Genomic DNA, 934597 nt, shown 5'->3' with positions numbered 1-934597 from the left:
GCAACTTATTTATTTATTTTGCACACCTAGTGGTGAATGTATGGAACAGGCTGCCAGGGTTGGTAGAAGAGGCAAATGCATTAGAGACATTTTCGGGACTCTTGGATAGGTAGGCACACCAGTGCAAAAATGGAGGGCTATGAGGGAGGGAGTGTTAAATTGATCTTGGAGAAGGTTAAAAGTTGGGTTCTTCAACCCACAATGCCGTGCCAGTACTGTGCGGTTCTATAATACCCCAAATCGTTAGACCAACTGAAATTTTATAAACACATAATTTAGCTCCCTTATCTGCTGGAAATGCATGATGGTCTTGGACCTAATATTTTTAATTTTAAATCTTTGTAAACTCTATGTTCCATGTGAAGAGCCAAATAAGATCACTCACTTTTATCTAAAACTTTCTCTCCACACTCTATAACTTTCTATAAAATCATGTCTGATGCAATAGCAAAATGTTTTGCAGAAATTGACAATGTTTCCCATCAGTTTCTTGTGGAAATCTAGACCATGAAATTTGCTAAGGTAAGGTTTGAATAGGGACACCATTCAGTATTATTACTATATTCAATTACAGTCATAGAGATGGGTGGAAAGGTCACGCCCAGCCCAATCCTTCCATCCTGGGGCCATATTATTTGCTACACTTACCCATTGATATATTCGGGCGTAGGGCAGAAATAGATGGTGCTTTTAGTAGTACTAGCTTTGGCTAGATAATGTCAGGAATTAGTAGAAAAATAAATCTCGTGTGTAAGAGTAAAACTACAGAATTTCTTTTGCCAGTGACATCAAATGGGAAAAACTAAATCCATAATCAGACCAATTTGCTAGGCAGTGTGACTTGGGATTAGATTTGAATTTAATACAATGTTTGTAGACAAAAATATATGGAATACAAATTAGTATTTTAAAAGCCTTAATATGAAATCAAAGATGACTCATGAACTGTAATTACTATTTTTAAACAAATTTTAATATTTGCTCTAATTCCTATCAGAATTACTTGCTTTTCAGAAAATCTTTATTTCTAACTTTATTTTTCTCACAATTCTATTGATGGTGTCTCACATCAAGTTTAGTTGTGCCTACGTTTTTAGTCTTTTTCATGCCTCCATTCAATTTATTGGAATTCAAGATTATAATCAGTTCTGACTTTGTACATAAAATAATTTCAGCTTTCAGCAATTGTTATTTTTCTCTGAGCCTTTTGTAATTTTAGAGTTGAAATGATTGAAATTGTAGTGACTTGGCTTCTCCCTGAACTGACAGTGTCAAATTTAAAAATAAACAAATTCTATAGATGGTGGAAGTCCAAATCAACCCCCACAAAATGCTGGAGGAACTCACTGGATTAGGCAGCATCCATGCAAATGAATACTCGTAAATGGTCTCAACGTTTTGAGCTGAGACCCTTCCTCAGGACTGGAGAGGAAGGAAGAAGATGCCAGAATAAAAAGGTAGGGGGAGGAGAAGGAAGATAGCTAGAAGGTGATAGAAGCCAGGTGGGTGGGAAAGATGAAGGACAGGAGAAGGAGGAATCTGACAGGAGAGGAGCGTGGACCATAGGGAAGCAAGGGCACCAGGGTGAGGTGATGGGCAGGTAAGAAGAGCTTAAGGAGCCAGAGCAGGGAATAGAAGTAGTGCCCAAAGGGGGGTGGGGGGGGAAGGATTTTTTTTTATCCGGTGGAGATATTGGAACTATCCAGATGGAATATAAGGGGATGCCCCTCCACCCCAAAGGTGGCCTCATTGTGGCACAAGAGGCGGCTACGGACTGACATGTCAGAACGGGAATGGGAATCAAAACTAAAACGTGCCACCATGCAGTTCTGCTTTTGGCGGATGGAGTGGTTGTGCTTAACAAAGCAATCACCCAGTTTACAACAGGTCTCACCAATGTAGAGGAGGCAGCACCAGGAGCGCCAGATACACGAGAAGACCCCAACATGTGCCTCACCTGGAAGGACTGTTTGGGGCCCTGAATGGAGGTGTGTAGTTGCTTTATATGGAACTATTCCCTTTACTTTTTTTTTGTTCTCTTTATTTGACTGCTCATTAGTTTGCCAAATTACAACAATAAAACTAAATAAATATTAAAAGCTCTTTATTATAATCTCAGGATACTATAATGGATGTTCTAGATAAATTACAATTATGAAATGAGAGATTTCAGTGTTTCTTTGAAATTATTTAGAAGTTTGAATGCTTATTTTTTATATTACTTATTTTGAGATTTATAGACATTCCTCACACGTACCTTCTCTGTCTCGTGAATTCCAACACATTGAAGGAAGTCATGAAAAAGACACCAAAAACGTTGCACTTTGACCACTAGCAGAGATAAGTACCAGGGGAGAGATTACTGGGGAGGGATCTCTGCAGAAAGTGCGAGGTGAAGATGTGTTTCGTGGTCAGATCCCTTTGGAGATAGTTGCGGAGAAGGATGTTAAAATTTACCAATTGCTAACTGCTTGTGGGGTTCTCTCCTGAATCATCTTACTGCCATAAAGGGCTGCAAATTAATTTTTGGAAGAACACATTCTGGCTTAGGTTATGTAAATAGGGTGACTGCTTCCTGATTCTGATAATCAATTTTTGAATAAAGTGTCTTCTGGTTTCTGTGCTAACCTGTCTACTTGTTTCTTGTTCATTTAGTATTCACAGAACTATGGTGGACGGCAACTGCACTGCTCCAAGCACCACACATTGGGAAATTCCTCAAACCTCCACAGTTTATCTTCTGTAATTCTCAAACTAATATCAAAAGTAAGCATTCAAACTTCTAAATAATTTCAGAGAACCTCTATAATCTCTCATTTCATATTTGTAATTTATCTATAAACTTCATCATAATCTCAAGATGCAATAAAGAGCTTTTAATATTTAATTAGCTTTATTGTTTGATTTGGCAACCTAATGAACAGTCAAATAAAGAGATCAAAAAATTAAAGGAATGATTCCATATAGCACAATTACTTACATGTATGAATTTGAATCCAGTTGGATTTAGCCTGCTTTTAGTCTTTAATGTAACCTCAAGCACAGAAACCATGAAATAACATTAGAGAAAATTTAATGGATGCTTGCTTTGGGAAAAGTTCACCAGTCTCTTCCTAGATGTGTGTAATCCTTCAGCTTAGCTAATGGTCAAAAACAAATTAAACGTATTGGACGAGTCAATACTGGTCCCAGCTCACTGTCTGCAGTGCCTTTCTGAGTACAAAGAGCCATGGAAGGTCAGTCTCAGCACCCAAGAGAGAAGTGGGTTGCACAATCTGAGATACTAATCCAGGAATACCTTCAAGAAAGGCTTTGGAATGTTTTTTTTCCCAGATGTTACTATTAGAGATATTGTTTAAATTTTATTTAGCAGGATGTTCTTCAAACACTTAGCAGTAAAGTATTCCTAAAATTTAAATTAAGATTTAATATAGGAAAGTATAAAGGTCAAGCAAAAAAAAGTTGATCACAATTTCACAGGACCACCGCTGTTAATTTTAAGCATGTCAGAAGAAGGTATACAATTTCAAAACAGAAAATGTCAAACTGTAGCTTGCTTGAATTTCAAATACTAATGCTTCTTTCCTGGGCAAAGCTTGAAATATTTGACCTGGTTTATGTTTTTCAGTTAAAAGTAGAATAAGATTAAGTAATAAAACAAAGATAATAAAATGAACACTTTACACCAACAGCTTGTAAATATAGAAGATCCACACTTGTGACAGAAGCAAAAAATAAAGTCTAAACATGGAATTAAGTTACAAAACCAAGGCAAGATTTGTGACAAGGTTCTTTATTACAGCACTTTTGCACTTGCATTGAACCTGAACACTAAAAGCAACTCAAACACAAGATTCTGAAGATGCTGGAAATCCAGAGCGACGCATTACATACTGGAGAAACTCGCAGGTCAGCCAGCATCTATGGCAATAAAATTGTATAACAAGCTTCAACTATCAACAAAAATTCCAAATCAATTCACACAGCTTCATTTAATTTAGCTATCATTTGTTGCAAAAATAAACACTAATATTAATTGGTCTTTGGTAGACAGCTCCCTGGACATAACTGGTTCCAGATGTCAATGGCAATATGTACCCTTAACTCTATCAACTTTGAAAAAAGTTTCAATAAGCTTGCTACTTAAAAAATCTTTTGAAATTTCCCATCAATATATACGGAAAGGGAAGCCTGAAAATGAAAAGTCCTATTTTATTTCTAGATATAAAAGTAACTTGTTTCCAAATAGCTATGGACATTTTTGGCTTCTTAACAGCACATCAAGCAATGAAAAGCTCTTAAACTCCAGAAACATGCCTATACGGAACATTCCTATTCATCAACACTGCTATTACATCATTGTAACTTTAAAAAAATATTTTAAAGGGTTAATTGATCATGTTAAGTTGGTAGAGTATAGTTGCCTGGAAAATCATCCTTGATTGCCAATTGCACTTACAGCACCACATGACTTTTTTAGATTGCAAATCCAAAGTCAATCCTAATGAAATCAAGGGAATGAATTTCCATGCATAATACAACATTCTCCAGAATGAAAACAGGCTGCACAAGTGCTGGTCACAGGAACCTATGTGGAGCTTGCTCGGTTAACAAAATCACTGCTCTCAGCAGGTGCCAGACAAACTAACAGAAATGAAAGCTAAAAATACGTGACAAAATACACCTCATTTATTGTTACAGTGATTAACCCAATGGAATGGTGAAGAGAAACATATGCAGTAAGTGTAAGTAATGAAGAGATACTATATGAAGTTAAGGCATCTCCTTCCATTCCAAAAATAGCTTTAGCCAATATAAGCGTTTTCTGTAATCTCCCTTCTGCGAGTAATGGGAGATGCAAGTGCAATTAATATACATACAAAACCAGTGATTGCAAATTGGTAACTTATGATAAACTGTTTGGCTTACTCCTTAGCACAACACTTTAAATTGTTTTTTTCTAATTACTATCTTCAACAAACATCCAAACTAATTTCCAGGTGCAACAATCAAAGTTCTACAGTTCATGAGTAAATACTGACATTGATTTTGTTTTACAAGTAGCAATATAACTCAAACAATCATACTGCATGGTAAGAACATTCTTAAGGAACAAATAATAAACAATGTAATTGTGTGCAAAAGAGTGATAAAGATGAAATGCCTGAAAATTTGTTATACTGAATGGATGTCCAAGATAGCTACCACTAAGCTCATTTCCCTTTGGAAATAAAAGGTAAATTAAAATTTATAGATTACATGCACAACAGAAAGATAAGCAAGACAATTGGCCCTTTGAGAAATACACATGTAACAGTTTCGCGTGATTAATTGCCTCTGAAGAATTGCATATATTTTTTTTATTGCATCAGAGAGCCAAAATTCCTTTGTGACTTCAGTTCTTTGTGACTTCTTCCAAGCTTCCTAATAAGGATTGTGCTTGTCTGAGCCAGGTTTCTATTGCGCTCTCTGGTCACCATCATCAGTGTTGAACTACTAGACAGCTGAAAAGGCATGACTCTTGCACAAGGGTTTCTCCTTCTTAGAATAAAATGTCTTGCCTTCCAAGTTTGTGTGGCATACCTGGAAAGTTAAATTAAGTCAAGTTAGTTTCAATCCTTCTGAATTCAATGGAAATTATATTAATGTTTTCATATACAGTGGATTCTGGTTCACTGCGACACAGCAGGATTAGTACATTTTGACCCAATTAAGTGGCTACCCCAATTAGCTGAAGTTTCATGGAAATAGTTAAAGGGTATAAAAAAAGACAAACTGCAATTTAACTGAGTAACAAATTATGTATTTAAGATTCAAGATTGTTTGATGTCATTTCCTGTACACAAGTGTAAGGGAAATGTAATAATTGTTACTCTAAACCCAATACAGCATGAAAGCTGAAGAACAAAATATAAAAGGACAGTAAATATAAATACTGTACATAAATAGCTTATACCCAGTTCATAGATTGTTTGTATCTCCATAAAAGTGACTGACAGGAAATAAAGTAGTGGTGGTTAGGGGTGTAAGGGGGCGAGTTAGTGGGTGGAGGTGTTGTTCAGCTTTACCGCTAGGAAAAAGTAACTGCTTTCATCAAGATCCATCAAGTTCGCTGATGATACTTGATGTGGTTGACCTCATCAGCAACAATTATGAGTAGGCATATTGAGAGAAGGTAGAGAGGCTGGTCAAATGGTGTGAGAACAACAACCTGAGTCTCAAATATGGACAAGACAAAAGAAATGATTGTGGACTTCAGAAAGGCACAGGTCAACCACTCTCCATTGCAAATCAATTGCTCTATTATGGAGAGAGTGAAGAGTACAAAGTTCCTTGGTGTGCACTTAATGGACAATCGAACCTGGAACCATAGCACTTCCTCACAGGTCAAGAAGACACAGCAGCTTCTACACTTCGAGGAGATTGAGTTGCGCAAGGCTCCCCACCCTATTCTAACAATTTTCTACAGGAGTACCTTCAAAACCGTCCAGTCTGGTTATATCATTGTGTGGTAGGGAAGCTGCAAGGAATCAGACAGCAAAACCTTATAGAGGACAGTAAAAACTGCTGAGAGGATCTTTGGGGTCTCCATCTCCCCTATTTGTGACATTTACCATGGGCATTACAGACGAGCCCAAAGCATTGCTGAGAATACCCACCACCCACCCCATAACTTCTGACCCACAACCATCTACTTTTATAATTTGCAGCAACTTCTATCCCCCCGCTCCCCAGTTTTCTTTATCCCACCAGCCCTATGACCCACACATTTCTCCCTCCAATCTCCATCCTCACCTACTTCCCTTTATTCCATGATCTACCTTGCTCTCCAATCACATTCCATCTTTAGCCATCTGCCACTTCCACCTATCACCTCCCAGCTTCATACATCATTCCCTCGTTCTCCCTCCCTCACCTACCCATCATCCCTTTCTCATCTGGATCAACCACAACCTCTTGCTCCACCCCTTCCCCCCACCTTATTACACTGAAGTGAGCAGGCCTTAAAGTGCTCTAAAACTTTCACTTCCCTGAAATAAATTTGATAAGTGGAGAATGGAATTAGGAACATACTCACCGCACACACAAAACAGGTGTCATGCCAGCTATACCCTAGAGCCTCAAGAAATCTGTCACCAGCATCGATCTTGAAGTCACAACCATGGCATTTTGTACCAAACATTTTTTCATAATCTGTTAAGAGTGCATAAATAAGACATATAGATTCATCTTTCTACTGCAATAGTTTCTAGATCAGTTTATTAATTTCATCCATCACATAAAGACATTCAGTTGAATTATGGTGTTCAGTCTGACACCATACACTAATCAAAGTACTAAGGCCTTGAATAGGATGCTGTGGAGATGTATAGAAGTTATGCAGAAGCTGGGAATAACCTCTTTACAATGACAGGTTTGGTAAAAAATCAATATTAAAAAGCAAAAATGAACAGAAATTGATTCATACAGCACTGTTTTGGATGAATATGTAGAAAAATGAAGATATCTAGTTAATGACAATGTGTTTCAGCTGGCATGTGCACATCCGCAGCATTTGATACAGAGTATGCAGGTGTCAATGGTGGAGAAGCTTCATTGTTAAAGAGGCCTTGCCTTTGATGGTCCCTACCAGTACTCATACATCTCCTGGAGGTAATTTACTTATCTGGGTCAACTTTGGGATTCCATCTGGTAAGAGCACCCAAATTCTTCCATAAACTTATGATTCTCACCCAATACAACCACACCCAATTTATTAATCAGTCAACTGATCCAATCTCCCAACAAAGCTCCCTCCTGAATACTGCCCTTCCACTCCTCCTCAAACTCATATGATCTGAGTCTGCTGCATTTTATCCCAGCCCTGCTTATGATCTTTTCAATTCCTTATCTTTTCCACAGCCCTATCTCTCTCACTTCTGTAACTCTAGTGCTCAACCAATTGCAAAAGAAAGGCCTTTCACCATAGAAGGTATTCTTAGGAGTGATCTTGAACCTTGAGCACCTAGAAGTTACCCACTGACAGGCCAACAAACAAAATGCTGATCAACTTCAAGGTGCTTTAAGAAAATTGAAGCTATTTTACATGCAAGAGAAATATCAATAATTAAAGGTTATAGACTTAACATTATAGTACAAAAAATTCTCTTCATAACCAGTAGATTGGTATGAATGAAAAATTTAAAATGCTGATGGATGTAGATTTAACATTAGGTGACCAACTCTCTCATTACCACCCTAGATAAGTTTTCACCCTCACCAATCCCACCGTATACCTGCATGAACATAATGTCTTACTTGCTTTCTAAATTATTAAAATCATAGAAAAAAGCAACATAATATATCTTGTTAGGAGGTGCAAGGAAAGGCAACATAATATAAAGGTTTACATTCTAAAGGGAGCAGAAACAGAAACCTTCAAATCTTTGAAGGTGAAAAGGTTGACAAGCAGAGGATACAGATTTAATATAAACAGCAAATGTACAAAAGCTGACTTTCAAAAAAAAAGTACTAAAATGTGACGATTGAAACATGCATTTCAAAAGGGAATGGGATTAAGATGAAAATAAAATAAATTGCAGAGCCATAGAGTAAGGTTAAGGGATAGAAACATAGAAACATAGAAAATAGGTGCAGGAGTAGGCCATTCGGCCTTTCAAGCCTGCACCGCCATTTATTATGATCATGGCTGATCATCCAACTCAGAACCCTGCCCCAGCCTTCCCTCCATACCCCCTGACCCCTGTAGCCACAAGGGCCATATCTAACTCCCTCTTAAACATAGCCAATGAACTGGCCTCAACAGTTTCCTGTGGCAGAGAATTCCACAGATTCACCACTCTCTGTGTGAAGAAGTTTTTCCTAATCTCAGTCCTAAAAGGCTTTCCCTCTATCCTCAAACTGTGACCCCTCGTTCTGGACTTCCCCAACATCGGGAACAATCTTCCTGCATCTAGCCTGTCCAATCCCTTTAGGATCTTATACGTTTCAATTAGATCCCCCCTCAATCTTCTAAATTCCAACGAGTACAAGCCCAGTTCATCCAGTCTTTCTTCATATGAAAGTCCTGCCATCCCAGGAATCAATCTGGTGAACCTTCTTTGTACTCCCTCTATGGCAAAGATGTCTTTCCTCAGATTAGGGGACCAAAACTGCACACAATACTCCAGGTGTGGTCTCACCAAGGCCTTGTACAACTGCAGTAGTACCTCCCTGCTCCTGTACTCGAATCCTCTCGCTATAAATGCCAGCATACCATTCGCCTTTTTCACCCCCTGCTGTACCTGCATGCCCACTTTCAATGACTGGTGTATAATGACACCCAGGTCTCGTTGCACCTCCCCTTTTCCTAATCAGCCACCATTCAGATAATAATCTGTTTTCCTATTTTTGCCACCAAAGTGGATAACTTCACATTTATCCACATTAAATTGCATCTGCCATGAGTTTGCCCACTCACCCAACCTATCCAAGTCACCCTGCATCCTCTTAGCATCCTCCTCACTGCTAACACTGCCACCCAGCTTCGTGTCATCCGCAAACTTGGAGATGCTGCATTTAGTTCCCTCATCCAAGTCATTGGAATGATAGGTTGCAATGCTCTTGCAGAGAGCTGGAGGTGAACGATCTCCCTCTATGCAATTGTTGTTCAATGATTTTTAACAGGTCAAACTAAAATAAAACACTGTATTTGTAATCACTATCAAACTTTCCACAGCTTCTTTAAAATTTACTTTTGACCTTTAAATTGGGTCTTTTTGTAAGCATTGTATAGATATAAAAGTCAGTTAGTATATTTATAAAGTCCAGAGTGCAAGTCCAAAAGTACCATTTGAAAAGCAAATGCAACTTAATCACACACTACTAATCTGAATGAAAAATGAAATGCTGAAGATTTTCATAGGATTGACAGGATCAATAGAGAAAAGGAGTAAATGTTTCAGGTCACGCAGATGCAGCCTGATCTGTTAAGCATCTCCCACACTTTTGTTAATGTCCTTCGTGTACAATTTAGTCCAAGGTTATAAATCCTTTTATTTGCCACTTGAACTAATATTAAAGATACGTCAATGTAAACAATCTCCTAAACCAAATTATGACATTAAGTAATATTAGCTTCATGAACTCATTACAAGAGTTCGACCTTATTCCAGTTCACTTAGATGAGGTGGACACATTGTACTCTCTTTTACATGAAAGCAATCATACCCACTATTTAATGTAGAAAAAAATATTACTGCTTTCAGATTACATGTTCAAGTGCTCATAGTCTAAATTACATTTAGAATAAAACTGTGATGAAAATTAAGGATGTTATATTGGCTGAATGTTACAATATGCAAAGACATTTAGATAATTACTGATTTCATACAAAGGAATATATGTTTTAAAATTAATATCTTGAGTTACACGTCAAATTTTATGCAACACGTTGCTCTGGTTTGAAATGAGTGAAAATAACTGTTCCCGTACAGTTAATTGAAAAGATTCAAACTGTGTTTACCTCTCTCACAGTAAGGCTGACCTTCTTCCATGTAAAACGCTTTATTGCGGATTGGAGTTTTGCATGCAGCACAGGTAAAGCACTTAACATGCCATGTCTGCTTCAAAGCATGCATAATTTCCTAGAAATGGTAAATAAAGGTTAACAGGAAAGAAGAAATTCATATCCAGATAGAGTTTGCCTTTTTTCTATCATTTGGTTTTCAAGTAATCCTTCATCTAGCTTTAATTAGACAAGACTAGGCTAACCAATCTAGACTTAAATTTCTATTTGGACTGCACTTTGAACACTAGGAGCACTCTGCAAAGAGTCAAGTTCAACTGCTGCTTCTTTTGCAATTATACTTAAATATGCCATGTCAGAGAATTAAAAAAAAAACAGCTACACATTTCCACTTCAGCTTTTTACGGTCCAAGGATGAAGGAGATTGATATATGATTAAATTACATTCCTGCTTTAAGTAAGCAGCACTCCCATTTCATGCATAACATGACCCTAACCCCTCCTCCAGGTTCAAAGTGGATTTATTTTAACTCAGTTCTTGCAGTTTATTTTTCCCCAATTATGTCAGTGTGGTACTTTGCCTTTCTGTGCCTAACAGAAGTACGGCTGCAATTCCTCAAACACTTCACTGCAATCTCCTCTGAAAACAAGTCAAAGTACAAAGGATCCTCTAATCAATATGGTCTGAATGAAGGGAACTCATTCAGCTATAAAGACTACCTTCATCTGGAATATTTACAATGCAATTTCATTGATATTTTATTGATTGCTTCACCTTATATAAAAAAAACGCTCCTTTTCCATACACATACATCCCTCACAAAAGCAAATGTGAACTTTGATCCATGGATGATTACCAAGAATTTAGTTATTCTGATGAATATTTCAAGTTCATGCTTATGGTTTAATTAACGAGTTTGCTTGCATCATACCAGTCTTTTATCTTTTAAAAAAAACAATGATATTACTCACGCCTATGATCTTCTGTTTACATTTGGCACAGTTAGGAGCGTGCTTATTTTCATAGCATTTTCCACAAAACACAGAGCCCTTTTCCTCAAAGAATCCTCCCTCAGTCAAGGCCGTTTTACACTGATTGCAGGTAAACTCTTCAGGATGCCAAGAACGGCCCAAAGCTACAAGGTAGCGACCTCTAAACAAATGGAACATACATCAATCAAAGTATGCAAATCTTTTTCTAACCCAGTTTGATGAAAAAGAGCACTCACTGTTTAGCTGAGTACACATTTATGAAACTAAATTTTCCACTGCCGACAATGGGCCGACATGTTAATAACCCAGTATTATTAGACTAATTGTAAACACCTACATAGTTATAAAAGTGAAACAGAACATGTCAGTGCCACAGATTCATCTACTTCATAGTTTTTTTCAATCATGAGCAAAACTAACATTTCATACTGTGGCTATTATCAGATCTTAAGATTTCAGTATTTAGGTTAACTTTATAAAGTCAAAAGGCCTACATTGAAAGATCATGCCTTGTTCAAATAATGATCTTGGAAGTGATACCTAATACCCCAATCATGTCAGACTTCACTGAAGCTAATCAGTTATTTCACAATATTCTTTAGTGGTTTATTTGGATGAGTTTCAACCTGTGAAAGTATAATGTATTGACAATTAAACAATTTCCTTTGGTTAAAATGAAATATCCATAGCATCAGCTATTCACATAAAAAGATATAAAAGTTATGAACTCAAGCTAAAACAAATCATGGACCAATAAAACAACAAGAAATTGCAGTGGGTGAGAAATGTAAGAGAGAGAAAATCGCAATTGATGGCCCAAGAGTCAAATAATGAGTAGCAAACTGTAACGTACATTTTGTGCCACCAAGCAAAATAATCTATGAAAAGAATTACCATTACTGCAAGTTATTGCTCAAAATACAATTTTGACAATGAAAATGCAGAAAAACAAGTTCATAGCCATATACAATTGAAGAGATATTAAGTTTAGCTTTATTTGTCACATGGACATTGGAACATTGAAAGATACAGTGAAATATCTTGTTTCTGTCATCAAACAAAACAGTCCGAGGATTTGTTGAGGGCAGCCTGCAAGTGTTACCATCTTCTGATCCACAACTGCTTAACCCATGTTTTTGAAATATGGGAGAAAAGCAGAGCACACAAAGGAAACCCATGTGATCATCAGTACAATACACAAACTCCTTACAGACAGCAGTACTCTAAAGCCTGATTTATACTTCTGCGTTACCTGGATGCCGTAACCTACGCAAGTGGCCTACGCACATTGTGAGCATTTATACTTATGCGTTGGTGTGTCTGCGTTGCTCTGCAATTCACGCATGTCACGCATGCGCACTCATCTGCCTTCGCAAGGCTTCACGGTCATGGTAGTCTTTCTCGGGGTAAACAAGAAGCGAGTGTCTTTTTTCGTAAAAGCGAAATGTGTCCTCCATAATTTCAGAGGTCTGTAAAGCTTTATGGAAAGCATTGCAGCCAGAGTTCCTTCCCTGCCCTTCACTCGCCCAATGGGAAGCTATTGCAGCGTAGGAAAACATGCGATGCTACCAAGTGGACCAATCACAGTTCTTACGGTCTGCGTTGCCGCGACGTGCGGTTACATTTTGGGAGAGGGGCGTGTCGCAGCAACGCAGGCTCTCGCGTAGGGTTCCACGTTGGCTTTGCGTAGGGTTTGCAGCATCGCAGAACTTATAGCGACGCGTTGACGCAGAAGTATAAACCAGGCTTAAAGCTTTACGTTAACCACTTCACCCCTGTGCCACCCTTGCATGTATAAACTTGCCTAACACATGCAGAGTTAAACAATGAAAACAACTTACTTGTACAACTGAAGTTAGTTTAAATATGTTTAGCAAGTTAGCTAATCTTCAACACAGGTTGTTTATCAAGGTTGCTTTTTCATATTCAGCAGCAGTTCACAAATTACAATTTGAAAGAACTCATGCAGAAGTAATACCTGATTATTGACTCTGTTTCTGTGCTTTAATGATCCTACTCAGTCATTCTGATGTGGCTATCCTCTGTCCTCCATGGGTTGTGTGCTCATGCTGACAATAGGTTTCACAGCCTGTCAAATTCCCCAATGTAATTTATAGCTGGAAATAGAATGTGTTCCCAGCTAATTCATGCTGTTGTTTCCTAAAACACATTCCAAATGGCATCTCTACATGGTGCAGAATCTGTTGACCCACACTGAAATCCTACTCCCTGCTATCTTGCCTTGCTCTGAGAATTGAGTTAGGGTTAATTTGGAATTTTAATAATGTAGGTTTAATCTCACAGTTGTAAATTTCACAGTGTGAATTTGCTGACTTTGCAGAATTTAAATAGGAAATTTTTGCATTCACCTGATCTTTAAAATTAATTCAGAATATAAATGTAAATACAATTAATTCAAACCTCTATCTACAATGCAAAAGAAAATAAATAAGCTAAATTTTAAGAGACTGCACTCTATTATTATAAGCATACAACTTGGTCAGTACAAATTGGAATTCTGCAAACACAGCTTTGAATGCAAAAGATTCAGTAGGTTTTCTCACCTTACTGAATTAAAGATTAATCTATAAATTAGTGATTCAACTTTTTCTTAAATATTAACGCAAACAATCGGGGAAAATATCTTTAGGGTGTTAAAGAAAACAGTGCTTTTTTTTTCATTTTCTTGAACACTTTAGTCCAGTGGTCCCCAACCTCTGGGCCATGAAGAATGCAGTGGTGCAGTGGTGCAGCGGTAGCCGGAACGCACCCAACACATCTTTAAGGAAAAGCCAAAATAATCAAGCTAATCAATTAGGTGACGCAATCAGCAATTGCCTCTGATCTGGGCCGACATTTACGTGCCAGGCGGCACCTAATTAATTAGCTTGTTTATTTCGGCTCTTTTCTTAAAGATGTGCTGGGTGTGTTCTGGCTACTGCTGCATCACTGCATTCTTCACGGCAATGTATCAGTCTGTGGCCCGGAGGTTGGGGACCACTGTTTTAGTCAATTTCGAAAATAGGATAAAGGAGTTGTGCAACTGGGCAAGGCCACTGAAGCAAGGTGCCCTGTGATGAACCCTGCAAGAATACGGCAAAAACTAATACAATAAATATTTTAAAATGGCTGTCATCTGCATTTTTACAGTCAAATAACAATCATTTAGCTGCATGTTCTTTTTTGTAAATAACTTTTCCTTCAGCATCTGAAACTTTAAATTGCAATCTTGACTTCATCACAACTCTGACCAAAATATTACAATATATTTTGCACTGTAACTACTTTTGAAGATTCAGCATATCACAGCTGCTCCATTTTACAATATTACACATTCCTTCAATAGTTCTCATTTTATTCTCAGCAGTTCATCGAAATCATTTGAACAAAAAAGGTGTCAGTGTTGTCCTCCATTCTTCATCCCTGGGTGTTATTACTATGATTACAAAAACTAAAGACTAAGAGCATAGATGTCAACCATGATCTAAAGATCATGTAAATTTTGGGGGTTAACAAGATGTATAAAGAGCAGCAAATGCATTTATCTAGTTGCTACAAAATGCTTTTTTAAAATTAATTTTATTGAGATACACCACAGAATAGGTGGTGTATCTCAATTATACTTTTCTAGACCAGCTACAAAAAAATCATAGGAGAGAGAAGTTTATAATTCTGGAAACACTAATTGCTGTGATTTGAAAAAAAATCTTATTTAATAAATTACTAAAAAAGTTAAAAGATCAATTAAGTTGGAAACCTCTTAACAATTTTAAGAATCCTTCTGATCTCTGTAACAGTATCACATCATTGCTACAAATAGTGCACCTGCCAGCTGAGTGAGTTTTCCAGAGAAATCTGATAACAGTAATTGTTTCTAATCTTGTTCCATCACTGGCTTGTGAGGTCATGGCAATTCTCAACTGACAGTTAAATTCCAAAGTTGTCTTGATATTTGCCAGCTTTGTGGGCAGTGGAGTACTGTATTCAGGGAAAATCTGGATCCTGGGTTCTGAAATAAAAGTGGCATCATTGCCAGTGGCATTACCAATCAATTCTTCAATATGCTCAAGAGAACAAATGTATGCAGAAGAGGCATAATTGTCTTTCCAACCGGGATCAGAGATCATATTGCTATTTATTATGGGCAATGTATTTAACTTTAAATTTTTATTTTCCTTTGAGTCCTACATTCCTATTCTCTACAAATTTGATTATTTTCTCTATACAGGACATTATAATTTATGAAGAGGTTCCACGCCTGTGTTTTGATAAACCTACTTGCCGAAAATTCACTTTCAATGCATTTGAGAATTTGAGTGTAAATTGCATTTGAATCATTTTGCTGACAACAATTTTGAGTTTGTTCTCAATGCTATTTTCAATTTCTATAATGTGAAAATTTCCAGGAACCAGCACATTCAAGGAACATTGTAGAACATCATATTAATTCTTGCATTCATAGTACTGCTCAATTTGTGGTCACATGGTATAATATTGGGGGGGGGAATTGAAGTTATAATGCTTAGTAACCATGTGACAACAACGTAACTTTTAGTGTTTGAATGTGAATAATGTTTTACTGAACAATTTACTAATTTCCTTGGCATGCAATGATCTGTTTCTTAATAACTATTTAACCACTCATTAATTATGTAATCACTGAACTTTAGCTCCTTTGGAACTAAAAAGAGAAACAATTTTTTTAGCACACGTTGCTTTTATCTGATAATTTCTATGGACACAAAGTACTGTGCTAACTTTACCTACAATGAATGGGAGTTGCACTTATGAATTCATCTACTATCATCTTCAATTTGGACAATTTTAGGTGAATTGTGCTAGAAAAGTAGACCAGAAACCCTAAATAATTTTAATAATGACTAAGTGAAAGTTAAAGGACAAATAGCAAGCCTGCACATCCCTCAAATCTAGATAATTTGTATTGTTTTCTGCTGAGATTTTGGTAACTTTTTTTGGCGTAAAGTTATATTGGTAATGTCAGGGAAATGCAGCAACAGCAGAAGGTTTATACTCAGCTTGTAGGTAGACTGACCTGCATTAGGTTTTGGTAAGCAGATTTAAACCTGATTTCTATAATCATTTTACCATATAAAAGGGTGCAACATTTGTAAACAAAATGGTACTCCAAAATCAATCTTGAACTGTACTTCAAAAATCAACGTCATAGTCAAATTTCTTGTCATATGCACAAGTACATGTAAGCAGGTGAAATGAAAACTTTGCAGTAGCATCAACGGTGCATAGTATCATTCAAGTAGTATTCTTAAGAAAAACGTAAATTAAACACGGTACTGTACAAAAGTCTTAGGCACATGTAAGATAATTCTGTAAAGTGAAGTTCAAAAATAATGAAATGAAAAGTTTCTAAATATCGAAAAAATTACTATAAAGGACAATATTTTAATCCCAGTTTAGAATCCTAGACAGGCTTGATGATGGTGAGACTCTGTAGGGGCCATATCATCTGTTGCAGAACTCCTTGTTCTTCTTCTTGCTGAAGGTAGTTCTTTATGACCTTGACTGTGTGTTTGGGGGTCACTGTCCTGCTGCAGAATGCAGTTGCGACCATTCAGATGCTTCCCTGATGGTATTGAGTGATAGATGAGAATCTGTTGGCATTTCTCAGCACTGAAGATTCCACTAATTCTCACCAGATCACTAACTCCATTTGCAGAAACGCAGCCCCTAACCTGCAGGGAACCATTGCCATGCTTCACCCTTGGCTGTAGACACACATCCATGTAGCATTCTCCAGCTCTTCTACACACAAACAGTCTCCTGTGTAGGCCAAAAATTTAAAATTTTGATTCATCGTTCTAGAGCACTCACTGCCATTGTTCAACATCGCAGTCCTTCCGTTTTTCAGTGTATGTTAGTCTCTTAGCTTTGTTTCCACTTCAGAGGAATGGCTTTATGGCAGCAGCTCTTCCATGAAGACCACTTCTGACAAGATCTCTCCGGATATAGAGGAGAGTACTTGGGTTTCAGTGGTTTTTGTGAGTTCAGAGCTGATAGCAGTGCTGGATTCTTCCAACTTATAAGGGATGTCAGTTTGATGCACCTCACCTACTGCACTCAGTTTCCATGGCTGACCACTGTTGCTGGTCCTCAATTTTGCCTGTTTCTTTCTGCTTCTTCAGAAGAGCTAGGCCAGTGCATCATGAAACTCTGGACTGTTGTGAAATTCCTGCTTGGGAGAGACCTCGCTGATGCAGGTTGACCACTTTGTGTCTTGTTGCTATGCTCACTCTTGCCATGGTGCAACAATTCATGAACTGAAGGGTAAAATGTCACATCTGCCACACCCTCACCTTTTACTTTGGTTGTCCTTCGCCCAGTTTAATTCTTTCTACAACTGTTTCTGTTTCAGTTCATCAGTTAGTTCATTCAATGCATTATATCATTGATCATTAGTACCTGTTTGTTATCTTTGTTTAATCATACACTGGGCTATATATCTACAAAGTAATCAAGTTTTTATTTGATAAGTGGTCTATTACTTAATGTGTAACAAAATTCTTTAACAAAATACAAAAAAAATTTTCAGTAACAATTTTTTGGAAAATAAATGTTTGGAAATCTAAACTTTACTCTTTTCTACTAACACACTAACGCAGAATATGAAACAAAGGTCTAAAATAAAGTTTATATTAAAAAATCTAGTGTGCTTCAGACTTCTGCACAGTACTGTAAATTAAGCACATGTTTTACAAGAAAAAAAAACACAAACAGAACAAAAAAGCCAATTTGAGTGCAAAGTGATTAGAGTGGTCATAGTATTGCTAAAGTATGGCAGTAATTAAGGTTTTGCTGGTTGGTTCATGGATTGAATGAATGAAGGGAAGTAGCTGTTCTGGTGGGATGGGACTTCAACTTCCTGTACCTCCAAGAGCTATCATTAGTATACAATTTCATATTAAACTTTAGAGTAGTGTGTTTAAGTCCGAAACTAGAGATTTTATGTTGATCAGATTAATTATGAAAGAATTAAGTTAGATTGGAAATTTACATGAAAGCTTTGCTGATATAAGAGCAAGAACAGAAGTTACTTGTACTACACACTTAGGAAGCTATGAAGTGATTTAGTGATGCGTGCAGCCCCATTAAGTGTCATATAGTCCAAGTTTCCTGGTCCAGATTTTTCTATACTTAAAATCCTTTTAAGTTTTGGGAAAGATGGGCCAAACATATACTCTGTTCTAAACAACAGGAATTCTGCAGATGCTGGAAATTCAAGCAACACACATAAAAGTTGCTGGTGAACGCAGCAGGCCAGGCAGCATGTCTAGGAAGAGGTGCAGTCGACGTTTCAGGCCGAGACCCGTCGTCAGGACTAACTGAAGGAAGGCTCTTCCTTCAGTTAGTCCTGACGAAGGGTCTCGGCCTGAAACGTCGACTGCACCTCTTCCTAGAGATGCTGCCTGGCCTGCTGCGTTCACCAGCAACTTTTATGTGTGTTGCTCTGTTCTAAACAACAGTTCATGAATTGAGCTGGTCCAAATCCACTATTCTTTATTGTCTTATATTAGTTTTCTCATCCATTTCAAGTAAAATAGAGCCAAAAATGTTTATGGCTGTATATAATTCAAAACACCAGAGTGATATTATTGTATATCTATTTTCCAAAGAATTGTGGTAGTGTTACACAAGAGCATAAGGAAGAACACTAGAAGTAGGCTGTCTGGCCTATCAAGACAGCTTAGCCATTCAATATGATCAATTCTGATCAGGCCATTGACTCAACCCCACCTATCTGCCTTTCCGCCATAGTTTTAATGTCCTCAGCTATGCAAAAAAAAAAATCTAAATGTGTTTTAAATATATCTATTGAGGTATCACTGATTACCTTTCAAAGCTTTGAAGCAAAATAATTCCTTGTAGAATTCAGCAAGAAAGGAAAGAGGAAAAAGTGGATGAGTGATGAAGGGAGATCAAAAGGTGATGTCCCAGCTGAAGCTAAAAAATATTCATGAGCAAAGGAGAGAAAGCTGCAATAGGAGAGAAAGACAAAGAACAGTCAAAATACACCAACAAAAAAACAATGATAGGGATTTACCATATTTTCTGACCTATCATGTGTAAACTGATAAGAAGGCAGCAAGAAATAATTAAAAATCACCAAATGCTTTCACAAATATTCATTGATACTCCAACTATACCTAAGAAGTCACAAAAAATTAATCAAACTGCATAAGACAGCAAATGCTGTAATTCTGAACTAAAAATGAAAAATACCAAAAATACTCATCAGATTAAGCAACATCTGTGGAGAGAGCAAAATGCAGACTGGGTGACTGCTTTCCTGAACACCTCCATTAATTCCATAAGATTGGCCCGGAGCCTCCAGTTTATCATCAAATTTCCACACTGAACTTGGTCTTTGGTCCCTGTTACCACTGCACAGAAAATCATCATCATTTGACTGGGCACACTGCCACTCCACGGATTCAACACAAGTTTCAGACGATGTGCCTTTCCAGATTGTGTCAGCACTGGCCAGTCATCAAATTGTAATGTTATTTCAACCTTTTTTCTCTCCACACTTTCTGTCTGACCCAGCTTTCTTTGTTACTGAAGTTTTCTGGCACCATTTTTCCCCACTCCTTTGTGCTCATTCATCTCCTTCAGTTTTCAACTACTCCTGGTCGATCAGCTGTGAACAATAAATCTTCCCAGATGGCCTCCCCAGCTTTATTGCCATAACAACATTTGAACATATAATTTAGGAGCTGAGCCTACATTATTAAGGCCATCACTAATCAGAAAATAATTTCAACCTATCCCAAGTGACCTTTCACCCTTGCTTATTAAGAATCTGTCTACTTTTGCCTCAAAATTTTTAAAGCTTCTGCCTAAACTATTCTTTGTGGAACATTGCTCCAAACACTCACAACTGTCAAAGAAAAGAATATTTGCCTCATGTCTGTATTAAATGGGCTTCTCCTTTTCATCAGAGTGATCCCCTGTTCTAGCTCCTCCCACATGAGCAAACGTCTGCCCAAAGTTCAAAGTACATTTTTTTATCAGTGTACATACATGTCATCATATGTCATCACCCTGAGCTCAATAAATCAAATACCCATAATAGAATCAATGCAAGTCCGTACCCACAGGGTGGACAAGCAGTGTGCAAAAGACAACAAACTGTACAAGTGAAAAAAGAAAGAAAAATAATGAATAGATAAGTAACAAATATCAAGAACATGAGATGAAGAGTCCTTGAAACTGAGTTCATAGGTTGTGGGAAGAGTTCAGTGATGAGGCAAGTGAAGTTGAACAAAGTTATCACCTCTGATTTAAGAGCCTGATGGCTGAGTAATAATAATCATTCCTGAACCTGGTGGTGAGAGTCCAAAAGCTCCTGTACCTTCCTTCCTGATGGCAGCCACAAAAAGGGATCATGCTCTGGGTGGTGGGAGATCCCTGATAATGGATTCTGCTTTTCTGTGACACCGCTCTATGTAGATGTGTTCAATGGTAGGGATGGCTTTACCCATGAGGTACTGGGCCATATCCACCACTTTTTGTAGGATTTTTCATTTAAGGGTATTGGTATTTTCATACCAGGCCGTGATGCAGCCGTCAATATACGATTCAGCATACATATTAAAAAAGTTTGTCAAAGTTTTAGATGTCATGCCAAATCTTGGCAAACTTCTAATTAGAGGTACTGTCACATTTTCTTCATAACTGTACTTACGCTGGGCACAGGACAGGTCCCTTTGAAATGATAACTCTGATGAATTTGAAGATGCTGACCTTCACCCACACCTATTTTGTACAAAACACTCAGGATTTTCTATGTTTCAATCAATTTACATCTTATTCTTGTGAACTCCATGAGATACAAGCCTCGACTGTCCAAACTGGTCTTATAAGACAATACGTCTTTCTATCAATCCTTCTCCCAAAGCAATAACATTTTGGTCTCCATCCCATCAGCAACAGTTCTCTCCACCTCGTCCCTTCTTTTCAACTTAAAATAAGCTTGTTTTCTAGGTTGCTTGAGATTTGATGGAAGGAATTTACTTGGAATTTTAAGAGTTCCTCTATCTACAGATGCTGCCTGACCTGCTGAGAATATACTTGATGCTGTAACTGATGAACAGCTATACTTGTATTCTTTACTCACTTGATGACCTTGTTACAATGCGCACACACTGGAGTCCTGTTTGTCCCTTCGGGGGCCTGCTGAGCTGCTTGGACAATAGAGTTTCGATTCTGCTGAGGGGTTGGTTGAGCAGGCTGCGTGTATTTAGTCATTATGGTGGTAGTTTTGTTTGGTGCATATTTCTCTGCAAAGGAATCATCCACCACCCAAGGTGGTCTACAACGTGGAGCAGAAGGAACTGGAGCATCCCTTGGGTCAGGTTTCCCTGAAAAAGAAATCAAGACACATAATGAGACATTTTCTCCAATGAGATACCTTACAAACATATGAAATAGTAGCAGAAGGCAGCCATTTGGCACAAGTTCATTAAACACACTGCTTACCTGATTTTAACCACTTTGATTGCAATTTTCTAGTTGTGCTAGTGGATTTGCATTCTAGGAATTCCATAATTTAACTGAAAGCTGATTTTTTTAATACATAGGGTAAACTATGGAAATTTAATTATACAATATTTCAGATTATCACTCACTTATTATTATTGAGATTGATGGATGAAACACAACAAGTCATAATCATCTTCTGGTAATCAATAAGAGCAATAACGTGCCAGCAACGCATGGGATTTCACAATTTCATCATATTTAGTTATTCAGAATCTCTTCAACTCACAGCAACTCAAACTCCAGTTAATCTGTCCCTTAAAATAAGCTAGTCAAGCCCAGATACAGTATGCCATCAAAGATCCTTGGTTGCCAGATCCTCCATGTCAGAGAAACCTTTGTAGGAGTTAATAAGGGAGGATCTAATCCAAGAAAGAAGCAGTGAAAAGAATCAGAATCTGGTTTAATATCACTGGAATATATTGTGAAATTCATTAACTTCATGACAGCAATACAATGAAATACCTGATAAGCAAATATAGAGAAAAATTTGAATTACAGGAAGTATATATACGTCTATTATATAGTTAAGTTAAAATAACTATTGCAAAAAAAACAAGTCCTCTTGTATTAGCCATTCTTGCCATGGAAAAATTCTCTGGCCATCCACTCTGTCTATTCCTCATCATCTTGTACACATCTATGAAGTCATCTCTAATCCTCATTGCTCCAAAGAGAAAACTCTAACTTGCTCACCTATTTTCATTAGACATGCCTTCTAGTCCAGGCGGCATCTTGGTAATCTCCTCTGCAACGTCTTTAAAGGTTGCACATCCTTCCTATAACGAGGTGACCAGAACCTAACACAATATTCCAAGTGTGGTCTAAAGAGTGTTTTTATAGAGCTGCAACATTACCTTGAGGCTCTTTACCTCAATCACCTGACTAATGAAGATTGATACATGTAATACACCTTAACAACAGTATCAAATTGCGTGGTAACTTTGAGAGATCTAGGGACGTGGACCCCAGATCCCTCTGGTCTTCCACATTGCCAAGAATCCTGCCATTAAACCCTGTATTCTTCCTTCCAATCTGACCTTCCAAACCGAATCATTTCACACTTTTCCAGGTTGAACTCCATCTGCCACTTCTCGGCTCAGAACTGCAACTGGTCAATGAGCCTTTACAACCTGCCACAACACTCCACACTCTCCACAACTCCACCAACTTCCATGTCACAAGAAGTCAGGGATCTGTCTCAACTGGATTCTCTTCTATGGAGTTGAAGGACTAGCTAAATGGAATGGAGGATTGAACAGAGGGAATTCATTGGTAGCTAGGACATGTAGAATTGTTTTATCATAAGCAGAGCTTATTAACTATATTATTGATCTGCATTACAAAGATACAAAAATTTATTTTTAAAACCCTTACTATTATTGATCGGCAGTATATTATGGACAGTGAAAATTAGTTGTAAAATACTATATTTAGCAATTGACCAAACAATTGAAAATCAGATTTTTCTAGGGCTAGTATTAGAGGGATGCTTACAATTTCATACAAACTAAATTGCTCTATTAAGGTGGATGCTAATTAATCTAAATAAGTAATCAGCAATAGATTCAAACTAAAATCACTAAGATGAAGGTAATATTTCCAAAGTATCTGCCACCATTTACTTACATAGTGTTGACTACCAGGAAATTCAATACTACCGCAGGGACAGTTCTAGCAGTCAATGATGGGTTACACAGTCTAGTTCCTAGTTTCTTGATTGAAGGAAGATAACCACACCCTCACTAGACAGCTCCTTGGCTGACGGAGCATCCAGGAATTAGAAGCAAATTTACAGTGTTGGACCTCAATAACGTTCACCTCAGCATAAATTCCCTAGCCACACACTGATTGGCATCTTGAAACAAAGAGGGGCAGCATGGTAGCGCAGTGGGTAGTGCGACACCATCACCGCTCAGGGTGTCAGAGTTCAGAGTTCAACTCTGACATTGTCTGTAAAGAGTCTGCACATCTTCCCTGTGGGATGCGTGGATTTTCTTCGGGTGCCGTGGTTTCCTTCCACAGTCCGTAGATATACTGGTTAGTAGGTTAATTGGCCATTGTAAGTTGTCCCGCGATTAGGCTTTGGTAAAATCGGGGGTTGTAGGGCGGTGTGGCTCAAAGGACCTGTTTTGCACTGTATCTCTAAATAAAAATTTAAAAAATATTCTGTAACCATAGTATTAAAATAACTAGATTGTTATATAACCTACTTGGCTCACTAATGTACTCCTGGCACTAAAATGTGCCATTCTTACCCCCTTTGGCCTACAGGTAGACAGTATGGCCTATATGACTGGCATCTCCTTAGCGCAAGGGGTTTAGATGGGGTGGAGTTTGTTAGGTGTGTTCAGGAAGTTTTCCTGATGCAATATGTAGATAGGACAACTAGAGGAAAGGCTGTACTTGATCTGGTATTGGGAAATGAACCTGATCAGGTGTGATAGCTCTCGGTAGGACAGCATTCTGGAGGTAGTGACCACAACTCTATCTCCTCACCATAGTGCTGGAGAAGAATAGGAGCAGACAATTTGTGTAAACATTTACGGGGTAGGGGGAAATATGATGCTATTAAGCAGGAAATTGGGAGCATAAATAGGGAGCAGATGTTCTCAGGGAAATGCACAGCAGAAATATGGCAAATGTTCAGGGAACATATGCGTGGAGTTCTGCATTGGTATGTTCCATTGAGGCAGGGAAAGGATGGTAGAGTTAAAGAACCATGCTGTACCAAGTATGTAGAAAATCTAGTTAAGAAGAAAAGCTTACAAAAGGTTCAAGAAACTAGGTACTGTTAGAGCTCTAAAAAAATGACAAGGTTGATAGGAAGGAGCTTAAGAATGGAATTAGGACAGCCAGAAGGGGCCATGAGAAGGCCTTGGTGATCAGGATTAAGGAAAACCCCGAGGTATTCTACAAGTATGTGAAGAGCAAGGGGATGAGCCGTGTGGGAATAGGACCAATCAGATGCGACAGTGGAAACGTGTGCATAGAATTGAAGGAGGTAGCAGAGGTACTTAATGAATACTTTGCTTCAGTATTCACCAGGGAAAAAGACCTTGGCAATTGTGGAGATGACTTACAGTGGACTGAAATGCTTGAGCATATAGACATCAAAAAAGAGGAGGTTTTGAAAAGCGTTAAGTAAGTCACTGCTACTGGATGAGATATACCCCAGGCTACTGTGGGAAGTGAGACAGGAGATTGCTGAGCCTTTTGTGATGATCTTTGTGTCAGCAATAGGGACGGGAGAAGTACTGGAAGATTGGAGGGTTGCAAATGTCATTCTCTTGTTCAAGAAAGGGAGTAGAGATAACCCAGGAAATTATAGATTAGTGAGTCTGACTTCAGTGGTGGGCAAGTTGTTGGAGAAGATCATAAGAGGAAGGATTTATGAGCATTTGGAGAGACAATATGATTGGGGATAGTCAGTATGGCTTTGTCAAGGGCAGATCATGCCTTACGAGCCTGACTGAATTCTTTGAGAGGGTAACAAAACACATGGATTTCATTAAGGCATTTAATAAGGTTCCCCATGCAAGTCTCTTTCAGAAAGTAAGGAGGCATGGGATCCAAGCAGACCTTGCTTTGTGGATCCAGAACTGGCTTGCCCACAGAAGGCAAAGGGTGGTTGTAGGTGGTTCACATTCTGAATGGAGGTCGGTGACCAGTGGTATTCCACAGTGATCTGTTCTGGAACCCATCCTCTTTGTGATTTTTATAAGTTACCTGGATGAAGAAGTAGAAGGGTAGGTTAGCAAGTTTGCTGATGACACAAAGGTTGGGGTGTTGTGGATAGTCTGGAGGTTTGTCAAGGGTTACAGTGGGACTTCGATAGGATGCAGACTGGGCTGAGAAGTGACAGATGGACTTCAACCCAGATAAGTGTGAAGTGGTTCATTTTGGTAGGTTCAATTTGAAGACAGAATATAATATAAATGGAAGACTCTTGGCAGTGTGATGGATCTGAGAGATCTTGGGGTCCGTGTCGATGGGACACCCAAAGCTACTGCGCAGGTTGACAGCGTTGTTAAGAAGGCGTATGGTATGTTGGCATTCATCAACCGTGGGACTGAGTTCAAGAGCCGTGAGGTAATGTTACAGCTATACAAGACATTAGTTAGACCCCACTTGGAGTACTCTGTTCAGTTTTGGTCACCTCACTACAGGAAGGATGTGAAAACTACAGACAGAGCGCAGAGGAGATTTTTTACAAGGATGTTGCCTGGATTGGAGGGTATATCTTATGAGAATAGGTTGAGTATATTGGCCTTTTCTCCTTGGAGCGATGAAGGATGAGAGGTGACCTGATAGAGGTGTATAAGATAATGAGAGGCATTGATCATGCGGATAGCTAGAGGCTTTTTCCCAGGACTGAAATGGCTAACACAAGGGGGCATAGTTTTAAGGTGCTTGGAAACAGGTACCGAGGGGATGTCAGGGGTTAAGTTTTTCCACACAGAGAATGGTGAGTGCGTGGAATGCACTACCGGCAGCAGTGGTGGAAGCGGATACAATAGGGTCTTTTACCAGCTTCTTAGATACGTACATGGAGCTTAGAAAAATAGAGGGCTGTGCGCTAAGTAAATTCGAGGCAGTCTCTGGAGTAGGTTACATGGTCGTCACAACACTGTGGGCCGAAGGACCTGTAATGTGCTGTAAGTTTCTATGTTCTATGTAGCTTCAGATGTTTCAATGTGATTGTCTTTTTAAGTACTTCCTCATTTGAGGGGCAATTAAGAATGGACAATATATGCTGGCATTGCCAGCAGCGTTTACAGTACTTCTGCATGAATAATTAAAAGCATAGTTAATTTTTAGCTATGCAAACCCTCTGTTTAATCTCTACCTGTACAGCTGCGTGTTCTGAATATGATAACTTAGAAATGTTATACAAGCTTGAAGCAAAGCCAGCAGAACAGATTAAATTGAGAAGAACTGGATAAACACTGCTCATAAGGAGTACACTGATTAGCAACTCTGCAAAGATTGACAATCTTAAAACTAGAAAATATACCATTTAAGAAAAAAAACACTAAATGAATACTTCACTCAATATATGATGCTTACATGAACCACTTGCAAAAAATAAGCAGAGTGCTACCTCAGTTACTACTTTTGTATCAAGGTCAATGGATGTTTTAAAGAACCCAGGAACTGAAACCAAAGCAGGTGGATAGATTTACACAACATTTTTTTTTGCCGTGTAAGAACTGAATGTTAGAACAGGCCAGAGGGACTGGGTGATCTAATCCCCTTCTCACCTTGCTTTTTGCAATTCATCTTTGTGACATGGGCATCACTGACAAGCTAAGGATTTTCTTACCCAACCCAGAATGCCCATGAATTGATGAGTCACTTGTAGACACTCGTAGAATGCTTTTGGTTAAAGGATTCCAGGATTTACACTCAGTGACAGTGAACAACTAGTGGTTGCTAAGTGCTGTGGAAGAAACCAGAAGTGAGTGGTGTTCCTCTGCACTTGCTGCCCTTCCTTTGGAGGAGATGCCAACAATGTGGTACCTGGGCAAGTAACTGCAATGAATTTGGAGGTACTAACAATGTGGTTCCTAGACATGTAAATGCAGTGGATTTTATAGATGGTACACACATTATAAATAGCACATTGGTGGTAGAAGGAATAGGGTTGTGGATGAGGTGACAATTGAGCTTACATCTACTTAGGAGCTGTTGCTGCTGCACCTGTACAAACAAGTAGAGAGCACTGCATCATACTTCTGACTTGTGTTGATGGGGCAAAGGCCTTAGGGTGTCAGGAATCACTTGTCACAGGACACCCAGCTGCTGATCTGTTCCTGAGACCACTATATTTATGTTGCTGATCCAACTGAGATTCTGGCAATCTCCAAAACATTGAAGGTCAGAGATTAAGAAATGTCAAGGCTAGCCATTTCAACTCTCTCAGAGACTATCACTTCAGTGACGGTAATGTTACTTGCCACTTAATAGCTCATGGGTGAATGCGTCTCAGTCTTGCTCTTTGTAGGGATGGGCTATTTTATTTGCTGAGCAGCAATAAATGGAATTGAATATCGTGCACTCAGCAGAAAACATTCAGTAAGTTTTTTTTTGTAGTGCAATGACAAAGTTTTAATACAAGACTTCACAAGTAGAGATTCTGACCACATTACCTAACTCAGATGTAACCAGTTGTGCCTTAAAGTACAATCAATCACAAAGAGGTCCAGACACAAAAAAAGATAGATCTTCTGGTTAGCACTTGCAGTGAACCTCAAATTCACTCTGGGTGTAAATTCCACATGTTCTTCCTGCTGATGTATATGGTTTAGCAAAGACAGAGATCAACTCACATTACCTCAATAGTGTTATCCATTGATAAAGCAATTGATGTTGATCAGGTTTGGATTGATTGGCTTCTGATAACCATGGAAGCGTGGTGTGACTCCCACCACTGGAGTGTTTTCTATTATCAGCACTTCCACTAAGAAGTTAATAAAGACAAAATTTACATGATGGCAAGAAGTTGTTTTAAAATGTCAACAGCCTGGGGGGGATCATTGAATTCAATTACAGTGATGACAGAACCGTCAAAAGGGAGATATTTTAATTTAGACTGACCTCCTTCCACAGAAGGTGTGAGCTCTCCTGTTGCCTCTAATTCGAAAGGCCTAAATGAAACTAGAATACAGCCCGGGGCAATTCCAGTTTATGTTCTAATCCCATTCTAAACCATGGACTGAGTACATACATCAGACATGAATAACTACCTAGTGGAGACCAGAAGAGTTTCATAGTTGTTCTATCAGTTTGGGAAAGAAAACTCTTCTGGAAATAGCAAATTTGGAGAATGAATTTCTGTTATTTGACAGGTTTCATTGTTTCTGTTTATTGCCCTGTACACAATTTTATTTAGCCTGTACTTATTCATTTGTGTGTTTTCTTGTGTAGGAGTTCAGATCTCTGTGTTGTTCACATCCTAAAACTATTAACAAAATTAGCAACTCTCAAATAAATGCCGCAGGAACTCAGCAGCTCAGGCAACATCTATGGAAATGAATAAACAGTCGATGTTTTGGGGTGGAGACCCTTTATCAGAACTGGAAAGAAAGGGGGAAGACACCAGAATAAGTGGGGGTAGGCAAAAGAATACAAACAAGAAGGTGATAAGTGAAGCCAGGTGGTTGTGGAAGGGGAGGGAGTAAGAAGCTTGGAGCTGATAGGTGGAATTGGTAAAGTGCTGGAAAAGAAGGAATCTGATAGGAATAGACCATGGGAGAAAGGGAAAGGGAAGGGGCTCTAGGGGCAGATGATAGACAGGTGAGCAGAAGAGAAAAGGCAAAAGGAAACCTGACATAGATTGAGGGACCACTTTGATGAGCACCTTTGTTCCATTCACAAAATACTGTATCCCGCACTCTGGATGTGACCACCTCTACACTGGTGAGACATAATGTAGACTGGGGGACTGCTTTGTCAAGCATCTTCACTCCTCTGCAAAAAGCAGGATTTTCCAGTGGCCAACCATCTTCACTATAATCCTCAGTCCCATTCCAACATGTCAGTCCATGGCCTCCTCTACTGCAATGATGAAGCCACTCTCAATTTGAAGGAGCAACACCTCATATTCTGTCTGGGTAGCCTCCAACCTGATTGCATAGGTTTCTTCAATCTCTCCCCCTTCCCCGATTCCCACTCTTACGTCTTCTTCTCTCCTCACTTGCTTATCACCTCCCTCTGGTGCCCATCCTCTTGCTCCCATGGTCCACTCTCCTCTCCTATCAGATTCCTTCTTCTCCAGCCTTTTACCTTTTCCACCTATCATCTCCTAGCTTCTTACTTCATACCCCCTCCCACCCACCTGGCTTCACCTACCACCTCAAGCTTAAAATCCTCTCCCTCCCCCACCTTCTTATTCTGGCTTCTTCCCCGCTTCCTTTTCTATTCTGATGAATGGTCTCTGCCCGAATATATATATTTGTATATTATGTGCGTGTGTGTTTTTAAAATTGTCTTTATATCTTCAGATACAGTGTCGAACAGGACCTTTGGCCCTTTGAGCTGCGTCGACCAGCAACCCCGATTTAATACTAGCCTAATAGTAGGACAATTTACAATGACCAATAGACATAACAACTGGTACAGCTTTGGACTGTAGGCAAAAACCAGAGGTCGCGGAGGAAACTCACGTGGTTATGGGGATAATGTACAAACTCCTTACAAACAGCAGTGGGAATTGAACCTGGGTCGCTGGTACTGTACACTGTAGTGCTAAACACTACACTATTCCCAGCATCTGCAGAATCTCTTATGTTAAAATTAACAACGGTTAGTTTTAGGCTTTCTCTCTGGGGTTTATATTGTAGCATTCACTTTCTCATTGAAAATCACTGCATGTTGTGAAATATTTTTAGTTAAAGCTAAATTGTAGGTTGCTTGATTTTAATCATGGCCGATGTTTATACCCAGCTTCAGTTTCAAATTCCAACTAATCTCAACATAGTATTGCTGGTTCACTTGCAAGAGGACCCAAGGCAAATAATTAAATGTAAATATGTATGTTCTATTCAAATATGTCTGACTGCTGCATGTTTTTGAAATAAACAAGTACTCAAGTTCAGATTTGGAGATTGGGATATTTTATAGCCACTGCTATTTAAATCCACAGGTTTCATTAAGACTCTTCAAAGAAACAGTGCCTGAGTGGAAATGTAAAGAAGCCAGACACATTCTATAACTGCTGATTGAATATTTACTAATGCAACTTCATAAAGTACTTTGGCTGATTTGAGTGCTACATTATTCAAAGTTTTATAATACAAGGAGAAAATAAATTGGGAATCAGTGAATAATGTGCTGTTACTATAAAAGCACATTCATACCCATTTTTAAATGAAATAGAACAGCCTGGAGCACGGTTTAGTACTCGAGATAACCTGCTGAGATTAAAACCACAAGAAAATTCTCATGGAAAGACAAGCTACAGCTGTGGCTAAAATAATATAAGAAAGCATATCCTTAGTACTATTTGGCTTAAAGGGATTATCTACGAGTTTTCTGAAGTGCAGAATGTTGTAGAATGAAGCAAAAAGAAAATAAAAACAAATAAAACTATTATTTGGGACAGGCATCAGCAAGAAGATGGATAGAGATGTCACAGGGATAACGTATGAAGAGAAAAGGTCAAAATTTTAACTTGTATTCAAGGGAAAAGTAGAGATATTTCAATATGAAATAGTCATTTTGTATACTTTTGCTACATCTTCCTCATTATACCATTAGAATGATCTGCAACACTTCACACAGTGAACTGCCATTTTAAATACTGAATTATATACATCACATACCAAGCCATCAGATGTTAATATTCATATGGACATGATTAAATACAGAAAATGAATTCAATTTAGTAATCAAAATCTGAAAACAAACATAATGAAGAAGGATAATTTATTCTGGCACAAGAAGCACAAAATGCTGGAAGAGCTCAGCATGTCAGGCAGCATCTATGGAGGGAAATAAGCAGTCAATGTTTTGGGCCAAAACCTTCATTAGGACTCGAAAAGAAGGGGACAGAAGCCAGAATAAGGTGGGGGGTGGGGAGAATGTACAAGCAAGCAGGCAAGAGGTAAGACCAGGTGGATGGGTGGGGAGGGGGACATGAAGTAAGAAGCTGGGAGCATACAGTGTATGTAGAAGAGGTGAAGGACTGAGGAAGAAGGAATCAAATTGGAGAGGACAGTGGACCATGTAAGAAAGGGAAGGAGGGGAAACTAGAGGGAGGTGATGAGCACATGAGGAAGAAAAAAGGGGTGAGCACATAACCAGCATGGGGAATGGAAAGAGAGAAGGAGGAAAGGAGGAGAAATTACCGTAAGTTGGTAAAATTGATTTCATGGCATGAGGTAGGAGGCTACCCAGACAGAATACAAGATGTTGCTCCTTATTCTGGTTACTCTCTTTCCCCTTCTCTTTTCCTCAACTGTTATCACCTCCCTCTGGTTCCATTCCCCCTTCCCTTTCCTCCATGGTCCACTACCCTTTCCGATTAGATTTCTCTTTCTTCAGCCCTTTATCTCTTCCTAACTCCTCCCAGCTTGTTAGTTCATTCTCCCTCTCCACACCCCCTCCGTACCCATCAACTGGCCTCACTTATCACCTGCCAGCTTGTACTCCATTCATTTTCCCCAACACCTTACTCTGGCTTCTTCCCCCTTCCTTTCCCGTCCTGATGAAGGATCGCTGCCTGAAATGTTGACTGTTTATCCTGCTCCATAGATTCTGCCTGACTTGCTGAGCTCTTCCAGCATTGTGAGCAATGCTCAAGATTTCCAGCATCTGCAGAATCTCAAGTTTATCATTTAATCAGGATCTCTGAAGAAAGTTTTCATATTTTCCATTTGGGGCCAAAACCAAACGTTACACCATTCAGTGATACTATCCTCTGATGTTTTCATAAAAAGGTTCAGAACTGATTCCAGAAGCATCTGATTTTTCATCAGCAAGATAACCTAAAACATGACGTTAAAACTTACCCTCATCAGTCTAGGGAGCCTACACTATATTTGTGAAACTCAGAATCAAGAGGAGAATGGCTTAACCTGTATGGACTTTACATTGAACTTTAACTACTTCACGTTATACTCCCTGAAGTATAGGGTGACACTGATTCTGCTATTACATTTTCATATTGCTCTTGACTAATCTATTCAGTTTTTTCCACTTACCACACTTACATAATTTTGGCACAATTGCCTGAACCATCTCATTTAAAAAGAATTTTGACAGGCAGGTAAGCAGGCAGGGATGGAGGAGTAGAGAGAAGTTTCAATTGGCATCATGGTCAGTACAGACTCCCTGGGTCAAAGTGCCTGTGCTAAACACTTGGACGTTCGTCTGCTCTCCATCCTGTAACAAGGTTCTCTTTTGTTCTTCCTTTCCCTTCCTCATTTCCTGCCACTGTACCCATTTAAAACATGATATCCTGGTCATCAGCAGATGGTAAGGCAGTTTGGCATTCATGGCACTTGTCAAAGATTTAAAGATAAATCTCAGCTGAAACACAACTGCAACACCTCACAATGGAAGACACATCTTTTAGTTGAGACGTTAAAACAAGAAGTCATCTACTTTTACAACATTATGGTCAACTATTATCCTTTTAATATTAGCATTTTATCAAAGAAGAATCTAGTCACCATCACACTGATATTTTCAGGATCTCAGTGTTTGTAATTTGTTAGAATCAGAACACATTTTCAGATCTTCTTTATTGGTCTTGAGGTGTTATGGAACTTCCCAGAGAAGATGTAACAGGCAATATACAAAATCAAATATCTTTTTACATTTCTGTCTCATGCTGACAAAAAGCTTAAAATATAATTTTGGTCTTTCAGTCCATTGATGACGTCCAAACTGAGTATTTTGTCTATTTCCATTTTCCCTATAAATTTAGACATCTACATTTGCTTGTATATTTGCTAAATTTTGATGACAGAATACAAACTAAAGCTGAAAATATTTGGAATCATCTCAACCTCACAATGAATAAACAACCTATGAACACAAAAATATTACCTGGATCTTCAAAGATGTTGGAGGGGGGCTCAAGAGCAGAAGCTAGATCAAATGTATTCTCTGCAGCACCTGTCCCAGGGCTAAAATAACAAGAATAAACCTCAATGCTAATCTCGTCAGAAGACAATCGATACGTATTTTGGTTAAAGACTCTAAACATATACATTGAAATTTTAAATCAAATGATTACCTGAACAATGACAGTAAATTTAATCTGAGATGAAGACATTATATAGTTAGTTAAAACACTCAAAAATAACATCAATTATTTTGTCATAATGCACCAATAAAGCAATGGATTACTGTGGTGGAACTGAATTGCATCATGATTTAGGGCCTAAAAATGAAACACGAAAATATTTTATGAAACATTATATGGATTAGTACTTAAAGTGAATCTTGAAAAATCCAAGGTATCTTATAATAAATAGAACCATTATAATTGTACTGGGAAATTCTTACAATTTTAATGACAGAGTTCCATTATGACAAAGCAAACAGAAAAAAAGTCATGAGAACCACAATTTAGTAAACTATATGCTGTGACAGATAACAGAAGAAAAATGCAATAATGCTGACCATTTATATTACTGACAATATACAAATCTAGTATGACTCTTTTGGCCAATTTTGTTTCCTTCTCTCCTGAGGGCAACATCACAAAACAAGGTTAAAGATGAAAAATGACAGCAAGGAAGTAATAGTAAACAGCTATCTTTATTAATTCTTCCTCTCCACTAACTCAGAGCATGAAAATAAATAACATTACTTCTCCTGTCCATCTGGCTGATATGAGCTAACTCAGTATAAAGAGATCTGTAAATACTTTTCTGTGTGAATTAATCAAGCATTCAGGCACAAGGAGATCGAAAACAAAAAATAAAAACTACGTATAAATCATCAACAATCTGTGGTTTTGTTTCATTTTGAAAATTAATAAGCCTTAGAATAATGCAGGAACAATGATGATAAGAACTTCATAAAATGTATGCACTAATATCTTCTGTTATTCGTCTATCTTCCTATTCTATCCTGACTCCAAACACAGCCACCTCTCACCCCATTTCCTGCAAACAAAGGATCGTGTAGAATTTGTGATTATAAAGAAGATGGTTTTATTTTTTAAAAAAACAGCTGCTATATTGCAAGCACCTTTAGGCCTTAGTGGAGGATCTCAATCGAAATCTGCCAAGCACATTGAGAGAATGTTTCCATTGGTAGGAGAGTGTAGAATCTGAGAGCACAGACTCAGAATAAAGGAACATCCCTTTAAAACTGAGATGATGAGGAATTTCTTCATCCAAAGGGTGATGAATCAGTGGAATCCATTGCCAGAGAGGGTGATGAGGGCAAGACACTGGGTATATTTAAGGAAGAGATTGATCGGTTTTTGATTACTAAGGGAGTTAAAGAAAATGAAAAGGCAAGAAAATGGGATTGAATAATATCAGCCACTATCACCGGCGGAGCAGCCTCGATGGGTAAAATGGCCTAATTCTTCTCTCAAGTACTAAGGTCTTAAAACAATTACATGCAGAGCGTAGTACAGGGGTCCATAGGTACCAAAATCCAACCAACTAGACAATAGCACATTCCTAATGTAACTGCAAATGAAATAGGTGCCTATATAATTTGTTACAATATGCAGTTCACTTGAAACTTAAACCTGCACTTTTGCTTACGATCTTTCATCTCTATTGTATGCACAATATAGTGTTTACTTACAACTCAATTTCCAAAATCTAATTCCACAGACTTACGTGGGATTTCTGCCCCATCACATCTTTCATATGCTACAATTATAAGTCAGTTCCATTTCCTGACATGAATACAGCAGAATTTCCTGTTACAGTGCCTTGGAAAGTAATAACAAAATTCATAGCTCTTTATACTCAAGACTTTGACATCTCTTTGTGCTTCAGTAGTCTAGGCTTCAGGCTAAATACACAGCATGACCAAGTAATGTACTCTACAATATATTTCTTAGAAAATATTAAGAATTATTAGAATGGTAAATATAACTAAGGGTGGTACAATTAACTTTGAATGGTATAAAATTTCAGTGTTTATAGATTCTATCTGATTTCAGTTTGATGAATATTTAATAAGCTAGTTAAATATAAAAGTGCCTCCAGTGTTAACTTCTGTTGTACCTCATTTTTAAATAGCTATGTTTTTGAAGAGATTTATGTAAATTAGTTAAGTCAATATACTGCTGTATTCAAATTTGAGTTGTTGATTTGAAGTTGGTGGTTATTAGTCTTCTCAGAGGCTAATGTCCAAACAAGAAACATAAAACTGATTTCACATAACAGACCATAAATAATTAGTTGTAATATTTTCAATATAATAGATTCCAATACCAACTTTCTGTGCATTTAATTTCAAATTTACCTATAGCGCACACAATCATCAACCTTAATATATGTTAAAAAGTGTTTGCTTAAAAATGAAAGCAAGTCTGCTTAAATAAAACAATTAATAATGTTCAGAATTATTTGTTTTAAAGCTATGCATGCATTTTGTGTTTCCTCAGTTCTATACTCATTATTTTCATTTTACTTCGGCGATTATCTACATCTGATGCTTTGGTTTTTCTTAAGACTGCTCCATTGAACCCCAGAGGAAAAGTTTTGGATTTTGTCATCTGGGATCAATTTTAATTCTTTGCATTCCTGCTGGAGCTGTTAATCTGATAAACTACTTGACAACTCCTACTGTTCCCTCCTCCCAACCTACCAACTGCCTCAAAAATAAATTACAGAATTAATGCAAAAAGTAGGTAGCATAATTGTCCCTTTGCTTCCAAGAGCACTTTAGAAACAACCACATGCTGGATTAGAATAATGTAACATTTAGGAACCAAGTGACTATGTAATAATTAAAAACAATAATGAAACCTAAGAAGGACATGTTTATTTTTTGACACTGAATCGCTTAAATTTAATGTAAAACTTGCAATCCTCTATAGTAGAGGTCTCCACCTGATTCCACTGACCCTCGGTTAATGGCACAGGTCTATGACATTAAAAAAGGTTGGGAACACTTGCTCTGCAATCTCATTTTTCTCTGCAATTCACATCAAAGGACTAAGTAGATGCCTTGGAGGTGTTTCAATTCCAATAAGAGAGTTCCTGATGATGAACTGTTTTCACATGGAAGAGGAAATGTGCATCTCAGTCATTAATTCAGTACACCTATAATTAACTAAAGAGATTAAATCAAATATCATTTGATATTAAACTTCTAGTCTTAAACCCATTAAAAGCTTATGATATGTATCTAACTATGAATACTACTTGATTCAATTCAGATGTAATAAGATCCTTTAATGTGATAACAAGTTGAAAAATAAGTCTAATCTCATTCTAAATTAATATTTTATATATATATTAGAATCTTATCATTAATTATCACTTTGAAATAAAGATTTCAATCAAGATTGCTTCCTTGAGCTTGTATAGGGATCATACAATATTCTTTGATTCCATAAATGGGCATAGCTAAAACAAAGGTTATCCTCAGAGACCGAGGCCTGAAAATGGATTGATTACATTTTGATGAGAGAAACTGGGACACAAATTTCCCACTAGTCTTAGGGTCATTCTTGCATTTAATTCTGCTTCTGAAATTTGGTTCCACTGATACAAAATCCTCTAAAGTATTTAACACGTTGTGGAAAGCAGTATGTGAAATTGTGCAAACAATTTTAATAATAACTTTAGAATGTGCTTATATGTGGAAAGTGAGTATTGAGTATGGCAGAAGATAACAAGTGAGTGAGATTAACTGGATAGCAGTTTTGAAGAAACTGGCACTATAGTCTAAATCATGTAGCATTCATATTTAAAATGATCCTTGAATATGATAACAAGTTCAGAAAATAAGATTCTAATCTCACTCCAAATTAATATTTGTTGAAGGGTGGGATGGTTCAGCTCACTGCTCTGCAATGTTTACTTGACTCTGCACTGAACTAAAGGTCTGTGCACAGACTCTCCTTGTGGACTCCAGTCCAGGATGCTGTTTACTTATTTTTATTGTTTGCATGATTCTTCTTCTCTCTGCACATTGAGCATCTAACAGTCTTTTTTTTTTAATTTGTTCCTTTGGGTTTCTTTGTTTTGTGACTGCCTATAAGGAGACAAAGCTCACGGTTGTATGATGTACATACATCCATTGATAATAAATGAATTCTGAACTTTGAACTTTTAAAGTCTGTATCTAACCCAACAACAATGTCAAAAGATCTGAGAAAATGAAATCGTATGAGCAATACAAATGAAGTTTGTTCACCCAAGATGTTAGTTTTTTTTTTCATTTTCATTTTTATAAATGGAGTACAGAAAAGGAAACAACAATTCTACAAGAAAGCTGATGAAAATAACATAACTTCAAAAGATTCAGAAAATTCAGGAGAGCTAGGGAAATGGGTGCAAATAAATTGAGCATCCTTGAACTATATTCAAATTTCTTAGGTATTTTGCGCAGGAATTTGGACAATGTGGCGCTGTCATATTTTCAAACAACACATGAAAAATATATTAAAGGAGAAATTACATGAAAGACTCAAGCTTTTGCATGATTATCCAACCCCTTTGGCATCCATGATCCATTATTTGATTACTAAAAGCATTAAAACCTCACATCTGGCCAGTGAAAATGCATATACTGTATCAGGCTGCTCTTCATTGACTACAGCTCTGCATTCAATACTATCTTCCCTTAAAACCAGTCGATCAGCTTCAAGAGCTTGGCTTCATTATCCCTTCGTGCAATTGGATCCTTGATTTCATCACTTGCAGACGATAGTCATTCTGGATTGGCAACACCTCCACAATCATAATCAGCACCGGTGCACCACAGAGCTCTGTGGTAAGCCCCTGTTCTACCAACCTTATACTTGTGACTGTGAGGCTAAGCACAGCTTTAATGCCATATTTAAGTTTGCTGTTGATACCATTGTTAATGACTATACATCAAAGGTGGCGGTGAATCAGCATACAGGAGAGAAATTGAAAATCTGGCTGAATCGCACCACAATAAAAACCTCTCATTAAAGTCAGCAAAGCCAAAGAGCTGATTATCAACGGCAGGAGGAGGAAAATGGAGGTCCATGGGGAGGGGGAAGGGAAGGGAGGGAACATCAACTCACACCATGAGAGGCCTGCGTTGGGCATTTTCATGCCTTACAAGGTGCAGATTGGAAGTCTGTGTGGGACACCACTCCTCGCACAGACACTAGAGCAATGTGTGATTAAGTGCCTCGCTCAAGGACTCAAACACGCTGCCACAGCTGAGGCTCGAACTAGCGGCCTTGAGATCACTAGACGAACACCTTAAACACTTGGCCACGTGCCCACACTAGGTCCATGAGCCAGTCTTTATCAGGGGATCAGAGATGGAGAATGCCAGCAACTTTAAATTCCTCAGCGTTATCATTTCAGGGGATCTGTCCTGAGTCCAGCATGCAGGTGCCACTACAAAGAAGCCATGGCAGTGCCTCTACTTTTTTTTTTTTTAAAAGAGGTTTGTGAAGATTCAGCATGTTATCCAAAACTCTGGCAGGCTTTTATAGCTGCACGATGAAGAGTATACTGACTGGTTGCATTACAGCCTGGCATGGAAATACAAATACCGTTGAACAGAAAGTGCTATAAAAAGTAGTGGATACAGCCAGGTCCATCACGGATAAAGTCCTCCCCAAAATTGAGCCAAAACATCTACAAGGAACGCTGTCGCAGGAAAGCAGCAACCATTATCAAGGACCACCACAATCCAGGTCATTTGCTCATCTCACTGCTGCCATCAGGAAGGAAGTACATGAGCTTCAGGATCCACACTTCAGTTATTACCCCTAGCCCTCAACCACCAGGCTCTTGAAACAGAAGGGATAACTTCATTCAGTGCAACACTGAACTGTTCCCAGAAATTAGTCCCTCACTTTCAAGGATTCATCATCTCATATTCTCCATAATGAAAACATAGATGGCGACATATAGATACTTTGATAATAAATTCTTTGAACATTAAACCCTGGGGATTGGCAATGGTCTGCAGATCACAAGAATATAGTCCTGAGGGCAACAACATTCTCTTTGCATACCTGGAAAAAAAAGTGTTCTCCTACTTAAACCATGTTCCTATAAGTCAGCTCACCCAGATTATTGCTGCTCATAAAGGGTGCAACCTAAAATCAGCCGTCCAAGGCTCAGCGAAGTCACAGAAATATCCATCCAGACCCTCTGAACTCTACTGCTACAAATAGCATCCCACAGTCATTAGGCAGAAATGTACAGGACCACCTTCAGGCAAGGACACACAAAAGGTAGGCATTTGCAAGGAAAGCAGAAGGATGAATAATTAATGTTGTTAAATACAAGATATCAGTCTAAAGAAGGTATATAAATTGCAGATACTACAACTTTGTGTAATGTAATTTTGGTTTTGGTTATAATAATGAGATGCAGACAGGAAATAACTTACGGTGCATAAAGCTTCAGGAAGAATGTAATGCAAACACAGCCAATTTAAACAGCACAACCCTCACAAAATGCTGGAGGAACTCAACAGGCTAGGCAGCTGAGATCCTCCAGCATTTTGTGTGTGTTGTTTGGATTTCCAGCATCTGCAAATTTTCTCTTGTTTATGATTGAATTTAAACTATCCCACTGCCAGCAAGAAAGAAACAACTAACTGTGGCCTTTCTCCTGTTATTCACCTCCTCCTCTGTTTGCACTGTTGTGGGCAGTCACCAAGTTAACAAGAATGCTACATTATAGAGGACAATGTCATAACTCTGCTTAAATCTAAGCTCTATCCCTTCAAAGACTGCAGTTGTTACTATACTCAGCCTCCAACCATATCCAATGCAGATTTGAAATCAAGACTCAATAAATATTTTAGTAACATCCAAACAGGAATCCTTAAAGAGTTCAATATTTTCAACATTATACCCCACAACCAACTAAAAAGAACAGTTTAGATCAAGGCAGAGCCATGTGTATGGTGGACAGGCTGCCAGCCTATCAGAGTGTCCTAATTATCTGCAATACATCATCCTTAAAATAAAAACAATGCAGAAAAGTACACAAGCAGTTAGATTTTTTGATCCAATCAGCTGCTAGTTTCCAACCTTTTCTAGTTTTTGGCATCTTCACCCTTTTAAGCACACCAGAATTTATAGACTACCCTGTGCAAGTAGCTTTGATATATGCAATTAAATTTGAGAAAAAGGAAGGCATTCAAATAGTTTTATCAGGAGTTGATAACCTTGTCCTTTGCCACCCCTTGCATTATCAGGAAGTGCTCAATGCTTCATGAATAACTTTACTATTTATCCAGAGTGCTACATTTGTTCTAATTGTTTCGCTAGCAACAACTGATCAAGAATTTGAAATTTGCCCAATTTTAAAAGACTTATCACATTTTATTTAAGTGATGGTTGAAAATACAGTTAATCACAGAGGAAAAAAAAGTTTACCACTTTTCATAAAGAAATCTTTTTGCTGCTTTGGAGTAGCTAACTACTGTAGTTACAATAGTAATTACTGTTCTCATTTGTAAACAGGTGACATTTGGACAACAGTAACTTCTCTTACTTGAAACAAATTGAGGACTTAATATATTTATTCACAGCTTCATACTAGGATTACACCAAATATGGGTATGTAGATTCTGCCATTGAAAGTTTTACACTTATTAGATTTGGATAGCTACAAACAGCCACAAATACACAAATCAAATGGAGAAACAGTTAATTCAGGAATCTTTATTAAAATATTTCCTCAAAACAAACCAGTATATATAAATTTGTACACAGTGCATTAATGGTATGTTATAAATGTATGCAACAGTTTGCAAGTACCTGGCTTTACAATCATTAAACCTGACTCAAGTGTGAAGATTTACCCAATAACATTTTGTGCTCCTACAATTCAGGACTAACCATTTCACATTCTCTTGGCAGGTGAAAAGCTTCAGACTAAATTTTACTTAGCTGATTTATATACTACTGCATCCAGACCTTACATCTGCAATCTAAAGAAAATTGGTTCAACTTTAGCTTTGTATATTCTAGAAGAATTCTGTTTAACTTAAATCATGCATAACTGTTCATTTCGCAAATCATGTTGTATAATAATTCAATTGTAAACAAAAACATGCTGATTAACACATTGAAATCTCCACAATAGTCATAACTTTTTCTGTTTCATATATGACTAATGCTCAGACATAAGAGAAATGAGATGTTCAGGTCAGAAATAAAGGACTTAAGAGATAGCAAGCTTTCGGCAATTACACTTTAGTTAAGTTTTTATATTAAGAGTGTGAGCAGATCTTTCATGGTGCCAATCACGCAATCTTGTGTAACGTGGGCTCTGCAGTTCGGTGATAAACTTTTCTCTGCAGAGGATAAAAGAGAAAGATGAGAAGAAAAAGGAAGGAAAATGTAAAGCGACTCATGCAGAAGGTTAACAAAATGCCTCGATATTTTTCAAAACTGCATTTTCAATTTAAATCCCACATTAGGATCAGAGACACCTAACTTTCAAGGATAAAGCTCGGGATAGTTCTGATGCATGTGGTCCTTTGTACTGCTTAAATAGATTATTTTAAAGAAAGTAAAGCAAATTCTTCCAAGAATATTACATCTTTCATAGCTGGTCAGAAAAATCTGTAACGTACATCTAATAATGAAACTTTAAATTTGCTTCTGAAACATTTAACAAAAGTAGTAAGTCCCTTTGCACCTCTGTTTCTTGAATTTTCTCCCTGTTTAGAGAATAGTCTATGCCTTTATTCCTTCTACCAACATGTACGATCATACACTTTCGTACACTGCATTCCACCTACTACTTCCTGGCCCATTTTCCCATTTTGCAGACTCCCTGCTTCTTCAAAACTACCTGCACCTCCACCTATCTTCATATCATCTGCAACCTGGCCACAAACTAATTCCATCATCCAAAACATTAAACATATAAAGTGAAGAGAGGCAGTACCAACACCGACCCCTGCAGAACACCAGTAGTGATCAGCAGTCTACCAGAAAAGGCTCCCTTTATTCCCACTCTCTGCTTCCTGCCAGTCAGCCAATTTGCTATACATGCTAGTATTTTTCCTGTAATATCATGGGGTCTTATGTTGTTAAGTAGCCTCATATGTGGCACCTTGTCAAAGGCCTTTTGAAAATGCAGGTATACAACATCCACTGACTCTCCTTTGTCTATCCAGAATTCTAACAGATTTCTCAGGCAAGATTTCCTCTTAAGGAAACCACGCTGACTTTGGCCTAATTTTGGCATTTACCTCCAAGTACCCCAACACCTCACCCTTAATAATGTTCCCAACCACTGAACCCAGGCTAACTGGCCTATAATTTCCTTTCTTCTGACCCCTTTCCTCTAAAAGAGTGGATGAAATTTACCATTTTCTAATGCTCTGGAACCATTCCATAATCTCATATTTCTTGAAAGATCATTATTAATACCTACACAATTTCTTTAGCTACCTCTTTCAAAGCCCTGGGGTACAGTCCATTTGGTCCAGGTGACTTATCTACCTTCAGACCTTTCATCTTCCCAAGTACCTTCACTCTCAGCAATAGCAGCTACACTCACTCCTACCCACTGACACTTTCGAATTTCTAGCATGCTGCTAATGTTTTCCACAGTGAAGACTTATGCAAAATACTTAAGTTCATTTGCCTTTTCTTTGTTCCCCATTACTACCCCCCCCCCCAGCATCATTTTCCAACAATCCAATATCTACTCTCACCTCTCTTTTACTCTTTGTATATCTGGGAAAACTTCGGAATCCTCCATTATATTATTGGCTAGCTTACCTTCATATTTCATTTTTTCCTTTTCTTATGGCTTTTTAGTTGTTTTCTGTTGCTTTTTAAAAGCTTCCCAATTTTTTAACTTCCAACTAATATTTGCTATAATATATGCCCTCACTTTCCTTTTAGGCTGTCTTTGACTTCCTCGTTACCTCATCATCTCTTTAGAATATATCTTCATATGTGGAATGTATCTATCCTGTGCTTTCTGAATTGCCCCCAGAAACTCTAGTCATTGCTATTCTGCCATCATCCCTGCTAGTGTCCCCTTCCAATCAACTTTGGCCAACTCCTCTCTCAAGCCTCTGTAATCCCCTTTACTCCACTGTAATATTGATACATTTGATATTGTTTTCTCCCTCTCAAACTGCAGGATGAATTCTATCATATTATGATTACTGCCTCCTAAGGCTTCCTTTACCTTAAGCTCCTTCATCAAATTTGGTTAATTACACAACATGCAATTCAGAATTACCTTTCCCCTAGTGGGCTCAATGACAAGCTGTTCTAAAAGGCAATCTCTTAGGCATTTTACAAATTTTCTCTCCTGGGATCCAACACCAACATGACTTTCCCAATCTACCTGCATACTGAAACCCCCATGATTACCGTAACATTGTCCTTTTGACATGCCTTTTCTATCTCAGATTGTAATTTGTATCCCACATCTTGGCTTCTGTTCAGAGGTCTCTACATATACAACTCCCATCATGGTCTTTTTACCTTGCAGGTTCTTAACTGTATCCACAAGGATACTACATCTTCTGATCCTATGCCACCTCTTTAGAAGGATTTTTTCCTAAACCAAGCCACCCCATCCCAACAACCAACCTGCATGTCATTTTGATGTATATCCCTGGGTTTTAAGCTCCCAACAATGATTTCCTTTCAGCCACACACAGTGACGTCCATAACATCATACCTGCTAATCTCCAACTGCTAAAAGATCATCTACCTTATTCCATGTACTGCATGCATTCAAATATAACACCTTTAGAACTGTATTCTTCATCCTTTTTGATTTTGCCCGCATGCTACATTTCAACCCATTTGAATGACTGCAATTTTGCCCCATCATCTGCCTGCCCTTCCTCACAGTCTCACTACACACTCCATCTACTTGCATACCAACTGCCTCATTTTCATCTCAAACACACTGATTACCATTCCTTGCCAAATTAGTTTTATACCCTCCCCAACAGCTCTAGCAAACCTACCTGCAAAATATTGGTCCCTCTCAGGTTCAGGTTTTTGTATAAGTCATACCTCACCCAGAAGGGATCCCAAAGATCCAGATAGATGAAACCCTAGCACAAGTACCAATTCCTACCCTGGAAGTCTTGGGCTTTTCAACATTCTACCTAACTGCCTATAATTCTCTCTTCAGACCCTTCTCCTTTTTTCCTACCCATGTCATTGACACCAATATGCACCATGACTTCTGGATGCTCACACTACCTATTTAGAATGTTGTTGACCTGATCTGAGACATTCCTGATCCTGGCACCTGGGAGGCAACATACCATGCGGGTGTCTTTTTCACATCCATAGAATCTCCTGTCGGCTCCTCTATCTATGGAATCGTCAATCTCTACTGCGCTCCTCTTCCCCCCTCTTCCATTCTGAGCTACTGAGCCAGACTCAGTGGCAGAGACCTAGTCACTGTGGCTTCCCCCGGCAGGTTATTTCCCCCCCTCCCCCCAACAATATCCAAAGCTACCTTCCTGTAGCTCCTCTCTATCACGTTCTCACTCTTCAGTATGAGCCGAAGGTCATCAAACTGCAGCTCCAGGTCTTTAACACAGTCTCTGAAGAACTGCAGCTCAATGCACTTCATGCATATGTAGTTATTCGGGAGACTGGGGGTCTCCCACTCTTCCCACATCTCACACTAAGAACATATTGTACCACTAACCCTGGATCCATTCTCAGCACATTATGTATGTACTAATAGAGAAAGAAAGAGAAAAAATGTTCAGAAACCATGCATTATTAATGCACTGAAATAGCAAAATATGTTTGTTGTAAGCTTATTATGATAAAATTCAAGTTACAAAGGGAGGCAAAGTAAGTTTAAAACTTTACCATTTCAGAATACCTCTGAATTTATACCTTGAGTTTCTGTATGTCACACAAATCATCATCTTAATGATTTACATTCAATATTTCAGCAGAAAATTGATTGTTGCCTCAACCTGGGTAACCACAGGATTTTTATGGAACATAAAAGGACCACTCTTAATCTTTGGATTCCACAGAAAAGAGCAATGAAAGATTTTTTTAAATCGTTTAAATCAATGCTTTAAATAGACACTTCAAGGACCACTGCTAAATCCTTGAATACTTGATATAACTGGACAAAACTTTTAAAATGCTGTTTCAAATCATCACTACACAATTACTAAAACAAAAGAATTTTTACAACCTGTATTTTATAGTAACTTAATGTTGGTTACACTGGGACTGCCTGCACATTTTGACTTCCACCCGAGTGATTCAACCACCTGAGGTGTACCCTAACCCTCAGTCCAATTCTATTTTCATTCTCAGGAAAGGCACAAGAGATTCAGTTGATGCTGGAAGTCTTGAACAACACCCTTCATCAGGGCTGGGAAGGAAGGGGCAGTGACAGCTTTTGTCCCATTCCTTTGCAATCATGATGAGCAGTCTGCCCAAAACATCGTTTGTTTATTTCCTTCCATAGTTGCTGCCTGACCTGGAGAGTTCCTCCAGCATTTTGAGTGTGTGGTGTTCATTCTCATTAATGCCTGCTTCTATAATAAATACAATGTAGATAAATGCACATCAAAATTTTCACCCCACAATTATCATTACTATATTCCAAAATTTTAATTTATTGTTTGGGGTATTACAGACCAAATTCATTTGTGTAAATTTCATTGGGTGTCTTTTTTTTAATCTGCATGCTGTTTCAGTTTAAAACACAAGAGATTTTGCAGATGCTGGAAATCTAGAGCAACACACTCAAAATTCTGGAGGAACTCAGTAGGTCAGGTAGTACCTAATGCAGTTAGCGTTTTAGGCTGAGACCCTTCCTTACTCTTGAAGAAAGGTCTCAGCCCAAAACATCAACTGTTCATTCATTTCCATAGATGCTGCCTGACCTGCTGAGTTCCTCCAGCATTTTGTATGCATTGGACTTCCAGCAACTGTAGACTTACTCGTATGTAGTTGATTAACAGTAACTACCAAATTAGTTGTCTGCTAAACAACCTGTTTGATTTGCTTTTCCAGTGAACTCGGAGGAAAATAAAGACAGCTCATGAAGTGCATTGAGTTGGTGTTAATATATTGACAAGGATAAGTGAGTGGCTAACTAACAGAAAGAAATTGAGTGGGATAAAAGGGCAATTGAAAATTGACAATCAATATTAGTTACCAGAATAAGCACTGGGACATGAACAGTTTTCAATCTTAAATGAAGGGACCAAGTTCATTGTAGCCAAATTTGCCAATGCAGTGGAGATGGTGAAGTCTGCATGATTAAATGAGTGAAGAAAAAACTGAGAGATGACAGGTTGGTGGATAGCGGAAGTTTCTTATAAGTTGCGGCAGGACATTGACAGGATGCAGAGCTGAGCTGAGAAGTGGCAGATGGAGTTCAACCCAGAAAGTATTAAGTGTTTCATTAAAGAAAATTGAATTTGATGGCAGAATACAGCATTAATGGCAGGTTTTTCGGTGGTGTGGAAGAACAGGGGGATGTTGGGGTACATGTCCATAGATCCCTTCAAGTTGTCACGCGAGATGATAGGGTTGTTAAGAAGGTGTATGGTGTGTTGGTGTTCATTAGGCAGGAGATTGAGCTCCAGAGCTATGAGGTAATGTTGCAGCTGTATAAATCCCTGGTTGGAATATTGTGTTCAGTTCTGGCTGCTTCACTACAGGAAGGATGTGGAAGCTTTAGAGAGGGTGCAAATGCTGCCTAGACTATACATGGCTTATGAAGATAGGTTGAGCGAACTTGGGCTTTTCCCTTCAGAGTGAATGAGGATGAGAGGTGATTTGATAAAGGTGTATAAGATTTAAGAGGCATAGATCAAATGGGCAGCCAGAGACTTTTTCCCAGGGCAAAAATGACAAATGCAAGGGGACATAATTTCAAGGTGCTGGAGGAACTCAACAAATCAGGCAACATCTATGGAAATGAACAAACAGGCAACATTTTAAGGTGACTTGGAGCAAAGTAGAGTGGGGATGTCAGAGATAAGTTCTTTACATAGAGAGTGGTGGGTGCGTCAAATACCCTCCCAAATCCGGCAGTAAAGGGGCATTTAGGGGCATTAGAGGCATTTCCCACAAGCTCTTATATAGGCATGTGGATGATAGAAAAATGGAGGGTAATGCAGGACAGAAAGTTTAAATCGATCTCAGATTAGATCAAAAGTTCAGTATAACACCTTTTGCTGAAGGGCTGGAACTGTGCTGTAATGCTCTATGTCGAGGAGTATGATGTGGAAAAATATATTGGCTATCCAAATTGAAAAGATGGAAAGAAAAAAGAAACGAATGATTACTTAACTTAGAGAGTGTAAAATTACTATGGTTGAAGGGGATTTGAGGGTCCTAGTACATGAAAAGCAAGGAGCTGACATAGTGGAACAGCAAGTAATTAGGAAGTTTAATGAAATATTGGCACAGATTGCAAAGGACAATGTATATTAAAGTAGGGAAGTTTCAATGTCCTTTCAGAGTGCTGAAACAACCGTATCTCTGGGCTAATGCATACAGTTTTGATCTCTATACTTAAGAAAATACCACGATTAGGGTATTTTTCTGGAATAAAGAGGCTAATATATGGAGAGAGGCTGAACAAGTTAGCTCTACTCACATTATAGTTCAGAAATGTTTCTTATTGAAGCATAAAATTCTGAGGAGGCTTGCAAAAATGGATCTTGAGTGGGACATGTACTTAGAACAAGAGGGATTCCTTTTCTCAGAACGGCCAATGCTCTTCAGTATTCTCATTCCCAGAAAGCAGAGAGGAATTATAGCATGCTCCTGGGGCAGAAACCGACAATCATTTGAATTAAGCGCGTCAAGGAATGTGGAGGGAGGCAAAGCCAAAACTGAGTCAGCTCTGATCTTATTGAAAGGAGTCACCTATGATCTTAAACACAAAGGATTCTGCAGATGCTGGAAACTTAGAGTAAAGAAACAAAATGCTGGAGGAACTCAGCTGGTCAGGCAGCATCTTTAGAAAGGAATAAAGTCAATGTTTCAGGCTGGGATTGTTCATCAGGACTATGACCTATGATTATACTGTTTTGTTATGAATATGCATTGGTGCATGCAGTTGTATCACTAGTGTTAGAGCATTTAACCACCTTCTGCTATAAATCAAAAACAATTTTTCTCCCTATTCCTGTCTCTGTATCTTATATTCTTAAGCTTTACTACATTGGGAAGGATCACTTTCATTTTTGCTCATCTGTTGCTGGAGTTATCAATCGATTAGTAATTTCAAGATTTGAAAAAATAAAGCCATTAATAGTTCATTTATCCTCATACAAGAATAAAGCGTATATAGGAAGTAAATCTGCTTCTATGAAAAGAAAGTCCTTTTTGGCAATGACTACAAATTTTCAAAACTATAGATTTTGGAAATTTGAAAATAAAACTAAAAGTGCTGGAGTTGTTCAGCAGACCTGATAGCATCCATGAAGTAAGGGAAAAAAAAGTAAACAGTTTATCCAAAATGTTTATTTTATTTCTACCTATACAAAATTACCCTATGTACTGCACATCTCCTGTAATTGTGATTTTATGCTATAAAAGCACAACAGGTTTACAATATTAATACTACGAGTGTGGATAGAAAACTTGTGCTCATTTCCAGCCGACTATCTCAAGCAGCTGCATAGATCTGTCTACTTCCACAATTTTGACTTTTATTGCTTCACATAGAAATTCATAATGTTATAGCTCAGTTAAGAATAATGGAAGTACTGTACAAATCAAATGAATTAATTTATTATCAAAATTCTTAGCTGTTAGATGCTGCCTTTATCCAGTTACTAAATAATGTCTTGCAGATTATGGATGGGCTTCGATATGTCACAGTACAGACCAGGCATAACAGAATATCTATCCTTTAGGATATGCTTTTAGTTGCAAAGTTTTTTGATTAAAAGTGCATAAGCAATGGTGACCTCAAGTTATTGAAAGGTGAAAGTTTATCAATGTCCTTGTCTTTGATCTATAGGGAATGTGGTTCAATGTTCTACTGCTATTGACACTGTCTATCAAATGCATGTGCCAATGTATATTAAGAGCAAAACAGTATTTGGGCACAAACTCAACCAAGGTTATAAGACAGGCGAGCATTGTTAACCTGGAATCTATTTTAAAGTCAAACACTTTAAAATTTTCTTTATAATGGCAACTACTGATATGAATGTGACAACATAATTGCACTATTCCCCTGGTCTTGCCCAATGTAGTTCTGCCAATACAGAAGAAGACCTGATCTTTCATCGACCATTTTCTTTACGGATGCAGAGCTTATAATGGAAAACATTAGCATAAAGCGTGAAAACTGCCTGGAATATGCCACCTAAAAAAGGCCATAAATCAATTGGTTCTTCCACGCCTTACCTGGCTTTTTTAACAACTTCATCATCTGGATCTCTCACTGAAATTAATTGAAAATAAATGAGGGATTCTTGGTTAATAGCATGTGCTAATTTAAAATACTAAATAAAACAATTTTCAAATTACAAAGATTTAAACATGAATACTTTTCACATGCTCTCAGATTAACTACTTTAAATTCGTACAAGAAAATATTCTTCACATCCTTAAATGGTGCCTTGTTATGTTAATACCAGTAAGTAAGCAATATAAAGTTCATCCAATGTAAATTAAAATTCATCTCATTCATTCAAAAGGGAAAAGACAAAACACAACTCAGGTTTACAGGTTCATGAAGCTAAGCATTTGGTGTACTACACACATCATGCAACATTCCAGTTAATTAAAGGAAACCATGAATATATCCTTGCCCTCTCGGTGCTAAATTTAACTAAATTTCTTCAAAATAAATTGCTTCCAGACAAAGTTCTAGTCATTGTTCCACAAAAATCTTTCAACTTAGCAAGAAACCCTTTCAACATTATTCAGATTTTTATCCCAGTAAAATCAAATTCCTCAAATATTTGCATTTACTGGTTACTCAAAAGCACAATTTAGTTTATAATGACACTCATAACTGATGCACTAAATTGTATATTTTTCTTCAGTGAGAATCTACAAATACTGGCCTATCACTTATTAATACTAAGACAATTGAATGGACTAACATTCAAAGCTGTCCCTGAACAACAGGAGTTATACTCTTGAATATTTTAAGCTTTTGTTACTTTTAATTTCAGTACTGGTGTTTCCACCATCTCATACAATCCAAACTACCCAAAATTCTTATAACCACATACACATTTCATCAAGACCTGCTCATCCACATTCCCACCCCTCTATAAACCTATTCTAAATACTATTCTCTCCACAAATCCTACTCCACCTCTCACCACCATGCATTCAAGCACTGTACATTTTAATTTTGCCTCACTACTAACAGAAGCTATCTTAATCCTTCTTTCAAATATCCTCTCTAAATTCACCCATTTAACTTGCACCATCCTATCTATAAAATTCTCCAACTCATCATTTATCTAGCCATGCATGGATGAAGGAGTGCATCACTCCCTAAGTGTGCATTTCTGCTATGTGGTGTCTGCTTTCCTTGAAGTGTACAATGCAAGTTGTTCTTTTAACTTTGCCATGACTGAAAATGTTCTACATTCAACAATCCATATTTTACATTTCTCCCTAAGAAATCCCAAATCATACATCCTCTCCTCACAAAACTGCAACTGAAAGGGATTTCAGCAAATGTCTAAATGGCATTAACCATTATGTTTGTTAGAGCAATAGACGTTAAAGTTTTAAGAAATCACCGACTGCTGACATGCTGTACACTACTGCACATCAATAACCTAACTACACTTACTGAAATCTGTGCCTGTTAGTTGAGCAAGAATACGAAAAGAGCGGGATTGAGTTGTTCCAGTTTTTGGTTGCCAATCCTCTGTGTCTTCTATAAGTCTTTTCTTGCTGGCATCATTTGGTATGATAACACGATGATCAACTTTGCCAAAACGTCTATATAATGTTTTCAGAAGTTAAAGAAGATGGGGTGGGGAAAGAAATACATACCAAGACAGAGAGTGAGAAAGCATTTGAAAAGCAGCATGTGACCTCAAATACAGCTAATAACTTAAGCTGATACAGTGCCTTTAGAATAGCAAAACAACTCCAGCCCCTATGGTAGCATTACAAACTAAATTTTACAAATAGTTAAGAGAGAGAAGATACTGGAGTAGGTGAAACACCAAAAAAAATCTGCAGATGCTGAAAATCAAAAATAAAAACAGAAAAAGATAGAATGACTCAATTAGGTGACATCAGCGAGTTCTGATAAAAAAAAGTCTTTGACATGTTTCTCTGTTTTAGTTTCCATGTACACCACCCTAGCTGCTGAGATAGTGGAGAAGACCCTGTGTAAGTTCAAAAGGTTGCAAAGAGCATGAAATGGTGTTTGAGTTGTTGATAATGCTTAGCAAGGGAAGACGTTCCAGAATTTGAGGTGGGACAGGAGTTAGCAGTATCAGTTAGCATGAGGACCAGGAAGTGAAGTTAAAAAGTCAGTGCTTTAAAGGGCAGTATTACAATCCAGGGAAATATATTAGCTGTTTTACATACAGATTAGCCTTGCAAAAGGCAATGACAAAGTAAACTATATTTAGCATAGCTCATTGAGGGTTAAATATTCAATAGAACATATGAAAAATCATGTTGCTATTCTTTGAACAGTGCATTGAGATTACTTACATCCACCTGAGACAGCAGCTGGGGCTTTATTTAACCTCTCAGCTGAAAGTCAGTACCACATGCAATGTCAGGCTAGACTATGCACTCAAGGCTCCGGAGTGAGACTTGAACCACATTTGCTACAAAAGGCAAGAGTGCCATTACTGAGCCAAGAGTGATGCCTTAAACGTTCAACAAAATTCTCTGCATACATGAGCTATAACTTCTGCCAAAAGGTAGAAAGGCAATATTCAGAAAATTCTAATGAGGATTTGAAATTCTATGGTGCATTTTAATCTGCTGCAGTCCAGTTCTCCGGAATGAGATTATCTGTCAACAGCCATCAGTCATGGAGCAAAAGACACTGCAAAAAGGACTCACAAACAGTTTAAACTTATGTTGTCCTCCAAAAGAACAGAGGTATCATAACATATTCTACCTTGTGTCCAGAGATATTAATTTAAAATTTCTCCACAAAATCTCAATATTATGTAGGAAGCTAAATTAGTTGTTTTTTTAAAAAAATGTTTTAATTACATTAGTTTTAGATTTAAATGTTCTTAAATTCTGTACATTTTAAATCATAGAAATATGAAGAAGTAGTAAGCAAGTGACTTTCATTTTCCTACTGGAAGTGGTTAATTGGTGCTGTTACTAAAACCCTGTTACCTGGGAATATAAATCTGAGGGCTCAGCTAAATCCATGCCATCCTGTGCATGCAGTGTCTACATATATCAGCTTTTCCAGCTCTTTTTATTTAGTACTTATAGAACAGTAGCATAGCATCAGCACACACTTTACAGTACAAGTGACTCAGGTTTGTTTCTAAACAAGAGAAGATCTGCAGATGCTGGGAATCCAAGCCACACACACAAAACGCTGGAGGAACTCAGGAGGCCAGGCTGCATCTATGGAAAAGAGTACAGTCGACATCTCAGGCTGAGACCCTTCAGCAGTCCTGCTGAGTTCCTCCAGCATTTTGTGTGTGTTGCTCGGGTTCAGTTCCTGCCGCTGCCTGTAGGAAATTGTACATCCTCCCTGTGAATGTGTGGGTTTCCTCCAGGTGCTCTGGTTCCACGCTCAGTACAAAGACGCATCAGTTGGTAGTTTAATTGGTCATTGTAAATTGTCCCATGATTGGGCTAGGGTTCAACTGGGGGATTGCTGGATTGAAGGGCTCGAAGGGCCTATTCCATGGTATCTTAATAAATAAATTTGTCAGCCAAAAGAAGTGGGGATGATTATGTCTAAAATCCAGGTAGGTTAGAAGAAGCCTCTTGCAGAAGATACAAGATGCGTGTTTTCTGTGCAGTCGAGAGCAAGGGTTTCAGGGTATATGTGCAAACTGAACTCAGTGCCATGGTACAAGAGGTTAATGAAGGTGAGCAAGAGAAAGGTATGTATTGGTAAAAGAGACAGTAAACTTAGGGGATAAATTGTGTTTTCTGCACCTGCAAATCTGAATCCTAAAAGCTGTATTACTTTTCCAATGTCAGAGTTAGAGACAACTCCTCAGGGCTACAGAGGAAATTGCAGATGAAAGGAAACAATCAAGTTCTCGTGATCCATGTGGGAATCACAACATAGGACAAAGGAGAATATCCTGCTGAGGGAATATATGAAATCTGTTTCCAAATTAAAAAACAATATATCAAAGGTGATATTCCCTGGATTACTGGCCACGCTACATATAAAGTGGCACAGGGCAAACACAGTTATGGAGGACTGAATATGCATCTCAAAGATTAGTCTGTGAAAAATGGGTTTCAATTACTGGAATTATGGCACCAAATCTGCAGAAATTTTTAATTGAATAGAGATGATAACACTTTAAACTAAATATTGGGGGGGAGGAGAAGGAGTGATCTGGTGAAGGTCAATTTCAAAAGCTAACGAGAAAGGGTGAATGTGCTAGTGCTAGTATCAACATAAGCTGTCCCTGCGGGGAAGGGAAAGAGCAACAAACACAAGAGCCTATCTGCAGGAAAGCAGCATCCATCATCAGGAAACCCCACCACCCAGGTCATGCTCTTTTTTCACTGCTGTCATCAGGAAGGTGGTTCAGGAGCCTCAGGACTCACAACACCAGGTTCAGGAACAGTTATTACCCGTCAGCAACAGACTCTTGTACCAAAGGAGATAAAATAACTTCACTTACCTCATCATTGAAATATTCCCACAACCTGTGGACCCACTTTCAGGAAATCTATTTCATGTTCTTGATATTTATTGCTTATTTATTATTATCATTATTTTTTCTTTCCTTTTGTATTTGCAGTTTGTTTTTTTTTTTTTTTTCGCATGCTGGTTGTCCGCCCTATTGATGTGTTCTTTCATTGATTCCGCTATGGTTATTGGATTTATTGAGTATGCCTGCAGTAAAGTTAATCTCAGGGCTGTACATGGTGACATTTATGTACTTTGATAATAAAATTACCTTGAACTTTTTGAATTTTGCAGTGAGGGAAAATGGTATAAAGAAAAATTTGAAGGTCTTTTATCTGTAATAAAGTAGGTGAATTAATAGTACAAATAGGAATCAGTGTGTCCAATCCAATAGTCATTACAGAGACATATTTGGACAATGACCAAGATTGGGAAGTAAATATTTTACATTACTTTTAGAAGAGAAAGGCAAAATCGAAAAGGCGGCATGCAAACTTCATTAAAAAAGAGGGATAAAGTGGAGGAAAGATTTCAAATCTGAAAATGAAACAGAGTCAGTTTGAGTGGAGAAAAATAGAAGGAAATATTACAAGTAATAGTTGAGTAAAACAGAGAGAAACCACGAAATTAGAGGTACTGCAGGAATGATATTTTAATAATCATGGAAGACTTGAAATCAGCATATAGACAAGGAGAATCAATTTAGCAGTAAATGTGTGATGCCAGTTGAATACATGGTGTACAAGAGATCAGTATGTTGAGAAACCAATAAGGGGACAGAGTATTTATGAACATTTGGAGAGGTATAATATGATTAGGAGTAGTCAGTATGGCTTTGTCAAGGGCAGGTTGTGCCTTACAAGCCTGACTGAATTTTTTGAGGATGTGACTAAACACATTGATGAAGGAAGAGCAGTAGATGTAGTGTATATGGATTTCAGCAAGGCATTTGATAAGGTACCCCATGCAAGGCTTATTGAGAAAGTAAAGAGGCATGGGATCCAAGGGGACATTGCTTTATGGATCCAGAACTGGCTTGCCCACAGAAGGCAAAGTGTGATTGTAGACAGGTCATATTCTGCATGGAGGTCAGTGACCAGTGGTGTGCCTCAGGGATCTGTTCTGGGACCCTTACTCTTTGTGATTCTTATAAATGACCTGGATGAGGAAGTGGAGGGATGGGTTAATAAGTTTGCTGATGACACAAAGGCTGGATAGTGTGGAGGGCTGTCAGAGTTTGCAGCAGGACATTGATAGGATGCAAAACTAGGCTGAGAAGTGGCAGATGGAGTTCAACCCAGATAAGTGTAAAGTGGTTCATTTTGGTAGGTCAAATATGATGGCAGAATACAATATTCATGTTAAGACTCTTGGCAGTGTGGAGGATCAGAGGGATCTTGGGGTCTGAGTCCATAGGATGCTCAAAGCAGCTGCGCAGGTTGACTCTGTGGTTAAGAGGGCGTACGGTGTATTGGCCTTCATCAATCGTGGAATTGAATTTAGGAGCCAAGAGGTAATGTTGCAGGTAATGTGGGACTCTGGTCAGACCCCACTTGGAGTACTGTGCTCAGTTCTGGTTGCCTCACTACAGGAAGGATGTGGAAGCCCTAGAAAAGGTGCAGAGGAGATTTACAAGGATGTTGCCTGGATTGGGGAGCATGCCTTATGAGAACAACTTGCGTGAACTTGGCCTTTTCTCCTTGGAGCAATGGAGGATGAGAGGTGACCAGATAGAGGTGTACAAGATGATGAGAGGCATTGATCGTGTGGATAGTCAGAGGCTTTCTCCCAGGGCTGAAATGGTTGCCACAAGAGGACACAGGTTTAAGGTGCTGGGGAGATGTCAGGGGTAAGTTTTTTTTACTCAGAGTGGTGAGTGCGTGGAATGAGCTATCGGCAACGGTGGTGGAGGCAGATACAATAGGGTCTTTCAAGTGACATTTAGATAGGTACATGGAGCTTAGTAAAATAGAGGGCTATAGGTAAGCCTAGTAATTTCTAAGGTAGGAACATGTTCGGCACAACTTTGTGGGCCGAAGGGCCTGTACTGTGCTGTGCTGTAGGTTTTCTATGTTTCTATACTTCTATGTAGTATTTTAGATCTACTTTGAATGAGGGAAGATTAATTAATGACGGGTGATTATGGGGCCTTCAGGGAACAGTGATCATGTTAGTATCTTTTCACATATGAACTGAAAATATTACAGACTAAAACCAAGGTCTTAAAATTGAATAATGCATGAAGAATGTTATGATTTGGCCATGGTAAGTTGAGAAACTAGATTAAAACTAAAATAGAGAATAAGTAATAACTAACTTTTAACAAAAATAAATGTTTACAAATATTATCTATCCCTTTAGAGCAAAAAAAAGGAAAGTGGTCCAATCTTGGCTTTCAAAAGAAGTCAAAGGTAGTACCAGATTAAAAGGAAAAGGCTTAGAACTTTACAAACAGCAGTAAGTCTGAAGATTGGAAGAAAATGAAGAACCGCAAAAATGGACTAAGATATGAAGGCAATCTAGTGAGATATGTACACAAAAACAAATAAGAGCTTCTGTAGCCAGGTAAATCAGAAAAGACAGCAGAAAGTAATGGGGGCTGCTAACATACTTTCAAGAAAATGTACAAAGGAAGGAATTGGCATAAAACTGAACAAATTGTGTGTGTCCATCTTCAAACAAAACCTCATGAAAATCATGACTCAAGTGGAGAGTAAAGGAAGACATGAAAGAAATTAGCATTAGTTTAAAAAACGGTTAATATTGCAGAAGTTAATGGTGTTGAAGAGTGATAATTGCCAGGACCTAATGACTTGCAGCTATGATATATAACAGATTGGCAAGTACGGTGGTTGTCATCTTCCAAAATTCTTGAAAGGCTCCTATGATTGGAAGGGAGCAAAGTCTATTTAAGAAAGGAGAAAGAAAGAAATAAAAGGAACTACAGGACCTGTCAGCCTGACATTAGTTAAGGAAAATGCTGGAATCTATTAGGAAATTGCAACAAGACACTTATAGACTAATAACAAAAATAGCAGGAGCAGGCTATTCAGCCCCTTGTACCCACTCCACTTTTCAATAGTATCAGCTCAGCACTACTTTCCTATACTGACCACATAGCCCTTGATTGCCTTTATATCTAACTCTTTATCAAACTATCTTCTGCCACTGATTGAAGCTTGGTTCATGGACAGAAATCAGAGCAGGGGTGAATGGGTCACTCTCAGCTTGAAAGAATAAGGGGTCCCCTTTGGAGCCTCTGCTGCTTAGAATACAGTGTGGCATTCCAGAGAGCATGGGGGGGGGTGGGGGCCTGGACGACAGTTCGCTCTCAGCATTCTTGGTGGCCAGCTTGTTGTAAAATGTGTTTGTGGGATTATGGTGGGATGTTCAAGTTCACTTACCGTTGCATTTTACTTAATGTTGTGGGTCACCCTGACTGTAACTGGGGCGCGTCATAATCAGCTCCCTTGTCTGTACTGGACTGGGTTAGTTCTCACCGAGCGATGGCGCTCTGCCTGTTACTGTGCTTGCTGCAATAAAGCAGGCTGTTCAGATAGACGAGCCCTTCTCGTCTGTCATCATGGACTGAATGCTCACCACAATATTAATCATTTGGAGGCATGGATCACATCCACATATAGGTGGCAGTATGGGCTGTCAGAAAGATGTAGTCAGGTTTCAGAGAACATAGGTTAAGCAAATGAGCAAAGGCACAGCAAATGGAATACAAGATGCAGAAATGTGAAGTCATCCACTTTTGGGGGAAAAACTAGAAAATACTGTCTATTTCTTAAATGGTGAGATATTGAAATGTGTTAGTACTTAGGAGGGTTAATTTATTTATTTAGCAATATAGTGTGGAGGAGGCTCTTCCGGTCACATTGCCTTAGCAACCCCTGACAAACCCATTTAACCCTAACCTAATCACAGGACAAGTTACAATGACCAATTGACCTCCTGGTACATCTTTAGACTGGGAGGAAACCAGAGCACCTGTGGAAAACCCACACATTCCACAGGGAGGATGTACAGAGACTCCTTACAGAAGTGCCAAAATTGAACTCTGAAATGAGCCAAGCTGTAATAGTGTCATGCTAAACGCTACCATGGTGCCACATGTACCATAAGAAAGATTGCTTGCAACAGAGCTGGATTTGGAGATTCATCATATTGATTCCTAGCATGGCAGATTTGTCTTATAAGGAGAGATTAAACACTGTGGACCTATGTTTAATTTAGAAGAATAAGAGGCGATCTCATTAAAGTACATACAATTCTAATGGGATGTGAAATGGTATATGCAGAGTTGATGATTTTGCTGACTGGAAAATTTTAAACAAAGGGTCACAGTCTAAATTAGGGTGCCTAGTCATTCACTTAATGTATCCAAGGAAGACTGATAAATTATCTTATTAAAAGAGTAAGGGGATAAGTGCTCAGTGCAGCAAAGTGGTGCCAAAGTTAAAGATTAGTCATAATTTAGTTGTATAGTGGAGCAGAGATGATTGACCCACTCCTTCATCTAATGGCATTTCCTTATTTTTTTTCACTACTAATATCAATATCACTCCATTTTAAACATACTTTAATTTCAAGATTTGAAAGATTACCAAAACATTGCACATAATTTGGAGGAAATTGTAAAGAAATGATCCCATATGAACCCTATTCTCCAATGGAAGTAATTAGCAGAAAGTAGAACAATATACAGACGAACAAGCAATAAGACAAGCAATACTTGTACAAAATGCAGTTTGAAGCAATACATCTTTTTTTGATTTAATCAGATCAGACATGCCAAAGAATGCATTTCACCTACAGATCACATTTCAAATAACAATGCCAGCACAATGCATTTCAATTAAACAATTTTGGAATATATTGCGTCTTTCTTTAAGCTCTGTCCACCATCTGATTTCACCCTTCTTTAAAAAAAAGTGTTAAAATACCTGGGACTATGATCAATGTTTCTGAAGGCTCAATGTACTATTCGATCAGGTGGTGTACCACAGAGCTCTGTAGTTCGTTTTAATTAAATGTCTCAAAAGATTAATCCATGCTGCATTCAGGATATGTATTAAACAATATATTTTATACATTTGTGCAGCAAAAACTTATTTAATTTTTTTGTCCATTCATATGGCATGGATGTTGTTAAAAGTTCATTGTCTATACCCAATTGACCTCCAATCATGAGACAGATTCACTGAGAGTGTGGAGTTATTTATAGACCAGACCAGTTTAAGGATGATAAATTTCCTTCTCTTTTTAAGGACACGTGTCATAGAGTCATAGAAAATACAGTTCAGAGACAGACTCTTCGGCCCAACTAGTCTGTGCTAAGACCATTTAAACTCCCTAGTCCCATCGACCTGCAGCCAGATCAGGTGCATTCTCATCCATGAGCCTGTCCAGACTTCCCTAAATGTTGAAATGGAGCTCGCATGCACCACTTGTGCTGGCAGCTCGTTTCACACTCTTACGGCCCTCTGAGTGAAGAAGTTTCCCCTCATGTTCCCCTTAAACATTTCACCTTTCACCTTTAACCCATGGTCTCTAGTTGCAGTGCTAAAAGACTGCTTATATTTACCCTATATTTACCCTATCTATACCCCTCAGAAGCTTGTACACCTCTTTCAAATCTCCCCTCAACCTGCTCCCCTCAACCAAGGAATAGAATGCTAACCTATTCAATCTTTCCCTACTACTCAGGTCTTCAAGTCCTAGCAACATCCTTATAATTTTTCTCTGCACTCTTTCAACTTTATTTACATCTTTCTTGTAAGAACATGACCAAAACTGCACATAACACTCTAAATTAGACCTCACCAATGTCTTATACAACTTCACATAACATCCAATCTCCTATACTCCGTACTTGGATTTACGAAGGCCAATGTGCCATAAGCTTTATCACCCTATTTACCTGTCTGCCACTTTCAATGAATTATGGGCCTATATTCCCAGATCTTTTTGTTCTACTGTACCCCTCTGTGTCCTAACATTCACTGTGTAAGATCTACCCTGATTGGCCCACTGAAGTGAAACACCTTACACTTGTCTGCATTAAATTCCATCTACCACTTTTCAGCTCATTTCACAATCTGGTTTAGAACCCACTGAAAGCTCTGATGATCTTTCGCACTGTCCCACCCCCAATCTTGATGTCATCCACAAATTTGCCTGTCTTGAATCCTGAGTGACTGAACTTTCTTGACCAACCTCCCATACAGGACCTTGTCAAATGCCTTGCTAAAGGCCATGTAGACAACATCCACTGCCTTGACTTCATCAACTTTCCCGGTAACTTCCTCAAAATACTCTATAAAGTTGGTTAAGCACAACCTACCAAGCACAAATCTGACAACCCCCAATCAGTCCCTGTCTATTTGATACTGATATCTGGTTCATGAGAGTACCTTCCAATAACTTTCCCACCACTGCTGTCAGTCTCACCGACCTATAATTTCTTGGTTTATTTTTAGAGTCTCTCTTAAGCACTGGAATAACATTAGCAATCTTCCATTCCTCCAGTACCTCACCTGTTGCTAAAAATGATTTAAATACCCGTTATGGCCCCGGCAATTTCTGCACTTGCTTCCCACATGGTCCGAGGGAACACCCTGTCAGGCTCTGAGGATTCATCCACCCTAATTTGCGTCAAGGCAGCAAACACCACTTCCTCTATAATCTGCACAGAGTCCATGACCTCACTACTGCTTTGCCTCACTTAAATAGACTCTGTGTTTGTCCCCTGAGTAAATACAGCTGCAAAAGATCCATTTAAGATCTCCCCCACCTTTTTTGGCTTCATGCATACTGTAATTACCATTCTGATTTTCCAGAAGACCTTTTTTTCCCTTTGCAATCCTTTTGTTCCAAACATATCTCTAGAATCCTTTAGGATTCTCCTTCACCTTGTCTGCAAGGGTAACCTCATGCTTTCTTTTAGCCTTCTTGATTTCTTTCTTAAGTGTTGTTTTACATTTCTTATATTCCATAAGTGCCTCATTTGTTCCTACCTGCCTATACCTGCTATGCATTTCTTTTTTTTCCCCTCTAAACCTGTTATCTTTACCTTTTTACTCTGACAGGCACATACAAGCATTAAACTCTAAAATTTCATTTTTGAAGACATCCCACTTACCAAATACACTTTTGCTAGAAAATAGCCTGTCCCAGTTCACACTTGCCAGATCCTTTCTAATATCATCAAAATTGGCCTTTCTCCAATTTGGAATCTCAATCTGAGGACCAGACTTATCCTTTTCCATATTTACATTATCATCACTAGATGCAAAGTGTTTCATTATACAAACTTCTGTCACCTGCCCAGTCTCATTCCCTAATAGCAGATCAAATATTGCACACTCTCTCATTGAGACTTCTATGTACTAGTTAAGGAATCTTTCCTGAACACACTTGACAAATTCTATCCTATCTAGACTTTTTATAATAAAGTGTAGTAATACAGTCAATGTGTGGAGAGTTAAAATCACTTAATAAAACAACCTTATGTTTCCTGTAACAGTCCGCAAGTTAATGAGTTAATCAAATGGATTGTTACAACAATTCAGTGGTTCTAAGATCAATGTTACTGATATTAACTTTATTTATTGAATTAACTAAATTTAATTTCACCAGTTGGCATGTTGAAATTGAAACTTGACATTGGATCAGTAACTCAGGACTCAAAATTACTTATCCTGTCACTGAACTACAATTTTATCTTTCGGATTGTTGCAATATGATAAGAGTGATGTCACCAAGCATTAATGAAGCATAATTGTAAAGGCAGAGATCAGGAAACAATGCTGTGGGAAACCATGGAGTACAAAGCACATTAAAGTTCAGTTTAGTTCAGCCTGTACTAGTCCATGTTAACTGATTCAAGTGTATAAACTGTGAGGAAAAAATTTTCATACATCTATAGATAGCAAATAGAATCTGTTCTTTGGTGAAGAGAAATTTTTGTAATGGAAAAAGAAACTTGACTCTAGCCAGCCGCAAGCTCTTAATTAAGATGAAGCTAAAACTTTGTGATTATTTGTCTATAAATTATTTAATCTATTTTGTAGTAAATCCCATCACACTACATTCTACCGACATTAAACGAGAGTTATGATAAAGACTCAAAGGTTTCATGCTGCTCTGCTTACCTATAGTCACCAAGATCATAAAACATTTCTTCATCTCGAAGAACATGAAACTTGGGACGACCCTCAAGCTTATCCTCATTTTCACTGAATACATTACAATACAGAGTCAAGATTAGAATAAGTGGCAAGGCACGAAATTCCACAATGAACAGGAATTGGGAAAAAGTGATTATTAAAAATAGTCTATCAAATAAAGGAATTATAAATATAGGCAGTAAAAAAGTAGGTCCTGTGTTTTGTTACTTAGGTCAACTAAGTACTTTTATGAAGAAATTTTTTTTTTTAAAAATGTGTTGTACTAATATGTATTATCACACATGCAACATGCACATCAAATGCCAACACTTCAAACAAACTTGGGAAATTAACTAATTTAGACAGGTCATTAAGCATTCTCAGTAAAATACATTCCCTTTAAGCATCTATTTAAAAGCATAACAACATAAAAAACAGTTCTTCATGCGAGAATCTAAAATAGGTTTGCAAGCAACTAAACACAACGTAAGCCTTTGTCTGAAGTCTTAAATATTTTGTAGGTCATTCGATTTGTACTCTGGACATTAACAATATGTAAAAGTTGAACAATGTCTTTTTTTAAAAATGTCAATTTCAAATAATTTTTGCTGGGTAATGTAATATAATGTAATAACCAATTCACTATTGTATTATGGAAGTGTTTCTATAGATACTACCAAATAGAATTTTTCAGACCCCTAGAATTTCAAGCTGAATTTAACACGCTAATTTAAGTGACTACAAATTCCTATCAAATACATAACTACACAATAAAGTTCACTAGATTTACATAGTTTTTTTTAAACATGGGAAGTATCCAACTGCTATCAAAGGAATAAGATACGTGCACACAATATTAATAGTGGCTTCATGGAAAATGGCCAAAGTCATGGTCCAAATGGCTTGAAGGAATAGAAAGAAAGTTTAGATGACAGTTACACTGACTTCTTATACCATTTTACCCCCACAATGCATGATGAATCTATTATGAAGGATTTTGTAACATTAAGGAAAACAGTCCAAACTCAACTGGATACATCATTCATTATTCCACAGCTTCCAAAGAAGAATCTATCCACAATATCTTCAACACTGTTATCACTTTCCTAAATGCTGAAGAACAATGCAGTCTCTTTGTGCTATGAATTTACCTTCAACATTGTCCTACACATCGCACACTAATTTTCAGGCTCTATGCCAAGTTCTGCCAAAGCACAGAATTCTTAAGACACTTGCATTAAGAAGAAGCAGGATTTCTGCTCATTTGGAAATGCACTATGCTGTTTGTACTGTTTATCAGTGGGGGGGGGGAAGCTAAATGAAGTATAATGCTTGTTTTTCTTTATAACAAAGGACAGTGGTACATTTACTAGTGGCTGTCACACACTTTATATAGCTTTTCAATACAGTTTTATATTTCCCTTGAGGAAATTTTGTCATAAATTTGTAATTTTGTAAAGGAAACAAAATTAACAGCATTTGCTATGTCGCTAAAAAGCCAACTACTAAGTAGTTAAGAACTGAGGGGAAAAATATAATACTAACACATAGGGAAAAAATGTATTATTGTGTAGTAAGTGTATACTTTAATAAATCAGGCAGGAAGAATGCTGCTTCTGATATTCTACTGACTGCATCTGAATTTCAGAGATATAACTGATGACAATACTGCAAAGTTTAGCACACATCATGAAGTATGAACTTCAGGTTTAACTTCAGTTATCATTCAACCATATATCAACATAGCCAAATAAAAGTGTTCTTCCAGGGGCAAGATGCAAAACACATTATCAACAACACATGGCACAATGCACATAGTACAAATAGTACACATAGCTATAATTTCAGTTAAAAGAACACTGTCACAAACAGAAAAAAAAATACAGTAATTATATAGCTCAAGAGCCTGTGTGGCATGACTAGTTTAATGGTAAGTAGTCCTGGTCCAGTTTGTTCCTCAACCAAGCGAACACCAGAGGGCATAAATCGGCTAGTGACTATCTTGGTCACAACTTAACTCAACCTCTCCTTCCCCATCATCCATCAGTAAGAGAACAGCTCAACAATAATAAATATATTTAACAAGTGCATTTTAAACTCCTATTCCAAAATATCTCAGGCCTTTTTGTGACAAAAATGCTGCAAATCCCAAAGTAGACGGGTCATCAGAAGCAGCCATTAAGCACAAGTTGCTTGTTCTTCTTGTATTATACCCCCACCAAGTGTAAACAGTCTTATCATAGGGTCATGCAGCACAGAAACAAGCTCTTGGGCTCACCAAGTCCATGACAACCACCATGCATTTCTTTACAATAATGCTACTCTAATTCTATCATTATTCTCCTTTAATCCTTTCAATTCGCACATACTGAACTGCTCATCTACGTATGGGGAGCAAAATACAATGTCCAATTAACCCATTCAACCTGCACATCGGGATATCCACACAGCTGCAGGGAGAAGGTGAAAACTTTACACAGACAGCACCCAAAGTCAGAATTGAATCTGGATCTCTGTGGATCTCCAGAGATAGATCGATGTCTACACTCTTTAATATGGATGTCTCTGGCACTGCTTGTAATCATTATTGAGACAAGCACAGAGTGTGTAAGATGGTGTGATGTTCTCAGCAATATCCAGATACTCTTTTAGATTAACTTGGAAGGTGTCTAGCTCCAGTGGTTGATCTGGCATGACCAACTCTCCCTAGTCTCTACCCATGAAAATTGAGAGGAGCACAAATTCGACTGGGAATCAGTGAAAGCCATGGTGCAAGCAAACACACAACATGTATGAGAATTCCTAGAAACCTGGCTTTCCACAAACAATTCTGTAAACAAACATAGACATCAGTCCTATTTATCAGCAGATGCAGGCAAAATTCCTGATGACACTGCATGAAGTTCACCATACAGCCAATCAGCAACAAGATTTCCTCCTCACTTCACAACTGATTTTCTGAAATGGCTTTCAATCAGCCTATTGAAAAGTATATAGAAACATAGAAAATAGGTGCAGGAGTAGGCCATTCGGCCCTTCGAGCCTGCACCACCATTTATTACGATCATGGCTGATCATCCAACTCAGAACCCAGCCTTCCCTCCATACCCCCTGACCCCTGTAGCCACAAGGGCCATATCTAACTCCCTCTTAAACATAGCCAATGAACTGGCCTCAACAGTTTGCTGTGGCAGAGAATTCCACAGATTCACCACTCTCTGTGTGAAGAAGTTTTTCCTAATCTCGGTCCTAAAAGGCTTCCCCTCTATCCTCAAACTGTGACCCCTCGTTCTGGACCTCCCCAACATCGGGAACAATATTCCCGCATCTAGCCTATCCAATCCCTTTAGGATCTTATACGTTTCAATCAGATCCCCCCTCAATCTTCTAAATTCCAACGAGTACAAGCCCAGTTCATCCAGTCTTTCTTCATATGAAAGACCTGCCATCCCAGGAATCAATCTGGTGAACCTTCTTTGTACTCCCTCTATGGCAAAGATGTCTTTCCTCAGATTAGGGGACCAAAACTGCACACAATACTCCAGGTGTGGTCTCACCAAGGCCTTGTACAACTGCAGTAGTACCTCCCTGCTCCTGTACTCGAATCCTCTCGCTATAAATGCCAGCATACCGTTCGCCTTTTTCACCGCCTGCTGTACCTGCATGCCCACTTTCAATGACTGGTGTATAATGACACCCAGGTCTCGTTGCACCTCCCCTTTTCCTAATCGGCCACCATTCAGATAATAATCTGTTTTCCTATTTTTGCCACCAAAGTGGATAACTTCACATTTATCCACATTAAATTGCATCTGCCATGAGTTTGCCCACTCACCCAACCTATCCAAGTCACCCTGCATCCTCTTAGCATCCTCCTCACTGCTAACTCTGCCACCCAGCTTCGTGTCATCTGCAAACTTGGAGATGCTGCATTTAATTCCCTCATCCAAGTCATTAATATATATTGTAAACAACTGGGGTCCCAGCACTGAGCCTTGCGGTACCCCACTAGTCACCGCCTGCCATTCTGAAAAGGTCCCGTTTATTCCCACTCTTTGCTTCCTGTCTGCTAACCAATTCTCCACCCACACCAATACCTTACCCCCAATACCGTGTGCTTTAAGTTTGCACACTAATCTCCTGTGTGGGACCTTGTCAAAAGCCTTTTGAAAATCCAAATATACCACATCCACTGGTTCTCCCCTATCCACTCTACTAGTTACAACCTCAAAAAATTCTATGAGATTCGTCAGACATGATATAAAGGCCAATCATTCAGAGGACACACCACAATCAACAAGGCACTGACCATGACTCCTCGCATAGTGATGAAACGTTTGCATTTCAACTGCCAAGATTGGAGAACAACTCAACCCAACTCTTTTAGACTTCTGAATTAGTTAAGAAAAAGAAATATGAACTCTTGATAATTTTAGCCATTTATAGCTAATCGCACATGCACAGTGAAAACAATAGTCCTTTTTCTATGGTTACATCTAGGGTGTTGGCATTCTCAGAGTTGTATACAGTATTCAAGAAATATAACATCTTTTTGAACACCTATTGCACAAAATATATATTTTGATGTTATTTGATAATGTAATTTCTCATTAACAGCCTCCAGAATTACAGTCCCCAAACCAAACTGAGTTGCATTCTCCTCAATCTAAAGGGAGTCCAGATTAATGGTAATCTAGATAGACATAATGATCCCTGGCCTGTTAATTTCAACGTTCAAAGAAAATGTATTATCAAAGTACATACATGTCACAATATGCAACCCTGAGATTCATTTTCTTGCAGGCATACTCAATAAATCCAAGGAATAATGGGATCAAGGAAAAACTGCAGCAATAGGGCAGACAACCAGTGTGCAAAAGACACCAAACATACAAAAAGGCAAAAAGAAATAATAATAATAATAAATAAGCAATAAATATTGAGAACATGAGATGAAGAGTCCTTGAAAGAGAGTTCACTGGTTGTGGGGACAATTCAGTGATAGCGAGTGAAGTTATCCCCTCTGGTTCAAGAGCCTGATGACTGAGGGGTAATAATTCTTCCTGAACCTGGTGGTATGAGTCCTGAGGCTCATGTACCTTTTTCCAGCAAGAAGGGAGTACAATTTGGGTGGTGGGGGTCCCTTATGATGGATGTTGATTTCCTACAACAACACCGTGTTAATGTGCTCAGTGAGTGGGGGGAGAACTTATCACTGATGCACTAGGCCACATCAACAAACTTTGAGGATTTTTTTTAAACTTTTTTTTAAAAGCACAAACACATCTGCCCTAATTATGACAATAGTAAGTTAACCCTCAATTTGATTACACAAATGGTTCATCACATCTGTGTTCAGTTATCTGAAGCTCATGCTGACATTTCTGTCCCCCAAAGTCAAAACATTTATTTCTGTTTGCTTAATTGTGTGGGGATTCTCATAACTGTCGCAGATACTAATCTGTTTCCACTGTAGTTCTTGTCAAGGTATCATTATGTGATCAAGATTTCCTAGACCCATCGCATACTGAACTATCTGACCGCTAACTATTCCATTGTGGAGAATATTCAGATTCCTCTCTCTCTCTCTCCCTCCCACATCTTTTTTCCACAAGGGAAGCCACATCACGTGTTGCTGCTATCATTATGGTTATGGTATGGAATGTGTACTTCCTTTGCTATACACTTATATTTAAATTGCACAGGCAGCAACAAACCGTCTTGAGGAGATGTTAAATTGTATATAATCCAGCAACAATTGTCATTTAAACTATTCTGGAGGACCAGAAAATATTTTAAGTGTTTATCCCAGTGTTAGCTTAGTATACCAAAAACAGATTTTTTTTGCGCTAATAAATCTTAAAGAAAAAGGACAATGTTCTCCAAGGTGAAATGCAGTAACAAGATCATAAGATATCACAGTAAGATTCTCACATTCATAAGATCATTAAGACAAAAACAAGATTAGGTTACTTGGCGCATAGCCAACTCTGCCATTCAATCATGACTGACTTAATTTCCCTCTCAATCCCATTTTCCAGCCTTCTCCCTGTAACTTCTGACACTTACTAATCAAAAACCTATCAACCTCCACTTGACATGGCTTCCATAGCCATCTGTGTCTATGCATTCCACAGATTCATCAGTCTCTGGCAAAGTAAATTACCCCTCATCTCTGTTCTAGAGGGACATCTTTCTATTCTGAGTCTGTGCCTTTTGGTTCTAGACTCTCCCAGTATCAGAACCATTCCATCCAAGTCTATTCTGTCTAGGCCTTTCAGTATTTGGTAGGTTTCAATGAAATCTCCCCTCATGCTTTTAAACTCCAGCAAGTACAGGCCCAAAGCTCCTCACACATTAACCCTTTCATTCCCAGGGTAATTATTGTAAACCACCTCTACACCCTCTCCATCTTTTCTTAGGATGCTGCTCATGATGCTTTAATTGTGATCTCACCAATGCCTTAACAAGCCTCAGCATTGCAACCTTGCTTTTAAGGACCATAAGGCATAGAAGCAGAATTAGGCTTTTCAGCCCATTGAATCTGCTCCAGCATTCCATCAAGGCTGATTTATTATTCCTCTCAACTCTATTTTCCTGCCTTCTGCCCATAACCATTGAAACCCTGACTCATCAAGAACCTATCAACCTCCACTTTAAATATACCCAATGACTTGCCCTCCACAGCAGTCTGTGATAATCAATTACACAGATTCACCACCTTCTAGCTAAAAAAAATTCCTCCTCATCTCTGTTCTGAAGCTGTGCCCTCTGGTCCTAGACTCTTTCACCCAAGAAGACTTACTCTTCACATCCACTCTATCTTAGCCTTTCAATATTCAGTAGGTCTCACTGATATCCCCCTCATTCTTCTAAACTCCAGTGAGTACGAGACCTGAGATATCATACCTCATACATTACCTCTTTCATACCCAGGATCATTCCTGTGAACCTTTTCTGGACCCTCTCCAATGCCGTAATTTTACTTAGATAAGAGCCCAAAACTGCTTATAACACTCCAAGTGTGTCTGATGAATGCTTATACAGTCTCAGCTGTACATTCTTTCTTTTATATTCTAGTCCTTTCAAATTGAATGGTAACATTGCATTTGTCTTTCTTACCACCAACTCAATCTGCAAGTTAACCTTTAAGGGAATTTTGCACGAGCATTCTCAAGTCCACCTGGACCAGTGATTTTTGAATTTTCTCCCATTTAGAAAATAGTCTACACTATACCTTTATTCCTTCTACCAAAAGTGCACAACCATGTACTTCCCTACATTATGTTCCATCTACCACTTTTTTTCTCCATTCTCATAATCTGGCCAAGTGTTCTTCAGACTCAAAGTTCAAAAGTTCTAAGTAAATTTATTATAAAAAGTACATACAGTGGCATGCAAAAGTTTGGGCACCCCAGTCAAAATTTCTGTTACTGTGAATAGCTAAGCGAATAAAAGATGACCTGATTTCCAAAAAGCATAAAGTTAAAGATGACACATTTCTTTAATATTTTAAACAAGATTACTTTTTTGTTTCCATCTTTTACATTTTCAAAATAACAAAAAAGGAAAAGGGCCCGAAGCAAATGTCTGGGCACCCTGCATGGTCAGTACTTAGTAACGCCCCCTTTAGCAAGAACCACAGCTTGTAAACGCTTTCTGTAGCCAGCTAAGAGTCTTTCAATTCTTGTTTGGGGGATTTTCGCCCATTCTTCCTTGTAAAAGGTTTCTAGTTCTGTGAGATTCTTGGGCCGTCTTGCATGCACTGCTCTTTTGAAGTTTATCCACAGATTTTCAATTATGTTTAGGTCGAGGGACTGTGAGAGCCATGGCAAAACCTTCAGCTTGTGCCTCTTGGTAGTCCATTGTGGATTTTGAGGTGTGTTTAGGATCATTATCCTGTTGTAGAAGCCATCCTCTTTTCATCTTCAGCTTTTTTACAGACGGTGTGAAGTTTGCTTCCAGAATTTGCTGGTATTTAATTGAATTCATTCTTCCCTCTACAGTGAAACGTTCCCCGTGCCACTGGCTGCAACACAAGCCCAAAGCATGATCAATCCACCCCTGTGCTTAACAGTTGGGGAGGTGTTCTTTTCATGAAATTCTGCACTCTTTTTTCTCCAAACATACCTTTGCTCATTGCGGCCAAAAATTTCTATTTTAACCTTATCAGTCCAAAGGACTTGTTTCCAAAATGCATCAGGCTTGTTGAGATGTTCCTTTGCCAACTTCTGATGCAATTTCCTATTCCTGAGGAGACTGAGGTCCTTTAACATCTGTCGGACGATGCTGAGGATGTTCTACGAGTCTGTGGTGACCAGTGCTATCATGTTTGCTGTTGTGTGCTGGGGCAGCAGGCTGAGGGTAGCAGACATCAACAAACTCATTTGTAAGGCCAGTGATGTTGTGGGGATGGAACTGGACTCTCTGACGGTGGTGTCTGAAAAGAGGATGCCGTCCAAGTTGCATGTCATCTTGGACAATGTCTCCCATCCACTACATAATGTACTGGTTGGGCACAGGAGTACATTCAGCCAGAGACTCATTCCACCGAGATGTAACACTAAGCGTTATAGGAAGTCATTCCTGCCTGTGGCCATCAAACTTTACAACTCCACCCTTGGAGGGTCAGACACCCTGAGCCAATAGGCTGGTCCTGGACTTATTTCCTGGCATAATTTACATATTACTATTTAATTATTTATGGTTTTATATTGCTATATTTATACTCTATTCTTGGTTGGTGCAACTGTAACGAAAACCAATTTCCCTCGGGATCAATAAAATATGACTATGAATTTTGTGGTAAGGACACAGGAAAGGTTTTTTTCTTATGACTCTTCCACAAAGGTCATATTTGTGCGGGTGTCGCTGCACAGTAGAACAGTGCACCACCACTCCAGTGTCTGCTAAATCTTCCTGAGGGTCTTTTGCAGTCATACAGGGGTTTTGATTTGCCTTTCTAGCAATCCTACGAGCAGTTCTCGCAGGAAGTTTTCTAGGTCTTCCAGACCTCAACTTGACATTACAAACTGAGGAAACGACTACCTGAAAACACTTTGCTATCTTCTTGTAACCTTCTCCTGCTTTGTGGGCATCATTTATTTTAATTTTCAGAGTGCTAGGCAGCTGCTTAGAGGAGCCCATGGATGTTGATTGTTGGGAAAAGGTTTGAGGAGTCAGGGTATTTATAAAGTTTTGAAATTTACATCACCTGGCCTTTCCTAATGATGATTGTGAACAAGCTATAGCCCTAACAAGCTAATTAAGGTCTGAGACCTTGGTAAAAGTTATCTGAGAGCTCAAATCTCTTGGGGTGCCCAAACTTCTGCATGGGGCTCTTTTCCCTTTCCCCCCCACTCTAAAATTGTACAAATCAAAATTAATACACTAATCTTGCTTAAAATGTTTCATCTTTAACTTTATGACTTTGAGATCAGTTCATCTTCTACTGACTTAACTATTCACAGTAACAGAAATTTTGACCAGGGGTGCCCAAACTTTTGCATGCCACTGTATATGTCACCTTATGCAGCCCTGAGATTCATCTTAATGTGGGTAGTTGTAGTGAATACAAGAAAAACTACAGAATCAATGAAAGACGTACCCAACAGGATGGACAAACAATCAATGCACAAAAGACAACATACTGTGTAAATACAAAAATAAATAATAATAATCGTCCAGATATAACAGGATAAATAAGTAACAACAGCTTAAGAAGTAGATACAGCCATTCCAAACACATATAACATACAGAAATCAGTAAGTGAAAAACACCAGAAACATGCTGAATTAAGAGGGGAAATTGATAGACAACGGAACATGAACAGGGTATACATTGTCCATATGTGCAACTGGTATCATCCCAAAATCACTACACAATAGCTTTGAACAATTAGGCCTGTACAACAATTATTATGTAAATCTCCAGAAGCCAGAATACTATACACCACTAAAATAGTCTGAAAGTTCCTAGCAATGAGTGTGCTTGGATATGACGATATGCCAGGTTTTACCAGCTTGAGCTGAGAAAAAAAAAATCTTACATATTCTTATAATATATAATAAATAATAAATATCAAGAACAGGATATGAAGAATCTTTTAAAGTGAGTCCAAAAGTTATGGGAACAGTTCAGCGATGGGGGTGAATGAAGTTATCTCGTCTGGTTCAAGAGCCTGATGGTTGAGGGATAGTAATTGTCCCTTAACTTGGTTGTATATGTCCTGAACCTTCTGTAGCTCTTTCCTGATAGCAGTAGCCTGATTCCTCAACACTTCATGCCCTTCCACCTGTCTTTGTATTGTCCACAAACTTGGACATAAAGCCAACACTTCTGTCATTCAAATCACTGACATATAACTTGAAAAAAAAAAGCAGTACCAACACCAACCCCTGTGAAACACCACTAGTCTCTAGCAACGAACTCAAAGAGGCCCCTTTATTCCCACTCTTTGCCTCGTGCCAGTCAGCCAATCTTCTATCCATGCTAGTATCTTCCCTGTAATACCTTATCTTATCATGTTGAGCAGCCCAATGTATGGCACCTAGTCAAAGGCCTTCTGAAAATCCTAGTAAACATCTACTGACTATACTTTTGTCTATGTACCCTGTCATTTTCTCAAGGAATTCCAACAGGCAAGATTTCGCCTCAAGAATATCATGCTGATTTTATGTAAAATGAAACTCTTTTAACATGTGCCTCCAAACAGCCCAAAACCTCATCTTTAGTAATGGATTCCAACATCTTCCCAAGCACTGAAGTCAGGCTAACTGGCCTATAATTTCTTTTCTTGTGCCTCCACCTCGTCTTAAAACGTCCAGTGACATTTGCAACTTTCCATTTTTCTGGAATCATTCCATAATCTTGTGATTGTTGAAAGATCATTACTTATGCTCCCACAATCTCTTCAGCTACTTTTTTCAGAACCCTAGGCTGTGATCCATCTGGTCCAGGTGACTTAGCTACCTCCAGAACTTTCAGCATCCCAATCACCTTCTCCATAGTAATAGCAGCTACATTCACTTCTGCCCTCTGACACAATTGAATTTCTGGCATATTGCTCGCAACTTCCACAGTGAAGTCAGGCCCAACTAGCTGAATTTTCAAGAAAATAGTTAAAAAGGTACCAAAAAAAAACAAAGTAATGTTTAACTGAGCAACAAGTAAATGAAATATAGAACAAACTAAAACACCATCTGTACTACAATAGCACTGTAAAACTGAGAATTAGTTCCTAAGATATCGACAGAGGAATTCATCCAGTGTACGCCACCATGTTCTTTGGATCGATTGTGAGTTAACAAAATCAGCACAGACACCTCGTGCAGGTAATGGACTGCCTTCATACAATACTTTTGATGACTGCATCCTCCAAATCTTCATTGTCATTGTGACATTCAAGATGATTGTTGATACTTTCATACTGTTCATAGTTCCTAACTTGTAGTAGTAAAACCATTTTACTCAGGTTCTTTTTACCTTTGCACTTTCTTAACTCTACCCAGAAGGAACCTACAGCTTCTCATCCTATGTCACTTCATTTTTTTTTACCAACAGAGCCATCCCACCCCTCTAGCCTTCCAATACAACGTGCATCCTTGGATGTTAAGCTCGTAGCTGTGATCTTCTTTCAATCACAGCTCTGTGATGCCTACAACATCGTAACTGCCAATTTCTCACCGTGTCTACCTTATTTTGTATAATGAGTGCACTCAAATATAATACCTTCAGTCCTGTATTCACTACCCTTTTCTTCCCCCCCCCCAATTTTGACAGCATGTTGTTGGAAGTTAAATTCTTATCAATTTCTAAACTTTCTATTCTGGAGATTTCACTAACTTCTCCTACACTCTCCTTCCCATTTATTTTATTCATACTTTTCCCAAGCTGTTCAGTCCATATCCTGTTATTTAGTTTAAAGCCCTATTCACAGTCCTAGTTATGTGATTTGCCAGAACCCTGGTTCCAGCATGGTTCATTGGTACAGCTCTCCCCAACTTCCCCAATACTGGTGCCAATGTCTCACAAATTCAAACCCATTTCTCCCACATCAATCCTTGAGCCACATATTTATCTCTCTGATCTTATTTACCCTGTGCCGATTTGCATAAAACCCATGTAACAATCCACAGATTACCACCTATTTGGTTCAGCATTTTATTTTGGTCCCTAGCTCCTCAAATTCACTAAGCACACCCTTTTCCTTTCTTCCCAGATCTCTGCAATCACACTTAGATGAACCTAGGATGCTAAATATATGAAAAGTGTGTACAAGAGCTTGCGGCCGAGTCCTAAAGTAACACCTTTGCAAACTACTATCATGAAATTAAATAGAAGGATTTACAGAAAGGCCCTTGAATGAAACAGAGGCTTATAGTTAGAATCCTCCTGCTGCTCAGTATAAATAGTTTGGAAGCATTAACTGTTATGTATACAAACTACAGAAGTCTAAAAAGATAGCTTAACTGAAAACTTAGTTAAGGAAAGCAAAGGACCTTAAATGAAAAATTCATATCACAACAACAAGGAAATAACCAGAGAGTATAGTGGAATTTATATAAAATTCAAAGGTTAAAAACACTAACAACCACAGAACGAAATGCAAAATTGGATAATACTGTTCAGTTAGAAACTAGATGCACAGTAAATAGATCGAGTGAAGATAAGGTTGGATGGTATTAATGTTCCAATAAAGAAGGTGAAAATATATCCTAAGTGATGAGCAGAAAATAGCATCCAAAGTTCAGCACAAAAATAGTTATCCCAGAATAGCTGTACTCTGCTCTAGGTTAAGAACCAGAAAGCAAGCTGCCAATTATCCAGAGAAAAGAATTCAAGGATTCTGTCTCCCACCATCTGACTGAATATAACCTGAGTTCTTGCTACACACTCAAAGGGATTAAACAAAAGCAAAGTTCACTGCATGCCTGTGAGGTATTATTAAACACATTTCTCTCAAGAAATGATAAACACTTGTGTTTCCTCCCTTTTGTTAAATAAGATGGTAAAATGCCATTCCATGTATCAACAGATTTCTTTACTGTGATCATTTGTATTTTGTTCATGGATTTTGCATTTTAATATAAAATGATTCATAGCTATGCATACTTTAAGCTCATTCTTCTATTTTATGTAAATCTTTTGAAAAAATTCTTACTAAAAAGAATAGTAACATGCCACAAATAGCAATCCATGCAAAGATGGAGATATACTAACTTGATTAGAGTATCCTCCTAAAGGAAAGAAAGATGCAAATAAATTAATTATGAAATCTAGCCAAAAGATAAAGTTTCCCCAACAACAAAATAACTGGGGTAAAAAGGAGATAAAACTCAAATGCACAGATGGAATGATCTGCAGAACAGGATTTAATCACAACAGAATGACTGTAATTCCAAGGCTTACAGACAGATCATTTTGTTGTTTGCTTCTCTTTTTAAAATATCCTTTTCATCTTTGTTTACAGTCTCATATGAAATTAATTCGAAAATCATTGGAACAATAGCATTCAGTACATTTTCATTTAACCATTGATGCAGATAATGTTTCATGTTTACGCATAGGATTAACAAGAAGTACAAAATTCAAAACAGATTGCAAGGACAAATATCCCAAAGCACAGCAAATTTGCAATGCCACATCATTAATTAGACAGGCTTACTGACAAAAATGAAAGGTTGTATCTGCTTACATTTTACAGCCTTCTGCTTTGTATAGGAATACATTATAATTATAGCTGTTTTTGAATATTTTATCTGCATTTCACCAAGTCCAAACCACTTCCTGTTCAAACTCTGTTCTTCTGAATGACACACATTATAATGATTTTGAGGAACAACAAAAGAAAAAGTTAAATGCTGCTTCGTAAATTTTTGAGTACATGGATAGAATATATTGAAGTTTGCCAAATACACCATTGTTCTGTGATCAGGCAGTAATGAAGAAAAAATACACATTATTATTCCAGCAATTGTGATATACCTACCTTTATAATAATCCATTTATTGCAACTTGTTTTACATATTAACAAAAGTAACCATCCCGTAAATGGTAATTATTAAAAGTTATATAAGATTATAAGCATCACAAGAGAGATTTAATTATTTTACTACTGAACATGTTCATAACTCCCAGAATATGTTGTGCAAGTGGAATTGCTTTCAGGTAAGTATGTTTGTAAAAAGCTACAAATCACAAGGTGAAATGGGCCTGTGGCAATAGCACAAAATAAGTAATTATGAATGGCAGCCATTTTACACCCTGCCCAAATTTTCTTTTTCCATCAATCTCTGCATTCTTACCAAAATCTAGTTTCAACTCCTCGCATTTCAAAGTTCTCAAGTTTCTGTTTTACTGTTAGAATCAATACTTTAAAGGATGCTTCATTTCATGCTCATCTGGTTAACAGAAGCTCACGACAGAATCAAATACTAGCATCTCATTAACCAGCCCAATTTGGTTCTGCATGTATGCCTCTGAGATTTTACTACCCACCCATCCTTAGTTTTAAAATCGATCAAAATTATGTCAGTGTTTCAGTGCAATGAAAACAACATTCTACATCAGCAGATTTTCACTATCATACATCTTCCTGACAACCAGGATCATCAAAGCTTGCTAACCAGAGCAGCAGTTAAGTATTCATGATGCCCAATATAGGTACAGTTATATATATGCCTTTCCAAGTATGGGCAGACTTTAATGGGCACCAGTGTAATATGATCGTGACCTGCAAGCTTATTTATAATTTCTTTAAAAGGAAGACGCACACAGCTTGGTATGTTACTGAAGCCAACTTCCAGTTCCTAAACAGTAATCCAATGCTATATTGTTGCACAAACTTAACTGAAAACATCATGGACTAATCAAACACAAATGCAAATTTAAAAGATTAATTAAAATACAACAAATAATAGTCCTAGAAAATAAGCAGAATTAGTATGGGGACTTCTGCTTCAACCTGAAATGCAAATTTTGCAAATATAAAAGTATCACAGTGAGTGAATTATACTTCAGTTTTTTTTCTCTTAAATGGCTATGGAATAAAGCAAAAGCCAATTGTGAAGTTGCATAAGGCAGTGAACAGAGACACATTTTGTTCATATCATTAAAAAGCAGAGCTGCCAGGAAGCTTGAAATTTTTTTTTTTTAAATCAACAAACTAAAGTGTCTGAACTCCCATACATCATGCAGAAGGTATTTTGGTGCAATTTTTGTATTAACATATCAAGTGTTCTTTCATAAAGGCAGTGCCATTCGAGAGAGGGAATCCTACTACTAAATTATTGTTTTTAACTCCATTTCATCTACAACTAAAGTGCATATAGTTTGACCTAAATAACTCTGCCCATCCTATTGAAATATCTGAGCAAATAACGTATCATTCGCTTGTTTTAAATAAATTACTCAGAAACCTTAAACTTAGCAGTAGATTCTCCCTCTTTAGTACAGCAATTTTGAAGGTATCAGCTATAAGGACTACATTTCATTGAGCGATCTGAAAGCGTGTTTTCACATACCCATTGGGATGCCGCAGTGTAGATGCAACTGAGCTGCGTTTTTCTGTGGCTGAGCCATATTTTAGCTGTGTCTGGTTTGCAGGTGCACTACTGGGCAAAGCAGAAGGTGGAGTGTACAATGAAACAGGTTTGTAGCTCACTGACTTTATTGGTGTCCCTGAATTTGAACTTTCCATTGTTACGGCACCAAAAGGTCTGGCTGTCTTATTCAATGGCATGCTGGAGTCAAACGAATACTTCGGAACTGAAGACGCAGCAAATTTAAAACCCTAAGCAAAAAAAACAACACAGAAAAACTCAACACCACAAGCAACATGCAGTTACACAGTAATCCAACAGCAAACTCAAGCAGTGTTAAATAATAAATATAAATCACAAGAATATGATTACATAATACCACACAGAATTTAAAATATCAGCAGCAAAAACATAGAATCAAAAAGCAAATCACTGCTACACAAGTTGAAATAATTTCCTTTGCTGTCCTTGGAGAATAATTTTTCCATAACAAACTTGATTAGCTGAACACAGGAATGTAATAAAAAGGAGTGTTTTGGCTCATTCAACAAGATTATGCATCTTTTTTTTCCCACCACAGCACCATTTTCCTCCCCTATCCCAATCTTCGTAATTCCTCTATTTTTCAAAAAAAGACGATTGATCTTTGTTGATGATGGGGACTCCACACAATCCTAAGTATATGTAACGTCTCTCCACTTCCTGAACAAAGAAATGTGATGTTATTTCTGTCCTAAATGGCTTTTCCCTCATCTTGAGATTATGACAATGGGTTTACACTCATTAGCCAGAAAACATATGGTAAAAACATACAAATGTATTAGTCATTTTAAAACAATTTTGACATATTAATCGTAACTGCTAGGATCACCAGTCCAGTACACTGAAGGGGGTGCAAGGGGCCAAATAGCCTTTTTCTTGTAATCATAATTCTATTATCCTATGGAGAGAGATGTGTGATTGAAGGGACTATAGCAAGATAATTGAATATATAACATTATGAAAAAGGCATGATGTAAAATAGAGGCAAACTAGGTTACAAGTAGGTAGGTACAGTACACCCATACTACTTTAGATTCTGTTGGACAGCTTAAACATGATTTAGGTAATTAAAATTTCTCAAAACAGATGCAGCATTTTTTTTGCTATAAAAGACAGGTTTGTACACAGCTGGATTTAATTATTTCAAGATTGCTTTAAGATAACATTTGAACTGAAATTATCTTGTGGGGGTGGATGTCCCATTCAGCATGACATGAGTTAAGGACAGATTCAGATCTTGTGGTTATAATGATGGCAAAACTTGTCAGTGTTCATCATTTTCCCACTTGAAGCAGACAGTAACATCTGGCTTCCACACGTGCAGAATTAGACAGCTACTTTGCTGATGGAATCAATAATTAATCAGTGAGTTGATCAGGACTTTAACTATTTACAAACTATTTAGCCTGAAAGAGCGCAAGGGCGAAAAGAGAGAGAGAAAAGAGAGTTAAAATGAATATGAATTATTCATTATTGGCTGAAACATTTACAAGCTTTGTAACTGAAATTTTAGAAGTTATTTGCTTATCTGGATGCAAGATAAGATTACATTATTATGGAGTATTATCATTAGTGTATGTCAGAAATCCCCTATAATTGATACCAAAAAATCTACCATCCCCCAAAACTGAAATTACATCACAGAGATACTTGACTGTTATTTTAGCTTTCTTCAAGGTTAACAGGGCACACTGCCACACTATCCCTGTGTATACAAGACTAGGTTTGGTCAAGGTCAAGTTATTTTTTCTTGATCACATACTGCAACAGTACAATCTTGCATGAAGCCTCTAGTTTCCCTCACTCAGTCACTTTTTTTTACAATGTTGGATGGGAGGAAAAAAAGCATCAGCATTCATGTTCTAGTCAAGTCCTGAGTCTGATATTCCAGTCCTTGCCAATTAATCCAATGTTTTATAATCAGAAATGGCTTCTACTTGCAGGCCTACAGTGAAACCATGCTAGTGCACACATGGGCAAACTGTTCAGGAAATCATGACTGCCTGTGAAAATAAAAACCTCCTGTCATCTCACCTGAGATTTGCTTTCATAATTTGAAGCTCTCTAGCTTGCTCTTCTACACCCACACAACTAAACAGAATTGGTTCTCTTCCAATACTTCCAATGTTATATTTGATTATTCTAGCTGAACACCAACACACCATTAGTTAATAGTCTATACTCTGCTTTTCAATAAGAACTTAGCAGTAGCATAGAAACAAATGAAAAAAGTTAAAATCTGAAGTTAGTTCTGAAAATGCAAATATATCTGCAATTTGCATATTGGTTGAAGGGGGATCTTTCAGTGAAAATGTCAACTTTCATTTCCGTGATAGTAAAGCACTTTCTACTTGAAGATGTCATCAACAGTTATTACTGTCACTACAAGGGGCCTCCCATCATGTGTCTGGCAAGGATCCTCAACTAATTTGATTTGTTTCATCGCTAAATGATGCATTTCCAAGACTACTTTAACTCTTTGGTATCAATAAGTCACTGAAAAAATGACAAGCCTGAAGTAGATTCCCATCAAATGAAAACATGCAACATGACTCAGATTTAGAATACCTGAAAGTTTAAAACTTAAGACAGATGCTAACCCAGCCTAAATAAATGTATCTACATAGCATTGTTATTGCAGTACAACATCCAGAGGTGCCTAACAGAAATATTATCAGACAAAATTAAAGCTTCTGTATGGTATCAGAATGGTCAATCGTTATCTTGGTCAAGGGCCAAGTATTTAAAAAGTAAATTATTAGAGGACAGTGGGGAGAGAAATACAGGGACTGGGCTGGCTGGAGGGCTTGACACACTGAAGTTAAGTTTCTGAGTTTTAATGTAATAGAATTAAAGAGATTAGGGAGGGAATTTGAGAACGAAGAAAAAAATCAATAGTAAAGCAATTAAGATTGTAAGAATTCAGAACTAGAGAAGCACAAAGTCTGTGAGCTTGAAGAAATTACACAAATAGGGAGGGGCAAAACCATGGAGGGAATTGAAGGCAAGGCCAAGTAATTTTAATCTTTGAGATTCTGCCAAACCAGGAATACTGTTTGGTTGGTGATTTCATAGGAATGACATTTGATGCAAGTCATGAGACAGGATGAGACAGAATATGCAGTGTGGTAGAAGGAAAGAAGCTACAAGACTATGAGAAGTCCAGAAATAACAAAAGCAGAGAGAAGTGTTCTGCCATAGCACTTAACTTTTTAAACATAGTTTAAAAGATGTTTGTCTTTTCAGTGCTTCTGCATTTAATAAAAGACACTGAAGCAAAAGTAACACATCTCATTTTGATACTTGTACATACATTTTAAAATCAGATTGCTAGTGAGCAAGATGAATTGACAAAATTGACTATTTCATCCTGAAGTGCCCTCTGCATTGTCATTCTGTGGTGACACATTTTCTTCATATATTATAAGACCATAAGACATAAGGGCAGAATTAGGCCATTCAGTCCATCAAATCTGCTCCATCATTCCATCATGGCTGATTTATTTTCCCTCTCAACCACATTCTCCTGCCTTCTCCCCATAACCTTTGATGCCCTGACTAATCAAGAGCATCTAATATGCCCAATGAATTGGCTTCCATAGCTATCTGTGGCAATTAATTCCAAAAATTCACCACTCTATGGCTAAAGGAATTCCTTTTCATCTCTGTTCTAAATGGACGTCTCTCTATGCTGAGGCTGTACGCTCTGCTATTTGACTCTCTCACTATAGGAGACATCTTCACTCACTCTATCAAGCCCTTTCAACATTCGATAGGTTTCAACAAGATTCACCCTCCCTGTTCTTCTAAATTCCAGTGAGTACAGGGTCAGAGCCATCAAGTGCTCTTTCTATTTTAACTGTTTTATTCCCTGAATCATTCTAGAGAACCTCCTCCAGACCCTCTCCAATGGCAGCACATCTTTTCTTATATAAGGGGCCCAAAACCGCTCATAATACTCCAAGTGCAGTCACACTGGTGCCTTATAAAGCGTCAGCAGTATTAAAACATAGAAACAAACACTGCAACCCAATTTGTCCATGCCAAAGAGTTGTCTACTTGAGCTATTCCCATTTTTCTACATTTAGCCCAAATCCCTCTAAATCTTTCATAACTATCAACCTGTCCAAGTATCTTTTAAATGCTTGTATTGCTGCAACTCTACTAGACCCTCTGGCAGCTCATTCCATATATGCACCACTCTCTGTATGACAATGTTTCCCCTTTGTAACCTTTTACATGGTTACCCAGGACTTAGAAATTGAATGATGCACAGCCTCTTAGCTTGGATTGGTTTTGTAACTTATATCAGTTGTGTATTTATTTCTTGTTTCCCAAATGAAGCCGTGATCCATTGTACATACATTTTACTTATCTTAACGACGCAAACCCAAAACAGGTCTGGCCCAGTGCCAGAGTCCAAGGGTAAATTCTGACTTTTGGTACTGTATGTGTGGAGTCGGTATGTTCTCCCTATGAGCACATGCGTTTCCTCCACATTCTCCTTTTTCCCTCCCACATCCCAAAACATGTGTTGGTAGGTTAAATTGGCCAATGGAAACTGCTCTGAGTGTGCAGGTTAGTGGTAAAACCCATGTGCAGTCAGATAATGTGGAGAGAGAAGGAGGGACAAATGTTGGATTTTTATAAAATGGGTGGATGATGGCTGCTGCAGGGTCAATAGGTTGAAGGGCCTGTTTCTGTGCTGCATCTCGCCATAAACAAGGTAGGAGACGTCTGCTTAATGGAAACTTAAAGGCTACCACCAGATCAGAGACCACATTGGAGCCAATCTCATTAAGTCTCATGTAAGAACTGTACACAAGGTTTCTTGTGTTTCTTTGGATTTTCCATCTCCAACGTTCGAGCGTGATCATAATCCTGATGTTCTTTGATCATAACAGCCAGCCAGTTCCTCAACTCATACTTAGGGCTCATACTGTATTCCCATGATCTGGTCTGGTCCAAATATTAAGGTCACAACCCTCCCCAAAATTCTAACTCACCTTCCCCACAAACTAACTGGGCCACTTCTAACCAACAACCATTGCCTGCAGAGTACCTCTGCTTATTCCAGATTGGAACTTGCACCTACTGTGCTTCATCCACCTAAGGGACCTTTCCCGATGTGACAAATAAAGCTAATCTTTGTTTCTAATCCCTCTTGCCCGTCAGTGAAGAAGTGCTGTCCCTGCATTTCCAGTTTTTAAAATAGACCTTGCTTATATATTTGTGCCAATTTTTGCACACACCCTGGCTCCTCTGAACAAGATCTGCAGCATCTTCAGGGTGAAAGGGTTAAGGACAAGTTGAGACTCGTCACAGATGTTGATCGATGATGGGACTGACCTTGGATCCAAGCAGTAGATAGCAACATTGTGTGTGAACAGGGAGGTTTTGATCTGAGTTTGCCTACTGCCTGGCATTATCACCACTCTTTATCTATCTTATTTTATTTAGAAATACTGCATGGTAACAGCCCTGCTGGCCAAAAAAGCCCATGCCACCCATGTAATCAATTAACTTACTAACCCATACATTTTTGGGATCTAGGAGGAAACCCACATAGTCACGGGGAGTAAATACAAATATCTCACAGGGAGCAGTAGAATTGAACCTGGGTTGCTAGTGTTGTGATAGCAATGTGCTAGCTTATGCTACAGTGCTGCTCCTAACCACTATGCTCCCGTACAACATGTTATACAGCAACATGTTCCTCCTGAGTCAGCATGTTCACCATGAAAACAAGACGAGAGAGATTAGGCAAATTTGTCTGACTCCAGAATTGATAGAGAAGCCTGTCTCCTACCCATTGATTAGACCACTACTAGAGAGCAGATAGAACCAGTTCTCTATTCCCTCCCCAAAGCCTACCTTGGAGAGCATGTTTTTCACTTACACGAGTAATATCCTGTCAAATATCTTGCCTCAGCTGTCCAGATAAGTGTGCCTCTTCTTTCCTCACTCCCTAAGCAATGCAGGACAGTCAGAGATTTTCCTGCTAGGTACATCATAGGTCTGGTCTGGTGTACCACAATATATATCCCAGAACAAATGTGATCTGACTGGTGATGACCTTGGAACCTGTATCCCCATTCAGCAGTGAACTGGGTTGCCATTGACCGGATCTCTCCTCTTTCTGATTGCAAACAATGACAATGCCGCCCTTCCTCATGGATTTTGACACACTGCCAATGAGAAAACGTGCTGGTCTGGGCCCATCCAGTCCCAACGAGTCAGTTTTTGGAAGTTTGATTCAGTTTAAGGGAAGAAAACAAGTTTGCCATCTCTTCCAAATTCAGTGTCTGGTCTGGTCCCTCCTGCTTGCTGCTGTCTAAGATCTCTATGATAGAGGATGGGAGACTGTGCTGTCTGAACCCATTCTACTACAGAGACTGACACACAAGGATTTGCAGATCTGGTTGTTACAGCACTGTTCTCTTCACTACACCTGTGACCCTTTGGGATGAAGTGTGAACACATCACATCATGCTCCCCTGGGCAGATTGTGGATGGAACCGCAATCTCAATGGATTCCATTACAAAGAAGAAAGCTTGCCAGTTCCTTGCCACTTATTGGGTGTTTGAGAAGTGACTGGCTGCTGTGTCTCAAGCAGGTTTTTGAAGTGATTAATGATCAAAGCATTGCCAAGACCTACCAAGGTCAGGCCTCCACTTCGCACGCGAAGGGCAGTGACGTTGACAAAATTCCAGAGAGACAGCATGCGGGAACCTCGTGGTGAACAGGCTGCAGGACGGAGCACAAGCCGATGTTTGGCTCCATTTCGCCGACTAAAGCTCCCATTGTTTGCTGATTAAAGCGACAAGGGAGATCGAAGCATCGAAGCAATTGCAGAGGGGTGAGTGTGGCTCTGAACCAGAGAAGGAAAGGTCTTTCAAAGTTGTATTTTTATCCACCTCTACCACTATTTCTGCCAGATCATTCCACTTACCACCACCCTGTGTGAGAACGTAACCCCTCAGGTCCTCTTTAAATCCTTCGCTCACTACCCTTAAATCTAAGCCTTTCATATTTAGAAAGAAATCTGAGAAAAAAAGACCATGCTCATTTATAGTATCAGTGTTATTCAGGGAACTACTGTCTGTACTTGTATTCCATTGTCTCTATTCTACAACATACTCCAGCACCCTGCCAGCTACTCCAAGTTGTCCTAATGACATGAACATCAATTTCTCTAACTTCTGGTAATTTACCCACTCCCCTTCCCTCTTCAATTCCTCACCCTGGCTCCCCTCTTACCTCTTCTCTTTTCATCACCTGCCCATCACCTCTGCCTGGTGCCCCTCCATCCCTTACACCCACTGGTGATTCTCTTGTCTTATCAGATTCCTGCTTCCCCACCTTTCCTATCACCTCCCATCTACTTATTTCATTCCCCCTCCCCCACCCATCTGTCTTCACCTATCACCTTCTAGATTGTACCCCTTCACCTCCCCCACCTTCTTATTCTGGTTCCTTCCCCCTTCCTTTCCAGTCCAGATGAAGAGTCTTGGCCTGAAATGCATAGATGCTGTCTAATCTGCTGAATTCCGCCTGCATTTTGTGTGTGTTGCCATAAAGGATTTAGCCCTTTATGTCTTTGTCACTTGTTAGCAGAAACATAATTAATACTGGGACTTTGATTTGTGCAAAATGAACCACTCCTCCTTTTGGTATGTAAATAATAATGTTAAACAAAATTTCAGAAAAGTAAACAGTATTCAATAATAACTCAAGTTGTTATTTCTCCATCCCTTTCCATACTGCACTCAAATTAAAGTGTCTACAAAATACCATCTCAAGTCCATTGGTTCTATCAAGAGGACACAAAATATTTATCTAACCTTAAAACTTCAGTTTATTTCCATTGAACTAAATGTTCGATATATTAAGGACTTCTGAATTAAAACAATGATTCAAAAATGTGGGTGTGGAGAAGTTTGGTGTATAAATGATGCATGAGATGTGGAGCAGTATACTCCAGAGGATAGAGTAATACCTCACAAAGAAAGAATTTGGTTATGATTGTTTGAGGTCAAGCATTGAATTGCCATGACAACCACCTTCAAATACTTCAATGATCTTTCATCAACAAGTCAAAATTTGCTGATAACTGCACAGTTCAATTCTACTTATAAATCTTCAGCACATGAAGCAGTCCATGCCTGCATGAGACAAGATCAAAGCAGCACTCAAACACAAGACTAAGTGGAAAGTAACATTCACACCACAGAAATTTGAGTCAGTGATGATCTCCAACAAGGGACTGGAACTACCTTCTCTAGATTTTCAATGCATTTTTATGTTGTACGTGACAGGATCATCACTGATTCAACTAACCAGCCACATAACCAGAAAGAAAGAGGAATATGCAGATCAGACTGCAACAATGAGAAAAGAAACAGGATTACATGTTTCAAGTCAAAATTCCTTTGTCAAAACTAGGACAGGAAGAAGCAGTGGAAGAGCGGTGTGGAGGGACAGCTGGTAGGGAGAATGTCTCTGAACAGGTAAACCAGAGTGACCTTGGCAAAAAAAATGTAAATAAGCTTATCTGGTCAGTGAGTAAATGGGAGCAGCTAGAATAAAAAAAAACAAGCAAATGTACATAAATTTTAAAAAATGTAGGAACTGCAAAAGTGAAACGTAAACCCTTTCTCTCCAAAAGATGATAACTTGCTGAGCATTTCTAGCATTTTATGCTTTAAAAAAAATTCACATATATAAGTACATAGCCACATGAATATTTTGAGAACTTGAATATTCTGTGGTGAGCAAAACCTGACCACTATCCTGAAGACAAACCTAGATTATGACTAAACTTTGTCTACTTGCCTGGATAATTGCAGATCAAGCAACTTTTAGGAAGCTTGACACCAAGTCAAAACAGCCTATTTGATTAGAACCCTAACCACTGTCTTAAATGCACCTTTCCTCCATCACCAGTCCATGCTGATTACAGAATGCACTGTAGTTACCTAATTAGACGACTCTAACAGCACTGGCTAGACTATCATCAAAAACAAAACACAGATATATCTGAATACAATCACTTGGGGTGTCCCCTTCCAAGCTGCACACAATCCTGACAATTTTTCCATTGTTACTGAATTGAAATCCCATAACATGTGCCCACACTGTGGGGAGCAACCTGACCAGAATGACCATAGTAGTCTCAGATGACATGTTACCACCAGTTCAAGATCATTAAGCAATAAGTAAATAAATACTGCCTTGCCAGACACACCCAGATCCAAAAATGTAAATAACTCAACTCTGGCTTGCCTAATTGCCCTCAAGAAGATCAAAAACACTAATCTTTTAAATGTTCACTAAACAGGATGAAGAAGATGGCTGTCAATAAGCATAGTACTAACAACTGATGCTCTAATGCAATCAGGTAAAAGAGCACTGTGTGTATTTAGCAAAGCAGTAAGCGGTAATTTTCTCCAAAGTTTTGTGCCTAAAGTATAACTCATTCAGAACAGATATAGACAGAGCAAAACCAATGGGGAGCAATATATTGATTATGAATGCTAGTCAATGTATTGGCAATCACTATGGTTTAGAAAGCAATTTCCATTATTCCAAGTGTTGATCTCCTCATTCAGCTGCAATCCACTTTACAAATATAATTTTAATCAGTATTCATTTGAGTATAACCCAAGGTTATATCATATTTCATATCAACAGTATAGTGTTTTTACTAATACCAAGATATCCAAGCATAAATGCAGAGGAAATCAAAAGTCTGTGGCCTGGGGATACATGCATAGCAAAGACTCCATTTTCAGTGAATATGATGTTTTAAAAATATTATAAATGGGAGCTCTTACTGACAACACAAGCAAATGAAGTTACACTGAACCTATGTAATTACTTAGCAATCGGCCTGCTTTCATTTGTGATGATTATGATAAACGTATAAAATACTAATACTTTATCAAACTTATTTATCCACTATACCTTCTCATCACCGCTGCCAGAGGAACGATGAGCTCTGAGAAGATAAAGAACAAAAAAAGGAGTTAGTGTTGCAATATATCCTAAGTTAAAGTTCAATACAAAATTATATACCGCAGAGGATGTGGTACCAAAACGCATCATCCTGTTAAATTGCATGATGAATCATTCTTTATAGCAATAATTGATGCAATTACGTATTTCATTTAAAGGAATGAGACTGCGAGATAATGCAAGGTCACATTTTTTCAGTCAGACACTGAACCATTAACATTTGAATTCCTGAATCAATACCTTGAAAAGGTGTCAGAGGATAATCCATTGACGTTATACCACTGAATGTCAAATGAGTTATTAGAAGTCTAAAGATGCGAATGTGAATCAATGCCCATATTCTAGACAGGGAGGTCGATTTTGCAAATAAACTCCAAACACCAACACGAAAATTGGCTGATGCTAATAGAACCAATAACCTGCTATAGATCTCCAACACGCACTAAATAAAGGGACATCATGTAAACCAAGCCTTGGGTTCCTTGGTTCAGAACCTAAATTACTGATACCACAAAGGTCAGAGCAGATAAAAAAAAAGCAGAAAAAATGTTAAGACTAGTCACAAAAACCGCCTGATCCAGTCAATTGGTTTCAACTGTGTTTGATAATATTGTAGAGATATTTTATATCATATCATGATGGAACCCTAAACCTTAATTTCTGAAACAACAGGAATTCTGCAGATGCTGGAAATTCAAGCAACATACATCAAAGTTGCTGGTGAACGCAGCAGGCCAAGCAGCATCTATAGGAAGAGGCGCAGTCGACATTTCAGGCCGAGACCCTTCGTCAGGACTAACTGAAGGAAGAGTGAGTAAGGGATTTGAAAGCTGGAGGGGGAGGGGGAGATGCAAAATGATAGGAGAAGACAGGAGGGGGAGGGATAGAGCCGAGAGCTGGACAGGTGATAGGCAAAAGGGGATACGAGAGGATCATGGGACAGGAGGCCTAGGGAGAAAGACGGGGGGGGGGGTGACCCAGAGGATGGGCAAGAGGTATATTCAGAGGGGCAGAGGGAGAAAAAGGAGAGTGAGAGAAAGAATGTGTGCATAAAAAGGAGTAACAGCTGGGGTACGAGGGGGAGGTGGGGCCTAGCGGAAGTTAGAGAAGTCAATGTTCATGCCATCAGGTTGGAGGCTACCCAGACAGAATATAAGGTGTTGTTCCTCCAACCTGAGTGTGGCTTCATCTTTACAGTAGAGGAGGCCGTGGATAGACATGTCAGAATGGGAATGGGATGTGGAATTAAAATGTGTGGCCACTGGGAGATCCTGCTTTCTCTGGCGGACAGAGCGTAGATGTTCAGCAAAGCGGTCTCCCAGTCTGCGTCGAGTCTCACCAATATATAAAAGGCCACATCGGGAGCACCGGACGCAGTATATCACCCCAGTCGACTCACAGGTGAAGTGATGCCTCACCTGGAAGGACTGTTTGGGGCCCTGAATGGTGGTAAGGGAGGAAGTGTAAGGGCATGTGTAGCACTTGTTCCGCTTACATGGATAAGTGCCAGGAGGGAGATCAGTGGGGAGGGATGGGGGGGACGAATGGACAAGGGAGTTGTGTAGGGAGCGATCCCTGCAGAATGCAGAGAGAGGGGGGGAGGGAAAGATGTGCTTAGTGGTGGGATCCCGTTGGAGGTGGCAGAAGTTACGGAGAATAATATGTTGGACCCGGAGGCTGGTGGGGTGGTAGGTGAGGACCAGGGGAACCCTATTCCTAGTGGGGTGGTGGGAGGATGGAGTGAGAGCAGATGTACGTGAAATGGAGGAGATGCGTTTAAGAGCAGAGTTGATAGTGGAGGAAGGGAAGCCCCTTTCTTTAAAAAAATGAAGACATCTCCCTCGTCCTAGAATGAAAAGCCTCATCCTGAGAGCAGATGCGGCGGAGACGGAGGAATTGCGAGAAGGGGATGGCGTTTTTGCAAGAGACAGGGTGAGAAGAGGAATAGTCCAGATAGCTGTGAGAGTCAGTCGGCTTATAGTAGATATCAGTGGATAAGCTGTCTCCAGAGACAGAGACAGAAAGATCTAGAAAGGGGAGGGAGGTGTCGGAAATAGACCAGGTAAACTTGAGGGCAGGGTGAAAGTTGGAGGTAAAGTTAATAAAGTCAACGAGCCAAGTTTGGTTTGTGGCATGATGAAGTTATATGCTCCAAAATGCTTGAACAGATAATTTAGGCTGGAGCTTCAGTAAAGTATTACAGACCATACACTGATATACATTTAAGTTTTTTGAATACAAACCTTTGGTTCCTCTTCCTCAATCCTCAGGATCAAGGAAGGCTTGCCTCCATTCTAATTTTGTGGGTTCTGAGTTGGTTAACGAAGACCATGTAGGAAATGCAGATACCTCCAAAGAGAGAGCAGGGTAAGCTAACTTGGTGCACAAAGGTGGTGCTTTCCTTCTATCACTTATGCAGGATTTCTTTGTCTTCCTGTCATGCAGCCTCAAAGCTCTCAGTCTCACCTTCTTCACTATGAGTGGTCGTGAGCCACCAGTTCCCAAAATTCAACAAGGGTACTTACTTCAAGGAAGCTTTGAGCAAATTCTCAAATGTGCTCTTTTGTGCAGCATTTTGCAGAGACGGGTATTAATTCTGCAGTGCCATGAAATGCCTATTGTCAATAGAGCATGACTCTGAAATGTATGTGAAAGTAGGACTCACTGCAAGACCATCACCACAATTTACTTGTTTATTGAAGGTCAGAGACAACATTCAAACACAGTGGACACCGGTTACTTGAGCCATTGGTTAATCGGGGCAGTCGCTAATTTGGAATGACTGATAAATAACAAAAACTAATCAATAAAATTGCTGGGTTTCCCTTCATTTACTTGTGACATTTGTGCAAGAGACTGCTGCGAACAGGTTCTAACTATCATCAGTCGAGCCCCCTTGTGTGGCCATTAGTTGCTACACAGTGCTTAGAGTGAACAGTTTTTAAAAAGCATAGTTGTGTGTGTTTGTGTTCATCGAGCAGTGATTTTTGTCAGTAAGACAATTCAGAACTATTTTACTCATTGCAGTTTCAGGCATTCAGGCTTGTAGATGCCAGAAACAGCCAAGAGTGAAAATGAAATGATTGCACTACTTCAACAAGTTAAGAACTACAAAGAATTTGAAGGTACCGACAATCATCTTGAATATTACATTGAAATGAAGATTTGGAGGATGTAATTGTCTGAAGCGTTGCATGAAGGCAGTCCATCATCTGCACTAAGTGTCTGCACTGATTTTGTTCATTGCGTACACTGGATGAATCCCTCCATCATATGTATTAGGAACTAATACAGTTTTAAAGTACTGTAGCACTTTTGGTTAGTGTTCTAATTAGTTCTATATTCCATTTAAATACATAATTCGTTATTCAGTTTGTCTTTTTTAAACACGTTTTCAACTATTTCCATGAAACTTCGGCTAACTGGGACAAAATGTACAGATCTCAATGTGTCCCAATTAATCGGAATCCACTGTAATTCCAATTGTTCCTCATCAGCATTAGCCAGTGTAAAGTTGCTGCTACACTACAAGGTCCTAATTTACAGAAGCCATTGCAGAGATTCTATTTGTCTCTGGTGTTCAAAAGAAAGGATCTGATCATTTTTCCAACAGAAGGGTCCATTCAATTGGATCATGAAGGCTCCACCTGCATTTTAAAGATAATAACTGTGAGCAACAAGTCAATCATGCAGTCATCTGCAAGGATTTCCTGAAACCTCTGTGGGAGAAGGACCTGGCGGATACCATGGATGGTTCCCCAGTCAGACTGTCAGTCATGTTGCAGAATACATCACCAGAACTCTTAAAAGGGTACTGAGCCCCTGCCTGACAGGTGACCAGAAGGAGCACCCCCATCAGATCTTTCATGAAAATCGAAGTCTATTATGCTACCATGCATACGCTGCCCTCAAGTTAGCTAAATTGTAGATTAAGTTGCCATCTACTTCTTTATGTTTGCCAGGAAAGTCTAAAAAGGGGTTCAGGTTTATTCCAAGCAGCTGCACAACATAGGACTGTGCTCAGATTGTTTCCAGAGACACATACTGAAATAAAGCTCAACTGCTACTGGAACCTCAACTTGGTAAAAGATACATTTTGGTCTGCAAGGTGACACCTGCAAATTAGTGCAGCCGACTGGCATATTCTAAGGAGAAATGAAGTGAAGCTTTAGATTTCCACAGAAAAGCCTCTATGGAGAACCACAACCTAGGACCATGCAACAACACTGAGGGGCTGCATAGCAACTCTCAAACCAATGGAATGCTTGGGGATGAAACATTCATGACATTCACACATGCGACTGCATTAAATTGGCTGGCTCAGTGAACAAAGGTAATCATGTTTCAATTCCTTCAATGGAGGAAGGATGCAAGGAGGATCGTGAGAGGAAGGCCGTGAAGTACCAGTCCTTAGTCCAGGAGTGCAGGGACAAAGGATGGCAGACGTGGCTATTCCCTGTGGAGATCGGCCATAGAGTGTTCTCGGCAAGGTCAGCAGGGAGGTTGCCGTTTGCGCTGGGTCATGATGAAACGAGCAAAAACCAAGCAGCTCACAGGATGGGGGAGGAAGCAAAAAGAGCCTCTTGCTGGATATGGAGCGGGTGAGAGGAGTTGATCTGTCAGCCAGGAGCAGATGGGCAGTGACTTGGCCACCACTGCTGACCACTACACTCTCCAGTGGGCAGGTAAGTGTAGAAACACTCCATGAAGGTTGGGTACAACCTGACATCTGCCCCTGGCCAGAAGCTACGGTTATCTCATCAGGTAACTGAAGAGAGCACTCTGGTGTATGATGCAAGTATTACTTTCAAGACAAAAACCATTTCTTAAGTAGTTATTGAACTCAGTATTCAGTCAAAACTAAATGAAACAGTCAAGCACTCTGGAACTCAGCTCTGGCTCCAAACCTACCCATGTTTTTTTAAACTCCTGCTGTTCCCAACCCTGCCCCTTGATACTGGCTCCAGTTACAAACCAACTATTAATATTGCACAGCAACACGTAAAATTCTGCAGGAACTCAGGATGTCAGGCAGTATCGATAGAGGGGAATTAACTGGTAATGTTTCAGGTTGGGACCCTTCATCAGGACTGGAAAGGAAAGGGGGAACAGCCAGAATAAGGTGGGTTTGGGAAGGGGAAAGAGTTTAAGCTGGCAGGTGAAAGCTAAGACTAGGAGAGGGGCTACGTGGGTGAGTGGAGGAGGGGATATGTTGAGAAGCTGGGTGGTGGTAGGTGGAAAATGGCTAAAGGAGAGGAAAATGGATCATAGGAGAAAGAGGAGGGGCACTAGTGCGAGGTTATGGACAAGGAAAAGGAAAAGGAAAAGGTACCCAGGCGATGTATGAGGTGTTGATAATCAAATCTGAGAGTGGACTCATCGTGGCAGTAGAGGAGGTCAAGACCGACATGTTGCAATGGGAATGGGAAGTAGAATTAAAATAGGTGGCCATCAGGAAATCCCAACTGTTGTGGCAGACAGAGTGAAGGTACTCGACAAAGTAGTCCCCCAATTTATGTCGGGTCTCACCAACAGAGGTGGCCTCACCAGGAATAACAGAGCAGTATATGATACCAACAGACTCACAAGCCAAGTGTTGCCTCACCTGGAAGGATGATTTGGGGCCCTGAATGCTGGTGAAGAAAGTGGTATAAAACACTGAAGTCTATTGCTGATGAAAACCATTGGGAGGATATGTTGCAATGAGGATATTAAGACTCTGCAGTAAGATGTAGCTAAGTTGTATGATTGGGCAAAAGCTTGGCAAACGAAGTTTAATGTGGAGAAACTGCAAAATCATATACTTTTGTAGGTGGAATCAAAAGGCAAATTATCTAATTGGAGCAAGACTATGAATGATTGGAGTAGAGAGGGAAGGAAAGAAATTCAAGCATGCTGGTGCATTAAATAATAGGGGTGGCAAATGGTGTAATGGCATTTAATGCTTGAGTGGAGTTTAAAAATAGAGTTCTATTACAACTATACAGTGTGTTGGGAAGGTTATAACTGGAGTATGGTACACTAATAGTGAAGACAGTACAGAGAATCACCAGGCTAATATCCAGGAATGAGAGGGTTGTGTCACCTCAACTGACTAAAATAAGTTATATCTGTATTCTTTGCAGTTTGGAAGAATGAGAGAGGACCTTAGTGGAAAAACATCCAAGTGTGCATGGACAGATTCGATGTTGATATGGTTACAATATCTTGAATAAGAGTCATAGTTAATAGATAAAGGAGAGGGTAAGTGCATATGATACCGAATCCCTGGCATTCTCCATACCAGAGAATTCAAGATGGTGATGGTAATACAAGGCGATGTTTTGTGCCAGCTCTTGAAACTTCTAGATATACTTCTGAACTATAATCTGCAGCCTGTAATTTCCCTTTAAATGATATACTTCTGAATTGCCTAAACCAGGTGGTCCCAACCAGGAGTCCATGGATCCTCAGTTAATGGTAAGGGTCCGTGGCATTAAAAAAAAAGGTGGGAACCACTGGCCTACACGAACTAGTGATTTTACAATTTCCTGCAGGAGTCAATGACCTTGACTTTCACTAATACAAGTACAGCATCTTTAAGCAGATGAAAGTCCATCAGCATGGTCGTTAGAGAGGAAGGAAGGGAGGACACCAAGCCATATTAAAATAATAGGGTGTAAAACTTCCCCTATCCAGCTTCTTGTTAGCAATTATACAGTCACTGCAAAGCAAGAAAGGGGACCTAAGGGCAAGATTGCAGGAGAGGAGGGGAATGAAGAATTGCTTATTTCTCTATTTCACAGAGACATGGTCACTCCAGACAAGCCAAATACAACGGTCAGACCGAAGGGCCTCTTGATCCCCGATTCGAAATGGTTGTCTGTGCTTCATGATAAATTCTTCTTGATACTCAGACCTAGCAATCTTGTTGCACTCTTGTTTTCCCCACCAGAAACATCTAATGATTAAGTGCCATCCATTCTACTTACTGAGAGAGTTCTCCTCCATGATCCTGACTGCAGTTTACATACCGCCATAGGCAGATGTTAAGCAAGCACTTGATGTATTGAGTGCTGCAACTAGAAAACAAGAAAGAGCATACACCAATGCCTTTCAAATCATTGCCAGGGACTTTAACCAAGCTTGCTTGAAGAAATCTCTGCATAATTATTATCAACATATCACCTGCAGCATTAGGGTTCCCAACATATTAAGCCACTAGTACACTACCATCAGGAATGTCTACCATTCCATACCTGAACCACATTTCAGGAAATCTGATCATCTGGCTGTCCTCCTCCTACCTGCATGCAGGCAGAGGGTAAACAGCAAGTCACCAGAGGCAAGGGCAAGAAAGAGATGGTTATGGAAGGCCCAGGAGTGGCTACGGTGTTGGTGGACTAGTTCAAGGACTCAGAGGACCTGACTCAATAAAGTCTGTCGTGGATGAATGTATCCCCACAAAATCATTCAGAGTTTTCCCCAACCAGAGGCCCTGGATGAACCAAGAGATCGGCAATCTGCTAAGGGCCAGATCAGTGGCATTCAGGTCTGGCAACCAAGTAAAATACAAGGAATCCAGTTACAAACTCTGAGAAAGTCATCTCATATGCAAAGTGACAATTCCAAACCAAACCTGAATCACAGAAGGACAATCAACCGTTGTGGCAGGGATCAAATACTAAAGTAAAATCAAGCAACATATGAGACAACAAGGTTTTGCTCCCAGATTAGCTCAATACCATTTATGCTTGCTGGGACAAAACATGGAGGTACCTTCACAAACTCCAAAAGCAGCAAACAACCCTGTGATTTCCATCTCTGAGGCCAACATGAGAGCATCCTTTAACAGGGTCAAACCACGAAAAAGTATCTAGCCCAAACAGGGTACCTGGCTGAGTACTGAAAGCCTAAATTGGTCAGTTGACTGGAGTGTTCACTGACATTTTAACTTCTTGCTTCAGCAGGTTGAGTTACTCACCCATTTCAAGTAGGGTTCAGTCACACCAGTGGCTGAGACCAGCATCCAGTAGTACTTACATCCACTGTGATCAAGTGCTTTGAGATGTTGGTGATTAAACATATAAACTCCTGCTGAGGAGCTACTTGGATCCTTGATTTCCTCACTTCCAGACTCCAGTCAGTTAAGATTAGCAACAACATCTCCTCTACGATCTCTGTCAGCACAGGTACATCACAAGGCAGTGAGCTTAACTCGTGCTCTACTCGCTTTATACTTGTGATGTCACATGCCAGTGATAACAAACCTGGATTATGATTCCAACGACATTTTTAAGCTTGCTGACGACACCACTGATGTTAGTCAAATCAAAGGAGGTAATGAATCATCATCAAAATCCGGCTGAGTGCCACAACAATAACCTCTCGCTCAATGTCAGTAAAATGAAAGAGCTGATTATTGACCACAGGAGGATGACACCAGAGGTCCATGAGCCGGTCCTCATCAGGGGATTGGAGGTGGCGAATGTTAGCAACTTGAAATTCCTTGGTACTATCATTTCAGAGGATCTGTCCTGGTTCCAGGGTGCAAGTGCAATTACGAAGAAAGCACAGCAGCACCTCAACTTTCTTAGAAGTTTGCAAAGATTTGGCATGACATCTAAAACTTTGACAAACTTCTTCATCGCTCAGTGGAGAGTATACTGACTGGTTATATCAAAGCCAGGTATGGAAATATCAAAGCCCTTGAATAGAAAAGCCTACCAAAAAAAAAAATGTGGATACGGTCCAGTCCACAAGGGGTAAGACCTCCCCACAATTGAGCACACCTACACAGACCACAGCTACGAGAAAGCAACATCAATCATCAAGGACGACCATCATCCAGGATATGCTCTCTTCTCACTGCTGCCTTCAAAGAAGGTACAGGAGCCCAGGACCCACACCACCAGGTTCAGGAGCAGTTACTACCCCTCAACCATATGGCTCTTGAACCAAACGAGATAACTTGACTCAACTTCACTTGCCCCATCATTAAAGGGTTCCGACAACCTCTGGAGTCACTTTCAATGTCTCTTCATCTCATGTTCTTCATATTTATTGCTCATTTATTATTTTGGGTTTTTCCTCTTTTTTGTATTAGCTGAGTTTGTCATCTTTGCACATTTGTTGCTTCTCCATCTTTGCTATGTATGGATTTTCATTAATCCTATTGTGCATCTTTATATTTACAGTGAATGCCCGCAAGAAAATGACTCATGGTAATATACGATGACAGATGTACTTTGATAATAAATTTACTTAGAACTTTGAACCATAGGGTTGCACTGGCTGGATCTAGATCATTGGATGTACTGTAACTAAATTGAAGTTGGATATATTTTTACAAGATTAAGGAATTGAGGACTAGAACAGATTAGCCTATCACATTGAACAGCGCAAGGATGTAGAAATGAGAGGCTGGGTGATCGGTTCCTATTTTCTTTTGTGCATTTTTATGTAAGGTAATTGCAAAATGAGTGATTAAGACACAATTTGCAACTATTGGTACACGTATTATGCTCCAACACCCTGATAAGTCAGCAGGAAACTGTTAATGTGCGCAATGCTATAAACAGGAAACAGACCACGGGGAAACCTTCCAGTGCTCTAAGATAGCTTCGGTTGCAGTATTTTAATCTTAACAGTCACCAGGATAAATGACTATTTTACCTTTCATGCTGTAGAATCCCATTTTTGCCTTTTGGGGGGTTCTTTTTTTAAAATATATAACCTCACCAGTAATAGAGACAAGATAAGACATTACCCAACAACTTGGGTACAACATAAACAAAAATTTTAGCTAAGAGAAGGTATTTTTAATGAATTACAGTTAGTTAAGTGCCTCAGACAGAGCAATAAAATAATAAGGAAAGGCAACTAATCTTTGAAAGGTGTCCAATATTACTATCAAATGCACTTTAACCTCTGAACATACACTGCTGAATGACGTCGGGCTCTGAAACTTGAGAGACAGATGACACCACAGCAGTTACCACACTTCATTGTTGATCTTGGCTACGGTGGCCCTGTTGGGCTTCCCCTCCTTTATTCTGGGGAAACTATTTCTTCTCTTCTGTATCAGCATGCTACCACAGGATTAGAGACCTCCCCCCCACCACATTCATTTCAGGTAGTATTCTAAATACATGGATAAAGAGTGAAAGGGGAAGGCAAATAATTTCTTAATTATTTAGTTCATATAAAAATTTGGTTTACTGTTGTGATTACCATATTTGTGTTTACTCCACATCATTTCCTTGTGTAACTTTTCTCTTTACGACTATTTAACCTTCAATAGTTTTAAACGTGGAGGGAGCCTCTGCAATTTCACCATCTGAAGCTGGTTCACTGTTAAAACTCAAGATTTGATTTGACAATTTGGTGAGCCAGTGATCATTCTTTATCTGAACAGTGAGTGTGGGTAAATTAGTCTGTGAGCTGCAAGCCAGGTCCAGTAAAATTAATAGTGCTTCACTCTGATAATAGTGCTTCTCACTCCTTGATACTGCCTGATCTACAGAATATTTTCAGTATCTCCAGCTTTTTGTTTCTTTCCATAATCCAAAAGGAGGTAAAGGATTTTTTGCTTTAAATTGCTTGTGCAAAAATTAGCATAATGTTGAGGTTAATCTAATCAAAAACATACAATTCTTTGATTGTCAGAAAGGGTTTTGTTCACCTTGACTATATCTCGCAATTGTAGTGTTTATTTGGGATTCTCGCAATTGTTTTTCAGTGACTTCTCCACTGCACACCCACTTACAGGCTTTACTATCTGTGTGATGCTCAGTAGTGATTGCATTCAAATTAGCACATTATAAACATTCCAGTCACTCATCACAAGCCAATAAATTTCTGCATTTATCTGGATTCCTATTGAAACCCATCACTATATTCCCTATTAGTTGCACTTTGTTTAAGATGATTACTACGTAAGGCAATCTTCTTCAGACAGTAGATTGGCTAACCAGCAAAGGTGCTTCAGGTGTCTTATGCTCACAAGGTTTTATGAAGGCATTTATTTCATAATTTTCACTCTAACTGTTGAGTCTTAAAGCTCAAAAGGTTTCCAGTAAGCTTGGTTAACAAGGGAATAATGTCTATCACAATGCAGCTCTACTTCTTTTTCCCTCTCCTATTATTTATTTATTGTTCCACTGAAAGACCATTGTGCTTTCCCCAATTCTTCACTGCCCTGTTTCCCCAGAGTAGCATCTTCCTCATCAAATTAGTCTTCACTTGATTTTTTTTTAAAAAACACAGGTTCTAATACCAATTCTCTTATCTAGCGTTATAAACATTTTTATCTTTTGGCTTTCAGTTCTACAAACACAACCTGAAGTATTAAACTGTGTTAGACTATACAGAGATTTTAAAATGAAGTGTTGGCAAACAGATGAGGAGGTTAAAATGTAAAATATACCTTCAAGAATAGAACCAATTCTTTTTTTGGTGGGGGGAAGATAGGCAGATTTCAACTCAGTTACTAACTGCACTTGGAGTGTTGGTAAAAGGGTTTGTTCAATAGCATAGGCTAATCTGTGACTTCCCCAATGAACACTACCCTAAATCCTACTACCAGAAGCTCAATGCATCACAGGGTCATCTGGTTCAGACATGTTCCTTACTCTCACCTACCACAAAAATATTTTGGTAATATGCCAAAACATTTTGTACTACTTAACAGCCAGGACAATAACTGCTATGTTTATCATCAGAACGTGATTTAGGAAAAGGTACACTGTTCAGAGGCTTTTGCCAATGGCAACTACTCTAAAATTAAAAATAAAACAAAAATCATAGATGGTTTAGAAAGCGACATTATACACAAATGGAAAACAACTTAATTTCCAAACCAATTATCTTTACATTAACATTTTATGCCACAATATTATCAGAACGCACTTGCATTCCATCATCACAAAACAGAAGACATGTTATCTTCAAATATTCATGCAGAGACCTGCACAATCAGGACAGAAGTGAATTATGTGTATCACTACAGTATGGTTAAATCAGGGAAAGAATTTCCCACTGCCCAAACCTCTCTGCTTGAACAAATTTCCAGCCACAATAATGCATTGGAATCAGGTTTATTATCACTGTCTTACATACCATAAAATTAATTGTTTTGCAGCAACAGTACAGTGCCAAAGAACTGACATCATTAGAAGTTACAAAATAAATAAATAGTGCAAAAAAATAATGAAGCTCATGGACCATTCAGAAATATGATGACAGAGGGAAAGAAGCTGTTCCTTAATAGATGAGTGTGGGTCTTCAGTCTCCTCTAACTCGTTCCTGATGGTAGTAATGAGAAGAGGGTATTACACAGATGGTGAAGGTCCGTAATGATGAACACTGCTTTCTTGAGGCATCACCTCTTGATGCTACTTTGGTGGTGAGGAGGGTAGTGCCTGTGACGGAGCTGGCTGAACCTACAACCCACTACAGCCTCTCCTGATCCTGTGCTTTGGAAACTGCATTCAAGGCTGTAGTTCATCTCATCAGAATGCTCGCCACTATAGATTTATAGATACTTGCAAGAGTCTTTGGTAGTGTACCAAATCTTCTCAATGAAATAAAGCCACGGTTCTGCCCTCTTGCATCAAATGACTTCAAATATTCATGCAGAGACCTGCACAATTAGGACAGAAGTGAATGATGTGTATCACTACAGTATGGTTAAATCAGTGAAAGTATTTCCCACTGCCCAAGCCTCTCTGCTTGAACAAATTTCCAGCCACAATAATGCATCAGAATCAGGTTTATTATCACTGTCTTACATACCATAAAATTCTTTCTGCAGCTGTGATACTATCCTTCATTAGCAAAGCCACTCTCCGCCACCTCTTTTACCTCCCTCCCTGTCTATTTTGAAGTACCTAAGCCCTGGCACATCCAGCAGACACTTTGCTTTTCAATTCACAAATGCAAATATCATTCAATTACATTCATCCAGATTGCAATAAGATTTTCAGTAATAATACAATTTTAGATATTCCTTTAAAGTATCCCGTATAGCATTCTACAGCATTTTTATGCCCTTTCTACAGAGAGGCATAGTAATGCAACCACAACATAACAAGAAAAATAGGCATTTGCCCTCCCAGGTATACACTCCTTCAAGAACCTTCACCATCTAACACATTTACATTCCCATTCAGCAGACCACTTCTCCAGCATGTAAGGAGTAGCAATAAAGAGACAAACCTTGCCCTCGTTTCTGGGAGAGTTTTTAAATAAAGAGTGATCATTTTTTGGTCCAACATTTTCTTCTATTCCTTCACTCTACTGGAATCTAGCTAATCAAATGTCATCATTTGCAGAATTGCCAAAGACTCTGCACCAGATCACAGTAATCAAAGTAACATCTTGTAAGAGAACCTGCTTTTACAATATTCACAGCAATTAATTTGCATTTATTCTTAAAAACACACCTCAACCAGGCTGATCCAAATTGAATCTTAATCACCACACATAAAATGATTCTAGCTTGTTCACTCTCAAAGTCTAGAGCCGGTAAAGATAACTCTGACACATAGGCAAGTGGTTACATGCTCAACTGATGAGAAATGTATTTTAACAATGGAGAAAGATAGCTCATCTGAGAGATCATGGAGGTGATAGGAGCTACAGGAAGGTAATTACACCAAAGTTGCAGGAGGCTAGTAGTTGGCTGACTGTCAGGGGAAGGAAAGGGAATAGACAGATTGTGCAGAACACTTCACTGGCTGGTCCCCTCAATAGCAAGAGTACCACTTCAGATCCTGTTCCGGTTCTGACCCATCAGAGATAGCAGCAGTGACCAGGTCTCTGGCACTGTGGCTCAGAAGGGAAGTGGGAGAAGAGGAGGAATTCAGTGGTGATAAAGGATTCAACAGTTGGGTAAACGGACAGGAGATTTTGTGGCTGTGAAAGAGACTCCCAAATGGAATGCCACTCCAGGTGTCAGGGTCGGAGGCATCGTAGATTGGGTCCACAGCATTACTAAAAGGGAGGGCGAGCAGTCAGAAGTCATGGTGTTTATCGGTACGAACAACAAAGGTAAGAAAAGGGATGAAGCCTTGAAGAGCTAATTTAGGGAGCCAGGTAGAAGCTGAATTTCTGGGCAGGAGTGGCTGCTGGATGTGCCAGGGTTTAGGTGCTTCAAGATGGACAGGGAGGGAGGTAAAAGAGGAGATAGAGAGTGGCATTGCTAATGAAAGATAGTAACACAGCTGCGAAAGAAAGGACATCACTGAGAGCTTTTCTACTGAGTCAGAGTGGGTAGGAATCAGAAACAGGGAGGGAGCAATCATTCTATCAGCAGTATTGTATAGACCCCACTCCCTAAATAGCAAGGCGCAGATCAAGAAACAGATTTTCAAAAAGTACAATAATATGGTTGTTGCCAAAGGAGATGTCAACTTCCCCAACATTATTTGGCACCTCCTTAGCAGAATTTGTGGGGTATCCAAGAAGGAATTAAAATGTGGGCAAGCTGTCTGGAGAAGCCATAATGGATCTGGCATAAGGAAATGAAGCTGATCAAGTAATAGGTTACAGTTGGTGGTGGGGGGTGGGGGGGCGCAACCATTCTAAGGGATTCTTAGAGGATTTATGAGCATTTGGAGAAGTGGTATCATCAACATGGTTTTGTGAAGAGCAGATCAAGCCTCACAAGCCTGAATGAATTCTTTGAGGAGAAGTGAGATATTGATGGAGGCAGAGCAGTGGATGTGGTACATACGGATTTTAGTGAGGCATTTGATAAGATTCCCCATGGCAGGCTCATTTAGAAAGTCAGGAGGCATGGAGTCAGAATTGGCTGGCCCACAGAAGGCAGGAGGTGGTAGCAGGTGGAGTGTATTCTGTCTGAAGGTGCATGACCAGTGGTGTTCCACAGAGATCGGTTCTGGGATCGCTCCTCTTTGTGATTTTTATGAATAAATCAGACAAGGAAGTGGAAAGGTGGGTTTCTATTTTGTAGGTGTCATAAAGATTGGTGGTGTTGTGGGTAGTGTAGCAGGTCGTCATAGGTAACAATGGGACATTGATAAGATGAGAGCTGGGCTGAGAAGTGGCGGGCGGAGTTCAATCTAGAAAAGTGTGAAGTAATACACTAAATGTTCAAACTTGAAGGTAGAGTACAAGGCAGGTTTCTTAGCAGTGTGAAGGAACAGTGGGATCTTGGGGACCAAACCCATAGATCCCACAAACTTATAGGACGGTTAAGGCACCGTATGGTGTGTTAACCTTCATTAGCCGAGAACTGAACTCAAGAGACACAAAGAACTGTTGCATCTCTTTAAAACTCTGGTGAGACTACACATAGAGTATTGTATTCATTACAGGAAGCTTTAGAGAGGGTGCAGAGGAGAATTAGCAGGATGCTGTTTGGATTAGAGAGCATGTCTTATGAGGAAAGGTTAAGCAAGCTGGGACATTTCTCAAGATAAGAGCAACTTGCTAGAGGTGTACAAGATGAAGCATATATAAGACTGGCAGCCACAGACTTTTTTGTCAGGGCAGAAATGACTAGCATGAGGGGGGATTATTTTTAAGGTGACTGGTGAAATATATTGGGGGAGGTGTCAAAGTAAGTTTTTATTTTGACTCACAGAGAGTGGCAAGTTCATGGAGAGTGCTGTCAATTGTGACGACAGAGACATATACACTTAAGAGATTCTTAGATGGATGTAAGAAAAGTGGAGGGCTAATTAGATTGACCTTAGAGTAAGTTAAAATGTTGGGACAGTATTGTGGGCTGAAAGGCCTGTACTGTGTTGTACCCTTCTACGTTCTATTTTATGAATGCCACAAAATATGATATTTCTGGTGCAAAATGTTTTAAGCAATCAATGACATTACTGGTGCAAAATCCTTTGGGCAATCAAATTCCTTAACTAACAAATGCAGCCATCAATCACCATTTTCTGCCTATTAATAGAAACGATAATTGAACTGCACATCTGAATTGGTAGAGTTAGTATTTACTTTAAACAAAATGGCAATTTCTTTTTATATTAAACAACTATTTCTTTAGCATATCTAAGTGTGAAAACTCTACAGCCTGTAATGAAATAGTGAAAAGGCGAATTAAGTAAAAACTTAATTAAAACATTTAAGGCTTCTTGCAGAACAACAACTCTGGCTGAGAGACAACTGATATTGTTCCTTAACAACTTCTTTGCTGAAATACAAACCACATTCCACACTTAAATGGAACTCAGCTAAATAGGGATTCATAAATAGCAAGACACATTTCAGCATTCTAATTAGAAAACCAAATCCACGTTGCCAGCTTTGCTAATAAAAGAAAAAGGATTTTGAGTGGATGTGACACAAATGTTAAGTAATGTTTATAATTATAAAAACTGATTTGAACATTCATTTGTTTTTATTTAGCGACACAAAAGATCATGTTTAAGTTCAAGAAATGTTTCCGTTATTCTTTTGGCAGCCATTCAACATTACATAGTGGTTCCAAGAAAATGGACTAACCCTTCCTGGAAAGTATTGTGTCAGCTATCAAATCACCGGTCTTGCAATATAAATAATGTTATCAAAATGTGAGCCAAGCATGAATCTAATTTCAACTAAATAATAAAAATTAACCCCCAAAATTGACAGAATGTCTTTATTTAAAAAACTCCAGGACTGAAGTTGTTCAGTCCCCTGAATTGTTAATGTTGCTTTATCTGGGGTCTATGGAAGTCATACTTTTCCAGAATTTTGAGTTTGATCATATAAACTTCAAAAGCATCACAATACTGTAACCATGAATGTTTTATTGAAAGTGTGGTTTCCCTATTCTACATTGTATAGATAATCCAGAACAGGTGGACATGGGGGGGCAGTCAGAATATAAAGAAAATGTGCAAGGAGTAAGACTTCTGCATCAAATTTTAAACTCTTCTCTCCTCACCAAAGGATTGCAAAAGAAAAGAACTTGAATTGATCTGCAGCAAAGTAAAATTTAAAAAAAAACATAGATTATATGTCAATTAATTCCTTGCAAGTTCATTTAGCAACTCTAGTGAGTACGGAATACAGGGATGGGAAAAAAATCTATACAGTTGGGATGAGACTCCTGGGAGACCAACTTGTAGTTGTTTATTTTTAATGTTTATACAAAATTCAAAACAAAACTAACAGATGTAAAGGGATTTCTGGAAGGACAAGCCATGAAAGTGAATTTTGATTAAAACTGAAAGGCAAACTCTACCTTTAATTTCCCTACAGTTGACTTAGAAAAAATTAAAATACAATGAAAAACTGCTACAAAGCATAATTTCCCATTAACTAAGATTTATTTGGGAAACTGCCAATATTAAAGATGACATTATTGATAACAGAGTTGTCCTGCAAGTCTCCTTTATCTCTTTCCCTGCTCATCTTAAATCTATTACCTCAAGTTTTAAACTTCCCTACCCTCTATATTTTATTAGATTTTATAAAGCTCTATAGGGTCACCCCTCAGCCTTCTGCAATCCAGGGATAAAGGTCTCCGGCCTATCCAGTCTCTCCTTTAAACTCAAGCCCTCGAGCTCCAGTAACATTATTTCCTCAGATGATTCATAGAAATTTAGAATATTTTAATTAGAAATATGAGTAGTTCTAATTTATCTATATGAAATTTAAAGTTTTCATCCGTACTTCTTGAAATTCACTTCAATATGATGTACTATTGTGCAATAAATAATTAATTACAGCAAGTTGAATTAATGTGCAAGGAACTAAAGAAAACAATATAAATAATTATCTGGATAAATTTAAATTAATTGATTTATTTCAACATTGAAAGCTACTAGTCAGATAACTCAGTAATACTGAGATAGTTTGGCTACCAGGAAGCAGTAAAAGTCTTCAGCCTGCATCAATTGTTCCATTGCTGGAAAAAATATTGGAAGAGTGACAGAACAGAAGAACAAAATAAAAGCCAACATACAAATACAAATAAGGCTTAATTTGAATTGCCTATTAATTTATAATAGGTACCAATGTCAACTTTTCACTGATCAAAACTTCGGATGATCACAACACTATAGTGAGGAATTCTAGCATCAATATTTCAATATCCGAATATTGACCAAAGTTTTAGTAACAACAAATCTGAAGCAACATTATTATGGTTTCTTTCTTATCCTTCAATGGTTTTTCGACATTAAAGCTTCTACCACCTACAGCTGTCAACACAACATAGGACATACGTTAACTGCCTTTCAGTACTTCAAGTCTGGATTTCACTGTCAGTTCAAGTTTTCTAAAAGATGAAATAATACTTTGTGCATAAACTCCTTATGGTTTGGAAAACTAAAATGACCTCACTATAGAAATATGCTACAACATCCCCACATGGGTATGTAGAGCATACCATTTTAACATTATTAAAGCATTACATTTTCAGTTGGAGTTACGCAAAACATGTCTGCTACAGTATTCTGAACATCAGTTACTACTCCCATGACCAAAGAAAAATGCTAGGTTAATATCTTCCAGCTGAAAATAAGTTCTATTATGTTGATGTCAAGTACCTTATAAATGCCTAATTCTCTATCCATGTCCGACAAAACAGATGCTTCCTGTATTCAAACATATCACTTTTGTAGTTAGCCAAACACTGGTGAACTGTGATTTTGTACTCTATTGAAAATTGCTATGAAACTTTACAGGGAATTAAAATGCCTCATAAATGTTAAAGCTTGAAGGGAAAAAAAAATTCAACTTAGATAACCAAAACTGTTGTTAAAGCACCTTGACAAATACTCTACACTGCAATAAAAGAATAAGTTCTCATGATCCCATCCCTGGAGTTTGCCATGCTACAGTTTGCAGTTCTAAATTACTGGCTTCAAACCCTATGCAGTACATCAACATTGTACCTGACACTCACTTTAAAACTAGAGAGTTTTGAGTATCTGTAATCAGATGTTGCATTGATTCTTACATCTGCAAAGAAAACTTCAAGAACGCATTTAAATTTCTGATAGAAGAATAACGGAAAATAGAATGAGAGGTTCAATAGGTGCATTTAATGTCAGAGAAATGCATACAACATACATCCTGAAATTCTTTTTCTTCGCAGAGGCGAAAACAGAGGTGTGCCCCAAAGAATGAATGACAGTGAAGCCCCTCCAACTCCCACTCCCACGCACAAGCAACAGCAAAGCAACAACCCCCCCACCAGCAAGAAAGCATCAGCACCCTCCACTGAGCACTCAAGCATGCAACAAAGCATCAATAAAGACATAGACTTGCAGTACCCCAAAAACTCACCCATACACAATTTCTCAAGTTGAACACATTAAGGACTAATAACTTTCACATCACCAAATAGCAACCATGGCTTCTGGACCTCATTTCGATCCATACAGCTCTACTTCCTGCTCTTCTTAACTTGGGCAGAGAAACTTTACTAGGGATCTGTCCAACTGGTCAAAAATCCTCTTGGCATTAAATTTGGATCCTCACAGCAATAAAGCAATACCGATTCATTTTTGCAAGCAGTAAAGAGCATATTTGAAACAGAAATTTAGCTGATTCTATGGGTCACCAGCTAAACTCTCTTGAGCAAACATTTAAGTCTGAACTTTCTTGCCCACCGCAGACTTTTGTCTTTTGCAGTGCATTTAAATAAGTTCTCTTTACTGTGGGATATCACACAGGAAAGCTCTGAAGCTAAAGATACGCTCTCAACAGACAGTTGGGCCTGCTAGCTATTATGGCAAAATTTGGCCCATTGTCAAACCATCATCATTCATTTTAATTGAGTCTTGAAACTCCTCCTTGATTGAAAAGACTTAATCGGTTGCCACAAATCAGAAGACTAAGCTCAGATCCTTCCACAGAACTAACATACAATCTAAACTTAAACCTCAGTACAATATTCTAGAGTACTGCCTTATCAACCAATCTAATCTTTATGCATGTTGCTAATTGATAGATGCAAAGTGTATTGTAGATAATAAAGTAATATAACTTCTCATAATATTTTAAAATGAAGACCTTTTTTTGGCAATAGGGATAGTGAATAATCTGTGGTAAATTCATGCTATCATGTGAAGTAATAACTGGATGATTAGGCCGGCCAAGTTAGTTGGTAGCCAAGAGCCGTGCACAAAAATTAAACAAAGCTGAACTTCTATTGGGCTTCCATGCCAGGAGTTACCCAACAGTAACATTGATGACATCATACTGCCAGAATTAAATTCTGACAGAAATATAATGTATTCCATACATGAATATTGCCTGCAAAATAAATTCCAATATTATCACTGGTATCCATTTTGATTTTAAGCTGAATTATCAGTCACTGTGGTGAAAAGCTTAGGCCTAGAAAATACGTCTACTCTTTTACAAACTACTCCTGGCACATGACCCATTAGAGGAAAAAAAAAAGTTAAAAAGATATTAACCCACAAAGCATCTCAAAATGGTAACACCCCAGGAAGGTGGTAAGTTCACTGCGCATATGGTAACTCTCTGATAGAGCTATTCAATTAATCTCCATTCCTTTACTCTTTCCCCACAGCTCATCTTTTCCCCTCAAATATTTATCTCATTTCCTTTGAAATTTACCACTAAATTCACCCTCGCCTCTTTCAGATCGCATATTTCACCAACAATATCTCATAAGAAAACATTTTCAGATACTGCTTTTGATTCATTTGCAAAATTAAATCTAATTTGTCTGGCTACCAGTCCTTCTCCACTAAAAAGATCTTTAACATTATTTATCTGGTAAACATGTTTATGATATTGAGAACCTCTGCTGGAACTTTTTTTAATTTCCTTCACCAAGGAGAATAATGCCAGCTTGCTAGTCTCTCCACATAACAGTATGGTAGTAAGTGCATCTATACACTCTCTTTGAAGGCTTACATATTTCAATGTGGTGCTAGAACCTCTCGTGCTCCAGCAGAGGCCTAATTGATACCCTGCTTCTTCAACATTATCTGCCCCTCCACCTATCTTCCTATCGTCCACAAAATCGGCCACAAAGCCATCAATTCCTTCATCCAACACACACTCAGCAGGCCAGACAGCATCTATGGAAAATAGTACAGTCGACATTTCATCAGGGTGAAGGTTCTCGGCCCAAATCATCTTTCCCAAAGATGCTGTCTGGCCTACTGACTTCCTCTAGCATTTTATGTGTGTTGCTAGGATTTCTGGCATCTGTAGATTTTCTCTCATTTGTGAATTCTTTCATCCAAATCACTGATATCCAAGGTGAAAAGAAGCGTTCCTAAAACTGACCATGTGGAACACCACTAGTCAGCAGCAGCCAACCAGAAAAAAGCCCCCTTTATTCCCACTCTTTGCTTCCTCCCAGTCAGCCAATCTTCTATCTATGCTGGTACCTTTCTTGTTATAGCATTGGCTCTTTATCATTAAGCAACTTCATAGAAACATAGAAAATAGGTGCAGGAGTAGGCCATTCGGCCCGTTCAAGCCTGCACCGCCATTTATTATGATCATGGCTGATCATCCAACTCAGACCCCGCCCCAGCCTTCCCTCCATACCCCCTGACCCTCGTAGCCACAAGGGCCATATCTAACTCCCTCTTAAACATAGCCAATAAACTGGCCTCAACAGTTTGCTGTGGCAGAGAATTCCACAGATTCACCACTCTCTGTGTGAAGAAGTTTTTCCTAATCTCGGTCCTAAAAGGCTTCCCCTCTATCCTCAAACTGTGACCCCTCGTTCTGGACTTCCCCAACATCGGGAACAATCTTCCTGCATCTAGCCTGTCCAATCCCTTTAGGATCTTATACGTTTCAATCCGATCCCCCCTCAATCTTCTAAATTCCAACGAGTACAAGCCCAGTTCATCCAGTCTTTCTTCATATGAAAGTCCTGCCATCCCAGGAATCAATCTGGTGAACCTTCTTTGTACTCCCTCTATGGCAAAGATGTCCTTCCTCAGATTAGGGGACCAAAACTGCACACAATACTCCAGGTGTGGTCTCACCAAGGCCTTGTACAACTGCAGTAGTACCTCCCTGCTCCTGTACTCGAATCCTCTCGCTATAAATGCCAGCATACCATTCGCCTTTTTCACCGCCTGCTGTACCTGCATGCCCACTTTCAATGACTGGTGTATAATGACACCCAGGTCTCGTTGCACCTCCCCTTTTCCTAATCGGCCACCATTCAGATAATAATCTGTTTTCCTATTTTTGCCACCAAAGTGGATAACTTCACATTTATCCACATTAAATTGCATCTGCCATGAGTTTGCCCACTCACCCAACCTATCCAAGTCACCCTGCATTCTCTTAGCATCCTCCTCACTGCTAACACTGCCACCCAGCTTCGTGTCATCCGCAAACTTGGAGATGCTGCATTTAATTCCCTCATCCAAGTCATTAATATATATTGTAAACAACTGGGGTCCCAGCACTGAGCCTTGCGGTACCCCACTAGTCACCGCCTGCCATTCTGAAAAGGTCCCGTTTATTCCCACTCTTTGCTTCCTGTCTGCTAACCAATTCTCCACCCACACCAATACCTTACCCCCAATACCGTGTGCTTTAAGTTTGCACACTAATCTCCTGTGTGGGACCTTGTCAAAAGCCTTTTGAAAATCCAAATATACCACATCCACTGGTTCTCCCCTATCCACTCTACTAGTTACATCCTCAAAAAGTTCTATGAGATTCGTCAGACATGATTTTCCTTTCACAAATCCATGTTGACTTTGTCTGATGATTTCACTGCTTTCCAAATGTGCTGTCATCACATCCTTGATAACTGACTCCAGCAGTTTCCCCACCACCGACGTCAGGCTAACCGGTCTATAATTCCCCGGTTTCTCTCTCCCTCCTTTTTTAAAAAGTGGGGTTACATTAGCCACCCTCCAATCCTCAGGAACTAGTCCAGAATCTAACGAGTTTAGAAAAATTATCACTAATGCATCCACTATTTCTTGGGCTACTTCCTTAAGCACTCTGGGATGCAGACCATCTGGCCCTGGGGATTTATCTGCCTTCAATCCCTTCAATTTACCTAACACCACTTCCCTACTAACATGTATTTCACTCAGTTCCTCCATCTCACTGGACCCTCTGTCCCTTACTATTTCTGGAAGATTATTTATGTCCTCCTTAGTGAAGACAGAACCAAAGTAATTATGCAATTGGTCTGCCATGTCCTTGCTCCCCATAATCAATTCACCTGTTTCTGTCTGCAGGGGACCTACATTTGTCTTTACCAGTCTTTTCCTTTTTACATATCTATAAAAGCTGTGTGGCACCTTGTTAAAAGCCTTCTGAAAATCCAAGTAAACAACATCCATTGACTCTCCTTTGTGTATCCGGCCTGTACTTTCCTCAAAAAAAATCGAACCGATAAGCCAGGCAAGAATTCCCCTAAAGAAAATCATGGTGACTTTAGCCTATTTAATTATGTGCCTCCCAGTACCCTGAAACCTCATCCTGAGTAATGGACTCCAACATCTTCCCAACTACTGGTCAGGCTAATTGGCCTATAATTTCCTTTCTTCTACCTCCATCCCTTTTGAAAGAGTGGAATAACATTTGCAATTTTCCAGTCCTCCAGAACCATTTCAGAATCCAGTGATTCTTGAAAGATCAAAACTTAATGCCTCCACAATCTCTTCAGTTACCTCATTCAGAAACCTAGGGCGTAGTCCACCTGGTCTAGGTGACTTACCAATCTTCAGACCTTTCAGCTTCTCAAGCACATTCTCCTTAGTAATAGCAACTATACTCACTTCTGACAGTCACAGATTTCTGGCATACTGCTGGTGTCTTCCATAGTGAAGACCAAAGCAAAATATGATTTAAGTTCATCCTCCATTTCTTTGTCCGCAATTACAACCTCTCCAGTGTAATTTACCAGCAGTCCGATATCTACTTCACCTCTTTTTTTCTGTTTACATATCTGAAAAATCTTTTGGTATCCTCTTTTGTGTTACTGGCTAGCTTACCTTCATATTTCATCTTTTTCCTCCTTATGCCTTTTTTAGTTTGTTTTTTGTTGGTTTTTAAAAGGCTTTCCAATCCTCTAACTTCCCACTAATCCTTGCTGTGTTATATGCCCTCTCTTTTGCTTTTACTTATTATATGAAATTTAAAGTGTTTAGTTCATCTTCGGCTTATTCCTTTTACAAACATGCTACACAGTTATTTAAATTACAAATCAACTCTAAATAGCTGTGTTTATAAAATGTATTTAGATCTTGTGGTCAAGGGGAGGTAACCAACAGCAACTTGTCACCATCTTCACTGTTTTATCATCAGAAGGACAAATCCACAAATGTAAACTAAGTTTTAGAATGTTGCTATAAAACAGTGCAAAATACAAGCTTGAAAACATCTTTACGTAACAGAACACTTTGAAATATTAATCTGTATGCATAGTAAGACAATTATGAAATAAAGTATATCCATTACCATTTTAACACTCCTCCATGACCCTAAAAATTCTGGTTAAATCATGCAAAGTTCTTTCTCAGAATTCCTCCACATTGAGCAGAAGTTTACAAATGATCTTTGTTCTCAACTATTTAAAAAAAGGTCATTTGTCATATTCAACCACAAGGCACATAATGGTGCCAAATTACAATTATCTCCGTTTATAAGCAGCTCACTGGATCATGAGGAACCAAGGTATGCAGCATTCCTACATCAGCATGATAATTTTCATGAAAGTTACATGCCATTCTGCATCAGCATACTTCCAACTTACTTCCCCAGGGAAAGTTTCAAGATCCCTGCACAGGCCTTGATCTTGTTCTGTGCTTCCAGATGAGTCATTCCTTCAGTATTTTCTCCATCAATGGATAAAACAGTATCTCCTACCCCGATATTTGCTTGGTCTGCCTTACCACCTGGTGTGACCTGCAGCAAAACATACAATTTTGATGTTGAGTACAACTTAAAATCAACAGGGTATTATCCAATGCAATTACACTGGCATAACTTAATGCACTCCCCTCAAGCACGCAAGTAAATATACTCCAGATTTTTTTTAACTATCAGAATTTTATTGAAAGCAAACATCTTCTGAATTTTCACTGACATATGACCAATTAACCTTCCTACTGGTATGTTTTTGGATTGTGGGAGGAAACCAGAGCACTCAGAGGAAAACTACGTGGTCACAGGGAGGACATACAGGTTCCTTACAGGCAGTGGTGAGAACATATCAGGATAGAACAATACCCTGCAGTTAATTCATGCCACCATGTGAAGGTGACGACAACGATATTCTGTAGTGTCAAAATGTGAGCCCATAAATTGAGGAGAAAATCAGTTGTGCAGTGTAGTTTCAATTCTCTTTTCGTCACGTAAAACAACAATCAAGGAAAATTAGATGTCAATGATCCATTTTTGATAGTTCACAACAGCATAGTGAAAGACTTTGTCACAGAATAAATTCTGAGGCCCACATCTGGTCCCAAGGATGGCAACCAGTAATCTGTGGCCTGAGTGTGGATATTATATAGCCAACAAAATGAGGATTTAATTAACCACAATATAATGTTTCAAGAAACTTAATTATATAGGTGAATCAAAATGAAATGGAAATGAAGATGAAAACATGGTTCTCATTAATCAAAACGTATTTCATTTACTTTATGGGCTCCATGAAAATCACCTTTCACTGCATTGAACTTACTCTAGTGACTGGTTGAAAGGTTGAGAAGTAGATGACAAATAACAAAATTATTTGAAATTTTGGAAATCAGAGAATACTAAGATTTAAAGGAGCCTGGAGATGCTCCTGAAAATGGACAGCTGTGACTGTCCGGGAACAATTTTTGTGCAACTGAGTCAAGTCTCCACACACCAATTCAAATTCAAGTTTTTGTATGTGTATGGCTGTCGCAATGGAACAAACACTTCAGCCTGGTTCAGGGACTGAGAAGAGGATTTCTAGAGTTTATCTGTGGAGATTAAAAGGTTATGGTGTGATTGAACTTAAGTTATTAAAGCAAACTAATTGAACAAATAGAAATAAGCAAATTGCATTGAACGTGCAAAAGGCACGGCTTGATAAGTTTCCGCCACTCTCTGTCAGGGGTTTGTACTTTCACCCCGTAACCCAGTGGGTTTCTTCTGGGTGCTCTGGTTTCCCCCCACTTCCCAAAGATATAACGGTTGGTAGGTTAATTGGTCATTGTAAATTGTTCCGTGATTAGGCTAGGGTTAACTTGGGGATTGCAGGGCAGCACAGCTCAAAGGGCCAGAAGGGCCTGTTCCATGCTGTATCTCAATAAATATATAAACACTTTACACACAGGAATACAGAATCATGGAATTCTGCAAGGTCAGAATGCTCATTTTAAACAATTTGCAAATAACAAAGACCTGTGGGAGAAATACCACACAGAATCATGCCCTCAACAAGAGATGCTAAATGGCCCCTTCCTTTTACTGGTATGTAAATGGATGGAATTATCTAATTATTCTACAATTCTAACAAAGATCTACTTGAAAAGTACTTCACAGTTGGTATAAAACTTAGGAGTGACATGGCAGAAGTGAAAGGTGTTATTAAATCCAAATTATTCTTTAGATAACCCACATGGAACAGGGAAGGATCTAATTTACTTTCCTAAATTGTGCTTGGATATCACCCAAGATCATTTGAATGAATAACAAGATGCTTTAAGAAACATGCAAAATTCCCTTGGCTAATCATATAAAGGGCATTATTCTTTCTGTATATGAATATAGAAATGAATCAAGAAAACTGAAAGCAAACATGCAAATTCCTCCTTTTTCTGTAGTTATTTAAATTGACTCCACATGGGCTAAAGGGATACCAGGAAGAGCAGATGTTCTTGTACGAGAACACATCAAACCTTATTGAAAGGAATTGAAAACCACAATTAGGCTTGCTTGCATCAGAAAGTAAAACTACCACAGATACCTGCTATCTTCTGTAATAGTCTGTGAATGCACACACAAGACTTTAGTTTATGTGGGTTACCATCAAATTTTATCTGGATTTCATCACCCATTTCCTGCAGATGATAATTTTCAGACATTACCTCACATTGATTCCAAATGCTTTAAAACCTCAACTCATAAAAATTTTGGTAACACTTAAATTTCATTAACTTTCTCCCGAGACATAAGAAAAGCGCATCAATAAAGTGTTGTTTGCATCCTACAGCCATGCAAGGGAACATATTCAAGTAGCTTTCAAATAGCACCTAGCAAGCACTCTCAAATAGCAAATGCGATAATGACCAGATAATCCATTTTTTAAGTGTTGTTTGTATGATGAAGGTTGGCAACGACACTGGAAACTAGTCCCCTACATATTAATACACCACCATAGATCTAATCCCAGCACATTAATAAACTGCTAGCTCTGATAAAATTTTCATTAAACTTTTGTATTAATCATATTTCCCAATTTACAAGTGTTGCATGACCAACTGAGTGCTCCCATCACAGACTCAATGGCAACCTTATTATGTACAGGAGTGGAAGCCGGTGTGATCTCCTGTTGCTGTTGCCCATCCACTTCGAGGTTCAATGTGTTGCACATTCAGAGATGCTCTTCCGCACACCATTGTTGTAACTTGTGGTTATTTGAGTTATTGTCACCTCCCGGTCGGCATGAAAACGTTTAGGCATTTGCTTCTGACATGCCTGATTAACAAGGTGGTTTCGCCCACAGAACTTTGTCTTTCACACCATTCTCTGTACACTCAGACTGTTGTGCATGAAAATCCCAGGAGAGCAGCAGTTTCTGAGTTACTCAAACCACCCTGTCTGGCACCAACAATCATTCCATGATCAAAGTCACTTAGATCATATTTCGTGCCCATTCTAATGTTTGATCTGAACAACAACTGAACCACTGACCATGTTGGCATGCTTTTAAACTGCCATAAGATTGGCTGATTAGGCACTTGCCTGAACGAGTAGATGTACAGATGTAGCTAATAAAGGGGCTACTGAGTGTACATCATACTGGACCTTTTACAATCACCTGAGTGGGCAGTTTGATCCTCAATTTAAAGTTCAAAGTAGAAAGTACATTTATTATCAAAGTATCCATACTTACACAACCCTGAGATTCATCTTCCTGCTGGTAGCCACCAAATCCCACAGAACAAAGACCGTCATACACACAATGTGCGAAAAAGATCAAATCGTGCAAAAATAAAAAATTAAAGAAATAACACACAGAAAATTAACCACAGCGTCCTCAAGTAAGTCCACTGCCATGGAGCCAGTTATAAGCATTGCAGTTGGTCCAGGAACCTGATGGCTGTAGGCCACAGCCACGACGAAAGTTCAGCACTGAGGCAAGTAAACTTCACAGAGTAGTGTTTAACACCAGTTTATCCTTGACGCCTTCATCTTTTTAATCTGGCTCGAGACAAATTGACCAAGCGTCGGTTTGTTTTTGCTCTCAGGCCCAGACCCAACTGCTTCGATCTGACCCCAAGCCTGCTCCAACAAAGACGAAACATCAGCGCATTTTTCAGCCCCAGGCCCAGGCTCAGGCTCTGCCACATCGATGTAGTCCCAAGTCCACTCCAGCAATGGCGGCCGTGGCCATACCTGCATTCTTCTCAAGAGTCCAATTTAATGGATCCTTCAGGATACCAGAAAAAAGTGCCAGGTCATTCAGTTGGTTCAAAAGCACAATTCCTAAAGGGAAATTACAGGCTTCAGAAAGCAGTGACCATCGTCCAGAAAAAGTGTAATTAATAGTTAGTAGATTTGCTTGCTGCCTGTAAAGCATCGTCGTGTCTCACCTCTTTTAATGGTTTAACATCTCATCTGAGGGAACAGCACTCTCAGTACTACTGAGTATCAGCATGCTTATACTGAAGGCTCTGGAGTCCAACCAAACCTCTTAACTCAATGTTATCAACTGAGCCACGACAAACACTGTAATTATTAAAATGTACTCTATGATTAAACTGACCATATAATTCAGTGGTTCCCAACCTCTGGGCCAAGTGGTGCAGCGGTAGCCAGAACGCATCCAGCACACCTTTAAGAAAAAAGCTGAAATAAACAAGCCAATTAATTAGGTGCCACCCAGCATGTAAATATCGGCCCAGATCAGAGGCGATTGCCAATTGCGTCGTCTCTGATCTGGGCCGACATTTACGCGCCGGGCAGCACCTAATTAATTAGCTTGTTTATTTCGGCTGTTTTCTTAAAGATGTGTTGGGTGCGTTCCGACTACCGCTGCACCACTGCATTCTTCGCGGCAATGTATCGGTCTGCGGCCCGGAGGTTGGGGAACACTGATATAATTTTAATCTATACATCTGCATCTAACATTGAGTAAAACAAATACTCATTTAAAATACTAGCCTCGACATTATTAATGTTACAATGTGCAGCAAGATTTCTGTACTATTTTGCAGATAGTTAAGATTCTAAAACAACAGAATAGTACATCCCATCCATTCACTATTAGGTAACTCCTAGCTTAAATAGCACTGCATAACACTGGCCACTAGAACCAGACAAGAACATTTCTTCCTTTCCATACACAAATGAAAACGAATACAGGTGTCCCCCACTTTTCGAATGTCGCTTTACAAAACCTCACTGTTATGAAAGACCTACATTAGTTCCCTGTTTTCACTAACAGAAGGTGTTTTCACTGTTACGAAAAAAAAGCAGCGCGATAAAAAAATTAGCATGCGAGAAAAGCAGCAATCGCCTCTGATCTGGGCCGACAATTACGTGCTGGGCGGCACCTTATTAATTAGCATGTTTATTCGGCTTTTTTCTTAAAGATGTGCTGTGTGCCTCCCGGCTTCCACTGTACCTCTGCACGCTTCGCGGCAATGTATTGGTCGGCGGCCTGGAGGGTGGGGGCCACTGCACTCAGTTTAACACACCATCATCAGTGTGCTCGACAAGCTGTCTTCCCGATTCCCGTAAGTGATACTACACTGTACATACATTATTTCTACTTTATATCGGCTGTGTATTTTTACGTGTTATTTGGTATGATTTGGCAGCTTCATAGCTTACAGGTTACTGGACAGAGTGTTCTGCCAACAGCGCTTGCATGAGATTTTCTGCCGAGAGCGCTTGCGCTGTGTTTTTGCCAACGGCGCTTGCGTGAGATTTTCACTATGGACAACGGTGCAGGCAATGATTGTGGAAAAGTATTTCTACTTTATATAGGCTGTGTATTCATCATATCATTCCTGCTTTTACAATATGTTACTGATATTTTAGGTTTTATGTGTTATTTGGCATGATTTGGTAGATTATTTTTGGGTCTGCGAATGCTCACAAGATTTTCCCATATAAATAAATGGTAATTGCTTCTTCGCATTACGACATTCCGGCTTACGAACCGTTTCACAGAAACGCTCTACCTTCGGATGGCGGGGGAAACCTGTAACAGCAAAATATTTGACATAAAGCAAATGGAAATTTTGGGCTTTTGCAATAGTGCCATGACTCTAAGTTAGAATCAACTACCTACCAAAGTGCACCATTGTCTGAATACAAATATCCAGGCAGATGCAACCAGATGGACGAGGGAGAAGAAACTGGGCAACAGGGAGGTTGGTGTGTCGGGGTGAGGTAAAGGGGGTGGGGTGGGAGGGGAAGATGTGGTGAAAAGAAGGGCAAGAGAACTAAGGTGGATCAGAAGGCAAGAGAATGGGTGGGGGTTACTTTAAATTAGGTGTGGTTCTTCTCGTTTATGTTTAGCCTCATCTTGCAGTATCAAAGACAGTATGGCAATGGGAAGGGGAGTTAAAGTGCCTTGCAATTGTCAAAATCAAGAAGTCAAACTAAATTTATTGTTGAAGTATGTATGTGACACCATATACAACATTAGAAGTCATTTTTTGCAGGCATTGACAAGAAAATAAAGAAATTCAATAGAATATGAAAAGCTATACATCAATATTAACAACCTATGTGCAAAAGACAAGTTGTGAAAATAATAAAACAATAAACAATATTGAGAGCTCAGAATAGGAACTGCAGATGCACTGCCTATGCACAGCAAAGCCGCTGCCAATGTAGAGTAGGCCGTATTGTGAGCATCAAGACAAGGAGGAATAACTTTGAGGTGTTTGAAAGGAATTATGGAGGGGGTGGCGGAATGTCAGAGGCAAGGTTTGTTTTATACACAGAGTGGCAGGTGTGTGGAATGTGCTGCCGGGCTGGTTTTAAAGGCAGATGCCTTAAAGATATTTAAGACACTCTTAGATAGGTACATGAATGAAAGAAAAATAGAGGGCTACTTGGGAGCGAAACGTTAGATTGATCTTTCATATGTTATAGGATTGCACAATATTGTGGGTCAAAGGGTCTGTACTTATGAGTACAATATTGCAAGATGTGCACATGGATTTCCTCCTCACTTTGAATCATTTATTTCCAATGTAATTACCAATTACCAATGATACAAATTGCAATCAATCTATATTTTGATGATCAGATTCAGTCAAATATCAATCCAATCCTGCTACATGCATGGTTCAGGCCATAACAAAATCACATCAACATTTCATGGATGAATGCCAGCACAATGGCTCAATTTAAGATCAGAGAATGTATACAGTATACAACCTGAAATCCTTACTCTCCACAGACATCCACAAAACAGAGGGAAAATACCCCAAAGAATGAATGACAGAAAAACATTAGAATCCCAAAGACCCTCCCCCAACCCCTTGCAAGCAGTAGCAAAACCATTAAGCATCAACGAAGTGCAGTTTTTAAAAACAAGTGAAAGTTTTCAAGAAATGTTGGGAAACAAAATCATAGCCCATCAAATTGGAAGCAGCAAAATAACAGAAAGTGAGACAAATGCCTCAATCACCTGGAACACAAGTCCCACTGCTAACTTACTTTGACAAGGTAGGAAATGCCACAGTTAACTTAAAAACAACTAATTCTAGAAATTAATAATGACCAGTTTAAACTTTTAGTAATGCTCATAAAAGGGACAAATATTGATCAAGGCACTGAGAATGACCTCTGTTTTCCTTCACAATAATGTAGAAGAATCACTTGCATCCATCTAAAGAGCAACCAAATCTTTAGTAAAACGTTAATAAAAGATGGTATTTGAAAACCTGCAGCCCCTCAATATTGCTTTGGAGGATCAGCCTTAAATTTTTGTACACATATCTTAAGTAAAAACTCATTTCATTCAGAAGGCGGCTACACAGATCCACTAAGCATTTTGTAATACTATAGGTATGACAGAATAAGTTTAATTTTCTTCCACCCCCAGCATTAACATTACGCATAAATAGCACAAAAATTATCATAAAATGCTTCAAGGATAGCAAAATAACTAACACAACAAGCAGTCAAATATCCCAGACGAGAACAATGTTAAGTTACAATTCTAAACAAGTAATGCAAGATGGTAACAAAATTTTCCATCATTACATGATGAGCAATTATATTTCAGTGACACTGTTCTGATAAACAAAAGCATCTAATTATTATATTAACAAAAGCACCTAATTATATAGATTCATAGTTATTCATCTTTGGAATCTACCTTTTGTTTTATGTGTACATGCCACTACTCATTCTTAACTGAGTACTGTTGAAGCTAAATGCACATTCCTACAAGGAACTACTTGTACATAATAGTGACATTCTATCCTAGCTCAGCCATCCAGAAAGAAAACAAATTTTCCTTGCATAATTTTAAGATTCTTACTTCCACTAATCTTGTCTATTCCAAGCCCAGCATTCAGCAGAAAGATGTATTTCTCAATGCAGTCCAAATGTTTACCTCTGTCTAGTTTGAATCTATATACATTCCTCAGTTATATTGCGTAGTTTAAAATAAATCAAGAAGATAGAACATTTCCAATACTCTTAGCTGTTCTCTACGCCCCTTGCAAACACAATTATAGCTCCTTTGTAAAAAGCCAAAAAACTTGCTCCAGGATTCTCTAGTTATTCATCATAACTTAAACCTCTGACACCTGCATTATTCTATGTCATTTCTTTCATTGCTTCAATGCTTACATTTCTCTCATTTCTTGAGAACTGGAAACACATGTAGTTTGAGGTGTTACGTACGATATTATTGTCTACTCACATTTTGGGAAACTGAAAGAGTTTGAGTGTTTTATTACAGTAACTGAAGTTACCCAAGTCTGCAGATTATCTGTCATCAGCACAGGCTCTAGAGAAGCCATATAATTCCCACAAAAAACCTCAATACTCCTGAGGATTTGGGTTAATCTTCTTTAGTCTTGACTTTGGGAGGCTCTTCATTTCATTTTTAACCTAAGGGGCAAATGTTCAGACACAGTTGCCAAAGAACTTCATTTAGAATCTGCTGCATCAATGCCTTCAATCACAGCTGCACCTCAGGAAACATTCTTCTGCATCATATAATTACATCATTCATCATTCTCATTTTACTTCAAGTTGAAATTTGACTTGCATAAAACACTGCAGACATATGGTAACTATATAAACAAGGAAAGTTCAAAAGTACATAGCTAAGTTAAAAAAGGATCAAAATTATATGACTTCTAAAACATTATTAAATGAAAACTATTCTGGCTAAACTTATGGAAATGCTGCTTTATGTTGTACTATTTAGCAAAGACTTCAGAAACCAACCTCTTTCACATCAAAGGACCGAAGCTCCCTGCTGGCTCAGCAAGTTCATCTACTGTCTGACTCAAGTGTACTACATTACAACATCTTCATGCATTCAATATCCATCTTTAGTTATAGAAAGAATAAGCATTCATGAAGAGAAAAACAAAATCAAAGCAATATGAAGGGATTTCAAAACATCACCGAAGGCTTAGAATCAATTTATAGTCTGTTTTATTTTAGCAAAGCAGCATTGTAATTGCCTTCAGTACCATTATCATAGGATCTTAGTCCACAGCTGGAGTTGGCAAAGAAATAAATCATGTAACTGTACATTATTTAAAAAGTGAACTATTCATTATGCCTCCAACACACACAGACCTAACTAGTGCGAAATAATGCATGAGTTTAAATATCAATAAATAATAATTCATGAGCAATGACATAATGGGTCTGGCAAATTCTTTTGAAAGGTCAAAAATCTGTGAATTGTCATCAGAAACTATTTTCATGTAAAAATATGAATGGATTCCGGTTAATTGGGACACATTGGACCACTTTATTTTGACCCAATTGAGCAGCTGCCCCAATTAGCCAAAGTTTGATGGAAATAGTTAAAAAGGTATATATAAAGACAATGTAACATTTAACTGAGTAACAATTATGTATTTAAATGAAATGTGGAATAAATTAGAACATTTAACACAACTGCAGTATATTAAAACATAGTTATCAGAGGTATCATTCAGTGAATGCTGTCATTTCCTTTGATTGACGGTAAATTAACTAAACATGCACAGACACCTAGTGCAGATAATGGATAACCCCCATACAATGCTTTCAATGATGGCATCTTCCAAATCTTAATTTTCAATATAATATTCAAGATGATTGTTCATACATTCTAATTCATTGTAGTTTCTAACTTGAAGTAGTGAAATCATTTGATTGAAACTGCAGTGTCTTATTGCTTCTTTCTTGCCAACTATCAGTGACAAAAAAAACTACTTTTTGAACAAAAACAAAACACGCAACAGACACCATTTAAAAACTGTTCAAACAAAGCATCATGTAGTGTCTAATGGCTTCAACTGCACATGATTGACACCAATTAGAAACTGTCTGGAAAGTCTTAAACACAAAATAATCTGCAGATGCTGGGGTCAAAGCAACACTCACAACACTCTAGAGGAACTCAGCAGGTCGGGCAGCATCCGTAAAAAAGATCGGTCGACATTTCGGGCCGGAACCCTTCGTCAGGACTGCAGAGGGAAGGGGCAGAAGCCCTATAAAGAAGGTGGAGGGAGGGTGGGAAGGCAAAGGCTGGTAGGTTCCAGGTGAAAAACCAGTAAGGGGAAAGATAAAGGGGTGGGGGAAGGGAGGCAGGGAGGGGATAGGCAAGAAAGGTGAAGAAAGAATAGGGGAAAACACAATGGGTAGCAGGAGGCGGAACCTTTCTTCACCTATCACCTCCCTGCCTCCCCGCCCCCACCCCTTTATCTTTCCCCTTACTGGTTTTTCACCTGGAACCTACCAGCCTTCTCCTTCCCACCCTCCCCCCACCTTCTTTATAGGGCCTCTGCCCCTTCCCTCTACAGGCCCAAAACGTCGACCGATCTTTTCCACGAATGCTGCCCGACCTGCTGAGTTCCTCCAGCGTGTTGTGAGTATTGTCTGGAAAGTCTCCTGTCCCAATTATGCAGCGTAATGTCAAAATAAGCGAAGGGAATCCCAGCAATATTCTGAATTAGTTTTTGTTTTTTCAAGATTTGTACCAATTAAGCAGCTGCCCCAATTAACCAATGGCACAATTAATCAGAATCCACTGTAATTAGTTTCTTTGAGCTTAAATTTTCAAACATAATAATCTATAGTAACACTTTTACTGCTGACTTACTTCTAACACTGGTTCTGAAAAAAGTAGCACGGTGCATCTATGCAACAATCAAAAACAGTAATACAATAGCTGACAAAGTGTTCAGAAAAATACCCAAGAGAAACTTGAAAGAAATTTGCAGATGAAAATTATTTCTGGATTAGTTGTGTTTTCCTGTGCAAAGATTTCATTCAGGTTTGGGTGAGGGGGAAAAAGTGGTGCAATGTACATCAACTTTATTAATGATCAAGAGGGTATACAAAACCGACAAACTTTTTCTATTTTGCATGCTCCATAACTTTGGATTTCCATATCTCTCAATTACTCCCTATCAAAATGAAACTAGAAACTTTAATGTTACACTATTACTGTAAAAATAATGTGCTAAGGTAATCTGACACACACCAGTTGTACAGAAGTGAATTCATAGAGCAATCAATAAATTTATTCCACCCCTTTAAAACTAAACTTTATAATACAACCATGTTCTTTCTCTTCTCTTCCACACCCCACCCCGAGCAATGGAACAAACTTCAATTACTACTGATTATGATTAAATTATTACACATTGTTATAAACCCAGCTTATCCACATTCATCATTAAATTTGAAGCATTTAAGATGGTAGGAAGTGAAACTCATTTGCTAGAATCACCTGGAAAATCAGTTTCACTGTACAGGCAATATTGTAGTTGCTCTTTAAGTGACTTTTCCTATTTAGTGTACAGTTTTATCAGAGTTAAAATAGCAACGAAACTCATCTTCAGCAAAACAATTTGACACCCTGATTACTTCCTCCAGTAGTTATTATGCCAGCTTCCTCCAGGTGCTGGCATTTGAAAATTTCCCACTATTTATACAGAATAATTATTAATTACCACTACTTATTAATCAAAAACCTCAATGAATCTTAAGCTGTCTCAACAAATACACACTGCATCACAGAAGTGTGGAGGCGAATCTGGAGCTTAAACTATTGTCCATTTAGCTCAGTGAATAGAACCATCAGTCAGAAAGAGATGGATTCCAGCACTATAAAGACACTTGAGCACAAAATTCAGCCATTTCAATGCAGAACTGACAAGGTGCGACTTTGATACAAGTAAGCATCGTTTAGAGGGAGTATGAAACAGAAGCTTAGTCTACTCACTCAGGCTGAGATAAAGATCTCATGGCCCCTTGCACTCTGGCTAACATTTAATCTTCATCCACTATCACAAAGGATTATCCGGACATAATCATGTGCTATTTCGACAGTGTGAAAATTAACTGCTCCAGTTTGACCTAACAGTGGCTGCATTTCAGAAGCACTTGTCTCCAAACAATTAAATACAGAGTATACATGAACCACCATAGAATCTAGACATCATTACATGCAGCAAGCTCTGAAAAGGCACTGCATGGGGGAAATCATGTCAGTTCCCCCCCCCACCCCCAGGGCCTTTGTTGTTTTTTTTTGTCCCAGGACTTGTGCACTTAAAAGATGACAACTACAACAGAGCTTAACCATTATAGCATGTTATCCAAAAGGCATTTCAAGAGTCCTGCACACCAGTTCCAATTGATCATAGGTCTACATTTCAGAGCGTTAAGTGCGTGCATAAAACAGAAATATCACTGGCATTAGTGTGGACATCCCAAATGATTTGCACAAAGATGGGCAATCTGATTGACTAAGTGAACAGCAGGATTTATATCTTGTAACAAAGGCCGAAGCTGGCAGACAGATGCCTATAGTGTTGTCCAGAAGATACGGTCTCCAGTCAGACCAAAGGTGAATAAATGCCCACTTTCTCATCAAAATACTTCAGCCAAGTAGACCAATCACAAACAAGAGAAAATCTGCAGATACTGAAAATCTGAGCAACACACAAAATACTGGAGTAACTCAGCAGGCCAGGCAGCATCAAGGAAAAAGGAACAGTTGCTGTTTCTGGCCAAAACCCTTCGGCAGGACTGGGGAAAAAAAAACTGAGGAGTGGAGTTAAAAGGTAGGGGGAAGGGAGAGAGAAACAGAAGGTGACAGGTGAAGCCTGGAGAGGGAAGGATGAAGTAAAGACCTGGGAAGTTAATTGGTGAAAGAGACAGAAGGCTATGGAAGAAAGAAAAGTGGGACCTCCCAGTGGCTACCCCTTTTAATTCCACTTCCAATTCCGATACGTCCATCCATGACCTCCTCCACTGTCGTGATGAGGCCACACTTAGGTTGGAGGAACAACACTTTATATTCCATTTGTGTAGCCTCCAACTTGATGGCATGAACATCGATTTCTCAAACTACTGGTAATGACCCCCCACACCTCCTCATTTGCCATTCCCCATCCCCTTTTCCCTCCTCATCTCATCTCCTTGCCCGGCCATCACCTCCCTCTGGTGCTCCTCCCCCTTTATTTCTTCCATGGCCTTCTGTCTCTTTCACCAATTAACTTCCCAGCTCTTAACTTCATCCTTCCCTCTCCAGGTTTCACCTATCACCTTGTGTTTCTCTATCCCCACTCCCCACCTTTTAAATCTACTCCTCAGCTCTTTTTTCCTCCAGTCCTGGCCAAAGGGTTTCAGCCCAAAACACTGACTGTACTCTTTTCCTAGATGCTACCTGCCCTGCTGAGTTCCTCCAGCATTTTGTGTGTGCAGCCAGATAGACCAGTTCATTTTGCTCACGGCAAGAGAATGCAATCCGTAGTCCGGCCACCCTGGGCTCAGAGTTACTGATGGTCACCGATATAAATCTCAAATGGTTGAGCATGCAATCTTTTGCCATCTCTACAGCAGACCCTGCCCACAGTTATGAGTATTACAGCAAAAGGCAGCACAGAAGAAAAACACAAAAGGAAATACACAGCTTTATTTGGTATCTTTGGATCTCTTGGGAACCTCTCTCAGTTGCACTGCAATTGGCTTTGCAAAATAAATTTCAGTTCCCCACTGCAGCAATTTACCTAGTTGGGTTTATGATCAAAGTTACTGGTGGAGAATTGAGTAATGGAACTGCCGTGAAATAATGTTAAAACTTCAGGGCCAAAGAGCAGCAATTGACTGCTATTTTCAGGCAGTGGAGCTTGTTAGGCCGGAAAGGGCTATTATGCACAGCAGCTACAAATAAATTAATAAACATGGCAAGCTTGTTTGTTACAAGATGCTGATCAAAAAATGTTTCAGTCACATTTTAATTCCACAGCTTTGAGTTTCTAGTTGGGAAGTTTCAACTTGGCTACTTTATTTATTTTATTTAGCGATACAACGAGCTGTGCCGACCCTGCATCCTTACAACCCCGATTAACCCTAACCAAATCACAGGACAAATTAACCTACTCGGTACGTCTTTCCACTGTGGGGGGAAACCTGAGCACCTGGGGAAAACTACACATTCCTCGGGGAGGACGTACAGAGACTCCTTTTGGAACCCGGAATTGAACTCCGAACTCTGGAAAGCCCTGACCTGTAATAGCAGCGCACTAACCGCTAGGCTACTTATACATTTTCCTATTCCTATAGTGGTCCTGACTTTGCCACCGTCTGTATTGGTCATTCTTGACTTCAAGGGCACCTCAACTTTACAGTCAACTCCAGGACACGTCTCAATCAAACAAAATCGTAGTTGGTACCATCATTAATAAAACCTCAAATAATGTATAGCAATGCAAATACAAATATTGACAAGAAAATGAAGAAATATTTGGCAGATTAATATTACAAATATTGGACACTTTATTAGATACACCTGCAAATATCTAATCAGCCAAACATGTGGCAGTAAATCAATGCATAAAAGCATGCAGATATGGTCAACAGGTTCAGTTGTTGTTCAGACGAAACATCAGAATGGGGTAATCAATTGATCTAATTGACCTTGACTGTGGAATAATTGTTGGTGCCAGACGGGGTGGTTTGAGTATTTCAGAAACTGATGCTCTCTTGAGATTGTCACGCACAACAGTCTCTAGAGTTTACAGGGAATAGTGTGTAAGCAAAATACATTCAACACCTTGTTAATGCAAGAGGAGAGAGGAGCATGGCCAGAGTGGTTCAAGTTGACAGGAAGGTGACAGTAACTCAAATAACCATGCCTTACAACTGTAGTGTGCAGAAGAGCATCTCTGTACACACAGCACATTAAACTTTGAAATGGATGGGCTACAGTGGCGAAAGACCACAAACATTCTCTATGTGGTAACTTTATTAGGTACAGGATGTACCTAATAAATTGGTCACTGAGTGTTTGTTCATTACTTAGCTCCAAGATGCATTGTTTACTCTTTAGTTCTGACATCCACCAAAATTTACCTTCCAGTTATGACTTGAATTACTCACATCAAACCCAGAAGTGGATGGGTAACAGCAGCGGAAGGCCACACCTGGTTCCATTCCTGCATCTAATAAAGTGACCACTGAATGTATGTGTTAGTCCTCTGAACTCTCCATTCAGTAAATAATGTGAAAAACATGACAAAACCATGGTCTGAATTTCATGGGTACTGCCAGAGCAGATATAGACTGCCTTGGATAAATCAACTATGATGCAGAGTCTAGCCAAACTCCATACAAACATTCTTACCTGAATGAGAGGTTGTTTAATTGGCAAGTACAGGATACAATTAATATAACATGTGAATCAAGGCCATTTAATGCAATGATTAGGTTCCCAAATGAAAAATGTCACAAATTTCATTAATTTAAGTTTAAAGTTCACTTATAAAATCAAATGTCCCTGCCTAACAGTATAGTCCACTCGATAGAAAATAACAAAAAGTAAATGAAAGCAAAATGTACTTGGATCAAATATTATGGATCCACTAAACAAAGAAATAAGGTCTCAATCTTACTCTTTCAATTATTCATTGTTTGCCTTCACCAGAAGTTTTTTTCCAAGTAGCTAATTTAATTAAGTAGCCTCACAAACACTATTTTTCACTAATCTTTATAGAGAATAGTGTATGTTTCATTACAGCTTTTCCTCATAAGTTTACCTGTCAAAGTCGCGTAGCAAAAATCATACATCACTTTTTAAAAAGCGTCTGCATTGAATTCAATCAAATCCAGAAGTTATACAAATGTTTTATCTTACATATATATCTTTTAAAAGTTAATTAATTGCTCCTTTGGATTTAGCAGAGGACTTGCAGCTGTTTATGGCCACAGCAGAGAAATGTCATTCAGGAGTCAGTTACAGCACATGTAATTCCATCCTCTTATTTCTGGAAAGAAATCTGCAAGCCTTAACACTGCAGGTCCATAAATATTTCTGAAATAAAATACACTGTGCCATACCCAACTGGTGCAATCAGTTATTAAAAAAATCATGTGTTAAACATCTTAATGCAAATTTGCCATGAAAATAATTCAGATAGCTACATGTGTAACCAAGAATAGTCTGCAATCTATCAAATGGCTGCATGTACATTCCACAATAATCTGATGGCACTTATGCCAGGGAACTTTCTTTTAACATTCACAGACTGAAAACAGCACAATATGGGAAAATTACCTTTGTCCATTGACAATCAGGCTCTTGAATGAGTGGGTTAAATGCATCACAGCCTGGTATGGGGAACACCAATGCCTTTGAACAGAAAATCCTGCAAAAGGTAGTGGATTCGGCCCAGTACATCACGGGTAAAACCCTCCTAACCATTGAGCACACCTACATGAAACTCTGTCATAAGAAAGCAGCATCTATCATCCGAGACCCTCACCACTCAGGCTATGCTCTTTTCTTTCTGCTGCCATCAGATACAAGGTACAAGCGCTTCAGGGCTCACACTACCAGGTTCAAGAACAGGATGAGTATAGAGGCACTTGACAAAATAGGTCAATGTCAGCATGTTTTCTAAAGGGGAAATCTTCCCTAATAAATCTGTTGGAATTTTTTGAGGAAATAACAGGCAGGGTAAAGGAAAGTCAATCGATGTTGTTTCCTTAGGTTTTCAGAAGGCCATGATCAAAGTGCCACGCATGAGGATGCTAAACAAGAGCCCATGATGTTACACGAAAGATAATAGAATCTGCAGAAGACGAAGGGTGAGAATAAAGGAGCCTTTTCTAATTGGCTTGACAGTGAAGTGTTCCATTGAAGACAGTGTTACTTTTCACGTTATGTGTTAATGATCTGACTGATTTATACATTAATGAACTAGATGGCATAACTGTGGCAAAATAATTATACAAAGATCGGTGCAAAGGCAGTTGGTGCTGAGGAAGCAGGAAGTCTGCAGAAGGACTTGGACAGTTTAGGTGTATGGGCAAAGAAGTGGTAGATGGAATACAGCATAGGGCAGTGTATGGTCATGCACTTTGGTAGCAAGAATAAAGGTGCAGACTACTTCCTAAATTGGGAGTGATTTTGGAAATCAGAGGTGCAAAGAAATTTGAGGAATCCTAGTGCAGAGGTCACTAAATGTTCATTTACAGGTCTATCCACCATAAATTGGCAAAAGCAATGTGAGCATATGCTTTGAGAGAAATAGAATATGAAAACAAGGATGCAATGCTGAAGCTTTATAAGGCTTTGGTTAGAATGCATTTCGAGTACTTTGAGCTGTTTTAAGAATATGTAAGAAAGGATGCACTAGCATTAGAGAGGCTCTAGAGCAGATTCTCAAGGATGATTCCCAAAATGAAGGGGTTAATGTATGAGGATATTTAATTCCTCTAGGCCTGTCCTCGCTAGAGTTTGAAAAACTAGTGGGGGGGGGGATTTTTATTGAAACCTACCATACATTGGAAAGCCTAAATAGAGTGAATGTGTTGAGGATGTTCCTTATGGTGGCAGAGTCTAGGTAGGACCAGAGAACATGGCTTTGGAATACAAGGATGTCCCTTTAGAACAGAGGAGAGGAAGAATTTCTTTAAGCAATGTGTAGTCAATCAGTGGAATACTGGCATAAACAGCTGTGGAGTCCAAATCATTGAGTACATTTAAAGCAGAGGCTAATATGTTCTTGATTAGTAAAAGTGTCATTTTTTTTATGGGGACAAGACAAGAGAATGGGGTTGAAGGGAAAAATAACTTAGCCATGATCAAATGGTGAAGCAGACTGCATGGCCTAATTCTGTTCCTGGATCTTACGGTCTTATGGTCAGCCTACCTGCATTGGAGGTTAGAATATTTTTAAGAAACAGCAGCACATTTTCTACCTGAAAGAACACATTGCCCTGAAGTAAATGTGCCAAATGTTTGGAACTCCAAAGCTGCTGATAGAACAATGTGATTAGTAACAAAAGCAAATTAACTAGGAACAGCAAAATCATCAGGAAATATAATAATGCCGTACATGAAATACAAATATGAAGAAGCTATAAGAGTATTAATTTCAGCTTTAAATTAATAATTCATATGGCAATAACTATATTCATTGCTCTGGTGTGCCCTTCTCATTACTGATCGAAATATACACTACTCGCTTCATGTTTGCCTCCAGAGGCTTGTATCTGAAGTGCATCATTTTCCAATTTCTCTGTAGGTGAGACATTACAATGCCATATTTTACATTGAATTATCATGTTTAATTCAAAACACAGTTACACTCTAACAAATTGACACAAAACACAGGGGAGGCAGGTAGCAATGAATCAGTTACAAAGGACTGCAAAAATATTAGAAGTGATAGGCAACAAAAGGGGTGAAGTTGCAAAGAGTGAAATATTCAAGATTGTTTAATGTCATTTCCTGTACACAAGAGTAAAGGAGAATGAAATAATTGACTGGAAAATAATACAGAAGAGGTGGCAATCATGACTATGGCATTGATCTACCTTACTGCTTGGGAAAAGTAATTGTCTTTGAGACTGGTGGACATGGTACACAGCCTCTTCCCTGATGAGATTGGGAAAAGCAGTCCTTGAACGAGATGGGTGGGATCTTTCATGATGTTACTGGCCCTTTTCTAGCACCTTTCTGTATATATGTCCTTGGTCGCAGGTAGGCTGGTGCCAATGGTGTGTTGGGCGGTCTTGACTGACTGTTGTAGAGCTTCCCTATCCACCGCAGTGCAGCTTGCATAGCAAACAGTGATGCACCATGTTTTCTTTTTTGATTAAAATCCTTTCAAACTACACTGTGTTAAAATACTGTCCTTTAGAACTCAAGAGTTATTAACATGATTCAAGGAAGAGGAATTCTCTTGCTTGATACTGTAGCTATTTTTTGTAGGAATTGGGAGGTAAGGCTATGATGGATTAGAAGAAACTGTCCCCAGCGTTGTTGGGGTCAGATGGTACAGGATATGGAATGGTGGCAGAACAACCAAAAGGTGAGGCAAGGACAAACTCTCTACTTATGTTGCCAGGAGTGCTGATTTTGTAATGGGCACTAATTCAAAAAAAATTTGAAGCATAATAAAAACAAATCATGTTGCAATGGCTAATAATTCCTTCAACTCCAGATATATGAAAGAAATTACTATTCAGATCAGGTGACCTCTTCATAAACCACAGGTGTCTTTTCAAAGGCTAAAATATCCTGCTTAATGCTTGCATTCATCAAATGAATTGCATTTAAACACACCACTCCAGAATTCTCTTTTCGATCTGATGAAGCTATAAACTTCATAAATCTTAATTTCAGGTAGTTATTCAGGGAGCCAAAGTATCTACAAATTCTCCATAAATTTAACATTCTTACACAGCGAGATAATGCTGTTGTGGAGGGAGCGAGAGTGAAAAAAAAAATCACACACCAAGTCAGAGGAGGTGACTTAACAGTGGAATTAAAACAGAAGGAGCAACATCAATCTAGTTCACCACTGACAATCTGGTTACTGCAAGATGCAATGATAATAAAGTTGTTGACTAAACAAGGCCATCAATCTCTATCAAACATTTTACATGAAAAAAGAGCTTTGGACAGAGCTTTGAAAAGTACTTAGTTCCTCGGCCACTTTTTCTCTCCCTTGCATGCAATGATTATGAAGACAAATCCATTCTCAGTCACAGACACTGAATACCCAATTTGAAGAATTGAGCACAGCAACCAAAATGTTACATTGGCCTCCAAAAAATAAATTATGACATATAATGTGCATATTCTAGTATATTACACGTTTGATACCAATTACTATTCCATTACATTAATAATATTTACATAATTTTATACTTGAAATTAACATTGCTGAGATCACATAAACCTCTGTTAGCTCAAATGTGATTATAGTATTCCGAAGCCAATGTTCAGCACCAATTTCAAAATGGCTTCAAGCGAAAATATTTATTAAGATTGATATTAAGGGGTAGTAATCTCAAATGTAGAAACAAGTGCAAGAATTTAAATAGCGAATTCATAACAAGGGCAATATTAATTTCTGGCATCCAAATCAGACATTAGTAAAACCCATTTATGAACCTTCAACACAAAACAAAGCTAGAAACCAACAATAAATACAAGAGGTTCTATGGATATCGGAGCTGATGAAGGGTCTCAGCATGAAACGTTGGTTTTTTATTCTTCTCTGTAGCTGCTGCATGACCTGCTGAGTTCCTCCAGCACTTTTTTTGTGTAACAAACTAACAATATTCAGATTGCAATACCGGTCAAAAGGTTAGAGAACATGCTGATGCCAATACCCTGCAGAAAAATAAATGAACTCAATCCAATTTACATTATCCTGGTGTCAATTTTCATTAAATAGCTCCCTCCAGATTCACCAGAACTGATCATAATGTCACAAAGCTAAAGAATGTTGGCTGGTTCAGTTCTTAGGTGAATAAGTCATAAAGTAAGCTCTGTTAAGTAGAGCAACAGAGTTTTAAACACCTTGAACAGGCCAATTTCAGTAGCACTATGGCTTTGGAATTCCTGGCAAACAGCCAGGCACTCAAACTGCTGCCATCATTATAGTCAAAAACTTAGGGTTGTTGGCGTGGACTGAGCAGCATCTGGTGAATGATGAATGACATAAAAAATTAGTTTTGTTCCTTTCTCCACAGGTGCCATGTGACCTGTTCAGCATTGCCAGCATATTGTGCTTTTAATAAATGAGTCTTTTCTCACCTCCCAACCACTAAACTCTGAGGGAGGAATTCCACACAAGGGAGGAAGCTCAAAGCAGCAAAGTCCAAACAATCCTTTCCAGAGACTGGCAGAACATTTCAAAACCTTTGGTCTGCAAGTAAACAAAACCAAAATTATACCAAATGTACTTTGCCTCTTCAGGACCTGACTGTTCTTTAGAAAATGTTTACATAACGTAGAGCTCAAGTTAAAATTAACCTTAAGACAGACATGTAAAAAAGTTACCCAACAATTTTAAAAAAATAGGATCACAGAGGAAAGTATATTTTTAAGTGGACAAAATATAATGACCATGTTAAAAAACTATTTCAAACTTAAGAACAAAATATCAACAACTCTTCACCCCGCATGCTACTTAGCCCATTGAGTTCCTCCAGCTAGGTGAAGACCGTCAGCGCATCCAACAAAGACACTTAGCTAAAAGAAACAGGTTCACCTGTAGCCCCTCTACTACGCATGACAAATTCAGTTTTGTGTAGTTTGCACAGTCTTTTTTCCCCAGTTGAAATGCCATGAAGGTGACCAAAGGTTCAGCTAGGATGGTCAAGTACCTGGGAAGGCTGACATAGAAAGACATAGTAGAAAGAGATCACTGCAAGAAGAATTTAGACAAGAAAGCAAGTTGAATTTTTCAAATGATACATTCAAGAGTATCAAATTCCTTAGTGTTAAGCCAAGAAAGACAGCTTCTCTACCTTGCATTGATGTAGACCTTCATCCACTATGAAAGCCAGGCAAGGAGAAATCTGCACCTTAGTACGATCTGAAAAATTGTATGTAGATAGTGTCCAAACTTGCACTGAACACATACATTTGTCATGCACCACATCCAAGCATCTCCAGAAATAAATGCTTCACCTGCTTGGGAGTCCCTAGAAACAATATATTCTACAGTAAGAACAATGTATTACATATCATTAAATTCCTTTATATGTGGCATAAAATGATCCGTGTTAAAGAATCCCTGGGCCATTGTGCTTACTCAATAGAAAGCAAGAAATAAAAACCACATATTCAAACACTTCAATTGATGAAAACACTGTACAAGTCAGCAGTGACCCCTCAGTTTGAAGATGTTCTCTAATGCTTCATTTCTCGCTATTCCCACTGATTATAGCATCAAGGAAGATTGAAATCATTGAAGATAAGAGCAGAAGGTGGGAGGGTTCTCAGCACCGTCTATCTGCATGTGACTGGTCTCTCACTCTCCCTCTCGCCTGCTGCTCCCAGAGGAAGATGCTCACGTATAAATAGTCTTCCTCTCCCTCTCACTCAATAATGCTAGAGTCCCACGTCTTGGGGGCAAGGTTTAATCAATACGGTTTATGGATTGGACGCTGTAGTTCACGTTATGATGTGCTTCTGGTCGCTCCTTTTTTGTTGCTGTTTTGTGTAATTTTGATCTGGTGCTGTGGCCTGCAGAATTGCGAGCAACACAGCGCTGGATTGAACTGCACTGAGCTGAAATGAACTGAATATACCTGGACTCTAAATAACTTTGTGATTTAGCATTTTGTATTCTGTGTACCTTTGAATGCAGTTATTAATTAGCCTCAAGATGAGTATGCAATCCTACAACAAAAAAAAAATCTGCCTTAAGGAGGTAGTCATTTTGTCATGTCAACTAGGTTTCTTTCCCTTTCCTTCCTTCTACATCTTTCCCCATTTCTAAATGTGAAAGACTTTGCGCAGCAAGCCACTGCTTGATGAAGGATATGGTGCCATCGAAGTAACTGACCACGTGGCCTCACGATGTCTACACCAGCCTCCTGGTGTTATACTTTCAGCGTGTTCTCACGAAGCTTCCTTCAACAACCATGGAATTTCTCACTATGGGCAAGCTGGAAGTCCAGTAATAGCTGGGAAAACAGGCATGCGCAAAACCCAAGGCAGTCTCATAGCATTTTAATCTCTTGATGCCATCAAGAATCCAAGGCTTTAGTATGTTAGTTTAAAGGATCCAGTGTAAGCTGAAGACCATTCTGATGGTACACTGGGTTCCAGTTAATTGGGACACATTGGGACTAGTACATTTTGGCCAATTTAGTGGCTGCCCCAATTAGCTGAAAAATTCACAGAAATCGTTCAAAAGGATTAAAAGAAAAATGACCATATTACTGAGTAACAAATTATGTACTTAAATGAAATACAGAACAAATTAGAACACTATCAATACTACCGCAGTATTATAAAACTGTATGAGTTCCTAATTTCTGCTGACAGAGGAATTCATCCAGTATGTCTGTAAACTGACACATTCTTTTGACAAGACTATAAATGAATAATCTCAGCACAGACACCTAGTGTCTTCATACAATGCTTTAGGCGACTGCACCTTCTAAATTTTCATTTTCATTGTAACATTCAAGATGATTGTCGATACCTTCAAATTCTTTGAAGTAGTGAAATTGTTTCATTTTCATTCCTGGCTGTTTCTGGCATCTCCAAGCCTGAATGCTTAGAACCTCAGTCAGCAGAGTTCGGAATTGATTTACTGCTTATTTCTTGCCAACTGTCAGTGACAAAAAGGTGTTCAGAACAATAACACTATGTTGCTTAGCTTCAATTTCAGTGGAACTGTCCCCAGACAGTAACACAGAACATTGCTAGTAACATAATCATGTGAATGCCTTAGAACCATAGTACATTTTGGAGAACACCAAACCTGGCTAGAATTTTCACAGAACTACATGATTAATGCAGACATCCCACCTCTCCCAGAAGTTCCGGGAGTCTCCCGCATATTGATAGCGGCTCCCTGATGCCTGCAAATTATATACAATATCCCAGAAAATGGGGGAGGGGGAGGGCATCCTGATTGGTCTCTCTGTGCTAAGTAGACCTATCAGTTTTCTCTGTGAGCGGGCTTTAGAGTCGAGCTCTCTCTCTCTTTCACTGTCCATCAGCTCAGTTTAGTGTCCTGCAGTGCCATGGCAGAGTGTTCAAAAAAAAAGAAAATATAAAATGTACTTCACCTCAGACTACACTAAAGTGTACTCCTGCCCAACAGGGGTCAAAAATAATGATAGTGTTGCTCGCTGCACTGTTTGCAACAGTGATTTTTCTATTGCCCATGGTGGGTTAAATGACTGTAAAAGACATGTTAAGGTGAGTTTAACAGGTGCCATTCATTCATTAGCATAGCTAACGTTATTTGAACTAGCTGGCTAGCTGCTAAGGAGCTACTCTATTGACATCCTAAGTGATGAGGCCAAACTCCCTGTAGACTTGCTTAAAGTTGTAATAGAATAAAAAAAAACTCCATAGTAATATAAAAGTACATATTTTAATGTCACATTTTCTGCATAAGACAATATAATAAAGATACACCTTATGCTTTTATTTCTTTTAGGGACCACAACATATCAGGGAGGCTAAGCGCAGGGAAGGCTGCTCAAGTATTTCACAGTTCTTTTCAGCAGAAAACCAAAGACTGACAGAGAAGGTCACTAGAGCCGAGGTGTACTTTACATCTTTCATTGTTGAGCATAACCTGCCATTCCAGGTGTGTAAGCACACGGACAAGCTATTCAGGAAAATGTTTCCTGATTCAGAAATAGCAAAAAACTATGCCTGCTCATGAACCAAGACAGCAGCTATTGTGAACATGGCACACAGCCTGAATGTTCAGAGGATCTGGACAGAAAACGGGCCACACAGTATTTTGGTTGCACGATATCATGTGTGAAAAGGAATGTATCATTTTAGCCAGGTACTATAATGAAACACAGGATAAGGTAACAGTTGGATTTTTAGACATGCCAGTGTGCAATGATGCCAAAGCTGAAAACAAATTCAACAGCATTGCATCATCCATGCATGACAAATGCCTTGAATGGTCTAACTGTGTAGGATTTAGCAGTGTCAACTCATATTTTCAGTGTTGGCTGTCCAAGTCACCTGGTCAACATTTGTGCCAAAACTGCTGCTAAGGAGTTCTCAATGTCACCTGAAGAACAGCTCACTGACCTCTACTACTACTACTTAGAGAAAAGTTCCAAATGAAGAGAAGACCTAAAACAGTTTCAAGAGTTCTGCAGTGTTGCCCAGCAGAGAAAAGAAAAGCATTGTCCTACATGCTGGTTTTCATTAGGAAAAGGTTTGGACTATCTGCTCCACCAATGGCCAGCCTTTATTTCATATTTTGAGTGAAAGAGTGAGAATCAGAAGTCATCTCATATTCAGAAGAGGCTGAAAGACCCCCAAATGAAAATATACATATGCTTTCTCCATAATGTCACACAATGTTTTGACAAATTCAATTTGATTCTTCAAAACAAGGCATCCATCCTCTTCAATTTAGATCAGAGTGTAGAAGAGCTCCTGCATGACATAGCAAGCAGATTTATTGAGCCAAAGGTATTGAGAGAACAGAACATTCAGGAGATAGAAGTGAGCACCCCTGAAAAATTCACCACCCAGATGAACAGCATTTTATTGGATACCTGGCAAGGAGGCAGTTGCTAAGCGAGGAAGCACAAGAGATCCCCCCCCCCCCTTACAAAACAAAGTAGTTCTTCAAAGATGCCAGAGCATTTTATGTCAGGTGCTTTCTCAACAAGGAGAATATATATATGTAAATAGTTTCAATATGTGATCAAATAAATTGTTGTGGTCTTTCATAATCAAATGCCCTGTATACATACACCCTTGGAGGTCGACCGGGGGGGGGGGGAATATGGGGTTTCGGGGGGGCGATGGTAGTGGTGCTACCTCCCTGAAATGTGTTTTTGCAGGGTAGGATGTCTGTTAATGATCAAAGGCCTTTGTGAAATCTGTAAAACCTTTGTGCAAGTCCCAATTTTCCTCAAGAGCTTCTGGCACACAACAGACATCAATTTGGTTACTCCAAAAGATAGGCAAAGTTCGACTACTGGATGAAAATATGAATTTGTGGAGAATTCAGATGCCCCAGGCAAGGTCAAGTACACATAAATAAAGCCCGTTTAAATGTAATGCAATATACTGAAAGCAGCATAGTTCAAGACTTTTTTTAAGATAGTTTATTAAAATAACATAGATAAAGGCATAGATATTAGACCCAAACAATAACAGGAATAGATAAAAGTACTCAGGAAAGTTCTGTAGTCAATATCTTAACTGAAACATTCCTTACTTTGTCACTTTAACATAAATGAGAACTCAACAATTGTCCTACAATTTTAAAATGCTTTCTTTTCTTTTTACATCCTTGTGCAAATGACATAGCTAGAATTCCAAGGAAAGAAAATCATCCTTGAAGGATGATCTTAATCAAACTGCAGTATTGATATATGCAAATTGTCCCTTCAGGGCAGGTTAGGCAGTCAGCAACTCTATATCTTACCACAACGAGGCCAACCAGACATACATCACACACAATGGAACCAATCCTACTTATAATACATAAAATTTATGTTAGGAATAAATAAATATAATTTATGGTCTCAGCAAACCTAACTTGTAATATATAGTTACTGAACTACAAACAAGAGAAATTCTGCAGATGCTGGAATTCCAAAGCAAAGCCCAAAAAAATGCTGGAGGAACTCAGCAGGTCAGGAAGCATCTATGGAAATGAATCAACAGTTGATGTTTCAGGCCAAGACCTTTCATCAGGACTGTCTGAAGGGTTTCAGCCCGAAACATGGGACCGTTTATTTATTTCCATAGCTACTGCCTGACCTGCTGAGTTCCTCAAGCATTTTGTGTGTTTTGCCTTTCATATATAGTTACTATACTACATCAGAAAGCAATACTAACTTTGTCTTTGGCTCCAGAACTACTAATACAGAGTTTGTGGCTGCCCAATATCCACATAAAAATACATACATTTCTGCTAAATGATACATACAGTGGTATGCAAATGTTTGGGCACCCCGGTCAAAATTTCTGTTACTGTGAATAGCTAAGCGAGTAAAAGATGAACTGATTTCCAAAAGGCATAAGGTTAAAGATGACACATTTCTTTAACATTTTAAGAAAGAGAATTTTATTTCCATCTTTTACAGTTTCAAAATAACAAAAAAGGAAAAAGGCCCGAAGCAAAAGTTTGGGCACCCTGCATGGCAGAACTTAGTAACAACCCCTTTGGCAAGTATCACAGCTTGTAAGCGCTTTCTGTGGCCAGCGAAGAGTCTTTCAATTCTTGTTTGGGGATTTTCACCCACTCTTCCTTGCAAAAGGCTTCTAGTTCTGTGAGATTCTTGGGCCGTCTTACATGCACTACTCTTCTGAGGTCTATCCACAGATTCTCGATTGATGTTTAGGTCAGGGGATGGTGAGGGCCATGGCTAAAACCTTCAGCTTGCACCTCTTGAGGTAGTCCATTGGGGATTTTGAGGTGTGTTTAGCATCACCCTTTTTTCTCCAAACATATCTTTGCTCATTGCGGACAAAAAGTTCTATTTGAACTTCATCAGTCCACAGGACTTGCATCAGGCTTGTTTAGATGTTCCTTTGAACCTTTTAAATGGAATCTTTTGGCCGCAATGAGCAAAGGTATGTTTGGAGAAAAAAGGGTGCAGAATTTCATGAAATGAACCTCTCTCCAACTGTTAAGCACGGGGGTGGATCGATCATGCTTTGGGCTTGTGTTGCAGCCAGTGGCATGGGGAACCTTTCATTGGTAGAGGGAAGAATGAATTCAATTAGATACCAGCAAATTCTGGAAGCAAACATCACACCGTCTGTAAAAAAAGCTGAAGATGAAAAGAGTATGGCTTCTACAACAGGATAATGATCCTAAACACACCTCAAAATCCACAATGGACTACCTCAAGAGGCGCAAGTTGAAGGTTTTGTCGTGACCCTCACAGTCCCCTGAACTAAACATCATCGAGAATCTGTGGATAGACCTCAAAAGAGCGGTGCATGCAAGACGACTCAAGAATCTCACAGAACTAGAAGCCTTTTGCAAGGAAGAATGGGCAAAAATCCCCCAAGCAAGAATTGAAAGACTCTTTGCTGGCTACAGAAAGTGTTTAGAAGCTGTGATATTTGCCAAAGGGGGTGTTACTAAGTACTGACCATGCAGGGTGCCCAAACTTTTGCTTCAGGCCCTTTTCCTTTTTTGTTATTTTGAAACTGTAAAAGACAGAAATAAAAAAGTTCTTTAATACGTTAAGCAAGAAAAATGTGTCATCTTTAACATTATGCCTGTTGGAAATCAGTTCATCATCTTCTACTCACTTAGCTATTCAAAGTAACAGAAATTTTGACCGGGGTGCCCAAACTTTTGCATGCTACTGTACATTGGTTACCAGTTAAACCCTACTGTTTAACAGAAACAGCAACAGCAGAAACAGCAGCCTCCTTGAGACAAATATTGATGCAGATTCTACAAACTGAATTATGGCAAAATCACATCATTATACAGAAAAACTAAGTGTAAATTTGTTGTGTTTCATGCACAAATTCCAATCTGTGGGCGACTGCCACATTTTTTGTAGTCTTTACCACTGGGATTAAAATCAGTTAAATCAATGAGAATACAAAGCTTACAAATTCACTTTTCTGTAAAATCCCCTGAAAATATTGGTAATTTCTTTTGAAAGATCTTACTGAATGTTTAATGGAATTGTTAGCAATAACTGATACTCTAACACTTCTGACCTTTAAAGAGTTCAATTAAAATATATGTAATACAATTCTCTGATATTTCAGAACAATAGACTTTCCAAAACAAATACATTTTAAATCTTACTGATCACAAAAACTTCTCAATGTGATTGCAGTTATCGCTTGATGATATCAGAACTATAGGACCCTAGAGATCTCCTCATGTTGTCTACATATTTTGCATGAACACGACCAAGGATATTGAATGACTCATTTAAATTTGATTTCTGAAATGTATTGATCTGTGGGATTTGTTTATCAAATCCAGCTCAGAATCAAAGTGAACAGTTTATCTTCAGCTACTTAAGGACCATATTCTGACAAGTTTCATAACTCACCTCCACTCACAATCACATTCATGAAGTCAGTTCTCCAGACCAGTCTGATAAGTGGCAAAAACATTTATACCATATAAATGGTGGCTCCGGTTCCTCTAAGCTGTGTGGGTGCACAGCCACGCAGTAACTAAAATGCTCCCATGCTCACAGCCTTTGCTGCTGCGCAATGTTATATAATATTAATATAATTTTGAAATCTATGTTAATATAATTGTAAACTACCCTGTAATTTAATGTGTTAATGAATATAATCTACAAATTTTCTAACTAATATACATACCACAACCTTTCGTTTCAAACGTTTTAGAGCTTCAATGCATTTACATTATTGGTGTTCAAGTTACACTGCTTTTACAAACTGTAACAATAAACACAGAATGGAAATTGGTAGCTCATTGGCCAAGGAACACCAATGTTATAATATGCACATTACAAAACAGAACAGTTAAAGTGTGCTGCAGTTTTCAGGCCACATAAGTATTTCCTGCTCAGAGCAATGACTGGTCCACACAGCTGTGTAAAAAAAAATTAGAGGGAACATTGATTGATGGGTAATGGTCATCTTGAACAACTGATGAGTTATCCCCCTTTGATATTTAACACCCATTATCAGCTTTGCTATCACCATTGACTAGCAGCTTTAAGACAATTAACAATGAAAGCAACAAGATGAAGGACAGCCAATGCAATGTAATTTTTGCAACATGCAAAAATATAACATTGTCAAACATCTGTCAGGCATGGGTTATAAGAATGAGCACACTCCCAGAATGGTTGAAAGAGATGCTGGCTATTCATCAGGTATTTGGAAGTGACTCGCCAATATCCACAGAGCTCCACTGAGTTGCAGAGCAGAATAGCCACCATTCATTTTGTTGCATCTACCCATTACCTATCCAGTAGAATTTTTTTTTTTTTTTTTAAAAAGTGTCCATTCACATTTTTGTTACCTCCAGACTAGATTAACCACTAGAAATGACACTGAATACTCTCACAAATTTCTACAGATGCACCGTGGAGAGCATACTGACTGGTTGCATCACCATCTGGCATGCAGGGGCCATTGCACAGGTTCAGATAAAGATGCAGAAAGTAGTGAACTCAGCCAGTTCCATCATAGGCACTAGCCTCCCCAGCATCAAGGACATCTTCAACATGAGGTGCCTCAAAAAGGCACCATGCATCATTAAGGAGCCTCATCTCCCAGAAAGTGTTTTCTTCTCATTGCTACTCAAGGAGGTGGTACAGAAGCAAGAAGGCACCCATTCAATGTTTTAGAAACAGCTTCTGCTCCTCTGCCATCAGATTTTGTGAATGGGCAATGAACCCATGTACACTACCTCAATATTTTTAGTGCTACTTATTTATAATTTTATTTTTTAATATATTTCTTATTGTAATTTATAGGTTTATTATGTATTGCAATTTACTGCTGCTGAAAAACAACAAATTTCACGACATATGCTAGTGATATTAAACCCAATTCTGAAATTTCCTCTTGAACCTTCCAGAGCTGTGCACAAATAAATCTTCACCTGTGCACCCACAATATTTGACCTATCACCTATGTGCCTGGCAATCAAAACCTCAGATTTTAAATTCTCACATCTGAAATACTTCCACAGATTCAAACCCCTCTAACTCGTGATGTCAATGACTCTACAATGTCCAAACAAAATGCTTCCAAATCTGGCCTCTCTTCATTTTCTTCCAATAAGATAGACAATGCAGAGGCCACTGGCTACCATTCCATCAAGTAAAAAATAGCTCTCAACTACTGGAATTCCCTCTTCAAACTTCAATGCCAACTTTCTCCCCTCTTATGATTTTTTTAAATCATGTACCTCAGATCATGACATTCTTTTCAATTTTCTGTTATAACTTAAAAGGATATCCAATTCAAGTGTGAATCACAAGAAAATTGAATGACATTTCAAAATGCAATAATTTAAACTAGCAATTAAAACAATATAAAAAATACTTCCCAGAGTTGAAGATCAGTGAAGATATTCCTCCTTTTCTGGCCCTACTCAACTAAAATTTTGGTCATCTTTCCTAATGATACTTAAGTGACAGTGCCAAAATTTATTTGATAATACCAATTTAATGTTCCCTAGAATGCTGATATTTTAAAAATGCTGTAGAGACGCACACAGTGTTTGTAACGGTCTAAGTTGGCTGACTGACCCATAGAGTCTGCTATAAAATGAACAATGACCCAGATAATGGACAGAACCATCTAAATTCTATGAAGCAAGTACATATCCCCTTGTAAACAGATGGCAACTTTGGGAATTTAGCATGAATGTGAAATCCTTAAATTGCAGTCAACAGTCATTCTTGCAGATTAAGTCCTGAAGTTCTTGACTTCATGGGATTGAGCTGGAGGATGCAAATTTGAGGACGTCCCATGTTTATCAAGGCAAAAATTACCCAATATCAAGTAGAGCCACAAAAGGAGGAAGATCTCCACTTATCTTCACTGGCAAGGCAAGGCTGCGAACAATTTGGGAAGTATTTTTATATTGTTTTAATTGCTTGTTTAAATGATTGCATTTTTAAATATCATTTATTTTTCTTTTGATTCATACTTGAATTCAATATTCTTTTAAGTTATAACAAAAAATGGAAAAGAATGTCATGGTCTTCACCCATTTTATCATTTACAGTGTGCGTACGGCAGTGTGCTTAAGTTAGTATAAGAGACAGTGATGGCAATAGCAGAATGCAACTTTAAAAATTTCCCAAACTTAGATGGCTTATTTGAAAAGTGACTGAGCAGAGGATACCAGGAAACAATTAAAAGAGAAAATAGATTGAAGTAATATCGAGAAACAACTGACCACATTAAGCTGTAACATTGAAGGGTTAATTATTGAAGAAATAAAGTATGGTCTGAGAGACAAGGATGGGAGTGGAAGTCTCTTAACTAGATTAGCAAGTTATTGAATACAGTAAATATGTTATGTATAGACAACCATCATCCCCTTGCCCAATTCCTTTGAGTAACAGATACGTGCTTAACAATAAATCTACAATCTCCAAAACATTAGAATGTACAAAACAAGCACATAGCAATGCAAAGTCCATAATTCATAATCAAAATTAGTCTTTAGATCTGTATTTGTACACAAGATCATTTTACTAATTATTCATTTTTGGGGAAGAAGGTGTTACTGGTGAAGCCAACATTATCGTTTATTCTCAAGTCTTGAAATGAAAGGTTAAGATGAATGCTATCTAGAGAACACATAATCCCTTCTATGGACATGTTTTATTGGTGAGGACACAATTACAATGAGTAATACAGCTTCACTTGCAGAAATGGAATTGAATCAGTATGTTGAACCCAAAAAGGACCTGTATCATTGAATACTATACAATACTTGTCTGGAATTTCTCATTTTAATGTTCAGGGTGATTTAATTTGCTTCGAGGTATTACTGTGTGCATTGGAGCATAGCCAAAATATTTAATAGCTGAAGTCATAATCCTTACTGGCATATTCAACTTAAAATTTCAGAAATGTTTAAAACTACTCCACAAATGAAGAGAGAATACTGAAATAAAAGTCTTTCAGAGGACAGCTTGCCACGTGAATTTCATCGAGATAAAACTATTTCTGGTGTTAATCTGCAATTTGTGTTAAATATCAACACTTACATTATTCTATGGAGCAATTTTGCTTGACTTTAAAATCATGGAATTGATTTTAAAAATGCCACGAGACATTGGCCTACCATATAACAGCAGGCTATGCCATACAAATGCCAACATATTTTGAGAAAACTAGACACTCACTCACTGGAGGTCACTCACTTTTGGGCATTAACAACAAGTTTCACATTTAATCCTGTTCACATTTCCCAACTATCTAAAATAAATGTTTAAGCAAATTGCACGCCATATGAGTAAATCCCTCCTGGGAATGAAGTTTATTCAGCACAAATGAATCTGGACTTTTAGAATTGCAACACAACTTGCATGTTGTAACTAGTAATCTTTGTTTTAAAAAGCATAGTAGTTCACATAGCTAACAAGTACTTGGCTCAACTATTGGTTCAATTTCCCTTCTGTCAAAAAAAAATGGATTGCAATGAAACTCTAACCTTATTTTTAGCATTTAACATTCCCAATGGAGCATTTTTGGCTCTAAAGAATTATAAACCCTACACATACATTAACCCACTATTTGCAGATCAGGCTTAGCAACTAATGCAAGAAAGCTCCAAGAGTATCAAATCCATTAACATATAAACTCTAAGGATTCTCAAAAGCAGCAAATTTGAACCATGTTAAGAATATTTACTTTAATAATATTAAAACACTTATAAATTGAAATTATTTAGTCCCAATACACTTTAAAATAATTCTTCCTGTTATTCCAATATCCATTCAGCTTTGCTTTTACTACTTTCTTGTACTTCAGACTTAAGTCATTTGGTTTAAAAGTTCTCCAAAGTTGAATGCACTACAATTCTTGGATCAAATGTCAACCGTAAAGTGAAGGTTAAAAGTGTTCTTTTTCCAGTGTGGACAAATGCTTACATTTAGTGAGGAGCAATACAATGAGAACAAGCAAGATATATGAAGATATATGAACATGGGGGGGGGGTGGTGAGAGAAGTGGAAATGTGGGGAAAGATAAACCTGGGAAAGGAGAGCATGGGATGAAACAAGAGGATGGCATGGTAGAATGGTAGGTAGGTAAAAAGTCTAATAGTAAAAAACAAAGAAAAGGAGTTAGAGGACACGGAGAGGGTAAGGGAGAACAGATACACCATGCACAGAGAGCAAAGAGGGAGGCTTAATGGGGTGATGGGGAGGAAAAAGTAAAAGGTAAGACATAGATGAGCTAAGATTTCATGTGGGAACAGTGAGGGGAATATGGAGTAAAGCAAGTTAAGAATGGGATTGACACAAAGATTGAGGATTTCTTCTGCATGTGTCTAGAATTTGTTACTATTTTGGGGTTCTCTGCCTTTAATAAGTTAAGGGCAAATTAAGTTTTTCCTGCTAACTTCTGTTTGTACTACTTCAGTACTTTCTAGACTTGAAGATTTATAGATTTAGCTAGTGTGAAATTCCAGAATCTAAAGCAGAACGTGAATATCAATTAGGGCAACAAAGTCAACTTTCGGATGCCAAATACACCTTGAATTAAGCTAAGCTATGCATACAAACACATAAATGGGACCAAGTACAAATATGGCAACACCATAAATATGCAGCCACAAGAACAAACCCTTTCAATAATTTGATTTCTGAGACCTATATGGAGTTGTTTTTCTACTTCTCAATGCTTGAACACTTGCCCATATCTGGTCATGATGAACAAATCTTCTTCAAAACTGAAAGATCATGAGGCTGGATCAACAACCAAATTTTATCAAAAAAAGAACAAAATCCCTGTATTGTACTGTGATATTATTCAAAAATACATTTTAAATAAGCTAAATTGGTCAAATTACAAATCATTTGCGTTATCATTATCAAGAACCTTTTGGAATCAGATTAGTTTGGATTCATCCAAACCAATGTTTTAAACTAAAAAAGTAGTACTTAAAGAAGTTATTACTTCATTGTAACAAATTTTGAGAAATCATTGCAAACAGCATACATAACACACCCTGATGAGAATTATATCCAAGTCAGCACATTTCATGTTTTAAACATCAGTAGAAACCTTACCCTAGATAGCAATACATATTTAGATGGATTCAACTTAAACAGAATTTGGGGTGACAATGACCTCATCTGGTCCATACAAAGGGAAGAGACAGTCTCCTCAAAGAGGCCCTATCAGTTTACACTGCTAGTTCTCAGTACAGTGGAAGCTTCAATCCTTAACTAATCCCTGTGCATTCCTGATATGCAAGATTCACTCTGGAATGTGTTTTCAATACTGAGATTTTAAGATACCATTTTGTGTCGCCCCACCACCTCACGTTAGACTAATAACTTACCCTGGGTCTCTTCAAAATTTGGGAAACACTGCTAATTGTGGGCTCTGAAACACAAAGCGCTCATAGGGCGATTTCATGGTTTTGCAAAAGAAAACGTGAACCCATGTGGCCTGACCTGTCGAGGTTACAGCCTGCAGCTGAACCAGGACCGACTTGCCCCCGCTTTCAAACGTGAAAAGCCTGAAGCACTCACTCCCTGCAACACAGGGCGTGCTTTGAAATCCAACAAGAGTTGGAGGAGTGAGTTGTGATTTCATACATTAAATCGCAAGTGCAGTACAAATGTGCCTGTCTGCCCACTTCTGCCTCAAATCTCTTGTTCTCGCAAGATGACGATTTGCAACACAACGCCGTTTACTCAATTCACCAATACCCTCTGAACAGGTAACATGTAGAGAGAGTTACAAGTTGTCTCAGCCTCCCGGTTGCTCTCGCTCACCCTAGACATGGTTAAAGGCATGTTGAAGTCCTTTCCTCCCTGCAGTCTAAACCCCCACGGAGCCGGTCCTTCCAGGGTAACTTTGTACATGTCCATCGTCGTTGGAGAGAGAGAGAGAAAAAAAACAAAACTAAAAGTTTGTTGTTTACTTAAAGACCGGGTCGGGGAACTTAATTCGGGAAGGGAGGGGGTTAAGGGATGAAGAAACAAATTGAAGATTGAGCGAAGGAGGACGATGCCCGTGCGAAAGAGAAGGGGGAAGGTATAACCGTGCAGCAACCACTCGCTTTATCCCGCGGAGAATGACAGCTCCGTACTTCCAGGCTATATAAGGCGTGTAAAACTACACCAACAATTTCAGCACTTTTTTATGACTCACGCTGGGGAATTCAAACGCCACACAACACGTCACTGCCATTTCCCGTCCAGTTTGAAGAAAATGAAGCAAGAAAAAAGATAAAGCCCAACAGTGCTTGCAACTACAACCACTGAGAGTGAGGAGCTGACCGGGGCACTAACCTCCACCCCTAGCCCTACCCCTCCCCCCTCCCGGTACACTGTGGGGAGTCTAGCTTTCACCCCGTAAAGTAAGCAAACACTAAAGAATGGCGGCCGCGTACGTCTTAACTTCGTTGTGCTGGTGTTTTAACCTCAAAGCAGCTCACTCGCAGTAAATGAAGAGAATATTTTCCACTTAAAGAGTCTACATTTACAACATGGCTTATTATCAGCGCAGAACTGCATTGTAGGATATCTGAGGAAATGGTGGAGAAATTAAAATTTGCATTGGATGGACAACCTGTTTTTTTTGTTTGCTTAAAAACTCTCATATCAAAATATCTAAACGTCCTAAACACCCAACCCCCTCGGCCATGAGCCACATAATAATTACTTCTTCATAATACAAAAGTCACACCCAACAGCCTCAGTCTTAACAAGGAGTACTAAACACTAACGGGCGTGTCTAATAAATCATACCCTTGATAAAACAGCAGAGTTAAGGAGGCAGATGTAGCTTCTAAAGTAATCATGTAACAATGAAGGTATTAGGAGAAAACTTATTCTTTACATTACCCTTCCAATGCAAATTTTATTTTCCCCCATTTCTTCAGACTTTCTACAATGCGGTTCCAATTTGCCAACTAATGAACAAATAAATAAAATTACATTATGTTGAACAATTAATGCAGTACAACCAAGATGAAGGGCCCAGGTGAATTATGCCACTTTTATGTTGAACCTATTATTCATTAACACTGCTCCACCTCCAGAAAAAAAAGCATCTTTCTCAAGTTTCCCAATTTAACTGCTTTCCCCAAGTCTGCACACATAGGTTGAGGAATCTGGGAGCAACTTAGCTGTCCTCAAATATTTGTCTCCACTTTACATCTGCTTCAGGCTGCGACTGTAACCAACAGTTCCACAAATGGATCAGATCTCAGTACAGACTAGTGTCCTTACAGAGTCAGAGGCATTTGTGAGTGCAAAAGAGGCCCAGAATAATAGTTCATGCTGTTCCCGGCATTTTTTTGGAGTTAACAAGTGGTGAAAATCATATTGATGTTGCCTTTAGATATAAAGAATCTGTGTTGTAATTCAGGGAGGCAATAACATTCCTTGTGGGAGGCCCCACCTGAGTTAGCACAATCACTTCTATCTCCTTTCTTGAAGATTGTCACAATCATAGCCCTTCTGAGTTCCTCCCAGATGTGAGAGATAAGTTTGCAAATTTGAGACTAATATCAAAATAAAATTTATTGTATATAGAGAAGTACATGAACGCACAGGTGCAAATGGAAAATTATTTACAGCAGCATCACAGGCATATCACTGGCCCTTGTGGCTACAGGGGTCAGGGGGTATGGAGGGAAGGCTGGGGCGGGGTTCTGAGTTGGATGATCAGCCATGATCATAATAAATGGCGGTGCAGGCTCGAAGGGCCGAATGGCCTACTCCTGCACCTATTTTCTATGTTTCTATATAGCATTAGATAGGCAGCATTCACAAGAAGAACAACTAATTGTACACATTTTTACAAGAAAGAACAGAACTGGAGCAAAAACAAGGAAACCCATTTTAGTGCAAAGTGGTCATGGTTGGTCTCAGTGGTGTTAAACTATAGTGATTAGCATTTTGCAGGTTGCTTCAAGAAATGAATGGTTGAAGGGAAGTAGCTATTTTTGAACCTGGTGGTGTGAGACTTCAGGCTTCTGTACATCCTGCAGCTGCCAGAAGATGGCATGGCCCAGATGGTAGAGATCTTTGATGGTAGATGCTGCTTTCTTGAGGCAACACTTCCCGTAGATACCAACAATGGAGGGGAGGGAAGTGGCCATAATGTATTGAGTAGAGTCCACTGCTCTTTTCAGCTTCTGGTATTCCTGTACCAACAATATTTAGAACTTTTAACTGGGATACTGTTCACCACTGCTGCCATGTTACTTCTCAGCTGGCAACCCCTTGTTATAGTGCACGGGTGCTGCAAAGCCACTTAAGTTTACTGTCACATCAAGGATGCTCATATCACGGAGAGAAGTTCTTCACCATTCCTTTCAGGAGGCAATATCACCCCTCTGTCAAAGGTTTCAAAGCACATTTAATATTAGAGTCCGTATCCAATACACAACCTAAAATTTCTCCTCTTTACAGACATCCACGAAACAAAGAAACCCCATAGAATAATAGAAACATCGAAGCCGCAAAACTCTCCCTCCCCCACCCTTTGCACAAGCAACAACAAAAGCATTGACCCTCACTCGATGCCAGAAGAAGTACCGACCCCCACCCATCCTCCCCCAACCCTGCAGGCTACAGCAGAAGCACCAGAGATCCAAAGTCATTCAAGTTACAGCTCAAAAAACCAGCACTTTGGTACCTCCAACAGGGTCTCTTTTTCCAGCAGAAGAAGAAATGAAAGGGTTGAGTATTTTCTAAATGGAGAGAAAATACAAAAAAACTCTGGTGCAAAGGGACTTGGGAGTCATTGTGCAGAATTCCCTAAAGGTTAATTTGCAGGTTGAGTCTATGGTGAGGAAGGCAAATGCGATATTATCATTCATTTCAAGAGGACTAGAATATAAAAGCAAGAATGTAATGTAGAGACTTTATAAAGCAACAGAGAGGCCTGACTTGAAGTATTGTGAGCGGTTTTGGGTCCCTTATCTTAGAAAGGATGTGCTGAAACTTGACAGGGTTTGAAGGGGGGGGTCATGAAAATGATTCCAGGATTGAATGGCTCATATGAAGATCATTTGATGGCTCTGGCCCTGTATTCACAAGAATTCAGAAGAATGAGGGGTGACCTCATTGAAACCTATCGAATGGTGAAGGGCCTTTATAGAGTGGATGTGGAGAGGACGCTTCCTCTGGTGGGAGAGTCTAAGACCAGAGGACACAATCTCAGAATAGAGGGGTGTCCTTTTAGAACAGAGATGAGAAGGAATTTCTTTAGCCAGGGAGTGGTAAATCTGTGGAATTGTTTGCCACAGGCAGCTGTGGAGGCCAAGTCTTTATGTATATTTAAGGCAGGTGTTGATAGATTCTTGAATGGTTGGGGTATGAAGGGATACAGGGAGAGGCAGAAGATTGGGGCTAAGAGGAAAATTGGATCAGCCATGATAAAATGGCAGAGCAGACTCAATGAGCTGAAGGGTCTAACCTTCACCTACATCTTCTGGTCTTGTGGTCTTATGGATATTAAAGGCAGACACGATACTGTCAATAATCTTCACTACCTGTTGATCACAGTTCTCTGTGTGGGATGTTTGAGGAAGGAGATCTTTGCAGGGCTCTTAAGTCATTCAACACTGATTTTCCAGTGACACTATTTTGTTGCTTACGCCAGGTGGAAATAACAGTAAATTTAGCAGTAGCCAGTGCAACAGTCTTCGGTACCTGGTGTGGCACAGGTGATGGAAATATCCTTGCAGTTCCTTGCTCAGGTAATCCAATAGTTTCAGTGCCTAGATCAAGGTGTTGTCAAGTTGTGCACGTCACTCTGGCAATGCAAGGTGTTCACCAATACAAGAACATGCTCTCTATATTTTCTCAGCAGGGACACTCTGCTGGAGTTATCATTCTTACCACTCCCTCCTTGTCAATCATATTTTTCTGGGGGATCACATCTTGCCAACTCTGGCACTGAAGTTTCTCATGAGGTTCAGTTTGTTTCCCTCAGCAACAGAGGCCATGTTATTTATTTTATTTAATGTTCAAAGTGGAAGTCCTCCTTGGCCTCATTCATAGCTTCCAGATTGGGGGCATAAGTGTCAGTGACCACAGGTGGTTCCATGTTGCAATGAGCTGGGGAGTTAAATGATATTCACTTACACCACAGAGATGGGTGCAAATTAGCTCCACCTTGAAGGAAAAACCTACCCAGTGATGACAATGTTGCACTTGCATTTGCCCTTCCAGAAGAAGGTGTGTACACATCACCTTGTTTTCCCCTGTCTATCCTGTGCAATTCAGACGTTCACGTCAGGGAATCTAAATTTCTGTATTATGATAATGGAATAACTTTCATGTCTGTCATTACTGAGACTGTCCACAAGGACCCCGAGGTCCCAAACTTCATATGGAAGATGGAAGTTACAACTGAGTAATTTCTTCCCATAGGGAATAATTTTTCCGTTATAAGGTGCACATATTCACAAACACACATGGTGAGTTCACTAAAAGTTGCCCTCGTTCTCTGCTTCCCCTTTGCTTCTCCTCTACCACCTTGCCATTGATACCTTTCTTCCTTGCTTCTCCCTGCCCTGGAATGTCTCCTTTAGTTCCTCCCACCAATTCCACCCACAGACCACCTCCCAAAACTCCCCTCTCCCACCTTTGTGTCCTTCTCCACATTTAGCACCCAATCCCCTTTCTGATATTGCAAATCTCGGACCTTTGACGCCTATCCTGAAGAGCAGATGAAATCTAAAAGACAGGACCTCTGGCTGGAAACCTTCAAGAATCTAGATTAATGACATAAATCAGGAGAATAAGTGCAATATATCCAAGTTAAGTTACAGTGCAAAGTTTGATTGCAATGCACTTTGTGAAGAGAATGCAGAGAGGCTTCAGGAAGTGGCCACAAGCATGGCAGATGGAATATACTGTAGAAAACAATGAAGTCACCCACTTAGGTAGAAAAAGTCCTTTTAAAAAACAGAATATTTACATGGTTAGAGATCGAAAATATTAGTGTTCAGAGGTACCTGAATGTCCTTACCCACAAATTATTGAAAGTCAATATGTAAATCCTGAAAACAATTTGGATGCAAATTGTACATTGTCCTTTATTGCAAGGGGATTTGAGTAAAAGAACAAAGATGTATTCCTGCAATTACAATGATGATTATAGTACAGAGTACCCAGTTGAGACCGCACCTCGTATACTATGAACAGATCTAGTTCCCATAATTAAGGAAGGATGTAATTGCAATAGCATGAGTGCTCATCGAGGCTCACTAGATTGATTACTGAGAGAATTGTTCTCAGAGGAGAAGTTCAGTAAGTAGACCCTCTAGAGTTTAGAAGACTGTACACAAATTAGAATATCACTCGCTGTCCAGTAGCATTGAAATGCCTGACATTTTTCAGTAAGGTATCATATTGCTTCTTTGCCTCAATATCTAAACAGTATGAAAAGTAGTTTAGTCCTGCCTTTATTTCTTATGTTCTTCATCGGTGCTGGATTTTGAGTGATAGCCTAGGTTGATTTATGCAAAGTGGGACAACTCTATAACGTTCTGACTCTAAAGCAAGAGTTCTACTTACTGAGCCACAGTGGACAGACCTAGTCGTGACTTAGATTGTTCCAAATCTAGTACCCTGTTCAAGAACTCTGTAAGGATCCAATTCTTTTAGGCCTTTGAGAACTTTTTAGCAGGCTTGATATATCACAATTTATTAGGCACTTGGCAAAGGTTTCTAAAGAGAAGTGAAGTTTAAGAAGAGCGGCCATTGTATTGCGGGAGCAGCCATTATTCAAGTGAGACAGTGTTAGAGTGGAGGGTTTGAGGCTTTGGCAAGGAGAGGTGGAAGCTAAGGTAAGTTTCCGGTCAACAAGCCAATGGGAGGAGCTTAGGAGGATGATGGAGCCTAACAGGGACTCCTTTGCTTGCATCTTTGGAAAGAGCTCTATTTCTATCTTTAATATCTCTTTTTTTTTCCCTTTTCAGGGTTCTTTTGAAGACCCTGACCTGGAGTTACATGCTGACTTCGGTTCGTTGTAGAAATGGGGCTCACTCTTGGGCTCTCACAACTGACCACTTTTCGTTATGCCAAGGACGCGGCCTGGAAAACTAGCATGCCTTCAGTGTGCCAGATTTTCTGTGGCCCTGGAGGCAGGCGGACTTGAGGTCGGTGCCGCCACCTGGTGCGTCCTGGGAGATGGAAGATCAAAAGCAACGATTTGAGCACAGAGCTCGAAAAAAGCAACGCAACAGACTTTTAACACCATTAATCGGCCAGTTGCTTTGTTATGTCTCCCCCCTCGCTGTGAAATGGGGTCACCTCTTTTTCCCTTATTAAGGAGAGAAAGAGCCTGTGGTATGTCGAATTACCAGGTGAACAAGTAGTCTTTGGGATAGTGCAAGTCTGTGTCTTTATCGATGCTTTGCTGCACACTTGAGTGCTTGGTGGGGGGGGGGGTGCTGATTCTTTTTTTCAGGTGGGGGAGGAGGATGTTGCTTGCAGCTGCTTATGCATGGGATGGGGAGCTGGGGGGGCTTTGGCATTCTAACATTTAATTGTCATTCATTCTTTGGGGCACTCCTCTGTTTTCGTGAATGTTTGCGAAGAAGAAGAATTTCAGGATGTATATTGTATACATTTCCCTGACATTAAATGTACCTACTGAAACCTATTGAAATTTCAATCTTTTTTCATCTATTAGTGCCTAGCTAGCATAGTGAAAATGGGTCCAGGGTTAGTGGTGTGTTCGTCATGTAGGATATGGGAATTCTGGTTGTATGTAGTGTTACCTCCCTGGTAATACTATACAGGTATCTGTGTGAGGTGTATCCAACTGCAACTGAAAGCTCTTATAACCCTTATATCCCCTATAACTGCAACTCCTTTCAGGCCATGTTAGGGAACTGGAGCCAGAGCTGGATGACCTACAGTTCATTTATGAGAAGAGTTATAGGGGATATAAGGGTTGTAAGAGCGTTCAGGTTATGTCACCCCTAAGTTGAGGGTGAGTCACCTAAAAAAAGATGTGCTGGCATTGGAGAGAGGTTCACAAAGATGATTCTGGGAAGGAAAGGGTTATCATATGGGGAACGTTTGATAACTCTGGGTCTATACTCACTGGAATTTAGAAAGATGAGGGGGAGATCTAATTGTAACTATTTGAATGTTGAAAGGCGTAAACAGAGTAGATGTGGAAAGGATATTTCCCATGATGGGGGTGTCTAGGACAAGAAGGCACAGACTCAGGATAGAGGGGTATCCATCTAAGCCAGGGATGTGGAGAAATGTTTTTTGTCAGAGGGTGGTAAATTTGTGGAATTTATTACCACAGGCAGCTGAGGAGGCCAGGTCATTGGGTGTATTAAAGGCAGAGCTTGACAACTTCTTGATTGGACACGGCATCAAAATTGACAGGGAGAAGGCCGGGAAGTGAGGTCTAGGAGGGGAAAAGGGGATCAGTCATGATTGAACTGCAGAACAGACTCGTTGGGCCAAATGGCCTAATTCTGCTCTTTTGTCTTACGGTCTTACGGTCTGATAGCGTTCCCCTTGGTAGGCTCATTCAGAAAGTCAGGGGGATGGTATCCAGGGAAACTTGGCTGTGTGGATACAGAATTAGTTTGTACATGGAATACAGAGGGTGGTTGTAGATGCAGCACATTCTGCCTGGATGTTGGTGCTAGTGGCGTTCCAAAAGTTTCTGCTCTGAGACCCTGGTTCTTTATGATTTTTATAAATGACTTGGATGAGGGAGTGGAAGGGTTGGTTAGTGAGTTTTCAGATGAAGCTTTGTAGAGCTGTGGATAGTGTAGAAGGTTGCCATGGTATACAAAGCTGACATTGGCAGGATGCAGATTTGGGCTGAGAAATGGCAAATGGAGATCAACCTGGAAAAGTGTAAAATGATTAACTTTGGAAAGTTGAATTTGAAGGCAGAATACAGGGTTAATGCCGGGATTCTTAGCAGAGGGATGAACAGAGGGGGATTTTGGGGTCCATGTACATAGATTCCTCAAAGTTGCCATGCAAGTTGATAGGGTTTTTAAGAAGGTATATAGTTTGTTGTCCCTCATTAGCTGGGGAATTGAGTTCAAGAGCTGTGAGGTAATGTTGCGGTTCTATAAAACCCTGGTTAGACCACACTTGGAATATTGTGTTCAGTTCTAGTTGCCTCATTATAGGAAGCGTAGGAACCATGTATCTATTTTCTGTGTGTCTGTATTGTACTTTGTGTTGCGCATATATTATAGGTAATTTGTCACAAGGGTTGAGGTGTGGTAGAAGCAAATGAGTATAGTTATGCTCACAACTCGCTGGGGGAACTCAGCAGGTCCGGCAGCATCCGTGGAAAAGACCGGTCGACGTTTCGGGCTGGAACCCTTCATCAGGACTGTAGGGAGAAGGGGCAGAGGCCCTATAAAGAAGGTGGGGGGAGGGTGGGAAGGAGAAGGCTGGTAGGTTCCAGGTGAAAAACCAGTAAGGGGAAAGATAAAGGAATGGGGGAGGGGAGGCAGGAAAGTGGTAGGCAGGAAAGGTGAAGAAAGAATAGGGGAAAACACAATGGGTAGTAGAAGGAGGCGGAACCATGAGGGAGGTGATAGGCAGCTGGGGGAGCGGGCAGAGTGACATAGGGATAGGGGAGGGGAGGGGCAGGGAATTACCGGAAGTTGGAGAAATCTATCTTCATACCAAGGGGCTGGAGACTACCTAGACGGTATATGAGGTGTTGCTCCTCCAACCTGAGTTTAGCCTCATCATGGCAGTAGAGGAGGCCATGTATGGAAATATCTGAATGGGAGTGGGAAGCAGAGTTGAAGTGGGTGGCTACTGGGAGATCCTGTCTGTTTTGGCGGACGGAGCAGAGGTGCTCAACGAAGCAGTCCCCCAATTTGCGTCGGGTTTCACCAATGTAGAGGATGCCACACCGGGAGCACCAGATGCAATAGATGACCCCAACAGACTCACAAGTGAAGTGTTGCCTCACTTGGAAGGACTGTTTGGGGCCCTGAATGGTGGCAAGAGAGGAGGTGTAGGGACCGGTGTAGCACTTGCGTTAACAGGGATAAGTGCCAGGTGGGAGATCCGTTGGGAGGGACGTGTGGACCAGGGAGTCGCGGAGGGACCGATCCCTGTGGAAAGCGAAGAGGGGTGGAGAGGGAAAGATGTGCTTAGTGGTGGGGTCCTGTTGAAGGTGGCGGAAGTTGCGGAGGATAATGTGTTGGATCCGGAGGCTGGTGGGGTGGTAGGTGAGGACAAGGGGAACTCTGTCCCTATTGTGGTGGCGGGAGGATGGGATGAGGGCCGAAGTGCGGGAAATGGAGGAGATGTGGGTGAGGGCCGAAGTGCGGGAAATGGAGGAGATGTGGGTGAGGGCCGAAGTGCGGGAAATGGAGGAGATGTGGGTGAGGGCATCATTGATGACAGCAGAAGGGAAACCACGATCCTTAGAGAAAGAGGACATTTGAGATGTCCTGGAACGGAAAACCTCATCCTCGGAGTAGATGCGGCGGAGACAGAGGAACTGGGAATAGGGAATGGCGTTTTTGCATGTGGCGGGGTGGGAAGAGGTATAGTTGAGGTAGTTATGAGAGTCAGTGGGCTTGTAGAAATGTCAGTGGACAGTCTGTCTCCAGAGATGGGGACCAAGAGATCGAGAAAAGGGGAGAGAAGTGTCTGAGATAGACCAAGTGAATTTGAGGGCTGGGTGGAAGTTAGAAGTAAAATCAATGAAATTGACGAGCTCAGCATGGGTGCAGGAAGCAGCACCAATGTAGTCGTCAATGTACCGAAGGAAAAGTTGGGGAGTGGTACCAGAATAGGTTTGGAGCACAGACTATTTCACATAACCAACGATTTGTCTACGAAGGTGAACTTACATTGGACTCATGCCCTCAGCCGGAGAAAAGGGCTCATGGTGAGAAGATTGCCCTCCTAAAGAAAAATGGTGTCTGCTTTGGCTATTTGTGTACAGGACATATCAACAAGGATTACAGGAAGCGTCTTTCATGCAAGATATGCAGTGGCAAGCATTCCATCATACTTCACGTTCACTCTAATGAAAAGGGTGCAGAATCAAAACCAACGAAAAGGCAGGCATAGCTAGGGCCCATGCGAGTTCCCATAGCTACACCCTTAGCCTGAAGAAAGTGGGAAGAGCCAAACGAGAAGTTATTGAGTGTGAGAACCAGTTCCGCCAACCGGAGGAGTGTAGTGGTGGTGGGGAACTGGTGAGGTCTATTATACAGAAAGTAGCGGAGGGCTTTGAGGCCTTCTTGATGGGGATAGTTACATATTCACACTTTGTCTTAATTTAGTCTAGTTAAGAGGGAGTGAGCCACGGGATAATATTTTTCTGTTGACAAAGTGTAACAGCTACTTGAAAACAATCCAAAACCACTGAAAGACTGAATACAGGAGATGACACCATATGACACACTTCATGAGTAGCTACATCGTTTCAGGATTGGAAGTGGCTGGCTTAGATGGTGCAAAATATTGTGAATTACCTAACACCTATAGGCAGCAAAGTATGCCAGTCCATGGAGAGAACATTCTACATCAGAGGGATCTCCAGGGATGATCTCACCTGAGATGTGTCCATTTGCAGAGATTGATTCAGAAATTAAGTTGCTGATGGGAACAAATGTGCCCATGCAGCCATTGCAAGTGATTTGTATTGTTAATAATGGACCTTATGCAACTAGAATAATGTTGCATTCAACTGTGAATGGACCACTGAAAGGAGACAACGGTGCTGGGAGAGTCTGTGCTCAGCCTGAGCTGACAGTTAATGGGATCTCAATTTTAAACTTGGATGAGCTTTGGCGCCAACAGTTCAAGGATGATTTCCATGAATGCAGTCAAGATGAACAACCTGGTTTGTTAAGAGAAGACCACAAGTTCATGAAGCTGGTTATAAATTATGCAAAACTGATTGATGGCCACTAACAGATTGGTTTACCAAGTGAGAAAAAAAAGGAAGTAAATGTGCCAAATAACAGGAAGATTTCAGAACAGCATGCTTTAAATCTAAGGAAGAGGCTTAAGAAGGATTTGTCATTTCAGTCTTACTACACAGCTTTCATGAAGGATATCATCTCCTAAGGTTATGCCAAAAGAGTGCCAGCAGAGGATCTGGAATGCAATGATGGAAAAATCTGGTATATTCCACATCATGGTGTTTATCACCCCAGAAAAGGGAAACTTCATGTTGTGTTTGACTGTCAAGCGACTTTCAGAGAATATCACTTAGTGCTCAGATTTTACAGGGACCAGATCTTACTAGCTCACTGTTTGGAGTTATAATCAGATTCGGAAAAGAATCCATGGTGATGATGGCTGATATTGAATTGATGTTTCTTCAGGTTAAAGTACCAGAGAAAGATGTCGATCTGTAAAGCTTTTTCTGGTGGCCCTGATGGTGATATCATTCAAGATATGGTGGACTTTAGAATGGTGGTAAATCTCTCTGGAGCATCTTCATCACTGAGCTGTGCCAACTTTGCTCTTAAGGAATATGCAGAAGATAAAAAAGAACAGTTCAGCTGAAAGATTGTGAAGCAAGTTTTGCATTGCTTCTAATGCTGATGACTGCCTTGTGCCAGTGTCCTCTGAGGAAGAAGTGCTGTCTTTCTATCATATCCTTGTATCTATTTGTACTAAGGGCAGCTTTTCACTCTCAAAGTTGATTAGCAACAGGCATAGTGTGCCATCTGTGGTACCAGAGGAGCAAAGAGTGAAACACATGAAAAATTTGCATTTGGGTCAAGATATACCTTCATTGGAGAGAGAGATTGAAAAGGCCAAAGATCAGCCTGGCTGAGGATGTCTCTCAGTGGAAGATCTCAGAGAGGCTGAAATGGAGATCATTGGGTTTTGCCAAAAGAAAGTGATTTTGCAGATGAATCCTTAAGTATTCAAAAAGCAATTAAGTGGATTTTTAACTCCCAGCTGGTTAACATCATAGACGAACATGAGAGAGATTGATTAGGCCTGTGCAGAAGGTCCTCAATTCCACCATGAAGGTACAGAACCTTGATGAAGAGGGTTTCCACACAGTTCTTTGTGAAGTGGAGGTGATTATCAATAGTCCCCCATTTAATAAAGCATCCTCCAATCCCAGTGATTTGGAAGCACTAACATCCAACCATCTGTTGCTTCTGAAGACCTCACAGTCCTTACCACGAGGAGAGATCCAAAAAGGAAGACTTTTATGCTCGCAGTTAATGGAAGCAAGTCCAATACATATCAAGCTTGCTTTGGAAATGGTGAGTCAAGGAATATTTACCATAGCTACAGGAACATCAGAAATGATCAGTTATGAAACACAATTTCCTCCCAGGAGACATTACATTTATAGTTGATGAACAGCGCATCAAAACTCATGGATCATGGGTGTACTAGGTTAAGTGCTGGTTACCTCTGGCCGAGATGACTGTTACATGAATTGAATGGAAGAAGAAAGAAGATAGAATACATTTACATAAATGTTAAGATGTTCATCCTTGAAGATTTCATGTGTCCTATTTTTAGTAGCATGTAGTTGTAATTATTATAGTGGAACAATTACTGGCTGAGATGTAGAAACCATGTATCAATTTTCAGTCCGTATTGTATTTTGTGTTGCGCGTTTATTAAGGGTAATTTGTCACGTGGTAAATGAGTGTAGTTACATATTCTCACTTTGTCATTGTTCAATTTGGTCAAGTTGAGAGGGAGTGAGCCAGAGAGTGATATTTCTTTGTTGACAAAATGTCGTGGTTACTTGAAAACAAACTAACCCTGCTGAGAGATTGAGTAGACGAGTTGACACTGTATGACACACTTCAAAATAACTGATTTCCAAGTTGTAAAACAGTATGTTGGAACCTTTATTATGAAACCAGCAAAGGCAAACGTGACTATTCCTGTAATATCATCTATCTCACTTCCTCAGCCAACCTTTCTGTTGCAAAATGCTCATCTACAATCTTTTCACTGAGAAAATACTGTACATAATCAGATAAATACTTTGTTACAAAATATATACATTCTATTACAAGTTCCTTAAGGTTGTTACAGCTGGGGGTGGTAGTGGAGATAAGCTTTCACTACCTATTAAATTCTTCCAATGGGGGTTCATCTCAAATAGTCTCAGACAACCAAGTCCACCTCCAGGCATTCATTTGTGGCTTAGCTACTAAGCCTGGTGTATCTCTACTGACAGGAGAAGGGGTAAAGGCGAGTTACTGGTGACTTAAAACCAGTCGCTTCGGGCAGATGGGGCTCATCAGCTGTGGTTGGCAGCTCATCTAGGAGAAGGAGAACTCTGATCTCAAATCTCCACAGCCTTGCGGCTATACCTACTCAAGGGGAAGGCTTCAGGAATAAACCTGGAGGAAATATCTAGAGATGCAGTCCCTAAGGTAATCCTACATTGAGTTGCTAGCTGGTTAACTTACGTGATGCCACTGTGCCAAACTGTATCAGTCTCTGCTGTTCCATTGGATTCATCAGCTGCATGGAGAACGGGAGCCTGCTACATTGACAACAGCTTGCTTTCCATATTATACTACCCTACACAGCCATCAGTCATCCAGCAGGGTAGAAAAACCTCTGGGCAGTGAATAGGCCTCAGGCATAATGTCCTGTGGCTGCCCTCTCGGAACATGCTAACAAACTTTGAAAATTTACCATGGAGTCATAGAACATTAGAGCGTCATAACAGTGCCTTCGGCCCATCTAGTCCATGCCAAACTATTAATCTACCTAGTCCCAATGACCTGGATTCGGACTATAGTCCTCCACATCCCTCCATTCAATATATGTATCCAAATTACTCTTAAATATTGAGATCAAACTCAAATCCATCACTTCCACTGGCAGCTCATTCCACCCTGCCAACACCCTCTGAGTGAAGAAGTTTCCCCTCATGTTCCCCTTAAACATAGAACATAGAAATCTACAGCACATTACAGGCCCTTCGGCCCACAGTGTTGTGCCAGCTATGTAACCTACTCTAGAAACTGCCCAGAATTTCCCTAGGGCATAGCCCTCTATTTTTCTATGCTCCATGTACCTATCTAAGAGGCTCTTAGAAGACCCTATTGTATCTGCTTCCACCACTATCGCAGCTGGTAGTGCATTCCATGCACCCACCACTCTGTGTGCAAAACTTACCATTGACATCCCCCCAGTACCTATTTGCAAGCATCTTAAAACTATGCCCCCTCGTGTTAGCCATTTCAGCTCTGGGAAAAAGCCTCTGGCTATCCACACGATCAATGCCCCCCATCATTTTATACACCGTTCGCCTTTCACCCTCAACCAATGACCTTCAGTTCTAGTCTCACTCAATCTCACCGTTCGCCTTTCACCCTCAACCAATGACCTTCAGTTCTAGTCTCACTCAATCTCAGTGGAAAAAACCTCCTTGAATTTATCTTATCTATATCCCTCATAATTTTGTATTCTTTATCAAATCTTCCCTTATTCTTCTGCACTCTATGGAATAAAGTGTAAACCTATTCAATCGTTCCCTATAACTTGGGTCCTCAAGTCCTGACAACATCCTCTTTCAATCTTATTGATATCTTTCCTGTAGGTAAGTGATCAAACCTGCACACAATACTTCACCAATGTCTTAAACAACTTCAAAATAACATCCCAACCCTTACACTCAATACATTAATTTATGAAGGCCAATGTGTCAAAAGCTCTCGTTATGACCCTATCTATTTGTAATATCACTTTCAAGGAATTATGAATCTGTATTTCCAGATCCCTCTGTTCTACCACAGTGCCCTACTTCTCATATAAGTCATACAATGGTTAGTCCTCCCGAAGTACAACATCTCACACTGCAAGCTTTGTTAACCTTCCTCTACGCTGTCCACGACATTCCCTATCTTGTCATCTGCAAATTTGCTGAGCCAGTCAACAACATTATCATCCAGGTCGTTGATATACACGTTTGTAGATGACAAACAACAACACACTCAGAACTGATCCCTGCATTGTGAAACCTAATCGGGAGTATTGTGTACAATTTTGGTCACTTACCTACAGGAAAGATATTAATAAGATTGAAATAGGATGTTGTCAGGACTTGAAGACCTGAGTTATATAGAAAGTTGGAATAGGTTGGCACTTTATTTCCTAGAGCGTAAGAGAATGATGGAAGATTTGACAGAGGTATGCAAAATTCTGAGGGGTATGGATAAGTTAAATGCGAGAAGGTTGGCCAAAAATATTCAGTTGCTTGTCATTCAGGATGAGGTAGTATATTGGTAGTACATTGGCCACAGAAGAAGCCAGAGGGTACTAGTAGTTGGTTGCCTCTCTGACTGGAAGCCTGTAACTATTGGCGAGCTGCAGGGATCCATGTCAAAGGCCTGGCTAACGTCCATCCACTGCCTTTCCGTCATCAACTTTCCTGGTAACTTCCTTGAAAAACTCTATAAGATTGCTCAGACATGACTACTAGGTAAAAGGCTATGTAGACTATTCCTAATCTGTTCCTGTCTATCCAAATACTTATATATCCAGTCCCTTAGAATACCATCAAATAATTTACTCACTACTGATGTCAGACTCACTGGCCTATAATTTTCTGCCTTATTTTTGGAGCCTTTCTTAAACAGTACCACGTAAGCTATCCTTCAATCTTCCCTAACCCCACCTGTGGCTAAGGATGGTTTAAAAATTTCTGCTAGGACCCTTGCAATTTTTGCACTACCCTCCCACAGTGTCCAAGGGAAGACCTTGTCAACCCCTGGGGACTTATTCACCACAATCTCTTAAAGACAGCAAACACCTCTTCCCCTGCAATCTGTACATTGTCCACTGCTGTTTTGCCTCACTTCTCTGTCTGTCCCCTGAGTAAATACAGATACAAAAATCTATTTAAGACCTCTCTCATCTTTTTCAGCTGAATGCATAGATAACCTTTCTGATCTTCAAGAGAACCAATTTTGTCCTTTGCTGTCATTTTGCTCTTAATATATCTATGGAAGCGCTTGGAATTCTCCGTCACCTTGTCTGCTAGAGCCACCTCATACCTATAGCCCTCCTGATTTTCTTATTACGTGTTCTCTTGTATTTCTTGTACTCCTCAAGTACCTTATTTGTTCCTTCCTGCCTACCCTGCTATGCACATCCTTCTTCTTCTTAATCAAGACCTCAATATCTCTTGAAAACCAAAGTTCCCTAAACCTGTTATCTTTGCCATTTAGTCTGACAGCTACATACAAACTCTGTACTCTCAGCATTTCCCTTTTAATGACCTTCCAGTTACCAAGCACACTTCGGCCAGAAAACAGACTGTCCCAATCCACACTTGCCAAAGCCTTTCTGTTACTATCAAAACTGGCCTTTCTGCAATTTAGAATCTCATCCTGAAGCCCAGAACTATCCTCCTCCATAATTGTAATGAAACTATGATCACTAGACGTAAAATGTTCCCCTACACAAACTTCTGTCTCCTGCATTGTCTCATTCCTAGTAGATCCAGTATCACACTCCCTCTATTTAGGACCTCAATGTATTGATAAAGGAAATTTTCCTAAACACATTTGACAAACTCTATCCCATCCAGACCTTTTATAGTATGGGAGTTGCAATCTATATTTGGAAAGTTAAAATCACCTACTATCACAACCTTATGTTTCTTACAACAAACTGCAATCTCACTACACATTTCGTCCTCTAGATCCCACAGACTACAGAGTATTCTACAATATAACCCCATTAATGTGGTCATCCCTTTCTCATTCAGATGTCACTCCTCCCCTGGATGGCTAGAACAGACATTGACCAGATGCTGATGCCTTTCTAATTATTAAAAACTATTTTAAATTAAAATGTAATAAATAATACAAACAATTAAATTGCAGCGAAATACTTGTAATATTCATCTGTACTTACCTTCCATCAAAAGGCAAGGGACTCCATTCAAATGAACAGGATACATACGTATTCTCGCATTTTCTGTTGTAATTCTGGGGAGATGATTACAAAGTACACCTTGATCCTCTGTTCCTCTGTTCAGCTTATCAGTTCTCCACTCCTAAATCATCTGACCTATAACCCTTCTCAATCTTTCATTTTTGACACTCAGAGCTATGTGTGCCTGAAGGCTGATAGAATCTTTTTATTACATTATGAAGCTTACAAATGAACCTGCTTCTACTACATTTTCAGGCATTTCAGATAATGGAACATCCCTGGGATAATAGCAAAGAATCTAGGCCTGAAATAGATGTGTTTTAATGAAGGTAGGCTGTGACTCTCATTGGTAAGGAACCCACAGAGAACTGTGTGTTGCCAATTTGAACTGCTGAAATAAATAGCTATTTAGATTATCTTATGTAGATCCAGAGATGTGAACTTAATGACAGACAGATCTAGATACAAAATGATAAGGCGCTGCATGGTGACTGAGCCTTGTGTAATACAATGTGGTAACATGGGCAGACCAGAACAAGCATTATCTGAAAAAATACCTTCAATGACTGACAAAGTCCCATCACTGACTTTATCAGCAACAAAAGTTTTCAGTTTTTTTTTAAATGGAAGACTAGATAACACTTTGCAAGGGACCTTAAGATGGCAGCACGCTTGGTCATGGTGACATTTCTGGGTCCAACAAGTGGTGCAAATGTGTGTCTTAAAGGTTTTTCTAGTGATCACAAGACACTGTTGGACACTGGTAATATAAAATATTGCAAGTTGGGTGTATTGGTTCATCAGTGAGACTGACAGTGAGGGAGCTGTGTAGTCTCGGCTGTTGCATGGACCAGGCCCTCATGCCGTGGCATTGCCTGGTGTAGCCACCCAGGGGAGGAGGCACTGAAGGCGGTGAGGGGAGAGAACGGAGGTTCAGTGGACGTGCTGCAATCTGTGCGGACTTGGGGTCTGGCCCCTACAGGCCGGCTCTCCCATCAGTGCTGATCTCCAGTGTTTGCCCCAAGCGGGATTGCCTTCGTATGCAGCTGATGCAGTGTGAGACAAGCTGATTTGACTATATCTATGGCTGATACATCACGAGATGAGGAACTGCTGTGTACTTGTGTTTGCAAAAACATGACTCCAGGGCAATATCCTATGTATCATCAATTTTCAGGCCATGCCTCTCAGGGACTTGTACTAACATTATTTTTGTCACTGTATGAGCTACTGTTACTATACTGTATGTGTTGTGTGCTGTGTGTGACTGTATGAGCTATTGTTACTATACTGTATGTGTTGTGTGCTGTGTGTGACTGTATGAGCTATTGTTACTATACTGTATGTGTTGTGTGCTGTGTGTGACTGTATGAGCTATTGTTACTATACTGTATGTGTTGTGTGCTGTGTGTGACTGTATGAGCTATTGTTACTATACTGTATGTGTTGTGTGCTGTGTGTGACTGTATGAGCTATTGTTACTATACTGTATGTGTTGTGTGCTGTGTGTGACTGTATGCATTCTGTTTTGCACCTTAGCCCTGGAGAAATGCTTTTTCACTTAGCTGTATACACGTACTGTAAATGGTTAAATGACATTTGAACTTGAACTAAAGGTTTACGGAGGAACACCTCAGTCAAAAGCTACAAAATCAAGTAACAATGTTACAAAATCCAAAGGATTCACATCAGCTATGGGAGGAAGAACTGAAATCTCATTCTAAGTTTGGACGTTGACTTATTCACTTAGTTAAAGAGAAGAATTACCTATTGGACCAGCCCACAGAATTGTTCAACAAACTTGAAGTAGTATCTTACATCAAAGTTGCTGGTGAACGCAGCAGGCCAAGCAGCATCTATAGGAAGAGGCGCAGTCGACGTTTCAGGCCGAGACCCTTCGTCAGGACTAACTGAAGGAATTTGATCCCTTACTCACTCTTCCTTCAGTTAGTCCTGACGAAGGGTCTCGGCCTGAAACGTCGACTGCGCCTCTTCCTATAGATGCTGCTTGGCCTGCTGCGTTCACCAGCAACTTTGATGTATGTTGCTTGAATTTCCAGCATCTGCAGAATTCCTGTTGTTTGAAGTAGTATCTTCTTGGTTGCCAAAGGACTGGTTGGAAGGAGTTGGCTGTCACTTCTCCCACCTGGATACAGGCAGTGACTAAAGAGCAAAGCTCCAGAGATTAAGAGAACAAAGAAGTGGTTATTGGAGACAGAGGGGCAGCTTCAAGATTGCTTCAAGTTGGTGGACTGGGCCATGTTCAAGGACTCATCTGTGGATCTGGGTAATACACCATGGTTGTCACAGACTTTATTAAAACAGTTGTAGACAAGTGTGTACTCACAAAATCATGCAGAGTTTATCCCAACCAGAAGTTTTGGATGAACTATGAGATCTACAGTTTACTGGGGGCCAAATCAGAGGCATTCAAGTTTAGTGATCAGGAAAATTACACGAGGACCAGGTAAGAATGCTGGAAAGTCATCCCATGGGTGAAGTGGCAATTTTGGACTAAACTTGAATCAGCGAAGGATGCTGAACAGTTGTGGTCAGGCTTGAATGCTATTACCTCTTATAAAGTAAAATCTAGTGATATAGGCAACAACGGGGCTTCGCTTCCAGAAGAGCTCAATGACTTCCATGCTCACTTAGACCATCAAAACATCGAGCAGCCATCATGAATTCCAACAGCCCCTAATGATTCTGTGACTTCAGTCTCAGAGGCCAACATGTGAGCAGCCTTCAGGAGCATGAACCCATGAAAAGCATCCAGCCCAGATGGGGTACCTGGCCAAGTACTAAAGACCTGCGCTGATCAACTGACTGGAGTGTTCGCTGAGATCTTCAACCACTTGGTTTAGCAGTCTGAGGTATCCATCTGCTTCAAGTCGGCTTCACTTATACCCATACCTATGAAGAACGTGATAAGCTGTCTCATTGACTATTGAATAGTTGCACTTCCATCTACAGTGATGAAGTATTTTGAAAGGTTGGTGATGAAACATATTAATTCCTGCCTAAGAAGTGTCTTGGATCCACTCCAATTTGCCTACCAGCACAATAGATCAACAGCAGATACCATCTCATTGGCTCTTTACTCAAGCCTGGAACATCTGGACTGCAAAGATGCATACATCAGGATGCTCTGTATTAACAATAGTTTGACGTTCAATACCATCACTCTCTCAAAACTAATCAATAAGCTTCAAGATGTCAACCTTAATTGGATCTTCAATTTCCTCAATTGCAGACTCCATTCGGTTTCGGATTGGAATCCAACATCTCCTTCACAAACTCCATCAGCAGAGGTGTACTGTACCACAATGCTGTGTGCTTAGCCCTGTGCTCTAATTGCTTTGCACATATGACTCTGTTGCCAGGCACATCTCCAATACCATTTTTAAGTTTGCTGACGGCACAACTGCTGCAGACCAAGTCAAAGGTAGTGACAGATCTTGACAGAGATTGGTGCCACAACAATAACCTTTTATTCAATGTCAGCAAGACTAAGGAGCTGATTATTGACTTCAGGAGGAGGAAACCAGTGGTCCATGGGTCAGTCCTCATTGGAGGATCAGAGGTGAAGATAGTCAGCAACTTTAAAGACCTTAGTGTAATTATTTTGCGTGACCTCTCCTGTGCCCAGCAAGTAAGTGCAATCATAAAAAAAAAGCATGGCAGACCTTCTCTTCCTCAGGAGTTTGGGAACTTTCGGCATAACATCTAAAACTTTGACAAAGTACTATAGATGCGTGTTGGAGAGTATATTGACTGGCTGCATCACAGCCTGGTATGGAAACACCAATGCTCTTGAATGGAAAGTCCAATAAACAGTAGAGGATATGGCCTAGTCCATCATGGGTAAAGTCCTCCCAACTCTTTAGAGTATCTACACGAAGCATTGCCACAGGAAAACAGCATCCATCATCAGGGACCTCCACCACCCAGGACATGCCCTCTTCTCACTGCTACCATCAGAGAGAAAGTACTCACACCACCATGTTCAGGAACAGTTGTTACCCCTCAAGCAGCAGGCTCTTGAATCAAAGGGGATAACTTCACTCAACTTCACTCGCCATCACTGAAATGTTCCCACAAACTATGGACTCACTTTCACGAACTCTTCATCTTATGTTCTCAATATTTATCACTTACTTATTTATTATTATTCATTCTTTCTGTTTGTATTTGCACACTTTGACTGCCCAAGTTGGTGCAGTCTTTAATTGATTTTATTGTGGTTATTATTCTACGAGGGGTAATTGATAAGTTCGTGGCCTAAGGTAGAAGGAGTCAATTTTAGAAAACCTAGTACATTTATTTTTCAACATAGTCCTCTCTTACATTTACACACTTAGTCCAGCGGTTGTGGATCATACGGATCCCTTCATTGTAGAAGTCTGCGTCTTGGACCTCCGGAGTTGGTCCACAGCAGGGGTGATTGTTAAGTTTGTGGCCTAAGATAGAAGGAGATGAGTCATACAGCTCTCATTACATGCACATACAGTTCAACTCTTTGAGTGATTATGCAGAAAGTTTGAAGTTAATAACATTTCAGCAAGACATAGGCCAGCAACGTGGATGGGTCATGATTGATATCCATGGATACTGGGCTGTCCCAGGCCAATGAGTCTCGGGAATGGGTGTCCATGCAAGGAAGAGGCATGATAAGACACGAGGGCCAGTCAGTTAGCAAACCCAGAGTTTGAGTCGAGAAATCAGAGTCTTGTCATCAGATTGTCTGGGGGTCGATACCAAAGATCAAAGCCTGAAGGTTAATTGAAAGTCTGGAATTTGAAGCCTGGAGAATACAGTTTGGAGACCGGACACTTGTCCTGAAGTTCGAGTATTGTCCGTGTGTGAGTGTGTGGGTGGGAAGGAAAAGGGGGCTTGAGTTGCTGTTGTTATTAATGGTTGTGTTATTCTGCTGAACGTTGTGGGCATGCTATGTTGGTGCCATAATGTGAGGCAACTCTTGTGGGCCTCCCCCAGTACATCCTCGGGTTGTGTTGGTTGTTAACACAACTGAAGCATTTCACTGTTTCGATGTACATGTGATAAGTAAATGAATTTCTATCAGAAGCCTTCAAGGTCTATTAAAAATAAATTAAACTATGAATCTTATAAATATTAAAGAGGTAAAATACACAATTTAAACACAGTCGAAAACATTAAAGCAAACACAATTAAGGATCACAAATCGAGCTTAATTTTTCTTGGAGACCTTTCTCTCCATTGAAGGAATGAACCTTGCATATGTCCAATTCAGAGGTAGATCTCCCAGAGTCCATGCTGGGGAAATTAACAAATTTGTGTTCAACCGCTGGACCTTTTGAGGACTCTAGCAGCTGCTCCTAAAAAGATACTGGCACTTAAGAGACTAAATTCTCCTACCGAATTGCCACCATTTTTAACAAACTCCAGTTCACAATGTGTCTTCTTGAGATCTTTCTGTTTGTTTAGACAGCTTGAATCTCAATAGTTTGGTATGGTCAATTCTTACAAGTGTCCAACATTCCCAACTTTGGCCATCGGAAAATACCACAAAGTAAACTGCCAAATGCAAGTAAATTGACTGTATTTGGTGTACTTTATTTCTGACGGATTAACAATGGTACTTGTACAGGAGTAGAAGCTATCAGAATATTTCTATGAAGTTTGTTATCTAAAATCTCTGATGCCTTTTACATTTTTGTGATCTTTTCACAAGCTTTAAAAACATTATCTATTTTCTTGTGTACATTTCTACCTTCAATTTATGCATTAATTTTGTTTGCTTCATATTGGTTTACTCAATTGAAACTGTGATATTTATAATATTTTTATTTATAATGTCAATCTTCTTGGAAATTATGGTCTGTTTTCAGCAAAGGTCACAGAGTGGAAAAAAGTTTGTACTTCTGTTCGACATTTCTTCAAGCAAGGCTGCTTTGACAGCTTGTGGAAAGCTGTTGATTGCAGGAGCAAGAATTATATCCAGTAAACCCTGGAGCTATCTGGAGGCTGACCACATTTGCTTTTGGCAGTTCACTGAGAGCAGGCAGACCATCTGCCACAGATGTAAATTATACCCTGAGCAAAACTATTCATAATTAATTGTGGTTGGACAATAAATGAAGATAATACTTCAAGTTTGCAGTATTCAGTTTGTGCCACTAGGTAGCATTAGAATGCTTCATGAAAGCTCTACATATGATAATAGTTACAACAAAATCAGCGAAGTTTATAATGGGCATGCTTATCATTGTGGTTATCAAAGCAACAACATATGTAAATAACTTACTAAATCAAAGACTTGCTTTTTCATGTGGTTTGTGAATATTTATAATTGAAATAAAGTGATAAAATTATTTATAATGCATGATAGAGCATAAGACCATAAGACCATAAGACAAAGGAGCAGAAGTCGGCCATTTGGCCCATCAAGTCTGCTCCGCCATTTTATCATGAGCTGATCCATTCTCCCATTTAGACCCACTCCCCCGCCTTCTCACCATAACTTTTGATGCCCTGGCTACTCAGACACCTATCAATCTCTGCCTTAGATACACCCAATGACTTGACCTCCACTGCCGGCCGTGGCAACAAATTCCACAGATTCACCACCCTCTGGCGAAAAAAATTTCTTCGCATCTCTGTTCTGAATGGGTGCCCTTCAAACCTTAAGTCATGCCCACTCGTACTAGACTCCCCCACCATTGGAAACAACTTTGCCACATCCACTCTGTCCATGCCTTTCAACATTTGAAATGTTTCTATGAGGTCCCCCCCTCATTCTTCTAAACTCCAAGGAGTACAGTCCAAGAGCGGTCAAATGTTCCTCATATGTTAACCCTCTCATTCCCAGAATCATTCTAGTGAATCATCTCTGAACCCTCTCCAACGTCAGCACATCCTTTCTTAAATAAGGAGCCCAAAACTGCACACAGTACTCCAAGTGAGGTCGTACCAGTGCCTTATAGAGCCTCAACATCACATCCCTGCTCCTATACTCTATTCCTCTAGAAATGAATGCCAACATTGCATTCACCTTCTTCACCACCGACTCATCCTGGAGATTAACCTTGAGGGTATCCTGCACGAGGACTCCCAAGTTCCATTGCATCTCAGAACATTGAATTCTCTCTCCATTTAAATAATAGTCTATCTGTTTACTTCTTCTGCCAAAGTGCATAACCATACACTTTCCAACACTGTATTTCATTTGCTACTTCTTTGCCCATTCTCTCAATCTATCCAAGTCTCTCTGCAGACTCTTTGTTTCCTCAGCACTACTGGCCCCTCCACCTATCTTTGTATCATCAGCAAACTTAGCCACAAAGCCATCTATTCCACAATCCAAATCGTTGATGTACAACGTAAAAAGAAGCGGCCCCAACATGGACCCCTGTGGAGCACCACTGGTAACCGGCAGCCAACCAGAATGGGATCCCTTTATTCCCACTCTCTATTTCCTGCCAATCAGCCAACGCTCTATCCACGTATGTAACTTTCCCGTAATTCCATGGGCTCTTATCTTGTTTAGCAGCCTCATGTGTGGCACCTTGTCAAAGGCCTTCTGAAAATCCAAATACACAACATCTACTGCATCTCTCTTGTCTAGCCTACTTGTAATTTCCTCAGAAATTGCAATAGGTTTGTCAAGCAGGATTTTCCTTTAAGGAAACCATGCTGAGTTCTGCCTGTATTCTCATATGCCTCCAGGTACTCCGTAACCTCATCCTTGACAATCGACTCCAACAACTTCCCAACCACTGATGTCAAGCTAACAGGTCTATAATTTCCTTTTTGCTTCCTTGCCCCCTTCTTAAATAGTGGAGTGGCATTTGCGATCTTCCAGTGCTCCGGAACCATGCCAATAATTCAGTTCCAACTCCATTCTGTCATAAAGTGGTTTCCTTTCCAGTATTAAGATAAAGAAAATATATGAATATCTATATTAATGCACTGTATTAGAATGGTATATCATTCACCAGAAGCTTACATTGAGGAAACAATCATTGCAGCCTATCCATAATTTGTAAGAGCTCTAAAAAATAGATGCAGGAGTAGTATGTACGTCCAGCTAAACATGCTCAAAATAAAAACCTCCTTCCTTAAAGATGGTGGTGCCCAACACAAAAAATCAGAACCTTGCCGTTGGATAACCCTTTTCACATGATGTCATGTGGCTGAGATGACTGGATACTGCAAACACCCAGCCACATTTCAGCTGTAATGCTGGAGACTTCTGCTCCAAGGATAGATAGAACAGTACAGCACAGGAACGGACCCTCCAGCACACAATGATGTGCCAAAGGAATTAAATTAGTAATCAAATGGCTAACTAAACTAATCTCTTCTTCCATATCCTTCCATTTCCCTCACTTCTATGCGTCTATTTAAATATCTCTTAAACGTCTCTAATGTTTCACAAACATGCAAACTCTTTCATCAGCTCAGCAAAGTGGAAAATTTACCATGGTATGACCTTTCCATAACGTAGGACAAATACAGGTCAGCCTATTACTGATAAACATATTCTCCATCATCAGCAGAATGATGAGAGATGTCGTCAACTGTGCTGTCAAGTGACAGTCATTCAAAATAGCCTGTTTATCTTGTAGGTACCTTCACATACTCTATTAGGCTTCCCTCGGAATACAGCTTATTGATCACGATTTTGAAACCCTACTCTCGGTTACCTGTAAAAATTGTATTGGCAGCAGCTTCAATTATTGTGTCACTTTAGCAAAAAGGAATGTCCTGTTTTCTAAATCTGTCTCTTTGATTCAAGGTCACTCTGATCATTTTGGACAAATGAATCTGATCAGTGTGCTCCATATTGAGAGAAACGTGCTGTATTTACCTTGTGAAATATAAACTTTCTGGTATGTTGGCACAATGACTAGAGCCATTGCCTTCCAGCTCCAGTACAGCTCTAGTAACCAAAGTTCACTCCAACCCTTTAATGCTGTCCAGCTGGTGTTTTCACCTTCTTCCTCCATCTGCTTCAGTGTTTTCTCAGTATTCCAATTATTTTCCCACATCCCAAGGTTGTGCAAGTTGGTAAACTACTTGGCCACAGTAATTGCCTGTATTATGCAGGTGAGTGGTAGGATTTCGGGGGTATAGACAACATGTGGGAGAATAAGGTGGGATTAGTGTGAATAGATGTCATAGAGTTGTACACAACACAAATGGGTCTTTCAGTCCATCATATCCTTGCCTACCTTTTTTCTATCTACAAAAATTCCATATGCCCACATTAGATCCATTTTAGAAACAAAGAAAACCTACAGCACAATGCAGACCCTTCAGCCCACAATGTTGTGCCGAACATGTACTCACTTTAGAAATTACCTAGGGTTACCCATAGCCCTCTACTTTTCTAAGCCCCATGTAGTGTGGTTTGTAGATGGGTCATATTCTGCATAGAGGTCAGTGACCAGTGGTGTGCCACAGTGATCTGTTCTGGGACCCCTTCTCTTCAAGATCTTTATAAATAACCTGGATGAGGAAGTGCAGGGATGGGTTAGTAAATTTGCTGATGACATAAAGGTATGGGGTGTTGTGGATAGTGTGGAGGGCTGTCAGAGGTTACAGAGGGACATCAATAGGATGCAAAACTGGGCTGAGAAGTGGCAGATGGAGTTCAACCCAGATAAGTGTGGTTCATTTTGGTAGGTCAAATATGATGACAGAATATAGTATTAATGGTAAGACTCTTGGCAGTGTGGAGGATCAGAGGGATCTTGGGTAAGAGTCCATAGGACACTAAACGCTGCTAGCCTGATTGAATTTTTTTGAGGATGTGACTGAACACATTGATGAATATTCTTCTATGTCTTGCCCGTTTAAAAATAAAACCTGTCTAAATGTCTCTTAAATGTAACAGTTGTATCTGAATCCACCTCCTTGAGTTGAAATGTCTAATACCAGACGGCATGCATGTAAGGTGAAAGAGTGTAAGTTCAAAGCAGATGTGAAGAATAGATTTTTTACACAGAAAGTGGCAGGTGCCCAGAATGCACTGCTTAGGGTAATGGTAGAGGCAGATACAATAGGGACTAGTAAGAGACGTTGGGATAGGTACATGAATGTGAGGAAAATGGAAGGATATGGACATTGTATGGTTGGCCATTTGATTACAAATTTAATTGTTCGCCACAGCATTGTGGGCCAAAGGGCCTATTCCTGAGCAGTGGTGTTCTATGTTCTATGTTCCACTTTCCTCTGGCAGTGAGTTTCATTACCAACACACTCTGTGTAAAAATGTTTTCTCTTCAATTCCCCTTTAAAAAAAATGCCTTTCTCTCATAGAAAGGTTGGACGAAGATGATTAAAAATCTGTGTGGTGTGATGATTTACGCACTTTTGGAACTGAGGAAGTGTTGTTGATAAAAGGTTTTTGAGTTCAAATGAAAGAATAATATTTAATTTTCATTTATCCGAGTTTAAACAGTGTTCCTTCAAGAAATGAAATAAGCGGGTGAAACCCATGTTACAGAATATAACTGAATAGTGTAGGAAAGGCTTTAATGGACCTGCTTCCCTTGATCATTCAGTTTACTTAACAATTTATATCAGATTCACATTCTACCACACTCATTATTGATAAGCATCTGTATGAAATTTTGTTGAAAACTAAATAAAATCACCTGTAAAAATATTATTATAATGTCCAATGCATCAAGAAATTACTGTTCATTGTTTCTTCTTTAAACAAAAAAATTGTTCTCAGCTATGGGTTGGTGAAATAATAAGTTACAGAGATGTCATTTAGGATTTTATGAAGTAATTGATCACTGGGCCTTGATTACTGATCTCTTCTTGCTGCTGCCTCAGGCCTCATTCCACCAGGTTTAGGAACAGTTATTACCGCTCAACCATCAGGCTCTTGAACCAAAAGGGATAACTTCACTCAGCTTCACATGACATATTACTGAAATGTTCCCACAACCCATGGATTCACTTTCAAGGACTCTTCATCTCATGGTCTCAATATTTGCTTCTTATTTATTTATTATGATTATTTATTTCCTTTTGTACTTGCACAGTTTCTTATCTTTTGCACGTCGGTTGTACACCCAGTTGGTGCGGCCTTTAATTGATTCTATCATGGTTATCGGACTTACTGAGTATGCCTGCAAGAAAATGAATCACGGGGTTGTATATGGTGACATATATGTACGTTGATAATAAATTTACTTTGAACTTTGACCTGATCTTTATTTCTCCATAGAAGTGAAATGTGAATAAATCAAGATTTTATATAAAACTATGTGATTAATTAGCAGATAATCTTTTTCTTATTAATCTTCATTGAGGAGATAATGATAATCAGAACAAATTCTCTGCAAATATTTCCAGGGGAACTAGTTCAGTTACTTCCCGTGCCATCTCAGTGGTAACCTAGTTACCCAGCCAGTTTTGGCCATGACAGCAGTTGAGCTGTTATATAATGTTCTCAGTTTCAGTAAGAATGAATAATAGTTCCCGGAGTTGTAGGTTCTTTGACAAAACCACATCAGAAGCACCATTGCAGAGGACAAACTGGAAGGACTGGAAAGAGCTAGATCAGCATTTCTGTGGAAGAGGCAGCTTTAATTAGTTGAAAGTTTTCCAGGGAGGAGGGGTAAAAAATATGACAAGTGCTTCAGACGAGGAAGGAAAGCCAAAAGTTCAACAATTTCTGTGACTGCCAAGCATTCAATAATTAGTGTCTGTTCAACCAACATGAACTTATGCACTCAAAAGATATAAGTTTATTTACAGCATTATGAATCTTCTGAGTGTCTTGATTTAGAAAATTCATGAGGTTGCTCTGAGAAACAATATAGTCACAAAGGAAGGCCGCAGAAGGACTTAGACAGGAGAATGGGCAAGAAAGTGGCAAGTGAAATACAATGTTGGAAAGTGCATGATCATGCACTTTGGTCGTAGAAATAAATGTGCAGACTATTTTCTAAACGGGGAGGGGGCGGGGGAAATCCAAATATCTGAGATGCAAAGGGATTTGGGAGTCCTTGTGCTGAACTCCCTAAAGGTTACCTTGCAGGTTGAGTTGGCAGTGAGGAAGGCAAATGCAATGTTAGCAGATATTTCAAGAGGTCTAGAATACAAGAGCAGGGATATCATGCTGAGGCTTTACAAGGCACTGGTGAGAGCTCACCTTCAGTATTGTGAACAGTTGTAAGCTCCTCATTAAGAAAAGATGTATTGGCATTGGAGAGGGTTTGGAGATGATTCTGGGAAGTAAGGATTATCATATGAGGAATGTTTGATGGCTCTGGGATGGTACCCACTAGCTTTTCGGGGGGGATCTAATTGAAACCCTTTGGTTGTTGAAAGGTCTAAACAGAGTAGATGGGGAAAAGGCCTAATCTCAAATAATAATGAGGCAGCCTACAGAGAAGAAGTCATCACCCTGACACAGTGGTGTCAAGAAAACAACCTCTCCTTCAATGTTGCAAAAACAAAGGAGCTGATTGTGGATTACAGGAGGAATGGAGGCAGGCATCAATGGATTTGATATCAATGAATCTGGTGTTAAGAGGGTGAACAGCTTTAAGTTCCTAGGCATGAACATCACCGAAGAACTTATGTGGTCTGTACATACCTGCTGTGTGGTGAAAAAGGCACAACAGCGCCTCTTTCACCTTAGACAGTTGGAGAGGTTTGGTGTGGGCTTCTAAATCCTAAGAACATTCTACAGGGGCACAATTGAGAGCATCCTGACTGGTTGCACCATTGCCTGGTATGGGATCTATACATCCCCCAATCACAGAACTCTGCAGAGAGTGGTGTGGACGGCCCAGTGCATTGGTAGATGTGAACTTCCCACTATTCAGGACATTTACAAAGACAGGTGTGTAAAAAGGGCCCAAAGGTTATTGGGGACTCGAGTCACCCCAACCACAAACTTGCATCTGCTATCATCCAGGAAATGGTACCACAGCATAAAAGCCAGGACCAACAGGCTTCGGGACAGCTTCCTCCACCAGGCCATCAGACTGCTTAACTCATGCTGACACAACTGTATTTCTAAGTTATATTGATTATCCTGTTGTACATACTATTTATTATAAATTACTATCTCATGTATATGAAGGATGTAAGTAATAAAGTCAACTCAATTCAACTCAGGATGCTTCCCATGGCTGGGGAGTCTAGGACAAGAGTGCACGCCCTTAGCATAGAGGGGCACTCATTTTAAACAGAGATTCAGAGAAATTTCTTCAGCCAGAGTTTGTGGAATTTGTTACCACAGGCAGCCGTGGAGGCCTGGTCATTGGGTATATTTAAGGTGGAGATTGATCGGTTCTTTATTGGCCACAGTATCAAATGTGATGGGTAGTAGGCTGGGGAGTGGGGCTGAGGAGGGGGATAAAGGATCAGCCATGATTGAATGGCAGAACAGACTTGATTGGCCAAATGGCCTAATTCTGCTCCTATGTTTTATGGTCTTACGGAAAGCCTTACTGCTTCTACAGAAAGCCTTTCTTAAGTTATTATCCAACAATAATGAGCCTGTAAATTAGAGACTATATATTAGCAGATAAAAAAAATTCATGATTTACCTAGGTTAGCTGATTGTCTCATGAATCTTGGTATCACTTACCATACCAGACAGGATCCATAAATGCTTTGTTGGAAAACATTAAATTCAAATTTAGGACGCCTTTCAGAAATTAAGTAGGAGTTTTTATCTGAATTTCATACATCTAAATTTATCTTTTTTCTCCCATAATTGTTTTTGTTCTGTTTTCCTAAAAAAGATTCGGAAAAAATCCTTTAGACTTACCTTTGCTATTGTACAAAACACCTTGTACCTACCTAAGTGGCAGCCGAGCTTCTGAGGTGATTTTTGAAGCATACATTGGAGTGTACAAATGGCAACAGCAATTATTAGTGGAGGAACTAATACTGAATCTTCTTTCTGGTATCATGCAATTTGACACATTGAACACTAGAGGGCATAAATGTACTTCATCAAACTTTGTGGAGCTCTCTCAAAAAGTATTGACCCACTAGCTTCTAAAAATGATCCCTGTAGTACACAGCTGATTTTTTTTGAGTTCTTATATTTTTGTTATTTTATTGACCAATTTATTCTATTTCCTTTATTGCAAGTGCTTTCACTTTATACACATAAATCATACCCTTATAGATTAAAAATTCAACACAAAGAATAACTAGTGGATAGAATGATGTATGTACCCAATCTCATTGTAACATAAGACCAAGGCAAATTTAACCAGGGATATTGTATCAACGTTACAGGGGCTGGGAGAAAATGATGAGCTGGATCTTCAAGAAAATGTTAACAATTTCACATTGAACTGTTGTCAGTTCTTCAAGTCAGTGTCAGTAAATTCAAAATTCCCAGGGAAGATTCCCAGATTTGTTCTAATATTGTTTTCCTTTCAGTTAACAGCAAAACACCACAAACATGTAACATTCCCATGCCCTTACCCTGGGGTATCAGGCGCTGAAGCAAATGTGATAAATCTTGTTCAGAAACAGATTCCATTAAAGGGTTGAAAGGGAGCAAAGAATGAGGCAAATTACATTTTTGGAAATTAAGTTTGGTTAAATAATTTAATGATATGAAATTAATATAATTTTTCAAACATATTAGTTTTTTTAACTAAAATTTTAAATGTGTTCATTTGAATTTTACTAGTTTTTGCGCACTTTGCCTCCTGCACAGCACTTTTCGTGTTTCAGATGCGCTGCTTATTTTAAGTAATTGTGTACTTAATACCATCTAAAAAATCAGAACGGCTGATAACATTTGTCTTCAGCCAGCATTTGGAACAGCAGAACAGAGGAGGATTCGATTCCAAGATAAAGTGTATTTTCTGCCCTTTGGATGCTGGATTAAGAGATTTCTGCTCCTTACAAAAAAAAAAGCAACTTTGGCATTTAGCAGCTGCACATGAACATCTCACATTGGAGTAGCAAGCTCTAAAATTTCACCGTGTAATTCACTTTACTCCAGCAATTTTCTGAATGGATGTCTTGAGGTGGAAGTGCTGTGCTTGAGGTTTAAGTGCTGAGGCTTTCACAAATGAGACTTTAGCAAGGAGGCTGAGCAGTAACAGAATCTCTAGAATTGACTCCAGAAGTAGAAATAGCAGTCGGTGGAGTTGTATGTTGAGAAATGTGGGAGATGGGTGAGAAATCGAATGTTCATCACAGTTACAGTTGCAGGAAATGTGCCCAGCTACAGCTCCTCTCAGACACGGATTAGTTGGAGTTGTCGTTGGAGCATACCGTAGGCAAAAAGTGTCATAGACAGGAGTTTCAGGGAGCTGGTCACTTTGCAGTTCAGACAGATGAATGGATTACCTCTAGGAGGGAAAGGCATTTAGTTCAGGTGTCTTCTGTGGCTATCTCCCTCCAACCAAGTATACCATTTTGGATACCAAGGTGTGTGTGGGTTGGGTGGCCGGGGCGGGGTGGGGGGGGGAGAGAAAGTTTTCTTTCAGAGGAAAACAAAAGCATGGCTGGCTCTGCTATACAACAAGGAAGTTCAAAGTCTATATGAGCAGTAGTAATAGGGGACTGTGCATCAGGTGCATAAATGTGTATTTCAATGGCAACAATTGAGACTCGAGGATGGTATGTTGCTCCCATCAATGATGTGTCTGAGCAGGTACAAGGCATTCTGAAAGGGGAGGTTGAGCAGTAAAAGTCATGGTCCACACAGGCAAGAAGAGAGCTGAGATCTTGCAAAGAAGTTAGTCAGGAAGTTAGACAGCAAATCCTCCAGGGTTCTAATTTCAAGATTACTCTATGTGCCATAAGCTAGTGAGGGTAGAGGATAGCACACATGGATATGTGGTTGAAGAGCTGCTGTAGGTGAGTGGAGTTTAGCTACTTGGACTATTGGGATCTCTTCCGAGAAAGAGGTGATCGGTACAAGAGATACATCTTGCACTTGGTGCTACATGCTTCCACTTGGAGGGAGACTAATATCATTTTTGGGAGGTTTGTTAGTGATACTCAGTGTAGTTCAATCTAGTCAGTAAAGGAGGCAGGACACCAAAGTATCTGTTGTGATTTAACTTTGGAAATGCAGCACCCCGTACTTGTCTGAGTTAAATTCCATCTACCATTCCTTAGTCCACTTTCTCAGTTGATCTGGATACTGTTGTAATTTTAGTTAACCTTCTTCACTATACAATATACCACCAATTTTGGAGTCATCTGCAATCTTACTAATTATGACATCTGCATTCTCATCCAAATTATTACTAAGGATGACAAGTGAAGATCCAGCCCTAATCTTTGTGGTGTATCACTGGTTACAGGCCTGCAATCTGTAAACTAATCCTCTATTTCCACCTTCTGACTCCTTCATCAAGTCAATTATATATCCAATTGATTAGCTAATCTTGAATTCCCATGTGATCTAACCTTCCAGACCGAACTACCATGTAAAACCTTGTCAAAGGCCATCTAGACAGTGTTTACCGTCCTGACATGTTCAAAAGGTCATAAGACATAGGAGCAGAATTAAGCCATCTGGCCCATTGAGTCTGCTCCATCATTCAATCATGGTTGATCATTTTTTTTTAATCTCCTCCTCAACCCCAGTTCCTGGCCTTCTCCCGTAACCTTTGATGCCAAGTCCAAACAAGAACCTATCAATCTCTGCCTTAAATACACCCAACGACCTGGCCTCCACAGCTGCATGTGGCAACAAATTCCACAAATTCACCACAGTTTGGCTAAAGAAATTTCTCCGCATCTCTGGTTTGAGAGGACACCCCCCCCCCCCATCCTGAGGCTGTGCCCTCTTGTCCAAGACTCTCCCACCATGGGAAACATCCTTCCCACATTTACTCTGTCTAGGTCTCTCAACATTCGAAAGGTTTCAATGAGATCCCCCCTCATTCCAGCAAGTACAGGCCCAGAGCCATCAAGCGTTCCTCATATGATAACCCTTCCATTCATTTCTGAACCTCCTCTGGACCCTCTCCAATACCAGCACATCTTTTCTAAGGTGAGGGGGCCAAAACAGTTCACTATACACAATATTCCTATGTCTTATGACTCACCAGTGCCTTATAAAGCCTCAGCATCACAACCTTGCTCTTGAATTCTAGATCTCTTAAAATGAATGCTGAAGTGACATTTGCCTTCCCAACACTGACTCAACCTGCAAGTTAACCTTCAACGTGTTCTGCACAAGGACTCCCAAGTCCCTCTGCATCTCAGATTCCTGGATTTTCTCCCCGTTTAGAAAATAGTCCGCACATTTATTTATACTACTGAAGTGCGTGACCATGCATTTCTTGCCCATTCTCCTATTCAATCTTTGCTCACCTCTTCAGAAAAAACTCAACCAAATTTGAGTTACAATTTCTTATACATACAAATACAGAACTTCATTATACATTGAATGAAATCTACAAAATGTATTATCTTTCACTGTTCATTATTAAAATGTTTAACATGATAATGTAACACCATAATGTAAAATGAAATTATTAGCATCTTTAATATTACAACATTGAAATGGCAGATGAATTGAATAAGTACTTTGCAGCAGTCTTCAGTGTGGAAGCGTGCCAGACGTTTGAGAGTGTCAGGAGGCAGAAGTGATTGCTTGGGAAGCTGAAAGGTTTGAAGGTAGATAAATCACCTGAACCAGATGGACTGCATCCCAGGGTTCTAAAAGAGGTAGCTGAAGAGATGGGGAGGCATTAGTAATGATCTTTCAAGAAATATGAGATTCTGCATGGTTCTGGAGGACTGGAAAATTGTAAAAGTTACTGCATTCTTCAAGAAAGGAAAGAGGCTGAAGAAAGGAAGTTATAGGTCATCATTTAGTCTGACCTCAGTGGTTGAGAAGGTATTGGGGTTGATTGCTAAGGATGAGGTTTCAGGGTACTTGGAGGCACATTATAAAATAGGCCAAAGTCAGCATGGTTTTCTTAAGGGAAAATCTTGCGTCACAAATCTGTTGGAATTCTTTGAGGAACTAACAAATAGGATACACAAAGGAGAATTAGTGGATGTTGTGTACTTGGATTTTCAGAAGGCCTTTGATAACGTGCTGTACATGAGGATTCTTAGCAAGATAAAAGCCCATGATATTACAAGAAAGATACTATCATGGATAGAGCATGAGCAGATTGGCAGTAGAGAAACAGTGGCATAAAGGGAGCCTTGGCTGCCAGTGACCAGTGGTGTTCTGCAGAGGTCACTGTTGGGATCATTTCTTTTACATATGTCAACGATTTGGAGGATGGAATTGATGGCTTTGGGGCCAAGTTTGCAGACAATAAGAAGATAGGTGGAGGGGCAGGTAGTGTGAGGAAGCAGGAAGGTTGTAGAATAACTTAGACAGATCAGAAGAATAGGCAAAGAAGTGGCAAATGAAGTATAATTTCAGGACGTATATCATCATGCACTTTGGTAGAAGGAATAAACATGTAGAGTGAAAGTGAGAAAATTAAAAAATCTAAGTTGTAAAGGGACTTTGGAGTCCTTCACCAAGATTCCCTAAAGTTTACCTTGCAGGTTGAGTCGGTTGTAAGGAAGGCAAATGTGATGTGAGCATTCATTTCAAGAGAACTAGACTTTAAAAACAAAGATGTATTTCTAAGGCCCTATAGAGCTCTGGTGAAACTTCAGTTGGAGTATTGTGAGCAGCTTTGGGCTCTTTACCTGAGAAATGATGTGCTGATATTGGAGAGGCTCACAAACAAAATGATTCCAGGAGTCCAAGTCTTATCATATGAGGAGTGTTTTATGGCTCTGGGCTTGTACTCACTGGAATTTAGAAGGATGATGGGGTATCTCACTGAAACCTATCGAATGTTGGAAGGTCTAAATACAGTGGATGTTTCCTCTAGTAGGGGAGTCTAGGACCAGTGGGCACAACCTCAGAATAGAGGGACAACCATTTAGAACAGAAATGAGGAGGAATTTCTTTAGCCAGAGGGCGGTGAATCTGTGGAATTCATTGCCACAGTCACCTGTGGAGGCCAGGTCATTGGGGGTAGTTAAGGTGGAAGTTGATAGATTCTTGATTAGACAGTTGTGAAAGGTTATGGGGAGAAGGCAGGAGAATGGATGGGGTGGAGAGGGAATTGGATCAGCCACGATCAAATGGCGGAGCAGACTCGATCAGCCGTTTGGCCTAATTCTGCTCCTTTGTCTTATGGCAACATTATAGTTAGGATAGTCAATTGATTAGAACAGTATTTTTATTTAATTATGCTTTTAATCTCATGGGTTAGTAATATCATTGATTCTGCTTGGAGCGATGGCTCAAAGATTATTAGAATTGATAACTTTGTTTTAGGGTCTAAACCACTGTGAACTGTTATGTTTTGAGCTCCTATATCAAAAACATCAGGGTAAGATTGATAACAGTGTGGGCATGTTATACTAGTGTGAGTTTCTTATACATATGGCTGCTTTATACTTTATTCTGTCACCAGGTGGCATCATTTCCCCACTTTAATGAGTATCATGGTAAGACTATTGACTTACAGCCTCTTCACTTACATACCGCAAAGGTGTGACACGGCTGCAGGATAATCTCTAACTCTCTGCGTCCTTGTGTTCTTTACTTTCTGTTCAAGTAAGGAGAGAGAAAGTACATCTGTGAGATGGCACTAATTGGATGTATAGATAAGAGGTACAGACAGAAATTTCTGTGAGGCAGGGTAAATATACCCATGATTGATGGGAAGATGAGGAAGTATGGAAGTAGAATAATAGACAAAATACATACAGGGTGAGCAGGCATGAGGACTATTTACTAGACTTGATGAAGAAAGTAAGAAAGGGAAAACTTTGATGAATTAGCTATTGCTCTTACCTATCCAAACTGATAAAGTCACTGGATCGTTCTGCAGGAATATAGCGCCATTCTCTGGCTGCTTACCCGTGCAGTCCAAATAGAATACCCTTTCTGGTTGTCCCTGCAGAAATCTTCCTTTTGTGTCAAAGTAACGGTGTCACCTTTCAGGTACTCAAAGCCTCCAAGAGGACATCTGGGGAGTCAGCAATGAACCAATATATATTCAGTGATGTCTGGTTTGATTCCTATCAGCTCCTTCTGGCTTTCAAGTAATTTCTTCCACATTTTCTACTTAGACGATCCTAGTTAGAATTGCATCAAATAGATTGTCATCATGCCTACTGATGCTAATTAGGAGCTGAGCATGATCAGTATATGTTAGTTCAAATCCCTTGTCATGCATGTAACTTCTGGGTTTCCTAGGCAAGGGTGAGCCCTTTCCCCTTTCTATGCTCCAAACATATTGTGAGAGTGAAGTCCAACCTTCTTTATCATTCCCTTTCAAATAGACTCCTTCTATTCAGCATCACTGCCCAGTATCTACCTAAATCAACTGCCCCATCCTATCTATCTTGCTATTATCCAACCACAGCAGTCATAAAATCCACTGTCTTCATTTTACATAGCTCAGATATTGGTTTGGTAAATACTTCTTTCAACAGGATCAACAAATGTAAACATATAAGCTACTTGCCAGGCTCAAATGGGATAGATAAAGCAGCTGCTCTAAATGATCATAAAAGGATCATAATTACACTATGCATTGTTTCCCTAGAAGTGGCTAGAAAGTGCTGTAACTCTGTCATGTAATGAAGACTTCATATCATTAATTTATATGACTAACCATTTATAGAAGGGTGTGTATATTTATTTCAGATGGTAGGACTCAGTGAGAGATTCCAGGATCATTATATCTTGCCAACAGTACTTGCCAGATGCCTTATGTGGAAGAGATTTTTCATCACTCTTGAGTGACCATCCTTGTTTCAATATTTATTTCAGCTTTAATACCTTGTATTTTGGCATTGACTGCTAAAGTGTCGACAGAGAATATAGATCTCGCTTATTTAAAAAAGTCAGAAATTGTCATGATATAAACAAACAAATTCATTGTATTATATTTGCCATTTTCTTGATGCATTCTTAGTCAGTATAGTTACATTTTTAATAAAGGTGGTTCACAGGTTTGTTCTACTGTCCTTCATATCCTAAGGCTAGGTTGCATTCTAGTTTGGTTTTCCACAGTTTATAAATCTCAGAAATATCTCTATCAGCTTCTCATTGCTTGAAAGATGTACATCATAAGTAAGCTAATTTGTCTCTAATCACTTCATTTGTGATGGTTGTGTTTCTATCGGAGGACAGTTTTCATTTCCACATAAGTGAGGGCTTTTTTCAGATATGACCATGGAATGATAGTATCCACTTCATGTGATAAACAACAATACCCTGTCTCGGAAGAGTCTAAAAACACAGCAATGCCCCTTCTTTCAGCTTCTATTTTCGTTCTTACCAGCATTATTCATCTGTTACCTAACATTGGCCCTGATACTAATGAGATTTTAAAATGTTTCTTCCATTAAAGAACTTCAATTGAAAATGTAATCAAAATATTTAGCTATAACAGTTAATTGTTTTGTAAGGTAACATAATTTGGTGAAATTTTCATAATTCACAACCACTGACATTGAGTTGGGTTTCACTTTAAGAGGCTGGGCTGATGTAATGACATTGTTACGTAAGGATTTTTAGCACCTTTCAGTTCTGTAGGTTTTGGAGCTCAATGAAACGTTAAACAGAAAACACCTCACTTCATTTTATTTGCGTAAGTCTGCATTGGTGACCCCAATGCACCAGGAGTTATTGTACATGTTGTCAATGCAGTTGCTTTGAAACTGTTGGAGTTTTGGGAGCAAAATGCTGTTGCTTGGTTCGTACAAGCTGAGGCTCAATTTGCTCTGTGAGAAATATCCATGGGCGACACCAAATTCTACTACGTGGTAGCATCACTCAGCAATTCCACAGCTGCAAGAGTGGTGAGCCTGCTTGAACACCCACCCGAGCACAATGAATACTGTTTGCTGAAAACTCACCTTTTACAGACTTTTGGACTGGCAGAGTCTGAACACGCCAAACAGCTGCTCTCCTTGTCCAGTCCTGGCGACTGTAAGCCTCCGGATCTATGGATCACATGCTGTCTCTCCTGTGGAAGTCACCATTCCTGTTTTGTTTTTAAAGAACTCTCACGCAGCAAATGCCTGATCCACTTTGCAGACCCCTCACTAATGCACCCGTGAAGGGCTATAGGGAACTTACTAAGATGGCTGATAGTTTACACGCAGCCTGCCAGCATTGTATCATTCCTCCTCCTTTCTCTACCTCAATAAATCTGATCAGCGAGGTCCCCAACATAAGGGCGCCTGCGGCTGTGAAACAGATGATATTGGGCCTGTGCTTTAACCATGCTTGCTTTGGTAGGAACACTAGGTAGGAAGTGCCAACTGCCTTGCATTTTCGACAGTGGCAGCACGTCTGGACATCAGAGGTATGTAGATACCATGAGTTCAAGGTGCCAGGGTCATCTACTGTACATTTCGGACACCCTTTCGTGGTGATATTCCCTGTGTGACATGGGTGTTCAAGTGAGTGTGCTGCCAGCATCGCCTATGGATGAGAAAGCCAAGAGAGTGAAACCTCACTGGGAGCTTCCAATGGCAGCAGGATTCAGACTTAAAAGACATGACAGGTGACACTCTGCTTCAGTGAGCGATGTTACACATGACACTTCATCCTGCCTAAAGTGGCTAGACCAATGCTTGGTGCAGATTTCCTGTGTATCCAAGGACTGGTAGTCGATCTTAAGAACTGCTGGCTTGTGGATGTCAAGGACTTTGGGTCATTACGTTGCTCCCCCAGTAAGTTCCCCACAACCTCTCTGTCAAGTGCGTGCACTACTGCATGTGAATTCACTCAACTGCTGGGTGAATTCCCAGACCTCACCAAGCCCACATTCTCCACCACAGTCACAAAACATGGGGTGAAGCACCATATTCCCACATCTGGCCCACCAGTCCTTGCCCACATGTGTAGACTGGACCCAGAAAATTTGGCAACTGCGAAGGCCAACTTTGTCAGCCTGGAAAGTCTCAGAATTGTACATCGGTCAAATAGCCCCTAGGCTTCAATCCTCCACATGGTCCCTAAGTCTGATAGTGGTTGCTGTCCAAATGACGATTATCGATGTCTTAACATGGGCACCACCCTCGATCGTTCCCCGATCCCACACATCCAGGACTTTTCAGCACGCTTAGCTAGAGTCGATCTACGAGGGATGATTGATAAGTTCGTGGCCTAAGGTAGAAGGACTCAATTTTAGAAAACCTAGCACATTTATTTTTCAACATAGTCCCCTCCTACATGTACACACTTAGTCCAGCGGTCGTGGAGCATACGGATCCCTTCTTTGTAGAAGTGGTCCACAGCAGGGGTGATTGATAAGTTTGTGGCCTAAGGTAGAGGGAGATGAGTTATTAACTTCAAACTTTCTGCATTATCACTCAAAGAGTTGAACTGCATGTGCATGTAATGAGAGCATCTTGGACCTCCAGGTGGTCCACAGCAGGGGTGATTGATATGTTCATGGCCTAAGGTAGAAGGAGATGAGTTATACAGCTCTCGTTACATGCACATGCAGTTCAACTCTTTGAGTGAAAATGCAGAAAGTTTGAAGTTAATAACTCATCTCCTACCTTAAGCCACGAATTTATCAATCACCCTTGCTGCGGACCACTGCTGGAGGTCCAAGACGCTGACTTCTACAAAGAAGGGATCCATATGCTCTTCAGCCGCTGGACTGAGTGTGTAAATGTAGGAAAAATAAATGTAGACACAAGGAAATCTGCAAATGCTGGAAATTCAAGCAACACACAAAAAAAATGATGGTGAACGCAGCAGGCCAGGCAGCATCTATAGGAAGAGGTACAGTCGACGTTTCGGGCCGAGACCCTTTGTCAGGACTAACTGAAAGAAGAGATAGTAAAAGTTTTGAAAGTGGGGGGGGGGGAGATCCAAAATGATAGGAGAAGACAGGAAGGGGAGGGATGGAGCTAAGAGCTGGAAAGTTGATTGACAAAAGAGATATGAAGCTGGAGAAGGGAGAGGATCATGGGACAGGAGGCCTACAGAGAAAGAAAGGGGGAGGGAGGGAAGCCCAGAGGATAGGTAAGGAGTTATAATGAGAGGGACAAAGGGTTGGTGCTCCCAGTGCGGCCTTCTTTATATTGGTGAGACCCGATGCAGGCTGGGAGACCATTTCGCCGAACACCTACGCTCTGTCCTCCAGAGAAAGCAGGATCTCCCAGTGGCCACACATTTTAATTCCACATCCCATTCCCATTCTGATATGTCTATCCACGGCCTCCTCTACTGTAAAGATGAAGCCACACTCAGGTTGGAGGAACAACACCTTATATTCCGTCTGGGTAGCCTCCAACCTGATGGCATGAACATCGACTTCTCTAACTTCCTATTAATGCCCCACCTCCCCTTCGTACCCCATCCCTTATTTATCTATCTATCTATCTATCTATCATTTATTTGTTTATGTATTTATTTATCTATTTATCTATTTATTTATTTATTTTCCCTTTTCTCCTCTCTTTTTTCTCCCTCTGTCCCTCTCACCATGATCCTCTCCCTTCTCCAGCTTCGTATCCCTTTTGCCAATCAACTTTCCAGCGCTTGGCTCCATCCCTTCCCCTCCTGTCTTCTCAAATCATTTTGGATCTCCTCTCCCCCTCCCACTTTCAAATCTCTTACTAGCTCTTCTTTCAGTTAGTCCTGACGAAGGGTCTTGTACCTCTTCCTGTAGATGCTGCCTGGCCAGCTGCATTCACCAGCATTTTTTGTGTGTGTTGCTTGAAAAATATATGTGCTAGGTTTTCAAAGATTGACTCCTTCTACCTTAGGCCACAAACTTATCAATCCTCCCTTGTGGTTAGGGGCTACTATCAGATGCCTGTGTTCTTGGAGGACATTCCCAAAACAGCTGCAATAACCCCGTTTGGTCTCTTTGAGTTTCTGTGCACGCCATTTGGATTTAAAAATGCAGCATCGTCTTTCCAACGGCTGACGGACTCTGTATTAAAAGACTTAGATTTTCTTTTTTTTAAACCTGGATGACATACTTGCCACCAGTGTGTCCAAATCCATACATGTAACCATCCCCTCACACTTTTTGAGCACTTAAGCCAAAATGGATTGATTATTAACCCTGCTAAATGCCAGTTTGTGTTGTCAACCGTTGAGTTTCTTGGGCATCACAACTCTGCAGAAGGTGTGAAAACCCTCCCATCAAAAATAGCTGCTGTTATGGATTTCCTACCACCCCACACTACGAAGAAACTACGGGAGATTTTAGGCATGGTGAATTTCTATCACTGCTTCATTCTGCAAGCTGCTGAATATATGCTTTCCCTGTTCAGTGGGCTTAAAGGCAATACCCTAATCAAGTGCTTGACTCCTCAGTGGACATGACCAGGGCATTTGATGATACCAAACGATCTCTTTCTAATGCGACCCTACTGGCACACTCACGTCCCAATGCACCCATAGCCTTTACAACTGACGCCTCTGACTGTGCCGTGGGTGCTGTGCACTGTTTGGAGACATTTGGCAGCCGGTCACCTTCTTCAGTCATAAGCTCCATCCCCCCGAAAGGAAGTACAACACGTTTGACCTTGAGCCTCTTGTTCTCTATCTGGTTGTCCGTCATTTTGGCTTTCCTTTAGAGGGTTGCAATTTCACAGCATTTGTGGAGCACAAACCACTCATGAACCTGATGAGTGAAATGTCAGACCTTTGGTCTGCACAGTAGCAGTGCCACCTGGCCTACAAATCCGAGTTCACAATGGATATACAGTACAACATAACGAGGGGAAAAATAGTGCCATGGCCAATTGCCTCTCATGGCCAGTCGTTGAAGCCATATACATAGGGCTTGATTATGCTGGCATGACTTCTGACAAGCTACTGACTCAGAGATTCCGGCTTACCAAATAGCAGCCACGGTCCTGAGGTTGGCTGACATTAAGTTTGGGGAAACTAGGGTTTCTCTCCTGTGTGATGTCTCAACCAGACACAATCACCCCATCTTGCCTGCAATCTCGGGACAGACTGTTTTTGACTCCATACTTGGCCCCTCCCATCCGGGCCGGAAGGCACCACAGAAACTGGTTGGACTGAAGTTTGTTTGGCACGGCCTCAGAAAGGAGGTGCATGATTGGACAACATACATAAAAGTTGCTGGTGAACGCAGCAGGCCAGGCAGCATCTCCAGGAAGAGGTAAAGTCGACGTTTTGGACCGAGACCCATCGTCAGGACTAACTGAAAGAAGAGCTAGTAAGAGATTTGAAAGTGGGAGGGGGATGGGGAGATCCAAAATGATAGGAGAAGACAGGAGGGGGAGGGATAGAGCCAAGAGCTGGAAAGTTGATTGGTAAAAGGGATACGAGAGGATCATGGGACAGGAGGCCCAGGGAGAAGGAAAAGGGGGAGGGGGGGAAAACCCAGAGGATAGACAAGGGGTATAGTGAGGGGGACAGAGGAAGAAAAAGGAGAGAGAGAAAAAGAATGTGTGTATATAAATAAATAACGGATGGAGTACAAGTGGGAGGTGGGGCCTTAGCGGAAGTTAGAGAAGTCGATGTTCATGCCATCAGGTTGGAGGCTACCCAGACGGAATATAAGGTGTTGTTCCTCCAACCTAAGTGTGGCTTCATCTTTACAGTAGAGGAGGCCATGGATAGACATGTCAGAATGGTAATGGGATGTGGAATTCAAATGTGTGGCCACTGAGAGATCCTGCTTTCTCTGGTGGACAGAGCGTAGGTGTTCAGCGAGATGGTTTCCCAGTCTACGTCGGGTCTCGCCGGTATATAGAAGGCCACATCGGGAGCACCGGACACAGTATATCACCCCAGCCGACTCACAGGTGAAGTGTTGCCTCACCTGGAAGGGCTGTCTGGGGCCCTGAATGGTAGTGAGGGAGGAAGTGTAAGGGCATGTGTAGCAGTTGTTCTGCTTACAAGGATAGGTGCCAGGAGGGAGATCGGTGGGGAGGGATGGGGGGGACGATTGGACAAGGGAGTTGCTTAGGGAGCGATCCTTGCGAAATGCAGAGAGAGGGCCGGAAGGAAAGATGTGCTTAGTGGTGGGATCCTGTTGGAGGTGGCGGAAGTTACGGAGAATTATATGTGGGACCCGAAGGCTGGTGGGGTGGTAGGTGAGGACAAGGGGAACCCTATTCCTAGTGGGGTGGCGGGAGGATGGAGTGAGAGCAGATGTGCATGAAATGGGGGAGATGCGTTTGAGAGCAGAGTTGAGAGTGGAGGAAGGGAAGCCCCTTTCTTTAAAAAAGGAGGACATCTCCCTCGTCCTGGAATGAAAAGCCTCATCCTGAGAGCAGATGCATCGGAGACGGAGGAATTGCAAGAAGGGGATGGCATTTTTGCAAGAGATAGGGTGAGAAGAGGAATAGTCCAGATAGCTGTGAGAGTCAGTAGGCTTATAGTAGACATCAATAGATAAGCTGCCTCCAGAGATAGAGACAGAAAGATCTAGAAAGGGGAGGGAGGTGTCGGAAATGGACCAGGTAAATTTGAGGGCAGGGTGAAAGTTGGAGGCAAAGTTAATGAAGTCAACGAGCTCAGCATGCGTGCAGGAAGCAGCGCCAATGCAGTCGTCGATGTGGTGAAGGAAAAGTGGGGGACAGATACCAGAACAGGCACAGAACATAGATTGTTCCACAAAGCCAACAAAAAGGCAGGCATAGCTAGAACCCATACGGGTGCCCATGGATACACCTTTAGTTTGGAGGAAGAGGGAGGAGGCAAAGGAGAAATTATTAAGAGTAATTCAGAGTTATTAAGAGTAATTAAGAGTAATATTGGACTGCATCTTGTGTGGAGTGCCTGTGGGCAAAAATTAACAGCTATGTTCAGGCACCATTGTGATGTGGAGAGGAAGTCACATCGCATATCCAACTCTCCCTAGTCTCTACCCATGAAGATAGGGAGGGACTGGGCATCAGTGAAAGCCATGGTGCAAACAAATATGGGGCATGCATACATGAGAATTTCTAGAACCTTGGTTTTTATTTTGAACAATTCTATAAATAATCATGTAGACCTCAATTTTACTTATGAGCTAATGCGGGCAAAATTCCAGACCACGACACACGAAGTTCGCCACTCAACCAATTAGCAACGAGATTTCCTCCCACATCACAACTGAGTTTACGAAATGACAAGCAATCATCTGATTGATAGGTATATAAAGGCCAAGCATTTGGAAGACACACCGGAATCAAGAGCACACCAATGATGTCTCCTCATGTGGTGACAAGATGTTTGCAAGTACATTGCCAAGATTGGAGAATAACTCATCACAACCATAATTTGTAGTTATATGTAGGTTATATGTAGACATATGTAGGTTCTTGTGGTACTTTGTAGACAGCCTATGTAAGACCAATCTCAAGAAACATGACACTACCACAACATGTAGAATCATAACTTAGCAGGTAATCTTCAAATATAGTAGATACTGTGATATTTATTTCGGACCTTCCAACAGTGGCATTTTAAAGCTCACATGAGTTCTGCACTTCATTTTGCACTAGGAACTTGCAAAACTAATTTCTATTCACATTTAGAAAATCATAGGTGTTTGATACAACACCACAGGACAGAAGACGAGTGTACTATGTGGTAATAATTCAGTAAGAAATTATAATGTGAAATGAGGGATTGAACGGAACTCCTTTAATAGTATTCTTTCTTGGTATATTCTTGTTATATACTTAATTATTTCAGTATATAGATATTTCAATCCTTCATAAAAATTAACTAACTTATATATACATTTATGCTAAAGTTATAGTTGACTTGTATTTCAACTTGCACCACTCCAGTTATCAGTCAAAAGCAGGAAAAGAATCATGTCATAAAGCTATAATACAAGGCAGATATTGCCATGGTAAAAGTAGTTAATAGGAAAAACATCGGAGTATTAATTAGTATGCATTAGTGCCATAATGATGATTCATCAGTCTCACTTACATCCTCCTGGTGTTTGTACTTTGCAGTGGCAAAATTAAATCCCTCTGCAGGGAGCTCTCGTAGTTAGAAACAACTGGCTCCTGGTGCCTACAGAGATCTGTCTTTAATAAAAAGAAGTGACATTGTGTGTGCATGAAAAGGTCAAATATCAAAGGTCAAAGGCAAAATACACGTTAGAGTATAATGAAGTGCCATCCTAATATCCCCAAGTGAATACTGAATATACCCATATCATGACAGCTTATTCCCATGGTTACTGTACTTACAGGTTTGGTATTCGGTTTCTCTGCAGGAAGCATAGAAGAAACAAAACACTTTTGTAATAAAGGAGTACAATTAAAAATGAATGTTAAATTCCTTCTACAAATGTAAATCTGTCCCCTTTCTATTAGGTTTGTGAAAATAATATGAATTTGGCTAAGTGTACACTTGACAGCAATTTTCATGTGATCTTTGTCAGCATAACTTGAACGAACTGTACATACTTTCCAGTTTACCTTCAATTACTGTCTGTTCTTTAATGGATATAGTAATTGAACAACTGTATCCCTCTTTAAATAAGTTGATTTAAGTTCAGGACTTGGGTCCTCCGCCATCAAAAGATAGTTTTCAGGGTATACTTTTTAATCAACTAATGGGCACCAAATTCATTTACTGTCATTCGTGAAGATTTTTGTCATGGAAGCTACTTAAAAACTCTGCTCGTCACAAGTGCCAGAAGAGGCTGCCATTCTATTGTTATGACAGCTCTGTCTGCATTTCTTGAGCCAAATGCACAAGCAGAAGCATTACCCCCGATGTATTCAACCATCATAATAACCTGAAGGAACTAATTCAACAGCTTCTTTTTCTTTACAGATGAAACAATCATCTCAACTGAGGCATTAAAACCAGTCCTGATGAAGGGTCTTGGCCCGAAAAGTTGACTGTTCACTCTTTTCCATAGATGCTGCCTGGCCTGCTGAGTTCCTCCAGCATTTTGTGTGTGTTGCTTCTGATTTCTCATATCTGCAGGTTTTCTCTTGTTTGTGATTTAAACTGTTCGATTTGTGGATTGTTCCATTTAGTTTGCTTGTTGTGTGGGCACTGAAAAAAAATTAACGCTCAAGTAATTTGGACAATAATAAAAATGTGAGTGTTTCTCAGTTGATCTGTTTTTGTATTTATTTTGAAGTAGCTCAATATTACGTGTGGAAAGTTCAATTTGAAACAACTCTGCTATCAAAAACCGTACTCCTTTTCCCTTGAAAGAATCATAACCCCAAAACTAAACAGAGTAACTCTCATGAACACCTCACCATAAAATAAAAATCAAAACAATTTCATGAAAAATTTCAAAGTGGGCTTTTACCAACATATGTATTTCAAGATTCTGCTTCAGTACTTTTGCCTAAGATGATCCAGTTCTAAGGATAAATTTCATAAGATATTATCCTAACCCGTGGACAATACCTCAGGTGACAAGAGACACTGCAACTTTAACAAAATGCAAAGGCATTGATATTGTTCTACAGTTGCACAATTCTCAATAGTTTTATTAAGTTTCTAAAACCATTATTTTTGGGACATAAAAAGTCAGCCTACCTTTTGTTTATTCCTGTTGGTTTCAAAATTGTTAAGTTTACTGTGCATATACTTTTGTTCCACTACTCTCAGGATAAGACAATGCTACTCCGCTATTTTCATCCTCTGCTTGAGAAAGAACATTGTTTAAAAAAAAAGACCTTTTTTCCTGGATAAGAATGAGATAAAGAGTAACTCTGGCTACAGTTAATCATTGATAAACTTCCGAGCGCTGCAGGCTGGTGAATTATTATGCTGTCATAAAGCACTGGGCAAGAAAGGCAATTAAAAATGAGTAATTGAAGTCAAACAGAAATAGATGTAAGATTTTTATGGATCATACTGGAGTTGAGAAACTGAAGTAAATTTTGGAAACCAGCAATGTTGTGTCATACATAAATCTCCCTTATATATGTTAGCCCATTCAACAAGCAATTTAGTGGCATGAATACAAGATCTTTTGCAACTATATCATATTCATTCAGTGGTTCAGTCCTAAATTCACTTGTTAAGTTTATAACTGCTTTTATTATACTTACTTTTGTTCTACTTTACTAGCTTCAAATTCAAATTAATAAAATTCCTTGTATATTAATAAAACCCCATAGCCATCAGTTGGATGCCAAAATGGGTTTCACTCTATACATGAATGATTGTGGTTACAGTCGTATCAAATGCCACAGTGGTGAGGCCATTAACGCTTAAACACGAAACATTTGATGGAAGTATGCAGTGTAGCCAAATCACAAGATAAAGCAGATTGCAACACTGATTTAGCTCTTGAGTTGTTGTGTTGGAGTTCAATGCTGTAAGCAGTGCCCCATCATAACCTTGAACAGACAAGCATGCCTTTAACAGGAGGAAGGATTTCTCCTATTCACAAAGCTAGAGCCATGGGTAAAAGCATAATCATTGTTTGCTCGTCACCTTTTTATGTTGTGATTCTATCCATGCTTCGTGTTCTCTGTGATCGTTTCAAGTTTCAGAAGACTGCTGGGAGTGTTGTGGTTGGCATTGAAATAATTTTTGCTGACTTCATATTGCTGCATAAGTGAATTCCTGCCAGAGAAAACATTAGCAACATTTTTCTTGGAATCCAGGGTAACTAGGAGAATGAGCAGAGGGAATGCTGAACAGGACAAACAACTGGAAGAAAGAGGGGGAGGAAGAGTAGGATGCCAAAAATGCCCAAAATATTGGGGGACCAATTATTTTAATGAAACCTTAGCTAACAACAAGGGATTATTAATTGAATTACACTTGTATTTAGTGTTTTTAAACACTGTTTGATTAAGCATTAATGCCAAATTGGGGGATTCCACAAAAATATCATGAAATTGCTTGCACAACAACATGCATAAAATACTGGAGAAAACCAGCAATTCAGGCAGCATCCGTAGAGAGGACTAAACATTCAATGTTTTGGACCAAGACCTTTCATCAAGTCTGGAAAGAAAGGGTGCAGAAGACATCACTGCCCCCTTCCTTCCTGGTCCTCGTGAAGGGTGTTGCTCAAGTTTTCCAGCATCTGCAAAATCTCCTGTGTCTTTCATCAGAATGAAAATGGAAGTGGACTGAGGGCTAGGCTAACCTCAGGTGGTCAAATCACTCGAGACTCAACCAGTGCCATATTCAGGATGAAATTGGTCACAGACATGTTTGAATCAATATTATAATGATTCACACTCAGAAATATGCACTGAAACAGGATCTACAGAGTCCTTGCCCAGTTCAGGCTTAAATAAGCACGTCTGCAGACACAATGATGTCATTAATGTTGCACTCTCCATAGCAGCCTAACAGCAGTAGCACATACTGTAACTGCCATAGGGAAAGGGGAGGATGCAGGAAAGAGAAGAGACACCCTCAGGTTTACAAAGGAGATATTGGAGTCCTAATTACTGACATTGCAGGAGAGAGTTTTGTGCATTGGAAAGAAGGGGGAAAGTGTGGAGAAGAGGGCCACAGTTAGAAGAGCCTACAGGAGGAGGTAGGTCAGAGTTATCTCATTCAGTGTTGAGAATCTCTGTAACAATGCTGAATAAAATGCTGATACAGAACAATGCTGAGAAAAAATTATAGCCTCTGAAGGTGTAGCCATGGTAGCGTAATGGTTAGCAAAGTGCCATTACACCATTAGTGATTAGGGTTCAATTCCCCCCACTGGCTGTAAGGAGTTTGTACGTTCTCCCCATGACCATCTGGGTTTCCTCTGGGTGCTCTGGTTTCCTCCCACATTCCAAACACATACAGGTCAGAAGATTAATTGGTCACATGGGTACAAATGAGTGGTGTGGACTCGTTGGGCTGGAAGGGCCTGTTAATGCATTGTGTTTCTAAATTAAAATTAAAATTAAATTAAATTAAAGGTGGTACAAAAATCACTTTAAAATTCATTTCCGTTTCAGCTCAGGGTATTCACATATGCATTTGCAAACAAAGGGAGGCAGGGCACACGTTTACAAAGCCACAAGGAAAGCACTTTATGAGAACTAGCACAAATGCAATAAAGAATGGAAAAAAAAATGTCTACAGCAGTGCAGAAATCAAAATAAAACTCACCATCCACGAAAGGTGTTTTCCACAGTCTCTACTGTAACTTTTCATAATCAGGCAGACCACAGCTCTCTACATGAATAATGGGTCCATGCCTTGCAATGGCATGGGACCACTCATTGCACTGGCCGCAATGAGTTGGCAGAAGAGAGAATGTCATACATATTGAAGGCATGTTCTTCCTAATGACTCATTCGTTCTCATAGTACTCTCTTACACTGTGACCACCTTGAAAGGTGTGTTTTAAGGCTGTTTGCTAAGTGCAAAGATGTAGCATTTATAAATACTGTAGCCAGCTGCTTTGGGAACCATGCAGATATGTAATATTACAGCTACCAGGCTGTAAACCACACCAAGTGAGGCCTCCATTGGTCAGGATCAACCATGAATATTGTGTCCTAGCTGACTAGATGCACAGGTCTGGGCAATACAATATGGAGACCAAGCTGTGGGCCATGCAACAAGCTCCCCTTCTCCACACTTCTGTTGAACCCAAAGGAATGGCAGAGACAGACACAGTTTGGCACCGGAAGTGTCACAGAAGTTGCCAGTCAGCATTGAACTCAATACAGGACTGCCTTAGGGAATCCAGCTACAGACTTTCCCTCAGGCTTACTCCTGAAGCCCTCCGCATTAGAGGGGATAGCCACAAGATCTGAGTTTTCCTTCTCCTAGGTGAGCTGCCAACCACAGATGACAAACCCCATCTGCCCGAAACGACTGCTTTAAGGTGCCGGTAACCCACCTTCACCCCTTCTCCTGTCAGTAGAAATGTTTTTTCTGGGTTTAGTAGCCAAATCATATGTAAAGGCCAAGAGCTGGACTTGGTTGTCAAAGGCTATTTGAGATGGATGCCATTGGCAGCATTTAATAGGTGGTGCGAGCTTATTACTATTACCACTCCCAGCTGTACCAACCTTAAACCACACTAACCATTTTTAAGGGTTATTTTCTTTACAATTTTTGTGGAATGTGGTATCCCAGTTGGAGGCCAGCATTAATTGCGACATCTACTTAGCACAAGTAAGGATAAAATGAAATTTCTAAGCATAGGCGCCAGTGTTACTCTGACAATAATTATGGAAAATTGATTATTACTTTGCTATTTTTATCTCTTGCTAAATCTTATCTTCTATGCTTATCACGACCTCACCTGAAGGCAGGACTCCAGAAAGAGTCAGCTCATATGATTGAACACTGCACTACATTACCCCTTCTCCAGATCAACTCCACTGCATCCCCACCTCCCTTCAACTCATTCATGAAAGAGAGAGCTGCACCGAGAGACGATGACTTGTGCAGGTAACCAGGACAGCACGTTGTTGAGGTCAGTTCTTGTGAGCTAAGTGAAACATGAAGCTGCTTACCACTGACGTTTTGACGGTTCTGGCAGGCTGTGAGAGGAATAAGGAAGAAGGGAAGGTAGCAGCATTCCTTCTCAAGGAATTTTTCCAAACAGAATTCTGATAACAACACCTCTAATTCCACATATGCCAGTAGTTTCATACTTTTACCTTCCATCCATCACAGATGGACATAGTGACTGCTGGACCACAGAGCAGAAACAAAAGTCCAGACAAAATAAACACTCCAAGGTGAAAGTTATAAATTATGTCATGTTATATACCAGACAGTAACAACTAATTACTCTTGATGTCTGCCTTTTCTGAGATTTTATGTGTCTTGGAGCTCCAGTTCAGTGCTTTCTGTTGGCTGCAGTGCAAATGATGACTGAAGAAACTTGACACATCTATCGACCTTGACAGACATAACACTCATCTTGGTGTGGACGGCAGCAGTCTGGTTTGATTGCCTGACATACAACTGGTGGGGTGGAAGAGAGCCTTTGATTGTTTCCCCAAGAGATGACAGCCTCATTGGCACTTTTCTGAGATAGAAGAAGGATTTGAACTAAGAATGTGAGAAAGAAAATTACAGTTACGTATAAGGATATCGTCTTTGTAATTCCCAGCAATAAACCGGTAACAGCTGATCACAGCCTCTTCCATGGGGTTTAGCAGATATGGATATGCTTGCATCTCCAGTTAAATATGGCTGTTTCTGCTTATGCTTCATCCTGACTGGAAATAGTGAGGGACTTGTTTCAATCAAATAATGTGTTGAAGTGCTAATGTTTTTGCAGTTCAACAACTGGGAATGAGTACATCTTGTATTAATCTTGCAGCAGTACTGAGTTCTGAGTGATAAAAATTGATTGAGTAGTGCCTAAGTGCTGGTGTTAAGAAAAGGCATAAGGTACTTACTTCCCTTGACTACTTGGAGAAGCTTTTGAAGTTTGGACACTTCATCCATGTTTTTTTGGCTAACACTTGTTGTTGACCTCCAGTGCTATAGGTGTTCATTCATTCTACATGCACTGCTGGAAAGTTCTTGTCACACGCATATTAATAACTCCTCTCTTTACTTTCCCTCGATCCTTGAGTGTGAGGCCCAAAAGTAATAGATTTTACCTCTCCTTTGTTATGTCATTAATCGTCAGGTAAGCTACTGCTGCGGAAGGCCTTCCAGTAGCTGCTCCAGCCTCACCTGATCAGCTCCTTAAAAGGTACAAACTTGCTTTAACAACAACGGCTTGTTTTATTAGGACTAGGCACTCACAACAAAGTATTCATGCATCACATAACCTCAAGATGAGTAATACAGTTCTATACATGGTTTGTTAACTTGAGACTTTAGTTCATTTAATAAAAAAATTTGTTCATCTTTAGTTAGTTAGTTAGTCATACTTTATTAATCCCAGGGGAAATTGGTTTTTGTTACAGTTGCACCATAAATAATAAATAGTAATAACACCACAAATAGTTAAATAGTAATATGTAAATTATGCCAGGAAATAAGTCCGGGACCAACCTATTGGCTCAGGGTGTCTGACCCTCCAAGGGTGGAGTTGTAAAGGTTGATGGCCACAGGCAGGAATGACTTCCTTTGACGCTCTGTGCTGCATCTCAGTGGAATGAGTCTCTGGCTGAATGTACTCCTGTGCCCAACCAGTACATTATGTAGTGGATGGGAGACATTGTCCAAGATAGCATGCAACTTGGACAGCATCCTCTTTTCAGACACCACCGTCAGAGAGTCCAGTTCCATCCCCACAACATCACTGGCCTTACGAATGAGTTTGTTGATTCTGTTGGTGTCTGCTACCCTCAGCCTGCTGCCCCAGCACACAACAGCAAACATGATAGCACTGGCCACCACAGATTACTTATGAAAACATAACATAAATGAATATTTCCTATGATATGTAATATTTCATAATGGCATGCAATTCATTGGTCAGATTTCTCTGTTGTCAGAAAACTAGTTAGTCCATTCAAATGTACTCTGTTATGTAATAATTTTATTTCATTTATAACAGAGGCATCATTAATTAAAAAAATAGAAAGCATATAATTATAATAAAAGCTTTTAAAAATCTGTTAAATATTTGAAATTTCCTGTAATATACAGCAGTGGAATTTAAAGAGAATAAAATTAAAGCAATTACATATTTGTGATATTTATGATTCAATTCAATCTCTGGCAATATTCCATTCAACAAGATGTACATTGTAGGTTGCACTGTTGTTAATATCAGATAATTAATATTTAATGCAAATAATTTTATACTTTATTTGCATTGATACAAAACAATACCCTTGAACTATTATTTACTGCATTTGGAAGCCTTATTTATATTATTGTCATATCCATGTGAACTCAAACTGCTTTGCAAAATAGATAAAGTGATAGTATATACATTCCCTTTCATTCCTTAATCACAGATTAACTGATTTATTTTCATCACACTATAGTAAATGGAGCAGTAAATTGAACTGTCAATTCTAATTCTTTTGCTTGCTTTATACATTGAGAATACTTAGCATGGTTCAAAAGTACTCTAGCAAGAATTGGGTTGCTCGCAATTGATAGGATCAAACATGTTGTACAAGGTTTGTTCTGGATAACAATGGACTGTGAGCCCTGTCACATGAACCAAAAACAAACTTGAATGCAAATCATTACCGTTTATCTCTTTCATTTCTATAGAGCCTCTTTATTAATGACACCCATGAAGAAGAACTAATCAACGACAGCAGTTACTGCTGGTAACTATGTGCCCTTCATGGCTATTAGCTTCAGAATTCATGTAGAATAAATGAAACTGAAAATACTTTCACTGAACACAGGTTACCGCAGAATATATTTTAGACAGGAAATAATTCTGGCTGAATTTGTTCATGTTTAAAGTACAAATTCTCTGAAATTTAAATAATATTTTTAAAACATCGCAATTTCTGTAGCTAACTTTCTAAAGGTGCATCATTATCACTCTTATTTTTGAAGGCAGAAACTAACATTAACTTAGACAAATTGTTGAATTTGTCCATGTATGCGGGACTAAATCAACTTGAATCACCATGTTCTATTTTTATGCAATGCCTACTCAATTTTAACTAATTGAAAACATTCCAAAACAATTTCTTTTCAAATAAGTCTGTAAATAACTCAAATTTCAAAACTCTTTAAGATACTTTGGCAAATTAAGCAACTAATATTTTCAAAGATGTTAACTGGAAAAACAAAACATTGTCTATTCCAGTTGGTCCACTGAACTTGAAATGAATGTTACTAAGATAAAGGGTTTCCAAATTGGCAGGGCTGTTCATTGGAATATGCTTATTATTGTCACATTTCGAGATACAGTGAAAAGCTTGTCTTGCATACTGCTCACGCTGTCACTATGTGCGGATATGGACCAAGTGCGGAGCGAGAGAAACCCAAGCATGTTGGTAGCTCACAGACTTCAATACGAACAGGGTTAGAGGAAAAAGAAAACAATAAATGCTAGGCAAAACAGGGCCATTAACTAAAGCTTTCAAATGGAAAACAAAGCCAACACTGCAACTGAAAGGATAACTAACTATAAAATGAATACCACTCATCTTCAGAGTCAGTTGACTTGACAGTCCGATTTCTCAGGCAAGGCCGAATGCAAGCAGGTAGTGAAATGTTGCTGTGCTTTGCTCAAGTCTTGACAAGCACTACAATGAAAAGAATGGAGTTAAATACTGTCACAATGAAATAATAACTAGCTGACATGTGCATATTCACGAGTGCAATTTCCGTACCTGTTGTGCTGCCGAATCAGTGTTTGTGACACTTACATATCAGATTATTACATACTGCATTGAGGTAGAAAAAGATAAAACAATGACAATGCAGACTAAAGTGTAAAGTCTACAGAGAAGTTGTAGTTCAGATGAACAATAAACAGATTCAGAATCAGGTTTAATATCATTGGCATATGTCATGAAATTTGTTAACAGTGCAATGCAGTGCATAGTAATAGGTTAAAATACAGTGAGTTCAATTAAATAAGTAATGCAAAAAATTTTACAAAGTAGTGAGGTGGTGTTCATGAGTTCAATGTCCATTCAGAAATCGGATGGCAGAGGGGAAGAAGCTATTCCTGAATTGTTGAGTGTGTGCCTTCAGACTTCTCTACCTCCTTCCTGATGATAGCAATGATTGATGCCACCTTTCTGAGGCACAGTTCCTTGAAGATGTTCTGTATACTACAGAGGCTAGTGCTCATGATGAAGGCAAATAAGTTTACAACTCTTTGCTTCGATCCTGTGCAATAACTCCCCAACCCCATATCAGACAGCGATGCAGCCAGTTTGAATGCTCTCCATGTAGAAATTTGTGAGTATTTTTGGTGACTTACCAAATTTCCTCAAACTCCTAATGAAATGTAGCCACTGTTGTGCCTTCATTATAGCTGCATCGGTACGTTGGGTCCAGGTTAGGTCCTCAGAGCTAGTAACACCTAGGAACTTGAAATTGCTCACTCTTTTCTTTTCTGATCCCCCTGTGAGGACTGGTGTTCCTTCATCTTAACCTTTCTGAAGTCCACAATCAGCTCTTTGGTCTCGTTAAGTATAAGGTTACTGCTGCAACACCACTCAACTAGCTGGTATATCTCACTCCTGTATGCCCTCTAGTCACCATCTGAGATTCTGCTAACAATAGCTGTATCATCGGAAAAATTTTAGATGACATTTGAGATGTGCCTAGCCACACAACCATGGGTGTAGAGAGCGTAGAGCAGTGGGCTAAGCACACATCCTAAGCTAAGTGCGAGATCATTACGAGGTAGATTGTGGAGACAAAAGTCAATATTATTATATTAGGGAACCATTTAATAGTATTATAAAAGTGAAGTAGAAGCTGTCCTTGAACCTGACGGTACGTGCTTTCAGGCCTTTGTATCTCCTACCAAATGGAAGAGGGGAAAAGAGAGAATGTCCGGGGTGGGTGGGATCTTTGATTATACTAGTTACTCACTGAGACAGTGAAAAGTATAGACAGAACCCACAGAGGGGTGGCTGATTTCTGTGACGTGCTCAGCTCTGTCCACAGCTCCTTGCAGTTTCTTGTGGTCATGTGCAGAGTAGTTGCCATACCAAACTGTTATGCATCCATTCAGAATGCTTTCTCTGGTGCATTGATAAAAATTGGCAAGGATCAACAGGGTTATGCCTCCAAAGGAAATAGCAGTGTTGGTGAGATTTCTGAGATTTTCCATTCTCACTTCCACTTTCACGTAGGCTTCCCCTAAGTCTTGCTCAACACTGACTCTTTGAATTGGGCGTTTCATTAAGATGTGCTGCTTGAAATGCTAAGGTATACAGATATATAGGGGCTTAATAAAATTTATAGCACCAATGGGTGCCACATTTCTTTCATTGTTACCAGGCTTAGCAACTAGCAGTCCTTGAAAGAATTGTTGCTGCCCCTCACCGTCATCCCCTCCCTCCAGTCACACTCTCATAATATCTTTCCTACCCAACACAAGACTGTCAACCAAGTCCAATGACTTTGATACCTCAGATGTTGTGAACGTCATTTTGACTCCCTTGTCATCTGGTGTCAGACATATACTTTGATAAAGTAGCTGTGAATATAGCATTGTAAGCCATTTCAGAAAGATAGAAGAGTGTCTAATCTGCAGGTACGTTAATGGTGAACCTACATTTACGCACAGACCATAGAAATGTTATTCATTACCTTCTCTGAATGAAGGAAAATACCTTCATATGTCTTGCAGTGATAGTTTTGATGAGCAATGGAATATTTTTTAGGCTCTGGATGAGCATCCACAGATTGAATAGTGGACCCTGGGTGCAAGTTAGATATTTTGATTATTCAGGTGAGAAATAGAATCATAGTACAGAAGGTAATCATTACTCCTTTACAACATCTTTGCTAAAGCAATCAAACCTTGCTTAGTTGCTTCATTACCCTTCACTTTGCTCTTTATCATTGATTTTTTTGGTAAAATGCAATATTCTGATCCACCACTCCCTTTTCAAATCATTTCATGCTACCACTGTCAACTGGTGTAGAACTCTCTCCCCACTATCATAGTAAAAATGTGAAACTGATGACCACCCATTGCTGTTTTTCTAGCCAAAGGAAATAATGTTACCTTATTTACTCATAATTTTAAAGCTCTTTGAAATCATGCAGAAAATGTTCTATCTAAATTCTCACATTTTCACATTCCTTTCTCTATCTCATTGAATCACTCCACCACGCTCTCTTTGGCTTCAATACCTTTTTCTGAAGAGAAATGTACAGAATTTATACATCAATCCAAGTTTCCTATTCCATTTCTGAAATGTATGGATCTACTTCTTTTAGGGCAATGACTCCCCTTTACACTTACTTATGGACTGATAACTTACCTATGCGCATTGATCTGTTTATACATACACATTGATCTACTTTCTCTTTCACTGCAATGTAAATACATGAGGTAAAGTCATCTCCCACATGTGTGCTTCTATTTTAATTGATATTTAGTTGTAAAGACACAACATTCTCCATATCCTTTGATGCGCTGTATCTAAATTACTATTAATCTCATTGTTGAATTCATTTAGTGATAGCGCTTGGGTCTTACAATTCTGAAAGTAAATGTTGACAGGCTATTGCAAGTCATATTAGGCTTTTGATTGAACACGAGATTCTACAGATACTGGAAATCTAGAACAACACGCACCAAGTGCTGGAGGAACTCAGCAAGTCTGGTAACATCTGTTCTGGTGAATAAGCAGTTCACATTTTGGGCAGAGACCATCAGGACAAATGATGTCTAACCTGTTGAGTACCTCCAGCATTTTGTGTGTGTTGCACAGGCTTTTGATTATTTGTACATTTAATTATTTATTGAGAGAAAGTGCAGTGCAGGCCCTTCTGGCCTTTCGAGCAATGTTCCCCAGCAACCCTCAGTTTAACCATAAAGTACATAAGTATCAGTCTAATCATGGGACAATTTACAATGACCAATTAACTTACCAATTGGTATGTCTTTGGACTGTGGGAGGAAACCAGAGCACCTGGAGGAAACCTACACAGTCATGGGGAGAAAGCAAAGTTCCTTACAGACAGTAATGGGATAGGGACCCAGGTCATTGATACTGAAAGCATTGTGCTAACCACCACGCTACTGTACTGCCTTCATGTACTTCTAGGAAATTATGTAATTGTGAATACATGTCATTCAGTACCCTTTCATTGTTAGTATATCTGCTCAAAAGGCACATTAAACTGCATCATCCATCTTCTTGGTCAGTCTGCTAAACTAATATTACAAAAGAGCGAGCAGTAGAGAAAAACAGTCCTATGTTGAGTTCAACAATGAGTGGTAATTTCTGCGACGCCACTGGCACCAAACTGTATCGGTCTCTGCTCTTCATAATTTGCCCTTCTCCAATTAAAAATTAAATAGAAGAAACAGAGGACAAGCTTGCTCACAGTTAGTCTTTACAATGCCTCCTGAGACAGTGATGTGCCTCTCATGTGAGATGTGGCAGTCTTCGGGGAACGCCTCTCTCCTGCAGAGTCACATCTGCCGGGAGTGCATACGGCTGGACGATCTGGAAGACCGTGTAAGGGATCTGGAGCAGCACCTGGATGACCTTCGACTCATAAGGGAGAATGAGGCAGTTATAGATGAGAGCCCGAAACATCGACTGTACCTCTTCCTAGAGATGCTGCCTGGCCTGCTGCGTTCACCAGCAACTTTGATGTGTGTTGCTCTAACATATAGAGAGGGTTTGAGGAAAGAGAAGCAGAATAAATGGTGTAAAGACAGTAAGGTAGAACGGCTGAAATGTGTGTACCTCAATGCAAGAAGCATCAGGAACAAAGGTGATGAACTGAGAGCTTGGATACATACATGGAATTATGATGTAGTGGCCATTACAGAGACTTGGCTGGCACCCGGACAGGAATGGATTCTCAATATTCCTGGATTTCAGTGCTTTAAAAGGGATAGAGAGGGTGGAAAAAGGGGAGGAGGGGTGGTATTACTGGTCAGGGATACCATTACAGCTACAGAAAGGGTGGGTAATGTAGCAGGATCCTCTTTTGAGTCAATACGGGTGGAAGTCAGGAACAGGAATGGAGCAGTTACTCTATTGGGGGTATTCTATAGGCCCCCTGGTAGCAGCAGAGATACAGAAGAGCAGATTGAGAGGCAGATTTTGGAAAGGTGCAAAAATAACAGGGTTGTTATCATGGGTGACATTAACTTCCCTAATATTGATTGGCACCTGATTAGTTCCAGGGGTTTAGATGGGGCAGAGTTTGATAAGTGTGTCCAGGACGGATTCCTGTCACAGTACGTGGACAGGCCGACTAGGGTGAATGCCATACTAGATCTAGTACTAGGTAATGAACTGGGTCAGGTCACAGATCTCTCAGTGGGTAAGCATCTGGGGGACAGTGACCACCGCTCCCCGGCCTTTAGCATTATCATGAAAAAGGATAGAATCAGAGAGGACAGGAACATTTTTAATTGGGGAAGGGCAAATTATGAGGCTATAAGACTAGAACTTGCGGGTGTGAATTGGGATGATGATTTTGCAGGGAAATGTACTATGGACATGTGGTCAATGTTTAGAGATCTCTTGCAGGATGTTAGGGATAAATTTGTCCCGGTGAGGAAGATAAAGAATGGTAGGGTGAAGGAACCATGGGTGACAAGTAAGGTGGAAAATCTAGTCAGGTGGAAGAAGGCAGCATACATGAGGTTTAGGAAGCAGGGATCAGATAGGTCTATTGAGGAATATAGGGAAGCAAGAAAGGAGCTTAAGAAGGGGCTGAGAAGAGCAAGAAGGGGGCATGAGAAGGCCTTGGAGAGTAGGGTGAAGGAAAACCCCAAGGCATTCTTCAATTATGTGAAGAACAAAAGGATGACAGGAGTGAAGGTAGGACCGATTAGAGATAAAGGTGGGAAGATGTGCCGGGAGGCTGTGGAAGTGAGCGAGGTCCTCAATGAATACTTCTCTTCGGTATTCACCAGTGAGAGGGAACTTGATGATGGTGAGGACAATATGAGTGAGGTTGATGTTCTGGAGCATGTTGATATTAAGGGAGAGGAGGTGTTGGAGTTGTTAAAATACATTAGGACGGATAAGTCTGTGGGGCCTGATGGAATATTCCCCAGGTTTCTCCATGAGGCGAGGGAAGAGATTGCTGAGCCTCTGGCTAGGATCTTTATGTCCTCATTGTCCACGGGAATGGTACTAGAGGATTGGAGGGAGGCGAATGTTGTCCCCTGTTCAAACAAGGTAGTCGGGATAGTTCGGGTAATTATAGACCCGTGAGCCTTACGTCTGTGGTGGGAAAGCTGTTAGAAAAGATTCTTAGAGATAGGATCCCTGGGCATTTAGAGAATCATGGTCTGATCAGGGACAGGCAGCATGGATTTGTGAAGGGCAGATCGTGTCTAACAAGCCTGATAGAGTTCTTTGAGGAGGTGACCAGGCATATAGATGAGGGTAGTGCAGTGGATGTGATCTATATGGATTTTAGTAAGGCATTTGACAAGGTTCCACACAGTAGGCTTATTCAGAAAGTCAGAAGGCATGGGATCCAGAGAAGTTTGGCCAGGTAGATTCAGAATTGGCTTGTCTGCAGAAGGCAGAGGGTGGTGGTGGAGGGAGTACATTCAGATTTGAGGATTGTGACTAGTGGTGTCCCACAAGGATCTGTTCTGGGACCTCTACTTTTCGTGATTTTTATTAATGACCTGGATGTGGGGGTAGAAGGGTGGGTTGGCAAGTTTGCAGACGACACAAAGGTTGGTAGTATTGTAGAGGATTGTCAAAGATTGCAGAGAGACATTGATAGGATGCAGAAGTGGGCTGAGAAGTGGTAGATGGAGTACAACCCGGAGAAGTGTGAGGTGGTACACTTTGGAAGGACAAACTCCAAGGCAGAGTACAAACTAAATGGCAGGATACTTGGTAGTGTGGAGGAGCAGAGGGATCTGGGGGTACATGTCCACAGATCCCTGAAAGTTGCCTCACAGGTGGATAGGGTAGGTAAGAAAGCTTATGGGATGTTAGCTTTCATAAGTCGAGGGATAGAGTTTAAGAGTCGCGATGTAATGATGCAGCTCTGTAAAACTCTGGTTAGGCCACACTTGGAGTACTGTGTCCATTTCTGGTCGCCTCGCTATAGGAAGGATGTGGAAGCATTGGAAAGGGTACAGAGGAGACTTACCAGGATGCTGCATGGTTTAGAGAATATGCATTATGATCAGAGATTAAGGGAGCTAGGGCTTTACTCTTTGGAGAGAAGGAGGATGAGAGGAGACATGATAGAGGTGTACAAGATAATAAGAGGAATAGATAGAGTGGATAGCCAGCACCTCTTCCCCAGGGCACCACTGCTTAATAAAAGAGGACATGGCTTTAAGGTAAGGGGTGGGAAGTTCAAGGGGGATATTAGAGGAAGGTTTTTTACTCAGAGAGTGGTTGGTGCGTGGAATGCACTGCCTGAGTCAGTGGTGGAGGCAGATACACTAGTGAAGTTTAAGAGACTACTAGACAGGTATATGGAGGAATTTAAGGTGGGAGATTATATGGGAGGCAGGTTTTGAGGGTTGGCACAACATTGTGGGCCGAAGGGCCTGTACTGTGCTGTACTATTCTATGTTCTATGTTCTATGTTCCTTTGGCTTCATCAGCAGTGTGGAGAGGGAGAACCTGCTTTGTGGACAAAAGCTTGCACTCCATATCTTATTCCCCTGGCTCGTCTAACACATAGGCAACTAGGACACAATTCAGGCATTGGTCAACCATGACCGATGGAGGGCCTCAGACTCAGGACCTAAAAATGTGTTTTGTAATATGCTTTGTATCAAAGAAAACTCTGTTAATTATCTGAAAATTGCAGCTTTTAGCAATTACAATTAGTGTGAAAATACTTAATTATTTTCCGTTATTATGTTCTGCTTTTTTTTCACTAGACTCCTTTCTATTTCACTCTTCTCTTAATGAAAATGATAACTGAAGTGTGGACCCACCACTTCACACAGTCAGTTTTCACTTTCTAAATTATCTTTTTACACAAGGGATGTGTCAATGCTAAACCAAATATTTTCCTGGGCCAAGGTCTACACAAGATTTCTTCAGAATGGTTCCAAGTGTAGTGAGAGGAAAGCTGTTGTTTTGGGCTGGTGAAATCAACTGGTCAATCATTAATTCGTCAGTTAGGAATCAAGAATTGAATGTAGTAGTTCTAATTAATATTGATAAATGTTAACTGATGAATGAAGATCTTAAATGATTGACACTAGAATTACTAGAAAAGACAGGAGGTTTTGTGGATGAGAACGAGACTCCTGGATGGTACGGTGCCTTCCAGGTGCCAGGGTCTGGAACATTTAAGATCAAGTCCTCAGCATTTATAACAGTATGAGCAGCAGGAGGTTGTGGTCCACATTGGTACCAATAACAACAGTAGGAACGGTGACAAGGTCCTGCAAAGTGAGTTCAGGGAATTAGGTGCTAAGTTAAAGGACAGGACCTCCAAAGTTGTGATCTCAGGATTGCTAGCCATGCCATGTGCTAATAAGGCCTGAAATAGGACGGTCATACAGATTAACACATAGTTAAGGAGACAGTGCAGGAGGGAGAGTTTCAGATTTTTAGTCTATTGGGTACTCTTTCAAGGAATATGAAACCTACACAGAGGGGACAGTTTGCACCTGAACTGAAGGGAGACTAATATACTTGTGGGAAGGTTTACTATTTCTATACGAGTGGTGGAGGACGGGGTGGTCAGCTTTAATTAGAATGCAGGAGAATGGGAACCAGAGTGCCAGAGCAGATTATGGAGAGGTTGTGGGGAAACATGTTGTTAATCCTACTTATTAAGTCAGGAATCAAAAGGTTCAGCACAGTGGGGCTAATGTTCTAAATTGTGTATATTTCAATGCAAGAATTGTAAATAATGCAGATGAGCTAAGAGCATGGATCAGACCATGACATTGTAGCCATTAGTGAGACTTGGTTACTAGTGAGCAGGACTGGCAGCTCAATATTCCAGGGTTCCATTGTTTTAGACTTGATAGAGTGAAGGGATCAAAGATGGAAGCGTGGCAATACTAGTCAGTGAAAATGCCACAGCCATATTCAGACGGGACAGATTGGAGAGCTTGTCTACTGAGGCTGTATGGGAGGAAATGAGGAATAAGAACGAGAAGACTATGTTAATTGGATAGTATTATAGACTGCCCAACAGTCCGTAGGATTAGAGATGCATATTTGTTGGGAGTTTGCAGACTGTTGCAAGAAACATAAGACTGTGATAGTAGATGATTTTAACTTTCCAAGAATTGACTGAGACTCCCATAATGCAAAATGACTGAATGGGATAGAGTTAGTCGAATGCATTCAGGAAAGTTTCCTCAATAAGTACCAGAAATTCCAACAAGAGAGAGTGCGAAATCAGATTTCCTATTAGGGAATGAGACAGGGCAGGTGGCAGAAGTCTGTGCAGGAGAACACTTTGCATCCGGTGATCATAATGCCATTAGTAATTACGGGAAAAAGATAGGGCTGGTCCTCAGGTTGTGATTCTAAATAGGAGAAAGGCCAATTTTGATGATATCAGAAAAGATTTGGCAAGTGTAGATTGGGAGTTGAGAAATCTTGGAGACAGTGTGAATAGAGAAATCTTGGAGACAGTGTGTGAGGGAGGATAGGCAGGTGAAAAAGGGACACGCTCAGACCAATGGTTTGAGATGTGTCTATTTTATCACCAGGAGTATTTTGAACAAAGCGAACGGGCTTATAGTGTGGATCAGTACTTGGAGCTATGACGTGGTGGCCATTACAGAGACTTGGATGGCTCAGGGACAGGAATGGTTACTTCAAGTGCTGGGTTTTGGACATTTCAAAAAGGACAGGAAGGGAGGAAAAAAAGGTGGGTGCGTGGCACTGTTGATCAGAGATAGTGTCACAGCTGTAGAAAAGGTGGACATCATAGATGGACTGTCTATGGAGTCTCTGTGGGTGGAGGTTAGGAACCGGGGGGTTCAATAACTCTACTGTGTGATTTTATAGGCTGCCCAATAGTAACAGGGATATCGAGGAACAGATAGGGAAACAGATCCTGGAAAGGTGAAATAATAACAGAGTTTTCATGGTGGGAGATTTTAATTTCCCAAATATCAATTGGCAACTCTCCAGAGCAAGAGGTTTAGATGGGGTGGAGTTTGTGTGTTCAGGAAGGTTTCTTGACTCAATATGTAGATAAGCCTACAAGAGGAGAGACTGTACTTGATTTGGTATTAGGAAATGAACCTGGTCAGGTATCAGATCTCTCAGTGGGAGAGCACTTTGGAGATAGTGATCATAATTCTATCTCCTTTACAATAGGATTGGAGAGAGATAGGAACAGACGAGTTAGAAAAGTGTTTAATTAGAATAAGGGGAATTATGAGGCTATCAGGCAGGAACTTGGAAGCTTAAATTGGGAACAGATGTTCTCAGGAAAAGGTACAGAAGAAATGTGGCAAATGTTCAGGGGATATGCGTATGGAGTTCTGCATAGGTACGTTCCAATGAGACAGGGAAGTTATGGTAGGGTACAGGAACCATGGTGTACAAAGGCTGTAGTAAATCTAGTCAAGAAGAAAAACAAAGCTTACAAAAGGTTCAGAGAGCTAGGTAATGTTAGAGATCTAGAAGATTATAAGGCTAACAGGAACGAGCTTAAGAAAGAAAGTGGGAGAGCGAGAAGGGGACATGAGAAGGCCTTGGTGGGTAGGATTAAGGAAAATCCCAAGGTATTCTACAAGTATGTGAAGAGCAAGAGGATAAGACGTGAAAGAATAGGAACTATCAAGTGCAACAGTGGGAAGATGTGTATGGAACCGGACAAAATAGCAGACGTACTTAATGAATACTTTACTTCAGTGTTCACTGTGGAAAAGGATCTTGATGACTTACAGTGGACTGAAAAGCTTGAGCATATTAAGAAAGAGGATGTGCTGGAGTTTTGGAAAGCATCAAGTTGGATAAGTCACTGAAACTGGATGAGATGTACCCCAGGCTACTGTGGGAGGCGAGGGAGGAGATTACTGAGCCTCTGACAATGATCTTTGCATCATCAATGGGGACGGGAGAGGCTCCGGAGGATTAGAGGATTGCGGCTGTTGTTCCCTTATTCAAGAAATGGAGTAGAGGTAGCCCAGGAAGTTATAGACCAGTGAGTCTTACTTCAGTCATTGGTAAGTTGATGGAGAAGATCCTGAGAGGCAGGATTTATGAACATTTGGAGAGGTATAATATGATTAGGAACAGTCAGCATGGGTTTGTCAATGGCAGGTCGTGCCTTACGAGACTGATTGAATTTTTTGATGATGTGACTAAACATATTGATGAAGGAAGAGCGGTAGATGTAGCGTATATGGATTTCAGCAAGGCATTTGATAAGGTACCCCATGCCAGGCTTATTGAGAAAATAAGGAAGCATGGGATCCAAGTGGACATTGCTTTGTGGATCCAGAACTGGCTTGCCCACTGAAGGCAAAGAGGGGTTGTAGACGGGTCATATTCTACATGGAGGCTGGTGACCAGTGGTGTGCCTCAGGGAGCTGTTCTGGGACCCCTACTCTTTGTGATTTTTATAAATGACCTGGATGAGGAAGTGGAGGGATGGGTTAGTAAATTTGCTGATGACACAAAGGTTGGGGGTGTTGTAGATAGTGTAGAGGGCTGTCAGAGATTGCAGCGGGATATTGATAGGATGCAAAACTGGGCTGAGAAGTGGCAGATGGAGTTCAACCCAGATAAGTGTGAAGTGGTTCATTTTGGTAGGTCAGATATGATGGCAGAATATAGCATTAATAGTAAGACTCTTGGCAGTGTGGAGGATCAGAGGGATCTTGGGGTCTGAGTCCATCAGATGCCCAAAGCAGCTGCGCAGGTTGACTCTATGGTTAAGAAAGCATACTGCGCATTAGCTTTCATCAATCGTGAGATTGAATTTAGGAGCCGAAACGTAATGTTGCAGCTTTATAGGACCCTGGTCAGATCCCACTTGGTGTACTGTGCTCAGTTCTGGGTGCCTCACTACAGGAAGGATGTGGAAACTATAGAAAGGGTGCAGAGGGATTTACAAGGATGTTGCCTGGATTGGGGAGCATGCCTTATGAAAACAGGTTGATTGAACTCGACCTTTTCTCCTTGGAGTGACGGAGGATGAGAGGTGACCTGATAGAGGTGTATAAGATGATGAGGGCATTGATCGTGTGGATAGTCAGAGGCTTTTTCCCGGGGCTGAAATGATTGCCACAAGAGGACACAGGTTTAAGGTGTTGGGGAGTAGGTACAGAGGAGATGTCAGGGCTAAGTTTTTTATGCAGAGTGATGAGTGCGTGGAATGGGCTGCCGGCAACGATGGTGAGGGTGGACACGATAGGGTCTTTTAAGAGACTTTTGGATAGATACATGGAGCTTAGAAAAATATAGGGCTATGGGCAACTCTAATAATTTCTAAGGTAGGGACATGTTCGGCACAACTTTGTGGGTTGAAGGGCCTATATTGTGCTGTAGGTTTTCTATGCTTCTATGTTTCTCTGTTTCTATGGGACAGTTGTTTTCTGGAAAAGGTGTACATGATAAGTGGGAGGCTTTCAAAAGTGAGATTTTGAGTATATAGAGTTTGTATGTTCCTGTCAGAATAAAAGGCAAGGAAAGCAGAGTTAGGGAATCCTAGTTTTCAAGACCTTGGTTAAGTATAAAAGAATGAGGTAGATAGCAGATATAGGCAGGAGAGTGCAAATGAGATACAGGTTTCCCCTGCCATCCAAAGGTAGAGCGTTCCTATGAAATGGTTCCTAAGCCGGAATGTCGTAAAGCGAAGAAGCAATTACCATTTATTTTTATGGGAAAAATTTGTGAGCATTCGCAGACCCAAAAAATAACCTACCAAATCATGCCAAATAACACATAAAACCTAAAATAACAGTAACATATGGTAAAAGCAGGAATAATATGATAAATACACAGCCTATATAAAGTAGAAATAATTTTCTACAATCATTGCCGCACTGTTCTCCGTAGCGAAAGTCTCACGCAAGCGCTCTCGGCAGAAACACGGCGCAATTGCTCTCTGCAAAAACACTCTCTCCAGTTACCTTTAAGCTATGAAGCTGCCAAATCATACCAAATAACACATAAAAATACACAACCTATATAAAGTAGAAATAATGTATGTACAGTGTAGTATCACTTACCGGAATTGGATAGACGGCGCTGAGCACACTGATGATGGTGTGGTAGGCTGAGTCGTCGGAGGATGGGGTGCTGCAGTGGATCCCACCCTCCAGACCGCCGACCGATACTGATCCGCGAAGCATTCAGGGGTAAAGCAGTGGCCGGGATGCACCCAGTACATCTTTAAGAAAAAAGCCGAAATAAACAAGCTAATTATTTATGTGCCGGGCGGTATCTAACTAATTAGCTTGTTTATTTCGGCTTTTTTTCTTAAAGATGTGCTGGGTGTGTCCCGGCTACCGCTGCATTCTCCTTGGCAATGTATCGGGATTTGGGGTGGTGGGACACTAGGGTGTCATCTTATCGTCATCTGTTTCCATCAAGGCAGGCAGGTCATCTTCTTCTATGTCTGCCTGCCTCGATGTCAAAAGTCGAGGTTCGTCGTCTGCTGTGGCTGATGTGGAAGGCTTGAAGAACGACAGCATGCTTGACTGCTGAGCCTCGCGCATTTTTCTATCGTACAGTTCTTTGTAAGCACTCAAACCATCCTGCAAATATTCCCTAGACCAACGTACACTTTCAAAATTAAAGTCATACATTTCTGCAATCATTGCAGTGAAAATCTCACGCAATTGCTTCACGTACAGTTCCTGGACGACTTCACTTTCGGTCCGTTCGCTACTGCATTCAGTTTCAATTGTTATCCTTTTCTCTTCCAATTGCATCAGCTCTTCATCTATCAGTTCTTGGTCATGGGAAGCGAAAACCTCTTCAACATCATCTTTGTCAACTTCCACAAGCCAAACTCACTTTGTCCTTACTTCAAAGTTGCTGGTGAGCGCAGCAGGCCAAGCAGCATCTATAGGAAGAGGCGCAGTCGACGTTTCAGGCCGAGACCCTTCGTCAGGACTAACTGAAAAAAAAACAGTTAGTCCTGACGAAGGGTCTCGGCCTGAAACGTCGACTGCGCCTCTTCCTATAGATGCTGCTTGGCCTGCTGCGTTCACCAGCAACTTTGATGTATGTTGCTTGAATTTCCAGCATCTGCAGTATTCCTGTTGCTTTTGTCCTTACTTCGTTCACCACGATCGAAACGCTTAATTATGTCAAGTTTTACGCTAAGTGTAACACCTTAACAAGCTCTTTTAGGCTTTTCCAATACCTTTGAACTCATCTTGCTAATGGCTGCTCACAGGCACGTGTTTAAGCAATGCTGGCTAGAATACAGTTCCGAGGGAGGAGCTTGGCTGCTCAGGGCACGCGCTGCCTTTTTTCACGTGCTGCCTTTTATCGCGCGCTGTTTTTCTCGCGCTCTGCCTTTTTTCGTAACAGTGAAAACACCTTCTGTTAGCAAAAACAGGTAACTAATGTAGGTCTTTCATAACAGTGAGGTTTCGTAAAGCAAACATTCGAATAGCAGGGGACAACTGTACTTGAAGAGTATTAGAAATGCTGGGGAACATTTAAGAAGGAAATCAGGAGGGCTAAAAGAAGGCATAAGGTTGCTCTAGCAGACAAGATGAAGGGGAATCCCAAGGGCTTATACAGATATATTAAGAACAAAAGGATAGTAAAAGACAAAATTGGTCCTTTGCAAGATCAGAGTGGTTATCTGTGTGAAACTCTCCGGTTTCCTTGGCTGCATAAGTCTAGGATAGACACACTCAGGTCATCATCCATACTAAGACTCCAGATCTCTAGTGCACTGAGTGGTGTCATTGGTAAATGTGTCAAATATCAGCTGTAAAACGAACAGTACAGCAAAGTAACTTGAGATCATGTGTCAAGTATGGCTCTAGCATAAATACCCTCTATCTGTAGCAATACACTGGAGCTTGGCCCCACTAGGCCTTCAGGAATAGGGTTTTTTGCTTGATATATCACTGGGAATGTGTTTCCCTGCCCCCACCCCGAAATGCCAGGCCATTCCTTCACTACATCTCTTCCAAGTTTCCTGACGTCTCTCTCTGCTTATGTGCCTGGGGGCTCACTCCCGCCTGAAGTGTCACTTTTCACCACAATTATAACAGACAACACTGGTTGCTCCCCTTCTCATGGGACCCCGGTCACCAGCAGCCCTCTGCATAGTCTGTCCCCTCGGAGGTCCACCTCCTGATCAGCTTTGTTGTACCCACTGTTAACAACCGGGACAACTCAGTTGTCAGCTCTGCCACGAGCTCCTTCACCACTACCTGGGGTGGGCTATCAGTAGTCACTTCAGCACAAGGGGCTACTACCAAGGACTCTACCCTGCTGACAGAGGCCTCTAGCACCTCCGAAGCATTCTCCTCCTCTCTTACTTCTCTGATCAGCTCAATAAATGAGGGAGGGGGTCTCATCTTATGAGACATTCAGAGACCCCAAGCGATCAGGTTCTGTGACTGGATGTCATTCGCTATGTGGTTCATTTTTAACTGATTCACCTCCACCGTTTGAATAGCCCCTGTATGCCGTGAGCAATCCAACTGCCTCCCTAGCCGAAATATGTAGGCGGAAACTTTCTCTCCCTTCTGAAGCATGTCCTGAAACCCCATCAAAAGCTCCATTGGGCTTCCTGTCCTGCCAAACACATTTCCTAGCGTTTGCATGTAGCCCACAGAAGTAGCAAAGGGGTTCTGTGTCTTTACAGATCACACTGCGTCAACAGCCAGCCTCATCAAACTTTCAATCAATCGTTGTCTTCTTACGTCATCAGAGCACTGCCACTCATCCAGCATCTGAGAGGTCTGCTCCGCCCAAGTCTCATACTCCTCTTCCCCTTTATGGGTGTGGGCTTCACTCCTGAGAACATTCCGACCTTCTGATAACTAGGACCCTCCTCCTGTATACTGGGCTATTCATTCACCAGAGGTAAGGGCTGATGCCAACTGAGACTTCTCACTCCTCGCTGGAGGAGTCATTAGACGTTTCAAATCTGACTACTCCTTCCCCTCGCTCTGCGGAAATGAGAGCAACCGGTCTTTGAAGTCTCCGCCCCAGACTCTCTTGAAGCACTAGATGGAATAAGTCGCACTTGACTTTGCTCCGTTCTTTTTTTTCATTTATTTACCACCGTTTATTATTCACATTGAAGTGTTTACATTATTTTTGTATGCTTGAATTTTGACTTTTAATTCTTGGAAACGGCAACCAGAGGGAAAAAGGCACTAACCGAGAGCGAGGAAGCCGACAATGGAAATAGAGGAGATGGAGGCGACCCTAAACAGTCTAAACAGCCTGAACAGGCACAACTGACTTTGGAAGTTATATCCAAGCTTTTAGATGACAAACTTGATAAATTTGATAAAAGATTTTCTAATCTCGAGATAAAGTTAAATAATATTGAAGATCAACTCGGAGCAATTAAACGTGAGAATGAAAAGCAACAACAACTAATTTCAGATCTTGATGAAAATGGCAGACAAAGAGACCATAGATTAAGCTCGTTGGAAAAGAAGGTATTCTTGACCACTCAAATGCTGGAACCATATAAAGCCAAGATCATTGACCTGGAAAATCGTAGTCACAGTTTTTTGCTCAATTTTTAATGGAGGTATTCGGTACTGGTGTTTTCTACCCCCCCCGCCCCACCGCATACTAGACCGCACTCATCGCTCGTTAAGGGTTAAATCTCTGGAAGATTTAAAACCCAGAGCAGTTGTTCTATGATTCCACTATGTGCATACTAGCATACTGAGGAGCAGTTAATTCGAGTTTCACGACGGAAAGGAGTTATTGAGCATGCAGATCTCAAATTTCGTTTGGTGGAAGATTTTAGTCCAGAGTTGTTACAAGAGAGGTCTCTTTTTAAGTTGGTGCGTTATTATATCCTGCGCGTTTAAGGGTTGTTTTGCCAGATAAATCATGTAAATGGTTTAAATCAGTGACGGAGGCATGTCAATTTCTTGAAGAGCTTGAGTAATCTTTAACTGTTTAATAAATTTATTGCTTTCTCATGTTTGAATGTAGTTGTCTATTAGTTTAAAACTTATGTGTAGATTTACCTTTAAAGTTCGGGAATTCTCATTCTTGGTTGGATTATACCTGTATTTTTTTTTGGAGTATAGATGTTTATTATAATTTTATGTTAAGATTTCTTTTCTCTTTTATTATTTTATGTAAGTATTTTTAACTTTTCATTAACATTGTGACTTGGCGACAGATTGATTTTTTTTGAAATATTAATAAGATTGTATTTTGTTTCATTTTTCAAGATTTCACCTTTCAAAATGTCTCACAATGACTGGGTTCTTTTTTCAATATTTGTTTTGTCCTTTTCTTCATATTTCTCTCATAATGTTTTGTCTGTGGGAGGTTTATTACATTCCTTCCATTTGGAGTTATGTCTTCATGAGAGTTTGGGGTAATGTATTTGGAATTAGTTAGCATACTGGCTGGCTGTGGCCAGTTGTTTTTTTTTTCGGGCTTGGCGGGTGGGTATTTCTTTTAGATTAGTATTTTCCAATTGGGATGTTCTGAAACTACAAATATGTTTGAAGTGTCGTAGATTCTTGTTCCTCTTTAAACTATTTCCTCTTCCTGAGTCATGGGTTTCCTGTGCAGTAAGGTTAACCCTTTGCATACCATTTGGCTTATTGTAGTAAAAAGGATAATGTTATTAATTTTGTTTCATAGAATGTAAATGGTTTGAATCATCCGATTAAGTGGAGGAAGATTTTTAATGTCTTTTGTAGACTGAATGCTCAGATTATCTTTGCTTGGGAGACTCATGGGAGGAGGGTTGATAATCAGCGTTTCCTTAGGTTTTGGAAGGAAGAAAAGTTTCATTCCAATTCACAATCTAAGGTAAAAGGAGTCTCTATTTTTATAGACTCCTCGCTTGCATCTGTTCATTATGAAACAATTTCAGACCCGAATGGTAGATTTTTGCTAATTACTGGCTTACTTTATAATCAAAAAGTTGTTTTGGTTAATATTTATGCACCAAATACTGACTATCCTGAAATTTTTAAGCATTTATTTGCATCTTTTCCTAATTTAAATGAATGTAAGTTGATAATGGGTGGAGACTTTAATTGTTGCTTGAACCCTTTGATGGATAGGTCTGCCTCTAATCAAATATCTCCACACAAATCCGCTATTTTTACTAACTCCTTTTTAGTTGATTCCGGAATCTTAGATGTTTGGAGGCTTTTATATCATAATCAGAAAGAGTTCTCTTTTTTCTCCCATGTATCTCATAGCTGTTCGAGAATTGATTTTTTTTTTATTGATTCTCGATTAATTTAGTCTGTTATTGCATGTGAATATGATACAATTACTATTTCTGATCATGCACCTCTGAAACTATCAATTAAATTCACTGATGTAATTTCTAGTGCTAGACAATGGAGATTCAATTCCACCTTACTACAGGATTCAAATTTTGCCAATTTTAATAAAAAATAGATTGATTTTTTTTCTTTTCAACTAATTCTACGGATGAAATTTCCAGTGGAATATTGTGGGATACTTTGAAAGTGTATATTCATGGGCAAATTATTTCACATTCTGCTGGATTGAAAAAATGAATTAATAATGAAATATGTACATTGGTTGATAAGATTAAAGGAATTGATAAAAAGTATTCTGTTGCTCCTAGTTTAGAACTCTATAAAAAGAGGGTTGAACTTCAGATGCAACATAATTTGTTATTAACTTCTCTGATTGAAAATCAATTACTTATAACTAACAGTCAATTTTATATACATGGTGATAAATCGGGTAAATTATTGGCAAACCAACTGAAGCTGCTTCGGCTAAACTTTTGATTAGTAAAGTTTCTAAATGGGATGGTACCTTGATGGTTGATCATGACAAAATTTATAAATCTTTTCAAGACTCTTATATCTTTCTATATCAATCGGAATTTCCTGAAGAGTCTACCATTATGCATGAATTTTTAAGGAAATTGAACATAACGAAATTACCACTTAATGAACGCTTAGAACTAGATGCATCCATTATGAAAGATGATGTAAAGAAAGCAATTTTTGCAATGAATACTTGAAAAGCACCAGGTTTGGATAGATTTACAGTAGAATTTTATAAGTCTTTTTCAAGTTTATTTTCACCATAGCTATGTAAAATTTTTAAGGATGCCTTACTTGTAGGTAAATTACCACAATCCTTTTATGAAGCATCCATTTCTTTAATTCCTAAAAAAGATAAAGACCTTACTGATCGTGCATCGTTGTTGAATGTAGATTCCAAATTTTTTTCTAAAAATTATAGCAAATAGATTGGAAAAGGTACTGCCTCAAATTGTTTCTGATGATCAGACAGGATTTATTAAAAATCACTTTTTGTATTTCAATGTTAAGAGATTAATAAATATTGTACATACTCCTTCATCTAAAGTTCCGGAATATGTTATTTCGCTTGACGCCGAGAAGGCGCTTGACAGAGTTGAATGGAAATATTTATTTAATGTGCTTGAGAGGTTCAACTTTAGCCCAAAATTTATTTCTTGGATTGAATTGATATATCATTCACTTCTGGCTTCCGTAGTTACCAATAATCAGAGATCCCCTGTTTTTAGGCTTTTCAGAGGTACTAGACAGGGTTGTCCATTAAGTCCTTTGTTATTTGATATAGCTTTGGAACCCTTGGCAATTGCCTTTCGGGATTCACCCAATATATTTGGAATTACTCGTGGGAATAAGACGCATAAGGTATCATCGTATGCAGATGACTTGTTACTATATCTCTCTAACCCAGAGAAATCCATCCCAGCAGTTTTATCACTACTAGCTCAGTTTAGTAGTTTTTCTGGTTATAAACTAAATCTTAATAAGAGTGAGCTTTTCCATTAAATATGCAAGTTCCAATTTATAGACAATTACCATTTGAATTAATTACTGATTATTTCACTTATTTGGGTGTCAAAATTACTAAAAAAATATAAAGATCTATTTAAAGTTAACTTTCTACCCTTAATTGACCATGTTAAACAATTGTTTACTAAATGGTCCCCACTGTCCTTATCATTGATTTGTTGAATTAATGCTATTAAAATTTCTGTAATTATTTCAAATGGTACCAATTTTTATCTCTAAATCTTTTCTTGATATTATTGATCCTAAAATTTCTTCATATATATGGCAGAATAAAAAATCCTAGATTGAGTAAGAAATAGCTACAAAAATCAAAAAAGGACGGTGGTTTAGCATTGCCAAATTTTAGGTTTTATTATTGGGCAATTAATATCCGATATTTAATGTTTTGGACACAAGATTGGGATGAAACTCATTGCCCTCGATCGGTGAACCTGGAGGGTGAGTCTGTGCAGGGGTTCTCATTAGCTTCTATTTTAGGAGCTTCACTCCCCTTTGCATTAACCAAAATTAATAAACAAATAATTAATCCAATATTTAAACATACAATACAAATATGGTTTCAATTTTGCAAACTTTTTGGATTGAACAAATTTATTTTGTCTAGTCCTATTACGTCTAATTTTTTCTTTCAACCTTCTAGAATCGATCAAGCTTTTTCCTTATGGAAAATGAGGGGAATAGCATGCTTTCGTGACTTATCCATGGATAATTGTTTCATGTCGTTTCAACAAATATATAATAAATATAAGTTGCCTAATTCACATTTTTTTTAATATATCTGCAGATTAGAAGTTTTTTGATTAGTATTTTACTTAACTTTCCAATATTTCACCCTAAAAAAATTAGGTTTAAATCCCTATCAGAAGCGCTTAATAGCAGTTTTGTATGATTTAATTATGAAAATACATCTAGGTACATCTCATAAAATAAAAAATGAATGGGAAAGAGAACTTCAGTTATCTTTATCTATAGAGAAATGGGAGAAAATTCTTCAACTAGTTAGTACTTCCTCAATGTGTGCTAGACATGCACTGATACAATTTAAAATAGTCCATAGGGCTCATATGTCTAAGGATAAATTAGCTCGTTTTTACCGACATATAAATCCTGTGTGTGACAGATGTAATTCTGAGGTGGCCTCTCTGACACATATGTTTTGGTCTTGCCCTCTTTTAGATAAATATTGGAAAGGTATTTTTGATATTATTTCAACAGTTTTGCAAATTAAGTTAAAACCTCAATTTTTGGATTACCAGTGACATATGTTGGTCATGTATCCTTTTCAGCTTGCTGTTTGGTTGCATTTGTTAAACTAATAGCTAAAAGACCATCTTACTTAAATGGAAAGATTCTGATCCTCCTACTACTTTTCAATGGTTTTCTCAAACTATATTATGTTTAAACCTGGAAAAAAATTAGGTGTGGGGGTATGGTTGATTCTTCAGTTAAATTTGAAGAAACCTGGAGACCGTTTATTCAACACTTTCATATGATGTAAGCTGTCCCTTTCAAAACCCTTTTTCTAAAATAATCTTTAGTTTATCTATAGAGGAGCAGAGTTAATGACAAATAATGTTCTTATCTGAAGGAATAGGCCATCCCAGTTTGGTTTTGTGTTTTCTTTTAGTTTAGGGGGTTCTTTATAAAATCCTTTTTCATATTCAATTACTTAGAGATTGGGAGGCTTGAATTATATATTTTATTCAAATTATGTTTGTATATGTTAACCATTATCAATGTTATATTGATCTCTTTGTATCATTAATATTGTTATGTATATTCATCTGAAACTTAATAAGAAGGTTGAAAAAGAAAGAAAGAAGTCTCCGCCCCGGTACGGGAGACGCAGCTTGTGATTCAGCATGCACGCCTACATTTCCCTCCTTCCGGAAAGTATGGACAGCCCACAGGCCCCCCTCTCCCGGGGCCCTAGTAATACCAGGCAGTTCCAGACGGTATACTGCATATGATTAAAGGAATTATATTTATAAATCTTAACTTAAGTAAAGGGATAGAAAAGAAAAACTAAAAGAAAAAGGCCCATTTTAATTGAACAGTTAAATGTGCACAAGTTGGAGCTCAACGTTTCACCATATTCACCGATCCTCAATTGAACGTTGCTCCTGGCTTCCTTGAATCATGGTCCCGCTCAGGGTTGAATCCTACAACCTGTCCTCTTCAGCATCTTCTCTCTTCATCTCCCACTGAACAAGAGCTCCCAAGCCTAACCTTAGTGTCCCTCACCAGGAAAACCTTCCCTCAGTTCTACCATCCTAATTGGATGGCACACATTCCACTTCATCCCTTATCTTCAACAATAGCCCAAACAGGCTGACAGCCGAACAGACTGTTTACAGAACTGCTAAATGAAATACATACAGCATAACAGTAAAAATATGAACCAGGGCATTACATACGCATGCAGCTGAAAGAGATGTGGGAGTTCTTAAGTGGATTTTTTGCATGGGAGATGGATACAGAGTCTGTGGAAGTAGGGCAAATCAGCAGGAAGATCATTGACCATATATAGATTAAAATGGAGGAGGTTTTTGCTGCCTTGAGGCAAATTAGGGTGAATTCATCACCAAAGCCTGTGGGAGGCTAATGCAGAAATTGCAGGAACCCTAACTGAGATATTTAATCCTTAAATGTGATGGATAATTGGAGGATAGTTATTGTTGTTTCATTGTTTATGAAAGGTTCCAAGAATAAACCAGGAATTTATAGGATGATAAGCCTGACATCAGTAGTGGGAAAGTTAATGGAAGATATTCTAAGGGGCTGGATATATAAATATTTGCATAGACAGGGACCGCTTAGGGATTGTCAACATGACCTTGTTCATAATAGATCAGAATAACAAACCTTAAAGAGTTTTTTGAGGAAGTTACCAAGAAAGGAATGTAAAAATGAATATAAGGTAGTGAATGCTGTCCACATGGACTTTTGCAAAGCATTTGAAAAAGGTCCCACATGGGAGGTAGGTCAGGAAGTTTCAGTTACTTGGCAGTCAAGACGAGGTAGTAGGTTGGATTAGCCATTGACTTTGCAGGAGCAACCAGAGAGTTGTAGTAGATGGTTGCTTCTCCGACTGGAGGCCTGTGACTAGTGGAGTGCCACAAGGATCTGTGCTGGGTCCATTGTTATTTGTTTATTTCAACAAACCGGATGAAAAAAGAAAAGTAATGTGGTAAACTGTATCAGAAGATTTGAAGATGACACTAAGATTGCTGGTGTCGTGTACAGAGAAAAGAAACTATCAAAGCTTGCAGCAGGACCTGGACCAGCTGGAAAAATGGCAGATGGAATTTAATGCAGATTAGTGTGAGATGTTGCACTTTGGTAGAACAAATCAAGGTAGGACTTACAAAGTAAGCAACAGGGCATTTAGAAGTCTGGTAGAACTGAGAGATATAGGAATACTGATCTATAATTCTTTGGTGTCACAGTAGACAGAGTTGAAAAGAAAGCCTTTGGTACATTGACATCCATAGATCAGGAAAGGTATTGATAAGATTGAAAAAGTGCAGAGAAAAGTTATAAGGATGTTGCTAGGACTTGAGAACCTGCATTATATAGAAAAATTTAATATGTTAGGTCATTATTCCTGAGAGCATAGGAGAAAAAGGAAAGATTTGATACAGGTATACAAAATTATGAGGGATATGGATAGGGTAAATGTAAGCAGGTTTTTTCCACTGTGGTAGGGTAAGACTAGGACTAGATGCAATGGGTTAAAGGTGAAAAATGAAATGCTTAAGGGTAATGTGAGGGATTACTTCTGCACTCAGAGGATGGTGAGAACGTGGAACAAGCTGCCAGTGGAAGTGGTGGAGGCAGGAATGCTTTCAATATTTAAGAGATATTTGGATATGTATGTAGATGAGAGTGTAATGAGCTATGGTCCAGGTGCAGGTCGATTGGAGTACGCAAATTAATATTTCAGCATAGACTAGTTGGGCTGAATGACCCTTTTCTGAGCTGTAGTGTTCTATGATTCTACACAATGTAAGATATAGGTCTGGACTGTAAAGACCATGCATACCAAATGCTAAATTTATTAATGTGAATGTGCAGTTTTCAGCTTTCATAGAGTTCAATATGGTGTTATCCAGGTAAGACCACTACCTTAATTGAATGTATCTAGGAAGAAACTCGGGGAGAAATAATGAAAAGCAACCCAAGTTTATGCATAGAGGATTATGTCTATTACTACCCTTTAAAGATTTAAGCCAGTGAATACTATATTAAATTAATGATAACTACTTATGAAATAAGACTCTTAAAAGAAAACAATTTATGGGAGCTGTAAATACTTATAATATCTAGATTGTTGTGAATTGGATGCTTCTTGGATAATATATGTATTTAGTCACTGCAATTTCTCAAATATCATCATTTTTAAACTGTTGTTGATAAAAAAAAGACTCAATAAACTTAAGGGTATGTCACAGAGAATGTCTTAGCTTTATATATTTGAGTGCCTGGAAGGAGTAAGTATCGAAGCAGAACAAGTAACCATTAATATGGATAAATGTTATCTGATGAATGCAGTCCTTAAACCAGGATTTCTTAACTAGGGTTCCGCGAGAGATCACTAGAGGTTCCGTAAGGGAACATGATTAAAAAAAACATATGATGGAGAAGGTGGATGAGCTAGGATCTCAAATGTCAACGGCTATAGTATGACCATTTGGGAAATGAAATGGCGATTTCTTTGGTTCGCCCAACAGTAGGCAATAGCAAACCACCGTTGCAATTTGTAAAGAAAACCATGGGTAAACTCACAAAATATATCACACAACAACAGCGTCAAGAGGATCTTCAAGACAACCCTGAAGATGTCTCGCTCGGTAGGATTGATTCAGGCCAGCAGGGGATCCAGTAGTATGTCATGTAAAAGTAAAACTTAAAAAACTAAAGAAGCAAACACCTGAGCAATCCTTTGACAACTTGCAATTAATTAAAGAAGAAAACTTAAGACAAACATTTACAATTGAAGTAAGGAATAGATTTCAAAGTCTAGAAATAGAATCTGTTAAAGGTGATAGCAATCATGTAGAAATGAAATTTAACTCTCTAAAGGATGCCTTGGTAGAATCAGCAAAGTCAGTGATTCCTAAAAAAGAAAAAAGCACAAAGAATAAATGGATGACAGATGAAATCAAAAATCTAATGGAAGAAAGGAGACAAAAGAAAGCAAATCCTATAGAATATCAGTCCTTAGATAAAAAAGTTAAAATCTTATGTCAAAAAGCCAAAGAAGAATGGTTAAACCAGGAATGTGAGCAAATAGAAAGAATCCCTATTACTGATCAAAAAAGGTTACATCAACAAATCAAGAATATCACTGGTAAAAAGCACTTCTGTTCTTCAGGTGGATGTTTGAAAGCAAAGGACGGTACCATTATCATGAAAAAAGACGAGATTATGAACAGATGGACTGAGTATATTCAGGAATTGTCTGAAGACGATTGCCGTGAAAAACCAGACATTAAGAAAAACATTGAAGGTCCAAGTATTTTAAAATCTGAAGTTCGTAATGCAATAAATAAGATGAAGAAAGGAAAGGCAGCAGATCCTGATGAATTAGCAATAGAACAAATTATTTCCCTCAAAGATTATGGAATTGAAAAACTTACTGACATTTATGAGACTGGAATAATACCAGAAGAGATGAAAAACTCAGTATTTTATCACTCTTCCTGAGAAACCTGGAGCAATAGAATGTGAATTACATAGGACCATAAGTTTAATGAGTCATATCACCAAGATACTTCAAAGAATTTTGATGACAAGAGCTAAAGGTAAGATACAAGCTGAAATGGGCAAAGAACAATGTGGTTTTCTGAAAGACAAAGGTACAAGAAATGCAATATTGATGTTAAGGATACTATCAGAACGAGCTATTCAAGTGCAAAAAGATTTGTTTGTTTTATCGACTACACAAAAGCATTTGATAAAGTGAAGCACAGTGAGTTATTTGAAATATTACAGATAACTCTAAATCTAGATTCTAATGACCTCCGCCTAATCAGAAATCTGTACTGGAAATAAACTGCCGCTGTAAGAATAGATGGAGAAGTGAGTCAGTTTATGAAAATCAAGAAAACAAGGGTGTGTTTTCTCCCTTGATTTATTTAATGTGTACAATGAAACAATATTACAAAAAATAAGAGACATCTTGGGAATCAAATTTGGCAGTGAAAACATCAATAATTTCAGATAGGCAGATGACACCGTGTTAATTGCAAGTGCGGAGGAAGAACTACAAAACTTAATTGATATAATTGTTGAAGAAAGTGCAAAAATGGGTCTATCTATCAATTGCAAAAAGACAGAATGTATGGTGATATCCAAAAGAAAGGAGAATCCTATCTGCAGGCTGAGAATAAATGGGGAAGACATAAAACAAGTAAAGAACTTTTGCTACTTAGGAAGCTGGGTGACATCAGATGGCAGGTGTGACTTGGACATCAAAAGAAGAATAGGGATGGCAAACGACACCTTTACGAGAATGAAGTGTATACTGACCAATACTAAACTAGGCATGACAACCCACCTCAGAGCACTGAAATGTTACGTTTATCCAGTTATGTTATCTGGCTCAGAATGTTGGACAATATCCAGTAACATGAGGAAATGAATAGTAGCAGCAGAAATGTGGTTTTTGAAGAGGATGCCAAGAATATCATGGACAAAACGAATATCTAATGAGGATGTCATGAACAGAGCAAACACAAAAAGAGAAATAATGTATGAGATTATGAAAAGGCAAAGTAACTTCATTGAAAACGTGATTAGGAAAGAGGAGATAGAATGCACGGTAATTATGGGAAAGATTCTAGGGAAGAAAGCAAGAGGAAAACAAAGACAAATGATGATGGAGACAGCAGCCAGAAAATTAAAATGAGTACCAATGAATTGATCCACTTGGCCCGAAACAGAAGTGTGTGGGACATGGCAGTCAAAGCTCAAACTGGGCGTGGCATCTGATGATGATGATGATGATGAACTGGTTACAGGGGAATGTCTGCAGATGTTGTTGAAATGGAATTCCAGAGACACGGAACTGTTCAAAGTTCAAAGTAAATTTATTATCAAAGTACCTATATGTTACCATTCACTACTTTGAGATTCATTTTCTCATAGGTATTCACAGGAAAAAATAAAGACAATGAAATTTTACAAAAACAATACATAAACAAAGACTGACAAACAGCCAACGTGCAAAAGAAGAAAAAAACTGTACAAATAATAGAGTTTATGAATTGTGAAGAGTCATTGAAAGTGAGACTGTAAATTCAGACTAGTGGTGAAGTTATCCACTGTGGTGTGGGAGCCTGATTGTAGTAAGATAATAACTATTCATGAACTGAAGGCAAATGATTGATCTGCTAAGAATTTCGGTGAAGTAGCAAAACCAGAGAACAGGGAATAAGAAAAGGTCTTCATATTGGCAGGATGAGATGTATTTTTGCCATGAGTATTCATTTTATTTCCAAATGACATTAAAGATGAGTTGAAGTCCCTTATGCAATTTGCTAATGGTAGGTGGCATTGTATTAGTGCAAGTATTAAATCTTAGTGAGATGTTAATACATTCAGGAGATGAACAAACCCTCTCAAATTATTTTTCAACACAGAAGTTACCCACTTTTCAAGCAGAACAGATTACTCTCTAAATGGAGAAAGGATAAAAGCAGTGAAGCTCCAATGATACCTGTGGTCGATAAACATACATCAATAAAATCTCATGGGCTGTTATAGAGGTAATGAATAGGCTAATAAACTAAGAGGACTGAATTAAGAGCAGATAGAAAGTCTGCTACATCCATACAAATGTTTGGACAAACCCAGCCTAGTGTTCTTTGAATAGTCCTGCTATTATATCCTAAAAGTATAGACTTGAGGACTAAATTATAGCAGAAACTAGAGTTACATTCCATAGAATTTAATAGTTAAAGGACAATTTGACTGAAAACAAAACTTTTCAATTCTTACTTCCTTTGCATGCACATAAAATACTGTTCTAAATCAAGACACAAAATCATTCCTTCTATGCAGCCAGATACAGATACATTCTAAAATATGCTCCCTATCAGGAAGGAAAATTGGGGAAAATTTAAAACAAAAGAGGATCAACAAATATCTGCACTAAGATGACCAAAAACGAGAACTTATTAGTGTTAATAATTAAATGATTATGACAAAAAATCAAAATAGTACATTAATACATTTTTGTCGAGAAATACAATCTATTTTGACTGCTGTTGAAAAAGAATTGCCTTGTGTTCTCCTGAACAGTGCAATATCATAGTATCCCGGACTGTGCACATTTTCTCTATCTTTGAAATTAAATCAACAGACCCCTAAAAAAGTTACAATGCAAAAAGCAGCCACAAATGTTTCTTCTATTGTAGCTTCCTTCTGGCATTTTCCATGCCGTTCATGGGTTATTCATGCCACAGTTCATATAACAAGAAGTCAATAACTCTGCAGAAAGTTACGAAAGCACCACTGCAGCTGAAGGTGAGAAGGAACTTGTTAGCACCAATCAGGCTGGTGACAGTGCTCTCACACTTACAGTTAGATAATTAAGCATGTCAATGGCTTCTGCCTGACATGATGTTTCCAAGTAGGAGATATGGTGCGAATAGCACACCACGCCAGGAAGAGGTGAAAAGTATTTATTTAAAGCATGCTTTTCTTAGCATGTTGCTGAAATATCTATGTTACACAGGCAGGAAGTAATTTTGTAAGAATAAATACCTCATGGTAGCAATAATTTAAATATATATTTAGAATTTACTAAAGAGTGTGGCTGACCATACATTTAGAAACCCAAAGAAATGCAACAGAGAACATTAAAGTTAAGGAAAAATGATATAAGCAGCTTTTGAGGAAAAGTGTTTTAGGTAAGGTATGGTGACATTCAGGACCTCATTCTTGAAGACTGATGAAAACACACAGTCAGACTTTTCAAAAGGGAAAATAATGCACAGAGTTACAAAGAGGCAGTGGGATTGACTGAATTCCTCTAAGGAGAGCTATGATAGATTCAATGAGTTGAATGGCTTCCATCTGGACTGGTTCCTGGACCGGCTACTGAAATGGCTCCATGGCTGTTCATTTAAATAATTAATTACAGGTTATATGTAAAAATAAATTGAGCATAAGTTATCATACTACCAGATGATTCATGTGCACCTCGCTTAAAGTAAAGATGAAGTTACACTTGTATCTTCGGAATCCCATGTCTTTCTTTGAATTAGTTTAATATTTCGAAGTTATAAAACATAACATTGGCAATGAGGTATTTTTAAAAGGAACCCAAGACGACTACCACGCAGCAAGATGTTTGAACTGAAAACAGCACAGTGAGGAACAGCAAAACAGAGTACCACATGCAGTCGTCAAGTCTTAAAAAAAAAGTCGTACACAGAAGAATTCAGAGGTCATAAAGAGTGAGCAATGGGTGATAATAACCATGAAAAAAAAGCAGAAATGGCTGTCTGCATTGGAAAGATTGTCGAAGAGGGTAATTGGCTCATGTATACTAAACTACCGGAATGATATTTTGAAGCAAATGAAATAGCCAGTTGGAAGTGTTTGCCAATTTAGCTGAGTTCATTAGGTTTAAAAGCATACAGTTTGCTTTAAAGTTTGACTGCTCCAAACAAACCAACAGAAAAGAGCTTTGCTACTATTGTAAAAGTGATGCAAGAACACTTAGAACTGAGACTTTGTTGATTGCAGAATGCCTCGGGTTTCTGCTACAGAGATGCAATTGAGATGCAGCCAGGAATGAAAATGAACATGTGCAAAATTACAGCATCGAAACAGAAACCATTCTGGCCAAGCAAATTGTGTTACCATTGTGGCAGGAGCTATATACATCAAACAAGTGTAGATTTAAAGGGGAGACTTGCAGAAAATGCAACAAAGTAGGATACATACAAAGAGCATGTCAGGCAGACAAAAATAAGTGGTCTGCAAAGGGAAGAGTAGTTTGAGATTTACAGTGTGAACATTAGCAATAGACAAGCATATCAGCTTACCACCAGAAGTGAACAGCAAATTAATTAAAATGAAATTAGACAGTGGTTTAGCTGTTTCAATTATTGCACAAAATGAGTTTGACAGCATTTCAAAGACATTAAACTGGAGCCTGCAGTTGCCCCGCTAAGATCATTTACTCGAGAAAACATAACTACTGTGGGAATGACATTCGCGACAGTGAGATACAACAATCAACAAGCCACATTGAGCTTGTAAGAAGATAAAAACAGAAAGAACAGCCCTGAGGGGCATGATTGGCTGAGACAACTACAACTTGATTGGAGTTCTTTCCACAATTTGCATGCCATACCCTCTGCAATGAAGGCAGCTGAAAGTGAATTAAGAAAGGTACTGAATGATGCCACAACTGTCTCCATGCCAAACACCATGAACCATTCCCAACAGAGGATAAACAGGCATTGGTGCCAACCTCTCTGCCTCTGACTAGAAAACACATTGGACTAAGAAGGAACCATGCTGCTCAGAGGAATCAGGAAAATGATGAAAGTAGTGTTCAGACTGCAACAGTTTTCATAGTCAATGCATCTGAGAAAGCCTCTGATATGTTAATCATGCAGTTACTTGTGAAATGCAGCTTAGTTTTAATAATCTGAAGGAGAGTTCAAGTAACTTCAGGAAAGTTGCAATCATTCAGCTTTTGTGAGGATAAAGAAACAGAATCTATTCTGCGTCCATTAATGTTATTGTTAGAACTTGAAGTGGGAGATAAAAATCTGCTTGTAAAAGTAGATTCATAGTCCAAAGCCCATCCAGGTGAATAGAAGGCCAAAATGAAAGGAGTCAATGGAGATACGAAAGCAGAGAATTAGTCTGGTGATTTTGTGGATATGGAAGCCAAGAGGAGAGATCAGATCATAAAGGGAGCAATAGAAGGATGAATATGAGAATACTCCAGTGAACTACATGGACCTTCCCAAGATCAAGATGCACAAACTTGGAAGCATAAATTGGGAACAGATGTTCTCAGGGAAATGTATGGAAGAAATGTGGCAAATGTTCAGAGGATATTTGCGTGGAGTTCTGCATAGGTACATTCCAATGAGACAGGAAGAGGATGGTAGGGTACAGGAACCGTGGTGTACAGAGGCTGTTGTAAATCTAGTCAAGAAGAAAAGAACAGCTTACAAAAGGTTAAAAAAACTAGGTAATGATAATGATAGCCCTTCCTATTGAGCAATGAGGAAGGGATAGTTAGCAATCTTGTCGTGCGAGGCCCCTTGGGAAAGCATGACCATAATATGTTGGAATTCTATATTAAGATGGAGAGTAATATAGTTAAATCAGAAACAAAGGTTCTGAACTTAAAGAAGGGTAACTTTGAAGGTATGAGACGTGAATTGGCTAAGATAGACTGGCAAATGATACTTAAAGGGTTGATGGTGGATATGCAATGACAAGCATTTAGAGATTGCATGGATGAACTACAACAGTTGTTCATCCCAGTTTGGCAAAAGAATAAACCAGGGAAGGTAATGCACCCGTGGCTGACAAGGTACATTAGGGATAGTACCAATTCCAAAGAAGAAACATACAAATTAGCCAGAAAAAGCGGCACACCTGAGGACTGGGAGAAATTCAGAGTCCAGCAGAGGAGGACAAAAGGCTTAATTAGGAAAGGGAAAAAAGTTTATCAGAGAAAGCTGGCAGGGAACATAAAAAACTGACTGTAAAAGCTTTTATAGATGTGTGAAAAGAAAAAGGTTGGTTAAGACAAATGTAGGTCCCTTACAGTCAGAAACAGATGAATTGATCATGGGGAACAAGGACATGGCAGGCCAATTGAATAATTACTTTGGTTCTGTCTTCACTAAGGAGGACATAAATAATCTTCCGGAAATAGTAGGGGACCGAGGGTTTACTGAGATGGAGGAACTGAGGGAAATACATGTTAGTAGGGAAGTGGTGTTAGGTAAATTGAAGGGATTAAAGGCAGATAAATCCCCAGGGCCAGATGGTCTGCATCCCAGAGTGCTTAAGGAAGTAGCCCAAGAAATAGTGGATGCATTAGTGATAATTTTTCAAAACTCTTTAGATTCTGGATTAGTTCCAGAGGACTGGAGGGTGGCTAATGTAACCCCGCTTTTTAAAAAAGGAGGGAGAGAAACTGGGGAATTATAGACCGGTAAGCCTGACATCGGTGGTGGGGAAAATGCTAGAGTCAGGTATCAAAGATATGATAACAGCACATTTGGAAAGCGGTGAAATCATCAGACAAAGTCAGCATGGATTTGTGAAAGGAAAATCATGTCTGATGAATTCATAGAATTTTTTGAGGATTTAACTAATAGAGTGGATAGGGGAGAACCAGTGGATGTGGTATATTTGGATTTTCAAAAGGCTTTTGACAAGGTCCCACACAGGAGATTAGTGTGCAAACTTAAAGCACATGGTATTGGGGGTATGGTATTGATGTGGATAGCGAATTGGTTGGTAGATAGGAAGCAAAGAGTGGGAATAAATGGGATCTTTTCAGAATGGCAGGCAGTGACTAGTGGGGTACCACAAGGCTCAGTGCTGGGACCCCAGTTGTTTACAATATATATTAATGACTTAGACGAGGGAGTTAAATGCAGCATCTCCAAGTTTGCGGATGACATGAAGCTGGGCGGCAGTGTTAGCTGTGAGAAGGATGCTAAGAGGATGCAGGATGACTTGGATAGGTTAGGTGAGTGGACAAATTCTTGGCAGATACAATTTAATGTGGATAAATGTGAGGTTATCCACTTTGGTGGCAAGAACAGGAAAACAGATTCTTATCTGAATGCTGGCCGATTAGGAAAAGGGGAGGTACAACGAGACCTGAGTGTCATTGTACACCAGTCATTGAAAGTGGGCATGCAGGTACAGCAGGCGGTGAAAAAGGTGAATGGTATGCTGGCATTCATAGCAAGAGGATTCGAGTGCCATAGCAGGGAGGTACTACTGCAGTTGTACAAGGCAATGGTGAGACCACACCTGGAGTACTGAGTGCAGTTTTGGTCCCCTAATCTGAGGAAAGACATTCTTGCCATAGAGGGAGTACAAAGAAAGTTCACCAGATTGATTCCTGGGATGGCAGGACTTTCATATGTTGAAAGACTGGATCGATTAGGCTTATACTCTCTGGAATTTAGAAGATTGAGGGGGGATCTTATTGAAATGTATAAAATTCTAAAGTGATTGGATAGGCTAGATGCAGGAAGATTGTTCCCAATGTTGGGGAAGTCCAGAATGAGGGGTCACAGTTTGAGGATAAAGGGGAAGCCTTTTAGGATGGAGATGAGGAAAAACTTCTTCACACAGAGAGTGGTGAATCTGTGGAATTCTCTGCCACAGGAAACAGTTGAGGCCAGTTCATTGGCTATAGTTAAGAGGGAGTTAGATATGGCCCTTGTGGCTAAAGGGATCAGGGGATATGGAGGGAAGGCTGGTACAGGGCTCTGAGTTGGATGATCAACCATGATCATACTGAATGGCGGTGCAGGCTCAAAGGTCCGAATGGCCTATTCCGGCACCTATTTTCTATGTTTCTATGTTTCTAGATCTAGAAGATTATAAGATTAGCAAGAAGGAGCTTAAGAAAGAAATTAGGAGAGCCAGAAGGGGCCATGAGAAGGCCTTGGCGGACAGGATTAAGGAAAACCTCAAGGGATTCTACAAGTATGTGAACAGCAAAAGGATAAGACGTGAAAGAATAGGACCAATCAAGTGTGACAGTGGAAACGTGTGTATAGAACCGGAGGAGATAGCAGAGGTACTTAATGAATACTTTGGTTCCGTATTCACTACGGAAAAGGATCTTGGCGATTGTAGGGATGACTTGCAGAGGACTGAAAAGCTTGAGCATGTAGATATTAAGGAAGAGGATGTGCTGGAGCTTTTGGAAAGCATCAAGTTGGTTAAGTCACCGGAACCAGATGGGATGTACCCTAGGCTACTGTGGGAAGCGAGGGAGGAGATTACTGAGCCTCTGGCAATGATCTTTGCATCATAAATGAGGACGGGAGAGGTTCCAGAGGATTGGAGGGTTGTGAATATTGTTCCCTTGTTCAAGAAATGGAGTAGAGATAGCCCAGGAAATTATTGGCCAGTGAGTCTTACTTCAGTGGTTGGTAATTTGAATATAGAAGATCCTGAGAGACAGGATTTATGAACATTTGGAGAGGCATAACATGATTAGGAATAGTCAGCATAGCTTTGTCAAAGACAGGTCATGCCTTACGAGCCTGACTGAATTTTTTGATGATGTGACTAAACACATTGATGAAGGTAGTGCAGTAGATGTAGTGTATATGGATTATAGCAAGGCATTTGATAAGGTACCCCATGCGAGGCTTATTGAGAAAGTAAGGAGGCATGGGATCCAAGAGGACATTGCTTTTTGGATCCAGAACTGGTTTGTCCACAGAAGGCAAAGCAAAGAGTGGTTGTAGACAGGTCATATTCTGCATGGAGGCCGTGACCAGTGGTGTGCCTCAGGGATCTCTCCTGGGACCTCTTCTCTTTGTGATTTTTATAAATGACCTGGATCAAGAAGTGGTGGGATGGGTTAGTAAACTTGCTGATGACACAAAGGTTGGGGGTGTTGTGGATAGTGTGGAGGGTTGTCAGATGTTACAACGGGACATTGATAGGATGCAAAACTGGGCTGAGAAGTGGCAGATGGAGTTCAACCCAGATAAGTGTGAGGTGGTTCATTTTGGTAGGCCAAATATGATGGCAGAATATAGTAGTAATTATAATGGAAAGAAGCTGCAGAACATCAACCGATCGTTTCCACAGATGCTGCCCGACCTGCTGAGTTCCTCCAGCGTGTTGTGAGTGTTGCTTTGACCCCAGCATCTGCAGATTATTTTGTGTTTACAAAAGTTGTAAATCTAGCCAGCTCCAACTTGGGCACTAGCCGACAAAGTGCCCAGGACATCTTTAGGGAGCAGTGTCTCGGAAAGGCAGCATTCATCATTAAGGCCGTCCAGCACCTAGGGCATGCCTTTTTCTCACTGTTAACATCAGGTAGGAGATACAGAAGCCTGAAGGCACACATGCAATGATTCAGGAACAGCTTCTTCCCCCCTGCCATCCAATTCCTGAATGGACTTTGAAGCTTTGGACACTACCTCACTTCTTTAATATACAGTATTTCTGTTTTTGTACATTTTTTAATAATCTATTCACTACGTGTAATTTACTTGTTTATTTATTATTATGTTTTATTTTATTTATTATTACTTTTTTTCTGTCGTTGCTTGATTATGTATTACATTGAACTGCTGCTGCTAAGTTAACAAATTTCATGTCACATGCCGGTGATAATAAACCTGATTTTAACTCTTGGCAATGTGGAGGATCAGAGGGATCTTGGTGTCCGAGTTTTGCCATGTCAGCAAATATACTCAAAAACTTCTATAGATGTACCGTGGAGAGCATTCTGACAGGCTGCATCACTGTCTGGTATGGGGGGCTACTGCACAGGACCGAAAGAAGCTGCAGGAGGTTGTAAATCTAGTCAGCTCCATCTTTGGTACTTGCCTATAAAGTACCCAGGACATCTTCAGGGAGTGGTGTCTCAGAAAGGCAGTGTCCATTATTAAGGACTTCCAGCACCCAGGGCATGCCCTTTTCTCACTGTTACCATCAGGTAGGAGGTACGGAAGCCTGAAGGCAGACATTAGTGACTCAGGAACAGCTTCTTCCCCTCTGTCATCCGATTCCTAAATAGGCATTGAATCTTTGGACACTACCTCACTTTTTTTTAAATATACGGTATTTGTGTTTTTCCACATTTTTAAAATCTATTCAATATACGTATATTGTAATTGATTTACTTGTTTATTTATTAATATTACTTTTTTTTCTCTCTGCTAGATTATGTATTGCATTGAACTGCTGCAAATTTAATTTCAACATGCCGGTGTTAATAAATCTGTTTCTAATTCTGAAACTAAGTCCTTAGATCTGAACCATAAGACCATAAGACCATAAGATAAAGGAGAGAAGTCGGCCATTCGGCCCATCGAGTCTGCTCCGCCATTTTATCATGAGCTGATCCATTCTCCCATTTAGTCCCACTCCCCCGCCTTCTCACCATAACCTTTGATGCCCTGGCTACTCAGATACCTATCAATCTCTGCCTTAAATACACCCAATGACTTGGTCTCCACTGCTGCCGGTGGCAACAAATTCCATAGATTCACCACCCTCTGCCTAAAAAAATTTCTTCGCATTTCTGTTCTGAATGGGCACCCTTCAATCCTTAAGTCATGCCCTCTCGTACTAGACTCCCCCGTCATGGGAAACAACTTTGCCACATCCACTCTGTCCATGCCTTTCAACATTCAAAATGTTTCTATGAGGTCTCCCCTCATTCTTCTAAACTCCAAGGAATACAGTCCAAGAGCGGACAAACGTTCCTCATATGTTAACCCTCTCATTCCCAGAATCATTCTAGTGAATCTTCTCTGTACCCTCTCCAACGTCAGCACATCCTTTCTTAAATAAGGAGACCAAAACTGCCCACAGTACTCTAAGTGAGGTCTCACAAGCGCCTTATAGAGCCTCAACATAACATCCCTGCTCCTATACTCTATTCCTCTAGAAATGAATGCCAACCCTGAAGCAACTTGGTGTAGGCCCAAAGCCTTGCTTATCTGTTTTTCATATTAGCAGGCATCAAGCACAGCAGCCAGGGCAGTTTTCATAGCCTCAGTGCCATAGGTATAGGAGTGACTATTGTGTAGAGCAAGTGAGATCGGTTCTTGCCTTGGATCCTGACATTTTGTCTTTTCAGTCTATCCGGACCAGTGTATAAATTGAATGAACAATGGAATAATGAAACACTCTGGAGTCCTGGAGAGAGGAGTGAATACCGTAGAGAGTGAGCGAAATCAGCTCTCGCCTCTAATCTGGGCCGGCATTTATATTGTCTAAACAACAGATTGTACCTTGCATTACGGCCCAGCCACTGCGATCCAACACCACAGCACCCAGTGACTTGCTCATGTCCCCAATTTTGCCACTCAGCCTGAAATCACTCTCAAGCTCTTCAAATCAGCTCAGTGCCAAGAGTGATCCAACCTTGTACCCATCAAATTTCCTCTGCCCCAATCTCTCCTCTCTGAATGACTCACTCCATCTGCAACATTCCATCCCGGCTTATCCCCCGAACTTGCCTCACCATCACTCACCCCTTTACTGTTTGTGGCAATAATTTAACACAATTTACCTCAGAAATGGTGTTTTTAGTGGTGTTATTAGTGGGACTTCTTTACTTTTTAACTAAAAAGTGACCTGTCGCATGCGTTCAGTCGTGCCATCTTGAGCGGAAAAATACGTTACTTGGCTACATCATCACACTACCACATGGTATGTGCACACCTCGCTTAAAGTAAAGATGAAATTATTCCTGGATTTCCAGAATCACTATGTCCTCCTTTGAATTAATTTAACATTTCAACATTACAAAACATAATACTAATGTAAAGTACTCACTAAGGATGTAACAACATGCAAATGGTCCTCCTTTCATCTTGATTAGTCCTATCTTCTCTCTAGTTATCCTCTTGCTCCTGATGAACAGGATATATAGAATACCTTGGGATTCTCTTTAATCCTACTTGCCAAAGACTTTTCACGGCCCCTACTGGGGAGGTGATCGGCAGGTGAGGAGAAGAGATAAGAGTCTAGAGTGGGGAATAAAAGAAGAGGAAAGGGAGAGGGGAAGAGAAAAAAAAGGAAAAAAAGAAATATGGCAAGGTGAAATCAATGTTGGAGGCTACCGAGATAGAATAAAAGGTGTTCCTCCTTCACTTTGAGAGTGGCCTCATCGTGGCAAAAATAGAGGCCATCCAGAATGGGAGTGGGCATAGAAATTAAAATGGTTGGTCATCAGGAAATTTCGCTTTTGGCGGATGTAGTGGAGATGTCATATTTCTATGTATTGATCGATGTTCTAAGTTCATGACTCAAGGTGGTGCTGGCGATATATCAGGATGCTCTTTATCAATTACAGCTCAGCATTTAATACCATCATATCCTCAAAGCTAATCAGTAAACTCCGAAATCTGGGCCCCAATGTCCCCTTGTGCAATGAGATCCTGGTTTTCCTCACTTGCAGATGCCAGTCAACTCAGATTGGCAAAAACATCTCCACAATTTCCATCAGCACAGGTGCACCACAAGCCCCCTGCTCTACTCACTTTATACCTATGACAGTATGGCTAAGTAGAGATCCAACAACATATTCAGATTTGCTGATAATACGACTGTTGTGGGTTATGGTGATGAATCAGCATACAAGAGGAAGGCCGAAAATTTGGCTGAGTGGTGTCATAACAACAACCTCTCACTCAATGTCAGCAAGACCAAGGAACTGATTGTAGATTTCAGTACAGGGAAACCAGTCCTCATCGAAGGTTCAGAGTTGGAGAGGGTTCGCAACTATAAACTTCTGGGTGTTACTATTTCAGAGGACCTCTCTTGTATCCAGTGTATACATGCAATTCCGAAGAAAGCACGACAGTGTTTCTACTTCCTTAGGAGTCTGCGGAGATTCAGCATGACATCAAAAACTTTGACAAACTTCTACAGATGTGCAGTAGAGAGTGTATTGACTGGTTTCATCATGGCCAGATATGGAAACACTGATTCCTTTGAATGGAAAATCCTACAGAAGGTAGTGGACTCAGCCCAGTACATCACAGGTAAAGTCCTCCCAACCATTGAGCACATCTACATGAAACAGTGTCACAGAAAAGCAGCATCGAACATCAACGATCCTCACCATCCAGGCCATGCTCTTTTTTTCACTGCTACCATCACGTAGAAGGTGCAAGAGCCTCAGGACTCACACCACCTGGTTCAAGAACAGTTACTACCCCACAACTGTCAGGCTCTTGAACGAAATAGGATAACTACATTCATTTGCCCATCCGTTAAGGTATTCTCACAACCAATGACCCTACTTTAATTATCTCATGTTCTCATAATTCATTGTGATTTATTTATATTTGCATTTGCACAGTTTGTCGTCTTCTGCATCCAACTTGATCTTTCACTGATCCTGTTATGGTTACTATTCTATAGATTTGCTGAGTATGCCCACAGGAAAATGAACCCCAGGGTTGTATGTGGTGACATATATGTACTCTGATATTAAAATTGACTTTGAACTTTGAAATTTACCTATAAATCTCCTTCCATTAATGTATACACATTTCAAACAATCTGTGCCATCGTATCTATTACTTTGCTCCTACATGGTTACACTGGCCCTGATGTCTATATCTTCTCCATTTCTCCTCTTTCTGATCTGGTGCTCTGGTCGCCATCCAATGCCGAACTATTTTAAACTCTCCTGAGTAGCACTAGCAAACCTCCCAGCTAGAATATTGATTCCCCTTCATTTTAGGGGCAACCTGTTCCTCTGTGCAGTTCACCCCTGCCCCCAAAAAGGTTTCAATTATCTAATAACCTGAAGCCCTGTCCCCTGCACTTGTTTCTCAGCCACTTATTCATCTGTACTATCATACTGTTCCTGGCCTGACTAGCATATGGCACCAGGAGTAAGGCAGAGATTATTTCCTCAAAGGTGCTGCTCTTCAGTTTCTTTTCTAACTCCCTATACTCACTGCACAGGACCGCTTCCCCCTTTCTACCTATGTCATTGGTGCCAATATGCACCACAATCTTCTGGTTGCTCACCCTCCTGCTTGAGAATATTCTGCAGCCACTTGAAGACATCCATGACTCCAGCATTTTGTAGGTAACACTCCAGCCTCGCATCACTTTCACAGCCACAGGTTCTCCTGTCCATCTCCCTAACTATCAAGTGTGCTATCACTACTGCCCTGCCTGACATTACCCTTCCCTGCTGAGTGTCAGAACTGGCCACAGTCACACTGGCCTGGCATCTACTAACTGAAGCCTTAAACTTAACTTCTACAATCACCTGAATGACTCCAGATGACTCAGCACCCTTAGCCTCTGCCTGTTCGCGTTGAAATGTGTTGAGCTGAAGCCTCTTAATCTAATCCTGGCTCACTCCAACAATGGCCACTCCACTTAAACTGCGCTTCTTTTTATTGGTCTTTGCTAAATTACTAATAACCCAGGCAAACTCCCACTCTGCAGACACATCCTGACAGGCCGCAGTTGCTTTTTAAACCTGGCATGTACAGTCCACAAGGAACTACCTCCAACTCACTCCGCAACCTCGCGCTCTATAGATATGATTCGATGATGCTAAAATTTAGCTTAGTTCCAGGTCTGATCTGATGTGTTTTCCAATACAGAACTGATATGAAATTGTTCTGTCTCTAAGCTAATTATACTTGGGATTTCCTGAATAAATATCTGACATTAATGGTTAGTTATCTGGAGTAAAGTAATTTAGAAAATATCTTTCCAATGCTCAGTGTTACAATAATGGAAGTAATACCAATGCAAGTTTCTAGCATATTGTTTACTATATTTTTAATTTAAGAAATTCAATATATTCCATATTCACACTATATATTTCTCTGTGACCCCATGACTCTCCATGACTTCATATATAACAGTGCAGTAATAAACCATGCTTCCCAACCAGTTTGCATTGGATTCTGTGCACTTTGCAGGTACATTATCTAGTTGAAAGTTTTGAAAATAAAGGTTTTCACTCCCTCGTGATGCCTTCATCTTATAGTAATAATTTATTCTTGATGCCTCAAATTAATCAAATAATAGGTGGTTGTTTGGAGTCAAATTTTATTGCCGAGTCATCTGAGAACTGGTTATCTTGGGCTCGTCACAAGATCTGCATAAAAAAGGAGAGTGCTCCTAGAAATGAGAATCTTGCTGAACCTGGCAGATCATGATCAGGTTGATGGTCTCTGCCTGAACCCACCTTAACAAACGCCCAAAAATGTCCCACGTCATTTGTTCTGCATTTTCTGGGAAAGTGGTTGTTGGGTTGAAGAGCTTCATTCAATACAATGATTTTGATTCTGTAGTACAGGCTCAATTTTGGGGTCAATGAGAGAAGGTAGAAGATGACAAAGCAATTGCGGATCAAAGAGGGAGGGTCAAATAGGAGAAAGAGGAAGGAGTAGAGGAGAAAGACAATGTAGTGTTGAGAGACTCTTCCCACTTTGATAGATGTTGATATCAATAAACAACAATCAAATTCATAATTATTCTGCAGTTTCCATCTTACCCTGTTCTAAATTCTGTCAGCACCTCAAATCAAAATAACAGGATACAGCAGGACACTATATCTAGTCTAAACCATACCTATACAGTGGATTCTAATTAATTGAGCCAACGGTTACTTAGTTGGGACAACTCTCAAAGAATAGAGGATGCAGTCGTTGATAACATTTTATGAAGGCAGTCCAGGGTCTGCACTAGGTGCCTCCACTGATTTTGTTCATTGCATACACGTTGATAACTTAGGAACTTATTCACAATTTTTTATTTAATGTGGTACTATTTGTAATGTTCAAATTTGTTCTGTATTTCATTTAAATACATAACTTGTTTCTCAATTTGTCTTTTTATAATTTTTTAAACTATTTCCATGAAGAGCCGGCTAACTGGAGCAGCCACTTTATTGGGCCAAAATGTACTGGGCTTGGTGAGTCCCAATTAATTGGAATTCACTGTATTTCCAAAAGGGAGACAGAACATACTAGAAATCTTCAGCACTTCAGTCAGTACCTGAGGAGAGAAAAAGAATTTAGTATTTCTGATGCCCTTTCATCAAATGTACAATATATGTCCAGATATCAATCATATGTGTAAATGTAAACAATATATAAAATATATCAATATAAAAATATAAAAACTTACATACATAGAAATTGAGCTTGTGTCTCTTATTGGATTTCTGCTTGTATGTTATCCTCAGCACTGTTTCCTCAGTTACTGTAGCATGGCTGATGAATGTTGCTGAAGTACCAGCCTAGGTTCTCCTTGGGCATACACAAATGTATTTCAGAAAATGTAAATTTTTGCTAACTTTCTTCCATGTGTACTGTATTCTATTATGATTACAATGATATGCTCAGTGTAGCAAGTAAAAACATTAAAAAGCAGATTTTGCATTGCTAGCATAGGAAATCTTAGCAAGCTAGACCACCTGTGCATAAATTGCAGCCAAGAAGATTGCTTTGTCAGTTTGTTTTGCTCCTGCTGTGAGCTAGCAGTCTATGAATGGTGTCCTTGGTAAACTAATTCAGTTTCTGTATACAGATTTTGTTTATTTTTCCATACAAATTTCTTAAGATAACATTTTCATTCTATATCTCAAACTTTGAGGTTGTAAATTGCAAATTCCACATGGCCAAATTTCCGTTACCTGAACTGCCATAAAGAGTTCACTAACTACTATAAAGCATATTGTATCCATCTTTCAATTCTTGCAATTGCTAGATAAGTTAGATCAGATTATGCCTGTCCTAACTCAGATGTTCAGCCTACAAAATTTTCCTGTGGCTGCGTTGAGCTTTACTGCAAAATTACAGATCAAGCTTCAGGATCTGTTTCTGTGTCTATCTCTGGTGGAGTGCTCCAGGAGTAGTGAGCAGGTCAGTAGTGGCACATGCTGAGTCCCTTCTCAGATTGCCTTGATGGTCTTTGGAAAGCATTTCCAACTGATGATCAAAGACCTGGGAAAGCAATTGATATAGATCCAAGCAACATTTTTTAAAAATCCCTAAACATTAAAAGAAGTTAACTGAAATAAATGTTTAAAAAATAATAAATTATTAAAGTAAAGAAAATTTACAAAACTGCTCACCTTCACCTACCTTTTCCATCCAGATTGGAGATTTCATTCCAACAGTATCTAAACTTCCATCCATGACTTCACTTCATGAAATTTATTCATATTCCTGAACTCAGTGCCAAGTCTAACAGTAAAACAAGAGTTCAAATGCATGTTTTTAACCTTTAGTGCATTCCATGCTCTCGCACTGCATTGTACAGGTTTAAATATCAGTTACACATGGAAATATGATGCAGCATTTACAACTGTTGTTTCATTACTCCAGAGACTTATTTTGATCGTGACTGCTGTTTAAATTAGCATGGAGTTCATATATAATTTATGTGACCATTGCAATTTCTCCCAACTGCTCTGGTTCTACCCATATTCTATAAATATATTGATCAGTAGTTACATGTGCCATGTTAAATTGTCCCAAGTATATGTGAGTGGCAGGATGACCAGGAGTTGATGAGCATGTGAGTGAGTAGGTTAGAGAGGAGGATCGTGGAATGGGACTGGTGAGATTATTCTGAGAGCCAGCAGAGACTGAATGGACTGAATGCCTGTGTTTTATGTCAATATGATATGTGAAATATGGCAATGAAGATGCACACAGAAGTGAAATAGATCATATTAACAACTTTGCACTCAACGTCAGTAAGACCAATGAACTGATTGTGAGCTCCAGGGAGGAAAAATTGGGAGAATTCTCACCAATCCTCACTGAAAGATCAGCAGTGGAAAGGAGCACCTTTTTTTAAGTTCCTGGGCATCAATAACTAAGATTATCCATCTTGGACATAACACATTGATACAATCACAAGCAAGACATGCCAACAACTAAACTTCATCATGCACTTGAGGAAATTGATATGTCACCAAAGACTCCACTGAGTTTCTACAGATCTGCCATGGAGAGCATTCTAATTGGTTGCATCACCGTCTGGTATGGAGTTGTCAAAGCACAGGATTTTAAGAGGCTTCAGAGGTTTATAGCTTTAGGTGGTTCCATAGGGACAGGCTTCCCACCATTGAGGATATCCTCAAAAGGTACACACACAAATGCTGGAGGAATTCAGCAGGCCAGCGAGCATTTAGCAGTCAATGCTTTGGGCCGAGACCGTTCATCAGGACTGGAAAGGAAGGGGGAAGGAATAAGACTAAGAAAGAGAAGGGAGGAAGAGTTAAAAAGTGGCAGGTGATAGGTGAAATTGGAAGAGGGAAAGTGGGTAAAGTAATGAGCTGGGAAGCTGATTGGTGAAAGAGATAAAGGGCAGGAAAAGGATGAATATGATAGGAGAGGACTGAAGACTACGGAAGAAAGGGAAGGGGAGGAGCACCAGAGGAAGGTGATGGACAGGTAAGAAAGATGAAAAGGCATGAGAGGGAATCCGAAATGGAGAGGAAGTGGGGGGAGGGCAATTACTAGACGTTCAAGAAATCGATGTTCAAGCCATCCGGTTGGAGGCTACCCTGATGGAATATGAAGTGTTGCTCCTTCAGTCTGAGAGTGGCCTCATCACGGTAGTGGAGGCCATGGACTGACATGTCAGAATGAGCATGGGAAGTAGATTTGAACTTGGTGGCCACCAGGAGATCCAGCTTTTTCTGGTGGATGGAGTCCAGGTGCTTGGCGAAGCGGTCTCCCAATCTACGTTGGGTCTCATCTCTATACAGCAGTGGTCCCCAACCTCCAGGCCACAAAGCATCAGGGGTGCGGTGGTAGCTGGGTGGCACCTAATTAATTAGCTTGTCTATATTGACTTTTTTCTTAAAGATGTGCTGGGTGCGTCCCGGCTACCACTGCAGCACTGCATGCTTCGTGGCCCGGTATCAGTTCGCAGCCCAGAGGCCATCTACTGTACCCAGTGCTCTCAAAGTAGCCCAGGAGGCTACTTTGAGAGCACTGGGTACAGTAGATGGCCCCAACAGACTCGCAGGTGAAATGTCGTCTCACTTAGAAGGACGGTTTGAGTCTCTGAATGGTAGTGAGGGAGGAGTTGTAGGGGTAGGTGTGGCACTTGTTCCACATGTAAGGATAAGTACCAGGAGAGAGATCAGTAGGACAAGGGAGTCATATAGGAAACGAGCCTTGCGGAAAGTGGAGGGGAGGAATAGATGAGCTTGGAGGTGGGATCACATTGGAGAAGGTGGAAGTTATGTGCTGAATGTGGAGGCTTGCAGGATGGTAGGTGAGGACAAAGCGGTGTGGCGGTGGGAAAATGGGGTGAGGGCAGATGTGCATGAAATGGAAGAGATGCAGATGAGGTCAGCATTGATGGTGGAGGAAGGGAAGATCCTTTCTTTGATGAAGGAAGACATCTCAGTTGTTCTAGAATGAAAAACCCCATCCTAAGTGCAGAACCAGCATAAAAGGAAGAACAGAGAGAAGGGAATGGCATTTTTACAAGTGACAGGGAAGGAAGAAGTATAGTTCAATAGCTGTGTGTTAGTGAGTTTATAGAAGATATCAGTAGATAGATAGACAAAGAGATTGAGAAAGGGGAGAGAGGTGTCAGAAATGAACCAAGTAAATTTTAGGGCAGTGTGGAACTTGGAGGCAAATTTGATGAAATCGATGTGCTCAGCATGGGTGTAGGAAGCAGCATGAATGTAGTCGTTGATGTGGAAGAGTTGTGGAGTGATGCCGGTGTAGACTTTGAAAATGGGCTGTTCCACGTGGCCGTCAAAAAGGCAGGTATAGCTGGGACCCATGCATGTTCCCATAGCTACACCTTTGGTTTGAATGAAGTGAGAGGAGCTGAAAGAGAAATTGTTGAGGATGAGGACAAGTTCCACTATATGGAGGAGAGTAGAGGTGGATGGGAGAGTAGTGATCGGGTTTGCTGTCCAGAAAAAAAGTGAAGAACTTTAAGACCCTCCTGATGGGGGATAGTAGAGTATACAGACTGAATATCCATAGTGAAAATGAGACAATCGCGTCAAGGAACGAAGTCATTGAAAAGAACAAGAGTGTGTGAAGTGTCATAGATATAGGGACTGAACTAAGGCGGATAAAACAGAGTCGAGATATGCAGACACAAGTTCAGTGGGGCAGGAGCAGGCAGAAAAAATAGCTCTTTCTGGACAGTCAGGTTTGTGGACGTTGGGAGGGAGATAGAAATGGGAGGTGCAGGGTAAGAGAACTATGAAGTTGGTGGCAGTGGATGGGAGATCCCCAAAGTCGGTGAGATTGGTAATGGTGTAGGAGACAATGGCTTGGTGCTCCTTCGTGGGGGCCTGCTTGAGGGGTAAGTAAGGGAAAATGTCTGAAAGTTGTTGTCTGGCCTCAGTAATGTAGAGGTCAATCTGCCAGACTATTACAGCACCCCCATTATCTGCAGCTTTGATGGTAAGGTTGGGATTAATGTGGAGAGAATGGAGAGCAGCGTGTTCAGAAGGAGTGAAGTTTGAATTGGAGAAAGAAGTGTTATAGTTGAGACAGTTGATGTCTCATTGGCATTTAGCAATAAAAAGATCCAGAGCAGAGTGTCCAAGAATGGAGTTCAAAAGTTGGTGCTTCAAGATGTTTCCTTGGCAAACATCATGAAGACCCTCACTATCTGGTATATGTACCCTTCTTATTACTACCATCATGGAGGAAGTGCAGGAGCCTGAAGATCCACACTCAACATTTTAGGAACAGTTTTTTCCCTCTGATATCAGATTTCTGAATGGTCCATGAACTCATGAACACTTCCTCACTATTCCTCTTTTGCATAACACATATTTACTTATTTGTATTATTGGAATTTATAATAATCTGTTATGTCTACAGTGTACTGCTGCCACAAAACAACAAATTTCACCACTTATGTGAGTGATAATAAACCAGATTCTGATTCTGATTCTCAATCTGAAAGTTCTCCCATGAGAGGCACTTCTCTGTTGGCTGTTGTCCAAACTGCTGACAAAAAATTTAGCCCATTGCATTACTAGACAGTTACTAATGCTACATTTTGACCATTTCAATTAACTTTGACCTTCAACTGCACACTTTCTAAATAAAGAAATATAGTGACTGAAAAGAAGCAGAATAAATATAATTTGACAGTTAGAATGGGGAGCACTACCAACATAAAACAGGATGTAGTTATAATATTAATCCAGGATGGGGATATATCCATAGAATGTAAGTGACATCACTCAAGGAAAAAATGGACAAAGTTTTTTTTTAATAAACTAGCAGGTAATCATCAATCTTCTGATACTTTATGAATTATTCATTTTCGTTTGAATTGTCTCCAGTGAAAGTAGTTTGATTGAAATGGTCGGCACTGGCTATATTCAAGGCTACCAAACGTACTTGTGGAATAATGAAGGATTACTACATAACAATAAATCTTTTTGAAACTCCCAGTGGAATGAGGATTTGGAAGGAACAACACTGCTCATTCTTCTGTCAGAAATCATCCCATTTCACCTCTTATCCAATCATGAGACTGATCATGACCTCAATCAATGCACCCGCTCATTCTCTCCTGTTACCTTGCTTCTCAAATGCTCCTTTCTTCTGAGCACCTGAGTCAAAGGACATTACCTTTCCTTGTTCCCATGTCGGGAAATCATCCTTTTCTTCCAGTCCGTTCTCCAAGTCTCCCAACTTTCAGTCACCACTCAACAATCATCCATATTTTAATCATCTGATTATTTTTTTTTCTGGGAAGTCCATTATATATCATGAGCTCATGACAGTGAGGCCATAGGTCCAGAAATTCCATGCAATCTGCACCTAGACATTTCACTGATAGATAAATTTCTATTTCTATCCAAGTTTATGATTTATATATTGTTAAAATATAATTATTTGTCTTGCTTTTTAAGTAAAATTTCACATTCAAGAGAAAACTAGAAAGTTGTTCTTTGTTTTTTATTCAATTTTATAAACTTCAAAATAATAAACAAATTCCAGGCAAAATTAAAGACTTATTTATTATTTTGGTATACAATACTGGTAGTAGGTACTGTTTTAATACTGATCATAAATGAATAAAGTAGTTATACATATTAAAAGTATTTAATACATGAAATTAGATGTTAACAGAAGATTTTTGCAATATTTAAAGGAATTGGTTAATAAGCATGCAGGAACAATTTGCGTAATAACAACTTTGCTATTATTAATTTCTTTATACCTTGTATACAGAACAAAAGAAATTTCTAGTTCATTGACCTTAACTCTGTCAGAATATCTACCTCTTGTCTCTCCCACAGGTCTACCCACATGTTCTGCCAGATGGAGAGTGGAAACTGCCACTCCTTTCTTCACTTGTTCAGTCTGCAGGCTAAAGGCTGTTGCAGCCTTATGTAATATTCATAAGTGAATTAAATAGCTACCAAGTAACTTATCCTTGCTTAACTGTCCATGGCCTTTATTATCAGCTCTTTATTACCGACAAGTTCAAGTTTAAATTTTTATTATTCAAAATATCATATTCAACTACCTCTAGAAAAATGTAGAATATACTATAAATTTGATATAAACTAAAATATCAAACACTCCACCAGGGTTTGAAAATCAGCTCATTCTGAATTTATTAAACAAAAGCAATACTTTAGAAAAAATAAAATTGCCTTTTATCATTTGAAATCTGAAGGAAAACTAATACTAATACTTTTATCTTTTTGAACATTGAATATTTATAAACCTTATTTTTCAATCAAAAATACATTTTCAACTAAGATAAAAATCCAAAAAGTATTTGTTCTTGTAAGATATTTTTCATATTTGTTCTCTCTAACGTAGGATAGATGAAGCCAAACCTCAAATGGACACCAAAGGCAAATGTTGTTTTTTTAATGGCATTCAGCAAACACAAATGCTGTGTAAGCATCTGTACTACTTCAGAAATATGATAATTCTCCTAAAATAAACTAAATGCTTGGGATACTGGAAAATTGAAACTAAAAGAAAAAAATTGTTAGAAATACTCAGGAGGTCAAACAGAGCCAAAGTGAAGCTGACTTGAGGAGTGAATGAATATCAGCAATTCTTGAAAAATGGGGTAGAATAGTAATATAAACTAGAAAGAAATATATCATCAGAGTTCAGGAGGTTTATAAGAACACAAAAAGCAAATGAGTAGCAAAAGTAAAAATTACTTGGAAGCTGAGACAAGAGAGTTAATAATGGGAAATAAGAAAATGACAGAAACAAAATAAATGTTTTATGTCTTAGACCATAAGACAATAAAATTTAGGAGCAGAACTAGTATTCAGCCCATCCAGTCTGCTCCGCCATTCTATATGACTGATCTCAGATCCCACTCAACTCCGTACTCAACCCCTTCTTGCCAATCCTATGTTGCCCTCACCAGCCAGGAAACGATCAACTTCTGTCTTAAGTATACCCACAGACTTGGCCTCCACCACGTTCTGTTGCAAACATTCCACAGATTCACTACTCTCTGGCTAAAAAAAAATCTTTATTACCTCTGTTCTAAAAGTTTGCCCCTCAATTTTGAGGCTGTGCCCTCTAGTTCTGGATATCCCCACCATAGGAAACATCCTCTCCACATCCACTGTATCTAGTCCTTTCAACATTCAGTAGGTTTCAATGAGATCCTCCCACATTCTTCTAAATTCCAGTGTGTACAGGCCCAAAGCAACCAAACACTCCTTATATGTTAACTCCTTCATTGCTGGAATCATCCTTGTGAACCTCCTCCAGACTCTTTCCAATGACAACATAGCCTTTCTGAGAAATGGGACCCAAAACTGTTGACAATACTCCAAGTGCAGCCTGACTAGTGTCTTTTAAAGGCTCAGCTTTATCTCCTTGCTTTTATATTCTATTCCCCTTGAAATAAATGCCAACATTATATTTGCCTTCTTTACCACAGACTCAACCAGTAAATTAAACTTCTGGGAGTCTTGCACAAGGACTCCTAAGTCCCTCTGCACCTCTGATGTGTGAAACTTCTCCCCATTTAGATAATAGTCTGCACTATTGTTTATTTCACCAAAATACATTATCATACATTTCCCAACACTGTATTCCATCTGCCACTTTTTTGCCCATTCTTCCAACATGTCTAAATCCTGCTGCAATCGCAATGCTTCCTCAGCACTACCTACCTTTTCACCTATTTTTGTATCATCCATAAACTTTGCCACAAAGCCATCAATTCCATTATCCAAATCATTAGCAAACTATTTGAAAAGAAGCGGTCCCAATACTAACCCCAGAGGAACACCATTATTCACTGGCAGCCAACCAGTAAAGGCCCCTTTTATTCCCACTCACCGCCTCCTGCCTGTCAGCCATTCCTCTATCCGTGTCAGTATCCTTCCTGTAATGTCATAGGATTTTCTCTTGTTAAGCAGCCTCATGTGTGGCACCTTATCAAATTCCTTCTGAAAATCCAAGTAAATGACTTCCACTGCCTCACCTTTGTCCACTGTAGTTTTCTTGAAGAACTCTAACAGATTTGTCAAGCAAGATTTCCCTTCTGAGAAACCATGCTGACTTTGACTTATTTTATCATGTGTCCATGTACCCTGAAACCTCATCCTTAATAATCCTTATTAAGACTCATATCTTTCCAACCACTGAGGTTAGGCTAACTGGCAGATAATTTCCTTTCTTTTGCCTTCCTCCCTTCTTAAAGAAAGAGTAGAGTGACATTTACAATCTTCTAGTATTCTGGGTCCATGCCAGAATCAAGTGATTCTTGAAAGATCATGACCAATGCATCCATTATTTCTTCAGCAATCCCTCTCAGGATTCTGGGAAGTAGTTCAACTGGTCCAGGTAACTTATCCACCTTAGACCTTTGAGTTGCTTGCACTTTCTCCTTTGTAATGCAATGGCACTCACTCCTGCTCCCTGACACTCACTGACCTCTGGCACACTGCTAGTGTCTTTCACAGTGAAGACAGATGCAGAGTACCCATTAAGTTCATCTGCCATTTCTTTGTCCCCCTCGGATTCAGGTGCAACCCATCCCATTTGTACAGGTCCCACCAGCCCCAGAAGAGGTCCCAATTGTCCTGAAATCTCAAACCTTGCCCCCTACTCCAATTCTTCAGCCACACATTTATCTGCCTCTTCATTCTATTCCTATTCTCACTGTCATGTGGGAATAGAATGAGGTCTTCCCAGTAGAATATCAAATAACAGAGGACATACATTTAAGGTGAAAGGGCTAAAGTTTAAGGGAGATGTGCAGTGCATTGGTAGATGCTTGAAAGAACCTGTCCGTGTTAATAGTGGAAGCAGATAAGACAGTGACATTTAAGAGGTTTTTTAGATAGACACATGAACAACCAGGTATTGGAGGGATATAAATTTATATCTTCCAAATTCTCTAGACTTTAGAAGGGACATGTAAATTGGAAAATAGAAAACATAACATCATTATTCCATAAATAAAAGGGAGAGAAAACATGGAACTGTAAAGCAATTAACCTACTATTATCGGATGGCGAAGCACTAGCAAAAATCTTAGGGGAGTGATTGCAAAGATGCAAAGATCGGGCAAAGAAAATATGCTTTTGCATAGGAGCATTGTTTTAAGGAATGTATTGGAGTTTTTGAAGAATATTACTTGTTTGATGGAGTCAGTGAATGGATTGTATTTGGATTTCCAAACTATATTCCAGAATGTGTAACCTAAAGCTAGAAATTGCAGAGGCCAGTGCAGAGATTTTTGCTTCATCAAATGAGTTTCTGGAGGACTAGACAGTGGCTAACGAGGTACCATTGTTTAAAAAAACAAGACAGGAAGCTACAGACCAGTGAGTTTGACATGATACCAGGTAAATTACTGGAGGGGATTCTGAGGAACAATATCTATGAATATTTGGAGAGACAGGGTCTGATCGGGACTGTCAGCATGACTTTATTCATGGGAATTCATGCTTGACAAATCTTCAAGTTCTTTGAGGAGGTAACCTAGATGGTAGATGAAGGCAGGGCAGTGGATGCTTATCTATATGACTTTAGCAAGGCATTTGACAAAATTACTCATGGTAGGCAATATGGAAGGTTAGATAAAATGGTATCCATAGAGAAAGAATAGATTGGATTTATCATTGCCTGAAAGGTAGGAAGCAGAGGGTGATGGTCAAGGGTTTACCTTCAGACTGGCCTGTGACTAATGGTGTGCCACAGGCTTTTGTACTGGGAACTTCTTTGCTTTAAATTTATATAAATAATTAGAAGTGAGTGCACAAGGTATAGTTAGTAAGTTTGTGAATGATCCTCAATTAGGTGGTATAGTAGACAGTGCAGAAGGTTATGAAGATTTCAGGGGTAACATAATCAGCTGGGTATGTGGTTGGAGGATTGGTAAATAGCCTTTCTTCCAGATAAATATGAGGTATTGCATTTTGGGAGATCAGACCAGGTTAATACTGAAACAATGATTGGTAGGGCCCTGGGAATGAAACAGAGCAACCCAGGAGTGAGTGCAAATGCATAATTAGGTCACCCTTTTATAGGAATGATGCTATTGAACTAGAAAAGTGCAGAAAAGATTTGCCAGGATGTTGCCTGGACCTGGAGACCTGAGTTACATTACAAGAAGAGGCTGTATAGACTAGGATTTTATTCTCTTGAACATTGGAGATTGAGGGGTGACCTGAAAGAGTTATCTAAGATCAAGAGGGACATACACAGGGTGAAAACACAGCCTTTTTACCTAGGGAGGGTTACTAAAAACAAAAAGGTGAAGGTTGAAGATCAGAGGTGAGAGATTTTAAAGTTATAACAGGGTCACCTTCTTTACACAAAGGGTGGTGCATATTTGGAATGAGCTGCCAGAAATAATTGTTGAGGGGAGGTACATTAGCAACATTCTGTAGCCATTTAGGTAAGTGTGCGAATAGGCTAACTTTAGAGGGCTATGGGCTGATCACAGCCAAATGGGACTCACTCATGAGGAAACACAGTAAGAATGGATGTGTTGAGCCAGAAAGCCTACTTCCATTCTATACAATGCTATGTTTACTGCCCTCTCTGAGTGTGTGAGCACAGCTATGCAGCGAACTAAACAATGTTTTCAAAAACCACCTGAGACAGAAGCTTTATTTCAAGTTTTTTTGAGAAAACGTATTGCCATTTCAAGGGCAAGTAAAGAGTGGATGGAGTTAAATGCCTTTTCACCGTGTTTTGAATCAGAATAAAAACTATCCACGCAGGAAGTAGCATAAAAAAATAACTTGCGTACAGGAAGTGATATTCATACAAAATAAACTGCATCTCTACAGGCCAGAACACTATAACTCTAAAAGTTGACTTCACAAGATAAAGGTTCAACAGGTCAAGAGTTACATAACTACACAGACATGCTGTATTATTATCAGACAGAAAATACTCAGTGAGGGACAGACTATTTTCAAGTTTGTAGCCTATAACTCATTCACTGGGTGACTCTGTACAGCACAGTGGCAGGAACAGTTAATGATCTTCTATAATGCATTCAAATTTCCTTATATATTTCCATTTTCGTATGACAGAGAAAGTGCTCATTTGGCCCATTTAGTCTATGCAAGGTCTCTCAATATTCCCATCAGTCCCATTATCTAATTATTGCTCCATATTTTTCCTCCATCACTCTCAAATGCTCATCAAACAGCCCAGTTCTCCATATAGTCATGCCAACTAGAGGTATTTTACAGTGGCCACTTAACGTAACAGTACATCATTGGGATGTGAGAGGTAACCAGATTTCCAGGCAATCACAGAAGTCCTCTGTGTACAAAGCTCACAAAGACGGCACTGGGGGTCCGGCTTGCACTTGGGTTGGTGCAGCCACACAGCAGCGGCAGCGCCTAACTAACTCCGTATGAGGGTCGTGCCTGCCAGCACACCAAAGGTGGAATGATGCAGAAAAAGATGGGAAGTGAATTAAAGAAATCGCACAATGGTTTTCTCCTGTTGAGGTGAACCACTTGTAAGGTAAGAGATCAGCGAGTGAAGCAGTGAGCAGTGAGGGACAGTGAGAAGAGTGTGAGAGGGGTGGGACCAGTAGTGATGGGATTGAGAGGTCAGTGAGAGGGCAGAGAGAAGGCACTGTCACTCAACAGCAGGAAAGCCTAGCAACTTGCTAGGGGACCAGAGTTGGAGAGGGTCAGTAGCTTTAAATTCCTTGGCGTCAACAAGGATCTGTCCTGGGACCAGCACATAAGTGTCATCACAAAAACGACACAACACCGCCTCTGTTTTCTTAGCATTTTGCATAAATTGGCGTATCACAAAAACTTTGACAAATTTCTATAGATGCAGAGTGGAGAGTACTTGACTAGTTACAGCACACACTGGTTTGAAATCACAAATTCTGAGGAATGAAAAGGGTCCAGAAAGTGGTGGATACAGCCAACTTCACCACAGGCGAAGCCCTCTCTACCAATGAGTACACTTCCATGGAGAGCTGCCATAAGAAAGCATCCATCCTCGAAGAACCTCACCATCCAGGCTGCGCCCTCTTCTCACTATTACCACTGGGGAGGAGCTACAGAAGCCTTAGGATCACATCACCAGCTTCAGGAACAGTTATTACTCTACAACAATCAGACTTCTGAACAAATGTGGATAACTTCACTCATCACTACCTCAAACTCACTTTCAAGGACTCTTTACAACTCATTTACTCTTTCACAGTTTGTCTTCCATTACGCATTGATGTTTGTTTATTTATAGGTTTTTGTAAAATTCTATCATACTTTTTTCCTGCAAGAAAATGAATCACAAGGTAGTATATGGTAAAAATATAGAGTAAATATTGATAATAAATTTACTTTGAACTTTGGAGAGAAGTGAGACAGCAGTAAGTGTGCAGCGAAAGGTCAATGAGGAGGCACTGAGATGACAATGAGAGTGCAGAATTGGAGCATTGACAAGCAGTGATGCAGTTTCAGTCACAGGACATTTACGACTACAGGATTTATGTTTGTAACTCAAGCTATCCTAAGACCGTAAGACATAGGAGCAGAATTAGACCATTTGACCACTGAGTTGCTCCACCATGGCTGACATATTATCCCTTTTAAAACCATCCTCTCCATAACCTTTAATGCCTTTACTAATCAAGAACATATCAACCTCCTCTTTAAATATATCCAATGTCTTGGCCGTCACAGCAATGAATTCTACTAACTCAACACCCTCTGGCTAAAGAAATTCTTCCTCATCTCCGTTTTAAAGGGATGTCCTTAAATTCTGAGGCTGTGCCCTTTGGTTCAAGACCACCCCACTTTAGGAAACATCCTCTCCACTTCCACTCTATCTAGGCCTTTCAGTATTCAATAGATTTCAATGAGAACCTCCTTCATTCTTCTAAACTCCAGTGAGTAGAGGCTCAGAGCCAATACTTTTTTTAGTGGTCCTTGAAAATGACAAATTGTATATTTGATCCTCTCTGCCAAAAAAAAAAGACATGTACCACTGCCACTGAAAGCATTGATAAAATTTTAAAACTGAAGTGATCCTGGCCAGGAAATAATTTAGTTACTAAGTGCAGGGCTGAGGGGTGAGGAGTAAAGGGTGAGGGGCACTAGGTGTGAGCTAGTTAACAGGCAGCAGATGTTTGAATAATCTCCAGTTTATGGATTTTTGACTGTGGTGACTACAGCAGTCAGCATGAGAGGTACCAAGCTGTATATGGATTCAGCAGCAGATGAGCAGAATCAGGGTTAAAATTGGGCAATTCTCCAGATGTGGTTCAAAGCTCATCTCAAGGTTGTACATGTCACTGCTTCAAACAGTTTAATTCAATCTGAGGCACCTGTCGAGGACTGAATGAAATCAGCAACTGTGAGAAGAGATTTTGCAGAGTGGAGGAAGCAAAACTCTTGCCAACATTTAATTAAAGGTCATCCAATACTGGATGTCAGACGAGCTGCGTCTCATGTCAAAGTCAAAAAAGGGTTGAGAGAGTTGCTGTGTGTGTCCACTTGGTTCAACATTAAACCTGCAGAAACTGATGCTCTATTTTCGGATCATTTCACCAAGGATCTGCAGATGGTAAAGGAGTAGAATGACATCATGGACTGACCCTTTGAAGATAATAATGGCTTTGCTGCTTGGGTGGGGAAGGTAGGAAAATAAGTATTTTACATGATTCTGGACAGATAAAGAATGGACTAGGTGAACGTATTTTTTTTCTGGCTTGATGATTACAGAAAGACTTGAAGGGGGATGTAGTCAGAAATTGAAAGGTTGCAGATAGGACAAAGAAGAACGGTGAAGTATAAACTGGTGCCATTAACATAACTTTGAAAAAAATGCTACTTTGGTACAATGAAAGACAGAATGGTGGTATAAACCTGGTGCCATGGGGGAGTATTGGCAAATTCAAGAAATCTGGAGAAGTAGAACAAAGGGTTGCAAAGATATTGAAATTTTGTGTTTTGAAAGAGATTGGAACAGTATGTTGGGTGATGGAATCATTGATGGGATCTGCTAACGTGGAGGAAGCTATGATGGGTCAGGGATTTACAGGCAATTCAGCCAAGGGATCAGGAAACTTGTCTCAAGAACAGGTGTGGGCAGAGAGGGTTTGAGGAAGAACTGAAAAAGGATGAGAGCTTAGCAATAGAGAATATTAAATTAATTGTTCAACAGAGTTATTTGATCATCGGAGGCTTTCCTAGCTTTGATGTATTCCATATGATGCTAACATCCACAGTCCATGTTAGCTCCCTAGTTCTCCTATATTTGGAACCACATGTAATTAAAGATATCTTCAAGATGTTCACATTTTTCGACCACACCTCTTACCCTCCTGAAATCCAATCTCAGTACCACATGCAAACTCTTGACCTTTCACTTTAACTGCATTGTTTCACCCTTTCATAGATCTATTCTGGTTCAAATTTCATATAAATTTCCACACTTTATTTCCCACCTCAATTATTATAATAATTGTATTGTTATGTACTGAATAACAATAAACTACTTACAAGTTCAAGGTCTAAGTTCAAGTTGAATTCATTATCAAATGCACAAGTAGATCTATGCACAGGTGTAGTGAAAAAGCTTACAACAGTATCACAGGCATATAGCATCATATCAACAGCATTCACAAGAAAGGCAGATTAAATTCAAGCTATTCCCATTTTTGTAAGAAATACAATTGCAGCAAAAGGTCCAATTGCATACAAAGTGGTCAATTGTTCATAGTGTTGCCAAACTAATGATTGTTTGTCATTTGGTTGTATGAAATTGACTGTTCTTGAACCTGATGGAGTGGAAATTTAGGATTCAGCACCTTCCAACTGATGATGACTTATGAAAAGATTGTTCATGAACTAATAGAAGTTTCACTTGATTTGAAACTGAAGAAATTTCTTATAAACTTCCGAAGTTTAATCTAACAGATGTAATCGATTTTCCAATATTACACTGGCTACATGTCATGGATCCCAATGTAATTAACCATTTGACAGAAATGTCATTATTTTCAAGATTCAGATTAAAATTGATAAACAAGCAAAGCATGAAAAATTGAGTGGTTGCTTGTAGAAATGCAAATGAAACATATTAAACATATGCTGTTAAATTCAAACTGTGGGGTCAAAATGTCACTATCTTCTGATTTATTCATTAGGAAGTGTTAGGGAAAAGCAGTCATAATCAGAAAGAATGAATGGTTAAATGCAGTAACCAATAATACAAGTAAGAGCCAGCCTTAAATTTCGTACAAGGATAGCTGTATGAATAAGTACCATTTTCTGCAAAACAAGCCATAACTTAATAAAATGGTAAATAAAGCTTGTTTTTGATATCTGGATTCCTGAAAGAAGTGATTGAATATTCAAGGGTAGTCTTATCAGCTGAACTGAGCATCACCTGTCTACACCCAAAGTAGTGAACTGAATTATATAATTATGACTTTTGAAATTGTACTTTATCACCATCACCTTTGTACTTAAAATATAATATCTCAATTGCTTTTGAGTTGAAAGAAATTCTTCTGAGAGAGCCCCCAGGAGAATTATACACCAGGTCTCCTCTTAATGTCTGCTTGTCTGAATAACAACCTCTTGTGCCTGCAGCTCTGGTCTCCATTGCCTCATTCAAACCACAATGGGAAAGTAGCTCCTCGTGCATGTCAAAACTTTCTATATAATACAAAATGAAGACAATGAAACTGTATGCTTATGGCATTGATTTTGTTATGTTAATAAGTATGAATTACCATTTTCCTTATAATTTTCTCTTCTTTTATGCAAACAGAATGACAACTGAGAATTGCTCTGAAATGTTGAGAAGGGGAAATATTTGCTAGATATTGCCGAAGATTAATAGTTTATGATTTTTTTGGTGATACATAATCGCAATAAAAGGCTTCCTTAGTTATAGAAAATATTTGCATTTACTTTGAAAATAATTATTTGTATTAAAGTCCTAAATAACATTAGTATATGAAGACATTAGTATATTAGTTACACTTGAATCCTAGGGGGACCAATATCCTGGCAGGGAGATTAGCGGGGGCTACTGAGGTGACTTTAAACTAGAATGGTTGGGGGGTGGGAATCAAATTAAAGAGGCTAGGCGTGAGGAGGTTAGTTCACAACAGAGGGATGGGAACCAGTGCAGAGAGACAGAGGGGTGTAAAGTGAGGGTAGAAGCAAAAAGTACAAAGGAGAAAAGTAAAAGTGGCAGGCCGACAAATCCAGGGCAAGCATTAAAAAGGGCCACTTTTCAACATAATTGTATAAGGGCTAAGAGAGTTGTAAAAGAGCGCCTGAAGGCTTTATGTGTAAGGAGCATTCGTAATAAGGTGGATGAATTGAAAGTGCAGATTGTTATTAATGATTATGATATAGTTGGGATCACAGAGACATGGCTCCAGGGTGACCAGGGATGGGAGCTCAACGTTCAGGGATATTCAATATTCAGGAGGGATAGACATGAAGGAAGGGGAGGTGGGGTGGCATTGCTGGTTAAAGAAGAGATTAACGCAATAGAAAGGGAGGACATGAGCCGGGAAGATGTGGAATCGATATGGGTAGAGCTGCGTAACACCAAAGGGCAGAAGACGCTGGTGGGAGTTGTGTACAGGCCACCTAACAGTAGTAGTGAGGTCGGAGATGGTATTAAACAGGAAATTAGAAATGTGTGCAATAAAGGAACAGCAGTTATAATGGGTGACTTCAATCTACATGTAGACTGGGTGAACCAAATTGGTAAAGGTGCTGAGGAAGAGGATTTCTTGGAATGTATGCGGGATGGTTTTTTGAACCAACATGTCGAGGAACCAACTAGAGAGCAGGCTGTTCTGGACTGGGTTTTGAGCAATGAGGAAGGGTTAATTAGCGATCTTGTCATGAGAGGCCCCTTGGGTAAGAGTGACCATAATATGGTGGAATTCTTCATTAAGATGGAGAGTGACATAATTAATTCAGAAACAAAGGTTCTGAACTTAAAGAGGGGTGACTTTGAAGGTATGAGACGTGAATTAGCTAAGATAGACTGGCAAATGACACTTAAAGGATTGACGGTGGATATGCAATGGCAAGCATTTAAAGGTTGCATGGATGAACTACAACAATTGTTCATCCCAGTTTGGCAAAAGAATAAATCAAGGAAGGTAGTGCACCCGTGGCTGACAAGAGAAATTAGGGATAGTATCAATTCCAAAGAAGAAGCATACAAATTAGCCAGAGAAAGTGGCTCACCTGAGGACTGGGAGAAATTCAGAGTTCAGCAGAGGAGGACAAAGGGCTTAATTAGGAAGGGGAAGAAAGATTATGAGAGAAAACTGGCAGGGAACATAAAAACGGACTGTAAATGCTTTTATAGATATGTAAAAAGGAAAAGACTGGTAAAGACAAATGTAGGTCCCCTGCAGACAGAAACAGGTGAATTGATTATGGGGAGCAAGGACATGGCAGACCAATTGAATAATTACTTTGGTTCTGTCTTCACTAAGGAGGACATAAATAATCTTCCAGAAATAGTAAGGGACAGAGGGTCCAGTGAGATGGAGGAACTGAGCGAAATACATGTCAGTAGGGAAGTGGTGTTAGGTAAATTGAAGGGATTAAAGGCAGATAAATCCCCAGGGCCAGATGGTCTGCATCCTAGAGTGCTTAAAGAAGTAGCCCAAGAAATAGTGGATGCATTAGTGATAATTTTTCAAACCTCGTTAGATTCTGGACTAGTTCCTGAGGATTGGAGGGTGGCTAATGTAACCCCACTTTTTAAAAAAGGAGGGAGAGAGAAACCAGGGAATTATAGACCGGTTAGCCTAACGTCGGTGGTGGGGAATCTGCTGGAGTCAGTTATCAAGAATGTGATAACAGCACATTTGGAAAGCGGTGAAATGATCGGACAAAGTCAGCATGGATTTGTGAAAGGAAAATCATGTCTGACGAATCTCATAGAATTTTTTGAGGATGTAACTAGTAGAGTGGATAGGGGAGAACCAGTGGATGTGGTATATTTGGATTTTCAAAAGGCTTTTGACAAGGTCCCACACAGGAGATTAGTGTGCAAACTTAAAGCACACGGTATTGGGGGTAAGATATTGATGTGGGTGGAGAATTGGTTAGCAGACAGGAAGCAAAGAGTGGGAATAAACGGGACCTTTTCAGAATGGCAGGCAGTGACTAGTGGGGTACCGCAAGGCTCAGTGCTGGGACCCCAGTTGTTTACAATATATATTAATGACTTGGATGAGGGAATTAAATGCAGCATCTCCAAGTTTGCGGATGACACAAAGCTGGGTGGCAGTGTTAGCAGTGAGGAGGATGCTAAGAGGATGCAGGGTGACTTGGATAGGTTGGGTGAGTGGGCAAATTCATGGCAGATGCAATTTAATGTGGATAAGTGTGAAGTTATCCACTTTGGTGGCAAAAATAGGAAAACAGATTATTATCTGAATGGTGGCCGATTAGGAAAAGGGGAGGTGCAACGAGACCTGGGTGTCATTATACACCAGTCATTGAAAGTGGGCATGCAGGTACAGCAGGCGGTGAAAAAGGCGAATGGTATGCTGGCATTTATAGCGAGAGGATTCGAGTACAGGAGCAGGGAGGTACTACTGCAGTTGTACAAGGCCTTGGTGAGACCACACCTGGAGTATTGTGTGCAGTTTTGGTCCCCTAATCTGAGGAAAGACATCTTTGCCATAGAGGGAGTACAAAGAAGGTTTACCAGATTGATTCCTGGGATGGCAGGACTTTCATATGAAGAAAGACTGGATGAATTGGGCTTGTACTCGTTGGAATTTAGAAGATTGAGGGGGGATCTGATTGAAACGTATAAGATCCTGAAGGGATTGGACAGGCTAGATGCAGGAAGATTGTTCCCGATGTTGGGGAAGTCCAGAACGAGGGGTCACAGTTTGAGGATAGAGGGGAAGCCTTTTAGGACCGAGATTAGGAAAAACTTCTTCACACAGAGAGTGCTGAATCTGTGGAATTCTCTGCCACAGCAAACTGTTGAGGCCAGTTCATTGGCTATATTTAAGAGGGAGTTAGATATGGCCCTTGTGGCTACGGGGGTCAGGGGGTATGGAGGGAAGGCTGGGGCGGGTTTCTGAGTTGGATGATCAGCCATGATCATAATAAATGGCAGTGCAGGCTCGAAGGGCCAAATGGCCTACTCCTGCACCTATTTTCTATGTTTCTATGTTTCTAAGACTCTTCTGTGATTACAGTTCCTTTCTTCTTGCAAACACGAGGAAATCTGCAGATGCTGGAATTTCGAGCAACACACATAAAAGTTGCTGGTGAACGCAGCAGGCCAGGTTTCTTCTACTGATTTTGTCAACATTCTTGAGGATCTATAGCCGAAAATGTGCATGAATGAACAATGTTTCATTGTTCAGAAAGAGAGAACGTTGACTGTTAAAAACAGTACAGAACCAATTTTTTAAAAACTATTTATGTCGTGAAACTATTAATCCAAGATAGATTCCAGGGATTCAGGTTACTTTTACCATTCCATTGCACTATATATCTCTACTTTTTTTTAACCTATGTGATGCTCTACTATTTTCAGAAGTCAAGTGGTAATATTATAGTAGTTAACATGCTGGTCGTTTCACCTTGAACCAACTTACCAAAATTTCCAGACACTGCTTCATTAAATATCCAATAAGGTCTATCATTTATTTGTTTTACATTTTAGATTTTACATATTTTTAATGACAAATTACTGTAACAGTTCAAACAGCTTTTTTTATCTGCAGCTATTTTGAGTAATTCAAGTCACAGTTGGAAGGTGGGGTTTGGTGCATGTCAGAACAAAGAGAAAGAATGCATCCCTGATCTAAGCAACCACCTAAGTAACCATCTGTACCTAATAAAGTGGACACTGAGAGAATGTTCATTGTCTTCTGCTGCTGTAGCCCACCCACTTCAAGGTTCAATACATTGTGTTTTCAGAGATGCTTTTCTGCACTTCACTGCAGTAACATATAGCTATTTGAGTTATTGGTGCCTTTCTATCAGCGTGAACCAGTCCGGCTTTCTCCACTGACCTCTGTCATTCACAAGGCATTTTTGCCCACAGAAAACTTGTTCACGGGATATTTTTGCTTCTCGCACCATTCTCTGTAAAATCTGGAGACTGTTGTTTGTTAAAATCCCAGGAGATCTGCAGATGTGAGATACTCAATCATCCCATCTGATTATGGTCAACTTTTCTTCCTCATTCTGATAGATAGCCTGATAAACAACTGAATCTCTTGACCATGACTGCATGTTTTTAAACATGTGCTGATTAGATTTGTTGCATTAAGGTTCATGTGTACAGGTGTACATAATGAAGTGACACTGGATCATAAAAGAAGACTGAATTAGAATGTGTGTTCAAAGGGAAGGTCAGGTATTGGAAGAAAACAAAGGATAAATTGAATTGGATTCACATGTGATAATTAAGAAAAAGAAAGAAGTATAAGTATAAAAAGTAAATTGAGTGTTTTCTATCTGCAACAATTGATGCCCAGAAGTATGAGATGCTATTTTTGCAAGAGCTAATTTTCAGTGCTAGCAAGGTTGATTGACACTAATAAATAATTATGTCATACTTGGCAGGTTGCTTGAAATGGTTGGATTAACTTTGTGCTGAAAAAATATAAAAACTTTGAGCCATCTATGGAACTTCGAAGGTGAGAGAAACAAAATGATATCTATATTGTAAAGACAGTAGTGGAATTACACAAATCAGCTGTACCTCGCCCTGCACTATTGACGCTTGCAGATATAGCAGCACTTATTGATTATTAATATTTGCAGGCATCATTACTCTTACAGTTGTTTTGGTGACAGGAAGTGGCCCATTCAGGTATTTTTATTTGATAAATAACTTCACTTTCTCCAATTATCTGATGCACTTAGTACTCCACTCAAGCATTACATGTCCCTTGGCTATCAAACTGAAAATTCATAACAATTTAAGGTGCCATTTTACTCTAAGCTCCAACAAGATAAAATCTATAGTATACCAAAGAAACACAAGTCATTCTTAATGCTTGAATTGAGAAACAAAACGTCAAGGGAACCGTTGAGAGAAATCGATGGAGTGAGCTACTTTTTATATTTAATTCATTTATGAAAAGATTGTCTTAACTTTTACAAACTTAAAATTTGTGCTGAAATAAATGGGAATTGAGGTTTCAGTGAGGAAACTACTCATCTATTGGATTCGGATCGAATGCCATCTTGAGACAAGCACACATTTTATTTATTCCGGAGGTCCACACAAAGCCAGCTGTTGCCCAATCTATATTTATAACTGAGGATTTGCTGCTTCAGTACTTGATCACAATGGATAACCCCACTGTAAAACCTTCATATGTACTTTCAAAAGGAATATGGGAGAGAGATGCCGTTACAATATTATTTTAAAAATCCTCCACAGCTGTTAGGTATGTTTCTGGTCATCATTTTCAATAAGTAGTGAAGATTTTCTTTTGACTGCTTCTGGGAGTGTTTACAACTCTAACAGACTTGCAAAAAAATTGTCAAACTTTCTCTGGGAAGATTCATGTAGTTTGCTGACTTCCACCACAGTTGGAGGGGCAGTTAATGGTACAGCATTAAACTAGAGTAGAGAGAACTGCATCTGAAAAGAGATGATGCTGAAGGAGAGAAGTTGCAGAAATCTATTTTTTTTAAACTCCAAACACGTTTCAGGACAGGAGCATTGAAGATTCAGCTCAGAGACAATCTGTTTGAAGTAGCAGCTCAGCATCAAAGGTAAGTAATTGCAGAGCTACATTACCCGTTGAATCCTAGCATCATGGACCATACATTGTCTCTAATCCAGCACTACTATGAGATCATTCTACACTGCAGCAGATAACTTATGTGAGATTAGAGAATTGGTGCTGTTGAGTACGCGTGTAAAAAATAATATTGTTAAACCATTTTTATAGCCTATGTTCATCTCCTCTTTTATAGAGTCAGAAACACCATAAGACAGATTTCTGGAGTTCACCAGGATTGTAGGTTGCCTTGGCTCAATTAACAACACACACCAACATTCTATAATTTGACCCAAGCATATTAAGGGACGGGAATGGCTCTCACTCACTAAATGAGGAAATAACATCCAGTGGCCAACAGGACATCATACAGATTTTATGCTGGTTTCCTGGCAGATCTGCTGGTGACTCTATTCTGCACCACCTCTCAAATTTCCCTTTTTTGCTGTAATCAGTTCAGCTGGACAAAGGTAGGGGAAAACAAATGCCCAACTCTGATCAGAACTACAGCTGACTCATCCCTTATCACCAATCATACTACTTGCTGCCATTCTACATAGCATCTTGTTCTAAGATCTAATCCTTTCTGTTCCCAAATCAGTCCCTTCAACCTGAAGATTGATATTGCATTTCCATTGTTTCACCCACATCAATAAGAATCAGGACAAGATATGTTTTTTTTTCATTATTAACAAATACATGGAGCAATGCAAGATAAAGTTTATGCTTGGTTTAGGTGAACATATGCTTAGTCTCATATGTTTTACTACTTGCTGTAGATGCTACGGCATGAGAGATGAAATGCAGCTATATAAACTGTGTGGTACTAGAGTTGACCATAGGAGTGACATTGAAATCTAGGGCCTAGGTGGTGTAAGCAGGCAGTAGTCCTGTCATTTTGGTGGAAGGATCAGAAAATACCTCACATTAGCTCTCCTTTTCTCTTATGGTAAAATTAAAACTCTTAGTAAATGATTGCAGAAGATGTATCTTCATCATTCTATCAGTTAATTGAATTATAATGCATGTGTGTGTGTGTGTGTGTGTGTGTGTGTGTGTGGAAAGGAGAGGAATATCTGGAGGAGTAAGTTGAGTGGGTAAGGAAACAGAAGGAAAATCAATCGTAATTGCAAATCAGGAATTATCAAGAGCTTCGGGGAGTAAGCTAACCAGTTGCAGGTAGTTAGTTTAAAGTAGGTGAATACTTACAGTAGTTTTCTAAACTCTGTAGGATGCAGCACACTGGCTCTCAAAACCCAACGTCAACATAAAGGAAAGACAGCAGAACATAACAAGTGAAGGAAGTTCCCTTAGGTCCTGAAATTCCCAGTATCAAACTTAACCTCTCCCATTTAATAATTGAAATAGACATTAAGATGGGTGTAATTCTCTGAGAAATGTTCTTTTTATTTGAATCCTTTTAGTACAGTACATACTACAATGTTCCTCTGATTACTATTAAATTTCCAAATGTCAACATTGTAACAGAAGTACTAGACTTATTAATATTTATTAAATAGAGTCATATGGTGAATATATTTATTGCACACAAAATAAGTTCATTGTTAATAACACAGAGTCATAATTAACTTTAGATGTGAAGTCTCAGACATCACCAAACATTACATATAATCCCTCATGTTCCTTTATTATTAAAACTGTTAGAGTATGTCTTTAACTCACCCCAGTTTTCATCAATGTATCATAGAGATTTACATACTAGGATGCTAACTTTATTGGGGTAATAAATCCAATCAGTAAAATCAACAATATTCCTGTACTTATCAAGATTAACAATGAGACTGAATATACAACCAAAAGACAAATGATAGTTTTATTCCAAACTAAAGAGGTTCAGTCAAGCATGAAAAAATGCACCAAAGTTAATAGGACCTCAGTTTCCTTGTCTGCCTCAGCTGATGGAGGCAAGATTAATAGAACTTGCCCAACACTAAACAATACTCCTTACTGATTTTCCATGCATGTGTTTCATATATTACATAATATTACATCGGTTTAACCTTTCTTGTGACTTAATAATTTAAGTTCAATGACAATAACGGTTTTTATTTGGCTTTTACTTAAATAATTCTGTATTCTGTATTCAAAAACTACTTCTAATTGCTACATTATTTTCACTTAATTTGATGATTATAATAATGTGTTAAAATGTACATATATTTTGACAATTATGAAAATAAACAGAGAACATTGATGTTAATGCTTTAACATCATATTATTATGAGATGTCATAACATTATTATTGATATTATGATAGATAAGTTGTGTAACTGATTATGTTTTGCATTTAATACACATAAAGGAACTAATAAACATGCCTAGTAAATTTTATTTTACAACAGAGACAACGAAGGGAGAAACTAAATGTTATCCTCTTAATCTCAAATTCACCTAAAGGAATTTTAGCATTACTTCCAACTTCCAGTCCATAAAGTTTTGGCAATGTTCAAACTTCTTGTGAAAAATATACTTTGTGCCAACTTCTTAGAATGACGTTTAATGAACTTTGAGCCAGAAGTAATTACAAATATACTCAAGTGGGCTTCAAATTGAAGGTGTTTTCTTTAAAAAGGGTATAGGAATTTTTAAAAACTACAATGGTAACTCAAATAGATAGAAATGAATTTGAGTTTTATATTTAGATTTGCATTTATTTTGACAATATTCAGAATTAATAAAAGCAAATTACTAAAACTGGAATTAGATAAATGTTACATCTATTTTTGGGGGGTATGAAACAGATGTAAGGCGTTTCTAACTAGCAGTGGGAAAGGTTGTTCCCATATTGCACAGAAATGGGATTTCACAGCTGAACTTGTTGGCATCCCTCTTAGTCAGTGCAGGATATTGCTTAAATTGAGCCAGATTATCCGGAACCTGGCACACTGCCCATCACCTCTAACAGGGATATCCATCTGTCCTCTGGGCTGGTCGTAGACATCTGATCTCACTGACCCACTGTACCCTGAAGTCAGAGGAAGCAGTCTTAGAGGTGACTGCTCCTCAGGCAATGTTGCACTGTGACATTATCACTGGTAATCCCTGACAGATTTTGACAGTTAACTAAACTACGGGCTTTAGCTGCAATTAAAACTGGTAATTAACATTATACGCTTTTAAAAGTCTTGACAAACTATGAAAATGATGCAACTTATTGAATAAAACAAGTTATTAAACATGAAAAATAAAAAAAACGTCAATGTTAAAAACACTTATTTTAATATTTTCATTTCAAAGTAAAATAATTGATAAACAAATTTATTTTACCTGTGCCTCCCAAACCACAGGCTGATAATCCTCATTGAAATGGGTATAGCAATGGGAAGTTATCATTTCAAGTCCCAGTCCCAGGCTGAGAAATACTAAGTTTCGTGTGGATGTGGGTGAGACTAGCATCAGATGCTTATCTGGAATACTCTGAGGCGACCAGAGCCCAACAAAAGCACTGATACATGTAGGATGCAAGTCACTTTGCTTTACGTTCTCAGTCATTCAAATATAGATCTTTACAAGTAATACGAATGGAAGCATGGTGATCTATGTTCATACAAGGGAAACTATAAAGCCTGAAACACTTGTATGGCTTTAACAATGTCAAGATGTTCCTAATCTCCTAACAGACTATTTGAAATTGTGACGGGTTGGGACTGTTATAATGCAGGAAATACCTCAATCAATTTCAGTGTAGCAAGTTCTCACAAACTTGAAGCAAACCTAAGGACGCTGGAAGATCATTGAAGATTCTAATTGACTAATACTGTGCTTCCTGAGACTTTTTAAGTATCATCTTTCATACTCATGATATCCAACCTTCTGCTGAAAAGCAAGTAGCAAAGAAAGCAAATTTATTGTGATCAAGATGATGCCCAAATCATGGAATTAAGCGAAATGCATGCATTCTCCAAGCTGGATCTAAACTTTGGATATGACTGGTAGCAACATGAGGAGGTCACAATTATCCTACAACATAATTTAGTTTGCAGTTTACAGAAGTTTTAAACCATTAGCTCATCTTTATCTATACATGTCACTGAATAGACTAATACACAATTAGATTGTGATGACAATTTGTCACTGAATAGATTAACACACAATTAGATTAGATAACAATTGCACTATGATTCTGAGAAATGACAGCCAAAGAAAAGTATTTCATTAATTTTGTGGTATTCACATCAAGGGATGGTTTAAAGTGCTTTAGATCCAATGATACTCATGTTTAAAGGATAATTACCATTGTAGCTAAAGTTGACATCTTCATGGTACCATGCTATAATATAGATGCACAAATACATGCCTATAAAATGCCTATAAAAGGTATTCACCCCCCCTCCTTTGGAAGTATTCATGATTTATTGGTTTACACATGAATCACAGAGGATTTAATTTGGCTTTTTTGACACTGATCAACAAAAAAAACTCTTTCATGTCAAAGTGAAAACAGAACAAAAGAACACTCCAAGCAATTCTACGTAAAGGTTATTGAAAAGCACAAGTCAGGAGATGGATACAAGAAAATTAGCAAGTCACTGAATATCCCTTGGAATACAATTGTCAATTATCAAGAAATGGAAAAAATATGGCACACCTGCAAATCTGCCTAGAGCAGGCTGTCCTCAAAAACTGAGTGACCATGCAAGAAGGGGACTAGTGAGGGAGGCCACCAAGAGATCCATGACAACTCTGGAAGAGCTACAAGCTTCAGTGGCTGCGATGGGAAGGACTATGCATACAACACCTGTTGCCTGGGTAGTTCATCAATTGCAACCACATGAAGTCTTGGCTGGAGTTTGCCAGGAGGCTCTGAAGTCAGATGGAAGAAGGTTCTATGGTCGATGAAACCAAAATTGAGCTTTTTGGTATTCAGACTAAATGCTATTTTTGGCATAAGGCAAACACCACCCATCATCAAAAACAAACCATCCCCACCGCGAAACATGGTGCAGGCTACATCACAGCTGTGGGGATGTTTCACTACAGCAGGCCCTGGAAGGCTTGTGAAGGTAGAGGGTAAAATTAATGTAGGAAAATACAAGGAAATACTGGATGAAAACTTGATGCAGTCTGCAAGAAAACTGCGACTTGGGAGAGGATTTGTCTTCCAGCAAGAAATGACCCACGTATAAAGCCAAAGCAACACAGGAATGGCTTAAAAACAACAAAGTTAATGTCCTGGAGTGGCCAAGTCAGAGTCCAGACCTGACTTGAGAATTTGTGACCGGACTTGAAAAGGGTCGTTCACTCATGATCCCCATGTAATTTGACAGAGATTTGGCAGTTTGTAAAGAAGAATGGGGAAAAAAATTGCAGTGCCCAGATGTGCAAAGCTGATAGAGACCTATCCACACAGACTCAAGGCTCTAATTGCTGCCAAAGGGGCATCTATTAAATACTGACTTGAAGAGGTGAATACTTATGCAATCAATTATTTTGTGTTTTATATTTGTAATTAATTTAGAATACTCTGTAGAGATCAGTTTCCACTTTGACACGAAAGAGACTTTTTCTGTTGATAGTGTCAACAATGTCAAATTAAATCCATTGTGATTCCATGTTGTAAAACAATAATACATGAAAACTTCCAAGGGTGGTGAATACTTTTTATAGGCACTGTAGATATGGATATAGCTGTCTAGTCAGGCCACATCTTTTTTGATGTTAACAGGCAAATGAAGAACTATTCATTGTCAGTTTTTGGCTTGGAAATCATCCATTGATAAAATAAAAAACTTTGGTGTTATTGCTATCCACACATTGCAGAGAACAATGTTACGGTCAAATTGAATCGGAAAAGTTGATATTTTGTGGAATGAACAACAATTCTACCCATTCACGCATTTTTTATTAGAACATTTAAAGAAATGTCTACAGGTGTACTAATGAAAAGATTCTGACTGGCTGCAATATTGTCTGCTACATCAACCTCAATGTGCAGGAAATAGAAAAAGAGAAAAACATACAGCACAATACTGGCCCTTTGGCCCACAAAGCTGTGCTGAACATGTCCCTACCTTAGAACTACCTAGGCTTTACCCTTAGTCCTCTGTTTTTCTAAGTTTCATGTGGCCATCCAGGAGTCTCTCAAAAGACCCTATTGTTTCCGCCTCTACCACCTCCACCAGGAATGCAAGAAGCTGCAGTGAGTCATGGATTCAGCTCAATACACCACTGGAACACCTGTCCCTAACATCAGCAATATTTACTGAAGATGCTTCTTCAAGGATGCAACATTCATCATCAAAGACCCCCACTATCCAGGCCACATCATTCTCTGCCCCTACCATCAGGCTGGAGGTACAGAGCCCTGAAGTTTCACACCGCCAAGTTCAGGAACAGCTGCTTTCCTTTTGAGCCATCTGGCATAACCTAAACACTACCTCAGTATAACACCAGTATGACCACTTTGATCACTTTGCAGTATTTGGTTTGTTTTGTTTCAATTTTGTCAGTTCTTGTAAAAACTATGTATCATTTACATTTAATTTACAATTCCTTTTCTTTTGAGTGCTCTTTATATGATATTATGTGCAAGTGATGTTGCTGCAGGTAAGCTTTACATTACACCTGTCATGCAGGTACTGGTGCATATGACAATAACCTTGACTTTGGTGTTGACCTTTTTCCAGGATTTGTGGAAATTGAGTTAGACGAAGTTTGTTAATTTCCTTCCACGCTAAATGTGGGAATCTAGCCAATAAATTGATTTCCAAAACTTCACTTCCAAACCTTGTTGTAAGATATTACTCGGAGAAAGCTGATGTTCAGATTTAGCTTTCTATACTCCAAGCAATTGTTATCAAGGATCCTTTCCAAAGGAACACACATTGCGCAAAATCCAAAGTCAAAAATTGGAAACAGCAAGGATTGACTTGCCATGAGTGGCCTAACAAAGAGAATATCAGTCTATAGGAACTTTAGATGAACTTAATATTTAAGTATTATTTCCTTCCCAGAGATGAAGATGCAACAGTCAACTTCAAAGACTAACTCATCCCGAGGTTCAGTTCTCAGATATATACAGCAAGGTAGAAGAAGTTGGTCATAAAAGATGTGTAAGCTGTTAGAGGAGCACTTACACATCTTAAAACTATCAATCTTGAAACTATTTTAATACCTATTACAAACTATTAATATTGAAATCTTGGGCTCATTTATTCAAAATTAGTCCTACCACAAAACAGCCAAGCTTCAAATTAATCATTATGATAAATTTATGTGAATTTACTCTCCCTTAGCTAATTTTTCATTCATTCTGAGCTAATATCCCATCATCCATTTACATACCGTCTAGAAGTATTGACTGAGGCTTTTTTTTGCCACAATTTGATAAAAATTAAAATAACCAGTAGAATAAAAATGGCTAAAGCGTCAATATAAAATGCATTAAGCATCATGTCAGTTTTCACAATCTTTTGTAAGAAGATATGTTTTCTGCAAGAGACTGGGTGTTATTGTTTTAAGGTGCCTCATTCACAAAATTAGCTTCATTCACCTTCCGTCTCCACCCCGTGAATTAATAAGTGAATAAATGACTATGGGAGTTCCAGTTAGCTGCCCTCATTGCTTGTCTTTGAATAGTCTCTAAAAATAAATGATACTGTTCAACACAAAGACAGTTACAGAAATTTTTAAAAGCTTTTGAGTACAATTCTGTATCTCAGGTATGTGAATGGACACTGTGACTAAAATAGGTTTTTTTCTGATAAACCCACCTTCTGCAAAATGTACGTGGTTCCCATGTCAAATACATTGTATTACTGTTTGAAGACCAGATTTTTTTTTAAAGACACACTTCAAAATTCTCTCCAATTATATTGGTTAAGGCTGGGATTTAGTCACAGAGGGCATAATGATCACAAATAACGTAATATGGAAACATATATTTTTAACTTCAGTAATTTTCTATATTCAACTACCTTACTTAATGGGAACTGTTGCAACTCTTGATGCTGACACCAACAAAATGAGTCAACCAGAAGATGTCAGCACAAAAGTATCCTTTTTATAATCTGAGATAAACTTACATGAAAGTAGAGATTTACTTTTTTAGAGATAGAATCACAGTACTGTACAGCACTCTGTGTAAGTGTCTGTCTATATGTCTCTTGAACGTAGCTGTGTTATACTGTATACTAATAGATTAAAAGTACTAAGAATTGGAAAAACAACTTAGAGTAACTGTTTCATAAAGATAATGCATTTTTGAAGAAAATAATGTGTATTATTTTCCAAGACCTTACTCGTCCTTGTCCAGTTCTTCATTTTCAGCCAATATGCCATGACTAATCTGTGATTACAGTTCAAATGTTCTGTAACATAAACCTATCGCTAACCTTAGTTAATGCCAGAATTTACATTTATTTGTATACTAAAAAATGAGCAGAAATAAGTAAAATGACACTTTGCAAAATGTTGCACTGATTTTACAAGTAAGACCTAAGCCAGAATAGAATTGTTTTAAGCACAAAGGAATGAATTCAAAGCTTTTAAAAGCCTGTGATCACACCAATACAATACATAGCTTTACCAATTTGCTTCACTTGATTCAAAATTGTGCAGTTAGACAAATGGGTAACTTGAAATTCCATGCTTTACATATAAGTGACAGAATGATCTTGATGAGACGTTGATTAAAGCAACCCTCATGAAATACTGAAATCCTAAATCACATTGCAATGATTCAGATAATAACGTAAGTTATCCACACATCAGACAACTGTTACTTAACTACTGGAAGAGGTTTAGGAGAGGAGGACAAGGAAAAAGAAAGTGAAGAGGAGGATAGGCAATGGGAAGGAGCCTATGGAAGAATGCAGGACCATAAGAAATCCTAGCAGGAATAAGCTATTTTCCTCTCATCGCTTCTTTTCCATTCAATAGGAACACAGCCCATCTTTTACCCCATTGCCATTTTCCTATAGTAACCTCATACTCTTGATTCTTTTAATAACCAAAAATGTATTGATCTCTGTTTTGAATCCGCAGTGACCCAGCCCTCACAACTCACTTGGTCAGAGAATTCCAAAGACTCAAACTGAGGAAATTCTTTTTAACTCTATACTGAATGGTTAATCCATTACTTTGAAACTGTAACACTTGGTTGAAGACATTCTAGCAAGGTTAAGTATCAAACCTACTTCTACCTTGTCAAGCTGATAAGAATTTTGTATGTTTCAATAAGGCTGCCTCTCAATCTTCAAAACTTTTAGAAAATGATGATCTGGTGTCCCTTTGTTGGAAAGTCAACATAGTTTCCTTAAGGGAAAATCTTGCCTGACAAATCTGTTGGAATTCTTTGAGGAAATAACAGGCAGGTTAGATAAAGGAGAGTCAATGATGTAGGTTCTTGGATTTTCAGAAAGCCTTTGACAAGGTGCCACACATAAAGTTGCTTAACAGATAAGAGCCCATCGTATTACAGGAAAAATAAAAGCATGGATAAAAGATTGGCTGATTGACAGGAGTGAGTTTTGGAATAAAGAAGGCCTATTCTGGCTGGCTGCTGGTCACAAATGGAGCTCCGCAGTGGTCGATTTTGGGACCGCTTCTTTTCATGTCATACGTCTACAATTTGGATGACGGAATTCATGGCTTTGTGGCCAAGTTTACAGATGATACGAAGACACGTAAAGGGGCAGGTAGCATTGAGGAAGCAGGGAGTTTGCAGAAGGACTTGGACAGATTGGGAGAATGGGCAAAGAAGTGACAGATGGAATATACTGTCGGGAAGTGTATGGTCATGCACTTTGATAGGAGGAATCAATGTGTAGACTATTTTCTAAATGGGGAGAGACTTCAAAAATCTGAGGTGCAAAGGAACTTGGGAGTCCTCATGCAGCATTCTATAAAGGTTGACTTGCAGGCTGAGTCAGCAGTGAGAAGGCAAATGCAATGTTAGCATTCAATTCAAGAGGACTAGAGTAGAACAGCAAGGATGTGATGCTGCAGCTTTATAAGGCATTGGTCAGACTGCTTTTGAAGTGCTGTGAGCTGTTTTGGGCCCCTTATCTAAGAAAGAATGTGTTGGCAGTGGAGAGGTTCCAGAGGAGGTTAACAAGAATGATTTTGGCAATGAAAGAGTTAACGTATGAGGCGTGGTTGAAGGCTCTGGGTCTGTGCCACTGGAGTTTATTAAAATGAGTGGGGGTCTCATTGAAACCTATTAAATATTGAATGATCCGGACAAAGTGGATGTGCAGAGTATGTTTCTTCAGAACTGGAGAAGCCAACAGCAGAATAGAGGGACATTCATTTAGCACAGAGATGAGAAGGAATCTGTGGAATCTGTACCACACACAGCTGTGGAGGTCAAGTCATTGAGTATATTTAAAGGAGAGGTTGATAGGTTTTTGGTTAGTCAGGGTGTCAAAGGCAATGGGGATAAGGCAAGAGAATAGGGTTGAAAGGGATAATGAATCAGCCAAGATGAAATGGCGTAGTGGAGGTGATAGGCCGAGTGGCGTCATTCTGCTCCTATGTCTTATGGTCTTACATATTGCAAAAAAGACCAACATATAATTTTCATTGCTAATTAGTTTATAAGAATTTAGGGATGAAATACCAATCTGTCTTTTCTGATGACAATGACTTATGGAAATTAAGATATTCTGCAGTCACTAACTGTACAGAAAATGGTAGCTATATAATCACATCTATTGGTAGTTAAGGTCACCGATGCAATATTTGTTTTGCACCTCTCCAGACAAGAGTGACAATATCAATCTCTATTTATCAAAAGGCAATTTCATATCCAGGCAACTACATATCAATTAAATAAAGACACGCATGTAGAGATGGCTTTATCTGGAATATTCACATTTCAGTGAGAGAGAGAATGCATCAATGTGCATGCATAGACAACAGATCGATGTGCATGCATAATTATCAGTCAATAATCAGGGCTAAGGGGAGTCATTTTGTTAAGGAGAAATAGATCCATACATTACATGTCCTCCCCCTTTAAATTAATGTAACATAAAACTGCATATGTAACAAGACACTTAATTTCCCTTTAACAGCCCATATTCAAATAAATATGCTTTCACAATAACAGTCCATAACTTACTTCTCTATTCTAAATATTCAGTCTTTTGGGTGCTGCTCTGTTTCTTTTAGGATATCGCCTCTGGACCTATGAATTGGCATCAGGTTTGGCAGTTGTCTTGTCAAAGACAAATTTCTCTGATGCAGGTGTCACACTGCTGTCAGTGACATGATCATCACTGAGAGGTAAGTCCGGTGGCTGTAAGGTGTCCATCTTGTTGGGTGCAGTTGACTCAGGTGTATACTTTGACTAAGCATCCAGTATCTGGTTCACATGATGTCTCCATGTATGATCACCAACAACCACGGTGTACATCAGTGGTCCAGTCTTTGGAGCTATTCTACCATGTGTCCAATTGTTCTCTCAGGTCTCACGCACTAGGATTTCCTGTTGCGTCTTCTTGCTGATTTAATTAGCTACTGGCTGAACTGTTTATTCTGTACTTCCCTCCATAGATCTGGTTTCTGGAGGTCTATGTGTAATCTCAGATTCCTGCTCATGAACAGCATTGTAGGTGTTTGATTTGTCATCGCACAGAGTTCCAATACACAAATAGGAATTGTCCACATTGTGCTGTAGAGAAATGTCCTCTTTGTTTTTAATGGACTTCTTGAAGGTTTGGATAAACTTTTCAGCTAATCCATTCATTGTTGGGTGAAGAGGAGATGACTTGAAATGTTTGATGACATTTTTCTTCATGAATAGTCTGAACTCTTCTGACATGTATTGTGGTCCATTATCACTCAAAATTTGTTCTCGAAGATAGTCCTCAGAGCAGAGACAGTCTTTGCTGAGGTGGTCGACTTCACCAGTATGACCTCAGGCCACTTCGAATGAGCGTCCACAGCAATCAGAAGCACAGAGTTCATGAATGACCCAGCAAATCAATATGTACTCTTTGCCATGGTGAAGATGGCTACTCCCACAGGTGTAATGGTGCCTGTGGGGTGCATTTTGAACAGTGTGGCATCCCAAACAGATTTTGGTCAAGCCTTAAATCTGTCTATATAGTCCAGGCCACCAAGCATAGCTCCGGGTGAAACTCTTCATCTTGACTGTACCCAGGAGTCCTTCATGCAGATTCTCGAACACTTTGGTGCACAGTTTAGGGGGAACCACAATGCAAGATCCACACATCGGCATTCTTTGACATTCAAACAGCTGGTTTTGTCTCACTGAGAACTCTGGAAACATAGGGTTACCATAAGCTGGCCATCCTTGCATGGTGATGTCATAGACTTCTGACAATGTCAGGCCTTTCCTTGTTTCTCTTTGTACTTCAGAATTTGTTACCAGCAACTGGCCTGCCAATGCTGTGTGGAACACCTCTGCTGGGTCACAGAATGAAGACTTCTCTTCTTCAGTTGCAAACGGTGCAAGACATGGCAAGCCAACAGTGTTGCTGTGTTTTTGGTACCCTTGAATTCTATATCATAGAAGTGGGTTTGTAGGAAAAGTGCTCAACATTGCTACCAGGTAGCAGACATTACTGGCATTCCCTTCACAAACAGGAGAAAATTTGCAGATGCTGAAAACCCAAGCAACACGCATAAAATACTGCATGAACTCAGCAGGCCAGGCAATATCTATGGAAAAGAGTTCGGTTGACATTTCGGGCTGAGACCCTTCAGCAGGATTGGAGGAAAAAAGATGAGGAGTCAGAGTTAGAAGGTGGGAGGAGGAGAGGGAGAAACACAGGGTGATAGGTAAAACCTGGAGGGGGAGAAGGGTGAAGTAAAGGGGTGGAGAAGGGGGAATCTATTAGGAGAGGACAGAAGGCCATGGAAGAAAGAAAAAGGGGAGGACCACCAGACGGTGGTGATGAGCAGGCAAGAGGATAAGATGAGCGAGGGAAAAGGGGATTGGGAATGGTGAAAGGGGGGGGCATTACTGGAGTTCTGTTTGGGTAGTCCCCAACCTGCTGGCATGAATGTTTGAATTCTCAAACTTCCAATAATGCTCCCCCACTAAGCATTCCCCATCCCCTTTTCCCTCGCTCACCTTATCTCCTTGCCTGCCCATCACCTTCCTCTGGTGCTCTTTCCACTCCTCCCCCTTTTCTTTCTTCCATGACCTTTGTCCTCTTCTTATAGACTGCCCCTTCTCCAGCCCTGTATCACCAATCAACTTCCCAGCTTCACCCCTCCCCCTCCTAGTTTCACCTTTCACCCCGTGTTCCTTCCTCTCCTCCCCCAACATTCTAACATTGAGTCCTCATCTTTTTTTCTCCAGTCCTGCTGAAGGGCCTTGACCCGAAATATTGACTGTAGTCTTTACCATTGATGCTGAGTTCCTCCAACATTTTCTGTGTGTTGCTGGGATTGAAAATGGACACTGGGGGCCGGTGGTCTGTCACTAGAGAAAGGTTTTGTCATTGATGCGGTGTTGGAACTTCCTTACTCCCCATACTAGACTAAGGGCCTCTCGGTTGATCTGCGGATAGTTGTGTTCTGCACTTGGCAGTGAACTTGAAGCAAATGTAATCAGGCGTTCAGATCCATCATCCACCAGTGTGTGACAAAACGGCTGTAAGGGGCATATCACACACCAGTGCAATGGGCAGAGTTGGGTCATAATGGGAGAGCTGTTCATCTGATGTTATTACATAGTCTCTTTGTGTCCTTGAATGCTCTTTCACGTCTTTCTGAACATTCCCACTTCGATCTTCTCTGCAACAGTGTGTTCAAGAGATGCTGCACTGTAGCAACGTTCAGGAGAGACCGGTGATAATAGTTTACCAGGCTCAGGTATAATCTGAGTTGTGACACATTTTCTGGTTCGGGTGCTGGTAGCACTGCTTCAATCTATTCCTGTGACATTTGTAAGCAATGCTTGTCAATGCCATATACAAAACATGAGATTTCATTCTTGAAAAACTCATATCTCTCTCTCTTTGCACACAGACCATACTCACTCCACCTGGTAAGCACTTTACCAATGTTCTAGATGCACTTCAATGCACTTCATCATTCTTGCCGGTCACGATGAGGTCATCAAGGTAACATTGTGTTTCTGGGAAATCTTCAAGTATATAGTCCATTGTTCTTTGCCAAATTACTGGAGCTGATGTGACGCCAAAGATGAGATGACTATACTGGAACAGTTCCTTGTGAGTGTTGATTGTGAGGAACTTCCTGCTTGACTCCTCAATCTCCATTTCAAGATAGGCTTGTGGACAAGTCAATCTTTGAAACCTCCCCCTGCCTGCCAAAGGTGCAAAAATGTCTTCTATTCATGGCAGGGGATACTGCACTGTACGCAACACAGTGTTGGTACTTACTTTGAAATCCCCACGTACGCAAACAGCTCTGGCCTTTCCATTCTTGATCACCGGGACAATGGGTATGGCCCAATCATTCCACACAATCTTGCAAAGAATACTAAATGCCTCCAAGCTCCAAGGATCAGCATTCACTTGAGGACATAATGCGTAAGGCACTGGATGTGCTTTATGGAATCTTGGTGGTCCTACTTCATTCAGTTCAATTCTGCCCTTCATGCCTTTGAGTTTACCAATACCCTTCTCTAACACCTTCTCATTAGCTTTAAGCAGCTGTAACAGTCTCTGGTTAGTGCTACTGTTTGGGCTGCAGTTGCGCATTGGTGACACGTTGAGAGCTTTGATTGTGTGTCAGTCTACTTGGACTTTTCTCAACAATTCACGTCTGAAAAGTGCTCACCTCCACCTTGCAATGCATGAAGCTCTAAATGCTGCATTTGGCCTCCATACATCACATTCACTTTCAGCCTGGCTCTGGGAGACATTTGCTTGCCTGTGTACATCCTTAGCATCACTGAGGTCTTTTCTAATGGTAGCTTAGAAAACAGTCTGTTGTAGTCAGCCTCTGAAATTATAAATAAAGCTCACCCTGTATCCAGCCCAGTTTGCTGTTTTACACCAGACACATCTATTGTGATCCATATGATTTTGTGATTTGCTTCAGTAAGACTAAACAGTTCTAGGCATGACAGCTCACTTTTGTCAGACTCTTTGTTATCTGATTCAGTTTCACAATCAGTCACACTATGCATTTGCTTAGTTTTGTGTTTGAAACGTTTCACTCTGTGTGGTTTTCTCTTTGGTAGTACTTCTTATCTGGCTTGTACACTTACTCTAAGTTGCCGTAGCTGTAACACTTTCTGCAAACTGTTTCTTTGAAGCAACAGTCATCTGCATCATGGGAGGATATGCCACATCAATAACATTTTTGGCTTTATGCACCATTCAGGAATATTGTGTATGTTTCATATTCTAAATGCTTGTTCCGTAGTTCTGCTGCATCCTTTGCTGAGGTCTTTAAAAATATGGCAATAGTCAATGCCCGTTCTAAGCTTAGGTGGCTTTCTGACGGTAATCTCTTTTGAGTGCTTTGACTATGCAAGCCACATATAAGCTGTCTCTCAATGCATCAGAAAGTCCATCTCTAAAGTTGCAGTATTGGGACAGTTTGTGCAGTTCTGCAATGTATACAGAAATGCTTTCACCATTTGACTGGTTCCTTTTGTTAAAGTCTAAATCTCTCAGCTATTACTAGTGGTTTAGGGCTCAAGTGATTTTGTAAAATTGCAACAATTTCATTGAATGTCTTGCTTGCTGGCTTTTCAGGAGTTACTAAGTTGTGTAAGAGCTTGTACATTTAAGCACCCATTAAGCTAAGAAGCGATGATACTTTCTCTTCCTCATCCACTTTGTTCATGTTACAATACAGTTGAACCCTCTCATTAAACGATTCCCAGTCCTCATTAGCACTATCAAATTCATCAACTTTCCCAACTACCGTAAGGCCATTATCACATTATTTTCACTTTAGCTTTGCTAGTTGTGTGTCTTTCACTGTGTACTATGCAGTTACTCACACGTCCTTTTGTTAATGTCCGTGACGGATCCGTACTAATTCACTCTTTTCTCTCGCTGTCTCCCCTCTTCCCTCTGAAGTCTGTCATCCCATATCTGTCAGTGCAGTTGCTGATATTCATGGACGTTCAGGTTTGTACTCATCGCCAATTTGTTGTGTCTGTGCAACTACATATCAATTAAATAAGGGCACACACGTGGAGGTGGCTTTAACTGGAATATTCACATTGCAGAGAGAGAGAGAGAACAAATCAATGCATATGTGTAGCTATTAGTCAATAATCAGTGCTAAGGGGAGTCATTGCGCTAGAACAAAATAGATCCATACATTACAATAGTCCTTGTCTCTTCCTTTCCTTGACTGGATTTCAATCAGTCCCTTTCACACTGTTCACCCTCAGTATTTTCAATCTTTCTATTTGATGAAGCATCGCCATCCCCCACCTACTCTGCCACTTAGAGTAATGTTATTTTTCTCTTTATCAGTTTTGTTGAAGGGTCCACGACCTGAAATATTAACCGTTTTCTCTTTTCATGTTGCATTCTTCCAGCATATTTGTTTTTGCTACTGGCCCAACAATGCACTCCAAAACACTCCAGGATGGGTCCATCACACCATCTTCATTATTGCTTAACTTCACCACCTGGACATTAAGTGGTCCTTGTCCTTCTCAGGGATTTCACAGCAGACTGAGAAGCAAGGGGTGAAGAAGAGGAAGAAATAGTAAAAAAGGAAAGCCAGTCACCTTTTAGCACGATTCAGAACACCACCTCACCTTAATTGAGCAATTGATTTTCATTGTCCGCATCCATCACACCTTCTTCATTTTATTAGCAATAAAGCAACTTGGTGAATTTATTTCAGGTGAATTTATTTCAGGGGTCCATTGCCTCCTCTTGTGTCACTATGATGCCAGCCTCATGGTGGAGGAGCAACAGATTTTGTCTAGGTAGCCTCTACCTGATGGCATAAATATCGATTTTTCCTTTCAGTAATTTTTTCCCTCCCCCCCTCCCCATTTCTTCCATTTCCCACTCTGGCCTCTTACATCTTCTCAACTGCTGATCACCTCTCCTAGGTTCCCTCCTCCTTCCTTCTCACTTATGGTCCATTCTCCTCTCCTGTCAGATTCCGTCCTCTCCAGCTCATTACCTTTCCTACTCAGCTGGCTTCAACTATCACCATAAGACCCTAAGACCATAAGACAAAGGAGCAGAAGTAGGCCATTCGGCCCATCGAGTCTGCTCCGCCATTTTATCATGAGCTGATCCATTTTATCCTACTTAGTCCCACTGCCCCGCCTTCTCACCATAACCTTTGATGCCCTGGCTACTCAGATACCTATCAATCTCTGCCTTAAATACACCCAATGACTTGGCCTCCACTGCTGCCGGTGGCAACAAATTCCATAGATTCACCACCCTCTGACTAAAAAAAATTTTTCGCATATCTGTTCTGAAAGGGCACCCTTCAATCCTGAAGTCATGCCCTCTCATACTAGACTCCCCCATCATGGGAAACAACTTTGCCACATCAACTCTGTCCATGCCTTTTAACATTCGAAATGTTTCTATGAGGTCTCCCCTCATTCTTCTAAACTCCAAGGAATACAGTCCAAGAGCGGACAAACGTTCCTCATATGTTAACCCTCTCATTCTAGTGAATCTTCTCTGTACCCTCTCCAACGTCAGCACATCCTTTCTTAAATAAGGAGACCAAAAATGCCCACAGTACTCCAAGTGAGGTCTCACCAGCACCTTATAGAGCCTCAACATCACATCCCTGCTCCTATACTCTATTCCTCTAGAAATGAATGCCAACATTGCATTCGCCTTCTTCACTACCGACTCAACCTGGAGGTTAACTTTAAGGGAATCCTGTACAAGGACTCCCAAGTCCCGTTGCATCTCAGAACTTTGAATTCTTTCCCCATTTAAATAATAGTCTGCCCGTTTATTTTTTCTGCCAAAGTGCATAACCATACACTTTCCAACATTGTACTTCATTTGCCACTTCTCTGCCCATTCTTCCAATCTATCCAAGTCTCTCTGCAGACTCTCCGTTTCCTCAGCACTACCGGCCCCTCCACCTATCTTCGTATCGTCAGCAAACTTAGCCACAAAGCCACCTATTCCATAATCCAAATCATTTATGTACAATGTAAAAAGAAGCGGCCCCAACACTGATCCCTGTGAAACACCACTGGTAACCGGCAGCCAACGAGAATAGGATCCCTTTATTCCCACTCTCTGTTTCCTGCCAATCAGCCAACGCTCTATCCACGTATGTAACTTTCCTGTAATTCCATGGGCTCTTATCTTGTTAAGCAGCCTCATGTGTGGCACCTTGTCAAAGGCCTTCTGAAAATCCAAATATACAACATCCACTGCATCTCCCTTGTCTAGCCTACTGGTAATTTCCTCAAAAAATTGTAATAGGTTTGTCAGGCAGGATTTTCCTTTAAGGAATCCATGCTGAGTTCTGCCTATCTTGTCATATGCCTCCAGGTACTCTGTAACCTCATCCTTGACAATCGATTCCAACAACTTCCCAACCACTGACGTCAAGCTAACAGGTCTATAATTTCCTTTTTGCTTCCTTGCCCCCTTCTTAAATAGTGGAGTGGCATTTGCAATCTTCCAGTCTTCCGGAACCATGCCAGAATCTATCGACTTTTGAAAGATCATCGCTAATGCCTCCGCAATCTCCACAGCTACTTCCTTCAGAACACGAGGGTGCATTCCATCTGGTCCAGGAGATATATCGACCTTTAGCCTATTCAGCTTCCTGAGTACTTTCTCTGTCGTAATTGTGACTGCGCACACTTCTCTTCCCTGCCACCCTTGAGTGTCCGGTATCCTGCTGTCTTCCTCAGTGAAGACTGATGCAAAATACTTGTTCAGTTCCTCTGCCATCTCCTCATCTCCCATTACAGTTTCTCCAGTATCATTTTCTATCGGTCCTATATCTACTCTCACCTGTCGTTTACTCTCTATATACTTGAAAAAGCTTTTAGTATCCTCTTTGATATTATTTGCTAGTTTCCTTTCATAGTTAATCTTTTCTCTCTTAATGACCTTCTTGGTTTCCTTTTGTAAGGTTTTAAAGACTTCTCAATCCTCTGTCTTCCCACTAATTTTTGCTTCCTTGTATGCCCTCTCCTTAGCTTTAACTTTGGCTTTGACTTCTCTTGTCAACCACGGTTGCATCCTTATTCCACTCGAAAATTTCTTCTTTTTTGGAATATACCTGTCTTGCACATTCCTCATTTCTCGCATAAACTCCAGCCACTGCTGCTCTGCCGTCTTTCCCGCCAGTGTCTCTTTCCAGTCAACTTTGGCCAGTTCCTCTCTCATGCCACTGTAGTTTCCTTTACTCCACTGAAACACTGACACATCAGATTTCTGCTTCTCTTTTTCTAATTTCACAGTGAACTCAATCATGTTATGATCACTGCCTCCTAAGGGTTCCTTCACCTCCATCTCTCTAATAACCTCTGGTTCATTACACAATACCCAATCCAGTACAGCCGATCCCCTACTGGGCTCAACAACAATCTGTTCTAAAAAGCCATCTCGCAGACATTCTACAAATTCACTCTCTTGAGATCCAGTGCCGACCTGATTTTTCCAATCTACTCGCATGTTAAAATCCCCCACAATTATCTGAGGAGATAGCTTTTTTTTAATCTGCCCTTCTGACAAGCCTTTTCTATTTCCAGCTATGCTCCTTTCTCCCTCTACTTTTTTTATTCTGGTGTCTTCCCCCTTCCTTTGCTGTCCTGAACAAGGGTCTCAGCCTGAAATATCGACTGTTAATTCATTTCCGTAGATGCTGCCTGACCTGTTAAGTTCTTCCAGCATTTTGTATGTGTTGCATTAGATTAAAAAAAAGCTATCTCCTCAGTTCCTGTGGATTATCTTTTGCCTTTCCAACACAAGATTCTATTTCATTGTTTCTATTTCATGTTTCTATTCCATTCTTCTTCCATGCCTGCAATCTCATAAATGAATCACAATCAGGTTTAATATCACCGGCATATGTCATGAGATTTGTTAGCTTTGTGGCCGCAGTACACTGCAATACATGGTAGATAAAGGAAAAAAAACTGAATTACTGTAAGTATAGAGGTGCATATTAAATAATTAAATAAGTTGTGCAAAAACAGAAATTAAAGCAGTAGTGAAGTAGTGTTCATGAGTTCACTGTCCATTTGGAAATCAGAAGGCTGTCGGGAGACAGCCGTTTCTGAATTGCTGACTGTGTGTCTTTAGGCTTTTGTACCTCCTTCCTAATAGTAACAAGAGGGCATGTCCTGGGTGGAAGGGGTCATTCGTGATGGACGCCACCTTTCTGAAGCACTGTTCCTTGAAGATGTCTTGGATGCTACATAGGCTACTAACCATTAAGGTGCTGACTGATTTTCCCACTCTAAGCAGTTTACTTCAATCCTGTGCAATAGCCCCCTCCCTACACACACCAGGCAGTGATGCAGCCAGTCAGAATGCTCTCCACAATACATCTGTAGAAGTTTTTGAGTGTTTTAGGTGATAAACCAAAACTCCTCAAGCTCCTAATGACATATAGCCTCTGTCGTGCCTTCTATATACGAGGGGTGATTGATAAGTTCGTGGCCTAAGGTAGACGGAATCAATTTTAGAAAACCTAGCTCATTTATTTTTCAACATAGTCCCCTCGTACATTTACACACTTAGTCCAGTGGTCGTGGAGCGTATGGATCTTGGACCTCCAGAAAGTGTCCACAGCGGGGCTGATTGATAAGTTTGTGGCCTAAGGTAGAAGGAGATGAGTTATACAGCTCTCGTTACATGCACATGCAGTTCAACAGTTTGAGTGATTATGTAGAAAGTTTGAAGTTAATAACTCATCCCCTTCTACCTTAGGCCACAAACTTATCAATCACCCCTGCTAAGAACACATCCCTGAGATGTACCAGTGTTGATTGGCAGTGAGATGATGATGTTTTTACAAATCCACACAGATTGTGATTTTCGAGTTAGGAAGTCAAGGATCCAGTTGCAGAGGGAGGTGCAGAGGCCCAGGTTCTGTAGTTTTTCAATCAGAACTGTAGGGACAATGGTGTTAAACTCTGAGCTGTGTTAATGAAAAGCATCTTGACGTAGGTATTTGTATTGTCCAGGTGATCCAAAGCCACATGGAGAGCCATTGATTACTGATATATTCCAGTACCTGTCTTCTCTATATTTGCAATCTATAAATAACAGACTACTGATTACATTAGTGGTTATGGCATAGCAGGATCACTTTAACAAGACGTATGTGCGCATCATCTTTGTTTTGTAGCATCTCCTCAGGTAATTACAAAAACAGGAATTTTTTAATCACAATTGACAGAAATAATAGCATATTTATGCTTTACATGTTAGCTGTTCAACTTTTTAATCTTAACACTTACTTAATATTGGGAAATCTTACAAAAAGTGATGGATAAGGCCCATTTCCACCATAGAGCACATCTACAAGGAGTGTCATTGCAGGAAAGCAGCATCCAACATCAAGGAATCACACCATCTAGGCTGTGCTCCTTTCTCACTGCTGTCATCAGGAAGGAGGTACAGGGGCCTCAGGTCAACACCATGAGGCTGGTGAACAGTTATTACCTGAACCGGAGAGGATAACTTCACTGAACTTTCACTTGCCCCATCACTGAATTGTTCCACAGCCTATTGACTACTTTCAAGAATTATACAACTCATGTTCTCAATATTTATTATTTATTTAGTTATTATCATTTTTTTTTGTATTTGCACAATTTGTTGTCTTTTGCACATTGGTTGTCTGAATTGAATTGAATTGACTTTATTACTTACATCCTTCATAAACATGAGGAGTAAAAATCTTTACGTTATGTCTCTGTTCAAATGTGCAATGTACAATTATAGTAATTTATAATAAATATTACATACAACAGGATATGTACTATAACATAGAAATACAGTTGTGTCAGCATGAATTAAGCAGACTGATGGCCAGGTGGAAGAAGCTGTCCCAGAGCCTGTTGGTCCTGGCTTTCATGCTGCAGTACCATTTCCCGGATGGTAGCAGCTGGAACAGTTTGTTGTTGGGGTGACTTGGGTCCCCAATGATCCTTCAGGTCCTTTTTACACACCTGTCTTTGTAAATATCCTGAATAGTGGGAAGTTCACATCTGCAGATGTGCTAAGATGTCCACATCACTCTCTGCAGACTCCTGCGATTAAGGGAGGTACAGTTCCCATACCAGGCAGTGATGCAGCCAGTCAGGATGCTCTCAATCATGCCCCTATAGAAAGCTCTTAGAATTTGGGGGCCCATACCAAACTTCTTCAACCGTCTGAGGTGAAAGAGGCGCTGTTGTGCCTTTTTCACCACACAGCCGGTACGTACAGACCACGTGAGATCCTCAGTGATGTTTATGCCGAGGAACTTAAAGCTATTCACCCTCTCAACCCCAAATCCAATGATGTCAATAAGGTTTAGCCTGTCTCCATTCCTCCTGTAGTCCACAACCAGCTTCTTTGTTTTTGCGACATTGAAGGAGAGGTTGCTTTCTTGACACCACTGTGTCAGGGTGATGTCTTTTCTCTGTGTAAACTGCTTCATTATTACTTGAGATTAGGCCAATCAGTGTAGTGTTGCCAGCAAAATTAATTAGCAGATTGGAGCTGTGGGTAGCGACACAGTCATGGGTATACAGAGAGTAAAGGAGAGGGCATAGGACACAACCCTGAGGGGCACCTGTGTTGAGGGTCAGAGGGGCAGAGGTGAGGGAGCCCACTCTTACCGCCTACTGGTGATCTGACAGGATCTAGCTACACAATGCCAGGTGAAGGCTGAGGTCTCTGAACTTCTTGTTAAACCTGAAGGGAATAATGGTGTTGAACGCTGAACTGTAGTCCAAGAACAGCAATCTCACTTAAGCATTCCTTTTCTTCAGATATGTAAGGATGGTGTGTAGAGCTGTGGCTATTGCATCGTCTATAAGTCGGATGTGTCGGTAGGCGAATTGTAGGGGGTCCAGTGTGGATGGCAGCATGCTGAAGATGTAGTCCTTGACCGGCCTCTCAAAGCATTTGCCTATTATTGAGGTGAGTGTGACATTTCACCAGTCATTCAGACATGTTCCCTTGGTCCTTTTAGGTACAGGGACAATGGTGGATATTTTGAAGTAGGCAGGCACTCTACATTGGGAGAGGGAGAGATTAAAAATGTCTGTAAACACACCTGCCAGCTGTGCTGCACACTTCCTGAGTATTTGGCCTGGGATGTCATCCGGTCCTGCAGCCTTGCGATTGTCCGCCCGTTGGAAACACCTGCATACTTCAGCCTCAGAGATGACCAAGCTGCTGGTCACATCATCTGCAGGTCTCCTCAGGGGCTCAGTACTGGCGACGTCGAATCGAGTGTAAAAAAGATTTAGCTCATCTGGGAAAGAGGGATCGATGTTGGAAACTCCACTGCGTTTAGCTTTGAAGTCTGTGATGGTGTGCAGACCTTCCATAAGCTTCATGTGTTGTTGGTGGAAAGATGAGTCTGAATCTTGTCCCTGTATTTTTGTTTTGCTGCCTTGATGACCTTGCGCAAAACATAGCTGTATTTCTTGAAAACGAATCTCAGCATTGTATATGATGACATGTATGTTTTTTGATAATATATTTACTTTGACCTTTGAATTTTGTACTTAGCTAACTTTTAGATTACAAACTTACAGCTACTGATCATTGAATTAGCTAGATAGCCATCCAGCACAGAAAAAGCTCTTTGTCCCAATGTGTATGAAATTACAAAAGACTAAAACATAATGCCGAGAACTTCCGAAATAATGTTCTGAGGATGATATGATTGATTTCTAATAATTCTATCTTCCTTTGTGCTGGGTATAACCCAGACAGTAGAATATTCCCCTTGGTTCCCATTTTTTTCAGTTCTACTAGGGCTCTTTAATGCCATGAAAGATCAATCACTGCCTTAAAATCAAGGGAAAGAGTCACTTGTACTTCAGCTCTTTTGTCCGTGTATTGATCAAGCCTCATTGAACACTGGAACTAAGTGGTCTTGATGATACCTGAGCTTAGCACCAGTGAGTGGGCTATCAGTGAATGAGTGCCATATGTCAATCACACATCCTGTCATTCTGCTGGTAATTGAGAGTTGACTGATAAAAAGGACATTATTCAGATTAGATTTGCCCTGTTACGTGTGAGAGGATGTGTCTGCATAATTTCCCAGACTCTACAGTCCCTGATGGTGCTGTATCTTCAATAGCTTGGCTAGAGGCACATCGAATTCTGGAGAGCAGGAATGTTATAATCAGAATGTTGACTAGACATACAGTATAGCAAGGCAAAAAAAATTCTGGACTGATGAAGGGTGTTGGCCCGGAACGTCGACTGTTTATTTTCTTCCATAGATGCAGCCTGGCTTGCTGAGTGCCTCCAGTATATTGTGTGTGTTCCTTTGGATTTCCAGCGTCCGCAGATTTTCTTGTGTTTGTCATGTAGTATAGCCTTTTTTTGTATTCAGTGCTTTTAATTTCTTGAAGTCTATACCAACAAGAACCAGGACCTACAGAAAGACTGAGAAGATAGTTAACCATAGCTAAAATAGTTCCCTGGATTGGAAGCTCCTGTTTCCTTAAGGGAAAAGAAACAGTTCCCAACGAACCTGGAGGCAGAGACCCATCAGAAAACTCGTGACTTCAAGAACAGCTGTTAGATGGAGGCTCGGTTACATACTGGCAGCCACAACTTGTGTGGGTTCTTGAAAACTGTTAAAAGCATCCATGCTTCATACACGTAAGACCCACCCAGTGAGAACGGAGAACAGTGAACTCCGCAGCAACAGAGAAGCAGGCAACCTCCACCGAAAGAACACTACAAAGACTCCTTAAAGATGATTCTTCCCTTTGTGTTATCATCCGGGACTGTGTTCCACAGCAATCTATTCAGGCCATATTTGATTCTTAGCTAACAAGAAATCAAGAAAGCCACATCCCAATTCTGAAATAAAATGATCTTGAAAGCAAAGGGTTTCCCCAATGAAATCCTGAGAGTTGGCATTGGAGAGGCAATCTCATTGTCAATATCTGGGAAAAGGAGGAAATGCCTAAGAACATGTCAGTATGCTGAAGCAGGGACCCAATCGCAGACCAAGTACTGTGCACACTGTGATATTTACTGAGTAGCAAATCCAGAGGGGCAACAAAGTCAGTGTCAAAGTTCAGGCAGAGATCAAAAATTCCAGAGAAATCAAAAAACCAGAATTGGGAAACAGGCAGAGTGGATATTCGGATGGACAGAGTTCAGTTACGAATGCTGTTAAGGCTCAGGAAAACTCACTGGCACAATCTGGCAACAAACAGGTGAAATCACAGGTCTAAAATACACTCAGCAATAAACAGAGAGGCAGATGGTAGGTGGAGCACGATGACAGAACATCACAGATATCTTAACAGAAGAGACTCTGTAAATGTGCCAATGCTGGAAATCTTGAGCAACACATAGAAAATTCTGGAAAGTCTTCGCAAATTAAGCAGCATCAATGGAGGGGAATAGACAAAAGTTGAACATAAATTTATTATCAAAATGCATATATACCACCACATAATACTCTCAGAGAAAGAGTTGACGTTTCAGGATATTTTGAGCCATGTCTCAGCTCCAAGCATTGACTTCTTATACCCCTGCATAGATGCTGCCTGATCTGTTGAGTTTCTCCAGTGTTTTGTGTCTGTTGCTCAGAGATCCTTAATCAGGACCAATTTTGAATAAAATGACAGGAGACAAGTAGTCCATGGTAACTTACTCAATATTTCACACAGTAACAGCTATTTCCTGGTTCATTTTCAGCGGTTTCCTTCGAGTGTTCAAAAAACACTTTCCTGAATCATAGTGAGGATTCCTTTCAACTATAAGCACAGTGAACACAATTTTACCTTTAATATAAATTTTGTTTCAGTCTATAAGCATAGTGAACACAATTTTACCTTTAATAACACACAGAAAAGTTGCTGGTGAACGCAGTAGGCCAGGCAGCATCTATAGGAAGAGGTACAGTCGATATTTCGGGCCGAGACCCTTTGTCAGCTGGATCACCAGCAACTTTTATGTGTGTTGCTTGAAATTCCAGCATCTGCAGATTTCCTCATGTTTACCTTTAATATATGTTTTGTTTCAGCCTATAAGTGCAGTGAACACAATTTTACTTTTAATATAAGTTTTGTTTCAGCCTTTGTATATTGCAGTGAGAGTCTAGCTATGGAACTAAAATATATACATCTAAAATGTAAAATAAATGCTAAGTGAGCTTAATTCCAATAGTTATACCCTGACTTAAACTATAAATGTTATTAGTTAGGTTGAAGGATAATAAAAGCTGTATTCCAATCGCACGCAAGATTGCAACCAGACGAGTTTCTTACAAATTACAACTGGATTTGATGGAAATAAATTTGAAAATGACCTTTGTGAACTAAGTAGGTAAAGCTGTGAACTAACATAATGCAGGATAAATATTATGGACCAAAGTCTGCAGTATTTGACCTTTGCTGCTGGTGCTGGTGTGTTACATTTGTTAATTTATTTCAACTTGATTAATCTACGTGCACTGACAGGGTAGTTCAAAGTTCATCAAATGTGACAGGTGCAGTTCCTTGCAGGCAACACACCTGCTCTTTTATAGCTTAAACTCATTTACTTAAGTTTTGACTATATTGCCTTCTCCCATTTTAATAAAGCCTAATTGAAGTATATAGTTCAACATATCTGCAAGATAATAAATTATGGATCACTTGTTTGTTAACAAATAGTTTCAATGACGTATCTACATCTATTTTTAACATTAATCTCAGCAATTATGTTGACTATAACAAAAGAATGCTTTGTACCCAAATTATCTTGAGAAAAATATTTTGATAGGATACATTTTGTGTCTGTTGATATTTGTAGCACAGCTGAATTCACAGTTCCGAATCTATCTGAATTTTGGAAGAGTTTCAGCACTTCAGAAGCGTTTTTAGTAAGCCGCACAGTTTATTGTTAATGCAACAAATACATCCACTATTGTAATTGTTATGTTGTATTAGGGAGACCATTCCTAGTAAAATAATCATATGAAATTACACATTTCAATGTGATTCAAAATGTAAATTTATTGAAAACTAAAGAATAATTTCATTTTACAGCATACTTTTTCATGAATAAGTCTATCGAATTAATTTCAACCTTAATATTTTACGATGAAGATGATCCTAGAATTATTGCTGGAACATGTTCCACTGAAGGGCAAAACGTGACGTGATAGTAGCAAAGACCACTATCTACTCGCATTTCAATGACCGCATTAACGTCGACCATGAAAACAGCGCAACAATTAATAATGAAATATTACACACGCTAAAAATTAAGAATGGAGTAATATCTCAACAATGTCATGAATTCTGCTTCATTCTGATTGGATTTTACTATGCATAACTTAATAGATTCAGCTGTAGTATTCTTAAAGTGCAACAGGCGATCGCAAAATTGCGCGAGAAAACCATTTTATCGCTATTTGGAATTAATATAAAAATAAATTTATTCTGTTCCACTCTCTACATTGAGAAGTTATAAGTTTTTTTAATAAGTTCAGTTTCTTTTTAAGTTTTAGCCTAATTGGCTTTCTGCTCCCTGGCGATATGGGAGTGATTCTCCGCCGTGGCACGGCGTACCGCCAAGCTGTTCCTCCTCCCAGTCACTGGAATGCGAGTGAGGAGACGATTCTCCATCACTCACATTCTGCAGAAGTTCAGTTAACTCTGCGATGTAGATCTGTGCCATTTGCAGTGTTTCGTATTTTGACAATTTCCTATCGTTATGAAAAGCTGGAATCACACTTCGCAGTTCATCAAAAGCATGATTTAATCCATGCATTCTTCTCCTTTCGCGTGCGTTTGCAGCAAGTCGCCGATGTTTTGGTGGTTTTGCTACCTGCTTGCTTGGAGATTTTGTCTGACCTTTGAAATTGTGAAGATCACTATCTTTCCCTGCATCCACTGTGGGGACTTCCGCGCTTGGAAGTATGTTGGGTGAATCTCCGTCACAAACTTGCTGATCAGACAAAACTGCGTTTTTTTCTCCGGGCGGACAACAGGTATGAAAGGATGGGTAGGTTGATTGGAATGCGGGCGAAACCCAAGCCCGGGAGTTGGTATTTGTACCATGCTCTGCACTTGCTGGAGAATATGGTTTCGTTTCATTCGAGTCCTCTCCCGACCACGCTGCAAGTTGGAGCTTTATCCTCTGGGACATGTCGATGAGTACAGTTCGATCAACTGCTATCGTGCCGAGAGGCATTACCAGGCGAGCCTGGAAAGCAGATTCCCCTAACTCCTGGTGCCAGCTATAAATGCACCAAGATGTACTCAAGGATGGGGAAGGGGACAAATCAATTCGTGCCCGTGGCGCGTGTGATTGACCAATCGGAGATCTGATCAGACATTCCCGTCGCTGGAAGTCAGCCGTACGCGCGCTAATCGCGTGCGGTGGCCCAATGAGAAGAAGCGGAATAGCCTTTCGATGAATAATTAACAGGGTGTCCGGGCTCGGGTTCCATCCTGTGAGATGGCACGCGCCGGGTATGAATGACACTTCACCCTGTCTTCAGCACCAGGCACAATTGGAAGGAACAATTCAAATTATTTGGCAAACTGCAGAAAGTATTGCTTACTTCTGCACACTCGAGACTGATAATCAATCCTTACACTTTTGCCACATTCGATTTTGGTTTACATAAAAACATATGCAACTGATATTGCAAATTTATTTTCCACAAATCTTCTGAACGCAACCAATTTGTTAAAATAATACGGGTCAATATTTGGAATGATTTGCAGAGAAAAATACATTCGTTAGAATAAACTGCGAAGTTCCTCGGATTTCACAAAAAAAACTCCCAATTTCTCAAATAACAATCACTCGCAAGTTCCTCAATTATAAAACAGAATTTTATTGGGGCTAAATGGCGACAGTCTGAGTTTACATTCATTGCTGTTGTGGATAATGTAATTACCCTAATAACTTTTTTTTGTGTGGTTGAAAAATAATTCAGCTCAACCTCGCCCTTGTTGATTGAATCATCTAACTCCTTTTCCGTAGTTCAAAAAGTTTACATAAACAAGACATAGATATACATTTCAGTAAAATAAGTTTTTAAAAAGTATTTCAAAAATGCTAAGTGAAATTAATTAGTTTAAAGCACATGGAACAATAGTTGTTTATACATCCTCTCACAGATTCTGAAATTGTGAAGAAAATGTGTTAAGACAGATTAATTACCTGAGGTAAGTATGCTCCCAGTAACAGTTCCTTCATTTAAAAAAAAGATTTAATACTTTGTGTCCAATTAAATAAGAAATTATGCATAACCAACTGTCCTCTTAACACAGGACTAGAATATTGCCCTACCCAGCACCAGGAATGATTTTCACATGCTTTATACACATGTACCTCTCTCCGAATTATATTGATGTATATTGCAATTACAAGGATAGAATGTCCACTTTTGACTCAAAATAATTTAATATTTTAAGTGTATTAGTGTAAATATTTTATTGTGAGTATAAACACAAATATGCTTCATGTAAAATAATTTGTAGAATTAAAACTAAATTATGTTTGAAAATAATTGAATAATATCCATGTTGCAAATCAATGTTTAAAATCTATGATTAAGTTCATTTTGCCATTGACTTAAGCATTTTTACCAATATAAAATCAGGTTAGCTTTGGATTTTGTGTGATCACTTTTATTGCATAGATTTAATCAAGCACTGAAGTAATTATTTTCAGGAAAGTTTTTCACTTTAAAGAATAAGTGTTTACATTTGAAAAAAAATTAAATGCACTTGATTTCAGAAGTTGTATTTGGCAAATTGCTCAGAACTTGTATATTACATTTATTCAGTGTATTGCCTCATTTCATTCTGCCCTGTGAAAATGAACTAACACAAGGAATCTCATTTTAATCAGTGCTTAATTAATTTATATAAACACTTCATGATTTGGGGAATAAAGGATTCAGAAGATTTTCTATCTCATTCCAAACATACATTTCATTATTTGCACTTGTTTGTTCCGGATGTCAAACCTCTTCTACTAAGTATATTCCTTCTTTGAAAATCAATACCTTTCTACTTTTATTTAATACTGAAAGTTTCAAAATCCAAGTAATATAAAATTATTAGTATTATTTATAAAAACCAATAAACTATACTGTTGTCAATGCTATAAATGTTGGATTTCTCTAAACTCTTGGTTGTGTAATCATAAAAAAAGTTGGTTAACCATTTACCTAATTAGTCGGGTTGCAAAGTAAGGTTGTACTTGCAGTATAGTTATACACCTGGTATCATAACTATACAACCTATTTACTGTTCTATATTAGATATTAGACACAAAATATTAAAAGGGTTATTGGCCTGACCACAAGATGAATCATATTTCTTTCAAAAGATGCTTTGAACAAAAACATTTTCATTTGTAATACAAAAAGTTGAGTGATAGGTATAAAATGAAATCTGCAACAGAGTCAGAAGAGAACACCTTTTGTCAAAGCAGTATACATTCTCAAGAGATTAATTTGTTTAGATGTGGTAGAAAATAAATTTATGAACCATATCTTTAAGCACTCAATTCCTTCCTGATCTTATTTAAAATATTGTCAATTAATAATTGAAATATATTGCCATTAAATATTTTTTGGTAAAAACACATTAAATTAATAACACTTGTATATAATTGCAATAAACAATATTCCTATCTAATTATATCTACTGTATCTAGTACAAGGCAAAGTTTGAAATAAAACCATTTTTGATCTTTCCTGTTCAATATAATTCATGAAACAAGAGAAGTTAACTACAAAATCCCAATTAATGCATAACATGTGGTAAAGGATTTTTTTTAGTCTGCAGCAGAATAATTATTCAAGGAAAAGAAATTTAAAACTGATTACAAGGCACAGCTATGATTGAGTAATTAAAATTAAATCAAATTTTGATAAAAAGCTAACTATATTTTTGAATCTTAATATCTAAAATAGTCAAATTTAAACACTTTTAGAATACATATTATAGTTTACAAAGTGCACGCTGATATCACCAGAATAACTTGATCATAATTTGGGTTGATTCTTCCTGTTTTTGTCTTAAATAATGATGCTGGTCATTGCACTGACATTTTTTAAAAATACACAAGTTGCTGGAGGAACTCAGTGGGTCAGGCATAATATGTGGAAGAAAATGGACGGTCTACAGTCGCAGTCAAGATCCTTCATCTGGATTAGCTATCTACTTTTTAGTAAACCTTCCATGCTTACCTACATCATTACTTCCTATCAGCCAACGTATTACCCAATCATTCAAAATAATTGCTGTTCGATAACAATCTCCTAAGTACGTGTGTGCTGCTTCTATGAACCTCGCTTTCCCTGCCAATCTCCCAATGGAGTTCAAATGTCGATTTGATTACAGTTCACAGCATGGTGCTGAAGACCATGCACTAGCCTACAAACCTTCTAATAAAGTTAGTTGGAAATCCACACCTTCATAACTAGGCAAGGAAGTAGCAGTAGGAACAGAGAGAAACACACACATAAAGATCTGTAAATAAAAGACATCTCAGAAAATGCATTCTTCCACACTATAATTGTTAACACCCTTTGGATGAGATATGGAGAAGAAATGCAAGACTTAAAATGAGATTTTCTCAAATTTGCTGCAAAGTGCTTATAGTCAGCAATGAGTTGCTTCGACTCATTTTAGAACGAAAGAGCCTTTGCAATCCCTATGGGTTGCAAACACTGAGACCAGATAAGAGGATCCTAAGGTACTCATTTATCTCCTAATGTAAGACAGAATAGAATGCAGATGCCCAAATCTGGAGCAAAGAAACAAGCCACTGGAAAAAACTCAGCTGTCAAACAGGATCTGCAAAGAAAAATAGGTGGTCATTGGCTCAGGCCGCGACTCTGCTTCAGGACTGAAATTGTAGAGGGAAGAGAGGCAACATCCAGAAGTGAGAGGGAGGGGCAAGGCAGAAGCTGAAAGGGATAGGTGGCATCAGATGAAGTGGGAAGGGAGGGCATTGTTGAGGCCGGGTGGAGAAGGAGAATGAAAAGGAATGGAATGGGCATGACTTGTGGGTGTGGTTTAATAAAAATGGAAAGAAAATAATAAAATAAGCAGATGGGTTGGTAGCGGCAAAAGCTGTTGGGTGACTGGTGGAACCAGATAAGGGAGGGATGATGGGGGAGTGATAGGAAAGGTGAATCATTGGAATGGTGGAGCAGACTCGATGGGCTGAATGGACTAATTCTGCTCCTATGTCTTCCAGTCTACGGAAAAATTAAGCCTGATGGATAGACATGAGGGTGATTGGCAGATGAATTAAGGTGGTGAATAGTCCAGGTAAGAAAGGGGAAGAGGGAAGGGAAAAAATGAACCAGAACTAGAGAAAACCATGCGGAGCAGGTGGAAGTGGGAAAGGAACAAAGGGGGTGTAATTATCTGAAACTAGAAAGCTCAGTGTCTTGTGCCTTTGGGTTGCAGATTCCATTTGGGAAGCCCATAACCAATACCCACCCTGCTCCACCGCCTCCCAACCAAACACACACACACACACACCAGCTTCTGATTCAAATCCGCTGCTACCCATCACTTTATCTCAGTAGTTTTGCAGGCACACCCACCGAGCATCAGTAAAAAACAATAATAGGGATTCTTTCACAGGACTATTTCATACATATATCGGTGACACTTGGCATCAGCACACCAAACCAAATGTGCTTGCTCACTTGTGCTCTTATTTAATCCAAGATAGACATTTGTGCATTTTGAATAACATTCAAAGAAATTAAAGTTTGCTTGATTTAAGTGTATTAGCAACTGGTTTGTATAAACAAAATAAAACAGAGTCTACTTATCCTCTTTTACATGGACCAAACAACTTTCAGGATAGGTGCCCGAAATAACTTTTGTCTGTAGAGTGGTAGGAATGAAGGATTTCTCCACAAATGGTAATTGAAGCTAGGTCAGTTGTTAGTTTAAAGTTCAAAGTATAGATATTTGTTAACCAAAGAATTAAAAGGATATTGATTTACGGAATTAAGTGGTAGATTCATATCTCCCTGAATGGTGAAGTGTACCTGACAAATGACAGGTATACACCTGTTCCCATGCTCTTTCACTGGATGTCATATGGATTAGCGTTTATTAAGTAATAACCTTTAACGATGTACATAATAAAACAGCACCCATCATGTTTACATTTGTTCTTTCTGATTAACTTCTAATTATAAATGAAGATAAAAGAAGGAAAAGCCAAAAAAGTTTACTGCAAAACTTTTACTCATCCTAGTGATATTCAAAAGAGGCTACAGGTCAAGAAGAAAGCAGCAATGGCTGTTTATTGAAAATATGCATTACTCTCAACTTAAAGCAAGATTACCAAAACCAGTCATGAAACCCAGTACAGCTGAAATATGGAGAGCAGAACAATACTATTACAGAATAGGACAGGTTAGATTGGCACTTGGGGTAAGGTTAGTAGTTTGGTGATCAGTGTGCACCTTCACCTGAGCTATCCAGGTTTTGATGTGAAATGCAGCTGAGTTCTGGCACTCTGCAACATAAGAGTAGAAATTAGCTTGGCATTTGTGAAAGGTTTATTGGCGAATAGCCAGCAGTTGGTACACATAGATGATACTTTTTCTCAGGTGCGAATGATCAAGAGTAAACTGATCATTTAGAATTATCGCGTCCTGCTTCTGTGGAATATATCACATCAGTCCTATCCATTCCCCACTTCTTTTCCTTAATTCTTCTGCTGGTAGCTGCTTTCTTTATCATAGACCAGCATTGCTGATGATGCTTGGCTGGCAGATCCAGATGATTTTTCAATATCTCAAAGTTGCCAGAAACGTAGCTGCATCAACACAACTTGATTACAAGCACAGCTATTATTTACCTGTGCTGCACTTTCTCTGTAGCTGTTGCACTTTATTGTGCATTGTGTTACCTTGTGCTACCTCAATGCAGAGTGTAATGATTTGATCTGTATGGACAGCATGCAAGACAAGCTTTTTACTATATTTCAGTACATGTGACAACAAGATCTGTAAGGAGTTTCTCCCTTTGACTGCTTGCGTTTCCTCCAGGAGCTCCGGTTTCATGCTACGTTCCAAAGATTTACAGGTTAGGGATAGTAAATTGTGAGCATGCAATGTTGGTGCTGGAAGAATGGCAAAACTTGAAGGCTGCTCCCAGCACATCCCCAGACTGTATTAGTAGTTGACGCAAATAACACATTTCTCTGTGTTTCAATATTTCAATATACATAATTCAATGATCAAAGTAAATTTATTATCAAAGTACATATGTATCCATATATTATCCTTAGATTCATTTTCTTGTGGGCATTCACAATAAATGCAAAAAAAATTCCACAATATTTCAAACAAAGGAACACAAAATAATCTATGAAGAACTGCACACAACAAAGAGACACAAAAAAACATGCAGCAACTCTTAATCCCTTTATCAATGGATGGATAATAATACTGATAAAATATTGTTACCTCAACCTATTCTCTTCAGTTTAAAATATGCCAGTTATTTTTAAAAGTTAGATTAGTTCTCTCAAGTAAGACCGTAAGAGATCAAAGCAGGATTAATCCACTCAGCTCATTAAGTCTGCTCTGCCATTCGATTATGGCTGATTTACTTTTCCACCTCAAACCCATACTTCTACAGTGCCTTCTCCCTGCAACCTTTGACACCCTTACTAATCAGGAACCTATTAACCCCCACATTAAATATACCCAATGACTTGGCCTCCAAAGCTTTCTACAGCAAAGAATTTCTTAGGTGCACCATACTCTGGCTAAAGAAATTCCTCATCTCTATTCTAAAAATATGTCCTTTTATTCTGAGGCTATGCGCTCTAGTCCTTGAATCTCCCACAACCAGAAACATCCTCGCTGTGTCCAATTTATCAACATTCAATAGGTTTCAACAACTCTCATCCTTCTACACTCCAGCAGTACTGGGCAAAAGTTTTGAGGCACATATATATAGCTATGGTGCTTAAGACCTTTGCACAGTACTGTATTTGTCAATGAGGAGTGGAGTTTGTAAATCCTGCAGAAGCAAAGGATGTTAGGAGTGGTGAGAATGGCTTGCCACAGGAGAGGTGTGGGACAGGTGACAAAGAAAGAGTGCTGGGGTGTGGTGTGGCATGGGTACAAATACACCCAGCCCGAAGACACCAGGCAAGGTCATTTGATTCCGAACAATTGATTTATTGATCATTACAGAACGTCTCTCTGGTGCTTCCCACTCCCACACCTCTCTCTTCCCCTTTTCCCAACCATGATTGCCCTCTTCCTGCCCCCTTCCCACTCTCAGTCCACAATAGAGACCCCTTCCCTCTCTCAGAATTAAGTTTATCATCACTCACATATCTCATGAAATGTGTTTTTGTTTCTGGTTGTGGTACAGTGCAATACATAACATTACTACAGTACTCTGCAAAGTCTTAAGCACACTAGACTAAGACTTTCTTGGACCATTTCCGATGGTAACACATCCTCCCTTGGATATCGGACACAAAGCCATCCACAATACTCTAAATGTGTCCTGACCAAAGCCTTATAAAGCCTTAGAATCAGAATCTGGTTTATTATCACTGGCATGTAACGCAAAATTTGTTAACTTAGCAGCAGCAGTTCAATGCATACATAATATAGAAGAAAATGAATGAATGAATGAATGAATAAATAAATAAATAAATCAATTACAGTAGACGTATATTGAATAGATTTAAAAAAACATGCAAAAGACAGAAATACTGTACATTAAAAAAATGAGGTAGTGTCCAAGGGTTGAATGTCCATTTAGGAATCGGATGGCAGAAGGGGAGAAGCTGTTCCTAAATCACTGAGTGTGTGCTTTCAGGCTTCTGTACCTCCTACCTGATGGTAACAGTGAGAAGAGGGCATGCCCTGGGTGCTGGAGGTCCTTAATAATGGATGCTGCTTTTCTGAGACACTGCTCCCTGAAGATGTTCTGGGTACTTTGTAGGCTAGTACCCAAGATGGTGTTTACTAGATTTACAACCCTCTGCAGCTTCTTTCGGTCCTGTGCAGTAGCCCCTCCCCCCATACCAGACATACTTGCTTTTATATTACAGTCCTCTCAAAATGAATACTAATATTGCATTTGCCTTACTCCCGAATCGACCTGTAAGCTAACCATTAAGAGTCTTCATTGGGACTCCAAAGTTTCTTTGCACCTCTGACTTTTTATTCCATCTACCATTTCTTGGTCCATTCTCCCAACCTTTCCCAGTCCTTCTGCTGACTCCCTGCATCCTCAACATGTCCTCCCTTCCACTTATATTTGTACCAGCTGCAAAACTGGCCACAAAGCCTCCAGGTAATTAACTTATAACATGAAAAGAAACAGAGTCAACATCAACCCCTGCAGAACACCTCCAGCCACTGGTAACCCAGCAGAAACAACATCCTTTATTCCCACTCTTTGCCTTCTGCCAGTCTTCTATCTCTGTTGAAAACTTTACTGCAATACCATGTGCTCCTACCATGTTTAACAGCCTTCAAGTCATTCAAAGTAAAATCGAAGTAAACACCATCCACTGACTCTGTTTTCAGTACACAATAGTACAGGCTAGGGTTCATGTGGAACAAAAAGCATTCTAAAATCAAATTTAAGTTCAAGCCTCAATGACAGAATCACAATTTCTGATTTCTAATGGGTATGAGTTCCGTACAAAGTTAGATATTATTCTTGAGTCAATGGGTAGCACCTTCTGCTCTTCAGTCTTAATCTAAGGTTCAAATCCCACTCCATAGACATCAATCAATAGTCCAGTACTTCGTTTTCTATGGCATTTTCCAGAAAGCTTTGAGATTCTTTGTGAAAAAAATATAGAAGTTCATAACTCTTATTGATAATATGTAAACAAGTTACAAATTGACAACCCACCTCTACGGGGAGCTTGTATGCAAGCAACCCAAAAGATATTTGGGTTTAGTCAGAAGTCAGTGGGTTAGAGATGGATTTCTGACCTGCTATCTTACTCGGTGTACCTAGTTCTGAATTCCTTCCCAGACCCACCTGCTCATGGAATTTAAAGTCAAAACCTATTTGTCCCGAAGTGCACTCCTGTTATATTGGTAGAAAAATCAGGAATGTTGGCTCCAATTTGGTAGTACTAAACCGTACAGTTAGGGTAGTACACATTTAATGATACCAATTGAAGATGAATTTCTATGAAGATTTTCATAATGACTGACAGATAGCAATTAAAGTGCACTACCTCACATCAGTCCCAGGTCAGAAGTCTGCCAAAAGTTTGTAGCAGCCATTAGAGAATTTTTGTGCCAAATATATTACAGATCATGTATTATATCCAATAAGTATATACTGTGCAGAAGTCTTAGGCAGCTTAAGACTTTTGCATAGTTCTGTATATATTATTTTATCTGTTCCTTCTATATTAAATAGCTACCAGTAGAGAAGCATGAGTAATCATATTTTGATCATTATAAGTCTCAAATAATAATTTGCATATTCAGCTAAAGGTTCCTTGGTAAATGATACAATGCTGGCAGTTGGCATGGAGAAAGTAAATTAATACCCTGGCTGAAGACAAATCTTTGGTCAAAACAGTTATAATGACTAAATAATTAAAGAATCAATGATTTCATATCTGACAAATGAGCGTGTTGGCGGTACTCTACATTATGTATCAGAATTGCACACTCATCAAACTCTTTAACAAAATTAACAGCTTTTGATGTAGCTACTACACAGTAGATCAATCAGGCACAACAAAGTGGCTTCTGGGTGTATATTGATAAATTGTTGATTTTTTTTTATGGTTGAAGAATAATGTCTTAATAACTGTATTTTGTGAACAATACCCACAAATTAATGCTTGAATCAACTATATAAAGTGCAATTATGTAAAGAAGGAATTTGGTGGAAATGGTGTCATAGATTTTAATGAGAAACAAATTCAATACCTTTTAACAGTTTTAAATGTTAGAAACATTTCCGAAACTGATAGCTTTGAACGGTGGTAAGCAAAACAGGTCACTATGGGAAGGAATGGGAAGAAATGGATAGGGTTATTAAGTTGCTGTTTGCCCAGACGGTATGCGGATCTTACTGTCAGCTGATACAGAAAGACTAAATCCTGTTACTACACTAGATACATTAAGTCTCTGCTAAGCAGCTGCATTTTCATTTTCAATTAATCTTTTTTTAATCAATGGAAGGGTAATAATTATGATGAAGGTAGATTGATAATTCAACCTACGCTCTTTAGCTTGAAATATACCAATTATTTTTAAAATTTAAATCAATTCACTCAAATAGCACAAGCCACAAAACCTAGAGCCCAAATGGTACAAGAAAAACTGAAATAAAATTTGAATTCCAGCCTCAATGGCCTAATGGCAACATTTGATGGGTATGGGTTCCACACAAAATCTTGATTTAGTGTTAATATTTCTGTCTTTTGAGTCTTAGTTGTTGGGTTGAAAAACCCACCCCAGAAGCTTGAACCTAAATTCCTGATTGACACTGTAATTGTAAGGCTATGCCTGAGAAAGAACATGCTGATGGAGTTGGAATTCTTCACCTGAGACTTTAAAGTGAATCCTTACTGGTCTCTTACATAGAAAACAAATATTCAAATAAGTCAAATATTCTGAAATTCCAAACAAAACAAAAGGATGTTTATTTTCTTTCAATACTTAGGTATTTACCATTCTTACTTCATTGCTGTTTTGTGGACCATTTAGTGCGTATCCCTCCCCCTCCTGTCTTCTCCTATCATTTCGGATCTCCCCCTCCCACTTGCAAATCTCTTACTATCTTTTCTTTCAGTTAGTCCTGATGAAGGGTCTCGGGCTGAAACGCCGACCGTGCTTCTTCCTATGGACGCTGTCTGGCCTGCTGCGTTCCACCAGCATTTTGTGTGTGTTGCTTGAATTTCCAGCATCTGCAGATTTCCTCGTGGGTGCATAAATTAGCTCATTTTTCAGTTACAGCAAAGTTGAATAAATAAAAATGTTCAAGGATACCTATGGCTGTGAATAGCTGATGATCAGACATATTATTGCTTTAGGTCAATTCTCAGTGCTGAAAGCATTTCATAATCATAAACTCACAGATAAAATGGAAACACTAATACCGTTTAACAGAAAGTAGTTGATACAGCCCAGTCCATCACGGGTAAAGCCCGCCCCCCACCCCCCTTTGGGAACATCTACACAAAGCATTGTTGTGGGAAAGCACCATCCATTATCAGGGACCTCCACAACCCAGGTCATACTCTCTTCTCACTGCTGCCATCAGGAAGAAGGTACATGAGCCTCAGGGCTCATACCAACAGGTTCAGGAACAATTATTACCCCTCAACCATCAGACTCTTGAACCAAAGGGGATAACTTCACTCAACTTCACTTGCTCCATTACTGAACAGTTCCCACAACCTATGGACACACTTTCAAGGACTCTTCATCTCATATTCTCAATATTTATTGCTTATTTATTATTATTATTTCTTTCTTTTTATATTTGCAAAATTTGTTGTCTTTTGCATACTATTTGAATGCCCAAGTTGGTGTGGTTATTCATTGATTCTACTATGGTTATTATTCATTATAGATTTATTCAGTATGCCCACAAGAAAGTGAATCTCAGGGTTGTATATGATGACATATATGTACTTTGATAATAAATTTACTTTGAACTTTGAACATGCACAATAGGACAGGGTCAAGGAAATATTGGTATTACAACAGAGAATCATAAAATTGGTATAATTGATTAAGGGAAATATTATAAATATTGTACTTTATATCTTGGTAATTTGAATCATTTAAGAACACACAATTTAAATCATCATAACAAAACCTCTATATTGTTAAGAATATAATAATCTATTAATAAGTAAATTATGAAATTTCAGCAACTCCAAAACAAAATGTGCAGCAAATTTCATTATCTTCCATCGTAGATTATGCAAAAGAGTTTTAGTTAAAATTACAAAAAGCATTATTCATGATTAAGAAGTGCATTGCTGTATTTAATCCTTTCTTTTCCTCACAAGAATATTAGAATCATGAGCAGTAGATCATATGAACCCTCAAGTCTTACAATTTTTAATTAGGTCTGAATAATTGTACAGTAACAGCAATGAACTTTTGATTATATATTACAATGTCACAAAATTTTATTAAGAATTTAACCAAAATTGTATGAGTTTGATAAAGATCTTTCAAAAAAAGAAACTTCATATGCAGCCACGTTACAAAAGTTGAAACATGAAGTTGTATAAGCATTGTTGTTTTTTACTTTGAAATAAAAGACAAAAATGTTTTCAACAAACACACCTTTCTCATTCAAGTTGAGACAGTCTTTTTTAATCGCTTCTTAATCTGAACTTCTGTCCTATGACTAGAATCCCTTCAACATCCTTGAATGTCTTGCTCCCCTTCAAGAAAATGCCAAACCTTGACTTGTGCACTCTTCATCTGGTCCCAAGCAAAATCAGCAATTTATTATATTGGAATCAGGTAAGCAAGCATAGATTGATTGATCTATGGAATTTATTGGAGCAGTTATTGGGAATCCATTAAAATATTTGCTTGATGCCTGGCATGATATTGTAGATAAATTCTCCCTATTCATGAACTTGAGATGATTTCATTTGCTTTACATTTATGTGACAATTTACTGGCACATTTTCTAAATAACTATCATAAATTTTAACAATAAAAAATTCTATACAAAATACGAAAACAAATCCAAAATGACCTCTAGATTTGTACTGTATGTCATCTGTCCTTCATTATTAGATTACTATTGCTTAATTATTTTCAGCCAATAAATCTAGAATTAACTGAATAAAACACTGACAGAAATAAATCGGAAAACCTTTCTTTTTCAATATGTTTTTGTTTGCTTTAGATCCTCTGTTACTATTTAGATTCCTCTTCCCCTTCTCCTGGCATATTCATATTACTGTTTAAGAATTTTAGTAATTAATAATTAGGACTTTATACTAGAAAGTGATGTCAAATGATGAGATGGATTTCTTCACCTTTTACACATATCTTTTGCCTCTGTACTTCACCATTACCAATCCTGATTGCCCCATTCTCTCCTCCAAATAAACTTATAGCAGGACCAATTTCACCTTGAGATCATTCCCATTATTTTGCACTTCTTGTTTGATTTGGTAGCACTATTGAACATAATAAATAAAATTTGTTTTTATTAAAAAACTGAAATTGAACATGATTTATATGTGCTTTCCACACATGTCTATTTCTACCTTGTTTACCCTTGCTTGCCCCTACACCATGCAGCTCCGCCAAAATATATAGTAACTTCACTAGCTCCCTTAAGCTTCCAAACTTTTTTTTTTCTGTCATGAAATCTAGTGCAATAATTAAATGCAAGAAACACATAATTAGAACAAAAAAGTAAATATACATTTTCTTATTTTATAACCGGACATTTGAATAGATGTGGATTCTTCCAGTTTAGGTAGATGAATGATGATGAAAGTACTTTAAGTACTTTTTGTGGAATCACAGTTTAGTGTGGGTTTATCTAACTTAGGTGGTTCATCTTAACAAAACACTGCTTTTAATGAGGAAATATTAAACTGAGTTAAGTATTATCTAAAATGTGGCATTGATATGGTCTGTAATGTCTATACATTTAATAACTCCATGAATCTATACAAATTTGTATGCACAACCAAGAAGATCACAATCTTATGCCATATAAGTGGCTTAGCTCTACAATTCAGATCATAATCAATAATTCAAGATTGATATAATTTTCTTCATTATTACTTTCTGGAAAAAAGTTTTTTTCATACCAGTATGAATCAATGAAGCAAAGTATCTTCAGAAAACATAATGAACTATGAAATGAATTTAACTAATATAATTTAAATATATTTTCTAACATGTTAATCTAAGTAATGGGCGCAGTTTTAATTAGTAATTTAGTTATTCTCAGTCCTGTGTATTTATTCTGATAGCATATTCTGCATGTTTGCAATGTTCATGTAAAGGAGCAGATATTTCAAAACTGTCTTTTTGCATTCTTTGTTGCAATTTATCTGAGAATGAACAGTGAAAAAGTAGGCAGACTTTACAATTATTAGCTTCAGTTGGGATGCAAATAATTGAACAATCAATGAAAATAGTGACAATCAAAAATCCAAGAGATATATGTAAGTTACAGAAATCCTTCATTTTGAAAATATTCATTTAAAAAAGGTAAGCATGCAGGGAAAGGGAAATGAAAGATGCTATTTAGAGTCCATAGAGGGGGAAGCTTTTAGCACTTAAAGTGCAATAATAAGAACAATTCATGAAAAGGCTATATACAATGACATAAACTTGAAAAGAGAACACAACTGTTTAGCATCAATATGACTATTTATAACAAGAGCTGTACTAACATAAGGGCACTATTTTACTCTTAGTTCATACATCAATGACATTGCATCAATTGATGTGACAATGGTATCAGACTAGGCATTTCATAAAATGCAATCTTATAGTCCAGTGGTTGCACAGTATTCCAAGAGAAGCTGTATTCTACACAATGATTTTGTTGGCATTTCAAAAGAACAGTCACTACTGCACTACTGGATGAGAATTCTAATAATCACAGGCCCCAGTCTCTTTCAAGGTTAATAAAATTTGCAATATCATTTAAAATGGCAGGAACTGAGTTCTGTTAAAACTCCAGTGTGCTGGAATATTTAATATTAACAAGTGACATTAAGATCTGCAAAGATTAAAATACAATGTAGTTCTATTCTTCATTTACATTTACATTTATTCTAGCATGGTGAAAAGTAACAATTGTTTTCCTCTCATCTCTTTCAAAGGAGTTGATTGGAAAATTAACATGCAAATTAACTAATTTTTACATAAATCAGATTTTGAAAATGTATTCTGGCTGTATGAACATGTTTTGTCATAAAGACTAGAGCTTCCTGAATATCTAGGACTGAAAATTTATTTTACAAGTCAAAATGGAGTTGTCAGACTAGATAATTTAGTCCCTAGACAATTTTCTGTTTCTCCTTAAGAATAAATTTCATTTGTAACTTATTTCTGAATACCCATGTTTTCACATATCCATAAGTAATTTGGCAAATGAAAAACCCAGCCTTAAAATTAGTTACTAATCTAGGATTGATTCCTGTTGTAGAAGCTTTTTGGTATTCAATCAACCTTTCTTCAATCTAAATTATTGTTACTAAATTTCCCTGACAATAGACATTATGCAAATAAATTTAAAATTCTATTTTCAGCTCTTAAATATGGGGCCTCTTCAATGATGTCACCTATTTCCTTCAAAATTCTGGGATGGAACCCACTTACCCCTGGAAATGTCATTCTTTTGCCATTACAGTTTCCCTAGAACATTCAGTAAGTTATGCTCTACCTCTTGTTTTTTACATAGAACACAATGTGATGCACCTAATAATGTATATTTATTTTAAAATTAATCACATAATTTTAGTGATATACCAATATTAGTTATAAGTACCAAGCAGCACTTCTTTGCAAGACTGCAGTGACATCTATGTGTTACTTATTTAAAATTCCAAAGTACAGATGAAGATGTATGCAAACAGTTGTTATGTGCAAAGTTTGTTCTCTGAAAGTTATACATACTTCTAGTTATCAACAAAGCAACTGGAAAAATAATGAATAATTTTTTGAATGTTTGTAGCCATCTCTCGAAGCCACTATTAACTTACATTCTTATATTCTGTTGTTCAATGGTTGTAATCATCTTGCATTACTTTACTGTCTACATTCTATTTTAATTTAAAAAAACCATCAAGTTGGTTTATTACAAATGAATCACTATTAAACACATAAAACTGACTTGAAAGTTACAAGAAGATTATGACTGCAGGTTTTAAGTAATCATATGGCTAGATTTCCCAAATAGTTTGACAGAATTGGAATATGAGGTTTGTATAGGAACATGCTGCCCCCTAGCGCACCCAATTGAGTTTATCATCAGAGGCAGAGCACTGTTCTGTTGACGGGGCTGTAAAGGGATTTTAAAAAATTGCTGCATTTGAAACTGTTGAATAAGGAAATGACTTTCATTATTTAATTTAACCAGATAAATCAATTCTTTTAAGTTGTGCTTCATAGAAAATATTTCAAAAATTCTTGCAAAGCTACTTAGCTAAAAATGACCATCGGATCACATACTGCCAGTTGATAACGAACAGTAGAATTTGCAATTTTATTTTCCTCATATTACAGTGAAGCTAATTCATTGTTATAACATTTATATCTCATTTATTATAAAACTGTTAAAACTAACACTGCTTCTGTTACCTTCTTTAAAGTGCATCATTTTGAACCATTATAGAACTCATGTAATATACATTTCTTTTAGTTTGAAGCATTTCAGTTAGACGTAAGTAACTAAGCAGCACATGTAAATCCACACAGACTAGGCCAGTACACAATATTCTCTGTCTTAATAATTTCAAACAGATTAGGACACAAATAGGTCGTAATATGTCGTAAAGTCAGTCTCCTTTCAACTTTCAGCTTGCCTTCTCTTGGTTCATGTATCTGTGTTTTTAATTTCATTCATTTCTAATTTTTAACTTTACATTTGTTTGCTGACCATAGCTTACTTTCATTGTCTACTGAATATCTAAGACCAGGCACTTCCTCAACAGGCATTTCTTCTCCTTGCCCTAGCACAATCCTGACGGAAGCTAAGGAAGGTCACCTTCCACTCTCTTAGGCTGTGAATGGTTCATAGGAAAGGAATTAGGCAATAGGCAGAGGAAAATATTTAAACTAGGGATAAAGAATGAAAGACTGTTACATCAAACATGTACACACAAATCAGAAATAACCTGGATCCAGTAATTAGAATTTGCAAGAGCTTGCTAACTTTCCAGATAGTATGTTGGCAACGTAATCACTCTGATCCAGCAAAACATAACAACATGTGATAAATCATTCTAAAAAAGAATTTGCCTTACAATACTCAGAACCTCATATTTCATGGGGCTGTAGTTTAATTAGTTCAAAGAAAAGATGAAGGACTGCTACAGTCCCTCTCATTTTGTGGTGTACATACACATTGTGCAGTTTGTTGGGATGTGCCACTCAATGGCATTCCAGATAAAGTCTTAGCCGATAAGCTACATGTGCTTGTCCTCCGCATCTGCTCAGGTATGAAAGTTGACATGGTCAAATTAGTGTTCCTGAAATCACTAAATTCTTCTTGATTTTCACCAGTTGGTATCATAGAAAGTTCAAAAGAATTTAAGTCTACAAAGGATGGTGAAAATTTAAGAGAATGTTCATCGATTTTAGAGATGCTGTCTGCCTTTTTCTGAAACTGACCAATTTCAATTTCATTGCCCTCCTGTAATAAGACAAAGAGAAAAAAAAACTGAATACTACTGTAGCATTAATTGTTTTAAACATTCTGCCAGAGAACAGCAATTGTTTGCACACTTTGCCAAGCTATGCAGTCAGTGTCCAATGAAAGATCTATCTCCTTTCATTTCTGGGAATATTCAGTGTCGAGAAAAAAGCTTTCAACCCCCACCCCCACCCCCCCCCGAAAGTTTTCATGTTTTATTGTTACACACCATTGAAGAACAATGGATTTAATTTGGCTTTTTTTTGACATTGATGAACAGAAAGAGATACTTTCGTGTTAAAGTGATCTCTATAAAATGATCTAAATTAATTATAAATATAAAATACAAAATAATTGATTGCATAATTACTCAACCCCTTCAAGTCAGTATTTAGTAGATGCTCCTTTGGCAGCAATTACAGTCTTGAGTCTGTGTGGATAGGTTTGCACATCTGGACACTGCAACTTTTCCATATTTTTCTTTTCAAAACTGCTCAAATTCTGTTAGATTGCATGGGGATCATGACAGATCAGCCCTTTTCAAGTTTAGCCACCAAATTCTCAAGTGGATTGAGGTCTAAACTCTGACTTGGCCAGTCTAGGACATTAACTTTATTGTTTTAAAGCCATTCCTGTGTAGCTTTGGCTTTATGCTTGGGTTCATTGTCTTGCTGGAAAACAAATCTTCTCCCAAGTTGCAGTTCTCTTGCAGACTGCATCAGTTTTCCTCCAGGATTTCCCTGTACCTTGCTGTGTTCATTTTACCCTCTACCTTCCAAGCTGCCCAGGACCTGCTCCAGTGAAGTATCCTCTACAGCATGATGCAGCCACCACCATGTTTCACAGCAGTTTGTTTTTGATGATGTGCGGTGTTTGGCTTACACCAAACATAGCGTTTAGTCTGATGGCCAAAAAGCTTAATTTTGGTTTCATCATACCATGGAACCTTTTTCCAGCTGACTTCAGAGTCACTCACATGCCTTCTGCCAAACTCTAGCCAAGATTTAATGTGAGTTTTTTTCAACAGTGGGTTCTCCTTGTCACTCTCCCATAAATCTGTGACTGGTGAAGCACCTGGGCAACAGTTGTTGTATGCGCAGTCTCTCCTATCTCAGCCACTGAACATTGTAAGTCCTCCAGAGATGTCATAGATCTCTTGTGGCCTCCCTCACTAGTCCCCTTTCTTGCAAAGTCACTCAGGTTTTGAGGATGGCCTGCTCTAGGCAGATTTACAGCTTTGCAATAGTCTTTCTATTCCTTGATGATTGACTTAACTGTCTCCAAGGGATATTCAGTGACCTGAAATTTTCTTGTATCCATCTCCTGACTTGTGTTTTTCAATAACCTTTTTGCTGAGTTGCTTAGAGTGTTTTTTGTGGTCTTCATAGTGTAGTTTTTGCCAGGATACTGACATACTCCAGATACAGGTATATTTTTACTACAATCAATTGAAACATCTTGACTGCACACGGTAATCTCCATTTACCTAATTACAGGATTTCTAAAACCAGTTGGTTGCACCATTAATGATGTGGTATACCACATTAAAGGGGGTGAATACTTATGCAATCAATTATGCGTGTGTTATATTTGTAACTACTTTAGATCACTTTGTAGAGATCTGTTTTCACTTTGACACGAGTCTTCTTTTGTTGACCAGTATCAAAAAAAGCCAAATTAAATCCTCTGTGATTCAGTGTTGTAAAACAATAAAACATGAAAACTTCCAAGGGGGACAAATACTTTTTATAGGCACTGTATTTCAAATTCAGTTCGCATTGAAATACAGTGGATTCCAGTTAACTGTTACACATCAGGATCAGTACATTTTGGCCCAATTAAGCCAAAGTTTCTTGGAAATAATTAAAAAGTATATAAAAAAACAATTATTTAACTGAGTAACAATCTATGTATTTAAATTAAATAGAGAACAAATTAAAACACTACCAATACCTCTATAGTACTATTAAACTGTGTATTAGTTTCTAATATGAAAAGATTGAAGAATTCATCAGCTGTGTTCTTTTAATTGATAATAACTAACAAAGGCATCTGTTAGTCTTGTGAGACCATGGATCTGCACCTAGAAAGTCTTCACTCTCCAGAGTGCAGGCCTGGGCAAGGTTGCATGGAAGACCGGCAGTTGCCCATGCTGCAAGTCTCCCCTCTCCACGACACTGATGTTGTCCAAGGGAAGAGCAAGGGCCAATACAGCTTGGCACCAGTGTCGTTGCAGAGCACTGTGTGGTTAAGTGCCTTGCTCAAGGACACAACACGCTGCCTCGGCTGGGGCTCGAACTCACGACCTTCAGGTCGCTAGTCGAATGCCTTAACCACTTGGCCACGTGAGCACATTTTGATTGATACTAAATGAACAAAATCTATGTACACACCTAGTGCAGATAATGGACTGCCTTCATGCAATGCTTTAGATAATTGCCTCCTCCAAATCGTCTTTTTCTTTGTAACATTCAAGACGATTTTCGATACTTTCAAATTTTTCATTGTACCTAACTTTTTGAAATAGTGACACTGCCAGCCATTTCTGGCATCTCCAAACCTGAATGCTTGAAACTGCAATGAGCAAAACAGTTCCAGATTGTCTCACTGCTCATTTCTTGCCAACTACCAGTGACAAAAATCACTGCTTTTGAACACAAACACATGCAACTGATGCTATTTAAAACTAACATGGAAGAAGAGCTGCACCAAAAGAATCTCTCAAAGTACAAATTCAATAAATTTTTATATTTACCATTGACTAGACTACTAAAACAAGTTTGTTAACACACAGATCTTGCATCATAAATAAAGAAATGAGGGCACAAAGGGTGAGATTTTAGAAACTGTCCAAATTAAATAAAAATAGATGGCCATAATAGGATCTTGTTGAAAATGGGTAGAATTCAATTTCCAAAGCTGATAAATTACACCTTTTTACTGTTGCAATGCATACTACTTAATTTTTTAAAGATGCAAGATGAGTGCACATTTAGATGCAGAAGAGAAAGCCAAAAGGTTGTAAAGAGAAGCTGATGAGAGATAAGTGATTGAGAGCTGGGTGCCTGAGCTATATAGCTGAATTTATCATTGATACAAAAGTGGCCATAAAATTGCTGGGCTTAACAGTCATGATCCACTTTTGGGCAGGTGCTAACTCAGGCAAATTCAAGATGTTTCAATTATTTAAGATGGAAAGATAAAGCACCACTCGTTAGTGTAGCTGTTCATAGGTAAGCCGTGATTAAGGTCAAATAATCCTGGCTAACCTTTTTGTTGTACCTGTAACCACATTCAATGGATGCACGTATCTTCACAAGATACCAGTCCGTGGCTCATCATTACTACTGATTTCGAATCAATTAATATAATTGATAAAGACATTCTGAAGGATTAATACAGCTAATAATACAACTGAACTGCATTATCAATGATTAAAGGTGATTTAGTTGGCTGTATCATGCTAGATTCATTTCCCTATCTTATGTTTACCATTGCATAATCCTTATGGGTTTTCTAACTTCTTGAGCATCTAGAGGTCTAAACTAATTGAAGGTTTTATTTCTGTAGTCACCCAGGAAGCAGATTGGACCACCAGCAGTACTAGGCCTAAGAAGGCAGATACTGCCGACTGACTAGCCTCAAAATTGCTCTGATGACTTTTGACAGTTTTACAAATGGTTTCTATTTGTCCTCGATCATCAGATTCATAGACTTAAATGATTCTAATTAATCAGAAGCATTAATATTAATTTAATATAAAGGAAATATTTGTCTTTACTTAACTTTATCAACAGTGACCCTACATCAAATGAAGAGGGTCTTGCAACATACACCAGCAATATTTGGCATGAAGCTGAGAAATTGATCGAGAGTCTATCCAGTTTTGCATATCTGAGCTCCACTCCGAAATACAGTACTGGATATTATGCTAAAATGGGAGATCAGGTATGCAAAAGTCTGCTCTCCCAAAGGATTTGAATTTCTGGTGCAGTGCATATATGTGAAGGTTGAAAGCACCCTGAACAAGACTGTGGGTGCTCCCTGTGGAGCCACCATCCTCACCCTAACAAAATTTAGCCCAATGTTTTTCTGAGTTGAGATTAATATTTTAATTTATCTCTCATAATATCACTGCCATTAATTTCTTGTTTTATTTGATTGCACATCATAGTCTTAAATAATACTCACCAAGAATAAAGATAAAGTAGCATTTAAAACGAAGAGGAGATAAGATACCCCAAAGTTAATTATTCTTTAATAGATTTGGGTTTTAAAAGCTGCGTACCGTAAGTGAATCCTGGATACAGTGAAAAGAATCTAATTTCATTGTTTTGTGTGTAAAAAGATACCAATGATAGCCTAGATTGTGATTCCATATTTGCTTATATTTTCATTTAGTTTCAATAAAATAAATCATTTTTGAGAGGTCTAAAATCAAAATATTACCTCTCCAACAGCATCGGCTTTCTTTTTGCCTTTCCACCAAGATTCCACCATGGCAGCGACGAAAGCCAAAATAACACCCACAGCAAGAAAAACAAAGGCTCCAGCAAAATTTTGTAGGTCCATTGGTCCCCCTTTTCCTTGTGTTTTAGCCTGACTTTGCAAATCACATTTCCCAGCTTTGGGCCACCACTTCTGCTTTAGTCCATCAAGTTCACCACTTTGCTCAAGTTCTAGAAGGCTGCATTAAAAATATAGAAATGTATGTTATTCAAAAATGAACTACTTACATAACTTAATCAATTGCAGCATTTTTAGATTTATCTTGTATTTGCACAGCATTTGTAACAAGGATAGGCATCTCAAGGCACTTAAGAGAAGCTTCATTAGAAAAGAACTTACACCATTGGCATAAAAATATAGATATTAAAAGATGCAAGTAAAGGTTTGATCAAAGAGCTATTTGTAAGGGGGAGTTTAAGACAGAAAAAAGATTAGGGAGTGTTGGAATTGGAATTTTTTAAGCTTTGCAGCCAGGCAGAAGAAAGTACAGCCATTAGTGCTGCTGTGTTAAATGCCAATGATGCACATGTCGTATGTAATAGTCTTCATGCAAATTTGCAGTGCTGGAGAAGGCCACAGAGATAAGGGTAACTACATGAAGAGATTTAAGCAAATGGACAAAAAGATTTAACATGTATGCTTGAGCTGTGGGAGTCAAAAAGTGATCACAGAAACTGAGAAAGAATAAGGCCTGGTATGGGTTAGGAAATTCGAGACAGTGTGCTCTATGATGGCATAATAGAAAATGTAGGAATATGTAGGTAATTCCTTATCAGAGTATGAATGTTTTGAGATCAGATGTATGGAAAGGGAAGAGGGTGAACAAAAAAATGAAGCGATGAAACAGAAGAACAAAGAAATAAAATAACAAATGACACAGAGCCAACTCACGGTGGTGTGACAAATTTAAGAATAATTGTAGATGTAAATGAGGATATTAGAATCATTATCTAATATTTTCATTTCTACATTGCTCTTAGAAGGCTGTATTGAATCTCACTGGAAGTGCAGTTTTTGTTTGAGCTCCTTGTTTAAACTGAAGTCCATTCAGGGAGAGCAGGAAGCAATAGATACGCTCCTGTTTACATCAACATTGCTGAGATTGATAAGGTTGAGAGCAACATGCTCCTGGGGGTGAACATTACCAATTACTGTCTTGATTAAACTATGTAGATGCCACAGGCAAAAAAAAAAATAAATTACACTTGGCCTTCTTCAAGTCGGCAAAAAAAATCTGGCATGTCAACTGTGAGCCTCATCAACGCTTGTTGATGCACATAGAAAGCATATATGGCAACAACTCTGCCTGAGACTGTAGAAAACTATAGGGAGTTGTAAACAGAGCTCAGCACCTCACGAAAACCAGAATCACCTCCATGGACTTTAGTCTATTCTTCTTGCTACCTTGATAAAGTATCTGACATAATCAAGGATTCCATCCACCATGGACATTGTCTCCCACCTCCAATCAGGCAGAAGATATGAACGTCTGAAAGCACTTACCAGCGGGCTCAAGGACACCTTCTACCTTGATGTAGTAAATGAATGGTTCCCTGGTATGATAAGATGGACTCTTGACTTCACAATCTACCTTGTTATGCCCTTGCACATTATCGTCTGCACACATTGCTCTTTTTCTGTAACTGTAACACTTTACTCTACATTCTCTTATTGTTTTCCCGTGGACTTCCTCAATGTGTCAATGTGATGAAAATGATTTGTATAGATGGCATACAAAACAATGTTTTCACTGTACCTCTGTACAGTGGTTTACAATAATAAACCATTTTACCAAATGAGTAAAGCATGGGTGAAGAAATAGCATTTCTGGGAAGAGGGAGGCATTAGGTAAACTATGGCCATGGCCACCCCAATGGTTAGGTAAAGGAAACTGACTTAACAGAGGCAGTTCAGGAATTGAAGGACATGATAGAAATCAGTAAAAAGGTTTCATCAAAATTTTATGTTACTTTTCTTCAAATGTCTTATCTTTTATTTATTTTACAGTGATTTCTTTGTTGTGTATAACTCTAATTTACCATTAAATCAATTTTTAATTGCTTATTAATTAGCTTAGGGCAAGATGATTAAACTACTTTATGAATATTAACTTCTTATTGCAAAATATTTCTCTTACACTTCAAAGGCCAGAATATTTTTGATCATTTGAATCATTTAAGCAAAATGTGTGAAATAATCTTATTTGTTAGCTGATTTTGAATGGTAATATGGCTCTGTAGTGAATAATGCATTGTGAGAAGAACATCTAAAGAAAGTACTTTTACCAAAAATGCAAAAAAACACGTAATAGCATACATTTAAATGTACCAAATTACCATATATTTTGTTAAGACTTTAATGAAGAATATTACTTGTAAGGCAGATCTAGATTTAACAAGATTTAAGTTGGTATTGTTAGATACTAACTTATAAATCCTTTAGAATTTGGACATTACACTAAACAACACATGCTGAGAATAGAATCTTAACAGACAGTTCTTTGGAAATATAAACATGTAATGTATATACATATGGTTGATTAGAATAGTACAGGCTGTGAATTCAAAAAGAGTAATGATATTTTAGCTCTATGCAGAAATGGAGTTATGACAGACTGATTTATTTGCCTTATTGAATATCCTATTCAACTGGGTCACTTAGGGATATTTTTACTGTTTACTATTTACTATTTAAGTTCCATAAGTAATTACTCAGTATTTTGCTCAAGAAACAAAAGTCTTACGTTACTGTGCTGTCAGAACAGAACTAAAACTAAACAGATTTCTCTCTGATTGACAGTTTTGTTTGAACTGATAATTAGTTCCACTTTCAAAGGATATAGTACCTTCCTGGCATAGGTTTCATTTCAGGATCAGTTCAGAGGCGATCTTGCAACCTGTAGATTTCATTTAATTCACTATATTTCTTTTTCATCTATCATAAATATTTCATACTGCTCATTGTCAATATATGTTAAAAATAGTATCTGCTTGTGTGGATAAAAAGAAACAGAAGGAGCTGCAACATGTAAATTCTAGCTTAACTGGAGAAATCTCAGTTCTTTTGATCCAATTCCAGAGACATATGAAAATCTACATTGATGATTGAAACACGTTACTAAAGAAATACTGTATTTGCCAGAGGTGTGATCTTTCAGGGGTGGCATTATCTGTGCACGTGTCGAGAAATGCCAGGTAAAACAAAATATTTATTGTCAGTACTTTCTTACATTAAGTTCTTAAGAGCAAGTTTATTCTGTATCTCGGATTATTGTGTGCAATTCTGGTTGGCACACTGCAGAAAGAATGTGGAGGTTTTGGAAAGAGTTCAGATGAGGTTTACCAGGAAGCTGCCTGGATTGGAGTCCATGAGCTACAGGAAAGGTTGGACAAATTTAGATTGTATACTCTGGAGTGTTGGAGGACGAGGTGAGAAATGTATAAATATATGAGAGGAATAGATACGATAAGCAGTCAGAATCCTTTCCCCCAGGATTGAAATGTCCAGTTATAGAAGACACACATTTAAGGTGAGAGGGTAGTGCTTAAAGGAAGCGTGCACGGTAACATTATTTTAAGCAGAGAATGGCAGTTGTCTGCAACTGACTGCCAGGTGTAGTGGTGGAAACATACAACCATGGTCTTTAAAAAGCTTTAGATATGCACATAACTATGCAAGGAATAAAATGATATGGAGAATGTACAGGCAGAATAAATGTAGTTTAATTTAGCATTGTGTTCAACACAGACATCATGGGCCAAAGAGCCTGTTCCTGTGCTGTACTGTTCTAAGTTTGTCTTTTGATAGAGATTTGCGAATTTGGTCAGGGCGAATCTTCATAACCTGCGCTGCTGTAATAGGGGCTTTCCTGCATTTGCCTTCTCTGTCAATGTGGCTCAGATATGTAAAATTGCAGCAGGAACATAGTTGTCTGTTTAGTTTTCCAATGAATAACAAACATTTTAGTTTTTTCATGTTGCTGATCAAAATAAATCTTGAAACACATCATAGTTCTGATAATTGATGTGATTTTTTTCAGGTAACTCGCTGAATCTTCCTTTCTTTTCAAATCTTTTTATTATTATTATGTTATTCAAAAATAACACGAGTACATCGAAGTAAGCAACACTCACAATGTCTCAAGAAAAAAAAAGATTGAAAAAATTTGGTGATAATAAAAAAACCCTACTAAGCAGAAAAAGTGGGGGAAAAACCCCATTAGGAGTACAACCCCGAAGCCATGCGTCATACAAAAAGCTTTTAAAGATAAACATCAAACTGCCAGCAAGAAAAAAACATAATGAGCAAGTGAACCCCATCTTTTCTCAAAATCAAATAAAGGTTCAAAGGTTCGACTTCCAATTTTCTCCAAACTAAGACATAGCATCACTTGAGAGAACCATTATGACAAAGTGGGAGCTGATGTATTCTTCCACTTCAACAAAATGGCTCTCCTAGTTATCAATGTAACAAATGCAATAACATGTTGATCAGATACAGAGATACCACAGATATTTTGAGGAATTATTCCAAAAAGCACAGTTAACTTGTTAGGTTGTAAATTAATTTTAAGTGCTTTAGAAATTGTCGAAAAAACTGACTTCCAGAACTGTTCCAGTATAGAACAAGACCAAAACATGTGTGTCAATGTAGCTGTTTCAGTTTTACATCTATCACAATAACTATCAACATTAGAACTCACTGAATCTTCCATGAGTTGCATGGCAAGGGGATGTGATAAAATACATTCAATGTAATGGGGAGGTATATGAAGAATATTACTACATAACATCTGAACATGGTCAGATAAGTAACATAGATGCATAAAGTGCATAACTAGCTATTTTTGCTTTGTCTTTCTTTTATTCTGGTGACTTTGTTTTGATATATTTGTTGAGGGCCATCAACTACCAACCTAGCTCATTACTGCAAGTTAGAATTAAATCAATTTTAAGTCTTTAAAGTTCCACTTTACCAGATACTAAATCGTGCTTATCAAGATGGTTGTAGTTTACGTTCATGCAGTAGTATGGTAACAAGATAACTCAAGTACTCGAATTAGAAAAAAATGTTCATTTCTATCAATGGTACAAATGAGATATTTTTGCTATTTTTAAAATTCTGGTGGGATATCTTGACATCCTGGGCAAGGTCAACATCGTCTGCCCATCCTTGTACTTGAGAATGTAATAGTAAGCTGCCATCTCGAACTGCTGCATGCTTTTTGGTGAAGGTTCTCTCATGTTGTGGACAGCAAGGAAACAAAAAATGTACTTCCAAGTCAGGATGGTATGCAGGCTGCAGAAGAACCTGCAGCTAGTGGTGTTCCCATGCATCTGCTAGCCTTGACCTACGTGGTGGTACCATCATAGCTTTGGAAATAGGCCAGATAAGTAACTGCAGTGCATTCTCGGTACACACGGAAGCCAATGTGCACTGATGATATGGGTAATAAATGGTCTGTGTGATGGATGGTGTACTGGACAGTCAATCCCATCCTATCTCTGAAATTCAGTTCTTTGATCCAAATTTTGGTATAGTTTTTTACACTAACAGTGGCAGGTGCCTGAAATGCACTACCGGAATTGGAGGTAGAGGTTAATACAATAGGGACATTCAAGAGACTCTTAAGCACATGAATGTAGGAAAATGGAGGGTTATGAGTCATGCAGAAGGCAGGGGTTAACTTGATCATGAAACAGGTTTACATAGGTTGAGATGACATTGTAGGCCAAAGGGCCTCTATTGTGTTGTACCATTCCCATTCCATATTCTATATATCGTACGTTCAGCTGTGATGAGGTTTAGAGCTGGGTGGCCCTGGTAAAGTCTTGCTAGGTAAGCAGGCTATGGATAATTAAAGTGCTGCTTGATAGCACTATTGATAACATCTCCCATTACTTTGCTAATGACAAGGTGCCAGAGGAGCCAGCCGCTGTATCAGAGGAGATGGCCGAGGTGCCAGAGGAGCTGGTCAGGATGTTGAAAGAGCCGGCCCGGGTTTCAGACAAGCCGTGTCACTGTCTGCTACCTGAAGGCATTGTGCAGTGTAACCATAGATGATTGTCTTGGATGTTTCTCTTGCCATCGCAAGACCCTGTTGGATACTGATGATGTAACATGCCACAGGCCCATTTCCCTTGCTTGGAGGACTCAGTTGTAGTGAGGACTATGATCAAGCCGCAAGTTGTCTGCTGCTGCAGTTCAGGTGCGCAGATGCAGGAAGCGTGTAGCATGGCATCCGTGCTCTGTTGGTGGCTTGCCTCTCCCATTGCTGTTGCCCTCCAGTGTTTGATCAGTGGAATGACAGGCTGGATTGCTGGGAACCACACTATCAATTTGCGGGACAAATCGCTCAGGGTCTTGGACTATATGCATGATTTTTTTGCATGACCTTGTAAGCAACTTTGTATGAAGTTACGTGGATACCTGTTTCATGTGAATACTTTGAAGAGATGTTTCTCCTCTTTCTCCTTTAGCTCCATCTTGCTGCAGCATGTCTCTGTTACGCGTTGCCCACTACGAGGTCAACAATGCACCAACCAAATGGGTTGTCCCTTTATACATTTGAAATACCTCAGAAATGACAGCCTGACTGCTCCAAGAACATAGAATTTTGGTCAAGCATAAATTAACAGAGACATTGGTCTACAAAATCCAAGGGACTGCAGCAAATATTATGTCGTCCAAACTAGGAGAAAGCTATCCACAAGGATCCATGAACATCAGCTGGCTGTGAAGTGGTGTGACCAACCCTCCCTAGTCTCTACCCATGAAGACTGGGAGGGCCACAAATTTAACTGGGCATCAGTGAAAGTCATGATGCAAGCAAACAAGCGCATGCAAAGAATGCCGAGAAGCACAGTTTTCCTCAAACAATTCAGAAACAGTTTAGACCTCGATCCAAAGCCAATGCAAGCAAAATTCCAAACAATGCACATAGCTCACCACGCAACCAATCAGTGACAAAACTCCCTACCTATGTTACAACTGAGTTTCTGTAATCAACTGATTGATAAGTATATAAAGACCAAGCATAGTTGGATGCATCAGCAAGGGAGATGAGTTTGAGTACAGGTCTATGGTAGGAAACTTTGTCACATGGTGTGAGCAGAATTATCTGCAGCTTAATGTGAAAAAGACTAAGGAGCTGGTAGTAGACCTGAGGAGAGCTAAGGTACTGGTGACCCCTGTTTCCATCCAGTGGGTCAGTGTGGACATGGTGGAGGATTACAAATACCTGGGGATACGAATTGACAATAAACTGGACTGGTCTAAGAACACTGAGGCTGTCTACAAGAAAGGTCAGAGCCGTCTCTATTTCCTGAGGAGACTGAAGTCCTTTAACATCTGCTGGACGATGCTGAGGATGTTCTACGAGTCTGTGGTGGCCAGTGCTATCATGTTTGCTGTTGTGTGCTGGGCAGCAGGCTGAGGGTAGCAGACACCAACAGAATCAACAAACTCATTCGTAAGGCCAGTGATGTTGTAGGGATGGAACTGGACTCTCTCATGGTGGTGTCTGAAAAGAGGATGCTGTCTAAGTTGCAAGCCATCTTGGTCAATGTCTCCCATCCACTACATAATGTACTGGGTGGGCACAGGAGTACATTCAGCCAGAGACTCATTCCTTCGAGATGCAGCACAGAGCGTCACATAGCTATTTAACTATTTATGGTTCTATTACTATTTATTATTTATGGTGCAACTGTAATGAAAACCAATTTCCCCCAGGATCAATAAAGTATGACTATAACTATGACATTTGAAGGACTCACCACGTGAAAAACGCACTGATGATGTCTCCTCGTATGGTGATGAAACATTTGCAAATGGATTGCCACGATCGGAGAACAAGTCAACACAACCATTGAGCTAACCTATATAAATCTACTCCAGAATCGCTCTAACCTTTCTCTCATACACAGCCCTTAACTCTACATGTTCTTATGTCCATGTGATTTAAGAATCTTTTAAATATCACTTTCTATCAGCCTTTACCACCACCTCCAGTAATATGTTCAAAGCAACCACCACGCTCTGTGTAAACAAAATACCTCTAAAATCTCCCCAAAATATTCCTTCACTCACCTAATATGGATATCCTCTGGCATTAGTCAGTGCTGCCGTGAAAGAAAGGTGCTGCCTCTCCACTCTATCTCTGCCTCTCATAATCTTATAAAGTTACCTCCCATCCTCCATTGCTCCAGAGAGAAAAGCCCTAACTCACTCAGCTTTTCCTCATAAGACATGTTCTCTAATCCAGGTTGAAATCCAGGGGATGAAGGCAGCACAGAGCAGCCATTATCTCACCTAATTGTGGGGCAGGCTTGAGGGGCCCTGATGGCCTACTCTTGCTCCCATTTACCGGGTTCTTGTATTCAATTCCTCAATCGATAACCACTTTGTGTTTTGCAGAGCAACACACAATATGCTGGAGGAACCCAGCAGGTCAGGCAGCATCTACAGAAAAGAGCGAACAATCGATGTTCGGGCTGAAACCATTCATCATGACATTCCCATTTACTCATTGTATTTTAGTATATCCAATGAAAAGTTTAAGTCCAAGACACTGATCACCTCTGTCATCTAACATCACTGACTGACACCCAGAGTGCTTCCAGCTCTTTCTGTGTTTTAGTTCAAGTTTCCATTCTTCATCTTATGAAAAGGTAAGACTGATTGTGAGTTTTCTCTGCAGTATGAGGAACAGAGAAACTGATTTGCTCTGCTTTGACTTCTGTGACTGGTATTTTCTGAAAAAATAAATCAGCGTCACTTTATGGCACAAATAAGGCAAGTACTATACATGTGTCTTTTTCAGAGTGCGATGGTAATTGTAACTGACTTGCAATTATTATTAGTGTATTTCCTAGTGCGATCAAACTGTGCTCTGTCACGAGACATAAAGGGTGGCGAACATTAGAACTGCTTTTACTTAGCCAGGACAATAGTGCCATGACTAGTAAGAAACACGCATTTTCTGACCTCTCTCCAAAGGGCTCAGCAGATCTTTCAAGTAAATTTGTATGGTTAGCATTGCCTGCTGTGATGTGTCACCTTTATTTGTATTGCAAATAAATATTCAGTGATATTCTGATGAAGTGTTGCAGCATTCATGCTTATGAATAATTTAAATACAACATTTAAATAATCACCTTGGGATACAGCTACCTTGTAATTCTGTTATGTTTAACATTTTTGATTTAAGCAAAATTATAAAACAATAAACTTTAATGTTTAATATGACCTATTAAAATTAGAGGGTTTTGTTTCAATAAAACTGTTATGTAACTTTCAATTGAAGACACTCTGGTAAGGATTAATTATGATTTCTTAATGATCATAATTAACAGTCAGTACTTGGCACACAATCTGTAAAGATGTAATCGGCTGTCAGTTTGTGTTCTGAAATGCTCTAATCTTGTTCACCAACTGTAAAGATTAAAATAAGTGAGGGATTCCTGTAGTGGGCAGATAAACTCCATCTATTGTATTGTGACTGCTTGGTTGTTAAGTGATTGTTGATCTTTTCTGCTTTTTAGTTAGGAAAATACATTTTTATAAAATTACCCATGATGTCATACATCCTTATCTTTCTCCTTTACAATACACTAGTAAATAGTAAGCATCATTTTCAAAGTAACCTTTCATCTATTTTACTCAGCAGCATAGTATTCTGAAACACTAATGTGAAAGAATCATTGTACAAATAAAATTAAATTTTTAGATTTACAGGATTGTTATGCAGCAATTGGTAAACCATTAAAACCTCACCTCATCCGAATGAGTAACATGTTTAGGATTTCATTACAGTGATAATTTTTTTTATAACTAATTGCTGAATTTATGCTAGAAAAGGCTGCACAACGCTGCCTCCCTGTGAAAGAGCTGCAAGCTGCTAACACATTTTCAACTCTCTTCAAATATGCCAAAAGTTCTATTTTCGCACAGCACCATCTACCCTGTCAAACCTCCTCAAAAGATTAAACTCTTTATTTTCCTAGCCTCCAGGGATTTAAAACCCAATCTTCGTAATTTTTACTCACATAATAATTCTCCAATTTCAGGAATCAATTCCAGGAGCCCTTGATTATTCTTATCTAAATTTTTGCAATTACAATTAGTTTTGGTGGACTTATCAATTAATTTTCCTAGTGGCGTGTGCACATTTTATTGTTTAAGCTAGCCTGTAAAATACAGATGAGCTTATTCATTACACTTTTTGTACATTCAGTGATATTGCTCAGGCAACCTGACATTAAATGAACAAGAGGGAGCAGCTGCAAATAAAAAAACAGATATGTTAATAACATAATTAAAAGCTCTAATTTGGCATAAAAGGTAAAGTCAGTCTACATAAAATATAGTGTGCATCAAAGATCAAATCTTGATATGATCTGTATAATGTCTTATATCCAATGCGCTGCTGTCGTATCACAATCACAAAAAATAATCAGCAAAGAGCTTTGAGATTTAAATAATAAAATTATATTGCAGAGGATTAAATTCTACATAAACTTTTACAACTAATTTTTTTCCAATAAATATTTGTGCCAATGTTATACTCGTTCGTTACTGTTGCATATGACGCGGGCGATCACTGTCTTTCCATGACCATGATGGTTCTTGATAAATTTTCCTACAGAAGTGTTTTGCCATTGCCTTCTTCTGGGCAGTGGCTTTACAAGATGGGCAACCCCAGACGTTATCAATACTCCTCAGAGGTCGTCTGCCTGGCGTCAGTGGTCGCATAAACAAGACTTGTGATATGCACCAGCTGCTCATACGACCATCCACCACCTGCTCCTATGGCTTCGTGTCACCCGGATTGGAGGGCTAATCCGATACTATACTTTGCCCATGGGTAATCTGCAGGCTAGTGGATGGAAGGAGCACCTTACACTTCATTTGGTAGAGACGTATCTCCACCCTGCCATCCAATGTCATATTACATAATTTTAAAAGTCTCTAACTTTGCAAATTAGTCCTTGTTAGCCAAGCAACAAAATGATGTTTTCATTCTACAGTTGCTGACTACATGACCACTATATCAGAAACCAGTTAAACAAATATTTGACAAGCACAGAAAAAGTCTGAGCTTTGCACAGAATTGGGTGAGCAAAATCAGCCATGCTCAAACCTTTACTGAAGTGAAATAACTTTCTGCTCCCTACTGCTTCGTTGTGCTGCACACAGCATGACTCAGCAGAGGTAGGGCGAGGTTCCCCCACTGAGGGTGCTTTTTCATAGATTTATCCAAAGGAGTTGTGAAGCCATCAAGAGACAAGTAAACTTGTGCCTGGCACTGGGAGAATGTGATTATAATGGTGGCTGGGGTAGTATTTAGGGGTGAAGATGCGTGGATGGTGGAGGGTTGGACACCTGAGATTACATGTTAATAAAGCTGTTGGCATTAGTCCAATAGAGGCTGTGGCCTCTGTACCCATTTCTTAAGGGAACAAAAAAATTATCTTCCAGTTTGAAGCGAGACAGCTTCCCAGTGGATGCTCTAATACAGTACCTAAATGTGTGTGCAATTTTGCTCTAAACCAGACAAAACACAGTGCTGTTGTTTTTTTTCAGGAATTTACAATGGAATTTCAAGCTCTATGAGTAAAGTGCTGAGAAGTTGTTATGAATTTCCAACAATCTGTCTTTGACTGCATCCTTCCAAGTAACGCAGAAATGTGCACAATCACATCTGGAACTGGGAGACCAATCTTCTATAGTGATAGTCAAACCACAGAATCAACTCTGGTCCAAGGAAACGTGCTGAGAACACCAACTGTACTAGAAGTGAGGTGCCAAATGATGAAACTGCAACACAGGACTTTGTGTGTGTTATGTAATTGAAGTAGTATACAGCAGACAGAGCTAAGCAATAATTCAGATCAAAGATCTGTGGTCATGTTGCATTTTGTCATTAATAAGTTGTCTAATTTACCAGATAATGGAAGGTAGAGAATTCAAGAATATTCCCATGATTAACATTGGTGAGGTACAACATAAGAGTGCTAAAGACAAGATTTAAGACCTTTAAAATGGCGGAGCAGACTCGACGGGCTGAATGGCCTACTTCTGTTCCTTTGTCTTATGGTCTTATAGGTTATGGTGAGGAGGTGGGGGAGTGGGACTAAATAGGAGAAAATGGATCAGCTCATGATAAAATGGCGGAGCAGACTCAATGGCCAAATGGCCTACTTCTGCTCCTTTGGCTTATGGTCTTACGGTCTTAAGTATTAGGAATCACATTCAGGGCTAAGTGCCTTGTGGATGATTCTTCTTTGTTTCTTCTTGAGAACCCTACCATCCAGACAATTTTATTCAGTGCATGCCATGTTAAGAAGAACCAACTGGCAGCATTGAATACAGTAACAATTGGGGACTAGACAACATCTGCATTGTTGTATAAAGGCCCATGGTCCTGAATGAGTCATGCCTTAAGCCAAGTTGTTTCAGTTTATTTGCAACCCCGCCAACTACCAATAGTTACACAGGTGTGTTTGGATAAATCCAGTCCAGCTAAATACTGCCCAGTCTGCTTTCAATCATCAAACAATTGAAGTAAGTTGTCATTCACAGTACTATTAGGCAATATTTATACACTAGTAATCTGTTCACAAATCTCTTCTTTGGGTTTCACAAGGGACATCTAGCTCTAGGCCTCATCACAATCAGTGTGAATCAAGGAACTGAATCGCCTTGGGAGATGAGAATGATTTTCCTTTAAATTTAGCCAAGTACAGTGGATGCCAGTTAATTGGGACACATCGGGACCAGTATCTTTTGACCCAAATAAGCAACTGTCCCAAATGGCGAAAGTTTCATGGAAATAGTTAAAAAGGTACAAAAAAGAACAACTACCATTTAACTGAGTAAAAAATTACATTTTTAAATGAAATACAGAATAAATTACTACAGTACTATAAAATTGTGTATTAGTTCCAAATAGTTATCAACAGAGGAATTCATTCAGTATACATTGACGTGTTCTTTTGTTTGACTGTAAATGATCAAAATCAGCACAAACAGCTAGTGCAGATGATGGACTGTCTTCAAACAGTGTTTTCGACAATTGCATCTTCCAAATCTTCACTTTAATTGTAACATTAAGGATGATTGTCAATATCTTCAAATTCTTCATATTACCTAACTTGTTGACGAAGTGAAATTGTTCCATTTTCGCACCCAGTTGTTTTTGGCATCTCCAGGGCCAAGTGCTTGAAACCGCAGTGAGCAAAACAGTTTTGAATTGTCCCACTGACTATTGCCAATTACCAGTGAAAAAATCATTGGTTTTTGAACACAAGCACACAAGTGATGTTATTTAAAAAAACATTCACTCTAAGCATGGTGCAGTGTCTAACAGCCCCATGACATGCAACTGACACTAATTAGAAAATATTTGGCAACAGTCTGCTGTCCCAATTAAATAGCATATGAGGGGTAATTGATAATTCGTGGCCTAAGGTAGAAGGAGTCAATTTTAGAAAACCTAGCACATTTATTTTTCAACATAGTCCCCTCCTACATTTACACACATAGTCCAATGGTCGTAGAGCATACGGATCCCTTCTTTGTAGAAGTTGGCGTCTTGGACCTCCAGAAGTGGACCACAGCAGGGGTGATTAATAAGTTCGTGGCCCAAGGTAGAAGGAGATGAGTTATTAACTTCAAACTTTCTGCATATTCACTCAAAAAGTTGAACTGCACGTGCATGTAACGAGTGCTGTATAACTCATCTCCTTCTACCTTAGGCCACAAATATATCAATCACCCCTGCTGTGGACCACTTCTGGAGGTCCAAGCCGGCGACTTCTACAAAGAAGGGATCCGTATGCTCCACGACCACTGGACAAAGTGTGTAAATGTAGGAGGGGACTATGTTGAAAAATAAGTGCGCTAGGTTTTCTAAAATTGACTCCTTCTACCTTAGGCCATGAACTTATCAATCACCTCTCGTATGCAAAGGGAATCCTAGTTATTTCCTCAAATTGTTTTTTTCTTTTAGATTTGTTCCAAATAAGCAGCTGCCCTGATTAACTGATGGTCCAATTAACCGGAATCCACAGTATAGCATTAAGATGTCCTTGTAAAACTAAAATCTTTGACAGCAAAGGAAAATATTCTAATGATTAGTGTAAGACCTGGCACAAAGGAAAGTGACTTTATTGGGATCAATCCCATATCCAGGAGGCCCAAACAATGCCTGATGTTTCATCAATTACCTTGCTTCCATCGTAAATAAGAAGTTCCATGTTTGCTGATGATGCACAAAGTTCATAATTCCTTAGGAAATGAAGCAGTCCATGCCTGACCAGACCTAGGCAATATTCAAGCATGAGCTAATAAGTGGTGAGCAATATTTGCATCTAATGTTTCAGCTAATGAACATCTCCACCAAGATTTCAATTACTTAATCTCAATACACAGTGCATTACCATCAGTGAATCTAACAATTTCAACACCCTAGGAGTCACCATTTACAAGAAACCAAATTAAACCCGTCACACAAATAATGTGGCTATTAGTGTAAGGGTTAGAGGCTTGAAATATTGTAACAAAGGACTCAATTTCTGACATACAAAACTTCTTCCATCATTTACAAGAAACAAAGTATAAATGTGACAGAACAGTCTGTAGGAGTTGAGCTCTAATCTCATTCAAAATCCAGGACAATAGGCTGCTTGATTCATCCCTCAGCATTAGTTCTCTCCATTGCCAGCTCATTGGAGCTGCAGTATGTACCTGTTGTATATTTAATATTTCAGTAATATATGAGTAAAATTGTAAATATATTGTTTGAGTAAGCATTCTTTGTTGTTTATATAATTCATTATGGTATGAAGTATGTGATGGCATACGTCATCACGTCACCATGTCATATCCATATGTGCCTCGCTTAAAGTAACCACTGGACTAGGAAGATGTTATCCCCCAGCTCCCTTGATTTCCTTTCAATTAGTCCTTATGTTTTGGAGTTACAAAACGTAACAGTGGCGATGAGGAAGATTTAAATAAACTTGAGATGACTACCTATCTGTTGAAGTGAAGTGAGGCATTCAAGTTTAAAAATGGTCAAGTAAACAAAAAAGGCCAGCATGTGCTTCTTCAAGAACGGACAGTTTTGGTTAAGTTTTAAAAACGCAGCAAATGGACAAGCTCATAGATTAATAAGCAGTATGCACCGGGTGTTAATAATCTTAAATAAAAAAGCAGAAATGGCTGGCTATGGTGTAAAGATAGACACATTCTATTGCACAAGAGATAACTGGATATTGTATACTTTGTGAATTAAGCAGAATTGTAAAGCAAGCGGAATAGTTGATGAGGAGCGGGTGCCAGTTTTGCTGAGTGCATTGGGATTAAAGGTATACAGCTTGCTTAAAAGTTCGACTGCTCCAACCCCCCAGCTTAAATGAGCTTTGCTGATATTGTGAAAGTAATGCAGGAATATTTAGAACCGAAACCATTGTTGATTGCAGATTGATTTAGGTTTCGTAAGCAGAATCAAAAGGAAGGGGAGTCCATTTCAGCATACGTGACTGAATTGAAGAGATTGTCTGACCACTGTCAGTTCAGTGAAGGGCTTAATGATGCATTGAGGGATCATATAGTTTGTGGAATTTTACAAGAAAGCATTTTAAAATGGCTCCTAACTGAAGCACAACTTACATTTAAAAGTACAGTTGAAATTACTGTATCAATGGAAACAGCAGGCAGGGATGCAATTGAATTGCTGTCAGGAATGAAAGTGAGTGTGAACAAAATTGCAACATCTAAACAGAAACTGGCCTGGCTAAACAAGTCCTGTTACCGTTGTGGCAGGGGATCACATATAACAGACCAATGCAGGTTTCAAGGTGAAACTTGCAGAAAATGCAAAAATATAGGACACGTACAAAGAGCGTGTCGGGCAGACAAAAATAATTAGACTGCTCAGGGAAGAGAAAAAGATAAAAAGTCAAGTTTCTGTTTCAGAAATAACACTAACCTGCAGCTGTTGATGAAAAATCTGATAATGAAAATGACACAGGACTGATGGCTTGAGATTTACAATATGAAAACTAACAATAGACAAGCAATATGACTTACACCAGAAGTGAACGGCAAATAAATTAAAATGGAATTGGACACTGGCTCAGCTGTTTCAGTCATTTCAGAAAATTAATTTGAATGACATTTCAAAGATACTGAACTGAAGCCTGCAGATATCCAACTAAGAACTTACACTAGAGAAAAGATAACTTCTGTGGGAATGACATTCCTAACAGTGAAGTACAACAACCAACACGCCATGTCGGTCTTGTATGTGGTAAAAACAGGAAGGCCAGCATTGTGGGGACCATGAATGGCTGAGACAGTAACAACTCCATTGGAGATCCATTTACCATTTGTATGCCATATCCCCTGCAACTGATTCAACTGAAAACAAATTGTGAAAGGCACTGGATGATGCCACTAGTGTGTTCAAAAATGGCATTGGAAAACTCAAAGATATGAAGGGTAAAATACCATTAAGTGAAAATGTTACAACCAAGTTTTACAAAGTCCATCTGGTTCCTTGCATCATTTGTGATGAAGTAGCATTGAGCTAAATTGCATGGAGGCTGAAGGAATTCTTTGTAAGTTTGAGTGGAGCCCATGGGCAACGCCAGCCGTCCAAATAGCCAAGAAGAATGGGTGTGTCAGGATTTGTGGTGATTCTAAGGTCACCATCAAACTAATACCGAAAGTAGATCAACTCCTTCCGCCCAGGATAAAGGATATCTCTGCAAACCTTTCCGGAGGTTAGCTGTGGGCTTAGTGGACTTAGTGGAGCCCTATCCTCAGATGGCGGTGGAAGAAGAGTCCAAAGTGTTTCTCACCATTAACACTCACAAAGGGCTTTATTACTATAATAGGCTTATTTTTGAAAAAGCATCTATACTTGCACTTTGGCAGAAAGCTATGGACCAGGTGCTAGAAGGCTGCCGAGGCACTCAGTGTTACAGGGATAACAACATTGTTACTGTTTAGGAATAGAAGGAACATGTGCAAAACTTCTTGTTACATACACCTGTTAGGGTGCATTCTCCAGTTACCTTATAAGGTAACCGTAGCCTTCAGTTATCTTAAGAAAGAGATCGGAAGATAATGGGGTCCGAGCATGGCACGACAAGAGTGAATTCCTTAAACCAAGCATCACTTACTATGGTCACATCATTAATGCACAAAGATTGCACAAGTGTGCTGAGAAAATTCAAGCATTGGTGGATGTCCCAACATTAAAGAATGTGATGCAGTTATGGTCCGTCCTTTTTAAGATTAGTCAAATACTATAACAGGTTCCTGCCAAACCTGGCTACTATGCTCCACCCCTTGAACTCATGGCTATAGATTGGGAAGAAATGGCAATGGACAGAGCAGTGTGAGGTGGCGTTCAAAAAGGTAATGTCAGACATTATACTCACACATTGTGATCCACATCATCCAGTGAAGCTTGCCTGTGCTGCCTCGCCTTATGGTATAGGTGCAGTTATGTCATATGGAAGTGAACACTCATAGATAGCCTTTGCATCACTTTCCCTTACTGCTGCAGAGAAAAATTATGCACAGATTGACAGTGAGGCCTTTAGTCTGGTTAGGGGTGTAAAACGTTTCAACCAGTACTTGTATGGGCAAGAGTTTACTCTTGTTACTGATCATCGACCATTAGTGTCCAGTTTTCAATCCACAGAAAGGTGTTCCACTAACAGCAGCAGCACAACTGCAGAGATGGGCTCAGTTTCTTGAAGGATACACTTACAAGATCAATCCAAGAGGATAACTAATCATGGAAATGCTGATGGATTGTCCCCTTTACCTTTGTAAAAGGAAATAACCTGAAAAATTTACAAAACAGGACACTCTATTTGATGTATTCTCCCTAATGTAAATTGAAAGTCTTCCTGTTACATCAGGGATGATCCAAAGGGAAACCAGGAGAAAAAAAACATTGCCTCAGGTCTACATGTCCATGCAAAATGGTTGTAAAGTGTAACATAAATCCTAGTTTCGCCATTTTTACCAGTGCCAGGATGAACTTGCCCTTGACAAAGGTTGTGGGGGTTGAGTGTTGTTGTTCCATACAGGCTGAGAACTAAAGTGATGGAGGAGCTACATGCTGGCCATCTAGGTGTGGTCAAAATAAAAGCATTGGCTCGAAGTTTGTCAGGTGGCCTGGGATTGATCATCTGATTGAGCAGATTGCCATGCACAGTTTGGAATGCCAACACGTCCAAAAGAAAGGTATCAAGAGCTGTCAGAATCACTTCCTGCAGTCCCAGAGTCAACTCCTACAGCCATCACGGAGGAGGCCTCAAAACATCGCTTCACGACCACGTCTCACCTGTCAAGTAGAGTGTCCTCCTTGGTCAGGAAAGATATTATTCCACAAGAGTAAGAAAGCCTCCACAGCTATTAACTCTTTTGCCCTGAATAGAATAATTTAAATTTTACTATGCTGTGGATGCCTATATGGTAGTTCTATCATATAGTATACTGTATATACTAAGACACATCTCCAAGCTCAAATCTTTTTCTTGTAATTAGTTTTATGTTTTAGAGTTGCAAGCATAAAAGTATCAGCTACTGCAGTTTCTCAGGCTAAACTGATGGAACCTCTCATTCCCATGCCCAAAACCATCATGAAGGACAAAGGCAGGAAGCAGACAATATCACCTTTAGTTTCCCCGCAAGTCCTGTTATGATTTCACTTGGAAAATATATCACAGTCTTTTTTTGCCAAATCTAAATCTCAGAACTCCTTTCCAATAGCATTGTGGGAATAGCGTCACCAAATGGACTGCAGCAGTTCAGGACAGTGGGTCACCATCATCTTCTCAAAGGCAATTACTGATGGACAATCATTGCTGACCACAAAAAAAAACATATGTAAAGCTGAGACTGAAGGTAAATTTCTCCTTTATTATAAATAGATCTCTCTTGAGTCTCTCTTCCACTCATCAGAGCTATTTTACCAGAGTGCTGCATAGCTGGGGCCCTCAGCATTGCCAATGATCTCTCCCATCCATTTAACAATTTCTTTGACCTCCTACCATCAGGCAGGAGGTATTGTAGCATTAGCACAAGAACTGTTAGAATGGCAAACAGTTTCTTCACTCCGGTCATAAGACTACTGAGCTCCCTGTTACCATGCAGGTCTCATGACTTACAGTACGAAGCACTGGTAACGTTACTGCTAGTTGTTAACTTGTGTAGTAAATGCACATTATTATTTGTTAGCTTACTTGCAGTAATATTACTTTATGTGTTGAGTGTGAGAGTTACATGTACTTAGTTATGCACCTTGGTCTGGAGGAACATTGTTTTGTTTGGCTGTATACAATAAACAGAAGTTCAAATTGAACTTGAGATAAATATAGACGGTTTAAAAATAAAATAGGATCACTGAAAGATGGACATAATAATGATGATTGTAATGAGTAACATGACAGAGGCACTGAATGGGAACTACTTGTCAGATAATAAATACAGAAGGATGAGCAGCATTTGATAATTTTGAAAATAACTTTGCCATAGTGATGGGATGAAGTGCGGAAAAGGTATTGGATCCTGATGGTCATGGATCTCAAAATTCAAGAATGCAGATGAGCACAATCTCTCAGAATTTTTGATATAGGGGTTATGTCAAAGGTTGCAGGTCAAGCAACAGGTACAGGGGCAAAAGGAGTAAGCTACCATTTCTGCCTGAGATCCTGCTCCATAACTGAAAACAAAGTGACAGGATTTCCATTATTTATCAGTAAGAGGCAAGGAAGGAACAGAAGCCGATAAGTGAGAGGCAAAACAGGTGGGGAGGGATTGATGAGCAGATGAAGCTAAGAGGATGGGAGAAGTGAACAAAGGGAGAGAAAACCTAAGAGAACAGTTGCGTGTCTGTGTGTGCCTTCACACGTGTGTGGAGAACACCAAGATGTAGGTTGACCTGAAACTGGATATTTCAAAGTTTATCAGCTACCTAAGCAGAATATGAAATGTTCTTCCAGTCTAGGTTTGACCTCTTCATACATTGGAGAAAGCCGAGTACAGACAGGTCTGTGTGGGAGGGAGAAGAAGAGTTAAAATGAAACTGAAGATGACCACTGAGGTGTCTCAACCTTGTCACTTCTCTGCTTACACATGGGTATTCTTTAGGAACTCGTGGTTAAAATTTAAATAGTTCAATTTTAATTTAGTTTGGTCCAGTTTCCTTAGAATATTATACTATAAAATCTAAAGTTCTTTCATTAATTATACCAATCGAACTGATGCCACTGAAAAATGCCATGACAGTAGATTATTAGAGGAAGATTGATGTGAGGATTTTGATGTTAAATTATTGTGTCCTAAAGTACTGTTAAATAGCCCGTAAAAATTCACATCAAATTGGTATTTTAAAAACGAATGCTCCTCATCCATGAAGATCCTCGTGTGATGTGGAAAAATCACTCAAGGTTATTTCATTTTTATAGAAATGCATAAAATGAAGGGAAATGCTGTAGAATAGGTTTCCCTTCTACAGGATTTTGTTCTTTATTATTTATTTTTTACAGGACGAACAGCATATAATATAATAGACTTAAAAATTTATGTCTTTTAACTAGCGATACATTTTCAATAGATTTGATTATAATAAGTTCTTGGTTTTTCCCGCTATCTCGTTTCCTCGAAATTCTCACAATCATGTCGATTTCACCCTCTTCCTCACAGTAATTCTTCATTACAGTCTAAAGGATATTACTTTAAAAGTGCACCCTTGATGTAAGTTTATATTGTTCATACCAAAATTACATGGCAGCAGTTCCAGGTTGTCAAATCCACCGACAGCATATGCACTGGGAATACCTTTAGGACACAGTACACAATACAGCAGCACCCAGCCTGTCTAAAATGGTCTTTTTCACTTCAATTTGTAGGCAGGATGGAACATTGCAGCATACAACGCATGTGGTTCATAGTATAAAAGATCATGGTTTTCAAATACATTCAACTCTTCATTTTGTTTTTTTTAATAAGAATTTTCACTTTCCTCTAAAGCTGCTGACAAGAAGAAAGTATATATCAGTTGCATTGTGCTCACTGGCTGATGCTGTTCAGGAGTGGTCCTGGAGTCAATGCAATCCTGTGGTAACACCTGCCAATCTTAGGCACTCACTAGCCACATGTAATCTTATGCAAGAAGTTTAACACTCCAACCTTGACAATTCTGATCTCTTTTACTCAGCTGTGCCTCACAAAAATAGAGAATTCCCAAAGCATCCTGAGCCCTGAAACATCCAGATCATTATCTTTTCCTGGATCCACCAATATTCTGCCTCACAGCATCTTTCATCAGCAATACCAGGAATTCTGTATAAGTTCAAAAGCTGGTCTATTTTCCTTTCATTTGCGTCTGTCAAAACCTGAATGGGAATTGGCATTGCTATCAGTGAACCTGATGCTGCAATGTCTCATCTAGTATAAAGAGCTAAAGATCACTGACAATTAGCTTCCTAGATAAAAGGGGTATCATAATAGCTTCAGCTAATTGATCTCTTAAGTAGAAACGCACTTATTTTTGCAGCTTCATTATCCATTGTATGTGACAATAGTTTTAATATTTAAAAGTAAATGATTCATCATTTTTGTTTACCCAGTCTAAACAAAGAAGAAAAAATTATAAATTTCTTGAGTACAAGTTAGACAGCCTCACTAACAAATCCAATGTGTATACATCCAAAAATATAAGTAGGTTCTACAAATAGACTAGCAATAGCAACTTTTAAAAATAATTCATCATGTAACCAGGCAACAGTTGCTATGGTGCAATTGCAGCTCAGCAAGGAGCAGCCTGAAAGAGAATTGAGCACACTGAAGGGAGGTGATGCATTAGAAAAATATAATTATGTTTTTCTGTGGTTATAATTCCTATAAGGGCTGATAAAATGGCACTGGTAAAGAATAACATGAGAGCACTGAAATTAGTATCTACCTTATTGAAGTCACAAAAGAGTTCACCCTTGCTACGAAAAATGTACATTTACTGTGGCTGTGATCTTGATAGATATTTGTTCTCCTTACTGCATCACTTTCTATATTTCATAAACTGCCCAGGAAATAACATAATAGCATTATTATGATTAGATATTTAATTTTAATAATCAGTAAATAAATAATTGCAATTGCTAAATCTGATTTAAAAAATTCTGCATTTATTTCCACCCATCTTCTTTAAGAACCACTAAAACTTTTCAAAATAGGACACTTGAAAAGTTTCATTATTATGGATATTTATGTATGACAAATTAATCTTGATTCAAAATTTATAGAGCAGAACTGGCTGATGCAAATCCAGCAGTTGATCAAATTTCTTGATGCTCACCAACAACGGAGGGCTTTATCTTATTTGTAGTTTAGCATTCATGAAAGTAATATAAGGGTTAAATCATCTCTAGGAAATTAATACAAAAGGAAATGACTGCAGTTTGGTCATTCTTGCCAAATCTGGTGCTTTCCCTTTGACTGAAGCCATCTGTTCTAATTAGTTTTCCTGCCCTTTCCCTGCATTATCATATTCTTCTTCTTCAAATACCGTGAACTGGTATTCAATTATTCTCTCAATAATCACTGTTAAAGCACCCCATGTACAATTAAGCCTTATTTTAATTTCCTCTCCGTAATTCTATTGCTGATACTCAGTGAATAATGTTGGTGTTACTTTGCAAACACAGTTGGCACATTATTTCAATATTTACGTTTTTATATCTCTTTATAACTTTGAACCATAAGTTTTCAAAACAGAAAAGCCTTTTTTGACTTTTCTCCATAACCAGATTCTCAAGTTCTCATCACATTTCTTCAGAATGCAGCAAGAACTGCCCCACGACTTAATGTCCTTTTTATAATGGGGTTCCAAGAGTGATACAAATTGTTCATAATATAGCCCAAACTATGTTTGATGAAACCATCTTACTCCCTTGGTTTTGTATTGAATGAGTACAACATACTGAATTTTATACAGATTCTTCCTATTCATTTTATTTGTAATATTTCTATCAACAATATTTCATAGGAAAATAAAGTTACAATTTGTTCAATTAAAGCAATCATACAGCAAGAGGGGAAGAATATGCTTGTAGGCAGGTTAATCACTATAATGGGATGATTCCAAATAAAAAAAAACAATCTAATTCCTTTTCTTAGATATCGAGTACAGGAGTTGGGATGTTATGTTGAAATTGTATCAGGCACTGGTGAGGCCTAATTTGGAGTAGTGTATGCAGTTTTGGTCTCTCACCTTCAGGAAAGTTGTCACTAAGATTGAAGGAGTGCAAAGAAAGTTTACAAGGATGTTGCCAGGACATCAGGACCTGAGATATAGGGAACGGTTGAATTGGTTAGGACTTCATTCACTAGAGCATAGAAGAGTGAGGGGAGATTTAATGGAGATATACAAAATTATAAGGAGGACAGATGGGGTAAATACAAGTAGGCTTTCCCACTGAGATTGGGTGAGATTAGAACTAGAGGTCATGGATTAAAGGTGAAAATTAAAATGTTTAAGAGAACATGAGGGGGAACTTCTTCACTTTGAGGATGGTGAAAGTGTGGAATGAGCTGGCAGCAGAAGTAGTGAATGCAGATTTGATTTCAACACAAAGAGAAATGTGGATAGGTACATGGATGGGAGGGGTTTGGAGGGCTATGGTCTGGGTGCAGGTCTATGGGACTAGGCAGATTAATAGTTTGGCATGGACTAGATGGGCCCAAGGGTCTGTTTCTGTGCTGTAACGTTCTACAACTATGACTCTATTATCCCTTCAGTTTTCAAGTGCTTTTGATTCATGTATTTCTGGCAGTCCACTACATTTTCTTCAGGGATTAATTACGTTAAATGTAACAAAAAATCTTCTGTAGAATAGTTTATATCTGTCTTCAGTTAATACAACTGATTTGGTAAACTTAAAAGCTTCATGTATTTTTTCATGGAGCCCAGCATTACTAGATTTCCTAATTCAATGTGAAAGCTGTGGAAGTTTGCCTGCCTTTGCTGGACACCATGAGGACTGAAGCACTGAAATACAGCTGGCCAGCCATCAACTGTGCAGAAGTTTGTAATTTCTGCATTTGCACATGCTTGCATGGGAATCCCAGGCTGGTAACTCTGTGTTTTCTTAATGGTAGATTGAAGTCCAAGCGCCTCTTGGTAGATTTGACAGCTACCATAGCTGACAAGTGAAACTGATTAAATAAAAAAATCTCCTCTTTGTGAATTTACACAAATGAGCATTCTGGGAATGATATTCTGAGCAACCTAGTATTTCCTTGCCAAACACACTAAAAATAAAATACATGTTGTGCCACCTAATTTACATTTAAAATAATATATGCAGATTTCAGTTAAATTAGAAAATATTAATAAATTACAGTGTGATGTAATTTAAATATTTATGAAAGTATTTTCTTATATATCAGAATGCGTGTACTATATTCAAAATTAACGTGTTTAGTAACAGAAGAAGCCTACCTTTGTGAAAAAATGTCCCTATAAGGGCTGCCATCCTGAAGAGCAATGCCATAACCTCTATCGACTTTAGAATTCCTTGCTGTCACAAAGGCACAGTCAGGTTCATTCTCTGCAACATACTCCAGAGCTGCAACATCCCAGATGAATGCATAATTTCCAGACTTTACCTTTAAATATGAAAGTGTGTTACACAATAAACAGTTCTATTCATGGCTTTCAAAAACCAGACGATGGTGCACTAACACATCCACATAGCACACACAGAAAATTGCCCTCATGTTTACATTTTAAAAGTTGTAGTGTATAATTAATTTTCAAATTCAACTAATGTAAAATGTACGAATTACAAGAGAAGGAATCTACGTATTTTGTGCATTTTACAATGGTGAATGTATCAAATGTTTAATGACACACTTTTGTTTCCTTATATACTTCCACATTTCATACATATAAATAATTCTGCAATGTAGAACTGCCAGTTTTCAGTCCAATGACTCCGACAATAATGAGTACTTTTATTAGGAAGGCAACTAAGCATAGGGAATATTTATTTTTCTGCCAGTAGCAAACTTAAGGTGGTATGTAACTTTAGGCTTGTTAATGAGACAATAATACATTTGGCATGAGATAAGCACTAGAATGCCATATTCCAACTCACTACCATATTAAAGTAATAGAAACACTGTTACTATGAACAACAACAGTAGCATGATGCCAGCATCTATCTGTAGCTGTAAACAGTAGGTCATATTTGCATTAATGATTTTATTCAAAGACAAACTGGACCTTGTGCAATCATGAATACTGATTCCACATGATCTTGAATGTCACACATTAAAACCATTGTAAATTACTGCAGTAATGGCACATTTTATTATGAGTTCTTTCGAAACGTGACAATGACGCAGGGGAAGCAGCATATATTGACATCACACTTGCAGACTCCCTACTTTCATCCAACCAAAGAAGTCCATTACCAGAAATGCTAGCCTAACTATATGTAATTTAAATAGTCATGGATAGATTATATTTATTGTAAAGTAATTTCTCACAGCTACCATGACGACTTTCATCCCACCCTGCCTCCTGTAAGAACTCAATTCCATTCACCTAATTCCTCCTTATCTTTTGCATTTGTTCTGCTGATGAGACTTTTTCTGCAGGTCCTTTGAAATGCCCCCATTCTTCATGAACTGTGGGTTTCCCTCTATCATTGTTTAAAGAAAAAGCACCAGACCACATCTCATCTATTTGCGATGACTCTGCTCTCAACCCCTCTCCTCATGTATAGAACGAGGATGAGCTCTGCTGGCCCTCACATTTCACCCCACTAGGCACCACATTCAAAATAAAATTCTCTACAATTTCCACTGTTGTTAAACAGCTTCCTCCACCAGGTGAGAAAAGATGGGGTAAGAGGGGAGCTAGAAAAGGGAATGTAAAAAGTGCAAAGGGGGACAGGGAGGAACTACCAAAAGTTAGAGAAATTGATGTTGATGCCTTCAGGTTGGAGGCTATCCAAATGAAATATGAGGTGTTATTCTTCCAACCTCAGAGTAGATTTATCGTGGCACTAGAGGAGGTCATGTACTAACATGTCGGAATGGGAATAGGGACTGGGATTGAAATGATTGATCAACGGTTTGTTGCAGACACAGAGAAGGTGCTCGACAAAGCAATCCTTCAGGTCTCATCAATGCAGAGGAGACCGCACTGGGAGCACTCGATGCAGCAAATGACTCAAAACTGAAGTGTTGCTTCATCATCTCTGAAATTCAACATGTTTCTTTTGTCTCTTTTCCAGTTCTGGTTAAGGGTCTTCAACCTAAAACATTACCTCTGTTTCTCTACCCACAACTGCAGCCTGACTTGCTGAGTATTTTTTAGCAGTTTTCATTTTCATTTTAGATTTCAAGCCAAACAATTTTTAAAATGTTCACATATCAAAGCATTTTAAAGTTAATACAACTTTTTAAATTATTCTCCAATTACAATGTTTTTTTTTACCACAGGACTGAATTCTCTAATTTGAATGATCTTATTACCCAAGTTATTCATTTACCAATGACACTGACAATGACAACCAATGACATGCTCTTCACTTCACCCCTCCCAGTTTCACCTATCACATTGTGGTTCTTCCACCTTCCCCCCCCCCCCCCCAACTCCTCATCTTCTTCTCCAGTCCTGATGAAAGGTGTTTGCGTGAACAAGACACCTGGCTGGTATGTTGCCTCCCAGGTGCCAGGGTTATGGACGTTTCAGATTGTGTCCACAACATTTTGGAGAGGGAGGGAGAGCAGCCGGATGCCTTGGTACATATTGGTACCAATGACATAGGATGGAAAAGCAAAGAGATCCTGATAAGAGAATTTAGAGAGCTAGGTAGAAAGCTGAGAAGCAGGACCTCCCAGGTGGTAGTTTCTGGATTGCTGAGGATAAAACACGGTGATTTGGCAGAGAAGCTGGTGCAGGGGGCAGGGCTTCAGGTTCTTGGATCATTGAGATCCTTTCTGGGGGAAGGTATGGCCTGTTCAAAAGTGACGGGTTGCATCTAAATCCGAGGGGAACCAATATTCTCACAGGCTGGTTTGTTAGAGCTGTTGGGGAGGGTTTATACTAAATTGACCGAGGTTGGGAATCAGAGTAAAGGGACTCAAGATAGGATGAATGGTAAAAAAAAAGCAAAGATAGCATGCAGTCAGACTGTCAGGAATTGAAGACAGATGATAGGACATAATTGCAAACAGCAGCGTGAGTATCAGGGCCTTAGAGATGCAGAATCAAAAAGGGTAGCATATACAGTACTCAAAGTGTTATATTTTAATGCATGAAGTATGAGAAATAAGGTTGATGATCTTGTTGCACTGTTACAAATTGGCAGGTATGATGTTGTGGCCATCATTGAATCATGGCCATGGTTGAAGAATGGTTGTAGTAAGGAGATAAATGTCCAAGGTTACACTTGTATTGCAGGGATAAGAAGGTAAGCAGAGGGGGTGGTGTGGCTAAGCTGGTAAATAATGGCATCAAATGAGTAGAAAAATGTGACATAGGATCAGAAGATGTTGAATCCTTGTGGTTTGAGTAAAGAAACTGCAAGGATAAAAGGACCCTGATGGCAATTGCATACAGGCCCCCTAATAGTAGCTGGGATGTGGACCACAGGTTACAAAAGGAAATAGAAAAGGTGTCAAAGGGGTAATATTATGATAGCCGTGGAAGATTTCAACATGCAGGTCGATTGGGAAAACCAGGTTGGAAATAGATCTCAAGAGAGTGAGTTTGTTGAATGCCTGCCAGGTGGCTTTTTAGAACAGTTTGTTGTTGATCCTAGTAAGGAATCATTTATATTGGATTGGATGTTACGCCATGAACTGGAGGTGATTAGGGAGCTTATGATAAAAGAACCCTTGGGAAACAGTGAGAGAGGAGTTGGCCAAAATAAATAGGAAGGAGGTGCTGGCAGGGATAATAGCAGAGCAGCGATGGCATGAGTTTCTGGGAAAAATGTGGAAGGTGCAGGATAGATGTATTCCAAAAACACAGAAATACTCAAATAGCAAAATAGTACAACGACAAGGGAAGTCAAAGCTAATGTAAAACCAAAAGAGAGGGAATATACAAAGCAAAAAATAGTGGGAAGACAGAGGATTGGGAAGCTTTTAAACCCCTACAGAGAGCAACTGAAAGAATCATTAGAAGGGAAAAGAAATATGAAAGCAAGCTAGCATACAATATCAAAGTGAATATTAAAAGCTTTTTCAAGTATGTAAAAAATAAAAGAGAGATGAGAGTGGATATAGGACTGCTAGAAAATGAGGCAGGAGAAATAATAACAGGGGACAAGCAGATGGCAGATGAACCAAATGAGTATTTTGCATCGGTCTTCACTGGGGAAGACACTAGCAGTGTGCCAGATGTTAAGGGAAGAGAAGTAGGTGCAGTTACTAATACAATGGAGAAGGTGCTCAAAAAGCTGAAAGCCTAAGGGTACATAAGTCACCCTGACCAGATGAACTGCACACTAGGGTTCTGTAAGAGGTAGCAGTAGAGATTGTGGAGGCATTAGTAATGATCCTTCAAAAATCATTGGACTCTGGCATGGTGCCAGAAGACTGGAAAATTGCAAGTGCCACTCCTATCCTTAAGAAAGGAAGAAGGCAGCAAAAAGAAAATTATAGACCAATTAGCCTGACCTCAGTGGTTGAGAATATGTTGGAGTCAATTTTAAGGATGAGATTATGGAGCAATTGGGGACACAGGACAAGATACCACAAAGTCAGCATGGTTTCCTTAAGAGAAAAACTTGCCTGATGAACCTGTTGTAATTCTTTGAGGAGATTACGCATAGGATAGATAAAGGGGATGCAGCAGATGTTGTATATTTGGACTTTCAGAAGGCCTTTGACAAGGTGCCACACATGAGGCTGCTTACCAAGTTAAGAGCCCATGGTATTACAGGAAAGTTACTGGCATGGTTAGAGCATTGGCTGATTGGTAGGAGGCAGTGAGTTGGAATAAAAGGATCCTTTTCTGGTTGGCTGCCAGTGTGTGGTGGTGTTCTGGACGGGTCGGTGTTGGGACTGCTTCTTTTAATGCTGTATATCAATGATTTAGATGATGGAATCGATGGCTTTGTTGCCAAGTTTGCAGATGATACAAAGATTGGCAGAGGGGCAGGTAGTGTTGAGGAATCAATAGGTTGCAGAAGGACTTAAGACAGATTAGGAGAATGGGCAAGAGAGTGGCAAATGAAATACAAAGTTGGAAAAAGCATGGTCATGAATTTTGGTAGTAGAAATAAATTTGCAAACTATTTTATAAACAGAGAGACAATCCAAAAATCTGAGATGCAAAGGAACTTGGTGAATCCTTGTGCAGAACACTCTAAAGGTTAACTTGTAAGTAGAGTCGGTGGTGAGGGAGGCAAATGCAATTTTAGCATTCATTTCAAAAGGTGTAGAATACAAGAGAAAGGATGTGATGCTGAGGCTTTGTAAGGCACTGATGAGGCTTCACCTTGAGTATTGTAAACAGTTTTGGGCTCCTTATCTGAGAAAAGATGTGCTGGCATTGGAAAGGGTTCAGAGGAGGTTCACAAGGATGACTCCGGGAATGAAAGGGTTATCAGATGAGGGACGTTTGATGGCTCTCATCAGTACTTGCTGGATTTTAGCAGGATGAGGGGGGATCTCATTGAAACCTTTCGAATTTTGAAAGGCCTAGAGAGAGTAGATGTGGAAAGAATGTTTCTCATGGTGGGGCAGTTTAGGACAAGAGGCATAGCCTCAGGATAGAGGGGCATCCATTTAAAACAGAGATGTGGAGAATTCGCCAGAGGGTGGTGAATTTGTGGAACTTATCACCATAGGCAGCTGTGCAAGCCAGGTTGTTGGGTGTATTTAAAGCAGAACTTGATAGTTTCTTGATCGGACATGGCATCAAAGATTACAGGGAGAAGGTCGGGGAGTGGATCTGAGGAAGAAAAAGAGGATCAGCCACGATTGAATGGTGGAGTAGACTCGATGGGCCAAAAGGTCTAATTCTGCTCCTATGTCTTATGGCCTTACGGAAATGTTGACTGTACTCTTTTCCATAAATGTTGCCTGGCCTGCTGAGTTTTTTCAACATTTCGTGAGTTGCTTGGATTTCCAGCATCTGCAGATTTTCCCATGTTTATTATTAGACAATCACTGACATGGTATTTTTCCCTTTTCCATTACTTTATAGTTACTTTTCTATACAACACATTCTGTTGCAGCAATTCTAGCTCCATTGATTTGTTTGGATCTAATTTGTTCTTAATATTTAATTACAACAAAAATGTCTGGATCTTTCACTGAGGGAAAAAAAGCATTCTCCTTGAAACAAATCCAAAACAATTTGAAATAAATATTCAACCAGTGTTTGACTTCCCAGAGAAATTGTATTCCACCAGTTTGAAAACGTATGATCCATTCTGATAAATAATTGTATAATATTGTTATTTGCAATAGAAATACCACGACGGCAAGCATTTTCCCTCACCAGTTCATCAAACATTCAACCAGCACGGTTCTGAGCTATCATTCAACTTTTCAATGCTACAAAAGTGATTTAAGAGGAAAACTGTCAAATCGAACTAATCTATTAATCCACCGCATCCTTCGCTACCAAACATGAAAATATCATTGTTCCTAAATAAGATACTTTAATCAACAGCATTTTGGAAGTATTTTCACCAGAAATTCTACAGTAGTTCTAAGCAGTGGTTTACTGTCACCTTCTGTTAGGAATGAGCATTAAATGCTGATCAGCTTCACATCCATTTTCTCTATTTATGACCCTATTTATTTCTGCTCCTATTGTAACTGCTTTCTGTCTTTCCACAAATTATTTTATTATTGCATCAGAGAAAATAAAAGATTATTATCTGTATTATCAGAGAACAGGATCAGGGTTTGCTGTAAAGTGCAACCAATTTGAATTCAGACCCATTAGTTAATATCAGATGAGCTATATGATATATCCGTGCAAATGCCTGCCAGAGTTTTAGACTAACATTGTAGTATTCAGAAGGAATGTTAAACCATCAACTGGCTTTGGTTGGTCTGTATTCGGATGAGGGGTCTCGGCCCGAAATGTCTACTGTTTACTCTCTTCCGTAGGTGCTGCCTGGCTTGCTGAGTTCCTCCAGCATTCGGTGTGCTTTGCTTGGATTTCCAGCATCTACAGATTTTCTCGTGTCTGTATCTCAATGTGTCTGTTTGATTCTGGTCAGCCGCATCATGGAATGAGATTGCACTGGATGAAGTACATACATAATTACATGGTGAGCCTGCACTTAGTGCATTTCTCGGATTCCATTTCAAGTAACAAGAGTTATTCTGCAGTTACTGAGCTGAATTGTCAGTTAACCAGGAGTAAACTCTCTGACTAGAGGCCTGAGACAGGTGGTGTGCTGTTGGGATCAGTTCTGGGTCCCTTGCTGTTTGTCATCTATATCAACAATCTGGATGATAATGTAGAAAACTGGATCAGTAAATTTGCAGATGACATCAAGATTGGCATGTAGGGGAGTGTGAGGAAGCTCTATCAAACCTTGCAGAAGAATCTGGACCAGCTGGAAAAATAAGGTGAAAAATGACAGATGGAATTTAATACAGACAAGCATGAGGTGTTGCCCTTTGGGAGGAGAAATCAGGGTAGAACCTACACAGTGAACGGTAGTGCACTGAGGAGTGCAGTAGAACAGAGGGCTCTGGGAATACAGATCAATAATTCCTTGAAAATGATGTCACGGGTAGAAAGAGTCAAGGTGAAAGCTTTTGGCATATTGGCCTTCATAAATTGAATTATTGAGTAAAGAAGTTGAGATGTGATGTTGAAGATATATAAGACATTAGTGAGGCTTATTTTCAAGTACTTTATGCAGTTCTGGTCACTGACCTTCAGGAAAGATATCAGTAAGATTGAAAGTTTGCAGAGAAAATTTGCAAGGATATTGCTGGGACTTGAGGATTTGAGGTATAGGAAAAGGTTGAATAGATTAGGATTTCATTTCTATAAGAGAATGAGGGGAGATTTGATAGAGGTATATAAAATTATGAGGGATTTAAACAGGGTAAATGCAAGCAGGCTATTTCCACTGAGATTGGGTGATACTAGAACTAGGTCATGGGTTAAGGGTGAAAAGTACAATGTTTAAAGGGAACATGAGGGGAAACTTCTTCACTTAGAGGGTGGTGAGGGTGTGGAATAAGCTGTATATAGGAGTGACGAATCCAATTTCGATTCCAACATTCAAGTTTGGATATGAAGGGGTATGGTCCAGCTGTAGGTCGATGGGATTAGGTAGAATAATAATTTGGCATAGACTAGATTGGCCGAAGTGCCTGTTTCTGTGCTGTAATTATCTAAGATTCTAAAACATGGACTCAGCATATCCAGACTTTTATTAGCCCCTGTAGCCCATGTGAACTGCTTATTGACTACAGGAGGAAGAAGCTGGAGCTTTATGAAGTGAAGAGTCAGTAGCTTTAAATTCCATGGTGTTGACATATCAAAGGATCTGTCCTGGGACCTGCATCATAAAGAAGGTGCAGCAGAACCCCTACATTCCTAAAAGTTTGCCTAAATTCAGCATGTCACCAAAAACTTCCACAAACTTCCATAGATGCACAGGGGAGAGTATCCTAACCAGCTGCATAAAAGCCTGGTGTGGAAATACAAGTACCCAGGAACAGAAAAGATGGACAGAAAATGGTGAATACGGGCCAGTCCCCCACAGGCAAATTTCTTCCCACCATTGAATACAATAATATGAAGCACTGTCACAATAAGGGAACATCTGTCACCAAACAACCCCACAATCCAGGCCATGTTCTCTTCTCGCTACTACCATCGGGCTGGAGGAACAGAAACATCAGGTCCTACACCACCGGTTCAGGAACTATTATTACCCTACAATTGTCAGGCTCCTGAGCTGGCATGGGTAACCTCACTCACCACAATTCCAAATAGATTCTACTATCTATAGACTCACCTTCAAGGACTCTTTACAATTCATGTTCTTAGCATAATTCTTTTTTATTTGCACAATTGGTCTTCTTCTGCACATTGATTGTTAGTTTTTGTTTTATGTATAGTTTTTCATGCATTTAATGGCATTTCTTTATTTTCTGTAAATGCTTACAAGAAAATCAATCTTATGATACAATATTGTAACACACACTGTGTGTACTTTGTTAATAAATTTACTTTGATTTAACTTCCTTAAAATCCTCAGCATATTAATAAACAACATAATATTAGTCTAAACAGATTTTAGCAGACTTCCTTAATGCACCTCAATATTTTCCAGAACTACGACTTCAGATGTTGACAGATAAAACTTCTTTGCAATAATGCCTGTGTTTTCAAAAGGTCATACCCTGGCTGAAGCACTAATCTTCTTTATTTCCAGCTCCTTTACCATGTAGTCAGCCAGCAACCATGGTTTATTTTGAACAGTCTGAATGGGTACTATTTAACCCACATATGTCACATCATTGATGAATTAATAGCTTGTTATCACTCCCTCCAGAAATACAAGATGAATGATGTCAATCAAAAATGAATCTTAGACTTTCAATCTAAAATGCCTTCTATTAACTAGGTTTCTTTGGTTTATTTCAAATAATCTTGAATCCATTTGCTTTTTAAAATCCCACTAAAATTTTATGTTCTACCATTAATGCCAGTAATCTTTTGTAAGTTTGTACAAACCTTTAATAACAGAACACTAATCCTAAATATCCCATATTCAACTTTTGCTCTTAATTTGTAGAAATGTCAGAATCAGAATCAGGTTTATTATCACTGGCATGACACGTGAAATTTGTTAACTTAGCAGCAGCAGCAGTTCGATGCAATACATAATCTAGCACAGAAATAATAATAACGATAGTAAGTAAAATTAAAATATTAATAAATAAGTAAATCAATTATGATATACATATATTGAATAGATTTTTAAAAAACATGCAAAAACAGAAATACTGCATATTACAAAAAAGTGAGGTAGTATCCAAAGATTCAATGTCCATTTAGGAATCAGATGGCAGAGGGGAAGAAGTTGTTCCTGAATCGCTGAGTGTGTGCCTTCAGGCTTCTGTACCTCCTACCCGATGGTAACAGTGAGAAAAGGGTATGCCCTGGGTGCTGCAGGTAATGGACGCTGCCCTTCTGAGACACCGCTCCCTGAAGATGTCCTGGGTAATTCGTAGGCTAGTGCCCAAGATGGAGCTGACTAGATTTGCAACCTTCTGCAGCTTCTTTCGGTCCTGTGCAGTAGCCCCTCCATACCAGACAGTGATGCAGTGTTGAAAATCTGCCCACAAAAAGAAGCCTCACATGTCCTTTGGATGTGTAAAACATTAGATGATTGTTAATCTAGTATTAACTGTTGGCATTAGATGGAAGTTTGCCATCTAATTCAACACCTCTAACAAAAGATAGTTATCTATGAGCAAGTTGGCTGTCTTGAAACTATCAGCTATTGTACCACTTATGTGCATGCTAAGAGAGGTTTATAAATGAATTGATTAATAGGGCCAAATTTAGGAGGAAAAGCCATGTGTCATTTCATTGTGCATTTGGTATCTTTATAAATATCAGCATCTTGCATTCATTCTTACAAAATAAAAGAAAAGCTTTCCGCTTCACAAGCATCATGGATAAAAGCATGGAATAATAATTAACTTCTTCAGTTCTTACTGTACAAAAAGACAGTGGATGCAGCCCAATCCATCACAGGAAAAGCCCTACCCACCATTGAGCACATCTACAAGGAGAGCTACCACAAGAAAGCAGCACCCATCATCAAGGACCCCTATGATCCAAGGTCATGCTCTTTTCTCACCGCTGTCGTTGGGAAGGAGGAACAGTAGCCTTAAGTGCTACACCACCAGGGACAGTTATCACCTTTCACCCAACAGGCTTCTGAACCAGAGGGGATAACTTCACTCACCTCAACACAGATCACTGAACACAACCTACAAGGACTTTCAAGGACTCGACAACTCACGTTCTCAGTATTATTTATTTATTTATTATTTGAGTTATTTAGATTTCTAGGGTTTTCTTTTGCACATTGGTTGTTTCTCAACAATTGTAGTTTTTCACTGATTCCATTGCATTTCTTTGCTCTACTGTGAATGTCTGCAAAATGAATCTCAGGGTAGTATATGGTGACATATCGGTACTTTGATAATAAATAAACTTTGGACTGTTAGCATAACCTAGACTTTATAACATACTCATTATTTATAACACACACCATCCTGATGAAGGGACTCAGTCTGAAATGTTAACTGTTCATTCCACTCCATGTATGCTGCCTGTCCTGTTGAGTTCCCCCAATATTGTGTGTGTGTTACTCTAAATTTTCAGTATCTGCAGAATCTCTTGTGTTTACTTCTTACTTGTACTTTTGTAAGAATTTATCCGAATGTTATATTTGTCTAATTATAGCATGCTGTTGATCAAAGTTTATTTTTTAATATAAATGCTTCACTTGGTTGTCAAGTTCCTTCAAATTGTTCCTGCTGTCTTCTATTTTTCTCTAATATGTGTCAGCTGATACACTCAGAAAAGTTCCTGCTGTGAGACCCTGCAGGTCCAGTCAACTGAAAGCATTGCAATGACTGTGAGGGAGAATGGCAAGTAAAAAATAATTTTATTTTTAGAATTAATTAACTTTACTTTAAAGTTTTGAATTGTTCAAAGATGAATGGAGGAGATGAATGGGTAAGTGTAACACTTCTTCCACTTGCAGGGATAAGAACTGGAAGAGACATTAGTGGGAGAGACAAATGGACAAGGGAATTACAGATGGACTGATCCCTGCAGAAAGTAGAGAGGAGGGAAAGAGAAAGATATATTTTGTGCTAGGCTCATATTGAAGATGGTGGAAGCTGTGGAGAATGATATGCTGGTTGCAGAGTCTGAAGGGGTGGTAGGTGAGATTAGCATCCAATTTACAGTTCCATTTAAATGCTCATAGCAAATAAAATCTTGAATGAACTTGTTCACTCACCCTTTGAATTCCATCATGAATTTTCTTTACACAATTCTCCAAACCATTTGTTTTGTTCATCATGTTCCACAAATGAGCATATGTTTGTTCAAGTTCAAATGGATTTCGACCCTTGGTTTTGATTATTTGCAAAACTTCTGAATCGAGGACAGTACCATATGGAACATCTGTTTGTTTGGCAAGATCCTGAAAAGATCTGCATTATGGAAAACATAATTAGTTAACTCAGCATTAGCATTGGTCTCATAGCATTTCATAGACCATAGTATTGGTCTCAAAGCATTTCAATTAAAATTCCTTCTTGCTTAATATGTAGCATTGGCAGAAAAGTTCAAAGTACAAAGTTCAAAGCAGAAGACATGAATTGGGTATTTTTGTTTGTTAGAAGTGGCGAGCAGCATAGTTGGCCCTTGAGATTACTGGCAACCTAGCATAAAGTTGTCACTAATTGGATACAGTCCGCATTATTTCAAGAATGACTGAGGGAAGAGGTTACTGCGCCTCTGTCAATGATCTTTTCATCCTCACTGGCCACGGGAGTAGTGCAAGAAGATTGAAGGATGGCAAATGTTATTCCTTTGTTCAGGAAAGTTAATTGAGATAATCCTGGGAATTATAGACCAGTGAGCCTTACATCAATGATGGCAAATTATTGGAGAAGATTCTTAGGGACAGGATTTACAAGCATTTGGAGAAATATAGCCTTAGTGGGGTTAGTCAGCATGGCTTTGTGAGGAGCAGGTCATGCCCCATGAGTCTGATTGAATTCTTTGAGGAAGTGACAAAACATACAGATGAGGCAGAGTAGTAGATATGATGTATATGGATTTAATAAGGTGAGGACTGCTGAGAGGATCATTGGGGTCTCTCTTCCACCCATCAGTAGTGCTGTGGATGCAGGGCCCTCAGCATTGTCAATCATCCCTCTCATCCATCCAATTAACTCTTTGATCTCCTACCATCAGAAAGAAGCTACCAAAGCATTAGGACAAGAATTGACAGGAGGGGAAATAGCTATTTTCCCCCAGGTCGTAAGACTACTGACCACCCTGCCACCACCAGTTCACATCATTATAAAGTGCCAGTAGCATTATACTGTTTACTTCTTAAATTAGGTCATAATTGCACCTTACTTTTTGTTAATGTACAAGTAGTAATGTTACTTTATGTGTTATTTGTATGAGTTATATGTACTGTATTGTGCAGCTTTTAGTCAGGAGAAGTGTTGTTACATCTGGTGGTATACATGTGTATGGCTGAATGACAATAAACAGAACTTAAACTTGAACTTTATTTGCAAGCTTCCTCATCCATGGTAGGCTCACCCAGAAAGTCAGGAAAACTTGGCTCTGTGGATTCAGAATTGAACACCCACAGAAGCAGATAGTAGCTGGAACATTATCTGGCTGGAAGTCAGTGACCAGTGGTGGTCTGTGACCCATGAAGTGGCAGATAGATTTCCAACCAAAAAAGTGTGAAATCATTTGTTTTGGAAGATTGAACTTGAAGGGAAAAATTAGGGTTAATGGCAAGACTCTTAACAGTATAGACAGAGGGATCTTGGGGCTTCTATAGATCCCTCAATATTGCAGCATAAGATCATAGGGAGGTTAAGAAGGTGCAGAGGGTGTTGGCCTTCATTCGTTGAGGGATTGATTTCGAGAGCAGCAAGGTAATAATGCAGCTTAGTAAAACTCTGCATAATTCAGACTACACTTGGAATATTGTGTTCAGTTCTGGCCAGCTCCTTATAGCTTTAGGGATGATGCAGAGGAGATTTACCAAGATATTGCTTGGATTGAAGAGCATGTCTTAAGAGGATGGGCTGAGCAATCTAGGGCTGGTCTCTGGGGAGAAGGAGAATGAGAGATAAATACTGTAGGGTTGCAAATTGATAACAGACATAGATAAACTGGGCAGCCAGCTCCTTTTTCCCTAGGGCAAAAATGGCTAATACGAGGCGGCATAACACTTAGGTGTTTAGGAGGAAATTATAGCCGAGATATTAGAGACAGGTTTTTTACAGTGAGTGGCAAGTACATGGAACACACTGCCAGGGATGGAGGCTGAGGAAGATACATTAGAGACATTTAAAAGATGCTTAATTAGGTGCATGGATGAAAGAAGGAATGGAAGGCTATTTGGGAGAGAAGGATTTGGTTGACCTTGGAGTAGTTTAAAGGGTCGGAAACCTTTAGATTTAAGATGGCGTCGGGGGCAGCTTCTTTGAGGTCTTACGTGAAAACAGCTTAATTTCTTCCTTTAATTTCCCTTTTCTTCCTTTTCAAAGTGGATGGGTTCTGTCTGAGTTCTTGGTCTACAGTTGTCCTCATGGTGTGGTTCTTTACAGTGATGGTTCCTGCTCATCAACTGGCTGTTTTTCAATATCCCAAGGACGCGGCCTGGAAGACATGCGCGCCTTCAGGGTTCTGAGGCTCTGCGGACGAATCGACTTCAAGCTGGTGTTGCTGGCTGAGGTGTCGCAGAGAAAACAGAACACTGCATACAGCAAATAAGCTGTCGGAGGTCTCCGTACTTGGATTGCTCTCATTTTCTCAATGATGGGGAAGAGTTTGCTGCCAATTCTCGATTCAGAGCACTCATAAAAAAGCAACACGGCAAGCTTTAACACTGCATTCAGCGAGCTGTTTTTCCTCTTTCTGCCTCTTTTTAGAGAGAGAGCAAGCGTGTGGCATGTCGAATTACCAATGTGAATGAATAGTTTTTTGGTGTACTGCAGATCATGGTCTCTCTTTTCAGGGCTTCGCTATTGCTTGCTTGGTGGGTGGTCGGAGCTGGTGCTTTTTGCTGGAAGTGGGGGGGAGGGGGAAGGTTGATGCTTTGCTGCTGCTTATGAGTAGGGGTGGGGGGAGAAGAGGGGATTTGAGGTTCTAACATGTTTTACCATCACTTATTCTTAGGGTTACTGTTCTGTTTTTATGGATGTCTGCGAAGAGCAAGAATTTCAGGTTGTATATTGTATAAGTTCTCCAATATTAAATGGAAAAAATTAAACCATTTGAACATTGTGGGCCAAATGGCCTGTACAGCGCTGTACTGTTCTACATTCTATATATCAGTGATTCTGAATCTGATGTATAAAGAGTATGTTCACTTTCAGCCTCTGAAATTAGTGACTTCTTATCTTCATAGAATTCACTCATTTCAATTCAGCTCAATTTCCGCCGTAAACTTTTAGTCTCTCCTTCAGGATAATAGCTTCAACACAAATTCTCAGAAATATCCTTGACCTTGGCATCTCATGTGGTCACACTATCCTCATTGTTTCAATCACAGTTAGATCCATCTCTCATCTCTTATGTTATACTTCATCCATTAACCCTCCCAACACCTCCTTCTATTTCTGTTTGTATTGAACTCTAGATTGACTTACTTCTGCACTTTCAGAATACTTATTGTCTCACATTATGCAATCCATTTCGGACTGTTTATATCACTTTGCACTAGATAAGGAAAATTATTAACCATTTTGAAAACATTCCCGCTCCATTATTGTCTGCTTTTATTCCCCAGATTTTCAGCTGTTTAAATTCCATCTATGGACACTATTGCCCTTGCCAAAGTCACACATGACATCATCTGTGTCCTTGTCAAAGTGATGAATGAGATCACCAGAGGCAGTGTGGGTGAAGCCATCTTGCTGTCTAACCTTTCCAGAGAATGTTGCCCTTCCACCCTCCCACCCTTCCCCCCACCAAGGTGGTCTTTAGTTTCAAATGTCTAATTTCTTAGCTCTTCTCTTTGCTGCTTTTCCTCTATACTTTCATTTCCGGAGCCTTATAAGATCCCATCTCTGGTGGTTTCCTTTTCCTCACTTGTATTCCACTGCTCAGTGACAATGACCAACAGTGAAAGGACCTCTGCCAGCTGAATGTTGAAGATGTGCAATTTGATGGCATTCATACTCTGAAATTACTTCTCCAACTACACCATTGATTTTCACTCCCCCTTCTTTGGATACAACAACACTGAAGTCGCCTTCATTCTTGAAAATTCTGATGTCCTATTTGCTTGACTTGTAACATGTAAATTTAAAGGCATCTCATCTCCTCACCTTGCTACTATAATCTCTCCTGAATTGCTTTCCCTTGTGTGCGTGTTTCTTAATATGCTGACATCTTTCATCCATTCTTCCTTTATGCCAGGAATAGTTCCACTGGATGTGAAACACTTCAATGACAATGTACAAGATGTGGGAATCTTCATAATTATTAGACATTGAAACATGGGCATGAAACTACTTCTACATATGATGTTGCCTCAGAATAGAAACCAAATCAGTTATACTCTAAAGAAGAACAACTGCTAATGAAAAGCAGATCTAGAAGCTCAGGTGTGGCACTTTTCCTCAGCACGCCAAATCTTGAAGTCACTTTGTTCTTGAGTCTAATGCAACTGTGGCCAGGTCCAGGTTGAATAATACCACTTCAAGAATTTGACCAGCCATTTCCACTCAGAAATACCCTAAAACATCTGACTTGATATTTGCATTATCTATATATGATGTGATGTTGATTCTTGTTCAATCATCTTCTGGACTGTTGTTTAGGAAGAAGGTCACATTAGTCCACTGAACACCCTTACGACAATGCTAGTTTGGGAGCTTTGCTCCTCCTGAAGCTGTAAATTTAAAAGGGGCTTCTGCAAGCAGGTTACAACCAATTTGCCCCCGTGAACTTACAACTTAACTGCTCTCCACGGGCAATCATTCTGCTACCCACTCCAGAACGTTTTGAGCTTTACTGCATAAATGATCTTTTGAAGTCTATGGCAGAGCTCCCCTCCCATACTTGCAACCCATCTTCAGGTATTACAGCACATCCTCTTGTCCCCACCCCAATCGGTGGAGCCAAACCCTGATCACACTCCATCTCCCAGCTGAGCTTAATCCACTGGGTAATCTTGCTCTCAATCCCCAGATCCAGATTCTTCATATTTTTCTTCAAATAGGAGAACTGACATACAAAGATAATAAAAGCAATACTCATGAATGATTCAATCTTTTGTTATATAAAATTCGACTACAGGTAACAAAGTAAGGCTAGGAACAGTTATGCCCATGAAAAGACGGCTTGTTGCAACTCTTATAAATAATAGTTTGATAAAATTGTGGGAAAATTTAAATGAGTAAAACTAAGAATGAAAGAGAAGGAGGTAGAGGACTCTCTCTTCAATAGAGACAGATATAAATGTATGGATTGAATCACACAGTTTTAATGCAACCAAATACTTAAATGTATCAATCCATATTTTACATCAATGGAAGAGATATTGATGAAGCTAGTAAATTGATTTAAATTGAATTGACTTTATTTCTTACATCCTTCACATACACGTGGGGTAAAATTCTTTACATTATGTCTCCGTCTAAATGTGCAATGTGCAATTTATAGTAATTTGTAATTAATAGTATGTACAACAGCACAGTCGTATAGCATAGAAATACAATTGTATCAGCGTAAATTAATCAGTCTGATGGCCTGGTGGAAGAAGCTGTCCCGGAACGTGCTGGTCCTAGCTTTAATGCTGTGGTACTGTTGCCCTGATAATAGCAGCTGGAAAAGTTTTGATTGGTGTGACTCGGGTACCCAATGATTCTCCGGGCCCTTTTTACGCACCTGTCTTTGTAAATGTCCTGAATAGTGGGAAGTTTATATCTACAGATGTGCTGGGCTGTCTGCACCACTCTCTGCAGAGTCCTGTGATTGAGGGAGGTACAGTTCCCATACCAGGCAGTGATGCAGCCAGTCAAGGTGCTCTCAACTGTGCCCCTGTAGAAAGTGCTTAGGATTTGGGGACTTATGTCAAACTTCTTCCACCATCTGAGGTGAAAGAGGTGCTGTTGTGCTTTTTTCACCACACAGCCGGTATGTATAGACCACGTGAGATCCTCGGTGATGTTTATGCCAAGGAACTTAAAGCTGTTCACCCTCTCAACTCCAGATCCACTGATGTCAATAGAGGTTAGCCTGCCTCCATTCCTCCTGTAGTCCACAATCAGCTCCTTTGTTTTTGTGACATTGAGGGAGAGGTTGTTCTCTTGACACCACTGTTTGAAGATGATGACTTCCTCTCTCTAGGCTGCTTCGTTATTATATGAGATAAAGTCAATCAATGTAGTATCATCAACAAATTTAATTAGCAGATTGGAGCTGTGAGTGGTGACACAGTCATGGGTATACAGAGAGTAAAGGAGGAGCTTAAGACACAGCCCTGAGGGGCATCTGTGTTGAGGGTCAGAGGGGCAGAAGTGAGGAAGCCCACTCTTAGCCCCTGCCGATGACCTGACAGGAAGTCCAGGATCCAGCTGCACAAGGCAGGGTGAAAGCTGAGGTCTCTGAACTTCTTGTCAAGACTGGAGTTGAATATGATGTTGAATGCTGAACTGTAGTCCAAGAACAGCATTCTCACATAAGCATCTTTCTTCTCCAGGTGTGTAAGGGCGGTGTGCAGAGCAGTGGCTATTGCTTGGTTCGTGTCGGTTGTGTCGGTTGGTGAATTGTAGGGGGTTCAGTGATGGTGGCAGCATGCTACAGGTGTAGCCCTTGACCAGCCTCTCAAAGCATTTGCTTATTATTGAGGTGAGTGCGACAGGACATCAGTCATTCAGACATGTTACCTTGGTCTTTTTAGGTACGGGGCAATGGTGGATGTTTTGAAGCAGGAGGGCACTTTACACTGGTAGAGTAAAAGGAAAGGTACATCGCATCCGGACTTTCTCTGGTTAGCGGACGATTTCCCTCCACGCCTCTCTGACATAGTGGGGAACAGCGTATGAGGCAAGTTACAGCAGTGGTTTGCCATTGCCTTCTGCCGGGTGAGTTTCCAAAGAGATCACCAGCTCATAACCCAGCATGGATGGAAAGCATGCAAGGGAGCCGGCTGGATTTGAACTCGGGACCTTTCGTCCCGAAGTCCGGCACTGATGCCACTATGCCACCAGGGGGGAGAGATTAAAAATGTCTGCAAGCACACCAGCCAGTTGTGCAATGCACATTCTAAGTACCCGCCTTGGGATACCGTCTGGTCCTGCAGCCTTGCGACTGTGCACTTGTTGGAAAACATCTACGTACTTCAGCCTCAGACATGACCATGGTGCAGGTCGCTTCGGCAGCTCTCCTTGGGGGCTCATTGTTGGTGACATCGAACTGAGCATAAAAAAGATTTGGCTCATCTGGGGGAGGAGAGGCAGTGATGTTGGCAGCACCAATGCGCTTAGCTTTGAAGTCTGTGATGGTGTGCAGACCTTGCCATATGCTGTGGGTGTTGTTGGTAGAGAGTTGTGTCTGGATCTTGTCCCTGTATTGTCGTTTCTGCTGCCTTAATGACTTTGCGTAAATTGTAGCTGCATTTCTTGAGTTCCTGTTGGTTATTGGCAATGAGAACTCTGTCTCACGTGGTAAGTGCTGCATGCACTGAACTGTTGATCCAGTGTTTCTGGTTTGGATAGGCCTTGACCGAATTTTGGGTGACAATGTCTTCCATGCACCTCTGGATGAAGCTCATGACCCCATCTGTGAATCGGGGACATCCTCATCATGGAAGACATTCCAGTTGATGTCATCAAATCAGTCCTGTAGAATGGAGTCCGATTAGTCAGACTAACAGTGGACGGTTTTAACTATGGCCGCCTCTTATTTAAGCTTCTGCCTGTACATCGGCAGAAGCAAGATGGAGGAGTGATCCAACATCCCAAATGGAGGACGGAGTAGCGCTTTGTAAGTGTTGCAGAAGGGATCAAGTCTGCTATCTTCCTGTGTACTCACCTAGATGTGTTGCCAAAACTTCGGACAGACTTCAGAGAGCGACGTTCTGTTAAAGTTTCCGGCGACGATGAAGGCAGCCTTTGGGTGTACAGTCTCCAGGGTGATGGTCTCGTACAGTTCCTTGAGAGCCAGGTCAGTATCAGCCTGTGGCAGAATATACAAGCTGTGGTAATAATAGCCGTGAACTCCCTGGGCAGCCAGAAAGGTCTACACAGCAACACAAGGTACTCCAGATTCAGGGAACAAAATAATCTGAGGGCATGCGCATTCTGGGATCGCACCAAGCATTATTGACCATGAAGCACACTCCACCTCCTTTACTCTTCCCAGAGAGGGTTTTAGACCTGTCTACCCGGAACAGGGAGAACTCAGAGGTCTCGATGGCGTGATCTGGTTTCTCCTCCATCAGCCAGTTTTCCACGAAGCTCAAAAAATTACATTCCTTTGTTTCCCGCTGATGGGAGCTTCTGGCTCCCAGTTCGCACAGCTTATTGTCCAGGGACTGAATGTTAGCCAGGAGTATGCTAGGGAGCAGTGGCCAATTAGTACGCCATCTCAACCTCACCGGGACGCCGGTCCTTCTCCCTTGCCTCTGGGGCTGGTTCCGAGGTAGCGCCGGTGAAATAAATGAGTCTCCCATGGATTGCAAAAGAAGGGGATCCCAGTGTAAAAAAGGCAGAACTTTGTGGGTAAATGCCATCTTCCCAATGTTCAGAAGAGTCAGTTAATCATATCTGTTGTGACAATCAACTTCTTGAATAAGAAATGTAAAGGAAGATACAGTGGAGTACACTGTAAAGTTGGTATGGAGCTCGCCGTACACAGCACCATCTTGGATTTTAGTGTTTGCTTCTTCTATGACGCTCGTGGTCACATTTAGATTTTGCATACCCATGGTTCCTGACATTCTGCTGGCCTTGTTACTGAGGCCATTCCATTTTCCGGATTGACCATGAACAAACAGTGACTAGTTTCCAGGTGATGAAAACTAAGTTCTTACCCTTGGACTTCCTGATCTCCTATAGACAGCTTAAACTGTCAAACACCATTTCTGCTGTTTCCTTCTTTTTTATTCTTGATCTCTGATGGTCAGAGACATTTAGAAAAGAATAAAAAATATAAAACAAATTAATTTAAAAACTTATTTAACTTAAAATTAATTGAAACTTTAAAATGAACTGAAAACAAAGAGAGGAAACTACTTTCTTTGTGTTGTAATCTTTTTAATAAAGATCAAATTAGTGCAACCAGACTAGTTGTGCCAGCTATGGCTAGTATAAAGATGACGGGCCAGCTACAAACTTAAAGATATCTGGCCTCTCAGCTCAATTTTGAACTGCTTGTGGGCTCAGTGTGACTGACCTCGAGCACTTCTACACTTCTGCATTGGCACGGAAATCCCAAATGCGCTGATTTAACCACTACAGCTGTGAAGCCCTTCTTTTTGGAACCACCACGTAGACATTAGTGTAATCTAGTTCATTATTTTGCTTCTGGATGTTTTCAAGCAGTTGTTTTATATATCAATGTCTTCCATGGCAATAGCGTTTCAGTGAAAGAGGGAGTTAAAAAAATACAGCATTTTTCTTTTAAATGCACAGATATTTCCATGAGTATGCACAGCTTTTTTCACTGAGTGCTAAATTTGGTGCAGGTTCATTATGGTATTCAATGCTAAATAGAATGGAAATATCATAATGTGTGAGGATTAAGAAGAGTCTGTTATTTATTGGGAAGAGCTGGATAGACATAGTACTGTGCAAAATCTTAGGTACATATATATATATAGTTAGGGTATCTAAGTCCTCTGCATAGTACTGTATTAATTTTATGTATTGCGCTGTACTGCTGCTGCAAAAAAATCATGACATATGTGAGTGATGATAAACCTGATTGTGATATGGGTCTCTATTGTAGACTCTCAGTGGGAAGGGACAGGGAGAGGGGAATCATGGGTGGGAAAAGGGGAAGAAAGAGGGGAGGGATCAGAAAGCATCAATGACGCATTCTGTAATGCTCAATAAACCAATCATTTGGAACCAAATGACCTCGCCTGGTGTCTCAGAGTTGGGTGTGTCTGCACCCATGCCACCTGCCATCCCTGGCACTCCTCCTTTGCCAACTGCCCCATACCCCTCCTGCAGTATGCCAACCTTGCAATTCTCAACATCTTTTGCTCCCACCAGATTTACAAACTGATTGCTCATCCCATATTCACAAATATTGTACAGTGTAAAAGTCTTAGGCACCCTAGCAAATAAATGTACCTAATACCTTTGCACAATTGATTATGTGTCGTGTCATGTGACATGGGCAACTGTGGTCCATGACCACAATTATTCTTAGCAAATTTTTCTACAGAAATGGTTTGCCATTGTCCTACTGGGCAGTGTCTTTATAAGATGGATGGCCTCAGCCATTATCAATACTCCACAGAGATTGCCTGCATCAATGGTCACATAATTAGGCTTTTGATATACACCAGCTGCTCATATGACCATCCACCACCTGCTCCCAGGCTTTATGTGACCCTGAACGGTGGGGGGGAGAGGTAAACAGCTGCTTTACCTTGCCCAGGGTGACCTTCAGGCTAGTGGAGGGAAGGAAGGCCTTACACCTCCTTTGGTAGAGAGTTATCTCCACCCCACCACCCACTCGGCACAGTACTGGAAATGCAGCACTTCCTGGGTAAATCGGGAATTTTCAAATTTCCATGTAGTTTTTCTAAAACAAGTTGTGACAAAAAAGTTACTCCAATCCATCTGACTTTGAGAAGAGTTATCATTGGTAAACTGTGTTTTGTCATTTTATTTTAAAGAGGTTCTATTTTAAAAGATTTGTGCAAAATAGAATTTAGTACAATTGTAACTGGTAGAGAATTAAGGATATGGGATTGATGCAGAAAAGGGACATGGAGGTAGATGCTCAAGCACAAACATGCACCTCATTGCTATTTGTTGGAAGAGTAGGCATGAGGGGCTGAATGGCCTTCTCCTTCTAGTTTAATGGTTTTACGAACCTAAGTTTGCTCGTATTATATGCATATAATAAAATTATGGAGACCGGCAAGATAAAAATGAATTCATAAAATATTATTCTCAATTACAAAGTGTAATTTAAATATATCTTGAATACTGTAACACTATTTATGACATTATAAATGGGAACCATACATTCAGGAAATATTCCATATCATCAGTTCACTTCTAGAAGGCAGTGAAATCAAGAATGAAAAGGAGGAGGGACATAGTGACCAGGTCCATCACAATCGCCCCATGACATATAATTTGCTAGCGTATAACAGCATCAAAGTATATGTAATCCAGTTGCAAACACATGGCTGAATCATATTCATGACCTTATGCAATAAAATAACTATGATGTCATACGACAAAAAAGCAGAATTAGGGCATTCAGCCCATTGAATCTGCTCCACCATTCCATCACGGCTGATTTATTGTCCCTCTCGATTCTCCAGATGGCGCTCACGCAGTGAAGTCACTTCTCGGCTTCGCTCCATTACTTTTTCATTTTATATCTATGATCACCTTTACTTAATTTTTACTTTTAAGTTTGGATTTTGAACTTCAAAGAGATTAGTAGAGAACCAGCTACAAAACCGAAAGTTCGAGACGCTAAACCCACAAAAGATGCCGATGGCGACGGAGAAAAGAAACCCGATCCTAAACATCCTGAGATAACTTATGAAGTGTTGATGAATATGTTTCGGGATCATGCTGATGAAATACGCCGAAGCTTTAAAGAAGAGATTACGCCAATTTTGCAAACTTTTGGTGCGCTTGACCATCAAGTTCAACAGCAACAAAACACTATCACTGAACTGAAGGAAGATGCTGGAAAGAAAGATGAAAAAATCGACAGTTTGGAACAAAAAGTTTCTTCGACAGATAAACAGCTGGAGAGTCTTAAATTCAAGATTACTGATTTGGAAAACCGATCCAGAAGAAAGAACTTACGTTTAATTGGTCTCCCCTAGGGAGTTGAGACAGGAGACCCTTCAGTATTCTTCTCGAAACTTTTAAAGATTGCGTTTAGCTCTGAATTCCCGGATGACCCTCCATTGCTTGACCGTGCTCACCGTATTTTTCGGAATAAATCAGTTTCTCAAGCTAAACCAAGACCAGTAATTATCTGATTTCATTATGTTCATGTTAAAAAGCAACTCATATGAGTAGCCCAATGGCAGGGAATGATTAAATTTGAAAACCATCAATTCCGGCTGTATGAGGACTTTCACCCTGAATTAATGAGAGTGCGATTAGCTTTCAAACCTTTGATGATGGAATGCTACCAAAAAGATCTTAAACCAGCGTTACTGTATTCTGCTCGCTTAAGAATTTCTCCTCTGAACAGCCCGCGACTTTTTTTCAATTCTACACGTGCTGCTCGAAGCTTTCTGGAAGAACTTGAATCAGACACCATGGTTTAATTAATATACGATCTGTGTGATATTGGCTTTGGATTTTCATTTTTTTTCAATTTCTATTAATCATAAGATTCATTTTTGAAGATTGACTTTTATAACAATATGACTTTTAGTTTTGATCGGTAGTGTTGGTATTCTTTATACTTAATTTTAACGTTATCGGTTATTTTCTATATATTTTTTAATAATGTATGAGGGGGAATATTATGTTTATTTTCCTTGTGGCATAATTAAGATGGCGTTTTGTTTTTCTTCTTTCCATTTGATTTTTCTTTACCGCGCCATCTTTTTGGGTTCGTCTCCCCATAATACTTTTCTTCCTGGATACGCCTTTTTTTATACTTAGCTGTTTTGCCTTACAAATATTTTACATTGAATATTATGTATTGGTGTCTCTTTTCTTTTTATTTTATTAGCATGTTAGTGATTATAATGCTAAGGTATTTTATTTTACTGTATTTGTTAAGTTTATTTTCTTTTTCGCTGTTATAGTGTAGTTTTTTTTTCTTAGGTGGTCTTTTTACCAACATATATTTGGGAGCTGCCTTCTGGAGAAATGGGGGTAGATTTAGTCTCAGTTAGCTTTCTGGCCTCTCTTGGCTTACTTTTAGGGTTCTTGGGCGGTGGGTGGGGGGGTGGTGTTTTCTTTTTTCATCGGGCTAATTCTGAACTACAACAATGTCTGCTTTGTCGCAACTTCCGTTTCCTTTCCGAATGCTGGTTCCTCTTCTGGATACATGGGTTTATACTCTGGTTAACCCTTTATATACCAAAAGACTGATTTATGGTTAACGTGGCTCAGAGGATTAACTTTGTTTCTTGGAATACAAATGGACTAAACCATCCGATTAAAAGGAAAAAAGATTTTTAAAGTATTCCATAGAATGAATGCCCATATTATTTTTGCCCAAGAAACTCATGTGAGGAAAGAGGATAATCAGCGTTTTTTTAAGTTTTGGAGGACGAACAGTATCACTCAAACTCCAGAGCTAAAGTGAGAGGAGTCTCAATTTTCATAGATTCTTCAATTGTATTTGTTCATCACAACACCTTTTCCGAACCGAATTGTAGATTCTTGTTAATTACTGGTCTACTTTTTAATAAGAAAGTTGTTATGGTTAATGTTTATGCCTCGAATGTGGATTACCCTGAATTTTTTAAATAATTATTTACCTCTTTTCCTAATTTAAGTGATTATATGTTGATAATGGGGTCTGACTTTAATTGTTGCTTAAATCCTTCGATGGATAAATCTATACCAACTCAGGCACTACCGAATAAGTCCGCCTCTCTTACCAATTCGTTTTTGATCGATTCTGGAATCTCCGAGATTTGGAGATTTCTATATCCCAAGGATAAAGAATTTTCTTTCTTTTCACACATACATCATACTTATTCTAGGATTGACTTTTTTTTATAGACTCTAGTTTAATTCCATCTGTAATTGAGTGTAACTATGATAACATTGCCATTTTTGACCATGCAGCATTGAATCTCTCTATTAAGTTATGGGATATACCTACTAATACTAGACAATGGCGTTTTAATTCCAACTTACTTCAAGATTCAGATTTTGTAAAATTTATCAAGGATCAGGTTGACTTCTTTTTTTTAACCAATACCACGGATGAAATTTCCAGTGGGGTTATATGGGATACTTTTAAAGCTTACATCCGCGGTTAGATTATTTCTTACTCGGCTGGATTGAAAAAATGCACTAAGAATGAAATATTGGTGTTGATTGACAAGATTAAAGACATCAATAAACAATACGCTATTGCTCCTAATGAGGAGCTTTACAAACAGAGAGTTGAACTTCAAATGGAACATAGTTTACTTCTAACATCGTCAATAGAAAATCAATTAATGAAAACAAGAAGTGAGTTTTATATACACAGCGATAAATCTGGTAAATTATTAGCCAATCAATTAAAAACAGCCTCGGTTAAACGTCAAATTAATAAGATTTGTAAACCTAATGATATTTCAACAGTTGATCATGATGAGATTAATAAATCTTTTCAAGAATTCTATACATCTTTATATCAGTCAGAATTTCCTCATGATCCCGGGGAGATGCAAGATTTTTTTAGGAATTTGAACTTTCTGAAATTAACACCCGATGAATGTTTAAAGTTAGAAACACCTATTACAGATGGAGAAATAATGGGTGCTATTTCTTCAATGAATTCTGGTAAATCACCTGGCCCAGATGGTTATACAGCAGAATTTCTAAAGTTCTTCTCTTCTATTCTTTCTCCCCAGTCGTGTAGAGTCTTTAGAGATGCAATTATTATAGGTAAACTGCCACAAACATTTTATGGAGCTTCCATTTCCTTAATTAAAAAAAATAAGGATCCTACTGAATGTGCATCATATAGACTGATATCTTTATTGAATGTTGATTCCAAAATTTTTTCTAAAATACTAGCATCTAGGTTAGAAAAGGTATTACCTCAAATTATTTCTGTGGATCAAACTGGATTTATCAAAAATCGCTATTCATCTTTTAATATTAGGAGTTTAATAAATATTACTTATACTCCTTCACTGAGAACTCCAGAATGTGTTATCTCATTAGATGCTGAGAAAGCTTTTGACAGAGTTGAATGGCCATATTTATTTACTATGCTTGAGAAGTTTAATTTTAGCCCGACATTTATATCCTGGATTAAACTGACATATACTCCCTTAGCTTCGGTTTTGACTAACAATCAAAGATCTCCCTTTTTTCGACTATTTCGTGGCACTAGACAGGGTTGTCCTTTAAGTCCTTTATTATTTGATATTGCTTTAGAACCTTTAGCAATTGCAATTCGAGATTCACCAAACATTTTTGGTATTGCTCGTGGGAAGGAGATACATGTTATCATTATATGCAGATGATTTACTATCATATTTGTCTGACCCAGAAAAATATATTCCTGCAACTTTATCCTTATTGGATAAGTTCAGTAAATTTTCTGGTTACAAACTGAATCTTAATAAGAGTGAACTTTTTCCGTTAAATATAATGGTTCCAATTTATAAAAAAATTACCATTTAGATTAGTTACTGATCAATTTACTTATTTAGGAGTTAAAATTACTAAGGAGCACAAGGATTTATTTAAGGTTAATTTTTTACCCTTACCTGATCAGATTAAAGGTTTGATAACAAAATGGTCACCAATGTTTTTGTCATTAATTGGTTGGATTAATGACATCGCCCCAGCGGCCTCAATGACTACAGACTGGTGGCATTGACCTCCCACATCATGAAGACCCTGGAGAGATTTGTTCTGGAGCTGCTCCGGCCTATGGTCAGGCCACACTTAGATCCCCTCCAGTTTGCCTACCAGCCCCGACTAGGAGTTGAGGATGCCATCGTCTACCTGCTGAACTATGTCTACGCCCACCTGGACAAGCCAGCGAGCACTGTGATGATCATGTTTTTTGACTTCTCCAGCGCGTTCAACACCATTCGCCCTGCTCTGCTCGGGAAGAAGCTGACAGCGATGCAGGTGGATGCTTCCCTGGTATAATGGATTCTTGATTACCTGACTGGCAGACCACAGTACGTGTGCTTGCAACACTGTGTGTCTGACAGAGTGACCAGCAGCACTGGGGCTCCACAGGGGACTGTCTTGTCTCCCTTTTTCTTCACCATTTACACCTCGGACTTCAACTACTGCACAGAGTCTTGTCAACTTCAGAAGTTTTCGGATGACTCTGCCATAGTTGGATGCATCAGCAAGGGAGATGAGGCTGAGTACAGGACTACGGTAGGAAATTTTGTCACATGGTGTGAGCAGAATTATCTGCAGCTTAATGTGAAAAAGACTAAGGAGCTGGTGGTAGACCTGAGGAGAGCTAAGGTACCGGTGACCCCTGTTTCCATCCAGGGGGTCAGTGTGGACATGGTGGAGGATTACAAATACCTGGGGATACGAATTGACAATAAACTGGGCTGGTCAAAGAACACTGAGACTGTGTACAAGAAGGGTCAGAGTCGACTCTATTTCCTGAGGAGACTGAAGTCCTTTAACATTTGCCGGACCATGCTGAGGATATTCTACGAGTCTGTGGTGGCCAGTGCTATCATGTTTGCTGTTCTGTGCTGGAATAGCAGGCTGAGGGTAGCAGACACCAACAGAATCAACAAACGCATTCGTAAGGCCAGTGATGTTGTGGGGATGGAACTGGACTCTCTCACTGTGGTGTCTGAAAAGAGGATATTGTCTAAGTTGCATGCCATCTTGGTTAATGTCTCCCATCCACTACGTAATGTACTGGGTGGGCACAGGAGTACATTCAGCCAGAGACTCATTCCACCGAGGTGCAGCACAAAGCATCATAGGAAGTCATTCCTGCCTGTGGCCATCAAACTTTACAACTCCTCCCTTGGAGGGTCAGACACCCTGAGCCAATAGGTTGGTCCTGGACTTATTTCATAATTTACTGGCATAACTTACATATTACTATTTAACTATTTATTTTCCTATTACTATTTATTATTTATGGTGCAACTGTAGCGAAAACCAATTTCTCCCAGGATCAATAAAGTATGACTATGACTATGACTATGGATTAATGCTGTTAAGATGATTATTTTACCTAAGTTTCTATATTTATTTCAAGCATTGCCTATTTTTATTCCAAAATCCTTTTTTGAAAATGTTGATTCAAAATCCTCATACATATGGCAGAATAAAAATCCTAGATTAGGTAAAAGACACTTACAGAAGCCCAAAAAGGAGGGTGGCTTAGCATTGCCAAACTTTAGATTCTACTATTGAGCGATTAATATTCGTTATTTAAAATTTTGTACATGGAATTGGATTACAATTCCTAGTCCACAATGGGTCAATCTTGAATGTAATTCTGTTTCAGGATTTTCATTGGGTTCTATTTTAGGGACCCCACTTCCTTTTGATTTTTCTAAACTGGACAAACAAATGAATAACCCAATAGTTAAATATACTCTTCGAATATGGTTTCAGTTTTGAAAATTTTTTGGACTGAATCAATTCATTTTAACTAGCCCTATTATATATAACTTTCTCTTCCAGCCTTCTTTTTTGGATCAAGCATATCTGGTTTGGAAAACAAAGGGTGTAATACGTTATTCTGACTTATTTTCAGATAATTGTTTTATATCTTTTGAACAATTATCTAATAAATATAATTTACCTAGATCGCATTTTTTCAGATATTTACAGATCAGAAACTTTTTAAATACTATTCTTACTACATTTCCGATTTCATATTCCACTGATATATTGGAAAAAATTTTGGATCTAAACCTTTTTCAGAAAGGTTCAATAGCAATTATTTATAATATGATTAGTAAAATAAATCCAGATGTTTCCAAAACAATTCAGAATGATTGGGAAAAGGAACTTAAGCTTACCTTACCTATCGAGAAATGGCAAAAAAATTTTCAATTAGTTAATTCTTCCTCTATTTGTGCTAAACATGCGTTGATACAGTTTAAAGTCGTACGTAGGGCTTATATGTCTAAGGATAAATTAGCTCGTTATTACTCTCCTATAAACCCTATATGTGATAGATATCATTCTGAGATAGCTTCATTACCTCATATGTTTTGGTCTTGTCCTTTACTGAAGAAATATTAGGACAATATTTTTGATATTATTTCCACTCTCTTGAACATTGATTTACAACCTCACCCTATTACTGCCATTTTTGGTTTACCAATGATTGAAAAAGATCATTTGACCCCTTCAGTTTGTCAGATGATTGCTTTTGTTACTTTAATGTCTAGAAGATCTATACTATTGAATTGGAAAGAGATTAATCCTCCTACAACATTTCATTGGTTTTCTCAAACTATATCTTGTTTAAATCTAGAAAAGATTAGAAGTGTTATTTTTGACCCATCTATTAAATTTGATGAGACTTGGAGACCATTTATTCAATGCTTCCACATGATGCAATTTGACCCTTGCCAATCTATTTCATGATTTCAATATTTGTGGAGAGGAGCAGAAGTGGCGACACTATTGGTTCTTTCTGAGATATCATAATAGCCCTTTCTTTCTTTTCTGTAGTTTTCTTTAGTTTGAGTAGTTTAGTTTTTTTTTAGGGGATTTTTTTTTCTTTTTCTCTTTTTATGATATTTTATATTTTATGTATACTCTTTATATATTTTGTTGCTGATCTGTGTGATTTTGGGATGTTTTTAACTTTGTGTTACCTGACTGTAAACTTTAATAATTGCTATCAATTAACATAATCCCAAGTATTATGTACTTACTTTTTGTAATGTGTTTGTTGTTGAAACTAATAAAAAGATTGAAAAAGAAAGATTTATTATCCCTCTCAACACCATTCTCTTGCCTTCTCCCCTTAACCTTTGATGCTCTTAGTAATCAAGAACCTATCAACCTCTAATACAAATCTACCCAATGACTTGATCTCCAAAACCATCAGTGGCAATGAATGCCACAGATTCACACCCTCTGGCTAAAGAGATTTCTCCTCCTCATTGTTCTGAAGAGAGGCCCTTATGTTCTGAGCAATACATACAAAATGCTGGAGGAATTTAGTAGGTGAGGCAGCATCTACTGAAAGGAATAAACAGTTGATGTCTTGGGCCGAGACCCTTCATCAGGACTGATAAATGATAGAAATGTCTTACCGAACAGGGTTTTCAATACGATTACTGGTCAAGATGGCAGTTAGATTTGCAGTGTATGTTGAGATAATTATAAACACAAAGAGCCACCAAAAACCCATCAACAAGCGAACTGCCAAAGTGTTCAGGGGTACTTCACCTCCTGTGCCTAGAAAAAACATAGTACAAATTAGTATTTGCATGTTTCTAAATTAGCTCAACGATTTAAATGTCAGGATACTAATTCACTCATAAGGTGAATCGGAGGTGATATTAGGAACATATGGTGGAGAAAATGGAATTGTGGGTACTTCTTTGCATTAAACTCTAATATTTATAGGCCCATGGCATGGGAGACTAATTTAATTGCAATAATGTAAACTTTTCCTTCCTTGTTTCATTGGAAACTTACTCTCTCAATCCTGTAAGGGAATCTTTGAGCACTGCTTAATGGGTCACATATAAAATTAGATCCATTAAATGTAGTTTCACACTAAAAAATAAAGGAGACAAAAGAACAAAAGACAACAAAAAACAACTAATGCACTCTAGTCATCTTTTCTGGTGCATTCATTAATAAATTTAAAGATAAAGATAAAAATTAACTTTTTTTGTCACGTGTACATTGAAACACAAAGTGAAAAATATCATTTTGTGTCAATGACCTACATAGTCCAAATATGTGCTAGGGGCTGACTGAAAGTGTTGCCATGCTTCTGGCACCACAAACCATGCCCACAATGTACTAACACTGATGTGTATATCTTTGAAATGTGGGAGAAAATCAGAGCACCCGAAGGAAACAGAATGAACAAGCTCCTGACAGACAATGATGGCAATTGAACCCGTGAATGGGTGCCACGGTAGTGTAGCAGTTAGCGCGATGCTATTACAGCTCAGGGCATACTGGAGTTCACAGTTCAATTCTGAAACTGTTCTGTAATGAGTCTCTGTATGTCCTCCCCGTTTTCCTGCATGGGTTTTCCCTGGGTGCTCTGGTTTCCTCCCAAAATCCAAAGACGTACAGAGTAGGTTAATTGGTTGTGGTAAATTGTCCTGTGATTAGGTTAGGGTTAATCAGGGTTGTGATGTAACTGGGATGGCAAGGCTCAAAGGGCCAGAAAGGCCTACTCCTTGCTGTATCACTAAATAAAAATAAATAAAACTCCAGTCACCTATAGCAGGCACTGCAATAGCATCATGCTAATTTTTACGTTGCCTCTTTTCAAACCTACATATTTTCAAATTCAAGTTTCAACAAATTTGCAACTTCTGGTCTAGTATGTGCAAGTAGTATATGCAAATATTTTGCCACATAAAACAATCAGCTCTTAAAAATTATTTTGATTATTGTTTTCAATAATCAGGCAAATTGTCTCAGGTCACTTCATATTACCGCAGTTGGAATCATTACCACTTCCAAAATGGTGACAATTATGGATTTAAGCATAGTTTCCAAGGTCAATGTGTATGAACTGATTGTCATAATATAGTTTATGTTGTATGCTTATGAGTTATTAAAGGTAGGGAGGAAGATGTAAAGAGTCTTTAAGGGTATAGATAAACTAAATAACAGGACAGGAATATTTCAGATTGAATACAATTTTGAAAAATGTAGGATCATCCACTTGAGTGCACAGATAGAAAAATGTCTATTTTTTCAAGATAATAACAGATTTTTATATCTGTGGGTTTCAAAGTGATACAAGTTGCTGAAAGCCAATACGTTGGTATAACTTGCATTTAGGAAAGCAAATTGCATGCTGGCCTCTGTTACAAGAGGATGAGAGTACAGGAGTGAAGACGTTTTACTGTAGTTACTAAGAGTTTTGGAGAGAATTATGTGCACCTTTGGCTTCCTTACCTAAAATATGGATATGATTTTCACAAAGTCATGGTACAGAAAATTCACTGGCCTGGTTCCTGTGACAGCAGGTTTGTTACATGAGATGTCATGGAAGAATTCAGGGGCTCTGCTGTCTTCTGAGGCTCTTTTTAATTGTCTCCTCCCAGCTGCTAAAGAACTGCTTCTTGAGTCATTGTGTGATTTCCATTCTTCAATTGGCACGACAGAAATGATCTAAACTGTATGAAAGTTCCCAAGAATAATGCAGGGAGCATCATTATCCAGCTTACACTGCCTTTTTCAACCACACAAGAACCTTCATTCATCAAGAATCCTTATCAAATGTCGATAGAAACTCATCCTTATCTGCTGCATGACAAAATTCAAGCAATAATTCTAACTAATGTACCCATCACAGATCTAATCCAATAATGCAGAATAGGATCAAAGAAGACTGTGCTATTACTTCAGTGATCAGCAGCACTGAGGCTCCACAGGGGACTGTCTTGTCTCCCTTTCTCTTCAACATTTACACGTCGGACTTCAACTACTGCACAGAGTCTTGTCATCTTCAGAAGTTTTCGGATGACTCTGCCATAGTTGGATGCATCAGCAAGAGAGATGAGGCTGAGTACAGGGCTACGGTAAGAAACTTTGTCACATGGTGTGAGCAGAATTATCTGCAGCTTAATGTGAAAAAGACTAAGGAGCTGGTGGTAGACCTGAGGAGGCCTGTTTCCCTCCAGGGGTTCAGTGTGGGCATGGTGGAGGATTACAAATACCTGGGGATACAAATTGACAATAAACTGGACTGGTCAAAGAACACTGAGGCTGTCTACAAGAAGGGTCAGAGCCGTCTCTATTTCCTGAGGAGACTGAGGTCCTTTAACATCTGCCGGACCATGCTGAGGATGTTCTACGAGTCTGTGGTGGCCAGTGCTATCATGTTTGCTGTTGTGTGCTGGAACAGCAGGCTGAGGGTAGCAAACACCAACAGAATCAACAAACTCATTCGTAAGGCCAGTGACGTTGTGGGGATGAAACTGGACTCTCTGACGGTGGTGTCTGAAAAGAGGATGCTGTCCAAGTTGCATGCCATCTTGGACAATGTCTCCTATCCACTACATAATGTACTGGGTGGGCACAGGAGTACATTCATCCAGAGACATTCCACCGAGATGCAACACTGAGCGTCGTAGGAAGTCACTTCTGCCTGTGGCTATCAAACTTTACAACTCCTCCCTTGGAAGGTCAGACACCCTGAGCCAATAGGCTGGTCCTGGACTTATTTCCTGGCATAATTTACATATTATTATTTAATTATTTATAGTTTTGTATTGCTATATCTGTCTTCTATTGTTGGTTGGTGCAACTGTAACGAAACACAGTTTCCCTCAGGATCAATAAAGTACGACTATGACTATGATTATGACTAACACTCTTTTCAACCTTCTTTGCCAAAATCTTACACCTCATCTCCAGCAAATTCCTCAGTGGTGTAGAATGGGAAAAATGATCATCCTTTGTTGTCTCCACACCAGAGCCATGTGACTCCAACTTCAGACATCGAGCTGCAGTCTACAGAGGACATTCGCATATGTGCACACTCAGGCTGAGTTTCAAGTCAATGTAGACCCATTCACTGAAGTGTCTGAGAATAGAGATCTTAAACTAAACATCTTTAAGTCAAAGAAAAATGGAGGGCTACATGGGAGGGTAGTGTTAGATTGATCTCAGACTAGGTTAAAAAGTCAGCACAAAATCATTGACCAAAAGGCCTGTCCTGTGCTGTGCTGTTTTATGTTCTATGTTCCAAAGACCCATTACCAACCTACCCCTGATGTACCTTGTTTCCCGAAAGTTGGCTACTCTAGCTCAAAACTGGAAAGCTAAAGTATGGAATCCCTGCGCATATCATTTTGGTGATAAAAATAAATTTGCATCACTAATCACCAGCAACATTTATACTCTGAACAGTGAATAAAATGTAAATGGCTGGGTTTGTGGTGAGATAAATCCCAAATGAACTCTCTGCAATATTGTATATATTGGAGGGGTAATATCAGAAGTATGCTTACACTGCTTTCTAAATATTTCCAAATTTAGAAACACCCATTTAAAAAGTGAGAAAAAGATGAGCAGGTAGAATCAAAAAGGACGGATTTTATAAAGAAAGCTACAAAGGGCAATAGCAAAATCCAAATTCCTGAAGAGGCTCCAAATACAGTATGTCCTTTGAAAGCGAATTTATTTATTTATGTAGGTATTTATTTATTTAGAGATACAGTGTTCTGGCCTGAAAACCTACATTGTTCAACAGCCCGCTATTTAATCCCAGCCAAATCACAGCACAATTTACAATGACCGATTAACCTACTAACAGGTATATCTTTAGATGGTAGGAGGAAACTGGAGCACTTGGATGAAAACTCCACATTCATGGGGTGAACGCACAACTCCTTACAAACAGAGCATAATTGAACTCTGAACTCTGACGCCCCAAGCTGTAATAGTCGCCATACTAACTGCTAATGCTACTGTGGCATTCCTCTATAAGATAGATTCTATATAACATACATTCTAAAACATGTGCTCCAATGGCTTCCCTCCATTGTGAAATAATAGCATCCTCCAGTAGCCTGGCAGGGTATTTTGGTGTAATACCCAAAATATAAAAATAAATAATTTGATGTGCAGGGAAATTAGTGAACGCCCTTTAAAATTAAGTGGTGTTTGAAGATTAGCTAGGGAGCAGAGCATAATAGATTTTGTTGCAGATGTATAAATATGACTGGAACAACTGAGCGTACCATGTGATATGACTGTTGTTGCACCAGATATTGCTGTCAGTTGAGAGGAATTGCCTTCAATGAAGTATGCACCCTTTCAAGCTCTCTCTGTATATTCGTTTATGAAAGCATTAACCTGAAAGAACCTATACTCCTTTTAGTAATCTAAACTGGTTGACTGTCAGCAACTTGCATTGGGGTTTTATGACACTCTTCAAAAATGATTGGCATAAGCACCTACAGGCAGATTGATACAGTAACAGAAGGGAAAAAGTGCATCAAGAAGGGTGAAATCAGAGGGCGGAGCAAAGTCACGGTGGCGCTAAATGGCAACTCCTTTGCTTGCATCTTAAAAAACAGCTCTATTTCTATCTTTGATATCTCTTTTTTCCCTTTTCAAGGTTCTTGAAGTTACACTCTGACTTTTGTTCTTGCGCTCTCAGGGCCTCACGACTGGCTGCTTTTTGATATCCCAAAGATATGGCCTGGAAGACTAGCACGCCTTCAGGGTGCCAGATTTTGGTGGCTCTGGAGATGAGCTGATTCAAGGTCGGTGCCCCTGACTGAGGCATCACGGGAGAACACAGAAAATCAGGAGCAGTGAGTTAACTGCTGGCTGTGTGTCCAGAGACCGGAGCCTTTCTGGGGCCAACTTTCAGGGCACAGAGTCGGAAAAAGCAACGGAACAGGTTTTTAACATAATAAATTAGCAAGTTGCTTGTTATGTCTCCCCTCTCGCTGTGAAACAGGGCCACCCATTTTCCCTTATTAGGGAGACAGAGAGCCTGTGGTACGTTGAATTACCGGGTGAACAAGTAGTCTTGCCGTTTCCTTTCCACGAATGCTGCCTAATTTGCTGAACATTTCCACTTCTCTCTCAATAAAAGAACCAAACAGTTCCCCTCCGCTACCACTCTCCTCTATCTGGCAAAACTGGTCTATACTCTCAACAATTTTTCCTTCAGCTCTCCCTCTTTCTCCAGATTTGAGGAGTAACCATGGCCACCCACATAGGCCCCAGCTATGCATGCATTTTCATTGACTACATAGAACAGTTCATCTCCAGTAATGCTCCCCGATTCTTCTGCGATATTAACAACTGGATTGGTGCTGCTTCATAACCCATGCTTAGCTCGTCCATTTAATCAACTTTGCCTCCAACTTCCACCCTGCCCTTAAATTCACTTGGTCCATATCTGACCCCTCCCTCCCCTTTCTCAATCTCTCCGTCTCCTTCTCTGAAGACAAACCTTTGACCAACATCTACCAACTGATTCCCATAGTTTACTCCATTATACCTCTTTCCACCCTATCTCCAGTAAAAACACTATTCCCTTTTCTCAGTTCCTTCGTCTCTACTGCATTTGTTCCCAGAATGAGGTGTTCCTTTCCAGGACATAAGGGATATTTTCCTTCTTTAAAGAACAGGGATTCCCCTCCTCCGCCATTGATGCTGCCCTCACTTGCATCTGCTCTATTTCCTAGACATTGGTGCTCACTCCCACCTTGCTGGCGCAGTGACAGTGATAATATTCCTCTTGTCCTTACGTACCACCCCATGAGCCTCCATATCCAACACGTCATTCTCCACAGCTTTCACCATCTCCAAAGGGATCCTACTACCAAACATATGTTTACCCCCCACCCCCTCACTTTCTACAGGGATCACTCCTTCTATGATTTCCTTGTTCATTTGTTCCTCCCTACTAATCTCCCTCCTGGCACTTAGCCTTGCAAGCAGCTGAAGTGCTACACCGACTGATTTACTTCCTCTCTCATTTCTATTCAGGGCTCCAAACAGTCCTTCCAGGTGAGGCAATGCTTCACATGCAAATCTGTTAGGGTCGCTTATTGTGTTCAGTGCTCCCGATGCGGCCTCCTCTACATTGATGAAACCCATCGTAAATTGGAGAGGCCACCTCATTGAGCACACCCGCTCCATCCTCCAAAAGTGGAACTTCTCCGTGGCATAACATTTTAATTCCAATTCCCAGTCCCGTTCCGACATGTCGGTCCATTCCCTCTTTCTTGTGCCACGACGAGGCCACCCTCAGTTTGGAAGAGCTGCACCTTGTATTCTATTTGGGTAGCCTCCAACCCGATAGCATGAATATTGATTTCTCCTTCTAATAAAAAAAGTTCCCTCCTCCTCCCCTCTTCTTCTATTCCCCACTCTGGCATCTTTCCTCTTCTCACCTGTCTATTACCTCCCCCTGAGACCCCTCCTCCATTCCTTTCTCTTATGTTTTTTTTTCTTTCCCATCAGATACATTTCTCTCCAGCCCTTTACTTTTCCAACACATTGGGCTTCACTTCACACCTTTTACCTATTCGCCTTCCCATACTGCCACCTTAATATTCTGGCATTTCCCCCCTTCTTCCCCAATCCTGAAGAAGGGTCTGGGCCCAAAACTTCAACTGCTGATTCATCTGCATTGATGCTGCCTGACCTGCTGAGTTCCTCCTGCATTTCATGTGTGTTAGCAAGCATTTTCTGCTTTTATTTCATGTTTTCAAAATCTGTAGGCTATTTTGTCGATTTTCAATATTTTTTTCCAAATTTGTAGTGCCTAGAATTGCTTTGGAAACTATCAGTATGGAACCGTACACTATCCTCTCCAACCCTTGAGCACAGGTCAGCATTGAGGTAGAAATACTCATCACTAATAAATAGCACATGAACCAGATAACACATTTTCCACAAAAAATCATTCAGTATTCTGGTCCATTACAAATCCATGCTGACACTCTAATCAGCTGAACATTTACAAGATGCTCAAATATTTTTTTTCCTGAACTATAAACTGTAGCAATATCCCAGGATAATTGTTAATTGGTCCATAATTCCCTGATATGCTGCTTCCATTTGCATGATTTTTCAACGTAAAAGTAAACAAGAGAAGTTATTAAAACGATAAATGTTTTCAAAGATTATCATTAGAACACTTCCACATTTTCCCCAACTTCCTTTAAAGGTTTCTTTGATAGAAAATACTCAGTTCTGGAATTTTGTAGCTTGTTACTACCATTATTTGTTACAATAATTTTAGTGCATTTCTGCCCTTGAATTGTTACATATATTTCTCCCTTGAACAGGAGAATTTACTTTGATTATTTTGCATGTCACCCTAATAGCAAGAAGTAGAATGCTTTACATTATAAGGCCGTATGCCTGGGAAACGCAGAAGAGGAACGCAAAGAAGAAAATATATGGACACCGTGAAAGAACTAACAAATCTAAATGTGTGAGATACCATTGACACTGCGAGGGATCGTTCGATGTGGACAGTCATGATTGTCCAAGCGTGTAACGCGTAAGGCACATGAAAAAGAAGAAGATTTTGCATGTATGTGTGACCAAGCAGATCTCCAGAAAAGCAAGCTGAGAATCATGGGAACGTTCGAAATCCACAAAACTAGTAGGGCCAGACATTCAGTCTGATTTCACAGGTTGGTCATACCACAGTAACAACAGATGTTACTGGCCACATATAAGTCCACAATTAGGGACTGAATATTTAATGTAAGTATCAGTTTCGGGGGAGAGAAACTATAGAGAGCAGACTTGATGGAGCCTTGGCTTCTTGCCTTTAACTTATTTGTTGGTTCTATTCAATGCTTCTCTACAACCCAGTGTCCGTTGAAGTGATTAATAGTGGCACTCCTTCCTTGCCACCTAACTGGTTGAGGCAAGAAACATTTTTGGAAGGCCTGAGCAGGGATCTGACTAAACTCCAGCAGCAAGCCATTCCCACATCCTCAGGAAAGACAAGGGCCACAGCCAAACTCAAACCAGCATCAGCAAGTTCCAGTTGAAGGTGCAAGAAGAAAGGGCAAGCCAGGGTAGCAACAGCTACGTCCTGGTGGTCAGCATTGAAGAACCTCAACAGCAGCCAGTGAAGCAAGCAAGGAACACAGATGGAAAAGTCCTCGTCCTGGAAATTAAATTGATTTATTATTGTCACATGTATCAATGTACATTGAAAAGTTTATCTTGCATTCTTTTCATACATATCAATTCATTATATACTACTACTACTACTACTACTACGTCGACTCAGGCCTAGGGTGCCGGCGTCGGGCATGATGACAGACTCTCCACTTCTCCCTCTCCCTCATCAGTGTGTTCAGTTCATCTACATTAGCTGCACTGCTGTCTTCTAGGAGCGTGTTGACCATAGTCTTGGGAGGGCGCCCAGGGTTCATCCTCCCGTGCTTGGGCTCCCATATGATGACTAGACTGGCAGGTAGCTCGGGGTATAATGGAATGTGGTAATATAGGTGTAGCCCCACTGGCCAGCCTCAGGGTCGCTCAGCTCGCTGCCGTCTAGGGAAACAGCCCTCGGCCCCGCCAAACTGGGTAATTAGTTTGTGTGGATGCTGTGTGATGTACCCCACCCCACCCAAATAACAGACAATACACCAGATACGATTAAATGATTTACAGTTTATAGATATTACTGGAACTATATAATTAATAGAGAATAAAATATAAAAGGAAAATAAAAGGCGCCACACTTAACAAAGTTCAATCTCTTTGTGCACAAGCAGTTGGAGCTCAGGACCCTTCTTCTTCACCCTGCGACCCCGCGGACCACCTTGACCGGTCACCTGGGAACACCAACGGTGGTCAACCAGACACTCCACACGACTCCGTCTCCGTCTCCTCTCCTCGCCGAACGCCCCGCTCAGGGTCCGACCCCATTATCGGACTCACGGAACCTGGTCCCTCCTCTGTCTCTCTCTCTCCCGCCTTCTGCCCCAAAACCCCGCGCATACAATATCTTCAGATACACCAAAAACATAACAACTATCCCAATTGGTTTGTAACATCTTCTTATCACAGTCTAATCCAAAACAAGCTGCTAGCGCAAGAACTTTCTCAGCGTTTAACATAACAAAGAAGCATTCCCAAGTATAACATAACAAAGAAGCCATTTTAATTAGACTACGAAGTAACGTAAAAGACGAAACCCCCTTACATAGGGTAGATCAATAACAGAATGAGGTACATGTTTTCTTCGCAGAGAGATGTTCAAGTTAAAAGAAGTGCAGTGACACATTCGTGTTTAAAAACGTGCAGCACATTTTTCTTTGGAAGGAGGAGAAAGACAGTCAAGAGAAAGACGGGTGCCAATGCAGCATAGCAGCTAGGACAGCTCTATTACTCTTGGGGGCAATCTGAAGTTCAGAATTCATTTCCAGCACTGTCTATAAGGAGCCTGTACATCCTTCCAATGGAATGCATGGTTGTTTCCTGGGTGCTCTAGCTTCCTCCCACAGTCCAAAGATGTACCAAATAGGTTAATTGGTCATTGTAAATTGTTCCAAGATTAGATTAGTTTTAATCAGGTCTGTTGGCGTGGCGTGATAGGTTGAAAGGGCCTACTGTGTCACTAAATAAGTGGGGGGTGGAGCTTAGGAGACAATGGTGCCTAACGGCCACTCCTTTGCTTGCATCTTTGGAAACAGCTCTATTTCCATCTTTAGTATCTCTATTTTACCCTTTCAGGGCTCTTTTGAAGACCCTGACCTGGAGTTACATGCTGACTTCGGTTCTTTGCAGGAATGGGACCCACTCTCGGGGTCTCACGACTGGCCATTATTCGATATACCAAGGACACGGCCTAGAAGATTAGCTCTCTTTTGGAGTTTTGGGATTTCGTGGCTGTGGATGTGGGCGGACTCATGGAAAATCGGTGTGTCACGGGAGACGAAAGATCTCTGACTGTGTGCCCAGAGACCCGAATTCTTTGGGCACAGAACTCAGAAACAGCGATGCAATGGACTTTTAATATCGTAAATCAGCGAGTTGTTTGTTATGTCTCCCCTCTCGCTGTGAAACAGCGACACTACTTTTTCCCTTATTAGAGAGAGAGAGAGCCTGTGGTATGTCGAATTACCTGGTGAATGAGTAGTCTTCAGGGTACTGCAACTTTGTGTCTTTATTGATGCTTTGCTGCACGCGTGAGTGCTCAGTGGGGGGGGGGTGCCAATGTTTTTTTGCTGGTGGGGGAGGGGGTCGTCGCTTTGCTGCTGTTAATGCATGGAAGGGAGGAGCTGGGGGGCTTTGGGGTTCTAACATTTAACTGTCATTCATTCTCTGGGGCACTCCTCTGTTTTCGTGGATGGGTTTGCAAAGGAAAAGAATTTCAGGATGTATATTGTATACATTTCTCTAACATTAAATGTACCTTTGAAACCTTTGAAGTGATAAATAAATAAATAAACACAATTTTGATAAAGACAGTAATTGGACAAAATTCACTGGTCCTAAATAGTATGCACTGTGTAATAATACTAATAAATAAAAAAGTGGAAATGCTTGGCTACGTTGGAAAGACAGATGTGTTCAATTGCACAACAGTTAATAGAATATTATACTGCGTGGACTGAGCAGTATTTTGAAGCAATTGAAATAGCCAATGAGAAATGAGTGCCTGTTGCTGAGCATAACTGGTGGAAGAGCAGGCAGTTTGTTAGAAGTTTGTGTGCTCCAAACAAACAGCTGAAATGAGCTTTGCTGATATCATAAACATTTAGAACTGGAACCATTGTTGATAGCTGAAAGTTTTAGGTTTCATAAATGGAATCGAAAGCAAGAGGAATCCATTTCAACATATGTGACTGAATTGAAGAAATTGTCTGAGCATTGTCAGTTCGGTAATGGGCTTAATGATGCACTAAGAGATCATTTAGATTGTGGAATCTTACAAGAAAACATTCAAAAACGATGCCTAACTGAAGCACAACTCACATTTAAAAGAGCAGTTGAAATTGTTGTATCAATGGAAACCGCAGCCAGAGACACAATTGAGTTGCAGTCAGGAATGAAGGTGAGCATGAACAAAATTGCAACATCTAAACAGAAACCTGACTGGTTGAACAAATCACGTTATCATTATGGCAGGGGCTTAGATACACGAGACTAATGCAACTTTAAAGGCAAAATGTGCAGAAAACGGAATAAAGTAGGTTACATACAAAGATCATGTCAGGCAATCAAAAAATGGCCAGCACTGGGTGGAGAAAAAGGTAAAGAGTCAAGTTGCACCTTCAAAAGGAGCACTAATCTGCACATTGTTGATGAAAAAATCTGATAATGATGGGAGTAACAGAGGACCGAGTAGCGTTGAGATTCATAATGTCAAAACTAACAAGAGACAAGCACCATGGTTGACACCAGATATGAACAGCAAATTAATTGAATTGGAATTGGACCCTGGGTCAGCTCGTCAGTCGTTCCACAAAACGAGTTTGAAATGCATTTCCAAGATACTGAACTGAATCCTGCAAATATCCAACTAAGAACGTACATGGAAGAAAAGAAAACTCCTGTGGGAATGACATGCATAACAGTGAAATACAACAATCAACAAGCCATGTATGTGGTAAAAACAGAAGAGCCACCATCGTGGGGATGAGATTGGCTGAGACAACTACAACTTGATTAGAGATCCATTCAGTGTTTGTATATAAGACCACCTAAAATAAAATCAACTGAAAACAAATCAAGAATGGTACTGGATGATGCCACAGGAGTGTTCAAGGATGGTATTGGAAAACTCAAACATATTAAGGGAAAGAATAGGAATTGAAATGGAGCTCATGGACAATGCCAGTGTTCTCGACATCCAAGATGAATGGGTCTGTCAGGATCAGTCATAATTTTTAGGTCATCATCAACCCAGTACTGAAAGTAGCTAAGTACCCTCTGCCTCGGAAAGAAGATACTTTTGGAAACCTTTCAGGAGGAAAACACCTCAGCAAAGTGGACTTAGTTGAAGCCTACCTACTGAGGGAGATGTAAGAAGAATCCAAAGTTCTTCTCACCATAAACATTCACAAAGGGCTGTCATCAGCTTATTTTTGGAGCAGCATTTGCATCTACACTCTGGCAGAAAGTAAAGGACCAGAAGCTGTAAGGCATATCAGGCACTTGGCGTTACCTGGATGACATCATTGTTACCGGTAAGGATGACAAGGAGCATCTCCAAAATCTCAAGCTAGTTTTAAAAAGATTAGAAGATTATGGGCTCAGAGTACGATGCAACAAGTGTCAATTCTTTAAACCAAGTAATACTTATGTGGTCACACCATTGACACACAAGAATTACACAAGTCTGCTGAGAAAAGTCAAGCAGTGGTGGTTGCTCCAAGGCCAAAGAATGTGTCACAGGTGTGATCCGTTTCATGATTTGTCAATTACTACAACAGGCTCCTGTCAAACCTGGCTAATGTGCTCCACCCCTTGAACTGATTACTGCAGATCGGGAAGAAATGGCAATGAACAAAGCAGTGTGAGATGGCTTTCCAAAAGACAAAGGAAATGGTGACATCAGACACTGTACTCACACACTATGATCCACATTATACATTGAAGCTTGCCGGTTATGCCTCACCTTATGGTAAAGGTGAAGTCATGTCACATGTTACGAGTGATGGAAATGAATGACCCATAGCCTTTGCATCACATTCTTTTACCACTGCAGAGACAATTTACACACAGATTGACAGAGAGGCCTCGAGTCTCGTTTGGGGTGAAAAACGTTTCATCCAGTACTTGGATTGGAAAGAGTTAGTCATTGCTGATCATTGACCACTAGTGTCCATTTTCAATCTACAGACAGGTGTTCCTAACAGCAGCAGCATGAATGGAGAGATGGGCTGTTTCTTGGAAGGCACAATTACAAGATCGAATTCAAGATGATGACAAATCATGGAAATGCCGATGGATGGTCTCATTTATCCTTGAAAAAGGAAATAACTCAAATTAGCAAAATAGAATACTCCTCTTGATGAATTCTCCTCAACGCAAATCAAGTCTCCCTTTTATAGCAGACATGATCCAGAGCGAAACCAGAAAAAACCCAACATTGTGTCAGGTCTACATGGCCATCCAAAAAAGGCTGGAGTTACAGTTCCCTTATTTTAACCAGCAGCAGGATGATCTTGCCCTTGACAGGGTTGCCTTTTGTAGGGATTGACAGTTGTTGTACCATCCGAGCTGAGAGTTAAAGTGTTGGAAGAGCTACATGCCTCTTATCTAGGTATGGTCAAAATAAAAGTGTTGGTTTGAAGCTTTGTCTGGTGTTCTGAGGTTTATTAGCAGATTGAGTAGCTTGCAATGATCTGTTTGAGATGCCAACATGTCCAGAAGATACCAAGAGCAGTGCCTCTCCATGCCTGGGAATGGTCTGCAATGCCCTGACAGATGATTTATGTGGACTTTGTCAAACCATTGATGGGTCCAAATTTCTTGACAGTAGAGTATCCAAAGTGGTCAGAGGTGTTCCTACAGCCACACACTCTACTGGTGAGTTGAGAAGACTCTTCCCAAGGATTGTTGTTCCAGAACAATTAGTTAATAACAATGGACAACAGTTTGTTGTATAAGAGTTTCAGTAATTCTTGAAAATGGATAGAATAAGACCTATTACATCTTCACCATACCACCAAGCTACAAATGGTTTGGTGGACACTAGGAAATCTGCAGATGCTGGAATTTCAAGCAACACACATAAACGTTGCTGGTGAACACAGCAGGCCAGGCAGCAACTATTGGAAGAGGTACAGTCGAAATTTTGGGCCAAGACCCTTTGTCAGGTTTGGTGATAAGGTTTGTCCAGACTCTATCGAAGGCACAGCAAGCAATGTCAGCAGAACATATCACATTCACACTGAATCAGAAGCTTGCCAATTTCTTCCTTGCATGTCACAATGCAGCATACTCCACAACCAATAACTCCCAGCTATGCTGTTCCTGGGTTGTCCCTTATACTGACACTTGACTCACCTCAAAACAAATTTCAGAGGGACTTTGCGGGTCAAATAGCTGAGACAAGTTCAGGACTCCTCAATCAAATGCTGGCGAGGAACTACAGAGGTGATCAAAAATGGATACTTGGAAAGATTATGGACAGAACTGGATAACACTCTCCTGCAGAGCGACTGTGTTTGATGTCATCTAGAGGTGACACATTGATCAGTTGATGATAGCAGAGACAATTGTTAGAGAAAAAAGGTGTCCAGAGCTGTCAAAACTACTTTCTGCAGCCCCAGAATCAAATCCTACAGCTATCACAGAGGAAGCCCCAGAACCTTACTATTCATTATATATATATATATATATATATATATATATATATATACACACACACATATATAGTAAGTACTTTATTGATCCCGAGTAGGAAATGATTTCATTACAGCAGCAACATTTAAAAACACTCTTAGCAATAATAATAAATAATAATAATGTTACCTAACAATAAAGTACAGAATAATAATATACATAATATTTACCAATATGCAATAATAATGTACAAAATAACAAAACAGAGATTATTGTACTACGAGGCATGTTCTATTGTATATAAGTATGTCTATCCCAGCATGTGAAGACAGACTCCGGTGGATTGAGCAGACGAGACCAATGGAAGGTCCAACGGTTAAGAAGGCGGTCTCTGCAAGCGTCGTGGAACCTGTAGAGCAGGACAAGACACAGAAGACGTCCTGGTCATCCACTGTGTCTAGTCGCATCTCCAGCTGTCTTGACTCTGTCTTACCACTGGATCCAGATGGGAATTGGGAAGAGAGAGTGAGGCTGATGCTGCGCAACTCTCCCTCACTTAAATCCAAATCATGTGCTAGTCTCAACACCATCATAATGGTGTTGAGGTCCTCATCGACGTCGACGATAGACGAACACACACAAGTATGTATATAAGTTAAGATGCATTCTATATTGAGTTGAAGTTTATAGCTAAGCAGGGAGGAATGTTTGTATTGAATATTTCAATAATATTTGAGTAATAATTGCAAATACATTATTTGATTAAGCATTCTTTGTTTACATAATTCACTGTGGGCTATATGTAAAAGAACTTGAATGGCATATTTGAGCTCCCTTCTAAAGTAAAAACGAAGTAAGCACATTTATCCATGGCTCCATGTTTTTCTTCAGATTAGTTTTATGTTTTGGGGTTACAAAATGTAACAATGGAGGGCAGCAAAAGTTCACTCGTATGATTCCAGTATATGGGGCATTTTAATTAAAAGGACAAACTAGAGTTATTTTCAATTGAAGAAGGAGCGTTTAGAACAAAACTTATGATGGATTTCAATAAAGTAACTGGTAAAAAAGCTGTGTCCATTGTTTGCTGACATTGCATGGAACTCACATAAGTCAATGAAAATAGTAACAGTTTTTACAGAAAACAGCTATAAATATCATTGGCTAGAAGATGTCCATTTGTATTATCAAGTTACAGTATTCATGAAATTAAAGTTATACAGCAGAGAAACAGGCCATTTGGCCCAATTCATCCATGCTGAACTCAACTGATTCTCTCCATGTATTTATCTAAAAGTCTTTCGTCTTTGTAACTGTGGCCCTACCATGTCCTCTAGCTGTTTACTTCATATATCCACCACTGTCTGTCTGAAATATTTGCCCATCTTTAAATCTTTTTCCTAACCATAAATCTGGCACTCTAGTTTTAGACTTTCCCATGCTGGGGAAAAGTCTGTAGCTGCCTACACTATCTATGACCCTCAAGATTTTATAAACCTCCATAAGGTCACCTCTCAGCTTCCTCCATTCCAGGGTACCCAGTCCCAGCCTATCTAGCCTTCTCAAAAATCAAGCCTGCTAGTCCTGGCAACATCGTTGCAAATCTTTTCTGCACCCTCTTAAGCTAAATAGCATGATAATGATCTCTAAAAATTAAACATAATTTACTAAAACATAAATAAAGCATTTTAGAAACATAGTAACATAGAAAACCTACAGCACAATACAGGCCCTTCGGCCCACAAAGCTCTGCCTGAAGTGTACTTACTTTAGAAATTACTTAGAGTTACCCATCTCCCTCTATTTTTCTAAGTTCCATGTACGTATCCAGGAGTCTCTTAAAAGACCCTATCATATCCACCTTCACCACAGTCGCCGGCAGCCCATTCCACACACTCACCACTCTCTGCGTAAAAAAACTTATCCCTGACATCTCCTCTGTACCTACTTCCAAGCACCTTAAAACTGTGCCCTCTCGTGCTAGTCATTTCAGCCTCTGACTATCCACACGATCAATGCCTCTCATCATCTTATACACCTTTATCAGGTCACCTCTCATCCTTCCACCACTCCAAGGAGAAAAGGCAGAGTTCACTCAACCTATTCTCATAAGGCATGCTCCCCAATCCAGCCAACATCCTTGTAAATCTCTTCTGCAACCTTTCTATAGTTTCCACATCCCTCCTGTAGTGAGGTGACCAGAACTGAGAACAGTACTACAAGTGGAGTCTCACCAGGGTCCCATAAAGCCGTAACATTACCTCTCGGCTCCTAAACTCAATCCCACAGTGGATGAAGGCCAATACACCGTATGCCTTCTTAACCACACAGTCAACCTGCGCAGCAGCTTTGAGTGTCCTATGGACTCAAACCCCAAGATCCCTCTGATCCTCCACACTGCCAAGAGCCTTACCATCAATACTATATTCTGCCATCATAATGAACCACCTCACACTTAACTGGGTTGAACTGCAACTGTCACTACTAAGCTCAGTTTTACATCCTATCAATGTCCTGCTGTAACCTCTGACAGCCCTCCACACTATCCACAACATCCCAATCTTTGTGTCAACAGCAAATTTACTAACCCATCCCTCCCCTTTCTCATCCAGGTCATTTATAAAAATCATGAAGAGATGGGAGTCTCAGAACTGATCCCTGAGGCACAACACTGGTCATTGACCTCCATGCAGAATATGACCCGTCTACAACCACTCTTTGCTTTCTGCGGGCAAGCCATAAAGCAATGTCCCCTTGGATCCCATGCCTCCTTACTTTCTCAATAAGCCCTGCATGGGATACCTTATCAAATGCCTTGCTGAAATCCATATACGCTACATCTACTGTTCCACCTTCATCAATGTGTTTAGTCACATCCTCAAAAAATTCAATCAGGTTCGTAAGGCACGAATTGACTTTGACAAAGCCATGCTGACTATTTCTAATCATATTATGCCTTTCCAAATATTTGTAACTCCTGCCTCTCAGGATCTTTTCCATCAGCTTACCAACCACTAAAGTAAGACTCACTGGTCTATAATTTCCTGGGCTATCTCTACTTCCTTTTTTGAATAGGGGAACAATATCTGTAACCCTTCAATCCCCTGTAACCTCTGCCATCCCCATTGATGATGCAAAGATCATTGCCAGAGGCTCAGCAATTTCTGCCCTTACCTCCCACAGTAGCCTGGGGTATATCTCATCCAGTTCCGGAGACTTATCCAGCTTGATGCTTTCCAAAAGCTCCGGCACATCCTCTTTCTTAATGACTATATGCACAATCTTTTCAATTCACTGTAAGTCATCCTAACAATCGCCAAGATCATTTTCCATAGTGAATACTGAAGCAAAGTATTCATTAAGTACCTGTGCTACCTCCATCGGTTCCATACACACTTTTCCACTGTCACACTTGATTGGTCCTATTCTCTTACGTCTCATCCTTTTGCTCTACACATACTTGTAGAAATCCTTGTCGTTTTCCTTAATCCCGCTCGCCAAGGCCTTATCATGGCCTCTTCTGGCTCTCCTAATTTCATTCTTAAGCTCCTTCCTGCTAGCCTTATAATCTTCTAAATCTTCTAGATCTCTATCAATACCTCGTTTTTCGAAGCTTTCGTAAGCTTCTCTTTTCTTCTTGTCTAGATTTTCAACAGCCTTTTTACACCACGGTTCCTGTACCTTACCATCCTTTCCCTATCTCATTGGAACATACCTATGCAGAACAGCATGCAAATATCCCCTGAACATTTGTCACATTTCTGCCATACATCTCCCTGAGAATATCTGTACCCAATTTATGCTTCCACGTTTCAGCCTCATGGTTTTATATTTCCCCTTGCTCCATTAAAACCCTTTCTTAACTTGTCTGTTTCTGTTCCTCTCCAATGCTATGGTAAAGGAGATTGAATTGTGATCACTATCTTCAAAATGCTCTCCCACTGAGAGACTTGACACCTGACCAGGTTCATTTCAAGTACAGGTCAAGTACAGCCTCTCCTCTTGTAGGTTTTTTCTTATAAATTATGTACATTTTCAATGCCTGGAAGCAAAAAAATCAGTGTTTATCTCAAAATGATTGTAAATGTATAATATGTTTATATAAGTGAATTTTTTAATGTAAAGAGCAACAAGTTCTGATAACAATTACATACAGAAATATCAATCAATTAGTCTGCAAAATGAAGTTGGCACTAGTGTAGAAATACATACTGCCTAAATCAATAAATTGGTAAAAGCTGACTAACTAATTCTGGGGGGGGGCGGGGTGAGGGTAGGAGCTAATACAAGTTGGAGATATAATATGCTGAGTACATCACTTCAGGTGCAAGAAGTTATGAACATCAGCAGGTATGCTCACTGAAAATAGAATCCCTTTGAGCTATCTCTCTTATCCTAGTATATTGGTAGAGATTAGCCTGAAGGTAGTCTGAAGTTTCACTCTGCACACATCAATGGAATCATATTTCAGAAATATACTCTACGATGCAGCCAACAACTTGCAATGGATTTAGCACCACTGACTACTGATAATTTTTTTTGGCAAATATTTATAAATCTGTAAGTACTCAAGTGCATAATGTAATGTTCTCACAAAAAACGGGTTCTCAACTTTCCATTGGACATAACTCTGGTTTTTGTTGTGTCTTTGAATCCTATAATAACAATGCGATAATGTCCCAATAATGCAGTGCAAATGAATGTCATGAAAAAAAATCTGTGCATTGAATTAAACTGTGCCTCTGAGAATAAAATTCTGTTGCATCAGGGCAGTCATGTATCATACTGCTACAGTTTATCCTGCCTAAGATCAGGAAGGTGCGTAGAGGGAGAGAGAGTTTAAAAGAAGTGAATGGGGACAGGGCATTTGTTTGCGCATCACAGTTCCCAAGGAGACATTGGACTGTGTATAATTAAGCACTTGGCAAGGACCAATAAAAAAGAAGTTTGGTTTAATCAGAGCGGCCATTGTGTGAGTGGGCCAATGTTAGAATAGGGAGCTGAGGCTTTGGCTCATCAAAGCTTTGGCAAGGAAAGACAAAGGCCATAGATAGATTATTATTTATTCTTTCCGTGTTTCTTATTGTACATTTAGAACAGTGTGGATGCCAGACAGGATACTGGAATGCTCTTCTTGCGGGATGTGGGAAGGCAGGGAGACCACCAGTAGGTGTAGTTCCTGACGACTACACCGACAAGAAATGCCTCCAGCTACAACTTCTAATAGACCATATTAAGGAGTTACAGCCGAAACTGGTTGAACTCCGGATCATTCTGGAGGCTGAGTGGTTGGTAGTCAGGACATACAAGGGAGGTAGTTATACCCAAGGTGCAGGACACAGTTAACTGGGTGACCATTAGGAGGGGGAATGGGGCTAGGCAGCCAGAGCAGAATACTTTGTGGCTGTTCCTTTCAACAACGGGTATACTGCTTTGGATAATGTTTGGTGGGGGGGGGGTGTGACTTAGGAGAGGAAAGCCACTGCAGTTACGTCTCTGTCACTGAGTCTGGTTCTGTGACTCAAAAGAGAAGGGGGAGAAGAGTCGAGATGTCCTGATAGAGGATTAATGGGTTAGAGGAACAGAAAGGAGGTTCTAGAGATGAAAGCGAGATTCTTGGATGGTTTGTTGCCTCCTGAATGCCAGGGTCAGTGTCACCTTGGATCAAGTCCACAGCATTCTTAGTGGGAGGGTGAGCAGCCAGAGGTTCTAGTCAACATTGTTACTAATGGCATAGGTAGGATGCATGACAAGGTCCTGCAAAGTAAGTTCAAAGAGTTAGGTGCTAAATTAAAGGACAAGACATTCAAGACTGTGATTTAAGGATTGGTACCACTGCCACATGGGAGTGAGGCCAAAAACTAGAAAAAATCATACAGATTAAAATATGGTTAAGGAGATGGTGCAGGAGGGAGGGTTTTATATTTTTCAATCATTGGCTCTCTTCCAGGGAAGGTAAAACCTGTACAGAAGGGGCAGTTTGCACTTGAAGTGGAGAGGGGCTAATATCCTTGTGGGCAGTGGTGGGGTGCTAGCCGAAGCACGTCTGGTACCTCTTTAAGAAAAAAAGCCGAAGTGAACAAGCTAGTTAATTAGCTGCCGCCCAGGGTGATTTGAGTATCTCAGAAACTGCTGATCTCCTGGGATTTTTATGCACAACAGACTCTGGAGTTTACAAAGAATGGTGCCAAAAACAAAGAAACATCCAGCGAGTGGCTGTTCTGTGAGTAAAAACATCTTGTTAAATCCACTCGCTGGATGTTTCTTTGTTTTTGACACCATTCTTTGTAAACTCCAGAGTCTGTTGTCCATAAAAATCCCAGGAGATCAGCAGTTTCTGAGATACACAAATCACCCTGGGCGGCACCTAATTAGTTAGCTTGTTTATTTTGGCTTTTTTCTTAAAGAGGTGCCGGACGTGCTCCAGTGCGCTCCAGCTAGCACTGCACCACTGCTAGTGGGAAGGTTTGCTACTACTGCATAGGGGAGTTTAAACTAAAGTTACAGGGAGAAGGAAACCTGAGCACCAAAATAGATAGAGGAGTGGTTGTGGAGAAAGATGTTGTTAAGCCTACATACAAAGTCATGAATTAAAAGGTCGAGCATGGTGGGACTAATGTTCTCAGCTGCATATATTTCAATGCGAGGAGTCTTGTAGGAAAGATGGACGAGCTTAGGGCAAGGATCAGCACGTTATGGCATTGTAGTCATTAGTGAGGCTTAGTTGCAGGAGGGACAGAATAGCAGTTTAATGTTCCAGGATTCTATTGTTTTAGACATGATAGAGTGGGGGAGATTAAAGGAGGAGGGTGGCGATACTAGTTAGGGAAAGTGTCATGGCAATGTTCAGTCAGGACAGTCGGAGAGCTCATCTAATGAGGTTTTATGGGTAGAACTGGGGAATCAGAAAAGTATGACCACATTAATGGGAGGAGCAAATTTGTATAGAGATCACAGCTTGTTGCAAAAAACATAAGGTTGTGATAGTTAACACGAGGAATTCTGCAGATGCTGGAAATTCAAGCAACACACATCAAATTTGCTGGTGAATGCAGCAGGCCAGGCAGCATCTCTAGGAAGAGGTACAGTCAACGTTTCAGTCCTGACGAAGGGTCTCGGCCTGAAATGTCGACTGTACCTCTTCCTGGAGATGCTGCCTGGCCTGCTGCGTTCACCAGCAAATTTGATGAGGTTGTGATAGTAGGTGATTTTAACTTTCCACATATTGCCTGAGACTCCCATACTCTAAAAGGGCCAGATGGAAAAGAGCCTGTCAAATGTATTCAGGAAAGTTTCTTTAATCAGTGCATACAAGTCCTGATGAGAGAGTGCGGTACTAGATATATTACAAAAAGAGGCAGATCAGGTGACAGAAGTTTGTCTAGGGAAACACTATGCATCTAGTAATCATAATTCCATTTGTTTCAAGGTACTAATGGAAAAAGATGAGCCTGGTCTTCGGGTTGAAATTCTAAATTGGATAAATGGCTAGTTGTGATGGTTTCAGAAATGATCTGACAAGCGTGAATTGGGACAGGCTGTTTTCTGCCAAAGGTGTACTTAGCAAGTGTCAGGCCTTCAAAAGTCAAATTTTGAGAGTTCAGAGTTAATGTGCTCCTGTTTGAATAAGTGGCAAGGACAACAGGTTTAGGGAGCCTTGGTTTTCAAGAGATATTGAGGCCCTGGTTAAGAAAAAGAAGGAGGTACAGGGCAGGTAGGAACAAATGATGTACATGAAGAGTATAATGCAATACAACACGTAAGAAGAAAATCAACAGTGTTAAAAAAAAAGACATGAGGTGGCTTCAGCAGACACGGTGAAGGAGAAACTTAAGGCCTTGTACAGATATATTAAAAGCAAAAGCATAGCAAAGGACAAAATTGGTCCTCTGGAAGATCAGAGTGGTCATCTATGTATGGAACTGAAAGAGATGGGGGAGATCATAAATGTTTTTTTTTTGCATCTGTATTTGGAGATATGGGAGATGGACACAGAGTCTATAAAAGTGAGGCAAAGCAGCAGTGATGTCATGGACCATATACCGATTACCCAGGAGGAAGTGTTTGCTGCCTTGAGGCAAATTAGGGTAGATAAATCCCCAGGGCCTGTCAATGTATTCCCTCAGATCATATGAGGTGCTAGTATAGAAATTGAAGTAGCCCTAGCAGAGAGATTAGCCACAGGTGAGGTTCCAGAGTAATGGAGGAGAGCTAATGTTGATCCATTGTTTAAGAATGGCTCTAAGAATAAGTCATGAAATTATTGGCCAGAGAGTCAGATACAGTATGAACATTTTTGGAAAATATTCCAACAGACTGGATGTATGAGTATTTGGATAGATAGGAACTGACTAGGGATAGTCAACATGGCTTTGTGCATGGTAAGTTGTGTTTAACCAAACATAGAGCTTTTCGAGGAAGTTACCAGGAAAGTTGATGAAAGCAAGGTAGCGGATGTTGTCTACATGGCATTTGATAAGGTCCTGAATGGAAGGTTCAGTTGCTTCGTATTCAGGATGAGGTAGTAAATTGGATTATACATTTGCTTCATGGGAGAAGCCACAGAGTGGTTGTAGATGGTTGCCTTTCCAAATGGAGGCCTTTGACAAGTGGAGTGCACAGGGCTCGGTGCTGGGTCCATTGTTGCTTGTCATCTATATCAAAAATCTGGATGATAATGTGGTAAACTTGATCAGCAAATTTGTGGATGACATCAAGATTGGGGGTGTGTAGTGGACAGTGAGGAAGACTATCGAAGCTTACAGTGGGATCTGGACCAGCTGGAAAAAATGGGCTGAAAACTAGCCAATAGAATTACTGTAGTGAAGTGCAAGTTGTCACTCTTTGGGAGGACCAACCAGGGTAGCTCTTACATGGTGAGTGAATGAATGAATAAATGAATCAATGACTGAATGAAATGTATTTCAGTCAGTACAAACATAACAAAAAGCATCATTTTCAACGATGATTTCATAATGATGATTTCATAAGACGAAATTACAACAAAAAGGAAACATAGATATTGTTTAAAACAGACCAGAAGGTGTAGGCTGAAGCTACAGCTTATTACGCCTACCCCTCTTATACACTGAAGATTGTGGTAGAATAAAGGGTTCTATTAATACAGATCCATAATTCCTTGAAAGTGTCATCACAGATAGATATTAATGAAAACTTTTGAAACATTGGGCTTCGTAATTTAATGTAATGAGTACAGGAGTTGGGATGTTATGTTGAAATTGTGTAAGACTTTGTTGAGGCCTAATTTGGAGTATTGTGTGCAGTTTTGGTCACCAACCTACGGGAAAGATATAAATAAGATTGAAAGAGTGCAGGGAAAATTTACAAGGATATTGTTGGGTCTTGATGACCTGAGTTATAAGGAAACATTGAATAAGTTAGGACTTTATTTCCCAGAATGTAGAAGATTGAGGGGAGATTTGATAAATTATGACGGGTATGAATAGGGTAAATGCAAGCAGGCTACAGGTTGGATGAGACTATAGCTAGAGATCATGGGTTAAGGGTGAAAGGTGAAATGTTTAAGGGGAACATGAGGGGGAACTTCTTCACTCAGAGGGTGGTGAGAGTGTGGAATGAGCTGCCATTGCAAGTGGTGGAACTGAGGTTGATTTCAAAATTAAAGAGAAATTTGGATAGGCACATGGATGGCAGCAGTATAGTGGGCCATGGTCCGCGTGCAGGTCAATAGACCTATGCAGATTAATGGTTCAGCATAGACTGGAGAGGCCAAAGTGCCTGTTTCTGTGCAGTAGCGTTGTATGACAACGACAATAGGGTGAAGTTTTGAAGTTGAAAGCTGGATGAAATTTAACACTCCTTGCCATTACTTAGATGCTTTCAAATGATATTTTATCCGATTCACATTGTATCAATAAAATATTTGTTTCCATATAAAAACTTGATTTAATGCTATGAAAATTTGTCTCAAGCGCTTGCATTAGTACTAGCACAGTTTGCATTAAGTCTAGCTGTAGGTGCCTGAAAAAAATTGAAGACTCATCCAGGGTTTTACTAGAAGCCACAGAATAAATAATAAGTAATCTGGTAACTGACAGGTGGTTGCAAATATTCTTGCACATGAATGAATGGCTATCATCACATTCACATTTGTCATGCTTAGACAGTATAGCAACTTCAATACTCCTGAAGAAATTGTTATAATAATGTCTCCGGTATATACATTGCTCAAAATAAACCTTAAAATATATATATTTTTTAATTTTTTAATACATTTCCATTGTGTTACGAGCCATGAAATTTTACAATCATTTTGCATATCAGGGAAGGAGAAAAATTGCTGGAATAAAAAATTCAGAGGTAAATTGGTTCTGTTAAAACATAAGTGGGCTGGTGTGAAAGTTGCAGCAAGGATTAAGGTAATGTGCTGGGAAGATTAGTTTACAGATAATCTGCAGTCAACTCAAGCAAGTGAGGTCTTTGAAGAATAAAGCTTCTCTTGGCTCAGCAGGGTCCAAGACAAGGATGCAAATGAAGGATTCTGGGGTGACACTTACTGTTAGTCAGTTACTTTACTAATTCTGAACTATTATTGGCCTTTACTGTAGGGAATTTATTGGCTAACAGTACCTATATTATTGTTGTGCTATTGGTGATTGATTATGCAAATAAAGAATTTGAACATGTACCAGGTTACCAATTGGTCAATATCTGTATCCAACTAGTCAGTTAGGCATTAAAAAGGCATTTCTTTGTTCAATCTTCAGAAATATTTGGTGACAGGAACCATGCCACCTTCCTTGTACACAAGTAAATTAAGTGTAACTGAGGAATGAATGCAAATTTTCAGAGTTCAGTTATTCAGCAACAACAATGGTAGTACTGAATGTGTATTCAAAGGAGGAGCTATGGAAGCAGAAACATTCCGAACAAATTAACCCTTTCAACATGTTTTGATGTTAAGGAAGTTGACAATCACCAAGCTGATTACTTTGGCACCGAAAAGAAAATTCAGATGGGAGAGGCATGAAGCTATATTGGATTCAGTGGAACTAGTATAGGGAAGGTCAGGTGTTTAACAGTACTTAGAAAATAGTAGAAGTAGAAGATAACAAACTAAAAGATAAGTTGACAGATTGCTAGTATCTACATTACATAAATTCATACTGTACGTAACATGATGGGACATATTAAGACATAAAGATCCTTACCTTGTTGTACAAATGATCCATAAACAAGCCAAGCAGCATTGTACAATGTTGTAGATGTCACAGATCCTATCTGAAGTGGAGATGGCTTTACCCAGCTGAACATGCAGACAAGCAGGCCAATTATAAATAGAGTGCCAATAATGCAAGCCCACACCGTTAGATCAAATGGTTCTAGGCAGGTAAACATATCCACTTTTTGCTCTGGCTTCTTAAGTAGAAATCCTAAAGTATAATCCATAAATCGACCAGTGAAGTCCACTACATTCTCCCTCTCTGGGGTAATTGTCAGGGCTGAAACTGCTATGTCAGCTCTCTAAAAGAAAATTTAAAACAAAACATATTATGCTCACTTATTATGTTGCTGAGAATGATAATGGAATTATCTAATTACAACGATCTTTCAAGTATTAAAATTAAATATCCAGACAATTTACCTCATTTTTATCCTGATAATAAACAAATTTAGCAGACATCACAATTCATGAGGTATTAATTGCTATTGATTAATAGTCAATGGCATTCAGATCAAGGCCTTATATTACATATTGATGCAGTCAAATATGTCAAATGGAGATATATATATATCTCAAACAAATTAAATTGTCTTCATTTAGAAAATAAACTTGTGTTTTCTATATAGCCAATAAAGCTTTACATAACAACTGACATTTTATAAAGGCAGAGAAATGTATCAGTCAAAATATTTCTTCCCACTGTGAGGCTAGGCACAGGTCAAATACCATTGATATATTTGCCAATAACACAACTATTGTTGGCAGCATTTCAGATGGTGACAAAGAGCTGTACAGGACTGATAGGTTGAGTTGTGTTGCAACAATAATTTTGCATTGTAAGTCAGAAAGACCAAGGAACTGATTCTGGCCTTCATGAGGGAAGTTTGAGGGAACACACATCAGTTCTCATCCAGGGATCAGCAGTTTCAATTTCCTGGGTGCCAGTATCTCCGAAGATCTAACTTGAGCTTAACATATTGATGCAATTACAAAGAAGACATAGCAGTGGCTATATTTCATTAGGAGTTTGAGGAGACTTAGTATGTCAACAAAGGCTTACAAAATTCTACAGATGTATGACAGAGAGCATTCTTAATGTTTGCATCACTACCTGCTATGGTGGGGCCACTGCACAGGATCAGAAAAAGCTGCAGAAAGTTGTAAACTCAGCCAACACATCATGGGCCCAATACTCATCAAGGACACCTTCAAAAGATGATGCTTCAAAAAAACTGCATCCATCATTAAGAATTCCCATCACCGAGGACATGTCCTCTTCTCATGGCTCTCATATTAGAGGAGGTACAGGAACCTGAAGACACACACTCAATGGTTTCGGAACAATTTCTTCCCCTCCATTATCAGATTTCAGAATGGACAATGAACCCATGAAAACACCGACTATTTTGTTTCTACTGTTGTTCTCTTTTTGCACTAATTATTATATATACACATATATACATACTGTATGTGTATAGTTATTGTAATTATTCTAATCTGTAATTTTTCATTATTAAGTACTTAGACCATAAGATACAGGAGCAGGACCAGGCCATTTGGCCTATCGAGTCTGCTCCGCCATTCAATCATGGGCTGATCCAATTCTTCCAGTCATCCCCACTCCACTGCCTTCTTCCCATACCCTTTGATGCCCTGGCTAATCAAGAACTTATCTATCTCTGCCTCAAATGCACGCAATGACTTGGTCTCCACAACCAGTCGTGGCAACAAATTCCACAGATTTACCACCCTCTAACTAAAGTAATTTCTCCGTAAACTAAAGTAATTTTTCCGCACTAAAGTAATTTCTCCTCAAACTAAAGTAATTTCTCCGCACTAAAGTAATTTCTGCTCAAACTAAAGTAATTTTTCCGCACTAAAGTAATTTCTCCTCAAACTAAAGTACTTTCTTTGCACTAAAGAACTTCACTGTATTACCGCTACAAAACAACAAATATTGTGACATATGTCAGTGATATTAAACCTACTATCCACTATACTTTGTAGGCCAGGTTAGTTTGTAAGATAAACAATCTGATTATTTGTTAAACTAGAAGTAAGTACTGATTTAGATTAAAATTAAGTATTTTATTTTACTGCCAGAAATATTAACTCCATTTCTCACTACTACAAATGTGGAAAGCAGGAGCAGGAGTAGGTCATTTAATCCCTTGAGCCATTTCCACCTTTCAAAACAATCACAGCAGATCCACACTCCTACTATCTTCCCATACTCCACTGGTATTTTCAGAAATTCATCCACCTCGTGCTTAAATATAGTTAGTATCTGTGTTTAATGGTGGAGAATTTTGCAGGTTTGCCATTCTTTTTCTGCATCCTAGTATCCTGCAGATGTAACTTTCTTCTCATTCTGACCCACTGATACTCATTATTACTGCATCCAAATAACCTAGCCCTTTCAAAATTTCGTATGCTTCAGTGAGATTTGCTCTCATTTTCAAGCTTAGTGGATAGAAATATAGACAAGCAAATTTCTCCTGATACAATTGTTTATCATCCCAAGAAACGTTCTGATAAACTTTTGCTCTCTTTATCAAGTATATCATTTCTCAAATAATACTCTACAGCTAGTCTCAACAAAACCTTCTGTAATAGTAGAAAGATATCCTTTCTTCAATACTTATAACTTTTTGTAAGAAGTGCTGACATATCACTCGACTTCTTAACTACCAGCTTCCCCTGTATGTTTGCTTTTGATAACTAATATGTACTGTAAAGTTATCCAGGTCCCATTGTACATCAGCTTTTCCAAATCTATCAACATTAAAATAATACACCACCACATAGTTTTCTATACAAAAGTGCAAAAGTAGCAAAAGTAGAACATTTTGTATCTGTTAATTTGGTAGTGGATGATGGTGGGGGCGGGGGGGGGGGAACAGAAATAGCAAAACTCCTGAATGCTTCCTGTATATTTTAACTTTACTTTGGGTTTCCGCAGTCAACATGTTTTGCTTTTGAGATGATTGATGCATTTTAACATTAAATTACTTTCAAAGAGACTGAATGATATCTCTACTTATTTAAAGCAAGTAAGGAAAATGAGAGTAAAGATCAAAGCTTGTTTATCTTTGTATCTTGTGTTACATTGTCATTGGACACGCTAGTAACATACAAATGTAGCCTTCCTGAAAAATGAGAGTATTGAAATAAATATTAAATGATTCAAATCAAATTGCATTAGCCACTTCCTTTATGGTGATATTAATTGATAAAATGATGGTTGAATAAGTGGACAATGAAATGTATTAGATCTTGAAATGTAACAATCTAAATCTCATTTTAATTTGGGAACAATTGTTTTTAAGTTAATAGTTTAGATTTTAGTACCGGTTTTGTTGATGTGTGAAAAGGTATGCACCAGAGGAACTCAGTGGGTCAGCCAACATATATGGAGGGAAATAGACAACTGATGTTTTGGGTCAGAACCCTTCATTTAGGCATCACTTTACAAGGACAAAATACTACTTTTCTTTCTCAGCGCCTTTCATTGGCATGAAAGCTTAAATTTATAAAAGGCCTTGTATGATTTATAAATACAAAGTATACAAATCAGCTTGTTAGTAAGCTCCCACAGCCGTTCCCTCTCAATACAACAACATAAATCATTCATTGACTTACAGTAAGTTCTGGGAACCATCTAATGTGGTGCCATTTCAGAGATTTAATACATTTATTTGACAGTGTTACATTATCATCCTGTGATCCAAATTTTCAACAATGTCTATTTTTTTTCCACGAATTGTACTGATTTTCATGATTTCAAATGAACCTGTTTGTTTTTAGTGTCACTGATATATCTAATCAAATAATACAATATATTTGCATATGTATATTAATAAGCACTAATACTGTAATTCATTTGCCTTAATAGGTGAAAGAAGTAAATAAACAAAAAAAACTGGAAAAAATGAATACATTTCTGAGTATGAATATGTTGATTGATCCATACTGAAATTAAATTAGAAAGCATACATTTGCATTCAACTTGGTTGGAAAGAATTCAAATAGCGATATAAATAGTAAAACTACAAAAAAAAAATTCAACTTCAGCAAGGGCAGATGCATATAGAATATTTAAGTAGAATATGGTGGGCAGTCAAGTATTTTATTACCATTAATCAGAAGGCATGACTCACTCCTGAATGTTACATTCATAATCGATCCTCTGTTGCTTCTTTCCAAAATATTAAATCTGATCTATTATTTCAATCCTAGCTGCACTGTAGATGCATTTATTCATTATGGATGCATTTGAATTCAATGTGTTTTATCACTGAATGGCAATACTTCCTGTCTTGATAAACTAAACTAGCAACTTTGAATTTAATTCTCCTTTTTGAAATTGCTCAAAGAAGAACATAGGAGCCAGGAGGAAAATAAGACTAATGTGTTGTGTGTTTTAAAATTAATTAATTTTGTAGATAAAATAATGAGAAAGTAGATTAGATTAAGCGAAGTTATGTAGCAAAAGGAGTAAGGAAAATAATTAATGAGTAAATCTGCAATGAGTCATCTTGCTCCAGCACCATCTTGTTTTAATAACCACTGTGTGTAAGTACAGGCAACAACACCAATACCCCAATTATTCTCAACACTGGTACTCAACAAGGCTGATTCTCCCTGTTCTCCCTATGCACTCAAAGCTGTGTGACCAGATCCTGCTTTAACTCTTTCTATAAATTCACAGATGCCACTACCATAATGGTCTGAATCTCAAAGAATGATGAGTCACAATACAAGGAGAAGGCAATTTGACGTGACAACTCTTCCCTCAGTAACAGCAAAACAAAAGAGCTCATCATTAACTTCAGGAAGATGGCAGTGTACACAGTCTTTTTGTGTCAGTGGGGGTTCAGAAGTTGAGAGGAATGAGAGTTTTAAATTCCTACCAGCAGCTGACCTGGTCGGCCACGTAAATGCACGGCCAAAAAAGTGCACCAGCATCTCTACTTGCTCAGAAGGGTAAAGAAATTTGACATGTCCACCTTGACCCTGACTAATTTTTGTAGGTGTTCTATAGAAAGCATCTTATCCAGATGCATCATAGCTTGGCATAGCAACTGCTCTACTCATGACTGCAAGAAATATCATAGAGTTGCACAGTTAGCTCATTACAGAAACTAGCCTTTCCTCTCTGGACTTTGTCTACACTTCTTGCTGCCGTGGGAAAGCAGCCAAAGTACTTAAAGACCCACTCAGCCACTGAACAGTCTCTTTTCTATCTCCTCCCATCTGACAGAAGATACAAAAACCTGAAATCACATAATACCAGGTTCAAGAACAGCTTCTATACTGCTTTTATAAGACAATCGAACAGCGTCCTAATGTGGTAAGATGAAATCTTGAGCTTACAATCTACCTCATTAAGGTCTTACACCTGATTGTCTGCCAACAGTGCATTCCTTGTAACTGTAATATTTGATTCTGCATACTGTTATTGTTTTCCTTTGAAAGACCTCAATGCATGATTATAATGAAATGATTTGTACAGATAAACTGCAGAACAGTTTATCATTATATCCTTACTATGTGTGACAATAATAATCCAACTTGCCAAAGTTATTAGAAATAAGAATTTCAAAAAAACTGACAATGATATTTATATATTTTTATGCATGTGAAATAAAGGTTATATATAAATCTGCACATTAACATACAATAAGAATATCCTATCCATAATTTTTTTTGTATTATCAAACTTCTTGAAGGAAATTTGTCCAGTATCATAGCATGAGACTTGACAATCTTAAATGAATTTGTGAAGGACGTCTGTTGTATTAAGTCTTACTTTTGAATTAATAAAAGGTTATGTTACAGTACTTTTAATGTTGCAATACTTGTCACATTCTTTCTAGACTTCACAATCCTATAATGCCCACCCTAAAGATGCAGCAATCTCTGCCTGAATAATGAGCTTTATAGTGAAGTGGGGTTACATTCTGTATGGGAATCAATTTGTTAGGATGATCATGAGGATCAGGTGTTTCATGGCACACATTGTAAACATGGTTTCTCTTACTTTCAGAGTAACTTTACATGCTCTTATACTGTGCCATATCTGCTGTGAAGGGATTTCACTAAAGCCATGACCTGCTTCACAAGATTCTCTGCAGGCTCTTTTTCATCTCTGCAGGCAATTATTTTTGGGAACCTTGCAGTTTTCATTTTAACACAGCTATCAAGGTAAATTCTCCCAAAGATGTTTTACAGATCTTCCTGTTGGGCATTAGTTGAAACCCAGCAGTTGCTTAACACGCCTAATGAGTGTGAGATTTTTGGCATTTATATCAAGTTAATAAATCTAATTACTAGAAACTGCAGTTAGTTCAGGATGAAGCAATGTATTTTCTACAAAGATGAACATTTTTTTAAAGGGAATGTATGCTTAATGTTTGTTAATTATTTTTATAGTTGAAATACATCTCTCATCAAGCTAGTTCCACTCAGTCAACTATAAGAGATAGACTATTACCTCTGTCAGTGCACTATATCCTGACTAATTATGGCTTGCAAAACCAATAGAAAAGGCAATAGTGCAAAAGTGTAACAAAGCAAGTGATTTGGATCTGGAATGAATTGCTGAGGGTGCTAGTCAAAGACGATTCAATTGTTGCATTTGATAGGGAGTTGAAAGTGTATCTGAATAGAAACATAAGAAATAGGAGCAGGAGTCGGCCATCTGGCCCGTTGAGCCTGCACCGCCATTCAATAAGATCATGGCTGATCTGGCCATGGACTCATCTCCACCTACCTGTCTTTTCCCCACAGCCCTTAACTCCCCTACAATGCAAACATCTATCCAACCTTGTCTTAAATATATTTATTGAGGTAGCTTCCACCGCTTCACTGGGCAGAGAATTCCACAGATTCAATACTCTCTGGGAAAACTAATTCTTCCTCATCTCCATCCTAATTCTACTCCCATGAATCTTGAGGCTATGTCCCCTAGTTCTAGTCTCATTTATCAGTGGAAACAATTTTCCTGCTTCTATCTTATCTATCTCTTTCATAATTTTATATGTTTCTATAAGATATCCACTTATTCTTCTAAGTTCCCATCTCAGGTGACTCAATCTCTCCTCATAGTCTAACCACCTTATCTCTGGAATCATCCTAGTGAACCTCCTCTGCACCACTTCCAAAGCCAGTACATCCTTCCTCAAGTAAGGAGATCAGAACTGCAGGCAGTACTCCAGGTAGATCCTCACCAGTACCCTGTATAGTTGCAGCATTAGCTCCCTGCTCTTACGTTCAATTCCTCTAGCAATGAAGGCCAACCTTCCATTTGCCTTCTTGATAGCCTGTTGTACCTGCAAAGCCAACCTTTTGTGATTCATGCTGAAGCATTCCAAGTCCCTCTGCACAGCAGCATGCCACAATTTTTTACCATTTAAATAATCATCTGCTCTTCCATTTTTCATTTCAATGTGGATGACCTCACATTTATCAACATTGTAATCCATTTGCCAGACCTTTGCCCACTCACTTAACCTATCTATATCTCTTTGCAGACTCTCCGTATCTTCTGCACAATCTGCTTTTCCACTCAATTTAGTATCATCAGCTAACTTAGATACACTACACTCAGTCCCCTCTTCCAGATCGTTAATGTATTTCCTGAACAGTTATGGGCCCAGCACTGACCCCTGCAGCACACCGTTCACCACTGTTTGCCAACCAGAGTAACACCCATGTATCCCAACTCTCTGCTTTCTCTGCTATTAGTTAACCAATCCTCTATCCATGCTAATACACACCCCCAACTCTATGCATCCTTACCTTATGGATAAGTTTTTTATGTGGCACCATATCAAACGCCTCCTGGAAATCCAAGTAAATAACATCCTTCTGTTCCCCTCTATCCATTGCGCTGATTATATCCTCAAAGAACTCCAGTAAGTTTGTCAAACAGGATGTGCCTTTGCTGAATCCATGCAGCGTCTACCCTATGGATCAAATTCTTTCTAGATGCATCACTATTTCTTCCTTAAATCTTCAAGCATTTTCCCAACTACAGATGTTAAACTAACTGGCCAAAAGTTGCCTGCCTTTTACCTACATACAATTTTGAACAGTGGTGTGACATTCACCAGCTTCTTAATTCGCCGGGACCCGCCTAAAGTCCAGAGAATTTTGCTAAATCATCATTAAAGCCTCTACTGTAACCTGCCACTTCTTTTAGTACCCTGGGATGCATTCCATCAGGACCATGGGACTTATCTATCTTCAAGCCCACAAGTTTTCTCAGCACTACTTCTTTATGATAGCTATTGTATCAAGGTCTTTGCCTCCCATCACATCCATAACATCCCTCTTTGGCATATTAGATGAGTCCTCCACCATGAAGACTTCTTTCTTTCTTTCTTTATTAATCTTTTTATTGATTTAAAAGGAACATAAATACAAACAAGAGGAGAATTATCTCAAATATATATATATTAATGACAATACAAACTGAGATTGAGATAGACATTATCAAAATCATGGTGTTAAGCTAGTACATAATATATAATAAAAAAGAAAACATCAATTCTCCTCTGATCAGTTCATAAGGAGGAAAGAAAAAGCTTTGGATTTTAAATGAAGAAACAAAAACCCACTGCACGGTACAAAAAAAAAGAAACAAAAAGAAAGGGACTGGGCAGTCCATTCTGAGGATATGACCAAAAAAAAAACTTTCTGATCAAATCTAAAACTTTAAAAAAAATCGGAAGAGTAATGAATCAAATTAAATGAAAATATTGAATAAAAGGTCACCAGGTTTGCACAAATTTAAAGGATGTATCAAATGTCCAACTTCTTATTTTCTCTAAACTTAAACAGGACATAATGGAGGAAAGCCAAGAAAATACCGTAGGTGGATTAGAATCCTTCCACTTCAATAAAATGGCTTTCCTAGCCAATAAAGTCAAAAAGGCTATCACACGTTGAGCGGAAACAGGAATGTTTCCTGCTTTCGATGGGATAATCACAAAAATTGCAGTCAGCAAATTAGGTTGTAGATCCAGATCCAAGACTTTTGATAGCATTTTAAAAACATCTCATCAAAAGTTAGGCAACACACATCAAATTTGCTGGTGAATGCAGCAGGCCAGGCAGCATCTCTAGGAAGAGGTACAGTCGAAGTTTTGGGCCGAATCCCTTCGTCAGGACTAAGTTATCTAGCTTTATACAAGACCAATACATATGAGTTAAAGTGGCCACCTCAATATTACATCTGTCACAAATAGGATTGATATTGGAATACGAGCCAGTTTATCCTTTGACATATGGGCCTGATGCACTACCTTGAACTGTATCGAGGAATGACGGGCACAAATAGATGAGTTATTAACCAAATGAAAAATTTCACTCTATTGATTAGCTGAAAATGATTCTTGAAATTACGATTCCCAAGCACGTTTAATTTTATCGCTAGATATCATTCGTGAGTTCATTAACCGTTTATAGATTATAGCTATCAAGCCTTTTTGAAATGGTTTAAACTGAAAGAGAACATCTGTCATATTAAGGTGGATAAGCAGAACGGTAATTTGGCAACAAACCACGTAAAAATTTCCTAATTTGTAAATATTTTAAAAAGTGTACATTAGATAAATCATATGTATCCACTAACTGAGGAAACCATGAAGAACTGACACAAAATAGTCATTCAAAGGCTTGGCCGTTTCTTCATTACCGAATATCAGTTTCCCCTTCTCGTCCTCCAAGGAACCTACATTCAATTTAGTAGCCCCTTTCTGTTTTATATAATTATAAAAATTCTTACTATCCATTTTTAAATTTTGTGCTAGTTTATTTTCATAATCTAGCTTCCCTTTCTTTAATGCTTGGTTAGTGGTACTTTGTTACATATAAAGTTTTCCCAATCTTCCAGTCTTCCACTACTCTTGGCTACTTTGTATACACGAGCTTTTAGTTTGATGCCCTTTTTTATTTCCTTGGTTATCCAAGGCTGGCTCTCCCCACTCTTACTGTCTTTGCTTCTAACTGGAATATACTTTTGTTGATCACCATGAAAAATCCTTTGAAAATCTTCCACTGTTCCTCAACTATCCTGCCATATAGCTTGTAGTTCCCTGTCTACACTTGCCAAATCCTCCCTCATCTCATTGCAGTCTCCACTGTTTAGGCACAATACACTGGTTTTAGATCAGACCATTGCACCCTCCATTTGTATGAGAAATCCAATCAAACTGTGATCACTCTTTCCTAGAAGATCTCTAACTACAAGCTCACTAATTTTACCTGTCTCATTGCACAGGACTGGATCTAAGGCAGCATGTTCCTTTGTAGGTTCAGTAACATGCTGTTTGAGAAAGCCATCACCGATGCATTCTATGAAGTCCTCCTCAAGACTGCATGGACTAACTTGATTCACTCAATCTATGTGTAAGTTAAAGTCCCCCACGGTAACTTCTGTTCCATTCTTACATGCCTCAGCTATTTCTCTGCTTATTGCCTGTGCCACTGCAATGTTATTATTTGGTGGCTAATACACAACTCCCTTCAGTGATTTTTTTCCCCCTTACTATTCCTAATCTCTACCCAGTTCGATTCAACATTCTTAGATCTTGTATTGTCCCTCACTATCGCCTTGAACTCATCCTTAATTAAGAGTGCTACCCCACCTCCCCTACATTTCTGCCTGTCCTTCCGTATTACCTGATATCCTTGGATATTTAATTTCTAATCCTCTCCACCCAGCAACTACGTCTCTGTAATGGCCACTAAATCATACCTCTTTGTACAGGTTTGTGCCACAAGTTCACTGACCTTGTTTCAAAAACTATGGGCATTCAAATTAAGAACCCTTACTCTCATTTTAAAATCATGTAAATGCTTTTAAAATTGTGTAATCTTTTATCCTTTTGCACTTGACTTTTCTTTACTCCACTCTTAATTTTCTCTTTTTTCTCTTTTGCTTTTTCTTATACTTTATCCATACTTCTCCATTCTGTTGAACCCACCTCCCTACTATTTAGTTTAAAGCTCTATCCACAGCCCTAGTTATGTGAATTGCTAGGATCCAGGTCCCATCACGGTTCCAGTGGAGCCCGTCCCATTGGTACAGCTCCCTCCTTCCCCAATACTGGTGCCAATTTCCCACGAATTCAAACCCACTTCTCCCACACCAATCCTTGAGCCACACATTTAAGTCTATAATCTTCTTGACCCTATGCCAATTTGCACATGGCCTCGGTAGAAGCTCTTTCCTCATTCTACCTATGTCATCGGTACCCACATGGACCACGACAACTGGATCTTTCCCATTCCACTGCAAATTCCTCTGTAGGTCAGGTAAGATGTCTTGAACTCGGGCATCAGGCAGGCAACACAGCCTTCGGGATGCTTTATCCTCATGACAGAGAACTCTGTCTATTCCTGACTATACTATCCCAATTATCACTACATTTTTCTTCTTTCCCCCTCCTCCTGAAAGGCTCCCCGAACCACAATGCCATAGATAGGGTGCTCTTCCTTCCTATAGCCCCCACACTCATCCACACAGGGAGCAAGAATCTCAGACCTGAGAATCCTCCAGCACTGTCACTAACTGCCTCACTCACAGTCACATCCTCTTGTCCCTGACCACAGACCGAATTTGAGGCAGCTAATCTAATATGTGAGACCACCTCCTTGAACAGAGAATCCAGGTAACTCTCCCTTCCCTGATGTGCCGCAGTGTTTGAAGCTCAGATTCCAGGTCATCAACTTTGAGCCTGAGGTCTTCGAGCAGCCCGCACTTGCTGCAGATGTAGTCACCAGGGACCACCACAATGGGGTTCACCAATTCCCACATCATGCAGCTACCGCTGAAAAAAATTTTCAGGATTACAGGGGCTGGTCAGGGAGGGTCTGCAACTTGATAAACTGGATTGCTCTTGCACTGAGCTGCTACTGCCTTCATAGACTGAATTGGTTCTTCATTGCTGTATTCTTTCTGAGATTCAGTGTCCAATAGGAAAATTCTCAATACAATGCTTAAATCATAAGGTTACTTCTGTTGGCCTCAGTGAAATTTTAGAAAGGAAAAATGCTGCTCTTAATATGAATGAACATTTTCCTTACATCCATGGAACACAAATGTCCCTTTTAAAATATTTTGTTCTCTAAGATGTCCTCAATTATGAAAGAATAATATAAAAATAACCTATCAAAACAATTGAGAAAACTAATGAAAATAATATAAACCAACACATTAATTTTGCTCTCAATGTTAGTTTTAGATGGTTAATCTAATCAAAATCCATGCAGTTTGTTCAAATGTTCTATCAGTTTAATACAGTTTTTGTCTGATTTATTCAGGAAGTTCCAGCCTTAGAATTGATGTTTGCAGATGTTCTAAAACCCAAAGCAACAACCATAAATCTATAATCCTGCTAATGCAGAAATTTGTACAATTAGAACTTTAGTTTTGGGGGAAAAACAGAATTTGCAGAGATTATGGAATGTTATCATTTAGATTTAGAAATTGTTGTTTGAATGCAAACAAATTATGACAAAAATCACCACCAAGGTGCTTTTCATGCAGAATATATTTATGTTGTCATTCTTCCCAAGCCTTTATTACCATTAGTACCCGTAATTTATGAGATTTTGAGAAATGAAGAATCATTATAAATATAATCTTTCATGAGTGTAGCTTTAAGTGGGTTGGAGTTATAATTCAATTATAACTTTAGGGTCAGTAACAAGAAAACTCCAATATTTCACTGTCAATTTTTTTACCTTAATCAGTATTCCAACATTACAGACAGATCAAATTTTCTACTTCTACTATTTGTGCTATTATAATCAAATAATCTATGTTCCACATAGAATATAGAACAATACAGCCCAGGAACAGATCTTTCAGCCCCACAATATGTATGCTGAACATGATGCCTAAACAAAATGTTATCAGCCTGGAAATGATCCATACTCCTCCAACCCCTGTTCACTCATGCATTTATCCACAAGCCTCTTCAATGCTATTATTGTAACTGCTTCCATCAATATCCCTGACAGCCCATCAAGACACCTACCCCCCCTCTGTGAGTAAAATAAAAACTTGCCGTGCATATCTTCCCTAGATTTTCCTACTCTCACCTTAAATGTGTGTCCTTTAAATTATGACATTTCTACTCTGGGGAAAACCGTACGTTTCTCTTAATTGTAAAAGCTGTGAACAGGTCTTCCCTCAGCCTCTGATGCTGCAGAGAAAATAACTCACGTTTGTGCAACCTTTCCTTTTAGCCCATACCCTCTAATCCAGGCAGAATCCTGATAAATCTCAACTGTACCCTTTCCAAGCTTCCATATCTTTCCTGTAATGGAGTGGACATAATTGCACATTCTATTCCAAGCGCAGCCTAACCAAAGTTTAGCCTCTAACATGAATCTTTATGACTTATTTGAGAAGCTGTTCAGGGCACACATCAACTCCATTTTTCCTGACAATCTTGACATGCAATTTACTACCGGCAAAAATAGTTCTATAGCAGACACAGTCTTCTTGGCCCTAAACTCATCTCTGGAGCATCTGGACAGTACATCAGATTACTGTTTATTGACTACAATTGTGCCTTAAATAGTATTATTCCAAGCAAACTCATCACAAAACTCTGGACCCTGGGAGTTATTGCTTCTTTCTGCAACTGCATCCTTGATTTTCTGACCAACAGACCACAATCAGTAAGGATAACAACACATCCATCACAATTATTCTCAACAGTGGTGCTCCTCAAAGTTGCATCCTCAGTCTCCTGCTCCACTTCCCGTACACTCATGAGTGCATTGCCAGATTTTGCTTTAACTCCATCTACAAGTTTTCAGATGATATCACTGTGGTGGACTGCATCACAAATAATGATGAGTCAGATTAGAGGGAGTATGTAGAGAGCTTAGTGATATGGTGTCATCGCAACAACCTTCCTTCAATGTCAACACTGATTTCAGAAAGTTGAGGGATGGTGCTGTACATGCTCTTGTCTACATCAACTGTATTGAGGATGAAAAGGTTGAGAGCTTCAAATTCCTCGGTCTGAATATAACCACTATCCTGTCCAAATCTAACCCGTTGATGTCATGGCTGAATTAAAAGCCATTATTACAAAACAATTAAGTGTAAAAGAGAAGGCCAGTAAGGTGGAAATGCGCAAAATACTGGAGGAACTCAGCAGTATCCATGGAAATGAACAAACTGTCCACTTTCCAGGTCGTCTTCAGAACTGAAAAGGGAAGGGAAGGACACCAGAATAAAAACATGGGGGGAGGGGAAAGATGCTAGCTATAAGGTGATAGGTGAAGCTAGTAGATGGGGAAGGTTAAAGGCCTGGAGAGGAAGGAATGTGACAGGAGATCAGACTGAACCAGAGAAGAAAGGGAAAGAGGAGGCGCACCAAGGAGAGCTGATAAGCAGGTGAGCAGAGGTAAGAGGCCAGAGTGGGGAATAGAAGGAGAGGGGAAGGGAAGGGTTTTTTTTAACTGGAAGGAGAAATCAATATATATGCCATCATGCTGGAGACTACCCAGACGTAATATAATGTATTGCTCTTTCAACCTAAGGGTGGCCTCGTCCTGGCACAAGAAAGAGGCCATTGACCGACATGTCGGTCAGAACAGGAGTAGGAAGTGGAATTAAAATGTTTGGCCATCAGATAGTCCTGCTTTTGGAAGTTCTTGACAGAGCTGTCCTCAGTTTACGACTGGTTTTCATCAATGTAGAGGACGCCACATTGGGAGCACTGGAAACAATAGACGACCGCAGCAGATTTGCAGGTAAAGTGTTGCCTCACTTGGAAGGACTGCTCATGGCCCTGAATGGAGGTGAGGGAGGAGGTGAATGGGCAGGTGTAGCACCTTGGTCTCTAGCAGGGATAGATAAGTGCTGGGAAGGAGATTAGTGGGGAGGGATAAATGGACAAGCGAATCACAAAGGCAGCAATCCCTTGGAAAGTGAAGAGTGGGTAGGGGAGGGGGTAAAGATGTGTTTGGTGGCTCATGCAGTGGTAGATAAGGACAAGGGGAACTCAATCACTGTTAAGACGGCAATGTGGGTGAAGGCAGCATCAATGGTGGAACAAGGGAAACCCTGTCCTTTGAAGAAGCAGGACATCTCTGATGTCCTGGAAAGAAAATCTATTTGTTGAAGCATAAGTTTCCATTTGAATGAAGTGTGTTGCAAACAGATGTTGAGGAGAAACTAGGTACTCGTTTTTAAACTGCAAATGTCATTAGACCATAAGACCATAAGATTTAGGAGCAGAATTAGGCCATTTGACCTATCGAGTCTGCTCCACTATTTCATCATGACTGATCCAATTTTCCTTTCAGCCCCAATCTCTTGCCTTTTCCCCCTAACTCTTCAAGAGTTGACCAATCAAGAGTCTATCAACCTTAAATATACATAAAACCTTGACTTCCACAACTGCCTGTTGCAAAGAATTCCACAGACTCACCACTCTCTGGCATAAGAAATTCCTCCTCAACTCCATTCTAAAGGGACACCTCTCTATTCTGAGGCTATATCCTCTGGTCTTAGATTATCCCACCACAGGAAACACCCTCTCCCCATCCACTCTATCAAGGCTTTTCAACATTCGATAGGTTTCGATGAGGTCACTCCTCATTCTTCTGAATTCTAGTGAATACAGGCCCAGAGCCACCAAATGCTCTTCATACGACAAACCATTCAAAGCCAGAATCATTTTTGTGAAGCTCCTTTGAGCCCTCTCCAGTTTCAGCACTCCAAGTGAGACATCAACAGTGCTTAATAAAGTCTCAACATTACATCCATGCTTTTATAATCTGACAAAAATGAATGATGATATTGCATTTTCCTTCCTCACCACAGACTCAACCTACAAATTAACCTTTCGGGAATCCCTTTGCACCTCGGATTTTTGCATCGTCTTTCTATTTAGAAAATAGTCAACCCTTTCATTTCTCTGCCTATTCTCCCAATCTGTCTAAGTCCTTCTGTAGACTCTCTACTTCCTCAAATCTAAATCCCCTCCACCTACCTTCATACCATCTGTAAACTTTGCAATAAAGCCATCAATTCCATTATCCAAATTATTGTCCTATAACGTAAAAAGAATCAGTCCCAACACAAACCGCGGTGGAACATAACTTATCACCCAGCATCCAACCAGAAAAGGCTCCCTTTATTTCCACTCTTTGCCTCTTACCAAAAGATTTCATGTCAAAGGCCTTCTGAAAATCCAAGTACTGTACACAACATCAACTGATTTTCCTTTGCTATCCTGCTTGCTACTTCTTCAAAGAATTCCAACAGATTTGTCAGGCAAAATTTTCCCTGGAGGTAACCATGCTGACTACGGCCTATTTTATCACGTGCCTCCCACCAAGTACCCTGAGACCTCATTCTTAATAATTGACTCCAATATCTTTCCACCAGTTAATTTACTTTAATGATATTGAAATAAAAGGAGACATTTATAAGGCAAGAAATGGCAGAAATACCAATCACTTGCTGGTGGAAATGTAAGGAACAATGTAACCATACAGTTATAGGATAGTATTACAATTAGTTTTAAGAAAAAATTGTTAACGAAGAGCAAAGTGTCCCCTCCATTGGATTTCTGTAAAGAAAATACTTATGATGGATGATTACTTTGCAGCAATAATTATTAGATATGAAGTGATTTATTAACCTGAATGCATGCCAGAAATCTCAGACATGGGAAAAGAACATTTAATATGTAAAGTAACAATAAGAAATAATGGTGCTTAATGGTGACAGATCCTAGGAGCAGATCGTTCCCAAATATTGGCTTTAAATTATGCTGCTGAGGATATTATTCAGAATTACCCACAATTCCTCAATTCATTTCTTTTCCTTAAATTAGGCTCGAAATTTGTAAATACTCCATTATTTCAGAAAGTTAGGATAGGCAAATCAGGAAACAATAAATCAATTCACCTATTAACTATTGTCAGGACGTAGTGAAGAATGGTGTATCTGGCTGTTTCAAAAATCTTAGCAGGGAATGGGGTTGAGGAGTTGGAAAAAAGGATCAGCCATGATTGAATGACAGAGCAGACTTGATGGGCCAAATGGCCTAATTCTGCTCCTTTGTCTTATGGCCTTATGGTCATAAATTGTACCCATTGGGTTATCACAGTACATAGTTCAGTACAGCACAGGAACAGGCACTCTGGCCCACAATGTTGTGCTGAACCAATTAAGTTAGCAATCAAATAAGCAACTAAACTAATCATTTCTGCCTACACAACGTCCACATCCTTCCATTTCCTTCACATTTATGTCTCTATCTAAACACCTCTTGCAAGTCCCTAATGTTTCTGCTTCTCCTACAACCCTGGCAGTGCATTCTAGGTACCCACCACTCTGTGAAAAAAACTTTTCTCCAAAACTGCTTTGAACTTAGCCATTTCACCTTAAATGCATGCCCTCTGCTATTAGACATTTCAACCTTGGGAAAAAGAAACTGTATATCTATGCCCCTCATTGTCTTATAAACCTCAATCAGATATCCCCTTAGCCTTCGCCACTCCAACGAAAATAACCAAGTTTGTCTAACTACTTATTATATTACATGAACTCTAATTGAGGCAGCATCCTGGTAAACCCCTTCAGTGCCGTCTCCAAAGCCTCGACCTCTTCCTATGATGGGGCAACATAGCACTGTATGAAATACTCCAGATGCGGCCTAACTAGAGGCTTATGAAGCTGCAACATAAACTCATGATTTTTGAACTCAATGCCTCAAATAATAAAGATAAGCATGCTATATGCCTTCTTTGATCACCCTATCAACCCGTGTTCATGTTTCACTATCAGGGATAAACCCTAATAAACCTGTTGAATTTTTTGGAAAATGGACATAGAAAGAATGTGTATGTTTGTTATTTATCTGGGTCTTCAGAAGGAACTTAAAGAGTCATGGTGAATCGAATACCTGATGTAAGATTATTGATCTTGGAAGGAAATTGTCTGAGTAATAGGATTTTGACAATAGGAATAATGGATAGCCACTGCAATCGGCAAGATGTGGCTAGGATTCTCCGAAGGGACTACATTCGTGTTTTGGCTATTAAATTATCCACTGAGGTAATGGGATTGAAAGCCTCATATACAAGTATGCCAATTAAACTAAAACATGCTTTACATATTTAAGTTTGCCATTCAAGCAAAACAAGTTAAAATAGTCCCAGTAGAACAAGGATGTGGGCAAGTCAGTGGCTATTTTAGATCAGATATTTCCTAATCACAAAAAGCTAAAACAATGCTCTAAGCAAATTTAGAGGTCCAACTACATGTACTGTAAAGAGGACCCACAGAAAATAATCATAAGGGCTAATGGAATGTTAGAAACATAGAAAACTTATGGCACAATACAGGCCCTTCGGCCCACAATACTGTGCGGAACATGTACTTATATTAGAAATTACCTAGGATTACCCATAGCCCTCTATTTTTTCTAATTTCTATGTACCTATCCAGGAGTCTCTTAAAAGACCCTATTGTATCCGCCTCCACCACCGTTACCGGCAGCCCATTTGATGCACTCACCACTCTCTGCGTAAAAAAATTTCATCTGACATCTCCTCTGTACCTACTTCCAAGCATCTTAAAACTGTGCCCTCTCATGTTAGCCATTTCAGCCCTGGGAAAAAGCCTCTGACAATCCACAATGCCTCTCATCATCTTATACACCTCTATCAGGTCACCTCTCATCCTCCGTCGCTCTAAGGAGAAAAGACCGAGTTCACTCAACCTATTCTCATAAGGCATGCTCCCCAATCCAGGCAGTATCCTTGTAAATCTCTTCTGCACCATTTCTATAGTTTCTACATCCTACCTGCAGTGAAGTGACCGGAACTAAGCACAGTACTCCAAGTGGGGTCTGACCAGGGCACTATATAGCTGGAATATTACCTCTTGGCTCTTAAGGTCAACCCCACGGTTGACAAAGGCCAATGCACTATATGCCTTCTTAACCACACAGTTAACCTGCGCAGCAGCTTTGAGTGTCCTATGGACTCGGACCCCAAGATCCCTCTGATCCTCCACACTGCCAACAGTCTTACCATTAATACTATATTCTGCCTCACATTTGACCTATCAAAATGAACCACCTCACACTTATCTAGTTGGAACTCCATCTGCCACTTCTCAGCCCAGTTCTGCATCCTATCAATGCCCCATTGTAACCTCTGACAGCCCTCCACACTATCCACAACACCCCCAACCTTTGTGTCATCAGCAAATTTATTAACCCATCCCTCCACTTCCTCATCCAGGTCATTTATAAAAATCACAAAGAGAAGAGGTCCCAGAACAGATCCCTGAGGCACACCACTGGTCACCAATCTCCATGCAGAATATGACCCATCTACAACCACTCTTTGCCTTCTGTGAGCAATCTAATTCTGAATCTACAAAGCAAGGACAATTGGATCCCATGCCTCCTTACTTTCTCAATAAGCCTTGCACGGGGTACCTTATCTAATGCCTTGCTGAAATTGCATTCTAGCTTTTATATTCTAATTCCCTTGAAATGAATGCTACCATTGCATTTGCATATTATTGGTACATGTACCTGAACAGAATTATTTTGCCCGCCACAGTTTAATACATTATTAAACTGAGGTAAAATAGAAACATAGAAACATAGAAAATAGTTGCAGGAGTAGGCCATTCGGCCCTTCGAGCCTGCACCGCCATTCATTATGATCATGGCTGATCATCCAACTCAGAACCCAGCCTTCCCTCCATACCCCCTGACCCCTGTAGCCACAAGGGCCATATCTAACTTCCTTTTAAACATAGCTAATGAACTGGCCTCAACAGTTTGCTGTGGCAGAGAATTCCACAGATTCACCACTCTCTGTGTGAAGAAGTTTTTCCTAATCTCGGTCCTAAAAGGCTTCCCCTCTATCCTCAAACTGTGACCCCTCGTTCTGGACCTCCCCAACATCGGGAACAATCTTCCCGCATCCAGCCTGTCCAATCCTTTTAGGATCTTATACGTTTCAATCAGATCCCCCCCTCAATCTTCTAAATTCCAACGAGTACAAGCCCAGTTCATCCAGTCTTTCTTCATATGAAAGACCTGCCATCCCAGGAATCAATCTGGTGAACCTTCTTTGTACTCCCTCTATGGCAAAGATGTCTTTCCTCAGATTAGGGGACCAAAACTGCACACAATACTCCAGGTGTGGTCTCACCAAGGCCTTGTACAACTGCAGTAGTACCTCCCTGCTCCTGTACTCGAATCCTCTCGCTATAAATGCCAGCATACCGTTCGCCTTTTTCACCGCCTGCTGTACCTGCATGCCCACTTTCAATGACTGGTGTATAATGACACCCAGGTCTCGTTGCACCTCCCCTTTTCCTAATCGGCCACCATTCAGATAATAATCTGTTTTCCTATTTTTGCCACCAAAGTGGATAACTTCACATTTATCCACATTAAATTGCATCTGCCATGAGTTTGCCCACTCACCCAACCTATCCAAGTCACCCTGCATCCTCTTAGCATCCTCCTCACTGCTAACACTGCCACCCAGCTTCGTGTCATCCGCAAACTTGGAGATGCTGCATTTAATTCCCTCATCCAAGTCATTAATATATATTGTAAACAACTGGGGTCCCAGCACTGAGCCTTGCGGTACCCCACTAGTCACCGCCTGCCATTCTGAAAAGGTCCCGTTTATTCCCACTCTTTGCTTCCTGTCTGCTAACCAATTCTCCACCCACACCAATACCTTACCCCCAATACCGTGTGCTTTAAGTTTGCACACTAATCTCCTGTGTGGGACCTTGTCAAAAGCCTTTTGAAAATCCAAATATACCACATCCACTTGTTCTCCCCTATCCACTCTGCTAGTTACATCCTCAAAAAATTCTATGAGATTCGTCAGACATGATTTTCCTTTCACAAATCCATGCTGACTTTGTCCGATCATTTCACCGCTTTCCAAATGTGCTGTTATCACATCCTTGATAACTGACTCCAGCAGTTTCCCCACCACCGACGTTAGGCTAACCGGCCTATAATTCCCCGGTTTCTCTCTCCCTCCTTTTTTAAAAAGTGGGGTTACATTAGCCACCCTCCAATCCTCAGGAACTAGTCCAGAATCTAACGAGTTTTGAAAAATTATCACTAATGCATCCACTATTTCTTGGGCTACTTCCTTAAGCACTCTGGGATGCAGACCATCTGGCCCTGGGGATTTATCTGCCTTCAATCCCTTCAATTTACCTAACACCACTTCCCTACTAACATGTATTTCGCTCAGTTCCTCCATCTCACTGGACCCTCTGTCCCTTACTATTTCTGGAAGATTATTTATGTCCTCCTTAGTGAAGACAGAACCAAAGTAATTATTCAATTGGTCTGCCATGTCCTTGCTCCCCATAATCAATTCACCTGTTTCTGTTTGCAGGGGACCTACATTTGTCTTTATCAGTCTTTTCCTTTTTACATATCTATAAAAGCTTTTACAGTCCGTTTTTATGTTCTCTGCCAGTTTTCTCTCATAATCTTTTTTCCCCTTCCTAATTAAGCCCTTTGTCCTCCTCTGCTGAACTCTGAATTTCTCCCAGTCCTCAGGTGAGCCACTTTCTCTGGCTAATTTGTATGCTACTTCTTTGGAATTGATACTATCCCTAATTTCTCTTGTCAGCCACGGGTGCACTACCTTCCTTGATTTAAAATAAAGAAGACTGAAAGCAGAATATCGTGTTTCAGTTACAAAAAATGTTCAGTGCAGGTAAACAAATAAAGTGTAAGGCCCTGTTGATGTAGGTTAGGAGATTGAGAGTGTATCTTTCAATGTGCTGTATCTGAAGTCCATTTAAGAGTTTGATATCACTGGGATAGAAACTGCCCATGAGTCTCCGTGGTTCGTTCTTTCAGACTTCTGTATCTTTGACCTGATGGGAAAAGTGAGAAGATAGAACGATTGAAGTGCGAGTTCTAAATGATGTTATCTGTTTTCCTGAGGACGCGTGAGAATCAGTGTAAGGGATGTTGGTTAGCATGATTGGTGGGGCTGCATTCACAACTCTCTGCGATTACTGTGGTCTTGGGCAGAACTATTCCCATACCAAGCTATGATACATTAGGAGCATGGATGCACTATCCTGGACTTCATTTAGAATAAGGTATGAGGAGGGAAAATAAAAATTAGCATCTACCCCTAAGAATTTATGCCAGTGGGTGACTGTATTGAAATTCTCTAGCATTAAAACAAACCAATAAGATAAATAGAAAAAGTGCTGTTAAGGTAGCTCAGTACTAAGCTTTCATGGACAAACCAAGAGCTTTAATTTGTGGTTGTTATATGTACGGAGTAGTAACGATTTGAAATTTCTTTTTCCTCACTTCAAATTGATGTTCAGACAATTATTCTTTATAAATGATATAAAAGATATTATTAGCTAAAAGTCAAGAAAAAAATGGATAAATGGAGATAGATTCAATGGAGATTGGTTGCTTGCTGTTTATCAAGTCATAGAATTTTACAGCAAGCAACCAATCTCCATTGAATCTATTGTCCTGTCTGCGGGCAGGAACAAGCATGAACAAATTGGGATATAAACACCTACAATGGTTGGTATATAGGCTTGTATGCAACATTTTGGACCAGTGGAAATGGTCCAGAAGGGTTGTATGGAAACTATTATTACCATTTTTCTTAACAACTAATTTCATTACTTAGCCTAATAGGTTAGATTTACCACAGTACATAATTATCTATTTAAATGTTTATTTTCCTTTTATATCATCTCAATGTGTACTTAAGAATGTATAAATAACTGTAGTTTTATACATATAAAAAAATGGAAAAGGTTATATGTGTGAAAAAAGTACATGATAATTGTGAATTCCTTATCCAAATAAAAATAAAATTAAAAAAAAAAGAATTTTACAGCACGAAGACTTGCCCTTGAGCCCACAGAATCCAATGGATCATCAAATACAGATTAATACTAATTCCATTTTATTCTCCTACATTCCCATCAAATGCCCCCAGATTCTACTATTCACCAAGGGCAATTTATGGTGATCAACTGATTACCTATCTGCATGTCTTTGGGATTGGGGAGGAAATTGGAACTCCTGGAGAAAACCCACACTGTCACAGGTAACATGTGCATACTCCACACAGGCAGACCAGGGTTGGGTATCAAACCAAGGTCATCGCCACTGCAAAGCAGTGTCAGAACTACCTGCTCCACTGTGCCACCCAACGCTTATAAAATGGAATATTTCACGATTTTGATGAAATTAAAATACTGTGAAGATGCAGCATTTTTGATTTTCCAGATACGATGAATTTATTCTGCCAATATCGTTCCTTATTTATAGCATGACTTCAAATTTCAAGATAAAAAATTTTCAATCTAAATTTTTGAAAAGGAATTAGCTGTAAATCAATTAAATAGTATTTTGAATTTTAGTTCAAAGACTTCATGGTTTATTAATCCTCTCTGAATTCAGGTGCAGGCTGCAAACAAGATAATGTGCATGTTACAGCAGTTTTCACGGATGAACTGATCCAAACACAGATTTGATGAAATAAAGAAAGTTAATTTTGACTGAAATTTTATCATCTATATGAAAATGATATAATCAACATTATTGTTGTACAGTTGTGGTGTGGACTAAAATACGCATACATACAAATAAATATATTCATGCCTCTCTCACGGACTTAGATAATAAAATAGATATTTGCCCAACACTAAAAGTGGTACAAGCACTTACAGGTCATTTAGTGAATACAATATTTTGTCACGAACTGAGTCCAATGAGACAGTATTTTATCACTAACTGACAATCACTATATGAACTCCTAATAATAATATTTGGAAGATACTTCTTTATTAAATAACATTAGTTGATTGTAATAACCATTGACAATCTCTTCTTCTGAGTGAATGGAATAATGTCAAAGTAAGCATCAGTCAGCAGAGGTACAGTATATTTGTAGTCATTTGAATAACATTGGAGACATGAAGCCTGATTCTGGAAAAAGCATTGCGGGTCACTGTGAAGCATGAACTAAAATAAAGCAAGTTGACAAAAAATCAAATGTAAAAAGAAGATATTGTTCCAAAAGTCAGCTTCAAATTTGTAATGATAACAGTTTTATTTAATATGTGAATAATAGTAAATTAATTTTAATACTATATTAATATTTCAGTAGTGCTCTACTTACCTTGTTAATGAGTTCAGCTATCATTCCATCCCATTTTCCATTACTTAATAGTTTACCATACTGATTATCAGGAGCTTGATAGATTTGATACTTAAAGCCAAGATGCTCTGACAGTGCGTTCAGAACATCTATAGAAAAACCATAAAATTCTTTAGGTTGACCAAACATGTTCTCTGATACCATAACAAATGGAGCCACCTGAAAAAAAAAGATAAAGGAAAAGGATCAGATCATAGGGGAGACTGTCATGTTCCTCTTTTTTAAAAAGTAACTTTCAGTGTTAATTTTCACTTGGACTTAATACTCAAAACACGCAGTTAACTAAAATTAGTTATATTTTTCTCCAGAATACTTTAATTTGATTTTCAAATATTCATAAAGAGAATGGATATTATTTTAAAAAACTGTAAGTTAATCTAGATAAGATAAATATGCATTAGAAATATTCTTATCTATTATCAGTTGTGGAAAAAGACGACAGAAGGAATTTACGCAAAATTTGAACATCACATTGTGTAAACTTAATCGGTGTCATTTGTTTTCTCAGACCATCCAAGAAACTAAATGATAGTTAGTTGTAATTAACATGGTTAGCTTATAGTTTCTGCTTCTGTCATCCACATTTAAAGGAATTAATAGGTTGAGAACATCCAGTGGAGTACTGTTTCAGTTTAAATTCAGCTTTGAGTCAGAATTCTGAAACTCCATAGTTTGTTAATCATCCTTTGCTTTCTGATACAGATTTTCTAATAAAGTAGCTTTCTTCTAAGGTGTATGTTTCAATCTTCATCAGTAGTGAATTGATCCAAACCGAACAAATTCAAATGAAATCCAATGATTTTTAAAGTGATACCATTCAGATTCAGATGATGACTCACAATAATAAACATAGTATTTCTATGAAAATGTGATTTTGTTTTTCCCAGGTTCAACATAATCTGGATAATTTCAAGCACATATCTGTAGTATGAAAGATGAAAATAATCAATTATGACAGACAGAATTAGATTTTTCTACTATTCAGCTGTTTGATTTGTGTATAATTTATTTAAGTGGGAAGAAAGTTATCTTTACAAAGACCCGTCACATCTTTGATGTTCATCTGAAACATAGAAACATAGAAAACCTAAAGCACAATACAGGCCCTTCGGCCCACAAATTTGTGCCGAACAGGTCCCTACCTTAGAAATTATTAGGGTTACCCATAGCCCTCTATTTTTCTAAGCTCCACGTACCTACACAACAGTCTCTTAAAAGACCCTATCGTATCCACCTCTACCACCGTTGCCGGCAGCCCATTCCACGCACTCACCACTTACTGCTTAAGAAACTTACCTCTGACATCTCCTCTGTACCTACTCCCCAGTACCTTAAACCTGTGCCCTCTTGTGGCAGCCATTTCAGCTCTGGGAAAAAGCCTCTGACTATCCACACAATCAATGCCTCTCATCATCTTATACACCTCTATCAGGTCACCTCTCATCCTCCATCACTCCAAGGAGAAAAGGCCGAGTTCACTCAACCTGCTTTCACAAGGCATGCTCCCCTTATCTGCCAAAGAAGGTCTGCAGAAAGTATCAGCTACATAAATGGCAGTCTAGTTATCATGACTATCACTAACCTTAACTACAATGCTTATGCTCGAGGTAATCGCTGTGCCAGAAGGTGTAAGTGATAGTCTCCAATGAAGAGGTGGTTTTGCCTTAAACTCCGACAAGAAAAAGTACTTTAGTGTGTTGCTGCAGAGATCAAAGATTTTGTTGACTATCCATGATGTAATATAGCAAAATGAAGATTAAAAAGATCTTTGGTAACCGTATATTTGAAATGGCCAGGTAATCTTGCATTAACTAATATTATCAAATACAGAGTAACTATTTGAAAATCAAAATAACAGCAGATGATGGAGATGGAAAAGTGACAATGATTGAAACAGTAAAAAAATGTTGGAAGGAAGTTCTGATGACGGGTCAGTGACCCGAAACACCAATTCTCTTTCTCTTTTCATAGATACTCTCTGATATGCTAAGTGTTTGCATAATTTTCTCTTTTTATTACAGAAGAAATAACCTGTGAAGCAATGCTAAATGTAAGGATTTTGCTGCTGCTTATACATTACACTGTCTGCACATCAAAACAAACAATGAAACATGAATTACCTTATAACATATTTTAGACGTTATGGTGTCATATATTTGCAAATGTCTTCTTTCTTTCAATGCAAGTTCAGCCATTAAAACTGAAAGAGTTGATTCATCTGACACAGCAAACCCTTGTTTTGTCAGTGAATGTTATTCGCTAATTAAAACATGCTAATTTCTGATATTCCAGGAGTTACACATGCCCATGAACGCCACTGGATATTGTCTTCAGTAGACAATGAAAAATTATTTAATCTGTCAGAAATTAAGGGCAAGTCTGATTGACTGGTTCATTGGTGAGACAGATGGTGCGGGGAGCTACATTGTCTTAGTTGTTGCATGGACCAGACCCTCATGCTGTGGGGTCACCTGTAGCTGCCCAGAGGAGGAGTCACCAGAGGCAATCTGGATGGGTGACCGTTTATATTGGGGTGGGGGCTGGCATATTTATATGACTGTTTATATTGGGGTGGAGGTCCCTTTCATTGGTGCAGACCTCCAGTGTTCACTTAAGACCATAAGACCATAAGACAAAGGAGCAGAAGTCGGTCATTCGGCCCATCGAGTCTGCTCCGCCATTTTATCATGAGCTGATCCATTCTCCCATTTAGTCCCACTCCACCGCCTTCTCATCATAACCTTTGATGCCCTGGCTACTCAGATACCTATCAATCTCTGCCTTAAATACACCCAATGACTTGGTCACCACTACCGCCCATGGCAACAAATTCCATAGATTCACCATCCTCTGGTTAAAAAATTTCTTCGCATCTCTGTTCTAAATGGGCGCCCTTCAATCCTTAAGTCATGGCCTCTCGTACTAGACTCCCCCATCATGGGAAACAACTTTGCCACATCCTCTCTGTCCATGCCTTTCAACATTCGAAATGTTTCTATGTGGACCCCCTCATTCTTCTAAACTCTAAGGAATACAGTCCAAGAGTGGACAAACGTTTCTGGTATGTTAGCCCTATCATTCCTGGAATAATTCCAGTGAATCTTCTCTGTACTCTTTCCAATGTCAGCACATCCATTCTTAAATAAAGAGCCCAAAACTGCCCACAGTACTCCAAGTGAGGTCTTAACAGTGCCTTATAGAGTCTCAACATCACATCCCTGCTCCTATACTCTACTCCTCTAGAAGTGAATGCTAATATTGCATTCGCCTTCTACACCACCAACTCAGCCTGGAGGTTAACATTAAGGGTATCCTGCACGATGACTCCCAAGTCCCGTCGCAACTCAGAACATTGAATTCTTTCCTCATTTAAGTAATAGTCTGCCCGCTGATTTCTTCTGCCAAAGTGCATAACCATACACTTTCCAACATCGTATTTCATTTGCCACTTCTTTGCCCATTCTTCCAATCTATCCAAGTCTCTCTGCAGACTCTCTGTTTCCTCAGCACTACCGGACCCTCCACCTATCTTTGTATCATCAGCAAACTTAGCCACAAAGCCATCTATTCCATAATCCAAATTGTTGATGTACAACGTAAAAAGAAGCGGCCCCAACACGGACCCCTGTGGAACACCACTGGTAACCAGCAGCCAACCAGAATAGGATCCCTTTATTCCCACACTCTGTTTCCTGCCAATCAGCCATTGCCCTATCCACGTATGTCACTTTCCCATAACTCCATGGGCTCTTATCTTGTTAAGCAGCCTCATGTGTGGCACCTTGTCAAAGGCCTTATGAAAATCCAAATATACAACATCCACTGCATCTCTCTTGTCTAGCCTACTTGTAATTCCCTCAAAAAATTGTAATTGGTTTGTCAGGCAGGATTTTCCTTTAAGGAATCCATGCTGAGTTCTGCCTATCTTCTCATATGCCTCCAGGTACTCCGTAACATCCTCCTTGACAATCAACTCCCAATCATCGATGTCAAGCTAACAGATCTATAATTTCCTTTTTGCTTCCTTGCCCCCTTTTTAAATAGTGGAGTGACATTTGCAATCTTCCAGTCCTCCGGAACCATGCCAGAATCTATCGACTTTTGAAAGATCATTGCTAATGCCTCCGCAATCTCCACAGCTACTTCCTTCAAAACATGAGTGTGCATTCCATCTCATCTGGGAGATTTATCTACCCTTAGACTATTCAGCTTCCTGAGTACTTTCTCTGTCGTAATTATGACTGCGCACACTTCTCTTCCCTGCCACCCTTGAGTGTCCGGTATATCGCTGATGTCTTCCTCAGTGAAGACTGATGCAAAATACTCGTTCAGTTCCTCCGCCATCTCCTTATCTCCCATTACAATTTCTCCAGCATCATTTTCTATCAATCCTATATCTACCCTCACTGGTCTTTTACTCTTTATATACCTGAAAAAGTTTTTAGTATCCTCTTTGATATTGCTAGCTTCCTTTCATAGTTCATCTTTTCCCTCTTATTGACCTTCTTGGTTTCCTTTTGCAAGATTTTAAAAACTTCCCAATCCTCTGTCTTCCCACTAATTTTTGCTTCCTTGTATGCCCTCTCCTTTGCTTTAACTTTGGCTTTGACTTCTCTTGTCAGCCACAGTTGCATCATTTTTCCAATCAAAAGTTTCTTCTTTTTTGGAATATATCTGTCTTGCACCTTCCTCACTTCTCGCTTAAACTCCAGCCACTGCCGCTCTGCCGTCCTTCCTGCTAGTGTCCCTTTCCAGTCAACTTTGGCCAGTTCCTCTCTCATGCCACCGTAATTTCCTTTACTCCACTGAAATACCGACACATCGGATTTCGGCTTCTCTTTTTCAAATTTCACAGTGAACTCAATCATGTTATGATCACTGTCTCCTAAGGGTTCCTTCACCTCAATCTCTCTAATCATCTCCAGTTCATTACACAATACCCAGTCCAGTGCAGCCGATCCCCTAGTGGGCTCAACAACAAGCTGTTCTAAAAAGCCATCTCGCAGACATTCTACAAATTCTCTCTCTTGAGATCCAGTGTCGACCTGATTTTCCCAATCCACTCGCATGTTAAAATCCCCCACAATTATCATAACACTGCCCTTCTGACAAGCCTTTTCAATTTCCTGTTGTAATTTGTAGTCCACATCACTGCAGCTGTTTGGAGGCCTGTATATAACTGCCATCAGGGTCCTTTTACCCCTGCGATTTCTTAGCTCAACCCATAAAGATTCTGCACCTTCCGATCCTATGTCACCTCTTTCTAATGATTTGATATCATTTCTTACCAATAAAGCCACACCTCCCCCTCTGCCTACCTTCCTATCCTTCCGATACACCGTGTATCCTTGGACATTCAGCTCCCAGAGACATGCATCCTTTAGCTACGTTGCAGTGATGGCCACAATATCATACCTGCCAATCTGTAGCTGTACAACAAGATCATCCACCTTATTCCTTATGCTGCGTGCATTTAAGTATAACATCTTAAGACCAGTATTTGGTACTTTTTGCCTTGATTGCACTGCAACTTTATTGCACTGCAACTCATCCCAATGGCTGCAAATTTGCCCCATCACCTGCCTGTCCTTCCTGACATCTTTACTGCTTACTATCTTAGATTTATTTCTGTTTCTCCCTTCCTCCACTCTATCAGTCCGGTTCCCGTTCCCCTGCCAAATTGGTTTAAACCCTCCCTAACAGCTCTATTAAACCTTCCCACAAGGATATTGGTCCCCTTTGGGTTCAGGTGTAACCCGTCCATCTTGAACAGGTCATACTTCCCCCAGAAGAGATCCCAATGATCCAAGAATCTGAAGCCCTGCTCCCTGCACCAGTCTCTCAGCTTGTCTGACCGTACTATTCTTGCCCTCGCTAGCATGTGGCACAGGTAGCAATCCTGAGATTACTACCCTGGAGGTCCTGCTTCTCAGCTTCCTTCCTAACTCCCAGAAATCTCTCTTCAGGACTTCCTCCCTTCTCCTATCTATGTCATTGGCACCAACATGTACCAAGACAACTGGTTGCTCGCCCTCTCCCTACAGAATATTCTGGACCCGATCCGAGGAATCCCATACCCTGGCACCTGGTAGGCAACACACCATGCGGGTATCTCTATCAGGTTCACAGAATCTCCCCTGAATGTTCCCCTGACTATGGAATCCCCTATTACTACCGCATTCCTCTTCTCCCTCCTTCCTTCCTGCACAACAGCGCCAGGCTCAGTGCCAGAGACACAGTCACCGTGGGCGTCCCCTGTCAGGTCATCCCCCTGAACAGCATCCAAAACAAGATACTTGTTGCTGAGGGGGACAGCCACAGGGGTGCTCTCCACTATCCGGGCATTTCCCTTCCCTCTCTTGGCAGTGACCCAGTTTTCTGACCCCTGTAGCCTAGGGATGACTACCTCCCTGTAGCTCCTGTCTATCACCTCTTCACTTTCCCTAATAAGCAGTAGGTCATCAAGTTGCAGCTCCAGATCCCTAACACGGTGTCTCAGGAGCTGCATCTCGGTGCACCTGGCGCAGATGTGGCCATCAGGGAGGCTGGAGGCCTCCCAGGATTCCCACATCTGACACCCTGAACAAAGCATTAACCCTGCAGGCATGCTATCTAATTCTACAGGAATGAAACAGGAAAAATAAGTCTGCTCACCCACTTACCTCGCCAAACAGAAGAACTTTTTAAACCGTTAGCTCGTACCGTTAGATGTGTGAGCCCTGCTGTTTCTCTGTCTGTCTGGGCCGATTCGCCAAGGGGAGAAAAAAGAGTTGGTGCCTCACTCTTGCCTCTTCCCGTTACCACTGAAGCCCATTGAAGCCAAAGCTCTACACTCTGCTACTACTCAGTCCGCGGCCCGCTGTATAGGGTGGTCTCCTTTTTAAACTCTCTGCGCTGTCCTGTCTACATCACACGCCTGCGCAGTCTCATCCTTCCTGCACTTGAAGAAGTTTTTTTAAAAAAACTGCTTTCCTTCAGAATTCAGCTCCCACGCCGCTCTACTTGTCCCAATCCAAACGACAGCCGTTGGAAGTCGCCTTCCTTTTTAAACTTTCCGCGCTGTCCTGTCTACGCTTGGTGGAAGACAAGCTGGATTGCGATCATCTGTAGCTGCACTAGTACTTGATGCTCAGACTGCCACATGCTTATTTTTACCAGCAAAATCCCATGCACCATCAAACTACAAGATATGACACTCAGGGATTGGGCTATTTTACTGAATTTTTGTAACTGTAGGTTTGTTGCTATTGTGATTATAGGTCCCTTGTGCTGTGTACGATTATTGGTACTATATTTTGGACCTTGTCATTAGAGGAATACTATTTTGTTTGGCTGTATTCATGAGTACACATGTATGACTCAGTGACAATTAAGCCTGAACTTGCATAGAGATCAGCCACGGTAATGCGCAATACACTGTCTCCACAAGCAATTTCCACAGAATATTCAGAGGCATTTATGTTGTTTCACTAATGCACCGCAAAAAAGGCATCAAAACATCCTTATTTTTATACTCTTTTAAAGGTCGATATTCCATTAATCTTTCTACTAACTTGCTAAAGCTGAATGCTAATGTTCTGCACTTCATGTTCTGGGACCTTAGATCCCTTTGTACTGCAATGTTTTATAGTTTCACTCTTTTTAAGAAATAATTTACTGTTTTATTCTTCCTTCCTAAGTGAATAACTTCACAGATTCCCACATTGTAATTCATGTGTCAGCTTGTCCACTCACTAAATCTAATCAGTCTTAAGGTTCTTTATGCCCTCACAACTTGCTAACTCACCTTTGTGTTGACAAAAAAATTTATTGACAGCTTCATTAAACTCAAGTATGTAGGTCATAATTAGCTGAGGCCCCAGCACTGATCTCTGTGGTTACTCAAAAAAGCTGCTCAGTCATCAGTTAAACCCATTACTAATTTTAATTAATATCTGAGGAAAAGTAGCTTATTATTCATCTTCTTATTCCAGCTTGAGCCTGAATCCTGATCCTCACTAAATGTCAATCTGAAAATCACTTATTTCTCCCGTTTTCTGTTAACAGAATATTGTACACACACAGGTACTTTCTTATCTTGAACAGTAATTCTTAATGTGGAATCTTATCAAATGTCTTCTGGGAATCTAGAGTCCTTCTTCTAAGTGACGCTCAATTTCTCATTATATTTTTCTTTCAGTAAGCTAATTATTTGCACTTTTTACAACACTTCTTTCGACAGGCTATAGAGAAATCTTAACCAGTCCTTCAGATAAGGACTCCATTGATCAATCAACAAACACTGCTGTCACTTCTTGTATCCATGCCCTTCCTGCACATTTTACGCTCCTGGGTAACATCCATCTCCCAAATTCACTATTTCTATACTGCTAACTAGTGTGCTACCTTGAAAATTAATTGTTTGGATTGAATTCCTATGTAGCTGCTGATCCTGCAGAACTGAGTTTCGCATTGAGAAGCAGTTCTAGTCAAACTCCCTCTATGTAAAGCCTCCTTACAGCTCAATTGCTTTTGCTTGCCTGCACACTAATTAAATCCACTCAAGCAGCAAAGTCAACCAATTCAAATACAGCATTTACGTATAAATATCAAATCAAATCAAGCTTAACCATCGTAACTTTGATGTAGATTTAATAAATAGCTTGTTACTAAAGTCATCTGTCACCATTTGCAAAAATAATTACTCAGAAAAATCAGGCTATTCATCAGTTAACCCATTATTAATTTTAACTAATATCTCAATAAGCACAATTTATTTTCTCATTCCAATTTGGTCCTGAATCCTGATTCTCAATTATTGTCCATTTCTTCTAAAAGCTCAATTTCAAATCCAGCTTCTAAATATATTACAGAAGTCAAGCATCACTGCTGTAGAATTTAATAGCATGCCTACATGTTGCTGCATTTTCTAATCTGACATCTGTTCATTATGAAAAATACACGTTGTTGGCTTTTTTTGTAAGCCCAATCAATAAGTCTTCAATGGCTTGAAATTTCTACAAAAACTGGTCATTCTGCATGGAACTGAGTCTTTCACCACCAAAATTATTAGGAAGTTTTGAACCCCCACACAACTTGCACAAATGTGGAAGTCCCAGATATCCCAGAGCTGATTGCTGGTGTCATTCTAGTTGTACTTCAACTTTGGAATCCAGTGGTGGAGTATAAACATCCTGCAGATCCTCAGAGCTGAACGTTGACCAGTTCAGATGCCACCTCCCTAGCCATACACTCATCTCTGGAGCAGTGAGCAACAATTCTAGTCAAAAGCAGGATCTCCCAGTGGCCACCCATTTTAATTTCACTTCTCATTCCCATTCCGACATGTCAGTCCATAGTCTACTCTACTGTTGCGATAAGACCACACTCAAGTTGGAGGAGCAATGCCTTACATTCTGTCTGGGTAGCTTCCAATCTGATGGGATGAACATTGACTTCTTGAACTTCCAGTAAATCCCCACCCTTCACCATTCCCCATTCCCATTTCCCTCTCTCACCTTATCTCCTTAGCTGCCTATCACATCCTTCTGGTGCTCCGCCCCCTTTTCTTTCTTCCATATCCTTCTGTCCTCTCCTATCAGATTCCCCCTTCTCCAGACCTGTATCTCATTAATCAACTACCCAGCTTTTTACTTCACTCCTCCCCACTCCTTCTCAGATTCACTTATCGCCTTGTGGTTCTTCCTCCTCCCCCCCCCCACTTTCTTACTCTGACACCTCATCTTATTTTCCAGTTCTTTTGTAGAGTCTCGGTCTGAAACTTCAACTGTATTCTTTTCCATAGATGCTGTCTGGCCTGCTGAGTTCTTCCAGCATTTTGTGTGTGTTGCAAAGCAATTTTTCTGATGGATAAGTGTTCTGTATCACAAATGTTCGGCATGTGAGTGCAAGAAACTGCACAGAGTTGTCAATACAGCTCAGTATCTCACAGGAACCAGCCTCCCCTCTATGACTCTGTCTATACCGCTCGTTGCCAACATAATCAAAGACCCAACCCATCTCTCTTCAGACACAAAATAAAAAAGCCTTAAATCATGTACCACCAGACTCAAAGACAGCTTCTATCCCACTGTTATCAGACTCCTGAAAGGACCTCTTTGACAATACTTGGACTCTTGGCCTCACAATCTACCTTATTATTAACCTGCACTTCATTGTTCATCTGCACTGTACTCTCTTGGTCGCTTTTATGCTTTACTCTGCATTGTTTCTGCTTTACCTCATTCAACATCAATGCAATGTGTAATGATTTGATCTGTATAAACAGTATGCAAAGCAGCGTTTTCTCTGGATACTCACACATGTAACAATAAAAAAAAACCAATACCGATATGCTCATTTTAATGGAGAGGAATGGCTGCACAGGAGAAAGGCTTCAGGGATTGTCATATTTAGATTTGATTATAATATTTTAATTATTTTCAAATGCTTTCTAGTTTTTCATATGTTTAATTACTTTAAGAGTGTTAATAGAATGTTTTATTCTTAATAATCTGTGAATAACCAAGGTGGTTTTGACAGTTTTTCATCACTTAAACAGATGGCAGAGTATTTCAGCTGAGTAAGCAGAGAGGTAGAATATTTCAGCTCACCAGTTGAATTCTCCCAAGTACAGTGCACGTTTATAAGTTGTTAGCTTAGATAGCAAGAAAATTCTGGACCACTGATACCTTCAAGGATGGTGTTCTTTTGAACAATTAGACAGGGACTTTATTTTACAGTACATTAAACATCATTCACATACCTTTGCTGTTTTTGCTGTAGCATACTACAAACCATAAAGTTTAAGCTAGTAACTTAAAGACAAAGAACAATAATAAGTAACAAACTCCAGGAGACATTTCCCTATGATGTACATTTAAGAACAGCAGTAATATTGCATTGATGGTATCAGAATATTCTAAATAATCTGATTTTAAGATTTTATGCAAGAAATAGTAGAGGTCAGCTAAATGATGCTTTCCTACCCATGACTTCCCAAAACAACACTGCTCTAGTCTCTAAAAGATTACTCTTTTTCAGTGGATTCATAATTTCCCAGATCGTCTGTATTGCCAATTTTCTTTTACCTCTTTTATCGAAATCTTCCTGGCAATAAAAGAGCTGAAAATCGGCACTTGAAAACTGAATCAAGCTTTCCTGTTACTTTGCATTCTGAATTCTCATTTCATTTTAACTTATTTATATCTGCTATGCCTTCATTGATGCAGTGGTCAATATAAATAATCAAGTCAAGTCAAGTCACTTTTTATTTTCATTTCGACCATAAACTGCTGGTACAGTACACATTAAAAACGAAACAACATTCCTCCAGGACCATGGTGCTACATGAAACAACACAAAACTACACTAGCCTAAGTGAGACAACACAGGGCTACACTAGACTACATAAGACAACACAAAAACTACATGAGACTACAGACCTACACAGGACTACATAAAGTGCACAAAACAGTGAAGGGCAGTAAAATAGATAATAAACAAGACAATAGGCACAGTAGAGGACAAATTACAATATAATAATACATGATGTAGATGTCAGTCTAGTCTCTGGGTATTAAGGAGTCTGATGGCTTGGGGGAAGAAACTGTTGCACAGTCTGGTAGCGACAGCCTGAATGCTTCAGTACCTTTTGCCAGATGGCAGGAGGGAGAAGAGTTTGTATGAGGGGTGCTTTGGGTCCTTCACAATTTTGTTGGCTTTACGGGTGCAGCGTGCAGTGTAAATGTCTGTAATGGTGGGAAGAGAGACCCTGATGATCTCAGCTGACCTCACTATCCGCTGCAGGGTCTTGCGATCTGAGATGGTGCAATTCCCGAACCAGGCAGTGATGCAGCTGCTCAGGATGCTCTCGATACAACCTCTGTAGAATGAGGTGAGGATGGGTGGTGGGAGATGGACTTTTCTCAGCCTTTGCAGAAAGTAGAGATGCTGCTGTGCTTTCTTGGCTATGGAGCTGGTGTTGAGGGATATTATGATATAAAAGGGTCTACATTTACTTTTGAGAGGGAATGCTTAAAACATATGGATGTGGTTTCCCATCATATAGCCATTCTTTATATATGTATGCTTTATTTATAAAGATTTATAAATTGAAACATGTTTAGCCCTTGATATATGATGATCATAAATGTGTTCTGAGATGTGCTGGTCAAGAAATGTCAACTATTTGAAGGACTGCTTTCATACTGATACCAGTAAACTATAAATTTGGCTGTCTTGTTTCTCTGCTGCTCAATACAATGCAGTTGCTGGCTTCTATAAATATTGTCATATTAGTGGAACTCGGTACGAGTTGCAAATTGTAACCTAATCTTACATCTGAATTTGTATTTCATTTGCAAATTCAAAAGATAAATCACATTAGGATTATTACATATTAAATAATATTACCACTTTATTGTAATGGGTAGCCAATATTCATGAAAGCACATTTCTCTAACTATTAGTGTAGTATGGTCAGTAATTGAATGATTTGTCTTTACCCAGCTAATTAATATTTAGCCATGTTTTCTAGTCACAATAAATGAGTGATTAATTTTGTTTCCTAATGGTTGCAGAACATTTTTAATTTATTCTACTGCCTCACATTCTAACCCTTCTCATCAAAATATTCAAACCAGGATTATGGGTTGTTAGACTAACATGAATGATATTTTAAGAAGCATTCAAAATATAGGCTGAAGCAAAGGGACACAATTTTTCATAATCAATCAGATTTTTTTCATAGAATAATTGCTGAAAAAAACACTTCCTGGACAGCAAGAACAAATGAATTTTCACTAGAAGCTTTGTTGCCTCTCTTACCACACCATATTTTCCCTTTGCAATGATCATGTCAGTGTAAGAACCTCAAATCTAAGCTGCAAAATAAGTATGTATAAAATATAAAAATGAGAAATTCTGCAGATGCTGGCAATCCAAAACAACACACTCAGAATGCTGGAGGGACGCAGCAGGTCAGGCAGCAGCTATGGAAATTAATGTTTTGGGCTATGATACTTCTTCAGGACTGGTAAGGAAGGGTGAAGACGCCAAAATAAAAAAAAGGTGGGGGAGAGGAAGAAGGATAGCCAAAAGGAGATAGGTGAAGCCAGGTTGGTAGGAAAGGTAAAGGGCTGGAGAGGAAGTAATCTGACAGGGGACAAGAGTGGACCATAGGAGAAAGGGAAGGAGGAGAGGCACGTGATAAGAAGTATGAGGCCAGAGTGGGAAATAAAAAAAGGAAGAGGGACAGAAATTAAATTTAGGTGAAGGATAAATCAATATTAATGCTATCAGGTTGGAGGCTACCCGGATGGAATATAAGGTAGAAACATAGAAACATAAAACATACAGCACAATACAGGCCCTTCGGCCCACAAAGCTGTGCCGGATATGTCTCTACCTTAGAACTACCTAGGCTTTACCCATAGCCCTCTACTTTTCTAAGCTCCATGTAGCCATCCAGGAGTCTCTTAAAAGATCCTATCGGTTCCGCCTCCATCGCTACTGCCGGCAGTCCATTCCACGCACTCACCACTCTCTGCGTAAAAAATTTACCCGTGACACCTCCTCTGTACCTACTTCCAAACACCTTAAACCTGTGCCCTCTTGTGGCAGCCATTTCAGCCCTGGGAAAAAGCCTCTGACTATCCACATGATCAGTGCCCTCATCATCTTATGCACCTCTATCAGCTCACTGCTTATCCTCTGTCACTCCAAAGAGAAAAGGCCGAATTCACAGAACCTGTTTTCATAAGGCAAGCTCCCCAATCGAGGCAATATCCTTGTAAATCTCCTCTGCACTCTTTCTACGGCTTCCACATCCTTCCTGTAGTGAGGTGACCAGAACTGAGCACAGTACTCCAAGTGGGGTCTGACCAGGGTCCTATATAGCTGCAACATTACCTCTCGGCTCCTAAATTCAATTCCACGATTGATGAAGGCCAATACACCGTATGCCTTCTTAACCACAGAGTCAACCTGCTTAGCTGCTTTGAGCGTCCTATGGAATCGGACCCCAAGATCCCTCTGATCCTCCACACTGCCAAGAGTTTTACTTTTAATACTATATTATACCATCATATTTAACCTACCAAAATGAACCACTTCACACTTATCTGGGTTGAACTCCATCTGCCACTTATCAGCCAAGTTTTGCATCCTATCAATGTCCCACTGTAACCTCTGACAGCCCTCCACACTATCCACGACACCCCCAACCTTCTGTGGGTAAGCCAGTTCTGGATCCACAAAGCAATGTCCCGTTGGATCCCATGCTCCCTTACTTTCTCAATAAGCCTTGCATGGGGTACCGTATCAAATGCCTTGCTGAAATCCATATACACTACATCCACTGCTCTTCCTTCATCCATGTGTTTAGTCACATCCTCAAAAAAATTCAATCAGGCTCATAAGGCACGACCTGCCCTTGACAAAGCCATGCTAACTATTCCTAATCATATTATACCTCTCCAAATGTTCATAAATCCTACCTCTCAGGATCTTCTCCATCAACTTACCAACCACTGAAGTAAGACTCACTGGTCTATAATTTCCTGGGCTGTCTCTACTCCCTTTCGTGAATAAGGGAACAATATCCACAACCCTCCAATCCTCCGGAACCTCTCCCGTTCCCATTGATAATACAAAGACCATCACCAGAGGCTCAGCAATCTCCTCCCTCACCTCTCACAATAGCCTGGGGTACATCTCATCCGGTCCTGGCGACTTATCCAACTTGATGCTTTCCAAAAGCTCCAGCACATCCTCTTTCTTAATATCTACATGCTTAAGCTTTTCAGTCTGCTGCAAGTCATCACTGCAATCACCAAGATCCTTTTCCATAGTGAATACTGAAGTAAAATATTCATTAAATACCTCTGGTATTTCCTCCGGTTCCATGCACACTTTTCCCCTGTCACACTTGATTGGTCCTATTCTTTCACATCTTATCCTCTTGCTCTTCACATACTTGTAGAATGCCTTGTGGTTTTCCTTAATCCTGCCTGCCAAGGCCTTCTCATGGTCCCTTCTGGCTCTCCTAATTTCCTTCTTAAGCTCCTTCCTGTTAGCCTTATAATCTTCTAGATCTAACATTACCTAGCTCTCTGAACCTTTCGTAAGCTTTTCTCTTCTTCTTGACTAGGTTTACTACAGCCTTTGTACACCACGGTTTTTGTACCCTACCATAACTTCCCTGTCTCATTGGAAGATACCTATGCAGAACTTATGGAAAACATTGTAACACTCTGTTTTCTAAGTGTTTATTTTAGTGTGCTTTTATTGCGCATCAAGTGTTTATTCAGGTGTTGACCATGCCTTTACTATGCATTAAATGTCTGTTGTTGAGTGTGTGGGGTTTACTACGGTATTTTGCTATGTAGCCATTGATTCATTAGTTAGAATGAAACCTGTGTACTTTAAACCCCATGAGAAAGGAATGTAGCCAAGTAAGAGAGATAAGAGTAATTGATTTATTAGCTAGAGTGAAACTTACAGCGGTATGCTAATGCGAGAAGGGGGGCTATAAAGAATGCTGTGTGAAAAAATAGGCAGGTATTCAGTGGCAGGCATACAGAGGCTAGCCCACTGACTGTCTCAGCTTTGGTTTGCAAATTAAAGTTTAAAAATTTCTTGGAGAATTTTCGGCACCTCCTTGTCATTTGTAAAACCACGACAAACTCCACACAAATATCCCCTGAACATTTGCCACATTTCTTCCGTATCTTTCCCTGAGAACATCTGTTCCCAATTTCAGCTTCCAAGTTCCTGCCTGATAGCCTCATAATTCCCCTTACTCCAATTAAACGCTTTTCTAAGGTATTGCTCTTCCACCCTGAAGGGAGGCCTCAGCATGGCACAGGAGGAGGCCACGGACCAACATGTCAAAATGGGAACGGGAAATGGAATTAAAATGTTTGAAAAGCAGGAAGTTCCGCTTTTGGCAGACAGAGCAGGGGTGCTTGACGAAGCCGTCCCCCAAATTATAATAGGTCTCGCCAATGTAGAGGAGGCCACATCAGGAGCACTGGACACAATTGACAACACCAGCAGATATGCAGGTGAAGTGTTGCCTCACCTGGAAGGACTTCTTGGAGCCCAGAATGGAGGTGAGAGAGGAGGTGAACGGGCAGGTGTAGCACTTTGGATGCTTCCAGGGATAAGTACCATGAGGGGCATTAGTGCGAAGGGACAAATGGACAAGGGAATCATGGAGGGTGTGATCCCTGTGGAAAGCAGAGAGGTGCAGGGAGGTACCTGATAGGATTGCTTAGGAGATGGCAGAAGTTGTGGAGAATAATATGTTGAATGCAGAGGCTCGTGGGGTGGTAGGTAAGGACAAGAAGAACTCTATTACTGCTAAGGCAACGGGAAGGTGAGGTGACCGTAGAGTTTGGGAAGGACAGCATCGACGGTGGAGGAAGGGAAACCCCATTCTTTGAAGGAGGACGTCTCTGATGACCTGGACAGGAAAGGCACATCCTGGGAACAAATGCTGTGGAGACAAAGGAACTGCAAAAAGAGAATAGCATTTTTACAGGAGACATGGTGGGAAGAAGTATAGTCAAGATAACTGTGGGAATCTGTAGGTTTATAAAAGATATCAGTCGACAGCTTGTCTTCAAAGATGGAAACAAAGACATCAAGAAAGGGGAAAGAGATGTCCGAAATGGACCAAGTGAATTTAAGGGCAGAGTGGAAATTGGAAGCAGAGCTGACGAAATTGACGAGCTCAGTGTGGATCCATAAAGCAATGCCAGTACAGTCATCAGTGTAGCAGAGGAGTGGGGATGATTAGCAGGAAAGGCTACGAACATTGACTGTTCCACATAGCCAGTGGAAATGCAGACCAAGCTGGGACCCATGCGGGTGCCCGTGGTTACCTCTCGAGTCTGGACGAAAAGAAGGAGCCAAAGGAAAAATTGTTGAGGGTGAGGACCAGTTTTGCCAGACGGAGGAGAGTATAAAAATACATTTAAAATGTAAGACTGCTCAGTACTATTGGGCAGATTAAAATGCAGTTCAGTTTCTCCTGACAACTTCTTGACTTAATAAGAACAATTGTAATTAAATCTACCAGCTTTTCAAAGGAATATTCATTCTGTCTGAATTTACTAGATTACAGAGCTCTTGCTTATGATAACATCAAACCATGTGAAGAGGTTAAAAAAATAAAATCAAGAAAATCTAGGGAAATTAAACACAGTGTGAGAAAGTGATGCTTTCATAATAAGTAATTTAATGAGATGAATAGTTGAATAGAAAGGATGAAAATTATCTGAAAAATTCAGAATGCTTTCAATCTGAGACCGCCTTTGGCCAAGCCAATGCAAACTGACTTTCAAAGATAGGTCGAAATGTTACCTCAAATACCAATAAGGTCATATTCAATTATTTTACTCACTTTACTTCCAAAAGGAAAGATAAATGGAGCGGACTCAGAGGATAGCAACAAAAAATTCAGGATTTAGAACAAAAATAACTGTGATAGTTAGTTTCTTCAAAAAATATATAAATGATGAACATCTGCCTAGAACAGAGATTACGTTTAAAGGAAAGGGAAAGGGAGGTTTGGTTAAATATTTTGTGGAACCAAGAGGCTCCCATAGTTGCTGGATCTGGAGCTTGTTTAACTTATAAAGGATAATGACCTTCAATAATATGGAGGTATTGGAAGGCATTATGGTGCTCACTTGCTTATCTTACAGGAATCATGGGCACAGAAGCTCCACTTGGGACCTAACCAGTTATACTGAAGCATATGATTAGATAAATCATTACATTTTCAGTATAAAATGATGGGTTGACCCACTAATTGGTCTTTGCTTTCTTACTGTAACTACTAACTATTTAATGCTGGAAAAATGGAGGAGTTCAAGAATAACCTCCATGATCAGGTTACAAGGTAAAGTGCTGGGACATGAGGAGAGACATCAAAATATGGTGAAGGACAAAGTCCAATGGTCAAATGCTCAGTTCATACATTGTGCTCGTCTAAAATGTATTCGTTTTCTAATATCTTTATAATTAGACAAGTAAGTTATTTAACATGGAAAGGTACATAAAATATGCTTTGAATTTTAAAACATTTATTGAATTTTAATAATATAAAAATACTACAGATTGTTGGATTAATTTTGTTGTTTCTAGTGTTGCTTATTCTTGTGACAGTACACAAGGAGGCCATTTGACCTAAAGGTCCATACTAGCTCCTGAATGTGCAATCCTATTAGATCTAAACACAAGGATTTCTGCAGGTGTTGGGCACCTACAGTATAATCTAACTTTGTTATCTGATAAAGGTTTTTTAAAGTTGATGAAGAGACAAGTTACTTTTTTTTGAAGAGAATACGTTAGAGGAGACTTCTAGTCTTATCAGATGGGATGCTTTTAAGGTGTATATTGGAGGACGAATTATTTCTTATACTGCAAGTATTAAGAAAAAAGCTAATAAGGAGACAAGTGATTTAGCTCAGCGGTCCCCAACCACCGGGCCGCGGACCGGTAATGGGCCGCAAAGCATGCGCTACCGGGCCTCGAGGAAGCGATATGATTTGGCCATATGAATCAGCTGCACCTTTCCTCATTCCCTGTCACGGCCACTGTTGAGCCATTACGCATGTGAGGTCATTACCCACGCGTCATCCATTTCAGAGCGGGAAGGAGATCAACTCCTCGAGCTTGCAAATGATGGCGGGCTGAAAAGTATGTTTGACATAACATCTCTGCCGGCATTCTGGATCAAAGTCAAGGCTAAAAATCCTGAGATAGCCATGAAAGCACTGAAAATGTTGTTTCCATTTCCAACATATCTCTGCAATGAATGCAACGAAAACTAAATTGCGGAATAGACTGGACGTAAGGAACCCCCTTCGACTATCGCTGTCTCCCGTCACCCTTCGATAGGACCGCGTTGTTGCAGGAAAACAAGCCCAGGGCTCCCACTGATTCAGTGATATTGGTGTGTTGCAATGATTTTATATGTTCATACGGGAAAAATATGTGCTGCGTGTTTAATATCCAAACGCTACTTAAAATATTATGATGCTATTGACTTATATAACCATATAACCATTACAGCACAGAAACAGGCCATCTCTCCCCTTCTAGTCCAGGCCGAATGCTACTCTCACCTAGTCCCATCGACCTGCACTCAGCCCATAATCCTCTATTTCTTTCCTGTCCATGTACCTATCCAATTTTTCTTTAAATGATAATATCGAACCTGCCTCTACCACTTCTTCCGGAAGTTCGTTCAACACTCACTTCAAGCTCCCCTGTCCTCCCCTGATAATTGACTTATCACTATATTCATGCGAGGAAAATATGCGCTGTGTGTTTAATATTAAATTTGTTAGATAAACCCTTTTAGAAAGGAAATTGAGTGTATAGGGCACTTATCACCGTATATTCCGGTCGTGATTAATACCCACACCCCCCCGAACAGAATCGTCAAAAACGATTTGTAGAGAAAAAATCATACACGCATGCGCACTGGTGCCCGCGCAAGACGTCATGGTCATTGTAGTCTGTCTCGGGGTAATCCAGCGTATTTGACTGCTACTCTTGTCCGTTGGCAGCCCTACCACCAGCCCTACCCCTCCCGCCGGCCGGTCCGCAAGAATATTGTCAATATGAAACAGGTCTGCAGTGCGAGAAAGGTTGGGGACCCCTGATTTAGCTAATCAGCTGAAACAGTTACACCAAGAGTATGCCTTGGCTTCAGAACCTGCCTTATATAAAAAACATGTTGAAACTAAAACTAAATATGATCTCCTTTTAACTTGTCCAATTGAAACCCAACTCCTAAAAGATAAAAGATATTCATGGAGATAAAACCGGTAAAGTATTGGCTGACCAAATTAAACTCTTTATAGCTAAACAGCAGATTAAAGAAATATGCAAAGCTAATGGTGATAGGACAACTGATTATTTAGAAATAAATAATACTTTTAGAGAATTTTACTCTAAACTCTATAGTTCAGAATCTTCTAAGGGTAACACTGTAATTAACAATTTTAGATCAACTAAACATTCCTACAATTTCTGCCAACAACAGAAATTTGTTGGAACGACCTATTTCTTTTGAGGAAATTGTTGAGGCTGTGTGCTCATTATGTTTGAGGAAGGCTCCGGGTCCAGATGGATTTTCTGGAGAATTTTACAAGACCTTTTCCTCACTGCTTATACCACATTTATATTCAGTTTTTTCGGATTCATTTAAGTCGGGCAGACTTCCTCAATCTTTTTATAAGGCTTATTCTTAAAAAGAAAATGGATCCAACTGAATGATCTTCTTATAGACCAATTTCATTACTTAATGTTGATACTAAGACCCTATTTGGCCCATAGGATCGAAAATATTTTACCATCTGCCATTTCTGATAACCAAACTGGATTTATTAAAAATTAATATTCTCACTTTAATATTCGTCGGTTATTAAATGTTATTTATTCTTCTTCTAAAATGATATCAGAATGTGTGGTATCCCTAGATCCTGAGAAAGCTTTCGATGGAGTTGAATGGAATTATTTATTTAAAACTTTAGACAAATTCAAATTTGGACCTGTTTTCATTCAATGGATTAAATTACTTTACTTAGCTCCTTCCGCTAGGGTTATCACTAATTCTCATAATTCCTAACCATTTAAGCTTCAACGTGGCACTAGATAAGGCTGTCTGCTGATCCCTTTGCTTTTTGATCTGGCCTTAGAATCCTTAGCCATTGCCTTTTGAGAATATAATGATATCACCGGTATTTTAAGGAGAGACACTATTCATAAAGTCTCGCTGTACGCTGATGATCTGCTGCTATTTATTTCTAATGTTGAGACATCATTACCCCATGTGTTTTCTTTACTCTCCTGTTTTAGCCAGTTCTCAGGTTATAAATTAAACCTACATAAAAGTGAACATTTCCCTTTGAACAATTTGATACCAACACATTCTAATCTTCCTTTTAAAATTGTATGAAACCAATTTACCTACTTAGGTGTAACAATCACTAAAAACTATAAGTGTCTATTTAAAGAAAATTTTCTTACCCTATTGAGTCATGTGAAAAGGATACTATTAAATTGGTCGCCTCTATCGTTATTGCTGATTGGTCGAATTAACTCTATCAAAATGAATATATTACCTAAATTTATATATCTTTTTCAGGCATTGCTGGTTTTTATTCCTAAATCTTTTTTTTTGATTCTCTTGACTCTATTATATCTTTATATATATGGAAGAATAAGCATTCTAGATTAAATAAAATTCATCTTCAGGAAGATAAAGAAGAATGGAGGATTAGACTTACCAAACCTTAGATTTTATTATTGGGCAGTTAATATAAGAAATCTTATATTCTGGTTATATTACATAAATCGTGAAGATTGCCCGAGGTGGTTTTCTTTAGAAGCTAACTCTGTTAATAAATTTTCTATTATTTCTCTTTTTGGATTCTCACTCCCTTTGTCTCTGAGTAAGTTAACTGATAATCTGGTAGTTAAAAACACTATGAGAATTTGGATACAATTCCAAAAATACTTTGGCTTATTGAGATTTTCTCTTTCGAGCCCCATTTTTTCTAATTATTTTTTTAAACCCTCTATGATTGATGTGGCTTCTAAAGAATGGGATAGATTAGGTATTAAATGTTTTCAGGACTTGTTTGTAGAGGAAAGTCTCTTTTCGTTTGAACAACTGTCAACTAAATATTGTTTACCCAAAACTCATTTTTTTCGATACCTACAAATAAGAGATTTTTTACGGTCTCAAATAAGTACATTTCCTAAAAGTCCTGATAAGAATCTACTAGATGTAATTTATAATTTGAAACCTTTTTATAATGGATCTATATCTAATATTTATAATATGCTGCTGGGAATGAGAAGTGTTCCATTAGATAAAATTAAAGATCTTTGGGAACGAGATTTATCGACTTCAATTTCTGAGGAAACTTGGTATCAAATTTTTAAATTGGTTAACACTTCATCGTTATGTGCCCGACACTCTCTCCTTCAATTTAAAGTGGTCCATAGGGCCCACATGACCAAGGATAAGTTGTCTTGTTTTTATTTAGATATACTCTGTATTGTGATAAATGTCATAATGGAGAAGCTTCACTCATTCATATGTTTTGGACATGTCCGAGTCTTGGAAAATATTGGAAAGAAGTATTTCAAACTTTCTTGATTTTTTTTAAAGTAAACTTTAAGCCTAATCCTTTGACCACTTTATTTGGTATTGTTGGAGGAAAGGATATTATTTTGGAGGCATCTGACTTGCACATTTTGGCTTTTATTTCTCTTATGGCCAGAAGGCCGCTCTTGCTTAAATGGAAAGATCGGCCCCTCCTATTCATGTTCAATGGTTACGTGATGTCATGTCATGTTTAAATTTAGAGAAGATTCGATGCTCAATTTCTGAATCTAATCAAGCCTTTCAAACATTGTGGGGAGCTTTTCTCAATTATTTTCAGAACCTTTGATTTGTTGTTAAAGCATAGATGACGACTAATAATTTTTTTTTCCTTTTTTTCTTTACTAATCAGCTTTGGTCTTGGTAGTGGGTTAGATTTTTTTATATAATAAAATTACTATATTTCAATGTTACAAATTAATTAACCTGTATGAATATAGGGCAATGAGTCTTTATATACCATTTAGTATAATGTATTGATATACATAATATATTTATTTATTTATTTATTTTCTGCACTCTGTATTCTTATATGTAAATTAATAAAAATATTGGAAAAGAAAGGACACATACAGTAATGCATATGGAATGCCAAAGGATCTTATCAGGTCAGGCAGGATTGGAGCCCAAAACATTTTGGGCCTGAAATGTTGCTCCTTTATTCCTTTGCATTGATGCTGGCTGACCTGCTGATTTCCTCCAGCATTTTGTGTGTGTTACTCCCATTAGATCTATTCCCTTACTCCTTATCTCTGCAACGGGTTCTCTCTCAGACTTTTTCATCAAATTCACTTAGATTCTTTTTGTTTTAAACTTCAGATCAATGTTGAACTGCAGTTGCAAATACTTGGTATATTTGGTAATATTCGAACAAACATGGAAGCAAAGATTTTAACTTTACCAGTACTGTTACAACACGCAATGTTACTCCTTCCATACTGTTTTCCAGTTTCTGGTCCACTAGCGACCCATTCAATCCAGAAGTTGGACTCCAAAGGCCTAGCTATGGGTCATAGAAAATAAGCAACGTTATATTTAATGTTGTTGAGTTCAATTATAACATAATTTTACTTTTTTACATTGCTAAAGCTCTGTATGTGTCAAGGCTCATTATACCATCAAGACCATGACAATATAATGTATTTCATAAAAAATTATACCTTAAATAAAATTACATTTGGCCCTTGCAATGTTGGTCACAGAAAATTGAAAAATATGTATTTTATAGAGTTACAGGAATCATATCAGGTGGCACACTGCTGTTCTCCTGCTGAAGCCGTGTTTAGTGTCGAGCCAGTCTCTTATAAAGGTACCTACTACAAATTAATCTCCAGTCAATTATATTAAATTCACTATAATGTAGTGGTAGCACTATATTCAATACCAGCTTCCATGATTTTCATATGCTGCTGTTATTATATGACACACTTAGTAGTGATGACCAGAGAATTATTGCTGTGCAGCTGAGTGCACAACTTGGTACAGTCTTAAAAGTTAACAGCTTTCTTTTTACGAAATCATTTTTAGAAAATCTTGAGTAATTACCATGCCACTCGGGTATTAAACTCAAATTATTATTTATGAATATTGACAGTATGTATGATTAACTAATAAGCTCACAAACTGTAAGGGGATAGATATTCATCCTTCACCACAAACACTAAGCACGTGACCAAACAGTATTTCTGAATTCTGCTTCTGAAATTCAGCTCCATTAACCTCAGAAACAGAGTATTTATGCAGCTGTTATATTCTGTGTCTAATACAGGCAACTGAGAATGAAATTCAATATCAGGATTGTGAAAAACATGCACAGACAATTAAAGTAGGTTAGGGGGTGCATTACAATATAGATTTAAAAGACACCCAATGTTGTAATAAAAAATTATGCGTTTCTTTAAGAAAGCAATACCTTATTTCCAATTGTATAGAGTAATGTTCAGACTTTCCAATTAGGCTTGTTCTTTGATGAAAACATTGCAGGGACAAAATAAAAAGACCTGAAGACCCAGGCACTGATTGTAATGTGATTTCTGTAGTCATGCTTACTGAAATAATTAACATGGGCTCCTGTTTTTGCAAATATCCTGCACTGAAAGTTCACCTGAGGAAGCAGGAGTATAATAAAATATTCTAGTACTTTATGATGCACACCAGTGGCTTTACTTCACTTGGAACTTAAGGAGATTTATTATGTCGCCAAGGTCAGCATATGGGTTAGTAAATTTGCTGATGCAACTAAAGTTGGGGGTGTTGTGGATAGAGTGGAGGGCTGTCAGAGGTAACAGCGGGACACTGATAGGATGCAAAACTGGGCTGAGAAGTGGCAGATGGAGTTCCACCCAGATAAGTGTGAGGTGGTTCATTTTGGTAGGTCAAATATGATGGCAGAATATAGAATATAGTATGGTAAGACTCTTGGCAGTGAGGAGGATTAGAGGGATCTCGGGGTCTGAGTCCATAGGACACTCAAAGCTGCTGCGCAGGTTGATTCTGTATTTAAGAAGGCATACGGTGCATTGGCCTTCAACAATTGTGGGATTGAGTTTAAGAGTCAAGAGGTAATGTTACAGCTTTATAGGGCTCTGGTCAGACCCCAATTGGAGTACTGTGTTCAGTTCTGGTCGCCTCACTGACGGAAGGATGTGGAAACTATAAAAAGGGTGCAGAGGAGATTTACGAGGATGTTGCCTGGATTGGGGAGCATTCCTTATGAGAATATGTGGAGTGAACTCGGCCTTTTCTCCTTGGAGCGGCAGAGGATGAGAGGTGACCTGATAGAGGTGTATAAGATGATCTGGTCAGGTCATTCGTCTGAGTGCTACTGGTACCATGTAAACCAGTACTACCTGTTGCATGGTCGGGTGGTCGGCGACTAAACTGGCTCCCCCACCAGGCTTGCCTGGTGAGGAGGGTGACTAGACACCCTGCAGGGTGAAAAACAAGACGGTCAAAGGGCGGATGAACCCTTTCGTAGGGTCAATGGCCATCTAGCAAACACATCCCATGAAGCGCGGAAAGGGCATCCCTTGCATCGAAGCCATTCACTGCAACAGAACTTCCCCCAGCCATCTTGGACCCCACCATGCCGCTGGATCCGGGAGGGGATGTCAAGGAGGTGGGTCTGGACCTGTGCAACCCCCTACTCACCTAAAATTCACTCACGCACACGATGTTCCTTTCTGAGGAGTGGGGTAATATCATCATCCTATGGGATGGCTAGCCAGAGAGCGAGGGGATAAGATGATGAGAGGCATTGATTGTGTGGATAGTCTGAGACTTTTTGCCAGGGCTGAAATGGCTAGCACAAGAGGGCATAGTTTTAACGTGCTTGGAAGTAGGTCTAGGGGAGATGTCAGGGGTAAGTTTTTTACGCAGAGAGTAGTGAGTATGTGGAATGGGCTGCCGGCGACGGTGGTGGAGGCGGATACGATAGGGTGTCTTAGGAGACTCCTGGACAGGTACATGAAGCTCAGAAAAATAGAGGGCTATGGGTAACCCTCGGTAACTTCTAAGGTAAGGATATGTTCAGCACAGCTTTGTGGCCCGGAGGGCCTGTATTGTGCTGTAGGTTTCTTCTTTTTTTCTATATGACAAGCCATTCAATCCTGGAATTATTTTTCTGCACCACCTTGGAACTCTTTCTAGTTTCTTACAGAAGAAGCCCAAAACTGATCACAATACTCTAAAAGAGGGCTCACCAGTGTTTTATAAAGCCTCAACATTACATCCTGACCTTTATATTCTGACATCGCACTTGCGTTTCTCACCGCAGAATCAACCTACAAATTCACCTTTAGGGACTCCTGCACAAGGACTCCCAAGTCCCTTTGCATTTCAATTTTTTTAAATATTTTCTCTCCATTTAGAAATGAGACAACCTTTTCATTTCTTCTACCAAAGTGCATGACCATACACTTCCCGACACTGTATTCTATGTGCCACTTCTTTACCCATTCTCCTAATCTGAAAATATCCTTCTCTAGCCAGTAGCCTCTCTACTTCCTCTAAACTACTTGCCCCTCCACCTATCTTCATATCTTCCGAAAACTTTGCAGCAAAGCCATCAATTCCATCATCCAAATCATTGACATTTAACGTAAAAAGGATTGTTCCCAACACAAACCCATGAGGAACACCATTCGTCCACCAGCAGCCCACCAGAAAAGGCTGCCTTTATTCCTACACTTTGTCTCCTGCCAATCATCCATGCTGAAATTTTTCCTGTAATAGCATGGGCACATAGCTTGTTAAGCAGCCTCATGTGTGACACTTTGTCAAAGGCTTTCTGAAGATCCAAGTACACATCAGCTGATTCTCCTTTGTCTATTCTGCTGGTTATTTCTTCAAAGAATTCCAAAGGACTTGTCAGGCAAGATGTTCCCTTGAGGAAAGCATGTTGACTACAGCCTATTTTATCATGTGCCTCCAAGTACCCTAAGATCTTATCCTTAGAAGTTGACTCCAACATCTTCCCAACCACTGACGTCAGACTAACTGACCTATAATTTCCTTTCTTCTGCCTTTCTCCCTGCTTGAATTGTGAGTGACATTTGCAATTTTTGCAGTCTTCCAGTGATTCTTGAAAGATCATTACTAATACCACTACAATCTCTTCAGTCACCTCTTGAAGAACTCTTAGGTATACACCAACTGATCCAGGTGACTTATCTATCTTTAGATCCTTTCAGTTTCCCTTAAAACCTTCTCCCGAGTATTGGTAACTTCACACACTTGATGACCCCTGACACCTGGGACACTTCTCTCCTCTCTTTTACACTTTATGTATCTGAAGAAACTTCTGGTATCCTCTTTAATATTGTTGGTTCGCTTACTTTCATATTCAATCTTTACCTTCTTATTGACTTCTGTAGTCACCTTCTGTTGGTTTTAAAAGCTTCCCAGTCCTGTATCTTCCCACAAATTTTTGCTCTATTATACACCCTCTCTTTTGTACTGTAGAACAGTACACCACAGTACAGTCCTTTTAGATACAATGATGACCAACCTTTCAACTTATTCCAAGATCAATCTACAGTCCTCCAATATTCTTTAATTAATTTATTTATTGAGATAAAGCATGGAATAGGCCCTTCCGGCCCGTCAAGTCACGCTGCCCAGCAATTCCCCAATTTAATCCTTGCCTAATCATGGAAGAGTTTACAATAACCAATTAGTTTACTAACTGGCACATTTTGGACTGGGGAGGAAACCGGAGCACCTGGAAGGAACCCATGTGGTCACAGGAAGAATGTACAAACTCCTTACAGGCAGCTGAACCCAGGTATTGGTATTGTAAAGCGTTCTAATAACTACTACACTACCGTGCCACCTCATGTGCCTATCTGAGGGTCTCTTAAATATTCCAATATTTCTACCTCTGCCACCAACCCCAGCAGCTCATCACTCTCTCTGTAAAACAAAAAATCTACCTCTTTATTTTCCCCGCAGTCCGTTCACTCATCACTCTCTGTAAAATAAAAATCTACCTCTTTATTTTCCCCGCAGTCCGTTCACTCATCACTCTGTCTGTAAAAAAAAAATCTACCTCTTTATTTTCCTTTACTCACTTTAAAATTATGTCCTGGGAAAAAGGCATTGATTATTAAATCTTTCTAAGCCTCTTATCATCTTATACACCTCCATCAAGTCCCCTCTCATCCGATAGAGAAATGCCTTATTCAGTTCAACGTATCCTCATAGATAAGTTCTCTATTCCAAGCAACACCCTGGTAACTATCCTCTGTATCTACTCTAAAGCTTCCACATCCTTTCTATCTAAACTCTCTAAAATCCTCTTCAATAGCTTGCCCACCACTGATCTAAGGCTTACTGGTTTATAAATCCTATGTTATCTCTAATACCTTTCTTAAACAAAAACATTTGCCACTTTCCAATCTTCTGGTACTGCTCCTGTGGGCGGTGATATGCAATTATCATCGTCAAAGCCACAGCAATCTCTTGCTTCACTTCTCTTACTAACTTAAGGTATATCCTCTCTGGCCCTGGGGATTTAAGTATCTAATGTTTTTCAAAAGTTCCAGCACATCCTTTCTTAATGTCAATTCATTCCAGCATATCGGCCTGTTCAATGCTAAACTCACATTCATCAAGGACTCTTTAACTGATAAATACTCAAGTACTGACTAAGGACTTCCCCTACTTCCTCCTACTACAGGCACATGTTTGCTCTTTGATCTTTGATTAGTCCTCCCTCACTCTAATCATCCTCCTGTTCTCCCTGTATGTGTAAAATGCATTGGAGTTTTCCTTAATCATATTCACTAAGGGCTTCTCATGCCCCCTTCTAGCTCTCCAAGGTCTCTTCATAAGCTCCTGCCCGGCTTTCTTATAACTCTCAGGAGCTTTGTCTGATCCTTGCTTCCAAAACCTTATTTAAGTAACACAAACAAGTGCTGTAAGAACTCAGAAGGTCAGGCAGCATCTATGGAAATGAATGGATAGTCGATGTTTTGGGTCAAGACCCTTCTTCAAGACCTTAATTAAGTGCGCTCTTCCTAAACCTTACATAAGCCTTCTTCTTCCTCTTGTTAGTCCATTTTTGTATTATTCATTTAGTTTTTTTTAATTTATAGTAAATGAACGCATTTGCACTGTACTGTTGTGGCTAAACAACAAGTTTCATGAAGTATAAGTCTGTGATACTAAATCTCATTTTGATTCAGTGTAACTTAAAGGATTGTGGCAGCTAAATTATCAGGCACAATTGGCATAAATGAGGCTTAAGCAGCCCCACTGCACGCTTACATATTCAGAAGAAAGGACATGGAACTAAGTGGTGTATAAGAATTTGGCAGATCTGCTACTAAGGAAGGACTCCTTGAGTTACAAGAGGCTCACACACAGAAATACGGCAATTTCCTTATAGACTATTTTCCCTCAAGTAGCATTACAGATTTTATATAAATGCTTGAGTGCATAATTTGATTTCACATTTGATGCACTATCACCATTGGAATCACAATAGTTAGAAAAACTGTGTGAATATACTGTACAGGCGGCACCAAGCAATACTGGAGGATGTTGTTTTGAAAAGATGGACTGTGTGGCAGCTTTTGAGCTTTCAAATACAGTGAAAGGCATATCGATGATAGATAATACTGTTGTAGAGAAAATGCAGCTGCATCTCATGCAGGGTCCAGAGCAACATTTGACGATTCTTTGCATAAAAATAACTATAGAGGTGATCCCCATGGTAAGTGGGTGGAGGGGATGTGTTCACAGAAAACAGGCCTCATCACAATTTTTTATCATGCTAAGCTGTGTCATCTGCATATGTATCAACAAACACACGTTGAAAAGAAAAGCAACACACACAATCTGCTGGAGGAACTCAGCAGGCCAGGCAGCATCTATGGAAAAAAGTACAGTTGACGTTCCGGGCCGAGACCCTTCTTTCTAGTTGTGCCTCCTTAACAACAGCAACAGAAAGCAGAATAGTAGTGGAGCTTTGTTTTGTGTTTTAGCTGTCACTGATTTTAATATTTCAAATGCCTATGATTCTCAGTTATTTAATAATCATCAAAACTGAAATAAATAATTTAACTTATTAAATAATTATAAGTACACAATATTTAGAAAAAAAATCTTAAAACCATTAAAATACAACTAAGTAATGAAATTATGTTGTAAGAATCATAAATGTAATGACTGACTTTAAAACTAAAGGAAAACATTTTTTTTTTGAATAAATGACTTAGCTTCAGCTATGCTTCCCCTCTGGATCCTACATATCTACTGAAATCAATGGAGTTGTGACTCCTGTGCCCTTGCCAATTTAGCAGCATAATGATGGGGAAACCCAGCAAATATGGGTCACACTGTTTAATTTCCCACGAAGTTCAGTGGTGGCCTAAATTGTCAGATTTGGCCTGTCAAATCTGGAAGTAATTTATGGATCTCTGTATTTTACAGACCATAGCTGTAAGTCCATGCGGAATGCCAGCATTTCTGTTTAGGCGCAGCTAGCATGATTCAGCCAATTTAAAATTCAGGCAATAGAACTAATCTGACAAAACATCATCTGCCTTAATTATTAACTTTTTATTTAGTATTTAAGTAGTGAATATTTAGATAATAAGAAAATACCCACTTATGCTGAGTATCCTCAACATTTTCTGTTTACTTTTCAGATTTTCTGCGGCAGTCGTATTTTACTTTTGCCATGTAGATAGGTCTGTAGTTTTTGTAGGACACCACAAAGAATAACAGTATTAAAGACTTTGATACATTGTTCTGGCTAGTATTGAGTTAAACCTCGATTAAATCCCTTTGAAGATTTCAGTCACTTTGACAAGGATACCAGTTTGTTATGGATTCAGACAGTTTAGTTTGTTCCTGTGAAAACAAATGGTGTGTAAATATGGCAATGGGAAATTTCTTGAGCTTTAAATAAGGCCTATCTAAGAAAACATTCTGGAGTTGATCTGCAGAATGACTTTATGACAAATTATGACTTTGATCTCAACTTCCAAAGAATCCTTTGGCTCTTTCAGTAGAACTCCACAAGGTTTTTGGTACTTTAAGGAAAGAAGATCTCAAAATTTAATTTCACCTTTTCGCAATTTTTTCCAACTTGAAATTGAATAAGTGTACGATACACATAATGTCACACTAAAAGCAAAAGGGTCATCTTCAGCCTGTTGTAAATTACATTGGGCACAGTTCCAACTGAATAGAAATCTTGCTACTTTCACCTGATTTACACCAATACACTGCCAGCTGAATCTGTGAAATCTCCACAGATCATTGAGACATATTTATATCACACAGGAGTTGAGAGATAACGTATCAAAGTAAGTCATGGTGTCTTCTGCACTACACAGCTGTAAATTGATATTTCCCACAAAGTAATTGCATCGCATTTAGAAAAAAAATAATTCAAACAATGAAACCATGGCAAATTATTCAACTTCCTTACATATTGTAGCCCAGAAGCAGTTTATTCTACCTGGAAACAGGACAGAGCTGGGAGTGAAGTTTAACGTTTGCTTCACCATAGCTCTCTGCCATGCATCATCATGAATTTATTCACAGAATTATGCAGCTTTGCTTTTGTCATTGTTGAAATTCAAATACAATGAATGGGACATATTTATTTTTTTCCCTGAATTAAACATAATGTGATGCATTAAGTTCTCATAGCTTTTCTAAGCTTGTTACCTTTTCAGTCCTGTTCGGTTTTATCAGTTGAACCAAACTTAGCTAAGAGCATCTTGTTATTTATATTGAATATCCTTAACATGCACACTTTGTACTTTCCACTAAATTTTACAGAACTTTTATTATTTATTATATAAGGACCGCATGTTGTAGAATTCTCTTATAAGGTGTCCACGACTAGAAAAGTGTTGGGCTGACAGTAAATTTTCCCAAGAGGACGGGCCCAGGGATCATTGAAAGTTATAAGAATTTTAATGATACACCAGTACAAACATTTCAATGATCACAACTACTTGCCCTCAAACTACCCCACAATGCATTGCCAGGAAAATTGAACCAGTGTAATATTATTCATAGGAGTAGTGATGATGGAAGATGGTGTGGGGTGATGTTGGAAATTATCCTGTCTAATCTATGCAGGACATTCTGGCTTGTGTGTTGCCTTAGCATGATCTATGCTGTCAATCAACTGCGAGGATCTGGGAAGAAAGAATTCTTATTAAAGCTTAAGAAATCATTCTAAGAGTGGGTAATGTAGCAGGATCCTCTTTTGAGTCAGTATGGGTGAAAGTCAGGAACAGGAAATGAGCAGTTACTCTATTGGGAGTATTCTATAGGCCCCCTGGTAGCAGCAGTGATACAGAGGAGCAGATTGGGAGGCAGATTTTGGAAAGGTGCAAAAATAGCAGGGTTGTTATCATGGGTGACTTTAACTTCCCTAATATTGATTGGAACCTGATTAGTTCCAAGGGTTTAGATGGGGCAGAGTTTGTTAAGTGTGTCCAGGATGGATTCCTGTCACAGCATGCGATTAGTGGGAATGCCATACTAGATCTAGTACTGGGTAATGAACTGGGTCAGGTCACAAATCTCTCAGTGGGTGAGCATCTTGGGGGCAGTGACCACAGCTCCCTGGCCTTTAGCATTATCATGGAAAAGGATAGCATCAGAGAGGACAGGAAAATTTTTATTTGGGGAAGGGCAAATTATGAGGCTACAAGGCTAGAACTTGCAGGTGTGAATTGGGATGACGTTTTTGCAGGGAAATGTACTATGGACATGTGGTTAATGTTTAGAGATCTCTTGCAGGATGTTAGGGATAAATTTGTCCCGGTGAGAAAGATAAAGAATGGTAGGGTGAAGGAACCATGGGTGACAAGTGAAGTGGAAAATCTAGTCAGGTGGAAGAAGGCAGCATACATGAGGTTTAGGAAGCAAGGATCAGATGGGTCTATTGAGGATATAGGGAATCAAGAAAGGAGCTTAAGAAGGGGCTGAGAAGAGCAAGAAGGGGGCATGAGAAGGCCTTGGCGAGTAGGGTAAAGGAAAACGCCAAGGCATTCTTCAATTATGTGAAGAAAAAAAGGATGACAGGAGTGAAGGTAGGACCAATTAGAGATAAAGATGGGAAGATGTGCCTGGAGGCTGTGGAAATGAGCGAGGTCCTCAATGAATACTTCTCTTCGGTATTCACCAATGAGAGGGAACTTGATGACAGTGAGGACAATATGAGTGAGGTTGATGTTCTGGAGCATGTTGATATTAAGGGAGAGGAAGAGTTGGAGTTGTTAAAATACACTAGGACGTATAAGTCCCCGGGGCCTGACGAAATATTCCCCAGGCTGCTCCACGAGGCGAGGGAAGAGATTGCTGAGATTGCTGAGCCTCTGGCTAGGATCTTTCTGTCCTCGTTGTCCACGGGAATGGTACCGGAGGATTGGAGGGGGGTGTAAGTTGTCCCCCTGTTCAAAAAAAGTAGCAGGGATAGTCCGGGTAATTATAGACCAGTGAGCCTTACGTCTGTGGTGGGAAAGCTGTGCTGGAAAAGATTCTTAGAGATAGGATCTATAGGCATTTAGAGAGTCATGGTCTGATCAGGGACAGTCAGCATGGCTTTGTGAAGGGCAGATTGTGTCTAACAAGCCTGATAGATTTCTTTGAGGAGGCGATCTGGCATATAGATGAGGGTAGAGCAGTGGATGTTATCTATATGGATTTGAGTAAGGCATTTGACAAGGTTCCACACGGTAGGCTTATTCAGAAAGTCAGAAGGCATGGGATCCAGGGAATTTTAGCCAGGTGGATTCAGAATTGGCTTGTCTGCAGAAGGCAGAGGGTGGTGGTGGAGGGAGTACATTCAGATTGGAGGATTGTGACTAGTGGTGTCCCACAAGGATCTGTTCTGGGACCTCTACTTTTCGTGATTTTTATTAACAACCTGGATGTGGGGGTAGAAGGGTGGGTTGGCAAGTTTGCAGACAACACAAAGGTTTATGGTGTTGTAGATAGTGTAGAGGATTGTCGAAGATTGCAAAGAGACATTGATAGGATGCAGAAGTGGGCTGAGAAGTGGCAGATGGAGTTCAACCCGGAGAAGTGTGAGGTGGTACACTTTGGAAGGGCAAACTCCAAGGCAGAGTACAAAGTAAATGGCAGGATACTTGGAAGTGTGGAGGATCAGAGGGATCTGGGGATATATGCCCACAGATCCCTAAAAGTTCCCTCACAGGTAGATAGGGTAGTTAAGAAAGCTTATGGGGTGTTAGCTTTCATAAGTTGAGGGATAGAGTTTAAGAGTCGCGATGTAATGATGCAGCTCTATAAAACTCTGGTTAGGCCACACTTGGAGTACTGTGTCCATTTCTGGTCACCTCACAATAGGAAGGATGTGGAAGCATTAGAAAGGGTACAGAGGAGATTTACCAGGATGCTGCCTGGTTTATAGAGTATGCATTATGATCAGAGATCAAGGGAGCTAGGGCTTTACCCTTTGGAGAGAAGGAGGATGAGAGGAGACATGATAGAGGTGTACAAGATAATGAGAGGAATAGATAGAGTGGATAGCCAGCGCCTCTTCCCCAAGGCACCACTGCTCAGTACAAGAGGACATGGCTTTAAGGTGAGGGGTGGGAAGTTCAAGGGGGATATTAGAGGAAGGTTTTTCACTCAGAGAGTGGTTGGTGCATGGAATGCACTGCCTGAGTCAGTGGTGGAGGCAGATACACTAGTGAAGTTTAAGAGACTACTAGACAGGTATATGGAGGAATTTAAGGTGGGGGGTTATATGGGAGGCAGGGTTTGAGGGTCAGCACAACATTGTGGGCTGAAGGGCCTGTAATGTGCTGTACTATTCTATGTTCTAAGGTGTTCCTTTAACTATAGGATGGGATTGGTTGCAAATCTGCACATTGTTCTCTTTACTAAAAACAGCAAAATGGACACTATGGGGCAGAAACTCTGAGGTACTGGTTTCTGTTCTGTTTTTATCTGCCAAAGTCCTGTTGAGGTTGGAGCAGAATTTTTCATGGAAAATGGGAGAGTTGCACTTGAAATACTATAGCCACAAGGTGAAGATGCATCTGAAGAGAAGATTTATAACAAATGGTGCTTTAATTTAAATAGCTGTTAAAACAATTGAAGTCCAGGGTAAAATATCTTATTAGAAGTAGCATAGTTTATCCCCTCATCTTAACTGTAAACTCTGAAATGTTACTTACACGTTGAATGCCTTTATCCTTTTCCTCACTGTAACTGGTACCAAGAATTTCAAACAGGACATTTGCATTTGTACCATCATCCCTAAAACTGAGCATTCCAGTTAATCCACTCACTTTTCCCTATAAAGAAAAGGCACAATTTGTAGAATTTGAAATTTGAAGTTCACATAAACAGCCAGCATGAAAAATGAGGAAAGAAATTTTGGCATTTATTGGTACTTAGAGGATTTCATTCTATAACAGTGCTTGTCATCTTAGAGAACTATAAAGGGATGGCCATCAATGCCTTGCAACTTGAAGAAGGTCATGGGATATGGTTCTACCTGATAAAAAATGTTTGGTTGCTTGAATATTGGATTTGATGCATATGGCACCACGTGGTGAGCTCAGTACATGAAATCAAAGATGAATGTACGGACTAGTGAATTCTTAATGTCACAAGGAAACGCTATTACAACATTTTACTCAATAGGTTGGGCTAAAGGTACACACATATGTAATCCGTGCTTCACTTCTGAAGTGTAAGTCAATGGAATTGTGTTTTGGAAGCAGAGTACAGTGAACTAATGCTACAACATGCCTGCCTAATTCATGCACCACAGATGGAAATCCCTCACCCAAAATGAAATAAGTGTTTAATTAATGAGGAGAGGAGTGGTGACTTCAGAATATATGCCCGTGGATAAAAGATGATAATAGGTAATTTGCAAAAAAAATCTCTTTTGACTTTGTGGGAATGGATTCTGCTCGATCGGGCCTGACGCCCACAGTCGCTGAATGCTTGCATTCACCTGGACTGGACAAGGAAGACCCATCCTGCTGATCACCTATACCTTTTAGTGAGGCAGCAAAACAACACAGCAGCTGGGCCTCAGGTGGTGTCTGGCAGAGTCCATTACCCATAGAAAATTTCCAACAAACTTTGAAAGGAGTCAAATATGCAGGCAGAACTTTGCCATCTTTCAGAGCTGTCAAAGCTGTTTTAATTCTGAATCAGAAGAGACTTTTGAAAAGTATTACATATGAAACTGTAAAAAAATTAAAATTATAGACATTAGAAGTATGCAAAAATGGCATTCATTTAAATCTCGTTAAAACACTTAAGTATAATCAGTGACAAGTTGGAGTTGCAATGGCTGATTAGGAATGTCAGGTCCAACCAGCCTGCCTATTGCATGGAAGTCAGACTCAACAGTGTGCATATATTGTACTGGAGGAATCTATATCATTGATGACTGGTTATTAATCTGTAAGACTGATTATGTGAAGTCATTGCATGCCTTACCTTCAAGACAATCATCTCATCTTGAATTGTAATATTCTGTTGTCAGTATGGAACACTCTCAGGGTTGACTGGGCTGAGATTACCAGTAATTTTTTTGTGATATGGAGCCTGAGGTGATTTTTGTAGGACAGTCTAATCTTCTGAACAAATCTGCTGAATTTAGTGTTTTTGCCTACAGCCTGGATGCATGCATTATTAAACCGTCATTCAGAGTCGTTTCAGTAATGTGGAATAGAATCAAATATAGGCTAGACAGTTAGGACATTAGTAATCTAATCAGTGATATTGCACAAATCATTGGGTTTATAAAATTCAATTTGACAATTTCCCATAGAGGGATATGAACACAAATATCCTCTAATGCAGACCCAGTATCATCATTCTCTTGATCATAGAATTATACTTCCACAGTTAACACAGCATAATGTTAAAGACACAGCAACATTAAAAAAAACAGATTACCAGGCATAACCGTAAAAGACTCGGTAACTCACTCCTAATCAGAAGACATGCTGTTTGCTGCAAGCAAACATTTTCAAGTCCTTAATCATTTTAAATGCTCTTTCCACTATTGCTTCTCTTTTAAATAGGGGCTTTAGCTTTCTCTAAAAATATCACCATCAAATAGATTTCTAATACTCAGAGCCTGTTTCTGTGCTATGACTCTGTGACTTAACATGTAAGTGATGGACAACGGATAGCTTGGAGGTGCACATGCCCCTACACCTCCTCCTTCACTACCAGTCAGGGCCCCAAACAGTCCTTCCAAGTGAGGTGACACTTCACCTGTCGGGGTCATACACTGTGTCTGGTCTCCAGTGTGGCCTCCTGAATATTGGTGAGACCTAATGTAGATTGGGAGATTGCTTTGGCAAGCACCTACACTCCATCCGCCAGAAAAAGCGGGATCTCCCAATCCTCACCCACTTTAATTCCGCTTCCCATTCCCATTCCGATATGTCTATCTATGGCCTCCTCCACCGTCATGATGAGGCCACACTCAGGTTGGAGGATCAACACCTTATATTCCGTCTAGGTAACCTCAAACCTGATGGCATGAACATCGATTTCTCAAACTTCTGGCAATGCCCCCTCCCCCTTCACCATTCTTCATTCCCTTTTCCCTCTCTCATCTTATCTCCTTGCCTGTCCAAAACCTCCCTCTAATGCTCCTCCTCCCTTTTCTTTCTCCCATGGCCTTCTGTCCTCTTCAATCAGACTCCCGCTTCTTCAGCCCTGTATCTCTTCACCAATCAACTTCCTAGCTCTTTACTTCATCCCTCCCCCTTTAGGTTTCACCTATCACCTTGTGTTTCTCTCTCCCCTCCCCTCCCCACGTTTTAAATCTACTCCTCGACTATTTTCTCCAGTCCTGCCGAAGGGTCTCGGCCCAGAACATCGACACTCTACTCTTTTCCATTGATGCTGCCTGGCCTGCTGAGTTCCTCCAGCATTTTGTGTGTGTTGCTTGGATTTCCAGCATCTCCAGATTTACTCTTGTTTGTGAAAACTTTATACGAAGTCCGTGAGGACTTGAACAATAGAGTTGCCTTCACATTTTTAGGGATTGAGGGGAAGTTTAGATTTGTTGATATGAAATGACACCCATTTTTACTGGAATAAAATTAGTGCAGTTAGGGACAATTTTGGGAGTATTTCTTGCACATTAGAAGCCTGACAGAGAGTAAACTAGAAATAAGATTGTGTCTTTTTACACGCCTGGTATGCACTTAAGGAGGTAAGTCACTTGTACCTGCAAACTTTCTCCATTTTCACTTTGAATGGCTACATTCCTAATTGAATGAATTAGTAAAGAGAGCAAATCGATTTTAACTCTGCTATCTATTGCATACAACTTATACTTATATGGATATAATACTATTGAATTGTGAAATAAAACATGCATAACCTTTTTAATTGCATCAAATGTAGACCTTCCACCTTGCCATGGCTTAGAGTTTTTCCTTATGCATGTCAAACTAGCCATGCTATGCCATTTTCGATCTTCTAGCTTCTTATGGAAGGCATCGGCCAGCAGCAAGACACTGTCATATACATAGAGATTGGAGATCTGCATAGATTAGATCAAAGAATAACTTTCAACTAAAAAAAATTTGAAATGATGAGTTCCCGATACAAGGAAACTGCAGATTAATGAAACTCTTCAGCCAAAGACGAGCATTTAATTTCTCTAATGAATTCTTCCCTGCACATCAATAAAAATTGTGTGAAAATTTATCAATCCTCTGGTGCAGCACATGGATAACACCATAAAGGTCTTTGAGAAGTCTACACCGTGCATTAATAATATCAAATATTTTTACCAACCAGTGCACTCACTAGAAAACTCTCATTAAAACACCTAAAAATCATTATATGGACTTTGGCAATTAGTCAATGTATTAATCAATATTTTGCTTTAAGTGGTTTTATGTGTAATCTGATCTGATTTTTAGTCAAGGTAGCCTCTACATTAAGGCATTATGGAAATATTGATCAATTTAAATTATTTCATGACTGAAGAGACAGGAATTTTGTCTAATCTCAGTGTGTCTAAGATAGTAGATTTTCAACCTTTTAAAAATGTGGTTGCTTCAGAGAGAAAAAAGAACACATGTCAAAAGATAAAATTGATGGGATTTTTCAGCTCCTTTTCCAAACATTTCAAAGCAGCATTCCAATTGCTATACTGATCCTGTCATGATCAAAGCCCCATTTTCTGAAGGCTTCCCGAAGATGCATGCCAGTGAAAAATGAAAAGAGAACAAACATATTAGTACTGGGACTGTCACAGATAAGAGTGACATTAAACATTATAAAATCTAGAATAGTGGAACAAATTGGTGGCTGAAAGTCAAGGTCAAACCTAAGTATGTAAATCTGGAAGGAAAGACTCTTTCCCATTAGACAAATATGGCCTAAAACTATATTTTGTTTTATTTTATTTATTGTAGCATACAATGTAGCATAAGCCCTTCTGGCCCTTTGAGCTCTGCTGCCCTAGTAACCCCCAACAACTTGATTTAACCCTAAACTAATTACTGGACAATTTGCAATAACTAATTCACCTACCCAGTAGGTCTTTGGACTGTGGGAGGAAACCGAAGCAACCCACCGGGAGGACATACAGAGAATCCTTACGAATGACACTGGAATTGAACTCTGAACTCTGACACCCTGAGCTGTAATAGCATTGTGCTAACCGCAGCACTACCATGGCACCAAAGAGATTTTATTCTATTGGCCCACAAAAGCAGACAGATGGGAGGGAAATAGGTTTGGAACTTTCAACCCATCTTTCAAATGTATTTGTAAATAATCAGAAAAGGAAAAGCAGTTCCAGAGGAAGTTCTGATTTCAGGCTGTGAAGCAAGAGCAATGTTCATTATCCGTATTTTATCCACCCTTGATAATCACTTGAAATACAAGAACATGACTTCAGCAAGACCAGGTGGAGGGTAAGGCTGCTGAGTCATCTTTGATAGTGAAACTCAGACTTTAGAAGTTGGAGCCAAGGTATAACAAACAGCAAGAAGAGGCTGAGTAAGTAACGGAGGTGAGTGCAAAACTTAAAGGTTTTAGAGAGAATGCACAGCTAAGAACAGGTAAGCTTTTGTTTTTGTCTGTAGATCTTTAGTCCTTACTTCAGTGTAGGCAGGATGGTTAAGGTGGTGGAATGCTGCTCCTCTGGGAGTGGGGTTTCAGATACCCAACAGTCTCCCTCGTGACTACATCTGTAGGAAGTCCAAATTCAGCTCTTGACCGATAAGATCAAGGAACTGGAGCTGGATGTATTCCAGACCATCCAAGAGGCTGAAAACCTCATAGATGAAACTTTTACTGAGTTGGTCACACCCAGAGTGCAGGTTTCAGGCAGTAAATGAGTGATCACCAGGAGAACTAAAGGGATTAAGCAGTTAGTGCAGGGATCCCCAGTGGTCAGTCCCCTCAGCAACAAGTATATCCCTTTGGATACTGCTGATGTTATGACCTATCAGGGCACAGTACCAGAAACTGGGCCGGTAGCACCGTGGCCGGCTCTGAGACTCAGCAGGGAGTAGATAAAGTCAGGTAGAGCAATAGTGAAGGAGACTTGATAGTTAGGGGGATGGACAGGAGATTCTGTAGCTACAAAAGAGATAGCAGGATGGTGTGTTGCCTCCGAGGTGCTTAAGGTCCAGGATGTCTCAAAGCAGCTACAGAATACTCTCAAGAAGAAGAGTGAGCAGCCAGATGTTGTGATGCACATCGGCACCAATGCCAGGAACAGAAAGGGGGAAGAGGTCCTTCACACAGAGTATAGCGAGTTAGAAAAGAGACTGAAGAGCAGGAATTCCAAGGTAATCTCTGGATATCTCCCAGTACCATGTGCTAGTCAGGACAGGACTAGGATGATAGTACAGATGAATGAGTGAATGTGGAACTGGAGCAGGGGCAGCATTTCAGCCTCTTAGATTATTTGAATCTCTTCTGGGGCAGGAGTGACCTGTGCAAGAAGGACGGGTTGCTCCTAAACAGAAGGAGAACCAATAGCCTGGCCGGGTGTTTAGCTGGTGCTGCTTGAGAATGTTTAAGCTGGTTTGGTAGGGGGTGAGAACCAATACACTATGTCAGAAATTGGAAGGATGGAGAGGAAGGTAAATACCAGGGCCAGTGACAGATGATAGGAACAAGTAATAGTTATAGAAGCAATAATAATAGATATAGGTATATAACTGGAGTTAATAGTAATAGGAGCAAAGTAATAGATATGATGGGACAGATAGTTCGAAGTGTGTGTATTTTAATGCTAGGAGTATTATTGTCATGAGGCCTGTTGGCCTCTGCAGCTTTCCATTGAGTGCTGGGCCGGTAGGTTTCTTGAACACCTAAATTTACTAATTGTTGTCTGAAGTAGAGTTGTTAAGCCCACATGCTTTCTGTTTAACCTTGTCAAGTTAATTGAGACTGGCGCTGGTTTTCTGCATTCTATGGTTATTGAATTTGGACTCTTGATTAGCGCTGATAGTGTAGTCCTTGTGTTTGTGGAGGATGATTTGTCTCGCACTTTCGCCCGGTCATGTTACCGATGCTCTGTTAGTATTCCTATGTATAACTTTTGTTTCCATCTCTTCATGGGGAGTTTGCCATTCCTCCGCCCTTGGGTTGAGTCATTGCCAGCGCTCTCTGTGACAGAGTCTGCCATTCCTCTGCAACTGGGTCCAGTCCTGCCAGAGTACACTGTGACACTTAAGGGCAAACGTGAAGAACTTAGAACATGGATAAGTACATGCAATGATAATGCTTGGCCATTACAGAGACATAGTTGAAAGACAGGCAGGAATGGGTGTTTAATGTTCTAAGGTTTTGATATTTTAAAAAAGATAGATAGGGAAGTAAAAGAGGTGGGGGAGTTGCACTACTAATCAGAGACAATATCAGAGCTACACTCAGAGGGGGCATAATGGAGGACTCATCCACTGAGTCTATATAGGTAAGACTCAAAAATAGGGAGGGTGCAATCTTTCTGATGGAATTGTACTCCAGGCCCCCAACCCCCCAACAGCCATCCAAACATCAAGGAATATACAGGGAGTTTAACGAGAAACAACAGGGTTGTTGCATGGGAGACTTTAAGTTCCCTAATATAAACTGGGACCTTCTGAGCACAGTGCAAGAGGCTTGCTATATAGACTGTACATCAGGAGAAAGATGATAACTAGGGAGAGGGTAGGACCAGCAAGGATAAAAGGGGGAACACGAGCTTGGATGCAGAGGATGTGAGTGAGGTCCTTAATAAGTACGTTATATCAGTATTCACTAAGGAGAAAGCCATGGATGATAGGGAGATCAGCAGCAAAAGTATTAATATGCTAGGGTATTTCAAAGTAAAGGAGGAGGTGGTGTTGGGTCTCTTAAAGAGCATTAAGATGGATAAGTCCAAGCTATTAAGAGAGATAAGTGAAGAGATTGGTGCAGCTTTGACCAATATCTTTGTGTCCTCTCTAGCCACAGATGAGATTCCCGAGGACAAATGGTTAGCTAAAGTTGTTCCATTATTCAGGAAGGGAACCAAGGACAGTCCTGGAAACTATAGACTGGTGAGTATTACAGCAGTGGTGGGGAAGATACTGAAAGTAATTCTTTGGGATCGGATTCATGAGCATTTGGAAAAACATGGTTTAATTAGGGAGAGCCAGCATGGCTTTGCGCGGGGCAAGTTATGTCTGATTAACTTGATTGTGTTTTTTGATGATGTGACAAGGGTGATTAATGAAGGTAGAGCTATGGACGTTGTCTACCTGGACTTTAGTAAGGCACTAGACAAAATCCCTTATGGCAGGCTCATCCAGAAGATTAAGATGCATGGTGAATTGGCCATTTTTGAATTCAGAACTGGCTTGCTAAAAGAAACTAGAGGGTAGTGCTGAAGGGTCTTATTTTAGCTGGAGGTCTATAATTAGTGCTGTTCTACAGGGATCTGTACTGGGACCTCTGCTGTTTGTTATGTATATAAATGACCTGGATGAAAATGTAGATGAGTGGGTTTGTAAGTTTGCAGATGATAGCAAATTGATGGCTTTATTGTTTTATGGTAGATGACAGGCAAAGAATAGATATAGATCAGTTGCAGATACAGGTGGAAGAAATGTGAAGTTTTGCTCATTGGTAGGTAAAAGTTAAAGAGACAGTACACTGTTAAGGGCTGGACCCTTAACATTGTTGAGGAGTAGAGGAATCTTGGGATCCAAGATCATAGCTCCCTGAAAGTGGCTACACAGTTTTAAAGGGTGATTAAGAAGGCATATGGCATGCTTGCATTTATTAGTTGAGGCATTGAGTTCAAAAGTCAGATAGCTATGTTGCAGCTGTATAAAACTCTATTTTGGCCACATCTGAACAGAACTGATCGCCCCATTCTAGGAAGGATGACAAGACTTTAGATAGGGTGCAGAAGAAGCTGTTAGGTAAACTGCCTTGTTGGCTCTCAATACCTCTCTCTGTAACTGAGTCTGGACTTCTTAACAGACAAGTCACAGTTAGCCTGTGTTGGCAGGAACACTGGTGCCCTCAGGGTTTCATGCTCAGTCTACTACTGTTCATGTTGGCCTCATCAACAACGATGATGACACAGCATACAGACAGGAGATAGAGCAGCTGGTAGAATGGTGAGAGCACAACAACTTGAGATTAAATGTGGACAAGACCAACGAGATGATTGTGGACTTTAGGAAGGTGCAGGCTGATTAATCCTCACTGCACATATACTGCTCCTCCATGGAGAGAATCAGGAGCAGCACGTTTCTGGGAGGGCACATAATGGATGATCTCATGCACCAGCTCTTGGTCATGAAAACACAGAAGCATCTCTGTTTCCTAAAGCGAATATAACACGTGAGGCTCCCCTTCTCCCCTCTCCCATCATTTCAACCAATTTTTACAGGAGCACCATCCTGTTCAGCTCTATCACCATCAGGTATGGAAATTGCAAGGCATCTGACCACATATCCCTACAAAGGACAGAGAGAACCGCTGAGAGGATCATCAGAGTCTCTCTTCCACCCATCAGAAATATTTATCAGAAGCGCTACATTCTCAGGGCCTTTTGCATTGTCAGTGCTCCCTCCCATCTGTCCAACAGTTTCTTTGACCTCCTACCATTAGGAAAGAGGAACCATAGCAATAGGACAAGAACTGTTAGATTGGGAAACAGTTTCTTCCCCCAGGCCGTAAGACTAACCCCCTGCCATCACCTATTTCATCACGCATGAAGTGCCATTAGCATTATAATGTTTGCTTTTTAACTTGTGTCACCTTATTATCTGTTAACTTACTTGTGGTAATATTACCTTACATGTTACGTGCGTGAGTTACATGTACTGTGTTGTGCACCTTGGTCTGGAGGAACATTGTTTTGTTTGGTAGTATATAGGTGTATGATTGAATGACGATAAACTGAACTTCAACTTGAAGAGGTTTACCAGGACGCTGCCTGGATTAGAGGGGATATGCCATAACAAAGAGGTTGGGCAAACTTGGGTTGCTTTCTCTGGAGCAGCAGAGGCTGAGGGGAGATCTCATTGAGATTTATTAGCTTATGGAGGCATAGATGGTGTAGACAGTATTGTTTTCCTAGGGTTGAAATGTCTAAAACCAGAGGCACACGTTTAAGGTGAAAGGGGCTAATTTCAAATGTGATGTGAGGGACAAGTTTTTTTTTCCACAAAGAGTGGGGGATACCAGGAGTGGTGGTAAAGGCAAATACATTATGGACTTCTAAGAGACGCTTAGGAAGGCACACGAATGTGAAGAAAATGGCAGAATTTGGACATTTGATTGCTAATTTATTTGACATGGCACAACACTGTGGGCCAAAGGGCCTGTTCCTGTACTGTAATGTTCCAAGTTCTATGTTGTGAAGATTCGGCGTGACATCTAAAACTCTGACAAACTTCTACAGATGTGTGGTGGAGAGTATATTGACTGGCTGCATCACAGCCTGGTATGGAAACACCAATGCTTTTGAACAGAAATCCCAGAAAAAGTAGTGTAAATGGTCCAATCCATCATGGGTAAAGTCCGCAACACTATTGAGCACAAATGTTCCCACAGTCTATGGACTCACTTTCAAAGACTCTTCATCTCATGTTCTTGATATTTATTGGTTATTTATTTATTATTATTTCTTTGTTTTTATATTTGCAGTTTGTTGTTTTTTGCACATTGGTTGAATGCCCTGTTGGTGCAGTCATTTATTGATTCTATTATGGATATAATGAGTGTGCCCAGAAGAAAGATGAATCTCAGGGTAGTGTATGGTGACATATATGGACTTTGATAATAAATTTACTTTGAGCATTGAACTTTCTTTGTTAACATGGGAAGTAAGAGCAACAATTCATCTTGAGTTATCTGGTCTTGGTTTCCACACTGTTTTCCCACAATTAACCATGCTTTTCTCCTGTAAACTAAAAAAAAACAATCTGATGACTTCAGCTTTGAATATATTCAGTGGTTCACCCTTCACAACCTTTCGGGGCAAACAACTCCAATGGTTCCTGAGCTCAGAGAAGAAATTTCTTTTCACCCATTCTACTTGCCAGTTCATGTGCTCAACATCAACCCTGTCAATTCCCCTTGGAAATGCAAATGATTTGACAAAATCACCATTCACCCTTCCACACTCTGAAGGATAAAAAAAAAACAGCCTGCTCAATTGTTTGTCAAAAAATCAAACCCTTCCCATGGAGAAACAATTGTTCCACACTATCTCCATTGAGACTATATTCATCCTTCAATAAGAAGACCTAAACTATCCAGAGCATTTCAGATGTAGTTTCATTGAATTCAGCATTCACAATATCTTGCATCTTTTTATACTTCATTGTCTTTTTAATAAATGCCAACATTCTACTTGTCTTACCAATTATTTGATGCATTTTCAGACTAATCTTCATTCCATGCACGAGATATCCAGATGTCAAGTGCCACAACATTCTTGAGTCTCTTTCATTTAAAACAATACAGTTTTACTATTTCTCCTACCAAAGTGGATCATTCATGTTTCCCTCAGTGTACTGTGCCTGTCATTTTGACCTATTCATGTAACTTCTCTATGTCACTTTGCAAATTGTTTTGATTGGAAATTACTTTGTGCTTTTTTGTGGGTATATCATGTATAAAAAGCAAAATTTATTGATTTTCAGTATTTTTATGGATTCTTGGTGAAAGCCCAGAAGTGCCTACTTGGATCATGCAACTCATTGACAGCATACAAATGAGAATTAAACAAAATACGAGCAACGTCCTTCTCGCATGGCTTGCCAATTATCTACTGAAGTTAAGTCATTCCTAATATGTATGGGCCAACGAAGTAAAAAAAAGAAAATAAAGTACTATATATAGGGAAAAAAAGCAGGCAACAAATGCTCCTTAAGTATTACTGAGATGACAACTACTTAATTTGAACACCTACTAGCTCTCAGTTTCAGTCTGTATTCAGTTTATAGCAGAGGACAGATTCTAGTTTTTTGTGTCTTTACTAACGTTATGTGAGCTTTAAGATACTACGATTAATGTATGATCCAGACAATAAAACAAACACATCAGCAGTTTATCATTCTAAAATTTGAGCAAAGGAAAACTTCAAAAGTGTGTAAAAATGTCAAAGGAATTTATATGTCTTAATATTTTCCTTTAAAAGTTAATTTGTCAAAATTCTTGTTTTCCTTTCTACAAATGTTTCCACACTTCTACCTTCCAAGATTTGCAGCATTTTGCCTTTTCAATGAATTATTTGATTTTATTTTCTTATTATCTATTAACTTATTTCATCTGAAACATATACATATAAATCTAGTCTTTCAAAGTAACACAATAAAAAACTTCACAAATAGCAAAAATATCTTTTAACTTTTGTGAATCCAGACTTCAAAAACATTTTATCCAAAAAAAATTCATTCTTGTTTTAATTTTTTACAGGTTAATGTAACAAAACTGTAATAAAACTCAAAAATGACATGATCTCTAAACTGATTTTGTTAGCGCACGGAAAAGCATGCTTCATATAGCCAATAAAGGGATGGTATCGATTTTGTGGTTACTGATAAATAATGATGTATATTGTGGCTAAAACTGCAGATCATCTTCTCAATTGTGTTTTGCCATGTCAAATTAACTTTAAAAATGTCCTCTATAGTGAATGGCTTCATCAAGCGTCCATGCATTTTGTACTTAATTACTAGATCTTTATCATTCAAATGCCCCAAGTATGTTGCATTTCATGGGTTTTTAAAGCAGGTTTACAAGCAAATCTGAAGCAGGAAAGAAGTTTCCAAGTGGGTTATGCACTACAGTATAAATTCAATCCCATAAGTACTAACTAATTATGTTGTCTTTCATTTCCTTCCTCCTTTACTAAGACACTGTATAATTTTTCTTTGTCCACGTACAGCTGATAGAACATCTGCCAGTCTTTGTAACAGGCTGAAACAAGGCATCTAGATATAGACCAACCACGATGCTCTCTGAAATACATACATAGCAAATTTTTTTGTGCATCATTTCCACATAGACTTTGAAGGCAATGAGAATGCTGGCATAATTGCCAAGAAATTGCACCAGTTTTATCCTAGTATATAAGCATTTATATTGCTGCTGGCCTGAAAATGACAGAAAATGGACTGTTTTTTAATTCATTGTACCTAGTGTCAAACTCTGAATAAAACCTATCTTGTGAAGCTTCACTCAAGTCCTTTTAAGGGCAAAAATACAACTGAATTAAGAATTCATTTAAATAATCCACAACTATTTTGAGATCTTATTAAGATTATTTAATACATGCATGAGTATTAAAATAATGTGGAAATTGCATGAAAATCACCATCATAAGGAATTATGGAAGAGAAGTTATTTTTTGATCCCAGAGCTATAGGTGCAAAGAAGAATGCTGCTCACTTTCAGAAATTCAGCACCTGTCTCTGCAGTCAGGGCCCTGATTCAGTCGTTCCTTCTGTAAAACTCCTCCAGGCCCATACAACTCTTGTAATCATATCACAATTCAAACCTTATCCTATGATTTTCATGGTTCTTTGACTTTTCACACAAATAAATCTTCCTTTATATTCTTTGAATGTAAATCATTTATCTATCAGTCTTTTCAGCTTAAAATAGTAACATCTGAAAATATACACATGCACATTCAATCAGGCCAGCTTTAAATATTTTTCAGAATATTAATTTGCTTTTCATACAGTATAATATAATTTTCACAGCGAGTTAGTTTCATTTTCATCTAAATTCTATATTGCCTAAAGAGAAACATTATTAAAATACTTTAGCTAAATCTTCTACCTCCATATGCTGCGTGAAGGGGTCTTTAGGATTACACATCACTGAAGAAAACCTATGATTGCTTCTTAGACAGTACTGGCTCTTGCTTTCTGACAGAGGGAAAGTTTGCCGAATGACAGTCAATCTTCCAGTCAATCTTCTTGCTAGTTCCCGAATATCTGCATCATTTATTTCCTTAAGTTAACAAAGAATGACAAATTAGTTAATTGTTCTTAAAAGCAATAACATTTATAATTCAGTCATACATATGTTTTTGATACAGAAAGGTTTGGGCTTGAAGCACAGTTGAAGTTTCCAATGATGGTATCCAATGCGGTACCTAATTAGTGCCCCCCCCCCCGACACCCTGCCCAGAGTGTGTTAGAATTTCTAAACATAATTATAGCGGTCATGAATTCATGCTTGCCAATTACTTGGAACACTTTCTGAGTAAGATGAGTAGAATTGAAAAGGAAGAATCATTGTATGTGATGTTTTTGGATTTCAGAATGCTTTTGATAAAGTTGTATGCAGGACGATGGTTAACAATGTCAGACTCCATGGAATTCAGGGTAAGGCATGAGTTGGAATGAGAATTAGTTATCAAGCACAACTCCAAGAGTGGGAGTTAAATAGAACCTTTTTCATGTTGGCAGGCTGCAACGAGTAGGGATCCTTATCTGTACTAAACCTATTCACAATCTACGTCAACGACTTGGGTGAGGAGACCAAATGTCAAATTTCAAAATTTGCTGATGATGCAGAACCTAGTTGAATTGTGAGGAAGGGTAAGAGCATAAAAAAGCCTTCAATGAGATGTAGATAAGCTAAGCGAAAAAGCAAAAACATGTCAGAGGGAATATAATGTAGAAAAATGTAAAGTCTCAAAGATGCACAAAACAAAAAGGCAGAGTATCTTTAAATTGGTGAACGTGGATGGTGATAGGCACCTGGGTATTCCTGTTGCACACATATCAGTGTAAACATACAGGTGAAGTGAGCAGTCAGGAAGAAAGTCTGAATTTTGGCATTTTCCATCTTAGATAACTGTGCAGGATTAGCTATAGAGTTTATTCCAAACTGAGACTGAGATACTGATGGATTTCCAGATATTAAGGTAATCAAGGAATATGAGGATAATGCAAGAAAATGTTTTAGGAGGTGATCCTGATGAACAGTGCACTTGAAGAGCATATTTCTCATGTTCTTATTTTATGTGCAAATGTTCTAATATGTTTTTATGTCTATCAAGTGTAAGTGATTATGGTACCATACTAGTAGTAATAGTACTTTGCTAAACAGAGATTATCCTCAGATTCTCGAAACAACACAATAGTTTGCTTGCATTTATTCCGTACAAACAATAACAAACATAACCAATAAATCTGAAACTAAAGATTAACATTGAACTGGAAAAAGAATGGACCATTGTGGAGAAGCTACTTTTCTATTGTTTCTATTTGCCAGTGATTGGAACATAAATCAAATCCAATACTGAAGTAGCCAACCTGGCTCTTAAAAAAAGTCAGGCCACTGGATTATATAGGCAGATTCATTCATCTTCAGGTGCAGACTAAATGGGCTAGCTGTGTGTTCAGAAATGTTTCAAGAGTGAAAAATCACCTTTTTATCTGCTATTTAGCATTATTATGTTGGAATCCAAGGCTGAAGGCAGATATTGTCTTATTTAATGAATATATTGCACTCAGTCACAGTTACTGTCAAGATCAACTGAAACAGGTAGCTTTGAATGGAGCGATTGTAATGAGTTGTAATGACATTTTCAGATGAGAAAATTATTTTGCAGCTTTTAGGGGAACACTTCAAATACCTCTTAGATTGTTTCTGACTATATCTGGTAGATTGATGATCAGGTGACCATCTCACACCACAAAGGATTTATTAATAATAAAACAAATCATTCTCTATTTTTTAAAAGACAAAGTTGCAATATCATTTGAGAATATTGATATGCAAATTTAGACTATTTAGGGTAATGCATTGCACCTCCATGGTTATCTGCTCATTACTGCTGCTAAGGTGTGTCTAGATGACATGCTTATCATAGATACAGAAAACCTCTTCTCCTTTCCGCCTCCTCTTCGAGGCATTCAGTGCCATGTCCAATATCCATCTTGCATCATTCTTGTTTACCTGGACAAATTCAGATCCTGCTTTATGGAACTGGGTGCAGCAATAATGCAGTTTGCCTTTATAAAGGATAGGCAAGCTTAAAGCAGTGCTGATGCTAGCAAGTTAAGAAGCATGCATCCCTTTAACTTTTGCCGTTAGCCTTGACTTCAAACAAAATTTATTTTCATAATGACTGCAGCAAGACAGCATGGAATTGGCAGGCTGCCTGCACTGCAATTAACTGGCAGAGGTTAGTGATACGTGCTTTAGTTCCAGAGAATATCCAATTCAACTCCCAATGTGTCACAGCTAGTTCTAGCTTGCAGTGCTCTATAAAAGTTCTCCAAACAAATATCTGCACTTGGGTGTTTCAAAGTGCTAAATGTAGATGCTGTGAGATTCATAAATCAGAATCATCATTTAGTACTAACGCAACTGAGACCACAAAGCAACTAATCACTATTGTAGTTGCTTATGTTTTAATATGCCGATCTCTGCATTCGTCTCTCCTATTTTCAAAAAGACATTATTTGAATCCTGTCTCTAAGAATATGAGAACGTGCCACAGTTTGTACGACAGAAGCAGATCAACAGTCATGGAATCACATACATGAGAAATTCTGCAGTTGCTGGAAATCCAAAGCAACACACACAAAATGCTGGGCAAACTCTGCAGGTTAGGCAGCGTCAATGGAAGTGAATTAGCAGTGGACACTTTGGGCCAAGACCCTTCTTCAGGACTGGAAATGAAGATGGAAGATGCCAGAAAAAAAGCTGGGGGGAGGGGAAGGAGGATAGCTAGTTGATAGGTGAAGCCAGGTGGGTAGGAAAAATAAAGGGCTGGACAGGAGAATGGACAATAGGAGAAAGGGAAGGAGGAAGGGGCCCAGGGGAGTTGGTAGGCAGGTAAGAGGCCTGAGTAGAAGAAGGGAGGTTGATATGGCATTGACAAAAGGCATTTAGCACGTCTGATTGTGCCATCTAACAAGTCCCACAGCCCTCTGTTTCCCATAGGCTACATATTATTTTCCTCCTTGAGTATAGATTGAACTTAAATTTAATATTAACAGGCGGGAGGAGAAGATGGCGACGCGCCTGTGTGTGCACGGCCCTCTGGTGAAAAATGATATTGTATTTGTTAAGTAGGGGCCGTGGACAATTCTGATTTGATGGAGAATGGATGTGAAAGCACAGAGGAACATTTGGAGAAATTTCTGAAACGCCTGTTCACTGCTGTCGTTACTAAGTGGTTGGGAATCTTTCGGACGGTAGGCCTCAAAATCCCCGGCCTTGCCTGCTTTTAGCGACCGAGAAGGAGTTCGAATCGTTCGGACAGAGATGGCGCTCAGTACTCGGTGTCGGACAGCTGATCAGAGCTCAAAGTTTTCGGATGACTCAGAGTCGGATTGTGGTTGTCATGGCAGGGAGAGTTTTTCTTCCTTCTCCTGTCTGCGTGAGATGTGGGACATTTGAGAAACTTTGAACTTTACTGTGCTCATGGACTTCTTCAACAAGTTATGGTATTGTTACACTGTTTGTAACAACATGTTATAATTATGTGGTTTTGTCAGTTTTTTCAGTCTTGGTTTGTCCTGTGTTTTGTGATATCACAACGGAGGAAATAATGTATCATTTCTTAATGCATGCATTACTAAATGACAATAAAAGAGGACTACGTGTCTTCATAATTAAATATGTAATTACCACCATGCAGTCTGTTGTTGATCAATGTGATGATAGGAAGTGAGAGGTATAATTTAAGAAGAACATTAAGTTGAGTCCTAAGAGAAAACCAACCCAACCCCATGGTTTTGTGTAGGTCCTGGATGCCATATTTCAAATTCTTATTCCAAGACAAGACATTTATCCAATATGCTTCTCTATATCCTGTGTGAATGTGAAGTATACACCAATAATACTTAAGCTGCCTCTGAGATAAATATATTTACTTCCTTAAACATGAAGGAGCAAAGTTACCATCAACATACAAATTGCCTACTGGTGTGATCCTTACCTGTTGCTTCATCAGACCGTTTGACATTTCTGCCTCAGGCACAATCATAGGTGAACACCTGGTTTCCCAGTGTTATATCTTTGTTTTTTATGATCAGTGCTGATGTGACATTGTAAAAGTTGATCAGCAAATATTTCCTGTTGAGGATGCAGGACCTTATTATCCCATGAGAGTCCGTTTAAGATGCTGCTTACGTTGGTTAAGTTATCTGATTTCCCATCATGTTGTGCTAAATTATTATTCCTGTGTAGTTTCTCCAACTTACATCCTCTCTTGGCAATGCATTCCAAATATTCGTTCATAAATTATTACATTTAGACTGTCAACTAATGCTTCCTTTAACTAGGCAAGTATGAACTCTAAATATAATTAATTACTATATTGAAATATTTACATTTATCTTGTCTATTCCCATTTAGGAATATGAATACTTCAATAAGATACGCGAACTCAAGGGATTCTGCAGATGTTGAGAATCGTAAGCAACACGCACAAAATGCTGGTGGAACTCAACAAGTCAAGCATTTATGGAGGGCTATAAACAGCTGATATTTTGGGCTAGATTCTTCATTTGGACTAGGTCTAGGACCAGAGGGCACAGCCTCAGGATACAGGAATGTATATACAAGGACCCTAACCCATTAGGACAGAGATGAGGAGGAATTTCTTTAGCCAGAAGATAGTAAATCTGTGGAATTCACTGCCATATATGGCTGTGGGAGCCAAGTCATTAGGTATATTTAAAGAAGAGGTTGATTACTAAGGGTTTCAAAGGTTATGGCAGAAGGCAGGAGAATGGGGTTGAGAGGGAAAATAAATCATTCTTGATGGAATGGTGGAACTGAATTGATGGGCCGAATGGCCCAATTCTGGTCCTATGTCTTATGATGAGTCTGGAAATATCACGCATCACAACCAGCTTTCCAGACAGCCTTGAGCTATTTCATTTTGTCTACAGCTGACCTCGGTTTATGGAAGACACCAAATTCCCAGGCCTAACACTCTTCTCTGAAGCACCTGGCGAGTAAAGAATCCAACATCAGACTATTGGTTATTGACTATAGTTCTCCTTCAATACTTTTAATCCAATCAAATTCATCACTAAACTCCAGATGTCTACCTCATCTGGTTTGAGGTTGAGAGGATTGAGAGCTTCAAATTCGCAGTTGAGAAGATCATCAATAGCCTGTCCTGGACAACCACATTAAGGTCACAGTCAGGAAAGCTCACTATTATCTCTACTTCCTCAGGATGCTAAAGAAATTTGACATGTCTCTGTCAACTCCTACAGTTTTTATCAATGCACCATTGGAACTATTCTGTCTGGATACATAAGAGTTTGGTATATTATCTGCTCTGCGTGTGAGTTGAGGAAACTGCAGAGAGTTATGTACAAGCTAGGCACATCACAGGAAACAGCTTTCCCTCTATAGACTCTGTCTGTACTCCTTGCCACTTCAGTAAAGCTGTCAGTTTAATCAAAGGCCCACCTATCCTGGACATTCTCTTCTCTTCCCTCTCCCAACAGGCAGAAGGTACAAAAGCCTGAAAGCATGTACTACCAGGCTCAGGTTCAACTCTATCCCACTGTCATCAGACTCTTGAACGGTCCTCTTGGCCTTACATTCTAGCTTGTTATGATCTTCTATTTTATCATTTACCTGCAAAGTGCTTTTTTGGTAGTTTTTTCACTTTATTCTGCATTGTTAAGATTTAACCTTATTCTAGCTCAATGTCATCTATATAAACAGCATGCAAGGCAAACTTTTCAGGCAGCACAGTAGTGCAGTGATTAGCACAACACTTTACAGTTCCTGCAACCCGGGTTCAATTCCCGCAGATGCCTGTAAGGAGCTTGCACATTCTTCATGTCACCGTGTCGGTTTCCTCTGGGTGCTCCAGTTTCCTCCCACAGTCCAAAGATGTACTAGTTGGTTAGTTAATGGGTTAATGTAAATTATCCCCTGAATAGGCTAGGATTAAATCAGGGGTTACTGGGCGTCATGACTCGAAGGGCCAGGAGGGTTTATTCCATGCTGTATGTCAATAAATACGTGTGACACTAATAAACCAATACCAGTACCAACACCAATCAGTAATGGCTGCAATAACTCGCTGAGTCTGTACTTCTCTGCTGGAAATGAAATCATTTGGGTTCGGCATTTGGATGGTAGTACCCTGCCTTGTCCTGTTACTCCTTGCAGCTTTGCAGTCCTTCGAATATCCACAAATTTGTGTATCAGCATGCCATTGGGCAGTAATTAAATTAGTGAAAGTCTGTTTAAAAACTTCTAAGTTTGTGCTCCATCCCTTTCAGCATTCAAGAGGATTGCTCCACTCTTCCCTTCCCAACTACCACTCCCATTCTTATGGTACTTTCTCATGCAAATGCTGGAGGTGCAAAAACTTGTCTTTTCACCCCTTCTTTCTCCACCACTAAGGGACCCAAACAGTCCTTTCAGGTGAAGCATCAAATCCTTTGGTTTGCAATCCAATTGATTTTTTCTTGTGTGGGCTCCTCTTCATTGAAGAAAGCAAATGCAGAGTGTATGCTTGTTTTGCAGAGCATCTATGTTCAGACTCTGCCCTTCCAATTGCTGTACCAGCCCACTCCCAGTCTCATCTTCCTGCCTGTGGCTTCTGCACCATTACAACAAAGCCTGATGCTAGGTTGAAGAACAAAAGAAACACAAGAAATTCTGCAGATAATGTAAATCTAAAGCAACTCGCATACAATGCTGAAGGAATTCAGCAGGTCAGACAGCATCTATGGAAATTAATAAACAGTCGAGGTTTCGGACCGAGACCCTTCTTCACACCTCATTTTCTATCTGGGTATACTGTGGACTTGAGGATTCAAAGTCAAAGTTGAAGTTGAATTTATTGTCATATGCATAAGTGCATGCATGCAGAGGTGCGGTGAAAACTTGCCACAGCTTCACAGGCATGCAACATCATATATGCAGCATTCACAAGGAAAACATCAATTTGAACAAAAAATACTAAATGTCAATACTAAGTTCAATACTGAACTTCCAACTCCAGGGAACTCACTCTTTTGCTTTGTGTCAGATCTATTTACGTCTGTCATCATTTTTAGTCAGTTTTTTCTTTTTTTCTGTTTTTTGTGCATTCTGGCCCACTAAGCATGTAGTCACCATTAACAACACAGACACATAACCTGAAAATGATTTTAAACTTTGCCTCACCCAATTATACCCTATAAGAGATTTGCCACAGTTCTATGCCCCTGCTTCTCCCACCTCGTCTAAGCTAATTTGTTTCTCTTCCCTGGTTCTAATGAAGGGTAACAGACCTGTGTTTCCAGCACTTTCTTATAGATTCTTCCGTTGATAAATGCCAAAAAGATAGCCTATTAGAGATTGAAGCAAGTTATCTCCAGAGTTTATGATTGAGCTTTCAGTCTGATATCCAACTCTGGTTTTAGGATTTTGACTGAGTAACTGCATGCAAAAGAACCTTAGAATCAGCACATTATCCATGCAATCCTGGTCATGGAGTTGTTAGATAACTTCATAATTTGCAGTTAGTTCTGTCTACTCACACAATAATGCAGTACCATGAACAGCAATTATAATGAGTTCATAGACAAGTCCTGTCAAATTTTAATCAAAGGAGCCCAAAAATGGGCTTGTGGGCCATCAGTTGGACAGCCTACTTACTCATTCTTCCTCAGTCAATTTTTTCACCAATTGTTTTTTTCCTGAATGATTCAGGGGACACAGCCTGGCCTTCCTTGCCATCAGAGCAGTAAGAAATGCACACACTGTGGCAAATTTTGTGCTTTTTTCACTTATTTATTGAGATACAGAGTGGGGTAGGCCCTTCTGGCTCTTCAGGCCATGGCACCCAACAACCTCCTATTTAATCCATGCCCAATCAGGGGATAACTTACAGTGATCCATTAACTGACAAACCGGTATGTCTTTGGAACGTGGGAAGAAACCAGAGCACCTGGAGGAAACCCACACGGTCATGGGGAGAACATACAAACTCCTTACAGTCAGCGGCGGGAATTAACATGCTGTGTATTTTAGAATTCTTTTCAGCAGGTAGCACAGCCTCTTAATGAACGTTTAGATAATGAGGCATGATAATGGCCTGAAATTGGCTGCAATGGGTAAACTGGCAACAAATAGCACAAGTAGACAGCTGTTCTACATGATCCTCCAGTGGCAAATTAATTTCAAAATCTGCAAGAAAAATAATTAGAGCATGCCACAGAGAGCTCAGCAGTCGATCAGGAGCGCAGCTAAACAGCTGTACCGACACCATATCATTATCAAACAGTTAGGGAGTTCAAGAATACGCAGCTAACTTTAATTTTATTGAACCACTTCTTCTGGTCAATATTTATCTACCTCTGACAGCTAGTTGCTATAATATATAGACAGTGATACATATTGAATAAAATTGCCACAAAGGGAAACAAAAACAGTTCTTCTGTAAAACTTACTATGTTATCAGCTTATCAGTTTTCGCCTGTGATCAGTGGATGTTGCAAAATGCTTGTTTTCATCCATGGCTGGTTTCAAAATATAATTTCAAAGGCAATATAACAAGTTACCACTCCAAAAGGCAATTTAACTATTTCATGCATTCCTCTATTACTATTCAATAGATGAGTTAAATAAATATAACTAATGTTGCTGGTTGCCTTGATTTCAGTTTCTAAATGTTTGCCCTGGGATGAATAATTTAATCAAATAATGCTGATTTTGTAATTGTTTAGTAATGTCTAAAGTTAGCATGCCTCATTTAAATGTGTCATAAGCTATTCTTCTGTACTTCCCCTATCAGTCTCATTTCATTTTGCTGCATCTTAAGCAGCAGCAATGGCCTGAAGGTTTTATATCCAGGCACTCCATTTTGTTATTGATTTTTAGAGTGGGGATGAGCAGACCAATGTTGGTCAGGAATTCAATATTTTAGGGAAAACTGAAGGCTTAGGAGCAATCTTAAGAAATTTGACAGAATATTAGTAAAACCAATGTCACTGGTAAGAAGGAAATTTGTTGTTCTTTTCTAATTGAGCTTGAACACTTTCACATTTGTCAGTCAGGAGTCATGCATAGAAGCTTTTTTAGCAGTGATGCTGTGTTTTCATGACCTACATTAATGGAGGCAGACTTTTATTTATGATTCATTGTCTATGTGCATTTAAACAACTCATGGGTCTAGAAGTCAGCCTCTGAATCACAACCATTATACCATCTTGTTTTCTTTCTTCTTAAGCAATTCCTCAGGATCAATGATGTTGGCACTGTAGCATAGCATAGCGATCAGCACAACGCTTTACAGTCCCAACAATTTGGGTTCAATTCCCACCGCTGACTGTAGGAGTTTGTACGTTCTCCCTGTGAACTTGTAGGTTTCCTCCAGGTGCTCCAGTTTCCTCCCACAGTCCAAGGAAGTACTGGTTAGCAGGTACATTGCCCCGTGATAAGGTTAGGGTTCAATTGAGGCTTGCTGGGCAGTGTGGCTCAAAGGGCTGGAAGGGCCAATTCCATGCCGTATCTCAATAAATAAACAAACGTCTCATTCCCACTCTGTGGGTTCTAGGATTGCAGGTAGGGTGTGTGAGTGGGCAGCTTGAAAAGCAGCCTGCTCTTTCCACCACTTACACAGGGCTTCTGTGTGCTCCTGATGCATGGTTCTCAATACCATCCTGAATGTTCCTTCTCCACTTGGAGTGATCATTGACTCCAGATTCAGAGAAGTCAGAGGAGATGTTGGATTTCTTTAAGGAGGCATGAATAATCTCTACCCATGACAGTCCTCAGAATAGAGTGTATCTTTCAGGGGTTTGGAGTTGGGTAGAGAGTGATGTAGCCAGAGCCAGCTGGGAAGGCATAAATATTGGGAGTTGCCCAAAGAGAAATCACTGCTCCTCATTTGCGTATCTTTCCAATGAGATTGGAGAAGTTTACAGACACAGTGTTGGTGATATCTTTTGAATGCTTTGACATACCTGTTGTAAATCATCTTGGTATTAGTAACACTATACCTACTACTTGAGGATGATTTTTATCAAACCATGCACACAGATATACCAGTGCCATGATTGTACTCTAATGTTTTGTGACAAGAATACACATAGATTAAGATGTAGCTGTCCTGTGCTGGCACTGGTGGGATCAGCAGTTGGTCTGCCACTTGTCTTCAGGAGAGAGAGAGATACGGAAAACAATGGAGCAGCACTTGAAGATGTGTAATGAAGGGACGGGAGAGAGAATAACAGAAGGAGAGAGCTGTCAAGAGCGGCTCCCCCTTTGAACCCTGAACTGTTTGAAGTGATGGACAGGCGATACCCCAGCAGGGGGATAAAAAGGGACAGGTTCGCTAAGGCAGAACACACACACGACACCCGAGGTAACGAGACCCTGGAAGCGGTGCGCCTCTCACAAGTCGGTGGGAGCCTTTTGGACGGCTGATCGCGGGATCAAGCCATAGATGCTCAGGGTGGAAAGGCATGATCGGCGGGAACCTGGTGTGTGTCCACCCTTGCCTGGGTGCCAGCTTCAGCGCAGGGAAACGATCGTATCTGGAAACGGAGGGGTCACGGTCGGTGACCTCAGATGACATCACAAAGGACTCGCCCGAAAGCTGACTGTGAAGGTCTGTCTGGAAACCTTGAATATTCATTCGTTTGCTCTCTCTCTCCTTCCCCCCCACTGTCCATCGCCACGGCAGCGATTACTGCGAACTGAACTGAACTTTGCGTTACTTTGAAACTGGTCATTTACCCCTAGACAACGATAGAGCTTGATTAATCCTGTTATCTGAATTCTGTGTACATGTATGTTTATCATTGCTGAACTGTTGCATTCATTATCCTTTTGATTAGAGTACTGTGTTGCTTGTTTCTTTAATAAAACTTTCTTAGTTCTAGTAATCCAGACTCCAACTGAGTGATCCATTTCTGCTGGTTTGGCAACCCAGTTACGGGGTACGTAACAGTTTTAACAACTGTTCCCTGGCTAGTGGACAATGCTGCATTAGATAGGCAATGGGGTAGTTTCAGGGTAAAATGTCAGTTTATGAAAGATATGCTGATAGAATTAGATGAAGCTAAAGTGAAAGAAGCTTTATGAAAAGTTAAGCATTAACACAGAGCAATCAAGCCTGAGGCCTGTTTATGGTTGTAATTTTACACTCCATTAGATGGAGAGTAAGGCAGTTTGCCAAACTAAACCATTCTTGCTCGGATGGTTAGATTAACATGGAACATGGAGGCTAAAGAATTTGGAAAATTATGATGGGTTCAATCCCTGAAATATCTCGGGGGGGGGCCTCCAATTTTCCTTCTGTTCTTGAAAACCTATAGGTAAGAAACTTGTACACTCCTGACCACTTAACATTTTAAAGATATTAACCAATAAAGGAAGCACATAACCACTTAACCATCCAAGTAAAAAATACAGATATCTGCACGTGGGTGACTTGTGTTGACGTTGTACTTGCTGTTCAAAACATGTGTTCTAGTTATACATGTGCATCTGTCAAACAAACTACAAAATGTGGGCTTGCCTAAAAAAAATGATTCAGAAGTATTGAACAAGTTTCCTCTGTGATACTGAAGAATTTTACTATAAAGTGCTTTCTTCATGTAGTCGAATGCTACATCACAAGAGTAGGCAAAGTGTTAACAACTTTACTTTGGCAGATTCTAAGATAATTGCTTTCTCATTCTAAACACATGAGGTTCTGTAGATGCTGGAAATCTTGAAGAACACAAAGTGCTGGAGAACTCCAGAACTTGGTCTGTTCTTCCTTGTCTGCTATCATGCTTTATTCTGGCATATTATCTCCATCTGGGCAAATCTGCTACCGTGCTTTATAATAGCACATTATCTCCATCTGGGCAATAATGCTGCTGCCTCATGAGCAAATTCTTTGCCACCATAGTGGAGCAGGCCTTTTGCAGAAGGATCACCAAAGCTGTGCCTTCAAAGGCAGCAGCTTATGTTCGGACTGACCACTGTTATACCACACTGGTTTGGTTCTGGTTTACATTTACAGAAAGATCAGAACTTATTTACTTTGATACTCAAAGGATAGCCATCGCAAAAGCATCACAAAATCCATCTTATTCTGATGTAAAATATGCAGATCTTGCTTTAATGAATCAGCCCCTGACAGCTCTAACCCTGCCAGGAAGTGTGCCGGAATGAGATCAGAGTTCAAATCGTACACCAACAATCATCAGACAAAGATGCCTGATAATATTCTGGTGGCCTACAATGCAGGCTGCCTTTTCTATCTGGGGTGAGCAAATTTAAAGTCACCTGAGGGTAATTTGCATAAAAGTGGATGCAGATTAACTTTTTGATGACTATGCTAAAACCATGAATAGCAGACTATTATCATGCACACTATATTAATACAGAAAGAGAGGCAAATAATGTTTTTAAACAGGGGTCACCAACCTTTTTTGCACCACGGACTGGTTTAATATTGACAATATTCTTGTGGACTGGCCGACGGGGGTCGGGGGGCGGGTGGTCAAGTAGGGTTACTAACTTTCTCACTCCCAAATAAGGGACAAAAGTAGCAGTCAAATATGGGACACTTGTGTTTACCCCAAGAAAGACTACCATGACCATGAAGCCTTGCGCGGGCACCTGTGTGCGCATGCATGTACATGCTGATTTTTTTTCTATAAATCGGTTTTGGCTTAATCTTCTCGATTCTGTTAAGTGAAACTACACTGTACATATATTATTTCTACTTTATATAGGCTGTGTATTTATCATATCATTCCTGCTTTTACTATATGTTAGTGTTATTTTAGGTTTTATGTGTTATTTGGTAGGTTTTTTTGTGTCTGGGAATGCTCAAAAATTTTTCCCATATAAATTAATGGTAATTGCTTCTTCACTTTACGCCATTTCAGCATGAAAGGTTTCGTAGGAATGCTCTACCTTAGCAGGGGAAATATGGGACAAGGGCGGTCCCGTATGGGACAAATTAATTTAACCCAATATATGGGATGTCCCAGCTAATACGGGACAGTTGGCAACCCTATGTTCAAGTTCAACAGTGCATGACAGGTAATGAGGAAAGGTGCAACTGACTCATATTGTTTCACATCACCAAATCATATCGTTTCCTCGCAGCCAGGTAGCACATGCTTTGTGACCTGGTACCGGTCCATGGCCCAGTGGTTGGGGACCACTGTTTTTAAAGACTTCCCACAATCCTGCTGCTGTTAGGAAGGAATCTGTGGATTCCAGCCTTTTTTTTTGCACTGTAATAAGTTAAACTGTATCATGCAGACATATTTTAAGGTTGTTTAAAGAAAGAGACAATCCTACTTTGGAAAAAATCACTGGACTTGTCCAGGTTCTTTCAATAGGAGCATGATGTATTATCTCTCACCGACACCAGCCTCTCCACCCCACAACCATTTCTGTAAATCTGCACATTGGTTCATGGGAAATCCAGTGAAATCACATCCCGCACTAAATTGCTCCACTTGATTGTCCAAACTGTGAGAATTTTATACTGGAGCAAGGGAAAAGTTTCAGAGCTCACAACTTACTCTTATTGCAGCTTGTTCTGAAAACCAATGCCTTTCAAGATGTAGGCTATGATTTAATTTTCCCAGTAAAGAATTCATCGAAGATCATTGTTCTGAAATATAAACTCAGTTTCTGTCTTCTACCTACATAGTATAGCCGGCCAATGGTATAGTGGCATCAGCAGCAGACTTTGAGGCGAATGGTCTCAAGTTCGAATCCAGCTGTCTCCTTGAACGCTTTCTATCCGTGCTGGGCTGAGCACTGAGCTAGCAACTTGGCCCTGTAAAAAACAGTTAAATGCTACGGTAACGGCAAAAGTGCCGCGTTATACGCCACATGCTGCGAAAAGGAAGAACAGTAACCTACATAGTCTATCCAGTATTCCCTGATTTTATCAACAGCTCAGTACTTCTTTTTGAAGAGCACATCCAAGGCAATTGACACTGGAAGAGGTGGGGCAAGATGGACTGGTACAAGAATGTCTTCCTATCCTCACATAATGCTTAAAATTAGATTTAGCTGGTGAGATAGAAGGGTGAAGGGCTGTAAAATATAATGGTTAAACAAGGATGTGGCCTGAACTAACATTAGATAAAAAAAAACTAAAATTTGTTATAGTAGCCTGCGTAGAGGTAGGACTGGGAAAATGAGGTATTTTTTTCATAACAGGAGGGAGAAGGTAACAGTGCATGCATTTTCACATACCATGTGTTGTGAAAGAATGCAGGCATTTTGTTGGGGACCACCCAAGATGTACCACAGATAACAAAGGCACTTACGTCAAATATTATATTAACTTAACTGCTTTAGTCAATTTCAAAGTCTGGAGACTTGTGTGGTGCTATGTAACCTCTACAGTGTATAGGTTAAGAGTGAATCAGTTGGCACGAGGTCTGGTGTATGAGTCTGGATGATGACTCTGAACATCCCAGGAATTCTGCACTGTATGTCTTCATGAGATCATCCATACGGATTCTTCAAAAAGAGGTACAAGAACCATTTTGGGCAACAAGGGAGCCCACCGTGGCAAATCTGCATTTAACTTTGTTATATTCAAGCAGAGATGGACAGATTTCCAGAGAAGATGTCCTCTATGCAGCTGTATTCATAACTTTACTGAATAAACTGGCAACTATTGTTCCGGCTATGGTAATGACCTGGCTCCTGATATTTTGGCATCCAGTACATTGTTGGCATGTTAAGTCTTATGTGTCAATTCCCAACAGTTGGTATTTAGCATAATAATTGAAAGAACATCCGATTGAAATAAGTGTTCTCAGGTTGCTAGATAGAGGTCAGAAGAAGGGAAGGCTATATATGTATTTTAATACTTTCCTATTTAAACATTTTGATCAAGAGGATGAAATGCAAAATGATGCCAAACAACAAATTCCTTTAATATAAAAAAATGCCTACTGCACTTCATAAAAGTATAAGTAGATGCTGGATCAATGAAGGGATAATGAGAAGGGGTAACTATAGGTTCAACATGGTTAGTTTCAGTGTCTTAAAAGTGCTCTGAGTTGGAGAATCTGAACAATAGCTGGAAATCTCACAGCAAAATAATGCAGTAGAATATTTAAGGCAGAGATGGATAGATTATTAATTAGTCAGGGCACGAGGAGAGATGGGAAGAAGGCAGGAGATTGGGGCTGAGAGGTTAAATGAATCAGCTATGATGAAATGCCACTGTAGGCACAAAGGGCCAGATGGCCTAATCCTGAACCCAAATCTTACGGATTTATAGTTGAAGGACTGGTCATTAATATTAGATAGAAAGAGGTAAATTTCACATAAACCAAGTGTCAGTGAGAGAGTGGAAAAGAGAGTGTTGTGTAGCTATTAATGGGGAAAATAACAGGTGGGGTAGCTGGTGAATGTGGAGAGAAATGATGAAATCTGAACATAAGAAATAGAATTTGGAATCGGCGACAATGATGAAGCAAAGCCAACATAATTAATAAGTGTTGTTTGGAGAGTAAAGAGGATCTAGGTACATAATTTCTATGGGTTGAGGTTTGAAAGGCTTCCTCACAGGCCACAAAAAAGCCAATGGGAGCTGTTGTATTTGCTAAAGCTAAATTGTAGAATAAGACTAGTGGAAGGGAAATCTTTCCCAACCTCACTCCAATCCTCGATTTACCTACTGCCCTTACAATGTGAGCATAGTGATTGCTCCCTCCCAAACTTCACTCTCTTTGATTCCATCCTAAATTATAATGCTATATTTCACCAAGCACCACTAGGTTATGTTGAAGTCCCACTCTATCCCAATGCTTCTCCTTCCAGTCCTCTACATTTTGGCAACCCCATGACTTGATACTGCCCCTAACTCTTGACTTTACACCTTGATCTCTCTCTCTCTCTCTCTCTCCCCGCCCCCCCCGCCGATTTCCGTCCTTCACCTCCACTTCTCCCATCCTCACCCACCAAGTTTTTAACCCAAGCTCTGATGGAAGCTGGAAAGCAACTTGGGTTATGGCCTACACCGGCAAGAAGACTGGAGGATGTGGTTGGGGGTAATATAACTAAGTGGATTGGGATAAGAGGGCGCACTTCAATTTCAAAGTAATTTGTCGAAATTATTAGCTACTTGAGAATAAATATTTCAATTGCAAATCTGTTATGTACTCTATTGACATCGACCATATATATTTATAAATGTTATTGATGTTTTCTTTAGTTGGTATCTAGTACAGTATTTTAACACTACAAATTGCAATAATATTTGTATGCAACATAAACTATGAATTCCATCACAAATTCAAAGCACAGCAATTCCATATATTGTATTTCTATATTGTAGGAAGTTGTATAATTGAGGTGCTTAATCTGATAAAACAATTTAAAGGTGTCTTAAGGAGAAAGTGATGGCAAAATCCTGCATAAGAAACCAGGAGTGAAACCTGTTTTCTGACAGGGGATAACAGGAATGTAGAACTCTCATCCCTCATCATTTTTTCATGCAGGATCATTTCTAACTTTCAAGATTCTAAATGATTGCTTTAAAATGGTTAAGTGTATTCAGGTGTGTGAACCTCAGGAAACTAAAATATGTTGTTATTCTATCGTTACCTAAATTGATAGTTGAAAGGCTCAAGGGGCTTGAAAAGTCAGTTCCCGTTCTTATATTGCAAATGATAAATTTGAACAAACATGTATGATCTACAGCTCCAAGTAGAAATCAGATATTTTTGGCAGAAGTGCAATTATATTTTGTACCACTTAATAAATTATTCAAATCTGTTCAACAAGGTTCCCTTTTTTTTGGGACACAATGGTGGCATAGCGATTAGTGAGACACGGTTACAGTTTGGAGCGTTGGATGTTTGGAGTTCAATGCCGGCGCCATCTGTAAGGAGTCTCTGTACATCCTCACTTGAAATGCATGGGTTTCTTCCAGGTGCTCTGACTTCCTCCCGCAGGTTCAAAGATGTACCAGGTAGGTTAACTGGTCATTGTAAATTGTCCCGTGATTAAGATAGGGTTTAAAATGTGGGTGTCAGCGGCTAGGGCTCAGAGGGTCGGAAGTGCCTATTCCACTCTATATCTCCTAAAAAAACACGATGGACTTAATAAAATAATCACTGAATATATTCACCTTTGGCATAAAATTAACACAACGTATCATTAATCTGTCTTCAGTGAATATTCTTTTTCATATGTTATTCAGATATAAAACTGGCTTCTTGGTAAATAAGCTATGCATCTGCACATGTACACAGTATAAACAACAAATAAAATATACATCATATTTGACAAAGTTCTGGTACACTATATGACTTATTCCACACAATTTCAATTACCTCATTTATGAAGATCCAGTGACTATCAACAGCTGCCAAATTGGTATCAACAGCCTGTAAATGGGAAGCAATAATTCACAAGTTATACAACATTTTTTAAATATTACCAGGCTGTTTTTTTCCACTTAAGATATATAGTATCAGGCTTACTTTTATTCTTTAAGGCATTCTTCGCATTCAAACTAATAATTAAGAAATTAACCAACAACAAAGAAAACAACCTGTGGCTACCTCATAGGCTATAAGTTTTTCTTTTCATTTTGAGGTCTAAACCATCTCACACATTGGCATTTTAATATATAAACATACAGGCATATGGAAAATATGAAATCTATTACTTAGAAATTTAATTTGCACCATTTCCAACAAGTAATTCAGTTCGTTCTGGCAGGAGAGTGACATAAAAGATCACTCCACTACGTTTTGAAAAGACCTACAAATTTTGGGAATTGCAAGGACCATAAAAAGCAGTGATTAATTTTAGCATGCAGTGAAGCACAAGATTCACTTGATGAAAACAAATGAATCCAAATGTTTAACAATATGTATTAAAATAGATACTAGACATATTCCACTGACAATGTGACTTTAGTCAGAATTGGGTTCCAAATCCAATATGCAAAACTTAAATTAATGTAAAAATTGTGGTTCTTAAATTATAAAACTCAAGAAAAAGATCCGTTATTGTTTATAATTACACAATGACTAAAAAGAGCTTAATACCTTTGTTATATTAAGATAAAAATTTACTGTATAAAATTTATAGTCTTCATTATTTTCTCTGAATGTATAAATGATTAAGCTAATGGTGTTAAGCACAGTTAATCACTAGTGGAAAGTTGATAAAAAGAACAGTCAGGGGAATTTATAGTCCAGAAGACAGGCATTTGCTTTATTGTATCTTTGCTGATTCTACACTGCTACTGCAAAAGTAATCCTGTAATTTTGTACCCTCCCTGCAATCAGTCTTCATCGGCTTCAATCAGTTATCCAATTTTCCATTAGAAGATTCAATGGTCATCTTCAAATACTCCCTGTGGCAAAGTTCTTCTTGGTCCCAGAATTCTCTAGATAAATATATTTATTCAGTTCTCCCATTTCACTCTTTCTAATGGCAATATTAAAATTTATGATAAATCATTTAAAAAGAAATCTATCAAAGTTGTTCTATTAGCCTCGAGATGAAATAGTCCAAGTATCACAATGTTTTCTTCATTTCTACATATTGTCATTCATAACATCACCACAGGAATCTAAGTGCTGTGTCCTTCAAGACTTTAATGTCATTTCTGTACTGAGATGGATAAAAATGCACAGACTAGCCATTTATCAAATTATTCTCAGGAAAGTCAAGCTTTATTAATAGAGTGGGATCCCTGTAAATGACTTATTTTGATTCTTCAGACTACCTTAACCCACTTCACACACTTCGCTCCTTTAGACCACCTTCCACAACCAACCTTCAGAACAATTACTAAATCTCCATTCCAAATATTCTTCCGACCTTGTGGTTCTGCCTCAATCCATCTATGGTCTTGCCTCACCAACGATCTCACTACTGACAGGATGTTAAATTCACTAAGGACACAACATTTTGATTCCAAGGAGGATGTTATGAATGACAATCCAGAGGAATTTAAAAAAAAAACAATCCCCCAAATCTCTGGTTGAAGCTTCAACATCGACCAAATTCACAAATTACTGCCACTAACCCCAGATCCAATTCTTGCAGGCCAACTCTTGGCTCAGATGCAAGAATGCTATTCCTATCATTGCATTGACAACCTGACGTCTGATTCTGCTCCACGTCCTTTGAATGCTGTTCCTACTTCCAACTCTGGCCTTAGTCTCAATTTCAGGTGGCACACTCTGAATAATGCTCATCTGAAACTGAAAATTACTGATGCTTACTATAATGGAAACACATTTCCCTTGATAATTCTTTATCTGAGAGGCTTCGAAGAGGCTAAAGTTCTGGTTCCCTCTGTTGCCTAGGCATTGTGCCCACGGATTTTTATCTGTACATCACCGTAGTTATCTCCCCTACTGTAAGTCTTAGGTCACACAGACACGTGTGTGTCCTTGAGCTCTCTGCTGGCAGTTACTCTGGGCAAAAGGGAAGCATGTTGTGAAATGTGTTGTTTTGTAGCAGTAACACAATGCAAGATATTAAACATTATGTCACAATAAAAAAAAATCATTAAATAGTGCAAAAGAGGAATAGTAAGGTAGTGTTCATGAGTTCATGGACTGTTCCGAAATCTGACAGAGGTGAAGCTGTTTCTGAAATGATGAGTGTGGGTCTTCAGATTCCTGTACCTCCTCCCTGAAGGTAGTAATCAGAAGAGGACATGTTGTGGATGTGCCACAGAATGAAAGGTTAATGCAGCTGTGTAGCAGTTTTGAGATGCTAATGTGAACTTTGCAACATGTAGAAGGTAGAGCATACAAATTTTAGGGCTCACTTTGTAGTCTTCCCACCTTATATGGAGGCAGCACATATGTATTTTACTATCAATGGGTGCTCATTTTTGTATGCAGCACATTTGTCAGATACTCAAAATGACATCAAATAGACATTCAGCTCACTGCACCTGTCAGGCAGCTGACTGTTCAAATTTATGTCATTGTGGCAAATGAGAATTAAGGTTTCAGGGAATATTGACATTTTATAGTAAGAAAATATTGATTAGAAACTTGATACTGTATGAGATAAACAATGTCACAAACTTAGCACTTTACCTCCTAAAGATTTAACAGTTCAATAAATGTACATTCCAGTTGTCCAAATCAAATAAACAACTTTCCCATGGTGCAAATGTGTTTGGTTCGCAATATTTAGTAGAACAGATGTTCTTCTTTGCAATTTGCCCCAACAAATTGGCACCTTTACAGTTAATTTTCTGAATAATAATTGGAAAGCAATCAGCTTCAAATCAACTCAATTGTTGCAATGGCATTGTTACAAAGGCATAGTGTGTGACCATCTGCAAAATGCAACACACTGGAAGAAATCATTTCAACCTTAAATAACATAAATTGATCAAAAATAATGATTTTTTTCTTCAAATAGTTGCAATGACGGATTTCACACTGGTGAAACTGCTTTTCAAACTCTGGCTATAGGATTTACATTGGAAAAACAAAGAATGAAAAAGTATAAGAAAGGACAAGAAAATGGAATTGTAAATAAATATACCCTCAGAGAGTTGACACAACAGCATTAAAATAAATGGCTCAGTAATGTGCTTTAATTTGTGTGATTCTTTTCCAATTGTCAGCTGGGCTGTGATGAGAAGCAAGGTCTATGTTACACTTTTTGCTTTATAAAATTTCAAGACTGATCATTATTTTAAACTTAACTTTTCCAATTTTTAAATCATATGCCCATATTGATAAGATCATGATTACTGAGAAGCTACATTTATCAAAATGGCAATCATGCAAAATGTAAATCATAGTTATAGGATACACATCATTTAGTCAACAGCCCCAAATCAGGAAAAAGCACCAACTGAACCATGTTCACTGCAGTAAACAATTAGAGAATTAGAGGCTTAAGTTTTCCATTAGGAAGATTACATTAGAAATACTGCCATTAGAAATACTGTGGAGAAATACTTCTCTGCAGACTAAAATTGATGTTCCACTGCTGTTCATTTTATATACGGCATTCTTCAGCTTGGAATGATCATTTACAATTCACAGTTTGAGCCCCTTTAACTGTTTCCATTAGAAAACACGCAGAGTTGTTTTGATATTCATATTTTTAAAGACAATTTTCATTATATTAAAAACATTGGCATTATAGTCAGTAATGAAGAATGAAAAGGTAGTGGAAGAACCAACGAGACTGCTCAATATACTGCATAATCTTTCAATCATCATTCTTATCATTGCATCCCTGTGCTATTTTTATCACTTGCATTTATATTTTTCTCCATGCTTGAAGAGGATTTCGGGGAAATGTAAGAGATAGTCCTCTGATGAAAGACACTGTTAATATTGTGAGTTTCTGAATTATACAGATCTTAATGCTTAACGTTTGCCAAATTAACCTCTAAATCTGAATAGCATACCTATAAAGCTCTAAGAAAGTAAGATATAAAGATAAATAATGGTAACAAAAAAACGAATATGTTGATTTTACCAAGACTCACTAAAGTCTGCTGCTTGAGATTAATTGAATTTTTGTTAGGTATTCATTTATATATATTTGTCAACATACATTTCATTGTTGTAAAATGTTGATTTATTTGATGTGAAATAAACAATTGTGTCTGCAACACATTACAGTTAGTTTGCATTTATACCTTTTATAAATTGATTCACTTTCCAATTACTAAATTTGCTCATTCTGTGCACATCAATCCTGCAGAGTACTAAAATGTAATCTAAAGTTATTGCAAAGCACACAAGAGAACTTGGATTAATCAGCAAGTGAAATTCTAACTACAGTAAATAAAATGTCTGTATCTTTCCAATCATTAAATGGGATGTGTTTTGATAGTGGGAATGGCACCTCGTTAACACAACAAATGCTGATTCATGTTTCATTGACAGATGGCTTTGCCCGCAATTTGGATGCTTTATACCTGACAAGGGGGAAAAAATACCCTCAATTTTCATCTGCAACTAAGCAATTTAAAATCATTTCTGTAAGCACACCATGGCTCCACAATATACCAAGCAAACATTTTTTTTTATTATTAATTAGGGAACAGCAGTGCTGTCACAGTGTGATAATAAGGAGAGACTGAATCTATTAAGGCTTTAGTAAACGCAAATTACATTTTGTACATGGATACTTGTGCCATAAACAGTTAAGTACTTAAGTTTCAATTTCTTCATAAAGCACACATTTCTTATTAAGTCATTTATGTGAGAGGATTATAACCTGCACTAGTCAAATAATTATTTTCTGAGCAGAAAGCCTTTCAAGGAATAAAGTTAGCTTCTTCAGGTGGTAAAATTCACTTTTCAAACAACAAAATGAAACATTTTCTGAGTTTACTTCAGTGCATTATAATTTGAAATGTTTATTCCCGAAGAATGTTGCAATAATGTGCCCACTGTGTGAAACCTGGAATCACTAATAGCTACCTCCTGGAGTCAAGCATTTGTCATACAATTTCAAGTTCAAGTTTATTGACATGGGCATAAACACTCAGTGTGTAAATACTATAAAAATTAGCTTTTTGCAGTAGCAGTGCAGTACATTACAAACATGACAAGCATAAATTACATAAAAGTTAAATTACCATAAATTGTACATAAATTGCACAACAAAAGCAAACAACAATAAAATAAGTACATTTGTGCAAGCTGAGGGAAATATTACCTGAGGTAAAATTATGGTTTTTCAGGTTGATACAAGAACCTGATGGCAGCGGGTCATTCAGCAGAATGCAGAGCCAGTTGCATCACAGGCACAATGCTCCCCACCATCCAGGAGATGGTGCCTCCAGAAGGTGGTGTCCATCATTAAGGACCCTCACATGCCCTCTGTGCTACCATCAGGGAGAAGTTAAAGAAGCACTGGACCACTCAATGATTTAGGACAGCTTATTGCACTCTGCATCAGATTTCTGAATGGTTCTGAATCTATGAACCCCACTTCGTTACTTCTTTATGTTGTAGTTTATTGTAATTTTTATGTCTTTGCATTGTACTGCCGACACAAACCCACCAGTTTCACGACATACCAATCTGTGATGACAAACCTGATTCTGATTCTGGGGAAGAAGCTATTGTGGATGGCATGGTGGCATTGCAGTAGGTATGGAAAGGGATAAGCACACAGCCTTGAAATGCATCTGTGTTGATGGTTAGTGAGCAGGACATGAGATTTCCCAATTCTTATTAATGCTGGTGTTCCGGTGAGGACACTGAGGATTCAACTGCAGAGGGAGGTGCAGAGGACCAGGCCTTGGAGCTTGTATAGTCTGGTGTCATGAACCTTTTGGATCAATGGGAGGCCGTGAAGGCGCCAGACTTTGGTACTCTACCTGGATATTGTTAAGTGATCTAATTCTGGTTTGTTTTACATGTTAATTGCTCTCTGAATTTATCTTGTGTTGTTTATTGACAATGGCTGGTCTCTTCGGTGACCTTGTACTACTTCAGTTATGTGCACTGAGTCTTGAAATAACCTTTCCATCGTGACGTTCGCTCAGAGTGACCAGTGTACCTTCAATGATTCTTTAGTGAATAAACTCTTGTCGGTGTTTTATACTCGAATCTCCAGTTACTCTGCGCCTGGGTTCTTCAGCCTGAGTTCACCATGTCAGCAAGATTGAGCTGTCACGGACCCAGTGGAGTGTAAACAGATGCATACAGCATTACCGTGTCAAGGAGAAGCTGTTGAGAGACATGAACACATGCTCCAGGAGATACTAACCTCACTGAAGAAGTTTTCCTGCTGGGGGTTTTTGATACAATGCCCCTTAGCATTTGAGTTGCAGCTATCTGAGTTTCCTTCAGGTCGAAGTACAGAGGGATACATCATCGCACTCTATTTGGGCTGGGTCCTCTTTTGGGCAATGGCACTACAGGAGAAGGAGGAGGGTGTTCAATCACTCACTGGTGGTCAGGAGGCAGCTAATAGGCTCCTCTATCCACATCAGGGAGTATGGTCCATGGTGGACTACTCCAGAGAACTCCACACTTTGGATGCAGGGAGTGGTTGGAACATGGAGATGCTGACCACCATTATTCATCAGGGTCCTAATGACAACCTTAAGAATGTTTTAGCGGCCTAAAACTCAGCTGAAGTATTGCAGATTCTCATAGCCCTGGCACACCGATTAATTATCCACTACCTGAAAGGAGGTGACAAAGACGTGGTGAATTTTCCCAAAGAACTTTCTTTCACACGGATTCAACATCATCTTTGACCCCGCATTCAAGGACTTCACCCAGATCTCCACCACCTCCTCCTTCTGAGGAACAAACATAACTAGGCAGAACCAGACTCTCTCCGTTTGAGTGGGAGAGATGACGAAGAGAGAAGTGTTGTGTTTATTGCAGAGAGGTTGACCACTATCGCTCTTCTTGCCCTGAATTAGCAGGAGGACTCCCAAGACCGTTCGGGAAGGGGAGGACTGTGACAGTCTCTAACTTTTCTCCTGGCTCTGCTACTTCAGGAGTGGTGCTACCTTCTCTTTTATCATGAAAGGAACATCAGCGTGTCCTTGGAGCCTTTGTTGACTTTGATGCTGTGGACAATTTCCCAGATCTCAGGCTGAGCAGACGACTTATTTTCCCATCCAGACCAGTCACTCTTCACCACGGCTCTGGATGGAAGACCATTGCTGCTGGGGCAAGTTTGTTTTCTTACCTTTCCTCTCAAACTTACTATTGGCTGGGATGTGGAATCTTAGGAATTCTGAGTTGCTTCCTAGACCTCCTGAGTACCTGATGAGTTGCCTGCAAGATCTCTTAAGTCGCTGGCCAGATTTCCTGAGTTGTCTGTAAGATCCTCTGAGTCACTTCCTAATCCTCATGAATACTCTCCAAATTTCTTTGAGCCAAATCCAATTATACCTGAATTGTCTCAAATGGCCCCTAATTATTTTAACTTGCGGATTTTCGCCTTTTGAATGCAAATTCAGCTATAATCCATTATTTCCAGCGCAGGAATCTGAGGTAGGTGTTCCATTAGCCAACCAATAAATTCAAAGATGCAAGCAAGTAGCAGGATTGGCCAGTTCTCAATAGCAACAACAACATGCTAACTACCAGAGATGGCAAGGTCCACCCTTTAATTCTGGACTGCGAGTGTGACTATCAATCAAAGAGTTGAATCCTGGAAACGGACCCTACATTACATCAGTCCATTTAGGATCCTTCATTGGACCAACTCTGTTACTTATCATCCACAACGATTGTGCACCATGCACATCTACTCTATTTTTCATGTGTCCCATCTTAAACATGCACTTTCTAGCCTCTTGGCTCCTGTCTCCAGGTCCCTATGCTTCTGCCTTTATTATTGATGGGCAACCGATGTATACAGCCTGGTGACTGTTGGATTCTTGTACGATATGTGAAAGATGCAATATTTGGTGGACTGGGAGTGATATGTCATGGAGTAGTGGTGCTGGGTTCTTTCTTGTGACATTTTAGATTCTGAATTAAAATGGATTTCCACAACCGCCATTCAGATTACCCTGGGCTGTCAGGACCCACCCATAGTGGCGGGGGTGTGGGGGGCAGAATTGTCAAGAACCCTTTGAATCAATAGGTGGCCCCCAAGATCCCCAGACCTTGGCATCCTACTTCACCTGAATATCTTAATTTACCTAATTGTGGCTTGTCTACCTGTTATTTGCTCCCTCAAGATTTTTTTTTTGTGGTGTTTATTGCGAACTGCAGGTTTCTCATTTGACCTTGCACTATTTAAGTTACATGCACTGAGCACTGGTCTCTCAGTCTTGACTTAGCCTTTCCATAGTGATATCCATTCCAAGTGAACTGTGTACCTTTGTTGATTCTTTCGTAAATAAACTCTCATCCTGGTTTTGTGCTCGAATCTCTAGATACTCCCCGTCTGGGTTTGCGACCCTGACTTCATTGTTACAGTCTGGAAATTGTTTTCAGATTCTCAGTGCAATAATGACAAATGCTGAGAGTATTTTACCATTTCAGTTGTAAATTATGAATAATTTCTGCAATAAGTTTTCTAGCTCAGAAAAGAGTAAAAAAGTGAAGCAAATAAGTTTGATTTTTGTGTCCTTCTCTCAGGTTCCTTTCCTTACCTTTTATCTGATGGCTTGAAACTTGTGCCAATTCCAAAGTACCAATACTGCAAGGCATTGATTTTCATTGAAAGATCAAAAAGAATTTCAAAGTAAATGACTTAAAGTCATTTTTAATACAGTGCTCTTTTGTATCAATTTCATTGAAATCTCTGCCAATTCAACTCTTTAGTGTGGCTAAGATGCCCTATTGTGTATACATGCATTGGTTTAGGATTTGATTTAACTCCCAAATGTTTTTTTTTATTTTATACAAATAGTTAAGGATATGACCTACACAATCTAATTTGCTAAGGTTGTTCACTCCGATGGTTCAGTGTATGAGGGCATAATTGAGCTGCTTGTGTTGTTTACCTTTCTCAGGATCTGGGCTGTAGGATGTATGATTTATATCTATTGACAATTTCATGTCCACGCTGTACAACAAGATTGTCAAGGGAAATCTCAGACAGGAGGTAAAGAAATGTAATTCAAGTCAATTAGTGACATTCCATTTAGTAAACAAATTGGCATCTGGCATTTTGTAAGAGGTAACTTACTTATTTGAAAGTTGGTTCATAATAACATGCCATAAAGAATTATTGAGGGGCAGTATGTAATGTCAGGGATACCTTTCCTTAACAACAAGCAGAATCAGATTTGTAAGAATTGTTGAAGGTTGCAGTTTAGGTAAGGCAGATGCAGAATATTTGCATTAATTTCTTTTACTGATCAAAGTGTAAAAGACTTGGTCAAACTCATTAAAATATTGTTGCAATGATTTTTGCATTCAAATGTTCTTGCACCATCTAACTCAACAGAAAGTTTGAAGTTAATAACTCATCTCCTTCTACCTTAGACCACGAACTTATCAATCTCCCCTGCTGTGGACCACTTCTACAAAGAAGGGATCTGTATGCTCCACGACTGCTGGACTAAGTGTGTACATATAGTAGGGGACTATGTTGAAAAATAAATGTGCTAGGTTTTCTAAAATTGACTCCTTCTACCTTAGGCCACAAATGTAAGAGTTCGGCACGGACTAGAAGGGTCGAGATGGCCTGTTTTAGTGTTGTAATTGTTATATGGTTATATATGGTTATCAATCACCCCTCGTATGCCACAGCCCAAAAAATTACCTCAAACATTAATTCCCATGACAGAAATTGGAAAGAAAAAAGCAAAGACATATATTCTGCAGATTCTATAGTTGATTTACTGTACATTTGCTTAACATTTCCTGGAAATTTCTGCCAAATCTGTAGAATAAATTACTTCGCACTTTTCATATGTTCAGGATATTACAAATAATTTACAGACAATGAATGCATTTTTGAGTGGAGTTACAGTTATAATATATGAATTCTTAATGCAGTTTTTAACTGTTTGCTAATTATTCCATCAAAAATGTAGAACATAATCCTTACCATTGTAAGGGTTGGACAAGCATGGAAAGGAAATTACTGTATAGAGTGAAGCTACTGCCAGACAAAAGCTCAACCACAAAGACAAAGGGAATTTGAACCAAAAGAGAGACAAAGGTTCAGATGTTTGTGGGGTGGGAAGAAATTCCAGAGATATTACAGTTCATGCCAATAATGGGATTCCTTAACAAGGAACAAATACAGTATATCTCAGCAAGCAATAGAGTATTGAATTACTGAGATTTGGTTCAAATTAAGATACCAACAGCAGAGTTATGAAGTCCTAGAAGAAGAACATTAGCATAGTCAAACCCAAGGGAACAAATGTCCAGACGTGAGTTTAAACGCAGGGAGCTTTCAGCAAGAACAAAGTCATTTGGTTGCTACAAAGGTAAAGAAAAAGGCAGTCATAATGATGTATAGATATGCTCTTGGAAGCTTCTCTTGATGTCAGATAGGGCATGTGAGGGAGATCACATTTCTGTTATAGTCAATTACCAGACGTTGTCATAGGAACTAAAGAAAAAAGCTTCGGCCCTCATAATAGATAAATGTAAGAAATTTCTGTTCATCCATTGCTATCAGTCAAGTAATGTGACACCTATAGGCAATGAGCAGGTGGTGTTGAGATAGAGTTAGGTGGCATCAGTCAACTAGCATGATCTCAAATTAATCTTTTAATCTACTAATCAGATCCCTCTTTACTGAAGGTCATGGACTGTAGCTTCTTTGGAGGAAATTCATGGCAAGTAGACGTCATGGTTACTACAGGGACATGTTGGGAATACAAGATATATGGTTGACATAGTTGGAGTCAAGGGCAATCTTTCAAAGAATAGAATTGATGCAGCAGAAAGCAAACTAAATCAAAGGAGCCTTGGCTGGTTCTTACCAGAATAACAATCACTTGTTCTTTTCCCACACTCCTACATTTTTTCCAACAATTTGCTTTGAAGATGAAAACAGAATCTGTATCCATCACATTTTAAGATATAGCATTAAAAGTTGAAAAATGTTTTTTTCTTCCAAATCTCCATAGACCTTTATGTTCATCAAGATGAACAATATCAGATTAACTGCATTTTTATTTCAGATGTTCAACATTCAGTCCACCTTCCTCTGAGAATTTCATATTATTATTCTGCATTTATACATTCTTAAGACTGACCGTTTCTTTACTTGTCCCTGTACTATCCTTTTTCACGTTCCCTTAATGCCGCCTTTGTCATTAGATTGTTATTGACTTCTAGGCTATACCAGATCTTCCATTATCTTTTCTCTTCCCTTCTTAAACCCTAAAGCATGTTTTATATTTAAAGTATGTTTTATATCTTCCCTGGGAAATCTCTCACAGATTTGATTATACCAGAATCACAGGTTGATTGGAGAGTTTCAAGGCAAAGATCTTCAGAAGAGCTTCATAGCTTTTGCTACATCCAGATTTCTTAGCCACCATTTGGTACCATTTGTAGTGAAATGAGCTGGATGAATACCGACATGTAGGATAGTGGAGCCAAATAGTGTCATTGAAACAGCAGTTGTGGCTGAAAATATTGGCAGGTTGATCAACCTAGTCTGTTGCATTCCATTTCTCCACCATGGATGAAGATAATAATTGTTTGCTCTTTCATTTGTCTGCTTCAGTGCTGCCGTTAGCTTTGGACATGGTAGAGGTACAGAGTTTGCAGTGATCCATCAGCTTTTGCAGTGCTCAGTAGACGTAATGGATTGTTACCTTTTGTCTTTAGTATGCAGACAACAAATGTTGTAGTTGTATTGGTTTGAAGCTATTAGGATAATCACTTGCAATGCTTTGTTCAATGTGGATATCATGAAAGGGTGGTGGCAGGTCCATGGAGTCAAAGTTTATTTCCTTTGTATTCCATGTGGTGGAGTCCTGATTCAGTTGATGGATTGGTGAAAAGTGATGGGCATAGGATTTTTTCTTTGCCTCTTCAAACATGAACGAATGGGGTTTCATAAAGAGCATTGTCAGCCTTTTAAAACCAAATGGGTGTTTAGGCTTTCTGTAGATGTATTTAGGTGACATGCAATTCAAAATAACAACAAAAGGTTCACTTCGCTAAAGACAGTTTTGCACCAGCAGAGCTTTTATGATAATTCAATCACTTCTCACACTCAATCTCTTATGTCACCAGACAATTACCAAATACACTTATTTTAATGATTTTTTTCAGGTAGGTCTTGAGCTCATGATCACTGAGTTAGCTTGTCTTTGTATCACGATTACTACTGGCACACATATGGTTCTGTAGCAGTCTTTCCCCCACCTAAATTAGTTTCACCTAATTAAATGACACCTAAATTTAACAACATTATACCTTAGTCATGGGTAGTATCTCAGCAGTCAGCCAAGTTGCCTAATCAAATAATTTGAAATACTTATTGTGAAAATAAAGTAAGTGTAGTTGATTTCTCATCAGACTGAAGCTCAGGATAAGATATTTTATCAAACTCAGCAACATCAAATGAGTTTACAAGAAATGACCATTTTATTTCAGAGTACCTTCAATTCTGATCTTTACTTCAGACTTCAGATAAAAACCTGGGCTTGAAATTTAAGTTTTATTAATCTCAAGTGATCACTGTGTTTAATGCCAGATGAGAAGAGTTTTGTTTAAATTTTCTGATGCTTTAGTATATAAGATACATGAAGTTTCCTGATAAGCATGAAGAGAAATCACAATGTAGATTGATGGGCAGATTGGTTTTAGAATTCGCACTTTGACTTGAGAATTTCTTCAGAGGTTTCTAAATGATTATAAAACCAGATTGAGCAGACTGCTTTTTAAAAAACTTAATTTAATAATTCAGATGAATTATTTAATTTATAAACCTAACCAGAAAGACACTACTTCACAATAAAGAACTTCATGACCACTATAATTTAATTTAATGATACTTAAAATCAATAAGTTACAGATAGGTACTTGAAACAATTATTACTAATTGTATTCATTCATAATTTTAATTTTCCCATTTTGTAAAGTGATTTTTATAGTTATTTTATAAACCGTAATTGCAGTGCGAAGCAGTGAAAAAATGTTTAAGAAGGTATATTGAAAAAAAAGCTCTCAAGCACCAAGCCACAACCATGGTGATTTGCTTAGTGCTCTAGCCAAGCAAATTTATATGCAATAAATAATGACGCCTCAGCTTTAAAGAAAATTAAACAAATAAAATTAAATGCACAGATACAGCATAGTAGCAACCAAAGTTCTATAATGGAAATAACAAATCATATAACTTCCCTTCCAAAAATCTGACATTGTTGCATTAAATTACTCTATGTTATATCTCATACACACAATCCTTTACTTGCTGACCAGCTTATGTGCAATGTTTGTAATATTCACCAGTGCCAACAAATCTCCTTGCATGATATGTGAGTTTCAGATGATTGTTTTATAACGATGCTTGATTGTTATAGCAAAAATATGTTTGCTAGTCATTGTAACTATATTTAATGTTTTTCACCTCCCCAAATCACACTTCTCACTTTAATATTGATATTCTCTTGCATAATTTCTGAACAGTAACCTCCCACATCCTTCCTCTTTCACCTCAGATTCCTGACAGTTCCACAAGAGGGTACTATAGTTACATCCTCAGGTTATATTTTTTGCATTTGCAAATATTGAGTAAAAAGCAGATTGTAAGCTGACTGAGCGCTCTGAAATGGACAGTATGTTTACTGCAAGCTCCAGTTTCTAGCTTCTCCAACTTTCAGCTTGACTTTATTTGGATTTTATTACCTTCCTACTTTATCCTCATTCATTTTGAATTCCTGCATCTTTCTAATTTCTGTTTCTCTAAACGTTTTGATTTCTTTATATTTTTATGATATTGTTTGTTTCATCTGGCTAGTTGGGAAAATGTATTTTTAGTTAGTTTAGAATTTTCTAAAATTGCCCTATTTAACACTGAAACTCAAACATTACATTATCTGCTCCAGGAATCTGGTGTTACCATGCTTAGAAAACATTCCAGTAGGATTTAATTTTTTTAAAATTTAACTCCTGCTGGTAATCCTTTTATTAAAGGGGCTTTCCTTTGGCATAGCTGTTCTAACAGACGTATATCGAGGTCAATTGAGGCTAATTATTGCTTCAGTTGGAAGATTTCCCTGATTAGCATCTGTTTAGTTTTCTTTCCTTAGAGGTATCAATGTTTCCCAACATCAGGAAAATTGAGGCTTTTTATGCTTTCTTTTTGTACATTTTATTGTCAATTCTTTTGGAAAGGCATATTTAAAATGCAGTACACAACATACAAATAGATACTTTCTTTGAAAGGCCACTGCAAAACTTCCTAGTGGAACTTAGCCAAGATCTTGATCTATGAATCTAGCCTTTTACAGTACCACTACCTTCATGTGCTACATCAACATGATGTGGCTATGGAGCAGACATTTCATAGTTGAGAAAGGAAAGGACAGAAGTTTCATTGGGGTTACTGGGTACTTGAGAGTTCTGCTGGGTTATCATGGTGGGAGTTTTTACTGGCTAATCGGGCTGAGGGTTGGTTGAGGACTTGAATTGGTGGGCAAGGTTGAGGGCAAAGATAGGGCTTGCAATAAAGGCAGTTCATAAGGGTTAAAGCTGTAATCAGATAAAATTGGTGAGAGATGGACATAAAACAGTGAGTTTTAGTGAGAAACATTCTGAATATTCATCAGGGAAAGTAAAGGTCGTGATAGCAATTGGTTGTGTGGAAGGGGGCTGAGGATTAGGCTGGTGGCTGTGAAAAGATCCAGCATTCAGAACAGTGGGAGGTGTTCTGGAGGGAAGAGTTAATGCCAAGTTATGTCATCTAAGGAAGATCTACCGGATGCAGCAATCCAATATCAGACTCCACAGACTAAACCTAGACAGACTTCGTACAAGGTTGAAGCAACCCTCATGTTGTGATGCATGCAATCTGCGATCTTGCATACATAATGGAAAGCAAGACTGGTATGTGTAGTTTATTTAACATTTCAATAATATTTGAGTAATGTAAATATATTGTTTGATGAAGCATTCTTCAATGTTTACATAATGTCTCGAGAGTTATCTATAAATGGTATATGTCATCACACCACTATATGATATGTGCGTGCATCGCTTTAAGTAAAAAATGAACTAAAATTCATATTTCAGATTCCCATCTTTTTCTTTCAAGTGGTTTAGCATTTTGGAATTACAAACTATAACAGTGGTGATGAAGAAGTTTTAAACGAACCCGAGATGACTACCTACCTGTTGAAGCACAGAGAGAAGTTTGAGTTAAAAAAACGTAGCAAGAAATATTCAAGTTAAAAAAGTGTATTGAGAAACATATGAGTTAATTAAGAGCAGCACAGCACAACTAAATAAAAAGGCAGAAAATGGACAACTTCACAGGTTCATAAACAGTGAGGCTGATAATCATAAATTTAAAAAAATAGAAATGTTTGGCTACATCAGAAAGAAAGACACACGAATACTAATGAATAACTGACTCATGTATACAAAGCAAATTAAGTAGTAATTTAAAGCAAATGAATTACTCAATGAGAAATGAGTACAAATTTTGCTGAGTGCATTGGATTTAAAGACGTACAGTTTGCTTAGATGTTTAACTGCTCCAACCAAACCAGTTGAAATGAGCTTTGCTGATAATTGTGAAAGTAATACAGGAACATTTAGAAACAAAACCATTGTTGATTACAGAACGCTTTAGGTTTCATAAGCGGAATTAAATGAAAGGAGAGATAATTTCAGTGCATGTGGCTGATTTGCAGAGATTGCCTGAGCATTATCAGTTAAATGATGGGTTTAATGATGCACAGATTGATAGCTTAGTTTGCAGAATCTTACAAAAAAGCACTCAAAAACAGCTCATAACTGAAGCACTACCTAGTGTAGGGTTCTCAGTAATACTAATTGTAATGTTAATTGTTAAGGCTGACAAAATGGCTTCTCTGTACTGTTAACTGCTGAGTAAGGGGTTCTCTGTAGCAGCATGTCTGGGTTATAATTAGTGATAACGGGACTTGTATTCATTTGCTAGCCAATGGAAGTCATGTTATTCTATTTGTATGTGTGGGAACTGGAGGAAAAGCGTGGGCTTTTGGTGGAGGAGAAGAGAAGAAGTCAGACGTGAGTCGAGCGCTCTGGTGGATCACTGGGAGTGATCCCAGTCGAGGGTTGACAGTGTTTGAAGGAGATTGAGGGAAGGAACGGATACCAAATTTCATGAGCTCCAATGAATTATTTGTGCACAGAACTGATAAAATTTATTGATTTGGCGCCTTTATTTTATTTGCTTCTACTAACTCATCACCAAGAAATAATTATAAGAGTAATCATTTACTTGCCTATTGTGTACCGTCTGATATTTTATGTCGTGGGCTTGTACCTGGGTGCAATCACACAGTATCCACACCAATGCGATTACTGAGTTGGTGGGGTCAACGCCCGTTTACCCTAGATGAATGGGAGTCAAGTGGGGCCTAGTCGCTACACTAGCTTTAAAAGAGCAGTTGAAATCGCTGTCTCAATGGAAACAGCAGCCAGAGATGCAGTTGAGTTGGAGTCAGGAACAAAGGTGAGTATCAACAAAATTGTAGTGACTAAACAGAAACTAGCCTGACCAAACAAATTGTGTTAACATTGTGGCAAAAGCTCACATACACCAGACCAATGTAGATTTAAAGGGAAAACTTACAGAAAATGCAACAAAGTAGGATACATACAAAACGCCTGTCAGGCAGACAAAAATAAGTGTACTGCACAGGAAAGAGAAAAAGACAAAAAAATGTCAAGTGGCAGCTTCAAAAAGAGCAATAAACTGCATGCGGTTGATGAGAAATCTGACAATGATGACGGCAGCTTGTGGATTGGTGTGAGAAGAACAACATAAGCCTGAAATGGGGAGAAGGCAAAGGAAGTTATTGTGGACTTCAGGAAAGTGCAGACAAACCAGCCCCCTCTGGAACTACATGGCTCCACCAGAGAGAGAAATAAGTGCACCAAGTTCCTGGAAGTTCACATTACCGTGACCTCACCTAGTCTCTTAATATCACCTCCCTGCAGAGGAAGGCACAGCAATGCCTCCACTTCCTAAGAAGACTGAGACAAGCAAAGTTGCCCCCTCCCTCATATTAACAGCATTTTACAGGAGCACCATTGAGAACATCCTGACAAGTTGCATCTCCACCTGGTATGGGAGCAGTCAAGCATCAGACCAGAAGTCCCTACAAAGGTCTGTGAGAACAGCTGACAGGATCACAGGGATCTCCCTACCTCCTATCAGGGACATTTATCTGGGGTGCAGTTTATGCAGGGCCCTTAGTATTATGAAGGATCCCACCCATCCATCCAGCATCCTCTGACTTTCTACCATCAGGCAGGAGACATCAATGCATAAAAATAAGAACAGTCAGGATAAGAAATACTTTCCACCCCAGGCCATCAAGCTTCTGACCTCCCTGCTCCATCATATTTGAAGTGTCACTGGTTAATCTGTTCCATACCTTACAATATTTAATATTAATGTACTTTAGTTTGTTATTTATGTAGGATTCACCTGTAGATTTTATCCTTACCTTCATGTTATTGAGTATTATGTGTGCCACTGGTTTGGAGAAATTCTGTCTCCTTTCTATGTATATTATATACATGTATATAGTTAAATGACAATAAACTTGACTTGAGTGACTCCAGATGGGTAGCCTTCAGATATATAATGTGAAACTAACTAAGACAATCAATATAGACTATACCAGAAGTACATGACAAATTAATTGAGTTGGAATTGGTCACTGGCTTGGCTGTTTCAGTCTTTCCACAAAATGAGTTTGAACGGCATTTCAAAGCTACCGAACTGCAGCCTGCAGATCTCCAGCTAAGAACTTATACTGGAGAAAAGGTAACTCCTGTGGGAATGACATTCATAACAGTGAATTGCAAAAATCAACAAGCCACATTCAGCTTGTATGTGGTAAAAACCAGGAGGATTTGCACTGTGGGGTCATGACTGGCTGAGACAAGTACAACTTGATTCGAGATCCAGCCACCATTTGCATGCCACATCCGCTGAAATAGAGTCAATGGTAAGCAAATTAAGAAAGGGGCTGGATGATGCCACAACTGTCTCTATGCTGTACTCCATAATCTGTTGCCCAACAGAAGGTAAATAGGTGTTGGTGCCAACCTCTGTGCTTCAGGTAGGAAAGCATCTTGGACCAAGGAAGGACCATGCCACTCAAATAAATTGTGAAAATGATGAAAGCAGTGGTCTGACTACAGCAGTTTTTGTAGGCATGATATGTTAATCAGACAGTTACTTGAGATATGTTGCTTGGTTTTAAGCTGGAAGAGAGTTCAATGAGCTTTAGGAAAGTTGCAACCATTTGATGTTTGTATGCATAGAGAACTAGAGTCTACTCTGCATGCCTTATGGTCATAGCAAGAACATCAAGTGGGAAACAAAAGGCTGCTTGTAAAAGAAAATGTAAAGACCAAAGGTTGCAGGAGGAATTGAAGACCAAAAAGAAAACAGTCAATGGAGGTATGAAAACAGAATTCATTAGATGACGTTGTGGATGAGGAAACCAAGAGGAGAGATCAGATTATAAAGGGAGCAATAGAAAAATTAATAGGAGAATACTCCAGGAAACTAAATGCACCTATGCACCTTCCCAAGATCAAGATGCACAAATTAGAAGAAGAAAAAGGAAGAAGACAGGTGTCCAGAGCTGTCAGACAACTTCCTGCAGTCTAACACACCTCCTACAGACAACAAGGGGGAGAGTCCAAAGCTAACATTGTTTCACAGCCACAAGTCTCACCTGCCAAGCTGAGTAACCCCCTTGTTAGGAATGATGTTATCCCACAAGAGTAAGAAATCCTCCAAAGCAATTAAATCTTTAGGCCTGAATGGGACAATTTAAAATTTACTATGCTGTTGATATCTATACAGTTGTTTTGTTATATAGTATACTGTTTATACACTGTATATAAGTTGATATGTATTCTATATTAAGTTCAAGTTTATAGCTAAGCAGAGTTGTGTATTTAATATTTTAGTAATATTTGGGTAAGATTGGAAATATATTGTTTTATTAAGCATTCTTTATTGTTTACCTAATGCATTGTGGGCTTTCTGTAAAAGTATGTAAATGGTACACGACAAAAAGCCACCACATCATACGTGTGCACTTCGCCTAAATCAAAAAACGAACAGACTCACATTTCGGGCTCTTTTTTTTTGCTTTTTATTAATTTTATGGTTTGGAGTTACAAAACATAACAGTATGCCCAGGTAACTGAAAGTGCTACACATTTCTGAGAACAACTGCGATCAAACCTTCAAGCCATCCCCACAGTGACTACCCAATCTCCTAACTCAGCCTTTCATATCTGTGACTTTGCATGTCTTGCCACCAATGCTCTCATTTATCTATACTTCATCCCCATTCCTCTGGCCTTCCTTACCTTCCATCACAACTCACATTCTAGTTACAAACAAGAGAAAATCTGCGGCGTCCTGCTGAAGGATCTCGGCCCATATCGTCAACTGCCCTGTTTTTCATAGATGCTGCCTGGCCTGCTGAGTTCCTCCAGCATTTTGTGTGTATTGTTCACATTCTAGTTAACATTCCTACAACAGTCTGACAGAAATAAATTGGTTTGAAGGCTTTGCTAAGCAGACAATTAACTCATTTTGGATTTAATTTTAAAGAGAATGGCTAAAATCTAAAATTGCATTTAAATAAGAAGAGCTTCATGCGAAGCCATGATAACGTCTATAGAATTAGCCTTAGTTATGGTCTGGAACATTTAATTCTTTTGTTGAAATTTGATTTATCTATGGGCATACTTAATCATTTTAGTTTTAAATGGTAATTGTAGTATATACAAACTGAATAATCTGATGGGAACCGAAGCCTCTGAAGCTTGCATCCTACAAAGGTGTCCTCAGAAACATCATAAAACATGTTCCTCAATCTGTTCACACATACAGTACTTGAAAATATCATTCACTGGAATGATGAGTTGCTTTATTGTGGTCATTTAAGTACCTTGGTGCTGTATGATAAACAGCAACAGAGAGGGGATTAGCTCAAAGTGGAATAAAGCAACTCTGCATTGTGAATTAGTTTTATATTGCATGAAAATTTTGTACAGCAAGCAATCAACTCTGATCTCACAGCTGCTACATGATTTTTTTCTCTCTGTGCAAACCTTACCAAAGCATCACACTTGTGGTCATAAATCCAGATCTGCGAATACAAAAGCAGGACACTCTGCACCAAAGTAAATAAAAAAAAACACTATCATTCCTGGCTACCTGCAAACATTAGTTAATTTATAAAAACATTAAAGAATTTACAGGATTCCAGCTAATCTATCTTTAATATTGCTATACAACAGTTCCTTGCCGAATGCATTTTAATTAGATGAGTTGCTGAACACAGCATAAAATGATAAAAGTTACGCAATTCCATGAATGCAGCATTTAAAATGTTTTGCACACGCTCAGCTGCTTTTCACATCTCTTGATGCATATGCATGTGGAGGAAAATCTACTTCATTAAATTTGGTATGCTAATACTTCAGAACTGATTTTAATATAACATTAGGCAAGCAGTGAAAGTAAGAGCAGGGATCTTATCTGTTTTAAGAGTCCTAGCATTACAGCACAGATACAGGCCCTTTTAGCACAACGTTCATGCCAAAAAATTACCAGCGTTCAGCCGATAACCTCCAAGCCCTAATGCTCCGTGTACCAATGCAAGTGCTTCTTAAATGATACTATTGTATCTGCTTCAACCACTTCCCCTGTCAGTTCATACCATATCTGGACGAAAAAGTTGATCCTCGGCTCATTTTCAATTTTTTCCCTTCTCACCCTAAAGCTACAGTATGCCTCCTAGTTTTGAACTTGCCTGCCCTGGGGAAGAGACTGTTAACATCCATCATACCTATGCCTCTCATTATTTTAAGATCAGCCATTATTCTCCCACTTTACAAGGAATAAAGATCTAGCCTGTCCATCCCTTAATTCACAGCCTCTAGCTCTGGCAACATTCTCATAAATCTTCCCTGCGCTTTTCAGTTTAACCCTGTATTTTCTTACAGTATACACCATACTCCACTACTCCAAGTGTGGTCAACCTCAGGCAATTGCAACATAATGTCCCAACTCCTATACTCAATGCATGTATGATAAGTGGATTTTTTTTCATCATCCTGACTATCTGTGATGGCACGTTGAATGAGTTTTACACTTATACTCCTCAGTCCCTTTATTCCATTACACCTTATAGTGCTTTGCCATTAATAATACAAGCCCTACATTGGTTTGACTTTCCAAGATGATTTGTCATGGTTCACTCTGGGCAAATGTGTAGCAGAGGATTCACTAACTTCACACTTGCCTGTATTGAAATTCATTCGCCACTTCTCAACCCACTTCCCAAAATACCAAGATCCCCATAATCTATAATAACCATATTTACTATCAACAACACTGCCTAATTTCATATCATCTACAAACTTACTGACCAAGTCCTGTGCATTGACATCCAAAAAATTAATTTAAATAACAAACAAGGTTCCCAATACTAACCCCTGAAGCCCACCGCTAGCTATTAGCTCAATTCTATAATTCAAACAATATTCAAACACCACACTGTGCTCCCTACCTCTGAGCCAATGATGAATCTACCTAACTGGCTCTCCCTGGATTCTCAGGGACCTAACCTTCTTGATCAGCCGACTATAAGGGTTTCTGTCAAATTATATTCATAATATAAAAAATATATACAAGTACAAAGCTAAGAACTCTGCAAGTGACATTTGTAGTGTCATTCAGTCTATACATTCAGTGTCATTGGTTCTTTACATTAGTAGTGTTGGCATATTTTTTTTGTACCTACTATCATTGTCACTCATGTGGCCCTCCTGGCTTATACAACTTCATTTGCCTGAGGGGCCACCTCACTGGACCAAACTCCTCAATGTCCAGAAGGATCTCATTGAAGCAGTGCTTTCCAACAGCACCTTTGGATTGGCTGCACAGAGCATCCCTCAGCACTTAACCCTGCAGCTTGGAATGTGCTAGTCAGCAGTATTCCCTTATAGAATCACATCGTGCTGGACAACCAGCAAGTTCTGGGTAGACTAAAGGACATCTTTCACTAAGTTGATGATCTTTCAGAAACACTTAATTTCTGTCTCTGTGAATATCCCTGGGAGCAGTCAAGGGTCTGAGAATCCTTGACTATATACTTGCTCAGAATGAACCATGACAAGGCACCTTGCATCCGCCTCCAGACTCTGTTTCAAAATACACAATTAACTAAGACATGATTGGCTGGCTCCTCCTCTTTGCAACTGTCTTAAGTGCAATATTCATTGGGAGTAAGATTCTGAAGGCATCTCTCCCTGCCAGCTAAGCAAGGTTTTGGTGCCTGTTGGTGAGTTCTGGTGATGAGGAAGATTGAGGAGAGATTTGATAGAGGTATACAAAATTACTTCCTCAGGGATCGTTACCTCATCGTAGTGAGGGGGGCTTGTGTACCTCTGTGACGTTATGAGCTGTACCATGTAGAGCTACAGAAGATTGACAGGTCATGGCAGAGAGATCAGACTAAATATGGTCCACTGGAGAAGGAAATGGCAACCTAATCCAGTAATCTGTCAAGAAAACCTTATGGATGAATTCCATGAGATTACAAAGAGTCAGACTCGACCTAAAGACTGAACAACAAATACAAAATCATGAGGGGTATAGACGGGGTAAATGCAAGCAGGCTTTTTCCATTGAGGTTGGTTGGGACACTACGACTAGAAGTCATGGGTTAAGTGTGAAAGGTGAAAACTTTAAGGGGATCATGGGGGAAAACTTCTTCATTCAGAGGGTGGTGAGAGAGTGGAACAAGCTACCAGTACAAGTGGTGTACATGAGCTCAATTTCAACTTTTAAGAGAAGTTTGGATAGGTACGTGGATGGTAAGGATATGGAAGGCTATTGTCTCGGTGCAGGTCAATGGGAGTAGGCAGGTTAAATATTTTGGTATGGACAAGATGGGCCAAAAGGCCTGTTTCTGTGCTGTACTTCTCTATGACCCTATGACTATGTATGTGGATGATCTGTTACCATCTTGGCTTGATTGAACGCAGTTTTAAACTGCAGATTGCAAGGACATTTGGGCAAATGCAATTGGGTCCATACTTAAGTAAGTAGGGGGCCACCATGCATGTAGCTGTTATTTGAACTTATACCTGAGGCCTGAATGGAGTTGCAAATTGTACTTTCTCCTTTTTAATTATTTTGAGCAGCCAATGTTAATTAAGGCCATATTGAGTCTCGTTTCCATCACTTTTACGTGGGCTAGCTACTTGCGTCTCTACCTCTCAGCCTGGGAGTAAAATTTAATCCTTTAATCTTCCACCAATTTGTACTTTTGTCCACAGTGGCTAGAAAACTGCACTAAATCGTCTTGGTGATATAACACATTTATATATCATTTGCTGACATCAAGATTTGGCTTCAGCTGAATCATGAGGCTGAGCAGAGGTTAAGTACATTCTCAGAAGGTGCAAATGAAAATGGAACATAAATCAACTTGCATTATTCTGAAGCACCTTTTAACAACTAACTAAAATGCAACACAGAGGCTGCAGCTGAAGCCAAGGTTACAAAAGATACATAATACCTAATTTTACATTACAAATGCAATCAGTGTGCCTCTCCCATCCTAACAATTGCTAACAAAAGGTTTCAAGTCATTAAAACGAACTAATAGAAACCTGGAAGCCATTTATTTCCTGGAGCCATTAACCTGCGGAAAATGCATAAACTTCCACTGGATCAGACAGTAACCACAGATTACTTTGTTGAGTGGAGACTAAACGTGCTGCTTCAGAAGGCAGTGGAGGCCAATTCTCTGGGTGCTTTCAAGAAGGAGCTAGAAAGGTATCTTATGGATAGGGGAATCAAGGGTTATGGGGACAAGGCAGGAACTGGGTATTGATAGTAAATGATCAGCCATGATCTCAGAATGGCTGTGCAGGCTCGAAGGGCCGAATGGTCTACTTCTGCACCTATTGTCTATTGTCTATTGTCTATAAATAAGTGGGGTTCAAAACATGATGAGATTAGAATCTGGGATTCTGAAGGAAAAAGTTACTTTGTTTAACACTTCCAGTGACAATGTATAAATGAGGTGCAGCATGTGTATAAAATGTTTTTTTTACTTTTTGAAAATTAAGATGCAAAAATTACAAACACTTAATTTTGAGTGAAAGGGAAAGGTGAATTTATCAATAGAATGAACTAGGTTTAGATAAATCTACCAGACATCATCAATCCCAAGGCTAGACTCTTTGCAAGAATGACAAATTTCTAAAGATTATTGTTGTCAATCTGATGCCAGATTTATGAATATCTTGTGGCAACGGGACAGAAGTTTGTGAACAAGGAAAACTGAAGTCGATGAGATCCATTCATAATAGAGGGGAGATGTTGTTGAGAACGTCAAGAGTTAAATAAAACTTATTTAACTCTCAGTTTAGCTCAAAGGTAATAATCTCTGAACTAGTGCCTAAATCACAAAGAAACTGGTCTCAAAAATGAGAAATTAGGGTATTTTACATGACTTTAAAGAGTTGGCATGAAGAAGAGTTGTTTTCAAGAAACTCTGGCACCACATTACAGGAAACATTACAGTGGAGCGGCTCTGACTGATCTGAATGGATCCACTGTCCTTGTGGCAAGAGTAAATGGGAAGTTTCAAAGGCTTTAGATAAATATGACAGAATAGACAGAATCTGAAGGAATAAGTAGTGAGGAAATACATAAAGTCAGTGGACAGAAATGTAAAAGGATGGTTAAAATAAGCATAATTATTGAAATGCATTTAACTGTCTGTATATTAATACACAGACTATACTAAATAAAACATGGAAACTGGATAAAGCAATACGTTGCAAGAAATCAGATAGAATTGGGCTTGCAAAATTTTGACAAATATAATACAGGAGTGGAAATTCAATATTACGAAGTACAATATATTTAGAAATTACAGGGAGGGCAAAGAGGAGATGGAGTAACTGTTTATTAGAGTTAGCATAACATTAGTAGGAAAAATGGCACATTTATCAAGTAATATACAGTAGAAATAGACATTATAGAGTCTGTGAAAAAGTAACACACTGACAGCTACTTAGCAGGTGCATAGAGACCCATTAGCAAATTGCAGAGCAGGGCATCTATCTTCTTACTCTGCCTCAGACTCATCTTAGATCTCTTAGGACTCCAGGAAAAAATGTCTATGTGCAGCTCAGAGGAGAATGACTCCACACAGTAACATTGGCCCAGATGAATTGGCTGAGTCATAGACACAACATGGAAACACGCATTTTGACTCACTTAGTCTGCACTAATCATCTACCACCTATTTACACTAATCTCAAGAGGATCACCTTTCTTACTCTCCCCACGTTCTCATTAACTTCTCTCAGATTCTAACACTCTCCTACAGCAGCCATTTAATCTACTTACTCACATGTTTCTGGGACGTGAGAAGAAACAGGTGCAACTGGCAGAAATCCACACAGTCACAGGGTGAACATGCAAACTCGACATAGACAGCACCTTAGTCAGGATTGAACATGGGTTTCTGGCTCCTCGCGGCAGTGGCTTGACTAGTTTCTCCACTATGTTGCCACTGGATCACAAGATGGAATGTTTCAAAGAGCTAGAGAGGATACACAGTGAAATGTTTGGTATATTTCCTTCCTGTCAGATTGAATACACAAGCTGACTCGGCATATGAAGGGGTCCATTTAGAGTTCTGTAACACCACAGCACAAAAACAGTCCTTACAGCCCACCTAGTTCATGCTAGCCTGGTCTACCTGGACTCAACTACCTGTACCCGAACCATAGCCATCCGGACCCCTCTCATCCATGCACCTTTTCAACCTGCTCTTAAATGCTATAACTAATCCCACATCTTCTGTTTCTACTTGCATCTTGTTCTACACTCCCACCACCCTCTCATTTCACCTTTCACTCTGTGACCTTGAGTTCTATTCTTACCCAGCTTGAGCAGAGAAAACCTGCATGAATTCTTCCTATCTATACCCCTCATAAGTTTGTATACCTCAATAAGATCTCTCCTCATTCTCCTATGCTCCAGGTAATAAATTCCTATCCTGTTCAGTCTTTCCCTATAAAACAGATCCTCAAGTCCTGGCAATATTCTTATAATTTTCTCTGCATTCTTTCAAGCTTATTTATATCTTTCCTGAAGGTAGGTGACCAGAACTGCACATGAAGCACTTCAAATATTCCACATGAAGTGTTGTCAAACCTCTCTTCTACTCTGGAAGTGATGCACACTTCTGTGTTGGCCATTGTGAACACAGTGGTTGGGGAACACACATAAAAGTTGCTGGTGAACGCAGCAGGCCAGGCAGCAACTCTAGGAAGAAGTGCAGTCGACGTTTCAGGCCCAGACCCTTCGTCAGGACTAACTGAAAGAAGAGTGAGTAAGGGATTTGAAAGTTGGAGGGGGAGGGGGAGATCCAAAATGATTTTCATTTTGGATCTCCCCCTCCCCCTCCAACTTTCAAATCCCTTACTGATCATCTTGGATCTCCCCCTCCCCCTCCAACTTTCAAATTCCTTACTCATCATTTTAGATCTCCCCCTCCCCCTCCAACTTTCAAATCCCTTACTCACTCTTCCTTCAGTTAGTCCTGACGAAGGGTCTTGGCCTGAAACGTCAACTGGACCTCTTCCTAGAGATGCTGCCTGGCCTGCTGCGTTCACCAGCAACTCTTATGTGTGTTGCTTGAATTTCCAGCATCTGCAGAATTCCTGTTGTTTACAGTGGTTGGGGAGGCAGGTTTCAACTTCATAAAGCAAAGGACATACAAAATCTTTGTGTCACCCTGAAGTCTCAGAACTTTCAATCAATTCAAGATATCAGGTGACTCAAGACGATAATAAACACAAGAGATTCTGCAGATGCTGGAAATCCAGAGCAACACACAAAATGCTGGAGGAACTCAGCAGGTCAGGTACCATCTATGGAAATGAAGGGCCAGAGTTGCCTCTACTTCCTGAGGAGATTGAGATCCTTTGGAGCATGCAGGCCTCTCCTTCACATGTTCTACCAGTCTGTTGTTGCCAGTACAATCTTCTATGTGGTGGTGTGCTGGGACAATGGCATCAACACGGGTGATGCCAACAAGTTCAATAAACTGATTAGAAAGGTTAGCTCTGTTATAGGAGTCCAATTGATCACACTGGAGGCTATGGTAGAACAAAGGAGCTTGCAGAAAATCCTAGCAATTGTGGACCATGTTTCTCACCCTCTGCATGCCACCTCGGCTGAACAGAGCAGTATTTTTAGTAATAGACTAAGACAGCTGCGCTACTCCAAAGAGTGCTGTATGAGGTCATTCTTACTCATGGCCATTATTCTCTATTAGAGTCTACCTATAGCCAGGGAAGTGATGAGCCCCTCTCATGTTAGACTGTTGGTGGTAACTTTTTTTTTATTCTTTCTTATTTATTTCTCTTCCAATATTTATATCTGTGCACTTGTAATGCTACTGTGACACTGTAAATTCATTTGGGATCAATAAAGTATCTATTTATCTATCTATCTCTCTAAACAGTTAATGTTTCAGGCCTTCATCAGGAGTTGGGCATTGGCCCTTCCTGAAGAAGGGTCTTGGCCCAAAACATCGACAGTTTATTCATTTCCCTAGATACTGCCTGACCTGCTGAGTTCTTCCAGCATTTTATGCGTGTGAGACTCATGGCAATGATATGTGGATCCCTGCTAAGCAGGAGCTTGCAGAAGGTTGGTCTCCAGCACTGTTCTAGACAACTGAATAAACTTGGGAATGGAGCCCTGTTTCTTGGATCTCCAGAATCAGGTTTTATTATCATTGACATACAGTACATCTTTTGCCACAGCAGTACAGTGCAAGACATAAAATTACTGTAAGTTACAAAATAAATAGTGCAAAAGAGGAACAGTGAGGTGGTGTTTATGGACCATTCAGAAATCTGAGAACAGAGGAGAAGGAATTGTTCTTTTAAAATTGAGAATGTACCTTCAGGTTCCTGTACCTCCTCCCTGATGGCAATGATAAGAAAAGCACATGTCCTGGATAGTAGGGATCTATAACGATGGATGCTGCCTTCTTGAGGCACTGCCTTTTGAAGAAAGGAGAGGGTTGTGTTTGTGAGGCAATTGGCTGCAGCCACTTGTCTTCCTGTGCATTGGAGACTCCATATCAGGTGGTAATGTAAACCAGTCAAAATGCTCTTCATTGTACATCTGTAAAAATTTGATCAAAACATTGGTGACATACCATCTCCTGAAACACCTAATGAATGTTCTCCTGTAGGGTGCCATGGTAGTGTTCCAATTAGTGTACTGCTAATGCAGCTTGGAGCGTTCGGAGTTCGGAGTACCGTTCTGGTGACATCCGATAGGTGTTTGTGTGTTCTCCCAGGGACTGTGTGGGTTTCCTCTTGGTGCTCCAGTTTCCTCCCACAGTCCAAAGACAGATCGGTTAGTGGGTTAACTGGTCTTTGTAAATTGTCCTGTGATTAGGCTACTGTGACTTTGGTAGGTTGCTGGGTGGTGTGGCTCACTCAGTATGAAGGGCCTGTTTCGTGCTGTGTGCCTAAATAAATGAATAAATAGAATGCAATGTGCCTTCTTCAGGATTACATTAATCCATGTGATGGACCCAAGATAGATGAAGGCTTTGTTTACCTGCATGCAATATTTTCCTAACCACTAGACAAAGGTGAAGTCAGAAAAAATAAAATAAACCTCAGCTGCTGGAAATTTTAAATTAAAAATAGAAAGTACTGGAAAAACTCAACAGGCCAAGCAGCATCTGTGGAAAGGGAAGCATCATTAACGCTTCAGGGCTGTGAACCTTCATCAAACAAGTTCTGATGAAGGTTCCTGGATCTGAAATGCTCTATGTTTTCCTTTCTATAGACACTGCCTGAGCTGTGGAGTTTCTCCAGCAACTTCTGTTTTCATTTAGAAATAGAAGGACTGTCTGAGAATTACGGAATAGAATTCCTGAAGTGCCGACAGAAAACTTGAATTTTGGATAGAACAACCTTAGTGCCTAATATGGTGATATGACGTGTAAGAATGTGATTGGAGAGAGCTCTGAGCATTCGCAGGGATGATAGAAAGATCCAGAAACATGGTATTGTAAATACGTTGTGGTTGTTGTTAGATAAAGTTCTAGTTTAAACAGAATCGAAGATAATTTTCTGAAAAAAGAGTTTGAACTGTTTTGGTGCTGCTAACAGTTTTACAAATGGAAGGGTTGCAGCCTCCATCAACACTTCATTCGTCTGGGAACGTAGCTGTGAACTGGAGAAAACTTAAGCAACGTTTTGAATTGTACTTATCGGCGATCGATGAGGATCAAAAACCGGAAAAAACGAAAGCTGCGCTTCTACTCCACGTAATAGGTGACTATGCAATTGAGGTATATAATCATATTATTTTTGAAAATGGAGATAATTTAAAGTTAAAATCGATAATGGACAAATTTGAAGCATTTTGTATACTGAAGTGTAACGTGACGTACGGGCGGCATAGATTTCTTACATGTACGCAGAGAGCTGGTGAAACTATTGGTCAATATGTTCCTGAGTAAGGACACTGGAGTAAAACGTGAGTTTGGAGAACTGACAGACTCTTTCATTAAAGACAGAACTGTTTGTGGCATTCTGGATAATGGTCTGACAGAAAGACTGTTAAGAGAACAAGACTGAGACTTGGTAAAAGCTTTGATGCTCTGCAAAGCTTCGGAAACTGTGACGTCACAAGCTAAAGAACTTTTCATTGAGAACTGCAACGTAGACGCTATGAGAAAGTGTGAACATATTAGAAAAAATAATAAAATGATAACAAAACTGACAGAGATCAAGACGTCATCTGAGACAAAAAAACCACATGATCGCTGTGGGTGGCGGCATCAGCCAAAACAGTGTCCAGCATATGGGAAAATGTGCAATGACTGCAGTAAGAGTAATAATTTTTCATGCTGTTGCAGAAGTAGGAAGAAAATAAAACAAGTAAATGCAGTCCTTGAAAATAAACTTCCAAGTTTTATATAGATGTGCTTTGTGAAAACAAACAAAGTAAGAATGATTGGACTATTCTATTGCAAGTGAACCAAAACAATATTCTGTTTAAACTTGATACTGGAGCACAAGTAAATGTTCTTGCAGAATCTGAGTTTAACGCATTAAAGCCAAGACCAAAGTTACATAAGACAAATATAAAAGTGACTGGGTATTCAGGTGCAGACATTCCAGTTAAAGGAATATGTGTGGCAAAAGTATCACACAAAAATATGGTGCACACGCTTTCATTTGTGGTGGTGCCAAGGAATGTACAGTCAATACTGGGTTTATCTGCCTGTGAGAGACTGAATTTGGTGAAAAGAGTGTTAGTCCTGGACAGTGACACAGAGTCAGAATACAGTGACTTGATGAAAGAGTATGAAGACTTGTTGAAAGGGCTTGGTTGTCTTCCAGTAGAGCACGATTAAAATTGCCACCCATAGTACATCCATGCAGAAAAGTGCCTTTTGCATTACACCATCAACTGAAAACAAAGCTCAACAGACTGGAATGGCTAGGAGCCATAAAAAAATTGATGAACCGACTGAATGGGTCAATTCTCTTATCATTGTTGATAAGAAAAATGGAAAACTGAGGATTTGCTTAGATCCAAACGACTTGAATTGAGCCATTAAAAGAGAGCATTTCAAATTGCCTACTCGTGAAGAAATTATGTCACGGTGTGCTAATGAAAAGTACTTCAGTAAATCAAATACATCCTCTGGATTCTGGCAACTTAAACTAGATGAACCAAGTTCTAATTTGTGTACCTTTAACACTCCTTTTGCCAGATACTGCTTTCTTCGGTTTCCATTTGGAATTGCATCAGCTCCTGAAGTGTACCATAAAACCATTCACATGCTCTATGAGCACATTGAGAGTGTGCATACTTCCATGGACGATATTATTGTTTGGGGATCATCTAAACAAGAGCATGATGCCAGACACAGACAAGTCTTTGGGGCAACATGCAAGGCAAACCTGAAGTTGAATAAAGGCAAATGTCAGCTAGGAGTGACTGAACTTACCTTTGTGGGTGATATGATCAGCAATTAGGGTATGCGCCCTGATCCATTGAAGGTTTCTGCTATTGAGAACATGCCAAGACCACACTGTAAAAAGGTTGTTCAAAGGGTCATGGGAATGGTCAAGCACATGGGAAAATTCATACCCAATCTCTCGGAACAGCTTGCTCCATTGAGGCAGCTAACAGAAAAGAGAAACGAATGGAGCTGGAATCAGGAACAGGAGAAGGCATGGCAAAACCTCAAGGAAGTGCTCACTAAAGAACCTGTGTTGAAATTCTATGATGCTGAGAGACCCATCAAAATCTCATGTGATGCATCTCAAGCAGGCTTAGGGGCAGTATTACTCCAGAAACATGATCAGGAGTGGCTACCAGTGGCGTATGCATCTCGTTCATTATCTGATCCAGAAACAAGGCATGTCCACATTGAAAAATAATTGGTCAGCATTATGTTTGCTTGTGAGGGATTTCATCAGTTTGTGTCAGGGCAATCTATTGCTGTTGAAACTGATCATAAGCCTCTGATTGCATTGTTTCACAAATCTTTAAGTGACTGTCCTTTGCAAATTCAGCGAATGATCATCAAATTGCAAAGATATGTATTGAATGTGTCATACACACCTGGAAAATTCATGTCAACGGCTGACACACTTTCCAGAGCTGTGGATCCAACAACAAAAGACAGTCACAGGGACGCTGTTGATGTTCAGGCATTTGTTGATATGATCACAGAGACTGTACCTGTTGCTCCTGAAAAGTTTGGAAATAGTAGGGGACAGAGGGTCCAGTGAGATGGAGGAACTGAGGGAAATACATGTTAGTAGGGAAGTGGTGTTAGGTAAATTGAAGGGATTAAAGGCAGATAAATCCCCAGGGCCAGATGGTCTGCATCCCAGAGTGCTTAAGGAAGTAGCCCAAGAAATAGTGGATGCATTACTGATAATTTTTCAAAACTGTTTAGATTCTGGACTAGTTCCTGAGGATTGGAGGGTGGCTAATGTAACCCCACTTTTAAAAAAAGGAGGGAGAGAGAAACCAGGGAATTATAGACCGGATAGCCTAACATCGGTAGTGGGGAAAATGCTGGAGTCAGTTATCAAAAATGTGATAACAGCACATTTGGAAAGCGGTGAAATCATCGGACAAAGTCAGCATGGATTTGTGAAAGGAAAATCATGTCTAACGAATCTCATAGAATTTTTTGAGGATGTAACTAGTAGAGTGGATAGGGGAGAACCAGTGGATGTGGTATATTTGGATTTTCAAAAGGCTTTTGACAAGGTCCCACACAGGAGATTAGTGTGCAAACTTAAAGCACACGGTATTGGGGGTAAGGTATTGATGTGGATAGAGAATTGGTTGGCAGACAGGAAGCAAAGAGTGGGAATAAATGGGACCTTTTCAGAATGGCAGGCAGTGACTAGTGGGGTACTTCAAGGCTCAGTGCTGGGACCGTAGTTGTTTACAATATATATGAATGACTTGGATGAGGGAATTAAATGCAGCATCTCCAAGTTTGCGGATGACATGAAGCTGGGCGGCAGTGTTAGCTGTGAGGAGGATGCTAAGAGGATGCAGGGTGACTTGGATAGGTTGGGTGAGTGGGCAAATTCATGGCAGATGCAATTTAATGTGGATAAATGTGAAGTTATCCACTTTGGTGGCAAAAACAGGAAAACAGATTATTATCTGAATGGTGGCCGATTAGGAAAAGGGGAGGTGCAACGAGACCTGGGTGTCATTATACACCAGTCATTGAAAGTGGGCATGCAGGTACAGCAGGCGGTGAAAAAGGCGAATGGTATGCTGGCATTTATAGCGAGAGGATTCAAGTACAGGAGCAGGGACGTACTACTGCAGTTGTGCAAGGCCTTGGTGAGACCACACCTGGAGTATTGTGTGCAGTTTTGGTCCCCTAATCTGAGGAAAGACATCCTTGCCATAGAGGGAGTACAAAGAAAGTTCACCAGATTGATTCCTGGGATGGCAGGGTTTTCATATGATGAAAGACTGGATGAACTAGGCCTATACTTGTTGGAATTTAGAATATTGAGGGGGTATCTGATTGAAACATATAAAATCCTAAAGGGATTGGACAGGCTAGTTGCAGGAAGATTGTTCCCAATGTTGGGGAAGTCCAGAACGAGGGGTCACAGTTTGAGGATAAAGGGGAAGCCTTTTAGGACCGATATTAGGAAAAACTTCTTCACACAGAGAGTGGTGAATCTGTGGAATTCTCTGCCACAGGAAACAGTTGAGGCCAGTTCATTGGCTATATTTAAGAGGGAGTTAGATATGGCCCTTGTGGCTAAAGGGATCAGGGGGTATGGAGGGAAGGCTGGTACAGGGTTCTGAGTTGGATGATCAGCCATGATCATACTGAATGGCGGTGCAGGCTTGAAGAGCCGAATGGCCTACTCCTGCACCTATTTTCTATGTTTCTATGTTTCTATATACATTGAACCGATGAATATTACATTAAAAACCCTATATTATTTCTGTTTTTGCACTATTTTTAATCTATTCAATATACTGTACATATACATACTTACTGTAATTGATGGATTGATTTACGTATTATTTTCTATTTTTTTCTTTCTATACAGGTTTCCCCCACCATCCGAAGGTAGAGTGTTCCTATGAAACGGTTTGTAAGCCGAAATGTCGTAAAGCGAAGAAGCAATTACCATTTATTTTTATGGGAAAATTTTGTGAGCGTTCACAGACCCAAAAATAACCTACCAAATCATGCCAAATAACACATAAAACCTAAAATAACAGTAACATATAGTAAAAGCAGGAATGATATGATAAATACACAGCCTATATAATGTATGTACAGTGTAGTATCACTTACCGGAATCGGGACAGTGCCAAGCACACTGATTATGATGTGTTAGGCGGAGTCGTTGCAGGTGGGGTGGTGCAGTGGCCCCCACCCTCCAGGACGCTGAGCGATACATTGCCGCGAAGTATGCAGGGGTCCAGTGGTAGCCGGAAGGCACACAGCACATCTTTAAGAAAAAAGCCGAAATAAACAAGCTAATTAATTAGGTGTCTCCCGACACGTAATTGTCGGCCCAGATCAGTGCTGATTTCCGATTGCGTCGTCTCTGATCTGGGCCGACAATTATGTGTCGGCGGCACCTAATTAATTAGCATGTTTATTTCAGCTTTTTTCTTAAAGATGTGCTGTGTGCCTCCCGGCTACCATTGCACTCTCCGCGAATCGGTATCTGTCCGTGGCCTGGGGGTTGGGGTGGTGGGACGCTGGAGTGTCATCTCATCATCGTCTGTTTCCATTAGAGCAGGCAGCTCACCTTCTTCTATCTCTGCCTGCCTCGATGTCGAAGGTCGAGGTTTGTCATCTGCTGTGGTTGATGTGGAAGGCTTGCTTGACTGCTGAGCCTCGCGCATTTTTCTATCACACAGTTCTTTGTAAGGACTCAAACTATCCTGCAAATATCTCCTAAACCGACGTACCCTTTCAAAATTAAAGTTGTACTTTACCATTACTCATTCCGTTTCGATTGTTATCCTTTTTTCTTCCAATTGCATCAGCTCTTCATCTGTCAGTTCTTGGTCATGGAATGCCAAAACCTCTTCAACATCATGTTGGTCAGCTTCCACAAGCCAAACTCATGTTGTCCTTACTTCGATCACCACGATCAAAATGCTTAATTATGTCTAGTTTTATGCTAAGTGTAACACCCTTACGAGCTCTTTCAGGCTTTTCCAATACCTCAGAACTCACCTTGCAAACGGCTGCTCACAGGCACATGTTAAAGCAATGCTGGTGAGAATCTGGGGGAGAGCGGCTGCTCGGGGTGCGCGCTGCCTTTATCGTGCACTGATTTTTTTATCATGCGCTGATTTTTTTTCGTAACAGTGAAAACACCTTCTGAAAGCGAAAACAGGGTACTAATGTAGGTCTTTTGTAACAGTGAGGTTTCATAAAGCGAACATTCGAAAAGCGGGGGACACCTGTATTATCATTTATTGCATTGTACTGCTGCTGCTAAGTTAACAAATTTCACGACACATGCCGGTGATAATAAACCTGATTCTGATTCTGAAAGCAGCATACATCATCAGGGACCCCCGCCATCCAAGCACACATTTCCTTCCCTCAATTTCTGCTTTCCATAGGGATCGCTCCCTACATGATTCCCTTGTCCATTCATCCCTCCCCACTGATCTCCCTCCTTGTACTTATCCTTGCAAGCGGAACAAGTGTCCCACCTACCTCTACATCTCCTCTCTCACTACCATTCAGGGCCCCTAAACAGTCCTTCCAAGTGAGTCAACACTTCACCTGTAAGTCTGTTGGAGTCATCTACTGTATCCGATGCTCCCGGTGTGGCTTCCTGTATATCGGTGAGACCTGACACAGATTGGGAGATTGCTTTAACAAGCACCTACACTCCATTTGCCAGAAAAAGCAAGACCTCCCAGTGGCTACACATTTTAATTCTACTTCCCATTTCTATTCTGATATTAATTAATTTAGAACACTTTGAAGAGATGTGTTTTCACTTTGCCATGAAAGAGTCTTTTGCTGTTGATCAGTATCAAAAAAAAACAAATTAAATCCACTGTGATTCAATGTTGTAAAACAATAAAACATGAACATTTCAAGGGGGGTAAATACCTTTTAAGGCACTATATGTACTTCGATAATAAGTTTACTTTGGAATTTGAGAATGAAGGAAGTTGCAATTTCCCAGCACTGAGCATGAGGAACTATCCCTGATGGTCAACCACAAGCAAAACATCAAGGGAGTGGAAGTCCTTGTAATTTGTGAGGTGCTCTATGTTCATGGCTATAGTTCCTCAGAAGCATGCATCTGATCCAGCTGTAATTCTTCCAATAACAATAGTGGTGCTACACAACTAGCTCTGTAGGTAGTTTCTTCATACTAAAATGGCAGTCTAACTTCTTATTATGAAAGAGCTGCTCTCAGAATGTCTCTGAGCAAAGAAGAGCAACATCAGTAAGTTATAAATGAACATGCGACTGTTTCTTTAAATTAAGCTGCTGTGGAGCAAACAGCATTACAAAAAACTTTTTGTGTCCAAAACCCGGTGCTTTTTAATAAAATCTGACTAATTTCACTTTGGAAGCTGAAAAACTGTTTTAACATGTGCATTGATGTTACTGGAACCATATTACCATGTGATAGTGGGAATCAGGTGAAAGTGGTAAGCTGATTTCTAAATTAGCAGGATATGTTGTCACCATGCTTCCTTCCAGAAATGTGTTTTAACTATGTAATTCTGAACAAAAATGTGTGTTATATGATGAAATATCTCAGCTTATATCCAAACAATCATATTAATTGAGGTAGCACTGAACAGTGGAAGAAAAATGAAAAAAAAAACACAAATTGGGGGAATAAGCAAAAATTGAAAAATAATGATTGTGGTTGATATAAGCCTTGTTAACACTCAGAAGAAGGAGATAAAAAAGAATAAATGAATGAAACTTCTGCAAAGTGTTCAGACATTCTTTCTGACTCCATTTATAAAATGTGTAAGAGCAGATGTTTCTCATCCAGAGGTAGGAAGACAGAATGGACAACAATATTATCAAACAATATTGTAGAACAAGGCAGCAACATCTTAAAACCGAAATAAAGCTAGCAAAATATGCTCTACAACGAAAGCAAACTACTCTAAATAGGCTCCACAGATGAATAAAGAACTAATGAGAAATCTGAGAAGAAAGAAGCATTAAAGTTCTTAACATGTGGCAAGCAGGAAAGAATATTGCAAGATACAAAGACACTTGATGAAAAGTAAAAAGAATTTAATTAGGAAAACAAAGAGGAACGATTAAATTACATAAAAAAACTAAATAATATAGTACGCAGAAAGACAGTGAAGGGAATAGAGAAGCTTAAGAATGGAAAACAAAATTAGAAATCAAAAGTGAGGAAATTACATTTAAAATTAAATAGAAATATAATATAAACCATTTTCAGAATAAAACTTTGGTTTAGACAGGTTATATTTAGGAACCAGAGATGAGACAGCAGAGATACAAGATAAATATTTCATTAGAAAAATGTACAGTCCCAGAACACTAAAAATAAACCTATAATAAAGAAAAGAGATAGAAGATGTCTATGGAATTATAGAATAGTTGATTAGGCTTAATGGTGGGAAAATAATGGAACTTTTTCTAAAGCTGAGAACAAAACAACATCTATTAGCTGGAAATATAACAAGTAGACTATGCAGGTTTCAAAAGGAGAAGTCTTGCCATACTCATTAAATTACTTGAAATGTTAACTTTGAGGGCAAACAAGGATAATGGAGTAAATTTAATTTGTCTGCATTATGAAAAACCTTTGGTATTTAATAACAGACAAATCAATAAGGTCAGAGCATATTGTATCATGGCACAGGGAGTGGAATGAATAATTAGCTAGCCCATATGAAGGGAAGCTGAGAATAATCTTAAAGCATAGCTGGTGTTGGTAATATTCATATTAATGATTTTGATTCTGAAATCAAAATGAAATTTCTAAATTTCCAAATGGTGTTAAATAGTAAGTAGTCAATACAGAGGTGAGTATCATCATCTTTGTAGAATGGAGATCTGAGAGGTAATCTAATAAACATAATTAAAATTATTGAAGGTTTTAATATAATTGACACAGAGAGAGTTACTACTTTTGGGAAGGTCAAAACTAAAGGTTTTTGTAAGGTAGTCAGCAAGTAATCAATCACGGAATTCAGGAAGAACACTAATCCAAAGAATGAGAACGTGCAACTTTCTACCGAAGAAGAAACAGTATGGAAACAGCTGTGGAAAAGATGGGAATGGAATAGAAATATATGCGGATGGATTTAGTTGAATAAAAAGGAGTGGAAATGAAATGGTCAGGAGAAAAAAAATGTAAGCTTCGCCATGTGTTAAATTCAAGCTTGCAGTTCCATTGACAAGTTGGTGAAATTCCTACTGTTCATATGTTAATTCATTTGGTATTTTGCTGCAGTATTTCACTGGTCATTATATTCTCAAAGCTGGCATATATCATAGCAACCTTTTTCAAATAACTCTATATTTGTTTCAAATACACAACCTTTTCTAATTAATAAATATGTAACATTCACTGCTCATGCCAAAGTTGAGCCTCCACCTGTCTGTCTGTCTGTCTCTCTCTCTCTCGCACACACACACACACACACACACACACACACACACACACACCATCCAATTGGACCTAGCAGACAGGTTTTAAGTGATATTCAATTGTAGAATATCACTAAAATAATTCCTTGGTCAACATTTTTTAAGAACGATGCTCAGCTTAATTTCTGATAAATTTTTACGCTTTTTTTAAAAATTTGTTGTTTTCAGCTCAGACTTTTAACAACTGTTTTCTTGTTTTATTCCACAGATTTATTTAGGCTGAAAGTCAAATATCAATATTTATATGACAAATTCAGACAGAAATTAAATCTGTTACCTCACTAATGAATGTCTTCGCAGTACGTGGATTGAGAAAAAGTAGGGCTCTTCGAAGCATGTCTCGAAATCGGCTGAGCTCATCGAAACCAAGTGTAGAGAAGAGACTAGTAAACATGTTATTTATGCTGGTTTCCACCTTTTGAAGAGAGACTTCTATTCCCTGCTGGCCAGCTTGACCCAAGAATTCTTGAATACCACGAATGTCTGTTCAAATGATCAAAATAATTAAGAGTGAGAACTCATTTGGGTCAACTGATTAACTATTAACAGAAATTTAGTTTTCTTATTAACTTTTTTATGACTTTGTTGCATACAATAACTGAAAGGATCCACCATTCATATATCATCACAAAACCAATAACTCTTCACCTTAAATATTCTTTGGTTTGATTGTCTCTTGTGGTACGAGCTAATTAGGGTAAAATGTTGTCTATTCCTCTTATCATTTAAATTCATCTTGCAGATGAATTTGTTAACAGTAAATTAAAGAACAGTAGATAATTCGGTGGTGGTAGAGGTGATGCTCTTTACAAGTATCCATAATGGAAAATAAATTTGCTCGGCACTTGGTTTCCAATTAGTGCATTCTCGGGTTGGCAGCATGATGATACCAGCTTTGGAGCTATATAAGCCAACAGATCAGGGATCAGCTGTAATAATCACAGCTTAGTACTTTTACAAGCAGCCAATTCACCCAGAAAGAAATGAGCTAATCAGTAATCTAGTCATGCTACCTAGCAATATGAGAAATTTAGTGACACAGCTAGTTGATGGCACATCCTACATGTGGCAGACACTGGGAGTAATAACCAATTCACTAGTACACCCCTACTCCTACAATCTGCATGTTCAGTAGGGTTTCCTGTGAACTATTTAGTTTACATGTTGATGCTAAATTATACCTTGTGCTACTTTATTTCAGTTGATAATCCATGCAACACACAAATTAGCTATAAACTGTATCAAAATCTAATGCAAACATGTTAACCAGATGCTAGAGGGAGCACCCAAAGGAAATGAAATCCCGAAGAACATATTTATGAAGAGATATCCAATCAAGTAATTGCAGTAAAGGATAATTTCACATCAAAAGAACTGCTTACTAGAAAATTGCCTTCAACAACCAGCAAGGAAAATTCTGCCTTAAGAATAGGAAAGGTTCACCAAAACCAAAACAAATCAAGTTATTTTCTTTCCTTTTATGAGATGCTGGGCATGTAATAATACTATAATAATCTTGTTAGCTTGATCACTATGTCTATTCTGAATGCAGCAAAATGTAGCAGCAGATGCTGAATGCAGAAGCATAATATGGGAAGCACAATGAAACCTCGAGAGGGTTGTGCACCCAAGTTTTGTGTTATTGCAACTCACACCTTGATCCATCGCAGTAACTCTGATATGTTACCCATATCGGTAAGACAATCCAAAGAATTTTTACATTATAGATACAATATTAATTATTTACACTATAGGAGAGGGAGATGTTCTCTCAGATTCACACATCACTGAAGTTTCTCATAAAAATCAAGATACCATACTTTCTATGTGACAAGCTGTACTTTTCACTTCACATTTTCTAGCAAATGCATTGATCAGAATTATTGAGTTTTGGTATTACAATACCGAAAAATAAAGTGGTAATTAGCTTTTAATTATACTTCGTTAAAATATATATCAAACAAACAAATTTAAACTTAAGTACCATGGGAATTTGAGATTGCAATCAATGCTATAAATTTCTTATTTTATTTATATGTCTCAATTAGAAGGGAAATAAGCTTGGGTTGTTACCGTATGCATCATCGTAGAAGATCATGAACTTTTGCCAAGAAAATTCAGAGATTACTTTAAGGATGACTTCATTAAAGTAGTCAGGAGGGCGTACAGAAAGTGTGTAATCATTGTTTCTGGCATTCCTCGCAATGGAGCATCGTGAGCGTGGCGTTCCGGCTTGTGTTCGTTGAATGTAGAGGTGAGGAATTTGCATTCCATTCGCAAAGGATTGAAGTGAAGCAGAAGGTGCACAGCCAGTGGAACTGACAAGAGCCAATATCCCTTGCGACACAAGATCACAGGCTGAAACAAAAACATTTTCTGTTAATATAATTAACAACCAATAATTAAAATTGCATTTAATTATTGCCTTAAACACAGAGCAAAAGCCTAAGGATTTCAACAGAACTCTGAACCAAAGGACAAGAACTTCTGCTTGAAGGGCTGGGTCTTAGAGAATATCTGGTGGCTTGGAAGGATGTTGGAGGGATAGAGTACTGTCGAAAATTATTTCAAAAGATACAGAGCTAAGTAGCTGATGGTCATGACAAATCTGCCTTTGAAACTTCAGGAGAAACTGTCCAAGAAGAGGCAAGTATTTTCCAGTAACAGTTAAAATTTCAGTCATTAGAGTATTTAATCATGAAGAGATTCTTGGATGAGATCAGATTGAAATGTAGATTTGAGAGGTAAATGATAAGGGAGAGGGCAAGGTTTGTGCTTTACCATGAGATAGGACTTTATGTAGCAAGCTGAATAATCTTTTATCTTGGTAAAATGAAATCCATAATCTTTTCTTCAATGTTAGAAAGATAGAGTAAGGATGTGGCTGAGTTATTTGTTAACAGACAAAAGAAACTAATTCCAGCACCTGAACCTCTTATTGTAAACCTCCACAATAAACTGGGAGCCAAAATCTTTGATACATCTAAAGTATTATAATCAAGCTGGGGGAGTAATTATAAAGAACTAGCATATAGAGAATGCAGGAGAACAATACATTTGTCACAGATTGGAGAAAGGGTGACATAAGTTAGTCAGGAGAATTAGTGGCAGAATTTTAGAACTAGTGAATATAATGAAGATTTTAAATGACAGTTAGAATGGTTGGTATAAGGTAAGATGCTAGGGATATATGAATACATTAAGACATGGCTTTCTGTCAAGGCTCAATATCTCCAAACTCCTGCTGTACTTCAGATGCCCCCAGCTTCCTACCCACCACTGTTAAAACCTGAGGCCAGAAGATTATGATGGAATAAATTCCTTTGAGATAACACAATGTCAATTTATAGCCACCAGCAGCCAACATCTAGATTTAAAAGCAGTAATGGATGGGCATAATTTAGCGAAAGTTTGGAACAAAGTTGATCTGTTCCTTTCATTTTTTTTTAAACCATCCAACCAACTTTCTATAAAGTTTCTTGCTGATGCACCATAACTGGACTGTGAAGCAGATATTTAATTGGTAATATCAGGGCAACATGTCAAACCTGTTCCACTATTCATTAAGATCATGGCTGCTTTGCATTGTAACTTCATCTCCCTAAACCACATACTTGCAAAACAAATAATCTCAGTTTTAAAATTATTAATCAGACTGGTACCTATTTCTTACTCACCAGTCTTTAAACAAAAAAAAATCCTAGTTCTCATTTGAGCAACCTACCGCTGATTCTAAGATGTTTCCTTCTCTGAGGTTTCTCAAGCAGTAAAACATTACATTTTGTCCATTCAGTTGACTTATCTCAAAAATCTAAAAATGTCAATACATACTATCCTTAATTTTCTATATTCAACAGATAACAAGCCAGATCTCTGGGAACTTCGTGATAACTTTCACAGCATTTATTACAAGGCCATTTTATTATTCCTAAGATGTGGTGTTACATCTCAACACAATTCCACTTGGCTTGTATAGTTTGAATAAACCAGTTTCACTGTTATATTCCGTGCACAAAGCCTAATGTATCAATAGAATTTATGATTTTCTTTATGCTTGACCAATATACTATCAGAAATCTGTATATATAGACTAAAATATCTTTAGACCTCTGTTACTCACACATTTTCATATCTTAAACATTATCATATCTATATATTTTTCATCCATAATGGTTATACTTACCCATGTTCAAATTCATCTACCACTAACTTGCCTGTTCAATCTATTAATTCCTTTTCATAGATGTATGCACATTCACAAGTTACTGTTATGCTATTAATTGTTGTGCCATCATAAAAGCGTTAATTTTAGCTCAGCAGATTTTACAATACAGTACATTAATGAATGATAATGAACAATTAAAAGTCAGTACAAATTCTCATAGACACTCAAAAATGTTGAATAGGATATGTTTGGTTATAAGTATCAGTTTATACCAGAGTCTACCCGGAGCCACAGGGTAGCTTTAGAGCAAGCAGATGCACTGTGGATATGATCTTCTCACTATGCCAGCTGTAGGAGAAATGTCCAGAGCCGCAAAAACGACTCTTCATCACATTCATTGACTTGATGAAGTCATTTGACCTGTTCAGCAGAAGTGGGCTCTTCAAGATGCTGCACAGGATAAGCTGCCTTCCAAAACTGCTTGGCATGACCACTTCCATCCATGAGGACATGCACAGCACCGTCTGATTTACCAGCGCAACTTCGGAAGCCTTCCCAGCGAGAAGCGGAGTAAAGCAAGGGTGCGTTCTCACACTGATGCTCTTTGGCATTTTCTTCTTCATGCCGCCTCAGTGCACTGAGGGCATCTACCTACATTTCAGAGCTGACAGCAAACTCTTCAGCATTGCTCGCCTTCGCTCCAAGACCAAAATGCAAGAGGTCATCATTCTCGAGCTGTTGTTTGCTGATGATGCAGCACTGACTTCCGACGCAGAAGCCCAAGTGCAGCGTCTCATTGACCACTTGTCCCATAAGTCCCTAAATGATCCCATAGTCTAATGTGATGGACCTTTGACCTCATAATTTACCTCATTATGGCCTTGCACCTTATTGTTTGGCTGTACGTGCACGTTCTCTGCAACTGTTACACTTTTTGTTGCAGTCTGTCCATTGTTTTCCTTTGTACTATATCAATGCATTGCTGTAGTGAAAAGATCTGTATGAAAGACATTCAAAACAAAGTTTTTCACTGAACTTCGGTACTGTACCATTGGTACACCAATAATCTGCGATGGAAAGAAAAATGTGCTGTGAATTTAAAATAACCCAGGCCCTTATCCTTTCTCCATTCTTGTTAATACCCAGACTCTCTAGTCACCACCTTCTAATTTTTTTGCTTATGTCAATAAGAGAATTTCAACCCTGATTCATTATTAGTTTGTCTGAATGTCAGGTATATTGTCCTCTTCCGTTGCTATGAAAACTGACACAAAATACTAAAGATGCGATTTAAAGAAGCTTATTTATGTTACATCCTTCAATTCATTGCACTTTTTTGCTATTGCAAATATATCCATAGGCTAAGCTTATGGTGACACATTTGCTTTGATGCTGAGCAGATTTAGATAAATCCAAATGTCATAATTCGTTTCGAATTCAAATCAGCTTGTGGCATGTTTCAAGTTGTAGCCAGTAAATGATCTGGTTTTTTTTTAAATACATAGAAATGCAATGTTAATTAAAGGCACATGAATGCACACATAAACATGTAGGTACCTTTAGTTAACCTTGCAAATCTGCCAAATTGATATATGTAAATCTACACAGAGCAGTTCCCACAACAAAGAAGCTTACACAATCTTGAACAAAGCAGTCAATTGCATTACATCTATATTTATCCACAACTGAACATTCTCTCTCTCAACCGTGAATGTAGAGTGCACCATCAATGAAATGCACTGACCCAAAGCTAATTCAACAGCCTCTAGAACAAAGGAAGTTAAGAGCTGTAGATTTATGCAAATGATACCACATGCACATTTGCCTACATTGGTTCTAAGTCCTGTAACTTCCCACCCAACATTATTTCAGAATTAGTTCAAGATGACAGCTCACCACCACTTCAGCAGGTGGGCAATAAATGGTGGCTTTGTTGGGGTCAAGATGATAGTTCATCTCACGGTGGACTGTGGGTCTGCAAAGAGAATGTGCGGTAAGATGTAAGGAGCTGTGTCATATTTCATCTCCAGCAACTGTGTGACCGAGGACTCTCTGATATACAAGCTGATCCTTGAGACACGCAGAGAAATGGACATCAAGTGCTCAGGAAAATCAACAACTGTGAAAGATGCCCCTTGGTCTGCCCAGAGCATGTTGGTCTGCCAACACATTGAGATGGCTGCAGAGGAATACTACTGAATGGCACATGTCAGGCTGCAGAAGTAAGTGGTGATGGATGACCTGAAGCTCAGTGCAGCCACCGGAAGGGCTTTCTGGGGAAGGACCACAGTATAGGGTTCTTCCGCATCTGGATGGTTAGGAGCAGGGTGGGTGCGAAAGCCCCTCAATTATTGTAGTAGTGTACCACTCCAGTGGACCATATGAATGACAATAGTTTTAAGAAATGTAATTAGACACAACATAACACATTGTCTATGAATATAAGAATGAAAAAGCATTGCATGGTTTATTCTTGTAAATCATTTTTTTAATTATGAATAAAGTTCATTTTGGTTAAAAATAAATAGTGGGCTTGTGAGCTATTGCTTTATTTTGAAAATGAATAAGAAAACTAATATATTTAGTATCTCAGTAATATTTGAGTGATGTATATAATTTGATTTAGCATTCTTTCTTTTACATAATTCTTATAGGTTATATGTAAAAAGTTCGTGAATGGCATATGTCATTATGCCATCACGTCATATGTGTGCACCTCACCATAAGGAAAGGGAAAGAAAACTAAGTGGACAAGTATCCCAGCTCCTGTGTTTTTCTTTCAATTAGTTTCTGGAATTACAAAATATAATAATGGTAACGAGGAAACTTTAAAATGAACCCAAGATGATTACCTACATATTGAAGCATAGTATGTTTTTCATCAGAAGGAGATAGAGATGTTCATGTTAAAGAAAGGCAGAAAATGGACAAAATTAACAAGCAACGAGTACAGCCATGGGTTCATAAACAGTGATTACCAGGTGATAATTATGAATTTAAAAAAAGCAAAAATAGCTAGCAACATTGGAAAGTTAAACATGTTCAAATGCACAACAGACAACTGGATGATGCATACTAAATGAATTGAGCAGTATTTTGAAGTAAATAAAGCTGATGAAAAACAAATGCCAGTGTTGCTGAGTGCAATGGGTAGAAAAGCATACAGTTTGCTTAGAAATTTAACTGTTCCAACCAAATCAGCCAAAATAAGCATGGCAGTCAGACAAAAAAAAATGGATTGCACAGGGAAGTGAAAAAGACAAAAAGTCAAGTTGCATTTTCAAAAAGGACCCAAATCTGCATGCTGTTGATGAAAAGTCTCATAATGATGAGAGTGACACAGGACTAAGTAGCCTCGGGATTTCAAATGTGATAACTAACAAGAGACAAGCAATATGGCTTACACAAGAAGTGAATGGCAAATTGATTAAAATTAGATTGAACACTGGCTTGGCTTTTTCAGTCATTCCACACAATTAATTTTAATGACATTTCGAAGATACTAAACTGAATGCTGCAGATAACCCATTAAAACTTATACCGGAGAAAAGATAACGCCTGGGAGAATGATATTCATAGGAGTGAAATACAAGAAGCCACATTGGGCTTGTATGTGGTAAAGCAGGAGGGCCAGCATTGCGGGGCATGATTGGCTGAGAGACTACAACTTAACTGAAGATCCATCCACAATTTGCATGCCACATCCCTTGCAATAGTGTCAACTGAAATCGAATTAAGAAGGGCACTGAATGATACCTTAGCAGTGTTCAAGGATTTCATAAGAAAACTCAAACATATCAAGGATTAAATAGCATTAAATAAAAATGCCACATCCAAGTTTTACAAAGCCCATCCAGTTCCAGTTCCATTTGTGATGAAGTAGCCAGTGAACTACATCACATGAACTCTTTCCAAGGTTGAGTAGAGCCCACCGGCAACGCCAGTGGTCTCAAAAGCCAAGAAGAATGGGTCTGTCAGGTTCTGCAGTAATTTTAAGGTCACCATCAACACAGTATGAAAGGTAGATCAATACCCTCTGCCCAGAAAAGAGGATATCTTTAAAAACCTTTCCAGAGGGAAAGTGGACTTAACTGAGGCCTACCTACAGATGGAGATGAAAGAAGAGTCCAAAGTGTTTCTAATCTTAAACACTTACTTGCTATGATAGGCTTATTTTTGGAGTAGCATCTGCACATGCACTCTGGCAGAAAGTTATGGAACAGGTGCTGCACAGCTATCCAGACATTCAGTGTTACTGGATGACACCATTGTTATTGGTGAAGATGACAAGAACATCTCCAAAATGTCATGAAGTTGTTAAAAAAGATCAGAAAATTATGGGCTCAGAGCATGACACAACACATGTAAATACTTTCAACCAAGCATTACTTACTGTGGTCACACCATTGATGCGCAAGTTTTACACAAGCATGCTGAGAAAATTCAAGCAGTTATTTTTGCCTCAAAGCCAAAGGACGTGTCACAGCTGTGGTACTTTTTAGAACTTGTCAATGACTATAACAAGTTCCTGCAAAACCTGACCACAGTGCTCTATCCCTTGAACTAATTACTACAGATCGGGAAGAAATGGCAATGCACAAAGCAGTGTGAGGTGGCTTTCCAAAAGGCAAAGGAAATGATGATGTCAGGCACTGTGCTCACACATTATGATCCACATTGTCCATTGAAGCTTGCCTGTGGTGCCTCGTCTTATGGTGCAGGTGCAGTCATGTCACATGTTATGAATGATGGAAGTTAACAGCCCATGGCCTTCGTATCATGTTCCCTTACCTCTGCAGAGAAAATTTAGGCACATATTGACATAAGGTCCTTGAGCCTAGTTTGGGGTGGAAAATACTTCAACCAGTACTTGTATAGGACAGAATTTGCCTTCATTACTGATCATCATTTTCAATCCACAGATGGGTGTTCCACTGATAGCAACAACATAAATGCAGAGATGTGCTCTGATTCTTGGAGGACACAATTAACGATTGAATTCAAGAGGAAAACTAATCATGGAAGTGCTAATGGCTTGTCCTGTTTACTCTTGGAAAAATAAATTTACAAAAGAGGACACTCCTCTTGGCATATTCTCCCTAAAGCAATTTGAAAGTCTCCCTATTATGGCACAGCTGATCCAAAGGGAAACCAAAGACCCTACTATGTCTTAGGTCTACATGGCCACCCAAAAAGGCTGCAATGTGCAGCAGAAACTACAGTTCCCCCATTTTCACCAGACCTGGGATGAACTTGCCCTTCATGAGGATTGCCTTATGTGGGATTGAGAGTTGTTATAACAAGCAAGCTGAGAGCTAAAATGTTAGAGGAGCTACATGCCATTCATCTAGGTGTGCACAAGCTTGAAACTTTTTCTTTTGGACTGGGATAGATCAGCAGATCTTTAGGATTCCAATAGGTCTAGAAGATGCCAAGAGCTTCGGCTCTCCAACCCTGGGAATAGCCTGTTATCCCTGACAGAGAATTGATGTGGAGATTGCCGGACCATTCACATGGGCACAAGTTTCTTGGCAATAGTGGATGCAGCTGCAAAGTGTTCCCAATAGTCTCCAAGATAGCATACACACTGTTGATGTGTTGAGAATCCTCTTCGCAAGGACTGATGGTGCAGAACACTTAGTCAGCAACAGTGGGCCACAATTTGTTGCAAAACAGTTTCAGTTACTCCTCAAAATGAATAGAATGAGACATATTACGTCTGCAGCTACGAACAGTTTGGTGGAAAGGTTTTTCCAGAACCTAAAGAACACACTATACTAACACTGAATCAGAAGCTCGCCAATTTCCTCTTTCCATATCGCAATGCAGAACACTCCACAACTAACAACTCAACAGCTATGCTGTTCCTGGGTTGTCCCTTGTGCTGAAGCATGGGTCTCCTCAAACCCAGTCTGAGAAGGAGTATGCAGGACAAACAGCTGAGACAAACTGAGGGCTTCTCATACAAGGAGGTTTGATGTTTCACTCCTGAACAAGCAGCCCTGGCGAGGGACTACAGAGATGATCAAAAGAAGTTACTTGGGAAGATTAATGACAGAACTGGACCACTCTCTAACACAGTGGACATTGTGTCTGATGATACATTGATCAGCTGAGATGAGAAACAATTGTTAGAGAATAAAGTATGTCCAGAGCTGCCAGAAACCACTTCCTACAGTGCCAGAGTCAACAACCACCACAGAGGAGGCCCCAGAACCTCTAATGACTAGAGAGCAATACATTTCATATTTGAGTTGAGATGCATTCCATATTGAGCTGGAGTTTATACCTTAGCAGGGAGGAGTGTAGTCTATTTCAGTAATATCTGAGTAATATTGTAATTATGTTGGTTGTTAAAGCATTTTTTGTTTATATAATTCATTATGGATTATATGAAAGAAATACACGAATGGAACACATCATTACACTACCACATCATATATGAATACTTCACTAAAAGAAAAGCGAAAGAAAACTAACTAGACATGTCATAAACAGGAGTAAGTTTGTAGATGTTGGAAATCCAAAGCAACACACACAAAATGCTGGAAGAACTCAGCAGGTCAGGTAGCATCTATGGAATTGAATAGATAGTCGACCTTTCAGTCTGAGACTATTCCTCAGGACTGAGAAGGAAGAGGGAAGATGCCAGAATAAAAAGTCAGTGAGAGATGAAGGAAGTTAGCTAGAAGGTGAAGCCACGTGGGTGGGAAAGGTCAAGGGCTGGAAAGTAAGGAATCTGAATGGAGAGGGGAGTGGTCTATAGGAGAAGTAATAGGCAGGTGAGAAGAGGTAAAACCTCATAGTGGGGAAAAGAGGAAGGGTGGAGGGCTTTGTTTACTGGAAGGAGAAATCGATATTCATGCCATCAGGTTGGAAGCAACCCAGACAGAATACAATGTGTTGCTCCTCCACCCTGAGGGTGACCTCAACTTGGCCTAAGAGGAGTCCATGGAGCAACATGTCAGAATGGGAATGGGAATCGCAATTAAAATGTTTGGCTACTAGGGAGTCCCACTTGTGGATGATGGTGTGGAAGTGCTTGACAAAGCGGTACGCCAGTTGCAAACAAGTATTCCAGCTTCCGTGTTTTTCTTTCTGTTTGTTTCTTAAGTTACTAATTCTAACAAAATCCATGAGCTTCTCCCTCTTCTCATTTAACCTCAACAACATATTCTTCTATTCCTATCTCAAAGTCAAATCTGAGTTTGTGTGCACAAGTACATGTATGTTCAGGGATAGGGAATAGCTCACTAATCATTATTGCAGCAGCGTTAGTAGACACATAGTATCATATAAGCAGCTTTCACAGGAAACCAGATCTTAAACACAATTTTTACAAGAAAGAACAGAATCAGAACAAAATAAATCAAAGTCCACTTTAATGTAAAGTGATTAGTGTTGCTAGGGTGCAGTATTTTATGTTTTGCTGGCTGTTTCAAGAACCAAATGGTGGAAGGGAAGTGGCTGTTCTTGAACCCGATGGAGATTCCTTATTCTCCAGCCCTTGACCTTCAAGCTTCTTCCCTCCTGCCCAATGGTAGCTGTAAATAGGCAGTATGGCTCATGAAGATGGGATCTTTGATGACAGACATTGCCTTCTTGAAGCAATACCTCCTATGGATATTTCTGATGGTGAAGAGGGATGTGCTCATGATGATGTTGATTTTTTTGAACTTACTGCATTGCTAATATACTAACTAAAAATAAACAAAATTAATCGTATATCTGTTGCTGTATATTTTTTCAAGGTTATAAGCCTGTCATACTAAACCTCTGATTCTTTAGAGATTTATTTTCAATGGTAAGACTGGGACAAGAAGTAGACATGTGCCCTGTCTCAAGCCAGCTTTTATTTTCCCCTCCTTTTCGCTGTTGTTTATCTATATTCTAGTATGCATGAGTTTCAGTAATCCATTAATGAGCTATGCTAACATTGTTCAGAAACATTGTTTTTAATCCCTTGTAATTTAAGATCAGTGGAGAAAGTAAACATTCACTTCTAACTATCTTCTTTTGGTAAATAAGCCGGAGGGATTGTGCTATTAATATTTTAAACTGATATGATAAACATGTAAACTGTTGGTCAGGGAGCTGAATGTGAACCAATCTGGAAATTGTTCCATGGTGCCTGACTAATCTGACAGGAAGGAAATGAAACAACCTCTCAGATTTGGGCATCTTTACACTGAATTGCAGGCAGTCAATGAATATGTTGTTGCAATTCATCTGCTGCTGAGCAAAAGTGATTAGGTAATTGGCACCTGGCCATAAAGTAAGTTATGGTTGTGGCAGAGGGTGCAGATGGCTGAACGACATAGGTAAATTGTAGAGCATCATATGTTCTGTAGATGCTCAAGTATCAGTGCTCCTCCTCACACTAAAATAATCTCCAAAAAACAGATCAAAACATTTTGTCTAGAGACTTAGTTTGGTTCCTTGGGTAGAAAAATGGTACTGACCTGTGGTTCCATCATGTTATAACTGTAGACCTTAAACTTGCATAGTTTCCACATCCTACTTGCTTGCTTGGGGGTAATATATTTGTAAAGTGCATTCAGAATAGGTGTGCAAGGGCACTGCCATACTGGTAGTTGCAGAACATCCACTTTGAGATGAGAAATGAACGGCCATCTATGGATAGTTTCATTTATGCATTTAAAGCAAACCTCGAACTCTGATAGAGTAAATTTTCTTAAAGTTCATATTCTCAGCAGTATTGTTATAAAATTTTTGCTGCATGGAAATTCATTACATCTCTACTCCCTAATCAAAAACATTATTCATGTGTTGAAATGTAAAGTGTCAATTAGACATGAGGGAATATTCTGTTCCTTTAGGTTGCTAATTATTATGTTTATTTTATTATTTTATATTTGTTGTAATATTCTTCACAATCATGTTGTCATTAAATTTTAATAGCTTTAGAATTAAAATCCAATTTTATATTCATATGAATAATGGTTATTTTTCCACTCCACAATTTATAACAACTAAATATGGGCACATCTCTTGTATTTTAGATTAAATTTCATTAAATTAAACTCTGAATGATATCCAGAATGGTTACTGACTGAATGAAATCTTGATTTTTAAAAAAAAGCTCTATGTGATGCCTTGTCATGAGACATAATCCTCAAAACCTCATGTTTCATTTGTTCCAATGCATTATGTAATAAGTTTAGAAGACACAATGAAGGTGAATCAGCATTTTAAAACTTAAAGCACTCACAATCCTTTATTTATTCAAACAATCTCAGTATTTTGCAGACTAACTCAAACATTGCTCTAAATCAGGACACCAAAAAATCATAACTCAATTATTCTCATTTGCAATTTTTTTACCATCTAACAGACACACCAGTGAGGTTTCTGTAATTACTCCACCAAAAGCACACTGGATGTAGGAAAATTCTTACAATAACTCATGCACTTGTCACAAGAGAGCTCCTTCATACTACAGTTACTCAGTCACTATCAAGTACACCAAATGATTACATTCATTTCAAAATGGATCTGTCGAAGCTCTTGCAGAATAAACTGTACTAATAAGAGCTGCACACAGTGAAATCCACACTAGTTTACAGGAAAGAATGAATCAATTGATGATCGATATTATAAATCTCTGGTGAACAACATGTAGCAGGTTTAGAGTCACTGTATGACTAAAGAAAAGAAATTAAAATAATTTTGTTCAGAAAAAAATATTTTGACTTATGGACAAATAGCACGAGCTGACAATGGGACTTATATTTTACATTTAGTGAAATTGGTCAACTTACAAAGAAATATTAGAGATTTATTTTCCCTTTTCAAAAACAAGTAATAAACATCCTTACATTTTTACCATTCTACCAAAAGCAAAATTCATTGGGACTACAGATATTCTTGAATGTGCTAATCCTTCTTGCTAGTCCAATTGTACAAGCTCAATGACAGGAATTACATTCATTCATTTCCAGAATCACAGAATGGTTACAGCACAGAAGGAGAAAGTTCATGCCATTAGCAGGTCTGTAGTGATCATACACAAGATTTCAAACAATGCTTTCTCCTATTGTGAAATAGGTATTAGGGATTTCTTTAGGGGCTGTCGTCATCACCTGTGCTTATTTTCCATTCTTTTCTTCTGGGGCAAAATCATTTCTCAAAACTGCATTTGTGTTATCTTTTATTTCAGGGTTAACACCTCCCTTCTCCAATACTCCCATCCCATTTTTTGAGTTTTCAAGTCATCAAGTAACCTGAAATGTTGATTTAAAATATTTAAGATTAGATTAACTCTATTTGAGTTACAAACCTTTATCATTTGGCTCTGTTGAATAAGAATTTGCAAGGGATCAGCTTCATACTTCCTAAGATTTCTGTTGCATTTCCTGAGTCATATCATTAATCTAATATATCAGACTAATCAGATTAGGCTACTATTATGCTCATATTAACTAGAGATAGCTAAACTTGAATAAATTAAATTTGTTTTGGTGCTTATTCTACTTTGTCCATTGGGAATATTGTAAAGGCCTTTGAAAGTTATTCCGTGGCTAAAAATTTACATGTCAGAGCTTCACTTCATATTTCAAAAAATCAAGGAGACATTAGCTTTCTTGTGTCTATGAGCAAAAGAAACTCCCCAAATAAATTGATATTGCTGGACAACAACAATCAACGGTGATCTTTTCTGCAAAGGAAAAGAAATTGGAGTCGAGGAGTTTATACAACCCCTTTCTCCCAGAGTTCATCGGGGATACTTAAGCTCTCATCCTGTTAACCCTTTTTGCAGAAAAGGTCAAGGATGGAGATACAACTTGGACAGTCGATTTCAGACATGTAGTGCAGTGTATAGCAGTGATTATATACTGTAAGTATATTTAGCACAATCTCCCCAAGCTGATTTACTGGTAAATTCTAAGGGAATTTGGTCAGAACCGGGCATGAAAGAGAGACGATCAGACTGTTACTTTCCTCAGAAAATCAATTTTTGTTGTTGACAGCAAATGTAATTTAATCGAGTACAAAATAAATCACAACTGCCTGCAGAATACATATTCTGCCTCAGAGACTATCAAGAGTGCACCTGCATGAGTTCTTCTTTAACCACAGAATTCAACAGACATTTCACATTTGGTTCAAAATTCCTCTCCATTTAAACACAAAATAAGAAACCTCAAAGGATCTACCTGAGACAAATGAAGGTGGAATGCTTTGTGCTCTTAATTGTGTGGCTAGGCACAGATCAAGTGTCATCTATAGATTTGCCAGCCATACCACTGCTGATGGTAAATCTCAGATGACAATAAGAGGGCGTACTGGAGTGAGGTGGATTGTCTGTTTGAGTGGTATCACAATGTCAGCCTTGCACTCAACATCAGCAAGACCGAGGAATTGATTGTAGGATTCAGCACAGGAAAATTGGAAGAAAACACACCAATTCTCATTGAAGAGTCAGCAGTAGAAATGGTGAGCAGTTTCAAGTACCTGGGTGTTAACATCTCAGTAGATACATCCTGGGCCTACCATATTGATGCAATCATGAATAAATCACACCAGTGGCTATATGTCATTAGGAATTAGAGGATATAAGACCCTAAGACATAGGAGCAGAATTGGGCCACTCGGCCCGTTGACTCTGCTCTGCCATTCCATTATGGCTGATTTATTATCCTTCTCAACACTATTCTCTTGCCTTCTCACTGTAACCATTGATGCCCTGTTAAACCAAGACCCTATCATATTCCACTTTAAATATACCCAATGACTTGAGCTTCACAGAGATTTGTGGCAATGAATTCCACAGATTCACCACCCTTGGGCTGAAGAAATTCCTCTACCCCTCTATTCTAAACGGATGTCCCTCTATTTTGTGACTGTACCATCTGGTCCTAGATTTACCCACTATAGAAAACATCTTCTCCACACCCATTCTGTCCAGACCTTTTAATATTCTATAGGGTTCAATGAGATCCCCCCCCCATTACCCTAAACTCCAATGAGTACGGGCCCAGATTATTAAACACTCCTCCTACATTAAACTTTTTCTTCCTGGAATCATTCTCGTGAACCTCCTCTGGACCTTCTCCAATGTCCGCACATTTTTCTGAGATAAGAGGCCCAAAACTGCTCACAATACTCCAAGTGCAGTTTGACCAAAGTCTTATAAAGCTTCAATATTACACCCTTGCTCTTATATTCTAGTCCTCTCAAAATGAATGCTAACATTACATTTGCCTTCCTTACCACCAATTCAACCTGCAAGTTAGCCTTCAGGGAATTCTGCATGAGAATTTCCAAGTCCCTTTGCATTGCCAAACTTTGAAATTTTCTCCCCATTTAGAAAATAGTCTATGCCTTTATTCCTTCTACAAAAGCATATGACTGTACACTTCCCTACACTATATTCCATCTGCTAATTCTTTGCCCATTCTCCTGATCTGTCTAAGTCCTTCTGCACACTCCCTGCTTCCTCAACACTACCTGCCCCTCCACATATCTTTAGATCCTCCACAAATTTGTCCACAAAGCCATCCATTCAGTCATCCAACCACAAAGAAGAGAAAATCTGCAGATGCTGGAAATCCAAGCAACACACACCAGTCCTGCTGAAGGCTTTCAGCCCAAAACATCGACTGTACTCTTTTCCTAGATGCTGCCTGGCCTGCTGAGTTCTTCTAGCATTTTGTGTGTGTCATTCATTTATCCAAATCATTGACATATAATGTAAAAAGAAGTGGTCCCAACACCGACCCCTGTGGAATACCATTTGTCACCGGCCAGTTAGAATAGGCCCCCTATATTCTGACTCTTTGCCTCCTGCTAATCAGCTAATCCTCTATCCATGCTATTACCTTTCCTCTAATGCCATGCGCTCTTATCTTGTTAATCTGCCTCATGTGAGGCACTTTTTCAAAGGCCTTCTAAAAATCCACACACACAATATTCACTAACTCTCCTTAGTCTAACTTGCCTGTTATTTCCTCAAAGAATTCCAACAGATTTGTCAGACAAGACTTTGGCCTACTTCATCATGTGCCCCCAAATACCCCAAAACATTGTCCTTAATAATGAACTTTAGCATCTTCAGAGCAACTGAATTTATGGCAAATGGCCTATAATTTCCTTTCTTCTGCCTCTCTCCCTTCTTGAAGTGTGGAATGACATTTGCAATTTTCCTTTCCTCTGGAGCCATTCCAGAATCTAGAGATTCTTGAAAGATCATTACTTACGCCTCCATAGTCTGTTCACAAAATGTCACCTGACACTCTAGTAAATTTCTACAGATGTACCATGAAGAGCATTTTATCCAGTCGTGTCGTCATCTGATACGGAGGCATCAATATACCGGATCATAAGAGGTCTTCAGAAGATCGTGGACTCAGCCAGCTCTATCATAAACTTCCCCACCATTGAGGACACTTCAAAAGATAGTGCCTCAAAAGGTCGCATCTATTATTAAGAACGCTCACCATGCAGGAATATGCTCTATTCTCATTACCACCATCAGGGAGGAGGTACAGGTGCTTGAAGATCCAAACTCAACATTTTAGGAACAATTTCTTCCCCTCTGCCATCAGATTTCTTAATGGTCTATGAACTCATGAATATTACCTCTTTCACACTACTTACAATATACATTTTGACTGTAACCATTAATGATTTCTTATGCCTTGCACTGCACTGGTACCACAAAACAACACATTTCATGACTTATGTCAGTGATTCTCATCCTGATTCTAGGAATGGTAGGACTAATACATGTACAGGAGTGTTAACATGACATACTGAAGAGTGAGGTGAAAATGCTGGGAGGTAGTCAGATTATGCTGCACCTGTTAGGCTAAAAGATTACTTCTCCATTGTAAAAGGTCGCATGCTGTTATTGAAAGCTAGGGAGTAGATTGTTGAGGTCCTGCAGGCAGAGATTGCTGTATCTTCATTAGTTATTTACATAGGTGACGTATTGAAAGAATAGAGGACAATTAGATGTATATGTATTTTGGTCTCTGTTTTTATTAGTTTTTAATAACTTTTTGGTAACTCTAGTGACATTTTTCAATTTTTTTGTTGTCAAAAAGATTCAATTAATGTTGGCTCCTAGCTTAGCTGTCGGCATGATGAAATTGTCCATTGAAGCTTCTTTCGCATTTCCTACCTAATTGCCCTCATACTCTACTTGAAAGGATGTATACACCGATTCTCCAGCTGTATTTCTCTGCTGAGTTTAGAGACGGCTTCCACAAGCAAGCTGACCTTCCAAGACTGCTGATTTTGTTTTTGTTCATAAATGTAATTTTGTTCACAGGTTAATGGTGAGAATGAGTGGTTTGTTGCTGACACAAGTTCTAAGCCAGTGCTTTTCTGCACCTAGTTTATTCAGTGTGATAGAAAGCAAATGTAAAATAGGACTGTAAAATATCTTTGTTGATATTAAATGAACATATAAGCACATAACGTTTTTGTTTTCTAACCATATGAACATATTTATTTAATGATCACTATAATTTGTATATGATTTTTTAATATTTAACTAGCTTGGTATTTTTTGAAAGCCATCACATTCCAAGGAACCATTTTGTTAGATATGTTCAGCTTTTATAAACTGTAGTTACAAAGGCTGTTTTTCCCATAAGTTTTTCTGTCCTTAATGAGTTCTATAAAAATCTTATAAGGGGAAAGTAAAAAGACCTTGAATCAATAAAATCAACAATCTTGAATAAATACATGCTTTAACTGAATTTATTAGACAAGTGTATATCAGGATCATTAAAGATTAGAATGCGGAATACAAAGTGGGTAAAATTTCTGCAGGAGAATTTCTGATCTCTCCTATAACCTGAATATACTGAAAGTTTAGTATTTATTTATGTTGCTACAATTCCTTTGCCCAAGGTTCCTAAACAACATTATAGCAGAGAAGTAAAAAAACAAAACCAAGTATATTGCCTCAATATTTTGTGTATTTTGTTCATTAGAGGGGATGTAATCAGCAGGATGCTAAGGCAACTTAAATTGTACCTTCCAGCATGTTGTGGTTTATTTACTTTGAATCAAAAAATGTTGGGGTGCCAGCTGTTCACAGAAGCTGCTGGCACATTTTAAATAATTTTAAAAGTTTTTAAAAAATGTGAACAGCAATAGATTATTAGCTATATGAGCAAAATAAAAATCAAATAATTTTTGTATTTTGAAGAATAGATGAAATAATTATGTTCAACATTACAGAAATAAAAGAACAAGGATTAAGAAATAATGGAATAATATGCTTGCTGTGAAATGTGTAATATGGAAATACACAATTTTTCTTTTACCTTCTGGAAAGACCCCAGGCATGGAGGAAATATTCCTCCCCAATGAGAATGATAATAATTACCACCAAGAGGTACACTTTCATAACATACATAATGAAATTAGATGAAGATTAAGACAAATAAAAGAATGCAAAAATCTGACAAAATCATAAATTTCAAAAAATCAAGGTAACAGAAATACTCCACAATCTGCTGTCAAAATAGCCATGAGGTTTATGGTGATTTCTGTGTGTAAATACTGTGATAATTTCAAGCTATTTGTATCTTAGAATTTACTAATGTGATGTCCTCATATTTGTGAGGTATATGATAGAAAACTCACCAAATAAAAATAAGGTCTTAGCCACTTCGATGAAACTACCTTCAATCTATTTGAGAAATAATAATTATTCTAAGCACTGAAAATGAACTATCAGTATCTGTTCACATCTTAATAGCTGGAAAATGTAATGACAAATTTAAAATAGTACTTTGTTTTATTTTGTCTTTTTTTCTCTCTTGTTCTAATCTTTAATCTCTTTTTTATCTTCCTCTAGCTCATTGACTCTTTTTTATGTCCTTGCACTGTTATTTCATAACCCTTCAATCTCACTGTTTACGGGTATACATGGTTGCCTGCCCTTGTCATCACCTCCATGTCCCAGAAACTATCTGCATTACCAGGATGTTATTAGTTCATATTGCTAGGAAACTGCCAAGCAGTTTTATTTAAAATTAATTGTGCTAAAGCAAGATTAAGTGATGGTGGCTATTAGCTTTTCTACTGCAGAAAATTATAGACCTTAGAAAGACATGAACTAGTTTATGACTGGAGTACAAAATTATGAAGTAGGATTATTGACCTTAACTTGAAGTAAAAGTGAAGGGAAATGGATAATGTCCTTGCTCATTGTCCTTTGTTCACTTCTTATGAAAAGATTATGCATATTGTCTTTTAAGACCTCAGCATTTAATCAAATGTCATAATATGGCCTCAACTATTTACTTACTTATCCTAAGGTTTCAAAGTACTTTGCACTTATCAAAGCTTCTAACATTTATTCCTTTGAGAATTTTTATAACATAACTTAATGACAATGGTGAAATTGTTAACATGCCAAATCTATCTTCATAGCTATTATATTTAATGGATAGTTATGACTAAATCTTAAGCAATACTTTTACTTTTATCATGTCATCTAATTTGGAGTACTGACTTTTGAAAGTGTGTGAAGAATTTTATTCAGTTCAGTTGCTTTCCAGCAGACATAATCATATAGCAATCTGTCTGAAATGCTTACATTTATTCACAACTACCTTTTGGAACTGCTCACTAAATTTTACTTTATTATACAGTATAGCAAATTATATTTAAATTCACTCTTCAAATACAACTAAAGCAAAAAACAAAGTTGAACTGAAAAACATACAAAAAAGATTAGAAGGGCCATTCTAGAATGTAATGTTTTGAATTTTCTTTTGAGACTGAATTTAATGGCATTGTCATTTAGTTAATACTTCGCTCAGAATTTCATTATTGTGCGACAGACGGCTTAAAGTGTGAGATGAAAACTGACTGAGAGCGAATGAGTATCTGGGATATATTAGCTTTACTGGGTAAAATAAGTAACTGTGAAATTAAATATAGAAGTCCACATAAATCTGAACAGGTTAATTCAAATTCCAAGTCAAGTACAAGGCCCAAATAAAAGTGATAAAAGACGTGAAAATGAAATATGAAAAAAAATTAAACTGAACTGGAAATAAGTAATTAAAACTCCGTAATTGCAACTAAACTTAGATGAATTATCATACACTTGAATGGATCAGAAGAAAAGCAAGAGAAGGCTCATGGGCCTACTCAAGCATTCAATAATGTCATGATCAAATTCTACATCAACACTCTTCTTGTTATGTGATTCTTTTAATGCCCAGAAACATGATCAAACTCAATCCTAATGCATATACTGAGGCCACTTTATTAGATACTTCCTGTAAGTATTTCTTCTGCAGTACTCCATCCGCTTCAAGGTCTGACGTGTTGAACACTCAGAGATGCTCTTTTGCGCACCAATGTTATAACACGTGCTTATTTGAGTCCTGTCAGCTTGAACCAGTCTGGCCACTCTTCACAGACCTCTCTTATTAACAAGGCATTTTTGCCCACAGAGCTGGATTTTTTGTCTATTCTCCGTAAACTCTAGAGACTGTTGTGTGTGAAAATCCCAGTCAAAGTTTCTGAAAAACTCAAAGCCATCCAGTATGCAACCTGCAATCATTCCACAGTCAAAGTCACTTAGTTCACATTTGTTCCCCATTCTGATGTTTGTTACGAACAACAACTGATCTCTTGACCATGTCTGCATGTTTTTAGGCATTAAGCTGGTGCCACATGATTGGCTGATTAATATTTGCATTAACAAGCAGGTGTACCTAATAAATTGGCCACAGAGTGTGTATTGCTTGAGCATCCATGGTTGTCCAATAGTTTATAACCTTTGGGGGAAGATTTTTCTCCTCATCTCAGTCTCCATGTCTTATCCAGTGATAATGATCCTAATTTTATATTCTATGGTCAGGGGAAGAGGCCACCCAGCACCTAAATTGTAATGTACTTGAATCTTATTACATGTTGCAATCACATGACTTATAATTTTTTAATACCTAAAAGAATACAGGATGACCTTATCCTGTCTTTCCCCATATTCCCATCCCCAATCCCAGAATCCAGCCAACTTGCATTGCATCTCCTTTAAAGCAAGTGTGTCTTTCCTGAAGTAAGATGTTCAATGACAATAAATTAGATTTATTTTGACCTTTATAAATGCATAAATTGCATATTAAACATGATTTTTGCATATTTTGATGTGTCTGACTCCAATTCCTTTTGAAGTCCTGCCCATCAAAAGTTAGACCAGGCACTTCCTGTTATTGCTCATTCTAATATGAATGCTGAATCCCCTTCACCAGCCCTGCAAATGATAGCATCGTCGACTAGCAAAGTATTCACTAAAGTGGATCAGCACTTTGTGTCTCGTACCTTTTTGTTATTTAGTCACAGTTCAAAGAGGTGTACATCATGCTACAAATAGTGAACTGTGTGCAATTTTAAGTCATGGATATTGTTTTCTCTGTCATCATGTGTCACTTTTACTTACATAAAAGCTCATTTCTGCCAATCCTCTATATAGACCAAGGTTTTTGTGAGCTGATAATTACAGTTCAGAGATGCCTCTATGTGCAAATCAAATGGCTACTGCTGACCAGCGAGGCACAAGGCACGATCATTCTGCTCAATGCTCAGTGCGTTTCTTCACCAGTAGACTAATGTGCCATTATTTCTTTCCACATTCCCCCTTATCCTCCAATTCTGGACAGCTGCCTACTATTCCTGGTTTGATATCACGTCTATGGCAAATTGAGATTCACTTCAAGAATGCTGCCCCACTTCCCATGGATCAGCACATGGAAGGATCTGTAACCAACTGACCATCACAGCTGTGAAATGTGCAGCTTAGCTTTTGATACTTCTTAACGAGAGTAAGCTACAATCAAAATTTCTTATTGAACAAGGACATCCCAAATGTATTATTCTTTAGGTAGCTTCCATTTTAGTGTAGGCTGTACATATTGAATGCACCAAATGTGAGGGAAATCCAATTTCTAGTTTAAAATTGTACAATGCTCTCCAGCTTTACTATGACCATGCAGTTCTTGTATTGTAATCCAATTGGACCAGAAAGTCCTATGGTACAAAAAAATACACAAAGCTAAAAATCTGAAATAAAGACAGAAAAAATTAGAAACATTTATTAGGTCTGCAAGCCTCCATGCAAAAAGAAACAGCGTCAACAATTCAGGTTAAAGATTCTTTGTCAGAATTGGAAAATAGAGAAAGCCACCTAGTAGTCATTTATAAGTGGGCGACGAGGAGATGTATAGGAAAAAGGGAATGTCTCGGACAGCTAGGGTTGCCAACTTTCTCAATCCCAAATAAGGGACAAAAGTAGCAGTCAAATACGGGACACTTGTATTTACCCCGAGAAAGACTACCATGGCCATGAAGCCTGTGTGGGCACCTGTGTGCGCATGCGCGACGTGCGCATTGTACATGCGTGTATGTGCCTATTTTTTTCTACAAATCAGTTTTGGCTTAATCTTCCTGACTACACTGTACATATGTTATTTCTACTTTATATAGGCTGAGTATTTATCATATAATTCCTGCTTTTACTATATGTTAATGTTATTTTAGGTTTTAGTGTTATTTGGTATGATTTGGTAGGTTATTTTTTGCGTCTGGGAACGCTCAAAAATTTTTCCCATATAAATTAATGGTAATTGCTTCTTCACTTTATGCCATTTCGGCATGAAAGGTTTCATAGGAACGCTCTACCTTAGTGGTGGAAATACAGGACAAGGTCGGTCCCCTATGGGACAAGCCAATTTAGCCCAACATACGGGATGTCCCGGCTAATACGGGACAGTTGGTAACCCCACATGACAGCATTAATCTAGAGTTGCCATGAAAATAAGCTATGGGATGAGTCAATTGAGTTGATAGGTGCATGAGGGAAGTTAGAGAGAGAGAGAGAGAGCAAGAAAAAAACATAAAAGCTATGGAATGAAGGCAAATTAATAACATATACTGGAACAAATCAAAATGAAGTTTAGGACAAGGAGCCAGCAGCATGGTCAGAAAGTTAAATCGCAAATTTAGTTTCCTTATTAACCAGTCCTTAGAAATGTGTATAGAGAAATATACACATGAATTCAGTTAAAAATAGTTAAGTAGGCACAAGATGACATTCCAGATTGCACATTACCTGATAAGCAGCATTTTTGTTCAATTATTGGATGACAGCTAAAGCTCTGAAAAATTTATCCACAAAGAAGAGTCTGAATTCCACCACAGCAATTGTGGAATTAAAATCCAAATAATTAAATATATCTAAAATATGGCAATGGGAGCAATGAAGCACAAGGTTATCTTAAAATCCCTGTTGGTTCACTAATATCCTTCAGGCAATCCATATACCATCTGCCTTCCATGTGGCTCAAAATCCATTCAGGTGGTTGACTTTCTTAACTGCCTCCTTATTCATGGGCAATTAAGGAAGGACAATGGGTGCTAATATTGCCAGTGACATCCATTTCCAAGGGTTGAATACTAATTTTAAAAAATCAGTATTGATAGAAATGGCATCCAAAAGTGCTTGAGAATGTTATTCGCCACAAAATATTAACGTAGCTGTAGTCCACTATCATGGCACTATCTGATAATGCAAAGCAATGAAATTGAGTTTACTTGTGAGACCTCTTCAGTCATTTGCTGTTGCTCCAGTGGTTGCTGCTGACAATAATTCTGTCAGCTTTGAAACGCCAAGTATTTCAGTGGCCAAAGTCACATTTGACAGACCCTGGGATAGAACAAGTGCAAAAACAATTTCAACATGAATTCAGAATGCAATCAGACAGAAGGTTCATAGTTTGAAAGTTCATATGGACAATGAAACAGGATTAAAGATAAAAATTGGTTTTATATGAAACATTGAAAATATATTGATTGGGACTCCCATACTGTTAGAGGTCTAGATGGTTTAGAGTTTGTAAAATGTGTTCAGGAAAGTTTTCTAAATCAATATATAGAGGGACCAACTAGAGGGGATGCAATATTGGATCTCCTGTTAGGAAACGAGTTAGGACAAGTAACGGAAGTCTGTGTAGGAACGCACTTTGGTTCCAGTGATCATAACACCATTAGTTTCAAGTTGATCATGGACAAGGATAGATCTGGCTCTAGGGTTGAGGCTCTGAACTGGAAGAAGGCCAAATTTGAAGAAATGAGAAAGGATCTAAAAAGCGTGGATTGGGACAGGTTGTTCTCTGGCAAAGATGTGATTGGTAGGTGGGAAGCCTTCAAAGGAGCAATTTTGAGAGTGCAGAGTTTGTATGTTCCTGTCAGGATTAAAGGCAAAGTGAATAGGAATAAGGAACCTTGGTTCTCCAGGAACATTGCAACTCTGATAAAGAAGAAGAGGGAGTTGTATGAAATGTATAGGAAACAAGGAGTAAATCAGGTGCTTGAGGAGTATAAGAAGTGCAAGAAAATTAAGAAAGAAATCAGAAGGGTTAAAAGAAGACATGAGGTTGCCTTGGCAGTCAAAGTGAAGGATAATCCAAAGAGCTTTTACAGGTATATTAAGAGCAAAAGGATTGTAAGGGATAAAATTGGTCCTCTTGAAGATCAAAGTGGTCAGCTATATGCGGAACCAAAGGAAATGGGGGAGATCTTAAATAGTTTTTTTGCGTCTGTATTTACTAAGGAAACTGCCATGAAGTCTATGGAATTAAGGGAATCAAGTAGTGAGATCATGGAAACTGTACAGATTGAAAAGGAGGAGGTGCTTGCTGTCTTGAGGAAAATTAAAGTGGATAAATCCCCGGGACCTGACAGAGAGTTCCCTCGGACCTTGAAGGAGACTAGTGTTGAAATTGCAGGGGCCCTGGCAGAAATATTTAAAATGTCGCTGTCTACGGGTGAGATGCCGGAGGATTGGAGAGTGGCTCATGTTGTTCTGTTGTTTAAAAAAGGATCAAAAAGTAATCCCGGAAATTATAGGCCGGTAAGTTTAACGTCGGTAGTAGGTAAGTTATTGGAGGGAGTACTAAGAGACAGAGTCTACAAGCATTTGGATAGGCAGGGACTTATTAGGGAGAGTCAACATGGCTTTGTGCGTGGTAGGTCATGTTTGACCAATCTATTGGAGTTTTTCGGGGAGGTTACCAGGAAAGTGGATGAAGGGAAGGCAGTGGATATTGTCTATATGGATTTCAGTAAGGCCTTTGACAAGGTCCCGCATGGGAGGTTAGTTAGGAAAATTCAGTCGCTAGGTATACATGGAGAGGTGGTAAATTGGATTAGACATTGGCCAAAGAGTGGTAGCAGAGAATTGCTTCTCTGAGTGGAGGCCTGTGACTAGTGGTGTGCCACAGGGATCAGTGCTGGGTCCATTGTTATTTGTCATCTATATCAATGATCTGGATGATAATGTGGTAAATTGGATCAGCAAATTTGCTGATGATACAAAGATTGGAGGTGTAGTAGACAGTGAGGAAGGTTTTCAGACCCTGCAGAGGGACTTGGACCAGCTGGAAAAATGGGCTGAAAAATGGCAAATGGAGTTTAATACAGACAAGTGTGAGGTATTGCACGTTGGAAGGACAAACCAAGGTAGAACATACAGGGTTAATGGTAAGGCACTGAGGAGTGCAGTAGAACAGAGGGATCTGGGAATACAAATGCAAAGTTCCCTAAAAGTGGCGTCACAGGTAGATAGGGCCCTAAAGAGAGTTTTTGGTACATTGGCTTTTATTAATCAAAGTTTTCAGTATAAGAGCTGGAATGTTATGATGAGGTTGTATAAGGTATTGGTGAGGCTGAATCTGGAGTATTGTGTTCAGTTTTGGTCACCAAATTACAGGAAGGATATAAATAAGGTTGAAAGAGTGCAGAAAAGGTTTACAAGAATGTTGCCAGGATTTGAGAAACTCAGTTACAGAGAAAGGTTGAATAGATTAGGACTTTATTCCCTGGAGCGTAGAAGAATGAGGGGAGATTTGATAGAGGTATATAAAATTATGATGGTATAGATAGAGTGAATGCAAGCAGGCTTTTTCCACTGAGGAAAGGGGAGAAAAAAACCAGAGGACATGGGTTAAGGGTGAGGGGGGAAAAGTTTAAAGGGAACATTAGCGGGGTCTTCTTCACACAGAGAGTTGTGGGAGTATGGAATGAGCTGCCAGATGAGGTGGTAAATGCGGGTTCTTTTTTAACATTTAAGAATAAATTGGACAGATACATGGATGGGAGGTGTATGGAGGGATATGGTCCATGTGCAGGTCAGTGGGACTAGGCAGAAAATGGTTCGGCACAGCCAAGAAGGGCCAAAAAGACTGTTTCTGTGCTGTAGTTTCTATGGTTTCTATGAAACATACAGTGGAAAGCATTGATAGTATTGGGGATGTGCTGGGCAGCCTGAAAATTCGCCACTCTTCTGGTGCCAACATAGCATGCCCTTAACTTACTAATCCTAACTATATCATTTAGTATGCGGGAGGAAACCGGAGCATTCAGAGGAAAACCATGCACTCATGGAGAGAATGCACAAACTCTTTAGGGCAGCAATAGGAATTAAACATTAATATTACAGTTGGTGCTGTAAAGCACTGAGCCAACTGTAAATGCAATGATGAAGTTTTTATGTCACTAATGAAAATGACAGCAAAGAGATATTAATATGAAGGTGTCTATTAATAACACGACAGCAACTTTTTCATTAGTCTTGCTTCCTCAGGAATTTGTATGTGGTTATGATAGACTGCTTGAAGCTGAACACAAATATAATTTCTGACTACTTGTATCATGTAGGAATTTTGGTAAACAAGAAATTAGCTTTTATTGAATATAATGCATTTAATTGCACAATGGTTCCATCGCTTGGCAATAGTTCAAATAGGCTAAAAATGCTTTGTTGATGATTTTTGCTTGTCTGTGGCTTCTCGCTAAAGTGTCCAACAATAAACGACTAGCATTGATGGATATTCGTTTTCCTGATACCATTTCTCCATGACAATGCCCTTTCACCATGCTTGTCACTGACAGCGTCAAGCTTTGCAAGGAAGAAACATAAATGAACCTTTAATGACTTGTTGCACTTCATGGTTTTGTATGTTTGAAGCAAGTTGTCAACCAGCTCCATGTAATTTGGTGCTCTGTAGTTGCCAAGAAAATTTTCAACAACATTCTTGAATGCTTTCCATGTGATTTACTCTGGTCCCACTAGAAGTTCCTTGAATTACCTATCCCTAGGCCTGAGTCGATGAAGTAGTAGTAGTAGTAATAGTAGTAGTAGTAGTAGTAATAGTAGTAGTAATAGTAGTAGTAGTAGTAGTAGTAGTAGTAATTGTAGTAATAGCAGTAGTAGTAGTAGTAGTAGTAGTAGTAGTAGTAATAGTAGTAGTAATAATAGTAGTAGTAGTAGTAGTAGTAATTGTAGTAATAGCAGTAGTAGTAGTAGTAGTAGTAGTAGTAGTAGTAGTAGTAGTAGGTGACTGTTTGAGTTGTGGACAAAAAAAAATGCCTTCCTTAATCTTGGCATCAGTTATTCTGGGAAACATCCATCTCAAGTATCGAAAGCCTTCACTGGGTTAATGGATGCATCCTTGCAGTCTTGAACCCAGTAATTCTGCTTTTGGCTTTGACAGACCCGAGTAACTGACCAGGTCATATAACTCAGATTCAGTTATTAGATGAGGCTCACTCAACATAAAGGGTTCAAAATCTGTATCAGTATCAGTGTTATTTTCCATTCCTGGCTTGTGCATCATGGTATCTTTGTCTGCCTCCTATAGACTCCATGTCTCTGGTGGCTTCGGTATTGGAAGATGATTACCATGTGGCACAGACTTCATGGTTGAAGGGAGATTGAGGTATTCAATAAATTTCTTGTTTTTAGCAGAAAAAACAGACACACTGCCCAGAAAAAAGTTGTAGTCTGTTACCTGATCCTTCTGCTCTTGCTATATCCTCAGCACAGTGAACGGCATTGACTTCCGAGTACCTCTGAGCCAAGCTTTAAGATCAACAGCGCAGGTTGCACAACAAATGCGAGGAGCCCAGGCTTTGTCTTGGTCGTTGCTTTTACACCCAAAGTAGAGCTCATAGGCTTTCTAAATGAGGAGTCATGCTCTGTCTTTGAGATTTAAGCGTATACTCGGCACAAATATAATAGAAAGTAGCGGGGCTGTTGCAACAATGGTGTGACATTTTGCCATCACAAATACTTCTGAAGATACAATTACCTTATTATAAAGAGTACACACATTATGTTATGCACATAGAGCAGCGGTCCTCAACCGCTACCGGGCCGTGAGGAAACGATATGATTTGGCGATATGAGTCAGCTGCACTATTCCTCATTCCCTGTCACGGCCACTGTTGCAACTTGAACGCAAGCGAGGTCATTACTCGTGCATCATCCATGTCAGCGCGGGAAGGAGATCAACTCCTCGAGCATGCAAATGATGGCGGGCTGAAAAGTATGTTTGACATAACATCTCTGCCGGCATTCTGGATCAAAGTCAAGGCTAGACATCCTGAGATAGCCACGAAATCACTGAAAACGTTGCTTCCATTTCCAACATATCTCTGCAATGAATGCAACGAAAACCAAATTGCGGAATAGACTGGACATAAGGAACCCCCTTCGAGTATCGCTGTCTCCCGTCACCCTTCGATGCACCGTCTTGTTGCAGGGAAACAAGCCCAGGACTCCCACTGATTCAGCGATATTGGTGTGTTGCAATGATTTTATATGTTCATACGGGGAAAATATGTGCTGTGTGTTTAATATCCAAACATTACTTAAAATGTTATGATGCTATTGACCTACTTATATAACCATATAACAATTACAGCACGGAAACAGGCGATTATGGCCCTTCTAGTCCGTGGCGAACGCTACTTTCACCTAGTCCCGCCGACCTGCACTCAACCCATGACCCTCCATTCCTTTCCTGTCCATATACCTATCCATTTTTTCTTTAAATGATAATATCGAACCTGCCTCTACCATTTCTACTGGAAGTTCGTTCAACACATACTTCAAGCTCCCCTGTCCTCCCCTGATAATTGACTTATTACTATATTCACGCGAGGAAAATACGCGCTGTGTGTTTAATATTAAATTCGTTAGATAAACCCTTTTAGAAACGAAATTGAGTGTATTAGCCACTTATCACCTATATTCCGGTCGTGATTAACAAACCCCCCAGCCCCACCCCCACCCCAGTACAGAATCAAAATTGCCAGAAACAATTTGTAGAAAAAATTGGTACGTACATGCACGCGCAAATCACGCATGCGCACTGGTGCCCGCGCAAGGTTTCATGGTCATTGTAGTCTCTCGGGGTAAACAACGTATTTGACTGCTGCTCTTGTCCGTTGGCAACCCTACCTGCACCTCCCCCCCCCCAGGTTGGTCGGTCCGCAAGAATATTGTCAATATGAAAGCGGTCCATAATGGAAAAAAGGTTGGGGACCCCTGACATAGAGCATCCACATCAATGTGATCGCAAACTGATAGACATGTAAATGCAATCCATAGAACGATATGTGCGTGATGCTTTTATAGCCTTTCTAAAACCTGTCATGCTATGCAGCATCTGTCCTGTCTAGGCATGCCTGGATGAGGTAGAAAACCTTCCTGCTTATATTGTGAGCAACATTTTAATTGAATTGAATAATCAAGTGAAATAACAAATATAGGAGATTTCAAAAAATGGTGCTTGATAGAGAAATTTCATGGTGATTTTCATGATCAGCAGTCCAAAATCAATAAGATACATCCAGAAGTATTCAGGAAGTAAAATCTGTGTTGTTGAGTGCACTCAAAGCATTGACAGGTGAATTATAGCACCAGAGGTTGTTAGTCAAGACACTTACTCTACTAGCAAGTTCAATCAGATACCATTGACAGAAAAAAGTATCCTACATTGAAGAGGTTTTACAGACAAATGGAATATACTGTACAGCGCAATGCCCTGGCAGCACTACTATCTATCATTGGCAAACTTCTATAGATGTGTCGGGGAAAGTGTGCGGACTGGCGGCACTATGGCCTGGTAAGGGAACATCAATGCCTTTGCGTGGAAAATCCCACAAAAGATGGTGGATTCAGCCCAGTACATCACAGGTAAAACCCTCCCAACCATTGAGCACATCTACATGAAAAGCTGCTACAGGAAAGCAGCATCCGTTATCAAAGGTCATGCTCTTCTCTTGCTGCTGCCATCAGGTCCAAGGTACAAGTGCCTCAGGACTCGCACCACCAAGTTCATGAACAGTTACTACCCTTCACAAATCAGGCACTTGAACAAAAGGGGATGACTATACTCACTTAAGGACTCTTTATCTCGCTATTTCATGCTCATTATTTATTGCTATTTGTTTATATCTGCATCTGCACAGTTTGTTGTCCATTGATCCTATTTACAGTTCCTGTTCTATAGATTTGCTAAGTATGCCCGCAGAAAAGAATCCCAGGGTTCTATGTGGTGACATGTACGAGGGGAGATTGATAAGTTTGTGGCCTGAGGTAGAAGGAGTCAATTTTAGAAAACCTAGCACATTTATTTTTCAACATAGTCCCCTCCTACATTTAAAAACGCAAACACGAGGAATTCTGCAGGTGCTGGAAATTCAAGCAACACACATCAAAGTTGCTGGTGAATGCAGCAGCCCAGGCAGCATCTCTAGGAAGAGGTGCAGTCAACGTTTCGGGCCGAGACCCTTCGTCAGGACTAACTGAAGGAAGAGTTAGTAAGAGATTTAAAAGTGGGAGGGGGAGGGGGAGATCCAAAATGATAGGAGAAGACAGGAGGGGGAGGGATGGAGCCAAGAGCTGGACAGGTGATTGGCAAAAGGGATAGGAGAGGATCATGGGACAGGGGGCCCAGGGAGAAGGAAAAGGGGGAGGGGGGGTAAAACCCAGATGATGGGCAAGGGGTATAGTCAGAGTGACAGAGGGAGAAAAAGGAGAGAGAGAGAAAGAATGAGTGTAGATAAATAAATAATGGATGGGGTACGAGGGGGAGGTGGGGTATTAGCGGAAGTTTGAGAAGTCAATGTTTCCCCTCCTACATTTACACACTTAGTCCAGTGATCGTGGTGCATACGGATCCCTTACTTTGTAGAAATGGTCCACAGCAGAGGTGATTGATTCATTTGTGGCCTAAGGTAGAAGGTGATGAGTTATACAACTCCCGTTACATGCATGTGCAGTTCAACGCTTTGAGTGATTATGCAGAAAGTTTGACAGACCACAGTACGTGTGCTTGCAACACTCTGTGTCCGACAGAGTGATCAGCAGCACTGGGGCTCCACAGGGGACTGTCTTGTCTCCCTTTCTCTTCACCATTTACACCTCGGACTTCAACTACTGCACAGAGTCTTGTCATCTTCAGAAGTTTTCTGATGACTCTGCCATAGTTGGATGCATCAGCAAGGGAGATGAGGTTGAATACAGGGCTATGGTAGGAAACTTTGTCACATGGTGTGAGCAGAATTATCTGCAGCTTAATATGAAAAAGACTAAGGAGCTGGTGGTAGACCTGAGGAGAGCTAAGGCACCGGTGACCTCTGTTTCCATCCAGGGGGTCAGTGTGGACATGGTGGAGGATTACAAATACCTGGGGATATGAATTGACAATAAACTGGACTGTTCAAAGAACACTGAGGCTGTCTACAAGAAGGGTCAGAGCCGTCTCTATTTCCTGAGGAGACTGAGGTCCTTTAACATCTGTCGGATGATGCTGAGGATGTTCTACGAGTCTGTGGTAGCCAGTGCAATCATGCTTGCTGTTGTGTGCTGGGGCAGCAGGCTGAGGGTAGCAGACACCAACAGAATCAAGAAACTCATTCGTAAGGCCAGTGATGTTGTGGGGATGGAACTGGACTCTCTGACGGTGGTGTCTGAAAAGAGGATGCTGTCCAAGTTGCATGCCATCTTGGACAGTGTCTCTCATCCACTACATAATGTACTGGTTGGGCACAGGAGTACATTCAGCCAGAGACTCATTCCACCGAGATGCAACACAGAGCGTCATAGGAAGTCATTCCTGCCTGTGGCCATCAAACTTTACAACTCCTCCCTTGGAGGGTCAGACACCCTGAGCCAATACGCTGGTCCTGGACTTATTTCCTGGCACAATTTACATACTACTATTTAATTATTTATGGTTTTATTACTATTTAATTATTGATGGTGCAACTGTAACGAAAACCAATTTCCCCCGGGATCAATAAAGTATGACTATGACTATTGTGATGCCAAACCAAGGTATCGGACGATTGATGCTAATGAGAGAGATAAGAGAGACAATGGAGAAACATTCAAAATGCTAATAAGAGAGGAGAGAGGGATTGACGGAAAAGAAACACAATTCAGAATATTGACAGACCGGTTGCTTTGAACCTGAACTGTTTGAAGTTTGATGGACAGGTGATACCCCAGCAGGGGGATAAAAAGAGCAGGTTCGCTAAGGCACGGGACACCATGAGAACACGAGACAACGAGACCCTGGAAAGAGCGGTGTGCACCCACAAGTGGTGGGTGTTTGGAGGTCCGGTTTGCGGAAACCGACCATAGGCTCACAGGGTGTAAAGGTACGACCGGTGGGAACCTGGTGTGTATGTCCACCCTCGCCTGGGTTCCGGGTTCACCGCGGAAGAACGATCATATCCGGAACGGAGGGGTCACAGTCGATGACCACAGCGGGATAGAAGACATCAAAAAGGGTCAGCACGAAACCAACTGCAAAGACATCAAAGGTCTGCCTGAACCAAATTGCATCCACCCTCTCTCTATCTCTCTCTCAAACGGTACAACAGCAATTACTGCGAACTGTACTATGCTGAAATAAACTCTACATCACTGTAAGACTGATCATTTTACCTCTAGACTGTGATAGAGCTTGGTTGATTCCTATTACCCTAGTTCTGTGTATAGGTGTGTATTATCACTGCTAACCTGTTACATTTATATCCTTACAATGAGAGTACTGTATTATTTGTTTCTTTAATAAAACCTTATTAGTTCCTAGTAATCTAGACTCCAACGACGTTCCATTTCTGCTGGTTTGGCAACTCAGTTACGCGGTACGTAACACTATGAAGTTGTTAACTCATCTCCTTCTACCTTAGGCCTCGAACTTATCAATCAACCCTGCTGTGGACCACTTTCTGGAGGTCCAAGACGTTGACTTCTACAAAGAAGGGATCTGTATGCTCCACGACCGCTGGACTAAGTGTGTAAATGTAGGAGGGGACTATGTTGAAAAATAAATGTGCTGGGTTTCCTAAAATTGACTCCTTCTATCTTAGGCCATGAACTTATCAATCACCCCTCGTATGTACTCTGATAATAAGTTTTACTTTGAACTTTATAGAAAACTGTAACTTCAATGGGGACACAACAGGCTGAAACAATTCAACCAAGATTTGAATATTGTTAGTACTGATGCTCCAGATTTGCAGTTTGACACATTGCTGGAAAACATGATTTTAGATTTGGAAATGGTTCCAATGGCGTATTCAACTATATTGTGGTGTGCACATTCACATCTTTCTGTTTACAAAGTCTCATTTGTGCTAAAGACTCAACTTAACAAGAAACCGGATGGTGAAAATAAAATGGTGTATTCATAATTACTGAACAGTATGCTAAATGCCAATATCTGGAGACACATTAGATCAAATCACAGATGAACAAATTCTCCTGGTGGCTTCATAAGTGTAATGAAAGGTATTCAGAGAGCTGATCCTCTATCATTCCAAGTCTCAACTAAGTATTAACAAAAGCTAGAACTGCATGAAAACTCCTGATTCTGGAAATGATCCATATATGGAGTGCACCTGAGATGAACTTTCCAGAAATTTAAAAAAAAATAACTTGTGAATAGACATTAAAAAGGACAGAATTTGACCAGTGTACATATAGACCATAAACTGATGCTCCTCCATAATATAGTCTAATGACAGCAGGACTGCATCAAGTGGGAACAGACACACCTACTATTTTGAGTGGGGAAAAGAATTAGAATTAGAATCTTTTATTTCTTACATCCATCTCACAACCTGAGGCAATAAAAATATTTATGTTGCATCTCCATTGCTATATACAAGAAATAAGGAAGAGAAATGTGGGAGGATATTGCCCAATCACTAAGATTGTATACATAATTGTTTTGTATACATGTATGTACAGTCAGATGCAATGTACAGTCAGGTACACAATTGGATCGATGTGTATTGATAAATCCGATGGCCTGGTGAAAGAATCTGTCCAATGTGGATGCTGGCATGATGCAGTTGTAGTCGTTGACCAGCCTCTCAAAGCATTTGTTTATGATTGAGGTGAGTGCGACAGGACACCAATAGTTCAGTACCTTAGTTTTCTTTGGTACAAGAAAGATGACCTAGGTTCCGGTGACATCATTGTTCAGAATGGCAGTTTAAATCCACAGCTCCTCCGGAAAAACACATTATTTTGCTCCGTTAATCCATCAAATATAAGATCTTTTGAAAATATCTGAATTGATAAAGGGGGCAAAAATGGGGAGAAAGAACGGAGATAAAAAAAAAGCACCATTGCGGAGCTTATGGAAGAGAGAGGTACAGCGCGCGGCTCTCCTACACGTGCGCGTGGCGGCAAGGCTGACGATGGGCCTAGTGCAGGCCAAATGGCAAATATGATGAGGATTTTGGAAGAGATAAGGGAAGTCTAAAAAGATATAAAGCAGCAACTCAATGATATAAAGTCAGAGCTCGCCAACATCAATCAGAAAATAGCGGTGGCAGAGACTCGAATTGAGAAGATGGAAGGTCCCGTGCAAAACGTGGAACAGATACTAGGTAAGACGATAAACATATTAAATCAACAAGTAAGTAAATTGCTTGACCAGGAGGGAAGATTGCGAAGGAAAAATATCAGGATTTATAATGTTCCTGAAGGAGCGGAGGGATTATTGATGATAGACGTTGTAGACAAGCTGCTGCGGGAAGCGCTGGAGATTCCTCAGACTACAGAGATTGAAGTTGAAAAGGCGCACCGTTCGCTTGCCCAGTGGCCTCCTGGAGACAGAGAAGGTAAACCGTGCTCCATTGTGCTTAGATTCCTTCGATTCAAGAGCAAGGCGGAGATTCTACGAAGGGCCTGGGGTAAGAAGAGTGTGTTTTGGAATTGGAAGTTAATATACTTCGATCATGATTACCCCCCCGGTGGTGCTACAGAAACGGAAGGAATATTCTGAAGCGAAATGAATATTAAAGCAATAAAAGATTAAATTCCAAACCCCGTACCCTGCTAAACTGAGGGTATTTTACCAAGGAGGGATACGACTATATCAGACGGTGGAAGAGGCGACTACAGACATGAAGAACAGAGGACTGCCCATTAGCGTGGTCAAACCAAGGGAAACTCTGGCTGATCAGTTGTCCCGAACTGCCTGGGAAATAGTAAGAGAACCTAAAAAGCAGGGGACGGGAACAGGACCAGAGAAGGATTTTAGGAAGAGACTGTCAGTTCTCTGCGGACAGCCCTCACCTCCTCCAGAAGAGCCATAAAGTTTGGCTAACTTTAAAAGTGCTGATAAACTAAAGGGAAGCAAAAATAAACGGTGATATACCTATCTCGAGAAATACGTGTTATAATGTGTATTTTATATTACTCAGTTTAAAAAATAATAATTTATTCATGCCTTTTCGCCCACCTAAATGTGAATATATAGATGGGAGGAATACACAGGGAAATCATTTCTGTGTAATGGACATAGATTATTTTAACTTACTTTTATAGGTACTGCAGCGGGGGCCCTCAACCCACAGGCAGGAGGGGCTATCCCCCATGGCTATACTTTCCTTCTAGCCCAACCCAGGGTCATCTAGAGACCCCAGCCTTGGAACCACACCCTTCTTACCTTTTTTTATTATTCACTTTTCTTGGTTCTTAGTTGTTCAGGGAGTAGATCGATTAAGTTATATTCTGCAAATTTCAATGATATACTAACAGATAAATACACTTAGGGAGTAAGACCATATATTTTGGGTATACACCTCAAGAATGGTTAAAAAGAGATAAATATAAATATTTAATGAATGTACTGCTGGTGGCTGGTGAAAAGACCCTTACCAGGAAATGGTTATCTCAGGAGAGCCCAACTTTAAATGTATGGATGGAAATTACAACAGACATTTACAAAATGGAGAAGATAACAACATCTGTCAATCACAAGTTGGAACAACCTTATTCATACTGGAAAGAATGGTTTACCTACATACCATCTCATGGGCCTGATTTTATTCTCACAATCAATGAATATGTTGTTTAAAAAAATCACTCCCTACTCTGTACATAGTTTTCTTCTTTCGATTGTTCTTTCTTCTGCTTCTTTCTATAACAGTATACTTCAGATAAATATTATGTGGAGATTTGTGACAAATATGATTATATGATATATATGTACAGTATCTGAAATACATCCTATGGAAATGTTTGATGATGAAACTCAATAAAAAATAAATTACAAAAAAAAAGATGACCTAACTTAATACTTCATCACTGAAATAGTCAGCATGAAAGTTTACATGAATATTTGTTATTTGGACTTGTTTGTTCAATGAAGAAACAATATTTGCTAGGATTAGAGGAATAAGCCACTAAAATTCCTTGGTCACTAGATCTCATTGTGAAAAACGCAATTGCAATTTTCTGTTAGTGATCAAAAGTCACTCCAAATGATCTGAAATGAAAAACAAGGGTTTATGTACATAACAGAGTGAAACTGAACTGAGATCTATATGTACTTATCATAGTTCTTATAAGGTCTCATTTCTGACAATAGCACTCCATTTAATATCCTGTCCTTATATTTTCATCCTTTTGCATTATTTGAATTTAAATGCAATAAACAGAAGGTCAGTTTGAATAGTTAAAGTTGCTCTCCAGAAGCAAATGTTCAAGAGTTATTCAAATCTTAGCCTATGAGACTACATAGCCAATTTCTTGATAAAATATATACTTTTTAACGTAGACCTATGTTGCTTTTGGGGTGCCTAGGCGCAACTCGGGTAACAGCGTACTCTCAATGGATTCAATTAAATATTCCTTTATCAGCCTGATACAGCTAAAAAGCACCACTACTTCCAAGGTCAGTACAGTCAACAAAGATGACTTAATGCGTTTAAATGAACTATCGCTGCTTAAAACTGATGGAAACAACATTGATCGTGGTTGGAAGTGCCCACAGAGGACACCTTGGAGGAAGGTGGCTGTAGATCGGGGTTACAAGTTCAAGGAAATGGGGTTTTAATCTCCCCATACCAACTATCTTCCTGGTGAACATGTAGTCTCTGGTGAATTAAATTGATGATCTCAGAGCCAGGGTGCTGAATCAGAGGGACATTAGGACAGCGTGTCCTTTGTTTCACAGAATCCTGGTTAACCCCTGCCATACCAGATGCAGTGATCCAGATCAGTGGGTTTACTATACACCGTCAGGATAGAACTATAGAGTCTCTCAAAAGCAGAGGTGGAGGAGTATGCCTCATGATCAACTCTTCTTGGTGCACAAATATATCAGTGCTGTCCCAATTCTGCTCACCAGACCTGGAATATCTAACAGTAAAGTGCTGTCATTTTTACCTACCTTGAGAGTTCTCTGGGGTCATTTTGGTAGCAGTTTATATTCCACCTAGGCCAATGTCAAGCAGGCTTTAGATGATCTGCGTAATGGGATCAACATGCGCAAAACAGCGCACCCTAACGCCTTCACCATCGTTTTGGGAGATTTTAACCAGGCCAGTCTGAAAAAAATTCACTAAGCAACTACCATCAACAGATCATTTGCATATGCGGAGGGCTATTTCAAGGGCGAAGAGACAATTTCGAACAAGGTTGGAGGCGACATGAGATGCACGACAACTCAGGCAGGGTCTTGCAAGACATCACTTCCTACAAAGAGAAACCCAATAGCATGAATGGCAGCGATGCTTCACTACCAGATGAACTCAACACCTTCTATGCACACTTTGACAGGGAGAACACAACTACAACTGTGAAGATCCTGCTGCACCTGATGACTCCGTGATCTCCATCTCAGAGGCCGATGTTAGGCTGTCTTTAAAGAGAGTGAACCCTCGCAAGGCAGAAGGTCCCGTTGGAGTACCTGGTAAGGCTCTGAAAACCTGTGCCAACCAACTAGCGGGAGTAGTCAAAGACATCTTCAACCTCTCATTGCAATGGGCAGAAGTTCCCACGTGGTTCAAAAAGGCAACAATTATACCAGTGCCTAAGAAGAATAATGTGAGCTGCATTAATTACTATCGCCTGGTAGCACTCACATCTACAGTGATGAAATGCTTTGAGAGGTTGGTTATGACTAGACTGAACTCTTGTCTCAGCGAGGACCTGGACTCATTGCAATTTGCCTATTGCCACAATAGGTCAACGGCAGATGCAATCTCAATGGCTCTTCACACGGCTTTAGATCACCTAGACAACACAAACACCTATGTCAGGATGCGGTTTATCAACTATAGCTCAGCATTTAATACCATCATTTCCACTATCCTGGTTGAGAAGTTGCAGAAGCTGGGCCTCTGTACCTCCCTCTGCAATTGGATCCTCGACTTTCTAACCAGAAAACCACAATCTGTGCAGATTGGTGATAACATATCCTCCTCACTGATGGTCAACATTGGCACACCTCAGGGGTGTGTGCTTAGCCCACTGCTCTACTCTCTATATACACATGGAGAGAGTGAGCAGCTTCAAATTCCTGGGTGTGAAGATCTCTGAGGATCTACCTGATCCCAACATATTGATGTAGTTATAAAGAAAGCAAGACAGCAGCTATACATTATCAGGAGTTTGAAGAGATTTGGCTTGTCAACAAATACAGATACACTCAAAAACTTCTATAGTTGTACCGTGGAGAGCATTCTGACAGGCTGCATCACTGTCTGGTATGGAGGGGCTCCTGCACAGGGCTGAAAGAAGCTGTAGAAGGCTGTAAAACTAGTCAGCTCCATCTTGGGCACTAGCCTACAAAGTACCCAGGATATCTTAAGGAAGAGGCATTTGACAATGGTAGTGTCTATTATTAAGTACCTCCAGCACCCAGGGCATGCCCTTTTCTCACTGTTACCATCAGGTAGGAGGTACAGAAGCCTGAAGGCACACACTCAGCGATTCAGGAACAGCTTCTTCCCCTCTGCCATCCGATTCCTAAACGGACTTTGAATCTTTAGACATCACCTCACTTTTTTAAAATATACATTATTTCTGTCTTTGCACTTTTTAAAATCTATTCAATATATATAATTGATTTACTTGTTTATTATTATTATTTAATTTATTCTATTTCTTCTCTGCTAGATTATGTATTGCATTGAACTGCTGCTGCTAAGTTCACAAATTTCACATCACATACTGGTGATAATAAACCTGATTCTGATCTTCTGTGATTTATCTCTCTTAATACCAATATTTATTATATTACCATGTTCTTAATATTCCTTTTAATGAAGAAAGTTTCACAAAATCAATGAGCTATAATTCTCATTTATTTTATGGGTCAGAAGTAATTGTTATTGAAATTTGTCATTTAGTTTGATGAACTGTAAGCAGGAGATAACTGTAAACACTCCAAAAAATTGATCGTTACTTCTACTGTGGAAATAACATTGGTCACACAACTGAGTGATTCAGAAGTTAAAATTTATTCATGAAAAATAAATGTGTTTAAAAAGGATATTTTTAAATTACAAGCAGTATTGTGGATTATTATAAGCAACTTCAGTGGAAAACAAGTGATATTTACTCGGTAAATGCTACAATGATGATTGGTGGCAAAAATAGGAAAACAGATTATTATCTGAATGGTGGCCGATTAGGAAAAGGGGAGGTGCAACGAGACCTGGGTGTCATTATACACCAGTCATTGAAAGTGGGCATGCAGGTACAGCAGGCGGTGAAAAAGGCGAATGGTATGCTGGCATTTATAGTGAGAGGATTCGAGTACAGGAGCAGGGAGGTACTACTGCAGTTGTACAAGGCCTTGGTGAGACCACACCTGGAGTATTGTGTGCAGTTTTGGTCCCCTAATCTGAGGAAAGACATCTTTGCCATAGAGGGAGTACAAAGAAGGTTCACCAGATTGATTCCTGGGATGGCAGGACTTTCATATGAAGAAAGACTGGATGAACTGGGCTTGTACTCGTTGGAATTTAGAAGATTGAGGGGGGATCTGATTGAAACGTATAAGATCCTAAAGGGATTGGACAGGCTAGATGCAGGAAGATTGTTCCCAATGTTGGGGAAGTCCAGAACGAGGGGTCACAGTTTGAGGATAGAGGGGAAGCCTTTTAGGACTGAGATTAGGAAAAACTTCTTCACACAGAGAGTGGTGAATCTGTGGAATTCTCTGCCACAGCAAACTGTTGAGGCCAGTTCATTGGCTATGTTTAAGAGGGAGTTAGATATGGCCCTTGTGGCTACAGGGGTCAGGGGGTATGGAGGGAAGGCTGGGGCGGGGTTCTGAGTTGTATGATCAGCCATGATCATAATAAATGGCGGTGCAGGCTCGAAGGGCCGAATGGCCTACTCCTGCACCTATTTTCTATGTTTCTATGTTTCTATGATACAAATCACTCACAATATCTATTCTTCAGAAGTAAATTTATTGTAACAAACCCTAACAAATCTCACACTTGCAAATGGGAGAATATGGTTTATGCTTTCTCCCAGTTTATATAGAAAGTGGCATTCTCCTACATAATTGGAGACAGGGTGCAGTGTCTCACAACAGCTTCACCAAATGTACATACACTCCAATATTCGGTTAAGATGTGTACAAGATAATAAGAGGAATAGATAGAGTGGATAGCCAGCGCCTCTTCCCCAGGGCACCACTGCTCAATACAAGAGGACATGGCTTTAAGGTAAGGGCTGGGAAGTTCAAGGGGGATATTAGAGGAAGGTTTTTTACTCAGAGACTGGTTGGTGCGTGGAATGCACTGCCTGAGTCAGTGGTGGAGGCAGATACACTAGTGAAGTTTAAGAGACTATTAGACAGGTATATGGAGGAATCTAAGGTGGGGGCTTATATGGGAGGCAGGGTTTGAGGGACGGCACAACATTGTGGGCTGAAGGGCCTGCACTGTGCTGTACTATTCTATGTTCTATGTTCTATCTTTTGCCTTATGACACTATTCCCTTCAGGGCCTAGATGTCCTTCACTGTTGTGGAAAAGGATCTGCTGTCAGGGTGCTGGAACCATGACCCAATCGCAGACCAGGTACTGTGCACACTGATATTCATTGAGTAACAAATCCAGAGCGGCAACCAAAGTCAACGTCAAAGTTCAGGCGGAGATCCAAAAATCAGAATCAGGAAACAGGCAGAGTTAAAAACCAGAACAATCAAGATAAACAGGTGAAATCAGGGTCAGCAAACAGGCAGGGTCGAGACTCAGAAGGACAGAGTTTAGATATGAATGCTGGAAAGGCTCAGGAAAACTCACTGGCACAATCTGGCGAAACACAGGAAATACACCGAGCAATAAACAGAGAGACAGACGATAGGTGGAGCACTATGAGACACAGGTGGCAGCAATACAGGTAATAATGAGAAACAGATGAGGGGCGAAGTAATCAGTGATACAGGGGCCGGAGTAGAGCAGGGGTGGGGACAGGAGCACATGAGGCATGAAAACAAACAAGAGCACATGGCAATACAAAAACGGCTATGTGGAAAACACACCGAAAGACAAAGTTCAACTGGAGGTACTAACAGTAACTTCCCCTTCCCCCCCCCCACCGCACCTCTACGGATGCCTCCTGGCGTCATAACAGGTGGAACTGGGTGCTGACGATGAAAGTCCCTGACGACAGTGAGGTCCAGGATGTTATGGGCAGGGACCCAGCACCTCTCCTCAGGACCTTAGCCCTCTCAGTCCACAAGGTACTGGAGGCCACGGCCCCGGCAATGACCGTCCAGCAGTCGACATACCGTGAAGGCCCCTGACCCATCGATGAGCCGTGGGGGGTGGTTCATGAAAGGCTTGATGCGGGACACATGGAAGGTGGGATGAATGCGGCGGAGAGTGGAGGGGAGCTTGAGACGGACGGCCCCAGAGCTGATGACTTTATCAATGGGAAAGGGGCCTATGAGGTGGGGGGGGGGGTTTGCAAGAATCTACCTTGAGGGGCAGGTCTTGGGTTGAAAGCCACACAAACCATCCCTGGCGGTAATATGGGGCCTCGAAGCGATGGCGGTCAGCTTGATGCTTGATCCTGGCAGAGGCACGGAGAAGGGCAGAGTGAGTGTGCCTCCACGTCCACTGACAATGGCGGATGAATGCCTCTGCAGATGAAACGCCAACCTCCTCATTCTGGGCAGGAAACAGTGGAGGTTGGTAGACAAGGCAGCACTTTAAGAGGGACAGACTGGTGGATGAGGATGGATGAGAGTTTATGGCATACTTGGCCCAAGGTAGCTGCTGACTCCACGAGGAGGTGTTCTGGGAGACCAGGCACCTCAATACAGTCTCCAGCTGTTGGCTGGCCTGCGCGGTCTGTGTGTGGAATCCTGAAGACAGACTCACAGAGGCACCCAGAAGATTACAGAATGCCCTCCAGAAGTTGGATGTGAATTCAGGGCCCCTATCTGACACAACATCTACAGGCAAACCGTGTAATTTGAAAATGTGCAATATTAGTAATTTGGCTGTTTCTTTGGCAGAGGGGAGCTTATGTAAATGAATGAAGTGTACAGACTTGGAGAGCGACCAACTACTGTGAGAATGGTGGTGTTACCACATGATGGGGGAAGACCACTGACGAAATCCAAGGCATGTGGGACCAGGGTCTCCTGGGAATAGACAGGGGTTGTAAAAGACCAGCAGGTAACCAGTTAGAATTCTTGCCTTGAGCACAGACCGAGCATGCTGAGACCAAGTTGTGGATGTCATCTCCATGGAGGGCCACCAGAACTGCCCCAGGGTGACAGGATAACTGGGAAGAGTGACCCCACTGCAATACCTGGGAGCGGACAGAGCTGGGAACATAAACACGGTTAGTGGGGCATTGAATTAGAGGCCGCCTCACTCAGTTGAGCAGCATGCACAACGGATTCAATGTCCCATTGCGCTGCACCCTCGAGACAGTGAGCAGGTGGATGACATTGGGTACCGCAGGAGTCTCATAAGAGGGCAATCTTTGGGAGAGGGCATCAGGTTTTCCATTCTTGGAACCGGGGCAGGAGGACAGAGTAAAATTGAATCTTGAGAAAAACAGGTACCAATGAGCTTGACAGGAGTTGAGATGCTTGGATGTATTCCAGGTTCTTGTGGTCAGTCCAGACCAAGAATGGCACCTTAGCTCCCACCAGCCAATGCTTCCATTCCTCCAGAGCTAGTTTCACAGCCAGCAGCTCCCAGTTTCCGATATTGTAATACTGCTCCTTGGGAGTGAGGCGGTGGGAGAAGAAGGTGCAAGGGTGTACCTTCTCATCCTTGGCCAAGTGCTGGGAGAGAACAGCTCCTAAGCCAGTGTCAGACACATCCACCTCCACAATGAACAGCTGGTCGGTGTTGGGTTGAATCAGGATGGGGGCAGAGGTGAAACATTGATTCAGGAGAATCTGATAGCAGATGATGTAAGAGTAGTGAGTGGTACAGCCAGTGTACTGTAATTTCTGATGAAGTTGCGATAGAAGTTAGCGAAGCCCAAGAAGCGTTGCAGCTCCTGATGAGTCGAAGATTGGGGCCATTTGACCACTGCCTAGACCTTCTGTTGGTTCATCTGAATGGAACCGCTTGAAATTACATACCCCAGGAAGGAGACTGTATTTCAATGAAACTCACATTTCTCAGCCTTCACAAAGAGCTGGTTCTTCAGAAGGCATTGGAGAACTCTGCAGATGTGACCTGTGTGTTCAGCAAGAGACTTAGAGAAAAATCAAAATGTTGTCGAGATACACAAAAACAAATTGGTTCAGCATGTCCCTGAGAACGCCATTTACCAGGGCTTGGAAGATGGCGGGGGCATTGATGAGACTGAATGGATTGACCAGATACTCATAATGGCCTGAGGTGGTGTTGAAGGCTATCTTCCACTTGTCTCCTTTGCGGATGCGGACAAAATGGTAGGCATTACGGAGATCAAGCTTAGTGAAAACTGAAGCTCCTTGTAGTATTTCAAATGCTGAGGTCATGAGCGGAAGAGGGTAACTGTTCTTAACAGTGACTTCATTCAGGCCCCGGTAATCAATGCATGCCGTCCTTCTTTCCAACAAAGAAAAAACCGGCACCAGCAGGGGATGAAGACAGTCAGATGATGCCTGCAGCCAGAGACTCTTGAATGTGCTTACTCATGGCCTCTGTTTCAGGTATGGACAGGGAGTACAGGCATCTTGGGGGAGATGTGCCAGGCAAGAGGTCAATGGCGCAGTCATATGGACAATGAGGTGGCAGGGAAGTGGTCCGGGACTTGCTGAACACAGCCTTGAGGTCCATGTATTCAGGAGAGATGGCAGTAAGATCCGGAAATTCTTCGGGGGGATCTGTGCTTGAAGATGAGGAGATCCGAGCAGGGCAGAGGCACTGGGAGTGACAGAATGGGCTCCAGCCTACAATCTTACAGCTCAGCCAGTCAATATGGGGGTTGTGTTGAACTAGCCAGGGATGGACCAGGACAATGGGAGCTTGAGGAGAGACTCACCGGGACTGTGACATGGGTGATGTTAGCCCGTCCTTGACCGTTCAAGGTGTTGGCCATCAATGGTGACTGGAGAGCAGACGTGGGTAACCCCCACTGGGCAGCCAAGCCGGAATCGATTAAACACCCCTCCGCACCAGAATCAACCAAGATGGAGACTGCTTGCTGTTGGACGCCCCACTCCAGAGAAGCAGGTATGAGAGTAAGTGGTATCAAGGAGGGCAGGACGGGGGACACGCTTACCAGTACTCCTCATCCTACTGGCAAGCGATGGCATTTACTGAGCAGGTGGTGATGAAGTGGTCTGGTTGGCCACAGTACAGACAGGAGCGGGTGCTGATTCTCCTTTCAGTCAGCATCAGGCAGGTACGGTCAACTTTCATCGCTTAGGGCTCTGGAATGAGAATTGTAGAATGGGGCAAATGGCAGGGCAATGTAGACTGACGAGGAGCTTGGAACTCACTCAGTGCCCCCAGGGACCCTCTGGAACCCCTCCCTCTGTGGCACTGCTGAAGGCGAGCATCAATACGGATGGCCAAATCCACCAGGGCTTTGAAGGTGGCAGGAAGGTCCTGAGTGACCTGCTCATCTTTGATGTCCTCGGAGAGGCCGTTCAGGAAGGTGTCGTACTGTGCCTCCGAGTTCCACCCGCAGGAGGTGGTTAGGGTCTGGAACTCTATGGTGTAATCTGACACAGATCTGCGCCCCTGGCGCACGTGCAGCATTTCATGGGCAGCCTCTCTCCCATGTTTGAAGCGATCAAACACTTTTCTCATCTCCTCAGAAAGTAACTGAAAGTTGATGCAGAAGGGTGAGGCTGCCTCCCAGACAGCTGTTCCCCATCCTCTCGCCCGATCGGACAGTTGGGTGATGATGTAGGCTACCTTGGCTAGATCAGTTGGAAATGTTGTTGGTTGTAATTCAAAAATGAAGGTGCACTGGAAAAGAAAAGAGTGGCAGGTACAGGGTTCACCTGAGTACTTTCCTGGAGGAGGCAGATGGGGCTCTTGGACAGGGGAGCATGCGAGGATGCGGAGGGTGAGGCGGCAGATACAGTCACAGAATGTTGGTGGGCGCTCTGGGGCAGCTGGAGTGACTTGAGTCTGGGCCACAAGGTCAGCTACATTGGCAGAAAGCGAATCCACTGCCTTGAACACAGACTCCAGCTGGTTCTGGTGTCTCCCCAGCATCACTCCCTGTTTTTTTTCCAGGATAGCTCTCAGATGACTGGGGTTTGCTGGATCCTTTCTGGCTAGATTGTACTGACAGGGCACTGGAGCAGGGACCCAATAGCAGACTAGGTACTGTGCACACTGTGGTGCTTATTGAGTAACAAATCCAGAGCGGCAACAAAGTCAGCATCAAAGTTCAGGCAGAGATCAAAACATCCAGAGAAATCCAAACACCAGAATCAGGAAACAGGCAGAGTTAAAAACCAGAACAATTAAGATAAGCAGGCAGTGTCAATACTCAGAAGGACAGAGTTTAGATATGAATGATGGAAAGGCTCAGGAAAACTCACTGGCACAATCTGGCAAAAAAACAGGACTAAAATACACCGAGCAATAAAAGTGAGGCAGATGACAGGTGGAGCACAATGAGACACAGGTGGCAGCAATACAGGTAATGATGGATAATAGGTGAGGGGCGGAGTAATCAGTGAGACAGGGGCCGGAGTAGAGCAGGGGTGGGGACAGGAGCACATGGGCATGAGAACAAATAAGAGCACATGGCAATACAAAAACACAGAATGACAGCTAGAGGGAAACTCACAAAAATACAGCGTTCAACTGGAGGTACTGACACTCTGCCATGTCTCCGTTTACCCCAGGAAGAGACTCAATATATTTCACTCTTGCGCTAACTCCTAGGGGGTGTTGTGGTCTAGTTTCACAAGAATAAGGATTCTATATAATCGCAGGTCTTATTACTCTTGGGCTACTGCCTGCCAAACAACAGGTTTAAAATCTGAGGTCTGAAATTCTGTGATACAACAATTCCCATGCTCTGGCATATTGTGAATTTGTATTACAATTATGTACTAATTTACTTTCCTCTGTCTTTCCATTTTTCTTTGTTAGAACATTAAGTAGGTTCGATGAGTCACCGAACACTGAGACTTCTACAGATGTACTGTTGAAAGTATCCTGAATGCTTGTATCATAGTACATTGTACAGCAGAAACATAACGAGTGCAGAGAATAGCATTACATCATTGACACATCCCTCCTCTCCTCAAGAAGGTTTTGGGCTGGGTCCTGACGAAGGGTTCCGGCCTGAAACGTCGACTCATCGTTTCCACGGATGCTACCCGACCCGCTGAGTTCCTCCAGCGTGTTGTGAGTGTTGCTTTGACCCTAGCATCTGCAGATTATTTTGTGTTTATCTATCGTCAAAGACTCTGGGCCATGCCATCTTCTTGCAGCAACCGTTGGGCAAGTGATCGCATGAAATATTACACTAAGAGGCTCAAAAACAGCTACTTGCCTTCAGTTCTAGAAGCAACCGGCACAACACTAATCACCAGAGTACAGCAAAACGATGACCACTTCGATCACTTTGCATTAAAACAGGCTTCAGTTTTTTTTGTTCCAATTGTGTTTTTTTCCCTGTAAAAATGTGCATAACTTTTTGTTGGTGTTTTATTACCTTGTGAATGTTGTTTCTCTGATGTTGCTGCACTTGTGTATACAGTACATGTACTCAGGCAGCTGACAATAAACTCAACTTTGACTTCAAATAATTAAGTCTAACTGTTGGCCATGAAGGAATTAACATTCTGCAAAACAGCCAACTGGAATGAGACAATATCAGTGGAAGTAGACAAGATAAATGTCTATGTTCTGTGTTGGAAAGAATGGAAACTGATATCTTGTAATATTGTTCATGCAGCTACCATTTTGTGCACTATTTCCTGAACTGGTTTTTAAAACGCGAACAACAGGAATTCTGCAGATGCTGGAAATTCAAGCAACAAACATCAAAGTTGCTGGTGAACGCAACAGGCCAGGCAGCATCTCTAGGAAGAGGTACAGTCGACGTTTCAGGCCGGGACCCTTTGTCAGGACTAACTGAAGGAAGAGTTAGTAAGAGATTTGAAAGTGGGAAGGGAGGGGGAGATCCAAAATTATAGGAGAAGACAGGAGGGGGAGGGATGGATGTCTACTATAAGCCTACTGACTCTCACAGTTATCTGGACTATTCCTCTTCTTACCCTGTCTCTTGCAAAAATGCCATCCCCTTCTCGCAATTCCTCCATCTCTGCCGCATCTGCTCTCAGGATGAGGCCTTTCATTCCAAGACGAGGGAGATGTCTTCCTTTTTTAAAGAAAGGGGCTTCCCTTCCTCCACCATCAACTCTGCTCTCAAACGCATCTCCCCCATTTCATGCACATCTGCTCTCACTCCATCTTCCCGCCACCCCACTAAGAATAGGGTTCCCCTGGTCCTCTCCTACCACCCAACCAGCCTCCGGGTCCAACATATTATTCTCCGTAACTTCTGCCACCTCCAACGGGATCCCACCACTAAGCACATCTTTCCCTGCCCCCACCTCTGCTTTCCACAGGGATCGCTCCCTACGCGAATCCCTTGTCCATTCGTCCCACCCATCCCTCCCCACTGATCTCCCTCCTGGCACTTATCCTTGTAAGCGGAACAAGTGCTACACATGCCCTTACACTTCCTCCCTTACCACCATTCAGAGCTCCAGACAGTCCTTCCAGGTGAGGCGACACTTCACCTGTGAGTCGGCTGGGGTGATATACTGGGTCCGGTGCTCCCGATGTGGCCTTCTATATATTGGCGAGACCCGACGCAGACTGGGAGACTGCTTTGCTGAACACCTATGCTCTGTCCGCCAGAGAAAGCAGGATCTCCCAGTGGCCGCACATTTTAATTCTACATCTCATTCCCATTCTGACATGTCTATCCACGGCCTCCTCTACTGTAAAAATGAAATCACACTCAGGTTGGAGGAACAACACCTTATAGTCCGTCTGGGTAGCCTCCAACCTGATGGCATGAACATTGACTTCTCAAACTTCTGCTAATGCCCCACCTCCCCCTTGTACCCCATCCGTTATTTATTTTTATACACACATTCTTTCTCTCACTCTCCTTTTTCTCCCTCTGTCCCTCTGACTATACCCTTGCTCATCCTCTGGGTCCCCCCCCCTCTGTCTTTCTCCCTGGACCTCCTGTCCCATGATCCTCTCATATTCCCTTTGCCAATCACCTGTCCAGCTCTTGGCTCCATCCCTCCCCCTCCCGTCTTCTCCTATCATTTTGGATCTCCCCCTCCCCCTCCCACTTTCAAATCTCTTACTAACGCTTCCTTCAGTTAGTCCTGACGAAGGGTCTCGGCCTGAAACATCGACTGTACCTCTTCCTAGAGATGCTGCCTGGCCTGCTGCGTTCATCAGCAACTTTGATGTGTGTTTCCTGAACTGGTTCTTGCTTGGGGATGGTGAGATCAAAGTAACTAAAATTGGGCTGACAAAACCCTACTGATAACCTGCTGCAGACTTAACCTATGCAGTCTCTGTCTGAGAACTTAATGTAACTTGAGCCAAGTCTCTGGCTTGAGCAGGCTTTAACTTGTTTAACATGGCTTAGGAAAAATCAAGGAAATGACATCAGTGGTAAGTCCTTATTTAGGAGAAGAGCTACTTGAAGCCTTGGGCCTGACTGAGGAAGACATAATTGGCCAAATTTGCTTGCCACCCATCCCTCTTTGGCTCTTTCCAGAACCAGAAGTAGACCTATTCCTCCTTTTTCAGCTTAAAGGAAGCAGTGTAATTTCATCAGCGTTGATCACAAACGAATATTTAAATAATAAATGGGGATCTTATCTGAAGATTTTTCCTGATGGCTCAGTGGACCCAGAGAGCAGTAGGGCAGGATTTGGGATGTATGTGTCTCAACTTGGGAGTTAAGATTGGTCACCGGGGTTCAGTTGGCGTTTCTGTCTTTGCAACAGAATTATTAGCAATCCTCTGGGCCTTATGGTGGATAGAAGACTCTCGACCACGTAGGGTTATCATCTGTTCGGATACTGCTGCTGCCTTAGAGTCTATAAAAGGGAGTAAATCAAAAGCTCGTCCTGACATAGTTATTGAGATTCTCTTAGTGTTGTTTAGAGTAGGGAAGATGGATTGTGCAGTTAGATTTTCATGGATACCTGGGCATGCTGGGGTGGAAGGAAATGAAATTGTGGATGGCATTGCAAAGTCTTCCTTACAGAGCAGGCAAGTAGAAATTAGAGTTCCCCTAGGCAGAGCAGAATTGAGAAGTAGGATTAAAAAAGGTATAGAGAAGAAGTGGCAGGAAGATTGGAAAACTGATTTAAGGGGCAGGCATTATTTTTCTAGTCACCCACTAATTAAAAAGGTCCCAGATTGTTACCTTTTAAGTCGTAGAGATATGGTGAAATTTACAAGACTTTGGTTGGGGCCTTGTGGGCTAAAGTATTATTTAAATATAATAGGAAAACATCCTACTGGATTATGTGACTGTGGTAGTCCAGAGACAGTCCAGCATGTTTTGCTGAGCTGTAATCGATACAAAATTGAAAGAAGCATGTTGTTCAAGAGGCTATCTGGCTTAAATTTTTTTGGTTTTCTATTAAATCTTTGTTTGGCCATCAAGAGAATCAACATCTGTTGAAGAGTCTATTATTCAGTTTATACGTGAGACTAGGTTGTATTCGAGAATTTGAGTTCCTTGAAGTTCTGTAATTAATTATACATCCTGCGGAGGGCTGTAATACGCCTAGACGCGTCTAAACAGCCGGAAATAGAAGAAGAAGAAGAAGAAGCAGCAGCCTTGGGCCAGAGCCAAAGAAAGATTGACACAGGCTTGCCAGATAAGCTAGAACAGTGCGGAATTGACAAGAAAAGAGGATAATAATGAAGAATCTTGGATGTATAGCAGACAGAACTCTGGCGGGGAAGACCAAAATGCCTGGGGCAGGGAGAAAAAGGATCAACCATTTGGCAAACAGGAAATCCCCTGTTTTGGTGTTATAATTTGGAGTGGTGGTCTGGGTGAGTTCTGGTACAAAAGGATTAATTGCAATCAGGAAGGTTAATCATTAGCTGGGGGTCAACATAATTTTTGTGGATATTTACACCCACACAATAAAGTGCAAGTTTTGAATTAATTAAGATTTAATTTACCGAAGTTAACAAAATTAAATCTAAATTAACTAAGGTATTTTCTAATCTGAGGTTAATTAAGTAACCAGTGCAATCTCTGCTAGCAGCATTTTCAATTTATAGAAACTGGGTTACAGACAGTTCTCTGAGACCTCCTGCATCCATTTTGCATTTGCCATAACTTACACCATACTTAAAAAAAAGTTCTTCACAGAAGAATATGATTCTTGGCAGCTTCTATGGTCCAGCTCCAGTCTGGTCCTAAGCATGCCAGACTAGAAAATTTCAGCCCATATTTACTTTAATTGCACTCTAGTGGAGTCTATCTAATTCTGGATCCTTCCTATTTCAAAGTTAAGAAGAAATTTGTACTGTCCTCTTTTTCCATAATTTCTCAGTGTGTTTGTTTTTCCCTGCTTATTTCCTTGCTTGGTTTATGAATACTCTACAGGACTACCACTAATTAAATGAAGACAGTGAACGTGTGTCATCGAAGTTTAATCATGCAAAAACTCTGCTATTCAAAGATTCAAAGCACATTTTTATCAAAGTATGTATGCAGTATACAACTCTGAGATTTGACTTCTCCACAGACGGCCACGAAACAAAGAACCATGGAACCAGTTCAAGGAAAAAAAATCAACCACACCCACGCGCAAAAAAACATGTTGTGCAAATGGGAACACGAGAGGGAAAACACAAGGTCAAAAGGCATATTCAGTTCAGTTCATTGTTCGTAATCTGCAGGCTGACCCGACTCAACCTTGTATGTTCCCTATTTCTTCCATTAAAGAAACAATGGAGAATAGAAAATAAAGTAATATAGAACAATGTAGGAAAATGATTATTGACAATAGTGGTAGGCTTATTAAATGTATTGTCAATTCAGTTTGAACTCCCTTTCAGTTAATGCCATGTTAATTTTAACTATTGCAATAATTTATAGCATTCTTAAAATAGTAATCCAATAAAGGGGAAAAAGAATATAATATTTTCAGTATGTAAACACAATTAAATTTTTTGCTGTTTCGTGATAGATAATAATTCATATAAATATTAGTAAGGGGAGTTTGGGGAATAGTAGTCATAGCATGATGATATTTTGTAAAAAAAAGTAATTCAGTTTTATCTGAAATTCCTACCTTAAATATGAATAATAATAAGGTGTTAGTTCCGGTAATTTGGGAAATTACATTGATAGTTTTGACACTAACAAACAGCTAACAATTTTAAAAATTAATTCTACAATAACATGTTTCCTTAAAACAAAAGTAGCTGATCAGAAAAAAATAATCCTGTTGTGACAATCAAGAGAAACTAAATTTTGCATTAAATCAGAGAAAAAGAGGTATAACATTGACAATCATAAAAATAAACGAAGTTCAGGAAGTTTTTCGAATTTTGCAAAGAATGTTGAATAGTCTAGCAAGAAACATGAAAATTTACTGTAACATTTCTACACCTATGTAAAAGGCAAGAGATAAATTAAGTTAATGTAGGGCTCTTGCAGACAGAGAAAGGAGGAATTATATTTGGAATAAAGTAACGTCAGAGTAATTAACCAAGTGTTTTGTGTCCATTAACATCAAAGATATAGAAAACCTTTCAAAACTACTGGGAGATTAAAGGTCTAGCATGAAAGAAGAACTGAATAAAACTGGCATTATTAAAAGAACTAGCATAGGAAAAAATGACGGGATTGAATGAGAACAAAGTATTTCCAACATCTTATGACCAGAATCCCAGCGATTTGAAGGAGCTGATTCTGTTGATAGAGCATGTAAAGGTTTGCTATTTTACAAAATGTACAAATGGTGTGTGGTGTTCGTCCATCGTCGACGTCGATGAGGACCTCAACACCATTATGATGGTGTCGAGACTAGCGTGTGATTTGGATTTAAGTGAGGGAGAGTTGCGCAGTGTCAGTCTCACTCTCTCTTCCCAATTCCCATCTGGATCCAGTGGCAAGACAGAGTCGAGACAGCTGGAGATGGGACTAGGCGCAGTGGATGACCAGGATGTCTTCTGTGTCTTGTCCTGCTCTACACGTTCCACGACGCTTGCAGAGACCGCCTTCTTGACCATTGGACCTTCCATTGGTCTCGTCAAATGAAAGACTGGAAGATAGCATATGAAACTCATTCTTCTCAGAAGGAGGGAGACAAAAGGGTGAACTATAGACTAGTTAGCTTCACATCAGGAGTAAAATATCTATTATTAATGAAGTGGTAAAAATAGAAAATAATAATAGAATTGAATGGAGTTGACATAAATTTATAAAAGGGAATTAATGTTTGATAAATCTGTTTGAGATCATAATTAACAGAATATGTAAGGGTGAATCAAATAATCATATATATATGATTTCTCAGGTCTGTCTAAAAGTCCAAATATATCGCATCAACTAGTTTACCCTTTTTTAGTGCCACACAATGCATTGCTTAACAAAATTAGAACTTACAGTATTGAATTAAAGACTGATAAACAGACAGGGAATAGAGGGTAGGAATAAAACACAGTGATTAATCTGATAGCACAGGGAAGAATGCTGGAGCACAGAGTACTCAATCTAGTTCCATGACAAGAATGAGAACATCATATGCAACATATTCAGATTTACTAATATACAAAGCAAGATGGCAATACAAACTTCGAAAAGGTAGAAGACCTCAACGGATATAAACAGGTTAGGTGAACGGGAAAGGATCGGCAGTTTGAATATAATGTGGAAAAACTGAGATCATACATCTGGTAGAAAAGCAGAGAAATGGTAACAGATTGAAAGGTAATCAGAAAATGGTATAGCCATTTCAGGTAGAATCTGACAAAAGAGAAAATGAGGCTTTTCTTCTGGCTCACTGAATAATGTAAGCATTTTATATTTTTGTTTCTGATTTCATCATCTGCAATCTTCTGATTTACAGAGATTAAAGATCATTGAGCGTGTTCAGAAGAATCAAAATATCTGAGTACATGAGTCACTGTAAGTTTACATGAAGATGCACTGAGCACTTAAGAAGGCAAACAGAATTTTAGCTTTTATGAGAAGAGGATCTGAAGATGCTTTAGTCCAATTATATAGGGACATGGCACCATATCATCTGGAAAATTATGTACAGGACTGTTCCTGTTGAAGGAAGAAAACACTTACTTTAGAAGGAGTATAGCAAAGGTTTACCTGATTAATTCCTGAGATAACATGTTTGTCACATTAAGAGTGATTAAAGAGATTTTCGCCTATATTTTCTGGAATATAGAAAAATGAGAGGAGATGTCATGGAAACATACAAAATCACTGAAGGGAATGAGTGGCAGATGCAGTTTTAATGTTTGTCCTTTCTGGTGTATTCAAAACCATGGGTCACAATGTCAAGGAACCAACTATTCAGAAAAGAAAGGGGAAGAAATTTCTTCAATTAGAAAACAGTGAATAATTGGAATTCTATATACAAGTGAATTATGTTGCTAAGCACATTCAAGAGAGAGCATGATAGATTCTTAGATAGTCAATCAAGAGATATGGGATAGTGCAAGAAAGTGGTACAGAATTAAAAGATCAGCCATGACCTTAATGAATAACAAAATAGGCATATGAAACTGAAAGACCAATTTCTGTTTCTATTTCTTAAGTTGTTTTGCTCTTTTATTCTAAATCAAGTACCTGATGCTTGCAAAAAGTAATGAAATCTGTTAAGTTCCAGGTCCAATTATATTACTATTTGTTGAGACCATTTAAAGAAGTCATTCAGAATTGTGATTGTGCTGTATATACAACAATGCATTCACATTTGACAGTATATGGAGTAATCCATTTAAGTCTGATTAATTTATTGTTGTATAGAGTTCAAGTTATCTGGTAGATGTAACTAGTACTGTGCAAAGCTGCTTTGATTTTCTTCAAGGACACTATTTAAACTGTTAAGGAATCTTGGTACCCTTTCATATCTCAGGTAAGCTTCTTGTATAGCTAAGAGATGGAGATAATATTTGTATCACCATTGCCTGCGTAATAGGTTTATGGCTACTGTGTACACCAACTATATGTCATAATTGTATTCAAATTGAAAAGGTATTTGATAACAAGAAAGGGAAAAAAAGGTAAATTTATGCTGTCAATGCAACAAACACAAAATACTGGAGGAACTTAGCAGGTCAGGCAGCATCAATGGAAATGAAACACAGTCGTGGTAACACACACAAAATGCTGGAGGAACTCAGCAGGCCAGGCAGCATCTATGGAAAAGAGTACAGTTGAGTTTTCTGGCCAAAAGCCTTCATCAGGACTGGAAAGGGATGGGGAAGATTCCAGAATAAGAAATGGGGGGGGGGGGGAGGAGGAGGAGGACAAACTAGATAACGACAGATGAAGCCAAGTGGGTGCAGGAGGAGGGGGATGAAGAAAGAAGCTGGGAGGTGATACATGGAAAAGGCAAAGGACTGGAGAATAAGGAATCTGATTGGAGAGGAGAGTGGATCAAGGGAGAAAGGGAAAGAAGAGGAGCAACAGGGGGTGGCGACAGGCAGGTGAACATAAGGGGTAAGAGGCCAGAGCAGGCAAATGAAGAGGGAAGGGGGAGGGGAAAAATAACCAGAAGTTGGAGTAATTGAGTAATCATACCATCAGGTTGGAGACCAGCTAGATGGAATATGTGGTGTTGCTCCTCCAACCTGAGAGTCATTACATTGTGGTGGAAGACAAGGCCATGGGTTGATGTGTCAAAATGGGAATGGGAATGGGGATAGGAATTGAAATGGTTAGCCACTGGGAAATTCTGCTTTTTCTAATGGAGCTGAGTTGTTCAACAAACCGGTCACCCAATCTACGTTGGGTCTCACCAATGTAAAGCAGGCCGCATTGGGAGCATCGGAGACTGTAGACAACCTCAACAGATTCACAGGTGAAGTGTTGCCTCACCTGGAAGGACTGTTCGGGGCCCTCAGTGGAGATGACGGAGGAGGTGAATGGGCAGGTGTAGCACTTCTGCTGCTTGCAGTGATTAAGTATCAATCATATGGTTTCTGGTCAGTAATAGAGGTTAGCAATCCCTTCAGAATTTCTTTACCTTTTCCAACACCACATTTGTTTTTACTATAAGAGCTTAGTTAAAACTGGTTACTGTTCCTGCAGTAATTTAAAAGGAAGGTTAAAAATTTTAGTACCATTTGCCTCATTTAATTTTAAACTACAGTGTGATCAATATCATATTAATTGCAACAATATTTCAAAATGTGAAGGAAACTGGCAAATATGCTGCATTATCAGCACAGTATGCCAAAAACGACACCTTTTTAGCAACATAGTGTATCCTATACATACTTATGTCTGTATATATGATATAGATATGTCATAGTTGAGGGGATGGGTTCTTCCACTTTCTTAATCATGTTTTTCATCTATTTCCTCAGTAGTATCCAGTTTTATCTTTAGCATGAATGCATGAGCTTGATTTTTACATGTTTAAGGTCAGCAACTAAATGCATCAATTTGTTCCTTTGGACTGAGTTCAGTTTTCCTCAGCTTGAGTTTGTTGTTTTCGTCTATGAAAGCATTTTTTTCTATTACTTGGAGCAAAACTAATAATTATATTTTCATATTAACCAAACTGTAAAAAAACACAAGCAGCGTTTTATTCATGGCAGTCTTTAAATTTGAAAATTCAAATGAGCAAATAGTAATAAATTATGTATGATAACAGCCAGAACCGAAAACAGCAGAAACTGCAAAACAATATGTGGTTTTCACTGTCAATACCTTTACAGATACACACTCAGAACACTGTATCACAGGGAATATTTTAGTCAAATTTATCATTAGTTGATTAACAGAGTGAAATGAGGAGGATATTGTTTGTGCTTTGTTCATCAGGTTGGGGTAATTTTCACTGCAGTAATAACACAGTGAGCATACTTGACTATGCTTTTGCCCAGGAATGATGTCAATTTAAATGATTGTCACAGCCTGTTGAGTATTTCAACACCTAATAAATAACTTGCAGCAAGATTGATTTGTCTGGTGAGTTCTAACAGTGCAAGACAGTGGAAAATTTTGCACAACCTACTTTTATGAAGTGTGTTCAGATTTCATAATCTGCTTCTGTGGAACTATATTGGCAGCTTGTCAGCACAGATGTGTTAAAATTCACGATCAGAGCGATTTATACAGTCCAAATTAACTATAGTTGAATCCTCTATTTTATTTTCTTAGGTGCCAAATGATCAGTTAGGACTCCCTTGGCTAATTCTTTTAAGGATCAGACACAATGCTGACAAATCTTTCAATAAATACCAAAGAATAATGAGGTCTACAAGAATGGTATTGAAATATATGTGGACTTCTACCTTTGATAGGATAAGTTAAATTGACAAAGCAGCCAGAGGATGAGTTCAAAGAGTGCACTCTGGATAAACATTGTTTTGTAGAAAACAGGCTATTTCAGAATTGGTCATATCTAAAGGAAGAGAATTAATTAATGATATCAAAGTAAAGGATTCTCCAGGGAAGAATGATTGTAATGTAAAAAATTCACATTCTGGTTCAGCAAGAAACTTCAATCTGAAACTAGCATTTGAAATTTAGATACAGGCAAAATTAATTGCAAAGATAAAAAGGCAGAGGGAGCTAATATGGTCAGGTAAATAGACTGAAGACAGCAGAACCTCTGGTGTAACTACCAGAGGTTCGAGAAATCGATGTTCATGCCATCAGGATGGAGGCTACTCAGGTGTAATATAAGGTGTCGCTGCTCCACCCTAAGTGTGGCCTCACTGCGGCAGTAGAGGAGGCTCTGGACTGACATGGCGGAATGGGAAAGGGAGGTAGAATTGAACTGGGTGGCCAGCAGTAGATCCGCTTTTTCTGGGATATGGAGCATAGGTGTTTGGCGAAGCGGTCTCCCAATCCATTTCGGGGCTCACCGATATACAGGTGGCCACACACAGCAGCATCAGATATAGTAGATGACCCCCCCCACCCCCCCGCCACAGGCTCAGAGGTATAATATCACCTCACTTGGAAGGAGTGTTTCGGGCCATGTCTTGAGGGAGGAGATGTAGCAGCAGGTGTGGCACTTGTTCCAGTTGCAAGGATAAGTACCAGAAGGGAGATCAGTGAGGAGGGACAACTGGACAAGGGAGCCACATAGTGAGCAATCCCTATGGAAAGCCGAAAGTGGGGAGGAGGAAAAGGTGTGATTGATGATGGGATCCCACTGATGATGGTGGAAGTTACGGAGAATTAACTGCTGGACGCAGAGGCTAGTGGGGTGGTAAGTGAGGACACGGTGGTGAGGATACCTCCCTGTCCAGCACATAATTCTCCATAACTTCTGCCATCCTCGATGGGATCTCACCAGAAAGCACATCTTTCCCGTCCCCCAATTTCCTGCTTTCTGCAGGCATTCCTCCCTACGCCACTCCCTTCTCTATCTGTCCTTCCTCACTGATCTCCCTCCTGACACTTACTGTATCTTTGCAAGCAGAACTAGTGCCACACATGCCTCTACACTTCCTCCCTCAATACCATTCAGGGCCCCAAATTATTCTTCCAGATGAGGCACTACTTCACCTGTGAATCTGATGGGGTGATCTACTGTACCCGGTGCTCCCGGTGTGGTCTCCTGCATATTAGTGATACATGACGTAGATTAAGAGACTGCTTCGCTGAGCACCTACACTCGACCAGAAAAAGCGGGGATCTTCCAGTGGCCACCAATTTCAATTCTACTTCCCATCCCCATTCCGATATGTCAGTCCGTGGCTTCCTCCACTGCCACAATGAGGCCACACTCAGGTTGGAAGAGCAACTCCTTATATTCTGTCTGGGCAGCCTCTAATCTGATGGCATGAACATAGATTTTCTGAACTTCTGGTAATTGCCTCCCACTCTCCTTCACCATTTTCCATTTCTATCTCTCTCTCACCTTATTTCATTTCATGCCCATCACCTCCCCTTCCCTTTCTTCCATGGTCTTCTAACCTCTCCTATCAGATTCCCTCTTCTCCAGCCCTTTATCTCTTTCACTGATCAACTTTCCAGCTTTTAAGTACAGCACTCCCCCTCTCCTGGTTTCACCTCTCACCTGCCACCTTGTACTTCTTCCTCCCTTTGCCCACCTTCTTACTCTGACTTCGCATCCCTTTTTCCCACTTCTCATGAACAGTCTCGGCCCGAAATGTCGACTGTTTATGCTTTCCCATTGATGCTGCCTGACCTGCTGAGTTCCTCCAGCATTGTGTGTGTGTTGCAGAGACGTATTTCATTGAAAAATAAAGACGCTGCAAGAGAAGAGTCAATGATAGCTAACTAAGGGAGATAATAATTATTGAATTGATAGCTTTTTTTTTTACAAACTAGTGGAATAAAATATTAAGAAAAAGAGATTAGAAATTTAATCATTCATTAAAGATAAAAGCAAACTGACAGAAGGTCTACATAAAAAGAAGATACTTAAGGTAAATTCTAATCATTCAGAAGATGAGACTGTGAAATTAATTATGGAAAATTAGGAAAGAGCAGATTTTTGCACTTTTTTTTCTGCCTTTACAGTGTAAGCTTCTATAATAGTAGAGCTTCCAAGGGCAAAGGTGAGGATGAAATGTTGGACAATTACTATTGCTAGTGAAAGGGTAATAAGCAGACTAACAGAACTAAATCTGATAATTCTGGATACGGCTTACATCATAGGGTGACTAAAATGTGACGGTGGATACAATAAATGCATAGGTCTTGACCTTCTAAATTTCACAAGATTTTGGATGGGACTCAGCAACTGGAAAATTATAAATATAACATCCCTATTCAAGAATTTCTAGGGGCACCTCATAATGTGTCACATAAAAATTTAATGCACAAAACAAAAGTTCACAGAATCAGGAATAGTGCATAATTCATTATCATTATTTTGTAATCTCCAAGCAACTTATTCTGTAAGTTTCAACCTTAAGGATGGTAATAACAGAACCGTTCACATTTGACTGACTTTATGCACAATCCTGTGGTCACACAAACCACTCACTCCCAACAACATCTAACCTCAGGCCCCATGGCTATTGTACAAGTTGATTAGATTTTGGGTAATGACAGACCTTTACAGTGCATTCTGGGGCTTCCATCCACAGCTTTATCCTGATAAAGATAGAAGATAAATTTATTTTTCTTCTCTTAATTAAAGGCATAAACATAGAATGAAGCAAGTACAAAACATAAAGCACCAAAACCTTGGTTAACATTTTTAACTAAGGTCAGCAATTCCATTTAAATTAATATCACTTGGCAGGTTGCACAAAAAATGGCTGGAGTAACTCTAAGTATATGTACTCCTCCCCTAACTAGTCCCTTGCCTTTCCTGTGTGACCTTCAAACTTTGTTCTAGCCTTGTTTTCTATGCGCTCTTTCTAACCAGTCTCCTCTGTAGTTTTTCTAATCAGACCCTATTTTCCCATGTGGTCTTTTTCATCAATCCTTCACTCTTCACTTGATAGTTTTCTATCTATTTTCTCCACTTCTGACTTTTAGAAGAAAATTATTATTTTAAGTGTTCACGTATAATATTTGGGAATAATTAATAAGGCAACCTGAGTGGTTTTTATAACTGCTCTTTTGCCAGCAATAACTAGCTGTCAGCAAATTCTAGCAGTATCTACTCCACATAATAAAAAAGGCAGAGCAAAGCTAATAAGTGTCTACCTGCTAGAAGGAATTGCATTATTTTGACATTGATGTATGACTCACATTATTGTTATTCCCAAATAGAAGTGATAAATAAAGAGTTTCATTTGAAAAAATTAAAGTAAGACTGCCATTGCACTGTCATAGGCACAATTTCCCATGAGGACAGCTTCGCTCTTCCTCTGTGCAACAGCTTCTTGACCCATAACTAACAAAATACTAATGGCTTCCAAAAATCATAAAATATAATTTTCTTAAATTATCTGAGAAGAAGAATTACTATGCATTACTCACAGATACAGATTAGGAGATAAAACAACAGAATAATAAAAGAATAAATTTAGAACTCAAAAGTGAATACAAACAAAATCCGTTATGAATTATATTAAACACAAACAAAATACTGGAGGAACTCTATGGAGGTGAGTAAACAATAAATGTTTTGGATCGAGAAACTACACCTGGGCTGGAAAGAAAGGGGCAGAGCCAGAGTAAGGAGGATGCGAGGAAAAGGAGTACAAGCTTCCAGTTGATAGGAGAGACGAAGTGAGGGGGAAGGTGGGTGGGTGGGGGAGAAAGGATGGAGTAAGAAGCAGGGAAGTGATAGGTGGAAGAGATAAAGAGCTGAAGAAGGAACCTGATAGGAGAGGGCAATGGACCATGGAAGAAAGGGAGGTGGCAGGCAGGTGAGGAGAAGAAAAGGGATGAAATGGTAACCAGATCAAACCATGGGAAGGAGCAACACCTCATATTCCATCTGTGAAGCCTCTAACCAGAGTACATGAACATTGATTACTCCAACTTCTGTTAAATTCTACTCCCTCCGACCTTCTGGTTGCCCTCTCACTCCTTTTCCTTGCCTGCCCATCAACTCCCTCCAGTACCCCTCCTCCTTCTCTTTCTTCCATGGTCTACCGTCCTCTCCTATCAGATCATACTGAATGGCGGTGCAGGCTCTAAGGGCTGAATGGCCTACTCCTGCACCTATTTTCTATGTTTCTATCCCTTCTTCTTCAGTCTTTTATCGCTACCACCTATCCCCCTCCTCCACAAACCCACCTCACCCCTCAGCTGGTCTCAAATATCATTTGCCAGTTTTTACTCCTTCCCCATTCTGGCTTTTGACCTTTCCTTTCCTGTCCTGATGAAGGTTCTAAGCCTGTAATGTCAATTGTTTATTATCCTTCACAGATGCTGCCTGATATGCAGAGTTCCTCCAGCATTTTTTGTGTGTGCATTTTCAAGGTTTCCAGCATCTGCTGAATAAGACCATAAGATATAGGAGCAGTAGGCCATTCAGCCCATCAAGTCTGCTCTGCCATTCAATCATGGGCTAAATCTCTTGTGCTTAGTAATTCTACTAATTCAAGTTTTAAAAAATGGAAATAAAACTCCAATTTAGTTATGACTGATGTCATTGGTGCTCTGTGGTTCATTCTAAGTAGTTGGACTGACATTTTAAAATGCCAAATCTGAAATCATTACTGATCACCATGCTTCAAAGTATCAACTGCATTCTGCACCACTGAAAAATCAAACCCAGGAGTGAAGGCTCCTACCTAATAGAATGTCCTGTATCACAGCAAGCAGCATATTATACATTTTCAGATTGCTGATATTGTATTCATAGATTAATGTTACAAGTTGCAGAAGGATGTTCTTAACTCTTATTTTAATATGAGAAGGAAGGAAGAAAATCCATGGTGTAGTAATGTATGACCATTTCCCGTTTTAGTGTACTGTGAGCTGACAAATAAAACACTGTGGTTGATATCTCTTCACATACTATGAAATGATGTTTGAATGCCAGAGAGATAGAAATATTTATTAATAGATTATGGGATGATTATTCTCCCATGTAGTACTGTAGATTCACCACCACAGCTTCATAGAAGCACCCATGAAGACATCTGATTCTTTGATTACACAAGAAAAAATAAACAGATCTGTAGATTTTTGTCATTTTTCCCTTAATTTTCCTCTTTAAAAAACTGATGCAGGTGCAGCGGTTCTTTAATCATGTAGCACAGCTACCAATATCAGGTGAAACCTATCACGTAGCATATAAAAACCTTGTGGTATCTGAGAGAATTTTACTAATTGAAATGGACAATTCTGTGCATGCTCAAAGCGTTCCAAGATTCTTTATTGCATTAATCTGTGCATGGAGATCACTTGAAAAACTATTGTAATACCATAGAATGAACATGCATACATTGTGAGTGAGTGTGTGTGTGTGTGTGTGTGTGTGGGTGTGTGTGCGCGCGCCTTGAACCCAGTCACTTGTAGGACTCACTTCTATTTATGCCATCATTGAGGAGTCCATAAGCAAAATCACAACTTAATTCATTCTAGTTAGGCTGGGGGTTGACATTCTAGAATAACTTGTTGGTGAAGACCCTAATCTCGGTGATGCCTGCCCGGAGACTATCTTCCAATGATCAGGAATCCAATCCAGTGTCGTAGGGTGGCATAGCACATGGCACATCATGCTGTACTCTCTGGGTCTTAATAAAACTGCCAAGGGTTCCCTATGTGTTCACACTTACATGAGGTGCTGTCTCAAGATGGCAACATCTATTGTCAAAATAGCCACACCATCAAGGCCAGGTCATGTTCCATTGAGCAAGAGGTACTGAAGCCCGGAGTTCTTGCCTCCAGGTTCAAGAATAGCTTTATTGCATAGCACATCGCACAGCATGTACATTTGAATCACATCATGTACCTTCAAACATTTGTTTCTTGAACTAAACTACACAACTCTAATCACTAGATCAGTACAGCTATACCATGACCACTTTGCACTACAGTGGACTTCTTTTATTTCAATCCTGTTTTTTTATTGTATAGTTTGTGTTTAATTGTTTGGTGGGGGGGGGAGGGTTCTTCTGAACATTATGTCCTTAATGTTATGTGCTGGTGAAGCTGTTACAAGTTTTTGCATTGTACCTGTGCATATGACAATAAACTCAATTTTGACTGTGTAACTCAACTTTGACATACAGTATGTTATTGAATGATGAATCATTAGGTCACCTAGTCCTTAAAGACGCACATGTTCTACAGATGCCCAACATGTTGCTCATCAAAGTGGCTTTGATGACAATGATTATCAGCATAATAACATCATAGACATCTAGAAACAATATCCTCAACATGTGAAATGAGAGAATTTAACTGAAGGCTTGCTCAGGGACATGATTGATCTATTTGGCTCACCTACTCTATGAATGAATGCGAAGTGAGTAAGCCATGAATAATTTGTTAAAAATTTGCTTGAGTGCATTTTTGAAAAAAAAAACTGCAAAGGAGAAATCGCATGTAGGAGGTTCCCACTTGTTCTTTCAGGTCCACAGCTGTGTGAAATTGGTAAACAGAAGAAAGACGAGCGTTAATACTGATATATTTAATTATTATTATCTCAAATAAGAATACATTGTTTACAAAGAGAGTACAATTTATTGGTTCAGTGAATGCATGGTGATATCTACTTGAGAAGAATAACAGACCTTTTGTTAAAGTGTTTCTCAATCATGGGAATGATGATGAAAAGAATTACTCCACAAAAGCAAAGGTGAAATGCAAAACAAATTAGAACCAAGTAATTATTGGAGTTTTAATAGTAAGATTCATCAGTATAAATGCAATAATTTAAAAAAATATTTTTAAAAGTATTTCTATTTTGATAATGATTTTCAAATTAATGATTAATATTACTTCAGGCTAATTATTATTTGCCTCATATTGGTCTTTACAGATTAGCTACATACATCATGGAATGTATTAGGATTGTGGTTCTTACTGTCCTGAACTGAAATGCTTGTGCTTTAGAAAGAAGATAGCAATGCAGAGAAAAATTAAATACAGTAATGTGAAATATACTTGAGTTAAAAAAGATTTCCTTAAGTATGAGACATGCAAGTAATAATATAATGTGCATAATGACACTATGTAAGCTGTTTTTAAAATCAGTAAAATCTTATATTTCATTCATTTTATTGCATTAATCTCCTGTATTTCCAATATATTGCTTTGCAAACTCGTGTGCTTTCAATTTTATACTACAAATCAGTTTTTAATCTCTAGGGTATACGAACATTTTAAAAAGCAGTGAAATGATCCTTAAACATCATTATGAATACTGTATTGGATTTCTAACATCAATAAGCAAAATGTATCTATCCTCTGAGGTCTTGCAATTGCTCACATATAAAACACTTGAAGATATGATTCAACCTGGGAGAAATTGAACTTGAGTGCCTTTGTTTTGAGTTTCACTCATCCCCAGAACTGAAATTAAATCTGTAGGGGACATAAGTATTCTAGGAAAAATGTAATGAATGCCATGTTAGTGAGGGCAATTATGAAGCCAAGTGAAATTCAATGGTAGCAAGTACAGCAGGCAGGTATCCTCAGTATGAAGCTGTGCTAGAATTTTGTAGCTTGCTTCTACAGCTGATGCCATCTCTTAACCTGCAAAACTAAATGCAAGTTCAACAACAGGATGGAGACGTAATTACTGTTCTCCATCAATTTTCTTTCGAAATGAAATCAACACAGGCAGCAGATTCTGTGGCCACTAAAGAGAAGCCTGGATGGGGTGTGTGGCCTCCTAGGTGGTAGGGTCCAGGATGCCTCAGGGAGGCTGCAGAAGATTCTCACTAGGGAGAGTGAGAAGCTAGAGGTGGTGGTGCATAGTGGCACCAATAACATTGGTAGAAAGGGGGAAGAATCCTGTGCAGTGAGTATAGAGTATTAAAAAAGAGCTGAAGAGCAGGACCTCCAAAGTAGTCATCTCTGGACTAGTCCCAGTACCATGTGATCATCAGAACAGGAAAAGATTGACAGTACAGATGAACACATGACTGAGTTGGTGGTGCAAGGGACAGGGTTTCAGATTTCTAGATCATTGGGATCACTTCTGGGAAAGGTATGACACATACAAAAAAGGACGGATTACAGATGAACCGAGAGGAACCAATACCACTCAGCCAGGTTTGCTAGAATTATTATGAACTATTTAAACCAAGTTGTCGGGAGATGGGAACCAGAGTGATAGGGCTGAAGATGGGGCAGCTGGTATACAAGTTGATGCATTGTGTAGTGAGACTGTGAGGAAGGAATGGCAGATGATAATGCAAAATTGCAGTCAGTGGGATGAGGCAAAGTGAAACATAAGGGCAAAATTGAAAATGGTGATGAATATAAGACTGAAGGTGGTATATTTGAAAGCATGCAATATAAGCAATAAGGTAGATGACCTTGGAGTGCATTTAGGGATTGGTAGGTATGATGTTGTGGGCATCACTGGTCTTGGCTGAAAGATGATCATAATTAGGAGATTAACAGCCAAGGAGACATATTGTATCGAAAGGACAGGCAGGTCGACAGAGGGGGTGGGGTGTGTCTATTGGTAAATATGAAATCAAATCCTTAGAAAGAGATGACATTGGATCAGAATCCTTGATGGTAGAGATAAGGAAATGCAAGGGTAAAAAGACATGGATGGGAGTTATATACAGGCCCTTCAACAGCAGCCAGGATGTGGCTATAACCTTCAATAGGAAATAGGCTTGTCAAAAGGGCAATGTTAGGATAGTCCAAGAGGTTTTCAATATGCAGGGATATTGGGAGATTCAGATTGGTGCAGGATCCCAAGAGAGGAAATTTGTCGAATGCCTATGAGATGTCTTTTCAGACTAGCTTGTGGTTGCGTCCACAAGAGGACAGGCAATTCTAGATGGGGTCTTGGGTAATGGACCAGATTTAGCTAGGGAACATAATTAAGGAAAAGGAACCCTTGGGAGTAGGTGATCATAATGAGATAGAATTCACCCTACAGTTTAAGAAGAAGAAGATAAAACTCAGATATTTCAGTATTATAGTGGAGTAAAGGTAATTACAGAGCCATGAGAGAGTTGCTGGCCAAAGTTGATTAGAAGTGGACACTATCATCGAGAATGGCTGGAATTTCTGGAAGGAATTTGGAAGGCGCAGGATAGATACATACTAGAGATGAATAATTATTCTAAAGCGAGGATGAGGCACCCATGGCTGACAAGGGAATTCAAAGTCAGCATAAAAGCAAAAGAGATGGCATATAATATGGCAAAAATTAGTAAGAAGTTAGAGGATTAGGAAGCTTTTAAAAACCAACAGAAGGCAACTAAAAAAAATGTAAGGGGAAAAAAGATGAAATATGAAAGTAAACATAATATCAGATACTACCAATAATATCAAGGAGTTTACCAAAAGTTTTTTTTTTCAGATATATAAATAGTAAGAGAAATGAGAGTGGATAATGGACTGCTGGCATATGACACTAGATAGGTGTTGATGGGCAAGGGGGTCAAAGAAATGGTGAACTAAATTATAAGTGTTTTGTGTCAGTTTGTACTGTGAAGGACACTAACAATATGCCAGAAATTCGAGAGTTGTCAGAGGGCAAAAGTGAATATTGTTGCTATTACTATGGAGAGGGTGCTTGGAAAGCTGAAAGCTCTGAAGGTAGTCATCTGGACCAGATGAACTATACCTCAGGGTTCTGAAAGAGATAACTGAAGAGATTATGGAGGCAGTAAGAATGATCTTCCAAGAATCACTAGTTTCAGGAATGGTTCTGGAGGAAAGGAAAATTGCAAATGTCTGTCCACTTTTTAAGAAGACAGGGAGGCAGAAGAAAGGAAATTAAATGCCAGTTAACTTAACTTCAGTGGAAGATGTTAGAGTCCATTATCAGGGATGAAGTTTTGAGGCACGTGGAGACTATTAAAGTAGGCCAAAGTCAGCATGGTTTCCTTAAGGGGAAATCTTGCTTGACAAATCTGTTGATATTTTTTGATGAAATAATAGACAGGATAGAGAAAGAAGAGTCAGTGGATGTTGTTTACTTGGATTTTCAGAAGGACTTTGATAAGGTACCTCACATGAGACTACTTAACAAGATAAGAGTCCATGATAATACAGGAAAGTTATTCGTATGGCAGAAGATTGGCTGACTGCCACAGGCAAAGAGACAGAATAAAGGAGACCTATTCTGTTCAGCATCCAGTGACAAGTGATGTTCGGCAGAGGTCATCATTGGTACTGCTTCTTTTCACGTTAGAGGTCAACAATTTGCATAACGGAATTGATGGTTTTGTGTCCAAGTTTGCAGTCAATATAAAAATAGGAGGAGGGGCAGCAATGTTGGGGAAGGAGGGAGACCGCAGAAGGACTTGGACCAACTGGGAGTATTCGCAACAAAGGGGCAGATAGAATACAGTGTAGGGAAGTGTATGTCATGCACTTTAGTAGAATGAATAAAGGATTTAAACTTTGACTATTTTCTAAACAAGGAGAAAAGTCAAATATCAAAATGGCAAAGGGATTTGGGAGTCCTTGTACAGGATTTCCTGAAGGTTAAGTTGCAGGATGAGTTAGTGTTAAGGAAAGTAGATGCAATGTTAGCATTCATTTCAAGATAACTAGAATATAAGAACAAGGATGTGATGCTGAGGCTTTATACAGCATTGTTGAGACCACACTTAGAGTATTGTGAGAAGTTTTGGGCCCTTTATCTAATAAAAGTTGAACTGGTATTGAAGAGGGTCCAAAAGAGGATTGGAAGAATGATTCAGGGGATGGAAGGGTTAACATATAAGGTACATTTGATGGCTCTAAGCCTATACTCACTGGAGTTTACAAGAAAGGGGAGGGGACCTCATTGAAACCTGTCAAATATTGAAAGGCCTAGACAGGGTACATGGAGAGGACATTTCCTATTGTGTGTGAATCTATGACCAGAGGGCACAGCCTCAGAGTAGAGGGACATCGACTTAAAACAAAGATGAGCAGGAATTTCTTTAGCTAGAAGGCATCTGTGGAATTCATTGACACAGATGACTATGTAGGCCAAGTCGTTTAGAATATTAAAAGCAGAGGTTGATAGGATCTTGGTTAGTCAAGATGTCAAATGATGTAAGGAGAAAGCAGAAGAATCAGGCTGAGAGGGATAAGAAGTCAGCCATGATGGAATGGTGGAGCAGACTTGATGGAGTGAGTGGCCTGATTCTTCTCCTATGTCTTATGCCAGGGGTGGCCAACCTTTTACATTCCATGCATCAATTTTTTCACTCACGAGTTCAGTTGCGCCATACAACTCTTGTACCCCCGTTCAATTCTTGTAAAAATATGTTAATATAGAACTCGTGCATGAAAAAATTGATGCATGGAATGTAAAAGGTTGGCCACTCCTGTCTTATGCTGTAGTTACCAGTTAATATTTTTCACTTTTGCTGTAGTTTTCATATTTGCTTCAATTCTACAGGGAGAGCTGTGGCAAATGCTGAAAGATTCTTTTGTCATCACAAAATTTCTGCAGAAACTAACTGCAGGGAAAATGATCAGAGCTCACACACAAAATGACAAGATGCTGTCAGAGGGAAGAGGAGAGGAAGAACCCTGGAGAAAAGACCAGATTTGCTCAAGGTGAACAGGGAGTTACTCTTCCACTTCAGTGAGAAAAATGTACAAGATGTCTGCAATTGTATAACAATGTCCTTCTAGAAACTTGCCACCACAACCACAAACTCAGAACACGCACTGTGTTACTAGTGACTACTGTGACTGAGGTAATCACGGATCTCATAGCATCATACACTACAATGCAAACCTCATGTAAGTTCTGTTGAAGTGGAGGTGAAGCTACTTTCAGCAGTTCATATGTCCTCCACAGACAAGGGGTAGAGATCTTTGAACTGCTCTAGGTTGGACAGAAACAATTCAACAGATGCAAGCATGTTCATTTTACATATTGGTGGATAGTGTAAGGATACTGAGGATATGGAGAACTGCTGGACCACGTGCATCTTGTTTAACCTGTTCTCTAACTCTGCTTTGTCTGTATGCGTACATGATGCATTTATGTACAACGCAGAGTTGTCCTCACTTCTGGCATCAAATAATGATTTCTTTAGATTTACAGATTTAGCCTATTCATATTTTCCGCATCTTTTACCATGTCAAAGGAAATTCCACTGCATACAATTTATCCGCTCCTTGATTTTGAAATGATTGCTTCTTGACTTAACTCAGTAGAATCTATATTCATTTATATCTATATTTATTTATCATGTACTGCTGCTAGATTTCACAACATATGCCGTTGGCATAAAATCTGATTCTGATTCCGATTTGTTGCACAGTCCCCACTGGATTATCTTCAGGAGTGTACTCATGAGGGCCTATCACCCTCCCTGACTCTCAGTCACCATTTAGCATGCAGATGTGCTGTTTGCTCTTAGAGGAACAGATGGATCTGCCGTACACTAGAATTAGCTCTGCAGGCTAACCCTGCACCAAACCTCGTGTTATTCATCAATACTGCTGTACAGGAAAGATCCCACAATCTTCTCTCTCACTCCCTGCAGACATCACTTTCACAGCTCCTTGGTGGTGATACTGAGCTGTGTCATTTAGAATGGGGAATAGCCTCATACCAGATCCTCACTTCAGAAAAGGACACATCTGAGAATATCACAAAATACAGCAAGCCCCTCACCAGTCTTTTTTTAAAATATATATATATATACCAAAGAAAGCATCCTATCTGGATGCATCATGACTTGGTCTGTTGAAGATCGCAAGGACCTGTAGAGAGTTGTGGACACAGCTCAGCACATGACAAACATTAGCTTCCCTTTGGTGGACTCTGTCAACAGCTCTCTGCCTTGGAAATGAAACCAGCATAATCAAAGACCTCTCTCACCCTGGGTATTCTCTCTCCTGCCTCTTCTCTTCAGGCATAAGATACAAAAGCCTGAAAGCTCATTACCAGAAGAGTTAAGGACAGCTTCAATCTCGCTTTTACAAGACTATTGAATGGATCTCTTGTACAATAAGATGGAATCCTGAGCTCACAATCCATCTTGTCATGGCCTAGCACCTTATTATCCACCTACACTGCGCTTTCTCTGTGACTGTAACACTATAGTTTGCACTCTGTTATTGTTTTTTCTTGTATAACCTCGATGTAATGGTGTGGTGAAGTATCCTGTATGGGCGGCATGCAAAATAAAGATTTTCACTGTACCCCAAAAACTGTTACAATAATGAAATAAGCATCTATTCCAATGTCAATCATTTGAGAGGAATACATTAAAAAGTGTAATTCTACTTTTATTTATCTTTTGACAACTGTCCTATTCGGCAAAAATTACCTGAGTATACAAGGAGCACAGCAGATCAGCCTTTCCAGCAAACAGCCAGTGTGCCATCCAGCTACCTCCCAAACAGGAAAGAAAGGAAAAAAGTTTCTTCAGTAACTCTAGTATCTGATGGTCAGTGGACTGATTGACTTTCTCCATGATGCAGGGATTATTTTTCCCTTGACTGGACCAGGAATCACATACTCAAAGTAAGGGATTCACACAAAATGCTGGAGGAACTCAGCAGGTCAGCAGTATCTATGAAAAAGGGTGAACAGTCGACGTTTTGAGCTTACAGCTTTCATCAGGACTGGAACAAAAGATAAGAAGTTAGAGCAAGAAGAAGGGGGAGGGGAAGAAGAAGTGCAAGGTGGTAGGTGATAGGTGAAACCGGGAGGGGGAGTAATGAAGTAAAGAGCTGGGAAGTGGATTGGTGAAAGGGATAATGAGCTGGAGAAGGGGGAATCTGGTAAGAGATCATGGAAGTAAGGGAAGGGGCACTAGAGGGAGGTGATGGGCAGGTAAGGAGATGAGGTCTGAGAGGGAATCGGGAATGGGAATGGTGAAAGGGGTGGACAATTACAGTGAGTTCAAGAAATTGATGTTCATGCCATCAGGTTGGAGGCTACCCCGTTGGGATAGAAGGTGTTGCTCCTCAAACCTGAGTGTGGCCTTGTCGCGGCAATAGGGGAGCCATGAACTGACATGTTGGAATGGGAATGGAAGGTAGGATCACGCTTTATATTCTGTCTGGGTAGCCTCCACCTCTCAGCATGAACACTGATTTCTCGAACTTCTGATAATTACCTTCTCCCCAACCCCCCACACTTCACCATTCCAATTCCTATTTCCTTCTTTCACCTCATCTCCTTACCTGCTCAATCACCTCCCTCTGGTGCTCTTTCCCCCTTTCCTTTCTTCCATAGCCTTTTACCCTCTCCTATCAGATTTCCTCTTCTCCAGCCCTCTATCTCTTTCACCTATCAGCTTCCCATCACTTTACTCCCCCATCCCTTCTCTTGTTTCACCTGACTTGCCACCTCATACTTCTTCCTCCCCTCCCCCACACTTTCTCGCTCTAACTTCTCATCTTTTTTTTTCCAATCCTGATGAAGGGTCACGACCCAAAACATCGACAGTTTACTCTTTTCCATAGATGCTGCTTGGCCTGCTGAGTTCCTCCGACATTTTGTGTGTGGTGATTAGATTTCTAGCATCTGCAGATTTTCTTGTCTCAAAATAAGAGGACATCTGTGCAGGACGGATGAGGAAAAACCAGAGGATAGAGAATCTTTGGAATTACTTAGTTATGAGAGCTACAGAGGGCCAATTACCGGGTACAATGAAGGAAGAATTGACAGATATTTAAGTGTTATGAGAGTTAGGATAAGCAGATTTTATGCAGGCAACTAGTGCTGAGTTAAAAGATCAGCCATAATCTCACTGAATGGTTGAAAAGGGACAAGCGGCCAAGACACATGGGAAGCATAAAAATATATTTTTAGAATAAACAACATAATGGAAATAGATGCTGCTATGGGAATGTGCCTACACATAATGATGATCTGCGGGAGCACAAGGAGAACATTCTAACTAAAAAGGGCTATGGAGCTTAGCTAATCTTTTAATGCCAGAGAAAACAAAGAATGTTCCAAATACTGATAACATAAATATTACAGGATTCATTCATTCCTAAACCATCAGAATTTTTGGGGAGCTATACATCTGAAACTAGGAAATCAGTAGTCAGGCAAGACTGTCAAGTGAATATTTTGTCTACTTCACGGACTTGTTAGCACGGCAATTTAGTGCTTTTGTTGACTGTGCACTGCACACCAAGTTTGTTGAGCTTTAATTGATGAATGAATTCAATCAGAATGACTAAATATACAGAATCACACATATTATCCTGTACAAAAAATTGCAAACAGTCTGGAGAAAGCATTAGGAATGCTGAAGAGTTCCAAATACAGGTCTTCAAGCAGTAACAAAGGCTGGCATTTCAATAAGAACCTGAAGCATTTGGGTAAGACTGGTGTGAATCACTATTCATAGCTGTAGCAGAGTCATTCACTGCACATATCTCAACTTAAATGGCAAACTGTCAGAAAAAAATGAGCACAGATCTTTAACAAGAATAAAACTAAAACAGTTAATCAAAGTAACTGCAGCAGTTACACAGTAGAGATCACAGTAAAGACATTTTTATACCAATAAAGCAGAGAGAAGAATTCAGTGCAGTAATGAAGCTGAAGTGAACAATGGAGCATCAGGTTTCCAGACCTTTACACGACCAATGCAAATGGCAGAATGCAGATTGATATCAGGACTAGAGTGAGGTTAAATAGTTCACACATCCTCATGAGTGGTGATATGGAAGCAGGTAACTCACTTATGAATAAGGATTTGGATTTGTGTCTGTTCACCCATGAATGAAGAGTACAACGAATACATCCAAAATGAATTCAGATGAAGTCATTAAGACTTAATAATAGATAAAATGTTATGTGACCTACAATATTCACCAAACAAAATGACCAACTGTAGCTGATACAGTATCTGAACACTGATTAACAAAGACTATCACTGTAATCACCACTCTGTAGATCTTAGCCATACATATGGAGTACGCCTTTCATTCCAACTGGTCCATGCCAACCACAGCGTCCTCCCTGCTAGTCTCAGCTACCCACACTCAGCCCGTAATGCTCCAAGCCATTCCTCTGCATGATCCTATCCAAATGCCTCATAGATTTAACAATTATACCAAACTTGATACTTTGATAATAGATGTACTTTGAATCTTTGACTACTTCCTCCGGCAGCTCATTCCAGGTACTCACTGCATTCTGTGTAAAGAAGTCACCTCTCAAGTCTCTTTTAAATCCTTCCCCTCTTATCTTGTATCTTTGCGCTCTTGTTTTGGACATCTCAGCCCTGGGGAAAGACTGTGACTATCCAGCCTATCCATACTTCTCATGATTTTACAAATATCTATGAGGTAATCTCTCATTACTTTGCATTCCAAGGAAGAAAGATCCAGCATGGCCAACCTTTCCCTATAACTCACACCCTCTAGATCAAGCAGTATCCTTGCAAATCCCTTCAGCACCCTTTCCGGCTTGATTCAGCTGTTACCTTTCTTACAACAGGGTGACCAAAGTTGTACACATACAATTTGTGCAGTCCCACCAATGACTTATATTATTGAAACATAATATCCCCTTCTTCTAAAATCAATGTCCTGACTGAAGAAGACCAGTATACTAAATGCCTTCTTCACCACATCATCTACATTACCTACATGCATGGTTGCTGTCAGTGAACTATGCAGTTATACTTCCAGGTCCCTCTATTACACAACACTTGCCAGTGCTCAGCCATTCACTATATAGGTCCTACTCTGACTTGAATGTCCGAAATGCATCACCTCACATTTACCCAGGTTGAAATCTGTTGTAATGTGAGCATTATTAAAAGTAAGTTAATAATAATTAGTATAATGGGGGGGTTTACTTCCGTTCTTTTTACTCCCGGTGGGCTTTGTATATAGTGTTCCTGCCATGCCGTACGGGTTGTGAAAGCCTCTGTATAGACATAGAAGTTTTGACGTTCGAGATAAAGTTGTTTCTTGGGCATGAAGTTGTCGAGTGTGCCTTTTTCGAAGTAGAAGTTACTGCATATTTTTGGCGACGAGGTGAACTGGTTTTGTGAATGTATTGGCGCGCTTTTCGAATGGGAGCTTTGCATTTCAGATGGCTACATTTGGAACTATCAGCGAATTTCTGGAAGAAAACGAGGACTGGTCGGAGTATGAGGAAAGGTTGGGACACTTTTTTTGTGCTAATGGAATTACTGAGGAGGCTAAGAAGCGCTCAATTCTCCTGAGTGTGTGTGGGGCAAAGAATTACATACTAATAAGGAATTTAGCTGCACCGCGGAAACCAGGGAACATTCCATATGACGAACTGGTCAAGATCGTGGGGAACTACCTGAACAATATTATGCCACAGTCACTGTCAGGGGCAAGGTCATTAAGTCTGAGATTGATTCAGGGGCTACTGCATCGGTCATTAGTGAGAAGACCTATAGGAGGACATGGGGATCCAACCTGCCTCCCATTAGACCGTCAAAGCTCAAACTTAGGACCTATACGGGGCAGCCCATACCTCATTTAGGGGTGTTATATGTGGACATTTCAGCCGGGGTCAGAAGGCTGAAGCCAAGCTAGTGATAGCTAAGGATAGGGGGCCCAGTCTATTGGGTCGCAATTGGCTTCGCAAAATCCAGCTCAACTGGCATCAAATTAAGTATGCACACACAACGGAGGACATTCTGCAGCGGTACAGTGACGTTTTCAGGGACAAGCTAGGAACACTGAAGGGCATGACAGTGAAACTCCATGTCGACCCTGAGGCTACACAATGTTTTTTTAAGCCCAGGTCGGTGCCCTATGCCATGAAAGGCAAAGTCAAGGAGGAGCTGGAACATGTACAGAGGCTGGGCATTATTGAGCCCGTCCAGTTTTCAAGGTGGGCGGCTCCCATTGTTCCAGTTTTGAAGGCAGACAAAACGGTGAGGATATGTGGGGATTATAAATTTACGGTGAATCAGGTCTCTAAGCTGGAGGAGTACCCATTGCCACGGGTGGATGACCTGTTTGCGACCCTGTCAGGGGGTAAGCCGTTCACAAAGCTGGACATGAGCCACGCCTACCAACAGCTGCGGCTCGACAAGGATTCAAAGGAGTGCGTCACAATTAATACGCACAAGGGGTTATTCAAGTACGATCGCCTGGTGTTTGGAGTGGCGTCCAGCACTGCCACTTTCCAAAGGACAATGGACATTTTGCTGCAGGGATTCCGCACGTAGCAGTGTACCTTGATGATATTTTGATCACGGGGGCTACGGAGGTGGAGCATCTGGCTAACTTAGAACGGGTGCTGAAGAGGCTCTCAGACGCACAGCTGCGTTTGAAACGTGGAAAATATGTGTTCCTGGCATCGAGTGTGACTTACCTGGGACACAAGATCACAGTTGAGGGGTTTTGCCCTGTGGAGGACAAAGTGACAGCTATTAAGGAGGCCCCAAGCGCAAAGACCATCACGGAACTTAGATCATTTTCGGGCATAGTGAATTATTATGGCAAGTTTCTTCCTGACCTCTCAAGGGTTTTGACCCCACTGTATAAGCTGCTTCACAATGACACTAAGTAGCAGTGGGGTGAGAAGCAGAAGAAAGCTTTCAAGGAAATGAAAGAACTCCTCCACTCAGCGAAGCTGCTTGTGCACTATGACCCAGACAATGAGATCACCCTTGCATGCGATGCCTCGCCCTATGGAGTCGGGGCAGTTCTCTCACATGTAATGGAGGACTGAGCAGAGAAGCCTATTGGTTTTGCTTCACGTACCTTGACAGCTGCTGAGAAGGGTTATTCACAGCTAGACAAAGAAGGTCTGGCCATTGTTTTTGTGGTCAAATGCTTTCATCAGTACCTTTATGGACACGTATTTACAATTTATACGGACCGTAAACCACTGATGAGCCTGTTCAGTGAGATTAGATGCATCCCACCGCTAGCCGTTAGCCTCAGCCAGGATACAGTATTGGGCTCTTACATTGTTAGCCTACCGGTACACGATAGTGTACAGAGCGGGTGGGGTAATGCAAATGCCGATGCACCGAGTCAACTACCTTTACCTGAGACACCTGTTGATACATATGTGCCTCCATAGACTGTGTTTTCATTGGAGAGGCTGTCAGAGACACCTGTAAAGGCGACCCAGATCAAGCAGTGGACAGGAAGAGGATGGACATTCTCACGCAGACACACAGACCCCTCTCATGCCCCCAACACCAGACACTCCCAAAACACCATCACCAGCAGTGCCTGCTGGGTCACGGGGGGTAGTGCGCAGATCACCAGATCACAGCACACTTGTAAACCTCCTGATAGACTGAATCTTTGACGGGACAGTTCTTTTTTGTTGTTGTTAGATTGAAGGTTGAATCTGTCATGCTTTCCAGATGTTTTGTATTGGTAAACTGTTGCTGAGATACTAGTATAAGTTTTCAGGGGTATGCAAGTTAATAACACCACTGTTTTTATTTCCTAGTTTTTGGGGAATGTTGGATTTTAAAGGGGGAGGAGTGTTGTAATGTGAGCATTATTAAAAGTAAGTTAATACTAATTAGGATAATGGCGGGGTGGGGTTCTACTTCCAGTGCTTTGTATATAGTGTTCCTGCCATGCTGTACGGGTTGTAAAAGCCTCTGTATATACATAACAGTTTTGACACTCAAGATAAAGTTGTTTCTTTGGGCATGAAGTTGTTGGGTGTGCCTTTTCAAAGTAGAAGTTATCACAGTTTCTTCTTTCTCCAAAAAAGGTTAATTTTCCACAACGATAGGGAATATGGAAAATAAAAATGAACAGTTGCTAAAGCACGTGTATCTTGTTTATTTAATTCTCTAACTTCTCAGCATATGATCACAAATGCTCTTCACATATATTGTATGTTTGTACATGACAGTGGAAGTACAGTTCATTGCTTCTTGCCATAAACAACCTTAAGAAGGGTGTTAGAGACTTGGAGCACAGGTTTACTCACAGAGTAGGAGATGACATTTTGCATTGCAATTTTGTTCTACATCATTCATGTGATCCAAATGTTTCCACAAAACTGTTATGTAGGGAATTACAGGGATTTAGTCCACTGACAAATATCTAAGGCACAACTGTGTGCAATCCGTTGACTGTCCTATTTCAGAGTTGCTATCGAAGAAGCCCAAGTGAGATGTCACAGTGCATCTTATAAATGGCAGGCACTGCTATTTTGGTGCACTGGGAGTGGAGATTGAGGGTGACTGATGGGTGGGTGTTTTGTCCTAGATGGGAAAAAGCCTCTTGAAAGTTGCTGGGGTTGTACTTATCAAGCAAGTCCAGAACATTTCATTGTGCTGCTAGATATTGGTAAAACTTTGGGAAATCAAAGGATGAGACATGCTTCACAGAAATAACTATTCACTGGCCTGCTGCTATAGCTACAATATTTTAATGCAATGATTCAATTGAATTTAGAGTCAGGGAGTCATTTCTAGTCAATAATTACATCCTCCCACTAGAAAGAGTGATAGAACAATGATAACGTCATTGAATGTTGAATCCTCCATGTGGGAAGCAATGAATACTTGACATAATTTGATGCAAATTATTTTTTCAGCTCAAATGTTTGTTTTCCTTATCGTGGGCAGGCACTGCTCCATTCTCTGATGAACTGAGTATGGAAATGAACACTGCTTTCAACAATTATCCCCATTTATAGATTTTATGTTGGAATTGTGATTATTGATAAAGGAGCTGAAGTGGTTCTGTCAAATTTATATTGAGAAACTCGTGTGCTAACTTATTGAGGCCTAGCTGATTGGCTTCCGACAATCATACCCAACTTTCTTTGTACTAATCTCATTCCAACCAGTAGAGAACTCTCTTTATAACTCCCACTGACTTCAGTGTTACTGCAGCACTTTGATATCACACTCCACAAAACGTCACTACATCTGGATCAACTCGACTCAACTCTTGGTATTGGCAGCAATGGTTACCTCGTTTCCTTTATTAAGGAGTTTTGAATAAAGTGAAAGGTAGTCCAGGCTACTGCTGATTTTAGATTTCTTCATTGATCTGCACTTCCTCAAACTTGATGTCTGCTCTTTCCCAATGTATAAAGTTCACTTTTTTGTCACACGTACTTGTACAATGAAAAACTTACCTCCAGCAGCATCCAGGGACACAGCACCATATAATCAGCTTGCACATAACTTATACACTTTATTTTACAAGAAAACATTATTAGCATATAAATAAGCACATCTTTTTTATTGCAAGATGTTTCCAGATTTCCCAGGCTGGATTCCTTCTAGCATGACAGCCGCCTTTTGCCGCAATCACAGTCCTTTAGGCAGGATAGACTCTCATCAAGTAAAGCTGCCCTTTGATGCATCCAGTTCATGATCAATGGTGAGACGATGGAGATGAGCAGACAGCTGCCATACATGCTCATTTCAATCAACAGACGTGCAATAAATACACATTTTTTTTTCTGTGTCTAAGATGCTCAACAGTTCAGTACATTCTCATCTATATGATGCTTTTGCTTTAATTATTTGAGTTATTTCCTTCAGAGCATTTTTGTTGAAGCTCTTGTGAATTATCTTTAGCAGCCACAACCACAGAACAGCTAAATCACAAACTACTCTGCAATAAATAGTGGCTTGATATTAATGGCTAACTTTGCTCATAATTTGTTTTTGGCACTTAGCAGAATTGATTTTACATCTAACCAATAAGGATCATGATATACTGCATAGATTCAGGTAATCTCAGAAAAGGGCATTTGACTAACAGAGATCAGACTGTGGACAAGCACTTGGAATAGAATTTGGGAAAATAAGATGCACAATAATGATAAAGAATAGAGATGGGAGCTATTAATGCTATTTTCAACAAAGCTCAAATAATCCAGAGCAACAAACAGAAAATGCCAGTTGAACTCAGCAGGTCAGGCAGCATCTATGGAAATTAATAAACAGTCAACATTTCAGGCTGAGACTCTTCTTCAAGGCTGACGAGGACAAGGGAAGATGACGGTATAAGAAGGTAGGGGAAGGGGAAGGAGGCTAGCTAGAAGGTGATAGCTGAAGCCAGGTGGGAGGTGGGTGGGAATGGTAAAGGACCGGAGAAGGAAGAAACTGACAAGAGAAGAGAGTGGATCGTAGGAGAAAGCGAAGGAGGAGGGGACCTAGAGAAAAGTGATACGCAGGCGAGAAGAGAGAAAAGGCTAAAGTGTGAAATAGACGATGAGGGGAAGGGGAGGGAAACATTTTTACAAGAAGAAATCAATATTGCTGCCACCAGATTGGAGGTTACCCTGGCGGAATACAAGATGTTGCTCCTCTACCATGAGGGTCCCCTCATCTTGGCATAAGAGGAGGCCGTGAACCGATATGTTGGAACAGGAATAGGAATTGGAATTAAAATGTTTGGCCACTTTCTGGTAAAAGCAGTGACAAACAAAATGTTGAGTAGAAGGAAAGGGTATGCTAAGTTCATGTACAATAGACTAGATAGAGGCAAAGTGACTAAGAGAAAATTAAGCATGAGGGAGGATGGGTGCTGGCTTGTCAAGATCACTAATGTCATTACCGTTTGATTGAGAGGAGTGGATTATTTCTAGGGTGCATAGTTATGTTAGATTAGATTAGATTATGAGGACACTCAGTCTTCGTTTATTGTCATTTAGAAATGCATGCATTAAAACATGATACATTACTCCAGAATGATATCACAAGAAAACACAAGACACACCAAGACTAAAACTGACAAAACCTCATAATTATAACATATAGTTACAAAGGTGCAAAGCAGTACCAAAATTTGATAAAGAGCAGACCATGGGCATGGTAAAAAAAAGTCTCAAAGTCCCGATAGACTCATCATCTCACACAGGCGGCAGAGGGGAGGAACTCTCCCCGCTATGAACCTCCAAGCACCGCCAACTTGCCGATGCAGCACCATTGGAAGCAACCGACTGCAGTGAATTCTGAGTCCGTCCGAAAACTTCGAGCCTCCGACCAGCCCCTCCGACACAGCCCCTCCGAGCACCATTCTCTGCCGAGCGCTTCGACCCCACCCCGGCTACCGAGCAACAAAGCAAAGCCGAGGACTCGGGGCCTTCTCCTCCGCAGATTCTGGACCACACAGTAGCAGCAGCAGCGAAGCAGGCATTTCAGAAGTTTCACCAGATGTTCCTCCGTGCTCTCATGTCTGTCTCCATCAAATCAGGATTGTGCACGGCACCCTACTTGACAAGTAACAGACATCACCACCGGAATGGCCACTGCCAGCTGCGTCGCGCCGCCATCTTCTCTTCCCACCGTTATGTTGGAAATGCAACAAAAATGCAAAAGCTCTTGTTACTGACTAAATGATAATCAAATTCCTAATTCACTGTAGTTGAAGGACACCTATTAACCTCACTATGAGGAGTAACTACTCAATTCTTTTTTTCCAAAGGAATACCATGGGATGACTGACCAGCTGAGAGGGCAGGCAAAAACTTGATTTAGTATCTCCAGTAAAAGATAAAGCCTGCAGTGGAGCAGCAAACTTCAGTACTGTGATGAATTATTAGCTTAAGTATTCTGCTCAAAGTTATTTGGACTTAAGTTGATAATTGTTTAACACATAAGTAAATATGCTAGCAACTAAACACTTCACAGAACTTGAAACAATGAGGACCTTTGTTCTAACACAGCCAATAGTTATAACTTCCATTGTCAAGAAGGCAAAATTCATCATTAAAGGTCTTCACCATCCGGTATGTTACTCTCATTGCATTATTACCATCCGGGAGGAGGTAGAGGACCCCAAAGCTCACAGTCAATGTTTGGAGAACAACTTCTTCCCCTTCACCATCAGACTTCTGAACTGACCATACCTTATGAACTCCATCTCATTATTCCTTTTTTCTCGATTTATTTTAGTAACCTCTAGTAATTTTTATCTATTGCACTGAACTACTGCTGCAAAACAACAAATCTGTCAACATATGTCAACGAGAAGAAACCCGATTCTGATTTGCTTTCCGGAGATTCAGAATTCCTGTACAGCAACTCACTAAACCTCCTGCAGGTCTGTGTCTCAGCTTGTGAAGTTAATTCCTGCTGTTTGTGAAGTTAATAGCTGCTGTCTGTTTTAGGCCCACTTCTGGAGCTTGGAGGTATGAACAAGTTCAATGCTGCACAGTAAGATTACAGCCAATGTTGTAAAATTAAAGTAAAGAATTATATCTCTGTCTTCTTCTGTACAAATGTTACAAAATGCAATTCAATTGGCTAAAACTTCATTTGCAAACTCATATCTGCACATGAAAAAGCAGCATTCTGCAGTTCAACATCTGCTTAACTCAGAGAAGAGCAATATGGTTCTTATTCTTCTCTTATTGACTGCAGCAAAGTATATCCTCTCATTTGGTAGGCTGGAATTTTTCTTCATCTAGGTGCTATGTTTCTGGTGTAAAACTCTTGCAAATGATGTCAGCAGTAATACAAAATGTATTTTTTCCTGCAATCAAGTATTTATTCAAGGATCTGAAAACGTTCAATTCTTTTTCACTGTTAGTTTTTGCTTCAGGTTTATGGTATTCAAAGGGGCATCATTTAGACTGGCTTTTTTTTCATCTCACTGAGAATTGTGAGCTTCCAAGGCCTCAGATTTAGATACATATTTGCATCTTGACTACTATATTCATTAAGGTCGAGGTCACAGTGTCATAAAGTCACAGTGGTATAGATTCATACAGCACAGAAACAAACCCTGCTTCCTAACTTGTCCATGCTGAAGTTGATGCTCATCTAAGCTAATAACACGTGCCTCCATTTGGCCTACATCCCTCTAAACCTTTCCTATCCTTTTACCTGTCCAAGTGAATTTTAAATATAGTTATTGCACCTGCCTCAACCACTTCCTGTGGCAGCTTGTTTCATATACTCACCACCCTCTGTGTGAACAAGTTGCCCCTCAGTTCCAATCTAAATTTCTTACCTTATGCCTATGCCTTCTACTTCTTGGTTCTCTTCTTCTGGGAAAAAAGACATGTTACCCTATCTATGCTCCTCATGATTTCATACACCTCTATAAGGTCACCCCTCAATCTCATTTACTTTGAAAACTCAAGCTCTAACCTTTCTTATAACTCCATCCGCTCGTAATTCAAACCCTCATGACCTGGCAATATTCTCATAAATCTTCTTTGCAGTCTTTCCAGCTTAGTAACACCTTTTCTACAATGGAGTAGATCGAACTATACATAATACTCACCAACATCTTGTACAATTGCAACATAACTCACCAACATCTTGTACAATTGCAACATAACTCACCAACATCTTGTACAATTGCAACATAACTCTAATTTCTACAATGGAGTAGATCGAACTATACATAATACTCACCAACATCTTATACAATTGCGACATAACTCTAATTACCTGCCTGATAAAGGCTAATATGCCAAGTGGCTTCTTCATCATCCTGTCTGCTTGTGATGCCACTTTTGTGAACTATGTGCTTGCCCTCTTAAGTTCCTCTGTTTCTCATTCTCAGATTCCCAGAACCAGGTTCACTTAGGATTCTGTGGCCCAGCTCTGCTCTGTATCAGTTCACAACTCATTGATGCACTAAGATATTGCCTCATTGAAACAAGCACATGAATTGTAGACCTGTTAAAAAAAAGGAAAGCATTTATAGCTTGCGTTCATGGCCTTGAAGTGAATTTGTGGCAACCTCCTTCGAGATCATAGCCCTGAAGAATCTCTGGTGCACTCCATGCAGAAGAACATGCTTCATGTTTGAATCATTCTTCACCTGTACATTATGGACCTTCCCATTATTACTGTTCCCATTCACTCAAAACAAGCAGTACCTGTAGTTGGAAGAATCTGCTTTGATCATAGCATACTCTTTTTAGAAATGCTTGTGAAGATCAGAAATACACAACTACATACAGGCAATGGTGACAGCTTGCAATAACAGAATACCGGGCAAAAGCTAACAATGCCAACTTAAGCAGGAAAATCCAACAATATTGTTCTGTAAAACTAGCAATTGTAGGATCTGGACTATATGGGACTAACTCAAACAATATCTGGATGATTTGCAATGGCATCTGAACCCAAAGAAAAGGGCCAGTTTCTATGTCCATACATCTACAAACAGAAGCAGAATTTTGAACAATAATACATTGGCATTAACATTTTAGTTATTTTCAGTGGTATTTTACCCACCCAATGCCTGATCACTGACTGAAAGTAACATTGCATAAAGCACATTTCCTACCATGAAAAAAAACATCCTCAGTATGAATTCCAAATGTTTCTAAAGAGTCCAGAAAAACAGTAAAAAGGAGAGGATACACCTGGATAATTAATTATTTCAATCTTTTCAGGTGACTAATAACATTATTAGGCTATAGGCTTAATATATTTATTTTTACTGTATAATCTTAACCTGAAACCATCTTAGATACTGTAACTGTTGTGTTGAAATAAGATATTACAGGTCCTCTCCAGCTTATGAATGCCCAACATATGTACAGCCCGTAATTTGAACAAGCACCGGAGAAGTGAATTTGCAGGCTCCTTCTGAAGTCTGGGAACTGAGTTCATGGCTGTATTTCCAATTTACAAACTGTTCATTGGAATGGAACTTAGCCATTACCTGGGGTGAACCTGCATAATTTGGTTTCTAACTCACTGTATGCAATCAAGTTTCATAGAATTGTGCAACAATAGATTTTAATGTGAATGTCAAAATACGTGGAGGCTCCATATAAGCATTTTTTTTGTTTTCAAAATCTTTGGGAGTTTGAATTTCTACCACAAACCTGGAGAAATACACAAAATAACAAAATTAGCAAACTAGTGTTTTAATGTTACTTGATTATTTCATGTGGTATGACAAAATACACCAAATCTTTACAGGCAGATAAGAATAATATATAAGAATGATATGACTTATATGGAAGAAAGGGCAGTGCGATACACTATAGGCAACAGAAGGCTACAGCCTTGTTTTTTTTCATTCTGAATTTCTTGGGGAGAGGTGATACAATGGAAGGTGTGGAGGGTGAGGGCTGGGAAAACAATCACAAACAAAACTACTGGAAGAGAAAAGTGTAAGTTGATTGATCCACTATCATAATGTTCATCAGTACTTTACTGGTTACAAGCAGTGTTGCCAAAATCTGGAATTAGCGGCTCATCAGTTTAATTGGCTGAAGAAATCACTGTTGGATTTTTTAAAAAAAGCTTAATGCAACAAAAGATGATTTGAAATGCAATGTTATCAGCATCAGTTTCATAATTATATCTAAAAGCTTTGAAATAATACCCTGAATTTTACAATTAATCATTGCTTGTTCTCAGAACTATTCTGCATTCTAGATTGTCCCTTGGTGTATATATAGATTACTAATGTGGGCCTGCATCTTGTGGTCATCTGGGAAATGAAGCATTCACTGCCAACCTCACAGAAAGCTGTCCAAGAGATTCAGAGATATCTTTCAATTCAGGTTTGTTCTTTTACCCAACTGTTTAAGAGAATGAATGCTGTCCATCAACAGTGATGGCATCAAAGTCGCAGAGGAATTCTCAAAGCCATCAATCTCAGAAGTGAAAAATATTTTTAAAATCAAACTTCTTTATACAATGCATATTAAAGGGGAAGCTTTTAAAAATTACATTTTAGGCCTTTAATTAAATGTTTTGAAGGGGATTGCAACCCACTCACATATAATTGATAATTTAGGGTCAGAGCTTTAACAGTCAGTCACAGTGAAATACAACATAGAATCAGGTTTGCTGGCTTACTAAATTCACACTAACCAACAACTACACATTTACAATAATCTTACATTAACCGTTTACCCTCTCTCCACCTTTTCATTCCAATTGTTGACATGGTAACAATCTTCTTGATGTCTGCACTCCCATCAGCTGCTCCAACCTCAGTCCCTCCTCGTGCACAGTATTCCACTTACTCTGCACCAACTCCCAAGGTCACAGGCTTTCTGGCGGACTGACCACTACTGTGCAGAGGCTAGGCAGCAACTCTCAGACACCTCTTAACTATCCCTTCACCCTCACCCCAACAGCAATTATCAAGGCACTGACTCCCATACAAATTTCATCCATTCAAGAGTTCTCCCCTCCACAGCCTCCATCCTGATAGTTCCCCAACCCAACACTGCCCATTTCTATTTCCTATCCCAGTCCAAATGAAGGGTGCTGACTTGTATCAACAGTCTTTTTCCTGACCCACTGAGTTCCTCCAGAATTTTCTTTTTTCGCTCTTATTAATTTCCCACGATTCTGCCACTCACTAAAAATCTCGGGGAAATTTACAGCAGCCCAATAACCTGCACATCATTGGGAGGTGGGAGGAAACTGGATCTCCTGGAGAAAAATCAGGCAGTAACAGAGAGAATGTGCAAACTCTACTCAGGCAGTACCTGAGATCAGGATTGAACCCATGTCCCTGGCATTGTGATGCAGTGGCTCTACGGGATATGTCATTGCAGATTTCATAACTAAGTCTTAGAACACCATTGAAACCGCAAGACGGCTTACAAACTGAAGGGTATAAAAATACATGATTTATTTTCATCAATCCAGTGATTTCTGCAGATAACTGAGAAAACTGTAAAAACCAAGTATTTTTAGGTGTGTTAGGGGTGCTAAGTGTTTGGTGTCTGCTTTATTTATTTTATCTATTGAGACACAGCATGGTGTAGTACCTTCCGGCCCTTCAAGTCACGCCACCCAGCAACCTGCAACTTAACCCTCGCTTAATCACGGAACAATTAACCTACGTCTTTGGATTGTGGGAGGAAATCGGAGCATCCGGAGGAAACCCAAGATGTCACGGGGAGAACGTACAAACTCCTTACCGTCATCAGCAGGAAACTGATCAATATTATGACAGTGTCCAGGGATGATGTCCAGGCAGAATCAGCCAATGAGCAACCAGAATCAAGTTTATTATCACTGATGCCATAAAGTTTGTGGTTTTGTGGCAGCAGTACAGTGTAAAACAACAAAAATACTACAAGCTACAAAACATAGATAGAGCAAAGAACAGTGAGATAGGTTTATGAACCATTCTGAAATGTGATGGTGGAGAGGAAGAAGCTGTTTCTAAAATGCTGAGTGTCCCACCTATCCAATGGTAGTAATGAGAAGAGGGCAAGTTCTGGATGGTGAGGTATGCCAGCTTCTTTCTAATATGTACGTAGAACTTTGGAATAAGAAAAGGATGGTTATACTACAAACGTCTCAACTGTTTGTGGGAAATAGGCAGATTGCATAAGGATGTAAAAGCATATGGTTATCATAATGGGGAATTGTAAGTTTCCTCAAAGATGACCAGAATTGCCTTAACTCAGTGGGTTAAGATGGAGAAGAAATTATACAATGCATTCAAAATGCTTTTCTGAAGCGGTGTGTGAAGAAAACTATGAGGGGTTGACCGTACTTGATCTTACCTTATGGAATAAGGGTTGTTGTGTCCATGGAGGAACCCTTTGAGAACAGTGGCCATAGTTCAGTAAGCTTCAAGACAGTCATAGAGAAAGATAGGGACTGAAACTGAGGGAAGGCAGATTTTGATAAAGCAAGAGAGTACCTGGCAGAAGTAAACTGGGAGCAGTTGCTATAAGGGAAAACAACACTAAATATTTGAGAGGTGTTTAAAAACAATATAATAAGAAATCAGAGTAAGCGCATTCCTCTTGTGTTGAGGCAAAGATGGTATGTTTGAGGAACCTGGGTTAATGAATGACATTGAAGGTTCGATCAGGGAAAAGGAGGAAGTATGTGTCACGGACAGGAAATTGGTACTAAATGAATCACTTGACTTACAGATGAGAACTTAAGAAAATTCAAGAGAGCAAAAAGAATTCATAAAGTGCCTTGGTAAGAAGGATTAAGAATCATTGAGCCTTTTACATTTTAGAATCAGAAGCTCGGGACCAAAGGTATAACCTGAAATGGAGCCAAGGGTGATCTGCAATATTTTAAATTAATGTTTCAAATTGTATTCATTAGAAGCTGATACAGTTAAGGGAGGGGTACACTGACAATATGAAGCAGATCTGGAAAGTTCTACATGGTTGCCAAATTGGATCCGAACTTAGCTTGCTGATAGGTGGGAGAGGGTAGTGGTGGCAAGTCGACTGGAAGGAGACACTAGCAGGGAGGATGGCAGAGCAACAATAGGTGGAGTTTCTGAAAGCAATTCAGAAGGTGCAGGACAGATACATCCCAAACAAGAGGAAGTATTCTCGAAGCAGGATGGTCCAACTGTGGCTAACAAAGGAAGTCAAAGCCAAAGAGAGGGCATATAATATACCAAAAATTAGTGGATTGGGAGATTTAAAAAAAACAGCAAAGCAACAAAAATATCATAACAGGGGAAAAGATAAAAAATGAAGTCAAGCTAGCCAATATCAGAAGTGATACCAAACTCTTTTCAGATATTTTATGCCTAAAGGAGAGGCGAGAGTAGATACTGTACTACTGGAAAATGACTCTGGAGAGATAGTAACAGGGGACAAGGAAATAGCAGAGAAACTGAATCAGTATTTTGTATCAGTCTTCACTGTGGAAGACACCAGCAGTATGCTGTAAGTTCTAGAATGGCAGGGTGCAGAAGTGAGAGCAGTTGCTATTACTAGCGAGATGGTGCTTGGGAAACTGAAAGGTCTGGAGGTAGATACATCACCTGGACCTGATGGATGATACCCCAGGGTTCCAAAAGGAGCAGCTGAAGAGATTGTTGATGCATTAGTAATGATCTTTCATGAATCAATAGATTCTGGCATGGTTCCAGAGGACTGTAAAATCACAAATGTCTTCCACTCTTCAAAAAGGGAGAGTCAGAAGAAAGGGATTTATGTGCCAGGAAGCCTGATCTCAATGGTTGTGAAGATGTTCAAGTCAATTGTTAAGGACGTAGTTTTGGGGTACTTGGAGGCACATGACAAAATAGGCCAAAGACAGCATGGTTTTCTTAAGGGAAAATCTTGCCCCACAAATCTGTTTGAATTCCTTAAAGAAATAACAAGCACGATACACAAAGAAGAATTGGTGGATGTTGTGTACTTGGATTTTCAGAAGGCCTTTGACAAGGTGCCGCACAGGAGGCTGCTCAACAAGATAAGAGCCTAGGGTATTACAGGAAAGATACTAACGTGGAGTATTGGCTGATTCACAGGAGGCAAAGAGTGTGAATAAAGGTATCCTTTTCGGATTGGCTGCTGGTGACTAGTGGTGTTCCACAGGAATCCGTTTTGGGACCACTTCTTTTTACATTGTATGTCAACGATTCGGATGATGGCATTGTTGGCTTTGTGGCCAAGTTTGTGGAAGAGAGAAAGATAGGTGAAGGGCCAGGTAGTGTTGAGGAAGCAGAGGGATTGTAGAAGGGCTTAGACAGATTAAGAGAATGGGCAAGGAAGTGGCAGATGGAATACAGCGTCAGCGAATGTATGTGCTTTGTTAGAAGGAATGAAAGCTGAGACTATTTTCTATTTTCTGGGAATGGAAGGGTTATCATATGAGCAGCAATTGAAGGCTCAGGGCCTGTACTCACTGGAATTTAGAAGAATGGGAGGGGATCTCATCAAAAACTATTGAATGTTGAAAGGGCTAGATAGAGTGGATGTGGAGAGGATGTTTCTTATGGTGGGAAGTCTAGGACCAGAGGGCACTGGATAGACCGAATGTGAAGAGTATGTTTTCTTTGGTGAGGGAGTCTGACTAGAGGGATGTCTATTTAGTACAGAGATAAGGACGAATTTCTTTAGCCAGAGGGTGGTGAGTCTGAGAAATTTATTGCTACAGGTGGCTGACAGTATTAAAGGCAGAGGTTGGTAGATTCTTGTTATGTCAGAGTGTGAAAGGTTACGTGGAAAAAGCAGGAGAATGGCACTGAGAGGGAAATGGAAACAGCATGATGAAATGACGGAGCAGACTTGATGGGTCAAATGTCCTAATTCTGCTCCTATGTCTTATGGCCTTATGGCGGTGCATAGTTGCATGAGCCTTTCAACAAAGAGCCGGAATTTTGTAGGAGGTTGTGACTTAGGGCCTGCAGTGGAGCAGGGAATTGACTGCAGTCACCTCTGGATATTCACATTTCATTGCACAAGTGTGGCTCCTGAATTTTCCACTGGTTACACGGTGATGGTGGCAAATGCTACAATAAATCAACTCTTCAAATGGAAAATACAATGTTTAAAACTTTCTGGCTCATAAAAAAACTGGTTTAGACAAGTTCAGCTGAGATGTTGAGATAAAGCTGACTGGGTGATAATGCAGCAAGACTTGTATGCTAGGTTGCGAAAGTAATGTGTTTATTATTCCAGATGTACATATTGGACAAGTTATCTTAAAACCCAAAAAGGATACGGTGGGCACCACAGGGCAGTGACATTTCTTCAGACGGACTTTCAAACAATATTAAAGTTGTAGTTTCTTCACACTTCCATGCATACTGCAGTTGCAACAGCCTATATGCTGTATTCTTCCCAACTCAAAAGCCTGTAGCAAGTACTGACAACTTCAGATATTCATTTTCTCTCTCTCTCTTTCTCTCACATGTCCTTTTCTAGGCTGATTGAAAATGACAGCCTGGAGGCCAACCAAACAGGCGCTAAAATTCAACTTGATCTGTGATATATCAAGGGTCTCTAACCAGCTGCACTAGATTTGCAGTCCCTTTGAAGATGCAGGTTTTCAACATGCCTGTGAAACTTGATTTTGTACAACTTAAAGGAGAATTATCTGAGTAGGTTCTAATTCAATTCAGATATGTCACTGTTCTCTACATTATTGATTTAATCACAGGTCCCAAATGTAGTGACCCTCACTGATCACTCAAATTGTCACCTCCACTAATCCCAACAATACCTTCCAGTGACCTCCAACGAATTCAACTGCCAATTGCTCCACCGCCCTTGATTACAACGACACATCCTTTCCTTCACCCACCCTACACCATCCTCTGGAAATTAGATGTCAATTAAAGACTGACACTTCACTGAGCTAACATCTACTGACTGCTGAATTGTGACAGGTTATGAATTAGCTTCTCTGAAACACTTCCATGCAGCCCTGATGATAAATATGTTGAAACAAGTTGTTCCACTGACCCACTTCAGTGGCACTGAACATTGAAAGGCACTCCTTCTTCAGTTCATAAATTTGTTTTCCATAACATTTCAATTTCTAATTAAATTTTAAATCTAATGGAAATACTTCTTTCTTTGATAAAATAATTGTTGCCCTGAAAGGGACAATAACTGAGTGCTTGAACATTTGCCTTGCTTATGATAAGAGCTACAAAGTGAATTGACATTTTACTCATTTCTAATCAAAAGTAATTAAGCTATTATTTTTCATATTTCTGGCAACAACCTGAAGGCAAATAACTTAACATGCATCAATCGTGGTAAAAGCTTGAACTGCAGACTCATTAAAGAAAATGCCAGGATCCCATACATCAGAAAATAAATTCAGCCAATGACTTAAACAATCACACGTTTGAGGCAAAAGCAATTAGCTCATGGATTCATCATGATCTCTATTATTCCATTCTATGATGTGATCACATGCATATAAAAGATAATGCCACTGAGACTAATCGTGCTATATAGGAAGTAAATTGGATGAATTGTCAGGGAATGTGGGAAAGTGATTTAAAAATGCACCAGCAATTAAAAGGCAAACACGAGAAAATTTGCAGATGCTGGAAATCAGTCCTGAATAAGGGTCTTGGAGTGAAACATCAACTGTTTACTCTTTTCCACAGATGTTGCCTGACCCGCTGAGTTCCTCCAGCAATTTGTGTTTTTGCAAGTAATTAAAAGGATTGTTTAAACAAATAGCAATTGAGGATGTTGTCTCAGAAATAAAACTTACTCTACATGATTTGGAACTGTTCACAAGGTGATATCCATCAAAGGTGCTCCCTCTTGAAATCTTACTCAAAAAGTGGTTCACACATTAGCAAAACAAAAATGTTTTTCTGTCAAGCTAACCTGAGTATGCATTGGTCAAGATTTATTTGGTCAATCATTCTCAGATGCAGAGTAGCAATGGCCTGGATTTTGTTAAGGGAGCCCAGAACTCAGAGAGTGATCAGGGTAACAAGGGTGACAACAGCATGTGGACACAAGAGGCAATACCCTGCATGACAACAGAGTTCTCTTGGCCAGCATACATCCGAGTTAATTAGCCAATTTTAATCACTACTGTTAGTAGTCAGTTCAGTTGCCATGACCTTCAGTTCTTGAATTCACACTGTTTCTCTGCTTCTGTAGCTTCCTTTCCTCCCTTTTGAAACTTCCTTAAAATCTACCAATTTGACAAAAATTTTCTTAGCTTGCCCCTTTTGTGGTTCAGATCAAATTTTGAAAACAGCCTATGTGTTCTGTATTTGAAATTTCAATAACATTTGAGTAATCCTGCATATTTATTGGTTGATTAAGCCTTGTTGTTTGTTTAATAAATTGTGGGTTACATGTAAAATACATTAATTGCATATGTATTATGCTACCACATGATGCACACGCACCTCGCTTACAGTAAATTCAAAGTTACACCCACAATGTAGCCCCCCCTGGCCAGCCTCAGGATCGCTCGGCTCGCTGTCATTCAGGGAAACAGCCCTCAGCCCCGCCAAACTGGGTAATTAGTTTGTGTGGATGCTGTGTGATGCACCCCACCCCGCCCAAATAACAGACAATACACCAGATACGATTAAATGATTTACAGTTTATAGATATTACTGGAACTATATAATTAATGGAGAATAAAATATAAAAGGAAAATAAAAGGCGCCACACTTATCAAAGTTCAATCTCTTCATGCACAAACAGTTGGAGCTCAGGCCCCTTCTTCTTCACCCTGCGACCCCTCGGACCACCTCGACCGGCCGCCTGGGACCAACAACGGTGGTCGACCAGAAGCTCTACACGAGTCCGTCTCCGTCTCCTCTCCTCTCCTCACTGAATGCCCTGCTCGGGGTCTGACCCTGTTAGCGGACTCACAGCACCTGGTCCATCCTCTGTCTCTCTCTCCTGCCCCGCGCATACAATATCTTCAGACACACCAAAAGCATAACAACTATCACAATTGGTTCATTCATCCTCATATCAATAGCTAATCCAAAACAAACTGCTAGAGGGAAGGACTTTCTCAGCAGTTAACATAATAAAGAAGCCCTTTTAATTAGACTACGCAGTAACATAAAAAAAAGAAACCCCTTACACTCTTTTCAGATTTTTGTGCTTTCCTTGGAATTAGTTTAATTTTTTTGAAGTTACAAAATATAGCATTGGTATTTATAAGTGAACCTGAGATCTGGGCTGTACCCTCCGGACCTGCCTCTCGGTTTATTTTGCACTAGACCTTACTTTCCATTTTTCTATTTTCTATTTATGATTTGTAATTTAAATTTTTAATATTTACTATCGATTTGTAATCCAGGGAACGGGAAGCACAGAATCAAATATCGTTGTGATGATTGTACATTCTAGTATCAATTGTTTGGCGACAAAGTATAAAGTACTGGCCTGTTAATTCAAACTGAAAAAAACACTGTGAGGAACATTCAAATCTAAACAAAACAGCCTAGCACTTGGAGAGGTAATTGAGTTTTTTTTAAATAAAAGGCTGTAAATGGAAGAATTCAGAGCTCTTACAGATAGACTTACTGGGTGACAAGGATTGTTAAAAATAGCAAAAATGGCTGGCTTCATCGGAAAAATTGACCACTTTGATTACACAATAGGTAATGACTCATGTGTGCTGAGCTATTGAAACAGTATTTTGAAGCAAATGAAATAGCCAATGAAAAGTGAGTGCCAATTTTGCTGAATTTATTTGGTTTAAGGGCATACAGTTTGCTTTTATATTTTATTGTTCCGACCAAACCATCGGAAATGAGCTTTGCTGCTATTGTAAAAGTGATGCAGGAACAATTCAAACCAAGGCCATTGTTGATTGCAGAAGGCTTTAACTTTCATAAGCAGAATCAAAAATGAGTCCATTTCAGCATACATGGCTGAATAAAAGAGATTGCCTAAGCAATATCAGTGTGGTAATGGGCTTAACGACACACCAAGAGGTTGACTAGTTTGGGGAATCTTAAAAGATAGCATTCAAAAACAACTCCTAACTGAAATACAGCTTACATTTCAAACAGCAGTGGAAATCGCTGTTTCAATGGAACCTGCAGACAGAGATGCAACTGAGTTTCAGTCAGCAATGAAAGTGAGAATCAACAAAATTGCATCATCCAAATAGAAACCATCCTGGCCAAAGAAATTGTGCTACAATTGTGGCAGGGGCTCACATACATCAAACAGATAAAGAATTAAAAGCAAAACTTGCAAAAAATGCAACAAGGTAGGACACAAAGAGCATGTCAGGCAGACAAAATTAAATGACTGTACAGAGAAGAGAAAAAGATTTAAAAAAATCAAGTTGCAATTTTGCAGAAGAGCACTAATCTGCATGCTGCTGATGAAAAAGCAGATAGTGCTGAAAGACACACAAGATTGTGTAGCCTTGAAATTTAGAGTGTGAAAATTAACAATAGACAATCAATACAGCATACGCCAGAAGTGAACAGCAAATTAATTAGAATGAAATTAGAGACTGGTTCAGCTGATTCAGTCATTTCGCAAAATGAGCTTGAACGGCATTTCAAATATGTTAAACCGAAGCCTGCAAATATCAAGCTAAGAACTTATACTGGAGAAAAGGTAACTCCGGTAGGAATAACCAACAGTAACTGTAACATACAACAACCAACAAGCCATATTGAGCTTGTATGCGGTAAAAACAGAAGGACCAGCATTGTAGGGGCATGATTGGCTGAGACAATTATAACTTGATTGGCGATCCCTTCACCATTTGCATGCCCCACCCCCTGCCATGAAGCCAACTGAAAGCGAATTAAGAAATGTACTGAATAATGCCACAACTATCACCATGCCGAACACCATGAATCATTGCACAACAGATAACAAAATGAGTATGGTACCAACCTCTATGCCTCTGGTCGGAAAGCATACTGAACCAGGGAAGAACCATGTTGCTCAGACAAATAATAAAAGTGACAAAAGCAGTAGACCGACTACAAGTTTTCATAAGTCAATATACAGGTGTCCCCCGCTTTTCGAACGTTCGCTTTATGAAACCTCACTGTTACGAAATACCTACATTAGTACCCTGTTTTCGCTAACAGAAGGTGTTTTCACTGTTACGAAAAAAGCAGCACACGAGAAAAGCAGCGCGCAAAAAAAAAATCAGCGCGCGCCCCAAGCAGCTGCTCTCCCCAAGATTCGGAACGGCATTCTCGCCAGCATTGCTTAAACACGTGCCTGTGAGCAGCCGTTTGCAAGATGAGTTCTATGGTATCGGAAAAGCCTGAAAGATCTCGTAAGGGTGTTACACTTAGCGTAAAACTAGACATAATTAAGCGTTTTGATTGTGGTGAATGAAGTAAGGACTAAGTGAGTTTGGCTTGTGGAAACTGACGAAGATGATGCTGAAGAGGTTTTGGCATCCCATCACCAAGAACTGATAGATGAAGAGCTGATGCAATTGGAAGAGGAAAGGATAACAATCGAAACTGAATGAGCAATGATAAAGTACGACATTAATTTTGAAAGGGAACCTCGGTTTAGGGGATATTTGCAGGATTGTTTGAGTGCTTACAAAGAACTATATGATAGAAAAATGCACGAGGCTCAGCAGTCAAGCAAGCCTTCCACATCAGCCACAGCAGACGACGAACCTCGACCTTCGACATCGAGGCGGGCAGTCATAGGAGAAGATGAGTTGCCTGCTCTAATGGAAACAGACAATGACGAGATGACACCCCAGTGTCCCACCACTCCAACACCCAGGCCGCGGACAGATACGATTCGCGGAGAATGCACCAGTAGCCAGGAGGCACACAGCACATCTTTAAGAAAAAAGCCGAAATAATCATGCTAATTAATTAGGGGCCGCCCGACACGTAATTGTCGGCCCAGATCACAGGCAATACAATCGGCAACTGGCACTGATCTCGGCCGACAATCACGTGCTGGGCGGCACCTAATTAATTAGCATGTTTATTTCGGCTTTTTTTTAAAGATGTGCTGTGTGCCTCCCGGCTACTGCTGCATGCTTTGCGGATCGGTATCGGTTCGCTGCCCAGAGGGTGGGGGCCACTGCACCACCCAAACTCCGACGACTCAGTCTAACACACCACCATCAGTGTGCTCGGCGCTGTCCCAATTCCGGTAAGTGATACTACACTGTACATACATTATTTCTACTTTATATCAGCTGTGTATTTTTATGTGTTATTTGGTATGATTTAGCAGCTTCACAGCTTAAAGGTTACTGGAGAGCGCTTGCGCCGTGTTTTTGCCGACGGGGCTTGCGTGAGATTTTCGCTACGGAGAACAGTTCAGGCAATGATTGTGGAAAAGTATTTCTACCTTATATAGGCTGTGTATTTATCATATCATTCCTGCTTTTACTATATGTTACTGTTATTTGGCATGATTTGGTAGGTTATTTTTGGGTCTGCGAACTCTCATAAATATTTCCCATATAAATAAATGGTAATTGCTTCTTCGCTTTACGACATTCTGGCTTACGAACCGTTTCACAGGAACGCTCTACCTTCGGATGGTGGGGGAAACCTGTATCTGAGAAGCTTCTGGTAAGTTAATCAGGAAGCTACTTGCAAAATGTGGCTTGGTTTTAAGCTGAAGGAGTGTTCAAGCAGCTTCAGGAAAGTTGCAAGCATTCATTTTTAGTGAGTATCGGGAACCAGAATCTACTCAGCTTGCATTAATGCTATTGCATGAACTTCAAGTGGGAGACAAAATTTTGTATCTAAAAATAGATGCAAAGACCAAAGCCCAGATGGATGAATGGAAGGCCAAAAAGAAAGGAGTCAATGGAGATATGAAATCAGAGGATTCATCAGATGATGTTGTGGATGAGGAAACAAAGAGGAGAGATCAGATTGTAAAGGGAGCAATAGAAGAGAATACTCCAGTGAACTAAATGGACCTTCCCTAGATCAAGATGCACAAAACTAGAAGAAGAAAGCTTGTTACCGCTGCCAGAACCACTTCTTGCAGTCTTAAAATCAACTCCTACAACCACCATGGAGGTGGCCCCAGAACGTGAGATTATTTCACAGCCACAAGTCTCACCTGCCAAGCAGAGTGATTCCCCTTGTCAGGAAAGACATTATCCCATAAGCGTAAGAAATCCTCCACAGTGATTAAATCTTTAGGACTGAATGGGACAATTTAAAATTTACTATGCTGTAGATGACTGTATATAGTAGTTGAACTGTATCATATACTGTGTATATTTGAGATGCACTCTCCATTGAGTTGGAGTTTTTAGCCAACCAGGGAGGAATGTCATGCATTTGATATTTTAGTAATATTTGAGTAATCTTGTACATATATTGATGGATTAAGCATTCTTGGCAGCTGAAATAATTAATTATGGGTTATAGGTAAAATACATTAATTGCATACGTCATCACACTACCACATGATGTGTGCACACCTTGCTTAAAGTAAATTCAAAATTACACCCACATTTTTGGACACCAGTGTTTTCCTTGGAATTATTTCAATGTTTTGAAGTTACAGGATATAATATTTCGTAATGCAGTTTGGGATGCTCTACGTTGTTGAAAGGGGCAATCTGGAAATTATTTTTCTGATTTTGTTATTGAATACATAACACTTGGAAGTGCATGAGAAGCTAGGTACTGCAAGGCCATACCTAGCACTCAACAGCGACTTCTTCGAGCTCATCTGCGGAAACAGCTTAATTTCTACCTAATTTAATGTCTCTCTTTCCTTTCAAGTTGGATGGGGTTCTGTCAAAGACCCTGACCTAGGGCTACTCCTAAACTTCGGTTCTTTGCGGTGAACCGGAGTTCATTGATGGGCCATTTTTTTACAATATTCCGAGGACATAATCTTCAGGGTTCTGAGGCTTTGCAGCCCTGGGGACGAGCCGGCTCTCTGCTGGTGCCACCACAGAAGTGTCGCAGGAGAAAAGAGAACATCAGGAACCGTGGATCAGCTGTCAAGGGCTCTGTGCTTGGCAAATCACGCACGTTCTCTTTCTCTTGCTGGGAAGAGTTTGACACAATAATTGGTGAGTTGTTAGTCTTTGTTGGTCTCCCCTCTTGCTGTGAAAGGGTGACACCCCTCTGTCCGTTTTTGAGAGAGAGAGAGAGAGAGAGAGAGAGAGAGCACACCTGTGGCATGTCAAACTGTTAGGTGAACGATTAGTGTTTTTTTGTAAAAGGTCTTTCTTGGGGCCTTTGCTATTGCTTGCTTGGAGGGTGGATGGTGATGATGTTTTTTTTTGCTGAAGTGAGTGGGGGAGGGGGAAGTCGTTGCTTTACTACTGCCTTTGGATTGGAGAGAGGAGTAGGAGGGCTTTGGGGGTTCTAACGTACTTGGGGCACTCTTCTGTTTTCGTGGATGCCTGTGAGAACAAGAATTTCAGGTTGTCTATCGTATACATTTTCTGATATTACATGGAACCATTGAACTATTGAATAGCCACATTAGTAATCACAATTATAAAATAATGACCATTTAATGATCAAGTAATTAAAAGAATTGTTTACAGAAATAAATAGCAATGAGGGTGTTGTCTCAGAAATAAAAAATACATGTAGTCCATGAGCCCGTATAGTTGGTCGGTACCATCGGAGGGGAATAATGCTCATAGTGATTTTTGGCAAGGTATATATTTCTAGAGTTACAAAATATGTGATAGCATTGCACCAGTGGTAGCTTTATTACTTCAAATTAGTAAACACTTTTTGTATATACTCCATATTAACATAAATATACAGCATAAAATGTTACCCACCCCCCAAAAGGTAAAAAACCTCATTTGGAGAGATTTCTGGAGTTTTACCAATATCATGATATTTTCTACATTGTTGTATCAAATCAAAACAATCTTAAGCTTTTGACATAGCATATAGAATTACAGTACAATAATTCAAATGTGGGGTTCCATATGGCCATAACCTAGGCCCCATTTGGTTGTAAAATAGGTATATTTAATCAAAGACTGTTTTCAATACTTTGTTTTCCATGCTTTCATAACCTATTAATAATCATAATAATTTTCCAAGTCTTCCACGTCTTCATCTGAACTTTCCACACTCTCTGAGGTGAATGCCTGGTTCTCACAGTCTGCCAGTCTACGCATGTCAGTACACCTGATGCCACTTGCAACACACATACATCTTGGGAGTGAACATTATTTTGGACAGCTACAGGCCAGTAGATCCAGGACAGCATCAGGTGCTGACTGGCCTTCCATCCAGTGCACCATCAACTGTTCAGCTTCCTCTTCTCTCTCCATCTTCCATCCTCTGCAAACAGGGGTTGGCACTTGTGGGTCCGTCTCCAAACATCTTCTCCATATATCAGCCTGGTAGTTGGCTCGCTGTATATGTTTTGTTAAGCAGTCCTTGCATGGTGGGAGTTGATGACTTTCAATTTCACCTTTTCTGGCACATTGACTTTGGTGGTCAATGCTTTTGGGGCATACAGGAAACATGTAAATGCTTCCAGTTTGTCCATCAGTTCTGGGGAGAGGTCCCATTCCTGACCAAGCTCTAAGAATATGTCCTGAGTTTCCCTGTTGCTGGTCAAAAGTTTTAGAGTACTTGTCTTCCCTTTGCCTGCAAAAGCGCTTACAGTGTCACATCTTGTATATGCGTGCAGCCCGATGAGAGCCCTACAAACCTCAGTGGGAGCAACCTTCCTGATGTCTATAAGCCTTGTACGGATTCTAGTGCCACACTTCTGGAACAATGGAGCCTCAATCTTGTCACAAAATGCTAAAGACATGATGAAGACATCCGTGTCTTCTGAGCAGATCACTACAGCTTGGTATCCCTCTCTTGTGGCATGGGCAACATGGAGAAGTAGGCAGCCATCTGCTTCTTCTTGCTGACACTGAAGAGCTGACACCTCCTCACTGTCTTGAGATGTGATTCTGTAACATTTGTCATTCACAGTTGTACACAGAATCTTCTCCTGTAGCTTTGCTCTGTACTCTGCCTTCCACCATTCATGAACTAGGAAGCTAGTGAGACTAGTTTTGTTACTGACTTGGTCAGGAAGCTCCTCCACTGCCTCACCATCTGTGTGCCTGTGATACCTTGCAGCTCATAACCAGTCTCTTCACCTCGTAGAGATCTGTCACTATTCTTGATAAGAGTTCTCCTTGTATGTGTCAAACACAACATCTATTCTGCTACTCTGACTGCCTTCCCTCAGAGCCATACCCAGAATTGTTGTGGCAACACCTCTGAAAGTAACTTGATCACCTTTCACTCTTTGGACAAGTTCATTCCATCAACCACTGTAGCAGTGTTTCCTGGGAGTTGCTCTTCTACTACTACATTTTTCCACAAGGTTGTGGCTAAAGTAACTTTATTTGTCTTTCTCAGCAATCCTTCTAGGGTGGACAGGGCCCAGGGCAATGGTCCGGGGGATGAGAAAGGATATCCTCCATAAGCAGACTGCGCCCTTGTGCCATCACTATGATGTGTCCAAACACAGACATGTCTGCTTTCAAGATGATCGCCCTCCCATTTGATTTCACTTCTCTCTTCTTACACATATCACTGAATGTATTCAGCTTGTTAATTTTCATTGGGTCATGGAATTTCTTTGCTGGTGGGTCTTCCTCTAGTCTCTCATCCTTGAAAGTTGCATAGCATTGCTCACCAATCTCATATACCTTCATCAGGTTGAAGGCAATGTCCTTAGGGGCTGCCTTTGCCGTAGAGATGCTAATGAGGTCCCACTTCTCTGCAAATGGGTGACCCATTCATGTATGAGGCTAACCATTACTGAAACTGCTTCCTCATCTTTCTGGATTCTTGGCCGCTGTAGCTCCGCATGACAAAGCTCTGATTTGTTGCCTTGCACCATCTCCCTTAACTGTCCCAGGAATGCACCGCGGTACTCAGCTGTTATGCCAGTGGTCACCAACCTTTTTAAGCCCAAGATCCTCTACCTCGACCTTAGTGAAAGGTAAGATCTACCTACTAAATTGTTTAGAGAAAAAACAGCTCAGGTTGTACTTCCAATTTGAGGCCTTTTATTTGGGCTAATTGTATTTGAATTACACAAAATACTTTTGTCAAACTTTCAAATTAATTCAAACAAGAAAACACTGTAACTAGCATATCAAACAGGCCATAGCTGCCTTTCTTTAAGAATATTACAAATTTCACACCTTTAATTCTAAGTTTCATTATTTAATTTTATTTCAACATGAAAAATAAATGAATAAAGATTGACTGTTGCACTCAGTGTGATGACTGAAGCTGAATACCTGTACTTTCTGCTAGTTCCCTGAAATTTGGCTCATAACTACAGACAGCCAGTCTGAGACAGTCTGTGAGGTGTCTGTCAGTAAGACAGCTCCTGTACTTAGATTTAATAATTTTCATCTGTGAAAATGCAATTTCACACAGATAAGTTGACCCGAAGTAGGCACTGACCTTTAGTGCACATGCGGTGAGATAAGGAAACTTCTCCCTGCTAACAAACCTCCAGAAGTCACCCGTCCCTAGCTCTTGCTTTAAGTTCAATGTCATTTTGCAAATCAATTATTTCCGCTTCAGTATCACTTGGCAGACCAAATGCTTGCTTGAATTTGGCTGCTATCTGTTCTATATCGATTGGCAGAAATGGGTTTGAAATAAATGCAGCAATATCTTTCATGACATTTAACTCCCCAAAACGCCGATCGAACTCTGCTGCCGGTTTGTCTAGGTAAGCACAGTACTGCTCAGGGCGAAAAGCATTGTTTTCCTTGATGGCCTGTAACATTTTTTCCAAGTTGGGAGAGTGTGTCAGCCTCCCATTCTTTAAATTTGAAATCCAAACACCGAGCTTGGCCTTAAACACATTTACTGTGCTTATTACGTGGGTTAGGTGTTGGTCTTTTCCCATGAGCTCGTTGTTGTGCATTTAATTTAGCTGTTAGGTCTGTCAGAAACCCTAAATCCAGTAGCCACACATCATCTGACAGTTCCTCATGTTCCTTGTTTCTTGTCGACAGAAAAGTCGTTATCTCAGGCAGCAAGTCAACAAAACGTTGCAGTACTTTGCCGCGACTCAATCACCGAACATCAGCATGAAGAATTATGTCTCCGTAAGCGGCATTGAGCTCATCCAATAATGCCTTGAATAAGTGGTGCTGAAGCGCTTTTGCTCGAATCAAATTTATCAGTTTGACCACCAGTGTCATTACATGAGAAAAGTCCATGACGATCCCAGCCAAGGCTTGCTGATGAATCACACAGTGACAATTCAGGAATTTGGGAAAATCAGGGTCATTGTGGCACAGTGCTATAAAACCAACATGCACACTGCGCATTGCTGGGGCCCCATCAGTGGTAATTGCCACCAGTTTATGAATGGGGATGTCATTTTCATGGACATATTTTTTAAACTCATTGTAAATATTCTCACCTCTCGTTCTCTCCTTTAATTGCAAAAGAGTGAGGAAGTCCTCCTTTGTTGTAAAATCCTGGAAAGCCATTCTGACAAATACAACAAGCTGAGCTGTTTGCATTACATCCAGGGATTCATCTAACTGCAGTGAAAAATATTCACAGAGTGACAAGTCCTTTAACACTTGTCGATCCCCGTCCTCTGACAGTGACTCTACCCTCCTTGTCACTGTTGCAGGGCCAAGCGGTATATTATGCATTGTGGTTGTGATGTTGTTTTTGTTTTTAAAGTCATTAAAAACAGTCTCTGCGGTAATGGCCAATGCTTCCTTAAATAAATCACCATCTGTAAAAGGCTTCTTGAGTTTAGCCAAAAGGTGACTTACACGAAATGATGCTTCAATAGCAGCCTTATTTTGAGCAGCATGTATTGTGAAAAATGATTGCTGAGCCTTCAACCCCGATTTCAGCTCCTCAACCTTCCAGGCACAAATTGCACTCTTTGGGGGGTAGGTGTCTTTAAATTCCTGGTGGTTGGTGTTGTGGTGCCGCTCCAGATTCCCTCTTTTAGTCAGTGCTTGTGTTTGATGGCACAACATACATACAAACTTGTCTTTCACCAAGGTAAATAGAAATTCCTTGTCCCATTCTGGATGGAATTTGTACGTTTTCGCCTTATTTCGTGGAGTCTCCAGCCCACCATGCTATCAGGATATCACGAGCAAGTGCTGTATATTGATGTTTGCAACAGTCTGTACACTTGTCTAATCTAATTGGTCACTTTGATGCAGCACAGGCTACGCTGAAAACGTAGTGCATGGCGGGGGAAGCTACACACATGCGCAATGGGCAGAAAGAACGGAACTAAAACCCCGCAACCCGGAAACAATCTCTCTTTACAAACAGCTTTCAGTAGCGAAAGTATTGTTATATTACCATTATCCTAATTCGTATTACTTATTTTTATAATGCTCACATTACATCAGTATTTGTGTATTTATTTTTGATATTTTTCAGGATCTACTGGGAAAGTCTCAAAAATCAACGGGTTAGCGACCACGATGTTATGTAGTAACAATTGATAGCTCCAGCATTCAGGCTGAACCATGATGTGCCTCCAGGAGTCTGTGTGTATTTGTTCACTGTGGCTTCAATAGCCTGGTCCACAGGGATCTGCCCAAAGGGGTTGTTACTTGACGGCTGCACTGAGAATTGGCCCGTCTTGAAGGCCTCATACACAGAAGGATTCTTCTCTGGGAGGTTCATCATCTGAGCAAAGTATGGGGACAGGTACCTGGCATAATTCATCTTATCATAGGAAAAGCACCAGAGGATCATGGTTCTTATAGCATGGAGGTGCAACTCCCAGTCCCCCTCACAGAAAGCTACCACCACTGCAATGCTATCACGTATTTCTAGCACTAGGGGTGTATACCTTGCCAAAAATCACTATAAGAATTATTCCCCCCAGATGTACCGGTGGCCCAAATTTGGGGTCCTGGCTCACAGACTAATGATCAGGAACTGTTCACAAGGTCATCAGCTTCAGGGGTGTTTCCACATGAAATCCAATTCAAAAAATGTTCATGTCATTAACAAAGCAATTAGATATAAATGTTATAGTATCAAGCTAACTTGAATATGCGATGGTGTATATTTCAAAGATTTGTTCGGTCAATCATTCATGGATGCAGAGTAGCAATTCACCATTGATGGTGCCCTCACCCCCATCTCCTCTGTATCCCAGACATCTGCGCTCATCCCATCATCCCACCATCATATATAGAGTTCCTCTTGTCCTTACCATCCACCACATGAGACTCCGCATCCAACACATCATTTTCCACAACTTCTGCCATCTCCAAAGGGATCCTACACCAAACACACCTTTCCCTCCGCTTTCTTCAGTGATCGGTTCCTCTGTGATTCTTCTGTCCAATCATCCCTCCCCACTCATTTCCCTCCAGGCACATCCCTGCAAGCGGCCAAAGTGCTATACTTGCCCATTCACCTCCTCCATCACCTTCATTCAGGGCCCTAAACAATTTCTCACCTGCAAATCTGCTGGGTCATTTCTTGTATCTGGTGCTCCTGATGCGGCTTCCTCTACATTGGTGAGACCCATCATAAACTGGGGGATGGCTTTGTTGAGCTCCTCTTTTCTATCCGCTTAAATTGGATCTTCCTGTTTGCCAACCATTTTTACTCTGGTTAAGATTACCGTTACAACGTTAGTCCATGGCCTCTCCTTGTGCCTCAAAGTGGCCACTCTCAGGGTGGAAGAGCAACACCTTATGCTCTGTCTGGGTAGCCTCCAACCTGATGGCATGAACACTGATATTGCTTTCTGGTTAAAAAAAAATCCTTTCCCATCCCCTCTTCTTCTATTCCTTAATCTGACTTCTTCCCTGTTCGATAAGCTACAGAACCTGAGCCTCGGTACCTGCCTCTGCGATTGGACATTCTACTTCCTAACCAGAAGACCACAATGTGTGTGGATTGGTGATAATATCACCTTCTCACTGACAAACAACACTGGTGCACCTCAGGATTATGTGCTTAGTCCACTGTTCTACTCCCTCTATACCCATGACTGTGGAGCTAGGTATAGCTCTAATACCATCTATAGATTTGCTGATGATAAAACCATTTGTTGGTAGAATCTCAGTTGGTGACGAGAGGGTGTACAGGAGCAAGATATTCAGTGCCTAGAAAAAGTATTCACCTCTCTTGGAAGTTTTCATGTTTTATTGTTTTACAACATTGAATCATAGTGGGTTTAATTTGTCATTTTTGACACGATCAACAGAAAGAGTCTTTCGTGTCAAAGTGAAAATAAATTTCTACAAATTGGTCTTAATTTTATTACAATTATTAAACACAAGATAATTGATTACATAATTACTCACCCCCTTCAAGTCAGTATTTAGTACATGCACCTTTGGCAACAATTACCGCCTTTGGTCTGTATGGATAAGTCTCTATCGGCTTTGCACATCTGAACACCGCAATTTTTCCTCATTTTTTACAAAACTGCTCAGCTCTGTCAGATTGCATGGGGATCATGACTAACAGCCCTTTTCAAGTCCAACCACAAATCTCAATTGGATTGAGGTCTCGACTCTGACTTGGCCACCTCAGGACATTAATTTTGTTGTTTTAAGACATTCCTGTGTAGCTTTGGCTTGCTGGAAAACAAATTCTCTTCTAAGTTGCAGTTCTCTTGCAGACTACATCGAGTTCTCCTCCAGGATTTCCCTGTATTTCGCTGCATTCATTTTAGCCTCTACCTCTTCACAAGCCATCCAGGGCCTGCTGCAGTGAAGCATCCCCACAGCATGATGCAGCCAGCACCATGCTTCACGGTAGGGATGGTGTGTTTTTGATGATGTGCGGTATTTGGCTTACACCAAACATTGTATTTATTCTGATGGCCAAAAAGCTCAATTTTGGTTTCATCAGATTATATAACCTCCTTCCAGCTGACTTCTAGCAAAATCTAGCCAAGATTTCGTGTGAGTTGTTTTTCAACAGTGGATTCCTCTTTGCCCCTCTCCCATAAAGCTGCGGTTGGTGAAGCTCCCAGGCAACAACTGTTGTATGCGCAGTCTCTCCCATCACAGCCACTGAAACTTGAAACTTGTAACTCCTCCAGAGTTGTCATAGGTCTCTTGGTGGCCTACCTCACCAGTTCCCTTCTTGCACGGTCACTCAGTTTCTGAGGACGGTTATACTAGTTATGCTTACAGCTTTCATGGTTAAATGCCTTCAATGGATTATGAATATTTAAGCCGTTCTTTCCTGAGGTTTATGCATGGATGGCATCACTTTATATATTTCTCAGTCAAAATCATTGTCATTGCAATATTCATGTTAATTATTTGCATTCAGTATTGGAAGGGCATGTTGTTATAAGGAAATTTTTATTCTGCAATCGATTTGAGATAGATTGAATGGTTTGGCAAAAAATCTGGCAGAGTTCAGAGGAGCTGAAAGACAAATGATTATCTATATGGAGGAAGTCTACAAATGAATGAAAATTAGAGGAAGTTAGGTATTCTGGTGCATAAATCACAAAATGCTACCATGCAGGTCCAACAAGTAGACATTCAACATTATTGCTAAAGGGTTGTGTAAGAATAGGGAGGTTCTGTCACAGAGTGTTGGTGAAGCTATATCTAGAATACTGTGCATTATTTTAGTCTCCTTGAGAGAGCATATAGTAGCTTTCAAGGCAGTTAAAATAAGATACATCAGATTAATACTTGGTATGAGAAGGTTGTCCTAGCAATAAAGGCTTGGACTGTATGGGTCTGTATTCCTTGGAATGTAGAAGAATGAGGAGTGACCTCATTCACTCTAAAAATGTTGCGCTGAGTAGATGTTGAGATGTTTTCACTAGCGATCGAGTCAAAAACAAGTGTCAAAGCTACAAAATAAGGGCTAGTCATTTTTAACTGAGCTGCACAGAAATCTCTTCACTCAAAAGGTAGCAAATTCAGAATTCTCTGCTTGGGGGTGATGGAAGCCATATCATCAGATATAGTTATGCGAAGATAAATGAATATATGAAGCAAGGAAGCGAGCCAGCATTGATCAGCCATGAACAGATTGAATGGTTGTGCAGACTTAAAAGGCCTAGTAGTCCAATCCTGCTCCTATTTTTCTGTGGGAAAATAACTGAGATAAAAAAGTAAATTTGTTATCAAAGTACATTTTTGTCACCATATACAACTCCGAGATTCATTTTCCTGTGGGCATACTCAGGAAATCTATAGAATAGTAATTGTAACAGGGTCAATGAAAGATCAATCAGAGCCCAGAAGACAACAAACTATGCAAATGCAAATATAAATTAATAGCAATAAATAATAAGAACATGAGATAAAGAGTCCTTAAAATGAGATCACTGACTGTGGAAACATCTCAATAGATGAACAATTGAGTGTAGTTATTCCTTTTTGTTGAGGAGCCTGGTGGTTGACGGGTAGTAACTGTTGTTAAATCTGATGTTGTGAGTCCTGAAGCTCTTGTATCTTCTATCTACAGCAGCGAGAAAAGAGCATGGTGTGGGCGGTGGGGATCTCTGAAGCTGTATGCTGCTTTTTTTAACGACAGTGTTTCATGAAGATGCGCTCAATGGTTAGGAGGACTCTACCCATGACGTACTGAGCCGAATCCACTACCTTTTGTAGGATTTTCATTCAAAAGCATTGGTGTTTCCATGCCAGGCCATGATGCAGCCAGTCAACATACTCTCCACTACACACCTGTAGAATTTGTCACATTTTTAGATGTCGTGCTGATTCTCTACAGACTCATAAGGAAGTAGAGGCACTGCCATTGCTTTTTCTGCAATTGCACTTACGTGCTGGGTCCAGGACAGCTCCTCTACAATAGTAACACCCATGAATCGAAAGTTGCTAATCCTCTCCATCTCCGATCCTCCAATGAGGACTGGCTCACGGACATCTGGTTTCCCTCTCCCAAAGTCTAAAATCAGTTCTTTGGTCTTGCTGACACTGAGTGAGAGGCTGTTGTTATGACAGCACTCAGCCAAATTTTCAACGTCCCATGAATGATGGGATTTAAAGTATTTGCATCGGTTCAAAAATAAAGCACATACATTAAGTACAAAAGAAATGGATAGGTAACAAGCAGCACACTGGCAGTTAAGAGCTGTCTATGGGTTCATTGAAATTACAATTAATTCACTTAAGTCAAAGTGGCATGGTCACAGTACAGGAGGAGCCCAATTTATTCCTTATTTTGGGAGAGCAGGCATAGAAAAAGTTCATAATGATCAAAGCAATTAGACCTGAAATGTTCAAAGAGCTTTTAATGAGATAACAAAGTTAAAGTAACCTAGAGAAAAATAGTTAATGGATTACTTGCTTATTCTTGGGAACCTGTGCCACAGGGATTTTCTAAACCATTCTGGAGAAGCATTGCAACGCAGAATGGTAAAATGTGATATACTCTTATCTTTGAAGGAACAAGAAGAATAAACACCAAAATTCATTATTCATTAGACACTGCAATATTAAATTGATTTTGTTTTACTTTCAAATGTGAAGTATTTTTGTTGAGTCATATACCACTGATGTGTTTTTATTACTTCTTGAGTGGACTGCTTCAAGTGCCAGGAAGTCAATTTCCAGAATTTACGGTACTATACTCCATCTCATATTACAGCCGAACCATACCAGGTAGTTTCTGCAAGGCCTGTAAGCCAGTCCCCTGGATAAAAATTTAATTTAGTCATGTAAATGCCAGAAGCTACTTCATGACTGCCTTTCTTCTGGAATCTAATCTGAAAAGCAAAGGTATAAAGGTGGGTTTTAGCTCTGCTTTGTGACAATAATATTCCAATCATGTTAATGATCTTCAATGTTGGCTTTTAGTGCCCAGGGATATATAGTTAGAAGTTTCTTCTGTCAGAAATATAATGTGAAATTCTGCGGTTTGTTTCACTGCAAAGCATAAATGTAGTGTACAGAATTTAAATTGCTGCTGTGAATGCTATTATCTACTCCTTACACCTCTGGGGAGTCTGAAAATTTCATTTGTATAGGTCAAGTGGCTTACACCTGATAATTAAGGTAATAATTGTCAGTTGCCTCAGCTGCATTCTTATTAGTTGGCTAATCCAAGTCTCTGTATTTGCAGACATTTTTAAAATCTTCTCAGAAGGGATAATCAGAAACGACACATCCGTTTTCCCCTTCATCCTGCCTGCATCTAAGTGATTCTTTACGCATCTCCTCTTATTGTTACATTATTGGGGTAAAGTTACAAAAAAAAGTTGCAAAACAAAGTACAGGAATAAACTATGCCACAAAGTCTTAAGTATTCCTAAGGGTGAAAAATGCCCAGCTAACAGCAGATGCTTTTTGGAAATAATACCACATCAAATAAAAAATGTCATTTATCATTTCAAATATTTTATATTTCTGGGCATATTGCCAGAATGTTGTTATCCAAAAACACTTCAATCATTTTCAATGACTTTGCACAATAGAACAGCACGTGAATTGAATGAACACTGTCATGCAATGAGTTCTGCAAGTCCTTTGAGCTGCTTTCTTCTTCGCAGCATTTTAGGTGCACTGCATGCTTTGTATTTATGCTTATGGTAACAGAGTGTGGGTGCCAAATTTACTTCAGTGCATTATATATCCATCATCAGAATATGAGCCCTTAAATTTTGTTCAAGCTACCATTAATTACCCATCAATATAGTCGTGCATCCACCATGTCACTCCTCTCTCCATGGCACTGAGGCTGAGAAGACTGTCCCGGCCAGTGTGCTCTGTGCCTGCTAATGTGATGAACTGATAAGCGAGGCTTTGGGCCTACTCTGAGCTGCTCCAGGGTCCGGAACTGAGGACTCAATTTTGGTTTGGAATGTTGTTGTTGGCTTCAATTGTTTGCATGACTTGTGCTTTCCCCTCCTTTCTCTTGTGCATTGGGAGTTGGTCTTTTATTTTTATTCCTTTCTTTTCTTTAATTGAGATCATTCAGGTTTCTTGCTTTGTGGCTACCTGTGAGCAAATAAATCTCAAGGTTGTATAATCTCCCCCTAGACGAACAGATGCTGGCCCAGCCTGAGAGTTACAATTGATACATTCTTTGATAATAAATATACTTGAATCTTGCAGGCTCAATGCAGAATAAATGAGTGAATGAAGTGCAGCCTGGGGAAAAGTACACACTCAGGACAACAAATACTTTTTCAGGTCTTAATTCCTTTAACTGTTTTAGGTGTTTAAGTGCCAGAAGAGGGTCGCGAAGCAAAACAAATGAATTTACAACCAGTTCTTGCCATTACAATCTCAGTTTAACTTTCGATCCACACCCTCGTGTATGGACAGAATTGCGTATGCAGTATAAAAAACACCGGAACTAATACGATACTAATACGGTAGTGGCAATTATGAAGGAACACAATACAAACATCATTAGAATCCCACCCACCCTGCATCTTATACATAACAGCGAAAAATGTAAGCGAATACAACTCACCTGAGATGTACACACGTGCTGAACTTCTGAACAGAGACTAAACATTCACATTACGTGGTTACGTGCACAATCAGACTCCTGATCAGTCCTGATACAATAAAGTTAGACGAAAGGTACACTTTGGCACAACTTTTACAAGGTATTGCCAGGTAGTTAAATTACAAGAAGACTCACCTACTTGTGTAAGGGGTTTCTTCTTTTATGTTACTGCGTAGGCTAATTAAAATAGCTTTTTTGTTATGTTATAATTGAAATGGCTTCTTTGTTATGTAAACTACTGAGAAAGTCCTCCCACTAGCAGTTTGTTTGGGTTATATTATTGATAAGAGGATGAACTAACCAATTGGGATAGATATTATTTTTTCTGTGTGTCTGTAAGTTATTGTGATGCGCGGGTTTTTGTGCAGAAGGCGCGAGAGAGAGAGAGAGGATGGACAAGGTGCTGTGAGTCGGCTAACGGGGTCAGACCCTGATCAGGAGTCTGAGGTCCAGGGTGTTCGGCGAGGAGAGGAGACGGAGACGGACTCATGTGGAGCGTCTGGTCGACCACCGTTGTTGGTCCCAGGTGCCAGGTCAAGGTGGTCTGAGGGGAGACGCAGGGTGAAGAAGGAGGGTCCCGAGCTCCAACTGTTTGTGCACGAAGAGATTGAACTTCAATAAGTGTGGTGCCTTTATTTTCTTTTTATATTTTATCTCTATTAATTATATAGTTCCAGTAATATCTATAAACTGTAATTCATTTAACTGTATCTGGTGCATTGTCTGTTAATTGGGCGGGGTGGGGTACATCACACTGCATCCACACAAACTAATTACTCAGTTGGTGGGGCCGAGGGCTGTTTCCCTAGATGGCAGCGAGCTGAGCGACCCTGAGGCTGGCCAGGGGGGGCTACACTTGGATGGTGAGGAACTTTGTATACTCCAGAGGTCCCCAACCTTTCTTGCACTGCGGACCGGTTTAATATTGACAATATTCTTGCGGACCGGCCGGCCCGGGAGTGGTGGGGGAGGGTAGGGTTGCCAATGGACAAGAGTAGCAGTCAAATACATTGTGTTTACCCCGAGAAAGACTACCGTGACCATGAAGCCTTGCGCGGGCACCTGTGTGCGCATGCGTGTACGTGCCGACTTTTTCTACAAATCGTTTTTGGCGATTCTGTTCGGGGGGGGGCGGTGAATTATAACCGGAATATAAGTGATAAGTGGCTAACACACTCAATTTCATTTCTAAAAGGGTTTATCTAACGAATTTAATATTAAACACACAGCGCATATTTTCCTCGCATGAATATAGTGATAAGTCAATTATCAGGGGAGGACAGGGGAGCTTGAAGTAAGTGTTGAACAAACTTCCAGTAGGAGTGGTAGAGGCAGGTTCGATATTATCACTTAAAGTAAAATTGGATAGGTATATGGACAGGAAAGGAATGGAGGGTTATGGGCTGAGTGCAGGTTGGCGGGACTAGGTGAGAGTAGCATTCAGCACGGACTAGAAGGGCAGAGATGGCCTGTTTCTGTGCTGTAATTGTTATATGGTTATATAAGTCACTTATAAGTCAATAGCATCACAACATTTTAAGTAACTTTTGGATATTAAACACACAGCACATATTTTCCCCATATGAACATATAAAATCATTGCAACACACCAATATCACTGAATCAGTGGGAGCCCTGGGCTTGTTTCCCTACAACAAGATGGTGCCATCGAGGGGTGAGGGGGGACAGCAAAACTCGAAGGGGGTTCCTTATGTCCAGTCTATTCTGCAATTTAGTTTTCGTTGCATTCATTGCAGAGATACGTTGGAAATAGAAGCAACATTTTCAGTGCTTTTGTGGCTATCTCAGGATATTTAGCCTTGACTTTGATACAGAATGCCAGCAGAGATGTTATGTCAAACATACTTTTCAGCCCGCCGTCATTTGCGCACTGGAGGAGTTGATCTCCTTCCCACGCTGACATAGATGAAGTGCGGGTAATTACCTCACGTGCGTAATGACCTCACTTGCGTTCAAGCTCAACAGTGGCCATGACAGGGAATGAGGAAAGGTGCAGCTGACTCATATCGCCAAATCATATCGTTTCCTCGCGGCCCGGTAGCACATGCTTTGCGGCCTGGCACCGGCCCGTGGCCCGGTGGTTGGGGACCGCTGGTATAAGCCACGCTACCCAGCGTCGATTCCTTCACTCGTGGAAATCTAAAGCATCCACATGTAAAACATGTCAAATTACCGCTATTCTCGATCCGCCAACAAACACAAACGAATTCACATGGATATTGTCAAGTAATGCTCACCTTTCCTCACCATGCCCAGCACACTTGGGGAGGAACGCGATTCCAGTGCCCTACCACGTCTTCAGCAGAAAGCAAAATGGTCTCCCCATTATCCTGCGCATGCGTAATGACATCACTGTCTCCCTTAAAGGCACAGATAACTATTCTAGCATTACTTGGATGGATGCCTAAGTACACTTTTAACAATACTGAATAAGATCCGATGGTCACCCGGTTACATTAGAATAATTTTAAATGCCTTAATTTTATCCTGAAAGCTTGTGCAGCAGGCTAAAATAGTGTTGCCCAATTTGTATTAAGAGAATTCCTACAGGAGATGAAAATTCATGGCACCAATATAAAAATTCACACATATCCTTTAAAAGGAACAACATTTAAAGACATATGAGGAGGGTTTTCATTTTACATAATACAGCAAACCTTATTTTCATTCCATTTCAAACCTGTTCCACAAGCACCTTGTATTCAGTCTACATAAGCTTCCAATAGTGAGTTATGGTCACCAAATCTAATGATCACAGCTCATCATGCATTTCAAAATGAGGCCTAAACCCTGGAATACTTTAGCTTAATTTTTTCCCTTGTTGGGAAAAGTGATGTTAAATAAGCCAGCCCATTCTGTGCAAGGGCTGTAGTTACAAAATATTACAGTGTCAGTTAATAAATGAATCTGATGGCAATTAAATATACCTAGCAAATTCAGGGTGATAGAGTTTTTAACTCTTCAATAATGGGAGGGAGAGGGTAACGTGGTGTAGATTTTTGAAAACTTTGAGGTTAAGGGTGCAATGAAAGAAGACTAGTTCTTGTGAGGCCTGAGTAGGACACAGTAAGGATCATGTAAATTGAAAGCAGATCTATCTGTGCATGGTTTCTAGCACCACATTCTGGCATGTCTCATTAAGTATCACTGAAGCTTTTACATCAGCTGTTAAAACATGCTTCTCTGTAACCTGACTGCACCATCTACACTACTGTGCACTTGTGTGTTAGAACTGAAGATGACTCAAGTAATTTTTAAACTTTGAAACAACACAGCAGGTTACTTAGGCAGACTAGACAATGCAAATAAACACCCTGGGACTTCTGACTGATTGGCAATGACGCTAAGAAGTAGGTGCAAAACACAACATTAAGATCATACCAAATGAATGTTCAACTCAACCTCCAATTTATAATTAAACATAAAGCAACATTGTTCAAATTATTTTTTCCTCCAAGTATTCTGAAACATCAGCTTTAAAAATCAAGGCTGATGAGTTCACTGGATAAAAAATTTAAAGCACACAAAAAAGACACTTCATTTGTCTACTTTCATTTGCTTTTCCCATTTTTGAAGTGTTTCACACCTTAACTAAAACATTTATTATTCATAAGACAAAATTATCTGGAATAAAAGAAAAGAACTTGTTCTTGTAACGATGCAGCATTTTGGAGGTACATGAAAGAAGACTAAATTCCAAAATATTTATCACAGGCAATATTCTGTACAGCTAGTGATTCACTGATGGTCTAAACAAGGCCATTACCTTTGAGTTTGAGTTTAAGGAAGACAGCAAAAGACTTCAGGAGTCATACAGTCAGGCTGGTGAGCTAGCAAGTGAAACTTAATACTAAGCAATAAGAGGGATAATCTATTTCAGTGGTCCCCAACCACCGGGCCGCAAAGCATGTGTTACCGGGCCGCGGTGAAACGATACGATTTGGCGATATGAGTCAGCTGCACCTTTCCTCATTCCGTCATGCCCACTGCTGAGCCATTACGCATGTGAGGTCATTACCCGCGCGTCATACATGTCAACGCGGGAAGGAGATCAACTCCTCGAGGTTGTAAATGACGGCGGGCTGAAAAGTGTTTGACATAACATCTCTGCCAGCATTCCGGATCAAAGTCAAGCCTGAATATGCTGAGATAGCTATGGAAGCACTAAAAACATTGCTTCCATTTCCAACATATCTCTGCGATGAATGTAACAAAAACTAAATTGCGGAATAGACTGGACATAAGGAACCCCCTTCGAGTATCGCTGTCTCCCACGACCCCTCGATAGGACCGTCTTGTTGCAGGAAAACAAGCCCAGGGCTAATACTCATTCAGCGATATTGGTGCGTTGCAATGATTTTATATGTTCATACGAGGAAAATATGCGCTGTATGTATAATATCCAAACGTTACTTAAAATGTTATGATGCTATTATAAGTGACTTATATAACCATATAACAATTACAGCACAGAAATAGGCGATCTCGGCCCCTCTAGTCCGTGTCGAAAGTTACTCTCACCTAGTCCCACCGACCTGCACTCAGCCCATACCCCTCCATTCCTTTCCTGTCCATATACCTATCTAATTTTTCTTTAAATGATAATATCGAACCTGCCTCTACCACTTCTACTGGAAGTTTGTTCAACACTTACTTCGAGCTCCCCTGATGATTGACTTATCACTATATTCATGCGAGGAAAATAAGCGCTGTGTGTTTAATATTAAATTCGTTAGATAAACCCTTTTAGAAATGAAATTGAGTGTATTACCAATATTCCGGTCGTGATTAACACCCCCCCACCCCCACCCGCACCCCCGAACAGAATCGCCAAAAACGGTTTGCAGAGAATAATATTGGCCTGCGCACAGGTGCCCGCGCAAGGCTTCATGATCATTGTAGTCTTTCTGGGGGCTTGTCTGTTGGCAACCCTACCACCCCACCGCCCCCGGGTCGGCCGGTCCGCAGCGCAAAAAAGGTTGGGGACCCCTGATCTATTTGAAGAAAAGAATGAATATTAATGACATAAACCAATGGCATTATTATTAAAAGCACTGTAGGAACAGATAAACTGAGGGGAGCATGGATGTAAATTTATTTGAGATCCGTGGTTCAATTAATGCATCATATCATGAAAATGCAAGGAAGTTATGTTAAAGTTTTATAAAATAGTAGATGGGCCTCATGTAGATATTTATGCTCAGTTTTGAACATGAGACTTTGTACAAATGGCTTGATTTTAGCAAAAATGCAGGTTTATTTCAGAATACATTAGACTACACCTGCAAGAAGTACATCCGGCTGCAGCTTCCTCCAGACCACGTTAGGGAACTCCAGAGTGGATAGGGTTGGAAGGCTCAGGGGTTGATTGACAGGGGATACAGGGAGGTAGTTACACCTAAGGTACAACTGTATGACCATCAGGAGAGGTAAAGAGGATATGCTACCAGTGTAGGATACCCCTGTGACTGTAACCGCAGATGCTGCTGGGCAGTGGTGAAACCCAGAAGACAAATGCCACAGCAGCCAGGTCTCAGGGATCAGAAGGGAAGGAGGAGAAAAGGCAAGGGATTGAAAAATTACAGAAACAGGCAGAAGATTCTGCAGATCTAAAAGAAACTCCCAGATAAGACCATAAGACCATAAAATATAGGAGCAGAATTAGGCCATTTGGCCCACTGAGACTGCTCTGCCATTTCATCATGGCCAATCCATTCTTCCCCTCAGCCCCAATCTCCTGCCTTCTCCCTGTATCCCTTCATGCTCTTACCAATCAAGAATCTATCAACCTCTGCCTTAAACTTTAAAAAAAACTTGGCCTCTGCAGCCACATGTGGCGAAGAATTCCCCACAGATTTACCATTCTCTGGTTAAAGAAATTCTTCCTCATCTCTGTACTAAAAGGATGTCCCTCTATTTAGAGGCTGTGTCCTTTGGTTTTAGACTCTCACACCATAGGAAACATCCTCTCTACATTCATTCTGCCAAGGTCTTTTACCATTTGATAGGTTTTAATGAGGTCACCCCTCATCCTTCTGAATTCCAGTGAATACAGACCCAGAGCCATCAATCACTTTTCATATGACAAGCCATTCAATCCTGGAATCATTTTTATGAACCTTCTTTGAACCCTCTCGAGTTAGCACATCCTTTCAAAGATAAGAGACCACAACTGCTCACCAAAATCCAAGTGATGTCCTACCTTTAAAAAGTCTCAACATTACATCCTTGCTTTTATATTCAAGTCCTCTTGAAATGAATGCTAACATCGCATTTGCTTTCCTCACCACAGACTCAACCTGCAAATTGACCTTTAGGGCATCCTGTACAAGGACTCCCAAGTCCCTTTGTGCTTCAGGGTTTTGTATTTTCTCCCCATTTAGAAAATACTCAAGTTTTCATTTCTTTTAACGAAGTGCATAGTGCATAACCATACACTTCTCAACACTGTGTTCCATCTGCTACTTCTTTGCCTATTCTCCAAATCACCCCATCTGTAGCATCTCTACTTCCTCAAACCTACCTGCCCCTCCACCTGTCTTCACATCGTCTGCAAACTTTGCAACAAAGCCATCAATTCCACCATCCAAATCATTGACAATAATATAAAATGTATCAGTCCCAACACAGACCCCTGTAGAACATCACTAATCACCATCAGCCAACCAGAAAAGGCTGCATTTATTCCCATTCTTTACCACCTGCCAATCAGCCACTGCTTTAGCCATGCTAGAATCTTTCCTGTAATGCCATGCGCTCATAGCTTGCTAAGCAGCCTCATATATGGCACCTTGTCAAAGGCCATCTGAAAATCCAAGTACAAAACATCACCGATTCTCCTTTGCCTATCCTGCCTGATATCTCTTCACGGAATTCCAACAGATTTGTCAAGCAAGATTTCCCCTGCTGACTACGGCGTATTTTATCATGTGCCTCTTTGTACCCTGAGACTTCGTCCTTAATAATCAACTCCAACATCTTCCCAACCACTGAGTTTGGACTAACTGGCCTATAGTTTCTTTTCTTCTGCCTCTCTCCCTTCTTAAAGAGTGGTGTGATATTTGCAATTCTCCCATCTTCCTGAACCATTCCCAGAACTAGTGATACTTGAAAGATTACTACTAATGCTTCCACAATCTCTTCACCCAGCTCTTTCAGAGCCCTGGGGTGTACACCATCAAGTCCAGGTGACTTATCCAGCTTCAGACCCTTCAGTTTCCCAAGAACCTTCTCTCTAGTAATGGTAACTTCACACATTTCATGACCTCTGACACATGGAACTTCCACCATACTGCTAGCGTCTTCTGAAGTGAAGAAACATGCAAATACTTATTCAGTTCATCTGACATTTTGTTGTTCCCATTACTACCTTTTCAGCATTGTTTTCCAGTGGTCCAATATCCACTCTCGCCTCTCACCTTATGTATCTGAAGAAATTTTTAATATCCTCGTTAATGTTATTGGCTAGCTTATTTTGGTATTCCATCTTTACCTTCTTAATGACATTTTTAGTTGCCTTCTGTTGGTTTTTAAAAGCTTCCTAATCCTCTAACTTCCCACCAATATTTGCACTATTATATACTCTCTCTTTGGCTTTTCTTAGTCGTCACATTTGTGTCATCTTGCCTTTAGAATACTTCTTCCTCTTTGGGACGTATATATCCTGTGCCTTCTGAATTGCTTCTAAAAATTCCAGACATTGCTACCCTGCCATCATCCCTGCCAGTGTTCTTTTCCAATCATTTCTGATCAACTCCTTTCTTGTACCTCTGCAAATCTTTTTACCCCACTGTAATACTGAAGCATCTGACTTTAGCTTCTCCTTCTCCAATTTCATGGTGAATTCAATGATATTATGATCACTTATCCCTAAGGGTTCTTTTACCTTAAGCTCACTAATAAATTTCAGTTCATTACAAAATACCCAATCCAGAGTAGATGATCACCGAGTAGGTTCAACAATGAGCTGTTCCAAAAAGCCATATCGTAGCCATTCTAGAAATTCCCTCCCTTGGGATCCAGCACCAACTTGATTATGCCAATCTACCTGCATATTGAAATCCCCATGATGATTGTAACATTGCCCTTTTGGCATGCATTTTCCATCTCTCGTTGGAATTTGTAGACCACATCCTTAACACTTTTTGCGGTCTGTATACAACTTCCATCAGAGTCTTTTTACCCCTGCGGTTCCTTAGCTCTATCCACAATGATTCAACGCCTTCAGACTCTATGTCACTTCTTTCTAATGATTTGATTTCATTATTTAACAAAAGAGGAATGCCACTCCCTCTGCCTTTCTGTCTTTCCTTTTGATACGGTGTGTATCCCTGGACATTATGCTCCCAGCTACAATCTTCAGTGATACCCACAACATCATACCTGCCAATCTGCAACTGTGCTGCAAGTTCATCTACCTTGTTCTGTAAACCGTGTGCATTCAAGTATAACACCTTCAGTCCTGTATTCACCCTTTTTCGATTTTGTCTGCCTTTTACATTGCAACTCATTCTATTGACTGTAATTTTGCCCTATCTACAGACTCTCCTCACTACACATTGCCTCTGTTTGTAAAGCAGACACCTCATCTTCAGCACTATCACTCTGATTCCCATACCCCTGCTAAATTAGTTTCAACCTTTCTGATGGTATGTTGCCCCTTGGTTCCATGGTCAGCGATGTCTCAGATTGGGTCCACAGCATTCTTAAGGGCTAAGGTGAGCATCCAGAATTGGTGGCATATATTGGTACCAATTACATAGCTAGAAATGTTTTCAGGATGAGGGCCTGAGGAGAGAATACAGGGAGCTAGCTAGGAAACTGAAAAGGAGGACCTCAAGAGTGGCAATCTTTGGAATGCTGCCTGTGCCATGTGCTAATGAGGGTAAGAATATGATGATTTGGCAGATGAATGTGTGGTTGAAGAATTTTTGTAGGGGGCAGGGTTTCAGATTTGTGGATCAGTTGGATCTCTTCTGGGGAGATAGAACCTAGTGTAACAAGACAGGTTACACTTTAATTGGGGGTACCAATATCCTTACAGGTGGGTTTGCTAGAGCTGCTAGGGAGGGGTTACACTAGTTTGATGGGGATGGGAACCCGGGTGATTGGGCAGAGAATGCAGCAGTTGGTGTAAAAGCAGATGCAGTCAAGCAAAAGCAATGGAAAGGGCATAATTACAGCCAGTTGGACTTGTCTATTTTACTGCGAGAAATATCAGGAACAAGATTGGTTGAGCATGGATCAACACATGGAGCTATGACATTGGGCCATTACAGAGACCTGGCAGTCACAGTGGCAAGACTGTCGGGTGAAAGTTCCGGGGTTCAGATGTTTCAAAATGGATAGGGAGGGAGGTAAAAGAGTTGTAGGAATGGCATTGCTAATCAGGGATTGTATCACAGTTGCAGAAAGGGAAGACATCCTGGAGGGATCACCTACTGATTCAGTGTGGATGTAAGTATGAAACAGGAAGGGAGCATTCTCTAGACCACCCAATTGCAAAAGACACAGAGGAGCAGATTGGGAGACAGATTTTGGAAAGATACAAAAATAACTTCAACTTCCCTAATACTGATTATTTTTTATAATGAATATTGAATATTTATTATTGAATATTAGAGCTGATGTTCAACTCCACTTTGCTGATAAAAGTTTCCATTGTGCATTCAAGCTACAAGGGAGATTCAAACATTAGTCATAGTCATACTTTATTGATTCTGAGGGAAATTGTTTTTTTGTTACAGTTGCACCATAAATAATTAAATAGTAATATGTAAATTATGCCAGGAAATAAGTCCAGGACCAGCCTATTGGCTCAGGGTGTCTGACCCTCCAAGGGAGGAGTTGTAAAGTTTGATGGCCACAGGCAGGAATGACTTCCTATGACGCTCTGTGCTGCATCTCAGTGGAATGAGTCTCTGGCTGAATGTATTCCTGTGTCCAACCAGTCCATTATGTAGTGGATGGAGACATTGTCCAAGATGGCATGCAACTTGGACAGCATCCTCTTTTCAGACACCACCGTCAGAGAGTCCAGTTCCATCCCCACAACATCACTGGCCTTACAAATGAATTTGCTGAGGCGAATGCGGAAGGTGAGTGCCAGCTACCTGCCTTTTGATTGCGGAGGGATTGTTCTGCTATCAGAATGGGGAGACTGCCTTTTGGTCGCTGGGGGATCACTCTGCTATGGGAATGAGGAGACTGCCTTTTGATTGCTGGGGGATCACTCTGCTATCGGAGAGGGGAGAGGCTGCTGCTGTGCCCGGAGAATGTCACCCAGGTTTTTTGTGTTTTGCATATGGACTTGGACTATAGACTTCTTTTCAGTCCCATGAGTTTTTTTATATTCTGTGTTTTTCACCCAATCTTTCTCTTTTTTTGTGTGTGGGAGGAGGAATTTGGGGTGGGGTTGATGATCGTACTGACGTTCTTTTCCTTCTTGGTTTCATGCTATCTGGAGAGGGTGAATTTCAAAGTTGTTTACTTTGATCTTTGACTGGGTCTCCTCATAATATAAAAGTTTTAGATGGGGGGCGTGCATAGGAAGAATTCAATTGATCGAAGCATATTTATTATCAAATAATGTATACATTATACACCCTAAAATGTGTTTGCTTACAAGCAGCCACAAAGCAAGAAACCCAAAGGACCCAATTAAAAAAATAAGACCATAATCATTGTGCAGAGAAAGAGGAAATAAAACATATACATCTTTGAAATGAATTGACTTTATTTCTTACATCCTTCACATACATGAGAAGTAAAAATCTTTACGTTATGTCTCCATCTAAATGTTCAAAGTGCAATCATAGTAATTTACAATAAATAGAACAGTCAATGTAAGATAGAATACACTCAAATTGTCATGGTCCAGTCCGTGAAGTCCGTATTCCGGTTCACAGTCAGTTCCATCGACCCTTGCTCCAGGTTTTCCTATCTACCCTGCTTCTGTTCTGTTGAGCTCTAATTGAGGCAGCTGATGCTCGTTGGGGCTGGTTGCATAAATACCTTCAGAGACCAGGGTGTGGCTGCTGGATTGTTCTTACTCCTTGTATCTCTTCCTCTGCCTTCTGTTTCCTCGCCTGAAGCCTTGCCTTGTCTTGCCGGTAACTCTCACCTCGCCTAAAGTTCTTGTTTCATCTTGCATTGCCTGATGCCTTGCCTCGTCTTGCTGGTAACTCTCGCCTCATCTTGCCTTCAGTCTTGTCCTGGAGCCACCCCGTACCTAGTTCCATTCCTGTCCCTTGCCTCCACCGGGTAAGTCAAGCTGTCTTGCCATTACCCTGCGGCTGGTTCTGTCCCTTCCTGTCCCTAGCCTCTAATGGGTAAGTCAGGCCGTATTGCCGTTACCTATGGTTAGTTCTGTCCCTTCCTAACTCTTGCCTCCGTCCGGTAAGCCAGGCCGTCTTGCCGTTACCTGCGGTTGGTTCTGTCCCTTCCTGTCCTTTGCCTCCGTCGGGTGGTGATCCGCGCCCTGCCCCGAAGTCTCCAGCTTCCTGCCTCCTGCCAAGCCTCACCTCAAGTCTCCAGCTTCAAGCCTGAAGACTCCAGCCTCCTGCCTCCTGCCAAGCCTCGCCTCAAGCCTGAAGACTCCAGCCTCCTGCCTCCTGCCAAGCCTCGCCTCTAGTCTCTAGTCTGAAGCCTGAAGACTCCAGCCTCCTGCCTCCTGCCAAGCCTCGCCTCAAGTCCCTAGCCTCAAGACTGAAGACTCCAGCCTCGTCCTTGCCTGGTTCTGGGGTCCGAGCCAGAGGCAAGACCCAGGTATTGTGTCCTTGTCCAGTCTCTGGCTCAGAGTTCAAGCCCGGGCTCCTAGCTCTCTTGTCCAGTCCTGTTCTGGGTTCCCGGTTTTTGTGTCCGTGTCCTTGCCCTCACTTTGTATCGTAGTCCTGCCCCTAATACTTCAGTGTCTGTGTCTTGCACTTGGGTCAGTTCCCAGACACCTCCCTATGACACAAATCAATGTGAATTAATCACTCTGATCGCCTGGTGGAAGAAACTGTCCCAGAGCCTGTTGGTCCTGGTTTTTATGCTGCGGTACCATTTCCCAGATGGTAGCAGCTGGAATAGACTGTGGTTGGGGTGACCTGGGTCCCCAGTGATCCTACGGGCCCTTTTTACATACCTGCCTTTGTAAATATCCTGAATCATGGTAAGTTCAAAACTACAGATGTGCTGGGCTGTCCGCATCACTCTCTGCAGAGTCTTGCAATTAAGGGAGATACAGTTCCCATACCAGGCAGTGATGCAACCAGTCAGGATGCTCTCAATTGTGCCCCTGTAGAAATTTCTTAGGATTTGCGGGCCCATACCTTCAACCATCTGAAGTGAAAGAGGTGCTGTTGTGCATTTTTCATCACACAGCTGGTGTGTACAGACCATGGGAGGTCCTCGGTGATGTAGGTGCCGAGGAATTTAAAGCTCTTTACCCTCTCAACCCCAGATCCATTGATATCAATAGGGGTTAGCCTGTCTCCATTCCTCCTGTAGTCTACAACCAGCTCTATTGTTTTTGTGACATTGAAGGAGAAGTTGTTTTCTTGACACCACTGTGTCTGAGAGATGACTTCTTCCCTGTAGGAAACCTCGTTATTGTTTGAGATAAGGCCAATCAATGTAGTGTCATTGGCAAATTTAATTGGCAGATTAGAGCTGTGGGTGGTGACACAGTCACAGGTATACAAGGAGTAAAGGGGGGACTTAGTACACAGCTCTGAGGAGCTCCTGTATTGAGAATCAGAGAGGTGAAGGTGAGGGAGCCCACTCTTACAACCTGCTGGTGATCTGACAGGAAGTCCTGGATCCAGCTGCACAAGGCAGGGTCAAGGCCGAGGTCTCTGAGCTTCTTATCAAGCCTGGATGGAACTATGGTGTTGAATGCTGAACGGTAGTCCAAGAACAGCATTCTCACATAAGCATCCTTCTCCAGATGTGTAAGGACAGTATGTAGAGCAGTAGTTATTGCGTCCTCTGACGATCAGTTGTGTTGGTAGACAAAATGTAGGGGGTCCAGTTTGGGTGGTAGCAAGCTGCAGATGTAATCCTTGACCAGCCTCTCAAAGCATTTACTTATTACTGAGGTGAGTGCGACAGGACGCCAGTCGTTCAGGCATGTTACCTTGGTCTTTTTTGGTACAGGGACAATGGCGGATAACTTGAAGCAAGAGGGCACTCTCCACTCGGAGAGGGAAAGATTAAAAATGTCAGTAAACACACCTTCCAGTTGTGCTGCGCTCATGCTGAGTACTCGCTCTGGGATGCCGCCTGGTCCCACAGCCTTGTGACTTCCCACTCATTGGAAACATCTGTGTACCTCAGTCTCAGAGATAACCAGGTTGCAGGTTGTAGCAGTGGCTTTCCTCAGAGGATCTGAGCATAAAAGCCATTGAGCTCATCTGGGAGAGAGGCTGTGATGTTGGCGGCACCACAACATTTGGCTTTGAAGTCTGCAATGGTATGCAGCCCTCGTTACAAGTCACATGTACTATTCACTGTGAGTCTTGACTCAATCTTGTCCCTGTATTGTTGTTTCACAGCCTTGATAGCTTTGCACAGATCATAGCTATTTTTCTTGAGCTCTATCTGATTGCCGGCGATGTAAGCTCAATGTTGCGCTGTAACTGCTGCTCGCACAGAACAGAATCCAGTGTTTCTGGTTCGCTGGTTCGGGAAGACCCTGACCAACTTCTGGGGGACAACAGCGTCGATGTACTTCCAAATTATGTAGACTCAGTGAACTCGGAGACATCCTCATCATGAAGATATTCCAGTCAACGTCATCGAAGCAGTCCTGCAGCATGGACACCGATTGGTCGAACAAACAGAGGATGGTTTTAACTATGGCCGCCTCTTGTTTCAGTTTCTGCCTGTACCTCGGCAAAAGCAGGATCGAAAAGTGATCTGATTTTCCAAAAGCTGGGCGAAGGAGAGCTTTGTAACCGTTGTGGAAGGGAGCGTAACAGTGGTCAAGTATTTTATCTCCATGAGTGCTCACCTGGATGTGCTGACAAATCTTCGGAGAGACTTTCATCAGTAACGCTTGATTAAAGTCACTGGCGGCGATATTGTTCATGCAAGCAATAGATGCAAAAGACAGCATTCTGAACCAGATTGAGTCCTTTGATCCTGACACAGTATGTAGACAGGCCGACTAGAGCAGAGGCCATACTGGATCTGGTTCTAGCCAATGAACCTAGTCAGGTGTCAGATCTCCCAGTTGGTGAACGTTTCGGAGATAGTGACCATGCACCCTGACCTTTATCACGGCCTTGGAGAGGGATCGGAGCAGACGGTATGGGAGATTCAGCAGGCTAGGCAGCATCTCAGGAGTCCTGATGAAGGGTCTTAGCTCGTAACTTTGACTTTTTACTTTTTCATAGATGCTGCCTAGCCTGCTGAGTTCCTCCAGTATTTAGTGTGTGTTGCTTTGGATTTCCTGCAGATTTTCTCATGGTATGGGGAAGTATTTATTTGGGGAAGTGGGAATTATGATGCTATTAGGCAGGAAATTGGGTGCATAAATGTAAAATGGATGTACTCAGAAAACACACAAAGGAATGTGGGGTTTGTTTAGGGAGCACCTGCATGTGGTTCTGGATAAGTTTGTCCCTTGGAAGCAGGGAAAAAGATGGTAAGGTGAAGGTACTATAGTTGACAAAAGATGTGGAACATCTAGTCAAGAGAAAGAAAGGACCAAACTTAAGGATTAGGAAGCAAAGATCAGACGGCACTCAAGTTACAAGGCAGCCAGTAAGGAGTTTAAGAATAGATTTAAGAGAGCTAGAAGGGAGCACAAGAAGGCCTTGGAGAGTAGGATTAATGAAAATTCCAAGCCTTCTGCACATATGTGAAAAACAGGAGGATGACTAGAGTGAGGGATGGACTGATCAGGGATAAAAGATGAAACGCACCTGAAGTCAGAGGAGGCAGGGGAGGTCCTTAATGAATACTTTGCTTCAGTATTCACCAGTGAGAGGGACCTTGACAAATGTGAGGTCAGTGTAGAACAGGCTGTGATATGATGAAACATGCCAACATTTATTGACAAATGTACTGGAACTTTTGAAAAGAATTAGAATAGACAAGTCCCTGCAGCCAGACGGGATATAACCCAGGTTACTAGGGGAAAATGGGGAAAGGGATTGCTGTGCGTTTGGCATCCTCACAGGCCACAGAAGTAGTGTCAGAGGATTGATTGGAGTGGGGGATGCAAATGTTGTTTCTTTGTTTAGGAAAGGCAATAGTGATAATACTGGGAACTATAGACCAGCGGTCCCCAACCACCGGGCCGCAGAGCATGCACTACCGGGCCGCGAGGAAACGATATGATTTGGCGATATGAGTAAGCTGCACCTTTCCTCATTCCTTGTCACAGCCACTGATCAGCCATTACGCATGCGAGGTCATGACCCGCGCATCATCCGTGTCAGGGTGGAAAGGAGATCAACTCCCTGAGCTTGCAAATGACGACGGGCTGAAAAGTATGTTTGACATAACATCTCTGTCGGCATTTTGGATCAAAGTCAAGGCTAAATATCGTGAGATAGCTACGAAAGCACTGAAAACATTGCTTTCATTTCCAACATTTTTCTGCGAAGTGGAGTTTTCTGCAATGAATGCAACGAAAACTAAACTGCGGAATAGACTGGACATAAGGAACCCATTCGAGTATTGCTGTCTCCCATCACCCCTCAATAGGACCGTGTTGTTGCAGGGAAACAAGCCTGGGGCTCCCACTGATTCAGCGATATTGGTGTGTTGCAATGATTTTATATATTTATACGGGGAAAATACATGCTGTGTGTTTAATATCCAAATGTTACTAAAAATGTTATGATGCTATTGACTTATAAGTGACCGTATAACAATTACAGCACAGAAACAGGCAATCTCGGCACTTCTAGTCCGTGCCGAACGCTACTCTCACCTAGTCCCACCGACCCGCACTCAGCCCATAACACTCCATTCCTTTCCTGTCCATATACCTATCCAATTTTTCTTTAAATGATAATATCGAACCTGTCTCTACCACTTCTACTGGAAGTTTGTTCAACACTTACTTCAAGCTCCCCTGATAATTGACTTATCACTATATTCATGCGAGGAAAATATGCGCTGTGTGTTTAATATTAAATTCGTTAGATAAATCCTTTTAGAAACAAAATTGAGTGTATTACCCACTTATCGCCTATATTCCGGTAGTGATTAACACCCACCCCCACGAACAGAATTGCCAAAAGGATTTGCGGGTGGGGGGAATCGGCAGGTCACGATGAGCATGCGCACTGGTACACGCGCAAGACTTCATGGTCATTGTAGTCTTTCTGGGGAAACAACGCATTTGACTGCTACTCTTGTCCGTTGGCAACCCCCGCCCCCCCCCCGCCCCCGTTGGCCGGTCCGCAAGAATATTGTCAATATTAAACCAGCCCCCCATGCAAAAAAGGTTGGGGACCCCTGCTATAGACTAGTGAGTCTTACATCAGTGGCGGTAAAACTATTGGAAAGGATTCTGCAAAACATGATTTATGGGCATTTAGGGAAACACAGTCAGAAAAGTGATAGTCAACATGGCTTTGTGAGGTCTGTGAGCCTGACTTCTTCATGGAAGTGACAAAACAAATCGATGAAGGCAGAGTGATGAACGTGACTTCAGTAATGCATTTGATAAAGCTCCCCACGGTACGGTCAATCAGAAAGTCAGCATGCCTAAAGCCCATCCAACTTGGCTGCGTGGATCCAGAATTAGCTTGTACCCAGAACCGGCGAGTGGTAATAGATGAGTGTATTCTTCCTGTAAGCCAATGACCAGTGGTGTTCTGCAGGGATTGGTTTTGCTGAAAATCCTACTCTCTGTGACTTAGATGAGGAAGTGGAAGGGTGTGTTAGTAATTTTCCAAATGACATTGTTTTGAGACAGATATTTCAGATAAAAACAACGGCGCATGCGTACCAACTTTAATTGTCTGCTCGCGAGTGCATGTACAAGTATATCATAGCATCCTCCTTTTTATCAAAGCAAAGAAAAGGAACAAGTGTATTAACAATTTAACTCAATTTCTTTGAAGTCTGCTTTCCAGTGTATTTTCATGGAATTAACTTTCAAAGCATTCATTAATCATGCCTTATATTTCTTATGCCTGTCACAAATACATACCACTCATCATTTCCATTTGTATAAGCATATATACAAAATATAAAACATACTAAAATTCGACTTTAACTTCAAACTACAAACTACACAACCTCAGATAGGACATGGTCCTTCTCTGAGTATAAACGTGACAATAAAATGCCAAATAGTGCCACAGACTTTTTGTTCCATTGTTCGTGCAACTATTCAATGTGGGACAAAGTCTTCTAGATCTTGTGGCCTTTTCACTTTGTGGCCAGAACGAGTTTTTACTGTTTTGTCCAAATCCTGTTGTTTGTTATTTGCATGTTTCAACGTTTGTGTTAGTGTTTGTGTTGTGTCATTAGCCTCTGCTAATGTTTGGCTGCGTGCATTTGATGCAGTAGGCACACTGCAACACCTTCAATAACTCCAAAAGACTGAAGTTGGGTAAAATACTGGAAGGCTTTTATTCACTATACAATACGACCTCCATGCTGAGTGTCTGCCCCGGACTGAGGGGGAGGGGCAAGGCAATATCACCTTTATTCAGGAACTGTGGGAGGAGCCACAGGGGCAGTCAGCAGAGGGTCGTGTCCAGACAGCTAACCCAGTTGCAACATATATATGGTTTACCACACACACTGTGGTCATTGATCTCGGTTGTTTGACCTAGTTTTGCCTGTTCATATGTGATTAGCTTTTCAGGCAGTTCCTCAGCCAGCTTTCGTAGATGTGTGCGATTATGTTGGTAGATCCCAGAAGGGGTTTGAACTACATATGAATGCTCATCAAGGCGCCGACACACAATTGCTTTCTCCCAATTCTTTTTACCTTGCACCAGGGGTTGCATGCGCACGGTATCCCCTTCGTCGAGTGGGGCAAGATCTTTGGCTGATTTGTTGTAATTGTCGGACTTCTGCTGGACGCATTGTTTCATATGCTCGCGTTTGCATACAACTCTGGGTTCCAGTAAACTCGCTGTTGTAGGCAGGAGCGTGTATGTGCGGCAATTAATCAAATGCTGGGCAGGACTCATGCCGAGCCCTTGTGAAGGTGTGTTGCGATGGTCTAGAAGTGCAAAGTCGGGATCTGCTCGTGATTTGTTGCTCTTTGTGAGGATCCGCTTAGATGTTTTAACTGCTGATTCAGCTTTTCCATTCGCTCTGCTATTTCCGGGGCTGTTACACAAGTGCTCAAAATCTCCTTCTCGTGCAAACCTGTGGAACTCTGCTGACATGTATTGTGGCCCATTATCACTAAGCACTTGTGTTGGGCTACCATATCTCACAAAATGAGCCTTCAATTTGTGATTAACGGCTGCGCTGGTCGTATCGCAAAGGAGATCTACCTCAAAGAAATTGCTGTAGTAATCAACGGTGACGAGGTACTCTTCTCCTTTGAACGTAAACAGGTCGGTACCTGTCTTTTCCCACGGCCGAGCAGGTACCTCATGACTCATAAGCGATTCTTTCTGCTGACTCATTTCGTATGTGTGACAAATATCACATGTAGCAATATATTGCTTGATGTCGCTGCTCATACCTGGCCAAAAAAGACATTCGCGTGTGCGTCTGATGCATCCTTCTATACCCAAGTTTGACAAATGAATTCTTTCCTTCATTTGCTTTCACTCACTTTGCGGTATGATGACATGCTCACCTCTGAAGATTAAGCTGACTTGGACTGCGAGCTCATCCCTATAGCTGTAGTAAGGTGTAAGTTGCTCTGGTAGCGCGTCACATTCGCTCAGCCATCCACTGATGATTACGCATTTCAACATCTGTAGTGTGTCATTATACGCTGTTTCTATGCGAATCTGCTCTAGACGCTCATCATGGATTGGCAGGTGCGATAACATGTTGACTTCGTTGAAGCTGTTCTCCTGGCCTGGAGTACCGCTAACTGCTCGCGATAGCACATCCGCGAGGTGCATGAGCTTTCCTTTGACAGTAAGTGATGTCGAAGTCATAGTTCTGCAGGTGAAGAAGCATTCCCTGTAGGCGCTTTGGTGCCTTCACCAATGGCTTCTTAACTATCATTTTGAGCGGCTTGTGATTGCTGAGCACTCTTGTAAAGCGGCCAAAAGTGTATTGATGAAAACGTTCAAGGGTAAAAACGATTGCGAGCATTTCCTTTTCGATTGCCACGTAACGTGTTTCTGTGTCCGTTAGCGCTCTGCTTGCATATGCGATTGGACGTCCATTCTGGAGGAGTGCTGCCCCTAGGCCTTTGTTGCTGGCGTCACATTGGATGGTTAGCTCTTCCTTAGAATTGTAGTATGCTAACACCAGTGCTTCGGATACCATCCGCTTGATCTTGGAGAGAGCGTTTTGCTGCTCAGCTGACCACTCCCATGCTACATCTGGCTTGGTCAGCTGTCTTAATGGCTCAATGGTAAATGAGAGACTTGGTAGAAAACAGCTCAGGTAGTTGACAAAATCCGATCAATCACTGCACTCGCTGCACATCCGTGGGTGCTGGCATGTTGAGAACGTCAGCGACCTTTTTAGGATCAGGCTGAAGTCCCTCACTTGTGATGAGGTGCCCCAAAAAGGGTACCACTGTCACTCTGAAGACAGAGTTGTTCTTGTTGAGCCTGATATGCTGCCCTGCACAACGCTATAATAGCTGCTCAAGTTTCACATCATTACCGGCGATTGCCTTTTCCTGCGTTTTCCCTTTTCCGTACACCAGAATGTCGTCTGCGACGCAGATCACTCCCAGTAGTCCTTCCAGCGCCTGATGCAGCCTGCGCTGGGAGATCTCTGATGAAATGCTGGTTTCAAACAGGAGTCTGAACCATCTATACCGCCCGAAAGGTGTGTTGAAAGCAGTGAGCATGCTTGATTCGCTGTCCAATTTCACTTACCAGGATGCGAAACTCATATCAAGCTTGCTGGAAACTTTAGCCTGGTCAAGATCTGGCAAAGTGTCCTCTATCACCGGAAGGGGATAGGGTTCTCTCCTCAGTGCTTTGTCCAATGGTGAAAGGTCAATGCATATACCAAGATTGCCGGTCTTCTTCTCTGCGACCACTAGCTGGCTAACTCTCCTTATAGGTTCATGGACGGGAGCTATCACCTTGCTGTCTACCAGTTGATCAAGCTCAGCTTTCACTTTCCACTTCATAGTGTGAGGTAGATGTCGTGGGGTAACACTGTAGGTTGAACTTCCTCATCAATCTGCAGGTGGGCTGCACCTCGAAGCTCCCCAAGTGCATCATCGAACACCTCTGCATAGCGTTCTTCTGGTGTGCATTGTTTTTCTTTAAGAGTAGATCCATGCACCCTGTGGAAGTTGTCATCGTTGAACGTAATCAGCTTCATTTGCTGGCTGCCCCTGCTTCCCAGCAATGGTGTAAAGTCGTCAGTGACCACGACAAATTCGACAGAATACTTGCGGTTCGTCATGGCGTTACGCAATTTCAGTCTGCACATCCCTTCTGCATCCATGGTGGTCTTGTTCCCCATCATCAGCTTTTTTGTGTATTATCTTAGTGTGTGGTCTACTCCCTCCAAGTATTTGTGGGGTAAAATGTTAATGCTCGCCTCGCTGTCGATTTGGAAATCTATTGGTTTTCCATTGATGAGCATCTGTGTGAATACGTCATCCTTTGTCATCAAACTGTTGACCACCAGTGTGACATTGTCGATAAACTCGGTGCTGCTGTCACTGTCAGTTTGGTCATCGCTTTGTGCTTCCACCCCATGCACGGGCTTCTGCTTGCATACCTTTGCAAAGTGATTTTGAATGCCACACGCCTTGCACACCTGCCCGTATGCTGTGCACTGTTGTTTGTCTCTTGCATGTTCCGTGCCACAGTACTTGCAAGGGTTCACTTTGCTTCTGTAGCTGTTCAAGGTGCCTTTTACTCTGGCTCCACCACTAGCACTGGCCCTCTGTCCAGGATGCTTTGAACCTTTCTTGTTAGTGCGAGGTTTAATCCCATGGACAGTAGTGGATCTGCTATCTGCAGCTGTACTGAATGCTTGTAGATGTGATTCAGCCATTTCTGTGCTTTTACAGATATGTCAATGCAGTTATTGAGCGATAGCTTTCTCTCTTTTAACAGACGTTTTCTGGTTTAGGAGTCGTTAATGCCCAGTACGATCTTGTCTCTCAGCAGACTGTCTGACATACACGAGCAAAATTACGTGTCTTTGCCAGAGATCTAAGGCTGGCAAGAAACAAATCAAAGGTCTCACTTTGTTCTTGTTGCCGCTTGTTGAACAAGTACCATTCATAGGTCTCATTGTTCTCACCGATAGCATATCTGTCAAATGCAGCTAAAATCTTTGTGAGGTCTTAGCCTTCAGCCTCATCTGCAAACACAAAACTGTTGTAGACCTCAAGTCCTGACGGCCCAATTGTATGTAAAAATAATGCCGTCTGGTATGCCGGAACTTGTTTGTACAGTTGTGCTACAACGCTGTAGTTAGTCCACATCTGCCGCCATGTCTTCCATCCGTCTATCACCCCGTGGTTGACCGTCACGGCCGGTGGCGGGCGGATGCCGCTGAACGGGGGAGGACTTCTGCCCCGACCACGGTCGCCCGCGGGTGCTGGGTGCCGCTGAGATTCTGCTGTCTCACCTCCAGTCATTGCCACTGCACCGGTCTCTATTTGTGGCTGGTTGCTTGTCTCGGTCGACATTTTTCTACTCTTACACTCACCCTCCGATGTTTCAGAGTTGCGCTATTATTATGCTGCCAACCGCAAGTTGAAAAAAATCAGGCACTGCAGTTGAAAAAAGCAATTTTCTGAGCCCCAACACTGCCACCATGTTTCGAGACAGATATTTCAGATAAAAACAACGGCACATACGCACCAACTTTAATCGTCTGCTCACGAGTGCATGTGCAAATATATCATAACAGACATAAAGATTGGTGGTCTTGTGGATAGAGTAGAAGGTTGTCACATGTTACAATGGGACATTGATGGGATGCAGGGTCGGGCTGAGAAGTGGCAGATGGAGCTCAATTTGAAAAAATGATAACTAATTCACTATGGAAATTTGAACTTGAAGGCAGAATATAGGGTTGATCGTGGAATTCTTAAGACCTTGGAGAAATGGGAATCTTGGGGTTCATGTCCATCAATCCTTCAAAGTTGCAGCACAGCTTGATAGGGTAGTTAAGAAGGTATATGGTGACATGACCTTCAGTAGTCACGGGATTTAGATCAAGAACAGTGAGGTAATGTTGCAATTCTATAGAACTCTATAAAACCCTGGTCACACGAGGTTTGTTCTGGTCAGCTTATTAAAGGAATAATGTCGAAGCTCTAGAATGAATACAGAGGAGATCTACCAGGATGATGCCTGGATTAAAAGCATGTCTTACAAGAATAGGTTAAATGAACTATGGTGTTTGTCTTTGGAGAGAAGGAAAATTAGAGGTAAACAAGATGATAAGAGGCAAGATAAGAGACATAGATTGTGTGGACAGCTAGAGATTTCTTTTGTCCATGCAGAAATGACTAATACAAGGAGCCATAGCTTTAAGGTGTTGGGAATAAAGTATAAAGTGGAAATCAGAAGCAGTTAAATATTATACTATACCACACACACACACACACACACACACACACACACCAGATGTCTGGTGCGTGGAAAATGCTCCCAGTTGTGATGGTAGAGGCAGATACATTATGGACATTTAAAAGACACTTAGATAGGCACATTTAAAAGACACTTAGATAGGCAAAGAAAAGTGGGAGGGAAAAGTTAGATTGATCTTGAAGTGTAGGGTCAGCACAACATTGGGGAACAAACAGCCTGTTTGGAGCTGTACTGTTCTACGTTCTATGAATGGAACTAGTGTGAAGGCCTTTGTTTTGTGGAGACTGTTGGAACTAGGACAAATGCTCATTAAGAGAAGTTCTGAGAAGAGGTTTGAACAGGTGCTCAAAATCACGAAAGGCTTTAATAAAGTAAGAAAAGGAAAAAAACATCTAATGGCAGACATGCCATTTATCAGAGGACGCTGATTGTTAAAGGATGAGAAGTGATATGAAGGTAGAGTATACAATTGAAGTTATTTCAATCTGAGTGTACTGCTGAAGAGGGCTATGAATGTAGATATAATTGTAAGAATAGGGCACAAGTAGTAATATAAAAATATTACAGCTTTGGGGAGAGAGCACAATAGCACAGTCACTTGAAAAGCTCCAAGACACAACACTGGCATGACAAACCAAATCACTTCCTTCTCTGCTGTGTCAGACAATGATCCTTTCTCATAAGTGACCAGGGATAATTTATTACTTTCGAATAAGTAGTAATGTCCTTTTTGGGATCTCTTCTGATGAAGGACACCTCTGTGTGATCAATACATTCCCTTGTATCCCCCTTCCATATTTAATTTGCAAATTTACTTTTGTTGGTTATTTTGTGTTATAGCACTAATCTAACATCCATAGTAACTTACAGGATGTAGCTGCAGTGTGTTCAATACTCCAACAATCTGATCATGTGCCTCTGTTTGAAAATACACTTTAAATTTATGGTCCATTAAGACTTGAGAAGAAATAAATGACTCTATGCCTCGTGAAGCCCCCTTCTTCAGTGACTAGTGATGGATTAAAACTCCAGAGTGCTATTAACAAATTAAATTAATTTCCCATTCAAAAACTTTACTTCTCTATGTTTTAAATCTTTTTATACACTTGGTAAAAAAAAGTCTGTGGAAATACACAGGAAAAATAGGACTGCAAAATTAAAAAAACATGCACTTACATCATTGAATTTCCCAACAGCATGACATGGTTTACTGAAATATTTTGTCATATTGTTTTTAAGGGAGTCAACTCAATGCATGAGAAGAAAATCTATACAAAAAAAAGCTTGAGAAAGGATAGAATTGGATGGAAGAATTGATTTTTCAATCTTAACGTCTTCCCCTGAATAATTTATTGTAAACGTTTGACAAGTGCTGTACCAAAAGAAAAATAAGTGATTGAAGGGGAGAGCTTCTTTATTTAACCAAGAGTGGTTGTAGTAACCTTTATGAGCATAGAAATCACTATTTTTCTACATATTGTAAGAAAATGTTTAATGAAATTACAAACATAGTTTCTATGTTTATGCCATTTTCAAGATAATGAAATCACAATTTATGTACTAGACCTGCGGTCCCCAACCACCAGGCCGTGGACCAGTGCCGGGCCGCAAAGCATGTGCTACCAGGCTGCAAGGAAACGATATGAGTCAGCTGCACCTTTTCCTCATTCCCTGTCACGCACTGTTGAACTTGAACATAGGGTTGTCAACTGTCCTGTATTTGCCGGGACATCCCGTATATTGGTCTAAATTGGTCAGTCCCATACGGGACTGCCCTTGTCCCGTATTTCCCCTGCTAAGGTAGAGCGTTCCTATGAAACCATTCGTAAGCCGAAATGGCGTAAAACGAAGAAGCAATTACCATTAATTTATATGGGAAAAATTTTTGAGCGTTCCCAGATCCAAAAAATAACCTACCAAATCATACCAAATAACACAAAACCTAAAATAACACTAACATATAGTAAAAGCAGGAATGATATGATAAATACACATCCTATATAAAGTAGAAATAATGTATCTACAGTACACTGCAGTCAGGAAGATTAAGCCAAAACCAATTTGTGGGGAAAAAAAATCGGCACGTATGCACATACGCAAGTCACGCATGCGCACACAGGTGCCCGCACAAGGCTTCACGGTCATAGAAGTCTTTCCCGGGGTAAATACAAGTGTCCCGGGATTTGACTGCTACTTTTGACCCGTATTTGGGAGTGAGAAAGTTAGCAACACTAACTGTAAAGGATATGTTGAGGTGAGTTTAACCCTACTTGAACACCTCCCCCCTCCCCCCCCCATCGGCCAGTCCACAAGAATATTGTCAATATTAAACCGCTGCAAAATAGGGTGGGGACACCTGTACTATACCAAAATGTTGACCATTTTTGAATATTAGGTGGACCACACAATAAATTGAGTACTGTTCCTGAACTGGCCATTTGGGGCTTAAAGCTTCCTCCATTCATGGAGATAAATGCTGATTTTCAAGTCTCAAAGCCATTTTCTGGCATTGTCCCCATACCATAGAAACATAGAAAACCTACAGCATAATACAGGCCCTTTGGCCCACAAAGCTGTGCCAAACATGTCCTTACCTGAGAAAATACCTAGGGTTACCCATAGCCCTCTATTTTTCTAAGCTCTATGTACCTATCCAGGAGTCTCTTAAAAGACTCTATCGTATTCACCTCTACCACCGTCGCTGGCAGCCCATTCCGCACACTCACCACTCTCTGCATAAAAAACTTTGTACTGACATCTCCTTTCTAACTAATTCCAAGCACCTTAAAACTGTGCCCTTTCATGCTGGCCATTTCAGCCCTGGGAAAAAGCCTCTGACTATCCACACGATCAATGCCCCTCAGCATCTTACGCACCTCTATCAGATCACCTTTTGTCCTCCGCCGAGTTCACTCAGCCTATTCTCATAAGGCATGCTCCCTAATCCAGGCAGCATCCTTGTAAATTTCCTCTGCACCCTTTCTATGGTTTCCACATCTTTCCTATAATGAGGCGACCAGAACTGAGCACAGTACTCCAAGTGGGTTCTGACCAGGGTCCTATATAGCTGCAACATTACCTCTTGACTCCTAAACTCAATCCCATGATTGATGAAGGCCAATGCACCAGCTGCTTTGAGTGTCCTATGAACTTGGACCCCAAGATCCCTCTGATCCTCCACACTGCCAAGAGTCTTACCATCAATACTATATTCTGCCATCATATTTGAACATACCAAAATTGAACCACCTCACACTTATCTGGGTTGAACTCCATCTGCCACTTCTCAGCCCAGTTTTTCACCCTATTGATGTCCCTCTGTAACCTCTGACGGCCCTCCATACTATCCACAATACCCCCAATCTTTGTGTCATCAGCAAATTTTACTAACCCATCCCTCCACTTCCTCATCCAGGTCCTTTATAAAAATCATGGAGAGAAGGGTCCCAGAACAGATCCCTGAGGCACACCATTGGTCACCGACCTCCATGCAGAATATGACCCATCTACAACCACTCTTTGCCTTCTGTGGGCAAGCCAGTTCTGGATCCATAAAGCAATGTCCCCCTAGATCCCATGCCTCCTTACTTTCTCAATAAACCTTGCATGGGATACTTTGTCAAACGCCTTGCTGAAATCCATATACGCTACATTTACTGCTCTTCCTTCATCAATGTGTTTAGTCACATCCTCAAAAAATTCTATCAGTCTCATAAGGCACAACCTGCTTTTCACAAGGCCATGCTGACTATTCCTAATCATATTATGCCTCTCCCAATATTCATAAATCCTGCCTCTCAGGATCTTCTCCATCAACTTACCAACCACTAAAGTAAGACTCACTGGTCTATAATTTCCTGGGCTATCTCTCCTCCCTTTCTTGAATAATGGAACAACATCCACAACCCTCCAATCCTCCGGAACCTCTCCCATCCCCATTGATCATTGCCTGAGGCTCAGGAATCCTTTGATACTCTTACCTATCCAGAAATTTATTGATTCTTGTAATTAATTAACTCTATTAATGAGTATCCGCTAAGTCAGAGAATTCATCTTCCTCTGAAAGAAGAAATTTCTCTTCATCAGTCCTAAATGACACATCACATCGAACTGTGACCCCTGGCTCTTAATTCTTCAGCCTGTGGAAACACTATCCCTCCATTCACCCTTTCAAGCCTCATAAAAGAACAAAGGTTCAGTTTACTCAACCTGTCTTCAAATACAAATCCACCTTCCCCTGTAGCCAGTCTGGTGAAACTTCACTGCCCTTTTTAAATGGCAAAAAAAAATCCTTTTCAAGTATAGAAAACAAAATTGTTCACAAGATATAGATTCACCAAAGACCTGTATAATTGCAGTAAGACATCTTTACTCCTGTAGTCAAATTATTCCGTAATAATTGCCCAACATTCTCCTGGGTATCAACATTCCAAAGGATCTATCTTCCGACTTCTATTTTGATACGATCATTAAGAAGGCGTGCCAGTGGCTCAACTTTGTTAGGAGTTTAAGGAGATTTGTTACGTCATTGAAGGCTTCTTCAAATTTGTACAGATGTACGTTGCATCACTGTCTTGTATGTGAAGGTGAAAATAGCACTTAACATTCATGGTTTCTTCAGAAGTGGAAGGTGATATTAATGTCACACATGTAACTGTAAATTTGAAAGGAGCTACAACTTAATTATAATGTCAATGCTCAGCATCATGAAAGGCTACAAAGGGTTTGTAGACTCAGCCAGTTCCATCACAGGGACAAGTTTCTCCACCATCGAGGACATCTTCAAGATGTGGTGCTCAGGAAGGTAGCATCCATCATAAAAGACCCTCACCATCCGGGACATGCCCTATTTGCATTACAGTGGTCAGGAAGGAGGTATGGGAACTTCAAGACCCACTTGCACAGCTTCTTCCCCTCCGCCATCAGATTTCAGAAGAGTCCATGAACTCGTGAACACTACCTCATTATTTGTACTATTTATTTAGTTTCTAACTTATTGTAAGTTACTAAACTAAAAAATAGTACAAGTAACGCTGCCACAAAAAAAATCATAACATGTCAATGACAACAAATCTGATTCTGATGCATTTGTATGTTAGCTTTTAGTAATTTGTGTACAAACACAACCAGATCCTTTTAAGCATTGGAACTACTGACTCTCTCAGCAGTAAAATAATTACACTATTCTAGTTTTTGCATTAATGAGGATAAAAACACGGATTTTCCCCAGATTATATTGCACCTGTTTCAATCCACTCATCCAGCTTGCTCATATCCCTTTGAAGTCTCTTCACAGCCTACTCCCTCCACACAACACCACTTGGTTTTGTATCATCAGAGAACTTGTAAACACCCAGTTAACAGCAGAGCTTGGCAAATTTGCACCATTGATTTGACTAATTAAAATATTAGCAGGTAAACAATGTGCTCCAGGTAGTGGGTATTCAGAAACAAAGAAACAATGTATGTTTTTCACATTCAGTCATTTTGGAAATTAAGCAACATTCTCATTAAGTTGTAGCTCCTTTCAGATTTATAGTTAGGTGCGACATTAATATCACCTCCGCATCTGAATTTCTATTAATGTTAAATGCTGTTGTCATGTTCACAATAACAGACAAGGCAGTTGACTTGCTATTTGCTGAGAACACACACAAGATTAAAACAGATGCTGTTAACCCATTTCCATTCCAACATATTAATCCTTGGCAGCCTCTATTGCCATGATGAGGCCACTCTCAGGTTGGAAGAGCAACACCTCATATCCCTTTCGGGTAGCCTCCAACCTAATGGCATGAACATTGATTTCTCCAGCTTCCTGTAATTTTTCCCCTCTCCCTTGCCCCTTCTTCAATTCCCCACTCCGGCCTCCCTTGTACCTCTTCTCTTCTCACCTGCCTATCGCCTTCCTTTGGCACCTGTCCTTCTTTCCTTTATCCATGATACACTCTCCTCTCCAATCAGAATCATTCTTCTCCGCCCTTTACGTTTTCCATCTATCACATCCCAGCTTCTTACTTCATCCCCTTCCCCCACCCACCTGACTTCACCCATTATTTACTAGATTGTACTCCTTCCTCCCCCCACCTTCTCATGCTATCTTCTACCCCCTTCCCTTCCAGTCCTGATGAAGGGTCTCATTCCAAAATGGCAACCATTTATTAATTTTCATAGGTGCTGCCTGACTTGCCTAATTCCCCCAGCATTTTGTGCGTGTTGCTATAATCTACCAGGTGATTTGAAAGAGAACACAACCTTCTTTGACACTAAATGAAATAGCCGGATGGTGTTCAATCATTTGTAGGCAAGCTGACGCAATAAATAGATTAGGTATTTCCTGGCTACATGTGTCACACTATCTTGTCTTCTATCATTTCCTACTCTTACACCATTACTTTCCTGATGGCAAACAAAGTCGTCAGATGAATAAACTGCATTATTTCATAGAGCACAAGTAAATTAAACTTCTCAGCAAATAGCAAAACCTTGCATCAAATGCTCAAAGTACCTATATGACTCATGCTGAAATAGTGTTGCAGAATGATTCACTAACAGTACAACATATAGGAGAGTACTACTGCATTCCACTGTTTGGGCTGTGGACTTTAACTATAACACACAGCTTGGGCAATGCCATGTGGTTTTCAGAAATACACACAGTTACCCATGCTGGAAAGCTTGGTGGTACATTTCCCTATTTTGTATCAATCAATGAATCAAGCGAGGTCAGCAGTGTACAGGAGAATAGGAGACTGTAGAAGGAAACCGGAGCACCTGGAAGAAATTTGCACATTCCACAGGATGTACAAACCCTTTACAGTGGACACCGGACTAGAACTCTCAACTCCAATTCCCCAAGCTCTAATAGTGTTGAGCTAACCCCAACACTATTGTAGTGCTGGAGATTGTTTATCCAGTCAGAGATAAACAAAAGCCATGATACTATGAAAGTAGAGATAGGATGAAGTATAAAGGGACCATCATGCCTAAAATCCCTCAAAAATGATATTGGTAATCAAAGTTCTAAGTAAACTTTATTATCAAAGTACATATACGCCACCATATGGAATTCATTTTCTTGTGGGCATAATACATTTATACAATAATAACCATAACAGTTTCAATGAAAGACCACCGAACTAAGGCATTCAACCAGAGTGTAGAAGACAACAAACTGCAAATATAAAAAAAGAAATAATAATAATACTAAATAAGCAATAAATATTGAGAGCATGAGATGAAGAGTCCTTGAAAGTGAGTCCATAGTCTGTGGAAACATTTCAATGTTGGGGCAATTGAAGTTGAGTGAATTTAGCCCCTTTGGTTCAAGAGCCAGATGGTTGAGGATAGTAAATGTTCCTGAATCTGGTGGCGCAGGTCCTGAGGCTCTTGTACCTTCTTCCTGATCCGATTTACCGAAATACAGTCTGGGCATGGAATGGTAGGCATTCCTTATCTTAGTACAACAGAGGTCTAGTGTGTTGGGACCTCTGGTGTTACAGGTTATATGCTAATGGTAATTGGGCAGGGTTTTCTTCAAACCTGGTTGAAGTCTCCAACTGTGATTTGAAATGCATCAGGATGGACTGCTTCTTGTTTGGAGATGACATCACGCAGTAACGCGAGAGCTTGTTCATAGTCAGCTACTGGTATTATGTAAATTCCAGTGAAAGTCATGGATGAGAGCTCCCGAGGTAAATAGAATGGTCAGCATTGATTTACTATTCTCACAAGCACCAAGATATAGTGAAAAGCCAGTTTTGCACATTACATTGTGCTTTGACGTAAAACAATAACAATGTTGAATAAGGTGTAAAAGCTACACAGAAAGTGCAGTGCAGATAAACAAAGTGCAAGATTATAACAGGGCAAATTGTGAAGCCAAGGGAACTGTTTCCTCTGCACCTGAATGTTCCATTCAAATTATAATCTCAACCACTTTATTCATGTCAAAAAAAAATCCTACGCAACAAATCACCCAAAAAATTTCTTCCGCACTGTTAGCAACTAAGCTTCATATCCCTTTATACTTGCATAAAACAATCTATTTCGATATTACATTTTTCATAAAATGTTGAAGCTGAGTGATTGTATTATGTTAATATTCGATCCATATCAGAACTAATAACTCGCGCTGTAAGACAGGAAGTAATTTCTGACATGTATGAAATACTGTTTTACTCCTTCAGTTTCAGTAAAAATAACTTTGAGAGAAAGTGACGCTTCTTTCACTGTTTGTAGCAGCTTTTAGGCCCAATCTTCAACTGATTCAATTGTTGCTGAAAAATCCAATTGTGCCTTCCAACTAATGTGATTGCTCATGTTGACAATCTTTAATCTCAATGAAAATGCTAACAAGCTGTCACATAGGTTCAAGTATTGTTAGTTTCATATCAATGTAACTATCAAAGCTCCAGGCATTTTTCTGTAATTTAACTGGTAAGACAAAAAGTTCCATTTTCACCCACAATAAAGCAAACAGATGGCTCATGAAGTTGATCTGTAAACAAAGCGGGAAAAAAGCATTTGAGAAATAACAGCATGTGACAAAATGGAGACTTTGATATTTTCCCTTGCCTAATGCAAGTTCCAATAATCCCTTTTAATTAACTTTAAAGCATTTACAGAAATAACACAGATTTGCAGCAAATAAGCTGCAATAACATTACCGCACAGTTACACAGAAGTATTCTTACTAGATCTTGACAATAAAAACCTGAAACTCATGGTTTCCATGGAGAAATTAGCACAAACAGTTCATTTACCCAATTGCAAAACCAAACCACTGCTGTTAAAAACCAGGTCAACACAGAGCAAAGCTAGTTTATATACATTTCTTGGCAGTTTCGCACCCACCACACCGTAACGTCTAAGCATGACTTTCACATTCACTACCACTTTACTTCTGATGTGATCCTTGCCTGTGTGAAATGCATAATAACAGTGTAATTTTCTCATCAGCAAGGTTTCTAAACACATCGGTTTGAAAAATGTCACATGTTACATACTTCATGGATATCTTGTGATTGTCTTATGAGGATGATGTAATGGTCTCGCGGAGGTCACATGATGTAATTTTCCCGCCAATGTGAGGTCATATGATGACCTGTTCTCACCAGGTATATAAGTGTAGACCCCTGGTGACGCAGTTAATTTTTAGTTAGATCGTCAGTCAGATACTTCGCTACGCTGCGTATTAGTCTTATGACGAAGTTTAATTTTAAAACTGAGTTTTATTGTCTATTGTAAGGTACAGAAGTATTGGGCCGGCAGTCTCACCAATAACTGCCAGATTTGTTGATGTACCTTTTCAGTAATATTGGAGAGTGAAGACGGGAACCTGAAGGAGTCGTTCGATGGTTTTGGAGAGGATCGACCATTATTGAATTCGTTCAAGTAAGATTGATCTGCATGAGATAACCTCTGCTAAAAGAAGCAGAAAAGGTTGTGCAGTATCTAGTCTATTCTACAGAGAAAAAGGTCAGTGCCTTTAAATTGTTTTATTCCCGTCATTGTGAATCCTGCAGACAAGGCAGGTTCTGGCTGGAATCGACAGTAACGTCGTGTCTTCAAGGAATTCTTTACTTCAGGATAGTCTCTCCTAATTGACTGTATAAATCTCTTGGACTTTCAAATTTACCATTCGAAGAACTGTGTTTGAAAGAAAATCTCTGGGATTATGATATCACAGGAGCAAGTTTCAATAGGAATTCTCTGACACTGAAATAAACTCAATTTCAAAACTCAAAAAAAAAAGAATTTACCACTTTAAGACTGTTTTCGCATTTGCTGCTTTAAGAACTAATACTGAGTCTGGTGGTTTGTTAAATGGCCGCATAGCAGTTTACTTCCAGTCAAGGTTTTCATTTGTTTTTCTTTTTACTAATTTTGAGCTGAGTTTTATAAATTTTTATTTGTTTATAAAACTTGACTCAATTCTATATTCATTGTTGCCGGTCACGTGACACACACAACGTTCACACACAGACCAACCAGCTTTTCTTCTTGTTGATCACTTGAAACATATATTTAAAAGGCCAATTAAATCAATCTGCACACACAAAAAATTGTTTTCCTTTACTGCACTACCCTGAGCTCACAATCGACACTACCCACCCAAAGACCAACCTTCATTACATCTCTGTTGGTAAGCAAACTCAACTGACAATCTGTCTTGATAGACCACTCCTAACAGATGACAGGGATGTAACAGCAGATATCTCCCAGCAGCACAAACGTCCTTGGGTGTACATCACAGAAAGTAGATGAAGGCCCATCACTGACATTATTCACCCAAGCCTTATATGGCACTGAGCATTTATCTCCATTACTTGAAGGAGCAGGTTGCACTTCCACAAGGTAGGCAACACTGAGAACTGAAAACTTATAAGATCTTATTTACAAGCTCTATCACTTGCTTAATCCGTCTCACAATCAATGTAAATGCTATTTCATTCTCAATGTCAAGTTCACCTCTAGCTCTAGGATCATTCCAGGCCAGAACCTCTGGTATATTTTTGTTTGCTGCTCATCACTGTACTAAAAAGATCTCCACAAGAGCAGACATTTGTCTAGTTCTCCAGCAACACACACACTAGACAGTGGCGGTTCAAGCTACTACAGTCATTACTATACTGCAATTACATACCCGCCGCTGCTTTCATTATAAACTCACAAGTGCCCCTTTATAATACCTGTTTACATTCTCTCTTAATGAACTTGGTAGCAAACTGTCAGGTGATCTTTTTAATGGCCAATTCCAGATTATAAGACTTGGTCATCTTTCAACAGTCATAGCCATCTCCCATACCTGAGACACCACACATTTGAGCAGGGAGAGTCCTGAGGAGTATCTCCAGCTCAAGTGGCTGACTGCTCCAGTCATAGCTCCAGCTAGTCGGGCAAATAATGCTACATCACAACAAGGTGCTTAGTGGAGACTGATATGGGAGGGGGTCTCATAATGAGGTATTTCCTTCTTATGGAACTTTGCAGTAATCAGTAGCCCTTGGACTGTGGATGATGCGGGGTGAGCAAAGGTAAATAATTCTGCTGTTCTGGCAGAGTATCACCATTGTTATGAACAGCTTCTGGCATCCCAAAGTGTCTGAAAATCTGCAGCAGCTTTTGAATGGTAGCCTCTGTCATTGTTGACTTCAAAGATGAATCTTCTGGCCATTTGCAATAGGCGTCAACCAGGCCAAGATAGTGATACCCCATTGTTTAGGCCAGTGAAGTCAATATGTACTGGACTCCAAGGTCTGGTAGCCTGAGACCATGGTTGTGGATAAGCTCTACTTGGATTCTTTGCTGCCGTAGAGCACTGAGTACACTGCATGTATATGGTGGTGATATTTTCATCATGCCTGGCCAGTACACCAAAGTTCTTACCAGGGCTTTCATGCCTGGATGACCACAGTGGAATTGTTTCAATACTTTTGGTTGAAGTGTTCGTGGAATCACTATTCTGTCTCCAAACATTAAGCAGGAGTTCACAGCTGAGAACGATACAACACATTCCTCAATCTTGACCGGCCATCATTGAGGTAATTGGAGATACAATGAGGAAAAGGATCTGCAGCTGTTCCTGCTCTGATCTTGTCAACTGTGACAGGAAGTTCTTCAGCAACATTCGTTACAACCCAGTGCACTTTGCAATCAATTGAAATCACAGCCATAACTACATCTTCATTTTTAGTAACCTGCCAATTCATAAATCTGCAGAGGGCATCTGCCTGACCAAGTTCCTGGGCTGATGTGTGCTTCATTTTAAAATCATAGGCTAGTCACATCATTGGTCACCTTTGTAAATGGTTTGCTGTTTATACCGGGATGCCTTTTTAAAACCCAAACATGGACAACAGTGGCTTGTGATTGGGAATCAGTGTGAAGTGTCTGCCAGAAAACACCTTGTGGAATTTCTTCACAGCAAAGACGATTCCCAAGGCTTGCTTCTAGATTTGTCCACAGTTCCTTTCTGCTGCAGTCAGTAATCTGGCTGCATGCGTGACAGCGTTTTTTAGAACCATCAGGGTCTGGGATATGACAGCTTCCACCCTGTAGTTGGACCATTTCATCACAATGATGATTGGCAGTGCTGTATTGAAATACAATGAGATACGTTCGTGTGACAGCATATGCTTCACCTGATCCACGGCATTGTTTGGACTATTTCCATGTGTTTAGCAGGGCAATGAGTGGCTCCCTCAGCTGGTGATTGTTATGAGAAATGCTGAATAATGACTGATTATGCACAAAAATAATCATGAAGTGCTGACATCTGATAGCAATGCTATTTTTGAAATACGGTGACAACTATGCTTATCTATGATGAATCTCAGTTACATGATTGAAGATATCAGGAGGCTTGATTTTTCTGTCCGAAGTCTTTTAGTCAGTTCAACATGTGGTGCAGACATTGACATAGTCCTATCTAATCTGTGCCCATCACAATGAAGTCATCGAGGTAAGAGCAACACCATCAATACCACTCATCATGATGCCCATAAGCTGTTGGAAAATTGAAGGAGCTGCCCTTACTCCAAAAGGCAGATGGAAGAATGGAATCAACCCTTTCCGTGTTGTAAAGGTGAGAAGCTCCTGTAAATTTTCTGCCACTTCTACCTGGAGGTAGACTTCAGTCAAGTCCATCTCCGCAAAGCAGCATTTAGTTTTGTGAAGAGATCTGCCAAAACCGGTAATGGGTACTGGCGTATCTCCAGGGCCACACTGAAACAAGTTGAGAAGTCTGTACACAACCTCACTGTACCAATGGTTTTCTTGATAATATTGGAGGTGCCCAACATGAGTAGTTAACAGCTTTGATCACACTAGCTTGTTGCAGGCGATCTAGGTCTTGCTCCATGACTGATAAGGCTGTGCATGGAACCGATCTTTTGGGTCAGATTTCTTGCTTTGCATTTGTACGGAGTTCTGCTTGCAGTTTAATGCAGCAACCTAGATCTCTTGAAATACTGTTGCAGTTGTTGTTGAATGGTCTCACGTATTGATAGTAGTATGGTGCGAGTGACATGATTTGAATGGCCAATGTCCTCTTACAGATCTCATCTTGAGATCAAGTTTGTCCATCCAGTCAATGCCAATGGTATTCAGATCTGACTGCTCTGGTAGGTAACATACACTGTTGACTTGGTTATTGTTCAATGTGCAGAGCAGTTCACCAGTCAGCTGTATTGTTTCACCGATGTATTGCAGATGGCGTGATGAGCTGATTTGCCTGATGGGGACCCGTGCCCACTATGTGCGTTTGGAAAAACATGGTGATGTCTGACACCTTATTGAGTTGTTGTTCTCCTGGAGGAAAAGCTAACTTGGAACATGATCATTAAACTCCTTGTAGATTTTGGAATTTCTTGTCTCTGTGCTCATCTGGCCTAGGAGATTGTGAAGGACTGCAAAAGCCTTTGTGACCAGCCATTGACCTGCTGCAAATGTGTTTCTTGTGTTTGTAATTTCTTGTGTAATGCCACACACCACAGTTCAACGAGCTGTGTTTGGCCACTTGGAGATCTGCTGCATGATGATGTCTGAGCCATTGGAAACTGCATTGACATTGTCCTGTTCGAACAGATTGAAATCAGATTCAGAATCAGATTCACGTTTATTATCACCAGTATGTGTCGTGAAATCTGTTAACTTAGCAGCAGCAGTTCAATGCAATACATAACAGAGAAAAAAATAAATAAAAAGTGAATCAATTACAGCATACATATATTGGATAGATAAAAAATTGTGCAAAAATAGAAATAATATATATTTTAAAAGTGAGGTAGTGTTCATGGATTCAATGTCCATTTAGGAATCGGATGGCGGAGGGGAAAAGGTGTTCCTGAATCACCGAGTATGTGCCTTCAGGCTTCTGTACCTCCTCTCTGATTGTACCAATGAGAAAAGGGCATGCTCTGGGTACTGGAGGTTCTTAATAATGGACACTACCTTCTGAGACATCAGACACCACTCCTTGAAGATGTCTTGGGTACTCTGTAGGCTAGTACCCAAGATGGAACCAACTAAGTTTACCACCATCTGCAGCTTCTTTTGGTCCTGTGCAGTAGCTTCCCGCACCCGCCCCCCCCCCCCATACCAGACAGTGATGCAGCCTGTCACAATGCTCTCCACGTTACATCTACAGAAGTCTTTGAGCGTTTTTGTTGACGTATCAAATCTCTTCAAACTCCGCGCAGCACATCACACAAACCAATCTTCCGTCCGTGGACTCACTTTACACCGCACGCTGTCGGAGCAGTGCTGCCAGGATAATCAAGGACACAACCCACCCAGCCAACAGACTTTTCGTCCCTCTTCCCTCTTGGAGATGGTTCAGGAGCTTGAAGACTCATACGGCCAGATTTGGGAACAGCTTCTTTCCAAATGTGATAAGACTGCTGAATGGATCCTGACCCAGATCTGGGCTGTACCCTCCAAATATCCGGACCTGCCTCTCAGTTTTTTTGTACTACCTTACTTCCCATTTTTCTATTTTCTATTTATGATTTATAATTTAAATTTTTAATATTTACTAATTTTAGCTATTTTTAATATCCTTAATATTTAATATTTGTAATCCAGGGAGTGTGAAGCGCAGAATCAAGTATCGCTGTGATGATTGTACGTTCTAGTACCAATTGTTTGGCGACAATAAAGTATAAAGTACAATGATGTATAGTCTCTGTCTTTCCTTCTTTATAGCTGCATCATATGTTGGGATCAAGTTAGGTCCTCAGAGATCTTGACACCCAGGAACTTGAAATTGTTCACTCTCTCCACTTCTGAGGATTGTTATGTGTTCCTTCATCTTACCCTTCCTGTATCAGGTTGTTCAAACACTGACATTCTTGAGTGACAATTTGTAGAGTGAGATCTGAGTCTTACTCCAGTTTGGCAAGGAGCTGTTTGTGAATGTCTGCATCACCAGGAGTCTGAAGTCCACAGATAAAAATCAGACACTTGAACTCTGATTCAACCATGTTACCCAGCTTGAACTGTTCATATTCACAATTGATGATACTGGCATATAGTAGAAAAGAAGTCATTGGTGTCGTGTTTAAAAAGCCTTAGGCAATGGTAGCAAACACTAAAGAAAGGTGACTGGTCTCCAAAAATGCTTGTTTGCTGTTGAACAGATTCATCAAATGATAGGTTATGAAGGTTCTTTGGTAGAATGAAATTGAATTACCATTCATGATCAGCAGTACCCACAAAGTGTCTTCCACGAGTCGTCTTGACTGACAAACTCAACCTTGAATATACAGTATCTTCATAACAAACGTAACTCCTGAAGTGGCATTGAACTGGAAGTTGGTAATGGATGCAACAACTGATTCACTTGAGTTCTGTTCAGTGTTTGACATCAACATCATTGTCTCACAAATATTAACCTGCTGGTCAAGGTTTTGATTAACTCCAGCTGGGCCGCCTCAAATTTAGTTTGCTGCTGTTGCAGAACTGCACTTGTCTTCTGCTAAAATGGCCACGTCAACATAATATCGCAGCTTGTCACCAATTTGTTGTGTTGCTCACCTATAAGTACTAATGATCCCAAGCCAGATGACAGAACAAAGCTGGAACACAAAACTAATCTTTATTCAACAAAAACCTCAAAACTCAACAGTACTTCCCAGAGCATGGCTATTTAAATGGTTTACTCAAGAGCATTTGAAACATTGATAGGAACAACAACCATTCAGTGAAAGTCATCCTGGATTGGTTGACAGCTGACCAACAGACATTGGTTGTTTCGGATCATCATAACAGATTCTTCTTTACATATCTTCATTGGTTGGAATTTCATGAAACGTGCTATGTAAACGCTAACCTTTATTTCTTTCCTTTCCTTTTAACATTAAAAGCTGCCTGATACAAGGGGAAATACAATCTCTTCATTTTCATGTTGTCAATATAGTATCTTATACCTTGATTTATTACACAAGTAAAAATCATAGGAAGTTTTCAAATACTACAACAATATTTCTCATTCAGTTTAAAATAAATCAGTAGCTGCAATTGTTTACAACTACTGCCTCAATGAGACATTAATGACCCCATGGTAATAATATTAAAGGGCCAATTGCACAATGTCACACTTCATTAACTCTAAAATTATCAGGAAAATTTTAAAATTTTCCATGCATTATTAACATCTGAGGCTTTATGTGACAGGTCAAAAATCACAAATTGATCCTGGACATGCTAATGCGGAAGAAGATGGGTTAACTGTACAAACTAAACAGAACAGACTGAATCTTCAACACTGAAAAGTGAAAGTGGAAGTTGCACAGCTGTAAGCACAGTGTAATGTTTCTGGTAACCAGACTTGCATAAAAATAAACTTTTTGACACCACGTTCTGGTCAATAATGAGAATTATTGAGTGGCCAGACTATTCCGCTTAGAGGTCTAATTACAACAGGGAAGGTGGTTTGCTGCAGGGCAAATCAATCATGGCCGCTACTGAAGAAACGTGCACAAACTTCTATAAAGATCTCCTTTATGTATTTCCACTTAATGAATATTCCTGAGTGATTTGTACCTGCATTACTAACAGAAGTACAGAGCATTTAGGCAAAGTACAGTGCCCCATGTAGTGGAAATCCATGATGATTCACCTTCTTGTGTCCCATCAGAAACAGTCCAGAGTTTCTTGAGCCTCTCTCATTGTCTGTTCTAGCTATCACCCAATAACCACTGTGTCGTTGCATATGTGACAACCATTAACCAATATGCGGCAGTAAACAAATCTGCAGTTTATAAATGGCCAAAGTGAGCAACAAAATTTTGAAGAGTTGGACAACTACTCTCCAAACTTTCTTTCAGACTGAAGAACCAGCAGAACTCCTCTGAAGAAAGCCTACCACAGATTCAATGCTGTGAGACCACAATATTTAATGTCAGATTCATAAACCATATCTGTTGTTGATGTAGTCTTGATAATGGCTTTAATGGCCTGTTTGAGAAAGCTCACAAAATCAGTATGCCTTACACTAAATTCACGAACTGCTTTTCAGCTCAGAGATTAATGTATTCAACTTGATTACGCCTCACCTGAAAGCGTTTTCTACATACAGTGTAGTATCACATACTCAGGCCAGATTAAAGCCACTGATTCATATTCAGCTTCTAATCCTAGATTTAATACTTAATTCCCATCTTCATAAGATTTAATTTTCACTCACTAAACCAAATAGCTTGCTGGTCGGTAGTGTACTGGCATCAGCAACGGACTTCGAGGCCAATGGTCCCAGGTTTGAATCTGGCCGGTTCCTTGCATGGTTTCTATCTGTGCTGAGTCGAGCATCAAGCTGACAACTCAGCAACTCGGCATCATAAAAAACAGACAAACGCTATGGAAATGGCAAAAGTGCCACCCGATGCACCATGAGGCACAAAAAAAGGAACAACAAATTAAATAGCTTAATCTACTCAAATAAATCAGAATATAAAATGTGACTGTCTTTGTAGGCAATCAAAATTAATCAGTTAGAATCCTTCACGAAGACAAAGGAAGTGTGACTATCACACAAAGTCCTGGAGAAACTCAGTGGGTCAGGCAGAATCTATGGAGGGAAATGGACAGTCAATGTTTTGAGTCCCTTCATCTGGGCTATGTCTTTTGTCTTGCTGCATGTGTGAAATGTGTTCCTTATAAATAAGATTTAGAAATTACAGAATACTGAAGGAGATCCAGAAACAAATAAAAAAAACAGTAACAAAGAGAATATATATATTCTTTTTCCTCCCCACTGTAATTGCAGTGATTTTTTTGAAATACAGCCAAACCTCCTAAGGCAAGTTGTAGAGTAACCATGGGCATTGTATATTCTAATGCAAAATTTGAGCAAGAAGGCAGATATGATAAAACTGTACTGGGCACAGTGTGCGTGGTTCTCTCAACAATCTGTCATCAAACTTGTAAGATAGCAATAATTTGTTTCCACAGGATGCATCTCTTACTCTTATATCAGGTACAAGATTATTGATGCTGCTACCTATTTTAATCTAACTTTAACCTAATACAAATAATAAAAAAGTTGATATGTGAAAATTACTCAGTCAAGTGTAGAATTTATGTTACTGTGGAACTTTCATGTTGACTGAATATGCATCTTCATTTTCTCACGTAAAGTAGATACTCTATAAAGATAACAGATAAGACAACTGCTTTATCCTAATTTCAAATTACAGTTTTCCGTTTAGGATAATGAACACAGTATTAATCTGCGCAGATATTATCAGCTCGGATGTGGTCAGGTGTGGTTTGGGGGATTATTTGCCAGCACTGAAGAAGAATACAGCATATAACAAGCCAACATTAGAAACATTACAGACTGATTTTCAGGTCCCTGAAGGCTGAGCGTGATTTGCCTTTTATGCTGCTACTCTAATTCTGTGGGTTCCTAAGTGGTTGATGAGGCCAGTTCAGGTCCCACAGTCTCTGCTACAGGAGCTGCTTGAGCCCGTGGACAGCTCTGCAGTACGAGATGAATTGAGTTACTTCCACTATTTACGCAAAACTTGTTTCTGCTCCCAACAAACTGATTTAAGGTTCTCAGTGACATCATTACTGCTCGTCTTCTCATGGGCCATCGACACCCACAAGCCGGTGGAATGTTACACTTTTTATTAAGGAGGCTTTGAGCATATTCTTGAATCTTTTTGGTAATTGCTTGACACAGCTCAGAATAGTGTATCAATCAGGAGACTGCTGAAAAGCATCACAGAACAATTTGCCACAGCTATAAAACACTGCTCTTTATTTTATTTATTTATTTATTTATTCAGCAATCCATTGCGGATCAGGCCTGTCTCCCAATGAGCCATGCCACCCAGCAGCTTACCTATTTAACCCTAGTCTACGGAAACCCATGCGCTCACGGGAAGAAACATACAAATTCTTACAGAGGATGCCTGAATTGAACTGTGATCTGAGATGCCCTGTGCTGTATGGTATTGTGCTAACCACTGCACTACACTACTGTGGCAACCCCAAACTTCAGTTCCCATACCAAGAGTCAAACTCGTGCCATCTGAGTGAAAACCATAATCCTAACTGTTAGGCCCTATGGGAGGTTTATACAATACTCATACAATAAAACTCATAAAGAAAGATAAAGATTAGCTTTGTTCATCACATGTAATTTGAAAATCAAAATAAACAGTGAAATCCATTGTTTGCATCAACAAACAACACAATTTGAAAATATGCTGGGGGCAGCCACAAGAGTCGTCATGTTTCCAGTACCAACATAACATGCCCATAACTAACCCTAAGCAGTATATCTTTAGTATGTGAGAGGACACCACGGCACCCGAATATTACCCATGCAGGTATAGAGAGATCATAAAGCTCCTTACAGACTGGTAAAAATTAAACCCTGTAAAGTGTTATGCTAAGTGCTATGCCACCATGTCATTGATGATACCTAAGAAACTTGGACCACTCTGCATATCTCTGGAGCCATCTCTCAACAAAAACAAAATTCACTATTGTCTTCAGAGCCATTGGTAATCTGAGGAAAAAGGAACTTCACCTAAGGACAAGCAAATCAATCTCAGCATCCTTTACTTGGCCAATGTCTTCAGTAGTGAGGCATGAAGTACACTCAAGTTAGTTATGGTGGGCAGACCACATTATTTGCATGCCCAAAATTATACAGCAAAGAACATAATCTATTTCTGTCATAGAAAGAGATTACAGGTTGATAAAGATTTGAGTAGGAGGAGGAGTTTAGGAGGATTAATGGCACTTAACGGCAACTCCTTTACTTGCATCTTTGGAAACAGCTCTATTTCCATCTTTAATATCTATATTTTTCCCTTTCAGGGTTCTTTTGAAGGCCCTGGCCTGGAGTTACATGCTAACCACGGTTCTTTGTGAGAATAGGACCCACTCTTGGGTTTCACGGCTGGCCGTTATTCGGCACGCCAAGGGCTCGCCTAAGAGCTTTGCTCGCCTTCAGAGGCCCAAGATCTCGTGGCTCTGGAGATGGGCAGATCGAAGGTTGGTGTCCGGGCAGGAGATTGGTGTGTTGTGGGAGATGGAAGATCTAAGGCTGTGTGCCCAGAGACCCGAGATCGTTGGGCACAGAGCATGGAAAAAGCGACACAATGGACTTTTAACATCATAAACCAGTGAGTTGTTTGTTATATCTCCCCTCTCGCTGTGAAACAGAAACATCTCTTTCTCCCTTATTAGGGAGAGAGAGAGCCTGTGGTATGTCAAATATTGGGTGAACAAGTAGTCTTTGGAGTACTGCATCTGTGTCTTTGCTGTTGCTTTGCTCACGTTTGAGTGCTCGGTGGTGAGTGCTGATGCTGATTTCTTTGCCAGTGGGGGGAGGGGAGATCGTTGCTTGCTGCCGCTTACACGCAGGAGGGAGGGGAACTGGGCGGGGGGACTTTGGGGTTCTAATATTTAACTGTCATTCATTCTTTGGGGGCACTCCTCTGTTTTCGTGGATGGTTGTGAGGAAAAAGCATTTCAGGATGTATATTGTATACATTCCTCTGACATTCAATGTACCTTTGAAACCTTTGAAGTAACTGGTCTAAGATTCCTCAAGGAACTGCAGCATCATCACCGTCTCCTGGAAGTCTTGTCGAAAGTGGAGGAGAAGCGCTTCAGATGGTACTTAGAAAACATGGCCAGGAACTAGGAGCGTACTGAAACTGCATAAACATCAAAAGGAGTGAACCACCTTACAAACGACCTACCTGTCTGTCCTGTGGCCACCATCCACCTACACTATGGAGTAATCTGCACTTTCTACAATAACTTCCTCAAGGTGCACAAAAATAGATTATTATAAATTTCAGTGGACTGCCTAAATAGCGATTGAGGTACCAGTAGCAGTGTGAGCCTACATTTTCCACTCCGCATGTTTTAACAGTTTACGAGTGTTCAGTGACATTCAATGGTCCTTTATCCAACAGAACTTGTGAATATGCTCCTTTTTAACAAGGTGTTATTTAACAAACTAATTTTATAAAATTATAGCTATATATACTTAGTCACTTATACTAAACTCATACACATGCATGCTCTGTTCAGTCCAAAGTTCAAAGGAGCCAAATATTGAAAGTCCAGCTGTATGTTTCGAGCAAGCAATAAACATAGACATAATAACTATTCAGAATAATACACTCTCAGCAGAAGACATCCTCTGTGGACTTACTGGGGATAAAATATGGTAATATTTTATGATGTTATGATTGTATAGCAATTGAGCTATGACTGTGTGATCTTTCCCAATTTACAAAATGTAAGAAGCTCTAGCCTTGTGTTTGCATTTACTTAAAAAGGCAAAGATAAGTAAGTACAAAAGGGAGAAAGGAAGAGAAAGTGAAATTGGCTAAGTAAGGTGAAAAGAGAGGTTGTTTCCATTCTGTAAATCTATTTAATAATATTTTTTAGTATGGAGATTCAAATATCCAGTCTCATTTATTGTAAACTGCCTGACAATTCAGTTTATTTTTAATTCTAAAATTGAGACTTATATGCAGTTATTTTGGCTTTATTGATGTCTCACAGATAGTATTTAATCTTTGAACCTTTCTACAGTGATCTCTAATAAACAATTTACAGGTAAATTTATTGAATTTAGTACAAATTATGTTTTATTCTTTACCTCATTATTTTATTTTGTTAAATATTCAACTACATTAAAAAGTTATGGTAACAGCTATAACCACTTTAAAAATAATAAATTGAGCAAAATGACAGATGCAAGCTGCAGAGTTTAAATTATTTCCTATTATGCATAATCTTCCTTGTTTTATAATTCACTAATCAATATGGTTTAGTCTCCACCCGAGATGCTTTAAGTAACCACAAAATTAATTTTAGAATTTAAGAAATAGGAGCTGGAGTTGGCCATGTGGCCCATCAAGACTGTTCCGCCACTCAATATGTCATGGTTGATCTGGTTATGGACCAACTCCATCTATCTGTCTTTCCCCATAACCCTTAATTCACCTATTATGCAAAAATCTATTTAACTATGTTTTAAATACACCTAACAAGGTAGCCTCTGTGGTTAACTTGGGCAGAGAATTCCAGAGATTCACCACTCTCTGGGGAAAAGTAGCTTCTCCTCATCTCTGTCCCAAATCCTTGCTTCCGAATCTTGAGACTATCTTCCAGAGGAAACAACTTTTCTGCCTCTGTCTTATCTTTCCTTTTTATATCTCTCTCATTCTTCTGAATTCTAGTGAATATCACCCCATGCAACTCAATCTCTCCTCATAGACTAAAGCCTTCAAAGCCAGTGTACCTTTTTTCAAGTAAGGAGGCAGCAACTATATGTGTCGCCAGCTGCGGCCTCTGCAGTACTCTGTGCAGTTACTGAAAAACTTCCCTGCTCCTAAATTCAGTCCTTATAGCAATGAAGGTCAACATTCCACTTGCCTTCTTGACAGCCTTTTGCACCGGCACATCAACCTTTTGCAATTCATATACGGGGTCTGTCCTGGATCCAGCACGTAAATGCCATTATGAAGAAAGCATGGCAGTGCCTCTATCTTCTTAGAAGTTTATGAACATTCAGCATGTCATCTAAAACTTCGACAAACTTCTATAGATGTGTGGTGGAGAGTATATTGGCTAGCTGCATCACAGGTTGGTATGGAAACACCAATGCCCTTGAACAGAAGAGCCTACATAAAGTAGTTGATAGGGCCCAGTTTGTCATGGGTAAAGCCCTCCCCATCACTGGGCACTCTACGTGGAGCACTGTTGAAGGAAAGCAGCATCCATCCTCAAGGACCACTATCATCTGGACAATGCTCTTTTTGCTGCTGACATCAGAAAGAAGGTACAGGAGCCTCAGGATACAGAATACCAGGTTTAAGAACAGTTATTACTGCTCAAATATCAGGCCAGAAGGGATAACTTCACTTTTCACATTACTGACATGTTCCCACAGCCTATTGACTCATGTTTAAGACTCTTCATCCCATGTTCTTGATATTTATTGCTTATTTATTGTTTCTTTTTTATTTGCACAATTTATGGTGTCTTTTGCACATTGGTTTGTTAGTCCATCCTGTTAGGTACAGTCGTTCATTGATTCTATTTTTGCACTTACTATGAATGCCCTCAAGAAAGCAAGTCTCAGGGTTATAGATGGTGACATATATGTACTTTGATAATAAACTTAATTTGAAATTTGAGTTGTTCCCAGGTCCTTTTACACAGCAGCAAGTTGTAATATTTCAGCACTTAAATAATAATCTGATCTTCTACTTTCTTTCCAAGATTGTACTCCATCTGTCAGATCCTTGCCTACTCATTTAATCTATCTATATCTCTCCACATTTTCTGCCCAATTTGCTTTTCTACTCAATTTGGCACATTAGATTGGATTGAATTGAATTGAACTGACTTTATTAATTACATCCTTCACATACATGAGGAGTAAAATCTTTATGTTACGTCTCCACCTGAATGTGCAATTTATAGAATTTGTAATAAATAGTATGTACAACAGGACAGTCAATATAGCATAGAAATACAATTGTATTAGCATGAATTAATCAGTCTGATGGCCTGGTGGAAGAAGCTGTTCCAGAGCCTGATGGCCCTGGCTTTAATGTTTCTTAGATGGTAGCAGCTGGAACAGTTTGTGGTTGGGGTGACTTGGGTTGCCAATGATCTTTTGGGCCTTTTTTTTCCCCCACACCTGTCTCTTTAAATGTCCTGAATAGTGGGAAGTTCACATCTACAGATGTGATGGACTGTCCGCACCACTCTCTGCAGAGTTCTGCGATTCACAAGGCAGTCAGGATGCTCTCAATTGTGCCCTTCTAGAAAATCCTCAGGTTTTGGGGACCCATACCAAACTTCTTCAATCATCTGAGGTGAAAGAGGCGCTGTTGTGCTTTTTTCACCACACAGCCAGTATGTACAGACTAGGTGATGTCCTCGATGATATGTATGCTGAGAAACTTAAAGCCGTTCACCCTCTCAACCCCAGATCCATTGATGTCAAAAGTGGTTAGCCTGTCTCCAGTCCTCCCGTCGTCCACAACCAGCTCCTCTGTTTTTGAAGGAGATGTGTCCTGCACTATGAGGACTGACACAAGATGGGCATTCCACATTACCCAATATTAATTTCCCCTTCTCATTTTCCAAAGGACGTATGTTCACTTCAACTACCCTTTTCTACTTTATATAAAAAATTTTACTATCTCTCTTTACATTCTAGCTGGCTGGTGGTGTAATGGCATCAGCGCCGGACTTCGGAGCGCAGGCTCCCGAGTTCGAATCCAGCCGGCTCCCTCGCATGCTTTCCATTCGCGCTGCGTTGAGCATCGAGCGAGCAACTCGGCCTCGTAAAAATAAGAAAGCCTGCTAAAAAGAACGCAGTCATGACTGTGTCCCGATGACTCCACTTGGAGTTAAGGGATTTCTTCTTCTTCTTTTTATATTCTGGACTTGTTTACTCTCATAATCTATCTTCCCTCTTTTATTGATTGCTTAGTGATTCTCAGAATCGGAATAAGATTTAATATCACTGGCATATATTGTAGAACTTGTTAACTTTACAGCAGCAGTACAATGAAATATATGATACATAAATATACAGAAAAACTGAATTATATTAAGTATATATGTCTACTAAATAGCTTAATTAAAATAAGTAGTGCAAAAACAGAAATAAAAAGTAGTAAGGTAGAGTTCATGGGTTCAACGTCCATATAGAAATCAGATGGCAGAGGGGAAGAAGCTATTCCTGAATCGCTGAGTGTGTGTCTTCATCTGCACCTCCTTCCCAATGGTAATAGTGTGAAGAGGGAGTGTCCTGATGGATGGCATCCTTAATGATGGATGCTGCCTTCCTAAGGCATCGCTACTTGAAGGTGTCTAGGACACTAAGGAAGCTGGTACCCATAATGGAAATGACTAATTTTACAAGCACTTGCAACTTATTTTGATCTTGTGCAGTAGCTCCCCCATACCAAACGGTGATGTAGCCAGTCATAATTTTCGCCACAGTACATTAATAGAAGTTTTTGAGTGTTTTAGTTGACAAACCAAATCTCCTCAAACTCCTAATGAAATATATAGCCACTGTCTTGCCTTCTTTATAGCTGGATCAATATGTTGCATCCAGGTTCGGTCCTCAGAGATAATGACACCCAAAATCTTGAAGCTGCTCACTCTCTCCACTTCTGATCCCTCTATGAAGATTGGTTTGTGTTCCCTCAGCTTACCCTTCCTGAAGTCCACAATTAGCTCTTTGGACTTGCTAATGTTGAATGCAAGGTTGTTGCTGGAACACCACTCAACTAACTGGGACATCTCACTCCTGTACGCCCTTTCGTCACCATCTGAAATTCTTCCAACAATGGTTGTCTTATCAACAAATGTATAGATGACATTTGAGCTCTGCCTAGCCACACAGTCAAGGGTGTGGAGAGAGTAGGGCAGTGGGCTAAGCCACAACCTTCTGGAGTGCCAATGTTGATTGTCAGCGGGACAGAGATGCTATTTCCAACCTGCACAGATTGTGGTCTTCTGATTAGGAAATCGAGGGTCCAGTTGCAGAGGGCGCTACAGAGTCCCAGGTTCTGTAGATTTTTGATCAGGAGTGTAGGAATGAAGGTGTTAAATGCTGAGCTATAGTCAATAAACAGCATCCTGGGATATGTATTTGCATTGTCCGGGTCATCCAAGGCTGGGTGGCGAGCCAATGAGATTGCATCTGACGTAGACCTATTGTGGTGATAGGTCCAGGTCGTTCCTGAGACAGGTGTTGATTTCAGCCATGACCAACCTTTCACAGCATTTCATGGCCATAGATGTGAGTGCTACTGAACAATAGTCGTTGAGCCAGCTCTTCTTGGTTACCAATATAATTGTTGGAACTTCTCACTGTAGCAGTGAGAGATTGAAAATGTCTTCGAATACTCCCGCCAGTTGGTTGGAACAGGTCTGCAGAGCTTTACCAGGTATTCTATTGGGTCCTGATGCCTTACGAGGATTTACCCTCTTGAAAGACAGCCTGACTTCTGCCTCCGAGACAGAGATCACAGGGTCATCGGATTCTGCAGGTATCCTCACAGCTGTAATTATATTCTCCTTTTCAAAGCAGACATGAAAGGCATTGAAAATGTCTGGTAGTAAAGCATTAGTACCATTCACGCTATGGGGTTTCACTTTGAAGGAAGTAATGTCTTGCAAACCCTGCCAGAGTTGATGTGCATCCAATGTTGTCTTCACCCACGCTCAGAATTGTCTCTTTGCTCTTGAAATAGCCCTCCACAAGTCATATCTGGTTTTCTTAGACCCATAGAACACTACAGCACAGAAAACAGGCCATTCGGTCCTTCTGGTCTGTGCCAAAACATTATTCCGCTAGTCCCATTGACCTGCATCCAGTCCATAACCCTCCAGACCTCTCCCATCCATGTACCTATCCAATTTATTCTTAAAACTTAAGAGTGAGCCCACATTTACCACGTCAGATGGCAGCTCGTTCCACACTTCCACCACTCTCTGTGAAGAAGTTCCCCCTAATGTTCCCCCTAAACCTTTCCCCTTTCACCCTAAAGCCATGTCCTCTCGTATTTATCTCTCCTAATCTAAGTAGAAAGAGCCTATTCACATTTACTCTGTCCATACCCCTCATAATTTTGTAAACCTCTATCAAATCTCCCCTCATTCTTCTATGCTCCAAGGAATAAAGTCCTAACCTGTTCAATCTTTCCCTATAACTCAACTCCCGAAGACCTGGCAACATTCTTGTAGAAACTTGGGTCACCAGACTTAAATACCACAGATCTAGCCTACAACAGACAATGAACCTCCTGGCTCATCTATGGCTTTTGGTTTGGGAATGTACAGCAAGTTTCGTGGGCACACACTCATCCACACAGGTTTTATTGAAACCGATGACAAACGCAGTATATTTATTCAGACTCAAAGATGACTCCCTGTATACAGTCCAGTCTACTGGTTCAAAACTGTCCCGTAAGCATTCCTATGCCTCCCTGGTCCAGTCCTTCTTTGTCCTCACTACTGGTGCTGCAGTCTTCAGTCTCTGGGAGTAGAAGTACCATTAGCTGATCAGACTTTCCGAAGTGTGGGCGTGGGATAGTACAGTAGGCACTCTTGATCTTAGTGTAACAGTGGCCCAGTGTGTACTTTGTTGATTACAATTATTTAGTGACTTTTTCTAGCTGGCCTGGTTAAAATCCCCCAAAATAATGTGGAAGGCATCAGGATGTGCTGTTTCACTCCTGTTGATTACGTCACTCAACGTATCTAGAGTCTGCTTGACATTAGCCTGAGGTGGAATGTACACCACTACCAAAGTGATCGCTGAAATCTCCTGCAGCAGCTAAAAAGGCCGGCACATAATTGTGAGGTATTCCAAGTCTCAATACTGGGACATCACCGACACAATAGTACACCACAAAGAATTGATCATGAGGCATAAATCTCTACCTCTGCTTTTGAGAGACTCAGCCGACCTATCTTGACATTGTATTGTGAACCCGTCTATTCAAGTCACTGCATCCGGCACAGAAAGGGTTAACCAAGATTCTAGAAAACAAAAGACGCAGGTGTTCCTGATATTCCTCTGGTACAGCACCCTAATCAACAATTTTATTTACAGAGACTGTACGTTTGTCAGCAAGATAGTTGGTGTCAGGTGTCTAAAACCTTGTTTTCTTAAAATGCACTATCAGACCAGCACGTCGAGCGCTCTTTTGCCGGTGGCTTCTTAAAGGGGTAGTGTGCCAGCCGCAGTCCGGTCTATTTCCATCTGTTTTAAGCAGCGATAAATCATTCAATGGCATTAAAACTTCATCACCAACTGTACTCATCATTGATGCAGTTATGGTCCTCAACGGTAGCAGGCTAAACTAGAACATTTGATGATTTCCATCACTTTCAAAGAGAGATGCCGGTCGGGTCATCTGTGGTGTTGGTGCCCTGGATGTGATTCTTTGCTCCTGTTTAAAGTTTTTCCAGTCATCCATTTTTCTGCATTTCTTGGTGACTGTATGTGAATGAGCTTGTTAACTTGACGTCTTCATTTCCTTAATTATCCAACGCTGGCTCTCTCCACCCTTACTGCCCTCACTTTGAATGGAATATTCTCCTGTTGAGCACTGTGAAAAATCTCTTTGAAAGTCTTCCACTGTCTCACTATATAGCCTGCATTCCCAATCTACTATGGCCAACTTTGACAGTGTTAGATCAAACTATTGCTTGTGTGAGAAATTCTATCACCTTGTGATCATTCTTTCAAGAGGATCCCTAACTACAAGATCATTAATTTTACCTTTCTCATTGCACAGGATCAGATCTAAGACAGCATGTTCTCTTGCAGGGTCAGTAACATGCTGTCCAAGAAAATGATCACAGGTGCGTTTATGAAGTCCTCCTCAATACTCCATGAACCAACTTGATTCATCCAATCTACATGCAAATTAATGACTCCAAGACAACTGCTGTTCCATTCTTGCACACATCAAGGCAGATTTACAGCTGTGCCATATTCTCTACATTTCTTGATGATTGACAACTGTACTCCAAGGGATATTCAGTGACTTGGACATTTTTTTGTATCTTTCTCCTGATTTACGCTTTTCAATACCTTTTTGTACAGCTGCGTGAGTGTTCATTTTGTCTTCATAGTGTAGTTTTGCCAGGATACTGACTCACCAGCAGTTTGACCTTCCAGATACAGGAATATTTTTACTACAATCAATTGAAACACCGTGACTGCACACAGGTCTCCAAAAACAGATCTCCATTTAACTAATTATGTGACTTCTAAAACCAACCAGCCGTACCAGTGTTGATTTGGTGTGTCACATTAAAGGAAGTGAATACTTACGCAATCAATTACTTTGTATTTTATATTTATAATTAATTTAGATCACTTTGTAGAGATCTGTTTTTACTTTGACACGAAGGAGTCTTTTTCTGTTGATCATTGTCAAAAAGCCAAATTAAATTCATTGTGATTCAGTGTTGTGAAACAGTAGAAAATGAAAATTTCCAAATGGGGTGAATACTTTTCATAGGTACTGAATCTGTTCCTCAATATCCCGATGGCTATTAGGAGGTCCCCAGCACAACCCCATCAGTGTGATTGCACCCTCCCTATTCTTGAGTTCCACCCAAATGGACTCAGTGTCCGGCCCCTCCATTATGTCTCCTCTGAATTAAGCTGTGATATTTTCCCTGATTAGGCCCCCCACCCCCTTATTTCCTCCTCTATCCTTTCTAAAACTTCAAAAACCTGGTACATTGATCATAGGTCCACTTGCAGGGATAAGTGCCTGGAGGGAGATTAGTGGGGAGGAACGAGTGGATAAGGGAATCGCGGAGGGAGTGATTCCTGCGGAAAGTGAGGGGGAGGTAAAGATATGTTTAGCGGTGGGATGTCTTTGGAGATGGTGGAAGTTGGGTGGTAGGTAAGCACAAGAGCAATTCTATCACTATTAAGACAGCGGGAGGATGAGGCGAGCATGGATGTACGGGAAATGGAGAAGATGCAGGATTTTATACAGTATTGCTCGAAATCATTGGAAGAATTGATATCATATTGCCTCAATTTATTGTACACACATTCATTTCATCACCACTCTCAAATGCTTTTCTTCTACCACAAACCTGCACTTGATGAATCTACAGAATGTACTGTATGTTACAGTCTCAAACAATATCACTTGACTGGCCAATGACTTTCAACTTCAGCATCAGCCAAGTACTGAGAACGTTGTACGGTGTCATTCAAATTTCAAAGTTCTAAGTTTTAAGTTCAAAATACATTTGTTATGAAAGCATGCATACTATTTTCAACCTTGAGATTCGTCTCCTTATAGTCAGCCACAAAACAAACCCTTGAGGAAGAATCTAGAATTGGCGTCGCTAAGGCAGTCCTATGTTGATTTCAATGCTGACTGGCAACTGCTGCGATGATATTGGTGCCAAACTGTTTCAGTCGCTGCCATTCCTTTGGATTCATCAGCTGCCTGGAGAGGGAGAGCCTGCTACATGGACAACAGCTTGTTCTCCATATCGTTCAGCCCTGGCTTGCATATCACATAGATAATTGAGATGCAACATCCATGTTTGACCCTGACTAATGGAGGGCTTCCTCCTAGTACTACAGACCAGGAGATAATTTGTTAATCAATTAAAAGCCTTCAGATTATCTTTGTAAACTTAGAAAAGTATAGGAAGGAAATTAATAATCTAATTATTATAATATTATGAAAGTAATCTATGTGAAAATAAATGTGAAGGAAAAAATCAGAATTATGAATGTACCTTTTCATATATTTCCAGAATGTCTTTTCATTATTTTGAAACCATATGTTTTTTCATGCATCTTCTGTGCCTGATTTAAACTTCATTCCCATTTTACTCACTTCTAACATGGAAATTCCATTAACAATTCTTTTTATCTTTTTTCAATATTTTTATTGATTTCTATATAGAAGAATACAGAGTCCAAGAGAATACATATTATAAAACAAAAGAAAAAATATAATAATACCAGATACAGTATATTGAATCACATTAACAAACTCCTTACTCCATATTCACATAGATTAGATTAATTCTTATATTAGAATATAAACAGTTTTATAAAAAAAAAGATCTGCACCTACTACCAAAGTCGAAGCTGTTTGGGGAAAAAAAAGAAAAAAAAAACCTCATCAGATAATAAAATATGCTATTAACCAACTTCTGTACTTTAACGAGAAGTCAAAGATTATAAAAATAATTTAAAAACGGCCCCCACAAATGCTGAAAATCTTGGTTAGGTTCAGAAATTGAACAACGAATCTTTTCTAAATTTAGGCATGCCATAACATCCCGTAACCACTGAGCATGATTAGGCAGAACAACATCCTTCCATTTAAACAAAAGCACCCTCCTAGCCATAAGAGAGATAAAAGCCAGAATGTACAAATCATATGTTTTGGACATGCCCAAGTCTAGGAAAATATTTAAAGGAAGTATTCCAAACTTTTTCTGCACTCTTTAAAGTAAATTTTAAGCCAAATCCTTTGACTGCCCTATTTGGTATTGTTGGAAGGAAAGATATCATCTTGAAGACATCTGATTTGCACATTCTGGCTTTTATCTCTCTTATGGCCATTAACAATTCAAATCAACCCTACGTTAGAATAGTATTTATCTTTGGAGTATATTATCAAATCTTTGTTGATATAAGAAATTTCAATCTCAAAGCACATTAAAAATCGTTTTATACAATTTGATCAATAATAATAATAATAACAATTAATTCAATTAAATTCTAGAAAAGACTACTTTTTGGCTAAAAGAAGGCACGACAGAGGCTATATCATTAGGAGCCTGAGGAGATTTGGTATCTTACCAAAAACACTCACAAATTTCTACCGATGTACCATGGAGAACATTCTAACCGGCTGTAGCACCATCTATAATGGGGGTAGGGGTGGGGTGCTATCGCACAGGATTGAAATAAGCTGCAGAGTGTTGTAAATTTAGTGCACTCCATCATGGGCATTAGGCTCCATAGTATCCAGGACATCATCAAAGAGTGATGCCTCAAAAAGGCAGCCATCTATCATTATAGACCCCCATCACCCAGAACGTGCCTTGTTCTCATTGCTACCATCAGGAAGGAGACTTGCACTGAATGGTCCAAGAGCAGCTACATCCTCCCTGCCATCTGATTTCTGAATGGACACTGCACCCATGACACTACCCCACCACTTTTTTATTTCCACATTTGCACCGCTTACATAATTTAAACACACTATATATACATACACACTAATTGTAATTCACAGTTTTTTTTTCTATTATTATGTATTGCAATGTACTGCTGCCGTAAAATTGCAAAGATATATGCTGGCAATATTAAACCTGATTCTTATTCTGAGTAATAAAATTTTATCTGGCATGGAAAATATCAGTAGTGCTAGAAGGTGTACTCTTTATTCTAGAAAGGTCTGTAGCATTAAACTTAACTCATTCACGAGACCACCAGTAACAGCTGATCTTGGAGAAAGATCACAAGAGAGCTGTCAATGCACCAGAATCTATATTGCAAATCATATCAATCCATATTGCAAAATAAGCCATAAAGGGGAGTATTTGCACAGGAACTATATTATTTATCAAGTTATTTTTATATATGCAAACGCACACACATACACCCAGGCATGCACATAACAGGGAAGGAATCATCTCCTTTTGGATGGTACAGAGCTGCAGACTGGATGTCAAGCTTCATACAATGTTGAAAGGATTTATTAATATTTTTGAAACAGGCTAATGACAGTGCACTCTATAAAATAGTGGGCAAACAAAGCTGCTCACTTGCAAACAAGATTGTGACAGCCATAATCTTATTGTGATTGACTATAATGACATGCTTGCTTTGGCTTATGATTCATTTTAACAACGGTGTATATATTGAATTCCCTGATCTCCAGCAATATAATTTCCCAACTCTTGGTATAATGCTTCACTTTCATAAATGTTGGCATTCCCTACAATATCAACCCTCTCAAAGTGAATGTTGGGTAAGTTGGGTAAGTCCTTTATTCCAAAAATTCAATAAGATTGAAGACTAGATTGGCCACCCAGCAAAAAATATGCTCTTCCGATGAAGAAATCCACATGTCTCACATCAAAGAGGAAAGTGTTAATCACAGAATATTAATAACCAGTAAATTCCTCTTCTGTACCCTGTCCCACTCAAATTCTCAAAACAAATGTGGCATACTTTTTAATATTAAGCAGATCGGACAGAATCTTCAGTGCCTTTTGCTGCTTCCTTCCATTGCCCTGTTTTTCAAACTAAATCTTTCTCCTCTTCTTCTGCCATGTAGTCTTGAACTCACTTCCCCCACCCCCTCTTTCAAAAACCCCCTCTCAGATCTACAAACTCCCCCTTTTGCTTCTTTTCACACAAGATCAATCTACATGAAATATTCTTTTCCATTTCTAAGACAAATAACTGAAGTAAATGTAAGCGATTTTGTTAGACCTTGAATATAATCCTTCAATGAAATGCTGCCTCTTCTTCTTCAAAATTGACTCCTTTGTACAATTTATCAGGTTCCCTTTCTTCTCCCAGACCTCTAAATGCTTTACATTTGCAACTGTGCTTTTCCAACACATTCCAATTCTCCTGAGTATCTATTTAATGTACAGAATATACATTGTTCTAACAAAAGTAGAGATGCTATTTTAATCAGAAGCACTAAGAATTCCACAAGTCACAGTATAGAGAAGGATTCTCAGGTTGAAATGGTCGTATAGTTAATAAATAAGTGAGGGGGGTGGGGTTGATGTAAATTGAATTATGGGTGCATTTGAGTATATACTGAAAAAGTACAGCAATCTGTTTTCATTTGACTTCTTTCTATATTTTTATATTTTTTAACTATTGATATACATTTCCAGATTTTATAAACCTAAGCTCAAAATTCTGCCAGGATTTAAATTTACATCATTCAGATGGATAGTACTGTAAAACTCCATTTAGTTCAACGCTGAACAGACTAACTCAGAATGTGGACTGGCTCTGAAGAGTGGGGTATTACAGACATAACAGAAGCATGTCTGAAAGAAAGTCAGGAGTGGCAGCTCAAGACCTGGATACAGATGCTGCAGGCGTATCAGAGGTATAAGTAAGCAAGGAGGGATGCAGCCTGTTTGATATGGGAGGACTTAACAGCAGTACTTCGAGATGACATTTTTGATGGATTGTCCAGTGCAGCAGATGGGTAGAACTTTGAAACAAGAAGGATTGTTTGAGTGGCGTACATTATAAACATCCCCTGATAGTGAGCAAGAATTTGAGCAGCAGGTGTGTAAAGAATTCGCCCTATACCTCTGCTCCTCAAGTAAGAGTAATAGGATTTTACTAGTGTGAGATTTTAATTCCTCCAGTATTGCCTGAGCCACCCACAGTATTAACAAACTAAACAAGGTGGAATTTGTGAAATGTGTACAGGAGATTTTCCCAAGTCAATACATGAGGATGCAATGCCAAACAAGGCATGGCAAATAAATAAGGTGGCAATCAGGGAGCACTTTGGCTCTCATGACCATAATTCTATTAAGATCATAAGACCATAAGACAAAGGAACAGAAGTCAGCCATTCGGCCCATCGAGTCTGATCCGCCATTTTATCATGAGCTGATCCATTCTCCCATTTAGTCCCACTCCCCTGCTTTCTCACCATAACCTTTGATGCCCTGGCTACTCAGATACCTATCAATCTCTACCTTAAACACACTCAATGACTTAGCTCCACTGCCGCCCGTGGCAACAAATTCCATAGATTCACCACCCTCTGGCTAAAAAAATTCTTCGCATCTCTGTTCTGAATGGGCACCCTTCAATCCTTACGTCATGCCCTCTCGTACTAGACTCCCCCATCATGGGAAACAACTTTGCCACATCCACTCAGTCCATGCCTTTCAACATTCGAAATGTTTCTATGAGGTCCCCCCTCATTCTTCTAAACTCCAAGGAATACAGTCCAAGAGCGGACAAATGTTCCTCATATGTTAACCCTCTCATTCCCGGAATCATTCTAGTAAATCTTCTCTGTACCCTCTCCAACGTCAGCACATCCTTTCTTAAATAAGGAGCCCAAAACTGCCCACAGTCCTCCAAGTGAGGTCTCACCAGCACCTTATAGAGCCTCAACATCACATCCCTGCTCCTATACTCTATTCCTCTAGAAATGAATGCCAACATTGTCAAAGGCCTTCTGAAAATCCAAATACACAAAATCTACTGCATCTCCCTTGTCTAGCCTACTTGTAATTTCCTCAAAAAATTGTAATAGGTTTGACAGGCAGGATTTTCCTTTAAGGAAACCACGCTGAGTTCTGCCTATCTTGTCATATGCCTCCAGGAACTCCGTAACCTCATCGTTGACAATCAACTCCAACAACTTCCCAACCACCGATGTCAAGCTAACAGGTCTATAATTTCCTTTTTGTTTCCTTGCCCCCTTCTTAAATAGCGGAGTGACATTTGCAATCTTCCAGTCCTCCGGGACCATGCCAGAATCTATCGACTTTTGAAAGATCATTGCTAATGCCTCTGCAATCCCCACAGCTACTTCCTTCAGGACATGAGGGTGCATTCCATCTGGGCCGAGAGATTTACCTACCCTTAGACTATTCAGCTTCCTGAGTACTTTCTCTGTTGTAATTGTGACTGCGCACACTTCTCTTCCCTTACACCCTTGAGTGTCCAGTATACTGCTGATGTCTTCCTCAGTGAAGACTGATGCAATATAGTCGTTCAGTTCCTCCACCATCTCCTTATCTCCCATTACAATTTCTCCAGCATCATTTTCTATTAGTCCTATATCTACTCTCACCTGTCTTTTACTCTTTATATACTTGAAAAAGCTTTTAGTATCCTCTTTGATATTATTTGCTAGCTTCCTTTCATAGTTCATCTTTTCCCTCTTAATGACCTTCTTAGTTTCCTTTTGTAAGCTTTTAAAAACATCCCAATCCTCTGTCTTCCCACTAAATTTTGCTTCCTTGTATGCCCTCTCCTTTGTTTTAACTTTGGCTTTGACTTCTCTCATCAGCCACGGTTCCATCCTTCTCCCATTTGAAAATTTCTTCTTTTTTGGAATATATCTGTCTTGCACCTTTCTCACTTCTCGCATAAACTCCAGCCACTGCTGCTCTGCCATCCTTCCTGCTAATGTTCCTTTCCAGTCAACTTTGGCCAGTTCCTCTCTCATGCCACTGTAATTTCCTTTACTCCACTGAAGTACCGACACATCGGATTTCAGCTTCTCTTTTTCAAATTTCACTGTGAACTTAATCATGTTATGATCACTGTCTCTTAAGGGTTCCTTCACCTCAATCTCTCTAATCACCTCCGATTCATTACACAATACCCAATCCAGTACAGCTGATCCCCTAGTGGGCTCAACAGCAAGCTGCTCTGAAAAGCCATCTCGCAGACATTCTACAAATTCTCTTGAGATCCAGTACCAACCTGATTTTTCCAATCCACTCAAATGTTAAAATCCCCCACAATTATCATAACACTGCCCTTCTGGCAAGCTTTTTCTATTTTCCATTGTAATTTGTAGTCCACATCACCGCAGCTGTTTGGAGGCCTATAAATAACTGCCTTCAGGGTCCTTTTACCCCTGTGATTTCTTGGCTCAACCCATAAAGATTCTGCATCTTCCGATCCTATGTCACCTCTTTCTAATGATTTGATATTATTTCTTAACAATAAAGCCACACCACCCGCTCTGCGTACCTGCCTATCCTTCTGATACACAGTGCATCCTTGGACGTTCAACTCCCAGAGACATGCATCCTTTAGCCACGTCTCAGTGATGGCCGCAATATCATACCTGTCAATCTGTAGCTGTACGACAAGATCATCTACCTTATTCCTTATACTGCGTGCATTTAAGTATAACACCTGAAGACCAGTAATTGGTACTTTTTGCTTTGATTGCACTGCAACTCCTCCCAATGGCTGCAAATTTGCCCCATTACCTGCGTGTCTTTCCTGACATCATTACTGCTCACTATCTTAGATTTATGTCTGTTTTCCCCTTCCTCTGCTCTATCATTCCGGTTCCCATCCCCCTGCCAAATTAGTTTAGACCCTCCCTAACAGCTCTATTAAACCTTCCCACCAGGATATTGGTTCCCTTCGGGTTCAGGTGTAACCTGTCCATTTTGAACAGGTCATACTTCCCCCCAGAAGAGATCCCAATAATGCAAGAACCTGAAGCCCTGCCCCCTGCACCAGTCTCTCAGCCAAACATTCATCTGCCTGATCCTACTATTCTTGCCCTCACTAGCACGTGGCACAGGTACCAATCCTGAGATAACTACCCAGGAGATCCTGCTTCTCAGTTTCCTTCCTAACTCTGGGAAATCTCTCTTCAGAACCTGCTCCCTTCTCTTATCTATGTCATTGATACCAACATGTACCAAGACAACTGGCTGCTCGCCCTCTCCCTTCAGAATATTCTGGACCCGATCCGAGACATCCCGTACCCTGGCACCTGGGAGGCATCACACCATGCGTGTATCTCTATCAGGCTCACAGAATCTCCTGTCTGTTCCCCTGACTATTAGTTTTAAGAATAACGGAAAGTGATGCCCCAAATCCACAGGTTCGAATCCTAAATGGAGCACCACTAATTTGGAGGGAACCTGGGTAGAATCTAGCAGCGGCTGATTGGCTGAAACAATTTGATAGAAATAGAACAAATGGCAAGTAGAAGGCTTTTATGCATGCAATATCAAAAATGCAGAGGCAGTTTGTTGCTGTTAAGGTGAAAGGTAAATGTGGACGAGCTTAGGGAACTTTGGTATATAGGAGATTCTGAAGTTCTCACCAAGAAAAAGAAGGAAATATTACATTGGGTTTAGGATTTTGGAAATGAGCAAATCTTAAGAGGGAAATCAGAAGGGCAAAGGAAGGGCATGGGGTGGATATGACAGGTAAGGTTATGGAAAATCACACACAGTTTTATAGCTATATTAAAAATAAAAAGGTGTCCAGGGAGAGAATAGGTCCCTTTAGAGGTCACTTATGTCTTGAACCACAGGAAATACAGTTAGATATATTTGTTAGAAATATCTCTCCTCAGTGTTTACTGAGGAGAAAATCATGATTGCTGTTGAGAAAAGGGAAACGTGGAGATGTTTGGGAGGACATTCTCACTACCAGGGAGGAGGTATTTACCACCTTACAGCGTACTGAAGTAGTTATATGCCCAGGGCTTGACTGAGTGCGTCCTTGGATTTTGTGGGAGGCTGGTGTGGAAATTGCAGATGCCCTTATGGAAATAATTGTGACATCATTAGACACTGGTGAAGATTCCAAAGGACAGAAGATGACTAATGTGGTGTCAGTTGTTTAGAAAGTGAGCAGGTACAGGACAATCAGCCTGACACCATAGTGGAAAAGTTAGAGGGAATTCTGAGGGACAGGATCTATCAGCATTTGTATAAACAGTCTGATTTAGAAGAGTCAGCATGGCTTTATGTGTGAGAAGTCATTTCTGACAAATATTTTAAAGATTTTTTTTAAGAGAAAAGGTTGATGAGGGTAGGGCAGCGGACGTTGTCTATTTGGACTACAGCAAGGCCTTCTTCAACAATATCCTGCATAGTAGGTTAGCCTGAAAGGTTAAGTTCATGGAATCCTGTGTCAAAACTGGCTCAGAGATTGGAAACAGAGGGTTGTGGTTGAAAGTTGCTTCTTGAGTGGACACTGGTGACTACTAATGCACCACAGGGTTCAGTGTTGGGATACTCGTTAATCATTAATTACATAAAAATGATATGGATGTAAAGGCACAATGCTTGACAGCTAGGAGGTGTTATTGATAGTGAAGAAGGTTATTTGTGATTACAGAGGGGTATTGATAAATTAGGGAAGTGGGCTGAGGAGTGGTGAATAAATACAGAATCTTTCCTCTCCTGAAAGTTCCGGGAATCTCCCACATATTGATAGTGGCTCCCTGATGCCTGCAAATTATATACGATATCCCAGAAATCAATTTTTTTGAGAGCGAGTGAGCGAGAGCGAGCAGGAGAGCGCGAGTGAGCGAGCGCACGAGAGAGAGAGAGACAGAGAGCACCATGGCAGTGTGTTCCAAAAAAAGAAAATATAAAACGTACGTCACCCCAGACTACCCTAAAGTGTACCCCTTCCTAATAGGGGTCAAAAATAACGACAGTGTTGCTCGCTGCACTGTTTGCAACAGTGACTTTTCTATTGTCCATGGTGGGTTAAGACAGTAAAAGACATGTTGAGGTGAGTTTAACAGGTGTCATTCATTCATTAGCATAGCTAACATTATTTAAACTAGCTGGCTAGCTGCTAAGGAGCTACTCTATTGCAGACATCCCACCTCTCCCGGAAATTCCGGGAGTCTCCCACAAATTGATAGTGCTACCTCACTGAAATGAGTTTTTGCAGGGAGGGATGTCTGTAAATATTAATACAGGTAAGTGTGATGTCATGCATTTTGGAAAGTCAAACCAGAAGGACTTATACACGAGGAAATCTGCAGAGGCAGGAATTTCAAGCAACACAGAAAAGTTGCTGGTGAACGTAGCAGGCCAGGCAGCATCCCTAGGAAGAGGTACAGTCGATGTTTCGGGCCGAGACCCTTCGTGACGACGGGTCTCGGCCTGAAACGTCAACTGTACCTCTTCCTAGAGATGCTGCCTGGCCTGCTGCGTTCACCAGCAACTTTGATGTGTGTTGCCAGAAGGACTTGTACTATGAATGGTACAGTGCTAGAAAATGGAATGGAGCAGACATTTAGGAGGAAAAGTGCACATTTAATCTAAAGCAGTGTCACAGTTAGACAGGGTGATGAGAAAAGCATTTATCACACTAGCTTTCATCTGCCAGGGCATTGAGTATAGGAGTTGGGATATTATGCTGCAATTTTATCAGTTGTTGTTGAGACTGCACCTGGAGTAATGTGTACAGTTTCAGCCACCTTGTTATAAGAAGTATTTGGTTAAAGTGGATAGAGTGTAGAAAAGATGTACAAGGATGTTGCCAAGATTACAGTGTCTGATTTATAGGGAAAAGTTGGCCAGGCAAGGACTTTATTCCTTGGAGAATAGCAGAATGAGGGGAGACCTAACAGAAATGTTTAAATTATGATGGGTATTATGAGGTGGGCAATAATAGTCTTTTCTATGAGATAGAGGAATCCAAAACTAAGCAGCACAGATTTAGATTTAGGTTGGAAGTTCGAAGATTTAAAAGGGCCTGAGTTACAACATTTTCCACACAGTAGTGAATACTGTGCACAGAACAGGAAGAAGTCATTGAAGCTTACAAAAAGTTGCAAAATAATGTAGACACTAAATCAAATCAAAAGATTTCCAGTGTCAGAACTAGTACTTCTCTGCTATCTTCTACTCCATTGAAAAAAATCTTAGTGGGACTGATCAATCTAGTTTACTTACATGAAATCAGTTGTTCTGTAGCTCAAGTTAGAAAACAATGAAGGGACATTAACAAAAAAAAGAGTTGATCCAGAACATAAAGTCAATCACAGGCAATGTCTAGAAAGATGCAGCTCGTAGCAAACGATAAGGACTAATATCCTGATTTTTGTCTCTAATGAGGGTAAAATATTCGGTGTTCACCATTATCAGGCTCGGAAACTGACAGGAACTTCTAGCATGCATGTGCAGTTAAACAGAATTATTCAGAGATTTATGTCATGTCAGTGATTCCCATTTTGCATATAGGAAACATTATTTTTCAGTCTCCAGTGCAATCAGGGGACTGTTGACATACCTAAAAATGTTACACTTGCATGCGCAAGGATAAGCAAATTTTAATGATACACGGCCATATATATTGTTAAGCATACTATAATGCTAATAAATTCAGTTATGCAGATACATTACATTTTTAAGTATCTATGGTATACACTATTTTACAGAATAACTTTCCATAAACTGGTTATCATATTTTAGATTGCAATTAATCTTTAGTGACATTTTCAGTTTTAGTTAACATTCTCCAAATGCGTAAAATACATGTTAAATTGTGCTTATTGCATTCTGATTTGATGTCTGATAGATTTCTTTAAAATGATTGCATTCTCAGTGAATTGACTTTATCACTGTTGCTAGATACCCTGGATCTAAAATTATTGAACAGGTAATTAAATTCTGGAAAATGGAATATTCATTCCTCAGAGATAGCTGGATATTTTGATATGGAATTCAGATAAAATCGTATAATTGGTAATAGTAGTGTGGTGTTCTCCATAGCAGAGTAACCTTTGTTCCTACCAGTGGGTTAGAAAATTATCAACTTGGTCATGTGATTTGATAGAAGTTCACAAGTAGTCTGTAAAAATACTTTGCCATGGAAGTTATGAAAGCTGCAAAGCTCAGAATATCTGTTTAAGATGACCCAGTGCAATAAATAATACAAGGTAAAGTGTACACGTTCCTGAAGATAGTCATCCCTGTTGGCCTTATATGCAAAGGACTAGTTAAGTGGAACACTGGGCTGGAGCATGGTAGATACTGAGGAGGAAATGGGAATGCTTGTGTTGGTATTGGGTTTATTGACCTCAAAGTTCTAAACTCAAAGACCTTAATCCCTATCGGATATAAATAACCATGAGCGCCCTCACTAAAGAGAGATTAAAGTGTTACTATCCAATTTTCAAAGACTAGTTCTCTTCCCTGTTTAATCTCCAAGGCAAGTTCAGCTGCTAATACCCACTATTCAAGTATTGAGTCCCTGCACCCTAGCAATGGAAAGTTGCTTAAAACAGTTCACTTACTTTCCGCATTATATATTTAAATCCAGACAACATTCTTAAATCACATCTAAAACTCAGAGGAATTCCATCTTAAATATTTCCAAATTACAAACCATTTCTAAAACACAAAAAATTTTGTAAACACAAAAGACAAAGGATCTCCAAATCACAGGTACAATTCCTATAAGCTAAAAAGACTTATCAATGATGCAGATGAACAAATCAACCATCGCAGAAATCAAAGACAGAGTAATGGAATCTAATTCACCTCATGTTTCTTCCATGATTCTTGATGTTCTTTACCACATTCTTAACAAACATGAACTGCTCTCTACATTTCTACAGTTTCTCTGCAACTTGGGTGACTTCAGACACAGTTAATATCTCATCAGCTACCTTTTCTATACAAAAGGTCCAGATAGTCTGTTATCAGGTCCAAAAGTAAACCAGACACACAGTTCTCAGCTTAATATTCACAGTTCACATGCTATAAAGCTAACTTCCTTGAAACTCCCAACATTAATAGATCAGTTATTTTATACACTAAATTATATTGTCCATCCTGTCTGCAGGCTTCTTTGAAATAAGCAATGTGGTCAATGCGGTCTGTTTTGAAACAACACAAATAAAATAACCCATTGTCTTATTCTGCATCTCTTTGAACAGTTAACTTCATAATATGAGCCACAAACAACATCTGTTTTAATGTCAAGTTGATTACCACTTGCCATTTACATTTTAAGAACTGAGGAATGACTCTCATTTATGATCAGAAGCTAAACAAAGCAATACTAGTTTGAAGTTTATTGACATTGTTTTGATCTTACAAGTAGCAGTTGCTGTGTTTAGAAAGTGAGTTTGGCAAAACAGGAGACCTCCTGTCCCACAAAGCTAATACCTATCATATGCCGAACATTATCTAAGGCACACCCAGGGAAGTATTTATGACTGTACTGTACATTTAAGATCATTCATTTAGAAAGCAATCATTATTAAATACATCAATATAGTGGTGTGTCAGTATGTAATAAGCCAGGATATGTATCTTATTTTCTGTTGATACGGTGCAAAAGAATTTTGATCTGTAGAGGCCCTGACTTAAGGGCAGGTGAACTGTTGGGTTGCTAACACATAGGACCACCCACAAGTATACATCTGTTATTATAGGAGTGGACAAAATCACAACCAACATATTAAGTGGGTTTTTGAAAGGATCATGGACTTGGGCACCAGGTAAATTCAGGAACCTTCACACTTTGCACTGGCCCTAGTCAAGTAAAATTTGGTGCCTCGGAGATGCCTTCAACTAACTGACACAGGCAGATGTAGATTAGAAGGTGTAATGCTTAAGAAATAAAGATGAAAATCGATAGTTCAATTATTACTATACAGCTAGCTGAGACTGTGTGATGAAGTACATCCTAATATTAGAGTGCCTATAGGCTACTCTTTCCTTGAGATCAGGCGTGATGATTGAGGTAGCAATGATTAACAAACATTGTAAATGGAACTTGATAACATAATATCTGAAACTAATGTGAAGCTTGATATCAAGGGACGAGTAAGCAGTTAAACACAAGACCTTGTCCAAATATGTAGATAATGCTTTCTAAGAAATTGAGGGGAAGTTGCACAATATGGAGACAGAGACACTGACAATGAATGGAAAAGTGACACCTTCAGAATGATTTTGCAATGATACTGAGTATTATCTCAAAAAAATTAGAAATCTCAGGAGAATATTGAAGATACTCTTCAAATATCAAAGATTTGCAGTGCTGCATATATATGTTAGTTATAACTAGACATGCATCTTTCATGATGCTTCAACAACTAAAGCAGTTATTGCATCATGATGGTAATAAATTACTAGGGCAGATGGTGTCAATTACAGGAGCGTCTGTGAGGTTGAGGAAAAAGCTGGTAACATTCCAAGCTGGTCAGAGAATTGGATCTGTCTATGACACCTCAGTTAAAAAGACATCTGAAGTCCTAGGCCAATGGAAGTCAGTCCGTTATGAAAAGCTTAAGTCAATGGCATTGCTTGGACAGGCCCATTCACAAACAACAAAAATAAGCCTCTCAGAGGAAGTCACCGTAATCTGTTTCAATATTATGAGAAAGCTAGTTCGTGAGTTTCAGAACAACAGCCGTGGCATTACATGTGCCCACAGACAAGCAGGGTTCAAGAGAATCAACACAAGGTGAGACAATTGACATTACCTCTGGTATTGATGAGACACATTTACACTAGGGACAATTGTTGCATTCAGAATTGCTGAATGGAATTAATTAATGGCAGAGTGATTTGTATGCTTTGAAAGGACCACATTATAACGTGGAGCGAGTTGAAAACCTCCAAATATACTTTGCTAGATATAAAAATAAATTATTCTGACTACTGTCAGCCCAGAGCAGCATAGCCAGTTAGCAACAAAGTACATTGAAAAGTCACAGTGGTGCTAAAATCAGAGAAGATGATTTCATAATTTTAAAATGAAATGCTAAGAGAGAGGAAAGGTCTTTTGTCAATGGTGAGTCAGAATGAAGCTGAAGCACAAAGATGGAAACTTTTAAGCAGCAACCAATGTAGTAAATGTAGCTCATCAAGTTCACGGCTTCCAATGGTGTATAAATAACAAAATACACCATTAGATAATAATAAATGCTACAAAACTCTGTGATAAGTATCATCTGGACATTTATTGTATTGAGTTAGCAAGAAGATGGCGATCCAAAATATGTAAAATAATGTATTCAGTTTTGAATGTAACTATTTTGAAGCAACAATTGCAATAAAGAATATGTGATCAGATATGTGTAAAATTATCTGTAGATGTTATCACTGGGACAACTATGACCTGAAGTGTATATTTCAGAAATGTCAGGTGCAGCTTGCAGAGAAGAATACAAGAACAAAAATACCAAGCGATGAAGTGATTTACAGTTCATTGAAATTACAGCTCCATATTTGTGTAAATAATTAACTGTCTGTAGAATTTCAGGTACATAAATAATTATCTACAGTTAGTTATCAATTATAAATGATGCTAGCATGGCTAGAACACTGGCTAACTGGCAGGTGGCAAGGAGTAGGAATAGGCTCCCAGTGAATACTGGTGTTACTCAGGGGTCTGTATTGGGACCACTTATTTTTAAGTTATATGTCAATGATTTCAATGACAGAATTGATGGCTTTGTGGCCATATCTGCAGATGATACGAAGATAGGTGGAGTGGCAGGTAGTGTTGAGGAATCAGGGAGGCTACAGAAGGACTTAGACAGATGAGGAAAATGGGCAAAGAAATGATAGAGTGTATATAGTGTTGGGAAGTGTAAAGTCATGCACTTTGGTGGAAGGAAAAGAAATATAGACTATATCCTAAATGGAGAGAAAATTCAAAAACCTGAGGTGCAAAGTGACTTGAAGTCCTCATGCAGAATTCACTACAGGTTAGTTTGTAGGTTGACTTGGTGGTGGAGACGGCAAATACAATGAGAGCATTCATTTTGAGAGGACTAGAATACGTAGGAAGTAATGTTAAGGCTTTATAAGACACTGGTGAGACCTCACTTGGAGGATTGTGAGCATTTTTTGCCCTCTATCTAAGAAAGGATGTGATGACATCGGAGAGCTTTCAAAGAAGGTACATAAAATGATTCTGGGATTGAAAGGCTTTTATGAGGAACTTTTAATCTCACTGGGTCTGTACTCACTAGAATTCAGAAGAATGAGGGGGGATATTATTGAAATTTATTGAATGATGAAAGGCCTTTGTAGAGTAGATGTGGAGAGGACGTTTCCTATGTTGGGGAATCTAGGACTAGAAAGCACAGCCTCGGAAGAGTGGTGTTCATTTAGAATGGAGATGAGGAGGAATTTCTGTAGCCAGATAGTGGCAAATCTATGGAATTCACTGCCACAGACCGGATCTGGAAGCCAAGCTATTGGGTATATTAAAGGCAGAGGTTGATAGATTCTTGATTAGTCAGGGCCTGAACGATTATAGAGCAAAGACAGAAGAATGAGGCTGAGAGAGAAATAGTTCAGTAATGATGAAATAGTGGAGCAGTCTTGATGGGTCAAATGGCCTAATTCTGCTTCTATATTTGATGGTCTTAAGATTTTATGATTGTTTGAAAGGTTCCTTTCTTTTATTTTAAAAGGAAAGCAGTGTATAGATGTTTGTGTACATATATCTTTAAGAGGTGTATGAATATGTTCTTGATGTAATAATATGGCAGATATGGCTGTATAGCTGAGTTATAGTTTTCAATAAGAGATGTTCCATCACAATTTTTTTTGCCTAAGGAAGCAATATTAGTAAATAGTCAACAGATATCATTGGAACTGCAAAGATTGCAGTAGAGAGCTAAGAAAATCATGTCTGAAGAGAAGTTTAAAGCAGAGAAGTTGGTGATTAAAATGGGAATCATTGTAAAACAGTCAGGCTTTAAAACTGGATTTTGATGAGAGTTGAAATTAATTTCAGACAATAACAAGAATTAATTTAATTTACAGAACAATAGTAAACAAATAATTAGAGCATCTAATTAAATATCAAGATAAAATGAATTAGGCAAAATATACCACCATTAAACCGGATCCAAATTACTTTAAACCATAAACAATTAACCATTAAAAATAATAACATTAAATGAAAACACTACAAAAAGTAGTGGATACAGTGCAATCCCTCACAGGAAAAGCCCCCAGCCCCCCCCCCACCGCAAGCACTGAGCACGTTTACAGGGAGCACTGTCACAGAAAAGCCACATCCATCTACAAGTAAGCCCACCATCCAGGCTGTCTCCCTACTATCAGCTAGGAGGTACAGGAACATAAGGTTCCACACCACCATGTTCAGGAGCAATTATTACCCCTCAACCATCAGGATCCTGAAACAGAGGGGATATCTCACCCCAACAATGAAAGAATTCCATGACCTATGGACTCGCTTTCAAGGACTCTACTATTAATGCTCTCAATATTATGTATTTACTTATCTACCTATCCATAAGACCATACAACATAAGAACAGAATTAGGCCATTCAGCTCATTGAGGCTGCTCCCCTATTTCATCATGGCTGATTTATTGTCCCTCTTAAAACCAATCTCCTGCGTTCTCCCGTAACCTTTGATACCCTGACATAGAAACATAGACACATAGAAATCTACAGCACATTACAGGCCCTTCAGCCCACAATGTTGTGCTGACCATGTAACCTACTCTAGAAACTACCTAGAGTTTCCCTACCACATAGCCCTCTAATTTTCTAAGCTCCATGTAGGAGTCTCTTAAAAGGCTCTATTGTATCCACCTCTACCAGGTTTGCTGGTAGTGCATTCCACTTACCCATCACTCTCTGTGTGAAAAATTTACCTCTGTCAACCTCCATATACTGACTTCCAAGCAACTTAAAACTATGCCCCCTCATGTTAGCCATCTCAGCCTTGGCAAAAAGTTTCTTGCTATCCACACGATCAATGCCTCTCATCATCTTATATACCTCCATCAGGTCACCTCTCATCTTCCGTCACTCCAAGGAGAAATGAAAACCTCTCAAGTTCCACCTTAAATATATGCAATGACCTGGCCTTCAAACCTTTCTATGGCAATGAATTCCACAGATTCTCCACTCTCTGGTTAAAAAAATCCCTCCTCATCTTTTTTCTAATTGAGCATTCCTCTATTCTGAGGCTATGTCCTCTGGTTGTTGACTGCCCACTATAGAAAACACCCTCTCCACTTCTACTCTATCTAGACCTTTCACTATTTTATAGGTTTCAATGAGATTTCCCATTCTTCTGAACTCCAGTAAATATAGGCCCAGAAACATCAAACACTCCTCATATTGTAATCTTGTCATTCCTGGAATTATTCTCAATGACCATCTCAGGACCCTTTCGAACGCTAGCACAACTTTACTTAGACTAAGGGCCCAAAACTGCCTGCAGCTCTCCAAATGTGGCCTAACCAATGCCTTAAAAAGCCTCAGCATTACATTTTTGGTTTTATATTCTACTCCTCTCAAAATTAATGCTAACATTGCAATTGCCTTTGTTACCATCTGTAAGTTAACCTTTAGGGCATTCTTCATGAGGAGTCTAAAGTTGCATCTCTGATTTCTGATTTTTTTTTCTTTGTAGAGAAAATATTTATTGATTGAGATTCAGCTTGAAATCGGCTCTTCTGGCCCGTCAAGTAATGCCACCCAGCCATCCTAGCTTAATCATGAGACATCTTACAATGGGCAATTAACCTACCAACTGGTAGGTCTTTGGACTGTGGGAGGAAACTGGAGCATCCGGAAAAAACCCATGTGGTCACTGAGAAAACGTACAAACTCCTAATCTACAGTGGCAGGAACTGAACCTGGTTCACTGGTACTGTAAAGCATTGTGCTATCCACTACGTTACCATACGCAACATTCTACACCTTTATTCCTTCTACCAAATAGCATCACCATACATTTCCCTACAGTGTATCCTATCCACTTCATTGCCCATTCTCCTAATCTAAGTTCTTCTACAGACTCACTGTTTCCTCAATACTATGTGCCCTTCCACCTATCTTCATATCATCCACAAACTTAGTCACAAAGCCATCTGTTCCATCATCAAATCGTGGACATATAACTTGAAAAGAAGTGGTCCACTTACTGAAGTCCGCAATCAATTCCTTGGTATTACTGATGTTGAATGCAAGGACGTTGCTACGACACCACTCAACCAGCTGATCTATCTCACTCCAGTGTGCCTCCTTATGACCTCTGACATTTGTCAGTAATTGTTGTGACATCGACAAACTTATGGATGATGTTTGAGCTTTGACTAGCCATACATTTGTGGGTGTAGAGAGATTAAAGCAGTGGACTAAGCATGTAACCTTGAGCTGCTCCAGCGGTCATTGTCAGTGAGCAGGAGATGCTATTTCAGACTGTGGTCTCCCAGTGAGGAAGTCGAGGATCCAGCTGCAGAGTGAGGTATAGTGGCCATGTTTTGCAGCTTGTTGGTTATAATTGTGATGGGCACTGAGCTGTAGTCAACAAACAACAGCCTAACATAAGTATTGAAATTGTGCAGGTGATCCAAGGTCGAGTGGAGATGGCATCCCCTGTAGACCTATTCTGACTATATAGGCAAACTGCAGTACAGTTGGCCCTCCTTACCCGCGAGGGATTGGTTCCGGGACCCCTCGCGGATACCAAAAAACGCGGATGCTCAAGTCCCTTATTCAACCTGTCTCAATGCGGTGGACCTTAGAACCCAGTGGAACCCCGGACCTCATTTAACCTGTCTCAGTGAGGTGGGCATTAGGACCCGGTGGCGGAGCTCTGAATCCGTAGTGATTCTGTTCACAAAAATAATCACGATCGCGATTTTTAAAGAAGTGAAAATAATAGTGGTCAGAAAGAGGTGAAACGCTATTGGTCATTGGAAAAGCGTTAGGTTACAGTCGGTCAACGATCGGAACAATTTTAAAGGATAAAATGAGAAAGGCCCTGCCCAATTAAAGCAACAATTATTACGCAGCAACACAGTGTTTTAATTATTGGGCTTTGGGGTTTTGAGTTTTTGATCCTCCACATCAACCCGGCAGGGATGGATAGTGTGCTCGGGAGTGATCTGTCAGTCACTAGATCGAACTTGGGAATTTTCATTCTCGAGCCCGGCGCTGAAACATACGTTTCTTAAGTATTTTATATGCATGGAAAGGTAAAATATATACTATATACTAAGACAAACGTTTGACAAACTGACGCTAATAATACCGGATGTACCTGATCCGACTTACCTAGTAAGAGAACTTGTGTTTTTTTCGATCCCGATCCACAATAACCTACGCACGTCCTCCCGTATACTTTAAATCATCTCTAGATTACTTATAACGGCGGTCCCCAACCAAAGCATGCGCTACCGGGCCGCGAGGAAACAATATGATTTGGCGATATGAGTCAGCTGCACCTTTCCTCATTCCCTGTCAAGCCCACTGTTGAACCATTACGCATGCGCCATCCATGTCAACTCCTCGAGCTTGCAAATGACGGCGGGCTGAAACGTATGTTTGACATAACATCTCTGCCGGCATTCTGGATCAAAGTCAAGGCTAAATATCGTGAGATAGCCACGAATGCACTGCAAACGTTGCTTCCATTTCCAACATATCTCTGCGAAGCGGAGTTTTCTGCAATGAATGCAACGAAAACTAAATTGCGGAACAGACTGGACATAGGGAACCCCCTTCGAGTATCGCTGTCTCCCATCACCCTTTGATGGCACTGTCTTGTTGCAGGGAAACAAGCCCAGGGCTCCCACTGATTCAGAGATATTGGTGTGTTGCAATTATTTTATATGTTCATACGAGGAAAATATGTGCTGTATTTAATATCCAAACATTACTTAAAATGTTATGATGCTTTTGACTTACTTATATAACCATATAACAATTACAGCACGGAAACAGGCCGTCTCTGCTCTTCTAGTCCGTGCCAAACGCTACTCTCACCTCATCCCACCAACCTGCACTCAGCCCATAACCCTCCATCCCTTTCCTGTCCATATAACTATCCAATTTTTCTTTAAATGATAATATTGAACCTGCCTCAACCACTTCTACTGGAAGTTCGTTCAACACTTACTTCAAGCTCCCCTGATAATTGACTTATCACTATATTCATGCGAGGAAAATAGCACTGTGTGTTTAATATTAAATTCATTAGATAAACCCTTTTAGAAATGAAATTGAGTGTATTAGCCACTTATCACCAATATTCCGGTCATGATTAATTCCACCCCCCCCCCCACCCCAGAACGGAATCACCAAAAACGATTTGCAGGGGGAGAAAAAACGGGCAGGTACTCACGCATGAGCACTGGTGCCCGCGCAAGGCTTCATGGTCATTGTAGTCTTTCTCTGGGTAAACACAACATATTTGACTGCTACTGTTGTCCACTGGCGACCCTACTCCCCTACTCTTCATGGGCACTAGTATGATTGTTGAAATTTTGAAGCAGGTGGGAGCCTCTGACTGCAGCAGCGAGACATTGAAGAAACCGTTGATTTCTCCCACCACTTGGTTGGCACAGGTTTTCAGAGCCCCACCAGGGTCTGAAGCCTTGCAAGGGTTCACCCTCTTGAAATATGTTCTGATGTTGGCCTCCAAGACAGAGATTACAGGGTCACAAGATGCTGCAGGAATTCACACAAGCATCATTTTATTCTTCCTTTCAAAGTGTGTATAAAAGGCATTAAGCTCATCTGGGAGTGAAGCATCACAGCCATTCATGATGTTAGGTTTTGTTTTGGAGGAAATAATGGCCTGCAAACACTGAAAGAGCTGATGTGCATTTGATTCTGTCTCTACTCTCAACTGGAATTGTTTCCCTGCCCTTAAAATAGCCTTCTGTAGCTCATACCTGAGTTTCTCTTATATTTCTGGATCAGAGGTCTTGAATGCCACAGATCTAGCCTTTGGCAGACTATGAATCTCCTGATGGTTTAGGTACATATATCTGATATGTTCTTGAAGCCACGCACTCATCCACACAGGTCTTGATGCAGTCTGTGACAACTGTGGCATAACCATGATGAATCCCTGAATATTGAATATTGTTCCTAAATCAAAGGTGTAAGATGCTCTCCAGCTCCCTTGACCATACCTTCCTGGTCTGTACTACTGATGCTGCTGTCTTTCGGCTCAGCCTCTATGCTGGATGTAGATGTACAGCCAGATGATCAGACTTATCCATTTTCCAAACTATTCCAGAATCAAGTGACTCTTGAAAGATCATTGCTAATGCCTCCACAATCTCTTCAGCTACTTCTTTCAGAACCCTGGGGTGTATTCATCTGATCCAAGTGACTTATCTATCTACAGACTTTTCAGCTTCCCAAGCACCTTCTCCTTAAATGAAAGGAACTACACTCACTTCTGCCCCCTGGTACTTTCGAATTTCTGGCATTCTGCTAGTGTCTTCCACAGTGACACAAAATAATTGTTAAGTTCGTCTGCCATTTGCACTATTACATCCACTTTCAGCTTCTCCTTCTCAAACTGCAGGGTGAATTCTATCATTTTATGATCACTGTCTCCTAAGAGTTACTTTACTTTAAGCTTTGTAATCAAATCTGGTTCACCTAATCCAGAATTACCTTTTCTCTCATGGGCTCAACCACAAGCTGCTATTAAAAAAAAATCCAGTAGGGATTCTACCAATTCTCTGTGTTGGGGTCCAACATCGATCTGATTTTCCCAATCTACCTGCTAATTGAAATCCCCCATGAGTATTGTAACATATCCTTTTTTACATGGCTTTTCTATCTCCCATTATAATTTGTAGCCCACATCCTGGCTACTGTTTGGAGATGTACATATATCTCCCATCAAGGTCTTTTTACCTTGCATTTTCTTAGCTCTGCATCTTCTGATCCTATGTCATTTCTTTCTAAGGAATTGATTTCATTTTTTACCGACAGTGCCATTCCAGCCTCTTTGCCTACCTACCTGTTCTTTCAGAATAACGCATATTCTTCGAGGCTGAGCTCCTAACTATGATCTTCTTTCAGCTGCGACTCAGTGATGCCCGCAACGTCATACCTGCGGATCTCTAACAGTGCTATAAGATCATCTAGCTTATTCTGTATAGCCCATGCATTCAGATATGACATCTTCAGTCCTTTTTAATCACCCTTTTCAATTTTGCCTCCATATTACTTTTCAACTCATTCCATTGACTGCAATTTTGCCCTATCATCTGTCTGCACTTCCTCACCATCAGACTACACACTGCATTTGCTTTTACATCAACTGCTGTATCCTCAACCCTCTCACTCCCGTTTCCATCCCCCTGCCAAATTAGTTTAAACCGGTGGTTCCCAAACTTTCTTGGGTTACCATCCTCATGGCTAACAGACCACATCCCCAACACCCCCTTTTTCCTTACCTGCCATTACATAAAAACTATAATGAATTTTGATACAATGCAGTGTACGGAAACAGGAAATACAAAATTAAACACAAAGACTAATAATTCCAAAAATATACAAATCTGTAGCTACAAATAAAACTATTCCTTTAATTACAGTAAAAAACAATTTCATCACCAATTTTAGAGTGTGTATTAGTAGTCCAACATTTCACCCCTTCATTGCTCTTTCACCTTTCAATGGGAAGGATGGGCTTGTTAGAGTGATATCAGCTTCTCAACATCAGGCCGAGTGTCACTCAGAATGAGTCTCAGAGCCTCACATTCAGTAATTTGCAGTCTGTTTCAGTGCTTTGGAAGAAGTTGGGTGACTGCACTGAAACCGTACTTCACTAAATATAATGTTGGAAAGGCAATAACGAACATATTGACCATTTTCCAAAGTGCAGGACAGAGTTCAGAGATTTCATTCTGCTGCCAAAAGTCTTGATATGATTTTCAAAGAAGTAATAACCCCATGGTGACATTCTCCCATTGGTGGTGACCTATCTGTTGCACAAGCAAGAATGTTGGTGAGCAGAATGTCCTTCTCTGAAAAATTGGTCTACAGCCTGAAATATTGAATTCCCCTTTGCATCTGTTTCTAGTCCTCTTGCAAATAACAACTCTTGAACCATGCTTTTCATCTATTACAAAACAAATATAACTGAGAAGCAAAGATTCGTTGCCTGGCAGAGTTGGCTCATCCAATTAGAAAGCAAATTATGTTGTCCAAAGTATGTTACACGATGTGTCTTCTACATTCTCAGACATTTCTTTGAACAGAATTTTCACGGAGTGGAATTGCTTTAATTATTTTTACTGGTGGACTCAGAGCCTCTCTTACTGCTGGCAGAATCAGTTACTCTCCAATTGTACGGGGCTTCCTAGATTTAGCAATGAACAGTGAAATATTGTATAAAACACACAGACCATCACTCTTTTGTTGTGAAGTGCTAGCAAACACGCTTTGAATTGTTTTCCATTTCTGAAAATTTTCACAAAGCAGCTGAAAATAAGCCAAGTTCTTGTTTGCTTTATCAAAGTGTATTTTCTTCAAATGTTCAAGAAACCTAGATGGTTGATTTCCTTTATTTGAAAACAATTTTCACACAACAGACACATTGGCTGCTGTTGCTTGCTTGGTGCTGGTATAAATCCATATTACAGATACTCCACACAATGCTGTCTACACTTCTTTTTCATTTGGTCTGCTTCTGTCATTTTCATTTTGGATTAATGACCACAGTCGATTGCCTATTGTTAAAATCGAACCTCAAGTGCTATATCAATAAAGGAGAAAGCTCTGACATCATCATAGCTCAGGGAAAACTTGATTCTCTGCCTGAAGGTACATAAAGTGGGGTAGTGATATCTCAAATGAGCCATGAACTGGACCATTCAAAAGGATAGATTCTGAATTTTACTGCATTGAATGTCATTCCCTAATTCACAGGAATTGCATCACTCTGTAACTAAGGATATGGGAATTGTACCAGCAGATATTAGTGAATGGCAATAATGCACAGAATGGGCCTGGAAAAAACACAGTTTCTTCAGTCCAGATTTCTCAAGATATGCCAAATACAGGAGGGTCACATTGCTTTTCAACAATCATGTGGCACTGAGGAAAAATGTTTATAATAAGTAATTAATTTCTTAAATTAAGGTATAATCGCTCAGCTGCCCCTCTTGCTATGAGCACCGCCTGTCACCGTCCCCATTATCTATATCACCCCCTTAAAATCTCCCACTGCCCCCTGTGGGCAATATCACACACTTTGGGAACCATTGAACCCTCCCCAATAACTTCTGTAAACTTAGCTGCAAGGATATTGCTGCCCTTCAAGTTTATGTGTAAGTTTTTGGATGGGTCATATCTTCCCCAGAAGAGATCCTAGTGATCCAGAAATCTGAATACCTGCCCCCTGAACCAATTCTTCAGCCATCCATTTATCTGCCCAATCATCCTATTCTTACCCTCATTAGTGCATGGCACAGGCAGCAATCCAGAAAAGACTACCCTTGATGTCATGCTTTTCAGCTTTCTACCTAACGTCCTCTATTTTCTCTTCAGGACCTCATCCTTTTTCCTACCTATGTCACTGGTACCTATATGTACCATGAGTTTGGGCTGCTCACCCTCCCTCTTCAGAATGCTGTGGATATCCCTGACCCTGACACCTGGGAGACCACATACCATCCAGGTGTCTCTTTCACGTCAACAAAATTTCCTGTCTATTCCTCTTTGTGAATCCCCTATCACTCGTACACACCTCTTCTTTCAACCCACCCCTTCCCTTCTGAGCCACAGAGCCAAACTCAGTGCCAAAGACCTGGTCACTGCAGCTTCTCCCCGCTAGGTCAATCCTCCGCCCCCCCCAATTCCCTTTCCCTCTCCTGATGGTCACACTGCTACTTTCCTCCTGAAACTTAGGGGTGACTACCTCCCTAGAGCTCCTATCTTGAGCCCGAAGTCGACTATGGATGTTGCGTCTCAGCGGTCTGTGTGATATGCGAGTCAGAATGCAAGCCAGGGCAATATGACATGGAGAACAAGCTGTTGCCCATGCAGCAGACTCCCCCTCTCAACACAGATGATGAATCCAAAAGAACGGCAGAGGCCAAAACAGTTTGGCACCAGCCACATCGCAGGTGTTGCCAGTAAGTGTTGAGCTCAACACAGGACTGTCTTAGGGACTCCAGGTCCAGACTTTTCCTCGGAGTTTACTCCTAAAGCCTTCCTCATGAGTGGGCGTAGATGCAAGTCAGTGGAAATTTCTGATCAGAGTTTTCATTCTCCTGGATGAGCTGGCAACCATGACTGATGAGCCCTATCTGCCCGAACTGACTCTTAAGGCGCCAGTAACATGCCTTTGCTTCTTCTCCTGGCAGTAGAAACAGTTCCACTGGGTTTACTAGCTAAGCCATACGTGAAGTCCAGGAGCTGGACTTGGTTGTCACAGGCTATTTGAGATGTACACCACTGGGAGCATTTGGTAGATAGTGGAAGCTTATCCCCACTGCCTCTCCCAGCTCTGACACCCTTAAGGAACCAGCTCCTACCCATCACCTCTTCATTTATCAGTATGAGCCAAAGGTCATCCAGCTGCAGCTTCAGTTCCTTAACACAGTCTTTAAGGAGCTGCAGATAACTGAATGCATTTCATGAAAAATGTATCAAGAGAGACTGGGGATCTTCCAGAGGTCCGACATCCCACATGAAGAACATACCAATAACCCTGGATCCATTCTCAACACACTCGATACTGTATATACTAACAGACAAAGAAAGAGAGGAAAAACTGCTAGACACTTACTGCGAGTCTCCACCCGTTCTCACAAAAGCCATCTACCACCGTTATTTATTTAGAAATAAAGCACAGCACAGGCCCTTCTGGCTTGATGAACCAATCAGCCCAGCAACCCATCTACTTAACACTAGCCTAATCACAAGGCAATTTATAATGAACATATATTAATATTACTGTGTTATTTTTTCTTTTTGTATTTACACAATTTGTTGCCTTGTGCACATTAGTTTTTTCTTCATTGTGAGCAGTTTTTCATTGACTCTATTGTGTTCTTTGTATTTACTGTGAATGTCGGCAAGAAAATAAATCTCAGGACAGTACATGGTGACAATATGTACTTTGATAATATATTTACTTTGAATTTACTTTATATGTGGTGTAGTCAAATAATAAATAATGAGGTGTTTTGGTTTAACATGGAAAGGAGAAGTTCCGTGCATATGGAAACTCCAGATTGCTTCATATGTTCTGGATAATCAGAGAAAGGAAGTGCTCCCGACTGCTCAAATTCAAAACTAGAGATTGTGAACAAACGGGCAGCTGAGAATTTATTGAATTGGTTATTGTACAACTTCAGAAAATTTGAATGACTGTAAGGTTGGCTGGCTATCTGAGAAGTAGGAAGACGACAGAAAATGAGGAATGATTTAGGAATGTGATATTCAAACTGGTTTTCAATATTTTCAGAAGGTACTGTCAATGCTGTGGCCAAACCATGGGACCGTGGAACAACTGACCACACATGGCACATAGCAAAGTACTGAAATGCAATGGTCATACAGGAGTCTGCTGTTACGAAAATGGCCTGGTAATGAAAACTTAGCATGGCACGTTGAAAATAACACAAACTGGGTGTACACACACACACACACACAATAGATTTGACAGATGCTGGAAATCCTGAGCAACACACACAAAATTCTGAAGGAACTCCATAGGTCATTCAGCATCAATGGAGTAAGATGAACAGTTGATAGTTGATGTTTCAGGATACCCCGTAAGAGGAGAGAAACAACTAGCAGACATAACTTAGGTGCGTGCTAAGAATTTAGTAGAAATATCTGGTCTAAATTTCAGAAGACTGGGTGGAAGCCAACAACAAGGCAGCAACATTTTGATTCCCATTGCCTACAGCTGTACCTTCGATACCATAATTCAAAGCAAACTTATCTCTAAACTCGTAGACCTAAGACTCAACACTTCCCTTTTGAACTGGATTACTGACTTCCTGACCGACAGACCATAGTCAGTAAGGATAGGTCACAACTCCACCATGCATTAATTCAACACTAGTGCTCCACAAGGCTGCATCCTCAGCCCCTGCTCATGAGTCTGTAGATAGATTCTGCTCTAGCTCCATTTACAATAGTGCAGATGATACTACTATAGTGTGTAATATCTTGGATAACAGTGAATTGGAGTACAGGAAGCATATAGAAGGTGGAGTGACATAGTTTCATAACAACTACGTTTCTCTGAGTGTCAGAAAAAAAGTGGTTGTCACTGACCTCAGGAATGGGAGGAGTACACATGCACCTGTTTATGTCAATGGTCATGAGGTTGATAGGGCTGAGAGCTTCAGGTTCGTAGGAGTGAACATCTTCAATAGTTTGTCCTGCTCAAAGCATGTTGGAGGCACATCCAAGAAAGCTCACCAGTGTTTCTACTTCCTCCGGAGGCTAAAAGAATTTTCTATGTCATTTAACTCTCCCCAATTGTTAATCAATGAACTGCAGAAGCCACGTTAACTAGATTAATCATGGCTCTGGTATATCAACTGCTCTGCCTGTGACTGCAACAGCAGGGAACTGTGGACACAGTTCAGCAGATCTTGGAGATGATCACCCTTCCACCTCTATAGAGTCTGTCTATACCTCACTGCCTTGTCAAAGCAGCCAGCATGTGTGCGCGCATCTTTCACGAGCTATGAGGACCACTGACATCCTTCGGTGGGTGTGTTTATCATTTGTGTCTCCAGATGCAACTGATGAGTCCATTCCGAGCTAGAAGTACCTCCCACATGTGGGGTAAGTGTGTGAAGGTGTCATAAGAGTGGTGGCTAGGAACAGACCCAACTGCAAGACACAGACACTGAAGTACTAGGGACAGGACAAGGATACAGGGTGATGGCAAGGACATGGACAGGAAAACCAGGAACCTGGAACAGGACTGGACAAAAGAGCTAGGAGCCCGGGCTTGGACTCAGAGCCAGAGACTGGACAAGGACCCAGTACGTGGGTCTTGCCTCTGGCTCGGACCCCAGAACCAGGCAAGGGCGAGGCTTGGCAGGCAGGCAGGACGAGGCAGAAATCTACAGGCTAGAGGCTAGGCCAGAGGCTGGAGCCTTCAGCCTCGGGGCTAGGCAGGAGGCTGGAGTCTTCAGCCTCGGGGCTAGGCCGGAGGCTGGAGTCTTTAGCCTCGGGGCTAGGCCGGAAATGAGGCAAGGCTGGAGGCTTGAGACTTGAGGCGAGGTGAGGCTGGAGACAGGAGACTTGAGGAGAGGCTTGGCAGGCTCCTCCTGGGCAGGGCGCGGATCACCACCCGACAGAGACAAGGGACAGGAAGGGACAGAATCAACCCCAGGTAACTGCAAGATGGCCTGGCTTACCTGGGCAGAGGCAAGGGACGGGAAAGGACAGAACCAACCCCAGGTAACAGCAAGACGGCCTGGCTTACCTGGGCGGAGGCAAGGGACGGGAAAGGACAGAACCAACCCCAGGTAACAGCAAGACGGCCTGGCTTACCTGGGCGGAGGCAAGGGACAGGAAGGGAGCTAGGTACAGGGTGGCTCCAGGACCAGACAGCAAGACAAGGCAAAGCTACAGGCAAAGCAAGGCAAGACAAGAACTTCAGGCGAGGCAAGAGTTACCGGCAAGACAAGGTAGGGCTTCAGGCGAGGAAACAGAAGGCAGAGGAAGGGATCCAAGGAGTAAGGACAAGAACAATCCAGCAACCACGCCCTGGTCTCTGAAGATATTTATGCAGCCAGCCCCAACCAGCATCAGCTGCCTCAATTAGCTCAACAAGGGCAGAAACAGGGTAGATAGGAAAACCTGGAGCAAGGGTCGATGGAGCGGACCGTGAACCGGAATACGGACTTCACGGACCAGACTATGACAGTAACCACCCCCCCCCCCCCCCCCATGGGAGCCTCCGGGCGACCAAACAGGGTATCCAGACTATGGACGACCCGGGCGGGTGGGAGGGTATGTAACAGAAAGGAACCCTGGGTGGCAAGAGGAAAACAACAGTGTTTATGTCGCTAGGTCCATGGTTGGCTGGATCGTTCTGTCATAAGGGCGGTGGCTAGGAATGGACCCAAGTGCAAGACACAGACACTGAAGTACTAGGGACAGGACAAGGATACAGGGCGATGGCAAGGACATGGACAGGAAAACAAGGAACCTGGAACAGGACTGGACAAAAGAGCTAGGAGCCCGGGCTTGGACTCCGAGCCAGAGACTGGACAAGGACCCAGTACGTGGGTCTTGCCTCTGGCTCGGACCCCAGAACTAGGCAAGGATGAGGCGTGGCAGGCAGGCAGGACAAGGCAGAAATCTACAGGCTTGAGGCTAGAGGCTAGAGACTTGGCTTGGCAAGAGGCTCGGGGCTAGGCAGGAGGCTGGAGTCTTCAGGCTCCGGGCTAGGCAGGAGGCTGGAGTCTTCAGGCTCGGGGCTAGGCAAGAGACGAGGCAAGGCTGGAGGCTTGAGACTTGAGGCGAGGCTTGGCAGGCTCCTCCTGGGCAGGGCACGGATCACCACCCAACAGAGGCAAGGGACAGAACGAACCCCAGGTAACGGCAAGACGGCCTGGCTTATGTGGGTGGAGGCAAGGGACAGGAAGGGAGCTAGGTACAGGGTGGCTCCAGGACCAGACAGCAAGACAAGGCAAGGCTACAGGCAAAGCAAGATCTTCAGGTGAGGCGAGAGTTACCGACAAGACAAGGCAGGACTTCAAGCCAGGAAACAGAAGGCAGAGGAAGGGATGCAAGGAGTAAGGACAAGAACAATCCAGCAGCCACGCCCTGGTCTCTGAAGGTATTTATGCAGCCAGCCCCAACGAGCATCAGCTGCCTCAATTAGAGCTCAACAAGGACAGAAACAGGGTAGATAGGAAAACCTGGAGCAAGGGTCGATGGACCGGGCCGTGCACCGGAATATGGACTTCACGGACCGGACTATGACAGAAGGTTCTGTAGCTGCTCGTTCTTTCCGTTTTTAACGTTCCTTTTTTGCTTCGGCATTACAATTCTTTTCAGCTTTGGTAGAACCTTTATTGAGAAGGCTCTGCCAGGATGAGTGGTTCAAGGCTGCATGTTCCCAAGCAGTGTGATTGAGAAAATTCTTGAGTGTATCCTTGAATCGTTTTCACTGACCATCACAAGTGCATTTCCCCATGGAGAGTTCCCCGAGGAACAGCTGCTTGGGGATGCAGTCGTCTGACACCCTGACGACATGGCCTGCCCATTTGATTTGATGTTTCATCAGCAAAGTGTGGATGGTGATTATGTCTGCTGCAGACTGTACTTCTGTGTCAGTTGATTTTCATGATCTTCCATAGGCATGACAAGTGGAACTGGTTCAGGCTATGTGCATGTCTCATGTACACAGTTCACGTTTCGCACACATAGAGGAGGATGACAGTGCATATAGCCTTTCAGCTTTATCTTCAGAGTAGTTCCCCTTCATCTCAGACAGTGTCACGTAGTCTCCCAAAATTAGCACCAGTCTTGGCGATCCTACAGCTGACCTCATTGTCAATGTGAACTGCTCTTGAGGGGGTGCTGCCAAGATATGTGAACTTGTCTGCCGCCTTGAGCTGCTGGCCATTCACCGAGATAGATGGCTCCACATAGGGTTGATCTGGGGCTGCTTGGTGCATGACCTCTGTCTTCTTGGTGCTGATGGTGAGACTGAAGTTGTCACATGCAGTGGAAAATTTGTCGATGGTGTTGAGAGCACAGTCGTCAGCGAATAGAAAGTCTTTTGGCACTGTCTTTTTGACTAGGTAACGTCTTGAAGCCTGTGCCGTTTGAACAGCTTGCCCTCCATCCTGTATCTGATGTGGATTCCAGGATCACTGCCCCAGAATGAATCAGTCAACAACACACCGAACATCATGCTGAAGAGGGTGTGCACCAGCATGCATTCCTGCTTGACCCCATTTGTGACTGAGAAAGCAACAGAACAGTCACTATCATCAAACATGTGGGCTGACATGCCGTCATGAAACTGCTTGACCATGGTGATGAACCTGCCAGGGCAACCAAACTTCACCATGATCTTCCATGATCCCTCTCGGCTCAAGGTGATGACGGCCTTGGTAAGATTGACAAAGGAGGTGTAGAGCTGTCTGTTCTGCTCCTGGCATTTTTTCTGGAGTTGTCTCGCAGCAAAGATCATGTCAATAGATCCTCTTCCTTACCTGAAGCCACAATGACTTTCCAGGAGATGACCTTGTTTCAGGTGAGCACTTAGCCGGTCTAGTAGAACTCTGGCTACGATTTTCACAGCTACTGAGAGCGAAGAGATGCCTCTGTGGTTGTGGCATGCCTGGCAGTTTCCCTTCCTCTTGCACAGGTGTACAATGGATGCATCTTTCATTTCTTGCAGAATATGATCCTTTTCCCAGAAGGACTGGAGGAGCTCTGTCAGTTTGCTGGTGATGTGTGGACCACCTGTTTTGTAGACCTCTGCTTGTATAGCATCTGCTCCGAGAGCCTTGCCTCTTGACAGCTGGCCTATTGCTGTCTTGACTTCCTCTTCTTGGGAAAGAGAGTCCATCTCATAGTAGATATCTACCTGATTGAGATGATAAATTGGTTCCTTGTTTATGGTAAATGGTCTGTTCAGCAGAGATTCAAAATGCTCTGCCCATCTGTCCAGAACCTTGGCCTTCTCAGTGATGAGTGTGGTGCCATCTGTGCTTAGGAGGGATGAGGTCCCAGGGGATGAGGGCTGATAGTAACAAAGAATCGCTTCGGCACATCTGTCAGCGTGGCCCTGAATCTCGTCAGCGTTTTTTGCAGAGCAGAGTCTTGCATCTTTCTGAGTTTGACTTGAACTATTCTGTGCATGTTGGAAAAAACTGTTGTCTTGGAAATGTAGGAAGGATCATTCTGATAGGCTCTGTGTAGCTTGTGAATTTACCTGTGAAACCCCTTTTTACTGGGTGGCTCCAGAGATGTAGCTCATTAGCCACTGGACTCCGTGGTAAGAAAACCACTTTTTCCAGACTCCATATGTTGAAGGTGTATAGGACTGTGGTCCCATCAGCCCATGAGGATGATATGTCTCACCCACCAAAACCCTAATTTGCATGAATACTGTGTGATTTACTTCCCCATGCTATCGTCTGTCGGCAAGAAATAACAGAGCATGCACTGCATACAATCATAAAATGAGTATATTTATGAATGTTAACTTAACCAAAGAGTTATTCAAAAAGAACAAAATAACAAAAAGGGCTCATTATAACTAACCAGTTAAATTGCACAGGTGGAGCTCAAATCTTCCAATGTGTCCGATGTATTCACTGCACCAACTCATATTCACTGATCCCCGGTAGAATTCTCTTTCTTGGGCTCCATCGGATTGCACATTCCTACCAGATCGAATCCTACAGATAGTTCACTGGAGCTTCTCTCTCCATCTCCCACAGAGAAAAAGATCTCAGCCCCTGTCACAAAAACCTCTCCCCCCGCATTCTCTAGAACTTTCTCCCAGTTTCACCCCCTGATTAGATGACACAACATTCCTAAGCATCTCTTATCTTTAACGGTAACCCAAACACTACCAGAAGAACACACTTCTCTGTAGTAAACCACTACATGAAATACCCTACAATATTAGCTGTAAAATTTTACCAGGCATTACACCTGTAGGAGAGCTTTTATCTCCTCGTCATTCTCATCGAACCAGTCTTGGTTCTTCCTTGTTACATGGCAGAGGAACTCAAAGGACCAGAGTAAATGCAATCTCTGAATCAGCCCAGTCTTCTTTAACATCCCCTCCAAGACAAACATTGGTGAGCTGTGACTGGAGGCTTTTAGCCAGGTAGTCTGCAGTAGTACCCAATTTCAGCTTGCTGGAGGGAGTGTCAGGGAGGGGTAGAAAATCTTGTGTGAAGACCTGCTGTACCTTCCAAAGTAGGTCCTTCACCTTTGGTCCTCACCTGGCATCCAGCTCACACCTGTGGCTCCAAGTAAGCTGTTTGCACGTGACGGCAGGCAACGGCTTCAATAGACTGGCCAAATCAGGTGAGAGTAGCCATCAGGGTTCTTTTGAACCCTTGGTGGCTTGAGGCTTGTCTACCCATAGCATGTGAAGGCTGGATTTGGTGGACTGCACAGAAGAAACTACCAGCTACTTCAACTGGCAAGAAGGCATGTCCCAGCATGCGTTGTGGAGCATGAAGAGCATGGCAAGACATGTAGATCGCCCTGGTCATCCACTGCATCTTCACCTACCTCCTGTCGTCTTGACTCTTGTCTTGCCACGGAATCCAGATTGACAAGGATGAGGGAGTGTGCATCCAGCATAATCTAAGACCAAATCCATTCTAGATATTCTCTCTTATTCCTTCTCCCATCAGGCAGAAGATAAAAAAAAGCCTGAAAGCACATACCGTCAGGCTCAAGGCCAACTTCTGTTCAGCTGTTCTAAACCTATTAAATGGTTTCCTAGCACAATAAGATGGACCCTTGACCTCACAATCTACCTTGTTATGACCTTGCACCTTGTAAACTACCTGCACTAACTCTATGTAATGAACAATTTATTCTGCACTCTGTTCTTCTTTTACCTTGTATTATTTCAATGCAATATTGTAATATTGTTGGTGGGTTGGTAAACGGCTGGAAGTTGTGGTACATATTGGTATCAACCACATGCATGGGAAAAGGAACGAGGTCCTGAAGAGAGGATATTGGGAAAAGCAGGACCTCCAGGGAGGTAATCTCTGGATTGCTGCCTGTGGAACTTGCCAGTGAGGGTAAGAATATGATGATTTGACAAATGAACATGTGAATGAAGAACTGGCACAAAGGGCAGAGTTTCGGATATATGGATCATTGGGATCTCTTCTGGGGATGATATGACCCGTAAAAAAAGGCCGAGTATACCTGAATCTGGGGTTGGTGGGGGGGGGGGCAATATTCTTTCGGACATGTTCGCTTGAGCTGTTGGGAAGGGTTTAAACTAATTTGGTAGGGGGATGGAAACCACTGTGATTGGACTGAAGATGGAGCAGTTGGTATACAACTTGATGCAGTGGGTACTGAGACAGTGAGAAGGGACAGTCTGGTGACGGGCCAAAATTGCAGTCAATAGAATGAGCTACGGTGTAACAGGGGGCCAAAATCATAAAGGACTATAGGTATTATATTTGAGTGCATGCAATATACAGAATAAGAAAGATGCTCTTGTATCGCACCTAGGGATTGGCAGGTATGATGTTTTGGGCATCGCCTAGTCATGGCTGAAAGAAGATCATAGTTGGGAGCTTAAAATCCAAGGATACATATTGTATCGATAGGGTAGGCTGGTAGGCAGAGGGGGTGGGGTGTCTCTATTGGCAAAAAATGAAATCAAATTTTAAGGAAGAGGTGACATAGAAAGGAAAGATCTAGAATTCCTATGGGTAGAGTTAAGAAACTGCAAGGATAAAAAGAGCTTGTTGTAACTCAGGACATGGACTACAAATTACTCAGTACTCAGGACATGGACTACAAATTACAACAGGAGATAGAAAAGACCTGTAAAAACGGCAAGGTTGCAATCGTCATGGGGGATTTCAATACGCAGGTAGATTGGGAAAATCAGGTTAGAGAGGGAATTTTCAGTATGCTTACAAAATTGCTTTTTAGAAACAAGAGAAAATCTGCAAATGTTGGAACTCCAAGCAACGCACACAAAATGCTGGAGGAACTCAGCAGGCCAGGCAGTATCTATGGACAAGAGTATAGTTAACATATCAGGCCAAGACCCTTCATCAGGATCTTACAGCAGGTTGTGTTTGAGCTCACTAGAGAATGGCAGAATTTGAGAAAGAGAAATTAAAATCGTATGTATCAGTATTACAGTGGAGTAAAAGGAATTACAGAGGCATGAGGGAGGAGCTGGACAAGTTGATTGAAAGGGGACATAGCAGTGAATACGACAGAACAGCAATGGCTGGAATTTCTGGGAACAATTCTGAAGGCGCAGGAATGATACATCCCAAAGCAAAAGCAGTATTCTGAAGGGAGGCTGAGGCAACCGTGGCTGAGAAGGGAAGCATGAAAGGAAAAGAAAGGGCATATAATACATCAAAAATATGTCAGAAGTTAGAGGATTGGGAAGCTTTTAAAAACCAACAGAAGGCAATTAAAAAGCCTTAAGGTGAGAAAAGATGAAATATGAAGATAAGCTAGCCAATCATATAAAAGAGAATACCAGAAGTTTTCTCAGTGTATAAAGCATAAAAGATAGACAAGAGTAGATCTCTGGAAAATGATGCTGGAGAGGTAGTGATGGGGAAACAAAGAAATGTTGGATTACCTTAACAAGTATTCTGCATCAGTCTTCACAGTGGAAGACACTAGCAGAATGCCAGAAGTGCGAGTGTCAGGGGGCAGTAGTGAGTGCGGTTGTTATTACTAAGGAGAATGTGCTTGGGAAACTGAAAGGCCTGAAGGTAAATAAGTTGCTTGCAGCAGATGGGCTACACCCTCAGGTTCTGTAAGTGGTAGCCGAAGAGTTTGTGGAGGGATTAGTGAAGACCTTTTCAGAATCACAAGATTCTGGAGGACTAGAAAATTGCAAATGTCACTCCACCCTTAAAGAGGAGAGAGAGAAGAAGAAAGGAAATGATAGGCCAGTTAGCCTGATTTCAGTGGTCAGGAAGCTGTTGAAGTCCATAACTAAGGATAAGTTTTCAGGATACTTGGAGGCACATGACAAAATAGGCCAAAGTCAGCATGGTGAAATTATGCCTGACAAATTATGCCTATCGGCATTCTTTGGGAAATACCAGACAAATTGACAAAGGGGAGCTAGTGGATGTTGTTTATTTGGATTTTCAGAAGGGCCTTGAAAAGATGCTGCACATGAGGCCACTTAACAAGCTGGAAAGAAGATTGACTGACTGGCAGGAGGCAAATAATGAGAATGAAGGGGGCCTTTTCTGGTTGGCTGCCAGTGACTAATGGTAATCATCAGGGTTCGGTACTGGAACCGTTTCCTTTCACATTATATGTCAATGATTTGGATGACAGATTTGATGGCTTTGCAGCCAAGTTTGCATCTAGTACAAAGATAGGTGGAGTGATGGAAACAGTGTCTGTAGAAGTACTTATACAGATTGGTAGGATGGATAAAGAAGCAGCAGATGGTATGCAGTATAGGGAAGCGCAGTTTGGTAGAAGGAATAAAGGCAGAGACCATTTTCTGAATGGGGAGAAAATTCAAAAATCAGAGGTGCAAAGGGACTTGGGAATCCTTAAGGTAATCTTGCAGGTTGAGTCAGTGGCAAATACAATGTTATTCATTTCAGGAAGACTATAATACAAAAGCAAGGATGTAATGCTGAGATGAGGAAATCTGCAGATGCTGGAAATTCAAGTAACACACACAAAATGCTGGTGGAATGCAGCAGGCCAGGCAGCATCTATAGGAAGAGGTACAGTCGAAATTTTCGGCCGAGACCCTTCATCAGGACTAACTGAAAGAAGAGATAGTAAGAGATTTGAAAGTGGGAGGGGGAGGGGAAGATCCGAAATGATAGGAGAAGACAGGAGGGGGATGGATGGAAGTTGATTGGCAAAAGGGATACCAGGCTGGAGAAAGGAGAGGATCGTGGGACGGGAGGCCTAGGGAGAAAGAAAGGGGGAGGGGAGCAGAAAGGAGGAAGAGAGAGAAGGGGGGGGGAGGAGATAATAAATAAATAAATAAATAAATGTATACATAAATAAATAAATAAGGGATGGGGTAAGTAGGGGAGGAGGGCATTAACAGAAATTAGAGAAGCCAATGTTCATGCCATCAGGTTGGAGGCTACCCAGACGGAATATAAGGTCTTGTTCCTCCAACCTGAGTGTGGCTTCATCTTGACAGTAGAGGAGGCCATGGATGGACATATCAGAATGGGAATGGGATGTGGAATTAAAATGTGTAGCCACTGGGAGATCCTGCTTTCTCTGGCAGACAGAGCATAGGTGTTCAGCGAAACAGTCTCCCAGTCTGCGTCAGGTCTCGCCAATATATAGAAGGCCACATCGGGAGCACTGGACGCAGTATATCACACCAGCCAACTCACAGCTGAAGTGTCAATATATAGAAGGCCGCACCGGGAGCACCGGACGCAGTATATCACACCAGCCGACTTCGCTGAACAGCTGCACTCTGTCCGCCAGAGAAAGCAGGATCTCCCAGTGGCCACACATTTTAATTCCACATCCCATTCCCATTCTAATATGTCCATCCATGGCGTCCTCTACTGTCAAGATGAAGCCACACTCAGGTTGGAGGAACAACAGCTTATATTCTGTCTGGATAGCCTCCAACGTTATGGCATGAACATGGACTTTTCTAATTCTGTTAATGCCCCACCTCCCCTCCTTACCCCATCCCTTATTTATTTATTTTTTTTTCCCCTTACTTTCTCTCTCTTTTTTCTCCCACTGTCCCTCTCACTACCTCTTCCTCTGGGCTCCCCTCCCACTTTCTTTCTCCCTAGGCCTCCCGTCCCATGATTCTCTCCCTTCTCCAGCCTCATATCCCTTTTGCCAATCAACTTTTCAGCTCTTATCTCCGTCCCTCCCTCTCCTGTCTTCTTCTATCATTTCGGATCTCCCCCTCCCCTCCTTGTTTCAAATCTCTTACTATCTCTTCTTTCAGTTAGTCCTGACGAAGGGTCTCGGCCCGAAACATCGACTGTACCTCTTTCTATAGATGCTGCGTTCCACCAGCATCTTGTGGATGTAATGCTGAGGCTTTGTAAGGCACTTGGAGTATTTTGAGCAGTTTTGGACCCTTATCTAGAACAGGTGCGCTGCCATGGTGAGGGTCCAGAGGAAGTTCATGAGAATAATTCCAGGAATGAAAGGGTTAACGTATGAGGAGCTTTTGATGGCTCTGGGCATGTACTCACTGGAGTTTTGATGAATGAGGTAGGAATCTCACTGATACCTATTGACTATTGAAAGGCCTAGATAGAGTGGATGTGGAGAGGAGGTTTCCTACAGTGGGGAAGGCTCGGACCAGAGGGCACAGCCTCAGAATAGGGGGCACCAGTTAAAACAGAGGTGAAGAAAAAATTTCTTTAGCCAAAGTGTGGTGAATCTGTGGAATTCATTGCCACAGGTGATTGGGTAGGCCAAGTCATTGTGTGCATTTAAGGCGGAGAATGATATGTTCTTGATTAATAAGGGTGCCAAAGGTTATAAGGAGGATGCTGGAGAATGGGGTTAAGGGGGATAAGAAATCAGCCATAATGAACTGGTAGAGCAGACTCGAGGGGCCGAATAGCTTAATTCTACCCCTATGCCTTCTAGTCTTATAAGCAGGTTAGTATGATTGAGAAATGGAGTGCAGTTTGCTGGTTACTAAATCAGTGTGGGGAACAAGGACCGAAGTAAAGTGGCTGTGTTCTCTCTCAATAATGATCGGACCAAATCCCTTCCACACCTCTCTACACTTTAATCATTAAAATAGCAGTTTATTACGACTCGCTGTTTTGTGTCTCAATCTAATCTATATGCATTTTCTTGGTGACCCTTTTATCCACTGCTTTTGATTCTGATAACAATCTCATCACCTGGCAGTCATGGTAGATATATATTTCCACATCAAAGAATAAGCCTCATGAACACATAGAAAATGTATAAACTTTAATGAAATAAACCTGTTTCATTTAAAATCTTCGGATAACAACCATAAAATTGCCATATGGTTCAGACAATGTTGATAACAGAGTCCAGAAAGCCCACTGAATAGAAATTCCAGGTCAGCACAAGCTCAAAAATGCCCTTGCTTATCTCTATTTTCAGTCAGAGTGTTCATATTAAGGGCATTGCTGATACATTACCTGGTGGACAAAATTGGACTCTGCTCCTGGTTAGTCTGGCAGTGTGACGATAACCTGAGTCATTCGTTATGGACTGTGCCTTTAAGAACCTTGCCTATAGGAAAGAGAAAGCTGTACAGCATGAACAGCTTGTTACAGAGAGAGAGGGGGCGAAGACTGCTCACAGTTTGTTTGGGATTTCTTTAAGGACACTGCCAGTTTCTGATTTCCAACAGAGAGAGAGAGAAGCTACATGGTGGACAGCTGGTGTTCAGCACAACAGTATTTAAACCAGCGTAGTTGTTTGTTTCACAGGACACTGAAGAAAAGGACATGAAGACGCACTAAGGTGTGGTGAAATTACCACTATACTTACAGGTGCCCATGAGCGTAGGACTGAGGATCGATTAAGAGGAATCGAGCTGTGATTATTAGTGCGTGAAAGAGTGACCCTGTGGAGCCTACCAGTATGTCTAACCCTTGCCTGGGCTGGTAGATTACCACTTGAAGACGGAGCTCTTAGGTTGGCTAACTTGGAAGTTTCGGAGGACAACGGGAAGAATAGATGGCATCGGCTTAAGTGGACAACAAACCTCTTTCTCTCTCTCTCCTCAGTTCTACTCAACTCAATAACACGAACTGAACTGAGTTTGTTTACCCACCATCGTGAGACTGTACCAATTACCACCTAAGCTTGAAGAAGTTTGGGTTAATATTTCCACACCTATATATGCATAAACTTTGCTAACCTGTTCAATTTATCTGGTTATATACTTCTGTATTGCATAGTTACTAATAAAATAGCATTAGTTAACAACAAAACCAGACTCCAGGTGTGTTCCATTTCTGCTGGTTCTTTAACCTGTTACGGAGTACGTAACAGGAAGTCACACTTGTAGAAATCATACTGTATTTATAGAAGGAGTACAATGACTTTGCTCTAGCATGGAGGTATTTTGAGCTTGTGTGTCATAGCAAGGAATAAAGATCTAAGCAATGCTTTCTTGTTGACTTGAAGCTGAAAATTTGCATGATCTTATTCTCTGATATTTAAATGGTCCACGATTATGGTCTAGCAGCCTTTCATTTAGCAAGCATTATTTCTCTTTTGGAATTCTTGAAAGCTATTTCTTTGATTACTAAATGAGTCAGTGTGAATAATTGATAACACTAATACTCAGAAGACTCAGATCTAACCACATTGAGCAGATTCTTATCCTTCTACTTCTTTACACTGCCTAGTTTCTTGATACCGGGTAAACCGATGCAACAGCATCCAATCCTACAGCAGTCCCTAACCTAAATAATTCACAAGGTTTCAATTTAATCATGCCAGTAAAGCGATCTTTCATTATGGCCATGTTTAGCTCATGTGATTATTTAACATTTCAACAAACCTCTCCTGCTCAGAAAAGGGCACTAATAATAAAACTAACAGCTCCACTAGTAAAACCAAGGATGTCATAGGCTTATCAACTTACGATCTTCAAAGATTTGTATATGTGAACCTCCAAGACTCTTTTTGCCTGAATCTTTTTTGAAGCTTTACTATCTTATTTCTACCAACTTTCTCTATTCTTTCTTCCAAAATACATTGCATTACAATTACCTGCATTAAATTTCATCATGGTGCAATGTGCATTAAGAATTCAGCACTGATTTATACATGAATACATCTCAGTTCTAACTTCTATCAAGCTTGCTAATTTGCCAGTGCAGCTTGGAATTTTATGTGCATGTAATATCACTTTCACTCTCAGTAGGTACAGACATTATGAAGGGGAGACAAAGCGTCATGGTGAAGTGGAGGCAAATCTCTCCAAAAATAAACAATTTCTAAAACACGCAACACACATCAAAGTTGCTGGTGAACACAGCAGGCCAGGCAGCATCTGTAGGAAGAGGTGCAGTCGACGTTTCAGGCCGAGACCCTTCGTCAGGGCTAACTGAAGGAAGAGTGAGTAAGGGATTTGAAAGTTGGAGGGGGAGGGGGAGATCCAAAATGATAGGAGAAGACAGGAGGGGGAGGGATAGAGCCAAGAGCTGGACAGGTGACTGGCAAAAGGGATACGAGAGGATCATGGGACAGGAGGTCCGGGAAGAAAGACAAGAGGGGGGGACCCAGAGGATGGGCAAGGGGTATATTCAGAGGGACAGAGGGAGGAAAAGGAGAGTGAGAGGAAGAATGTGTGTATAAAAATAAGTAACAGATGGGGTACGAGGGGGAGGTGGGGCCTTAGCGGAAGTTAGAGAAGTCGATGTTCATGCCATCAGGTTGGAGGCTACCCAGACGGAATATAAGGTGTTGTTCCTCCAACCTGAGTGTGGCTTCATCTTTACAGTAGAGGAGGCCGTGGATAGACATGTCAGAATGGTAATGGGATGTGGAATTAAAATGTGTGGCCACTGGGAGATCCTGCTTTCTCTGGCGGACAGAGCGTAGATGTTCAGCAAAGCGGTCTCCCAGTCTGCGTCGGGTCTCGCCAATATATAAAAGGCCACATCAGGAGCACCGGACGCAGTATATCACCCCAGTCGACTCACAGGTGAAGTGTTGCCTCACCTGGAAGGACTGTTTGGGGCCCTGAATGGTGGTAAGGGAGGAAGTGTAAGGGCATGTGTAGCACTTGTTCCGCTTTCACGGATAAGTGCCAGGAGGGAGATCAGTGGGGAGGGATGGGGAGGACGAATGGACAAGGGAGTTGCGTAGGGAGCGATCCCTGCAGAATGCAGAGAGAGGGGGGGAGGGAAAGATGTGCTTAGTGGTGGGCTCCCGTTGGAGGTGGCAGAAGTTACGGAGAATAATATGTTGGACCCAGAAGCTGGTGGGGTGGTAGGTGAGGACCAGGGGAACCCTATTCCTAGTGGGGTGGCGGGAGGATGGAGTGAGAGCAGATGTACGTGAAATGGGGGAGATGCGTTTAAGAGCAGAGTTGCTGGTGGAGGAAGGGAAGCCCCTTTCTTTAAAAAAGGAAGACATCTCCTTCGTCCTAGAATGAAAAGCCTCATCCTGAGAGCAGATGTGGCGGAGACGGAGGAATTGCGAGAAGGGGATGGCGTTTTTGCAAGAGACAGGGTGAGAAGAGTAATAGTCCAGATAGCTGTGAAAGTCAGTAGGCTTATAGTAGACATTTCTAAAACACTTTTAGGTTGTTAACATTAGAGATTGGAATGAGCAAGTATGGAAAAACTAAAAAATAAGATCAGAGAGAAGACTCAAAGTTAGTGGCTAGGTAAATGTCAAATGAAAATAAACTTTGATTAATTATTGAAGATATCAAGAAAAGAGCATTTGACAAGTAGATTGCTGCAAGCTTAAAACTTCCTTCTACAACAATATTTTATCTGACATTACTGGATTGTCAGTAAGTTTCTATGTCAATCACAAAAATGAACAGTGCAGAAAAAAAGTATGTTGTCTTTAAAGTGAATGGTTTTAAGCTCAACAAATGCAGAAGATTTGACAATAATATAATTTATTTTACTGAATTGAATCATTTACTTGGAAATGGCAAGAAACTTATTTGCTCCCAGTAAAGTTTGCCTAACATAATCTTAGAATAAGGTCAATTGTATCATGATTTGTCTCAAGAACAATCCCCAGGTTCTTTCCCCTTTGAAATGGATAGACCCAATTTTAGACATGCAATTGGCTGCCTAGTGACTTATTCATAATATTTTCATATTATTGATATCAGGAATTATATAACTCACCCAAACTTGTGCTTTTAGATCAAAAGATGTTGTATGCACTTTGAACAAAATGCCACTTTTTTCTCCACTGTGCAGAAGAACATGACCATTAAAATTCAATATCTGTGTGAGGGATAATCAGTTCAGTAACAGGATTGGGAAAATGGAGGACCAGGGTCCCAAAGGATCGTGACTGCATTAGTTGAAGAATGGGGATCTTGGCATTATGTTGGATGGAGAAAAAGGATAGAAGTATGGGATTTAAGTTAGTGGAATCTTAATCCAACAGTGCCCAATGAAAGCACAGCTTCCCCAGGTGACCTTAGGTGATTAATCTTGGGACAAGATGGATTGGCTATCGTCCAAGTGTTACATGTGATTTGAAGTTATTTGATGCATGTCTGACACCAAAATTGGATTTGATGACACATTGTAAACGACCTGGGAGCATTGTAGATCAGAGGAACAAAGCACAAGTACCTGGTATCCTGACAGTGACGTCACAGGTAGTAGGCCTTAGTAATGCCAGCTTTCATCAGTCATGGCACTGAGCATAGAAGTTAGGATGTTATATTGCAGTTATACAAGATACTGGAGAGGTCACATTTTCAATATTGTGTTTAGTTTTGGCCACACTGCTTTATGAAAGATGTCATCAAACTGGAAAGAGTGCACAGGAGAATTACAAGGATGTTGACCGGACTTCAGAGACTCAGGAACAGAGAGAGGTTGAGCAGGTTGGGATTTTGTCCTACGCTGAGTAATGAGGGGTGATACAATAGAGATGCATAAAATCCTGAGAGCCCAGCTAAAGTGAATACACTTAATCTTTTTATAGGATTGGGAAATGAAGAACTAGAGGGCAGACACTGAAGGTGAGAAAGGAAAGATTTACAAAAAACTTCAGGGGAAACTTTCTTTTAACATGGAGGTGGCGTATATATGAAATGAGCTGCTAGACAAAGTGGTTCAGGCAGACACATTATCTTTTAAAAGATAGTTGGACAGGAACATGAACCCAAAAGGGTGACAGGGATATGGGCCAAGCAAATGGGACTAGTCTGGATGGAAATCTTGGTTGGCATGGACTAGTTAAACCAAAATATGTGCTTCCGTACTGTATGACTCTATGACTTGGAAACTGTTGTAGTAACACTTCAATGCACAAAAATGAATGCAATATGCATTTTTAAATATGCAATGCTGATATGACCAGCACCCTGTGATCAATTTATAAAACTTTGGATCAGTTCATAAATCAGGACATCAGGGTACAGGGCAGCACCACTCATGAGAGCAAAGTTTATTGTTATTTGTCCTTTTATATACATTAACAGAATTCTGCAGAAGGAAAAGCCAAAATTCAAGCAAGACTGAAAATCTGAAAATCCAGGAGATACTCAAAAGGTCAGACAACAACTATACGGAAAGGAAAATAATTAATGTTTCAGGTCAGGTCTCTTGTCAAATCTATAATCAGAGTTATTTTGAGCATAAAACTGCATTGACAGCAACCACTGTACAGTAAAACCAATCACAACAGCAAAGGTCTCTGATGGTGGGATAGACCACAACAAACACGATTTTCCACTTGAAATACCCAAGAAGTAAGGCGAGCAACTATGAGGAACAACAGAAAGAGTTGACATTTCCAGTTAATTATAAGACCATAAAATATAGAGGCAGAATTAAGCCATTTGGCCCATTGAGTCTGCTCTGCCATTTCATCATGGCTGATCCAATTTTCCTCTCAGCCCCAATCTCCTGCCTTGTATCTCTTCATGCCCTGACTAATCAAGAATCTATCAACCTCTGCCTTAAAGATCTGGCCTCTTGTGGCAAGGAATTCCACAGATTCACCATTCTCTGGCTGAAGAAATACCTCCCCACCTCCATTCTAAAAGGAGACCCCTCTATTCTGAGGCTATGTCCTCTGATCTTAGATTGTCCGACCACAGGAAACATCCCCTCCACATCCACTCTATCAAGGCCTTTCACCATTCATTCTTCTGAATTCCAGTCAATACAGGCTCAGAACCATCAAACACTCTTCATATGGTAAGCTATTCAATCCTGGAATCATTTTTGTGAACCTCCTTTGAGCCCTCTCCAGTTTCAGCACATCCTTTCTAAGGAGCCCAAACTTGCTCACAATATTCAATTGAGTCCTCACCAGTGCTCTATAAAGTTTCAACATTACATCCTTGCTTTTACATTCTAGTCCTCTTGAAATGACTGTGAATATCACATTTGCAGCTAGAATTCTGAGAAACTGATCACCTCCAGCTTGTTCCATCTGTATTTCAAATTTCGGCTGTCTAAATAATCTATGAAGATTTGCTCATGTCGGTAATACACACTAAGCAGTCCTGATGTTATGGGCATTTAATGCCAATTTATATTTACTTAATAGGTAGATTTCATAAGAAGATTTAAATTAATAACTGAACATTTTGCATCAGGGATTAAAATGAACATTTTACAATGCAATTTAATTGATATGGCATTTGAATCACATCGTAAGACATTGTATCCAATTACTATTAGGGTACTGCAGCTCAATTTTGCATCTCATTTAGATTTTTCTGTTACAGCTTAGTCTGTAGTATTGTCTCTGCTTACAACCAGACAAAAAGCTCCGTAGGTTAATCATGGGTTGGATGGCGATCTGATGCATGATGGTTCACCCTCTGATGTTTAGCATGTCTTCAGCTTCCACATCTGTGCAATGTAATGCAGATGTCAGAAACAGGCTAAGTAGTAGTGGCTCGGAATGCAGCTGCTGTTCATTGGTCATTGTTAAAAAGTTAAGATTTGTGTTTGTTCTTCTTTATTTCACTTAAGTTTTGTTCTTGATTGACATGGTGGTTAATGAATTTTAATAAAACTTTTTAACCAAACTTTTTTAGAAATTTATGGACTCGGATGTTATTGGGGCTAAATATGGGTGCTAAGTCAGATCTAAAGTAATCTGACTTCATTGGAACTCTGAAAAAAATACTGAATGCATTCACTTTGTGCAAGGATTAGACTTTTGTTACTTGTTAAGTTTTTCAAGTTGTGGGCTTCATTGGTGGGACCAAAAAATGGATATGCCTGACTGCCCTTGCGATGGTGAGTCACCCTCTGAAGGGCACTTACCTAAAATTAGAGAATGTGTAAAGTACTCCACCAACACCTGATCTGTGGCTTGTCAATGGTGGGCAGGTTTTTAGATGTGAGTTACTCACCACAGCGTACCCAAGTTTCACCTGCTCATGAAGCAAGAGGCTTTTGTGTAGCTGGCTCAGCTAAGATTCTATTACTAACACTTAACCAAAAAGTGCCAACTATAGTTGCTCTTACTGTGGAATTATATCAAATTTCCTTGTCACATCAAAAGGATAGAAAATACTCTATTTTTGATCGACCTGCGTAGATTAAAGCTGCCTGAGGAGGTTCTCAAGAATGGTCCTGGAAACGAAATATTTAAACATATGAGATCTGTTAAAATTCTCTGGGCTTATAGTCACTGGAGTTTAGAAGAATAAAGTGGGATCTCATTGAAACCTACAAATATGGAAAGGACTAGGTAGAGTGGAAATGAAGGTGATATTTCCTATTGTGTGGCAGTCCAGGACCAGAGGGAACAGCCTCATAACAGAAGGACATCACTTCAGAAAACAGAGATGAAGAGGAATTTATTTAGCAGGAAGGGTGGTGAATCTGTGGAATTCACTGCCACAGACGACCTTGGAGGCCAAAACATTAGGTATGTTTAGGTGGAGGTTGATAGGTTCTTGATTAGTAAGCACATAAGGTTACAGGGTGGGGTTGAAGGCTGAAGAATGGGGCTGAGAAGGATGGGACTTAATGGGCTGAATGGCCTAATTCTGCTCATATGACTTATGGTCTAGATTTGATCTCCTTGCAATTACAGAACAAATACATGCTAAAAGATGTACTATGATGTTACATTAATAAAACTAGAATCATTCCATAAAATATTAATGTGGATTATTCTATTTGGCAGGAGTTAAGATTGGCAAGTTTGAGTTTTGATACTTTTTAAGGTGAAATACTGCAGGTCATTGACCCAATTCAAAATAAGCAGTGGAGTATGGAACTTCAACAAATGAAAAATTAACAGCCTACCCTGTGTCCTATAGGATTAGATTTTTCATGTTATATTCTGTTTTACGTGAACTAAGATTCAATGTTTAATGGATCCCACAACTTATGAAAAATATAATGATTGTATATTGTAGTACGTCACACACATTTTTGCAGATGTACAATTTTTCGAAAGGCTCAGTATTCTGACAGAATAGTTATTTGATACACTCCTCTAACTCGTGTTAGAATAATAGACAGAGTGAACACCAGTGAGGGCAGGAGCTTACTGAAGGTTCCAACAGCAGGAGGCAAGCAAAAATTGCCAACCTGGGAAATGCACAGCTCACATATTCGGTACTCAGATATGTAGTCCAACAAACTTTATTACATGATGCAACCTTCTGTGCCATTAGTGATTCAATTTCATTTTTTTAAAAATCCACTAAGGAATATGATGGATTTACCACAGATGCTACTAAGTCCATGGATATTATCCTGGAAATGTTTGAATATTACTTCTCGAATTCTGGATAACACATAATGTCCTATAACGGACAATGCCTTTTGGGCACTTGTGAGGCTTGCAAGATCATTACTTAATAATATATTCCTAAATAGGTCCCATGCCTTGGAGAGCAGTGCTGAGAACCCACACTAAGTATAAAATGTTTAAACATCGAGATAATTTTCTCTTAGGTCCCAAACACTCACATTCATTCACTAGCAGCCACCCACATCCTCACCCTACACCGCTCCCCAACCACACACACTCTCCAAATTAACTTCCCCACATTCCTTTCTCATGGTAATTTTGTTGGCCAGAAAGAACTACAGTGTACAACTCACAGAACCTAGTTCCACTGACGAATGGTCAACACTGTCTACCACAAATCTATCACCTGTATATCACTGTGACCGATCTGTTGTCTGATGCCTTCACTCCACTGATCAGATGCCTCTCTTGCCCCCCCATCAGTCAAGCACTTGTGGCTCTCACACTATATAACATCAACCAATCTTATAAGAAAGAGCTTACGTACTGCTTTGTAAAGACTCTAAATAATAATAATGTAGGTCGCATCCAGAATTTTTCCGGGTAGCGGACGACTTCCTCCCACGCTGTTCTGACGTAGTTGGGATTCGCATACGAGGCAAGTTGCAGCAGTGGTTTGCCATTGCCTTCTGCTGGGTGAGTTTTTTTTCCAAAGAGATTACCAGCTCTTAACCCCGCACGGTTGGAAAGCGTGCCGGGGGGAGCTGGCTGGGATTGAACTTCAGAACTTCTGCCCCACAGTCCAGCAATGATGCCACTATGCCACCAGCCGTAACGGCTCTAAGAGACAGAAAATGGTGATTAACAGTTGCACCAAGCAAGGGCGCAACTGTATCAACAGAAACTGCACAAAGAGCACTTCAAATGATTTTATGGCATTGACTTTGATGAAGTTCTAACCCTAAACAACCGGGAGCTTAAGTATCTAGAAGCAGCACATATTAAAATGATTGAAAGCAAATATTCAGGTTAATAAGACCATAAAAAGGCAAATCAAACACTGGGGTTATTTTTTATTAATATAGGAGAGGCTTGGAAAAAAGAAATTGCCTGATTTAACTATATTTAACTAAATTTACCATTAAAGCAGCCTTAAAACTGCAGGGAAAAGTAGCAGTGTTTAATTATAGAACCAGTAATAACATTCTTCATAGCATTATTGGGACATCAAAGGCAATAAAAAGAAAGCAGCAGACCACTGAAGGGTTCCACTGAAGAGAGTCAGGTTAGTATTTTATACATTCGGATTTTCAGAGTTTTTGTTAAGCTTACATGCCATAAATTACTTTATAGGACACAATTGTCCACAACTTGTTTACAGGTAAAGAACTGATAAGATAAAATCCCGAAGGAAATTATTGTTGCAAGGTTGCTTAGTCAGAAAGGTATATTTAAAAATACAAAATATAAGCTTTGAGGCACGAAAAAATGTGCATTAAGAATTAATAGTGCAAGATACAGATGTGCAATGAAACCATATACTTATATACTTAAGGAGGAGAATTGTAGAGTTTTATAGTCACAGGGAGAAAGGATCTCCTGTGGCATTCTGTGGTGCACCTCAGTGGAATCCGCCTCTTACAAAAGGTGCTCCTCTGTTTGTCCAGTATGTCATGGAGGGAGTAAGAGGGATTGTCCATAATGCTCCAAAGCTTCTGCAGCATCCTTCTCTCAGACACAACCAACAGGGAATCCAGTTCGACCCCAGAACAGAACCAGTCTTCCTGGCGAACTTATCAATCTTTTTTGCATCAGCTGCTCTCACCCTGCTGCCCCAGCAGAGCACAGCGTAGAATACAATTCTGGCCACCACTGAGTTGTAGAACATCTGCAGCATAGGATTGCAGACATTGAATGGCCAGAGCCTGCTCAGGAAATACAGTCGGCTCTGTCCCTTCTTGTACAGAGCCCCTATATTTTTAGTATAGTCTAGTTTATTGTCCAGGTGGGTTCCCAGGAATTTCTAGTCCCAGACAACTTCCACATCCATTCTCTTGATGGAGCTAGAATGCAGGGTGTTTACACCTTGCTGAAGTTCACCACCAACTCCTTTGTCTTTCTAATGTTGAGCTGCATGTGATTCAGCCCACACCACTCAAGCAAGTTTTCCATCACTCTTCTGTACTTAGCCTCTTGACCCCAACTGATACAGCCCACAGCTGCCAAATCATCTGAAAACTTCAGCAGCTGGCAGGACTCCAAGTTGTATCTGAATTCTGAGGTGTAGACAGTGAACAGGAAGGGGGACAGGACAGTCCCCAGTGCTGCCAACTGCAGTATCTGATACATAGCTCTACAATCTCACATACTGTGGCCATCTGGACAGGAGTCTGTAATCTTCGACACTAGTGCAGCATCCACCATCACCTCCGTGAGCTTACCCCCTAGTAAAGTAGGTCATATGGTGTTAAAAGCACTGGAGAAATCAAAGAACATGATTCTCACAGTGCTGCCTGGCTCATCCAGATGGGTGTAAGCCTGTTGAAGCAGGAAGATAATGGTGTCCTTGACTCCAATATGTGGTTGGTAAGCAAACTGCAGGGGATCCAATGATGGATTTACGATGGTCTAGAGGTGTATCAGGACCACTCTTTCTAATGATTTTATAACATGTGAGGTCAGTGCCACTGGTCTGTAGCCACAGCGCTACATTGCAATCTCCTTAACTGTGATGGTTTTATATGAAGCCAAGTCAAGAGTGGAATTATGAAAGTATCTATGCTAGAAATGTCATATGTCACAATGTATTTATTTGGAGATACCGTGTGAAATAGGCCCTTCCAGTCCTTCAAGCTGTGCAGCCAAACAATCCCCGATTTAACCCTAGCCTAATCACAGGACAATTTACAATGACCAATTAACCTACTAACTGTCTTTGGCCTATTGGAGGAAACCGGAGCACCGAGAGGAAACCCACATGGTTCCGGAGAAGACATAGAAACTGCTGACAGAGCATGCTGGGACTGAACTTCAATTCTGATATCCCAAGGTGAAATAGTGTTGCACTAACTGCTACACTACCATGGCAACCCATTAGTCATCGAGTTCAGAGTATCCTAGATACCAAGAAAACTCTTTTGATCTTCACAAGTTTGTTCACTTAATGCACCATTTTCCAGTTATATACTGTAATCACTGAACAGGCATGTTGTGGTCAGGGCTATGTCCCCTCTCAATACCTTGTACCACTATTCAACATTATCTTTTTATACTGGAACTTCATTTAGTATTTAAAGCTATATTGTAAGATCAGTGGCTCCACCACTGGCGGAGCTGCTGTCTCACAGTTCCACTGACTTGGGTTTGTTTTCACCTTCATAGTTATGAAGAGTTTGCCCCAAATGACATGGTTTCCTCCTGCATCCCACAGACATGCAGATTCATAGGCAAATTAACCAGAAAGTTTATCCCAGTGTGTATATCATTTGGTAAAATTTGGTGGATTTGTTTAGAACGTGGGCAGAATAAAACACGGTTATTGAAGGGTGTGTAAATGGGTTCTTGATATTCAGCACAGTCTTGCTGGGCAAAAGGGTTTTTTCATGCTACATGACTCCAGCAATACTTGACTTTTGCCTATACAAAAACAATCATAATGTTTGTTGTACGTGGACACTGGAAATCAGATCTACATTCTTCTATTTCACATGCTTGAAGGAGTTGCTGTGTACCTCTAAACATAATTTTAGATTTTTTGGCTGCCAGTTATTTCTAGAAGCAGCTTATTCAACAATCTGGTTATAAGTCGAAATTGTGTTTGTAAACAAAATCATGAAAGCACAAGGCACAAGGCAGTCTTAGATTAATTAGTCTGTTTTAATATTTTTCCTATGCAGAGATACATTTAAAATAGCAAGTGGTCAAGATTTTTTTTTAATATTTTCATTGATTGCATAGCTATCTATCAAAAAAAGCAAGGAACAGCAGATGAAATAACACAGATAAAATCAGTGATTAAAAACTATTTCCTAAGGGTGCTTGTCTTGCAGAATAGTCACACATTCACAATTTTCTAAAGTCAATAAAATCCAAGATGATTGTACTTTCAAAATAATATACACTTTCATAAGTAATGTATGCACAGTCAGATCAGAGTCAAGATATTCTGCTGCAAAATGATGATGAACATAGTATGTTAAATTGTTAATGGAGCTAGAGGATTTTCCTACAATGGAGAATCAAGGACCAGAGGGCATAGCCTCAGGATAGAGGGACATCCATTTAAAACAGAGATAAGGAGAAATTTCTTTAGCCAGTGGGTAGTCAATCTGAGGAACTCATTGCCACAAACAGTTCTGGAGGCCAAGTTATTGGGCATACTTAAAGAGGAGGTTAATAGTTTCTTGATTAGTCAGGACATCAAAGGTTTCTGGGAAAAGGCAGGAGAATGGGGTTGAGAAGGAAACTACTTCAGCGATGATGGAATGATGGAGCAGACTCGATGGGCTGAATTGTCTAATTCTGGTCTATGTCTTATGGTCTTATCATCTTAAAGATAGTAACACGAAGAATGCCTCTCAGTCACATTTGGATCTTTAACACACAATTATGCATTGATTATATTCAATTTTATAAATCAAATTGCAGGCTTTATATCACAAATATCACATGCCTTTGCGGAATAATCAGACAACTGAAATTTTTTTATTTGTCAAGTGGTATGTGAGCAATTTGTTGTATTAAGTTCATTGTAACCCACAAGAATGATGAGATAATGCAATTAAAATGGAAATTTTAATCAAGCACATCGATGCATGTGTAAAGATGTGAAAACATGGATGATGTTTGTTCCCATTCAATGCTTATTGGGACCTTCTCTGTTAAAAATTATCATGGAAGTTCAATTAATACACAATGTTGTACAACATGTGGAAGAAAACAGATTCCTTTAGCGTGTGCTGTTGAAAGTGGGGTGGGGGGTGGTAGATCAATAACTTGCTACTTTATTGAAGAGCCTTTTGCAGCAAAGTTGGATGACTCAGAGTGATATGCTGAAGAATGGACACTTGGGAATTGATAATTTTACTGAGTTTTTTTTTTTGTTTTTAGCTTTATTGATCCCACTGGGCTGCAGGATAATCAAGAACAAGAGGAAAGGTTCTGAATTCATGGAATGAATTATCAGAGTAGAAGAGAGGAGAAGGGGATAAAAACATCTTGCCAAAGTAGTTCATTCCTCAAGATTTTACAGAGAGCCATGTTCTATTCCCATTCTCTCAGGAAAGCAATGCTAGGGTTCCCAAGTCAACGTTGACAAGAAGTGATCACCTATTTGTAGATGGATACAGCATCACTGCAGTAGCAGTCTGTTCATGGTTGGCAGAGCTTCCTGGCCAGCGAGTTGAGAGCATTCAGTGCTTAGCTAGTGGAAAGAAGAGCCAAGATGGCAAATGACTGAGCTTTCAAAGCCACAATTCATTATGAAACTTCCACTTATGTTGCCATACAACTTAAGGCGGGAGGAGAAGATGGCGGTGTGCCTGCGTGTGCGCAGCCTTCCGGTGAAAAATGATGTTGTATCTGTTAAATAGGGGCTGTGGACAATTCTAATTTGATGGAGAATGGACGTGAAAGCACAGAGGAACATCTGGAGAAATTTCTGAAACGCCCGTTCGCTGCTGTCATTACTGTGTAGTCGGGAATCTTTTGGAGGGTAGGCCTCAAAATCCCTGGTCTTGCCTGCTTTTGGCGACCGAGAAGGAGGTCAAATCATTTGGATAGAGATGGTGCTCAGTACTCAGTGGCGGAGAGCTGATCAGAGCTCAAAGTTTTCAGATGACTCAGAGTCGGATTGTGGTTGGCATAGCAGGGAGAGTTTTTCTTCCTTTGCCCGTCTGCGTGAGATGTGGGACATTTGAGAAACCTTGAAGTTTACTGTGCTCATGGACTTCTTCATCAAGTTATGGTATTGTGCACTGTTGTAACTAGATGTTATAATTATGTGGTTTTGTCAGTTTTTTCAGTCTTGGTCTGTCCTGTGTTTTGTGATATCACACCAGAGGAAATAATGTATCATTTCTTAATGCATGCATTACTAAATGACAATAAAAGACGACTACGTGTCTTCATATTCTAATACAAACTGAAGTAAATTTATTATCAAAGTGCATATCATATATGTTACCATATAATAGTTGAGATTTATTTTCTTGCAGGAGAAAGATAAATGCAATAACTACATAACCAAACACTGACAAACAGCAGTGTGTGAAAGAAGACAGGTTATGCAAAAAAAAATACTGAGAACATGAATTCTAAAGAGTCCTCAAAAGTGTGTCGGTAGGTTGTTAAATCAATGTAGAGTAGTGGTGAATCAAGTAATCCACGGCAATTCAGGAGGTTAATGATTGTAGAGTAATAACTATTCCTGAACTGAAGGAATGGGAAATAAGGATTCTGTATGTCCTGCCTGATGTTAGTAGCAAGAAGAGGGGTGGCCTGAATGGTGAGATGGGCCCGGGGGGTGGGGGGGTGTGGTTCTTTGATAATGGATATTGCTTTCTTGTGTCAGTGCTCCAAGTAATGTAGTCAGTGATGAAGGGGGCTTCATCCGTGATGGAGTGGGCTGTATGAACTACTTTCTCTAGCCTTTTCCTTACCCGCACATTGGTGTTTCCATACCAGGCTGCGGAGCAGAAGTTAGGATGCTTTCCACTGTGCATCTACAGAAGTTTGTCTAAGATTGGGGTAATATGCTGAACCTATGAAAACTGTGAAGAAAATAGAGGCATTGTTGTACCTTAATTGCGATGACACTTATGTGCTGGTTCCAGAACATATCCCCTAATATATTGACACCAAGGAATTTAAACTCACTGACCCTCTCCACCTCCATTCCCTAATAAGGACCTTCTCCTGGACTTCTGTTCTCTTCTTCCTGTAATCAACAATTAACTCTTAGGTTTAACTGATGTGGAGTGAGAGATTGTTGATGTGACATGACACAGCCAGATTTTCAATCTCCCTCCTATATGCCTATCTCTAATTTGGCCACCAGTGGTGACATAATCAAACTTAAATATGCTATTGAGGCTGTATTTGGCCACACAATCATAAGTATAAAGTGACAAGAGTAGGGGGCTAAGTACAAGGGGTAAGTATTACACCAGATCTGTACCAGTGCAGCAAACTGGTATGCAGCTTCATTCTCTAAGAAGCTGGCATGAACCAACTTTCTCTCTTCCCCAGCAACAGCCCACTTTTGCCATAGGTTTTCCCATTTCAAAGCTAGCTACACTTCTGCATTATCCCCCATGCTCTGCAAGGTGCCAGGATCTGAGCTGAGCTTGTGGATGGGAGTGACACAAGCAGTAACAGAATGGTTTCGTCACCTTCGTTACTCCAGTGATTCACATGGGGAGAGCTTGAACAAGTGGGGTCTCTTGTGAATCTGAACTGATAAGTGTAGGGGGATTGCTAAATGATAGAAATAGCACAATACATTATGAAGTATGTGAGAGAAGGTCTAATGGGGTTTCTGAAAAATAGCGCATATGCACTGGGATTTTCAATCATTCACTATGAGGCTGTGAAGTTCATGGCTTAATCCTTTCTGCCGAATTAATGAGCCTATGAAAAAGGTGGGTCCTTTCAAAGTCTGCTAACAGCTTGTCCAGCAAAAGGAAAGAATACTGATAACTAGATGTAATTGCTGCCATGGTTCAACAGCTGTAGGAGTATGAGATCTCTAAAATTTACATTTAGTGGCCACTTTATTAGGTACACCTGTACACCTGCTCATTAAATCAGCCAATCATCTAGCAGCAACTTAATGAATAAAAGCACACAGACATGGTCAAGAGATTCAGTTGCTGTTCAGACTAAGTATCAGAATGGGCAGAAATGTAATTGAAGTAACTTTGATCCTGGAATGATTGTAGGTGCCAGACAGGGTGGTTTGAATATCTCAGAAACTGCTGATCTCCTGGGATATTCCTGTATTTCAGTCTCTGGAATTTACAGAGAACAGTGCAAAAAGCACAAAAGTTATCCAGTAAGCAGCAGTTCCGTGGCGGGTGTGGCTTGTTAATGATAGGGATCAGAGGAGAATGGTCAGTATGGTCAAGCTGACAGGAAAGTAACAGTAACTCATAACATAACAGTTGTGTGCAGAAGAACATGCAGATAGGATCATTAATCATTTCCACACAATATTTTTGGGATCATGGTCACATCAGTGGCGTACCGTACTTGGTACTGATCATTATATATGAATTATAAGCAGGAATGCATTACTTGGTTCCCTAACTATGATCATTATTCAAAAGATTTGATTATAAAATGAATTCCACATTTCCACATAACCTAGGCAATCTTTCTTCCCTGTACTTATCAAAACTGTACTTTAAAATGCTTTCACTAATCCTCAGGAAGAGAAATTCAAAAATTCACTATCTTCATAGTGTAGCTAGGACTTGCAGCTAGACTTCCTGTGGACCATGCTACTGCCTGCTACAGGAAGGCATTGGCATTAAAGAGAAATTAGGGATAGTATCAATTCCAAAGAAGTAGCATACAAATTAGCCAGAGAAAGTGGCTCACCTGAGGACTGGGAGAAATTCAGAGTTCAGCAGAGGAGGACAAAGGGCTTAATTAGGAAGGGGAAAAAAGATTATGAGAGAAAACTGGCAGAGAACATAAAAACGGACTGTAAAAGCTTTTATAGATATGTAAAAAGGAAAAGACTGATAAAGACAAATGTAGGTCCCCTGCAGACAGAAACAGGTGAATTGATTATGGGGAGCAAGCACATGGCAGATCAATTGAATAATTACTTTGGTTCTGTCTTCACTAAGGAGGACATAAATAATCTTCCAGAAATAGTAAGGGACAGAGGGTCCAGTGAGATGGAGGAACTGAGTGAAATACATGTTAGTAGGGAAGTGGTGTTAGGTAAATTGAAGGGATTGAAGGCAGATAAATCCCCAGGGCCAGATGGTCTGCATCCCAGAGTGCTTAAGGAAGTAGCCCAAGAAATAGTGGATGCATTAGTGATAATTTTTCAAAACTCGTTAGATTCTGGACTAGTTCCTGAGGATTGGAGGGTGGCTAATGTAACCCCACTTTTTAAAAAAGGAGGGAGAGAGAAACCGGGGAATTATAGGCCGGTTAGCCTAACGTCGGTGGTGGGGAAACTGCTGGAGTCAGTTATCAAGGATGTGATAACAGCACATTTGGAAAGCGGTGAAATGATCGGACAAAGTCAGCATGGATTTGTGAAAGGAAAATCATGTCTGACGAATCTCATGGAATTTTTTGAGGATGTAACTAGCAGAGTGGATAGGGGAGAACAAGTGGATGTGGTATATTTGGATTTTCAAAAGGCTTTTGACAAGGTCCCACACAGGAGATTAGTGTGCAAACTTAAAGCACACGGTATTGGGGGTAAGGTATTGGTGTGGGTGGAGAATTGGTTAGCAGACAGGAAGCAAAGAGTGGGAATAAACGGGACCTTTTCAGAATGGCAGGCGGTGACTAGTGGGGTACCGCAAGGCTCAGTGCTGGGACCCCAGTTGTTTACAATATATGTTAATGACTTGGATGAGGGAATTAAATGCAGCATCTCCAAGTTTGCGGATGACACGAAGCTGGGTGGCAGTGTTAGCAGTGAGGAGGATGCTAAGAGGATGCAGGGTGACTTGGATAGGTTGGGTGAGTGGGCAAACTCATGGCAGATGCAATTTAATGTGGATAAATGTGAAGTTATCCACTTTGGTGGCAAAAATAGGAAAACAGATTATTATCTGAATGGTGGCCGATTAGGAAAAGGGGAGGTGCAACGGGACCTGGGTGTCATTATACACCAGTCATTGAAAGTGGGCATGCAGGTACAGCAGGCGGTGAAAAAGGCGAACGGTATGCTGGCATTTATAGCGAGAGGATTCGAGTACAGGAGCAGGGAGGTACTACTGCAGTTGTACAAGGCCTTGGTGAGACCACACCTGGAGTATTGTGTGCAGTTTTGGTCCCCTAATCTGAGGAAAGACATCTTTGCCATAGAGGGAGTACAAAGAAGGTTCACCAGATTGATTCCTGGGATGGCAGGTCTTTCATATGAAGAAAGACTGGATGAACTCGGCTTGTACTCGTTGGAATTTAGAAGATTGAGGGGGGATCTGATTGAAACGTATAAGATCCTAAAGGGATTGGACAGGCTAGATGCGGGAAGATTGTTCCCGATGTTGGGGAGGTCCAGAACGAGGCGTCACAGTTTGAGGATAGAGGGGAAGCCTTTTAGGACCGAGATTAGGAAAAACTTCTTCACACAGAGGGTGGTGAATCTGTGGAATTCTCTGCCACAGCAAACTGTTGAGGCCAGTTCATTGGCTATGTTTAAGAGGGAGTTAGATATGGCCCTTGTGGCTACAGGGGTCAGGGGGTATGGAGGGAAGGCTGGGTTCTGAGTTGGATGATCAGCCATGATCATAATGAATGGCGGTGCAGTCTCGAAGGGCCGAATGGCCTACTCCTGCACCTATTTTCTATGTTTCTATGTTTCTATTAATACATGAATGCGGTGGCAGCATATCAGAAGACCCTGTCGGATATTGATAATGTAAAATGCTGCTTGCCTATTTCCCTGGTGAATTGACAAGACAGTCGGTGAAGGAACTGTGTGGTCTTGGTCATAGCAAGGGCTAGGCCTCAAGCAGCAGGTTTGCCTGTTGCAACAGTCCAGGACAGGAGTCACGGGAGGTGGTTCAGCAAGGCATCTGTTCTGATTTGGGTGCTGGCCTCTCCTGTTGGTACTGCCCTCCAGTGTTCGCTGGTGGAAGACAAGCTGGGTTGCGTGCATACGTGCATTTGTCTGCTGACTGCTGAGAACCACTTGTTCTTACCGATAACACCCATGCACCATCAATGTACAGGATATGTCACTCAGGGACTTGGGCTTTATATACATTTTAGTGTGACTGTATGTTTGACTGCTATCTTATATGTGCTATATGTGCCTTGTACTGTGTATGACTATTGGTTCTGTGTTTTGCATCTTGGCTCCAGAGAAACATTGCTTTATTTGGTGTATTGATGGGTATTTATATATGGCTGAACGATAATTAAACTTGAACTTGAACTTTAAAAAAATACTTAATTCAGCTTTAAAAGGGTGAACCCTTATTTCTTTGGAAACAATGTACCAAGTTCTAGAATTTCTAACTCTCTATAAGAGGTACTAACTTCTCTACATAGAATCATACAGCACAGACAAAAGGCTCTTTGGCCCAATAGGTTCATGTTGACCAACGAAGTTAGTACCATATATTCATATTTGGCCCATATCACTTTAAAATTGTCCAGTCCACGTCCCCGATCCAAGAACCTTTTAAATAATGTTTATGGACCTGTCTCAACCACCTCCCTGTATTGACTACTTTCTAGGCTAAGTTGCCCCTCAGGCTCCTATTAGATTTCTCCCCTCTCACCTTAAACCTTTGCCCTCTAGTTCTGGATTTCCTTAACTTTGGAACAAGACTGTGCTTTCTCCCTATCAGCATTCTACCTTGTCAAGATGTTTTAAGATCTTTTGTGTTTCAATCAAGGTCAATCTTGCTTTTTTAAATGACAATGTAAGCAAACCTAAATTGTCTAACTTTCCTCAAAACAACCTGTCATTTCCAGTTATTAAGCTAGTAAATCTTTCCTGAAGCAGCTTCCAATGCATTACAAACCATTTTAAAAAAAGAACATCAACATAGAATACAATATTCCAAGTGAGGTCTTACCAAAGTACAACTTGTCTATTTTTGTGTAAAAATTCCACTCACAATAACTGGTTACATTTGTTAAGCTTTTCCAATTAGTTGTTGTACCTATACATTTTTCTTTTGCAACCTATGCACAAAAGAATGGTCAAATGTGCCTGCATCTCAGCACTCTGCAATCCTTCAGCATTTAGATGATTTGTGTTGCCATGACAGACAATTCCACATTTCTCTTCACTACATTCCATTCGCCCATTCACTCAGTCATCTGTATCTTTTAGTGGCTCCTTTATGTTCTCTTCACAATTTACTTTCTCATAACCTTTGTGTCATCAGCAGATTTAACAACTATGCCTTCATTCATGCCATTTTTCTAAAATCTGGGAAGTTGAGGCCATACAATCAATTCTATTGGAATACCACAGATCACAACTTACAAACCAGGAAAAATGACCCATTTATGTCCAAACTATGTCTTCTGTTGATCAGCCAATCTTTTTTGTGCATTAACTTAATTTTGACATACTAACTGTTCAAAAACCGTCTGGAAGTCTAAGGTTAATATATTCACTAATAACCATATATGCACGGAATGTGTTACTTCTTTAAGGAACTCAAATAAATTGGTTATGCATGACCTCCCTTTCATAAAACCATAATGATTTTCCCTTATTACTTTGACCGTTCCTAGGTGTAATTCTAAAATTTGTTCAATAATTGTTTCTGACATGTTTCCCTATGAGAAATTTTAAATGAACTGCCGAATCTGCTGCTTTCTGCCTCCCTCCTTTTTTTTTAACTAAAAGAGCTATACTTGCTATTTTTTCAATTCAATGGAACCTCCACAAATGTAGGACATTTTAGATAATTAATAATTCAATATTCTCACTTGGTATTTGTTTTGTGTCTGAAAGATGAACTTCTTCAGGACTCAAGATTTATCAGCTCAATTTCCAAACAAGTTGCTAACTTCAACACCCTTCTTGTTGAATGTAATTTTCCTGAATTCCTCACTCCTTTTCAATTCTCTATTTACAGCTATCTCTGGAATGTTGTTATTTGCCTTCTCTGTACTGAAGTTTGACCTTTGTTACAATTTCCTCAGAGTGACATGTTATTTTAGCCTTGGGATGATTTTCAATGACTACACAGCAATGAACCATGGATTCTCCACACATTTAGTACATTTTTTATGAGTTGTATGATTTCTGGTCAAGAAAGTTTATTGAATTTTCTGAAGAGTTACATAAACCTGGCAATGACAACTCTCCATTTCTAGCATTACATCCTAAACGCAAAGGAAGTGATATGAAATTACATAATATATTTAAAGTATCTTGCCTCGTGGTAGACAGATTTACTTGGATATTTGAACTGTTAATCTACAGGATTCCAAATCTATAGTCATTTTAGAAATCACAATTACATCTTTGTTCCTTTTACCAGTTACCTAAAGCATTAAAGAAAATAGCTAAAAGACCAATAAAAATACAATTGCACACCAAGGTACATAAGACTATAAAGCTGCATTATAAATATTGTGTTCACAAGTTAACTTATTTTTTTATTCTTGCAGTAGTACCCGACAGTATTATGAAGTTAAATGTTGCAAGTTTATTTCCCCATGAACACTTTTCACAAATTACTCTACATCAGTCATTAGCAATGTAAACCACATACTTCTTAATGTTTTAAGTCAATTTGCAATAAACTACTCAATTGGACTGTATCTAATTTCCACAAAATTTGAAATGATAGGTAAATGCTCATTTCATCAAATGTAATGATAGAAAATTGTTGAAGAATTCAATACTTTCAATTTACAATACAAAAAGCATGCATATTGAGGTAACATAGTGTGAAAAGTATGAAAAGTATAAATGATATGCTCCATAGCATAGACTTCAGTCATCACACTTTCAATTCCTTGCATTTTTTTTCCCCATGTAATTAGGCATTTACTGTACCTTGCTTAACGATTTTGTTGCATGGAACTCAATTATTCCCTTGATTTATACATCTAGTATTGCTACTCTGATGTTGGAACAACATGGTGAACAAGCACCATATCTACTGCATATGACTACATAATCCTATATAGTGTCCACTGCATATGCATGGTCAAAATTACGTAATTAGTTGCACTATGGCTGTCAAGACTCACCATTTGTGGTCTCTCCGTGCAGGTTCCCATGAGCCTTTTCACAATGGGAGTATTTGTTCCCACAATAATGGAAGCTTCTCCTTTTTCAAGCGGATCAGGACAGACTAACAGTAATGTATCAAGTGCCTCAGCTACACCAACATATGCTTCTGAATACTCCCGCTTCAATAACAAGAAACCATCAGACAGGTAATCATCAGTACTAAGACCTCAGGTTTCTAGGGCACGAGTGGCATCTATGGTAAATGCATCAAACACCAGTTGTAAAAGGATTTGTAGAGTAACCTGAGAACCTGTGTCAAATATGACTTCAGCTTAAATACCCTCAATCCATATGGATACGCCCTAGCTTGTTCCCAATAAGCTTTCAGGAATAGGGTTCTACACTTTAGTGTTTCTCCTGATACATTGATTGGAACATGTTCTCTCTGATGTGCCAGGCTATTTCATTACTGGGTCTCTCCGAAGTTTCCTGACTTCCTTTTCTGTTTAAGTAACCATTGGTTTACTTTCTGTAGGATTCCCTGTTCTTCACACTCTCGCTTGAAATGTCCATCCTCAGCACAGTTGTAACAGAAAATTCTGAGCTGGCTTCAGCTGTTACATCACTTTCCTTGTCAAGAGACTCCTGCCAGCAGCAGCTCTCTGTGTAGTATGTCCTACCGGTGGGTTCTGTTTTCTATTGGACTTGTCACGTTTGGTGGCAGCACTAGCTAACATCGGCTCAGATACCTTTGCTTGCAGGTTTTTCACTACATCCTGCAAAAGCCCCACTTGTGTGGCATCAGGGGTCGCTTCAGCAACTAATCCTGAGGACTATGTCCTGCTGATGGAGGCCTCCCACACCTCCATAGTATGTTCCTCCTCTCTTACTTCTGTGATCAGCTCAACAAATGAGAGAAGGGGATGTGTCTTGTGAGCCATTCGAATGCTTAAAGCAATCACATCATGTGACGGCACACCCTTCACAACTTGCCCCATCCTTAATCGCTTTATCTCAGCCAGTTGAAGTGCCCCTTTATGGCACAAGCAATGCAGCTGACTCTCTAGCCTGAAATGTAGGCAGAAAGTTTCTCCCCTTTCTCCTGGAATGTGTGCCTCAGCTTCATCATAAGCTCCGCCAGGCTGTCTGTTGGGCCAAAAACACTTTATCTAATACTTGCATATAGTTCATGGCTGTGACCAATGGGTTTTCTGCCTTTAGGGATCTCACCGCCTCAGCAGCAGGACCTTTTAAACTCTCTACCAATTATCTGAGCACTGCCAATCATCCAGAAACTGAGATGTCTGCTCCACCCAAGTCTCATATTCTTTTCCCCATTGGGTGTGGACTTGTCTTCAGAGAACATTCTCAGCCTACAATAACTTTGGTTCTCTGCAGGTACACTTTGGCATTATTCAACCAGTGATATAATTGCTGAAACCAGCTCAGAATTTCCATCAACCGCTGAAGGACCCATTAGACCTTTCACATTAGAGAAGTCTTTCCTCTCACTTCAAAGAAACAAGAACAACTTGTCTTTAAAGTCTTCGCCCTCAGCTACATGCCCCCTTCTCGAGGAATATGGACTGCCATGGCCCCGCCTCTCCAGGTGCCCCTATTCTATCAGGTAGCACAACTTCAGTTACATCACTGCCAGTGTGGACTAAAATGGCATCCTTACCAGCCGATTAATCAAAACACTGATCAACCAGCATAACTTTCCCCAATGCCTTTACAGAGCTCAGCACTCTAAATAGCAGTTCATCACAGCGTCTGATATCCACCCTGCTCAGAATGCAAGCATTATTTATGAATAATCTCTTTGAATCACACCAAACCTTAATCCCTGCAGCATCCATAATAAAGTACCTTAGTCACTTCCCTGACTCTAATTTAAACACAGGCTTATACATACAAACTGGACAATCAATTCTTATCCGGAGGGGGGGATCCGTGGGTTAGTGCGCCACTTGGACACAAGTTGGGGGCTGATCACTCCTGGCTGGGTCGCCCAGTCAAAGTTGTCTGATGGTTGAAGACCCGAAACACCCTATCACCGCGGGTTGATCACTGAAGACATGTCCAAGTAGCACCAGAAGGTGTATTCTACAACTAAATTAGACAACATTCACCAAAACCCGAACAGGCATCCCACAAATCTAACGCTCTCACTGGACATTTATGAAAACTGGCTTGATACCTAACTCGGCTAACAGCCACAAGTCTCAGTGGTGAAAAGGCCACCTTTATAACCATATACATCTAGGGTCAGTATGATTTGGGGTTCAACCAAATGGGGAAGTTGGGATGTTCCGATTGATAGAACTTTGGTTTGTGCAGATGTTGTGTAAATACTGCTCATACTGGTCGCCAAGAAATGACAAATAACAGAGTTTGCCATGGAAAATATCACAAGAATATTTCACAACTAGATGCATTTATGGTTCATAGTGTTGCAGAAATCAGTGGGAAATTCAGAGTTGTTTGAACTAATGGCAGATCACTGATTCATGGTAAAGATAAACCAATTTAAAGGACAGCAAACAATGTTGATAATCAGAATGACACATCCCTGTGCAAATACAAGTCATGTAGTTGTGCCCTACAATTAATTGCACTCTCATCAGGGGTTTAAGAATGGAGTTAAAAAGTAGAGTAAATAGTTACTTGGTTTTTAAAAAAATACAGACTTCATTTTGAGTTGAAAACTCCGAGATCATCATCAGTCGTGGAAACCATTTTGCTTGTCAACTATTCTGTTGACGTTAGTAATATTTGTTAGATGCAAGAGCCACTTTAAAGTCTCTTGAACATGGGCTGGATGATCACGACTGCTTGTATCTTGTAAGATTTCTGTATAGAATTTCTTATCATGGTAAAGGCAATGCTTTGAATGCATAGAAAAGATTACAATAAAATTGCATTCATTAATATTGTAGCAAGCCTTATGGAAGAAACTGTTTAAAACAAGGGTTCCCAATCTTTTTTATGCCATGGACCAATACCATTAAGCAAGGGGTCTGTGGACCCCAGGGTGGAAACTCCTGGTTTAGAGTAATATAGTGCTGCTTTAATTGTAACCTTGTGAAATAGGAGCTTGGTGAAGAAAATGAAGTTTATTTATTTTCATAATAAAGCACATTATTTAACAATATTCGTTATCAATAATCTCTGGGAGGTTTGGAATGGAGCCAATGCAGATAAAAGCAGATAGTGGACAGCTGCCAGCATAGAAAATGCTGAGGTGAGGTGAATGGCATAAACCAATGAATATATGATTAATTTAGCTTCTGGACCCAAATTGCCAGCAGGGAAGCAAAGTTATGATCTGCTACAGAGGACAAGAGCCCTTGACTGGCATCGATCATGAAACACTGGTAATCAATGTTCAACTGGTGCAGTCGCTTCTATCAGAAGTGTGATCAAATACCTCTGCTATGATCATATTGTTGACTTTCCAGTAGCCGTCTGTTTTAAATAAAAGTTAGAAAGATTTTGAAAAAGAATATGTGTTCCTGACTGACTTGACAGGTATGAAACCAAATCACTCTTCCTTCAGTTAGTCCTGACGAAGGGTCTCGGCCTGAAACATCGACTGCGCCTCTTCCTATAGATGCTGCTTGGCCTGCTGCGTTCACCAGCAACTTTGATGTATGTTGCTTGAATTTCCAGCATCTGCAGAATTCTTGTTGTTCACCTTTATAATAGATATTTTGATCAGCATCCATGATATCACTGTAATTATCTGCATTACATTCACCTGTGCTGGTTCTTGCTTCAATCAGAAATGGGAATAGGTTGATGATTTGATGTTCTATTTGTTTCTGAGAGGAGAAAATGGGATATAATGACAGCTATTTTCATGTCTTTGTAGTAACTGTTGAGCTTAAAAGTGTAGAATATAAAAACAGAAATAACTTTTTAAGTGAACATGGCAATGAACAATTGTGAGCCACTTATTATGTTTTTCAGGTTCTTTCTTTCTCATTGATTAAAGTTCCTCCAAAGAAATAGGCTAGTGTTTTTATTAATATATAGCAATGAGGTTTGATAATATAATCTTGACACTTGCCATTAGTTTTGTTTCTCTTATCTTGCTACTGTTCCTCAGTCTGCTAGTCCATGAATTGTAAAAGTTGGTAGGCAGCCTTGTTTAATGATATTTAAAAGCATCATCATATGATCTTAGTAATACTAGTTGACAACTTTGGGACTTGTCTCCAAGTAGAAAATTATTCTGCACTGCTAAGAAGACTTCTATGATACTCATTTCCATCAATGTCCAGTGCTCTTGAGTATTTTTAACATGCTTAATTCTACATGGAATTTGATTCTGCAAAAGGAAAGGAATGCACAACAGAGGAAATAGAAGCAATTGCAGGGTAACAAAAAATTCCTGGAAATCTTGGTAATTGTAATAGGACATTAGATCTTGGTTAACATACTTGCTGTCACAGAGAAGTTATGATAATGTTGAAAGCTACTTTATCCTACTGCTAGCAAAGAGTTGTTTGTTTGAGGTCACTGATGCCTTGTCTGGTCGAGTAGCCATTTTCATACTTTATTCTATGATCTTCATAATCGTATCCCCTTTCTTTGCCAATAATGGCCACTTCTTCTACTGATGTGTCAGTAGGGTGATATCCTATTCCCAATCTCATTTCTGTTGTGTGCCTGCTGCTCCCACAAAATGTGTGGAAGTGAATTAACGTGGTCATGTTTATGGGTTTCCAAGATTTATGAGGCAGGTTAAGTGCTGCCTCTTCTTTTCATTGTCTACTCTGCATTATAGGCTGAATTCAGGCACAAGTGGGTTCAGGTACAAATAGATGATTTGCTCAGATTTCCTCAAGTTTAAAAAAAAAGTGAAAACCTGATGCTATGCAAAACTGGAGGGTTAAGCAGAGTCTTATCTACATTGTGGCCATTTCTTGAAAGTCACGGTGTTGGCATTGACATTGTCTATAGCTGGCTGACATATTTATGCACCCAGTCTATGTCTATGCTATTTCATCAGAACATTTGGTGAAAAAAATTTAAAGTAATTTTTGCCTCCTATTTCTTTTGTACATCTCTAAGTAGGTAAATATTGATCCCTGTATATCTTTGTATTGTTACGAGAATACACATAAAATTAAGATGTTTGCTGGCCTGGGCTAGCATCAGTGGCATCAGCAGTTGGTCTGCCACCTGCCCTCAGGGGAAGGAGAGATAAGGAACAATGGAGCAGCGTCTGGAGATGTGTAATGAAGGGATGTGGGAGAGAGAGCTGTCTGGAGCGGCTCCCCCCCTTTGAACCCTGAACTGTTTGAAGTGATGGACAGGCGATACCCCAGCAGGGGGATAAAAAGGGACAGGTTCGCTAAGACAGACACACACGCCACCCGAGGTAACGAGACCCTGGAAGCGGTGCGCCTCTCACGAGTGGTGAGAAGTACCGGACAACGCACAGGGTGGAAAGGTACGATCAGCGGGAACCCGGTGTGTGTCCGCCCTTGCCTGGGTGCCGGGTTCACTGCAGAGGATCGACCGCATCTGGAGGAGGGGTCACAGTCGGTGACCTCAGGTGACATCACCAAGGACCCGCCCAAATGCTGTTTGTGAGCCATCCCGCTGGTCTGTGAGTGAAGCCGTTCTGAATGATCAGTTGTTCCTATTCTATGTCTCTCTTCCCCCATCTTGTCCATCGCCATGGCAACGATTACTGCGAACTGGACTACTAACTGGACTGAACTTTGAGTCATTTTGAAATTGGTCATTTACCCCTAGACAACGATAGAGCTTGATTGATGCTGTTATCTTAATTCTGTGCACATGTGTGGTTATCATTGTTGAATTGTTGCATTTATTATCCTTTCGATTACTGTGTTGCTTGTTTCTTTAATAAAACTTTCTTAGTTCTAGTACTCCAGACTCCAACTGAGTGATCCATTTCTGCTGGTTTGGCAACCCAGTTACGGGGTACGTAACATAAGTGGGGTTCTCGTCCGCGATTTTGAACGCTAAATTTGGGACGGAGTAAATTGATTGGGTTAAAATTCCCGAAAGAAAGAAAAGACAAACAGCAGAAATGGAGGTTGAGGAATTTATAAAGGCGCCGACCTTGGAGGCATTAGAGGATGCCAGGAAATCGGAATTGATAGCTGTGGCCAAACGGGTGAATCTTGCTAAGGTGAAGTCGACAATGAGAAGAGAGGAGATACACAGAGCTATTGTAGAGCACTATGTATCTAAAGGTGTGTTTCCCCAAGGTGAGCTGGGGGTGGTGTCTATTGAAAAACCTGCTGGAGACGCGGTACAGGTACAGCTTGAAAAACTGAGACTGGAGCACGAGTTCCGGGTACGGCAGTTAGAACACGAAGAGAAGCAGTTAGAAAGGCAGGAGAGAGAGTTAGAAAGGTGGGAGAAAGAGAGAGAGTTAGAAAGGCGGGAGAAAGAGAGAGAGTTAGAAAGGCAGGAGAAAGAGAGAGAGTTAGAAAGGCGGGAGAGAGAGAAAGAGGTAGAAAGGCAAGAGAGAGAGAAAGAGGTAGAAAGGCAAGAGAGAGAAAGACAGTTGGAGAGAGAAGAGAGAGAGAGGGACAGACAGTTGGAGAGAGAGGAGAAACAGAGGGAAAGGGAATTTGAGCTGGAGAAGTTAAAGATAAGGGCCGAGCAGGGGCTCGTGCCGAACCAAGGTGGAGGGTTCCGGGCGACCCAGGAGGTTAGGCTGGTTCCCCCATTTGACGATACCGATGTGGATCGGTACTTTCTCCACTTCGAAAAGGTGGCTATAAGTCAGGAATGGCCGAGGGATAAGTGGGTTGTTTTACTTCAGAGTGTACTGAAAGGGAAGGCCCAACAAGCTTACTCCGCTTTATCCGCGGAAGATGCCCAGAAGTATGAGGTGGTGAAGGAGGCCATCCTCAGGATTTATGAGTTGGTCCCGGAGGCATACCGGCAGAGGTTCCGGAATGCGAGGAAGCGGTGGGACCGCATGTATTTGGAGTTTGCTCGCGAGATGCAAACATATTGTGAGCGTTGGTGCGCCTTGAAAGGGGTAGAGGGGGATTATGACAGACTGCTGCAGCTGATTCTGATTGAGCAGTTTAAAGGTTGTGTCCCTGAGGGTATGAGACCCTACCTCGATGAGAAAGAGGCAGCCACGTTAGCCGCAACTGCTAAGTTAGCGGATGAGTATGCGTTGACGCATAAAATGAAGGTTGCCCCGAGTAAAGGCTACCAGAAGGGTAGTCAGGACGGCGGGGAGAGTCCGCCGGAAAAGTCAGAAAGTAAGCCGGGGACTAGTGAAAAGGATAAGGTAGACCGGGAGCAGTCTGGTAGGAAGTCTCCTGGGGTCGTCTGTTATAATTGTGGGAAAGTCGGACACTTTGCGTCCAGGTGCTTTGTCCCAAGGAAGGAGACGGGGAAAGGAAAAGCGGAAATTTTGAATGGCTGTATTGAGCTGTTAAGCGAACCGCTAGGGAAGGACAGGTCTGAAAAAGTCCAGGAAGGGCGCGAGAGGTTTATCTCGGCCGGACTGGTGTCAGTGAAGGAGAGGTTAAAACCAGTTCCAGTGCGGATCTGGAGAGACACGGGAGCGTGTCAGTCACTAATACTGAAGAGTGTATTAGAGTTTAGCTCAGAGACCCAGACTGGGGAGGTAGAGGTCAAAGGTGTTGGGGAAGGGACAGAGTCGGTCCCTTTGCACCAGATACATTTACAGAGCAACCTGGTCTCTGGACTAGTCACGATCGGGGTGAGGTCCGAATTACCGATGAAAGACGTGGAAGTCTTGCTCGGTAATGACATCGCCGGAGGAATCGTGTTCCCAGTCGTGAGATTGACGGGTCAGCCTGCCAGCATGGAGGCCCCGCCCGCGATGGTGAATTTGGCTGAAACATTTCTGCCAACCTTGTATGAGACAGGGTGTAGTGAGATAAGAGGTAGTGAGGGAGCTGGGACGGACGTAGCAGTAGCCAGGAAAGAATTTGTGCAGACGCAGGAGCGAGGCGAGGGGCTGATGGGTTTTGCAGAGACAGCTCTCTCTGACACAGCCTTGACAAGGGAACTAGTAGGCTATTGTGCGGATGGGGAAGTGCTAAGGAAGAAAGGGAAATCAAGGACAGTATCCGCAGATGAGGAGTGGGGGGTGGTGCAAAAGAGTTATGGGGATGAGGTTTTTAACATGGCCCACGAGGTACCCCCCGGTGGACATTTTGCGGTGCTGGAGGAAACAGTTGGTGGAATCATGAAAGAGATTTACCGGCTGCCCAGGGGGAAGAATGTTATTGATCATGACCGACGCGAACTGAGACGGTCACCGGCTTTTGATATGCTAACAAACCTAGTCGGTGTTAGCGTGGAAATCAATGAAGCTAGGGGCCCCCTGCTAAGAGGAAAAAACCATTTTGAAAAGATTAGGATGGGATCGGTCAGATGGGAGAAGGCTATTGTTTTGGCCAGGTCTACTGATAAGGTCTCTCCCTTAATCCCCAAAGGAGTAATTAAACGACTCGCACCCATGTGTTTGATTGTCCCGAGGAAATGCAAAGAACTGGGACGTTGGGTGATTGTGGTTACAATAGGGCAGCCAAGTAAACAACACCCATATTTTTTGAGTAATTCAGTGACTAAAGGGCTGATGAACACAGAGGTGTGTATTGGCAATTTAACACGGCTGTCTGAAGCCAGCTTGATAGTGAACCTTGAAAAAAATGAATTCGGCCACACGAAGGTCACTTACCTGGGAATTGTGGTGACACAGGGGCAGCTGGCAGTGATGCAAGCTACAGTGCAGGCTATCGCTGACCTCCCAACCCCGACAGACAAGAGGGCCCTCAAAAGGCTCTTGGAGATGGTGGGGTACTGCAGGAAGTTTTGCAATAACTCTGCGGTCAATACCCGTCCCCCTCCTACTAAGCCCTTGCGAGAGAAAATTGAGTCGGAATGGGACGACCCTTGTTGTTGTGGTCCGGGACAAAACCAAATGAGAGGTTACATTGGTCGCAATTCATCAGTGTTTTTGGCCACTATGAAGTTTGCTGAGTTGGAGCCTGGTCTAAGGGATTATTAATAACACGTGTAAAAGGAACAGAAAATGTGATGACTGTCTGTCAAGGTGTTGACAGCTTCAAATTCTCTGTATTAGCTAAATAACTGTTAAAGATGTATATTGTGTATGTATCAGATAATGTAGTCATGTTTGTAATTTTTACCTCCCGGTAAAAATCCTTAAAGGGGGGAAGTGTTACGAGAATACACATAAAATTAAGATGTTTGCTGGCCTGGGCTAGCATCAGTGGCATCAGCAGTTGGTCTGCCACCTGCCCTCAGGGGAAGGAGAGATAAGGAACAATGGAGCAGCGTCTGGAGATGTGTAATGAAGGGATGTGGGAGAGAGAGCTGTCTGGAGCGGCTCCCCCCCTTTGAACCCTGAACTGTTTGAAGTGATGGACAGGCGATACCCCAGCAGGGGGATAAAAAGGGACAGGTTCGCTAAGACAGACACACACGCCACCCGAGGTAACGAGACCCTGGAAGCGGTGCGCCTCTCACGAGTGGTGAGAAGTACCGGACAACGCACAGGGTGGAAAGGTACGATCAGCGGGAACCCGGTGTGTGTCCGCCCTTGCCTGGGTGCCGGGTTCACTGCAGAGGATCGACCGCATCTGGAGGAGGGGTCACAGTCGGTGACCTCAGGTGACATCACCAAGGACCCGCCCAAATGCTGTTTGTGAGCCATCCCGCTGGTCTGTGAGTGAAGCCGTTCTGAATGATCAGTTGTTCCTATTCTATGTCTCTCTTCCCCCACCTTGTCCATCGCCATGGCAACGATTACTGCGAACTGGACTACTAACTGGACTGAACTTTGAGTCATTTTGAAATTGGTCATTTACCCCTAGACAACGATAGAGCTTGATTGATGCTGTTATCTTAATTCTGTGCACATGTGTGGTTATCATTGTTGAATTGTTGCATTTATTATCCTTTCGATTACTGTATTGCTTGTTTCTTTAATAAAACTTTCTTAGTTCTAGTACTCCAGACTCCAACTGAGTGATCCATTTCTGCTGGTTTGGCAACCCAGTTACGGGGTACGTAACAGTATGTATTCATATTATGATCCCTTTGTGCAGGAGAGCTATGTGGTGTGCTGCCTTTATTAGCTGATACTGCATAGGCATTCAATCTACTATCTGAAAGACTCCATGCTGCAGCTGAGGCCAGTGAAATGGACACGCAGTATTTTACATTACCAATGTCCAACAGGGCCTTGAGATCACATTAAAAATGTCTAAGATAATCATTTGTTGGATCGTGCACCATGCCTGTTGTCTTCTTCCCTAGGTGGCTGAAGCAGGCTTCCACACGGTGTGCATCAGGTCCATCTCCACCGCGATTAAGCAACTCACTAGTGGGGAAGACCCACAGTACTTGGTATTTTTAATATCTAGCATCATCTTGTGACCGTAAAAAAAAGACATAATGAACAAACAATTATATCTTTGTTTGGACCCAGAGAGGCCATTGTGTCCAAGTATGCCCTGATGCCATTAATGCCTCTTTAATTGGTAAGCTGTATCTATTTAACATATTTCACACTGTAATCTTGTTGAATTAAGATAAATTAGAGGAATGAACATTAAATGTCAATTCCTTCTTATTGCCATGGTACACAATGTTTAGCACCGGCTTTGATGTGTATTTCCTGAGTTCATAATTCATTTAAGTGCAGTGTTATTATTACACAAACCGTGCATGTTGAGGTAACATACCGTAAAAAGTATGAAAAGTATAAATGATATGCTCCATAGCATAGCCTTCAGTCATCACACTTCCAATTCCTTGCATTTCTTTTCCCCATGTAATTAGGCATTTAAGTTACAGTATACCGTGCCTGTCTGTTCTATAAAGGCACAGGACTTTTGGAAAACTTGAGAATGGTTAATGATTGATCTTGTTACCTCCATCAAGGTAGAAGAAAAGAAGTGCATAACATCAACAAATAAATGGTCTTTTGTTTGTAATTACTCTAAGTCGATCAGTAATAGTGTTTGAAGGAAATTAAGTGGTTACTTCAAATGGGCTGAATCATGCTAGCAGAACTTGTCCTTCCAGGTGAGGCAACACTTCACTTGTGAGTCTTTTAGGGTCATCTATTGCATCCGGTGCTCCCGGTGCGGCCTCCTCTACATCGGTGAAACCCGATGCACATTGGGGGACCGCTTCGTCAAGCACCTCTGCTCTGTCCGTTCTGTAAGATGTCAGTCAGCAATATCAGGCACATAGTGTCACAGCATGGAGTCGCGATGGATCCGACCAAGATAGAGGTGGTGACTACATGTCTAAGGCCAAAGAATGTGAATGCCTTATGCTCATTCCTTGGATTCTGTGGGTACTACTGGAGATTTCTGTAGGACTACTCCAGAGCAAGCCACCCTTGAGCATGAGTGCTGGAAATGGACAGAGAATGGGAGGAAATTCCTGCCTCTGGTGTTATAGTAATGTGCCAGTTTTCCACAGTGGGGAAATCAGAGGCATGGCTATGGCATGATAGAGCTGTGGATCATTTGGAAGCACCTCGTGCCATTCCACAAGCATTGAACGCTCTGAATTCTAAGCAGTTGCCTGCCTTGCACCCTGTGGAATTGGTAGCAGCCCAGTGAGACAACCCCTTATATAGGTGACATTTAGTCATCTACTGTTAAGATGGAGATGGCCCAAGTGGAAAAGATGAAAAATCCTACCATACCCCTACTGATAAGGGAATGGGGCAAACTAGAGTTGAGGAACCAGGTTTTATATGGGGTCAAGTCTCCTCCAGACAGAACTCGGCATTCCTAGTTGGTTTTGACGGAGAAGCATAGGAGGATTATGTTAAGCTCCTTGCATGATGATTCAGATCATTTGGGGTTTGACAAGACCTATGATTGCTCGAAGATTAGTATTTGGAGGAAAACACTGCCTACAAGAGTTGCTCCATTATCTCATTTACAGAGTGTGGGGCCAATTGATTTAGTGTGTGTGGGTTTCTTCTCCATGGAGCCTGACTCCAGCAACTCTGTGAATGTCGTGTTCATCACTGATCACTACACCAGATAAGCTCAAGCCTTCCCCACAAAGAATCAGAAGGCATCCACTGCTACTAAAGTGTTATGGGAAAAGTATTTTGTTTATTATGGGCTCCCAACAAGAATGCACAGCGATCAGGGAAGAGATCTTGAGAATCGGTTCACACGTGAGTTAGTGAGCACACTTGGAGTCAAGAAGTCAAGGACTATGTCATATCACCCTCAGGGTGATCTCCAGCCTAAAAGGTTCAACCGGACATTGTTAGACACGGTTGAAACCCTGCATAACAGCAAAAGGAACAAATGGATTCAGCATATTGGGCATTTGGTCCACTGCTACAACTGCACACAGAATTAAGCTACTGGATACTCAAAGCGAGATTGCCTGTAGATCTCTGTTTTGGAGCTGGCAGTGAAGGCTTGCACACAGAAAACCTACCTCAAGTATGTGCCTGACATGAGGAAAGAACTGCAAAAGATTTATGAGCTAGCAACAGTTACTGCTACCAAGCAAAATCAAGGAAACAAGAGGAAATGTGATCAAAAGATTAGCTTCTCTCATCTGATGCCTGCAGCCAGAGTTTTTATAAGATATTAGGGACTACCAGGGAAGCATAAGTTGGCTGACTTGCTGGGTGTCTATGCCTTACGTAGTGGAGAGCCAGATGCTAAATGTGCCAGTTTTCCGGGCGAAGCCAAAAGATGGGAATGGCCCTGTCAAAATTCTCCATCAGAATCACCTTTTTCTTATAGGGCAGGAGTTACATATTAACCCGGAGTCTGACATGGAATCTACACCTAGATGGAGAATTCTGCACAGAAGAAGTAGAACAGAAAGGCAATCAGTGGAAAGACCTGAAAAGGACCCAATCACATGAATTCTATATGGACTCAGAGGATTAGGAAATGGGAGTGTGCTATGTGTTACCTTATGCAAACTCCCCAAGAGCTGATGAAGGGATTTCCGAATTTCCCAACCCTGACTCAGATGTAGCGGGGAGGACTAGTAGTAGATAGGCAGACATGATGGTAGAAAGTGAGGAGAAACTGGGCTCCAATGTAATTGTGGATGAAGCTGAACTCAGTCAGAGGATGGAGGACCTGAGATGCCAGAAGGCACGTGATAGAAGGGGATGTATCTCCAAGTAATCAGGAACAGTCATAAAGTGTGCTTGAGCCTAAAGAAGCTGAAGAGGAGATAAGAAGGTCTCAGAGAGTCAGGAAACCCCCAGATAGGCTGGCATATGATGCCCGGGGGAAACAGGGTGTTTCATCTATTTCAATAGTGAGATATGTTACTGCCATTTACAAATGGATTGGGAGGGGGTCCTGAAATCATGAAATTTATTTGGTTACTGTGTTATTAATAATGGTTTAATAAACTCTAAAGTCATGAGGACATGACCATTTTTGGTGGGGGAGAATGTAATGCCCTGATTAAGATTTCTACTGCTATGCTGTGAGGTATCTCATTTTAGTAGTTTTCTGTAAAAGTAGGATGTCCCGTGTTGATAGAATGTTTTGGTTTTGGCTGAAGATAAGGAACCATATTGTTCAACTTAGGAATGTTGTGTCAGCCAATCAGGATGGTGTGATCAGGAGAAGGTTCTAGAGAGAGCTGGGCAGAAAGAGATTTGTAATGAATGGTGCTGGATTTGTGGTCTTTTGGTGCGAGATGCAGAGAACAGAAGATTGGGGAGACGCCCATAGGATTCGATCTGACAGGATGACACTCGTGCAGGGACTACTTCATGAGACAAAGGAGTCTAAGAATGGGAAGTTCTGCCAGTGATTGGTGATGAGAATTCAGTGCTGTGAGTATTGGAAAACATTTTAACTCTGTTTTCTAAGTGTTTATTTTAAGTGTGCTTTTTGTGTTTATTCAGATGTTGACCATGCCTTTACTATGCATTAAGTGTCTGTTACTGAGTGCGTGGGATTACTGTAGTATTTGGGATGTATCCATTGAATGAAACCTGTGTACTTTTAACCCCTTGAGAAAAACAAAGGTAGCCAAGTAAGAGAGATAAGAGTAATTGATTTATTAGTTAGAGTAAAAGTAAAAAACTTACAGAGGTATGCTAACCCAGAAGGGCTATAAAGAATGCTGTGTGAAAACGACAAGGGGGCAGTCAGTGACAGACTTACACAGCCTGGTCCACTGTCTGTCTCAGCTTTACTTTGCAAATTAAAGTTTAAACATTTCTTGAAGAATCTTCGGCACTTCCTTGTCATTTGTGAAACCACGACATGAGTAACAGTTATATGCAGCTTTTGGAAGAGATAAGCTCCAACGGTCATGTGCACATTTAGACTGGTCTAACTGCAATGAGCCCTTTCATTTATTTATTTTTCTTTCTCTCAATAACTGTTTGATAAAGCTGAAATTGGTAAATTTCATGCCAGTGTATGATTTGTCCTTTCCTAGCAACCAGTAATTCTGTATGGGCAGTATTTACACAGCATTTGCTGAAATTGAGGTTCTGTTAATCGGAACATCCCGACTTTGCTGTTTGTTTGAACCCCAAATCATATCAATCTTATATTTTTATTGTTATAAAGGTGGCCTTCTCACTGCTGAGCCAGGTGGCAGTTAGCTAGCGAGCCAAGTTTGCGTATGAGCCCGGTGAGAGGGTTACACTGATAACACAAATTTCAAGTTTACGACTGAAAAGATACAATGGAATAGAAGGACATGACAACATCTTGCAGGGTGGGGGCCATTTGAAAACAATATGTCTCGTCAGAGTGAGTCTTATTTGAGCCGATAAAAAGAAAGGAGATGTAAATGGAGTTGCTGCTGTGGGAGTGGCCACTGTTGGAGCGGACGAGCGTGAGAGTGGTCAGGCTTTGGAGAGAACAGGCCAATGCGAAAGATACTGAGACTTTTGGAGTCATTTAATTGATTGTAAAACTTAAACCTAAGAAGATAGAGCCAAATTGTAGGCAGGATGGTAGTTGAGGCAGTGGAATATCCTCCTGTAAGATGTGGGATTGCAGTGGTTCTAATGGTCTCTCTGATTACATCTGTAGGAAATGAACCCAACTTCAGCTCCTGATTGAAGGAGCTATAGTTGGAACTAGATGTAATCAGAACCTTCCAGGAGGCAGAAACCACAGAGATGAGATTTTTACTAATGTGGTCAAACCCAGAGCGGAGGCTTCAGGCAGCAGATGTGTGGCCACCAGGTGAAGTAACGGGCATAAGCAGTTAGTGCAAGGATCTGTCCCTTAGCTACAAGTATACATGTCCCTTTGGATCAACACACATCAAAGTTGCTGGTGAACGCAGCAGGCCAAGCAGCGTCTATAGGAAGAGGTACAGTCGACGTTTCAGGCCGAGACCCTTCGTCAGGACTAACTGAAGGAAGAGTGAGTAAGGGATTTGAAAGTTGGAGGGGGAGGGGGAGATCTAAAATGATAGGAGAAGACAGGAGGGGATGGGATGGAGCCAAGAGCTGGACATGTGATTGGCAAAAGGGGATACGAGAGGATCATGGGACAGGAGGTCCGGGAAGAAAGACAAGGGGGGGCGGGGGGACCCAGAGGATGGGCAAGAGGTATATTCAGAGGGACAGAGGGAGAAAAAGGAGAGTGAGAGAAAGAATGTGTGCATAAAAATAAGTAACAGATGGGGTACGAGGGGGAAGTGGGGCCTAGCGGAAGTTAGAGAAGTCGATTTTCATGCCATCAGGTTGGAGGCTACCCAGACGGAATATAAGGTGTTGTTCCTCCAACCTGAGTGTGGCTTCATCTTTACAGTAGAGGAGGCCGCGGATAGACATGTCAGAATGGGAATGGGATGTGGAATTAAAATGTGCGGCCACTGGGAGATCCTGCTTTCTCTGGCGGACAGAGCGTAGATGTTCAGCAAAGCGGTCTCCCAGTCTGCGTCGGGTCTCGCCAATATATAAAAGGCCACATTGGGAGCACCGGACGCAGTATATCACCCCAGTCGACTCACAGGTGAAGTGTTGCCTCACCTGGAAGGACTGTTTGGGGCCCTGAATGGTGGTAAGGGAGGAAGTGTAAGGGCATGTGTAGCACTTGTTCCGCTTACATGGATAAGTGTCAGGAGGGAGATCAGTGGGGAGGGATGGGGGGGACGAATGGACAAGGGAGTTGTGTAGGGAGCGATCCCTGCAGAATGCAGAGAGAGGGGGGGAGGGAAAGATGTGCTTAGTGGTGGGATCCCGTTGGAGGTGGCGGAAGTTACGGAGAATAATATGTTGGACCCGGAGGCTGGTGGGGTGGTAGGTGAGGACTAGGGGAACCCTATTCCTAGTGGGGTGGCGGGAGGATGGAGTGAGAGCAGATGTACGTGAAATGGGGGAGATGCGTTTAAGAGCAGAGTTGATAGTGGAGGAAGGGAAGCCCCTTTCTTTAAAAAATGAAGACATCTCCCTCGTCCTAGAATGAAAAGTCTCATCCTGAGAGCAGATGCGGTGGAGACGGAGGAATTGCGAGAAGGGGATGGCATTTTTGCAAGAGACAGGGTAAGAAGAGGAATAGTCCAGATAGCTGTGAGAGACAGTAGGCTTATAGTAGATATCAGTGGATAAGCTGTCTCCAGAGACAGAGACAGAAAGATCTAGAAAGGGGAGGGAGGTGTCGGAAATGGACCAGGTAAACTTGAGGGCAGGGTGAAAGTTGGAGGCAAAGTTAATAAAGTCAACGAGTTCTGCATGCGTGCAGGAAGCAGCACCAATGCAGTGGTCGATGTAGCGCAGGAAAAGTGGGGGACAGATACCAGAATAGGCACGGAACATAGATTGTTCCACAAACCCAACAAAAAGGCAGGCATAGCTAGGACCCATACGGATGCCCATAGCTACACCTTTAGTTTGGAGGAAGTGGGAGGAGCCAAAGGAGAAATTATTAAGAGTAAGGACTAATTCCGCTAGACGGAGCAGAGTGGTGGTAGAGGGGAACTGATTAGGTCTGGAATCCAAAAAGAAGCGTAGAGCTTTGAGACCTTCCTGATGGGGGATGGAAGTATATAAGGACTGGACATCCATGGTGAAAATAAAGCGGTGAGGGCCAGGGAACTTAAAATCATCGAAAAGTTTAAGAGCGTGAGAAGTGTCACGAACATAGGTCGGAAGGGATTGAACGAGGGGTGATAAAACAGTGTCGAGGTATGCAGAAATGAGTTCGGTGGGGCAGGAGCAAGCTGAGACAATAGGTCGGCCAGGACAGGCAGGTTTGTGGATCTTGGGTAGGAGGTAGAAACGGGAAGTGCGGGGTGTGGGAACTATAAGGTTGGTAGCAGTGGATGGGAGATCCCCTAAGCGGATAAAGTCGGTGATGGTGTGGGAGACAATGGCCTGGTGCTCCTTAGTGGGGTCACGATCGAGGGGTAAATAAGAGGAGGTATCCACGAGTTGTTGCTGTGCCTCGGCAAGGTAGAGGTCAGTACGCCAGACTACAACAGCACCCCCCTTATCGGCGGGTTTAATAATAAGGTTAGGATTAGTGCAGAGGGAGTGGAGAGCAGAGCGTTCGGAGGGAGTGAGGTTGGAATGGGGACAAGGTGCGGTGAAGTCGAGACGGTTGATGTCCTGTCGGCAATTAGCGATAAAGAGATCCAGAGCAGGCAGAAGACCAGAGCGGGGTGTCCATGAAGAAGAGGAGGGTTGAAGACGGGAGAAGGGGTCATCGGTGGGGGTGGAAGAGTCCTTGCCGAAGAAGTAGGCTCGGAGACGGAGACGGTGGAAGAAAAGTTCCGCATCGTGGCGAACACGAAACTCGCTGAGGTGTGGGTGAAGGGGGACAAAGTTGAGGCCCTTACTGAGGACCGAGCGTTCTGCCTCCGACAGTTGAAGGTCGGAGGGGATGGTAAAGACCCGGCACGGATGACAGCTGGGATCAGAGGGGGGAGGGGGGAGGCTGGGGGTGTCAATAGAGAGGGAGGGTTGGGGTGAGAGGAAGATGGAGCCTCTGAGGACCCAGGAGCTGACAATGGGATCTGAAGGAGACGGGATTGCAGAGTGGTGGTTGGAGAAGGGGAGACGGGAGTCACAATAGCAGCACATAAAGACCCGGCCTGGAGTTCAAGGCTGGAGTCGCAGTTGGTGGTTGCGCAATCGCTGTGAAGGTGTCCATGGTCGTTGCTGGTGTCCCTTTGGATACTGTTGTGGGTGTGACCTATCAGGTCACAGAAGCAGCAGCCAGGCCAATGGCATTGCAGCTGGCTTGGAGTGAAGGGTAAAATCATGTAGCACTTTAGTGATAGGAGACTCAATAGGGGGATAGACAGGAGACTCTGTAGCCGTGAAGATGCCCGGATGATGTGTTGCCTCCCAGGTGCGAGGGACCAGAATGTCTCAGAGCAGCTGCAGAATATTCTTCTCAAGAGTGTAAGCAATAGCACCAATGATATAGGCAGAAAAGGTGAAAAAGTCAAGCGTAGTGACTATAGGGAGTTGTGAAAGTGGGTGAAGAGCAGGAGCTCCAAGGTAGTAATCTTTGGATAACTCCCAGTGCCACATGCTATTCAAGGCAGGGATAAGTTGATAGTACAGAGGCTGAAGGGCTTAAGGTACCACATGATTAATCTACGTGCCACTTGCTAGGCAGGGCAGGAATAGAAGGATAGTACAGATGAATGAGTGACATAGAATTTGGTGCCGGCGGCAGCATTTCAGATTTCTGGATCACTAGGATCACTTCTAGGGAAGCTGTGACCTTTACAAAAAGGATGGTTTACACCTGGTCCTCAGAGGGACCAATATCATTGCAGGCAGGTTTGCTAGAGCTGTTGGAAGGATTTAAACTAATTGGCAGGGGATAGAAACCAGAATAATTGGCTTGAAGATGGGGCAGTTGGTATACAAGTAGATGCAGTGAGTAGTGAGACTGTGAGAAAGGACAGGCAGATGATAGGGCAAAGTTGCAGTCAGTGGGATGAGTTGAAGTGAAACATGGGGGTAAAATTAAAAATGGTGATGAATATAGGACTGGAGGTGTTATATTTAAATACACACAGTACACAGGATAAGGCCTTGTAGCGCAGTTAGAGATTGGCAGGAATGACGTGGCATCACTGAGTACTGGCTGAAAGAAAATCATAATTTGAAGTTCAACATCCAAGGATACATATTGTATTGAAAGGGCACACAGGTAAGCAGAGGTGGTGGGATGGCTTTGATGGTAAAAAATTAAATCAACTCCTTAGAAAGAGGTGACATAGGATCAGAAGATGTAAAATTTTAGATTATGAGAACACTCAGTCCTCTTTTATTGTCATTTAATAATGCATACATGCATTAAGAAATGATACAATGTTTCTCCGGCATGATATCACAGAAAACAAGACAGACCAAAGACTAACACTGACAAAACCATATAATTATAACATATAGTTACAGCAGTGCAAAGCAATACCATAATTTGATGAAGAACAGTCCATAGGCACAGTAAAAAAAATAGTCTCAAAGTCCCAAGTTGATCAACTCCTGAGTCCCCGATAGCGGCGGCAAAAGGGAGAAACTCCCTGCCATAAACCTCCAGGCACCGTCAACTTGCCGATACCTTGGAAGCAGCCGACAACAGCTGACCCTGGGTCCATCCGTCCAAAAACTCTGAGCTTCCGACCAGCCTCTCCGATACAGCCTCCCAAGCGCCATCCTCTGCCGAGTGCCTTTGACCTCTCCCCGGCCGCTGAAACACGCAAAGCTGAGGATTTCGAGGCCTTCAGCTCCAGAGATTCCGGTTACCACACAGTAGCAGCGGTAGCAAAGCAGACATTTCAGAAGTTCTCCAGATGCTCCGCTATGCACTCACGTCTGACTCCATCAAATCAGGATTGTGCACGGTCCCCTACTTGACACATAACAGATAGTCGTCGCGTCGCCATCTTCTCCATTTTGTGGGTAGAGTTAAAAATGCAAAACTAAAGAGATCCTAATGGGAATTATATACAGGCCTCAGAACAGTAGCCAGGAAATGGGATATAAATTACAATGGGAGATAAAAAAAAAGGCACATAAAAAGGGCAATACTAAAAACAAACTATGTATATTTTATTTCTATCCTCTATGTGCTATTGTGCTGTGTATGACTGTTGGTACTGTGTTTTACAACGTGGCCCCAGAAGAATGTTGTTTCTCTTGGCTGTATCCATGGATATTCATGTATGGTTGAATGACAATTAAACTTGAACTTGAACATGAACTAATCATGGGGGATTTCAATATGCAGGTAGATTGGGAAAATCAGGTTGGTGCTGGATCCCAAGGCAGGGAACTTGCCTAAGAGATGTCTCTTTATAGCAGTTTGTGACTGAGCCAACACTAGAGGAATGGCAATTCTGGATTGGGTATGTTGTAATTAAACAAATTTGATGAGGAAGCTTAAAATAAAGGAAACCTCAAGAGACAGTGTTCATAATATGATGGAATTCATATTAGTGGGAAAATAAAGGATTGGGAAGCTTTTAAAATCCAATAGAAGGTAACTAAAAATACATGAGAGAAAAAAATGAAATAGGAAGCCAATAATATAAAAGAGGATCCCAATTTACAAACGTATATAGTAAAAGAGAGGAGAGAGTGAATATTGGACCACCGGAAAACGATGCTGGAGAGGCAGTGCATGGTGGACAAAGAAACTGGTGTTCGAACTTAGTAAGTATTTTGTGTCCGTCTTCACTGTGGTAAACACTAGCAGTATGCCAGAAAGTTTGGAATGTCAGGGGTCAGAAATGAGTGTAGAGGCAACTACTAAGGAGAACGTGCTTGGGAATCTGAAAGATCTGAAGTAGATAAGTCATCTGGACCAGATATACGACATCCCAGGGTTCTGCAAAAGGCTGTTGAAGTGATTGTGGAGGCATTAGTAATGATCTTTCAAGAGTACAATTTTCCAGTCTTTAAGAAGGAAGGCAGAAGAAAGAAAATTAGAGGCCAGTCAGCCTGCCCTCATTGGTTGGGAAGGTGTGTTGGAGTCCATTAATAAGGATGATGTTCCAATAGGCCAAAATCTGCATGGCTTTGTGAAAGGAAATCTTGCCTGATGTATCTGTTGGAATTCTTTGAGGAAATGACAGGCAGGATAGACAAAAGAAAGTCAGTGGATCTTATTTACTTAGATTTTCAGAAAGCCTTTGACAAGATGCCACACATGAGGCTACTTAACAAGATCCTATGGTATTACAGGAAAGGAAAGGTATGGATAGAAGATTGGCTGACTGGCAGGAGGCAAAGAGTGGGAATAAAAGGGGCCTATTCTGATTGACTGCAGGTTGAGTCAGTGGTAAGGAAGGGAAATACAATGTTATCATTCATTTCAAGAGGTCTAGAATACAAGAGGCAAGGATGTGACACTGAGGCTTTAGAAATCATTGGTGAGACTACATCCAGAGTACTGTGAGCAGTGTTGGGCCCCTTATCCAAGAAAAGATGTGCTGGCATTGGAAAGGTTCCAAAGAAGGCTCATGAGAATGATTTTGAATATGAAATGGTTAAATTGTGGTAGGTTTGATACCTCTAGACCTGTACTGGCTGGAGTTTAAAAGAATGAAGAAGGATATCATTGAAGCATATCAAACTTTGAAAGGCCTAGAAAGAGAGGGTGAGGAGAAGATGTTTCCTCCAGTGGTTGAGTATAATTGATCAGCCATGACGTCATAGCAGAACAGTCTCGATGGACCAAGCGGCCTATATTTGCTCCTACACTGTGTCTTATGGTCTTGCATTTAGAAAAAATACAGCAAGTAATACTGCAATGTTTTAGCTAATACGAAAGGTAAATTAGTACCTCCAAGTAAAAACTATATTTCCATTTTTGTAATTGTAAACAATGTGTTTCTTGCATTGTACTGACAAAAATTTAAGCACTTTAATGTAACAGACTGTTTAGTGATTTGGGTGGTGGGGTGAAGATGCATCTCTACCAAAGGAGGTGTAAGGCGTTCTTTCCCTCCATTAGGCTGCAGGTCACCTTTGGACAAGGTGTAGCACCTGCTTAGCCTCCCCCCATCCCTGATCAGGCCATGGGAGCAGGTGGGAGATGGTCGTTTGAGCAGCTGGTGCTCATCACAAGGCAATGGCAAACCACTTCTGTAGAAAAATTTGTCAAGAACAGTCATGATGATGGATACAACAAAGAATAAGAACAACAGCGGAAAGAGGATCTTCCTCAGAGGCGATGTTCCCTCGTTCAGTAGAGACATTCATGTACAACAGCTGAGACTCAACCATCATCAGGCTAGTGTCCATACCAAAGATACCATTAAAGTAGCAACATGGAATGTGAGAATTCTTGATCAAGCTGGGAAGCAAGAGATGAGAAGCAAGAAATGGAACATTTGAAAGTCAACACCATGGTACTGTGTGAGACAACGTGGAAAGGGACTGGATGTTTGGATTCTGATGAATACAAACTGATCTATTCAGATGGTGATAAATAGGAACATAATGTAGGAATAACACTTGAAGCTGAAAGAAGCAAAAGCCTTATAGATCTGGCCATTATCTGACAGTAGTATATGTTCCAACTGCCGAGAGTCGTGAAGATGGTTTTATATTATCTTACAAGAAGTGAAGGACGACTGCAAATCACTAGGTATTCATTATGGTGATAGGGAATGTGAAATAAAGTTGGACAACAATAAGATGGTGATATTGTTGGCTCATTTGGATTGGGAAACAGGAACAACAGAGGTGAGAAGTTCATAGACTGGTGTTGTGTAAATGATTGGATAATAACAAACAGATGGCTCGAGCAGCACATAAGGAAGGTGTGGACTGGGAGAAGCCCAGAAGATCAGTACTGCAATCAAATAGATTACATTATAATCAACAAGCATTTCAGGAAAGCCATGCTACAGTCCAAGGCATATTCAGGAGTGGACTGTGAGAGTGATCATGTTCCAGTGATACGCAAGCTGAAAGTTAAGCTTAGACAGTTAAAGAAGTGAAATGAAATTAAACCTGGTTTGTTTGAAAGATCTGGACATGAAAATGGATGCACTGTAGCAGTGAAGGACAGATTTGAAGCTCTGACAGTGAAGAACATACCAAGCTGGTTTAAAAAAAGTTAGTGATGGATGTGTCAGATGAAGTGATACTGAAAAAGAGAAAAGAGAAGAAGAAAAAATGGATGACAGATGAAATTCTAGATCTAATGAAAGGAAGACATAAAATCATACCAAAGAACAGTGACAAATATAAATATTTGAACAAAGAAATCAAGCAAAAACATTGGGAAAGTACAATGGATAAATGGAGAATGCAAAGAGGTAGAGAAACTGAAAAGTTCTGACGATGTGCACAAGAAGGTGAGAATGCTCACAGGTGCTTATTCTTGTACATTTAGTGGGTGTTTGAAAGCAAAAGAGGGATTGATATTCACGGAAAAGCATTCTGGCTAGATGGTCCGAATACATTGCCAACGTATTTGAAGATACCGGAGGTGAGATGCCAATAATTACTAAGAACTTGGATAGCCCACTGATTATGAAATCAGCATTTAAAGCAGCAGCGAGGAAAATGTAAAATAAGGCATTAGAACCAGATGGCACTGCTACAGAAATGATTCAAGCACTGGAAGATTTTAGGATTGATAGGTTGACAGATTTATTGAATGAAATATATGATAGTGGGGAAATTCCTGACGATATTAGCAAGTCAGTATTTATTGCACTGCTGATAAAACCCAGAGCAATTGAATGCGAGTTACACCACATATTTAGTTTGATGAGTCATCTTGTGAAAGTCATGCTACGAATCATCATGATGAGAGCAAAAAAAAGCATGAAACCAGAGATTGTGCAAGAACAGTGTGGAACGTGAAGATAGTGGATGATAGTGGAATGCAAAATGCAATCTTCATCCTTAGAATGATTTGTAAGCATTTCATAGAGTTCCAGAATAACCTATACCCATATTTTCGATTATACCAATGCTTTTGATAAGGTGAGACAGGAAGAGCTTATAAAAATCTTTCAGCACCTGGATATTAATGGGAAAGATTTCAGAATCATCAGAAATTTCTATTGGAAACAAATGACAGGAAAAAGAGTTAAAAATGAGACAAGTGATTTTGTCCAGATTAAGAGGGGAGTCAGACAGGATTATATTTTCACCCCCGACCTATTCAATCTTTATAGTAAGAAGATTCTAATAGAAACTAGCAATATTCCAGGCATGATTACGGGTGGATACAATTTGAACAGCCTACAATAACCAGATGACGCAGTGTTGATAGCTATTTCTAAAAAGAAGCTCCAAGAAATACTGGATAAAGTAGTTGAAGAAAGTTCAAAGAAAGGATTGACCATCAAGTGCAAGAACAAATGTATAGTTCTCACAAGGAAAAAAGAAATACAGAAATGAAATCTGAAAGTGGGCATCAAAACAATTAAACAAACATGGGAGTTCGATTAGTTAGGGAGCACGAAAATACCTGATGAAAGGGCTGATATTGAAATCAGAAGAAGGATTGGGATTGCTAAATGCACGTTTGAGCATTTGAGCAAGATATTACGGAGTACATAATTTTTATGGGTACAAAGCAGCGTTGTGGTGTTGCATTCATTCCACTTTAATATATGGAAGCGAATATCAAAGCAAAATCGGGGAAGAATTAAAGCTGCAGATGTATGTTTTTTGAGAAGAATGATGAAAATATCACGGAAGGACAGAATAACATTGAGGAAGTGTGGGTAAAAGCTGGAATAAGAAGAGAGCTGATATCATCAATGGCAGCTGGACCTTCTGGGGTATGTACTGAGGGTAAAGAAGCTTGAACATCTCGCAGTGATGGGAAAAATTGATGGAAGAGATACTTGCAGTCAACAGCGCATTACATCAAGGGATGGGCAGGCAAAAGTTTTGAAAAGTTTATTATAACTTCTCAGATTACAGACTGTTGAAAGACCATAATTGCCCATGTCATACAACATGGCACATAATGATGATGAGTGATATATTTTATAAACTACTGACACTCACAGAAATCTCTACTATATTTATTCCCTCCCTGCCACATGTAAAAATGCTATTCTCTTTTCTCAGTTCCTTTCCTCTGTCGCATCTGTTCTCAGGATGCAGCGTTCCTTTTCAGAACATCACAAATGTTCTCCTGTTTCAAAGAATAGGGTTTCCTTTCCTTCACCATTGATGGTGACCTCACCTACATCTCCTCCATTTCCCAAAATCCACCCTCATCCCATCTTCTGGCTGCCTTAACAGGGATAGAGCTCCTCTTGACCTTACCTATCACCCCAAAAGACTCTACATCCAGCACCTAATCCTCTGCAACTTCTATCATCTTCTACATGACTCTACCACCAAACACATCTTTAGCTCCACTCCACCCCAACTGTCCACTTTCTGCAGGCATCACTCTCTCCACGATTCCCTTGTCCTTTCATAACTCCCCACTAATCTCCTTCCTGGCACTTATCCTGGCAAAGAGAAGTGCTACACCTGCCCATTCTCGTCCTCCCTCACCTACATTCAGGGCCCCAAACAGTCCTTCCAGACGAGGCAAAAGTTCACTTGCGCGTCTGTCCAGTCATTTATTGTACCAGTGCTCCCTGTGCAGCCTCATCCACATCGGTGAGACCTGTAGCAGATTGGGGTACCACTTCGTCGAACATCTTCAATCCATACACAACAAGCAGGATTTACCAATGGCCAAACACTTTAAATCCAATCCCCATTCCTATTTCGACATGTCCTCTGCTCCATGTTGAGGCCATTCTCAGGTTGGAGGAGCAACACCTCATATTCCATTTGCATAGCCTCCATCCTGATGACATGAACATCGATTTCTCTAACCTGGTAATTTTTCCCCCTTCTTACTTCTGTCTTCTTCCATTCCCAATTCTAGCTTCCCTTTTACCTCTTCTTTTCCCCTCACTTGTCTTACGCCTCCCCCTGGTGCCCCTCCTCCTTTCTTTTCTCTCATGGTCCACTCTCCACTTCTATCCTCCTTCAGCCCTTTACCTTTTACAACTAACAACTCCCAGCTTCTCACTTTATCCACCCTCATCTACCCACATACCTTCCCTCTCACTTGGCCTCACCTATCACCTTCCAGTATGTACTCCTACTCCTACCCCCAACCTCTTTGACTTTCAAGTTGTAGTTAAGGATTTCAATCCAAAACATTGAGCATTTATTCCTTTTCAAAGAGCTGCCTGGTCTGCTGAGTTCCTCCAGCATTTTGTACATGTTACTCTGGTTTTACAGCATCTACACAATCTCCCCATTTAAAGTAAAATTTACATATATTTACAACATTCAACTTTCAACATGATTTATAACTTTCTTTGAAGTTTGTGCAGATTTGCCATGTCATGTAAAACTTCAACAAACTTCTATAGATGTACAATGGAAAATATCCTGATGGTTGCATCATGGCCTGGTATGAAAACACCAATGCCTAAGAATGGATACAGCCCAGACCATCACAGGAAAATCTCTCTGCACCATCTACAAGGACTGCTGCCACAAGAAAGCAACACCCATCATCAAGCTCCCCCACCATTCAGTCCATGCTCTCTTCTCATTATTGCCATTGGGAAAAAAGTACAAGAGCATTAATCCCACACCACCAAGTTCAGGAACAGTTATTACCCTTCAACTATCAGGCTCTTGAACCATTGCAGGCAACTTCATTCATGCGAACACTGAACTGATTCCACAACCTATGGACTTATGTTTTCAGTACTGTCCATCTTTGTGTGTAGCTTTTCATTGATTCGATTGTACTTCTTTGTTCTACTGTGAATGCCTGCAAGAAAATAAATCTGAGAATTGTTTATGGTGACAAACTGTATGTATGTACTTTAATAAATTTACTATGACTTTTAATTTATCCTGAGGGAATGGATTAAACAAAGGCAAAAAGAAATGGAATTTGAAATACCATTGATAAAATGTTCTATGTTTGGTGTTCTCAAATGTTTGCACTGGTTCTAAACTATGTTCAACAGACCAAGTCCCACACAGAAAACCAAACTGCACCCCAAGAGCACAATTCTATATTTGTCCAAAGTTATCACTGAAGGTTCTTCAAATGGCGTTAACTTTTTGATACCTATGCATAAATAGATCTGTTGTTAAAGTTTTTCTGTTCCCAATACTACTAAAAATAATAAATAGAGCTCCTCTTAAAATCACGCTACACATTGATAGATATTAAAAGAGTTAATATTTTGTGTTGAAGCCATTGACAGCCATACTTCGTAAATGGATGGGGTCTTTCAGATAAATGAATACATTGTATCTGAAAACTTCAATGAATGGCTAAGTTCTATTATGATTGGCAATTACACTGGTTAAAGAAGATTTCAGATTTCTGGTTTACAAACAATTGCGTTAATCCAACATACTCAGGATTTTTATGATTCTAGTCTGGCAGATTCTGGTCTTTTGGATGATATTTTTAAGTATTCTTTTCATTCACATTTGTTTAATATTACATAATACTATTATAAATTTTTCTGGTGACCCTGGCATGTTTTAAGGGGATGCTGAACCAAGTAACTTCTAGTCTGTCTGTCTAGGTACCATATCCAATGCGGACTTTGGTGACCATAGTTTTCCATATAGATCTATCCTTCGTTTTTTGGATGACTTTCACTTCCTTGATGTGTAGCCACCTGGCTATGCTTTTGATGGACGTAAGCCGAGGTCTTCCTCTAGGTTTGCTAGAAAAACACAAAAACCAGAGTCCCAATGAATTCCAAGCAATCATGGAAAGCAAGGCCCAAGGCCTCAGTGTATGCTAAAGGGAGTGCAGGAATCAGGACGTTTTGCAGTCACTGCCAGGCCATCAGGATTTTCAAACAATTTGATTGGGGATTATTGTTGTTTTACTGTAAGCCAAGTTGTTAACTGCTATGTCAAATGCACTTTAGGTTCAATTTCATGGTTCTCCCTCTAAGGTAAACTAAAACTTCTGTGTATTCCATTTGAACTTGGCAAGTGTACGAGAGGCACTTGGTGCCAGGGTAGTAAATTTAATTTTACAGAGCTGTTGCTGAGATATTTTGAGTCCCATACAGCCTCGAATAAAAAAAAGAGTACCAGACGATGGATTAGAAATACAGTATTTTCATTAATCAAATATATTGCTTAAAGCAGAACTTTTAAATCTAATTCAAAAAATAATGTACAATTGACTTAGCGCAGTGAGCAAGAAATAGCCAGACATTTTTAAATTCAACCCATTCACTGGGGAAACTGCAAGAATTGGATTAGCTATTTATTTAATACCACACCTGACTTTATATCGTAGGTACAAACTTATACCCCAGAGAACTGAAATAATAGGAGGTATAGGTAATAGGCATGGCTGAAAGATCAATGAACAATTATAGTGCCTTTCATAGTGGAAAAAGGAAATATGAGTACAAATTAACAGAAGTGAATAAAACAATGATGTAATTGGATTGAAGCTGGTTAAATGAGCATTAAGACTCGGGTCTTAAATAAAAAGTCAAGCAAGTTTCTTGTGATTAAACAAAGATTACTGAGTTCGTGAAAGACTCAACATTGAATCTACACTTTCAGTAGGTCTCCCAGTAACCACCTATCCTTCACTGGAAATGTGCAATGGGGTCCCCTAATAGATGCCCAAATGCTCCTCATAAAATAGCAAATGCCTGTCGAAGCAGCTGCCCTACTTCACCACGCCCCTTGCCCTGTTTAATCTACTCTAGCCTTTAATCCCATTGTTGCAATCACAAGCTAAACTTCCCTCTGACTGACCCTGTCTTTTTTTAGACTGTGGGCAATACTGATCATCATTGGCAGGCTTCCAGTTGTCTTTATCCCCTTCTTTGAACTTCCTCAGCCCACAATTCCCCCAAACATCCCTGGGAGATCGTTTCGCTGAACACCTACGCTCTGTCTGCCAGAGAAAGCAGGATCTCCCAGTGGCCACACATTTTAATTCCACGTCCCACTCCCATTCTGATAAATCTATCCACAGCCTCCTCTACTGTAACGACGAAGTCACACGCAGGTTGGAGGAACAACACCTTATATTCCGTCTGGGTAGCCTCCAACCTGATGGCATGAACATTGACTTCTCAAACTTCTGCTAATGCCCACCTCCCCCTCGTACCCCATCCGATATTTATTTATTTATATACACACATACTTTTTCTCCCTCTGTCCCTCTCACTATACCCCTTGCCCATCCTCTGGGCTTCCCCCCCATCCCCCTTTTCTTTCTCCCTAGGCCTCCCATCCCTTGATCCTCTCATATCCCTTTTGTCAATCAACTGTCCAGCTCTTGGCTCCATCCCTCCCCCTCCTGTCTTTTCCTATCATTTCAGATCTCCCCCTCTAACACTCAAATCTCTTACTAGCTCTTCTTTCAGTTAGTCCTGAGGAAGGGTCTCGGCCCGAAACGTCGACTGTACCTCTTCCTAGAGATGCTGCCTGGCCTGCTGCGTTCACCAGAAACTTTTATGTGTGTTGTTTACTCCCCATACACATTTTGTACTACCTGCTGCACCTTCTAAATCCATAGACTCGTACACCGTGGTCTGCCTGTTCCTCAATAATGCCCTAAAATTTACTGCAAATACTAATAATGGTAAGACATACCCAAAGTGTGCCACTGTGGTTTTTTTTACACTACCATCCTCTCCCTGCCTAAGGGTGTTCCACTGAGGCAGAGAAAGGATGGTAGGTTAAAGGAAACATGGTGTACCAAGGATGTGGAAAACCTAGTTAAGAAGAAAAGAAAAGCTTACCAAAGGTTCAAGAAACAAGGTGCTGACAGAGTTCTAGAAAATTACAAGGTTGCCAGGAAGGAGCTTAATAATGGAATTAGGAGAACCAGAAGAGCAAGGGGAGAAGCAGTGTGATAATAGGACCAATCAAGTGCAATAGTGGAAACGTGTGCATGGAGTCAGATGAGATGGCAGAGGTATTAAAGGTAAGACTCTTGGCAGTGAAAATGATCAGAGAGATCTTGGAGTCCATGTCCACAGGACACCCAAAGCTGCTGCACAGGTTAACAGTGTTGTCAAGAAAGTGTATGGTGTGTTGGCATTCATCAACCATGGGACTGAATTCAAGAGCCATGAGGTAATGTTACAGCTATATAAAACCTTGGTCAGACCCCACTTGGAGTACTGTGTTCAGTTCTGGTCACCTCACTACAGGAAGGATGTGAATACTATAGACAGAGTACAGAGGAGATTTACAAGGATGTTGCATGCTTTATGAGAACATGTTGAGTGAACTGGGCCTTTTCTCCGGGAAGTGACGAAGGATGAGAGGTGATTGATAGAGGTGTATAAGGTGATGAGAGGAATTGATCGTGTGGATTGCCAGAGGCTTTTTCCCAGGGCTGAAATGGTTAACATGAGGGGGCATAGTTTTAAAGCAATTGGAAGTAGGTGCAGAAGGGACATTAGGCGGGTATGTTTTTCACATAGATAGTGGAATACATTGCCAGTGATGGTGGTGGAGGTGTATACAATAGGGTCTCTTAAGAGTCTCTTAGATAGGTACATAGAGCTTAGAAAAACAGAAGACTATGCGGTAGGATAATTCTAGGCAGTTTCTAGAATAGGTTACATGGCCGGCACAGCATTGTGGGCTGAAGGCCCAGTAGTGTGCAGTAAATGTCTATGTTCTATGACACTTAATAGAATTAAGTTGCACCTGCCACAGCATTGCCCATTGTATCAACTGTAGTATCATCCTACAGTCTATGATTATCCTCCTCACTAGAAATACTACCTATTTTCATGTTATCTACAAAATTACTAATCATACTTTCAAAATTCATATCCAAATTATTAATAGTCTCTTTTGCCTAACTCATCTATGCCAATCAAGGTGTTTTCCTGAGTCAGTAACACACATAAAAAATGCTGGTGAATACAGCAGGCCAGGCAGCATCTATAGGAAGACGTACAGTCGACGTTTTGGGCCAAGACCCTTCGTCAGGACTAACTGAAAGAAGAGATAGTAAGAGGTTTGAAAGTGAGAGGGGGAGGGGGAGATCCAAAATGATAGGAGAAAACAGAAAGGGGAGGGATGGAGCAAAGAGCTGGAAAGTTGTTTGGCAAAAGGGATACAAGGCTGGAGAAGGGAGAGGATCATGGGACGGGAGGCCTAGGGAGAAAGAAAGGAGGGGGGTGCAGCCCAGAGGATGGGCAAGGAGTTATAAGGAAAGGGACAGAGGGAGGAAAAAGAGAGAAAAAAATATATATATTTTAAAAAATAATAAATAAATAAATAAATAAGGGATGGGGAACGAAGGGGAGGTGGGATATTAACGGAAGTTAAAGAAGTCAATGTTCATGCCATCAGGTTGGCGGCTACCCAAATGGAATATAAGGTGTTGTTCCTCCAACCTGAGTGTGGCTTCATCTTTACAGTAGAGGAGGCCGTGGATAGCCATATCAGAATGGGAATGGGATGTAGAATTAAAATGTGTGACCACTGAGAGATCCTGCTTTCTCTGGTGGACAGAACGTAGGTGTTCAGCGAAACGGTCTCCCAGCCTGCGTCAGGACTCGCCAATATATAGAAGACCACATCGGGAGCACTGGACGCAATATAAAACCCCAGCCGACTCACAGATGAAGTGTCGCCTCACCTGGAAGGACTGTCTGGGGCCCTGAATGGTAGTGAGGGAGGAAATGAAAGGGTATGTGTCGCACTTGTTCCACTTACAAGGATAAGTGCCGGGAGGGAGATCGGTGGGAAGGAATGGGGGAACGAATGGACAACAGAGTCGCGAGGGAGTGATCCCTGCGGAAAGCAGAAAGAGGGGGGAGGGAAAGATGTGCTTAGTGGTGGGATCCCGTTGGAAGTGGCGGAAGTTACGGAGAATTATATGTTGGACCCCCCCTCCCTCTCCCACTTTGAAATCTCTTATTATCTCTTCTTTCAGTTAGTCCTGACAAAGGGTCTCCGCCCGAAACGTCGACTGTACCTCTTCCTATAGATGCTGCCTGGCCTGCTGCATTCACCAGCAGTTTTTGTGTGTGTTGCTTGAATTTCCAGCATCTGCAGATTTCCTCGTGTTCCTGAGCTAGTTCCATTTTACTGCATTTGACCCACCTAGTTCTCAACATTTCCTATCGATGTATCTTCCTGACATCTTTTAAAATGTTATAATTGTACCTGTTTATACCACTGGCAGTATGTTCCTTATAACTACCACCCTCTGTGTGAGGAATCTTGTCTCTCAGGTCCTCTTATGTTTTCCCCTCTTGTCTTAAAACTATGCCCTTTAGATTTTAACCTCCCCTCTCCTAGGGAAAATGACTGTAACCATTCATCACTGCCCCTCATGATTTTATAAGATCACCCCTCAGCCTTTTTCACTGCATGGAAAATAGTCTGGCCTATCCAGTTGACCTTATATCTCAAGTACCAGACCCGCGCCCCTCACACCGCCAACTCAGCTCCTGACAACATCTCTGTAAATAGTTTCTGCATCCATTCTGGCTTAACCACATTCTTCTTACACTATGACCATCAGAAATGCACACATTTGAATGTGGTCACAACAATGTCTTGTACAATTATAACATGGTGTCCCAAGCTTTCTACTCATTGCAATTGCTTTAAAGTAGGAAGTAAGGTGTTTAGAGGGAATTGAAAGAGGATTTTTTCTAGCTAGTAAGTGTTTGGAACCTGGAATGTACAATTAGAGGCCAGAGTATCTCTGCATTGAGCACAGAAAAATACTTGACTTCTATGTGTTAGCAAATGGTGGACAGAGGGATCTCTTTCCTTCTTATATTATTCCAAGATTCAATGACAATCACCTATATTTGTTGACATCAGCTAGATGAATAGATGTATACAGTGTAGATAAAATAAGTGAGCTGAACAGAAATTCTAAGGAACTGAGTTTTGCACTAATACAGGGATAAAAATGGAAATTCTAAGGGGTAGAGATGAACAATGGAATTTAGAATTCCAGGTGGATGAGTCACTGAACTCAAGGTACAAACCAATAATAGGATACAGGGCTTTCAGCGTTTTCAATTTTGAATTTAAAGCAAGAATAGATAAGGGTCACTACCTGGAAAACTGGTTTGAGCTCATTAGGAATAACAAGTAGAATTCTGACAACCCACTGTAAGCAGCACATATTGGTTTTAGACTAAAGCCAATGCATCAGAATGATTTCTGGAACAATTAATGTGTAATAAGGTTTGGTTGTACTATAAGTTATATAAAAATAAATATGTTGGGATACTGAAAAATGTTGTACAAGAGCAGATGGGCACATCTAGAACAAAGGGAATTTAGTTTAGAACTAGAATGCAATTTCAACTTAAAAATTGCAGACTCAAGAAAATCTTTCATATTTGGAACTATGCTGTAAGAAAGCCACAGATTTAAAAGAAAGTTATTTAAAAGAAAGGTAAGCAGTTTAAAAATAAATTATTTTATTCCAATTATGTGTATGATATTTCTAGTCACAATTTCTAAAATGCTTTTTAAAATAATTCAATAAAAAAACAGTTTCAAAATAACTTAAAAGGGAAATTACAAGAGCTGCTGAAAAGGAAATCAATTAGTATTGAACCCTCTCTCTCCATTAAGTTTCTAATTGAACATGGCGAAGCAACCCGACAAAAAAAGTATATGCAATTTCAAACACTAGGATGTCTGAACAAAATACTTTCAAATATAAACACAAGAGGTTCTTCAGATGCTGGAAATCCAAAGTAACACACACAAAATGCTGGAGGAACTCAGCAGGTCAGCCAGCAACTAAGGAAAGGAAATAGAGTCAACATTTCAAGCCAAGACCCTTCATCAGGACTTCCAACAATAAAAGGTTTTAACCACATGAAAAATGTACTTCATGTAGCTAAGAATATTTATTTTGTTCCCTGTAGGATTATAATTATGGCACAAGGAGTTCTGCAGATTCTGGAAATCCAAAGCAACATACACAAAATGCTGGAGCAACTCAGTAGCTCAGGCAGCATCTATGGAGATGAATAAACAATCGACGCTTCAGGCTGAGATTCCAGTCCAAGGCTAGAAAAGAAGGAGGAAGACATCAGAATAAAAAGCTTGAGGGAAGGGAAGGAGGATAGCTAGAAGGTGACAGGTGAAGCCATGTGGGAGGGAAACAAAAATGGCTGGAGAGAAAGGGATCTGATAGAAGAGAAGTGTGAACTATAGGACAAAGGGAAGGAGAAGGAGAGCAATGGAGCTGAGGTGGTGGTGGTGTTGGGGAGGGAGGTGATAAGCAGGTGAGAAGAGGTAAGACACCAGTGTGGGGAATAGAAGAGGGGAGGGGGAGGAAATTATATTTCTACTGAAAAGAGAAATTGATATTCATGCTATCTGGCTGGAGACAAACCAGTTGGAATACAAGGTATTGCTCCTCCACACTGAAGGTGGCCTCATCATAGCACAACAGGAGCTCATGCAGCAACTTGTCAGAGTGGGAAAGGGAACCAGAATTAAAAGGTTTTTGCTGGCTAGAGCAGAGGTGAGCACGTGGCCAAGTGGTTAAGGCGTTTGTCTAGTGATCAGAAGGTTGCTAGTTCGAGCCTGAGCTGTGGCAGCGTGTGTGTGTCCTTGAGCAAGACACTTAACCACACATTACTCTAGTGTCTGTGCGAGGAGCGGTGCCCCACACAGACTTCCAATCTGCGCCTTGTAAGGCATGAAAATGTCCGACGCAGGCCTATCATGGCCTGAGTCGATGTTCCCTCCCTGCCGGATAGAGCAGAATTGTTCTACACAGCAGCCCCCCAATTTATGACAGGTCTAGGAGGTGGCAGGTGGCAATAGATGACCCCAACATATTTTTAGGTGAAGTGTTGCCTCACCTGGAAGGACTGTTTGTGGCCCTGAATGGAGGTGAGGGAGGAGATGAATGGGCATCTTCTCCCTCACCTCCGTTCCCCTGCAGAAAGGGGAGGGGGGGTAAAGATTTGTTTGGTGGTAGGATCCTTTTGGAGAAGGTGGAAGTTGTGGAGAATGAGGTGTTGAATGCAGAGTCTCATGGGGTGGTAGGTAAGGACTGTCACGGCAGCAGGAAGATGGGGGGAGCATGGATGTTTGGGAAGTAGAGGAGATGCAGGTGAGGGCAGTATTAATGGTGGAAGAAGGAAAGAATGGTAGAGGATGCACAAAGCATCTCTGATGTTTTGAAATTGAAAGCCACATTCCTGGAACAGTTGCAGCAGAGACGAAGGAAGGGAGAAAAGGGAATAGCATTTTTTACAGGAGACATGGTGGGAAGAGGTAAAGTCAAGATAGCCATGGGAATCAAATAGGTTTATAAAGGATGTTGGCCAACAGTTTGTCTTCAGACCTGGAGACAGAGCAATTAATAAAAGGAATAGGAGTTGGAGAAAAAGTTGATGAAAGTGATGTGCTCAGAGTGGGTGCATAAAGCAGCAGCAATGTAGTCATCAATGCAATGGAGCAAATGCTAGGCAGCATTACTGGGGAAGGCTTGGAGCATGGACTGTTTTACATAGCTAACAAAAAAGGCAGGCATAGCTGGGGACCATGTGGGTTCCCGTGACTACCTCTCGAGTCTGTAGAAAGTGGGAGGAGCTGAAGGAAAAATTGTTGAGGCTGAAGACCAGTTTTGCCAGACAGAGGAAGGTGGCGATAGTGGAGAGGAGCTGGTTACTTCTTTTTTTAAGAAAGAAGCAGAGAGCTTTGAGGCCTTCTTGATGGGGGATAGAAGTGTATAGGGACTGGACATCTATAGTAGAAATGCAGCAGTCAGGGCCAGGAATCTGTAAATTAGTGAGGAGTTTAAGAGCATGAGAAGTGTTGCAGATGTCAGTGAGAAGGGACTGAACCAAGGCAAATAGAATGGAGTTGAAGTATGAAGTCACAAGTTCAGAGGGGCAGGAGCAGGCAGAACCAACTGGCCTACCCAGACAGTCAGATTTCTGGATCTTGGGTTGGAGGTAGAAGCAAGCAGTGCTGTGTAAGGGAGCTATGAGTTTGGTGGCTGTGCATGGAGGTTCCCCAGAGTTGATGAGGTCAATGATGGTGTTAGAGACAACTTTCTGATGGTCAGGAGTGGGGTTCTCTTCAAAGGGTAGGCATGAAGAGGTTCCTGAGAGCTGCCACCTAACCTCTGCAGGGTTGAGGTCAGTCCGCCACACTACAAAAGCACCCTCTTGGTCTGTGGGTTTGAGGGTAAGGTTGAAATTTGTGCAGACAGAGTGGAAGACAGTGTGTTCAGAAGGGATGATGTTCAAGGTGGGGGAGAGGAATTCTGAAATGATCATTTGATAAAACATTTTATGCCATCATTTTATAAAACTTGCAACTCATGGACAGAATAGGAATAATAATTGCCCAGGAGAACCAACAGGGAATTTGCAATATTTCAGTTCCTTTTCATTCACATAGTTGAAGCGATTCTCCGTAAATTGCTTCCCATATTCAATTTGTTGATTAGAAATCCGATCATTCTACAGAACTTGCCTGAAGCAGTTTAAAGGGAAGATTTTATTTACTGCAGACAAAATAGAGGAGCAAGCTCTGGAGATATGGAAAGCTGTATTCATCAGAACATCCGGCAAAGTCTTGAGACTTTTAGATTCAACTAGGGAGCAATTTGTTGAACATCCACAATGGATAAGAAGTCTACTGCAGTGTGTGAGTTCCCAAGGCAACATATAAACCACGAATAAAGAGGTTAGCCCTTATCCCCATGCAGCAGCATTTGGGTCTCCCTCTACAACGAAAGATCATTCAGCAGAAAGGTGTAATAGATACGGTATATAAATCAACTCAAACTAATGACAGAATCCAGGATCAATAACTGTTGGCCATTATACACTGGTTGTACATTTTAAAACAGAGAGCCTTGTAATTTATAATGTCAGTTGCAATGTATAGACAGTATCTACAAAGTGATGTGTGCAGACCATGGTATCTATAACTTGGCGTTAGTTTGCAATCACTGCACATCTCAGACATAAATGGTTTCTTTACAGTTTTTTTTCTTTCAAATGATGAATATATTTCCCATAGTAAATATTGCAAATGCCAGTAGTTGATTGAAAACATGAAAACAAATTAACCGACATTAGTTATGTCCTTTCTGAGTTATGCGTGAAGCAGCTTAATGAACAAATGTGGTGAAGGTGAAGGTTTAGCAGTTGATTGGTAATTCTGTCCAACAGCTATGTTACACTCTCTCCAGGGAAATAAAGCTATGTATGCACTATTCCTTCTTTGTGCTCCAGATGTGCAAGCACTTTCAGAAGTGCAAGAATTCTTTCAAACATGCCTCTCTTTACATGTGGAGCTCCAGCTTCCTTTCCTTCTTAAGAGTGGATTCCGAGAAGGATGGATGGATAACTGTCACAAGCCAGGGCAGTGCGATATAGAGAGCAAGCTGTTACCTGTGCAGCAGGGTCCCCCTCTCCACGTAGAGGATGAATCCAAAGGAACGGCAGAGACTGATAAATCAGTCATGTGACCATATAATGCAATGTCATATGTATGACATGTTCACAAATAGTGATGTGGTTAGTCTTCAAAAAAAAAGACAGCACATTGCATAAAGCCCGCTTTCTCTCATAGAATTTATTTGTTCCACTACTCCACAGAATAATGTTTATCCTTTTTCTTTTCCTTAGGCATTAATTTTAGAATTGAGAAAAGCCTGTATACTTATGGCTTCCAAATAGGATGATGAGGCCATGTTGGAATCTCAGACGCTTCACGTATTTGACAAGCAGTTGCCAATGGGCAAGCGAGTGGGTAGGTTGTAAGGTGGAAACAGCAGGAATTCTGCAGATGCTGGAAATTCAAGCAACACGCATCAAAGTCAGGACGAAGAGTCTCGGCCTGAAACGTTGACTGCACCTCTTCCTAGAGATGCTGCCTGACCTGCTGCGTTCACCAGCAACTTTGATGTGTGTAGATTGTAAGGTGGACCTTACACCACTCTAATCACCATTCACACAGGATTGTATGCATTTCCAAAGCATGCCCTTGAGCTTCTCAACAACTTCCTGGATAGTTCTCTCCATTTGGGGTAGTCATAGTTCAGAGATTTCCATGATTTAGTAGGAATATTCAATTTCTTCAAGCAGGCTTTGACGAAACCCTTTATTTTTTTTTATTTGTCCAACAGGTAAAACCTTCCATCACTTTCCAATTAAGGATATTGATGTTGACTCACTTGCCCTTGCAATTAATTTAGAGAATTTTGTGAAGGTCAGAATAGTAGTCTTTTTTCAGTAACTTGCGATGGCTGCTGTAGGTAGACTATGTCTTAGAAGAATATAAGAGGGCAGGCATCAGTGCTGCTCAAAAGGACAGGAGTTTGGGCAGAGTCAAAGGCCTTGATCTTCAAGTACCCTTTCCTCCAACATTGTTAGCTAATTGGGGCTCTCCCTGCAATTTGGCACAAGTCAATTCTATTGGTCAGTTAGAAACTTCCCAAATCACAATGTGGATTTTGTTCATTTTGTGCATCGATTATGATCTTCACTGTGACAGCTTCAGAGAGCAGTACCATCCACTATTGTATATGTGGCCTTCAACCTCAGCCAAGCGTTTGATTCCAGCAATCAGTTGAGCATCCTGAACTTTCCCTGCTAACATTAATCTGTGACCACTTTATGTTTGCTCTATATGCAATTTGTCATGTTATGCAACAGATCAATGAAACAAAGGCGCAACAATTTTTCTAAATTTTTATTACTATAAAGCAACATCTCACCTCCAACAAAGTTCCAACAAGAGTAGAGATAACTTCAAGCCTGAGAAGATGGTCCTCAAATTCAACATCTGATAGAGCAAAATCCTCTACCAAATTAAATCTTCTGCAACACAATGCACTTCATCAAAAAAGTTTTGCATCCAGTTCCTTCCTAAAAAACATGGAATACTTCTCATATCTTAGGAGCCATCTTTCATGGAATAAAGAAATTCACCACTAACTTCTTGCAGATGCATTCTCCCTCTCTCAAGATTTGTGTGAGACTTTAATGAGTCAAATAAAATTCACGGAATGCCACCAAGATCAAAGTTCTGAATTCTATAGCTGATTACATGTTACGAGGTAAAGAGTAGTAAATAAGAAAGGCTCATTTGGGTGTGTTGTGGTGTATTAAATTTTGTAAAAACATCAGAAAAGAGTCTGAACAATTCCAAGTGATTCTTTAACTCTTCGTGAGTTTGCAGCATGTAAGGTGTCTGCAGAATTTAAACACTGTAGCTTTGTTAAATGTTTACTAACAGCAGCAGGGTTCTTACACCTTAGATATGTTAACTGTTTCCTAAGAGTGGCTGGTTTCTTTTTAGCCTCAGGCATGAGCAGCATGAGAACAAAAGACCTGAGGGTTTAACTGTCTCTGCATGTCCCGCTATGCTTGTGGATTGGACCCCTCATTATTGAGGCATTTTTTGCTTGGTTCTTGGGACTTCACCTAGATTGAGGAATCATGATCATCTGTGTCTAGAACAGACCCAGGGTGATTTCACGAGTCAGAATTCAGAGTTCTGTCGACAGAAGCAGCAACCCCACCCCCGACAACAGAACAAACAAATCCAGACAATGAACCGTGGAGCCCTGAAATCTTTGTAAATTACTACATAGTATTTTGCATGGTTCATTTGTACTTTCTATTTTATGGTAATAAATTAGGCTTAAATTACTTGGTTGTGCTTGTATGTTTATTAGCACATCTTCAGGACACACAAATTGCTTTGGGTCTTTTGGGTCTGATCAACCCAGCCCATTACATCGAGCAATTTACTGATCAAGCAGATGTTTTCTACAGACTGCCGCATAATGATTCTGTGTGGTTATTGAAAACGCCTTAATTTTTCTTTAAAAGATTCTTTGTTGCTGGTGGACAATATGTTTTCCGTCATGGATACAGAACTCACACAGTAGAGTCCATGAGCAAATTCTGAAATAATGGACTGATTCCAATCCAAACTTGAATGCACAACAATTCTATTATTTTAGACACACATTATCCACTGATCACAGTGGGAAAATCCCAATATTCAGATAAATGGAGTCTGAAAGCAAGAAACTGCAGCTGATGAAAAACTTAAAATACAAGAAAAACTTGGGTCAGGCAGTGGAGAGAGAATTGGGATTTATGTTTTCAGAGAAGGGTAATGGATGGAGGGAACAAACAGGAGATCTATGATAGGGTAGAGATCAAATGAATTTGCTGTTCATTTTGTCTGAAAGAAGATGGTTAAGTCTTAGAATTCATAGCTGATCTGGAGAAGGTATGATCAGAAGGAGATGAGTGAACATAGACGAGAGGGGAAATCATTCATTCTCAGATTTTTCCTTTGTTCTTTCCACCACTCCCAATTCTCTGCAACTTAAAACATGCTCTCACTTTTACAGTTCTGATGAAAGGGCATCAACCTAAAAATGGACATTCCTTCTCCTTCAATATATGCTTGATAATCTATTGAGTATACCGTCATTCATAAGCTATAGATAGAGAGCTAGAATATGCCATTACAGCAAATACAGTCTCTCTCTCTTGAGCAGGACCACCACCTAATACCCCCTCTAGAGTCATAGAGTTATACAGCACAGAAACAGGCCCTTTGGCCAAACATCTACACCAATGAGGATGTCTTTCTGAGCTAGTCCTACTTCCTGGAATTTGGCCATATCCCTTTAAATCTTCCCTATTCATGTACCTGTGCAAATGTCTTTTAGGTGTTGTCATTTTACCCACCTCCACTACTTCCGCTGGCACTTCATTCCATATACCCACAATACTCTGTGTGATAAACTTGCTTTACAAGTACCCTTTAAATCTTTAAACCTTAAGTCCAAGCTCTCAAGTTTCAGACTCCCTGTCCCCGGGGACAACAAAACTGAAAATTCAACTCCTCATGATTTTATCAAATGTTATAAGGCAACTCTAAGCCTCCTTTGCTCCAAGAAGTCTATTCAGACTTTCCATATACCTCAAGCCCTCCAGTCCCAGCAACATCCTTGTGAACTTTTTCTGCATTTTCTCTATCTTACATCCTTGCAACTCATGCAGTTCTCCATTTTTTCAGTTTTGAGAGTTGCCGATGTATCACAGATTTGAACATAGTTACTATAGCCCAGTATGGATGTAAAACAGCAAAAGTAAACTCCTGATTCACCTCCTTCCAACTCATTAAGAGGTACAGTAAAGTAGTTCAACAACATGAGAAAATGAAGGTACTCTAAATGCCAAACAGGTATAACATGACAAAGGTGTACATTGGTGAACAGTACAAATCTTAAGGACTCAAGAGTCTGTAAAACTACAAATCAATGTGTATGGGTACATTACAAGCCAATAATTAGTACAAAGTGGAGTCATTGCACTAAAAGCAAATCTCTACACTAAACTTACTCTTCCTTTAGATTAACATAACATAAAACTGTTCATGTAACAAAACATTCAATTTCCTTTAACAATCCATGTTCAAATAAACATGCTTTCACAATAAGTGTTTGCATGATTTTTTTTTAACATCTGTCCATAACTAACTTCACTATACTAAAGATCCAGCCTTTAGGGTGGCACTCCGTTTCTTTCAGGAGAGCAACTCTGGACCTGTGGAGTGGCATCAGGTTTGGCAGGTCTCTTGTCAAAGACAACTTTCTCTGTTGAAAGTTTCATGTTGATGTCAGTGACAGCATCACTGAGAGGTAAGTCCGATGGATAGAATAGGTCGTCGGTCTTACTGGATACAGATGACTTCGGTGTGTTTTTTGGCAGAGCATCCAGTATCTGGTCCATATGACATTTCCATGTATGATCTCAAACATCCACCATGTACATCTGTTGTCCAGTTCTTGCAGCTATCCTACCAGTGTCCACCTGTCTTCTTTTCTAGGACTTCCCGTTCAACCTTGAATCTCCTTGCTGATTTAACTGGAAACTGGATAAAATGTTTATTCTGCACTCCCACTCTAGATCTGGTTTCAGGAGGTCTATGTGAGACCTCAAACTCCTGCTCATGAACAGCACTGTAAGTATTTGATTTGTCGTTGCATGAACAGAGTTCCGATACACATAAAGGAAGTTGTCCACTTTGTGTGGTAGAGAAATGTCCTCCTTGTCCATCGTGTTAATAGGCTTTTTGAAAGTTTGGACGAACCTTTCAGCTAACCCATTTGTTGCTGGGTGGTGAGGAGCTGGCTTGAAATATTGATGCTATATTACTTCATGAAATGTCTGAATTCTTGACGTGTATTCTGGTCTGTTATCACTCACAATTTGTTCAGGTAAGCCATTTCTGGTGAAGGAAACCTCAGGGCAGAAACAATCTTTTGTGAGGTGGTTGACTTCATTGGTATGACCTCACACCACCAAGTCAGTACCGACAGCAATCAGAAATATGGAGTCATGAATGGCCCAGGCAAAGTCAATATGCACTGTTTGCCATGGTGAAGACACTGGTGTAAAGATGCCTGTGAGGGTGCGTTTTGAACTATGTAGCATCCCAAACAGCTTTTGGTGAACTCTTCAATCTGTCTATCTATCCCTGGCCACCACACGTACCTCCAGGTGACACACATCAAAGTTGCCGGTGAACGCAGCAGGCCAGGCAGCATCTCTAGGAAGAGGTACAGTCGACGTTTCAGGCCGAGACCCTTCGTCAGGACTAACTGAAGGAAGAGTTAGTAAAAGATTTCAAAGTGGGAGGGGGAGGGGGAGATCCAAAATGATAGGAGAAGACAGGAAGGGGAGGGATGGAGCCAAGAGCTGGACAGGTGGACAGCTCCCTTCCAAACATTCAGGGCCCCAGACAGTCCTTCCAGGTGAGGCAACACTTCACATGTGAGTCGGCTGGGGTGATATACTGCGTCTGGTGCTCCCGATGTGGCCTTCTATATATTGGCGAGACCCGACGCAGACTGGGAAACTGCTTTGCTGAACACCTACGCTCTGTCCGCCAGAGAAAGCAGGATCTCCCAGTGGCCACACATTTTAATTCCACATCCCATTCCCATTCTGACATGTCTATCCACAGCCTCCTCCACTGTAAAGATGAAGCCACACTCAGGGTGGAGGAACAACACCTTATATTCCGTCTGGGTAGCCTCCAACCTGTTGGCATGAACATTGACTTCTCTATCTTCCGCTAATGCCCCACCTCCCCCTTGTACCCCATCCGTTATTTACATACACACATTCTTTCTCTCACTCTCCTTTTTCTCCCTCTGTCCCTCTGACTATACCCCTTGCCCATCCTCTGGGTTCCCCCCCCCCACCTTGTCTTTCTCTCCGGACCTCCTCTCCCATGATCCTCTCATATCCCCTTTGCCAATCACCTGTCCAGCTCTTGGCTCCATCCCTCCCCCTCCTGTCTTCTCCTATCATTTTGGATCTCCTCCTCCCCCTCCCACTTTCAAATCTCTTACTAACTCTTCCTTCAGTTAGTCCTGACGAAGGGTCTCAGCCCGAAATGTCGACTGTACCTCTTCCTAGAGATGCTGCCTGGCCTGCTGCGTTCACCAGCAACTTTGATGTGTGTTGCTTGAATTTTCAGCATCTGCAGAATACCTGTTGTTAGCTCCAGGTGAGATTCTTCATCTTGACTGTACCCAGGTGTCCATCATGCAGATTCTCCAACACTCTGGTACACAGTTTTGAGGGAACCACAACAGGAGATCCAAATTATCAGAGTTCTTTGACATACAAACAATTGGTCTCATCTCACTGAGAATTCTGGAAACATAGGATTACAGTAAGCAGGCCATTGTTGTAAGGTGATGTCATAGAAAATGTTGGGTCACTCCTTGTTTCTCTTTGTATATTCCCTTTGTATTTCAGAAGTTGTTACTGGCAGCTGATCCACAAATGCTGTGTGGACCACTTCCGCTGGGTCACAGAATGAAGACTTTTTTTCTTCAGTTGCCAACAGTGGAAGATGTGACAAGCCGTCGGCGTTGCTGTGTTGTTTGGTACCCTTTCAGCTCTATGTCATAAGAGTGGGCTCCTACAAAAAGTGCCCAATGTTGCAACTGGGTAGCAGACATCACTGGGATTCCCTTCCTGGGATTGAAATTAGACACAAAGGACTGTTGCGCTGTCACGTGAGTAAAGTATTGTCTGTAAAGTAGTGGTGGAACTTCTTTACTCCCCATATCAAAATAAGGGCCTTTCGGTTGATCCGTGCATAGTTGCGTTCTGCACTCATTAGTGACCTTGAAGCAAATGCAATCAGATGTTCAGATCCATTTTTCATAGTATGTGACAAAACGGCACCAATACCATAAGGGGATGCATCACCCACTAGTTTGATTGGCGGAGATGGGTCATGATGGGTAAGCAGTTCATCTGACATTATTAGTCTCTTTGTTTACTTGAAGGCTCTTTCACATCTTTATGACTATTCCCACTTTGTTCTTGTCTGCAACAGTGCATTCAATGGGTGCAGCACTGTAGCAATGTTTGGGAGAAATCGGTGGTTGTAGTTTACAAGGCCCAAGTATGACCTGAGTTGTGATACATTTTCCGGTTTGGGTGTCTGCAGCACTGCTTCAACCTTCTCTTGTGACTTATGTAAGCCTTGCTTGTCAATGACAAGCTCACAATATGAGATTATATTCTTAAAACTCACATTTCTCTCTCTTTGCACACAGACCATATTCACTCAGCCTGGTAAGCATTTTACCAAGGTTCTGCATGTGCTCTTCACCATTCTAGCCGGTCACAATTATGTCAAAGTAACATTCTGTTCCTTGGAGCACTTGGTGCATTGCTCTTTGCCAAATTGCTCGAACTGATGCAAAGCCAAAGACGAGACAATTATACTGGAACAGTCCCTTCTAAGTGTTGATTGTGAGGAAATTCCTGCTTTACTCCTCAATCTCTATTTGCAGATAGGCTTGCTACAAGTCAATATTTGTAAACCTCTCTCTGCCTGTCAAAGATGCAAAGACATATTCACAGCAGGAGATACTGCATAGTACACAGCATAGGGTTAATGTTCACTTTGAAATCCCTGCATATGTGTTCAGCTTTGTCCTTCCCTTTATTGATCACCAGGACAATGGGCATGGCCCAATTCCTCCGTTCAACCCTAGAGAGAATGCCAGACGCTTCCAAGTTTTGAAGTTCAGCATCCACTTTAGGACATAGTATGTAAGGCACTGGACCGCTTTATGGAATTTTGGTGTTACTGCTTCATCCAGTTCAATTCTGGACTTAATGTCAATACACTTCTCAAACACCTTCTCATTCATATTACTCAACTGTGATGTATCTGGTTAGTGTTACATTTGGGCTGCAGTTGCCTGTTGATGACACTTTGAGAGCTTTGATTGTGTGCCATTCTAGTTGGATTTTTCTCAACCATTCACATCCGAAAAGTGCTGGCCCTCCACTTTTCAACACATGAAACTCTAACTGCTGTGTTTGACATCCAAACATCACATTCACTTTCACTTTGCCTTTAGGAGACACTTTTTCATCTGTGTAGGTCTTTAGCATCACTGTGGTCTTTTCTAATAGTAGCTTGGGAAACAGCCTGTTGTAGTTAGCCTCTGAAATTAAAGACAAAGCGGACCCTGTATCCAGCTCTACTTTCAGTTCTACACCAGGCACATCTTGTTGGGATCCATATAATTCTGCATTCTGTTTCAGTAATGCTATGAAGTTCTAGGCCTGACAACTCACCTTTGTCAGACTTGTGTGTTGTCTGATTCAGTTTCATATTCAGTTACTTTATGCATTTCCTTAGTTTTGCGTTTGAAAGATTACTTTGTGTGGTTTTTCTCTTTGGCTGTTCTTTTTGCTGTACTTGTATATTCTGTCTATGTTGCCTTGTTTATCACACTTTTTGCAAAATTTGTCTTTGAACCCAGAGTCACTTGCATCATGGGAGGAGGTGCCACATAGATAACATTGTTGGCTTCTTGCACCATTCAGGGATGTTTTGTGCATTTCACATTCTAAACTCGTTTTCTGTAATTCTGATGCAATATTCCAACAATTTCATTGAATATCTTGTTTTCTGGCTTTTCAGGGGTTCCTAAGTTGCTTAAGAGACTGTACATCTTAGCAGTCATTAAGCTAAGAAGTATAGAGACTTTCTTTTCCTCATCCACATCACTGGCATTACAATAGAATTCAAACCTCTCAACATATGATGCCCAGTCCTCATTAACACTCAAATTTGGCAGCTTTCCCAACTAAGGCCATCGTCATGTTATGTTCACTTCATCTTTGCTAGTTGCGCATCTCTCACTGTGTACTCTTCACTGTCACTCATACATCTTTGTGCTACCATTTGTGATTGCCTTCTCTGTACTAGTTCACTCTTTCTTCTTGCTGTCTCTCTCCCATCCTCCGAGTTCTGACATCTCATAACCATCAGAGCAGTTGGTAATATTTGCTGATGTTCAGGCTTGTAATTATTGCCAATTTGTTGTGTCTGTACAACCGCATGTCAATTAAATAAAAGCACACACTTGGAGGTCAAGTTAACTTGTATATTGACTTTGCAGAGAGAGCAACCAATCAATATGCATGAGTAAGTTATCTGTCAATAACTAGTGCTAAGGAGAGTCATTGTGCGAAAAGAAATAGATCCGTACACTTCATAAACAATATCTTGTGCATGGTGTGCGGGGCGGAAGTCTAGAAGCTAGCAGGCTGACAAAATGATTGCAGTGAGAGAAACACTGGAGAAATGTGTGATCACAAACTTCTTACATAAGTGGATTTCAGAGATCCAAAAACTGCTTTGGTTGTCAAGAATCTAACAAAACCAGCCAACATACTAAAAATGAAATTCTCGTACATATAGAGAAGCACTTTTTCAAAGAGACAATGTAATGTGGTATATCTGTGTAGAAATATGTAAATAAAATGCATAAGAATTCAATGTGATGATATAATTGCACTTGATATGTAATTATAATGCTATTGTCTTCAATAAAGAGGTAGTACTTGTTCTGAAGGACTCTAAGTATCTGAAATATTAAACACATCCTCTTTACCGACAAAGCCACCAGAAGCATTTATCCAACACTAGCCACAACCACTTACACACTTCTTCCTTTGAATTTCCAGTACATACAAAATGATGCTCTAGATGGGCTTTATAACAGACACCTGCTAGCAACAGGCTTTGGATCTCAGCCCACAGTGCAAACTGTATTTTTGCCAGAGGCCAAAAAGGATCTATGTTACATGTGGAATTCTGTAAAGTATGCTGCCTGAGTTAGGAGTCAGGATCAACCATTCCATCCACAGAAAGGATTCGTAAGCAACGTTCAGATGGTTGACTCAGATTACCTTTACATCTTGTTCCTCAGTCCCCTGCCCAGTAAAATCCACTCTAGTACCCAGACTGACTTTGCTAATAACTTTCCACTGATATTGCTGGGCCATGAATAGCTAACATTTGCTTGCTGAGGTGTGCATTGCCAACAGCTCCTATCATCTTTGTTTTGCAAGTTAAAATCATCATTTTAATATATGATCCTGCACTTAATGGCACCTAAAGATCCACCCCCAACTCTCTAATTATTGTGGAAATTATTTGGGAGATGAAATCCAATTGAAAATATGTTAAAGCCAGAAAGTTGGACAGTACATCTTTATCCAGATACAATTATATTTCTCTGTCAGTATTCATGACGCACTGGCTGTAAACTATGTTTTCCTTTCTCCCTCAGGTATGGGAATACATGAGCAAGAGTGGAAAATTTCAGTGGAGGGGAAATAACGTGAATGTCTGAATGTATAAGCAATAAGTGTCACTTTCATTCGCTCTCATTACTTCTAATTTCAAAGATAAGAGAAATTGAGCAGAGCACAGTTATTGAATAAATTACCAGTTTTCTCTTTCTCCACACATATCATATCTATAATTAAAGATGCCAAGGGGAAAAGTGATTTTGTGTGGTATATATCTCAAGAAAATAGTTCAAAGTGACGATATCAGTATAGGAGAGAACCTGTTTCCCACTTACTTCTCTGCAATATAGGAATGCAAAGGTTTTCACTATCATATGGCTAAGCTGAAGTGTTATAACATTTAAGCCAAGAAGAGAGGCAGCAACATTGGCTTTCAATAATTTGCTTAAAAGAGCTAAATTTTAAGGGCTGTCTAATAAAATGCAGCCAAAGGTGGAGAGCAGAGGTTTAAGGTAGAGATTTTCGATATCAGGGTCCTAAATACGAATGAGGGAATCTAGGCAGAATTCCTGATTTGTTGCGGACCTGGAGGATGCTAGAAAACCGGGAGGTGCTAAGGCATGAAGAAGATGAGAACAGAGAGAGAGAGGTCCTCCGTTGGTCAGAGTTGACCATGGATGCTGCACCCTAGCTGTCTACGCAAGCTAAGGCAGTACAATATGTAGAGCAAGCTGTTGCCCATGCAGCAAGCTCCCCCTCTACATGCAGCTGATGATTCCAAAGGAAATGGCACAGACTGATACAGTTTAACACCTGCAACATCGTAGGAGTTGCCAGTTGAACTCAAATACGACTGTATCAGAGACTCCAGCTCCAGATTTTTCCTCAGAGTTTACTCCCGAAGCTTTCCCGATGAGTGGGTACAACCACAAAACAGCAGAGGTTTGAGATCAGAATTTTCCTTCTCCTAGATCAGCTGCCAACCACAGCTGATGAGTCACATTTGCCTGGATAACAGCACAAGAGCACAACAAAAAATAACTCAAGCATGAAAAACATTAAGATAGTTGGGTGACTTGATACTTAGGAGTCAGTAAAATGTGTGGGGCTTTTAATCACTTGAAATTATTGGAAGGTGGAAGACTGTGGGCAATATAAAAGTGTTAGGAAAATTGTATCTAGAGTTAACAGGAAGCTACACGATGGTACCTGCAATAGAGAAGTTAAGGCAAGGATTGAAATGAACAATGGTCTATGAGATAGGGTCAGAAAATCAAATGAAATCAAATAGAATTCCAAAAACTGCAACCATTCCTACTCTTATGAGTCAGGAACAAGGAAGAGAAAAACAATATGGAGGTAAGAGAGCAGAACCTGTCACTGGACCCAAACATGTATCAGCATTCATTTGGAGAAAACTGTAGCACAGTAGTGACTAGATACTGGACAAACAGCCTGAAAACACAGACAGACACCCTAGAGAGTTGCTGATGAGGCAGAGCTGAGTGAAATCAGTTCACATGTGGATCCTGAACTATTGGCAAGCAGTAAAATGCTGCTCAGAAATAGGAGTCTAAACAGACTTTTGGGGGGATCCTTTAGATAACACTACAGAGACAAGAAGAGCCTTCACTGACAATTCTCTTGCTACAACTAATTGGGTTAAAAGGAAAGAAGCAATGGCATTCTCACTTAGTTGGACATAGCAGGGAGGAACTGAAGGATGGTGGGCTCAAATCACGGACAGCTTTAATAATATCTTCTGAAGTTAAATTAGCTTGAACATATACTCTTCACAATAGTTGCAAATAAAGATAAAGAGGCAGATCATGCTTCAGAAACAGAACTTACTTTTAACTAAGATCTGAAAGACTGAACATTTACTTGAAAGTTATTACTGAAGGTTGAATTAAAGGTTAAAGGTTCATGAAGTTGTATTGATATTATTAAACAAAGTGGGAGCCTATAGTTCAATCATCAAAATCTAAACGTTAAACTATTCAAGACTAAAATTAAAACACACAAAACCAAATTATCCCTTCAAAAATTCATCAATTTCATGCTTGTAATTTACCTTTAACCTTCATAGATATTACGTCCATAATTAAAGTTCATTTCAAACAATTGGCAATAATAAAGATGACAAAGCCTGCAATAATCTTCCTGAACAGAGGGCTATTGATATAAATGGCCGAAAAACTGCTGCCTTACCCTCTTGAACAGCTTGAAAGGGATTGTTGGAATCAACAAATCTGACTGAGAATGTTATCTTTTCATTCTGCAATATTTCTTCATTCATGTTCATTTCAGCCACGGCTAATCGAAACATTTTATCATCCTTTCTGGCAGTCTCCTCAAAAATTGCACCTGAAGAAGGAAAACAAATTAACATAAGCCCATCAATTTGAGTCTGATTCGAGAATGAGAATAGGAATCATTTTAAGTAATGTAAGCAGCTGAATTTGACAGACTCTCCATGCATTTGAATAAATAAACTGTACTAGCATTGAAATATGGTGCCTGATTTGCAATAGTGTACAATAATTGTTAATATTTAGTCACACTGACAAAATTCTTTTCAGAATATCAATGGTGCATTGATTTAGTCATATGCAGCATTTCTGAAAAAAAATTACCTAAATATTTTCAACAAGGCATTTGATATTAATTATGTAAAAAAATTACAATCATGTCTATTAATTACAAGAGATGTGCATGAGATTAAAACCACAGCAGTGAACAGAATTTTATTCCTTTCCTTCTATATTTTTTATCTTTTACCCTCTACTTCGGTTTTCATGTCAAATTCTGTCAAGGGCATCAGTTTCTACTTAGAAGGTGACAGAGCTGCCACTTCACAGGGATACAGGTTCACCAGACTTCCTGTATTATTTGTATGGAGTAGATGCATCCTCACTGTGACTGAGTGGGTTAACCATGGGTGTTCTGGCTTCCTCCCATATCCCGAAGATGTGTGGAATCGTGGATTACTCAGCTATTAACACATAGATAAGTGGGCTGCAGCTGTTCAGAATGTTGGCTGGAAGAATAGGGAATGAGGTAATTGGTATTAATAGATACTGAATGGTCAGTCTGGACAATGCACCAAAGGACCACTTTCTCTAAACTACTTACTTGGGTCCATGACTCAATGAAATTCTCCATTCCAACCATTTTTTTGTCTAGTCCACATCCATATTTTTTGGGTACATCTCACTCCAGAGAAAACACAGTTTTCAATAATACAGTTTCACAAGCTGGTCTGAATTTTCAGTCAGATTAAGGGCAAAGGTAAAATTGATGTAAAATGGGGGAGGAGCACCAGGAGGGAGTCGATGGACAGGCAAGTGGATAAGGTGAGAGAGGGAAAAGGGGATGGGAAATGGTGAAGGAGAGCGGTGGGGAAGTGGGGGGAGGCATCACCAGAAGTTCCTGAAATTGACGTTCATGCCATCAGGTTGGAGGCTACCCAAACAGAATATAAGGTGTTGTTCTTCCAACCTAAGCGTTGCCTTATCCCGACAGTGGAGGAGACCATGGATGGACATATCGGAATGGGAATGGGAAGTGGAATTAAAATGGGTGGCCACTGAGAGATCCTGCTTTTTCTGGCAGACAGAGCATAGCTGCTTGATGAAGCGGTCTCCCAATCTATGTCGGGCCTCATTGATATGCAAGAGGCCACACCAGAAGCACCGAACGCACTATATGACCTCAAAAGGCTCACAGGTGAAGTGTTGCCTCACCTGGAAGGCACATTTTGGGTCCTGAATTGTAGTGAGGGAGGAGATGTAGGGACAGGCGTAGCACTTGCTCAGCTTGCAAGGATAAGTGCCAGGTGGGAGATTAGTGAGGAGGGACAAACGGACAAGGGGGTCACATAGGGAGTGACCCCTACTGAATGCGGAAAGTGGGGGTGAGGGAAATATGTCCTTGGTGGTGGGCTCCTGTTGGAGATGGCAGAAGTTGCTTGGTGGTCGGATCCTATTGGAGATGGCGGAATTTGCTTGGTGGTGGGATCTCCAATAGGGTTTCAGGGTTCCAGCCCGAAACATTGACAACACTCTTTTCCATCGATGCTGTCTGGCATGCTGAGTTCCTCCAGCATTTTGTGTGTGTTGCTGTTAGTTACATGCAGGTTGAACAATAAAGGACAGAAGTCCAAAAAAAAGAACGCTCTTAAAGCCATCCTGTTCCTCCATAAATTTTCTGAAAAGGCAGACAAGCACCCCATTTAATCAGTGTGCAGTTGCTTTACTTATCTGAAACATACCACTAAAATTGGAAGTGTAAGGCTTTTCCTAGACCAGCACTAAGGATTCTACATTGTTATCAAACAATCTCTCTGGCAATGAGAATTCATTTTACAAATTGTGAAGTCTTATTGCTTCAGCTTTTACCTACAGTACATAATTTTTAAAATGTAAAATCTAAAATAACCATACATTTTGTTTATTCTTCTCTGACTCTCTTTAATCTCTCTCACTCCTATCTTTCATTCTCTTTATTTGTTCTTCTTGTAAAGTTTAATGGCAGTTGGTGGACCAACATGAGGTTCATTACCACCACCTACTGAGTGGAGTGTGGAGCAAAGAGACAATAAGTATACACACTGAATTCACCCTCCACCCCTCACTCCCCCAAAATATTCAGATAATATCAAAAAATTTAATGCTTTTCAGCAAGTCACAAAATCACATGTACATTATGGCAGTGATATCCTAACAAACTTTCCATGTTAAGCTATGTCTGTCCTGAGATCTCAATTTAGCAATTAGATGTTCCCTTTGCACCTCATAGGAATTGCCTTCAAACAATATGTACTGCACCGTTTCCTGATAAGTACACTCCCTATAAATGCCTGTATCATGCATATGAATCCTGACAAAGGAATTATTCAACCTCGTATGTCCGATAAGTAAACAAGTACAGTAAAACTTTTCCCCTCCTTTTGTACCCTTCTTCTTGTTGAGTTTCCATCATCCTCTGAATTTTATATAAATGCCGTCCTTTCTTTTCCTTCACCCAACTTTGTTGTCATAGTGATTGAATAGACTTTTTAATTATGGCTTCACCTCCCCTTCATGCAAAGGAACCACGACATTTATCGACTTAATTTTAAATGATTGCTTGGCTGGAAAGGCTGTCAGCTCGTCTCCTTCAAACTCCACATGGGCAGAGTCCCATAAAAAATATATATACAGAAGCCTCAACAGGTGTTGTCCAGTCTCAAGAACAATTTCAGGCCGCCAATTTGAAATACCCGTTTCAATAGATGTCAAGACGGAAAATGAATCAGAACACAGAAGTATATATCCAGGGCGTACTTCTTCAACCCATTCCAAGGCTAAAATGATAGCAACCATCTCAGACGTGAATACTGATACTTCGTCTGATAATCTTTTCTTAACAGTCACCTGAGATTTTGGAACATAAACAGAAGCATCTGAATGACCTGTCACTGGATCTTTTGAACCACCTGTGTATATGTACTAAGCCATAATATCTGCTTTGCTTATATTGCTCATCTACCTGTGACACTGATACACAATCACTCGTCATCTTGGTCTTTCCCGGAAGGCTTAAATCAACCAGAGGCAAAGGGAGAAACATGGAGGAATGACAGGAAGGGGTACACTAGGACCATATTCCACATTAAACAACCCAAGACTTTGTGCCCATTCATTTCCCATCCACCCAAAACTGAACTCCTTACAAATACACTTTCCTTCTGGGCCACCTTCACATGGGCAAACTTGAAGTGCCGAGCTCGATGGATATGATTAAATCTTCCCACTTCAGTCTGCTACAGCTGAGAATTACCACTGCATCCAAGGTCTATTCAGTTAATAAAGATGTCTTAATACAACTGAATGATCTATTGCTGCTTAAAACCGATGGAAACAATGATGACTGTGCCTGTACTATCTTTGTTAGGAGGACCGCTCATCGTAATTGTAGCTGTGGCTTGGGACTACAAGTGGCGTTAAAAAAATGGTTTTCGACTACCAATAGTGACTATCTTGATGGCAAACATACCGTCTCTGGTAAATAAAATTGACAACCTCAGAGCTAGGGTGCTGTATCAGAGGGACATTAGAACAGCGCGCATCCTTTCTTTAATGGAATTTTGGTTAACCCTTTCTGTACTGGACACAGCGATTAAGATTGACGGATTCAGTGTACACTGTCAGGATATAACTGTTGAGCCTCTCAAAAGCAAAGCTGGAGGTGTACTCATCATGAGCAACTCCTGGTGACGTACTAATGTTTCAGAGATGTCCCAATTCTGCTCACCCAGACCTGGAATATCGCGCAATTGTGCCGCCCATTTTACCTGCCGTGGAAAATTTCATTGATCATTTTGATAGCAGTATACATTCCACCTCAGGCCAATGTCCAAAAGGCTCTGAATGATTTGAGTAATAGGATCAACATGCATAAAACAGCACACCCTGCGTCTTCACCATCATTTTGGGGGATTTTAACCAGGCTAGCTTGAAAAAAATCTCCAAATAATTATCAACATTTTGCGTGTAGTACTAGTGGAAAGAACACACTGGACTGTTGTTACACCAGCATTACGAGTGCTTACTGTGTTATTCCACACCCACACTTCGGAAAATCTCATCACCTGGCTGTACTTCTACTCCCTGAGTATAGGCAGAGACTGAAGACTGCAGCACCAGTAGTGAGGACCAAGAAGGTATGGACAAGGGAAGCACAGAAGCGCCTGCAGGACTCCTTGGAATCAGTGGACTGGAATGTGTTCAGGGATTCATCTTTGAATCTGGATGAGTATGCCGTAGTTGTTACCGATTTCATTAAAACCTGTGTGGATGAGTGTGTGCCTATGAAAATTTGTTGTACATTCCCAAACCAAAAGCCGTGGATGAAGCAGGAGGTTAGTCATCTGCTGAGGGCTAGATCTGTGGCATTTAATTCTGGAGACCCAGGTCTATAAAAGAAAACAAGCTATGGCCTGCAAGAATAAAGAAACAATTTCAAGTGAGGTTAGAAGCAACATCGGATGCACATCAATTCGGGATTGCAGGACATTACTTCCTACAAAGGGAAACCCAAAAGTATGAATGGCAGTGATGCCTCACTACCAGACGAGCTCAATGCCTTTTATACTCACTTTGAAAGGGAGAATATAACTACACCTGTGAAGATCCCTGCTGCACCTGGTGACCCTGTAATCTCTGTCCCGGAGGCTGATGTCAGGCTGTCTTTCTGGAGGGTGAACCCTCACATGGCACCAAGCCTCGATGGTGTACCTGGTAAGGCTCTGAAAATTTGTGCCAACTAACTGGCGGGTGTATTCAAGGACATTTTCAATCTCTTACTGCTACAGTCAGAAGTTCCCACCTGCTTTAAAACAGCAATAATTATAACAGTGCCCAAGAAGAGTACTATGAGCTGTCTTTAAAACTGTCATCCAGTAGCACTTACATCAATGCTTTGAGAGGTTGGTCATGGCTAAAATCAACTACTGCCTCAGCATGGACCTGGACCCACTGTCATTTGCCTATCACAATAGGTCTGTGGCAGATGCAATCTCAAATGGTCTTCACATAGCCGTAGATCATTTCGACAATACAAACACCAATGTCAGGATGCTATTCATTGACTATAGCTTAGCACTTAACACCATCATTCTTGCAGTCCTGATCAATAAGCTACGAAATCTGGGCCTCTGTACCTTCCTTTGCAATTGGATCCTCGACTTCCTAACCAGAAGACCACAATCTGTGCAGATTGGTGATATTATCTCCTCCTTGCTGACAATCAACACTGGTGCACCTCAGGGATGTGTGCTTAGCCTACTCCTCTACTCTCTCTATACCCATGACTGCGTGGCTAGGCACAGTTTAAATGCCATCAAATAATTTGCTGATGATACGATCATTGATGGTAGTAGCTCAGGAACAGAGAGGGTGTATATGAGCCAGATATAGCAGCTAGTCGATGGGTGACACAGCAACAACATTGCACTCAACATCAGTAAGACCAACCAGCTGATTGTGGACTTCAGAAAGTATAGGCTAAGGAACTCTAACCAATCCTCATAAAGGGATCAGAAGTGGAAAGAGTGAGCAATTTTAAATTCTCGGGTGTCAAGATCTCTGAGGATCTAAGCTAGACCCAACATATTGATGCAGCTATAAGGAGGGCAAAACAGTGACTATATTTCATTAGGAGGTTGAGGAGATTTGGTTTGTCATTTGAAACAATTGAAAACTTCTACAGATGTACCATGGAGAGCACACTGACGGGCTGCATCACTGCCTGGTATGGAAGGGATACTGCAGAGTTCCAAAGAAGCAACAGGACATTGTATAATTAGTCAGCTCCATCTTGGGTACTAGCCTTCATAGTATCCAAGACATCATCAAAGAGCGATGCCTCAGAAAGGCAGAGTCCATTATTAAGGACCCCCATCATGCAGGTCATGTCCATTTCATCCATTTCTACCTATAATGTCGTAAGTAGGGATGAATTTATAGCACTACAACATAATCTGAATGCTAGAGCCTGGACTTTATCAAGAGGCTCTAAGACCGATGGCGAGGCTGACCCATAAGCAACGTAGCCATAATCAAAGGCAGATCTGATTAAAGCAATAAACATTTGTTTAATTGACCTCCTAGTTGCACCACAATTGCACCCAACTAAGCACCTGAGCACACTAAGAGGATGTGAATTATTTCACATGCATCTTCCATGTTAAACTTGTGCCCATCCGCATAACTAGATACTGTACCATTGACTCTTGTTCAAGAGTTTTAGACCATAAGATCATTATATGGTAAGATATAGGAGCAGAATTAGGACATTTGGTGAATTGAGTCTGCTCCACCATTTCATCATGGTCGATCCATTTCCCTCTCAGATCCAATATCCCGCCTTCTCCCCATATCTCCTCATGTTTTGACTAACCAAGAATCTATTAACTTCTGTCTGAAATAAACCTAATGAGTTGGTCTCCACAGCCACCTGTGGCAATGAACTCCAAAGATTCACCACTCTCTGGCTAAAGAGATTCCTCTTTATATCCCCTCTGAAAGGATGTCCCTCTATTCCGAGGCTGTGTCCTCTGGTCTTAGACTCCAACACCACAGGAAACATCCTTTCCAAATCTCTCATCTTCTGAATTCCAGTTAGTACAGGCCCAGAGCCATCAAACACTCCTCATATGATAAGCCAATCAACCCCAGAATTATTTTTGTGAACCTCGTTTGAACCATCCCCAATGCCTGCACAACCTTTCTTAAATAGGGGGACCAAAACTGCTTACAATACTCCAAATGAGATCTCACCAACACCTTATAAAGTCTTAACATTACATCCTTGCTTTTATATTCTAATCCTCTTGAAATGAATGCTATCATTGCATTTGCTTTCCACACCATGAACTCAACCTACAAATTAACCTGCACAAGGAGTCCCAAGTCCCTTTGCACTTCAGATATTTGATTTTCTCTCCATTCAGTAAATACTCTGCACTTTTATTTCTTCTACTAAAGTGCATGACCATACACGTCCCAACACCATATTCCATCTGCCACTTCTTTTCCCATTCTCCTAAACCATTGAAGTCCTTCTGTAGCCTCTCTACTTCCTCAGAACTACTTGCCCTCCAACTATCTTTGTATCAGCTGCAAACTTTTCAACAAACCCATTAATCCATCATCCAAATCATTGACATATAACGTAAAAAGAAGCAGTCCCAGCAAAGACCACTGTGGAACAATGGGAGACAAAGAAATGGCAGATGAACTTAATGGGTACTTTGCATCTGTCTTCACTGTGGAAGACACTAGCAGTGTGCCAGAGGTCTGTGAGTGTCATGGAGAAGAAATGAGTGCCATTGCTATTACAAAGGAAACAGTGCCAGGCAAACGCAAAGGTCATAAAGTGGATAAGTCACCTGGACCAGATGGACTACATCCCAGAGTCCTGAGAGAGATTGCTGAAGAGATGATGGATGCATTATCTTCCACCAATCTTTTGATTCTGGCATGGTCCCATAAGACTGGAAGATTGCAAATGTCACTCTACTCTTTAAGAAGGGAGGAAGGTAAAAGAAAGGAAATTGTAGGCTAGTTAGCCTAACTTCAGTGGTTGGGAAAGTGTTGGGAGTCTATTATTAAGGATGAGCTTTCGAGGTGCTTGGAGACTAATGATAAAATAAGCCAAACTCAGCAAGGTTTATGTAAAGGGAAATCTTGCCTGAAAACCTTTTAGAGTTCTTCGAGGAATTAACAAGCAGGGTGGACAAAGGAGAGTCAGTGGATGTCATTTACTTGGATTTTCAGAAGGTATTTGATAAGATGCCACACATGAGGTTGCTTAACAAGATAAAATCCTTTGGCATTTCAGGAAAGATACTGACATGGATAGAGGAATAGCTAACAGGCTGGAGGAGGCAGCGAGAGGGAATAAAAGGGGCCTTTTCTGTTTGGCTGCCAGTGACCAGTGGTGTTCCTCAGGTGTCAGTACTGGGACAGCTACTTTTCACATTGTTTGTCAATTATTTAGATAATGGAATTGATGGCTTTGTGGCAAAGTTTGCGGATGATATGAAGATAGGTGGAGGGGTAGTTAGTGCCAAGGAAGCAATACGATTGCAGCAGGACAGACGAATTGGAAAAATGGGCAAAAAGTGGCAGATAGAATTCAGTGTTGGGAAATGTATGAATTAAAAGGAACAAAGGTGCGAATTATTATCTAATTGGGGAGAAGGGTCAAACATCAGAGGTGCAGGGGGACTTAGGAGATCTCATGCAAGACTCCCAGAAGGTTAATTTACAAGTTGTGTCTGTGGTAAAGGTGGCAAATGTAATGTTGGCATTTATGTCAACGGGAATAGAATGATAATGCTGAGGCTTTATAAAATGATAGACAGGTCGCACTTGGAGTACTGTCAACAGTTTTGGGTCCCGAATCTCAGAAATGATATGTTGTCATTGGAGAGAGTACAGAGAAGGTGCACGAGGATGATTCCAGGAATTGAGGGGTTACCATATGAGGAGTGCTTGACAGCTTTGGGCCTGTACTAACTGGAACTTAGAAGAATGCAGGGTGCGGGGTGGGGGGGTGGAAATCTCATTGATAGCTGCCGAATGTTGAAAGAACTACACAGGGTGGATGTGGAGAGGATGTTTCCTGTGGCAGGGGTATCCAGAACTTGAGGGTACAGCCTCAGAAGTGAGAGACAACCCTTTAGAACAGTTGTAATGAAGAATATTTTTAGCTAGAGAGCAGTATATCTGTGGAATGCTCTACCACAGACGACAGTGGCCAAGCCCGTGGGTATATTTAAGGCGGAAGTTGACCATTTCCTGAGCAGTCAGGGCACCAAAGGATATGGCGAGAAGGCAGGTGTATGGAGTTGAGTGGGATCTGGGATCAGCCATGATGGAATGGTGATGCAGACTCAATGGGCTGAATGGCCTAGTACTGCCCCTATGTCTTTTCTGGTCTTAGGGAACACCACTAGTCACCAGCGGCCAAACAGATAAAGCCCCCTTTATTCCTATGTTTTACCTCCTGCCAATCAGCCAATATGCTATCCATGTTAGTACCCTTCCTGTAATACCATGGGGTCTTCATTTTGTTGGCAGCCTCATGTGTAGCACCTTGTCAAAGGCCTTCTGAAAATCCCAGTAAAGAACATTCACCATTTCTCCTTTGTCTATCCTGCTTGTTAGTTCTTCAAAGAACTCCAGCAGATTCTTCAGGCAAGATCTTCCCTTAAGCAAAGCATGATAAATTTTGGCAACACACATCAAAGTTGCTGGTGAACGCAGCAGGCCAGGCAGCATCTCTAGGAAGAGGTACAGTCGACATTTCGGGCCGAGATCCTTCGTCAGGACTAAATGAAGGAAGAGCTAGTAAGAGATTTGAAAGTGGGAGGGGGAGGGGGAGATCCAAAATGATAGGAGAAGATGGGGGGGAGGGATGGAGCCAAGAGCTGGACAGGTGATTGGCAAAAGGGATATGAGAGGATCATGGGACAGGAGGCCCAGGGAGAAGGAAAAGGGGGGAGGGGGGAAAAACCCAGAGGATGGGCAAGGGGTATAGTCAGAGGGACAGAGGGAGAAAAAGGAGAGAGAAAGAATGTGTGTGTATAAATAAATAACGGATGGGGTACGAGAGGGAGGTGGGGCATTAGCGGAAGTTAGAGAAGTCAATGTTCATGCCATCAGGTTGGAGGCTACCCAGACGGAATATAAGGTGTTGTTCCTCCAACCTGAGTGTGGCTTCATCTTTACAGTAGAGGAGGCCGTGGATAGACATATCAGAATGAGAATGGGATGTGGAATTAAAATGTGTGGGCACTGGGAGATCCTGCTTTGTATATAAATAAATAATGGATGGGGTACGAGGGGAAGGTGGGGCATTAGCGGAAGTTAGAGAAGTCAACGTTCATGCCATCAGGTTGTTTGCGATGATAAATTTTGTCCTATTTTACTATGTGCTTGCAAGAACCACGAAACAACATTCTTAACAATCGATTCTACCATCTTCCCAAATACCGAGGTCAGACTAACTAGCCTTTAATCTCCTTTCTTCTGCCTTTCTCCCCTTTTGAAGAGTGGAGTGACATTTTCAATTTTCCAATCCTCCAGAACTATGCCAGAATCTAGTTATTCTTGAAAGATCATTACAAATACCTCCACAACCTCTTCAGCCACTTTCTTTGGAACTCTGGGGTGTACACCATCTAGTCCAAGTGACTTATCTAACTTCAGGCACTTCAGTTTCTCAAACACTTTCTCCCTAGTAATGGTATTTTACTCACTTCTTGCTCCTGTCTCCCTTGAACTTCCAGCAAACTGCCAGTGTCTTCTACAGTGAAAATTGATGTGGGATACTTATTCAGTTGTCTGCTGGAGTACAACCTGGTGAGCCTCCTTTGCACTGCCTCCAAAGCCAGTATATCCTTCCTCAAATATGGGGACCAGAACTGCACACAGTAGTCAAAGTTCACTTACTTTACTTCATATACTGCATGCATTCAAATATAACACCTTCAGTTCTGTATTCACCCTTTTCGATTTTGTCTGCCTTTTACATTGCACCTCATCCTGCTTGCTGTCTCCTCAGCCTGAACTTGCTAGTACTCTCACTATACACTGCCCCTGTTTGTAAACCAACTGCCCCATCCTCACCCCTATCACTCCAGTTCCCATCCCCCTGCCAAATAAGCTTAAACCCTCCCAAAAAGCTCTAGCAAACCTGCCTACAAGGATATTGGTCGCCCTCTGATTCACGTGCAACCCATCCCTTTTGTACAGGTCATACCTTCCCCAGAAAAGATCCCAAAGATCCAGAAATCTGAACTCCTTCCCACTGCACCAGTTCCTCAGCCACACATTCCCCTGCCAAATCATCCTATTGTTACTCTCAATGGCGCATGGCACCAGTAGCAATTCAGATGTTACTACCCTGGAGGTCCTGTTTTTCAGCTATCTAGCTCCCTGAAATCATTCTTCAGGACGTTCTCACCTTTCCTACATGTCTTTGGTGCCAATAGGTACAAAGACCTCTAGCTGCTCACCTTCACCCTTTGGAATGCCGTGTACCTAATCTGAGACACCCTTGATCTTCCCACCAGGGAGGCAACATACCAACTGGGTGTATCTATCACACCCACAGAATCTCATCTCTATTCTTCTGATTATGGAATCTCCTATCACCACTGAAGTGATGATCTCATAAAACTTGAGATCAATTTTGGGTGTAATATTCCTTTTAGAAAAACAAATAACTACAGTCTTTGTAATAGAAAATTTAAACCCCCACTGATGTCTGCATTCCTTTAATTCATTTATAGCTGCCTGCACTTTCCTAACTGTATAATTTATATTCCTGCCTCTCATCTACACTGCAAAGTTACCAGCCTATACAGATTTGAAAATGTCTGAGCCAACATTTAACAAAATATCAGTAATTATAATTTTGAAAAGGAGTGGGCTACACACACTTTCTGTGAAGTCTCATTCTCTTTCTCATACTCCTTAGAGAATGTTGTTCCCACCCTAAGTTGTATCTTTCTACCACAATAAAACCTTGAACCGAACTGAACTTTCTACCACCTTTTCCCCATCTTTTCCAGCAACCCTTGTGTCCATAATATATCATAATCTTTCTCTACATCGAAGAAAACTGCTTCCACTGATTTTTTATTAACTTGGGCCTTACAAATATCAGATTCCAAACTTAACACTGAGTCCATGTTCATTCTCCCTTTATAAAATCCAGATTAGTATCAGGGAATTTTCCACTACTTTCCACAAAATAAGAAAGCCTTGCTATAACCATTTGCTCCATTATTTTACATACATGTTGAAGGTAGCAGAATATGTTCATAACTAGAAGGATCTTACTAATCCGGGTTTCAACATTGGAATAACATCTGCTAATTTCCAGGAACCATTAAACCCATATTATATTAAATAATTTCAAAAGCAACATAAGCTTCAAATCTGATAACCATGTAAACATATTAAAACAAATATCATCTTTCACAAATGATGTCTGACCAGCACCATTAATAGGCCTTTTAAGTTCTCAGTCAATGTAAATTCAACATCCAACCAGGAACTGGAATATTCTTTTTTCTCAGTAATCTGAGGATTGCTTACCAAAACTGTTTCTCTCTTTTTCACTTAAATTGGCTGACGTATGTTTTTGCTAATAATTTTGCTGTTGCAAAGTCAGTAACTGCAATCTTCTCCCCACAATACAATACCAGTAATACATCAAGTTTTCTAACTCCTCCCATTTTCCATATCAAACTCCAATCTTTTCTACCTGGATTTCTCTCCCAATACTATCACAGCAAGTTCTCCAATATATTTTCTTTGCTCTTCTCACTGCTTTTCTAACTATAGATTGAAGTTTTTTTTAATATATTGATTGAAAGGTGAATACGAGTAACACTGTCTAACTTTCCTAAATGCTTTATTCTGTTTTTTCACATTCGTCCATCCACCAGGGAATAGCTCTTCTTTTATTATCTCCCAACGATCTGTGAATTGATTCCTTAGCTATTGAGTTGAGTACAGAGCACAAAGTATTATTACTCAGCTTGATATCCTCCAAAAACAAATGGTCTGGAGATCCACTTTCACATAAATTATCAATTACATCCTAATTTGCCTTTTTAAAAATTCCATCTGGGGATATGAGAACCTTTCCTCTCATACACATCAATTCCCATTGAGCAGATAATGGGGAAATGATCACTCCCCACAGTTGTATCATTATACACTTCTCAGTTAATTCACTTGTTATAACTTTAGATACCAGCGTATGGTCTATAACAGAAACAGTGTTGCAAATAAGATTTATTCTTGCACCATTCAAGCTCACAGCTTTTCTTTCAGAAAGTCTTCCACCACTGTCCCATTCATAGTTGTCATTACAACAAGCATTAAAATCCCCACACTATATGACCTTATTTTCCCTATTTCCACTCACAGTTTCCAATATATCAGGTTCACAAAGATTATAAATATGATTTGCTCTATTTGTGTTCTTGTACCCAAATATCCATCCTTTTCAATCTCCAACTTCCTGTTTCATAAACTGCTTGTTGATGGCTCTTCTACCTGACTGGTTACTTGCCTTCATCAGACTGGTTCAAATGCTCTACAAAAGAAGCTGACATTTGATTCTTTAATCTGAACAAGTTTTGGTTCAAAACTTCAGAGACTGTTCATTATCAAGTGCAAGTCTTAGTGTGGATGAAAATTCTGCACCATATTTTTCCTCAGTTAATCAGGTCATGTTCCACAAATTTACTGTTACCACCCACCAGAATGTCTTACAACTGAAGCTGCACTTCTCAACAATCGCCTTTACTGTTATTTGCAATTTGCTCCAAAATAATATATTATTTTTTCCTTGTTTCACAATTCTGAGGCTACTATTTCTATCTGTTTGATTTTTTTCCCAGTGTTTTGTCCAGCTGTCTGTTGGCTGAGGTATCAATCTACATGCCCAAAGTTAAACTCTTTGGTTTCACCAAACTATGCACCCTGCTAAATCAGGAATGGTTGGGCTTAATTTCAGAAGTGTGAGAAGGCCTGGAGACAAGTACAAGTTTAAGTGCGAGTTGGAAGGAGGGGAGTAATAAAATCAGGTTACATTTCAACAAGCACTGCTTTACCTTATTTATTTATTTATTTATTGAGCTACAGCATGAAATAGGGTCTTCCGGATCTTCGAGCCACGACGTCCAGCAACCCCTGATTTAACCCTGGCCTAATCACAGAGCAATTTACAATGACCAATTAACCTTCCAACCGGTATGCGTTTGGACTGTGGGCGGAAGCCCAAGACTCGGAGGAGAATAGTCACGGGGAAAATGTACAAACTCCGAACAGGCAGCAGTGAGAATTGACCCGGGTCACTGGTACTGTAAAATGGTATGCTAACCACTATGGTAACATCATGTCATGCTTCAAAGCATTACACTGCATGTATCTCATCTTCAAAAGCAAAAAGAAGAATAAAATTATCTTTCAGATTATTGAATTCCCAAGAATGAAAAGAAAAAGGCCATTTTCAATCCCAACCTTGATTGAATTGATGATCTGCAAAAATAAAAACTGCAGATGCTAGAAAGCTGAAATAAAAAGATAATGCTGTGGATACTGAGCAAGTCAAACAGCATCAGTGGAAGTGAAACAGACTTCACACTTACGATTGTTGACACCTGGGATTGAAAATGACTACTACCATGCAACCTGAGGGGATTGAATTGGCCCAGTATCAAGCTCTGAAGACTATCAAGTGAGTTAGAAAGGCCATGTATTAGGATGGGCTCATAATTTCAAGAACCACAAAAAAATCTAGAATTCACCTTTCCTGCACCTATTCTGTAACAGCACCATAAAACCAGTTGGAAAATCACAAATTTATTTACAAAGGACTAGAATCTGATGTTCTAAGTGTTTAACTCACTGTTTTTCTTGCATAAGTCTAACCAATGATCGCAAGCTCATTCAAACATGGTGGCAGATGCAAGAGTTGAACAAAAACTGTGCTTATAAAAGACAAACAAGGACACGTACTTAATAAAACAGTAAACAGAAATAACATAAAAAGAGATGCTGCAGAAATGGGTAGACAATCAAATACTTGTTAAAAATACCTTTGATTGCCTGGTAAGGATTCAGATCTCAGGCAGGAAAAGATTCTATTAAAATTAAGATACCAAAATAAAGAGGGAAAGCCTTTATTGGAACAAAATTTCAACGTTTGTAAGCAATACATGTGTGCTAAAAGATTGGAGAATGATAGATGTTATATATTTGTTTAAAACTCTTAAGAGTCCTGCCGATTATCAATCAGCTGGCATTTCCTCAGTCGTCAAAAATAAGGACAGATTATATGACCTCATACCTCACCTCGGACTTCAACTACTGCACAGAGTCTTGTCATCTTCAGAAGTTTTCTGATGACTCTGCCATAGTTGGATGCATCAGCAAGGGAGATGAGGTTGAGTACAGGGCTATGGTAGGAAACTTTGTCACATGGTGTGAGCTGAATTATCTGCAGCTCAATGTGAAAAAGACTAAGGAGCTAGTGGTAGACCTGAGGAGAGCTAAGGTACCGGTGACTCCTATTTCCATCCAGGGGGTCAGTGTGGACATGGTGGAGGATTACAAATACCTAGGGATACGAATTGACAATAAACTGGACTGGTCAAAGAACACTGAAGCTGTCTACAAGAAGGGTCAGAGCCGTCTCTATTTCCTGAGGAGACTGAGGTCCTTTAACATCTGCCGGACGATGCTGAGGATGTTCTACGAGTCTGTGGTGGCCAGTGCTATCATGTTTGCTGTTGTGTGCTGGGGCAGCAGGCTGAGGGAGCGGACACCAACAGAATCAACAAACTCATTCGTAAGGCCAGTGATGTTGTGGGGATGGAACTGGACTCTCTCACGGTGGTGTCTGAAAAGAGGATGCTGTCTAAGTTGCATGCCATCTTGGTCAATGTCTCCCATCCACTACATAATGTACTGGGTGGGCACAGGAGTACATTCAGCCAGAGACTCATTCCTCCGAGATGCAGCACAGAGCGTCATAGGAAGTCATTCCTGCCTGTGGCCATCAAACTTTACAACTCCTCCCTTGGAGGGTCAGACACCCTGAGCCGATAGGCTGGTCCTGGACTTATTTCATAATTTACTGGCATCATTTACATATTACTATTTAACTATTTATTACTATCTTCTATTACTATGCTATCACTAGTTATTATTTCTATGACTATTACTATTTACTATTTACTAATAGTAATATTACTATTACTATTACTATTAATATTTATTATTTATGGTGCAACTGTAACGAAAACCAATTTCCCTCGGGATCAATAAAGTATGACTATGACTATGACAAACTTCAGCAGTTTTGGCAGTTTTAGCCATGAAAGAAAAATCCAGAAAATGTTGGTGGGAGAAGGAGAAAGAGAAGCTGAATCTGTCACTTTGTTTACTCATGCCAAAAGGACATACTGCAATTTTATTCCCTTTCAAGATCTCAATCAAGCTGTGCTTTGACTGCCAGCACACACGGGAAGACACCACTGATGACTATGCCAGCCAATGCCCACTCATTATACAGTATCTCCATTATCTGAAATGTAATCTATTTAAAATTACCAAGGCACTTCAAAAGGAGGTTTTACATTTTCCTTACTGCTTTCTTGGCAGTTTTTCCCCTTCTATTTGTTCAGTTTGGCTTTATCTAAAGGACATTTGATCTGATAGCAAACCCGATGATCTAGCAAAAAATAAACAGTCACACCACTCTGCATCCTAAATATTTAAACAAATTAGAGATAAAGTAGAATGAATAGGTGGGAGGGATTGAGCTAAATAAGAATCAGCATCAAGCATAGAGAGCTCATGCCCAGTGACCAATACAGAACTTGATTGAAGCAAATAATATATTATTGAAGTGAATGAATAAATACATTTCCATAGTGTCAAAAGAGGGCATTGGGAGTGGACCCAAATGCAAGACACAGACACTCAGACACTGAAGTACTAGGAACAGGACAAGGTTTATCAAGAAAGCAAGGGGAGTCAGGAAGAAACGACGCTGGACTTGGACACAGGCCCTGGACGAGACAAGGACACCGGGCCTAGGCTAGTACTAAGACTAGGAAAGCAGGACCAGGACAAGGAACTTGGAACTAGGAGCCTGGGCTGGTACTCCGAGCCAGAGACTGGACAGGGACCCGGATCCTAGGTCCTGACTCGAGCTCGGACCCCGGATCTGGGCGAGGACAAGACGTGGCTACAGGACTGGATGTGGCTAGGCTGCAGGACTGGACATGGAACCCCTGTACAGGATGAGGACATGAAGCTCAGACTTGGACAGGTCTGGAACACAGTGCCTGGACTTGGTCTTGGAACACAGGAACACAGAGCCTTGGACTTGAGCACAGGAACACTGAACACAGAGCCTGGACCCCTCCTTGAGGACAAGACATAGGGCAGGGACTCATACACAGAACACGGAGCCAGGACCCCTCCTTGGGAACAGGACTTAGGGCCAGGGCTCTACACAGAGTCAGGATCCCTCCTTGGTAACAGGACCTAGGGCCGGGACTCTTCTTTGACACGGACACTAAACACATGGACACAAAGAGACGGTTCCAAACTCAATGATAGATAGTTCCTTATCTTGGCGTGGCAAGGCTCCGGTCTCACTCCCGCGGTTGAACTAGACGGCGATACAGGCAAGGGTGCAGGCGAGGTTGCAGACAAGGGAGCAGGCAAAGGTAACAGACCAAGATTACAGACGAAGATTAGTGTCGCAGTAACTGTTGAGATAAACTGCCAAAGTAACTGCTAGGGATTCGGATGGGGACGATCCAGCACAGGATGAGGGAACCTCCAGGGCTGGGTAAGGGAACCTCCAGGGCTGGGCGAGGAAACCTCCAGCACCATGCTGGGCGAGGTACTCCTGGGCTGGGCGAGGGAACTCCAGGGAAGGATGTGGCTCTTTAACTAGATTTGGCTCGGTTCTTTGACTTGGCTGGGTTAGGCTCTAGGGCAGGGGTCCTCAACCCTGTTTGTACCGCGGACCGTTTTAATATTGACAATATTCTTGCGGACCGGTCGACCGGGGGGTGTTCAAGTAGGGTTAAACTCACCTCAACATGTATTTTACAGTTAGGGTTGCCAACTTTCTCACTCCCAAGTAAGGGACAAAAGTAGCAGTCAAATCCCGGGACACTTGTGTTTACCCCAGGAAAGACTACCATGACCATGAAACCTTGCGCGGGCACCTGTGTGCACATGCGTGACGTGCACATATGTGATGTGCGCATGTGCATATGTGCTGATTTTTTTCCCACAAATCGGTTTTGTCTTCATCTTCCCGACTATACTGCACATACATTATTTCTACTTTATATAGGTTGTGTATTTATCATATCATTCCTGCTTTTACTATATGTTAGTGTTAGTTTAGGTTTTATGTGTTATTTGGTATGATTTGGTAGGTTATTTTTTGGGTCTGGGAACGCTCAAAAATTTTTCCCTTTTAAATTAATGGTAATTGCTTCTTCACTTTACGCCATTTTGGCACTAACGGTTTCATAGGAACGCTCTACCTTAGCGGGGCAAATACGGGAAAATGGCGGTCCAGTATGGGACAAACCAATTTAGCCCAATATACCTGATGTCCCGGCAAATACGGGACAGTTGGCAACCCTATGTTCAAGTTCAACAGTACGTGACAGGGAATGAGGAAAGGTGTAGCTGATTCGTATCGTTTCCTCACGGCCCGGTAGCTCATGCTTTGCGGCCTGGTGCCAGTCCTTGGCCCGGTGGTGGGGACCGCTGCTCTAGGGTACAGAGCCAGGACTCCTACTTGGGCGCGGAGCCACCAGGACCCCGCTAGGAAGCAGGGCCGAGATGCTTTCCAGGACACAGAGTGATGCACCTTCCATTATTCCAAAAGACTGAAGTAGGATAAATACTGAAAGGCTTTATTCACAGTAAAATATGACTTGCAGCATGCTGAATGTCTGCCCCTGGACTGAGGGGGAGGAGCAGGGCGAAATCACCTTTATTCAGGGGTCTGTGGGAGGAGCCACAGGGGTAGTCAGCAGAGGGACGTGTCCAGATAGGTAACCTAGTTAAAACATATATATATATATATGGTTTACCACACAGAGCTGCGACCTTTTCTTGAACGCAAGGTCCAGGATGCTTTCCAGGATGCAGGGCCAGGACACTTTTTAGGACACAGGGCTGGGATGACTGCCGAGGATACTAGCCGAGGTAACTAACGAGGATACTTTACTTTACTTTATTGTCGCCAAACAATTGATACTAGAGCATACAATCATCACAGCGATATTTGATTCTTCGCTACGCACTCTCTGGAGTACAGATCAATAGTACATAATAAAAATTTAAATTATAAATCATAAATAGAAAATAGAAAAAGGAAAGTAAGCTAGTGCAAAAAACCGAGAGGCAGGTCCGGATATTTGGAGGGTACGGCCCAGATCCGGGTCAGGATCCGTTCAGCAGTCTTATCACAGTTGGAAAGAAGCTGTTCCCAAATCTGGCCATACAAGCCTTCAAGCTCCTGAGCCTTCTCCCAGAGAGAAGAGGGACAAAAAGTGTGTTGGCTGGGTGGGTTGTGTCCTTGATTATCCTGGCAGCACTGCTCCGACAGCGTGCAGTGTAAAGTGAGTGCAAGGACGGAAGATTGGTTTGTATGCTGGGCTGTGTTCATGATCTTCTGCAGCTTCTTCCAGTATTGGACAGGACAACTTCCATACCGTTTTGTGATGCACCCTAGAAGAATGCTTTCTACGGTGCATCTATAAATATTAGTGAGGATTTTAGGGGACAGGCCAAATTTCTTTAGCTTTCTCAGGAAGTAAAGGTACCGGTGGGCCTTCTTGGCAGTGAACTCTGCTTGGTTGGACCAAGTCAGGTCATTTGTGATATTGGCCCCGAGGAACTTAGTTTTTGACCTGTTCTACTTTCGCACCACCAATGTAAATGGGGTCATGCAGTCCACTACTCCTTCTGAAGTCAACAACCAATATCTTCGTCTTGCTGACGTTGAGGGATAGGTTATTGTCTTCGCACCATGCCACCAGGTTCTTAATTTCCTCTCTGTACTCAAACTCATCATTATGGCCTACAATTGTGGTGTCATCAGCAAACTTATATATTGAGTTTGATGGAAACTTGGCTACACAATCATGGGTGTACAGTGAGTACAGCAGGGGGCTGAGTACACAGCCTTGTGAGGCACCAGTGCTCAAAGTGATCGTAGAGGAGAGCTTGTCCCATATTTTTACAGCCTGGGTCCTGTCTGTGAGGAAGCTGAAGATCCAGCTGCAGATCTGAATGCTAAGGCCCAGGTTCCGGAGCTTAGGAATCAGTTTATTTGGAATGATGGTATTAAAGGCAGAGCTGTAGTCAATGAAAAGGAGACTTACATGTGCCTCTTTATTCTCCAGGTGTTCTAAGGAGGAATATAGGCCAGAAAGATGGCATCCGCCATTGACCTGTTGCTCCGGTAGGTGAATGGCAAAGCGTCAGGGTTGACCGGTAGGCTGTGGTTGATGTGTGCCATAACCAATCTCTCAAAGCACTTCATAGCAATTGATGTCAGAGCCACAGGTCGATAGTCATTCAGGCATGCCACCTTGCTCTTCTTCGGCACTGGGATTATCGTTGCCTTCTTAAAACATGAGGGGATCTTAGAGTGGAGCAAGGAGCAGTTGAAGATGTCAGCAAACACCCAACTAGCTCGCTTGCACAGGCCCGGAGAATCCATCCCAGGACACCATCTGGACCCATCACCTTCCTTGGATTTATCTTCAGGAAGGCCCTTCTAACATCCTCCTCTGTGACAATGAATCTCAATGCCACCAGGTCCGGTTCATCTGGAGGGAGCGGGATGCTCCCCTTCTGTTTGAATCTTGCGTAGAATACGTTAAGTTCATCAGGAAGAGAAGCGCTACAGTTATTGATATTCCCAGCCTTTTCTTTGCGCCCAGTGATCTCATTTAGACCCTGCCATGGTCTACCAGCATACCTCTGGTTAGCCTGGGCTTCCAACTTGGCTCGATATTGCCTTTTGGCGCCCTTAATGTCTTTCCGGAGTTCACACCTGGATTCCGTGTAGCGACTGGTATCCCCGGACCTAGAAGCCGCAGCTCTAGCCTTCAAAAGGGACTGGACCTCATAATTCATCCAAGGTTTCCGGTTAGGGAATACCCGGATTGTCTTGCGAGACACACAGTCCTCTGTGCATTTCCAGATAAAGTCCGTGACAGCTGAGGCATACTCATCAAGGTTAGCTGCCAAGTCCTTGAATACTAACCAGTCCACCAATTCAAAGCAGTTACAGTGGACCTCAGCCTTTTTCTCCATCCAGTGCAACACCACTTTTGACACCGTGACCTCCCCCTTCAGTTTCTGTTTGTAAGCCGGGAGGAGGAGTACGGGCTGATGGTCCGATTTTCCAAAGTACTTGATGCGGTAATTGCTGAGGAAACCGCCGAGGAAACTGTCAGGGATTCAGATGGGGAGGGAAAGGGTACAGTCCAGCAGGGTATCCTTGGTTTGCAGAGCTATTTATGTGCCTGCCCAAAACGAGAATCAGGTGCCTCAATTAAGGCACCCAATGGAACAAGGGAAAACGACAAAACCCGCAATAAGGATCGATGAACCAACTGTAAACCGAAATGTGCATTTCACGGACTGGACCATGACATATAGATCTTCAAGGAATACTAAATCATCTCACAATATACAAATGTTTGTATTTATGGAAAGTAATTAGGATTCTTGGCATAAAGAATTTGATAGAAGTATGGATAAAAATAGATCTGAATGGCAGTCTGCCAACAAATCCTTCTCAAGTTTGTGATTGCTAGAAGCAAGTCCTGGAGATTGGTAATATGATTAGGTTTGTTCTCTATTAAATATATATATGTATACCACAGGACTCCCTCATGGCTTTGCATATATTGAAGTCAGAGGATACACTGCATTCTGAAACGTAGGAATGTTATATGAATCTCTTAATCCATTGTTGAGTCTAGGCAAAACAATAATTAATCTAAGATGTTCAATTTAAACAAGTCAACTATGACACATCCCGAAGGTCTTATGAATTAAATAAATATTGTCAGCAAATAAATAACAAAGGGGTCAAGAATTAAACTAATGAATGAGAGGTCAAAAATTAACCAAGAGTACCTAGAGTCTTAGTTAAATATCAGAGGCAGGAATTCAATAAATAATCATAGGCAGTGGCTTATCTCATTAGCAATTCCTTGTTTATATGATGAAGAAAAAAATCAGAAGTCACATGCCCAGTTACATCCGGATGGCTTCTGACTCGTTTTAGTTCTTGTGGTGATGGTGCTCTGGGTAACTACCAACAGCAGTAACTAGAATTGCAACTGCAACGTTAATTAAAGACCCAACCATCAAATGAGGTGGAGAATTAGGTGAAAGAGAGAGAAATTTTTCTGAGTAATAAACCGAGTTAATCACCTAGCCTTAGGTAAAGCATATAATATCTAATGCATACAAAGTACAGTAAAACACAATATTAACATAAGATATATTTTGGTAAAAGCTGTACTCTCAATGGCTTCACTCTCATAAGTTTTAACACAAACATTGACCAAACATTGCAGTAATAGGCGGCAAAATTTATTGTAGAAGTGTAATGCCCTGATTCACATCTTTACTGTTAAGCTGTAGGTATTTCATTTAGCAGCTCTGTTAGAGCTGTTTGTTCTGCTGTCAGCCTGTTTGGGTTATTGTTGAAGATAAGGGATGATGTGGAATGTGTGCCATCCAATTAGTGGGAGGTTTTCTTGGTGAGGGACAATAAGGTTTGTCTTGGGCTTTTGTTCAAGAGGAGATAGAGAGAGAAGACGCTGGGGAGAATCAGTCATAGCATACGATCTGGTGGGAAACCGTTTTTTTCGAGATGGATTGTGATGGATTACGTTCGAAAGGTGGTGTGTGCTTTCACATTGACCGAGAGCTCAGTGCGTGAGTGACAGAGAAGTGCAAGATGAGCTCCAGCTTGTGCACATTTGACTGTTTAATTAGAATGGGCCCTTGTCTTTTCATTATTCGTTACTAACCCTTCAGTTAAGATTCATAAATATAATTCCTTTATTCATATGCAGTCTACTGTCCGTTATTTCATGGCCTTAATTTGTAACAGGGTAGCAAATTACACAGCATCCACACAAACAGGGGTTTTGAGGGATGAGGTGCTCCCACCTCAATCTCACACATTTGGTGAGGCCAGAGATTGTCTTCCCTGGACTTTCGCAGCTGAGGAAAGCAGAGTGTTTCATCAGTGTTCAAAATTTACAAATTTCTTTTAAGTTATCTGGACAGGTATACATAAAGAAGAATATCAGATTTATTAATGATGCTAAAGTGCGAAGGAGATGCAAAGTGCTTTTACACTGGTAGATACAGGCAATCTTCGATAATGAAAATTAAACTTTAATTAACTGATAATAGTGAGCCAGAATAATAGTGTAATTCAAGAAATTTTAATTAGGTTTACTAACTCTAATCTATGAACTCCATCCTCAATTAAAAGGTCTACCATTCAATTTCACTAGGATGTTATCGCTATAAAACTCAACCTCAGCGTAATTTCTTCAAATTTATATTCAAAATTCAAACTCAAAGTTCAAAGTAAATGAATTATCAAAGTAAATGCATATATCTCACCATATACAACACTGAGATTAATTTTCTTTTGGGCTTTTACAGTCGATGCAAAGAAACACAATAGAATCAATGAAAACTCCAGGCAAAAACAAAGGCCAATGAGCAACCAATATACAAAAGACAACAAACTGTGAAAATACAAAAAAAGAGAAAATTTAATAATAAATAAACAAGAAATATCGAAAAGATGAGTTGTAGAGTGCTTAAAAGTTTGTGGGATCAGTTCAGTTTTGGGATGACTGAAGTTATTTCTCTGGTTGAAGGGCCTATGGTTGAGGGGTAATAAATGTTCCTGAAGCTGGTGGTGTGGGACCTAAGGCTCCTGTACCTCCTTCCTGATTTCAGCAGTGAGAAGACAGCTTGATGGAAATGGTGGGGGTCCTTCATAACGGATAAGGCTTTCCTGCAACAGCACTTCTTGTAAAGGTACTCAGTGGTGGGGAGAGCCCTACCTGTGATGGACTGGGCAGTATCCACTACTTTTTACAGGTTTTTCCATTCAACAGCTTTCGCATTCTCATACAAGGTCATGATACAACCAGTCACTATACCCTCCACCACACTTCTATAGAAGTTTGTCACAAGTTTTAGATGGCATGCCAAATCTATGCAAACTTCTAAGAAAGTAGAGACACTGCCATGCCTTCTTGCAATGGCACCATGTCCTGGATCCAGGACAGATGCTCTGAAATGGAATTTAAAGTTACTAACCCTCTCCACCTCTGATCCCCTAATGAGGACTGGCTCATGGACCTTTGGTTTCCTCCTCCTATTTATGTGTTTATAAGGTGAAGATTTATAAATTTTAGAAAGTGACAGAATTACTGAGACACAGTGATTGAAAGCAGTCTTTCTCTGTAGTAGTGAATCCAGCTTTAATGACCCAATTAAGCTGGTTCCCTTGTGCTTTGACAAAGACCCCTAGCATCCCATGGTCTCATTCAAAAGCTTGCAATTTTCACCCACCAAATTGCACTTGTCACCCAATACTCATCCCATTTCTGATCTTGAACCCACGAACACTACATCATTATTCGTCCTTCGTACTATTTATTAATTTTGCAACTTTTGGTTATTTTTTGTCTTGAACTGCTGATACAAAACAACGAATTTACATCAGTGCCTTGAAAAAGTATTCAGTCCACACAACTACTTTCTTTTTAATGTCTTACTGTCTGCTCGCTAGGTTGGTGTCAGGAATGGGATTAGAAACTGACAGCAAGATTGAAGAGCTGTGACGTCGGAAGGAGCACCTTAAGACCCAGGGAATAAGTCAAGGGAACGAGCAGTATGTCTCCCCTGCACCTCCAGGCTGGGTTCCCGAAGATGGGACGCTGGCCCAGAGGGAGGACCTAGAAACCGAGCATTGTACCTTCCCAGAGAACCCTGATGGGGCAAGCTTACCCATGTTCCCCAACCTTCGGAACATACTGGAGTGCACTACCCACCTCCTTTGTAAGACTGCACCAGGGAACCGGAGACTCTGTAGCCATGGGCAACTGGGCAATTTTGTAGGCACCCACTTCAACTCTGCTTCCCATTCCCATTCGGATATGTCCATACATGGCCTCTTCCACTGCCATGATGAGGCTAAACTCAGGTTGGAGGAGAAACACCCCATATACCGTCTAAGTAGTCTCCAGCCCCTTGGTATGAACATGGAATTCTCCAACTTCCGGTAATTCCCTCCCCCTCCCTTCCCCTATCCCTATTTCACTCTGCCCCCTCCCCCAGCTGCCTATCATCTCCCTCATGGTTCTGCCTCCTTCTACTACCCATTGTGTTTTCCCCTATTCCTTCTTCACCTTTTCTGCCTATCACCTCCCTGCTTCCACTCCCCCACCCCTTTTTTATCTTTTCCCTTATTGGTTTTTCACCTGGAACCTACCAGCTTTGTCCTTCCCTCCCTCCCCCTACCTTCTTTATAGGACCTCTGCCTCTTCCCTCTACAGTCCTGAAGAAAGGTTCCGGCCCGAAACGTTGACTGATCGTTTCCACGGATGCTGCTTCTCTAGCGTGTTGTGTTTGGCCTGGACCTGCTGTCCTGCTGGGGAACCTGTGTGAACGTGCCAGGGGCAACATTCTACCTCAGCACTGAAGCCGTGGCTCTCTAGCAGGGCAGCTCTGGAAGTGGAGCCGGCAGGAGTAGCAACAACCACCACCAGTCTCACAGCCGCCCACCACAGTGCAGCACACCCTGCAGAGGTCCAACGCAACAGAGCAGAATCAACGACAAGTGATGGTGGTGGCAGCCCTTCAAGCGGCAGCCGGCGATGAGGTAGACCTCTCCACCATTGACCAGCAGCTGCGCAGAGAGCAGTAGAGCGATCCCATGCTGGCCTGGGTGAGGGGTTGGCTGAGTGTGGGATGGCGGCCAGAGTGTGCAGAGGTGTCCAGCCTGAATCCAGAGACCAAAGCCTGACACTCTCAGTGGGGCATGCTGAAGGTGCTACTGCCACCCCACAGCACCCCAGGCAGTGGTGTCGACCACCACTGGGACCTTCGGAGTTTGTTGTGGACTCAGGGATTGCCGGGGATGGCTGACCCTTCAGGTGGGGCCACTGTAGAGCTCCTTAGCCAGCCGTAGCATTCCTAGTGGCCAGTGTCATTCATTGTTCTTGTTTTAAAATGCTTTCAAGGGATTACGGTGGGGTGGTTGAGTTCATTTATTGTTGCACTTTAGCTTGGGTTATACAGTTATCCCTATGTCTGTTTGTGGGTCACCCTGATTGTAACTGGTGTGTAAAAGAATCACCTCTGCAATCTGTATGTGACTGAGAGGGTTCTCTCCCAGGGTCTTAGCAACCAGTCTGTTTCAGTGGTTGTTATAATAAAACCAGCAGTTAAGCTAAATGAGCTTTGCCTGTCTGTCATCATGGACCGAATGCTTGCCAAGGAATTTTTTTGAGCTAATCTACAAAACATTATGCATCATGTCAAATCAAAAGAAAAATTCCAAAACTTGTCAACAACTTACTGTAAATTAAAAACCAAAACTGAAGGGCTGAAGAAGTATTCATCCCCTTTGTAATTACTACACTAACTTTCATCAGGTGCAATATACTGTACTGCCAACCCACCCAATTTAATCATGTAAAAAAATTGGAGGATCCCTTGTTTTCAATGAATTCAAGAGAATAAACACCCCCTCGTTCTGTAAGCAGCAACATTAGGGTAGATTTTCAATAGACCAAACCAAATGATGCCAAAAGATCATTAAGGGCAAGCCAGGGGCATGATAATAGAGAAGTGCAGATCTGGGGACAGGTACAAGACAAAAGGGAGGCTCAGGCTACTATGACACCAACAGTGACTCTGAGTGAGCAACAGAAGCCAAAAGTCTACAACTGGAGATGAAGTTCATCGCTCCATAAGCTCTCAGGCCTTGAACAAAAAGGGTAGCAAGGAAAAAGCCTTGGCTAAAAAAAAATTATATCCTTGCCCATAAAGACTTTACAAAGTGTCACTTAGAAGATACTGTAAAGATGTGGAAGAAGGTATTGTGGTCCGATGAGACTAAAGTGGAACTTTTTGGTCTCAACACTAAGTGGTATGTGTGGCATAAATCTAATATTGTGCATCAGCCAGGTAACACCATCCCTCCATGAAGTAGCGTCATGTTATGGGATGCTTTGCAGTAGCAGGGACTGGAAATCTGGTCAGGATTGAATGCTGCTAAATACAGATATCCTGGATATAAAGCCTCTGCTAAAAAGATTAGACTAGGAGGAAGTTTCTCTTTCGGCAAGACAATGTCGCAAATCACACTGCCAGAGCAACCACAGAGTGGATGAAGAAAAGTGATGTCATTGTCTGGCCTAGTCAGAGTTATGACCTTAACCCGATGGAAAATCTATGGCAAGACCTCAAGACCTCAAGTTCTGAAGATGACAAGACTCTGTGCAGTAGTTGAAGTCCGAGGTGTAAATGGTGAAGAGAAAGGGAGACAAGACAGTCCCCTGTGGCGCCCCAGTGCTGCTGATCACTCTGTCAGACACACGGTGTTGCAAGCACACGTACTGTGGTCTGCCAGTCAGGTAATCAAGGATCCATGATACCAGGGAGGCATCCACCTGCATCGCTGTCAGCTTCTCCGCCAGCAGAGCAGGGCCGATGGTGTTGAACGCACTGGAGAAGTCAAAAAACATGACCCTCACAGTGCTCGCTGGCTTGTCCAGGTAGGCGTAGACACGGTTCAGCAGGTAGACGATGGCATCCTCAACTCCTAGTCGAGGCTGGTAGGCGAACTGGAGATGATCTAATTGTGGCTTGACCATAGGCCGGAGAGCTCCAGAACAAGTCTCTCCAGGGTCTTCATGATGAGGGAGGTCAATGCCACTGGTCTGCAGTCATTGAGGCCGCTGGGGAGTGGTGTCTTCGGCACAGGGACGAGGCAGGACGTCTTCCACAGTACAGGAACCCTCCGGAGCCTCAGGCGCAGGTTGAAAAAAGGAGCATTACAGTGAAAGATAGAGAATGTGATCCACAAATCAAAGTTCTCAGTTAAATTGATCAAAATGCCTGGTTGTTATACTCATTTATGTGAACAAAGGGCTGGGGGCTGAATACTTTTAGAAGGTATTGTATATCAGAAATAATAAACCTTGACTTTGGCCAAAACTAAGCAATTCCTTTGCAAACTCCACAACAGTGAAGATATTTTCCTCTATATGATTTAGTAGCACCCCTACATTCTTCCAAATGACTAGCCCTCAAAGAGGTTTGCCGGCCCACCATTTGGTGACTAACCAAGGGGGTCCTTGCAGCAATCAATAAATTTCTAAGTCTATAACCTCCTCTTGGATGGTAGGGTGGAGATGTCTCCACCAAAGGAGGTGTAAGGCACTCCTTCCCTCTGCTAGCCTGCAGAACATCCTTGGACATGGTGTAACACCTGATTAGTCCCCTGATCAGGGTCATATGAAGCCTTGGCAGCAAGTAGTGGATAGTTGTACGAGCAGCTGGTGCGTATCACAAGTCTTGGTTATGCAACCACTGACGCCAGGCAATCTCTGATGAGTATTGATAATGGTTGGGGTCACCCATCTTGTAAAGATACTGCCCAGAAGAAGGCAATGGCACACCACTGCTGTAGAAAATATGCAAAGAACAATCATGGCCATGGATAAGACTTGATCGCCCACATCATACAATACGGCACATAACGATGATGATAACCACCTCAAACTGAGCACAAAAGACTTTAATTAGAATATTTTATTCAATCCCCAGTGATTTATAGAAAACAAAAGCAAAAAAAGGATTAAAAGAGAAAGAGAGGAATAGTTATTTATCTTAAATTTCAAAAAATAATTAAAATCTAAAGGAGAGTCCAACCTTGTAAAAGTTCATCAGTAGCAAAAAAGGTTATTTTGCAGTTACTATCACACACTTGAAATCTTAATATTTAAAATATACTTGGACAGATTATACGGATATGAACAGTTTAGAACTTTAGAGTGACATGTTGGAAAATGGGACTAGCTGAGAAGGGAAGTTTGACTGGCATGGACCAGTTGAGCCAAGGGGTCTGATTCTCTGTTGTATTATTCTATGGTTCTATTACATTCACTAAATTGAACAATTTTTAAACTATTCTAGCAAACCTAGCATGTAATATTCTGGATGACCAATTTAGATCGACCACCAACCTCCTGACTGTGTTTTACTGGTGCATGTCCAGTTACCAGATGTTGCTCTTCTGCTTTCACTTCAATAACTGATTGCTGATAGTCTGACAATTATTTATACTACTTAACCTAAACCAATATATTGTACAGTTGTTTCATTCCACTTTGATTTATATTGGTTGGCATCTTGCCCGAGGATGAAACAGAGATTAGATCACACTGCAAGCACCTGCTATCTTTCATGTTAGAATGAAAGCAACTATATTAATTAAAACAATGAGCTTTAAACTGCAAAAGATGTTAGTAATTTTTAACTGTGAGTTTTATACAATTTTCATTTGTAAGAGTCAGGTAAAATGAAGGTTGAGATGATTTTGACGTAGAGTTTGATTGCATCTGCAATTTACTTCAGAGCACAAAATTAAGAATGAATTCACTACACGGTGAAGCACAATTATGACCATTTCCAGATCACTTCACATCACTCTGCAAATTCAAGCAGGCCCTTCTCAGCCTGTCTCTCACTGGCAAGTCAAATGTGATTTCTTCATTATCCACTCACCCAATGACATCATAACTCTTTCAGCATTTCTTTTGAAGTATTGTCCAAAAGACTAATAATCTTTGAAATTCATGAATGAACACCTTCACTGTGACACAACAGATGGAGCCTCTACTAAAGAAAGACTCATATTTACCTTTTTTGCTATTTTCCCACAGCCTCTATCTGGAATGGAGATAAACTATAAATCTCCACCCAGTGCCAAAATTCTAACCCTAACAAATCCTCCCCATGCCAAGACCCTAATCTCCAACAATACCAAGTTTCAATCTGCAGTTTACTGTGGCCATCACAAATGATGTCTATGATTCCATTCCCAGAGAGCATTGCAGTAAATCTGATAACTTGGCTGTCCTTCTCCTATCTGCATACAGGCAGAGGCTAAAGAACAAGGCTCCAGAGATTAAAAGAACAAAGAGGTGGTCACAGGAGACAGAGGATCGCTTCAAGTTGGTGGACTGAGCCGTGCTCAAGGACTCATCTGTGGATCTGGATGAATACACCATGGTTGTCTCAAACTTTCTAAAAACAGTCATAGACAAGTGGATCTCCACAAATTCATTCAGGGTCTTTCCCAACCAGAAGCCCCAGATGAACCACGAGATTCAAAATCTGCTAAGGCCAGGCCTGAGGCATTCAAGTCTGGTGACTAAGAATTTATAAGAGGTTCCAGGTACGATCCCCAGAAAGCCACCTCATGAGCAAAGTGGCAATCCTGGACTAAACCTGAATCAATGAAAAATGCCTAACACCTGCAGTAGGGCTTGAATGCTATCACCTCTTACAAAGTGAGACCAAGTGACATAGATGACCACAGGCTTCGCTTCCCAATGAGCTCAATGCATTCTTGCTCGCTTTGACTGTCGAAATGTGAAGGAATCATCATGTTATTTTACAGCCTCTGATACTCCAGTGACTTCAGTCTTTGAGGCCGACATGTGAGCATCCTTCAGGAGGGTGAACTGATGGAAAGCATCCAGCCCAGATGGGTACAGACTGAGCTTTAAAGACTTGTACTGATCAACTGGCTGGAGTCTCCACTGAGAACTTTAAACTCTTGCTTCGGGAGTCAAAGATACCCACTTGCTTCAAGCAGTCTTCAATTATACCAGTGCCTAAGAAGAATATGGTGACCTGCCTCAATGACTATCGCCCAGTAGCTCTTACATTCACTGTGATGAAGTGTTTTGAGAGGTTGGTGATGAAACGTATCAACTCCTGCTGAGAAGCAATTTGGATCTGCTCCAATTTGCCTACCAGCGCAACAGGTCAAAGCAGATGCCATTTCATTGGCTGTTCACTCATCCCTAGAACATTTGGACAGCAAAGATGCATCCATCCAGATGCTGTTTATTGACTACAGTTCAGTATTTAATACTTTCATCTCCCCAAGTCTAATTAACAATCTTCAAGACCTTAGGTTTAATACCTGCTTGTGGAATTAGATCCTTCATTTCCTCACTTACAGACCCTAGTCTGTTCAGATTGGCAACAACTCCTCCTTCACAATCTCCATCAACACAAGCGCACCTCAAGGCTGCATGCATAGCCACCTGCTCTGCTAGCTTTACACTTAATACCCTGTAGCTAAGCACAGCTCCAATGTCATATTTAAGTTTGCTGATGACACCATTGTCGTAGGCTAAATCAACGATAGTGACAAATCAATACAAAGCAGGGTTTTTTGAAGATCCGGCTGGATTGTATCAAAACAACAACCTCTTACTCAATGTCAGTAAGGTTAACAAGCTGGTTATTGATCTCATGAGGAGGAAACTGGAGGTCCATGAGCCAATCCGCATTGGGGGTCAGAGGGGGAGAAGGGTAGCCATTTTAAATTCCTCAGTTTATCATTTCAGAGGACCTGTTCTGGGCCCCAGCACATAATTATGAAGAAAGTACAGCAGCGCCTCTACTTCCTTAGGAGTTTGCGAAGATTTGGCACGACATTTAAAACACTGACAAACTTCTACAGATGTGTGTTGGAGAGTATATTAACTGGCTACATCATAGACTGATATAGAAACACTAATGCCCTTGAATGGAAAATCCTACAAGAAGAAGTGGACACGGCCCAGTCCATCACAGATAAAGCACTCATCACCACTGGGCATATCTACATGGAATGATGATGCAGGAAGGCAGCATCCATCATCAGTGACCCCCACCACCCACGTCATGCTCTCTCCTTACGGCTGCCATCAGGAGAAAGGTACAGGAGACTCCAGGTTCAGGAACAATTATTACCCCTCAGCCATCAGGTTCTTGACCCAAGGGGGATAACTTGCCCTGGCCCATTACTGAACTGTTCCCACACCCTATGGACTCACTTTCAAGGACTCTTCATTTCATGTACTCTTTCTTTCTTTCTTTCTTTTTGTTATTACTTCTTTTTTTTCTTTTTGTATTTGCACAGTTTTTGTCTGTTTGCTCACTGGTTGGTGGTTATTGTATACATTGAGTGTGCCTGCAAGAAAATGAATCTTGGGTAGTATATGGTGACATTAATGTACTTTGCTAATAAATTTACTTTGAACTGAAGTGAAAGGCCTCAGTCTGAACTTCCAGCCAAGATGGCACTTGCGTACAACACTCCTTCAATTGACATCTTCTGGATAGATTATGAAACCATATATTTCACGTCTTTTATGCCCTTTATATTTGTGTAGCATCTTGGATATGATCGTGGAATGGTTGGAGCCCGTGATTTGTAGTTTGGAGATTGTTTGGGTGTTTCAGCACAATGCAGTCTCTGAGGGAATTCTGGGAGGCAGAGGCAGCATGCAGGAACCTCGTGGCGAGAACGCAGTGAGTTGACGTTTGGCTCCGTTTCGCCGATTGAAGCTTACATTGCTCACTGATTAAAACAATGAAGGAGATTGAAGTGCCAGGTGCCTGCTTCTTATCATTGGGGGATCACTCTGCTGCGGAGAGCACAGGGTACCTTTTTATCACTGGAAAGATCACTCTGCTATGGAGATGGAGATGTTGCCCAGGTTTTCTGCGTTTTGGATGTGGACTTGGACTCTGAACTTCTGTTTCTTTTTCGCCCAATCTTTCTCTTTTTTTTTTGTCTGCGGGGTGAGGGGGATTTGGGGGTTGATGTGGCTGTTCTGCTTTTGTTGGTTTTTTTGTACGGGGTCTAGGGATCTGGGGCTTGATATGTGCTGCCATTCTTTTCTTTCTTGGTTTTATGGCTTTCTGGAAAAGAAAAAGTCAGAGTTGTATACTTTGATAATAAATAAACCATTGCACCTTTGAACTTTGATCCTTTTTCATTAACTTCCCCCTTGAAGTTCCATACTTAACCTTCTGATAATTTTCTTTCAGGGATGCTTACACTGTATCCACTTACTGATCCTCACATATCTGATCCCGAATGTGATCACTGATCCAACCATGGAGGACCGAACACAAACTCTGCACTTCACTGATAGCTTAACCCTGTTCCATTCCTGATGGAACTCCCTCCCTTTACATCACTGGCCTAAACAAGACCCAGAATTCTGACAGCCAATGTTTTTTGCACAATATGTAATGATACACTGTGAAAGTACACAGGAACTGTTTTTCATTAAAACTAGGCAAAGCCCACTCTACGGAATTGCACAACTGTGGAGGTCAGGTTGTTGCACGTATTTAAGGCAGAGCTTGATCGGTTCTTGATTGAACACAGCATCAAAGGTTACGGGGAGAAGGCTGGGGAGTGGGTCTGAGGAGGGGAAAAAAGGACCAGCCATGATTGAATGGCCCAATTCTGCTCTTAGGTCTAAAGGTCTTAAAAGGCTCCAGTGGCCTTTCACCATGGACCTTGAACTTAGGGGAACCTGGCATTTGTTTTGAATAGGATTGGAATCTATGACATTCCATACTCAGTTATACCATTCCAAATCATAGAGTGAGTCATAAACGTAGTACCAGGCCCCATGGCCCAAATCCATGCCAACCATTGGTATTTGCTATTCTTATTCGGTTGGGTTGTGGGGTGGAGATACCTCTCTACTAAAGGAGGTGTAGGAGGTGTAAGGTGCTCCTTCCCTCTGCTAGCCCGCAGATCACCCTTGGGCAAGGTGTAGCACCTGCTTAGCTCCCCACCCCCAAAATTAGGGTCATGTGAAGCCACGAGAGCAACTGGTGGATGGTCGTATGAGCAGTTGGTGCATATCACAAGTCCTGGTTACGCAATCACTGACGCCACGCAGACAATCGCGGAAGAATATTGATAATGGCTGGGGTCACCCGTCTTGTAAGGACACTGCCCAGAAAACGGCAATAGCAAACCACTTCTGTAGAAAAATTCACCAAGGATGATCATGGCCATAAGACCATGACTGCCCACTTCATATGACATGGCACATAATGATGAATAATAATAAACTTGGTTTACCAACATTAGCCTTCCATACCAAGGCAATTCAACTACTTCTTATATTTTATGAGAGCACTTGCATCCACCACTCACTCAGATTCCAACCACACTCTGGATGATAAGGGTTTTTCCACAGAACCTACTACCCTCTCCTTTACTCTCACAGCCTGTGCCAGCTAGTTTTAGATGCTCATTACTTAAGAGCATCCTGTTACAAACACTGATGGATGATACTGGAGGAAATATCTTTCAGCAGTACATTGGAAAAGCTGTTCATTGAGAAAATAAAATTGCCTTGTTCCATGCAAACAAATTGGAATATATATGTTTTTTTTTGCTGCCAGACTCACAATGACAGTTTAATTTAAAATTAAAATATTTCACATGCTGGAAATCTGATTAAAACAAAATTTGCTGAAAATATTCAGCAGATCAGGCTTCAGATTTAATGTTTCTAATCCATATTGTTTTATAATAACTTGCTTCCTGATTACTCAGTCTGACATATTAAATATGTCTACTTCCTAAAAATAATAATTTTTTTTGCTATTGGTATTCAGATAGGGCATAACACAATGTGGCAATCTCTTTAACCTCTTCTTTATTTTACTTTTGATTATCTTAAGTTGATATTCTCGAGTTGCTAAATCACAAACTCATGGAAATACTTTTCCTGACTACATCATCAAAAGCCGTCATAATTTTGAACAGATCTATTAAATCTGGTAAAGGAGGTGGAGGGGTTGCACTTCTGACAAAGCAGGAAGTTGCAGTAGTACTCAGAGAAGACATACTAAAGGGATCATCCACAGTGACAATTTGGGAAGAGCTCAGAAATAGCGAAAATGCCATTATGCTGATAATAGCAACCGCAACTCCCCTCCCAACTAGCTACTGTCTGTAGGGTAGGTCATGGAAAGGTGCAGAAATAACAGGGTTGTCATAGTACTATTATCTACAAAGCCCAGCCTTCTTCCCAGACATAGGAGGCACTGGAAGCTAGATAAAAAAAGTATAGGAAAAATACCACACTATAAGTTTTATAGTACAATATTATAGAATATAATAAGTATTATACAGTCACCAAGGTACTAAGGAGCATTATTCACATTAAAGTAGGTGATAAGGAAAGTGGGTGGAAGGGGCTTTGTGCAGCTGGTTTTGAGTGTAGAGAGTGAAAGAAATTTGTGCAAGGGAAATCTGCAGAATCCTTATAGAAATGCAGAAATGTTCCTGGGCATTGAGGAAAGATTAAAGATATTAAAAAGATCTCTGAAGTTTTCCTACCTCTGAACCGCCCTCACTCATTAAGTCCAATGTATCAAAATCACAACTGAAATATCTCTCCATCGTCAAATATGGTTGAACCAAACTAAATTATATAACAACTTTGTCAAAACTAGGTATAAGTCTAAAGTTATCCTTACATGCAAAAATACTAATATCTGAATTTTCTCTCTTCCATTGTCAAACATCTTCAGAAACAACACTGCTACTCATCCTTTAAGAAATGTCAAATGTTCATTAAAAATAGTCACCAAAATAGAGAGTAATTATTCAACTGCCTTGGTTACTTTGATGGTCAAATCAATGATTTCATTGACATAGTCAAATCAATGATTACTACTCATTTTCTCTCCAGATTACTTCACACACATTGAATCTCACCTTCTCATCCTTTCATTTCATTCTCAATGAATTTGTCTTTCCAATAATCATGTAGACCGGCATTTCCTATCCATTGATAATGCTAACTTCTGCCAAAATTACCTCATTTCGAGTCATATTCAGTAGCATGTTCTCTGAGTATCCAACCTTAATATAGGATGGAGACTCCAGACTGCAGATGTGGGGATCTTGAGCAAAAATAAACTACAGGAGGAATCCAGTGGGACAGGCAGCATCTGTAGACAGAAATGGACAGTTGATCTTTCAGGTTGAGGCCATTGCAGATGCTGCCTGACCTGCTAAATTCCTCCAACAGTTTTTTTTTAAATTTTGCAACCTTAAAGTAATAGCATCCTGTTATTCACTGAAGAGTTGGCAATAACTGAGCAAAACTGTACACTCAGTCACAAGTATTAAACGTGAATCTTGGTAGTAAATGCACTGTTGCATTCCACTTCCAAATTCTGGCCAAACAACTTCAACAGAACCAAATTAATAAGGTTACAAACAAATCTCATGGAATATTATGCTGAGAATTCTCATGGAATTTTCATAGAGTATTATGCTGAACACATTACCCTACCTTTTATCTCCATTAAAACATTGGTTCAACTTCATTTTCTCCCCTTTCAAAATAAATTGGAATATTTGCATCCCTGCATGCTCTCAACCCGATATCCTCTCTGTTATAACTGTTTGCTTTATCATTTGCCATCAGCTGACTCCAAAGCTCACCGAGTTGCCTTCCATCTTTCACAAACAACACTGTTCAAAATCTCAGCTCTTTGTTTTCTATTGAGTGATTAGTACCACTGCCACCGCAGCCAAACTGCACTGGCTCTCTGTTCATTGTACCCAGACCTAAAGGTTCTCCACTACATACTAAAAATGCTGTTTGGCAGGCCCTCCTAATTTTATAAGAATCCACAAATATACATTTCCTGAAACAATACTTTTACCCTAGTTCCACACATCTAGTCGTGTGATCCTCTGCTCCAGAATTCTCTATTCTTCCATCACCTTCCCTCCTTAAAATCAATCCTTTTGATCAAATTTTCTGTCAGACTTCCCAGTCAATCCCTCTTTTGTTTATTACCTACACGTTTGCTAAAAGCTTGAGATACTTTAATGCATAAAGATTTTTATTGGTACTATTGAACCAGATATGAAGATTAATCTGTTTGCATTTTCTTCAGCTCTCTTAAACCAATTAATTCCTCCTAGTGCAAATGCAGCAAAGGCAAGAAAGGCATAAAAACTAATTAGTACAATGTTTGGGGCATCCCTAACATCACAAACTCTTGTGCATCACTTTTAGCATTTTCTCAACAGATACATAATAAATAAGAATTTACTTAACAGATCACTGGGGAAGCCAGAAAACTAAGGATGCCTCACTTTTAATAATGCCAGAGGGACAAGGAAAATGGGAAAAGAGAAATAATCTTGAATACTACCAGATAATTGATGCATTCAGTTGCAAAGTCTAAAAATGTCATAAAATGGCATTTATTTTACTAGTACAGCAGGTCACAGTTTTAAAAACACAAATGCCCAAGAACCTCTAAATAGTGAGCTCCAATCTTTCTAACAGAAACTAAATACATGAAAGCTGACAACTGTAGCAGTTCGGTTGCCAACTTTAATAATGGTGATGAATTAAATCAATGGGGCAGATTTTCTGTTATCGCACGATCAGTGACTGCCCTATCCTTGGGCTATACCATGAATAACAGCCTAATAACAGACACAAGCTTCTACTGGGAGCCCAGCTCAGATTTGCCTTACCCTGGGGCTGTCTCATCACAGAAAGTGAGTTTAATTCACAGAGTAACATTAACACTGAGGCTTCCTCTGTCGTTGAGAAACTGACAAAGCTGTTAATATAAGTTCAGACATATTTAACATTCATTAATAACTTTGACAATTAAATAGCGAAAAAGGAGTACGATACTCCCAGAATATCATTATCCTCTGTGATAGTTGGGCCCACTACACAAGTGATAAAGACATGGTAGAAGTGCTTGAAATACTCTTCAGCCAAAAGTGCCCAGTGATGTTTCATCTTGGTTTTTCCCTGAGATCCCTATTACAGTACCACAGCAACCAATCTTTGTCCAATTTCACTCACTTCACAAGAGATTAAAAAGTGATTTTAAAACACGGGATATGAGAGACTAGGACAAAACAACATCCCAGTGTGATAGAATTGCACTCTACAGATAGTTGTACCTCTAATTGAGCTATTCTAACCTACACTGTGGTAAATTTCTCCAATATATTCTACTCTCAAAATCTAGGACACATTCATTCTGGCAATTTACAGCAGAAACTTCACCCAATTGATGGCAGCAATTCAAGAAGTGGCTCACTGCAATCTTCACAAGAGCAATTAGAGATGAGCAATAAATTTTCGCCTTGCACGGACCCCTCCATCCCAGAAACTGAATAACAAGGTGTTTAACAGATTACAATATATTTTACATTTAAAATGCTTAGAACACCTTATTGCATTAAAATCAATTTTAAAAAAACATTCAAACCAGCAGCAGGCAGGAAATCCCCACTGGTTTAGGTCATTGCAAGCAATGCAACAGGAACACCCATGGTGTTAAGCAGTATTGTTGACACTGAGTTAGAAAGTATGGACAACAGACAATTGTAAAAACGTTAGATTCGGTAGTGTATTCTTATTACCGAACATGGATTCCACTGTGATCATCAGATCCTCATACAGGTGAATACTTATGACAGCACCTGTTCAAACTGCACAAGAAAGAATGGCTCAACGGACTGAATCTGCTGAACTAGCTTACACTGACAGGTTTGGAAGTGACAATGTTTCTTCTAAAGGTGAAAATGCAAGATATAAGTGACTGCCTGTCCTGAATTTGCTACCTGTGGGGAGAAGTAAATCTAAAGCTCGCTAGCTAAAAATAAATTGCTGGAGGAACTCAGTGGGTTGAACAGTATCTGTGGACGTATAGGAATTTTTGGCTTTGCTGGGCTTCAGTCTGAAATCTCAGCAATTCTTTTCCCTTCCAATGCCGCTCCAACATGATTAGTTCTTCCAGAATTTGGTTTTACCACAGATTTCAGCATCTGTTGTCTCCAGAGTCCCCAGTTAGCTAGATAAATTGAAAGCAGAAGTGTTTTGAAGAGGGAAATAGAATATAACATTCTTAAAATGAGCCATGTTGTATTCCACTTTGCAACATTAATGGAGAACAATCTATTTCTATTTATAAGGTAAAGTTTAAAGTCTGGTTTTCTGGGATTGCTGGATTTCTAGCCTTCTTATTTGTGTCAGGACTGACCAGTTCTGGTAGAAGGGCAGAGGATAGTGGGGGTGCTCAGCAAGTTTGTGGAAGGACAATGTCAGCATTTCAGCTGGAAGGGAGCATCATTCTGTTTCTCTCACCATGAATGCTGCCTAATCTGCTGAGTGTTTCCTGCATTTTCTGTTTTTATTTCAGAGTTCCAGCTTTCAGAGTTTCTTTTTTTATATTTTCTGACTGGTGTAAAGGCATTTACAAAATTTGCTCAGACTCATGCATTGACGCCTGTCAGCATTCAGCACTATAATCAACAATACATAACTGTCAACATATATAAGGACTTCCTATTGCTAAATTGTCTACTAAACACCAAAGATAACACTTTAAAGTTGTTGGTGTAATCAGAGTGTGTCTCGATTGCTGTGCGTAATGAAAAGGAGAAATTTCAGAGTGTACTAGAGGAGATGGAATGGCCACACAGTCGGTGAGAACATTATACAGATAATCTTGGTATAAGAATGGATGTATCTGGTTTTCAGCCTGTTAAACAAGAAGTACATGCCATTATAAAGACCTTAAAAGTGGAGACAAGTTAAAGCAAGGTCATTCCTGAGAACTGTGCAAGATCAACGGAAACAGTTAAAGGCAAAACACTTAATTATGTTGATGTGCAGATAGATATTGGGATCCACGTCCATAGCTGCCTGAAAGTAGCCACACAAGTTGACATGGTAATATAGTGAGCATATTGCATGGTTGCCTCATAAATCAAGGCACTGAGTTCAGAGTTAGGAAGTTATTATGAAGTTAAATAGGCTGCATCTGGATTTTAGCATTCAGTTCTGGTCTCAACATTAAAGGAAGTATGTAGAGAGTTCAGAAGAACTGTAGCAGGATGCAACCTGGACTAATACCATTCACGTACTTCTTACATATAACCTATAATGAATTATGCAGATAAACAAATCAAACAATAAATGTCCAATATTACTCAAATATTACTGAAATATTGAATACATTACACTCCCTCCTACTTAGCTATAAAATCCAACTAAATATAAAATGCATCTCATCTCAAATACGTAGCACATTGCTATCTAGTTATCATATATATTCAGCCCCCACAACTATTTTCATATTTTACAGTCTCATTTTCAAAATTTAATATATACTGAAGTAGGATTTTTGAGCTAACCTATAAAACATTGTGTGTCAGGTCAAATCAATAGAAAAATTCCAAAAACTGTCTAAATTTTACTAGATATTAAAAACCAAAACTGAGAGTCTGAAAAAGTATTCATCTCCTTTCTAATAGAGAAACACAAATCTGGGGACAGGTACAAGACAACCTTAAAGGCACTGAACGTACTTCGGAGCTCAGTGCGGTCCATCATGAAAAAGTGGAAAAATGTGAAACCACAACCACACTGCCTAGGCCAGACTGTCCATTGAAACTTAGTACCCAGAGAAGATTGGCACTTATAAGAGAACCTACTGTGATGCCAACAGTCACTGAGTGAGCTGCAGAATCAGTGGCTGCAACTGAAGATGAGGTTCATGGCTCCTTAACTTCCAAGGCTTGCGCAGAAAGGGTATTTATGGAAGAGTGGCAAAGAAAAAGCCCTGGGTAAAAAAATACCTAGACTGTGTAGACTTTGCAAAGGATCACTTAAAAGATTTTGTAAAGATGTGAAAGGAGGTCTTATGGTTGGATGAGACTAAAGTGGAACTTTTTAGTCTCAACACTAAGCAGTCAGTACATGTGGCGTAGATCTAATAGCAGACATCCCACCTCTCCCGGAAGTTCCAGGAGTCTCCTGCATATTGATAGCGACTCCCTGATGCCTGCAAATTATATACAATATCCCGGAAATTGATTTTTTTGAGAGCGAGCGAGAGAGAGAGTGCGAGAGCGAGAGAGCAAGAGAGAGCGCGAGAGCGAGAGAGAGAACGAGGGAGCAAGAGAGCGAGAGAGAGCGCGAGAGTGAGAGAGGGCACGAGGGAGCAAGAGAGCGAGAGAGAGCACAAGAGTGAGAGAGAGCGCAAGAGAGAGAGAGAGAGTGCGCCATGGCAAAGTGTTCCAAAAAAAAAGAAAATATAAAACCTACTTCACCCCAGACTACACTAAAGTGTATCCCTGCCTAATAGGGGTCAAAAGCAATGACAGTGTTGCTCGCTGCACTGTTTACAACAGGAGACTTTTCTATTGCCCATGGTGGGTTAAGACTGTGTAAAAGACATGTTGAGGTGAGTTTAACAGGTGTCATTTGTTCATTAGCATAGCTAACATTATTTAAACTAGCTGGCTAGCTGCTAAGGAGCTACTCTATCGCAGACATCCCACCGTTCCCAGAAGTTCCAGGAGTCTCCCGCAAATTGATGGTGCTACCTCCCTGATAATGAATTTTTGCAGGGTGGGACATCTGTAATACGGTACATCAGCCAGGTAACACCATCCCTACTGTAAAGCAAGGTGGAGGTAGCATCATGCTATGAGGATGCTTTTCAGCATCAGGCAATGGAAATCTGGTCAGAATTGATGGGAAGACGAATGCTGCTAAATACAGGGAGATCCTGGATAAAAACCTGCTAGCCTCTGCCAGCAAGCTTAAGCGGGGTAGAAGTTCATCTCTCAGCAGGGCAACGACCCAAAACACACTGCCAGAGCAACCAGAGAGTGGCTTCAAATGAGGAAAATTGATGCCCTTGAGTGGCCCAGTCAGAGTCCTTTTTAGATTGGGTTTGAGGAGATTAAAGTGTGAGCACAAGGGACGACTCAGTAAAAGCATAGCTGGTGAGTGGTTGGTTGAGAAGTGTGCTGCATTGCGATATGCAAAGAGGAAACCGATGAGCTTCCGATTCAATGTAGTTTATTCTGCTGACATTGCTCGAAGTACGTTCTTTAGATGCTGCACAAACCTTTCTGCCAAGCCATTTGCTGCCCTATTTTTTTAAACTTGAGAGTCTCTGTCCCCTTTCAAAGAAAGAGGTGCTGTACTTCAACAGGTAGGTAGTCATTTCGGGTTAGTTTTAAAAGTTTTTCATCAACACTTGTAAACATAAAAAACGTTAGACCAAATAACCACAGCACAAAAGATCATTACTTATCTTTTCACCCGTTTATTTCTTTGAGCTCAGCCGCTGAGTGAACTTGGTCTCGACATCAGGGGAAAAGTGTTCTCATCCCCCCGGCGGTTCAACAAGTTCACTGTTCGCCTTCCAAAACTGTTATAATTTATAAGACCACTGATACGAAAAGAACAATCGGTCTGATAAACATTCCAGCCAAGTCAATGGATTATTGATACAAAAGAACAATCAGTTTGATAGATACTCCAGCCACTTTAATTAAGAAAGGTATGTCCTGTCTAATTTCCATCACGTACTGTCTTTTGTCAAAACCAAAAGCTGTGAAAAATCAGGAGACATCTTATGTGGATCTGCGTGAACTTTAAACCTTATCTTGCTCCAAAGAAGCAGCTGTGAGACATTATTCAAACACACGGCAGTCACTCACAAAATACACAAGCATGGTCGGTACTTAATCCATTATTAACAGGAACCTGAGAATCCCCCAATTCCTTTAAACTTTATCACACTGTTATGTTTTGTAACTCCAGAAACTAATCAAAATGAAAACATGGGAGCCAGGAAATTCTGTCTGCTCAAGTTTTTCTTTTAGTGAGGCACTCAGTATGACAAGGTGGTGTAATGATGGATGCTGTTTGCATACTTCTTACATATAATCCATAATAAATTACATAAACAAACAAACAATGCTTAATCAAACAACATATTTAAAATATTTCTCAAATATTACTGAAATATTGAATATATTACAGGACAAACAAGGGTTGTTTTCTTCGGAGAGGTGGGGGCTGATAGGAGACCTGAAAGGATCTATCCGCACTGTCCTTTGCCCTTAATAGTCACATCCTGACAGATACTGATTGCAATGTTTCAAGGGTGAGCCCGACCATTTTTCTCAAGCACAAGTTAAGTCAAATATGCATGAGGAAGACAGTCAGGTTTACCATTGAAGCGCAGCAATCAGTACCTGTAAGTATGTGACAGTTAAGGCCAAAGGATATTACTGATGCATTTGATAACCAGTCACAAAACTTCTGTAATCAGACTTGAAAGAGGTTTGTAAATCAATGAGAGCCATAGATAAATACCTGTTACCTTTTTCCACAGTGAAAATTCAGATGAAATATCTGGAGTAAGTGCTTTTTTCCCCTCAGACAAAAAGCGGAGGATATAAGGAATATGTTCCCAAGGGTGATGGTGCAGCCAGATAATGATAGAGGTGATACCCCTTTTCACTGGGCATCTCTAGAGATCTGGCTTGTTAGCCCCTCGCTGAAAGCCACCAGACTCAGCGGTGAGAACCACCTTTTTTTCAGACTCTGTATGTCTAGGGTTGAAATGACTTGGGTCCCGCCAAACTCATGAGGTTTGGATGTCTCACTCACCCATCCCCTGATCTGTGTGAATACTGTATAATTTACTACTCTGATGTAACTGCCCGTCAGCAAGACATAACAGACACTACACTGCATACAATTATAAAGCAAGTATATTTATGAATGTTAACTTCACCAAACAGTTGTTAAAGGAAAGAAAGAAAAAAAAACAAAAGTGCCTATCATAATTAATCAATCAAATGTGCACACATTGGAGCGCAAACCTTCCAAAAGTCAATGTGTCTGATGTACTCACAGCGCTAATTCCTATTCACCAATCCCCAGTAGAACTCTCCCTCTTGGGCTCCATCATATCATGCATTCCTGCCAGATCCTATAGCCGGTTCTCTTGAGCTTCTTCTCTGTCCATCTCCCGCCAAAAAAGACCTCACCCCCCTCAGTGTCTGTCACAAAACCTCTCCCCCAGCGTACACTGGAACATTCACCCATTTCCACCATCCTAATTGGATGATGCAACATTCCTAAGTATCCCTTATCTTTAACAGTAACCCAAACACTACCAGCAGAACACACTGCTTCTACAGACAACCAATACATGAAATACCCTACAACAATAGCAGTGAAGTCTTTACCAGTAAAGACTCTCCCCCAACAAAAATACTCATGTCCTCATGACTGAAATTTATCAACCCGTTATTAATAATACAGTTTTCAAAGGAATATCATGATGTCAGGACTTCCAATCCATTTGTAAATGGTAGTGACATATCTCACTAGGGGAATAGACACAACCCGCTGTTTCCCTGGTGCGTCATAGGCCAGCTTATCTGGGGGTTTCCTGACTCTTTGAGACCTCCTTATCCAATCATCCACTTCTTCAGTCTCAGACACTCCCTGGAATCTTTCCTGCCTACTTGGAGAAACCTCCTTCTGTGCCTTCCAGCAACTCAGGTCCCTCTGTCACTTGACTCAGCTCAGCATCATCCCCAGTTACTTTGGAGCCCAGTTTCCCTTCATTGTCCAGCCACAAGCCTACTTTTCCACAGCTAGCTCCTCCCCCCCCCCCCCACCACAGTATGGGGTGGTTCAGGCACCTCTTCATCAATTATTAGGGAGTTTGCATAAGGTAGCATATACTGCAACCCCAATTCCTCATCCTGTAAGTCTGTACAACATTCAGTGGTTCGGTCTCCTTCAGGTCTCTGTGCAATTGCCTTTCTGTTCTTCCACTTCACTACAAATTCCTCCTACTTTGTGTAGGGTCCATGTCAGGCTCTGAGTCAACATGTACCTCTTGTCCTAGAGGTAACAGGTGGTTCTGATGGAGAATTCTGATAGGCCCATTCCCATCTTCAGGCTTCACCCAAAAAACTGGCACATTGGGACCTGACTCTCCACTACGTAAAGCATAGCCACCCAGCATCAGCCACCTTATGCTTTCCTGGTAACCCCAAATTCCTTATTAGAACTTTGTCTCTGGGCATAAGTTAGGAGAACTTAATCTTTTGATTACATCTCCTCTTCTTTTCTTGATTTTTCTTGGTAGCAGAGACCTCTGCTAGATCATAAGCCTTTTGCAACTTCATCCTCTTGTCAAACACATATTTAAGGTAACTCTTCCCCACCAGTCCCAAAACAGAGATCTAAAGGCAATCTCACTTTGTGCCCAAACAACAAATAATATGGCAAGTATCCAGTAGCTTCATTCTCTGTACAGCTGTAGCAGTGGACCAGATGCCCAATGTGCTGACTCCATTTGCTCTTCTTGCTGATATCCAAGGCTCCAAGCAGGTCTAGCAATGTCTGGTTGAACCTCCCGGGCTGGGAATCACCCTGAGAGTGAAAAGGTGTAGTCCACGACTTCTCGACTCCAAGCATGCTCAGTAACTCATGTATAAGCCTACTCTCAAAATCCCTTCCTTGATCACTGTGTATTCATCTGGGAAAGCCACATGAACAAAATTATTTTCCCATAACACTTTGGCCACAGTGGACGCCCTCTGATCTTTTGTAGGGAAGGCTTATGTATATCTCCTGTAGCGATCAATAATAATCAAGGCATTCGCAGTGATGCTGGAATCAGGCTCCATGGAGAAGAAATCCATAATTACTATATCAAGTGGCCCTGCACTCTGCAAATGGGATAAAGGAGCAATCCTCGTAGGCAGCATCTTCCTCCAAATACACTGAATGCACGACTTACCGTACTCTTTGATGTCAGGCTTCATTCAGGCCAGTAGAACTGATCTTGGACCAATTCATAGGTTTTGTCAAAGACCTGAATCATCATGAAGTGACTTCAACACAACCCTCCAATGCTTCTCAGGCAAAACCAACTGGAATGTCGCGGCCTGTCCGGAGGAGATGAGACCCTTTGTTCCATTCTCTCAGTAGTTGAGGTATAGCGGAGTGTTTTGTCTTTTCAGCTTGGGCCAAATCCCCTTTCACAACAGCTGACCAAACAGAACCTATACAAGTGCCATCTCGCTGAGCAGTGGCCACTTCTTAGGACTCAAAGCAGGCAGCTGCCTTGTATTCAGGGCAATCAAGTTGCAGTAAGCTTGTGGAATGGCACAACCAGAAGCTCCCAAATGATCCACAGCTCTCTCCTGCCCCAGCCTCGCCTCTGAATTCCCTGTGAAAGAAAATTGCCACATTGCTTTAACTCCAGGTGCAGGAACGCTCTCCCACTCTCCACTCATTTCTCGCCCTTCATGTGCACATTGGGACAATGCATCTTTATCAATGTTGTGACTCCGCGTCCTGTACTTCAGGCTGAAATCATAGGCAGACAACACCGCCAACCAATGCTAGCCTGTGGCATCCAATTTCGCTGAGGGCAGGATACGAATCAATGGGTTGTTGTCAGTCCTCACCTCAAACTTGGCACTACATAGGTAATCACTTAACTTAACCAGCACATCCCATTTCAATGCTAGAAACTCCAATTTGTGCTTGGGGTAGTTCCGCTCAGAAGGTGACAAGCTCCAGCAGACAAAAGCGATAGATTTTAACCCTGTGCCCCGATCATGATATAGAATGCCCCCAAGCACTCATGGTTGGTGCCTGTATGAAACACATATGCAAAAGGGGGTTTGCAAAACCCAACACTGAAAGGCCTCTTCACATTTTGTGTCCCTTCTTGCTCCAAAAGGCTTTGAAGGGCTAAGATAAACTTTACCATCTTCTCCTTTTGTTCTCTTCCCCTTCTTCCCCAAGGGAGGGTAACCACACAGAAGGTGATTCAAAGGGTGACTCAATTTGGAGTAGTCCTTCACGGACCTCTGATAGTACCCACAGAATCCAAGGAATGAGCATAGAGTACTCACATTCTGGGGCCTTGAACATGTGGTCACCACCTCTATCTTTGACAGATCCATAGCTACTCCATCGCATGAGACTCTATGTTTAGTGTAGTTGAAAAATGTCTTGCAGAATTGGCACTTGTCCAGTGACAGCCTTCAGCTTTCAGGCAGTCTAACACCTTCAGCAGTCTCGTCTTGTGCTCTTCCAGGGTGGCCCCGAACGCTATAAGATCATCCAAGTACACCAGTACCTCAAGCAAATTCATATCCCCAACGGTCTTCTTCATGACATATTGGACAGTATCCAGAGTTTCTGATATGCCCTAAGGTTTCCTTGCAAATTGAAAGAATCCAAGTGGACATGTAAATGATATCCTCTCTTTGTCAGCTGCACTCATTGGTATCTGATAATATCACTCCTTAGTCCAACACACTGAACCATTTTTTCTCCATTCACAGCATCTTCAATCCAGGTAGTAGTATAGTAGTCAGGGACTGTACGTCCATTCAGTGTCCAATAGACAACACACATACATACCTTCCCATTCTTCTTCCTCATCGTCACCATGGGTGACGCATCGGGACTCCATGACTCACTGATAATCCTAGCTTGCTTTAGCTTCAACAGATGATGCCAAACGTCCTCCACCTCTGTGGGTGCTAGTCGCCGAGACCTTTCTCTGAAAGGGGTGTCCTCTGTCACTCGGATGGTGTGGTGAGTATTCTTGGAACAACTCACATCAAACTCATCAGTCGAAAGAACATCTTCAAAATTTAACATCTTCTCTGTCAGTCTCCTTTTCCAAACTCCAGGCACTGGGGAGTCACCTTTCCCTTTCCAGGAAATGGTCTCTCTCCTGCTTTTCTCATAGGAAAACTAGGCATTATAGTCACCAGTAAAAGATGTGGCATTGGCATTCCCTGCCTGAGGGTGACCTCCCTCTCAGAGACGTTCCTGACAACCACTGGTAACCTGTTTAGCCATACAACCAGTGGATTCTGCAGTTTGAGCCTCACTAATACCCCAGCAGGTAAGCATGACTCCTCTCCATGGCCTTCCGGAGCAACCACCAGGAGGGCCTCAGCATCAGGCATTCCAGGAAATTTAGGGTTTCCCATCACTCTAGCTACTAGTGTTGGGCACATGGCCAAGTGGTTAAGGCGTTCGTCTAGTGATCTGTAGGTCGCTAGTTCAAGCCTCAGCTGTGGCAGCGTGTTTGTGTCCTTGAGCAAGGCACTTAACCACACATTACTCTAGTGTCTGTGCGAGGAGTGGCGCCCCACACAGACTTCCAACCTGTGCCTTGTAAGGCATGAAAATGCCTGACTCAGGCCTCTCATGGTCTGAGTCGACGTTCCCTCCCTCCCCTAGCTACTTCCCCAGGCCGCTGGTTTGGACTGTTTGTGCTCATTATCCAGCCTAGGATGGACTTGCACTTTCTCAAAAACAGCTCTGGACACAGGGTGAATGGACAAGGTTTTCAGAAAGCTCTCTCCAATTCTCTCCTTGCAGGCTCCCACTAGCCTCCTCATGATAGAAGTATTTGTTCTCACAAGAATTGAAGCTTCTCCCTCCTCAACCAGGTCCAGACAGGCCAACACTAATGTATCAAAGACCTCAGTTACTCCCATATCTGCCTCTGAAAATTCCAGCTTCAATGTCAATTAACTGTCATACAGGTAGTCATTAGTACTAAGGCCCCAAAGCTCTAGGGCACTGAGTGGGGTTAATGGTAAATGCATCAAAAACTGGTTGTAAAATAATCTGTACAGCAGACTAACCTGTGTCAAGTACGACTCTAGCATACAAACCCTCAGTCTATGGGGATACACTTAGCCCCACTACACCTTCAGGAATAGGGTTTTGCACTTCAGTATTTTCATTGATAAATTGATAGAACCTGTCCCCCCAACCCACTCCCCCCCCCCCCACCGACTTCCCATCCTTCACACTCGGGCCTGAAATGTCCCTCCTCACCACAGTTGTAACAGACAATATGGATTGGATGACACAACATTCTTAAGCATCCCTTATCTTAACCTAAACACTCCCAGGAGAACAAACTTCTACAGAAAACCATTATGTGAAATACCCTACAGCATTAACAGTAAAATCTTTACCAGGGTGTTTTGTAGACATTTAATTAGCTCCTCTATGTAGAGAAGTAAGTGGACCATGTGAAGACAAGAGGAATGAGGTGTTATTACCTAACTAATTCAGCACAACATCATGGGCCAAGGAGTCTGTTCCCATGCTGTACTGTTCCATCTTCTGGGAGATTCGGCAACTACACATTTGCTGCTTCTCACTTATAAAAGATACAGAATATGACCAGGCAAGAATGTAACAGAATACTCATGATAAAGTTGAGACACAGCAAGGTAGTGAGGCTCTGCTTGTCCAATGTGACACCGGTCATAGAATGCGGTTAGGTGTGATGATTCAGGATACGGTGCTGTGGTTACCATTAGGCATGTAATGAATGACTGGCAGGAGAAGCTTACCATCCTTCCATCCTGCATATTGATGAATGCTGCATTAAATTATGTCTGAATAGAGAAGAAAGCTCTTAGAATCATGTTTTGCATCAAAGGCTTTAGAATGTGCGACTACTCCTGGCATCTGATCTTGAAACAATGTGACCAGTATTGTTAGACATACTGCACCTCAGAGTATTATCACAGGAAGATTCACCAGCCTCCAATTTGACATGGGAATGGGCAAAGAGAGATTAACAGTTAAAATAGGATTTAAATAACACCAGAACGAGGAATAGGTTTCCAAACAGGACCAGTCTAAGACAACGTAAAACAAGGTCTAATATAAATTTACATAATACAAGAAATGTATTTAACAAGGTCAGTGGACTACAGGTGCTGTAAACTACACTGGGTCAAAATATCATAGCAAAAACAGAGACCTGGACAATGAAAGATACAAGAATGAGTTTTGATGGCACTGGATGAAAAGTTTTCAGGGAAGGAAGAAGGCAAAACAAATGGTACTATTGGTTGAAAGGCATGCTGCAGTGCTAGAAAGAATGTTCTGAAATAATCAGAGTAGGTATCTATCATTTCAAATTGCAAAACAATACAGCTTCACTAATACTACTGAAAGTATTCCATAGGCTGCCAAATAGTGTGGTGATGCTGAAATGCTAAATACCATTGAATCTAAAGTGATATGGAAAAAGTTATAAAGGGAAGATAAGATAGGAGGGTGGGGTGGTTAAACAAATATACTTATTCACATACTGTACAGACTTGCTTAGCAATTATATTAGGGGTAAAGTTAAGGAGGTATTTCTGATAATGAGCTCAGTAGAACTTTCTTAATCAGTAGATTTCTGCCCCAATGAGGAATGTGGCATTGCTGGATTTGATTCCGAGAGAAAAAGACAGGTCAAATGGAGCAAGTATTGTTAAGGAAGTAACTAGTAAACTGTGACAATACTATGACATTTAAAAAACTACAGAAAAGTACAGGGACTACTCCAAAATAGGCAGTTGCTGAAAGGCCATTTTTAATTGGATAAGAACAAAAATGGCCTAGGCAATTTGCTATCAAAAATTGAACCTCAAAGAACTGCAGTTGCTAGAAATTAAAATAAACCAGAAAATATTGAAAGACATGTCAAGTCAGGCAGCATGTGTGAAAGGAGACACGGTGTTAACTTTTCAGGTTGAAGACCCCTTGTCATTACTGAGAATATTTAACTTCCTGTTCTAAATAATTTGGTGGAAATGGAAACTTTGGGGAGGGAACAGAGAGGTTCACCAGGATGTTGCCTGGATTACAGAGTTCTAGCTATATTGAATTATTTTCTCTGGAGCATCAGAGGCTGAGGAGTAATCCAAGCGTGTAATGTTATGGGAGGCTTGGACAGCCTAGGTATAGAGCCTTTTTTCCAGAGTGGTAATGTCAAATATTAGGGAGGTATAACTTTAAGGCAAGGGGGTAAAGTTTAAAGAAGATTAAGGAGGCAGTTTTTATGAGATTATCCATTCTTGCTCAAGGAAATGCTATAGCCTGCTTATCAATGAGGTGAATTCCGTCTTATAAGTAAAATAAACTCTGCATTATAATGCAGCTTTCTGGTTTTGCTTAAGAAAATGGTGTCAACCATTGTTAAGTTTCATAAATCTGACTGCAATTCTTTATTGGTCACATCAATCCATTGCTAAAATGAATGCTAACATTGCATTTGCCTTCCTCACCACCAATTCAACCTACAAGTTAACTTTTAGAGAATCCTGCATGAGAACTTCCAAATCCCTTTGCACCTCAGATTTTTTAAATGTCTCCATGTTTAAAAATGGACTATGGTTTTATTCCTTCTACCTATGTGCATTACCGTACACGTCCAGACACTGTATTCCATCTGCCACTTCTTTGTCCATTCTCAACTGTCTGAATCCTTCTGCAGCCTCCCTGCTTCCTCAACACTACCTGCCCCTCCATCTATCTTCGTATTGTCTGCATCCATGGCCACAAAGCCATCAATTTCATCATCCAAATCACTGACATACAACTTAAGAAGTATTTCCAATATAAACCCCTGCGGAACACCACTAGTCCCTGGCAGCCAATCCAAAATGACTCCCTTTGTTCCTACTCTTTGCCTCCCATCAATCAGCCAATCCTCCATCCATGTTGGTATCTTTTCTGTAATATCCTGGGCTCTTATCCTGTTTAGCAGCCTCATGTTGGCATTGACATACATCCCTTCAATACTTTGGCACATATCCCTTCAATTGCAAAAGCCTTAATCTGTAGAGAGCTCCCTCAGTTTAAGACTTCTCTCAATCCCTGATCCTATTTCCTCCAATGACACATGTTGCAGCCTGTTTTTATCATGCTAGTCACTATTTTTCTTAATATTTCCTCATCTGGCTCAGAGCCAACATTTGTTTGCTAACAACCCTACGAAGCACTGAGAGTTTGTGTTTCTACATTGAAGAGAAGATGTTAATGGAAATTACTGTTATTTGAAACAATCTCTTTGTTTAATTCACTGGTACCTTAACCTTTCATATATTTAATCTTATGAGTACACTATATTTTACTAGTTAAAAGCATGTATTTTTTCCAAAAATGCTTTGAAATAAAATAGCCAAAAATTGATGCATTTTATGTTATATATGCAAATAAATTTCTTATTAACCAAGAGGCAGCCGAAAAGTCAATATAGTATAGATACAATCATAGCTTGCTTAATTTATTAAACGTTTTGATTAGATTCCATAAAGATAATGTGATGTATCAATGGAGTTTGGCATTTATACTCACTCCCTTCCGCTCTTTTCCTTTAAAGAGGTTTTATATATTTTTCTCACTACATATTTATTCTTCCTTTATTTAGCAAATTAAATAGGACTGCAATTTGATGTTATCTTCGTCATTTATTGAAACAGCAGATTGTGCTTATGTAGCATACAAATAATTCTCAAACCTTAAAGGTCCTTGGGAACGGAAAGTTCTCTAGTAAATTTTCTGGAAGTGTTGCCAAACGTTTCATCCGGATTGCAAGGTTTGTGTAAACATGTGGAAAACAGAATATTAAAAAGTACCAAAGTGCCTCAAAAGTAAAAAGAAACTGAAAACAATATAAGTAGCTTAACAAAGCAAATATGTTCAAATTAACATGATGGTAGTGCGAAGCTTCACGGAACAAATACACTCGAAAACTTTTATAGTTGTACTGTGGAGAGCATTCTGACAGGCAGAATGTATGGTATGGTGGGGGAGGCTACTGTACAGGACCGAAAGAAGCTGCAGAGGGTTGTAAATCTAGTTGGCTCCATCTTGGGTACTGGCCTACAAAGTACCCAGGACATCTTCAGGAAGCAGTGTCTCAGAAAGGCAGCGTGCATTATTAAGGACCTCCAGCACCCAAGTCATGCCTTTTTCTCACTGTTACCATCAGGTAGGAGGTACAGAAGCCTGAAGGCACACACTCAGTGATTCAGGAACAGCTTCTTCCCCTCTGCCATCTGATTCCTAAATGAACATTGAATTCTTGGACACTTTCTCATTTTTTTAATATACAGTATTTCTGTTTTTTGCACGTTTTTTAATTCTATTCAATATACGTACACCATAATTGATTTACTTATTTATCTATTATTACTTTTATTTTTTTTCTCTTCTAGATCACGTATTGCATTGAACTGCTGCTACTAAATTAACAAATTTCACGTCACATGCCGATGATAATAAATCTGATTCTGATTCTGGAAGTTTATGATACATGCAGCATTTCCGCATGCACATCAATTGCATGATTGCAACATTACAAATTCTATGTTTAGAATTGTGCATACATGTTGGGAGCAAAGTTTTCAAAAGCAAACTTTGGTATTTTTATTTATTTTAATAGGAGGAAATACCAAGTAGGTACTGACAATTTTTCACTATGTCCTTTTGAAAAATACAGTCCAATCATCTCTACCTCAATATTCCATCCCACACTCTCACACCCACACACCACAGCATCCCCCCTGCTCCAATATCCATATCTTTCAAAAAAAACAAGAACAATAAAATAACAAAAACAATTTCTGAGATCTTAGATATATGAAATAAAAAATAATTTATTGCACAATATTAAAAAAATAGTTGCTTCTGAACAGGCAGCCTTGCAGTCAATACTCAGTAGGACCTCCAGTTACATGAAAGGCAGTAGGAGAGATGTTATCATGAGTCCTACTTACAGATATTCAGAAAGGAGAATAATTTTAGCTTAATTTTTAACTTGCAAATAAAAAATATTCTTATGTTAAAAGAACTGAATTGGTAAACGTGAATCAGGTGCAAACTTGCCACATATCACATATGCACACAGAGACTGTGGGCACGTTAAGTTATATGGCATGTAACAATAATTTTAGCATTACGACATAAAACCTTACTGTGCATATGAATTCTTAACAGCAGTGCTTCAAAGAAAAGTAATGATCCTTTCTAGACTGCCATCAGAGAGCTAGAGACATCTTCATCATTCCTTTAAAATGGAGACAGGGAGGAATTTCTTCAGGAAGAAGGTGTTGAATCTGAGGAATTTGTTGTCACAGAGGGCTGTGAAGGCCAAGTTATTTAGTGTATTTAAGAAAAGGTTGATAGGTTCTTTGATAAGAGAATTAAGGGTTATGGGAAGAAGAAGGTAGAAAAGGAGGTAAAAAACAAATATCAGTCATGATCGAATAGCAGACCTGATGGGTCAAATGGCCTAATTCTGCTTCTATATCTTATGGCCTTCATTAAGATGCCTTTTTAAAGTTTACTTTGTTTATGATTAGTCCCATTTCCATCCATCCTGGGTGCCGATGTTCTCAAGGGCCCCTTCCCCAACCAGTATTTGCCTAAATTCCCACCCACAACTTTCCAACTTATCAACATGCAACCTATTATTTCTGTTTGTGAGAAACTATCCGCTACACATCCTGCAATCTTCTGCCACTTCCCTGCCACATTCCAATGATATCTTGTCTTCAAATGTAATTACTTCCTCCAAGATTTCCACTACTTGCAATGGTAGGGAATTGCAAAGGAAAAGTTTTGTGTAATGTCTGATCTACTATGCACTAATCACTGGATGCAACAGAAAATCTCAGCCTGGGAAGCTTGACAGAAACTAGCAGAGGCTCTCCCACTCAGCAGTTCTTCAACATAGAACACAGAATATAGAACAAAGAAAACCTACAGCACAATACTGGCCCTTCGGCTCGCAATGCTGTGCCGAATATGCACTTACTTTCGAAAGTACCTAGGGTTACCCATAGCCCTCTATTTTTCAAAGCTTCACGTACTTGTCCAGGAGTCTCTTAAAGGACCGAATTGTATCCGCCTCCACCACAGCCGCCGGCAGCCCATTCCGTACACTCACCACTCTCTGCATAAAAAACTTACCCCTGACATCTCCACTGTATGTATTTCCAAGCACCTTAAAACTGTACCTTTTCGTGTTAGCCACTTCATCCCTGAGAAAAAGCCACTGACTATGCACACGATCAGTACCTCTCATTATCTTATACACCGCTATCAGGTCACCTCTCATCCGCTGTCGCTCCAAGAAGAAAAGGCCAAGTTTACTTAACCTATTCTCTTAAAGCATGTTCCCTAATCCAGGCAAAATCCTTGCAAATCTCCTCAGCACCCTTTCTATCGTTTCCACATTCTTCCAGTAGTGAGGTGACTAGAACTGAGCACAGTACTCCAAGTGGGGTCTGACCAGGGTCCTGCATAGCTGTAACATTGCTCGGCTCTTTAACTTAATCCCACAGTTGACGAAGGCCAATAAATGGTATGCCTTCCTAACCACACAGACAACCTGCGCAGCAGCTTTGAGTGTCCTATGGACTCAGACCCCAAGATCCCTCTGATCCTCCACACTGCCAAGAGTCTTACAATTAATACTGTATTTTGCCATCATATTTGACTTACCAAAATGAACCACCTCACACTTATCTGGGTTAAACTCCATCTGCCACTTCTCAGCACAGTTTTGCATCCTATCAATGTCCCACTGTAACATCTGACAGCTTTTCACACTATCCATAACACCCCCAACCTTTGTGTCATCAGCAAATTTACTAACTCATCCCACCACTTCCTCATTCAGATCACTTATAAAAATCACAAAGAGAAGAGGTCCCAGAAGAGATCCCTGAGGCACACCACTGGTCACCGACCTCCATGCAGAGTATGACCTGTCTAAAACTACTCTTTGCCTTCTGTGGCAAACTAATTGTGGATCTACAAAGCAAGGTCCCCTTGGATCCTATGCCTCCTTACTTTCTCAGTAAGCCTTGCATGGGGTATCTTATCAAATGCCTTGCTGAGATCCATGTACACTATATCCACTGCTCTACCTTCATCACTGTGTTTAGTCAAAAAATTCTCAAAAAATTCAATCAGGCTCATAAGGCACAACCTGCCTTTGAGAAAGCCATGCTGACTATTCCTAATCATATTATGCCTCTTCAAATGTACATAATTCCTGCCTCCCAGGATCTTCTCCACCAACTTATCAACCACTGACGTAAGACTCACTGGTCTATAATTTCCGGGGCTATCTCTTCTCCCTTTCTTGAATAAGGGAACAACATCTGCAACCCTCTAATCCTCTGGAACCTCTGCCGTCCCCAGTGATGATGCAAAGATAATTGCCAAAGGCTCAGCAATCTCCTCCCTTGCCTCCCACAGTAGCCAGGGGTATATCTCGTCTGGTTCTGGTGACTTATCCAACTTGATGCTTTCTAAAAGCTCCAGTACATCCTCGTTTTTAATGTCTATATGCTCAAGCTTTTCAGTTCACCATAAGTCATCCCTAAAATCGCCAAGGTCCTTTTCTGTAGTGAATACTGAAGCAAAGTATTCATTAAGTACCTCTGCTGTCTCCTCCAGTTCCATACACACTTTTCCACTGTCACACTTGATTGGCCCTATTCTCTAACGTCTTATCCACTTGCTCTTCACATACTTGTAGAACGCCTTGGGGTTTTTCTTAATCCTGCTCACCAAGGCCTTCTTATGGCCCTTTCTGGTTCTCCTAATTTCATTCTCAAGCTCCTTCCTACTAGCCTTATAATTTTCTAGATCTCTATCATTACCTAGTTTTTTGAACCTTTCATGAGCATTTCTTTTCTTCTTGACTGTATTTTCTACACCCTTTTCCTGTACCCTACCATTCTTTCCCTGTCTCATTGGAATGTACCTATGCAGAATGCCAAGCAAATACCTCCTGAACATTTACCACATTTCTGCCATACATTTCCCTGAGAACATCTACTTCCAAGTTCCTGCCTGATAGCTTCATATTTCCCCTTACTCCAGTTAAACATTTTCCTAACTTGTCTGCTCTAATCCCTCTCCAACGCTATGACACTGTGGATACTGTGGATACTAAGGAGATACTGTGGTGACCCACTTTCTACACAAGCGAACTGGCGCTCACAAAATAGCCCGCGCGCAGGGTGAGACTTTTGTAATGCAACTCTGTCGTCATTTCCCCCCGGAGAGGGTTGGAAGGGAACTGCTTAAAAGCCAGTGCCGCGAAGTTTGAATATACGAGTCTCGAGTGCGACTTACAGACTGCGTACCGTTATTTCTAGCTCTGTGTGTAGCACATCACTACATTGGTGACCCCAATGGTCCATACGGGATTTGGACCAAAGATAATCGACTGTTCTTCATCTGTTCACACAGTTTCGCTAAAACTGCCAACTTTCTGGACGCTGTGACCACGCGTGTGGTTTGACCAAGCAGAAGCCCCTTTCCAGATTCGGCAGATATCTTCGGATTCTACACGTTACTATTATGTGGTGAGCTCCCTTGACCAGGAGACAGTCACACGGGTTGGGGATTTCATACAGTCACCCCCCGAAGAAGGCAAATATGCAGCATTCAAAGCACTGCTCTTAGAGATCTTTGGCCTCTCACGGTGTGAGCGAGGTGCCCGCTTGCTGCACCTGGACGGTTTGGGAGACAGGCCACCGTCAGCATTAATGAACGAGATGCTGGCCCTGGCTGAAGGACACAAGCTCTGCCTCATGTTTGAGCAGGCGTTCCTAGAGCAACTGCCCGAGGACATACATCTGCTGCTGACCGACACAGATTTCAGTGACCCCTGGAAGGTGGTGGCCCGGGCAGATGTGCTGTGGAAAGCCAAGAGGGAGAGCGGGGCGTCCATCGGACAGATTACCAAGCCACGCGTCCAACAGCAGGCCAGGCTAGGCCCTGCGTCGGAGCGCACACAACCCAGAGGAAGGAGTGAGGAGGCCAATGAACAGTGGTGTCTCTACTACCAGCGGTGGGGCACAGAAGCCCGCCATTGTCGCCTGCCCTGTAAGTTCCCGGGAAACGCCAGGGCCAGTCGCTGCTCATAGCTATGGCAGCTGGCCACCAGGACAGCCTCCTGTACATCTGGGACAAGCAGTCGGGACGCTGCTTCTTGGTCGACACTGGAGCGAAGATCAGCGTCTTACCCCCGATGGGGTATGACACTGGCAACAGGGCGACGGGGCCCACCCTGAGGGCCGCAAACAGCAGCACAATTCAGACCTACGGCACCCGCACAGTGCAGCTGCAGTTCGGCGCCAGCCGGTTCACGTGGGACTTCACACTGGCCACCGTGGCCCAACCACTCCTGGGGGCGGACTTCTTGCGAGCTCACAGCCTGCTGGTCAACTTGCAAGAGAAAAGACTGGTCCATGCCAAGACTTTTCAGACGTTCTCCCTGGGTGAAGCCAAGTTGTCGGCCCCACACCTGGACTTCATCACGCTGTCTGACAACGGGGATTCACCAGAATCCTGGCGGACTTTCCATCAGTTCTGGCACCACAGTTCACGGCAGCCATGCCCAGACGCGGAGTACAGCACCACATTCCGACCCAGGGACCACTCCTCCATGCCCGCGCACGAATGCTCCCCTTGGACAAGCTCCGTCTGGCGAAGGAGGAGTTCAAGAGGTTGGAGGAATTGGGGATCATATGGCTGTCCGACAGCTCATGGGCCTCCCCCTTGAACATGGTGCCCAAAGCAGCCGGGGGCTGGAAACCATGCGGTGACTACCGCAGACTGAACGAGGCTACAACTCCAGAACGCTACCCCGTGCCGCACATACAGGACTTTGCAGCAAACCTGCACGGGGCAAACATCTTTTCCAAAGTAGACCTCGTCCGGGGGTACCATCAAATTCCAGTACACCCAGAAGACATCCCCAAAACAGCACTCATCACCCTGTTCGGCCTGTTCGAATTCCTCCAAATGCCGTTTGGGCTGAAGAATGCCGCACAGACGTTCCAGGGGCTACTGGATGTGGTGGGACGCGACCTGGACTTTGCATTCATCTATTTGGACGACATTCTCATAGCCAGCAGTAGTCGTCAGGAGCATCAGTCCCACCTCCGCCAGCTCTACTCCTGCCTGAGTGATTTCGGCCTCACGATCAACCCAGCCAAATGTCAGTTCGGACTCGAGACCATCGACTTCCTGGGCCACAGGATTACCAAAGACGGGGCAACACCTCTGCCCGCCATGGTAGACGTGATCCGCCACTTCGCCCGGCCCAACACAGTCAAAGGCCTGCAGGAGTTTGTTGGTATGGTGAACTTCTGCCACTGCTTCCGCCCCTCAGCAGCCCGTATCAAGCGCCCTTTGTTCATCCTGGTGTCGGGTAAAGGCAAGGACATTACTTGGGACAAAGAGGCCGCGGCCGCTTTAGTTAAAGCCAAGGAAGCCTTGGCAGATGCCACGATGCTGGTGCACCCCAGAACGGATGTTCCAACCGCCCTCACAGTGGATATATCCAACACAGAATTCGGTGGGGTGCTGGAGCAACTCATCGAGGGGCATTGACAACCCTTGGCATTCTTCAGCAGGCACCTAAGGCCACCCAAACTCAAGTACAGTGCCTTCGACCGGAAGCTGTTGGCACTATATCTGGCAATCCAGCATTTCAGGTACTTCTTAGAAGGCAGGCCGTTCACGGACCACAAACCGCTGACCTCCACATTCACAAAGGTATACGATCCCTGCTCAGCCCGCCAGCACCGATATCTGTCTTACATCTCCGGGTACAAGATGGACATCCAGCATGTCTCGGGAAAGGACAACGTCGTGGCGGACGCACTCTCCAGACCAGCTATCCAGGCCCTGTCCCGGGGCTGGACTATGCAGCACTGGCGGAGGTGCAGCAGGCAGATGATGAGATGCCCAGCTACAGGACCGCAGTCTCGGGTTTGCAGCTGCAAGACTTCCTCGTAGGCCCAGGTGAGATGACCCTCCTGTGTGCCATGGCTACCAGCCAACCTTGCCCCATTGTCCCGGCAGCCTGGCAGCAGTGAGTTCTCAATTCCATACACGGCTTGGTGCACCCATGTTTCAGGGCTACTGTCCGGATGGTCTCCAGCAAGTTCGTGTAGCACGGACTTCGCAAACAGGTCAGCGAATGGGCCAAAACGTGCACTCAGTGCCAAACAGCCAAGGTGCAGAAGCACACCAAAGCCCCACCGCAGCAGTTCAAACCCACTCGCCGGAGGTTCGACCACATTCATGTGGATATTGTGGGGCCCCTGCCAGTGTCGTGAGGAGCACGGTACCTCTTAACTATGACAGACCGGTTCACGAGATGGCCAGAGGCAGTCCCGCTCAACGACACCACTGTTGGTTCCTGCGCCCGAGTGCTGATTGCAACCTGGGTAGCACGGTTCAGGATACCAGCCCACATTACCTCTAGCAGAGGCGCCCAGTTCACCTCCAGCCTGTGGTTGGCTGTGGCCAGCCTGTTGGGAACACAATTACACCACACAACTGCCTGCCACCCACAGTCGAACGGACTAGTGGAACGCTTCTATCGTCACTTAAAGTCAGCTCTCATAGCCTGCCTGAAAGGGCCTAACTGGGTGGACTGGCTTCCCTGGGTCCTGCTTGGAATCCGCACAGCGCCCAAAGAGGATCTGCACACCTCATCGACCAAGCTGGTGTACGGCATATCCCTGGTCGTCCCAGGAGAGTTCATACCAGCCTCAAGGAGGCAAGAGGAAGAACCCGCAGCAGTCCTGGACAGACTACGCAAAAGGCTCGGCAACCTGACCCCCTTACCAACTTCACAGCACGGACAGATCCCAACCTGCGTACCCAAAGACCTGCAGAACTGTAAGTTTGTATTCGTATGAAGGGGCGCACACCGGGCACTGCTACAGCGGCTGTACAAGGGGCCGTTCAAGGTGATCAGTAACAACGGGTCCACGTACGATCTGGACATTGGGGGGAAAGAGGAGGTTTTCACGGTGGACTGACTCAAACTGGCCCATGTGGACTTGGTACAGCCGGTCTATGTTCACGGCGCAGAGGCAAACCGCCCAAACAGGGACTGATCCAGACTGTGGACATTAGGGGTGTTTCGCCGGTTCTGGCGGGGGGGAGCGGTTTATGTGGCGACCTACTTTCTACACAAGCGAACTGGCTCACAAAATAGCCCGCGCGTGGGGAGAGACTTTTGTAATGCACCTCTGACGCCATTTCCGCCCGGAGAGGGCGGGAAGGGAACTGCTTAAAAGCCAGTGCCGTGAAGTTTGAATAAACGAGTCTCGAGTGCAACTGACAGACTGTGTGTCATTGTTTCTAGCTCTGTGTGTAGCACGTCGCTACAATTGTGATCACTATCTACAAAATGCTCTCCCACTGAGAGACCTGACACCTGACCAGGTTCATTTCCCACGATCAGATCAAGTACAGCCTCTCCTCTTCTAGGCTTATCTACATATTGTGTTAGAAAACCTTCCTGAACACACCTAACAAACTCCACCCCATCTAAGCCCCTTGCTCTAGGGAGATGCCAATCAATACTGGGGAAATTAAAATCTCCATTCAGGACAACCCAGTTACCAATCTGCACTGACTGTGTGTTACAATTTCAAATTGTGGTGTTACAATTTTGAATTGTAATTGTGGTGTTAAAGTGTTCTATTTGTTTAAATGGGTCTATATTTTACTAAGTAAAGTTGGGAATAAAAGTGGAAACATATTAAAATAAGGCTGAGAATGTCATTGAGACCATTAAATCCAGCCTAGATCTTGCCAATGTTAATTCAACAAGGTGGGGAATAGATGTTCAAACATATATTGGAAGGAGCAGGAAATGTATTTTTGACATGCAGCAATTTAAGTCACAGTCTGCTATTTATTAATTAAAGTATGGCACTTAACACCTTCATCTCCTTAGTACCAAACAACAAGCTTCAAAACATGGGCCTCTGAACCTCACTCTGCAGCAGGATCCTTGACTTTCTTATTGGGAGACCACAGTCAATGCAGGTTGGTAATAGCATTTTGTATTTACTGATATCAAAACAGGCATAGCACAAGGATGTGTGTTAGCCCACTGCTTTACTCACTATATTAATGACTGAGTAGCTAACCACAGCTCAAATGCCATCTATAAATTCACTGATGGCAGCACTGTTGTTGGCAGAATCTCAGCTGGCGATGAAGAATCATAAGGAGAGAGGTAGATTGGTTGTTTTAGTGGTATTGCAACAACAGCCTTGCACTGAACATCAATGAGTCTAAGGAATTGATTGTGTACTTTAGGTTGGGAGACACACACTCCTTATTGAAGGAATCAGTGAAAATGGTGAGCAGTTTCAAGTTCCTGAGCATCAGCACCTCAGGAGATCTATCCTGGGCCCAACATATCAAGAAGGCAAGTGCGGCTCTACTTCATTAAGTGTTCGAAGAGATTTGGTGTATCACTAATGTTACATGCTCAAGGAGATCTGGTTTTTTTTGTGAGAATGACGTAATGGTCTTTTGGAGGTTACCTGATGTGATTTTCCTGCCAAAGTGAGGTCACGTGATGACATGTGCCCCGTGACTATATAAGGGTCGACCCAGGTCATGCAGTTGGTTTTTTTTTGAGTTTGTAGATTTCCAGGTAGAATGTGCTGTATCTCCATTTCTGTTGCGTGTTTGTTTTTGGTGACGCAGTTTCATTTTTAAAACGGTTGTGTGTTCTGTTGCAAAATACCTTATTATTTGGACTGGAAATTTGTGGCTGGATGTGCCAATTTACTCAATTCCAACAGTTGAAAGGAGAGTGAAGAATTTATCGAAGGATCGAGAGAAGGCATCGTTTGGCAGTTTAATAAAGAATCGACATAATTGAGACTTCATTGGAGGAGTACCTGCATCGAGATAACTCTTGCCAGAAAGAGCAAGGAGTTCAGGACAAAAGGTGCTCTCTCTCTCTAAAGGTATTTAAAGTCAGTCGATTTAAACTGTTTATTTTCGGCATCGTGAACAGAACCAGCAGGAAAGTTGCGTCTGTGAAGAAATCCTTCTTCAGAGAAGTCTCTCCCAATTGAACGTGTATATCTGTTGGACTTTCAAAGTTATTGCTTTAAGAACTATATCTGACTGTATTGCTTTAAGAACTGTTTTTGCATTTAACGCTTTAAGAACCAGAGCCAAATGGCGAGTTGGTGAACGGCTCCATATCTGTTAACTTCCAGTTAAAGCTTTCGTTTGTTTTTTTTCCCCTTATCGTTTATACTTGTTTAATAAATGTTTGGTGGTTTTTATATAACCTGTCTCGATTGATATCCATTGTTGCCGTTTACGTAACATAAATTGTGGGCGCTCGGCCAGGAAATGTTCTGATTTTGGGTCTAAGTGCTGGTAATTGCCATTTTGATTTGGAAAAGGGAAATACCCGATTTTTTTTGGTTTGATTGGTGTGTGTGTTGTATTCGGCAACAATGGATATTGACGGGTTTTTGAAGACGCCTGACTTGGGATTTTTAGAGAATGCGAGAAAACCTGTGGTATTGAAGATTGCTTGGAAGTTGGATATTAAAGGAGTTACGGGAAATTCCACAAAGGCTTTCATACAAAGAAAAATTGCTGAACATTATGTTAATTTGGAATTGTTTGATGGGAGGTGTTGGAGAAGTTTCCAATGAGTAATCTGGAAATGCAGTTGCATCTTGAACAGTTAAAGTTTGAAAGATTTAAAGTGGAAATGGCCGAAAGAGAGGCTAATTAAAAAAGGGAATTTGAAGAAAGGGAAGCTGATAACCAGAGGAAATTCGAGCTAGAGATGCAGAAATTAAAGCTCGGGAGTCAGTCTTCTGGTCCTACGAAACAGTTTATTGCTAGTCATGAGGTTATTTTGGCTCCTCTATTTAATGAAGCTGACGTGGACACATATTTCCAACATTTCAAAATAGTTGCTCTGAGTTTAATGTGGCCGAAAGACCAATGGCCAGTGATGTTACAAAGTGAAATTAAAGGCAAGGCACAACAAGTTTATACAGCTTTAAATGCTGAGCAAGCACTGGATTATGATACTGTTAAGCAGAATACATTAAAGGCATATGAGATGGTTCCGGAAGCGTATAGAGAAAGATTTAGAAGTTTGAAGAAATCGGTAGAAAAAACCTATGTGGAATTTGCCTATGAGAAATCTGTGTGTTTTGAGAGATGGGTTTCCTCTAAAAATGTGAATGGGAAGTATAATAAATTAAAACAGCTGATTTTGCAGGAGGAATTTAAAAGAAGCATTCCTGTTGAAGTGAGAACATCTTAAATGAACGGGACACTGCTACATTGCAGGAGATTGCTAAATTGGCTGATGAGTATGTTTTAATTCACAAGAATAAATTTTCTCCAGGTAAAATTTTTAAAAGGAAAACTAGCACAGAGAGTCAAGGTAAACTAGAAAGTAAATCTGAAGTTAGTGAGAAAAGTAAGGATGAAGGGAGGCATGTGAAGGAAAGACATTTTGGTATTATTTGTAATTACTGTAAGAAACCTGGACATGTACTGGCTAATTGCTTCCGATTGAAACGGAAAGAGAAAGAAGTGGCCCCAGACGCTTGTGTGCAGCATATTGGAAAACCTGTAAAACCACAGGGTTTGGAAAATATTAATGAAGATGTGTCAGAGTCTGGCCAAGTTAGGAAGGGATATGAAGACTTTATAACGGAAGGATTTGTATCCTTGAAAGAAGGATCCAATGCAGTACCAATGAGGATACTTAGAGATACTGGAGCTTCACAATCACTAATATTAGACAGTGTACTAAGGTTTAGTGATGAGTCTGACATTGGTGAGGTAAATTATATGAGGGCTAGGGAGTGCCCTTATGCCAGTACATTTACATAGAGTAAATTTAAGGTCAGGATTAGTTACAGTGGTTATTAAAGTAGGACTACAATCCAGTTTACCTGTGAATGATGTTTCTCTTTTGATAGGGAATGATTTAGCAGGTGGACAAGTTTTTTCCTGAAGTGCATTTGACAATAAATTCAAATTCTGAGGAACCACAGAAGGATTCTAACACAGATTCTTCCTGTGTTGTAACAAAAGCTATGGCTAAATAGACTGATGTAAAGGATGAAGTTGTTACCCATGACAGTTCAAATCAAGATTCCAATTTTGAGGATGTTATCAGAAACTTTCTTGCCTACCTTATTTGATCAGGATTTTGATGGTAAGTCTGATCAGGAAGATTTGTCTTTATCTCGGAAGGAGATGATAGCAGAGCAGGGTAAAGATCCTGAGATAGTTAAATTAAAAGAACAAGCTCTTCCAGATAGTGAAATTGAAAAAGTACCAGTTGGATATTATTTTGAAAAGGGGGTATTAATGAGAAAGTGGAGATCGCCTACAATTCCTGCTAGTGAGGAATGGGAAGTTAATCATCAGGTAGTAGTTCCTAAAATTTACCAAAATGAGATTTTGACTACGGCTCATAATATTCCTTTGGGTGGTCATTTAGGTGTAAGGAAAACTATGAACAAAATTTATAAACATTTTTATTGGCCTAGTTTAAGACAAGATGTGGCAATGTTATGTAGAACGTGTCATACATGTCAAATTGTTGGTAAACCTAATCAAGTTACTCCAGTGGCCCCACTGCAACCAATTCCAGTAATTGGTGAGCCGCTCTCAAAAATCATTGTAGACTGTGTGGGTCCTTTGCCAAAAACTAAAACTGGACATCAATATTTATTAACTATTATGTGCACAGCGTCTAGGTTTCCAGAGGCAGTACCTCCTAGGAATATAACAGCCAAAACTGTGACAAAGGCAAATATAAAATTCTTCACTTATTTTGGGTTGCCTAAGGAAATACAATCAGATCAAGGTAGTAATTTTATGTCTGGGTTGTTTTAACAGGTAGTTTATAAACTGGGAGCAAAACAGATTATTTCCTCAGCCTATCATCTAGAATCACAAGGAGCCTTGGAGAGATTTCATTCTACACTAGGAACTATGATTAGGATGTATTGTGTGGGAAATGAAAAGGACTGGGATGAAGGTATACATTTACCACTTTTTGCAGTAAGGGAGGCAGTGCAGGAATCATTAGGTTTTAGTCTTTTTGAACTTGTGTTTGGACATAGAGCTCGAGGAGCTTTGGCTTTGCTGAAGGAACAGTGGATTAATAAAGAAGTACACACTAGTTTGCTAGATTATATTTTGAAATTTAAAGACAGATTGTACAAAGCTTGTAGCTTGGCCAAGGAAAATTTAAAGTTAGCTCAAGAGAAGATGAAGACTTGGTATGATAAGGAAGCTAGGATGAGGTCATTTAAGCCTGGAGATAAGGTGTTGGTTCTCTTCCCAGTGCAACAAACCCATTGCAAGCCAAATTCCATGGTCCTTATGAGATTAAATCTAAAGTAAATGATGTGGATTATGTGGTTAAAAACCCCAGATCAGAGAAAGACAACACAGCTGTGTCATATAAATATGATAAAATCGTATTATGAGAGAGAAGTTGCCACTGTGACTGTTAAGGAAAAGGGTTAAGGAATCAAACTCCAATTTAATAATCCAGTTTAATGTTACAGGAGTACAATATTTTGATCACTCATATTAAGGGTAAAGATAATGTGATTGCTGATTGTTTGTCTAGATGTCAAATGTATAATGAAAATTTGTTTTTTTGGAGTGATATTTTAAGATTTGTAACACTCCTACTGTACATTAGTTTGTAAAGGGCTGAAAGATAAGATTGTATGTATTGTGTATTTTGTAAATTTTATACATTTGTTTTTTTTTGTATAAATTGTTAAAATTTTGTTCTTCAAGAGACAAAAATTTTTTTGGAGGGAGGTGTTAAATGCTTAAGGAGATCTGTTTTTTTTGTGAGAATGATGTAATGGTCTTTTGGAGGTTACCTGATGTGATTTTCCCACCGATGTGAGGACACGTGATGACATGTGCCCCATGACTATATAAGGGTTGACCCAGGTGATGCAGTTGGTTTTTTTTGAGTTTGTAGATTTCCGGGTAGAACGTGCTGAATCTCCGTTTCTGTTGCATGTTTGTTTTTGGTGACGCAGTTTCATTTTTAAAACGGTTGTGCGTTCTGTTGCAAAATACCTTATTATTTGGACTGGAAATTTGTGGCCAGATGTGCCAATTTCCTCAATTCCAACAGTTAAAGGGAGAGTGAAGAATTTATCGAAGGATCGAGAAAAGGCATCGCTTGGCAGTTTAATAAAGAATCGACATAATTGAGTCTTCGTTGGAGGAGTACCTGCATCGAGATAACTCTTGCCAGAAACAGCAAGGAGTTCATGCAAAAAGGTGCTCTCTCTCTAAAGGAATTTAAGATCAGTCGATTTAAACTGTTTATTTTCGGCATCGTGAATCCTGTGGACAGAACCAGCAGTAAAGTTGTGTCTGTGAAGAAATGCTTCTCCAGAGAAGTCTCTCCCAATTGAACGTGTAAATCTGTTGGACTTTCGAAGTTATCACTTTAAGAACTATATCTGACTGTATCGCTTAAGAACTGTTTTCACATTTAACGCTTTAAGAACCAGAGCTGAGTGGCGAATTGGTGAACGACTGCATATCTGTTAACTTCAGGTTAAAGCTTTTGTTTGTTTTTTTTTCCCTTATTGTTTATACGTGTTTAATAAATGTTTGGTTGTTTTTATATAACCTGTCTCGATTGATATTCATTGTTGCCGTTTATGTAACACTACCGACTCTAGTAAATTTTTATAGATGTACAGTGGAGAGCATTCAGATTGGTTGCATCAACCCCTGGCATGGAGGCACCAATGTGCAGGACTGAAAGAGGCTGTGGAGGATTGTAGACTTAGCCAGCTCCGTCAAAATCATAACTCTCCCCACCATCGAGGAGCTTTTCAAGAGGCAGAGCCTCAAGAAGGTGGGATCCATCAATAAGGACCCACACGATCTGGGACATGTCCCCTTCTCATTATTACCATCAGGAAGAAGGTACAAGAGCCTGAAGACACACACTCAACATTTTAAGTACAGCTTCTTCCACTCCGCCATAAGATTTCTGAATGGATAATGAATGCTATCAGGTTATTGCTCTTATGCACTGTTTATTTATTTAATTTTACTCATTGCAATTTTTATGATTTGTATTATACTGCTGCCACAAAGCAACCAAATTCATGACATAGGTCAGTGATAATAAACCCGATTTTGATTCTGGTGGTTGTTAAATCTGCAGATTTTTACTGAAGTTGACAGACACAAATAAATAAATGAGAGGGCTTTTTTACAAATAACTGAGACCCTATCAGTATTTGATGCATAAATAAAGGGATGCAGAGCTCTACATCTTTTCTATGGGGGAGGCTGGAATCATAGTTTTAGGTGAAATAAAAATTGCAGTGGATTTTTAGTTGCCTCAAAAGCACTGTATGTCAGACTGAATATTCCGGCATTGACCTGGGTGTAGCCTTCCACTAGAAGTCTGGTTGCCAGTACTTCAGCCCAGTCTAGAACAGTGTTGGTGCTGTTGTAGAACAGGCAGCTCGCTGAACTCTCAGAACTATTTGACATTCTGGCAAGGCCAGAACCCCAGAATCACTCACTCACTGAGTGCCAAAGCTGTTACAGTAATTATGGCCATCAAATGCATAAGATCACAAGCTCATTTTGTAATAATAACGGGTCTGTATGACTGCAATATACCATCATTTCAAGATGTCCATCTAATTCACTTCTCTTGTTCAACTTTAAATATCCTCAATGAAAGTCATGCTTTATGTCCATACGTTCCTTTATAATAATGTTTGAATAGCAAATAAGAGAGAGAATCCTTCTTTAAAGCCAGTCTTACTCTTCTGCTTCCAACTAGGCAGTCGCTTATGATCAAAAAAGGCTTACTTCCTCTCCATTTTTGTGGATTTTGAGGTGACTAAAGAAGCCACTATGGGAACAACACACTCTTCCTCTGATGGAGAAGGTGACTGGTGTGGCAGATGAATGGTTCATCTGTAAGTGATCCATTCATTCTGCCTCTTGCACAGAGCTTTTGTGCAGTCCTAATACATGGTCTCAAAAGTTCTGAATACTCCTTTGCACTTTGAGCAATCTCAGGCCAAAGGTTCCCAGGAACGAGTGGGAAATTTGCACTTCAGGGAAGCTTTGAACAGATCCTCAGATCTTTTTCTTTGTCCAGCTGGTGGTCTCTTCTCCTGACAGAGCCCAGAATAAAGAACAAAGTAATAATATATAAAAACGGAATTAACTAGGATGTATAGCAAAGCAAGAAAATAGTGATTCAGCCTGATATATTCTGTTTCAAAAGCTACCTATATAAACTAAGCTTGCAAATTCTGTTAATGGCAATAAAAATATATGCTGCATTTGGATAGCACTAGAGCCTTCTGTTTGTTAATTTATTAAGCCATCCGCACTTTTCACTCAACTCTGCACTCCACCTGCTTTTCTGCCTCGTTAGTTTCTGCTTCCTGCTGTCATATTAAAGTCATAAAGTCATCCCCTCTGGCTTTCCTTTTCTGAATCTTCTCTAAGACTTCTCAATTCTGACATGATTGCTTTCAATCTCTCTTGTTGCATGCTTGCTTGATGTAGTTGGCTGACACTAATAACTCTATATCCACTGCAATATCCTTCAGAGGATCTTCAAGGCTTTGGAACTCTCCCATGTTTTAATGTAATTCCCTCTCGAAGCATATACACTCAATCTCTGAGACATTCAGTCAATCCAGCAAAACTATAGAAACTAACAACTTTGTAGATATGGAGCTGTTTCCCACAACATACCTTGTCTCATCTTCTCCATCAGTGTCACCTTTACTGAACTGCATCAATGTTACAGCACCTCATTCTCAGCTTTCTGTTTATCACCTGTATGTGGCACATCTGTTGTCCTTGCACACTTTGAACTTTCTCACACACAGATTACTGGCTGATCTTCCAAACTGCCTGCCACTGCAACTAATCACATCATTATTCCGAGATGGTCAAGACACTGTATAATTGATGCATTTGCCTCAACCCTTAATGGTGGTTTGTCTTATACTGGTGATTTTCACAGGATGCTCTCTCCCACCTAATTCTCTGACAAGTTTTGTTTTTATTTTGCTTTGAAAGACAGTTGTTCAAACCCATGGTTGTTCTCTTCTTTCCCTACCTGCATGATACTGTACCGGTTTCGCTTGCTAACCATGTTAAAATACACAACTGCTAGCCATCACTCTAAAGTATATGGCTCTCACAGGATGTGTGCACTCAGCATGCTGTTTGTTTCTGAAGCAGTACCCTTCTGTCTGCTCCCTTTGCAAACTTATTTCTAGAGATATCTGCTGGATTCCTTTTTAGCCCAAGCTTTACCGTCTTTGTTCTGTTTTGTCTATGTCACTATACTTATTGTATTTCTTATTACGATGTAAACTGCTTACTCTGCAAGCTTGAGGTGAGCAAGGAGTTTCATCACTTCCTGGTATATTTGACCATAAACCAATCTGAATCTGATAAAGAAAAGACTTTGCAGATGCTAGAAATCTTAAGCAACACACACAAAATGATGGAGGAACTCAGCAGGTAGCGCCTATGAAGAGAAATACACACAGTGGCTACATTATTAGGTACATGAGGAAACTAATAAAGCGACCACTGAATGTACATTTGTGGTCTTCTGCTGCTGTAAACCATCCACTTCTAGCTTCAACATGTTGTGTGTTCAGATGTGCCTTTCTGCACACCACTGTTGTAATGCGTGGTTATTTGAGTTACTGTTGCCTTCCTGTCAGTTTGAACCAGTCTGGCCATTCTCCTATGACTTCTCTCATTTGCAAGGCATTTTTGCCCACACAGCTGTCGCTCAGTGAATGTTTCTTTTGTTTTTCACACCATTCTCTGTAACCTCCACAGAATGCTGTGCATGACAGTCCCAGGAGATCTTCAGCTTCTGCGATACTCAAAGCACCCCGTCTGGCACCAACAATCACTCCATGCTCAAAGGTAATTACATCACATTCCATCCTCACTCTGATGTTTGGTAAGAACAACAAATTAATCTCTTGACCATGTCTGCATACTTCTATGCATTGAGTTGCTGCCATATGATTGGTTGATTCAATATTTGCATTAATGAACTGGTGTATAGGTGTACATAATAAAGTGTAAGCAGTCGGTGTTTCGGCCCTGAAACATTGACCGTCTATTCCCTCCATAGATGCTGCCTGACTTGCCAAGTTCATCCAGCATTTTGTGTGTTTTGCTGAATCTGAATCCATTGTCATATTACACCTGTGTTGGTGTCAATGCAACATTACCTGTTCCTGACCTCATGGAGGCATTTATGCTTTCTCATTTATGTTTACTTTCTTTTCACTGGTCTTTATAGGTGCATGACAAACATTGTATTATACTTTTTTTCTGTCGTTATCCAACTCGGGCAGTAGCTAGTACCTCCGACTTAAGTTACACCTGCTGTCATCTGGAGAACATTTAACAGCTTCAAGTCTACCTGAACAACTGGTCTTCAAAGACAGTAAATAATATTGACAAAAAATATTCCTTCAGACGGAAACAAATGGCCTCTGTGAATCTGAAATTTGAATGGCTCCTGGTTTTCCTTGGTGCTAATATCGCGTTCCTCAGAAACACAGTTCCTCTATTCACCTAAGGCAATCTAATCTACTCTATGTTTGCAGGCATACCACTCATATCCTGTTACCATGGTAGATGGCTCATTCAGCTCTGCCACCATCACAACACATTACTTTTCCTCATAACTACTAAGAACCCTCCCGCCTATGTACCCATCACTACATTGCTCTGCCTTAATTGAAAATAGTTGAACCATTTCTGGTACATTTGTTGGCCTATGATATTTTGTCTTCACACTATATCAATACACATATTTATGGTTACTTCATCAAAGAAAAAGGTAGTTTTAGAGATGGTGAATTTATCAATCTCCTCAGAGGTGTAATAGATACCAGTAAGTATTCACATCAGCACAGTATAATAATCTAACAGATTTGTTCTTTGGTTCTGAGCAATTTGAAGATGACATCTTTATTGAACTCTTAATCTCCTGTACATTATGGCTCACCCTGTGACAACTGTAGTTTTGTGCCATTTTGAATAGTCATTCAAAAGTTTGGTGGTTCTACTAACGCTCACAGCAAAGACACTGGCTTTTTGCACCCACGTAACCCACTATCTTCCACGTTGTACACACACGTGATTTGAACAATTGTGTCTTTCTGAGGCACCTGTACAAGTCAGAAGAATATCTATAAACTGCATATTGTCAAGATACTTTGGAAGTGTATCCAGACCAGAGATGCCTCTTATCTTTAAGCACTATTTTTATTATTGCAGGTATTTTATTCACTCAAATAATGTTCACAGCATTAACACAAGAGATTCTCCCACACCATAACCAACCTTATCAGCTCAGGGGATCTCCCATCTACTGCTACCAACCTTATAGTTCTCAGACCCCGCACTTCCCGTTTCTGCCTCCTACCCAAGATCCACAAACCTGCCTATCCAGGTAGACTCATTGTCTCAGCTTACTCCTGCCCACCGAACTCATTTCTGCATACCTCGACACTGTTTAATCCCCCCTTGTTCAGTCCCTTCCCACCTATGTTCATGAAACTTCTCACGCTCTGAATCTTTTCAGTGACTTTAAATTCCCTAGCCCCCACCGTTTTATTTTCACCATGGATGTTCAGTCCCTGTACACCTCCATCCCCCACCAGGAAAGTCTCAAAGCTCACCACTTCTTCTTGGATTCCAGACGTAACCAGTTCCCCTCTACCACCACTCTCCTCCGTCTAGAGGAATTAGTCCTTACTCTTAATAATTTCTCCTTTGGCTCCTCCCACTTCCTCCAAACTAAAAATGTAGCCATGGGCACCCGTATTGGTCCTAGCTATGTCTGTATTTTTGTTGACTTTGTGGAACAATCCATGTTCCAAGCCTATACTGATATCTGTCCCCCACCTTTACTTCGCTACATCAACGACTGCATTGGCGCTGCTTTCTGCATGCATGCTGAGCTCGTTGACTTCATTAACTTTGCCTCCAACTTTCACCCTGCCCTCAAGTTTACCATTTCCGACACCCCTCTCCCCTTTCTTGAGCGTTCTGCCTCTATCTCTGCAGACAGCTTATCTACTGATGTCTACTATAAGCCTACTGACTCTCACAGCTATCTGGACTATTCCTCTTCCCACCCTGTCTCTTGCAAAAATGCCATCCCCTTCTCGCAAATCCTCCATCTCCGCCGCATCTGCTCTCAGGATGAGGCTTTTCATTCCAGGACGAAGGAGATGTCTTCCTTTTTTAAAGAAAGGGGCTTCCCTTCCTCCATCATCAACTCTGCTCTCAAACGCATCTCTCCGATTTCACACACATCTGCTCTCACCCCACCCTCCCGCCACCCCACTCGGAATAGGGTTCCCCTTGTCCTCACCTACCACCCCAGCAACCTCCAAGTCCGACATATAATTCTCCATAACTTCCGCCACCTCCAACGGGATCCCACCACTAAGCACATCTTTCCCTCCCCCCCAACTCTGCTTTCCGCAAGGATCGCTCCCTACGCGACTCCCTTGTCCATTCGTTCCCCCTATTCCTTCCCACCGATCTCCCTCCCGGCACTTATCCTTGTGAGCAGAACAAGTGCTACACATGCCCTTCCATTTCCTCCCTCGCTACCATTCAGGGCCCCAGACAGCCGTCCAGGTGAGGCGGCTGGGGTGATATTGTGCGTACAGTGCTCCCGCTGCGACCTTCTATATATTGGCCAGACCCGACGCAGGCTAGGAGACCATTTCGCTGAACATCAAACGCTCTGTCCGCCAGAGAGAGCAGATCTCCCAGTGGCCACACATTTTAATTCCATGTCCCATTCCCACTCTGACATGTCTATCCACGGCCTCCGCGACTGTAAAGATGAAGCCACACTCAGGTTGGAGGAACAACACCTTATATTCCGTCTGGGTAGCCTCCAACCTGAGGGCATGAACACTGACTTCTCAAACTTCTGCTAATATCCCTCCTCCCCTTCTTACCCTATCCCTTATGTATTTATTTATTTATTTATTATTAATATTTTTTCTCCTTTTTTTTCTTTCCCTCTCTTTTTTCTCCCTTTGTTGCTCTCACTATAACTCCTTGCCTGCTCTCCACCTTCTTCTGGGCCCCCCTCTCCCTTTCTTTCTCCCTAGTCTTCCCGTCCCATGATCCTCTCCTTTCTCCAGCCTTGTATCCCTTTTGCCAGTCAGCTTTCCAGAAGCTTTTCTTAGCTTCATCCCTCCCCCTCCTGTCTTCTCCTATCATTTCGGATCTCCCCCTCCCCCTCCCACTTTCAAATCTCTTACTATCTCTTCTTTCAGTCAGTCCTGATGAAGGGTCTCGGCCCGAAAAGTCGACTGTACCTCTTCCTAGAGATGCTGCCTGGCCTGCTGCGTTCACCAGCAACTTTTATGTGCGTTGCTTGAAATTCCAGCATCTGCAGAATTCCTCGTGTTTGAGGTTCTGTACATGCTGGAATCCAGAATAACACATACAAAATGCTGGAGGAATAAGCAATCAATGTTTGAGCCAAGACTCTTCTTCACGACCGGAAAGGAAGGGGGAAGACACTAGAATAAAAAGTTAGGGGAGGGGAAGGAGGATGATCTAGAATGTCATGGGTGAAGCCAGGTGGGTGGGAAGATAAAGGGCTAGAGAAGAAGGAGAGGAGAATGGATCATAGGAGAAAGGAAAGAAGGAGGAGCTCCAGGAGGTGGTGATAGACAGGTGAGGAGAAGAAGTAAGAGGCCAGAGTGGGGAATAGAAGAACAGGGAAGGGAGAGGGGAAAAAGTACAAGAAGGAGAAATCATCATTCATGCCATTATGCTGGAGGTTACCTGGATAGCCTGAGGGTGGCCTCATCTTGGCAGAAGAGGAGGTTGTGGACTGACACATTGGAATGGGAATGGGATAGGAATTAAAAAGGTTGACCACTGGGAATTTCCATTTTTGGCAGCTGGAAATCAGGGGCTCAACAAGGTGGTCCTCCTATATACATTGGGTCTCACCAATGCTTAGGAGGCTGCAAAGAGAGCACTGCATACAACAGACGACCCCAACAGGTTCGCAGGTGAAGTGTTGCTTCAACTGGATGGATTGTTTGGGGCCTGAATGAATGTAAGGGAGGAGGTGAATGGGCAGGTGTAGCATTTCTGTCACCTGTGAGGTTAAATCCCAGCCGGGAGATTAGTGAGGAAGGATGAATGGACAAGAGACTCATGGAGGGCGTGATCTCTGCGAAATGTGGAGAGTTTGGGGACGGTGAAGATGTGTTTGGTAGTAGGATCCCATTGAAAATGTCAGAAGTTGAGGAGAATGATATGGTGGATGCAGAGGCTCGTGTTGTGGTAGGAGAGGACAAAGAGGAGCTCCATCCCTGTGAAGGCAGCGGGAAGATGGGGTGAGCACTGTAAAGGAGTTGATGCAGGTGAGAGCAGTATCAATGGTGGAGGAAGGGAAAGCCATTCTTTGAAGAAGGAAGACATCTCTGATGTCTCGGAAAGGAAAGCCTGATCCTGGGAACAGATGTGGTGGGGATGAAGGAACTGAGAAAAGGGAATAGCATTTTTATAGGAGTCAGGGTGGGAGAGGTATAGTCAAAATAGCAGTAGGAATTGATAGCCTTATAAAAGATGTCAAGACAGAGAGAGAGAGAGAGATTGAGAAAGTGGAGTGGGATATCAGAAGTGGACTAAGTGAATTTAAGCATGGGGTGAAAGCTGGAGGCAAATTTAATGAAATTGACAAGCTTTGAATGAAGCAACACCAGGTCAACGTAGGGCAGAAAGAGTTGGGGAGCATTACCATAACTTTAAATAGTCTAATCTCAATTCTCCCATTTGCCATTAGGCACACTTACTAACTCCATATTGACCAGTCTACAGATAACAGAACTTGCACTTTTTGCCAGTCTTTAAACGAACCATCTCTTTCTCTGGCCATTGGATGGATTTTTCAAACTTGGACTGTGGGTCACTTGATTTTTTTTTTCAATCCTGGGATAAAACACCCCAATTTATTTTTCAATTGGTTCTCACACAGGGCCTCTGACTTTCCTGGCACTAGTAGACTCAACATAATTTCATATCTTTAACCAGATTACCAGCATTACTGTCAACAACTTCTTCCCATATAAAATAGCATCACTCTGTTCTGTATTCTCCCATGGGACCTCAACAATATCATTTGCCTTGAGAGAATTTCCACTGACAAGCTATATGGTTGGGTTAGCTCAGCCCCCTCCAGCTCACTGACGTAGCTGTCACATCCATTGCCCCATTCTTTATTTCCTTCACTCTGGATTATTATTCCTCCTTGAAGCAGAAACGTCTCAAACTTGACATCAATATAGTAGATGTAGTTTTCTTTTTGCTGCTTGCAATGAATGCAACGAAAACTAAATTGCGGAAGAAACTGGACATAAGGAATCCCCTTCGAGTATCGCTGTCTCCCATCACCCCTCATTGGGACCGTCTTGATGTAGGAAAACAAGCCCAGGGCCCCCACTAATTCAGCGATATTGGTGTGTTGCAATGATTTTATATGTTCATACAGGGAAAATATGCTCTGTGTGTTTAACATTCAAATGTTACTTAAAATATTATGATGTTATTGACTTATAAGTGACTTATAATTGACTTATCACTATATTCATGCGAGGAAAATATGCGCTGTGTGTTTATTATTAAATTTGTTAGATAAACTGTTTTAGAAATGAAAATTGAGTGTATTAGCCACTTATAAGTGGCTTATAGTTGACTTATCACCTATATTCTGGTCATGATTAACACCCCACCCCCCATCGGCCGGTCCGCAAGAATATTGGTGCAAAAAAGGTTGGGGACGCTTGCAATAGAACATCTTTTATTGAAGGCAGTAACTCACAACCAACAGCAGTGTCCAGCACAAAAAAATTATCAAGGCCATTCAGTCTTAAAGCCTCCCTTACACAAAAATGCACTGCACAGTTACAGCCTTAATAATGTTATATATATTGCAGTTGTATTTCTTCTCAATGATGCATTAAGTTCAATCTAAAATTCGTGAAATATAAGCTGCAGATTTATTGATATTTCAATTACATCCTTTGATTGCAGCAACTTGTCAGATGTCAGTGGTCAACCCCAAAGTAATTCAAAGGAAAATCTCAAATAACAAATGTGTGCAGAACTGTTAATACATTTGCATCATGAAATAGTTATGCAATTGAATAGTGAATTACAGCTATTCTTTAAGCTTGCGCTTAATTTTATAACCCGTTCCTAGGTGTTCACCAGCAGAAACTTTGTACTATCAGTATTTAGAGCTAAATTAACAAACTTGCATAACAGAGTGTACGTTTGCAGAACAGTGGATTCTGGTGGATTCAGGTTAATCGGAGAAGCCGTTTATTTGGGACAACTCATAAAGAAAAAAACTAATTGAGAAAATAGTCAGAATTCCCATTGTTTATTTGGGACACTATGCACTTAATTGGGACAAGAGATTATGCCTAACAGTTTCTAACTACCTTTAGTTGGGTGCAATTGTGTGACTGTTGGATTCTACACAGTGCTGACAGTGAACCCTTTTTTTAACATAGCACCAGTTGCTATGTTTGTGTTCAAAAAACAGTGATTCTTGTCTTTGACAGAAATAAGTAGTCTGACATTTCAGAAAGGTTTTGTTCACTACGGTTTCAGGTATTCGATCCAGGAATCTGAGATGCAGAGGGACTTGGGAGTCCTTGTGCAGAACACCCTGAAGGTTAACTTGCAGGTTGAGTTGGTGGTGAGGAAGGCAAATGCCATGTTAGCATTCATTTCAAGAGGTCTAGAATACAAGAGCAAGGATGTGATGCTGAGACTTTATAAGGCACTGGTGAGACCTCACCTTGAGTATTTTGAATAGTTTTGGGCTCCTCATCTTAGAAAAGATGTGCTAGCATTGGAGATGGTCCAGAGGAGGTTCACAAGGATGATTCCAGGAATGAAAGGATTATCATACAAGGAACGTTTGATGGCTCTGGGTCTTTACTTGCTGAAATTCAGAAGGATGAGGGGGGGATCTCATTGAAACCTTTTGAATGTTGAAAGGCCTAAACAGAGTAGATGTGGAAAGGTTGTTTGCCATGGTGGGAAAGTCTAGGACAAGAGGGCAAAGCCTCAGGATAGAAGGGCGCCCTTTCAAAACAGAGATGTGGAGAAACTTCTTTAGTTAGTGAATTTGTGGAATTTGTTGCCACATGCAGCTGTGGAGGTCAGGTTGTTGGGTGTACTTAAGGCAGAGATTGATAAGTCCTTCATTGGGCATGGCATCAAAGGTTACGGGGAGAATGCAAGGAACTGGGGTTGAGACGGAGATAGATAAAAGGATTAGCCATGATTGAATGGTGGAGCAGACTCACTTGGCCAGATGGCCTAATTTTGCTCCTAAGTCTTATGGTCTTATTCAGGTTTGAAGATGCCAGGAATGGCTAAGAGAGAAAATGAAACAAGTTTACTGCTTCAACAAGTTAGAACTATGAAAATTTGAAGGTATCAACAATTATCTTGAATGTTAGAACGAAAATGAAGACTTGGAGGATGCAATCATCGAAAGCATGGTATGATGGCAGTCAATTAATCTATGCCGATTTTGTTCATTTACAGTCTATCAAGTGAACATACAGTGGCAGCGTATACTGGATGAATTCCTCCGTTGATAACTATTAGGAACTAATACACATTTTTATAGTACTGTGGTAGTATCAGTAGTGCTCTACTTTGTTCTGCATCTAAATTAAATACATAATTTGTCACAGTTAAACAGCAGTTTGTCTTGTTTATACCTTTTTAACTGCTTCCATGAAACTTTGGCTAAGTGGGGCAGTCACTTAATTGGGCCAAAATGTACTACTCCCGATTAACTGGAATCCACTGTATATCAATATGAATCGAATTTGAATTATATTCCTAGAGATGAAAAGACATTGCATTTGCCCATTGTCCACAAAGGTATCTCCTACATAGTCTCCAAATTAAATTCTACACTCTATTCTGAGAAATTATCTTAATTATCTTAATCAAGGGCGAAGCTTAGGAGGACGCTGGCGTCTAACGGCGTCTCCTTTGCTTGCATCTTCAGAAACAGCTCTATTTCTATCTTTGATATCTCTTTTTCACCTTTTCAAGGTTCTTTTAAAGACCCTGACCTGGAGTTAAATGCTGACTTTGGTTCATTGCGGAAATGGGACCCGCTCTAGGGGCCTCACAACCGGCCACTTTTCGATATGCCACGGATGCAGCCTGGAAGACGAGCACACCTTCAGGGTGCCAGATTTTTATGGCTCTGGAGGCGGGTGGATTCAAGGCCGGTGCTGCTGCTGTCTGATATGTCGTGGGAGATGGAAGATCTTAAGTAGTGAACTGGCTGCTGGCTGTGTGCCCAGAGACCCGAGTTCTTTGGGCACAGAGCTTGAAAGAAGCGACACAATAGACTTTTAACACCATAAATCAGCGAGCTGCTTTGTTTTGTATCCCCCCTCGCTGTGAAACGGGGACACCTCTTTTTCCCTTATTAGGGAGAGGCTCTCTGTCTGTGGTAAGTCGAATACTGGGTGAACAAGTAGTCCTTGGGGTACTGCAAGTCTGTGTCTTTATTGATGCTTTACTGCATGCTTGGGTGCTCAATGGAGGGTGCAGATGCTTTTTTGCTGGTTGGGGAGGGAGGGGGTCGTTGCTTTGCTGATGCTTATGGGGGAGCTGGGGGGATCTTTGGGGTTCTAACATTTAACTGTCATACATTCTTTGGGGCACTCCTCTGTTTTCGTGGATGTTTGCGAAGAAGAAGAATTTAGGATATATATTGTATACATTTCACTAACATTAAATGTACCTATTGATCCTATTAATTTCTCACATCGTATAATCTTACATTGCATTTTATAATTTTTTTACAACTCTTCCATTTTCTTCTTTGGTAAATGATCATCACCAGTCCTTATTGTTATCAGTTATTACCCTGGGAGTGTCACTTTCTGCAGCAAACTGCCACCACAGCATATTTGAATGGCTGAATTTGAACTCTGTTTCAGCTCTAATATTACAATCATAAGGATGCCATAACCCACTTACCTGATATTAATTACAAATTGTTTTTAAAATTTACATAATAATTTGTCTGTGTTATATAGTTCATGAAATAGAAAGGGTTATGCAGAAAATTGGCTGGACAGGAAACAAACAACAGAAGTGAAAGGTTCTTTAGTGGACCAGTGGGAACTGAATGCAGGATTCCACAGAAGTCAGTACTAGCTCTACCATATTTCTTAATATGTTTTAATTATCTGGACTGGGATGTATAGGGCACAGTTTCAAATTAAGATGACGATGATGCAAAACTTGGATGCAGTGTATACAGTGAGGAGAATAATAATAACCTTCAAGGTGATACAGACAGATTTACCGAATACTGCCAGATGGATTTAATGCTGAGATACGTGATGTGTTACACTTGGAAGGAAGAATGAGAAAACAATATAACCTAGATGGCACAATACTAAAAAATGATTCGAGAACAGAGAGCACTGTGAGACTATGTGTCTAGTTCAGATTACCAGGGCAAGTCACTGAAGTATTTATAAAGCCTATTGGATCATTGGCTTTATAAATAGACACACAGAGTCTTGGAAGTCATGAATAATCTTTATATAACTATGCAGTTCAATCACAACATGATTATTATGTCCCTTTTTGGATGCAACACTTTAGGAAAGGTGCAAAGGTGTAAAATTATTTGAGGCATGAGGGATTTTAATGCAGAGATTGGAGAAGCTGGGACTGTTTTCCTCAGAACAGAAGGAGCTATGAGAAGGATCTGACGTGCTTAAAATTATGAAGAGCAAACTTCGAGTAGCTGGAGGGAAACTGGTTTCATTGGTGGAAGGTAATACAACTTCCTTACTCCTGCAATCAAGCCCTATGTTATTAAATCTCTCACCATTTAACAAAAACTCTATTTCACTGAAGTTGATAACCTCACATTTTTCAACAGTATTTTCCATTTGTCAATTACTCAGCTTGTCTCTATTCCCTTGAAGCCAATTCACATTCACTGTACTCACAATTCCATTGGTTTATTATTGCCGTAAACTTAGACCCCTCAGGCAAATCATTAATATAGATTATGAAATGCTAGGGTCCAAACATCAATCACTGTGGCATTCTACAATTCATGGCCAAACAATATTCCCACTCTTTGTTTTCTGTACAACAACCAATTCTCAATCCATGACAGTGCATTTCCATGTATTCCTATTTAAGACCTTACCAAATGCCTTCCAACGATTCAAATGCACTACAACCTCTGATTCAAACTCATCTGTTCTACATCCTCAAAGAGCTATCTGTGTTTAATCAAAGGTGTTTTATTTTTCATTTCATACATCCATGCTGGCTCTGCTCAATCCTCATTTTAACATGTAGGGTTATTTTTTAGAAAATAATCAACCATAGGTTCCATCATCTCTAAAGCTACCTCCTTTTAAGATTCTGTGATGTCAGTCACTGGATCCTTCAAATTCAACAGTTTTCCAACTCATCAAATTCTCTAGTACTTATTTTTGACAAAGTTCCTTAATTCTCTAACGTATCTGGAAGTTTTTGCACGTTTCCTTTTGTAAAGACGGACACAAGTAATTATTTAATTCATCTGGCATTTTATAAATGTTATAAATTCTCCTGTGAAGGACCTACACTTGTGGCTCTTTCCTTTATTGCAGTACCTAAAAAATCTCAGTGAACAAATCAAGTAGCCTGTCTTCCCACCAATTCCTCAATGCTGTTTAAGTTTATTGTCCAGCTTATCACAGTAAAGTTGATTTAACCAATCTGAGGGTTAAAGTGACCCATAATTTTGTAGTAAGCCTGTTGCACTAATCTCCAGATTTTTTCCACAGTATTAGAGACTCAGATTCAACCCTGAGCTTGGGAGCTGTCAGCGTGAAGTTTCTCCCTGTGATTATGTGGGTTTTCACTTTGTGTTCCGGTTTCCACCCAAGTCCCAAATACCCATGGGATGGTAGGTTAATTATATACTCCCCTTAGTGTGTGGGTGAATGGTAAAATCTGGGGTGAGTTAAACAGAATGTGGTGAGAATAAAAAATGAGAGATCATTTAGGACTGGTGTAAATGGATGGTGTATGGTTAGCACACACGTGGAGGGCTGAAGGGTCTGTTTCTCTGTTGTGTCTCTCTATGACTCTACAAGTTAGTGGTCTAAAACCACAGGAAACAGTCTTAAGGTGACTGAGAAAAAATTGCCAAAGACAGGAGGCTTTTGTTTTGTTTTTACACAGTGAGTAGCATGATCTGGATTGTCAGGAACAGTAGTATATAGACAGATTCAAGAGAGCTGAAAATTAATTTGAAAAGTAAAATAAAAATTGCAAGGCAATGGGGAGAGGGCAGAGAGGGGGACAGGCTAGATTGCTCTTTGGCAAATCGAATGACCTCCTTACGCTATCATAGAGATACAGAGCACAGAAATAGGCCTTTTTCTCACCACCCAGACCAACCCCCAAACACCCATTTTATTCTTGCACATTTTTATAACATAATCCCCTCCCCCACGAATTCTGCAGATGCTGGAAATTCAAGCAACACACATCAAAGTTGCTGGTGAACGCAGCAGGCCAGGCAGCATCTCTAGGAAGAGATACAGTCGACGTTTCAGGCCGAGACCCTTCGTCAGGACTAACTGAAGGAAGAGTGACTTCTCTAACTTCTGCTAATGCCCCACCTCCCCCTTGCACCCCATCTGTTACTTATTTTTATACACACATTCTTTCTCACTCTCCTTTTTCTCCCTCTGTCCCTCTTAATATACCCCTTGCCCATCCTCTGGGTTCCCCCCCCCCCGTCTTTCTTCCTAGACCTCCTGTCCCATGATCCTCTCGTATCCCTTTTGCCTATCACCTGTCCAGCTCTTGGCTCCATCCCTCCCCCTCCTGTCTTCTCCTATCATTTTGGATCTCCCCCTTCCCCTCCAACTTTCAAATCTCTTACTCACTCTTCCTTCAGTTAGTCCTGACGAAGGGTCTCGACCTGAAACGTCGACTGTACCTCTTCCTAGAGATGCTGCCTGGCCTGCTGCGTTCACCAGCAACTTGATGCGTGTTGCTAGCACTCACCTGTTTACTAAATGCTATTTACTGTAGCCGGATAACAGATTAAGCAGGAAACTGGTCCTCTCAGGGGAAAGCCAAGGGCCACAGAAAATATGTAAACTGCACATGGACAGCACCAATGGTCAGGATTGAACTCGGGTTACTGGAGCTGTGTGACTGAGTTTGCCATTGGGTGACATCCTAATTAATTAATTCTGTTAATTGGTTAATAAAAGAAAGCATTTCAGCTTTGTGAGGAAATAAAACAAAGCCAAATGCACCTTATAACACTAGCTTAGGCTAAGATTTAATTACTAAACAAAGCAAATGAACAGCCAAGAGGCTGTTTATATTCTTCAATCTGAATAATACGCTTTGAATTCTTTTAATCTTATGTTTTGCATTCTACGGTGGAGACACCAAAGACAGATGTGAGGTATCACTCCTCTCTTGTCAAAGTTCAACTTTAAACCCCCGTGTCTCAGGAGCTGACATTTAGAGTTCACCTCGTAGGAGGAAGATACCATCTCACCCACACACAAGGTTCTCACCTGAAAAACTTGTGATTATCAGACATTGTAGGAAGTTTGACCTGACGATCATAAATAACGTTGTCCCAGTTTTTAATGTGGTACTTTCACTAGCACCAGCTTGCTGCCTCAGTTTTTATACCAGCAAAGTTATGATTGTTGTGAATAAATCATTTCAATGGTTTCTGGTTAACTTATACAGACACACATATTGTGCTCCTGTCTTTCACAGTGCCTCGAAATAAAAGCAGGCAATCTGTCCATTCCCCAATATACAATAAAATATTGTGATAAGATGCTTAAATAATTTCTTGCATATAAAAAGGCAAGTTTGGAACCAGTGATATGATTACTTATAAAAATGCCCATTTTCTAGCAGCATTAACAAATAAGCAGATTGAACCCTTTTATTATTATAGAATCAATGACAGACCATGGTAGCTCTACTGTCTGTCTTCATTGCGCCATTTTATTTGCTTTCAAGTACATATCCAAGTCCCTTTAGAAATGGACAATTCAATTTTCTTTCAACATTGTTTCAGAGAATACATTGCAGAACACAGCAGACCACTTTATGACAAGAAATCCTTACTTTTTTACTTCTCACCTGAAGTAAAACTCCAGTGACTAGTGACCATGTAAAAGTTGCTGGGAAACAAATGCCACAACGTTGTGATTCCATCCTCTCAAGACATCTGAATGTATATATACAAAGCTGTAGTCAGCAGTATATCCCAACTCATAGAATATACAACATACAGCAGTGCAGGCCTTTCAGCCCATCATGAAGTACCAACATCTTATCCTACTCCAAGATCAATCAAACCCCTCTCTCCCACATAGCCCCCCATTTTTCTTTCGTCTATGACCTTTCTAAAAGTCTCTTAAATATCCCTGATGTATCTGCCTCCACCAGCGCTTACCACACTCTGTATAAAGTAACAAATGTACAATTTTATGCATAACATTTCATTTTAGAAAATTTGTTTCTCCCTTTGTTATTGCAGCACTTGCACTGCAAATCTTTGTTGCTTCATTGAACCTCAGTCTCCCTTACTGCCTGCACCTGAAATATTGCAGATGATGGAATCCTGGAAAAAAATGGAAAATCCCAGAGATACTCAGTAAATCAGAAAATAAACATGAAGAGTGGGCACGTGGCCAAGTGGTTAAGGCATTGGACTAGCGACCTGAAGGTCATGAGTTCGAGCCCCAGCCGAGGGAACGTGTTATGTCCTTAAGCAAGGCACTTAATCACACATTGCTCTGCGACGACACTGGTACCAAGCTGCATGGGTCCTAATGCCCTTCCCTTGGACAACATTGGTGTCATGGAGAGGGGAGACTTGCAGCATGGGCAACTGCTAGTCTTCCATACAGCCTTGCCCAGGCCTGCGCCCTGGAGAGTGAAGGCTTTCCAGGCGTAGATCCATGGTCTCGCAAGTCTAACAGATGCCTTTTTTTCAGACATAAAGAAATAAACAGCCAGTGGTTCAGCCTGATGACCTCTCATCTGAACTGAGACTGTTCATTGTCATTCTTTTGATAAGTCATCAACGTCAAATATTAGCTGTTTTTCCCTCCATGGATGTTATCTGACTTATTGTGTATTACTAGTATGTTTTATTCATTATGGTTATACATGTATTAATGTTATATTAGTATTAGCAAAGCTAACATTTATATCATCATGATAATGTCTAATTAGCCAAGTTAAATCACATTTCCCATTAGATTGGAGTCATATGTGGATATTTAGATCAGATTAGATTATGAGGACACACAGTCCTCGTTTATTGTCATTTAGAAATGCATGCATTAAGAAATGATACAATATTCCTCCAGAGTGATATCACAAAAAAAACAATAGTTGGTTTGTGACGAGAATACACATAAAATTAAGATGTTTGCTGGCCTGGGTTAGCATCAGTGACATCAGCAAGTGGTCTGCCACCTGCCCTCAGGGGAGGGAGAGATAAGGAACAATGGAGCAGCGTCTGGAGATGTGTAATGAAGGGACGGGAGAGAGAGCTGTCTGGAGCGGCTCCCCCCTTTGAACCCTGAACTGTTTGAAGTGGTGGACAGGCGATGCCCCAGCAGGGGGATAAAAAGGGACAGGTTCGCAAAGGCAGGACACACACACCACCCGAGGTAACGAGACCCTGGAAGCGGTACGCCTCTCACGAGTTGGTGGGGAGTATCAGACAACGGCCAGGGTGGAAAGGTACGATCAGCGGGAACCCGGTGTGTGTCCGCCCTTGCCTGGGTGCCGGGTTCACTGCAGAGGATCAACCGCATCTGGAGGAGGGGTCACAGTCCGTGACCTCAGGTGACATCACCAAGGACCTGCCCAAAAGCTGCTTGTGAGCCATATCGCCGGTCTGTGAGTGAAGCCGTGTCTGAATGATCAGTTGTTCCTGTTCCCTCTCTCTCTCCCCCCACGTTGTCCATCGCCATGGCAACGATTACTGCGAACTGAACTACTAAACTGGACTGAACTTTGAGTCACTTTGAAATTTGGTCATTTACCCCTAGACAACGATAGAGCTTGATTGATGCTGTTATCTTAATTCTGTGCACATGTGTGTTTATCATCGCTGAACTGTTGCATTTATTATCCTTTTGATTACTGTGTTGCTTGTTTCTTTAATAAAACTTTCTTAGTTCTAGTAATCCAGATTCCAACTGAGTGATCCATTTCTGCTGGTTTGGCAACCCAGTTACGGGGTACGTAACATAAGTGGGGTTCTCGTCCGGGATTTTGAACGCTAAATTTGGGACGGAGTAAATTGATAGGGTTAAAATTCCTGAAAGAAAGAAAAGGCAAACAGCAGAAATGGAGGCTGAGGAATTTATAAAGGCGTCAACCTTGGAGGCATTAGAGGATGCCAGGAAATCGGAATTGATAGCTGTGGCCAAACGGTTGAATCTTGCTAAGGTGAAGTCAACAATGAGGAGAGAGGAGATACACAGAGCTATTGTAGAGCACTATGTATCTAAAGGTGTGTTTCCCCAAGGTGAGCTGGGGGTGGTGTCTATTGAAAAACCTGCTGGAGACGCGGTACAGGTACAGCTTGAAAAACTGAGACTCGAGCACGAGTTCCGGGTACGGCAGTTAGAACACGAAGAGAAGCAGTTAGAAAGGCAAGAGAGTGAGTTAGAAAGGCGGGAGAAAGAGAAAGAGGTAGAAAGGCAAGAGAGAGAAAGACAGTTGGAGAGAGAAGAGAAAGAGAGGGACAGACAGTTGGAGAGAGAAGAGAAAGAGAGAGAGAGACAGTTGGAGAGAGAAGAGAGAGAGAGGGACAGACAGTTGGAGAGAGAGGAGAAACAGAGGGAAAGGGAATTTGAGCTAGAGAAGTTAAAGATAAGGGCCGAGCAGGGGCTCGTGCCGAACCAAGGTGGAGGGTTCCGGGCGACCAGGAGGTTAGGCTGGTTCCCCCATTTGACGATACCGACGTGGATCGGTACTTCCTCCACTTCGAAAAAGTGGCTATAAGTCAGGACTGGCCGAGGGATAAGTGGGTTGTTTTACTTCAGAGTGTACTGAAAGGGAAGGCCCAAGAAGCTTACTCCGCTTTGTCCGCGGAAGATGCCCAGAGGTATGAGGTGGTGAAAGAGGCCATCCTCAGGATTTATGAGTTGGTCCCGGAGGCATACCGGCAGAGGTTCCGGAATGCGAGGAAGCCGTGGGACCGCACGTATTTGGAGTTTGCCCGTGAGATGCAGACATATTGTGAGCGTTGGTGCGCCTCAAAGGGGGTAGAGGGGGATTATGACAGACTGCTACAACTGATCCTGATTGAGCAGTTTAAAGGTTGTGTCCCCGAGGGTATGAGACCCTACCTCGATGAGAAAGAGGCAGCCACGTTAGCCGCAACTGCTAAGTTAGCGGATGAGTATGCGTTGACACATAAAATGAAGGTTGCCCCGAGTAAAGGCTACCAGAAGGGTAGTCAGGACGGCGGGGAGAGTCCGCCGGAAAAGTCAGAAAGTAAGCCGGGGACTAGTGAAAAGGATAAGGTAGACCGGGAGCAGTCTGGTCGGAAGTCTCCTGGGGTCGTCTGTTATAATTGTGGGAAAGCCGGACACTTTGTGTCCAGGTGCTTTGCCCCAAAGAAGGAGACGAGAAAAGGAAAAACAGCAATGTTGAATGGCTGTATCGAGCTGTTAAGCGAACCGCTAGGTAAGGACAGGTCTGAAAAAGTCCAGGAAGGGCGCGAGAGGTTTATCTCGGCCGGATTGGTGTCAGTGAAGGAGAGGTTAAAACCAGTTCCAGTGCGGATCTGGAGAGACACGGGAGCGTGTCAGTCACTAATACTGAAGAGTGTATTAGAGTTTAGCTCAGAGACCCAGACTGGAGAGGTAGAGGTCAAAGGTGTTGGGGAAGGGACAGAGTCAGTCCCTTTGCACCAGATACACTTACAAAGCAACCTGGTCTCTGGACTAGTCACGATCGGGGTGAGGTCCGAATTACCGATGAAAGGCGTGGAAGTCTTGCTCGGTAATGACATCGCCGGAGGAATCGTGTTCCCAGTCGTGAGATTGACAGGTCAGCCTGCCAGCATTGAGGCCCCGCCCATGGACTCACAGGTTCATCACGGGCCCGCGATAGTGAATTTAGCTGAAACGTTTCTGCCAACCTTGTATGAGACGGGGTGTAGTGAGACAAGAGGTAGTGAGGGAGCTGGAACGGACGTAGCAGTAGCCAGGAAAGAATTTGTGCAGATGCAGGAGCGAGACGAGGGGCTGATGGTTTTGGCAGAGACAGCTCTCTCTGACACAGCTTTAACAAGGGAACTAGTAGGCTATTGTGTGGAGGAGGAAGTGCTAAGGAAAAAAGGGAAATCAAGGACAGTATCCGCAGATGAGGAGTGGGGGGTGGTGCAAAAGAGTTATGGGGATGAAGTTTTTAACATGGCCCACGAGGTACCCCCCGGTGGACATTTTGCGGTGCTGGAGGAAACAGTTGGTGGAATCATGAAAGAGATTTATCGGCTGCCCAGGGGGAAGAATGTTATTGATCATGACCGACGGGAACTGAGACGGTCACCGGCTTTTGATATGCTAACAAACCTAGTCGGTGTTAGCGTGGAAATCAATGAAGCTAGGGGCCCCCTAATAAGAGGAAAAAACCATTTTGAAAAGATTAGTATGGGATCGATCAGATGGGAGAAGGCTGTTGTTTTGGCCAGGTCTACTGATAAGGTCTTTCCCTTAATCCCCGAACAAAGCGAATCTTTAGAAGAAGTAATTAAACGACTCGCACCCGTGTGTTTGATTGTCCCGAGGCAATGCAAAGAACTGGGATGTTGGGTGATGTCTGTTACAATAGGTTAGCCTAGTAAACAACACTCATACATAATGAGTAATTCAGTGACTAAAGGGCTGATGAACACAGAGGTGTGTATTGGCAATTTAATACGGCTGTCTGAAGCCAGCTTGATAGTGAACCTTGAAAAAAATGAATTCGGCCACACGAGGGTCACTTACCTGGGAATTGTGGTGACACAGGGGCAGTTGGCAGCGATGCAAGCTACAGTGCAGGCTATCGCTGACCTCCCAATCCCAACAGACAAGAGGGCCCTCAGAAGGCTCTTGGAGATGGTGGGGTACTGCAGGAAGTTTTGCAATAACTCTGCGGTCAATACCCGTCCCCCTCCTACTAAGCCCTTGCGAGAGAAAACTGAGTCGGAATGGGACGACCCTTGTTATTGTAGTCCGGGACAAAGCCAAATGAGAGGTTACATTGATCGCAATTCATCAGTGTTTTTGCCCACTATGAAGTTTGCTGAGTTGGAGCCTGGTCTAAGGGATTATTAATAACACATATAAAAGGAACAGAAAATGTGATGACTGTCTGTCAAGGTGTTGACAGCTTCAAACTCGCTGTGTTAGCCAAATAGCTGATAAAGATGTATATTTGTGTGTGTATCAAATAATGTATTCATGTTTGTAATTTTTACCTCCCGGTAAAAATCCTTAAAGGGGGGAAGTGTGACGAGAATACACATAAAATTAAGATGTTTGCTGGCCTGGGTTAGCATCAGTGACATCAGCAAGTGGTCTGCCACCTGCCCTCAGGGGAGGGAGAGATAAGGAACAATGGAGCAGCGTCTGGAGATGTGTAATGAAGGGACGGGAGAGAGAGCTGTCTGGAGCGGCTCCCCCCTTTGAACCCTGAACTGTTTGAAGTGGTGGACAGGCGATGCCCCAGCAGGGGGATAAAAAGGGACAGGTTCGCTAAGGCAGGACACACACGCCACCCGACGTAACGAGACCCTGGAAGCGGTACGCCTCTCACGAGTCGGTGGGGAGTATCAGACAACGGCCAGGGTGGAAAGGTACGATCAGCGGGAACCCGGTGTGTGTCCGCCCTTGCCTGGGTGCCGGGTTCACTGCAGAGGATCGACCGCATCTGGAGGAGGGGTCACAGTCCGTGACCTCAGGTGACATCACCAAGGACCTGCCCAAAAGCTGCTTGTGAGCCATATCGCCGGTCTGTGAGTGAAGCTGCGTCTGAATGATCAGTTGTTCCTGTTCTCTCTCTCTCTCCCCCCACGTTGTCCATCGCCATGGCAACGATTACTGCGAACTGAACTACTAAACTGGACTGAACTTTGAGTCACTTTGAAATTTGGTCATTTACCCCTAGACAACGATAGAGCTTGATTGATGCTGTTATCTTAATTCTGTGCACATGTGTGTTTATCATCGCTGAACTGTTGCATTTATTATCCTTTTGATTACTGTGTTGCTTGTTTCTTTAATAAAACTTTCTTAGTTCTAGTAATCCAGACTCCAACTGAGTGATCCATTTCTGCTGGTTTGGCAACCCAGTTACAGGGTACGTAACAGGTTCCATTCCACAATGGACATCAACAAATAGATTTTTTTTACTAATGACAGTAGACAACTTCAGTTTCATTTATGGGTACCAGTTTAAGAGTAAACTTCTTAAGAAGTTCAAATTTACACATGCAACTACTGGGCATAAAGTTATGATCCTTTGATTATCAGGGCAGCAGCCTTGCTACTGAACTACCATATTCAGACACCAAACTCAATTTAGTTCTGCTTATTTATCTGTTTTTTTATCAATTACAACTCAGATTTCATAGCAATCAGCATCAGCCACCCCTTACACAAGTTGAACAACCTTTATGAATTATTCATTTTATCAAAGAACTTGAAGATAATCAATTGCACAGCCACCAGGGCAAACATAAACAGATTAAAGAGGCCACTGTTTACCCCTGTTCTCACAAAGAGATGGAAAAAACTCAGCTAACATTTATCTGAACACGGAAGCAGAGCAATGTTTCCACTAATGCTATAGCTGAGAGACAACTACAGGGGGTTTGCTATTTCCTGCTGTCAGTTCACCAAACCTTCACTGCTGCTGGAATAATCATAGTAGTGAAGGCTAGTAACATCTGCCCTCTATGCCAGTCAGTCTTTTTTAGGTCAGGCAACCATAAAATAAACAGTATTGTTGTATATATTAAAGGATGTTTTTGTCAGCACCAAGACTAAGTTTCCAACAGGTGGTCAATATGAAAATCCTACTGTTTTTCATAGTGACTAGTTTCACAAACAAGTTAGATTGGGTTACTAGATGCTGATCAACACCTATAAATATACTAGGGCTTAAACACACAAAGGATTCTACTTCATCAACACAGGTACCTTTAAACAACTATCAGAGCAATCATAAAATTGCTGTAATTGAATCACATCAGTGGGAGTTTGTTTACTTTACAGTGGTGCCTTTCAAAGTGGTTGTTTTTAGAGCTGCAATGAAAATTCTTGAGAACCGTAATGGGAACAGTGCGGGGGAAAAAATCCAGTAGAATCTGTCATCAGGAGCTAATAGTACGCTTTATTTCTCTAATAAATGTACCCTCACATGTAAGATCGCAATCGTTCTTTTACATTACCTATACATTAATTCCAAATCTACCTCTGAAAAATAAGCATCCCTATTCTGTCCCTGAATAGATGGACAACACTGATGCATTCAAGAAAGCAGAACCTCAACCAAAGAACATCTACAGACTGTTTTAGATAAGGAAGTTGAATATTTAACTTCCTCAGAATCAGGTTTGATATCACCAGTATGTCACAAAATCTGTTATCTTTGCAGCAGCAGTACAATGCAATACATAATAATAGAGGAAAATGTGAAATAAAGCAAGTATATATATAAACTAGTTAAATTAAGTAATGCAAAAATAGAAATAAAAAAGTAGCGAGGTAGCATTCATGGGCTCAATGCCCATTCAGAAATTGAATCGCAGAGAGGAAGAAGCTGTTCCGGAATCACAGATTGTGAGCATTATTGTTTCTGTACTTCCTTCCTTATGGCAGCAACAAGAACAAGGGAGGCATGACCTGAATGATGGGGGTCCTTAACAATGGATGCCACCTTTTCGAGGCATTGCTCCTTGAAGATGTCCTGGATACTACGAAGATTAGTGCCCATGATGGAACTAAGTTTACAATTCCCTGAAGTAGCCCCACCCCCACCCCCATCCCCATACCAGACAGTGATGTAGCCAGTTAGAATGCTATCCACGGTACATCTTTAGAAATTTGCAAGTATCTTTGGTGACACACCAAATTTCCTCAAATCCTAATGAAATATAGCCACTGCCATGCCTTTTTTGTAGCTGCATCAATATGTTGGGTCCAGGATAGATCCTCAAAGATATAGACACCCAGGAACTTGAAATTCCTCACTCTCTTGACTTCTGATCCCTCTATGGGGACTGATGTATGTTCCCTCGTCTTAACCTTTCTGAAGACCACAATCAGTTCTTAGAGTCTTACTGATGTTGAGTGCAAGGTTGTTGCTGCGACACCACTCAACTAGCTTATGTATCTTGCTCCTGGTCAACATTTCCTACTTAAAACATCCCCCCCATCCCCCGACCACCATTTGATACAACCATTAAGCCTACAAGAGATTAGAAAATACCAGCAGGTACTCTCTTCATGCCCAAAATGTGGAACACAAATGTACATCTTGCTGTGGTCCCACAGTTTTGGCCTTGATGCAATTCTCATTTTAGAATTTTCAAAATCAGAATAAAGTGAAAAAAGAAAAGGTAAAGCCACGACAGATTTTTTTTACAACATCAGAACATTTTTGCTAAGTTGGCATCTTTAAAACAGGTGACCTTACAATGAGGCAATTCTACATGACAAACATTCAACCATATATGTCAATCAGTGCTTCTGCCAGGAATACATGGATTCAAATGCATCACTTCATCTATAACTAATTATAGAATCCCAAAGTGTATAAAGGTAATCCATACTGGCTCTTCAAAAAAGGACCCTTTGGAGAGTCAACTTTTTATGAATGGATTCTAGATCTTTCATATTAAATTTCTGCTTCTTTCTGTTTGTAAATCAAACTTGCTCTGTACTGTACATGGATCAATTTCTACAGTAAGCATCTAATATATTCACAGGTAAGTTTCTAAAAATTCCAATCCAGATGAATTGTTACACAACAGCTACATTGCCTCTGTGCTACAGGATGTAAACAGCATAGAATTTAACTAATGAACACAAAAGCTGTCCATTAACAGTAATAATCAACTCATTCAATTATTAAAACTTAATAGAATTCCATTTTATTATACGTGTATGGGGTCTGATGACTAGAAAATATAGAGAACACTTTTTATTTATTTGACTGAAATACAAAGTACATTGTCCTGTATTTTTAATAGTTTTTTTCAAAAGCCGAATAAATCTATTACACTCCAGTGAAACATAAGAGGAATTCATATCAAGAATAGAGCCAGAACACAGGAGAAGTAAGAAAGCAATCAACAGAGGTAAGACAGAATCTTATGCACAAAAGAATGTGAAATGTAGTAAGAAGAAGCTGCCCAGGGACCAACTAACTTGAATCCTGATCCAATATGCAGATACAGACAGTGCATGAACTGAAATAACATCAGACAGTTCCTTACATCTATTGGAAAAATCTACAGGGAGAACTATCAAAGGGTTTTCCCTCTTTCCCGTGGCTGCTTTCTCAGATTTTCCCCACAGCCATCTCATATATTCATCCATGTACACTCAGGCAACTCTCCTTTAAATATTAGTGCATTGCAATCTCATTTCTGGCTTTCCCCTGTCATTAATCTCTTTTCTCTCTGAACACTAAAACATTTATTTTAGAATACTTGTATAACCAAGTATACGTAGTAGAACACAACTAGCATTGGACATCTTCAAATCCTTGTGAAATTTCATAACATCAACTCATATAATCAAAGAAATCCCCTGCTGTTTAGCATATATCACCCTCTCTCAGGTGAGGAATCTCCACAAACTGATGTCGTAACAGGCAAAAGGAGGATGGTTGTAATTGACAGAGATGAATAGACTCAGTCCAAGGATGCTCTCACCACCCAGGACATGCTCTCTTCTCACTAATGTCCATCAGGAAGAAGGCACAGGAGCCCAAGGACTCACACTGTCAGGTTCAGGAACAGTTATTACCTCTCAGCTATCAGGCTCTTGAAACAAAAACGATAACTTCACTCACATCACTTGCCCCAATGTTCCCTCACCTATGGACTCACTTTCCAGGACTCTTCATCTCATGTTCTTGTAGTTATTGCTGATTTATTATTGTTTTTATTATTTCTTTCTTTTTGTATTTGCACAGTTAGTTGCCTTTAGCACACCGGTAGGATGCCCAAGTTTCCTTCAGCTCCTCCCACTTTCTCCAGAATCAAGAGGTAGCCATGGGCACCAGCATGGGTCCCAGCTATGCTTGTCATTTTGTAGGTCATGTATGTAACACCCTGGGAAAAGTTTTACTGATAACATAGTAGTTTTTTTTCTGTAGAAGCAATGTTTGGATTATGGTTAGAGATAATGGATGCTTTGAAATGTGAGCCATCCAATCAGGAGAGCGCATTTTTGGGTAGTGTGCCTGACACCGGTGTGAACTGGGGTCCTTTTGTTCAGCGGGAGATGAAGAGAGAAGACATTGGAGAGAACCAGTTGTAGGATTCGACCTGGTGGGGGTCCCTGATTCGATGCAGCAAGGTGCAACAGTCGACTGAGGATCAGTGAATAAGAACATTTGGAAGAGTTGAGCTCCAACTGTTCACATTTGACTGTTCAATTATAATATGTCCTTTTTGTATTTTTCTTTCTTTTCTTTACTAACTCTTTAGTTAAGATTCATAAATATAATTCTTTTAATTGTATGCAGTGTGCTGTCTGTTATTTCTTGGCACTGAGTTGTAACAGGGTAGCAAATTACACAGCATCCACACAATCCAGGGTTTAGGGTGGGAGAGCCATCTCAATCTCAGGGTTTGGCGGGACTGGAGTGTGTATTCCCTGGATTTACACAGCCAAGGGAACCAGTGGGGTTTCATGTAGAACAGTCCATGATCCAAGCCTCCTCTGGTAATGCTTCCCAACTCTTCCTCTGCTACACTGATGGATTCCTATACCCATGCTCAGCTCATCAATTTCATTAACTTTGCCTCTAACTTTCACCCTTCCCTTAAATTTACTTCATTCATTTCTGACATCTCCCTCTCCATTCTCGATCTCACTGTCTCCATCTCTGGAGGCAAACTGTCAACCGACATTTTTCGTAAATTTACCAATTCTTACTGTTATCTTGACTATACCCCTTCGCACCTTAACTCCTATAAAAATGCTATTCCTTTTTCTCAGTTCCTTCGTCTCCACTGCATCTACTCCCAGAATGTGGCTTTCCTTTCAGGACATCAGAGATGTTCTTCTTCTTCACAAAACATAGTTTCTCCTCCTCCACTATTGATGCTGCCCTCACCCACATCTCCTCCATTCCTCAAACATCCGTGCTCACCCCATCTTCCTGCCACCTTAATAGTGATATTCTTCTTAACACCTCATGAGGCTCTGCAGCCAGCACATTATTCTCCACAACTTCTGCCATCTTCAAAGGAATCCTACCACCAAACATATCTTAACCTCCCCCCCCTCCATTTCCTGCAGGGATCACTCTCTCCATGACTCCCTTGAGTATTCGTCCCTCCCAGTAACCTCCCTCCTGGCACTTATCCCTGCAAGTGGCCTAAGTGCTACACCTGCCTAATTACCTTCTTCCTCATCTCTATTCAGGGCCCCAGGCAGTCCTTCCAGGTGAGCGACACTTCATCTACAAATCTGCTGTATTTTCTTTTGTGTCTAATGCTCACGATGCAGCCTCCTCTGCATTGGTGAGGCCCATCATAAATTGGGGGACTGCTTCATTGAGCACCTCTGGTCCATCTGCCAAAAGCAGAAACTCCCGGTGGCCAAACATTTTTATTCCAATTCCCATTCCCGTTCCCATGTTGGTCCATGGCCTTCTCTTGTGCCAAGATGAGACCACCCACAGGGCAGAGGAGCAACACCTTATATTCCATCTAGGTAGCCTTCAACCTGATGGCATGAATACTGATTTCTCCTTCTGGTAAAGAAAATTTTCTCTTCCCCTCCTCTTTTTCTACTCCCCACTCTGGGCTCTTACCTCTTCTCACCCGCTTATCACCTCCTCCTTCCCTTTTCCCTATGGTCCACTCTCCTCTCCTATCAGATTCCTTCCTCCTCAGTCCTTTACCTTTCCTATCCACCTGGCTTCACCTATCACCTTCTAGCTATCCTCCTTCTCCTCCCTCCAACTTTTTATTCTAGCATCTTCCCCCTTCCATTCCTGTCCTGAAGAAATGTCTTGGCCTGAAACATTGACTGCTTATTCATTTCCATAGATGCTGCCTGACCTGATGAGTTCCTCCAGTGCTTTGTTTGTGTGTTGCTTTAGATTTTCAGCATCTGAAGACTTTTTCATGTTTACAAGTTGGTGCGATGTTTCATTAACTCTCTTATGATTATTATTCTATAGATTTATTAAGTCTACCCACAAGAAAATTAATCTCAATGTTGTATATGTTGACATATATGAACTTTGATAATAAATTTACTTAGAACTTTTTTTAATAGATACATTTCAGATCAGCATATGAACATGAATGACTGCTTGCTACTTTCTTGATGATCTTCTTGCCATCATAAAATCAAACCTGAGGATCTTCGCTGCATTAAGAAAGGGAAGTTTGTATAAAGTTAAATTTTGTGTTTACCTTTATTCACAGAAATCCAAGACAGTGAATTTTATTACTTTGTTACACTGGAAAACATAAATTTTGCTTCTTCAATACTTCTGCATGTATCTTATGGATTTTGGGCTGCTGATCATGAAAATCACTATGGAATTTCTCTATCACGCACCATTTTTTAAAAACAATTGTATTTGTTACTTCAATTTATAATTCAAGTCAGATAACTGATGCTAAAATTAAGGAAGGCATTCTTGTTGGTCCACAGATCAAATAGGACATCAATGACAGGCAATTTGAAGAACTTCTAGTGGGACTGGAGAATATCACATGAAAGTCATTCAAGGACGTTGTTGAAAATTTTCTTGGCAACTACAGAGCAGCAAACTATGTGCAGCCGGTTGACAACATACTTCAAGCAGATAAAACCATGAAATGCAACATATCACTATATACTGATTTTCTGTATTGCCATTTAGACTTCATTCATGCAAATCGTGGCACTTTCAGTGACAAGTATGGTGTAAGTTTTCACCAGGTCATTGCGATCATGAAGAAACGGTATCAGGGCAAAAGGAATCCATCAAGGCTGGCTGATTATTGTTGGACTCTTAAACGAGAAGCTTCAGACACCAAGCACAAATGAAAATCATCAAGAAGACATTTTTAGTTTAGTTGAACTATTGCAAAGCATCAGCATGGTAATGCAATTAAACACATTATATTCAATAAAAGTTGATTTCTTGTTTCTTCAAATTCCTACATGATGCAAGTAGTCTGAAATTATATTTGTGTTCAGCTTCAAGCTATCATAAACAAAACAAATTCTGAGGAAGCCACACTTCCGAAAAAAATTGCTGTCCTGTGTTTTTTTTAAACACATCTTAGATTTCTGAGCTGCAATTTGTGAATTTTGTAAGAGCATATTTCCGTACTACACATGGCTATCTAGCCCCCTGGTAAGCCTCAGGCTCGCTCAGCTCGCTTCCGTCGAGAGGAAGCAGACTTCGGCCCCTCCAAACTCTGTAATCGAGTTTATGTAGCTGCTGTGTGATGTACTCCACTACGCTAAATAACAGACAGTACACCATATGTGATTTACAGAATATAATTTATAGATCTGACTGGAACTATGTAATTAATAGAGATACAATATAAAAAGAAAGTAAAAGGTGCCAAACTTATCAGAGTTCAACCACTTCGTGCACAACCGTTGGAGCTCAATTAATGGAGTCTTCTTTCCACCATTCGATCTCCTCCAATCCCCTCGACCCACCACCTGAGACCAACCATGGTGGTCGACCAAAGCACTTCCAGCACGTCCTTCCTCTTCGGTTCTCCTCCCGAAAACCCTGGGCCTCGGACTCCCGCTTGGGATCCGTTCCGTTGTACAGCTTACAGCATTGCGCCTCCTCTCTCTGTCCCCATCGTGCCTTCTGCCCCAAAGCCCGCGAAAACAATAGCTTACAGACACACAAGAAAAAATAATATCTATCCCAATTGGTGAGCAAATGAATACAATTCTCTTTATCAGTAATTATAACCCAAACAAGCTGCTAAACAGAACCACTTTCTCAGCAGTTAATATTACAAAGAAGCCATTTTATTCTAACATAACGAAGAAGCCATTTTTATTAGCAGTAACGTAAAAGATGAAATCCTACAGCTATAACACAGAGATTGTTGCACAGTGCACCATACTGCAGACACCAATGCTCTGTATAACTGAAGCATACCCTCCCATTTTTATATTCCATTGTTCTGGCAATAACCCTTCTGACAGCATTCCTACTTACTTCATAAACATGCATTCTCCAACCACAATCACCATCAGTATACATGCACCACAAGGCTTCGTAACTAGTCCCCGGCTCTACTCACTACATACCTATGACTGAGACTAAGTACAGCTCCAATACCATATTTAGGTTTGCTGACAACATCACTATTGTGGCTGAATCAAAGGTAATGATGAATTGGCATAAAAGAGGGAGTTTGAAAACCTGGTTGATTAGTGCCACAACAACAACCTCTCACAAAATCAGCAAAACCAAAGAGCTGATTATTAACTACAGCAGGAAGAAACTGGAAGTCCATTTCTCATTCGGGGATCAGAGGTGGATAGGGGCGGCAGCTTTAAATTCCTTGGCATTATCATATTGGGGTATGTCCTGGGACTAGCAGTAAGTGCCATTACAAAGGAGACATGACAGTGCCTCTACTTTCTTAGAAGTATATGCAGATTCAGTATATGTGAACTTTGACACACTACTATAGATGCAGAGTAGACAGCATCGTGACTGTTTCAACAAGGCCTGGTATGGAAACACCAATGTCCAGGAATGGAAAAGCCTACAAAAATTGAGAGATACAGCCCAATCTATCCATCACAGGCAAAGCCCTCTTCACCATTTGGAACAGACATGATGGGCTGAAAGACCTAATTCTGATCTTATGTCCTATTGTCCTTGAGTATATCTACAAGAAGCACTGCCACAAGAATGCAGCATCTATCATCAAGGAGCCCCCCACCCCTCCGCTACCATCCAGCCTATGGTCTCCTCTTGCTACTGGCATCAAGGAGCCCCCACCCCTCCGCTACCATCCAGCCTATGGTCTCCTCTCGCTACTGGCATCAAGGAGCCCCCCCCACCCCTCCGCTACCATCCAGCCTATGGTCTCCTCTCGCTACTGGCATCAAGGAGCCCCCCACCCCTCCGCTACCATCCAGCCTATGGTCTCCTCTCGCTACTGGCATCAAGGAGCCCCCCACCCCTCCGCTACCATCCAGCCTATGGTCTCCTCTCGCTACTGGCATCAAGGAGGTCCCATAGCACCAGGTTCAGGAGCAATTATTACCCTTCAACTATCAGATTCCTGAATAAGCCTGAATAACTTCACTCACCACGGCTCTGAAATAATTCCACACCAATGGATTCACTTTCAAGGACTCTACAATTCATGTTTTCAATATTATTTATTTACTATTATTGTATTTGTGTAGATAGTCTTCCTTGATACATCAGTTGTTTGTCAAACTCTGTGTGTAGCTTTTCATTGAGTTTAGTATTTGCTCTAAAGTGAATGAATCTTAGGGTAGTATATGGTGACATATATCTACATTGGTAATATATTTACTTTCAGCTTGAAATTTGTGTCCCTAGCATGTTAAGATGGATTATTGATTTCACAATACATCATTATGATCTTGCACCTTATTATTTACCTACACTGCACATCCTCTGTAACAGTTGCACTTTTTTCTGCATTATGTTATAGTTTACCTTTTATTGCTTCAATGCACTGTTTACTGATTTGATCTGTGTGAAGTATTGTCAGGGCGCTGGAGCAGGGACTGTGCACACGGTGACTGGATAACAAATCCCGAGGTGCAAACAAAAGTTGGCAACAAAGTTCAGGCAGAGATCAAAACATTCAGAGAAATCCAAAATCCAGAATCGGGAAACCAGCAGAGTCAATATTCAGACAGAGTACAGATACAAATGCTGTTAAGGCTCAGGAAAATTCACTGGCACAATCTGGCAACAAACAGGTGAAAACACAGGACTGAAATACACCGAGCAATAAACAGAGAGACAGACGATAGGTGGAGCACAGTGAGACACCGGTGGCAGCAATACAGGTAATAATGAGAAACAGAAGAGAGACAGAGCACTCAGTAATACAGGGGCTGGAGTAGAGCAGGAGTGGGGACAGGAGCACATGGCAATACAAAACCACAGACTGACAGCTAGGGGGAAACACACAAAAAAAGTTCAACTGGAGGTACTGACAAGTATGTAAGACAATCTTTTCTCTGTGGCTTGGTACCTGTGAAAATAATCAACAATTGCAAATGTCCTGAGTACCCCTGCCTTCCAATTCCAGAATTACAGTTATCTTTAGGACATTACATGTGTCATCCATAGTGAAGACTGATACAACAAACCTATTTCACCTACTGTTTTCTATTATTCATCTTCCAGACTCACACTCTCAGACCAATGCTCACATTGTCAATTGTTTTACTTCTTCTCAAGATTTACAAGCTCCCATTGTCAATATTCAGATTTCTGGCTACCTTTGTCTCGTTCTAATTTTCCACCCATTTTAATCTCTTAGTCGTTCTCTGCTGCTTTTATTTTCTGTACAGTTTATTGCACTGCCACCTGCTTTAGCTCATAACTGCTTTCCATTTAAATTTTTCAATTACCGTGCAATTAGGAATATTGTATACCTATTCTGTGAATTTGGAAAGTTCCCCTTAAATGTCTGCATTGCATCTCAATTAACCAGTGTCTTAACCTAAACTGCCAATTTTCTCCAGTTTTTTCTAATGATATAGCCTCATAAATGCTCTTATTTAAACTCAAAATATTAGATTTAGACACATTCTTGTCCTTTTCAAACTAAATGTAAAAATCAATCAGCTTATCTTTATCTTTCCTACAAACTCCTTCATGGTGAGGATTTTAGTTAATCTCATGCCATTTTACAATACTGCTACAAAATTACCTAAATTATTTATGAACTCTTATCCAGGTTATCCTTGCTCTTCAATCTCTTATCAGATTCCCCCTTGTTCAGCTCTTTATCTTTTTTACCAATTGACTTCCCAGCTCTTTACTTCACCCCTCCCGCATTCCCAGTTTCACCTATCACCTATTACCTTGTATTTCTTCCTCTCCTCCTCCCACCTTCTTACTCTGACTCATCTTTTTTCTCCAGTTCTGATGAAGGGTCTCAGCCCGAAACATCAACTGTTTACTCTTTTCCAAAGATGTTCCCTGGCCTGCTGAGTTCCTCTAACATTTGGTGTGTGTTGCTTGGATTTCCAGCATCTGCAGATATTCTCTTGTTTGTCACCAATTGTTATTGGTGCATGTGGAGATCAAAGTTGTTGGTGATTATTGTCTTAACTTTACTTATTTTTCCTTCTGACCTACTGTGGGGTTATTATGCAACACACCCACAAGTGACTTCTAAACTTGACTAGTTTGCATCCCCACCTAAACCACCTCCGTATCCTGGTTTCTTCAATTCAGATTATCCTTCTCTTTTGTGAGGCAGATCCATTCTGCCATCTTCTATAACTTTCCATTCCCCTTAAGAATCATGAGTCCTTCAGTATTCAGGTCCCAATTTTGTCATGCTGCAAACATGTTCTTTTTGTTATGGCCATCAGATCATATTTACTTCTTTCTGTTGTGCTCTCGTTTAATCTGTTTTTTTTTAAGAACAGATGAAATGAAAGCACAAACTCTTTAACCTTTTATTTTATTTTTGTAATTCTTGTAGTCTGGTTGCTGATTTATGCTGAAATATATACACTCGATATCCTTGCTGTCTAAGTCTATTTATCATTTCCCATACTAATGGCTTCCTCTCTCGCATTGTCTTTCCCTTTTACTTTATGAGAGCATCCCAACATTGATCCATTTATTTTTAAATGTTAGATATCCTTTGCAGCCCTAGTTATATGGCTTTCTAGTGTGCTGGCCCCAGTATGATATGGACAACCCCAGTTTTACAGCTTTCACATTCCCTAATACTGGTGTCAATGTTCCATGAACTAAAGCCCATTTCTATACCAGCCTTTTCTCCAAGTTATTCTCCTTTGCCAATTGCATATGGGTCAGGTCACAATGTAGATATTACCTGAGTTAACACTCCTTTTTCTTGGTGTCTAGTTTCTCATAATAACTGTGCAGAGGCTCTTTCTTGGACATGCCTATGAGGTTAGCAGCACATTAATGGATCTCCATGCCCCATACCTAAGCAAATATTTAACAGCTTGGAGTTGGCCATCTGCAGTATCACTCTTTACTGCAGAGAACAGACTTCATCTCCTCCCTATACTGACCTTACTAATACTCATGTATTTCTCTCCTCTTCAATCGCTTCCTCCAATATGGTTTTATGGTCACCCAATTCATCCACCCTGCAGCCATCCAAGCAGCCAACAGAACTTCAACCCTACTGGGACGATTGCAATTGCTGAGGTGCTCAAATCCTATCCTCTTGATTCTCTCACCCATTTCACTTGCAATCAAACCCCTTAGCCATGACCACTAATGAACTCAGAAGACCTATTGAAGTCCATCCAAATATCCAGGTGAATCGTGCCCTTCCAGGTACGTTGCAATCGATTGCAAGGCAAAATTCCTCACACCACAAAGACGTGGTACAGGGCTGTTTGCGCTGGATCACAGAGTCACTTGTAAGCTCCCATATGTCGCAGCTATGATGCATCCTTTATCTTACACTCCTTAATGTGCATTAATTATTTTATATAATTATTTGTTTTCCTTTTCCACATTTGTTATTATTTACCTCCAGTTCTGTACTGTTATAAGCCTTGGGGATGAGAATGGAACCTTAACTATTTACCAAGTACTCACCAAACATTCGGCTTCTTTCGACGACTCATCGCACTTTATTGAGTGGGAAATGTCCGACATTTTTGATTTCTGAAATCTGGTAGCTAGCTTTTTTTTATTCTCCTTTACTTATTTAGTGTCATTTCATACACGCTTGGTTACAGCAGACAGTTCGGCTCATTATAAATTGTGCTGTTCTAAATTGGCTGTTTGTTATGCACTCCAAGCTCCACCTACAACTTTACCGCTGAATCTGTATTACAGCAGTATCTTCCACAAAATGCATTACACGTAACTCCTAGGCTTTGTCTACAGCACTTCTCAAACTACAAGCTGCACCAGAGAAACAGTATAAAGGGCAGAAGGCGTATAAGAACACCAGTAGCGGTAAATCAAATCTCGCAAAATCTCTCCAATTTGGATTACGGCGCTTTTCCTTTACAGTATTCTATACCCAGGAGCTCTCTTCCCAACAGAACAAGTTAGACTTGGACACCTTAAACACGTTGAGCGTGACGGTTCCGAAGACCGCTCACCACCATCTTCAAGGGTAATTGGGGTCGGTTCCGTGTTTCAGCAATGACATCCACAGCCGATAACTGAATGAATAAAACACAAGCCAACGGTCCCCTTTTCCTATCAAATATCATACTTGTACCCCCCCCCCCTTCGGTGTACAGTACTCATTGGGAGGTTTTGAACGCTGTGCTGTCCCGCTCTCGTTGTGCAGGGCTCGCACTGAATTGTCTGCATTCGTGGAAGCGCCGGACTTCTAACGCGAGATGCACCGGCCGCTTGGCTGGATTTAATTCAACTGCCCCGACTTTGCCTACTGTAAAAATATACAGTGATCTCAGCAGAATACAGCTGCGTCAGTCCTCTCCAATCTTTCCCGCTTTTTCCCCCCTCTCCTTTCCGCTTCAGTTTGCTTTTCGACTTGTGTTTGCATGATTGACAGTTGCAATGGAGTTGATGAGGCCCGGTTACTCAGTTCAGAGCTCTCCATTGACTATCGATCTCCATTTAGAAAACTCGAGGCCCCGTTTACCTTGTGCAATCAGCACCTCGTAAAGCCTAAACCATTGTAATATTAACCTTTCCAACTTGCACTAGATCTTTATTCTATTTTCCAGCTACGCTGAAGATGTACACGCATTGATGAAGTGTGCATCCAAGGGGATTTCCCAATACTTCAATGCGTTCTGTGAACTGCTACAGAATCTGATTCAATGTTTCATCCTCCCAATTTATCTAACATACAACGTAACACACACTCACACACACACACACACAGCAATGATAGCTATATTTTACCACAACTTTACGAAGAAACCTCAATACCGAAACTCCACATAACAACTATAAAGCAGAAATATCAATTAGTCTTTGCGTTGATTGGGTGATTCAGTGACTTTCATACAAGCTAAATTATAATTCTTGCAGAAGCGACGTATTAAATAAAGACAGTGCTAGTTTAGATCCTGGATTGCTGGCAACGCACGACGTAAATAAATGCTCATTCTACTCGTGGAAAGCAGCTCCACTACGTTTGCCACCATTAAAAAGACAAACAAAGTGCTTCCTTACCTATGTGAATGATCGAATCACTAGCTACAGTGTCGGCACATAAGATCCAAGCGATGGACACAAACAGCGCGGCGAAAACTTCCATTTCCTTTATACTGTCAATTGAAGACAGCCGATATCCGCAGCATAAAGCACATAACATGAAAGCGAAACCTTGTGATCCAAATGTATTGATCAATTAAAATGTTTTTTTATTGAAACGGCCCCTTTCTTGCTTGACAATCCACTTCTAGAACTTTGCTTGCATTTTTAAAAATAAATAACATGCACATAACGTGTCCTTCGATTTCACTCTTCCAAAGACTGAAAACACCAAGTGGCGATAGGGTAAACCAAACTACAGCTGAAATCTGCGCGATTCGACGAGGGTAGCTTCGTTACTTCCCTGCTCGCCTTTCACGATGTTGCAAAACAAATGTATTTTACCGTAACAGGCTGCTACAAATTCAATGTCAGTCAGAGGCGAAAAATCCATGACACCCGAAATCGGAGAAAGCCAGAGCAGTGAAACAGTACAATATCCACTTGCAGACCGTCTGCAGAGACTATTCGTCTCTCTGTAAAGAGAGCTCGGCAAGGCAACGGAGGTACGAGCCGCCTCTATCTCCTCAGATCATTGCTTTAAATCGGTCAAAAACATGAGGCGCCAGATAGCTTGCATACACACAGCAATGAGCGGCACTGACTGGCAATACCTTCAATTTGCGTTAGTAAAATTGACGTTATGCAGCATTTTCCGGAGTAGGACACGCAGAAATGCCTTGGGTTCATCTGAAACTCGTCACGGGTTGTTAGCAGCATTCAAAGCGGGCATGTTGAAAACACTGAGCGCCTTCCATGCTTTAGTGAGCGCTTAATCCCCAGAAGACATTTGTATTACCTCATTTAAAATATGCTTGTACTTGGATGAGTTACAGTTCAAATTGAAAAACCAAAGAGATCAAAAACAACGATAGGAATCTTGTTTAATATAGCGATCACAATCTCGTCATTTGGGGACGCAGGCACACTAATTTAAATAGGCAGCAACAAACTTAGTAACTAAGGGGCATTTTCTGTTGCACCAATGGGTTAGGATCAATAGCCGAGACTGCTCTTTTGATCTCGTTGCACATGACGTCATCTGAAAATACTATTTAAACAAATGAAAGACAATTAATTCACGATAGACCTTTGAATGGATTTGGCAGACGAGAAAGAAAGCTAGAAGTAATTCAGACTGATAACTCACAAAATGGGAGATGTCCAGCCTGAGATATACGTTCTTCTGTTAATACTGAGTTAGCAACATTCCGGTTAAAGCAGGATAAAACTTCCTTCAGGCACGGATAAAGAACGAATAACACTAACGTTGGGTTCCTCTTCTGTAGTGCGTAATATTCAACAGACACCCGAGCACATATGCACATTCAATGAACTGGTTTAAATCTACCCAAATTTGCTTTACCTTGGAATTGTACCGAAGAGCCATCTTGGCTAGTAAATCCAGGAAATATCTTGATAGACTCAGGCAGAAGAAACTAGCGCCCGTTAATAATCTAAAAATAGCAGAAAGACTAAAATTATGCAGGCTACTAAGGAGTTCCAGTATTCTTCTGCTACACGAATCATTATATGTAGAGTTGGCGGCATACAACGAAGGTGATTAAGCGCAGAAGGGATTCAGTGATGAGGAAAAACATTTTGAACAGATTGTTTATAAAGCAGTTTGGACAAAATGAGAATTAACAGATAAATAACTATTTGTTAAATGTATCAAAACCATGAGGGCATGTTTTTTAAGGTGAGAGTTAAGAGATATAAAGTGGATCTTAGGAGGTAAATATTTCACACATTGGTGAAATCGGATACAATTGCCTTGTCTAAGATACATTTAGGCAGACAGTTATATAGGCAAGCCATTGAAGGATATAGGTCTTATGCAGTTAATTAAGATTAATATAAAAGCTCAAATAGACCAGTTTGGATATTTTGGCCAGAACAGTCCTTTTCTCACTGTGAGTTTTCTAGATATTGTAAGATTTACAATACCTAGAAAATATCTCAAACACAGCAATGTATTTCATCTGAAAAGTTTCAGGGACTAAAAAATTACAAATAAATTTCAACCATAAAGCAATGAAATGGCCCTTCTTAGGTTATTTAATATTTTGCATGCATTATTTTCACATTTCAAAGTTCAAAGTAAATTTATTATCAAAGTACATAGAAAGTCACCATAAACAACCCTGAAATTAATTTTCTTGCAGGCATTCACAGTAAATACAAGAAACACCATAGAATCAATGAAAGACCACTCCTAACTAATATTCAAAAGTCAACAAGCTGTGCAAATACAAAAAGAAATTAATAATAAATACCCAAGCATGAAAAATTGAGAACATGAGATGAAGAATCCTTGAAGGTGAGTCCATAGGTTGTGGGAATAGTTCAGTAATGGGATGAGTGAAGTTATTCCCTCTGGTTCAAAAGCCTGATGGTTGAGGGGTAATAACTGTTCCTGAATCTGGTGGTAGGGGTCCTGAGACTCCTGTACCTTCTTCCTGATGGCAGCAGTGAGGAAGAATTAGCATTGCTGCTGTCTGTGTAGAGTTTGCATGATGTCTCTCCACTAGATTGGTTTTCTCTTTCTCCTTGTAATATGTGAGGAAGGGCTGATGGTGGTGTATCTAATTCTGAGTGTGTGTTTGTTCTGTTAGATAATCCAGTTGTGTTTATGTATCAGACTTCCTTAGAAATCCAATTCAGGGAGGATTAGGAGAAAATTGAGAGAATCTAACCACAATCAATTGTATGGCTTATCATTGCCAGAATAATGGCACCAATAACAAATAGTAGATAATATAGACAAAATTCTTAACAGCATTCATGGATGTATAAGAAAAACAAATTAATACTGTTACAAGGCATTAAGAGGAATCACTAAAACTTGTTCAATGTTTCTTTACAGAAAAAAGAGATCCAGGTGAGACTAAAAGATTTCATCACAAAATGCTTAAATGTTTAATGTTCAATAGTTGACTGTTAATAAACGATAAAAGAGAGTGGATGCACAAGTTTTCAGAGTTAGAAATACGAAGATTTCCAAGATAATAATTACGATCATAGAAATTTTAATTTAAACGGGAGATCAGGGACCAACACATGCACAATGGCCATGTTAAATGCCCACTAGAAAATGGTGTATGATTGAAAGAGTGAAACTGAACTTTGAGTGAGCGGCAGTTGGGAGCAGAGGAGGGTAGATTCGCCTATGGAGCATTGAAATAACCATTTCAAGAAATAACATGGTTTCAACATCGGATGTTGAAATGGGGACAGAAGTGAGCAGTTTTTTCTGAGAAGATTCAGGAAAAGAAACACCATTGTAGAGGCTGCTGGTGACATTTGAGTAATTAAGCTTGCAGTCTGTAGTGGGATCTCTAAAGTTGAACATTGAAGGCTTCTGGGCTCTTTGCCTTCTAGAAGAAGATTGTGTGGTGAATTATACCAAGGAAATTCAGGCAGGATATGAAGAGATTGGACGCTACCAAGGAATGTTGTTTATGACTTTTGTTTGCATCATCTCTGTGTGTGGTAAGAAATTAAATTTCCTTGGACTGGTTGAAAGTGTGAGAGACATGAAAGAGTCTTTGAATAGTAAAACACAACAAAGGTTTTGAATGAGAGAAGGTACATTGAAAGTAGTGTTTTTAATATGAGCTCTTCCAAGGGATTTTTTTCAATTTTGGAAGTTCCAGGTGATGCTTGCATAGGGGCAAGCTATTTATAGTGTCAACTGGTTTAATAATAGAGAAAAGTACATAGTCAGAAGGTTTATGGAATGAGATGAATCGGCTAAAGGTGTATGCCTTGAAAAAGCTTTGGGAAGGGTATCAACAGGCAAAAAGAGAGAGTAACTGAAGAAAGAGGGATAAAGCCAATGACAAATTAAAAATCAAGTTCAGCATCATGGAAGAATAAAATAAAAATAATTAACAGCCTAACATGTAAATATGTGGATTATTTCTTTATAATGTTAAAACTACATGCCTTGGCAAATGATGTGTCTGGATGTTTGGAACCCCAAGGCAAGTGCTGAAGAATCATAGTATTACATTCAATTTCCATTAAAGAGGCTTAAATATAAAAATATAAGTTGATACTTTGGTGCTAGGGGAGTGCTGCATTATTAGTGATGCATTGTTTGAAACTTTCAATCATGTCACCTTTCACAGCACTAATTTAAGGAAAAACAGGAGATTACTCCTTGAAATACTGGCCCATATTAATAACTTAAAATACTTTATCTATTTCTTTTAAAACTTCCATTTGTTTGCTACTTGTGATGTGTGACTTTGAACTTCAAAATTTTAAATTATCTTGGTTTTCTCTTTCATCAGTATTACAATTCAGAAGTATTTCATAAATCCTAAAGCATTTGTGAAAGATGGCTTATAAGTGTAAACCTTTTATTTCCTTTAAAATGATCAAAGTGTTCTTTCAATTTCCTAGATTAGTCAGAGAACTGAAGATCATATTCTGTTACAACAGTTTGAGAATTTAAATTAGTTAAAAAGCTGTAAATAAAGACTTTGTGGCCGTAGAATTGATTATGTCAGTGATTGACTGATGAAGTAAAAGAAATTGTTACCTTTTCATGTAAATCCATCTGGCTATCTGATGTCCATCAGAGATTTAAACAAAACTGTCACCTTCACTTAAATGACCCTTGTCCACCCTTTAAGAATTTTACTCTAAACTGTTGTGTTTTATCAAGTTTATATTGCCATGTTTTCAAGACAGCAATGAGTAGATAATAAACTGCAGCTTAACTATTGATGCATGCATCACCATAATAAATATTACCAAAATAATTTCAAAACTTGCCAGATTAATTCCAACCACCTTCCTGCAGATGAAATTTTTAAAAAGACCATTCTAAGGTTGCTATATAAAGATATTGCATAAGTAGCATCCCGATGCATAGAATTCAAAAATGCAATTAAAGTGATCTTGCATACGGAATATATTTATTTATGATCTTATATTGAATAATATTTCTAGAAATTACACCTACATGACTTCTACTGTTATAAATTGTTGATATTGTTTATAATTTCCATTCCTAAGAAAATACAAATAAAAAAGGGTTTATGAACATTGTACAGATGAGATTATTCAAAATGAGTTATAACCTACCATATTGTAGCACCTGTGCAGTAATATTTACAATATAATAAGCATTATAAGAGATCATAACTGCCAACTCATAGACAAAATAAATCTAAGATTTAGTAGGTCATATTTCAACTATAGTGCTATTTTTCATCCATAATTATGTGTGTTCAGAAGTATGCATCAAAACCTCCATTTAGTATGACGTATGTAATCCTGTAATTAATTAAGAGTTGAAATGGTGATTTATGTGAACTTCTATTTGCAAATTCTGCCACTTTACAGGTGAGAACTTGCAGATAATTCAATTAGTAAACTGTACAGAGGTGCCACCATTGGATAGCCTATTAAAATATATCATTAGAAATGCCAAAGTTGATTGTAAACATTTGTAAATTTTACTCTGATTCAAAGCATGAATCAAACTAATAAGAAAGAGAATGGCACTGGTGAGATTGCTCCATTTGGAGCTAGCATGGACTTAATGGTAACCTTTGCATTCTGTGATTGATTTAATAAGTAAGTAATGTAATTTATATAAGATTGCTGGCTTTTCTTGTAGATCCTTTAGCAAACTAAACACTGAAAGAATTCTCTTGACCATTAAAGCTGCTTCTGGGGAATTTACTGTTGATACAGTTATTTTCTGACTAATTATTCAATCTATAGTTTAGTATTTTACACCATTTATACAACAACTCAAAGGATAAGATTTAACATGGAAGGTTATCTATGACCTAATTTTATTACTATGTCTTATGATCCTATGAAACCATTTTACAAACGTATACAGTATACCAAACTATTTGCTCTTGTGTTATCGTTCAAAACAAGTTAAAATATTACATCCGCTGCTTTTCTCAACCCAAAATCTGGCTTCCACATGTTCAGTTTAAGTCTATAGATGCAAATTATAGACCTTTTCAAATCATAAAATAGCTTAAACACTTTTTCTGTGGTCGATGGTTCAGAGATTCAATAAGGACTACAAATTAAGACCTTAACCTGTTTACTGAAAATATGAGAACTTCTGTTTTCTTTAACACAAACTTATTTCAATTTATAGTTTAGCAGTGCAATAGTTACTAGACTTAAGGTCAAATCTAAGAGGCCATGACAATGAATATAATATGTCATCAAAATTATTGTCTCTTTTAAGGTCACTTCTCAAAATAGACACAAGGTGGAGCACAAGCCTCTGCTGAAGCAGGCTTCAGCATTAATACCTAAACTAAAGCAACTTAAAAAATGATGCTGATAGTCTTTTCAACATTCAAAGCAAAGTTAGTATCAAAGAACATACATGTCACCAAATACTACCCTGAGATTCATTTTCTTGCGGGCATTCCCCTTATAACAAAGAAACAAAGGAAAATAGAAACATAGAAAACCTAAAGCACAATAAAGGCCCCTCGGCCCACAAAGCTGTGCCAAACATGTCCTTACCTGAGAAATTACCTAGGGTTTCCCAATAACCTGTTTTTTCTGAGCTCCTTATGCCTATCCAGGAGTCTCTTAAAAGACCCTATCGTATCACCCCACACCGTCGCAGGCAGCCCATTCCATGCACTCACCACTCTGCATAAAAAACTTACCCCTGATATCTCCTCTGTACCAACTTCCAAGCACGTTAAAACTGTGCCCTCTCGTATTTGCCATTTCAGCCCTGGGAAAAAGCTTCTGACTATGCACACGATCAATCCCTCTTATCATCTTGTACACCTCTATCAGGTCACATCTCATCCTCCGTCTCTCAAAGGAGAAAAGGCCGAGTTCACTCAAACTGTTCTCATAAGACATGCTCCTCAATCCAGGCAACATCCTTGTAAATCTCCTCTGCACCCTTCCTATAGTTTCCGCATCCTTCCTATTGTGAGGCAACCAGAAATGAACACAGTATTCCAAGTGGGGTCTGACCAGGGTCCTATATAGATGCAACATTACCTCTCAGCTCCTAAACTCAATCTCACGATTGATGAAGGCTAACGCGCAGTATGCTTTCTTAACCACAGAGTCAACCCGCGCAGCAGCATTGAATGTCCTATGGACTCAGACCCCAAGATCCCTCTGATCCTTCACACTGCCAAGAGTCTTACCATTAATACTATATTTTGCCATCATATTTGACCTACCAGTATGAACCACCTCACACTTACCTGGCTTGAACTCCATCTGTCACTTCTCAGCCCATTTTTGCATCCTATCAATGGCCCGCTGTAACCTCTGACAGGGTGGCCTCCATGTAAATGTCTGCAAGGGCCTCTCCCCTGTGGCACCCCCTTCCAAACTGTCCGGTCGATCCCTGGCCCAACTGCTGAAAAGGCCCAGCTCCTCAGACTGCGGTGACTGCTTCCAGATGCCGTGTGCAGTCTGAAATGCCATCGAAGTGGTGGAACTTGCTGTCTCTGCTTTATCTCAAAAATCCCTCCCCGTCTATTTCCCAATAATTTTCTATACTATGCTATAAAATTAATCATCTACCTTCAGCAACCAGCATTCTTTACAGAGTACCATCATCATCATCACACTTTAGCAGGCTATTCGTTGTTTTCCAACATGCTCTCAGTGTCATCTGCCACGCTCCCAGCATTTTCTGCCCTTGTGTTTCCTCCGGGTATGTTTTCATCAGCTGTGGTCAGGTCTGACATGGCCGGCTGCTGTTCCTCTCTGAGGTTCTCTGTAATTACATGATTACTGGGTACACTTGGTTCCCCACTCTGTCTGTGGGAGCAACAAGAGGGTGAGTCGTATGGTTTAACCTGAGTCCAGTGTTTCCACTGGCTGCCTCGTCGAGTCTGCACACAGACACACGTATCATTCATTAAGAGTACCGTCTGTGGTCCTATCCACCTGGGGACAAACCCCGGCCTTTCTGGCAGCACCTGCACCATAACTTGGTCGCCGAGCTATGGAAGGACTATCTCCTTTCCCTCTGGCTCTTTCTGATCAGCGATTCGCTGCTGTCGTTTCGCCTGGTCCTTCAACACTTTAAGTTGGTTACAAAGGTCTTTCACATATTGGGTCATTCTATCCCTGTAAGCCCCAGGCTCCCCGCAACCACTAATTACCCCATAAGGGAGTCGCATTGCTCGCCCCATCAATAATTCATAGGGGCTGAGTCCAAAAGTGCGGTTCGGAGTTGCACGCAATCTCATCAGGATTCCTGGTAATACATTAACCCATGTCTTTCCTGTCTCAGCTATAGCTTTGGCTAACGCATTCTTGATTGTTCGGTTCATCCTTTCTACCATCCCTGAACTCTGGGGGTGGTAGGGTATGTGGATCCGCTGTCGAATCTCGAGCAGTTGGCACATTTCCTTCATCACTTTCCCCATGAAATGTGCTCCCTGATCCAAATCCACCTGAACTGGGGTTCCCCACCTTAGGAGGATTTCCTGAACTAGCATCCATGCAGCGGTGGGGGTGGTGCAGTCCCTTGTTGGGAAAGCCTCTACCCACCGGGTGAAGTGATCCATAATTATGAGACAGTAGCTTTACCCCCTGCTTTTTGGCAGGGACGCTGTGAAGTCTATCTGGATGTTTTCCCAGGGTCCCCTCGGCCGAAGCTGATTTGCCAGCTGTAGCTTTCTGCCCTTACCAGGGTTATCCTGGGCACAAATGATACAACGGCGGCAGAATTTCTCAACATCCCCGCACATCCCTGGCCACCACCAGTCCTGCCGGAGGGTTATGATCATGTTCTGCCTTCCCTGATGCATCGCACCATGATATAACTTTAGTAGTATCTGTCTAATACAGGGTGGGGCCACCGTGACTCCCCATGTGTCCAGCACCCATCTGGTTCCTCCTTTGCTCCTTTTCTCCTCCATTTTTCCTTCTCTTCTGCCTCGACCTCTTCATATAATTTTACTAAGCTGGCTTCTGTCGTTTCCTCCTGCACACTTGCAATTTCAATTGCCTCTTGTTCCGCTGCTGCCTTATTCACAGTAATGTCTGCCCTCGGAGGAACTGGGAAAACTTTATGTTCTGGAATGGCCGCAGTCTCTCTGAGTATCCCCTGGTGTTTTTGTTCCTTTGTTATACCCTGAACAGCGCTTAGTGTGTCAGTTTGTATAGGGCCCTGCTTGGGGAGTTTATACAGACCCTCCTCTATTTTAACTGGGTTTATCTTTACTCGACCACAATCTTGCTTGTGTGTAGCCCACACTGCTGGGAACTGCTGACAAGGTAACCGATAGACCCCATCCGGGCTGCAGTATCTGATGATCGGGGCAGCTGCGACTATGCTAGCCAGGTTGCGTTCGCTGCCCCTGACTCGTCCATATTATCTCCTCTTCCCAAATCTATAACAGCTCCTGCTTCCCTTAGGACGTCTATTCCAAGGATTGTGCCCTCATTATTTGGACATACCCAGAAATACACAGAAAGCTGCACTCCCCCGATTTCTAGTATTCGCGACTCGCTTCTTTCTGCTTTTACTGTTTTCCCTCCTACACCCCTGATATAACTGGCCTGTCCGGTTGTTGGTAAGCATAAGTCTGTTATTGATATCGATGCCCCTGTGTCCACTAACATATTGCATCGCCGTTCCCCTCACAATGACGTTATGCACATCCGTGAGTCACCAGCGCTGGCAGTGGAGCCCGCTGCCAAATCTTTTTCTGGCCTAAGAGGCACCGTTACTAGCTCCTTGATCTGATCAACAGTCAGACTGGTTGCTGATGGGGTGAGTGACTGCTGTGACCTTCGCCTGGGTTTCCCCCTCCCTTTTGGACACTGTCTCCAGCCATGTCCCGATAGGCCACAGCTGTAGAATATCAACTCCTTCATTGTATTATACCTGGTCCGGCAGTCCTTTGCTAGGTGCCCTGGCTGCCGACAAGTAAAACAAACTCTCTGGAACATCACAGCACCTGCATCCACTACACCCACTTTACGATTTCTCTTGCCTTTCTCACTATCTCTATCTCACTGGCCCACGAAACTATCGCAGGGTAGTTGGACACCACCATTATGCCTAAATCTAAAACTTCCTGGTGGGCTGAGCTCAGGCCTTCCTTCAGCATTTTTAGGAAGATGGGGTTGTCCCTCCCTGGATTATCCAACCGTGAGTATGCTCGATATTTACGCACTATATAATCCATGGCTGTCTCATCAGCTTTTTGAATCACTGCCATTATCGTTCGCCAGCTACTCTCGCCTCACCCCCAGCCGCTGCCTCACTTCCTCTTTAAAAGAGCGATATCTTTCTTCATTACTGGCGCTCCCGGTAGTTGCCCATGTACCATCCCGCACCCCCTGGGCCATACTGTCCCACATATTCCTTGGGCACTTTGCTTTCACTAACATGTGTATATCTTTAGGGCGCATCTGGTGAATTTCAATCATTTTCTTGAGTTTACGCCAGAATTCTGAATTCCCACAGGTAACTTTATGTGAGGGCAATTCAGACAAGATGCTCTGTTTCTCCCCAGGGGTGAAGGTCGTAATCAAGGTCAAGGGCTGGCTCGGATCATCACGGTTCTCAACCTGATGTTGCCTGACCTCAACAGGTGCCATTCTGGTAGATTTATCTGCGTAAAAGCTCTCCCTGAGATATCCCCACACTAATTCCCACACTACGTAAAATATCAAAGACAGGTAGCAGTTAAACAGTGCATACTTAAAACCGCAGAGTACGTATTCCACAATCTGCCATTTTTGAGTACCCGAACTCATGATGCCTGCTGTATTCCTTTGCATCACACTTGCAAACACATACACTAAAATGCAGCTCCCTGAACGAGTATACATGCCCCCCTACTCTGGCGTCTCGAACCGTACTGTTGGTTACCACCTTTCACAACTGTTGGTCCAAGTCTCATCAAGTTGACCACATTAACATGCAAAGTTTCCTCACTTACATAAACACACATGCACACGCACACACTACTTTTATATCTACCAGTTCAGCTCTCCGCGTTCGTGATACCACGTGTTCCCGTGTACCACCGACCAAACAGATCCAAGTGTGAGTGTTATTTTAGAAAAATACTCACCAACTTAGACTGCTAGAAACGCTGGCCACACGACAGTTCACTAAGTATCCCACTTCTGACACCAAATGTCGTAGCGTGGATGTAATCACCGGAGAGACAGAGTCACTGGGAGATACAAAGCAGCTTCTTTATTTGACACAACAAGCTACAGCAGGCATCATACGGATGGAGACGCTTTCAGTAGAAAGGTCTGCTAGCCCAACGTGGGCTCGATATTTATATGCTAAACACAAAGGCAATTGCTACTTAAAAAGTTATAGACAATGCTTCCTTTTGAAGCTACATACAAAACATCACACCTCCTAATTTCATCCTTTTCTTCGGACGCCAACATATCTGGGTCGGTATCCACAGCCTTTAGGAATGCAAGTTAAATCCACAGTGCATTTATTTGGCATTTTATGTGCTAACATAAAAGGCCATTCCTATCTATGAAGTATAGATAATACTGTCTTCGAAACTACCTGTAAACTTCACACTTCCATCCGCAGCGCCCAGCTAGTATCCCAATATTCACAGCTTTTAGGAAATGCATTGTTGTGAACTCAATCCACAGTACTTTGTCAAACAGGAGACTGGTGGCCAGAGTCATTTAAGTGTAAATGAATCATCTACCCAAAACCTCACTCTAACACTTGCATTAAATAGACACATTTCAAACCATCGGTCTGAGCGTGTTCCTTCTCAATCACCCGCCTATCCTCGCTCTCACACTGTGTCCAAGCTTTCTCTATTTGTGAGCCAACTGCTTCTTCCTCCGTCTCTTTAGTTTGGTTTCCATCCCCCAGCAATTCCAGTTTAAACTCTCCCCAATAGCCTTAGCAAACCTCCCTGCCAGGATATTGGTTTTCCTGGGATTCAAGTGCAACCCATCCTTTTTGTACAGGTCACTCCTACCCCAAAAGAGGTCCCAATGATCCAGAAATCTGAATCCCTTCCCCCTGCTCCAATTCCTCAGCCACACATTTATCCTCCACCTCACTCTATTCCTATACTCACTGTCGCATGGCACAGGCACTAATCCCGAGATAACTACATTTGTGGTCCTGCTTCTCAACTTCCTTCCTAACTCCCTGTAGTCTGCTTTCAGGACCTCCACCCTTTTCCTGCCTATGTTGTTGGTACCAAAATGTACCACAACCTCTGGCTGTTCTCCTTCCCACTTCAGGATATCTTGGATGTGATCTGAAACATCCCAAACCCTGGCACCTGGGAGGCAAACTACCATCAATGTTTCTTTCCTGTGTCCACAGAATCGCCTGTCTGACACCTAACTATAGAGTCCCCTATCACTGCTGCCATCCTCTTCCTTTCCCTACCCTTCTGAGCCACAGGGCCAGACTTTGTGCCAGAGGTGCGGCCGCTGTTGCTTCCCCCAACAGTACTCAAGCAGGAGTACTTATTGTCAAGGGTTACAGCCACAGGGGTACTCTCTAGCCTCTGACTCCTGCCCTTCCCTCTCCTGACTGTTACCCACATATCTGTCTTCCCAGACCCCGGTGTGACTCCCTGCCTATAGCTTCTCTCTATCACCTCGTCACTCTCCTTGACCAGGTGAAGGTCATTGAGCTGCATCTCCAGTTCCCTAACACGCTCACTAAGGAGCTTCAGCTCGACGCACCTGGTGCAATAGAAGTACAATAGAAGCAATAAAAAATCTTCATACAAAGACTGAGAAGCAACCAATGTGCAAAAGATGACAAACTGGGAATATACAAAAAGAAACAATTAACAAACAAACAAACAAATAAGTAAATATTAAAAACATAAGTTATAGAGTCCAGAGGCTGTGTACTATGATAAATTCGGTGTTGTTGAGGTGCTTGATGATGTCCACAATGGTTGATTTCAGGAGCCTGATAGTTGAAGGGTAATGACTTGGTGATATGGGACCTAAGGCTCCTGTACCTCCTTCCTGATGGTAGCAGAGAGAATAGAGCATGCATAGATGTATGATGGATACTGCTTTCTTGTGGCAGCACGCTTTGTCGATGTGCTCAATTGTGGGGATGGCTATTTCTGTGATACATTGGGCTGACCCCATCACGTTTTGTAGGCTTTTCTGTTCTTGGACATTGGTATTTCCAATAATGCTACCAGACAGGATGCTCTCCACTGTGCATCTATAGAAGTTTGTCAGAGTTTTAGATGACATGCCAAATGTGTGAAAACCTCTAAGAAAATAGAGGTGCTGCCATGCTTTCTTTGAAATGGCATTAGTATCCATGTGGATAGTAATTGCCAGCCACAATTTTAACTGTTGCATTCACATACTGACTCTACAATTTCTGATTTGTTGATAGTTCAGTTGATGCAGTCTCATTCCTGACAGTATTATATGCAGATTCACCCTGTTAATATTCTATTCTTGCATCCAAATTATAGAGCACTAACAGGAATGAGAACTTGAAAATGGAGTAACTGCAACAGGAACAGTGAAGGGAATTGCTTATGGCCAGTAAAAACATCCTGATGTATGTGAACACTTGTGAAATTGACACAGCATAACAAACAGCTTCTAATCATTACATAGTAGTTTGAATGGCAGCTCCCAAGCATTGATAGATGTTTTGAACAAAGTAATTAAAAGTTACTTTCAAGAACTCATATAACTAATCAGCTGGTAAGTTAGGTAATTATAAAAGAGAATTATAAAAGGAAGAGTATGGAAACACAAATAGTGATTGAAAGCAAAGTAGGCTTAGGGGAAGTTCAATAATGGATGAGGAAGTAAAATACTAACTAAAACAGAAATCGCCTGAAACACAGGTCAGGCAGTTTCAATGAAAACAGGGCAGAGTCAACGCTTCAATCAACAGCCCTTCATTAGAAATAAAACATTCTTGTTTGTTTAAAAGTCACTATTCATCATTTTATCAGGTTCTGCTGAGAGGTCATTAGCCTTTTACTCATTTCCATTATTACATACATAATGTACTGGTTGGGCACAGGAGTACATTCACTCATTCCACCGAGGTGCAACACAGAGCGTCATAGGAAGTCATTCCCGCCTGTGGCCATCAAACTTTACAACTCCTCCCTTGGAGGGTCAGACACCCTGAGCCAATAGGCTGGTCCTAGACTTATTTCCTGGCATAATTTGCATATTACTATTTAACTATTTGTGGTTTTATTACTATTTATTATTTATGGTGCAACTGTAACGAAAACCAATTTCCCCCGGGATCAATAAAGTATGACTATGACTATTATCTGTCTTATTTTTGATTCCCATCATCTGCAGTTTTTTTTTAGCTTCAGGTAGCATCCTAAATATATAATTCAAATGAAGAAATGCAGCCACAGATGAAAAAAAGAATCTGGAAAATCTGGAAACTAATTTCAGTAACAACTAGGTTACAAACAAAGCAATTAGTAGAACTGTGGACATACACAAGACTCCATAAGCAATTTACTTTTCAAAATATAAGAATCAATCTTAATTCATGTGTTAAATTCATATAAATTGAAAAGAAACCAGAGGGGATTTTGTTTAATCAAAAATAAACTTTACAATTTACTACACCATCTCAGCAAAGAATGAACTGGAAGTTCAAACATGTGTTAAAATGATGTCGCTCACGAGACCCAATTCCAGATTTTCCTGCTGTTGTAGTGTGTAATTTTCATGTAGGTAACTCTTCTGAATGATTGTCTCATAAAAGACATTACAGATGCACATTCCTTTATCCGAAATTCTGAAATCCAAAAAGCTCCAAAAACTGAAGTTTTCTTGCCAACAGCTGACGTCACTCAGGTGTGACGTGGCAGCACTAGCAGAGGCCGCCAGGCGTCAGTTGTGGCTCAGCGCTTGAGCTGGTTACATGTGCATTTGCTGTTTGCTGATATTTTGCATTCACTGTTGGCTTTGTGTTTAATTTCACTGTGAAAATGTCAAGAAGAGCTGCAGATGCACCTATGGGTAACAATGAGAAAAAGAGAAGGAAGCATCTATCATTATCAATAACTCAGAAAGTGGAGTTATTGCAGAAGCTTGATCGTGGTGTGCCTGTGCGGTGTCTTACTGAAGAAAATAGTGTCGGACCTACCACTGTATATGATTTAAATAAACAGAAAGACAAGTTACTGAAGTTTTATAGCGACAGTGACAGTGACATTCTACATTTATTCCAATAAGTAATTTACCCTGTATTGATTCGGTTTGTTTGAAGCTGTATATTTTTATGTTTTATTGAATGTTTTTGTTGAAAATAAAAAAATTTCTTGCCATTACTCCCTAAACAATACAGTATAACAGCTATTTACGTAGCATTTACATTGTATTAGGTATTATAAGTAATCTAGAGATGATTTAAAGTATACTGGAGGATGTGTGTAGGTTTGGTGTGCTGCCGGGTCTTAAAGTCCACTGCACTGAGACAAGTTAAATAAGGGAATTGAGCATACGTGTTTTTTGGTATTGGTGGGGTGGGGGGGGGGTCTGAAATCAGAAAAATTTTGAATTCCGAAATGCAACTGGCCCCAAGGATTTCGGATAAGGGATTGTGGACCTGTATTAGCAATGCATAAAAGTAACTATCAATCACAGACAATTCTAGGGATTTTTAAAAACGCAGTCCTGACGCAGGGTCTTAGCCTGAAATGTCGACTGCACCTCTTCCTAGAGATGCTGCCTGGCCTGCTGCGTTCACCAGCAACTTTTATATGTGTTGCTTTCAATTCTAGGGGTCTTGTCCATCAGTTTAGAATGGTCTACTATGATAAGCAAAATCATCTCTGAATCTAATCTCTCAATGGTGCTGTTATGCCACTGAACAAATGGAGTTTGCAGGAATGGCAGCACAAAAACAGGGGAAAAAGCATCTATTTCAGCAGCTGTGATTTCCACATCCTGGTCAGAGTTCTGTGTGAGAAGAAATATTTTGCACACCCGAGGTCCCAGAAAGCTACCCTAAAACTGAGGTAAAATATTTGCTATCAAAAATAAAATCCAATTTTTAATTACTGTGCCAGAATATTTTTCTTCCTCACCACAAATAGTTCACCCTCACTTTTCTTAAACAAGTCCATTCAAATCATTGACCTTATTGGTATACTAGCCTATTTTAAATTTAAGTTTGAATGTTATGTCATATCCTATGCAATTATTGCTCAGATTTGCATAATGGAATAGATTTTCTCAATCTATTTCATTATGCATAGCTAGATCTATCATCATTTCTCGTTGTAGGCATACAAACTTTACGGCAGAGGTTGGCACAAATTACTTTTAAATCTTACCATTGCATGATATGTTCTTTCACTCCCGAAAATATTACCTTATCTTCCTCTTATTAGTTGGTAGACAAGTTTCTGTAAACGTAATGTGTTCTATGGTGAATGAACTTTGGTAAAATTGGTGATCAGTGGTGAATGAACTATGGCAAAATTGGAGATCAATGGTGAATGAAAGGACACCAGTCACCACTGACTTCAAGTTGCAGAGTGGCATAGAGGAAGGTGCTGCTGTGCCACGGTACCAGTGATCTGGGTTCAATCCCAACCTCTGCTGCTGTCTCTGTGGATTTGCGTGTTATGTGCAGGTTTGTAGGTTAATTTGTTTTGAGAAATTACCCTTGACATAGATGGGTGGTAGGAGAAGCTTTCTGGAATTGATGTGCATGTTAATGAGAATGGTTTACAAGGAATTATGTTGTGAAATAGGATTGATAGGATTGTTCTCAGCACTTACATAGACTTTATCGTCTCTTTCTGCATTTTGTGAAAATATGAGAAAGCAGTCGATAAATAATTCATTGGCTTTGTGCCATTATCTAAGGTTTTATAGGGTATCTATAAAATCTGGAAACAACAAAGTCATTATGTAGGCTAGGCAGGCAGAAAGATGGAAGGAATCAAGCAGGGAGTAAAAATAATTCATTATGATTGTTTCTTAATCATTTTATAAGAAGTAAAATGTAAAAATGGTACTTGCACATAGGATTAAAGTAGAAGCTATATATTAGGAAAAAGATTTTGAAAAGTATCAAAAATGACATTTTTATTGTTTTTAAATATAGAGCATTTTCAATATAAGGTGGCACTAAACATTTGTAACATTCGTTTATCAGGACTAGAGAAGTTGCTAATGTCCATTATGGTCATGTGTTATTACAAATTCTATTTCATTTCATTAAACTATATTTAATATTCTGGTAAATATTTAGTTACACCTCTTTGAATAAAATAATATTTTCAAGGCTTTTGTAGTGAATTTAAAGTCGTTGAAGAGTGTGTATGATCTCTTATAATATATTGATTTCATGTGCAAAAGCTGCAATGCTGCACCCTATGGAGGAGTAGATATCACCAACATAACATCATATTTCTGTGTTTAAATGTGCAGGTATGGACACCAGAGGTTTCCATTGTTTTACAGAGAGATGATAGTAATTGCTGACAGTTTCACCATCAGTACAACTGCAAATTTTGGGTCACCATCTCTCATTAGAGGAATGAAATTTTCCCCTGTTTTGTTTGGCCAATTAGGGCACTAGAGTAGAGAATTTTATCTTCTGATGTTTAAAGTTGTCTTTTTTTCTTAAAGCAAAGCTATGAGAGTCATTTTTTTCCCTTCTAATTGGTTTAGCTGATATTCTCCAACTGTTTTGCTTTTTTGCAGTGTGATGCCCTTTCTGTTAAATTCTTTTCTGTTATGATCCTCTATTCTTATTCCTTTTATCATTTTTTTATTTACCTACACACCTTCCTTTGATAGCTATCAATCATTATTAATTTAACAGTTTTTAATTCCTTTCTTGTGGAGGTATAACTTGCTGCTACAGAATCACTCCAAATTTCCCTAGAACCAAAACCAATGTGATTCCATTACTGACTGTCGGTTGATCCATCTTAACAGCAGAACTACTAATGGGAGCATAGATCAGATCTCTCGTGTCTGGGGAAATGGGTTAAGTTCCAATGGAGTGGGACAGTTGTGCGAAAGCAACTGATTCACAAAATGGGATGCCGGAGAGAAATTTCAACTTGAAATTTACATACAGTTAGGCTTCAACAACAAACAATCTATTATGAATTTTTGGTTCTAATATTGCTATTCATCAACAATTAAGTGTAATAGTCAACATGAAAAAGAGAGCTCCACCAATTATTTAAAGACTTCTTAATTGAGCACCCTCAGACCAACTGATTCTGATTTTCATTAGATGTGATTTTCTTTTTAAAATTAACAGTTCTCATGCAAGTGTGGATAATCAGCATACACCACGTTAAACAATTATTTTGTATTAACTTTGCTGCAAATTTACCTGTTCTAATGTATGGTTTGAGGGTCCAAAGCTGGATATGTAGTATTAGATGTGATAAGGAGCTGTGTAAGGAAAGATGGAGCTGAAATATGTTCCAGTCTTCTTCTTATCCCCATAATAGTGGCATGGGAAAGTCAAGTACCAATTGTGATAAATTCACTGTCCAGGGGGCAATGGGGCCTATTTTTTTCTCTTATGCCAACCTCAACAGCAGCTGTAAACTTCTAAAGATCAAAGTGTTGTCTTTGAGTAAGTTAAACTTCCAACTAATATTCTTTGTTTAGCTGTTTGAGCAAGTGGGGGCCAATCTTTAGTTCTTAATGTAAATGGCAAGCAGTAATCAGTTTGAAGTTAGAAGGATAGCATTGCAAACAAGCACTGTCTATAGAGCCACAGACTTCCTGGTTCTACTGCACCTAGGCAAAGTACTCAAGATGTGCATTATAAAACAATGGATTATTTAATTTGGCTTGTTTCAAAACAGACAACACCAGCTAAATTTGCAGACTGAATTGGTAATATCATTTGGCAAATCAATCATTGAACTGTTAATACTTGTAAAGTTTGTATACTCAAAATAGTCAGTTTAATTATTGGTACCTGGGAACTTTGTCTGCAGAAGCTTTTAGACCACTTGTGTTAAAAGGTACATATCTGAAAAAATATTGCATGAGTGTGAAGTCATCCAAGTGGCAGGAAAATGGTATAAATTTAGCTGGAGCTCATGCAGGAGTCATGGGCACCCTATTGGACAACAATAATTCCTACCTTTTTGTTTGCTATGTAGAACAGTTCATGTTCCAAGCCTTTCCTGGTAATGCTCTCGACTTGTCCTCCACAACATTGATGACTGCATTGGTGCTGCTTTGTGCATCCCTGCTGAGCTCGTAATTTCATCAACTTTGCCTCCAACTTCCACCCTACCTTCAAATTCACTTGGTCCATTTCTGACACCCCCCCCCCCCCGATCTCTCTGTCTCCATCTCTGGAGACAAACTGTTGATCGACAGCATTTATAAACCTAACAATCCTTACGGCTATCCTCACTATGCCTCTTCCCACTCTGTCCTCTGTAAAATGCTATTCCCTTTTTTCGGATCCCTCATCTCCACTCCATCTGTTTCCAGGATGAGTTTTTCCTTTCCAGGATATCAGAGCTGTCCTCTTTCTTCAAAGAATGGGGTTTCCCTTCATCTACCATTGATGGTACCCTCACCTACACCTCCACCATTCCCTGGATATATTCCTGCCACCTTAAAGTGGTAGAGTTTCCTACTACTACCTACTACTTACCTACTACTCCATGAGCCGTTGCAACCAACACATCATTCTCTTGCAACTCCCTCCATCTCCAAAGGAATCCTATCACTAGATACAGGTTTACCTCTCTCCCTGCAGTCTCCGCTTTCTGTAAGGGATCGCTCCCTCTGTGATTCCCCTGCCCATTTGTCCCTCCCCACTAATCTCCCTCCTGGCACTTGTCCCTGCAAGTGGCCTAAGTGCTACACTTGACCATGTACTTCCTCTCTCACCTCCATTCAGGACCACAAACAGTCTTTCCAGGTGAGGCAGCACTTCACCTGCGCATCTACTGGGGATGTCTATTGTATCCGGTGCTCCCAATGCGACCTCCTCTGCACTGTTGAGACCCATTGTAAACTGGGGGACTGCTTCCTCAAGTACCTCCGTTCTGTCTGCCAAAAACGGAACTTCCCAGTGGCCCAACATTTTAATTTCAATTTGTATTCCCATTCCGACATGTTGGCCCATGCCCTAGTATTGTGCCACGAAGAGGACACCCTCAGGGTGGAGTACAACACTTCATATTCTGTTTGGGTAGCCTCCAACCTGATGGCATGAATATTGATTTCTCCTTCTGGTAAAAAAGAAATTTGCTCGCTCTCCCCTCTTCTTCTATTCCCCACACTGCCCTCTTACCTCTTCTTACCTGCCTATCACCTCTCCCTGGTGCCCCTCCTCCTTCCCTTTCTCTTATGGTCCACTCTCCTCTCCCATCAGATTCCTTCATCTCCAGAATTTTACCTTTCCCACTCATCTGACACCATCTATTACTTTCTAGCTTTCCTTCTTCCACTCCCAAAAGTTTTTTTTATTCTGGCCTTCTCCCCCTTCCTTTCCAGTCCTGAAAAAGAATGTCAATCTGAAACATTGACTGTTCATTTCCATGGATGCTGCTGGACATCATGCTGAGATCCACCAGCCTTTTGTGTGTGTTGCTTTGGATTTCCAGCATCTGCAGAATTTCTTGCGTTTATAAACTTAGAGAGCAGCCCCACTCTTTTTAGGAATGGTCTCAGTGTGTATGCGTTAGGGGCTCATGTACTCATCTTTTTAATCTATAGTAATTGTACCTGTGTCTTGCAAATCCTTTGTGTTTTAGAAATGGTTTGAAATTTGGAAGTCTTTTATAGGATAGAAATCCTCTGTGTGTTTTAAATGTGTTTTTAAAAATGTTGTCTTGATTTAAACATATATCATTAAAAATAAATAAACTATGTTTATTTATTACTTCCAGTTGTCAGCTGGAAATATCTCCTCCTTTGTCGGGGGCGGTGGGGGAGAACACACTGCTCATATAGTGGGTATTGGCAGCTAAGCTCACCATGCACAATGAACAGGGAATGGAACTAGTCTTTGAAGATTGGTTGGTTACAGTATAACCTCCCTTTAGTGCGTGTACCCGTAGCTATCCATATTAGATACGGCTTAAGTTTAGAACTTCACTGTCAGAAAACCAATACCATAACACAATGGCTATCAGAGATCCTGGTAAGATCTTATAGTGAAACAACTCTGATGTCTTGAGAAGTTACACCCAAATTTTCTTTGAGGACAAGGTTTGATTTAACTCTCCACTGTTATGTGATCTGGTGCTAACAGCATCTATCTCCCCATGCTTGCTTCTGAAATGGATAATTTCAGACTATGCATGTGTGACTTTCAGAGCCTGGTTTGGAAGGAAAATAAAAGCATGAGAAGACCACGTTGTATCTCAAACCATGGTACATGTCTTCCCATATGATCTTAACCCTGGTCCCAGCTCATCCATTGTAACAGATTCACATAATCTTCTATAACCTGATATTTCAAGAATCTTCCTACCTCTTCTCTAAATGCCCCTATTGAACTATCGTCCATAATTCTGCAGTGTAGGGAATTCCAGAGATTCACCAATCTCTGCAAGAAGAAATTGATGCACACCTGAGTTTTTAATAGCAGCTCACTTAACTTGTTACTCTATCCACTTGTTTGCGAGTCTCCCACTGGTTGAAACAATTCAACGTCTATCCTGTCATGCCCCCTAAGGGTCTTTCTGAGGTTATAGACTAAGTAATATTGTTAAGGGGTTGGCTGAAGTTATCATTAGTTAAAGTTGATTTCTATTCTCAGTGACAGAGAGACAATGATTGTGATCTCTATTCTCAGTGATAGTGATACATTGTTTGTGTTTCTTACTTCTGTCGAAAAGAGTGTTTGATGATTTTTCACTGCATGTTACAAGCTACTGGAGTTTTATGGTCCTTTACCACATCATAGACAGACATTAAGCCTCTAATGCTGTCACCCAGATGCCTGAGCAGAGGCCCTGATGAATTTAGCAGAGGCATGATTCCATTTTATCTTTACTAAAAGTGTCAAAAATAGCTCAGCCTAAAGCAACTTCTACTCAATATCTCCATTATTCAAATATTGAACATTGGTATTTCATGTTATGAAAATGTCCATGCTCTTAATGCAATTCTCTACAAAATCGAAATCTACTTGTGCAATTTTAGATTACAGTTTTATATCTACAAAAATAATGGAGGTCTTTTTTTGAATTTTTGTGTTTACAAGCACTAAATTTTCTCATTTTAAATAGTGGCTGCACTGGTATCAGTCTCTGTTAATATTTGTAAATTGTTGTCATGACTGCTGAAAGGAATTGACTTATTAATGGTTTTAGCTCCCTTTCCATTGCACATTTATTGCTGGCTGAGGAGTTGTCATGGGAACATTTCTACAATTCCTCTCATTTATGCTGTGCATTTTAACAAGAATGATGGTATAAATTTGGAACATATTCCCATGTGGAGAAATAGGTAATATAAGATATTAGATGATTGGATAATGCAGCTCATCGTAAAAGGACTTGTTTGGTGTTTTCAAAGGTTATGCTACAGTAAAATAAACATAGCTACTAGAATGACTTTTAAGATTATTATTGTTGAAGAAAAATAGTAATTTAAATAGAAAATCAAGTAACTACAAATTCCATAATTTTTAATTAAGAACAGAAAAAGCCAAAAACATTCAGATGCCTTGCAAAGTTACTGTTTCAAACAAAGACCCTTCATTAGAACTGGGAAATTTTTTTAAAAAGTTAGAGTTACGTTGCTGAGAGGATGAAGAGGGATGAATAGAATGGAAGAAATTTCTCTGATAGGGTGAGATCAATGATGATTACGATGTTTACTGAGCTACAGTATCTGATCAATAGATTAATGAGGAAAGTTAGCAGGACAGAATACAAGCAAAAGGATATATTAAAGCTGAAAATGCAAGTCAGAGATGCTGTTGAATCTGAAACCAAAAGGTCATTCTAGAAGAATCCCAGCATATAGGACCATAAGACATACGAGTAGAATTAGGCCGTTCGGCCTATCAAGTCTTCTCTGCAATTCCATCATGGCTGATCTATTATCTCTTTCAACCCTATTTTCCTGCCTTCTCCCTGTAATCTTTAATGCCCTGACTATCCAAGAACCATTGTCTTATCAATGCATTAAGGAAACTATGCTGACGTTGGCCCACTTTATCATGTGCCTCCAGGTACCCTAAACCTCATCCTTAATAATGGATGTTAGAGTGGATTTCTTTTTGGGTAGATGATTTCTTAACACTTAAATGACTTTGGCCACCAGACTTCTATTTTAACTGTTTGACAAAGGACTGTGGATTGAGTCCACCACAACGGGCTTCCAAAAAGGCGTGAATACCAGATACTACTGATAGTTTGACCTGATGCTGTAGTTTTGAAGGCAGTATCACCCATACATTATAAATATTAATTGTCTTCTATGTTAGCACGGGAAATGCCAAATAAGTGTATCGTAGACTTAACTTACATTCCCAGACATGTTGACGTCAGAAGGAAAGGATGAAATCCGAAGGTGTGATGTTTGTATGTAGCTTCAAAAGGAAGCATTGTCTAAGCATTGTCTATAACTTTTAAGTAGCGATTGCCTTTGTGTTTAGCATATAAATATCGAGCCCACATTGAGCTAGCAGACCTTTCTGCGGAAAGCATCTCGGTACGTAGATGCCTGTTGTACCTTGTTGTGTCGAATAAAGAAGCTGCTTTGTATCTCCCAGTGACTCTGTCTCTCCATGATTTCATCCACACTACAACATTTGGTGTCAGAAGTGGGATACCTTCGTGACCCGTCGTGTGGCCAGTGTTCCTAGCAATCTAAGTTGGTGAGTATTTTTCTAGAATAACACTCACACTTGGATCTGTTCGGTCGGTGGTGCACAGAAACAAGAGGTAATCACGAACGTGGAGAGCTGAACTGGTAGATATAAAAGTAGTGTGTGCGTGTGCATGTGTGTTTATGTAAGTGAGGAATCTTTTCAAGTTAACTTGGTGAGAGTTGGAAAGGTGGTAACCAACGGTACGGTTCGAGACGTCAGCGTAGGGGCGGGTATACTCGCTCGGGGAGCTGCATTTTAGTGTATGCGTTTGCAAGTGTGATGCAAAGGAATACAGCAGGCATCATGAGTTCAGGTACTCAAAAGTGGCAGATTGTGGAATACATACTCTGCGGTTTTAAGTATGTACTGTTTTACTGCTACCCGTCTATGATATTTTGCGTAGTGTGTGGAATTCTCAGGAGGAGGTTTTACCCAGATAGATCTACCAGAATGGCACCTATTGAGGTCAGGCAACGTCAGGTTGAGAACCCTGATGATCCGAGCCAGCCCTTGACCTTGATTACGGCTATTCATAAGCCCTGCACCCCCAGGGAGAAACAGAGCATCTTGTCTGAGTTGCCTTCACTTAAAGTCGCCTGTGGGAATTCAGAATTCTGGCGCAAACTCGAAGAAATGGTTGAAATCCACCAGATGCAACCTAAAGATATACACGTGTTAGTGAAAGCCAAGTGCCCGAGGAATATGTGGGACAGGATGGCCCAGGGGGTGCGGGATGGTACATGGGCAACTACCGGGAGCGCCAGTAATGAAGAAAGATATCGCTCTTTTAAAGGGGGAAGTGAGGCAGTGCCTGGGGGGAGGTGAGAGTAGCTGGGGAATGATAATGGCAGTGATTCAAAAGGTTGACGAGACAGCCATAGATTACACAGAACGTAAATACCGAGTGTACGAGGAGTATTCAGGGTTGGATAATCCAGGGAGGGACGACCCAGTCTTCCTAAAAATGCTGAAGGAAGGCCTGAGCTCAGCCCACCAAGAAGTTTTAGATTTAGGCATAACGGTAGGGTCCAACTACTCTGAGATAGTTTCGTGGGCCAGTGAGATAGACCAAAGAAAAGGCAAGGGAAATCGTAAAGTGAGTCTAGTGGATGCAGCTGCTGTGATGTCCCGGAGAGTTTGTTTTGCTTGACAACAGCCAGGGCACTTTGCAACGGACTGCCGGACCAGGTATAAAGCAGCAAAGGAGTTGATATTCTACAGCTGTGGCCTATCAGGATGTAGCCAGAGACAGTGTCCAAAAGGGAGAGGGAAACCCAGGCGAAGGTCACAGCAGACACCCAGTCACTCACCCCATCAGCAACCAGTCTGACTGTGGATCAGATCAAAGAGTTAATGACAGCGCCTCTTAAGGCAGAAAAGGATGTGGCAGCAGGCTCCACAGCCAGCTCTGATGAATCACGAATGTACATAACGGCATTGTTAGAGGGATGGCAATGCAATATTTTAGTTGACACAGGGGCATCGGTATCGATAACAGACTTACCCTTACCAACAACTGGACAGGTCAGTTATATCAGAGGTGTAGGAGGAAAAACAGTAAAAGCAGAAAGAAGCGAGAGGCAAATACTAGAAATCGGGGGAGTGCAGCTTCCAGTGTATTTTTGGGTATGTCCAAGTAATAAAGGCACGATCATTGGAATAGATATCGTAACGAGCTGTTATAGATTCAGGAAAAGGAGAAATAATATGGACGAGTCAGGGGCAGTGAATGCGTACAACCAACAGAATACATGGCCTGGCTAGCATAGGTGCAGCTGCCCCAATTATTAGAGACTGGAACCAGGATGGGGTCTATGGGTTATCTTGTCAGCAGTTCCCAGCTGTGTGGGCTAGAGACAAGCAAGATAGTGAGCAGGTAGAGATAGACCCAGTTAAAATAGAGGAGGGTCTGTATAAACCCCGGAAGCAGGACCCTATACAAACTGACACACTGACCGCTGTTCAGGGTATAGTGAAGGAACAAAAACACCAGGGGATAATCAGAGACTGCGGCCACTCCAGAACATAAAGTTTTCCCAGTTCCTCCGAGGGCAGACATTACTGCGAATAAGGAAGCAGAGGAACAAGAGGCAATTGAAATTGCAAGTGTGCAGGAGGAAACGACAGAAGCCAGCTTAGTAAAATTATATGAAGAGGTAGAGGCAGAAGAGAAGGAAAGATGGGGGAGAAAAGGAGCAAAGAAGGGACCAGGTGGGTGCTGGACACATGGGGAGGAAAGAGTCACGGTGCCCCCCCCCCCCGTATTAGACCGATACTACTGAAGTTATACCATGGGGTGATGCATCAGGGAAGGCAGAGCATGATCACAACCCTCCGGCAGGACTGGTGGTGGCCAGGGATGGGCAGGGATGTTGAGAAATTCTGCCGCCATTGTATCATTTGTGCCCAGCATAACCCTGGTAAGGGCAGAAAGCTACAGCTGGCAAATCAGCCTCGGCTGAGGGGACCCTGGGAAAACATCCAGATAGACTTCACAGGGTCCCTGCCAAAAAGCAGGGGGAAAAGTTACAGCCAACAAAGTATTAAAGGACCAAGCGAAACAGCAGCAGCGAATCGCTAATCAGAAAGAGCCAGAGGGAAAGGAGATAGTTCTTCCACAGCCTGGCGACCAAGTTATGGTGAGGGTGCTGCCAGAAAGGTCGGGGTTTGCCCCCAAGTGGATAGGACCACAGACGGTACTCTTAACGAATGATACGTGTGTCTTTGTACAGACTCGGCGAGGCGGCCAGTGAAAACACTGGACTCAGGTTAAACCATACAACTCACCCTCTTGTTGCTCGCACAGACAGAGTGGGGAACCAAGTGTACCCAGTAACCATGTAATTACAGAGAACTTAAGAGAGGAACACCAGCCGGACATGCCAGACCTGACCACAGCTGATGAAAACATACCCGGAGAAAACGCAAAGGCAGAAAACGCTGAGAGCGTGGCAGAAGACACTGAGTACGCATTGAAAAACCATGGATAGCCCGCTAAAGTGTGATGATGATGGTACTCTGTAAAGAAGGCTGGTTGCTGAAGGTAGATGATTAATTTTATAGCATAGTATAGAATATTATTTGGGAAATAGATGGGGGGATTTTTGAGTTAAAGCAGAGATGGCAAATTCCACCACTTCGATGGCATTTCAGTCTGCACAGAGCATCTGGAAGCAGTCACCGCAGTCTGAGGAGCTGGGCCCTTTTCAGCAGTTGGGCCAGTGATCGACCGGACAGTTCGGAAGAGGGTGCCACCGGGAAGAGGTCCTTGCAGACGTTTACGTAGAGGCCACCCCAACCCCTTCCTGTACATTGATGAGAGAGCCCGTGGGTGCTTCTGGAAAGAGAGTTTCAGCGACCAGAGGATAAAGGGCTGAAGACGAAGGAATGTGATTAAGATGCAGTCAGCCTGCAGGCACACGAAAGCAGCTGCATTCATAAAGACTTGGAACAGCCTCTCTGCTTAACATGTGGTAGGTAATGCTAGGATAGATACCGAGGTACATAAAATTGGGGGGGGGGAATTTCGAGACAGGGCATTTTTACTGCCCTATTTGAGCAGATCCTCCTAGGTTGGCCTTTCCTGATACAAATTTAATTTGTCCAGGAGGGTCAAGAAGAGGGACTGTTAGAGTGGACTTCTTTTTGGTTAGATGATTTGTTAACACTTAAATGACTTTGGCCACCAGACTTCTATTTTAACTGTTTGACAAAGGACTGTGGATTGAGTCCACCACAATGGGCTTCCTAAAAGGTGTGAATACCAGATACTTCTGGTAGTTTGACCTGATGCTGTAGTTTCGAAGACAGTATCACCTATACATTATAAATATTAATTGTCTTCTATGTTAGCACGGGGAATGCCAAATAAATATATCGTAGACTTAACTTACATTCCTAAAGACTGGATACCAACCCAGACATGTTGGCGTCAGAAGGAAAGGATGAATTCCAAAGGTGTGACGTTTGTATGTAGCTTCAAAAGGAAGTATTGTCTAAGTATTGTATATAACTTTTAAGTAGCGATTGCCTTTGTGTTTAGCATATAAATATCGAGCCCACATTGAGCTAGCAGACCTTTCTGCGGAAAGCGTCTCGGTACGTAGATACCTGCTGTACCTTGTTGTGTCGAATAAAGAAGCTGCTTTGTATCTCCCAGTGACTCTGTCTCTCTGGCAGTTTCATCCCCGCTACAACAACGGACTCCAGCATCTTTCCAACCACTGAAGCTAAGCTAACTGGCCTTCCTTCCTTCTTAAGGAGTGGCGTGACATTTGCAATTTTCCAGTTGACGGAACAATTCCATAATCTAGAGATTCTTGAAAGATCTTTACTGGTGCGTCCACGGTCTCTTCGGCTACCTCTTTCAAAACCCTGAGATATAGTCCATGTATTCCAGGTGTCTTATCTGCCTTCAGACTTTTCATCTTCCCAAGCACCTTCTCCTTAATGATTACCACAACACTGTCTTCTGGCCCCTGACACCTTTGATTTCCGGCATGCCGCTAGCATCTTCCACAGTGAAGACTGACGCAAACACTTATTAGGTTTGTCCGTCATTTCTTTGTCTCCCATTGCTACCTCTCCAGCATTATTTTCCAATGGTTTAATATGCAATCTCACCTCTCATTTATTCTTTATATATTTGAAAAAACCTTTGGTATCCTCTTTTATATTATTGGTGAGCTATCCATCATATTTCACCTTTTCTCTCCTTATGAGTTTTAGTTGCCTTCTGTTGGTTTTTAAAAGCTTCCCAAACCGCTAACTTCCCACTACTTTTTTGCTATGTTAAATGCCCTCTCATTTGCTCTTGCTCAGTCTTTGACTACTCTTGTTAGCCACAGTTGTTTCATCCTCCACTTAGAATCCTTCCTCCTCTCTGGAATGTATCTATCTTGTACCCTCTGAATTGCCCAAGAAACTCCAACCATTGTTTTGTTGTCATCCCTGCTAATGTCCCCTTCCAATCAACTTTGGCCCCCTCCTTTTCTCATGCCTCTGTAATTCCCTTTACTCCAATCTGATACTGACACATATGACTTCATGTACTCCTTCTCAAATTGCAGGGTGAATTCTATCGTAATATGATCACTATTCTATCATAATATGTAAAGGGTTCCTTTACCTTGAGCTCCTTAATCAAATAGTACAGATGTCTTATCTCACAGCAGACTTGCAAGTTCTAATGCAATGGAAAAATGTGTATTATGTCAAAATGTTGAGGTCAACATTTAGATCCAGATCCAAATGGTGGACAATGGCCAGGTGGAAGGTGAGCTGCTTTTCTTAATCTTTCACTAAGCCTCACTGAAATAGAGCTAGAGATCACAAACAAATAGGTCACTGTGCATAGACAATTAAAATGATAAATAAATGAAAGCTTAAGGTCTCCTTTGCAGTCTGAATGGAGGTGCACTATGAAGAATGGGGTTTAGATGATGCAACAGTGAGGACCAGTCTATGGATGTGGCAGAGATCAGCAGCAACATGGAATGGTCCTAAGGCCTGACCACCATGGCTATAAGGTCACACAATGTTAGAATGACCACAAAGAATGCAGTTTGAGTGTTGGTTCTTTAAGTAGGATTTTGAGGGGAAACTCAGTGCAACGTCAGACAATAAGAAATGCCGTATTTCAGGCCATGAGATTAAATATGTACTTTGTCTTTTGTATCATTTGACTAGCCCAGTAAATTAGAATTCAGTTCAAACAGAAAGCAGCATTTGCACAATATATTCAAAAATGTAATATGTTACAATAGATAGAAGTGAGATATTATTAAAGAATAATTGCAATGAATAAAGTCACATGGTATGCAGAAGCTATATCATGAGGAATTATGAGAAGATGCAAAAAGGGAAAATCAGGGGATGCACAAGTTACATTAATTTCAGTAAAACACATAATTGCTGCACATACTCAGAGCTTACCTTTTAAACAAAAGCTGTTTTTAATTCAACCAACTTGTAGTGTCTGAAGCTACAATGTTATAACACACGTTGAATTAAATTACAAAGCTTTCCAGAATCAATCTGTTATCCTATAATGTCAGTTACATGCTGCATTCTTTTGAAGTACTGTCAGTTTGATATCAAGTGCTAAGTGATTCATCAACCACGAATG

General features: G+C 40.3%; 3 protein-coding genes and 2 long non-coding RNA genes across 13 annotated transcripts; 2 read left to right on the top strand and 3 right to left on the bottom strand.

Moving 5' to 3' along the window:
- Positions 1–3688: 3688 nt before the first annotated feature.
- pdlim7 (PDZ and LIM domain 7) lies at positions 3689–148587 on the bottom strand. Of its 7 annotated transcripts, XM_063053432.1 has the most exons (13): positions 148075–148392; positions 112997–113148; positions 110886–110901; positions 55401–55420; positions 51505–51656; positions 50094–50130; positions 26202–26238; positions 25134–25153; positions 21654–21881; positions 11480–11660; positions 10505–10625; positions 7079–7194; positions 3701–5583 (listed from the first exon to the last, which is right to left on the bottom strand). In XM_063053432.1, the coding sequence occupies exons 1-13, from the start codon at positions 148168–148170 to the stop codon at positions 5497–5499; spliced, it is 1263 nt and encodes a 420-aa protein (XP_062909502.1). In that variant the 5' UTR covers positions 148171–148392; the 3' UTR covers positions 3701–5496. The 7 variants fall into 7 exon arrangements, with proteins under 7 accessions (XP_062909497.1, XP_062909499.1, XP_062909502.1 ...); XM_063053427.1 differs by lacking the exons at positions 25134–25153; positions 26202–26238; positions 50094–50130; ... (2 more) ...; positions 110886–110901; positions 148075–148392 and adding exons at positions 33632–33711; positions 78234–78502; positions 88261–88294; positions 148454–148587 and having other exon boundaries at positions 3689–5583; positions 21654–21897; XM_063053429.1 differs by lacking the exons at positions 25134–25153; positions 26202–26238; positions 50094–50130; ... (2 more) ...; positions 110886–110901; positions 148075–148392 and adding exons at positions 33632–33711; positions 78234–78502; positions 88261–88294; positions 128694–128850 and having other exon boundaries at positions 3689–5583; positions 21654–21897.
- A 109815-nt stretch (positions 148588–258402) lies between these two features.
- On the top strand, positions 258403–352279 carry LOC134348914 (uncharacterized). Of its 2 annotated transcripts, none has more exons than XR_010018520.1 (3): positions 258403–258490; positions 347773–347936; positions 352223–352279. It is a non-coding gene; the product is annotated as an uncharacterized LOC134348914 (long non-coding RNA). The 2 variants fall into 2 exon arrangements; XR_010018519.1 differs by lacking the exons at positions 347773–347936; positions 352223–352279 and adding exons at positions 265447–265520; positions 266548–266584 and having other exon boundaries at positions 258452–258490.
- LOC134348910 (transcription factor Atoh1-like) lies at positions 293699–294933 on the bottom strand. Its single transcript, XM_063052713.1, has one exon. The coding sequence runs from the start codon at positions 294890–294892 to the stop codon at positions 294203–294205; it is 690 nt and encodes a 229-aa protein (XP_062908783.1). The 5' UTR covers positions 294893–294933; the 3' UTR covers positions 293699–294202.
- Positions 306641–328592, top strand: LOC134348913 (uncharacterized). Of its 2 annotated transcripts, none has more exons than XR_010018518.1 (3): positions 306641–307205; positions 309977–310094; positions 328177–328592. It is a non-coding gene; the product is annotated as an uncharacterized LOC134348913 (long non-coding RNA). The 2 variants fall into 2 exon arrangements; XR_010018517.1 differs by lacking the exon at positions 328177–328592 and adding an exon at positions 323070–323175.
- On the bottom strand, positions 308800–904697 carry LOC134348912 (glutamate receptor ionotropic, delta-2-like). The gene is made up of 16 exons (XM_063052714.1): positions 904572–904697; positions 800153–800308; positions 527815–528099; positions 526019–526224; positions 487166–487219; positions 469689–469862; positions 459766–459927; positions 456572–456691; positions 444793–444894; positions 421679–421876; positions 397437–397749; positions 371559–371697; positions 352683–352878; positions 341123–341289; positions 316531–316768; positions 308800–312081 (listed from the first exon to the last, which is right to left on the bottom strand). Exons 1-16 carry the CDS (start codon positions 904654–904656, stop codon positions 311737–311739), a joined length of 2940 nt encoding a protein of 979 aa, XP_062908784.1. The 5' UTR covers positions 904657–904697; the 3' UTR covers positions 308800–311736.
- Between the last annotated feature and the right edge of the window lie 29900 nt (positions 904698–934597).

This window comes from Mobula hypostoma, chromosome 7 (genome assembly GCF_963921235.1).
Source record: "Mobula hypostoma chromosome 7, sMobHyp1.1, whole genome shotgun sequence".
NCBI classification, from domain to species: Eukaryota; Metazoa; Chordata; class Chondrichthyes; order Myliobatiformes; family Myliobatidae; genus Mobula; species Mobula hypostoma.
The sequence above is the reverse complement of the archived record's forward strand: the minus strand, read 5'-3'. Positions and strand labels throughout refer to the sequence as shown.

What these genes read in the sequence shown, in the direction of transcription:
- pdlim7 (XM_063053426.1), bottom strand. Translation starts at nt 148,170, where the DNA reads ATGGACATGTACAAAGTTACCCTGGAAGGACCGGCTCCGTGGGGGTTT. An exon ending in CTGGCAGCGGTGATGAGAAG is followed by an intron (nt 78,503 to 88,260) that starts GTATAGTGGATA and finishes TTTTTTGCTTAG; the next exon opens with GGTTTTAAATTTGCTGCGTC. An exon ending in ACACCTGTTTTGTGTGTGCG is followed by an intron (nt 5,584 to 7,078) that starts GTGAGTATGTTC and finishes TTAACTTTCCAG; the next exon opens with GTATGCCACACAAACTTGGA.
- LOC134348910 (XM_063052713.1), bottom strand. Translation starts at nt 294,892, where the DNA reads ATGCCTCTCGGCACGATAGCAGTTGATCGAACTGTACTCATCGACATG.
- LOC134348912 (XM_063052714.1), bottom strand. Translation starts at nt 904,656, where the DNA reads ATGGAAGTTTTCGCCGCGCTGTTTGTGTCCATCGCTTGGATCTTATGT. An exon ending in TGATTCGATCATTCACATAG is followed by an intron (nt 800,309 to 904,571) that starts GTAAGGAAGCAC and finishes TTCCTTCTTCAG; the next exon opens with GTGCAATTTTTGAGGAGACT. An exon ending in CATTTGATGCAATTAAAAAG is followed by an intron (nt 456,692 to 459,765) that starts GTTATGCATGTT and finishes TTTTCTTTATAG; the next exon opens with GGAAAAGTGAGTGGATTAAC.